Source organism: Pseudophryne corroboree, chromosome 2 (assembly GCF_028390025.1).
Source record: "Pseudophryne corroboree isolate aPseCor3 chromosome 2, aPseCor3.hap2, whole genome shotgun sequence".
Classification (NCBI taxonomy): domain Eukaryota; kingdom Metazoa; phylum Chordata; class Amphibia; order Anura; family Myobatrachidae; genus Pseudophryne; species Pseudophryne corroboree.
Window position 1 is genome coordinate 989,522,050 of NC_086445.1, and position 1,153,433 is coordinate 990,675,482.

The 1,153,433-nt window shown below is 46.3% G+C and overlaps 2 protein-coding genes, 2 long non-coding RNA genes and 2 pseudogenes across 15 annotated transcripts in view; 2 read left to right on the forward strand and 4 right to left on the reverse strand.

The window, feature by feature from the left end:
• LOC134987484 (uncharacterized) overlaps positions 1–38,934 on the reverse strand; it is a 127,692-nt gene extending 88,758 nt beyond the window's left edge. For both annotated transcript variants that reach the window (XR_010193134.1, XR_010193136.1), the window contains exon 1: positions 38,682–38,934. This is a non-coding gene — a long non-coding RNA (uncharacterized LOC134987484). The remainder of the gene's footprint in view (positions 1–38,681) is intronic.
• A 195,870-nt stretch (positions 38,935–234,804) lies between these two features.
• LOC135050191 (uncharacterized) lies at positions 234,805–304,434 on the reverse strand. 2 transcript variants are annotated; one of them, XR_010241568.1, is made up of 4 exons: positions 304,164–304,433; positions 242,150–242,245; positions 238,777–238,914; positions 234,805–238,422 (listed from the first exon to the last, which is right to left on the reverse strand). It is a non-coding gene; the product is annotated as an uncharacterized LOC135050191 (long non-coding RNA). The 2 variants fall into 2 exon arrangements; XR_010241567.1 differs by lacking the exon at positions 234,805–238,422 and having other exon boundaries at positions 238,502–238,914; positions 304,164–304,434.
• Positions 289,284–919,989, forward strand: GRIK1 (glutamate ionotropic receptor kainate type subunit 1). Of its 10 annotated transcripts, XM_063956422.1 has the most exons (18): positions 289,286–289,965; positions 528,726–528,893; positions 532,738–532,995; positions 638,987–639,168; positions 697,262–697,315; positions 703,942–704,115; positions 742,329–742,472; positions 757,428–757,535; positions 775,269–775,313; positions 797,548–797,661; positions 808,196–808,399; positions 811,891–812,114; positions 834,808–834,926; positions 849,117–849,334; positions 856,470–856,695; positions 860,855–861,105; positions 865,940–866,101; positions 919,526–919,611. In XM_063956422.1, the coding sequence occupies exons 1-17, from the start codon at positions 289,872–289,874 to the stop codon at positions 866,087–866,089; spliced, it is 2,733 nt and encodes a 910-aa protein (XP_063812492.1). In that variant the 5' UTR covers positions 289,286–289,871; the 3' UTR covers positions 866,090–866,101; positions 919,526–919,611. The 10 variants fall into 10 exon arrangements, with proteins under 10 accessions (XP_063812500.1, XP_063812492.1, XP_063812491.1 ...); XM_063956421.1 differs by lacking the exon at positions 865,940–866,101 and having other exon boundaries at positions 919,526–919,989; XM_063956425.1 differs by lacking the exon at positions 775,269–775,313 and having other exon boundaries at positions 289,287–289,965.
• LOC135050189 (uncharacterized) lies at positions 567,119–575,947 on the reverse strand. Its single transcript, XM_063956420.1, has 2 exons — positions 575,484–575,947; positions 567,119–569,678 (listed from the first exon to the last, which is right to left on the reverse strand). The coding sequence occupies exon 2, from the start codon at positions 569,396–569,398 to the stop codon at positions 567,467–567,469; it is 1,932 nt and encodes a 643-aa protein (XP_063812490.1). The 5' UTR covers positions 569,399–569,678; positions 575,484–575,947; the 3' UTR covers positions 567,119–567,466.
• A 199,039-nt stretch (positions 919,990–1,119,028) lies between the features above and the next one.
• On the reverse strand, positions 1,119,029–1,119,147 carry LOC135052718 (5S ribosomal RNA; annotated as a pseudogene).
• Positions 1,119,148–1,120,938: 1,791 nt separating this feature from the next.
• On the forward strand, positions 1,120,939–1,121,057 carry LOC135053280 (5S ribosomal RNA; annotated as a pseudogene).
• The last annotated feature ends 32,376 nt before the right edge of the window (positions 1,121,058–1,153,433 follow it).

Here is a 1,153,433-nt window from a genome sequence, read left to right on the forward strand (position 1 = left end):
TAAATTGTAAGACACACGCACAGCTTTACCTGAGATACAAGGAAAGACCTGTGTGGTGCTTGGTAGATGATTACAGTTAAAGATCATCTACATTGATAAACGTGCTAATTGTATTTTTGTGGCCAGCGTACACGTGTCTCTAACAAAAGACTGAGACTCGCGAACGCAACACAAAGGCCGACGCACGCAGCGTATATTACGCAACGGAGCGTCTGGGTACGCCCACCAAAACTCAAATCGCACAATAGCATTGTTCTAGTGGGGGCGGTATAGTATAGCCACGTGATCATAGCACAAATTGATTTCAGTTTCCAAAACTTAGTTTAAATACCTTACTTTACTGTAACGCCTCTGGGGAGAGCTATCAGACTACGGGAAATGATTTTTCTGATCAGAAAACTATAAGAATGATAGTGGGTTGAAAACGGTATGAGTGTATTGAATCCCGCTTTGTGGACTTTGTGATCTATGTGATAAAACGGTATTGAATTCCGCTTTGTGGACTTTGTGATCTGTGTGATCTTTAGTGGAACGTGATGAGCACGGTCTGAGTGAAAACGTGCAACAGAGTGTGATAAAGTTTTCGTTGTATTACGCTCTGGCTGTTTTGGAGCACAGTAGGGAGACTCCAATGATCCTACCATTTATGGGCAACAAGTGTCTATAAGGGGTACGATTGGACCGCACGGTTGTAGGTGTGACCAATAACGCAACGTGATACGAGGTAAATTGCCCTCATACGTGTTGTGGGAAGCACATGCAAGCGTGATTTGTGTAAAGAAAAAAAAAGGAAGAGAATTTTCACTGGTAAAATCTCTAGAGATAGGGCCTGCAACGGCTACACGTGTCTGCTAGAAGGCGGACCGGAGATACTCGGAGCAGAAGAAGTTCAGTGGAAGAGCTTTAAGGATTTCCAACGTAGATTTCTGTGTTTGGTGCATTTAAGGAAGTTTTTCTGTGTTAAAGAGGTCCACAATGGCAGCCAAGTGCACAACACAGAGACGTTCAGCAGTCAGGATTCAGACTCCAGAGGCTTGCAGACCCCGAGGGTCTGCTCGGTTAGTAATGTGGGGGAAGTATGGTCCCCACACTGAGACCTTTTGTGATGAATGGACACGAATGACTGCGGGGGATAAAGCACCATTTCCTGGGATAGGTAGTTTTGACTCAGAGGTGTTGCATAATTTAAGGCGGAGGATCTGTCTCATAAAATCCTGGAAACGAGTTAAACATGATGATTGTTTGCAGTTATGGCAACAGGAAAGTGAAATGCAAAGAAATGTAACTTACATACCTAACTTTCATCTTGAGAGGAGAGACATGGCAATGGAGAGGATTATGGTTGCAGAGAAATGGCACAATGTTGTATGATAAAAATGCACTTAGTAACTGTATTAAGAACGAAAGTAACAAATGTAATAATGTTTATAAAAATAAATGTATAAAAATTACAAATGTTAACCTGTGCAAGTCGCACCCCATGTTAAACTTCCCTCAGGATTACCAACAAGAAAGTGAGCCCAGAACGATGTCGGCACCTCTTCCAGAAGCCATCCTACAAGACATCCAGGTGGACGCGACCAAATTGGTAAAGGCAATAATCAAACCCCCTAACGGAGAGTCAGGTGAGGTCGTGTCCACAGGTACGTACAATGTTTTATATCACGCACAAACAAATGTACCCCATATTGTAAGACCAAAACAAGGTGATGTAATTGAGTTTAGTCCTGTCAGGGTGATCACAGTCCCCAATGGGAAGACTGACGATCAGGGAACCATTCCCGTCAAGGACAGTGCAATGCGCCATCCCTGGTCCCGGACAGAATTGAGATCAATCATGTCTGATTACCCAGATCCTAGGAAAGATCTAACTGTATGATCAAAGATTCACAGAAGGTATATCAACTCCCTAGACAACGACATAATCATGGTATCCAAGGAATCAGGTAGGTACAGGGAAAGCGGTTGATGGTGATGAGCATCCAAGCGTTTGAGGAGGCATCAAATCATCCAAAACCCCAGGCCATTGGCACATGGAGGAACTCAAGGATTTGTGATCTTTGCAAAAGAGAAGGGCATTATGCCAGCAACTGTAATAGCCCACATAAAGTCAGACCCCCTAGACCAAGAAATGAGAAAAGTTAGGACACACCAAATTATAATCAGGGATCATATAGGAAGAATTTTGGGCCACACCCATGATATGTGGTCAGGAAAGGTGATCATTAGAACTGATGGTAAGCCTGAGGTAACGGTTAATAAATTGGGAGGTCATTCCCTGAAGACACAGGAATGACCAGGTGAAACATTGTAAATGTATCTGTGAAATGTTTTTTTTTCTCTCTCTCTCTATCTCCCCATCTCTGACGATTATTAGTAAGGACTCAAACATTGCATATCCGCTTGGTCTTTGCAGAAGTCTACCAAACCCCAGCATGACCTATCCGCATCAATGTATCCTGGCCAGATACAGAAAGTGGAGTATGGTGCTGGGGGGAGGGACGGCGCAAAGAAACCATTGGACATGTAGATATGACAGCCTGACGATCTGACAATGTTTTAAAATGTTTGAAAAATGTTTTTTTTCTCTTTTCCTATTGATGGCTATTGTTGATTTAAGTAATATACACATGCATATAAATTGTTCTCTCTCTTTGTTTTTTTTTGCTGTTGTTGTTTTCTCTCTCTTCTCACTCATGCTTTCATGTTTTAAAGATGGTATGTCACCCATCAGTTAGACAAATGGTAATGCAAGATTTTTGCTCCTTACAGAAAGATCGCTGGTTTGGAGGGAATGTTGCATCACCAGAATGTTCGTTTGGAAGACTGAGAGACAGCACCTTTGAGAAGACAGCAGAACAAGAAGAACAACAAGACGAGAGAACTAATTATCGTAACAAGTTTCTCTCCCCCTCAAACTGATTTTCTGTACCCCATTACAAATTTCTTCTTTTCTCCTCCTGTAAGATGGACTTGCCCCGAGAGACTGTGATATGGATTTTCCTGTTGACCATGACGTTGACCCGAGCAGTCTGTTTCGGTGAGAGTACCAGTGAGGTCGAGAAAGGATCCAGAAAGGTTCCAATGACTAAGACGGAGGTGTAAATTTCCAATAGCAACACAAGCACCGAGCAAAGGCGAGTACCGGAAACGATCTAACAGCCATGTTATTTGTAAACATTGTTAGCTGAAAAGAAAACTGTATCTGTAGGCTCTGTAACAATGTAGTTGAGGATGGGTGCATTAAGAAATGCCAATCCAGTTTTAATATCCACATGGACCGGCATCCATTGAGTGACTATCACTCCTTAGTGGGTAGTGTGTTAAATAAGACAGATTGTTGGGTATGCTCTCAAGTACCTCAAGGTCATAGCAAATCAGGGCTAGTACCATTTCCTTTAACGTTAGGGGAGGTACTTGAGTTAAGTGGTGGGAGACCGGTGGACAGTAGGTTTAATATCTCCAGCCCTCCTAGTTTGAAGCTCCACCAATATCATGTGGATAGGTCCCTATTATGTTTTAACATCTCCAATCCCCGAAAGCCGGGAAATTGGGAAGTGTCATGGAGTAACCAAACCATGACCTTTTCATATAGAACCGATAGAATGCCTACAGATACAGAGCTCATACGCCACATAGCCAGTAGAGGAAAATCTTTCCGGTATAGGTATACCCTAGGAAGTAGGATTACGAGAGTTGGAGAGGTATCACTAGGATACTGTGCACATATCGTACAACCTGATACGTGTACTAAGCAGATGGAAGAATTAGGGTTAGGAGATTTCACATGGAAGGTGTGTAATATGGTTATGTCCTACTCCGTCCCATATGTTCTCCCCGATGATGCATATTTCATATGCGGGAGAAAGGCGTATGAGCGGCTTGCCCCAAACTCTGAAGGATTGTGTTATATTGGAAAAGTACTACATGAGGTAATGAGTCTAAGGAGTGAGGAAACTGTAATTTCAATGGATTTGATTTATGACCCAACTGTAGAAACAATGATGTGATGAAAATGCGATTATACGGTCCGTTTCTTTCACCTGTTTTTCCGTTTTCCTCCAAGGTAAAAAGACGCACTTGGACGAGGAATTTGATGAGCCGATATACAGACAACAGATGGATTAAAGAAGAAGTTTTGACAACCTTATACACAGATTTTTGATGAACTATGCCATGGATCCCCAGTTTCCCTAGAAATTTTAAAATTACGCTAGCCCAACACTTTTGTAAATCTATGGACATTGACAGCTTTTGCTCGCACCTTATGGGCAAAAGCACAAAGAAGACTGCAACCAACAGACACCGAACAAGACTTCAACCGACAAATGTACATTAACCTGACATAGAATACCACTGCATTTACCATAAGTGTTCTTTATCTTCATTTCTACAACCCTCAGGTAATGACACACATAGTCGATAGGGAATCCAGGCACAGATATCAGCAACCACATACCTCCCCCATTCATGTATCATCAACTAAAATGTGCTCCCCCATTTTGTTGCAACCAAAAGCCGAAACGAGCTCGGTAGAGTTTGACAGCCCATCCACAGACCCGTACCACGGGATAAGAAGGAATTCAAATGTATACTTCGCAATACCTCGAAGCTTGATTTAAAACACGTACGGCACGATGATACATGACCCCCCAAACACGGATTCATACACACATGCTTCTGCTATCTCACTAGGTCATATCCTCTTCACACCTTCTCCTCTCTCCTCCCTTACCCAACCATGGAAATGTATTAACCCCTGACATATATTTTTCTCTTTTTGAAATGTTTTAGGAAGTGGCAGTTATTGGTGACTGCCAAAGGGTGGACTGTCAAAGTCAAAAATATTACAAAGAGAGAACATACAAACCACACACACATTTAAGTCGCTATACTTGCAAATATGCGCAGCGAGCACAGCAATATATGGAAACACACGCATTTGCTCGGACATGGCACGGAGATGGATTCGGCGCTTGTTTCATACAGTACATGGTTATAATAATGTCAAGCACCAGACATCATGGAGATTTAGAATTGGCTGATGAATTGATGTCATGAATATGTATTATCTGAACAGAACCAGATGCGCCCATCATGTTTGGTATTGAAGCAAGCAGAATGATGTGTGGGTTAGTTTGATGCTGGTTGTGAAGTTGTGGGACATTGCAGCGGATAGATATGATTATATGTGTAAAAGCTGAGATCACTTTGTTGAGAACAATGGATGATCAAGCCAACCTTTTACTAAGATTTTCAGGGCTGAACCTGATTAACATATACAAAGGAGAGAGAGAGACCCCTCCCCTAGGAACAGACACACAGGAGGATAGTTCCTGTCTGGGGGGGTTGGGGGTCAGTTTTGCTGGTGGCCTCAGAGAACAGATGTAATGAAGCTACACTCAGAACAAAGCTCCCAGAAGCATGGCTGGATCATCACCAGGCACCAAAGGCTAAGTATTGAATTCACATGGCTAGATAAGGAAATATAGACAGATTGCTTTCTGGTTTAAATAGGATATTGTAACTTGGTTGTGTGATTGTTGGGTGTTTGTGTGATAGATCTGGGAATCTGTGATGGTAGCTGGGACATTAGACAACCTGTAGCATAGCATTTGTGGTATTTGTTTGCCTATGGTGATTTAAAATAGATTGTACTGGTTAGTTATAATATATATATCTTGTTAATCATAAATACCACCATGCAGTTGCGTTTGGGCATGTGCTTGTGGCAGTGGCGGGCTGAGATGTGTGGTTACATTGTGATCTGGTCTTGTGATGAATATGCTCTGGTTATTGAGATACTGAAGTTGTTTGGAATGTGAAAGTGAATAAGATGGTTCTAGGAAGTTGGATTGAAATTGTGAAAGGTGATTTAGATGGTTTGGAATTGTAAAATCAGAACATATGCATTGTTCTGAGGCTTGGACATTTTGGAATAAAATGGAGTCTTGTGTCTTCTGCTATGTGATTGTGGTGTAGTAGAGAGTGCCATGTGTTTGGACCTGCAAATCTAAAATGGCTGCTGCCGGGTATTTTCCCCTCCCCCTTTCAACCATGTGGTGCAGTCTTTGGAATCATGGGAGCTTTAATAAAATGGAGTCTAGCTTCTGTCCCATGCGGTATTGTAGGGTTGTGTATATAGGGACTGCCAGTATGGGTAAGGTCAAGTATTTTCTCCACAAAGATTCTCAGCATTGAATAACTGCGCAGCGATTGTTCCTCACATGTGTAAGCTTCGCTGCAACCATATTGATCTTCTTGTTATTGTGAGCCAATCTCTCTCTCTCTCTCTCTCTTCTCCTCTTTCTCTCTTATTTTCTCTTAAATAGTAATTGTATTATATTTCCTGTGTAGTTATCTGGTTAGGTAGTCTATGTTATATTGTAGTGTATGATTTGTATTTGTATTAATTCTTTTGCAAGTATATCATTCATAATATATATATTAGGCGTTGGACCCTGAGCACGGTATCTGTGTATTTCTTATAGTGTTAAGTATTCTCAGAGCGTCGGTGACGCTAGAACAGCTTTAAAGGTAATAAGGTTATACTGTGTTGCATTTACACTCTACCACTACACAGAGGTTTACAGTATAAGTACATTCCTTAAGGTATAGTTAAGGGAGTACCCTTGCGGTACTTTTTGCGCCAATTGCGTACTGTGTTCTTTAACCTTTAACGTGTTTTTAATAAGATAAATATTTAGCTTTGTTAAGATTTATTTTGTGAAAATCTTGTGGGTTTCTTTTTTTTCCATTTTTTTTATTGCATTTTTATTTACATATTTTGTGGCAGATGCCTTATTTTTGTTTTTCACAGCTCCCAGTTACACGCATGTGAGCACACCTGTGTGTCCCAGTTACATGCATGTGATCATACCTGTGTGTCTTGTTTATTTTATTTTTTAATAAAGCCATCCCTTAGATGTTTTAGCAGCCCCTCCTGAGCCCCCACAGTAGCCCCGGATGGGGCAAGTTGAGTTCGGGTGGGTTTGGTAAAGTACTAAGCACGACTGTGCAGTACATTTTTTTGTTATTGAGCCCCTGCCCTAGTGGAGCTTACCACTCTACAGTCCAAACTCATTTCATACTATAAGTAGGAATGTGGGAGGAAGCAATGCTAACCTCTGTGCCCACAGCATGCCTCAGCCTGGCAAGCCAGACATCTTCCTTGCTGTAAGCCACCATGAGACTCCATACTGGACCTTATTCAGTAACTGTTTGTGCCTCACAGGAGCTCCTGGCCCATCTAGTGCTGCAGTGCAATGGAAAGCTGATGTAATGCAAGATCACTGAAACTCTGTTCTTCTAACACTGCGAGGTCTTGCGATAACCCTACGCAGTCCTTATGAAAAGAAGATCCCTGTTAAACAAATGTGTATCTTCTAAATAAATAATCCCAAAATGTGGAACATCAATAATAAATCAAAAATAAGGTTGACTAATTGGAGCCATTCATTTGAGTGAGTCCCTAACATGCTCCAGTAGAAAATCTCTCTTTTACCTCTCCAGCAGTTGCGCTGGATTATGATTCAGTCTCATCTGAGTCACACTGAGTTTGGCCATAAATGTGGTCTCTCCCCACTATTTAAAAACACTGCGGCAATTTCCATTTCCGCCTTTGCGGCTATGTTTTCACAAATCTGTTTGTTATGTTGAAGCATATTTCATATCTGCTCTAGGCTTTCATTTAAACCTAGGATCAGGTACAGCAGCACCCCTGGAATTATGCGGCAGCACCCCTGGATTTATACAGCATAGGCAGCACCCCTGGAAAATTACACAGCACAGCAGACAGGCAACAGCACCCCTGGACTTAAACGGCAGTGGGGCAGCACCTCATATAGGGCAGCACCCCTGGAATGATGTGGCAAAGAAAAGACGTGCAAGATGGAATTGTCCTTGGGCCCTCCCACCCACACTTATGTTGTATAAACAGGACATGTACACTTAAACAAACCAATCATTTCAGCGACAGGGTCTGCCACACGACTGTGGCTGAAATGATTGGTTTGTTTGGGCCCCCACCAAAAAAAGCAAATAATCTCTCCTTGCACAAACTGGCTCTACAGAGGCAAAATGTTGTCCTCATATTCAGATCCCCCCCCCCTTCAGTATTTACATCCTCACCCTCACAGAGAAATAAAATTCAAACAAAACCACATAATTTAGGTGTCAGTGGACTGCTTACGCTATTGCCCAAAGTTTCTGAACTTGCAAATGACTTATGATGAATGCGCTGCAGGTGACGTATGAGGGAGGATGTTTCTATGTGGTTAATGTCCTTACCCCTACTTATTATGGATTGACAAAGGCAACAGATGGATTGACACCTGTTGTCTGGATTTGTGAAGAAATAAGTCCACTCCGAATAGGTGGCTTTTTTGGTATATTGCCCAGGCATTACAATGGACTTTTTCATCCCATGGCCAACAACTGTCTCCACTGGTGCCTTATTCAAACAAACCACATTACCATCAGAATCCTCATCATCAACTTCCTCTGCAGTGCCATCTACACCCATATCCTCCTCATCCTGGTGTACTTCTACAGTGACATCCTCAATCTCAATATCAGCAACTGACTGGTGGTGCTCCTCCCAGCACTTGCAGAGGGCATGCAAATGGTGGTAGGAGACTCCTCTTCCCATAAGGGTTGTGAAGGTCAGGCCTAGACATCACAACTGCGGACAGTGCCAGCACCCCTGTATTTTCACAACACCCCTGTAATTTTACTGCATACAAGACAAGGCCAGTGTACACTTTTTCACTGCACCCCTGTATTTTTATAGCATACGGGACCAGTGTACATTGATTTTCACTGCACCCCAGAATTCTTACACCATACAAGACAAGGCCAGTGTACTTTTCTTTTAACAATAGCACCCCTGTAATTTTACAGCATACAGGACCAGTGTACTTTTATTTTAACAGCAGCACCCCTGTAGTTTTACAGCATACATGAACAGTGTACATTGATTGTCACTGCACCCAAGAATTTTTGCAGCATAAAAGACAGGGTCAGTGTACATTTATTTTCGCTACACCCTAGAATAATTACAGCATACAAGACAAGGCCAGTGTACATTTATTTTCACCGCACCCCAGAATTTTTGCAGCATACAAGACAGGGCCAGTGTACATTTATTTTCACTGCCCCCCATAATTTTTGCAGCATACAAGACAGGGCCAGTGTACATTTATTTTCACTGCACCCTAGAATTATTACAGCATACAAGACATTTATTTTACTGCACCCCAGAATTTTTGCAGCATACAAGACAGGGCCAGTGTACATTTATTTTCACTGCACCCTAGAATTAATACAGCGTACAAGAGAGGGCCAGTGTCCATTTATTTTCACTGCACCACAGAATTTTTGCAGCATACAAGACAGGGCCAGTGTACATTTATTTTCACTGCACCCCAGAATTTTTGCAGCATACAAGACAGGGCCAGTGTACATTTATTTTCACTGCACTCCAGAATTTTTGCAGCAAACAAGACAGGGCCAGTATACATTTATTTTCACTGCACCCCAGAATCTTTGCAGCATACAAGACAGGGCCAGTGTACATTTATTTTCACTGCACCCTAGAATTATTACAGCACAAAAGACAGGGCCAGTGTACATTTATTTTCATTGCACTCTAGAATTGTTACAGCATACAAGACAGGGCTAGTTTACGATTATTTTACTGCACCCTAGAATTATTACAGCATACAAGACAGGGCCAGTGTACATTTATTTTATTGCACCCCTGAATTTGTACAGCATACAGGGCCAGTGTAATATTATTTTAACAGCAGCACCCCTATATTTTACAGCATACAGGACCAGTGTGCTTTTTAATTTTTAACAACTGCACCCCTGAATTTGTACATCATACAGGGCCAGTGTAATGTTATTTTAACAGCATCATCCCTATATTTTTACAGCATACAGGACCAGTGTTCTTTTAATTTTTATCAACTGCACCCCTGAATTTTTACAGCATACAGGGCCAGTGTAATATTATTTTAACAGCAGCACCCCTATATGTTAAAAGCATACAGGACTAGTGTGCTTTTACATTTTTAACAACTGCACCCCTGAATTCTTACAGCATACAGGGCCAGTGTAATATTATTTTAACAGCAGCACTTCTATATTTTTACAGCATACAGGACCAGTGTGCTTTTAATTTTTAACAACTGCACCCCTGAATTTTTACAGCATACAGGGCCAGTGTAATGTTATTTTATCAGCAGCACCCCAATATTTTGACAGCATACAGGAGGACAGTGCCCCTGCCCCCTGTACAACACAGTGACAACCAGGACTGCAACACCCATGTACCGTACAGCTGCAGCACCCGTAACAGGCAGCACGTGAAACACCAGTGACAGCCAGAACAGCCAGGACAGCACACCTAACAGCACAGGTACACCACAGTGACTGGAGCAGCACCACTACAGAGCACACACTAACCCCACCCGATGCCACCACCCACAGAGAGACAGAGGTCTGTCTCCCTCACTCTCCAAGGCTCGAGTGAAAATGGCATCGACGCGCATCTGTTTATATGGAATCCAAAACCCGCGAGAATCCGACAGCGGGATGATGACGTTTTGCCTCGTTCTGTTTTCCGAATCTTGCGGGTAGTCCCGAGCCGGACTCGGATCCGGACTCGGAACGGGATGTTGGAGTGGGGGGGGGGGGGTTTCGGTTCTCTGTAAACTTAACCCGCTCATCTCCAGGCAAAATGCCTCCATTTTGTTAAGCAGAGCCCATCGCTGGCCCCTTCCCACCCCCTAATGCCTGCAGATGGTCACCCACCTGACGACTATATAGCACTGCACGTGAGGACACAGTACGTGAACTGCACATGCTCAGTTCTCCAATCATCAAAAAACTGTGAGATCATAGAACCTGCAGGGTGCACTGTCACAGCCACTGTAGCTGGCTTAGAAAGTGCGTGGAATGGCACACTGCTGCCACCAGCACTACTGCAGAGCTGCCCGCTGCATCCTTAGGATGCTGTGGGTAGTGCTCCACCTACTGTACAGCAGTGACGTGCGTTTAGGTCAGTGGCTGGTGAGGCACTGCAGCCATAATGTCCGCCGGATCCTGCTGATGACCCCTACTGCCGCCGAACCAATGCCCGCTACTGCCCCTGAGCCGATGCCCGCTGCCACCACCAGTGGCTTACAAACTTGCCCACCATCAACTGACCCAGCCCTCCACCACTAATTTGCATCTCAGTCCGATCCCGCTGCCAATGCTCACTGCCTGCCTGCTCATCATACTTGTGATGAGCATGTTGCTATTATATTGTACATTTTTATAGAAAAACAATTAGTGTTTGGAACTGGGGAGGGAGTGGGAGGAGAACATGAATGCAATTTTGTTGTCCAGGGCGTCCATGAACTTAATAGCACCGTGGGTGTGGCGCAATTAAGTTAATGGAAGTCCTGGACAACAAAATAGCCAGCAGTGGGTGACAGGGAGAGGGTGACGCCAGAGAGAGGGTGACAGGAAGAGCATGATGCCAGGGAGAGGGTGACAGCAGTGGGTGACAGGGAGTGGGTGATGCCAGGGAGAGGGTGACAGGAAGAGCGTGATGCCAGGGAGAGGGTGACAGGAAGAGTGTGACGCCAGGGAGAGGGTGACAGCAGTGGGTGATGCCAGGGAGAAGGTGACGGGGAAGGGGATGCCAGGGAAAGGGTGACAGCAGTGGCTGATGCCAGGGAGAGGGTGATGGGGAGGGTTATGCCAAGGAGAGGGTGACAGCAGTGGGTGATGCCAGGGAGCGGGTGATGAGGAGGGTGATGCCAGGGAGAGGGTGACGGGGACGGTGATGCCAGGGAGAGGGTGACAGCAGTGGGTGACGCCAGGGAGAAGATGATGGGATGGTGACGCCAGGGAGAGGGTGACAGCAGTGGGTGATGCCAGGGAGAAGATGATGGGAGGGTGACGCCAGGGAGAGGGTGACAGCAGTGGGTGATGCCAGGGAGAAGGTGATGGGGAGGGTGGCAGCAGTGGGTGACGCCAGGGAAAGGGTAATGGGGAAGGTGATGCCAGGGAGATGGTGATGGGGAGGGTGATGCCAGGGAGAGGGTAACAGCAGTAGTAGTGGGTGAGAGTGTAAAAGAGAGAAGGAAAGGGTGATGGGAACACACAGTGAATGACCATTATATTGGTATTTACTTACCTGGACCTGGGCCTAGAACTGTGGGGATCGCTGGTGACAAGAGCAGCCTGAACAGTAATCCGGGGTCGGAGAAAGACTGAGAGAAGAGTGGAGGAGCAGGGGATCGTGACCCCTCTCCCCCTCTGGCCAGACTGAACTCACTGATTGCAGCTCAGTAGTTACTGGTGGCGCGGAATCACAGGAGAAGTGAGGGGGAGGTGGACGCAAGGAATGGACCTGGGAGCTCACTCAGGGAACTTTCTCAGCCTAAGTTTCCTTGGCCGGCTCCGCTCCCCTCTACCAAGGTGCAGGGGGACCTACTGCGGGACGGACTGGGGGACGAGTGAGCGGGGACGGCCGCATATAGTTGACACACCACACACTGCCCAATCACCTCCTCCACAGTGACAGGGGAGTGCTTTCATATGGGTTGAAAGCACGCCCCTGTTAAAGAGGCATTTCCACTAATGCCGCTTACAGGGCTTTTTTTAAATGGGATTTTACTTCCCGCTGCTTGGCCCCGCCCCCCGCTTCCGGCCCTTTTACATTGTCAGCGGGAGGCACAGAGAGCGGTGCCTCCGAAACACCTTCAACACAGATTTTTACAAAGATAAAAATGATTAAAATAATACAAAGGTTAAAGCATATATTTATGACACAAAATCTGTGTCATAAGTATCTTCTTTATATTATTTTAATAATTAATGACAGGGGAGGCACTGCCTCCCCTGACTGCACGTCCTCCTGCTACACCCTAAGGATGCAACGGGCAGTACTCTACTTACTGGAGCCGGCATCGAAGCCCCCATCCCCTAGTGTGGCATAATTATGGGAACACAGGGGTGGTATAATCATGTTCCACAGAGCTGATGTGAATTAATGAATCAGCTCTTGCAAAGGCTGCACATATAAGTACATATTGGGGGAAGGCACAAATTGTGAACTTAAAGTGACACTGGAAGTGGCCTCATGTAGGCAGAGTCAGAACATATGTAGATGGGGCCAATGCTGTCTGAGGCATGGCCACACTCACCATTACACTGTCATGCCTTCGGTGTGCCTCAGTCATGACTCTTAGCCTTGATGAATGTTGGGACAGATGAGTATAGCTGGGGTATAATGCCAGGCACAGCACTAGGTTGTACACAGGGAATGTCCATTTGTTTGCTTTCACCAATTATTCTGTAGCAAACAAATCTACTGTGTGTTCTGCTGTGTAGAAATCCGGACGTCTCGCTGCTCTGCTGACGGAGCTGGGAGAGATGAGTAAGATGGTTTTGGCACAGTTCGACTTTCTACAAACGTCACCGTTCTGCGGCGGGTGAGTCAGTGTTTAACATTAGTGACAAAGTAGATGTTCATAAACCTAACCAACTGCATCAGGAATAAACACTGCAAACGGCTTCTGATAATCTTAAGTAACATCTGAAGAAAGTTTTCTGTATTATTTAAATTCATTCTTTTGGCCCAGTATCGTGAAATAAAGCTCGGAACATTCATTCAGCTCTACGTGCCAGGAATTATCATACAAGATCCTTTCTAGGCAGTTCCTAATATGGCTTATCCAGTGTATACCTACAGTACAAAGCCTCTTACCTACTGTATACCATCCCTCCACATCCATTATTACCTAGCCGAAGAATACGATTATTCACTAGTTACAATTAATTACAATTCAAATCTCATAGATAATCATGTTGCTCTTTCATAGAGGGATTCAAATACAGGGGTGGTCTTCAGTGTGCCGACTGTCGGGATCCCGGCGCACAGTATACCGGCGCCGGAATCCCGACAGCCGACCAGCCAACATACCGACACTATTTCTCCCTCGTGGGGGTCCACGACCCCCCTGGAGGGAGAATAAAATAGCGTGGCGCATGTAGCGCGCCACCGTGCCCGCAGTGTGGTGAGCGCAGCGAGCCCGCAAGGGGCTCATTTGCGCTTGCCACGCTGTCGGTATGCCGGCGGTCGGGCTCCCAGCGCCGGTATGCTGGTCGCCGGGAGCCTGGCTGCCGACATACCGTACTACACCCCAAATACAGTACTGTAAGTTCTAGTTGCACAAAGTGTTTGCAAACTGGAGGTGTAGTTTTGAGATTTCAGGGGATTATTCAGAGATGGATGCAGATCTTACTTCTGCAGCAAGATCTGCATCCATCTCCTCACTTGCTGGGTGCCACCCAGTACAGAGCAAGGCCTCCCAACATCTGTGTTGCGTTGCCATGCGATGCATTTGCAATTTAATTGCAAACACATCAGTTAGAGGACGACCCCTGCCTGTGCAGCCTGGCTGCGCTGACAGGCGGTCCGGTGCCATCTTATGTTCTGCAGCAGCTGCCTGTGATGTCACGCAGCCACCTCAAAAACTGTCTGGACACACCTGCGTTGTCCGGACCACGCCCACCAAACACCATGGCGATGCCTCCCCCCTTCACCCGATGCCCAGAGCTGTCAATCATGATGCAATTGCATATTCCGGACATGCCTGCACATGCGCACTGCGACCGGTGTGCGTGTGCAGAACCTCTAGGTGCAGTCACTGCGTACAAATACGCGGCTGTGTCCAGGTCTTAATAAGTCCCTCAGTATGCTATCTAGGAGCAGGGTCGTAACTAGGGGTGTGCGACCGGTGCCGCCGCACTCAGCGCAAGGGCTCTGTGGGTTACATCGTTGTTCTGGCTAGGTGGGGGACAAGATCTCTGCTGCAGCGCTACTGAAGCATTCTGTGGCCAGGGTCAGACTCGCCCACAGGTATACAGGGAAAAACCACCGGTGGGCCCTAATGCCTGGGGGCCCACCTCCACCTTTAGGGATCAGGTTCCAGACTGTGCAGTTGAATTATACAGTATACATATGTTACCTTATACTTCACAGGACTATGGTATATTTTCTACAATGGATTTCTAGTATTAATCTGCTACATTATCCTGCATGCACTAGTAGTATTTACAATATATATTTATCCTGAGGCCCAGACCATGCAACCCAACTAGAGACTGGCCACACTCCTAAACATGTGCCCCTACCACTGCATTCCCCCGGTGGGCCCTTCATGCCCCAGTCCAACACTGTCTGTGGCTACTCCTGGCAGGCACCCTGCAGTCTGTGCAGCCAGTTGGAGCGTCCTCAGGACACCGCTGTCAATGCTGCACTTACCTGGCTGCTCGTTTGTGCCCTGTAATGGCTCTATCTGGGGGCCGTGCATCTATTGTTACACATGGATTTATGAGTTAATGGAACAGAGGGGAAGTTGTTTCAAAAACATATATTGAGATGATCAGGAAGAGGTTAAGGGCTGGATTTACTGACCAAAGGTATGTCAAAGATACTGATGCAAGTAGAATTTTTTTCTTAGTGGTACTGATAGTAAAAATGGGTGTGGTCACGTGTCATGAGGGGGCATGGTCACATGAATCTAAAGGGAGTGCCTACATGACAATAGGGGCATGGCCACATTATGCCACACACCGTAATGCCCCTTACACATTATGCCAAACACTGTAATACCCATTACACATTATGCCACACACCGTAATGCTTATTACACATTATGCCACACACCGTTATTCCCATTACACATTATGCTACACACCGTAATGCCCATTACACATTATGCCACACACCATAACACCCATTACACATTATGCTCTCAGAGGGCTGCGGGTGCAGTGCCTACTGCCATGCAGGTGTAGTCTCAATGCTTACCTTGCGCCGCACTTTCACATTCAGGTCACAGAACCTCAACAGACCTGGAATCTTCAGCGGAACCTGGACACAGCGATCCCCTTCCAGGGGCAGACGACGGACGAGCTAGAAAGGAAAGGAAATCAATGAAGGAATATCAACTCTTTTCCAAAGGAAAAGAGGATACTCCCGGGGTGGGGGCGACCTTCACCGGTTAGGTGAAAATCATCATTGGCATAAAGCCTCAGCCACACAATTTTCACCTAAGCAGCACTCACGCGCTGAGGTGTAGCTGGACCTTGCACGGCCGAGCAAGGTTCACCAAACTGGCGCTTAGGGGACAGACGGACACAAGAACTGACAGACACAGATGATGCTCACCGTTGCCAATCTTGTACTCGGAACTTCTCCACTAACAGGTCCCTGTAAGGAGGCAAAAAGAAACAGCTGCCGTGCAGGGCCGAAAGCTAACCTAGTGTGCGTCTACTACACTAGCTTCATTAACAGAGCCCTCATACTAGCTCAGGTGTATGTGGTGCAACACAAACTGTAAACAAACTTTGCCCTGCACGATAACAACAATCCAATAACACAGTACAGTACAAGGATATACAACGGTGCTGTCCCTTTAATTAACCGTCTTTCACTGTTTCACAGACCCTACCTATCCAGGGATGGCTAGCCCTCCTTTCCTATCCCTGCTATCACGGGTTGCTGGCAGCAGACTACAGCTACGTGTGTGGAGCTGGACCGCTCCTCCACACAGGGGAAGAACACTTTAAATTACTTACAGTAACCCAGGCCTAGCGCCCAGATCACTCTTATTATGCTGATCAGGCCTATGGTCCTGCCTACTTGGGGGTTAGGTTGGAGTGGCCTGGGCCTAGCATCCGGTAAAACACTTATTCACTGGGCTAATACTGGGCCTAGTGCTCCCTAGTTATGCAAAGGCCAGAGGCCTGACTTTATCCCATGGGCCTAGAGCCCAGGGTCACCTTATTTGTAGAGATGTGCACTTGAAATTTTTCGGGTTTTGTGTTTTGGTTTTGGGTTCGGTTCCGCGGCCGTGTTTTGGGTTCGACCGCGTTTTGGCAAAACCTCACCGAATTTTTTTTGTCGGATTCGGGTGTGTTTTGGATTCGGGTGTTTTTTTTTAAAAACACTAAAAAACAGCTTAAATCATAGAATTTGGGGGTCATTTTGATCCCAAAGTATTATTAACCTCAAAAACCATAATTTCCACTCATTTTCAGTCTATTCTGAATACCTCACACCTCACAATATTATTTTTAGTCCTAAAATTTGCACCGTGGTCGCTGGATGACTAAGCTAAGCGACCCTAGTGGCCGACACAAACACCGTGCCCATCTAGGAGTGGCACTGCAGTGTCACGCAGGATGGCCCTTCCAAAAAACCCTCCCCAAACAGCACATGACGCAAAGAAAAAAAGAGGCGCAATGAGGTAGCTGTGTGAGTAAGATAAGCGACCCTAGTGGCCGACACAAACACCGGGCCCATCTAGGAGTGGCACTGCAGTGTCACGCAGGATGGCCCTTCCAAAAAACCCTCCCCAAACAGCACATGACGCAAAGAAAAAAAGAGGCGCAATGAGGTAGCTGTGTGAGTAAGATAAGCGACCCTAGTGGCCGACACAAACACCGGGCCCATCTAGGAGTGGCACTGCAGTGTCACGCAGGATGGCCCTTCCAAAAAACACTCCCCAAACAGCACATGACGCAAAGAAAAAAAGAGGCGCAATGAGGTAGCTGTGTGAGTAAGATAAGCGACCCTAGTGGCCGACACAAACACCGTGCCCATCTAGGAGTGTCACTGCAGTGTCACGCAGGATGGCCCTTCCAAAAAACCCTCCCCAAACAGCACATGACGCAAAGAAAAAAAGAGGCGCAATGAGGTAGCTGTGTGAGTAAGATAAGCGACCCTAGTGGCCGACACAAACACCGGGCCCATCTAGGAGTGGCACTGCAGTGTCACGCAGGATGGCCCTTCCAAAAAACCCTCCCCAAACAGCACATGACGCAAAGAAAAAAAGAGGCGCAATGAGGTAGCTGTGTGAGTAAGATAAGCGACCCTAGTGGCCGACACAAACACCGGGCCCATCTAGGAGTGGCACTGCAGTGTCACGCAGGATGGCCCTTCCAAAAAACCCTCCCCAAACAGCACATGACGCAAAGAAAAAAAGAGGCGCAATGAGGTAGCTGTGTGAGTAAGATAAGCGACCCTAGTGGCCGACACAAACACCGGGCCCATCTAGGAGTGGCACTGCAGTGTCACGCAGGATGGCCCTTCCAAAAAAACCCTCCCCAAACAGCACATGACGCAAAGAAAAAAAGAGGCGCAATGAGGTAGCTGTGTGAGTAAGATAAGCGACCCTAGTGGCCGACACAAACACCGTGCCCATCTAGGAGTGGCACTGCAGTGTCACGCAGGATGGCCCTTCCAAAAAACCCTCCCCAAACAGCACATGACGCAAAGAAAAAAAGAGGCGCAATGAGGTAGCTGTGTGAGTAAGATAAGCGACCCTAGTGGCCAACACAAACACCGTGCCCATCTAGGAGTGGCACTGCAGTGTCACGCAGGATGGCCCTTCCAAAAAACACTCCCGAAACAGCACATGACGCAAAGAAAAAAAGAGGCGCAATGAGGTAGCTGTGTGAGTAAGATAAGCGACCCTAGTGGCCGACACAAACACCGGGCCCATCTAGGAGTGGCACTGCAGTGTCACGCAGGATGGCCCTTCCAAAAAACCCTCCCCAAACAGCACATGACGCAAAGAAAAAAAGAGGCGCAATTAGGTAGCTGTGTGAGTAAGATAAGCGACCCTAGTGGCCGACACAAACACCGGGCCCATCTAGGAGTGGCACTGCAGTGTCACGCAGGATGGCCCTTCCAAAAAACCCTCCCCAAACAGCACATGACGCAAAGAAAAAAAGAGGCGCAATGAGGTAGCTGTGTGAGTAAGATAAGCGACCCTAGTGGCCGACACAAACACCGTGCCCATCTAGGAGTGGCACTGCAGTGTCACGCAGGATGGCCCTTCCAAAAAACCCTCCCCAAACAGCACATGACGCAAAGAAAAAAAGAGGCGCAATGAGGTAGCTGTGTGAGTAAGATAAGCGACCTTAGTGGCCGACACAAACACCGGGCCCATCTAGGAGTGGCACTGCAGTGTCACGCAGGATGGCCCTTCCAAAAAACATTCCACAAACAGCACATGACGCAAAGAAAAATTAAAGAAAAAAGAGGTGCAAGATGGAATTGTCCTTGGGCCCTCCCACCCACCCTTATGTTGTATAAACAGGACATGCACACTTTAACCAACCCATCATTTCAGTGACAGGGTCTGCCACACGACTGTGACTGAAATGACGGGTTGGTTTGGACCCCCACCAAAAAAGAAGCAATTAATCTCTCCTTGCACAAACTGGCTCTACAGAGGCAAGATGTCCACCTCATCATCATCCTCCGATATATCACCGTGTACATCCCCCTCCTCACAGATTATGAATTCGTCCCCACTGGAATCCACCATCTCAGCTCCCTGTGTACTTTGTGGAGGCAATTGCTGCTGGTCAATGTCTCCACGGAGGAATTGATTATAATTCATTTTAATGAACATCATCTTCTCCACATTTTCTGGATGTAACCTCGTACGCCGATTGCTGACAAGGTGAGCGGCGGCACTAAACACTCTTTCGGAGTACACACTTGTGGGAGGGCAACTTAGGTAGAATAAAGCCAGTTTGTGCAAGGGCCTCCAAATTGCCTCTTTTTCCTGCCAGTATAAGTACGGACTGTGTGACGTGCCTACTTGGATGCGGTCACTCATATAATCCTCCACCATTCTTTCAATGGTGAGAGAATCATATGCAGTGACAGTAGACGACATGTCCGTAATCGTTGTCAGGTCCTTCAGTCCGGACCAGGTGTCAGCATCAGCAGTCGCTCCAGACTGCCCTGCATCACCGCCAGCGGGTGGGCTCGGAATTCTGAGCCTTTTCCTCGCACCCCCAGTTGCCGGAGAATGTGAAGGAGGAGATGTTGACAGGTCGCGTTCCGCTTGACTTGACAATTTTGTCACCAGCAGGTCTTTCAACCCCAGCAGACTTGTGTCTGCTGGAAAGAGAGATCCAAGGTAGGCTTTAAATCTAGGATCGAGCACGGTGGCCAAAATGTAGTGCTCTGATTTCAACAGATTGACCACCCGTGAATCCTTGTTAAGCGAATTAAGGGCTCCATCCACAAGTCCCACATGCCTAGCGGAATCGCTCCGTGCTAGCTCCTCCTTCAATGTCTCCAGCTTCTTCTGCAAAAGCCTGATGAGGGGAATGACCTGACTCAGGCTGGCAGTGTCTGAACTGACTTCACGTGTGGCAAGTTCAAAGGGCATCAGAACCTTGCACAACGTTGAAATCATTCTCCACTGCGCTTGAGACAGGTGCATTCCACCTCCTATATCGTGCTCAATTGTATAGGCTTGAATGGCCTTTTGCTGCTCCTCCAACCTCTGAAGCATATAGAGGGTTGAATTCCACCTCGTTACCACTTCTTGCTTCAGATGATGGCAGGGCAGGTTCAGTAGTTTTTGGTGGTGCTCCAGTCTTCTGTACGTGGTGCATGTACGCCGAAAGTGTCCCGCAATTCTTCTGGCCACCGACAGCATCTCTTGCACGCCCCTGTCGGTTTTTAAAAAATTCTGCACCACCAAATTCAAGGTATGTGCAAAACATGGGACGTGCTGGAATTTGCCCATATTTAATGCACACACAATATTGCTGGCGTTGTCCGATGCCACAAATCCACAGGAGAGTCCAATTGGGGTAAGCCATTCCGCGATGATCTTCCTCAGTTGCCGTAAGAGGTTTTCAGCTGTGTGCGTATTCTGGAAAGCGGTGATACAAAGCGTAGCCTGCCTAGGAAAGAGTTGGCGTTTGCGAGATGCTGCTACTGGTGCCGCCGCTGCTGTTCTTGCGGCGGGAGTCCATACATCTACCCAGTGGGCTGTCACAGTCATATAGTCCTGACCCTGCCCTGCTCCACTTGTCCACATGTCCGTGGTTAAGTGGGCATTGGGTACAACTGCATTTTTTAGGACACTGGTGAGTCTTTTTCTGACGTCCGTGTACATTCTCGGTATCGCCTGCCTAGAGAAGTGGAACCTAGATGGTATTTGGTAACGGGGGCACACTGCCTCAATAAATTGTCTAGTTCCCTGTGAACTAACGGCGGATACCGGACGCACGTCTAACACCAACATAGTTGTCAAGGCCTCAGTTATCCGCTTTGCAGCAGGATGACTGCTGTGATATTTCATCTTCCTCGCAAAGGACTGTTGGACAGTCAATTGCTTACTGGAAGTAGTACAAGTGGTCTTCCGACTTCCCCTCTGGGATGACGATCGACTCCCAGCAGCAACAACAGCAGCGCCAGCAGCAGTAGGCATTACACGCAAGGATGCATCGGAGGAATCCCAGGCAGGAGAGGACTCGTCAGAATTGCCAGTGACATGGCCTGCAGGACTATTGGCATTCCTGGGTAAGGAGGAAATTGACACTGAGGGAGTTGGTGGGGTGGTTTGCGTGAGCTTGGTTACAAGAGGAAGGGATTTACTGGTCAGTGGACTGCTTCCGCTGTCACCCAAAGTTTTTGAACTTGTCACTGACTTATTATGAATGCGCTGCAGGTGACGTATAAGGGAGGATGTTCCGAGGTGATTAACGTCCTTACCCCTACTTATTACAGCTTGACAAAGGCAACACACGGCTTGACAAATGTTGTCCGCATTTCTGGTGAAATACTTCCACACCGAAGAGCTGATTTTTTTTGTATTTTGACCAGGCATGTCAATGGCCCTATTCCTCCCACGGACAACAGGTGTCTCCCCGGGTGCCTGACTTAAACAAACCACCTCACCATCAGAATCCTCCTGGTCAATTTCCTCCCCAGCGCCAGCAACACCCATATCCTCCTCATCCTGGTGTACTTCAACACTGACATCTTCAATCTGACTATCAGGAACTGGACTGCGGGTGCTCCTTCCAGCACTTGCAGGGGGCGTGCAAATGGTGGAAGGCGCATGCTCTTCACGTCCAGTGTTGGGAAGGTCAGGCATCGCAACCGACACAATTGGACTCTCCTTGTGGATTTGGGATTTCGAAGAACGCACAGTTCTTTGCGGTGCTTTTGCCAGCTTGAGTCTTTTCAGTTTTCTAGCGAGAGGCTGAGTGCTTCCATCCTCATGTGAAGCTGAACCACTAGCCATGAACATAGGCCAGGGCCTCAGCCGTTCCTTGCCACTCCGTGTGGTAAATGGCATATTGGCAAGTTTACGCTTCTCCTCCGACAATTTTATTTTAGGTTTTGGAGTCCTTTTTTTACTGATATTTGGTGTTTTGGATTTGACATGCTCTGTACTATGACATTGGGCATCGGCCTTGGCAGACGACGTTGCTGGCATTTCATCGTCTCGGCCATGACTAGTGGCAGCAGCTTCAGCACGAGGTGGAAGTGGATCTTGATCTTTCCCTAATTTTGGAACCTCAACATTTTTGTTCTCCATATTTTAATAGGCACAACTAAAAGGCACCTCAGGTAAACAATGGAGATGGATGGATACTAGTATACTTATGGATGGACTGCCGAGTGCCGACACAGAGGTAGCTACAGCCGTGGACTAACGTACTGTGTCTGCTGCTAATATAGACTGGATGATTGATAATGAGATGAAATCAATATATATATATGTATGTATATATAATATCACTAGTACTGCAGCCGGACAGGTAGATAATATATTTATTAGGTAATGATGACTGATGACGGACCTGCTGGACACTGTCAGCTCAGCAGCACCGCAGACTGCTACAGTAAGCTACTATACTATAGTAGTATGTACAAAGTAGAAAGAAAAAAAAAACCACGGGCAGATGGTATACAATTATGGATGGACTGCCGAGTGCCGACACAGAGGTAGCTACAGCCGTGGACTAACGTACTGTGTCTGCTGCTAATATAGACTGGATGATTGATAATGAGATGAAATCAATATATATATATGTATGTATATATAATATCACTAGTACTGCAGCCGGACAGGTAGATAATATATTTATTAGGTAATGATGACTGATGACGGACCTGCTGGACACTGTCAGCTCAGCAGCACCGCAGACTGCTACAGTAAGCTACTATACTATAGTAGTATGTACAAAGAAGAAAGAAAAAAAAAACCACGGGTAGGTGGTATACAATTATGGATGGACTGCCGAGTGCCGACACAGAGGTAGCTACAGCCGTGGACTAACGTACTGTGTCTGCTGCTAATATAGACTGGATGATTGATAATGAGATGAAATCAATATATATATGTATGTATATATAATATCACTAGTACTGCAGCCGGACAGGTAGATAATATATTTATTAGGTAATGATGACTGATGACGGACCTGCTGGACACTGTCAGCTCAGCAGCACCGCAGACTGCTACAGTAAGCTACTATACTATAGTAGTATGTACAAAGAAGAAAGAAAGAAAAAAACCACGGGTAGGTGGTATACAATTATGGATGGACTGCCGAGTGCCGACACAGAGGTAGCTACAGCCGTGGACTAACGTACTGTGTCTGCTGCTAATATAGACTGGATGATTGATAATGAGATGAAATCAATATATATATGTATGTGTATATAATATCACTAGTACTGCAGCCGGACAGGTAGATAATATATTTATTAGGTAATGATGACTGATGACGGACCTGCTGGACACTGTCAGCTCAGCAGCACCGCAGACTGCTACAGTAAGCTACTATACTCTATAGTAGTATGTACAAAGAAGAAAGAAAAGAAAAAAACCACGGGTAGGTGGTATACACTTATGGATGGACTGCCGAGTGCCGACACAGAGGTAGCTACAGCCGTGGACTACCGTACTGTGTCTGCTGCTAATATAGACTGGATGATAATGAGATGAAATCAATATATATATATGTATGTATATATAATATCACTAGTACTGCAGCCGGACAGGTAGATAATATATTTATTAGGTAATGATGACTGATGACGGACCTGCTGGACACTGTCAGCTCAGCAGCACCGCAGACTGCTACAGTAAGCTACTATACTATAGTAGTATGTACAAAGAAGAAAGAAAGAAAAAAAAACACGGGTAGGTGGTATACAATTATGGATGGACTGCCGAGTGCCGACACAGAGGTAGCTACAGCCGTGGACTAACGTACTGTGTCTGCTGCTAATATAGACTGGATGATTGATAATGAGATGAAATCAATATATATATATGTATGTATATATAATATCACTAGTACTGCAGCCGGACAGGTAGATAATATATTTATTAGGTAATGATGACTGATGACGGACCTGCTGGACACTGTCAGCTCAGCAGCACCGCAGACTGCTACAGTAAGCTACTATACTATAGTAGTATGTACAAAGAAGAAAGAAAAAAAAAACCACGGGTAGGTGGTATACAATTATGGATGGACTGCCGAGTGCCGACACAGAGGTAGCTACAGCCGTGGACTAACGTACTGTGTCTGCTGCTAATATAGACTGGATGATTGATAATGAGATGAAATCAATATATATATGTATGTATATATAATATCACTAGTACTGCAGCCGGACAGGTAGATAATATATTTATTAGGTAATGATGACTGATGACGGACCTGCTGGACACTGTCAGCTCAGCAGCACCGCAGACTGCTACAGTAAGCTACTATACTCTATAGTAGTATGTACAAAGAAGAAAGAAAAGAAAAAAACACGGGTAGGTGGTATACAATTATGGATGGACTGCCGAGTGCCGACACAGAGGTAGCTACAGCCGTGGACTAACGTACTGTGTCTGCTGCTAATATAGAGTCTAGACTGGATGATAAATTATTGATAATGAGATGAAATCAATATAATATCACTAGTACTGCAGCCGGACAGGTACTATATATATTTATTATGTAATGACTGATGACGGACCTGCTGGACACTGTCAGGTCAGCACAGCACCGCAGACTGCTACAGTAAGCTACTATAGTAGTATGTATAAAGAAGAATGAAAAAAAAAAAAAACCACGGGTAGGTGGTATACAATATTATATATATATATATATATTATATACAATTATATATATATATATATATATATATATATATTAAACTGGTGGTGATTGATTATTAAACTGGTGGTCACTTCAGGTCACGTTGCAACTTGCAACTAGTACTCCGAGGCCTAAGCAGACAATCACAAAATATATTATTATACTGGTGGTCAGTGTGGTCACAACAATGGCAGTGTGGCACTGACTCTGGCAGCAAAAGTGTGCACTGTACGTTATATGTACTCCTGAGTCCTGCTCTCAGACTCTAACTGCTCCCCACTGTCAGTGTCTCCCCCACAAGTCAGATAATACACTTACAGTCACACTATCTATTATCTAATCTAGTATAAATATCACTTCAGCAAGTAGTATAGTAGTATACAGTATAGTAGTACTCCTCCTAATAATGCTCTCCAAAATACTGTGTCTCTCTCTTCTCTAAACGGAGAGGACGCCAGCCACGTCCTCTCCCTATGACTCTCAATGCACGTGTGAAAATGGCGGCGACGCGCGGCTCCTTATATAGAATCCGAGTCTCGCGATAGAATCCGAGCCTCGCGAGAATCCGACAGCGTGATGAGGACGTTCGGGCGCGCTCGGGTTAGCCGAGGAAGGCGGGAAGATCCGAGCCTGCTCGGACCCGTGTAAAAAACCTGAAGTTCGGGCGGGTTCGGATTCAGAGGAACCGAACCCGCTCATCTCTACTTATTTGCCTAATGGGCCACTCTGAACTAAGGCCTAGTGCCCTCTATATGGGGACAGGCCTAATGCCTGGGATTAGCCACGGACCTATTGCCCGCCTATTGTGCCACAGGCCAGTGGCCTGACTATGCCCACGGGCCTAATGCCTGATCCCTGATGGTCTAGGGAGGAAGGGGGGGAATGACAGGTGCCCTCACTGAGGGCCTACCTGTCCGTTGGGAGAGGCACCAGGGGGAAGCTTCGTTAGCTCTTTTTTATTCCTACCCTGGTCGCCTCTCCGGGTCCTCAACCGCTCTCTTCTGCCACTGGTCCGTCCTGGCCAGTGGCGCCGCCGTTGCCTCTCCGCGTCCAGCCATTGCTGGACATCTTCTTCCTGGACTGTGGTGTCTCTTGGCCTCTTCCACCGCCTCAGGAATGCTTCACCGCTCTTCAGCGCGGCCTCCTCTCTCCTGTTCCAGGCGGCGTCTGACGTCACCCGGGCGGGACACACCACCCCAGCGCCTACACACATCTCCACATTGCCAGACACCGTAACCCCCATTACACATTATGCACACACCGTATTGCCCATTACACATTATGCCACACACTGTAATGCCTATTACATATTATGCCATACAGTTATGCCACTGACACCAATTTATGTCCCACACACAAAATGTCCTTATAAATTATGCCCCAGCGGTAGGCTACCATATTTCATAATGGTACTTCATACCACCCTACTTTCAGCACTGGTCAAAGCTGATGATGTACTGTTTTTAAAGCGGCAACAGGAATCAATGGTATACAAGCCTGGTTTATAACTGATTCCTGTTGACACTTTAAGTTCATTGGCCAATCATTAGCGGCTTTGACAAACCACAGGTCAGTAAATCTACCTCTAAGACTCAGCATTCTTGATATTACTCTTGAGTTATGGGAATAACTCGATTTTTAGTTCTACTAAAGGACCTTAGAGGAGCTAATTCCACCCAAAATGATGTCCCTCCCACTCATGAAAGTCTTTTATAAAGTACAGTACTCAGTGGCGTAAGTTTGACCCAGTTGCCCGGAGGCAAGGAAAATATTGGTGCCCCCTATATACTATATATATATATATATATATATATATCTATATACACACACACACATTTGCTCCTGCATAGCAAGTCTGCAGATTCTCTAACTATATGAAGCTACTACAAAACCATTGCAACTAGGCAGATCTATGTAGGGGTCCAGCCACACACTACACAGATCTGCTCAGTCACTCCCAATGCTGATTATTTCTCCGACAATTAATTTGCAAGTGTCATATCCAGGATTAGAACCCACAACCTATTACACTGGTAGCATGCACCTCACTGATGGAGATATCGGCTCATGCATAGGAAGTATGAGAATTATAACTATATGAAGTTACTTGTAATTGTCTGAGAAATAATTTCATATAGTTAGAATTCTCATGCTTCCTTTATAGGAGCAAATAGCTCCATCAGTAAGGTACAGTATCTGCTTCCAGTGTATCAGTATCAATAATAAAGAGGGTGTGATTTGTAAGGTGTAGTGACTAGTGAGGAAGTCTGCTACGGAAGAGATACCGGCTGCTGTCAATTAACTTAATTGATTAATGTCGCTGAACACACGGAAAAGGAGGAGAGGTGCCCCCCTTCAAAGCAGGAGCCCGGCGGCAGCTAACTCTGTTGCCTCCCAGAGTTCTGCCTCTGACAGTACTGTAGAGCACGTTTATGACACTGCCTGGTGAGCTGTCCAAATGTATAGGCTATTTACTAACCACGGAATATATGGGGAGACACGGGACTAAACATACTACAGGAAAGTGGTAGTGTACAAAAGCCGCCCCCTCCCAGCCTATTCAGCAGAAATTTAAACCGACAATACTTTCCCAAACAAAACATGCTTGCCACAGTGTATTTAGTTAGTGTTGTACACAGTGGCGGATTCAGGGGGAGGGCACCCAGGCACGTGCCCCCCCCCCCCCCCCCCTGTCGTTTAGGAACTTTTTTTCTTTTTTTTATTATAGCTGTACCGTACGGTCGCCACCAGGGCAAGGCTGCTGCTCATGGCGGCCATCCCCCATACAGCTGAGTGAAGCTCCGCCTCCAGCTTGCGCGATCTGTATGCAGTGTCGGGCTGTGGGCAGGCAGGGAGCAGGCTGCCCTGCCTTCTGCTCCCCGGGCCATTACAATTTTGCTGACCCCGGCCGAGCTGTCCCGGCAGCAGCATGGCCAGCCTCGTACATGTCTGGCTTAGTTGCGGGAGGCGGCAGGCAGAAAGTAAGCTCCCGAATCCCCAGCCACTCAGTGCTAGCTCCGCCCCCCTGAGTTCCTCTCCTGCACTTGCTGAATCATCACAGGGATGGCTGCCAAATGTCAGGGAATACACCAGCTAAGAGAGTAGGTATTTCTCATACCGGGGGGAGTGGGGGAGGGTGCGATGTGTGCTGTGATGTCTTTATTGAAGAGAGGGGGGGGGGGGAGTGCTGTGTGATGATTAATGAAGTGTGTGTGTGGGGGGGGGGGGGTGCTGTCAGGTGAGTATGGAAAAGGGAGGGGTATTGCTGTAGCCACTGTCACACACCACGTCTGCCCCACAGCCGCTCGCCCTGGCACCCACCACATCTTTCCCACAGCCGCTCGCCCTGTCACCCACCACATATGCCCCACAGCCGCTCGCCCTGGCACCCACCACATCTTTCCCACAGCCGCTCACCCTGTCACCCACCACATATGCCCCACAGATGCACGCCCTGTCACCCACCACATCTGCCCCACAGCCGCTCGCCCTTGCACCCACCACATCTGCCCCACAGCCGCTCGCCCTGTCACCCACCACATATGCCCCACAGCCGCTCGCCCTGGCACCCACCACATCTTTCCCACAGCCGCTCACCCTGTCACCCACCACATATGCCCCACAGATGCACGCCCTGTCACCCACCACATCTGCCCCACAGCCGCTCGCCCTTGCACCCACCACATCTGCCCCACAGCCGCTCGCCCTGTCACCCACCACATATGCCCCACAGCCGCTCGCCCTGGCACCCACCACATCTTTCCCACAGGCCGCTCACCCTGTCACCCACCACATATGCCCCACAGCTGCTCGCCCTGTCACCCACATCTGCACACCCCATCACCCACCACATCTGCCCCACAGATTCACGCCCTGTCACCCACCACATCTGTCCCTGCAGACTCTCTCACCCTGTCACCCACTGCACCTTGCCCTGTAGACTCTCATCCTGTCACCCTTTACATTTGCCCCACAGCCGCTCGCCTTGTCACCAACCACATATGCCCCACATACGCTCACCCTGTCACCCACCGCACTTGTCCCATATAAGCTCACCCTGTGCCCCACCACATGTGCCCCGCATACGCTTACCCTGACACTCACCACATCTGCCGCACAGACGCTTGCCCTGTCATCCAGTACACCTGGCCCTGTAGACTCTCATCCTGTCACTCACCGCACCTGTCCCTGCAGACTCTTCCATCCTGCTACCCATCACATCTGCCCCCAGCAGGTACTCTCACCCGATTAATGTTTTATTTTTTCCTGTGGGGTACAATGTTTTTGGGGGGGTTTTAACTGTGGGGGATAATGTGTGGTGTGTTTTTTTCTTGTAGGCCAATGTGTGTGTTTTTATTTTTTCTGTGGTCACCAATGTGTTTTGGGTTTTTTCCTGCCAGGGACCCCAGTGTGATTAAAACCATGGGCATGGCTCGTGGGTATGGAATTTTCTGTGAGGGCCGTGCCCCTCGTTATGAGCCCACTTCATCAGAAGCTTGCGCCAAAGACCCCCCATGCACCTTCCCCTATTGTGGTGCCCCCCGTGTCATTTTATTCTGGATCCGCCCTTGGTTGTACAAATGTCCTTATACTGTATAACCTAATAGGTGCACGATGCACATCCCCTCTGCAATTTGGGCATGCCCCTGTGTGATTGCTCAGTGTCATGGAGTGAAACAGCGGTATGCATGGCTGTCTAATGAATGATTTATAGCAGTGTGAAAGCTGACTCATATGTGTGAACTCTGGCAAAGTGCATGAACTCTACACAGACAACACATTAAATGATGATTAGCCCACATACAAATGACATATTTATCTTCAATAATTTAATTTCTTACTTTGCTAATCATGATGCATGAGCATATATATTATATACATTTTGCGGGAAATCCCCCCAAAACAGCAATTTTTTCGGGTATACCTGCAAAATGTATGTGACACCCTAAGGTAGGTATCACTGAAGTCAACAATTTACAGGTAAGTATTAGGAAGTCTAACCTTCTGGTTTAATGTGTTACTTTATCTTTTCTGGTGTTCCTCACCTGGACCTAGTGTCTGTAGCTTCTAACAGGAATAAGTTTCACCAGCAACTTACAATATAGTTCAGGATATATTGCACACAGGCATTGATTACACAATTTCTCTATATGAATTTTTATTCTACTGAAACACTGCTATAAGTTTTTCTCAGCTGTAGAAATTTGAGATTATCTCATATAATGGCAATTTAGATTAACCTCAATGTCTATGCTAGTCACATACTATTTTCATGCAAAGAACAATAAAGCACAAGAAACAATATCCACATTTGACAATCCTTACACACTAATAATAAGAATTTACTTACCGATAATTCTATTTCTCGTAGTCCGTAGTGGATGCTGGGGACTCCGTCAGGACCATGGGGAATAGCGGCTCCGCAGGAGACAGGGCACAAAAATAAAGCTTTAGGATCAGGTGGTGTGTACTGGCTCCTCCCCCTATGACCCTCTTCCAAGCCTCAGTTAGGATACTGTGCCCGGACGAGCGTACACAATAAGGAAGGATATTGAACCCCGGGTAAGACTCATACCAGCCACACCAATCACACCGTATAACTTGTGATCTGAACCCAGTTAACAGTATGACAAACGTAGGAGCCTCTGAACAGACGGCTCACAACAAATAACAACCCGATTTTTTTGTAACAATAACTATGTACAAGTATTGCAGACAATCCGCACTTGGGATGGGCGCCCAGCATCCACTACGGACTACGAGAAATAGAATTATCGGTAAGTAAATTCTTATTTTCTCTAACGTCCTAAGTGGATGCTGGGGACTCCGTCAGGACCATGGGGATTATACCAAAGCTCCCAAACGGGCGGGAGAGTGCGGATGACTCTGCAACACCGAATGAGAGAACTCAAGGTCCTCCTCAGCCAGGGTATCAAATTTGTAGAATTTTGCAAACGTATTTGTCCCTGACCAAGTAGCAGCTCGGCAGAGTTGTAATGCCGAGACTCCCCGGGCAGCCGCCCAGGATGAGCCCACTTTCCTTGTGGAATGGGCCTTGACAGATTTAGGTTGTGGCAAGCCTGCCACAGAATGTGCAAGTTGAATTGTGCTACAAATCCAACGAGCAATCGTCTGCTTAGAAGCAGGAGCACCCATCTTGTTGGGTGCATACAATATAAGCAGTGAGTCAGACTTTCTGACTCCCGCCGTTCTTGAAATATATATTTTCAATGCCCGGACCACGTCCAACAACTTGGAATCCTCCAACTCGTTAGTAGCCGCAGGCACCACAATAGGCTGGTTCAGGTGAAACGCTGACACCACCTTAGGCAGAAAATGAGGACGCGTCCGCAGTTCTGCCCTGTCCGTATGGAAAATCAGATATGGGCATGGAAAATCAGATATGGGCTCTTATATGATAAAGCCGCCAATTCTGATACTCTCCTGGCTGAAGCCAGGGCCAGTAGCATGGTTACTTTCCATGTGAGATACTTCAGCTCCACCGATTTGAGCGGCTCAAACCAATGGGATTTGAGAAAATCCAAGACTACATTAAGATCCCACGGTGCCACTGGGGGCACAACCGGGGGCTGTATATGTAGTACTCCTTTTACAAAAGTCTGGACTTCAGGAACTGAAGCCAATTCTTTTTGGAAGAAAATCGACAGGGCCGAAATTTGAACCTTAATGGACCCCAATTTGAGGCCCATAGACAATCCTGTTTGCAGGAAATGTAGGAATCGACCCAGTTGAAATTCCTCCGTGGGGGCCTTCCTGGCCTCACACCACGCAACATATTTCCTCCAAATGTGGTGATAATGTTGTGCAGTCACCTCCTTCCTGGCCTTTACCAGTGTAGGAATGACCTCTTCCGGAATGCCTTTTTCCTTTAGAATTCGGCGTTCAACCGCCATGCCGTCAAACGCAGCCGCGGTAAGTCTTGGAATAGACACGGTCCCTGCTGAAGCAGGTCCCGTCTTAGAGGTAGAGGCCACGGATCCTCCGTGAGCATCTCTTGAAGTTCCGGGTACCAAGTTCTTCTTGGCCAATCCGGAGCCACTAGTATCGTTCTTACTCCCTTTTGCCGTATAATTCTCAGTACTTTTGGTATGAGAGGCAGAGGAGGGAACACATACACTGACTGGAACACCCACGGTGTTACCAGAGCGTCCACAGCTATTGCCTGAGGATCTCTTGACCTGGCGCAATACCTGTCCAGTTTTTTGTTGAGGCGGGACGCCATCATATCCACCATTGGTTTTTCCCAACGGTTCACAATCATGTGGAAGACTTCTGGATGAAGTCCCCACTCTCCCGGGTGTAAATCGTGTCTGCTGAGGAAGTCTGCTTCCCAGTTGTCCACTCCCGGAATGAATACTGCTGACAGTGCTATCACATGATCTTCCGCCCAGCGAAGAATCCTTGCAGCTTCTGCCATTGCTGTCCTGCTTCTTGTGCCGCCCTGTCTGTTTACGTGGGCGACTGCCGTGATGTTGTCCGACTGGATCAACACCGGCTGACCCTGAAGCAGGGGTTTTGCCAGACTTAGAGCATTGTAAATCGCTCTTAGCTCCAGTATATTTATGTGAAGAGACATCTCCAGGCTTGACCATACTCCCTGGAAGTTTCTTCCTTGTGTGACCGCTCCCCAGCCTCTCAGACTGGCATCCGTGGTCACCAGGACCCAGTCCTGTATGCCGAATCTGCGGCCCTCTAACAGATGAGCACTCTGCAACCACCACAGAAGAGACACCCTTGTCCGTGGCGATAAGGTTATCCGCTGATGCATCTGCAGATGCGATCCGGACCATTTGTCCAGCAGATCCCACTGAAAAGTTTGTGCGTGGAATCTGCCGAATGGAATCGCTTCGTAAGAAGCCACCATCTTTCCCAGGACTCTTGTGCATTGATGCACAGACACTGTCCCTGGTTTTAGGAGGTTCCTGACAAGTTCGGATAACTCCCTGGCTTTCTCCTCCGGAAGAAACACCTTTTTCTGAACCGTGTCCAGAATCATTCCCAGGAATAGCAGACGTGTCGTCGGGGTCAACTGAGATTTTGGAAAATTCAGAATCCACCCGTGTTGTTGCAGCACTAGTTGGGTTAGTGCTACTCCGTCTTCCAGCTGTTCTCTGGATCTTGCCCTTATCAGGAGATCGTCCAAGTAAGGGATAATTAATACGCCTCTTCTTCGTAGAAGGATCATCATTTCGGCCATTACCTTGGTAAAGACCCGAGGTGCCGTGGACAATCCAAACGGCAGCGTCTGAAACTGATAATGACAGTTTTGCACCACGAACCTGAGGTACCCTTGATGTGAAGGGCAAATTGGGACATGCAGGTAAGCGTCCTTTATGTCCAGGGACACCATAAAGTCCCCTTCTTCCAGATTCGCTATCACTGCTCTGAGTGACTCCATCTTGAACTTGAATTTTTGTATGTACAGGTTCAAAGATTTGAGATTTAGAATAGGTCTTACCGAGCCGTCCGGCTTCGGTACCACAAATAGCGTGGAGTAATACCCCTTTCCCTGTTGTAGGAGGGGTACCTTGACTATCACCTGCTGAGCAAACAGCTTGTGAATGGCTTCCAATACCGTCGCCCTGTCTGAGGGAGACGTTGGCAAAGCAGACTTTAGGAACCGGCGAGGGGGAGACTTCTCGAATTCCAACCTGTAACCCTGAGATACTACCTGCAGAATCCAGGGGTCCACCTGTGAGCAAGCCCACTGTGCGCTGAAATTCTTGAGTCGACCCCCCACCTTTCCTGAGTCCGCTTGTAAGGCCCCAGCATCATGCTGAGGGCTTTGCGGAACCCTGGGAGGGCTTCTGTTCCTGGGCAGGGGCTGCTTGCTGCCCTCTCTTACCCCTTCCTCTGCCCCGAGGCAGATATGACTGTCCTTTTGTCCGCTTGTTCTTATAGGAACGAAAGGACTGCGGCTGAAAAGACGGTGTCTTTTTCTGTTGGGAGGGGGTCTGAGGTAAAAAAGTGGATTTTCCGGCAGTTGCCGTAGCCACCAGATCCGATAGACCGACGCCAAATAATTCCTCCCCTTTATACGGCAATACTTCCATATGTCGTTTGGAATCCGCATCACCTGACCACTGTCGCGTCCATAAACTCCTTCTGGCAGATATGGACATCGCATTTACTCTCGATGCCAGAGTGCAAATATCTCTCTGCGCATCTCGCATATAAAGGAAAGCATCCTTTAATTGCTCTATAGTCAATAAAATACTGTCCCTATCCAGGGTATCAATATTTTCAGTCAGGGAATCCAACCAGACGACCCCAGCACTGCACATCCAGGCTGAGGCGATGGCTGGTCGCAGTATAACACCAGTATTTGTGTATATACTTTTTAAGGTAGTTTCCAGCCTCCTATCTGCTGGATCCTTGAGGGCGGCCGTATCAGGAGACGGTAACGCCACTTGTTTTGATAAGCGTGTGAGCGCCTTATCCACCCTAGGGGGTGTTTCCCAGAGCGCCCTAACCTCTGGCGGGAAAGGGTATAATGCTAATAACTTTTTTGAAATTAGCATTTTTCTATCTGGGTTAACCCACGCTTCATCACATACATCATTTAATTCCTCTGATTCAGGAAAAACTACAGGTAGTTTTTTCACCCCCCACATAATACCCCTTTTTGTGGTACTTGTAGTATCAGAGATATGCAAAGCCTCCTTCATTGCCGTGATCATATAACGTGTGGCCCTACTTGAAAATACGTTTGTTTCATCACCGTCGACACTAGATTCAGTGTCTGTGTCTGGGTCTGTGTCGACCGACTGAGGTAAAGGGCGCTTTACAGCCCCTGACGGTGTCTGAGACGCCTGGGCAGGTACTAACTGGTTTGCCGGCCGTCTCATGTCGTCAACTGATTTTTGTAATGTGCTGACATTATCACGTAATTCCATAAACAAAGCCATCCATTCCGGTGTCGACTCCCTGGGGGGTGACATCACCATTATCGGCAATTGCTCTGCCTCCACACCAACATCGTCCTCATACATGTCGACACACACGTACCGACACACAGCAGACACACAGGGAATGCTCTTATCGAAGACAGGACCCCACTAGCCCTTTGGGGAGACAGAGGGAGAGTTTGCCAGCACACACCCAAGCGCTATAATATATATGGGAACAACCCTATATAAGTGTTGTTCCTTATAGCCGCTTAAATATATAAAAATATCGCCAAAATATGCCCCCCCTCTCTGTTTTACCCTGTTTCTGTAGTGCAGTGCAGGGGAGAGTCCTGGGAGCCTTCCTCACAGCGGAGCTGAGCAGGAAAATGGCGCTGTGTGCTGAGGAGAATAAGCCCCGCCCCCTATTCCGGCGGGCTTTTCTCCCGGAGTTTTAGACATTTGGCATGGGTTAAATACATACATATAGCCTCAATGGCTATATGTGATGTATTCTTTTGCCATAAAAGGTATTATATATTGCTGCCCAGGGCGCCCCCAGCAGCGCCCTGCACCCTCCGTGACCGTCTGGTGTGAAGTGTGTGACAACAATGGCGCACAGCTGCAGTGCTGTGCGCTACCTTCATGAAGACTGAAGAGCCTTCTGCCGCCTGTTTCCGGACCTTCAATCTTCAGCATCTGTAAGGGGCGTCGGCGGCGCGGCTCCGGGACGAACCCCAGGGTGAGACCTGTGTTCCGACTCCCTCTGGAGCTAATGGTGTCCAGTAGCCTAAGAATCCAATCCATCCTGCACGCAGGTGAGTTGAAATTCTCTCCCCTAAGTCCCTCGATGCAGTGAGCCTGTTGCCAGCAGGACTCACTGAAAATAAAAAACCTAAAAAACTTTTTCTAAGCAGCTCTTTAGGAGAGCCACCTAGATTGCACCCTGCTCGGACGGGCACAAAAACCTAACTGAGGCTTGGAGGAGGGTCATAGGGGGAGGAGCCAGTACACACCACCTGATCCTAAAGCTTTATTTTTGTGCCCTGTCTCCTGCGGAGCCGCTATTCCCCATGGTCCTGACGGAGTCCCCAGCATCCACTTAGGACGTTAGAGAAATACAGTTTTAAGCAATCACCTGAAAATACTCTTATAATTGGGGCCCCGTAAAAACCTTTAGTTTTGTAGCTAGCTACATTGAGTATAGTGCACCTTTCTAGGAAAGTTATATCCTGAGAACAGTTAATACAAGTCTTGGATGAAGGTAGCAATGGATGGATTACAACAAATGAAGTGTAGCAGGTTCTGTCCAACCAGGCAGTTTTGCAACTTCTAATATGATGCAGCACACTATTTTTAGGCAACTGTGAGTCTATTTTGCTAGTCTGGATATAATATTAATTGATTGTACTGTAGGTGCTATTTTCTTAAAGGAGGCTCTCTGCGATATCCACATGGCTGTGTCAGGCAATAAGTAGGTTTACAACTGTGCCACTTAATCCTGACTCATCCTTAAATGCAATATAGGCAGCCAGGCCCGGCGCTACCCGCTCAGCGAAGGGATGCAGTGCAGGGAGGCGCTGGGACAGAGAGGCGCTTCCCCTGCTCTGAATCCCTTCACTGCTGCGCCGTCCTGTTTCCCCCTGCTGCTGCGACTGTCACGGTATGACAGTCACTGGCAGCAGCGCCTGCAGAATCAAAAACCTCCTGCCTCCCCTCCCCGTGTGACAGCGGCTGAGTACGGGACAGAAGGGGGCGGAGCTAAACGGTCGAAAGGGGGCGGGGCTAAACGGGACAGAAGGGGCGGAGCTACACAGACCAGGCTGCAGTACAGAGGGAGACTGGCTTAGGTAAGTGGTGTGTGTGTGTGTGTGTGTGTGTGTGTGTGTGTGTGTGTGTGTGTGTGTGTGTGTGTGTGTGCGTGTGTGTGTGTGTGTGTGTGCATATGGTGGGTGGGTGTGTATGTGTGTGTATATATGTGTGAATTGTGTGTGTGAGGTATGTCTGCGTACGCGCACTTTATAAACGCTAGTACTGGGGGGGCATTACGTATAATGACGCTACTACTGGGGGTGGCCATTACATGCAAGGACGCTACTACTACTGGGGGGCATTAAGTATAAGGACGCTACTACTACAGGGGGGCATTACGTGAAACTACGCTACTACTGGGGTGGCCATTATTTATAAGGACGATACTACTACTAGAGGGGAATTACGTATAAGGATGTTACTACTACTGTGGGTGCACTACGTATAAGGATGCTACTACTACAGGGGGGCATTACGCGTAACAACGCTACTACTACTGGGAGGGTGCATTACGTATACGGACGCTACTGCAGGGGGGCATTACGCGTAACAACGCTACTACTGCTGGGGGGGCATTACTTATAAGGACGCTACTACTACTACGGGGTAATTACATATAAGGAGGCTTCTACTGGGGGTGCATTATGTATAAGGACGCTACTACTACTGTGGGGCATTACGTATATGAACGATACTACTATTAGGGGGAATTACGTATAAGGACGCTTTTACTACTGGGGGTGCACTACGTATAAGGACGCTACTACTGCTGGGGGGGGCATTACGTATAAGAACGCTACTACTACTTGGGGGCATTATATATAAGGACGCTACTATTACTGGGGGGGCATTACGTATAAGGATGCTACTACTGGGGGGGCATTATGCATAAGGACGCTACTACTACAGGGGGGGCATTACATGTAAAGATGCTACTACTGGGGGGGCCATTACGTATAAGGACGCTACTAGTACTGTGGGGGGGCATTACGTATAAGGACGCTACTACTACTAGGGGGGAATTACGTACAAGGACGCTTCTACTACTGGGGGTGCACTACATATAAGGACGCTTCTACTACTGGGGGGAGCATTACGTATATAAGGACGCGTCTACTACTGGGGGTGCACTACGTATAAGGATGCTACTACTACTCTGGGTGCATTATGTATAAGGATGCTACTACTACTGGGGGGGCACTACGTATAAGGATGCTACTACTACTGGGGGGCATTATGTATAAGGATGCTACTACTACTGTGAGTGCATTATGTATAAGGTTAATAAGATTGTGCTACATTGTGGCGTAATTTTAAATGGGGGTACTATTGTGTGGCCATGCCCCTTACTTGTGAGACCACACCCCTTTTCCCGGCGCACGCCAACGGAATATGGGAGGGCGCAATTTTATAGTTTGCAGGGGGGCGCCGAACACCCTAGCACCGGCCCTGTAGGCAGCTAAGGTGTCTCTGTCCCTGTTATGAGCAGTCTCTCTATATCTGGAAGGGCTTGCAATGAATAGGTGGTGAAACAGGGTTGCTGACCTGTACTCCAAAAAGGTTACTGTACTCAATTGTTACATTTAGACTGTCTGACTGGGAGCAGTACATCAGCTGCAGGCCCCTGTGATATTGAGTCCTGAATCCTTTAAGCTGTCTGTGTAACTAAGACAGTATTGTTCCTTACTGCGCTACAAAGTTCTGGCTGTGTGCTGAGAAAACTGCGGCACATAACTGTCTGCTTCTGCACAGAGGTGCTTACTGCTATTTGATGGCTATTATCAGTCTCATAAAGGGTGTTATTACTATAGAAACTGGCTAATTTACTGTATAAAACTGTGATCTCTTGTATACCAGGGAGTCTGTGACAGGGAGTGTGAGAATGTATAGTCTGCAATGGGGCTCCTGGATCTCACTAGAAGTGGCTATTTTGCCTCAGGGCTGACGTAGTCTGCTCACCACTCCATAGACACTCTCTTTGTCAGCTGCTGGACTCTGATTTATTGAAGATCAGGTAAGGAGCCTCCTTTGGTCACCATGTACACCACCAAATCAGCTCAGCACCTTCTGCTCCTAGGTCCTGTTTCACTCTGCCCATCCTCCTAAGATGGCCGCCGCCCAACTGCCAACAGACTCGGCACACGGCAGTTAACTGTCCAAGCGCATGACAGCTATAGCATAGAAAATGTTCTTAACCCTTTCCTTGCTGAAGTCTCAAAGTATTTAGCCAGGCTGTATTTTGTAAAGGGGGAAAAAGGGCGCAGAAATAAGTTAAATGTCCGTGGCAACTCTGATGGGGTGTCACATATCAGCCCGCTAGAATTATGCGTGTCCCCACGCATATCAGCAAACCACCTTGCAGTTGTGAAATTCAAATACAGTCTTTACATTACACTATATTTAACATAAATAACATTAGAAGACGTTCTGTTTTAACTTTCAAGACTTCACTTTAAGTTTTAGAAATTTACCATAAACGTTAACACAGTCAGTTTGCCATATAGCAACAGTAACATTAAACACTTCTAACACTTACTTTTTCAAAAACTATTGTATAAACTGATATGTTTGTTATATAATCACTTTTACATTTTCTTTTGCCAGTATCTAATGGGAAGAAATCCCTTTGGGCCTCTTTCCTGATCTTCTTGATGACTGTTGCAAAATTGAGACAAACTCTTCACCTCTTATTGTGGTGTATTCACAGTCTTCGCAATGCCACTCTGGGAAAAGCCATGTTACAGCCTCTTTTGTTTTATTAGAGGGTTTTGCAGGAATATGAGGTTCAGACATTGACCTAACGGAATTTGGTGCAATGGGTTTAGAGGAAACTTCCAAGGCTTCTGCTGCAGCCATGTAGATCACTTTCTCTGTGACTTCTCCCCGGTCGGCTACACCTGAATCTGCCTGATCAAGGCAGGCCATACTGGAACTGATGTCCTTGACTCTGGCCTCACCTAAACATGCTGGATCTGGAGGCAGCTGTGGTCGGATTATGTCTTGCAAGCTCTGCTGCACAGTGTCAACTCTCTCCTCCGCCATTTGCTCATATAGTGGGTAGCAACATGTCCCATCAGGCTGTGGTGGATATGCACTTTCTGCCACATTTTCCCCTTCTTTGCTCTCCTCTCCACCTTCACTGTATTGGCAGCTTTGCTGATAATCACATGGAGCACCTCTGTGACAATAATGCTTGCGATTTGCTGCATCTCTACTGCCTTGCACTGGAGCACCACCAGGACCAGTTACATTAGCTGCCTGCGGACCTTTTTCTCCATTTACAACATCAAACTCAACCGTTTCTCCTCTCTCCAGACTTCGGAAATAATTCCGGGGGTTGTTCTTCTTTATGTCCGTATAATGTACAAACACATCTTTCTTGGTGTTAGGACAATTTATAAAGCCATAGCCAAACCACACGTTAAACCAAACGACTTTCCCCTTAACTTTTCTTGCACTGACTACAGGCTCTGTAGCTGGTGTTGTGACCACTTCAGTTTGATTCTGGTCTACAACATGAAGGTCCACATCTCTGGGCTGTCTTTCATCGATGCTCCAGTTTGTCTCTCCTCTGCACTTTTCATGTTGCATGAAATTCCGCAATTGCTGTGTCATTTCATTTATCCCATGGGTCAGCTCAGCGACTTGCACTCCTATAGTACTTAATAGATCGGTCCTTGGCACCTGATCACCCTGTGCAACAACTTCTTTAGGTGAGTGCAGATCCAATTTCAGATTTGTGATCTCTGGAGGGTATTTTTCTTCTTGGATTCCCAACATCTCAGGGCAGGACATTTCTTGCATCTGTAACGTCCCTACCACTTTAATGGCAGCTTCTTTGAAGACCAAAAATGAGCTATTTGATAACTGTAGCTGAAGGAGGCGTAAATGCAACTTCACTATCTCACCATGGGATCCCTCTATAAATTGATTAATCAATATTTCATCTGTTGGCCGAATTTCTGTTGGATCTATGACCTGTAATGCTCGAAGTGCCTCCTGAAGATTGAGTGCAAAGTCACGCAGTGTTTCTCTTGGCCGCTGCTTTCTCGTGTAAAAAGCCACCTTAAGTTCAGATAACGGTCTTGTTTCAAATGTGGCAGCTAGTCGGTTCAAGATGAGGCCTACGGTTTCTATTTTTTCCTCTGGCCATGAAGTCACCTCTCTTAGGGCTGTGCCTTTTAGCTGCCCTATAAGAATCTCCACTTGCTGTTGTTTGCTCAATTGGTATAAACGGAACAATGACTTCATTTTGTTCCTAAATTCAGTCCATGTGTTCTCTTCAGAACCTCGAACATCTCCGCTATATGTTGGAATCCATGGAGCCCCAAAGTAATACGGCAAGACGATTGGATTTATGCTGGCCATGGTTGGGTGAGTATTTGACAAATCCCCCGCTGCTTGATCATCAGAAGACATGTTCGTATCCTGTTCGTACGACGCCAAATGTGACACCCTAAGGTAGGTATCACTGAAGTCAACAATTTACAGGTAAGTATTAGGAAGTCTAACCTTCTGGTTTAATGTGTTACTTTATCTTTTCTGGTGTTCCTCACCTGGACCTAGTGTCTGTAGCTTCTAACAGGAATAAGTTTCACCAGCAACTTACAATATAGTTCAGGATATATTGCACACAGGCATTGATTACACAATTTCTCTATATGAATTTTGATTCTACTGAAACACTGCTATAAGTTTTTCTCAGCTGTAGAAATTTGAGATTATCTCATATAATGGCAATTTAGATTAACCTCAATGTCTATGCTAGTCACATACTATTTTCATGCAAAGAACAATAAAGCACAAGAAACAATATCCACATTTGACAATCCTTACACACTAATATACAGTTTTAAGCAATCACCTGAAAATACTCTTATAATTGGGGCCCCGTAAAAACCTTTAGTTTTGTAGCTAGCTACATTGAGTATAGTGCACCTTTCTAGGAAAGTTATATCCTGAGAATAGTTAATACAAGTCTTGGATGAAGGTAGCAATGGATGGATTACAACAAATGAAGTGTAGCAGGTTCTGTCCAACCAGGCAGTTTTGCAACTTCTAATATGATGCAGCACACTATTTTTAGGCAACTGTGAGTCTATTTTGCTAGTCTGGATATAATATTAATTGATTGTACTTTAGGTGCTATTTTCTTAAAGGAGGCTCTCTGCGATATCCACATGGCTGTGTCAGGCAATAAGTAGGTTTACAACTGTGCCACTTAATCCTGACTCATCCTTAAATGCAATATAGGCAGCAAAGGTGTCTCTGTCCCTGTTATGAGCAGTCTCTCTATATCTGGAAGGGCTTGCAATGAATAGGTGGTGAAACAGGGTTGCTGACCTGTACTCCAAAAAGGTTACTGTACTCAATTGTTACATTTACACTGTCTGACTGGGAGCAGTACATCAGCTGCAGGCCCCTGTGATATTGAGTCCTGAATAGAGATGAGCGGGTTCGGTTCCTCTGAATCCGAACCCGCCCGAACTTCAGGTTTTTTACACGGGTCCGAGCAGGCTCGGATCTTCCCGCCTTGCTCGGCTAACCCGAGCGCGCCCGAACGTCATCATCACGCTGTCGGATTCTCGCGAGGCTCGGATTCTATCGCGAGACTCGGATTCTATATAAGGAGCCGCGCGTCGCCGCCATTTTCACACGTGCATTGAGAGTCATAGGGAGAGGACGTGGCTGGCGTCCTCTCCGTTTAGAGAAGAGAGAGACACAGTATTTTCGGGGAGCATTATTAGGAGGAGTACTACTGTATACTACTATACTACTTGCTGAAGTGATATTTATAGATTAGATAGTGTGACTGTAAGTGTATTATCTGACTTGTGGGGGAGACACTGACAGTGGGGAGCAGTTAGAGTCTGAGAGCAGGACTCAGGAGTACATATAACGTACAGTGCACACTTTTGCTGCCAGAGTCAGTGCCACACTGCCATTGTTGTGACCACACTGACCACCAGTATAATAATATATTTTGTGATTGTCTGCTTAGGCCTCGGAGTACTAGTTGCAAGTTGCAACGTGACCTGTCCTGAAGTGACCACCAGTTTAATAATCAATCACCACCAGTTTAATATATATATATATATATATATATAATTGTATATAATATATATATATATATAATATTGTATACCACCTACCCGTGGTTTTTTTTTTTTTTCATTCTTCTTTATACATACTACTATAGTAGCTTACTGTAGCAGTCTGCGGTGCTGTGCTGACCTGACAGTGTCCAGCAGGTCCGTCATCAGTCATTACATAATAAATATATATAGTACCTGTCCGGCTGCAGTACTAGTGATATTATATTGATTTCATCTCATTATCAATAATTTATCATCCAGTCTAGACTCTATATTAGCAGCAGACACAGTACGTTAGTCCACGGCTGTAGCTACCTCTGTGTCGGCACTCGGCAGTCCATCCATAATTGTATACCACCTACCCGTGTTTTTTTTTTTTTCTTTCTTCTTTGTACATACTACTATAGAGTATAGTAGCTTACTGTAGCAGTCTGCGGTGCTGCTGAGCTGACAGTGTCCAGCAGGTCCGTCATCAGTCATCATTACCTAATAAATATATTATCTACCTGTCAGGCTGCAGTACTAGTGATATTATATATACATACATATATATATTGATTTCATATCATTATCAATCATCCAGTCTATATTAGCAGCAGACACAGTACGTTAGTCCACGGCTGTAGCTACCTCTGTGTCGGCACTCAGCAGTCCATCCATAATTGTATACCACCTACCCGTGGGTTTTTTTTTTCTTTCTTCTTTGTACATACTACTATAGTATAGTAGCTTACTGTAGCAGTCTGCGGTGCTGCTGAGCTGACAGTGTCCAGCAGGTCCGTCATCAGTCATCATTACCTAATAAATATATTATCTACCTGTCCGGCTGCAGTACTAGTGATATTATATATACATACATATATATATTGATTTCATCTCATTATCAATCATCCAGTCTATATTAGCAGCAGACACAGTACGTTAGTCCACGGCTGTAGCTACCTCTGTGTCGGCACTCGGCAGTCCATCCATAATTGTATACCACCTACCCGTGGTTTTTTTTTTTCTTTCTTCTTTGTACATACTACTATAGAGTATAGTAGCTTACTGTAGCAGTCTGCGGTGCTGCTGAGCTGACAGTGTCCAGCAGGTCCGTCATCAGTCATCATTACCTAATAAATATATTATCTACCTGTCCGGCTGCAGTACTAGTGATATTATATATACATACATATATATATTGATTTCATCTCATTATCAATCATCCAGTCTATATTAGCAGCAGACACAGTACGTTAGTCCACGGCTGTAGCTACCTCTGTGTCGGCACTCAGCAGTCCATCCATAATTGTATACCACCTACCCGTGGGTTTTTTTTTTCTTTCTTCTTTGTACATACTACTATAGTATAGTAGCTTACTGTAGCAGTCTGCGGTGCTGCTGAGCTGACAGTGTCCAGCAGGTCCGTCATCAGTCATCATTACCTAATAAATATATTATCTACCTGTCCGGCTGCAGTACTAGTGATATTATATATACATACATATATATATTGATTTCATCTCATTATCAATCATCCAGTCTATATTAGCAGCAGACACAGTACGTTAGTCCACGGCTGTAGCTACCTCTGTGTCGGCACTCGGCAGTCCATCCATAATTGTATACCACCTACCCGTGGTTTTTTTTTTCTTTCTTCTTTGTACATACTACTATAGTATAGTAGCTTACTGTAGCAGTCTGCGGTGCTGCTGAGCTGACAGTGTCCAGCAGGTCCGTCATCAGTCATCATTACCTAATAAATATATTATCTACCTGTCCGGCTGCAGTACTAGTGATATTATATATACATACATATATATATTGATTTCATCTCATTATCAATCATCCAGTCTATATTAGCAGCAGACACAGTACGTTAGTCCACGGCTGTAGCTACCTCTGTGTCGGCACTCGGCAGTCCATCCATAAGTATACTAGTATCCATCCATCTCCATTGTTTACCTGAGGTGCCTTTTAGTTGTGCCTATTAAAATATGGAGAACAAAAATGTTGAGGTTCCAAAATTAGGGAAAGATCAAGATCCACTTCCACCTCGTGCTGAAGCTGCTGCCACTAGTCATGGCCGAGACGATGAAATGCCAGCAACGTCGTCTGCCAAGGCCGATGCCCAATGTCATAGTACAGAGCATGTCAAATCCAAAACACCAAATATCAGTAAAAAAAGGACTCCAAAACCTAAAATAAAATTGTCGGAGGAGAAGCGTAAACTTGCCAATTTGCCATTTACCACACGGAGTGGCAAGGAACGGCTGAGGCCCTGGCCTATGTTCATGGCTAGTGGTTCAGCTTCACATGAGGATGGAAGCACTCAGCCTCTCGCTAGAAAACTGAAAAGACTCAAGCTGGCAAAAGCACCGCAAAGAACTGTGCGTTCTTCGAAATCCCAAATCCACAAGGAGAGTCCAATTGTGTCGGTTGCGATGCCTGACCTTCCCAACACTGGACGTGAAGAGCATGCGCCTTCCACCATTTGCACGCCCCCTGCAAGTGCTGGAAGGAGCACCCGCAGTCCAGTTCCTGATAGTCAGATTGAAGATGTCAGTGTTGAAGTACACCAGGATGAGGAGGATATGGGTGTTGCTGGCGCTGGGGAGGAAATTGACCAGGAGGATTCTGATGGTGAGGTGGTTTGTTTAAGTCAGGCACCCGGGGAGACACCTGTTGTCCGTGGGAGGAATATGGCCGTTGACATGCCTGGTGAAAATACCAAAAAAATCAGCTCTTCAGTGTGGAGGTATTTCAACAGAAAAGCGGACAACAGGTGTCAAGCCGTGTGTTGCCTTTGTCAAGCTGTAATAAGTAGGGGTAAGGACGTTAACCACCTCGGAACATCCTCCCTTATACGTCACCTGCAGCGCATTCATAATAAGTCAGTGACAAGTTCAAAAACTTTGGGCGACAGCGGAAGCAGTCCACTGACCAGTAAATCCCTTCCTCTTGTAACCAAGCTCACGCAAACCACCCCACCAACTCCCTCAGTGTCAATTTCCTCCTTCCCCAGGAATGCCAATAGTCCTGCAGGCCATGTCACTGGCAATTCTGACGAGTCCTCTCCTGCCTGGGATTCCTCCGATGCATCCTTGCGTGTAACGCCTACTGCTGCTGGCGCTGCTGTTGTTGCTGCTGGGAGTCGATGGTCATCCCAGAGGGGAAGTCGTAAGCCCACTTGTACTACTTCCAGTAAGCAATTGACTGTCCAACAGTCCTTTGCGAGGAAGATGAAATATCACAGCAGTCATCCTGCTGCAAAGCGGATAACTGAGGCCTTGACAACTATGTTGGTGTTAGATGTGCGTCCGGTATCCGCCGTTAGTTCACAGGGAACTAGACAATTTTTTGAGGCAGTGTGCCCCCGTTACCAAATACCATCTAGGTTCCACTTCTCTAGGCAGGCGATACCAAGAATGTACACGGACGTCAGAAAAAGACTCACCAGTGTCCTAAGAAATGCAGTTGTACCCAATGTCCACTTAACCACGGACATGTGGACAAGTGGAGCAGGGCAGGGTCAGGACTATATGACTGTGACAGCCCACTGGGTAGATGTATGGACTCCCGCCGCAAGAACAGCAGCGGCGGCACCAGTAGCAGCATCTCGCAAACGCCAACTCTTTCCTAGGCAGGCTACGCTTTGTATCACCGCTTTCCAGAATACGCACACAGCTGAAAACCTCTTACGGCAACTGAGGAAGATCATCGCGGAATGGCTTACCCCAATTGGACTCTCCTGTGGATTTGTGGCATCGGACAACGCCAGCAATATTGTGTGTGCATTAAATATGGGCAAATTCCAGCACGTCCCATGTTTTGCACATACCTTGAATTTGGTGGTGCAGAATTTTTTAAAAAACGACAGGGGCGTGCAAGAGATGCTGTCGGTGGCCAGAAGAATTGCGGGACACTTTCGGCGTACAGGCACCACGTACAGAAGACTGGAGCACCACCAAAAACTACTGAACCTGCCCTGCCATCATCTGAAGCAAGAAGTGGTAACGAGGTGGAATTCAACCCTCTATATGCTTCAGAGGTTGGAGGAGCAGCAAAAGGCCATTCAAGCCTATACAATTGAGCACGATATAGGAGGTGGAATGCACCTGTCTCAAGCGCAGTGGAGAATGATTTCAACGTTGTGCAAGGTTCTGATGCCCGTTGAACTTGCCACACGTGAAGTCAGTTCAGACACTGCCAGCCTGAGTCAGGTCATTCCCCTCATCAGGCTTTTGCAGAAGAAGCTGGAGACATTGAAGGAGGAGCTAACACGGAGCGATTCCGCTAGGCATGTGGGACTTGTGGATGGAGCCCTTAATTCGCTTAACAAGGATTCACGGGTGGTCAATCTGTTGAAATCAGAGCACTACATTTTGGCCACCGTGCTCGATCCTAGATTTAAAGCCTACCTTGGATCTCTCTTTCCGGCAGACACAAGTCTGCTGGGGTTGAAAGACCTGCTGGTGACAAAATTGTCAAGTCAAGCGGAACGCGACCTGTCAACATCTCCTCCTTCACATTCTCCCGCAACTGGGGGTGCGAGGAAAAGGCTCAGAATTCCGAGCCCACCCGCTGGCGGTGATGCAGGGCAGTCTGGAGCGACTGCTGATGCTGACATCTGGTCCGGACTGAAGGACCTGACAACGATTACGGACATGTCGTCTACTGTCACTGCATATGATTCTCTCACCATTGAAAGAATGGTGGAGGATTATATGAGTGACCGCATCCAAGTAGGCACGTCACACAGTCCGTACTTATACTGGCAGGAAAAAGAGGCAATTTGGAGGCCCTTGCACAAACTGGCTTTATTCTACCTAAGTTGCCCTCCCACAAGTGTGTACTCCGAAAGAGTGTTTAGTGCCGCCGCTCACCTTGTCAGCAATCGGCGTACGAGGTTACATCCAGAAAATGTGGAGAAGATGATGTTCATTAAAATGAATTACAATCAATTCCTCCGTGGAGACATTGACCAGCAGCAATTGCCTCCACAAAGTACACAGGGAGCTGAGATGGTGGATTCCAGTGGGGACGAATTGATAATCTGTGAGGAGGGGGATGTACACGGTGATATATCGGAGGATGATGATGAGGTGGACATCTTGCCTCTGTAGAGCCAGTTTGTGCAAGGAGAGATTAATTGCTTCTTTTTTGGTGGGGGTCCAAACCAACCCGTCATTTCAGTCACAGTCGTGTGGCAGACCCTGTCACTGAAATGATGGGTTGGTTAAAGTGTGCATGTCCTGTTTATACAACATAAGGGTGGGTGGGAGGGCCCAAGGACAATTCCATCTTGCACCTCTTTTTTCTTTAATTTTTCTTTGCGTCATGTGCTGTTTGGGGAGGGTTTTTTGGAAGGGACATCCTGCGTGACACTGCAGTGCCACTCCTAGATGGGCCCGGTGTTTGTGTCGGCCACTAGGGTCGCTTATCTTACTCACACAGCTACCTCATTGCGCCTCTTTTTTTCTTTGCGTCATGTGCTGTTTGGGGAGAGTTTTTTGGAAGGCACATCCTGCGTGACACTGCAGTGACACTCCTAGATGGGCCCGGTGTTTGTGTCGGCCACTAGGGTCGCTTATCTTACTCACACAGCTACCTCATTGCGCCTCTTTTTTTCTTTGCGTCATGTGCTGTTTGGGGAGGGTTTTTTGGAAGGGACATCCTGCGTGACACTGCAGTGACACTCCTAGATGGGCCCGGTGTTTGTGTCGGCCACTAGGGTCGCTTATCTTACTCACACAGCTACCTCATTGCGCCTCTTTTTTTCTTTGCGTCATGTGCTGTTTGGGGAGGGTTTTTTGGAAGGGACATCCTGCGTGACACTGCAGTGACACTCCTAGATGGGCCCGGTGTTTGTGTCGGCCACTAGGGTCGCTTATCTTACTCACACAGCTACCTCATTGCGCCTCTTTTTTTCTTTGAGTCATGTGCTGTTTGGGGAGGGTTTTTTGGAAGGGACATCCTGCGTGACACTGCAGTGACACTCCTAGATGGGCCCGGTGTTTGTGTCGGCCACTAGGGTCGCTTATCTTACTCACACAGCTACCTCATTGCGCCTCTTTTTTTCTTTGCGTCATGTGCTGTTTGGGGAGGGTTTTTTGGAAGGGACATCCTGCGTGACACTGCAGTGACACTCCTAGATGGGCCCGGTGTTTGTGTCGGCCACTAGGGTCGCTTATCTTACTCACACAGCTACCTCATTGCGCCTCTTTTTTTCTTTGCGTCATGTGCTGTTTGGGGAGGGTTTTTTGGAAGGGACATCCTGCGTGACACTGCAGTGACACTCCTAGATGGGCCCGGCGTTTGTGTCGGCCACTAGGGTCGCTTAGCTTAGTCATCCAGCGACCTCGGTGCAAATTTTAGGACTAAAAATAATATTGTGAGGTGTGAGGTATTCAGAATAGACTGAAAATGAGTGTAAATTATGGTTTTTGAGGTTAATAATACTTTGGGATCAAAATGACCCCCAAATTCTATGATTTAAGCTGTTTTTTAGTGTTTTTTGAAAAAAACACCCGAATCCAAAACACACCCGAATCCGACAAAAAAAATTCGGTGAGGTTTTGCCAAAACGCGGTCGAACCCAAAACACGGCTGCGGAACCGAACACAAAACCAAAACACAAAACCCAAAAAATTTCCGGCGCTCATCTCTAGTCCTGAATCCTTTAAGCTGTCTGTGTAACTAAGGCAGTATTGTTCCTTACTGCGCTACAAAGTTCTGGCTGTGTGCTGAGAAAACTGCGGCACATAACTGTCTGCTTCTGCACAGAGGTGCTTACTGCTATTTGATGGCTCTTATCAGTCTCATAAAGGGTGTTATTACTATAGAAACTGGCTAATTTACTGTATAAAACTGTGATCTCTTGTATACCAGGGAGTCTGTGACAGGGAGTGTGAGAATGTATAGTCTGCAATGGGGCTCCTGGATCTCACTAGAAGTGGCTATTTTGCCTCAGGGCTGACGTAGTCTGCTCACCACTCCATAGACACTCTCTTTGTCAGCTGCAGGACTCTGATTTATTGAAGATCAGGTAAGGAGCCTCCTTTGGTCACCATGTACACCACCAAATCAGCTCAGCACCTTCTGCTCCTAGGTCCTGTTTCACTCTGCCCATCCTCCTAAGATGGCCGCTGCCCAACTGCCAACAGACTCGGCACACGGCAGTTAACTGTCCAAGCGCATGACAGCTATAGCATAGAAAATGTTCTTAACCCTTTCCTTGCTGAAGTCTCAAAGTATTTAGCCAGGCTGTATTTTGTAAAGGGGGAAAAAGGGCGCAGAAATAAGTTAAATGTCCGTGGCAACTCTGATGGGGTGTCACATGTACGCATCCCCTGTATGTATGACAGGGGTTCCGCAGCAGATTTCAAAGATGTCTGCTACAATTTCCCTGTTTCCGATCATAATAGCAGCCCCCGCTGGTAAATTATAAGATTTATCAAGCTCTGGGATGCGAAGCCTCCTGGAGCTGGACCCCATTGGCTAACGCCCCCTTATAGCCTATGGGCCAGTTGCACATGTGCTGTCTCATGACCGTCCATGTGAAGTAGGTTCACAGCATAAAGTAAAGCAATCGCTGTTGCGATTACTTGGCAGGGACAGGCTCCTATCACAGCCCCTGTCCCTGGATATAAATTTGAATACAGATGTGTCTATATACATCTTTGCTGCTGTCACACCAAACAGTCCCTCGTGGCACACCAGGTCGCGTGAAAATCTTATAGTGTAGGGTGCCTTTTTTGCTGAAAGTGTGTTATTATAATCGCAACGCAATGTGGCTAGGACACACGAGGAGACAGTGCTGGTTAATACGATATATGACACTTGTATATCTGTGTGCAGCTGGGTCCCTGAATCTGCTGCAATGTGGCAGCCGCAGTTTTTTTCAACATGCACGTTCCACATTTAGTCACATTGTATTGCAATTTAGATGCGTTTTCGACAAAAGAAGATGCCCAACATTAGCAGAGCAGTGCGGGACCTGGCAGCTCAACCCCGCCAGGCAATACTCGGTGTGGGTGCGGTCCATACAAACCTGGTCATACATTTAAGGGGGGTACTGACGGGGGAGATGTATGCTGAGAGATCTTAACACAGACCGCTCAGCACACATCTCTCCCCCCGCTCAGCACAGCACGATGTGCTGAATGAGGGGACGGACGGACGGGGGTCCGCTCACTTCACACAGCGGTGAAGTGAGCTACCCGCTAGATTGAGCCTGCATGCAGGCTCAATCTAGCACCGGCGATAGCGGGAGCATACACACGGCAGATCCGTGCTTAAAATCTAAGCAATCTAGTCAGATTTCTTAGATTTTAAACACGGATCTCTCTGTGTGTGCCCCCCTTAAGATAAACTACACCCGTTTCATGGGCAGATTTATAATTGGTGCTGGATGTGCAGTGCCAGTGGGTCCACACTTCCAACCCTGCGTCCGTAACCTATACGTACCTCTCTGCCGACGCTGCTGTAATCACTGGTGTAATCTCATTGAGATAATATTGCTGGCAGCGGCGTTCCTAGAGAGGAGGGGACCCGTGTGCAGACTCCGTGTGTGGGCCCCTCCTCTCCTGTAGCCGTCACCGCCGCTGCTAGCGCTCTCAGCGCTGAGACTCTGGCACAGTGCCAGAGTCTACAGCGCATGCGCAGGACTCTGAAAAATGGCTGCCGCGCTTAATCGAACACGTGCACACATTGGCGTGCCTACTAGAACTTACCTGCATATATATTACACAGCGCAACTGTTAAATGTACTCACCATTTGGAAAGAACCTGTGTCAGGACAATCAGTGATTTTCCCTGTGGGACTGAAGGGAACTGAGGTTCCAGTTCTCTTGTTGCATTTATATTCCATTGGACATTGGGGGTCATTCCGAGTTGTTCGCTCATTGCCGATTTTTGCTATGCTGCGATTTGTTGCTAATTGCGCATGCGCAAGGCACGCAGGGCGCATGCGCTTAGTTATTTAACTAAAAACTTAGTAGATTTGCTGTGGATCCTGCGGCGCTTTTCAGTCGCACTGCTGATCGGTGAGTGATTGACAGGAAAGGGGCGTTTCTGGGAGGTAACTGAGCGTTTTCCGGGAGTGTGCTAAAAAACGCAGGCGTGTCAGGGAAAAACGCGGGTGTGTCTGGGGAAACGGGGGAGTGGCTGGCCGAACGCAGGGCGTGTTTGTGACGTCAAACCAGCAACTAAACAGACTGAGCTGATCGCAATGTAGGAGTAGGTCTGGAGCTACTCAGAAACAGCAAAGAATTATTTAGTTGCAATTCTGCTAATCTTTTGTTCGCTATTCTGCTAAACTAAGATACACTCCCAGAGGGCGGCGGCCTAGCGTGTGCAATGCAGCTAAAAGCAGCTAGCGAGCGAACAACTCGGAATGAGGGCCATTGTGTGTTTTTTTTGACAGTGCACTGTTAATATTATAGTTTATTGATCCACCTCTAATAGCTGCCAGATTAGCTGGAATCGGAATTCGAACATATATAGCCTATAAAATTGTATGCATGGGACTAGGATGTGTAGATGTGGTTTATTATAGACCTTTAAATTAATTTTTATAAAATTTCTGTCAGAATATGTACTGTTTGATGCAATTTTTATATTAAATAATAATTTATAATTTCATGTGTCTTCACCTATCTCATAAGCCGACTAATTATTTAAATAGCGCAGAGTGAATTTTTGAATTCTTACTGCAATCTCCTGTAGCAACAAGAGATTGTTTTTTATGCGCACACAGGCATAATATCACACCCTGCAGCTGATTATTATTAACTAAGATTAGATCACGTTGAATATTTTATTACTTAATGGAATATGTTATCAGCGCCAAGAGACGTATTTGAATACTGTCCCAGAGTCTCTAGCGCTCAATACTCTAGCAGCGGTGGTGATGGCTACGGGAGAGGAGGGGGCCCACACACAGTCGCCGATGGACGCTGGAAAGGTAAGTATAGAAGAAATGGGTGCAGTGTGTGCAGTGGTCGCCCCCGCTGGACCCAGGGGCCCGTGTGCACCGCACACACTGCACCCATTATAGATACGCCAGTGATTGCTGGCGCCATCTTCCTAAAGATTAGCGTATGCAGAGAAAACACTGAGACAATAGTGCTTGCACCATTTTCCTGGAGCTCTGCATATATATATATATATATATATTAGAGATGAGCGGGTTCGGTTTCTCTGAATCCGAACCCGCCAGAACTTCATGTTTTTTTTCACGGGTCCGAGCGACTCGGATCTTCCCGCCTTGCTCGGTTAACCCGAGCGCGCCCGAACGTCATCATGACGCTGTCGGATTCTCGCGAGGCTCGGATCCTATCGCGAGACTCGGATTCTATATAAGGAGCCGCGCGTCGCCGCCATTTTCACACGTGCATTGAGATTGATAGGGAGAGGACGTGGCTGGCGTCCTCTCCGTTTAGAATTAGAATAGATTAGAGAGACACTTGATTTACTAATTTTGGGGAGCATTAGGAGTACTCAGTAGTGTACAGTGCAGAGTTTTGCTGATAGTGACCAGTGACCACCACTTTTATTTATAATCCGTTCTCTGCCTGAAAAAAGCGATACACAGCACACAGTGACTCAGTCACATACCATATCTGTGTGCACTGCTCAGGCTCAGGCCAGTGTGCTGCATCATCTATTATCTATATATAATATTATATATATCTGTCTGACTGCTCAGCTCACACAGCTTATAATTGTGGGGGAGACTGGGGAGCACTACTGCAGTGCCAGTTATAGGTTATAGCAGGAGCCAGGAGTACATAATATATTATATAGTGAGTGACCACCAGACACACAGTGCAGTTTATTTAATATATCCGTTCTCTGCCTGAAAAAAGCGATACACACAGTGACTCAGTCAGTCACATACCATATCTGTGTGCACTGCTCAGGCTCAGGCCAGTGTGCTGCATCATCTATATATATATTATATATCTGTCTGACTGCTCAGCTCACACAGCTTATAATTGTGGGGGAGACTGGGGAGCACTACTGCAGTGCCAGTTATAGGTTATAGCAGGAGCCAGGAGTACATAATATTATATTAAAATTAAACAGTGCACACTTTTGCTGCAGGAGTGCCACTGCCAGTGTGACTAGTGACCAGTGACCTGACCACCAGTATATAATATTAGTAGTATACTATCTCTTTATCAACCAGTCTATATTAGCAGCAGACACAGTACAGTGCGGTAGTTCACGGCTGTGGCTACCTCTGTGTCGGCACTCGGCAGCCCGTCCATAATTGTATATACCACCTAACCGTGGGTTTTTTTTCTTTCTTTATACATACATACTAGTTACGAGTATACTATCTCTTTATCAACCAGTCTATATATTAGCAGCAGACACAGTACAGTGCGGTAGTTCACGGCTGTGGCTACCTCTGTGTCGGCACTCGGCAGCCCGTCCATAATTGTATATACCACCTAACCGTGGTTTTTTTTTCTTTCTTTATACATACATACTAGTTACGAGTATACTATCTCTTTATCAACCAGTCTATATTAGCAGCAGACACAGTACAGTGCGGTAGTTCACGGCTGTGGCTACCTCTGTGTCGGCACTCGGCAGCCCGTCCATAATTGTATATACCACCTAACCGTGGTTTTTTTTTCTTTCTTTATACATACATACTAGTTACGAGTATACTATCTCTTTATCAACCAGTCTATATATTAGCAGCAGACACAGTACAGTGCGGTAGTTCACGGCTGTGGCTACCTCTGTGTCGGCACTCGGCAGCCCGTCCATAATTGTATATACCACCTAACCGTGGTTTTTCTTTCTTTATACATACATACTAGTTACGAGTATACTATCTCTTTATCAACCAGTCTATATATTAGCAGCAGACACAGTACAGTGCGGTAGTTCACGGCTGTGGCTACCTCTGTGTCGGCACTCGGCAGCCCGTCCATAATTGTATATACCACCTAACCGTGGTTTTTTTTTCTTTCTTTATACATACATACTAGTTACGAGTATACTATCTCTTTATCAACCAGTCTATATATTAGCAGCAGACACAGTACAGTGCGGTAGTTCACGGCTGTGGCTACCTCTGTGTCGGCACTCGGCAGCCCGTCCATAATTGTATATACCACCTAACCGTGGTTTTTTTTTCTTTCTTTATACATACATACTAGTTACGAGTATACTATCTCTTTATCAACCAGTCTATATATTAGCAGCAGACACAGTACAGTGCGGTAGTTCACGGCTGTGGATACCTCTGTGTCGGCACTCGGCAGCCCGTCCATAATTGTATATACCACCTAACCGTGGTTTTTTTTTCTTTCTTTATACATACATACTAGTTACGAGTTGTCAAAGTCAAAAATATTACATAGAGAGACCATATAAACTGCACACATATAAGTCGCTATACTTGCAAATATGCGCAGCGAGCACAGCAATATATGGAAACACACGCATTTGCTCGGACATGGCACAGAGATGGATTCGGCACTTGTTTCATACAGTACATGGTTATAATAATGAACAGCACCAGACATCATGGAGATTTAGAATTGGCTAATGAATTAATGTCATGGATGTGTATCATTCGAACCGAACCAGATAAACACATCATGTTTGGTATTGAAGCAAGCAGAATCAGGTGTGGGTTAGTTTGAGGCCTGTTGTGTTGTTGTGGGACATTGCAGCGGATAGATATGATTATATGTATAAAAGCTAAGATCATATTGTTAGAACAATATGATGCTCAAGACAACCTTTTACTAAGTTTTCAGGGCTGAACCTGATTAGCATATACAAAGAGAATGGTGACTCAATACAAAGGAGAAAGAAAGACCCCTCCCCCAGGTACTGGTCAAACAGGAAGGTAGTGGTCAGGTGTGGCCTCAGAGAACAGATGTAATGTAGCTACACTCACAGACACACACACAGCTACCTGGCACCAAGCAGCATGGCGGCTGAATCCCCAGGACATCTTCCAAACTAAAGGCTAAGTATATAATCACATGGCTATAGAAGGAAATATAGACATATTGCTTTCTGGTTTAAATAGGATATTGTAACTTGGCTGTGATGATTGTTGGGTGTTAGTGTTGGTGCCCTGTGGAATCTGTGATGGTAGCTGGGATCTTGTTAATCATAAATACCACCATGCAGTACTTTTGAATATGTGCTGGTAGCAATGGCAGGCTGATACTTGTGAGTACCTGGTGGTCTGGTCTTGTGATAACTCATATGCTCTGGTTATTGAGATACTGAAGTTGTTTGGGGTGTGAAATTATGAGATGGTTCTAGGAAGTTGGATTACATTGTGAAAGGTGTTTTAGATGGTTTGGAATTGTAAAATCAGAACATATGCATTGTTTTGAGGCTTGGACATTTTGGAAGAAAATGGAGTCTTGTGTTTTCTGCTATGTGATTGTGGTTTAGTATAGAGTGCCATGTGTTTGGACCTGCAAATCTAAAATGGCTGCTGCTGGATGTCTTCCCCTCCCCCTTTCAGCCATGTGGTGTGGTCTTTGGAATCAAGTGGAGGTTTCTCAAAATGGAGTCTAGCTTCCATCCCATGCTGTATTCAGCATTGACTAACTGCGCAGCGATTGTCTCTCACATGTGTAGTTTTATCTGCAACCATGTTGTCTCTTATTTAATGTTATCATGAGCCATTTCTCTCTATCTCTCTCTTCTTCTCTTCCCCTTCCATTTTCCCATAAATAGTAATTGTATTGTATTGTATTTCTTGTGTAGTTATCTGGTTAGGTAGTCTCTGTTATATTGTAGTGTATCATTTGTACTGTTATCCCCTTTTACAAGTATATTAGATATAATACAGTTAATAGGCTTTGGAACCTAAACCAGTATCTGTGTATTTTCTATAGTGTTAAGTGTTCACTTGAGCGTCGGTGACGCTCAAGCAGCTTTGTAGTTAGTCAGGTTACACAAGGTTGCATTTACACCCTGTACTCACATTAAGGTATTCAGTGTATTTCATTGGTATAAGGTTTTAACATTAAGGTATAGTGTTGTGAGCGTCTGCATCGCTGGTGACCTCCTCGTGGTCTCGAGCGTAAGCTACGCCATAGCGAATCATTACCCTAGACATAACCAATAACGTGTCCTGTGATCACTGGGCCGTGAGCGAACGTGACGCTTGAGCGTCTCGCCTACGGCTGAGCGATCGCTACGCCAATAGCGTACCATTACGGTACTTCTTGAGCAAACAGCGTACAGTGGTGTTCTTAGCTTCATAAAGGGTTGTTTATACGACAAGGAATTTAGCATTGTCAATTGCGGGCTCGTCCTATACTTCTCACATCTGCACTAGGTAGATCAGCAGACATTATCCCCCAGCAAAGGGTGGGAGATGGTCTCATAGTGCTGGCGGGATAAGCGTCTGCTTCGCTTAGATAAAGAGTGCTGAAGGAACCCGGTAACCGGAAGTAAGAACAAAACGCTTGTGTCTTTTTAAAACTGTTTATTTTTCTTTTGTCTTGCGTACGCATACATACCTGCATTTCTTTTCACTTGTGTATTTCATTTTTCGTATATCACTATTCCTGTTTGCCAATTTTATAGTTGATAGAAAGTGCTAAAAAGAGATTTGCTGTTATTTCATAGTAGAGGTAATAGTTAAAGTATAGAACAAACACACGGTTTGTCTGAGATACAAGGCAGTCAGTGTGGATTGCGGTAGATGATCAGGGATCATTTACATTGATAAAAATATATTGTGTTACGGTGGATCCTTTGCATTGCGTACACGTGTCGCTAACAAAGACTAGCGTACGCAATCCAAAAGGCAGACGCACGCAGCGTTCATTACGCAACGTAGCATCCGGTTACGCCCACGTAGCTCAAGTTGTGATAAAGTGAAGTAACGCAAAGGCGATAAGTAACGCACAGCGGTAGATAACGCGACGCGGAAAATAACGCAAGTCTATTTTTGGAGAATCTGAAATTTAGTTTAACAGATCCTGCTCCTAATTGGTAACACTGTTGGGCTAAAGACAAATTTCTGCGCAGAAATAGACATAGAAACAAAGTGTACATGTGTTGAGTGAGTGTGTTTATACAATTTTAAAGGTGGAACCACAAGGAAAGCCGGGTACTCGTCAAGGGACATACGTGTAAGTGACATATACGGTGGCTAGGGAGGCATCTCTGGTTAAATAATATTTGAGCATTAGAGTATAGCGGACCATAAGGTAACAAGACCAGGAGGTCATAAGGTAACAAGACCAGGAGGTCATAAGGTAACAAGACCAGGAGGTCATAAGGTAACAGACCAGGAGGTCATAAGGTAACAGGTAAAATAGACAAAGAGGTCCGCTATAAAAGTCCAGTGGCACAACGCCTGGGGTGTTGGTGCAGAACCCATATAGGCCATACAAGCTCTTGCTGAAGGAATCGCGGCCGGAAACATCGATTCCATTGATCTTTCAGTACATGACAAGTAGTGCTTATGTACTGAACGATTGGACCGCACGTAATTGTGTGCAGTAGTTAGTAATCTGACCTAATACCATTAGAGTAAAGTGGTCACAAACGCTATTTGTACATTCTGACGTGATTTGTGTAATTTTTTATTTTTGGAAGGGAAGTTCGCTGGTCACTCAGGAACTATCTAACAACCCCAACTTTACTGGAAAGAGTAAGTGTCCTTCGGGTAACCCTCATATGTTCCAGTAAACAGAAGGTTCACAGGGGCCCTGGGTTGGGTACAGCAGCTCTGGCTACAGTGATTGCAGCACAGGCCAACGTGGGCGAGAAGTAAGTGGGGTACTTGATAAACCACCACCGCCGGCCTGCCCAAGGACATCTTGGTTTGTTTGTAAGGGTTCGCTGAAAGCCTTGATATTCAAGGAGGAATAGGCAACGCCTGCAGATTATGGGGGCCATTTGTTCAGGTAGGGGGCGATCAACCTCGGTTCGGGTTGATTCAGAGAACCGATCCATCGGGTCGGCACGATATGTGATGTGTAAGAAATATGGAAATCACGCTGAAGTTTTATGTGATGAATGGGAGAGAATGACTGTACAAGACAGGGACAAATTCCCAAGAATAGGTAGCTTCAGTCCAGTAGTGTTACAAAATTTAAGGAGGAGGATAAGTCTCGTTGAACCAACGAAGAGACAAAATAAACATTATGAATATTTACAGTTATGGCAACAGGAAAGTGAATTACAAAAAGAGTCTATTGACTTTTCTGACTCTTATCTTGAGGGGAGAGACATGGCAGCAGGAGAGGAGTTGATTGCGGAGAGAAAAGCACAAAAGTGGAACAATAAAAACGCTCTTAGCAACTGTAATATAGATTATAAGAATAAGTGTAATAAATGTAACTATGATTATTGTAATACTGTTGAATGTACAACTATTAACCTGTGCAAGTTGCCCCCCATGTCAAACCTCCCTCAGGAATACAAACAAGACAGTGAGCCCAGAACGATGTCAGCACCTCTTCCAGCAACCATCACAAAAGCCATCCAGGTGGACACGACCAAATTGGTAAAGGCAATAATCGAACCCCCTAACGGAGGGTCAGGTGAGGTCGTGTCCACAGGTACGTACAATGTTTCATATCACGCACAAACAGAGGTACCCCATATTGTAAGACCAACACAAGATGATGTAACTGAGCTCGATCTGGCCAGGGTGATCTCAGTCCCCAATGGGAAGACTGACGATCAGGGAATCATTCCCGTCAAGGACAGTGCAATGCGCTGTCTCTTGTCCCGGACCGAATTGAGATCAATTATGTCCGAATTTCCTGATCCTGGGAAAAATCTAGCCAAATGCCAAAGGTTTATTAAAGAACTAGGAAACGCCACAGAACCCACCAACAAAGAGTGGCGGACAGTGCTGAGGGCATGTTTGCCCTCCAGGGTTGACCCTGAAAAATTCATTGCTGATTGTAAATTAAACATGGAGGTACCTTGTATGGAGGAACACAATCAGGAATGTATTAGGCAGATTAACCGACAGTTAGGAATATATTTCCCAGCTGCTGTCAAGTGGAATGACATTTTTTCCATAAGGCAAAACGAAAGGGAAAATGTTTCTAATTATTTCAATCGAGCACTGCAAATAATGGCTAGAAACACTGGGATCGCAGACATCAAGACAAATGCACAACATAAAGGAATAGCGGTTAAGGTATTGATGGATGGTTTAAAAGATGAATTAAAGACAAGGGTACAGACCACCAACCCAAACTGGAGAGAGATCTCGGTGACCGCACTAAGAGAGGCCGTCATCAATCATGATCAGAATATCACCAGATACAGAGAGTCACAAAGAGATAAGTTAATGGCAGCAAATATTCAGGCCCAAACCACAAGACCACCCCAACAAAAGCCACACACCCCTGCGAGAAATCCAGATATGAAAGTCTGTTACAGTTGTCATAAAAAGGGACACATTGCAAGAGATTGTAGGTCAAGAGAAAAACAACACCATAATCATAAAAACCAAAGAATCAGGGAAGTACAGGGGAAACGATTGATGATGATGAGCATCCGAGCGTTTGAGGAGGCATCAAATCAACCAAAACCCCAGGCCATTGGCACATGGAGGAACTTAAGGATTTGTGATCTGTGCAAAAGAGAAGGGCATTATGCCAGTAACTGCAACAGCCCACATAAAATCAGACCCCCTAGACATGAAAATGAGCAAAAGTTATGACACACCAAATTACAAGCAGGGATCATATAGGAAGAATTTTGGGCCACACCCATGATAGGTAGTCAAGAAAGGTGATCATTAGGACTGATGGTAAGCCTGAGGTAACGGTTAATAAATTGGGAGGTCATTCACTGAAAGACACAGGAATGACCAGGTGAAACGTTGTAAATGTATCAGTGAAATGTTTTTTTCTCTCTCTCTCTCTATCCCCATCTCTGACGAGTATTGGTAAGAATTCACACATTGCATACCCACTTGGTCCTTGCAGAAGTCTACCAAACCCCAGCATGACCTCCGCCACAATGTATTTCTGGCCAGATGCAGACAGTGGAGTAATGCAGGTGCTGGTGGGGAGGGACTGCTCAAGGAGACCAGTAGACACATAGATATGACAGCCTAATAAGTCTGACAATGTTTTTCTAATGCTAACAATGTTTTCTTACAATGTTTAAAAATGCTTTGTTTCTCTTTTCTTATTGATGGTTATTGTCGAGTTATGTAATGTATATATGCACATGAATTGTTCTCTATCTCTTTTGTTTTTTTTTATTTTCTCTCTCTTCTCACTCATGTTTCCATGGTTTAAAGATGCTATGTCACCCCTCAGTTGGACCAATGGTAATGCCAGATTTTTGCTCCTTACAGAAAGATCGTCGGTTAGGAAGGAATATTGCATCACCAGAATGATCGTTTTTGAAGACTGAGAGACAACACCTTTGAGAGGACAGCAGAACAAGAAGAACAACAAGACGAGAGAACTTATTATCGTAACGAGTTCTCTCCCCCTCAAACTGTTTTCTTATACCCCCTTTACAAATTTCTTCTTTTCTCCTCCTGTAAGATGGACTTGCCCCAAGAGACTGTGACATGGATTTTCCCGTTAACCATGATGTTGACCAGAGCAGTCTGTTTCGGTGAGAGTACCAGTGAGGTCGAGAAAGGATCCAGAAAGGTCCTGATGACTGAGACGGAGGTGTAAATTTCCAATAGCAACCCAATCACCAAGCAAAGGCGAGTACCGGGCACGATCTAACAACCATGTTATCTGTAAACATTTTCTTTGAAGGATTGTTAGTTCAAAAAGAAAAACTGTATCTGTAGGCTCTGTGACAATGGTTGAAGATGGATGCATAAAGAAATGCCAATCCAGTCTTAATATCCATATGGACCGGCATCCATTGAGTGACTATCACTCCTTAGTGGGTAGTGTGTTAAATAAAACTGATTGTTGGGTATGCTCTCAAGTACCTCAGGGACACAGCAAATCAGGGCTAGTACCATTTCCTTTAACGTTAGGGGAGGTACTTGAGCTAAGTGGTGGGAGACCGGTGGACCGGAGGTTTAATATCTCCAGCCCTCCTAGTTTGAAGCTCCACCAATACCATGTGGATAGGTCCCTCATATGTTTTAACATCTCCAATCCCAGAAAACCGGGAAATTGGGAAGTGTCATGGAGCAACCTTACCATGACCTTTTCACACAGAGCAGATAGAATGCCTACAGATACAGAGCTTGTACGCCACATAGCCAGTAGAGGAAAATCTTTCCGGTATCGATATACCTTAGGAAATAGGATTACTAGAGTTGGAGAGGTATCACCAGGATACTGTGCACATATCGTACAAACTGATACGTGCATTAAGCAGATGGAAGAATTAGGGTCAGGAGATTTCACCTGGAAGGTTTGTAACATGGTCATGTCCTTCTCCGTCCCTTATGTTCTCCCCGATGACGCATATTTCATATGCGGGAGAAAGGCGTACAAGTGGCTTGCCCCAAACTCTGAAGGATTGTGTTATATTGGAAAAGTATTGCCTGAAGTGATGACTGTTACACATGACAAAGTGAAGGACATATACCGTGGTGCCCAAGCTCCTTATACTCACACTCATTACGAGCACCGAGTTAAAAGACAACTGTCAGAAAGGTTAGAGCATCCGGCCTCTGATCTTATCCATGAATCCACCGGGATTCAGGTTCTGGTAGCGTTAGATTTCACTCGTACCGCTCGAGGAGTGATGAATTATAAATACATTTCCGCACTCGCCAATTTGTTAGATAATATCACTGAAATGTATGATGACACGTTTAGATACACTGGAAGAGAACTTCAAGCTTACAAAACAGAACTAGTTCAGCATAGGATGGTTCTTAATTACCTTACAGCAGTAACAGGCGGATATTGTGTTACATTGGCAACACAGTACGGCATAAAGTGTTGCACGTATATCACAAATAGCACCGAGGATCCGGTAGAGGTCATAGACCAAAAGATGGATGATATTCTGCAATTAAAGTGGGAATTTCGTCGAAAACACAATCTCACCCTTGCTGCTGTAGGTAATGAGCTGACTGGTTGGGTGTCATGGTTGAACCCGCGAAATTGGTTCTCCGGTTTGGGAGACTGGGCTCAAGGAGTCATAATGGATGTTGGAAAGTTTCTACTATGTATCTTGGGTGTCATTATATCGATTGGATTGATATTTAGATGCGGGCAGGCTTTAATGAGGTGCAAACAAAGTACAAAAGTGATGAGCTTGAGGAGTGAGGAAACTGTAATTAACCTGGATTTGATTTATGACCCAATGATAGAAACCAGAATGTGATGAAAAATGCGATTATGCGGTCCGTTTCTTTCACCTGTTTTTCTGCTTTTCTCCAAGATACAAAGACCCCTTGGACGAGGAAGTTGACGAGACGGTATACAGACAAGACAACAGACAAGACCAAAGATGCAGCTTTTGACCACTTGAGAAATGGACACTTGATGAACTTTGCCATGGATCCCCAGTTTCCCTAGTACTTTTAAACTCACGCTAGCCCAACATTTTTTTGTAAATCTGATGGCTCAGACAAAGCTATTTGCTCATGCCCAAGGAGCAATACAGCGCAAAGAAGACGACTCTCAACAGATACCGAACACAACTTCAACGACAGATGTACATTTCCCTGACATAGAATATCATTGCATTTTCCATAAGTGTTCTTTATCTTCATCTCTACAACCCTCAGGTAATGACACACATAGTCGATAGGGAATACAGGCACAGATATCAGCAACCACATACCTCCCCCATTCATGTATCATCAACTAAAATGTGCTCCCCCATTTTGTTACAACCACAGCCGAAATGAGCTCGGTAAAGTTTGACAGCCCATCCACAGACCCTTAGTACGGGATAAGAAGGAATTCAAATGTATACTTCGCAATACCTCGAAGCTTGATGTACAACACGTACGGCACGATGATACATGACCCCCAAACATGGATTCATACACACATGCTTCTGCTATCTCACTAGGTCATACCCTCTTCACATCTTCTCCTCTCTCCTCCCTTACCCAACCATGGAAATGTATTAACCCCTGACATATATTTTTCTCTTTTTGAAATGTTTTAGGAAGTGGCAGTTATTGGTGACTGCCAAAGGGTGGACTGTCAAAGTCAAAAATATTACATAGAGAGACCATATAAACTGCACACATATAAGTCGCTATACTTGCAAATATGCGCAGCGAGCACAGCAATATATGGAAACACACGCATTTGCTCGGACATGGCACAGAGATGGATTCGGCACTTGTTTCATACAGTACATGGTTATAATAATGAACAGCACCAGACATCATGGAGATTTAGAATTGGCTAATGAATTAATGTCATGGATGTGTATCATTCGAACCGAACCAGATAAACACATCATGTTTGGTATTGAAGCAAGCAGAATCAGGTGTGGGTTAGTTTGAGGCCTGTTGTGTTGTTGTGGGACATTGCAGCGGATAGATATGATTATATGTATAAAAGCTAAGATCATATTGTTAGAACAATATGATGCTCAAGACAACCTTTTACTAAGTTTTCAGGGCTGAACCTGATTAGCATATACAAAGAGAATGGTGACTCAATACAAAGGAGAAAGAAAGACCCCTCCCCCAGGTACTGGTCAAACAGGAAGGTAGTGGTCAGGTGTGGCCTCAGAGAACAGATGTAATGTAGCTACACTCACAGACACACACACAGCTACCTGGCACCAAGCAGCATGGCGGCTGAATCCCCAGGACATCTTCCAAACTAAAGGCTAAGTATATAATCACATGGCTATAGAAGGAAATATAGACATATTGCTTTCTGGTTTAAATAGGATATTGTAACTTGGCTGTGATGATTGTTGGGTGTTAGTGTTGGTGCCCTGTGGAATCTGTGATGGTAGCTGGGATCTTGTTAATCATAAATACCACCATGCAGTACTTTTGAATATGTGCTGGTAGCAATGGCAGGCTGATACTTGTGAGTACCTGGTGGTCTGGTCTTGTGATAACTCATATGCTCTGGTTATTGAGATACTGAAGTTGTTTGGGGTGTGAAATTATGAGATGGTTCTAGGAAGTTGGATTACATTGTGAAAGGTGTTTTAGATGGTTTGGAATTGTAAAATCAGAACATATGCATTGTTTTGAGGCTTGGACATTTTGGAAGAAAATGGAGTCTTGTGTTTTCTGCTATGTGATTGTGGTTTAGTATAGAGTGCCATGTGTTTGGACCTGCAAATCTAAAATGGCTGCTGCTGGATGTCTTCCCCTCCCCCTTTCAGCCATGTGGTGTGGTCTTTGGAATCAAGTGGAGGTTTCTCAAAATGGAGTCTAGCTTCCATCCCATGCTGTATTCAGCATTGACTAACTGCGCAGCGATTGTCTCTCACATGTGTAGTTTTATCTGCAACCATGTTGTCTCTTATTTAATGTTATCATGAGCCATTTCTCTCTATCTCTCTCTTCTTCTCTTCCCCTTCCATTTTCCCATAAATAGTAATTGTATTGTATTGTATTTCTTGTGTAGTTATCTGGTTAGGTAGTCTCTGTTATATTGTAGTGTATCATTTGTACTGTTATCCCCTTTTACAAGTATATTAGATATAATACAGTTAATAGGCTTTGGAACCTAAACCAGTATCTGTGTATTTTCTATAGTGTTAAGTGTTCACTTGAGCGTCGGTGACGCTCAAGCAGCTTTGTAGTTAGTCAGGTTACACAAGGTTGCATTTACACCCTGTACTCACATTAAGGTATTCAGTGTATTTCATTGGTATAAGGTTTTAACATTAAGGTATAGTGTTGTGAGCGTCTGCATCGCTGGTGACCTCCTCGTGGTCTCGAGCGTAAGCTACGCCATAGCGAATCATTACCCTAGACATAACCAATAACGTGTCCTGTGATCACTGGGCCGTGAGCGAACGTGACGCTTGAGCGTCTCGCCTACGGCTGAGCGATCGCTACGCCAATAGCGTACCATTACGGTACTTCTTGAGCAAACAGCGTACAGTGGTGTTCTTAGCTTCATAAAGGGTTGTTTATACGACAAGGAATTTAGCATTGTCAATATACTATCTCTTTATCAACCAGTCTATATATTAGCAGCAGACACAGTACAGTGCGGTAGTTCACGGCTGTGGCTACCTCTGTGTCGGCACTCGGCAGCCCGTCCATAATTGTATATACCACCTAACCGTGGTTTTTTTTTCTTTCTTTATACATACATACTAGTTACGAGTATACTATCTCTTTATCAACCAGTCTATATATTAGCAGCAGACACAGTACAGTGCGGTAGTTCACGGCTGTGGCTACCTCTGTGTCGGCACTCGGCAGCCCGTCCATAATTGTATATACCACCTAACCGTGGTTTTTTTTTCTTTCTTTATACATACATACTAGTTACGAGTATACTATCTCTTTATCAACCAGTCTATATATTAGCAGCAGACACAGTACAGTGCGGTAGTTCACGGCTGTGGCTACCTCTGTGTCGGCACTCGGCAGCCCGTCCATAATTGTATATACCACCTAACCGTGGTTTTTTTTTCTTTCTTTATACATACATACTAGTTACGAGTATACTATCTCTTTATCAACCAGTCTATATATTAGCAGCAGACACAGTACAGTGCGGTAGTTCACGGCTGTGGCTACCTCTGTGTCGGCACTCGGCAGCCCGTCCATAATTGTATATACCACCTAACCGTGGTTTTTTTTTCTTTCTTTATACATACATACTAGTTACGAGTATACTATCTCTTTATCAACCAGTCTATATATTAGCAGCAGACACAGTACAGTGCGGTAGTTCACGGCTGTGGCTACCTCTGTGTCGGCACTCGGCAGCCCGTCCATAATTGTATATACCACCTAACCGTGGTTTTTTTTTCTTTCTTTATACATACATACTAGTTACGAGTATACTATCTCTTTATCAACCAGTCTATATATTAGCAGCAGACACAGTACAGTGCGGTAGTTCACGGCTGTGGCTACCTCTGTGTCGGCACTCGGCAGCCCGTCCATAATTGTATATACCACCTAACCGTGGTTTTTTTTTCTTTCTTTATACATACATACTAGTTACGAGTATACTATCTCTTTATCAACCAGTCTATATATTAGCAGCAGACACAGTACAGTGCGGTAGTTCACGGCTGTGGCTACCTCTGTGTCGGCACTCGGCAGCCCGTCCATAATTGTATACTAGTATCCAATCCATCCATCTCCATTGTTTACCTGAGGTGCCTTTTAGTTGTGCCTATTAAAATATGGAGAACAAAAATGTTGAGGTTCCAAAATTAGGGAAAGATCAAGATCCACTTCCACCTCGTGCTGAAGCTGCTGCCACTAGTCATGGCCGAGACGATGAAATGCCAGCAACGTCGTCTGCCAAGGCCGATGCCCAATGGCATAGTACAGAGCATGTCAAAACCAAAACACCAAATATCAGTAAAAAAAGGACTCCAAAACCTAAAATAAAATTGTCGGAGGAGAAGCGTAAACTTGCCAATATGCCATTTACCACACGGAGTGGCAAGGAACGGCTGAGGCCCTGGCCTATGTTCATGGCTAGTGGTTCAGCTTCACATGAGGATGGAAGCACTCAGCCTCTCGCTAGAAAACTGAAAAGACTCAAGCTGGCAAAAGCACCGCAAAGAACTGTGCGTTCTTTGAAATCCCAAATCCACAAGGAGAGTCCAATTGTGTCGGTTGCGATGCCTGACCTTCCCAACACTGGACGTGAAGAGCATGCGCCTTCCACCATTTGCACGCCCCCTGCAAGTGCTGGAAGGAGCACCCGCAGTCCAGTTCCTGATAGTCAGATTGAAGATGTCAGTGTTGAAGTACACCAGGATGAGGAGGATATGGGTGTTGCTGGCGCTGGGGAGGAAATTGACCAGGAGGATTCTGATGGTGAGGTGGTTTGTTTAAGTCAGGCACCCGGGGAGACACCTGTTGTCCGTGGGAGGAATATGGCCGTTGACATGCCAGGTGAAAATACCAAAAAAATCAGCTCTTCGGTGTGGAGGTATTTCACCAGAAATGCGGACAACAGGTGTCAAGCCGTGTGTTCCCTTTGTCAAGCTGTAATAAGTAGGGGTAAGGACGTTAACCACCTCGGAACATCCTCCCTTATACGACACCTGCAGCGCATTCATAATAAGTCAGTGACAAGTTCAAAAACTTTGGGTGACAGCGGAAGCAGTCCACTGACCAGTAAATCCCTTCCTCTTGTAACCAAGCTCACGCAAACCACCCCACCAACTCCCTCAGTGTCAATTTCCTCCTTCCCCAGGAATGCCAATAGTCCTGCAGGCCATGTCACTGGCAATTCTGACGAGTCCTCTCCTGCCTGGGATTCCTCCGATGCATCCTTGCGTGTAACGCCTACTGCTGCTGGCGCTGCTGTTGTTGCCGCTGGGAGTCGATGGTCATCCCAGAGGGGAAGTCGTAAGCCCACTTGTACTACTTCCAGTAAGCAATTGACTGTTCAACAGTCCTTTGCGAGGAAGATGAAATATCACAGCAGTCATCCTACTGCAAAGCGGATAACTGAGTCCTTGACAACTATGTTGGTGTTAGACGTGCGTCCGGTATCCGCCGTTAGTTCACAGGGAACTAGACAATTTATTGAGGCAGTGTGCCCCCGTTACCAAATACCATCTAGGTTCCACTTCTCTAGGCAGGCGATACCGAGAATGTACACGGACGTCAGAAAAAGACTCACCAGTGTCCTAAAAAATGCAGTTGTACCCAATGTCCACTTAACCACGGACATGTGGACAAGTGGAGCAGGGCAGGGTCAGGACTATATGACTGTGACAGCCCACTGGGTAGATGTATGGACTCCCGCCGCAAGAACAGCAGCGGCGGCACCAGTAGCAGCATCTCGCAAACGCCAACTCTTTCCTAGGCAGGCTACGCTTTGTATCACCGCTTTCCAGAATACGCACACAGCTGAAAACCTCTTACGGCAACTGAGGAAGATCATCGCGGAATGGCTTACCCCAATTGGACTCTCCTGTGGATTTGTGGCATCGGACAACGCCAGCAATATTGTGTGTGCATTAAATATGGGCAAATTCCAGCACGTCCCATGTTTTGCACATACCTTGAATTTGGTGGTGCAGAATTTTTTAAAAAACGACAGGGGCGTGCAAGAGATGCTGTCGGTGGCCAGAAAAATTGCGGGACACTTTCGGCGTACAGGCACCACGTACAGAAGACTGGAGCACCACCAAAATCTACTGAACCTGCCCTGCCATCATCTGAAGCAAGAAGTGGTAACGAGGTGGAATTCAACCCTCTATATGCTTCAGAGGTTGGAGGAGCAGCAAAAGGCCATTCAAGCCTATACAATTGAGCACGATATAGGAGATGGAATGCACCTGTCTCAAGTGCAGTGGAGAATGATTTCAACGTTGTGCAAGGTTCTGATGCCCTTTGAACTTGCCACACGTGAAGTCAGTTCAGACACTGCCAGCCTGAGTCAGGTCATTCCCCTCATCAGGCTTTTGCAGAAGAAGCTGGAGGCATTGAAGAAGGAGCTAAAAGGGAGCGATTCCGCTAGGCATGTGGGACTTGTGGATGCAGCCCTTAATTCGCTTAACAAGGATTCACGGGTGGTCAATCTGTTGAAATCAGAGCACTACATTTTGGCCACCGTGCTCGATCCTAGATTTAAAGCCTACCTTGGATCTCTCTTTCCGGCAGACACAAGTCTGCTGGGGTTGAAAGACCTGCTGGTGACAAAATTGTCAAGTCAAGCGGAACGCGACCTGTCAACATCTCCTCCTTCACATTCTCCCGCAACTGGGGGTGCGAGGAAAAGGCTCAGAATTCCGAGCCCACCCGCTGGCGGTGATGCAGGGCAGTCTGGAGCGACTGCTGATGCTGACATCTGGTCCGGACTGAAGGACCTGACAACGATTACGGACATGTCGTCTACTGTCACTGCATATGATTCTCTCAACATTGATAGAATGGTGGAGGATTATATGAGTGACCGCATCCAAGTAGGCACGTCACACAGTCCGTACTTATACTGGCAGGAAAAAGAGGCAATTTGGAGGCCCTTGCACAAACTGGCTTTATTCTACCTAAGTTGTCCTCCCACAAGTGTGTACTCCGAAAGAGTGTTTAGTGCCGCCGCTCACCTTGTCAGCAATCGGCGTACGAGGTTACATCCAGAAAATGTGGAGAAGATGATGTTCATTAAAATGAATTATAATCAATTCCTCCGCGGAGACATTGACCAGCAGCAATTGCCTCCACAAAGTACACAGGGAGCTGAGATGGTGGATTCCAGTGGGGACGAATTGATAATCTGTGAGGAGGGGGATGTACACGGTGATATATCGGAGGGTGAAGATGAGGTGGACATCTTGCCTCTGTAGAGCCAGTTTGTGCAAGGAGAGATTAATTGCTTCTTTTTTTGGGGGGGTCCAAACCAACCCGTCATATCAGTCACAGTCGTGTGGCAGACCCTGTCACTGAAATGATGGGTTGGTTAAAGTGTGCATGTCCTGTTTTGTTTATACAACATAAGGGTGGGTGGGAGGGCCCAAGGACAATTCCATCTTGCACCTCTTTTTTCTTTTCTTTTTCTTTGCATCATGTGCTGATTGGGGAGGGTTTTTTTGGAAGGGACATCCTGCGTGACACTGCAGTGCCACTCCTAGATGGGCCCGGTGTTTGTGTCGGCCACTAGGGTCGCTAATCTTACTCACACAGTCAGCTACCTCATTGCGCCTCTTTTTTTCTTTGCGTCATGTGCTGTTTGGGGAGGGTTTTTTGGAAGGGACATCCTGCGTGACACTGCAGTGCCACTCCTAGATGGGCCCGGTGTTTGTGTCGGCCACTAGGGTCGCTAATCTTACTCACACAGCTACCTCATTGCGCCTCTTTTTTTCTTTGCGTCATGTGCTGTTTGGGGAGGGTTTTTTGGAAGGGACATCCTGCGTGACACTGCAGTGCCACTCCTAGATGGGCCCGGTGTTTGTGTCGGCCACTAGGGTCGCTAATCTTACTCACACAGCTACCTCATTGCGCCTCTTTTTTTCTTTGCGTCATGTGCTGTTTGGGGAGGGTTTTTTGGAAGGGACATCCTGCGTGACACTGCAGTGCCACTCCTAGATGGGCCCGGTGTTTGTGTCGGCCACTAGGGTCGCTAATCTTACTCACACAGCTACCTCATTGCGCCTCTTTTTTTCTTTGCGTCATGTGCTGTTTGGGGAGGGTTTTTTGGAAGGGCCATCCTGCGTGACACTGCAGTGCCACTCCTAGATGGGCCCGGTGTTTGTGTCGGCCACTAGGGTCGCTAATCTTACTCACACAGCTACCTCATTGCGCCTCTTTTTTTCTTTGCGTCATGTGCTGTTTGGGGAGGGTTTTTTGGAAGGGCCATCCTGCGTGACACTGCAGTGCCACTCCTAGATGGGCCCGGTGTTTGTGTCGGCCACTAGGGTCGCTAATCTTACTCACACAGCTACCTCATTGCGCCTCTTTTTTTCTTTGCGTCATGTGCTGTTTGGGGAGGGTTTTTTGGAAGGGACATCCTGCGTGACACTGCAGTGCCACTCCTAGATGGGCCCGGTGTTTGTGTCGGCCACTAGGGTCGCTTATCTTACTCACACAGCGACCTCGGTGCAAATTTTAGGACTAAAAATAATATTGTGAGGTGTGAGGTATTCAGAATAGACTGAAAATGAGTGTAAATTATGGTTTTTGAGGTTAATAATACTTTGGGATCAAAATGACCCCCAAATTCTATGATTTAAGCTGTTTTTTAGTGTTTTTTGAAAAAAACACCCGAATCCAAAACACACCCGAATCCGACAAAAAAAATTCGGTGAGGTTTTGCCAAAACGCGGTCGAACCCAAAACACGGCCGCGGAACCGAACCCAAAACCAAAACACAAAACCCGAAAAATTTCAGGCGCTCATCTCTAATATATATATATATATATATACACTGTATATTCAGTATGTCAAGGTACGACAATGTTGAGGTCAACAGTCAATACAGTAGGTCAACCCCATATGGGCGACATAGGTGGACACTGACAAAAGGTCGACATGATCAAAATGTTGACATATGAAAAGTCGGCACAGGAAAAGTTCAACAGGGACGAAAGGCTGACCGGTTCAAATGGTCGACATGGCAATGTTGACATGTATAGTCCACACATGTTAATACAACTTTTTTTTTAAAATGTGCCCATTTTTTACAGTTTTTTCATACTTTACCATCCATGGGGGTAATTCCAAGTTGATCGCAGCAGGATTTTTGTTAGCAATTGGACAAAACCATGTGCAGTGCAGGGGGGGCAGATATAACATGTGCAGAGAGAGTTAGATTTGGGTGGGGTGTGTTCAATCTGCAATCTAATTTGCAGTGTAAAAATAAAGCAGCCAGTATTTACCCTGCACAGAAACAAAATAACCCACCCAAATCTAACTCTTTCTGCACATGTTATATCTGCCTCCCCTGCAGTGCACATGGTTTTGCCCAATTGCTAAAAAAAATCCTGCTGCGATCAACTTGGAATTACCCTCCATGTGGACTACGACTGGGAATAGTAACCTGTGCCGAACGCAGCAAGGCACCTTGCCACAGCATGGTGATCGAAGTGAGCCATGCAAGGGGACGTGGTGCACTGACTGGGGTTTTCTGTGCTCTGATGGGGAAAATGACACCCATTTTTTTTCTAAAGAAAGCCGCATCAACCTTTTCTGCGTTGACCATTTCCTGTGTCTACCTTTTCATGTGTCGACCTTTTGTACATGTCAACCTTTTCCTTTGTTGACCATTCATTGTAGATCTTCTATACCACTCCCGTGCAGATGGGGGAGGGGCTGCGTGGAGACTTCACACTGGCTGCCTCCTCCTGTAAACTGCCCTTGGCCTGTTTGAAGGCATTAAACCAATGCACATTGGGGGTAATTCCAAGTTGATCTCAGCAGGAAATTTTTTAGCAGTTGGGCAAAACCATGTGCACTGCAGGGGAGGCAGATATAACATGTGCAGAGAGAGTTAGATTTGGATGGGTTATTTTGTTTCTGTGCAGGGTAAATACTGGCTGCTTTATTTTTACACTGCAATTTAGATTGCAGTTTGAACACACCATACCCAAATCTATCTCTCTCTGCACATGTTATATCTGCCCCCCCTGCAGTGCACATGGTTTTGCCCAACTGCTAAAAAATTCCTGCTGCGATCAACTTGGAATTACCCCCATACTGTAGGGCCTGGTGCAGAGTTGTACGCTATGCCAATTTTTCTGCAGTTGAGCGATTAAAGGCCAACTGCACATGCTTCTGAGTTGCTCTGCGCAACTGGTTGTCAACAGTAAGGATTTATTTGCAAAGTGATTGACAGTCAGGGACCGTTTGTGAGCAGCAACGGGGGTGCAACGACTTAAACGCAGGCACGTCATGACCGTTTCCTGGGCGTTACCCCCCACCTAACTAGGGAAGTGGGTCGGATACGGGAGGTATCTTGCTCTACTTTAAGAAAACAGCCCAAAATAAGTCTCACAGACATTACGGTACAGAATTTGAGTGTTGATCAGACCATAATCATTATCTTACACATACAGGTACCTGTAGGTCTCAATCCTATTAGCCGCAATGTTCTCACGCCTGTCAGTGCAGCTATTTAGCCCTACATACAGTAAGGTACCTTTGGATTCACAGTTTTTGTTTGCATCCCCATAAGGCTACATACAAAAATCCACTAATTTGGGACAAAATAAGACAGCAAGGAGGCAATTTATGATGCCAGCATTGACATCCCGTCCTAATGGCAACCCCTCCCCGATGCATGCAGGGGCGAGTTAATTGGATTACCCCATAAAATAGATCATATTGGGGGTCATTCCAAGTTGATCGCTTGCTGCTGATTTTCGCAGTGCAGCGATCAGGTGTAAAAACGGCATTTCTGCAAATTCGTATGCCCCGCAATGCGCACGCACAACGTACGGGTACAAAGCTCTTTGTGGTTGTGCTTAGGTTATAGCAAAGTTTTTCTTCGCACTGGCGGCCGCTAGAAGATTGACAGGAAGGGGGCGTTACTGAGTGTCAACTGACCTTTTTCAGGGAGTGTTTGCAAAAACGCAGGCGTGTCTGAAAAAACGCAGGCGTGGCTGGGAATTTGCTGGGTGGGTGTATGACATCAAATCCGGACACGAATAGGCTGAAGTGATCGCAAGCGCAGAGTAGATTCAGAGCTACTCAGAAACTGTACAAACTGTTTTTGCAGAGATCGGCTGCACAGGCGTTCGCACTTCTGTTAAGCTAAAATGCACTCCCCAGTGGGCAGCGGCATAGCATTTGCACGGCTGCTAAAACTAGCTAGCGAGCGATCAACTCGGAATGACCCCCATTGGACAGAATGAAAAGACAAAAAAAAAATGGACAGCAGGACAGTCTAAGCAAGGAAATGACAGGGTGAAGTAAGGAGAAGTAAATGGAACCTGGATACAGTTTTTATATTTGTGCTTCCTAATAAAAAATAGGATTGGAGTCTATTACCTTGAAAGGCTATAATCTTTGACTGCCACTAAAAACAGTTTAAACCTTTAAATACCAAATAAACTGAAAAAACAAACAGAAAATAGTTGTAAAGGAAAGGACGTGACCTATATTTACATTTTCGTGATGACATTACTAAGTGAAAATGTGTGAATTTTATATGTTCAAGTGTGAATTGCTTTTTACAGTACCTAAGTTATTTATCCATTAGATGCAAAGGAAGTCATACATCCCTAAATGGAGAGCACAACCGTTCTACATTATTGGTGGTTCAAAAACGGATTGCTAAGAAAAGAGAAATAACTAAAAGAGTAATACTGCAAAATAAACAAAGAGAAGGGCGATACGCGAGAGAACTCACACTCAAAAGGGGAGATTCAATTGTTTGAAAAGTCAGTTAGGTGTCTGTTTTTTCCTATCTAATAGACAGGAAAAAACAGACACCCAACCAACTTTTCAAACATTTGAATTCCCCCCAAAGAATGATTATTTCACCTTTACATGTGATGGCATAAAGACAGTAGTGGGAACCAGGGACGTTGAGAGCCAGGCTGGGCCTCGGTAAAGGGGTGGGGGCGTGGATTAATAAAGTGGGCGTTACTATGCCCTTTAATATAACAGTAATTTAATAATAAATTTATTGCGTGGCTGCAATGCGGTCCTGTGTGCTCCACAAGGGGGGCACTGTTTTAACATGGGGGGCCAGGGTGGGTGCCGGGGAGAGCACCCTCTTCCTACCTTACTTGATGTGGAAGCGGGTCCCTCACCTTTGGGTCCACGGTTATCTTGACTAGTTTGCTGCACCTAGGCACAACATGGTTTATTAACATAAACCCTTCATCTACTGTTCTCAGCTGCAATACAATACAGAGAACAATACAGCAGGGGATTAAGTCATTACAGCAGGGGATTAAGTCCGACTGCCCAGTTTCAGTTAATTCTATTAAAGGTCAAGATAAACATGGACCCATCTGTAGAAAGAGTCTTTGCTTTCTATGTGCGGGGCCATCTTCCTATTGATATCACCGGGAAGCTGACTCTGCCATCGGCCGGCCCCAGCACAGGTATACTCGAGGGTGGTGGTTTTAGTCTGTGTGACTGGTATAACTACAAGGGGCTAGACTGGCAAATGTTCAGGGGCACAGAAGGTGAAGGGGGCCCACAAGTTCCAGCTTTCAAGCTCCGGCACCTGAAAAGGTCCAAGCCGCGACCTGGCTTTCCGTACTCCTGGATCACGACCAAGCCGACACTGCTGCCTGCTGGGTCCTTCAGACCCCCCTGTCTGCTGCTTACCTGATACTTCTCTGTCATTGTGGTCCGCCTGTGGAGGTTGATGTCCCCTGGGTACCCCTGCGGCTGCCTATTGGTGCGTCTATCCCCATGGCAGTGTCAGTATCAGGTGGCAGTAGCATACTGTAGTCTTACTTGCACAACCTTGCCACCGTTATATGGGAACTCATATACTATAGTTTACTGTTTCAAGGTGGCAAGAACATGGAGGAGAAAATTGTTGCTTTTTGCCAAGTGTAAAGTTGCAGTTACATGTGGCTTCTCCTAGGTCATATAAGTCATTATGAGCCCAAATTTTTTCGTTTTGGGTGGCAGCCATAACCAAAGGGATTCCATTTCACAGATTTGACACAACAAAGTGCACCTATATACAAACATCAATGTAATCAGATTAGAATGTTATTTAATGGATAAGTCTTGTTATTATTATGCAACATATATTCCACACTAACTCACAGTGACATTCAAATCATAGCATGTCTTCCGATACCTCTACAGAGCCGGTGACATGTCAGAGACCTTATTAATGCCGCTTTTGTCTCTAGATTCTGCAAATAATTTACCTGCTTTTCCTGGAGACTCATATATCCAACCAAAAAAGTCTTGCAATTCACATGCGAGAGCCACTGCTTGGGATTTCACCTCTTTACTGGCAGGCTTTGCTGCTGCAGGATCTTTATGCCATTTGACACCTATAATGAATTAAGGGGTCTATTTACGAAGCCCCGGATTGAGATCAAGTTGTTGGAGATGAAGTACCAGCCAATCGGGGGTGTAGTGTGGTATGCCGCATACCAGGATCCCGAACGCCAGCATACCGACAGCTGGGTGAGCGCAAATGAGCCCCTTGCGGGCTCGCTACGCTCGCCACGCTGAGGGCACGGTGGTGTGCTACGCGCACTACTCTATTTATTCTCCCTTTCAGGGGAGTCGTGGACCCCCAAGAGGGAGAATAGTTGTCGGTATGCCGCTGTCACGATCCGGACTACTGGACATTATTTTTTACCTTTCAGGTGTCTTCTGAGGCTGGCTCAGCATTCCAGGGCCGGGTCTCAGTCATGATGTTATGTCTTTACTTCATATTCCCTCCCTGCTAAATGGAATGGCGTTTCTGGATCACCGCGGCCTACACCGCCATACTGGACTCTCAGCTTGTGGACGGCTCTGTATTACACATCCTGTCAGTTGCGGCCTCCACCGCATGTGCTGTGCTTCTAGCGTGTGGATGGATCCGTGTGACGTCTCCTGTCAGCCGCGGCCGCTTGCCGCGATTACCCTGTTAGAATACTACGGGTATGTGCAGCGCCTCTCATCCGCCGTAACGTCTGTTGCTGGCGCTCAGGGAATGCTGTGCAGTATTATCATTCTCTGGGTCCTGTGGATGCTGCCGCCATTGCTGTGTAAGTCCATATAGAATACAAGCCAGGTTTCCCTTCAAGAATCAGTATGGGCGCAGCCATGTTGGTTCTGATCATGTGATACTGTTTCTACCAATCCACAGTCCTGCTGAGCTTACCTGATTACTGATCCAATCCCTGCACTGCTGAGGGTATAAAGGAACTGATCTTAGACCAGAAAATCGTCAGTGCTTTGGTTGTCATCACCAAGTGTATCCTGTCTCTGCTGTCTGTGACTCTAACTGTGTTCCAGGTATTCCAGCTCCTGAAGTCTCCAGTTCTACAGAGACCAGCGCCAATCATCATCCTGCGGTGCCTGCCTGACTTCCTTGTATCATCAGTGTTCTCTGCAAGTAGCAGTGATTTGTATTAACACCAGCTTCCAGCATTGTGCTCCCAGTGGTGTTCACCTATCTACCGTCATCGGTGTTCCTGATATTTACAGTACTAAGTCATCTGTTTCTCATGTCGTCGATCTCTTGCATCATTTGTGTTATTTAGTTTCATTGTCCGTTTCATCCGGACCTGCACTTCATCCACAGTTCTTCACCTTCCATTTCATCCGGCAAAACCGTCAGTCTACAGATACTCATCCTTCTGCAGTACATTCAGCCTCCGTATTCCATCTGCTGACTAGTTCCAGCTGTCACCTATTCTACAGCATCTAGGTGTTGGTAAGGACTGTCCATCTCCTTAAACTCCCAAGCTAATCTTGTGCGGATACCACACCTAAGGAAACATCACAGCTGTTGTTATTCTTGGAACCATGTAGTGTTTTTAATCACCTTTCATACCATCTTGTGCAAACTGCCGGTGTACCACCAGAACTGTGTCTAATAAACGAACATTTATTTTGATCTTTGTTGTCGTGGTCACATCTTCGGGCATTGGTGGTAGAAGTCCTCTATGTCTAGGAGTCCTATTCAGCCACCTAGATTCACCTATACACCAGCCCCTACAACTGAGGCAGCCTCACACCAACACCAGCCCTCAGTTGTGACAGCCTGGTGTCCGGATTCCAGCGCCGGTATACTGATCGCCAGGATCCCAACAGCCGGCATACTGAATACCACCCGCCAATCGGCTTCTAACTGCTATGCGACAGGCTGGGTTTGAAAAATGACAGGAGCGGATTGGCTGGTACTTTATCTCCAGCAACTTTATCTCCAACCAAGGCTTAGTAAATAGACCCCTAAAACAGCTAAACTCTGGGCTGCAGCCAGGAGGCCTCTCTGCCATGCCCCACAGGCATAGTTAACAATCCTTCTCTATCCTTTCAATTTCATCTATGGAAATCTCTATTACCGGGCTGCTGCTGGGGATGAAATACCGGCACCTGAGGTTCATTTCCACAGGGTAAGGTCTATATAAACTCCTCATAACAACACGATGCCAGTTTATTGAACCAGTGATCCTGAAAATATCTTGAGACTGTTTAGCTGTGTTTGACCTTTGACTTTGCTAAAACTACCCCTTTGACACAGGATGGCTCTCCTGCTGGGTTTTAAGCCCTGGCTACACGTTGGACCTTTGTACCGGCTGTTACACCACCAGAACCACAACAGACATTCTGATACCCAAGGTGCCAGCAATTTTATAAGTATTGTTGGAGGCTTATTAGTTACCTCTTTCCTACCAAAGTTTAATAGTAACATTTGTATATCTAAGGAACTTGTGTTTTCTCTCGCCTGCTATTGAAATATACCAGTTATAGGGATCTATTTACTAAGCCTGTATGGAGATAAAGTGGACGGAGATAAAGTACCAGCCAACCAGCTTCTAACTGTCATTTTTCAAACCCAACCTGTGACATGGCAGTTAGGAGCTGATTGGCTGGTACTTTATCTCTGTTCACTTTATCTTCATCCAAGGCTTAGTAAATAGACCCCATAGTTTTCAAGACTTAGTAGAAAGTATATGTATAAGGTCCCCTTCAATCTTGCCTCTGACCCTGGCCTAATCTTGTGACTCACCTCTGCAAAAAAGGTTAAGTGAGATGCTGATGGGACTCTTGTATTGTTGAGCACATAGAGGGCTGGATGTAATGACGCCCGGGGGATGCTGGCTGAACTTGTATGGTTTTTTTAAAGGGGTAATCACTTACAAGGCAAAACTATGCTTTATGACTAATTGTCCCTTTAAAAAAAAAATCAGAGTTCAGCCTGCATCCCGCATGGCACGGCCGCCATTACATCCCGCCCAATGTATGTAAAGAAATAGGAACGAAAAAAATAACGTAAAAGGAAAAACAAGAGTCCTTGTCTATTGAACTTGACCCCTACTGCTCAGAATCCAGCATCCAATGTCTTTCCACCACTACAAAACATTGGATTCTGTAAATTATTTAAAGGTGGAAAATTCAGGTAAAGAATCGCTCATCTGTACATTTATTGCTCAATAAATTGCAGTAATTAACTCTGTAAATCAACTATGAGCCTGTCATATTATGTATTATTAATATGTAAGACAGCACACATTATGAGGTTGGCATATTAATCAAAGCACATAAATCATATTTGACGGAAAAGCAAATGTTCATTCTTTCTGTGCAAAAGGATCAATCACATTCAGGTCAACTTCAAAACTTCATCAAGACATTGGTACAATTATTACAAACACCAGCTGAAAACGAGAAGGCTCTTCTCCCACGAGCTTTACAAATCATCCCATTGTCTACTATAGAAAATGAAAAGTTTAGTAAAAAGTTTGAACAGAAAGATATTAGAAATAAATCCACAATAAAACAATCAATAGTCATTTTCTTTCTAATCAAATGGAGATAAAGTTGAGTTTTTTTAACCGAGAACTTACATTTTGGGTTTTTTTTAAACTGTGTTCCTTAAAATTAATAAACTTTCGAGAACTTTCCAATTGTCCAGACAGAAATGTTTGGCAAATTCAAAATTGCGGGGTTCAGATATTAGGGTTAGGATATTCCTAGTGACTGAGACGTTATGCTGATTTTATTTTATTTTTAAATCAGGAAAGATTTATCATGGGGAGTGTAGCTGACATCCCGAAGGTGAGTATCGGGTTAGGGTTAGGGACCGGACCCCAGGGGAGGGATGGACGCTTTGTAAGGTATCAGGCACTAGGGGGTTAGGGTTAGGCACAGGGGGAGGGGGGGGGGGTTAGCATGACCCTCTACCCCCCTCAAGTGTTTGCCTTAGTCACCACCCCCAGAGGGTTAGGGTAGGTGACAGGGGGGATTAGAAATACTTACCCCATATAGAAATCCATCTAGACTACTAAAAGTGTTATTGGATATGGGAAAGAATTAAAGACAAATAAAACATTGTTAGTGGCCATTGCTCAGTGGGGCTTAGTAAAGTGTTAGGGGCAGGATACATTTGCTGGCCGCTGGGGTATGAGTTACACCTACTGTATGGTATTGTCCACCAATGTTTTGTCAGCATAGCACATGACTAGAATGTTGGTTCACTTCTCACAGTTTGTTCATCTTTAGAGCAGTGTTTGCCAAATCTGTCCTCAAGGACCCCCAACAGATCATGTGTTCCAGGTCACCTAGAGGTGCACGTTTTTACATTACTCACTGTCACATTTTGAAAGATCCACAGGTGAAGCAAATTATTTCACTTGTGATTCTGTGATGAGGCCTGAAAAACGTGAGGTGTTGGGGACCGAGTTTGGGAACCAGTGCTCTAGAGTAACTACAGTGGGGTAAATTTACTAAAATTCGTATTTTTCCGAATTAGGTTAAAGTTCAAACACGAATGACATTGAAAGTGTAAAATTGCAACTTTTTTAATTTATTACGACTAATTTACTAAGCTGTCGTATTCTGCATTTTCGAGTTTTCCGATGTCGATGTCATTCGTATTTTTTGGTAGTGTTTTACGGGAGTGAATTGTAAAACACTGCCGACATTAACACAATGAATCTCAGCCGGATCTGTGGGATCCATGCTGGGCTTCGTTGTGCACCTTTCGTAAAAAAAAGAACATTGTTAAAAATCCAAAAAAAATAATGCGTGGGGTCCCCCCTCCTAAACAAAACCAGCCTCGGGCTCTTTGAGCCGGTCCTGGTTCACAAAATATGGGGGGGGAAATGACTGGGGGTTCCCCCATATTTCATAAACCAGCACCGGGCTCTGCGCCTGGTCCTGGTGCAAAAAATACGGGGGACAAAAAGCGTAGGGGTCCCCTGTATTTTTTAAACCAGCACCGGGCTCCACTAGTCAGGTACATAATGCCACAGCCGGGGGACACTTTTATATTGGTCCCTGCGGCCCTGGCATTACATACCCAACTAGTCACCCCTGGCCGGGGTACCCTGGAGGAGTGGGAACCCCTTAAATCAAGGGGTCCCCCCATCAAGCCACCCAAGGGCCAGGGGTGAAGCCCGAGGCTGTCCCCCCATCCAAGGGCGGCGGATGGGGGGCTGATAGCCAAGTGTAAAAAAACAGAATATTGTTTTTAGTAGCAGTACTACAAGTCCCAGCAAGCCTCCCCTGCAAGCTGGTACTTGGAGAACCACAAGTACCAGCATGCGGTGGAAAACCAGGCCTGCTGGTGCCTGTAGTACTACTACTAAAAAAATACTCAACAAAAAACAGGACACACACACCGTGACAGTAAAAGTTTATTACATACATGCACACCTCCATACATACATACTTACCTATGTTCACATGAGGCTCGGTCATCTTCTCCATGTAGAATCCTCGGGGTACCTGTGGAAAAAATTATACTCACATAATCCAGGGTCTCTTGTTTTCTTTGTATAATCCACGTACTCGGCAAAAAAATAAAACGGAAACCCGACCACGCACTGAAAGGGGTCCCATGTTTACACATGAGACCCCTTTCCCCGACTGCCAGGACCCCCCCTGACTCCTGTCAAAGAGGGTCCTTTCAGCCAATCAGGGAGCGCCACGTCGTGGCACTCTCCTGATAGGCTGTGTGCTCCTGTAGTGTCTTTTAGGCTCCACACGGCAGAGATACAATGTAGCGCCTATGCGCTCCATTGTATCCAATGGTGGGAACTTTGCGGTCAGCGGTTGACCGAAAGTAACCTCACCTCTGACCGCAAAGTTCCCACCATTGGATGAAATGGAGCGCATAGGCGCTACATTGTATCTCTGCCGTGTGGAGCCTGAAAGACACTACAGGAGCGCACAGCCAATCAGGAGAGTGCCACTACGTGGCGCTCCCTGATTGGCTGAAGGGACCCTCTCTGACAGGAGTCAGGGGGGGTCCTGGCAGTCGAGGAAAGGGGTCCCATGTGTAAACATGGGACCCCTTTCAGTGCGTGGTCGGGTTTCCGGTTTGTTTTTTTGCCAAGTACGTGGATTATACAAAGAAAACAAGAGACCCTGGATTATGTGAGTATAATTTTTTCCACAGGTACCCCGAGGATTCTACATGGAGAAGAGGACCGAGCCTCGTGTGAACATAGGTAAGCATGTATGTATGGAGGTGTGCATGTATGTAATAAACTTTTACTGTCACGGTGTGTGTCCTGTTTTTTGTTGGGTATTTTTTTAGTAGTAGTACTACAGGTACCAGCAGGCCTGGATTTCCACTGCATGCTGGTACTTGTGGTTCTCCAAGTACCAGCTTGCGGGGGAGGCTTGCTGGGACTTGTAGTACTGCTACTAAAAACAATATTCTGTTTTTTTACACTTGGCTATCAGCCCCCCATCCGCCGCCCTTGGATGGGGGGGACAGCCTCGGGCTTCACCCCTGGCCCTTGGGTGGCTGGAGGGGGGGACCCCTTGATTTAAGGGGTTCCCACTCCTCCAGGGTACCCTGGCCAGGGGTGACTAGTTGGGGATGTAATGCCAGGGCCGCCAGGACCACAATAAAAGTGTCCCCCGGCTCTGGCATTATGTACCTGGCTAGTGGAGCCCGGTGCTGGTTCAAAAAATACGGGGGACCCCTACGCTTTTTGTCCCCCGTATTTTTTGCACCAGGACCAGGCGCAGAGCCCGGTGCTGGTTGATTAAATATGGGGGAACCCCAGTCATTTTTTTCCTCATATTTTTTCAAGCAGGACCGGCTCAAAGAGCCCGAGGCTGGTTTTGCTTAGGAGGGGGGACCCCACGCATTTTTTTTACAATTTTTTAACACTTTCCCACCCCTTACCACTGATAAACATGCACGGATCTCACGGATCCGTGCATGCCTATCAGAACACGGTAAAAAAAAAGCAGGTCTATTTGAAAACTGCTTTTTTTTACGATTTGTATTTATTCACGGCAGTGTTTGGCTATTGCCGGCAGTGTTTGTGAAATACAAATTTTAGTAAATTACCGAGTTCTAGCAAATAACAGGCGTATTTGACCGATGGTGTATTCATTCGTAATTTTTTTCTTTGACTTCAACAAAAATACGAATGCCCTCATCACTGCCGTGATTTGAGTTTAGTAAATTCCCGAGATGACACTTTGAAGAAAAAACACCATCTCGGTCAAAATCGGGAGCTTAGTAAATATACCCCAGTGTGTCCTTATACTCATCACTGAGGTGTACACACCAAACACAGAAGTGGCTGCAATAATGATCAGTGCCTTGATGGTTCTCTTGTGTTGTACATTATCAGTGATTTACATAATAATTAGTGCTACAGCTGGTGAAATAATGTGATTGTGAATACAGTTAAACGTACTACAGCTAAATTACTGGTTTATATATTGTGTTCAAGCTCTGTCTGATATGCCATGAAAGTAGTGATAGGCAACCTGATACATTTTGGGGCTACAATAGGGGACCTCTAGCCTTCAAAAGTGGAAGGCAAGCCTTCAAATGTGGGGTCGCATATGGCCCTCTGGAGGGACATATGCAGTCCCATGGTAGAATACTTAAAAAAAAATGTAAAGCTCTAGTTCTCTATTCTTGTGGAAAATAGGTAATTATACTCTAGGTTTTAATATTTATGTTTGAGCATGTTTGCGTTCTCAAATGTAACTCAGATCTTTTAGTCCATCTAAAGTTTGAGAATTTATCACAAATTTTAGACCTTTAGGGGGATATTCAAATGTTTGAAAAGTCAGTTGGGTGTCTGTTTTTTCCTATCTAATAGACAGGAAAAAACAGACACCCAACTGACTTTTCAAACATTTGAATTCCACCCTTAGAGTCTGATTCAGCAAGCAAGGCTGAGTAACATTTTATAAAATGCCCCTGCACTGAACATAAAGAAAACTGTAGGCCCTCTAGTATGCCCAATCAGGTCCATCCTTTGTAATACCAGATCTATAAGAAACAAAACTGCTACAATTGCTGACCTTATTGAATCTTTAGATCTTGCCTGTATTATAGAGATTTGCCTAGACTAAAATCAAATGTAGCATCTATCTTAGAAGCTGCCATCCCAACAAAATACTGTATCATCCATAACCTAAGACTGAACGACAGGGGAGGTGGAGTGACCATCTGCTTTAAAAAAATCACTTAACGTTATGGTCCACCCAGTGGAAATTACTCACTCACTTGAGTTAATTGCTGCATATACTGTACGCAGTGCTGAAAGTATGGTGGCATGGGGTGGTACTGCGTACCGGTAAGCAATTGGCAGCCGGTACACAGTACCGCCGGGCCACCACCTTGCAGACACTGTGTTGAGGAGAGAAGAGCGCAGCATGTGGGTCTCCTCTCCTGCCTCTCTGCTGTCCAGTCAGTCTGGTCTCTCTTCTCTTTCTTTGGCGGCAGTAGCATGTATCACAATCAAACGCCAGTGCGTGAGCCAATCAGAGCTTGTGGTATGGCAGCGGTGGCTCCTGATTGGCTGCCGGTCCACAAGCTCTGATTGGCTCACGTACCGGCATTTGATTGTGATCCAGGCTGCCGCTGCTGCCGAAGGAAGAAAAAAAGGACGGACTGACTGAGCAGGAGAAGGGCAGGATAGGGGAGCTGCATGCTGTGCTCTCCTTTCCCCGACTAAGTGACACTACAAAATCGGCCTCAGGCAGCAGCAGCAACGCTGAGTTGCACTGCTGGGGGCATATGTGTATCTGACACTACACTACTGAGGGCATATGTGTATCTGGCACTGTAAGGGCATATGTGTATATAGCACTGTGGGGCATATCTGGCACCATGGGGGAATATGTATATCTGGCACTGTGGGGTCATATGTGTATCTGGCACTGTGAGGGCTTATCTGGCACTGTGGGGGCATGTCGAACACCGTGGGGGCTATCTGGCACTGTGGAGGCATATCTGGCACCATAGGGGCATATATGTATCTGGCACTGTAGGGCATATGTGTATCTGGCACTGTGGGGGCATATCTGTCACTGTGGGGGCATATGTGTATCTGGCACTGTGGGGGCATATTTGTATCTGGCACTGTGACGGCATATCTGGCACTGTGGGGGCATATGTGTATCTGGCACTGCACTACTGGAGACATATGTGTATCTGGCACTATTGGGGCATATGTGTATCTAGCACTACACTACTGAGGGCATATGTGTATCTGGCACTGTGGGGGCATATGTGTATATAGCACTGTGGGGCATATCTAAACCATGGGGGCATATGTGTATCTGGCACTGTGTGGTCATATGTGCATCTGGCACTGTGGGGGCATGTCTGACACCGTGGGGGCTATCTGGCACTGCGGGGGTATCTGGCACCGTAGGGGCATATATGTATCTGGCACTGTGGGGGCATATCTGGCACTGTGGGGGCATATGTTTATCTGGCACTGTGGGGGCATATTTGTATCTGGCACTGTGGTGGCATATCTGGCACTGTGGGGGTATATGTGTATCTGGCACTATTGGGGGCATATGTGTATCTGACACTATTGGGGGTATACTGTATGTGTATCGGGCACTATTGGTGCATATGTGTATCTGGCACTGCACTATTGGGGGGCATATGTGTATCATGCCCCCATATATGTGTATCACGCCCCCATTTCCATTGCCAATGCCCAATGTACCATGTGATCACACCCATTTTTTGGCTCGAACGCACCTTTGGCGCACACACAGAACCACTAAGATTTTTTGCTGGTGGCACCACTGACTGTACAACCCCACATACACACTGTCAAGCTCCTTGGTTTGACAACAGTATTAGGGGTCTATTTACCAAGCCTTGGATGGAGATAAAGTCGCTGGAGATAAAGCAGCAGCCAACCGGCTCCTAACTGACATGTCACAGGCTCTGTTTTGCAAAATGACAGTTAGGAGCCGATTGGCTGGTACTTTATCTCCAGAGACTTTATCTCCATCCAAGGCTTAGTAAATAGACCCCTTAGTGAGCTCAAGAAAAGGGGTAATAGACTTGAATTATAATGGAGGAAGGCTAACCTGGTAATGGGTAAGTAAAAACTAATCATATTGAAGAATATCAATCCATAATCACCCATAAGAAAACAGTAGGACAGCTCAGATTTTTCATACACTGGAGCTACTTTGCAAACGTGGCAAGCCTGCTGTCTGATGAAACCCCCTCCCAGGCAAGATGAGTTTGCAAACTTCTTTGCAGATAAAGTATCCTCTATCCAGGCTGGAATCCCCAGAAAGCCACCAAAGGAGTGCCAAGCTACCAATCCTGCAAATGTAAACCACCTGTCCTCATGGACCAACTTTAACCCAGTGGATGTAAAAGACATTGCTGAAATTACCCAAATGTTGCGTCCCACTACCCGCGGTGTGGACCCTGCCTCAACCAAGCAAACCAAATCAAAGCAAATCAACCAAAACGTGTATGAACATAATTGGTCCTGCTCTAGCAAAATAGTTCACTACTCTGTTCAGACAGGCATTTTTCCAGAACCACTAAAGAAACCAACTGTTAGACCTCTTCTTAAAAAAAATAATTTAGATACTGATAGCATGACCAATTACAGACCGGTATCAAACCTTCCTTTTCAAGGAAAGGTTATTGAGAAGCTGGTGGCAATTCAACTAGAAACCCACCTGATATCTCATAATATTTATGATCCATTCAAGTCAGTATTCAGGAAAAGACATACAGTAGCACTGGTGTGTGAGTTTAATGACCTTCTGATGGCAAGAGACATAGGTTCAATCTTAATCCTTTTGGATCTCTCTGCTGCATTTGACAGCGTGGACCGTGGGATTTTGATTGAGCGCCTGAAAAATGTCTGTGGACTGGATGCCACAGTCCTTAGTTGGTTCAAAGCATTCCTTTCCAGCAGGTCACAGAGAGTTTCTTCTGGAGTGTCAAAGTCGGAAAAATATCATGCTACACGTTGCCATATATTCACCCCATGCGCTTGCCCGCTGCACATGCACATTCTCTCCCGTGCGTGCGCATATTCGCAGTTGCGTGACGGCGCCTCCTCGGCCATGCGCTCGAGCGCGTGGTATGTGCATTTACGGTAGAGTTTGTGTGCGTCTAGCGGGCAACTCAATCGTTACATAGTAAATTCAAATAGTATGTTTTATAGGTAATGTTCCCCTTAATAATAACTGTAAGTTTGTTTATTGTAACTGGTCGCTGGACAGAGGAATTCCTCTTTGCATGATACGAAGGGTCAGACAGGGTTTGAGCAGTGGTGTTTGGTACCTAACTAAAGAAAATTTTATTAGAAACAATCCGGTGCTGGTTAGGTAAAGATTAATTGCTCCTGCGTATAGTTATGTCTATTAGTAGTTTTTGGACATTTACTATATTTGCGGTTCATTATCCATGCGGCGGGAATCCTGAGATTCCCTCCCACCTGAGCAGTTCGATATAGTCACAGCCCACCTGTTCAAACTAACCTATGACCTTTTGTTATAATGCGGGGAGACATTCCTGTGTCCAATGAATAATGAGATTATAGGTCCCTTTGTAGTGTACTGTACGCAGTGTATATAAGGCAGCCAGTCTGGGCCAGCTAGTCTCTCTCCACAACGGTTTTCATCATTGACTAACTAGAGAGCTAGTACCAGGACTGCGCAGCGATCATTCCCAGTGTGTAAGTTCTTCTCTGTGACCAACTTGTTCTCTGTTTGTATTTTGCCACGTTCTCTCTTTTACTCTTTCTCATTGTATGTTATTGTTTGCGATTGTGACGCTATTGTATATTTATGTGTAGTTATTCTGCTTAGATATTGATGTTAGTCTGTAGTGTATGAACTGTTAACTGTTTTCCCCTTTTTACATAGCTAAATATTGTTAGTAAAGGTTTTGGAGCCTTAGCAAAGTATTGTGTGTTTATTACATTGCTGAGGGTAATCGGAGCGTCTCAATCGCTCAAGCAGCTTTTGTATTAACAAGGTTAAGCAGCGTTATATCGCTACAGTATTTCAGTAGTAAGGTTTACAGTATAAACTCAATCTTTCAGTGTGTTGCATACAAGGTTTACTGAGTGTCATCCCGTGAGCGTCTGGGCCGCTCGTGTTCCCCTTGTGGTCACAAACGTCCGCTACGCTAGTAGCGTAGCATTACGGTAGTCGGCCGCCCATAGCGTGCTCGACACCAAGCGTTAGCTGTGAGCGAGCGTGCCGCATGTGCGTCTCGACCACGGCTAAGCGTCTGCAACGCTAAGTGCGTACCCTTACTGTACCCCATACGCCAATTGCGTACTGAGTCTCTTACCCATATATAGTGTATGTTATAAGATAAATATTTAGCTTTATCAGGAGTATACTCATCGTTGCCAGTGCCACTGCTACAGTATGTGGTGTTCCACAGGGTTTTATACTATCTACCATGCCTTTTCCAGTATATATATTCTACCACTGGGTGAAATAATCATATGTCATGGCCTGGTCTACCACTGCTATGCAGATGATACACAACTGCTCCGGATACTGGGAACCCAATAAAAACCTTAAATGGCTGTCTTGTAGAGCTCCAGCAATGGATGAGTGCCAGTTTGCCGAGACAGTATCCTAATGAAACAGAAGTCCTTATGATAGATAAAGACTGCAGCATGGCCAATTAATTGTATTTACGCATGGGGGTTTTGAATTAAAAAACACTGTGTGGAATATTTCTGTTGTCCTGGATGGTGGCTTGACACTTAAACATCAGGCACCAGCCACAATCAAATCCTCATTCTTTCATCTGAGGAACATAGCTAGAGTTAAGAACTTAATTCCCTCAGAAGATCTGCCTAAAGCCATACATGCATTTGTATCATCACGCTTACACTACTGCAATGCCCTCTACCTGGGTATCCCAGCAAAAAAAAAAAACGCACAACTGGTACAAAATGCAGTTGCCAGACCCGTTCCAGCTGCATAACACCATTTCTCTACTCACTTCACTGGCTGCCTGTAAGATGGAGAATCTACAGTATTTCAAGATTGGTTTACTAACTTTCAAAGCTCTACATGACCAGGGCCTAAGGAACCTGAAGAAACATCTGATTCCTTACTGTGAAGCGCTCATTTACTGCGATCTGTAGATGAAGAACTATTAGCAGTACCTAGAATCTCTCTGAATTAATTTGGCAGTCGAGCTTTATGGAACTATATGGAACTCAGTGGCCACACAGTGCGAGAGGCTTCCACTGTAGAATCCTCCAAAAAACAGACTCAAGACATATCTGTTTACTAACGCGTTTCACTAATGTCCCTTTAGTTCCTGAAAATATACAACCCAAATGCTTAGTTCTCTTTCCTGTTATGCTAATTTTGCTCTGTAAATACAAATGTAAAGCACTTTGAGGCCTATTTATTAAAATTATTTTATTTTTATGTATTAAATGGCATTTGGAGCAGTTTTTGCAATAATTTATACATCCGTGCGATGTAATCAATTATCAGGATGGTGATAAATAGGCCCTTCTGAGTCCTATCGGGAAAAAATACTATACTTGAATTTACAGCAGGTGTGCGTTATTCCTTGTGATACACAAGTGTCCCATAAACAAAACATAATACTATTAATAATACCAATAAAACTGTGATGACATCAGAATTCACCCTTTATACAGATATTATTAGCATATAATACACATATTAGCATCACTTGTATATTTTACTGTATATTGCATTGTTTTATATACAGTAGTGTGGATTTTTATATTGCCATATTTATATACTGACAACTATATTATCTTATATTAGTGTATTCTAATATCACATTGTATAACATGTCGCTCCCAAGCTGTTAAATTATGATTCTGCCTCTGATAGTGGAGGATGAACTGTGTCGCGTGAATGATGTATGACTGTGATCGAGGTGGCTGGTGACGGGGCAGAGGTACATGTGAAAGTCATTAAGACCAAGACTTGAAGGTAATACTAATTGTCATTATTAGGAGAGGACACAGATGAGAATAGACGGCGTGATTGTGAGACGACTGATGTACTTATTGTAGGAAAAATGTCAAACAGTAATGTGCAATGTCTCATGTTGGGCGAACATGAGCCTAATGGTGATTATTCCTCAGAGAAGATTGCATTCATGAGGAAGGTTTTACCTCATCTATCCTAGGGGCATTGTTACAGTTATAATTATTTTAAAAATGTCAAGAAGTAAGAACACCACAATGCAAATTGCAGCAAAATAAATGTCGCTTTGTGGCATCATCAGGAGCGGTTCTTGGTGCGGGCAAGCAGTGCCTGCGCCAGGGGCGCTGCAGCCTGGGGGCGCCCGCTGCCTACCCGCACCCTGGCTGCAGCAGGTGTGTGGGCGTCCGCTGCAGCTGGCGGTGCACCTGTCAGACGCTACTGGACATTATTGACCTCTAGTGTCAGTGCGGCGCTGCTATGGGAGAGACATCATGACGTCTCTCCTATAGAGAGAAGCCACGGCAGCAGCAACGGTCTGGGGGCATAGCTACAGGGGGCAAATCTACTGGGGGCAAATCAACTGGGGGCAAATCTACTGGGGGCACAACTACTGGGGCCATAACTGTGGCCACACCCCTCCCCTATGAAGCCACACCCCTATTTTTTTACACTCGCCTTCGGCGCGCACTAACTGTTTTACCACTGGGGGAGGGGGGGGCGCCAGTGGAAACGTTTGCACTGGGCGCCACAAGGTGTAGAATCGGCCCTGGGCATCATACACATAGATCTGTACAGCTGCATTTAAATTAACTTCAAGGGGTGAAGATTGCAAGCTTAACAGGTTATTCCAGCTGTCCCCAGGCTTACATTTCACTGAGATGCCTTTTGCAATGAAGAAAAGAAAATGGATTAGGTCTGATTCTTTTCAGGGATAACAGAAAGCGTTTGCTTACAAACATGTTGGATCTATGCATTTTAGAACCGGCCTGTAGGGTCAATGAGACATATGGTGGGACCAGGTGCTTGAGGGGGCATGGCCGAACACAGGGGAGTGGCTGCACCCACTTGCTAAAGCTCTGATACCATGATTTGTGCTGGCGTGTGCCTAAGAGAGGGTCATTCCACCTCATACATGGCTGGCCTAGATCCTACTAGGCAGGGCCGTAACTAGGTGTAAGCGAGAGAGGGGCCTCGCACACAGCGCAGAGCCCTGGGGAGCGCACAGTCACGGCCCTGTTTAACACTGTACGGAGCATCAGAGCTCCGTACAGCTCCATTGCCCAGCCGCAGCCCGCCCCAGCCGCAATGCGCCTCAGCTCCACTGTACGGGCGGCTGGGGCATGTTGACCGATCCTCCCTGCTCTGCATCTATACACTACTCTATGCTGCAGACAGGATTTTTTTCCGTTCTGCAGCAGCCTGCCAGCGGCCATCAAGGCCCCGCCCCCTCCAGCTCAAACTACCTCCCCCTGACCCCGACTGACACCAGCACGTATGTTTTACCTATGACGGCGCTGTAGTGGAAGGCAGGCTTCCCAAGCCTTCCCTTCGCCTGTTCCGCATGGAGTGTGACGTCACGAACGCGCCGCCTGCTGCCCACACCGCACCGCACATGAAGTAACCTGGCTGGAGGCTATGTGACTCTAGACTCCACTGGCCACAGACTCCATGAGACCAGCAGCGTCAGGGTTTCTAGTCCTTCTTCCCTGATGGCTGCTTATAGCAAATACAGGTATGCAGCTGCAGGGCAGGTTGGGACTACATTATTAGCTATATAATATTCTCATTATAAATTATTCGTAGTATATACATATGTATATGTGTATAGATATGTGTGTTTATATAATATGTATCTCTATAATATGTATAGTATATACAGTGTAATGTATGTATGTATGTGTAATATATTAATATATATATATATATATATATTTTACACAGTAATGTGTAAAAAGGGGATGCTGTCTGCCATAATGTGTAAAAAGGGGACGCTGACTGCCGTAATGTGTAAAAGGGGCTCTGGTGTAGTGGCGCTACTGTGCGGTGTAATTTGAATAATGGAGACTACTGTGCACCGTAGTATGAATTGGTATTATTTTGTGGCCACACCCTTTCCCCATGAAGCCACGCCCCTAATTTTTTGAACGCGCCTAAGGCGCGCACTGCCCAGATTTTACATAAGGTGGGGGGGTGCCAATGCCGTCTCTTGCACACAGCGCTAAAATGCCTAGTTACGGCACTGCTACTAGGCCCACCAGCCAAGCCCAGGCCAGGGTAATCAGTACTCTCCCCAGCACCCTCTCAGCACCCCTGCTGGACTATCTATGTAAAAAATTTATTCTGCTGGTCTATATTTGTGTTTGTAAAAATAATATTTCATTACCATCTTTGGGGATGCACGGAGATGCTATGTCTCATACTCACATAGGAGGCCATACTTGGATGGAGAAACTGCACCTGCCATAGGGTTGGTTCAGGTTTCAATGGTGCAGCCGATGGTAGCATCTAAAGATGCAGCAAACGGTACTTCAACATCTACAGGCGCTGACTGTTGGCGACTCACTCCGAGTCCTTACACATTCGGATGAATGGATCTTCACTAGGAAAGGACTTTGTAGCGGCATTAATATAAAGACGCAGACGTGACTGCAGTAAAAGATGCAACGCATCGGCGTCCAATTCATAATCAGCCCCTTTGTGTTTAAATGCTGAATTTTCATAATGGAACTAAATACCAACAATAATGTATTATCCTTTGTCATTATGCTTTGAATTTCAATACCTGTTAATATATGACTATAAGGAAAGGCTTTTAGTGAAATCACGGTCAGTTATAAGATCTCCTGGTAGCTGTTGTGTGACACAAAGGTTCCTCTGATCATGTACCACTACCATGTATTCTTACCCAGAACCAACCAGGTATGCTGGTGCTACCATTAGGCAGCTGCCTAGGGCGCTGGCATCTGAGGGGCTTCTGCAAAGGTTGCTTAGCACAAAAACATTTGGGGAGAACAACATATGGGGTGCATATTTAACAATATCAAATACTTTTCCTTTATAAATGACAGAGTCCCCCATACATAGGATAGGTGTCATTATCAAACATTGCAGCAACTTTTTAGAGGTAAAAGTGGGTATGACGTGGCGTTCTCTCATAGGCAAAGATCAATGATTACGAGCAGGGCCGGATCTAGGCCTTGTGGCGGGTGTGGTATAAAAGATAGACAGAGCCTAGTTAGACAGTCAATAGATAGACACCATATGATAGGTAAAAGGTAGACAGTACAAAAGGTCGACAGGGTCAAAAGGTCGACATGAAAATGGTCGACATAAAAAAGGTAGACACCTGGGGCAATATTTACTAATATTCGTGTTTGAGTCGGTTTGTGTAGTGTTTAAACTCGTTTTGTATCGGGTGCATTTTCATGCAACTTTTTGAATCCATATACGCAAAGTTACGAAGTAGTCGACTTTATGGTTGTCGTGTTTTCCGATGTCGATGCCATTTTTTTGGGCACATTTACGGCCGTCATTGTCGTTTGCGTACATGTTTTTGTTGTATTTGCTGTTTTTTTTCCTAAGTTAAACGCGGCAGGGTTTTTTTTTTTCCGTGGCCGCATTTTCACTTTCAGTTTCGATTTTCATCACCGTTCATGATTGGCTGTGTTTCAGATGGTAGGAGTGTCTGTGCGCAACCATATAAATACTAGAGATGAGCGGATTCGGTTTTACTCGGTTTTACTCGGTTCTCAAAACCGAATCTTATTGGCTATCCAAAACACGTGACATCCGTGAGCCAATAAGATTCGGTTTTGAAAACCGAGTAAAACCGAGTAAAACCGAATCCGCTCATCTCTAATAAATACGCCCCAAACCGTCCGCACCTCGTGGGTTTAGTTAGTGGTGAGGAGGAGGGAGGTTGTGCTGTGGAGGTAGGTGAATTTGTGGTTTGGTGAGGAGTGTTGGTAGCGATTTCTGAGTGTGGTATTGTGTTTGAAAGTCGTCTTGTCATTCTTGTTGTCTTGTATTTTGTGGTTTTGTCTCATTTTTAGTAGAGATGAGCGGGTTCGGTTCCTCGGAAACCGAACCCGCCCGAACTTCAGTTTTTTTTACACGGGTCCGAGCGACTCGGATCTTCCCGCCTCGCTCGGTTGACCCGAGCGCGCCCGAACGTCATCATCCCGCTGTCGGATTCTCGCGAGGCTCGGATTCTATCGCGAGACTCGGATTCTATATAAGGAGGCGCGCGTTGCCGCCATTTTCACACGTGCATTGAGATTGATAGGGAGAGGACGTGGCTGGCGTCCTCTCCGTTTATAGAGAGTGAGACTACTAGAGTAGAGAGAGACACAGTATTATTTACTTTAGTAATTTTGGGGAGCATTAGGAGGAGTACTACTACTTGCTGAAGTGATAGTGTTACTGTATATCTGACTTGTGGGGGAGACAGTAAGGAGCAGTTAGAGTCTGAGAGCAGGAGTACATATTTTAACGTACAGTGCACACTTTTGCTGGCACTCTGCTGCCAGAGTGCCACACTGCCATTGTGACCACACTGACCACCAGTATATATTGTGATTGTCTGCTTAGGAGTACTACTTGCAAGTTGCTGATAGTGTGACCAGTGACCTGACCACCAGTTTAATTAATCACCACCAGTTTAATATATATATATATATATATATATAATTGTATATAATATATATATAATTGTATATGTATACCACCTAACCGTGGTTTTTTTTTTTTCTCTTTCTTCTTGATACATACTACTATAGTAGCTTACTGTAGCAGTCTGCGGTGCTGCTGAGCTGACAGTGTCCAGCAGGTCCGTCATCAGTCATTACATAATAAATATATATACCTGTCCGGCTGCAGTACTAGTGATATTATATATATATATATATATATATATATTAATTTCATCTCATTATCATCCAGTCTATATTAGCAGCAGACACAGTACGGTAGTCCACGGCTGTAGCTACCTCTGTGTCGGCAGTCGCTGGTCCATCCATAATTGTATACCACCTACCCGTGTTTTTTTTTTTTCTCTTTCTTCTTGATACATACTACTATAGTAGCTTACTGTAGCAGTCTGCGGTGCTGCTGAGCTGACAGTGTCCAGCAGGTCCGTCATCAGTCATTACATAATAAATATATATACCTGTCCGGCTGCAGTACTAGTGATATTATATATATATATATATATTAATTTCATCTCATTATCATCCAGTCTATATTAGCAGCAGACACAGTACGGTAGTCCACGGCTGTAGCTACCTCTGTGTCGGCAGTCGCTGGTCCATCCATAATTGTATACCACCTACCCGTGGTTTTTTTTTTCTCTTTCTTCTTAATACATACTACTATAGTAGCTTACTGTAGCAGTCTGCGGTGCTGCTGAGCTGACAGTGTCCAGCAGGTCCGTCATCAGTCATTACATAATAAATATATATACCTGTCCGGCTGCAGTACTAGTGATATTATATATATATATATATATATATATATATATTAATTTCATCTCATTATCATCCAGTCTATATTAGCAGCAGACACAGTATGGTAGTCCACGGCTGTAGCTACCTCTGTGTCGGCAGTCGCTGGTCCATCCATAATTGTATACCACCTACCCGTGTTTTTTTTTTTCTCTTTCTTCTTGATACATACTACTATAGTAGCTTACTGTAGCAGTCTGCGGTGCTGCTGAGCTGACAGTGTCCAGCAGGTCCGTCATCAGTCATTACATAATAAATATATATACCTGTCCGGCTGCAGTACTAGTGATATTATATATATATATATATATTAATTTCATCTCATTATCATCCAGTCTATATTAGCAGCAGACACAGTACGGTAGTCCACGGCTGTAGCTACCTCTGTGTCGGCAGTCGCTGGTCCATCCATAATTGTATACCACCTACCCGTGGTTTTTTTTTTCTCTTTCTTCTTGATACATACTACTATAGTAGCTTACTGTAGCAGTCTGCGGTGCTGCTGAGCTGACAGTGTCCAGCAGGTCCGTCATCAGTCATTACATAATAAATATATATACCTGTCCGGCTGCAGTACTAGTGATATTATATATATATATATATTAATTTCATCTCATTATCATCCAGTCTATATTAGCAGCAGACACAGTACGGTAGTCCACGGCTGTAGCTACCTCTGTGTCGGCAGTCGCTGGTCCATCCATAATTGTATACCACCTACCCGTGGTTTTTTTTTTTCTCTTTCTTCTTGATACATACTACTATAGTAGCTTACTGTAGCAGTCTGCGGTGCTGCTGAGCTGACAGTGTCCAGCAGGTCCGTCATCAGTCATTACATAATAAATATATATACCTGTCCGGCTGCAGTACTAGTGATATTATATATATATATATATATATTAATTTCATCTCATTATCATCCAGTCTATATTAGCAGCAGACACAGTACATAGTCCACGGCTGTAGCTACCTCTGTGTCGGCAGTCGCTGGTCCATCCATAATTGTATACCACCTACCCGTGGTTTTTTTTTTTCTCTTTCTTCTTGATACATACTACTATAGTAGCTTACTGTAGCAGTCTGCGGTGCTGCTGAGCTGACAGTGTCCAGCAGGTCCGTCATCAGTCATTACATAATAAATATATATACCTGTCCGGCTGCAGTACTAGTGATAATATATATATATATATATATATATATATTAATTTCATCTCATTATCATCCAGTCTATATTAGCAGCAGACACAGTACGGTAGTCCACGGCTGTAGCTACCTCTGTGTCTGCAGTCGCTGGTCCATCCATAATTGTATACCACCTACCCGTGTTTTTTTTTTTCTCTTTCTTCTTGATACATACTACTATAGTAGCTTACTGTAGCAGTCTGCGGTGCTGCTGAGCTGACAGTGTCCAGCAGGTCCGTCATCATAAATATATATACCTGTCCGGCTGCAGTACTAGTGATATTATATATATATATATATATATATATATATATATTAATTTCATCTCATTATCATCCAGTCTATATTAGCAGCAGACACAGTACGGTAGTCCACGGCTGTAGCTACCTCTGTGTCGGCAGTCGCTGGTCCATCCATAAGTATACTAGTATCCATCCATCTCCATTGTTTACCTGAGGTGCCTTTTAGTTGTGCCTATTAAAATATGGAGAACAAAAATGTTGAGGTTCCAAAATTAGGGAAAGATCAAGATCCACTTCCAACTTGTGCTGAAGCTGCTGCCACTAGTCATGGCCGAGACGATGAAATGCCATCAACGTCGTCTGCCAAGGCCGATGCCCAATGTCATAGTACAGAGCATGTAAAATCCAAAACACCAAATATCTGTAAAAAAAGGACTCCGAAATCTAAAATAAAATTGTCGGAGGAGAAGCGTAAACTTGCCAATATGCCATTTACCACACGGAGTGGCAAGGAACGGCTGAGGCCCTGGCCTATGTTCATGGCTAGTGGTTCAGCTTCACATGAGGATGGAAGCACTCAGCCTCTCGCTAGAAAAATGAAAAGACTCAAGCTGGCAAAAGCACTGCAAAGAACTGTGCGTTCTTCGAAATCCCAAATCCACAAGGAGAGTCCAATTGTGTCGGTTGCGATGCCTGACCTTCCCAACACTGGACGTGAAGAGCATGCGCCTTCCACCATTTGCACGCCCCCTGCAAGTGCTGGAAGGAGCACCCGCAGTCCAGTTCCTGATAGTCAGATTGAAGATGTCAGTGTTGAAGTACACCAGGATGAGGAGGATATGGGTGTTGCTGGCGCTGGGGAGGAAATTGACAAGGAGGATTCTGATGGTGAGGTGGTTTGTTTAAGTCAGGCACCCGGGGAGACACCTGTTGTCCGTGGGAGGAATAGGGCCGTTGACATGCCTGGTGAAAATACCAAAAAAATCAGCTCTTCGGTGTGGAAGTATTTCAACAGAAATGCGGACAACATTTGTCAAGCCGTGTGTTGCCTTTGTCAAGCTGTAATAAGTAGGGGTAAGGACGTTAACCACCTCGGAACATCCTCCCTTATACGTCACCTGCAGCGCATTCATAATAAGTCAGTGACAAGTTCAAAAACTTTGGGCGACAGCGGAAGCAGTCCACTGACCAGTAAATCCCTTCCTCTTGTAACCAAGCTCACGCAAACCACCCCACCAACTCCCTCAGTGTCAATTTCCTCCTTCCCCAGGAATGCCAATAGTCCTGCAGGCCATGTCACTGGCAATTCTGACGAGTCCTCTCCTGCCTGGGATTCCTCCGATGCATCCTTGCGTGTAACGCCTACTGCTGCTGGTGCTGCTGTTGTTGCTGCTGGGAGTCGATGGTCATCCCAGAGGGGAAGTCGTAAGCCCACTTTTACTACTTCCACCAAGCAATTGACTGTCCAACAGTCCTTTGCGAGGAAGATGAAATATCACAGCAGTCATCCTGTTGCAAAGCGGATAACTGAGGCCTTGACAACTATGTTGGTGTTAGACGTGCGTCCGGTATCCGCCGTTAGTTCACAGGGAACTAGACAATTTCTTGAGGTAGTGTGCCCCCGTTACCAAATACCATCTAGGTTCCACTTCTCTAGGCAGGCGATACCGAGAATGTACACGGACGTCAGAAAAAGACTCACCAGTGTCCTAAAAAATGCAGTTGTACCCAATGTCCACTTAACCACGGACATGTGGACAAGTGGAGCAGGGCAGGGTCAGGACTATATGACTGTGACAGCCCACTGGGTAGATGTATGGACTCCCGCCGCAAGAACAGCAGCGGCGGCACCAGTAGCAGCATCTCGCAAACGCCAACTCTTTCCTAGGCAGGCTACGCTTTGTATCACCGGTTTCCAGAATACGCACACAGCTGAAAACCTCTTACGGCAACTGAGGAAGATCATCGCGGAATGGCTTACCCCAATTGGACTCTCCTGTGGATTTGTGGCATCGGACAACGCCAGCAATATTGTGTGTGCATTAAATATGGGCAAATTCCAGCACGTCCCATGTTTTGCACATACCTTGAATTTGGTGGTGCAGAATTTTTAAAAAAACGACAGGGGCGTGCAAGAGATGCTGTCGGTGGCCAGAAGAATTGCGGGACACTTTCGGCGTACAGGCACCACGTACAGAAGACTGGAGCACCACCAAAAACGCCTGAACCTGCCCTGCCATCATCTGAAGCAAGAAGTGATAACGAGGTGGAATTCAACCCTATATATGCTTCAGAGGTTGGAGGAGCAGCAAAAGGCCATTCAAGCCTATACAATTGAGCACGCTATAGGAGGTGGAATGTACCTGTCTCAAGCGCAGTGGAGAATGATTTCAACGTTGTGCAAGGTTCTGCAACCTTTTGAACTTGCCACACGTGAAGTCAGTTCAGACACTGCCAGCCTGAGTCAGGTCATTCCCCTCATCAGGCTTTTGCAGAAGAAGCTGGAGGCATTGAAGGAGGAGCTAAAAGGGAGCGATTCCGCTAGGCATGTTGGACTTGTGTATGGAGCCCTTAATTCGCTTAACAAGGATTCACGGGTGGTCAATCTGTTGAAATCAGAGCACTACATTTTGGCCACCGTGCTCGATCCTAGATTTAAAACCTACCTTGGATCTCTCTTTCCGGCAGACACAAGTCTGCTGGGGTTCAAAGACCTGCTGGTGACAAAATTGTCAAGTCAAGCGGAACGCGACCTGTCAACATCTCCTCCTTCACATTCTCCCGCAACTGGGGGTGCGAGGAAAAGGCTCAGAATTCCGAGCCCACCCGCTGGCGGTGATGCAGGGCAGTCTGGAGCGACTGCTGATGCTGACATCTGGTCCGGACTGAAGGACCTGACAACGATTACGGACATGTCGTCTACTGTCACTGCATATGATTCTCTCCCCATTGAAAGAATGGTGGAGGATTATATGAGTGACCGCATCCAAGTAGGCACGTCAGACAGTCCGTACTTATACTGGCAGGAAAAAGAGGCAATTTGGAGGCCCTTGCACAAACTGGCTTTATTCTACCTAAGTTGCCCTCCCACAAGTGTGTACTCCGAAAGAGTGTTTAGTGCCGCCGCTCACCTTGTCAGCAATCGGCGTACGAGGTTACTTCCAGAAAATGTGGAGAAGATGATGTTCATTAAAATGAATTATAATCAATTCCTCCGTGGAGACATTGACCAGCAGCAATTGTCTCCACAAAGTACACAGGGAGCTGAGATGGTGGATTCCAGTGGGGACGAATTGATAATCTGTGAGGAGCGGGATGTACACGGTGATATATCGGAGGATGATGATGAGGTGGACATCTTGCCTCTGTAGAGCCAGTTTGTGCAAGGAGAGATTAATTGCTTCTTTTTCGGTGGGGGTCCAAACCAACCCGTCATTTCAGTCACAGTCGTGTGGCAGACCCTGTCACTGAAATGATGGGTTGGTTAAAGTATGCATGTCCTGTTTATACAACATAAGGGTGGGTGGGAGGGCCCAAGGACAATTCCATCTTGCACCTCTTTTTTCTTTCATTTTTATTTGCGTCATGTGCTGTTTGGGGAGTGTTTTTTGGAAGGGCCATCCTGCGTGACACTGCAGTGCCACTCCTAGATGGGCCAGGTGTTTGTGTCGGCCACTAGGGTCGCTTATCTTACTCACACAGCTACCTCATTGCGCCTCTTTTTTTCTTCTTTGCGTCATGTGCTGTTTGGGGAGTGTTTTTTGGAAGGGCCATCCTGCGTGACACTGCAGTGCCACTCCTAGATGGGCCAGGTGTTTGTGTCGGCCACTAGGGTCGCTTAGCTTACTCACACAGCTACCTCATTGCGCCTCTTTTTTTCTTCTTTGCGTCATGTGCTATTTGGGGAGTGTTTTTTGGAAGGGCCATCCTGCGTGACACTGCAGTGCCACTCCTAGATGGGCCAGGTGTTTGTGTCGGCCACTAGGGTCGCTTATCTTACTCACACAGCTACCTCATTGCGCCTCTTTTTTTCTTCTTTGCGTCATGTGCTGTTTGGGGAGTGTTTTTTGGAAGGGCCATCCTGCGTGACACTGCAGTGCCACTCCTAGATGGGCCAGGTATTTGTGTCGGCCACTAGGGTCGCTTAGCTCACTCACACAGCTACCTCATTGCGCCTCTTTTTTTCTTCTTTGCGTCATGTGCTGTTTGGGGAGTGTTTTTTGGAAGGGCCATCCTGCGTGACACTGCAGTGCACCTCCTAGATGGGCCAGGTGTTTGTATCGGCCACTAGGGTCGCTTATCTTACTCACACAGCTACCTCATTGCGCCTCTTTTTTTCTTCTTTGCATCATGTGCTGTTTGGGGAGTGTTTTTTGGAAGGGCCATCCTGCGTGACACTGCAGTGCCACTCCTAGATGGGCCAGGTGTTTGTGTCGGCCACTAGGGTCGCTTAGCTTACTCACACAGCTACCTCATTGCGCCTCTTTTTTTCTTCTTTGCGTCATGTGCTGTTTGGGGAGTGTTTTTTGGAAGGGCCATCCTGCGTGACACTGCAGTGCCACTCCTAGATGGGCCAGGTGTTTGTGTCGGCCACTTGGGTCGCTTATCTTACTCACACAGCTACCTCATTGCGCCTCTTTTTTTTCTTCTTTGCGTCATGTGCTGTTTGGGGAGTGTTTTTTGGAAGGGCCATCCTGCGTGACACTGCAGTGCCACTCCTAGATGGGCCAGGTGTTTGTGTTGGCCACTAGGGTCGCTTAGCTTAGTCATCCAGCGACCTCGGTGCAAATTTTAGGACTAAAAATAATATTGTGAGGTGTGAGGTATTCAGAATAGACTGAAAATGAGTGGAAATTATGGTTTTTGAGGTTAATAATACTTTGGGATCAAAATGACCCCCAAATTCTATGATTTAAGCTGTTTTTTAGTGTTTTTTGAAAAAAACACCCGAATCCAAAACACACCCGAATCCGACAAAAAAAATTCGGTGAGGTTTTGCCAAAACGCGGTCGAACCCAAAACACGGCCGCGGAACCGAACCCAAAACCAAAACACAAAACCCGAAAAATTTCAAGTGCACATCTCTAATTTTTAGTAGAGATGAGCGGGTTCGGTTCCTCGGAATCCGAACCCGCCCGAACTTCAGTTTTTTTTACATGGGGCCGAGCGACTCGGATCTTCCCGCCTTGCTCGGTTAACCCGAGCGCGCCCGAACGTCATCATCCCGCTGTCGGATTCTCGCGAGGCTCGGATTCTATCGCGAGACTCGGATTCTATATAAGGAGCCGCGCGTCGCCGCCATTTTCACACGTGCATTGAGATTGATAGGGAGAGGACGTGGCTGGCGTCCTCTCCGTTTAGAGTGACTAGTACTAGAGAGAGACACAAATTTTGGGGAGCATATAGGAGGAGTACTACTTGCTGCTGATAGTGTGACCAGTGACCAGTGCCACCAGTTTAATTAATCCGTTCTCTGCCTGAAAAAAAAACGATACACAGTGTGACACAGTCACATATACCATATCTGTGCTCAGCCCAGTGTGCTGCATCATATACTGTATATCATTATCTGACTGCTGAGTGCTCACTGCTCACACAGCTTAATTGTGGGGGAGACTGGGGAGCAGTTATAGCAGGAGTACATATTTTAAGTACAGTGCACACTTTTGCTGACAGAGTGCCACTGCCAGTGTGACTGACCAGTGACCACTGACCACCAGTATTGTGATTGTCTGCTGACCACCAGTATATTGTGATTGTCTGCCTGAAAAAGTTAAACACTCGTCGTGTGGTGTTTTTATAAACGCATTCTGCAGACAGTGTCCAGCAGGTCCGTCATTACTAATATATACCTGTCCGGCTGCAGTACTAGTGTGATATATATATATATATATTTTAATTTTATCTCATTATCATCCAGTCTATATTAGCAGCAGACACAGTACAGCAGTCCACGGCTGTAGCTACCTCTGTGTCGGCAGTCGCTCGTCCATCCATAATTGTATACCACCTACCCGTGGTTTTTTTTTTTTTTCTATCTTCTTGATACTAGTAGCTTACTTTAGGAGTCTGCAGTGCTGACAGACAGTGTCCAGCAGGTCCGTCATTACATAATATATACCTGTCCGGCTGCAGTACTAGTGTGATATATATATATATTTTAATTTTATCTCATTATCATCCAGTCTATATTAGCAGCAGACACAGTACGGTAGTCCACGGCTGTAGCTACCTCTGTGTCGGCAGTCGCTAGTCCATCCATAATTGTATACCACCTACCCGTGGTTTTTTTTTTTTCTATCTTCTTGATACTAGTAGCTTACTTTAGGAGTCTGCAGTGCTGACAGACAGTGTCCAGCAGGTCCGTCATTACATAATATATACCTGTCCGGCTGCAGTACTAGTGTGATATATATATATATTTTAATTTTATCTCATTATCATCCAGTCTATATTAGCAGCAGACACAGTACGGTAGTCCACGGCTGTAGCTACCTCTGTGTCGGCAGTCGCTCGTCCATCCATAATTGTATACCACCTACCCGTGTTTTTTTTTTTCTATCTTCTTGATACTAGTAGCTTACTTTAGGAGTCTGCAGTGCTGAGTCTGACAGACAGTGTCCAGCAGGTCCGTCATTACATAATATATACCTGTCCGGCTGCAGTACTAGTGTGATATATATATATATTTTAATTTTATCTCATTATCATCCAGTCTATATTAGCAGCAGACACAGTACGGTAGTCCACGGCTGTAGCTACCTCTGTGTCGGCAGTCGCTCGTCCATCCATAATTGTATACCACCTACCCGTGTTTTTTTTTTTCTATCTTCTTGATACTAGTAGCTTACTTTAGGAGTCTGCAGTGCTGAGTCTGACAGACAGTGTCCAGCAGGTCCGTCATTACATAATATATACCTGTCCGGCTGCAGTACTAGTGTGATATATATATATATATTTTAATTTTATCTCATTATCATCCAGTCTATATTAGCAGCAGACACAGTACGGTAGTCCACGGCTGTAGCTACCTCTGTGTCGGCAGTTGCTCGTCCATCCATAATTGTATACCACCTACCCGTGGTTTTTTTTTTTTTCTATCTTCTTGATACTAGTAGCTTACTTTAGGAGTCTGCAGTGCTGAGTCTGACAGACAGTGTCCAGCAGGTCCGTCATTACATAATATATACCTGTCCGGCTGCAGTACTAGTGTGATATATATATATTTTTTAATTTTATCTCATTATCATCCAGTCTATATTAGCAGCAGACACAGTACGGTAGTCCACGGCTGTAGCTACCTCTGTGTCGGCAGTCGCTCGTCCATCCATAATTGTATACCACCTACCCGTGGTTTTTTTTTTTCTATCTTCTTGATACTAGTAGCTTACTTTAGGAGTCTGCAGTGCTGACAGACAGTGTCCAGCAGGTCCGTCATTACATAATATATACCTGTCCGGCTGCAGTACTAGTGTGATATATATATATTTTAATTTTATCTCATTATCATCCAGTCTATATTAGCAGCAGACACAGTACGGTAGTCCACGGCTGTAGCTACCTCTGTGTCGGCAGTCGCTCGTCCATCCATAAGTATACTAGTATCCATCCATCTCCATTGTTTACCTGAGGTGCCTTTTAGTTGTGCCTATTAAAATATGGAGAACAAAAATGTTGAGGTTCCAAAATTAGGGAAAGATCAAGATCGACTTCCACCTCGTGCTGAAGCTGCTGCCACTAGTCATGGCCGAGACGATGAAATGCCAGCAACGTCGTCTGCCAAGGCCGATGCCCAATGTCATAGTACAGAGCATGTAAAATCCAAAACACCAAATATCAGTAAAAAAAGGACTCAAAAATCTAAAATAAAATTGTCGGAGGAGAAGCGTAAACTTGCCAATATGCCATTTACCACACGGAGTGGCAAGGAATGGCTGAGGCCCTGGCCTATGTTCATGGCTAGTGGTTCAGCTTCACATGAGGATGGAAGCACTCAGCCTCTCGCTAGAAAAATGAAAAGACTCAAGCTGGCAAAAGCACCGCAAAGAACTGTGCGTTCTTCGAAATCCCAAATCCACAAGGAGAGTCCAACTGTGTCGGTTGCGATGCCTGACCTTCCCAACACTGGACGTGAAGAGCATGCGCCTTCCACCATTTGCACGCCCCCTGCAAGTGCTGGAAGGATAACCCGCAGTCCAGTTCCTGATAGTCAGATTGAAGATGTCAGTGTTGAAGTACACCAGGATGAGGAGGATATGGGTGTTGCTGGCGCTGGGGAGGAAATTGACAAGGAGGATTCTGATGGTGAGGTGGCTTGTTTAAGTCAGGCACCCGGGGAGACACCTGTTGTCCGTGGGAGGAATATGGCCGTTGACATGCCTGGTGAAAATACCAAAAAAATCAGCTCTTCGGTGTGGAAGTATTTCAACAGAAATGCGGACAACATTTGTCAAGCCGTGTGTTGCCTTTGTCAAGCTGTAATAAGTAGGGGTAAGGACGTTAACCACCTCGGAACATCCTCCCTTATACGTCACCTGCAGCGCATTCATCATAAGTCAGTGACAAGTTCAAAAACTTTGGGCGACAGCGGAAGCAGTCCACTGACCAGTAAATCCCTTCCTCTTGTAACCAAGCTCACGCAAACCACCCCACCAACTCCCTCAGTGTCAATTTCCTCCTTCCCCAGGAATGCCAATCGTCCTGCAGGCCATGTCACTGGCAATTCTGACGAGTCCTCTCCTGCCTGGGATTCCTCCGATGCATCCTTGCGTGTAACGCCTACTGCTGCTGGCGCTGCTGTTGTTGCTGCTGGGAGTCGATGGTCATCCCAGAGGGGAAGTCGTAAGCCCACTTTTACTACTTCCACCAAGCAATTGACTGTCCAACAGTCCTTTGCGAGGAAGATGAAATATCACAGCAGTCATCCTGTTGCAAAGCGGATAACTGAGGCCTTGACAACTATGTTGGTGTTAGACGTGCATCCGGTATCCGCCGTTAGTTCACAGGGAACTAGACAATTTCTTGAGGTAGTGTGCCTCCGTTACCAAATACCATCTAGGTTCCACTTCTCTAGGCAGGCGATACCGAGAATGTACACGGACGTCAGAAAAAGACTCACCAGTGTCCTAAAAAATGCAGTTGTACCCAATGTCCACTTAACCACGGACATGTGGACAAGTGGAGCAGGGCAGGGTCAGGACTATATGACTGTGACAGCCCACTGGGTAGATGTATGGACTCCCGCCGCAAGAACAGCAGCGGCGGCACCAGTAGCAGCATCTCGCAAACGCCAACTCTTTCCTAGGCAGGCTACGCTTTGTATCACCGCTTTCCAGAATACGCACACAGCTGAAAACCTCTTACGGCAACTGAGGAAGATCATCGCGGAATGGCTTACCCCAATTGGACTCTCCTGTGGATTTGTGGCATCGGACAACGCCAGCAATATTGTGTGTGCATTAAATATGGGCAAATTCCAGCACGTCCCATGTTTTGCACATACCTTGAATTTGGTGGTGCAGAATTTTTAAAAAAACGACAGGGGCGTGCAAGAGATGCTGTCGGTGGCCAGAAGAATTGCGGGACACTTTCGGCGTACAGGCACCACGTACAGAAGACTGGAGCAACACCAAAAACGCCTGAACCTGCCCTGCCATCATCTGAAGCAAGAAGTGGTAACGAGGTGGAATTCAACCCTATATATGCTTCAGAGGTTGGAGGAGCAGCAAAAGGCCATTCAAGCCTATACAATTCAGCACAATATAGGAGGTGGAATGCACCTGTCTCAAGCGCAGTGGAGAATGATTTCAACGTTGTGCAAGGTTCTGCTGCCCTTTGAACTTGCCACACGTGTAGTCAGTTCAGACACTGCCAGCCTGAGTCAGGTCATTCCCCTCATCAGGCTTTTGCAGAAGAAGCTGGAGACATTGAAGGAGGAGCTAACACGGAGCGATTCCGCTAGGCATGTGGGACTTGTGGATGGAGCCCTTAATTCGCTTAACAAGGATTCACGGGTGGTCAATCTGTTGAAATCAGAGCACTACATTTTGGCCACCGTGCTCGATCCTAGATTTAAAACCTACCTTGGATCTCTCTTTCCGGCAGACACAAGTCTGCTGGGGTTCAAAGACCTGCTGGTGACAAAATTGTCAAGTCAAGCGGAACGCGACCTGTCAACATCTCCTCCTTCACATTCTCCCGCAACTGGGGGTGCGAGGAAAAGGCTCAGAATTCCGAGCCCACCCGCTGGCGGTGATGCAGGGCAGTCTGGAGCGACTGCTGATGCTGACATCTGGTCCGGACTGAAGGACCTGACAACGATTACGGACATGTCGTCTACTGTCACTGCATATGATTCTCTCCCCATTGAAAGAATGGTGGAGGATTATATGAGTGACCGCATCCAAGTAGGCACGTCAGACAGTCCGTACTTATACTGGCAGGAAAAAGAGGCAATTTGGAGGCCCTTGCACAAACTGGCTTTATTCTACCTAAGTTGCCCTCCCACAAGTGTGTACTCCGAAAGAGTGTTTAGTGCCGCCGCTCACCTTGTCAGCAATCGGCGTACGAGGTTACTTCCAGAAAATGTGGAGAAGATGATGTTCATTAAAATGAATTATAATCAATTCCTCCGTGGAGACATTGACCAGCAGCAATTGCCTCCACAAAGTACACAGGGAGCTGAGATGGTGGATTCCAGTGGGGACGAATTGATAATCTGTGAGGAGGGGGATGTACACGGTGATATATCGGAGGATGATGATGAGGTGGACATCTTGCCTCTGTAGAGCCAGTTTGTGCAAGGAGAGATTAATTGCTTCTTTTTTGGTGGGGGTCCAAACCAACCCGTCATTTCAGTCACAGTCGTGTGGCAGACCCTGTCACTGAAATGATGGGTTGGTTAAAGTGTGCATGTCCTGTTTATACAACATAAGGGTGGGTGGGAGGGCCCAAGGACAATTCCATCTTGCACCTCTTTTTCTTTAATTTTTCTTTGCATCATGTGCTGTTTGGGGAGTATTTTTTTGAAGGGCCATCCTGCGTGACACTGCAGTGCCACTCCTAGATGGGCCAGGTGTTTGTGTCGGCCAATAGGGTCGCTTATCTTACTCACACAGCTACCTCATTGCACCTCTTTTTTTCTTTGCGTCATGTGCTGTTTGGGGAGTGTTTTTTGGAAGGGCCATCCTGCGTGACACTGCAGTGCCACTCCTAGATGGGCCAGGTGTTTGTGTCGGCCACTAGGGTCGCTTATCTTACTCACACAGCTACCTCATTGCGCCTCTTTTTTTCTTTGCGTCATGTGCTGTTTGGGGAGTGTTTTTTGGAAGGGCCATCCTGCGTGACACTGCAGTGACACTCCTAGATGGGCCAGGTGTTTGTGTCGGCCACTAGGGTCGCTTAGCTTACTCACACAGCTACCTCATTGCGCCTCTTTTTTTCTTTGCGTCATGTGCTGTTTGGGGAGTGTTTTTTGGAAGGGCCATCCTGCGTGACACTGCAGTGCCACTCCTAGATGGGCCAGGTGTTTGTGTCGGCCACTAGGGTCGCTTAGCTTACTCACACAGCTACCTCATTGCGCCTCTTTTTTTCTTTGCGTCATGTGCTGTTTGGGGAGTGTTTTTTGGAAGGGCCATCCTGCGTGACACTGCAGTGCCACTCCTAGATGGGCCAGGTGTTTGTGTCGGCCACTAGGGTCGCTTATCTTACTCACACAGCTACCTCATTGCGCCTCTTTTTTTCTTTGCGTCATGTGCTGTTTGGTGAGTGTTTTTTGGAAGGGCCATCCTGCGTGACACTGCAGTGCCACTCCTAGATGGGCCAGGTGTTTGTGTCGGCCACTAGGGTCGCTTAGCTTACTCACACAGCTACCTCATTGCGCCTCTTTTTTTCTTTGCGTCATGTGCTGTTTGGGGAGTGTTTTTTGGAAGGGCCATCCTGCGTGACACTGCAGTGCCACTCCTAGATGGGCCAGGTGTTTGTGTCGGCCACTAGGGTCGCTTAGCTTACTCACACAGCTACCTCATTGCGCCTCTTTTTTTCTTTACGTCATGTGCTGTTTGGGAAGTGTTTTTTGGAAGGGCCATCCTGCGTGACACTGCAGTGCCACTCCTAGATGGGCCAGGTGTTTGTGTCGGCCACTAGGGTCGCTTAGCTTACTCACACAGCTACCTCATTGCGCCTCTTTTTTTCTTTGCGTCATGTGCTGTTTGGGGAGTGTTTTTTGGAAGGGCCATCCTGCGTGACACTGCAGTGCCACTCCTAGATGGGCCAGGTGTTTGTGTCGGCCACTAGGGTCGCTTAGCTTACTCACACAGCTACCTCATTGCGCCTCTTTTTTTCTTTGCGTCATGTGCTGTTTGGGGAGTGTTTTTTGGAAGGGCCATCCTGCGTGACACTGCAGTGCCACTCCTAGATGGGCCAGGTGTTTGTGTCGGCCACTAGGGTCGCTTAGCTTACTCACACAGCTACCTCATTGCGCCTCTTTTTTTCTTTGCGTCATGTGCTGTTTGGGGAGTGTTTTTTGGAAGGGCCATCCTGCGTGACACTGCAGTGCCACTCCTAGATGGGCCAGGTGTTTGTGTCGGCCACTAGGGTCGCTTATCTTACTCACACAGCTACCTCATTGCGCCTCTTTTTTTCTTTGCGTCATGTGCTGTTTGGTGAGTGTTTTTTGGAAGGGCCATCCTGCGTGACACTGCAGTGCCACTCCTAGATGGGCCAGGTGTTTGTGTCGGCCACTAGGGTCGCTTAGCTTACTCACACAGCTACCTCATTGCGCCTCTTTTTTTCTTTGCGTCATGTGCTGTTTGGGGAGTGTTTTTTGGAAGGGCCATCCTGCGTGACACTGCAGTGCCACTCCTAGATGGGCCAGGTGTTTGTGTCGGCCACTAGGGTCGCTTAGCTTACTCACACAGCTACCTCATTGCGCCTCTTTTTTTCTTTACGTCATGTGCTGTTTGGGAAGTGTTTTTTGGAAGGACCATCCTGCGTGACACTGCAGTGCCACTCCTAGATGGGCCAGGTGTTTGTGTCGGCCACTAGGGTCGCTTAGCTTACTCACACAGCTACCTCATTGCGCCTCTTTTTTTCTTTGCGTCATGTGCTGTTTGGGGAGTGTTTTTTGGAAGGGCCATCCTGCGTGACACTGCAGTGCCACTCCTAGATGGGCCAGGTGTTTGTGTCGGCCACTAGGGTCGCTTAGCTTACTCACACAGCTACCTCATTGCGCCTCTTTTTTTCTTTGCGTCATGTGCTGTTTGGGGAGTGTTTTTTGGAAGGGCCATCCTGCGTGACACTGCAGTGCCACTCCTAGATGGGCCAGGTGTTTGTGTCGGCCACTAGGGTCGCTTAGCTTACTCACACAGCTACCTCATTGCGCCTCTTTTTTTCTTTGCGTCATGTGCTGTTTGGGGAGTGTTTTTTGGAAGGGCCATCCTGCGTGACACTGCAGTGACACTCCTAGATGGGCCAGGTGTTTGTGTCGGCCACTAGGGTCGCTTAGCTTACTCACACAGCTACCTCATTGCGCCTCTTTTTTTCTTTGCGTCATGTGCTGTTTGGGGAGTGTTTTTTGGAAGGGCCATCCTGCGTGACACTGCAGTGCCACTCCTAGATGGGCCAGGTGTTTGTGTCGGCCACTAGGGTCGCTTAGCTTACTCACACAGCTACCTCATTGCGCCTCTTTTTTTCTTTGCGTCATGTGCTGTTTGGGGAGTGTTTTTTGGAAGGGCCATCCTGCGTGACACTGCAGTGCCACTCCTAGATGGGCCAGGTGTTTGTGTCGGCCACTAGGGTCGCTTATCTTACTCACACAGCTACCTCATTGCGCCTCTTTTTTTCTTTGCGTCATGTGCTGTTTGGGGAGTGTTTTTTGGAAGGGCCATCCTGCGTGACACTGCAGTGCCACTCCTAGATGGACCAGGTGTTTGTGTCGGCCACTAGGGTCGCTTAGCTTACTCACACAGCTACCTCATTGCGCCTCTTTTTTTCTTTGCGTCATGTGCTGTTTGGGGAGTGTTTTTTTGGAAGGGCCATCCTGCGTGACACTGCAGTGCCACTCCTAGATGGGCCAGGTGTTTGTGTCGGCCACTAGGGTCGCTTAGCTTACTCACACAGCTACCTCATTGCGCCTCTTTTTTTCTTTGCATCATGTGCTGTTTGGGGAGTGTTTTTTGGAAGGGCCATCCTGCGTGACACTGCAGTGCCACTCCTAGATGGGCCAGGTGTTTGTGTCGGCCACTAGGGTCGCTTAGCTTAGTCATCCAGCGACCTCGGTGCAAATTTTAGGACTAAAAATAATATTGTGAGGTGTGAGGTATTCAGAATAGACTGAAAATGAGTGGAAATTATGGTTTTTGAGGTTAATAATACTTTGGGATCAAAATGACCCCCAAATTCTATGATTTAAGCTGTTTTTTAGTGTTTTTTGAAAAAAACACCCGAATCCAAAACACACCCGAATCCGACAAAAAAAATTCGATGAGGTTTTGCCAAAACGCGGTCGAACCCAAAACACGGCCGCGGAACCGAACCCAAAACCAAAACACAAAACCCGAAAAATTTCAAGTGCACATCTCTAATTTTTAGTCCAAGTTATTTTTCTTTATAGTCCCTTGTCAGTGTTTGTGTGTGTTTTTGTGTGTGTTTTTGTGTGTGTGTGTGTGTGTGTGTGTGTGTGTGTGTGTGTGTGTGTGTGTGTGTGTGTGTGTGTGTGTGTGTTTGAGTTGTGTAGTGGTAGTGGAGGAGTGTGTTGTTTGGGTTTTTTTTTTCTGTGTTAACTGTTTAGACACACAATTATGTGTGACTCAGAGGTGGGTGAGGTGGAGGGTGTGAGTAAGGGGGAGGAGGTCGGTCAGGTGGAGGAGGTGAGTGTTACTGAGGTTAGTGAGGTGGAGGAGGTGGGTGAGGTTGCTGCAGCAGCCTCAAGTAATAGTGACAGTCAGAGTGCTCCGCAGCCACGCACCACTACTAAGACTGGGCGGAATGTTAAGTTTAGTTTTGCTGAAAATGTGGCATTGGTGCATGAGCTGATGAAATATCAGAGGCAGCTATTTGGCCCTGAGTCCGCCAAGGTGCCAACACGGAGGAAGACGGTGTTGTGGGTGAAAGTTGTTGCTGCTGTCAATAGTGAGGGGGTGGTCAAGCGGACGGAGGACACGTGCCGCAAACGGTACTATGACATAAAGCGACGTGTCAAGTCCAAAATGGCCAAGGAGGCCAAGGAGGCTCGGAAAACCGGTGGTGGGCAGCCCTATATTGCAAGATATCTGGTGTATGAGGAGCCCATGCGGAGTGTAATACCTCCTGAAGTTGTCTCTGCAACCCATGTCAGGGATTCAGATCGGCCCATGAAGAATGGTGAGCATGTGTATTTGCATTTACATTCTATGTTTGTTTTGTTTGTTTTTTGTTTTTTTAAAATGTGTGTCATGTGACGTTGCATATTACTCCCATCTTCAAGTGTGTGTCAGCCAATACATTGTTTTGGTTAATGTTTTATACAAAAGCCAATGTAACATCTTACTTTATTGTATGTCATGTGTTTTTCTGAAAGATATTTTGCATGTGTAGTTTGGACTTGGTGTGTCTCTGAATTGTCCTGCAATAACGTTTTCCTTTTGGGCGTTTTTTAAATAAAAATTGTGACTATGTTTTATATTTAAGTGATCCATGTGCAATGTTTAAAAAACAGTGGTTGTCATGTTAGAGGCTGGAGTAGTGGAAAGTGGTTTGGAAACCACTTACATGTGTAATGTCATTATTAGATAATGTTAAATTTTTAATCAAAATAACACTATTTCTTTGATATTTTTTTGCTTGTATTTGTACCGTGACACCACACTGCAGTGTAATTCTTAAAAAATTGCTACATTTTGTTTTGGCTCATATAGTGGTAATGTGTCTTTGGAGTGCCACATCACAGAGCAATTTATATATTACATCTGTAATATTTTTCCTTTCAATACAAAATGAAGATGTGTGTGTTTTTGGTTTTTGGTTTTTTTTACTTGTGGCCTATGTCAGTGTCCTGTACATGTTTTCCTGTGTTGATTTTGCCATAGTGCATATGTCTATTGGACAATGTTTATTGTTTTATGTTTTTTATTTTTGTTTTTCCGGTCCTTATAAAAAACAAACCAAGCATTTCTAAAATAATAAATGTTTATAAGCATAATGGGTGGATGTATACACAATAGCATGAACATTTTTTATTTTTTTATTTTATACAGTGTTGGAAAAAAGCAGTACTACTTGTCGGCCAGTAACTCCTATCACATCTGATGATGATGAAGCTGCGGAAGCAGGTAAAGTGTCCATTGTAGTATACGGTATGCTTGTAAAGGAATGGCCATAACAAAATTGCACTTTCATTAAAAGGTCCATCAAAAGAAGTATGGAGCAGCAGAAGTGGCACTTCTGTAAGACATCACCACAAAAAACCTGTGGCCAAAAAGAAAGCAAGGTCGTATGTCCCGGCCCAAACACAGCAGGCTACCCCGCCACGAAGATTATCGTCCGTATGTTCTGTCCCCCCACTCCAAATTTTGGACACACCTCCAATACGTCATCCACACTACCCTCATCTTGATTGTGAGTATCAAACTGAAATAAATGAGAAAAATTTCAGAACGTAATCAAAATATTTCATAACCGCATTAAGTCAAAACACATCAAAAACTTAAATACTTACCGCAGTGAGTAAAAGATGAAATGGAATCCAAGCTAAATGGCCTTGTCCACATCCAGTAAAGATATGTATGTCCACTTGAGCCATACAGTATGGCATTGTGTGTAAGATGCTGCAACAAAAAAGCATGTTTTTTTATTGAAAAAAGTAAGGTTGTTTTTCCAAATTTCACATGTGTGTTTGAGGTAACATTGCAAAATACATATAAAAACATTACTATGTTTGTTTGATCAAAGCTATAAGGTAACACATTATGTAGTCCAATGTGTTTTTATGGTGGAGTATGTGTGAGCTACAATAAAACTAAAGTGTTTGCTTTCAAATTAAGTAACCAGACACATTTGCCACAAACAGGCATATGTATGTATTTAAGCTATGAGTGATGATGTTGCTAGGCAGAATAGTTGAAAGCAACAGTGAATGACATGTGTTCCATGTGTAGTGATTTGTTTACATTTCTCAAACATATGGATAGCTAAAGGAGATTTGTTTAACATTTCAGCTTCTAGTCCCGGGAACAGCATCCCTCCGCAACAACAGCAACACAGTGACATGGAGGAGACAAACATCTTATAAATGCAGCCATTAAGGCAAGGAATGAGCCCCCCAGCACCTGTGAGTACACCACCACAGCAAAGCACACCACCACCACAACACAGCCCAACAACACCAGGAACACAAGGCCCTGATCAGGTGTTTTGGTCCATTTGGGCTAGACAGCAGGCCACTAATGAAGATTGCCTGCGTAGGCAGACACAAATGTTTGCAAGCCTACCATCTCACCTCAGAACAATATCAAGAAATTTGAGTAGACAAAATGAATAAACAACCAGAATAGGCAATACCATGGAACTCATGCGTACAGACATTACACAGGTCATGGGCAACTTACAGCGCATAATGGAAGAACAGCACAGACTAATGGAAGAACAGCACAGACTAATGGTAGAACAGCACAGACAACAGCAAAGTTATATGAACATTTTTCAAAACAATCAAAAGATTAATGAAAGTTTATTCCGAATAGTAGACAATCAAAATGCTGCTACATGTGATCTCAATGCCACCCTCACTAACCTGAATGAAACACTCAGATGCATGCACCAACAGCAAACATGCAGCAGCTCTGGTACGACTACTCCAAATATCACGCCAGTCTCATCACCACCAAGACGCTCCACCAGAGCACGACAACATGACAGTGCTAAAGGCAAAGGGCAGGACAAGCAGCCACCAAAAAAAAAGTGAAAAAAAAATACAAGTTAGACATTTGTGATAAGTAACTCAAAAATAGTTAGTAAGTGTATGTTTGGCAAAAAATTTATAACAATTAGCTCTTTGTCAATATTGACAACATGATTAATTAGAAGTGGTACAAACAACAACATAAAATTTGTACGCATATTTATTCTTTACCATTTTTTTTTTGTATTGGAGGAGCCGCACATACATGTTAGCAGGAAGTATATTGACCACTTGATTTTTTTCTAATCATTACTCTTTCTAGATTTCAATCATTCTCTTTTCCTGCAGACACAATAATTGGCAGCCAGGCAGAATGTCTTTAGCAGGAAATAAACTGACCACTTGATTTTTTTCTAATCATTACTCTTTCTAGATTTCAATCATTCTCTTTTCCTGCAGACAATCCAAATTACAATGTTATTGATACATATTTTACCTTTCTTCTCTATACAACATTACAAGAAGAACACAATTGAGTTGCGTAAAAAGCTTTAAATATGTTGGCTTTGAATTTTTTATAAAACATTGACAAAATGAATGTCAGTATTGTTGGTACATGTTTGTGTGTGTTAAAAATTAGTAAGAATGTTATTACATATGATGCTGAAACAAACAAATATGTACTTTTTAAACAAAAATCAAAGAATGTGTATAATAATGTATATATGTGGCAAACTGTATTTTCTTACACATCATCAAGTTTACTGCATCAAACATTAGAAAATAAATTATTCCTGATTACAGTAAGTTTGTGTGTCTTAAATATGATGGTGCATCACACATAGGGACACATGTATTCCTCAAGGCTAACATATTATATGTTGAGGAGTGTTTTTTGGGAACACAGGTTCTCAAACTCGGCCCTCAGGAACCCACACAGTGCATGTTTTGCAGGTCTCCTCACAGAATCACAAGTGACATAATTAGCTCCACCTGTGAACCTTTTAACATATGTCTGTGAGTAATTCATACACCTGTGCTTCTACTGGGTTACGTGAAAAACATGCACTGTGTGTGGTCCTGAGGGCCGAGTTTGTGAACCTGTGCATTAGGACGTTACACACAATGATAAAGTGAAATACTAAATGGATTATGTGGGCTTGTAAGAAACTAGCACTGCAAGTTTACGATCACTTATCCAGACTTAATGCATGACACTCATAATCTGTTGTTTTGAGTTTAAAAATACACACAATACACATGCGACATTTGTTTTTCATAAAGCGAGGGTATGTTTGTATGTGTCAAGGAGACAGACACATTCTGAGTAATGGTTTTGGAAATCAAAATGGCAAAACAACTATTTATGATTACACAACAAATGAAATAAGCAAACCAAACTTACCTTAGAAATAGCGAGTGATGATCTCTTGCCTAACCGGCCTCCATACATCTGTACTCCAAGTATCACCAGATGTCTCTAATTCCTCTGCTTGCTGGCTGCTTTCTTCCTCCTCCTCCTCCTCCTCCTCCTCCTCCTCCTCAACATGTGGCAGATGTTGTTGCAAACACATGTTATGAAGAAAGCAGCAGCAGAACACAATTTGAGTCACCTTGGAGGGACTAAACAACAAAAGGCCACCAGACTTATCCAGACACCGAAACCTAGATTTCAGCATACCAAAAAATCTTTCTATCACATCCCGCGTGGACTTATGTGCATGATTGTAATTGTGTTCAGCAGGGGTATCAGGTCGGGACAATGGAGTTAGAAGCCAAGAGAAACAGCCATATCCTCCATCACCTAAAAGACAGATATAGTAACGTGATTCATGTTAAGATACAGCAACACATAAGTAACACACTGTGGGGCAGATGTATTAACCTGTAGAAGGCATAAGGAAGTGAAAAACCAGTGATATGTGCAAGGTAATAAAGGCAGCAAACAATCTGTACCTAAATGTTCATTTACATATTGGAGCTGATTGGCTGGTGCCTTTATCACCTTGCACAGATCACTGGTTTCTCACTTCCTTATGCCTTCTACAGGTTAATACATCTGCACCTGTATTTGGACAAAGTATACGCAGGCCTACACATATCAAATTATATACCCAGCAGCCATCCATCAGGCATTTGTCCGTCCTCAAACTTATCAAAGAGGGATGACTGACTGAGGATGAAGGAGTCATGGCAGCCCCCAGGGTAACCAGCAACAACACTCATTATTTTGAGATTTGCATCACAAACCACCTGCACATTTGTGGAGTGTTCGAAATGGCGATTCGTATATATGTGCTGCCTGCCCCTAGGGGGTCTCAGCTGAATGTGTGTGCAATCTATGGCTCCAAGCACATTGGGCATGCCAGCCAGCTCATAGAAATCTATCCTGACGGCATGCCACTGAGACTCCTGGCTAGGGAAGCAGATTGAGGCCTCGATGTGGGGCTGCAAAACAGCCAACACCTGTGTGTATATTTTAAAGTACAATAAACATGAGATTTTAGGACAGAACTGGCCACCGAGAAATTAAAACAAACACAAAACAGAAGAGGTAGTTAGGTATACACCACCTGTGTTAAGATTCTGGAAAATGAGGGCTGTGAGAATCCTATGACATCCCCAGACACAGCCTGAAAGCTGCCAGTAGCCATAAAGTGCAACACAGCCAGGAGTTTGTGCAGGCCTGAGACAGAGCGAGAGCGTGCTGTCTCAGGGTCTAGGCCCAGTTTGACAAGGTCATACAGACGGAAAATGTTGTTACAATTTAGACGGAACATCTGTATGACCTTATCATCGGACAATGCGTTCAAGTTTAAACGCCCCCTAAAAAAACGAGGCCTCCGCGGAACCTGTACAACCTGCTGACCATGTTCAGTTTCTTGGCCCTGGGTACTTACAGGCTGATGTCTGAGTCTGAGGAATCCCACAGCACACAAAAGATCACTGGCCCACAGTCCTGCTGCCATTTCTGAGTGTAGGTGTATTGAAATGGGCCTAACATCCTTTTTGATTGATTTTTGAGTTGCAACACATGTAAACACGATTGAAAAAAGCAGGTCTATTTTTTTGCCGCTTTTTTTACCGATTCGCAAAAAAATACGACCGCAATTGAGCACTAAGAAACTAACACCCAAATACGAATGAATAGTGAATTCCCGTATTGTATGAAATAACAGCCGCGTTTGACCGATGGTCTATTCATTCGTATTTCGGAACTTTGCAAATCAAACCATTACGAATAGTCCAAACACTGCCGAGATTGGTGCTTAGTGAATTCCCGGATTGGGACTTAGAAAAAAAAAACACAAAACGGACAAACTCGAATTCTTAGTAAATATTGGCCCATGTTTTTTGCATTTTTGTGGTTTGTGTGGATAGTTTTGTCATCTGGGACCCCCAATTGTAGAAAGGCATACCCTTGCGGGGCTCGCTTTGCTCGCCACAAGGTTTATAACCAACTCTCTGCCGACATGGATAGAGAAGGTATGAAATAGTTCAAAAACATGTTAAATTAAAAAAAAACATGTCTCTTTTTTTGTCGACCATTTTCATGTCGACCTTTTGATCCTGCCGACATTTTGACCCTGTCGACCTTTTGGCCCTGTTGACCTAATGTCTTTCTAACATATGGTGTCTGTCTATTGACTGTCTAACTAGACACTGTCTATCTATCAACCGGATACCCTTGGGGCGCCCAGGGCGGGGAAAATGGGGGCGTGGCCTCAGAGAATGGGCGTGTTCAGTAATATTAAAAAGGCCTCACAACCCACGCACTATCAGAGCACTTTAGGGTTCACCATAATAGTAATGTAACAGGGATCAAGCGTTTTTGTGGAATTAAACACATTAAAAATCATTGGAGAAAGAAAGATCTGGCGAGTCAGCTTGCCAAGGCAGAAATGCAAGCAATTTATGACTTTGGAACATTAATACCAGGCGGCATGAATGCCGATTTCGAGTTAAAATGGTTCTTAAATTAAAGGGTTTTCTTTGTTCTTATTATCTACCTGTTTTTAAAAACTCTTTTTATGAATATTTTTAGATTACATCTCTGTTGTCGTGACCATCGGGCAGTATGCCCTGAGAAATTCCTTTGGATTTGACACCGTGCTTGTGACTGTTATTAATAAACTGACTATGCTTTTTGACACTCGGTATTGCCATGACAACTGGCGATACCGGAAGTGATGCAACGGGACTACAACTACCTATACACTGTAACAACGAGACCAATGACCACAGCCACCTATGGTCCTGCAAGATGTTCCTCCAATGAGGTATAGGAGAGCGGGCATGTGACTACGTGCAGAAGAAGATTCTACGTCGCCGCGGTAACCCGTGATACCGGAAGTGACGTTACGGGAGCTCCCTGTGCGACGCTGGGACTTGTAGGACATAGACGCGAGTATGTGATTACATACAGAAGAGATCACCGACGTCTCCATGACAAACCGTGATACCGGAAGTGACCTGGCGGGGCCTCGTGCGCGGCCGGAGGATGCTGGGACTTGTAGGATTTCATTGTCTAGATCACAGACAGCTGTGCATGGGGGCACCTTATTGGTCACTTCTCATTTAAATAGGAACAGATGTATGGCATATGGACACCTTGAAAAAGACCCCAGTTGAGGGGAGGAAACGCGTTGGTGGAGGAGGTATTCCAGTGCTGGCTCTGTTGGAGATCAAACCTGCTGAATTCGGCGTTAAGGGTGAATGTGAGTGCTGTTCCCAGGATCGCCACTTCATTACTTAAGCTGATTTGAACTGTCTTAAAAAAACAGTTCCACCTGATTTGGTAAACCTCCATTTTATAAGTCAATTGGAATACCTACCCTGTTAAAATCTATGCCATTTGCACAAACCTTGGATTTTATATGTTTTTTATGCTGTTTATATAAATTAAAAAATTGTGTTACACTATGCTTTCTATCCCATTTTTATGTTTTATACACATATGATGGGGATGATCTGATGAAAATCAAGTGAATTATTGATTGAACAGAAGCGCCAGTTAAGTGGTCATTTCCATTATTCTTGTTTATATTTGCACCACTGGTGAAGGGTTTAGGATACCTTCTGGATTTTATCACTGACCGGCTGCTCGTGCGCACGGAGAATTTCTTTACCTCTTGTCTGTAGTACTTATTTTTATCCTTTTTAAGAAATTATTTGTGCTGCAGGATGTTCAAAATAAGGGAAAATAGAAAATCAAAATTCGATTACGTGTTTAGAGAAGAAGGAGATTCTATCGTATTAATTGATGAGAATTTGGAAAGTCTAATGAAAAGATTGGAGGTGGTCCTATTAAAGGAAAACAGAATCTGGTGGGAGATGGTAACATTGGAGAAGTACCTCTCCCACCAGATTATACCAAAGGGACACCTCATTAATAAAGCAGCCACATTCTCATCAGCAAGTGAGGAGTTTAAATCAGATTGGGAAAGAACACTGACTGTGTGTTCCACATCCCTGATGAAATTGATTATACACGATAGAAAACAGGAGCTAGAACGCCTGGAGGGGGAGATCACAAATTTTAAATCATTGATCCACCCCTTCACAGATCTACAGGAATTCAAAGATCTAGAAAAAAGAACTGAGTTTGCTTTAAAAAAGAATGAAAAGGCTCTCATCGAACGTAAAGTACGTAAATTTAATAGAGATAGAAAAAGGGAAATTGGAGAGGAAGGATTAGCTCAGGAAGTAATAGAGGAAGAGGAAAATACTGATTATTCCCCTTCACCTGTCCCTATATCACCCAAGAAGAAAAACAACTATAATTTGATTCCACTACAAAAGAGGAATCAAAGGAAAAGGAGGGACAAAGGAAATAACAATAAGGTCTCACCTGTGAGGGATTACACGGATCCGATATTAAGACCACTCACAAGAAAACATCTAGAGAAAACCCATCATGCGGAAAATAGACATAGATGGACAAGATTTGAGGAGGGTGAACAAAAAAGTAGAGACATTAGATCTAGATCACCCCCAAGAAACAGACACCGGAGAGGAGACTCCCATCCGATCACCCCACACCGAAGGACCTACAATGACTTTGAAGACCGAGAGAATGAAAACAATCCCTCTTCGTCTCCTTTTTTATCCCGAAGGAAGGGGCAATATCCCAGAAGATAAGATATAGAGGATGCAGAGGGGGGAAAAAGAAAAAACGGGTCAGAAAGAGAAGGAAAAAGGGTACGAATGAACCCCCTAGGGAAAAAGAAGGCTCAGACATAAGGACAATTGCAACTACGAGTACTAACGGTCAGGGAAAGATTAAAATCTTTAACCTGACCAATCATCTACTAGCCAAAGAGGAAGTATCACTACTTGAAAAAGGATTGAAGTTTGCCCCATCCGTACCCCTAAACAAATTTAGCACTTTTGTTGATCTGCAAAAGTTTATAAGAAAGTTGAGTCTTAAGAAATTCTTTCTCACCAAAGAGAATCCTGACCCAGGGGAAATGGAGGTGACTCCATTTAGGCCGAGGTCAGTTTTCAATCCAACCTTTATAAGGGGAAACTTCCTGGAGACATTCTCAAGACTCGTCGCAGACGATATTAGAGAAATGGAAAATAAAGTACCCCATTCGAACCTGACCTATAAAGAACGCGAAGCCCTTAAAAGACTACGAGAACAAGAGGACCTGGTTATAAAACCTTCAGATAAGGGTGGAGGAATTGTCCTTATGACTAGGGAGAACTACAATAAGGAGGTCCTCCGTCAACTTAATGATGGATTTACGTATCATAAATTGAGATCAGACCCGACTGAAAACATCTTAAGTAAACTTGAAGTACTGACGGAGGAATATGTTCTGAATGAAACCCTCACAGAAAAAGAGAAGAAATTTCTGATAAAAGAGGAACCGGTAATACCCGTCCTGTATGTCCTTCCTAAGATCCATAAGGATTTAGAGAATCCCCCAGGGAGACCAATAATCTCCGGGATTGGATCCGTTACCTCAAATCTTTTGGAATTCTTGGATTATCACCTGCAACCCCTGGTTGGTAAATATCCTTCGCATCTTAAAGACACTCGGGATTTCCTGAAAATATTGGAAACCATCCAATGGGAAGATGATTACATTATGGTAGGGGCGGATGTACGTTCATTGTACTCTATTATTGAACATCGCAAGGGACTCGAAGCTGTAACTAAGGCCTTACAGGGCAGTGAGCTAAACGTTCTTCTACAGGAATTCATAAAAAAGGGGGTTCTGTTCATATTGGAAAATAACTATTTTTCTTTTGATGGTATTTTCTACCTCCAAGACGTCGGCACCGCCATGGGCACCAGGTTCGCTCCGAGTTATGCTAACATCTTTATGGGGCAGTGGGAGGACCGAACCATCTGGAACCATTGCCCCTTCGGGGCGAACCTGGTGTCATGGAAGAGGTACATAGACGACGTCTTTTTCATTTGGAAGGGAAATGAGGAAACACTGGAACAATTTTTTTCATATCTCAATTCGAACACTGAGAATATATTTTTCACTTTTGACAGTAGTAAGGAAACCCTTAATTTTTTGGATATCACTATTTACATTGAAAATAATATGATACGAACCAAGACGTTTGTGAAGCCCACCGATTCAAGTGCCTACATTAGTGCCACTAGTTGCCATCATCCGAACTGGCTCAACTCCATTCCTGATAGCCAGTTTGTACGTTTAAAACGGAATTGTACCGACCATGAGTTTTACGAGGTCCAAGCGGAAGAGTTGGAATCAAGATTTAAGGCCTCTGGATATCCGGCAGAAAAAATAACAAACTCTAAAATGAAGGTGGCAAAACTTGATCGTAAAGAGTTACTACAACCCAAAAAGAAGAAAGTCAATTATGAGGGGTCTCAATATGATTGGGCGTTCATTACTACATTCAATAGTCAACATAGGATCCTGGAGAAGTCCCTTAACAGGCATTGGGGAATTCTAAAAAAAGATTCTATTATTGGCAAATTATTGCCAGTTAAACCCAAGTGCATATATAGGCGAGCCCCAAATCTAAGAACAAACCTGGTTAAAAGTGCACTACCTGCAAAGAAATCGATGTGCACGGTAAAATCAAAAGGTTTCTTTCGATGTGGGTTATGTATTGGATGTAGGAACACCCCAAGTAGTGGCGGAAAAACTGTGGAAGTGGTAATTAATAACAAGAACTTTAAAATTAAGGATTTTATAACATGCAATACCGCTAGTGTGATCTATGCGATTGAATGTACATGCAATCTATGGTATATAGGCCGCACCTCAAGATCGCTTAAAATTAGAATTAGCGAACATTTGCGTAATATTAAAAAAGGCCTCACAACCCACGCACTATCAGAGCACTTTAGGGTTCACCATAATAGTAATGTAACAGGGATCAAGCGTTTTTGTGGAATTAAACACATTAAAAATCATTGGAGAAAGAAAGATCTGGCGAGTCAGCTTGCCAAGGCAGAAATGCAAGCAATTTATGACTTTGGAACATTAATACCAGGCGGCATGAATGCCGATTTCGAGTTAAAATGGTTCTTAAATTAAAGGGTTTTCTTTGTTCTTATTATCTACCTGTTTTTAAAAACTTTTTTTATGAATATTTTTAGATTACATCTCTGTTGTCGTGACCATCGGGCAGTATGCCCTGAGAAATTCCTTTGGATTTGACACCGTGCTTGTGACTGTTATTAATAAACTGACTATGCTTTTTGACACTCGGTATTGCCATGACAACTGGCGATACCGGAAGTGATGCAACGGGACTACAACTACCTATACACTGTAACAACGAGACCAATGACCACAGCCACCTATGGTCCTGCAAGATGTTCCTCCAATGAGGTATAGGAGAGCGGGCATGTGACTACGTGCAGAAGAAGATTCTACGTCGCCGCGGTAACCCGTGATACCGGAAGTGACGTTACGGGAGCTCCCTGTGCGACGCTGGGACTTGTAGGACATAGACGCGAGTATGTGATTACATACAGAAGAGATCACCGACGTCTCCATGACAAACCGTGATACCGGAAGTGACCTGGCGGGGCCTCGTGCGCGGCCGGAGGATGCTGGGACTTGTAGGATTTCATTGTCTAGATCACAGACAGCTGTGCATGGGGGCACCTTATTGGTCACTTCTCATTTAAATAGGAACAGATGTATGGCATATGGACACCTTGAAAAAGACCCCAGTTGAGGGGAGGAAACGCGTTGGTGGAGGAGGTATTCCAGTGCTGGCTCTGTTGGAGATCAAACCTGCTGAATTCGGCGTTAAGGGTGAATGTGAGTGCTGTTCCCGGGATCGCCACTTCATTACTTAAGCTGATTTGAACTGTCTTAAAAAAACAGTTCCACCTGATTTGGTAAACCTCCATTTTATAAGTCAATTGGAATACCTACCCTGTTAAAATCTATGCCATTTGCACAAACCTTGGATTTTATATGTTTTTTATGCTGTTTATATAAATTAAAAAATTGTGTTACACTATGCTTTCTATCCCATTTTTATGTTTTATACACATATGATGGGGATGATCTGATGAAAATCAAGTGAATTATTGATTGAACAGAAGCGCCAGTTAAGTGGTCATTTCCATTATTCGTGTTCAGTTATGTCCCCTGTAGCTGTGCCCTCAGCAGTTGTTCCCCTAGTACTGTGCCCCCAATACTGTGGCCCCAGTAGCGCCGATCACCCAAAAAAAAAAAAAATACTCACCATCCCCGCTCCTGTTTCCCGACCGCTGCTGTCCTCCGTCTCCGGCCGCTGGCGCCGCTCCTCTGATCTATGGGAGAGACGTTATGATGTCTCTCCTGTAGCACAGCATAGACACTAGAGGTCAATTATGACCCCTAGCATCTATGTGCCGTTCCCACAATGCCACGTGGTGCGCGATGCAGTAATTGCGTGCCGCACAGCACCAAGGGGCACCACCAGTAGCAGATCTTGCCACGGTGACGGCGACCTCCGGACAGCGGTGGCGCCCCGGGAAAAAATCCTGTGTTCCCGTAGCAAGATCTGCTACTGATTACGAGCCTTCTGACATCTCTCCACTTCTGCTGACTCTAGTTCACTGAGTGAGTATATGATTATTATTTTTTTAACAGATTACAATCCTTGTATATTGCTAACATTTAAATGGTTTAAAATAAAAAAAATAACATGGGGTGCATGCTATCACATGTAAATAAGCCACACCCACTGAGGAACAATCCTTTAAAAAAAAAAAACCTGCATGGTACATTAAAGATTTTCAGTTTTGATTCATCAATCCGTAGGACCTTGTTCCAGTCCTCAGTAGTCCACTGGTGGTGCATTGCTGCAAGACAGGAGGAATTTATAAACCCATTACTTGGTCACTGAAAACCTATGAAATGTACATTATTTTTCAGTTTTTGCTAACCTAAAAAATGTTTGCAACAATTTTCTTGCAATTAACCATTTACTTTTGTACCATTTCACGTTATTCGCTGCACTTGAATTACTTAAAGTTCAATTTAAAAAAAAACTGGAAAAATGGGGGTGTTCTAATTCTTTTGGCCAGTAGCGTACATTCTATTGAGCATCCAGAGTAGAAATGGTAACTCTTTGAAAAACAAACTCAATGTAGTTTGCTCTTTATTTTTAACGAAAATAATTGTGTGGAATAATGTGATATATTGCTCACCTTTTATGTGATGAGAGTGTAGTGCAGCATTAAGGCTATCCTCTTGTGGTGGATCATTGCCAGACCGTTTTAGAAGAGACAGGTAATAAAAATAACCATAGTGCAGCATCATCATAAGTAGAATAGTATAAGGCGCCAACTGCACACTCACTAATATAACTCTGAGAGAAGTAGCTTCTTGTACCATAATAAAAGAAATGCAACTTCAAGGCACAGGTTGTTGCAATGTACCTCTACTGCAATAAACCACATTGACCTAACATGTCTCCTGATAGGCTTATCACTTTGGGGGTCATTCCAACCCGATCACACGCTGCACTTCTTCGCAGCGGTGCGATCGGGTCAGAACTGCGCATGCGCGGCGTGCACATTGCGCACGCATGTCATTGCCCGACGACGGCTGTCGCCGGGAACGAGGAAAGCGGACGCAGTGGCGACCGCAAGAAGATTGACAGGAGGAAGGCATGTTGGGGCGTCAACTGACCGTTTTTCGGGAGTTGTCCAGCGAACGCAGGCATGTCCAGGCATTTTGAGGGAGGATGTCTGACGTGAAATCCGGGACCTGCATCGCTGGATCCGTCGCAAATGGTAAGTAGGTCTAGGGCTGGTCTTGTTTTACGTGAAACTTTTTTAGCTTAGCAGGGCTGCACAAGTGTTCGCAGCCCTGTTATGCTAAAATATACTCCCCCATAAGCGGCGTCAGGTTGATTGCACGAGCAGCAAAAAGTTGGTATGTGCGATCAACTCGGAATGACCCCCTTTATCCGGAGTATAGGACACATGCTTTATTATTCCCAAGATATTGCAAATGGGATGCAGTCAGGATGCCAGCGCTTGAAATACCGGTGCTCAGTGGTCGAAGTGGAAATTTTGAAGTGGGGGTATGGAAAAGTGAAGGTTGCAAAAGGGAGCGTGTCCTTCAGTGTAGTTTACCACACCATCAGTAGCGGATCTTGATACGGGCACACGGGACTTTTGCCAGGGGCGTCGGCGCCATCTGGAGGATGGATCCGCTACTGCTTGGCAGTGCCCCCAGCTGTGCCCCCCTCTGTGAAGGGAACTAGACGGTGTGCGATGATGTCATCACGCACAGCACAGCATTGTGGGATTGGCACAGACGCTGGGGTTCATAATTGACCTCTAGTGTATATCTATGCTGTGCTATGGGAGAGACGTCATGACATCTCTCCCATAGATCCGAGGAGCAGCGCCGGTGGAGGTCAGCAGCGGAGGTCAGCAGCGGTCGGGAATCAGGAGCGGGGATAGTATTAATTTTTTTCTTTATTTTTTATGTAAGCGGCGCTACTATACAGGGGCACAACTCTACAGAGGGTGCAAATGGGGGCACAACTCTACAGGGGGCACAACTCTACAGGGGGTGTAACCGATCACGCCCCTGTATGAAGCTACGTCCGTATTTTCGCCCGGGGTGCCACAAGGGCTAGAACCGGCCCTGCACACCATATACCCCTTATACACATTATGCATCACAATAGTAGGACCCCTTATACTATCTAGTACTGGTGGGCACATTATAGCACACAGTATGAGCCGAAATTCACATTATAGCACATGGTATGAGCCGAAATTCACATTATAGCACACAGAATGAGGCGAAATTCACATGATTGCACATGAAATGAGCCGAAATTTACATTATAGCACACAGTATGAGCCAAAATTCACATTATATCATACAGAATGAGCCAAAATTCACATTATAGCACATGGTATGAGCCGAAATTCACATTATAGCACACGGTATGAGGCGAAATTCACATTATACCACACAGAATGAGCCGAAATTCACATTATGCCACATAGAATGAGACAAAATTCAGGGAGAGTGACAGCAGGGACAGGGAGAGTGACAGAGGGACAGGGAAAGTGACAGCAAGGGCATAGGGACAGGGAGAGTGACAGAGGGACAGGGAAAGTGACAACAGGGACATAGGGACAGGAAGAGTGACAGAGAGAGGGACAGCAAGGGCATACAGTAGGGACTAGGGAGAGAGAAAGGCAGCAGGGTAATATTACCTATTTAGCAGCGGTGGTGCTGAGGAAGCTGTGGTCTGTGGTGCGGTGGATGAGGAGGCTGTGGTCAGCATGGTGCGGAGGAGGCGGAGGTGCAGAGAAGGACTGAGAGCGCGATGGGGAGGCTGAGGGAGGCGGAGCGGCTGAGGGTGGCAGCGGTGTAGTGGAGGAGGAGGCAGAGGGTGGTGGCGGTGCAAGAAGGAGGAGGCTGTGGTCGGCGGCACTGCGGCTCCTAAGACAGCGGCACTACTATTTCAAATCTGCCGTGGACTGACATCCAATCAGCTCCTGATTGTCTGATGGTCCACATCAGATTTTAAACAGTAGCGTCGTGATCATAGGAGTGAGAGATCAATGCAGTGGAGGGGGACTTCAGCGGTCAGCGCTCGAAGGAGTGTCGGTATGCCATACCGTTGTATACTGGCCCACTTCGAGCACCACCGGTGCTGGAATCCCAACACAAGGCCAAAATACTGGTGCTGGAACGCCGACATCATATTGAATGCCGATGCCGGAATTCCAACAGCGTCATTGGAACATAGGTATGCTGGGGTCTCCTAGATTTTGCCCTTGGGAAGGTTAGGTTTAGGCTGCAGGGAGAGTGTTAGGTTTAGGCTGAGTGAAAGGGAGTGTTAGGATTAGGCTGCAGGGAGGGCGGGTTACGGTTAGGCACCCCCGGGGATTGTTTGGCTGCAGGGAAGGGAGGGTTAGGGGGTTTAGGGTTAGGCTGAGTAAAGGGAGGATTAGGGTAAGAGGGAGAGGGTAAGCATACTTACTCGACCCCTGTCATCGGGAATCCAGTGTCGGTCTTATGACCATCTGCATCCTAAACACTGGCATCCCGTATCACACCCTTGCAAACTGTTGTAAGAATCTGCAAATAGACAGGATATAACAATTAGAGATGTGCAGTTCGGTTCTTTTAAAGTCCAAACCCACCTGGATTTTGCACTTCTGAACCGAGTTTAAGTATCTTGAGTAGATCCGATCTAAACTGGGTCCCAGTTCGGATTTTCCTGTGGTTCAGAATTTGGATTTTAAAACAATTTCCAGTTTTGGATTGCAAAAGTTACATGATTTTAGCTGTTTTTATCTATTTTCAAGAAATCCAAGACCCAAGATTCGTATTTTAATTCCGAACCAAAACACTTGAGGGTGGTTTTGCAAAACCAAAATACGACCATGAAATTAGAACCAAAACCAAAACACGAGATTCTGCACACATCTGTAATTACAATATGATTAACACTTTAGGGCCTATCTTTTTAAAAAAAAAGGCCAAAGGCCACATTGGCCAAGAAATTGGATGTAACACATTAAGGTGGGTTATCTTTAACAACTTTGGCCTTCACCAACTTACAGTCAGGCAGATAGAGTACAAACGATAGAACTGAACACAGCTTCTCCAGAAGAGTTGTCCAACAAACATAAGTCACATTACACATCCCTAATCCCTGATGGGTAGTCTCACGCTGTATCCCTGTACAGACCTTCTAGCTGGAGCAGATGCATACAGGCCCTGCTCCTACCACCTTTCTACACTTCATTGATTCCAAATTGCATTTAATGGTTAAATGTGAAAGGGAAAATGGCTGGGAATTCCCCTTTGAAAATGGTACCACAGTTTAATCATGTGTTCCTAAGTGGGTTTCTTGGAGACTCATAAATGTCCATCAGAGGTTTAAGTGGTTGCGATGCCTCAGGAATTACATGGCCTATTTAGTTTGATTGACCCATGGCTGCATGTTTCTGAACTAAGGAGACCGACTAAAATCAATGTTGTTTTGCAACTCAATCTCGTTAAGTTCCCTAACACAATGTTGTTGGGCGACCATGTCCCCAGGGCAGATGTTCAGGCTAACCATTGATTCATTTCACTTGTACAGCAGCTAAGACATGCCTGGCTTCTCAATGGCACACATCCAGCCTCTCAATTACAGCTGTCAAATACAGATTCTCATACATTATAAATAATTAAAAGATTATAGCCGTTGTGAACGACAGGTGCCAGATTTGTGACTGAGTCTGGGAATATTGGATAACCGCCCAATCTGCATCTTGTTTAGAAGAGTGCTTATTCTGAAAACTACATAATTGTACCGCTTTATTGACATGATAGCTTGATGAATATTACCTCACGGTCTCACTCCACACACACCCTTTTTTCAGTTTTCCCCGTAACCCTCTCATATGTCTGTAGTGCACGATAGTAAAGTAAACATTTAAATAAAAAAGGAAACTGGCATCAAATAAAACATGGTGCATATTATTTTTCAAGAACTGATTCACAAGGTTTCTGCTTATTTTAACATTTTACTTAAAGGGTCATGAAAAGACCCTGGAACTTGGTGCTGTTGATATGTATATATACTATTTTTGGTGGAATCCAGGTTATAATAGTAGACAGTACACCAGTGGAATTCTGAAGCAGCAGAAATCCCAAGTACTTAACCAGGTGTTTGGTTTATTGTAGTGTATTGGTAGTACAGTATTTGTACAGCCGTACTCACTGTTACACACTCAATGGATCTTGATGCAAGGGGGCTTGAGTGGAACATAGGTTCAGCCAATCATTCATGGAGTTAAGCGCAATATATTTGCAGGATGCTCACAGGATTCTAGTAGGGTCTCTGAAGCTAAGTGGAACACAGTGACAAGATGGCACCGGAGATGTGCAGAAGACCAAAACGGTGGCCATCTTGGTAAAGGAGAATGCTTCACTAATAGAGCATTCAATAAGATAGCACTTTAGCGCACACCCTACTTCAACAGGTTTTGGGCCCCCGAAACATAAATTAAATGCCTCAAATATCCTGCCTGGATACCTACCAGATTGATGCATCAATACATCAATTCCATATTTATCTGATTAATTTTGATTGTTTGCTTAGCTTATAGCAACCAGAGGGGGGCCTGGGGTACAGTATGCTCTGCCCCCCCCCCCTCCCCCCATTAATCTGGCTATGGGTAGAAGGCAAATTCCATAGGAGAGAAGATAGTGGTCAGACAGAGAGGAGCATTGTGAGGTCACAGATGTCACAATGGTGAGAGACAACTAAGTTAAGCGAGTTCCCTGATGGGGGAGGATGTCCATTGTATGAGGTCAAGGGAGGAGGTCAAGGGGAGAAGCTTGGAAAGCTGTCTCTCTGAGTGATACAAAAATGAAATACTATTTTTTTATTTTATTTTTTAAAGCTAAACTGAATAAAATGGATTGGAAATAAAATGCATTTATTGAGATGGATACAGTTCACCTAGGCAATCTTATTATCACAGAGTGAGCCATAAGTGGCAAAATCAGCCCCCAAAGGAACCAGAGTATTATAGGAAATAGCCTGTGAGTACTATGTGCAGATCAAAATGTTAAATTGTTAGCTGAGCATGAATAAATGAAAGTATAAGAAAAAGTGTGGATTGCGAAGAGAATGAAAGTGTAGCAATAACCTTACAGAAATAATGTAAGTAGGATGGGATGAAGAAAATGATAATCGGAGATTCTCATCATTATTTTTAAGCTCCAAAAATTGTCTAGTCCTTGACATTGTTTGGTAAATCTGTCACGAGTGTACCCAGCTTATATCCTGTTGTTCCCAATTGTTGCTTTCTATGACAATTTGTCTAATATTACTAATCATATTCCACACAAAGGTAATCTCATTGCTGCCCAAATGAGGCACACTGGTCACCTACTCACCTCACCTGATTTCTCTACAGTGCCTTCTGTCCTGAACAAAACCTGCCATTTTATACAAAAAACCCATGTGCCTCGGAGGAAATTCCAGCCTATATGCACATATTGAGGCACATGATTGTTCCAAAGCTTATTTCCTACTGAGCAGCGGACTGTGTGTTCTTACTATACAGCGTGAAGATTTTGGAAAATCGTTGGTACATCATGACTGAGAGTCCAAATAAAAGTAGGAAGGACAATCATTTTATATGCACGCTGGGATTTAAACCCATAGTCTCAGTCTGTCTCCTTTGTTTTAGCAAGAATTAACAAATTGAATGGTGTGTGCTGTGTATGGCCAGCTCGGAAGTTAACCTATGATGTTTTAGGGTTGGGCCTAAGCAATGGTGAAAGTAGAAAAAATGTCTTAGCGGTGCTGTGCTGCCGCACACCAAAAAATAGGCATGGCCACAAATGCGAGACACCTGTAACACCTTCTACCCCTTGCGTCTCCCAGCCACACCATGATCTTCCCTCTGCATCTCTCAGTCACACCACTTTCTTCTCCCCTGTTTCTCCCAGCCACTCCACCATCTCCCCCCTGTGTCTCTAAGCCACACCATCATCTCTCCCCTGTGTCTCTCAGCCACACCATCATCTTCCCCCTGGGTTTCTCAGTCACATCCATCATCTTCTCCCCTTTGTCTACCAGCCACACCATCATCTCCTCCCTGCGTCTCTCATCCACAGCATCATCTCCCCGCGTCTCTCATCCAGACTATCATCTCCACCCTGGGTTTCTCAGCCACACCATCATCTTCCCCCTGTGTCTCTAAGCAACACCATCATCTTCCCATCTGAGTTTATCAACCACACCATCATCTCCCCCCTGTGTCTCTCAGCAACACCATCATCTTCCCCCCTGAGTTTCTCAGCCACACCATCATCTTTCCCCTGTATCTCTCAACATATCACCTTCTTCCACCTTGCGTTTCTCAGCCACACCATCATCTTCTCCCCTCGTCTCCCAGCCACACCGTCATCTCCCCCTGCTACTCTCAGCCACACCATCTTCTCCTGCCTGCATATCTCAGCCACACCATCATCTACCCCCTGTATCTCTCAGCAACACCATCATCTTCCCCCCCCTGAGTTTCTTAATCATACCATCATCTCCCCCCTGTGTCTCCCAGCAACACCATCATCTTCCCCCCTGAGTTTCTCAGCCACACCATCATCTCTCCTTCATCCACCTTGCATTTCTCAGCTAAACAATCATCTTCTCCCCGGTGTCTCCCAGCCACACCATCATCCCCCCCCCCCCTGCTACTCTCAGCCACACCATCTTCTTTTGCCCTGTATCTCTCAGCCACACCATCTTCTCCCACCTGCATCTCTCAGCCACACCATCATCTCTCCCCTGCGTCTCTCAGCCATACCGTCATCTCCCCCCGTGTCTCTCCTCAACTCCCCCACTACTCTCAGCCTGCTCTCTTTAATTTTGTGTCTCTCAGCCTGCCCCTCTTCACTCTGTGTCTCTCAGCCTGCCCCCTTCCCCCTTTCATCTGTGTCTCTCAAGTCTAGAAGGCATATTTAGTCTAGTATCAAAGACTAAATATGCCTTCTAGACTTGAGAATTCACTCTACTATATAGAGGAAAGGCCTTTTCATCACCTTTTATTACAGACAACTTGAGGAGAGAAATATTGTTAAAATCCTGTCCTGGTCTTTTAGCTCGTCTTACATATCCAAATTATTGAATATCACAGATATAACTGTGCAGTTCATATTAGAGGTGTTATAAACATATAATAAATGGGTGCTGAAGGCTCACTTGTTTATTGAACTACTCCTGTACATTCTTAGTAGTTGCAATAAAGAAGTGAGTGTCCACAAGTCTTGCATAACAGTGGACCCTCAGCTGGGGAGGGGTTGGGTACGGGTGTCCGGTGGTCGGGATCCTGGCAGTCAGGATACCGACGCTGGGATCCTGGCCGCCAGAATGCCGACAGGGGGGTGAGCACAACAAAGGCCCTTGCAGGGTCACTGTGGGCTTGGTGTTGGTATGAGTGTCGTTAACACCCAGTAGGGGGAATAGTCCTGGGCCCCTGTCGGCATTCTGGCATCCGGGATCCCAGCCTCAGTATACTGCCTGCCGGGATCCTCACCACTGGGATAATAACTATATCCCCTGGGGAGGGTTACTCTTTTTCTGACGTTTATACTTCTCAGGTCTCTCCACTTGTCCCTGGTCTTACACAGGAATGTCACCCGGCTCACTCAGTTACAAGAAGTCAGCAGTGATAGGCACACATACTGACCACTTTCTCTGAGTGTCAGGCAGACACCCTGAAACAATGATGATCTTTCTGATTACCTAAAGACTCGAGTCTAGTAATCTAGTATGTCTAGTAGTCTACTAATCTCAAGTCAGAAAAGATGCGGGAACTGTTACTGCACCAATGCCGCCTAGCCCCCTGGTTTCTATGCGCACCAATCGTGGGAGCGTGATGACGTCACCTTCACACTCCCAGCAGCGCTGGGAAAGTAGGAGGTGCCACCGAGCAAGACCTGGGTGCTCGGCAGGGGAGTTTTACAGTGGTGGCCGCTAATGGCGGCTATAAAGTGAGCGAGCGTACTGCAACACCTGTAGGACTGGGCCTAAGGGTGTTTGCTTTGGATTTATCTAATCAGTATTGGGAGTTGGAAGGTCTCTTGCTTCTCAGATTTTCCCACCCTCACTCCCTATTGTTGGTATTGTCTCCTTTTTTTTTCTTGCAGGTAAGAACAGTAGCGGTTCCTGTCTACATTTAGGTCTTGAGGTGCTCTCCCTACGAATACACAGGTTAGGTTTCAATCCTACTGGGTCAAACGGGGCCACCGGAACAGCTCGTTCTTGCTGTATGTCATTGGGAGGGAAGTTTGGATACCACGAGTGTTGCGGGATGACCTGGCAGTTGGCCCCAATCTAGGCCTGTTGTGTTGGGCTGTTCTTTTTTCTCCAATCTACCTTCCTTCTTTCTAACGTCCTTCTCTAATAAACCAAATTAAATAAAGCTGACCCCTTTCCCCACCAAATACACTTCTGTATCTTTATTTTATAGATAGGTTTGTTACTGGTTATGTGCATATAAAATGACATCTGATGAAAGGGAATTAAGTAACACTGAATAATGAAGAACACCAATTATCCAAACTAATTGGGGCCGAAGGTAGTTCAGGTAATCACTTTGCTCAGATAATTGGACATTCATGAAATTATGGCATGTACTGTACCGTATTACATAAGTTTTAAAATTGTGCTTTTATGAGTAAAACATACCTTTAGTCTAGAAAATAAGGAAACAAAATAACATGTCTAAAAGATATTCCTGGTTCCGGTAGATACAGTAGTGCTTGGATAATTGGAATTTCGGATAATTGCCATTAGAATAATCGACATTCTATTGAACTGTAATGATCTCAATGTTATAATTGAGCTATCTTTAATTTTAATTTTCTCTGCAGGGCTACAAATCATGATCAAAATATGAGGAACCGAATGACGGTCAAAACTTTGTAGAGAAAATAAAGAGCCGCGCAGGTATTTTCTAATTCATATAGAAATATCTTACATAAGCAATGAGCCACCTGAGAATCGCGGGACAGTAAGTGACAGTTTAGTTTAACAAATGGATGAAAAGCGGCCATACTGCATAATTAATTTGAATGAAAATGACACATGGGGGTACTGCAGCCAATGCCACAGAAGGTCAAAATCATTAAAGGTGAGGCATTATGAACAGGATTCCCTCTGGTGAGGAGGGAAAGATAATATGAGAATGAATGGAAAAATGTGCATGATTTCACTGAGAACAGACCCAACCTTCAGAAGGTCACATCCTACAGGAGTCAGGTACCGTATATTCAGGCAGCAGGAAGATGAGGAAGACTTTTTCACTTATTCCAAGCAACATCTCTCATATCACAGTATATAAATAATTGTGTATCATGACAGTTTGAGAAAATACTCGAAACGTGCTCTTGCCATGCTTCAGATGCAATTGGCACCCACTAACATGAATAACAAAACTCTTAAGGGCCCTACACACTGGCGGATTTCCCACTAGGCACATGAGGCATGTTCCTAGGTGCAGCACTTATTGGGGGGTGGCACACCAGGCTGATAAGAGCCAGGTGATTCTTTTTCTTCGTCCTTACAACTTATTTTTTTTACATTTATTTAGCAAATGATGGGGGATGGGATAGTGGGCAGCAAATTGTGGTCCAGGAATGGTAGAAGTGAGTCTGGGGCTGCTTTTGTGGTCTTGAGGCATCTGGACTGGCACCCAAAATGCAGGGGGCAATGACGTGATTACTGGCCTAGGGGCAGCCTGACCCCTAAATCCGCCACCAGCCTACACACTGTTCGATTTGGGCAATGATATGAACAATGAACGATTTTTCTGTAACGATTTTTTGCATACACACTGAAAGATTTGTATGAACGATTTGAAATTGCAAACATCGATATCGTCCAAATTGGCTTGCAGTGATAAACGATGATAGACTAACGATGAACGGCTGCGGGGACGCACATCGTTCATCGTCAGTTCCTCCACACTGAACAATATGAATGATACAGTATATCGTTAATTTTTGAACTACATCGTCCATATCGTTATTAAAAATCTACCAGTGTGTAGGGCCCTTTAGTGGGGTGTAGTATGGCTGACCGGCGGTCTCCTGACCGCCGGTCAGCTTACCGACGCCGGGATCCCGGCGGGGAGGGGCGAGTGCAGCAAGCCCCTTGCGGGCTCGCTGCGCTCGCCACGCTGCGGGCTCGGTGGCCACGGGTTCTATTCCCACTCTATGGGTGTCGTGGACACCCACGAGTGGAAATAGTCCCTGTTGGTCGGCATGCCGACCATCGGGATAGTGGGTGTCGGGAAGCTGCAGGAGGTCATGTGACCGTCGGTCTCCCGACCGTCGGTCACATGAATACCACCCCTTTAGTGTACTGCAAACTTATCAATAGACTTTTTTCAGTTATTTAATCATTCATTCAAAAGATTTTTTTTCTCTCTGAGGGTGACATTTACTAAGCAGTGATAAGAGCGGAGAAGTGAGCCAGTGGAGAAGTGCCCATGGCAACCAATCAGCACTGAAGTAACATCTATAATTTGCATACTATATAATTATACAGAGCTGCTGATTGGTTGTTGGGGCATCTTCTCCACTGGCTCGGTTCTCCGCTCTTATCACTGCTTAGTAAATGTCCCCCTTAGAATGAAATACAGCAAGCTAAAAATTAAAAAACTAGAGAATTCTGAAGCTTCAGTTTCACAATGTTTACATAAGAAAGAATTAAAGAGAATACTTTCTAAATTTCTATTTATTATTTATGAATGCACCAAGGGCCTTATTCAGCTTCAGATGCAAAATTGCAAATTGGCCGATTATCAGACGACTGTGCATTCACTGCGACCACATCGTGCATGCACGAATGCCAAAATGTGTTTGCAATGCGATCGCAGGTCCAGCAATGTTCGATCGCATAACGACTGCCAGGAAGTGGTCGTTTGTGGGAGGTTACATGGCATTTGTGGGGAGTGGTTGGGGAAACGCAGGCGTCTCATGGTTGTTTTTGGGGCGTGCATCTGACATAAGCTGCGATTGCTGCGATTAAAGGCATGGCACCACTGCGACTGCGGCCGTGTAAATCCTGCATATGCATGGGTCAACCAGAATTGTCGATAGTACATTGCAATTATGCGAATGCATACGCAAATTTTCTTATGCATCAGTGGGCGTCTTATACCTTTCTGGGCGGCTCTTCACATGCATTTTTAGCAGAAGCTGTTCTGAGAAAATCTCAATAGCAATCCATGCTGAATAAGGCCCATAATGTGGTAATATTGTTTTAAATGGGTATGGGGGTTATTCAGGGTTGTCACCAAACGAAAAAGGCTAGCAGTTGGTCAAAACCATGCTGCACTGTAGGTGTGGCAGATGTAACATGTGCAGAGAGAGTTAGATTTGGGTGGGTTATATTTAGGGAAGCCAATCCTGGGCCATTTTTTTCAATCCCGGGTATCGGGATTGAAAAATGGCCAACCCCCGGGAATCCCGGGATTGGTTTTAAGTCCGCCCCCTCACACCGCCCCTTCCCCGCACACATAACTAACCGTATACCGAGGGGGGGCGGGTGTGAATCTCCACACTGACTCTCTCCCCCAGCGGTGACGGTGCAGTGTGACCTCATGCTGCGCTGGGGAGCCAGAAGAAAGAAGCCGGGCAGCGTCTGAGCGTTCTGTGGACGCTCAACGCTGATCCCTCAATACCCGGGATTGAATCCCACCGTTTTTGGCCCTAAATCCCGGGATCCCGCCGATCCCAGGTTTGGTCACCAAAGTTATACTGTTTCTGTGCAGGGTAAATACTGGCTGCTTTATTTTTACACTGCAATTTAGATTTCAGTTTGAACATACCCCACCCAAATCTAACTCTCTCTGCACATGTTATATCTGCCCCACCTGCAGTGCAGCATGGTTTTGCCCAATTGCTAACCTTTTTTGGTTTGCTAACAAACCTGAATAACCCCAATGTCTTTATGGAATCTTTGTCTATGACAAAATACCTAATTGGGTCTATTTTCTAATTAGAATGCCTCGCTGTAATCACATGTTAGGTGCACTCTCTAACAAAGTGCATCTGACAGGAACAGAACCATGCTAAGTGTGTATCTAGACCCACCATCTCATAGTCTGCCCAACATCAACGGCTTTGAATTACTGTATCTGGGGGAGATGTTTTAAACCTTGGAAAATAGAGTGGAGAGAGATAAAAGGGAACATGTAAGAAGCGGTGTTAGCGGTATTTCCAGTAACTGCACGTTATGTGCTGCAGAAAGCAGGGGCAAAAGTTCATCACTGTCACCCAGAGGCAAGTTGGAGTTTGGTGACCCCCCTTAAAAAAAAAAATGGAAAACAAATATGCGGCGGGATGTAAGGCTGCCCGAGTCCGGCAGCTGTGTGCGGGATGGCGTCCGGACTCGGACGATTTTTTAAAGGGGCAATCACTCAAGGCATGGTTTTGCAAGTGTGTGTGTGTGTGTGTGTGTGTGTGTGTGTGTGTGTATTTAACACACAGAACTTTAAGAATTATATAGATAGCGCTCTCAGGGCCTAATTCAGTATGAGACACATCAGTGATGCGTTTGCATACTGAAGACCAAGTGCAGTGTGCACATGCGCAGGAGCAGCACTAAGTGTGCACACACAGGGGGTAATTCAGAGTTGATTGCAGCAGCAAATTTGTTAGCAGATGGGCAAAACCATGTGCACTGCAGGGGGGGCAGATATAACATTTGCAGAGAGAGTTAGGTTTGGGTGGGTTATATTGTTTCTGTGCAGGGTAAATACTGGCTGCTTTATTTTTACACTGCAATTTAGGCTTCTGTTTGTACACACCCACCCAAATCTAACTCTCTCTGCACATGTTACATCTGCCCCACCTGCAGTGCACATGGTTTAACTTTTGCCCAACTGCTAACAAATTTGCTGCTACGATCAGGTCTGAATTAGGCCCACAGTGAGATTTATCTCACTTATGCGAATGCCTCTGCCTGATTCACAGACAGTGGTGTTCGCGGGTGGGTGGGGGGCGTCGACGTGGCATTTTGTGGGCGTCAACACAGCATTGGGGGGAACGGTCTGGACAACGGAGGCGGGCCGCATCAGCTGCGTGATGTTACACGCAGCTGCTGCGACCCAAAACATGGCAGCCCGGTAACTGCCTTTGCAGCTAGGCTGCGGAGACAGAGGCTACCCTTAAGATGCGAGTGCATCGCTGTGTAGTGATGCACTCACATTTCAGCGGGGGAGGAAAACACGGCATGCGGAGCAGCCTTGCACTGTGCTGGGCGGCACCCCTGCATGCTAGAGAAAGGAGTTGTAGTTTTGTGATTTTTCGCAAAACTACAACTCATGCTGAATTAGGCCCTCAGAGTGCTACAGTATCTACCAGAGCCCGCAGTGAATTGGCAGGGCCCCAGCTATGCTGTATGACAACGGGCGATGGTTCAGGGTCAGACTCACATGATTCAGCCGTCTGCAGCATTCAGAATTAGCGTTCACCAGTGGGTCCCATCTCACTGTCTAGTTGCAGGTGCCCCGTCGCTTGCTGCAGTGCAGGCTGAGCGGTACCAGGTGGGAGCAGCCATCCTGTCTTTTATTGCAGGTGTTAGCAGGGCTCCTGAGTTTGTGGCAAGTTTAAATAAAGTGCCGTAAACAGGAAAGAGACCAAGTTTGTTCAATTGAAAGACCCTCTTTGTTAAGTGAGCTGAATCTATTGAGAGACACAACCATCCCTTCAATAGCTACATTCTTTTTGCATGGAACTGTGAACATTTGTCTCCGTTACCATCCAAGATTTCCCCTTTCATTTGTGTGCCAATCCCCCACTGACATATTGTGGCACTGCAGAAATTATATCAGAGCTCCAACGTTTAATGCCAGTGAAGATTATAATACATTGGCTAGGGAAAGCTAGAAAGTTAGTGTTTGCTATTACTGATTGTGTTTTTCATTACTTTACTCATCACCACATTATAGACTGTGGTGGATATTTACTAAGCTGTTTTTCCCGGTTGACTACACAAATACGAATGAATTAGAGATGAGCGGGTTCGGTTCCTACCAAACTTCACGTCCCGAGCCCAGATCCGAGTCCGGCTCGGGTTTTCCGCCTGACTCGGAAACCAGAATGAGGCAAAACGTCATCATGTCGGATTCTTGCGGGGTATGGATACCATATAAGGAGCAGCGCGTCGCCGCCATTTTCACTCCAGTCCTGGAGAGTATAGTGAGAGGACATTTCTCAGTGTGAGGGTGGGAAAGTGGGGTGGCAATTATAGTGCTGTCTTAGCTGCATCAGTCAGTCCAGTCACAGTGGTAGTGTCCTCTGCTGCCATGTCCAGTGCTGCTGTATAAGTCCCTTACAGTGTTGCTGTGTTGTCCTGCATCAGACCAGTGGTAGTGTCCTCTGCTGCCATATGTCCAGTGCTGCTGTATAATAAGTCCCTTACAGTGTCGCTGTGTTGTCCTGCTTCAGACCAGTGCTAGTGTCCTGTGCTGTATATTATTTACTCCAAATAAAGGGGTTATTAACATTTAATCCAAATATAATTTTTACAGGGTTTGCCCTGTGTGGTGTAGGGGTAAGCTCGCCTGTGCTGCATATTATTATAATAGCTCCAAATAAAAGGGTTATTATTATCCAAAATAATTTTACAGGCTTTGCCGTGTGTGTGTGTGTGTGTGTGTGTGTGTGTGTGTGTGTGTGTGTGTGTGTGTGTGTGTGTGTGTGTGTGGTTTAGGGGTACGCTCTCCTGTGCCACCAATATTGTGCATGTATTAATCTGGGCAAATTCCAGCACATCCCATGTTGTTTGTGCCGATTAGCTTAGTCATACAGCTACCTCATTGCACCTCTTTTTCTTCTTTGCATGATTTGCTGTTTGGGGCCTAGTTATTTTAAGTGCCATCCTGTCTGCAACCGCAGTGCCACTCCTAGATGGGCCAGGTGTTTGTGCCGCACACTTGTGTCGTTTAGCGTAGTCATACAGCTACCTCATTGCACCTCTGTTACTTCTTTGCATGATGTGCTGTTTGGGGCCTAGTTTTTTTTAAGTGCCATCCTGTCTACAACTGCAGTGCCACTCCTAGATGGGCCAGGTGTTTGTGCCGCACACTTATGTCGTTTAGCGTAGTCATACAGCTACCTCATTGCACCTCTGTTACTTCTTTGCATCATGTGCTGTTTGGGGCCTAGTTTTTTTTTAAGTGCTATCCTGTCTACAACTGCAGTGCCACTCCTAGATGGGCCAGGTGTTTGTGACGGCCACTTGTGTCGCTTAGATTAGTCATACAGCCACCTCGGTGCAACCTTTTGGCCTAAAATCAATATTGTGAGGTGTTCAGAATATACTGTAAATGAGTGGAAATGAATGCTATTGAGGTTAATAATAACATAGGATCAAAATTACCCCCAAATTCTGTGATTTTAGCTGTTTTTATGTTGGGTTTTTTAAAATCATCCAGATCCAAAACCAAAACACAAAAGAGTAGTTTTGGCAAAACCAATCCGGAACCAAAACACGAGGATGGAACCAGAACCACAACACAAAACACGAAAAGTTCCCGCCGCACATCTCTAGAATAAATAGGCCATCGGTCAAATGCGGCTGTTACCAAGGATTCGTATTTGTAAACTCACACGGGAGACCTTAATTGCGGCCGCAAAATAACTTGAATAGGTAAATAAATGGTGCTTTCAAATAGAACTGCTTTGGGCAGGCGTGTTTACATGTGTTTCAACTTACCCATTAATCACACGAGAATTTGGTTGCCTTTAAAAGAGGCCTAAGCACATTATTCTCAACCCAAACTCAGAAATGGCTTCTGTGTTGTGCTGCAGTGATGTGCTGGGTGCTGTGGGAGTCCTGAGACTGTGCCATCAGTCTGGAACAAACCAGGGGCAGGAAACTGAACATGGTCAGCAGGTTGTAGAGGTGCCGCGGAGGCTGAGCAGGCCTCGTTTATTTATGGGGAGTTTGAACTTAACCGAATTCAGGCAGTTATTGGGATCCCACAGCTCACCTTTTCAAAAATTCTAAACCAGGTGATGTATACCTTACATACTCATATATTTGTAATTTGTGTTTTGGGTAATGTTAGCTTACACAGTGTTTATGTTAGTTATAGTGATCTCACTCCCCACATTTTACCAAATTTTCACACAGGTGTTGGGTGCTTTGCAAACCCATATACATGTCTCTATCTGCTTCCCTACCCAGGAGTCTTAGTGGCATGCAGTCAGGGTAGCTTTCTATCACCTTGCTAGCATGTCCAATGTGCTAGGTGCGAAAGATTGCACATACGTTCAGCTGAGACCACCTAGGGGCAGGCAGTACATTTACACCAATAGACATCTTGACCAGTCTATTAATGTACAGGTGGTTTGTGATAAAAAAACTAGAAGTAATGGAGCTAATTCAGAGTTGATCGCAGCAGCAAATTTGTTAGCAGTTGGGCAAAACCATGTGCACTGCAGGGGAGGCAGATATAACATCTGCAGAGAGAGTTAGATTTGGGTTGGGTGTGTTCAAACTGAAATCTAAATTGCATTGTAAAAATAAAGCAGTCAGCATTTACGCTGCACAGAAACAAAATAACTGACCCAAATCTAACTCTCTCTGCAAATGTTGTATCTGCCCCCCCCCCCTGCAGTCCACATGGTTTTGCCCAACTGCTAACAAATTTGCTGCTGCGATCAACTCTGAATTACCCCAATGAGTGTTGTTGCTGGTTACCCATGCAGCTGTCATGACACCTTCATCCTCAGTCAGTCATCCCTCTGACAAATTTGAGGTCGTACAAATGCCAGATAGATGGCTGCTGGGTATGTAACTAGATATATATTTAAATGTTAGCAGAAACAAATGTCCCACTATGTAACCAAGCTGTTGCTGTATGCATACGTTACAGTCTATACTATATATGTCTTTCAGGTGATAGGGGATATGGCTGTTTCTCTTGGCTTCTGACTCCATTGTCGTGCCTGATTCCCCTGCTGAACACAATTACAATCATGCACATAAGGCCACTCGGAATGTGATAGAAAGATGTTTTGGGGTGCTGAAATCTAGGTTTTGGTGTCTCTATGAATCTGCTGGCCTTTTGTTGTATAGTCCCTTAAAGGGTGACTAGGATTGTGTTCTGCTGTTTTCTTCATAACATGTGTTTGCAACTACATCTGCCACATGTTGATGAGGAGGATGTGGAGGAGGAGGATGAAGAAAACAGTCAGCAAATAGAGGAGTTAGAACCATCTGACGACACTTGGAGTACAGATGTAGGGAGGTAGGTAAGGCAGGAACTCATTGAACATCATTTTTCGGGCAAGTATATTTTTGTTACTATATATTTTCTGTGGTTTTGTTTTTAAATTTAAAAACACATATGTATTTACTAAATAACACTGCATTTGGTAAATACAATTGCTGCATGTGTAATATATGTTGCCTATATTTACTATTATGTGTGTTGGGAATGGATGAATAATGTAGAAAACCAACATATATGCAACAAAAAAAATCATTTATTAGTCTGTTTTGTTTTGTAAACCCAGCATGATTTTTGGGGCAAACCACATAATAAGAAAACTAGCCATTTACTCTCTTATTTGTATTTATGCTTGGTAAGAAACAACATAATGTTGCAGCAAAACCACATAACGAGAAAACATTACATTGACATAATGTGAAAACATGGCATTGTTATAATGAAAAACATGGCCTTAATGATTAAACATGGCATTGTATTAAAGAGAAAACATCTCATTGCTATAATGATAAAACATGGCCTTGTATTAATGAGAATGTTGTTATTGTAAAAAAGAGTAAATATGGCCTTGTCTTAATGAGAAAAATGTCTTACTGTAAAAAAGAATAAACATGGTCTTGTATTAATGAAAATTGTTATTGTAAAAAAGAGTAAATATGGCCTTGTCTTAATGAGAACAGGTCTTACTGTAAAAAAGAGTTAACATGGCCTTGTATTAGTGAGAATTGTTGTTCTTGTCAAATAAAGTAAATATGGCCTTGTCATAATGAGAATTGGTCTTACTATAAAAAAGAGTAGATTGCATTGTATTAATGAGAAATGTTGTTATTGTAAAAAAGAGGAAGCATTGCACTGTAAAAATGAACAATCTTGGCCTAGTAATTAAGACTAAACATGGCATTGTAATAATGAGAAAACATGGCAATTACTCTGTCCTTGATAGAGTTAAATTTAACATGTTTTTCTTTATCCAACAGAATGAACTCCCACACAGCAGTTTATTTATTTTTTTTGCTCCTTTTGAGGAAGCTGCGGCTTTTCCAGTGACGTTTGGCCATGTACAGGTGGAGCGCCTTGGTGGGGAGGTAACTGGGGAAATTAATGGAGTTGGTGTCCCTGAGCTGTTGCTTGGTTGTTCACCATGTTGTGTTGTGAGGTGCTGGCTTAGGTTATCCAGTGTAGCATTGAGGTCTCAGTGTGACTCTCCGTAATGCAGCTGATGCTCTGGAGTAACATTTGGTTGCTATCCAAAATGTGGAGGTAGTTTTGGTGCTGTCTCTGTTGTTCATCCATTATTTTCTGGAATGTGTCCATCATATGTGTGTTGACTGCTCACATTAATTCAAGTGTGTTAGCAATTCTAGTGACTTCAACATTTTCTCTGCTTATATTGTGACTAATTCTGGGTAGATGATGGGCCGGACTTTCTATAAGTTCAGTCTGTCTACGCAGACAATCCAGGCTATTTGCCTGCTGTGTTGTGAAAGTGCTCCAAAATAACTGATCCTGTGTCTGGACTTGTGGTGATGGTGGACTGATTTGTGGTACAGGTGTGGTTTGTCTTGGAGGCATACTAACATGTGGTAGTGGTATTATTGGTGGATCGATTGCCTCTAAATTCAAAACAAATATATCCTCCATTTTTAAATCTGCTCATTGTGATTCTGATTTGTTGGGTCTGTAATTTAAGAACATTTTATTTATTTTTGTTTTTAATGTTATAATGTATGGTTCACAAATTAAAGACACAATACATTTTAATGATGAATATAAAAGGTGTTGGTGGCAAGAACAGACAGTCATAAAAATAGCACATTTACATGATGGCCTTGCTTCTGTAGTATATTGTCATGCTTTAATAGGATTTGATTACCTACTGGTAAATCCTTTTCTCATAGTCCGTAGAGGATGCTGGGGTCCACATTAGTACCATGGGGTATAGACAGGTCCACTAGGAGCCATTGGCACTTAACAGTGTGGGCTGGCTACTCCCTCTATGCCCCTCCTACCAGTTTCAGTCTAGAAACTGTGCCCGAGGAGACGGACAACTTCGAGAGAAGGATTTTACACAGATAGTGTTGAGAGTCATACCAGCTCACACATACCCGAAAAACCAAGCTAACAAGCTTGAAAATTCAGCAAAGGCTGAGCAAATTACCTAACCAAGTAACAAAACAGTACTTAACCAAGAACCAAGCAGTACTGAACTAAGTAACCACTGCAGGATCACTAAGCACTGGGCGGGCGCTCAGCATCCCCTACGGACTACGAGAAAAGGATTTACTGGTAGGTAATTAAAATCCTATTTTCTCTTACGTCCTAGAGGATGCTGGGGTCCACATTAGTACCATGGGGATGTACCAAAGCTCTCAGATCAGGAGGGAGAGTGCGGAGGCTCCTGCAGAACTGATTGACCAAATTTTAGGTCCTCAGAGGCCAAAGTATCGAACTTGTAGAATTTAGCAAACGTGTTCGACCCAGACCAAGTAGCCGCTCGGCAAAGCTGTAAAACTGAGACACCCCGGGCAGCTGCCCAGGAAGAACCCACTTTACTAGTAGAGTGGGCTTTAATAGATTTAGGACATGGCAATCCTGCCGTATACGCATGCTGGATAGTGAACCTGATCCAGCGAGAGATCGTCTGTTTAGAAGCTGGACACACAAATTTCTAGGGATCATAAAGGACAGAGAGTCTGAATTTCTGTGACGAGCAGTCCTCTTTACATAAATTTTCAGAACCCTTACAACATCCAAGGACTTTGATTGAATTGAGGAGTCAGTAGCAACTGGTACCACAATAGGTTGATTGATATGAAAAGCCGACACAACCTTTGGAAGAAACTGATGACGTTTCCGGAGCTCAGCTCTATCCTCATGGAAGATCAAGTAGGGGCTTTTACAAGACAAAGCCCCAAACTCTGACACATCTAGCAGAAGCTAAGGCCAACAAAGCGACAGCCTTCCACGTGAGAAACTTGACCTCAACCTCCTGTAGAGGCTCGAACCAATCCGACTGGAGGAACTGCAACACCACGTTAAGATCCCAGGGTGCCGTAGGCGACACAAAGGGAGGTTGGATGTGCGGAACCCCTTTCAAGAAAGTCTGAACCTCAGGGAGGGAAGCCAGCTGTTTCTGGAATAAAATGGATAAGGCCAAAATCTGGACCTTTACGGATCCCAATCTCAGGCCCATATCCACACCTGCTTGTAGAAGAGGAGAAACCGTCCCAGTTGAAACTCCACCGTAGGAAACTTCTTGGATTCACACCAAGATACATACTTTTTCCAAATGCGATGGTAATGTTTAGACGTTACTTCTTTCCTAGCCTGTAGCAGGGTAGGAATAACCTTGTGGAATGCCCTTCCGAGCTAATATCTGTTGCTCAACCTCTATGCCATAAAACGTAACCATGGCAAGTCTTGATCGGCAAACGGCCCCTGTTGCAGAAGGTCCTCTCGAAGAGGAAAAGGCCTCAGATCTTCCAGCAGTAACTCCAGAAGATCCGCATACCAAGCACTTCTTGGCCAGTCCAGAGCAATGAGGATTGCCTGAACTTTTGTTCTCTTTATGATTTTTAGAATCCTTGGAATGAGTGGAAGTGGATGAAACACGTACACTGACTGGAACACCCACGGAGTCACCAGGGCGTCCACCACCACTGCTTGCGGGTCTCTCGACCTGGAACAATACCACCAAAGCTTCTTGTTGAGACGTGATGCCATCATGTCTATTCTGAGGTACACCCCAAAGATTTGTCACCTCCGTGAACACCTCAGGATGGAGGCCCCACTCTCCTGGATGGAGATTGTGTCTGCTGAGGAAGTCCGCTTCCCAGTTGTCTACTCCCGGAATGAAGATTGCTGACAGCGCCAATGCGTGCCTTTCTGCCCATAGGAGGATCCTTTTTACCTCTGACGTTGCAGCTCTGCTCTTCGTTCAGCCCTGTCGGTTTATGTAGGCCACCGTCGTTACATTGTCCGACTGTACCTGAATGGCACGATCTCGCAGAAGATGTGCCGCTTGGAGAAGACCGTTGTACACGGCTCTTAGTTCCAGAATGTTTATTGGAAGACTGGATTCCAGGCTTGACCACCTTCCTTGGAAGGCTTACCCTTAAGTGACTGCGCCCCAACCCCGGAGACTTGCGTCCATGGTTAGAAGGACCCAGTCCTGAATCCCAAACCTGCGGCCCTCCAGAAGGTGAGACATTTGCAGCCACCAGAGGAGTGAAATCCTTGCTTCCGGCAACAGACGTATACTCAGGTGCATATGTAGATGAGACCCCAACCACTTGTCTAGGAGATCCAGTTGGAAGGATCGAGCATGAAATCTTCCGTACTGTAGAGCCTTGTAGGAGGCAACCATCTTCCCCAGAAGGCGAATGCACTGATGAACCGATACCAGGGCTGGCTTCAGGACATCCCGGACCATTGTTTTAATCACCAATGCTTTCTCCTTCAGTAGAAACACCCTCTGCACTTCCATGTCGAGGATCATCCCCAGGAAAGACAATCTCCTTGTCAGCTCCAAATGTGACTTTGGAAGGTTCAGGATCCAACCATGTTCCCTGAGCAGACGAGTCGTGTGAGCAATGGACTGCAACAAGGCCTCCTTGGTCGACGCCTTTATCAGCTGATTGTCCAGATACAGAATTATGTTCACTCCCTGTCTGCGGAGGAGAACCATCATCTCTGCCATCACCTTGGGGAACACCCTCGGTGTCGTGGAGAGACCGAATGGCAGTGCCTGAAACTGATAGTGACTAACAGTGCAAACCTGAGCTAAGCCTGGTGTGGCACCCTAATCGGAATGTGGAGGTAGGCATCCTTGATATCCATGGATACCAGAAACTTCCCCTCCTCTATACCTGAGATCACTGCTCTCAGAGACTCCATTTTGAATTTGAACTCCCTCAGATAAGGAATTAATGATTTCAAGTTAAAAATCGGTCTGACCGAACCACCACGAAAAGGTTTTGCATATGCGGTAGAACTGTAACAATGACCGCTGACCTTCAAATTTTTGAATGGCTTCCTAGAGGACAGCCCTGTCTGCCAGTATAGCTGGAAAGCCTGATTTGAAGAATCGGTGAGGCGGGAGTTCTTGAAACTCCAGACTGTACCCCTGGGACACAATATCCTGTACCCAGGGGTCCAGGCCAGATGACACCCAGACGTGGCTGAAATGTCTGAGCCTCGCACCCACCAGACCGTCCTCCTGGCTGTGTGGTTCACCATCATGCTGAGGATTTTGAGGAACCAGAAGCAGGCTTCTGGTCCTGGGAGCCTGCAGGAGCAGGCTTTTTGGATTTTGCACACCCACCTCTAAAGAAAGTGGTAGGGGGCTTGGACTTTTTTGTCTTAGCGGTCCGTAAAGACTGCGATGCGGATGAAGAAAAGGGTTTCTTCGTAGAAGGCTTAGCTGAGGGAAGAACCGGTGACTTACCCGCGGCTGCCGTGGAAATCCACACATCCAGCGCTTCCCCAAACACAGCCTGACGTGTGTATGGTAGGTTCTCCACACTTCTCCTGGATTTCTGCGTCTGCCGACCAATGGCATACCCAGAGTCCCCTGCGAGCTGAGACAGACATGGGAGATATCCGTGCATTCGGCATACCCAGGTCCTTCACTGATTCCACCATGAACCCAGCAGAATCCTGTATGTTACGTAAAAACAGTTCAATGTCACTTCTATCCATTGTATCCAAGTCTTCTAGTAACGTGCCTGACTACTTTACTATAGCTTTTGAGATTCATGCACAAGCAATAGTAGGCCTTAGTGCCACCCCTGAAGCAGTGTATATGGATTTAAGCGTAGTGTCAATCTTACTATCAGCCGGTTCTTTTAACGCAGTAGATCCAGGAACAGGTAAAACCATCTTTTTTGACAATCTGGACACAGATGCGTCACCTATGGGTGGGTTTTCCCATTTTTTCCTATCCTCCTCAGGGAAGGGAAAAGTAACCAGAACCCCTTTGGGGATCTGATTTTTTTTCTCCGGGGTTTCCCAGGCTTTTCTAAATAAAGCGTTTAATTCTTTTGACGCAGGGAAGGTTAGCGAGGCTTTCTTATTATCTGTGAAGTAAGCCTCCTCAACCTGCTCAGGTGGTGTGTCTGCAATGTTTAACACATCTCTCATGACCTTAATCATGAGCTGCACCCCCTTTGCCAGGGATGCCGCCTCCTCAGCACATCCCCATCACCATCTACTGTGTCAGAGTCGGTATCCATGTCATCTTGCATAATCTGGGCAAGAGCACGTTTCTGTGGGCATATGTTAGAGGATTTTGAAGAAATAGGAACAGAACCTGACCAAACAGCCATAGAATTCTTTAAAACCTGAGTTTCAGTCTCAGTATGAGCTACCATAGTAGATATCTGAGAGATCATTCCCTTAATAGAAGTTAGCCATTCCAGCTCAGTAATGGAAATCTGAGATAAGACATTACAATCCTTTGTACATGGAATTGATTCCTCTGGAGAGGAAATGTCCTCTGCACCATACGACACCGAATCCCTTGACATGGCTATGTGAGAAAACATACACCCACACACACAGGAAAATGTCAGACACAGTTTCCCCCCAAGAATGCCATAGAGAAACACAGAGCTTGGAGCCAGCACACACACAGCGCTTCCCTAGGTAGATATAATACCACTACCTGGCGCTGACTGTGTATCTTATTAGACTACACAGGAATTACACAGCCTCCGCCCTTCTACAACCCCCTGGTACCGCACAGTATAGCTGGAGTTGCGTGGAGGGATAGCATTCCCTGTCAGCATCTCTGTAGTTGGATCTGCAGGCAGAAAAATGGTGCTGAATGCTGCTGGGTCCGCTCTGAGGAGAAGCTCCGCCCCTGAACATGGCGCTGCTTCCCGCACTTCACATCTTTACACTGGCCTAAGGAATGATGCTGGCAGCGTTACTGAGGTCTCTGACAGCCTTGGTGACCAGTTTAGGGTTAAGGCACTGGCTCAGGGCGCCCCTCATAACGCCACACTGTGTACTGCTGAGCCTCCGGAGCGCAGTTAGTATTGCACTCCCACCCTGTTGCCGCCATCTTCACACCGGTTCTCCGCTTGCTGAGGCGCCGGTGACTCACTCACCACTGGAATCTCCTGGCTCTGTTAGGGGGTGGCAGCATGCTGCGGGAGTGAGCGGTCGCCTGGGGCGGCTAACAATCATCACCCTCAGGAGCTCAGTGTCCTGTCAGCGGAGATAGTGGCCATTAACCTCACAGGGTTGGAATGGACACTACTCCCCCCTAAGTCCCACGAAGCAGGGAGGCTGTTGCCAGCAGCCTCCCTGTGCCAAACTCTAATTAAAAACAACAAAACTATAAAAACTCCAATCGAGCTCCCCTAGCTGTGACCGGCTTAATGTAGCTTTACATGGGTGTGTTGAGAACTAACCATACACATATTTTTTTGTGGTAATGTTCCAACATTAATAAAAAAATACACACCATCATCACACCCAGAATGTTGGAAGCGTACTCTTTGGTAAGATAACCCTTGTGTTTTGGGTGCAGCCCATACAGGTTAATATGCTACTCTATGGCTGTAGTCGCCACCCACACATTTTTGAGACACCTGTGAGTCTATAATAGTTTTTGGATCATTGTTTTTTTTTGGTGTTCTGGCGTAGAGATGAGCGGGTTCGGTTTCTCTGAATCCGAACCCGCCCGAACTTCATGGTTTTTTTCACGGGTCCGAGCAGACTCGGATCCTCCCGCCTTGCTCGGTTAACCCGAGCGCGCCCGAACGTCATCATGACGCTGTCGGATTCTCGCGAGACTCGGATTCTATATAAGGAGCCGCGCGTCGCCGCCATTTTCACACGTGCATTGAGATTGATAGTGAGAGGACGTGGCTGGCGTCCTCTCCATTTAGATTATAAGAGAGAGAGATTTACTGGAGTTTAGGACTAGGAGGAGTACTGTAGAAGTGTAGAGAGTGCAGAGAGTTTACTAGTGAGTGACCACCAGACAGTGCAGTTTATTTAATATATCCGTTCTCTGCCTGAAAAAAGCGATACACACAGTGACTCAGTCACATACCATATCTGTGTGCACTGCTCAGGCTCAGCCCAGTGTGCTGCATCATCTATATATATTATATATCTGTCTGACTGCTCAGCTCACACAGCTTATAATTGTGGGGGAGACTGGGGAGCACTGCAGTGCCAGTTATAGGTTATAGCAGGAGCCAGGAGTACATAATATTATATAGTGAGTGACCACCAGACAGTGCAGTTTATTTAATATATCCGTTCTCTGCCTGAAAAAAGCGATACACACAGTGACTCAAGGGGACATTTACTAAGCAGTGATAAGAGCAGAGAAGTGAGCCAGTGGAGAAGTTGCCCATGGCAACCAATCAGCACTGAAGTAACATCTATCATTTGCATATTATAAAATGATACAGAGCTGCTGATTGGTTGATGGGGCCACTTCTCCATTGGCTCACTTCTCCATTCTTTTCACTGCTTAGTAAATTTCCCTCTAAGTCACATACCATATCTGTGTGCACTGCTCAGGCTCAGCCCAGTGTGCTGCATCATCTATATATATTATATATCTGTCTGACTGCTCAGCTCACACAGCTTATAATTGTGGGGGAGACTGGGGAGCACTGCAGTGCCAGTTATAGGTTATAGCAGGAGCCAGGAGTACATAATATTATATTAAAATTAAACAGTGCACACTTTTGCTGCAGGAGTGCCACTGCCAGTGTGACTGACCAGTGACCTGACCACACTGACCACCAGTATAGTTAGTAGTATACTTATATTGTGATTGCCTGAAAAAGTTAAACACTCGTCGTGTGACTTCACTTGTGTGTTGTTGTTTTTTTTATTCTATAAAAATAAAACTCATTCTGCTGACAGACAGTGTCCAGCAGGTCCGTCATTATATAATATATAATATATACCTGTCCGGCTGCAGTAGTGATATATATATATTTTTTATATCATTTATCATCCAGTCGCAGCAGACACAGTACGGTAGTTCACGGCTGTGGCTACCTCTGTGTCTGCACTCGGCAGGCAGTCCGTCCATAATTGTATACCACCTAACCGTGGTTTTTTTTTCTTCTTTATACATACATACTACTACGACATCTCTTTATCAACCAGTCTATATTAGCAGCAGACACAGTACAGTACGGTAGTTCACGGCTGTGGCTACCTCTGTGTCTGCACTCGGCAGGCAGTCCGTCCATAATTGTATACCACCTAACCGTGGTTTTTTTTTCTTTCTTCTTTATACATACATAGTTACATAGACATCTCTTTATCAACCAGTCTATATTAGCAGCAGACACAGTACAGTACGGTAGTTCACAGCTGTGGCTACCTCTGTGTCTGCACTCGGCAGGCAGTCCGTCCATAATTGTATACCACCTAACCGTGGTTTTTTTTTCTTTCTTCTTTATACATACATAGTTACATAGACATCTCTTTATCAACCAGTCTATATTAGCAGCAGACACAGTACAGTACGGTAGTTCACGGCTGTGGCTACCACTGTGTCTGCACTCGGCAGGCAGTCCGTCCATAATTGTATACCACCTAACCGTGGTTTTTTTTTCTTTCTTCTTTATACATACATAGTTACATAGACATCTCTTTATCAACCAGTCTATATTAGCAGCAGACACAGTACAGTACGGTAGTTCACGGCTGTGGCTACCTCTGTGTCTGCACTCGGCAGGCAGTCCGTCCATAATTGTATACCACCTAACCGTGGTTTTTTTTTCTTTCTTCTTTATACATACATAGTTACATAGACATCTCTTTATCAACCAGTCTATATTAGCAGCAGACACAGTACAGTACGGTAGTTCACGGCTGTGGCTACCTCTGTGTCTGCACTCGGCAGGCAGTCCGTCCATAATTGTATACCACCTAACCGTGGTTTTTTTTTCTTTCTTCTTTATACATACATAGTTACATAGACATCTCTTTATCAACCAGTCTATATTAGCAGCAGACACAGTACAGTACGGTAGTTCACGGCTGTGGCTACCTCTGTGTCTGCACTCGGCAGGCAGTCCGTCCATAATTGTATACCACCTAACCGTGGTTTTTTTTTCTTTCTTCTTTATACATACATACTACTACGACATCTCTTTATCAACCAGTCTATATTATTAGCAGCAGACACAGTACAGTACTGTAGTTCACGGCTGTGGCTACCTCTGTGTCTGCACTCGGCAGGCAGTCCGTCCATAATTGTATACCACCTAACCGTGGTTTTTTTTTCTTTCTTCTTTATACATACATACTACTACGACATCTCTTTATCAACCAGTCTATATTATTAGCAGCAGACACAGTACAGTACGGTAGTTCACGGCTGTGGCTACCTCTGTGTCTGCACTCGGCAGGCAGTCCGTCCATAATTGTATACCACCTAACCGTGGTTTTTTTTTCTTTCTTCTTTATACATACATAGTTACATAGACATCTCTTTATCAACCAGTCTATATTAGCAGCAGACACAGTACAGTACGGTAGTTCACGGCTGTGGCTACCTCTGTGTCTGCACTCGGCAGGCAGTCCGTCCATAATTGTATACCACCTAACCGTGGTTTTTTTTTCTTTCTTCTTTATACATACATACTACTACGACATCTCTTTATCAACCAGTCTATATTATTAGCAGCAGACACAGTACAGTACGGTAGTTCACGGCTGTGGCTACCTCTGTGTCTGCACTCGGCAGGCAGTCCATCCATAATTGTATACCACCTAACCGTGGTTTTTTTTTCTTTCTTCTTTATACATACATAGTTACATAGACATCTCTTTATCAACCAGTCTATATTAGCAGCAGACACAGTACAGTACGGTAGTTCACGGCTGTGGCTACCTCTGTGTCTGCACTCGGCAGGCAGTCCATAATTGTATACTAGTATCCATCTCCATTGTTTACCTGAGGTGCCTTTTAGTTGTGCCTATTAAAATATGGAGAACAAAAATGTTGAGGTTCCAAAATTAGGGAAAGATCAAGATCCACTTCCACCTCGTGCTGAAGCTGCTGCCACTAGTCATGGCCGAGACGATGAAATGCCAGCAACGTCGTCTGCCAAGGCCGATGCCCAATGTCATAGTACAGAGCATGTCAAATCCAAAACATCAAATATCAGAAAAAAAAGGACTCCAAAACCTAAAATAAAATTGTCGGAGGAGAAGCGTAAACTTGCCAATATGCCATTTACGACACGGAGTGGCAAGGAACGGCTGAGGCCCTGGCCTATGTTCATGGCTAGTGGTTCAGCTTCACATGAGGATGGAAGCACTCAGCCTCTCGCTAGAAAAATGAAAAGACTCAAGCTGGCAAAAGCAGCACAGCAAAGAACTGTGCATTCTTCGAAATCCCAAATCCACAAGGAGAGTCCAATTGTGTCGGTTGCGATGCCTGACCTTCCCAACACTGGACGTGAAGAGCATGCGCCTTCCACCATTTGCACGCCCCCTGCAAGTGCTGGAAGGAGCACCCGCAGTCCAGTTCCTGATAGTCAGATTGAAGATGTCAGTGTTGAAGTACACCAGGATGAGGAGGATATGGGTGTTGCTGGCGCTGGGGAGGAAATTGACCAGGAGGATTCTGATGGTGAGGTGGTTTGTTTAAGTCAGGCACCCGGGGAGACACCTGTTGTCCGTGGGAGGAATATGGCCGTTGACATGCCAGGTGAAAATACCAAAAAAATCAGCTCTTCGGTGTGGAGGTATTTCACCAGAAATGCGGACAACAGGTGTCAAGCCGTGTGTTCCCTTTGTCAAGCTGTAATAAGTAGGGGTAAGGACGTTAACCACCTCGGAACATCCTCCCTTATACGTCACCTGCAGCGCATTCATAATAAGTCAGTGACAAGTTCAAAAACTTTGGGTGACAGCGGAAGCAGTCCACTGACCAGTAAATCCCTTCCTCTTGTAACCAAGCTCACGCAAACCACCCCACCAACTCCCTCAGTGTCAATTTCCTCCTTCCCCAGGAATGCCAATAGTCCTGCAGGCCATGTCACTGGCAATTCTGACGATTCCTCTCCTGCCTGGGATTCCTCCGATGCATCCTTGCGTGTAACGCCTACTGCTGCTGGCGCTGCTGTTGTTGCTGCTGGGAGTCGATGGTCATCCCAGAGGGGAAGTCGTAAGCCCACTTGTACTACTTCCAGTAAGCAATTGACTGTTCAACAGTCCTTTGCGAGGAAGATGAAATATCACAGCAGTCATCCTGCTGCAAAGCGGATAACTGAGGCCTTGACAACTATGTTGGTGTTAGACGTGCGTCCGGTATCCGCCGTTAGTTCACAGGGAACTAGACAATTTATTGAGGCAGTGTGCCCCCGTTACCAAATACCATCTAGGTTCCACTTCTCTAGGCAGGCGATACCGAGAATGTACACGGACGTCAGAAAAAGACTCACCAGTGTCCTAAAAAATGCAGTTGTACCCAATGTCCACTTAACCACGGACATGTGGACAAGTGGAGCAGGGCAGGGTCAGGACTATATGACTGTGACAGCCCACTGGGTAGATGTATGGACTCCCGCCGCAAGCACAGCAGCGGCGGCACCAGTAGCAGCATCTCGCAAACGCCAACTCTTTCCTAGGCAGGCTACGCTTTGTATCACCGCTTTCCAGAATACGCACACAGCTGAAAACCTCTTACGGCAACTGAGGAAGATCATCGCGGAATGGCTTACCCCAATTGGACTCTCCTGTGGATTTGTGGCATCGGACAACGCCAGCAATATTGTGTGTGCATTAAATATGGGCAAATTCCAGCACGTCCCATGTTTTGCACATACCTTGAATTTGGTGGTGCAGAATTTTTTTAAAAACGACAGGGGCGTGCAAGAGATGCTGTCGGTGGCCAGAAGAATTGCGGGACACTTTCGGCGTACAGGCACCACGTACAGAAGACTGGAGCACCACCAAAAACTACTGAACCTGCCCTGCCATCATCTGAAGCAAGAAGTGGTAACGAGGTGGAATTCAACCCTCTATATGCTTCAGAGGTTGGAGGAGCAGCAAAAGGCCATTCAAGCCTATACAATTGAGCACGATATAGTAGGTGGAATGCACCTGTCTCAAGCGCAGTGGAGAATGATTTCAACGTTGTGCAAGGTTCTGATGCCCTTTGAACTTGCCACACGTGAAGTCAGTTCAGACACTGCCAGCCTGAGTCAGGTCATTCCCCTCATCAGGCTTTTGCAGAAGAAGCTGGAGACATTGAAGGAGGAGCTAACACGGAGCGATTCCGCTAGGCATGTGGGACTTGTGGATGGAGCCCTTAATTCGCTTAACAAGGATTCACGGGTGGTCAATCTGTTGAAATCAGAGCACTACATTTTGGCCACCGTGCTCGATCCTAGATTTAAAGCCTACCTTAGATCTCTCTTTCCGGCAGACACAAGTCTGCTGGGGTTGAAAGACCTGCTGGTGACAAAATTGTCAAGTCAAGCGGAACGCGACCTGTCAACATCTCCTCCTTCACATTCTCCCGCAACTGGGGGTGCGAGGAAAAGGCTCAGAATTCCGAGCCCACCCGCTGGCGGTGATGCAGGGCAGTCTGGAGCGACTGCTGATGCTGACATCTGGTCCGGACTGAAGGACCTGACAACGATTACGGACATGTCGTCTACTGTCACTGCATATGATTCTCTCAACATTGATAGAATGGTGGAGGATTATATGAGTGACCGCATCCAAGTAGGCACGTCACACAGTCCGTACTTATACTGGCAGGAAAAAGAGGCAATTTGGAGGCCCTTGCACAAACTGGCTTTATTCTACCTAAGTTGCCCTCCCACAAGTGTGTACTCCGAAAGAGTGTTTAGTGCCGCCGCTCACCTTGTCAGCAATCGGCGTACGAGGTTACATCCAGAAAATGTGGAGAAGATGATGTTCATTAAAATGAATTATAATCAATTCCTCCGCGGAGACATTGACCAGCAGCAATTGCCTCCACAAAGTACACAGGGAGCTGAGATGGTGGATTCCAGTGGGGACGAATTGATAATCTGTGAGGAGGGGGATGTACACGGTGATATATCGGAGGGTGATGATGAGGTGGACATCTTGCCTCTGTAGAGCCAGTTTGTGCAAGGAGAGATTAATTGCTTCTTTTTTTGGGGGGGTCCAAACCAACCCGTCATATCAGTCACAGTCGTGTGGCAGACCCTGTCACTGAAATGATGGGTTGGTTAAAGTGTGCATGTCCTGTTTTGTTTATACAACATAAGGGTGGGTGGGAGGGCCCAAGGACAATTCCATCTTGCACCTCTTTTTTCTTTTCTTTTTCTTTACATCATGTGCTGATTGGGGAGGGTTTTTTGGAAGGGACATCCTGCGTGACACTGCAGTGCCACTCCTAAATGGGCCCAGTGTTTGTGTCGGCCAATAGGGTCGCTAATCTTACTCACACAGTCAGCTACCTCATTGCGCCTCTTTTTTTCTTTGCGTCATGTGCTGTTTGGGGAGGGTTTTTTGGAAGGGACATCCTGCGTGACACTGCAGTGCCACTCCTAGATGGGCCCGGTGTTTGTGTCGGCCACTAGGGTCGCTAATCTTACTCACACAGCTACCTCATTGCGCCTCTTTTTTTCTTTGCGTCATGTGCTGTTTGGGGAGGGTTTTTTGGAAGGGCCATCCTGCGTGACACTGCAGTGCCACTCCTAGATGGGCCCGGTGTTTGTGTCGGCCACTAGGGTCGCTAATCTTACTCACACAGCTACCTCATTGCGCCTCTTTTTTTCTTTGCGTCATGTGCTGTTTGGGGAGGGTTTTTTGGAAGGGACATCCTGCGTGACACTGCAGTGCCACTCCTAGATGGGCCCGGTGTTTGTGTCGGCCACTAGGGTCGCTTATCTTACTCACACAGCGACCTCGGTGCAAATTTTAGGACTAAAAATAATATTGTGAGGTGTGAGGTATTCAGAATAGACTGAAAATGAGTGTAAATTATGGTTTTTGAGGTTAATAATACTTTGGGATCAAAATGACCCCCAAATTCTATGATTTAAGCTGTTTTTTAGTGTTTTTGGAAAAAAACACCCGAATCCAAAACACACCCGAATCCGACAAAAAAAATTCGGTGAGGTTTTGCCAAAACGCGTTCGAACCCAAAACACGGCCGCGGAACCGAACCCAAAACCAAAACACAAAACCCGAAAAATTTCAGGCGCTCATCTCTATGGCGTACATATGGTATTCACTGCTATCCTTACAGCCTGCATAATCCATATCTGCCCTGTGTAAGTATGTGTCCTAAAGTTGTGTGTTTTTTAACTCAGACAGCTGTGGGGAATGTGGTGATCTTGATGGAGGGCTATCCAATAGCTGTAGTGGTGGCCTAGATGACACATCGTAAATGCGCCGTTGTGGTGGTGAAACGTGTGGCCTGGTGTGCACATCCTGGCTGTGTTTCTTGTGGCGCATGTGTGTTGGCCTGGTCAAAACATCTGGATGCCGCTTTCTGGGAGGAGAACCTTGTGTGGATGGCCCTAAACAAAAACCACCAATTAATATCATGCAAGACATTTGCTTATTTAAAAAAAAAAAATAATAATAATTACCAGCTTCCCATCATCCTCATCTTCTGGCTGAGTAGGGAAAGGCCGCACTGTTGCGGTCTTTTTGGCCACTGGAAAATAATATGGTACATGTTTTTAAAATCTCCAAGTTGCCATGTTAATAATTATGCATCATCTGTGTTATTGTTTCAATAAATACACACATTGTTAAAATGAAAAATAAACCATTCCTTTGTTTAAGTGTATATTGGGGGTCATTCCGACACGTTCGCATGCAGCGGTTTATCGCTGCGGTGCAAATGGGTACGGAATGCGCATGCGCAGCGGGCGCAGTGCGCATGCATGACATTGCCTTCGCCGGGTTACGTTGCGACTTACAAAGGAAGCGGTCGCAGAGCCGACCGCAAAGAAGATTGACAGGAAGGAGGCGTGTCAGGGCGCATCCGGACCGTTTGGAGCCATTTTCGGGGAGTGGTGAGTATAACACAGGCGTGTCCAGCAGAACGGAGGGCGGAGGAGTGACGTCAAAGCCGGGCCCATCATCGCTGGATCCATTGCACAGGGTATGTAGGTATAGGCCTAGTCTACTTCTGCTTGAATTTTTTTTAGCTTAGCAGGGCTTTATGAAAAAACAAAATACTAATAAATACACACATAATTGAACAATAGGGGTCATTCATACCTGATCGCTTGCTAGTGTTTTTTGCAGCACTGCAGTCAGGTCTAAATGACCCCCTATGTGCTTAGTTTGATGGGCAAACCACAAAATAGCAACCACAAAATGAATCGACTACTCAACAAGACACAACACTACAAATTATTATTATTATTATTATTATTATTATATTTTATTTATAAGGCGTCACATGTGTTTCGCAGCGCCGTACAAAGGACAGTACAGGGAGACAAAACTTAGCATTACAGTAAATAAATAACAGAAATAGAGTACAGGTAAAAAAGAGCACCACAATTCTCAAAACATAATATAGCTTAGATGTAAGTAGCAAGGGAGTAATCATCGTACTACTTGGGGCTGGCCGCCATAGATAGAGATGAGCGTTTACTTGCAGGGTAAAGATGGTCTTTGAGTAGGGGAGAGCTGCGAGTGAAATGTGTCAAGACGAGGGCTTAGATAACAAGAGGAAAGAGGGCCCTGCTCTGAAGAGCTAACAATCTAGTGGGGAGGGGCGACAGACAGATAACAAGAGGTGCAGGCAAGCGGGAGTTAGCCTGATGGAAGTATGCAAGCAAAGCTGAGATGTTCACGGCATGAGGCAGGGGGGTTGAGGCGCGGCTTCAGGACTGGGTTATGCATCGGGAGGGTGTGCTTTGATGAATAGGTGGGTTTTTAGTAGGGATGTGCACTTGCAATTTTTCGGGTTTTGTGTTTTGGTTTTGGGTTCGATTCCGCGGCCGTGTTTTGGGTTCGACCGCGTTTTGGCAAAACCTCACCGAATTTTTTTTGTCGGATTCGGGTGTGTTTTGGATTCGGGTGTTTTTTTCAAAAAACCCTAAAAAACAGCTTAAATCATAGAATTTGGGGGTCATTTTGATCCCAAAGTATTATTAACCTCAAAAACCATAATTTCCACTCATTTTCAGTCTATTCTGAATACCTCACACCTCACAATATTATTTTGAGTCCTAAAATTTGCACCGAGGTCGCTGGATGACTAAGCTAAGCGGCCCTAGTGGCCGACACAAACACCTGGCCCATCTAGGAGTGTCACTGCAGTGTCACGCAGGATGGCCCTTCCAAAAAACACTCCCCAAACAGCACATGACGCAAAGAAGAAAAAAAGAGGCGCAATGAGGTAGCTGTGTGAGTAAGCTAAGCGACCCTAGTGGCCGACACAAACACCTGGCCCATCTAGGAGTGGCACTGCAGTGTCACGCAGGATGGCCCTTCCAAAAAACACTCCCCAAACAGCACATGACGCAAAGAAGAAAAAAAGAGGCGCAATGAGGTAGCTGTGTGAGTAAGATAAGCGACCCTAGTGGCCGACACAAACACCTGGCCCATCTAGGAGTGGCACTGCAGTGTCACGCAGGATGGCCCTTCCAAAAAACACTCCCCAAACAGCACATGACGCAAAGAAGAAAAAAAGAGGCGCAATGAGGTAGCTGTGTGAGTAAGCTAAGCGACCCTAGTGGCCGACACAAACACCTGGCCCATCTAGGAGTGGCACTGCAGTGTCACGCAGGATGGCCCTTCCAAAAAACACTCCCCAAACAGCACATGACGCAAAGAAGAAAAAAAGAGGCGCAATGAGGTAGCTGTGTGAGTAAGATAAGCGACCCTAGTGGCCGACACAAACACCTGGCCCATCTAGGAGTGGCACTGCAGTGTCACGCAGGATGGCCCTTCCAAAAAACACTCCCCAAACAGCACATGACGCAAATAAAAATGAAAGAAAAAAGAGGTGCAAGATGGAATTGTCCTTGGGCCCTCCCACCCACCCTTATGTTGTATAAACAGGACATGCACACTTTAACCAACCCATCATTTCAGTGACAGGGTCTGCCACACGACTGTGACTGAAATGACGGGTTGGTTTGGACCCCCACCGAAAAAGAAGCAATTAATCTCTCCTTGCACAAACTGGCTCTACAGAGGCAAGATGTCCACCTCATCATCATCCTCCGATATATCACCGTGTACATCCCGCTCCTCACAGATTATCAATTCGTCCCCACTGGAATCCACCATCTCAGCTCCCTGTGTACTTTGTGGAGTCAATTGCTGCTGGTCAATGTCTCCACGGAGGAATTGATTATAATTCATTTTAATGAACATCATCTTCTCCACATTTTCTGGAAGTAACCTCGTACGCAGATTGCTGACAAGGTGAGCGGCGGCACTAAACACTCTTTCAGAGTACACACTTGTGGGAGGGCAACTTAGGTAGAATAAAGCCAGTTTGTGCAAGGGCCTCCAAATTGCCTCTTTTTCCTGCCAGTATAAGTACGGACTGTCTGACGTGCCTACTTGGATGCGGTCACTCATATAATCCTCCACCATTCTTTCAATGGTGAGAGAATCATATGCAGTGACAGTAGACGACATGTCCGTAATCGTTGTCAGGTCCTTCAGTCCGGACCAGATGTCAGCATCAGCAGTCGCTCCAGACTGCCCTGCATCACCGCCAGCGGGTGGGCTCGGAATTCTGAGCCTTTTCCTCGCACCCCCAGTTGCGGGAGAATGTGAAGGAGGAGATGTTGACAGGTCGCGTTCCGCTTGACTTGACAATTTTGTCACCAGCAGGTCTTTGAACCCCAGCAGACTTGTGTCTGCCGGAAAGAGAGATCCAAGGAAGTTTTTAAATCTAGGATCGAGCACGGTGGCCAAAATGTAGTGCTCTGATTTCAACAGATTGACCACCCGTGAATCCTTGTTAAGCGAATTAAGGGCTCCATCCACAAGTCCCACATGCCTAGCGGAATCGCTCCCTTTTAGCTCCTCCTTCAATGCCTCCAGCTTCTTCTGCAAAAGCCTGATGAGGGGAATGACCTGACTCAGGCTGGCAGTGTCTGAACTGACTTCACGTGTGGCAAGTTCAAAAGGTTGCAGAACCTTGCACAACGTTGAAATCATTCTCCACTGCACTTGAGACAGGTACATTCCACCTCCTATATCGTGCTCAATTGTATAGGCTTGAATGGCCTTTTGCTGCTCCTCCAACCTCTGAAGCATATAGAGGGTTGAATTCCACCTCGTTACCACTTCTTGCTTCAGATGATGGCAGGGCAGGTTCAGGTGTTTTTGGTGGTGCTCCAGTCTTCTGTACGTGGTGCCTGTACGCCGAAAGTGTCCCGCAATTCATCTGGCCACCGACAGCATCTCTTGCACGCCCCTGTCGTTTTTTAAAAAATTCTGCACCACCAAATTCAAGGTATGTGCAAAACATGGGACGTGCTGGAATTTGCCCATATTTAATGCACACACAATATTGCTGGCGTTGTCCGATGCCACAAATCCACAGGAGAGTCCAATTGGGGTAAGCCATTCCGCGATGATCTTCCTCAGTTGCCGTAAGAGGTTTTCAGCTGTGTGCGTATTCTGGAAAGCGGTGATACAAAGCGTAGCCTGCCTAGGAAAGAGTTGGCGTTTGCGAGATGCTGCTACTGGTGCCGCCGCTGCTGTTCTTGCGGCGGGAGTCCATACATCTACCCAGTGGGCTGTCACAGTCATATAGTCCTGACCCTGCCCTGCTCCACTTGTCCACATGTCCGTGGTTAAGTGGACATTGGGTACAACTGCATTTTTTAGGACACTGGTGAGTCTTTTTCTGACGTCCGTGTACATTCTCGGTATCGCCTGCCTAGAGAAGTGGAACCTAGATGGTATTTGGTAACGGGGGCACACTGCCTCAAGAAATTGTCTAGTTCCCTGTGAACTAACGGCGGATACCGGACGCACGTCTAACACCAACATAGTTGTCAAGGCCTCAGTTATCCGCTTTGCAACAGGATGACTGCTGTGATATTTCATCTTCCTCGCAAAGGACTGTTGGACAGTCAATTGCTTGGTGGAAGTAATAAAAGTGGGCTTACGACTTCCCCTCTGGGATGACCATCGACTCCCAGCAGCAACAACAGCAGCGCCAGCAGCAGTAGGCGTTACACGCAAAAATGCATCGGAGGAATCCCAGGCAGGAGAGGACTCGTCAGAATTGCCAGTGACATGGCATGCAGGACTATTGGCATTCCTGGGGAAGGAGGAAATTGACACTGAGGGAGTTGGTGGGGTGGTTTGCGTGAGCTTGGTTACAAGAGGAAGGGATTTACTGGTCAGTGGACTGCTTCCGCTGTCGCCCAAAGTTTTTGAACTTGTCACTGACTTATTATGAATGCGCTGCAGGTGACGTATAAGGGAGGATGTTCCGAGGTGGTTAACGTCCTTACCCCTACTTATTACAGCTTGACAAAGGCAACACATGGCTTGACAAATGTTGTCCGCATTTCTGGTGAAATACTTCCACACCGAAGAGCTGATTCTTTTGGTATTTTCACCAGTCATGTCAACGGCCCTATTCCTCCCACGGACAACAGGTGTCTCCCCGGGTGCCTGACTTAAACAAACCACCTCACCATCAGAATCCTCCTTGTCAATTTCCTCCCCAGCGCCAGCAACACCCATATCCTCCTCATCCTGGTGTACTTCAACACTGACATCTTCAATCTGACTATCAGGAACTGGACTGCAGGTGCTCCTTCCAGCACTTGCAGGGGGCGTGCAAATGGTGGAAGGCGCATGCTCTTCACGTCCAGTGTTGGGAAGGTCAGGCATCGCAACCGACACAATTGGACTCTCCTTGTGGATTTGGGATTTCGAAGAACGCACAGTTCTTTGCGGTGCTTTTGCCAGCTTGAGTCTTTTCAGTTTTCTAGCGAGAGGCTGAGTGCTTCCATCCTCATGTGAAGCTGAACCACTAGCCATGAACATAGGCCAGGGCCTCAGCCGTTCCTTGCCACTCCGTGTGGTAAATGGCATATTGGCAAGTTTACGCTTCTCCTCCGACAATTTTATTTTAGATTTTGGAGTCCTTTTTTTACTGATATTTGGTGTTTTGGATTTTACATGCTCTGTACTATGACATTGGGCATCGGCCTTGGCAGACGACGTTGCTGGCATTTCATCGTCTCGGCCATGACTAGTGGCAGCAGCTTCAGCACGAGGTGGAAGTGGATCTTGATCTTTCCCTAATTTTGGAACCTCAACATTTTTGTTCTCCATATTTTAATAGGCACAACTAAAAGGCACCTCAGGTAAACAATGGAGATGGATGGATACTAGTATACTTATGGATGGACGAGCGACTGCCGACACAGAGGTAGCTACAGCCGTGGACTACCGTACTGTGTCTGCTGCTAATATAGACTGGATGATAATGAGATGAAATCAATATATATATATAATATCACTAGTACTGCAGCCGGACAGGTATATATATTTATTATGTAATGACTGATGACGGACCTGCTGGACACTGTCAGCTCAGCAGCACCGCAGACTGCTACAGTAAGCTACTATAGTAGTATGTATAAAGAAGAAGAAAGAAAAGAAAAAAACCACGGGTAGGTGGTATACAATTATGGATGGACCAGCGACTGCCGACACAGAGGTAGCTACAGCCGTGGACTACCGTACTGTGTCTGCTGCTAATATAGACTGGATGATAATGAGATGAAATCAATATATATATATATAATATCACTAGTACTGCAGCCGGACAGGTATATATATTTATTATGTAATGACTGATGACGGACCTGCTGGACACTGTCAGCTCAGCAGCACCGCAGACGCTACAGTAAGCTACTATAGTAGTATGTATAAAGAAGAAAGAAAAAGAAAAAACCACGGGTAGGTGGTATACAATTATGGATGGACCAGCGACTGCCGACACAGAGGTAGCTACAGCCGTGTACTACCGTACTGTGTCTGCTGCTAATATAGACTGGATGATAATGAGATGAAATCAATATATATATATATATAATATCACTAGTACTGCAGCCGGACAGGTATATATATTTATTATGTAATGACTGATGACGGACCTGCTGGACACTGTCAGCTCAGCAGCACCGCAGACTGCTACAGTAAGCTACTATAGTAGTATGTATAAAGAAGAAGAAAGAAAAAAAAAAACCACAGGTAGGTGGTATACAATTATGGATGGACCAGCGACTGCCGACACAGAGGTAGCTACAGCCGTGGACTACCGTACTGTGTCTGCTGCTAATATAGACTGGATGATAATGAGATGAAATCAATATATATATATATATATATAATATCACTAGTACTGCAGCCGGACAGGTATATATATTTATTATGTAATGACTGATGACGGACCTGCTGGACACTGTCAGCTCAGCAGCACCGCAGACTGCTACAGTAAGCTACTATAGTAGTATGTATAAAGAAGAAGAAAGAAAAAAAAAACACGGGTAGGTGGTATACAATTATGGATGGACCAGCGACTGCCGACACAGAGGTAGCTACAGCCGTGGACTACCGTACTGTGTCTGCTGCTAATATAGACTGGATGATAATGAGATGAAATCAATATATATATATATATATAATATCACTAGTACTGCAGCCGGACAGGTATATATATTTATTATGTAATGACTGATGACGGACCTGCTGGACACTGTCAGCTCAGCAGCACCGCAGACTGCTACAGTAAGCTACTATAGTAGTATGTATAAAGAAGAAGAAAGAAAAAAAAAACACGGGTAGGTGGTATACAATTATGGATGGACCAGCGACTGCCGACACAGAGGTAGCTACAGCCGTGGACTACCGTACTGTGTCTGCTGCTAATATAGACTGGATGATAATGAGATGAAATCAATATATATATATATATATATAATATCACTAGTACTGCAGCCGGACAGGTATATATATTTATTATGTAATGACTGATGACGGACCTGCTGGACACTGTCAGCTCAGCAGCACCGCAGACTGCTACAGTAAGCTACTATAGTAGTATGTATAAAGAAGAAAAAAAAAAAAAAACCACGGGTAGGTGGTATACAATTATGGATGGACCAGCGACTGCCGACACAGAGGTAGCTACAGCCGTGGACTACCGTACTGTGTCTGCTGCTAATATAGACTGGATGATAATGAGATGAAATCAATATATATATATATAATATCACTAGTACTGCAGCCAGACAGGTATATATATTTATTATGTAATGACTGATGACGGACCTGCTGGACACAGTCAGCTCAGCAGCACCGCAGACTGCTACAGTAAGCTACTATAGTAGTATGTATAAAGAAGAAAGAAAAAAAAAACCACGGGTAGGTGGTATACAATATTATATATATATTATATACAATTATATATATATATATATATATATATATATATATATATATATGAAACGAAATAGAGGAGATGGCGCCAAGGGAGTTATATCAACGCCCTACCTAAAAACGGACCCTTACAGTACTCTCCGGATAAATTACGTCAGATAACAAATACTAACATAAAAATGTATTAAAACAACATATAAACCCGACACAAATGTTCATAAGTATACAGAGTTGATACATTTACATTTGTCGCACAATTTGAACAATCAGTTTGTAGTGATGAGGAAAAAGCGTAGATATATCACTACGATTTCCTCCTTCTCCTTATTGTAGATTCGGAGGTAACATCAGATAATAGATAGATAAATAACCCAACGCGTTTCGTCTTGTTCCAAGACTTCATCAGGGGTAAAATCTCTTCATTTCAGAACATATTGTCAGCACATAAAAGGTCATTCAAAGATGTATGAACAACGTTTCAATATTTCAATGGGACTTGATTGATACAGCGAGGACCATACCTCATATATCATCAGCTTGAGTCTGACATTCAGATATTCGAATATGGGGAAGATTCATATGTGTATAGAATCTAACTGGTTCGCAAGCATAAGGAACCTCGTCGGTCAGCAGCTTGAACCTGACACTCAGAGACTCAGGAGTGAAGGCAATTCAAATGGGTATAATGTCTAACCAATTTAGAACACGTGGTAGACCCTCCAGTGGTGCAGTGCTGACAGCCAAGTCTCTGTATAATAGATTATACAGAGACTTGGCTGTCAGCACTGCACCACTGGAGGGTCTACCACGTGTTCTAAATTGGTTAGACATTATACCCATTTGAATTGCCTTCACTCCTGAGTCTCTGAGTGTCAGGTTCAAGCTGCTGACCGACGAGGTTCCTTATGCTTGCGAACCAGTTAGATTCTATACACATATGAATCTTCCCCATATTCGAATATCTGAATGTCAGACTCAAGCTGATGATATATGAGGTATGGTCCTCGCTGTATCAATCAAGTCCCATTGAAATATTGAAACGTTGTTCATACATCTTTGAATGACCTTTTATGTGCTGACAATATGTTCTGAAATGAAGAGATTTTACCCCTGATGAAGTCTTGGAACAAGACGAAACGCGTTGGGTTATTTATCTATCTATTATCTGATGTTACCTCCGAATCTACAATAAGGAGAAGGAGGAAATCGTAGTGATATATCTACGCTTTTTCCTCATCACTACAAACTGATTGTTCAAATTGTGCGACAAATGTAAATGTATCAACTCTGTATACTTATGAACATTTGTGTCGGGTTTATATGTTGTTTTAATACATTTTTATGTTAGTATTTGTTATCTGACGTAATTTATCCGGAGAGTACTGTAAGGGTCCGTTTTTAGGTAGGGCGTTGATATAACTCCCTTGGCGCCATCTCCTCTATTTCGTTTCATATTTTCACACATTTAGTTCCTCCTAACAGGGAACTTAGAGGATACAGGCAGCCATATAATTAATTAATTTTAGTGTTTTATTTGAAATAGCGCAGTGGGAGAGTAATTCTTGTCATATATATATATATATTAAACTGGTGGTGACTGGTGGTCAGGTCACTGGTCACACTATCAGCAACTTGCAAGTAGTACTCCTAAGCAGACAATCACAATATATATTATACTGGTGGTCAGTGTGGTCACAATGGCAGTGTGGCACTCTGGCAGCAAAAGTGTGCACTGTACGTTATATGTACTCCTGAGTCCTGCTCTCAGACTCTAACTGCTCCCCACTGTCAGTGTCTCCCCCACAAGTCAGATAATATACAGTCACACTATCTATCACTTCAGCAAGTAACTAGTACTCCTCCTAATGCTCCCCAAAATTACTACTGTGTCTCTCTCTACTGTCTCACTCTCTTCTCTATAAACGGAGAGGACGCCAGCCACGTCCTCTCCCTATGAATCTCAATGCACGTGTGAAAATGGCGGCGACGCGCGGCTCCTTATATAGAATCCGAGTCTCGCGATAGAATCCGAGCCTCGCGAGAATCCGACAGCGGGATGATGACGTTCGGGCGCGCTCGGGTTAACCGAGCAAGGCGGGAAGATCAGAGTCGCTCGGCCCCGTGTAAAAAAACATGAAGTTCGGGCGGGTTCGGATTCCGAGGAACCGAACCCGCTCATCCCTAGTTTTTAGTGCCCGTTTGAAGCTTTGCAAGGTCGGGGAGAGTCTAATGGAGCGGGGGAGTGCATTCCACTGAAGGGGAGCAGCACGGGCATAGTCTTGAACACGAGCATGGGAAGCAGTGACCAGGGCGGTGGAGAAGCGACGGTCATTGGTCGACCGTAGGGGGCGGGAGGGAGTGTGAAGGGAGAGGAGGTTGGAGATGTAGGGAGCAGTGGAATTAGAGATGGCCTTGTATGTGAGGGTGAGGAGTTTGAAGAGGATTCTGTAGGGGAATGGGAGCCAGTATAGATTTTGACGAAAGGGGAGTGGCAGATGTGGTGCGGCGGGAGAGGAAGATGAGCCTAGCTGCAGAGTTTAGGACAGATTGGAGGGGAGAAAGATGGGAACAAGCGAGGCCAGTGAGGAGAACATTGCAGTAGTCGAGTCGTGAGATGACCAGTGAGTGGATGATGAGTTTAGTTGCACTCTGGGAGAGATATGGCCTGATACGAGCAATGTTGCGTAGCTGGAAACGGCAGGATTGTGCCAGAGCTTGGATGTGGGGTGCAAAGGAGAGGGAGGAGTCAAGAGTGACGCCCAAGCAGCAGAGTTGGGGAACGGGGGAGATGGTGGTGTTGTCAACAATGATAGAGATATTGGTTGGGGGTGTTGCTCTGGATGGGGGGGGAAGATGATGAGTTCAGTTCAAAATGACAATAATGTAGAGAAATAATGGAGTGGCACACATTTTGATGGTTTAATATAAGAAATCAGAATAAAGAACCGATTAAATTAATCACTATTTCACAAAGCAATATGATCCAATCACATATACAGGATTTAATTAGTACTTTACAGCACCATAATAAAATGGCTGCTACCAAAAAAAAAAAGGGAACTACAAACAAAGTGAAAAGACATTTGACATAAACAACAACAAGTACATAGGTGAATAGACTAACTTCTCCAAAACACCAAACAAAGCCAAAATAAATCGCGACATCCATTGAACATAAAATTAATAAAAAAAACAACAAGAGTAAGGCGCTCAGGCTCATGACCCAGACAAATAAGTATACAGTATTCCAATATATTCTTTACAGCACAATACATTACTGCACTAATGTGTATATACTTTCTAAGGGCCATTTTTTGTTTTAAAAAAATAAATAAATACAGAACAACAATGAGACACAAAGTGATTTGCAGCATTTGTTTTAAAATAAACAACACATGGGGCTAAAACTAAACACCAAAACACACATTTAAAATGTTTTATCATTTTTCACACATAAAATGCACTCACAATCCTGCCTGGGACGATCCAAATCCCAGACATAAGTAGCCCTCACAACTTCTGGAGGTATTAGGCTCCTCATGGGTTCCTCGTGCTCCAGATATGTAGCCACAAATGGATGCCCAGCACCTGTCTGTCGAGCAGGCTTTGCCTCCTTAGCAATTTTAGACTTGACATGACTCTTGATGTCATAAAACCGCTTGTGGTACGTGTCCTCTGTCCGCTTAACAATGCCCTCAGTATTCACAGCTGCCACAACTTTGGACCACATCTTGCGGGATGTCACTTTCAACGAGTCAGGCTCAAACAGCTGACAATGGTATTTCATCAGCTCACACACCAAAGCCAAATTCTTGGCAAAATTAAATTTGACATTGCGGCCAGTCTTAGTAGTGGTGCATGGCTGCGGAGCTGCATCACTGTCACTGTCACTAGAGGCTGCAGCAGCAACCTCCCCCACCTCCCCCACCTCATTAACCTCCTCTCTCCCACTCACTTCCTCCCTCTCACCTCCTCCACCTCACTAACCTCCTCCACCTCACCCACCTAAGACTCTGACATAATTTACACAAACACTGAACACAGAAAAATAAAAGAACAAACAACACACTCCTCCACTACCTCTACACAGCACACACCAACCACACACACAAACACTGACAAGAGACTTAAATACGACAAGGACCAAAACTCAGACAAACTAATAAATGACTACACAACAAGAATGACAAGACTACTTATACTTACACACACAATACAGCACTCAGAAATTGCCAAAAACCACAAATCCACCAACCTACTCACCAACTCCACAGAACACAACCTCTCACCTCTCCACTAACTAACCCCACAAGGTTCGAATGGTTTTAGGCGTATTTATATGGTTGCGCTAAGACACTCCTACATCTGAAACTCAACCAATCATGACCGAGTGACAAAAATGAAAGTACAAGTGGAAACGCGTCCGCGAACACAAATAAACATTGCCGCGACAAGTAAAATTACGAATCTGAAGGAACAACCACCCATGTCCGGCCGAACAACACTAATCCAAGAAATGCATTTTAAAATACGAATACCATCGACATCGGAAAATACGAAAACCCAAAATGCGGTAGCTTACTGTAGTAAATTACCGATTATGACCACAAAAAGTTGCAGAAAAACACGAACAATCAAAATCGATTCTTAGTAAATATACCCCTGTGATTCCAATGATCTCATGCCAATATTTGTGATTGTAATTAATATGTTCAACTGCGATTCCAATAAATATTCTGCATTCTTTTGTTATTCCAATTAATTGTCTTTTGCATATTGAATGCTCCTTAGTGATCTGAACTGTAGCCAATTGTCTTCTCTCTGTTCATCTTTTATGCCCAAATTCTTCTTTTCGTGATTATTCAAATTTCATGCCAAGTAATCAATTATCACCTTCAATCCAGAGTTCATTGCAGCTCAATAAAAGACATCCTGTTGGAATTGCTGAGTCCTGTTTTGTATATGTTTGTATAAATCTATCCTACTTATCTGAACATGGTAGTGGTACTACAGGACAATGTACTGGGTGAAACATTTCAGGGGAAAGCAGAGCCGTAACTAGACTTTTTGGTGCCCTGTGCCAGATAGAGAATTGGCGCCACCGCCCCCCCCCCCTTTTTTTTTTCCAATAGGGACACAAGGCTTATGCCTTGTGGGGGAGGGGCATGGACACAAATCCTCTTTTTACCACATTCATTCACTTAACTTGAGAGCTCGTATTCAGTTACAATGCCCTTTATTGAATAACACTTTTCACTATACTACTAGTTCCTGCCGCTGAAAAACAGGGGATGTTTTTCAGCGGCAGGAACTGGGAGACTAGTCAGGATAGAAGGAAAGATGAATGCAGCAATGTACAGAGACATCCTGAATGAAAACCTGCTCCAGAGCGCTCTTGACCTCACACTGGGGCATCGTCCAGCAGAACAATGACCCTAAGCACACAGCCAAGATATCAAAGAAGTGGCTTCAGGACAACTATGTGAAAGTCCTTGAGTGGCCCAGCCAGAGCCCAGACTTGAAAACGATTGAACATCTCTGAAAATTGCTGTGCACCGACATTTCCCATCCAACCTGATGGAGCTTGAGAGGTGCTGCAAAGAGGAATGGGCAAAACTGCCCAAAGATAGGTGTGCCAAGCTGTGGCATCATATTCAAAAAGACTTGAGGCTGTAACTGCTGCCAAAGGTGCATCAACAAAGTATTGAGCAAAAGCTGAGAATACTTATGTACATGTGATTTCTTAGTTTTTTATTTTTAATACATTTGCAAAAATCTCAAAAAAACTTTTTTCACGTTGTCTTTATGGGGTATTGTGTGTAGAATTTTGAGGGAAAATTAATTTATTCCAGTTTGGAATAAGGCTGTAACATAACAAAATGTGGAAAAAGTGAAGCGCTGTGAATACTTTCTGGATGCACTGTACCCAGGATTCAAACCTATAAACTGTTGAATTCTAATTAAACACTATACTCATTCAGCTATTTGATCCTGCATAAAAAATATGAACACTATATAAAGTTACTGATACTTTGTAAGAAAAATAATCAGCATTGCAATTGAGCAGATCTATGTAGTGTGCAGCCACACATCCAATCTCTTGCAGCCACACACTACATAGATCTGCTCAGCCGCAATGCTGATAATTTTTTCACAAAGTACAAGGTAAGCTTCAAATAGTTAGAATTCCCTAGCTTAGACTTATCTACCATTCTATGCAAGGGCAGGTAGCTCAATGATACCCCTTTCCCACTGCCAATGCCGGATCCCACCCGGGAATTGGAAGCAGGTCCTTCCCGGGTGGGATCCGGCATTGGCAGCTGCTGCAGGCTTTCCCGACCTGGCAATAAGCCGGGCGGGTTGCAATAGCAGTGGGGGGCGGAGCCGATGGCGGGGGACAGAGATAGAGGCACCGCTGGGAGATAAGCTCATCTCCGCACTGCCTCTCCCTATCTAGTAAATGGGTCCCGGAACCCGGGTATAACACTGCTTTATACCCGGGTTGAATTGCCGGGTCAGGTGACCCGCGATATCAGCAAAACCCCTTTCACACTGCACGCCGACCCGTGTCGACCCGGCAATTTGCCGGGTCGATACCGGGTTATTTGTGTGGTGAAAGGGGTAAGATTGTCTGACTGCAATGCCACAGGCAATGGGTTTGAATCCCGGGTATGTCAGCATTTTGAAATGTAATAAAGGTCAGTGTGACTGAATAACAAAGAAATCTCAAGTTGAGTTCATGAATGTTGTATAGATATTAGCGACAGAAGGTGTCAAAGTAGGAAACAGTGGCGGTCACGAAATGCTTGTCTTCAAAAAGGGTGGAAGCTGAAAGTGAAAGCAGGGGTTTATCTAGGAGTCGGAGTGCCCATGGCAAAGTAAAGGACTGGCACCCCCCTTCCTTAGGCATGTGTCAAAAAAGGGATGTGATCTCATGGGGAAGGGGCGTGACCACACAATAGTACCCCTTATTCATATTACAGCACACAGCAGTGTCTCTTATTTACATTATAGCTCACAGTAGTGCTCCTTATACATGTTATGCCACACACTAAAGCCCTTAATTCACATTACACAGTAGCAGTGCCAGATTAATGTCCACATGGGCCTGGAGCTGAAATTTATGAAGGGCCTATTATTTGTTGCTGCCGCAGAGCCGGGTGGGGGGATAGACAGGGTATATGTCATCCCGAGCCCTCCACTCTCAGGGGCCCTCCCCGTGCCTGCCGCCAACCACCGACCGATTACAGGTTTTTTTAAAAAAAATTAATATTATTATGAAAAGAAGTTCAGCTGTCGGAGTGCCCTGCCCCCATGTGTTCAATGGTTTCCTCCAACTTTCCCACCATGCACCTTGAAGCGGAGTACCCAACACGGCCAGCACACAGCAGCGGGCACTGATTTACATTTGCATTAAAACTGATTTACATTTGCATTAAAGGAGACCACATAGAAGGAGCAGCGATGGATGGCTACGCTCTCCTGCCGCATAAGTGAGCACAACCATCACATAACAGGAGAACCATTACAGCCCCAACGGTGGGCATCCATCTGCACTATCCGATGGCGACAAGTGCAGCTATGCGATGTCTCTATAGAGCAGAAGATGACTTCAAACGTAGACTTTATCAGCCACAATTTGAATTAAAAGGAAGATTGTGGAGTAGTTTCTTAAAAGCATTGTGCTTATTAGTTGCTTCTCATTAGATATAATACACTGCTCAAAAAAATAAAGGGAACACTAAAATAACACATCCTAGATCTGAATGAATGAAATATTCTTATTAAATACTTTGTTCTTTACATAGCTGAATGTGCTGACAACAAAATCACACAAAAATTATCAATGGAAATCAAATTTATTAACCCATGGAGGTATCGATTTGGAGTCACACTCAAAATGAAAGTGGAAAAACACACTACAGGCTGATCCAACTTTGATGTAATGTCCTTAAAACAAGTCAAAATGAGGCTCAGTAGTGTGTGTGGCCTCCACGTGCCTGTATGACCTCCCTACAACGCCTGGGCATGCTCCTGATGAGGTGGCGGATGGTCTCCTGAGGGATCTCCTCCCAGACCTGGACTAAAGCATCCGCCAACTCCTGGACAGTCTGTGGTGCAATGTGGCGTTAGTGGATGGAGCGAGACATGATGTCCCAGATGTGCTCAATTGGATTCAGGTCTAGGGAACGGGCGGGCCAGTCCATAGCATCAATGCCTGCGTCTTGCAGGAACTGCTGACACACTCCAGCCACATGAGGTCTAGCATTGTCTTGCATTAGGAGGAACCCAGGGCCAACCGCGACAGCATATGGTCTCACAAGGGGTCTGAGGATCTCATCTCGGTACCTAATGGCAGTCAGGCTACCTCTGGCGAGCACATGGAGGGCTGTGCGGCCCCCCCAAAGAAATGCCACACCACACCATTACTGACTCACTGCCAAACCGGTCATGCTGGAGGATGTTGCAGGCAGCAGAACGTTCTCCTTGGCGTCTCCAGACTCTGTCACGTCTGTCACATGTGCTCAGTGAGAACCTGCTTTCATCTGTGAAGAGCACAGGGCGCCAGTGGCGAATTTGCCAATCTTGGTGTTCTCTGGCAAATGCCAAACGTCCTGCACGGTGTTGGGCTGTAAGCACAACCCCCACCTGTGGACATCGGGCCCTCATACCACCCTCATGGAGTCTGTTTCTGATCGTTTGAGTAGACACATGCACATTTGTGGCTTGCTGGAGGTCATTTTGCAGGGCTCTGGCAGTGCTCCTCCTGTTACTCCTTGCACAAAGGCGGAGGTAGCGGTCCTGCTGCTGGGTTGTTGCCCTCCTACGGCCTCCTCCACGTCTCCTGATGTACTGGCCTGTCTCCTGGTAGCGCCTCCATGCTCTGGACACTACGCTGACAGACACAGCAAACCTTCTTGTCACAGCTCGCATTGATGTGCCATCCTGGATGAGCTGCACTACCTGACTTGTGTGGGTTGTAGACTCCGTCTCATGCTACCACTAGAGTGAAAGCACCGCCAGCTTTCAGAAGTGACCAAAACATCAGCCAGAAAGCATAGGAGCTGAAAAGTGGTCTGTGGTCACCACCTGCAGAACAACTCCTTTATTGGGGGTGTCTTGCTAATTGCCTATAATTCCCACCTGTTGTCTATTCCATTTGCACAACAGCATGTGAAATTGATTGTCAATTAGTGTTGCTTTCTAAGTGGACAGTTTGATTTCACAGAACTGTGATTGAAATATAGTTACATTGTGTGGTTTAAGTGTTCCCTTTATTTTTTTGAGCAGTGTATATTACTCTGGGGAACAGTCAATCTGTTGCCAGGGATTTAAGACTCAATTTCGATAAATTTTGTCCTCCTGATGTATTCAACTGTGATCGCATCGCCGAACAAGGGACGCCCCCTGCCTCAGCAGCCATGTTCCCCGTCACAGTGGCTGCGCGTGACATCACACAGCTGACCCGAACCTGCCCGTTTCTGATGCAACACTCCCGGCCTCCCCGCGAACGTCTCTGCCTGTCAGTCAGGCAGAGGCGTTCGCATCAATGCAATGCGAATGCATAGCCATGTCCATGCACGTGCAGAACAAATGCTGTGCATGTGCGCTGGCCCAAACAATTGTCAATATGTGATCGTATCTTTAAATAAAATATATTTAAGATGATAAAAACTATCTCAATAAAGTCTTTACACTATATATATATATATATATATACACACATATACATATACTATTTTAAACTGAGATGCGCTAACAGAACAGGTAATGTGGTGGAGCAAGTACTAGTACTATACTAGTTAAATTGGCCACCGTATATTACAGAGAGCATCAGTGACCATCAGAGCCGTAACTAGACATTTTGGTGCCCTGAGCCAGAAAGATCATTGGTGCTCCCCTCCATATTTCATATAGGGATGTGGCCTTGTGGGGAAGAAGCGTGGTCAGAGAATAGTACCAATTCACATTACAAAGTAGTGTCCGTAATTCACATTACACTGCACAATAGAGCCTCGTATTCATACTATTCCACATGGTATAGCCTGTCTTCATTTAAATAAGATGGTGGGGAAAACACAGCACATTGAAAACAGGTAGAGAATACAGTAGTGGTACTCGTGACCAGTGCAAGGGAAATTTATTAGAATGGTCAGTGCTGTTGTTTTCTCTGACGTCCTAGTGGATGCTGGGAACTCCGTAAGGACCATGGGGAATAGCGGCTCCGCAGGAGACTGGGCACAAAAGTAAAAGCTTTATGACTAGCTGGTGTGCACTGGCTCCTCCCCCTATGACCCTCCTCCAAGCCTCAGTTAGATTTTTGTGCCCGAACGAGAAGGGTGCATGCTAGGGGCTCTCCTGAGCTGCTTAGAGTAAAAGTTTAAATAGGTTTTTTATTTTCAGTGAGACCTGCTGGCAACAGGCTCACTGCATCGTGGGACTAAGGGGAGAAGAAGCGAACTCACCTGCGTGCAGAGTGGATTGGGCTTCTTGGCTACTGGACATTAGCTCCAGAGGGACGATCACAGGCTCAGCTTGGATGGGTCCCGGAGCCGCGCCGCCGGCCCCCTTACAGAGCCAGAAGAGCGAAGAGGTCCGGAAAAATCGGCGGCAGAAGACGTTCCTGTCTTCAATAAGGTAGCGCACAGCACTGCAGCTGTGCGCCATTGCTCTCAGCACACTTCACACTCCGGTCACTGAGGGTGCAGGGCGCTGGGGGGGAGCGCCCTGAGACGCAATAAAACACGTTTTAAACCTTATATGGCTAAAGAAATGCATCACATATAGCTCCTGGGCTATATGGATGCATTTAACCCCTGCCAGTTTTCCTAAAAAAAGCGGGAGAAAAGGCCGCCGAAAAGGGGGCGGAGCCTATCTCCTCAGCACACAAGCGCCATTTTCCCTCACAGCTCCGCTGGAAGGACGGCTCCCTGACTCTCCCCTGCAGTCCTGCTACAGAATCAGGGTAAAACAAGAGAGGGGGGGGCACTAATTGGCAGATAATACAAATACAGCAGCTATAGAAGGGAGAAACACTTATATAAGGTTATCCCTGTATATATATATAGCGCTCTGGTGTGTGCTGGCAAACTCTCCCTCTGTCTCCCCAAAGGGCTCGTGGGGTCCTGTCCTCTATCAGAGCATTCCCTGTGTGTGTGCTGTGTGTCGGTACGATTGTGTCGACATGTATGAGGAGGAAAATGATGTGGAGGCGGAGCAATTGCCTGTAATAGTGATGTCACCCCCTAGGGAGTCGACACCTGACTGGATGGTCGTATGGAAGGAATTACGTGACAGTGTCAGCACTTTGCAAAAAACTGTTGACGACATGAGACAGCCGGCAAATCAGTTAGTGCCTGTCCAGGCGTCTCAAACACCGTCAGGGGCTCTAAAGCGCCCGTTACCTCAGATGGTCGACACAGACCCAGACACGGATACTGACTCCAGCGTCGACGGTGACGAGACAAGCGTAATGTCCAGTAGGGCCACACGTTACATGATCACGGCAATGAAGGAGGCTTTGAACATTTCTGATACTACAAGTACCACAAAAAGGGGTATTATGTGGGGTGTGAAAAAACTACCCATAGTTTCTCCTGAATCAGATGAATTAAATGAGGTGTGTGACAAAGCGTGGGTTTCCCCCGATAAAAAACTGCTGATTTCTAATAAATTATTGGCATTATACCCTTTCCCGCCAGAGGTTAGGGCGCGTTGGGAAACACCCCCTAGGGTAGATAAGGCGCTCACACGCTTATCAAAACAAGTGGCGTTGCCGTCTCCTGATACGGCCGCCCTCAAGGAACCAGCTGATAGAAAGCTGGAAAATATCCTAAAGGGTATATACACACATACTGGTGTTATACTACGACCAGCAATCGCCTCAGCCTGGATGTGCAGCGCTGGAGTGGCTTGGTCGGATTCCCTGACTGAAAATATTGATACCCTGGATAGGGACAGTATATTATTGACTATAGAGCATTTAAAGGATGCATTACTATATATGCGAGATGCACAGAGGGATATTTGCACCCTGGCATCAAGAGTAAGTGCGCTGTCCATTTCTGCCAGAAGAAGTTTATGGACACGACAGTGGTCAGGTGATGCGGATTCCAAACGGCATATGGAAGTTTTGCCGTATAAAGGGGAGGAGTTATTTGGGGTCGGTCTATCGGACCTGGTGGCCACGGCGACGGCTGGGAAATCCACCTTTTTACCCCAGGTCACCTCTCAGCAGAAAAAGACACCGTCTTTTCAAACTCAGTCCTTTCGTCCCCATAAGGGCAAGCGGGCAAAAGGCCACTCATTTCTGCCCCGGGGCAGAGGAAGGGGAAAAAGACTGCAGCAGGCAGCCTCTTCCCAGGATCAGAAGCCCTCCCCCGCTTCTGCCAAGTCTTCAGCATGACGCTCGGGCTTTACAAGCGGACTCAGGCACGGTGGGGGCCCGTCTCAAAAATTTCAACGCGCAGTGGGCTCACTCGCAAGTGGACCCCTGGATCCTGCAGGTAGTATCACAGGGGTACAAATTGGAATTCGAGACGTCTCCCCCTCGCCGGTTCCTGAAGTCTGCTCTACCAACGTCTCCCTCCGACAGGGAGGCAGTATTGGAAGCTATTCACAAGCTGTATTCCCAGCAGGTGATAATCAAGGTACCCCTCCTACAACAGGGAAAGGGGTATTACTCCACGCTGTTTGTGGTACCGAAGCCGGACGGCTCGGTGAGACCGATTTTAAATCTGAAATCATTGAACACTTACATAAAAAGGTTCAAATTCAAGATGGAGTCACCCAGAGCAGTGATAGCGAACCTGGAAGAAGGGGACTATATGGTGTCTCTGGACATCAAAGATGCTTATCTCCATGTCCCAATCTACCCTTCTCACCAAGGGTACCTCAGGTTTGTGGTACAAAACTGTCATTATCAGTTTCAGACGCTGCCGTTTGGATTGTCCACGGCACCACGGGTCTTTACCAAGGTAATGGCCGAAATGATGATTCTTCTTCGAAGAAAAGGCGTCTTAATTATCCCTTACTTGGACGATCTCCTGATAAGGGCAAGGTCCAGGGAACAGTTAGAGGTCGGAGTAGCACTATCTCAGGTAGTGCTACGTCAGCACGGGTGGATATTCTAAATATTCCAAAATCGCAGCTGATTCCAACAACACGTCTACTGTTCCTAGGGATGATTCTGGACACAGTCCAGAAAAAGGTGTTTCTCCCGGAGGAGAAGGCCAGGGAGTTATCCGAGCTAGTCAGGAACCTCCTGAAACCAGGACAAGTGTCAGTGCATCAATGCACAAGGGTCCTGGGAAAGATGGTGGCTTCTTACGAAGCGATTCCATTCGGAAGATTCCATGCAAGAACTTTTCAGTGGGGTCTGCTGGACAAATGGTCTGGATCGCATCTTCAGATGCATCAGCGGATAACCCTATCTCCAAGGACAAGGGTGTCTCTCCTGTGGTGGTTGCAGAGTGCTCATCTTCTAGAGGGCCGCAGATTCGGCATTCAGGACTGGATTCTGGTGACCACGGATGCCAGCCTGAGAGGCTGGGGAGCAGTCACACAGGGAAGAAATTTCCAGGGCTTGTGGTCAAGCATGGAAACGTCTCTTCACATAAATATCCTGGAACTAAGGGCAATTTACAATGCCCTAAGTCAAGCAAGGCCTCTGCTTCAGGGTCAGTCGGTATTGATCCAATCGGACAACATCACGGCAGTCGCCCACGTAAACAGACAGGGCGGCACAAGAAGCAGGAGGGCAATGGCAGAAGCTGCAAGAATTCTTCACTGGGCGGAAAATTATGTGACAGCACTGTCAGCGGTGTTCATTCCGGGAGTGGACAACTGGGAAGCAGACTTCCTCAGCAGACACGACCTCCACCCGGGGGAGTGGGGACTTCACCCAGAAGTCTTCCACGTGATTGTAAACCGTTGGGAAAAACCAAAGGTGGACATGATGGCGTCTCGTCTCAACAAGAAACTAGACAGATATTGCGCCAGGTCAAGGGACCCTCAGGCGATAGCGGTGGACGCTCTGGTAACACCGTGGGTGTACCAGTCAGTGTATGTGTTCCCTCCTCTGCCTCTCATACCCAAAGTATTGAGAATCATAAGAAGGAGAGGAGTAAGAACTATACTCGTGGCTCCGGATTGGCCAAGGAGGACTTGGTACCCGGAACTTCAAGAGATGCTCACGGAGGACCCGTGGCCTCTACCTCTAAGAAAGGACCTGCTCCAGCAGGGACCTTGTCTGTTCCAAGACTTACCGCGGCTGCGTTTGACGGCATGGAGGTTGAACGCCGGATCCTGAAGGAAAAAGGCATTCCAGATGAAGTCATCCCTACCCTGATCAAGGCCAGGAAGGATGTAACCGCGAAACATTATCACCGCATTTGGCGAAAATATGTTGCGTGGTGTGAGGCCAAGAAGGCCCCTACAGAGGAATTTCAACTGGGTCGTTTCCTGCATTTCCTGCAAACAGGACTATCTATGGGCCTAAAATTAGGGTCCATTAAGGTTCAAATTTCGGCCCTGTCAATATTCTTCCAAAAAGAACTGGCTTCAGTGCCTGAAGTTCAGACGTTTGTCAAAGGGGTACTGCATATACAGCCTCCTTTTGTGCCTCCAGTGGCACCTTGGGATCTCAATGTAGTGTTGAGTCTCCTAAAGTCACATTGGTTTGAACCACTCACCACTGTGGAATTAAAATATCTCACATGGAAAGTGGTCATGCTGTTAGCCCTGGCTTCAGCCAGCTGTGTCTCAGAATTGGCGGCTTTATCATATAAAAGCCCTTACCTAATTTTTCATTCAGACAGGGCAGAACTGAGGACTCGCCCTCAATTTCTCCCTAAGGTGGTTTCAGCGTTTCACATGAACCAGCCTATTGTGGTGCCTGCGGCTACTAGGGACTTGGAGGACTCCAAGTTGCTGGACGTAGTCAGGGCCCTGAAAATATATGTTTCCAGGACGGCTGGAGTCAGAAAATCTGACTCGCTGTTTATCCTGTATGCACCCAACAAGCTGGGTGCTCCTGCTTCTAAGCAGACGATTGCTCGTTGGATTTGTAGTACGATTCAGCTTGCACATTCTGTGGCAGGCCTGCCACAGCCAAAATCTGTAAAAGCCCATTCCACAAGGAAGGTGGGCTCATCTTGGGCGGCTGCCCGAGGGGTCTCGGCTTTACAACTTTGCCGAGCAGCTACTTGGTCAGGGGCAAACACGTTTGCTAAATTTTACAAATTCGATACCCTGGCTGAGGAGGACCTGGAGTTCTCTCATTCGGTGCTGCAGAGTCATCCGCACTCTCCCGCCCATTTGGGAGCTTTGGTATAATCCCCATGGTCCTTACGGAGTTCCCAGCATCCACTAGGACGTCAGAGAAAATAAGAATTTACTTACCGATAATTCTATTTCTCATAGTCCGTAGTGGATGCTGGGCGCCCATCCCAAGTGCGGATTGTCTGCAATACTTGTATATAGTTATTGTTACAAAAATCGGGTTGTTTATTGTTGTGAGCCATCTTTTCAGAGGCTCCTACATTTATCATACTGTTAACTGGGTTCAGATCACAAGTTGTACGGTGTGATTGGTGTGGCTGGTATGATTCTTACCCGGGATTCAAAATCCTTCCTTATTGTGTACGCTCGTCCGGGCACAGTATCCTAACTGAGGCTTGGAGGAGGGTCATAGGGGGAGGAGCCAGTGCACACCAGCTAGTCATAAAGCTTTTACTTTTGTGCCCAGTCTCCTGCGGAGCCGCTATTCCCCATGGTCCTTACGGAGTTCCCAGCATCCACTACGGACTATGAGAAATAGAATTATCGGTAAGTAAATTCTTATTATAATGTGAGGGCATAAGGGAAGATCTGTAACCAACAGCTAAAACATAGGGGGTGATTCAGACCTGATCAGGTAGTAACTGCGCATGGATATGCACTGCAATGCACACACGCGTCGGACAGCAACAACGGGCATCGCAGGTCAGAGATGGGATGGTGCAAAAAATCCATTCGCACGAGCGTTCGCAAGGTGATTGACAGGAGGAAGCCGTTTGTGGGTGGCAACTGACCATTTATTGGGAGTGTCAGGGAAAACACAGGCATGTCCAAGCGTTTTCAGGGCCGGTGTGTGACGTCAGCTCCGGCCCCGATCAGCCTGTTCTCATCGCACTGTAGGAGCAAGTCCTGGGCTGCGCAGAGACTGCACAAAGTGGATTTTTGCAGCTCGGCGTACACATGGGATCGCACACTTGCACAGTGAATATATACTCCTCCTGGAGGTGGCGACTCTCTGATTGCAGGACAGCAAAATTAGCAGCCCAGCGATCAGATCTGAATCACCCCCAGCCCCATAACGTATAAGCACTATTGACATTTGTTTACATTGTATTGAATAATATATATATATATATATATATATATATATATATAAAAAAAAAAAACCAGCAAAACTGTAAAACAGCAATAGGCCAATAATGTCACAGAATAAGCATATATACTGTAACTTTCAATAATGATTTCTGGTGAAAACACAGAGGTGGCAGTGTGAGGAAGTCAGGCCTGCTTAGTGTGCTGTGCTGTCCTGGGCATAGTGAGTGCGAGAGATACACTCATAGCTGCGCTGCCAGCCCTTACCCCTAGTCAACTCATTATACAGCTCAGTGCTCCTTTGTACCTGGATGGAAACAGCAGCTGCAGAACACCTGAATTCACTATTTGGCAGCATATTCAATGTCTGCAAGGACACGAGTTGCGGCTGAATCTGCATGACTTCAGTTGACCCAGGGAGGGGACACACACGAGTCGACGGCATAATGTCCAGTGGGCGGAGCTTTGCGCGATCCGGGGGCGGAGCTTCGTGCAACAGGGGGCTAAGGCTAAACACTAGCAGTGGAAGCTGGAAGGGCCAGGAAGGAAGTAGACCTTATGGTCAAGTCCAGAGACACAGATTCGGATGGCAAATGAGAGGATCTTTTGGCAATCGGGGACACAGCTGCAGATTGACCAAGGAGCGGAGCTTATCGACGTCTGGGGGTGGAGCTTATTTCGAACCTGGGTATGATGAGCTTCGCCCGACAGCATGGAAGGGACGGAGGCGACTATTTTGCACAGCTGCTGGCAGCTTGGGTGGGGTTAGGCAGAGCTTTGCCTGGCCCTGACAGGACTCGAGTGGGAGAGTGCTATTGGTGATGACAGGAGAAAAGTTTTTTTTTCTATCATCACTATCTGAGCTGCAGGGAACTCTGTGGGCCTATTTTCAATGGAGGGCTTGGAGCTGCAGCTCCATCCGCCCCATTGTTAATCCGGCCCTGCACAGTAGTACCTCTCCCCTTATACACATTATACCTACCCATACCTCCCAACTTTTGATCTTTTGAAGGAGGGACACACGCACGGCGAAGCCGTGTGCGCTCCCGAAAAAGGGGCGTGGCCTGTAAACAGGGGGTGTGGCTTCACGGGAGGGAGGGGGCATGCCCAGCGCTCTGTGAGCTGCTGGCATGCCCCCTCTCCCTCTGTCTGCACTGAATAGACGCTGTGCGCATGCGCACAGTGTCTATTCACCGCTGCTCTGCTAAGCAGGGCAGCGAGTGACAGAGCCTCCCAACTGCCCCCCCACCCCCCACCGCGGGACACTGCGGCCCGCGGGTGGGACAGCGGGACAGTCCCCAAAAAACGGGACTGTCCCGCGAAAATCGGGACAGTTGGGAGGTATGCCTACCCAGTAGTGCCCTTGCACATTATGGGGGATAATTCAGAGTTGATCGCAGCAGCAAATTTGTTAGCAGTTGGGCAAAACCATGTGCACTGCAGGAGGGGGGGGGCAGATATAACATGCAGGGAGAGTTAGATTTGAGTAGATTATATTGTTTCTTTTCAGGGTAAATACTGGCTGCTTTATTTTTACACTGCAATTAAGATTTGTTTGTACACACCCCACCCAGATCTAACTCTCTCTGCACATGTTATATCTGCCCCCCCCCCCCCCCCCTGCAGAGCACATGGTTTTGCCCAACTGCTAACAAATTTGCTGCTGCAATCAACCCTGAATTAGGCCCAATGTCCAAAGTAGTACTGCCACTTCCACATTATGCCCTGGGCATAATTATTATTATTGCACTGTGCAAGTATGTTTATCACAATCAACTTTTTTGTAAACGATTAAAGATCCAAGACTGAAATTCATCCTTGCAGCAATGGGCAGAAGCAGGTAAACTACGACCATTTGTATTAAAAATATGGTGTTATTGTTTATTGTGAAGAATTATTGGCACATTGGCAGCAATCACGTATCACATATCGCGCTCTATATAAGCAGTCTGCAGTATGCACATAGGGGGATAGTCAGCATATAGTGCATGGTGTTGTGGGGCCACCTTATTCACAGGATTTGCAGCAATATACTATAATATTATGTAACATAAAACTTCTATGGCTATTATACATGTAACGGCTGGAGCAGGCTGCAGTAACATAGCTTATGTCCAGCTTTACAAGGCCATATACATACCATTATTCTTGTCAGGTGACTGATAGAGCAGGCTGCAGAGAGGGGATGGCAGGGACTGCTTCCTGGCCAGGGATTGGTGTAGCCATTACTCGTGGGCCCGCTCCCCTGATTGAATGGTGAGCAGAAGCAAGGTGTGCAGCTTGCAGCTGGGAGTTCAATGGGGAGCTGGGGGAAGAGCGAGGCATAGATAACGGGGTCCACTGGACTCCCTGGACAAATCTGCTTTGTGATTCTAACTCCTGGCTGCGGGTAGCACCGCCAAGTGGTACCCCCACCCTGGCCGGTACCCATGGCGAGTGCCATCCTGGCCAATAGGTAGATACACCCGAGTGAAAGTAATTAAAACAGATTATTGACAAGTGCTGCCAACTGCGCCCCTACCCTGCAGTGCTATGTTCGGTGCCCCCTCTGCACACATCTAGTTATGGCCCTGGGGGAAATGTGTCATACAGCCACCCAACACCTGTGATACCTCTCTCAACCCCTTTGGCATACCCGCCAACACCGGGGTGTTACACTCTCCCTACCTTTCTTCCAGCCCACAGGGGGGCCAGTACGCAAAACACATGACTGTCCCGCCAAATGTGGATGGTTGCGGGGATATGCATACATACATAGTTACACACACATACATATAAACAATCACAGAAATATACACACATTAATACACATACAGTACATACATACAGTAACACCGTAGATCACACATATACACATACATATCTATGTACAGTCATACACACAGTCATACTGTCACACACAGTCATATGCATACATACATACATACAGTACAGTCGCATACATACATACATACATACAGTACAGTCACACACATACATACATACATACATACATACATACATACATAAATACATGGCAGGCCAATCATCTCTGCCAGGAATTCATTGTTACAACCGTTGGCGATATATATAGATTCATTCCTACAACCCATAGTACACCAGAGTGATAGCTATGTGCGGGATACATCCGATTTTTTACACAAGCTCTCCACCACCCATCTGGCATTTGACAATACATGGCTGGTTACTATGGATGTTAGCTCCCTATACACTATTATTCCACACGATCAAGGTCTCCAAGCGCTTGAGAGAGAACTAAATCTACAACCTCCGACTGGTCCACCTATAGGATTCATATTGGAACTAGCAAGCTTTGTCCTTAAGTGTAATCATTTCTCGTATCATGATAGATATTATATACAGTGTTCCGGCACAGCGATGGGATCGAACTTGGCACCTGCCTATGCGAATATTTATATGACAGCTTATGAACAGACACACATCCCCCCCCCACACACACACACACAGATTTGGGTCAAAGATACTTTTCTACAAATTATTTATTGATGACGTCTTTCTGATATGGAGGCGTACCACCGAGTAATTTCACACACCAGATTGATGCACGCCAGATAGATTTTCTGGACATTACAGTCATTTTGGAAGGTGACTCTATTTGGACAAAACTGTTCAGGAAATCGACAGATAGGAATACTCTATTACTACAAAGCAGCCAACATCCACCGGCTTTAAGGGATATTCTGCCTATCTCCCAATTTCTAAGGATGATGAGGGACAATACAGACAAGGATAACATGGAAGAGCAACTACAGGAGATGCTACTCCGCTTCCAGGAACGTGGCTATAGTTCCAAAACTATCCAGCACTGTTTATGCAAGGCAAGAACTAGGCAAGGCAAGAACTAAGCTAAACAAATCACGCAGACTCATCTTCCACCCCTGAACGTATGGTTTTTACCACTACTTATGACAACTTGTCTGGACATGTTAGTAGCGCCCTACGTAAGAATTGGCCAATTATAACCACTGATATCCACCTGAAGTTGAAGAACAGCCAACCACCAATGATGGCATATCGGAGAGCTCCCAATTTGAAGCAACTTCTACTCAGACCAACTGCTTGCCCAACAAAGATGAATACCACCACATGGCTACATGAGAGGAAGCCAGGCTGCTATAAATACACAGGTTGTATTACATGCAGAAGTATGCTGACTGGTTCGTCTTTTCCCCATCCCCACACGGGTCATCCCATCGCCATCAGATTTAAACTACATTGTAACATGGACTATCTTATCTACATACTGATGTGCCCTTGTGGCCTCTACTGTGTAGGAATGACATCAAGGAGGTTTTGTGATCGCATGGCTAACCATCGAACATCTAATCATCAGGCTATCGAATCAGGGACAGCAGAATAGCCTGTTGCACGCCACTTCCTTAATCTTCAACATCAAATCTCCAATTTATGATGTAAACTGATTGACTGGATCCACCCTCTACCTCCTGGAGGAGATAGAACTCTCTTGTTACATAAGAAAGAAAGCTATTGGATTCACAGATTGGACACCATTGCCCCAAGGGGCATGAATGAGAATAATCCTTTATCTGTCTTCCTGAAATAATGTTTACCATTCATTAACCCACTGATCTGATTATACTATATCCCTGTAGACATAGGGTTATATTTACGGACATTATGGTTTAATATCTTCTCACATAAGCCACTTATTATTAATAGTATGATGATATAAATTGTTTGTACTCTTTATATGTCACTAAATAACTCCACGTGTGTTTATGTATGTAGATCCAGCTCCAATTGGTTACAAAATATTATGTATAACTATATATACTACCCACTGTTTCCAAAATATAAGTATATATAGATCTAGCTCTAACAGTCACCTATATATGTGTTTGCCCGCAGGTCTCTGCTATATCCTGGATCTCCTTATAATGAATTTTAAGGAATACTTTGGCTCTGCATGTAATGCTTATCAACGAAATATGCACTATTATTTAAATTCTATGTTTTATTTACTGCGCCCCATTGGTAATTGTCCGCCCCCTATTCAGACCGGAAGTGACGTCTGCGTTCCACGATTTGGAGCGCAGACATACTTCCGGCCAGTTACAACTAGACCATTGCTGGCTATGAACGCCCCTGTTAGATCCCGAAAGTGACGCTTGTGTCCCATGTTGGGGGGCGCAGACACATTTCCAGTTGTTAACTATGTGTGATAGCAAGGCCCATATAATGTGACACTGTCATTATATGTCCCTTGTGCCTCTTTTAACTGTATAGTTGCATAGCGCCTCTGCGCTTCCGGTAAACAGGGAAGTGACGTATGCGTTCCAAATACTGTATGTGGAATGCATCAGCTGACCGGCACTGGCGGATTCGGCGCTCATTATGGGTATTTATTTAGCAGGGGCCTGTAAGGCATAGGGGTCTATTTATTACAATTATTTTTACTAAAATAATGTGAAAAGGGTGTGAAAACACCCTTTTTACATTATTTTAGTATCACCTAAATGTATTAAAGGGCAATTTTTTTTAGTAACCCACATCGCACTCCTCATACCTACAATGGGAAATGTGATGTGGCCAAATTTACTAAAAAAAAAAAAATGTGAAAAAATACCGCAGTGTGCCCTGTGATAAACTCGCCAGCTGAGGCTGGCGAGTTCACAGGGCAGCATTGCGATAATGTGGCATTTGTAAAAAGTAAAAAAAAACAAAAATCATACTCACCTGTCCAAGGAGCCGGTGTACGCTGCTCCGGTCAGCGCTGCCGGGCGCCGTGCCCCAAATGTGCTGCAAAGTGACCCCGATGCAGTAAAGTGACACTGCAAAGCGGCAACACACTTTACAGCACCGGGGGTCACCGCAGCGCACAGGATCTGGCGCCGGGCAGCCCAGCAGGAACAGCACGGACCGGTTCCCTGGACTGGTGAGTATATTGATCTTCTTCGGGGGGGGGTCCGCGGCATACGGGGGTAGTCGCCATGGGGGGTCGACCGGGCGGCGATGGTAGCGGCGATGTCGACGAAGGTGGCGCATGCACAGCAGGACATCGGGGTATTTTTTCTGAAAATAAAAATTCCGAAAAATAATACCCCGATGATACTGCGGAGTATCATCGCAGGGACAGAGCTTGACCGCAAGCTCTGTCCCTGCACGCGATAATTGATACATTCATGCGATGTAGTCAATTATCGCAGTGCGAGTTGGGGCGATTTTATCACCTGTCATCCGCATCCTGGATGCCGATGGTGATAAACAGGCCCCATAGTCCCTAGTTCCAGTTCCCTGTTGTTTGATGCTGCCATAAGTTGCCTGGTTATCTCGGTTGCTGTGCCTCGAAAAAAAAAACCTCGCTTTGGACCGAAACGTTGGTGAACTTGCTACTTCCTGGAACTGTGAGAAGTTTTTTTCTTATTATATACATATTTTTGGGATTAAACTATTTGTTACTTGATTATTACTACAAGTCTGGAGAGTGCTGTCATTACCACTGCTGTGGGAAATACTGTACTGTACATACATACATACATACATACATATATACATATCACTTATATTATACACACATATACATATTGTATATATGGTGTGTGTTTCCCCCTCCTCCCTCTTACCTTACGCCATTTCTGGGTGGGCAGACACACTGGGGTGAATTTACTAAGATGGGAATTGTATTTAATATTGGATGTTGCCCATAGCAACCAATCAGATTCTACTGCTCATGTATCTAGCACCTTCTAGAAGATAATACCTGAAACCTGATTGGTTGCTATGGGCAACATGCCATCTTAAATACAACTCCCATCTTAGTAAAGTGACCCCACTGTGTGCAGCTGCTCCCAGTCCTCCCCTCCTCTCACATGCTGCTAGCAGTTGTAGTGAACTGGGATGATTAATAGATAGCGCTAGTGATAGCTGACTACTCCTGTCTTGCTTGTCCATCTCCCAATCACACCAGCATGGATCACTTCTGAGTATGCAGGGTTGTCAGAGAAGCCTTTCTAACACTCAGTCATTAATTGGGACCCAATTTGGTTGTAAAGAACATTTTTATTTTAAAGAAGTTGGGTTAATAATTAACCGAGGTTTTCAGGTTAATAATGCATACACATTCCACAATAGAGATGAGCGCCGGAAATTTTTCGGGTTTTGTGTTTTGGTTTTGGGTTCGGTTCCGCGGCCGTGTTTTGGGTTCGACCGCGTTTTGGCAAAACCTCACCGAATTTTTTTTGTCGGATTCGGGTGTGTTTTGGATTCGGGTGTTTTTTTCAAAAAACCCTAAAAAACAGCTTAAATCATAGAATTTGGGGGTAATTTTGATCCCAAAGTATTATTAACCTCAAAAAACATAATTTACACTCATTTTCAGCCTATTCTGAACACATCACACCTCACAATATTATTTTTAGTCCTAAAATTTGCACCGAGGTCGCTGTGTGAGTAAGATAAGCGACCCTAGTGGCCGACACAAACACCGGGCCCATCTAGGAGTGGCACTGCAGTGTCACGCAGGATGTCCCTTCCAAAAAACCCTCCCCAAACAGCACATGACGCAAAGAAAAAAAGAGGCGCAATGAGGTAGCTGTGTGAGTAAGATTAGCGACCCTAGTGGCCGACACAAACACCGGGCCCATCTAGGAGTGGCACTGCAGTGTCACGCAGGATGTCCCTTCCAAAAAACCCTCCCCAAACAGCACATGACGCAAAGAAAAAAAGAGGCGCAATGAGGTAGCTGACTGTGTGAGAAAGATAAGCGACCCTAGTGGCCGACACAAACACCGGGCCCATCTAGGAGTGGCACTGCAGTGTCACGCAGGATGTCCCTTCCAAAAAACCCTCCCCAAACAGCACATGACGCAAAGAAAAAAAGAGGCGCAATGAGGTAGCTGACTGTGTGAGAAAGATAAGCGACCCTAGTGGCCGACACAAACACCGGGCCCATCTAGGAGTGGCACTGCAGTGTCACGCAGGATGTCCCTTCCAAAAAACCCTCCCCAAACAGCACATGACGCAAAGAAAAAAAGAGGCGCAATGAGGTAGCTGTGTGAGTAAGATTAGCGACCCTAGTGGCCGACACAAACACCGGGCCCATCTAGGAGTGGCACTGCAGTGTCACGCAGGATGTCCCTTCCAAAAAACCCTCCCCAATCAGCACATGATGCAAAGAAAAAGAAAAGAAAAAAGAGGTGCAAGATGGAATTATCCTTGGGCCCTCCCACCCACCCTTATGTTGTATAAACAAAACAGGACATGCACACTTTAACCAACCCATCATTTCAGTGACAGGGTCTGCCACACGACTGTGACTGATATGACGGGTTGGTTTGGACCCCCCCCAAAAAAGAAGCAATTAATCTCTCCTTGCACAAACTGGCTCTACAGAGGCAAGATGTCCACCTCATCTTCACCCTCCGATATATCACCGTGTACATCCCCCTCCTCACAGATTATCAATTCGTCCCCACTGGAATCCACCATCTCAGCTCCCTGTGTACTTTGTGGAGGCAATTGCTGCTGGTCAATGTCTCCGCGGAGGAATTGATTATAATTCATTTTAATGAACATCATCTTCTCCACATTTTCTGGATGTAACCTCGTACGCCGATTGCTGACAAGGTGAGCGGCGGCACTAAACACTCTTTCGGAGTACACACTTGTGGGAGGGCAACTTAGGTAGAATAAAGCCAGTTTGTGCAAGGGCCTCCAAATTGCCTCTTTTTCCTGCCAGTATAAGTACGGACTGTGTGACGTGCCTACTTGGATGCGGTCACTCATATAATCCTCCACCATTCTATCAATGTTGAGAGAATCATATGCAGTGACAGTAGACGACATGTCCGTAATCGTTGTCAGGTCCTTCAGTCCGGACCAGATGTCAGCATCAGCAGTCGCTCCAGACTGCCCTGCATCACCGCCAGCGGGTGGGCTCGGAATTCTGAGCCTTTTCCTCGCACCCCCAGTTGCGGGAGAATGTGAAGGAGGAGATGTTGACAGGTCGCGTTCCGCTTGACTTGACAATTTTGTCACCAGCAGGTCTTTCAACCCCAGCAGACCTGTGTCTGCCGGAAAGAGAGATCCAAGGTAGGCTTTAAATCTAGGATCGAGCACGGTGGCCAAAATGTAGTGCTCTGATTTCAACAGATTGACCACCCGTGAATCCTTGTTAAGCGAATTAAGGGCTGCATCCACAAGTCCCACATGCCTAGCGGAATCGCTCCGTGTTAGCTCCTTCTTCAATGCCTCCAGCTTCTTCTGCAAAAGCCTGATGAGGGGAATGACCTGACTCAGGCTGGCAGTGTCTGAACTGACTTCACGTGTGGCAAGTTCAAAGGGCATCAGAACCTTGCACAACGTTGAAATCATTCTCCACTGCACTTGAGACAGGTGCATTCCATCTCCTATATCGTGCTCAATTGTATAGGCTTGAATGGCCTTTTGCTGCTCCTCCAACCTCTGAAGCATATAGAGGGTTGAATTCCACCTCGTTACCACTTCTTGCTTCAGATGATGGCAGGGCAGGTTCAGTAGTTTTTGGTGGTGCTCCAGTCTTCTGTACGTGGTGCCTGTACGCCGAAAGTGTCCCGCAATTTTTCTGGCCACCGACAGCATCTCTTGCACGCCCCTGTCGTTTTTTAAAAAATTCTGCACCACCAAATTCAAGGTATGTGCAAAACATGGGACGTGCTGGAATTTGCCCATATTTAATGCACACACAATATTGCTGGCGTTGTCCGATGCCACAAATCCACAGGAGAGTCCAATTGGGGTAAGCCATTCCGCGATGATCTTCCTCAGTTGCCGTAAGAGGTTTTCAGCTGTGTGCGTATTCTGGAAAGCGGTGATACAAAGCGTAGCCTGCCTAGGAAAGAGTTGGCGTTTGCGAGATGCTGCTACTGGTGCCGCCGCTGCTGTTCTTGCGGCGGGAGTCCATACATCTACCCAGTGGGCTGTCACAGTCATATAGTCCTGACCCTGCCCTGCTCCACTTGTCCACATGTCCGTGGTTAAGTGGACATTGGGTACAACTGCATTTTTTAGGACACTGGTGAGTCTTTTTCTGACGTCCGTGTACATTCTCGGTATCGCCTGCCTAGAGAAGTGGAACCTAGATGGTATTTGGTAACGGGGGCACACTGCCTCAATAAATTGTCTAGTTCCCTGTGAACTAACGGCGGATACCGGACGCACGTCTAACACCAACATAGTTGTCAAGGACTCAGTTATCCGCTTTGCAGTAGGATGACTGCTGTGATATTTCATCTTCCTCGCAAAGGACTGTTGAACAGTCAATTGCTTACTGGAAGTAGTACAAGTGGGCTTACGACTTCCCCTCTGGGATGACCATCGACTCCCAGCGGCAACAACAGCAGCGCCAGCAGCAGTAGGCGTTACACGCAAGGATGCATCGGAGGAATCCCAGGCAGGAGAGGACTCGTCAGACTTGCCAGTGACATGGCCTGCAGGACTATTGGCATTCCTGGGGAAGGAGGAAATTGACACTGAGGGAGTTGGTGGGGTGGTTTGCGTGAGCTTGGTTACAAGAGGAAGGGATTTACTGGTCAGTGGACTGCTTCCGCTGTCACCCAAAGTTTTTGAACTTGTCACTGACTTATTATGAATGCGCTGCAGGTGACGTATAAGGGAGGATGTTCCGAGGTGGTTAACGTCCTTACCCCTACTTATTACAGCTTGACAAAGGGAACACACGGCTTGACACCTGTTGTCCGCATTTCTGGTGAAATACCTCCACACCGAAGAGCTGATTTTTTTGGTATTTTCACCTGGCATGTCAACGGCCATATTCCTCCCACGGACAACAGGTGTCTCCCCGGGTGCCTGACTTAAACAAACCACCTCACCATCAGAATCCTCCTGGTCAATTTCCTCCCCAGCGCCAGCAACACCCATATCCTCCTCATCCTGGTGTACTTCAACACTGACATCTTCAATCTGACTATCAGGAACTGGACTGCGGGTGCTCCTTCCAGCACTTGCAGGGGGCATGCAAATAGTGGAAGGCGCATGCTCTTCACGTCCAGTGTTGGGAAGGTCAGGCATCGCAAACGACACAATTGGACTCTCCTTGTGGATTTGGGATTTCAAAGAACGCACAGTTCTTTGCGGTGCTTTTGCCAGCTTGAGTCTTTTCAGTTTTCTAGCGAGAGGCTGAGTGCTTCCATCCTCATGTGAAGCTGAACCACTAGCCATGAACATAGGCCAGGGCCTCAGCCGTTCCTTGCCACTCCGTGTGGTAAATGGCATATTGGCAAGTTTACGCTTCTCCTCCGACAATTTTATTTTAGGTTTTGGAGTCCTTTTTTTTCTGATATTTGGTGTTTTGGATTTGACATGCTCTGTACTATGACATTGGGCATCGGCCTTGGCAGACGACGTTGCTGGCATTTCATCGTCTCGGCCATGACTAGTGGCAGCAGCTTCAGCACGAGGTGGAAGTGGATCTTGATCTTTCCCTAATTTTGGAACCTCAACTTTTTTGTTCTCCATATTTTATAGGCAGAACTAAAAGGCACCTCAGGTAAACAATGGAGATGGATGGATTGGATACTAGTATACAATTATGGACGGACTGCCACGGTTAGGTGGTATAAAAAAACCACGGTTAGGTGGTATATATTATAATAATAATACAATTATGGATGGACGGACTGCCTGCCGACTGCCGACACAGAGGTAGCCACAGCCGTGAACTACCGCACTGTACACTGGTTGATAAAGAGATAGTAGTATACTCGTAACAACTAGTATGACACTATGACGACGGTATAAAGAATGAAAAAAAAACCACGGTTAGGTGGTATATATTATAATAATAATACAATTATGGATGGACGGACTGCCTGCCGACTGCCGACACAGAGGTAGCCACAGCCGTGAACTACCGCACTGTACACTGGTTGATAAAGAGATAGTAGTATACTCGTAACAACTAGTATGACACTATGACGACGGTATAAAGAAAGAAAAAAAAATACCACAGTTAGGTGGTATATATTATAATAATAATACAATTATGGATGGACGGACTGCCTGCCGACTGCCGACACAGAGGTAGCCACAGCCGTGAACTACCGCACTGTACACTGGTTGATAAAGAGATAGTAGTATACTCGTAACAACTAGTATGACACTATGACGACGGTATAAAGAATGAAAAAAAAACCACGGTTAGGTGGTATATATTATAATAATAATACAATTATGGATGGACGGACTGCCTGCTGACTGCCGACACAGAGGTAGCCACAGCCGTGAACTACCGCACTGTACACTGGTTGATAAAGAGATAGTAGTATACTCGTAACAACTAGTATGACACTATGACGACGGTATAAAGAATGAAAAAAAAACCACGGTTAGGTGGTATATATTATAATAATAATACAATTATGGATGGACGGACTGCCTGCCGACTGCCGACACAGAGGTAGCCACAGCCGTGAACTACCGCACTGTACACTGGTTGATAAAGAGATAGTAGTATACTCGTAACAACTAGTATGACACTATGACGACGGTATAAAGAATGAAAAAAAAACCACGGTTAGGTGGTATATATTATAATAATAATACAATTATGGATGGACGGACTGCCTGCCGACTGCCGACACAGAGGTAGCCACAGCCGTGAACTACCGCACTGTACACTGGTTGATAAAGAGATAGTAGTATACTCGTAACAACTAGTATGACACTATGACGGTATAAAGAATGAAAAAAAAACCACGGTTAGGTGGTATATATTATAATAATAATACAATTATGGATGGACGGACTGCCTGCCGACTGCCGACACAGAGGTAGCCACAGCCGTGAACTACCGCACTGTACACTGGTTGATAAAGAGATAGTAGTATACTCGTAACAACTAGTATGACACTATGACGACGGTATAAAGAAAGAAAAAAAAATACCACGGTTAGGTGGTATATATTGTAATACAATTATGGATGGACGGACTGCCTGCCGAGTTCCGACTGCCGACACAGAGGTAGCCACAGCCGTGAACTACCGCACTGTACTGTGTCTGCTGCTAATATAGACTGGTTGATAAAGAGATAGTATACAATACATACAACAATATACTACTATACTGGTGGTCAGGCACTGGTCACCACTAGTCACACTGGCAGTGGCACTCCTGCAGCAAAAGTGTGCACTGTTTAATTTTAAATTAATATAATATTATGTACTCCTGGGGGCTCCTGCTATAACAACCTGCAGTGCTCCCCAGTCTCCCCCACAATTATTATAAGCTTTGCCTTTTATACATTGATGTGCAGCACACTGGGCTGAGCTGAGTGCACACAGACTGAGTCACACTGTGTGACTGGCTGCTGCTGTGTATCGTTTTTTTTCAGGCAGAGAACGGATATAGCAGAGAACGGATATATTATATTAAAATAAATAAAAGTTAACTAACAACAACTGCACTGGTCACTGTGGTAAACTCTGTCTGACTCTGCACAATCTCTCTCTCTCTTCTAATCTAATTTCTAATGGAGAGGACGCCAGCCACGTCCTCTCCCTATCAATCTCAATGCACGTGTGAAAATGGCGGCGACGCGCGGCTCCTTATATAGAATCCGAGTCTCGCGAGAATCCGACAGCGTCATGATGACGTTCGGGCGCGCTCGGGTTAACCGAGCAAGGCGGGAGGATCCGAGTCTGCTCGGACCCGTGAAAAAAACATGAAGTTCGTGCGGGTTCGGTTTCAGAGAAACCGAACCCGCTCATCTCTATTCCACAATGAAACAAGCATCACTTTTCACAACTCCAAGCTATTGCATTAACGGTGTGACACAATGTCGCTATGACAGAAGTGACCCAAGGGAGATACATGTAACAACTAGCTTGTCTCAGCAACCCACTTATTTCTGATGGCCTTAAACTATAATAGATGCACTGTAAAATGACAGTACTAAAAGGTATTACAGAATTAGTGATGTGCACCGGAAATTTTTCGGGTTTTGTGTTTTGGTTTTGGATTTGGTTCCGCGGCATGTTTTGGATTCGGACGCGTTTTGGCAAAACCTCCCTTAAAAAAATTTGTCGGATTCGGGTGTGTTTTGGATTTGGGCGGTTTAAAAAAAAAAAAAAAAAACCTCAAAAACAGCTTAAATCATAGAATTTGGGGATAATTTTGATCCTATAGTATTATTAACCTCAATAACCATAATTTCCACTCATTTCCAGTCTATTCTGAACACCTCACACCTCACAATATTATTTTTAGTCCTAAAATTTGCACCGTGGTCGCTGGATGAATAAGCTAAGCGACCCAAGTGGCCGACACAAACACCTGGCCCATCTAGGAGTGGCACTGCAGTGTCAGACAGGATGGCACTTAAAAAAATAGTCCCCAAACAGCACATGATGCAAAGAGAAAAAGAGGTGCACTGTGGTCGCTGGATGGCTAAGCTAAGCGACACAAACACAGGAATTATACGTTCTAATCAATGGTATTATTTATTAGTCCAAATCACTGGATGAAAATGACAAAATCAATGCAATTAAATGGCAGTAATGTTGGGAATTATATCAAATGGCAGTACCACTGGACATATACGGAAGTGTCAGACATGATGGCACTTTAAAAAAAAAACTTTTTTTTTTATATGACATGGACAAACCTACTGTCCTAACAATTGGCAGGGCTGATTAAACAAACAGTCAGGGGGAAACTCCTGAATCCAGTTTGTAACCCTGGGTAATAATTTTTATTACCCGGGATATAATTATAATCACTTAGGCTCCCCTGTAGTGATGTAGATGAGATCCCCCCCCAGTGGACCCCCACATGGGAGTCCTTCCGCGTCACGGAGTAGAATCCAACCTCTGAAACCGTGCGCCTGTAGAGGGTACAGACTTTCTGCTCTTTCTATGGCCTAGCCTCGTGCAGAAGTAGGCCCTCCCGAATTTTCTCGATCTGGCAGCCCAAGGGGACTGCATCAGAGAAGCAGAGTTACGTGTTCTCACAGGTGGTGCTGCGGAAGGATTTGTATTCAGAGTGTCCCCAAGCGGTGTATCACCTGCGAAGGGGAGGTACCTCTTGGATTCGGCGTCTGCGTTCCATTGGCGGATCCAGAGACCTCTGCGAGCCGCTACTGCCATGGAGGATGCTCTAGAATTCATCAGCCCAATGTCCCTCATGGCTTTCACCATGAATTTAGCCAAATCCTTTATGTGACCTAGAATCAAGACAACATCATCCCTATGGATTGTATCAAGGTCTTCTAATAAATTGTCTGACCATTTTAACATAGCCCTAGCTACCCAAGTGCATGCAATAGTGGGCCTAAGGGCGGCTCCAATAGCCATGTAAATGGATTTTAGAGTTGTCTCTATCTTGCGGTCAGTCGGCTCCTTTAACGAGGCCGAGCCTGGTACAGGTAATGTAATTACCCATGATGGCCTGGACACCGAAATGTCCATTATGGGAGGAATCTCCCATCTTCTTCTATCCTCCTCAGGAAAGGGATATGTCTTAAGTACTTTATTGGGGATGTGAAAAACCTCTTCTGGGTCTAACCAGTATCTTTCAAATAGGGTATTCAACTCTTCCGAAACCGGGAATGTCACTAATGATTTTGCAGTTAGCATACAAGAATTTTCCTCTATTTGTATAGGTATTTCTAACACATCCCTAATGGCGTTGATAAACTGCTGAATTTTATATTCCAATCTATCATAGTGCCCCCCTCTAACTTCTGTGTCGATCCCTGTGTCGGCATCGATGTCTGCGTTGGCAGAGCCGGCCTTAGGCATAGGCAAACTAGGCAAATGCCTAGGGCATTTGGTATGCTTAGGGGCACCAGCAGCTTCTGCTGATTAAAATGATATGTGGCATGCCTATATTCTGTGTGTGACTGCGGCTGTTTCTGCATACGAAATGCTGTTTCAGTGTATTCCTGGAAATCGCTGTAATGTAGCATTTCATATGCAGATACAGCTGCAGTCGCACACAGAATATAGCTATGCTGCATATCATTTTAATTTTGCTTGTGCATCCTAGCCACATAGTAATGCAAATAAGATGCATTTTCATAAACAAAAGGCGCCTGACGTTAGCAGAGCTGCCAGCTGACTCATGCCAGGCAATTCCTGCAGAACTAGCGGCGGTGCTAGGGGGCACCAGCCAAAATCTTGCCTAGGGCATCATATTGGTTAGGGCCGGCCCTGTGCGTTGGCCTGCAAGACCTGTGTATCAGGAGCTGAGGGGGTCCTAGATGAAATGGACTGATCCATATCTAGAGCATTCTTCGTAGCTTTTTTTCCAGCAACTTAATAGAGCAGGCATTCCCAACCACGGTCCTCAAGGCACACCAACAGTGCAGGTTTTAGTGATATCCAGGCTGCAGCACAGATGGTTAAATCAAAATAACTGAGCTACTAATTATGTTACATGTGCTGCAGCCTGGATATTACTAAAACATGCACTGTTGGTGTGCCTTGAGGACCGTGGTTGGGAATGCCTGTAATAGAGTATGCCCTAATGAACTCTAAGGAATCTTATTTCCTAGGCTATCCAGCCATTCTGTCTCCATCCTCCTAATGGGATGAAACCACTCAAGGCAATCCTGAGTACCTGGTTCAGACTCCTCTGAGGAAGACACCTCCACAACCTCCAAAACATTTTGTTCTGACATGACACTGACCAGTGATACTGAGCACTGTTCAGGATACCAGAAGTGACACAGAGCTGCAAGATACAGCAATGGCCTACTGTACTATACTACATACTGGTGGTCACTAAGATGCTGCACTGTACTACTATATACTGCTCACAACAATGCAGCACAGATATGGATACTTGAAGAGATATGGAGCTGCAAGATACAGCAATGGCCTACTGTACTGTACTACTATATACTGGTGGTCACCAAAATGCTGAACTGCACTACTATATAGTATATACTGGTTACACAACAATGCAGCAGATATTGAGCGCTGATCAGGATACTAGAACTGAGTCTGACACGGAGCTGCAAGATACAGCAATGGCCTACTGTACTGTACTACTATATACTGGTGGTCACCAAAATGCTGCACTGTACTACTATATAGTATATACTGGTTACACAACAATGCAGCAGATATTGAGCACTGATCAGGATACTAGAACTGAGTCTGACACGGTGCTGCAAGATACAGCAATGGCCTACTGTACTGTACTACTATATACTGGTGGTCACCACAACGCAGCACACTGAGCACAGATATTTGCAGCACACTGAGCACAGATATTGAGCTTTTCAGGCAGAGAATGTAGCCACGTCCTCTCCGCTCAATCTCCAATGCACGAGTGAAAATGGCGGCGACGCGCGGCTCTTTATATGGAATACGAATCTTGCGAGAATCCGACAGCGGGATGATGACATTCGGCCTCTTTCGGGTTAACCGAGCAAGGCGGGAAGATCCGAGGCTGCCTCGGAGCCGTGTAAAACACGTGAAGTTCGGGGGGGTTCGGATCTCGACGAACCGAACCCGCTCATCTCTATACAGAATACACACTTATAAGGGAAAAAATATAATTAAAATTAAGGGGCCGATTTATCACCATCCACATCTGAGATTATTGACCGATATTGTCCAGGGCCATTAAGAGATCAACCAGATCCTGTAAAAGGAGAAGGCATAGCCCAGCTCCATCAGAAGCCGTATGTAGAAGCTGGGCTCCATTACTTTTCAGTGGGGCATCGTTATATATCCCTTGCCCTGCAGGGCACCAAGAGACACCCACGCCAGGTACTTTATAGCCTCCCTGCACTCCTGGCGACAACCTACTGAGCGTTATAGTGAAGTCCTCCTACAGCACAGATAGAGGACGCTGATGTCACTGCCAATGGTCTTCCCACTAAGACGGCTACTGGCTGCAGTACTAAGCGGTCTGAACATGGCCGCCGGTGTCGATGCAACCATGACAAAAGATGCACTCACTGGCCGCAACACACCCACATCACGCTTGCGTCTGGTAAGTTACTCCCTCCTGTTACAACCCAGGAAGGTCCATTGAAATCCCTGGCTCTTGCATCCAAATTCATTCTGCGTCTCCTGGCGGTAACCATCAGGACAAATGTACAGCACTCCCAACATCGGCCAGCTGCGTGAATATAGGCATTGTGTGCACCATAGCAGATTTACCGCTAGGCCACCAAGGCAGCCGCTTAGGACAGAAACATGGCCGACCATGAGCTCATGTCCGAGAGCTGGTCTGGCTGAATACTCCAGGCCGGATGTCAGTGATTACAGCTTGCAGGTGTCGGCTTAGCCCCCAGCGCTCGCATGTGTCTCTTACAGTGTGTTGTGTGTGTGACCCATCATGACATCACATGCAGGAGAGACTGACAGGAGCCAGCCCGGGGGTGGTATTTTGCTACACTGACTGACGCGGAGTGAGGGGGGGGGGGTATGTAATTTGGCTACACTGACCGACTGGGGTTGGGGGAACTGGGTTATGTGATATGGCTACACTGACTGGGCATGGAGGGTGGTATTTCACTACACTGATTGATTGGGGGTGGGATTTGGCTACATTGACTGGGGGTGGGGGGATGGGTATGTGATATGGCTACATTGACTGACTGGGGGTGGGATTTGGCTACACTGACTGACTGGGGGTGGGGGGATGGGTATGTGATATTGCTACATTGACTGACTGGGGGTGGGATTTGGCTACACTGACTGACTGGGGGTGGGGGATGGGTATGTGATTTGGCTACATTGACTGACTGGGGGTGGGATTTGGCTACACTGACTGACTGGGGTGGGGGGATGGGTATGTGATATGGCTACATTGACTGACTGGGGGTGGGATTTGGCTACACTGACTGACTGGGGGTGGGGGATGGGTATGTGATTTGGCTACATTGACTGACTGGGGGTGGGATTTGGCTACACTGACTGACTGGGGAGGGTGTGGGGGATGGGTATGTGATTTGGCTACTCTGATTTGCTGGGAGTGGGATATGGCTACACTGACTGACTGTGGGTGGGGGGGGTGAGTGTGTGATTTGGCTACATTGACTGACTGGGGGTGGGATTTGGCTATACTGACTGACTGGGGGTGGGGGGATGCATTGACTGACTGGCGGTGGGATTTGGCAACACTGACTGACTGGGGAGGGCGGGGGGGGGGGGAGTTTGAGGAAGGGGGGCCCCAAATCGGTGTATTGCTTAGGACCCCATGAGGTCTAAATCCACCTCTGACTTAGCGTGTACCTCATTAGCAGGCCCTATGTGTGTTTTACTTACATATTATTAATAAATCTGTCACTTTCCTTAAGCTGCAGCATAATACTTATACCTATTCTGGGGAAGCAAAGAAAAATCGGTAAAACTTAAGCAATCAGCACGACAAGAACAGATGTGAAGAAAAAGTATTGTATTTCCATTAGCTGTGCAATTATCCAGGCTGAATGCAGCAGATCATATTAATTTGCACATCAGCAGAATCTCCACAGAAAGCTCCTGATATGCTGGAGACATGCAACACTTCAAATCAATTCAATCCATGGAATTTTTATCATCATTTCTGCAGGAAGACCCGAGGCTACAATCTATTGTGTGCACCGTGTATGGCAGAAAGTGTCTAATCCATAGTCAGTGATATTATCCAATGTAATCCATTCAACAGTTGCTATAAAATAAAAGTAGTGATTGTTGTTTTGGGCACAACAAACACTTGGACAAGCACTATTCTTGGCACACAAAATAGGTTTTATGATATGATCACCCAGCAATGTTGGCCAAGGGTTAGGAGGATATGAAAGTGAAGAAAGATAAAATATGTGCATTGGGGCCGAGAGGGGGGGGGGGTACAAATTACCTGGCACCAGGACTGATGGAGGGACCCAGTAAGGACCCAGGTCCCAACCTCCTTACCTGGCAGCAGCAGCTGCAGTTCTTCTCCTCAGTCCAGCACATGCTGCTTGTGTGCTGGGCTGCAGTGTGGCCAGGGAGGCGCTTAAAATATCTTTTTTTCTGTATATTTATCTAAGGGTGCATGAATACGCCTCCTGTGATTAGGCCACGCCCCCTGAAAAGTACCGGTGCCCGGCTAGGCTCTCTACTGCCCTGAAGTGTGAGGTTATGTATGGACTGTACAGAGGGAATGTACTTAGATAGGAAGGCTATAAGGTTATGTGGGTGTGTCCTGAATTTGATAAGCTTGTCTGAGGAGGACTGTTTTCAGGAAACGTTTGAAGGTTTGGAGACTAGAGGCAAGTGTTATTGTGCATGCGAGGGCATTCTACAGACTCGGCGCAGCCCGGATAAAGTCCTGTGATTTTGAGTAGGAGCAAATAATACGTGTGGATGAGAGACGCAGATCTTGTGCAGAGCGGAGAGGTCGGTTAGGAAGATATCTTGAGCTGAGTGAAGAGATGTACAGTATGTTGGTGCAGTTTGGTTACAAACCTTGTGTGTAAGTAAAAGTATTTTATATTGAATATGGTAGAATAACGGTAACCAATGGAGGGACTGACAGAGCGGATCTGCAGACGATGAACGTCTAGCGAGGAAAATCAGCCTTGCATTTAGGGGCTTAATTATGAACAACTGTTAAAACTGTTTGTGAATGATGACACTCGTTGGGTATGATAATGGTACTCCAGTCAATCAGCTCCCACCTGTCATTTTTCAAGCACATGACAGGAGCTGAACACATGGCAGTTGGGAATGATTGGCGGGAGCACCATTTATCATACGTAATGCGTTTTATCATTCACAACGAGCTTTATCAATCATTGATAAATGGTCCCCTTAGTCGCATACCCACAATTCAAACATAATTACAACAGCAATCCCTTTATGGTTTATGTTGCACTGAGGGGTAGAGGGATCAAAGCATCTAAAGTGGAGAAATTGCCCATAGCAAGAAATCAGATTCAGTCTTGTGTACTGTATATCACATCTGGTCAGACCTCATAGATCCAATGGTGTATCTATAATCGGTGCAGGACGTGCGATGGGGGGCCCGCAACGTGCACCCTGCACCCATATATGGTTACATTTATCTCTCCACCGCCTTTGAAATCCCAAGTTGTGCAGCCGCGCAGCAGAAATCACAGGGAAAATGGCTTAGTGTTTAATTGATACCGGCCTTTAGGTCGACAGCACTTAGGTAGACACTCATTAGGTCGACCACTATTGGTCGACATGCATTAGGTCGACATGGTCACTATGTCGACATGGACAAGGTCGACGTGGACATCACTTTTTTATTTTTTTAACTTTTTCATACTTTATGATCCACGTGGACTACAATTAGGAACGGTAGCCTTGCCCGAAGCATGGCGAGCGAAGCCATCCATGCGAAGGGACATGTTGCACTAATTGGTGTTCTTGGTCACTTTATGAAGAAAACGACACCCAAAAAAATAAAAAACCTATGTCGACCTTTTTCCACATTGACCTTGTCCATGTCTACCTAGTCACTGTTGACAAATAGTGGTTGACCGAGTGACTTTCGACCTAGTTACTGTCGACCTTATGATCCACACCCGTTTATTTTCCCAGTGATTTGCGCAGGGAACAAGGTACTGCTCAGAGGAGAGGGCCCACTGCCCCCCTTGGTCATTATCATGGACTTCTGCATTGTGAAGTGTATCTAGCAAAGAGCTGCTGTATCTATATTTGTGCCTGCAGTGGCACTTCCCCTTACAGGCGGTCCATTCCTCTGCGGAGGCGGCACTGCAGGCAGGAAAGTAGCTGGGCCTCCAGCTGAATTGCTAACTAATTTTTATTTTTTATACTTTCCTATTTTGCTGTCAATAATAATTAAAATGCTGCTTCGATATAAGAAGACTAACAGCATCTTCCATGGCCTGGTATCAGTACGGTCTCTTCCTTGTTTAAGATTGATTTTAACTCCTGAACCAAATTGGCCATTGATAGGTCTCCCCTGTGAACTAGATAGTGGAACGATCAGGGTTCTCTAACAGCACATGGTGATGTGAGAGTTTCTATCAAACTGGCCCAGGGACGCAGATGCATCAATGTTACCTGAAACTCAGTTCATACGGGTGGTCTTCAGTATGCCGAATGTCGGGATCCCGGCGCACAGTATACCGGTGCCGGAATCCCGACACCCGGCATACGACATATATTCTCCACGACCCCCCTGGAGGGAGAATAAAATAGCGTGGCGCGTGTAGCGCGGCGAGTGCAGCGAGCCTGCAAAGGGGCTCATTTGCACTCGTCACACTGTCGGTATGCCGGTGGTCGGGCTCCCGGCGCCGGTATTCTGGTCGCCGGGAGCCCGGCCGCCGGCATACCATACTACACCCGTTCATACAGGCTTTCAGGCTGGTTTCTACCTATAGGAAGAGAAGAGGTGGTCACCACATGAAGCACTTAGCTATCAAAGTTTATACATAATGAGAGGAAAATAATTCTTAAACAAGGTCTGACCACAGGGGCGTAGCCAGAACTTTGTAGGCCCCATAGCAACATTTTGAAGGGGCCCCCGTCCCAATGCTTCTAGAGAGACACTTCTCTGCAGCAGTTGTTAATTTTATGCCCTATAATAGTGCCCTAGTTCATTTTCTGAACCATAGTAGAGCCTTATTCAATGTTATGCCCCATAGCAGTGCCCTAGTTTCTTTTATGAATCGCAGTAGTGCTTAAGTTCACCCTATGTCACATTTTAGAGCTGCCAGTACACATTATGCCGCACAGTACCCCCAATTCACATTATGATATATAGTGCTCCCCGTTCAATTGTGCCTCATTACAGTGCCCCAGTTCATATTATATAACATTAAAATGGCCTCCAGTTCATTTTATACCACACTACAATGAGCAGGTCCAGGGGCATACCTAGATATATTGCAGGCCTCAAGGAAGAAGTGTAAAAGGACCCCTACATACCACCCAATGGCAAAAAATGTATATAACACATGTAACTGTGACAGGGAAGGTGGCCCCTCTCAGCACTGGGTCCCATAGCAGCTGCACTCCCTGCACCTATGGTAGCTGCACCCTGTATATAACACATGTAACTGTGACAGGGAAGGTGGCCCATCTCAGCTCTGGGCCCCATAGCAGCTGCACTCCCTGCACCTATGGTAGCTGCACCCTGTATATAACACATGTAACTGTGACAGGGAAGGTGGTCCCTCTCAGCACTGGGTCCCATAGCAGCTGCACTCTCTGTACCTATGGTAGCTACACCCTTGTATATAACACATGTAACTGTGACAGGGAAGGTGGCCCCTCTCAGCTCTGGGCCCCATAGCAGCTGCACTCCCTGCACCTACGGTAGCTACGCCCTTGTCTGATGCTGTGGATACGTTACTCATTGCTCCGCGGCCAGCAGAATACAGTACAACAATTATACCGTGTGGTCTGCGTTTCGTGCACAGCTGGATTTACCGCCAATCATTGTTCACACAGGACTTCTCAATTTACACCCGTGTACATGTTTGTAAAACAAATTTCACATTGAACAATGAGACTATTTTGTTGTTGTTTGGAAATAATGAAGTCTAAATCTCTGCAGCTCATTCTGCATTTCCTTGGCAGGTTACAATACTTTATTGTTCGCTGTGACGCATGTAAATCAAATCTATTGTCACTGAAACATTTGCAGAACCTGAGAGCTACTGGGAAATATCCGCTATCATCCGTTTGCAGAAATACGCTGCAAGCTCCAGGCTTTCAGGCTCAGATATTACTTCTATTTCAAGGCCTGGAAGGAAGTAATCGGAATATACAATCTGACAAGAGGTTTAATGCTGAATATGAGATGGTGCTTTGTGGCACTTGACAAATAATAGTTAGAAGTTTAATTTCGTATAGGCACAAGTGCCTCTGGTGCCCGTTCACTGCAGAGCTGTTCTGTTTTATTGTGTGGTAACTAGAGATGAGCGGGTTCGGTTCCTCGGAATCCGAACCCGCCCGAACTTCATGTTTTTTTTCACGGGTCCGAGCGACTCGGATCTTCCCGCCTTGCTCGGTTAACCCGAGCGCGCCCGAACGTCATCATGACGCTGTCGGATTCTCGCGAGGCTCGGATTCTATCGCGAGACTCGGATTCTATATAAGGAGCCGCGCGTCGCCGCCATTTTCACACGTGCATTGAGATTGATAGGGAGAGGACGTGGCTGGCGTCCTCTCCGTTTAGAATAGATTAGAGAGACACTTGATTTACTAATTTTGGGGAGCATTAGGAGTACTCAGTACAGTGCAGAGTTTTGCTGATAGTGACCAGTGACCACCAGTTTTATTTATAATCCGTTCTCTGCCTGAAAAAAGCGATACACAGCACACAGTGACTCAGTCACATACCATATCTGTGTGCACTGCTCAGGCTCAGGCCAGTGTGCTGCATCATCTATTATCTATATATAATATTATATATATCTGTCTGACTGCTCAGCTCACACAGCTTATAATTGTGGGGGAGACTGGGGAGCACTACTGCAGTGCCAGTTATAGGTTATAGCAGGAGCCAGGAGTACATAATATATTATACAGTGAGTGACCACCAGACACACAGTGCAGTTTATTTAATATATCCGTTCTCTGCCTGAAAAAAGCGATACACACAGTGACTCAGTCAGTCACATACCATATCTGTGTGCACTGCTCAGGCTCAGGCCAGTGTGCTGCATCATCTATATATATTATATATCTGTCTGACTGCTCAGCTCACACAGCTTATAATTGTGGGGGAGACTGGGGAGCACTACTGCAGTGCCAGTTATAGGTTATAGCAGGAGCCAGGAGTACATAATATTATATTAAAATTAAACAGTGCACACTTTTGCTGCAGGAGTGCCACTGCCAGTGTGACTAGTGACCAGTGACCTGACCACCAGTATATATAATATTAGTAGTATACATCTCTTTATCAACCAGTCTATATTAGCAGCAAGACACAGTACAGTGCGGTAGTTCACGGCTGTGGCTACCTCTGTGTCGGCACTCGGCAGCCCGTCCATAATTGTATATACCACCTAACCGTGGTTTTTTTTTCTTTCTTTATACATACATACTAGTTACGAGTATACTATCTCTTTATCAACCAGTCTATATATTAGCAGCAGACACAGTACAGTGCGGTAGTTCACGGCTGTGGCTACCTCTGTGTCGGCACTCGGCAGCACGTCCATAATTGTATATACCACCTAACCGTGGTTTTTTTTTCTTTCTTTATACATACATACTAGTTACGAGTATACTATCTCTTTATCAACCAGTCTATATATTAGCAGCAGACACAGTACAGTGCGGTAGTTCATGGCTGTGGCTACCTCTGTGTCGGCACTCGGCAGCCCGTCCATAATTGTATATACCACCTAACCGTGGTTTTTTTTTCTTTCTTTATACATACATACTAGTTACGAGTATACTATCTCTTTATCAACCAGTCTATATATTAGCAGCAGACACAGTACAGTGCGGTAGTTCACGGCTGTGGCTACCTCTGTGTCGGCACTCGGCAGCCCGTCCATAATTGTATATACCACCTAACCGTGGTTTTTTTTCTTTCTTTATACATACATACATACTAGTTACGAGTATACTATCTCTTTATCAACCAGTCTATATATTAGCAGCAGACACAGTACAGTGCGGTAGTTCACGGCTGTGGCTACCTCTGTGTCGGCACTCGGCAGCCCGTCCATAATTGTATATACCACCTAACCGTGGTTTTTTTTTCTTTCTTTATACATACATACTAGTTACGAGTATACTATCTCTTTATCAACCAGTCTATATTAGCAGCAGACACAGTACAGTGCGGTAGTTCACGGCTGTGGCTACCTCTGTGTCGGCACTCGGCAGCCCGTCCATAATTGTATATACCACCTAACCGTGGTTTTTTTTTCTTTCTTTATACATACATACTAGTTACGAGTATACTATCTCTTTATCAACCAGTCTATATATTAGCAGCAGACACAGTACAGTGTGGTAGTTCACGGCTGTGGCTACCTCTGTGTCGGCACTCGGCAGCCCGTCCATAATTGTATATACCACCTAACCGTGGTTTTTTTTTCTTTCTTTATACATACATACTAGTTACGAGTATACTATCTCTTTATCAACCAGTCTATATATTAGCAGCAGACACAGTACAGTGCGGTAGTTCACGGCTGTGGCTACCTCTGTGTCGGCACTCGGCAGCCCGTCCATAATTGTATATACCACCTAACCGTGGTTTTTTTTTCTTTCTTTATACATACATACTAGTTACGAGTATACTATCTCTTTATCAACCAGTCTATATATTAGCAGCAGACACAGTACAGTGCGGTAGTTCACGGCTGTGGCTACCTCTGTGTCGGCACTCGGCAGCCCGTCCATAATTGTATATACCACCTAACCGTGGTTTTTTTTTCTTTCTTTATACATACATACTAGTTACGAGTATACTATCTCTTTATCAACCAGTCTATATATTAGCAGCAGACACAGTACAGTGCGGTAGTTCACGGCTGTGGCTACCTCTGTGTCGGCACTCGGCAGCCCGTCCATAATTGTATATACCACCTAACCGTGGTTTTTTTTTCTTTCTTTATACATACATACTAGTTACGAGTATACTATCTCTTTATCAACCAGTCTATATATTAGCAGCAGACACAGTACAGTGCGGTAGTTCACGGCTGTGGCTACCTCTGTGTCGGCACTCGGCAGCCCGTCCATAATTGTATACTAGTATCCAATCCATCCATCTCCATTGTTTACCTGAGGTGCCTTTTAGTTGTGCCTATTAAAATATGGAGAACAAAAATGTTGAGGTTCCAAAATTAGGGAAAGATCAAGATCCACTTCCACCTCGTGCTGAAGCTGCTGCCACTAGTCATGGCCGAGACGATGAAATGCCAGCAACGTCGTCTGCCAAGGCCGATGCCCAATGTCATAGTACAGAGCATGTCAAATCCAAAACACCAAATATCAGTAAAAAAAGGACTCCAAAACCTAAAATAAAATTGTCGGAGGAGAAGCGTAAACTTGCCAATATGCCATTTACCACACGGAGTGGCAAGTGGTTCAGCTTCACATGAGGATGGAAGCACTCAGCCTCTCGCTAGAAAAATGAAAAGACTCAAGCTGGCAAAAGCAGCACAGCAAAGAACTGTGCATTCTTCGAAATCCCAAATCCACAAGGAGAGTCCAATTGTGTCGGTTGCGATGCCTGACCTTCCCAACACTGGACGTGAAGAGCATGCGCCTTCCACCATTTGCACGCCCCCTGCAAGTGCTGGAAGGAGCACCCGCAGTCCAGTTCCTGATAGTCAGATTGAAGATGTCAGTGTTGAAGTACACCAGGATGAGGAGGATATGGGTGTTGCTGGCGCTGGGGAGGAAATTGACCAGGAGGATTCTGATGGTGAGGTGGTTTGTTTAAGTCAGGCACCCGGGGAGACACCTGTTGTCCGTGGGAGGAATATGGCCGTTGACATGCCAGGTGAAAATACCAAAAAAATCAGCTCTTCGGTGTGGAGGTATTTCACCAGAAATGCGGACAACAGGTGTCAAGCCGTGTGTTCCCTTTGTCAAGCTGTAATAAGTAGGGGTAAGGACGTTAACCACCTCGGAACATCCTCCCTTATACGTCACCTGCAGCGCATTCATAATAAGTCAAGTGACAAGTTCAAAAACTTTGGGTGACAGCGGAAGCAGTCCACTGACCAGTAAATCCCTTCCTCTTGTAACCAAGCTCACGCAAACCACCCCACCAACTCCCTCAGTGTCAATTTCCTCCTTCCCCAGGAATGCCAATAGTCCTGCAGGCCATGTCACTGGCAATTCTGACGAGTCCTCTCCTGCCTGGGATTCCTCCGATGCATCCTTGCGTGTAACGCCTACTGCTGCTGGCGCTGCTGTTGTTGCCGCTGGGAGTCGATGGTCATCCCAGAGGGGAAGTCGTAAGCCCACTTGTACTACTTCCAGTAAGCAATTGACTGTTCAACAGTCCTTTGCGAGGAAGATGAATATCACAGCAGTCATCCTACTGCAAAGCGGATAACTGAGTCCTTGACAACTATGTTGGTGTTAGACGTGCATCCGGTATCCGCCGTTAGTTCACAGGGAACTAGACAATTTATTGAGGCAGTGTGCCCCCGTTACCAAATACCATCTAGGTTCCACTTCTCTAGGCAGGCGATACCGAGAATGTACACGGACGTCAGAAAAAGACTCACCAGTGTCCTAAAAAATGCAGTTGTACCCAATGTCCACTTAACCACGGACATGTGGACAAGTGGAGCAGGGCAGGGTCAGGACTATATGACTGTGACAGCCCACTGGGTAGATGTATGGACTCCCGCCGCAAGAACAGCAGCGGCGGCACCAGTAGCAGCATCTCGCAAACGCCAACTCTTTCCTAGGCAGGCTACGCTTTGTATCACCGCTTTCCAGAATACGCACACAGCTGAAAACCTCTTACGGCAACTGAGGAAGATCATCGCGGAATGGCTTACCCCAATTGGACTCTCCGGTGGATTTGTGGCATCGGACAACGCCAGCAATATTGTGTGTGCATTAAATATGGGCAAATTCCAGCACGTCCCATGTTTTGCACATACCTTGAATTTGGTGGTGCAGAATTTTTTTAAAAACGACAGGGGCGTGCAAGAGATGCTGTCGGTGGCCAGAAAAATTGCGGGACACTTTCGGCGTACAGGCACCACGTACAGAAGACTGGAGCACCACCAAAAACTACTGAACCTGCCCTGCCATCATCTGAAGCAAGAAGTGGTAACGAGGTGGAATTCAACCCTCTATATGCTTCAGAGGTTGGAGGAGCAGCAAAAGGCCATTCAAGCCTATACAATTGAGCACGATATAGTAGGTGGAATGCACCTGTCTCAAGTGCAGTGGAGAATGATTTCAACGTTGTGCAAGGTTCTGATGCCCTTTGAACTTGCCACACGTGAAGTCAGTTCAGACACTGCCAGCCTGAGTCAGGTCATTCCCCTCATCAGGCTTTTGCAGAAGAAGCTGGAGGCATTGAAGAAGGAGCTAAAAGGGAGCGATTCCGCTAGGCATGTGGGACTTGTGGATGCAGCCCTTAATTCGCTTAACAAGGATTCACGGGTGGTCAATCTGTTGAAATCAGAGCACTACATTTTGGCCACCGTGCTCGATCCTAGATTTAAAGCCTACCTTGGATCTCTCTTTCCGGCAGACACAGGTCTGCTGGGGTTGAAAGACCTGCTGGTGACAAAATTGTCAAGTCAAGCGGAACGCGACCTGTCAACATCTCCTCCTTCACATTCTCCCGCAACTGGGGGTGCGAGGAAAAGGCTCAGAATTCCGAGCCCACCCGCTGGCGGTGATGCAGGGCAGTCTGGAGCGACTGCTGATGCTGACATCTGGTCCGGACTGAAGGACCTGACAACGATTACGGACATGTCGTCTACTGTCACTGCATATGATTCTCTCAACATTGATAGAATGGTGGAGGATTATATGAGTGACCGCATCCAAGTAGGCACGTCACACAGTCCGTACTTATACTGGCAGGAAAAAGAGGCAATTTGGAGGCCCTTGCACAAACTGGCTTTATTCTACCTAAGTTGCCCTCCCACAAGTGTGTACTCCGAAAGAGTGTTTAGTGCCGCCGCTCACCTTGTCAGCAATCGGCGTACGAGGTTACATCCAGAAAATGTGGAGAAGATGATGTTCATTAAAATGAATTATAATCAATTCCTCCGCGGAGACATTGACCAGCAGCAATTGCCTCCACAAAGTACACAGGGAGCTGAGATGGTGGATTCCAGTGGGGACGAATTGATAATCTGTGAGGAGGGGGATGTACACGGTGATATATCGGAGGGTGAAGATGAGGTGGACATCTTGCCTCTGTAGAGCCAGTTTGTGCAAGGAGAGATTAATTGCTTCTTTTTTGGGGGGGGTCTAAACCAACCCGTCATATCAGTCACAGTCGTGTGGCAGACCCTGTCACTGAAATGATGGGTTGGTTAAAGTGTGCATGTCCTGTTTTGTTTATACAACATAAGGGTGGGTGGGAGGGCCCAAGGACAATTCCATCTTGCACCTCTTTTTTCTTTTCTTTTTCTTTGCATCATGTGCTGATTGGGGAGGGTTTTTTGGAAGGGACATCCTGCGTGACACTGCAGTGCCACTCCTAGATGGGCCCGGTGTTTGTGTCGGCCACTAGGGTCGCTAATCTTACTCACACAGTCAGCTACCTCATTGCGCCTCTTTTTTTCTTTGCGTCATGTGCTGTTTGGGGAGGGTTTTTTGGAAGGGACATCCTGCGTGACACTGCAGTGCCACTCCTAGATGGGCCCGGTGTTTGTGTTGGCCACTAGGGTCGCTAATCTTACTCACACAGCTACCTCATTGCGCCTCTTTTTTTCTTTGCGTCATGTGCTGTTTGGGGAGGGTTTTTTGGAAGGGACATCCTGCGTGACACTGCAGTGCCACTCCTAGATGGGCCCGGTGTTTGTGTCGGCCACTAGGGTCGCTAATCTTACTCACACAGCTACCTCATTGCGCCTCTTTTTTTCTTTGCGTCATGTGCTGTTTGGGGAGGGTTTTTTGGAAGGGCCATCCTGCGTGACACTGCAGTGCCACTCCTAGATGGGCCCGGTGTTTGTGTCGGCCACTAGGGTCGCTAATCTTACTCACACAGCTACCTCATTGCGCCTCTTTTTTTCTTTGCGTCATGTGCTGTTTGGGGAGGGTTTTTTGGAAGGGACATCCTGCGTGACACTGCAGTGCCACTCCTAGATGGGCCCGGTGTTTGTGTCGGCCACTAGGGTCGCTTATCTTACTCACACAGCGACCTCGGTGCAAATTTTAGGACTAAAAATAATATTGTGAGGTGTGAGGTATTCAGAATAGACTGAAAATGAGTGTAAATTATGGTTTTTGAGGTTAATAATACTTTGGGATCAAAATGACCCCCAAATTCTATGATTTAAGCTGTTTTTTAGTGTTTTTTGAAAAAAACACCCGAATCCAAAACACACCCGAATCCGACAAAAAAAATTCGGTGAGGTTTTGCCAAAACGCGTTCGAACCCAAAACACGGCCGCGGAACCGAACCCAAAACCAAAACACAAAACCCGAAAAATTTCAGGCGCTCATCTCTAGTGGTAACGCTAGGTAACATCTCATCATGCAATGGCATAGAGTAGTGATCAGTAGCACATGTAGGGGTGGATTCAATTAGCCACATTTACGCTCACCCTGCGAGTAAGTATGGCCACATGACACTCTACGGTAGCTCCATGGCAGCGGTAACTCAACCCCTGGTGGCTAATTGACTCAATGTTAAATAATGTATAAAGTGCCTACCGCGCTGATACGGGTGTGATCACTAATGCCGGCAGTGAGGATGCCGTCGGTCACATGACCAACCCCAGCATCCCAACTTTTGGAATGCCGACAGGGGACAGGTTAATTTACCCCTCTGCTGCCCCCTACTCTAACCCTAACCCGCCTGGGGTGGTGGCTAGGGCTAAGATAGTGGGGATGGCAGCTATAGCTAAGTCATAGGGGCTGGTTGCTGGGGCTAAGACTCAGGGAGGTTGGGGTTACGGCTAACCCCCCCTTCCCCCTTTAGTGCCTAACCCTAAACCCCCCACCCCCGGGCCTCACCCCATTACTTACCTTCAGGATGTCGACCATCGGTATTCCGCACCAGGATTCCGTGTGGTGTCGTAATTCCGGTGTCGGTCACATGGCCGATACCATCCAGACTGCCGTGATGCCATCCCGCTGATACTTGTAATAAGCAGTATAAAGTGCCTACCACGCTGATACTTGTAAAAAGCGGGATTCCAGTTGTTATGCCTCCTGAAGGAGGCACTGAGCTTACTAGCCCTATACTGCACACTTTGGATGCTTGTTTCTTCCTCCTGCTGGTTTCCCGAACACCCGTTTGGCTGCTTCCGTTTTTTTTTTAAACATGTATATTTAGAATTTTTACATACAATACAGATGCGGAGACAAGTGTACACTAGTAAAAATTGGCAACAATATACATTCAAACCGAGCAGTGAAGAACAATTAAATATGCATAACGGTGGGTTAATCTAGATAATGTAGTCTCAGGCTAGGGCACATTCCTTGAACTTAGTAGTAGAAAAAGAAAAGCATTAGCCATCTAAGCACTTAGTTGTAGGTGGAAATAAAACAGCAATTAACCCAAAAGTATGGATTTGAGTGGGTGAAACATATACGTATAAACTAGTGATGTGCACCGGACATTTTTCGGGTTTTGTGTTTTGGTTTTGGATTCGGTTCCGCGGCCGTGTTTTGGATTCGGACGCGTTTTGGCAAAATCTCCCTGAAAATTTTTTGTCGGATTCGGGTGTGTTTTGGATTCGTTTTTTTTTTACAAAAATAGCTTAAATCATAGAATTTGGGGGTAATTTTGATCCCATAGTATTATTAACCTCAATAACCATAATTTCCACTAATTTTCAGTCTATTCTGAACACCTCACACCTCACAATATTATTTTTAGTCCTAAAATTTGCACCGAGGTCGCTGGATGGCTAAGCTAAGCGACACAAGTGGCTGACACAAACACCTGGCCCATCTAGGAGTGGCACTGCAGTGTCAGGCAGGATGGCACTTAAAAAAAATTGTCCCCAAACAGCACATGATGCAAAGAAAAAAAGAGGCGCACCAAGGTCGCTGTGTGACTAAGCTAAGCAACACAAGTGGCCGACACAAACACCTGGCCCATCTAGGAGTGGCACTGTAGTGTCAGACAGGATGGCAGATTAAAACAATTGTCCCCAAACAGCACATGATGCAAAGAAAAAAAGAGGCTCAATGAGGTAGCTGTGTGACTAAGCTAAGCGACCCAAGTGGCCGACACAAACACCTGGCCCATCTAGGAGTGGCACTGCAGTGTCAGACATGATGGCAGATTAAAAAAATTGTCCCCAAACAGCACATGATGCAAAGAAAAAAAGAGGAGCAATGAGGTAGCTGTGTGACTAAGCTAAGCGACCCAAGTGGCCGACACAAACACCTGGCCCATCTAGGAGTGGCATTGCAGTGTCAGACAGGATGGCACTTCAAAAAAATAGTCCCCAAACAGCACATGATGCAAAGAAAAATGAAAGAAAAAAGAGGTGCAAGATGGAATTGTCCTTGGGCCCTCCCACCCACCCTTATGTTGTATAAACAGGACATGCACACTTTAACGAACCCATCATTTCAGCGACAGGGTCTGCCACACGACTGTGACTGAAATGACTGGTTGGTTTGGGCCCCCACCAAAAAAAGAAGCAATCAATCTCTCCTTGCACAAACTGGCTCTACAGAGGCAAGATGTCCACCTCATCATCATCCTCCGATTCCTCACCCCTTTCACTGTGTACATCCCCCTCCTCACAGATTATTAATTCGTCCCCACTGGAATCCACCATCTCGGGTCCCTGTGTACTTTCTGGAGGCAATTGCTGCTGGTGAATGTCTCCACGGAGGAATTGATTATAATTCATTTTGATGAACATCATCTTCTCCACATTTTCTGGAAGTAACCTCGTACGCCGATTGCTGACAAGGTGAGCGGCTGCACTGAACACTCTTTCGGAGTACACACTGGAGGGAGGGCAACTTAGGTAGAATAAAGCCAGTTTGTGCAAGGGCCTCCAAATTGCCTCTTTTTCCTGCCAGTATACGTACGGACTGTCTGACGTGCCTACTTGGATGCGGTCACTCCACCATTCTTTCAATGGTGAGAGAATCATATGCAGTGACAGTAGACAACATGTCAGTAATCGTTGGCAGGTCCTTCAGTCCGGACCAGATGTCAGCACTCGCTCCAGACTGCCCTGCATCACCGCCAGCGGGTGGGCTCGGAATTCTTAGCCTTTTCCTCGCACCCCCAGTTGCGGGAGAATGTGACGGAGGAGATGTTGACGGGTCACGTTCCGCTTGACTTGACAATTTTCTCACCAGCAGGTCTTTGAACCACTGCAGACTTGTGTCTGCCGGAAAGAGAGATACAACGTAGGTTTTAAATCTAGGATAGAGCACGGTGGCCAAAATGTAGTGCTCTGATTTCAACAGATTGACCACCCGTGAATCCTGGTTAAGCGAATTAAGGGCTCCATCCACAAGTCCCACATGCCTAGCGGAATCGCTCTGTTTTAGCTCCTCCTTCAATGTCTCCAGCTTCTTCTGCAAAAGCCTGATGAGAGGAATGACCTGACTCAGGCTGGCAGTGTCTGAACTGACTTCACGTATGGCAAGTTCAAAGGGTTGCAGAACCTTGCACAACGTTGAAATCATTCTCCACTGCGCTTGAGTCAGGTGCATTCCCCCTCCTTTGCCTATATCGTGGGCAGATGTATAGGCTTGAATGGCCTTTTGCTGCTCCTCCATCCTCTGAAGCATATAGAGGGTTGAATTCCACCTCGTTACCACCTCTTGCTTCAGATTATGGCAGGGCAGGTTCAGGAATGTTTGGTGGTGCTCCAGTCTTCGGCACGCGGTGGCTGAATGCCGAAAGTGGCCCGCAATTCTTCGGGCCACCGACAGCATCTCTTGCACGCCCCTGTCGTTTTTTTAAATAATTCTGCACCACCAAATTCAATGTATGTGCAAAACATGGGACGTGCTGGAATTTGCCCAGATGTAATGCACGCACAATATTGGTGGCGTTGTCCGATGTCACAAATCCCCAGGAGAGTCCAATTGGGGTAAGCCATTCTGCGATGATGTTCCTCAGTTTCCGTAAGAGGTTGTCAGCTGTGTGCCTCTTCTGGAAAGCGGTGATACAAAGTGTAGCCTGCCTAGGAAAGAGCTGGCGTTGCGAGATGCTGCTACTGGTGCCGCCACTGCTGTTCTTGCTGCGGGAGGCAATACATCTACCCAGTGGGCTGTCACAGTCATATAGTCCTGAGTCTGCCCTGCTCCACTTGTCCACATGTCCGTGGTTAAGTGGACATTGGGTACAACTGCATTTTTTAGGACACTGGTGACTCTTTTTCTGAGGTCTGTGTACATTTTCGGTATCGCCTGCCTAGAGAAATGGAACCTAGATGGTATTTGGTACCGGGGACACAGTACCTCAATCAAGTCTCTAGTTGCCTCTGAATTAACGGTGGATACCGGAACCACGTTTCTCACCGCCCAGGCTGCCAAGGCCTGAGTTATCCGCTTTGCAGCAGGATGACTGCTGTGATATTTCATCTTCCTCGCAAAGGACTGTTGGACAGTCAATTGCTTACTGGAAGTAGTACAAGTGGTCTTCCGACTTCCCCTCTGGGATGACGATCGACTCCCAGCAGCAACAACAGCAGCGCCAGCAGCAGTAGGCGTTACACTCAAGGATGCATCAGAGGAATCTCAGGCAGGAGAGGACTCGTCAGACTTGACAGTGACATGGCCTGCAGGACTATTGGCTTTCCTGTGTAAGGAGGAAATTGACACTGAGGGAGTTGGTGGTGTGGTTTGCAGAAGCTTGGTTACAAGAGGAAGGGATTTAGTTGTCAGTGGACTCCTTCCGCTGTCACCCAAAGTTTTTGAACTTGTCACTGACTTCTGATGAATGCGGTCCAGGTGACGTATAAGGGAGGATGTTCCTAGGTGCTTATCGTCCTTACCCCTACTTATTACAGCTTGACAAAGGCAACACACGGCTTGACACCTGTTGTCCGCATTTGTGTTGAAATAATTCCACACCGAAGAGCTGATTTTTTTTGTATTTTGACCAGGCATGTCAATGGCCATATTCGTCCCACGGACAACAGGTGTCTCCTCGGGTGCCTGACTTAAACAAACCACCTCACCATCAGAATCCTCCTTGTCAATTTCCTCCCCAGCGCCAGCAACACCCATATCCTCATCCTGGTGTACTTCAACAGTGACATCTTCAATTTGACTATCAGGAACTGGACTGCGGGTGCTCCTTCCAGCACTTGCAGGGGGCGTGCAAATGGTGGAAGGCGCAAGCTCTTCCCGTCCAGTGTTGGGAAGGTCAGGCATCGCAACCAACACAATTGGACTCTCCTTGGGGATTTGTGATTTAGAAGAACGCACAGTTCTTTGCTGTGCTTTTGCCAGCTTAAGTCTTTTCATTTTTCTAGCGAGAGGATGAGTGCTTCCATCCTCATGTGAATCTGAACCAATAGCCATGAACATAGGCCAGGGCCTCAGCCGTTCCTTGACACTCCGTGTCGTAAATGGCATATTGGAAAGTTTACGCTTCTCCTCAGACGCTTTTAATTTAGATTTTTGGGTCATTTTACTGAACTTTTGTTTTTTGGATTTTACATGCTCTCTACTATGACATTGGGCATCGGCCTTGGCAGACGACGTTGATGGCATTTCATCGTCTCGGACATGACTAGTGGCAGCAGCTTCAGCACGAGGTGGAAGTGGATCTTGATCTTTCCCTATTTTACCCTCCACATTTTTGTTCTCCATTTTTTAATGTGTGGAATTATATGCCAGTATCAATAGCAATGGCCTACTACTATATATACTGCGCACAACTGAAATGCACCACAGGTATAGAATGTAGATGGATAGTATACTTGACGACACAGAGGTAGGTACAGCAGTGGCCTTCCGTACCGTACTGCTATATATACTGGTGGTCACTGTGTCAGCAAACTGCACAACTAAAATGCACCACAGGTATAGAATCTAGATGGATAGTATACTTGACGACACAGAGGTAGGTACAGCAGTGGCCTTCCGTACCATACTGCTATATATACTGGTGGTCACTGTGTCAGAAAACTGCAAAACTAAAATGCACCACAGGTATAGAATGTAGATGGATAGTATACTTGACGACACAGAGGTAGGTACAGCAGTGGCCTTCTGTACCGTACTGCTATATATGCTGGTGGTCACTGTGTCAGCAAACTGCAAAACTAAAATGCACCACAGGTATAGAATGTAGATGGATAGTATACTTGATGACACAGAGGTAGGTACAGCAGGGGCCTTCCGTACCATACTGCTATATATACTGGTGGTCACTGTGTCAGCAAACTGCAAAACTAAAATGCACCACAGGTATAGAATGTAGATGGATAGTATACTTGACGGCACAGAGGTAGGTACAGCAGTGGCCTTCCGTACCGTACTGCTATATATACTGGTGGTCACTGTGTCAGCAAACTGCAAAACTAAAATGCACCACAGGTATAGAATGTAGATGGATAGTATACTTCACGACACAGAGGTAGGTACAGCAGTGGCCTTCCGTACCGTACTGCTATATATACTGGTGGTCACTGTGTCAGCAAACTGCACAACTGAAATGCACCACAGGTATATAATCTAGATGGATAGTATACTTGACGACACAGAGTTAGGTACAGCAGTGGCCTTCCGTACCGTACTGCTATATATACTGGTGGTCACTGTGTCAGCAAACTGCACAACTGAAATGCACCACAGGTATATAATCTAGATGGATAGTATACTTGACGACACAGAGTTAGGTACAGCAGGGGCCTTCCGTACCGTACTGCTATATATACTGGTGGTCACTGTGTCAGCAAACTGCAAAACTAAAATGCACCACAGGTATAGAATGTAGATGGATAGTATACTTGACGGCACAGAGGTAGGTACAGCAGTGGCCTTCCGTACCGTACTGCTATATATACTGGTGGTCACTGTGTCAGCAAACTGCAAAACTAAAATGCACCACAGGTATAGAATGTAGATGGATAGTATACTTGACGACACAGAGGTAGGTACAGCAGTGGCCTTCCGTACCGTACTGCTATATATACTGGTGGTCACTGTGTCAGCAAACTGCACAACTGAAATGCACCACAGGTATATAATCTAGATGGATAGTATACTTGACGACACAGAGTTAGGTACAGCAGTGGCCTTCCGTACCGTACTGCTATATATACTGGTGGTCACTGTGTCAGCAAACTGCAAAACTAAAATGCACCACAGGTATAGAATGTAGATGGATAGTATACTTGACGACACAGAGGTAGGTACAGCAGTGGCCTACTGTACCGTAATGCAATATATTATATACTGGTGGTCAGCAAACTGTGCAAAACTGAAATGCACCACAGGTATGGATGGATAGTATACGTGACGACACAGAGGTAGGTACAGCAGTGGCCTACTGTACTGTACCTGGTGGTCAGCAAACTGTGCAAAACTGAAATGCACCACAGGTATGGATGGATAGTATACTTGACAACACAGAGGTAGGTACAGCAGTGGCCTTCTGTACCGTACTCCTATATATTATATACTGGTAGTCAGCAAAATTATGCACTGTGGCCCTCATTCCGAGTTGTTCGCTCGGTAAAAATCTTCGCATCGCAGCGATTTTCCGCTTAATGCGCATGCGCAATGTCCGCACTGCGACTGCGCCAAGTAAATTTGCTATGCACTTAGTAATTTTACTCACGGCTTTTTCATCGGTCTGGCGATCGTAATGTGATTGACAGGAAATGGGTGTTACTGGGCGGAAACAGGCCGTTTTATGGGCGTGTGGGAAAAAACGCTACCGTTTCCGGAAAAAACGCAGGAGTGGCCGGAGAAACGGAGGAGTGTCTGGGCGAACGCTGGGAGTGTTTGTGATGTCAAACCAGGAACGACAAGCACTGAACTGATCGCAGATGCCGAGTAAGTCTGAAGCTACTCAGAAACTGCTACGAGGTGTGTAATCGCAATATTGCGAATACTTCGTTCGCAATTTTAGGATGCTAAGATTCACTCCCAGTAGGCGGCGGCTTAGCGTGAGCAACTCTGCTAAAATCGCCTTGCGAGCGAACAACTCGGAATGACCTCCTGTACTCCTACTAGGGGGGTCATTCCGAGTTGTTCGCTCGGTAAAAATCTTCGCATCGCAGCGATTTTCCGCTTAATGCGCATGCGCAATGTCCGCACTGCGACTGTGCCAAGTAAATTTGCTATGCACTTAGTAATTTTACTCACGGCATTTTCATCGTTCTGGCGATCGTAATGTGATTGACAGGAAATGGGTGTTACTGGGCGGAAACAGGCCGTTTTATGGGCGTGTGGGAAAAAACGCTACCGTTTCCCGAAAAAACGCAGGAGTGGCTGGAGAAACGGGGGAGTGTCTGGGCGAACGCTGGGTGTGTTTGTGACGTCAAACCAGGAACGACAAGCAGTGAAATGATCGCAGATGCCGAGTAAGTCTGAAGCAACTCAGAAACTGCTACGAGGTGTGTAATCGTAATATTGCGAATACATCGTTCGCAATTTTAAGATGCTAAGATTCACTCCCAGTAGGCGGCGGCTTAGCATGAGCAAATCTGCTAAAATTCACTTGCGAGCGAACAACTCGGAATGACCCCCTATATACTGTCTACAATGCAGCACAGATATGGAGTGTTTTTCAGGCAGACAACGTATACTGGTGGTCACTGGTCAGCAAAACTCTGCACTGTACTCCTCCTATATAATATTATACTGGTGGTCCCCAGTCCCCACAATAAAGCAGCACACTGAGCACAGATATGGAGTGTTTTTCAGGCAGACAACGTATACTGGTGGTCACTGTCAGCAAAACTCTGCACTGTACTCCTGCTATATAATACAGCTGCTCCCCAGTCCCCACAATTAAGCAGTGTGAGCACAGATATATGCAGCACACTGAGCACAGATAAGGAGCGTTTTTTTCATGCAGAGAACGGATAAAACTGGTGGTCACTGATCAGCAAAACTCTGCACTGTACTCCTCCTATATTAATATACAGCTGCTCCCCAGTCCCCACAATTAAGCAATAAGTAAAGCAAGCACAAATATTTGCATCAACAATACACGGAGAGGACGCCAGCCACGTCCTCTCCCTAACATTTCCAATGCACGAGTGAAAATGGTGGCGACGCGCGGCTGCTTATATAGAATCCGAATCTCGCGAGAATCCGACAGCGGGATGATGACGTTCGGGCGCGCTCGGGTTAACCGAGCCATACGGGAGAATCCGAGTATGCCTCGGACCCGTGTAAGAAGGGTGAAGTTCGGAGGGGTTCAGTTTCCGAGAAATCGAACCCGCTCATCACTAGTATAAACACAATAAAGTAAAGGATGAGGGAGAGAGGAAGTAAAGATGAAAGAGGAAAAAAGAAAAAGTATGAAGAAGATAGAGCAAAAGAAGAGAGAAAAAAGCAAAGGCCTACTCCGGGCCAGAAATGTAGATGGAAGTAGTAGCATAAGGTAGAAGTAGTAGCATTAGGGGTGTACATAGCTACAACAATTAGAGGCTGGGAGACTGTAATATACACTTCAAAGCAAGAGGTCTGAAAAACCTGAGGGGAGAGCTCCATGTGGGGAAGTGTTATTGTACAGAAACCAGTCACACCAGATTGTGAGGAATTTAGGGGAAGAATTGTGAAAGTAGGCCGATATATTTCTCCATGGCTGCAACATACCATATTTTATTTATAAGTTGCTGTCGGGAGGGGGGATCAATAAATTTCCACTGTTTAGCAATTAGACAACGGGCCTGCGTTTAAGATATGTAAAGAGAGTATGTCCGCGGGTTTGTCAAGGCCTTCTATTGGACAACCGAGGAGAAACGCCCAAAGTGTTTTAGCTATAGGGCCCTTAAGGACCTCATGCAAGATGTAGGAAACCTCATCCGAAAATGTAGCAATTTTGGGGCACGACCACCAAATGTGAATAAAGGTTCCCTTCCCTCTGCAACCCCTTCAACAGCGGTCTGAAAAAGAGCTATACATCTTGCGTAATCAATAATGGGATGTGATCGTGCTTGAACAGGTCTGTTCGGAGGAGCCAACCCAATGATAGAGGACATTGAGAAAACTTTGCATGAGTTAGCCTCTATCGTGACCCACCTAGGTGCTTGAGAAGACGTGAACCAAGCTATTGCTTGGTTGAGGTGGGTTGCGTAATAGTATAAATTAATGTCAGGGAACACATTCCCACCGTTGGAGGGAGGGCGTCGGAAGGATAAGAAGCTGATACAGGGTGGTTTGAGTTTCCACACAAATTGAATAAACCACTTGTGCAGTTATAGTAGGGAAGCTTTAGGCACCTGAACAGGTAGAGTCTGAAACAGATAGAGTAGTCTTGGTAAGACGTTTATTTTAATTGTTACGATTCTGCCTAACCACAAAATAATTAGGCTTCTCCATCGAAAGATATCCAGTTTGATAGTTTTAAACAGGGGTAAAAAGTTAGCAGCGTACAGGATATTATAGTAATTCCTAACATAATTTCCTAGGTATTTCATTTTAGAAGCACTGCCTGCAAAGTTATAATTATTGTATAAAAGTTTTAGAGTTAGCGGGGATAGATTAAGAGCAAGTGCCTCCGTTTTAGAGAGGTTTATCTTGTAACCAGATAAGGCTCCGTAAGCGTCTAGGGACCGAAAAAGTTTAGGGAGGGATGTATGGGGGGACGTTAAGATGAGGCTGCTTCCAGTTTTGGCGTTTCTGAACTCCCGGCTTCTGCTGACCTTGTCCAACGCGTTTTGTGCATGCGCACTTTGTCAAGCATTGTGGGATACATGTGAGGTTCTCTATTTATTCTTTAGAATCTTGAAACACCATACCATCCAACTGTACTTTTTTGGCTGGTACAGGACTGGCCATAAAGTGCTTTGTACCGGGTTTCGGCGCCACCCAATCCTATTGATTCCTTTAGGAGCGCCGCAGGGCCACGCACCCTTTACCCGTGACCATGCCCCCTTTCCTAGTTTGTACTGATTTTAGGCACAGCCGTGTTGGACGGTACGAAACACTTTATTGGTTTTGAGTAAAAAATAGAAGTCCTGTTCCGGAAATGGGCATCAAAAAACAGGAACTTCATGGTAATGCTTAAAAGGACACTGGTATCGCACCTCATATTAGGGGATTGGTGTAAAAAGAATGTACTGTATATTAAAAATGTAATCGACTTAACCCTAGAAATTATATGGTAGAATGGCCCTCATTCCGAGTTGATCGCTCGCAAGGCGATTTTAGCAGAGTTACACACGCTAAGCCGCCGCCTACTGGGAGTGAATCTTAGCTTCTTAAAATTGCGAACGAAGTATTCGCAATATTGCGATTACACACCTCGTAGCAGTTTCTGAGTAGCTTCAGACTTACTCGGCATCTGCGATCAGTTCAGTGCTTGTCGTTCCTGGTTTGACGTCACAAACACTCCCAGCGTTCGCCCAGACACTCCTCCGTTTCTCCGGCCACTCCTGCGTTTTTTCCGGAAACGGTAGCGTTTTTTCCCACACGCCCATAAAACGGCCTGTTTCCGCCCAGTAACACCCATTTCCTGTCAATCACATTACGATCGCCAGACCGATGAAAAAGCCGTGAGTAAAATTACTAAGTGCATAGCAAATTTACTTGGCGCAGTCGCAGTGCGGACATTGCGCATGCGCATTAAGCGGAAAATCGCTGCGATGCGAAGATTTTTACCGAGCGAACAACTCGGAATGAGGGCCAATGTGCAAACAAATTTGGCAATACTTTGTATCCAGGACTTTACCATTTCTATCTGGTTACAGATGCGTCCTCAACGTCTCACGGCGTATTGAGGCTTGGTGTATGAGGAGAACACATCTATATAAATTAATTACCTGGAGAGACTTTAGTATATTTCGTTCCATAATTGTTAGTCGTTCACCACTTTCCTTTATTAATCTGTACAGAAATGTATGCTGCAGTCCTTTTATGCTTGCGCTCCTTGACAAATGCATTATTTCTAGAGCGTGCTTTCCAAATGCAATTCACAATCGTCCCCGGAGTGTTGAAAACAGAAGTCAGGACATGATGAGGCCACGCCTCTTCCCATGAAGCCCCACCCCTTCTCATGAACCCACTCACCTTTTTTGCATGGGGAATGTCCATCTGCACCAGGTGTCAAAATGCATAGTGATACCCCTAACTTCACTGATCTTTTTGCTCAGCTGATTTTTTTGTGATTTTACTCAATTTATTTATTCTTAACTATAGTTGCGCAGTACCCCATCATGTGACCCAGGTGACGCTCTTGGTATTGAATACTTGGACAGGAGTGATGCACAGTATGTGGACATCACTAGATTGTACTGTAGGGGTACTGGGTAAATTTTGTGAGACTGAAGTGTGCCTTTAGTGACATACATCATAGATTCTACATAAATCGCAACGGAATTTGCTGTGCTATACACAGTGTCGGACTGGGGTATGAAGGGCCCACCGGGGGAATGCCCATATTTAGGGGTGTGGCCAGCCTACAAAGGGGGTGTGGCCAGCCTCCACAGAGGCTTGAAATGCACAATAGTCTTGTGCAGTGTAATGCAACATATTATCTACCATGTGTAATTCAAGTGCACAGTCTGGAACCTGATCCCTGGAGGAAGGAGTGGGCCCTCAGGCAGTGGGGCCCACCGGTGGTTTCCCCTGTACCCCTGTGGGCCAGTCCGACCCTGGCTATACAAGAAACTGTTAATGAATAAATAATAACCCAAAAATTAATGTTTTGTGTAAAAAAAAATGGAAAATCTATCAAGAATGACGGGAAAAAAAGATAACGCTGATGTACTCTGTATAACTATTCCTGCTCATTGGGGACTTTCTAGATGTGCAGAGAAGATAATTATATGATTCTGCAGAAAATCCCTCAGTTTAATATATACTAAATTATCAGCCTGCATTATACATATCAGCTGCAAGTGCTCCTGCAACATTGTAATATTTTCCAGGTGAAGAATATGTGTCTAACTTAATTTTCCAAAGGAAAAAATATGCAGAAGTTATTCTAAATATTTTGTGAATGCAACAATGACTAGCGCTGTTTAATTACCTCAATTACAAGACCAAGTCTAAGAGATTTATTAATATCAACGCTGTTTGTGTTGGAAATGTGAATACATAGAAACATAGAGTTAGGCGGCAGGTAAGAACCACTTGGTCCATCTAGTCTGCCCCTTTTTTAACCAGAATGTCGATGCCTGAATCCCGACAGGGTCAGGAGACTGACGTCTGAACCCCATACCAACTGTAAGTATGGCAGGCGGGTTAGGGCAGGGGGGGGTTAGGTTTACATGCCACCTGGGGGGGAAGGGGGTGGGGGGGTTTGGGTAAGGATGCAGGGGAGGAGGGTTGGGCACTACCTGGTGGAGGTTAGGTTTAGGCAAAGGGGGAAGATTGGGGTTAGGCTGCGGGGAAGGGGGGGGTTAGGTTTAGACACCACCGGGGGGTGGGGGGTTAGGCACCAAGGGGGGGTTAGGGTTACGTTGTGGGAGAGAAGGGTTAGAGAGTAGGAGAGAGGGGGAACATACATACCTCACCCCTGTTGGGAGTTCAAACATTAGGATTCCGGCGTCAGTATTTGATTGCTGGAACCCCGTCCGCCAGTCAATCACACTGAACCTCTTATAGCTATCCCATTCATGTTTAAATTGCTCTACAGTCTTAGCCTCTACCACCTCTGATGGGAGTCTATTCCACTTATCCACTACCCATTCTGTGAAGTAATGTTTCCTTACATTTTCCCTGAACTTCCCTCCAGTGCATGTCCTCGTGTTCTAATACTTCTCTTACTTTGAAAAGTGTTTCCCTCCTGTACCTTGGTAAAACCCTGGATATATTTGAAAGTCTCTGTCATGTCCCCCCTTTCCCTTCTCTGCTCCAAACTATACATATTTAGATATTTTAGTCTTTGATGTAAGTCATGCACCATATTAGTTGTTCTTCTTTGTACAGTTCAGAGTAGATGTATGATTCCGCACCAGTCAATGAATTATAAGTGATCGTACGAGAACCAGTATTGACAGAAAACGGGAAGTCCCCTAATGCTGCAAAGTTGGTGGTGCACCTTGAGTCAGTAGATACAAATGGACTACAAAAAGGGGAGAAGAAGACGACTCTTTTTTGGGTGCAGTCTTAGGAGTAAAGAGAAAGATTAAAACATAACTTTTAATTCTTAGTTATTAATAAATTTCAGTGTATCAAAAGGACAAACTATACATCTAATAAAAACAGGTAATCTGTGGTCCCTTTGCATATATGAGATCCCGTGCTATACCCTCACGGGGTATTTTATATTTATCACATTCACTTAGACCAACAGAAATAAATAATGAATACATCAAGACCCGTTTCGAATCAATAGATGGGGATCTCACGTGGGTATTGTAGACACTAGAGATGTGCACTTGAAATTTTTCGGGTTTTGTGTTTTGGTTTTGGGTTCGGTTCCGCGGCCGTGTTTTGGGTTCGACCGCGTTTTGGCAAAACCTCACCGAATTTTTTTTGTCGGATTCGGGTGTGTTTTGGATTCGGGTGTTTTTTTCAAAAAACCCTAAAAAACAGCTTAAATCATAGAATTTGGGGGTCATTTTGATCCCAAAGTATTATTAACCTCAAAAACCATAATTTCCACTCATTTTCAGTCTATTCTGAACACCTCACAATATTATTTTTAGTCCTAAAATTTGCACCGAGGTCGCTGGATGACTAAGCTAAGCGACCCAAGTGGCCGACACAAACACCGGGCCCATCTAGGAGTGTCACTGCAGTGTCACGCAGGATGGCCCTTCCAAAAAACACTCCCCAAACAGCACATGACGCAAAGAAAAAAAGAGGCGCAATGAGGTAGCTGTGTGACTAAGCTCAACGACCCAAGTGGCCGACACAAACACCTGGCCCATCTAGGAGTGGCACTGCAGTGTCACGCAGGATGGCCCTTCAAAAAAATACTCCCCAAACAGCACATGACGCAAAGAAAAATTAAAGAAAAAAGAGGTGCAAGATGGAATTGTCCTTGGGCCCTCCCACCCACCCTTATGTTGTATAAACAGGACATGCACACTTTAACCAACCCATCATTTCAGTGACAGGGTCTGCCACACGACTGTGACTGAAATGACGGGTTGGTTTGGACCCCCACCAAAAAAGAAGCAATTAATCTCTCCTTGCACAAACTGGCTCTACAGAGGCAAGATGTCCACCTCATCATCATCCTCCGATATATCACCGTGTGCATCCCCCTCCTCACAGATTATCAATTCGTCCCCACAGGAATCCACCATCTCAGCTCCCTGTGTACTTTGTGGAGGCAATTGCTGCTGGTCAATGTCTCCACGGAGGAATTGATTATAATTCATTTTAATGAACATCATCTTCTCCACATTTTCTGGAAGTAACCTCGTACGCCGATTGCTGACAAGGTGAGCGGCGGCACTAAACACTCTTTCGGAGTACACACTTGTGGGAGGGCAACTTAGGTAGAATAAAGCCAGTTTGTGCAAGGGCCTCCAAATTGCCTCTTTTTCCTGCCAGTATAAGTACGGACTGTCTGACGTGCCTACTTGGATGCGGTCACTCATATAATCCTCCACCATTCTTTCAATGGGGAGAGAATCATATGCAGTGCCAGTAGACGACATGTCCGTAATCGTTGGCAGGTCCTTCAGTCCGGACCAGATGTCAGCATCAGCAGTCACTCCAGACTGCCCAGCATCACCGCCAGCGGGTGGGCTCGGAATTCTGAGCCTTTTCCTCGCACCCCCAGTTGCGGGAGAATGTGAAGGAGGAGATGTTGACAGGTCGCGTTCCTCTTGACTTGACAATTTTCTCACCAGCAGGTCTTTGAACCCCAGCAGACTTGTGTCTGCCGGAAAGAGAGATCCAAGGTAGGTTTTAAATCTAGGATCGAGCACGGTGGCCAAAATGTAGTGCTCTGATTTCAACAGATTGACCACCCGTGAATCCTTGTTAAGCGAATTAAGGGCTCCATCCACAAGTCCCACATGCCTAGCGGAATCGCTCCGTGTTAGCTCCTCCTTCAATGTCTCCAGCTTCTTCTGCAAAAGCCTGATGAGGGGAATGACCTGACTCAGGCTGGCAGTGTCTGAACTGACTTCACGTGTGGCAAGTTCAAAGGGCAGCAGAACCTGGCACAACGTTGAAATCATTCTCCACTGCGCTTGAGACAGGTGCATTCCACCTCCTATATCGTGCTCAATTGTATAGGCTTGAATGGCCTTTTGCTGCTCCTCCAACCTCCAAAGCATATATAGGGTTGAATTCCACCTCGTTACCACTTCTTGCTTCAGATGATGGCAGGGCAGGTTCAGGCGTTTTTGGTGGTGCTCCAGTCTTCTGTACGTGGTGCCTGTACGCCGAAAGTGTCCCGCAATTCTTCTGGCCACCGACAGCATCTCTTGCACGCCCCTCTCGTTTTTTAAATAATTCTGCACCACCAAATTCAAGGTATGTGCAAAACATGGGACGTGCTGGAATTTGCCCATATTTAATGCACACACAATATTGTGGCGTTGTCCGATGCCACAAATCCACAGGAGAGTCCAATTGGGGTAAGCCATTCCGCGATGATCTTCCTCAGTTGCCGTAAGAGGTTTTCAGCTGTGTGCGTATTCTGGAAACCGGTGATACAAAGCGTAGTCTGCCTAGGAAAGAGTTGGCGTTTGCGAGATGCTGCTACTGGTGCCGCCGCTGCTGTTCTTGCGGCGGGAGTCCACACATCTACCCAGTGGGCTGTCAAAGTCATATAGTCCTGACCCTGCCCTGCTCCACTTGTCCACATGTCCGTGGTTAAGTGGACATTGGGTACAGCTGCATTTTTTAGGACACTGGTGACTCTTTTTCTGAGGTCTGTGTACATTTTCGGTATCGCCTGCCTAGAGAAATGGAACCTAGATGGTATTTGGTACCGGGGACACAGTACCTCCAACAAGTCTCTAGTTGGCTCTGCAGTAATGATGGATACCGGAACCACGTTTCTCACCACCCAGGATGCCAAGGCCTCAGTTATCCGCTTTGCAGCAGGATGACTGCTGTGATATTTCATCTTCCTCGCAAAGGACTGTTGGACGGTCAATTGCTTGGTGGAAGTAGTAAAAGTGGTCTTACGACTTCCCCTCTGGGATGACCATCGACTCCCAGCAGCAACAACAGCAGCGCCAGCAGCAGTAGGCGTTACACGCAAGGATGCATCGGAGGAATCCCAGGCAGGAGAGGACTCGTCAGAATTGCCAGTGACATGGCCTGCAGGACTATTGGCATTCCTGGGGAAGGAGGAAATTGACACTGAGGGAGTTGGTGGGGTGGTTTGCGTGAGCTTGGTTACAAGAGGAAGGGATTTACTGGTCAGTGGACTGCTTCCGCTGTCGCCCAAAGTTTTTGAACTTGTCACTGACTTATTATGAATGCGCTGCAGGTGACGTATAAGGGAGGATGTTCCGAGGTGGTTAACGTCCTTACCCCTACTTATTACAGCTTGACAAAGGCAACACACGGCTTGACAAATGTTGTCCGCATTTCTGTTTAAATACTTCCACACCGAAGAGCTGATTTTTTTGGTATTTTCACCAGGCATGTCAATGGCCCTATTCCTCCCACGGACAACAGGTGTCTCCCCGGGTGCCTGACTTAAACAAACCACCTCACCATCAGAATCCTCCTTGTCAATTTCCTCCCCAGCGCCAGCAACACCCATATCCTCCTCATCCTGGTGTACTTCAACACTGACATCTTCAATCTGACTATCAGGAACTGGACTGCGGGTGCTCCTTCCAGCACTTGCAGGGGGCGTGCAAATGGTGGAAGGCGCATGCTCTTCACGTCCAGTGTTGGGAAGGTCAGGCATCGCAACCGACACAATTGGACTCTCCTTGTGGATTTGGGATTTCGAAGAACGCACAGTTCTTTGCTGTGCTTTTGCCAGCTTGAGTCTTTTCATTTTTCTAGCGAGAGGCTAAGTGCTTCCATCCTCATGTGAAGCTGAACCACTAGCCATGAACATAGGCCAGGGCCTCAGCCGTTCCTTGCCACTCCGTGTGGTAAATGGCATATTGGCAAGTTTACGCTTCTCCTCCGACAATTTTATTTTAGATTTTTGAGTCCTTTTTTTACTGATATTTGGTGTTTTGGATTTTACATGCTCTGTACTATGACATTGGGCATCGGCCTTGGCAGACGACGTTGATGGAATTTCATCGTCTCGGCCATGACTAGTGGCAGCAGCTTCAGCACGAGGTGGAAGTCGATCTTGATCTTTCCCTATTTTTGGAACCTCAACATTTTTGTTCTCCATATTTTAATAGGCACAACTAAAAGGCACCTCAGGTAAACAATGGAGATGGATGGATACTAGTATACTTATGGATGGACGAGCGACTGCCGACACAGAGGTAGCTACAGCCGTGGACTACCGTACTGTGTCTGCTGCTAATATAGACTGGATGATAATGAGATAAAATTAAAATATATATATATATATCACACTAGTACTGCAGCCGGACAGGTATATATATTATGTAATGACGGACCTGCTGGACACTGTCTGTCAGCACTGCAGACTCCTAAAGTAAGCTACTAGTATCAAGAAGATAGAAAAAAAAACCACGGGTAGGTGGTATACAATTATGGATGGACGAGCGACTGCCGACACAGAGGTAGCTACAGCCGTGGACTACCGTACTGTGCCTGCTGCTAATATAGACTGGATGATAATGAGTTAAAATTAAAATATATATATATATCACACTAGTACTGCAGCCGGACAGGTATATATATTATGTAATGACGGACCTGCTGGACACTGTCTGTCAGCACTGCAGACTCCTAAAGTAAGCTACTAGTATCAAGAAGATAGAAAAAAAAACCACGGGTAGGTGGTATACAATTATGGATGGACGAGCGACTGCCGACACAGAGGTAGCTACAGCCGTGGACTACCGTACTGTGTCTGCTGCTAATATAGACTGGATGATAATGAGATAAAATTAATATATATATATATATATCACACTAGTACTGCAGCCGGACAGGTATATATATTATGTAATGACGGACCTGCTGGACACTGTCTGTCAGCACTGCAGACTCCTAAAGTAAGCTACTAGTATCAAGAAGATAGGGGAAAAAAACACGGGTAGGTGGTATACAATTATGGATGGACGAGCGACTGCCGACACAGAGGTAGCTACAGCCGTGGACTACCGTACTGTGTCTTCTGCTAATATAGACTGGATGATAATGAGATAAAATTAAAATATATATATATATATATCACACTAGTACTGCAGCCGGACAGGTATATATATATTATGTAATGACGGACCTGCTGGACACTGTCTGCAGAATGCGTTTATAAAAACACCACACGACGAGTGTTTAACTTTTTCAGGCAGACAATCACAATATACTGGTGGTCAGCAGACAATCACAATATACTGGTGGTCAGTGGTCACTGGTCAGTCACACTGGCAGTGGCACTCTGGCAGCAAAAGTGTGCACTGTACTCAAAATATGTACTCTTGCTATAACTGCTCCCCAGTCTCCCCCACAATTAAGCTGTGTGAGCAGTGAGCACTCAGCACAGTCAGATAATGATATACAGTATTACATATGATGCAGCACACTGGGCTGAGCACAGATATGGTATGTGACTGTGTCACACTGTGTATCGTTTTTTTTTCAGGCAGAGAACGGATTAATTAAACTGGTGGTGGTCACTGGTCACTGGTCACACTATCAGCAAGTAGTACTCCGTCCTAAGCAGACAATCACAATATACTGGTGGTCAGTGTGGTCACTGGTCAGTCACACTGGCAGTGTGGCACTCTGGCAGCAAAAGTGTGCACTGTACTTAAAATATATTATTTATGTACTCCTGCTCTAACTGCTCCCCAGTCTCCCCCACAATTAAGCTGTGTGAGCAGTGAGCACTCAGCACAGTCAGATATACAGTATTACATATGATGATGCAGCACACTGAGGGCACACTGAGGCTTAGCACAGATATGGTATGTGACTGTGTCACACTGTGTATCGTTTTTTTTCAGGCAGAGAACGGATTAATTAAACTGGTGGTCAATGGTCACTGGTCACACTATCAGCAAGTAGTAGTACTCCAGTCCTAATATGCTCCCCAAAATTAGTAAATAGTGTCTCTAACTCTCTACTCTCTTCTCTATAAACGGAGAGGACGCCAGCCACGTCCTCTCCCTATCAATCTCAATGCACGTGTGAAAATGGCGGCGACGCGCGGCTCCTTATATAGAATCCGAGTCTCGCGATAGAATTCGAGCCTCGCGAGAATCCGACAGCGGGATGATGACGTTCGGGCGCGCTCGGGTTAGCCGAGCAAGGCGGGAAGGTTCGAACCTGCCTCGGACCCGTGTAAAAAGGCTGAAGTTCGAGGGGGTTCGGATTCCGAGGAACCGAACCCGCTCATCACTAGTAGACACCCCTATGTTTTGAGGGTGGTTCTCTTATAGAGTACATAGACCGGTACTCATGCAATTAGATTGATACTGTATAAATAAAGTCAGCTTGGAAAAGGTCACAGTAACTGGTTTGAGTGTAACTACAGTAGTTACTGTGACCTTTTCCAAGCTGACTTTATTTATATCAATCTAATTCCATGAAGTTCTCCCACAACGTTGTGAACTGTGCCCTACTCACTCTTTCCTCCAGTCATTTCATTCTGCACTAATGGGACAATTTCAGGGTATAAAAGTAATTACGCTAAGACTGAAGCCCTGCGGCTGCATATCCCAGCCCCCTCTTGCATCAGTTACAGCCTAATTAGAACTTTGCATGGAGGACCCATAAAATTCGTTATGTATACCATTCATCTAAGTCATTTGATAAAGTCCGGGCCCCCTGACTGACCACTCAGAATGCCCCATCCTCATTTCGTAGCTGATTACCTGAACTGGTTTTACTGCTGCAACCTCTACGCAATTTCTTTACATTTCTCTCTTTTCTACAACTGTTCTACCTATCCTTTATTCACTTTCGATTTGTTACAGGTTGGTCTAGTTGTGGACCCGGACTGAGAAGAAGTACGGGGCCCTGGCTTGAATTACCAACATGGAATGTATCAGGTTTTATATGATATTTAATCATGCACAATAAACGGAACAATAGGTATAAACTGTATTGTTACCAACAGATGAGAGACTATAAATGAAAGCAAGTAGCTGGGAGAATGCAGAATACCAGAGAGCTGGGAAAACGCAGGCCAGCTACTCGGTTACATGGAGTTACCTTGCACAGACCGTCAGCGATTAGCTGGGAGAATGCAGGCCAGCTATGCAGTATACCAGAGTACTGGGAGAATGCAGGCCAGCTACTCAGTAGACCATTAGCGATGAGCCGGGTGAATGCAGGCCAGCTATGCATGATAGCTGAGTACTGGGAGATTGCAGGCCAGCAACTCAGTAGACCATTAGCGATGAGCTGGGAGAATGCCGGCCAGCTATGCAGGATAGCTGAGTACTGGGAGAATGCAGGCCAGCTACTCAGTAGACCATTAGCGATGATCAGAGCAGGACACAGCCGAGCATTGGGATTGACCGATGAGCAGGGCAGAATACCGGGATTGATCAATGAGCAGAGATACTCAGCTAAACACCAGGATTGACCGATGAGCAGGGCAGAACACCGGGATTGACTGATGAGCAAAGATACACAGCAGGACAGCTACCTGGGAACAACGGGCTGAACCGATAACAGCAGCGGTACAGCTACTTAAGATAGCTGTTGGAGCTAGGCGGTGCTATGGATGGAGATAGCTCTGAAGACTAGAATAACCAGGAGCAGGATTGCAGGCTGCATACAGGGAATGAACAACAAAGCACTGTCGTGTCACAATCATGTCTAAATTCATATCGTTTAGTGAATTACCTCTGCCACCTGTCCTGGATCCTGTGTGTTTTCTGCTCACTGGGATAAACAGCTCACCAGTACCATGAGTTCCCTGAGTGCTGAGTTCTCTGTCTGGAGGGTAAGAGTTGCTAACGAGCTGCACCTGTGTTGATTAACCTTCTGTGTGAATACTGAATTCAGCAAGTCTCCCCATGTTGTGCCTACACAGCAGTCATTGAGGATTGTCCATGCTTTCATTATACTGCATGCCTCTCTGACTCCAGTGGTCACCAGATACAGCTCCCTGTGCTCTCAGAGCCTGCGGCCATTATTGCCTCCATGTGGTCCCACAACACTGGAGTTTCCCTCCAAGCCCAGGACTTTGTGCAGCCATGACAGTCCAGGTCAGCTGACAAGTGTGGATCCAATCCAGAGCCACTCTGCCATCAGCTGATTGCCATGGCCAATAACCATCCAGCCAGGGGTATAAAGCAAGTCTCCCAGCTCTGTGCAATGATTCTCTTTCATCTCCTTTTGTTAGTGGCTTTGAGAAGTAACATTCTGCTCACTCTCCTCCTCGCAAAATTGGATCACCTTTACGGCCTTCATTTTGATGTTCAAATGTTTTTGCTATCTGTATGATGTATATTTTCGTGATCTGCCTAATAAAAAGTTATAAAAAAATAAAAATAATTGTTGTGTACAGTATGTGTTTTTCTTACCCGTCATTATGACTCACTTTATAAAGAAATTTACTCTGCGGTGCTCCCTACTATTAAAGCAGTTCTATTTCAATGGCGTGGTCATATCATTTCATGGTTCAGATGCATTGTGGTCCAATATCCTGCCAAGTCTCTACTGCCTGCTTCAGACTTTCCCTGTATGAGTTCCAGATTCTGTCCTTGCCCAGATTCATACCTGGTTTGAACAGTTTAAAATGCCTAGAACTAGCTTTGCCAAATTACATAGGGCTACCACAAATGGTGGTTGTGGAATACCGGGTATTTGGTTGTATTATTTCGCTACCCACTTTAGTCAAGCTGTTTTATGGTCTGCTTCTGTAAGTCGCCCACATTGCATTGTAATGTCAACTTGTAAAGTGGCTACCTTGTCTTTACTTCTATGTATTTCTGCCCCCTCTGGCTTCTCCCCTCCAGCTGTTCGCTTTACCTGTTCCATTTGGGAACTCTGTGCAAAGTATTACAAACTATCTTGCAAACTATCTTCTCTTACTCTGTTATGGGATAACACAGAATTTCCTCTGGCTTATCCCTCTCCTGGTTCTCTAGAGGTATCAGGGTTGTGGTGGATGTGTTGGGGGATGCTGGCTACATTTCTCTTGGAGACTTGCAGGCAAAACACTTTTGAGTGCTGTATTAAATCCCCCTTGGTCCTTTCTGTTGGGTCTTCCCTTTGACCCTTGGACATATGCAAGGACAAATGTCTTGTGGCTTACCTTTAGTGAAACCCTGCCCTCCCCCTCTCTCTATAATTTTCAATAGAATGTGGCACTTGGATGCAATGGAGAAAATCCCAACCTACCTCCACTACAGGTTACCACAATTCATCTGGGTGTGGGGCCCTTGGTGTATGCCTATGCTAGACCATTTTCCAGCCACCATTCCACATGTGGCTTATTGTATCTGACCTCTTGTTCTGAACCATCACTTTGTTTTTCTCTCTCTTTCTTTGTTCCTCTTCATCTCTAGTGTTATATTTTCGGCCAACTCCCCCCTTCCCCCTTTCCCTCTTTATTTGGTTTTCTCCTCTCTATTTTTTCTTTGTTTCTCTTTCTCTGTACCTTGTTATCTATACATTATAATAAAACTATAGATAACAAGGTGCAGAGAAAGAGAACTATACTTCTAGGGACTGTTTCTGTCTGTACGTTCCTGCATCAAGCAAAAACTACTGGATGAATTTGGATGGCGTTTTTTACTATTGTATATCTTAGTGGCCTAGGAAGAAACTGAGTTGTGTTAGATCTCGATGTGACATCAGGGAGAGGAGCAATCAAGTAAAACCAGACGCTTGACACCCACGTGTGCAGGGTGCAGGCTCCTCAAGTCCAAAATTACGATATGCTTGGAATTTCTGAACGTAGTCATACCTCCCAACTTTATGACTGCTTGAAAAGGGACATCTTTGCGCGCCGGATGTGCACTCCCGAAATTAGGGGGCTTGGCCTCGCTGTAAGGGGGCATGGCCTTGTGGCAAATGCCGCAATCGCGAGCCACATCCTCGTTTTTATTACTATGGGGGCATGAATGGCACTCTGTGAGCTGCTGGCCATGCTACCGGTCACTCTCTGCCAGAAAATAGATGCTGATGCAAGAGAGAGTCTCCCAAATGCCCTCCCCCCCCACCGCGGGACACAGCAGCCTGCGTGTGGGACAGCGGGACAATCTGTGAAAAACGGGACTGTCCCACCAAAAACGGGACAGTTGGGACGTATGACTTAGTGCAGCTGGACTTCCAGCACACAGCATTGCACTGAAAGTTAGTGTTCCAATCGTGCTTCTGTGGAACTTGACTCCACCCAAGTTATGCAACGGAACCCAACTTAAAGTGACTACTCTGCAGAGGAACCTAATTGAGGCAGAGATTCTTATGGGATGTGGTGCAGGTGAGACTGTGTTTATACCACCTATACCTCTTATACACAATACTTTTCCTTTTCAGTTCAAGCTCCTGCAGTTTCCTGTAAGGGTCTGCTTCACTATGATGATAAACAAGTCACAGGGACAAAACGCTCAGGGCTGCAGGCATAGATCCCAGGACCAGCTGCTTCTCCCATGGACAGCTTTACTTGGCTTGCTCACAAGCTCCAAGCATCTGTTTGTGCTAATCCCTGAAAGAAAAAACTGCAAATATTGTTTTCAAAGAAATTTTGTGATCAATATGTTCAATATAGAATATACATCACCATATTAGATGGCACTACTGTCTTTGTTTAATTAGTTCTGCTGAGCAATAATAGACAAACATGCGAGCAAAGCCATGGGCAAACACTAGTAATAATAGATATAAATGTACAGTACTCTACACATACTGCTTAGATCTGCATCCTGTAAATCAGCCTTTTTCAAAAGGTGTGCCGCCACTGCTACCCGCCGTCTGCACACAGACCCGGCGGCGCCGCCTGCACACAGACCCGGTGCCGTCGCCCACACACAGAACCGCCGCAGCCGCCAGGCAGATGTACCTATGCTCTCCGGTCAGCGCTGCACTTCCGCATCAGCCAGCCCGCACGTCGCGTTCTCCCCGCCTGCAGTGCACACACACTCTCTGCTGCTCCTCCTCCATGCTGCCTTTTCGTCCCAGGGCTCCTCACTTCTCCCCACTGAGAGGGAAAGAGTTAAGGTTAGAAATATATATATATATATATATATATATATATATAACATTAATGTGCGAGAAATTACTATGGTGGGGGGCAGGTGTGTGGAATGACAATGGGGGGCAGGTATGTATAATCACTATGGGTGGGACAGGTGTAAGGAATTACAATGGAGGCATGTGTGTGGCTTGACTATGGGGGGGCAGGTGTGTGGAATTAGAATGGGGCATGTGTGTATAATTACTATGGGGGCAGGTGTGTGGCATTAATATAAATCTGTTTTATTACTGCGGGGCCAATGTGTTTTATTACTGCGGGGCCAAAAAAACTGATGGTGTGCCTTGGCAATTTAAACATTTCGTTTAGTGTGCCACGAATTTAAAAAGGTTGAAAATCACTGCTATAAATGTTTTATTTACTGTTATTTCCACTGTGCTGATTTTCTCCATTACTACGTGCTGTTATTTTCATTTTCTCTGTTCATTTTTAAAATTATAAATTAAATAAAAAAAATTAAAGTGACCTAGCCTCCAAGTAACCATCGATGGTTGCCAACTATGCAGTGGATGACTGTCGATGGTTTCCACAATTGATGGTCATCCCTGTTCTCTCACTGATCAGAAGATGGGGCGGGGTTTCACGGGTGTCGGGAGGCGGAGCTATGCTCCATGTCCCGGCACAGCGTAAAAAAAAAATTGGCTATGCCTTACCATAGATGGAGGAAAACCATCTGGGTCCATCGATGGCATAAGTATTCTACATCGGCAATAAACCATCAATGATTTTGAATCATCGATGGTCAATTGGCATCCTTACCCTGACCTCCTTGTGGCCTATGAAAGATGCCCCTTTATTCCCCATCCTGTCTCTCCATTTACAAGCAGGCACAATCGTGTAGGTGTGCAGTGGTTATTTACATTTTGCTTCTTTTTCCTTTTGTATTTTATCTGATTTCATTTTCAATTATTACCTCTCAGGAGAAGAAAACTGACAGTAATATTCAAGGGGTAATTTTCTAACCCTGTGGAAAGACAAAGAAGCACTAGTAATGACATTAGACTTGACCCGTGTGATGGCGCTTCCCTATCTTCTTGCAGTACTCAAGTCTTAATCTCTGAATTAGCAATTGATTTCTAATGCATTCAGATTCCCATTACACACTGTATATGGCAGCTGGGTATGTGATGAGCTAGTTATCTTCAGCCTGATTGCAGACAGGTCTGTGAGGACTCCGCTGCCCACTCGGAGACTAATGGTCCTGACTTGTGACTCCCTTTCATCAGCCCTGCTTTCAGATGATCACACTACCTGGGAAATGTGCAATTTGTTGTGATTCCTCTGTCTGGAGACAGTTCTGCAAACTAGATCATTGTCATTATTCCCATGCTGAGTTAATGGGGTTGGTTTAAGCATTATAATTATGTGCATTTACTACGCTATAATGTACAGCGCAGAGGATTAATTTCAGGCAATGAAATCAGCATTTATATCATACAGAGTCTCTGGAAGTTTTGTGCATCAGCTGGTCATGAAGACGGAATGAGAAATCATTCACAATACTTGGAATGTTGTGCTATTAGCAGACACTTTGCTATAACCTGTATGGAATGTACTCTATTTTGGTGCTTTCATCTATATGGAAATGTATATACAGTACTGTACAAATACACAGAATTAACCAGGATATCATAAGTACATGGCTTGCAGGGAATCTGCTCTTAATAAGCTAATAGCATTTAATATAAATGATGTTGATATGTGTGCACTCTTTTCTGATGTACAGTTAGCAAACTTATCCTGTATAGTATATAGTATGTTGTCCAATTAAATGATTTCAAACAGGTGGGATGTGGCCACACTGGTGCCAAAAGTGGGGGGGGGGGGGGGGGGCTGGGCTTGCTGGAGGAGGGGCCCGGTGGGGGGCCAGAAGGAGGCCTGGGTCCACCCCTCAGAGTATACTTACCTTCATCCAGGAGCCGGGTCCCTCCCCAACAGCTGGCGCCTTTTTCCCAATTACATCTTCGGGAAGATGCACCGCTCATTTGAAACATTAATTTGACGGCAGATAAGAACCACTTGGCTCATATAGGGGGACATTTACTAAGCAGTGATAAGAGCGGAGAAGTGAGCCAGTGGAGAAGGTGCCCATGGCAACCAATCAGCACTGAAGTAACATCTATAATTTGCATACTACAAAATGATACAGAGCTGATGATTGGTTGATGGGGCAACTTCTCCACTGGCTCACTTCTCCCCTTAAATTCTGCATGGATCTCTCTGTGTCTAGGGTGCCGGCGACAGCAATGCGCGGTCCCACGTGTCGCTATCGCTGGCTCTAGATTTGGCATGCATGCATGCCAAATCTAGTGAGATCTCTCATTTCACCGCTGGGTGAAATGAGCAGCCCCCAAGAGTATTTAAATTGCTCTACAGTCTTAGACTCTGACTCTGGAGAGTCTTTGCTTTCTAGTGCACATTTGCCATCTTCCCAAAGATCACCGGCCATGGAGGGGAAGGGTCGCTTCCTGGAGCAAGGTAGGAAGCAGTAAATGCCCCCCACCCCGTGAAGCCTGTGGGACCACAATATTTTTTTATGTCATTTATTTTAGGGGGCATGGACACACCCCCTTTGGGGCCACACCCTCATGCAGTATCGGGACCCAGCATGGCTCTCTACGACCCTGCACACATAAACCTGGGTACATAATGCAGTTCTCTGTATTCTATTCAAATCCACCCGCTACAGTTCCAATGCATACAGAAACCGAGTGTCGGACTGGGGCATGTAGGGCCCACCGGGGCAAATGCAGTAGTAGGGGCCCATGTTAGGGGTGAGGCCAAGCAGCACCTCATTGGTTTGACTAACCGTCAAACCATCAGAGAGTGCAATGTCTGGGCCCCTTCATAGATATATACAGTCAATTCAGCTGCTGCATGCATGATAATGTACCAGATTAATAACAGCAATGCACTGTAGAAAATACACCATAGTCCAGTATAAGGTACTGTAACATATGTATAATTCAAGTGCACAGTCTGGAACCTGATCTTTAGAGCAGGAGGTGGGCCCCCAGCAGTGGGGCCCACTGGTGGTTTCCCCTGTACCCCTGTGGGCCAGCACAAGCCTGCAGAAACCCCTGGGACAGTGATGACACAATGCAGATCCAAACAGAGGAATTGCGCCTCCTGCTGCCCAGCTGCCGGTTAGCGGACTGGAAAAGAAGTGTCAGTTACCCACCTGCTACACCCAGTAGATGGCTCTCAGCACATGGCTGATAAATCTGGATTAACAGCAATCAGTATACTGAGATCCTACTGACACTCTCACTTTTATCTGCAAAGCATAAAAAACACACAGGTAAGGCAAACAAAGGAATCACAGCACTGTACTAAACAATGGCTAATGTGACAATAAATAGGTGACATGATAAACTCCATCAGACACGCCCCAGCGTCACCTTCTGTATCTGTCTTCATCTATACATAATATTGGTGTATTTATTATCCCCACAAGTGCACTAGAGAGAATGCTAGGGATTTATAAATAATCAATAACAGACATTACACTCTGCCATTGAGTAATAGACCTAGATGATGACTGGATGATGGATGAGAGGCACAATCAAGTGATATTGGGAATGTAAAGCGTTATCCTCTCCCTGTCAGACAGTTTTATGTGATTGGATGAGTTTATAGGCAGCTGCCAAAATGTACATATATCTCAGTGGTTATAACGTCGCATGTTTCCAGATGTGGAAGAGAACGGCCAGTAACCATCTTTTACTTAAACCCTTGCGTCGCACTTTCTTTGGTAAATTGCATTAATTTAGAAAAATTCAGATTATTAAAATAGATCTGAAAATGGAAGTGATAATGTGATCTGTTATTATTTCATTCTTTCCCCAGTAGTGATTCTCACGGTGGGATTAAAATTACTTAAGGAGGAAAGTATACAGCGCATGCATTTACTAAGCTGTATTGCATATTTGTAATTGTGATATACGTAACAACTAGGAGAAGTAATATATTCATATGTGTGCATGTGTATATATAAGACCCCGCCCCCTTCACAGATCCTACCCCCATTTGAGACTAGGGATGGTCATCGACCAAATGGTTTTTCCATCGATGGGAGAGAACCAGCTAGTTACTCCCCATTGATGGCTTAGCATAAACAAATATTATTTAATTATTTTTTTTGCAAGGTGCCGGGACATGGAGCATAGCTCTGCCCCTGACACCCATGAAGCCCCGCCCTCAGGCTTTGATTGGCCCGCGGGTCCTTCACTGTAATAACAGGGATGACAATCGATGGGTGAAGCCATCGATGGTCACTCATAGCATAGCTGGTGACCATTGATTGCCACTCACAATTTTGCCATCGATGGCATCCATAAATGACGAACACACCGATGGCCTTCCCTATTTGAGACTGCTCCCAGAAATTTTCTGATCTGATTTTACATTCTAATCCGCCCCTGTGGGAGACTCACACATGTCGTAGAGCTCTCCTGCTCTCCCAAGTCTTTAGACCTTTCTCCTGGCTTTGACTGCTTTTTAAATGCACTTTTTGGTCAATGGGCTTGATGACATGACTTGCAATGAATCTCTTTATCAAGGCTGCAGCTGCTATAAAGTGTGCCAGTGACCTACAGGATGGCAGTGACTTCATTTGTGGCACCATACCTCCCTCGTGGACTTCACCATCCATGACCTTCCCGAGGGTCACCTTAAAATACCGGCAAGTACTGTATGCATTACAACAGGGTGGTGGGGCAGGAGCTCATAATGCAGACAGGAACAGAATGATTAATGCAACCCCAAAACTCTAAGCACAGGGTGCAAAAAAAACAATGAAATTAAACCCTGGTCATTGGGGTACAGCAGTGATGGTGGCTCCAGTATTTTAGCATTTTGACCTTTCCTGGCTCCCAATTAATGTTCTGTGTTCCAATCTCAGCTGTATGTCAGCTAGCCATCCTGTGTATAAGGAATAAGTCCCCAGCACAGTCCTTGGGTTCCTTACCCGGCTTCCCTGGTGCAATGGGGTCACATGACTCAGCCAGGTTGGGTTCAGGTGACCGGCATTCCAGCTGTTAGATGGCCGGCGGGGTGGGCGAGTTCAACAAAGCCCCTTGCGGGCTCACTGCGCTCGCCACGCAGTGCGAATAGTCTCGGTTGGTCAGAATGCCGACCGGCGGGTTATTCAGCATTCGGGATCCCAGCGTCAGTATTGTGAGGCAGATATGTCTTTAAAAGCGAGAAAGAGTCTTTTTAAAATCATGTGTAAAGCAAAAGATTTTACTGTTTGAAAAGCTATAAAAACAGTTAAGAATGGTAAAAAGTGTACAATTAAAACGAGACGATGCCTAGTATTTCATTCTCCCATACTGCAGGAGTTCTGCCTGATCTCTGCAGCGTCTCCCGCATGCTATATTTCTAGTGCTAAGATCTCAATATGATCTTTACAACTGGAAATAAAGTGTATCACCTCATCTAGTCTGTTCTGCAGAGCCAGCGCTCTCACTAAATCTTCCAGGATTTTATATCACTTGGACACTGGAACTTTTTCTGAACTTGGAAAATGAGAGTTTAACTGGAAAACTTCTTATTCAAAAATGTTCTCATGGTCACGAATGGGCAGTATGAGACCCACTCCGCTGCTGCAGATAGGATTTACATATACAATAAATCTGAAGTGCAGGGAAGGAAGGGGTGCAGTCCTTCAACCAGGGGCGTATTAGGAGAGGTGGGCGCCCGTGTGCAGTCCCCTTTCTGAGCCCCTTACTCTCTAGTCAGCAGCAAAGTGACTCTGTCAGAACTAGGGTCACTTAGAGACCCTAGGGCTGTGCCAGAGTCTAATGCACATGCACAGGTCTCCGGTGAAATGGCGAGGCGGCCATATTCCCGGTAACTTGTGCAGTACTGTCGCTGATGCGGGATTCCGGAGGAGTAAGCAATCAAGAAATGGGTGCAGGATGTGCGGTGTTTGGGCCTCGCTGGACCCAGGGACCTGGGTTCATTATAAATATGTCATTGCCTTTGTCGAAGTCAAAAATATTACATAGAAAGAACATACAAACTCTACACACATATGTCGCTATACTTGCAAATACGCGCAGCGAGCACAGCAATATATGGTAACATACGCATTTACACGGACATGCCACAGAGATGGATTCGACACTTATTTCATACACTACATAATTATAATAATACCAAGCGCCAGACATCATAATGATTTAAAATTTTATAAAGGAGTAATGTCATGTATGTGTATTATTGGAACGAAGACATATACACCTGTCATACATGGTATTAAATCAAGCATATTAATGTGTAGATTCATTTGATACTTGTTATTAAGTTGTAGGACACTGCAACAAATAGTTATGATTAAATGTATGAAAGCTAAAATCACTCATTAGGACAGTGGACAGGAAGCCCAGGCCAGCCCCTTTTGATGTCTTCAAGGCTGAACCTGTTTAGCATACAAATAAACTAGTGACTCATCATGAATGAGAAAGTTCCCTCCCCCAAAACTAGATAACACATTGCAGAGACACACAGTTCTCAGTTGCTGTTTTGTCACAGACGATGATGGAGTGCCTGCATGATTTTACAGAGAGAGAGAGAGAGAGTGATATGGAGGGACGGATATATTAAGAGAAAGATATGGTAATTGTATCGCTGGCCTGTAACTGTATGTAACTGTATGTATTAACTGCTTACTGTATGAGTTGTAACTAGTGATGAGCGGATTCGGTTTTACTCGGTTTTACTCGGTTCTCAAAACCGAATCTTATTGACTCACTGATGTCACGTGTTTTGGATAGCCAATAAGATTCTGTTTTGAGAACCGAGTAAAACCGAGTAAAACCGAATCCGCTCATCACTAGTTGTAACCATGTAACTATAGGTATACTGTACATTGTAACATATTGAATCCATATCCTTTTAATAACAAATATATACATCAATGAGCTTTGGAACTCAGATAATGTGTGGGTGTATTGTTTTCTATTATGGGATGCAGTGTTTTGCTATGTATAGTGCACATTCATGGCACATGGTAATAAGAGGTGCAGGCATTTACAATATATATTAGAGAGGGCATTTTAAATATTTGTTAGAAAGCAATTTGGTATTTACACCTTCAACTCCTCTATCGGCACCCAGGGCTGTAAGCAGCCTCTCTGGGCCACGGTAATGCAGCGGGCGTGGTCTAGCAGTCAAAGGAGACTGCTGCATTCAGCAGCAACAGCCTCTGTGGACCCACTGCTGGGCTGGGAATAGAGGCCACATCTGTCTGACAGGTAAGAAGGAAGGGTGCAGACTCGAGCCCCCTGCCAGGACCCTCCAACTAGCCCAGGCAAGTGTAATTAGTAACACCCCATCTATGCAGCACTGCTGACACCTACAGTACATGTAATATGAAATACAGTACTATGGCCCTTATTTAGCTTGGATTGCTAGATTGCAAAAATGCAAATCAGCTGATTATCTGAAGACTGCGCATGTGCTGCGAATGCACTGTGCAGGCACGAAAGATGCATTGCGATCACCACAGCCTCAGCAAAATGCGATTGCATAGTGATTGACAGCAAGTGACCTTTCGTGGCTGTTTACATGACGTTTGTGGGGAGTGGTTGGAAAAACGCAGGAGTGTCATTGCCGTTTTCAGGGCGTGTATCTGACGTCAGCTGCGATTGCTTGTGATTAAAAACATGGCGCTGGTGTGACTGCATCTACATTATTCTGAGTAGGCATGGGTCAACCGCAACATTCAATGGTACTAGGTTCCCGTGTATGGATCGCACCTCTGCAACTGCATACGTACAGTTGTGATTGTATCAGTGGGCGTCATTTAACATTTCTGGGTGGCTCTTCACATGCGATTTTTCGCAGTAGCAGTTTTGAGACAATTGCAATTTCAGTCTCAATAGCCATCCAAGCTGAATGAGCGCCTTTGGGGGTCATTCCAACCCGTTCTCACGCAGCAGTTTATCGCTGTGGTGCGAACGGGTGCGGAATGCGCATGCGCGACAGGGGTTGCCGGGTTACGTCGTGTCTTGAGAAGGAAGCGGTCGCAGAGCGGACCGCAAAGAAGATGGACAGGAAGAAGGCAGACCTGGGCATCACCGCATCATTTCCAGCCGTTTTCGGGGAGTGGTAAGTAAAACGCAGGCGTGTCCAGAAGAACGGAGGGCGGATGTCTGACGTCAGAGCCGGCTCCAGCATCGCAGGGATCGTCGCACAGGGTAAGTATGTCCAGGGCTAGTCTACTTGTGCTTGAATTTCTTTTAGCTTAGCAGGGCTGCGATCGCTAGTGCAAAAATACACTCCCCCATAGGCGTGGACTAGTTGATTGCAGCAGCAGCAGCAAAAAGTTGCTGGCTGCGATCAACTCGGAATGACCACCTATGTGTAGAATATTGCTTTTTTCAATTTTGGAAAGGTGGATTAATGCCAAAACAACCTCTGATTGTTTATAGTCACAACATACAGACAAACATAAAGCTTTTAGTGCACTTTCTTGCTATTCCTATCTAACAACAACACATTTTAAGCCATTTTGAGTAGATTTTATTAGACGATAAAAGGAATAAAAAGACTAATGATATCTCTTTGAAGGTTTCAAAGCCATCTGAAAAGGACAAGGTAGCAGGGCCCCTGCTTGTGCCCTTATAGGCATGTGAGCAAGTATGCAAAGGGAAGCTTCTTCAGGCTTCAAGATCCACTGTGATACGGGCCACTGCACCATTGCCACCTCCCACGTACACTCACGGGCTACTTTGGAGGTGGACGCTATAGCCATACGCTGGATCTTTGTACTCAGCAGCTGTGCGAAATTATGCGGCATCTAAAGGAAAAAGGTGCCCACTCCCGGGTTCCGTGACCCGCTGTTTCCATCAATTGCGTGACCATCAGACATCGGAGTGACACTCAGGTTACTCAGGCTGTCCCGCCCAATCATGCATTGGAGTCAGTGAAGCTGCAAGGATGCAGCCACTGGCTTCGGCACACACAATAAACAGGGGCTCCCTGTCACAGCCCCCAAATGTCAGCAACATGTCAATCATGAGGAAATGTTACTGATGCAAATTGAACGAGCAGCAGGAGTAGGACACAGATCTATTTACTAAGCCTTGGGTGGAGGTAAAGTCGCTGGAGATAAAGTACCAGCCAATCAGCTCCTAACTGTCATTTTTCAAACACAGCCTGTGGCATGGCAGTAAGGAGCCGATTAGCTGGTACTTTATCTCCAGCGACTTTATCTCCATCCAAGGCTTAGTAAATAGATCTGTCTCCTACTCCTGCTGCTCGTTCAATTTGCTTCAGTAACATTTCCTCATGTAATGTACTGTACCACACATGCGACTTATCTATAAGCTACAAGAATCAGGGCTAGGAAGCACAATATGCACTTGGGTCAAAAACTGGTTAGATAACAGGGAGCAGCGCGTTGTGGTTAATGGATCATTTTCAACTTGGACTGAAGTGCTAAGTGGTGTGCCGCAAGGCTCAGTATTAGGACCACTATTGTTCAACATTTTCATTAACGACCTAACAGAAGGTCTAGAGAGCATGGTGTCAATTTTTGCAGATGATACCAAATTGTGTAAGGCTATAAATACAGAGGAGGATGCCGAGTCTCTTCAGAACGACTTAGTTAAATTAGAAGCATTGGCAGCCAAATGGAGAATGCGCTTTAATACAGACAAGTGTAAGGTAATGCACTGTGGTAACAAGAACAAAAATTACACCTACATACTAGATGGGGTAACATTAGGGGATTCTGTACTGGAAAAGGACTTAGGTGTTCACATAGATAACAAACTAAGCAGTAGTACCCAAAGTAGGACTGCAGCAAAGAAGGCTAATAAGATATTAGCATGCATAAAATGGGGAATTGATGCAAGGGACGAGTGTGTTATACTCCCATTATATAAATCACTAGTGAGGCCACATCTTGATTACTGTGTTCAATTTTGGGCACCATACTACAAAAAGGATATTCTGGAGCTAGAAAAGGTTCAGAGGTGGGCGACCAAACTAATTAAGGGCATGGAGACCCTGGAATATGAGGGAAGGCTTGCAAGGCTAGGCATGTTTTCACTGGAAAAGAGGAGACTAAGAGGGGACATGATCAACATCTACAAATATATAAGGGGACAATACACAGGGCTTGCGCGGGACCTGTTTTTGGTAAGATCAGCACAGAGGACACGTGGTCACTCGCTTAGGTTTGAGGAGAGGAGATTCCGCACAATGCGGCGTAAAGGTATTTTCACAGTAATGAAAATACATGTTTGGAATTCCCTGCCTGAGGGAGTTGTAATGTCGGACTCAGTCAACACCTTTAAGAATGGGTTAGATAAATTCCTAATGGATAAGGATATACAGGGTTATGGTGCGTAGTCGCGCACTATAGTTACTTTGAAAAGAGGAATAAAACACAACGGCTGACATCAGCATCAGACAAAATTTAGACCAAAATTATCCTGCATAGGAGACCACAAATAGGTTGAACTTGATGGACAAATCGTCTCTTTTCAACCTTAGATACTATGTTACTATGTTACTATGCTGCAGCTTTTGGGGCACTACGAACAGTGTTGCATCCCCTGACCCGCAGATCCACAACACTGTGAAAATAGGATGCAGTCAGGATGCCGGGTGTCGGGTTGCCGGCAGTCGGAATCCCTGTGCTGGAATCCCAACATGCAGTCAGAATGTTGACGCCGGAACTTCGACATCCGTCAAAATGCTGACGCCGGAATCCCGACACCCGGCATCACGATCATAAATATGTGGTCCATTGTTAGAGTTAGCTCGTCGGAGGCCGGGGGGGGGGGGGGGTAAGTTTAGGCTGCAGGGAAGGGAGGGTTAGGGATAAGCTGTGGTGAAGGGGGGTTAGGTTTAGGCTGCGGGAGGGGGGGATAGGGTTAGGCTGGGGGGGGGGGGGGAGTTAGGGCCAGGCTCCGGGTAGTGTTAGGGTTAGTGGGATATTGGGGGATGGTAAGTATACTTAACTAGTCCCTTTTTGGCTCTCCAAACTTCCATTGAAAGTATAGGAAAAGGGGCATGGCCACTCCCCTTTTACCCATGGACACGCCCTCTTTTCGAATTTGTACAGATTTTTATGTGTAAAATGTTGGAGGGTATGTGAATGATTATGTGCAGGGGCAAATGCAGGATTTCTGAAGGGGGGTTTCCAAATGTTTGAGATCAATTGTCGCCAGTCCATGAAGTATGCATACTGTAACTAGCATATGACAAGCTGTAGTCTGCCCCAAACAAAGTGCAGTTTATGTGATGCAGTACGTCAGACATATGCAAGCCCAATGATCATGGTAAGCCACTTACCAGATTCTCTGTCTGGTGCTATGATTGAGCACTCAGATCCCCAGACACACACACAGCAGACTTAAGGGGGCACTCACGGAGAGATCCATGCCTAAAATCTAAGCAATCTGACTAGATTGCTTAGATTTTAAGCACAGATCACTCGTGTGTACCCCCTGCAGCGATAGCGATGCGCAGCCCCGCACATCGCTATCACCGGTGCTAGATTGAGCCTGCATGCAGGCCAATCTAGCAGGTCGCTCACTTTACCCGCTGGGTGAAATGAGCAGCCCCCGTCCTCCCCCCGCAACGCTCAGCACACATTGCGCTGTGCTGAGCGGCAGGGCCGGTTCTAGCCCTTTTTGCGCCTCGGGTGCAGCTTCATATACGGGCGTGGCTTCATACAGGGGGCGTGGTCAGTTACGCCCCCTGTACAGTAGAGTAGCGCAGCTGAAATGCTGTGCGGTGCGCGATGACGTCACCGTGCACCGTACTGCAAAGGTCCTCTCCACGAAGGGAACTAGACGCTATGCGTCTAGTTCCCTTCACAGCGGGACACAGCGGGCAGCGGGGGGCACAGCAGTAGCGGATCTTGCCATTGCAGGCGCCCTCCGGATGGCGCTGGCGTCCTCCGGAAGGTGGCGCCGCGGGCAAAAGTCCTGCTTGTCCGTTTCAAGATCCACTACTGCTGAGTGGCAGGAGAGATGTGTGCTGAGCGGTTTGCTCAGCACACATCTCTCCCATGTATACCCCCCTTAAGTAGGAAAATCCGCTGCATCGGCTCCCTGTGGCATGCATAAACCATATCTGTAAACTCTGCACTATCTCTGACCAGGGCTGGTTCTTGCTCTTGTTGCGCCCCGGGCAAAACTATAGGGGCGTGGCTTCACACGGGGTCGTTGTCAGTTACGCCACCATTTATGCCCCCTGTAGCGCCGCTGGAAGAGAATTAAAAAAAAAAAAAGTATACTTACTATCCCCATTCCTGATTTCAGACCACTGCAGACAGCCGCCGGCGCCGCTCCTCTCCTCGGATCAGCATAGACCCTAGAGGTCAATTATGACCACTAGCGTCTGTGCCACACTGCTGTGCGGTGCGTGATGACGTCATCGTGCACCGCAGAGCAAAGGTCCCCTCCACGAAGGGAAACTAGACGTGTAGCGTCTGGTTCCCTTCAGAGCGGGGGGCACAGCGGCGGGGGTCACAGCAGGGGGCACAGCATCGGGGGGCACAGTAGCGGATCTTGCCACGGTGCAGCGCCCTCCGGACGGAGCGAGTCTGCCCATTGTTTTAAAGGGACAATCATTTAAAAAGCAAAACCCGTCCCTTTGCCTGACATTTTTCAGCGATTGCTAGGGATTGCACTGTCAAAATTTGTTGGCTCCGATTTATCGAAATTTACCCTGAATTATTTTGAAAGGCTCAATTGAGAATGTGAGATCATACAGTACTGTACACAAACGGCAGCTAAACCACGTATATGAGGTAAAGGAAATATACAGTATGAATGCGTAATGTATTTAATTGAAAACTGTGTACATAAGAGAAAACACACTGGGAAGAGGATTAATGTGTTCTGCATAAGATAGTAACAATAGCAGCCACAGCCCCGGCTATTATCAGTCACTTACTAATTATTACAAATTGTCTTATGAAAATGCTAATTATCTGGAGCACGCTCCCTCTCTCACTATTCCAATAACTATACTCAAGGAGTGACGACCTCATATTTCTCACAGTCTAACACTGCTTCCCATTCATCTTCACGCAGGCTTCCTTCTATACAACACGTAAATGTATTGTACAGCCGCTCACTTCCCGTGAGCCCTTCATATCTGGGTTTCTGGAATGTTAAATTAATTAGATTTAGCGCCTTTGGTCCCCCCGGCTCTCTAACCCTGACCCCAATACTATCATCACTTATCTAGGAGATAAACACTGTGCTGTACCAGACTTCTTAGCGGAATTACAGGTTTATTAAACAAGCCGGGAGGAGAATACAGCCATACTGTAATATATCAGTTTAAAGAAAGAGGGAATTAGGGAGAGAGTTATCAAAAATAAGGGGGTATCCAATTAGAGCCCATCCATATTATTTGGCGGGTGAAAATGGCCGGATATTATCGCGATTAATGACCGATGGTCATTATCGTGTTATCCTATTACAGCCTGTTTTCATTGTCCGAAAACGGACCAGCAATTGCGCAAAAACACATGGGATCGGGGCTCCGGCAGCCTGTTTATCGCGGATTATGCTTCGGGTGCCTGAGGAGTAGGAGAAGCACAATAGGTGAAAAGTGCCTGCATCAGGGGGAAGGAGCCCACCGCATCAGGGGTAACAGGATAGCCCCCAGCGATACATTCATTGACTGCAGGTAATTGGATACCCCCCATAGAGAGGAGTTATGGGGCAGATGTATTAAACCCTGTAGAGTGATAAAGTGGAGAGGGATAAACTACCAACCAATCAGCTGTTGTCATTTTTCAAACACAGCTTGTAACATGGCAGTTAGAAGCTCATTGGCTGGTAATTTATCTCTCTCCAGTTTAACACTCTACATTGCTTAGTACATCTCCCCTACAGTACTAACCAATCAGCTCCTGTCATTTTTCAAACGCAGCCTATAAAATAACAGTAAGTAGCTGATTAGTTGGTATTTTGTCTCCCTCCAAAATTTGATAAGAATCTTTGTGAGGTAAAATAAGGTTTAGACATTAGGGGGTGGGTTAGGGTTAAACTGTGGGATGGGAGACTAGAGTGAGGCACTAGGGGAGGGTTAGGCATTAGGGAGAGGTATAGGGTTAGACTATCAGAGAGGAGATTAGGGTTAGGCACTAGGGAGAGGGTTAGGCTCCTGGAAGGGAGGGGTAGGGTTAGGCAATAGGTGGGGGGTTAGGGCTAAACTGTTGGAAAGGAGGGTTAGGCACTAGGGGGAGGGTTAAAATGCAGAAGGGTTAGGGTTAGACAATAGGGGAGGAATAGGATGCAGGAAGGGAAGGTTAGACATTAAGGGGGAGGAATAGGGTTAGGCTATGGGAAGGGAGATTATGGTTAGGCACTAGGTGTGGGGGGGGGGGGGGTTAGGCTGAATGAAGGGAGGATTAGGCACTAGGGGGAGGAATAAGGTTAGGCTATGGGAGGGTGGATTAGGGTTAGGCAATAGGAGAGGATTAGTATGCAGGAAGGGAGGATTAGGCACTGGGGGGAGGGTTAGATTATGGGAGGGGAGATTAGGGTTAGGTACTAGGTAGGGGTAGGATGCAGGAAGGGAGGATTAGGCACTATGGGGAATGGGGTTAGGCTATGGGAGGGTCAGGGACGTGCAGTGAGCTAAATGGCTCAGGAGGCACTGGCTAACCCCAGAGCCAGATTTAAATGCAATACATGAGCCAAAGGGTACATCTGGGCATTATACACAGGTGCAGCAGTATAAACTAGAGATGAGCGCCGGAAATTTTTCGGGTTTTGTGTTTTGGTTTTGGGTTCGGTTCCGCGGCCGTGTTTTGGGTTCGACCGCGTTTTGGCAAAACCTCACCGAATTTTTTTTGTCGGATTCGGGTGTGTTTTGGATTCGGGTGTTTTTTTCAAAAAACCCTAAAAAACAGCTTAAATCATAGAATTTGGGGGTCATTTTGATCCCAAAGTATTATTAACCTCAAAAACCATAATTTACACTCATTTTCAGTCTATTCTGAATACCTCACACCTCACAATATTATTTTTAGTCCTAAAATTTGCACCGAGGTCGCTGTGTGAGTAAGATAAGCGACCCTAGTGGCCGACACAAACACCGGGCCCATCTAGGAGTGGCACTGCAGTGTCACGCAGGATGTCCCTTCCAAAAAACCCTCCCCAAACAGCACATGACGCAAAGAAAAAAAGAGGCGCAATGAGGTAGCTGACTGTGTGAGTAAGATAAGCGACCCTAGTGGCCGACACAAACACCGGGCCCATCTAGGAGTGGCACTGCAGTGTCACGCAGGATGGCCCTTCCAAAAAACCCTCCCCAAACAGCACATGACGCAAAGAAAAAAAGAGGCGCAATGAGGTAGCTGACTGTGTGAGTAAGATAAGCGACCCTAGTGGCCGACACAAACACCGGGCCCATCTAGGAGTGGCACTGCAGTGTCACGCAGGATGTCCCTTCCAAAAAACCCTCCCCAAACAGCACAAGACGCAAAGAAAAAAAGAGGCGCAATGAGGTAGCTGACTGTGTGAGTAAGATAAGCGACCCTAGTGGCCGACACAAACACCGGGCCCATCTAGGAGTGGCACTGCAGTGTCACGCAGGATGGCCCTTCCAAAAAACCCTCCCCAAACAGCACATGACGCAAAGAAAAAAAGAGGCGCAATGAGGTAGCTGACTGTGTGAGTAAGATAAGCGACCCTAGTGGCTGACACAAACACCGGGCCCATCTAGGAGTGGCACTGCAGTGTCACGCAGGATGTCCCTTCCAAAAAACCCTCCCCAAACAGCACATGACGCAAAGAAAAAAAGAGGCGCAATGAGGTAGCTGACTGTGTGAGTAAGATAAGCGACCCTAGTGGCCGACACAAACACCGGGCCCATCTAGGAGTGGCACTGCAGTGTCACGCAGGATGTCCCTTCCAAAAAACCCTCCCCAAACAGCACATGACGCAAAGAAAAAAGAGGCGCAATGAGGTAGCTGACTGTGTGAGTAAGATAAGCGACCCTAGTGGCCGACACAAACACCGGGCCCATCTAGGAGTGGCACTGCAGTGTCACGCAGGATGGCCCTTCCAAAAAACCCTCCCCAAACAGCACATGACGCAAAGAAAAAAAGAGGCGCAATGAGGTAGCTGACTGTGTGAGTAAGATAAGCGACCCTAGTGGCCGACACAAACACCGGGCCCATCTAGGAGTGGCACTGCAGTGTCACGCAGGATGTCCCTTCCAAAAAACCCTCCCCAAACAGCACATGACGCAAAGAAAAAAAGAGGCGCAATGAGGTAGCTGACTGTGTGAGTAAGATAAGCGACCCTAGTGGCCGACACAAACACCGGGCCCATCTAGGAGTGGCACTGCAGTGTCACGCAGGATGGCCCTTCCAAAAAACCCTCCCCAAACAGCACATGACGCAAAGAAAAAAAGAGGCGCAATGAGGTAGCTGACTGTGTGAGTAAGATAAGCGACCCTAGTGGCCGACACAAACACCGGGCCCATCTAGGAGTGGCACTGCAGTGTCACGCAGGATGTCCCTTCCAAAAAACCCTCCCCAAACAGCACATGACGCAAAGAAAAAAAGAGGCGCAATGAGGTAGCTGACTGTGTGAGTAAGATAAGCGACCCTAGTGGCCGACACAAACACCGGGCCCATCTAGGAGTGGCACTGCAGTGTCACGCAGGATGGCCCTTCCAAAAAAACCTCCCCAAACAGCACATGACGCAAAGAAAAAAAGAGGCGCAATAAGGTAGCTGACTGTGTGAGTAAGATAAGCGACCCTAGTGGCCGACACAAACACCGGGCCCATCTAGGAGTGGCACTGCAGTGTCACGCAGGATGGCCCTTCCAAAAAACCCTCCCCAAACAGCACATGACGCAAAGAAAAAGAAAAGAAAACAGAGGTGCAAGATGGAATTGTCCTTGGGCCCTCCCACCCACCCTTATGTTGTATAAACAGGACATGCACACTTTAACCAACCCATCATTTCAGTGACAGGGTCTGCCACACGACTGTGACTGATATGACGGGTTGGTTTGGACCCCCCCCAAAAAAGAAGCAATTAATCTCTCCTTGCACAAACTGGCTCTACAGAGGCAAGATGTCCACCTCATCATAATCCTCCGATATATCACCGTGTACATCCCCCTCCTCACAGATTATCAATTCGTCCCCACTGGAATCCACCATCTCAGCTCCCTGTGTACTTTGTGGAGGCAATTGCTGCTGGTCAATGTCTCCGCGGAGGAATTGATTATAATTCATTTTAATGAACATCATCTTCTCCACATTTTCTGGATGTAACCTCGTACGCCGATTGCTGACAAGGTGCGCGGCGGCACTAAACACTCTTTCGGAGTACACACTTGTGGGAGGGCAACTTAGGTAGAATAAAGCCAGTTTGTGCAAGGGCCTCCAAATTGCCTCTTTTTCCTGCCAGTATAAGTACGGACTGTGTGACGTGCCTACTTGGATGCGGTCACTCATATAATCCTCCACCATTCTTTCAATGTTGAGAGAATCATATGCAGTGACAGTAGACGACATGTCCGTAATCGTTGTCAGGTCCTTCAGTCCGGACCAGATGTCAGCATCAGCAGTCGCTCCAGACTGCCCTGCATCACCGCCAGCGGGTGGGCTCGGAATTCTGAGCCTTTTCCTCGCACCCCCAGTTGCGGGAGAATGTGAAGGAGGAGATGTTGACAGGTCGCGTTCCGCTTGACTTGACAATTTTCTCACCAGCAGGTCTTTCAACCCCAGCAGACTTGTGTCTGCCGGAAAGAGAGATCCAAGGTAGGTTTTAAATCTAGGATCGAGCACGGTGGCCAAAATGTAGTGCTCTGATTTCAACAGATTGACCACCCGTGAATCCTTGTTAAGCGAATTAAGGGCTCCATCCACAAGTCCCACATGCCTAGCGGAATCGCTCCGTGTTAGCTCCTCCTTCAATGTCTCCAGCTTCTTCTGCAAAAGCCTGATGAGGGGAATGACCTGACTCAGGCTGGCAGTGTCTGAACTGACTTCACGTGTGGCAAGTTCAAAGGGCATCAGAACCTTGCACAACGTTGAAATCATTCTCCACTGCACTTGAGACAGGTGCATTCCACCTCCTATATCGTGCTCAATTGTATAGGCTTGAATGGCCTTTTGCTGCTCCTCCAACCTCTGAAGCATATAGAGGGTTGAATTCCACCTCGTTACCACTTCTTGCTTCAGATGATGGCAGGGCAGGTTCAGTAGTTTTTGGTGGTGCTCCAGTCTTCTGTACGTGGTGCCTGTACGCCGAAAGTGTCCCGCAATTCTTCTGGCCACCGACAGCATCTCTTGCACGCCCCTGTCGTTTTTAAAAAAAATCTGCACCACCAAATTCAAGGTATGTGCAAAACATGGGACGTGCTGGAATTTGCCCATATTTAATGCACACACAATATTGCTGGCGTTGTCCGATGCCACAAATCCACAGGAGAGTCCAATTGGGGTAAGCCATTCCGCGATGATCTTCCTCAGTTGCCGTAAGAGGTTTTCAGCTGTGTGCGTATTCTGGAAAGCGGTGATACAAAGCGTAGCCTGCCTAGGAAAGAGTTGGCGTTTGCGAGATGCTGCTACTGGTGCCGCCGCTGCTGTTCTTGCGGCGGGAGTCCATACATCTACCCAGTGGGCTGTCACAGTCATATAGTCCTGACCCTGCCCTGCTCCACTTGTCCACATGTCCGTGGTTAAGTGGACATTGGGTACAACTGCATTTTTTAGGACACTGGTGAGTCTTTTTCTGACGTCCGTGTACATTCTCGGTATCGCCTGCCTAGAGAAGTGGAACCTAGATGGTATTTGGTAACGGGGGCACACTGCCTCAATAAATTGTCTAGTTCCCTGTGAACTAACGGCGGATACCGGACGCACGTCTAACACCAACATAGTTGTCAAGGCCTCAGTTATCCGCTTTGCAGCAGGATGACTGCTGTGATATTTCATCTTCCTCGCAAAGGACTGTTGGACAGTCAATTGCTTACTGGAAGTAGTACAAGTGGGCTTACGACTTCCCCTCTGGGATGACCATCGACTCCCAGCAGCAACAACAGCAGCGCCAGCAGTAGTAGGCGTTACACGCAAGGATGCATCGGAGGAATCCCAGGCAGGAGAGGACTCGTCAGAATTGCCAGTGACATGGCCTGCAGGACTATTGGCATTCCTGGGGAAGGAGGAAATTGACACTGATGGAGTTGGTGGGGTGGTTTGCGTGAGCTTGGTTACAAGAGGAAGGGATTTACTGGTCAGTGGACTGCTTCCGCTGTCGCCCAAAGTTTTTGAACTTGTCACTGACTTATTATGAATGCGCTGCAGGTGACGTATAAGGGAGGATGTTCCGAGGTGGTTAACGTCCTTACCCCTACTTATTACAGCTTGACAAAGGCAACACACGGCTTGACAAATGTTGTCCGCATTTCTGGTGAAATACTTCCACACCGAAGAGCTGATTTTTTTGGTATTTTCACCAGGCATGTCAACGGCCATATTCCTCCCACGGACAACAGGTGTCTCCCCGGGTGCCTGACTTAAACAAACCACCTCACCATCAGAATCCTCCTGGTCAATTTCCTCCCCAGCGCCAGCAACACCCATATCCTCCTCATCCTGGTGTACTTCAACACTGACATCTTCAATCTGACTATCAGGAACTGGACTGCGGGTGCTCCTTCCAGCACTTGCAGGGGGCGTGCAAATGGTGGAAGGCGCATGCTCTTCACGTCCAGTGTTGGGAAGGTCAGGCATCGCAACCGACACAATTGGACTCTCCTTGTGGATTTGGGATTTCGAAGAACGCACAGTTCTTTGCGGTGCTTTTGCCAGCTTGAGTCTTTTCAGTTTTCTAGCGAGAGGCTAAGTGCTTCCATCCTCATGTGAAGCTGAACCACTAGCCATGAACATAGGCCAGGGCCTCAGCCGTTCCTTGCCACTCCGTGTGGTAAATGGCATATTGGCAAGTTTACGCTTCTCCTCCGACAATTTTATTTTAGGTTTTGGAGTCCTTTTTTTACTGATATTTGGTGTTTTGGATTTGACATGCTCTGTACTATGACATTGGGCATCGGCCTTGGCAGACGACGTTGCTGGCATTTCATCGTCTCGGCCATGACTAGTGGCAGCAGCTTCAGCACGAGGTGGAAGTGGATCTTGATCTTTCCCTAATTTTGGAACCTCAACATTTTTGTTCTCCATATTTTAATAGGCACAACTAAAAGGCACCTCAGGTAAACAATGGAGATGGATGAATACTAGTATACAATTATGGATGGACTGCCGAGTGCCGACACAGAGGTAGCTACAGCCGTGGACTACCGTACTGTACTGTGTCTGCTGCTAATATAGACTGGTTGATAATGAGATGTAGTATGTATAAAGAAGAAAGAAAAAAAAACCACGGGTAGGTGGTATACAATTCTGGATGGACTGCCGAGTGCCGACACAGAGGTAGCTACAGCCGTGGACTACCGTACTGTGTCTGCTGCTAATATAGACTGGTTGATAATGAGATGTAGTATGTATAAAGAAGAAAGAAAGAAAAAAACCACGGGTAGGTGGTATACAATTATGGACGGACTGCCGAGTGCCGACACAGAGGTAGCTACAGCCGTGGACTACCGTACTGTACTGTGTCTGCTGCTAATATAGACTGGATGATAATGAGATGTAGTATGTATGTATAAAGAAGAAAGAAAAAAAAACCACGGGTAGGTGGTATACAATTATGGATGGACTGCCGAGTGCCGACACAGAGGTAGCTACAGCCGTGGACTACCGTACTGTGTCTGCTGCTAATATAGACTGGTTGATAATGAGATGTAGTATGTATAAAGAAGAAAGAAAAAAAAACCACGGGTAGGTGGTATACAATTATGGATGGACTGCCGAGTGCCAACACAGAGGTAGCTACAGCCGTGGACTACCGTACTGTACTGTGTCTGCTGCTAATATAGACTGGATGATAATGAGATGTAGTATGTATAAAGAAGAAAGAAAAAAAAACCACGGGTAGGTGGTATACAATTATGGATGGACTGCCGAGTGCCGACACAGAGGTAGCTACAGCCGTGGACTACCGTACTGTGTCTGCTGCTAATATAGACTGGTTGATAATGAGATGTAGTATGTATAAAGAAGAAAGAAAAAAAAAACCACGGGTAGGTGGTATACAATTATGGACGGACTGCCGAGTGCCGACACAGAGGTAGCTACAGCCGTGGACTACCGTACTGTACTGTGTCTGCTGCTAATATAGACTGGATGATAATGAGATGTAGTATGTATAAAGAAGAAAGAAAAAAAACCACGGGTAGGTGGTATACAATTATGGACGGACTGCCGAGTGCCGACACAGAGGTAGCTACAGCCGTGGACTACCGTACTGTACTGTGTCTGCTGCTAATATAGACTGGATGATAATGAGATGTAGTATGTATAAAGAAGAAAGAAAAAAAAACCACGGGTAGGTGGTATACAATTATGGATGGACTGCCGAGTGCCGACACAGAGGTAGCTACAGCCGTGGACTACCGTACTGTGTCTGCTGCTAATATAGACTGGTTGATAATGAGATGTAGTATGTATAAAGAAGAAAGAAAAAAAAAACCACGGGTAGGTGGTATACAATTATGGATGGACTGCCGAGTGCCGACACAGAGGTAGCTACAGCCGTGAACTACCGTACTGTGTCTGCTGCGACTGGATGATAAATAATGATATAAAAAATATATATATATCACTACTGCAGCCGGACAGGTATATATTATATAATGACGGACCTGCTGGACACTGTCTGTCAGCAGAATGAGTTTTTTATTTTATAGAATAAAAAAACACCACACAAGTCACACGACGTGTGTTTAACTTTTACAGGCAGACATTCACAATACAATATAGTATACTATATACTGGTGGTCAGGTCACTGGTCAGTCACACTGGCAGTGGCACTCCTGCAGAAAAAAAGTGTGCACTGTTTAATTTTAATATGTACTCCTGGCTCCTGCTATAACCTAACTGCTCCCCAGTCTCCCCCACAATTAAGCTGTGTGAGCACAGTCAGATATTATACATAGATGATGCAGCAGCACACTGGGCTGAGCACAGATATGGTATGTGACTGAGTCACTGTGTATCGTTTTTTCAGGCAGAGAACGGATTATATTAAATAATATAAAACTGCACTGGTGGTCACTGGTCAGTCACTAGTATAACTAACTAATACTATCAGCAAAATTCTGCACTCTGTCTCTGTCTGAGTACTCCTCCTAAGCTCCAGTAAATGAAGTGTCACTGTCTCACTCTGTCACTAGTATAACTAACTAATACTATCAGCAAAATTCTGCACTCTCTGTCTGAGTACTCCTCCTAAGCTCCAGTAAATGAAGTGTCACTGTCTCACTCTCACTCTCCTAAGTATCTATTTCTTCTCTAAACGGAGAGGACGCCAGCCACGTCCTCTCACTATCAATCTCAATGCACGTGTAAAATGGCGGCGACGCGCGGCTCCTTATATAGAATCCGAGTCTCGCGATAGAATCCGAGCCTCGCGAGAATCCGACAGCGTCATGATGACGTTCGGGCGCGCTCGGGTTAACCGAGCAAGGCGGGAAGATCCGAGTCGCTCGGATCCGTGTAAAAAATCATGAAGTTCGGGCGGGTTCGGATTCCGAGGAACCGAACCCGCTCATCTCTAGTATAAACTCCTGGAAATCTGGTGAGTTTTGATTAGAGATGTGTGGAAAGGATACACAGGTGAGGCACTGCCTCACCTGCCATAGACTTTTTACTCCAGAGTTTGGGCTATAAAAATTATTAGAATAATGCAAAGAAGATATTTCAAACAAATTATCAGTATTTTTCATATATTTTATTCAGTCAAAACTCTGGTTTAAACGTAAGTATGACAGAAAAAGCTCTGCCTCACCTGCCTCACCCCACCGCACGTCACTGGGGAGGGTGGATTAGGGTTAGGCACTAGGAGAGGATTAGGCTGCAGGAAGGGAGGATTAGGAATCTGTGGGAGGGTTAGGTTAAGGCTATGGGAGGAGAGACCGGTGAGGCACTAGTGGAGGGTTAGTGTTAGGATATGGGAGGAGAGGCCGGTCAGGCACTAGTGGAGGGTTAGTGTTAGGATATGGGAGGAGAGGCCGGTGAGGCACTGGGAGGAGGGTCAGGTTTAGGCTATGGGAGGAGAGACTGGTTAGGCACTAGTGGAGGGTTAGTGTTAGGATATGGGAGGAGAGGCCGGTCAGGCACTAGTGGAGGGTTAGTGTTAGGATATGGGAGGAGAGGCCGGTGAGGCACTAGTGGAGGGTCAGGTTTAGGCTATGGGAGGAGAGGTCGGTGAGGCACTAGTGGAGGGTTAGTGTTAGGATATGGGAGGAGAGGCCGGTGAGGCACTGGGAGGAGGGTCAGGTTTAGGCTATGGGAGGAGAGACTGGTGAGGCACTAGTGGAGGGTTAGTGTTAGGATATGGGAGGAGAGGCCGGTGATGCACTGGGAGGAGGGTCAGGTTTAGGCTATGGGAGGAGAGACTGGTGAGGCACTAGTGGAGGGTTAGTGTTAGGATATGGGAGGAGAGGCCGGTGAGGCACTGGGAGGAGGGTCAGGTTTAGGCTATGGGAGGAGAGACTGGTGAGGCACTAGTGGAGGGTTAGTGTTAGGATATGGGAGGAGAGGCCGGTGAGGCACTGGGAGGAGGGTCAGGTTTAGGCTATGGGAGGAGAGGCCGGTGAGGCACTAGTGGAGGGTTAGTGTTAGGATATGTGAGGGAAGATTAAGGTTAGGTGCTGGGCGAGGGTTAGGCTGCAGGAGGGAAGGGTTAGTGTTTGGCATTAGGGTAAGATTAGGCAGCAGGTAGGGAGAATTAGGCACTGGGGGGAGGATAGGGATAGGCTATCACAAAGGAGATTAGGGTTAGGCACTAGGGGACGGTTAAGGTTCAGGGTTAGGGGTTAGGATTAGCGATATTTACTGCTGGAAGCCATCCTGGGCCTGAGGACACTGCAGGAGCCACCATGCTAAGTAAATCACTGATAGACCATCACAGATGTTTTGTCGACATTCTAATTATGTCGACATTACATTAGTATCCGACATGATAAATGTTGATTTATGTCAATGTTGAAATGACAAACATATCAACATTACAACCATGACAACATTCTCATCTCGACATGATGAATTGCAACAAAATATACCACACCCCATATAAATACCTATACTCCAAAATATTAGAGATGAGCGGGTTCGGTTACTCGGAATCCGAACCCGCCCGAACTTCTGGGTTTTATACACGGGGCCGAGCAGGCTCGGATCCTCCCGCCTTGCTCGGTTAACTCGAGCGCGCCCGAACGTCATCATCACGCTGTCGGATTCTCGCGAGGCTCGGATTCTATATAAGGAGCCGCGCGTCGCCGCCATTTTTCACACGTGCATTGAGATTCATAGGGAGAGGACGTGGCTGGCGTCCTCTCCGTTTATATATAGAGATTCGAGAAGAGAGTGAGACAGTCTCACTAGAGAGAGACACAGTAGTAATTTTGGGGAGCATTAGGAGGAGTACTACTACTACTAGTACTTGCTGAAGTGAAGTGATAGATAGTGTGACTGTATTGTATTATCTGACTTGTGGGGGAGACACTGACAGTGGGGAGCAGTTAGAGTCTGAGAGCAGGACTCAGGACTCAGGAGTACATAGTACATATAACGTACAGTGCACACTTTTGCTGCCAGAGTGCCACACCAGTATAATATATATTGTGATTGTATGCTTAGGAGTACTACTTGCAAGTTGCTGATAGTGTGACCAGTGACCTAACCACCAGTTTAATAATCACCACCAGTTTAATTAATATATATATATATATATAATTGTATATAATTAATATATATATAATATTATAATTGTATACCACCTACCCGTGTTTTTTTTTTTTTCTTTCTTCTTTATACATACTACTATAGTAGCTTACTGTAGCAGTCTGCGGTGCTGCTGAGCTGACAGTGTCCAGCAGGTCCGTCATCAGTCATTACATAATAAATATATATACCTGTCCGGCTGCAGTACTAGTGATATTATATATACATATATATATTGATCTCATATCATTATCATCCAGTCTATATTAGCAGCAGACACAGTACGTTAGTCCACGGCTGTAGCTACCTCTGTGTCGGTACTCGGCAGTCCATCCATAATTGTATACCACCTACCCGTGGTTTTTTTTTTTTTCTTTCTTCTTGATACATACTACTATAGTAGCTTACTGTAGCAGTCTGCGGTGCTGCTGAGCTGACAGTGTCCAGCAGGTCCGTCATCAGTCATCATTACCTAATAAATATATATTTACCTGTCCGGCTGCAGTACTAGTGATATTATATATACATATATATATATTGATTTCATATCATTATCATCCAGTCTATATTAGCAGCAGACACAGTACGTTAGTCCACGGCTGTAGCTACCTCTGTGTCGGCACTCGGCAGTCCATCCATAATTGTATACCACCTACCCGTGGTTTTTTTTCTTTTCTTTCTTCTTGATACATACTACTATAGTAGCTTACTGTAGCAGTCTGCGGTGCTGCTGAGCTGACAGTGTCCAGCAGGTCCGTCATCAGTCATCATTACCTAATAAATATATATCTACCTGTCCGGCTGCAGTACTAGTGATATTATATATACATATATATATTGATTTCATATCATTATCATCCAGTCTATATTAGCAGCAGACACAGTACGTTAGTCCACGGCTGTAGCTACCTCTGTGTCGGCACTCGGCAGTCCATCCATAATTGTATACCACCTACCCGTGGGTTTTTTTTTTTTCTTTCTTCTTGATACATACTACTATAGTAGCTTACTGTAGCAGTCTGCGGTGCTGCTGAGCTGACAGTGTCCAGCAGGTCCGTCATCAGTCATCATTACCTAATAAATATATATCTACCTGTCCGGCTGCAGTACTAGTGATATTATATATACATATATATATTGATTTCATATCATTATCATCCAGTCTATATTAGCAGCAGACACAGTACGTTAGTCCACGGCTGTAGCTACCTCTGTGTCGGCAGTCGCTCGTCCATCCATAATTGTATACCACCTACCCGTGGTTTTTTTTTTTTCTTTCTTCTTGATACATACTACTATAGTAGCTTACTGTAGCAGTCTGCGGTGCTGCTGAGCTGACAGTGTCCAGCAGGTCCGTCATCAGTCATCATTACCTAATAAATATATATCTACCTGTCCGGCTGCAGTACTAGTGATATTATATATACATATATATATTGATTTCATATCATTATCATCCAGTCTATATTAGCAGCAGACACAGTACGTTAGTCCACGGCTGTAGCTACCTCTGTGTCGGCACTCGGCAGTCCATCCATAATTGTATACCACCTACCCGTGGTTTTTTTTTTTTCTTTCTTCTTGATACATACTACTATAGTAGCTTACTGTAGCAGTCTGCGGTGCTGCTGAGCTGACAGTGTCCAGCAGGTCCGTCATCAGTCATCATTACCTAATAAATATATATCTACCTGTACGGCTGCAGTACTAGTGATATTATATATACATATATATATTGATTTCATATCATTATCATCCAGTCTATATTAGCAGCAGACACAGTACGGTAGTCCACGGCTGTAGCTACCTCTGTGTCGGCACTCGGCAGTCCATCCATAAGTATACTAGTATCCATCCATCTCCATTGTTTACCTGAGGTGCCTTTTAGTTGTGCCTATTAAAATATGGAGAACAAAAATGTTGAGGTTCCAAAATTAGGGAAAGATCAAGATCCACTTCCACCTCGTGCTGAAGCTGCTGCCACTAGTCATGGCCGAGACGATGAAATGCCAGCAACGTCGTCTGCCAAGGCCGATGCCCAATGTCATAGTACAGAGCATGTCAAATCCAAAACACCAAATATCAGTAAAAAAAGGACTCCAAAACCTAAAATAAAATTGTCGGAGGAGAAGCATAAACTTGCCAATATGCCATTTACCACACGGAGTGGCAAGGAACGGCTGAGGCCCTGGCCTATGTTCATGGCTAGTGGTTCAGCTTCACATGAGGATGGAAGCACTCAGCCTCTCGCTAGAAAAATGAAAAGACTCAAGCTGGCAAAAGCACCGCAAAGAACTGTGCGTTCTTCGAAATCCCAAATCCACAAGGAGAGTCCAATTGTGTCGGTTGCGATGCCTGACCTTCCCAACACTGGACGTGAAGAGCATGCGCCTTCCACCATTTGCACGCCCCCTGCAAGTGCTGGAAGGAGCAGCCGCAGTCCAGTTCCTGATAGTCAGATTGAAGATGTCAGTGTTGAAGTACACCAGGATGAGGAGGATATGGGTGTTGCTGGCGCTGGGGAGGAAATTGACCAGGAGGATTCTGATGGTGAGGTGGTTTGTTTAAGTCAGGCACCCGGGGAGACACCTGTTGTCCGTGGGAGGAATAGGGCCGTTGACATGCCTGGTGAAAATACCAAAAAAATCAGCTCTTCGGTGTGGAAGTATTTCACCAGAAATGCGGACAACATTTGTCAAGCCGTGTGTTGCCTTTGTCAAGCTGTAATAAGTAGGGGTAAGGACGTTAACCACCTCAGAACATCCTCCCTTATACGTCACCTGCAGCGCATTCATAATAAGTCAGTGACAAGTTCAAAAACTTTGGGCAACAGCGGAAGCAGTCCACTGACCAGTAAATCCCTTCCTCTTGTAACCAAGCTCACGCAAACCACCCCACCAACTCCCTCAGTGTCAATTTCCTCCTTCCCCAGGAATGCCAATAGTCCTGCAGGCCATGTCACTGGCAATTCTGACGAGTCCTCTCCTGCCTGGGATTCCTCCGATGCATCCTTGAGTGTAACACCTACTGCTGCTGGCGCTGCTGTTGTTGCTGCTGGGAGTCGATCGTCATCCCAGAGGGGAAGTCGTAAGCCCACTTGTACTACTTCCAGTAAGCAATTGACTGTCCAACAGTCATTTGCGAGGAAGATGAAATATCACAGCAGTCATCCTGCTGCAAAGCGGATAACTGAGGCCTTGACAACTATGTTGGTGTTAGACGTGCGTCCGGTATCCGCCGTTAGTTCACAGGGAACTAGACAATTTATTGAGGCAGTGTGCCCCCGTTACCAAATACCATCTAGGTTCCACTTCTCTAGGCAGGCGATACCGAGAATGTACACGGACGTCAGAAAAAGACTCACCAGTGTCCTAAAAAATGCAGTTGTACCCAATGTCCACTTAACCACGGACATGTGGACAAGTGGAGCAGGGCAGGGTCAGGACTATATGACTGTGACAGCCCACTGGGTAGATGTATGGACTCCCGCCGCAAGAACAGCAGCGGCGGCACCAGTAGCATCATCTCGCAAACGCCAACTCTTTCCTAGGCAGGCTACGCTTTGTATCACCGCTTTCCAGAATACGCACACAGCTGAAAACCTCTTACGGCAACTGAGGAAGATCATCGCGGAATGGCTTACCCCAATTGGACTCTCCTGTGGATTTGTGGCATCGGACAACGCCAGCAATATTGTGTGTGCATTAAATATGGGCAAATTCCAGCACGTCCCATGTTTTGCACATACCTTGAATTTGGTGGTGCAGAATTTTTTAAAAAACGACAGGGGCGTGCAAGAGATGCTGTCGGTGGCCAGAAGAATTGCGGGACACTTTCGGCGTACAGGCACCACGTACAGAAGACTGGAGCACCACCAAAAACAACTGAACCTGCCCTGCCATCATCTGAAGCAAGAAGTGGTAACGAGGTGGAATTCAACCCTCTATATGCTTCAGAGGTTGGAGGAGCAGCAAAAGGCCATTCAAGCCTATACAATTGAGCACGATATAGGAGGTGGAATGCACCTGTCTCAAGCGCAGTGGAGAATGATTTCAACGTTGTGCAAGGTTCTGCTGCCCTTTGAACTTGCCACACGTGAAGTCAGTTCAGACACTGCCAGCCTGAGTCAGGTCATTCCCCTCATCAGGCTTTTGCAGAAGAAGCTGGAGACATTGAAGGAGGAGCTAACACGGAGCGATTCCGCTAGGCATGTGGGACTTGTGGATGGAGCCCTTAATTCGCTTAACAAGGATTCACGGGTGGTCAATCTGTTGAAATCAGAGCACTACATTTTGGCCACCGTGCTCGATCCTAGATTTAAAGCCTACCTTGGATCTCTCTTTCCGGCAGACACAAGTCTGCTGGGGTTGAAAGACCTGCTGGTGAGAAAATTGTCAAGTCAAGCGGAACGCGACCTGTCAACATCTCCTCCTTCACATTCTCCCGCAACTGGGGGTGCGAGGAAAAGGCTCAGAATTCCGAGCCCACCCGCTGGCGGTGATGCAGGGCAGTCTGGAGCGACTGCTGATGCTGACATCTGGTCCGGACTGAAGGACCTGACAACGATTACGGACATGTCGTCTACTGTCACTGCATATGATTCTCTCCCCATTGAAAGAATGGTGGAGGATTATATGAGTGACCGCATCCAAGTAGGCACGTCACACAGTCCGTACTTATACTGGCAGGAAAAAGAGGCAATTTGGAGGCCCTTGTACAAACTGGCTTTATTCTACCTAAGTTGCCCTCCCACAAGTGTGTACTCCGAAAGAGTGTTTAGTGCCGCCGCTCACCTTGTCAGCATTCGGCGTACGAGGTTACATCCAGAAAATGTGGAGAAGATGATGTTCATTAAAATGAATTATAATCAATTCCTCCGTGGAGACATTGACCAGCAGCAATTGCCTCCACAAAGTACACAGGGAGCTGAGATGGTGGATTCCAGTGGGGACGAATTGATAATCTGTGAGGAGGGGGATGTACACGGTGATATATCGGAGGATGATGATGAGGTGGACATCTTGCCTCTGTAGAGCCAGTTTGTGCAAGGAGAGATTAATTGCTTCTTTTTTGGTGGGGGTCCAAACCATCCCGTCATTTCAGTCACAGTCGTGTGGCAGACCCTGTCACTGAAATGATGGGTTGGTTAAAGTGTGCATGTCCTGTTTATACAACATAAGGGTGGGTGGGAGGGCTAAGGGTGGGTGGGAGGGCCCAAGGACAATTCCATCTTGCACCTCTTTTTTCTTTAATTTTTCTTTGCGTCATGTGCTGTTTGGGGAGTGTTTTTTGGAAGGGCCATCCTGCGTGACACTGCAGTGCCACTCCTAGATGGGCCCGGTGTTTGTGTCGGCCACTAGGGTCGCTTATCTTACTCACACAGCTACCTCATTGCGCCTCTTTTTTTCTTTGCGTCATGTGCTGTTTGGGGAGTGTTTTTTTGGAAGGGCCATCCTGCGTGACACTGCAGTGCCACTCCTAGATGGGCCCGGTGTTTGTGTCGGCCACTAGGGTCGCTTATCTTACTCACACAGCTACCTCATTGCGCCTCTTTTTTTCTTTGCGTCGTGCTGTTTGGGGAGTGTTTTTTGGAAGGGCCATCCTGCGTGACACTGCAGTGCCACTCCTAGATGGGCCCGGTGTTTGTGTCGGCCACTAGGGTCGCTTATCTTACTCACACAGCTACCTCATTGCGCCTCTTTTTTTCTTTGCGTCATGTGCTGTTTGGGGAGTGTTTTTTGGAAGGGCCATCCTGCGTGACACTGCAGTGCCACTCCTAGATGGGCCCGGTGTTTGTGTCGGCCACTAGGGTCGCTTATCTTACTCACACAGCTACCTCATTGCGCCTCTTTTTTTCTTTGCGTCATGTGCTGTTTGTGGAGTGTTTTTTGGAAGGGCCATCCTGCGTGACACTGCAGTGCCACTCCTAGATGGGCCCGGTGTTTGTGTCGGCCACTAGGGTCGCTTATCTTACTCACACAGCTACCTCATTGCGCCTCTTTTTTTCTTTGCGTCATGTGCTGTTTGGGGAGTGCTTTTTGGAAGGGCCATCCTGCGTGACACTGCAGTGCCACTCCTAGATGGGCCCGGTGTTTGTGTCGGCCACTAGGGTCGCTTATCTTACTCACACAGCTACCTCATTGCGCCTCTTTTTTTCTTTGCGTCATGTGCTGTTTGGGGAGTGTTTTTTGGAAGGGCCATCCTGCGTGACACTGCAGTGCCACTCCTAGATGGGCCAGGTGTTTGTGTCGGCCACTAGGGTCGCTTAGCTTAGTCATCCAGCGACCTCGGTGCAAATTTTAGGACTAAAAATAATATTGTGAGGTATTCAGAATAGACTGAAAATGAGTGGAAATTATGGTTTTTGAGGTTAATAATACTTTGGGATCAAAATGACCCCCAAATTCTATGATTTAAGCTGTTTTTTAGGTTTTTTTGAAAAAAACACCCGAATCCAAAACACACCCGAATCCGACAAAAAAAATTCGGTGAGGTTTTGCCAAAACGCGGTCGAACCCAAAACACGGCCGCGGAACCGAACCCAAAACCAAAACACAAAACCCGAAAAATTTCCGGCGCTCATCTCTACAAAATATACTGTATACGTGAAGCCCCTTATTTATACAAAAAGGTCAACAGATACACAGTTATGGGGCCCACCATCAAGGGAGTATCAGGGCAATTACCTGTTCTCATTGTGCCTTGGGAAATCCTCAATTTACCGATTCCGACCAAAAATGATTGGGATTGGCGAGTCAGGGATCTTTAACATGTAGATTTTTTGCAGATTTCCCCAAGGATCGCCGGTCATCAGTGTCCACCATTGGACTGTCATCGTCAGAATGGGGAATCGGCCGTAGATGTATGGGCCCCATAAGAGCAATAACACGAAAATAGACTTTTTTCTTGATGAAGTTTAGCGTTGCATTAAATGATAATTGTATCCTCATTGTAGAAAACAAATGCTTCCCCCATAGTGTTAGTACCTCTGAGATGTGTTCTTCCCAGCTCTAATGATTGAGCCTGACGTCTCGTGATATAAAACCTCCCACTTGGTGAATAATATCCACAGTGAAAATGTTTTGTGTTGCTGTAATAAATGTACTCAATTAGATAACAGCTGCTTAAACATTTTAGATCAAATTACTTAAGACATTAATAATCATCTATTTGTTTCCCTTTGTTGTTTCAACACACATAACAGTCATTTCATGTTGTTATTTATTACATCTAATTGAGCTATCCGAAAGCAGTATTGTATATAGTGACGACCAATGTTTCCAGACATACAAGACAAGACCCTGTGATTATGACTGTGATATTTTACAATTCAAATCATTTTATACTTGGAACATTGATGAAAGTGTGTATTTGGCTAATTTTTATTGTTTCCATCAAGAATGTTGTATTTTAATAACGTGACGACGGGTAACATTGTAAAACGCAGGAGTGATGCTTTTTGTATTCTGAGCTTCTGTCTTAAAATCTTAAAATTCGCTGTGTAGCAATATTACATACCTTCCCAATTTTTATGTAAAGGCAAGCAAAAGAGGGCATGGGGGTGTGGCTTAGTGGGAAAATGCCACACCCACAAATCACGCCTCCCACATTCGCCATACTCCATGAGCTGATGGCATAACCCCAGTCCCTCTCCTCACTCAGGGCCGGATCTAGGGGGGGGGTGAAGGGGGCGACCGCCCCCCTAACACAGTCATAGCCACGCCCACTTTTGAGCGGAAGAGAGCTCTTCGGGGAGAGCCTGAGGCAGAACGATGTGCTGCAGCTTATACCACAGCAGCATAGAGGAGCCAGGAAAGCAAGGGTTACAGAGCATTTGCCCCTCACTTGCTGGTGTGTGGGTACTAGGGCTAATAAATACAATTACCCCATAGCACAGTCACATGTACATAGAACAATCACAAAGCACTATCTCAGTCTCACTCAAAAAGTTCAGTCAGAATTGAGAGGAGGAGGAGTTAGGATTGCAGATGGGAGGAGTTGGGACTGTAGAGGGAGGAGTCAAGATTAAACAGTAAATCGCCCCCCCCCTAAAGAAAAGTCTAGATCCGTCCCTGTCCACTGAATATATGCATGCAGCATCTATAGTATTTACCTATAAGCTGATCAGCGGGTTAGAGGGGAACTTCTAACCACACCCCCACTGTGGGACACTGACACAGCATACCTCCCAACATTTGTATGTTATGATGCGGGATCTGCCGCTCCTCTGGCGCGTCCTCGTCCAGAAAGCGGTCAGGGATTTAGAGGAAGGGATGGGGCCTTGTCAGAAGGGGGCAGGGCCTCGCCACCCAACCCCCATTTTTGTCATTTTGGGGGATCCCAGCGCTCCCTGATCCGCTGGGCAACCCCCGTCTCACTGCCCGCACTGTTTAGATGCCGTGCACATGTAGGTATGACACAGTGGGACAGTGCCCGAAAAGCGGGGCTGTCCCGCCAATATATGGACGGTTGTGGGTTTATGATATTATTGTAAGATGTCTATTTGCCTTTTTTATTTACCAGGAGAACTACTGTACTGGAGGAAAGAAGATCCTCATTTATAAAGCTTCACTTTGCGGATCTTGTTAAATAGAGTGTCCATTGAAAGCTACGGGGGTGACAGCTGTGGGACCTGGCAGACAGAAAGCAGGCTTTCCTCTGTGGTACATTTAAGGCCGTTTCCCGAATATTTAAAAGGCAGAACTGATTACTATGCCCCCTAGTGTTTCCTCTCAAGTCGGCAGCACCCTGGACACCCATTCACACAGCAGCGTCGCACGGCCCTGACACCAGCGCGGTTTTCTGTTAGGCATGTTAGAAATCTTTTTTGGGCGTTCTCACCTGCTGAGCCTGTTATTCTTGAGATACTGTGCCAGCCTTACCTTTAATGTCACATGACTCATTCTGGAAGTGTTTCATGATGGAATTTACAACAGAATAATCACTTACATGCTACTTGTTTACGCGCAGCTTTAAAAGAGATACACAATCCTGCTTTATTACCTTTTATTGCCGATTCTAAAGCTGTAAAACAAACAGACACAACACATTGCGCTGTGTTTGAATAATTTCCCATTTATGCAAATAACCGGATGCGTTGTGGCTGGCTGCCGTCTTAGAACCAGACCTATCGTAGTAGAATCAACATTGCAAGAGCAGTGCTGTACAGTACAGAGAATCAGAGCTGCCTTAGGCATTGATAATAAATACGCCGTTATCTAGTTACTGCGCTCCCTCCTCTACTATTATATTTACAAGGGAAAACAGGTGGCTGGCAAGGACAGAAGGGACTCAGATTAAAACCATTTATACAGTATGCATCACCAGGAGCATCTATCTCATCATTTCTGTTCAGCGCTGTACACTGTAGGAGACAGCTGCCAATGCAATCTTTTTTCTGATGCCCAGGATACAAAGACTGGGGCCCCAGTTTCAGCCTGATATAATCTCTGGGTCCAAAAAGTCTCTTTGGGGGAGATGTATCAAACCCGAGAGAGAAGTTTCCCACAGCAAGCTGTCATTTTACAGACCAGGCCTGGCCAACCTGTGGCTCTCCAGCTGTTGTGAAACTACATTAGGGATGGCCATCAACCATCGATGATTCCGAATCATCGATGGTCTATGGTCGATGTTGAATACTTTAGCCATCGATAGTGGAGAACCACATGGTTTTCTGCCATCAATGGTAAAGACCAACCCTTTACAATGTGTTGGACACGGAGCATAGCTCTGCCCCCTGACAACTGTGAAGCCCCAGTCACTGATTGGCCCACAGACCACCTTATATTAAAGCAGGGATAACCATTGATCGATGAAACCATCGATGACTCCCTAGCAGATAGTTTCATGCCATCAATGGTTGCCATGGAAACCATCAATGGATAACCCACAGATGGATATCCCTAAACTATACATGCCAGCATGCCCTTCCAGAGTTTCAGCATTTCCTGATAGCCATACTGTGGCGGGGCATTCTGGGACTTGTAGGTTCACAACAGCTAGAAAGCCACTGCTTGGCCAGGCCTGTTATAAACCATGCTGGATAAATTATATCCAGAAGTCGACTGGTTGCCATAGGCAACTTCTCCACTTTATATCTCTCAAAGGTTTGATACATCTTCTCTAAGGAGAGAAAGTGACTTCTCACACATAGCTGGGATTTCAGGAGTCTCCAGTACCTCTGTAGTGACACTGAGAGGAGGAAAAACTGGGTGCAAGATAACTCAAAGCCCCGGCAACTAAGGAGGCCTAGCCCTGCCCCCAAGATGGTGTGACCACATCCCCTTCAGCGGGCGGCACAGCATCTAAAGAGGTCCCTTATTCACAACAGGATAGGGTTGTGCACTTTATTCACCAATCAGATATCCATTTTCACCAAGTGCCGTGAAAAAAACAACAACTCTGCCTTGATGATATAAAGCTTAGATGAAGAGCATACAAAAGTCAGAGAGATAAAACAATGTATATAGAAGTTGTTGCAGTAAGGCGCACGCAAACCTATAAAATTAAATAATCTGAAGGTGAATCAGAGGCATATTTACACAGAAAAAAAATATATGGCTCAAATGCGCTTTAGATTTTTATTTTACATTATTATGATTTTATGTTTTGCATTTTTCTTTGCTACGTGCATTATAGAAGCTTCACACTTCCTATCGGTTGTGTCTTATTTACGAACCCTCTACAAGAGCCTACTCCAGTTTTATGACACAGGCGCCAATAACGGCCGCAAACCAATTAAACCGAGCATCTGTCCGTGAGAGGGTTCCTGGCACTGCTTTCACCTGGGCTCTGAATTAAAAGCTTCAAACATATGTCCATGGAAAATCCGTGCTAAATAGAGAAAGCGGCCATTTTTAAGGATTTTATCTTTTTCTTTAGCGAGATTAAGCCTAAATTAGTATTTGAGGATTCCAGTAAGTCTATCAATCTGCATCATTTCCAGCGCAGTATTCTATTTGTACCGAGGAGCACTGATTTCCATCAGATGGACGAGGATTTTAAGGACTCAGCCTTCACAAATGAAATTCTATTGATTGAGATGCTCAAACTGCTGGACCGACTCGACATGAACTTTTGGTGAAACCAATCGTGAAACTTTTTAAATTCTCTTTTTGCTTCCACCACGGTGGTACGTGAGGTGTAACCGCTAAGCTGGTAACTCGAATTTGAAGTTCAAAGTCAAAGTTTGCGTTCGGAACTCACGGTTTAAAATAAAATATTCCATTTATGCGTGGTTGGAGCCTACGGGGAATTTGATTCCTGCAGAAAGAATGATCAGTTTTGACAAATCACAGTTCATTGCATTTCCTCTTAATTGGATACAGACATTTTCTTTTCATTAGTGCAGTGAATTTGTGCAGCGAAATGTACTCAAGTTCAAAGTTCAAGTTTGGTGTTTTGCCTGTGACCCTGACCTCGGACCACCTAACTACATATTTGCCTGTGGCTTTTGTTAGCGAAGGCTGAGGAGTCTGTTTCACCCCCGCCTTGCCCCTGTCACCACCAATCCTGGTTTGGCTCCGGCATCCTACCTGCCCAGAATGTGATAATATTTATATATTTTGCTACTAACGTAGGGCCTAATTCAAAGTTGATTGCAAAACAACATTTTCCTCTAATGGGCAAAACCATGTGCACTGCAGGTGTGGGCAGATGTAACATGTGCAGAGAGAGTTAGATTTGGGTGGGTTATATTGTTTCTGTCCAGGGTAAATACTGGCTGCTTTATTTGTACACTGCAATTTAAATTTCAGTTTGAACACACCCCACCCAAATCTAACTCTCTCTGCACATGTTACATCTGCCCCCCCCCCCCCCCCCCCCCCTCGCAGTGCACATGGTTTTGCCCATTAGAGGAAAATGCTGTTTTGCAATCAACCTTGAACTAGGCCCTTAGTGCATGTCAAGCTGGACAGGTGACCTATTACCTCAGGGACTTCCCTTGTTTTGCAGATACATTTTGAGACTATCCTACTGGGGGACATGAGTTACAAAAATTTGTGACTATGGGGGATATGTACTAAGCCTTGGAAAGTGATAAGATGGAGAGAGATAAAGTTATAGTTGCCTACTGTCCCGGGAGTTGAGGGAGCCTCACAAATTTTGGGAAAGTCCCCAACATCCCCTGTAAGAGACGGCAGGTCTCCCACATCCTGCACATACCCTAGTAAAGCGGGCAGGATAAAGAGATAATCACCGGCATTCGAGTGTCCATGGGGTGAGGGAGGGGCTAAAATGATGCAAATTGTGCCATTTTAGCTCCGCCCTATTCCTGTGGACCTGCGAATCTCTGCAGTTTCCAGAGGTGGGGGCGGGTTTTGATGATATAAAAGCCAGACCCGCCCTCCGATGTTCTCCAACTCCTAGCTGCCATATTATAGACTGTTTGAAAAATGACGGTTAGGAGCTGATTAGTTGGTATTTTATCTCTCCAAGGCTTAGTACATCTGCCCCTGTGGAGTGTGGAGCATACTTGCCGACTTTAAGGCTGCTCTCTCTGGGAGAGAGCAGCCAGGTCAGTTCAGCAAGGGGGCGGTCAGCAACGTGCGTGCAGAGGGGGGCGGGGGCGTGTTGCGGGATCGTGTCATGTAGCCCCCCCCCCCCCACTGTGTAATGCCGCTATTACCGGCATTATGCAGCAGGGGGCGTGGCTATGATGATGCGATTCAACAAGAATTGCGTCATCGCCTGCCCGGACCGCTCACTTTACCCATTATCGGGAGTCTTGCCTGCTCTTCTGGGGTGCCGGGGGGGGTGTCACCCGATTTTCCTGCCTCTGGCCAGCTTTTCAGTCCATTGGCCCTTCTGGCAGATGGCCAGTCTGGCCCTGTGCACCACTGTCTTTTCTCTGTGGTCAATAAATGTAAACTGGGCAGCAACAATGCAAACGCACACAACGAGATCCGTTTTGCGGGTGTGCGTGTCGGAGGCATGTAGCCAGAGTTACTTGCCATTCTGAATTGTGCACATGCAATGAGAATGCCAAGCTCAGACAGACTCACGCACCTGGCATGGGGTACAGTAGGTGTTAGTGTGGGGGTATAATGATGGCAGTGCGATAGTATAGATGTGTACAACTCAGGATGTGCATAAAGTAGGTATTAGCATTCTGGTCGCATCTGGAATTGCATCTGGGTTAAAAGGGAGATGTATCAAGCCTTGGAGAGAGATAAAGTAGAGCAGTTGCCCAATGTAACCAAATCAGCTGTCATTTATCTTGCACAGTCTATGACATTACATTTATAACCTGACTGGTTGCTGTGAGCCGGGCCGCCATCAGTGGGGGAACTACCGAGACTGGAGACCCAGGCCGTGACAGGGAGGGGCCCAAAGCTGGTGGAACTGCAGCTACGACCCCCCCCCCCATCCCCTCTTACCTCATTAAAAATAGGCCCATAGGAGAGGACACTGCCAGTGCTGACAGGAGCACAGACTGCCAGCGGTGCATGGCGTATGTATAATGGGTGCAGTGTGTGCAGTGCACACAGGCCCCGAGGGTCCAAGGGGGCCCACACAGCACATCCTGCACCCATTATTTTTAATACTTACCCTCCGGAGTCCCACAGCACAGCAGCAGCAGCACTGCAGAAATGACTGGGAAAATGGTACGGCACCATTTTCCCGGTGTTTCGCGCATGTGCAGGAGAAGAATCACTGGGAAAATGGTGCTGCAGACTCTGGGACAGCGCTAGTGTCCCGCAGGGACCCTGTGCCCAGAGCTAAGCACTGCTGACTAGATGGAATTTGGCCTCTTCCTCTGTAGAAACACCTCTGCAGCGGCGTCCTCCCGAGCCCCGCCTCTTCTGCCCCTGGCACCGCCCTTGCACTCTCTCACCTGGTCGTCAGTGACATCAGTCTGCCTGCTTAGAGCCGTGCGGGCAGTGTGGTGGCCACCCCTTCCACTCCTCCAGTCCCCTCCTGCACAGTCACAAACTCTGCTGGAAGACTATTACATGTATCTATCACCCTTTCCTGACGTTTACATTCAGTATTTCCCCCTGCCCCCAATTCTACTGGGTGTTGGGGGTCATTCCGAGTTGATCGCTCGCTAGCTGAATCATGGAGTGAGAATAATTGGTGGGTCGCCCAACAGCTCACGGGTTCTATACCTTTGAGTATATTTAAGAGACTCAAAAATTTTACGCTGGAAATCCAAATTCAAAGTTCTCCCATGTCTCCAAAAAATGAGATGCCCGCATTACTTTTTCCAGTGTGGTTTCAACCTGAAATAACTTCAAGGTAGGGGGCGTGATATCAATCCAAGCCTTTATTATTTATTTATTTATTTATTTATTTATTTATTTATTATTTATTGACAGTTTCTTATATAGCGCAGCATATTCCAATGCGCTTTACAATTAGAACAACAGTAATAGAACAAACTGGGTAAAAACAGACAGACATAGTGGTAGGAACTAGGAAGGCCCTGCTCGCAAGCTTACAATCTATAGGGAAATAGGCATAGATACACAAGTATAGATGCTATCTATTGCATAATGGTCGACCAGATTGCTAGGTTCCTAATGGGTTGTATGATATGATCACCCAGCAATGTTGGCCAAGTGTCAGGAGGGTGTGAGAGTAAAGAAAGACAAGATATGTGATGTTATGTGTACTGTACAAAGAGGATGTAATTGTATAGGGGAGCACTGAAGGTTATGTGGGTCTGGAATTTGATAGCCTTGCCTGAAGAGGTGAGTTTTTAGGGAACGTTTAAGGGTTAGGAGACTAGCAGTGGCAAACGCAGGATTTGCATGGGGGGGTTTCCAGAACTGGGTGGAGCCAATCACGGGGGTGTGGACTGAGGTGACCCAGTATATGCTGGGTCCGTAAAACTAGTGTGTCTGTGTGTGTATATATATATATATATATATATATATATATATATATATATATATATATATATATATATATATATATATATACATAGCATATTAAACAGGCATACATATATATATATATATATATATATATATACACACAGTACATGTATATATACACATGTATATATCATGTGTGTGTGTGTGTGTGTGTGTGTGTGTGTGTGTGTGTGTGTGTGTGTGTGTGTGTTTATATGTATTTATATACATGTGTATATATATGCATGCACATGGATATATATACTGTATGTACTATAATTAAAATAAAGTAAACTTTTATTAAGCACTTACAAGTGCCACCAGGAAGACAGCAGGCTGCAGAGGACGCTAGACAGCCATTAATAATACTCATGCAGCAAAAAATAAATAAATAAAAATATTATTATTATTTTTTGGTGGAGGGGGGTTTCTGGGTGCTCGGAAACCCCCCCTGGGTGCGCCACTGACTAGAGGTGAGTCTTATTGTACGTGGGAAGGCATTCCACAGAGTGGGGGAAGCCCGGATAAAGTCCTGTAATTCTGGGTGGGAACAAGTAATACGTGTGGATGAGAGATGCAGATCTTGTGCAGAGCGGAGAGGTCGGGTAGGGAGATATTTTGAGATGAGTGAAGTGATGTACGTTGGTGTAGTTTGGTTAATATCCTTGTATGTCAGTAAAAGTATTTTATATTTAATACGGTAGAACACCGGTAACCAATGGAGAGACTGACAGAGTGGATCTGCAGATGACGAACGTCTAGCGAGGAAGATTAGCCTTGCAGCTGCATTGAGAATGGATTGTAGTGGTGGGAGCCTATGTTTGGGAAGACCAGTCAGGAGACGATTGCAATAATCAATGCGGGAGACAATGAGAGCATGGATCAGAGTTTTTCCTGTGTCTTGTGTAAGATAAGGGCGTATTTTGGATATGTTTCTTAGATGTATGTAACATGATTTTGAGACAGATTGAATGTGGGGGGAACAAAGGACAGTTCAGAGTCAAGAATGACACCTAGGCAGTGAGCTTGTGGAGTAGGGATGATTGCTGAGTTATCAACAGTGATAGAGATATCAGGTTGGTAACTACTATTGGCTGGTGGAAATATAATTAATTCTATTTTGGAAATATTAAGGGGTAGATTCAATTGCAGTCGAAAGCTGACGTCTATCGGAAAGACGGCAGTTTTCAACTCTTTTAGGTTGGAAGCGATTACGACCTATTCAATACACCCCAGAATTTCCAACAAGTCGGGAATTCCAACTTGTTGGAAAGCACGTGGCTCGCCGGAATAGCCGCCGATCCGAGTGCTTCTGTCGGAAACGGGGCCAAATCCGACAGGTTTTGGCCCGTTTCCGGCCATCTCAATCTGACTTTTAAAAAAGTCAGATTGAGATGAGGGAGCTGAGAGTAGGAGACGGGGGAGAGCAGCGGTGAGACGGGGGAGAGCAGCGGTGAGACGGGGGAGAGCAGCCTGGAAACGGGGGAGAGCAGCGGTGAGACGGGGGAGAGCAGCGGTGAGACGGGGAGAGCAGCCTGGAAACGGGGGAGAGCAGCGGCTACAGCGGCGTAGCAGGAAGATGGGGCACCGCCGACGCTCACAGCAGCATCCACCCGGCTCCAGCAAGCGTGTTCCCGCTTGCTGGAGCCGGATGGACGCTGCCGTGAGGTCTGGCGGCAGTGTCCCATCTTCCTGCTACGCTGTGCTGTAGCCGCTGCTCTCCCCCGTTTCCAGGCTGCTCTCCCTCAGCTCCCTCATCTCAATTCAACTTTTTTTAAAGTCAGATTGAGATGGTCAGGAACGGATAAATCCTGACGGATTTGGCCTTCATTGAATAGCCCTTGTCAGATCCATTCCGACAAGTGCATGTCGTAATGGATCCGACTTTAATTGAATATACCCCTAAGTTTGAGGTGGCGAGATGACATCCAAGATGAAATGGCAGAAAGGCATTCAGTGAGACAGACTAATACAGATGGTGACAAATCTGGGGAGGATAGGTAGATTTGAGTATCATCAGCGTACAAATTATACTGAAATCCGAAAGAGCTGATTAGTTTGCCAAGAGATGAGGTATAGATTGAGAAAAGCAGAGGACCTAAGACTGAGCTTTGCGGTACTCCAACTGATAGAGGTAAAGAAGAAGAGGTGGAATCAGAGAAGGGAACACTGAAGGAGCGATTAGATAAGTAGGATGAGAACCAAGAAAGGGCTGTGTCCCAAATACTGTACCTAGGGATTGTAGTGCATGATAGCTCTTCCAGCTACATCGCTTATGGTTAGCAAAAACTTCGTACACCCTCTTGTCACTCGCTGACCCTCTGGTAAAATACCAAATTATCGCCCAGAGACATCAGTAAATGGAACATAATTCTCCAAATGTTTAATGACATATTTAAGATGCACCCTTATGGTGGTACCTCAGGGGAGGAGTTGCTGTGGCAGTGGAGGATTGGAAACAAGAAACAGAACCCCACTGAATGACCGTCTAGCGGCAGCACATCCCAAAACCCTGATGTACCAAGCGGTGATGGTCTTAATGAAAAGTCTATCTTTGGTATTTATGACTAATGGCTCTAGAAGCAGGTGACCCGACATCCAGATTCATCTGGCTTCTCATGAGATGAGAAGACATACTGAAAGAGCGCAGCATTGCTTTGTGTAGCCAGTACATACTAGTAATAGCAAAAACATCAGTTCTACTGTGCGCAGGCCCGGCGCTAGCCGCTCAGCAAAGGGATACAGTGCAGGTAGGCGCCAGACTGGAGAGGCGCTCTCCCTGCTCTGCATCCCTGTGCTGAGCTGCTGCTGCTGTCCCAGCTGCTGTCACACTTTATGATATGCAGTGAAGCCGGCAGCACAAAGCCTCCTCTCCCCCTCCCCTCCCCTGTGTAACAGTTCAGTGGCCTGGCGGGATCCAAAGGGGGGCCGCGCTAAATGGGAATAAGGGGTGGAGCAACACGGGACCAGGCTGCAGCAGGAGGATGAGCTGCTACCGCTCCGGCCAGCCAGACTTCCTTAGGTAAGTGTCTGGAAAGAGACTGTGTGTATGTGTATACAGTATCTGTGTATACTGTATATAAGTGTGACTGTGCACATATGTATGTAATATATGTACAGTATGTATGTGTGTGTATGTATACATATGTGCATGTGGTGTGTGTATCTGTGTGTGTATGCGTGATTGCGGCATAATGTGTGTAAGCGCCACTGATACAGGAGGCATTACGTGTCTAAGCGGCACTGGTACAGAGGGCGTTACATGTCTAAGCGGCACTGCAACAGGGGGCATTACATGTGTAAGAGTCACTACTACACGGGGCATTACATGTGTGAGCGTCACTACTACAGGGAGCGTTACGTGTGTAAGCGTCACTACTACAGGGGGCGTTAAGTGTATAACCGGCACTGGTACAGGGGGCGTTACATGTGCAAGTGGCACTGGTACAGGGGGCGTTAAGTGTATAACCGGCACTGGTACAGGGGGCGTTACGTGTATTACCGGCACTGGTACAGGGGGCGTTACATGTGCAAGCGGCACTGGTACAGGGGGCGTTACGTGTATTACCGGCACTGGTACAGGGGGCGTTACATGTCTAAGCGGCACTGGTACAGCGGGCGTTACTTGTCTAAGCGGCATTGGTACAGGGGGCATTACGTGTGTAAGCGCCACTGATACAGGAGGCATTACGTGTCTAAGCGGCGCTGGTACAGAGGGTGTTACGTGTCTAAGCGTCACTGCAACAGGGGACGTTACATGTGTAAGCGTCACTACTACATACAGGGGGCGGCGTTACATGTGTAAGCATCACTACTAGAGGGGGCGTTACACGTATAAGCGGCACTGGTACAGGGGGCGTTACATGTGTAAGCGGCACTGGTACAGGAGGCGTTACGTGTATTAGCGGCACTGGTACAGGGGGCGTTACGTGTGTAAGCGTCACTGCTACGGGGGGCGTTACGTGTCTAAGCGGCACTGGTACAGGGGGCGTTACGTGTGTAAGCGCTACTGATACAGGAGGCATTACATGTCTAAGCGGCACTGGTACAGAGGGTGTTACGTGTCTAAGCGGCACTGCAACAGGGGGCGTTACATGTGTAAGCGTCACTACTACAGGAAGCGTTATGTGTATTAGCGGCACTGGTACAGGGGGTGTTACGTGTGTAAGCGTCACTACTACAGGAGGCGTTACGTGTGTAAGCGGCACTGGTACAGGGGGTGTTACGTGTGTAAACGTCACTGCTATGGGGGGCGTTATGTGTGCAAGCGGCACTGGTACAGGGGGCGTTACGTGTATTACCGGCACTGGTACAGGGGGCGTTACATGTCTAAGCGGCACTGGTACAGCGGGCGTTACTTGTCTAAGCGGCATTGGTACAGGGGGCATTACGTGTGTAAGCGCCACTGATACAGGAGGCATTACGTGTCTAAGCGGCGCTGGTACAGAGGGTGTTACGTGTCTAAGCGTCACTGCAACAGGGGACGTTACATGTGTAAGCGTCACTACTACATACAGGGGGCGGCGTTACATGTGTAAGCATCACTACTAGAGGGGGCGTTACACGTATAAGCGGCACTGGTACAGGGGGCGTTACATGTGTAAGCGGCACTGGTACAGGAGGCGTTACGTGTATTAGCGGCACTGGTACAGGGGGCGTTACGTGTGTAAGCGTCACTGCTACGGGGGGCGTTACGTGTCTAAGCGGCACTGGTACAGGGGGCGTTACGTGTGTAAGCGCTACTGATACAGGAGGCATTACATGTCTAAGCGGCACTGGTACAGAGGGTGTTACGTGTCTAAGCGGCACTGCAACAGGGGGCGTTACATGTGTAAGCGTCACTACTACAGGAAGCGTTATGTGTATTAGCGGCACTGGTACAGGGGGTGTTACGTGTGTAAGCGTCACTACTACAGGAGGCGTTACGTGTGTAAGCGGCACTGGTACAGGGGGTGTTACGTGTGTAAACGTCACTGCTACGGGGGGCGTTATGTGTGCAAGCGGCACTGGTACAGGGGGCGTTACGTGTCTACGCGGCACTGCTGCAGGGGGCGTTACGTGTGTAAGCGTCACTAGTACAGGGGGCATTACATGTGCAACCGGCACTGGTACAGTGGGCATTACGTGTGTAAGCGTCACTGCTACAGAGGGCGTTTTGTGTGTAAGCGGCACTGGTACAGGAGGCGTTACTTGTCTAAGCGGCACTGGTACAGGGGGCGTTATGTGTGTAAGCGGCACTGAAACAGGGGGTGTTACGTGTCTAAGCGGCACTGCTACAGGGGGCGTTACGTGTGTAAGCGTCACTAGTACAGGGGGCATTACATGTGCAACCGGCACTGGTACAGGGGGCGTTTTGTGTGTAAGCGGCACTGGTACAGGAGGCGTTACTTGTCTAAGCGGCACTGGTACAGGGGGCGTTATGTGTGTAAGCGGCACTGAAACAGGGGGTGTTACGTGTCTAAGCGGCACTGCTACAGGGGGCGTTACATGTGTAAGCGTCACTACTACAGGGGGCGTTACATGTGTAAGCGTCACTACTATAGGAGGCGTTACGTGTACTAGCGGCACTGGTACAGGGGGTGTTACGTGTGTAAGTGTCACTGCTACGGGGGGCATTACGTGTGTAAGCGTCACTGCTACAGAGGGCGTTATGTGTGTAAGCGGCACTGTTACAGGGGGCGTTACGTGTGTAAGCGCCACTGATACAGGAGGCATTACGTGTCTAAGCGGCACTGACACAGAGGGTGTTACGTGTCTAAGCAGCACTGCTACAGGGGGCGTTACATGTGTAAGTGTCACTACTACAGGGGGCGTTACATGTGTAAGCGTCACTACTATAGGAGGCGTTACGTGTACTAGCGGCACTGGTACAGGGGGTATTACGTGTGTAAGTGTCACTGCTACGGGGGGCGTTACGTGTGCAAGCGGCACTGCTACAGGGGGCATTAAGTGTATAACCGGCACTGGTACAGGGGGCGTTACGTGTGTAAGCGGCACTGGTACAGGGGGCGTTACATGTGCAAGCGGCACTGGTACAGGGGGCGTTATGTGTATTAGCGGCACTGGTACAGGGGGCGTTACGTGTGTAAGCTTCACTGCTACGGGGGCGTTACGTGTCTAAGCGGCACTAGTACAGGGGGCGTTACATGTCTAAGCGGCACTGCTACAGGGGCCGTTACGTGTGTAAGCGGCAATGGTACAAGGGGCATTACGTGTGTAAGCGGCACTGGTACAGGGGGCGTTACGTGTGTAAGCATCACTAGTACAGGGGGCGTTACATGTGTAAGCGGCACTGGTACAGTGGGCGTTACGTGTGTAAGCGTCACTGCTACAGGGGGCGTTACGTGTGTAAGCGTCACTGCTACAGGGGGCGTTACGTGTGTAAGCGTCACTTCTACAGGGGGTGTTACGTGTATAAGCATCACTGGTACAGGGGGCGTTACGGGTGTAAGCGGCACTGGTACAGGGGGCATTACGTGTGTAAGCGGCACTGGTACATGGGGCGTTACGTGTGTAAGTGTCACTACTACAGGGGGCGTTACGTGTGTAAGTGTCTCTGGTACAGGGGGTGTTACGTGTGTAAGCGGCACTGGTACAGGGGGAGTTACATGTGTAAGCGTCACTACTACAGGGGGCATTATGTGCGCTGTCCCTTTGTAAAGTATGGGAGGGCGCAAATTTATAGTTTGCAGGGGGACGCCGAACACTCTAGCACCGGGCCTGTGTGCGCCCTTCTAATGAATTATCATGTACTTATACAATAATTTATATACAGGATACACTGTACGTCATGCGTATTATTTGTCGAGAAAAAAACTATTTTGAGAATTATTTTCCTGCTGGCGTTTCCCTCCTAGTGCCAGTGGCTACAGTATGCAAATGAGAGAGGGGATTCCACAATATCACTAGGATAACAAGAAAGATGGATTCTTCCACTGTGCTTTGGTGGGGTGATAGGTCCATTATGGAGGTGACGGGTCCATTTATAAATATCTCTTAAAAGAGTTTTCTTTTTCTATGAATAAGTTAATAAAGTCATAGGTGCAGCACAGAATCTTAGTGCCAGAGATTCTCAGTACCAGGTACCATCCATCCCACGTTCAGCGCAGCAAGTAGATGTGTTCATCTAGCTGGGAGCACAACAGTCAGTAACAAACTGGATAAGTAAAGGAGAAGGATCTGGGTACAGTGGCAGAACTAAAATGTTTTTTGGCTCCTCTTCAGGACCTACGCTGCTTGGCAGCTGTTCCTATCGTCCACTAACAGTTCCAGTGTAATGTTAGGGACGCGGGTACATTGTGCAGCACACAGGTTACCCCCTATAGTCCCTATGTTGTGGTCTCACGTGTGCATATGTTACAGCTTTCTGGAGATTCTGCTGCACTTTCCTGCTATAATTACCGTTTTTCCGGATTGCAAGCTTGGTTACACTTACATTATGTTTTATTACCATTGTTTAAAATGGGTTTAGTATGAAATGCCTACAATCAAAATCCCGACGGTCAAAATCCCAACAACAATTGACCGACAAGGTCAAACTACCGATAGTTGGGAGTATGACAGTTAGGAGGGGATTGGCTGGTATGTTATCACCTGCCACTTTATCACTTTTCCAGGCTTAGTACATCTGCCCCTCAGTCCTCAAGGAGCAGTAACAGATCACGTTTTCCTGCTCACCCAGCAACTGCACTGTGTTTCAGCAACTGTCATATTTTAAAAGAAAATTTACAGGTGACCTGGAAAACATGAACTGTTATGCTGGGTGCACACTGGAACGATGTGTACCCACTACCCAGATGATATGCCGGCCGACGGGCCAACATATCGTACCGTGCGTACACATCAGAAAGATGTAATGAAAGATGGAGCAACGTCTCGTTCTGTCCTTCATTACACTGCATGCGATATTATCCGGTTGACCATGCAGCGCAGATTGGCGTGCACACTGTACGATCCAGCCAATATGACTTTCTGATTCAGCCGGAAACAACATATCGGGAGAAGATTGCTCCAGTGTGTACCCAGCTTTAGAGTTCCTTGAGGACCTAGTTTGGAAACCACTGGTCTATATAATAATCTTTTACGGTCTGTCCCATCTCCAACATGCACAGTGGGAAGTGGGGTGCATATCGCAGGAGCTTCCCCCTCCAACTGCTTCCACTACAGTGAGTGACAGGCAGACCAGGTTAGGGGATCACTCTGTGCCTGATAGGGGCAGAATAGTGTGGAGCAGGTGGCAGACCAAATTAACCCAGCATATGCTGGGTCCCTTTGCTAGATAATAATAATAATAATAATAATAATAATAAATACATGCATAGATGAATATTTGTAAACAAACAATATCTTGCTATATAAGGTCCTGTATTTAGCTAACAAAAGTTTGTGTAAGTGTAGTTAGGAGGCTGCGTGCTAAACGCCTGATTTGCACAACTTTTTTATTTTATTACAAAAACAACTAATTAATTTTGTATACAAAAGTTTAAAATATTTTTTTTCTCTTAAAATCAGTGTAACAGAAGTGTGTGCACTCTATTTTTTTTTTATTTTAAATTAAGGCTGGGTGATTCAACCCTGCCTCCCTAACTGCTGTAACAACTTTGTGCCACAAAATGTAACAACATTGAACTTGATACATCCTCATCTCTGTATCTGACTATAGGAACTGTCGGGTACAGCTCCTGCAATCCACAGCATTGCAGGAGCTGTAGGATGATAGTGATACAGGTGTAGGATGATAGTGATACAGTTACAGGATGATAGTGATACAGGCACAGGATGATAGTGATACAGGATGATAGTGATACAGGTACAAGATAATAGTGATACAGGTACAGGATGATAGTGATATAGGTACAGGTTAATAGTGATACAGGCGCAGGATGATAGTGATACAGGTACAGGATGATAGTGATACAGGTACAAGATAATAGTGATACAGGTACAGGATGATAGTGATACAGGTAAAGGATGATAGTGATATACTGTAGGTACAGGATGATATTGATACAGGTATAGGATGATAGTGATACAGGTACAGAATGATAGTGATACAGGTACAGGATGATAGTGATACAGGTATATGATGATAGTGATACAGGTAGAGGATGATAGTGATACAGGTGCAGGATAATAGTGATCAGGTACCGAATGATAGTGATACAGGTACAGGATGATAGTGATACAGGTACAGGATGATAGTGATACAGGTACAGGATGATAGTGATATACTGTAGGTACAGGACGATAGTGATACAGGTATAGGATGATAGTGATACAGGTACAGGATGATAGTGATACAGGTGCAGGATGATAGTGATCAGGTATAGGATGATAGTGATACAGGTACAGGATGATAGTGATACAGGTACAGGATGATAGTGATACAGGTGCAGGATGATAGTGATACAGGTATATGATGATAGTGATACAGGTAGAGGATGATAGTGATACAGGTGCAGGATAATAGTGATCAGGTACCGAATGATAGTGATACAGGTACAGGATGATAGTGATACAGGTACAGGATGATAGTGATATACTGTAGGTACAGGACGATAGTGATACAGGTATAGGATGATAGTGATACAGGTACAGAATGATAGTGATACAGGTGCAGGATGATAGTGTTCAGGTACGGTGTGCAGGTATTTATGGAGAGTCAGAGGAAGGGACTGTGGTGACTGGAATACTTGCACTGAGCATCAGTAACAAAGGGTGACCATTACAGCTCAGTCCATTGGCCCTCATTCCGAGTTGTTCGCTCGGTATTTTTCATCGCATCGCAGTGAAAATCCGCTTAGTACGCATGCGCAATGTTCGCACTGCGACTGCGCCAAGTAACTTTACTATGAAGAAAGTATTTTTACTCACGGCTTTTTCTTCGCTCCGGCGATCGTAATGTGATTGACAGGAAATGGGTGTTACTGGGCGGATACACGGCGTTTCAGGGGCGTGTGGCTGAAAACGCTACCGTTTCCGGAAAAAACGCAGGAGTGGCCGGGGAAACGGTGGGAGTGCCTGGGCGAACGCTGGGTGTGTTTGTGACGTCAACCAGGAACGACAAGCACTGAAATGATCGCACAGGCAGAGTAAGTCTGGAGCTACTCTGAAACTGCTAACTCGTTTGTAATCGCAATATTGCGCGTACGTCGGTCGCAATTTTAAGAAGCTAAGATTCACTCCCAGTAGGCGGCGGCTTAGCGTGTGTAACTCTGCTACATTCGCCTTGCGAGCGAACAACTCGGAATGAGGGCCATTATCTGTTGGTACTTGTGGCTCCACCAGCACAAGAACTTGTGACCAGCCCTTGTAGGCAACGATGCTGATGTAACTCATCAGCAACTGAAGGAACAAACAGAATTGATGCTTATCAGAGGCTGGCATGGGCATGCTGTGACTTGTAGTTCCCCAACTGCTGGAAAGCCACAGGTTGCCTATTGTTTATGGTTTTAAACAAATCTCTCTTTCTATCTGTGCGCGCTGCTATCCCTAGGTGAGAGCTGTCAGCACCTGGGCTAGGACTACCCATCATTGCAGGACCTGTATCAGCTGTGCACAAGCCAGTCCCTGCCTGCGATATCGATCCCTCCGCTAGTCTATTCATCTCTGACTAGAGGAGCAGGTGAGAGGCTGCTGTAACCTTCCCCATCACTGGAGCTCTAGGCACTGAGCGGTCCTGAGGGTGGTCCCAGCCACGATCACTGGGAAGGGAGAGATGTGACTTGTTACAGTTTGTACTTACATGTTGCTGCTGCTGGCATTGCAGCCTAATCCTCATCCTCAGCCTCTTCTCCACTCCCAGCCAAACATGGAGATTAGGCTGCTGGCTCTTATCACCAGATCCCAAGCAGAGATGCAATCATCCCCGGCCAGGGGAGCGCTGTAAAGTACTCGCAGGGAGTGGATGTGGCTCAGACTGGAAGATAATCTACTGAAGATCAGAGTGTGTGCAGGCTCCCTGCTCACTGTGCTGCTGCTGGAGAGGAGAGGGGCCCCAAGGAGACAGTGATGGGCTAGTGTGGGGGCCACACAGGAGCAGAGACAGCAAGTGACATAGGATGAGGGGGGACTGTCACTGGCAGCAGCAGCGTGTGCTCCTTACAGCCTGGGAATAGCTCCTGACTGCTGGGGAATAAGGGGACGCCTGGCATATGCAGCACACAGCCCTCATTGTGTAGCATGGATCTCCCTGCCAGCTGTGGACTTGTACTCCCCCTTCTCTGCATTTTCACTGGCATCATCCCCCAGACGTCCCAACAAGTACTACGGATCGGTGAGTGCCGGGCTAGTCCCTGACCTGCTGTACTCTGTGCATTGCACTCTGTGGGGATGTGTACTCTGTGATGTGTGCTCTGTGCATTGCACTGTATGGGGATGTGTGCTCTGTGCATTGCACTGTATGGGGATATGTACTCTGTGCATTGCACTTTATGGGGATGTGTGCTCTGTGCATTGCACTCTATGGGGATGTGTGCTCTGTGCATTGCACTCTATGGGGATGTGTGCTCTGTGAATTGCACTCTATGGGGATGTGTGCTCTGTGCATTGCACTCAATGGGGATGTGTGCTCTGTGCATTGCACTGTATGGGGCACTGTATGGGGATGTGTACTCTGTGCATTGCACTCTATGGGGATGTGTGCATTGCACTCTACGGGGATGTGTGCTCTGTGCATTGCACTCTATGGGGATGTGTGCTCTGTGCATTGCACTGTATGGGGATGTGTGCTCTGTGCATTGCACTGTATGGGGATGTGTGCTCTGTGCATTGCACTCTATGGGGATGTGTGCTGTGCATTGCACCGTATGGGGATGTGAGCTCTGTGCATTGCACTCTATGGGGATGTGTGCTCTGTGCATTGCACTGTATGGGGATGTGTGCTCTGTGCATTGCACTCTATGGGGATGTGTGCTGTGCATTGCACCGTATGGGGATGTGAGCTCTGTGCATTGCACTCTATGGGGATGTGAGCTCTGTGCATTGCACTCTATGGGGATGTGTGCTCTGTGCATTGCACTCTATGGGGATGTGTGCTGTGCATTGCACCGTATGGGGATGTGTGCTCTGTGCATTGCACTGTATGGTGATGTGTGCTCTGTGCATTGCACTCTATGGGGATGTGTGCTCTGTGCATTGCACTCTATGGGGATGTGTGCTGTGCATTGCACTGTATGGGGATGTGTGCTCTGTGCATTGCACTCTATGGGGATGTGTGCTCTGCATTGCACTGTATGGGGATGTGTGCTCTGTGCATTGCACTCTATGGGGATGTGTGCTGTGCATTGCACTCTATGGGGATGTGTGCTCTGTGCATTGCACTTTATGGGGATGTGTGCTCTGTGCATTGCACTCTATGGGGATGTGAGCTCTGTGCGTGGCACCGTATGGGGATGTGAGCTCTGTGCATTGCACCGTATGGGGATGTGAGCTCTGTGCATTGCACTGTATGGGGATGTGAGCTCTGTGCATTGCACTGTATGGGGATGTGTGCTCTGTGCATTGCACTGTATGGGGATGTGTGCTCTGTGCATTGCACTGTATGGGGATGTGTGCTCTGTGCATTGCACTGTATGGGGATGTGTGCTCTGTGCGTTGCACTTTATGGGGATGTGTGCTCTGTGCGTTGCACTCTATGGGGATGTGTGCTCTGTGCGTTGCACTCTATGGGGATGTGTGCTCTGTGCATTGCACTCTATGGGGATGTGTGCTCTGTGCGTTGCACCGTATGGGGATGTGTGCTCTGTGCATTGCACTGTATGAAGATATGTACTCTGTGCATTGCACCGTATGGGGGTGTGAGCTCTGTGCATTGCACTCTATGGGGATATGTGCTCTGTGCGTTGCACCGTATGGGGATGTGAGCTCTGTGCATTGCACCGTATGGGGATGTGAGCTCTGTGCATTGCACCGTATGGGGATGTGAGCTCTGTGCATTGCACTGTATGGGGATATGTACTCTGCGCATTGCACTGTATGGGGATATGTACTCTGCGCATTGCACTGTATGGGGATGTGTGCTCTGTGCATTGCACTGTATGGGGATGTGTGCTCTGTGAATTGCACTCTATGGGGATATGTACTCTGTGCATTGCACTGTATGGGGCTGTGTGCTCTGTGCATTGCACTGTATGGGGATGTGTGCTCTGCACTGCACTGTATGGGGATGTGTGCTCTGTGAATTGCACTCTATGGGGATGTGAGTTCTGTGCATTGCACTCTATGGGGATGTGTGCTCTGTGCACTGCACTGTATGGGGATGTGTGCTCTGTGCATTGCACTCTATGGGGATGTGAGCTCTGTGAATTATACTCTATGGGGATGTGAGCTCTGTGAATTGCACTCTATGGGGATGTGTGCATCCTTTCATCAAAACTATTAATCAGATTCTGTATTAAGCTAATTTAACCTACAAATCGCTCAAGTGTCCAGGTTTCCATTGTGCTCCCCAACATGGATGGGTGCTGATTGTCCATTGTGCGGGCTGATGGTCCATTGTGCTCCCCCAGCATGGATGGGGGCTGATGGTCCATTGTGCTCCCCCAGCATGGATGGGTGCTGATGGTCCATTGTGCTCCCCCAGCATGGATGGTTGCTGATGGTCCATTGTGCTCCCCCAACATGGATGGGTGCTGATGGTCCATTGTGCTCCCCCAGCATGGATGGGGTCTGATGGTCCATTGTGCTCCCCCAGCATGGATAGGGGCAGATGGTCCATTGTGCTCCCCCAGCATGGATGGGTGCTGATGGTCCATTGTGCTCCCACAGCATGGATGGTTGCTGATGGTCCATTGTGCTCCCCCAGCATGGATGGGTGCTGATGGTCCATTGTGCTCCCACAGCATGGATGGTTGCTGATGGTCCATTGTGCTCCCCCAGCATGGATGGGGTCTGATGGCCCATTGTGCTCCCCCAGCATGGATGGTTGCTGATGGCCCATTGTGCTTCCCCAACATGGATGGGGGCTGATGGTCCATTGTGCTCCCACAGCATGGATGGTTGCTGATGGTCCATTGTGCTCCCCCAGCATGGATGGGGTCTGATGGCCCATTGTGCTCCCCCAGCATGGATGGTTGCTGATGGCCCATTGTGCTTCCCCAACATGGATGGGGGCTGATGGTCCATTGTGCTCCCCCAGCATGGGTGGGTGCTGGTGGCCCGTTGTGCTCCCCCAGCATGGGTGGGTGCTGGTGGCCCGTTGTGCTCCCTCAGCATGGATGGTTGCTGATGTGAGAGGATGGTGATGGGTGAAATCTTACAAGAACTCCCTGAAGGTGTCAGGATACATAAACCATAGAGAGCAGTAACATAAAGTACCTCAGACATTCCCAGGTCTGGCTGTACTAGAGACACGCTTGTTCTAATAGACGGCTGCTTCCTCTCTTCTACACTAAGAGCAGTTTATATACCTACATTCCATGTTATTATCTCCCCCTATATCCTCATCTCATCCTTTCTCTGTGCAGTAATCTCAGTGAGACAGAAATTAGAGAGATATACAGTGACTGCATACAGAATGCTCTTCCCCGCTCACCTGAGCTCCTGAGTGACTTCTAGCTTTCAGTCTACAGACATTAAAGAAAAGTCATTTAGCAATATTTGCTTTTGGGGTGTCACTGAATTATCTGGGTGTAGTAGGCAGGGCATCACATGCAATATGGACACAAGGTGCACATGCCAGGGGTATCTTAAAAAAATTCTATTAAATGTTTATTTTATTTGTTGTTTTGCAATTTTATTGTTTTGCACTTTTATTATTTTGCACGTTTATTATTTTGCACTTTGATCATCATTGTTTTTTAAAAGTGTTGGACCTACAGTGACATGAGCCTGCCCAGTGCCCAGACACAGCGTATTTACCTGTACATACAGCGCCTGGGGCAGTGCTAACCGGTAACACGTCCCTTTATTAGGCGTGAGCAGCCGTGATTCGTGACATAATATTGTGTAAGGACAGTAGGATGGGATGGGACTGTCTATAATGATTAGAGACCATATGGGGGAATATCATATACTGTATGTACAGTACTGCGTCTTCACAGCATAGGTTCTCACACTCAGTCCTCAGGAGCCCAACAGGTCATGTTTTCCAGGTCTCCTTACAGAATTGCAAGTGGCATAATAAGCTACACCTGAGGTTTTTTTTTTACTGTGTCAGGGGCAGATGTACTAAGTTTTGGAGAGTGATAATGTGGATAGAGATAAAGTACCAACCAATCTGACCTGTCGACCTAGAAACCCTGTCGACCTTCCATCCCTGTCGACCTAGTGACTGTCGACCTATAGTGGTCGATCTAAACATTGTCGACCTAGACAGTGTCGACCTTCAAACCGGATCCCCCAACCAGCTCCTAACTGTCATTTTTTTAGCACAGCTTGTAACATGGAAGTGAGGAGCTGGATGGTTCTTTATCTCTCTCCGCTTTTTCACTCTCCAAGTCTTCACATCTCTCCCTCAGTGAGTAATGAATACACCCGTGCGCCTGCTAGGTGAACTGGAAATTGTGAACTGTTTGGGGTCCTGAGGACCGAGCTTGAGAACCTCTGCTTTATACCATCTGAGTGGACATGTACTTTAGATCTGTCTGTACTATCACTATGAGGGGCAGATGTACTAAGCCTTGGTAGTGATAAAGTGGAGAAAGATAAACTAGCACATACTTGCCTACTCTCCTGGAATGGCCGGGAGGCTCCTGAAAATCGGGTGACCCTCCCGGCCCCCCGGAAGAGCAGACAAGTCTCCCGACTTTTCACTTCCCACCTGCCCGGCCGCCCAATTTGAGAGTAAACCGGGCGGTCCGGACACTCGATGACGCGATTCAACAAGAATCGCGTCATCGTAGTCACGCCCCTGCTGTAAAATGCCGGTTATAGCGGCATTACAGAGCGGGGGGCGTGGCTTGAAAGCTGTGTCAATGTAACCCCGCGCTCGTACCGCCTCCGACCCACCTCCACCACGCCCCATTCCGCCTCCTCCCCGCCCCCTCCTGTCGTCATTGTCCCGGACAGCTTCTCCACTGGGCCGACCTGGCAGCTCTCTCCCTGAGAGGGCTGCCAGAAGGGGTGTGGTATTGAAGGTCGACAGAAACTAGGTCGACAATGTCTAGGTTGACCACTATTGGTCGACAGTAAGTAGGTCGACAGGGCGTCTAGGTCGACAGGGTCTTTAGGTCGAAATGTTCTAGGTCGACAGGTCAAAAGGTCGACATGAGTTTTTTGTGTTATTTTGGTGTCGTTTTCTTCGTAGAGTGACCGGGAACCCCAATTAGTGCACCGCGTCCCCGCGCATGGCTCGCTTCGCTCGCCATGCTTCGGGCATGGTGCCTTCGCTCCGCTACCACTTCGCTCTGCACAGATTACTGTTCCAATCATAGTCCACATGGATCATTAAGTATGAAAGGTTCAAAAAAAGAAAAAATTTGTAAAAAACTCATGTCGACCTTTTGACCTGTCGACCTATAACATGTCGGCCTAAAGACCCTGTCGATCTAGACACCCTGTCGACCTAAGTACTGTCGACCAATGGTGGTCGACCTAGACATTGTCGACCTAGTTACTGTCGACTTAGAGACCGGATCCCGCCAGAAAGTAGGTAAGTATGAACTAGCAGCTCCTGTCATTTTTCAAACGCAGCCTGTGACATTACAGTTAGGAGCTGACTGGCTGATACTTTATCTCTCTCCACTTTATACCGTTCCATAGCTTCCTACTTCTCCCCCTGGCTCATTGTTTGCAATCAGTATGTATTTACCTGTTGTAAATTATTGCACACGATAGACAAATGTATTGGTTTTTCTTTGGCAGAGATCTCTTTCTGAATGGAGATCTGAGCCATTCACTCCATTTCATTCACAAGCACAAGATTGCAGGGTGTTCTTTCTTCTGTACAATATTGAGCGTGTAAAACATAAAGAGTGTTCCAGTAAGGTGTAATTACAGCTGCGTTGTGTTTAGTGAGTATTGCACACATAACGCAGACACAGAACCCTGTGAGACTTGGGTGTAGGGAAATTCATTAGTAGCTGTGTGATCCTGTGTGATCCTGTCACACTTGCCTGTAGTAGTTATTATGAGAGACTGCGGTCTACAATGTTTCCTAGAAGGCAATCAGCGAATGATATCCCCACGGTTACTATGAATTGGGAGCAGCACTTTGTAAATCCAGGACTGGCAAACTTTAGGCTACGATACTGTAACCACATAGGGTACTGTAATACCTGTGAAGGACTGATGATATTTCATAGGCTTGCAGTATCGCTGTATGAGTGTAAAAGTCTGTAATCTTCTGGTAAAAGTTACATTTTTATTTATTACCAGTTAATTATATAGCGCACACATATTCCGCAGCGCTTTACAGAGAATATTTGGCCATTCACATCAGTCTCTGGCCCAGTGGAGCTTACAATCTATATTCCCTACCACATGTATACACACACACATTCACGCTACGGTTCATTTTTGTTAGGAGCCAATAACCTACAAGTATATTTTTGGGTTGTGGGAGGAAACCTACACAAGTACGGGGAGAATATACAAACTCCACACAGGTGAGAAACGAACCCATGGTGGGAATCAAACCCATGACCTCAGTGCTGTGAGGCAGTAGTGCTAACCACTACACCATTTTTAGGGAAGAATAACCATAGATGTTCACTTAATAATCCCTGTTCTGAACATTTCCCGGGCACAGTGCACGGAAAGGGTACCGAGTCTTTGGGTTGACTAGTTATAAACGCTTGATTTTTTGAGAGGAACGGAATTCGTACGTTTAGTTTATTTTGTATGTTGAACTGTTAATTGGTGGTATTGCATTGTGCAGTACATGGGATGCATAAACAGGCTATAAATACAAAGTGTGGAATGAAACCGTTGACACACGACACAGGTAAGTCAAGCATACAGAAATGAGGTTATAATGCCTGGATAGACAATCCGATAACCTCATTTATGGATGCAGAAACAAAGATAAGAGAGAAAAGAGAAAGATGAGTGCTAGGAAAAAGTGGAGATAAAAGGATGAGGGAGGAAGGGTGATGGCTCTCTTGGAGGGTAATCCCTGGAAGGTAGGGTATTAGCAGAGTTGGACTGGTCCACATGGGTAGAGGGGCAAATTCCTGGCGGGCCCCACAACTCGAGGGCCCAATTACCCAAGAGCCCAACCCCTTCCTCTAATGTCAGGGTCCAGACAGTGCACTCAAATTATACGTTGTTACTCTATTAGAGGGACAGATACATGGTCTTTTATAGCTGTCCAAATCTCGGTGCAGGCTGGTCTCACCCCGTGGTAACTGGCCACACCCCTTAAGCATGGGCCCCTGCCACTGCATTCCACTGGTGGGCCCTTCATGTCCGACACTGAGTATTAAGCTGGGTGCACACCGGAGAGACGTAGGGCCCATTTGCCGTTTCATAATGACAAATCTCCTACATCTCTCAGTGTGTACAGGTGATTCCGCGACCGTTAGCAACGGACAGTAGATTTGATGGGCTGCGCATCAAACCTAGCGATATCACTCATTACCTTGTTTATGCTTATGAAGGACGGAACATGATTGCTCCATCCTTCATAAAACCCGTTCCAGTGTGTATACAGAATTTGGACTTAAGGGCATTTGTACCGATGTCGGAATGAATGCCTGTCGCTCCAATGTGTACCCAGCTTAAGTGTATCCCACACGCTGGGTTACTCCAAGAAACTGCAGAGTTTAGCAGACTGGAAGAGTTTGGTTATGGACCTGAGCCATATAGGTCTAGCAGGTCTTAGAGAAGGTTGTTGTTAAGAGAGTACATAAAAACGAAAAACATCTATTATCCGTTATTTATATATCACACACATATTGGCAGCCATGTTACAGAGAATATATCAGTGATTCACATTAGTGGTTCATTTTGCCTGAAGCCAATTAACATACCAGTATATTTGTTTGTAATGTGGGAGAAAACTGGAGTGCCCAGAGGAAACCCACTCAAGCAAATGGAAACTATACAAACTTCACACAGCTAGGACCATGGTGGGAATTAAACCCTATTCCTCAGTGTTTTGTTAGGCAGTGATTTATTATTTATTACCAGTTATTTATATAACACACATAAATTCCGCAGCGCTTTACAGACAATAATTGGCCACTCACATCAGTCCCTGCCTCAGTGGAGCTCACAATCTATATTTCCGACCACATATTCACGTTAGGGTTAATTTTGTTGGGAGCCAATTAACCAGCAAGTATATCTTTGGATTGTGGGAGGAAATCCATGCAAGCACAGAGAGAATATACAAACTCCACACAGTTAGGGCTATGGTGGGAATCAAACCCTTGACCTCAGTGCTGTGAGGCAGTAATGCTAACCATTACACCATCCGTGAAGCTATTACACCAACCCTGCTGCACGGTTGGTGTATGATAACTTTATTTTGAGATGTTGGGGTAGACGAAGAGGAAAGGAACATATTTAGGGTTGGAGGGGGGGGGGGGGTCCATAGTGGCAGTGTTTAAAATTAGATTCCTGACCTCTGACAGAATCTTTTTGTACAATCCCACCAAAGATGAAGGAAAGTGCCTCATCTGTGTACAGAGAGTAATGTAATGGACACACCAATTGAGCCTTGTAATAGTATTTAGTAAGGATGGAGACTTAAGACATTCCTTTGGATTTCTGGAGGATTTGCGAGTGGACAATAGGATTCTTTCTGGAACAGCTTTAAAAGAAAATGAAAGCGTTTTTAAGGGTTTATTTCCCAAGACAACAATCATTATGTATTGCTGTCTATCGCAGTGATACATGATGTCCTGGCTCGCCAATTTACCATGCCAGTTCTCTAAACCCCTTAACGGCTGTGGGCCGTCCAGTTAAACTTCTAAATCTAAAATTAAGACTCGGATACCTGAATTTGTCAGGAAACTTGACGGTTATTTATTTATAAGTAGTAACTTAAATATACCTAATACAGTAAAGAAATTAAGAGTATGCTGGCAAGAAAGAACGGCAGTAACAATCTTACCCAGGCCACACCAATGCTCTGTACGAACCCAGCCAAGGAAAACAACACTAAGGAGCATATTCATCATCCTTTAAATGTCATCTACATTCCCCAGGGAAGTAGAAATTGGGACAATCATCAAGCTCCGAAAAAGCATTTTTTTCGGGGGTTTGAAAGGGAAACTTGAGATGGCGAACAGGTTCCTGAATGTGTGCACAAGATCTGTGCGGCTTACCTTCCCTGTTCTCCTCAGTGCTGCCAGCCTTCAGTGACTCTCCCGCTGCGGCCGCAGACACGGCCTGGGAAGGGGGGGGGGGGGGTTCAGCCGCGGACACATGGTGCCGGCAAAGAGGGTGCGGGGGGCCGCACCTGCACGGGGTGTGCAGCAGCTGGCCAGCCCCGAGATGCAGTGTAGGTGCCTGGAGGGGGGTGCGGGAGGCAAACAAGTCTATTGTGCTGCCGGGCTGCCCTGGCAACTAGCAGCCCGGCTGTAGTGTGTGGGGTGGCATGGCCGCTGACAGTAGATAGATGCGGGTGGGGGTGTATGCCGCTGGTTTTTAAAGTGCCGGCGGGGGGAAAGAGCGGCCGCAGCAAACATATAAATTGCCACGGGGAAATGCGGCCGGCAGCCAAGACACATGTACAGTAAGTTGCCGGCAGGGATGTGGGGGCCGGCCGGGGGGGCACTAGTAAGGTGGTGCCAGAGGCAGGTGGGTGCTGAGGGCTGCAGCTCTTTGGAGCAAAGTTTTCACTTTCCGAAAAACTGACTTCTCAAAAAGCCCAGTTTTTTGGAAGTGATAATTTTCTCATGGGGGCATAATGAATACTGAAAAAATTGTGTGAGAATTGAAAACTTGAAATTCTCATTGCACAATTTTTTCATGATGAATATGCCCCTCAAACACCAAACAAAGGTATCCACTCAACCTTCGCTTGACTACCCACCCGTCCAGGGGGTGAGGCTGCCCCCCCCCCCCCCCCCCCCCCCGTTAGGGTGATCCAGCAAATGTTATAACAGTCATCAAAGGTTAGCACACCCAAACCAATTAGCAAACAAGTAATAATCCGTTCTTTCCCGCCACCGTAACCACAGACCATCTCGAAACAATCCACCATCAGCAGAGAAAAACAAAAAGGGAGGTAGGAAAAAGCTTCTAGATAAACGGCTGACCCAAACTGCCAGCTCCCTGATACAAATCTGGGACAACCCCTACAGCCTGGGGTGTTTAACCCTCTCCTGTCCCATTCTGTCCTTTCACTCTACTTCTGGGAGCCCTGGCGATATCCTTGTACCTCATCAAGAGTCTTTGCCTGGTTACTAGCAACCTATCTCTGCTGGCAAAGAAAATCAAATAAAAAGATATGTGCATGACTTTGTATATGTGTAGTGGTTGGACCCAGACTGGATCCTATGAAGCATCTTTAGTGCAATGGTCCCAATTACCTGCTAATGTTCTCCTAAGACGACTAGGCATTTCTCCGCTATTTAAACGGAATAAGGGGGACATGTACTAAGCAGTGATAAAAGTGGAGAAGGGAGCCAGTGAAGAAGTTGCCCATGGCAACCAATCAGCTGCTCTGTATATGTTTATAGTATGCAAATTATAAATGTTAAATCGCTGCTGATTGGTTGCCATGGGCAATTTCTCCACTGGCTCACTTATCCACTTTTATCACTGCTTAGTACATATCCCCCTAAGGCTGTTGTCCTAGAAAGGTCTATAGGCAGAGGTACTGCCGGAGAAATTTGTGATTTCTCTAACTTTTAGTAAATTGCGAGAAGCTGACATGAGCCCTTTCTCCAGCATACACAAGAGAAAGATTTTATCTCGGCTTCAGAAATAGAGCCCTTTGTACTGTATATGATTGGCAGGGTTTGCAAACTGTTTAATAGTCTGGGCAGGACAAGACGGAGGTTATGCCTCCTTCCAGCAAATGGTCACCTCATTCCAGGCATCCATTTCTGAAAGAACTGATGCTAATACAGCAGAACATGTTCCCTATAATATGCATCCAGGTTATCAGTCAGAAATATCCCTATAGTGGGTCCTGAGCTCTGCGAGGCTGCAATACTACATCTTCTTGTAAATGACTGTACCTGACTCCTTATTAATAGAAAACACTTGTCCTTGTAAAGTCTGGTGAGATTACCATAAAGATATCCATGTACTGAGATGATATGCACATGGATTTATTACCGTATGACATGTGAAATTAATTAAATGAAAAGCATTCTGTAATAAGGTTACCATGCCTTTTCACTGGGGTTGAGCTGTAGATTGCTTTGGGTATATTGTGCTTTTGTATAAGGCTTATTCTGTGCTATAGAATATAAACTAGACGATTGCATATGATGCATGCCTTATTTATGAAGGTCTCAGGGTTGTATGGATGGAATCAGGGCCAGACTGGCCATCTGGCACTTCTGGCAAATGCCAGAAGGGCCGATGGCCACGTGGGCCGGTCCAGCGCTCACTGAGACACGCTGCCGCTCAGTCCGGCGGCAGCGTGTCTCAGCTGTCAGGGGAGGAGAGCACGCCAGCGCGGCTATGTCTGGCGGCGTATAGTGGACTTCAAACCAGCCGCCGGTTCGTGAGCCAATCAGAGCTCGCGGACCGGCAGCCAATCAGGAGCCGCTGCTGCCGGTCCGCGAGCTCTGATTGGCTCACGAACCGGCGGCTGGTTTGAAGTCCGCTACATGCCGCCAGACATAGCCGCGCTGGCGCGCTCTCAGCTCATGACAGCCTCAGTCACTCACATCCCAGCCGGAGGAGCAGCAGCAGCAGCGATAAGCAGCTGCAGCACTGCTGTGGGGGCACTTGGCTGGCACTGTGGGGGCAATTGTTTACCTGGCACTGTGGGGGCAATTGGCTGGCACTGTGGGGGCATTTGTATAGCTGGCACTGTGGGGGCATTTGTATAGCTGGCACTGTGGGGGCATTTGTATACCTGGCACTGTGGGGGCAATTGGCCGGCACTGTGGGGGCATTTGTATACCTGGCACTGTGGGGGCAATTGGCCGGCACTGTGGGGGCATTTGTATACCTGGCACTGTGGGGGCAATTGGCCGGCACTGTGGGGGCATTTGTATACCTGGCACTGTGGGGGCAATTGGCCGGCACTGTGGGGGCATTTGTATACCTGGCACTGTGGGGGCAATTGTGGATCTGGCACTGCACTATTGGGGGCATATGTCTGTGTATAACGCTCCATTTTAATTGGCCACACCCATATTTTTGGCAGTACCTCTATGGGACACTCTCTGTCTGATTGGTCGCCGCTTAGCCCCCGCCGGGAGTGCACACAGACGCTCTCATTCTAGTGAATGGGGCGCGTGCGTGTCCACGCCCCTTTTCATACCCCCACTTCAACATTTCCACTTCAACCAATGGTTGTGTGTATTTTAATACAGAAGGATGTACACTTGTATGTTGTTACAGTTATAATATTAATTTATATTTGTAAGAGCAAGGACTAAGAAGTAGGAGGAGCCGGGAATAGTAAGGGGAGGAGTCAGATGCTGACACCGAGGTGGGCCTGTGTGCTTCAAAAATGCCAGGGCCTATTTTTGGTGCCAGTCCGGCCCTGGATGGAATACATACTGACCCGATCTGACCCGATCGCACGCGGGCCTCTACGATCGCCTCTTCCTGATTGACAGACAGAGGCGGTCGCTGGGCGCGCGGGGGGGGGGGCGTAACGGCGGCGTTTGGCCGGCCGCGGTGGACGGGCCGAATGGGGGGCGGGCCATTGTGGCTGCGTGAAATCACACGCAGCTGCTGCGGGCCGGGGAGCGATGAGTAGCTCCCGGCCAGCACGCTAAAGCTGCGCTGGTCGGGAGCTGCTCTTGAATTGCAAAGGCATCACCGCCGTGCGATGCCTTTGCACTTCGGGGGGGGGGGGGAAGGGGCTGGGGGCGGCACTGACATGCGGGTCGGGATAGCCCTGTGCTGGGCGTCCTCCCTGCATGTCAGTGTGAATGATCGTAGCTGTGCTAAATTTAGCACAGCTACGATCATCTCAGAATGACCCCCAATATCCCGGCGCTTGGGATGCCGGCTGTCAAAATACCAAGCAGTGTTGGGATTCCAGGCGCTGGGATCCTGACCGCATCCCGTATGGATTGCCAATTTAGCATAACAGGAGCTATTCCCAAAATATGGTATCTTAATAATATGAATACTGGACGGGTGGTCTTCTGTTTGCCGGCGGTCGGGCTCCCGGCGCTCAGTATACCGGCGCCGGGAGCCCGACAATTATTTTCCCTCGTGGGGGTCCACGACCCCCATAGAGGGAGAATAAAATAGTGTGGCGCGCGTAGCGCGCCACCGTGCCCGTAGCGTGGCGAGCGCAGCGAGCCCGCAAGGGGCTCATTTGCGCTCGCCAAGCTGTCGGTAAGCCGGCGGTCGGGCTCCCGGCGCCGGGATGCTGGTCGCCGGGAGCCCGACCGCCGGCCAGCCGTAGTGAACCCATACTGGACCAAGAGATTCCATTTATCTCTGTTACCTTGTTGCTAGACTGCTCCCAGTTCTGTGTTCCAGCCGGCAGGACCTCATTGCTATCACCTTGAAACTAGACGGTAAGGGTAACTGCAGATTAGAAGTTGTTCAGATGTCAGCGCTGTGAGTTACTGTACGGTGCCGAACTGTTTCCTTCAAACAAGCAGGAGGTGACGATCAGGAGGAGTGAAGGGGAATGGCCTTTATCCCTCAGAGTAGCGAGGTACTGTGTCACTCTTGGGACCAGATTCAATTAAGAACGTGCTCTCGTTACTCGCGCAGTGTGTCTCCGTAGGATCTTACTGGTACTAAACATTGCACCTCATCTGGCTGATTACTCTGGCAGCTAAATGTATCGTGTTTGGCTTGTTGTGGGCAAGGGATTGACAAGGCCACATTATTACAGATCCACATACACCTGTCCTCAAATTGCGCCAAATAGCCCCATTTGGCACACCATGTAAAATGCGACTAAGCTGCGGCATGTACCTTCTTCCTTCAATAAATTATTTCATTTGCATCTTGTTGGCACTGCTGTTAAGCACAAGGGGGGTAATTCAGAGTTGATCGCAGCAGCAAATTTGTTAGCAGTTGGGCAAAACCATGGGGATAATTCCAAGTCGCAGCAGGAAATTTTTTAGCAGTTGGGCAAAACCATGTGCACTGCAGGGGGGGCAGATATAAAATGTGCAGAGAGAGAGATAGATTTGGGTGTGGTGAGTTCAATCTGCAATCTAAATTGCAGTGTAAAAATAAAGCAGCCAGTATTTACCCTGCACAGAAACAAAATACCCCACCCAAATCTAACTCTCTCTTAAAATGAGCGTCAGATGGTCAAAAAAAAAAAAATCTTGTTAATAAAATGTATAATGAACCGTGTAACCTGTAAAAAATTAGTGGTTAGTAAAATGTTTACAGCTCCTTTAAGCAAAAGATTAGTGAGTGGTTAAATGATGTTCCCAATTACATAGTCCGTTTTGCCCTTGCTGTCCCTACCTCTAAGAGGATCTGTTGGCGAGTCCGGTGAGCAGTCCAGGGCTTGTTGGTGTATTCAGCTCCCGCTGCACGTGGTGCAGACGCCGCGTCCAGCGGCCGCAGGCTCCGGATGATGACATCACTTCGGCAGGCGGCAAACGGGTGCAATAGCACTGAAGGATGTTGGCGCTTCCACTCCTGTAGTCTCCAACGCGTTACGTGCGCCTAGCGCACTTAATCATGGATGACTAGATCACTGAAAAGATTGCATATTTATACATAAAACTTTGAAAAAACGTAATTGTCCAGACCGGAAGTCCTGGCCGGAAATATTAAAAACGGTGGTAACCATGTGGTAAAAGGAAGATTTATTTCTCCACTGTGCTCCATTTTAAAATGTTTGGTATATAAATAGTCCAAAATTTAAATAAAGGTGCCACGTTCATATAAAAATATATGTATAAAAATATATTTAAAGTTATTAAGATAAATAAGCATTGAACTCAAAATCTATATTTAGTCCTTGCGGTTCGAATGTTCTTAATTCGTATATCCATCGACTCTCACGTTGTTTCAAATCACTGCAGGTGGGCAGATGTAACATGTGCAGAGAGAGTTAGATTTGGGTGGGTTATATTGTTTCTGTGCAGGGTAAATACTGACTGCTTTATTTTTACACTGCAATTTAGATTTCAGTTTCAATACACCCCACCCAAATCTAACTCTCTCTGCACATGTTACATCTGCCCCACCTGCAGTGCACATGGTTTTGCCCAACTGCTAACAAATTTGCTGCTGCGATCAACTCTGAATTAGGCCCAAGGTGCACACATTCAGTCGTGGATTTGCGTGCTGTGACAATGTGAAAACGGATTGGAGACCGATATGACTGAGCCGCACCATGCGTCCCGCTACACAGCATCGTGGGAGTGTACTCTGCAGAAAAGTACAAATCCGAAGTCCCCAGTACAGTTCAGTCCTGTTTGTGCGTGGCTGCGATGTGATACAGATGCTATGCAGTGCAGAACAGATGCTCAATTGCAAAAATCCCAAACTAGCTATCCATAGGGGATGTAGTTATGTGACCACCGGTCACTTTACCGACAGTTACATCCCGCCCCCTCTAAATCCTGACAGTCGGCATGCCGGCTAGCAGGAACTATTCCCACTCATGGGACTAAAACTTGTGGCGAGCGCAGCTCACCACCGTGCCCGCAGCGTCGGCATTCTGCTGCCAGGATCCCGTGGCCGGTAAGACATACCCAACTCATCCATAGCACCAGTTGTCTTGCTCCATATGTCGCATGAATGCTAGGTGTATGAAGACACCTGTATATTTGGTTTCTACTTCCTGCTCACCTGGGAAATCCTTGTTTCTGAAATGGGCAGGGATACAACATCCTGTAGCCAATCGGATAATTGGCATGTTAAAAGCAGCACTGAGTATTTCAGCAAGTGTGCTGATCCTGTTGGAAAGCGTGAACTATGGGCGGGAGGGGGCGGCACGGCGGCGTTCGGCCTCCGTTTTCAGGGCGCGGTCCTGGCCGGACCGCGCGGGGGGGGGGGCGGGCCGCAGCGACTGCGTGATGTCACACGCAGCCGATGCGACCCTGGCAGCGACAGGTAACTCCCGGCCAACCGCAGAAGCTGCGCTGGCTGGGAGTTACTCTACAAGTACAAAAGCATTGCCGCTTTTGTACTTGTGCGCTGGGCGTCCCCCCGCATGTCTGTGTCAGTGATCGTAGCTGTGAATTTAGCACAGCTATGATCAGGTCGGAATGACCCCCGTTATCTCTTTCTCCAAGGTTTGGTACATCTCCCCCTATTAGAAATGAAGGATATACATCCACTTTGCGGCAGCTTTTATCAATGTCGCCCATACCACCGATGCAGGTTTCTGACCTGCGCTGACACTTCTGACTGCTCATGTCATCACAAATGGCTAAAGCACCCAGATGTGATAAATCTGCTTACAGAAGGGAGCCACCATTCTGAGTGACCACTCGTGGTAACGCTATTGAGACGTATATATCCTGTCTGGATCTATGGCTGATCCACAGACTTTTCCTGTAAAGTAGCTGTTTATATCTACTACTTTATTTTCCATTTACGTGCACTCTAACTGAGGCGTAATTATATATCACAGCGGTGGAACAGATTGAAATGAGATGAGAAGGTAGCAAATTGGAAAGCGTAGGAAAAGCAACCACTGGGAAAAAGATGAGACAAGACAGAATGCAGAAGCAAGCAGCACAAAGGGAAGAACAATGATACGCACTACACATAGGAGAGAATAAACTGAAATGTTTTTTTCCTCCCTTACCCAGCACTACTTTTATTCAGCAAATGAAGCTTTATAAAGGACATGAAGCCCGTCAATATGAGACTCTTATACCATGGGTACTATTGGGCTGATCAGCAGTTTTGATAATAATCATAATTGCATTTTGTGATGCAGTTTATTTCTATAAAGAGAAAGCACTCCCTGCAAATCACATACAGGCCTGGGTGGAGGTGTTTTCTTCCCCTGGGACTGCCAGTCCGCCTGCAACAGCAGAGAGGGCGCTTCCCTTGGAAAGCCACTCCCCTGCTATAACGTCAGCCCAATCTGGCTTCTATTGGCTGCAGCTAAGCCCTGCCTCTCGGTGACAGATCTAAGCCCCGCCTCCCTGTGATATCAGTCATTAGTCACCAGATCAGGTAGAAGAAGGTTGCAGACCGCACCGGCCAGACAGGTAATGAGCCGCCGCTGGATCTAGATACTTGTAAGGCAGAGGATCTCACCTACTGCAAAATGCAGACTACTCAGAAGCCGTGTTGGGGCATTTGCATATAGCGATATGTCGGCTCTCCTCCAGATGAAATGGGCACCAAGGTACTGATGTGCCCTTTCTTACTGTTGCTTCAGTCCCCTCCCTGTGCGCCAGGTGCTTCACAACATGGCTGCACTAAGCGCCTTTCTCGCTGAAACTGTGCGTCATGTTCATATAAATAAAACTGGGAATGGCAGTAATACATGGCTACTTGCACTGATCAATTTAAAGTCGAAGACTGGCGCCTCTGGCACACTGTCAGTGGTGTTTCGCTGCGTCTGCGATGCGACCAGGATGCAACTATTAAGAGGACACCACACCTCTCGTAGCGCCTCAGCCGTGCCTGCCTATTCAAGCCATGTGGCAATGGCATACAGACTCCTCTGTATTCTGGGGAAGGGGGAGGGGGGGTTTGGAGTGCGCGGAGGGTATGTTCTTATGGTCACTTTATAAAGCACTAGTCCTAAATGGCATTTTACAAAAGGTGCCAGATTTCCTTTAACATCAGCGTGAGGTCAGAGTGCTAGAAATTGATGAGAGAGAGGTTTTGTTAATAAGTATTTATTTTATAGACTACTGGGACACAATGTGGAGTTGGATAAATCAGTAATAGAGGGAACCACTGACATGTCAATGAAAGGTGAGGAGATAATTATGGGAAATTACAATAAGCCTAATGCAGATTAGAGTGTGCTAATTGTAAAATCAGTCAGGAGTACTGACATTCTGGTTCCATGCATTGGGAATCTCTATAGTGATTAGGGGATGAACATCAAGGAGCCAATCCTAGGTTTAGTTCTCACAGGTACAGACATCGGAACATATTTACTAACCACTTAGTGCTAATAACGAGTAGCGCATACAGATGTATTCTCATATATCTAGCATCAATACGCCAGGCAGCGCGAGATGCCTGGTGCGAACAGGGGGTGTGGCCTAATCACAGGAGGCGTGGACAGGGCCGGTTCAAGGGCGCTCTGCGCCCCGGGCAGGAAAGGGGCGTGGCCTAATACAGGGGGCGTGGTCAGTTACGCCCCCTGTACATTGCTAGCGCCGCTTGAATGCTGAGCGGTGCGCGATGACGTCATCGCGCACCGCACAGCAAAAGGTCCTCTCCATGAAGGGAAACTAGACGCTATGCGTCTAGTTACCTTCGTGGAGAGGACCTTTGCTGTGCGGTGCGCGATGACGTCATCGCGCACCGCTCAGCAAAGTTACTCTCCACGAAGGGAAACTAGACGCATAGCGTCTTGTTCCCTTCACAGGAGGCGGACGGGGACGGCAGCGGGCAGGGGAGGCGGACGGGGGACACAGCGGGCAGCAGTGGCGGATCTTGCCACGGTGCGGCGCCCTCCGGATGGCGCTAGCGCCCTCCGGATGGCGCCAGCGCCCTCCGGAAGGCGGCTCCCTGGGCAAAAGTCCTGCTTGCCAGTGGCAAGATCCGCTACTGGGCGTGGTCATGCATCCTTAGAAAAAAAAAACAGAATAAATCTCCTATATAATAGCCCTGTGATTCTGTGCCTGGGTTTCTAACACTGGGCGTGGCTAGGAGCTCTCATTGGGTTAGTGGCAGGTCTATCACACCCAGCCCACAGCTGATTGGCCGAGAAATGCCCTCCCACACAGGTTACATCCAATGGGAGGCTCTGCCCTGTGGCTGCTGTGTTTTCACAGAGCAGGATTAGCACTGGGACTGATGGAGCTGCAGCTCCAGCCCCACATTCCAAAATAGTCCCACTGCATCTGCAGCAACATACCCTCCAACACTTTACACATAAACATTGATACACATTCGAAAAAGGGGCGTGGTCACGGGTACAGGCGCGTGGCCACGCCCCTTTTCCTATACTTTCAATTGAAGCTTGGAGAGTCATTAATCGGTACAGACCATAAAAAAAGGGACTGTACCTGCCAAAAAGGTGCAGCTGGAGGGTATGCCACTGCATCTGCAGCAAGTCTCTGCGCTGTACATAGGGGAAAAAACATCCTTTCACTGCAGCGTCCTATGGGAGTCATTCCAAGTTGATCGCTAGCTGCATTCGTTCGCTGTGCAGCGATCAGGCAAAAACTCGGCACTTCTGTGCATGCGTATGCAGCGCAATGCGCACGTGTGGCGTACTATTACAACGAGCGATATAGTTTTACACAGGGTCTAGCGATTATGCTTTTCAGTCGCATAGGCAGCCGCACAGTGATTGACAGGAAGAGGGCGTTTCTGGGTGTCAACTGACCATTTTCAGGGAGTGTTCGGAAAAACGCAGGCGTGGCTGCCCGAACGCAGGGCGTGTTTATGAACTGAATGGTCTGAAATGATCGCAAGTGCCGAGTAAGTCTGAAGCTGCTCTGAAAATGCACAAACATTTTTTGTACCCGCTCTCCTATCCCTTCGTTCCCACTTCTGCTAAGCTAAAATACACTCCCACTGGGCGGCGGCATAGCATTTGCACGGCTGCTAAAAACTGCTAGCGAGCGATCAACTCTGAATGACCACCAATGTCTTGCTGCCAGTCCACCTGCCCCCTCCGGCATCAACAATCCCCACTCCCTAGCCGCGCCGCAGGTGGAACAAAAGCTGCTGCGGCCACCGGCATAGATGTGTATGAAAGCGGTGCAGCGGAAGACTTTCATAGGCCTCCCTGCGCCGCATACTCTCTGAGCCCTGGAGCCTGTTCTGCGTGTGATGTCACAGAAGTGCCTCCCCGCCACAGCCACGCCCAGATCTCCAGAGGCTCTGACTCCGCAACACAGCACCTGGGCTGCCGGCCTGGAAGCCCCGAGATGGTTAATGTAGCGGATAGAGTGGGTGATATCGCGGAGGGTAATGTATGGACGCTGAATTAATGTAAAAGGTGACAGTGCTATGCAGTGCAGTGGGTGTGCAGTCAGGGCCGTTGCTAGAGTGTTCGCCGGCCCCCTGCAAACTATAAATTTGCACCCTCGCATACTTTACAAACGCACAGCGCACATAATGACCCCTGTAGTAGAGACACTTACACATGTAATGCCCCCTGTACCAGAGACACTTACACATGTTATGCCCCCCCTGTACCAGTGACGCTTACACATGTCACGCCCTCCTGTACCAGTGACGCTTACACAAGTAACACCCCCTAGAGCAGTGAGGCTTACACCCGTAATGCCCTCCTGTACCAGTGACGCTTACACATGTCACGCCCCCCCCTGTACCAGTGACGCTTACACAAGTAACACCCCCTGTAGCAGTGACAATTACACACGTAAGGCCCCCTGTAGCAGTGACGCTTACACACGTAACGCCCCCCTGTACCAGTGACGCTTACACACATAACGCCTCCTGTACCAGTGACGCTTACACACGTAATGCCCCCTCTCCCAGTACCATTTACACACATAATGCCCTCTGTACCAGTGCCGCTTACACACGTAACGCCCCCTGTACCAGTGACACTTACACACGTAACGCCCCCTGTACCAGTGACGCTTACACACGTAATGCCCCCTGTACCAGTGCCGCTTACACACATAACGCCCCCTGTACCAGTGACGCTTACACAAGTAACACCCCCTGTACCAGTGACGCTTACACACGTAATGCCCCCTCTCCCAGGACCGTTTACACACATAACCCCCTCTGTACCAGTACCGCTTACACACGTAATGCCCCCTGTGCCAGTGCCGCTTACACACGTAACGCCCCCTGTACCAGTGACGCTCACACACGTAACGCCCCCTGTACCAGTGCCGCTTACACACGTAATGCCCCCTGTGCCAGTGCCACTTACACACATAATGCCCCTTGTAGCAGTGCCGCTTACACACGTAACGCCCCCTGTACCAGTGCCGCTTACACACGTAACGCCCCCTGTACCAGTGACGCTCACACACGTAACGCCCCCTGTACCAGTGACGCTTACACACATAACGCCCCCTGTACCAGTGCCGCTTACACACGTAACGCCCCCTGTATCAGTAACACACACATTATGCAACAGTCACACACACACACACAACACATATATACAAACACACACACATACATACTGTACATACATTACACACATACACAGTCACACATATATACAGTATACACAGACACTGTATATACACACACATACTCACTCTCTTTCCAGACACTTATCTAATGAAGTCTGGCTGCCAAAGCTGTAGCAGCTCTTCCTCCTGCTGCAGCATTGTCCAGTGTAGCTCCGCCCCTTACTCCCATCTAGCCCCGCCCACTTTGGCTCCCTCCCGGCCACTGAATGTCACACAGGGGAGGGGAGGGGGAGAGAGGAGGCTTTGTGCTGCCGGCGCCGCTGCATGTGTGACAGCAGCCGGCAGCAGCAGCAGCAGGGATAGCAGCAGCAGCTCAGCACAGGGATGCAGAGCAGGGAGAACGCCTCTCCTTCCTGCCGCCTCCCTGCACTGCATCCCTTTGCTGAGCGGCTAGCGCCGGACCTGTGTGCAGTGTCACTGACACTGACACTGCACAGCACTCTCACCTTTTACATTGATTCAGCCAGTGACTCAGTTCTGACAGCCAGTCACTATTGTTAGCACCAGTCTCCCAACGCGCCATATTACAGAGAAGTAGATGCACTAAATAAACTACAGCTCCCAGCAGCCCTTAGCACCGAAGCATTCCGCCCCTTAGGGCTGCTGGGAGCTGTAGTTTATTGCGTACATCTTCTTCCCTGTAATGCAGCATATTGAGACATCGGCGCAAACAATAGTGACTGGCTGCTGTGCGAGTCTCCGGGAGAGCCACTGCCAAAGGGAGGACAGCAGCTTAGCTGCTGACAAGAGGAGAAGCAGGATAAGCATTACCCGCCCCTCCCCCACTCAAAGTACCTCCGGGCCCCATCCGCGGCACCCCCACACACCCCCTCCAGCGCCGCGATAGCTCTGGATCCCCTCCCCCACCCGAAGCGACCCCGTACCTCCCATCGCACCACCGCATCCACACCTCCCCCACCTGGGGCAACCCCGCAACTGCTCCTCCCCCACCTGCAGCAGCTCCGGACCTCCACCCGCGGCACCCACGCACCCTCCCCGACCTGCGGCACCACCACAACTGCCCCTCCCGTGGCACCCCAGGATCCCATCCGCCTCTTCCCCGCACCCCCTACTCCCTCAACCACGTTGCAAGGGGCTTCCACCCCTTAACTATTGCACGCCCTTTGTCCGTGCAATATATAACCACTCACACAATTAGGATTGGATGTAATACTCCATATAATAAAAATATTGCACGCCACAAGGGTGTGCAAGGGTTAAGGGGGCGTAGCCCCTTACGACGGTGTGAAGAGCGCCCGTAGGGCGCGATGAATCACCTAGTTGTATTATAAACACCTCCCTGGCAACACAGCTGCCAGGTAAGGGGGGGAGGGGTGTGTGGAACCCACGGCCCTCACTGGGCCCCTCAATCAGACCTGGGCCCGGATAATTGGTACTCCCCCCTCACCTCCACTGGTTGCGATTGAGCCGCCAATAAACGGCATCTTTTTTTATTTGCCGTAAATGCATCTTAGTCGCAATGCTCACCAGAGACTGTGCTGATTAATATGATATGCAACACTTGTATATCTGTGTGTGACTCACTGAGTCACTGGGGGTAATTCAGACCTGAACGCTCGCTAGCTGTCTTTTTGCTGACTGCGTTTACATTGTCGCCGCCCACCGAGGAGTGTATATTAGCTCTGCAAGTGTGCAATCGCATATGCAGCCGAGCGGTACAACTAAACTTTGTGTAGTTTCTGAGTTGCCCAGAACTTACTCAGCCGCTGCGATCACTCCAGCCTGTCCGGTCCTGGAATTGACGTCAGACACCCGCCCTGCAAACGCTTGGACACGCCTGCGTTTTTCCAACCACTCCCAGAAAACGGTCAGTAGCCACCCACAAATGCCTTCTTCCTGTCAATCTCCTTGCGAACAGCTGTGCGAATGGATTCTTCACAAAACCCATCGCACAGCAGCGATCCGCTTTGACCCGTGCGACGCGCCTGTGCATTTCGGTGCATACGCAGTTCTCACCTGATTGCAGCGCTGCAAAAAATGCTAGCATGCGATCAGGTCTGAATGACCCCCTGTATACGGAGCACAGCGGAACTTGGCTTGGAAAAAAGCTGCGGCCACTGCATTGTAGCTCTTTGTATACGGATTCAGGGGGACATTTACTAAGCAGTGATAAGAGCGGGGAAGTGAGCCAGTGGAGAAGTTGCCTTATCAACCAATCAGCAGCTCTGTATCACTTTATAGTATGCAAATTATAGATGTTACTTGAGTGCTGATTGGTTGCCAGGGGCAACTTCTCAACTGGCTCACTTCTCCGCTCTTATCACTGCTTAGTAAATGTCCCCCTCAGATACTCGGTCACACACAGAAATTCAATCAATCTGCACAGTCTCCTGGTTTGTCTGAGCCCCACCACATTGCGACTAAGAGACGCATTTTCAGCAAATCAGACGCACAATGCTAGCAGAGTCTCTCTGGACCTGGCGCACAGAGAGGGGCTGTTTGGCGCAACTGCAGCAATGCTGTATGAAGGCACATCTGTATGGCGGTGGAATTTGACCTAAAAGTCACTTTGCGTGGGTTGGTTTTGCCGTGCGAGGAGACATAAGCCAACTAATGGTATTCTCAGAGAATGTTAATTATTGTGAAAGAAAAAAAAAAAGACTGCACAAATACAAAAATTAACCATCAGCAACACTGGCCGAAGGTGCAGTTGCGCAGAGGCTCCCTACATTGGCCTTTTGGAGAGGGGTAAGGTACTCTTACCGCTGCTGAACAGTATTGCGGCGGAGCAGAACATCACTCATCAGCCCGATTTATATTTTAAAAAATATTGAGGGTAAACTAGAATTTTTCATGGCTGTGATAAGACACTACCACCCAGCTTAGTAAATAGACCCTATAATATAAAATGTGTCTATAGGAAAGAACATGGAGTCTAGCGTCCATGGCGCAGTTTGGTTACATATTACAGTCAGCAGTGGAGCAGAATAACATTGACCAAAACAAAGGTTTTAGATTTTTGAAAAGGGCATTTTAGTGTACTGAGAAATGATTTATGTGCCTCTGACAGGGTGGGAACTGCCACGAAATTGGCTAAGAAGACTGGATATAGTAGTATAGGCAGACCCAGTCAGAGGAGAAATCCCATACCGCTAGTCTAAGGAGACACAGCGTGCTAGGAGGCAAACAGAAAGTAAGGTCAGCATTCTTTATATATAAACATTAGCAAAATAAAAAATGGCTTATTTATCAAAGTTATACAGCCCTAACTAAATAAACGAGCATTAAAAAAAAAGTTTAAAAAAAGAGACGCGATCACAGGGTCTGGTTCTGGCATGGACGCAGTTCATACCAAAATATGCAAAAGCATTAGGGGGCGTATTAATCAAATAGGTGCCTTATGCGTGCTTGTAGGAACTGATGCTGCATCCGAGTATGTAGTATTGGACCCCTTGCGCGAACATTGGCCAGCTGGGTAACCAAGGACGCAACCACTGGCCTAGCCACTCACAAAAAATGGGGGCAACTCCCCCATTTTTCGGGAAAGCAGCCAAGCTCCGCCCACTTCCCACCCCCAAATGGTGGCAGCCTGCCAATCAGGCTGCGGCTTGAGGGGACTGTGTGCAAGGGCACGGGACCCGTTCTGCACATGCAAAGGACCGGTTGTCCACATGCGCAGCCGCCCCACTATTGGAGATATACGTAGACCATCAGACCCACAGCGCCATTAACCAGACTTTTTTTTTAAATATCGTGTAGTTCCAGTTGATTGGTACCACCACACAAAAAGGGAGCAAGAACTATGCTAACTATAGGTAACACCAATAGTACACACATTAACAATTTCTAGTGTTGACTAACTGCACATCACATGATCCAAGACGACACGGAATTGCAGTTAAGATTTTATATTAAACAAAGCTAGTGGATGACTTCGACTCATTAACTAAAAAAGCTCCTTGGAAAAAATACCATAATATAGCCAGGTCTGTAGAGAGCTGGGTCAGGCCCAGGTAATTTTTTTGGTGTGTGACCTAATCACGGGAGGCATGGCCGCGTCCCCTTAGAAATAAACGATAGAAAACATTCGCTGAACTAGGGGGGTGCCGTGAGCCCTTTAGTGAAGGGAAAATCCAGGGGGTAGGAGGGAGATCAGTGTGATCACACCCCTACAGGCAGAGGGCATTGCTGCTGTTCAGTGTAGGGCTGCATGTCCTGTGCTGAGGGAGAGAGGCTGCTGCTGAATTGAAAGGAGTAGGGGGCAGGAAGCTACATCGGACCATCAAGCCTTCTCAGTGCATAACCATATTACGCAGGACTTTACAGAGAATATTTCAGCGTTAGTCCCTGTCCCATTGGATCTGTCAGCCTAAATGACCGACCACACACACACACACACACACACTTTCACACGGAGGTATAATGGGTGGCACGCCCCCCCAAAAAAATGCAGGTGCACACTCTAAGCATTAAGAATAGGTATGGCCATTGACCATCAATGATTAAAAATCATCCATGGTTCATGGTCGATGGTAACTCCTTTTACCAACGAAGGGGAGAACCAGAGCCACCAAATGTTATTTTTTCTCCCCCAAGGTGTCAGACACTGAGCCTAGCTCCGCCCCGATGCTCCCATGAAGCCCCACCCCCAGGCTCTGATTGGCCCGCAGACCATTGAACAGTAAAATGGGTGATCATAGGGGGGTGAAATCATCAATGGTTCCCTTCCAGATGGTTTCACACCATCAAGATTAATAATCAATTGTACAATAGATGGTTAACTCATCGATTCCATCCCTAACTCAGAATCCCGATAATCAGAACAATTAAAATAAACTCTGCAATATTACAAGGAGTACCGTTGAGGTTCTTAGTACATGTCTGGCCAAAAATGCATGCCCACCTACCACGTCACAGTGAACCTCATCAGGTGGGGCCCAAAGAGCCCTAATAGTGACGCGTTATAAAAATGTATACAGGACTTGCTATAAAAGTGCCCATTGTAATTTGTTTATGGCAAATACAAGGACCTATACTAATTAAAATCACCCAAAGGCAGGTGTGAGGGTGGGCATTTGCTAGTCCAGATAGAAGGAGTCTCCACCTTCAAGTTTACATACTGTATATAGGGCCCAATTTATGTTTGTATATACTGCAATTGCACAGTTGCAGGGAAGCGGCTATGCAATTCCATCTAATTAAAATTCTACTGCAGCGGCAGGCGTCCGAATGCTGCATCTAAAGATCATCGGTCACAATTCACGATGGATACAGGCACCGGCTAGCCTGCATAAGCTGCTTACTAAGGCTGGCCGTTGACGCAGGCTCTGGACCCTGGAGAACGGTGTCGGGTGCCGCCCCCCCCCCCCCCCTCCCAATCGCTGCAGCATGTCGACATCACAAGATTACAAATATTAATCCGGCCAATACACGATTACAGAATAAGAGGGGAAGGGGGGGGGGTTCTGGACTACACACCCTAATTTCAAACATACTGTAATAAGTGGTGCTACCATTGAACCTCTTTAGGTTAGTCCTATCTAACATTCCTAATGCTGACACATTGTAGGTGGGCTCAGGCATGCATTGCTGCTAAAATACAACAACAAAAAGCTGCGCTTAGAGAGATGAATTGTCTGAAAAACAGTATAAAATTTATTAAACTTAAAATCCGTCCATTGGACAATTCAATTAAAATACACTGTAATGAATAACCTTCAATCACCTTTTCAACATCACATAGGCTTATTTTGTGAACCAAAAAGACCCTGTATGCTTGAAACCAATTTTATCCTGGGGCTATAGCATAGTCCCTGGGCTGGAGGATTAGGTCCCAACGCTGGAGGTTCTGCAATTCCAATGTTTTAGCATAAAGTCAAGGAAAGTCCTCACCAGTATTGCGTTTTGGTTGACAAGAAAGTCCAGTCCTTAGTTGTTGGATATGGTTCAAGTCTAGCAGATTCTGGGGTCCGCGGTGGTTCAGGATTGCAGTGATGATTGTGATGAGGTGATGAAGGGGCTCACACCTGACGCGTTTCACAGCTCCTGCTGTTTTATCAAAGGACCTTTGATAAAACAGCAGGAGCTGTGAAACGCGTCAGGTGTGAGCCCCTTCATCACCTCATCACAATCATCACTGCAATCCTGAACCACCGCGGACCCCAGAATCTGCTAGACTTGAACCATATCCAACAACTAAGGACTGGACTTTCTTGTCAACCAAAACGCAATACTGGTGAGGACTTTCCTTGACTTTATGCTAAAACATTGGAATTGCAGAACCTCCAGCGTTGGGACCTAATCCTCCAGCCCAGGGACTATGCTATAGCCCCAGGATAAAATTGGTTTCAAGCATACAGGGTCTTTTTGGTTCACAAAATAAGCCTATGTGATGTTGAAAAGGTGATTGAAGGTTATTCATTACAGTGTATTTTAATTGAATTGTCCAATGGACGGATTTTAAGTTTAATAAATTTGATACTGTTTTTCAGACAATTCATCTCTCTAAGCGCAGCCTTTTGTTGTTGTATTTTAGTTTTGTTTTTATATAGGTTTAACTACCCTATACAGGCAGCTGCTGCACTTTTCAAATTGGAAAACACTTAAAGCGCCCTTTCCAACCTAGGTTGGTTTGTCTCATCATTATGCATTGCTGCTAACAAGGGAAGAATATATTTGTAGGAAGGGTGATTCTGTACATTTCTCTCAGTAAGTGTGGCGTGAACTCACACTATAAATTAATTCAATGGCATAATCATATTGCAATTGTAAAAACTTAGAAAATATTAAAGAAGAAAAAAAAAGACCAAAACATCTCCCACCCCCTCTCCCCACACACCCCAAAAAAAAAAAAAAAAAAAATTCCCGGAAAGCACACCTTGGAAAGGGCAGAATAGATGGACATTTTACTGTCACATTCTGCTTCTACGTCTGTGTGCGTGTCATTGAGTCCATCTAGGTAAGCGCAATAGAGCAGACACATCACTTCATGCCCCATAAAGTTTACATCCTATTTTTGGTGCCTGTGAAACGAGGAGATGATGTCAATTGGCCAATGTCACAAAGGACAGGAGTACTGTACTCTATTTGCAGAACATGCCTTATGCATCAAATATCCCATGGGAGGAGAAGATTATAGTTAGTCACTGCTGTGAGTACAGAGAATAGTAGGGATCCTGTAGTAAAACAATTCTTGGAGCATTCGTCCGTCTTTGATTTAAAGATGTTTTCACCGTCAGACAAATGTCTTTTGTAGCTTTCCGTCAGCTGTTTTTAAAACACAAATTGCTGGATCTTTCGGACTTCCTCCGGTTTCTATTCCCTATTTGGAGTACAGTCCCGTGATCGCTTTGCACAGGATTGTGGGATATACCTTTGCCGCATGCAGCCAAGGCATGTGTGTTCACTGTCTGCAGCAGACAAAGGTGGTCATTCCGAGTTGTTCGCTAGCTGCATTCGTTCGCTGTGCAGCGATGAGGCAAAAAAATGGCACTCCTGCGCATGCGTATGCGGCGCAATGCGCACGTGCGGCGTACTATTACAACGAACGATGTCGTTTTACACAGGGTCTAGCGATGATGCTTTTCAGTCGCACTGCTGACCACAGAGTGATTGACAGGAAGAGGGCGTTTCTGGGTGTCAACTGACCGTTTTCAGGGAGTGTTCGGAAAAACGCAGGTGTGCCAGAAAAAATGCAGGCGTAGCTGGGCGAACGCAGGGCGTGTTTGTGACGTCAAAACAGGAACTGAATGGTCTGAAGTGATCGCAAGCGCTGAGTAGGTCTGAAGCTACTCTGAAACTGTACAACATTTTTTTGTAGCTTCTCTGCGATCCTTTCGTTCGCACTTCTGCTAAGCTAAAATACACTCCCAGTGGGCGGCGGCATAGCGTTTGCACGGATGCTAAAAATAGCTAGCGAGCGAACAACTCGGAGTGACCCCCAAAATTACATATTTCTGCAAAAAATGCCCATTGCTCATCGTGAAGCGGTTACACTTCCTAGTGCGTTGCAGCCCACGTCTATATTTGCATTCTATCAATGTTGAGGGGGCTGTTATTTCAGATGGAGCATTAGCAGGAGAAGCAACTTATGATGGGTGGTACCGCATGGTAGATAGACAGTAAATACACAGTGGATAGGTTGCCACCAGATGGTCAACAGTGTGAGATGGTCGACATGTTAAAAGGGTTGACACATGGGCCAATATTTTACTAAGAATTCGAGTTTGTCCGATTTGTGTTTTTTTTTCTAAGTCCCAATCCGGGAATTCACTAAGCACCAATCTCGGCAGTGTTTGGACTATTCGTAATGGTTTGATTTGCAAAGTTCCAAAATACGAATGCATAGACCATCGGTCAAACGCGCCTGTTATTTCATACAATACGGCCATTCACTATTCATTCGTATTTGGGTGTTAGTCTCTGAGTGCTCAAGTGCGGGTCTGTTTTTTTTCGAATCGCTAAAAAAAGCAGCAAAAAAATAGACCTGCTTTTTCCAGTCGAGTTTGGATAACCATGCACGGATCAGTGAGATCTGTGCATGGTTATCTATGGGAAAGGGTCTGTTTAGTTTAAAAACAGAAAAAAAAATTGCGTGGGGTCCCCCGTCCTAAGCATAACCAGCCTCGGGCTCTTTGAGCCGATCCTGGTTGAAAAAATATGGGGGGGGAAATGACAGGGGTTCCCCCATATTTCTTCAACCAGCACCGGGCTCTGCGCTTGGTCCTGGTTCCAAAAATACGGGGGACAAAAAGCGTAGGGGTCCCCCATATTTTTGAAACCAGCACCGGGCTCCACTAGCCAGGTACATAATGCCACAGCCGGGGGACACTTTTATACTGGTCCCTGAGGCCCTGGCATTACATACCCAACTAGTCACCCCTGGCCGGGGTACCCTGGAGGAGTGGGAACCCCTTAAATCAAGGGGTCCCCCCCCTCCAGCCACCCAAGGGCCAGGGGTGAAGCCCGAGGCTGTCCCCCCCATCCAAGGGCGGCGGATGGGGGGATGATAGCCTTTTGAAAAAATGTGAATATTGTTTTTAGTAGCAGTACTACAAGTCCCAGCAAGCCTCCCCCGCAAGCTGGTACTTGGAGAACCACAAGTACCAGCATGCGGTGGAAAACCGGGCCTGCTGGTACCTGTAGTACTACTACTAAAAAAATACCCCCAAAAAAACAGGACGCACACACCGTGAAAGTATAAGTTTATTACATACATGCACACCTCCATACATACATACATACTTACCTATGTTCCCACGAGGCTCGGTCCTCTTCTCCATGTAGAATCCTTGGGTTACCTGTGAATAAAATTATACTCACATAATCCAGGGAATCTTGTATTCTTTGTATAATCCACGTACTTGGCAAAACAAAAAAACGGAAACCCGACCACGCACTGAAAGGGGCCCCATGTTTACACATAGGACCCCTTTCCCCGACTGCCAGGACCCCCCTGACTCCTGTCAAAGAGGGTCCCTTCTGCCAATCAGGGAGTGCCACATCGTGGCACCCTCCTGATTGGCTGTGTGCTCCTGTAGTGTCTGTCAGGCAGCACACGGCAGTGATACAATGTAGCGCCTATGCGCTCCATTGTAGCCAATGGTGGGAACTTTGCGTTCAGCGGTTGACCGAAAGTAACCTCACCGCTGACCGCAAAGTTCCCACCATTGGCTACAATGGAGCGCATAGACACTACAGGAGCACACAGCCAATCAGGAGAGTGCCACGACGTGGCGCTCCCTGATTGGCAGAAGGGACCCTCTTTGACAGGAGTCAGGGGGGGTCCTGGCAGTCGGGGAAAGGGGTCCCATGTGTAAACATGGGACCCCTTTCAGTGCGTGGTCGGGTTTCCGTTTTTTTGTTTTGCCAAGTACGTGGATTATTACAAAAGGACACGACACACAGGATTTAGGTGAGTATAATTTTATTTTCAGGTACCCTGGAATCGCCGCCGAGACGTGGGCCGAGTCGGCATGTGAACATAGGTAAGTATGTGTGTGTCGGAATGTATGTAATAAAGTTGTACTTTCAAGGTGTGTGTGTCCTGTTTTTATTTGGGTATTTTTTTTGCAGAAGAACTATAGGTACCAGCGGGCCTGTTTCACCCCCGCATGCTGGTACTTGTGGTTCTCCAAGTACCAGCTTGCGGGGGAGGCTTGCAGGGACTTGTAGTTCTTGTGCAAAAAACAATATTCTTTTATTTTACACTTGGCTATCAGCCCCCCATCCGCAGCCCATTGATGGGGGGGGACAGCCTCGGGCTTCACCCCTGGCCCTTGGGTGGCTGGAGGGGGGGACCCCTTGATTTAAGGGGTCCTCACTCCTCCAGGGTACCCCGGCCAGTGGTGACTAGTTAGTGATTTAATGCCGGGGCCGCAGGGACCTATATAAAAGTGTCCCCCGGCTGTGGCATTATCTCTCTGACTAGTGGAGCCCGGTGCTGGTTCAAAAAAACGGGGGACCCCTACGCTTTTTGTCCCCCGTATTTTTTGCACCAGGACCAGGCGCAGAGCCCGGTGCTGATTGATCAAATATGGGGGAACCCCTGTCAATTTTTTCCCCATATTTTTTCTACCAGGACCGGCTCAAAGAGCCCGAGGCTGGTTATGCTTAGGAGGGGGGACCCCACGCAATTTTTTCCAGATTCTTAAACACTTTAAAAACCTTTTTAAGGTACACAATGAAGCCCTGCACGGATCTCACAGATCCGGCCGGGATTCCTTGTGTTTTGTCAGGCAATGTTTTACTTATCACTCCCGTAAAACAATGCCTGATATTACGAATCACATCGACATCGGAAAAAACGATTGTGCAAAACTCGGCAGCTTAGTGAATGATCGTATCAGGATTCAAAAAGTTGCAGTAAAATGCACCCGATACCATTCGAGTGCAAACACCCTTCAAAACGGGCAAAACACGAATCTTTGTAAATATACCCCATGGTGTTTCATGATGTTTCATGATTGTTAGGGTTAGGCACTTGGGGGAGAGTTAGGGTTAGACTGCTGGAGGGGATGGTTAGGGTTAGGCAGGATTAGGGTTAACATGTCCCCTCCATTTCCTGCTAACATCCCCTTATTATGCTACTACATCCGGAATATAAACTTTAGGAAGTGACATAGGGGGTAATTCTGAGTTGATCGCAGCAGCAATTTTGTTAGCAGTTGGGCAAAACCATGTGCACTGCAGGAGGGGCAGATGTAACATGTGCAGAGAGAGTTAGATTTGGGTGAGGTGTATTCAAACTGAAATCTAAATTGCAGTGTAAAAATAAAGCAGCCAGTATTTACCCTGCACAGAAACAAAATAACCCACCAAAATCTAACTCTCTCTGCACATGTTACATCTGCCCCACCTGCAGTGCACATGGTTTTGCCCAATTGCTGTCAAACTTGCTGCTGCGATCAACTCAGAATTACCCCCATAGTCAATAGAATTCCCCTACTGTAGAATGAAACATGGCAGCTGCTGCTACTGACCTTTTGGGGCGAGTATGAAACTAACCAGCTGCTTCCTGTAAATACATTTGACCCCCTATAAAGTTGGGTATAATATATATATATATATATATATAGAAGCAAAACGGCCGGCACTCCCCCTGCTGCTGCAGAAACTGCTCCGGTGCCCTCCATAAGATGTAGACATCCAAATTGTAGAAGAAAAAATCTGGCGGCACTCAGGAGACTGTATTAACCAATTTAAGTGTTTATTGGAGCAACATCCAACAATTGTTTCGGGCCTCCGCCCGTCGTCAGGGATGCAAACCACATACAAAACATACATTTTATACCCCAGTGAAGACCTCCCCCACACATGTGCAATACAGACATTAATCATCTCACCTGCAGGTCCACTCACCGTGACGAACGCCAAACTGTTAGCCGCCGCCACGAGCCGTTCCGCTCATCAGCTGCTGCCGCACAGTAGATGACGTCATCCAGGAGCGCCCGCAGGGAGACGGAGATCCAGCATAAGAATCGGTTACCTAGGTAACCAAAACAACAAAGCATATTTAAACAGACATTAGTGTAATCCAACAATACCAAAATACAAACAAATCTAAAAAACATATAGTGAAAACATGAATAATGATTCATAATAAAAACAAACAAACAAACTACGGGACGCAATACTATAAATTTTCCCATAGATAAAGAATTAGTCAATGTGGCATATGAATAAATATATAAGATCATGTTAATCACGGCATCAGTTGGGTGCTAAATCAATCATTTAATAGTCTAAATAATTCATAATAAATACAGAAATCTGTTTTATATGCATTAAAAGTTTATAGAAAGCTATGCAGCCCATGTTGTTCATTTAGGCCTTTAGGGGCCAATGTATCTAATCTAAAAATCCAACGGCACTCCAATTGGAGTAGCTTTTTGCCCCTATCTCCACCCCTAATTGATGCCGGAACATGATCTATAAGCCTACTCCTAATACTCGCAATACTATGCGATTGTTGCGCACAATGGCGGGCCATGGGCTGATCACTAGATCCTGATTCCAAAGCTGCCCTAATGGCCGACCGATGGTTAGCCATCCTCTCTTTGAATTGGCATTCTGTCTTGCCCACGTAATACATTCCACATGGGCAAGACAGCACATAGATTACAAATCTTGACGTGCAGGTGAGGGGGAAATTAATAGTATATTTTTTACCTGATCTTGGGTGTGAGATATAATCACCCACTAACATAGAGCGACAGGTGACACAACCAATGCATCTGAAGCATCCAGGTTTACGTGATAAAAAATGCTGTTTAGGCTTAGCCTTCACAAGCTCTGTTACATCAACTTTTACAAGCAAGTCCTTCAGATTTTTACCTCTAGAATATGCAGGCATTATTCTAGTATTGAGTAGACCTGGAAGGTCCTTATCAGTATTAATGATGGGCCAGAACTTTTTGATTTCCCTTTTTGTGTTATTACTTGCTTCAGTAAATCTATTGACCCAGGGAATTTTTTGTACCCCATTATCTATCTCAATCTTACTCTTTAAAGATGTTTCTCTAGGAATCTCAAGGACCCTTTGTTTGGTGGCCAATAACCTCTTATAATCATAACCCCTTTGTTCAAACTTTGATACCATATCATCCAATGCTCCATCAATCTTAGAGGGATCACTTGTGATGCGACGCACCCTGAGCATCTGGGAGTATGGTAAACCATATTTTAATGAAGGGGGGTGGAAACTGTCTGATTTAAGGATGGTGTTGCGATCTGTGTCTTTAACATATAATGATGTAAATAACTGATTGTCAGCATGCGTAATGCAGACATCCAAGAAATTTACAGTTGACAAACTCATATCATACGTGAATTTCACAACACTAGAAGAGGCATTGTGAGCATCAAGAAGATTCCTCAAACATTCCATTGGTCCACCCCATATGATTAACAAATCATCTATGAACCTAACGTACATAATGATGTAATGACTGAAAGGATTTGTTAGTAACAGGGGTTTCTCTACCCAACACATAAAGGCATTGGCGTACGACGGGGCCACATTCGACCCCATCGCACAGCCAAGCCGCTGTAGAAAAAAATTTCCATTAAATAAAAAATAATTCCTAGTCAACACCAAGAGTAACAATTCCAGAAAAAATTCCACCGGAGGGCCAACATAATAAGGATTATCTGTAATGAGTGATGCAACTGCTGATATACCCAGATCATGGGGAATACACGTATATAACCCAACAACATCAGCACTACAGAAAACTGTATCAGGTGCCAATTCACCCAAGTTATCCAAACGAGCCAGAAGATCATTTGTATCTTTAAGATAGGACAATGATTGTTGTACACACGGATTCAATAGGGCATCTAAATACACTGAGATTGGCTGGAATAGAGATCCCCTGGCAGATATAATCGGTCTGCCAGGGGGTTTCTCACTATTTTTATGTAGCTTGGGCAGTGTGTAAAACATGGGCACCATTGGATGAGAAGTTCTTAAAGCCATAGATAATTCATTAGAAATCCATGTTTTATCTACAGCCCTAGTTAACACACTGTCCAATTCGCTTTTATAATCCATAGTTGGATCTCTCATCAATCTCTCATATGTATTGACATCTGACAGCTGTTTCTCACATTCTGAAATATAATCTGACAGGTCCTGAACGACTATGGCTCCGCCCTTATCGGCGCTTCTGATAACAATGTCAGTACGAGACTGAAGATTTTTAAGTGCCTGCCGTTCAGGGCCTGTCATATTATTGCAGCCCTTTAAATGCTGGTTGCATTTGTTACCAAGATTGTCCATTAATCGTGAAAAAGTTCTAATCGATGGACTATTAGAAATAGGTTCAAATTTTGATTTAGGTTGCAGTTTTTTAAGCTGCCTGGGAATGTCCGTGTCAGTGTCAAACACTGTAGTTGATTGAGTCTTAAAGTGTTCACGCAATTTCAATGTCCTATTGAACTTAAACGACTCAACCTTCCACTGGAAGGGATCGTGACGAACAGTAGGGATGAAAGAGAGCCCTTTAGCCAGGACCTTACGTTCTAGCTGAGACAGTGGGGATTTAGATAAATTAAAAACCACTTCCCTTACTTGCGTGTCTTGGTTTTTGTTCTGCCTTTTTCTTTGGCCCCCTCGCCGCGTCCTTTTGGTGGCCTGCCAACTGCAGCTCGGGTAATTGCCCCTAAAGGGCGCTCTTGCTGTGAAGTGCTCGCTATTTGCAAATCATTATCACTGATGGAAGTGCTTGATCCCTCATAGTCCGTAAAGCGGGCCCTTGTTCTCCGATTGTGATGAAACGGCTTCTGTTGATTACGGGGAGCCGGGCTTGTTAACCATACATATACCCGATTTTGGTCATAATCTTGTTGGACTAATCGCTTCTTGTCACGTTTAAATTTAATTAAGTCCTTTTTATACTGGTCCAACTGCGTGGATAGTTTCTCCAACCAATTCACCTGTACATCCTGTGCAAGGGCAGGTTTAAATTTGGTCTCAAACTCTGTAATCCTCCCTCTTACTGTTGTCAACTCCTTTGAGGATTCTTCAATAACGAGTAGGAGCAAGTCCATGGAGCACTTATTGAGAATGCCGACCCATTTCTTGCAAAAAGGTGCATTGTAACGACCTATAGTAGGAGTGTTCCGTACCCTGAAACCTCTGGGGATCTGTTTTTCTTTATAATAATCTGCCAGGGTTAGGGCATGATACATATAGTCCAATTCACGTTTTTTCAGAAAATATAGATCCTTATAAAGGTCAGCATTCTCAGGATCAGATGATTCAGCCTGTATTTTACAGGAACTGAGTATATGCTCAGCCTCCACATCAGAATAACTGAAACATTCTTTAGTGTTTAATTGTGCAAATGCACATCCCGGCACAGCCTGTTCTTCCATTTGTGCAACAAATTCTGTTTAAAATGCCACTCAAATCAGCGTCCCATAGAATAAAAGGGAGGATTTAATCCACTGAAATATAACAAACAGAGCAATATATCGCTTGGGGTGCCTTGCTATAAGGTATGTAATTGCAGCATACCTCAAACATGTAGAAGCAAAACGGCCGGCACTCCCCCTGCTGCTGCAGAAACTGCTCCGGTGCCCTCCATAAGATGTAGACATCCAAATTGTAGAAGAAAAAATCTGGCGGCACTCAGGAGACTGTATTAACCAATTTAAGTGTTTATTGGAGCAACATCCAACAATTGTTTCGGGCCTCCGCCCGTCGTCAGGGATGCAAACCACATACAAAACATACATTTTATACCCCAGTGAAGACCTCCCCCACACATGTGCAATACAGACATTAATCATCTCACCTGCAGGTCCACTCACCGTGACGAACGCCAAACTGTTAGCCGCCGCCACGAGCCGTTCCGCTCATCAGCTGCTGCCGCACAGTAGATGACGTCATCCAGGAGCGCCCGCAGGGAGACGGAGATCCAGCATAAGAATCGGTTACCTAGGTAACCAAAACAACAAAGCATATTTAAACAGACATTAGTGTAATCCAACAATACCAAAATACAAACAAATCTAAAAAACATATAGTGAAAACATGAATAATGATTCATAATAAAAACAAACAAACAAACTACGGGACGCAATACTATAAATTTTCCCATAGATAAAGAATTAGTCAATGTGGCATATGAATAAATATATAAGATCATGTTAATCACGGCATCAGTTGGGTGCTAAATCAATCATTTAATAGTCTAAATAATTCATAATAAATACAGAAATCTGTTTTATATGCATTAAAAGTTTATAGAAAGCTATGCAGCCCATGTTGTTCATTTAGGCCTTTAGGGGCCAATGTATCTAATCTAAAAATCCAACGGCACTCCAATTGGAGTAGCTTTTTGCCCCTATCTCCACCCCTAATTGATGCCGGAACATGATCTATAAGCCTACTCCTAATACTCGCAATACTATGCGATTGTTGCGCACAATGGCGGGCCATGGGCTGATCACTAGATCCTGATTCCAAAGCTGCCCTAATGGCCGACCGATGGTTAGCCATCCTCTCTTTGAATTGGCATTCTGTCTTGCCCACGTAATACATTCCACATGGGCAAGACAGCACCTTTATAAGGATCTATATTTTCTGAAAAAACGTGAATTGGACTATATGTATCATGCCCTAACCCTGGCAGATTATTATAAAGAAAAACAGATCCCCAGAGGTTTCAGGGTACGGAACACTCCTACTATAGGTCGTTACAATGCACCTTTTTGCAAGAAATGGGTCGGCATTCTCAATAAGTGCTCCATGGACTTGCTCCTACTCGTTATTGAAGAATCCTCAAAGGAGTTGACAACAGTAAGAGGGAGGATTACAGAGTTTGAGACCAAATTTAAACCTGCCCTTGCACAGGATGTACAGGTGAATTGGTTGGAGAAACTATCCACGCAGTTGGACCAGTATAAAAAGGACTTAATTAAATTTAAACGTGACAAGAAGCGATTAGTCCAACAAGATTATGACCAAAATCGGGTATATGTATGGTTAACAAGCCCGGCTCCCCGTAATCAACAGAAGCCGTTTCATCACAATCGGAGAACAAGGGCCCGCTTTACGGACTATGAGGGATCAAGCACTTCCATCAGTGATAATGATTTGCAAATAGCGAGCACTTCACAGCAAGAGCGCCCTTTAGGGGCAATTACCCGAGCTGCAGTTGGCAGGCCACCAAAAGGACACGGCGAGGGGGCCAAAGAAAAAGGCAGAACAAAAACCAAGACACGCAAGTAAGGGAAGTGGTTTTTAATTTATCTAAATCCCCACTGTCTCAGCTAGAACGTAAGGTCCTGGCTAAAGGGCTCTCTTTCATCCCTACTGTTCGTCACGATCCCTTCCAGTGGAAGGTTGAGTCGTTTAAGTTCAATAGGACATTGAAATTGCGTGAACACTTTAAGACTCAATCAACTACAGTGTTTGACACTGACACGGACATTCCCAGGCAGCTTAAAAAACTGCAACCTAAATCAAAATTTGAACCTATTTCTAATAGTCCATCGATTAGAACTTTTTCACGATTAATGGACAATCTTGGTAACAAATGCAACCAGCATTTAAAGGGCTGCAATAATATGACAGGCCCTGAACGGCAGGCACTTAAAAATCTTCAGTCTCGTACTGACATTGTTATCAGAAGCGCCGATAAGGGCGGAGCCATAGTCGTTCAGGACCTGTCAGATTATATTTCAGAATGTGAGAAACAGCTGTCAGATGTCAATACATATGAGAGATTGATGAGAGATCCAACTATGGATTATAAAAGCGAATTGGACAGTGTGTTAACTAGGGCTGTAGATAAAACATGGATTTCTAATGAATTATCTATGGCTTTAAGAACTTCTCATCCAATGGTGCCCATGTTTTACACACTGCCCAAGCTACATAAAAATAGTGAGAAACCCCCTGGCAGACCGATTATATCTGCCAGGGGATCTCTATTCCAGCCAATCTCAGTGTATTTAGATGCCCTATTGAATCCGTGTGTACAACAATCATTGTCCTATCTTAAAGATACAAATGATCTTCTGGCTCGTTTGGATAACTTGGGTGAATTGGCACCTGATACAGTTTTCTGTAGTGCTGATGTTGTTGGGTTATATACGTGTATTCCCCATGATCTGGGTATATCAGCAGTTGCATCACTCATTACAGATAATCCTTATTATGTTGGCCCTCCGGTGGAATTTTTTCTGGAATTGTTACTCTTGGTGTTGACTAGGAATTATTTTTTATTTAATGGAAATTTTTTTCTACAGCGGCTTGGCTGTGCGATGGGGTCGAATGTGGCCCCGTCGTACGCCAATGCCTTTATGTGTTGGGTAGAGAAACCCCTGTTACTAACAAATCCTTTCAGTCATTACATCATTATGTACGTTAGGTTCATAGATGATTTGTTAATCATATGGGGTGGACCAATGGAATGTTTGAGGAATCTTCTTGATGCTCACAATGCCTCTTCTAGTGTTGTGAAATTCACGTATGATATGAGTTTGTCAACTGTAAATTTCTTGGATGTCTGCATTACGCATGCTGACAATCAGTTATTTACATCATTATATGTTAAAGACACAGATCGCAACACCATCCTTAAATCAGACAGTTTCCACCCCCCTTCATTAAAATATGGTTTACCATACTCCCAGATGCTCAGGGTGCGTCGCATCACAAGTGATCCCTCTAAGATTGATGGAGCATTGGATGATATGGTATCAAAGTTTGAACAAAGGGGTTATGATTATAAGAGGTTATTGGCCACCAAACAAAGGGTCCTTGAGATTCCTAGAGAAACATCTTTAAAGAGTAAGATTGAGATAGACAATGGGGTACAAAAAATTCCCTGGGTCAATAGATTTACTGAAGCAAGTAATAACACAAAAAGGGAAATCAAAAAGTTCTGGCCCATCATTAATACTGATAAGGACCTTCCAGGTCTACTCAATACTAGAATAATGCCTGCATATTCTAGAGGTAAAAATCTGAAGGACTTGCTTGTAAAAGTTGATGTAACAGAGCTTGTGAAGGCTAAGCCTAAACAGCATTTTTTATCACGTAAACCTGGATGCTTCAGATGCATTGGTTGTGTCACCTGTCGCTCTATGTTAGTGGGTGATTATATCTCACACCCAAGATCAGGTAAAAAATATACTATTAATTTCCCCCTCACCTGCACGTCAAGATTTGTAATCTATGTGCTGTCTTGCCCATGTGGAATGTATTACGTGGGCAAGACAGAATGCCAATTCAAAGAGAGGATGGCTAACCATCGGTCGGCCATTAGGGCAGCTTTGGAATCAGGATCTAGTGATCAGCCCATGGCCCGCCATTGTGCGCAACAATCGCATAGTATTGCGAGTATTAGGAGTAGGCTTATAGATCATGTTCCGGCATCAATTAGGGGTGGAGATAGGGGCAAAAAGCTACTCCAATTGGAGTGCCGTTGGATTTTTAGATTAGATACATTGGCCCCTAAAGGCCTAAATGAACAACATGGGCTGCATAGCTTTCTATAAACTTTTAATGCATATAAAACAGATTTCTGTATTTATTATGAATTATTTAGACTATTAAATGATTGATTTAGCACCCAACTGATGCCGTGATTAACATGATCTTATATATTTATTCATATGCCACATTGACTAATTCTTTATCTATGGGAAAATTTATAGTATTGCGTCCCGTAGTTTGTTTGTTTGTTTTTATTATGAATCATTATTCATGTTTTCACTATATGTTTTTTAGATTTGTTTGTATTTTGGTATTGTTGGATTACACTAATGTCTGTTTAAATATGCTTTGTTGTTTTGGTTACCTAGGTAACCGATTCTTATGCTGGATCTCCGTCTCCCTGCGGGCGCTCCTGGATGACGTCATCTACTGTGCGGCAGCAGCTGATGAGCGGAACGGCTCGTGGCGGCGGCTAACAGTTTGGCGTTCGTCACGGTGAGTGGACCTGCAGGTGAGATGATTAATGTCTGTATTGCACATGTGTGGGGGAGGTCTTCACTGGGGTATAAAATGTATGTTTTGTATGTGGTTTGCATCCCTGACGACGGGCGGAGGCCCGAAACAATTGTTGGATGTTGCTCCAATAAACACTTAAATTGGTTAATACAGTCTCCTGAGTGCCGCCAGATTTTTTCTTCTACAATTTGGATGTCTACATCTTATGGAGGGCACCGGAGCAGTTTCTGCAGCAGCAGGGGGAGTGCCGGCCGTTTTGCTTCTACATGTTTGAGGTATGCTGCAATTACATACCTTATAGCAAGGCACCCCAAGCGATATATTGCTCTGTTTGTTATATTTCAGTGGATTAAATCCTCCCTTTTATTCTATGGGACGCTGATTTGAGTGGCATTTTAAACAGAATTTGTTGCACAAATGGAAGAACAGGCTGTGCCGGGATGTGCATTTGCACAATTAAACACTAAAGAATGTTTCAGTTATTCTGATGTGGAGGCTGAGCATATACTCAGTTCCTGTAAAATACAGGCTGAATCATCTGATCCTGAGAATGCTGACCTTTATAAGGATCTATATTTTCTGAAAAAACGTGAATTGGACTATATGTATCATGCCCTAACCCTGGCAGATTATTATAAAGAAAAACAGATCCCCAGAGGTTTCAGGGTACGGAACACTCCTACTATAGGTCGTTACAATGCACCTTTTTGCAAGAAATGGGTCGGCATTCTCAATAAGTGCTCCATGGACTTGCTCCTACTCGTTATTGAAGAATCCTCAAAGGAGTTGACAACAGTAAGAGGGAGGATTACAGAGTTTGAGACCAAATTTAAACCTGCCCTTGCACAGGATGTACAGGTGAATTGGTTGGAGAAACTATCCACGCAGTTGGACCAGTATAAAAAGGACTTAATTAAATTTAAACGTGACAAGAAGCGATTAGTCCAACAAGATTATGACCAAAATCGGGTATATGTATGGTTAACAAGCCCGGCTCCCCGTAATCAACAGAAGCCGTTTCATCACAATCGGAGAACAAGGGCCCGCTTTACGGACTATGAGGGATCAAGCACTTCCATCAGTGATAATGATTTGCAAATAGCGAGCACTTCACAGCAAGAGCGCCCTTTAGGGGCAATTACCCGAGCTGCAGTTGGCAGGCCACCAAAAGGACGCGGCGAGGGGGCCAAAGAAAAAGGCAGAACAAAAACCAAGACACGCAAGTAAGGGAAGTGGTTTTTAATTTATCTAAATCCCCACTGTCTCAGCTAGAACGTAAGGTCCTGGCTAAAGGGCTCTCTTTCATCCCTACTGTTCGTCACGATCCCTTCCAGTGGAAGGTTGAGTCGTTTAAGTTCAATAGGACATTGAAATTGCGTGAACACTTTAAGACTCAATCAACTACAGTGTTTGACACTGACACGGACATTCCCAGGCAGCTTAAAAAACTGCAACCTAAATCAAAATTTGAACCTATTTCTAATAGTCCATCGATTAGAACTTTTTCACGATTAATGGACAATCTTGGTAACAAATGCAACCAGCATTTAAAGGGCTGCAATAATATGACAGGCCCTGAACGGCAGGCACTTAAAAATCTTCAGTCTCGTACTGACATTGTTATCAGAAGCGCCGATAAGGGCGGAGCCATAGTCGTTCAGGACCTGTCAGATTATATTTCAGAATGTGAGAAACAGCTGTCAGATGTCAATACATATGAGAGATTGATGAGAGATCCAACTATGGATTATAAAAGCGAATTGGACAGTGTGTTAACTAGGGCTGTAGATAAAACATGGATTTCTAATGAATTATCTATGGCTTTAAGAACTTCTCATCCAATGGTGCCCATGTTTTACACACTGCCCAAGCTACATAAAAATAGTGAGAAACCCCCTGGCAGACCGATTATATCTGCCAGGGGATCTCTATTCCAGCCAATCTCAGTGTATTTAGATGCCCTATTGAATCCGTGTGTACAACAATCATTGTCCTATCTTAAAGATACAAATGATCTTCTGGCTCGTTTGGATAACTTGGGTGAATTGGCACCTGATACAGTTTTCTGTAGTGCTGATGTTGTTGGGTTATATACGTGTATTCCCCATGATCTGGGTATATCAGCAGTTGCATCACTCATTACAGATAATCCTTATTATGTTGGCCCTCCGGTGGAATTTTTTCTGGAATTGTTACTCTTGGTGTTGACTAGGAATTATTTTTTATTTAATGGAAATTTTTTTCTACAGCGGCTTGGCTGTGCGATGGGGTCGAATGTGGCCCCGTCGTACGCCAATGCCTTTATGTGTTGGGTAGAGAAACCCCTGTTACTAACAAATCCTTTCAGTCATTACATCATTATGTACGTTAGGTTCATAGATGATTTGTTAATCATATGGGGTGGACCAATGGAATGTTTGAGGAATCTTCTTGATGCTCACAATGCCTCTTCTAGTGTTGTGAAATTCACGTATGATATGAGTTTGTCAACTGTAAATTTCTTGGATGTCTGCATTACGCATGCTGACAATCAGTTATTTACATCATTATATGTTAAAGACACAGATCGCAACACCATCCTTAAATCAGACAGTTTCCACCCCCCTTCATTAAAATATGGTTTACCATACTCCCAGATGCTCAGGGTGCGTCGCATCACAAGTGATCCCTCTAAGATTGATGGAGCATTGGATGATATGGTATCAAAGTTTGAACAAAGGGGTTATGATTATAAGAGGTTATTGGCCACCAAACAAAGGGTCCTTGAGATTCCTAGAGAAACATCTTTAAAGAGTAAGATTGAGATAGATAATGGGGTACAAAAAATTCCCTGGGTCAATAGATTTACTGAAGCAAGTAATAACACAAAAAGGGAAATCAAAAAGTTCTGGCCCATCATTAATACTGATAAGGACCTTCCAGGTCTACTCAATACTAGAATAATGCCTGCATATTCTAGAGGTAAAAATCTGAAGGACTTGCTTGTAAAAGTTGATGTAACAGAGCTTGTGAAGGCTAAGCCTAAACAGCATTTTTTATCACGTAAACCTGGATGCTTCAGATGCATTGGTTGTGTCACCTGTCGCTCTATGTTAGTGGGTGATTATATCTCACACCCAAGATCAGGTAAAAAATATACTATTAATTTCCCCCTCACCTGCACGTCAAGATTTGTAATCTATGTGCTGTCTTGCCCATGTGGAATGTATTACGTGGGCAAGACAGAATGCCAATTCAAAGAGAGGATGGCTAACCATCGGTCGGCCATTAGGGCAGCTTTGGAATCAGGATCTAGTGATCAGCCCATGGCCCGCCATTGTGCGCAACAATCGCATAGTATTGCGAGTATTAGGAGTAGGCTTATAGATCATGTTCCGGCATCAATTAGGGGTGGAGATAGGGGCAAAAAGCTACTCCAATTGGAGTGCCGTTGGATTTTTAGATTAGATACATTGGCCCCTAAAGGCCTAAATGAACAACATGGGCTGCATAGCTTTCTATAAACTTTTAATGCATATAAAACAGATTTCTGTATTTATTATGAATTATTTAGACTATTAAATGATTGATTTAGCACCCAACTGATGCCGTGATTAACATGATCTTATATATTTATTCATATGCCACATTGACTAATTCTTTATCTATGGGAAAATTTATAGTATTGCGTCCCGTAGTTTGTTTGTTTGTTTTTATTATGAATCATTATTCATGTTTTCACTATATGTTTTTTAGATTTGTTTGTATTTTGGTATTGTTGGATTACACTAATGTCTGTTTAAATATGCTTTGTTGTTTTGGTTACCTAGGTAACCGATTCTTATGCTGGATCTCCGTCTCCCTGCGGGCGCTCCTGGATGACGTCATCTACTGTGCGGCAGCAGCTGATGAGCGGAACGGCTCGTGGCGGCGGCTAACAGTTTGGCGTTCGTCACGGTGAGTGGACCTGCAGGTGAGATGATTAATGTCTGTATTGCACATGTGTGGGGGAGGTCTTCACTGGGGTATAAAATGTATGTTTTGTATGTGGTTTGCATCCCTGACGACGGGCGGAGGCCCGAAACAATTGTTGGATGTTGCTCCAATAAACACTTAAATTGGTTAATACAGTCTCCTGAGTGCCGCCAGATTTTTTCTTCTATATATATATATATATATATATATATTGGTGTCCACAAAGGTGGCGGGCGCACTCTCACAAATACACAGATTCTTCAGTAAATGTCGACTGTTCTTTATTGTAGCCTCATATAATCGACGTTTCGATCCTTCCACAGGATCTTTTTCAAGAAAGGCAGTACGATATCATTTATTTCATTATGCACAATCATTGAACAATGCCTAAAACGAATACAAAAATAAGAAAAGACTCAGCCTCCCAGGCCCCTTGACAATGGCAAAACATCTATATAAACGGCTTCAATACCCCATTCACATAGTGACTATAATATAGAATTTGTAGAATTTTTATAATTAAACACCGTAAACCAAAGTGACACATATCACCAAAGATATCAGAGAAACCACCTCAGCCCCTTCAGCAAAGTATACCAATCAACTGGTGCGTGCCTAATTCGACCGTTTAACCCACTCATGTGAAAGGTGTTGTTAAAGTGTCTAGATGGAAAGATATCACTTACTAAAAAACTTTAAAGAGGGGCAGTGTCCGGATCCAAAAGACTGCCAGCAACATGTGTGGTCCTATAGAAACTAGATGCATAATGTGAGACTGTTAGACAACCGAAAGACTCCACGGTTTAATAGAAGAGACATACGATTCAAACTGGCTTTTACCTATATAGGTCACAATCTTAGTATAATGTGTCCTGAGTTCACTGATGTTCCAGGGCTGATCGACCCAACCTATTGGAACGATATTAACAGTTCAAAATGTACAAATCTCGCAACTAGACTCCAAATCAGCAAAAAAAGCGCTTACCATATGTCAGGGCCAGCCATGTGTTCCCAGGAAGCATGCTGAGGACAGCCATGCCCCGGAAGTATATATACCCCCTCGGGCCGGAAGTGTGTCCCCAAGGCCAAATCGCCTCAATATGATATATGATCACAGTACACACTGGCTCCCAGCGCTGACCGTTCGTTCATGATTTTAAATGTAGACGCTACACTCAAAGGGCGCGAAAGCCTTTAAAAGCTCATTCACCGCCGCGTCTTGCGTTCCACCGACCGGAAGTGGGACGCAATGCGTTCCAAACACCGGAAATAGACGCGGCTCGTCTCACAGTGTAAAGCTGTGAGACGAGCCGCGTCTATTTCCGGTGTTTGGAACGCATCGCGTCCCACTTCCGGTCGGTGGAACGCAAGACGCGGCGGTGAATGAGCTTTTAAAGGCTTTCGCGCCCTTTGAGTGTAGCGTCTACATTTAAAATCATGAACGAACGGTCAGCGCTGGGAGCCAGTGTGTACTGTGATCATATATCATATTGAGGCGATTTGGCCTTGGGGACACACTTCCGGCCCGAGGGGGTATATATACTTCCGGGGCATGGCTGTCCTCAGCATGCTTCCTGGGAACACATGGCTGGCCCTGACATATGGTAAGCGCTTTTTTTGCTGATTTGGAGTCTAGTTGCGAGATTTGTACATTTTGAACTGTTAATATCGTTCCAATAGGTTGGGTCGATCAGCCCTGGAACATCAGTGAACTCAGGACACATTATACTAAGATTGTGACCTATATAGGTAAAAGCCAGTTTGAATCGTATGTCTCTTCTATTAAACCGTGGAGTCTTTCGGTTGTCTAACAGTCTCACATTATGCATCTAGTTTCTATAGGACCACACATGTTGCTGGCAGTCTTTTGGATCCGGACACTGCCCCTCTTTAAAGTTTTTTAGTAAGTGATATCTTTCCATCTAGACACTTTAACAACACCTTTCACATGAGTGGGTTAAACGGTCGAATTAGGCACGCACCAGTTGATTGGTATACTTTGCTGAAGGGGCTGAGGTGGTTTCTCTGATATCTTTGGTGATATGTGTCACTTTGGTTTACGGTGTTTAATTATAAAAATTCTACAAATTCTATATTATAGTCACTATGTGAATGGGGTATTGAAGCCGTTTATATAGATGTTTTGCCATTGTCAAGGGGCCTGGGAGGCTGAGTCTTTTCTTATTTTTGTATTCGTTTTAGGCATTGTTCAATGATTGTGCATAATGAAATAAATGATATCGTACTGCCTTCCTTGAAAAAGATCCTGTGGAAGGATCGAAACGTCGATTACATGAGGCTACAATAAAGAACAGTCGACATTTACTGAAGAATCTGTGTATTTGTGAGAGTGCGCCCGCCACCTTCGTGGACACCAATATACTTAGCGGACTTCGTTCTGTTGGGATAGCACCCACCCTGGAATAATTGATGCGAGTACAGGACTATTGTTGTGTATATATATATATATATATATATATATATATAAAAATAATGACATTGGCAGTTGTGCGCCAGCATGGAGCACTGTGTATAGCCTGGTGTTGGTCTTAGTATCGGGCTCTCTGCTGAATACGGAGCCAGGACAGGCTTCGTCATGTTCAGTGGCAGCTGCTGCCACCAGGTAGGAGCAAAGATCACCAAACGAGGACCAGATGTAATAACAGAGTAGTTCTCACTGGTTCGAGCAGCCAAACTGAGATGGTTCCAGTAGAACTTCTAAATTAAGTCCTTGGTGTAATGATGACTCCTGGGCACTATCATGTTGTTTCTCGCTGTCCTCGCTAACTATTTTATGTTTATGGGAGGATGATGATGTGGGAGGTGGAAACAGAGCTAGTCTAATGCCCGGCCATATATTACAGCCGTACACATGGCGCTCCATATTCACATGCAAAGTCTCCACCAGCATTACCTCAAAATGTAGAAATTTTCATATCTACTGTAGGTTTGTGTAGAAGGCTCAGGGTTAAGCATGAAGTAATACCGCTTGTGAACACTAGGGGGCTCTGCCCTTATTGTTTCAATATTTACAGGAACTGTATATTTGGTTTTCCTCTGCGAAATAAAATGTGCAACAGTAGAACTTGATGCTAAGTTATGTAGAGTGTTCTGAGAATAGTAAACATTTCATCTTTTATTATTATTTTGTGTTAATGTTTTTATTGTATAAAGTTTAATTTTACCGTAATATAACCAAATTAAGCTGCTATTAAAAACAACTTGTCCGTAGACTCTGCGGGGAAAGAGAATCACACACCTGTTGTGGATACTTACTGTATATACTGAAAATAATGTTTTTATGGTAGCTTTATTATCATAATTATTATTTTTTTGAATTTATGAGGCACCACAAGGACCCTGCAGTTCTGTATATAGGGGATTGAACAAACAACAAGTTGCATATGTACAAACTATAATTACAATGTGCAATTAGCATAGAAAACAAAGGGGAGAGTATCCACTGTACAAGAGCTTGCAATCTAGAAGGTTAGGGGTGGAAACAAAGGGGAGAACAGCAGAGTAGAGGCTGGAGAATTTGGGGGAGCAGTAGCAGCCTTGAATGAAAAGATAAGGTACAAAGGCACTTTTAAAGGCTGGATGAAAGCCTCACTGAGTGTGGGAGGGTATTCCGGAGAGAGGGAACGTCTGGGAGGAATCCTGGAGACGAGAGTGGGAAGTTTTGATCAGGAAGGGGGTAGCTGGCCTTTGCCGGTTTGTGGGGTTCTGCACCCCAGGCCCAAACCAAAATTAGGGACCACCAGCATCAGAGGAGCCTGGTGGCTTTACCATATATTTGCAAATGTATGTAACTAAGACCTCTGTATTTCTATTATATATATAGTCCTTCATGTCTTAGTACAGGTACAGCTTGGTGTGCTGGGGACACCGGGGTTAATCCCCAATGTATTTCTAGCAAGGCGGCACTCACCATTTAATTTTGCATACAGACATATAAAGTACAGTATGGTCTATACAGTAGCGGATCTTGCCACGGGCAAGCAGGACTTTTGCCCGGGGCGCCGCCTTCCGGAGGGCGCCGCACCAGGGCAAGATCCGCTGCTGCTGTGTGCCCCCCGCTGCCCCCCTGCTGCCGCTGGCCGCTGCCCCCCCCGCTGCCATTGTGAAGGGAAACTAGACGAGTACGCGTCTAGTTTCCCTTCGTGGAGAGGTCCTTTACTGTGCACCGCACATCATTTCAGTCTGTACAGGGGGCGTAAATGACCACGCCCCCTGTATGAAGCCACGCCCCCTATTGCCGCCCGGGGCGCACAGAGCGCCAGAACCGGCCCTGGGTCTATATAAAGTATTCCCACCATCCTTCATGGATGATTGCTTCCTAGAAGTTTACTTGGATGATAGAACATTGGCTCGACTTACAAAATGGCTGCCTTTACTGTCCTGGAGCGATAGGCGCTAGTTGTGCATTGGCTGTAAGTGATTTGCAATCCTTGCAGCATGTGACTGCCTGGTTATGTTCGGTGAATTGTAAATTCCACATTTCTAATATTACAGTATATTCCCCTGCTTTCTGTTCTGTTCACATGTATGGCGTGGGTCTTATTATTGCTTGTCAAAATTGCTTAGGCTGAAGGGCGTAATTAGAGTAGGCATAAAAAGCCAGGACATGCTTTGACACTAGCGTATGTTCCCAGTACACAGACACGTGTTGGTTAGTATTCCAGCTGCATTAATGGCCGTGTCCTAAGCATATAAAGTTCTTCCAGTTATAACACAGCAATCCGCTCTGCAGGCAGAAAAGCCTGATGATTATGTACCATTGTCTGATATGACTGGGGGAGACAAAGCCACTCTGCATTTCACAGATAGCAAATAATCCAATAGCTGGAATGGATGAAACGGATTCTGAAATATAAATTGCTGTATTGTTTTCTATTTCCACTTTCCTATTCTGATGTGAGCTGAATTTGTACAAGAGCCACACAAGTAATAAAATGACTAGTCCCCCAACATACTGCACATGCCAGGTTAAAGAACCGCTAAACCCCAGAACTGAAATTTACATATAAGAACCATGAAGTTAAAATACACTGTTCAGTGTGACTCTGACATTACTTTGCAGCTCTGCGAAAGAGTAAAGTGTTACCTCCCCCGTTCACTATAGCATACCTCCCAATTCCGCTATTTGGAGACTGTCCCGCTGTCCCTCCTGCGGGTCGCAATATCCCGCGGGTGGGGGGCAGTTGGGAGATCCTGTGATCACCGCTGCTCTGCAAAGCAGCCGGTGATCACGGAATTAGATGCTGTGCGCATGCGCACAGCATCTAAACAGTGCAGGGAGTGAGGCGGAGGCTGAGCAGCTGCTCAGGGAGCGCTGGGCACGCCCCTGAAATGACTGAACACAGATATCGTGCAGCAAGGCCCCGTCCCTTTCCGACTAAGCTCCGCCCATTCTGGCAAAGCCCTGCCCCCTTTTTGCGCACGCCCGCACGGCATGTCCCTCCTTGCCTGAGGCCAAAGTTGGGAGGTATGTTATAGACAGGTGTAGCATCATCACAATGTTAAGACCGGGTGAAACGTAGAATTTGATGGCAGATAAGAACCACTTGGCCCATCCAGTCTGCCCCTTTTTTATTTTTTTACCATGGCCCTCATTCCGAGTCGTTCGCTCGGTAATTTTCATTGCATCGCAGTGAAATTCCGCTTAGTACGCATGCGCAATAATCGCACTGCGACTGCGCCAAGTAATTTTACAATGAAGATAGTATTTTTACTCACGGCTTTTTCTTCGCTCTGGCGATCGTAGTGTGATTGACAGGAAATGGGTGTTACTGGGCGGAAACACGGCGTTTTCGGGGCGTGTGGTTAAAAACGCTACCGTTTCCGGAAAAAACGCAGGAGTGGCCGGAGAAACGGGGGAGTGTCTGGGCGAACGCTGGGTGTGTTTATGACGTCAAACCAGGAACGACAAGCACTGAACTGATCGCAGATGCCGAGTAAGTCTGAAGCTACTCTGAAACTGCTAAGTAGTTTGTAATCGCAATATTGCGAATACATCGGTCGCAATTTTAAGAAGCTAAGATACACTCCCAGTAGGCGTAGGCTTAGCCTGAGCAACTCTGCTAAATTCGCCTTGCGAGCGAACAACTCGGAATGAGGGCCCATATTTTTGACTCAAACCTTATTTGATCCTTATTTCTTTGTAAGGATATCCTTAAACAGTGCATTTTTGCAATGCTTGTTTCCCCATGAACAGAGCAGGCCCAGTGATGTCACAACTACCCAGACTCACCAATTCTAAGTCCTGTATAGTTTGAAGCAGAGAAGGGAAAGGGGGGACATGATAGAAGCGTTCAAATACAAATATACAGTATAGAGATGAGCGCCTGAAATTTTTCGGGTTTTGTGTTTTGGTTTTGGGTTCGGTTCCGCGGCCGTGTTTTGGGTTCGAACGCGTTTTGGCAAAACCTCACCGAATTTTTTTTGTCGGATTCGGGTGTGTTTTGGATTCGGGTGTTTTTTTCAAAAAACACTAAAAAACAGCTTAAATCATAGAATTTGGGGGTCATTTTGAACCCAAAGTATTATTAACCTCAAAAACCATAATTTACACTCATTTTCAGTCTATTCTGAATACCTCACACCTCACAATATTATTTTTAGTCCTAAAATTTGCACCGAGGTCGCTGTGTGAGTAAGATAAGCGACCCTAGTGGCCGACACAAACACCGGGCCCATCTAGGAGTGGCACTGCAGTGTCACACAGGATGTCCCTTCCAAAAAACCCTCCCCAAACAGCACATGACGCAAAGAAAAAAAGAGGCGCAATGAGGTAGCTGTGTGAGTAAGATTAGCGACCCTAGTGGCCGACACAAACACCGGGCCCATCTAGGAGTGGCACTGCAGTGTCACGCAGGATGGCCCTTCCAAAAAACCCTCCCCAAACAGCACATGACGCAAAGAAAAAAAGAGGCGCAATGAGGTAGCTGTGTGAGTAAGATTAGCGACCCTAGTGGCCGACACAAACACCGGGCCCATCTAGGAGTGGCACTGCAGTGTCACGCAGGATGTCCCTTCCAAAAAACCCTCCCCAAACAGCACATGACGCAAAGAAAAAAAGAGGCGCAATGAGGTAGCTGTGTGAGTAAGATTAGCGACCCTAGTGGCCGACACAAACACCGGGCCCATCTAGGAGTGGCACTGCAGTGTCACGCAGGATGTCCCTTCCAAAAAACCCTCCCCAAACAGCACATGACGCAAAGAAAAAAAGAGGCGCAATGAGGTAGCTGACTGTGTGAGTAAGATTAGCGACCCTAGTGGCCGACACAAACACCGGGCCCATTTAGGAGTGGCACTGCAGTGTCACGCAGGATGTCCCTTCCAAAAAACCCTCCCCAATCAGCACATGATGCAAAGAAAAAGAAAAGAAAAAAGAGGTGCAAGATGGAATTGTCCTTGGGCCCTCCCACCCACCCTTATGTTGTATAAACAAAACAGGACATGCACACTTTAACCAACCCATCATTTCAGTGACAGGGTCTGCCACACGACTGTGACTGATATGACGGGTTGGTTTGGACCCCCCCCAAAAAAGAAGCAATTAATCTCTCCTTGCACAAACTGGCTCTACAGAGGCAAGATGTCCACCTCATCATCACCCTCCGATATATCACCGTGTACATCCCCCTCCTCACAGATTATCAATTCGTCCCCACTGGAATCCACCATCTCAGCTCCCTGTGTACTTTGTGGAGGCAATTGCTGCTGGTCAATGTCTCCGCGGAGGAATTGATTATAATTCATTTTAATGAACATCATCTTCTCCACATTTTCTGGATGTAACCTCGTACGCCGATTGCTGACAAGGTGAGCGGCGGCACTAAACACTCTTTCGGAGTACACACTTGTGGGAGGGCAACTTAGGTAGAATAAAGCCAGTTTGTGCAAGGGCCTCCAAATTGCCTCTTTTTCCTGCCAGTATAAGTACGGACTGTGTGACGTGCCTACTTGGATGCGGTCACTCATATAATCCTCCACCATTCTATCAATGTTGAGAGAATCATATGCAGTGACAGTAGACGACATGTCCGTAATCGTTGTCAGGTCCTTCAGTCCGGACCAGATGTCAGCATCAGCAGTCGCTCCAGACTGCCCTGCATCACCGCCAGCGGGTGGGCTCGGAATTCTGAGCCTTTTCCTCGCACCCCCAGTTGCGGGAGAATGTGAAGGAGGAGATGTTGACAGGTCGCGTTCCGCTTGACTTGACAATTTTGTCACCAGCAGGTCTTTCAACCCCAGCAGACTTGTGTCTGCCGGAAAGAGAGATCCAAGGTAGGCTTTAAATCTAGGATCGAGCACGGTGGCCAAAATGTAGTGCTCTGATTTCAACAGATTGACCACCCGTGAATCCTTGTTAAGCGAATTAAGGGCTCCATCCACAAGTCCCACATGCCTAGCGGAATCGCTCCGTGTTAGCTCCTCCTTCAATGTCTCCAGCTTCTTCTGCAAAAGCCTGATGAGGGGAATGACCTGACTCAGGCTGGCAGTGTCTGAACTGACTTCACGTGTGGCAAGTTCAAAGGGCATCAGAACCTTGCACAACGTTGAAATCATTCTCCACTGCGCCTGAGACAGGTGCATTCCACCTACTATATCGTGCTCAATTGTATAGGCTTGAATGGCCTTTTGCTGCTCCTCCAACCTCTGAAGCATATAGAGGGTTGAATTCCACCTCGTTACCACTTCTTGCTTCAGATGATGGCAGGGCAGGTTCAGTAGTTTTTGGTGGTGCTCCAGTCTTCTGTACGTGGTGCCTGTACGCCGAAAGTGTCCCGCAATTCTTCTGGCCACCGACAGCATCTCTTGCACGCCCCTGTCGTTTTTTAAAAAATTCTGCACCACCAAATTCAAGGTATGTGCAAAACATGGGACGTGCTGGAATTTGCCCATATTTAATGCACACACAATATTGCTGGCGTTGTCCGATGCCACAAATCCACAGGAGAGTCCAATTGGGGTAAGCCATTCCGCGATGATCTTCCTCAGTTGCCGTAAGAGGTTTTCAGCTGTGTGCGTATTCTGGAAACCGGTGATACAAAGCGTAGCCTGCCTAGGAAAGAGTTGGCGTTTGCGAGATGCTGCTACTGGTGCCGCCGCTGCTGTTCTTGCGGCGGGAGTCCATACATCTACCCAGTGGGCTGTCACAGTCATATAGTCCTGACCCTGCCCTGCTCCACTTGTCCACATGTCCGTGGTTAAGTGGACATTGGGTACAGCTGCATTTTTTAGGACACTGGTGACTCTTTTTCTGAGGTCTGTGTACATTTTTGGTATCGCCTGCCTAGAGAAATGGAACCTAGATGGTATTTGGTACCGGGGACACAGTACCTCCAACAAGTCTCTAGTTGGCTCTGCAGTAATGATGGATACCGGAACCACGTTTCTCACCACCCAGGATGCCAAGGCCTCAGTTATCCGCTTTGCAGTAGGATGACTGCTGTGATATTTCATCTTCCTCGCAAAGGACTGTTGAACAGTCAATTGCTTACTGGAAGTAGTACAAGTGGGCTTACGACTTCCCCTCTGGGATGACCATCGACTCCCAGCGGCAACAACAGCAGCGCCAGCAGCAGTAGGCGTTACACGCAAGGATGCATCGGAGGAATCCCAGGCAGGAGAGGACTCGTCAGAATTGCCAGTGACATGGCCTGCAGGACTATTGGCATTCCTGGGGAAGGAGGAAATTGACACTGAGGGAGTTGGTGGGGTGGTTTGCGTGAGCTTGGTTACAAGAGGAAGGGATTTACTGGTCAGTGGACTGCTTCCGCTGTCACCCAAAGTTTTTGAACTTGTCACTGACTTATTATGAATGCGCTGCAGGTGACGTATAAGGGAGGATGTTCCGAGGTGGTTAACGTCCTTACCCCTACTTATTACAGCTTGACAAAGGGAACACACGGCTTGACACCTGTTGTCCGCATTTCTGGTGAAATACCTCCACACCGAAGAGCTGATTTTTTTGGTATTTTCACCTGGCATGTCAACGGCCATATTCCTCCCACGGACAACAGGTGTCTCCCCGGGTGCCTGACTTAAACAAACCACCTCACCATCAGAATCCTCCTGGTCAATTTCCTCCCCAGCGCCAGCAACACCCATATCCTCCTCATCCTGGTGTACTTCAACACTGACATCTTCAATCTGACTATCAGGAACTGGACTGCGGGTGCTCCTTCCAGCACTTGCAGGGGGCGTGCAAATGGTGGAAGGCGCATGCTCTTCACGTCCAGTGTTGGGAAGGTCAGGCATCGCAACCGACACAATTGGACTCTCCTTGTGGATTTGGGATTTCGAAGAATGCACAGTTCTTTGCTGTGCTGCTTTTGCCAGCTTGAGTCTTTTCATTTTTCTAGCGAGAGGCTGAGTGCTTCCATCCTCATGTGAAGCTGAACCACTAGCCATGAACATAGGCCAGGGCCTCAGCCGTTCCTTGCCACTCCGTGTCGTAAATGGCATATTGGCAAGTTTACGCTTCTCCTCCGACAATTTTATTTTAGGTTTTGGAGTCCTTTTTTTCTGATATTTGGTGTTTTGGATTTGACATGCTCTGTACTATGACATTGGGCATCGGCCTTGGCAGACGACGTTGCTGGCATTTCATCGTCTCGGCCATGACTAGTGGCAGCAGCTTCAGCACGAGGTGGAAGTGGATCTTGATCTTTCCCTAATTTTGGAACCTCAACATTTTTGTTCTCCATATTTTAATAGGCACAACTAAAAGGCACCTCAGGTAAACAATGGAGATGGATACTAGTATACAATTATGGACTGCCTGCCGAGTGCAGACACAGAGGTAGCCACAGCCGTGAACTACCGTACTGTACTGTGTCTGCTGCTAATATAGACTGGTTGATAAAGAGATGTCTATGTAACTATGTATGTATAAAGAAGAAAGAAAAAAAAACCACGGTTAGGTGGTATACAATTATGGACGGACTGCCTGCCGAGTGCAGACACAGAGGTAGCCACAGCCGTGAACTACCGTACTGTACTGTGTCTGCTGCTAATATATAGACTGGTTGATAAAGAGATAGTATACTCGTAACTAGTATGTATGTATAAAGAAAGAAAAAAAAACCACGGTTAGGTGGTATATACAATTATGGACGGGCTGCCGAGTGCCGACACAGAGGTAGCCACAGCCGTGAACTACCGCACTGTACTGTGTCTGCTGCTAATATATAGACTGGTTGATAAAGAGATAGTATACTCGTAACTAGTATGTATGTATAAAGAAAGAAAAAAAAACCACGGTTAGGTGGTATATACAATTATGGACGGGCTGCCGAGTGCCGACACAGAGGTAGCCACAGCCGTGAACTACCGCACTGTACTGTGTCTGCTGCTAATATATAGACTGGTTGATAAAGAGATAGTATACTCGTAACTAGTATGTATGTATAAAGAAAGAAAGAAAAACCACGGTTAGGTGGTATATACAATTATGGACGGGCTGCCGAGTGCCGACACAGAGGTAGCCACAGCCGTGAACTACCGCACTGTACTGTGTCTGCTGCTAATATATAGACTGGTTGATAAAGAGATAGTATACTCGTAACTAGTATGTATGTATAAAGAAAGAAAAAAAAACCACGGTTAGGTGGTATATACAATTATGGACGGGCTGCCGAGTGCCGACACAGAGGTAGCCACAGCCGTGAACTACCGCACTGTACTGTGTCTGCTGCTAATATAGACTGGTTGATAAAGAGATAGTATACTCGTAACTAGTATGTATGTATAAAGAAAGAAAAAAAAACCACGGTTAGGTGGTATATACAATTATGGACGGGCTGCCGAGTGCCGACACAGAGGTAGCCACAGCCGTGAACTACCGCACTGTACTGTGTCTGCTGCTAATATATAGACTGGTTGATAAAGAGATAGTATACTCGTAACTAGTATGTATGTATAAAGAAAGAAAAAAAAACCACGGTTAGGTGGTATATACAATTATGGACGGGCTGCCGAGTGCCGACACAGAGGTAGCCACAGCCGTGAACTACCGCACTGTACTGTGTCTGCTGCTAATATATAGACTGGTTGATAAAGAGATAGTATACTCGTAACTAGTATGTATGTATAAAGAAAGAAAATAAAACCACGGTAGGTGGTATATACAATTAGGACGGGCTGCCGAGTGCCGACACAGAGGTAGCCACAGCCGTGAACTACCGCACTGTACTGTGTCTGCTGCTAATATAGACTGGTTGATAAAGAGATAGTATACTCGTAACTAGTATGTATGTATAAAGAAAGAAAAAAAAACCACGGTTAGGTGGTATATACAATTATGGACGGGCTGCCGAGTGCCGACACAGAGGTAGCCACAGCCGTGAACTACCGCACTGTACTGTGTCTGCTGCTAATATATAGACTGGTTGATAAAGAGATAGTATACTCGTAACTAGTATGTATGTATAAAGAAAGAAAAAAAAACCACGGTTAGGTGGTATATACAATTATGGACGGGCTGCCGAGTGCCGACACAGAGGTAGCCACAGCCGTGAACTACCGCACTGTACTGTGTCTGCTGCTAATATAGACTGGTTGATAAAGAGATAGTATACTCGTAACTAGTATGTATGTATAAAGAAAGAAAAAAAAAACACGGTTAGGTGGTATATACAATTATGGACGGGCTGCCGAGTGCCGACACAGAGGTAGCCACAGCCGTGAACTACCGCACTGTACTGTGTCTGCTGCTAATATATAGACTGGTTGATAAAGAGATAGTATACTCGTAACTAGTATGTATGTATAAAGAAAGAAAAAAAAACCACGGTTAGGTGGTATATACAATTATGGACGGCTGCCGAGTGCCGACACAGAGGTAGCCACAGCCGTGAACTACCGCACTGTACTGTGTCTGCTGCTAATATATAGACTGGTTGATAAAGAGATAGTATACTCGTAACTAGTATGTATGTATAAGAAAAGAAAAAAAAACCACGGTTAGGTGGTATATACAATTATGGACGGGCTGCCGAGTGCCGACACAGAGGTAGCCACAGCCGTGAACTACCGCACTGTACTGTGTCTGCTGCTAATATAGACTGGTTGATAAAGAGATAGTATACTCGTAACTAGTATGTATGTATAAAGAAAGAAAAAAAAACCACGGTTAGGTGGTATATACAATTATGGACGGGCTGCCGAGTGCCGACACAGAGGTAGCCACAGCCGTGAACTACCGCACTGTACTGTGTCTGCTGCTAATATATAGACTGGTTGATAAAGAGATAGTATACTCGTAACTAGTATGTATGTATAAAGAAAGAAAAAAAAACCACGGTTAGGTGGTATATACAATTATGGACGGGCTGCCGAGTGCCGACACAGAGGTAGTCACAGCCGTGAACTACCGCACTGTACTGTGTCTGCTGCTAATATATAGACTGGTTGATAAAGAGATAGTATACTCGTAACTAGTATGTATGTATAAAGAAAGAAAAAAAAACCACGGTTAGGTGGTATATACAATTATGGACGGGCTGCCGAGTGCCGACACAGAGGTAGCCACAGCCGTGAACTACCGCACTGTACTGTGTCTGCTGCTAATATAGACTGGTTGATAAAGAGATAGTATACTCGTAACTAGTATGTATGTATAAAGAAAGAAAAAAAAACCACGGTTAGGTGGTATATACAATTATGGACGGGCTGCCGAGTGCCGACACAGAGGTAGCCACAGCCGTGAACTACCGCACTGTACTGTGTCTGCTGCTAATATAGACTGGTTGATAAAGAGATAGTATACTCGTAACTAGTATGACTATAAAGAAAGAAAAAAAAACCACGGTTAGGTGGTATATACAATTATGGACGGGCTGCCGAGTGCCGACACAGAGGTAGCCACAGCCGTGAACTACCGCACTGTACTGTGTCTGCTGCTAATATATAGACTGGTTGATAAAGAGATAGTATACTCGTAACTAGTATGTATGTATAAAGAAAGAAAAAAAAACCACGGTTAGGTGGTATATACAATTATGGACGGGCTGCCGAGTGCCGACACAGAGGTAGCCACAGCCGTGAACTACCGCACTGTACTGTGTCTGCTGCTAATATAGACTGGTTGATAAAGAGATAGTATACTCGTAACTAGTATGTATGTATAAAGAAAGAAAAAAAAACCACGGTTAGGTGGTATATACAATTATGGACGGGCTGCCGAGTGCCGACACAGAGGTAGCCACAGCCGTGAACTACCGCACTGTACTGTGTCTGCTGCTAATATATAGACTGGTTGATAAAGAGATAGTATACTCGTAACTAGTATGTATGTATAAAGAAAGAAAAAAAAACCACGGTTAGGTGGTATATACAATTATGGACGGGCTGCCGAGTGCCGACACAGAGGTAGCCACAGCCGTGAACTACCGCACTGTACTGTGTCTGCTGCTAATATAGACTGGTTGATAAAGAGATAGTATACTCGTAACTAGTATGTATGTATAAAGAAAGAAAAAAAAAACACGGTTAGGTGGTATATACAATTATGGACGGGCTGCCGAGTGCCGACACAGAGGTAGCCACAGCCGTGAACTACCGCACTGTACTGTGTCTGCTGCTAATATATAGACTGGTTGATAAAGAGATAGTATACTCGTAACTAGTATGTATGTATAAAGAAAGAAAAAAAAACCACGGTTAGGTGGTATATACAATTATGGACGGGCTGCCGAGTGCCGACACAGAGGTAGCCACAGCCGTGAACTACCGCACTGTACTGTGTCTGCTGCTAATATATAGACTGGTTGATAAAGAGATAGTATACTCGTAACTAGTATGTATGTATAAAGAAAGAAAAAAAAACCACGGTTAGGTGGTATATACAATTATGGACGGGCTGCCGAGTGCCGACACAGAGGTAGCCACAGCCGTGAACTACCGCACTGTACTGTGTCTGCTGCTAATATAGACTGGTTGATAAAGAGATAGTATACTCGTAACTAGTATGTATGTATAAAGAAAGAAAAAAAAACCACGGTTAGGTGGTATATACAATTATGGACGGGCTGCCGAGTGCCGACACAGAGGTAGCCACAGCCGTGAACTACCGCACTGTACTGTGTCTGCTGCTAATATATAGACTGGTTGATAAAGAGATAGTATACTCGTAACTAGTATGTATGTATAAAGAAAGAAAAAAAAACCACGGTTAGGTGGTATATACAATTATGGACGGGCTGCCGAGTGCCGACACAGAGGTAGCCACAGCCGTGAACTACCGCACTGTACTGTGTCTGCTGCTAATATATAGACTGGTTGATAAAGAGATAGTATACTCGTAACTAGTATGTATGTATAAAGAAAGAAAAAAAAACCACGGTTAGGTGGTATATACAATTATGGACGGGCTGCCGAGTGCCGACACAGAGGTAGCCACAGCCGTGAACTACCGCACTGTACTGTGTCTGCTGCTAATATAGACTGGTTGATAAAGAGATAGTATACTCGTAACTAGTATGTATGTATAAAGAAAGAAAAAAAAACCACGGTTAGGTGGTATATACAATTATGGACGGGCTGCCGAGTGCCGACACAGAGGTAGCCACAGCCGTGAACTACCGCACTGTACTGTGTCTGCTGCTAATATAGACTGGTTGATAAAGAGATAGTATACTCGTAACTAGTATGACTATAAAGAAAGAAAAAAAAACCACGGTTAGGTGGTATATACAATTATGGACGGGCTGCCGAGTGCCGACACAGAGGTAGCCACAGCCGTGAACTACCGCACTGTACTGTGTCTGCTGCTAATATATAGACTGGTTGATAAAGAGATAGTATACTCGTAACTAGTATGTATGTATAAAGAAAGAAAAAAAAACCACGGTTAGGTGGTATATACAATTATGGACGGGCTGCCGAGTGCCGACACAGAGGTAGCCACAGCCGTGAACTACCGCACTGTACTGTGTCTGCTGCTAATATAGACTGGTTGATAAAGAGATAGTATACTCGTAACTAGTATGTATGTATAAAGAAAGAAAAAAAAACCACGGTTAGGTGGTATATACAATTATGGACGGGCTGCCGAGTGCCGACACAGAGGTAGCCACAGCCGTGAACTACCGCACTGTACTGTGTCTGCTGCTAATATATAGACTGGTTGATAAAGAGATAGTATACTCGTAACTAGTATGTATGTATAAAGAAAGAAAAAAAAACCACGGTTAGGTGGTATATACAATTATGGACGGGCTGCCGAGTGCCGACACAGAGGTAGCCACAGCCGTGAACTACCGCACTGTACTGTGTCTGCTGCTAATATATAGACTGGTTGATAAAGAGATAGTATACTCGTAACTAGTATGTATGTATAAAGAAAGAAAAAAAAACCACGGTTAGGTGGTATATACAATTATGGACGGGCTGCCGAGTGCCGACACAGAGGTAGCCACAGCCGTGAACTACCGCACTGTACTGTGTCTGCTGCTAATATAGACTGGTTGATAAAGAGATAGTATACTCGTAACTAGTATGTATGTATAAAGAAAGAAAAAAAAACCACGGTTAGGTGGTATATACAATTATGGACGGGCTGCCGAGTGCCGACACAGAGGTAGCCACAGCCGTGAACTACCGCACTGTACTGTGTCTGCTGCTAATATATAGACTGGTTGATAAAGAGATAGTATACTCGTAACTAGTATGTATGTATAAAGAAAGAAAAAAAAACCACGGTTAGGTGGTATATACAATTATGGACGGGCTGCCGAGTGCCGACACAGAGGTAGCCACAGCCGTGAACTACCGCACTGTACTGTGTCTGCTGCTAATATAGACTGGTTGATAAAGAGATAGTATACTCGTAACTAGTATGTATGTATAAAGAAAGAAAAAAAAACCACGGTTAGGTGGTATATACAATTATGGACGGGCTGCCGAGTGCCGACACAGAGGTAGCCACAGCCGTGAACTACCGCACTGTACTGTGTCTGCTGCTAATATATAGACTGGTTGATAAAGAGATAGTATACTCGTAACTAGTATGTATGTATAAAGAAAGGAAAAAAAAACCACGGTTAGGTGGTATATACAATTATGGACGGGCTGCCGAGTGCCGACACAGAGGTAGCCACAGCCGTGAACTACCGCACTGTACTGTGTCTGCTGCTAATATATAGACTGGTTGATAAAGAGATAGTATACTCGTAACTAGTATGTATGTATAAAGAAAGGAAAAAAAACCACGGTTAGGTGGTATATACAATTATGGACGGGCTGCCGAGTGCCGACACAGAGGTAGCCACAGCCGTGAACTACCGCACTGTACTGTGTCTGCTGCTAATATAGACTGGTTGATAAAGAGATAGTATACTCGTAACTAGTATGTATGTATAAAGAAAGAAAAAAAAACCACGGTTAGGTGGTATATACAATTATGGACGGGCTGCCGAGTGCCGACACAGAGGTAGCCACAGCCGTGAACTACCGCACTGTACTGTGTCTGCTGCTAATATAGACTGGTTGATAAAGAGATAGTATACTCGTAACTAGTATGACTATAAAGAAAGAAAAAAAAACCACGGTTAGGTGGTATATACAATTATGGACGGGCTGCCGAGTGCCGACACAGAGGTAGCCACAGCCGTGAACTACCGCACTGTACTGTGTCTGCTGCTAATATATAGACTGGTTGATAAAGAGATAGTATACTCGTAACTAGTATGTATGTATAAAGAAAGAAAAAAAAACCACGGTTAGGTGGTATATACAATTATGGACGGGCTGCCGAGTGCCGACACAGAGGTAGCCACAGCCGTGAACTACCGCACTGTACTGTGTCTGCTGCTAATATAGACTGGTTGATAAAGAGATAGTATACTCGTAACTAGTATGTATGTATAAAGAAAGAAAAAAAAACCACGGTTAGGTGGTATATACAATTATGGACGGGCTGCCGAGTGCCGACACAGAGGTAGCCACAGCCGTGAACTACCGCACTGTACTGTGTCTGCTGCTAATATATAGACTGGTTGATAAAGAGATAGTATACTCGTAACTAGTATGTATGTATAAAGAAAGAAAAAAAAAACCACGGTTAGGTGGTATATACAATTATGGACGGGCTGCCGAGTGCCGACACAGAGGTAGCCACAGCCGTGAACTACCGCACTGTACTGTGTCTGCTGCTAATATATAGACTGGTTGATAAAGAGATAGTATACTCGTAACTAGTATGTATGTATAAAGAAAGAAAAAAAAACCACGGTTAGGTGGTATATACAATTATGGACGGGCTGCCGAGTGCCGACACAGAGGTAGCCACAGCCGTGAACTACCGCACTGTACTGTGTCTGCTGCTAATATAGACTGGTTGATAAAGAGATAGTATACTCGTAACTAGTATGTATGTATAAAGAAAGAAAAAAAAACCACGGTTAGGTGGTATATACAATTATGGACGGGCTGCCGAGTGCCGACACAGAGGTAGCCACAGCCGTGAACTACCGCACTGTACTGTGTCTGCTGCTAATATATAGACTGGTTGATAAAGAGATAGTATACTCGTAACTAGTATGTATGCATAAAGAAAGAAAAAAAAACCACGGTTAGGTGGTATATACAATTATGGACGGGCTGCCGAGTGCCGACACAGAGGTAGCCACTGCCGTGAACTACCGCACTGTACTGTGTCTGCTGCTAATATATAGACTGGTTGATAAAGAGATAGTATACTCGTAACTAGTATGTATGTATAAAGAAAGAAAAAAAAACCACTGTTAGGTGGTATATACAATTATGGACGGGCTGCCGAGTGCCGACACAGAGGTAGCCACAGCCGTGAACTACCGCACTGTACTGTGTCTGCTGCTAATATAGACTGGTTGATAAAGAGATAGTATACTCGTAACTAGTATGTATGTATAAAGAAAGAAAAAAAAACCACGGTTAGGTGGTATATACAATTATGGACGGGCTGCCGAGTGCCGACACAGAGGTAGCCACAGCCGTGAACTACCGCACTGTACTGTGTCTGCTGCTAATATAGACTGGTTGATAAAGAGATAGTATACTACTAATATTATATATACTGGTGGTCAGGTCACTGGTCACTAGTCACACTGGCAGTGGCACTCCTGCAGCAAAAGTGTGCACTGTTTAATTTTAATATAATATTATGTACTCCTGGCTCCTGCTATAACCTATAACTGGCACTGCAGTGCTCCCCAGTCTCCCCCACAATTATAAGCTGTGTGAGCTGAGCACAGTCAGATATATATATACATTGATGCAGCACACTGGGCTGAGCAGTGCACACAGATATGGTATGTGACTGAGTCACTGTGTGTATCGTTTTTTTCAGGCAGAGAACGGATATATTAAATAAAACAAACAACTGCACTGTCTGGTGGTCACTGTGGTCGTCAGTCACTAAACTCTGCACTCTCTTCTACAGTATCACAGCCTCAGGTCAATCTCTCTCTCTCTCTCTCAACCCTAATCTAAATGGAGAGGACGCCAGCCACGTCCTCTCCCTATCAATCTCAATGCACGTGTGAAAATGGCGGCGACGCGCGGCTCCTTATATAGAATCCGAGTCTCGCGATAGAATCCGAGCCTCGCGAGAATCCGACAGCGTCATGATGACGTTCGGGCGCGCTCGGGTTAACCGAGCAAGGCGGGAAGATCCGAGTCGCTCGGACCCGTGAAAAAAAACATGAAGTTCGGGCGGGTTCGGATTCAGAGAAACCGAACCCGCTCATCTCTAATACAGTATCAAGGTTTTACCAAAGTCTAGGAGGGAAACATTCTCCAAATGAAGAGAAGCAAAAAGACACGAGGACATGCACTGAGACTGGAGGGGGGGGGGGCAGGGCCGGTTCTGGGGCTCTGTGCGCCCCGGGCGGCAATAGGGGGTGTGGCTTCGTACAGGGGGCGTGGTCATTTATGCCCCCTGTACAGTCTGAAATGATGTGCGGTGCGCAATGACGTCATCGCGCACCGCACAGTAAATGACCTGTCCACAAAGGGAAACTAGACGCGTACAGTGGCAGCGGGGGGCAGCGGGGGGCACAGCAGCACCGGATCTTGCCCTGGTACGGCGCCCTCCGGAAGGCGGCGCCCTGGGCAAAAGTCCTGCTTGCCCGTGGCAAGATCCGCTACTGGGGGGTTTCAGGGGAAATTTGAGGAAAAATTACTTCACAGAAAGGGTAGTGGACAAGTGGAATAGCCTCCCATCAGAGGTGGTAGAGGCTAAGAATGTAGAGCAATTTAAACATGCATGGGATAGACATAAGGATATCCTTACAAAGAAATAAGGATGAAATAAGGTTTGAGATAAAAGTATGGTAAAAAAAGGGGCAGACTGGATGGGCCAAGTGGTTCTTATCTGCCGCCACATTCTATGTTTCACCCGGTCTTAACATTGTGATGACGGGTATGGGTCATTAGGTTGACCACTATTGTTTGACATGCATTAGGTCGACATGATCACTAGGTCGACATGAATAAGGTCGACATGGGAGAGGTCGACATGAGTTTTTTTACTTTTTTGTGTAATTTTCCTCGTAAAGTGACGGGGAACCCCAATTAGTCACCGTGTCCCCTCGCATGGCTCGCAAGCTTCGGGCAAGGTGCCTCGCTTCACTACCGCTGCACTCGACACAGGTTACCATTCCCAATCGTAGTCCACGTGGATCATAAAGTATGAAAAAGTTTTTAAAAAAAGTGAAAAACTCATGTCAACCTCATTCCATGTCGACTTAGTGACCATGTTGACCTAATGCATGGCGACCAATAGTGGTCGACCTAATGACTGTCGACCTAAGTGTTGTCGACCTAATGACCGAATCCCTTTTTGCAAAACAAGACTGCAGAGCTGTCGCTCACTCTGCGCCTGCTCTGTTACAAAGCACATTCCTCCTAACACAAGACTGTACTGCGGGCGGCTAGAGTACAATGGACATATTATATTTAGTTAAATAAAAACACTCCAATTATTTAAATGTAGATTCAGCCCAGCCTTACACTGCCTGTGAGATATACTGGGCCTCATTTTGAGTTGTACATTATGATTAGTCCATCTCTGAGGTGCGAAATTGTCCTTGTTTTATTGTGTATTAGTGGCAAAAGAATACAAAATATAGAGATCCACGTTACGTAAGTGGCACTAGTGGCCCCTGGTGGTTACACCCTGAGAGGTGGATTAGAGCATGCAAGTGCTACTGAAGTACAGCAAGGGTGTGTGCACATAAAGTAACATGCCTCTTGGATGGGGCTGTCAAGAACGTGGACAGGCCAAGGGTACTGTAAGGCATGGTTAAATTGTGGGTGACGTAGACACGCCCCCTCACCATATATTTTTTCTCTCTTACATCCTAGAGGATGCTGGGGACTCCGTAAGAACCATGGGGTATAGACGGGCTCCGCATGAGACATGGGCACTCTAAGACTTTAGAATGGGTGTGCACTGGCTCCTCCCTCTATGCCCCTCCTCCAGACCACAGTTAGATCATGTGCCCAGAGGAGACTGGATGCACTGCAGGGGAGCGCTACTGAGTTTCTCTGAAAAGACTTTTGTTAGGTTTTTTATTTTCAGGGAGCTCTGCTGGCAACAGATAACAAATAAAAAATAAAGAAAAGTCTTTTTGAGATTTATCTGGAGTTTTCTGCATAAGGATACAGAAGTCCTTTGTATGGATCAAGCTATGGATATGCATCAAGTTTAAAATCCTAAGATTTAGTTATATGAGTGTGCTTTTTATGGACATTTCTTCAATTTTTACACACTAACAGGACATCGCTCTTACATGTCAAATGGTGGTTTGGTTTTATAACCACACGCCAGCAAGCCATTCCAGCTGTGCCTGAGAGATAAAAGATAAAAGAACGGACATTTGGAGCCCACTTTTGAGACCGAATCAGACTGGGACTGTAACATTTGCATTCCTAATATATGGAATCATTGTGACATTGTGATATAAATTCCTGTGGTATTATACCCAGACCTTTTTGGACTATATACCAAGAGGGTGCGCACAGTTGCTTACCATTGTTGTTATTTCGAGTATTTGTGGTAGTTGGGATCACCCTAGCTTCTGCTGCTGCACTTTTGAGTTGGGGCGCTGTTTTATGAATTTCTGTTGTATTAAAACTGCTGGCAACAGGCTCCCTGCTTCATGGGACTGAGGGGAGAGAAGCAGACCTACTATACTGATAGGCTCTGCTTCTTAGGCTAAAGGACACCATTAGCTCCAGAGGGTCGGAACACAGGTGTCGTCCTCGCTGTTCGTCCCGGAGCCGCGCCACCGTCCTCCTCACAGAGCCGGAAGATAGAAGCCGGGTAAGAATATGAAGTAAGAAGACAACATAGGCGGCAGAAGACTTCAGTTCTTCAGAGAGGTACCGCGCAGAGGTCGCGCTGCACGCCATTGCTCCCACACACACACAGGCACAGCAAGGGTGCAGGGCGCAGGGGGGGCGCCCTGGGCAGAAATAATTACCTCAAATAACACTGGCACCATTGTTAGATACTGCGGAGGCAGTATATTATAAAACCCCCGCCAATATAAAAAAATGAGCGGAACTGAAGCCTGCCGTCGAGGGGGCGGGGCTTGATCCTCCAGCACTAACCAGCGCCATTATTCTCCACAGCATGCTGCAGAGACGCTGCTCCCGGACTCTCCCCTGCTGAACCAAGTAACAGGGGACAAAAAACGAGGGGGGGGGCACATTTATTTGGCGCAAATCATATATATAAAAAAGCCCTTTATAGGCAGGCACTGTGTTTTCAGTGTCTAGTGGCGCTGGGTGTGTGCTGGCATACTCTCTCTCTCTGTCTCTCCAAAGGGCCTTATTGGGAGGCTTTTCCAATATTCATAGATCCCACTGTGTGTGGGGGTGTCAGTACGTGTGTGTCGACATGTCTGAAGCGGAAGGCTCATCTAGGGAGGATGCAGAGCAGATAGTGGTGGTGTCTCAGTCGGCACAGCCGACACCTGATTGGTTGGACATGTGGAATGTGTTAAATGCTAATGTGATTTTATTACATAAGAGATTGGATAAAGCAGAGTCCAAGGACAAAGCAGGGAGTCAATCCATGGCTTTGACTGTGTCACAAGACCCTTCAGGGTCCCATAAACGTCCCATTTCCCAGATAGCAGACACTGATACCGACACGGATTCTGACTCCAGTGTCGACTATGATGATGCGAGGTTACACCCAAGAGTGGCCAAGAGTATTCAATATATGATTATTGCAATAAAAGATGTTTTACATATCACAGAGGACCCTTCTGTCCCTGACACGAGGGTCTGCATGTTTAATGAAAAGAAACCTGAGGTAACGTTTCCCCCATCTCAAAGGCTTGGGAAACTCCAGACAAGAGACTGCAGGTTCCCAAGAGAATTATTATGGCGTATCCTTTCCCCTCAAAGGACAGGTTATGGTGGGAATCCTCGCCCATGGTGGACAAGGCCGTAATGCGCTTATCCAAAAAGGTGGCGCTACCGTCCCCGGACACGGCGGCCCTAAAGGATCCTGCGGATCGCAGACAGGAAAGTACCTTAAAATCAATTTACGCGCATATGGGAGCCCTACTCAGGCCTGCAGTAGCGTCGGCATGGGTTGGTAGCGCAATTGCAGCGTGGGTAGATAACTTGTCATCGGACATTGACACCTTAGATAAGGATAGTATTTTGTTGACCTTGGGTCACATTAAGGACGCAGCGTTATATATGAGAGAGGCTGCGCGAGATATTGGGCTGTTGGGTTCACGAGCCAATGCCATGGCAGTTTCTGCTAGAAGGTCCCTGTGGACCCGTCAATGGTCGGGTGATGCTGATTCAAAGAGACTTATGGAGGCTTTGCCTTACAAAGGTGAAGTTTTATTTGGGGAGGGCCTCGGGGACCTGGTTTCCACAGCTACCGCGGGTAAGTCTTCTTTTTTGCCTTATGTTCCCCCACAGCATAAGAAAACACCTCAATACCAGATGCAGTCCTTTCGGTCGCATAAGTTCAGAAAGGGTCGGGGCTCTTCCTTCCTCGCCAGGGGAAAAGGTAGAGGGAAAAGAACACCAGCTACAGCCAGTTCCCAGGAACAAAAATCCTCCCCGGCCTCTACAAAATCCACCGCATGACGCTGGGGCTCCGCTGGGGAAGTCCGCACCGGTGGGGGCACGTCTTTGTCTCTTCAGCCAGGTCTGGGTTCAGTCGGATTTGGATCCTTGGGTGATCGACATTGTATCCCAAGGCTACAAACTGGAGTTTGAAGAGGTGCCTCCACACCGATTTTTCAAATCGGCCTTGCCAGCTTCTGCCCCAGAGAGGAAAATAGTTTCAGCTGCCATACAAAAGCTGTGTCAACAGCAGGGGATTATCAAGGTTCCCCTAGGACAACGGGAAAAAGGGTTTTATTCAACCCTATTTGTGGTCCTGAAGCCGGATGGCTCGGTCAGACCTATCCTGAATCTAAAATCCCTAAATCTATATTTGAAAAGGTTCAAATTCAAGATGGAATCTCTCCGGGCAGTGATCTCCAGCCTGGAAGGGGGGGATTTTATGGTGTCACTAGACATAAAGGATGCATACCTTCATGTCCCCATATATCCTCCTCATCAGGCGTACCTGAGATTCGCTGTACAGGATTGTCATTACCAGTTTCAGCCGTTGCCGTTTGGGCTTTCCACGGGCCCGAGAATTTTCACCAAGGTTATGGCGGAAATGATGGTGCTCCTGTGCAGGCAGGGGGTCACAATTATCCCATACTTGGACGATCTCCTGATAAAGGCAAGATCGAGAGATCAGTTACTAAAGACCGTGTCTCTCTCCCTGAGAGTACTACAACAACACGGCTGGATTCTAAATCTGCCGAAGTCGCAGTTGGTTCCGACGACTCGGCTGTCATTTTTGGGCATGGTTCTGGACACGGAAAAAAAGAGGGTTTTTCTCCCAATGGAAAAAGCCCAGGAACTCCAGAGCATGGTCAAGGACCTGCTAAAACCAAAAAGAGTGTCAGTTCATCAATGCACTCGAGTATTGGGAAAAATGGTGGCGGCCTACGAGGCCATTCCGTTCGGCAGGTTCCATGCAAGAACTTTTCAGTGGGACCTTCTGGACAAATGGTCAGGGTCCCATCTACAGATACATCAGAGTATAAGCCTGTCCCCCAAGGCCAGGGTCTCTCTCCTGTGGTGGCTCCAGAGTGCTCACCTTCTAGAGGGTCGCAGGTTCGGCATTCAAGATTGGGTTCTTGGGACCACGGACGCGAGCCTCCGAGGGTGGGGAGCTGTCACACAAGGAAGAAATTTTCAGGGAATCAGTGCAATTGCACACCCAGCACGGCCTGGGCAGGAGAGAGGGGCTGCTACACTGAGCAGCGGCAGTCTCTCCTCTCTCTCCCTTCCCAACATGCAAATGACCAAGGCCCTCACTGGGCCCTTCCAACTGACTGGGCATGGGTAAAGAATACCGGCCCCCACTCCCTCTTGGTGCCCCTGCCCCTGGAGATACAGCCTATTCTGAGTAGGCTGCTTACCCAGATATGATTTTTACGAGGTATATCTCTTGTGGGTGCTAATCTCTGGTTCAAAGGTAAGTTGTGGTGGTGATCCTCAGCAATAGTTTTTGCAAGTTTCACAAAGGGAATATATATTTTTTTTAAAAAGCCTGTGTGGCCACTCACCCACCCGAGTAGTGAAGACAGAACAAGTGCTTATTGCCTGGACAGGTTACTGCTAATGCAGGTGGTAACTAGCCCTGTGCTATAGCACGGTTGCTACCCCTAACAACATGGGCATAGTGTGCTAGTGTAATAAATGTAAAAAAAAAAAAAGGAGTTTTATTTGTGACACTACAAGTCCCAGCATACAGTACCTTGCCAACCTTTACATTAAGTTAAGCATCCTGACGCTTGTAGATCTATATAACATAATATAATATAATATAATATAATAACTATATAAGTGCTACAGTATTATGCAATTTGCTTATGTTTTCTCAAAATGCGTCCAAATGACACAACGTTTTTCATTTTTACCTTCAATTGAAATGAATGGGCTATTGAAATGAATGAGAGAATCTCTGAACATACATATATTATTAAATGTATACCTCCCAACTGTCCCGATTCCAGCGGGACAGTCACGCTATTTGGACACTGTCCCACCCGCGGGTTGTCGGTGTCCGCCGGGCAGGGGGGGGCAGTTGGGAGATCCTGTGATCACCGCTGCTCTGCAAAGCAGCCGGTGATCACTGAATTAGATCTAAACAGTGCTGGGGGTGAGGCGGGGGCTGCTCAGGGAGCACTGGGCACGCCCCCAAAATGACAAAAACGAGGTCGTGCAATGAGGCCCTGCCCCTTCTTTGGAAGCCCCGCACCCTTTCCGGACGCAGCGTGCGGCAGAACCCGCTTTCATCATTTTAAAAGTTGGGAGGTATGTTAAATGCATAAATACAATTGGCTATGGACCATTGGCGTTTCTACCATGGGTGTAATGTGTGCGGTTCACACGTGCCCCTGAGTCCAGGGGGGCCCACACCGCACACTTTGCCCCCATGCTGTGTTAAAACGTACCTTTTCGGAGTTCCGCGACGGGCGCTTAAGCTGCAGCAGTCGCTGCAAAAATCCATCCCACAATGGCCACCGCACATGCACAGTAGCAAATTAGTCACCGGAACATGTTTTCCAAGTCTCCTCACAGAATCACAAGTAAAATATTTAGCTCCACCAATGGATCTTTTAAAATGTGTCAGTGAGCAATGAACACACCTGTGCCCCTGCTAGGTGACCTGGAAAACGGTTGCGGAAGACTGAGCTAGGGTACCAATGGTCTAGAAGATAAAACTTTGGGTGATAAGCTCCAGGGACAGATAGTAGAACTTTTTTTTTTTTTTATTAATAGGTACTTACAATTGTTCCCCAAATATCACTGCCACTATCCAAATATTTTGACATCACCCACCTAAAATACTTGTGCTTTGTTCAATATATAGCTATATGATAAGGCAGACTGTCATTTCCCATCTCAATATATTTGATTATATTCAAAGATGAGCAAATATGACTTCTACAAGTTATATTTTCAAAGTTCAAGAGATACTCAGGAGGCAGGAAAAGCATTACCTAGTAGCCATTGCTGGTCTCCTTATAGAAAGATAAGCGGCGCAATATAGGGGGAGCGTTATAACGCCTAAAGAGGACTGGTGGAAGTTTGGCTCCATAGCAACCAATCAGAATCTAGTTACTATTTATCTAGTACATTCCATAAAATGGTAGCAACAGTAGAATCTAATTGCTATTTCACACCGCTACTTGTCTTCTTTAGACCATTAGACAAATCTTCACCATAGTCTTAAGGGCCCCATACACTACAACGATATGTCTGAGGCTGAAGTCGGAGGCGATTTCCCTTGAACTCTCCCGGGAGCTTCCCGGGAGTGGTTCCATACGATTTGGTACATTTTGCATGCGATATATCGCATGCGATCCCAGCCATGCCTGCGTGAACCGACATATCACGAGTGCAACACTAACGATCTAGGGGAGCCGATCCTACCCTCATGGAAACGCGCATCGGATCGGAAACGCATCCAAAAGCCCGATTTCACGCAATATATCGGCCCGAATGCCCGAAATTGGATGAAATCGGGTATTATCGTTCTAGTGTATGGGGCCCTTTAGGCTATAATATAAAGCCCTAAATGCAGACTTTGAACAGTGAACGAGTTGGTGGGGTGCACCATGAGGCATAAATTCCAATTCTGTTGTGACATCATCATTATTATCATCATCATCATCATCATCATCATCTTTGTCCTCGTCGGTTTATAGAAATTTCTTGATAAATGATAGCTAGATGCTGACTGCTTTCTATGGGAAACTTCTCAATTTGTACTTTTTGGGAGGTTTAATACATCTCCCCCTAGTTATTTAAAAAAGTAAGACCACCTTCATCTGAAATGTGCATAATGAAAAAGGATGTTTTCTGTAAATCCAATTCTCTTACAATGCTAGATACACACACTACCAGCGTACCTAACCATAAAGCTATAGACTTTTTTTTATAGTAATTCAAAACATGTTACTATGCAGAGATGGCAAGTCAGGGGGGACACATACGAAGGACTCTAAAACATCACCAGCCATCTGAAGGGGATATGGTTACAATACCGGCGCTCGGGATCCTGTCGTTCAGCATACCAACGCGGATCCCGGCCGCCGGTGAAGCATACCCAATGCATCTGAGCGGGACAGTCTTCAAAGACAATTACTTTAATAGTACTAATGAGTGTATCCAACTAACAAAGAGATAGAGACAGAAACTGGTCAGTGATGAGGTGCACAGTTAGGACCATGGTTAGTCAAGGGGCTGACTGGGGCTATAATTCAGCCCTGGCATCGCTGTAAAAGGGGTTGTGGCAGCACCTCATGGGGCTGCGTACAACACAACCCCCCCCCCTCCTTCAACTAAACATGCTGGGACAGGGCTGTTCAGCCAAGCCTTCATACTACCTGTTCTCTTCATCATCCTATTCATGCATTGTCCACCTCCTCTTTCTCATGTGTTTTTATCAGAGCTGTAGCAAGGGGTGTGCGACCATTGGCTCTCCAGGCAGTTTCCCTGCAGTCTGCACCACCGCTCGGTGCATCCTCAGTATGCTCCAGGCCACCCCGTTACACTGCTGGTGTTATTCTTGATAAATAATATAGGTGTCTGCTGTTTTTTATTATATTTCTTGTTTTGTTTTTGTTTTTTGTTTATGTTGTTAAGTTTTCACATTTGTCTCACCACGCCATAGTGTGAATCTAGTGTGAGGCCAGAGTTCACCCCAGGTAACACAGATCCAGTCAAACCAATTGCAAATTCCACTATACATAGTTGGTCTTGTAGACTACTGCCTGACCTACTGCCTGACCCACAAACATATGTACTAACATCTGGAAATTTGCAGCAGAGTATTCTCTCATCTACAGTTATTCTTAAAACTTGATGACAATTTTTTATAAATTAGTATTTTACAATTGCATGGCTCCTTTCCTCCTTATGTACAGTATTTCTTCATTTTTTAAGCGTTAATGACTTTCTGAATTACCGAAAGGACCTTTTCTAAAAAAATTCCAGTTGCTGCCTCTGTTCATAGTTTGACATATAAACCAATTTCATGGGTTCTCTGTGGCTTTACTGTAGCAGATTAGAAGAAATTGGGTTACCAGCAATTAATCTCCCACAGAAGGTCTCCTTGTAATGCCGGTAATCTCTGAATTTCTCATTGATTTAAGCTATAGAAAGGATGTTCACCAAGGATCATTCTTATAAGGAGAGGAATGCTCTAACGTTGCGAAAATCGGTGGTTTACATGAGAAGTATACAACCGTAGTCATTTAAAGAACCGCACAATCCCCAAGCCAGCTTGATGCCACCTGCGCATGTTTGTATGTACCTAGATGCTGGTAGTCTGACATGATATAGCATTGCCTTCTACTCTTGGCAAGGACTCCTCTCTACTACCATTGCCCTAGGTCCCAATTGCCTATTCTACTGATCATTTCAAGCTAACAAAGGCCAAACATGGCACAGGCTGCTTTATCCAAGAGTTCAATGACATATGCATACTTTTATTTTGCTATACATTTTAGTGACCCAAATCAGGCATGACCTTGCTGTTCCTCTCTCAGGTCGAGCAGTTAGATTACGAAAAGGTCTATTGTAGCTAGGGTGGCCAATTCCGGGATCGGGATCAGCGGGATCCCGGGATTTAGGCCAAAAGACAGACGGGATTGAATCCCAGGATTGGAAGCTCCAAACTTGGGGATTGAGGGAACAGCGTTGAGCGTCCTCAGGATGCTCAGACGCTGCCCGGCTCCCTCCCGGCTCCCCCTGCGCACGCCGTAGCGTGACCTCTAACTCTGATCTCATGCTGCGCAGTCACTCACCAGGCCATCACCCGCTGCCGAGCCCGGAAAGTCCGCCGCGAAGGTGGTCAAAGTTTATCCTACCCACCCGCCCCAGCAGTTAGGTGAGTTATGTGTGCGGGTGGGGAGAGGCGAGCGGGGAGGGGATGGGCAGATTTAAAGTAAAAAAGCCTATCCCGGGAATCCCAGGATTGACCATTTTTCAATCCCAATACTCATGATTGAAAAAATATCCTGGGATTGGCCACCCTAATTGTGGCCTTGGGATGCAGTCCTCTTCGTCTCTCCAAGCTCAACAATGGACCTATCTACAGTATTCTCAGATCATCATCTAACATCACTATCGTTTTGAAGGCCACAGTAATTATAGGTATTGCTAAAGTGGTCCCACAATTTAAAAGATCAATATGATACTTCAAAAACAATTAATGCTGAATTTGCTGTTAACAACAGGTAAATTGCATAAACCAAGCTTGTCAGCTCTGTGGTTAACCTCAGAGCTGACAAGCTTGGTTTATAATTACCGTATAAGGTTTATCTGCCAACTACTTTGATATTCAGATCCCTAATTCAGACCCCTGATGAAGTCCATTGGATGAAACGCGTTGGTTGTTCTCTACAGATATGAAGTCATCATGCATTTATCTATGTGATTCTGAGAAGTAATTGGATTAGAAATCCTACTCCAACAAACAAACAAACACATTTTATATGCTTTTAAAAGATGTATATATCTGTATTGTGGAAGTACTGTACTATATGTATTGATGACACAGCAATTATATAGAATGGGATCCACTGTATATGTGAATACATTGGATTTTATATAAAAACTTGTGGTCATAAGAATTTGGAGACTAAGACCGGAAAAATTGATTTTAATAAGTACAACCATATAAAGCTCCGTTGGGAATCTTTTTGTTTGCATTTTCTCTTTGTACCTTGCCTAGCAGAGGGTACCTCCCGAGGTAAAGCTCACTATTAGCGCAGAATTAAGGCTTAATCGTGTGTGTGTGTGTGTGTGTGTGTGTGTGTGTGTGTGTGTGTGTGTGTGTATATATAGGTTATGTATCCCTTATCCAAAATTCAAAATCACACATTTTTGGGTCCTCTACTGAGATAATGACATATATATTATATATTATGTGTATATATAGATATATTATATAGATATATAACATAATATATATGTATATGTGTCATTATCTCAGTAGGGGAACTAAAATGTGTGGTTTTGAATTTTGGATAAGGGATACTCAACCTGTATGTATGTGTGTGTGTGTGTGTGTGTGTGTGTGTGTGTGTGTGTGTGTGTATATATATATATATATATATATATAAATATATATATATGTGTGTGTGTATTAGTATTGTATTCCATTAGAATACTTCATAAGTTTGTATGTTCCCTATCATACATTACACAGGAAACACCATTGAAAACAGTAACTGTTAAAACGACAGAGAAAAAGAAAGATAAACACTTTTTTATATTATATATTTTTTTATTTCTGCAGCATTATGTGTAAAATACATTACTTTTGACTTTCTACATGTTGTACTATCCTGCAGATATTACGGTACAAATTCAAATATGTTAGAAAAGAAAAAAATATATATGTATATCTTTTTGTAGTTCAAAAATATAAGCATTAAATATATTGAACATATTAAAATGTGATATTTAATTTCAGTTATTATTTAAATGGAAGCTGAGCGATAAAAACCAAGGTTTGTTCTCCTCTGTATTGTTCTGCTCGGTATTTGATGAGAATATCTGCTCCATGGTAACAAGATTCGCTTCATAGAGAGAGAGACTCACTTTCCACACTGGGCTTCTTGTGTCAGCCAGGCGAGCTTGTCAGTGAATAGAAAACGTGAGAGGATTTCAGCACTGATAAAACGCATAGAGAAGAGAAATGGTGAATATTCCTATCACTGTGTATTTATTTAAAGGTTTCCTGTTTGTACATCACTGGTAAAAAATGTGATACAAAAAAACACCACTATCAGAAGCCAATGTAATATAGTTCTCTTTTATTTTATTTAGATTTTGTTAATTTTTTTTTCATGTGTTTTCTCTTTTTGTATCAATTAAATAATAAAAAAAGGAAAGCAGTGCTCTTTCTTTTCTGCTGCCTTATGGTTGAAATACGGCACATATGAGTGCTGTGGCTAGGCTTGTTTCGTTTTTACTGAGAGGCATGAACTGTGGTGTAAAGAAGTAAGTAAAGAAAACAAAAGTATGTACAGTAATGGATGTGATAGTCATTTGTACTCAGTAATAAGCAGACACTCTATACTAGAGTCACAACCAAGTGCTTTAGGGATGGCCATCAACCATTGGTGGTTTGCCAGAGATTGTCGATGGGTTTCTCATCGACGGCATAAGTACAATGGCATGCGTGCAATGGGTGTTCCCCCCCCCCCCCCATTTCACAGGTGGTCATGTACGGCGCTTTGCCTTGATCCCACCCCCCGTCTTGTGGATTAACCTCACCTCCTTCCCTAATTGGTCCACCTCCTTCATAGGCCTGCCCCACTTCCCTGACTAGCTCACCACCTTCACAGCGCCCCCACACACACCTTCTACAGAGTTTAGTGCTTCAGGCCCGTGACTTCTGCCATGTCCCCTGCTGCATATACCTGCTACCACCGGCGATTACAGTCATGGATCCACCATCCAATCACATCTGCCTGACTGACGGGGTCATGCTTTTATGTGGGCTGAAGGCACAACCCTGTCAAAGAGGCAGATGTACTGGTGCCTCTTCTCATTTTTTTCAATGGGCTTTAACTGCCTGTGGCTTGGCACCATCCCCCACTTCATCCAGTTTATACCACAGCCCCCCGCAAGCATCCAGGCCCCATAGCAATTGCAACCTCTGTACCTTCTATAGTTACGCTACTGAATCCTGAGGTTATCATACCAAGCAGCCGGAAAACGTCTGACCGGCCCAATTATTTCATAGTCATAGTGTGTACCTAGCGTAATCATAAATTCAACTTATTTCCTGCACACTTATTTAAGGAACAGTATAATTCCCCCATTTGCTCCCAAACACTGGAAAATGGACAAAAGCTTTGATTTATACAAATCGGTTTAATCCATGATTTAACCAGTTTGTCTGTATGACAGGTTTTAATCATTTTCCAGTGTTTGGGAGCAAGTGGTTGATTGTCATTTGCTTTCATCCATTACCAGATCTTTATTCCAACCATCCAGATCTGGAATCCCCCTCTCCCTCCCCATGGTCAATAAAAAATTTTTTGGGTATATCATCATCTTCCCTAGCCGTCTCCCATCATTTCTCCCTTCATTTACCTCTTCTCTTGTGGTTATGCCCTTCCCCCTTGGCATTGCTCTCTCCACTCTTAAAGCAGAGTGCAGCAAAGTGTTGTTCACGGGGCAACTTGTCATTAATCCCCCTCCTGTAGCAGAGATCAGCCTAACTGCGTTTAGGGGGTGGGGTAATACTGAGTTCCCCTCATTCGCACTTTGAATTTTTGGAATCCTTCATTCACCGTCAGTGTATGCAGCAGGGTGAAGTGATTCCCTAGGAAGTTGGCAGGGTATGTGAGATCAACCAACTCTTCCAAGGATGTCGGGACTACCCAAATATCATGAGTCTCCATCACCTTCTGGGAATGTAGGTGAGTGTGGTCCACATCTACCCCATAGTGCCTCATGCTCGATGTAAAAGCAAAGCTTTCATTTCCACTGTTGTCCTCCAGACAATGATAAATAGATCATTGCTGGAAGTGGGAGGGGTGGGGTGGGAAGAATAGCTGAACAAGTGATTTACTCAGTACATAGCGATCGGAATATTGTTATTTCCGAACCAAGTGATAGGAAGTGGCAGGCAGTATGAGCACTTTATAAACTGCCAGCGCGGCTCTGGCACTGAAGGGATTAAATTTGGTATTCGCTCTGCATTGCTCCTGTTTATCTGGGACCGCTGTTCTGTTGTGTCAGCATCTTTTTGTGGTTTCCACTTCCAAATTGATTTTTTTTTTTTTTGCTTTTTTGTAACAAAAACATTTATCAGACATTGACGGTTGGAGGGAAACTAACACTTAAGATGGGAAGAGTTCACAGTACATATTAATGTCCCGAGATGTCTGCCTGTGGCTAAAGAGTAGGTTTGTCTTCTAGCCCTCTCCCAGTAGTGGGATTTGGGATTGCTCCCCCTAGAGCTGCTCTGTAGACTCAGGAACAGAGTAAATCGTTCTGAAAGTCCCCTCACTGCTAGGAAAATGCAATCTACATTTACAGAAATGACAATTTAAAGAGATTAAGTGGTAAGACTCAAACATTCAAGAAAAATAAAGTGGAAAAGTTGCCCAAAACAGCTAAAGGGATCAGTATGAGATCCCGATGCTCAAAATACCGACGCCGGCATCCCGATGTGGAATAAGCCGACAGGTGAGTAAGGGGTGTTCTCTACTCTCCCCCCCCCCCTGCAGCCTAGCCCTAACCCTCCCCCCTCCCTGTTGCCCAGCCCTAACCCCCGGGACGCAACCTAACCCTAATCCTCCCCCCACAGCCTAAACCTAACCCTCTTCCTGGGCGCGTGGCTTACCTGTATTGCACCTCGGAGTGTCCTCATTTGGCTGTCTGTATTCTTGCGCCAGGGTGGTGCACCCATTATGGATTCCGGTGTCGACATTCAGAATAGGGTCGGTATTCCAGTGCCGGTATTCTGACTGTCGGAATACCGACGGTGGGGATACTGACTGCTTGCCCAGCCAACAGCTTCTTGTCTTCTAGTCTAGTGTGTAAAATGGCAGAATCTGATTGGTTTTTGTGGGCAAGTTCTCAGCTATATCAAACCTTGGTGAAAGATAATCTCCCTCTTTGAGTGACACGAGAGTGCCAGAGTGGAAAGGGGGAACCATGCCATGTGACCTTCTTGGTTATATCACCAACCAGGATGGTAGCGGCTTGTAAACCTCCCCTAAGCATTGAGTCTAGACCTGTTCCTGTCCTTACCAATACTTCTAGGCTGGTAACTCAAGAGTGTTAAGAGAGACGCAAGCCCTGACGGTCTGATTATGAGTCACAACCGAGGGATTGGAAAGCCTTCATCACTTGCACCAGTCCCATCCATTGCCAAGATGCTTCTACTACATATAAATGCCCTGTTATCACCCAGTAATGCCCATTCACTGTAAATGACACGTTACAAGATGCGCAAGTCTCAGAATCGCTCAGAAATGCTCTAAGTTGCGTATGCAGGCAATGACGCATATGGCGTTTGCTAACAATCATAAGATCTGACCACATTCGGTATTCTGTGCAATTCTGATTCAGACCTTAAATGTTGAATGCGTTTATCATGCAGTGGTAACCAGATCAGGACACTACTGCCACCAATGTGCTCTTCTTCAATGCGAGTAACTAGAGTGTACGGCATTCAGAAGATGCCAACACTTATTGCCGACGCTTATTTCTGAAGGCACAAGTGCTTAGGGCGTAATTTTAACCAGTAGACTCCATACTCACAAGACTGCTTTTACTAGCAGTCCTGATCAGTAACAGAAGTGCTAGATGTTGGGATGGTGGACCTGTCCCAAAGTATTGAGATAGTCCCACCTGGGACTGTTGGGAGGAGGTACAGTTACATCCCAATAAACATGCTCAATCTGAGAACGCCAGCGTCAACCAGCTTGTAGGATTAGTGAGAGGAGTCATGCAAATATTACCTTCTGTCTCTGTGTATAGATCATTATCTTTCCACGGTCTAGTCGCATCCGCGATATATGTAGACATGCTGGACAACAATGCAGAACTTCAATTCAAAATATACAAAAAGACAACTGTTTCATTTGTAAGATTTTACCAGCTCACAATACTGAATATTCCTTCTTGGTAGAGAGTATAGACAGATCATTGTTCAAGGGCTGGAATTCAGCTGTGCCCATTCACTTGTAGCCGTCTTCCACATATTATAGATGAATGTCTCTAAGGTGCACCGTCAGTCCTCCAACCATGTTGCTGGAATGGTTTTCTAATTGTCAGGGTGGATAACTAGGCTGCAAGACAGTTAGTTAAGTGGTTCCCAAACGTGGTCTTCAAGGCACTCCCAACAGTCCAAGTTTTAGGGAAATCCCTGTTGAGCATAGCGGGTATAATCCAACTTACTGAGGTACTAATTAAGTCACCTGTGCTGAAGCATGAACATCCTTTAAACCTGGACTGTTGGGGTGCCTTGAGGACTGCGTTTGGGAGCCACTGAGTTAGCTTGAGCTGTAAACGACATCTATGTTTTGTTACTGGTAATGACAAGGAGGAGCAGCCTATAAAATTTTCCTTGCATTCCCCCAGTGACCCCCACCATAACCTTCTCATAGACAGTAAGACTTACCTTAGTCCACGGTGGCAGGCAGCTCCTACAGCTGGGATTTCTGGCCAGTGTCTGCAGTGCAAGTCTCGCGAGATTGATGCAGATATTTTTACCTCCATGACACCAGCCACACCGGAACAATTATGGGACAAACCAGGTCAGTGACGGTCAGGAATCCTGAGGTCGCAGACAGGTTCTGGTCATCAGGGGCCAAATTGTCACTGCCACTAGTTCTGCTGCGGCATAATCTTTTTGAGTATTGTATGCCCAATGTTCTTCCAGCTCCGTACTGTATGTGCCCCTGTGTGCTTTTCTTGAAGTTTATTGACAATGCTTTTTATTATAAACTTGTGTATAATTTTGTCTTTGTATTTTATTACACTATGTTTTATTACACCACTAACAAAGACCATTTTATTTTAATGTTCTAAAGATCCTAGCAAGCAAAGGAACAACCATTTGCTATCAGCTATCAGAAATCCCTTATCCTGGTCTCTTAATACTCCACTGATTCTGTGTGGAAATGTTTGTCTTATACTGATTTGAACTTGTACTGACTCTGTATAGATCCTCTACTTAAGTTCTTATTGATCCCGAGGAAAAAAACACATCATCTATTCACAAAGACAGACGTGAGAAAAGACCACACATCAAAATGTTCTCAGCTTGTTATCGCGTACAGACAAGATAGCAGGATAAAGATGAAACACAGTTTAACCCCTATTTGCGTGGATGGATTGTGGTGCATCCTCCAGTGATGATGACACCTGTCAACCTGTCGTAGCTTTGCATCTTCCATTCCAGGGCATATGGTGGAACGGGCAAATGTGGTATAGGCAAGGCTAGTTAAGGGGATGCACGGACACTAATGGTAAAAATAATGAGCAATAGGTCTTCTGATTGTAAATGACACAACATTCTTGTAGAAGGTGACTTTATACAGTCTTGGAACAAATATGACAACTCTTCATGGTGACATCTCTCAACTGGACTTCACAGGGTAGCTGAGCACAGTCCTTGTCAGAATGCGATGTCTCTCAAAGCAGCATCTTCCATTGGTAACTGGCTTGTCACTTTTACTAAGGGACCGGAATTCTCTCCCTAAAATCTCACACAAGTTAATCATACTGTGCCCCAAGTTCTCTAGCTTCCTGTCTCATGAAGGTGGATTTAGGCTACCCTAATCCCTGGCTCTTCCCTAAAGTTGAGACATACTCCGCTGTGATGCTCTGATTCTTTTCCCCTCCCTCAATCAATCAATCAATCAATCAATCCATCCATCAATCAATCAATCAATCAATCAATCAATCAATCCCCTCGCTTGTTCCTCTCCTACTCTACAATCCCATTCCCATTCAGAACTTCTTTTTCCGTTCCTCGCCTGAGCTCCACTCCTGTCCTAATACGACTCCTCAAGATCATTCTCATTCAGAAATTCCCTCTCCTATTCACGATCTCCCAGAGCTTCTCTAAATTCCCCCACCTCACCCCCTGTATATGTGTGTGACTAAAGCAGTTTAAATGCAAAATAAAAGATTGCAAGATTCTTGGGATAAGGACTCTTTTCTCCTGTCTTTAGCATCCAAAACTTGCTGCTACTCTCATGTTGTTTGTCTACAGTATAGTCTTGATGTAAATTGTGCCACTATATACATTTATAAATCTCAATGTTGGGTTTAATCATATTACCTTACTCCTAATAATATGATGTAGCAGATGTACAGATGGAACAAATTTAACGTGGCCCCCTCACTATAATAGCGACAGTTCTGCCTGTGAAGTGAACGTATGCGTCTCTTACACACAGTCACTGGGCCAGATGTACTAAGACTTGAAAAGTTATAAATTGCACGGTGATAAAGTACCAACCAACCAGCTCCTAACTGTTCTTATTCAAACAGCCTGTGACATGGCAGTTAGGTTCTGACTGGCTGGTACTTTATCTCTGTCCTCTTTATCTCTATCCAAGGCTACATTGACCCCTAAGGTCATGATAATGGTCAGCCCAATCAGAATAATCAACGCACCTTACCATTAATCCACAGTTTTTGAGTGTGAACTATGTACTCAAAACCTCTTACCTTCCCTAACCTTAAGTTCTAACCACTTAACTTTAAACCTGTAGTGTAACTATAAATTCTGCGCCCCCCTGCCATTATGTGCCACTTACATATAATAGCCCCAATAGTGCCACTTAAACATAATGCCCCCAGTAGTGCCACTTACACATAATGCCCCCATTAGTGCCACTTACGTGCAGTGCCCCCAGTAGTACCACTTACACGCAATGCCCCCAGTAGTGCCACTTACACGCAGTGCCCCCAGTAGAGCCACATACACATAATGCCCACAGTAGTGCCACTTACACAAAATGCCCACAGTAGTAGCTGCTTTCACATAATGTCCCCAACAGTGCTCACCTTGCAGGGGAAGAGAGTGGAGAGCGCCTCTCCTTCCCGCTGCTGCTGTTCTTGCTGCTGTTGCCATCTCTGATGGGAGGGAAGGAGAGTGGAGAGTGCCACTCCTGCCCGTCCCTGAGTCCGGTGGCCATTTCAAATATGGTGCCTGCTCGTGAGTCAATCAGGAGCTGCCATTACCTGTCCACGAGCTCTGATTGGCTGGCAGCCACCACCACCTTTGGAATGTAGTGTGGAAGCCCCGGCATCCCCAAGCCACCACCGGGGTCTGCAGGGGCTATTGCTATGCCTCTGCTTTAAACATGTAAAATACTTTCAATTAAGAACCAGACACCAGATTTGCCAGGAAAATAAAGTCAAATTTATTGTGACAGGAAAAATTATGGGCAGTGGATGATACAGTAATAGTGGCAACTAGTGAAAATGGCACTAAACACTAACATCCAATCACCCAACATTCATTGGTGAACCACCCTCACTTAGAAGCTTCTTATGGTACACCTGTTCGGTAGGACAGTGTCGTCGTGACCTTCAGCATCACCAAACTAAGGGAGGGCGCACCTAACACACCATTCAGCTGTTCTAATCAAAAGTAGATGTGCAGGTTGAAAGTAGCAGTTATATGGTGCTGTATGCAATCTAGGCAGACTGTAATGAGGGGATAGCTCTGTAGGTGTTTGCAAATGTAATGAGGGCATAGCTCTGTAGGTGTTTGCAAATGTAATGAGGGGATAGCTCTGTAGGTGTTTGCAAAGTACTTATTGCGTTTATTTATTTGATTTCTCCGTGGATTTATTTTCAGTCGGCTCATGGGAGGAGGTGCACTTTAGAAGGAGACGCTGTAATACTTATTTACAAACCTTTTCACATGGCTGTCCTTGGTAAATACTATAAGTCTTTGGAAAGATCAGTGAAAAGGTCAGTAAACCCTAAATCCATTCTAAAAATCATTCTGTAACATCTACAGGTAAAAGTCAGCGCTCTGTGAAAGGACTGCAACTAATTGCACATGACCTTGTAACTAGCCGAGTGATTTCCTTGATTATTGCAGTCTCTGAAAAGGAGCTCTGCAGTTTCCGTCAATGATGTTATAAACAGAAAGAACGTGTGTATTAAAGAAAGACATTCTTCTGGTCACAACCTTATCAATTTGTTTTAATAGTGGTCTACACACAGTGTGTATCGGCCAACGCTGGCTTCCTGGGAATTTTTGTAGTAATTACGTTGCTCTGGGAGCGGGGTAAAGCCACATGGGTAGTACGTGCCCTGTTCCTCAAGGGTGTGTGTAGCATTTAAGAAGCACTTAACCCCCTTGCCCCCTCCAATCACCTTTCAGACATAGCTTACAGCTTTTCGGCAATTGGAACATACATGGTAACTAGTGATGTGCACCGGAAATTTTTCAGGTTTTGTGTTTTGGTTTTGGATTAGGTTCCGCGGCCGTGTTTTGGATTCGGACGCGTTTTGGCAAAACCTCCCTGAAAATTTTTTGGCGGATTCGGGTGTGTTTTGGATTCGGGTGTTTTTTTACAAAAAAACCCTCAAAAACATCTTCAATCATAGAATTTGGGGGTCATTTTGATCCCATAGTATTATTAACCTCAATAACCATAATTTACACTCATTTCCAGTCTATTCTGAACACCTCACACCTCACAATATTATTTTTAGTCCTAAAATTTGCACAGAGGTCGCTGGATGACTAAGCTAAGCGACCCAAGTGGCCGACACAAACACCTGGCCCATCTAGGAGTGGCACTGCAGTGTCAGACAGGATGGCAGATTAAAAAAATTGTCCCCAAACAGCACATGATGCAAAGAAAAAAAGAGGCGCAATGAGGTAGCTGTGTGACTAAGCTAAACGACCCAAGTGGCCGACACAAACACCTGGCCCATCTAGGAGTGGCACTGCAGTGTCAGACAGGATGGCACTTCAAAAAATAGTCCCCAAACAGCACATGATGCAAAGAAGAATGAAAGAAAAAAGAGGTGCAAGATGGAATTGTCCTTGGGCCCTCCCACCCACCCTTATGTTGTATAAACAGGACATGCACACTTTAACAAACCCATCATTTCAGCGACAGGGTCTGCCACACAACTGTGACTGAAATGACTGGTTGGTTTGGGCCCCCACCAAAAAAGAAGCAATCAATCTCTCCTTGCACAAACTGGCTCTACAGAGGCAAGATGTCCACCTCCTCCTCATCGTCCGATTCCTCACCCCTTTCACTGTGTACATCCCCCTCCTCACAGATTATTAATTCGTCCCCACTGGAATCCACCATCTCAGGTCCCTGTGTACTTTCTGGAGGCAATTGCTGGTGAATGTCTCCACGGAGGAATTGATTATAATTCATTTTGATGAACATCATCTTCTCCACATTTTCTGGAAGTAACCTCGTACGCCGATTGCTGACAAGGTGAGCGGCTGCACTAAACACTCTTTCGGAGTACACACTGGAGGGGGGGCAACTTAGGTAAAATAAAGCCAGTTTGTGCAAGGGCCTCCAAATTGCCTCTTTTTCCTGCCAGTATATGTACGGACTGTCTGACGTGCCTACTTGGATGCGGTCACTAATATAATCCTCCACCATTCTTTCAATGGTGACAGAATCATATGCAGTGACAATAGACGACATGTTAGTAATCATTGGCAGGTCCTTCAGTCCGGACCAGATGTCAGCACTCGCTGCAGACTGCCCTGCATCACCGCCAGCGGGTGGGCTCGGAATTCTTAGCCTTTTCCTCGCAGCCCCAGTTGCGGGAGAATGTGAAGGAGGAGCTGTTGACGGGTCACGTTCCGCTTGACTTGACAATTTTCTCACCAGCAGTTCTTTGAACCTCTGCAGACTTGTGTCTGCCGGAAAGAGAGATACAACGTAGGTTTTAAATCTAGGATCGAGCACGGTGGCCAAAATGTAGTGCTCTGATTTCAACAGATTGACCACCCGTGAATCCTGGTTAAGCGAATTAAGGGCTCCATCCACAAGTCCCACATGCCTAGCGGAATCGCTCTGTTTTAGCTCCTCCTTCAATCTCTCCAGCTTCTTCTGCAAAAGCCTGATGAGGGGAATGACCTGACTCAGGCTGGCAGTGTCTGAACTGACTTCACGTGTGGCAAGTTCAAAGGGTTGCAGAACCTTGCACAATGTTGAAATCATTCTCCACTGCGCCTGAGTCAGGTGCATTCCCCCTCCTTTGCCTATATCGTAGGTAGCTGTATAGGCTTGAATGGCCTTTTGCTGCTCCTCCATCCTCTGAAGCATATAGAGGGTTGAATTCCACCTCGTTACAACCTCTTGCTTCAGATGATGGCAGGGTAGGTTCAGGAGTGTTTGCTGGTGCTCCAGTCTTCGGCACGCGGTGGCTGAATGCCGAAAGTGGCCCGCAATTCTTCAGGCCACCGACAGCATCTCTTGCACGCCCCTGTCGTTTTTTAAATAATTCTGCACCACCAAATTCAATGTATGTGCAAAACATGGGACGTGCTGGAATTTGCCCAGATGTAATGCACGCACAATATTGGTGGCGTTGTCCGATGTCACAAATCCCCAGGAGAGTCCAATTGGGGTAAGCCATTCTGCGATGATGTTCCTCAGTTTCCGTAAGAGGTTGTCAGCTGTGTGCCTTTTATGGAAAGCGGTGATACAAAGCGTAGCCTGCCTAGGAACGAGTTGGCGTTTGCGAGATGCTGCTACTGGTGCCGCCGCTGCTGTTCTTGCTGCGGGAGGCAATACATCTACCCAGTGGGCTGTCACAGTCATATAGTCCTGAGTCTGCCATGCTCCACTTGTCCACATGTCCGTGGTTAAGTGGACATTGGGTACAACTGCATTTTTTAGGACACTGGTGACTCTTTTTCTGACGTCTGTGTACATTTTCGGTATCGCCTGCCTAGAGAAATGGAACCTAGATGGTATTTGGTACCGGGGACACAGTACCTCAATCAATTCTCTAGTTCCCTGTGAATTAACGGTGGATACCGGAAACACGTTTCTCACCACTCAGGCTGCCAAGGCCTGAGTTATCCGCTTTGCAGCAGGATGACTGCTGTGATATTTCATCTTCCTCGCAAAGGACTGTTGGACAGTCAATTGCTTACTGGAAGTAGTACAAGTGGTCTTCCGACTTCCCCTCTGGGATGACGATCGACTCCCAGCAGCAACAACAGCAGTGCCAGCAGCAGTAGGCGTTACACTCAAGGATGCATCGGAGGAATCCCAGGCAGGAGAGGACTCGTCAGACTTAACAGTGACATGGCCTGCAGGACTATTGGCTTTCCTGTCTAAGGAGGAAATTGACACTGAGGGAGTTGGTGGTGTGGTTTGCAGGAGCTTGGTTACAAGAGGAAGGGATTTAGTTGGCAGTGGACTGCTTCCGCTGTCACCCAAAGTTTTTGAACTTGTCAATGACTTCTGATAAATGCGCTCCAGGTGACGTATAAGGGAGGATGTTCCTAGGTGGTTAATGTCTTTACCCCTACTTATTACAGCTTGACAAAGGCAACACACGGCTTGACACCAGTTGTCCGCATTTCTGTTGAAATAATACCACACCAAAGAGGTGATTTTTTTTGTATTTTGACCAGGCATGTCAATGGCCATATTCGTCCCATGGACAACAGGTGTCTCCCCGGGTGCCTGACTTAAAAAACCACCTCACTATCAGAATCCTCCTTGTCAATTTCCTCCCCAGCGCCAGCAACACCCATATCCTCATCCTGGTGTACTTCAACAGTGACATCTTCAATTTGACTATCAGGAACTGGACTGCGGGTGCTCCTTCCAGCACTTGCAGGGGGTGTGCAAAGGGTGGAAGGCACCACCTCTTCCCGTCCAGTGTTGGGAAGGTCAGGCATCGCAACCGACACAATTTGACTCTCCTTGGGGATTTGTGATTTAGAAGAACGCACAGTTCTTTGCTGTGCTTTTGCCATACTAACTCTTTTAATTTTTCTAACAGGAGGATGAGTGCTTCCATCCTCATGTGAAGCTGAACCACTAGCCATGAACATAGGCCAGGCCCTCAGCCATTCCTTGCCACTCCGTGTCGTAAATGGCACATTGGCAAGTTTACGCTTCTCCTCAGACGATTTTGATTTAGATTTTTGGGTCATTTTACTGAGCTTTATTTTTTTGGATTTTACATGCTCTCTACTATGACATTGGGCATCGGCCTTTGCAGACGACGTTGATGGCATTTCATTGTCTCGGCCATGACTAGTGGCAGCAGCTTCAGCACGAGGTGGAAGTGGATCTTGATCTTTCCCTATTTTACCCTGCACATTTTTGTTCTCCCTTTTTTAATGTGTGGAATTATATGCCAGTAATATATCAATAGCAATGGCCTACTACTATATATACTGCGCACAACTGAAATGCACCACAGGTATGGATGGATAGTATACTTGACGACACAGAGGTAGGTAGAGCAGTGGCCTACTGTACCGTACTGCAAGTGACCTGCTCAATTCCCTGCCTGAACCCTCTAACACCTTCTCTTCCTTTGATCCTACAAATGAAGATGAAGTATCTGCACTCTTTTCATCTGCCTACTCTAATACCTCTCCTCTTGACTCTTTACCCTCACAAATTAGTAAAGCACTGTCTACTGTGCTCATCCCAACCTTAACGAAAATCTGTAATCTCTCCCTGTCTACTGGTATCTTTCCTTCTCTATACAAGCATGCAGTGATTACTCCCATTCTGAAAAAAACAAAACTCTGACCCGAACTCTCTCTCTAACTACCGTCCCAGCTCTCAGCTCCCATGCCCCTCCAAGCTACTTGAGAGACTTGCCTACACTCGCCTCACACACTTTCTTAACTCACACAGCCTACTGGACCCACTTCAGTCAGGATTTCGTTCCCAACACTCCACAGAGACAGCACTGACTAAGGTAGTGAATGATTTGGTCACTGCTAAATCTAAAGGACATTACTCTCTACTTATTCTCCTTGATCTCTCTGCTGCTTTTGACACTGTTGACCACTCTCTTCTCATACAAACACTACAATCCCTAGGTATTCAGGACACAGCCCTTTCTTGGTTCTCATCCTACCTATCTAATCGCTCCTTCAGTGTTCGTTTCTCTGATTCCACCTCTCCTTCGCTACCTCTCTCAGTTGGAGTACCGCAAGGCTCAGTCCTAGGTCCTCTGCTTTTCTCTATCTATACCACATCTCTTGGCAAACTAATCAACTCTTTCGGATTTCAGTACCATCTGTATGCGGATGATACTCAAATCTACCTATCCTCCCCTGATTTGTCACCATCTGTATTGGGCCGTGTCACTGAATGCCTTTCTGCCATTTCATCTTGGATGACATCTCGCCACCTCAAACTTAATATTTCCAAAACAGAATTAATTGTATTTCCACCGGCCAATAGTAGTTTCCAACCTGATATCTCTATCACTGTTGAGAACTCTGCAATCACCCCTACCCCACAAGCTCGCTGCCTAGGTGTCATTCTTGACTCTGAACTGTCCTTTGTTACCCACATTCAATCTGTCTCAAGATCATGTTACATACATCTAAGAAACATATCCAAAATACGACCATATCTTACACAAGACACAGCAAAAACTCTAATCCATGCTCTCATTATCTCCCGCATTGATTATTGTAATAGTCTCCTGACCGGTCTTCCCAAACATAGACTCTCACCACTACAATCTATTTTGAATGCAGCTGCGAGGCTAATCTTCCTTGCCAGACGTTCATCGTCTGCAGATTCGCTCTGTCAGTCCCTCCATTGGTTACCGGTGTTCTACTGTATTAAATATAAAATACTTTTACTCACATACAAGGCTATTAACCAAACTGCACCAACATACATCTCTTCACTCATCTCAAAATATCTCCCTACCCGACCTCTCCGCTCTGCACAAGATCTACGTCTCTCATCCACACGCATTACCTGTTCACACTCAAAATTACAGGACTTTATCCGGGCTTCACCCACTCTGTGGAATGCCCTCCCACGCACAGTAAGACTCGCCTCTAGTCTCCAAACCTTTAAATGTTCCCTGAAAACTCACCTCTTCAGACAAGCCTATCAAATTCCAGACCCACCCACATAACCTTCAGTGCTTCCCTATCTAATTACATCCTCTGTAGAGTATTCATAACATCACATATCTTGTCTTTCTTTAGTCTCACAACCTCCTGACACTTGGATAACTTTGTGGGGTATCATCATACAACCCATTAAGAACCTAGCAATCTGGTGGACCATTATGCAATAGGTAGCATCTATCCTTGTGTATCTATGCCTATTTCCCTATAGATTGTAAGCTTGCGAGCAGGGCCTTCCTACCTCTGTCTGTCTGTTTTTACCCAGTTTTGTTCTATTACTGTTGTTCTAATTGTAAAGCGCAACGGAATATGCTGCGCTATATAAGAAACTGTTAATAAATAAATAAAATAAATAAATATTATATACTGGTGGTCAGCAAACTGTGCAAAACTGAAATGCACCACAGGTATGGATGGATAGTATACTTGACGACACAGAGGTAGGTAGAGCAGTGGCCTACTGTACCGTACTGCTATATGTTATATACTGGTGGTCAGCAAACTGTGCAAAACTGAAATGCACCACAGGTATGGATGGATAGTATACTTAACGACACAGAGGTAGGTACAGCAGTGGCCTACTGTACCGTACTGCTATATATTATATACTGGTGGTCGGCAAACTGTGCAAAACTGAAATGCACCACAGGTATTGATGGATAGTATACTTGACGACACAGAGGTAGGTAGAGCAGTGGCCTACTGTACCGTACTGCTATATATTATATACTGGTGGTCAGCAAACTGTGCAAAACTGAAATGCACCACAGGTATGGATGGATAGTATACTTGACGACCCAAAGGTAGGTAGAGCAGTGGCCTACTGTACCGTACTGCTATATATTATATACTGGTGGTCAGCAAACTGTGCAAAACTGAAATGCACCACAGGTATGGATGGATAGTATACTTGACGACACAGAGGTAGGTAGAGCAGTGGCCTACTGTACTGCACTGCTATATATTATATACTGGTGGTCAGCAAACTGTGCAAAACTGAAATGCACCACAGGTATGGATGGATAGTATACTTGACGACACAGAGGTAGGTAGAGCAGTGGCCTTCTTTACCGTACTGCTATATATTATATACTGGTGGTCAGCAAAATGCAAAACTGAAATGCACCACAGGTATGGATGGATAGTATACTTGACGACTCAGAGGTAGGTAGAGCAGTGGCCTACTGTACCGTACTGCTATATATTATATACTGGTGGTCAGCAAACTGTGCAAAACTGAAATGCACCACAGGTATGGAAGGATAGTATACTTGATGACACAGAGGTAGGTAGAGCAGTGGCCTAATGTACCGTACTGCTATATATTATATACTGGTGGTCAGCAAACTGTGCAAAACTGAAATGCACCACAGGTATGGATGGATAGTATACTTGACAACACAGAGGTAGGTAGAGCAGTGGCCTTCTGTACCGTACTGCTATATATTATATACTGGTGGTCAACAAACTGTGCAAAACTGAAATGCACCACAGGTATGGATGGATAGTATACTTGACGACACAGAGTTAGGTAGAGCAGTGGCCTTCTGTACCGTACTGCTATATATTATATACTGGTGGTCAGCAAACTGTGCAAAAGTGAAATGCACCACAGGTATGGAGGGATAGTATACTTGACGACACAGAGGTAGAGCAGTGGACTACTGTACCGTACTGCTATATATATAGTTATACGGGTGGTCAGCAAAATTCTGCACTGTCCTCCTACTATATACTACAATGCAGCACAGATATGGAGCATTTTTCAGGCAGAGAACGTATAATACTGGTGGTCACAGGTCAGCAAAACTCTGCACTGTCCTCCTACTATATAATATTGCTGGTCCCCAGTCCCCACAATAAAGCAATTAGCACACTGAGCACAGATATTTGCAACACACTGAGCACAGATATGGAGCGTTTTTCAGGCAGAGAACGTAGATATTTGCACTTGCAGCACACCGAGCACAGATATTTACAGCACACTGAGCAGATATTTGCAGCACACTGAGCACAGATATTTGCAGCCCACTGAACATAGAAACTGAGAGGACGCCAGCCACGTCCTCTTACGATCATCTCCAATGCACGAATGAAAAATGGTGGCGACACGCGGCTCCTTATATAGAATACGAATCTCGCAAGAATCCGACCGCGGGATGATGACGTTCGGGCACGCTTGGGTTAACCGAGCAAGGCGGGAAGATCCGAGTTGCAAAAAAAGGTGAAGTTCGGGCAGGTTCGGATCCCGAGGATCCGAACCCGCTCATCACTAATGGTAACTGTTGCGATGGTGGGACTGTCGACTCAGGTTGGAAAAGTCCAACTAGAATTGGGACAGTAGGGAGGCATGTACAGTTGGAGTAGCCGGATGTAGTTGGAATCCCGCCGGTCAAAACACCGACAACGGAATCCCAACCGCCAGAATGCCGGCAGCGCTGCCACAGCTATTCCCACTCCTGAGTGTCCACGACACCCATGGACTTGGAAAAGAACCTGTGGCGAGCAAAGCGAGCCACCAAACCCGTAGCATGGTGACCATAGCGAGCCCGCCATGGGGCTTCGTTCTGATCGCCCCCCTGCTGGCATTCTGACGGTCGGGATTCCGGCGTCGGTATTTTGACTGCCGAGATCCTGTACCCAACCTGGAGTATCTATTGTGTAAGTGAACTATCATGACTGCAGAATATCCAAGACACTTGGGTGAGATGTACTAAGCCTTGAAAAGTTATAAATTGCACGGTAATAAAGTACCAGCGAATCAGCTCCTAATTGCCATGTTACAGTCTGGGTTTGAAAAATGACAGTTAGGAGCTGGTTGGTTGGTACTTTATCACCGTGCAATTTATAACTTTTCAAGGCTTAGTACATCTGGCCCAGTGACTGTGTGTAGGAGACGCATACGTTTACAGGCAGAACTGTCGCTAGAGGGGGCCCAAACCAATCTTTAGCATGCAGAAACCGTCCGCTGAGCACGTTCATAGGAGCAGAGGGCATGAGGGCATGAACAGATATTGCAGGACCACTCTACAAATTTCGTTATGGGGCACGACTAATGCATATTACTGTATTACACGCACCCCAGCGTAAGTCTTTTCAATGTTCTACCTCAGAGGTTCTCAAACTCGGTCCTCAGGACCCCACACAGTGCATGTTTTGCAGGTCTCCTCACAGAATCGCAAGTGAAATAATTAGCTCCACCTGTGGACCTTTTAAAATGTGTCAGTGAGTAATTAATACACCTGTGCACCTGCTGGGTTACCTGCAAAACATGCACTGTGTGGGCTCCCGAGGACCGAGTTTGAGAACCTCTGTTCTACCTCAACGGAACTTTTATTTCCAGATGCAATAACCTGAGTTTAACATCAAAAATGTTTAGTCTTTTTTTTTTTACTACCAAACATTTAATTAAGCTCTAATTATTACAATTTAATGTAAGTGGCTAAATCAGCTGGAAATTAGAATGGATTGCAATTTACAGCATGACCTATTTCACCCGGTACACCATGGTTTGTTTCCATTATTGCCAATTATTTCATTTTCATTAAGCTGGGGTGAATTCAACAGACCGCTATGGTATTTACTTATTAATTAATTTATATTATTTATATGGTGGCAACATATAGTATTCCACAGTGCTTTATAATGGGGAACAAATACCGTAATAAAAAACAGGACTGAGTATTAACAAATATATATGCATGTGAGTGTGATTTCCTCCCAGGATTACACTCCGTATGTAGAAGTCTGAATTTGAGTTTAGTTTCCTCCAGAGTGAATAAAATCACAGTAACTCTGCAATGTCAGGCACGGAACTGAGGGAATAATCCCTTCACTTATTTATGCTTTGTTTTGGATTTTCCCTTCAGTCTTCAGGCGATATACTGAGAGAGGAGCTGGCAGACACTGACTGCTATGCTGACGCAGGATAATGCATCATTACAATCCAAAGATAACTCCCTCAATAATTGAGAACGAAATTTAACATATTTGATTTTTTTGAATTTTTTTTTTTTTGTCTGGAGTGGAAAATTGAATAAGGTGCTGCAATAGGTTTAGTGAATAGTGAGAGAGATAATTGAATAATGCTTTAAAAGGTTTGTGTCGCATCCCCGGATGATCACTAAAAGCCTCTCACCCTTCTACTATTCAGAAAACAAAAATATCCCTGTTTCTTTTTGTATGAAGGAGTAAAAAGAAGATAACAGCATCGTTGTCGTTCTGTATGTAGCATCTGTTTTTATTTTGTGCTGGTTGTTATCTCCGCTGTTAATTGTTGGTTTTTCCTCTCTATTTCCTACTGTGCCTGTCTTTTAAGGCCCCCCTCCCCTCCCTTTTTGATTCTCCTCTCTCCCACTCTTAAGGTGGGTACACACTGGTAGATATATCTGCCGATCAGTTGATCGGCAGATATATCTATGGACGGATCGGGCAGTGTGTTGAGCACACTGCCCGATCCGTCGGGGACTGACGTCATGAACTGGGTGGGTGTGTACACACGCCTGCCCAATTCAGCTGTCAATCACCGCCGGCTGCCGCAGCATGTGTACAGGCGGTCGTCCGACCGCCCGTACACACACAGCGACGCGCCAATATATCGGTAGATATATTGGCCATCGGCTGTGCTGCGGGGCCGAAGCTATACGTCTGTGAACGACGGAGTTCACAGACGTATCGGCCGTACACACTGGCCGACGGACCCGCGATATATCGGCCGTTCTCTTGATATATCGGCCAGTGTGTACCCACCTTTACTCCATCTCTCTCTTTCCCATTCCTCCTCCCCCCTCTGTGTGTTTCTCTTTTTCCATTTGTCACTTTTTTCCCCCTTTTTCTATTCCAATCTATCTTCCTGTTCCTCTACTCAGCCTCTGTTACCCATCTCTCCCCATCCTGACTTGCTGTTTTCTTTCTGACCTTTCTGTCACACCGGCCCCTCATGTGACTCTGCCTGCACCATAGTGATGACTTAATTTTTATCAGCAGTCAGTTTTATTACATAGATGTACGTGGTAACATTTACAAATTACTCTTAATAGTTAAAATAATAGTATTTCTCTAACTTGATTTTTTGTAACCCGTAATACATGTTCTGCCTTTAAACCAGTGATGGGGAACCTTTGGCCCCCCAGCTGCTGTTGAACTACACATCCCAGCATGCCCTTGCTACAGTTTTAGCATGGCCAAATAGCAAAACTGTAGCAGGGCATGCTGGGATGTGTAGTTCAACAACAGCCGGAGTGTCACAGGTTCCCTATCACTGCTTTAAACTAATGGGTCATATGGGATTATTAGTACTATTGTTCCCCATTAAGTCATTTTTATTGGTAATTTATGAAAAAGTAACATAAACACGGTTACAGTTGATTCCAGTGATCATATCATGTCACAGTAGCTTAAACACTTGATTTGCTACAAGTATGTACCACTTACAGACAGTACATCTCCCCTATACAAGGGGCAAAACCTCCTAACAGGTGTATATACTGTACACCTAAGTGCCACCTGCATAGTCTACAATTGTGTGATACACTCTTGCTGTACTTTCTTAAATGTGACCACCCCTTCCCACCCCGATCAGCCAGAAGTGTTATTATAAAGCTGTCATAACACGTTTCACCCTCAATTATTGCATTTTCGTCTGCAGTCGGGGACAGATTAGCATTGGGGCAGATGGGACTACAGCCTGAGGCCTTCACATAAAAATAGGGCCATCACCATGACAAAATTATGGTGGCCAGCTGGTGAAACAGTCAGCCATAAATTATATGTATTAAAATTGTGTTTTTATTTTCCTGACAAAATTAAGTAGGGTTGTGTACATACTCACATGACACTGGCCACACCCACACATTACTGGCCACACCTCCTTTCTGACCATTGTGAAGATTCACACGAGATTTGGTAGTCTCCCTGAAAGTTCCGGGAATGTTGGGCAAGTATGAATTTACTCTGCAGCAGCCCCATACTGTGAATGGATCATGCACATTTCCTGTCACCGGGTAATGGTTCTCTACTCAGTTTACAGATTAAGGGGTATATGCAATTGTGGTCGAATTCCGGCTGGAATTCGACCGTTTTTAGATTCGACACAATCCGACAGTCACATACCCTTTCGCCGGGACCCAAATTCGACATATTCAATAAAAAACGGATTCGACAGTCCCGCTGTCTAAAAACGGACCAATTGACGGATATGTGCGTCCTGGATTCGACTTTTTCGACGGCACAAAAATGTGTAAAAAACCAGAAAAAAAATGCATTGGGTTCCCCCTTCTAAGCATAACCAGCCTCGGGCTCTTTGAGCCGGTCCTGGTTGTAAAAATACGGGGGGAGAAATGACAGGGGATCCCCCGTATTTTTACAACCAGCACCGGGCTCTGCGCCTGGTGCTGGTGCAAAAAATATGGGGGACAAAAAGCGTAGGGGTCCCCCGTATTTTTTACACCAGCACCGGGCTCCACTAGCTGGGGAGATAATGCCACAGCCGGGGGACACTTTTATACTGGTCCCTGCGGCCGTGGCATTAAATACCCAACTAGTCACCCCTGGCCGGGGTACCCTGGAGGAGTGGGGACCCCTTAAATCAAGGGGTCCCCCCCTCCAGCCACCCAAGGGCCAGGGGTGAAGCCCGAGGCTGTCCCCCCCCCATCCAAGGGCTGCGGATGGGGGGCTGATAGCCTTGAGTCAAAAAAAAGAGTATTGGTTTTTGTAGCAGAACTACAAGTCCCAGCAAGCCTCCCTGCAAGCTGGTACTTGGAGAACCACAAGTACCAGCATGCGGGGGGGAAACGGGGCCACTGGTACCTGTAGTTCTACTGCAAAAAAAAATACCCAAATAAAAACAGGACACAGACACCGTGAAAGTAAAACTTTATTACATACATGCCGACACACACATACTATAACACACACACAGTATAAAAGTGTCCCCCGGCTGTGGCATTATCTCCCCAGCTAGTGGAGCCCGGTGCTGGTGTAAAAAATACGGGGGACCCCTACGCTTTTTGTCCCCCGTATTTTTTACACCAGCACCAGGCGCAGAGCCCGGTGCTGGTTGTAAAAATACGGGGGATCCCCTGCCATTTTTCCCCCCATATTTTTACAACCAGGACCGGCTCAAAGAGCCCGAGGCTGGTTATGCTTAGAAGGGGGGACCCCACGCATTTTTTTTCTGGTTTTTAACCCATTCCCACTGAAAACCATGCTCTCTCTATTTTAGTCAGTTAAAAAAAATATATTCTTTTAAAAAATATATAAATAATACTTGTGTCTCTTATATAGACAAACCAAGTACGTAATCCCTTCTAATATAAATAGATATGCTACTAGCAATAAAAAAACACACAAAAAAAACATGTTTTAAATTTTTTTTATTATATTCCGCCAGCAAAGTGAGGCGGAATGAAATTGACGAAATTACCGTCGAAAAGCACTGTTGTCGAATCGACATTCTTCAATTGAATATACTTTTGTCGAAAAGCCGCATTTTTACCACTGCAGACATGTCGAATTTTCAAAATGTAGAATTGCAAAAAGTAGAATCTGAAACGTCCGTTTTTTTTGTCGAAAAGTACTGTATTGCATTGTCGAATTCAATTCAACACGTTTTTTTGGTCGAAAATGCCCCGTTTTTCGACTTTTGCGTCAATTCGACCGCAATTGCATATGCCCCTAATGATCTGCAGATCTACAGTCACATTGGGCCACTTTTTGAACCAGACTTCATTCATTAAGTAACATTAAAGCTTATTAGTCTTTTTTTCTGCAAACTATTCTTCAATTCTGCCCCTCCCAATATAACTTCATCTCTAGATATTGTCACAAAGGGGCATTTAAAACAAAATTGGGGGGTTTAAGATTGCACCTGTCACAACTCGTGCAGTTCCTCTTTCCTCAGTAAAATGGAAAAGAGATTCCTCTTGTGGCGCTGCAAAATGGAGCAGCAATGGGTGGTACAAAAATAGGTCACCCACCTATACAACGATATGTAATAGAAAAAGTACAGCCTCACTTTCTGCGCTCCAAATGTCCCCTTGATTGAATGGTTCTCACCAAGATAATGGTATACTATTATCTTGGTGAGAACCATTCAATCAAGGGGACATTTGGAGCGCAGAAAGTGAGGTTGTACTTTTTCCATTACAGTTCCTTTTTCCTGTCTGGGGTGTGGCTGTCTGCTCTGGTCCTTCTAGCACACTCTGGTCTGTATCTTTATTCTTAGATACAGAGCAGAGTGTGCTAGAAGCACCAGAGCAGATAGCAACACCACAGACAGGAAAGAGGAACTTCACTGGTTGTGACAGAATGAACACTAGGTATGTGTATTTTTTTCCCCATCACCTTGAACGTGTAAAAAGAGGATTGGCACAGCTTAGTCACATATTATATGGTGCACCAAATGGGGTTATTTAGCACAATTGGTACAGTACCTGTATTGAGTGTGAGCCACAATCTAAAAACCTTTTCACCACAAAGAAAGGGACAACACTCCTTGTATTCTATACCATTTTAAAAAGGCCTTGTAGGCAAAATAGATCAGTACTGTTTTGCACAACCAATGTGATTTATCAAGCTGTAGATACTGTATCTAGGTGTTTACCGTGGCAAAGTACACTTATTTACAAAACAATTTTGCCATCTGTAGACCAACAGTGTAAACCTGAATTACATGGACTCTAAATTAGGAGTTTGGTTACTTTGCAATGCCTGACTTTATCTTCCTCATTAATTTAATAAGTGCTACGCACAGTGACTGTAGGGTTAGGCTATCAGTAATCATATCTGTGTATGACATTATCATCACCGTTAACAGCAATTAATTGCTCTTCATTCTCTAATGTTTTCAGACTATATAACCATTTACTTGATAATTAAGAAATATGAAATAAGTTGGCTAATTAGTAGAGTTTAAAACACGGTACTTTGAGGATGTCCATAAGAATGAAACGCGTCAGCTAGTTTTAGAAAATATATTTACAGTGTTCCAAGACATCTACCCTTTAAAGTTAAACCCCATCAACTGGGCACCTTGGCCAAGTACCTACCATCTTGGATGATATTTCTTTAGGAATTAGTGATAAGACTTTGCATTCAGTTTTGTTGTAGAACAATATTTGAATTATCTGATTAATAGTTGTTTTTTATATAGTGATATCTGGTGTGTCTGTGGAACTGAATAATGATATATTGATGCTGACCCTTACTGTACTGGAATTAATGTTTTTATCTTATCTAGTTTTCCGAACTTCCTGGGTAAACAGGTTTGTCCGATAAGAGATCCCTTATGTAAACATAAACAGCATGGACATTTACATTTTTTGTCATCTCATATCTGATATTATAGTTATAAAATGTAATGTTAACGAAGAATTCTACATGTTAAAGAAACAATTCTTTCATTCTATCCATCAGTGTTGCTCTGATGCAATATGTCTGTGGGACCATCTGCCTCAATTGGTGCAATTATTTGCAAATCATATGAGAAGGAGCCGTAATGCTTACAAATAAACATCTACGCTTCAGCTGGCTAGGATGAGATGATGTCCTTGATGTACCTCATCCTCGTAATCAGATGTTCTTAAATCTGCAAATGTGTGCATAGAAAAAAAGTATACTCTGCTCCTAATTTAATGTTTTTTGCGATCATTTGCTTCATCAGTCGTTGCTGTAAATGCTAAGCTGCCCCATATGTCCTCTTCTCCAATTAACATGTTTTATTTATTCCGTGGTTACAGCATCTCTGCTGCTTTTTCATTACTGACATCCGTGTATATCCTGGTAAGTAATACAGCTTAAGTCTTCTCCCGGTGGCATGTATTATAAACAACGGACAATAAGCTTCTTTACTCAGAATTGCTTCATTTAACTAACCAGTCCAGAGATTGTAAGACGTTGAGCATCCTGTGCTGCCCGTGATTAGTTTTACTACCAGCTTTCGAACTGTGACCCTCAAGCTTATTCTGTCCTATTTAGCTTCTGTCGGTAACCCCTTTGTTTCCAAGGTCCAGCAAACCAAAGACTAACAATCTTTCTCAGAATGGTTAAAGTCAGGTGTCAGACATGTATGGAGGTGTTGTGAACCCACCTCAGAACTATGGATTGGCACTGGCTTACTGAGTGACTGGTTTGTAGTAGGTGACAGGTTTTCTGTAAGGTTGATATGGACTTTGCACAAGACACCCACAGTTTCAAATCTGATGTTCGTCACCCTTGGTGGTAGTGAGAGACACAAGTGGCCAGGGGCAGGACAAAAGTCAGGTTTGCAGTCTGATGAATTTGTGGTCATGGTTAGATGTGGTCAGAAGGAAGCTCAGGCAATAGGTGTGTGCTCATCTTCAGCTCTGTTGGAGAGAATTGAAGTAACCATTTGTTGTAAGCTCACACTGTGATCTGGCTCACGGCAGTTCATGTTCAAAGAGGGATGTTCTACTGAGCATACTCTAGTATTCCTGTCCTCCAGGGAGGCTTCATGCTCTATCTCAAGATGGCCACTAAGATCACTGTTGCGCATGTGCAGGGGCCATGTTGTCTTTTTACTGTGTATAGTGACCTAGTGAGAGACCGACGTCTACTGCTTAGTTACTAATAAGAGACCTGGATAATACCTGCTATAAAACTGATTCAGCAGCTCTGTACCACTACCAGTTTGCAGCATACACTTAGTGGATGGTGCACTGTATGAAACCCCACTTCTTCCTAGCTCCGCTCCATCAACAGTGTGCATGTAACAGTGAGTACAGCTGTACCCACTATCAATAAACCAACACCACTGGTTACGTAAATTCATAGCTTGAGTCATCCTCTTGTGTGCTTATATAATTCAGCAATATCAACACCTGCACACACATCATTTAAACAATTAAAGGCTTCATGTAATGGGGGCCCAGGTAGCAGAACTCTACATTTGCTTCATTGTGGATAGAGAAGAAGAAAGGAAAGATTAGTGTCATTATTTGTTACATTACGTACATCATTTGGAAGGCAAACCAATGGCTATAATTATATGCTAAAGCTGACGAGTAACAGATGATGCCCTTGATATAACTCATCCGCTTTATTATTAAATCTGAAAATTTGCATATCAGCTGATGCATCCTGTGCAAACCTAATTGGGAGAGGAAGACATTATTTCTGCGAAAGGTTTGAATGTGATTTTCCATTGTTTTACTGATTGATACAAATGAGGCAAAGGATGTTTCTTGTGGACAAAGACAAACATCATGTCACATCGGCTAACTTTGAAGGCACTAATCATAGGACACAATGACGATGGGCAGCATCGTAAAATCTGAGGACATTTTCAACTTGCAGCTGTTTGATAAATAGCAGATAGACCCGCTGTAATCATAAGGCCATTTAGTTGTGACATCACTTCCTGCCATTAGAGTTGGCAGGTTATAATAGACTTGACGACGCATGGTTTTATCCAGCAGCTGTTGGAGTCTGTCTGTGATTGTCAACAGCTCTGTGGAGATGGGATAACACATTTTCTTGCAGTTGGTGCACCAAACGCGTTTCACTTTGCAGGACTGCTCTTCCTGATGACAGAAGCCTCCATATCCTAGGACAGGGGAGGCAGATAACTTAATTTTCCATTGGGTATCATTGAATTGATGACCTCTGCTGAAGTGCAAGTGGGAAGTGCAAAATACATCCCATCATTAGTGAAGATGAGACTAAACCTCCGTCAGCTCTGAGCTGGTGCAAGACTCGCGTGCTCTGACACAGTGTAAATTGCTATATTTCTTTCCACAGTGTGCAACCCTAAAAATGCGTCCTCCATACCCCTTCACCTAACCTCAGTTTTCTGGCTCCTAAAACTTGACCCCAAGCCTTGGAGGACACTGGGAGGGATCCTACTGTATCCCTCTCTAGGAATTATGCGGAAAGAAGCCTGCAGGCTTCTATAGGCCCTTGTTGTCTAATGGGTACAAGCTTGAAAAATATGGGTAATACAGTTTGGCCACATATGCCATTGATACATCCCACCCATTGCTGACCATTCTCTGTTCCTTCAAACCCTCCATTCTTTTAGGCCCCATGACACTGACCTCATGGCTGTTCTCCTGCATTTTTAAGTGATCTTTCTCGGCTTCTGCATTATAAATAAAAGATAATGAAACAAGTCTAAAAATAATCTAGCTCCATAAATTCACGTGTTTGGTCATCATATTACCCATCTCTGACTATTTTTTTACAGGATTCCCCTCAATCTGTCTTGGTATTCGGATTATAGGTCGACAAGCAATAAAACCCCCCCATCAAAAACTCATGTCGACCTTTTCATGTATCAACAATTTCTGTGTCGACCTGTTGACCCTTTGATCCATAACTTACAGGAAAATAGTGGCACCCATTAAAAGGGAATTTCTTCCTCGTAGACACCTATACACCACTGCCTGCTCATTTCCTACAAAACACGTCCTACAAAATACAGGGGGTAATTCAGACCTGATTGCTAGAGTGCTTTTTTGCATCCCTGCGATCAGGTAGTCACCCCTACAGGGAGTAAGTTTGTGCAGTTTCTGCTCAGCCCAGGACTTACTCAGCCGCTGCAGTGATCGGGGCCGGAGCTGACGTCAGAAACCCTCCCTCCAAATGCCTGGTCCCTCCTGCGTTTTCCCGGACACTCCTTTAAAACGGTCAGTTGCCACCCACAAACAGCCTCTTCCTGTCAATCTCCTTGCGATCGCCGGTGCGTTAGGAATTTAAAAAAAAAAGAAGCAGAATCTGCAATCCTTTGTTTCGCATGTTGGGGGCCGCCGACCACAGGGCAAGGCCGCCCAGCATGCTAAATGGACTGCCCAGTGGCTGCGACTGCAATTTAATTGTGGTCGCAGCAACTGTGGACGAGCCCCTTAAGCCGCAGTTAGGCTGTGTATGCAGGTCTGTCGCTATTTTCTCGATCGGTGCGGCTGCGTGTGATGTCACGCAGCCCCCTTGAAAACACCACCACCCCACCCCCGTTTTTGACCTGCCATCCCCACAACGCTCGGACCCCGCCACATGCCCGCCCCGCGAATGCATCTGCCTGTCAATTGTTAAAGACCAGATAAGTAGTCCGTTAAAGCATATGTAAAGTCATCCTTTTTCACTCGCGTAAATACTTTCTGTCACTGGGGCCCGACTCAGAGATGCAGAGTGATGCATTTGCAGCTGCGAGTCACTGCACAAACAAATCCTCTCTGTGACCGCCATCACTAGGCCATTGCGGCACATGCGCAGGTCCACATGGGATCCGCAGCGCCCAGTTACAGAGTTAACAATAAATAAAACATGAAGACAATGACTTACAGTTCAATACAATATAGGACAAGTACAGTGTATATAAAACATAGCTGCGTCAGTAAACAGCACTGAAATAAGTATCAGGGCGGCAGAAAACCGAAGGATTTGGTGCCATCAAAGGGAGTAATGAAAAGAAGATAAGTTAAGTAAAAGACGTAAAAGCACATGAGGGAAGAGGGCCCTGCTCATGAGAGTTTACATTGTAAAGGGGAGGGGCAGACAGACAGGGGTGACACAGATGGGGTAGAAAGTGAGCGTGGGACACAGAAGGCTCAGGATGAGAGACGGCTGGGTTTGGTGAAGAAGTGTGTCTTGAGAGCCCGCTTGAAGTTTTGTAGAGAGGTGGAGAGCCTGAGGGGGAGAGGTAGGGAATTCCAGAAAAAGGGAGCATCACGTGCACAATCTTGGAGGTAGGAGTGGGAGGAAGTAATCAGAAGGCAGAAGAGGCGGCGTGCATTAGCAGAGCGAAGTGGACGGGCTGGAGGGTAAAGGGAGATAAGGTCAGAGATGTAACAGGGAGAAGAGTGAGGGAGGGCTTTGAAAGTGAGTGTGAGAAGCTTGAAATGGATTCTGAAGGGGAAGGGAAGCCAGTGAAGGGCTTGTAGGAGAGGGGAGGTGAATGTAGTGCATTTGGTGAGGAAGATGATCCGGGCAGAAGCATTGAGGATAGATTGGAGTGGAGAGATGTATTTGTCAGGGATGTCAGTCAGGAGGAGATTACAGTAGTCCAGTCTGGAGACGACCAGTGAGTGGATAAGGGTCTCAGTGACATCCTGGGTCAGAAAGGGTCTGATCCTGGAAATATTTTTGAGATGAAAATGACAGGTTTGTGATAGGTGCTGAATGTGTGGTTTGAAGGAGAGGGAGGAGTCAACGATTACTCTAAGACAGCGCACTTGGGGGCTAGAGGAGATAGTTGTGCCATCAATAGATAATGAGATTGTTAGAGGTGAGGTTGTGCGGGAGGGAGGGAAGATGATCAGCTCAGTCTTAGACATGTTGAGTTTTAGAAAGCGCTGGGACATCCAGGAAGGGATAGAAGAGATAGAAGAGGTCCGGGGAGGAAAGGTAGATTTGAGTATCATCAGCATAGAGATGATATAATAAGTCAAAAGAGCTAATGAGATCTCCTAATGAGAATGTATAGAGAGAGAAAAGAAGAAGACCAAGAACAGAGCCTCAAAACCAATTTCAGCCAATTACAACATAATGGCCATTGTTTTACAGTAGCTAATCTATGAAATTCTTTTCCAGGGTTACCTCCTGCGCAATTCCGTATCCGTAGACCCTGCAGTACTACAAACCCCACCATGTCATGTTTTCCCAGTTTGAGTTTAGTTTGCTGTTTGTGTTCCTTTTGTTAACAGTTTATAAAGGGCATGCAGTCAGAAGAAATGCATTCAAGAGACAGAATAAAAGGAGTCTTCCCATGCGGTTGGTCAGTATTCATCATCTTCAGTGTTTATTCAGATTCCATAGCGTCTGACATAGTCGTACAGAAATTTCATACGTTATAACAGTGTACATAATTAATAGCAGGTACGTTTGGTACAGAGCAGAATAGTAAATGCATGGACGTATTTAACAGAATAAATTGCATAACATGCAGAAGCTATGGAGCATAAGACATGATGGGGACAAGAGTAGACTAACAGGAGACATAAGGTAGAGGACACTGCCCTCGAGAGCTTACATTCTACAGGGCGGGGCTAGAGAGAGAATGGGAGCTAAGGTTGCATTAGCTTTACAGTCCGAGGAGGGAGACTAAACAGTTGAACTGGCAGGATGCTAAAACAAATCAGAAAAATTTCCTGGCATACATCTCCAGCACTTGTGATGGTCCCTGGACAGCAGGGACAGTTGAAAAGTACATTGTCTAACTTGCATTGGGCCCATAAATGCTAATTGTGTATAGGTTGCAATGGATGCAGTGCAGAGATGCACCAATAGCGAGTAATGTAAGTAAATTAGCCTGACTGTTGTGTTCTTTAAACTGTTCTTGGAACATATACTGTACTGAATGTCTCTCAATTTATCCTGTGTGACAAATGAAGGCAGAGACGGATTAAACCATTATGGGGTCCTAAGCAAATCCTCTGCGCAACTGTCCTCATTAGTAACGGAACTTGCAACTGCGCTATACTGGGTGCAAGAGAGCCGTCAGGAACAGGTTTCCCTTTGTTCTATACGCGCGACTAAGAATGGAAAAGAAGTATAGCTACATGCCCATGCCACTCCCAAGAGACAGTTCTCTTACGCCTGCCCCAGAAACGTCCACTTCACGCAAAGAGTTCCAACCCAGGTCCATCCAACTCGGCTGGAGATTAGAGATGAGCGCCTGAAATTTTTCGGGTTTTGTGTTTTGGTTTTGGGTTCGGTTCCGCGGCCGTGTTTTGGGTTCGAACGCGTTTTGGCAAAACCTCACCGAATTTTTTTTGTCGGATTCGGGTGTGTTTTGGATTCGGGTGTTTTTTTCAAAAAACACTAAGAAACAGCTTAAATCATAGAATTTGGGGGTCATTTTGATCCCAAAGTATTATTAACCTCAAAAACCATAATTTACACTCATTTTCAGTCTATTCTGAATACCTCACACCTCACAATATTATTTTTAGTCCTAAAATTTGCACCGAGGTCGCTGTGTGAGTAAGATAAGCGACCCTAGTGGCCGACACAAACACCGGGCCCATCTAGGAGTGGCACTGCAGTGTCACGCAGGATGGCCCTTCCAAAAAACCCTCCCCAAACAGCACATGACGCAAAGAAAAAAAGAGGCGCAATGAGGTAGCTGTGTGAGTAAGATTAGCGACCCTAGTGGCCGACACAAACACCGGGCCCATCTAGGAGTGGCACTGCAGTGTCACGCAGGATGTCCCTTCCAAAAAACCCTCCCCAAACAGCACATGACGCAAAGAAAAAAAGAGGCGCAATGAGGTAGCTGACTGTGTGAGTAAGATTAGCGACCCTAGTGGCCGACACAAACACCGGGCCCATTTAGGAGTGGCACTGCAGTGTCACGCAGGATGTCCCTTCCAAAAAACCCTCCCCAATCAGCACATGATGCAAAGAAATAGAAAAGAAAAAAGAGGTGCAAGATGGAATTGTCCTTGGGCCCTCCCACCCACCCTTATGTTGTATAAACAGGACATGCACACTTTAACCAACCCATCATTTCAGTGACAGGGTCTGCCACACGACTGTGACTGATATGACGGGTTGGTTTGGACCCCCCCCAAAAAAGAAGCAATTAATCTCTCCTTGCACAAACTGGCTCTACAGAGGCAAGATGTCCACCTCATCTTCACCCTCCGATATATCACCGTGTACATCCCCCTCCTCACAGATTATCAATTCGTCCCCACTGGAATCCACCATCTCAGCTCCCTGTGTACTTTGTGGAGGCAATTGCTGCTGGTCAATGTCTCCGCGGAGGAATTGATTATAATTCATTTTAATGAACATCATCTTCTCCACATTTTCTGGATGTAACCTCGTACGCCGATTGCTGACAAGGTGAGCGGCGGCACTAAACACTCTTTCGGAGTACACACTTGTGGGAGGGCAACTTAGGTAGAATAAAGCCAGTTTGTGCAAGGGCCTCCAAATTGCCTCTTTTTCCTGCCAGTATAAGTACGGACTGTGTGACGTGCCTACTTGGATGCGGTCACTCATATAATCCTCCACCATTCTATCAATGTTGAGAGAATCATATGCAGTGACAGTAGACGACATGTCCGTAATCGTTGTCAGGTCCTTCAGTCCGGACCAGATGTCAGCATCAGCAGTCGCTCCAGACTGCCCTGCATCACCGCCAGCGGGTGGGCTCGGAATTCTGAGCCTTTTCCTCGCACCCCCAGTTGCGGGAGAATGTGAAGGAGGAGATGTTGACAGGTCGCGTTCCGCTTGACTTGACAATTTTGTCACCAGCAGGTCTTTCAACCCCAGCAGACCTGTGTCTGCCGGAAAGAGAGATCCAAGGTAGGCTTTAAATCTAGGATCGAGCACGGTGGCCAAAATGTAGTGCTCTGATTTCAACAGATTGACCACCCGTGAATCCTTGTTAAGCGAATTAAGGGCTGCATCCACAAGTCCCACATGCCTAGCGGAATCGCTCCGTGTTAGCTCCTTCTTCAATGCCTCCAGCTTCTTCTGCAAAAGCCTGATGAGGGGAATGACCTGACTCAGGCTGGCAGTGTCTGAACTGACTTCACGTGTGGCAAGTTCAAAGGGCATCAGAACCTTGCACAACGTTGAAATCATTCTCCACTGCACTTGAGACAGGTGCATTCCATCTCCTATATCGTGCTCAATTGTATAGGCTTGAATGGCCTTTTGCTGCTCCTCCAACCTCTGAAGCATATAGAGGGTTGAATTCCACCTCGTTACCACTTCTTGCTTCAGATGATGGCAGGGCAGGTTCAGTAGTTTTTGGTGGTGCTCCAGTCTTCTGTACGTGGTGCCTGTACGCCGAAAGTGTCCCGCAATTTTTCTGGCCACCGACAGCATCTCTTGCACGCCCCTGTCGTTTTTTAAAAAATTCTGCAGCACCAAATTCAAGGTATGTGCAAAACATGGGACGTGCTGGAATTTGCCCATATTTAATGCACACACAATATTGCTGGCGTTGTCCGATGCCACAAATCCACAGGAGAGTCCAATTGGGGTAAGCCATTCCGCGATGATCTTCCTCAGTTGCCGTAAGAGGTTTTCAGCTGTGTGCGTATTCTGGAAAGCGGTGATACAAAGCGTAGCCTGCCTAGGAAAGAGTTGGCGTTTGCGAGATGCTGCTACTGGTGCCGCCGCTGCTGTTCTTGCGGCGGGAGTCCATACATCTACCCAGTGGGCTGTCACAGTCATATAGTCCTGACCCTGCCCTGCTCCACTTGTCCACATGTCCGTGGTTAAGTGGACATTGGGTACAACTGCATTTTTTAGGACACTGGTGAGTCTTTTTCTGACGTCCGTGTACATTCTCGGTATCGCCTGCCTAGAGAAGTGGAACCTAGATGGTATTTGGTAACGGGGGCACACTGCCTCAATAAATTGTCTAGTTCCCTGTGAACTAACGGCGGATACCGGACGCACGTCTAACACCAACATAGTTGTCAAGGACTCAGTTATCCGCTTTGCAGTAGGATGACTGCTGTGATATTTCATCTTCCTCGCAAAGGACTGTTGAACAGTCAATTGCTTACTGGAAGTAGTACAAGTGGGCTTACGACTTCCCCTCTGGGATGACCATCGACTCCCAGCGGCAACAACAGCAGCGCCAGCAGCAGTAGGCGTTACACGCAAGGATGCATCGGAGGAATCCCAGGCAGGAGAGGACTCGTCAGACTTGCCAGTGACATGGCCTGCAGGACTATTGGCATTCCTGGGGAAGGAGGAAATTGACACTGAGGGAGTTGGTGGGGTGGTTTGCGTGAGCTTGGTTACAAGAGGAAGGGATTTACTGGTCAGTGGACTGCTTCCGCTGTCACCCAAAGTTTTTGAACTTGTCACTGACTTATTATGAATGCGCTGCAGGTGACGTATAAGGGAGGATGTTCCGAGGTGGTTAACGTCCTTACCCCTACTTATTACAGCTTGACAAAGGGAACACACGGCTTGACACCTGTTGTCCGCATTTCTGGTGAAATACCTCCACACCGAAGAGCTGATTTTTTTGGTATTTTCACCTGGCATGTCAACGGCCATATTCCTCCCACGGACAACAGGTGTCTCCCCGGGTGCCTGACTTAAACAAACCACCTCACCATCAGAATCCTCCTGGTCAATTTCCTCCCCAGCGCCAGCAACACCCATATCCTCCTCATCCTGGTGTACTTCAACACTGACATCTTCAATCTGACTATCAGGAACTGGACTGCGGGTGCTCCTTCCAGCACTTGCAGGGGGCATGCAAATAGTGGAAGGCGCATGCTCTTCACGTCCAGTGTTGGGAAGGTCAGGCATCGCAAACGACACAATTGGACTCTCCTTGTGGATTTGGGATTTCAAAGAACGCACAGTTCTTTGCGGTGCTTTTGCCAGCTTGAGTCTTTTCAGTTTTCTAGCGAGAGGCTGAGTGCTTCCATCCTCATGTGAAGCTGAACCACTAGCCATGAACATAGGCCAGGGCCTCAGCCGTTCCTTGCCACTCCGTGTGGTAAATGGCATATTGGCAAGTTTACGCTTCTCCTCCGACAATTTTATTTTAGGTTTTGGAGTCCTTTTTTTTCTGATATTTGGTGTTTTGGATTTGACATGCTCTGTACTATGACATTGGGCATCGGCCTTGGCAGACGACGTTGCTGGCATTTCATCGTCTCGGCCATGACTAGTGGCAGCAGCTTCAGCACGAGGTGGAAGTGGATCTTGATCTTTCCCTAATTTTGGAACCTCAACTTTTTTGTTCTCCATATTTTATAGGCAGAACTAAAAGGCACCTCAGGTAAACAATGGAGATGGATGGATTGGATACTAGTATACAATTATGGACGGACTGCCACGGTTAGGTGGTATAAAAAAACCACGGTTAGGTGGTATATATTATAATAATAATACAATTATGGATGGACGGACTGCCTGCCGACTGCCGACACAGAGGTAGCCACAGCCGTGAACTACCGCACTGTACACTGGTTGATAAAGAGATAGTAGTATACTCGTAACAACTAGTATGACACTATGACGACGGTATAAAGAATGAAAAAAAAACCACGGTTAGGTGGTATATATTATAATAATAATACAATTATGGATGGACGGACTGCCTGCCGACTGCCGACACAGAGGTAGCCACAGCCGTGAACTACCGCACTGTACACTGGTTGATAAAGAGATAGTAGTATACTCGTAACAACTAGTATGACACTATGACGACGGTATAAAGAATGCAAAAAAAACCACAGTTAGGTGGTATATATTATAATAATAATACAATTATGGATGGACGGACTGCCTGCCGACTGCCGACACAGAGGTAGCCACAGCCGTGAACTACCGCACTGTACACTGGTTGATAAAGAGATAGTAGTATACTCGTAACAACTAGTATGACACTATGACGGTATAAAGAATGAAAAAAAAACCACGGTTAGGTGGTATATATTATAATAATAATACAATTATGGATGGACGGACTGCCTGCCGACTGCCGACACAGAGGTAGCCACAGCCGTGAACTACCGCACTGTACACTGGTTGATAAAGAGATAGTAGTATACTCGTAACAATTAGGATGACACTATGACGGTATAAAGAATGAAAAAAAAACCACGGTTAGGTGGTAGGTATATAATAATAAATAATACAATTCTGGTCGGACGGACTGCCTGCCGTGTGCCGACACAGAGGTAGCCACAGCCGTGAACTACCGCACTGTACACTGGTTGATAAAGAGATAGTAGTATACTCGTAACAATTAGGATGACACTATGACGGTATAAAGAATGAAAAAAAAACCACGGTTAGGTGGTAGGTATATAATAATAAATAATACAATTCTGGTCGGACGGACTGCCTGCCGTGTGCCGACACAGAGGTAGCCACAGCCGTGAACTACCGCACTGTACACTGGTTGATAAAGAGATAGTAGTATACTCGGAACAATTAGGATGACACTATGACGGTATAAAGAATGAAAAAAAAAACCACGGTTAGGTGGTAGGTATATAATAATAAATAATACAATTCTGGTCGGACGGACTGCCTGCCGTGTGCCGACACAGAGGTAGCCACAGCCGTGAACTACCGCACTGTACACTGGTTGATAAAGAGATAGTAGTATACTCGTAACAATTAGGATGACACTATGACGGTATAAAGAATGAAAAAAAAACCACGGTTAGGTGGTAGGTATATAATAATAAATAATACAATTCTGGTCGGACGGACTGCCTGCCGTGTGCCGACACAGAGGTAGCCACAGCCGTGAACTACCGCACTGTACTGTGTCTGCTGCTAATATAGACTGGTTGATATTTAAAGAGATATTAGTAGTATACAACAATACTATACTGGTGGTCAGGCACTGGTCACCACTCCTGCAGCAAAAGTGTGCACTGTTAATTAATATAATTGTACTCCTGGCTCCTGCTAACAACCTGCAGTGCTCCCCAGTCTCCCCCACAATTAATTATAAGCTTTTAATTTATACATTGATGACTGTGCAGCACACTGGGCTGAGCTGAGTGCACACAGACTGAGTCACACTGTGTGACTGACTGTGCTGTGTATCGTTTTTTTTTTCAGGCAGAGAACGGATATAGCAGAGAGAAGTGAACGGATATATTATATTAAATAAAAGTTAACTAGCAACTGCACTGGTCACTGACTGTGGTAAACTAACTCTGTCTGCGACTCTGCACAATCTCTCTCTATCTAATCTATCTATCTCTATTCTAATGGAGAGGACGCCAGACACGTCCTCTCCCTATCAATCTCAATGCACGAGTGAAAATGGCGGCGACGCGCGGCTCCTTATATAGAATCCGAGTCTCGCGATAGAATCCGAGCCTCGCGAGAATCCGACAGCGTCATGATGACGTTCGGGCGCGCTCGGGTTAACCGAGCAAGGCGGGAAGATCCGAGTCGCTCGGACCCGTGGAAAAAAAAGTGAAGTTCGTGCGGGTTCGGATTCAAAGAAACCGAACCCGCTCATCTCTAGCTATAACCTATAACTGGCACTGCAGTGCTCCCCAGTCTCCCCCACAATTATAAGCTGTGTGAGCTGAGCACAGTCAGATATATATATACATTGATGCAGCACACTGGGCTGAGCAGTGCACACAGATATGGTATGTGACTGAGTCACTGTGTGTATCGTTTTTTTCAGGCAGAGAACGGATATATTAAATAAAACAAACAACTGCACTGTCTGGTGGTCACTGTGGTCGTCAGTCACTAAACTCTGCACTCTCTTCTACAGTATCACAGCCTCAGGTCAATCTCTCTCTCTCTCTCTCAACCCTAATCTAAATGGAGAGGACGCCAGCCACGTCCTCTCCCTATCAATCTCAATGCACGTGTGAAAATGGCGGCGACGCGCGGCTCCTTATATAGAATCCGAGTCTCGCGATAGAATCCGAGCCTCGCGAGAATCCGACAGCGTCATGATGACGTTCGGGCGCGCTCGGGTTAACCGAGCAAGGCGGGAAGATCCGAGTCGCTCGGACCCGTGAAAAAAAACATGAAGTTCGGGCGGGTTCGGATTCAGAGAAACCGAACCCGCTCATCTCTACTGGAGATGCGCACATAAATGCAAGAACTTGCAATTTGTGGCCATATACTTTGCTGCATCCGACCCAGAATCAGGTCCAAAGACACCTGGAAGGTGCAAGTGGCATACCATTGACAGTACATACTACGGCTTAGGTTACACTGCCTGTGAGAATGCGCAGAAGTCAAGTTCTCTTGCTCCTATCCTCTCCTTTTGTATCTTAATTTACATTTGTTTTAAATCACGCTGTAGCAAACAAACTCTCGATCCTCATTTTCATGGTGATGTGTCGGCACATGTGTCGGCACATCCAGGTGGTATCCGTTTGGATGGTCGACCATGTTAAGGTCGACACTCATTAGGTTGACCACTATTAGGTTGACCACTATTAGGTTGACCACTATTGGTCAACATTGACATGGTCGACACGTGAAAATGGTCGACACATGACAGGTCGACACATGAAAAGGTCGACATGGCTTTTAAAAAAACAAAAAAAAAAAAACAGATTTTGAACTTTTTCATACTTACAATCCACGTGGACTACGATTGGGACCGGTAACCTGTGCTGAGCGCAGCAGTAGCGGAGCGATGCACCTTGCCCGCAGTATGGTGAGCGAAGCGAGCCATACAAGGGGACACGGTGCACTAATTGGGGTCCCTGGTCATGTTATGGAAAAAATTACACCAAAAACAGTAAAAAAAAAATAAAAAAATCCATGTCGACGGTTTAATGCGTCGACCTGTCCCGCGTCGACCATTTTCATGTGTCGTCTATTAGTCCATGTTGACCAATAGTGGTCAACCATATGAATGTCGACCTTAACTTGCCCTGTTTGGCCCGGCTCCTCCAATCAGGTGATGGTAACAGTAGATTACTCCTAGACAGCAACATACAGTATCTGACTAAACATATATATCATATGACAGGAAGTCTGTGCTGCAGGGCTGTACAGCGGGTAATAACCTGACTCGTGAGCAGGGCGATGTAAAGCGCGTTACTAGGAGTATCAGTGCCAGGGGGCTTAAATGATTAAACGGTAAGAATATAGAATATTATGCTAATTTTTGAATCTGCATGAAACAGGAAAAAACGATTCATCCTCCGTCTGTTATTACGTTTATACAGACTTTTCATCAATGATTTCCTTTACAACCTGATCTTTTTCCTGTATTTCATTATTTTATTCGTATTGATGCTCTGTGGCTCTCCAGCACTTGGTGTACTTGTAGTTCAGCAGCCGGGGAGCTGCAGATTAGTGAAGGTTCTCCGTACACTGGACACCTCTGTCTAATGAGCAGAACGGAGAAGGATGTGGGTCAGATGGCTGTGATAAGCAGTACACATGAGAAGCCATTTCCAGTCCCTATACTGGGATATACCTAACGCAGGGCAAAGGGGGCATTATCAGGGTCCCTATGGGCCAGTATAAGGTTTGCCTTGTTAAGACTGTGTTTAATAGTTTCAGATACTTTTTAGGGGCATTTGCCAACTTTACAGGTGAAGCCTGTAGGGACGTTCCATTGCTGGTGCTGTTGAAAGAGGAGTGTGCTTAATAGGGACGGGCGGTGAGGTACATGGCTCAGGAGGCACTGGATAATACCAGAGCCAGGTTTATACACAACATATGAGCCCGAGGGTTCATGTGGGCATTATACACAGGTGCAGCAGTATATACATGTGGGCATCATACACAGGTGCAGCAGTATATACTGTACATGTGGACATCATACACAGGTGCAGCAGTATACTGTATACATGTGGGCATTATACACAGGTGCAGCAGTATACACATGTGGGCATTATACACAAGTGCAGCAGTATATACCAGACCCTCCAACATGACCCGCCCCACTAGGTACAAAATGCGCTGTTCCTGGACTTCCCTCTTAATTTATGATTTCCATCACCTGTGTTGAACTAGTTAAATGATAAGAAAGCTGTTTCTTCACAGGTGATTGCAATAATAAATTAAGAGGGAAGTCCAGAAACAGAGCATTTTGTACCTAGTGGGGCGGGTCATGTTGGAGGGTATGATATACTATGCATGTGGACATCATACACAGGTGCAGCAGTATATACATGTGGGCATTATACACAGGTGCAGCAGTATATACATGTGGGAATTATACACAGGTGCAGCAATATATAGTGGGCATTATTACACAGGTGCAGCAGTATATACATGTGGGAATTATACACAGGCGCAGTAATATATACATGTGGGCATTATACTCAGGTGCAGCAGTATATATACATGTGGAAATTACAGACAGGTGCAGCAGTATATACATGTGGGAATTATACACAGGTGTAGCAGTATATACATGTGGGCATTATACACAGGTGTAGCAGTATATACATGTGGGTATTATACCCAGATCTAACAGTATATACATGTGGGCATTATACACAGGTGCAGCAGTATATACATGTGGGTATTATACACAGATCTAACAGTATATACATGTGGGCATTATACACAGGTGCAGCAGTATATACATGTGGGTATTATACACAGATCTAACAGTATATACATGTGGGCATTATACACAGGTGCAGCAGTATATACTGTACATATGGGCATTATACACAGGTGCAGCAGTATATACATGTGGGCATTATACACAGGCGCAGCAATATATACATGTGGGCATTATACTCAGGCGCAGCAGTATATACATGTGGGAATTACAGACAGGTGCAGCAGTATGTACATGTGGGAATTATACACAGGTGCAGCAGTATATACATTTGGGCATTATACACAGGTGTAGCAGTATATACATGTGGGCATTATACACAGGTGCAGCAGTATATACATGTGGACATTATACACAGGCGCAGCAGTATATACATGTGGGCATTATACACAGGCCCAACAGTATATACATGTGGGCATTATACACAGGCCCAACAGTATATACATGTGGGCATTATACACAGGTGCAGCAGTATATACATGTGGGCATTAGACACAGGTGCAGCAGTATATACATGTGGGCATTATACACAGGCCCAACAGTATATACATGTGGGCTTTATACACAGGTGCAGCAGTATATACATGTGGGAATTATACACAGGTGCAGCAGTATATACATATGGGAATTATACACATGTGCAGCAGTATGTACATGTGGGCATTATACACAGATCTAACAGTATATACATGTGGGCATTATACACAGGTGCAGCAGTATATACATGTGGGCATTATACACAGGTGCAGCAGTATATACATGTGGGAATTATACACAGGTGCAGCAATATATAGTGGGCATTATTACACAGGTGCAGCAGTATATACATGTGGGAATTATACACAGGCGCAGTAATATATACATGTGGGCATTATACTCAGGTGCAGCAGTATATATACATGTGGAAATTACAGACAGGTGCAGCAGTATATACATGTGGGAATTATACACAGGTGTAGCAGTATATACATGTGGGCATTATACACAGGTGTAGCAGTATATACATGTGGGTATTATACCCAGATCTAACAGTATATACATGTGGGCATTATACACAGGTGCAGCAGTATATACATGTGGGTATTATACACAGATCTAACAGTATATACATGTGGGCATTATACACAGGTGCAGCAGTATATACATGTGGGTATTATACACAGATCTAACAGTATATACATGTGGGCATTATACACAGGTGCAGCAGTATATACATGTGGGCATTATACACAGGTGCAGCAGTATATACTGTACATATGGGCATTATACACAGGTGCAGCAGTATATACATGTGGGCATTATACACAGGCGCAGCAATATATACATGTGGGCATTATACTCAGGCGCAGCAGTATATACATGTGGGAATTACAGACAGGTGCAGCAGTATGTACATGTGGGAATTATACACAGGTGCAGCAGTATATACATTTGGGCATTATACACAGGTGTAGCAGTATATACATGTGGGCATTATACACAGGTGCAGCAGTATATACATGTGGACATTATACACAGGCGCAGCAGTATATACATGTGGGCATTATACACAGGCCCAACAGTATATACATGTGGGCATTATACACAGGCCCAACAGTATATACATGTGGGCATTATACACAGGTGCAGCAGTATATACATGTGGGCATTAGACACAGGTGCAGCAGTATATACATGTGGGCATTATACACAGGCCCAACAGTATATACATGTGGGCTTTATACACAGGTGCAGCAGTATATACATGTGGGAATTATACACAGGTGCAGCAGTATATACATATGGGAATTATACACATGTGCAGCAGTATGTACATGTGGGCATTATACACAGATCTAACAGTATATACATGTGGGCATTATACACAGGTGCAGCAGTATATACATGTGGGAATTATACACATGTGCAGCAGTATGTACATGTGGGCATTATACACAGATCTAACAGTATATACATGTGGGCATTATACACAGGTGCAGGGGCATTATACACAGGTCCAGCAGTATATACATGTGGGCATTATACACAGGTGCTGCATTATATACATGTGGGCATTATACACGCAGCAGTATATACTGCTGTAAATTTTGTACGTTTTGATCAGAGATGTGAGGAAAAGGTAGGTGGGGGGAGGGGGGGGAGAGGGGGCGTGCTCACTGCCTCACCTGTCATATACATTTTACTCCATAGTTTTGACTATAATAATAATTAAAATAATGCAAAGAAGATATTTCTAATATATTCATTGTATTTTTCATATACATTATATAGTCAAAACTCTGGTGTATATATGTTAGTATGACAGTAAAGGCTCTGCCTCACCTCACCGCACATCACTGGTGCACCAATGCACAGACTCCAGTCTTTCTGTCCTCCATGAAGGCTTCATGCCCTATCCCAAGATGGCTGCCGAGATCTCCACTGAGCATGTGCATGTCTTGAGACTGTGTAGAGTAATGAGGTGGGAGACCGATGTCTCCTACTTAGCTCCTATGAGAAACCTGATTAATACCTGCTTTCATACTTTACGATCCACGTGGACTACAATTGGGAACGGTAACCTGTGCCGAGTGCAGCGGTAGTGAAGCGAGGCACCTTGCCCGAAGCATGGGGAGGGGACACGGTGACTAATTGGGGTTCCCGGTCACTTTACGAAGAAAACGACACCAAAAAAAGTATAAAAAACTCAGGTCGACCTTTTTCCGTGTCGACCTTGTTCATGTCGACCTAATGACCATGTCGGCCTAGTCGCCCCGTCGACCTAATGCATGTCAACCAATAGTGGTTGACCTAATGACTGTCGCCGCGAGTCTTGTCAACCTAATGACCCATACCCGTGTAATTGGCAGGTACACAGTATGCGGCTATGACGCGGATAATTTTAGGAAAGAGTACAAATGGCTACCCGTGGTGGAGCGTCTAAATAGCACCCACCAAATGGCGCAAATACGCCAGTTGAATAAGGACACATCGTGGATCCCCTTGTTTCCAGGTGATTGGAAAGGAAGCCATACAAACGTTGATTTCTCTACACGATAAATAATGGAGAAACATTTTCTACATGAATTGGATGTAGAAACTTGTAGCAAGAAGAGCCTGTAAAAAGCTTTGTGTAATGGCATCACACAATCTCGGAAAGCTGTGTCATTTGCATAATTTCCATAAACTGAAGACTGATACTTATTTTTCGTGCTGTAGCGGGTAGAAGAATGAACAATTTGTAATCAGAGCTCACATCTGCATTGGTTTTATGAAAAATATATATATATTTCTAGCAGAATGTAAGAAATTGGATTCACTGCTTGGATGCTCTGTTAGAGATCAGAGGCATAAATTGAGACTCTCAATTCATCTAACTGTCAGACTTTGTACATAAGCCGCAGCTCCCTTCCTGTGTGTTTCTGTGAAGGTCTAATTCATTAACCACCGGGAAATTTTGTGCGCCAGTCATTGTAATAGGTCTGGGCGACTTGTGCTAACTTTATATTTGCATTTGTACTTTTCTGGCATAGTAGCAAATTGTCAGTGCTTTTTAAGGAAAATGGTCCATTTAAATAGCTCTGTTGGTAATAGGATTAGGACTTGCTGCTGTGTACTGTGTATACGTGTCTCATTAATGTATGTTCATAGGCTACAAAAGTAAAAAACAAAAAACGAAGCCTTTACACCTAATTGATAATAAGGTAAACTGGAAGTTTTTCCTCCTGTTTTAAAAATATAAGCAACATAGGGGGTCATTCCGAGTTGATTGCTAGCTGCTGTTGTTCGCAGCGCAGCGATCTGGCTAAAAATCTGCATTTCTGCACATGAACTACAATGCGCACGCGCGACGTACGGGTACAAAGTCCTTTGTGGATTTGCACAGGGTCTAGCGAAGCTTTCAGTCGCACGGTACAACGCATGAAGATTGACAGGAAGGGGGCGTTTCTGGGTGTCAACTGACCGTTTTCAGGGAGTGTTTGGAAAAATGCAGGCGTGCCGGGGAAAACTCAGGTGTGGCTGGGCGAACGCTGGGAGGGTGTGTGACGTCAAAAGCCAACCCTCCATTAGAATCAACGCACACGAAGAGTAAGTCCAGGGCTGGTCTTTTTCTGGACAAAATGTTTTTGCAGGCGCTTTGCTGCACAGGCGTTCGCACTTCTGCAAAGTGAAAATACACTCCCGGTGGGCGGCGACAATGCGTTTGCACGGCTGCTAAAAACTGCTAGCCAGCGATCAACTCGGAATGACCCCCATTGTTCTAAACCATCTGTTTGTGAGCTGGAGATTGCAGTTGATTATATTAATATACTTTAAAGTTACAAGGTGAGATGTATTACTCTTTGGGGAGAGATTTATCAAAGCTTGGAGAAAGATAAAGTGGAGAGAGATAAAGTACCAACCAACCAGCTCCTACCTGTCATGTTACAGGCTGTGTTTAAAAAAAGGCAGTACATTTACTAGGAATCATACCTACCACACAAGCACTGTGAGATTACCGCACCCTGGATTTATTTCATTAGCTTCAAACATTTTCTATTTCTGCTAGCAAAAAAACCCCAAAACAATACTTACTAATAATAACTTAATAGGCTTAATAACAGTACACAATGTCAAAATGCAGTAAAGAAGGTAAGTAAAGTGCTTGCGTACATAAAACGGGGTATTGAGACAAGGGACGAGGATATAATCCTCCCGCTGCACAAATCATTGGTACATCCGCACCTGTAATATTGTGTTCAGTTTTGGGCACCTGTCAAAGTCGAAAAATATCGTAATGCATATGCCTTGTACTAACCCCATGCACATGCCCGCTGCTCGTGCACTCAGTCCGCCGTGCGTGCACATATCCGCAATTTGCATAGGATCACTCCGGCGATCATGCGCGTGATATGGGTATTTACGGCGGAGTTTGTGAGCGCGTAGCGGGTTATTAGAACATTACATATTTAACCCAAATAGTGCATTTTGTACCCATAGTTCCCTTTCACCATGTCAGCGAGTATTAATAGTTTAAACAGTTCCTGGACAGAGGGATTCGCCTTTGCATGATAGGAAGGGTCAGATAAAGGTTGGAAGGTGATGTCTAGTATCCAGCTGTAGGGTATTTTGAGGGTAGCATTCCGGTGTTAGAGAAAGATTGCATGTTCCTGCGTATAGTTATGTGCAAAGGTAGAATATGAACATTAACTGTATTCACTGTATTTTATGTATGCGGCGGGAATCCAGAGGATACCACCCACAAGAGCAGTTGGGGAAAGACATTGCCCACCCTTTCAAATCCACCTATGACCTCTTCTGTAATGTAGGGACAAATCCCTGTGTCCAATGGACAATGAGATTACAGTGACCATTGTATTGTGTATGCATGTTGTGTATAAAAAGACCATTGTTGCCAGGCCGGTCAAAAGACTCTGAACGCTATCTGTATGACCAGCGGAGGACCGAGCCGGGTTGCGCTTGCAAACATTCTCACGTATGTACATTCTCTGTAGCCATTATTCTGTTTAGATTTATCTTGTTAGCCTGTAGTGTATGATTTGTATTGTTTTACCTTTTTGGAATCAATCCACTGTGGCCTTAGAAACCCTGTGGTTCAACTACAAAACTGTGCTGTGTCTTCACTTTCCTGCAAGGGTCTTAGAGTGTATTTATCTGTATAAGGTGTATAGGAATTGATAAGGTGTACGCACTGCGGGTACTTTATACCGTCAGCGCTACTTAAGGTTTAAGGTATAACATCGTTGCAGTACTTTGCTGCTAAGGGTTTAAAGTGTAATCATATCATTGCATTATATCATTAACAAGGTTTAAAGGTTATCAATTGTGTGTGCGCACGCTGTGTGTGCTTTGTACCCACAGTGCGGCGTTTGTACGCTGAGTGCGTACACGGTACGGGACTCTGTGCGCAAATAGCGTACGAAGTACGTAGCGTGAGCTAGCGACCGCAGCAGCTCCATGGTAAAGGTGTGTTTAAAGGTATAGCTTTACTGTTTAAGATAATATCGACATTATCACACCATATTATAAAAAAAGATATTGGGGAACTTGAAAGAGTTCAAAGGCGAGCTACTAAATTGATTAAAAGGTTAGAAACACTGGAGTACGAGGAAAGGCTTACTAGGTTAAATATGTATACACTAGAAAAGAGGCATCTAAGAGGTGACATTATTAATATCTTCAAACATGTAAAGGGTCATTACAAGGAGTTAGCAGGGGATTTGTTTATTAAAAGAACTCTGTATAGGACACGTGGGCACTCGCTGAGGCTAGAGGAGACAAAATTCCGTACACAACGTAGGAAAGGGTTCTTCACAGTAAGGGCAATAAGGATTTGGAGCTCCCTGCCGGAGAAGGTAATAATGGCGGACTCTGTAAATGCATTTAAAAACGGACTGGATACATTTCTAACTGAAAAAAGTATCCAAGGCTATAGCATTTAACATATTGACATTAATTACCTGGGATTGATACGAATTACAGTTGTTAATTGGTACTAAACCATTACTTCAGCTGGTACTTTATAAGGCGCACAGCTTAATACAGAATACAGGTGGAACCCGATGGGCCTTTTGCCTCTTTTCAACCTCATTAACTATGTTACTATGTTACTGGCAGAATAATGATAGCACCATCAAGCTTTATTATCAGTACTTTTTTCCTATGGTTGCTGAAGATGCAGTGGCCAGGTAAGTGTTACCCTGACCAATAACGTAGCTGGAAGGTACTGGTACTGCTTACCATTGGATCATACTAGCTGACTTTCTGGCTGCCCCACCAGGAGGTCGGCACAGCGGGGGCATACGGGGCTGTGGGACAGTATAGGTGGGCAGTACAGGAGCAATTGCATCATTGAGGCCCCACCCCCCCGCTGTACAATGCCAAGATTACTGGCATTGTAAACCAGGGGGCGTAGTTTCATTGTGAGTCGCTTCATCGGCCGCCTAGACCCCCCACTTTACTAAAAAAGTGGGTGGCTCTGGGGGGATGCGGGCATGCTCCAGGAGACTTGAATACTCTGACACCCGGGCTACCTAAGATTTGGGAGCCTCTCGGCCATTCTGGGACAGCAGGCCACTATGTATTGGATACCCAGAGCCGGCCCTAGGCATAGGCAAACTAGGCAATTGCCTAGGGCATCTGGCATGCCTAGGGGCACAAGCAGCTTCTGCTGATTAAAGTGATATGCGGCATGCCTATATTCTGTGTAGCATTTCGTATGCAGATACAGCCACAGTCGCACACAGTATATAGGCATGCTGCATATCATTTTAATCAGCAGAAGCTGCTTGTGCATCCTAGCCACATAGCAATGCAAATAAGATGCATTTTCATAATAAATAGGCACCCGACGTTAGCAGAGCTGCCAATTGACTCATGCCAGGAACTATATGTGTCATTATGTGTATAAGGGCATTAATAATGGGTAACATATGTGTAAGGGGCACTATGTGTGTCATTATATGTATAAGGGCACTAATAATGTGCTGAATATGTGTAAGGGACATTATTTGTTTCATTATGTGTATAAGGGCATTAAGAATGTGCGGCATATGTGTAAGGGAAATTATGTGTGGTATTATGTGTATAAATGCATTACCAATGTGTGGCATTATGTGTATAAGGTGCTCTACTGTGTGGCGTAACATATAGAAAGGGCACTACTGTGTGGTCTAATGTGAATAAAAAGCAATATGGTGGGGTGTAATGTGAATAAGGATCAATATGGTGTGGTGTAATGAGAATAAAGAGCAATATGGTATGGTGTAATGTGAATAAGGAGCAATTCAGTATGATGTTATGTGCATGAGGGGCACTACTGTGAGGAGTAACGTATATAATGTAAAGTGGTACTACTGTATGATGTAATGTGAATAAGGGACACTATCGCATTATAAATTGTGAATAAAGTTGCACTACTGTGAGGCATAATTTGAATTGGGGGTACTATTGTGTGGCCATGCCCCTTGCCAGCAAAAACACATACCTTTTTGGGCTGTGCGCTGAATGTGCACACTGTTCATATTTAAATTACAGGGGTTAGGAAAACAAAAAAAATAAGAATTTACTTACCGATAATTCTATTTCTCGGAGTCCGTAGTGGATGCTGGGGTTCCTGAAAGGACCATGGGGAATAGCGGCTCCGCAGGAGACAGGGCACAAAAAAGTAAAGCTTTACTAGGTCAGGTGGTGTGCACTGGCTCCTCCCCCTATGACCCTCCTCCAGACTCCAGTTAGGTACTGTGCCCGGACGAGCATACACAATAAGGGAGGCATTTTGAATCCCGGGTAAGACTCATACCAGCCACACCAATCACACCGTACAACTTGTGATCTAAACCCAGTTAACAGTATGACAACAGAAAGGGCCTCTTAAAGATGGCTCCTTAACAATAACCCGAATTAGTTAACAATAACTATGTACAAGTATTGCAGATAATCCGCACTTGGGATGGGCGCCCAGCATCCACTACGGACTCCGAGAAATAGAATTATCGGTAAGTAAATTCTTATTTTCTCTATCGTCCTAAGTGGATGCTGGGGTTCCTGAAAGGACCATGGGGATTATACCAAAGCTCCCAAACGGGCGGGAGAGTGCGGATGACTCTGCAGCACTGAATGAGAGAACTCCAGGTCCTCCTTTGCCAGGGTATCAAATTTGTAAAATTTTACAAACGTGTTCTCCCCCGACCACGTAGCTGCTCGGCAGAGTTGTAATGCCGAGACCCCTCGGGCAGCCGCCCAAGATGAGCCCACCTTCCTTGTGGAGTGGGCTTTTACAGTTTTAGGCTGTGGCAGGCCTGCCACAGAATGTGCAAGTGGAATTGTGTTACAAATCCAACGAGCAATCGACTGCTTAGAAGCAGGTGCGCCCAACTTGTTGGGTGCATACAATATAAACAGCGAGTCAGATTTTCTGACTCCAGCCGTCCTTGCAATGTATATTTTTAAGGCTCTGACAACGTCCAACAACTTGGAGTCCTCCAAGTCGCTAGTGGCCGCAGGCACCACAATAGGTTGGTTCAGATGAAATGCTGATACCACTTTAGGGAGAAAATGCGGACGAGTCCGCAGTTCTGCCCTATCCGAATGGAAGATTAGATAAGGACTTTTATAAGATAAAGCCGCCAATTCAGATACTCTCCTGGCAGAGGCCAGGGCTAGTAACATAGTCACTTTCAATGTGAGATATTTCAAATCCACCTTTTTCAATGGTTCAAACCAATGGGATTTGAGGAAATCTAAAACTACATTTAGATCCCACGGTGCCACCGGAGGCACCACAGGAGGCTGTATATGCAGTACTCCCTTGACAAAAGTCTGGACCTCAGGGACAGAGGCCAATTCTTTTTGGAAGAATATTGACAGGGCCGAAATTTGAACCTTAATGGATCCCAATTTGAGACCCATAGATAATCCTGATTGCAGGAAATGTAGGAAACGACCCAGTTGGAATTCCTCCGTCGGAACCTTCCGATCCTCGCACCACGCTACATATTTTCGCCAAATGCGGTGATAATGTTTCACGGTGACTTCCTTCCGTGCCTTAATCAAGGTAGGAATGACTTCTTCTGGAATGCCTTTCCCTTTTAGGATCTGGCGTTCAACCGCCATGCCGTCAAACGCAGCCGCGGTAAGTCTTGAAAAAGACAGGGACCCTGCTGTAGCAGGTCCCTTCTCAGAGGTAGAGGCCACGGTTCGTCCGTGAGCATCTCTTGAAGTTCCGGATACCAAGTCCTTCTCGGCCAATCCGGAACCACTAGTATTGTTCTTACTCTTCTTTGCCGTATGATCTTCAATACCTTTGGTATGAGCGGCAGAGGAGGAAACACATACACTGACTGGTACACCCAAGGAGTTACCAGTGCGTCCACAGCTATTGCCTGTGGATCTCTTGACCTGGCGCAATATTTGTCCAGTTTCTTGTTGAGGCGAGACGCCATCATGTCTACAATTGGTCTTTCCCAACGGTCTATTAACATGTTGAAGACTTCTGGATGTAGACCCCACTCTCCCGGATGAAGATCGTGTCTGCTGAGGAAGTCTGCTTCCCAGTTGTCCACGCCCGGGATGAACACTGCTGACAGTGCTATCACGTGATTCTCCGCCCAGCGAAGAATCTTGGCAGCTTCTGCCATTGCACTCCTGCTTCTTGTGCCGCCCTGCCTGTTTACATGGGCGACCGCCGTGATGTTGTCCGACTGAATCAACACCGGCTTTCCTTGCAGGAGAAGTTCCGCCTGGCTTAGAGCATTGTAGATTGCTCTTAGTTCCAGAATGTTTATGTGAAGAGACTTTTCCAGACTCGTCCATACTCCCTGGAAGTTTCTTCCTTGTGTGACTGCTCCCCAGCCTCTCAGGCTGGCGTCCGTGGTCACCAGGATCCAATCCTGAATGCCGAATCTGCGGCCTTCTAATAGGTGAGCCTTCTGCAACCACCACAGAAGTGACACCCTTGTCTTTGGTGACAGGGTTATTCGCAGGTGCATCTGCAGATGCGACCCTGACCATTTGTCCAACAGATCCCTTTGGAATATTCTTGCATGGAATCTGCCGAATGGAATTGCTTCGTAAGAAGCCACCATTTTTCCCAGGACTCTTGTGCATTGATGTACTGACACTTTTCCTGGTTTTAGGAGGTTCCTGACCAGATCGGATAACTCCTTGGCTTTTTCCTCTGGAAGGAAAACCTTTTTCTGAACCGTGTCCAGAATCATTCCTAGGAACAGCAGACGAGTTGTCGGGATTAAATGGGATTTTGGAATATTCAGAATCCACCCGTGTTGTCTTAGCACCTCTTGAGATAGTGCTAAAGCTGTCTCCAGCTGTTCTCTGGACCTTGCCCTTATTAGGAGATCGTCCAAGTATGGGATAACTAATACGCCTTTTCTTCGAAGAAGAATCATCATCTCGGCCATTACCTTGGTAAAGACCCGAGGCGCCGTGGACAATCCGAACGGCAGCGTCTGAAACTGATAGTGACAGTTTTGAACAATGAACCTGAGGTACCCCTGGTGTGCGGGGTAAATCGGAACGTGTAGATACGCATCCTTGATGTCCAAGGATACCATAAAGTCCCCTTCTTCCAGGTTCGCTATCACTGCTCTGAGTGACTCCATCTTGAACTTGAACTTTTTTATGTAGAGGTTCAAGGACTTCAGATTTAGAATAGGCCTTACCGAGCCATCCGGCTTCGGTACCACAAATAGAGTGGAATAATACCCCTTTCCTTGTTGTAATAGGGGTACTTTGACTATCACCTGCTGAGCGTACAGCTTGTGAATGGCTTCCAACACCCTCTCCCTTTCGGAAGAGACGGTTGGTAAGGCAGACTTCAGGAAACGATGAGGAGGATCCGTCTCTAATTCCAACCTGTACCCCTGAGATATTATCTGCAGGATCCAGGGGTCTACCTGCGAGTGAGCCCACTGCGCGCTGTAATTTTTGAGACGGCCCCCCACTGTCCCCGAGTCCGCTTGAGAGGCCCCAGCGTCATGCTGAGGTTTTTGCAGGAGCCGGGGAGGGCTTCTGTTCCTGGGAAGGAGCTGCCTGTTGGTGTCTCTTCCCTCTTCCTCTGCCTCGTGGCAGGTACGACAAGCCCTTTGCTCTCTTATTTTTGTAGGAGCGAAAAGGCTGCGGTTGAAAGGTCGGTGCCTTTCTCTGTTGGGGAGTGACTTGAGGTAAAAAAGTGGATTTCCCGGCAGTAGCCGTGGCCACCAAGTCTGATAGACCAACTCCAAATAACTCCTCCCCTTTATACGGCAAAACCTCCATGTGACGTTTTGAATCCGCATCGCCTGTCCACTGTCGTGTCCATAAGGCTCTTCTGGCTGAAATGGACATAGCACTCACCCGAGATGCCAGTGTGCAAATATCCCTCTGTGCATCACGCATATAGATAAATGCATCCTTTATTTGTTCTAACGACAGTAAAACATTGTCCCTATCTAGGGTATCAATATTTTCAATCAGGGATTCTGACCAAACTACTCCAGCACTGCACATCCAGGCAGTTGCTATAGCTGGTCGTAGTATAACACCTGCATGTGTGTATATATTCTTTTGAATAACTTCCATCTTTCTATCTGATGGATCCTTAAGTGCGGCCGTCTCAGGAGAGGGTAACGCCACTTGTTTGGATAAGCGTGTGAGCGCCTTGTCCACCTTAGGGGGTGTTTCCCAGCGCGCCCTAACCTCTGGCGGGAAAGGGTATAATGCCAATAACTTTTTTGAAATTATCAACTTTTTATCAGGAGCAACCCACGCTTCATCACACACGTCATTTAATTCTTCTGATTCAGGAAAAACTGTTTGTAGTTTTTTCACACCATACATAATACCCTGTTTTACGGTATCTGTAGTATCAGCTAAATGTAACGTCTCCTTCATTGCCAAAATCATATAACGTGTGGCCCTACTGGAAAATACGTTTGAATTTCTACCGTCGTCACTGGAATCAGTGCCCGTGTCTGGGTCTGTGTCGACCGACTGAGGCAAAGGGCGTTTTACAGCCCCTGACGGTGTTTGAGGCGCCTGGACAGGCATTAATTGATTGTCCGGCCGCCTCATGTCCTCAACTGACTGTTTAAGGGAAGATAAACCATCACGTAATTCCACAAATAAAGGCATCCATTCTGGTGTCGACCCCCTGGGGGGTGACATCTGCATATTTGGCAATTGCTCCGCCTCCACACCAATATCGTCCTCATACATGTCGACACCACGTACCGACACACACCGCAAACTCACAGGGAATGCTCTAATGAAGACAGGACCCACTAGCCCTTTTGGGGAGACAGAGGGAGAGTCTGCCAGCACACACCACAAAGCGCTATATATACAAGGGATATCCTTATATTAAGTGCTCCCTTATAGCTGCTTTAATATATATATATATAGCCATTAATGTGCCCCCCCTCTCTGTTTTACCCTGTTTCTGTAGTGCAGTGCAGGGGAGAGACCTGGGAGCCGTTCTGACCAGCGGAGCTGTGACAGAAAATGGCGCCGTGTGCTGAGGAGATAGGCCCCGCCCCTTTTTCGGCGGGTTCTTCTCCCGCTATTTTTCCAGTCAGGCAGGGGTTAAATATCTCCATATAGCCCCTATGGGCTATATGTGAGGTATTTTTAGCCTTGTATAAGGTTTATATTTGCCTCTCAGAGCGCCCCCCCCCAGCGCTCTGCACCCTCAGTGACTGCCCAGTGAAGTGTGCTGAGAGGAAAATGGCGCACAGCTGCAGTGCTGTGCGCTACCTTATGAAGACTGAGGAGTCTTCAGCCGCCGGTTTCCGGACCTCTTCACGCTTCAGCATCTGCAAGGGGGTCGGCGGCGCGGCTCCGGGACCGGACTCCACGGCTGGGCCTGTGTTCGATCCCTCTGGAGCTAATGGTGTCCAGTAGCCAAGCAGCAAATCCACTCTGCATGCAGGTGAGTTTACTACTTTCCCCCTAAGTCCCACGTTGCAGTGATCCTGTTGCCAGCAGGACTCACTGTAAAGAAAAAAACCTAAACTAAACTTTCTCTAAGCAGCTCTTTAGGAGAGCCACCTAGATTGCACCCTTCTCGTTCGGGCACAAAATCTAACTGGAGTCTGGAGGAGGGTCATAGGGGGAGGAGCCAGTGCACACCACCTGACCTAGTAAAGCTTTACTTTTTTGTGCCCTGTCTCCTGCGGAGCCGCTATTCCCCATGGTCCTTTCAGGAACCCCAGCATCCACTTAGGACGATAGAGAAAGGACTGCTATAGGTTGGGGGGGGGGGGGGATGGTGCTGGGAAAGGGGTGCAGGTTCAGAGGTGGAACTAGCGGTGGTGCTAGGGGGCCCCAGCCAAAATCTTGCCTAGGGCATCATATTGGTTAGGGCCGGCTCTGTGGATACCCACAGAAATAAAGCACTGTTTATTATAATAAGAATGGGGAGATTTGGGCCTGAGACCCATCCAATCCTTTACTTTGCAAGCTCAGGACAGGGGGATTAGTGAGGGGACATCATTCAGTCAATACTGGAACCCGGATTAGGCAAGCTAGAATGTAAAAACTAATTTACCATTTAATCTGCTTGCAAGATTTGTTCTTCATTGATCTACTGACCAATTAAAAAAAAAAGAATATGCTCTGTTAATATATAAACACTTTTACATGTGTACTGGAGTTTTCATCTTAATTGAAATCAATCGTGCGCACGATTCATCGTGCAGTAGATATAGGCGTAATTAATTTTATTTATTAGCCCTCTAAAAACATTCCTGGACCACCGCCACAAATTTAAAATTGTACAATGAAAAAAAAAAACAACTGAAAAATGGGCAATATAAACGGAAGACTTTATTACGGAGCACCTTTCCACTAAGAGCCTGCGTGATCAGCTTATTAGGCATTTCGCATCAGACGTATTTTTCTTCCACGCTTTTAAATTGACTTCAATAAATGTTGATACTTTTATTATAAATTTAAAGTACCCTGGCTGGCTTCCATAAGTGCGACATTCCTCTCCAGTCGTCTGCCTTCTGCGACGTAATCCTTCTCATCGTAAGTGCGCCTCACGTGCCAGTTCCTGGGTTTTTTATTTTTATGGTCTGTCTTATCTCCACGGTACAGATGAGAATGGCAGAGACAAATATTTGTCCATCATATTTACATACGGCTTGTCTGTCACTGCTTTTGCGTAAGCATGGAATTCTGCTTAAGTCTTATGTTTAGTAAAATGCAGAGTTTAGCTCAAGTTGTCAGTAATTCCTCCCACATTGCACGTACAGAGCTAAATATGTATATTTTCCCGTGAGTTTATGCATCTCCTTGACTGGACCACCCTATACTCTTATTAATAGTCGAAAAAGAAGAACATTACAAATTTTAATCACCTAGCATCTGGTGCGAGGAGAGCATGCATAGTTGGTGTCGTGTTTCACCGTCAGAGCACAGGGAACTCCAAGTAGTGTACCCTATTACCTTGTAAATCAGGGGTGGGGAACCTGCGGTCCTCCAGCTGCTGTTGAACTACACATCCCACCATGCCTTGCAACAGTTTTAGCATGGCCGCATAGCAAAACTGTAGCAGGGCATGCTGGTATGTGTAGTTCAACAACAGCTGGAGGGCCAAAGATTCCCCACCCCTGTTGTAAATGATTGCCCCTTTAAAAAAACGTCGGAATTGGTCCGGCATCCCGCATGTTGGGCAAACTGGGACTCCATAACATCCGGCCCATGGTGTAGAGATCAGACTAAACAAAAGTGAAGCAAAAGCAGATAGTACCATTGGGACGTGCAAGAAGACATAACAGGGATTAGTGAGAATATGGAACAGATGAGAAAGCAGAGAGGAGGGGAGATGGGTGGGTGGGGGGTGAAAGTGGTAAGAAAGAGATAGACAAATAAATACTCTGGAAAGGAAGAGGGAGACAGTTAGGTCCATGCTAAATATATGCACAAAGCTTGACCCACACTAAATTCAAAGAAAGAGCCATACTAAGGGGTTCAGTATGAAAAGCCGCCGATGTTTGAAATACCGACGCCGGGATCCCGATCATAGAAAAGCCGACAAGGGTGAGTAAGGGGTGTTAAACCCTCTCCCCTACCCCTAACCCACCCTACCTGCAGCCTAACCCTTACCTCCCCCCTTAGTGCCTAGCCCTAACCATCCCCCGTAAGTGCCTAAACCTAACCCCAGTCCCCGCTGCCTAACCCTAACCTCCGGAGGGGGGTGCCTAACCCTGACCCTCCTGGGGTGCAGCCTAACCCTAACCCTCCCTCCGCAGCCTGAACCTAACATACATCACTTCATCTTCTCTTCTAGAGATTGTGCTTCAGGCTTTGAATGTACATACAAGTGTCCAATGTCCAAAAGCAAGGTCACATATAAGGAAAAAAGAATACAAAATACAATGTCATTAAAATGAAATTCAAAAAAGTGTCCAGAAGGAGAACCCTGGTGTCTTTTTATTTCTGAAGAAGTTCAGTGGGATAGAATCTCACCACCAAGAGGTAGAATTAAATAGATAGCGTACCGATAACTCACTTAATAAGGATTATAAAATGCACATAAAGGTATCTTTTCTATCTCTAGAAGAGAAGAGGAAGTGATGTATTCACCTTCTTGTTGCCTTTTATAATATTTGAAGTCTTTATTGTGTCTTGCCTTTGATCTACCCTCTACTGTTTGTATTGTTGTTCTATTCCTTATCTGCTTGGGCAGGTAACTAGGTGGGTATGATTGGGCTGACTCCTTTTTGCACCAAGAGTCCACATTCTTTCTTTCAATTATCACTTATTCCCATTTTTAGTGTAGCAAATCACCGGCTACGTCAAGGCACCTCTGCCTAGGTCCTAACTCTAAGCAATGACAGCCCCTATACTGGATCATACTTACCGTGCATATGTTTTTACATTGACAGCTAACTTACTAAGAGGCACCAGAATGCTCGGTTACACGCATCTGCAAACTTCTTCAGATAATGAGGCCTGAGATCGCAGGTGGTGCGAGATGCCGGATGATCTTGATTCCTCTGATTATCCCTTCCTCCCCCACCCCCTCCCCGTCCAGGGAGTGCTTACCACGGGATCCTCGCGGAGACTCCTACTTTAAAATGTTTGCTCAGTGCTGTCCCCTGTCCTGTCCTAGCCGGCTCTTCACTGATGCAGTACTGGGAGGAGGCGTGGCCATGCTGAGCCTGCTGGGACATCCCCGCCTCCTCCCAGTAATGCATCAGTGATGAGCCGACTAGGACAGGACGGGGGCAGCACGCTGCGGCAGCACAGAGCACACTTCTAAAGTAGGAGTCTTCGTGGGGATCCTGTGGTAAGTGCTCCCCCCCCCCTCCCCAGCACCTGCGCCCCTGACATGTTTGGCCCCTTGTCGACCTAGTACACGTCGACCTATTGACCATGTCAACCTATTGACCATGTCGACCTAATGCGTGTCCAATAGTGGTCGACCTAATGACTTTCGACCTAATGACGTATCCCGTTTCCTTCATACACTTCCACGTCTAACCCATCCAGCTGACACTTCAAATGTTTAAGCGTCTCATTTTACTGCTGATCAGATGAGATTTCTCATATTTATGCTGTTACCCAGAATGTACAGCAAAAAAGCATTATATTCTAGAAACATGCAGAAAAATTTAAATATGAATCCATTTTTTCAAACCATAAACTTTAATACGTGGGACATCAGGAAGGATCATCCATTAGCAATTTTTTCTGCGGCCCAATTGTGTTTCTCTGTATAAAACCCCTCAAGCAATGTTGTTTGCAAAACCTGGATAACTGCACCTGGAAATGGCTTTTGAAAATTGTGACATTACTGAGATGGCAAATGGGAGGTCATGGTGGCAGTGGTTCTCTCTGGGGTATAGTAAGTGGCAAAAACTCACTGATTACAGTGAGAGTCTGTCCAATTGTCACCCAGGTCACACCCACTCATGGGGCTCGATTGAGTGGTGGGACGCAGATTGAAATTGCGCTCAGTGTGATTGACAGTCAATGGACATTCCAGGGAGCTAACTAGTGCTACCGTGTTGTAGTCAGAGACTATTTTTGAAGACGCAGTTGTACGGATACGGGCGGCCATATTTAGTTGGCGAAATTGTACTTGCCATAGAGTAGGTGCAGTCTATCGTCGCTGCAACTGTCTCCACCTCTGAATCAGCCCCATAGACTTGTGCTGGTAACGGCAATTTAGGGAGGAGGGTGTAAAAAGCTAGAGGTCCACCCTGAAATTCCCATAACCATCACTGGGCTATGCCAGCCAGGGCCGGTGGCACTGTAGAGGGAAACTGGCTAACATTGTACTGTGTAAGGAGAAAGGGCCCAACAGGGATGGGACATTTCCCATCCCAATTTTAAATGCAAGTTGTTATACTATAAATGTAAGGCATAAACCCAAATCATAAATTATTTGTAAGATTTACAATTGTAGGATCTCATTTGAGTCATGTAGTTTCAAGGAGGCAATTGTTTGAAACCAGGTTGTTTTTCAGGGGCAAACGCAGGATCTCTAGAGGGGGGTTTCCAAATGTAAATAATCTCCTGCTCTGCAGAAAACTGGAGTCGGCGCAGGAGTCGTGGGAGCTGTAGAAGAACTTATACCCATTTCAGGTGACCTGAGGCGGTTGCACTCGGGAGACTGACACACGATCTCCAAGTGCCACCCGTCCACACACAGTGAACGGGAAACGGGTCGCATCGACAAGGCTTCCATTCACACAGCACAGCGAGCCGGGTTGAACACGAGTTCAACCCTGCTCGCTAACAGGGTTGAAATACCGGGTCACTCAACCCGGTATATTTCCCCTGGCACCTTTCAGACCGCACAGGAACACGGGTTATTCGGACTCATGTGCCAATAACCTGTGTTCAAAATTGGTGGTCTGAAAGGGGTATTAGTGTATGGAATACAATATTAATAATTAACACTACATGGTATAGATGGTATAGGCCAGTGTTTTCCAACCTCAGTTCTCAAGGCACAATAACAGGCCAGCATATTTAGCTATTATATACATAAGTGGCCAGAAAAAGAAAAAAAAGAAAGAAAGAAAGATAATAGAACCAGTAAGAGACAGAACTGCACTTTCTAAGAACACGTTCTCCCTCCTCATGGTAAGACTCCTGTCTCTTCTTCCTGGCAGCTACTCTCTTATCCAAGCGGCTCCGCTTGGTCTCTTAAATGCATGTTGTGGCAGCAGCTGTAGTAATCGTATTATATACTGTTGCTATTGTGGTCATAATTTGAGCCGCTGGCTAAGAAGAGGGGGGGTTTCCGGGCAACATGAAACCCCCCCTGCATTTGCCTATGGTTTTGCCTCTTAAATGATTGCTACTTTAAAACAGTGGGCAGACTCACTGGAAGCCGCAAACTATTGCATTTTCCCCACACAGTAGGCTCATTTACAGGGACCAAACTTTACAACCAGAAGCTCTATAAACAACAAACTACCAGACATTTAAATTGATGCCAGTACAGTACGCCAATATGCACTTCTGTCTCGGGAACTCAGTAAGTCACAAAGGAACACTTTCTTCTTTTCTTTCTTTTTCTTTACATTTACATAATCTTAAACATTCTCTACCAAGTCTATATATGTCAGTTTGCAGATACTTTGATTTGTAAAGGTCACCGTAAGCGGAAAATTGATTGCATCTGGATGTGTTTGTTTGTATTTTCTGTAATATATTGTTTGTTTTATTGACTGGTTTACATGTCAGTGTTTCAAGGTTTTGGGAAGGGAAAATAAATGTGCTTAGCTGTTTATCTGATTCATAACTTGGAAGGGTGGCAATTTCTATTTTGGTATTGCTGAAATGAAATACATCAAAGTTCGGAGCGGTAAAAGAGAAAAAATGGCAGCGAGATATAAAATAACTGCTGTGGTCAGATATTAAGCTGTTAGATCTGTAAATTGCCCGTTACTTAGCAAAGGGAAAAGAAAAAGTTGAGCTATATAAAATAAAAAAAAAGGTGAGTACAGCAATGTTAAAGGGGGATAATTGGGATTGTTCGGTGCTGTGTACCATGAAGCGGGAGACAGAAGTGACAGCTCCATCCTTTTTCTTGTGTTTACGCGTTTCATGAAAATTGCATATTAAACCTCCATGTAACAGTAGCCTAGTTCTAGATGTGATAAAGCTAGAGGTATATTACGTTATATGATGAGCATGAGGCATATTTTGATGGTGTGCAACAGAAACCTCCACCTAGCTCCATCCACTGTGCTGTGTTTCAATAATAGCGCTGCGGTCAGTCTTCAGAGCAATTAGCATGAGAAATGTTCCATGCCACAAGCAATTGAACTGACAACTGTTATCCTTCTGTTAGTCAGAACTTTTAAGTCAATTTGATTTAATCGTTGCTTTGTGTGAACTCTCATCATTGTATATTAAAATGCAAAATTAGCTGTAGGTGGCAATTAGGGTTGATTAGGGCTGGTGGCCTCCTTCTCCTGTAGGTGTCATATCACATAGAAAACTGGGGATGTAGTAAGACAGAGATGCAGATGTACTAAGCCTTGGAGGCTAGGTTGGACTGGCCCATAGGGGAACAGGGGAAACCACCGGTGGGTACCACTGCCTGGGGGCCCACCTCCTACTCTAGGGATCAAGTTCCACCCTGTGCACTTGAATTATACATTATACATATGTATAATACTTATACTATACTTATAATTATACTGTACTATACTGTATATATTTATCAAGGGGCCCAGACCATGCACTCTCTAATAGTTGGCCAAGCCTCTGTGGCGTCTGGCCACACCCCCTCTGGAGACTGACCACACCCCTAAACATGGGCCCCTACCACTGCATTCCCCCGGTGGACCCTTCATGCCCCAGTCGGACACTGCTTGGGGGTATATTTACTAATGTTCGATTTTGTGTTTTAGGTGATTTCGCATTCAATTTGAATTCGATTTTGCATTTGGAGATTTACTAAAGGCAAAATCAAATAGAATATAAAACCAAATCCCACTCAAAAATCGAATATCGGCAAAAAATCTGTACTTTCACGTAGGCGAAAATAGGATCCCCTGATTTACTAACATTTGAACTGAAAATCGAACACAAACCGAACACAAAATCAAATTACAAATAGAGATGAGCGCCTGAAATTTTTCGGGTTTTGTGTTTTGGTTTTGGGTTCGGTTCCGCGGCCGTGTTTTGGGTTCGACCGCGTTTTGGCAAAACCTCACCGAATTTTTTTTGTCGGATTCGGGTGTGTTTTGGATTCGGGTGTTTTTTTCAAAAAACCCTAAAAAACAGCTTAAATCATAGAATTTGGGGGTAATTTTGATCCCAAAGTATTATTAACCTCAAAAAACATAATTTACACTCATTTTCAGCCTATTCTGAACACATCACACCTCACAATATTATTTTTAGTCCTAAAATTTGCACCGAGGTCGCTGTGTGAGAAAGATAAGCGACCCTAGTGGCCGACACAAACACCGGGCCCATCTAGGAGTGGCACTGCAGTGTCACGCAGGATGTCCCTTCCAAAAAACCCTCCCCAATCAGCACATGATGCAAAGAAAAAGAAAAGAAAAAAGAGGTGCAAGATGGAATTATCCTTGGGCCCTCCCACCCACCCTTATGTTGTATAAACAAAACAGGACATGCACACTTTAACCAACCCATCATTTCAGTGACAGGGTCTGCCACACGACTGTGACTGATATGACGGGTTGGTTTGGACCCCCCCCAAAAAAGAAGCAATTAATCTCTCCTTGCACAAACTGGCTCTACAGAGGCAAGATGTCCACCTCATCTTCACCCTCCGATATATCACCGTGTACATCCCCCTCCTCACAGATTATCAATTCGTCCCCACTGGAATCCACCATCTCAGCTCCCTGTGTACTTTGTGGAGGCAATTGCTGCTGGTCAATGTCTCCGCGGAGGAATTGATTATAATTCATTTTAATGAACATCATCTTCTCCACATTTTCTGGATGTAACCTCGTACGCCGATTGCTGACAAGGTGAGCGGCGGCACTAAACACTCTTTCGGAGTACACACTTGTGGGAGGGCAACTTAGGTAGAATAAAGCCAGTTTGTGCAAGGGCCTCCAAATTGCCTCTTTTTCCTGCCAGTATAAGTACGGACTGTGTGACGTGCCTACTTGGATGCGGTCACTCATATAATCCTCCACCATTCTATCAATGTTGAGAGAATCATATGCAGTGACAGTAGACGACATGTCCGTAATCGTTGTCAGGTCCTTCAGTCCGGACCAGATGTCAGCATCAGCAGTCGCTCCAGACTGCCCTGCATCACCGCCAGCGGGTGGGCTCGGAATTCTGAGCCTTTTCCTCGCACCCCCAGTTGCGGGAGAATGTGAAGGAGGAGATGTTGACAGGTCGCGTTCCGCTTGACTTGACAATTTTGTCACCAGCAGGTCTTTCAACCCCAGCAGACCTGTGTCTGCCGGAAAGAGAGATCCAAGGTAGGCTTTAAATCTAGGATCGAGCACGGTGGCCAAAATGTAGTGCTCTGATTTCAACAGATTGACCACCCGTGAATCCTTGTTAAGCGAATTAAGGGCTGCATCCACAAGTCCCACATGCCTAGCGGAATCGCTCCGTGTTAGCTCCTTCTTCAATGCCTCCAGCTTCTTCTGCAAAAGCCTGATGAGGGGAATGACCTGACTCAGGCTGGCAGTGTCTGAACTGACTTCACGTGTGGCAAGTTCAAAGGGCATCAGAACCTTGCACAACGTTGAAATCATTCTCCACTGCACTTGAGACAGGTGCATTCCATCTCCTATATCGTGCTCAATTGTATAGGCTTGAATGGCCTTTTGCTGCTCCTCCAACCTCTGAAGCATATAGAGGGTTGAATTCCACCTCGTTACCACTTCTTGCTTCAGATGATGGCAGGGCAGGTTCAGTAGTTTTTGGTGGTGCTCCAGTCTTCTGTACGTGGTGCCTGTACGCCGAAAGTGTCCCGCAATTTTTCTGGCCACCGACAGCATCTCTTGCACGCCCCTGTCGTTTTTTAAAAAATTCTGCACCACCAAATTCAAGGTATGTGCAAAACATGGGACGTGCTGGAATTTGCCCATATTTAATGCACACACAATATTGCTGGCGTTGTCCGATGCCACAAATCCACAGGAGAGTCCAATTGGGGTAAGCCATTCCGCGATGATCTTCCTCAGTTGCCGTAAGAGGTTTTCAGCTGTGTGCGTATTCTGGAAAGCGGTGATACAAAGCGTAGCCTGCCTAGGAAAGAGTTGGCGTTTGCGAGATGCTGCTACTGGTGCCGCCGCTGCTGTTCTTGCGGCGGGAGTCCATACATCTACCCAGTGGGCTGTCACAGTCATATAGTCCTGACCCTGCCCTGCTCCACTTGTCCACATGTCCGTGGTTAAGTGGACATTGGGTACAACTGCATTTTTTAGGACACTGGTGAGTCTTTTTCTGACGTCCGTGTACATTCTCGGTATCGCCTGCCTAGAGAAGTGGAACCTAGATGGTATTTGGTAACGGGGGCACACTGCCTCAATAAATTGTCTAGTTCCCTGTGAACTAACGGCGGATACCGGACGCACGTCTAACACCAACATAGTTGTCAAGGACTCAGTTATCCGCTTTGCAGTAGGATGACTGCTGTGATATTTCATCTTCCTCGCAAAGGACTGTTGAACAGTCAATTGCTTACTGGAAGTAGTACAAGTGGGCTTACGACTTCCCCTCTGGGATGACCATCGACTCCCAGCGGCAACAACAGCAGCGCCAGCAGCAGTAGGCGTTACACGCAAGGATGCATCGGAGGAATCACAGGCAGGAGAGGACTCGTCAGACTTGCCAGTGACATGGCCTGCAGGACTATTGGCATTCCTGGGGAAGGAGGAAATTGACACTGAGGGAGTTGGTGGGGTGGTTTGCGTGAGCTTGGTTACAAGAGGAAGGGATTTACTGGTCAGTGGACTGCTTCCGCTGTCACCCAAAGTTTTTGAACTTGTCACTGACTTATTATGAATGCGCTGCAGGTGACGTATAAGGGAGGATGTTCCGAGGTGGTTAACGTCCTTACCCCTACTTATTACAGCTTGACAAAGGGAACACACGGCTTGACACCTGTTGTCCGCATTTCTGGTGAAATACCTCCACACCGAAGAGCTGATTTTTTTGGTATTTTCACCTGGCATGTCAACGGCCATATTCCTCCCACGGACAACAGGTGTCTCCCCGGGTGCCTGACTTAAACAAACCACCTCACCATCAGAATCCTCCTGGTCAATTTCCTCCCCAGCGCCAGCAACACCCATATCCTCCTCATCCTGGTGTACTTCAACACTGACATCTTCAATCTGACTATCAGGAACTGGACTGCGGGTGCTCCTTCCAGCACTTGCAGGGGGCATGCAAATAGTGGAAGGCGCATGCTCTTCACGTCCAGTGTTGGGAAGGTCAGGCATCGCAAACGACACAATTGGACTCTCCTTGTGGATTTGGGATTTCAAAGAACGCACAGTTCTTTGCGGTGCTTTTGCCAGCTTGAGTCTTTTCAGTTTTCTAGCGAGAGGCTGAGTGCTTCCATCCTCATGTGAAGCTGAACCACTAGCCATGAACATAGGCCAGGGCCTCAGCCGTTCCTTGCCACTCCGTGTGGTAAATGGCATATTGGCAAGTTTACGCTTCTCCTCCGACAATTTTATTTTAGGTTTTGGAGTCCTTTTTTTTCTGATATTTGGTGTTTTGGATTTGACATGCTCTGTACTATGACATTGGGCATCGGCCTTGGCAGACGACGTTGCTGGCATTTCATCGTCTCGGCCATGACTAGTGGCAGCAGCTTCAGCACGAGGTGGAAGTGGATCTTGATCTTTCCCTAATTTTGGAACCTCAACTTTTTTGTTCTCCATATTTTATAGGCAGAACTAAAAGGCACCTCAGGTAAACAATGGAGATGGATGGATTGGATACTAGTATACAATTATGGACGGACTGCCACGGTTAGGTGGTATAAAAAAACCACGGTTAGGTGGTATATATTATAATAATAATACAATTATGGATGGACGGACTGCCTGCCGACTGCCGACACAGAGGTAGCCACAGCCGTGAACTACCGCACTGTACACTGGTTGATAAAGAGATAGTAGTATACTCGTAACAACTAGTATGACACTATGACGACGGTATAAAGAAAGAAAAAAAAATACCACAGTTAGGTGGTATATATTATAATAATAATACAATTATGGATGGACGGACTGCCTGCCGACTGCCGACACAGAGGTAGCCACAGCCGTGAACTACCGCACTGTACACTGGTTGATAAAGAGATAGTAGTATACTCGTAACAACTAGTATGACACTATGACGGTATAAAGAATGAAAAAAAAACCACGGTTAGGTGGTATATATTATAATAATAATACAATTATGGATGGACGGACTGCCTGCCGACTGCCGACACAGAGGTAGCCACAGCCGTGAACTACCGCACTGTACACTGGTTGATAAAGAGATAGTAGTATACTCGTAACAACTAGTATGACACTATGACGACGGTATAAAGAAAGAAAAAAAAATACCACAGTTAGGTGGTATATATTATAATAATAATACAATTATGGATGGACGGACTGCCTGCCGACTGCCGACACAGAGGTAGCCACAGCCGTGAACTACCGCACTGTACACTGGTTGATAAAGAGATAGTAGTATACTCGTAACAACTAGTATGACACTATGACGACGGTATAAAGAATGAAAAAAAAACCACGGTTAGGTGGTATATATTATAATAATAATACAATTATGGATGGACGGACTGCCTGCCGACTGCCGACACAGAGGTAGCCACAGCCGTGAACTACCGCACTGTACACTGGTTGATAAAGAGATAGTAGTATACTCGTAACAACTAGTATGACACTATGACGACGGTATAAAGAAAGAAAAAAAAATACCACAGTTAGGTGGTATATATTATAATAATAATACAATTATGGATGGACGGACTGCCTGCCGACTGCCGACACAGAGGTAGCCACAGCCGTGAACTACCGCACTGTACACTGGTTGATAAAGAGATAGTAGTATACTCGTAACAACTAGTATGACACTATGACGACGGTATAAAGAAAGAAAAAAAAATACCACAGTTAGGTGGTATATATTATAATAATAATACAATTATGGATGGACGGACTGCCTGCCGACTGCCGACACAGAGGTAGCCACAGCCGTGAACTACCGCACTGTACACTGGTTGATAAAGAGATAGTAGTATACTCGTAACAACTAGTATGACACTATGACGACGGTATAAAGAATGAAAAAAAAACCACGGTTAGGTGGTATATATTATAATAATAATACAATTATGGATGGACGGACTGCCTGCCGACTGCCGACACAGAGGTAGCCACAGCCGTGAACTACCGCACTGTACACTGGTTGATAAAGAGATAGTAGTATACTCGTAACAACTAGTATGACACTATGACGACGGTATAAAGAATGAAAAAAAAACCACGGTTAGGTGGTATATATTATAATAATAATACAATTATGGATGGACGGACTGCCTGCCGACTGCCGACACAGAGGTAGCCACAGCCGTGAACTACCGCACTGTACACTGGTTGATAAAGAGATAGTAGTATACTCGTAACAACTAGTATGACACTATGACGGTATAAAGAATGAAAAAAAAACCACGGTTAGGTGGTATATATTATAATAATAATACAATTATGGATGGACGGACTGCCTGCCGACTGCCGACACAGAGGTAGCCACAGCCGTGAACTACCGCACTGTACACTGGTTGATAAAGAGATAGTAGTATACTCGTAACAACTAGTATGACACTATGACGACGGTATAAAGAAAGAAAAAAAAATACCACGGTTAGGTGGTATATATTGTAATACAATTATGGATGGACGGACTGCCTGCCGAGTTCCGACTGCCGACACAGAGGTAGCCACAGCCGTGAACTACCGCACTGTACTGTGTCTGCTGCTAATATAGACTGGTTGATAAAGAGATAGTATACAATACATACAACAATATACTACTATACTGGTGGTCAGGCACTGGTCACCACTAGTCACACTGGCAGTGGCACTCCTGCAGCAAAAGTGTGCACTGTTTAATTTTAAATTAATATAATATTATGTACTCCTGGGGGCTCCTGCTATAACAACCTGCAGTGCTCCCCAGTCTCCCCCACAATTATTATAAGCTTTGCCTTTTATACATTGATGTGCAGCACACTGGGCTGAGCTGAGTGCACACAGACTGAGTCACACTGTGTGACTGGCTGCTGCTGTGTATCGTTTTTTTTCAGGCAGAGAACGGATATAGCAGAGAACGGATATATTATATTAAAATAAATAAAAGTTAACTAACAACAACTGCACTGGTCACTGTGGTAAACTCTGTCTGACTCTGCACAATCTCTCTCTCTCTTCTAATCTAATTTCTAATGGAGAGGACGCCAGCCACGTCCTCTCCCTATCAATCTCAATGCACGTGTGAAAATGGCGGCGACGCGCGGCTCCTTATATAGAATCCGAGTCTCGCGAGAATCCGACAGCGTCATGATGACGTTCGGGCGCGCTCGGGTTAACCGAGCAAGGCGGGAGGATCCGAGTCTGCTCGGACCCGTAAAAAAAACATGAAGTTCGTGCGGGTTCGGTTTCAGAGAAACCGAACCCGCTCATCTCTAATTACAAATCCCCAATATAACAGACTAATAGTAGACAGGCGATTTGAGCTTTTAGACCACAGAGATGATGACGCTATGCCAATGTCTAACAGCTATGCCACTCACGGTGTTTATCTTTATGCAGAGTGACTGACAGTCAGGCACTGTTTGTGGGCGTTGATGGGGGAGTGGTGGCAAAAGTTCAGTTTGATTCAATTTCAGTTGATTTAAATCAAACATAAAATTGAATCCAAAATGGAACATTAGTAAATATATGCCTGTGACAGAGATAAGATGGAAAGAGATAAAGTACCAACCAGCTCCTATCTGCCATTGTTTCAAACACAGGGGGACATTTACTAAGCAGTGATTAGAGCGGAGAAGTGAGCCAGTGGAGAAGTTGCCCATGGCAACCAATCAGTACTAAAGTAACATCTATAATTTGCATACTATAAAATGATACAGAGCTGCTGATTGGTTGATGGGGCAACTTCTCCACTGGCTCACTTCTCCGCTCTTATCACTGCTTAGTAAAAGTCCCCCACAGTCTCTAACATGTTAGTTAGGAGCTGACTGGCTGGTACTTTATCTCTCTCCAAGACTGAATATATTTTCCCCACAGTGTGGTTAACTGGCCACTTGGAAACCAGATCTGTGCAGCCTGGTCACAAATGTGGATGTCTATGGTTCTTACAGATCCGGCTGCATGGTACAAAGCAAAAGGCCAGTTTACAATGTGTTTGGCCAACTTGGTATTGAATGAGTGTCATGGAGGTCCTTGAATTAGTTATTTTTCCCCTGATATTGGCGTCAGCTCAGGGTTCCTCCTTCCACTGCTACGTAAAATAAACACACTCAGCCTATGGGGGTCATTCCGAGTTGTTCGCTCGTTGCCGATTTTCGCTATGCTGCGATTTGTTGCTAATTGCGCATGCGCATGGTACGCAGAGCGCATGCGCTAAGTTATTTTACACAAAACTTAGTAGATTTGCTGGTGTTCGTGCGGCGTTTTCAGTCGCACTGCTGATCGGTGAATGATTGACAGGATAGGGGCGTTTCTGGGTGGTAACTAAGCGCTTTCCGGGAGTGTGCTAAAAAACGCAGGCGTGTCAGGGAAAAACTAACCCACCCGCACGCATCACTCACATGACCCCCTAACACTGTGACCTCTGCCTCTGCTTGGATACAGATGTGTCCTTATACATCTAGCCTCAATACGCCATGCAGCAGGAGATGCCTGGCCTGAGTCCGCTGGTAGCTCTGCTAACATTGGGCACCTTATTTTTATAAAAATGCATCTTGTTTGCATTACTATGTGGCTAGGATGCACAAGCAGCTTCTGCTGTTTAAAATGATATGTGGCATGCCTATATTCTGTGTGTGACTGCGGCTGTATCTGCATACGGAATGCTACGTTAGTGTATTCCCCTGGAAATCACTGTAACGTAGCATTTCATATGCAGATACAGTTACACACAGAATATAGGCATGCCACATATCATTTTAAACAGCAGTAGCTGCTTGTGCATCCTAGCCACATAGTAATGCAAACAAGATGCATTTTCATAAAAATAAAAATAAGGTGCCCAATGTTAGCAGAGCTACCAGTGGACTCAAGCCAGGCATCTCCTGCTGCATGGCGAATTGAGGCTAGATGTATAAGGACACATCTGTATCCAAGCAGAGGCAGAGGTCACAGTGTTAGCGGGTCATGTGAGTGATGCGTGCGGGTGGGTTAGTTATGCAGTAGTGTTCGGCAAATGTGTAAGGGGCATTATGTGTGTGAATAAAGTTGCACTAGTGTGTGACATAATTTGAATTGGCGGTACTATTGTGTGGCCATGCCCCCTCTCAGCAAGAACACACCCCTTTTTGGACTGTGCGCCAAATGCAAAATGTTCCTATTTAAAATATAGGGGGTAGGAACATCAAAATGTGGACTGCTATGGGTGAGTGGTGATGGTGCTGGGAAAGGGGTGCAGGGTCAGAGGTGGAGATAGTGGCGGTGCTAGGGGGCACCAGACAAAATCTTGCCTAGGGCATCATATTGGTTAGGGCCGGCTCGGTATGGGGGAGAGGGTCTGTGCAGGTTACCTTTCAAAGCTGCTGATTGGCTGTGTATTTGGGTGCCTGCCTCAAGGGAGTGTGTACAGTGACATGCAGGGCAGACACCGGTTCAGTGTGAAAGGGATCGACCCGGGAATAACCTGTGGCCAAAGTGCAGTGTGAAAGGGGTACAGGAGCTAAAACCCGGGTCCAACCCATGTTTAAAAACCCAGGAAAAGGCAGGGTCAAAGCTCCGGTTTTGGCCTGAAAGTGGAACATACTTACCTACTCTATCGGATTCTGCGGGAGACACCCGGTTTTTCGAGTAGTCCCCCGCAGCCCCGGAAGAGTGGGCACAGCTCCCGCATTCTGCCCACTTCCTAGTGAAGTGGGCAGAATGTGGAGAAAGACACAGCAAAATAGCGGACTGGCGGAAGGGGCGGAGCCTAATGACGCGATTATATGCTAATTGAGTCATTTAGCTCCGCCCCCTGTGCAAATATTAACCAACTGTGGGCTTTTCCTGGCGAGTAGGCTGGGCTTAATTATGTAATTATCTCAGCCCCGCCCTCGTCGCCGCCCACCTGCTTCTCCTCTCCGGGCATCTCCCGGAGAGGAGATTTGAAATGTCGGTAAGTATGAAGTGGAACAAATAAGTCTTTGGGTGCATGAAATGAAGGTCAGTTAAAGAGAACCTGAAGGAAACATACTTTTAATAAATTGCTACCATTCCTAACCACTTAGCAGTGATAACATACAGTATTGGTGATGCTGACAACTGTGGAAATGTGTGCAAAAGGAGGGGAGCACCCAAACACCCCTAAATGTTAAGTAACTGATGTGATTAGATGCTTTGTACATATATATAAGTCACACTAATCTGATGTCTATTATAGCTGCACGGCTTTTTTTATAACAGGTTAATATCTGGTGATGTTGCCCATAGCAACCAATCATGTGCTGTCTATCATTTCTCTATTGCCTTTTAGAAAATGATAGACAGCATCTGATTGGTTGCTACAGTATGTGCAACATCATCAATTCTCTGTGTTAGTAGCTTTAGTAAATGTACCACATAGAGTCTAGGATAGTGGTTCCCAAACTTTCTTGAATGACGGTGCCCTAGAGCAGTGGTTCTCAAACTCGGTCCTCAGGACCCCATACGGTTCATGTTTTCCATGTCACCCAGCAGCTGCACTGTGTATCACCAACTGTCCCCTTTCAACAATCTACAGGTGACCTGCAAAACATGAACTGTGCGGGGTCCTGAGGACCGAGTTTGAGAACCTGTGCCCTAGAGTATTAGCATTTTTTTCAAGGCAGCCCTAGGATGAAAGGTTTTTTATTGATAATTTTGGAAATAAATATTACTTTAGGTAAATTGTGCCTGTCATCCTTAGGGTCAGTTATGTGGTGGTTTATGGTTGTGCTTCTGATTGATTCCTACGAGAAAGGAGTGTTATTTAGGCTGCTCATTAGAATAAAACAATTAATTTAGCACAAAAAAAGTATTAAAAAACAAAACAAAATAATGTTTAAGTTCTTTTTAGGATAAGTGAGCAGCCCGGACTATGGGGGTCATTCCGACCCCATCGCTCGCTGCAGTTTGTTGCAGCGCAGCGATCGGGTCGGAACTGCGCATGTGCCGGCGCCGCAGTGCGCCGGCGCATGGCAGTCGTTGGTGCCCAGCGATCGCCTCTGAGACAGAGGCGGTCGCTGGGCGGGAGGGGGCTGAACGGCGGCGCTAAGCCGCCGTTTAGGGGGAGCGGTCCAGCCAACGCAGGCGTGGCCGGACCGTTGGGGGGTCGGGCCGCTGCGGCCATCGGGAACGACGAGTAACTCCCGGCAGGCCGCAGGAGCTGCGCTGTCCGGGAGTTACTCCTCAAATACAAAGGCATCGCCGCTGTGCGATGCTTTTGTATTTGTGCGGGGGGCGGCACTGACATGCGGGGCGGACTAGCCCTGTGCTGGGCGTCCCCCCGCATGTCAGAGTTAACGATCGTAGCTGTGCTAAACTTAGCACAGCTACAATCAACTCGGAATGACCCCCTATATATGCAGTGTTGTCCATCCCATGTAAGTAGTTTTGCAGTTAACAACTTACTGATTTTCCCCTGATCTTTCCCTGTCTGACCTCAAATATCCCCGGTTGTTCAGAAGTGGAAATAAGTCATACATACAAGGACGTAACCAGGACTTTGTGGAGCCCATAGCAACATATCCCAATGCTTCTTGCAACATATCTCAATGCTCTCCGTGGCACTTATCAATTTTATGCCCCATAATAGTGCCCTAGTTCATTTTCTGAACCTTGGTAGATCCTTAGGTAATGTTATGCCCCATAGCAGTGCCTTAGTTTATATGAACCATAGTAGTTTACATGATGTCACATTGTAGGGCTGCCAGTACACATTATGCCACAGTGTTTCCAATTCACATTATGATAAACAGTGTCTCCAGTTCACATTATGCCACATTACAGTGCCGCTTTACCATTATAACATCCAGTACACACTCCTGAAAATGTTACGTCACACTATTCAGGTTGGGCAGTGGATCCCTTTGCTTAGTAGGCAAATCTGGGAAATTGGTATGCAACTGTATAAGCCTCTAAGCCCCATAGCAATGGCACCCCTTCACTCACTATAGTTACACCCATACATACACATATCCTAGACTCTAAGTGCTCGTTACAAACCACAGATTATTAACTGATGTGTTCATATGAATCCTTGCAGCCAGGTAAGACAGTAAGAGAAAGAAACAAAGACAGAAATTTACTTTCACTATCATCACAGGATACTGTATTGATAAATGATTGCAATTTGATGATATTGATTGAAGGCATTGATTATAGAGTAGTACTTGTCAGTATAGATGGGAATGTAGAGGAAAAACAGTTTGGCAAATAGCAGAGACATGCAGTGAGATTTAAAAGTTACCTCTCATACACATCTTTCATCCTTAATATATTGTTGCAGGAAAGTGGTTCCCAAACTTTTTGGAATCACGGCACCCTAAAGCATGGGTCTTCAACCTGCGGCCCTCCAGCTGCTGTGCAACTGCACATCCCAAGATGCCCTGCCACAGTTTTGCTATTAAGGCTTGCTAAACCTGAGCAGGGCATGCTGGAATGTGTAGTTCCACAACAGCTGGAGGGCCAGAGGTTGAAGAACCATGCCCTAAAGTATCAGCATTTTTTTCACGGTACCCGTAGGCCAAAAGTTACTTATTGAGAAATGTAGAAAGAAATATTAAAATAAGTAAATTGTGCTTATACTGTAGGTCATCCTTGGGTTCATTTGTGTGCTGAGGGACAATATTTGCTTCTATTTGTCCAAATATTTTATGGTTGACCACCACCAGCACTGGTTTGGCCTATTACATGGACCATAAAAATTTGTAATTGAACCTGGACCACCAACCCAGGGCACCCCTGCAAGTGTCCTGAGGCACCCCAGGGGGCCACAGCACACAGTTTGAGAATCACTGGTTTAAGGTGTGGAAGACTGTACTACACATCAAGCAACATAGGCCCGTTATTCCTGCCTGTCTCACTTGCTTCTGCTGTACTAGGATAAGACTTTTTATCATCCATCAATGGTATCATATTCTTTGGCTGCCCTTCTACTACCTGTCTGAGACTGTCTTGGGCTGCTCTTCAATCTGTTTCATTTGCATCCAATGCGGTTAACTAATATTAGGAGAAATAGGCATTGCCCCCCTGTATAGTTGTGGTAGACTGTAATCCTATTAGATATTGTGACAATGTTGGGGTCTGTTTGTCATCTCCGGATGCTTAGAAAAACATGGGCTTGATGTATTATGTAGGGCTGAAACTATTGCAGCTGGGGCAAGTGCATGGGCTATTTTAAGGCAACATCATTATCACCTGTCATTAATAAAGCAGTCTTTGGCGACAGACAGTAATCTGGGGTAGGGAATGTTGGTGGGTGTAAATCTATATGGTATAAAGTACCCATGCCTGTCTGTGGCTCCGGCAGAGACCTGGTTCTCTCACATACCCAAGCCTCCAGGACTCCCACGGATTGCTAATCTTCTTCAACGGACCCAATATTCATAATGAGAATGACAACAAACCCCAATGATGGGCCATGGTCCCCAAAATACAGAAGAGAGAGGACAAGTCAGAGGAGGGGAGATGTAGCAAACCTTAGAGAGAGAGATAAAGTGCCAACCAATCAGCTTTTAGCTGTCACTTTACAGTTTGTGTTTGAAAAATGACAGCAGCTGATTGGATGGTACTTTATTTCTCTCTCTCTACTTTATCTCTCTCCAAGGTTTGATACATCTACCCCTAAAAATCATCCGCAGCTAGGGATGGCCATCGGTAGGTTATCCGTCGATGGTCACCATCGATAGTACCATTGATGGATAACCTCGATGGTGTGAAACCATCTGTAAAGAAACCATTGATGGTTTTACCCATTGATGGTCATCCCTGCATTACTGTTAAGTGAACTAGGGGCCAATCAGAGCCAGGGAGTGGGGCTTTGCTGGCGTCAGGGGGCGGGGCTAAGCTCCGTGCCCTGACACTATGAGGAAAAAAATAAATAAAAAATTTGGTAGCACTAAACCATCGGTGGTGGGAAACCATCTGGTTCTCCCCCATCGATGGTAAAACTATTCGACATCAGTCATAGACCATCTATGATTTTGAATCATTGATGGTCGATGGCCATCCTTAGCCGCAGCAGTATATTGCAATAACTACTGTACTATACATGCATTTTTGTAATTTGTTAAAGCAAAATGCCTAAAAGCCAGAAATGACAAAGCGACGGAGACGTGTAGCTGCAGTGTAAGAAACGTGTAAATAGCTCTTCTCTAACACACCTGGATAATGTCCTGCAGTATCAGCCGCTGACAGAGGGAGAGAGAGAGACTTCTGAGAGGCCGTGCTTCTCCTTATTCTGTGCTCAGACGTCTGCAGGCTGTTAGAGCTATCGCTGCTGTGAACACTACAAGACTCTATTACATTTGGTTTTGTGGCAAGCATAAACTTGAAAGGAGTTTACTACAATACCTGAGGAGCTGCTGTGTGTACCTGGACGGACTGCGAGAGATTGCTGCTGAGGAGAATGAATTCAGAGACTGTTGGCAGCAATCTATTGTAAGCTCTGTACATTGCTATTGTATACTTGACTCTTTTTTGTAAACATATCCAAAACCACAATACGCATTCAGTTTTGATAGCAAGTTTATTATCGCCATGGCTACAGGGCAACTCATTTGTGGGGGCCCCGACCAATACAATTAGATGATGCCACACAGTGCCCCCATTATGGAAATGATGCCACACAGCCCGCCCAAGTATTCCACATAGTGCCCCCTAGTATGCCACACAGTGCCCCCAAGTATGATACATAGTGCCCCCATTATTATTATTATTATTATTATTATTATGGCCTATCGTGCTCCCCGGTGTTAACATTATGCCCCAGTGGCCCCTGTGCCCCCAGTATGCCACACAGTGACCCCAAGTATGATACACAATGCTCCCAGTATTATTATTATTATTATTATTAAGCCCTACAGTGCCCCCAGGTATAAACATTATGCCCCAGTGCCCACAGTATACCACACAGTGCCCCTATGCCCCCAGTATGCCACACAGATCCCCCAGTATGCAGAATAGATCCCTCCATATCTTTTGTGACAGGCTCCTGCTAATTTCCTGGACTCTGGAGGAGGATGCTGCTGCTTCTGAATGCGCAGCGCACACAGAGCCCCTCCTGAGACCCTTAAGCATTGCGGAAGTGACGCCAAGGTACTCTAGAGTCGCCCTGTATGCGCTATACATTCAGATGCATTGCTGCAGCAGCTCCTTCCGGCAACAGGTACTGAGCAACTGTTCTCAGTAATTAGCTGGTCTTTGAAGAGAACCTTCCCATTGGTTTTGTGCAAATAAATGGGTAAAGAGTGCTGTGGGATGTATTAATAACAAATTATAGCATACAGTGTGTACTTTCTTTCTTTTAATTGTGGTTGATGAGTCATGCATAATAACACCGAGTTAAGAGACCGATTGTAGCGTTTAACCATTTATGTCAACACATATCCCCCAAATGCTGTCATGTCTCAAAAAAGAAATTATGCTGCAGTTTTCTTCTTTTATGGTTAGTGAATGACCTTTATCATCAAAGTTAACTTTAACCTCTTCTGAGTTCCAGCCACCGAAAACATCATTAGAACTCCTGTACATTATGTGGATAGCAAATAGTCTCATTTTATCCGGGGAGATTGAATGCAGTGCCTTGCTCCTTATCTCATATAACCCAGAAGCATCAGTACTCTCTATGTGTTTTTTATTACTTGCTCTTCTTTCCCCAAGCATTATCTCTGAAAGATGACCCAGGGGGCAGGAGATGGTCTGCTTGTTATTTCCCCCCCCCCCAGCTATTATCAGGTGATGATGATCTGCAAATATCCTAACCTTTCAAAACCTGGCGTTATGTCAAACAGTCCGAGAGGGGCCAAGTGCCCTTAGAGTAACCTATAAGCTTCATATTTATATTGCAGGATTAAGAATCGTCTGACTGCTCTGCGAGCGAGATGTAATCCTTGATTTGACTGTGACAGGGACACTCAGAGTCTGGCACGGTTATTATCCTTGCTTACCTCCCAGAGTGATGTCATTATATAGTGTGTGTGAGACTTTTACACCTTTCCAACTCATTATAAGAGGTTAAGAGACCTTTACACTGTTATCACACCATCAATTAAATAAGGTGCCTTCCAGGTTTTCTGTTTAATGTAGAAGTATCTCTCTAATTCTGGTGTGAACTGTAGACAACCGTCCTGTGACTAGTGCATATACAGTACCTGCTGCCGGAAAGCTCAGGCGGCATTACAATTTACTGCCAGTCTGGGATTTCTAGGGATTACTGTTGCAAAATATTTTATTTGCCCGAAACAGACTGCAGACAGCACACGATTATTGGCCTGTGCCAAAAGTAATTAGAGAAATACACAGAGCTGATCAGTCATTCTGGGGTCTCTGCAAGTTCATACCTGTCCGCCTTTGTATTCTCTTGCCACGGAGCACCCACTGTTGAGAAAACTAGACACTTATTAGGGTTGTTTTGATGATAATGATGAATGTATTATTTGGAAATAAATATATGTATTGAATTAATTATTTTTTTTTTCTTTTAAGAAAAGCAATGTTATTCCCATTTCACCGGAGCATTAAATAATTTCATGGTGCAATAATTATAAGAAAACATGATTTCCTGTATTACAGTAGTTTGACCACTAGGGGTGCTGTTCTGTTAAATTATCATATTCAGATACAGTAGTCATGTTCAGGTGGTTGGATATACAGCAGACACAAACAAGTTTCATGGAGTTATAGCTACAGTTTGAGTGCTTTGTGGCCCATTGTTAGTATTACGGGCCGGCTGAGAGCTGGGACAGTGTAATGTGTTAGTTGGGGGTAAGCAAGGGTGCCAAAGAGAATCCGCAATCACGTGCATTTTGGCTTCTCATTGTGAGGGCCAGATTAAGGTCCACATGGGACTGGGGCTGAAAATGATCAAGAGCCTATCGTGCTACAGATGAGTCCACATACACGTACACTCAAATAGCCCTATTTGGCTCTCCAAGGACTTGCTACATGATTTTTTTTTTAAAATATACATCTTAGGGGTACATTTACTAAGCAGTGATAAGAATGGAGAAGTGAGCCAGTGGAGAAATTTCCCCATCAACCAATCAGCAGCTCTGTATCATTTTATAGTATGCAAATTATAGCTGTTACTTCAGGGCTGATTGGTTGCCATGGGCAACTTCTCCACTGGCTCACTTCTCCGCTCTTATCACTGCTTAATAAATGTACCCCTTAATGTACTAGCACAGTGGTTCCCAAATATTTTCGAGTCACGGCGCCCTAGAGTATCAGAATGTTTTCACGGAACCCCTAGGCCAAACATTTCTTATTGAGGAATTTATAAAAAAATCTTAAATTAAGTTAATTGTGTTTATATGTCATCCTTAGGCTCAGTTATGTGAGGAGGGACAGGATTCACTTCTGTTTGTCCACATATTTTATGATTGGAAGCCACCAGCACTGGTTTTGTCTATTAGATTGAACATAAATAATTTGAATTGGCCCTGAACCACCAACCCAGGGTACCACAGGGCAGTACAGATGGTGTAACGGTTAGCACTACTGCCTCCCAGCACTGCGGTCATACTGTAGGTTCAATTCCCACCATGGCCCTAACTGTGCGGAGTTTGTATATTCTCCCCGTGCGTGTGTGGGTTTCCTCTGGATATCCCGTATTACAAAAATATACAGGTAGGCTAATTGGCTCCTGACACAAATTAAATTCTATGTTTCTACTGTATGTGCTAGCTATTCTAATCCTGAGTATTTAGCACACTATCTCTTGCCAAGCTTAATAAATCTCACCCAAAGGGCTCTATTTACTAAGCCTTGGATGGAGTTAGAGGGGTGTATTCAATAAGAGTCGGAAACTGCCGTCTTGTCGGAAAGACAGCAGTGTCCGACTGGAATAGGTCTGAAGGGGTTCTGACCTATTCAATACGGGCACATTTTTTCCGACAAGTCGGTAAATCCGGCTTGTCGGAATGCTGTCAGAAGCAGGTGGATTGGCGGAATACCCGCCGATCCGCCTGCTGCTGTAGGAAACGGGGCCAAATCAGACAGGTTTTGGCCCCATTTCTGACAATCTCAATCCAACTTTAAAAAAAGTCGGATTGAGCTGGTCGTCCCCCCAGCCAGGCTCCTTACTCTATGCAGCGCCACCCCTCCGCCGCAGACAACTCCCCCCGCTGCCACCAGATCCCCCTGCCGCTGCACACATTAACCCCCCGCCGACCCCGCCAGCTCCCACCGTCACCACACACATTAACCCCCGCCGACGCACACATCCCCCCCCCCCCCCGCTGCCAACACCAGGAACAGCCAAATCCGACAGTCAGATTTAGCCGTTCATGAATAGGGGTTGTCAGATCCATTCCGACAAATGCATGTCGGAATGTATCCAACTCTTATTGAATACACCCCAAAGTGGATGGAGATAAAGTACCAGCCTATCCGTTCCTAACTGTCATTTCTCATATGTCTTAGAGGATGCTGGGGATGCTTCAAGAACCATGGGGTATAGACGGGATCCGCAGGAGACATGGGCACTTTAAGACTTTAAAAGGGGTGTGAACTGGCTCCTCCCTCTATGCCCCTCCTCCAGACTCCAGTTAGATTCTGTGCCCAGTGAGACTGGATGCACACTGAGGAGCTCTCCAGAGTTTCTCAGAAAAAAGACTTTTGTTAGGTTTCTTATTTTCAGGGAGACCTGCTGGCAACAGGCTCCCTGCATCGTGCGTCTGAGGGGAGAGAAGCAGACCTACTTCTGTGAGTTTCAGGGCTCTGCTTCTTAGGCTACTGGACACCATTAGCTCCAGAGGGTCTGATTGCTAGGTACGCCTAGATGCTCGTTCCCGGAGCCGATCCGTCAACCCCCTTGTATAGCCAGAAGTCAGAAGCCGGGTGAGTAGAAGAAGATCAGAAGACTTCAGTGATGGCAGAAGATTTCAGTGACGGCTTTTGAGGTACCGTGTAGTGGCCGCGCTGCGCGCCATGCTCCCACATACAAAACGGCACTGCAGGGTGCAGGGTGCAGGGGGGGGGGGGGGCGCCCTGGGCAGCATAAATCCTCATTAGCGACTGGCACAAGTGTATACAGTGCCTGGGCACTAAATAAAGACCCCCACCAGTATAAATATGTTAAAATAAGCGGGACTGAAGCGCACCATGAAGGGGGCGTGGCTTAGCCCTCACAGCTCTGACCAGCGCCATTTTCTCTTCACAGAAGCTGCAGAGACGCTGAGCCTGGCCTCCCACACTACTGTACAAGTAACGGTGCAAAACGGGGGGGGGGGGGGGACAAGTGATTTGGTGCTATTTTATTGAAATTAAAAGCGCTAACAGGTCTGGGCAGTATATTACTCGCTTCAGAACCGGGATAGGCGCTGGGTTGTGAGCTGGCAGAACTCCCTCTGTGGGTCTGTCCCCTATAGCCCCAGTGTGGTTGTGGGTGTCGGTACGCGTGTGTCGACATGTCTGAGGCTGAGTGCTCTTCCCAGGAGGAGGCTGGAGTGGGGACGGAAAAGGCTGTGGGAGTGACCGTGTCGGCACCGCCAACGGCTGATTGGGTAAATATGTTGAGTGTTTTGAATGCAAATGTGGCTCGGTTGACTAAGAGATTAGATAAATCTGAGTCTAAGAACCAGACATGGAGGAAATCCATGGAGGATGCATTGTCACAAACTCAGGCCCCTTTGGGGTCACAGAAACGTGCATTTACCCAGATAGCAGATACAGATACCGACACGGACTCTGATTCCAGTGTCGACTATAGTGATGCCAGATTGAATCCTAAACTGGCTAAAAGCATTCAGTACATGATTGTGGCGATAAAAGAAGTGTTACATATCACGGAGGACCCTGCTGTTCCTGATACAAGGGTCTGTATGTTTAAAGGAAAGAAACCTGAGGTAACGTTTCCTCCCTCTCATGAACTGAACGCTCTTTTTGAAAAGGCTTGGGAAAATCCTGACAAGAAGGTACAGGTTCCCAAAAGAATTCCAGTGGCATATCCGTTTCCCTCTGGGGACAGGGAAAAGTGGGAGTCAATCCCCACGGTGGACAAAGCTCTATCGCGTCTGTCCAAAAAGGTGGCGCTTTCGTCTCCTGACACGGCAGCCCTAAAGGATCTTGCGGATCGTAAGCAGGAAAATACACTAAAATCCATTTATGTCACTACAGGTTCGCTACTCAGGCCTGCCGTTGCTTCGGCATGGGTGAGTAGCGCTGTTGAAAAGTGTGCAGATAACTTGTCATCTGAGGTAGATACCCTAGACAGGGATAGCGTGCTTTTGACTCTGGGTCATATCAAGGATGCGACAGCATACTTAAAAGAAGCTGCAAGGGATATTGGCCTTTTGGGATCAAGGGCCAATGCCATGGCAGTCTCGGCTAGGAGGGCATTGTGGATGCTGATGCTGACTCTAAGAAGACTATGGAGTCTCTACCGTTTAACGGTAGTGTCTTGTTTGGTGACGGCCTCACTGACCTGGTATCTACGGCTACCGCGGGTAAGTCATCATTTTTACCTTATGTTCCTGCACAACAAAAGAAAACGCCCCACTATCAGATGCAGTCCTTTCGGCCCAATAAATACAAGAAAGGACGGCGAGAGGAAGAGGAAAGGGAAAAAGGTCACAGGCTGTGGCAAGTTCCCAAGAGCAGAAGTCCTCTCCGGCTTCTACCATATCCACCACATTACGCTGGGGCTCCTCTGCGGGAGTCCACACCGGTGGGGGCACGTCGCAAACTCTTCAGTCAGGTCTGGGTTCACTCGGACCTGGATCCTTGGATATTAGAAATAGTAACCCAAGGGTACAAATTAGAGTTTCAAGACGTGCCCCCTCACCGATTTTTCAAATCGGCCTTGCCAGCTTTTCTTTCAGAAAGGGAGGTAGTTCAACAACAGCTGGAGTGTCAAGGTTAGCCATCACTGCACTATACTGTCAGCCACCATGTTTCCCTAATTATATAAGGATTACTGGCAGCATTTTGTGAGGAAAATGGAAATATAATTTTAATACCTATGATTTCTAGCCGTCTGTGTGACCCGCTGGCTGGCTGGCTGGTAATTATCATGCTGTCATGGTGATGTCCCTTATTTTGCATTCGGCCTTGCCCATTTGTCCACCCTCACACCTCCATTCTGTAGCCCTTGTATACATGGTCACCGCTGTATGTGGTAGTGCAGCTTTAAAAATATTATTTGTACAACCAGTTTGGGTGTGGAGAGCTTTCTGAAGCATAATAGTGACAACCACGTGAGTGTCGGGCCTCAGTGTATGCCATCAGTAGCTGGTGACATCTATTACGAGTAATTACAGTACAGACACCCGGAACACAAGTAATTACAGAGAACTATATATGCCTGATGTGTGCACTATGCTAATCATTCATGTGCTAGCTGCTGTGGCTTTAGAAAGGTGCCAATGTCAAAACCATTTTTACGAAGATATTTTTGTATAATGTATGTTGTGTTAGCTCCAGATCCATTGAACTAGTTTGTGACTGACATATACGTACAGTGACATTGAAATTACTGTACGACTGCACTCCCCACATATGGAAGCCAAATTATTTGGTAATGAGCTTTTTAATAATTATACATTGAAATAACTAAATAGTACAGAATTTCATTTTACATAGCTAGTCCAGTATCTCCCACTTATATAATAACTAGCGTTTGTCCGTGGCTTCGCTCATGTCGATCTATTATTGCTCAGCGGAATTCATTTTACATAGACAGTAGTGCCATCTAATGTTGTCATGTATATTTTATATTGTATACATTGGGCCTAATTTAAGGATGATTGCAAAACAACATTTTCCTCTAATGGGCAAAACCACGTGCAGTGCAGGTGGGTCAGATGTAACATGTGCAGAGAGTGTTAGATTTGGGTGGGGTGTGTTCAAACTGAAATCTAAATTGCAGTATAAAAATAAAGCAGCCAGTATTTACCCTGCACAGAAACAATATAATCCACCCAAATCTAACTCTCTCTGTACATATATTATATCTGCCCCTCCTGCAGTGCACATGGTTTTGCCCATTAGAGGAAAATTTTGTTTTTCAATCAACCTTGAATTAGGCCCTTTGATCACAAAATATCTTTGTAAACAGTATTTGCCATTTTTCCTTCAGGGATTTACACAAAATGATGCTTTGGGCTAGTAACTTATGAGCGAGCCACGTAAAGCTGCACATGGGAGAAGCAGCTGGTCCTGAGATCTACGTCTGCAGCCCACAGCATTTGTCCTTGTGACAGTACACTGATAAGCAATAATTCACAGTTTTTATTTTTTTTAATGTAAACCACAAAATCCAATTCAAGGGGTAATCAATCTCACAGTCTGGTCTTAGGGGCTGTTGCAGAGATGGACATGGCCGCACGTGCATTGGCCGCAGTGCACGCGTGCAACCTTACACATTGCGGCTGCATCCAGGAAGGATGCGACCACAGTGTTATTGACAGCGGCGGGTGTTCGCGTGGCAGTGATGCAGCATTGGGTGGGACGAACAAGCGGCAGCGTGACATCACATGCAGCTGATCCGACTTAAAAAATGGTGACCGATCGCCTGACAGCACAGCCAGGGGTCAACCTTAGGACCTGATTCAGAGATGGACGCAGATCGCTGTATATGTAGCCAGATCTGCGTTCATCTCCTCATATCCTGGAGGCCGCCCAGCACAGGGCAAGGCTGGCCAGCATGTGTGATGGGCCGCCTCCCGGTGCGCGGATGCATCCAACTAAGGTTGACCCCTGACAGCGCAGTGTGGCTGCGCTGTCAGGTGGTTGGCCTCCATTTTTTTAATTGGATCAGCTGCGTATGACATCATGCAGCCGCCCGGAAAATAGTCGCGGCCCACCCCCGTTTGGCCCGACCCGCCCTGCACCCCCAACACTGCACCGCCGCCCTGCGGATGCCCGTTGCTGTCAATCCCACTGCGGCCGCATCCTTCCCAAGCCTGTATCTGTGTTATTGGAGCATCACAGTACTGTAAGGCTTGGTTTCATTGACATTTCTTACAATAAAAGCACATTCGTAGGCATACAAAGGGGATGATTCAATTAGCCATGGGTTCCATGCTCTGTGACCACGGGCTAACACATTACGTGCATTTTGTGGGATATTTTAATGAAGTGCGCACCTGATTCCTTTGCAATTTGATTGGAAATGGCAAGCCATGAATGTTGCTCGTTAATCCTGCAGTGTGCGACCTATGTGAGCTACATGAAATAGTGAGCCCCCAAATAAGTGGCAAATAAGTTACCTGGCCAGTGTAGGAGGCTGTTAGTTACCATAAGCAAAACATTGGGGGCAGCTAAATGGTGTCACATTGTTGAGCTTTTGTTACTTCTATAAATGATGGATAATAATCACCAGCAAGTGCATTTCAGTAAATAAGTGTCATACTGTATACGCCCCAAATCATTACACCAATTTTCCATGAATACGACGCCCAACATACATGCCCCACATCATTGCACCCATTTCCCATAAATATAACATACACGCCCCAAATCACTACACCCATTTTCTGCTTTTAGTAAAATCCTCTAAATACAGTATTAACAACTTGCCTGGCATGGTCGCGTCAGATGCGACCATACCAGCAAGTGTCTTATCTGACCTGGACGCACAGGATGCGACCTGTCAGATAGAGAGTGTTTGTTGCTGCTGTCAAACTTCTCTCTGCTGCTTTTTCCGATGGTCGCGATGTTCCTATGTTGGTGACCGATGTTCCGATGTTTGGGGGGGGGGTTTTTTCCCCAAATATAAAAAAAAAAATATATATATATATATATATATATATATAACTAAAATCATTTTGAATAATTACAACTAATTCACTCATAAAAAAACCCCTGAGATTTACTTAGCGTTTTTTTGGTTAATCATCTGGAGTGGCATCCCAACATTTTTGCTTTGAAATAAGGGTTTTTCCCTACTCTTCACCTACTTTGGAGCTTCAAATTAAAATCTGTATTAACTCCCAATGAGATCTGCGCTGACGTGTATTTCTAATTGAATAGCAAAAAGTTACAGCGCAATTTGTGTCCAATTCGCGGCTACTTGAATCGGCAGGTAAGGATGATGCTCAGTTGAACGTAGGGCTGTTGGTGCCACACGTCCTGTCTGTTTTTTGCACTGCGTATGCTCTGGATCCAAGCGTTTGTGTTCCCACGTGTAGCGGTGTAACTGGACTTTGGTTCTCATGTAGACAGAGCTCGGTGAGGGCATAGACTTCAAATGCGGGCTATACAGAGTTAGGCGTGAGCATAAGTACACCATTGTCAGACATCTTTTGCACCTAGTATAGTGTAGTGCAGGTACACCCTGATGATGAGTAGCGCACCACGTGTACAGATAGAGGGCGCCATAAGATGTGTAAATCTCTGCATACAGGCGAATAAGCACAATGAAGGAGCACATGCACTCAGTATCTCCCTAACTTTGCAGATCCTATAGCTATTGTTATTGTTGGCAGTGGTATGTGATGGAGGTCAATCCACACAATAGATATCTGAACAAGGTCTTAGGTTTAATGCAGCAGGTACTGTAAGTATAAGCGGTGCACAGCACTTATACAGTGCATGTTCCAGATCCAGCCTGGAATGTATAAGGGAGTGCAGGTGGTGTGTGAGAGGTGGGGCACACTCCTGTGTCTGTATATACAGTGATAGCAGTGGAGTATGCACACTGGCTCTATACATGCAGCGGAATTGGGGTAGTGGTGCAGTGGGACTCACAGGGGCTCACTGGCTTATGTAACGCCATCTTACACGAGTAACTTTAGAGGTTCTCAGGGGCTGGTCCTCAGGGGCTGGTCCTTCCAGCATACCAGGCTCTCCCAGTATGGCCGCACATGTGAAGTAGCGCACAAGGTCAGAGGTCGCACCTCAGGCCCTACAGGGTCTTAGTGCCGGACAGAGACAGCACAGGGAGATCTCTCCTAGCAAGGCATACTATGACTAACGAAATAAGAGCATTTAAACATAGAAAGTGACACTTGTAATTAGATAGATGCTATATTGCCGTGAATAATATAAGGCAGCAATGAAGGCAGACAAAACAGCTTTCTCTAACGTCCTTGAGGATGCTGGGACTCCGTAAGGACCATGGGGAATAGACGGGCTCCGCAGGAGATAGGGCACTTTAAGAAAGCTTTCGACTCTGGGTGTGCACTGGCTCCTCCCTCTAAGCCCCTCCTCCAGACCTCAGTTTTACACTGTGCCCAGAGCAAGATGGGTGCACTGCAGAGAGCTCTCCAGAGTTCTCTGCCTAGAAGCATTTTTGTTTGGATTTTTTTTTTCTACCTTTTACTACTTTTTCACAGGGAGCACTGCTGGCAACAGGCTCCCTGCATCGAGGGACTGAGGAGAGAGGAGCAGACCTTCTTGTCAAAGATAGGCTCTGCTTCCTCGGCTACTGGACACCATTAGCTCCAGAGGGGGTGAACGCAGGTTCTTACTGGGCGTCCCCCCCACGGAGCCGCGCCGCCGTTCTCCTCACAGAGATAGAAGTACAGAAGACAGAAGTCGTCAGGCGGCAGATGCCTTCAGCTTTACTGACGTAACGCACAGCTGTGCGTCATTGCTCCCATGCACCTCACATACTCCGGTCACTGTAAGGGTGCAGGGCGCAGGGGGGGGGGGGGGGGGGGGCGCCCTGGGCAGCAATATAAACCTCTGCATGGCAAAAAGACTATATACATGTACAGGTGGGCTCTGTACATGTATATAAAAGAGCCCCCGCCATATTTTACTAAGTTTGAGCGGGACAGAAGCCCGCCGCCGAGGGGGCGGGGCTTCTCCCTCAGCACTCACCAGCGCTATTTTCTCTCCACAGCACTGCTGAGAGGAAGCTCCCCGGACTCTCCCCTGCTTACACACATAAAAGATTAGACAAGGCAGAAGCTAGGGATCAGTCAGGTAGCCAGTCCATGCCTGTCCATGGGGCGCCAGGTCCTTTGGGGTCTCAGAAGCGCACCATATCCCAGATCGATGACACAGATACCGACACAGATACTGACTCTAGTGTCGTCTATGAAGATGCAAAATTACAGCCGAAGGTGGCTAAGGGTATACGGTACATGATTATTGCCATTAAAGAGGTTTTGCATATTACTGAGGAACCCCCTGTCCCTGACACGAGGGTACACATGTATAAAGGGAAAAAGCCTGAAGTCACTTTTCCATCCTCATTTGAATTAAGTGACTTGTGCGAAAAGGCTTGGAAATCTCCGGATAGGAGACCACAAGTTCCCAAAAGGATTCTCATGGCGTATCCTTTTCCACAAATGATAGGATACGCTGGGAATCTTCGCCAAAAGTTGACAAGGCGCTGACACGTTTGTCCAAAAAGGTGGCACTGCCTTCTCAGGATACGGCTTCCCTCAAGGAACCTGCTGATCGCAGGCAGGAAATTACCTTAAAGCACATTTACAATCATTCCGGTACTATTGCTCGACCGGCTATGGCGTCGGCCTGGGTTTGTAGTGCGGTTGTGGCATGGGCAGATTCCTTATCTACGTAAATTGACACCTTAGATAGGGACGCCATTCAAATGACCATAGAGCATATCAGAGATGCTGCCTTGTATATGAGGGATGCTCATAGAGACATTTGTTTATTTAAGCTCCAGAATAAATGCTATGTCTATTTCTGCTAGGCGGCTCTTGTGGACCCGACAGTGGACGGGAGATGCCGATTCAAAGCGGCATATGGAGTCCTTGCCTTACAAAGGGGTGGAGTTGTTTGGAGACGGCCTCTCGGATCTTGTCTCTACGGCTACGGCTGGTAAGTCAAATTTCTTACCTTATGTCCCCCCGCAGCATACAAAAAAGGCACCTCATTATCAAATGCAGTCCTTTCGTTCCAATAAAAATAAGAAGGTACGTGGATCATCCTTTGTTGCCAGTGGGAAAGGCAGGGGAAAAAAGCTGCACACAGCTAGTTCCCAAGAGCAGAAGTCCTCCCCTGCGTCTGCAAAGTCCACTGCATGACGCTGGGGCTTTCCGAGGGGAGGCAGATCTGGTGGGGGCTCGTCTCCGGTTTTTCAGCCACGTCTGGGTTCACTCGCATCTTGGACTTGGATCCCTGGGCATTAGAGATTGTTTCTCAGGGATACAGGCTGGAATTCGAAGACTTGAATCCTCGCGTGTCTCTGTCCATGAAGACGTTGCAGATACACGGCTGGATTCTCAATATACCGAAGTCCCAGCTAATCCCTACAACGCGTCTAACCTTTTTGGGGCTGATTCTAGACACAGACCAGAAAAAGGTTTTTCTTCCGATTGAAAAGGTTCAGGAACTCATAGCCATGGTCAGGAACCTATTAAAACCAAAAAAGGTTTCAGTGCATCATTGCACACAGGTCCTGGGGAAGATGGTGGCTTCCTACGAGGCCATCCCTTTCGGCAGGTTCCACGCAAGGACTTTTCAATGGGACCTCTTGGACAAGTGGTCCGGATCCCATTTACAAATGCATCAAAGGATCACCCTGTCTCCCAGGACCAGGGTATCTCTCCTGTGGTGGCTGAACAGTGCTCACCTACTAGAAGGTCGCAGGTTCGGCATTCAGGACTGGGTCCTGGTGACCACGGACACAAGCCTCCGAGGCTGGGGAGCAGTGACACTGGGAAGAAATTTCCAAGGTCTCTGGTCAAGCCTAGAGTCTTGTCTCCACATCAACGTCCTGGAGTTGAGGGCTATATACAACGCCCTGCGTCAAGCGGAGGAATTGCTTCGGAGAAAACCGGTTCTGATTCAGTCAGACAATGTCACGGCAGTGGCTCATATAAACCGCCAAGGCGGAACAAGGAGCAGAATGGCCATGGCAGAAGCGACCAGGATTCTACGCTGGGCGGAAGGCCATGTAAGCGCGCTGTCAGCGGTGTTCATCCCGGGGGTGGACAGATCACGGATCGTTGGGGACTGCCTCAAATCGACATGATGGCATCCCATCTCAACAAAAAGCTAAAGCGGTATTGCGCCAGGTCAAGGGACCCTCAGGCGGTAGCGGTAGATGCTCTGGTGACACCTTGGGTGTTCAGATCGGTCTATGTGTTTCCTCCTCTTCCTCTCATACCCAAGGTGTTGAGAATAATACGAAGAAGCAGGGTCAGAACAATACTCATTGTTCCGGATTGGCCACGGAGGACTTGGTATCCGGAGCTGCAAGAGTTGCTCGCAGGGGATCCGTGGCCTCTTCCTCTAAGGCAGGACCTGCTGCGGCAGGGGCCCTGTCTGTTCCAAGACTTACCGCAGCTGCGTTTCACGGCATGGCGGTTGAACGCCGGATCCTAGCGGAAAAAGGGATTCCGGAGGAAGTCATTCCTACCCTGATCAAGGATAGGAAAGACGTGACGTTAAAACATTATCACCGTATATGGCGGAAATATGTTTCTTGGTGTGAGGCCAGAGCTGCTCCTACGGAGGAGTTCCATTTGGGCCGTCTACTTCACTTCCTTCAAACAGGAGTGACTTTGGGCCTAAAATTAGGGTCCATAAAGGTCCAGATTTCGGCCTTATCCATTTTCTTTCAAAGAGAATTGGCCTCTATTCCTGAAGTACAGACCTTTGTGAAGGGAGTGCTGCATATTCAGCCTCCCTTTGTGCCTCCGGTGGCGCCTTGGAATCTTAACGTGGTGTTACGTTTCCTCAAGTCACCTTGGTTTGAACCACTCAAAACTGTGGAGTTGAAATACCTCACGTGGAAAGTGGTCATGTTTTTGGCGTTAGCTTCGGCAAGACGTGTTTCCGAATTGGCGGCTTTATCACATAAAAGCCCATACTTGGTTTTTCACGTGGATAGGGCAGAGTTGAGGACTCGCCCTCACTTTCTGCCAAAAGTGGTCTCAACGATTCAGCAGGCGCATTCTACGGCAGGATTGCCGTTACCGAAATCGGTTAAGGCCCACTCCACTAGGAAAGTGGGCTCTTCTTGGGCGGCTGCCCGAGGGGTCTCGGCATTACAGTTGTGCCGAGCAGCTACTTGGTCGGGGACAAACACCTTTGCAAAGTTCTATAAGTTTGATACCCTGGCTGAGGAAGACCTCCTGTTTGCTCAATCGGTGCTGCAGAGTCATCCGCACTCTCCCGCCCGTTTGGGAGCTTTGGTATAATCCCCATGGTCCTTTCGGAGTCCAAGCATCCTCAAGGACGTTAGAGAAAATAAGATTTTACTTACCAGTACATCTATTTCTCGTAGTCCATAGAGGATGCTGGGCGCCCGTCCCAAGTGCGGACTTCTTCTGCAAGACTTGTATATAGTTATTGCTTACATAAGGGTTATGTTATAGTTTTTCGGTGGAACCGTGGCTATGTTGTTGTTCATACTGTTAACTGGGTAAGTTTATCACAAGTTATACGGTGTGATTGGTGTGGCTGGTATGGATCTCGCCCTTAGATTTACAAAAATCCTTCCTCGTACTGTCCATCTCCCCTGGGCACAGTTTCCCTAACTGAGGTCTGGAGGAGGGGCATAGAGGGAGGAGCCAGTGCACACACACACAGAGTCCAATGCTTTCTTAAAGTGTCCTATCTCCTGCGGAGCCCGTCTATTCCCCATGGTCCTTACGGAGTCCCAGCATCCTCTACGGACTACGAGAAATAGATTCACCGGTAAGTAAAATCTTATTTTTTAGGGAGATAAGAACCGAAAAGTATAAATGAATAATTTCCCGTAATTCAGAAGTATAAAATTAATATGGAAAATATTGGAAAAGATGGGTTAGAATAGAATGTCTGTAAACATCACCAATATGAATGCATTTATGTTATACATTGTAGCCTTGTCTTTGCTGTGTTAGCATCTTCCTGTGATCTTACTCATGAGTCCGCGGTATATGGATGTGAGGCTGGTCATATACAGCGCAACACTACGGAGTGCAGGAGTAATGTAACTCGTCTCTGCTCCTAGTTTCAGATGATTTATTTTCTTCATATGTCAGCAGACCCGCCAGCTCGGGGAAAGGCGACTGTAACAATGGGATATCAGCAGGGAAGGAATTCTCCCCAGTATTATTATATATAATCAGCCAATCACGACACATGAGGTGTCCTGTCTCCGACACTATATATCCCTCACTCCCTTACTGACTGATGTATGCTGTGTGCATGGCCAGGACTAAACCTTTTATATATATTCATATGAATGACTGGCCTGCACCCCATGACTCCAGCAGTAGTTTTCCAGTAGCTGCACCTCATGTGGGAACTTGTGTTATGTGATTGACACTCTTTATCCAAGTGTGGGCAGTATGCCTGTACGTGTGTGTGTGTGTGTGTGTGTGTGTGTGTGTCTGCTTCTGTGTGTGTATGTATGTAATTGTGTGCCTGTTAATACATGCTGTACATCTATGCGTGCGTGTGTACGTGTGTCTATGCGTGTGTGTGTGTGTGTTTGTGTATGTGTGTGTATGTTTCTGATTGTGCATGTGTTTGTTATTCTGTGGGTCCTGTGTTCGTACTTGTGTGTGTCTATTATTCTGTATGTCTGCACTTGTGTCTGTCTGTTATCCTGTGTGCACATGTGTTTGTCTCTCTCTCTCTCTTCTGTATGTCTGACTTGTGTCTCTCTCTTATGTCTGTACGTGTGTGTGTGTGTGTGTGTGTGTGTGTGTGTGTGTGTGTGTGTTTCCCTCTCTCTTCTGTATGTCTGTACATGTGTGTGTGTTTCTCTCTCTCCTGTATTTCTGTACATGTATGTGTGTGTCTATCTTTTGTATGTCTGTGTGTGTGTGTGTGTGTGTGTGTGTGTGTGTGTGTGTCTCTTCTGTATGTCTGTACATGTGTGTGTGTCTCTCTCTTGCTTCTGTATGTCTGTACGTACGTACGTACGTACGTACGTACGTACGTACGTACGTACGTACGTGTGTGTGTGTGTGTGTGTGTCTCTCTTATTCTGTATGTCTGTACTTGTGTGTGTGTCTCTTATTCTGTATGTCTGTATTTGTGTGTCTCAATACTGTTTGTACATGTGTGTGTCTCTCTCTCACTTCTGTATGTCTGTACTTGTGTGTGTGTGTCTCTTATTCTGTATGTCTGTACACGTGTGTGTGTGTGTGTGTGTGTGTGTGTGTGTGTGTGTGTCTCTCTCTTCTATATGTCTGTACGTGTGTGTGTGTGTGTGTGTGTGTGTGTGTCTGTGTCTGTCTCTTTTCTGCACATCTGTACATGTGTGTGTGTGTCTCTCTCTTCTATATGTCTGTACATGTGTGTTTCTCTCCCTCCCGCATCTGTATGTCTGTACGTGTGTGTGTGTGTGTGTGTGTGTCTCTCTTCTATATGTCTGTAAATGTGTGTTTCTCTCTCTCCTGCATCTGTATGTCTGTACGTGTGTGTGTGTGTGTGTGTGTGTGTGTGTCTCTCTTCTATATGTCTGTACATGTGTGTTTCTCTCCCTCCCGCATCTGTATGTCTGTACTTGTGTGTGTGTGTGTGTGTGTGTGTCTTCTTTATGTCTGTACAAGTGTGTTTCTCTCCCTCCCGCATCTGTATGTCTGTACTTGGGTATGCGTTTGTGTCAATCTCTGTACGTTATTTTGTATGTCTATGTGTCTGTCTCTTATTCTGTATGTCTGTACTTGTGTCTCTGTCAGGCATGTGTATGTGAACATTTGTCTCTGGTCATGTACACACATGCACGGGTGTATGTGCAATTAGATTTGGTCCTGTGGCAGGCATGTATTTGTAGACTGCAATGTTAATAATGACAGCTGTCAATAAGAGAGGAGTCCACCAGGCTGCTAATTAGCTAAATGAAACATGAATAATTGATAGATATTGCAACATAAGGGTTTACTGGTAAATAACAGCTGTCCCATCATATAACATAGAAGAGTGTAAATCTTGAAGATATTGTTGGGGAAACACAATAACAATGTTACAGGGAAGCAGGCAAGCTGAACATACTGTGCAGGGTATGTCAGGCGGTGACAAAGTCCTTTTCTCATATGGTTCTTGAGTTGTGAAACAATTAATTGTGAGTTTCTCAGTAAGTGGTGGGGGAGGCCACTACAGGTCACTTGCATAAGACTTTGGGCCTTATTCAGGTTTGTTAGCAAGCAAAAAAAAAAATTAGCAATTCGGCAAGACCATGTTGCACTACAGGTGGGGGCGGGCCAGATGTAACATGTGCAGAGAGAGTTAGATTTGGGTGGGGTGTGTTCAAACTGAAATCTAGATTACAGTGTAAACATAAAGCAGCCAGTATTTACCCTGCACAGAAACAACATAACCCACCCAAATCTAACTCTCTCTGCACGTTATATCTGCCCCACCTGCAGTGCACATGGGCCCTCATTCCGAGTTGTTCGCTCGCAAGGCGAATGTAGCAGAGTTACACACGCTAAGCCGCCGCCTACTGGGAGTGAATCTTAGCTTCTTAAAATTGCGACCGACGTACGCGCAATATTGCGATTACAAACGAGTTAGCAGTTTCAGAGTAGCTCCAGACTTACTCTGCCTGTGCGATCATTTCAGTGCTTGTCGTTCCTGGTTGACGTCACAAACACACCCAGCGTTCGCCCAGGCACTCCCACCGTTTCCCCGGCCACTCCTGCGTTTTTTCCGGAAACGGTAGCGTTTTCAGCCACACGCCCCTGAAACGCCGTGTATCCGCCCAGTAACACCCATTTCCTGTCAATCACATTACGATCGCCGGAGCGAAGAAAAAGCCGTGAGTAAAAATACTTTCTTCATAGTAAAGTTACTTGGCGCAGTCGCAGTGCGAACATTGCGCATGCGTACTAAGCGGATTTTCACTGCGATGCGATGAAAAATACCGAGCGAACAACTCGGAATGAGGGCCATGGTTTTGTCCAATTGGTAACTTTTTTGTTTGCTGACAAACCTGAAGAACCCTCTTTGTGCGCATCCTGCTTCTGCAAGGAGAAATTATACTGAGCTCGCTTGTTACATTTACTAGATCCAAGAGCCTAACTAATACCTCAATTATACCAAATGTAGCGGGTTGCACCCGGGAGCCCGACACGGGTGCATATTGCCTGGTTAGTGACGTCAGCGGTGACGCGGCGGGGGGCGGCGCTTGAAGATCACATGATCTCCAAGCACCGCCCGTACATAGAGTATGGATGGGAGCGGGGTCGATGCGACCTGGCTACCGTTTACACAGCACGGCTTGCCAAATTGAACCCGTGTTCAACCCTGCAGGCCACCTGAGTTGGAATATCGGGTCACTCGATTATTCCAACTGGGCCCTTTTACACCAAACAGCAACACAGGTTTTGTACGATCATGTGCAATAACCCGTGTTACATGGTGGCAGTGTAAAAGGGGTATCTTCTGGCAGCAGCAGTAGTTGCCATATTCTAGACTTGCATCCAATTATATTGTAGCTTTCAATTGTTTTGTTTGGACTTGTATCCAATGACATTGTTGCTTTCATTTTTACAATGGAACCAAGGGGGTAATTCAGATCTGATTGCTGCTGTGCATTTTCGCACAGCGGGCGATCAGGTCTGAACTGCGCATGCGTATGCACCGCAATGCACAGGCACGACGGACCACAGCAACAGGGATCACCGGTCAGTGACGGGATGGTGTGAAGGATCCATTCGCACGGGCGATCGCAAGGAGATTGACAGGAAGAGGGCGTTGGTGGGTGGTAACTGACCGTTTTCAAGGAGTGTCTGGAAAAACGCAGGCGCGTCCAAGCGTTTGCAGGAAGGGTGTCTAACGTCAAATCCCGGACAGGCTGATGTGATTGCAGCGGCTGAGTAAGTCCTGGGCTGCACTGAGACTGCATAAAATCAGATTGTACAGCTATGCTACACATGCGATCGCACACTAGCACAGCAAAAATACACTCCCCCTGTAGATGGCGACTATCTGATCGCAGGGCTGCAAAAATCGCTTCCTAGTGATCAGGTCTGTATTACCCCCCAAGTTATTAGGTCTGAAAATGTATGCAAAAAATAAACTGGCATATGGCAAATGGACCAATGCTTCTATATAAGCTGATCAGGACCGCAGGAGTGTGTGTCACAGAGGTAACAGGTCTCTAGTCACCCTCCTATTACCCTTCCCATGCTACATGCACCAGTGTCAGGTGTGTGTAGCCAGTGGCAACAAGAGGAGGTGGGAAAGTGGGTACTAATTACCCACTAATAACGAGGGACATTTTTTCCAATTTTTGAAAGTCCTTGACCACTCTCGAGTTGGGGGCGGGGGGCTGCCACTCGTTTGCTGCTCTGCAATGTTGGTCAGCTTGAATGGGTCATGCCACCCGAGTCCTGGGCAAATGGGCATAATTTAGACTTTAACGTCAGCGTGAGACAAAAACCTGGGGGCAAATGTAATAGGGTGGGAGACGCTGTCGGTCCAGGATTTAGTCTGTTTTACATTGTAAATGATTGCCGCTTTAAAAATATGGCCATTCTCAGATGAAATCCCAGACCTCCAGCTTCTCGCACCCTATTACATTTACCCCCTCAATTAAATAGGGACTGTCCCACTGAAATCAGGCTGATTGAGAGGCGTGAGGTTATATTTATTAGTAATCATGTTGTAGTATGTTTGCATTATAATTGAGAAAATGAGCCAGGAAATTATTCAGGATCAAAAATGATCAGATTACATGAATTTATGACTTACATGGAGTCATTGTTGCCGTTTCCCAGAATCCTTTGCTTTTACAAATGGCTTCATCAATGTAATTTAGACATAGCTAACAAAAGCCACTATACTGTATAGCAGGGGTGGCCAGACTTTTGGAGTCGGTGATCTACTTTGAAAGCTGAAAAGCTTTTGTGATCTACCTAGGCGGGATACGCTCCCCAAAAAGGGGACGTGGCATAACAATAAAGTGGGCGTGGTATAACAAAAAAGGGACGTAGCCTTGCTGCACAGAGTGTAATGACTGTCTCGCACGAAATAACACATTGGCCCCCACAGGTAAAAACCTCAAAAACATATGCCCCCACAGTGCCAGATACACATATGCCCCACAGTGCCAGTTATGCCCCCACAGTGCCACACATGCCCCCACAGTGCCAGATACACATATGCCCCCACAGTGCCATGTGCCCACAGTGCTAGATATGCCCCCACAGTGCCACATATGACCCCACAGTGCCAGATACAGATATGCCCCCACAGTGCCAGATATGCCCCAACAGTGCCAGATATGCCCCCACAGTGCCACATATGACCCCACAGTGCCAGGTATAGATATGCCCCCACAGTGCCATGTGCCCACAGTGCTAGATATGCCCCCACAGTGCCAGATACAGATATGCCCCCACAGTGCCATGTGCCCACAGTGCCAGATATGCCCCCACAGTGCCAGATACAGATATGCCCCCACAGTGCCGTGGCCCACAGTGCCAGATATGCCCCCACAGTGCCACATATGACTCCACAGTGCCAGATACAGATATGTCCCCACAGTGCCAGATATTCCCCCACAGTGCCACATATGACCCCACAGTGCCAGATACAGATATGCCCCCACAGTGCCATGTGCCCACAGTGCCAGATATGCCCCCACAGTGCCAGATACAGATATGCCCCCACAGTGCTAGATATGCCCCCACAGTGCCAGATACAGATATGCCCCCACAGTGCCGTGGCCCACAGTGCCAGATATGCCCCCACAGTGCCACATATGACTCCACAGTGCCAGATACAGATATGTCCCCACAGTGCCATGTGCCCACAGTGCTAGATATGCCCCCACAGTGCCACATATGACCCCACAGTGCCAGATACAGATATGCCCCCACAGTGCAGATATGCCCCCACAGTGCAATGTGCCCACAGTGGCAGTTATGCCCCCATAGTACTGCTCACCGTTTTGCTGTGTGTGGAGAGCGCAGCGCGCTTCTCCTGCCTGCCCCCCTGCCTCTCAGTCTGGTCTCAGGCGGTGACGGCAGCGTGTATATCTCAAATCAGGCGCCGGTCCGCGAGCTCTGATTGGCTAACAAACCGCCACCTGATTTGAGCTATACACTCCGCCGTCACTGCCGGAGACCAGACTGAGGGGCAGGGCGACAGGCAGGAGAGGCGCGAGCTACGCTCTCCTCACCTCGTGTGGATGGGCGGCGGATCGCGATCGACTGGTCGCATGTCCGCGATCGACCAGTCGATCGCGATCGACTGTTTGGCCACCCCTGCTGTACAGTATGTGTGAACAAATGACAGGGCGCTGGTCATTGGTATTTCTATAATGGGTGCAATCTGCGCCATGCACACGGGCCCTTGGTTCCAGGGGGACCCGCACCGCACACACTGCACCCATATTTAATACTTACCTTTCCAGACGATGCAGCCGCAACAAAAATCTCTTCCAAAATGGCCACTGTTCATGCGCAGTAGTGAATTGGTCTCCGGAACAGGGCGGTGCCATGTTTCTAGAGACCTGCGCATGCACAGTAGACTCCAGCATACTGTGTCATACAGAGGAGGGGGCCCAGCAGGAGTCTACACAAGGGCCCCCTGCTCTGTTAAAACGCCCTTTGAGCTGGTGGTTTTAGATCGTCTATTTTTTTTTCATTATTAAAATCTTTATTTTTTTATCAACGAAAACCATGTAATGAAGTATTACAATGAACAAGAATGCTCATGAATAGTATTCATTCAGGCCATAAGTTGTCTTTCTCCCTAGTGAGCAGAAGAATAGGTAGACTTTACAGGCTTCTCTGTTTGCTGGGAGACATTAACTGCTCTTGGGATGTTAATATTAAAAAGATTTGATCTAACTTTTGGAACAAGAGGCGGAGCAGTAAATGTCGTCTCCACTTCTCGACTTCTTCTCCCTTCTATATCCTCCCTCTTGTGTTATTAATGCTACAGTGTGTGATGTGAAAATCAATCCTATCTGTGCCGGCAAAGCAGAATAAAAGTTAAATGATGTGGGAGTGATATAAAAATGAATTATTCATGACTAGCTATTGAAGACCATCAGCCAGGACTCCTAACGCTTAAACTTTTCGGGCCCACCAAAAAGAGGCTTCTTAAATTCATCTGCATCAGCTTATTGCATTCGTGCTTGGGTGGCAGAATTGATCATATGCGATGAATAAAATGCCACTCAGTAGTGTTTCTGAAAGGGAAGCGCTTCGCCAGCCAGCGCAACACCAGCAGAGAGCCAACAATCCATTCAGGCTTGGCACTTGAGCGAGTAAAGATTCTTCCTCAGACAATGCCATAAACTTAAACAACGCAGCTCCTAGTAATTATAAATAAATTTACAGAGTCAATCGGATTTTGCAGGGCCCTTCTCCCATCACCAGTTAACATTAAACAGAGGATGTATTTCAAGTCTTTGAGATCAGTCATTATATTCACAGAGCTTTAAGTTTACCTCCTCCTAACGGTTTCAATAATTTATTGTTAGCTCTGTAGCGGTATTAATTAAACTCTTACTTCTGAGGTCCTCGGGAGGAATGTAAATGGCTTGCCGCAGATATCCGCAGGGCTACTCTTCCTTATTCTAATTGCACTAAATACACCATAGTATATTCAATGCCAAATAGGATTTTCTCCTTTCTTTACTACTCTTTTACCTTTTGTCTGCAGTCTTATAGATTTTTTTTTTTCAATTATTATTTTAATAAATTGTACTGATGTCTGTTCAGGCCTGTCACGGAAGGGAGATATCTAGGGCTGCAGTGAATGGGGATTTGAGCTACAGATTACATACTGATTGCTCCAAAGCGGGGGCCCAGTATTCTGCTTCTCCTGATAGTATGGTCAGGCAAAAGTCACATAAAGGGGGAGATTCAAATGTTTGAAAAGTCGGTTGGGTGTCTGTTATTTCCTGTCTATTAGATAGGAAAAAACAGACTCCCAACTGACTTTTCAAACATTTGAATCTCCCCCAAAGAGTTTATTTTATGACATCAATCAACTATATCAGAGCTGTCTCGCCTGCTTTTACATAAAGTTCATGGGGGGCAGCACAGTACCTGTGAGGAATGCAGAATATGGGGGCAGAGGTTCTCAAACTCGGTCCTCAGGGGCCCACACAGTGCATGTTTTGCAGGTCTCCTCACAGAATCGCAAGTGAAATAATTAGCTCCACCTGTGGACCTTTTAAAATGTGTGAGTAACAGTGAGTAATTAATACACCTGTGCACCTGCTGGGTTACCTGCAAAACATGCACTGTGTGGGCTCCCGAGGACCGAGTTTGAGAACCTCTGGTTTAGGGTGTGCCTAATAAAATGCAGGCAGATTCTGTGAATGCACTGCAAACTGCAGTGTCGGACTGGGGCCTTAAGGGCCCATCAGGGAAATGCAGCAACAGGAGCCTGCTCAGGGGGTGTGGCCAACCATTGGGTAGGTGTGGTCATCAATAGGAGAGGCGTGGCCATCCCATAAAGGGGACGGCATATTATGCATTATTAGATTCCCAGACACAGCTCTGTGCCCAAATAGCAGCATGCACTATGCCCCACATGCAGCATAAGGTGCAGACATGGAGATCAGGGGCCCCCACATGCAGCATAAGGTGCAGACATGGAGATCAGGGGCCCCCACATGCAGCATAAGGTGCAGACATGGAGATCAGGGCCCCCACATGCAGCATAAGGTGCAGACATGGAGATCAGGGGCCCACACATGCAGCATAAGGTGCAGACATGGAGATCAGGGGCCCACACATGCAGCATAAGGTGCAGACATGGAGATCAGGGCCCCCACATGCAGCATAAGGTGCAGACATGGAGATCAGGGGCCCACACATGCAGCATAAGGTGCAGACATGGAGATCAGGGCCCCCACATGCAGCATAAGGTGCAGACATGGAGATCAGGGGCCCACACATGCAGCATACACTGACAGACATGGAGATCAGGGGCCCACACATGCAGCATACACTGACAGACATGGAGATCAGGGCCCCCCACATGCAGCATACACTGACAGACATGGAGATCAGGGCCCCCACATACAGCATACACTGACAGACATGGAGATCAGGGCCCCCCACATGCAGCATAAGGTGCAGACATGGAGATCAGGGGCCCACACATGCAGCATACACTGACAGACATGGAGATCAGGGCCCCCACATGCAGCATACACGGACAGACATGGAGATCAGGGCCCCCACATGCAGCATACACTGACAGACATGGAGATCAGGGCCCCCACATACAGCATACACTGACAGACATGGAGATCAGGGCCCCCCACATGCAGCATAAGGTGCAGACATGGAGATCAGGGGCCCACACATGCAGCATACACTGACAGACATGGAGATCAGGGCCCCCACATGCAGCATACACGGACAGACATGGAGATCAGGCCCCCCACATGCAGCATACACTGACAGACATGGAGATCAGGGCCCCACATGCAGCATACACTGACAGACATGGAGAACAGGGCCCCCACATGCAGCATACAGTGACAGACATGGAGATCAGGGGCCCCCACATGCAGCATACACTGACAGACATGGAGATCAGGGCCCCACATGCAGCATACACTGACAGACATGGAGAACAGGGCCCCCACATGCAGCATACAGTGACAGACATGGAGATCAGGGCCCCCACATGCAGCATACACTGACAGACATGGAGATCAGGGCCCCACATGCAGCATACACTGACAGACATGGAGTTCAAGGGCCCCACATGCAGCATACACTGACAGACATGGAGATCAGGGCCCCACATGCAGCATACACTGACAGACATGGAGATCAGGGCCCCACATGCAGCATACACTGACAGACATGGAGTTCAAGGGCCCCACATGCAGCATACACTGACAGACATGGAGATCAGGGCCCCACATGCAGCATACACTGACAGACATGGAGATCAGGGCCCCACATGCAGCATACACTGACAGACATGGAGAACAGGGCCCCCACATGCAGCATACAGTGACAGACATGGAGATCAGGGCCCCCACATGCAGCATACACTGACAGACATGGAGATCAGGGGCCCCCACATGCAGCATACACTGACAGACATGGAGATCAAGGGCCCCCACATGCAGCATACACTGACAGACATGGAGATCAGGGCCCCCCACATGCAGCATACACTGACAGACATGGAGTTCAAGGGCCCCCACATGCAGCATACACCGACAGACATGGAGATCAGGGGCCCCCACATGCAGCATACACTGACAGACATGGAGATCAGGGCCCCCACATGCAGCATACACTGACAGACATGGAGTTCAAGGGCCCCCACATGCAGCATACACCGACAGACATGGAGATCAGGGGCCCCCACATGCAGCATACACTGACAGACATGGAGATCAGGGCCCCCACATGCAGCATACACTGACAGACATGGAGATCAGGGGCCCACATGCAGCATACACTGACAGACATGGAGATCTGGGCCCCACATGCAGCATACACTGACAGACATGGAGATCAGGGCCCCCACATGCAGCATACACTGACAGACATGGAGTTCAAGGGCCCCCACATGCAGCATACACTGACAGACATGGAGATCAGGGCCCCACATGCAGCATACACTGACAGACATGGAGATCAGGGCCCCCACATGCAGCATACACTGACAGACATCATGGAGATCAGGGCCCCCACATGCAGCATACACTGACAGACATAGAGATCAGGGCCCCCACATGCAGCATACACTGACAGACATGGAGATCAGGGCCCCCACATGCAGCATACACTGACAGACATGGAGATCAGGGCCCCCACATGCAGCATACACTGACAGACTTGGAGATTAGGGCCCCACATGCAGCATACACTGACAGACATAGAGATCAGGGCCCCCACATGCAGCATACACTGACAGACATGGAGATCAGGGCCCCCACATGCAGCATACACTGACAGACATCATGGAGATCAGGGCCCCCACATGCAGCATACACTGACAGACATAGAGATCAGGGCCCCCACATGCAGCATACACTGACAGACATGGAGATCAGGGCCCCCACATGCAGCATACACTGACAGACATGGAGATCAGGGCCCCCACATGCAGCATACACTGACAGACATGGAGATCAGGGGCCCCCACATGCAGCATACACTGACAGACATGGAGATCAGGGCCCCACATGCAGCATACACTGACAGACATGGAGAACAGGCCCCACATGCAGCATACACTGACAGACATGGAGAACAGGCCCCACATGCAGCATACACTGACAGACATGGAGATCAGGGCCCCACATGCAGCATACACTGACAGACATGTAGAACAGGGCCCCCACATGCAGCATACAGTGACAGACATGGAGATCAGGGCCCCCACATGCAGCATACACTGACAGACATGGAGAACAGGGGCCCCCACATGCAGCATACACTGACAGACATGGAGATCAGGGCCCCACATGCAGCATACACTGACAGACATGGAGATCAGGGCCCCCACATGCAGCATACACTGACAGACATGGAGATCAGGGCCCCCACATGCAGCATACACTGACAGACATGGAGATCAGGGCCCCCACATGCAGCATACACTGACAGACATGGAGATCAGGGCCCCCACATGCAGCATACACTGACAGACATGGAGATCAGGGGCCCCCACATGCAGCATACAGTGACAGACATGGAGATCAGGGCCCCCACATGCAGCATACACTGACAAGACATGGAGATCAAGGGCCCCACATGCAGCATACACTGACAGACATGGAGATCAGGGCCCCCACATGCAGCATACACTGACAGACATGGAGATCAGGGCCCCCACATGCAGCATACACTGACAGCATACACTGACAGACATGGAGATCAGGGGCCCCCACATGCAGCATACAGTGACAGACATGGAGATCAGGGCCCCACATGCAGCATACACTGACAGACATGGAGATCAGGGCCCCCACATGCAGCATACACTGACAGACATGGAGATCAGGGCCCCCACATGCAGCATACACTGACAGACATGGAGATCAGGGCCCCCACATGCAGCATACACTGACAGACATGGAGATCAGGGCCCCCACATGCAGCATACACTGACAGACATGGAGATCAGGGGCCCCCACATGCAGCATACAGTGACAGACATGGAGATCAGGGCCCCCACATGCAGCATACACTGACAAGACATGGAGATCAAGGGCCCCACATGCAGCATACACTGACAGACATGGAGATCAGGGCCCCCACATGCAGCATACACTGACAGACATGGAGATCAGGGCCCCCACATGCAGCATACACTGACAGCATACACTGACAGACATGGAGATCAGGGGCCCCCACATGCAGCATACAGTGACAGACATGGAGATCAGGGCCCCCACATGCAGCATACACTGACAGACATGGAGATCAAGGGCCCCACATGCAGCATACACTGACAGACATGGAGATCAGGGCCCCACATGCAGCATACACTGACAGACATGGAGATCAGGGCCCCCACATGCAGCATACACTGACAGACATGGAGATCAGGGCCCCACATGCAGCATACACTGACAGACATGGAGATCAGGGCCCCACATGCAGCATACACTGACAGACATGGAGATCAGGGCCCCACATGCAGCATACACTGACAGACATGGAGATCAGGGCCCCACATGCAGCATACAGTGACAGACATGGAGATCAGGGCCCCACATGCAGCATACACTGACAGACATGGAGATCAGGGCCCCCACATGCAGCATACACTGACAGACATGGAGATCAGGGCCCCACATGCAGCATACACTGACAGACATGGAGATCAGGGCCCCACATGCAGCATACACTGACAGACATGGAGATCAGGGCCCCACATGCAGCATACACTGACAGACATGGAGATCAGGGGCCCACATGCAGCATACACTGACAGACATGGAGATCTGGGCCCCACATGCAGCATACACTGACAGACATGGAGATCAGGGCCCCCACATGCAGCATACACTGACAGACATGGAGTTCAAGGGCCCCCACATGCAGCATACACTGACAGACATGGAGATCAGGGCCCCACATGCAGCATACACTGACAGACATGGAGATCAGGGCCCCCACATGCAGCATACACTGACAGACATCATGGAGATCAGGGCCCCCACATGCAGCATACACTGACAGACATAGAGATCAGGGCCCCCACATGCAGCATACACTGACAGACATGGAGATCAGGGCCCCCACATGCAGCATACACTGACAGACATGGAGATCAGGGCCCCCACATGCAGCATACACTGACAGACTTGGAGATTAGGGCCCCACATGCAGCATACACTGACAGACATAGAGATCAGGGCCCCCACATGCAGCATACACTGACAGACATGGAGATCAGGGCCCCCACATGCAGCATACACTGACAGACATCATGGAGATCAGGGCCCCCACATGCAGCATACACTGACAGACATAGAGATCAGGGCCCCCACATGCAGCATACACTGACAGACATGGAGATCAGGGCCCCCACATGCAGCATACACTGACAGACATGGAGATCAGGGCCCCCACATGCAGCATACACTGACAGACATGGAGATCAGGGGCCCCCACATGCAGCATACACTGACAGACATGGAGATCAGGGCCCCACATGCAGCATACACTGACAGACATGGAGAACAGGCCCCACATGCAGCATACACTGACAGACATGGAGAACAGGCCCCACATGCAGCATACACTGACAGACATGGAGATCAGGGCCCCACATGCAGCATACACTGACAGACATGTAGAACAGGGCCCCCACATGCAGCATACAGTGACAGACATGGAGATCAGGGCCCCCACATGCAGCATACACTGACAGACATGGAGAACAGGGGCCCCCACATGCAGCATACACTGACAGACATGGAGATCAGGGCCCCACATGCAGCATACACTGACAGACATGGAGATCAGGGCCCCCACATGCAGCATACACTGACAGACATGGAGATCAGGGCCCCCACATGCAGCATACACTGACAGACATGGAGATCAGGGCCCCCACATGCAGCATACACTGACAGACATGGAGATCACGGCCCCCACATGCAGCATACACTGACAGACATGGAGATCAGGGGCCCCCACATGCAGCATACAGTGACAGACATGGAGATCAGGGCCCCCACATGCAGCATACACTGACAAGACATGGAGATCAAGGGCCCCACATGCAGCATACACTGACAGACATGGAGATCAGGGCCCCCACATGCAGCATACACTGACAGACATGGAGATCAGGGCCCCCACATGCAGCATACACTGACAGCATACACTGACAGACATGGAGATCAGGGGCCCCCACATGCAGCATACAGTGACAGACATGGAGATCAGGGCCCCCACATGCAGCATACACTGACAGACATGGAGATCAAGGGCCCCACATGCAGCATACACTGACAGACATGGAGATCAGGGCCCCACATGCAGCATACACTGACAGACATGGAGATCAGGGCCCCCACATGCAGCATACACTGACAGACATGGAGATCAGGGCCCCACATGCAGCATACACTGACAGACATGGAGATCAGGGCCCCACATGCAGCATACACTGACAGACATGGAGATCAGGGCCCCACATGCAGCATACACTGACAGACATGGAGATCAGGGCCCCACATGCAGCATACAGTGACAGACATGGAGATCAGGGCCCCACATGCAGCATACACTGACAGACATGGAGATCAGGGCCCCCACATGCAGCATACACTGACAGACATGGAGATCAGGGCCCCCACATGCAGCATACACTGACAGACATGGAGATCAGGGCCCCCACATGCAGCATACACTGACAGACATGGAGATCAGGGCCCCACATACAGCATACACTGACAGACATGGAGATCAGGGCCCCCACATGCAGCATACACTGACAGACATGGAGATCAGGGCCCCCACATGCAGCATACACTGACTGACATGGAGATCAGGGCCCCTACATGCAGCATACACTGACAGACATAGAGATCAGGGCCCCCACATGCAGCATACACTGACAGACATGGAGATCAGGGCCCCCACATGCAGCATACACTGACAGACATGGAGATCAGGGCCCACATGCTGCATACAGTGACAGACATAGAGATCAGGGCCCCCACATGCAGCATACACTGACAGACATGGAGATCAGGCCCCCCACATGCAGCATACACTGACAGACATGGAGATCAGGCCCCCCACATGCAGCATACACTGACAGACATGGAGATCAGGGCCCCTACATGCAGCATACACTGACAGACATGGAGATCAGGGCCCCCACATGCAGCATACACTGACAGACATGGAGATCAGGGCCCCTACATGCAGCATACACTGACAGACATGGAGATCAGGGCCCCCACATGCAGCATACACTGACAGACATGGAGATCAGGGCCCCTACATGCAGCATACACTGACAGACATGGAGATCAAGGGCCCCCACATGCAGCATACACTGACAGACATGGAGATCAGGGCCCACTCCCTCGCCCAGCCTGCTCTGGCCTGTAAGCTGCTGTGTCCCTGTAGATGAGCTGTCCATGGTGCTGAAGTCAGGCTGCTGATTGGGGCGCTCTGGAAGCTGCAGCCACTGCCTCCTTGCTCACTCCATGCCTGCACCCCAGCCGCTCTCTGGCCAAACCTGCAGCCCCTCCCAGCGATAGTGGAAAGCAGAAGGGCCCACCGAGTACTTATGTGCCCCCCGACAGGCAAGTCCGACCCTGGCAATCTGTTTTACTGGACAGTATTTAAATGACGTTTAAACAGCGATAAGGGGACATATATGGAAGATGCCAGTGATACCAGTAAGAAAGACCTTAAGCCCGTCCTAATTACTTCACTCATAGGATGAAGCGCATCAGTAAATCTGGATAGAGAAGGACAATATTTTAGCAGAAAAAGTGCAAATAAAGAAATGTCACACTAGTTACAATCGGTAACTTTGGTTAGTAAATATACTGCTTTAGTCTTTACACCGGGAGCATTTTCAGGTGACCCTCAGTCCTGTAACTCTAGGTGCAAAATGATGTTATTGCGGCTCTATAAGTCAGATTGTGAGTGTGCACCTTGGTGTATTTCACACAAATAGATTGGTGCATTTGCTCAAACATAAATTTATTGTGAGGACGCCATGTTTGCACCATTAGAAGTAACCTCTAGAGCCTGGCTGTAACTAGGGGTGGGCAAGCAGTGTGCTGGCTGGGCCTTGGGGAAGGACCGTCATTGCACCATGTTACCTGTTTTTAGTTTACAGGGAGCCCAGACAGTACAGGTGCACAAAGTAGGCTCCAGACATAAGCTTTACTCTAGAGCAGGGCTGCCCAAATCGGTCCTCGAGATCTACCAACAGTTCATGTTTTCAAAACCACCCAGCTGGTGCACAGGGGGGGTCATTACTAACTGACACATTTTTAAACTTGTGGTGCTTTCACTCCTAACCGACACATTCTACAGATCCACAGGTGTCTGGAAAACTCGAACTGTTGGTAGATCTCAAGGATCAGTTTGGCCACCTCTGTTCTAGAGTCTGTGGCTGCAGAGCTGCTTTCCCTCTGTATGACCAGTCACGACTCTACCAGAACCAACCTTTTCAGTAACTCATCTGTTCCACTCCTCATTGGCCAACTATACACTCCAAAGAATAGTCAAATTAGAATGTTGCTTCTAACCAATCAGAAGCCTTGACAACTATGACAGTGGGCCAGCACACTTAACTGATTCTCCAACACCTACAGAGTAGACCATCCCCGGCTACAATCATAGGAACAAATAATTCAGGAGACATTTAAATTGTGTAGGGGTTGATATATTTAAGGTTGAAATGCCCTATTGCTGGTAAAACGTGTGTAATCCCTACCAGTGGTAAGATTAGGGGTCTGATTTGTGCAGTGGTTTCCCTGTGCCTTAGGGAAACTAAATTGCAAGGATTGCCTACATACTGTAACAAGCGCTGTTTTGTTATCACCCTCTCAGAATGCCGATAAGAGATAACCACTAAAAAAGCAAATTTGTTATCATTATTTAATTATTTTGAATATAATAAAAATTTAGCATTATTTCAATCTTTTTTTTATTTTTTATTTTACTTTTATTATATTTGTGGAACTGATAGGCCAAATCTGCATGTTAGTAGCACTGAAAGGAGGCTCACTCTGGCACATGTCTACAGAGAGCTGCTCAGTGAAGTAGTTCATTAATTGATACCATTCCAGATCAGTATCTCTGGGCCACTGAGGTATTGCTTTTAAGAAATTGCATCAACAAATTTTTTATTGCCGCCATAAAAAAATAATTTTATTGCTGGTGATTGCTAAATAGGCCTTTTATATTGTATATGGTATACGTATGAGGATGCAGCTACTGAGATTGTTTACAGCTACAGCAAAGTGCAAGCTTAAGAGCCCAACCATCTAACTCATATTTACTTACTCTCTATGACATGGGTCTTCAAACTGCGGCACTCCAGCCGCTGTGGAACTACACATCCCAGCATGCCCTTCCACAGTTATGCTATTAAGGTAAAACTAAGGCATGGCTTGCTGGGATGTGTAGTTCCACAGCAGCTGGAGGGCCAGAGGTTGAAGACCCATGCTCTCTAAATTTCAGAAGACTTTTGGGGAAGGTCCCCCCAACCTTCCGAAAGGGTTACCAACCCTTGAAGATCCTACACGCTTCCCTTGTGAAGTGGACGGTCCTAGAGCATAATGACGCAATTCTTTGTGAACTGTGTCATCATCAGGGTTGAGCGAAGGGGTGTCCCCCCTATCTCTGGACTCTGTGAAGCCATCCTCCTGGTATAAAACATTTTGGGTGCATAACCGTGGGGTCACAGGCCCATCCTCCTCACAGCCTCTTTCAGCAGAGTTTGGATGACGCCCGCATCATCCATCACCGCTGTTCGGTGACACCATCCAAGGGGATGACACTAAAATAGCAGAGCAGCTCTGCTATTTTGGTGTCACCTCAGATGGTAACACCCCATGCGTTCTGCACCCCTTCCCCCCTCCAACAGGCCCAGGCCTGGGTAATCAATTCCCCCTCCTACATAGTCATCAGGGCCCACCTCCCACGGTGCTAGTGCATAAATTACAGCTTTATACCGCAGGGGGGCAGTGCCGTGATGACATCATTTTAGCTCCTCCACCTGCACCGCCCCCTTGTGGAGCGCACCATTAAACAGGAAGTATATGCTCTTAAGATGCAGTCTTGTCTTATTACTGTGCTTCTTCCTTTATAGGTGCACTATATAGTGAGCTGGCACCACATAAAAAAATTTAAAGAAATAAATCAGTAGAAATAGAACAAAGCTGCTTGTGAACATAAAGGAGCAGCAGATAGAGTCAGGAGGTCTGTATACAAAGGCAGAAATAAAATGTAATTGTATTGTAGTCGCTCTTGACGTTTCAGCAAAATGACTGAGCGCTGCATATCTATTTATATATTCATTTTTATGCCAAAGTAAATGTGGAAGCTTTAACAATGCAGTCTAAGGTTACTGCATACTTAAAAGTGTTCAGAGGCTCGCTGCCTCTTACATTTCACATCTCAAGCACAGGTATGGATCTTTGCTTATGATATGGGACAAAGGTTTTTTTCCCTAATGTAAAGCACCATACTGTATCTAAAATATATTAAACTAGCTGACGTGCACGTTTCACACAGGTATACCGTCGATATTTACTATTTCCATTTACGTCATCCCATCTTTACTCAACCTTTATGTTTAGTTAATTTTGTGCCTCTGTGGTACAGGACCATGGTAGTATCATGATTTAAATAAATTAAGATATTTAAACATTTTTTAATATGAAAAGAATTGAAGGTGGGTTACAAGACGTATGTAAACTTTTTTCCCTCTTTGTAAACCACATTGGTGGTTCTCCCCTCAGGTGCTAGGATCACCAGGCTACTGGGTGAGCTCACTATAGAGCAGGCCCAGTAATACTGCCCATGTGAAAAGCAGTCCTCTCTCAAGTCAATCCCTGCCACCTTCAGCGATTGCTCCTGGGACTTGTTGATGGTCATTATAAAGCAGACCTTTTTGAGGAGACTGCGGCCTCTTGAACTCACAAGGGTTCTCTGATGGTATGAGTGGTATGTGGGTATGAACACAGACTTCCCCCAATCACAGGCGATGAACGCTCTGGCATTGATGACGTTCCTGTGGAGGGCCTTCACCCTCAGCCTGGTGACATTGCAGAGTTTGGATGGGTTGAGGAAAATCTTGTGGGCTGGAAAAACAGGAGGGTTTGGAGTGTTCACTGGGTAGTGGACTGCATCATCTATTTGCACCACTGAGCGCACAGACCTATACTCAATTTCTGCCTCTTTGAATGACTGAAGTAGAGTGTGATTAATGACACTCTACTTCAGCCTTGGCAGCCTTGTCATTCTTGAGGGTCATAATAGCACCCCCTAATCCAGATTTACCCCTTTTGAGGTTGATTAGGATAAAATCCTGAATTAAGTTTTTAGGTATTGTGTCGGAAACTTTTGTAAGCCAAAAAAGTCGATATCTCATCAAGCCTGAGAGATATTGAGGAATCCGTGAAAACACATTTTACCCATTTTCACCCACTAAGGGGTCAAATAAAAAGAAAATCCCTGCTTAGTGGGTGCTTACATCATGAAAGAATATACTACCCAATTTCCTTTTTCTATGTCCAGGGGTTTGGCCTACGCGTTGATCAGTCTATCAGTCAGTCAGTCAGTCAGTCAGAACATTTGTTTTTGTATATTACGATTTCATTTAAAAACAAAGTCTTTCCCTGCTCCCTGCATTCCCCTCCTCATGAAACTGTTTTAGAGTAATTAGCAATAAAAATGCTTAGCGATCATGTATCTTCTCATTAATCACCAATTTTATAGTCACTTTTCCATGTGATAAAAGATAATCCTACCAATAAGTACTGGCCTGGAATGATAAACTTACTGGCTTGTATTGCCAGTGGAACTAGGTATTTCGGCTCCTCTGTCAACTTTTTATCAAATAAAGGTTGAAAAAAACACAAAACAAAAAACATGCAAAAATAAGCTTACAATAATGAACATTATATATTTATTATGAAAGGTTGGTGAAATTCCCCTTTTCTGGGAAAATAGCTCCCAACTTCCTACATATATGCTAATCCTGGGATAACAGGACAGTCCCCTCATATTTGGAATGTCACCAAAATCTGGATTGATGCTAGGTATTATGGTATAACTTGGTTATTTCTGTTGGAATATGTATATACAGGCTTAAAGATGTAACAGAGTTTCTGTACGCACCAGTGAATGCCTTACAACTATGAGCATCCCAGTTAACCAGTGAAGTCGTTTTTATGAAGATAAAACATTTACAGCTGTACTCACTGTTATACACACTGGTAGATGAAGTGCAGCTTGAGTGGAACGGGGTGTCATACAGCTCACCGGCCGGTTAGTGTATGACGTTGGGTATGGGATGCTGGTGGCCTGGATCTCGGCGGTTAGCATACTGACGCCGGCATCCCGGTCGCTAGATTGCCAGCAGGGGGGTGAGTTCAACAAAGCCCCTTGCAGGCTCTCTGTGCTTGGTATGCTGTGGGCTCATTGGCTTGCTGCTCTCGCCACAGGTTCTATTCCCACTCTATGGGTGTTGTGGACACCAACGAATGGTAATATCCCCTGTTAGTTGGTTGGCGCCATTGTCAATGGTCGGGATTCTGAAGTCGGTATCCTGACCGCTGGGACCCCGACTGCCGGCAATGTAACTACATCGCACTGTATATACTGTAGGTACTGGGTAACATTACAGGGGAAACAGTATGATCTACCGGCGGCTGGGATGCCATCCGCCAGTATACCGACAGCGGCATCCTGGCCACCAGAATGCAGGCAGCGAAGCGATTGCTAGAAAGTGCTCACGACAGGTTATGTTCTCATTCAATGGGTGTCATGGCCCCCCACAGAGGAAGACTAGCCTGTGTTGCCGGTATTCCGGTGTCAGCGTTTTACCGCTTGTCTGGATTCCAGCGCCTGTATTGTGATCCCGACTGGCGGTATGTTAACCGCTTCCCCATTACAGGATGTTGTAACAGTGTCTAAAACAGCAGGTAATCCCAGGTCTTTCTGGAGACACTCAAGATGGTTTTGCACATGCTCAGTAGTAGCCTCGGCAGACATCTTGGTACAGGGAATGAAGTAATTTCACATCATCCTTATTCTTTTAGCCTATTGTGGTTGTATGAAAAAATGTTGCAGATCACAAAAGGTGAAATGGAATGTTTGGATCCTAGCTGCATGCAGTACTCAGTCAGCAACAGGCACATATTATAGGTGATATCCAATGACATTTTGTAAGCCAAACAGTATGAACATATTTGTCATACCTTCCATCATTTGTAGCAACTGGAATGGAACAAGTGCACGTTTCACTGTTCAGCAGGCATGAGAAAGGGGTGTGGTCACACATCGCAGGGTGTGGCCAGTGCTTCTGAAGCGCTGGACCTACAGCCGTCCCATTGCGCATCGCTATGAATTTCATGACGGGTCCACAAGGCACCCTGCTATGCTGTGCAACAAATGTGGGACAGTCGTAACATACAGTATCTGTAATGAGTGCACCAGTGCTGTATTTACGAATATAATGTCGGAGTCTTTGTGGAGTTCTGTGCATAGGCTGGGCCATTTTTTTTTTCAGTGTGGAGCGGGCCCTCCAACACCTGCACACAGGCCCCTACAGTCTTAAAACACCCCTGCAGGACAGAGCACTTAAATCAGGACTGTCACTTCAAAATCAGTATAGAAATTTTTTACCTGTGTATTCATACAACAGTCTGCAATCATCCGTTCCGTTCCTGCCTAGCATTGTACAGCTGATATACTGTAACATTATTCCTTACTATGTCCTGTAGTTGTGCAGAACACTTATCTAGAAGGTTCAAAGAGAAGGTAAGCTGGAACAGCCGTGCGCGGAGGGAGAGAATGCTGAGGCCTATAATTAGTCTTAAACGTGTCACTACAGCAGGAGAATAACACGGATCTTCTTTTATCTCAGGTGTCTGAGAAACGAGCGGTGTCAGAATGTCCGCTGTGTTTTCATAGAACCCTTTTAAGCCTCCTTGTCATCTTTTTCAGTAGAAATAACTAAACAAATGAAACCTATAGAAATATAAAACACTGACATATTATTGTTTTCCCTTATTAGGCGCAGCAATGGTTCCAATAGCGCCGTATAAGGGGAACAGAACAAATAGTAATTTGCCTATTTACAAACTGATACAGACAATTCCACTACTTCACATCAATACTTCATTAAAGTTTGCAGTTCACATAATTATGTGGAGAAAACAAAGGGCCCTGCTGGCAAGAACATGCATTCTACAAGGGTGGGCACAAGTACGACACCCAGGCAGAGGACAGTGGGGAGACAGCTGTTAAGGGAAAGACAATGAGTACACAGTTAATATAACTTGTGTATATAACATGGTTATTGAGGGTCATTGGCCCTCATTCCGAGTTGATCGCTCGCTAGCTACATTTAGGAGCCGTGCAAATGCATAGTCGCCGCCCACGGGGGATTGTATTTTCGTTTTGCAGGAGTGCGAACGCCTGTGCAGCCGAGCGGCAGCAAACACATCTTGTGCAGAACAAGACCAGCCCTGAAGTTAGTTATTCTGTGCGATGATTGCTGCGACGAAGGTCCCGGTATTGACGTCAGATACCCGCCCTGCAAACGCCCGGCCACGCCTGCGTTTTTCCAAACACTCCCAGAAAATGGTCAGTTGACACCCAGAAACTCCCACTTCCTGTCAATCTCCTTGCGTCTGCCAGTGCGACTAGAAGCATCGCTAGAACCTGTGCAAAACCACAAAGCATCACATGCGCAGATTAGCCCCGTTGTGACATAATCGCTGCGAAAATCCGTAGCAAGCGATCAACTCAGAATGACCCCCATTGACCGGCAGGCTGTGTGCAAGAATCCTGCCAGCGCCATTGCCACATCACAAATAGGAACTTGCATAATGATTGTTCACGTTGGTTGCACAGTTGCTTATATATAAATGTCCCAATGTATATAATTAAAATTCCATGTATTGGTATTGATGTTCTTAGTGTAGGCCTATTACATAGCTCTATATGGCTCCACAAATCCCTAAATTGGCACCAAAATGTTTCTTTCTGTCATTACTGCCATTAGCATTTATCTTTCCTGCCCGTACATCTGTCTTTGTGCCCATGCTGCAATCTGACTTTATCGTTAGCAGTGACTGGCACCATGTTTAACAACAGCGGTGTGGTGCAGATAAGGGACAATACTGCTAATAGTAACCAGTACACAGTGACAGGTATTGGACTTGATGGCACAATGGGGTCACTCCGAGTTGATCGCTTGCTGCCGTTTTTCGCAGCATAGTGATCAGGCTAAAAATCGGCTGTTCTGCGCATGCGTGTGGGCCGCAGGGCGCACGTGCCAAGTAATTTCACACAAAACTAAGCAATTTTACACAGGGGCGAGCGACGCTTTTCAGTCGCACTGCTGATCGGTATGTGATTGACAGGAAGTGGGTGTTTCTGGGCGGAAACTGAGCGTTTTCCGGGAGTGTGCTAAAAACACAGTCGTGTCAGGCTAAAACGCAGGAGTGTCTGGAGAAACGGGGGAGTGGCTGGCCGAACGCAGGGCGTGTTTGTGACGTCAAAGCAGGAACTAAACGGACTGAGGTGATCGCAGTCTAGGAGTAGGTCTGGAGCTACTCAGAAACTGCAGGAAAAGATTTTCGAGCAGTTCTGCTAACCTTTTGTTCGCTAATCTGCAAAGCTAAGATACACTCCCAGAGGGCGGCGGACTAGCGTGTGCAATGCTGCTAAAAGCAGCTAGCGAGCGATCAACCAACTCAGAATTACCCCCAATATGTTAACAATAAACACACTCCCTATAAATGCACACTATAAGAATATCTGTCCAATCTGTCTGGTTGAAGTGAAAATCTGGAAATGTACGGGAGCAATTAAAAATTGACCACCTGCTCCCAAACACTGGAAAACGGACAAAAATGGACGTGCAAATTGGTTAAATCCATTTGATTTAATTAATTTATCCGAACGACCATTTTCGCCCATTTTCCATCTTTTGGGAGCAAATGGTTGATTGTAAGTTACCAGATTTTAGCTCCAACCAGAAAGATTGGCCAGATAATCTTTTAGTGTGTAAGTCAGGTTCTTGCTCAACAGATCTACACCACGACACCATAATGGCACTGGAAGGGGTTAATTACACATTTTAGCATAAGCATGGTGTTCCGCCTATAGAATGTATACAGTGAGGGACATATATAGCACAAGCAGATCTGGGGCCAAATGTAATAGAGTGAGAGTTTCAGAAAGTGAGAGATTTGGTAAGGTTTTTCAGGGTTTTTTTTAAGTGGCAATCATTTACACTGCAAAACCAGGTTGATCTTGCTGTGTAAAGGATTGCCACTTTAAAAAAAACTGCAAAACCTTACCAAATCTCTCACTTTCTGAAACTCTCACTCTATTACATTTGGCCCGTACTGTCTATTCCACACAACCCATGTGTGATAAAAGTGCAGAAAAAAAAGTTTAATCTCTCCCACTGACTGCGATTGCGAAATCTCCTGCTCTGAAATCTGAGCTGCGGGGAGTCAGAGCTGCTTTTCACAGCTTATCTGTAAATGTTCCACAGCGTAAAATAGCTCAAAATTTGAAAATAAATGACAGGGAGCTGTTAATGAGAAATACGCCAGAATAGCTTCAAGAAAATGTTCTAAATTTGATTTGCATGCTGGAACATAGATAGGCCATGTTTAGCTTATATTGTTTGGAGTTATTGAACAACGCTTGGTAAGGACAGCTCACAAGAATTGGGCTAACACAGCTAGCCACTTTTCTCATTTTGAATTTCCACCACCTACTCTAGATGCCTATCACATACCTCCCAACTATACCGAGTGGCCCATAGGGGGGAAAAACCACACACATTGGCTCCACAGACAAATTCAAACAAATTGGCCCCCGCAGAAAAAAAACATATTGGCCTCCACAGGAAAAAATAAAACACATTGACCTCCGACAGGAATAATAAATAAAACACATTGGCCCCCACAGAAAAAAATACACATTGACTTCAACAGGAAAAAATAAAACCCATTGGCACCCACAAGTAAAATAAATAAAACAGAAGACCGCCTGCAGTACTTGTTGACATGCTTGGATTCGCCACCCTAGAGTGATATGTATTCAGGTGTTTAGCGACCGGCACAAGAGCTGACGGGAGCTGCAGTTTATGGTGATCACTGCAGTGCCAGGGGTGGAAACAGCACAAGTCCATGTAACCTAGATTTTGGGACTACGGTGTCTAGGGGGCTGGAGGGTAGGGTGGGTAGTATATGTCCCTGGGACCAGGAAGAGGGGAGCATAGTGGCACTGTATGCAGGGCCGGTTCTAGACCTTGTGAAACCCAGTGCACCCCCCTTTAAAAACAGGGACTGTGCATGCCGAAGGTGCTCGTCACAAAATATAGGGGTGTGGCTTCATGAGGAAGGGGCATGGCCACAGAATAGTATCAATTCACATTACACCACACAATAGTGTCCGTCAGTCACATTACACCACACAGTAGTACCCCTTATACACATTATGCCATGTTAGAGCCCCTTACATGCATTACGCCACAGTAGAGCAAAGGCCCTTTTACACATTACGCCAGGTAGAGCCCCTTATACACATTATGCTAGGTAGATCCTGGGGGAAATTTAGTTGCCGGTGAAGGATGCAAATTGCCGTTGCTGCGGCGTTTAAATGTCGGCATCGGCAATGCGTCTCGCACCCCTTACCTGGCCGGCCGAATAAAAATACTTGCTACCCTATGGGGTAGCAAACACTTTTGTTTGAGATCCCGCTGCCGGAAAGTGTGCGCGCAGATTTGGCTGGGCAAACTATTCGCTGCCAATTGAATTCTCCCTAAGAGTAATGTGCGTCTATTTTTGAAAGTGAGAGGAGCCCTTGAAGTGTACCGGGTTGCTTATCACTGGTGTCATTTCAGAAAAACGTGTTTTTGGCCCTCTTAACAACACACACACACACACACACACACACACACACACACACACACACACACACACACACACGCATAACTCAGAAATATACTGTATAATCTTTACTATATACTTTATAACTTCCCTTATCCCGTCTTGCATTCTGTGAACCCGTCTGGAGCAATATCAAGGAAACATCTTGTTTCGGCAGTTATATTGTACGGTAGAATTACCTCCTACATAGAATATTTCCAACCCTTACAGCAAATAAGTGCGCAATAAAAAGAAATGCGTGAAACTGCCTGTCAGACCTGCAGGAGACAGAGGACTATATATTAAACACAGCCTAGTTTAATAATATGTATTATTATATTTTCCCTGCGATAACAGTCTCAAGGGGAATAAAACACAACCCCGGTCAGGCAGATGCAGAAATATTTAATTTTTTTTTTTACTGGCTTCAGGTGCATTAAACCTCATAGAGCGGGACAGGAGCCTGGAATTGACAATTATTCCGGAGATATGAAATCTGCATGCAGGGTGGTTCCTACTTTGCACAATCCTATATATGGAAGATGCATTTCAGGGAGCAGAGGGAACACTGAGGTCTGGATACAAAGGCCGGTCTCAGATGTTCATGTACTGCAGTAGGAAATGTGACATATTTTAGTTGGATGAGTCAAAATAGTAATCTTCTGTTTAACCTGCTAGTACTATGCAGGCGAATGAGCAGCAGGGAATCTGGCGCTGTGTAAAGGGAGTGTTACTCATGAACATTATTTTCCCAGCAAGTATCATATAATTTTATTATTATCCTATATAATAAAAGGCTTAAGCTGCTCCTCACCTCTATTTGGGGGAATTCAAGTGTTTTGTACGCTGGTGGCCACTAGATGGCGCCCAGTGGGGCGTTTCAATTGTTGCTTTGTGGGGGCGTACACATCCGTCACCACTGACATTACTGTTATGTTGTTGCGTCATTTTGACGGGCTGGTAACTAGTTATCCTATATTTATAAAGTGCCGCCATAGTACTCAGTGCTGCACAGTGAGGGGCTCAGTCATAACAAACAATTTTTTATATAACAACATGAAGATACAGATGTTACAGATTAAGGGGCAGATGTACTAAGCAGTGATAAAGGTATTCACCATGGCTTTTTTTGTTAACCTTTATAATCTGGGAGTTTTTTTGCCTCACCCTGTATAAGATAGTGGAATAACAATTGTAGCTGCTGGTTCAGAAGGTTCTGTGTGGCTACTGCAAGGTAGGGGCAATATCAACCACTGATGGCTACTAGCATGTTTGTGTGGCTACTGATGGTATAGCCAGGGCCAGCGTGAAGCGCTCAGCGAGGGTATGCAACGCAGGACAGTGCCGGGTTGGACAGGTGTTGTCCCCGCTCTGCTGATCTTTTTTTTTTTCTCATTTCAAAGGGCTTATGGGATGGAAGCCGTGGCTGTATTTTATTTTGTGAGACAGATCTCTTTGTCTCATCTGGCTGCCGCTGCGCTCCCCTCAGAGGACCAGATCAGTGCACAGCACAGACATGCCGAGTGCCCAAACTCCTCCCAGCAGCTCCCAATAGTCCCGTTACCCGTACCATGGAGGAGGAGAGGGTGCTTCTAACCCTCATTGCTATTTTGACCCCGACTTGTCACTGTCACTGTGTGAAAACCAGACTTGCTGGTTACTTGCAGCCTGGAACTGTGTATGTATATGTGTGTTTCCCGCCTCTGTGCAGAAAGTGTATGTCCTCATGGGATGGTATCGGGATCCCAGCGTTTGGGATGCTGCGGACAGAATACCGACAGCAGCATCCCAACGTGCAGGATCCCGACACCTGTAAGGTATGTAGTCTAACCCTAACCCTGAACCTCCCTAACCCTAACCCTCTCTTCCCAAAGCCTGACCCTACCTGGTGGTGCCTATCCCTAACACTCACTTCCTACAGCCTAAACCTAACCCCCCCTTTAGTGCCTATCCCTAACCCCCCCTTTTTGTGCCTAACCCTAACCCCTCTTTACTACCTAACCCCCCCTTTAGTACCTAACCCTAACCCCCCTCTACTACCTAACCCCCTCTTGAGTACTTAACCCTAACCCCCCCTTTAGTGCCTAACCCTAACCCCCCCTTCCTTGAGTGCCTAAAACTCTAATCCCCCTAACAGTGCCTTCTGACCAGTGTTGGGGTCTGGGGGCTAGAGCAGGAGGATCAAGGGCATTTCTAGAGAGGAAGAGGCCCATGTGCAGGCTCTGTCTGGGCCCCCACCTCTCTAGCCGTCAGTGCTGTACAGGTCTGGGCACTAGGGCCTAGTGCCCCGTCCTTCCTCTGTCATTGCTGCTATTGCATGACTAGTGAGAGGTGATGGGTTGTAGGTTGCATGGGCACCGAGTGCTGCATGTTGCCCATCATCATTGCAGACACTGTGAGATGTGACATTAACGTCATGTTGCTTCATGCACAGCCCACTGGCCCCCCGGTCATCTTCTCTGTGATGGCTCCAGCAGTATCATTTCATAGCGTTACATATAGTGTTAGTATTGTTTTTCTGTGTATCATGCAGCTGCGGCCAGTAAGGGGGTATATACAAGACTGTCAGTGTGCTAAGTGCTTGGGGAATTATATAAATTCCTCTGGGCAGTCACCTCCAGCGCAAATTGGGAGACTGCAGCCTCTGATTGGTGGCCGGGTAGTGACGCTGCAGAGACCCCTGTTACCATAATTCTGTTCGGTCACACACTGTATAATCTCACACACACAGGTCTCTCAGCAAAGGTAACACAACAAATGACACACATGTACCCTTACCTCCCTAACCCTGCAACATTATTGTACCCCTTATCATTCATTTTACAAAATACTGCACATTACATTACAAAATATGAAAAATTGTCCATCAGATGATGCGTATCTTCAGTGGACAATACATCTTATGCACAAAATCCTGGGTACACTGCGATGGCTATATGCGGCATTGCCACCACTATTTGTTGGCCATCCTGCGATAACCATCCCTAATTGGAGGTGAGAGTACAGTGAAAGGTCGTAGGTCGTCTGGTCATGTCATGAAGCGGCTTGTCTGTATAATGGAGGGAGTGTGGCTATGCACCAGGCGGGTGTGCTTCATGCTGAAAAGCGCTAATGTGGCCCTTCGATGCCTCCTGTCATCCTTTAACTGCCAGTAGTAGGTGCGTACCAGGGGGACATGTACTAAGCAGTGATAAACGTGGAGAAGTGAGCCAGTGGAGAAGTTGCCCATGACAACCAATCAGCTGCTATGTATACTTTTATAGTATGCAAATGATAAATGTTACATCAGTGCTGATTGGTTGCCATGGGCAACTTCTCCACTGGGTCTCTTCTCCACTTTTATCACTGCTTAGTACATATCCCCCTCAGGTCTGGGGGAGATGTATCAAACCATCAAGAGAAGTAAAGTTGCCCACAGAAGCTAATCAGAGTTTTTCATCTAGCACAGTTTAAAAAACATGACAGTTAGAAGCTAATTGGTTAGCATGGGCCACGTCTCCACTTTATCTGTCTCGAAAGGTTTGATTCATCTCCCACCTCAATTATTGCTGCTATCTTATGCAAACCAGCCGTGAACGGATTTAATAGTGAGACAGAGCCCTCACATTGGTAATATCCCGGTGAAGCCTCTTCCTCCCCATGCAAGGTTCAAAATAATACCTTGATTGCGCAGCAGGGGGCAGGGTCATGGTGATGCAATTCACAGTCAGTTGCATCTTCACTGTCCCGTTGACTTCACAGGGAAAGTAGGCGGGATCTAGGAAAATCGTCCATTCTCTCCAAAGCCCAGTAGCTCTCCCCCACACTCAGGAGCTCCCAGACATTCTCGGAGAGTAGATAAAAAATATATATTCTTTCTTAGCACTGTGGAACTTTGTGCAAAGTATGTGGAGGGATTTGTTTAATATTAAAAAAAATTGGTCCTCCAATAATCTTGACATTCATATTCCGAAGACTTATCCTGTAGACAGCTTGTGGGTTATTGCAACCTGCCAAGTGCCGAGCAATTGGGGATATTTGTCTTCACTTCTGTGACCGTATTACGGTAGCTGTGTTCACGGGTAGCCTAGATACTGGAGTCTGTCAGAAAGATACATTATCCAGGAAGGCCAGAGATTAGAGATCTAATATACTTGTATCATAAAAGATATATTGAAGTAGCTCCGTGTTCATAACCTCTGCCTACTGCAATTATGAATATATGGTGAAATATAAAACAGTCACAGGTAAAATGCATACAAATTCTATGAGCGGCATAAGTCCTTGCACTGAACCCAGTGAGGAAAAAAATAGTTTGCTTAAAAATCATCTTTCACTGCATAGTCTTGTTGAAACCATTTCTGTGGAAATCTGCTTTGCATTGTAATTTATGGAAATCCATGAGGAAAAATGATAGAAGAACAGGTCCCTCCAGGGTTTTTCGTAGCCTCCACAGCCCCCGAGTTCTTGGCTCGTGAGCATATACTGTAGTTACAGCATTAACACACAATATATACGGCCAACTTCACTGAACACTAGGACAGTATTGCTGTAGGCGGTCACTGCTAAAGCATTAACTTATGGCTGCCAATCCATATAAATGTTTTGGGGTGTTTTGCTGCTGAGCTTGTAAAAATTTACTGACAAATAGCATTTTCTACTGACACCTTATTTTAAATTCAAATGTTCCCAAAAGTTAAGATCGTAACTGAGGAAAAGTAAAGGGAAAGTTACAGGGCCCGTACAGTACAACTGAGACTGATTGGCACAATTCTCCCATCTCCCGATGCCGGCAATAGGAATCAGCGAGATCCAATATGTTAGACTTCCCCACTTCCCCGACAGATTGTCGATCATCGATGGCCATCAAATAGTGTGTTGAATTGGGGAATTGCAGTGCTTACATTATGTACAGTACCAGGGGTGTTTTAGGAGAGGAGGTGCTGCCTCCTCCCTTTGGGCCCCCTCTTCTCTGCCGGCAACGCTGGAGAGTCTGAGCACTAGAGGGCTCAGACTCTACTGCGCATGTGCAGATCACCAGGAAATTGGTGCAGCAGCCATTTTCCCAGTGATTTCTCTACTGCCCATGCGCAGAACACAGTGAAAATGGTCACTGCGCCATTTTCACGGTGATTCCAGAGCGCTGCTGACGTCGGCACGGAACTCCGGAGGAGTAAGTATTTAAAAAATGGGTGCAGCGTGTGTGGTGCGTGCCCCACTTTGGACTCAGGGGCCCGTGTGCGGGATCGGTATGAAATACCTCCAATCAAAATCCCGACGTTCAAAATCCCGACACCAATTGACCGATGGTCAAAATCCCGACAAGGTCAAAATCCCGACATGGACAAAATACCGACATTTAAAATACAGACAAGGTCAAAATACCGACATGTAAAATGCCGACAGGTCAAAATACCGACACACGTTTTCTTGTTGTTTTTTGTGTGTATGTCGACATAAGTCAACATGGACACCATATAAAGTGTACCGCGTCCCCTCGCATGGCTCGCTGCGCTCGCCATGCTTCAGGCACGGTGCCTCGCTGCGCTCGGCACACTATTATATTGCCCCTCCAGGTCCACTGGGATGGTAAAGTATGAACAAGTCGGTTTCAATGAAAAAAATCATGAAAAACTCATGTCGGTATTTTGACCTGTCGGTATTTTGACCTTGTCGGTATTTTAAATGTCGGTATTTTGTCCATGTCAGGATTTTGACCTTGTCGGGATTTTGACCATCGGTCAATTGGTGTCGGGATTTTGAACGTCGGGATTTTGATTGGAGGTAAACTGACTGCATCCCCCGTGTGCACCGTCTGCACCCATTATAGATACGCCAGTGTAAAGTACATAAGAAACGCCTGTCCAAAATTCTAATGTCTTAAAATAATGAATTTGTTTCATATAAGGTATCATTTACAACATTCCTTCAGCTGATTAAACTGGGGACACACTATTAGAGCCATTGTTCAATGTATTGTCTTGAGGTGAATTGGAATAAGCATTTTATAATGAGTACACAGAATCCATCATATTCAATTGTCAGTTGCAGTGTCCCATCTGCTGCGTTAGATGAAACGATGAAATGAACTATGTGTTGCACAATCTGTAGCGGGGACACACAACCGCACAATGGTGGTCATTCCGAGTTGTTCGCTCGCAAGCTGCTTTTAGCAGCTTTGCACACGCTAAGCCGCCGCCTACTGGGAGTGAATCTTAGCATAGTAAAATTGCGAACGAAAGATTAGCAGAATTGCGAATAGACACTTCTTAGCAGTTTCTGAGTAGCTCCACACTTACTCAGCCATTGCGATCAGTTCAGTCAGTTTCGTTCCTGGTTTGACGTCACAAACACTCCCAGCGTTCGCCCAGACACTCCCCCGTTTCTTCAGACACTCTCGCGTTTTCCCCAGAAACGGCAGCGTTTTTTCACACACACCCATAAAACGGCCAGTTTCCGCCCAGAAACACCCACTTCCTGTCAATCACATTACGATTACCAGAACGAAGAAAAAACCTTGTAATGCCGTGAGTAAAATACCTAACTGCATAGCAAATTTACTTGGCGCAGTCGCAGTGCGAACATTGCGCATGCGCAATTAGCGGAAAATCGCTGCGATGCGAAGAAAATTACCGCGCGAACAACTCGGAATGAGGGCCAATATGTTGAAGTCTGGCACTGTTCTGCATGATGATTGCATAGCTTGTACAGGAGAAATGATTAATTGGATACAGTCCTCCAACACAATATATCGTGCTGTCGTTCCGAAGATTGTGCAGTGTGTACGCACTATGGGGGTCATTCCGAGTTGATCGTAGCTGTGCTAAATTTAGCACTGCTACGATCATTCACACTGACATGCGGGGGGACGCCCAGCACAGGGCTAGTCCGCCCCGCATGTCAGTGCCGCCCCCCCCCCCCCCCCCCCGCAGTAGTGCAAAGGCATCGCACAGCGATGATGCCTTTGCACTTCAAGAGTAGCTCCCGATCAGCGCAGCTTTAGCGTGCTGGCCGGGAGCTAGTCATCGCTCCCCGGCCCGCAGCGGCTGCGTGTGACTGCGTTGGCTGGACCACGCCCCCTAAACGGCAGCTTAACACCGCCGTCCAGCCCCCTCCCGCCCAGCGACCGCCTCTGCCTCAGAGGCGATCGCTAGGCAACGACGGCTGCCATGCGCGGGCGCACTGCGACGCCAGCGCATGCGCAGTTCCGACCTGATCGCTACGCTGCGAGAAACTGCAGCGAGCGATCGGGTCAGAATGACCTCCAATTCCGTGTTTGTTCTGGAGTTTAGTGAAATTGGAATGATCATCGGATTGTGTGTTATATCGTATATTATACTATTTAAAGTTAATGGGGGGAATTGAATTCCCTCCTTTGTAGTTAAGATAAAAGTGTTTATGGTGATAGAGTTAAAACTCAGAATGATGGTTGTTGAAATTTACATGTACAGATGTGTCCTCTTACATCTTTGCTGCAGTCATGCTAAACAGTCCTTGAAGTCGCGCCATGCCATGCCGGGATTCGGTAGCGCTGAGCATCTTTTCTTTTTTTTCCCACGAAAATGCTTCTTAGACACAAAGTAATGTAATAGGAAGCACAAGCAGCTTTTGCTGATTAAAATGATATGCGGCATGCATGTGTAATTGCGACTATCTGCATCCGAAATGCCACTTTACAGTGTTTTCCATGAAAACAGTGTAGCATAGCATTTTGGATGCAAATACTGTACAGTCACACACAGAACATAGGTATGCTGCATATAATTTTAATCAGCAGAAACTGCTTGTGTGTCCTTCGCATCTAAGATGCATTTTCGCAGAAAAAAATGGAAATAAGGACACTCACGCGTTATGTGTAATGTGACTTGTAGTGCATGGAGCAAAGATGTTAGTGGACATATGTAGAAACAGGAATTTGTCTTTAAGGTTCATATTCTCATATATTTTCTCAGAGTTGCTCAGTTTTGATTCCCATGAGCTTGGCAGGTGGAAGGATATAAAATGTTGCACTGGAATGACGTTAGTTATGTGTTCTCAGAGACAGAAGAATGTCTAGAAAATGAGTAATTATTGCTTTATTATTAATAATAATAATTTAGGCAATTCTACCCCCTGCTGCTAATATAAAATACAGCTTATAGTGTGTATGTGACTTGATAATATTTTTTGTGAAGCTCTACACATGCTCTAAACATGAAATGATGTTTGATTTAAAAAACGATATAAACCCTTTCCATGTGTAATAAACACAGAGTAATGCTAGAACACCATAAGTGTGTGTGTGTGTGTGTGTGTGTGTGTGTGTGTGTGTGTGTGTGTGTGTGTGTGTGTTCTATTTTGCTCTCTGGCTGTCTCAGCTTGTCACTGCATAATTGCTCATTACAAAGTGCAAAATCCCTGTATAGTATAGTATAGTATAGAATAGTATATCCTTGATGGTTTTATAAGTTTCAGTCTGCACACAGAAGACAATAGGTTAACAAATAATAAAATCACACCTGCATTTATTTATTCTCTTCCCTTTTGTTTGATAAAGTTACAGTTTTTTCCTTTCAATTAAATGCAGTCTAATTAATGTTGTTTCTGCATATGGCAGATTGTGTTCTCCCCTCCTCGCCAAAAAATAGACATGATAAAAGAAAATTATTTGCAGCACTTTACCGCATAGATAAAGAGATTGCAGTTAAACCACTGCAGAGTTCCTACAATTATCTTTTAGGACAATATAAAAATAAAGGACCTTAAGACAGAAAAGGTTATTATACAGCATCACTAATCCATGTCCACATGCCTTTTTGAATACTGTTTGATTTTTTTAAGGAAGGTGTTTTTTCCTGAAATTATAACAGATAGGATTAACCGCTATGAAGAATTACAATCAAATACAAACCAACAGTCTGTAGAAAGATTTAATTGTGGGTTTTATTAGTCTTGCATAAGTCATGCAACAATCACATCCAGCAGGGTGTCCTGAATTCTAAGAGAGGATCTTGAAAACTTTGTCAATAGTTACATCTATAAACATTTTGATACCTCATTTTCGCTATGAGACGATTCATTGCATATTAAAATATCGGGTGGTATTCAGTATGCCGGCTGTTGGGATCCCGACGCTCAGTATACCGTCGCCGGAATCCCGACACCCAGCATACCGACAACTATTCTCCCTCTTGGGCATACTTACCTACATTTACTTTCTCCTCTCCGGGAGATATTCGGAGAGGAGAAGCAGGTGGACGGGGATGGAGGCGGGGCCGAGTCAATGACGTTATTAGGCCCTGCCCACAACACCAGCAAATACCACGATTGGACGGTATTTGCATATGGGCGGAGCTTCGATGACGCGAATAGCATGTAATTGTGTCATCAAGCCCCGCCCCCTCTGCCGGGTCCGCGATTTGTCACTATTTAGCTCCCCATTCTGCCCACTTACATAGGAAGTGGGCAGAATGCGGGAGGGGTGCCCACTCTTCCGGGGCTGCAGGGGACTACCTGAGAAACCGGGTGTTTCCCGCAGAATCCGGGAGAGTAGGCAAGTATGCTCTTGGGGGCCCATGACCCCCCTGGAGGGAGAATAAATAGCGTGGTGTGCGTAGCACGCCACCGGGCCCGTAAGGGGCTCATTTGCGCTCTCCCGGCAGTCGGGATCCCAGCGCCGGTATTCTGGCCGACGGGGTCCCGGCTGCCGACATAACATACTACACCCAAAATATCATAAGGAATTAAGTGAGCGTCAATTTTTACTCCTTATCGAGGTGCAGAAAACAAACATGTTTAGTTGAATTGGATTCAAAGTAGAGTAAGTACAAATGTGGCGAGGAATTAATGACAACTTAAAAATAGCGATAATTCTCAATTGAAAAAAACAGGGCCATATAAAGCAAAGATTGATGTTGTATCACAGGGTGTTACCTTTAAGGAGGCACAACCAAAAAAGTTATTATTTTTATTTTTTTAAGTTAATAGAAAGTTAACAGTTTTGACTGACAAACTTTAATAGCCATATTCAAAGTAGTGGATCCCAGGGGCAAACGCAGGATTTCTGGAGGGGGGGTTTCAAAATGCCTTATTTTAGAATAATTGTCGCCAACCCATAAATGAATGCACAATTAGCATGTAACAGGCTATAGCCTGCCCCTAACAAAGTGCAGTTTATGTAATACAGTACATCACACACATACGCAGGCTCAATGATCACGGTAAGTAACTTACCAGATTCTCTCTCTGTTGTGATGACTGAGCACGCAGATCCACAGACACACACAGCAGACTGTGGAAAATCTGTTCCCACTGGGCATGTGCAGCAGCTCCATTCCGCCCTTTACACTGCATGTAGTGGCTGCTGGCCAGGCTGTAGGGAAGGGGGGTTTCTGGGCAACTGGAAACTCCCCCTGCATATGCCATGGATCCAAAAGAGGTAATTTTTGGCATCCAATGTGACTGTTGCTTTTTCTAGGAACAGGTGGTGTTAATCTGAGTCATTCGCAATGCTAATGTTCACGAAGTTGAGCTAAAAAGATGCACAGATTTTCCACAGTCTGCTGTGTGTGTCTGTGGATCTGCGTGTCACAGTCTGCTGTGTGTGTCTGTGGATCTGCGTGCTCAGTCATCACAACAGAGAGAGAATCTGGTAAGTTACTTACCGTGATCATTGAGCCTGCGTATGTGTGTGATGTACTGTATTACATAAACTGCACTTTGTTAGGGGCAGGCTATAGCCTGTTACATGCTAATTGTGCATTCATTTATGGGTTGGCGACAATTATTCTAAAATAAGGCATTTTGAAATGCCTGTCTTTTCAGTCTGTGTTTGCACAGAGGTGCAGTTGCAGTTAAGACGCATGGTGTCATGAATGTATTGGAAAAGCACTGGTCTTTCCTGGATGGTGATTGGGAGGTTGCTACACAGGGATGGTCCATTGTATGGGCTTCTTATGGGAGTGTTGCTGAAGTGGTTGCAAACTCAGGTACACAATCGTTCACATTGGTGGCCATATTCTGATGGAGAATATACACCTAGCATGGGACTGCTGCAAATTTTGACTTGACTGCTGCAGCCGCACCACCTTGAAGCCAGCCCCTGGACTTAAGCCCTGCCTCCTGACACAGCTAGACTTAAGCCCCTCCTCCCGGTGACATCAGCTGTCAATCACCAGGAGGTCAGGGAGTCGGGAGGCTATCAGCCAGCCCCCCGGCCAAACAAGTAAGGAACTGCCGCTGATTGTGTCTAAAGACAAACAAAGCATCATTACAGTGTGGGTGTCTCACCTTGTACATTCAGGGGTGCACAAATATACACAGGGAAGGGCTTGTATTAGTAGTTGCATAAAATCATAGAAGCAATACCAGCAAAATGTCGGACACGTGGGCGCTGCGACCCCTGTATCTGCTGCATTGTGTTTGATATAATGTCCACTGCTGATATTTGTAACTACTTCCAGGTCAGGTCATGATGTTCACTTGTGGTAGCCCTCTTAGAACTAAAACAGAGCCTTACAGAGGGCCTGGCAACTAATGCCACCACCTAGGGTGCGAGGTCAAGTGGTTGGCACTATGGGGGTCATTCCGAGTTGATCGCTAGCTGCATTTTTTTTGCATGCGCTCTGCGATAAAAACGTTCGCACTTTTGCAAAGCTAAAATACACTCCCAGTGGGCGGAGGCATAGCATTTGCACGGCTGCTAAAAACTGCTAGCGAGCGATCAACTTGGAATGACCCCCTATGTTCTACGTTTTTGCCGCAGGTCATCCTTTCGGAAACCTACAGGTATTGGGGCAAGTTCAGTTATGAAGGTCAAAATTACCTTTAGTAAATTCACTGGTTTAGAGCTGAAACCAACTGTGGGTGCCTTTGGGCTGAAAGGGCTGGCAAATCCAACGCTTCGTAAATTTTGCCTCTATTGTGCTCTTTCTTAATGTGCCATCATTTCTCTTTTGCAAATTAGTAGAATATTACTTGTGTTATTAAACTGTAGGAAACAAGTACATGGTGTGTTCACTCCGCATTTCTCAGATCGGTCTCCACATTTCGTGCATTCTGGAAGTGCAGCCTATGGCGCAATGATCGAGAAAAAGTGTTTTACCGTATATGGAAAATAATCCTAGGTGTGTGCACAAATAGAGGGTGCAGTGATGTCAAATAATCCTGACATTTAAGATGACCTGCCGGCTGCCATTAGTGCATGAGCTCCCCCCATGTGTTTTTTTGGGCATCTTTTATACTAACTGATCACTTGTGATTGATTTAGACCCGTAGTTCTCACTTCCAGTACTCAAGTACCCCCAACAGGTCATGTTTTCAGTATTTCTATATGAAAACAGGTGGGATTATTACTTACCCAGCAAAATAGATTAATTTACTTGTGCATGATTAAGAAATCCAGAAAACATGACCTGTTGAAGGTACATGAGGATTTGAGTTAAGAACCACTGATGTAGACAATTGTGAAGTTGGGAGTTAATTGCATAGAGCAGTGGTTCTCAAACTGTGTGAACCGGGACACATGCACTTGGGTTGGTGGTCCAGGACCAATTCATATTATTTATGGTCAATGTAATAGACAAAACCAGTGCTGGTGGCTGCCAGTTATAAAATATGTGGACAAACATAAGTCAATCCTGTCCCTCATCACACAACTGACCCTAAGGATGACATATAAACACAATTTACGTACTTTAATATTCCTTTCTAAATTACTCAATAAACTTTTTGCCTAGGGGTGGTGTGAAAAAAAATCTGATACTGTAGGGCGCCGTGATTCAAAAAGTTTGGGAACCACTGGCATCAATCAAACTATTAGTACTAAAACCCGTTCTGCTTATTTGAAGGAGAGAGAAGCGGAAGGGTACAGTTGTGTCGTCTTACACCTATCTGAAAAGAAATGGCTCTGACACTTTTAGTTTGGTCCATCATTTTTTGCTAGCCTGTTATGTTATTTCTTTGTACTGTTGTCACATACTGGGGGTCATTCCGACCCGTTTGCACGCATCGGTTCTTCGCTGCAGTGCGAACGGGTCAGAAATGCGCATGCACAGTGGACGCATTGCGCACATGTGTCGTTGCCTGGCAATGATCATCGCCGGGCAATGCCGCCGCCAGCGAGAAATGTGATCGCAGTGGCGATCGCAAGAAGACGGACAGGCGGGAGGCGTTCCGGGGTGGATACTCACCGTTTTCCAGGCGTGGTGAGTCCAACGCAGGCGGATTCAGGTGTTTGGAGGGCGGATGTCTGACGTCAGGACCGGGGCCATCATCGCTGGATCCGTCGCACTGGTTGAGTAACTGCAGCCCTGGTCTTGTGTTACTTGAAACTTTTTTAGCATAGCAGGGCTGCACAAGCGATCGCAGCCCTGCTATGCTAAAATACACTCCCCCATAGGCGGCGCCAGGTTGATTTCACGAGCAGCAAAAAGTTGCTACGTGTGATCAACTCGGAATGACCCCCACTATTCTGTAGGAAATAGCAGCTATAACTTTTACAGTAAACTTGTATCTCAACTGCCTCTGTTTTCCCAGCGTAGCTTTAACCACTAGAATCATTTCCATTTAATAAATTATCAGCTGAGAATTGGCTTTGGAACATGATAAACGATGGCATTGGTATACATTGGCAGAGACTCCTAACGATAAGTAGTTCATAAGCCTTATAACAAATATTAGCAAACGTTATGGTCTGGCTTCACGCCATGAGATGACGATAATTTAGCCTTCGCTCTATAGCTCCTCGAGAGGTATCTGGAGACTTGATTGTCAACACATTAGAAGATAGCAAATAGTGCGTCTGCATTTGAAATGCTGCATTTGAAGGCTCCAGAAAGAGGTTCAGTGTAATAAATGACTTTTCGGAATGGGGACATCACTGTAATGTGTCAGGAATCACTGTACATATACATTACCAAGCACTCATGTAAGGAGCAATTAAATGCAACAATTCAAAGATGGGCGCTCAGAGTGCTGTTTCATATCACATCATACAGATGAAGCACAGGTTATCCCAAGTGTATTCAGGTGTACTGAAGTCATCTTACTCAACCGTTAACACAAAGTTATCCCAATAAATGGCTTCATAAAAATCTATTTGTGTTAGTCTGATGAATGAAATTGGGATAATAATGACATTACTTCATATAATAACTACATGTGGTAAATAGAAGCATGTCCATTCACTGTAACAACAGTACCTCCATCACTAAGCTTGGTGACTCCCAAAGCAGGTGAAACAACCCATGCTTTAAAAAAAGGGGTGTGGCTACACAGGAAGGGGAAAGGCCTCGACTGAGTTGGTGTAGAGCTGCATTGCCGTAGTTGTGGAACATACACAATGCAAAAACACTCTAGACATGTCCATAAAACCGTCTTCAACTCTGTGTGGCCCCCTATTTTCCAAATTGGACATCAATAGAACACCCCAAAATTATTATATATTACAATTTACCCCCTATTCTTGGATGCACATTCTTCCGTTATTACAACCCCCCCCCCACACACACACACACACACACAATTTAAAAAAAAATTTTTTATATGTATGTATGTATGTATGTATATACATACATATATATATATATATATATATATATATATATATATATATATATATATATATATAATGTGTATGTATATACCACTTTATACTGGTTCTCTTTAAATTGATTACAAAACTGTGATACAATGTTTTTCCCTGAAATGGCAACTTGCTGTACGATACCTGACACGGTGAATGCATTGCAGCATAATATATATATTTCGTTGCTATTATGTAATTGCACCAAGCACAGCGAGATTGTTCTAGTGATTTCTAAATGTCACTGAAAGTAAGAATTGATCTTCTGGATATTAAGGCAGATGGAATAGAAGATTAGTAAAATTTGATGCACAGATGAGATAAGTCACACGCCTAGGAAATTTACAGAGTTTAAGTTGATTTATTTGTTAACCCAAAGGAGAGAAAATGTTGTGACATACTGTAAACTGCAGACAGTCTCATGTAAATAACTCATAGAAATGGAAAAGTAGAAAGTGGAGCTATTTTTGTTGGGGTGGATTGACAACATAAATAGAAATCATTATTTTTGCAGCTACTTATTATTTTAATGCACAGAGAAGTATAAACTGGCAATTCAGAAGATTTCTGTGTACAGCTGTATCCTCATATACTGTGGGGTAAATAGTAAATAGTAAATTTACTAAAGCTTCTAACACAGAGAATTGGTGATGTTTCCATAGCAACCAATCAAATGCTGTCTATCATTTTCTAAAAGGCAATAGAGAAATGATAGACAGCACATGATTGGTTGCTATTGGCAATATCACCAATTCTCTGTTTTAGAAGCTTTAGTAAATTTACCCCTATGTCTGCAGTCGCGCCAAACATCCTGTGTGACTTGGTTTGACCGAGTGTCTTTTTCACACCTGTTTACTGAAATGTGCATCTCAGTCGCAAAGTGATGGGACAAATCCGCTTGACTGTACTAATTCATTTAATATGTGACATTTGCATATCTGTGTGCGACCGAGTCTAAATCTGTATACGAGATGTTACAGTACAGCGGCCGCTGCTTTTTTCAATCCAAGTTCCGTTGTGCTCCGTATATAGGGGTGTATTCAATAAGAGTCGGAAACTGCCGTCTTGTCATAAAGATGGCAGTTTCCGACTGATTGAGGTTGGAAGGGGTTCCGACCTATTCAATGTAGGGCCGTTTCTTCTGACAAGTCTGGAAATCCGACTTGTTGGAAGACTGTCGGAATACGCGTGGATCGGCAGCTTCAGCCGCCAATCCACGTGTATTGTCGGAAGCGGGGCCAAACCCGACAGGATTTAGCCCCGTTTCCGACAATGTCAATCCGACTTTAAAAAAGTCAGATTGACACTGTCGTGAACCCGACAGGTTTGGCCCGGCATTGAATAGAGAGCTGTCGGGTCCTTTCCGTCAGAAAGGACCCGACAGTTATTGAATACACCCCATAGACTCAGTTGCACACACAGATATACAAATGTTCTATTTGCGTATCAAGAGCAGACTCACATTCGAGCAAAACATAGTGAAAACGTTGTTACACCGCTCGCTATGGTTCACTCGCACCGCATAGCGTATTGGAGCCTAGGACTCTTGCAAGACGCCACATCATGCTGGAGGTGAAAATTGAAAATGGCATTCGCAGCCAGTGTAAAACACACCGGGAAAAAGTGCCAACATTCCATGTAGGAAAATAGGAGGGAAAAAATAATTAATCCAAAGGGCAGTATACAATTCGCCTGCGGCTAATAACCTCCCCTGGGGCTATCCAATTAGCCACGATGCTGGCACTTATCAGTCAAAACCAAATCGCAATATTCAACCTGATCGCGACTACGAAAACAGATAGGTCCATGACTTTCGTGGGTCCTGTGCGTTTTTGCTGAAAAATTTAAATTCTTTAGGTGGAAAAAATGAGGGATAATGTAATTGACCCCCTCTCACCCCCCAAAAAAAAATATTGGTGCAAAAAAAAAATCCACATAAGATTGGATACCTTCCTACGTCTAATCTGCGCAGACCCTGTCTGACGTTTGTTCACACTACAGTCTCTGGTCTTTTTTCCTGCTCTCTTGCATGTGCAGTAGGCCGACCTCATTACGTACCACATCAGTGTGATGCAACCTACACTAACAGAGATTGCCGTAGGAGTCAGTTACCATAATATATCTCTTTATAATACATTTCAGCGCTAAGACATCCCGCATCGCTGTGATCAAATGGCTGTGCAGGACTCCAGAGAGTTGAGTATCATATATAGGTGCAGTGTGTGTGGTGTGGCCCCTGGCTCATTATAGATACACCACTGGCCGCACAAAAGGATATCCTGCATGATTAGTATTATAACAAGCACAGGCCATAGACTTCTCAGCACTGTCGAAAAGCGATATGGGAGGAGATGTACTAAGACTTGAAAAGTGATAAAGTGGAGAGAGATAAAGTATCAGCCACTCAGCTCCTAACTGCCATGTCACAGGCTGTGTTTGAAAAATGACAGGAGCTGATTGGCTGGTAGTCAACCACTCTCCACTTTATCACTTTTTAAGGCTTAGTACATCTGGCCCATGGTCAGATGGCTTATCCTCCACCATGCTCTTCACGAACCACATGCTCTTCCCTCCAGGACTCCTATCTGCGACATCATTGTGGCTCCTCTGTTTAGCAAAGAGCCCTTCATTCTGTAGGAACCACCAACCTTACCTACAACAAGTCTCGGCATTCTATTTACAACAGCTATAGTGACGTGAAGCCACAGCGCACAATCTGCTTCTGTTTTCCTCCATGTTGTTTCATCGCTCTGAGGCAATGAAGCTAAAATAGCCACAAGATGTGAAGGAGCGAAACGGTCTCTGGTGGGTGAAACGCGTCTCCCCTCCTGCACCTCAGTCAACAGAACCATTCGAGAGTCCAAACTTGGCACAATTTACTAAAATAAAGTCGACCTTGGAAAGTAAAGTAGAAAAATATGTCATGAACTTTCTCACAGGAAGCGGTGAGAAAGCAATTTAAAAAACGAATTGCACAAATATATTTTCTTGGAACACCGCAGTCGTATTACTAGAAACTTCAAATTTATAAGCAGCAAATTAGATTTTAGACAAGATTTCCTGAAAGGGCTAGATCGGAGTTCAGTTCAGTCAATCAGACTGGCAGTTCCATCGGTTTTGCTTTTAAAGAATGTTCTATAATATGTACATTAGTTCACAAGGCTTTTATATTAGGGAATTAAAGTCAGTTTCTCATTGCGGAGTTATACATATTAGCCCAGTCCTTTGACATTCCTAGTTATGACACTGATGGTAATCAAATTGTTATGTGGCAGTCGTTTTAATGTATAGACTTTATTTGAAAAATGTAATTGAATTATATCTGTCATTTTTAAATCTTAATTATATACCTTCCTTCCTGCAAACAGCCTTTTTAAATATTATATAAATCCAAGACTAGAATGGGGATCAGACCTCCCTCATTCTAGCACTAGAACCAGGCTATGAATGTCATTATTCTTGTGGTGGAGATATACTAAATGTTGGGCAGAAATGAAGTAGAGAGAGCCAACCAATCATCTTCTAGCTTTCATTTTACAGGCTGTGCTAGAAAAGTGATAGTTGTAAACTGATTGGTTGTTACTTTATCCCACTGCACTTTGTCTCTCCAAGACTTGGTAAATATCCCCCTTTGTATCCCAGTGTGGAAAAGGTATATTTGTGGGTTACTATGGAAATCCAATGATGTAACTGGCCTGGTCTTCCCTGTAGCTCTGACTACTGATAAAGGTGATTTATTGCTAGCTGGTGTAATGGACAATCTGTAATGCTTGGTATCATAAAGTGCGCCCTGGTTTGGCTCCACCCCCTGAGCATGAGTTGGCATGATGTCACGCTGAGGGAGCGGGTCCATCAGTTCAGGGAAGTACAGCACTGCTGTAGCGTCCTGAGGATGCTCTGGGTGGCTTTACAAGCTGTGGGGTGTGTGCCCAAGCAGGGCAGCTCTGCAGCAACGAGGCTGGCTGCAAGGGTTCCATCCCAGACACCCTGAAAACCAAATGCAGGGGCCATAGAGTCAGTAACTGTGCCATGCTGTTATGCACACCAGTGCCTGCAGGAAAGTACTGGTGTCAGAACTATTATGCACTCCAGTGCCTGCAGGAATGTACTGGTGTTTGAACTGTTATGCAAAACAAATGGACTCACAGACAGACTGGGGAATATGACATAACGTACACAGAAGGTGATAGGGTAACAAAATACACACAAAGTGAACAGAGAAGCCCAGAGGCTAAGGAACTGGGTATCTCCCTTGTATTAGAAATGCTCAGATGGGAAAAGCAAGATGTTGTGTTTTAATACGTAGAGAACCCGAAATGCTGTTGCTAAGGGCAACAGCAAAACCCTAAAGGGTTACCAACGGGTGTGGCAGTAAACTCCTTGGTCAGAGATGGAATGATAGACACAAGGAGAGTCTCCACAATCCTAATTCTCACTTGCAGTGCACAGGTTCAGCTTACTGCCACTAAACTGACCCCTGACACCTAGCACAGTGAGACAGGATTAGACAGGCAAGTCTTAGAATACAGCCGCAAACTTGCTAAGTTCACAGAGTAATAACAGAACCCCAGCAAGCTAAACGACTGACTCCAGTCTTACTGCTAGGTCTGGATTGGCAGAGTGTAATACCAAATCCCCAGGCCTATTTGCAGTAAGCAACAAACAAATACAAAGCTACACAGTACTGGTTAACTTTCAGGAACTGACTAACCAACAAAGATTCAGCAGCATCTGCTTACCCTGAGAAGAGGCCTTATAAAGCAGGTGCTGTCCACGCCCCACTCAGACCTCACAGACTGTGAGCACAAAAACCAGCACCGGATCCCCTGCCGTGCACAGAGCCTATAACCACTGCACAGCAAAAGACCCGAACCGGAGTATCAGCTGCGCTCAGGTTACTCCGCTAGCACTTGTCTCCCGGTTGCCATGACGACGTGGCAGCACAGGGCAGGAGACCCTAACAGTACCCCCCCTCTGACGAGGGGTCAAAGAACCCCTACCACCGGGTTTATCGGGGAACTGCGAGAAGAAAGAGCGTATCAGTCTGGGGGCATGAAGATCACAACTGCGCACCCACGACCGCTCCTCCGGGCCATACCCCTTCCAGTGCACCAAAAATGACAACCGACCCGAACCACCTTGGAGTCAAGAATCCTTTCAACAACAAACTCCCTCTGGCCACGTATCAGAAGAGGGGAAGGTCTTCCACTGGAAGAAGGATTACTAATCGCCCGTTTTAAAAGGGAACAATGAAATGTTTTATTGATACCCAAAGAACGGGGCAGATCTAACTGAAATGCCACCGGATTGATAACCCTGGTGATCTTATAAGGGCCGATGAACCGGGGGCCTAACTTATGAGATGGCTGTCTCAACTTCAAATTCTTGGTAGACAACCAGACGAAGTCTCCTAATTTGAAGCTGCAGGGTCTTTTCCGCTTATCAAAAACCCTTTTGGTCACTAATGACACAGACACAAGGGCTTTCTTCACTTTCCGCCAAATACCTCTAAGGACCGAAACCACAGAGGAACCACCAGGCGTGGAGTCCAGGGGGTCAAAAGAATTGGCCTTAGGATGATGCCCATACACACAAAGGAAGGGAGAGATCCCTGTAGCAGAGTGAGCCGCGTTGTTATAGGCAAACTCCGCCATGGACAGATGAGCAACCCAGTCAGTCTGACACTTGGAGACATAACACCTGAGGAACTGCTCCAAGGACTGGTTCACCCTTTCAGTCTGCCCATTAGACTGCGGATGGTAGCCTGACGACAAGCTGACAGAAATCTGGAGATCGGAACAAAATGCCCTCCAGAATTTGGCCACAAACTGGGATCCGCGGTCAGAGACCACATCAAGTGGCAACCTGTGGAGACGCACAACATGCAGCATAAATAATTCAGACAGGCGTCTGGCCGATGGCAGCCCAACCAGTGGAACGAAGTGCGCCATCTTCGAAAACCTGTCAACGACAACCCAGATGGCTGTCATCCCCGAGGATTTGGGCAAGTCCACCACAAAATCCATTGAAATGTGGGTCCATGGCTTAGATGGGATAGAGAGTGGATGTAATGGGCCAACAGGAACCCCTCTAGGAGTCTTATTTCGGGCACAGATGTCACATGCCCGAACCCACTGATCCACATCCTTAGCCACCGAGGGCCACCACACCGCCCTAGATAGCAACTCCCGAGTTCTGGCAATACCCGGGTGACCTGCCGACTTCTTGGCATGGAATTCCAGGAACACTCGCTGTCTTAACCTAGGAGGCACAAACAAAAGACCTACCGGAAGGTCTGGAGGAGCCTGCTCCTGTGCTCTAAGGACTAATGATAAGAGGTCCTGGGTAATGCCCACTTTAATACATGATGGGGAAACAATGGGCAACGGCTCCTTGGTGGTCTCCTGGATTGGAGCAAAACTCCGCTAGAGCGCATCAGCCTTGATGTTTTTTGACCCAGGGCGATATGTTATCAAAAAATTAAAGCGAGCAAAAAACAAAGCCCATCGTGCCTGCCTGGCATTGAGACGCTTCGCTGACTCTAAATATGCCAGATTCTTATGGTCAGTGAGAATTGAGACCACAAACTTAGCCCCCTCAAGCCAGTGTCTCCACTCCTCGAGTGCATCCTTAATAGCCAACAATTCCCGGTTACCCACGTCATAATTCATCTCGGCAGGCGAAAATTTACGGGAAAAGTAAGCACAGGGATGAAGGCGATTATCAGACACTCCCATCTGAGAAAGCACTGCCCCAATACCCATCTCAGAGGCATCCACCTCCACCACAAAAGGACGCTCTGGATCTGGGTGTCGCAGCACCTTGGCCGAAACAAATGCCCTTTTGAGACGGGCAAAAGCCGCTTTAGCCTCACAAGACCAGTGAGCAACATCCGCCCCTTTCTTAGTGAGTGCCACCAAGGGCGCCACTATAGACGAAAATCCAGCGATAAATCGTCTATAAAAATTCGCAAAGCCCAGGAAACGCTGAAGCGCCTTCAAACTAGTGGGCTGCACCCAATCCAGGACTGCCTGTACCTTGGAACCCTCCATTTGGAAACCTTATGGGGAGATAATATATCCTAGAAATGCGATTTGCTGAACTTCAAATTCGCACTTCTCCAGCTTCGCCCCAAGCCGGTGGTCTCTGAGTTTCTGGAGGACTAAGCGTACATGCTTCCGATGTTCCTCCAGGGAATGGGAGAAGATTAGGATGTCATCTAAGTATACAACTAAGAATCTATCCAAATATTCCCTGAGCACATCATTCATGAAATCTTGGAAGACTGCCGGGGCATTACAGAGCCCAAAAGGCATCACCAAATATTCATAATGCCCTGAGTGGGTATTAAAGGCAGTCTTCCATTCATCCCCCTCTCTTATTCGGATTAGATTGTACGCACCGCGTAGGTCAATCTTAGAAAAAATGGTGGCAGTACGAAGCTGGTCAAACAAGACCGAAATGAGAGGCAGTGGGTATGAGTTTTTAATCGTGATACGGTTCAATTCCCTGAAGTCGATGCAGGGTCGCAACGAACCGTCCTTTTTACCCACGAAGAAGAACCCCGACCCAACTGGAGACTGTGAAGGTCTGATAAATCCCTTAGCCAAGTTCTCCTGAATGTACTCTGCCATAGCCTGAGTCTCAGGACGTGACAGGGAGTACAACCTGCTCTTGGGAAGCTTAGCATTTGGCAACAAATCAATGGCACAGACATAGGGGCGATGGGGAGGTAGTACCTCTGCAACTTTTTTGGAGAACACGTCCGCAAAATCTGCATAACACCCTGGCAATCCTGGCAAACTTAGCTGCGAGAGCCTGACTGGAAGGCTCAAGCAACTCCTGAAACAATCAGTACCCCAACTAAGAATCTCCCCAGAGACCCAGTCAAATTGAGGATTGTGGGCCCTTAACCAGGGTAACCCCAACACCAATGGGGCAAAAGTACAGACAGTCACATAAAAGGACAATTTTTCAGAGTGTGTGGCTCCAATAAACAAAGAAATCTGGCTAGTGCAAGAGGTAATTTTACCTTGGGATAATGGTTCCCCGTTTAACCCACAAATCTCAATTTCCGATGCCAAGGGTACTAAGGGAACAGAGTGTTTCAGGGCGAATTGGCGGTCCATAAAAACCCCGTCGGCCCCACTGTCCACAAAGGCCTCAGTCTTGACAGTTTGACCGAGGATCTTCAAGGTCACCGGAATGATAAAAGTCTTCTTGGGAAATTCTGACTTCTGGCCTGACAGGATATTTCCCATCACCCTCAGGCCCTGAAGTTTTCCGGCTTTTCTGGGCATGATACTACCACATGACCTTTATTCCCACAGTACAAACACAACCCCTGCTGTCTCCTCCGCGTCTTCTCACGCGAGGAGAGGCGGGTAGCCCCAATCTGCATAGGCTCCTCGGAAAATTCCTCAGAGTCTGAGGTTCCCTTGGGAAGGAAAGAAATCTCAGTCTCCCTTTCAAGCCTACGCTCTCTCAGCCGTCTATCCACCCGGATGGATAACTGCATGAGCTGATCCAAGCTATCAGGCAAGGGATATTGTACCAGTTGGTCCTTTATCTGGTTAGAAAGACCTCTTCGGTACTGGTGTCTCAGGGCTGGGTCATTCCATTGGGTATCATGGGCCAACCTCCGAAACTCCGTACAGTAAACCTCAACTGGCCTTCGCCCTTGCTTAAGGATCGAAATCTGAGCCTCGGCTGAGGCCGTCTTGTCAGGGTCATCATACAACATGCCCAGTGCCGTAAAAAAAGCATCAACACTTTTAAGCGACGGACAGTCAGGCTGCAACCCATATGCCCAGACCTGTGGGTCTCCTTGTAGCAAGGAAATCACTATGCCCACCCGCTGAATCTCCGACCCAGAAGACTGAGGCCTAAGCCGGAAGTATAGCTTGCAGCTCTCCTTGAAACAAAAGAACTGCGAGCGATCTCCAGAAAAACGATCCGGGAGATTTACTTTCGGCTCCTTAACCCCTGCAGGTGCTGCTGCGGGAGCTCCGCCAGCAGCCTGGGAGGTGTGCATTTTAATGGACAAATCATTAAATTGTCGAGTCAGGACCTGCACCTGATCGACCACCTGTTGCAACGTATTTTGAGGGGTATGCTCCATATTCCCACAAAATTTCAACAGGAGTATTAGGCTGCTGAATATGTTATGCACACCAGTGCCTGCAGGAAAGTACTGGTGTCAGAACTATTATGCACTCCAGTGCCTGCAGGAATGTACTGGTGTTTGAACTGTTATGCAAAACAAATGGACTCACAGACAGACTGGGGAATATGACATAACGTACACAGAAGGTGATAGGGTAACAAAATACACACAAAGTGAACAGAGAAGCCCAGAGGCTAAGGAACTGGGTATCTCCCTTGTATTAGAAATGCTCAGATGGGAAAAGCAATATGTTGTGTTTTAATACGTAGAGAACCCGAAATGCTGTTGCTAAGGGCAACAGCAAAACCCTAAAGGGTTACCAACGGGTGTGGCAGTAAACTCCTTGGTCAGAGATGGAATGATAGACACAAGGAGAGTCTCCACAATCCTAATTCTCACTTGCAGTGCACAGGTTCAGCTTACTGCCACTAAACTGACCCCTGACACCTAGCACAGTGAGACAGGATTAGACAGGCAAGTCTTAGAATACAGCCGCAAACTTGCTAAGTTCACAGAGTAATAACAGAACCCCAGCAAGCTAAACGACTGACTCCAGTCTTACTGCTAGGTCTGGATTGGCAGAGTGTAATACCAAATCCCCAGGCCTATTTGCAGTAAGCAACAAACAAATACAAAGCTACACAGTACTGGTTAACTTTCAGGAACTGACTAACCAACAAAGATTCAGCAGCATCTGCTTACCCTGAGAAGAGGCCTTATAAAGCAGGTGCTGTCCACGCCCCACTCAGACCTCACAGACTGTGAGCACAAAAACCAGCACCGGATCCCCTGCCGTGCACAGAGCCTATAACCACTGCACAGCAAAAGACCCGAACCGGAGTATCAGCTGCGCTCAGGTTACTCCGCTAGCACTTGTCTCCCGGTTGCCATGACGACGTGGCAGCACAGGGCAGGAGACCCTAACACATGCTCATATACCCCTAGTTATAATCCTGTCTCATACTTAGGAGAGGACTAGCTGGTTATCCTTTGGAGGAGATTTTGGGGTAATACTGTACTGTATATGTCAAGTCCATAAAATTAAAAAGAAATAAATATTAACATGCAAAACCTTCATCTGTTTCTAAATAATAATAATAATAATAACAACAACAACAACAACAACAACAACAACAACAACAACAACAACAACAACAACAACAGTAGTAGTAATACTACTACTACTACTACTACTACTACTACTACTACTACTACTAATAATAATAATAATAATAATCTTTGCTTTGGCTGACTAACAAATAAAACCCAATGAAACCAATGACAAGTCTAACCATGAAGGAAAACACTTTGGTCATGAAAGGGCCAATCTAGAGGTGACCACATGTGCTCAGGGAGTTGCACATTGACTTGCAGGTTCACGTTCAGAACATGGGACTCCCTGGCATAACAGCTTCAGAACATTATTAAACTTGTTCAGAACATTAAAAGGTGTACCCTCTTGTGCTCGCTTTGCTCGCCACGCTTCGGGCAAGGTGGCTCGCTCGCCACATGTTGCTATTCCCAATAGATGTCCACATGGATAGTGTTCTGAGGCACTTTAGTTATGTTAGCCCAGGGGTCCCATGTTCTGAACTTGAGCCTGACTTGCATTAGTGCCAATAGATGCATCTCATGATGTGACTCCATCATAAAACCAAGGCATTTGCATGTAGCATAGAATTTCTGCTCGCAACTTGCAGTACATTATGTCACCAGCGTTGATTGACACCACCCACTTCCTGTCAGCCATTTACATTATCTGTGACATCTGGCAGTACAACACAGCATCTCAACACGTAGGAGGCTGATTAGAAGTCTTGCTGTTTCGGTTTAAATTCCTTAAATATTTATTTATTATTTATTTCTTTATTACCAGTTATTTATATAGTGCACACATATTCTGCAGCGCTTTACGAGAGTATTTGTCCATTCACATCGGTCCCTTTCCCAGAGGAGCTTACAATCTATATTCCTTACCACATGTACACAAGCACACATTCACACTAGGGTTAATTGTGTTGGGATCCAATTAACCTACCAGTATATTTTTGGATTGTGGGAGGAAACCAGAGTACCCGGAGGAAACCCACGCAAGGACGGGGAGAATATACAAACTACGCACAGGTAGAGCCATGGTGGGAATTGAACCCATGACCTCAGTGCTGTGAGGCAGTAATGCTAACCATTACACCATCCGTACTGCCCCAGCGCAGGTAAATAGCGCAGGTACAACAAACTTGGAATACATAATTTCTAAAACTGTCATGATATAAAGTGCGTAATTAGGGACAGCGCTGTAGGGTGCATCCCGCTGTACTTTTTTAGGACTGGAGTTCCAGTGTAGCTTCAGTCCCACAATGACCAAAATGTACTACCTCCTTCTCCTCTTCCTTTTCTTCTTACCCTTCCTCCTCTTCCTCCTCCTCTTCTTCTTCTTCCCACTGCCACACCCACTGCCAAATGTCCTCTTACAACTGGTTTGTGGACCCAAAGGGGGTGTCTAGTAGGGAACTGGGTAGAGCTAAACAGGAAAGCACATGTGATTAGGCAGATTATCAGTGTATTTTGTGTGCAATGGGTGTGTGGCTTGCACAGATTGGTGGCTATCCTTACTTTTTTTATCCCAATAATGCCTGATTAAATGATTGGACATATGCCATCAGCTGCAAAAACAACACTATGTATAAAATACATGTTAATGTGTATTTTTCCAACTGCATCTCTTTCTTTCATGTTTTGCCTGTCTCTCCCAAAGAAGTCTCCGAGAGACTCCAAGGGACGAAGACAATAAGTGAAGTGGAAACTGTATCCATTCGTTACGATTATCTATGATGGCTGTGACCATACGGCTAAACTGTGTGATAAAAGCCTGATAACTGAGAACAGTTTTTCTGCACCACCTGTCTCTAGTGCCCTCTAATTCACGTTTATAGTGATAGAGACTTCAGAAGAGAGCAGTCAATCAATGCATTGGGCTGCAGAGAGGCGAGTCAGGATCAAGTTACTTCTGCAAGAATTCCAATACTTTATTTTAAATGGACCTTGTTGTTGCATTAATCCTTGGGTTTTTTACTATAGTGGCTGCATCTAGATTGGACCTTGGCCACTATGATCATCATACGTCTTTACCTGTGATTGTAATGTACTGTAATTATAACAAAGACAAGGTTTTGGACGTATTATTTTATTTTTATTTAAGGACACGGTGCACATGCCTCTTGAGTTTAGATCTGGCGTAAGAAAGTCATGTGTTACTTAGAAATATACCTGCATATGTGCGTGCGTGTTATAATCCTGATATTACTGTTATTCTTATCAAATGCAGCTAGACTTAAATACACATACAGTATTATCCAGTAGATTGATTTTCGCCAAACCAATGAAGGCTGTGGTTGCTGTCGGAAAAGGAGGGACTGCGGAAGTTATGTAGTTATCTTCATGGTGTACATTGGGGATACTTAATATTGGTGGGTATCCCTCCAAAATGGGTGTTTTCGGGTGGTATTATTTCATAAAAAGTCTCTTTTATCCCTTTCAAATACCTTGAAAGTTTCTGCACATCTTCCATTTTATGGTGATCTGGAGACTAAAGAGTTAAAATTTAAAAGCAATCTTGAATACTAATTTCTCATTCACGTAGTGTTTTTGAGCCATATGGCGCGAGAAGCTTGGCATGTCTTAAATAATCCGCCACGGGGAGCTATTTGTTTTTTCCCCTGATTTTTGCATTTTATTCACATTGTAGCCGCATACAGAGTTGTGTAGAGTCAGGCATGCTAAGCTCTCACGAGCAGGGCCCTCTTCCCTCATGTGCTTATCCATTCTTACTTTAATAATCTTCAACTGCACCACATCCAGCAGTCTTCTGCCACCTGATACTTATTCCAGTGTCATCTGCTGATGTAACTATGTTTATTTACCCTGTACTTGTCCTATACTGTCATCAACTGTAAGTTGCTGTTTTCCTGTTTGATTATTTGTTTATGTACTCTGTAATTGGGCGCTGCGGAACCCTTGTGGCGCCATATAAATAAAGGATAATAATAATAATAATAGACTAGAACTAGAAATTGGTATAAAGGGCCAGATTCAGACCTGATCGTTGTTGTGCGAATTCGCACAGCGGACGATCAACGAATGACTGCGTATGCACCGCAATGCGCAGGTGCGTCGCCTAACAGCTACAAAATGGTGTGAAAATTTCAATTGCTAGGTGTACGCAAGGTGATTGACAGGAAGAGGGCGTTTGTGGGTGGTAACTGGCCGTTTTATGGGAGTGTCAGGAAAAACGCAGGCGTTCCCAAGCATTTTCAGGGAGGGAGTGTGACGTCAGCTCCGGCCCCGTACAGCCTGATTCTGTCGCACTGGAGGAGTAAGTCCTGGCATGCGCACAGACTGCACAGACTGGAATAAAAATGATATTGTGAGTGAGTTGCGAGCAGATTTGCTGATGTCCGCTACATGGCAAAGTTTTTGCACGGCGTACACATGCATTCGCACACTTGCACAGGGCGGGTTTTCACTCTCCCTGGGTGGCGACTATCTGATCGCAGACCTCTGCAAATTTGCAGCGCAGCGATCAGGTCTGAATTAGGCCCAAAGTACCAATATGTGGTGTGAGGTATGGTGCGGGTTAAACTTATATAGAATTATTTGGGATTTTTACCCAGATTAGTGACTAAATTGCACAGAAGCTGCATGAATCGGCAGCACCAGTAGCCAGTATTCTCGTGCATTTGGCGTTTGTCGCATTAGTCATGCAAATAAAATGGATCATTGAAGAAATAGTCCGTGGAGGCAGGCTCGGTGCAGGTAAGTTGCATAGATATGAGCAAAGGTGTATGTAGACACATTTTGTAGCTGCATTGAGCATCTGCTGTTTGGTGTAACCCTGGAGAATGGAAATCTGCCTGTGTTCCGACATAGCATGACCTAATTGTAGAAGCTGATTTAAATGTCAGTGTAGAACTACTGTACTGTATGACATACTTACCTACATTTTATTTCTCCTCTCCGGGAGCAGCCCGGAGAGGAGACGCTGCAGTGTCTTCGGGGGGCTGAGCCGGACTGTGACATCACTAAGCCCCACCCCCGCATCGGGAAATGCCTCGATTCGCGGGTCCGTGGAAAGGGGGTGGGGCTAAAATGACGCGATTTGCGTCATTTTAACCCCTTCTCCACCCGACGGACCCGCGAATGCGGGAGGTTATCTCTCCATCCTGCTCGCATCACTAGGGTGCGAGCAGGATGCGGAAGACCTGTCCACTCTTCCGGGGGTGCGGGGGGCTACCCAAAAAAACGGGAGCCTCCCGCAGCTTCCGGGAGAGTAGGTAAGTATGCTGTATGACCTGTTTATTACAACTTATTTATAAGGATTATGGGCCTTATTCAGGTTTGTTTGCAAACCAAAAAGTTAGCAATTGAGCAAAACGATGTGCAGTGCAGGTGTGGCAGATATAACATGTGCAGAGAGAGTTAGATTTGGGTGTGGTGTGTTCAATCTGCAATCCAAATTGCAGTGTAAAAATTAATCAGCCAGTATTTACCCTGCAGAGAAACACTATAACCCACCCAAATCTAACTCTCTCTGCACATGTTACATCTGCCCCCCCTCCCCCCTCCCTGCAGTGCAACATGGTTTTGCCCAATTGCTTACTTTTTTGGTTTGCTAACAAACCTGAATAACCTCCTATATCAGTGGCGTGTGGTGAGGTCAGTGGCTGGAGAGGCACTGCAGCTATATTGTCCGCCGAATCCTGCCAATGACCCCTACCGCCGTTGAGCCAATGTCCGCTACCGCCGCCACCGCCAATGGCTTACAAACTCGCCAACACATCAACTGCCCCGGCCCTCCACCACTAATTGCCACCACCGCCGCCAATGCCCGCAGCGTTCCTGCTCATTAAATTTGTAATGAACAGGCGGCTAATATAGTGTCAATTTTTATAGAAAAAAAAATGAGTGTTTGGGACTGGGAAGGGAGTGGGAGGAGGACATGAATGCAATTTTGTAGTCCAGGGCTTCCATTAAATTAATAGCACCGTGGGTGTGGCGCTATTAAGTTAATGGAAGTCCTGGACAACAAAATAGCCAGCAGTGGGTGACAGGAAGAGGGTGACGCCAGAGAGAGTGTGACAGCTGTGGGTGACAGGGAGTGGGTGACGCCAGGGAGAGGGTGACAGGAAGAGCGTGACGCTAGGGAGAGGGTGACAGGAAAAGCGTGATGCCAGGGAGAGGGTGACAGCAGTGGATGATGCCAGGGAGAGGGTGACGGGGAGGGTGACGCCAGGGAGAGGGTGGCAGAAGTGGTTGACAGGGAGTGACGCCAGGGAGAGGGTGATGACAGGAAGAGGGTGACAGTAGTGGGTGACAGGGAGAGGGTTACGCTAAGGAGAGGGCGACATTAGTGGGTGACAGGGAGAGGGTGATGCCAGGGAAAGGTTAGCAGCAGTAGCAGTGGGTGAGAGTGTAAAAGAGAGAAGGAAAGGGTAATGGGAACAGTCAGTGAATGACAATCATAGTGCTATTTACTTACATGGACCTGGGCCTGGAACTGCAGCCTGGCTCCTCCTTTGGTGTTTGTTAACTCCGTGGATCGCCGGTGACAAGAGCAGCCTGAACAGGAATCTATTATCGGAGAAAGAGTGAGAGAAGAGTGGAGGAGCGGGTGACCGTGATATGTACAGTATGTGTGTATATGTGGCCCGGAGAGGGGGGGGGGGGACTTCGCGAGCAATCATAGTTGCAGTGGGGACCCCATTTTTTGCATTGCCCTGGACCCTTGAGGGCTTGTAACAGCAACTGGATACCTTCCTGTGAGGGCAGCTGATGTGGAGAGGGGTTTGCGCTGCAGGTCACAGTGTGGTCTGGCATAGCAGCAGCTGTGGGTGATAATACCCACAGCCGCCACCAGTGCCATGTAAAAGGATGTCTCTTTGAGGTAGACAGACTCAGCAGTGCCTCCCCTGACTGCACGTCGCTGCCCTATATACAGTACCATTCTTATCGGTGCTAGTTGTTTCTGACTTGCATCTCTAAATATTCATTACTGCTGTCTGTGAAGAGTAACTTCTTATAAAAACGTGCTTTATTTCTCTGCGTTCAGTAAAATGAGCAGAGGCTGGCTTTGTTCTCGCTCTGCTCAGATAAAAATTGTACTGCAGTTTTTGTTTTTTTATAAATGGCAAAATAATTATGCTACTCAGTTGCTAAATGACCATAAAAAATGTGTTTTAGCCAGATTAAGAGGGGAAGAGGGGGAAGGTCGCAAAGCATACTGTAAATTAATACTGTACCCCAGGCCCTTATTTGTCAGGGGGCAACCGGGAAGAGCACACTGACATCACTAGCTTTCCCTCTTGTGCAGCAGCAGAACCACACAGCCAGAATGCCAGCAGGACAGTATGCAGTGCAGGCAGAGAAACAGGAGTATCATCCCTAAAGCTTAATCCTAAAAACATTGTTTTACTTCTCAAAAAGTAAATGATGTATATCATTGTCTATTAATGGGTTTGTGTGAGGTTCCTTCAAATACAACTACAAGTCTTTTTACTTTCGCATGCTGCAAAAAATAGCCATTTTATGGGTTTAATAAAGATTCATATAGTAATAACGCCGCCATGGGGGCGTAAATTCAGCCCAGTCGCCCGGAATCAAGTTTGAGTTTGGTGTCCCCCATCATCATCTCGCTGTCGGATTCTCGCGGGATTTGGATTTCATATAAGGAGCCGCGCGTCGCGGCCATTTTCACTCCAGTCTCGGAGAGTGTATTGAGAGGACATGTCCTCAGTGTTCAGTGTCTGAGTGGGGGCGGGAAAGTGGGGTGATGAGTCTTGTGCTGTATTGTGCTGCTCAGTCCAGTCAGTTATAGTCAGTGTATTGTGCTGCATTAGTCCAGCCAGTCACAGTGTGGGTGTCCTCTGCTGCCATATATCCAGTGTAGCTGTATAAAGTGGTGCTGTGTTGTGCTGTCCAGTCCAGTGTAGCCAGTGTATTGTGTGCTGCATCAGTCCAGCCAGTCACAGTGTTGGTGTCCTCTGCTGCCATATATCCAGTGAAGCTGTATAAAGTGGTGCTTTGTTGTGCTGTCCAGTCCAGTGTAGTCAGTGTATTGTGCTGCATCAGTCCAGTCAGTCACAGTGTTGGTGTCCTCTGTTGCCATATATCCAGTGTAGCTGTATAAAGTGGTGTTGTGTTGTGCTGTCCAGTCCAGTGTAGTCAGTATATTGTGCTGCATCAGTCCAGCCAGTCACATTGTGGGTGTCCTCTGCTGCCATATATCCAGTGTAGCTGTATAAAGTGGTGTTGTGTTGTGCTGCAGCAGACCAGTGGTAGTGTCCTGTCCATCAGTCATTCCAGTGACGATATACGCTGCTGCTATATGTCCACTCCTGCCGTATAATAATTATAACAACAACCACAAGTCCCTTACAGTGTTGTTGTGTTGTGCTGCATCAGACCAGTGGTAGTGTCCTGTCTCATCAATCATTCCAGTGACGATATACGCTGCTGCTATATGTCCACTGCTACCGTATAATAATTATAACAACAACCACAAGTCCCTTACAGTGTTGTTGTGTTGTGCTGCATCAGACCAGTGGTAGTGTCCTGTCCATCAGTCATTCCAGTCATTCCTGTGCTACATATTGTCTTATATAACTCCCGAAAAATAATGGAAAACAAAAAATTTGAGGGTAAAATAGGGAAAGATCAAGAAGAACCACTTCCTCCTAGTGTTGAAGCTGCTGCCACTAGCCATGACATAGACGATGAAATGCCATCAACGTCGTCTGCCAAGGCCGATGCCCAATGTGATAGTAGAGGGCATGTAAAATCCAAAAAGCCAAAGTTCAGAAAAAAGAACCAAAAAACAGAAATGTAAATCGTCTGAGGAGAAACGTAAACTTGCCAATATGCCATTTACAACACGGAGTGGCAAGGAACGGCTGAGGCCCTGTCCTATGTTCATGGCTAGTGGTTCAGCTTCACATGACGATTGAAGCCTTCATCCTCCCGCTAGAAAAATTAAGAGTTAAGCTGGAAAGAGCACAGAAAAGAACTGTGCGTTCTGAGATGCAGGGGTTAAAGTGAGCCGGAACGGGGCGGAACTGCGTTCCGTCAGTTCCACGTGGAGAAGGAACGCAGTTCCACCTCCTCCGGCACACCTAACCCGATTTGTCCCCGGCGCTGCACAGGGAGATGACGGGCGCCCACTGAGATTGTGTTACCAGCGGGCGCCCGTCTCCCTCCCTACACCGAAAGCCGGAGGCAGGAACTCAGTACTGAGCTCCTACTTCCGGCGCTGTCACTGTGCGGCATGCGCTATGGGACAGACGTCAGTCATGACGTCTCTCTTATAGTGCTGAGGAGTGGACTCCCAAGAGATGAGGACTGCAGCGGTCTGGAAGCGGGAGCGGGGCTCGGTGAGTATGGTGTGTTTTTTGTTTTCTTCTTTAGTGCAGCGGTGCATCTACTGGGGGTACATTACTACTGAGGGGGCATCTACTGGGAGGCAAACTATGAGGGGACATCTACAAGGGGCATTACTACTGGGGGGGCATTACTACTGGGGGTCATTACTACTGGGGGGGCATCTACTGGGGGCATTACTACTGGGGTGTCATCTATTGGGGGCAAACTCCTGGGGGGGCATTATTACTGGGGGCATCTACTTGGGGCAAACTACTGGGGGACATTATTACTGGGGGGCATCTACTGGTGCAAACTACTGGGGGACACTAGAACTGGGGGCCAACTACAAGGGGGCAAACTACTGGGAGAAAGCTACAAGGGGGCAAGCTACAAGGTGGCAAGCTACTGGGGGCAAACTACAAGAGGGCAAACTAATGGGGGCAAACTACAGGAGAGCATTACTACTGGTGGTGTAACTACAGGGGCATTACTAGAGGGGGGCTAAACTACAGGGGGTCTAAACTACTGGGGGCATAACTACAGGGGCCAAACTACTGGGGGATTACTACTGGGGGCTAAACTACAAGGGGGGCATAACTACAGGGGGTAAACTACTGGAGGCATAACTACAGTGGCTAAACTACAAGGGGGCAAACTACATGGGTGCATTACTACTGACGGCTAAACTACAAGCTGGCAAACTACTGGCGGCATTACCACTGGGAGTCTAAACTACTGGGGGCATAACTACTAGGGCTAAACTACAGGGGGCATTACTACTGGGGGCAATACTACACAGGGGCATTACCATTAAGGGCATTACTACTGGGGGCCCTACTAATGAGGGCATTGTAAAAGGAGCACTTCATAAGGGGCATCACTCCTGGGGACATAAGGGGCACTATTATTGCGGGCATTGCATAAGGGGCACCAATACTATGGGGGTCCAATATTGGTCTAAGTTTATCCTGATCTTTTAATAAAGCTTCCGTCTAGAGATAACAGTCTCAGACGTTGATTGATTTAATACCCCTGAGGAAGTCCTAAGGGACAAAAACCAACGCGTTTCGTCCCTTAGGACTTCCTCAGGGGTATTAAATCAATCAACGTCTGAGATCAGGATATGTTGGACCAATCGGACTCAAGTAGACCGATACCATGGTGAAAATTATTGCAATAAAAAGAAGAACAGGCCTAAGGTTTAAAATAGACCCATATACTGTGTGTTTAGTAGCAACACTGGATATATTATAAAAATAGCTGGCCTCAAATCGTGAAGTTTGAGTGCTTCGATGCTGACATCTCTCTCAAAGTCCAGTGAATAGCACTGGAAAGTCCTAAGGGACGAAACGCGTTGGGTTCTGCATCTGATCAAACCTAATTGGTGTATATTGGAGTTCATGTATTTCAGATTGAATATCCATCCTGTATGGTGAAAATGTTATTAACAATGTAAAATGGAGAAAGCATTCTGTTTTATGAATACATTTTAAACTATAAATTGTTTGATTGTAAAAATTGTAAAACTGTTAGCGCCCTCAGATCTGTTTTGTATATATATATATATATATATATATACACGACTTACAGAATTATATAGATAGTGCTCTCTATTATATAGGTAGTGCTATCTACAGGGACCGGAGCCCAGAGGCGTCACTCACTCTAATGGCACCAGGTGCAGCCACAAAAGGGGCATGGCTTCACAGGAGGGCGATTGGAGTTAAGCGTTCTGACTCCCATTTTTTTCACTCTGGGAGATGCGGCCTGCACCCTCCCGCCTGCGATAGCGTCAGCAGCTATTCAAATGTTTCTGCTGATGGACGCAATATAATTTCAGCTCGCTACCCCCGGGAGTGGTGAGCTGAAATGCATGAAAAGTGACCAATTTGGGTGCCCAACAGGGCTTTTCGCGTCATGCCCAATAGTTTAGTCTGGTTTAGCCACTTTACCCGGCTAAACCCAACTGCTATGGGCACAATATGCGCGAAAACGGGGGACAAATGAATTCTGCCCTATGTGTAAGCCGTATAAGTGGGATTTACATGTAAGTAGCATTACTGTGGGCATTATGTGTAAGAGGCACTACTGTTGGCATTATGTATAAGGGGCACTTATACTGTTGGCATTATGTTTATAAGGGGCACTACTGTGTGGCGTACTGTGTTTAAGGGGTCCGACTGTCTGAATTAACATGAATAAGGGGCTCTACTGTGTGTCATAATGTGAGTAAGGGACACTACCTTGGGGTATAATGTGATTCCGGAGCACTACATGCAGTGCAATGAGAATAAGATTGCTACTGTGTGGCATAATTTGAACTGGGGGGTTTCTATTGTGTGGACACATCCCTTCCTTTTGAGACCACACCCCTTTTTGTGGCACGTGCCTCTGGCGTGCGATATCTCTTTGATAAGTTATGTGAGGGAGGGCACACATTTATAGTTTTCAGGGGGGCGCCAAACACCCTAGCATCGGCACTGGGTGGGGTGTTTGGCTGGGATGCAGCAGATTGTGTGGTTGAGTCCTGGGTGGGGCAGTATATTGAAATGTGTGGAATATTGTGGCTGAATGACAGCAAGCTCTCGGGTTGAGTGAATAAATCTGGTATATAGAGGATTTGTTTTCAAATCCTTCATCTTGCAGTGTTTTATAAATATGTGTGTGTATAATATATATATATATATATATATATATATACATTGCCTCTAGGAGTTAAACCCCTGATGTAGTCGACTTATTCAGTAGCATCTGCTGACGTCACTGAGGCAAAAGTAGGGTTACCATGCTATCCCTTTAAACCGGGGGAGGGGTTGGGTATGGGTGACCGGTCACCATGCCAACGCCAGATCCCAGGGATTAGAATGCCGGCGGGGAAGGATTGGGATGGGGGGTACGAGTGCAAGGAAGCCCCCTGCAGGCCCGCTGCGCTCGCCAAGGTGGGCACCCATAGAGTGGAAAGAATCCCTGCTAGTCGGCATGCCAGCTGTCGGGATTTTGAGGTGGCGGGATGTAGGCATCGGTCACATAACCTCATCCCCAGGATACTAATGAATTACACAGGTTTTGTGGCTGGCTGACTTCAGGCCTACATTTCACCTGGTTTAATTACCCTGGTCTTAGTTTAAAGCATGCATGTCCAAACTGCGGCCCTCCGGCTGTTGTGAAACTACATATCCCAGCATGCCCTGACACAGCTTTGCTGTCAGAGATTGCTAAAGCTGTGTCAGGGCATGCTGGGATGGGTAGTTTCTCAACAGCTGGAGGGCCGCAGTTTGGACATGCCTGGTTTAAAGGGATGGAATGGTAAGCCTAGGTATAAGGCATTTTGAGGGGGTACGGGTCATTACGTTGACCACACTTAGTTCGACAGTCATTAGGTCGACCACTATTGGTCGAAATGCATTAGGTCAACATGGTCATTAGGTCGACATGGAAAAAGGTCGACATGAGGTTTTTTCCTTTTTTGGGTGGTTTTATTCGTAAAGTGACGGGGAACCCCAATTAGTGCACAGTGTCCCCTCGCATGGCTCACTTCGCTCACCATGCTTCGGGCAGGTTACTATTCCCAGTAGTAGTCCACGTGGATCGTAAAGTATGAAAAAGTAAAAAAAAATGAAGAAAAAAAACTGTGAAAAACTCATGTTGACATTGTTCACGTCGACTTAATAACCATGTCGACCTAGTAACCATGTCGACCTAATGCATGTCGACCAATAGTGGTCGACCTAATGACTATCGACCTAATGACCGTATCCCTTTTGAGGCACTGTGCCTATTCCTAACTAATGTCCATAGGTACCAATTAATTTCATTTGATATCCTGCCTAGACAAGTATTATACTCAGAATGTATCTAGTACCATTTGTTTATTTTAATTTAATTGTGATTTAGGATGCAACTCTTTAATATGTTGTTTCCTAATAAAGTCAGACACTTGGCGTATCCGGAGTTATTCTGCAGATGAACTGGCACTTGGAGTACCAAAGGGTATAATTACATCTGGTACTTACCAATGGAACACATTAAAATGAAAGTTCCAGCGATATATTATCTGGGTGTACGCATTGCTCACCAAACACCTGCTGTAGTCTGTATTCACCTCTCCGCTCAGCTTCTGCTGCAATAAATAATGACAAACCTCAGCCAGTTATGCGTCCGCCATCTGTGTAGCGTTGGTCGTGTTATTTTTCCCGAGCACATGGCTGTCAGTATCAAACACCGACTAATGTGTTACCGACTTCATCTGCGCTTTACATGGCTACTTGGTCCTTGGAGAACTTGCAGTATAATCTGCATCATATGAAGTGCCTTGAATTCGATGATATGATGAGCATTGATTAATGAGCAGATTTATATGGACAAATCTCTGGGACTAACCCTCAGAATTCTGCACAGTTGGCAGCTATGAAACGGCCTTTTTTTTAAATTCTTCTAAGCTGAACAACATGGAAATGAAAAAACTTTAAGGCCGGTAATCTATCACCCCCGGTAATTTACTGCATGGCAAAGTGGGCGTTTAACGCAATGTTTGCCCAATGGTATTATCGGGAAAGGACAAGAACCTATGTGTTTCAGCGGCAATGATCGCAACTTTGAAACATAGTTATCTGGGTTTTTGTTTGCCTGCCTGAGGCGGGTGGAACAAAACCCCCGGTAAGTGCCGGCGGTCAGGGCTTCTAGGATAGCCCCCAGGAGATCCATTAGCCATGGTAATTTACTGCGGTTAATTGGATACCCCCCTAAGGGATATATTTAGTTGGCCAAAAACATGCAGAAACATTGGTTCCTAAATCATACAGGCATAATGGTGTGTGTGTGTTCACATGGCATGGGTTGGGTCCACTTGTCCGTATGAACATATCGTTGATCGGTCACTGCTATGTTTCCATGCTTGGTGACCATGGATTCATGTACCCTCACAACCATGGAATATACCTGCAGACTTATCCACTGCATCATCGGTCCCAAGTTGTCCAGAACTGATTCAAGCAATATTCTGGAGAGTTCAGATGAATGGTGTGGCCACCACGTATGCCCGACATGAACCCAATCGAGCATTTATGGGAAGTGGTGGAGATCATTCTCACTTAAGATCCTACGCCAACAAATATCAGGGAGCTGTTGGAAGCTATACAGATGGCATGAGTCCACATCTCTACAGAGGTCTTCCGTTCACTTGTGGAATTGATGCTACATCGAGTTGCTGCACTTCGTCAGGCTAGAGGGTGTCCTACACAATACTAATCCCATGACTTTTGGCTCTTCAGCGTATAAAATGAATGAAGGAGATAACTCCTGCATTCAGCTTGGTAATACTTCAGTCCCCATTACTGGTGTCACACTACAGTCTAGACTAGAGAACTGGGGGCAAATGTAATAGGGTCGGAGGTGCGGGACTTCAGTCAAGACTGCCTATAATTTTAAAGCGGCAATGATTTACAAAGCAAAACCAGGGTGGTTTTTCCTTGTAAATGATTGGCACTTTAAAAATATGGGCATTTTCGCCTGAAGTCCAACACCTCCTGCAACTAGGACCTTATTACATTTATCTCCAGATGTTGGATCATGCTGTACATCCGCTCCCTGTACAATTTATACATGCCCATAGGGACTGATGCAAATGTTGTCCTGCTTTGCATGAACAGAAACAAACTCGTACAATCATCCACATTGTATACAAAGCTATATGCATCTAGCGTTGTGCCCAGCCCCTATGTATACACTGGGATTAAGTCATCATGTCAAAACTTAAAATATTGACCATCATAATGTCGATACCACAGTGTCAACAGTTATGCTGTCAACTTTGTTGGAATGTCAACTTGGAACATGCCAACATCTGCAGGACATCAACATGTTCACTTTGTTGACATGTGAAATGCCAACATTCTGCAGGGATCGGGTGGTTAGGGTTAGGCACTGGGGGGGAGGGTTAAGGTTAGGTTGCAGGAATTTAGGGTTAGGCTGTGGGAGGGTTACACTCAGGCACCAGGGGAAGGTTTAGGGTTAGGCTACGGGAGACAAGGGTTTGGCTGCAGGATGATAGGGTTAGGCTGAGGGAAGGGAAGCAGTTTTGCAACTGGGTGTATTAGAATAACAGTGTCTGAGGAGCCTGCCGCCACCGCTGCCTTAAGCAGGAGCAAGGAGAAGATCCAGGTAAGGGGTAGTGTGGGGAGGGGTAAGATAAGCACAGGCTGCTGCTGATACAGAGATGTGGGGGGGGGGGGGGGACACAGGCTGCTGCAGTGATATAGGAAGGGGGGAGGGTCAGGCACTAGGGGAAGGCTTAAGGTTAGGCTGAAAGAGGGGAGGGTTAGGCTGCCGCAGGGGGAGGGTTAGGGTTAGGCTCTAGTGGAAGGGTTTGGTTGCTGGAGGGAGAAGAGGGTTTTAGGCTGCAGGAGGGAATGGTTAGGCACTAGGAAGAGAGTTAGGCACTAGCGGAAGGGTTAAGCTGCGTAAGGATAGGGTTAGGCACTGGGGGGAGGAAGTTATGGTTAGACTTCAGGAGGGGAGTGTTAAGGGTTAACGGTACTCACTGCCCAAAAAAATCTGGATGACAGTCGGAAGTCACCATTACCTGACCGACTGACCCAGAATTCACCGCTGGATCTGCCGGAGTTCCACTACCTGGTAAGTAACCACTGCACCAGGCCTTACTATTTTGTTGACATTCTACTCATTTTGACATTTAATCAGTGTCGACATTACACCTGGTTTGCTAGTCAGTGCAGACTTACCTCTCCCTACGCCAGGTGCTATTGATATGTCTACATCCATCTCTGCACCCTAATCCCAGAGGTGTAGCTAGGCGCCATGGTGCCCGGATAAAGGGTATATTTTGGTGCCCCCCTCACCTATACTGAATTGGGGGCCTAGACAACATCTGGTGGCATATTACAATTGAAAAGAATCAATATTTAGAAATCCTAAATTGGTGACAGGACCGGTTCTAGACCTTGTGGAGCTCAGGGTGAAAGTTTTCTTTGGGTGCCCCCCATGTTTAACATAGGGTCAGTGTGTGCAAAAGCTTGCACCAACAATATATGGGCATGGTAGTACAGATGGTGTAATGGTTAGTATTATTGCCTCACAGCACTGAAGTCATGGGTTTGAGTCCCATCATTGTCCCTAACTGTGTAGAGTTTGTATATTATCCCCCGTGCTTGCGTGGGATTCCTCCGGGAACTCTGGTTTCCTCCCACAATACAAAAATATACTGGTAAGTTAATTGGCTACCAACAAAAAATAACCCTGGTGTGTGTGTGTGGATCAGGTTGGATCGCAGATCTCAGAAAATTGCAATTTTTGGAGATCTGTGAATATGCTGTGGCTGCAATATGTGGGGTGGGTGGCAATGGACCGTTGCGGGGGAGTGGCCACACTATTTTTGTGATGCCGGACCGTTCTCAGGGCGGCTGCATGAAAAATATGGCGGCGGTGCGTATGCGTATGCTGGGGGTCTTCTGCAAATCCCAGGTCAGTGATTAGATTGCGATCGCAACGCTGGGCGGGACTTGGCATGCTGAGCAGCCTTGCCCTGTGCTGGGTGGCCCCAGCATGCAATTTTCAGCAGTAGCAGATTCTTCTTCAGAATCTGCACTGATACTGAATAGGTTCCATAGATTATAAACTCCCATGGGGCAGGGACTGATGTAAATGGCCATATATTCTCTGTCAAGCGCTGCGGAATATGTGTGCGCTATAGAAATAACTGGTAATAATAAATAAATAATGGCTTAATTGGGAAGGTGCGTGGCCACAGAATAGTACCAATTCTCATTACACCGCACAGAAGTACCCCTTATACACATTATACCAAACAGTAGAGCCCCTTATACACGTTACGCCACACAGTAGAGCCCCTTATACACATTACACTATGGTTGAGCCCCTTAAACACATTACACCATGGTAGAGCAGCTATGGAAGTAGCTGGGACAGAGAGAGATGCTGCAGCATCACTGTAGAGAGAAGTGCTGCAGTAGCCAGGGCAGAGAGAGCTTCTGCAGAAGCCGGGGCAGAAAGAGGTGCCCCCAGTCCCTCTGCCTCTCAGGGAATAGACGCTGTGAGCAGGGGGTGACAGGAGCCTCCCAACTGCCACCCCCACCGCTGGGCACAGTGGCCTGCGGGAGGGACATCATTCCCCCACTGTGACTAAAATGGTAGGCGTGGCCCGCGTTCGTGGCATCCCCGCTGAGCCACGCTCCTTTCCAACAGACCACACTCCTTTTTGGTGGCGCATGGCTCCGCCGCTCGGGGGGTCCGGTTTCAGTTCCGTGGGTGTTGGGAGGTATGCATTCAGTGAGGAGAACCCTGATCTAACATGCAGTAACTGAGTGGTGTAATAATGGAAATTAGAGGTGACGGGACATGATGCAATCAGTGAAGGGGGAAAGTAATATACTGTAATAGATTGTGAGGAGGAAAAACAACAAATAATGTAAGGGGCATAAATCAAGAACTAAAATATAGTGCTAGGGATTGTTTAAGGGAGGAGGGCTATAAATTGGTATCTTGCTTGGGGCCTCATGAGGTCTAAATCCACCTCTGGTATATTAGGAGGAATATATGCACCGAACCACAAGCACTTGTGTACCCTAAATAAGAGTGAGGTGTACTGTTACCTTTTGTTCACCATGAGATTCTTTATCCGCATGATAAATGTTATTGCTTAACATACAGTACAGTTAGATAGATGTCTGGGTACAGTCTACTTCACTACAGTGTACAGGTCACGTTTCGCCACTTGATTGTAAAATGCGCAGTGCAATTATATTGAGCCTGCTGGAACAGATGTGACCAGCATTAATACAGCGCTTTTATGCAAAAAAAGAAAGAAAAAATATCCAATAATGCTTTATAACACCATTAAGGAAAGAAAATCTCCTGCCTTGAAACAGGTATAATTTAGGTATTTTCTAGCACAAGACTAATTCCAACAATTTGTACACAAGAGATTTATTATTGCTGCAATATCTAGAGGTGTGAGTGCAATTAGAGCTTAGAGGCAAAATATAATATCAGCTTTGTGCTCGTCTACTATACAAGATTCATTAAACAAGTCTAAAACAATTGAAATGCTATATATTTCTGAATAAAATAATCTATATTTTGTATCTGATATATGTAGGGGGCTGGAGTACAATACGTAATGTGTGACTGTATGAAAGGTGTTTATTGATGTATACAGCCTCTTGATTGTGCATATATACTGTATGTTGGAGTGTATGGGAGTATATGCATGGCCGCTGGACATTTCCTGTGCCCGCTACTAGAGAGAGGGCGCGTGAGCAGCATGTCCCGAAGGGAGGGCCTTCTTCCACTTCCATGGCAGAGGGTCTGCACATAACGTGGTCTAATATCGATGCCATTATATCCTTACATAGACATTGACAAGCTCCGATCACTGTTACTGATCCACTCCAAGGGCTGCTGGGAGATGTAGTTTATTTTGAGTTTCATCAATGTGGTGTGCCCGGCTGCTTGATAGGCGGCAGCTAGTAGAGTCTGGAACTTGAGCTCTGCAGGCTCTAAGTGACCACTGCCGCATAGGGAGGGGGTGTTGGCACCCCTTCCAATCCGGCGCCCAGGTCGCCTGCCCCCCAAGCCCCCCTAGTTTCGGCCATGCACACCTGAACCAAACGCCAATCCAGTCCCATCAAGCCGCCTTCTGCCTCAGGGACTGGGTAGGGCCTCACTGAAGTATGAACTGCAACAGCTGCATTTTATTCAGATGCTGGCCATAAAGGCCGGAGGTGTCGCAAATGTCTTCTGGGCCACCAGATGCGTATACCCCTATGGGCAGCCATGGGCATAGCGTCCTATATGTGCACAAAGTAGAGATGTGCGGTTCGGTTTTCCTGAAATGCAAACACACCCGAACTTAGGGGTACCGAGACAAATAGAGTCCTAGTTTGGAATCACTTCGGGGCTCAGAGTCCCTTTCTCCGTTCGGAACTCGGATTTAAAAACCGAACTCGGGATTGCATGTAAACAGGTTCAAATGTCATGATTTTTGCTGGTTTTCTATATATTTTTTTTTATCAATGTTTATCGATTTTTCGAAATTTGGAAGGAATCCAAAACCGAACCAAAACGCTTGAGGGTGGTTTTGCCAAAACCAAAACATGATGATGAATTAGAAACAAAACCAAAAAACATGGGTCCATACACATCTCTAGCATAAACTGTAATAGAATTGTATTATGATCATGTCCAGTGGTCAGTTCATGTTGGGGGTATTTGGGTCTATGGGCCCTGCATACTTGCTGATGTTTCCAATTTGGACGATGGTCGATTTCAACGATTAACGACCATCGTCCAGACTGGTTATGCAGAACGAGGGAAAACCAACGATGAACGACCGTGGGGGCGCGCATCGTTCATCGTTGGTGCATACACACTGAGCGATATGAACGATTTATCGTTCATTACTGAACGAGATTGTTCATATCGCCCACAAACATCGGCAAGTGTGTACGGCCCATTATTCAGAGTTGATTGCAGATTTTGCTATCACAGCAAAAACTGCAATCAGTAAAATCACATGCATGTGTGGCTCTGCCCCGCAATGTGATCGCAATTCAATTGCGATCGCATCGACTAGAGGTAGACCCTAGGGGGTAAATTTACTAAGGTGGAAGATTTTTTAGAACTGGTGATGTTGCCTATAGCAACCAATCAGATTATATCTATTATCTGCTAGAAGCAGCTAGATAAATGGTAAGTAGAATCTGATTGGTTGCCATGGGCAACATCACCAGTTCTAAAAATCTCCCACCTTAGTAAATTTACCTCTAGGTGTCCTAGGTCTGGAAGAAGTGTAACAGAATTGCATTATGATACTCTTTCAAAATTGAATTTCATAGTACTAAAAATGTTCTTATTCAGTTTTAAATTGTGGCTTTTAAGTAGCATAACTTCCATGAACAAAGTTATAACCTTTACAATACATTAAAACAAAATATTATAAAATATTTATCTCCAACAATCCATTTCAGTAGCAAATGTAGCAAATAGTTTTTCCTTTCTGCTTAAAAATGGTGATACTTTAATAGACGGTTCCAGTATGAATGAGTCATTAGGTCGACCACTGTTGATCGACATTGGCATGGTCGACATTGACAAACGGTCGACATTGACAAATGGTCAACGCTTGAAAGATCGACACATGAAAAGGTCGACATGAATTTTTTTACTTTCTTTGGTGTAGTTTTCAATTAGTGCACCGCGTTCGCTCGCCATGCTTCGGGCAAGGTGCCTCGCTCCGCTACCGTTGCGATCGGCACAGGTCCCAAACTTAGTCCACATAGATCGGAAAGTATTGAAAAGTTCCACAAAAGAATAAAATATTTGAAAAACTCATGTCGACCTTTTCATGTGTCGACCTTTTCATGTGTCGACCTTTCATGTGTCGACCATTTTCATGTGTCGACCATGTGTGCATGTCAACTATGTCAATGTTGACCAATAGTGGTCGACCTAATGACTGTCGACCATAACATGGTCGACCAGCCAAACGGATACCTTGATAGACATACCACTAACACTATGCAGTCAATTCAGTTAGCTGCTGGATGGGGCATGGCCTGTTCTCGCCCTGGACTCGCTGATTTCTATATGAAGCCTTACAGGGCTCCATAGAGAAATCACAAACCCGGAAGTACTGTAATTGAGGCAGAGTTAATTGAATCGACCCCTATGTCCGAATTATAGACTATAACTTTTGAAATGATTTGAGATATTGGGCCAGATGTACTAAGGATCTTATTTAGCTTCAGTTGCAGTTTTGCTAAAATAGCGATCGCATGCTGCGGGCTGCACAGGGCAAGGGCGCCCAGCATGCAAATGCCTGCCAGAGATGCGAACGCAATGTAATTGCGATCGTATCACTGATTTGTGAGAGCCCCCTGCCTCCGCAGCCAGGCGAAGGCTCTGAGGGGTACATTTACCAAGCAGTGATGGGAGCGGAGAAGTGAGCCAGTGGAGAAGTTGCCCATGGCAACCAATCAGCACTGAAGTAACATCTATAATTTGCATACTATAAAGTGATACAGAGCTGCTGATTGGTTGATGGGGAAATTTCTCCACTGGCTCACTTCTCTGCTCTTATCACTGCTTAGTAAATGTTCCCCACAGCCTTAAAAAGTAATAAAGTGAAGAATTATAAACTACCAGCCAATCAGCTCCTAACTGTCATTTTTCAAACACAGCCTGTAACGTGGCAGTTAGAAACTGATTGTCTGGTACTTTATCACTCTCCACTTTATCACTTTTCAAGACTTAATACATCTCCTCCATTGTTGGTTGTTCTAAGTCTGATATTTTATGCGTAGACCTGTACGCTCCATTCCATTGACAATTCAATTTTTTACTCTTATTGGTTGAGCGTAAAGCCCATCGTTTGTAGCCAATTTGGAAATAAACATCTTATTATGTTGAATTCCGAGACCATGCAGAAGTGTAGAGACTTGCTTACCCTGTGGAATACTGGTTAGATATTGTATTGCCTCATATGTAAAATTCATGGTATCAGCAAAACAATGGTCTATTAAGCTGGGGTTATAGACTACATTTCTGGGCAAAATAACAAACCTTGGTTTATTCACTCTCATATTATATTCAAATTTACATTCTAAGCCAGCGCTGGCTGATACACAGGAGAGATGGAGCGAGGGAATGAAGATTCTAAAACCATTTAGAGAAAAGGCGCCGCGTGGGGACGGTCAGTAAGAAATGCTGTCAGCTTCTAGGTGTAGGAGTAGAGGCTCCTGACATGACTGCCTTGGAAAGTGAGTGCGAAGGCATGGATACGTGATTCCTAGAAGAAATGCAGGCAGCATATTAAAAACTAGGAATGCACTTAGTTTATTAAAAGGTATGACTGACTGAATATCCATCCAAATCCAAACTCTAATTTGCATATAACAATTCAACATGAGGAGAGTCAGTTTTATGGTAGTTGATGTGTGTTAACTACTGTATATGGGTATTAGAAGTCACCAAGGAGTTCGGTGGCCCTACAATATTTTAGGCAAATTTTTAAATGTGGGGGAAGATTGTTCTATAGACACTGCAGACTTCCTGTTGTCCAGTGAAAGAGCACTAACGTCAGCCATTTTAACTTTCTCTTCAGAAAGGATCTCTGTTTTTATTTGAAAGTTGGTTCTTACGAGGTAGATGAAGGGGATGCAGACATAAGATAGAGTCTAGAGAGGTCATATGGCATCGACATTAACAACCATCGCTGCTTTGCCACCGATGATAGATGGTTTTGCCATTGATGGTGGAGATGTCCCCCCCCCGTCCCCCCCTTTGTGCTAGGGATTTCTTAGTCCTGCCCAAGGAGGCCTGCTAAGCCCACCCCTTCACTGCTTGGAATGCTACCTATCTTTTTTTCTCAGCAGGGACAACCATCGCATGGTGCAAACCATCAATGGTTCACCATTGATGGTGTCATGCTATCAAGGATAACCACCGATGGCACCATTGATGGTGGCAATTGATGGTTAACCCACTGATGACCAACTCTAGTAGAGAGGACCTTGCACATCAAAATCTAATTTATCTGATCTGTTGCTAATTGCCTGTATTCAAATCAGGAGCAAATGGGGGAGTATAGGAACAAGAGTGCAGGTGCACCATACACCAATTATAACCATTATATTCGAGGTTCTTGGCATATATTGGGCAGTATATGAGCCTGCCCACCTACTTCACGGTGACCTCGTCGGACAGGTCCCTAACACTATAGGGGTTGGCCCCTGGGGCGCAGAACCCCCATGGTCTGCGCCCCAGAGGTGAACCCCTATAGTGTTAGGGACCTGTCCGACGAGGTCACCGTGAAGTAGGTGGGCAGGATCATATATTGGCCAATATATGCCAAGAACCTCGAATATAATGGTTATAATTTTAATGGTGTATGGTGCACCTGCACTCTTGTTCCTATATTGTAGTACTAAGTCCCAGCAAGGTAGCACATCCCGTTATAAGAAGCTAGGGCGTGCAGTCCAGGCCTCCTCTCCATATAGCAAATGGGGGAGTACCTTGTAAAATGGGCTATGGAAATAATAAAATGGCCCTCTCTTGTGGCGACCTATAGACATTGGGCTAACAGGAATTCACCTGCCATTGACATTGAGCTGCGCTGTAAAATACTTGTTGTTGTTACTAAGGATGTAACAATGACAGCCATGTTGTTTATCTCTTGCCTACAGGAGGGATTTTTGAGACACAGGAAAATGAGCCAATCAATGTTGAAGAGCTAGCCTTCAAGTTTGCAGTCACCAATATCAACAGGAACAAAACGCTGATGCCAAATACCACACTCACCTATGACATCCAGAGAATCAACCTCTTTGACAGCTTTGAAGCATCCAGGAGAGGTAATTCTTTCCTTATTATTTCACTTATTATGAATTGTGCCCAGACCCCAAAATACGCAACATTGGAGGTATCGATGGGCCTGCATTTATTCCGAACCACAGGATTTCGGTCTGTGGGACATAGCCACATCATACAGGATGCATCCTAATCTCCTGCCTAAGGCCCATACAATCCTAATTCATTTGGGTTTTTGTTTAACAAGATGGCCTAAATCAGTATATTGCCTATGGCCCCATGGTGTCTTAACCCGCCTCTGGGGTGGGAACCAAGTCGTTCATCTACAGTAGTTGGAGTCAGAGGAATATATATATACAGGTTGAGTATCCCATATCCAAATATTCCGAATTACGGAATATTCCGAAATACGGACTTTTTTGAGTGAGAGTGATATAGTGAAACCTTTGTTTTTTGATGGCTCAATGTACACAAACTTTGTTTAATACACAAAGTTATTAAAAATATTGTATTAAATGTCCTTCAGGCTGTGTGTATAAGGTGTATATGAAACATAAATGAATTGTGTGAATGTACACACACTTTGTTTAATGCACAAAGTTATTAAAAATATTGGCTAAAATTACTTTCAGGCTGTGTGTATAAGGTGTATATGAAACATAAATGCATTCTGTGCTTAGATTTAGGTCCCATCACCGTGATATCTCATTATGGTATGCAATTATTCCAAAATACGGAAAAATCCCATATCCAAAATACCTCTGGTCCCAAGCATTTTGGATAAGGAAGACTCAACCTGTACTTTTATATATATATATATATATATATATATATATATATATATGTATATACTGAAATAAAATAATTTAATTATTAATTTGTTTTGCAGTGTTGTAGTCCCCACTGTCTTTGAATGAACCATACCCCTTTTTATTATTATTATTATTATTATTATTATCAGCATTTATTTACAAGGTTCCGCAGCACAGTACAAAGTAAAGAATGAAAAAATGGTGAACCAAATAACATATACTGTATACGACATAAGGTGTGGGTAGGTACAGTGCATACTTATTGGCTGAGAAATATGAAACAGGAAGAAGGAGGGCCCTGCTCACTAGAGCTTACACTCTAAAAGGTAATGGAGAGAAGTGAAGGAGTATAAGAGTAATTAAAGATGTTGAGGTAAGGAATGGATGAGGCAGAGATCCACTAGGACAGTGGTTCTCAAACTGTGTGCCGTGGCATCCTGGGGTGCCTCAGGAAACTTGCAGTTGAATTGGTGGTCCAGGACCAAATAAAATTATTTATGGTCAGTGTAATAGGGAAAACCAGTGCTGGAGGCTGTCAGTCATAAAATAAGTGGACAAACAGAAGCAAATCTTATCCCTCGCCACACAGTCGAACCTAAGGATGACATAAAACACAATTTACTTAATTTAATATTTCTTTCTAAATTTTTCAGTAAGAAACTTTTGGCCTAGGGGCGCCGCAAAAAACATTCTGAAACTCTAGGGCGTCATGATTCAAAAAAGTTTGAGAACCTCTCCACTAGGGTGAATAGGTGATTTTTTTAATGTAGCAATTGAAGCAATGTACAGTATGTTGTTTCAGACTTCAGTACCTGGCTTCTTCTTGAGTGGATTCTATGTCTGGCTTCTCAGGGTAGATGTACTATACATTGCTGGAATCTGTAGACACAGATCAGACTATGGTGGTCATTCCGAGTTGTTCGCTCGCTGCTATTTTTAGCAGAATTGCTAATAGGCTAAAATCCGGCAGTTCTGCGCATGCGTATTCACAGCAGGGCGCATGCGCGAAGCAATTTTACACAAAACTATGCTATTTTACTCACGGGCGAACTAAGCTTTTCAGTCGCTCTGTTGATCGGAGAATGATTGACAGGAAGTTGGTGTTTCTGGGTGGTAAGTGGTAACTGAGCATTTTCTGGGAGTGTGCTAAAAAACGTAGGCGTGCCAGCAGAAAACGCAGGAGTGGCTGGAGAAACGGGGGAGTGGCTGGCCGGACGCAGGGCGTGTTTGTGACGTCAAACCAGGAACTAAACAGACTGAGGTGATCGCAATCTTGGAGTAGGTCTGGAGCTACTCAGAAACTGCAGGAAATACTTAATAGCAGAATTGCTAATCTTTCGTTAGCAATTCTGCCATGCTAAGATACACTCCCAGAGGGCGGCGGCTTTGCGTTTGCATTTCTGCTAAAAGCAGCTAGCGAGCGATCAACTCGGAATGACCACCTATGTACCCTTTAATTTCCTGTATTTTCTGAGTGTTTTTAAATACCAATACAGCTCATCTTAGCAGGTCTTAAAATAGATCTCATTGCCTCCGGTTCTACCATACCCACTAGCTTTCAAGTGAGTTATAGTGAATAGTCTTTATTAATAAATTTCATAGAATAAAATGGCCATCAGCTTAAAAGACACAAATACCTCAAGTTGTTTAATGCCAAAGCCACTTAAACTGCCTAATTAAAATTATGTTACTACAAATCACTGGAGTAACTGAAGTTTGATACTTGCGATAGGGCTTGCTGAAGGCTCAGAAACATGCCGCGGATGCCATAATCTCCCCAAATAACAGTAGTAAGCATGGAAACAATCAATGCAGACCACAGTTTGTTTCACAGAGTTTTCAACAGATAATTGCAGGCAAAAATTCTCTTTCCAGTATCAGGAGTTATTACACTAATTAGATGTACCCAGCAGAAGAAAAAATATATGATGGGAAACAGAAGTAAAGATTAAGGATAGGGACATTGGCTTATCTGTAATGTGTGCAGGGCTCCCACACTGCACACCCTGCCCCCATATAGTTATGCTTACCCCTCTGGAGTTCAGCGGCTGCCAGTTCTGCAGACAGAAATCACTGGGTAAATGGTGCGGCGGCCATTTTCCTCGGTGATTTGCACATGCGCAATAGAGATGTCCCTGGAAACAAGGGTGCGGGCGCCATGTTCCCGGAGACCTGCGCATGCAAAGTAGATTGTGGCCCACAGCCAGAGTCTACAGTGTTGCGAGTGCTGCAGCCGCTGCCAGAGAGGCGGGGGCATATGCCGAGCCTGCACAACGGCCATATTCTGTCTTAATTTGCCCATGGATAGGGATATAAACATGGCAACATATGTTTCGCAATTAGGTGACGTGTTTTCTGAGTGGTGCTACCCTTTATACTGTACCTCTAGGGCACAAAAAATTCTGCTCACCACAAGGGCCAGCCCTAACTTACAACACTTTTTATGGCTGTTGACTTGGGGAAATGAAGAAGTTGCCCACACCAACAGATCAGCTTAGATAGAAAAAAACATAACTTATTGTAAGTACAGTATATAAAAAATCACCTAGCGTGTGTGGTATAATAGGTCACTGCCCTATAATATACTAGTAGGTTAATATCCCTACTGTGATCACTGGCCTTGGTTGCCTAACCGTTTTTTTTTTAATGTTATTGCAGATTTATTTGACCTTTGTTTGACCTATGTACTTGCCTTTGAATGGGTAATTGTCCCCGCACGTTTGTTACCAACTTATAATAAGGCATTGACCTCTGTCAGCTGCTGTTTCTTTTGGTCGCCACCATAAACAGTTTATTATTTTTGTTGTTTTAAACTAAAGGTCCGACCAGTGTTTACAGTGTTACATCTGTGTCAGTGTGTTGTTTATTATACAGAAGTTATAAAGCTTTAGCTTCACACTTTTGGTTTTATGTTTCTTTGGCTGCTTGGGTGTTATGTCTAAAATGAAGGGGGCACTAGTTACCCATTCCTTATACAAGAGACTGGCACCACGCCTTTCAGCTGATAACGCAGAAATAAGCCCCAATATATATTGTCTTAACTCCCTAATTATAGTATTCTATTTCTTCTCCTCAGCTTGTGACCAGCTTGCTCTTGGCGTGGCGGCATTATTTGGCCCATCCCACAGCTCCTCAGTCAGCGCCGTCCAATCTATCTGCAATGCTCTGGAGGTTCCCCATATCCAAACACGATGGAAACACCCCTCAGTGGATAATAAAGACATGTTTTTTATTAACCTCCACCCGGACTATGCTGCAATAAGCCGAGCGGTGCTGGACCTGGTGTTACATTATAGCTGGAAGATCGTTACCGTGGTGTACGAAGACAGTACAGGTACCCAACATCCTACTGTTTATTGTGTTTATTGTCATATTAATGAACTGGCCAGGTTGTGAGTTTGATATATAAGACACATAAAACTTACTGGACTAAGGGCCTAATTCAGATATGATCGCAGAAGCAAATTTGTTAGCTAATGGGCAAAACCATGTGCACTGCAGGTGGGGCAGGTGTAACATGTGCAGAGAGAGTTAGATTTGGGTGCGGTGTGTTCAAACTGAAATCTAAATTGCAGTGTAAAAATAAAGCAGCCAGTATTTACCCTGCACAGAAACAAAATAACCCACCCAAATCTAACTCTCTCTGCACCCCCCTGCAGTGCACATGGTTTTGCCCAATTGCTAACAAACTTGCTGCTGCGATCAACTCTGAATTACTCCCCAAATACCTTTCTGAACCCTTCCTCTTCCAGTACTAGTTGAAGGTTGGAAATAATATCGTTGTCCTGCCTATATCTACCTGACTTTCAGTCTCCTATGGTTGCGGGCACACAACCTTCCATCTCTAAATCCCACCTACATTTTGCACTGATTGTTATATTGCCTTTCAGTATTGTGACCCAGCAGACACTGTTACCCTGACACAGTCACCTCAAGCTTTCCAAAATTTCCCAATAACTGCAAAATATTTCCATTGTATCATACTGTACATCATGTTGAGTGGAGTGTGTACCTTATACATCTGCCGCCCAGTCTGAGAGATGCCTCTGATAACTGAGAAGGCACCTGACACTTGCATCTGTGGATTCTTTCATACAAGAAACATTGTGTTAGGTTCATTGGTCCTTTTCAGGAGCACTATGGCAGATTTCCTCCAAACTGTGTATTCATTTCTACCACCAGAGAACGCATCACTGCAATGAAAGGCTCCTTGGATGTGTCTGGTACCTATTGTCCTGCTCTGGTGTAGGATCTCAGGTGGTCATTCCGAGTTGTTCGCTCGGTAATTTTCTTCGCATCGCAGCGATTTTCCGCTTATTGCGCATGCGCAATGTTCGCACTGCGACTGCGCCAAGTAAATTTGCTATGCAGTTAGGTATTTTACTCACGGCATTACGAGTTTTTTTTCTTCGTTCTGGTGATCGTAATGTTATTGACAGGAAGTGGGTGTTTCTGGGCGGAAACTGGCCGTTTTATGGGAGTGTGTGAAAAAACGCTACCGTTTCTGGGATAAACGCGGGAGTGGCTGGAGAAACGGAGGAGTGTCTGGGCGAACGCTGGGTGTGTTTGTGACGTCAAAACAGGAACGACAAGAACTGAACTGATCGCACTGGCAGAGTAAGTCTCGAGCTACTCAGAAACTGCACAGAGAAGTCTTTTCGCAATATTGCGAATCTTTCGTTCGCAATTTGATAAGCTAAGATTCACTCCCGTGAGCGCGCGTTTGTGGCAAGACGCGAGTCCCGTTGTCAGTACGATCAGGACGCCGGCTTTCATTATTGTGATGCCTGTAACTCGTGCGGTGTCGGTAGCTAGATGCCAGGATTGTGTCATCCTTCGTGATCCCGGCGTCGGTATATTCTCCTTATTTATTACGTGAACAGTTTAAATTTTTGGGAATTCTATAAACCAACACTCCATTAATAGTATACACTAGGCGTTGTTATTGTAGTTAACGCTGAGTCCTATGTCAGTTATATAAAAATACACAGTGTGCTGTCACACAACACATACACAGTGTGCTGTCACACAACACATACACAGTGTGCTGTCACACAACGCATACACAGTGTGCTGTCACACAACACATACACAGTGTGCTGTCACACAACACATACACAGTGTGCTGTCACGCAACACATACACAGTGTGCTGTCACGCAACACATACACAGTACCAAAGACATGGTTTATCCACTGAAATAAACAATATCATTTATTACCAATCAATGATTGGAATGTTTGGAGCAGAATAAGAGTCTGCGATGTGTGAGCCAAACGTCTTAGTGAACTAATAGAAGATTGTCTAGGGGGGTAATTCAGAGTTGAACACAGCAGCAAATTTTTTAGCCGTTGGGCAAAACCATGTGCACTGCCGGAGAGGGGGGGGGGGGGGGGATTGGCAGATATAACATGTGCAGAGAGAGTTAGATGTGGGTGGGTTATTTTGTTTCTGTGCAGGGTAAATACTGGCTGCTTTATTTTTACACTGCAATTTAGATTTCAGTTTGAACACACCACACCCAAATCTATCTCAGCAGCCAGTCAGGTCTGAACTCAGCCCTGCGTGCCCGGACCGTTGGGGGGGGGGCTGGGTGACATCACACGCTGCTGCTGTGACCCACACAGCGACGAGTACCTCCCTGCCAGCGCGCAGGAGCTGTGCTGGTAGGGAGCTACTCCTAAAGTACAAAAGCATCGCCGCTGTGCAATGCTTTCGTACCTGTGCGGGGGGGAGGGCCTGACATGCGGGGCGGACTAGCCCTGTACTGGGCGTCCCCCCCCGCATGTCAGTGTGGCTGATCGTAGATGTGTTAAATTTAGCACATTTATGATCAGGTCTGATTAGGCCCTATATTCGAATCCTCCAGAACCCTTAGTAACATTAGCAGCTGTTCTGAGAGCAGGGATTCGCCTGTAACATGCTGTAGATGTGACCAGTCATATAACCTGTTGGTTATTAGTGAGATTGTTCCATTGCTACGAATAAAATCATCACTGTAAGGTAATAGTTACTGACAAAGCACTATGGGCCGGGGACGGCAGGAGAGAGACAACATTGTAGCAAGATATAGAAATGTCCACAACGGTACAGAATATATTTTATTAACACAAATATGTAAAAATAGTAAAATACAGTACATTGTAAGGGGGCAATGTATCAACAAGCCCTTAAATTTAGCGCAGAGAGCTATTCTGCAGAGACACTTACCGCAGTGATGCAGGATGTGTTTCCACTTTAATGTACCAAGATAACAGTCGCTGGAGAGAGTTGTTGTGCAAATACGGGATTAGGTAAAAACTGGAATGTCTCGAACCCTGGAACTCCAGACCGTCCATCTGTAGCAAACTGGAGCTTGTAGTGTTTGACCCCATATGAGGGGTGTCCTGTCCGGGGAGGGTGTCTGTGACAGCTGTCACTGGGGAGGTGGGGATGGAGAGATTACAGCCTCTCCGTATGGTCCAGGGATGGGGGGTAATAAGTGGAACAGTCTGGACCATACGGGGAGGCTGTTTTCTCTACCTCCCCACCGAACCAGCTGATAACTGTCAGCAACACCACCCAGACGGGAAACCCTATGGACAGAGATGCGCACTAAAAGCCCCAGAAAGGCAGAGTTTGTTTCAGGGAACTGGTCTGGTCCAGCATCCCATTTTTTGGGGGTCTTCTGGAAGGATGCGGCCGCAAGGTGATTGACAGTGGCAGCCGTTGGGGTGTGTCGACGCAGCATTGCGAGGCCATTGCAAGTAAAACGGGGTGGTGTCCAGAGCGTTTTCAGGGCGACTGCGTGATGTCACATGTAGCCACTACTATAAAAAAATGGCGCCGGGCTGCCTGCCCGTGCATCCAGGCTGCGCCTGCAGGGGTCGGCCTTAAAATTGTAAACGCAATTGCGGGGTGGCACCACACACATGCTGAGCTCTTTCTGGCAATCACACTGAGATCATATTACTTCCTGCCCTGTCCTCCTCAGCTGCTCTACTGCACCGACAGATGTCAGCCCATGTGTAAGCAGCAGTTTTATGCCCCCTGATGAAGGTGCTTATTGGCACTGAAACGGCTGTCAGGCCGTCTGCTGAATCATGTAAATTTACCATAAATGGTAAAAAAAACAGGCGCTGTAACTGAGCTGGTTCTCCAAGCTGCTGTTGGGAGAGGTGATAGTCGTTCACCCCAATGGCATAGATTATGAACAAACAAAAAATACCAACTGCGCTCACATGAAAAATTCACAGTTTTATAATTGTTTTAAAATTAATACACAAATACACATTAAAACGATCTGGCACAAATCATGCCAATAAGAACATATTAATACTGAGCCTTAATAAGCCAATCTCCGACTCGCAGTTAATCACTTCAGGGCAGTCTTTGTGCAAAATGCCGGCATATGCAATTATTGCTGAAAGATGAAAAGTCCTGCAGGGCATACGTATGCATACATTAGATGGTGTCCAGGTTTGAGGAGTATAGTTATCAAGTCCCAAGTGGTATATCAGCCGGGTATTCCACCTAGCGGGGTTCTGGAGTGCTCTCTATCCCACGCAGTGATAATGGTGGTTCTCCCTTTGTTAATCTCCACAGATGAGGGACTGGAATTTCCTGATGTGCAAATAGCCTGTGCACCGTCCTGTAGGAATCCTTAGCGACGCCCTGGTCAGAGATTTGGCCCCCCTAACGCGTTTCACTGTCACTTGGCAGCTTTATCAAAGGTCGTCTGCTGAACCATGCAATTCATGAACCCTCTGACATGATGAGTATACAGCATGTTTGCACGTTTTATTGCTATATACTGTATATACACACATAGGCTTGGGTATGAAATGCCGGCTGTCTGGATGGCGGTGGTCAGGAGATCGACAGCGGCATCTAGACAGTCAAAATTTTGACAGGGGTTGATAAGTGGTCTAACCCTCCCCCTACCCTAACCCCAACTCTCCCTTTTAGTTGCCCAACCCTAACCTAACCTGCCCGGGTCGGTGCCTAAACATAACTCCCCCCTCCCTCTCCTGCCCCCAAACCCTAAGTGCCCCGGGGGCCACCTAAACCTATCCTCCCCCAATTCCTGGCATATTACTTACCAGGTCCGCTCTCTGTACGATCGGGATTCTGGCGGTCGGAATTCTGGCATCTGTGTCCTGTCCCCTTTCGGGATTCCGTCGTCGGCATCTTGTGCGCCAGGATCCTGACCGTCGGGATATTAGATAATTTGGCTACATCTCCCAACATATTCTGCTGCATTGCACTTCTATAGGCCAGCCTAACACTGCTAGGTAATGCAAAATTGAAACATTACTGCATAGTATCTTATATTTATGTACTTTCTTTAGTTTTGAATTGTATAGACCCAGTTGTTAACTATGTGGTATGCCTGTTTGTTTGTGTAAGGTAATTTATTGCTTGACACTCTAGGGGGTGGGGAGTAGAGCCAAATAAAGGGCCCCACGTTGCCTGCCGCAGATCAGAGGTCCGATATGTGGCACTGCGCTCCCGGCGTATCCCCCGTAGGTTGTCCTGACAACTTAACAGCTGCCTCTAAACTCCTTAACCTCACATCTTCACTTGGTCTCTCCCAGTGGACCTCCTCACCCTCCCATGTGAATGGGAGCTCACTGGATCTGGTCTTCACTCACCGTTGTGATATTTCTGATTTCTCCAACTCCCCATTTCCCCTCTCTGACCACACCTGTTCTCATTTAACTTGTCTATCTCTGCTTCCCCATCTTTACCTCCTAAGGCTACCATCACTAAGCGTAACATTGAGGCTGCTGACACCACATTCCTATCCTCCCTGTTTGACTCACTTCTCTCTCCTATTCTCTCTCTCTCATGCCCTGAACAAGCCACTTCCCTATACAATACATCCCTTACTTTGGATCTTGACTCTGTCGCTTCACCAGCCACTATTCACCCTCGCAAATTAACACCTCAACCCTGGCACACCAAATGCACCAGATATCTGCAAAAATGCTCACGTACTGCTGAGCGACACTGGAGGAAATCACGCTCTAAGGCAGACTTCCTCCATTTCAAACTTATGTTCTCGTCCTTCAGTGCTGCCCTTTCTCTTGCTAAACAGTCATACTTCAAGAACCTCATCTCCTCCCAGTCTTCCAACCCCCGGCGCCTCTTTACCACTCTCAACTCACTCCTCTGCCCACCTCCACCTCGTCTCCCTTCCTCACTCTCTGCTCTTGACTTTGCCACCTACTTCACATCCAAAATTGACTCCATACGTCAGGACATCATATCAGACCATTAGCAACCAGCCACCTCCTATCTCTTACCACCCCTCCCCATCCCTCTCACCAACTCTGACATCTTTCTCCCATGTATTTGGTGAGGAAGTCATGGCCCTCATCTGTTCCCCCCCCCCCACCACCACCACTTCCCCACTTGACCCTATCCTCTCCTGCCTCCCCTGCTACCTCTCTCCTTCTGCCTGTTCCCATCTTTCCCACCTTCTCAATCTCTCCTTCTCATCAGGCACTCTCCCCTCTGCCTTCAAACATGCACTCATCTCTTCTATACTTAGCAAACCTACCCTGCATCCAAACACTCTCTCCAGCTACCGACACATCTCTCGCCTCCCTTTTGCCTCCAAACTCCTTGTCTACAACCGCCTTACAGTACTTCCTTTCTTTCCTCACACTCACTGCTTGACCCATTCCAGTCTGGTTTCCTTCCTCTTAACTCCACTGAAATGCCCTCACAAAAGTCTGCAATGACCTCCTTGCTTCCAAATCTAAGGGCCACTACTCTCTGCTTATTCTTCTTGACCTCTCTGCTGCTTTTGACACTGTGGACCACCCTCTCCTTCTACAAATCTTTCACTCCATTGGTCTGCATGATACTGCCCTCTCTTGGCTGTCTTCCTACCTCTCTGACGTTCTCTGTCTCCTCTCATGACTCCCACCCCCTCACTTCAACTAATTGAAGGTGTTCCCCAATGTTTTGTTTTTGGTCTTCTTCTTTTCTCTTTCTATGCGTCCTCTTTAAGTGAACTCATTAGTTCTTTTGACTTCCAATATCATCTCTATGCTGATGATACTCAAATCTACCTTTCCTCCCCACACCACTTCCCCGCTGTCCTCACTCGTATCTCCAACTGTCTCTCTGCTATCTCTTCTTGGATGTCCCAGCGCTTTCTTAAACTTAACATGTCTAACACTGAGCTGATCGTCTTCCCACCCTTCCGCAGAACCTCACCTCCCACAATTTCATTATCTATTGATGGCACAACTATCTCCTATAGCCCCCAAGTGTGATGGAGTAATCCTTGACTCCTCCCTCTCCTTCAAACCACACATTCAGCACCTCTCACAAACCTGCCGTTTTCATCTAAAAAAAAATCTAGGATCAGACCCTTTCTGGTCCAGGATGTTCTAAGACCCTTATCCACTCACTGGTCATCTCCAGACTAGACTACTGTAATGTTCACTTATCTGGAATCCCTGACAAATGCCTCTTTCCACTCCAATCTATCCTCAATGCTGCAGCCCGGCTCATCTTCCTCACCAAACGCACTACGCCCACCTCTCTTCTCCTACAAGCACTTCACTGGCTTCCCTCCAGTTAAAGCTTCTCAAACTCGCCTACAAAGCACTCACCCGCTCCTCTCCCATTTACATCTCTGACCTTATCTCCCTTTACACTCCCACCTGTCCTCTTCACTCTTCTAATGCACGCCGACTCTCCTGTCTTCCGATTACTTCCTCCCACTCCTACCTCCAAGATTTTGCACGTGCTGCTCCATTTCTCTGGAATTCTTTACCTCTCCCCCTCAGACTCTCCACCTCTCTACAAAACTTCAAACGGGCTCTCAAGACACACTTCTTTACCAAAACCAGCCAAATCTCATCCTAACCCTCTGTTCTATGCTCTCTATGTACCCCATCTGTGTCACCCCTGTCTGTCTACCCCTCCCCTTAGAATGTATGCTCTCATGAGTAGGGCCCACTTTCCTCATGTGATTATTTTACTGTTACTTTAATAGTCGTTAACTGCAGCAAATCCCGTGGTTTTCTGCCACCTGATACTTATGTCAGTGTCGTCTGCAGATGCAGCCATGTTTATTTACCCTGTACTTGTCCTATATTGTCTTCAACTGTAAGTCAATGTTTTCCTGGTTTTATTATTTGTTTATGTACTCTGTAATTGGGCGATGCGGAACCCTTGTGGCGCCATATAAATAAAGGATAATAATAATAATATTAACGGCATCCCCACACATAAATATACACATCTAACAAAAATGCGAAATGAAATATACTGAAGAGTAATTAGTGAAATGATGTGTAAGTAGACTGGTCAGGTGTGATCAATAGGATAGAGATGATAAAGGCTGATCAGATCCTGATGTGGACTGAGATGCTGTAACTGGTGCCGTGCTGAGGGCCTGTCACAGAAACTCTTCTTGTATAACTGCATGAAGGACTATATAGCACCCAGGAGAGCAATCTTTGTTTCCTAATGATATTCCACCCTAATTCTGAAAGCTTTATCTCTCTGCTCCATATTGATAATAAAGGGTTAAGGGTTCACAGCTGTGTATAGAGAAACTGCAGATAACCCGGATGACTTCTGCAAATAGTACATTTAATGAAGTTCAATTGCTCCCAATGATCTTTTTTTTACCTGTTTGTCTTTTATGCTTATTGGGTGGTAATTCTGAGTTGATCGCAGCAGGAACTTTGGCCCTCATTCCGAGTTGTTCGCTCGCAAGCTGCTTTTAGCAGCATTGCACACGCTAAGCCGCCGCCTACTGGGAGTGAATCTTAGCTTAGCAAAATTGCGAACGAAAGATTCTCAAAATTGCTAATAGAAATTTCTAAGCAGTTTCTGAGTAGCTCGACACTTACTCTGCCACTGCGATCAGTTCAGTCCGTTTCGTTCCTGGTTTGACGTCACAAACACACCCAGCGTTCGCCCAGACACTCCCCAGTTTCTCCAGCCACTCCCGCGTTTCTCCCAGAAACGGCAGCGTTTTTTCACACACTCCCATAAAACGGCCAGTTTCCGCCCAGAAACACCCACTTCCTGTCAATCACATTACGATCACCAGAACGAAGAAAAAACCTCGTAATACCGTGAGTAAAATACCAAACTTCTTAGCAAATTTACTTGGCGCAGTCGCAGTGCGAACGCTGGCGAACGCTGGGTGTGTTTGTGACGCCAAACCAGGAACGAAACTGACTGAACTGATCGCAGTGGCAGAGTAAGTCCCGAGCTACTCAGAAACTGCTTAGAAATTTCTATTTGCAATTTTGAGAATCTTTCGTTCGCAATTTTGCTAAGCTAAGATTCACTCCCAGTAGGCGGCGGCTTAGCGTGTGCACTGCTGCTAAAAGCAGCTTGCGAGCGAACAACTCGGAATGAGGGCCCATGTCAGATTGTCCAGTCTCCATTCCCTTGTATACATGTCCTTATCATTAAGAAGCTGGGTCATTAGAAACCTTGCACTTATCACTCTAAGAATGCCGGCAGAGATAACTGAGCACATAATGCAGAGAAGCTTTTCAGGCGTATTCTGCATAATATAAGCTTATGGACAGGGTACTGTATAATACTACATTGTTGGTGTTGGGTCTACATAGAAATTTGTCATCAAATAGAGAATTTCATTGTGAAAAAGTGTCAGTTGAATAGCTGAGGACACTAGAAGTACCGACTGCCGGTTACCAACATTTGTACAGTATACAGGCATGGGGCACTATTACTGTACTATTCATATTATTAGTTTCTTTTATGTCTAAGGCGCCGCTGCAGCCACCAGGAGAAGGATAGTCACAGTTGGGCCACTAGGGATTATATGTCAACATTCCATCACTATCTACATGGTGAATGTCGATACTTGATTGTCGACATATCATACTTATCTCTACATACATGGCTATAGTATACATAACTGGACACTACTGTACATCCCCATCATGACCCGGACAGGGTCATACAATTCTATTGCACTCTATACATACACAGACTACTAGACCTCTCTTAATTAGAAAATATCCCGGTGTGCCCACCACAAAAAGGATTGGGTAGAAGATCCCAGCATCCCGATGATGAACATCCCGACAGGGGAGAGTAATGTATTCTAACTCAGCCCCTTAACCCTAACCCTCCCTGACCACAGTCTAAAGGGCCCTACACACTTGGAGATATTGATGGACGATATGAACGATATCATTCAAAAATGAATGATAAATCGATCATATCTTCAGTGTGGATGCATCAACGATGAACGATGCGTGTCCCCGCAGTTGTTCATCGTTGGCCGATCATCGTAATTCATGCAAGCCAATTTGGACGATATCAATGTAATGTAATGTAATGACATATCGTCCAAAAATCGTTCAGTGTGTATGTAAAAAAGCATTGAAGAAAAATCGTCCAACGATTATTGTTCGTCGTCAAAATCGCCAAGTGTGTAGGGCCCTTAACCCTTACCTCCTGACTTAGTTCCTATCCTCCCAGGTAAGTGCCTCCCGGTTGTGCTTAACCCTAACCCCCCTGGCCGCAGCCTAACCCTAACCTCCCTACCCTTGCATCCTACCCCTAACCCCCCCACCCCACCCCCCGGGTGACATTTAAAGTCCTGCCTCCCTTCCATCCCCTCTGCCTAAACCTAAAGTCCCATGTATACTTACCTTCAGGATCCCGTTTTTTCCGGCGTTGGGATCCTGATGTTTTCTGGATTCCTGCGTCGGTGTTCTGACAGGTGTCGGGATTCCGGTGTCGGGATTTTAGCTTTCGTGATCCCGGCAGCCAGGATATTGAACGTAACACGCACAAGAGCAGTATTGAAAATTGGGATGTACACGCAGGGGCCATGGTATTAGTCACGCCTTTCTAATGACAGACTAGAGAATATAAAAAGAAGTCCATTTCATTGTACATTCATGTAATATTATTTTGTACCTTGAATCGCTTCCATGCACCCCCACTCATCTCAATTAATAGTGCTTTGTGAGGGACAAGAACATCTAAGAAACAATCTTCATAACCCGCCATTTCAAAATTCAAATAAGGGCTGTTGGTAAGTACTGAGCAGGAAATAACTAATACATATATTTAAGTAATAGGTGCCAGTTGGCATTCCGAATGTCAACAATAAAAATGATGGCATGTTCTGAATGTCGACAAATGTTTACAGATCACACATCAACATCCACAATATAGATGTCCACACATGTCGACAAATTATTGCAAATTAGGATTAGACTGCAGTTAGGGTTAGTTTTAAACCAAAATAGCACTGTCGACATTCCAACCATGGACGTTCACAATGTGGTCAGTCCAAAATTGTTGACATTATAGGTTTAAGACAATGAACGAGCTACCGCACGTGTGAAGAGCGAGTTGCCGTTGCGATGGTGTGTAAACGCCGCCATCAGATCTCGCCCCCTCGTGACTTCCACTTGCGCCAGATCCACACATTTTTCCTCACAGCCCTGTGGGGCTGCAAACAAAGATCTCCCAGTCCAGAGATACTATACCGCGAGTACGGAATATAGGCACTCATTCCGAGTTGATCGCTCGCTAGCTATTTTTTGCAGCTGTGCAAACGCATAGTCGCCGCCCACGGGGGAGTGTATTTTCGCTTTGCAAGTGTGCGATCGCATGTGCAGCCGAGCAGGACAAAAAAGTTTTTTGCAGATCCAGAGTAGGTCTGAACTTACTCAACCCTTGCGATCACTTCAGCCTGTCCTGTCCCAGAATGAACGTCAGACACCCGCCCTGCAAACGCATGGACACGCCTGCATTTTCCCTACCACTCCCAGAAAACGGTCAGTTGACACCCATAAATGCCCTCTTCCTTTCAATCTCCTTGCGATCGGCTGTGCGAATGGATTCGTCGCTAGAAGCATTGCACAGCAACAATGCTGTTTGTACCCATACGACGCGCTTGCGCATTGCGGTGCATGCGCAGTAGTAACCTGATCGCTGCGCTGTGTAAAATGGCAGCGACCGATCAACTCGGAATGAGGGCCATAGTAGCATGTACTGTACTTGATGGTCACATAGGGGTTGATAATGCTGATTTATCAACAGGAATGAAAAGCCATACCTTATACACACTTTAAATACACTTTACCATGGAGCCGCTGCGGCCACTAAACTTAATACACACTCTACGCACCTTTTACGCTGTTAGCGTACAGAGTCCCGTACCGTGTATGGACTTTGCGTACAAATGCCGCGCTGACGGTACAAAGTACACACAGCGCGTACACACCCAATGAATACACTTTAAACCTTATACAGCAATGTAATGCGATACTAATACACTTTAAACCTTAGCAGGGAAAGGAAGACACGACACCAGTCTGTAGTTAAACCACTGGGTTCCGACACCACAGCGTATTATTGCTGAAAGGGGGTTACAATACAAACAATACAATACAACAGAATAATGGCTACAATCAATGGTACATACGTGAGTGGATTTGCCGCGCTACCCAGATCTGGTCCCCGGTCATCTGATAGATAACTATGTGAGTCTTGTGTCAGACCAGGCCTGCAGCAGGCTCTCTTTATACAATTCTTCCAAAACTTAACACAATGGATACTGTAATCTCTTTGTCCATTGGACACAGGGATGGTCATTTACAGTACAGTAGAGGTCATAGGTCGGTTTGAATAGGTGGGCGATGTCTGTTCCAACTGCTCTTGTGGGTGGTCTCCTCTGGATTCCCGCCGCATACATAATGTACAGTAAATACAGTTTATATCTATATTCTGCTCCTGCACATAACTATCCGCAGGAACATGCGATCTTCCTCAAACCAACACCGGAATATTACCCTTAAAATACCCTACAGCTGGATACCAAACACCACCTTATAACCTTGTTCTGTCCCCTCCTGTGGTGCAGGGAGGCTATGTGTAAAATGTGCACTATTTGGATTAAATATGTAATGTGTTCTGATGGCTTTTCCATGCATTCACAAACTCTACCGTAAAAATACTCATACCACGCGCTAATACGCAGGTCCGCGGGAGCGACCATACGCAAATTGCGAATATGCGCACGCACGGCAGAGCAAGTACGCGCACGGAGGCCATCTGTGTGCAGTTTGTACGTAATGTATGTACTGCAATATTTTTCGACTTTGAAAGGGTATATTCAATTAGGGTCGAAAACTGCCGTCTGTTGAAAAGACGGTAGTTTCCGACTTTTTAAGGTCGAATAGTGATTCGACCTATTCAATCCCATCAGTTTTTATTCGACAAGTCGTGGAATTCGACTTGTCGAATAGGACGTGAATCGGCGGTATAGCTGCCGATTCACGTAGTTTGAGTGAAACGGGGCTACCACTTAGTCTGCCTGTCACAAAATCAAGGCTGTTTATGAAAGAAACATCCTTGTTGTACTTCATACAAGTGGTGGCTGTGGAACTTACAGTATACTGTAAGTCACACTTTCATCTGAAGGTCTGAGAAGTGGGTGTTGGGTGTTGTTGGGGGCAGTAGGCTGACGTTTTGCCTAGGGTGCCGAGAAACCTTTCACCGACCCTGCCGCCCTGCATTCTCAAAGCCAAATTTGTAAAAGTTTAAAATGTTTATTTGATGCATCTCTTGTAGTTATTTGTCTGATTCATTCCCATTAAAATGATTCCAGCATGAAATAAATAATTATACCGTCATGGAAGATCTGATCACGTAAAGAGTTTATTCTGTAATCAGCACTGAACTTTTCACTATGAAACTGCGAGGGAGAAGCAGTCAGCACAATTTAATGCATTTTAGCATAATTAAAAGGACAAACTTTTTTTTAATAATAGCTGAAAAGAAAACATACATTTGCAATGAGTTTTGTACTAAATAAATAGTCAGCACTTTTTCACAAATAAATAGATATTTTTCTACAAACACAAGGAAACGGTCACTAGCAGGGTGACCAATGTTTCACTATGGGGGTCATTCCGAGTTGATCGTAGCTGTGCAAAATTTTGCACAGCTACGATCTACTTTCCTGACATGCGGGGGGACGCCCAGCACGGGGCTAGTCTGCCCCGCATGCCAGTCCGGCCCCCCCTTGCAGAAGTGCAAAGGCATCACACAGCGGCGATGCCTTTGCACTTCAAGAGTAGCTCCCGCTCAGTAGCACCCGCCCCCCGTTCGGTCCGGCCACGCCTGCATTGGCCGGACCGTGCCTACGAAACGGCGGCCAAACGCCGCCGTTTCGCCCCCTCCCGCCCATAGATCGCCTCTGCCTGACCTACCACGGCCGTCGGCCGTGCCGCATGCGCAGGTGCACAAAGGCGTCGGCGCATGCGCAGCAGGGACCCGTTTGCTCTGTTGCGTGAAAACGGGTCAGAATGACCCCCTATATCAGGCTTTTGCAATAAGGGGGAATGTAAAAACATGACTTGGGGATGTGTCAGCGGGTACTGAGCTTACGGCAGGATGCCGGTAGCGCTGACCGGATCAGCTTTAGGAAAAATCTAAGTAAAGATCTGCATTCATGTAGACTTCTCAGTGTGAAGCCATGGTGGATGCTGGCCGGAGTCCGTTACTCTGAAGCTGGTGCCATCCCAAATATGGCTCACATACAGTCCTATTATTTTGGAGAGGAGAGATCATTGCCATGCCATTGTAATTAAAGATGTGCACTTGAAATTTTTCGGGTTTTGTGTTTTGGTTTTGGGTTCGGTTCCGCGGCCGTGTTTTGGGTTCGACCGCGTTTTGGCAAAACCTCACCGAATTTTTTTTGTCGGATTCGGATGTGTTTTGGATTCGGGTGTTTTTTTTTAAAAACACTAAAAAACAGCTTAAATCATAGAATTTGGGGGTCATTTTGATCCCAAAGTATTATTAACCTCAAAAACCATAATTTACACTCATTTTCAGTCTATTCTGAATACCTCACACCTCACAATATTATTTTTAGTCCTAAAATTTGCACCTAGGTCGCTGGATGACTAAGCTAAGCGACCCTAGTGGCCGACACAAACACCGGGCCCATCTAGGAGTGGCACTGCAGTGTCACGCAGGATGTCCCTTCCAAAAAACCCTCCCCAAACAGCACATGACGCAAAGAAAAAAAGAGGCGCAATGAGGTAGCTGTGTGAGTAAGATAAGCGACCCTAGTGGCCGACACAAACACCGGGCCCATCTAGGAGTAGCACTGCAGTGTCACGCAGGATGTCCCTTCCAAAAAACCCTCCCCAAACAGCACATGACGCAAAGAAAAAAAGAGGCGCAATGAGGTAGCTGTGTGAGTAAGATAAGCGACCCTAGTGGCCGACACAAACACCGGGCCCATCTAGGAGTGGCACTGCAGTGTCACGCAGGATGTCCCTTCCAAAAAACCCTCCCCAAACAGCACATGACGCAAAGAAAAAAAGAGGCGCAATGAGGTAGCTGTGTGAGTAAGATAAGCGACCCTAGTGGCCGACACAAACACCGGGCCCATCTAGGAGTGGCACTGCAGTGTCACGCAGGATGTCCCTTCCAAAAAACCCTCCCCAGACAGCACATGACGCAAAGAAAAAAAGAGGCGCAATGAGGTAGCTGTGTGAGTAAGATAAGCGACCCTAGTGGCCGACACAAACACCGGGCCCATCTAGGAGTGGCACTGCAGTGTCACGCAGGATGTCCCTTCCAAAAAACCCTCCCCAAACAGCACATGACGCAAAGAAAAAAAGAGGCGCAATGAGGTAGCTGTGTGAGTATGTGAGTAAGATAAGCGACCCTAGTGGCCGACACAAACACCGGGCCCATCTAGGAGTGGCACTGCAGTGTCACGCAGGATGTCCCTTCCAAAAAACCCTCCCCAAACAGCACATGACGCAAAGAAAAAAAGAGGCGCAATGAGGTAGCTGTGTGAGTAAGATAAGCGACCCTAGTGGCCGACACAAACACCGGGCCCATCTAGGAGTAGCACTGTAGTGTCACGCAGGATGTCCCTTCCAAAAAACCCTCCCCAAACAGCACATGACGCAAAGAAAAAAAGAGGCGCAATGAGGTAGCTGTGTGAGTAAGATAAGCGACCCTAGTGGCCGACACAAACACCGGGCCCATCTAGGAGTGGCACTGCAGTGTCACGCAGGATGTCCCTTCCAAAAAACCCTCCCCAAACAGCACATGACGCAAAGAAAAAAAGAGGCGCAATGAGGTAGCTGTGTGAGTAAGATAAGCGACCCTAGTGGCCGACACAAACACCGGGCCCATCTAGGAGTGGCACTGCAGTGTCACGCAGGATGTCCCTTCCAAAAAACCCTCCCCAAACAGCACATGACGCAAAGAAAAAAAGAGGCGCAATGAGGTAGCTGTGTGAGTAAGATAAGCGACCCTAGTGGCCGACACAAACACCGGGCCCATCTAGGAGTGGCACTGCAGTGTCACGCAGGATGGTCCTTCCAAAAAACCCTCCCCAAACAGCACATGACGCAAAGAAAAAAAGAGGCGCAATGAGGTAGCTGTGTGAGTAAGATAAGCGACCCTAGTGGCCGACACAAACACCGGGCCCATCTAGGAGTGGCACTGCAGTGTCACGCAGGATGTCCCTTCCAAAAAACCCTCCCCAAACAGCACATGACGCAAAGAAAAAAAGAGGCGCAATGAGGTAGCTGTGTGAGTAAGATAAGCGACCCTAGTGGCCGACACAAACACCGGGCCCATCTAGGAGTGGCACTGCAGTGTCACGCAGGATGTCCCTTCCAAAAAACCCTCCCCAAACAGCACATGACGCAAAGAAAAAAAGAGGCGCAATGAGGTAGCTGTGTGAGTAAGATAAGCGACCCTAGTGGCCGACACAAACACCGGGCCCATCTAGGAGTGGCACTGCAGTGTCACGCAGGATGGCCCTTCCAAAAAACCCTCCCCAAACAGCACATGACGCAAAGAAAAAAAGAGGTGCAATGAGGTAGCTGTGTGAGTAAGATAAGCGACCCTAGTGGCCGACACAAACACCGGGCCCATCTAGGAGTGGCACTGCAGTGTCACGCAGGATGGCCCTTCCAAAAAACCCTCCCCAAACAGCACATGACGCAAAGAAAAAAAGAGGCGCAATGAGGTAGCTGTGTGAGTAAGATAAGCGACCCTAGTGGCCGACACAAACACCGGGCCCATCTAGGAGTGGCACTGCAGTGTCACGCAGGATGGCCCTTCCAAAAAACATTCCACAAACAGCACATGACGCAAAGAAAAATTAAAGAAAAAAGAGGTGCAAGATGGAATTGTCCTTGGGCCCTCCCACCCACCCTTATGTTGTATAAACAGGACATGCACACTTTAACCAACCCATCATTTCAGTGACAGGGTCTGCCACACGACTGTGACTGAAATGACGGGTTGGTTTGGACCCCCACCAAAAAAGAAGCAATTAATCTCTCCTTGCACAAACTGGCTCTACAGAGGCAAGATGTCCACCTCATCATCATCCTCCGATATATCACAGTGTACATCCCCCTCCTCACAGATTATCAATTCGTCCCCACTGGAATCCACCATCTCAGCTCCCTGTGTACTTTGTGGAGGCAATTGCTGCTGGTCAATGTTTCCACGGAGGAATTGATTATAATTCATTTTAATGAACATCATCTTCTCCACATTTTCTGGATGTAACCTCGTACGCCGATTGCTGACAAGGTGAGCGGCGGCACTAAACACTCTTTCGGAGTACACACTTGTGGGAGGGCAACTTAGGTAGAATAAAGCCAGTTTGTGCAAGGGCCTCCAAATTGCCTCTTTTTCCTGCCAGTATAAGTACGGACTGTGTGACGTGCCTACTTGGATGCGGTCACTCATATAATCCTCCACCATTCTTTCAATGTTGAGAGAATCATATGCAGTGACAGTAGACGACATGTCCGTAATCGTTGTCAGGTCCTTCAGTCCGGACCAGATGTCAGCATCAGCAGTCGCTCCAGACTGCCCTGCATCACCGCCAGCGGGTGGGCTCGGAATTCTGAGCCTTTTCTTCGCACCCCCAGTTGCGGGAGAATGTGAAGGAGGAGATGTTGACAGGTCGCGTTCCGCTTGACTTGACAATTTTCTCACCAGCAGGTCTTTCAACCCCAGCAGACTTGTGTGTGCCGGAAAGAGAGATCCAAGGTAGGCTTTAAATCTAGGATCGAGCACGGTGGCCAAAATGTAGTGCTCTGATTTCAACAGATTGACCACCCGTGAATCCTTGTTAAGCGAATTAAGGGCTCCATCCACAAGTCCCACATGCCTAGCGGAATCGCTCCGTGTTAGCTCCTCCTTCAATGTCTCCAGCTTCTTCTGCAAAAGCCTGATGAGGGGAATGACCTGACTCAGGCTGGCAGTGTCTGAACTGACTTCACGTGTGGCAAGTTCAAAGGGCATCAGAACCTTGCACAACGTTGAAATCATTCTCCACTGCGCTTGAGACAGGTGCATTCCAGCTCCTATATCGTGCTCAATTGTATAGGCTTGAATGGCCTTTTGCTGCTCCTCCAACCTCTGAAGCATATAGAGGGTTGAATTCCACCTCGTTACCACTTCTTGCTTCAGATGATGGCAGGGCAGGTTCAGTAGTTTTTGGTGGTGCTCCAGTCTTCTGTACGTGGTGCCTGTACGCCGAAAGTGTCCCGCAATTCTTCTGGCCACCGACAGCATCTCTTGCACGCCCCTGTCGTTTTTTAAATAATTCTGCACCACCAAATTCAAGGTATGTGCAAAACATGGGACGTGCTGGAAATTGCCCATATTTAATGCACACACAATATTGCTGGCGTTGTCCGATGCCACAAATCCACAGGAGAGTCCAATTGGGGTAAGCCATTCCGCGATGATCTTCCTCAGTTGCCGTAAGAGGTTTTCAGCTGTGTGCGTATTCTGGAAACCGGTGATACAAAGCGTAGCCTGCCTAGGAAAGAGTTGGCGTTTGCGAGATGCTGCTACTGGTGCCGCCGCTGCTGTTCTTGCGGCGGGAGTCCATACATCTACCCAGTGGGCTGTCACAGTCATATAGTCCTGACCCTGCTCTGCTCCACTTGTCCACATGTCCGTGGTTAAGTGGACATTGGGTAGGGCTGCATTTTTTAGGACACTGGTGACTCTTTTTCTGAGGTCTGTGTACATTTTCGGTATCGCCTGCCTAGAGAAATGGAACCTAGATGGTATTTGGTACCGGGGACACAGTACCTCCAACAAGTCTCTAGTTGGCTCTGCAGTAATGATGGAAACCGGAACCACGTTTCTCACCACCCAGGATGCCAAGGCATCAGTTATCCGCTTTGCAGTAGGATGACTGCTGTGATATTTCATCTTCCTCGCAAAGGACTGTTGGACAGTCAATTGCTTGGTGGAAGTAGTAAAAGTGGTCTTACGACTTCCCCTCTGGGATGACCATCGACTCCCAGCAGCAACAACAGCAGCGCCAGCAGCAGTAGGCGTTACACGCAAGGATGCATCGGAGGAATCCCAGGCAGGAGAGGAATCGTCAGAATTGCCAGTGACATGGCCTGCAGGACTATTGGCATTCCTGGGGAAGGAGGAAATTGACACTGAGGGAGTTGGTGGGGTGGTTTGCGTGAGCTTGGTTACAAGAGGAAGGTATTTACTGGTCAGTGGACTGCTTCCGCTGTCACCCAAAGTTTTTGAACTTGTCACTGACTTATTATGAATGCGCTGCAGGTGACGTATAAGGGAGGATGTTCCGAGGTGGTTAACGTCCTTACCCCTACTTATTACAGCTTGACAAAGGCAACACACGGCTTGACACCTGTTGTCCGCATTTCTGTTGAAATACTTCCACACCGAAGAGCTGATTTTTTTGGTATTTTCACCAGGCATGTCAGTGGCCATATTCCTCCCACGGACAACAGGTGTCTCCCCGGGTGCCTGACTTAAACAAACCACCTCACCATCAGAATCCTCCTGGTCAATTTCCTCCCCAGCGCCAGCAACACCCATATCCTCCTCATCCTGGTGTACTTCAACACTGACATCTTCAATCTGACTATCAGGAACTGGACTGCGGGTGCTCTTTCCAGCACTTGCAGGGGGCGTGCAAATGGTGGAAGGCGCATGCTCTTCACGTCCAGTGTTGGGAAGGTCAGGCATCGCAACCGACACAATTGGAGTCGGACTCTCCTTGTGGATTTGGGATTTCGAAGAACGCACAGTTCTTTGCGGTGCTACTGCTTTTGCCAGCTTGAGTCTTTTCATTTTTCTAGCGAGAGGCTGAGTGCTTCCATCCTCATGTGAAGCTGAACCACTAGCATGAACATAGGCCAGGGCCTCAGCCGTTCCTTGCCACTCCGTGTGGTAAATGGCATATTGGCAAGTTTACGCTTCTCCTCCGACAATTTTATTTTAGGTTTTGGAGTCCTTTTTTTACTGATATTTGGTGTTTTGGATTTGACATGCTCTGTACTATGACATTGGGCATCGGCCTTGGCAGACGACGTTGCTGGCATTTCATCGTCTCGGCCATGACTAGTGGCAGCAGCTTCAGCACGAGGTGGAAGTGGATCTTGATCTTTCCCTAATTTTGGAACCTCAACATTTTTGTTCTCCATATTTTAATAGGCACAACTAAAAGGCACCTCAGGTAAACAATGGAGATGGATGGATACTAGTATACTTATGGATGGACTGCCGAGTGCCGACACAGAGGTAGCTACAGCCGTGGACTACCGTACTGTGTCTGCTGCTAATATAGACTGGATGATAATGATATGAAATCAATATATATATGTATGTATATATAATATCACTAGTACTGCAGCCGGACAGGTAGATAATATATTTATTAGGTAATGATGACTGATGACGGACCTGCTGGACACTGTCAGCTCAGCAGCACCGCAGACTGCTACAGTAAGCTACTATACTATAGTAGTATGTACAAAGAAGAAAGAAAAAAAAAACCACGGGTAGGTGGTATACAATTATGGATGGACTGCCGAGTGCCGACACAGAGGTAGCTACAGCCGTGGACTAACGTACTGTGTCTGCTGCTAATATAGACTGGATGATAATGATATGAAATCAATATATATATGTATGTATATATAATATCACTAGTACTGCAGCCGGACAGGTAGATAATATATTTATTAGGTAATGATGACTGATGACGGACCTGCTGGACACTGTCAGCTCAGCAGCACCGCAGACTGCTACAGTAAGCTACTATACTATAGTAGTATGTACAAAGAAGAAAGAAGAAAAAAAAACACGGGTAGGTGGTATACAATTATGGATGGACTGCCGAGTGCCGACACAGAGGTAGCTACAGCCGTGGACTACCGTACTGTGTCTGCTGCTAATATAGACTGGATGATAATGATATGAAATCAATATATATATGTATGTATATATAATATCACTAGTACTGCAGCCGGACAGGTAGATAATATATTTATTAGGTAATGATGACTGATGACGGACCTGCTGGACACTGTCAGCTCAGCAGCACCGCAGACTGCTACAGTAAGCTACTATACTATAGTAGTATGTACAAAGAAGAAAGAAAAAAAAAAAAACACGGGTAGGTGGTATACAATTATGGATGGACTGCCGAGTGCCGACACAGAGGTAGCTACAGCCGTGGACTAACGTACTGTGTCTGCTGCTAATATAGACTGGATGATAATGATATGAAATCAATATATATATGTATGTATATATAATATCACTAGTACTGCAGCCGGACAGGTAGATAATATATTTATTAGGTAATGATGACTGATGACGGACCTGCTGGACACTGTCAGCTCAGCTGCACCGCAGACTGCTACAGTAAGCTACTATACTATAGTAGTATGTACAAAGAAGAAAGAAGAAAAAAACCACGGGTAGGTGGTATACAATTATGGATGGACTGCCGAGTGCCGACACAGAGGTAGCTACAGCCGTGGACTAACGTACTGTGTCTGCTGCTAATATAGACTGGATGATAATGATATGAAATCAATATATATATGTATGTATATATAATATCACTAGTACTGCAGCCGGACAGGTAGATAATATATTTATTAGGTAATGATGACTGATGACGGACCTGCTGGACACTGTCAGCTCAGCAGCACCGCAGACTGCTACAGTAAGCTACTATACTATAGTAGTATGTACAAAGAAGAAAGAAAAAAAAAAAACACGGGTAGGTGGTATACAATTATGGATGGACTGCCGAGTGCCGACACAGAGGTAGCTACAGCCGTGGACTACCGTACTGTGTCTGCTGCTAATATAGACTGGATGATAATGATATGAAATCAATATATATATGTATGTATATATAATATCACTAGTACTGCAGCCGGACAGGTAGATAATATATTTATTAGGTAATGATGACTGATGACGGACCTGCTGGACACTGTCAGCTCAGCAGCACCGCAGACTGCTACAGTAAGCTACTATACTATAGTAGTATGTACAAAGAAGAAAGAAAAAAAAAACCACGGGTAGGTGGTATACAATTATGGATGGACTGCCGAGTGCCGACACAGAGGTAGCTACAGCCGTGGACTAACGTACTGTGTCTGCTGCTAATATAGAGTCTAGACTGGATGATAAATTATTGATAATGAGATGAAATCAATATAATATCACTAGTACTGCAGCCGGACAGGTACTATATATATTTATTATGTAATGACTGATGACGGACCTGCTGGACACTGTCAGGTCAGCAGCACCGCAGACTGCTACAGTAAGCTACTATAGTAGTATGTATAAAGAAGAATGAAAAAAAAAAAAACCACGGGTAGGTGGTATACAATATTATATATATATATATATATATATATATATATATATATATATATATATATACAATTATATATATATATATATATATATATATATATATATTAAACTGGTGGTGATTGATTATTAAACTGGTGGTCAGGTCACTCACGTTGCAACTTGCAACTAGTACTCCGAGGCCTAAGCAGACAATCACAAAATATATTATTATACTGGTGGTCAGTGTGGTCACAACAATGGCAGTGTGGCACTGACTCTGGCAGCAAAAGTGTGCACTGTACGTTATATGTACTCCTGAGTCCTGCTCTCAGACTCTAACTGCTCCCCACTGTCAGTGTCTCCCCCACAAGTCAGATAATACAATACACTTACAGTCACACTATCTAATCTATATCACTTCAGCAAGTAGTATAGTAGTATAGTAGTACTCCTCCTAATAATGCTCCCCAAAATTACTACTACTGTGTCTCTCTCGTCTCTACTGTGTCTCTCTCTTCTCTAAACGGAGAGGACGCCAGCCACGTCCTCTCCCTATGACTCTCAATGCACGTGTGAAAATGGCGGCGACGCGCGGCTCCTTATATAGAATCCGAGTCTCGCGATAGAATCCGAGCCTCGCGAGAATCCGACAGCGGGATGATGACGTTCGGGCGCGCTCGGGTTAACCGAGCAAGGCGGGAAGATCCGAGTCGCTCGGACCCGTGGAAAAAAACATGAAGTTCGGGCGGGTTCGGATTCAGAGGAACCGAACCCGCTCATCTCTAATTGTAATAGCTTGTAACTGCACTTGTTCTAATTGTTAATGGTGACAGCGGACCTGTCACTTGTACACACACACAGTAGAGACTGCTGTTTGGTGGATCAAAATCATTGAGAACGCAGCACATCAGTTCATTAGGAACCAATTGGTGTTCGGATGATAAGTGGATAGTGAATGGGTCAACACCATGTGGTCGATAGTGCTTAAGGTCAACAGCTACAAACAGTCGACACAAGTTTTTTTTAAAGTTTTCTCAAGTTTTGCTTGATTCACTATTCATGTACAATTGGGAATAGTAACCTGTGGCAAAGGTACATGTTTCCAGGGGCGGATTGGCCATAGGGCTCACCGTGAAGAATCCTGGTAGGCTGATGTGTCTGTGGGGCCTGTTTTGTGTGTTGTGATGTGGCCCCGCCCCCACATTACAGGCAGCCCACCACACTCAGTGCACTGCATGGTCCCCACTCATTCTGCTATTCCATCTCTGCAGTACAGCAACTCTGCCATCCAGTGATACTGCCATGGCTACATGGTACTGTATGTTATACTGTACCTCTTGCGCTGCCCATGTCGGGCCACTTCTACAAAATAGTACAGGGCCACTTTTAGTTACCAATCCGTCCCTGGTCTCAGACACAGCGGCAGCAAAGACGTAAGGAAAGCCACATTTGCATACAATCAGGCCCTATAGGAGGGATCCCGCCCCACCTCAACAGACCCCACCCCCTCATCAGACCACACCTCCATTAGGGCTGCTTCCATAAATTTCCCAGGCTGGTTTTCCATCCCAATCCGCCCCGCACGTTTCCACAGATTTTTCTCACATATGATGACACACAAAATGGCACTCAAAAAACCTAAAAAAACTTATGTCCGCCTTTTCACCCTGTCAACTTTTTGTGCCTGTCGCCTTGACAGTCTACCCTTTACCTGTTGACATTTGGACCCTGTCAACCTAATTCATGTTGACTATATGGGGTTGACTTAATGACTTTCTACCTAGACACTAGAGATTTTCTATACCACACACGAACCAGTCACATCAGTAAGGAATGAGCACTTTGAGCTGTCTGTTCTTGGTCACTGTACTACAGTACTTACATATCAGGTTTCATTATTGCAGATTCTGCTGAATACAGTAATCACTATATTATGTCTGAGTACATTTACATATATTGATGGGAATTCAGCTTGGGCTCATTCTCAGCTGGGAGTAAAGCAAAACAGCAAGTAATTTAGCATCTGGACACACCACGCTGTAATGCAAGGGGGGCAAATAAATTTGTTGTTTTTGCGTGCAGGGTAAATACTGGCTGCTTTTGCATGTAGCCCACAAGTGCTGGGCAGATTTACGCGGCAATTTAGACTTGAGTTTGGTCACGCCCCTCTCTCTATAGAATAGATTATTATAACCAGCAGTGGCGTGCCTCATGTGCCCAATACTGTAACTAGCGATGTTGCTGTATAAAGCCACAGAAATGTATCAATCAGTATTTTATCGCGATTCACCCTGATTCACGAGATCCCACAGTCCTCTCTGACGTGAGTCACAGCGACACGCCACCACTCCACAATTCCACCACGCCACCTTATCCAAGAGGTCCTGGGTAAAAACTTGCCAAGTGTGCCACAATTGGCATGGTGCTTGAGAGTTAAAGGGGGTCTTGTGCCATTTGTACACAATTGTTCCTAAAGGTTCATACACATTAGACGATGTCACTCTACGACAGTCCAGTCCAGATCCTGCATGCATGCACTGCCTACAGCGATGATCGTTGCCGACCCGCGGGGCTGCCCATCGGTCGTCGCTTGCGGCATATACGCAGCCACTGTGACCCTCATAGCGACAAGTAGCTCCTGCCAGCATGCTGGAGCTGCGCTGGCAGGGAGCTACTCTTCCAGTACAAAAGCATCGCCGCTGTGCGATGCTTTTGTACTTGTGCGACGGGGCAGGGCCTGACATGCGGGGCGGACTAGCCCTGTGCTGGGCGTCCTCCCGCATGTCAGTGTGCCTGATCGTAGATGTGCTAAATTTAGCACATCTACGATCAGGTCTAAATTAAGCCTATAGTCATTTCAGCTCCCAGGATTTGTTATCACCACTGTTTGGACCTGTCGTATTGTCCTGCACAGGTGTGACTCTATAATGACAGTTCTGCGCCAGCAGCATCTGATAAAGCGGGTGACAGAATATCACAAGTTTCCTAATTAGGTGGGCTGTCATGTTGGGCTTGTAGCTACAAATGCACTGCTGTGACTTTTGGTACTTTCCCCCCCTCTTTGCACAGAGTAGTACTGTAGATTAGAGATGTGCGGCGGACACTTTTCGTGTTTTATGTTTTGGTTCTAATTCCCCGCTCGTGTTGGTTTTGGATTGGTTTTGCCAAAACCACCCTTTTGTGTTTTGGTTTTGGATCTTGATGATTTAAAAAAAAAACATAAAAACGGCTAAAAGCACAGAATTTAGGGAGTAATTTTGATCCTACGCTATTATTAACCTCAATATCATTAATTTCCACTCATTTCCAGTCTATTCTGCACACCTCACAATATTGTTTTTAGGCCAAAAGGTTGCACAGAGGTGGCTGTATGGCTTATAGTGATGTGCACCGGAAATTTTTCGGGTTTTGTGTTTTGGTTTTGGGTTCGGTTCCGCGGCCGTGTTTTGGGTTCGGACGCGTTTTGGCAAAACCTCACCGGAAATTTTTTGTCGGATTCGGGTGTGTTTTGGATTTGGGTGTTTTTTTCAAAAAACACTAAAAAACAGCTTAAATCATAGAATTTGGGGGTCATTTTGATCCCATAGTATTATTAACCTCAATAACCATAATTTCCACTCATTTTCAGTCTATTCTGAACACCTCACAATATTATTTTTAGTCCTAAAATTTGCACCGAGGTCGCTGGATGGCTAAGCTAAGCGACACAAGTGGCCGACACAAACACCTGGCCCATCTAGGAGTGGCACTGCAGTGTCAGGCAGGATGGCACTTGAAAAAAATAGTCCCCAAACAGCACATGATGCAAAGAAAAAAAGAGGCGCAATGAGGTAGCTGTGTGACTAAGCTAAGCGACCCTAGTGGCCGACACAAACACCTGGCCCATCTAGGAGTGGCACTGCAGTGTCAGACAGGATGGCACTTGAAAAAAATAGTCCCCAAACAGCATATGATGCAAAGAAAAAAGAGGCGCAATGAGGTAGCTGTGTGACTAAGCTAAGCGACCCAAGTGGCCGACACAAACACCTGGCCCATCTAGGAGTGGCACTGCAGTGTCAGACAGGATGGCACTTGAAAAAAATAGTCCCCAAACAGCACATGATGCAAAGAAAAAAAGAGGCGCAATGAGGTAGCTGTGTGACTAAGCTAAGCGACCCAAGTGGCCGACACAAACACCTGGCCCATCTAGGAGTGACACTGCAGTGTCAGGCAGGATGGCCCTTCAAAAAAATACTCCACAAACAGCACATGATGCAAAGAAAAATGAAAGAAAAAAGAGGTGCAAGATGGAATTGTCCTTGGGCCCTCCCACCCACCCTTATGTTGTATAAACAGGACATGCACACTTTAACGAACCCATCATTTCAGCGACAGGGTCTGCCACACGACTGTGACTGAAATGACTGGTTGGTTTAGGCCCCCACCAAAAAAGAAGCAATCAATCTCTCCTTGCACAAACTGGCTCTACAGAGGCAAGATGTCCACCTCATCATCATCGTCCGATTCATCACCCCTTTCACTGTGTACATCCCCCTCCTCACAGATTATTAATTCGTCCCCACTGGAATCCACCATCTCAGGTCCCCGTGTACTTTCTGGAGGCAATTGCTGCTGGTGAATGTCTCCACGGAGGAATTGATTATAATTCATTTTAATGAACATCATCTTCTCCACATTTTCTGGAAGTAACCTCGTACGCCGATTGCTGACAAGGTGAGCGGCTTCACTAAACACTCTTTCGGAGTACACACTGGAGGGAGGGCAACTTAGGTAGAATAAAGCCAGTTTCTGCAAGGGCCTCCAAATTGCCTCTTTTTCCTCTTTGTCTGACGTGCCTACTTGGATGCGGTCACTCATATAATCCTCCACCATTCTTTCAATGGTGAGAGAATCATATGCAGTGACAGTAGACGACATGTCCGTAATCGTTGGCAGGTCCTTCAGTCCGGACCAGATGTCAGCACTCGCTCCAGACTGCCCTGCATCACCGCCAGCGGGTGGGCTCGGAATTCTTAGCCTTTTCCTCGCACCCCCAGTTGCGGGAGAATGTGAAGGAGGAGCTGTTGACGGGTCACGTTCCGCTTGACTTGACAATTTTCTCACCAGCAGGTCTTTGAACCCCTGCAGACTTGTGTCTGCCGGAAAGAGAGATACAACGTAGGTTTTAAATCTAGGATCGAGCACGGTGGCCAAAATGTAGTGCTCTAATTTCAACAGATTGACCACCCGTGAATCCTGGTTAAGCGAATGAAGGGCTCCATCCACAAGTCCCACATGCCTAGCGGAATCGCTCTGTTTTAGCTCCTCCTTCAATGTCTCCAGCTTCTTCTGCAAAAGCCTGATGAGGGGAATGACCTGACTCAGGCTGGCAGTGTCTGAACTGACTTCACGTGTGGCAAGTTCAAAGGGTTGCAGAACCTTGCACAACGTTGAAATCATTCTCCACTGCGCTTGAGATAGGTGCATTCCACCTCCTTTGCCTATATCGTGGCCAGATGTATAGGCTTGAATGGCCTTTTGCTGCTCCTCCATCCTCTGAAGCATATAGAGGGTTGAATTCCACCTCGTTACCACCTCTTGCTTCAGATGATGGCAGGGCAGGTTCAGGTATTTTTGGTGGTGCTCCAGTCTTCTGTACGCGGTGCCTGAACGCCGAAAGTGGCCCGCAATGCTTCGGGCCACCGACAGCATCTCTTGCACGCCCCTGTCGTTTTTTAAATAATTCTGCACCACCAAATTCAAGGTATGTGCAAAACATGGGACGTGCTGGAATTTGCCCAGATGTAATGCACGCACAATATTGCTGGCGTTGTCCGATGTCACAAATCCCCAGGAGAGTCCAATTGGGGTAAGCCATTCTGCGATGATCTTCCTCAGTTGCCTTAAGAGGTTTTCAGCTGTGTGCGTATTCTGGAAAGCGGTGATACAAACCGTAGCCTGCCTAGGAACGAGTTGGCGTTTGCGAGATGCTGCTACTGGTGCCGCCGCTGCTGTTCTTGCTGCGGGAGGCAATACATCTACCCAGTGGGCTGTCACAGTCATATAGTCCTGAGTCTGCCCTGCTCCACTTGTCCACATGTCCGTGGTTAAGTGGACATTGGGTACAACTGCATTTTTTAGGACACTGGTGAGTCTTTTTCTGAGGTCTGTGTACATTTTCGGTATCACCTGCCTAGAGAAATGGAACCTAGATGGTATTTGGTACCGGGGACACAGTACCTCAATCAAGTCTATAGTTGGCTCTGAATTAACGATGGATACCGGAACCACGTTTCTCACCGCCCAGGCTGCCAAGGCCTCAGTTATCCGCTTTGCAGCAGGATGACTGCTGTGATATTTCATCTTCCTCGCAAAGGACTGTTGGACAGTCAATTGCTTACTGGAAGTAGTACAAGTGGTCTTCCGACTTCCCCTCTGGGATGACGATCGACTCCCAGCAGCAACAACAGCAGCACCAGCAGCAGTAGGCGTTACACTCAAGGATGCATCGGAGGAATCCCAGGCAGGAGAGGACTCGTCAGACTTGCCAGTGACATGGCCTGCAGGACTATTGGCTTTCCTGGGTAAGGAGGAAATTGACACTGAGGGAGTTGGTGGTGTGGTTTGCAGGAGCTTGGTTACAAGAGGAAGGGATTTAGTGGTCAGTGGACTGCTTCCGCTGTCACCCAAAGTTTTTGAACTTGTCACTGACTTATGATGAATGCGCTGCAGGTGACGTATAAGGGAGGATGTTCCGAGGTGGTTAACGTCCTTACCCCTACTTATTACAGCTTGACAAAGGCAACACACGGCTTGACACCTGTTGTCCGCATTTCTGTTGAAATAATTCCACACCGAAGAGCTGATTTTTTTTGTATTTTGACCAGGCATGTCAAGGGCCATATTCCTCCCACGGACAACAGGTGTCTCCCCGGGTGCCTGACTTAAACAAACCACCTCACCATCAGAATCCTCCTTGTCAATTTCCTCCCCAGCGCCAGCAACACCCATATCCTCATCCTGGTGTACTTCAACAGTAACATCGTCAATTTGACTATCAGGAACTGGACTGTGGGTGCTCCTTCCAGCACTTGCAGGGGGCGTGCAAATGGTGGAAGGCGCAAGCTCTTCCCGTCCAGTGTCGGGAAGGTCAGGCATCGCAACCAACACAATTGAACTCTCCTTGGGGATTTGTGATTTTGAAGAACGCACAGTTCTTTGCTGTGCTTTTGCCAGCTTAAGTCTTTTCTTTTTTCTAGCGAGAGGATGAGTGCTTCCATCCTCATGTGAAGCTGAACCACTAGCCATGAACATAGGCCAGGGCCTCAGCCGTTCCTTGCCACTCCGTGTGGTAAATGGCATATTGGCAAGTTTACGCTTCTCCTCAGACGCTTTTAATTTTGATTTTTGAGGCATTTTACTGATCTTTTGTGTTTTGGATTTTACATGCTCTGTACTATGACATTGGGCATCGGCCTTGGCAGACGACGTTGATGGCATTTCATCGTCTCCGCCATGACTAGTGGCAGCAGCTTCAGCACGAGGTGGAAGTGGATCTTGATCTTTCCCTATTTTTTTAACCTTTATATTTTTGTTCTCCATATTTTAATGCGCACAACTAAAAGCCACCACAAGTATACAATGTAGATGGATGGATAGTATTCTTTATGGATGACGAGTGACGACACAGATGTAGGTACAGCAGTGGCCTACAGTACTGCTATATACAGTATAATGGACCTGGTGGACACTGTCAGCAGACTGCTAAACTATTAGTATAAAAAAAAATGCCACCACAGGTATACAATGTAGATGGATGGATAGTATACTATTACTTTATGGATGACGAGTGACGACACAGAGGTAGGTACAGCAGTGGCCTACCGTACTGCTATATACAGTATAATGGACCTGGTGGACACTGTCAGCAGACTGCTAAACTACTAGTATAAAAAAAAAAGCCACCACAGGTATACAATGTAGATGGATGGATAGTATACTTTATGGATGACGAGTGACGACACAGAGGTAGGTACAGCAGTGGCCTACCGTACTGCTATATACAGTATAATGGACCTGGTGGATACTGTCAGCAGACTGCTAAACTACTAGTATAAAAAAAAGCCACCACAGGTATACAATGTAGATAGATGGATGGATAGTATACTATTACTTTATGGATGACGAGTGACGACACAGAGGTAGGTACAGCAGTGGCCTACCGTACTGCTATATACAGTATAATGGACCTGGTGGACACTGTCAGCAGACTGCTAAACTACTAGTATAAAAAAAAAAAGCCACCACAGGTATACAATGTAGATGGATGGATAGTATACTATTACTTTATGGATGACGAGTGACGACACAGAGGTAGGTACAGCAGTGGCCTACCGTACTGCTATATACAGTGTAATGGACCTGGTGGACACTGTCAGCAGACTGCTAAACTACTAGTATAAAAAAAAGCCACCACAGGTATACAATGTAGATGGATGGATAGTATACTATTACTTTATGGATGACGAGTGACGACACAGAGGTAGGTACAGCAGTGGCCTACCGTACTGCTATATACAGTATAATGGACCTGGTGGACACTGTCAGCAGACTGCTAAACTACTAGTATAAAAAAAAAAGCCACCACAGGTATACAATGTAGATGGATGGATAGTATACTTTAAGGATGACGAGTGACGACACAGAGGTAGGTACAGCAGTGGCCTACCGTACTGCTATATACAGTATAATGGACCTGGTGGACACTGTCAGCAGACTGCTAAACTACTAGTATAAAAAAAAAAAGCCACCACAGGTATACAATGTAGATGGATGGATAGTATACTATTACTTTATGGATGACGAGTGACAACACAGAGGTAGGTACAGCAGTGGTCTACCGTACTGCTATATACAGTATAATGGACCTGGTGGACACTGTCAGCAGACTGCTAAACTACTAGTATAAAAAAAAAAGCCACCACAGGTATACAATGTAGATGGATGGATAGTATACTTTATGGATGACGAGTGACGACACAGAGGTAGGTACAGCAGTGGCCTACCGTACTGCTATATACAGTATAATGGACCTGGTGGACACTGTCAGCAGACTGCTAAACTACTAGTATGAAAAAAAAAAAGCCACCACAGGTATACAATGTACTTGGATGGATAGTATACTTTATGGATGACGAGTGACGACACAGAGGTAGGTACAGCAGTGGCCTACCATACTGCTATATACAGTATAATGGACCTGGTGGACACAGTGTCAGCAGATTGCTAAACTACTACAGGTTGAGTCTCCCTTATCCAAAATGCTTGGGACCAGAGGTATTTTGGATATGGGATTTTTCCGTATTTTGGAATAATTGCATACCATAATGAGATATCATGGTGATGGGACCTAAATCTAAGCACAGAATGCATTTATGTTTCATATACACCTTATACACACAGCCTGAAGGTAATTTTAGCCAATATTTTTTATAACTTTGTGCATTAAACAAAGTGTGTGTACATTCACAGAATACATTTATGTTTCATATACACCTTATACACACAGCCTGAAGGTCATTTAATACAATATTTTTAATAACTTTGTGTATTAAACAAAGTTTGTGTACATTGAGCCATCAAAAAACAAAGGTTTCACTATCTCACTCTCACTCAAAAAAGTCCGTATTTCGGAATATTCCGTATTTCGGAATATTTGGATATGGGATACTCAACCTGTAGTATAAAAAAAAATCCACCACAGGTATACAATGTAGATGGATGGATAGTATACTTTATGGATGACGAGTGACGACACAGAGGTAGGTACAGCAGTGGCCTACCGTACTGCTATATACAGTATAATGGACCTGGTGGACACTGTCAGCAAACTGCTAAACTACTAGTATAAAAAAAAAAGCCACAGGAGTGTTTTTCAGGCAGACAAACGTATACTGGTGGTCACTGTCAGCAAAACTCTGCACTGTACTCCTGCTATAGCTGCTCCCCAGTCCCCACAATTAAGCAGTGTGAGCACTCAGCACAGATATATTATGCAGCACACTGAGCACAGATATGGTATGGAGCGTTTTTTTCAGGCAGAGATGAGAACGGATAAAAAACTGGTGGTCACTATCAGCAAAATTCTGCACTGTACTCCTCCTAACAGCTACTCCCCAATCCTCCCCACAATAGTAAAATAAACAAGCAAAGCAAAGCAATCAGATCAACTGTAGTGTCTCGTATAAACGGAGAGGACGCTAGCCACGTCCTCTCCCTATCAATCTCAATGCACGTGTGAAAATGGCGGCGACGCGCGGCTGCTTATAGAATCCGAATCTCGCGAGAATCCGACAGCGGGATGATGACGTTCGGGCGCGCTCGGGTTAGCCGAGCAAGGCGGGAGGATCCGAGTCTGCTCGGACCCGTGTAAAAAAAGGTAAAGCTCGGGTGGGTTCGGTTTCTCGGAAACCGAACCCGCTCATCACTAATGGCTAAGCTAAGCTACACAAGTGTGCGGCACAAACACCTGGCACATCTAGGAGTGGCAATGCAGTGTCAGACAGAAGGACAGATCTAAAAAAAAGGCCCCAAACAGCACATGCTGCAAAGAAGAAAAGAGGTGCACCGAGGTTGCTGTATGACTAAGCTAAGCGATACAAGTGTGCGGCAGAAACACCTGGCCCATCTAGGAGTGGCAATGCAGTGTCAGACAGGAGGGCAGATCAAAAAAAAAAAAATGCCCCAAACAGCACATCATGCAAAGATGTAAAAGAGATGCAATGAGGTATCTGTATGACTAAGCAAAGTGACACAAACAATTGGCTCATCTAGGAGTGGCACTGCAGTGGCAGATATTAAAAAAAGGCCCCAAAGGCACCAAAGTCTCTGACCGCGGATCCCAGTTTGTGGCCAAATTCTGGAGGGCATTTTGTTCCGATCTCCAGATTTCTGTCAGCTTGTCGTCAGGCTACCATCCGCAGTCTAATGGGCAGACTTAAAGGGTGAACCAGTCCTTGGAGCAGTTCCTCAGGTGTTATATCTCCAAGTGTCAGACTGACTGGGTTGCTCATCTGTCCATGGCGGAGTTTGCCTATAACAACGCGGCTCACTCTGCTACAGGGATCTCTCCCTTCCTTTGTGTGTATGGGCATCATCCTTAGGCCAATTCTTTTGACCCCCTGGACTCCACGCCTGGTGGTTCCTCTGTGGTTTCGGTCCTTAGAGGTATTTGGCGGAAAGTGAAGAAAGCCCTTGTGTCTGTGTCATTAGTGACCAAAAGGGTTTTTGATAAGCGGAAAAGACCCTGCAGCTTCAAATTAGGAGACTTCGTCTGGTTGTCTACCAAGAATTTGAAGTTGAGACAGCCATCTCATAAGTTAGGCCCCCGGTTCATCGGCCCTTATAAGATCACCAGGGTTATCAATCCGGTGGCATTTCAGTTAGATCTGCCCCGTTCTTTGGGTATCAATAAAACATTTCATTGTTCCCTTTTAAAACGGGCGATTAGTAATCCTTCTTCCAGTGGAAGACCTTCCCCTCTTCTGATACGTGGCCAGAAGGAGTTTGTTGTTGAAAGGATTCTTGACTCCAAGGTGGTTCGGGGTCGGCTGTCATTTTTGGTGCACTGGAAGGGGTATGGCCCGGAGGAGCGGTCGTGGGTGCGCAGTTGTGATCTTCATGCCCCCAGACTGATACGCTCTGAAAGGATATCAGCCTCTTCTTGTACCCCTCGATTTGATGGCCACTGACGTCAGTGAGAGCAATCCTTAAAATTACAGATTATACACGACACCATGTAATTAAGAATCACTCTGCGTTTATTGTTCATAACAATGGTATATAAGGCATCATTGTCTAGGGAGGGATTGGAATGTCCAGGGAGGGGTAGGCAAAAGTAAATACTTTATTGGTTTAACTTTACTGCATAGGAGGGATAAAACAGGCTACATGGGGGGATGTAGGATACAGCCTAGTACTTCATCTAGGGGTGGTGATTTCACACAGTTCCCAACAAACTATGGGTGGAGCTATATTCATTTTATGCAATGCAAGCTAAATCCAAGGCAAAAGAAAAAGAAACAATATTTACACAATGCACAATGACAGAGGAGATTTAACCCTTCAATCCCCTCTTAGAATCATGATTGTTATACGACATGATTCTTCTGTAGAGCCCCCTTTTTGTTTCTCCAATTTTTTAGATATTGAACATAATCATCGGGGCCTTTGCTATCAGAGGAGGTGATGGGGCTAGTGGTAACATCATAATACATCAAGACTGTGTCAATACCTTTAGATGTGAGTTTCTTTCCACAGGGAATCACACAATAAACTATGAGACCTATAAAGATTAAAGTTATTATTATGAATATACTTATTTGCACAAGAGCCTGTTTCCAATTTTCAATCCACCCAAAATATTGGCTCCATGGGTTATCAACACCTGAATTTTTCTTAAGTTCTATGGATAAGGTTTCTAATTTGTTTATGGCTAAAGTAACCTTACCATTAGGACCAGTGTTGTCAGGAATATATGTACAACAGCCTTCCACCTTACTAATGTAAACACATGTACCGCCTTTTTCTGCTAGAATCATGTCAAGAGCCATTCTATTTTGGAAGGTCATTTGGGAAGTGGCTTCTAGCTGTTCAGCTATACCTTTAAGAGCATCTTTGGTATCATTAACAAATCTTTGTTGGTTATAATATATATAATTAATCCAGGCTACGTTTTTATTTACAGTTACTATAGGGAACAATGATTCAAAACCCGCAGCCACCTCATCTCTAGCTTTGAACTCATTTGGAACACCTCTTGGGACCCCTATAGCATCAATGTATACGTGGGGGTCAAAGCTACCTCCTGGGAGTGCTCTTTTCTTTCGATTAGCAGGAGTATTAGAGGGAGGAGTGGGGTCATCGGTGATCATTAGGAGTGGCATTATGACTTTGGCCAGGGCACACTCACCATACCATGGTGTGTCTAATTTAGTTCTAAGCTTCATATCCCCACATATATAATAAATGTCACCTAGTGATCTAGTTTGGTTAACTAAAACAGTTGTTCTTTTATTTGCACAATACCCTGGTGGGAAGGTTTTTAAATTTCTCCCTGTGGTGGTGTTAGATGTATAACAGGTATAGTTTCCAGGATATATGGTTATGGTGCTTCCTGGGTTGGGATTTTTTGACAATATGGGATATTCCCTTTTCCACATTTCGCACTGACTGTCATTTGTTTTGGTGTCATTAAAAAGGCTGAAAAAACAATTTTCCTGTTCTAGGGGTATATTAAGGGGCACTGTACCTAGGTGGGGCCTAGATTTGCCACAGACATAACAGTTACTTTTATTATGTTTGCTAGCACTATACTTCATCCATTCTAACCAGAAATTGATGTCAGAGAAACCAGTTTCAATAGCTAGGGTGTCTTTAAAGGTGGGATTGTTAACGGCCATCATATCCTTGAAGGTGGTTATATGAGGTTTCAAGAGGTTGGGGCGTGGTTTAGGGGGCTTGAGCTGGGCATACTTTTCATTGTTAAACATATCCTGTAACAAGAATGGTGTAAGGGATGGGTTTAAAAAAAAAGATTCACCTAGGACATAGGTGCCTGCATCAGTAGACTGGGGATGTTTTATGCTTAATATGAATTTACTATCACATCTGTTTTGTCTATGAAGGGTAAGACGGGTAAGCAGGGACTCACCATATTTGTCTTTTCTTGAGAGAGCCTCTTTGGGCTGGTATCCATAACTATGGCCAGAATTCCATCCCACTGATCCCCAATACGCACATTTATTTCCCCAATATTTACTAGTAACACAAATATAGGCTTCAGTGGGGGTATTACGTGTACCATACTGATCACACTGCCAGGCATAATGTTTGTTAAGACAGGGAGCAATGGTACAGAAATCTATTTTATAGGCGGCAACCTCAGTATTGGAGGAGTTATACCAAAATGTGTAGGTGCCGGATTTTTGTGTAATGTCTACTTCAGCTGTAGCTTGGCAAGTGAGGACCATTAGGATTATCAACATAGTCCCCAGGATAGAGGTAGGGGACAGGTTCCTCATCCTCCTCTGTTCTTCTGTCTTCGCTAGGTGGGAGGTCAGGGCTGTCTGCCCCCGTTTGTACCTCGCTGGAATCACTTGCTTCCCTCTCTAGGTCTGGTCTAGGAATCTTTTTCACTCGGGATGCATGGATCCAGGTGGGGCTTTCCTCTGTCAGGACTGCTGTTCTGGTTACTGCTACGACCTCTGTCTCTGGACCGTAGGTAAAGTCTCCTGGGCTCTTGTTCCTGGGGAGCACCTTCACCACGACTCTGTCTCCGACTTTAAAGGGGTGTGTAGGTTCCTGTGGATTCAAAGGGTTTTTACAAACAACCTCATGTTCAATTTCATTCAGTTTTATTATCAGGGACCTGACATACTCTTCTCTGATAAGTTCTAGATCTCCCTCCTGTATTACTAATGGTTTCTTAGCCCAAGGTGTAGGGAAGGGCCTACCCATTAATATTTCAAAGGGGGAGTAACCCAAAGTCTTTTGTGGTGTCATTCTAATTTCTGCCAAGATAATGGGAAGGGCTTGCTTCCATTTGTGGAAGGTGCCTCCTGTGGCCTTCCTAAGCTTGTCTTTGAGGGTCCTATTCATGCGTTCTACGACCCCTGAACTCTGCGGGTGATACGGGATGTGGAACTTCCATTCCACCTGCAGGGCCTTTACCAAGGCCTGTGTAATTTTTGCTGTAAAGGCGGAGCCTTTATCACTATTGATTTGCAATGGGCACCCCCATCTGGGGATGATTTCCTGAGTTAGGATCCTAGCAACTGTCTTTGCATCCTCAGATTTAGTGGGGAATACCTCTGGCCATCGAGAGAACATGTCTACAATGACCAGGGCATACTCCTGTTTACCAGTACCTGGGATATGGGTGAAGTCAATTTGCAGGTGTGTAAAGGGTGTGGTGGGATATTCAAGATGCTGATGTTTTGCCTTGTCAGGGTTGTTGGGGTTGTTTCGCAGGCAAGTGATGCATCTACTGACATACTGATCTACTAATGACTTGGCATCCGTGACATAGAAATCATTACGTAAAAGTAAGGTAGTTGTTGCCTTACTGTGGTGTCCTATGCCATGGTAGTGAGCAATAAACAAGGGTGCACTGGACTGGGGTATACAGGGTTTCCCCTCTTTGCAGATTAATCCTGTTTTAGGATTCTTCTGCAAAACTGGGTAAGTCCAGTCAGCTAGGTCGGCAGTGGAGGCTGAGGCCTGTAACTGGGTGATCAGGTAATGGTTGTCGAGAGCTGGGGGGGTCATGATGGTCATGTGGGCCTGAGTGATGGGCTGTGAGGCTGCATGTTTGGCAGCAGAGTCAGCAAGGGCATTTCCAAGGGAGACTGCATCCTTCCCCCCGGTGTGTGCCCTGCAATGGAGGATTGCAATGTCAGAGGGTAAGGTTATGGCATGCAGAAGGTCAGAGATGAGTTGGGCATGTGATATGCCTTTTCCATCAGCTCCAAGGAAACCACGGCGTTGCCAAATGACCCCATGGTCATGCACGACGCCGTACCCGTATTTGGAGTCAGTGTAGATGGTGACTGGTTTATTCCGGTAAAGGTGACAAGCCCTTGTGAGAGCAATGAGCTCTGCAGCCTGTGCTGACTGGTAAGGAATGGGCTGTGCTTCCAGAATAATGTCAGGGAGAGTGACAATAGCATAACCCGCTTGGTACGTGGTGTCATTGGGTCTGCTACAGGAACCATCTACAAAAATGACATCCGCGTCGGGGACAGGGACAGGGGACATGTCCAGTCTGGGGGATGTTTCTGACTCAATGGAAGCTGAGCAGTCATGGGGTTCAGGAGGGTGGTCTTCAGGACCTTTGAGCCCCAGTAGAGCGTTGAGAATGGGTGCAGGACCTGAAGAGTTGGTGGCATACTTAATGGTGAGTGAGGGGTTGTTCAAAAGGAGAACCTCATATCCACTAAGGCGCTGAGCTGACATGTGTTGTGTGTGTAACCCTTTTAAAATGGTTAGAACATCATGAGTGGTGTGAAGTATTGTTGTGTGGCCTAGGGTGAGTGTGGTGGCCATTTCAGTTACCATTGCACAGGCTGCAAGTGCCCTGAGGCAAGCAGGCATACCTTGCACAGTGACAGGCATTACTTTGGAAAAAAATGCCACTGGGCGCAACTTTCCTCCATGAAACTGTGTGAGCACCCCCGCCATGGTTTTACAATTGTCCCTTGCAAACAAATGAAAAGGTAGTACATAGTTGGGGAGGCCAAGTGCCGGACTTTTCATTAACATACACTTTAAGCTTTCATATGCAGTTAACATTTCTTGTGACCATTGTACAATATTAGGTTTGTCTTTCAGTGTGGCTTGTCTCAAAATGTTATCATAATAGGAACAATCAGATATCCACTGTCTGCAGTAATTTACCATACCCAGAAAAGACAGCAGTTCCCTCTGGGTAGTTGGGGTGACCAGGCCCAATACAGACTGAATGCGCTGTGGACTGACTTTCCTTTCCCCCTGAGTGAGCACAAAACCTAAGTAATCCACATGCTTCTTACACCATTGCATTTTTGTTTTGGACACCTTGTGTCCACATTCACAGAGCCAGTTTAACAGTGATATACCATCCTCCCGGCAGGCCTCCTCAGTTTGACTACAGAGCAGCAGATCATCTGCATACTGTAGCAGGACTGAACCATGGTGAGGTTGCCAGGGCCCCAATGTGGCCTGGAGTACAATGCTATAGACAACGGGTGCGTCAATATAGCCCTGGGGTAAACGACACCAGGTGAGTTGCTTGCCCTCAAAAGAAAATGCAAAAAGTAACTGTGTCTGTGCATCCACTGGAATGCTAAAAAATGCATTTTTTAAATCAATCACAGAAAAAATTGCAGCATCTGCAGGGATAGCTGAAATGAGTGAGTTAATGTCAGGTACAATGGGTGCTATGGGCACAATGAGTTGGTTAATTGCCCTGAGGTCTTGTACAAACCTTACACTACCATCTGACTTAGCAACAGGGTTGACTGGTGTGCAGTAAGGTGAGATTATGTGTCTGAGAATGCCTTGTTGGAGAAACTGTTGTATCATTGGTCTAAGACCTTCAACCTTCTCTTGTGACAAGGGGTATTGCTTTTGATAGACAGGTTGTGTGTCAGGTTTCAGGGTTGCTCTATATGGTGTGCAAGGAATGAGGCCAGTGTCATAGGGACCCTCCGACCATAGAGCAGGGTTCACTTTGTCAAAATCAGGTGTAATGTCTGTTGCCTCCCACACCGGTAGGTGTGGGGACTCGACCTCCAGGCCACTGCTAGTGGGTGAAGGGAGAATGGAGATTTCGAGTTTGCTAAGAAGATCCCTTCCCAGAAGATTAATTGGACATTCAGGTATTACAGTGAAATTGTGTTTACCCATATACGTGCCTCCCGTGGTTCTGACACTAAGGGCATCTGTCAGGTAAGCATCTGTGGGTATCCCATTGATTCCCATTGAAGGAGCAGTCTTTTCCAAATGACCATCGTACAGGTCGACACACAAAACACTAGTAGTTGCCCCGCTATCCACCAGGAAAGGGATTGCTCTCTTTCCTATAATCAAGGTTAGTAGCGGTGGGTCCTTCCAGTGTCTGGTGAGTTGGGCAAAGGCTGGGATACCCTCCTCCGGGCCCCGTCAGTGGGAGGGATCCTGCCAGTCAACCCGGAATCGGACATGATCCTGAAAGGGGTTGTTGTGTGACTGTCGGGGATGATCCCGGGAGGGAGCCGGAGCTTGGGGCTGTCGGTGGTTTTGTGAGGGACAAGGGCAATCCCTTGCCCAGTGATCGTCCCTTCCACAGTTGAAGCAGGAGGTTTGTTTCCTGCTGGCAGAGTCAGGGGGGTGGGGTGGCCTGGCTTGTGGGTTTTGATATCGGGCTGGATTGCGGGGTGGGCCAGTAAAGTGCTGCTGGCGTCTATCTCCCCGGTTTCTGTGATTTTGGTAATTATGAGTTGGGGCATTCTGCAAGGGTTTTTTAACATCAAAGCATCCTGCAGCTTCCTTTTCATATAAGTGCTTTTCAAATTCCTTAATATTATCAGAGGTCCAGGAAGAAACACCTTGCTTAACAGGGACCATAACAGATGGCAACAAGTTATTTACAAAGGTAGAAATTAGTAAATGGTCTGTATCTACAAGAGTAAGACCTGCATCTTCAGACCAACACTTTTTAAACCTCTTCCAAAACTCAGTGACAGTTTCAGTGGGCTTTTGTTTACATGCTACGGCAATAGGAAGAGAAGCTCGGGTTTTAAAAATCTCTTTCATATGGGTCTCAATTTCCTTCCACATCTCCGTTACACCGTCCCCAGTATTGAGAGGGTAGCGAACGGCATCGTTAAGGGTGGTAGGAGTGTTTATGGTGGGAATCTTTTTCCAATCCCACCCGTTGTAATGGTCTATAACCCCATCTATGATCAGCTTCATATCTTCTTGAGTATAGCTGCGTCCTGTGCAAGCCTTTTTCAAGTAAGCTATGCAGCCGTCAGGTGCAACAGTGGGTTTGGGACAGTTCTTAACAATTCTGTCCAAATCCTCTATTTCAATGGGTTTCTTTAACAACTGATCCCCTACTGTCATGAAGGGCAGGTGCTGGGTGGCGACACTGCTGGCATCAGCACTGTTTTCAAGGAAACCAGTGCCGGATCGCGTTATGGAGGGGGTAAGAGGGTGGTGAATGATAACAGTTGAGTCAGCGTTACGGCGGGAGGTGATTTGTTTGTTAGGAGTAGGGGCACTAGGGGCGGGGGTGGTTACGTCTATGTGGAGGGTACTGTCAGGGGGGGCTATTCCTCCTGAGCCTCCTTCTCCTTCCCCTTCCCCTCCTCCCCCTCCCCTTTGCATCGGCATTCGTGACAAAGCAACTGAGCCTCCTTCTCCTTCCCCTTCCCCTCCTCCCCCTCCCCTTTGCATCGGAATTCGTGACAAAGCAACTGCAGCTAACAGATCTGTGTCTTTTAAGGAGGGGTATAGGGGACTGTAGGGCGGAGGAGAAGAGTTTTTTAGAAACTTGTTGCTTCTAAATTCCTCAGCTTTGTGTAGTCGGGAAGTTACAGATTTTATTCTACGCTGTTTCTGCTTGATATTTTTGTCATACCAATGAGGTGCTATCGTGAGCCATTGCTCTCCTCCAGCGCGCATATATGTCATGTCCCATTGTGGGTCATGATCATACCACGGCCAGGCTTCCTTGTCTCCCAGACAAAGCCCTTTGATCATGTCCATATAAAATGGATAATTAATACCATCACGGGGGAATGGGCTGGGGCTGCCAACTTTCTCTGTCCACCCCGCTAAGTTATCTACCCAAGGGTTAACTAAATAATAATCTGTGGTGGAGTTACGGGCAACATATTCCTTACATGTTTCTCCTGGTAAAGGTGGAGGATAAATGACTGTCTTACTCTGACCCCCTCCCATAGTAAAGAATACAATCTACACCAGCTTTCTACGCAATTTCTACAACAACTTATAACAACTGTCTATGCAATATCACAACAAAAATGCAGTTTAAAAAAAACCTTCTATACAATTTCACAACAAAAAGACTTTCTATGCATGCATTAGCTAACACCAGTTAATTAGTCATTGACAATATCACAATATTATCTGTATAATGAGAACATGAAATCTTTTGACGGGTACGCTTACCTTCGTACAAGATGTCAGAAAAAATACAGCGTTTTAAACAGGAAGCAAGAAAAGTGTTTGAGTAAGATATCTGGCAGACGAAAACTTACCAGCCGTCTGGACCAAATATAAGAACTTATCACACTACAAACATACAAGAATATATAGGCGATCAAATCGGGGTATTTTCTACGTTACGTATAGACCCCAGGTCTATTTTTTTTAAGTATCCCAGATACTAACGTCTTTGGAGAATTGCGCTTTTCTCAGACGTATCTTTAAGTCCCAGACATTAAAGATTATATGGTATCCCTGATACCTGTTTTATGGCTTTACATAAAACTACGTAATATTAAGTCCCGGACTTAAATATTACCTTGTCACGTGTTCCCGGAACACGGAGCGAGTTCAAATTCAGTGTTTGAACGCAATCCCTTACGGAAAAGACAGACAATGAATTCTCTATCTTACCGATTCGGGGGCGATCAACTGAATCCAGGACTGAGCCCCCACTTGAAAGGATATCAGCCTCTTCTTGTACCCCTCGATTTGATGGCCACTGACGTCAGTGAGAGCAATCCTTAAAATTACAGATTATACACGACACCATGTAATTAAGAATCACTCTGCGTTTATTGTTCATAACAATGGTATATAAGGCATCATTGTCTAGGGAGGGATTGGAATGTCCAGGGAGGGGTAGGCAAAAGTAAATACTTTATTGGTTTAACTTTACTGCATAGGAGGGATAAAACAGGCTACATGGGGGGATGTAGGATACAGCCTAGTACTTCATCTAGGGGTGGTGATTTCACACAGTTCCCAACAAACTATGGGTGGAGCTATATTCATTTTATGCAATGCAAGCTAAATCCAAGGCAAAAGAAAAAGAAACAATATTTACACAATGCACAATGACAGAGGAGATTTAACCCTTCACGCTCTTTCTTCTCGCAGTTCCCCGATAAACCCGGTGGTAGGGGTTCTTTGACCCCTCGTCAGAGGGGGGGTACTGTTAGGGTCTCCTGCCCTGTGCTGCCACGTCGTCATGGCAACCGGGAGACAAGTGCTAGCGGAGTAACCTGAGCGCAGCTGATACTCCGGTTCGGGTCTTTTGCTGTGCAGTGGTTATAGGCTCTGTGCACGGCAGGGGATCCGGTGCTGGTTTTTGTGCTCACAGTCTGTGAGGTCTGAGTGGGGCGTGGACAGCACCTGCTTTATAAGGCCTCTTTTCAGGGTAAGCAGATGCTGCTGAATCTTTGTTGGTTAGTCAGTTCCTGAAAGTTAACCAGTACTGTGTAGCTTTGTATTTGTTTGTTGCTTACTGCAAATAGGCCTGGGGATTTGGTATTACACTCTGCCAATCCAGACCTAGCAGTAAGACTGGAGTCAGTCGTTTAGCTTGCTGGGGTTCTGTTACTACTCTGTGAACTTAGCAAGTTTGCGGCTGTATTCTAAGACTTGCCTGTCTAATCCTGTCTCACTGTGCTAGGTGTCAGGGGTCAGTTTAGTGGCAGTAAGCTGAACCTGTGCACTGCAAGTGAGAATTAGGATTGTGGAGACTCTCCTTGTGTCTATCATTCCATCTCTGACCAAGGAGTTTACTGCCACACCCGTTGGTAACCCTTTAGGGTTTTGCTGTTGCCCTTAGCAACAGCATTTCGGGTTCTCTACGTATTAAAACACAACATCTTGCTTTTCCCATCTGAGCAGTTCTAATACAAGGGAGATACCCAGTTCCTTAGCCTCTGGGCTTCTCTGTTCACCTTGTGTGTATTTTGTTACCCTATCACCTTCTGTGTACGTTATGTCATATTCCCCAGTCTGTCTGTGAGTCCATTTGTTTTGCATAACAGTTCAAACACCAGTACATTCCTGCAGGCACTGGAGTGCATAACAGTTCTGACACCAGTACTTTCCTGCAGGCACTGGTGTGCATAACATATTCAGCAGCCTAATACTCCTGTTGAAATTTTGTGGGAATATGGAGCATACCCCTCAAAATACGTTGCAACAGGTGGTCGATCAGGTGCAGGTCCTGACTCGACAATTTAATGATTTGTCCATTAAAATGCACACCTCCCAGGCTGCTGGCGGAGCTCCCGCAGCAGCAGCACCTGCAGGGGTTAAGGAGCCGAAAGTAAATCTCCCGGATCGTTTTTCTGGAGATCGCTCGCAGTTCTTTTGTTTCAAGGAGAGCTGCAAGCTATACTTCCGGCTTAGGCCTCAGTCTTCTGGGTCGGAGTTTCAGCGGGTGGGCATAGTGATTTCCTTGCTACAAGGAGACCCACAGGTCTGGGCATATGGGTTGCAGCCTGACTGTCCGTCGCTTAAAAGTGTTAATGCTTTTTTTACGGCACTGGGCATGTTGTATGATGACCCTGACAAGACGGCCTCAGCCGAGGCTCAGATTTCGATCCTTAAGCAAGGGCGAAGGCCAGTTGAGGTTTACTGTACGGAGTTTCGGAGGTTGGCCCATGATACCCAGTGGAATGACCCAGCCCTGAGACACCAGTACCGAAGAGGTCTTTCTAACCAGATAAAGGACCAACTGGTACAATATCGCTTGCCTGATAGCTTGGATCAGCTCATGCAGTTATCCATCCGGGTGGATAGACGGCTGAGAGAGCGTAGGCTTGAAAGGGGGACTGAGATTTCCTTCCTTCCCAAGGGAACCTCAGACTCTGAGGAATTTTCCGAGGAGCCTATGCAAATTGGGGCTACCCGCCTCTCCTCGCGTGAGAAGACGCGGAGGAGACAGCAGGGGTTGTGTTTGTACTGTGGGAATAAAGGTCATGTGGTAGTATCATGCCCAGAAAAGCCGGAAAACTTCAGGGCCTGAGGGTGATGGGAAATATCCTGTCAGGCCAGAAGTCAGAATTTCCCAAGAAGACTTTTATCATTCCGGTGACCTTGAAGATCCTCGGTCAAACTGTCAAGACTGAGGCCTTTGTGGACAGTGGGGCCGACGGGGTTTTTATGGACCGCCAATTCGCCCTGAAACACTCTGTTCCCTTAGTACCCTTGGCATCGGAAATTGAGATTTGTGGGTTAAACGGGGAACCATTATCCCAAGGTAAAATTACCTCTTGCACTAGCCAGATTTCTTTGTTTATTGGAGCCACACACTCTGAAAAATTGTCCTTTTATGTGACTGTCTGTACTTTTGCCCAATTGGTGTTGGGGTTACCCTGGTTAAGGGCCCACAATCCTCAATTTGACTGGGTCTCTGGGGAGATTCTTAGTTGGGGTACTGATTGTTTCAGGAGTTGCTTGAGCCTTCCAGTCAGGCTCTCGCAGCTAAGTTTGCCAGGATTGCCAGGGTGTTATGCAGATTTTGCGGACGTGTTCTCCAAAAAAGTTGCAGAGGTACTACCTCCCCATCGCCCCTATGACTGTGCCATTGATTTGTTGCCAAATGCTAAGCTTCCCAAGAGCAGGTTGTACTCCCTGTCACGTCCTGAGACTCAGGCTATGGCAGAGTACATTCAGGAGAACTTGGCTAAGGGATTTATCAGACCTTCACAGTCTCCAATTGGGTCGGGGTTCTTCTTCGTGGGTAAAAAGGACGGTTCGTTGCGACCCTGCATCGACTTCAGGGAATTGAACCGTATCACGATTAAAAACTCATACCCACTGCCTCTCATTTCGGTCTTGTTTGACCAGCTTCGTACTGCCACCATTTTTTCTAAGATTGACCTACGCGGTGCGTACAATCTAATCCGAATAAGAGAGGGGGATGAATGGAAGACTGCCTTTAATACCCACTCAGGGCATTATGAATATTTGGTGATGCCTTTTGGGCTCTGTAATGCCCCGGCAGTCTTCCAGGATTTCATGAATGATGTGCTCAGGGAATATTTGGATAGATTCTTAGTTGTATACTTAGATGACATCCTAATCTTCTCCCATTCCCTGGAGGAACATCGGAAGCATGTACGCTTAGTCCTCCAGAAACTCAGAGACCACCGGCTTGGGTCGAAGCTGGAGAAGTGCGAATTTGAAGTTCAGCAAATCGCATTTCTAGGATATATTATCTCCCCAGAAGGTTTCCAAATGGAGGGTTCCAAGGTACAGGCAGTCCTGGATTGGGTGCAGCCCACTAGTTTGAAGGCGCTTCAGCGTTTCCTGGGCTTTGCGAATTTTTATAGACGATTTATCGCTGGATTTTCGTCTATAGTGGCGCCCTTGGTGGCACTCACTAAGAAAGGGGCAGATGTTGCTCACTGGTCTTGTGAGGCTAAAGCGGCTTTTGCCCGTCTCAAAAGGGCATTTGTTTCGGCCAAGGTGCTGCGACACCCAGATCCAGAGCGTCCTTTTGTGGTGGAGGTGGATGCCTCTGAGATGGGTATTGGGGCAGTGCTTTCTCAGATGGGAGTGTCTGATAATCGCCTTCATCCCTGTGCTTACTTTTCCCGTAAATTTTCGCCTGCCGAGATGAATTATGACGTGGGTAACCGGGAATTGTTGGCTATTAAGGATGCACTCGAGGAGTGGAGACACTGGCTTGAGGGGGCTAAGTTTGTGGTCTCAATTCTCACTGACCATAAGAATCTGGCATATTTAGAGTCAGCAAAGCGTCTCAATGCCAGGCAGGCACGATGGGCTTTGTTTTTTGCTCGCTTTAATTTTTTGATAACATATCGCCCTGGGTCAAAAAACATCAAGGCTGATGCGCTCTCGCGGAGTTTTGCTCCAATCCAGGAGACCACCGAGGAGCCGTTGCCCATTGTTTTCCCATCATGTATTAAAGTGGGCATTACCCAGGACCTCTTATCATTAGTCCTTAGAGCACAGGAGCAGGCTCCTCCAGACCTTCCGGTAGGTCTTTTGTTTGTGCCTCCTAGGTTAAGACAGCGAGTGTTCCTGGAATTCCATGCCAAGAAGTCGGCAGGTCACCCGGGTATTGCCAGAACTCGGGAGTTGCTATCTAGGGCGGTGTGGTGGCCCTCGGTGGCTAAGGATGTGGATCAGTGGGTTCGGGCATGTGACATCTGTGCCCGAAATAAGACTCCTAGAGGGGTTCCTGTTGGCCCATTACATCCACTCTCTATCCCATCTAAGCCATGGACCCACATTTCAATGGATTTTGTGGTGGACTTGCCCAAATCCTCGGGGATGACAGCCATCTGGGTTGTCGTTGACAGGTTTTCGAAGATGGCGCACTTCGTTCCACTGGTTGGGCTGCCATCGGCCAGACGCCTGTCTGAATTATTTATGCTGCATGTTGTGCGTCTCCACGGGTTGCCACTTGATGTGGTCTCTGACCGCGGATCCCAGTTTGTGGCCAAATTCTGGAGGGCATTTTGTTCCGATCTCCAGATTTCTGTCAGCTTGTCGTCAGGCTACCATCCGCAGTCTAATGGGCAGACTGAAAGGGTGAACCAGTCCTTGGAGCAGTTCCTCAGGTGTTATATCTCCAAGTGTCAGACTGACTGGGTTGCTCATCTGTCCATGGCGGAGTTTGCCTATAACAACGCGGCTCACTCTGCTACAGGGATCTCTCCCTTCCTTTGTGTGTATGGGCATCATCCTAAGGCCAATTCTTTTGACCCCCTGGACTCCACGCCTGGTGGTTCCTCTGTGGTTTTGGTCCTTAGAGGTATTTGGCGGAAAGTGAAGAAAGCCCTTGTGTCTGTGTCATTAGTGACCAAAAGGGTTTTTGATAAGCGGAAAAGACCCTGCAGCTTCAAATTAGGAGACTTCGTCTGGTTGTCTACCAAGAATTTGAAGTTGAGACAGCCATCTCATAAGTTAGGCCCCCGGTTCATCGGCCCTTATAAGATCACCAGGGTTATCAATCCGGTGGCATTTCAGTTAGATCTGCCCCGTTCTTTGGGTATCAATAAAACATTTCATTGTTCCCTTTTAAAACGGGCGATTAGTAATCCTTCTTCCAGTGGAAGACCTTCCCCTCTTCTGATACGTGGCCAGAGGGAGTTTGTTGTTGAAAGGATTCTTGACTCCAAGGTGGTTCGGGGTCGGCTGTCATTTTTGGTGCACTGGAAGGGGTATGGCCCGGAGGAGCGGTCGTGGGTGCGCAGTTGTGATCTTCATGCCCCCAGACTGATACGCTCTTTCTTCTCGCAGTTCCCCGATAAACCCGGTGGTAGGGGTCCTTTGACCCCTCGTCAGAGGGGGGGTACTGTTAGGGTCTCCTGCCCTGTGCTGCCACGTCGTCATGGCAACCGGGAGACAAGTGCTAGCGGAGTAACCTGAGCGCAGCTGATACTCCGGTTCGGGTCTTTTGCTGTGCAGTGGTTATAGGCTCTGTGCACGGCAGGGGATCCAGTGCTGGTTTTTGTGCTCACAGTCTGTGAGGTCTGAGTGGGGCGTGGACAGCACCTGCTTTATAAGGCCTCTTCTCAGGGTAAGCAGATGCTGCTGAATCTTTGTTGGTTAGTCAGTTCCTGAAAGTTAACCAGTACTGTGTAGCTTTGTATTTGTTTGTTGCTTACTGCAAATAGGCCTGGGGATTTGGTATTACACTCTGCCAATCCAGACCTAGCAGTAAGACTGGAGTCAGTCGTTTAGCTTGCTGGGGTTCTGTTACTACTCTGTGAACTTAGCAAGTTTGCGGCTGTATTCTAAGACTTGCCTGTCTAATCCTGTCTCACTGTGCTAGGTGTCAGGGGTCAGTTTAGTGGCAGTAAGCTGAACCTGTGCACTGCAAGTGAGAATTAGGATTGTGGAGACTCTCCTTGTGTCTATCATTCCATCTCTGACCAAGGAGTTTACTGCCACACCCGTTGGTAACCCTTTAGGGTTTTGCTGTTGCCCTTAGCAACAGCATTTCGGGTTCTCTACGTATTAAAACACAACATCTTGCTTTTCCCATCTGAGCAGTTCTAATACAAGGGAGATACCCAGTTCCTTAGCCTCTGGGCTTCTCTGTTCACCTTGTGTGTATTTTGTTACCCTATCACCTTCTGTGTACGTTATGTCATATTCCCCAGTCTGTCTGTGAGTCCATTTGTTTTGCATAACAGTTCAAACACCAGTACATTCCTGCAGGCACTGGAGTGCATAACAGTTCTGACACCAGTACTTTCCTGCAGGCACTGGTGTGCATAACAGCGACATAAGTGTGCGGCACAAACACCTGGCCCATCTAGGGTTGGCACTGCAGTCCCACTGCACTAATGGCGGATACCGGACGCACGTCTCACACCAGCATAGTTATTATGGCCTTAGTAATCCGCTTTGCAAAAGGGTATATATATATACGGCAGTATCACTGGAATTATATGGCAGCTCCACTGGACATATACGGCAGTATCACTGGAATTATACGGCAGTACCACTGGAATTATACGGCAGTACCACTGGAATTATACGGCAGTACCACTGGACTTATACGGCAGCACCACTGGACATATTCGGCAGTATCACTGGACTAGACTTATACGCCAGTACCACTGGAATTATACGGCAGGATCACTGAAATTATACAGCAGTACCACTGAATTTATATGGCAGTACCACTGGACATATACGGCAGTATCACTGGACTGGATTTATAAGCCAGTACCACTGGAATTATACGGCAGGATCACTGTAATTATATGGCATGATCACTGTACTTATACGCCAGTACCACTGGAATTATACGGCAGGATCACTGGAATTATACGCCAGTACCACTGGAATTATACAGCAGGATCACTGGAATTATATGGCAGGATCACTGGACTTATACGCCAGTACCACTGGAATTATACGGCCGGATCACTGGACTTATACGCCAGTACCACTGGAATTATACGGCAGGATCACTGGAATTATACGGCAGGATCACAGATTTATACACCAGTACCACTGTAATTATAGGGCAGGATCACTGGACTTATACGCCAGTACCACTGAAATTATACGGCAAGATCACTGTAATTATACGGCAGGGTCACTGGATTTATACGCCAGTACCACTGGATTTATACGGCAGGATCACTGGACTTATACGGCAGGATCACTGGAATTATACGGCAGGATCACTGGAATTATATGGCAGGATCACTGGAATTATGGAATTATACGGCAGTACCGCTGGACATATACGGCAATATCAATGGACATATACGTCAGTATCACTGGACATATACGGCAGTATCACTGGACTGGACTTATACGCCAGTACCACTGTAATAATTATACGGCAGGATCACTGGATTTATACGGCAGGATCACTGGATTTATACGGCAGGATCACTGTAATTATACGTCAGGATCACTGGAATTATACGGCAGGATCACTGGATTTATACGGCAGTACCACTGGACATACAGTATACGGCAGTATCAATGGACATATACGGCAGGATCACTGGACATATACAGCAGTACCACTGGACATATATGGCAGGCCGGCAGCACAGGGACACCACCACTGGACTGATGCAGCACAACACAGCATCACTGGACTGTACTTATACAGCAGCACTGGACATATGGCAGCAGAGGACACAACCACTGTGACTGGACTGATGCAGCACAAGACACTAACACTGAGGACGGAGACACGTCCTCTCTCTACACTCTCCAATGCCGGAGTGAAAATGGCAGCGACGCGCGGCTCCTTATATGGAATCCAAACCCCGCGAGAATCCGACAGCGGGATGATGACGTTTTGCCTCGTTCTGGTTTCCGAGTCAGGCGGGAAAACCTGAGCCTGTTTTGGATCCGGGCTCTAGACGTGAAGTCCGGTAGGGTTCGGTTCTCTGAGAACCAAACCCGCTCATCTCTACTGTAGATTGATACTCTGTGCAAACTTCCCGCCGTTAAATAGAAGGAACAGTCTTAGAGGCATTTTGAACTCCGGCCGACCCTTGGAACACACCAGTAATTGGTCAGGTGAATAGACTGCAGAAGCTGTTTGGTCTTCTTCATGTCCACTTTCTGTGCTATGTATTATTTGCCCTTTTATTTTTAAACTTGGCATTTAGCAGAATGGAAATCTATTTGTGGATCTGTGTGCTGCAAATTCCCATTCCTTTACTAATGAAGAAATCCTCATTAGATTAGCGTAGAACAGTGTTTTTTTTTTTTATTCTTTGGGTGCTGTAGAGCGAGACGCTTCTGGTTTCCTGGAAATATTGTACTTTACATTGTTCAGGATGAATGTCGGCTTCTGCAAGCCTTGTACTTTTCTGGCTGAGTGCCTAGGCTGGGTGCTTGCTAAGGATCCCAGATGAACAGATTTATATTTAACGGGCAGACTGAATATAGTTGACACACTCCTTGTAAGCTAGATCTATAAATTTACCAACAAGACAAGCGAGAAGGAGGCAGGGCTGGATGGGTGGACGGAATGAAGATACTGCTTGTGCCATAGTCTTGCAGATGAGGGTCCCCACATCATGACCTGAGCCTGTGGACAAGTTTATGGGGGATAAGCATCAAGCTTTGGAGAGAGATAATAAGTGGTGCAAGTAGAATTTTTTTCTTAGTGGTACTGATAGTAAAAATGGGTGTGGTGATGTGTCATGAGGGGGCGTGGTCACACAAAACTAGGGGAGTGGCTACATGACAATAGGGGCATGGCCGCATTATGCCACACACCGTAATGCCCCTTACACATTATGCCAAACACTGTGATGCTCATTACACATTATGACACACACTGTAATGCCTATTACATATTATGCCACACACAGTTATGCCACTGACACCATTTTATGTCCCACACACAAAAATGCCTCCTACAATTTATGCCCCACAGCAAAGCTTCCACTTACTTGCTGGTAGGGGTTTCATGACAGTCACAAAATATGCAGCTTTCTGCATTTTCTCCTGGCGGCGCCAGCGTTCCCGAAACTTCTGGGTAACACTATACATGCAGTGGCGTAATTATACATTTTGCGCGCCCCCCCCCATGGCATTCTAGTGGCGCTTACATGCATAATGCCCCCTGTAGTGCCGCTTACACACATAATGCCCCCTGCTGTGCTGCTTACATGCATAGTGCCCCACTAGTGCCACTTACACACATAATGCCCCCTGCTGTGCTGCTTACATGCATAATGCCCCCTGTAGTGCCGCTTACACACATAGGGCTGTATTAAATTATTTTCACCCCCTTCCACAACCGTTCTGTTTCTGCTGACGGGCGTGGTATAATCACTCCGGCTTGCTTCCTCCGGGGTAGCGAGGTCGCCCAACCCTTTACGCAGCTAAACCTGAATACTATGGGCGCGATATGCGCAATAACGGGGATCACTTTAGAAAGGAGATTGGGCGTGATATATCATTTGAATACCGCCCATAATGCCTCTAGTAGGACTTACCGCCATACATGCTCGTCGCCAGGGGTTTCTTGCTCGTTGCCAGGTGTTACATTTTCATTGTCAGGGTTTCTTGCTCGTTGCCAGGGGATGCATGCTCATTGTGGACAGAAACCCTGCGCCCTGCAGCGCCGGCGGTGGGTTGGTGGTACTCCGTACCAACCCGTACCACCCTACTTTCAGCACTGGAGATAAAATACCTACCAATCAGATCCTAATGTTACAGGCTGTGTTTGAAAAATGACAGTTAATTGCTGATTGGTTGGTACTTTTTCTCTCTCCATCTTATCTTTCTCCTAGCTTTGATACATCTACCCCTGTGTGCATTGGACCAGTGCCCATGGCACACCCTACTGAACATTAACCACCAAATAGTCACTATTTAATGCTGGCTTTAGAATTCCCTATCTGGCAGATTGCACGACGGACAGTGCAAAGGCACGATTATCAGCGGGTTTTCCATAAAGGGCAAGTGCCATATCATCGGCTGATCAGATTCAGTGTATGGCCAGTTTAAATCAGCAACCTCAAAAAGGATGGAGAAAAGGGTTAGTAAATAGGCGGTCAGATCACTACATTTCTGGACTCCACAGCGAGATAATCTCACCACCACTGATAGCAGAGGCATCTGAGACCTCAGCATTCTTTTCTTTCCCTTACCCAGTAACAGCAGGTCTCACTTCTAATATTTTAATCCCTAAACAACAATGAGCTCCTTGACGTCCATGTTTGCGCTGAGACGTCGCCATGGATATTTTTTGGTCTTTCACTTCCATTTCGTACAGACAAAGATCACAGCGAACTCGTTTTGGGTGCAAGATATTCATCAGAAAACGGTGTCCCTCCGCAGTACGCATGCCACAGTGTGACACGGAACTCTGGGTACATGCCCACGGCACTCACAAGGTCGGACTGGCTCACAGGGGTACCAGGGAAACCACCGGTAGGCCCCACTGCCTTCCTCTAAGGGATCAGGCTCCAGACTGTGCACTTGTATTATACATGGTAGATATGTTGCATTACACTGCACTAAACTATTGTGTATTTCAACTTTCAAGCCTCTGTGGAGGCTGTCCACACCCCTTTTTAGGCTGGTCACACCCCTAAGTATGTGCACCTATCACTGCATTTCCCCGGTGGGCCCTTCATGCCCCAGTCCGACACTGCACGAGAAGGATCCACAATGTTACCTTACCACCCAGAAAGACCATTTTCCTGACTCGACGAATAAAATACAACCATGTTTGAACCATGTCGGCCAACTTACTGTCAACCTTCTCACCGGATAACATCATTCATTTAACTGAGCTTGCTTTGAAAATGAGCGTGCACATGCATAGATCATTCTGATCAAACATGGGAGAACATACAAACTCCACACATGTAGGACCTTCAATTTCCAAGTGCCTGTGCTGCCATAAATGCTCCTTCTACCTCCCTGTTATTCATTTAAATTCTCAGATTTTACAAAAGGATATATTGCAGCGACAATGCCGGATGCACCGTAGCAAATATTTTTCATATGTGCATGTTAGTGGCAAACACAGGATTTCTATAGAGGGGTTTCCAAATGCAGTCCATAATCTCCTGCTCGGTGTACCGTTGGAGCAAATGGGTAGTCTGGGTGAGCGTTAGAAGAACGTAGTAATGACCCTGCACATTAATATAAACATTGGTCTTTTTCTACACTGGATACTATATGGAATACAGTATTAATATTTAACACTGTAGATGGTCTATAGCAGGGCTGGCCAAACCGGTCCTCGAGATCTACCAACAGTTCATGTTTTCCAGGCCTCCTGGAGATCTGTAGAATTGTCAGTTAGGAATGAATGCAGCACATCTTAATTAGTAATGACTACACCTGTGCACCAGCTAGGTGGTCTGGAAAATGTGTACTGTTGGTAGATCTCGAGGATTGGTTTGGCCAGCCCTGGTCTATAGTATAAACTGTATAAAACATTTAAATAATATAAATAAGTGGTCAGGAAAAGTAGAAGACAGAACTGCACTTTCTAAGCACACATTCTCCCACCTCATGGTAAGAAACCTGTCTCTTCTTCCTGGCAGCTACTCTCTGGTCCAGTGCACTGATTGAGGTCTGCAGATCCACACACACAGCAAACTTGGTAGAAGCAGCTGCTACCACTGGGCATGTGCAGCAGCTCCAGGCTGTCTCTTCAACTATATGATGTGGTGGCAGCTCTAGTAATCATATTCTATACCAATGCTATTGTCAGAATTTGAGCCACTTGTTAAGAGGAGGGGGTTCTGGGCAACCAGAAACCCCCCCTGCGTTTGCCTATGCATGCGTCTGATTCACATGCATCCTGATTTTGTACATACTATGTCGACAGATTTGGAGGCAGGGTAGCCAAAATGTAAGTGGTGTTACAGCTCAGTGACTGATGTTGAGAGAGAGAGAGAGAGAGAGAGAGAGCCCTGCACTGTCTCTATCCAGCAGCATTAGGACCCCAGACTGCCGGTAGTGTGACCTCCAACTCTTGTGCCCTACATAGGATGCAATGTACTTCTTATTCCATACACATTTGGATGTACAGATTTACACCATGGAAGGGCTTTGTAGTGGCATTATCATAAAGATATTTGTTATGAGTTATGAAGTTATTAATTACTGTTTCATTACAGTTTATGGCGATAAACCTTGATAGAATTTTGTGCCTGTCTATTCTAAACCTAGACTTATACTCGGTTGATGAATCTCTAATTTTGTCCACTTCTGTATTATATTCTAATTTATGCTATGATCAGACATCAGATTAACAAACACGTCCCACAGTGAAGCTATGGGTGCGGAAATGAAACATTTGTCTTTGTTCATGAAAATCACAGTTCACGTTTCTTTTCCCAATCAAGACAGAAAGACAAATCCCTCTCGTCACTTTATGGATTTTTAAAGAAAGTCTCTTAGGATTCTATTCATGCCATGAAATATTCAATCAACATAGTCAAGTGCACAAAGTAATTCATTACATATTAAAGCAAGTCCTCATTCCTCTTAGCTTGATTGAATTTAATCTCTGTATAAAATAACTCCAAGTTCTGTTACTAATCTGTAAAATATTTGCATGTGTAATTGGTAATGTAGTGTGCTTTAGAATCAGTAGCGAGCGGCAGATCTTCACAGGGCGTCATTTAAATACTGAGATTTGAGAAAAAGAGTCAACTAACTCAAACTAGTCCCTATGTAATAGAGGACTACGCCGCATGATGCATCTGGCAATATACTGTCATTATTAATTACTATAACACCAGCTGAACAGTGTGACAGTAAGAAAGAAAGACATGTCAATTTTAAAGAAAGGTAGAAAGAAAATTTGTGCATTATGGGGGTAATTCCAAGATGATGGCAGCAGGATTTTTGTTAGCAGTTGGGCAAAACCATGTGCACTGTAGGGGAGGCAGATATAACATGTGCAGAGAGAGTTAGATTTGGGTGGGGTGTGTTCAATCTGCAATCTAATTTGCAGTGTAAAAATAAAGCAGCCAGTATTTACCCTGCACAGAAATAAAATAACCCACCCAAATCTAACTCTTTCTGCACATGTTATATCTACCTTCCCGGCAGTGCACATGGGCCCTCATTCCGAGTTGTTCGCTCGTTCTTTTTCATTGCATCGCAGCGATTTTCTGCAAACTGCGCATGCGCAATGTTCGCGCTACGCCAAGTAAATTTGCTAAGAAGTTTGGTATTTTAGTCACGGCATTACGAGGTTTTTTCTTCGTTCTGGTGATCGTAGTGTGACTGACAGGAAGTGGGTGTTTCTGGGCGGAAACAGGCCGTTTTATGGGTGTGTGCGAAAAAACGCTGCCGTTTCTGGGAAAAACGCGGGAGTGGCTGGAGAAACGGAGGAGTGTCTGGGCGAACGCTGGGTGTGTTTGTGACGTCAAACCAGGAACGACAAGCACTGAACTGATCGCAGATGCCGAGTAAGTCTGGAGCTACTCAGAAACTGCTTAGAAATTTCTATTCGCAATTTTGAGAATCTTTTGTTCGCAATTTTGCTAAGCTAAGATTCACTCCCAGTATGCGGCGGCTTAGCATGTGCAATGCTGCTAAAAGCAGCTTGCGAGCGAACAACTCGGAATGAGGGCCATGGTTTTGCCCAACTGCTAACAAAAATCCTGCTGCGATCAAATTGGAATTACCCCCTATAAGTAGAGATGTGCTTCGGACACTTTTCGGGTCTTGGTTTTGGATCTTGATCTCCGTTTATGTTTTGGATCTGGATTGGTTTTGCCAAAACCACCCTTTCCTATTTTGGTTTTGGATCTGGATTTTTTTTTTAAAAACACACATAAAAACAGCTAAAATCACAGAATTTGGGGGTAATTTTGATCCTACGGTATTATTAACCTCAATAACATTCATGTCCACTCATTTCCAGTCTATTCTTAACGCCTCACACCTCACAATATTGTTTTTAGGCCAACATTAATGTTGGGGAGACCTTGGGAAACAGTGATCACTATATGATCACAATCAACGTCAGTTTCAAGAAACTTACCTAAAAGGGATCAACCAAAACATTTAACTTTAAAAAAGCTAACTTCAATATGCTAAGACAGGCACTAAACGACATTGACTGGGAAGTTTTGTTTCATTGTAAAGACACAACGGAGATGTGGGATGCTTTAAAAGGGTTGCTTGATAGCATTATTCACAAATTCATTCCCATGAGCAGTAAACGCAGGAGTACTAAACACAAACCAATGTGGCTTAATAAGGAGGTCAAAGTAGCAATGGCTAAAAAGAGGCGTGCATTCAAAACATTTAAATCTAATGGTGGGGAGGAGTCATTCCAGTATTATAAGGAATGCAATAAAAGATGCAAAAAAGTAATGAGCAGCTAAATTTGAAAATGAAAAGCAAATTGCTATAGAGAGTAAAACCAACCCTAAAAAGTTTTAGAAGTACATAAACAGTAATAGGTTAAAGAAGGAGAGCGTTGGCCCATTAAAAAATGAACTGGGAGCTTTGATAAACGATGACAAAATAAAAGCGGAAATAATGAAAAAAAATTTCCCTCAGTATTCACCAGGGAGGATCCGACGGTGAGAGTAGTGCATAATGATAGTGAAGATAATGACTCTTGGCTTGATACTCTTTTAAGTGAGGAAGTAGTTCTAGAGAGACTAAGCAAAATAAAGATGAATAAATCACCAAGCCCAGATGACATTCATCCGAGGGTTGTTATGGAGCTTAGGTCACAGCTAGCAAAACCCCTATACTTGAGTTCCTATAGTTCAATTAGATCAGGTATGGTAGGATTGGCGCATAGCTGAGGTAGTGCCCTTATTTAAAAGGGAACTAAAGATAATCCTGGTAACTATAGACCAGTTAGTTTAACCTCTATAGTGGGTAAAATATTGAATGGAATTTTGAGGGATAGCATAGAGAATTATCTGCATGCTACTAAAATTATTAGCAAAAGTCAGCATGGGTTTGTAAGGGGCAGATCATGTCAAACTAACTTAATTAGCTTCTACGAGGAAGTGAGCGACAATCTTGACTAGGGAAAAGCAGTGAATGTGGTCTATTTAGATTTTGCAAAAGCCTTCGATACAGTGTCTCACGGGAGACTGATCATCAAATTAAGGGAACTTGGCCTAGGATATATTATTTGTACATGGATAAGTAATTGGCTGGATAACAGATTACAACAGGTAGTGGTCAATGGGATGTTCTCTAGCTGGGCACCAGTAGTCAGCGGAATACCATAAGGGTCCGTACTTGGCCTACTACTATTCAATATATTTATCAATGATCTAGGAATAGGCCTGGAAAGCACAGTGTCAATCTTTGCAGATGATACTAAACTGTGTAAGGTAATTAATTCAGAAAGTGATGTGGATTCTCTACAAAAATGAGTTATTTAAACTCGAAACCTGGGCATCTAAATGGAGAGTGAAGTTCAATATAGAGAAATGCAAAGTTATGCATTTTGGGACAAAAAACACATTTGCATCCTACACTCTAAAAGGGGGAAATATAGGGGTAACTGTGGTGGAAAAAGATTTGGGGGTTCTCATAGATAATAGGCTTAACTACAGTGCACAATGTCAAAATGCAGCAAAGAAGGCAACTACAGTGCTTGCGTGCATAAAAACGGGGCATTGAGACGAGGGACGAGGTCAGCAAACTGTGCAATACTGAAATGCACCACAGGTATGGATGGATAGTATACTTGACGACACAGAGGTAGGTAGAGCAGTGGCCTACTGTACCGTACTGCTATATAGTATATACTGGTGGTCAGCAAACTGTGCAAAACTGAAATGCACCACAGGTATGGATGGATAGTATACTTGACGACACAGAGATAGGTAGAGCAGTGGCCTACTTTACTGTACTGCTATATAGTATATACTGGTGGTCAGAAAACTGTGCAAAACTGAAATGCACCACAGGTATGGATGGATAGTATACTTGACGACACAGAGGTAGGTAGAGCAGTGGCCTACTGTACCATACTGCTATATAGTATATACTGGTGGTCAGCAAACTGTGCAAAACTGAAATGCACCACAGGTATGGATGGATAGTATACTTGACGACACAGAGGTAGGTAGAGCAGTGGCCTTCTGTACCGTACTGCTATATAGTATATAGTTACTGGTGATCAGCAAACTGTGCAAAACTGAAATGCACCACAGGTATGGATGGATAGTATACTTGACGACACAGAGGTAGGTAGAGCAGTGGCCTTCTGTACCGTACTGCTATATATTATATACTGGTGGTCAGCAAACTGTGCAAAACTGAAATGCACCACAGGTATGGATGGATAGTATACTTGACGACACAGAGGTAGGTAGAGCAGTGGCCTAGTGTACCGTACTGCTATATAGTATATACTGGTGGTCAGCAAACTGTGCAAAACTGAAATGCACCACAGGTATGGATGGATAGTATACTTGACGACACAGAGGTAGGTAGAGCAGTGGCCTACTGTACCATACTGCTATATAGTATATACTGGTGGTCAGCAAACTGTGCAAAACTGAAATGCACCACAGGTATGGATGGATAGTATACTTGACGACACAGATGTAGGTAGAGCAGTGGACTGCTGTACCGTACTGCTATATAGTATATACTGGTGGTCAGCAAACTGTGCAAAACTGAAATGCACCACAGGTATGGATGAATAGTATACTTGACGACACAGAGGTAGGTAAAGCAGTGGCCTTCTGTACCGTACTGCTATATAGTATATACTGGTGGTCAGCAAACTGTGCAAAACTGAAATGCACCACAGGTATGAATGGATAGTATACTTGACGATACAGAGGTAGGTAGAGCAGTGGACTACTGTACCGTACTGCTATATATATAGTTATACTGGTGGTCAGCAAAATTCTGCACTGTCCTCCTACTATATACTACAATGAAGCACAGATATGGCCCTCTTTCCGAGTTGTTCGCTCGCAAGCTGCTTTTAGCAGCATTGCACACGCTAAGCCGCCGCCTACTGGGAGTGAATCTTAGCTTAGCAAAATTGCGAACTAAAGATTCTCTAAATTGCGAATAGAAATTTCTTTGCAGTTTCTGAGTAGCTCGATACTTACTCTGCCAGTTCAGTCAGTTTCGTTCCTGGTTTGACGTCACAAACACACCCAGCGTTCGCCCAGACACTCCCCCGTTTCTCCAGCCACTCCCGCGTTTTTTTCCCAGAAACGGTAGCGTTTTTTCACACACAGCCATAAAACGGACAGTTTCCGCCCAGAAACACCCACTTCCTGTCAATCACACTACGATCACCAGACCGAAGAAGAAACCTCGTAATGCCGTGAGTAAAATACCAAACTTCTTAGCAAATTTACTTGGCGCAGTCGCAGTGCGAACATTGCGCATGCGCAATTAGCGGAAAATCGCTGCGATGCTAAGAAAATTACCGAGCGAACAACTCGGAATGAGGGCCATGGAGCGTTTTTCAGGCAGAGAACGTATAATACTGGTGGTCACTGGTCACTGGTCAGCAAAACTCTGCACTGTCCTCCTACTATATAATACTGCTGGTCCCCAGTCCCCACAATAAAGCAATTTGCACACTGAGCACAGATATTTGCAGCACACTGAGCACAGTCAGATATGGAGATTTTTTCAGGCAGAGAACGTAGATATTTGCACTTGCAGCACACTGAGCACAGATATTTGCAGCACACTGAGCACAGATATTTGCAGCACACTAAGGACAGATATTTGCAGCACAATTTGCAGCCCACTGAACATAGAAACTGAGAGGACGCCAGCCACGTCCTCTCAAGATCATCTCCAATGCACGAGTGAAAAATGGCGGCGACGCGCGGCTCCTTATATAGAATACGAATCTCGCGAGAATCCGACCGCGGGATGATGACGTTCGGGCGTGCTCGGGTTAACCGAGCAAGGCGGGAGGATCCGAGTTGCTCGGACCCGTGAAAAAAAAGGTGAAGTTCCGAACCCGCTCATCACTAGTGAAAAGTCTTGCAGTTATTAACTAAATGTGTTTTTCTCTATCATAGATTAACTGTTTACTCTGTGGAAATGCAACCTTAACGTCTAATATGCTAAAATGAATGTTTAAATACATTCTCCATTATTTAAATATACTTAATACTGCAATTAAATAGCACATAATACTGATTGTATAACACACATTACAGACATTATATGACATGTTAACATTACAATGCGACATTTATCCACAATCTTTAATGACTATCATTAATTTAATAGATTAGGATACAAAAGGGGTTTACTTAATATTTCATAGCTGTGTGTTGTAACTCCTAGCAACTAATCAAATCCTTGCCTCTATTTTTCTAAACTGTACTGTAAAAATAACGAGCACTGGTAGGGGTGTACTATGGTATGCCGGCTGTTGGGGTCCCGGCGCACAGCATACTGGCGTCGTAATCCCGACCGCCGGCATACCGACAGCTGGGCGAGCGCAAATGAGCCCCTTGCGACGCTATCTATTCTCCCTTAAGGGGGGTCGTGGACCCCCAAGAGGGAGCAAAGGTGTCAGTATGCCGGCTGTCGGTATTCCGGTGCCGGTATACTGTGCGCCGGGACCCCGACAGACGGCAAACTGAAGACCACCCACTGGTGGATAAGAGTAAATATACCATGGGCAGTAAGAATTGCCAATTTTTTGCCTGTTATTAAGAAAATTGTACATTTCTGGAAGGAACAGTCAGATTAACAACAAAGCAACTGGGGCGGTTGCCCAGGGATTCCACACACTGGGTGACCCCAAACATACTGTAGCTATATCACCAGCAGAGAGGGCACTGTGGCGTACGTGGGGTTCCTGTGTGGCATAATGTGAACTGGGGCACTACAGTGTATTTGACACATTTGTGGTGCTGAGAGTATTTGTACAATAAACCTAAATCTGACCCTGCTAAAAGGACAGGAAGCTGGCGGTCATGTGACCGACGCCGGAATACCGACCCCACTTGGGAGACCAACACCAAAACTCCGTCAGCCGACATCCCAAAGGTAAGTATCTGTAACTGTTAGGGTTAGGGCCCGGGGGGTTAAAATTAGGCACTAGGGGGATTAGAGTTAGGCACAGTGAGGGGGGATTTTGCCCTAGCCGCCACCCCCAGAGGGTTAGCCCTAGCCACCACCCCCAGTGGTTTAAGATAGGGTATAGGGGGGTAAAAATTCTTACCCCTCCAATGTCGGGATCGTCAGTGTCGGGATGTGGGTCAGGTGACCGCGACCATCCCGACGACCGGTATAGCAAGATCTGACAGTATTAAAGTTTCCATTGCAATCAGTTTGTGTGTGGATACACTGATGAGCCTGTATTATCTGTCCTTGGTTATTTTGTGTTACAGCATATTCAGGCACATTGAAATATGTATGAATGATGACAAGATGATACATGTTCTGGAGTAACGAATTTCTGAAGTGTAGGTGGATGATATTGGAACGTGAACTTCTTCTGAAATTGTTCTTATTAAAAACACAGCGGAAATTTGTCATTGTAATTTTTTTTCTTTTGCAATACAGTGTATTACAATCCGTTAATCTCCTGTATAGGGGTTGTGTGCTATCTCTCTCATGCTATTGATTTATGCTATCCAACATGACAGTCTACAGCCGTGTAGTAAGGGGCCAAATTAGTTTCAGGAGTGTAAGATATATATTCATTGATCACAGCTGACATGGAAGCGTATTGATAATTTTGTGGGCACACCTTGTTGCACTGTGTCTACCTTCAGATATGCAAACATTAATATTGAAACATTTGTATCTGTCTGGGTTAATAAAACAGTAAAAACATGATATATTTCTATACAGATGTAACAGAGATATATATTATCGGTGCATTATGCTTGATGATATCTGAGAGCCCTAGAACTCTGTTATTAATCTGGATTTGACATGTGACTCGGTAAATGGTGGGCAGATTATATGATAAAGGTTGCAGGAATGATTTGCCAGGTGTGATGCTAAATTAGTGGCAATTAATGCTGAAGATGAATCAATGGTAATTAGTCTTAGAGATGGTGCGGAGGAGGGGCAGTTATTAGCATTGTGACCTCCGTGGAATTATGCAGTTAGATCCATTACACAGTATATGGACATAGAGAGGTAATAAGTAATATTGTGCTGGCAGCACTGCTCTCTGGTTGAATAACTGGGTTGTTTAATTGTGTGGCCTCTGTTGTGTTTAGTTTGAATGGTAAATGTTTATGCAGAGGCAAACGCAGGGGAGTTTCCGGTTGCTCAGAAACCCCCCTCCTCTTGACAATTGTCTCACATAATGACAATAGCAATGTTATATAATATAATTACTAGAACTGCCGCCACAACATGTAGTTTAAGGGACAGAGCAGAGCTGCTGCACATGCCCAGTAGTAGCAGCTTCTTCTACCAAGTTTGCTGTGTGTGTGGATTTGAGTGCTCAGTCAGTACACTGGACAAGAGAGTAGCTACCAGGAAGAAGAGACAGGAGCCTTACCATGAGGTGGGAGAATGTGTGCTTAGAAAGTGCAGTACTGGTTCTATTATGTTCTTCTATTCCTTTATTAAGGTATGTTTATCTTTTCCTGACCACTTATTTATATTATATAAATGTTTGACACAGGTTATACTAGAGACCATCTATGGTGTTAAATATTAATACTGTATTTGGGATCAGTACTAAATGCCGCCGGCCGGAATCCCGGCGGTCGAAATACCGACGCCGGATTCCCGACCACACAATCCCGACAGGGGTCGCTCGCGACGCTGCGGGCACGGTGCCTCGCTATGCTCGGCACACTATTATATTCTCCCTCTATGGGTGTCGTGGACACCCACAGAGGGAGAATATGTCGGGATTGTGGCGGTCGGGATTCCGGCGTCGGTATTTCGACCGCCGGGATTCCGGCCGGCGGCATCTTGACCGCATTCCCTGTATTCCATACAGTATCCAGTGTATAAAAAGACAATGTTTACATTAATGTCTAGGGTCGTTACTAGGTTCTTCTTCCGCTCCACCAGACTCCCAGACTTGCTCCAACGTTCCTTAGAGTGGGAGATTGTGGACCCCCCTCTAGAAATCCTGCATTTGCCACTGCTATGTACAGTGTATGGTAGGGTTAGCACTCCTGCATTGTGTGTACTGATATTTTCAAGCCTGTCTGTCATTTCCACTAGAAATCTTTAACTTACAATGCTAATGTTCCCATTATTCAGACTCTAATTGGACCCAAATGAACAGGATAAGTTTCTAAAACAGTTTTTTTCTGGCTCTCAGAATGTTACAGTACTGTATAGGGTATTTTTTGTAGTCTGGGCAGATTTACGCTCATCAGGTACAGTAGTTTTCCCTTAAAAAAAGATGAAGTCCTGAGGTTAAAGTAGTAATACCAAATACTGTTGAGGATACATCTCCCCGTGAGGCACTGTTGGGGCAGTAATTAGCCTTGCTCCCTGCCTGAGACAGGTGGGAAGGCACATGAGGGGTTGCAGTGAGGTGTAATTGTGAAACGTGTGGGTAGAAGATACCACCTCACTCCTTGTCCCTACAAAGATAAGTGGAAAAATACTGGCGCCGGCTGTTATTTCAAATGATAATGGACAATTAGACCAATACTTTTAAAAAAACACAAATGATTTATTACACATTCATAAAAAAGAAGTTTGTTCTACTCCTAATTGGATGAACCAAAGCAATTGCTAAAAGGCTGAAATTATTAAAATATAGGATACCACTGGTTATCCCTTCTAAGTGCAGTGTCCACATACAACCGACTAGGACTCTTATTCCACAAAGCTCACAAGTTTAATTGGTGAATAGATAGTTTACCAGACTTGTTCCGGAAAAGTCCCCTAGGTATCTCCTTAAAACGAAGATCCAAATAGCAAACAGGGAAGGGTCCAGGTCTGTGAAGAAACTTGTGTTGGAAGCAACAGAGTCCATAGATGATGTCAGAGGTGAGGATGAAGTGTTGTCGCACTTGTGGTCCTACAGGATTTAGCTTAACGCGTTTCGCTGGTCTAATGGCTGCCAGCTTCCTCCGGAGCATGCCTATAACCTTCCTATACAGGCTGCCTTTGATAGCACACTCTCTTTTTTCTTGTCCCTACAAAGTGGGCAGAATTCAAATTTTTTTAAATAAGCATAAACCGATGTAAAATTAATGGCCAAAATAAAGGATAGTACAAGTATGAACAAGTGATATATTTTATACATGGATACATAGATTATTTTGGATAAGGGTTATCTTTCATGGTGTCATTGTTTTTATTGCTGTAAGGCGATTTGAATATGTATTGTTCCCTCAATACAACAGTGCAGGGGTTGATGGGGTTTTATATACTGTATCTGTGATTCTTCTTTGTCTTCTCCATCTTCTTCTTTGTCTTCTTCTTTTCCTGATTATTTGAGCTAGGCTACATAGGACATTTGTTGTTGCATGGCATCAAGATAATAATCTGAGAGAATTGTTGCTTTGCAACTGATTGTTTACTATGTGCTCTGCTACACAAGCTGTTATGAATTGCTTTGTACCGAAATGATCACATCCAGTCGCACAATGCCACCATTTAATCACCATGGACTGCAGGCGATTAGGGTTCTTCATAGAGGTTAATGGGATGAGTGATTAATGGGCATTACTAGGCAGAAAATGCTCATTGGCATACTGTAGAGAACACAAGGAGGTTTTTTTTTCCACAGATTAATTGTTTGAAGTTGTGTTTTGTTTTCTTGAGTGTTTAATTGGAGCAAGTGAAAATGGACATAACCCTGATGCCTTTATCACCTTACTGAAAATGTTATTATAGAGGTGGAGGTTCTATAGCAATTTGCCCCAGTTGCTCCTACATTTTGTGACCAGCAAATCTTAAGAGCTCCCAGAAACTACACTTCTACAAGGAAGCTCATTATTTTGTCCAACTACAGTATACCCTCATTTTTTTTATTTTATCTTTACCTCTATTCACATTGTGGCGTTAATGTAGAGTTGGATGCAAAGCAACAAAAAAAAAAGAGTACGTTTACACATTGGCAAAACTGTGTTATACTGCAGACAGAACCATCAATAAAAATCTCGGGGCCTGCCACACATTTATGGGCCCTCAATACTTCACTGGTAGGTAAAGGACCATGTCTCTCCAGCCTCATCCCCGCTTGTGTCTCTCAGCCCCATCAAACCCCCCACCACCACCACCACCATCATGTGTCTCTCAGCCTCATCAAACCCCCCCCCCATCCATTTGTCTCTCAGCCTTATCCCCACCTGTGTCTCTCTAACCTCATCCCCACCTGTGTCTCTTCAGCCTCATCACCCCCCATCAGTGTCTCTCAGCCTCATCCCCACCAGTGTCTCTCTGCCCCATCAACCCCCCATCCATGTGTCACTCAGCCTTATCCCCACCTGTGTCTCTCTAACCTCATCCCCACCTAGGTCTCTTTAGCCTCATCACCCCCCCCCCCCCCTCCATGTCTCTCAGCCTTATCCCCACCTGCGTCTCTTCAGCCTTAACCCTACCTGTGGATCTCCCTAATGTTCACCCCCCCCCCCCCCCCCCGTGTCTCTCAGCCTCATCACCGCTTTTATATGGTTTACTCGTAAATATTTACTGAAATATAAATCGGATCCCCTGTTTCCTGTTGATGGAAAGCATGGAGTGCAAGGTGGATCACACTCCCGTCCCTAACGTCACTTCCAGTTCCGGCAGTGGGCATGGTGGAACGCATGGTGCAACGCATCCACTTTTGGCCTTTGAAAGTGACGTCACTTCCGGGCGCAGGTTTTTTTTTTATGTGAATGGCGGGAAATTGGATTCACAGCTCGGGGTAATCATTTGTTCTGTACTAGGTATAAATGTCAGTACCAGGAGGATAGTCAGTACGCTTCTGATGAAGGTTTACACCGGACCGCCTTAAGCTATTGACTGTGTTTGTTGGGGAGACCACACTGGATACATCATTACCTGCAAGCTACAAGTTACCAGGACAGTGGAACTCCTTTTCTGCTTGATTTTGAGATAAGGAATCCCATTGTCTAACCGAAGTGAATAAAAGGATTTACGCACAATACAGTGGCAAACGCAGGATTTGCATGGGGGGGTTTCCAGAACTGGGCGGAGCCAATCATGGGGGTGGGGACTGAGGTGACCCAGTATATGCTGGGTCCGTAAAACTAGTGTGTCTGTGTGTGTGTGTGTGTGTGTGTGTGTGTGTGTGTGTGTGTGTGTATATATATATATATATATATATCTCTACACATATATATGCTTGTGCCATTATGCCACAGTTTACACTGCACCACTGGCTGTTGGAGTGATGCAGGTCGTTGATTAAGTGGATGCATTAAAATAATTTATACTAAAGTCCTGGAGTGCCATGTCCTGTCTTGGACATTTGTTTGTTCTGACTCTTCTACATATATATATATATATATATATATATATATCTACACACACATATATATATATATATACATACACACACACATACATATACACGGGTGGTCTTCAGTATGCCGGCGGTCGGGCTCCCGGCGACCAGCATACCGGCGCCGGGAGCCTGACCGCCGGCATACCGAAACTTATTCTCCCTCGTGGGGGTCCACGACCCCCTGGAGGGAGAATAGAATAGTGTGGCGCGCGTAGCGTGGCGAGCGCAGCGAGCCCGCAAGGGGCTCATTTGCTCTCGCCACACTGTTGGTAAGCCGGCGGCCGGCCTCCCGGCGCCGGTATGCTGGTCGCCGGGAGGCCGGCCGCCGGGAGATCGTAGTGAACCCATATACACATATACATAGCATATTAAACATGCATACATATGTATATATATATATATATATATATATACACACACATACAGTACACATATATATACACATGTATATATATATATCGTGTGTGTGTGTGTGTGTGTGTGTGTGTGTGTGTGTGTGTGTGTGTGTGTGTGTGTGTTTATATGTATGTATGTATGTATGTATATACATGTGTATATATGTAGGCACATGGATATATATGTACTATAATTAAAATAAAGTAAACTTTTATTGCACTTGCAAGTGCCACCAGGAAGACAGCAGTCTGCAGAGGACGCTAGACAGTCATTAATAATACTCATGCAGCTAATTTAAAAAATTTTTTTTTTTTTTAGTGGAGGGGGTTTCTGGGTACTCGGAAACCCCCCCTGTGTGCGCCACTGCAATAAAAGGGATTGCAAATATTAGCCGGGACTCACAGATAAATAATACCCGGATTGTATCTAGAGATGAGCGGGTTCGGTTTCTCTGAATCCGAACCCGCCAGAACTTCATGTTTTTTTTCACGGGTCCGAGCGACTCGGATCTTCCCGCCTTGCTCGGTTAACCTGAGCGCGCCCGAACGTCATCATGACGCTGTCGGATTCTCGCGAGGCTCGGATTCTATCGCGAGACTCGGATTCTATATAAGGAGCCGCGCGTCGCCGCCATTTTCACACGTGCATTGAGATTGATAGGGAGAGGACGTGGCTGGCGTCCTCTCCATTTAGATTATAAGAGACTGAGAGAGATTTACTGGAGCTGACTAGGAGGAGTACTGTTACTGTAGAAGTGTAGAGACTGAGTGGAGAGAGTTTACTAGTGAGGACAGTGCAGTTTACTTTATAATCCGTTCTCTGCCTGAAAAAAGCGATACACAGCACACAGTGACTCAGTCACATACCATATCTGTGTGCACTGCTCAGGCTCAGGCCAGTGTGCTGCATCATCTATTATCTATATATAATATTATATATATCTGTCTGACTGCTCAGCTCACACAGCTTATAATTGTGGGGGAGACTGGGGAGCACTACTGCAGTGCCAGTTATAGGTTATAGCAGGAGCCAGGAGTACATAATATATTATATAGTGAGTGACCACCAGACACACAGTGCAGTTTATTTAATATATCCGTTCTCTGCCTGAAAAAAGCGATACACACAGTGACTCAGTCAGTCACATACCATATCTGTGTGCACTGCTCAGGCTCAGGCCAGTGTGCTGCATCATCTATTATCTATATATAATATTATATATATCTGTCTGACTGCTCAGCTCACACAGCTTATAATTGTGGGGGAGACTGGGGAGCACTACTGCAGTGCCAGTTATAGGTTATAGCAGGAGCCAGGAGTACATAATATATTATATAGTGAGTGACCACCAGACACACAGTGCAGTTTATTTAATATATCCGTTCTCTGCCTGAAAAAAGCGATACACACAGTGACTCAGTCAGTCACATACCATATCTGTGTGCACTGCTCAGGCCAGTGTGCTGCATCATCTATTATCTATATATAATATTATATATATCTGTCTGACTGCTCAGCTCACACAGCTTATAATTGTGGGGGAGACTGGGGAGCACTACTGCAGTGCCAGTTATAGGTTATAGCAGGAGCCAGGAGTACATAATATATTATATAGTGAGTGACCACCAGACACACAGTGCAGTTTATTTAATATATCCGTTCTCTGCCTGAAAAAAGCGATACACACAGTGACTCAGTCAGTCACATACCATATCTGTGTGCACTGCTCAGGCTCAGGCCAGTGTGCTGCATCATCTATTATCTATATATAATATTATATATATCTGTCTGACTGCTCAGCTCACACAGCTTATAATTGTGGGGGAGACTGGGGAGCACTACTGCAGTGCCAGTTATAGGTTATAGCAGGAGCCAGGAGTACATAATATATTATATAGTGAGTGACCACCAGACACACAGTGCAGTTTATTTAATATATCCGTTCTCTGCCTGAAAAAAGCGATACACACAGTGACTCAGTCAGTCACATACCATATCTGTGTGCACTGCTCAGGCTCAGGCCAGTGTGCTGCATCATCTATTATCTATATATAATATTATATATATCTGTCTGACTGCTCAGCTCACACAGCTTATAATTGTGGGGGAGACTGGGGAGCACTACTGCAGTGCCAGTTATAGGTTATAGCAGGAGCCAGGAGTACATAATATATTATATAGTGAGTGACCACCAGACACACAGTGCAGTTTATTTAATATATCCGTTCTCTGCCTGAAAAAAGCGATACACACAGTGACTCAGTCAGTCACATACCATATCTGTGTGCACTGCTCAGGCTCAGGCCAGTGTGCTGCATCATCTATTATCTATATATAATATTATATATATCTGTCTGACTGCTCAGCTCACACAGCTTATAATTGTGGGGGAGACTGGGGAGCACTACTGCAGTGCCAGTTATAGGTTATAGCAGGAGCCAGGAGTACATAATATATTATATAGTGAGTGACCACCAGACACACAGTGCAGTTTATTTAATATATCCGTTCTCTGCCTGAAAAAAGCGATACACACAGTGACTCAGTCAGTCACATACCATATCTGTGTGCACTGCTCAGGCTCAGGCCAGTGTGCTGCATCATCTATTATCTATATATAATATTATATATATCTGTCTGACTGCTCAGCTCACACAGCTTATAATTGTGGGGGAGACTGGGGAGCACTACTGCAGTGCCAGTTATAGGTTATAGCAGGAGCCAGGAGTACATAATATATTATATAGTGAGTGACCACCAGACACACAGTGCAGTTTATTTAATATATCCGTTCTCTGCCTGAAAAAAGCGATACACACAGTGACTCAGTCAGTCACATACCATATCTGTGTGCACTGCTCAGGCTCAGGCCAGTGTGCTGCATCATCTATTATCTATATATAATATTATATATATCTGTCTGACTGCTCAGCTCACACAGCTTATAATTGTGGGGGAGACTGGGGAGCACTACTGCAGTGCCAGTTATAGGTTATAGCAGGAGCCAGGAGTACATAATATATTATATAGTGAGTGACCACCAGACACACAGTGCAGTTTATTTAATATATCCGTTCTCTGCCTGAAAAAAGCGATACACACAGTGACTCAGTCAGTCACATACCATATCTGTGTGCACTGCTCAGGCTCAGGCCAGTGTGCTGCATCATCTATTATCTATATATAATATTATATATATCTGTCTGACTGCTCAGCTCACACAGCTTATAATTGTGGGGGAGACTGGGGAGCACTACTGCAGTGCCAGTTATAGGTTATAGCAGGAGCCAGGAGTACATAATATATTATATAGTGAGTGACCACCAGACACACAGTGCAGTTTATTTAATATATCCGTTCTCTGCCTGAAAAAAGCGATACACACAGTGACTCAGTCAGTCACATACCATATCTGTGTGCACTGCTCAGGCTCAGGCCAGTGTGCTGCATCATCTATTATCTATATATAATATTATATATATCTGTCTGACTGCTCAGCTCACACAGCTTATAATTGTGGGGGAGACTGGGGAGCACTACTGCAGTGCCAGTTATAGGTTATAGCAGGAGCCAGGAGTACATAATATATTATATAGTGAGTGACCACCAGACACACAGTGCAGTTTATTTAATATATCCGTTCTCTGCCTGAAAAAAGCGATACACACAGTGACTCAGTCAGTCACATACCATATCTGTGTGCACTGCTCAGGCTTAGGCCAGTGTGCTGCATCATCTATATATATTATATATCTGTCTGACTGCTCAGCTCACACAGCTTATAATTGTGGGGGAGACTGGGGAGCACTACTGCAGTGCCAGTTATAGGTTATAGCAGGAGCCAGGAGTACATATTATATTAAAATTAAACAGTGCACACTTTTGCTGCAGGAGTGCCACTGCCAGTGTGACTGACCAGTGACCTGACCACACTGACCACCAGTATAGTTAGTAGTATACTTATATTGTGATTGCCTAAAAAAGTTAAACACTCGTCGTGTGACTTCACTTGTGTGGTTTTTTTTTTTTTTTTTTTCTATAAAAATAAAACTCATTCTGCTGACAGACAGTGTCCAGCAGGTCCGTCATTATATAATATATAATATATACCTGTCCGGCTGCAGTAGTGATATATATATATTTTTTATATCATTTATCATCCAGTCGCAGCAGACACAGTACGGTAGTTCACGGCTGTGGCTACCTCTGTGTCTCTGCACTCGGCAGGCAGTCCGTCCATAATTGTAATACCACCTAACCGTGGTTTTTTTTCATTCTTCTTTATACATACATAGTTACATAGACATCTTCTCTTTATCAACCAGTCTATATTAGTTGCAGACACAGTACAGTACGGTAGTTCACGGCTGTGGCTACCTCTGTGTCTGCACTCGGCAGGCAGTCCGTCCATAATTGTATACCACCTAACCGTGGATTTTTTTCAGTCTTCTTTATACATACATAGTTACATAGACATCTTCTCTTTATCAACCAGTCTATATTAGCTGCAGACACAGTACAGTACGGTAGTTCACGGCTGTGGCTACCTCTGTGTCTGCAGTCGGCAGGCAGTCCATAATTGTATACTAGTATCCATCTCCATTGTTTACCTGAGGTGCCTTTTAGTTGTGCCTATTAAAATATGGAGAACAAAAATGTTGAGGTTCCAAAATTAGGGAAAGATCAAGATCCACTTCCACCTCGTGCTGAAGCTGCTGCCACTAGTCATGGCCGAGACGATGAAATGCCAGCAACGTCGTCTGCCAAGGCCGATGCCCAATGTCATAGTACAGAGCATGTCAAATCCAAAACACCAAATATCAGAAAAAAAAGGACTCCAAAACCTAAAATAAAATTGTCGGAGGAGAAGCGTAAACTTGCCAATATGCCATTTACCACACGGAGTGGCAAGGAACGGCTGAGGCCCTGGCCTATGTTCATGGCTAGTGGTTCAGCTTCACATGAGGATGGAAGCACTCAGCCTCTCGCTAGAAAAATGAAAAGACTCAAGCTGGCAAAAGCAGCACAGCAAAGAACTGTGCATTCTTCGAAATCCCAAATCCACAAGGAGAGTCCAATTGTGTCGGTTGCGATGCCTGACCTTCCCAACACTGGACGTGAAGAGCATGCGCCTTCCACCATTTGCACGCCCCCTGCAAGTGCTGGAAGGAGCACCCGCAGTCCAGTTCCTGATAGTCAGATTGAAGATGTCAGTGTTGAAGTACACCAGGATGAGGAGGATATGGGTGTTGCTGGCGCTGGGGAGGAAATTGACCAGGAGGATTCTGATGGTGAGGTGGTTTGTTTAAGTCAGGCACCCGGGGAGACACCTGTTGTCCGTGGGAGGAATATGGCCGTTGACATGCCAGGTGAAAATACCAAAAAAATCAGCTCTTCGGTGTGGAGGTATTTCACCAGAAATGCGGACAACAGGTGTCAAGCCGTGTGTTCCCTTTGTCAAGCTGTAATAAGTAGGGGTAAGGACGTTAACCACCTCGGAACATCCTCCCTTATACGTCACCTGCAGCGCATTCATAATAAGTCAGTGACAAGTTCAAAAACTTTGGGTGACAGCGGAAGCAGTCCACTGACCAGTAAATCCCTTCCTCTTGTAACCAAGCTCACGCAAACCACCCCACCAACTCCCTCAGTGTCAATTTCCTCCTTCCCCAGGAATGCCAATAGTCCTGCAGGCCATGTCACTGGCAATTCTGACGAGTCCTCTCCTGCCTGGGATTCCTCCGATGCATCCTTGCGTGTAACGCCTACTGCTGCTGGCGCTGCTGTTGTTGCCGCTGGGAGTCGATGGTCATCCCAGAGGGGAAGTCGTAAGCCCACTTGTACTACTTCCAGTAAGCAATTGACTGTTCAACAGTCCTTTGCGAGGAAGATGAAATATCACAGCAGTCATCCTACTGCAAAGCGGATAACTGAGGCCTTGACAACTATGTTGGTGTTAGACGTGCGTCCGGTATCCGCCGTTAGTTCACAGGGAACTAGACAATTTATTGAGGCAGTGTGCCCCCGTTACCAAATACCATCTAGGTTCCACTTCTCTAGGCAGGCGATACCGAGAATGTACACGGACGTCAGAAAAAGACTCACCAGTGTCCTAAAAAATGCAGTTGTACCCAATGTCCACTTAACCACGGACATGTGGACAAGTGGAGCAGGGCAGGGTCAGGACTATATGACTGTGACAGCCCACTGGGTAGATGTATGGACTCCCGCCGCAAGAACAGCAGCGGCGGCACCAGTAGCAGCATCTCGCAAACGCCAACTCTTTCCTAGGCAGGCTACGCTTTGTATCACCGCTTTCCAGAATACGCACACAGCTGAAAACCTCTTACGGCAACTGAGGAAGATCATCGCGGAATGGCTTACCCCAATTGGACTCTCCTGTGGATTTGTGGCATCGGACAACGCCAGCAATATTGTGTGTGCATTAAATATGGGCAAATTCCAGCACGTCCCATGTTTTGCACATACCTTGAATTTGGTGGTGCAGAATTTTTTAAAAAACGACAGGGGCGTGCAAGAGATGCTGTCGGTGGCCAGAAGAATTGCGGGACACTTTCGGCGTACAGGCACCACGTACAGAAGACTGGAGCACCACCAAAAACTACTGAACCTGCCCTGCCATCATCTGAAGCAAGAAGTGGTAACGAGGTGGAATTCAACCCTCTATATGCTTCAGAGGTTGGAGGAGCAGCAAAAGGCCATTCAAGCCTATACAATTGAGCACGATATAGGAGGTGGAATGCACCTGTCTCAAGTGCAGTGGAGAATGATTTCAACGTTGTGCAAGGTTCTGATGCCCTTTGAACTTGCCACACGTGAAGTCAGTTCAGACACTGCCAGCCTGAGTCAGGTCATTCCCCTCATCAGGCTTTTGCAGAAGAAGCTGGAGGCATTGAAGAAGGAGCTAAAAGGTAGCGATTCCGCTAGGCATGTGGGACTTGTGGATGCAGCCCTTAATTCGCTTAACAAGGATTCACGGGTGGTCAATCTGTTGAAATCAGAGCACTACATTTTGGCCACCGTGCTCGATCCTAGATTTAAAGCCTACCTTGGATCTCTCTTTCCGGCAGACACAAGTCTGCTGGGGTTGAAAGACCTGCTGGTGACAAAATTGTCAAGTCAAGCGGAACGCGACCTGTCAACATCTCCTCCTTCACATTCTCCCGCAACTGGGGGTGCGAGGAAAAGGCTCAGAATTCCGAGCCCACCCGCTGGCGGTGATGCAGGGCAGTCTGGAGCGACTGCTGATGCTGACATCTGGTCCGGACTGAAGGACCTGACAACGATTACGGACATGTCGTCTACTGTCACTGCATATGATTCTCTCAACATTGATAGAATGGTGGAGGATTATATGAGTGACCGCATCCAAGTAGGCACGTCACACAGTCCGTACTTATACTGGCAGGAAAAAGAGGCAATTTGGAGGCCCTTGCACAAACTGGCTTTATTCTACCTAAGTTGCCCTCCCACAAGTGTGTACTCCGAAAGAGTGTTTAGTGCCGCCGCTCACCTTGTCAGCAATCGGCGTACGAGGTTACATCCAGAAAATGTGGAGAAGATGATGTTCATTAAAATGAATTATAATCAATTCCTCCGCGGAGACATTGACCAGCAGCAATTGCCTCCACAAAGTACACAGGGAGCTGAGATGGTGGATTCCAGTGGGGACGAATTGATAATCTGTGAGGAGGGGGATGTACACGGTGATATATCGGAGGGTGAAGATGAGGTGGACATCTTGCCTCTGTAGAGCCAGTTTGTGCAAGGAGAGATTAATTGCTTCTTTTTTGGGGGGGGTCCAAACCAACCCGTCATATCAGTCACAGTCGTGTGGCAGACCCTGTCACTGAAATGATGGGTTGGTTAAAGTGTGCATGTCCTGTTTTGTTTATACAACATAAGGGTGGGTGGGAGGGCCCAAGGACAATTCCATCTTGCACCTCTTTTTTCTTTTCTTTTTCTTTGCATCATGTGCTGATTGGGGAGGGTTTTTTGGAAGGGACATCCTGCGTGACACTGCAGTGCCACTCCTAGATGGGCCCGGTGTTTGTGTCGGCCACTAGGGTCGCTAATCTTACTCACACAGTCAGCTACCTCATTGCGCCTCTTTTTTTCTTTGCGTCATGTGCTGTTTGGGGAGGGTTTTTTGGAAGGGACATCCTGCGTGACACTGCAGTGCCACTCCTAGATGGGCCCGGTGTTTGTGTCGGCCACTAGGGTCGCTAATCTTACTCACACAGCTACCTCATTGCGCCTCTTTTTTTCTTTGCGTCATGTGCTGTTTGGGGAGGGTTTTTTGGAAGGGACATCCTGCGTGACACTGCAGTGCCACTCCTAGATGGGCCCGGTGTTTGTGTCGGCCACTAGGGTCGCTAATCTTACTCACACAGCTACCTCATTGCGCCTCTTTTTTTCTTTGCGTCATGTGCTGTTTGGGGAGGGTTTTTTGGAAGGGCCATCCTGCGTGACACTGCAGTGCCACTCCTAGATGGGCCCGGTGTTTGTGTCGGCCACTAGGGTCGCTAATCTTACTCACACAGCTACCTCATTGCGCCTCTTTTTTTCTTTGCGTCATGTGCTGTTTGGGGAGGGTTTTTTGGAAGGGACATCCTGCGTGACACTGCAGTGCCACTCCTAGATGGGCCCGGTGTTTGTGTCGGCCACTAGGGTCGCTTATCTTACTCACACAGCGACCTCGGTGCAAATTTTAGGACTAAAAATAATATTGTGAGGTGTGAGGTATTCAGAATAGACTGAAAATGAGTGTAAATTATGGTTTTTGAGGTTAATAATACTTTGGGATCAAAATGACCCCCAAATTCTATGATTTAAGCTGTTTTTTAGTGTTTTTTGAAAAAAACACCCGAATCCAAAACACACCCGAATCCGACAAAAAAAATTCGGTGAGGTTTTGCCAAAACGCGTTCGAACCCAAAACACGGCCGCGGAACCGAACCCAAAACCAAAACATAAAACCCGAAAAATTTCAGGCGCTCATCTCTAATTGTATCCAGCATACAGATTTTTTTAATACAGAATGTAAGACCTTTTTTGTGATCTGAATCCTTTTTAAAGAGAATTTTGGATTATCTGCTGTGATTGCGCCAGTGTGGGACAATATTTATCTTTTCTCATTTGTGTTTGTGGAGTCTTGGTGAGGAATCCATTTAAAGCTCCACAGGCAGCAATTCATAGGTTTGCGCTGTTTAGTAATTAATTGTTTATATAGATATATTATCTTCACAATTACACCTACTATAGATCCATGGGGGATGTAGTCATGTAACCTGCGGCTGGTGACTGCCAGATTTATACCGACGCTGGACCCCGATCTCTGGTCAGCCCGACAGTCAGCATACCAACTAACAGGGACTATTAGAGTGGGAATAGAACCTGGAGGCCGCTGTGTGGCGGGTGCGGCGAGCACGCAACGGGCTTCCTAGCGCTCGCACCACCCGCCGTCAATCTGTCAACCGGGATCCCGAGGTCGGTATGGTGACCTCCGGGATCCCAGATGCCGGTATACATGGTAATTGGCACAAATATACAGTGTATGACAGTTTACACTACAATAGTTTGTTTTGCTTGCCTATACATTACATTTCACGCCTCTATTCATGATTATTTATGCCCCTATACTGTTAATGATGTTTTGCACACCTGTAAATGACATTTTTCACAAATGTATATGACAATAAGTACCTCTGTATAAATATAAGGGATGAGAATCTGAATGTTAATGGAAGCCAGGATTCTACAGGTCATGCAAAGGGGTCAATTCAATAAGCCAGACGGCGGCTCGCACCCTAAGTAAGTGCGAGTAAATGCCATAGGGCTGAGCACCTAAGAAACATGAGTCCGGGTGGAGATATAGCTGCTAGTTCAGCTTGCCGGTGCTAGCGTTTCTACACCTTTGCAATGATGACTTGCACCCCTAAGTGAATTGACCCCAAAGTATAATACAAAACACATGGGGGCAGTGTCGTAATGTTGTATGTAATAGTACAAATTACAATGCTAATGTGATAAAAAGCTTCTGTAACCCTTAGCAACCAATCAGATGCTTGGTTTAGTGTGTCAATTGTTTAAAAGTGACATTTGATTGGTTCCAGGGAGAAACACCCCCTTTCCGTCAGCGACACTGCGCCATACTTTGGGGGTGATTCAGATATGATCGCTGGGCTGCAAACTTTGCTGTCCTGCGTTCAGATAGTCGCCGCCTCCAGGGGGTGTGTAAATTCGCCATGCAAGTGTACGATCCCATGTGTACGCTGCAAAAATCCACTGTGTGCAGTCTTTGCGCTGCCCAGGACTTACTTCTACAGTGCAATGAGAACAGGCTGATCGGGGCCAGGCTGACGTCGCACACCCTACCTGAAAATGCTTGGGCACGCCTGCATTTTTCCGGACACTCCCAATAAACTGTCAGTTTCCACCCACAAACGGCCTCTTCTTGTCAATCACCTTGCGAACGCCCGTGAGATCGAGTTTTTGCACCATCCCGTCACTGATCTGCAATGCCCTTTGTTGTTGTCCGACGCGCATGCGGTGAATACGCATGCGTAGTTAGTACCTCATCACCCGCTGTGCGAAAACGCACAGCAGTGATTAGGTCTGAATCACCCCCTTTATACGCATCTATACACAATCTATATCAGTGAGCAGAATTGAAAGGGTGAATTTTTCACATTTATGAATCCAACCAAGTTTAATCCTGCTAATTATTCATCGCGTTACAGATGGAGACCGCAGCTTATTGCTGGTTTAGAAGTTCTTGCTGCGAATCTGCTGAACCAGCTTGATTATTTTATCTTTTTCATCCTGATGAAATACTATGCCATAAAAGCCTGAAAATACCCCGGCTTTGTCTCTGGTCCAGGTGTTCACTAGAGCTATTTTGGGCTCAGCAAGTTCTGCTAGGGTTCTTTATTGACATGTTAATTTAGTTTATATATGGCTCAGCTATATAATTGTATCTTCCCAACAGAGCTACTTTCAGCTGACTTTAGGAACATGGCAGCTAAAAGAGACGAACCGTGCTTAGTTTTATTAGAAAAAGAAAATAAAAGTTACCATGTTCATCATTAGCTGTTATCTGGGTCATTGAACTTGTCCGTGAAAGTGCTACAGAAGAAAAGTCCTGTCTAAATGCAGTTTTACGCAGTGAGATTATAAAGCTAATTTATAAATACACGCTCATCCCACAGTGCTTGTGCCTATGTACAAGGAGGCAGATAGTCTGGCAGACCACTATGGTGGCATCTGACAGATTTTTGCATCTTCTGATGAGTGGACTTGTGTGCATCTGCTTGAGCTTCTTGCTGGTTTAGGTTGGTGGCGCAAGATTTATAAATGAGACTCAAGGGTTAAAGAAAGCACATTTAAAGAAGATATTCCCTGTTTAATAAGGAACTGCAGACAGTGTTCCTTAATCCAAAACTAGATTTCTCTAACGTCCTAGTGGATGCTGGGAACTCCGTAAGGACCATGGGGAATAGCGGGCTCCGAAGGAGGCTGGGCACTCTAGAAAGATTTAGGACTACCTGGTGTGCACTGGCTCCTCCCACTATGACCCTCCTCCAAGCCTCAGTTAGATTTCGTGCCCGGCCGAGGTTGGATGCACACTAGGGGCTCTCCTGAGCCCTTAGAAAGAAAGTATAGTTTTAGGTTTTTTATTTTCAGTGAGACCTGCTGGCAACAGGCTCACTGCAGCGAGGGACTAAGGGGAGAAGAAGCGAACTCGCCTGCTTGCAGCCGGATTGGGCTTCTTAGGCTACTGGACACCATTAGCTCCAGAGGGATCGACCGCAGGCCCAGTCCTTGGTGTTCGGTCCCCGAGCCGCGCCGCCGTCCCCCTTACAGAGCCAGAAGCAAGAAGAGGTCCGGAAAAACGGCGGCAGAAGACATCAGTCTTCACCAAGGTAGCGCACAGCACTGCAGCTGTGCGCCATTGCTCCTCATGCACACTTCACACTCCGGTCACTGAGGGTGCAGGGCGCTTGGGGGGGGCGCCCTGAGCTGCAATAAAAACACCTTGGCTGGCAAAAATACCACAATATATAGCCCTAGAGGCTATATATGTGGTAAATTCCCCTGCCAGAATCCAGAAAAAAGCGGGAGAATAGGCCGCGGAAAAGGGGCGGAGCTATCTCCCTCAGACACACTGGCGCCATTTCTCCTTCACAGATCCGCTGGAAGGAAGCTCCCTGGCTCTCCCCTGCAGTCTACACTTCAGAACAGGGTAAAAACAGAGAGGGGGGGCACTAAATTTGGGCGCAATACATATATAATATAAAAAGCAGCTATAGGGGACATAACTCAGTTAGTCCCTGCATTATATAGCGCTCTGGTGTGTGCTGGCATACTCTCACTCTGTCCCCCCAAAGGGCTTTTGTGGGTCCTGTCCTCATTCGGAGCATTCCTTGTGTGTGTGCGGTGTGTCGGTACGGCTGTGTCGACATGTTTGATGAGGATAATGATGTGGAGGCGGAGCAGATGCCTTTAGAAGGGATGTCACCCCCTGCGGGGCAGACACCTGAGTGGATGGGCTTATGGAAAGTAATGAGTGCACGTATAGACTCCTTATATAAAAAATCGACGACATGCCAAATGTGGGACAGCCGACTTCTCAGCTCGTGCCTGCCCAGGCGTCGCATGGGTCGTCAGGGGCTCTAAAACGCCCGCTACCTCAAGCAGACCCAGATGTCGACACTGATACTGACACCAGTGTCGACGACGATGAGTCAAACCTGATGCCCACTAAGGCCATTCACTGTATGATTGAGGCAATGAAAGAGGTGTTAAACATTTCTGATATAACTACTGGTACCACTAAAAAGGGTATTAGATAAGCTGAAGGCTGCATAAGCCTGAGGCCATATAAGCGATCAACTTTTTGTGATTGGTTGTTAAATGACTAAGCAGTTGCTAGGCAGATCAGTTTTCCCGGTTGGTTTTTTCCTATTGGTTTAAGGGGTTGTGCATCAGGATGAAGAGGAGGGTCTTAGGTTAGTATATAGGGGGTGGCCATCTTGCTAGACTCCCTCTTGCCTTTCAGTTTATGCCCCAGGAAGGATAAGTACTATTGCTTATTTTCACTGCCTGTAAATTGTTTTTGTTTTTTTTGAATTTCATTTGCCTTCTCTAGGGCATTATACAGTGCTGTGCCCCCTCTCTGCGTGTCATTGTCTACTTTTGCAGATTCTCCCCCCTCTGCCATGCCTCGTCCAAAACATGCAGCTCCCCCCCCCCCGGCGCCTCGTGGATGCGGGGAGCGCCTTCCGCTCCCGCTCCCCGAGCGTTGCGCCACAGAGAGGACTTCCCCCTGTTTCAGACAGGCGGCGGGGACGGGCAGTTACAGCCCGCTCCCCTGCCGCACGGAGACGGGCGGCCAGCGGCCGCTCGTCACGTGGTGCCGATGCGCGCGGCTCGGCCGGGCCGCGCGTCCCGGCGCTCGCAGCGGGACGGGCCTCTCCTCTCCCTCCTGCCTCGGGCGTCTGCAGCACTTCCCCTCCGGCGGCCGGCGGCCGCTCTGCACGTGGCGCGGGTGCGCGCGGTCCGGCTGGGCTGCGCTCCCCGGCGCCTCCCGCGGGCGAAACGACTTCCCTCCCTCCTTCCATAAGTGCCTCCGGCCCTCCTCCTCCATCCCCGCGGTCGGCTCTCGGCGGCGTCCGGGGGGCACAAGCTGTGCCGGACGGCCGCGGCAGAGCTGCGGGGGGCGAGGGGGGGGTCAATATGCAGCTGGGGGATATGAGCCCAGGGCAGCGGGTAGCGGCTCCCGCTGTCCCAGGGACAATACAGGGCCCCATACTACCCCCCTCCAGCGGGGGGTTTAGCACACCGCACCTCAATTTAAATAATATTGGGCCGTTTGGGCCTAGTGTCGCCGGGGCGGGGGACGTGGCAGCGGCGGCCGCCACACCCGCCCCGGCGGCAGTCACATGGCAGGGTTTTCCCCCGGCCTCGGTGGCCTGCTCGGGCTCCTCCTGGGTGTCAGACGCCCCGACGCCATTAACGGCGCCCCCGCTCGTCGGTTTTCAAACCCCTCTCCACGCCCTTCCCGGTCTTTTTCAGTTTGGGTCCACACAGACATCCGTCTCGGCGGCTTATATGACGCCCGGCGGGGCGCTTTCGGTAGCAGCACAGCAAGGCTTCGCGGGGAGCCAGTCCTTCCCCGGGGGTTTTGCGTGGCCTCCGGCTCCAGCATTCCCCTTAGCCGCCAGCATGCCTTCCATGGACTTCATGACGGTGTCCGGCACACAGTTTTCCCCGCACGGGGCCAGCGCGGGCGCCGGCGTGCAGTCCACGTGGTCGGTCGGTGGCCCCCGAGTCGCGGTGCCCTTGCCGGCCTTTGCGGGCCTGCAGTCAGGGCAGGCACCGGGCGGTGGGTATCAGGTGGCACAGAGTTGGCCCCCTCTCGCGGCGCCCCCTCAGTTCCTTCCGGCGTCATACGGATGGGCGGGGGCGGGCGGCTGCCCGCCGCATACGGCGTGGCGGCCGTCTTACCCCGCGAGTTTCGGTGCAGTGAGCGGGTCAGCCTTTACGCAGTGGATCGGGTACACCTCGGCAGGGGCCCCCTCCCTGCAGCTGCCGGGCGGCCATCCGCCACGGAACGGGGGGACGGGCTCTCCGCCTCCGCATTTGCGGACAAGTGTTAATGATGTTCTGGTTCCCCCGGTGCCGGTTGTCCCCTCTTTTTCTCCCTTGCAGGTTCCGTCTAATTCAGGGGCTACGCCCGTCACGAGGCGAAGGTCACGGACAAGCGCGACTGCGAACGTGGAGGTACGGCCATCAGCGGAGGCGGGTGCAGCGGACGACGCGGTTCCGGGTCCTTCAAACTCCGGTGAGCTAAATATTCCTTTACACGTTTCAACTTGTAGTTCCTCGTCTTCTAGCAGCGTATCATCCGGCTCTCCGCGGCGCCCGCGTAAATTAGCTAGGCTCATCGCGCGGCGAATGGCCAAGGAGGCGCACAAGGTGGCCGTTCCTGCGCAGGTGGTCCCCTCCGACCCTCCCCGTTACGGCGAGATGGTACATTGCGCCAACACGGCAGTGACAAGAGGGGTTCGTAAGCGCATGCGGGAAAAAATACGTAAGGGGAAGTATGTAGACATATTCACCCTTACAGAGGAAATGCGGCAGGGTTTTGACGCGGCCAAGAAACCGGGTGGTATTGGGGAAAATGCGTTTCGCAATTTTCACCAGTGGCTGCGTGGGTTTTTGGTGTTCATGGCTTGCTACACGGAATCGCGTCCCGCGGAGTATGCCAACTTGGTGAAATATTTGTTTTTAGTACACGATATGTACTTAAAATCCAAGGGTTCCGCGTGGCGGGATTACGACGAGAAGTTTCGTCGCAATCAGGATGGCAACCCCATCCTGCCCGCGGGTTTTAAGGATGTTGAGGTGTGGTTGGAGGTCACGCAGCAGGTCAAACCCACCCCGGACGTCACGGCCAAGAAGCCCGGGGCGGCCGGGGCGGTGGCTTCTCGATTGACGGGAAAAGGCAAGTGCTTTGCCTACAACGACGGCAAATGCGGCAAAGGAACGGGCTGTCGTTTTCGCCACTCATGCAGGTTGTGCGGAGCCAGTCACCCGGCCAAGGAATGCACCACGGCGACAGGCGGTAAGCCTGCCGCTTCCACCGAGGCCGGTGGAATTGGCAAGTAAGGCCTTCTCCCCGATTATAGTTCCCGAGTTGCAGCGCTGGCTTACCTTGTACCCCGATGAGTCGGCGGCATCGTTTCTCTTGCAGGGCTTTCAGCACGGTTTTCGTTTGCCAATCCCGGATTCGGTGTATGTGGTTGCACGCCAGAATTTGAGATCGGCTCGGGAATTCCCGCAGGAAGTCCGGCGGAAGGTTGACGGGGAGATTGGGCTGGGGCGCATGGCTGGGCCCTACGCCCTTTCCCCGTTGCCCTCCTTGTGCATTTCCCCAGTAGGGGTAGTGCCCAAGAAGGCCATAGGTAAGTTTCGTTTGATACAGCACTTGTCGCACCCGCCGGGGCTGTCGGTCAACGACGCTATCCCGGAAGCCCAATGCAGAGTTCGATATCAGTCGTTTGACGACGCGCTGCGATTAGTGCGGGATTGTGGTCCGGGGAGTCTGTTGGCAAAATTGGACGTGGAGTCGGCCTTTCGGCTACTCCCGCTACACCCAGATTCCCTGCGGTTTCTGGGTTTCAAAATAGGGGGCGAATTCTACGTCGATCGGTGTCTCCCCATGGGTTGCTCTGTCTCCTGCGCCTACTTTGAGTGCTTTAGCACGTTTTTGCACTGGTGCGTCCAGACCGCCTCCGGGCAGATGGGGGTGGCTCACTACCTGGATGACTTTCTTTTTGTAGGCCCCGGAGACAGTTCGGTCTGTGGGGACATTCTCTCGGTGGCCAGGTCGTTATTCTGCGCTTTAGGGGTACCGGTTGCGCAGGATAAGTGCGAGGGTCCTTGCACTTGTCTTAGCTATTTAGGTATCGAGATTGACACGGTAGGGGGGTGCTGTCGCTTGCCCGAGGATAAGGTGCGGAAACTATTGGGTTTGATTACAGACTGTTTAGGAAAACGCAGGGTTCGGCTTAAACAGGTGCAGTCCTTGCTTGGTTCTCTCAATTTTGCGTGTCGGATTATCCCCATGGGTAGGATTTTCTGTCGCAAACTTGAGCGGGCCACCGCGGGGACGGTTCGACAGAATCACTCCGTGTACCTTTCCCGCGAGATCAAGGATGATTTGCGGATTTGGGTCTCGTTCCTGGTGTCCTTCAACAGGGAAGTGTTGTGGCCCGCTCCTTGTTGTTCCAGTAAGCAGCTGCAGTTGTTCACGGATGCTTCAGGCAGTCGAGGTTTCGGCGCGTTCTTCGCTGGCTCATGGTGCGCTGCGGCCTGGCCGGCATCTTGGGTAACGCGTGGGTTTACCAAGAACCTGCTTCTGCTGGAATTGTTCCCGATCTTAGTGGCGCTTGAGTTATGGGCCGGACGGTTCGCAAATAGGGACATTTTGTTTCTTTGCGACAACTTAGGGGTAGTGCATGCGATTAATAACCAGCGTTCCTCATCTCCGCAGGCGCTGCGATTGCTAAGGCATTTAGTGTTGGTTTGTTTGCAGCGCAATATTAATTTTAGGGCTCGCCACGTACCTGGAGTTGACAATGGAATTGCGGATGCATTGTCCCGGTTCCAGTTTGACAAATTCAGGACGTTGGTTCCGGGAGCGGAGGCAGAGGGGTTACAGTGCCCACCTTCTGTCTGGCAGATGGTCGAAGAGGTTTAACGGCGTTGGCCAGGTGTGCACTGGCTCCCTCTACGCTACGAGCGTATGATGCTGCATGGCGGGATTGGTCAGCCTTTCAGAGTAGGTACGGGGTAGCAGGCGAGTCCTCGGCCGACGCCCTGTTGACCTTTGTTTGGGAACATTACCAAAACGGTAGGTCAAAAGCGGCCATGGCTACTGCCCTTGCGGGCATCGCCTTTCACTCGCGACTCCACGGGACAACGGACCCCACGGGGTCGTTTGTCCTTTCCAGAGCGCTGAAAGGTTGGGCTAGGTTGCACCCGGCGCCTGCGGATTCACGTAGGCCTATAACGTTGCAGCTGCTAGCGGAATTGCTGCGTGTGCTACCTCGGATTGCGTCCTCGGAATTTGAGGTGGCATTGTTTAGTAGCGCGTATGCCCTGGCCTTTTTCGGGGCTTTTCGGGTGAGCGAGCTAGTGGCGAGCAGCAAGGCGTCCCGGGAATCGGGTCTGCTCTACGAGAATGTGCGCTTGCAGGAGGGCCTGTTGCTCTGTAGGATTGTGCGGTCCAAGACAGATCAAACAGGTCGGGGTCGCTGGTTGTCCTTGGAGGCTCAGGGAGGTATGGGCGTTTGCCCGCTGCGGTTGACGCAAGAGTATGTGCGGTTAAGACCTCCGGGGGGCAACCAGTTGCTGGTGCACGCGCAGTTGGACCCTCTGACAAAGTTTCAGTTCTCATCGGTGTTCAAGAAATGTTTGACGGCGTTGGGCTTGCAGGAGGCGGACTTCGGTACTCATTCCTTTCGGATTGGGGCGGCTACCCATGCGGCGGCCGCTGGTTCATCACCAGCGGCTATTCGGGAGTTGGGTCGCTGGAAGTCGGCCTCCTATAAGTCCTATGTCCGTATAGATAAGTTATAAGTGCGCCTGTTGCGCTAACCCAAAAACGTGTTTACTCGTCGGTTTTTGAACGCTTACCGTTCAGGAATCGAGGGTGTGAAGCGAATTTTTAAAATTTTTCCTCCGAGGGGGCCTAATTTCAATTGGCTGTTCTACCAAGGTCCACGGGAGCTTTTTTTTTGAGTTTTCTCCTTCACTTGGGTTTTATTGGTTACGTTGTGTTTAAGTTACAGATTATGTGCATAATCTGACATTAGGATATTTTCTTTTACAGCTGTCAGCAATTTTGGAGACCACATATGGATGGTTGGTCATTCATATGTTTTTTGGGCGGAGAAACATCCCATGGCATCTAGGGCGACTGAGATTTTTGGGTCCCGGCAATTTAGATGGTTAGGTGTTAGGGGCATGTTATGGGGTGATTTGTTGCGCGTCCTTTTTTCTAGGGAGCGCCGCTGGGGTCGCCCCAGTTGTATTATCATTTATCTGGGTGGTAATGATCTGGGCCGAGTTAAAGGCATAGACTTGATTTTGTCTATAAAGGCGGATGTGGTGGCGATACGTTGTCACTGGCCTGGGGTATGCATTGTCTGGTCGGAAATGGTGCCCCGTTTCCATTGGCGTGGTGCGGTGCGTTTCTCGGCGCTGGAGAAAGCACGCAAAAAGGTGAACTCGACGGTGTCTCTGTTTGTCAAGGCCATAGGCGGAGTGGCAATTAAGCATCCTCTGCTGGTGCTGCGGAACAGGCAGTTCTATAGAGACGATGGGGTTCACCTTTCTCCGGAAGGAGTGCAGTTTTTTCTGGAAGATATTTTCGGTCTTTTTCGTTAGAGCTAGTTAGTTTCTGGTTGGTTAAGGTTCTGTTTGCGGATGGCGGTGGCGGTTTGGAAAACCTTGGTGGCGGGAAATCGCTGCCAACCAGCTGTCACACAGGCATAAGTGGTCATTGTGGGGCTCCCTCTTTAAATGGACGGCAGGTGTGTCCTTTTCTTGCGGTTGGACATTTAGACGTTCCCCTGCGGGAACCGAACGTTTGCCAGAGAAAGAGGGGTAAGGCCAGCACAATGCGGGTTATGCGGGAAGGAGGCGGGGTATGTGTACTCCCCTCCTTGGTTTGGTGGTTTGTCATCTAGGTGACGGGTGCTGGTGTTTGGCAGCGGTTTTCTGTTTGCCATCCTCCAAACTAAAGTTAATATATATTCAATTCAATTCTAATTCGGCCTCAATTATTAGTTTAAAGAGTTGGTCAGCGATTAATAAACATCGTCTGACCTTTAACTCCAGCTACTGTGTCCGTGTCTTTATTTCAGTGTGTGGTGTGGTTTTATTTAGTGATAAGCTAGCTTAAGTAAAAGGTTTATGTAATCACAATAAAGTTATGAGCGGCTTAGATAAGCTGAAGGCTGCATAAGCCTGAGGCCATATAAGCGATCAACTTTTTGTGATTGGTTGTTAAATGACTAAGCAGTTGCTAGGCAGATCAGTTTTCCCGGTTGGTTTTTTCCTATTGGTTTAAGGGGTTGTGCATCAGGATGAAGAGGAGGGTCTTAGGTTAGTATATAGGGGGTGGCCATCTTGCTAGACTCCCTCTTGCCTTTCAGTTTATGCCCGCCCGCCCTCCCAGAATGCGTCTACGTTTTTTGTTCTTGCTGTGGGCTATTGAAAGCCAGATTGGCGGGAAATCGCTGCCAACCAGCTGTCACACAGGCATAAGTGGTCATTGTGGGGCTCCCTCTTTAAATGGACGGCAGGTGTGTCCTTTTCTTGCGGTTGGACATTTAGACGTTCCCCTGCGGGAACCGAACGTTTGCCAGAGAAAGAGGGGTAAGGCCAGCACAATGCGGGTTATGCGGGAAGGAGGCGGGGTATGTGTACTCCCCTCCTTGGTTTGGTGGTTTGTCATCTAGGTGACGGGTGCTGGTGTTTGGCAGCGGTTTTCTGTTTGCCATCCTCCAAACTAAAGTTAATATATATTCAATTCAATTCTAATTCGGCCTCAATTATTAGTTTAAAGAGTTGGTCAGCGATTAATAAACATCGTCTGACCTTTAACTCCAGCTACTGTGTCCGTGTCTTTATTTCAGTGTGTGGTGTGGTTTTATTTAGTGATAAGCTAGCTTAAGTAAAAGGTTTATGTAATCACAATAAAGTTATGAGCGGCTTATGTTTGGAGAGAAAAAACTACCCGTAGTTTTTCCCCCATCAGATGAATTAAATGAAGTGTGTGAAGAAGCGTGGGCTTTCCCTGATAAAAAAATTGGTAATTCCTAAGAAGGTACTAATGGCGTTCCCTTTCCCGCCAGAGGATAGGTCACGTTGGGAAACACCCCCTAGAGTGGATAAAGCGCTCACACGTTTGTCTAAAAAGGTGGCACTACCGTCTCCGGATACGGCCGCCCTCAAGGAACCTGCTGATAGAAAGCAGGAGGCGATCCTGAAGTCTGTATATACACACACAGGCATTATACTTAGGCCAGCTATTGCGTCAGCTTGGATGTGCAGTGCTGCCGCTGCTTGGTCAGATAAACTGTCAGAAAATATTGACACATTAGACAGAGACACGATCCTGTTAACCATAGACCATATAAAAGACTCAGTCTTATATATGAGAGATGCACAGAGGGAAATCTGCCGACTGGCATCTAAAGTAAGTGCATTGTCCATTTCTGCTAGGAGAGGCTTATGGACTCGCCAGTGGACAGGAGATGCAGATTCTAAAAAGCACATGGAAGTGTTGCCATATAAGGGTGAGGAATTATTTGGGGATGGTCTCTCGGACCTAGTTTCCACAGCAACGTCTGGGAAGTCAGCATTTTTACCCCATGTCCCCTCACAGCCTAAAAAGGCGCAGTTTTATCAGGTTCAGTCCTTTCGGACCCAGAAAAACAGGCGTGGAAAAGGCGGGTCTTTTCTGTCCAGAGGCAGAGGTAGGGGAAAAAGGCTGCAACAAACAGCAGGTTCCCAGGAGCAAAAGTCCTCCCCCGCTTCTTCTTCCAAGTCCGCCGCATGACGGTGGGGCTCCACAGGCGGAGCCAGGTACGGTGGGGGGTCGCCTCAAAAATTTCAGCGATCAGTGGGTTCGCTCACAGGTGGATCCCTGGATCCTGCAAATAGTATCTCAGGGGTACAAGCTGGAATTCGAGGCGTCCCCACCCCACCGGTTCCTAAAATCTGCCTTGCCAATTGCTCCCTCAGACAGGGAGGCGGTGCTAACGGCAATTCACAAGCTGTATTCTCAGCAGGTGATAATCAAGGTACCCCTACTTCAACAAGGCCGGGGTTATTATTCCACACTATTTGTGGTACCGAAACCGGACGGTTCGGTGAGACCCATTCTAAATTTGAAATCCTTGAACACATACATAAAGAAATTCAAGTTCAAGATGGAATCGCTCAGGGCGGTTATTGCAAGCCTGGACGAGGGGGATTACATGGTATCCCTGGACATCAAGGATGCTTACTTGCATGTCCCCATTTACCATCCTCACCAGGAGTACCTCAGATTTGTGGTACAGGATTGCCATTACCAATTCCAGACGCTGCCGTTTGGACTGTCCACGGCACCGAGGGTATTTACCAAGGTTATGGCGGAAATGATGATACTCCTTCGAAGAAAGGGAGTTTTAATTATCCCGTACTTGGACGATCTCCTAATAAAAGCGAGGTCCAAGGAACAGTTGTTGGTGGGAGTAGCACTATCCCAGGAAGTGCTGCACCAGCACGGCTGGATTCTGAATATCCCAAAGTCACAGCTGGTTCCGACAACACGGCTACTGTTCCTGGGTATGATTCTGGATACAGTCCAGAAAAAAGTGTTTCTCCCGGAGGAGAAAGCCAGGGAGTTGTCATCTCTAGTCAGAGACCTCCTGAAACCAAAACAGGTATCAGTGCATCGCTGCACGCGGGTCCTGGGAAAGATGGTGGCTTCTTACGAAGCAATTCCCTTCGGCAGGTTCCATGCCAGAATCTTTCAGTGGGACCTGTTGGACCAGTGGTCCGGATCGCATCTTCAGATGCATCGCTTGATAACCCTGTCTCCAAGAACCAGGGTGTCGCTACTGTGGTGGCTGCAGAGTGCCCATCTTCTAGAGGGCCGCAGGTTCGGCATACAGGACTGGGTCCTGGTGACCACGGATGCCAGCCTTCGAGGCTGGGGGGCAGTCACACAGGGAAGAAACTTCCAAGGACTATGGTCGAGTCAGGAGACTTCCCTTCACATAAATATTCTGGAACTAAGGGCCATCTACAATGCCCTAAGTCAAGCAAAATCCCTGCTCCTACACCAGCCGGTGCTGATCCAGTCAGACAACATCACGGCAGTCGCCCATGTAAATCGACAGGGCGGCACAAGAAGCAGGATGGCGATGGCGGAAGCCACAAGAATTCTCCGATGGGCGGAGAATCATGTACTAGCACTGTCAGCAGTGTTCATTCCGGGAGTGGACAACTGGGAAGCAGACTTCCTCAGCAGACACGACCTCCACCCGGGAGAGTGGGGACTTCATCCAGAAGTCTTCCAGATGCTGGTAAACCGTTGGGAAAAACCACAGGTGGACATGATGGCGTCCCGCCTCAACAAAAAGTTAAAAAGATATTGCGCCAGGTCAAGGGACCCTCAGGCGATAGCTGTGGACTCTCTAGTGACACCGTGGGTGTACCAGTCGGTTTATGTGTTCCCTCCTCTGCCTCTCATACCAAAGGTATTGAGAATAATAAGAAAGCGAGGAGTAAGCACCATTCTCGTGGTTCCGGATTGGCCAAGACGAGCGTGGTACCCGGAACTTCAAGAGATGCTCTCAGAGGACCCGTGGCCTCTACCGCTCAGACAGGACCTGCTACAACAGGGGCCCTGTCTGTTCCAAGACTTACCGCAGCTGCGTTTGACGGCATGGCGGTTGAACACCGGATCCTAAAGGAAAAGGGTATTCCGGAAGAAGTCATTCCTACGCTTATTAAGGCCAGGAAAGATGTTACAGCAAAGCATTATCACCGCATATGGCGGAAATATGTTGCATGGTGCGAGGCCAAAAAGGCCCCAACAGAGGAATTTCAACTAGGTCGATTTCTGCATTTCCTGCAAGCAGGAGTGAATATGGGCCTAAACTAGGCTCCATTAAAGTACAGATCTCGGCTCTGTCGATTTTCTTTCAAAAAGAACTAGCTTCAGTACCTGAAGTTCAGACATTTGTGAAAGGAGTGCTGCATATTCAGCCCCCATTTGTGCCTCCTGTGGCACCTTGGGATCTCAACGTGATGTTGAGTTTCTTAAAATCACATTGGTTTGAGCCACTAAAAACCGTGGATCTGAAATATCTCACGTGGAAAGTGGTCATGTTATTGGCCCTGGCTTCAGCCAGGCGAGTGTCAGAATTGGCGGCTTTATCATGTAAAAGCCCTTATCTGATTTTCCATATGGATAGGGCAGAATTGAGGACTCGTCCCCAGTTTCTCCCTAAGGTGGTGTCAGCGTTTCACCTGAACCAGCCTATTGTGGTGCCTGCGACTACTAAGGATTTGGAGGACTCCAAGTTGCTAGACGTTGTCAGGGCCCTGAAAATATATGTTTCCAGGACGGCTGGAGTCAGAAAATCTGACTCGCTGTTTATCCTGTATGCACCCAACAAGCTGGGTGCTCCTGCTTCTAAGCAGTCTATTGCTCGCTGGATTTGTAGTACAATTCAGCTTGCACATTCTGTGGCAGGCATGCCACAGCCAAAATCTGTAAAAGCCCATTCCACAAGGAAGGTGGGCTCATCTTGGGCGGCTGCCCGAGGGGTCTCGGCTTTACAACTTTGCCGAGCAGCTACTTGGTCAGGGGCAAACACGTTTGCAAAATTCTACAAATTTGATACCCTGGCTGAGGAGGACCTGGAGTTCTCTCATTCGGTGCTACAGAGTCATCCGCACTCTCCCGCCCGTTTGGGAGCTTTGGTATAATCCCCATGGTCCTTATGGAGTTCCCAGCATCCACTAGGACGTTAGAGAAAATAAGAATTTACTCACCGGTAATTCTATTTCTCGTAGTCCGTAGTGGATGCTGGGCGCCCATCCCAAGTGCGGATTGTCTGCAATACTTGTAAATAGTTATTGTTAACTAAAGGGTTATTGTTGAGCCATCTGTTGAGAGGCTCAGTTGTTTTCATACTGTCAAACTGGATATAGTATCACGAGTTGTACGGTGTGATTGGTGTGGCTGGTAAGAGTCTTACCCGGGATTCTAAATCCTTCCTTATTATGTCTGCTCGTCCGGGCACGGTGTCCTAACTGAGGCTTGGAGGAGGGTCATAGTGGGAGGAGCCAGTGCACACCAGGTAGTCCTAAATCTTTCTAGAGTGCCCAGCCTCCTTCGGAGCCCGCTATTCCCCATGGTCCTTACGGAGTTCCCAGCATCCACTACGGACTACGAGAAATAGAATTACCGGTGAGTAAATTCTTATTTTTAAGGCTGATCAGGATGCCCTCTGCCCATTGCAGGCACCCATACATGGGAAATACCATTTCTAGGCTCCATTTTGGCAGTGTAATAGAAACATTAGAATCGTGTTGATTTTAGGTAGGGGACTACCCAGGCCCTGGTGGTTGTAGCCTATCCCCTGTGGTGCTTGGTTTGCTTCTATAAAACTTACACTAAGATCAAAGTGGGCAATCACGACACACCCCTACCCCCCCCCCTTGTTGGATGTGTGCTGTAACATAATGAACACAGTTCCTGTCAGTGATTGGAATGGCTTTGTAGCTCTGCATTTATTCACTAACTTACAATTAGGGATGGCCATCGACTGGTTATCCATCATGGTCACCATCGAATGGTAACATTGATGGTGTAAATCATCTGCAAGGGAACCATCAATGGTTTTGCCCACCGATGATCACCCCTGTTTTGCTATGCAATAGGACGCAGGCCAATGAGAGCCCGGGGGCGGAGCTTTGTGGGAGTGTCAGGGGCGAGCTAAGCGCCATGTCCCGACACATTGAGGAAAACAATATATATTTGGTATCTGTGTATCATCAATGGCAGGGAACCATCCGGTTCTCCCCCATCGATGCGAAAACTACTCTACATCGGCTATAGGCCATCGATGATTTTGCATCATCAATGGTTTATGGCCATCCCTACCTACTATTACAGTAGGTTATCAGAGTGAAAATATAGTTGATTTTGCATACTAGACCTGATGCAGTTCTCATTGAGCTTTAGACACTAGTCAGAAAGTACTGGCGTTCCCTATTACATTTACAGTGCATTAATGTGGTACAGGTTGAGTATCCCTTATCCAAAATGCTTGGGACCAGAGGTATTTTGGATATCGGATTTTTCCGTAGTTTGGAATAATTGCATACCATAATGAGATATCATGGTGATGGGACCTAAATCTAAGCACAGAATGCATTTATGTTTCATATACACCTTATACACACAGCCTGAAAGTAGTTTTAGCCAATATTTTTTTATAACTTTGTGCATTAAACAAAGTGTGTGTACATTCACACAATTCATTTATGTTTTACATACACCTTATACACAAAGCCTGAAGGTCATTTAATACAATATTTTTAATAACTTTGTGTATTAAACAAAGTTTGTGTACATTGAGCCATCAGAAAACAAAGGTTTCACTATCTCACTCTTACTCAAAAAAGTCCGTATTTCGAAATATTCCGTATTTCGGAATATTTGGATATGGGATACTCAACCTGTATATGTAGACAGGATCACCATCATGTGCATAATTATTATACATATGTGACACAATACTACAGTGCATTGATGTTATCAATCTGGGACATTATCATGCATGCACTATCAGTATATACCATATATATTTATGAAGTGACTCAGACCATGCACTCTCTAATGGTTAGCCATGCTCTGTGGTGTCGGGCCACACCCACTCTGGTGGCTTGCCACACCCACTCTGGGTGGCTGACCCTTCAGGTGGCTGACCATAACCCTTAAAACTTGGCCTCTACCAATGCATTCCCACAGTGAGCCCTTCATGCCCCTGTCCAAGACAGGTTTGTACCGTGTAGTACCTACTCTAAGTAAATAATAACTGCCTCTTTCTTCCTCTGCTGTCCTCTACTGTCTCACTTAATGTATCATTCTGGTACAAACTGTAATAGTAATATTAATAAGCATATTCTGTATGCAAGTCTTACAACTTTCCCTCTTTATTTCCTCCAAAATGTCCCTGCTCATGTTCTAAATATACTGTATGATAACAACTACTATTAATGTTATTCATTTAGCTGGTTTTTGTACAAATCCAATGATGTGAGGCGCACAACGGGTCTTGCGGTATCTCTCGCGTTTGGGGGGCAGCTTCCGGCACCGTTCTTTAAAACGAGGGTGTGTCTCCCCCCCCCCCCCGTTTTGAAGGCGTGATGTGTACAGGGTCTGCATCGTTGGACGCAGACTTACCCGGGTATCCAAATCCAACGGCCAGTCTGAGTAAGCTTCAACTTACGCAGGCTGTCTGGCGCTTAAAACCATTGAGGCTGCGTCTTCAGACATCCAGGAGGCGTCTTATCTCCTACAGAAGCTTCCTGCTGCATTGGAATTTAATTGCACGGAATTGCAGCGGCTGTGCAATTCCATACAAGCATGAATTGGGCCCTTTATCTCTCTCCACTTTATATATCTCCAAGCTTGGATAAATCTCCCCAGCTGTCTCGTAGTTGTAGCGCACAGCCAGGTAACTTCGCCTTATGACCATTATCCTTCGTTTTCCTCATTCTTTTATCATCCCTCTTCTTTTACGACACACAGTCTGTGCAAACCAATTCAATTAAATAAGAAAGGAAAACCAACTACTCTGCCTCATTCAACAGGGGTCCTGAAAAGTGGAGCGCTATAGTACATGACTACAAAAGAAATAAATAGGAGCTTTTAGAAAGGCACTGGAACTAATATCAGTCTCACTGTAATATGTTAAGTCTAGATACATTATTTTCCTTAGTAATAGCATCCTGTTATATTCATGCTCACTGATTTAATTAACACGGTTCAGTAAATTAATTATTTTACTGCTGCATATTGTATCTTATTTGGACCTCACAGTTTATTTTTATGCCTCCGTATCCCCCACCTCCTGTTCATTTCCATTCTTTGCTTTTTCTGTTGTCTCCCAGCCGGTGTTTTACCTGTCCAGTAAGGATAAAGAATGCCAGTCCTGGATGTGTAGAGCATCTCGAGAATACCACAATCTCACAGAGGGGAGCAATGCATTACATTCTGTTTAATGTTTTATCCAGGCCTCGAAGGAGCACCCGGGCTCCGGATTAGATAAAATCAGTCCCGACATGTTCAGAGAATGGATTCATTGAATCTCAAATGACACAAATGTATTTCTGACAAAGTTTTGTATAGAAATCAATAACTAGCCGCTGTCTTCAGCTGGAGGCCCATATAACAGACTAATGCCATTCAGAAATATATGGAATCCTGATTTACATCGGGCTCTATTATGCAAGACCATCTAGGTAAAGTCTAACGGCTAGTGCAGCGATCTCATCAGCAACAGAGGGAAGGCTTTTAGTCTAAATAGAAAAAAAGACGCCTCCAACTTCTCAATTACTTTTACTTAATGGATCTCGGTTTTGGTCTCAAACAACAGTTTTAGATGGTGTTAGCCATTGTAGCCTATGGGCTACTTACCGTAAAAGTTACCAATAGAGGGATACACACTGTTGTATTTATAATGGGTGCAGTGTGTGTGGTGCACACGGAGCCCCCAGTGTTCAGGGAGGCCCACACCGCAAACCCTGCATCCACTATTTTCAGTACTCACCCTTTGGAGCCCTGCCGCGCAGAATCAGCACTACAAAAAATCACTGGGAAAATGGTGCACGGACAAATTCCTGGAGTTTTGCACATGCGCAGTACGAAAAATCACTGGGAAAATGGCCAATGCGCCCAGAGATGTACGCGTGCGCTGTAGACTCTGGGACAGCGCTTGGGTCTCCTAGTGACCCTAGTTCCCAGAGCTACAGTGCTTCCTAGAGAGGAGGTGGCCCAGACGAAGCCTGCACAAGTGCCTACTCCTATCTAGATGCGCCCCTGGGATTGCGAATTAAAACTTGCTCATGCGTGACAGCAGATGTGCAGTAGCATGACCGGCACTGGAACTAGATAGCAAAGTGATCATTTCAGCAATCAGTTTACTTTTACACATCGCAGGGACAGGCTCCTATTGTAGCCTCCTTCCTTGGATGTGTTTTAGGATACATTTCAGCCATCTTTAACATATTGTTTGCGTGATTAGTTGCGACAAGAAATCAAAGTGATAGAGTTTAAATCCTGATAATAAATATGTTCCTAAGAGTTACTAATATCGTACATGGCTACAAGTTATATGAAATGTTTTATGAATTCGCTCTACTTTATCGTGTACTGGGGTGTGGTATAGTGTGTAGACATTCGCAATGTCAGCATGAGAATGGTCGTAATGTCAGCATGGACTATGTTGACATACATCCTGTCGTCCCTGATATTATGTCGACATTGTTGAAATGTCAACGTAGTCTTTTTAACGTAAGTCCTTTTCCTAAAGCAAATGGTAACCCCAATGATAATTCTAATTATAACCTTAACCCCAAGTGTAACACTAACCTTAACCCTTAATGGAAATGCCGACATTTCCGGTGGCAACCTTCTGTCAGTGTCAGCTTTCATCAATGTTGAGCTTTTGTTGGTGGTATTGTGAATGGAGACCTGGTGACTGCATACAGTGTATTGTGCTGTGATGTTTTGGTTGCTTGTGTTTCTGTCAAAGGAAGAAAGCAGCTCTTGCCCAATGTGTGTTCTTTATATGTACTCAAGAAAACAGGTTCTGCCCCATGTAACATGACTTGGGGGTCTATGTACTAAGCCAGGGGTGGGGAACCTCAGGCCCACGGGCCGTATAAGGCCCACAAAGCCACTTGATCTGGCCCTCCCAGGCTCACCTAACCAAGCTAGATGCCGGGCGCCCACTGAGATTTTGTTACTAGCGGGCGCCCGGCTCACTCCTGAGCTCCGGCTTCCGGCTCTGGCAGTGTGCGTGTGCTGCTATGCGGTGTTATGGAAGAGATGTCATGACGTCTCTCCCATAGTTCTGAGGAGCGGGCAGCCAGGCAGAGGGCAAGGGTCCGGAAGCAGGAGCGTGGCTGGTGAGTATTGTGTTTTTTCTTTCTTTTAAGGTGTGTGTGTAAGCGGTGCTTCTAGGGGTCATATCTAATGGGAGCATATCTACTGGGGGCAGGCTAATTTTTAAGTTGATAATTTTTGTATGGCCCCCGAAGGATTTTATAAATATCCAAATGGCCCTTGGTAGAAAAAAGGTTCCCCACCCCTGTACTTAGCCTTGGAGAGAGATAAAGTGGATAGATATAAAGTACCAGCCAATCAGATCCTAACTGTCATTTTTCAAACACAGCCTGTAACATGGCCGTTAGGAGCTAATTGGCTGGTACTTTATCTCCGTCCACTTTATCTCTCTCCAGGGCTTGGTGCATAGACCCCTTGATTCTAATATCACTTTAAGCTGTCCAGTGATGCATTGCATAACAAAATCATTGTGATATGAGCTGCAAAAAAAACAAAACCCAACAACGATGCAATTCAGCATGAGGCCCCAGTAGGGTGAAAAACAGGGACCACCTTATACATTTTAGTCTGTAAGTTGTAGAAACGACTCTCCAAATTACATGATCTGCAAAACAACGCTGCAAGTTATTTATTTCGATATATATTCAAATAAATCAACTAAATTCATAATTAAAATCACGCCAAGCAGACGAAAGGTTCAGAATTATAACGTGAAATGCAGGCACAGTAAAGGACTAGTCATTGCAAATATATATTTAAAATACTGTATATGTCTGGAATCGCTTATTAATCAATAGGAGTATACATTATTTACCAGGATCATTTTGCATTTAATATTATTGCCCTATTACATCCCTGCGGACAGAACCTCGGGCAAGCCACGGCTTTGAAAAGCTGCCTCTTACTGAATATACCCCATAGGTTCCCATTTAAGAACAAGTGATTAAACTGGTTGTGACTCATAATACTTGTTGCGTATGATAATGGTGCTCCAGCCAATCAGCTCCCAACTGTCAATTTTCAAACACATGACAGTTAGGAGCTGCACACATGACAGTTGGGAGCTGACTGGCTGGAGCCCCATTTATCATATGCAACGAGTTTTATCGTTCACAAGTTTTATCACTCTTTAGTAAATGAGCCCGATACTCTATGTAATTACTGATCCCTTAAGGGCATAAAGCCTTTTGAACCGGGTCTGGGACTCAGGGTCGACACCAATTGGTCAACATACCTTAGGCTGACACCTGAAATAGGTCGACATGGACAAAAGGTCGACGTGGAAAACGGTCGACATGAGGTTTTTTTTTTTACTGTTTTTAGTGTCGTTTTCTTCGTAAAGTGACTGTGAACCCCAATTAGTGCGCCTTGTCCCCTCGCAAGGCTCGCTCTGCTCGCCATGCTTCGGGCAAGGTGCCTCGCTCCATTACCGCTGCACTCGGCACAGGTTACTATTCCCAATTGTAGTCCACGTGGATCGTAAAAGTATGAAAAAGAAACATTTTTTTGAAAAACTCATGTCAAAATTTTTCCATGTCGCCCTTGATCATGTCGACCTTTTGTCCATGTCGACCTATTTAAGGTGTCAACCTTATTGGTGTCGACCTGGAGTCCGGTACCTTTTGAACAAGTTATTACATCTGTACACTTGTCTTTCCAGTACACACACTAACACTAAAGTGAAGAAATAACCCACAATGTAATTCTGTTTCCAATACGTGTGACGACATACTGTAGATGTACAGACTTATGCCATAATAGGGTTGAGTATGGGATGTCGGCAGTTAGGATGCTGTCAGTCAGAATACAGATGCCGACATGCCGACTGCCATAATCGCGACAGGGGCGTGTAACTAAACTAACTCTAACCCTCCCTTCCCACAGGCTAACACTAACCCTCTCCTCCCACAGCATAACCCAGAATCACCGTCCTTCGGGATTCCAGTGTCGGCATTCCAACATATGTCGGGCTTATGGCACCGGCCTCCTGACTGCCGGCCATAATGTTATGGAGCAGGATGAGCCTGCTTTTATACAAGCATCTTTCTGAGATATAGGCAAAGAGGAACTTAATGTATATGTAGTAATCTTAAATAATATAAACTGCCCATTAGTATAGAATCGGATAAAGCCGAAACATATGCCCAGTGATATTTGCCTCCTCTCCGAAGAATAAGAATATATTTAATAATATTGTTGCAATAATAAATTGTTGTAACTTATTTATGTTTTTTTTTTATATTTAAATATAAAGTATCCTATGGCAACCAATCAAATAACTGATTTACTCTTTAACTTGGACAGTATTATTAACTGGTCATTCTGATTGTTTCTCTGGGATACTAATCAAGTAATAATTAGCTGTGACTGGGTTTGTATAAGTTAGATAATAAAGCAATTGTTTTGTTGGTTGCTATGGGTTACTGAGCTTTTACAGTTACAGTAATTTCTAATAACCCCCAATACATCAGTTGTTCCTCCAAACTCCATTGTTTTGTTAATGGGACTGTGACTTGAAGCTGCCACAAGAAGCAAAGGGCGTTATAAAACAGACATAGCATGGCTTATTAGTAAATCGTGATAATCAAGCAGGTAAAAAAAATGTATGTTAGAGCGCACAACATAGGGGGTCATTCCGAGTTGTTCGCTCGGTATTTTTTTCTCGCAACGGAGCGATTAGTCGCGAATGCGCATGCGCAATGTCCGCAGTGCGACTGCGCCAAGTAAATTTGCTATGCAGTTAGGAATTTGACTCACGGCATTACGAGGTTTTTTCTTCGTTCTGGTGATCGTAATGTGATTGACAGGAAGTGGGTGTTTCTTGGCGGAAACTGGCCGTTTTATGGGTGTGTGTGAAAAAACGCTGCCGTTTCTGGGAAAAACGCGGGAGTGGCTGGAGAAACGGAGGAGTGTCTGGGCGAACGCTGGGTGTGTTTGTGACGTCAAACCAGGAACGACAAGCACTGAACTGATCGCACTGGCAGAGTAAGTCTCGAGCTACTCAGAAACTGCACAGAGAAGTCTTTTCGCAATATTGCGAATCTTTCGTTCGCAATTTTGATAAGCTAAGATTCACTCCCAGTAGGCGCCGGCTTAGCGTGTGCAAAGCTGCTAAAAGCAGCTTGCGAGCAAACAACTCGGAATGACCCCCATAGTTGTTTTAGGCTAAAGGGTCTGGGGTAGGGAAGCCAATCCCGGGCCATTTTTTCAATCCCGGGTATCGGGATTAAAAAATGATCAATCCGGGATTCCCGGGATACCCGGGATTGGCTTTCAACTGTTTCCGGCCATCCCCCACGCCCCTCCCCGCCCCTCCCCACCTGCCCTGCAGACATTAAAAAAAGTACACACCTGCACAGCCGGGTAGCTGGGTAGGAGGAGGAGGAGGCGGGGAAGTGCGGGGGAGCCGGTGGTTGAGTGCAGGGAAGCCGGGAGGAGGCGGTGGGTAAATGCATGAGGAGCCGGCGGGTAGTGTAGTGGGAGGCGGGAGGAGGCGGTGTGTGAAGACCGCCGTATCTCCTGCTCTGCGGCTGCTGACAGCGCAGCGTGACCTCACAGTCCCAGGTCAAGCTGCGCAGGGGGAGCCGAGAGGAGGGAGCCGGGCAGCGTCTGAGCGTCCTGAGGACGCTCAACGCTGATCCCTCAATCCCCGGGATTGGAGCTTCCAATCCCGGGATTGAATCCCGGACGTTTTTGGGCCTAAATCCCGGGATCCCGCCGATCCCGATCCCGGGATTGGCCTCCCTAGTCTGGGGTTTCTTGTATTGATAAAAGCCCAAAACCCCAGAGATAGGTATCTTCCCTACCTAATGTGCCCTTAGGCTGGCGACAGATAAGCATGGGGAAGACTATTTCATACCTCTCAGCCTTCCTGATTGTGGTGGAACAGTCCTGCTGTCCTACCGATGGTCCGGAGTGTCCAGTGGGGGTAATAAGAGTGGGAGGTCACTCTCACCAGTGGCACCAAGAGTGGGGTTACTAATACCCAGTGTTCTTGTAGGGGCCTGTCTAAGTCGGTGCCGCTTCACATCACTTAAACAGCAATTTATGGAAGTTATTTTTTAAGGGGGGTGTTGCCACACCGCAAGGATTAGCCCATGACCCCTGCATTACCTGTTCCCGGGAAATCTCTCTACGGCCCTAATAGGGCCTACACACTGGGCGATATCTTGAAAGATATGAACGATATAGTTAATAAATGAATGATAAATCGTTCATATCTTTCAGTGTGGATGCATCAACGATGAATGATGCACGTTCCCGAAAATCGTTCATTGTTGAACGATCATCGTTGATACATGCCAGTCAATTTGGACGATATAGATGTATTTACTCTCATATCGTTCAAATTGCCCATCGCTATCGTCCAGAGTGTAGTAAAAATCGACCATTGATAATATCGTTGGCGATAATACTGATGGTCGAAAATATCGCCCAGTGTGTAGGCTCCTTTACTCTCACTCACTTGCATAGCAGAACAGCAGTGAATACTGCTGAGTGCTTAAAAAGAAAGGCAGGCCTAGCCAAGGATGGACTGGGGTCCAAATTCGCACGGAAAGGGGGACGCACGCGCACTAGCGATGGAGGCATGCCACGAGTTAAGGGGGCATGGACTCACGATGCGCTACCATTCCCATGGAGATGGGCGCGGGAGCATCTACAGCAGAGAACTGGAGGCTGTGCTGCGCGTGTCCTTCCCGACTCTCTGAATGACAGGGCCCGCCCACCAGCCCATCGGCCCTTCAGGCATTTGCCAGAAGTGCAAGATGGGCAGTCCGGCCCTGGGCCTAGCCCAACAACTGGAGATGTGTTGGGAGTGGCTGCAACCATGCCCCCAGCAAGCTAAACAAGTTTGGCGCAGCTACACACTCACCCTGGCGCGCAGTGGGGGTGTGATGTGCAGTCCCTCCTTTTTATATGCGCACCAAAGGCGGTATGCCAATTAACAAAGAGAGTGATGCTATAAGTACTGCCATTTGTCCTTCTATTGTTACTGGCAATTTGCCACCTTACCGGAAAATAATGCTGTATTATTAAAACATGACCTGTTTCAAATTAACTTATTTAGACCTTAGTTCCTCTTTAAGGTATTTAATACTATACAGAGCCGCATCCGTATAATCTAAGGTGGCATTTTTATGCATTATTATTCAGTTTGTGAATTGACATTACAGATAGAGTAGACTTTAGTGTACATTTACTTCACCAGATAAACAATATGCTTTAATGAAGATCACATCTCTAGGCTCTTTTTAACGTCTCAGTGTACCGATAGCACAAAGCTGTCCCTGTGCTCCTATCCTAATGCTCCTATCCGTGTGTGTCTCACGGCAACGATTTGCCTTTTTCTTCGAAAACAAAAATAAGTGCGGCCGGGGAGCATCCATCTTTCTACTGGGGTTTTAACGAAACGTAGACTCTTTAGAACAAACATGTCAAACAATGTCTCTCGTGCAGACTGAGATTATAGAGATAAAGTTCCCTCATTTGCATATATAACACATTCTTTGCTCATTTGCATAAGACAGGCTTTATGTAAAGACACCTGCTGAATAACGTTTGTTTCCTGCGCACATTAGTCCAATCTTTGATTCCATCAGTGTGTGAAAGAAGTACTCTGACAAAGTGCATCATTTCACGCTTACTGCTGTAACAGAATCCCAGCTAATAGATTTCATGCGGATTCTGATGCTGGGACTCCATGACAGCTGAGGCATAAGATAGTGGCTGCAGGAAAGGAAATGTGCAGGATTTAATAGTTCCAGTTCCACTTTACATCATTTCATTCCACCCAAATAGTCAGCTATTGTAGGCCTGCTTCTAGTCCAAGTGGAACCCAGGGCGAAAAGTCCCCCCGCAGCCAAGAAACCCAAAAGGATTTATTTTGCTATCTCTTTACAAATTATTTATAAATATATATATATATATATATATATATATATATATATAAAATCTACAACAAAAACGAGGCGGCACTCAGAGGCTTGTTAGTGAAGAAACTTTCGTGGAAACACTGCATTACATCAACGTTTCGGGAATGTCCTCACCCTTTATCAAGGTGGTACTAGCGAGTGACGAAGGAGAGTACATCCCCGTAACGTTGTTGTAGTGCAGTGTTTCCAATAAAGTTTCTTCATTAACAAGCCTCTGAGTGCCGCCTCATTTTTGTTGGATACATATGGGGGTGCAATACCCGAGTGGAGGGCACCGGAGCAAGTAAGCCCAGGGAGGCATCCAGAGGGCCGGTGATGTATGTGTATCTATATCTATACTTATATCTATAATTATATATATATATATATATATATATATATATATACACATGTGCTTTATACTTGGATAGGGCTGATTGTGAATGTGACATATCATCAGAAATGAACACATCTCACAATATTCCCCTGACTGCGCACGTGATGTGTCCACAGTAGGAGTAGCGCCATCTGAGTCACATGTCCAGCAGACACAGCATACCATGAAATAGGCATTTCTGAGAGGCAACAGGGCAACGACTTTTCAGATGCCCGAACAGCTGCATCTCTTAGGAGTGTCACTCCCGTCACCCAGATCCTGTCGAGAAAAGCCCCATTTCACGGAATGACACATCTGGGTAAATGGTGTCTGACACATCTGCACATGTGCTATATGCAAAATCTCGCTGTTTGCACCCATGGGCAGAGATCCGTCCACCTCAGGATCAGCCCTCTATCCACATCAGGATCAGTCCCCAATCACCTCAGATTCAGCCCTGTCCACTTCAGGATAAGCCCCCGTCCACCTCAGGATCATCTCCCCCCCATCCAGCTCAGAATTGGCCCCCGTCCACCGCAGGATCGCCACTCTTGCACCTCAGGGTCGGCCCTCGTCCACCTCAGGATCAGCCCCCGTCCACCTTAGGATCATCCCCCCTCCCACACACACACACGCACACACTTCAGGATCGGCCCCTGGCCACCTCAGGATCGGCCCCCGTCCACCTCAGGATTGGCCCCCTGTCCACCTCGGGATCAACCCCTATACACCTTAGGATCGCCCGCCGTCCACCTCAGGATCATCCCCCATGCACACATTTCAGGATCATTCCCCCCCCCCCCCCCCCCCCCGTCCACCTCAGGATTGAACCCCGTCCACCACGGGATCGGCCCTCGTACACCTCAGGATCAGCCCCATCCACCTCAGGATCACCCCCCTCCCCCCCCCCCACACACGCACACACACACCTCAGGATCATCCCCCACATCAGGACCGGCTCCCGTCCGCGTCGGATCAACCCCTGTCCACCTCAGGACTGGCCCTCGTCCACCTCGGGATTAGCCCCAGTATATTCAGAAAGGTGTAAATACTTTCTTCTCTTACTGTACTTTTCACTCAGATTAAGACCCCTGTGGGCCCTAGGCAAGATACTGCTGTAGGGTCACTTACAACCTCATCTTTTTATCAGAAAGGATCACACAAAAACAGGTTAAAGTAATTTGGGCTCCTTAGAGCCCACTGAGTCCTAGGCTGGAGCTTAGGTCGCCTAATGGATCACTTATTTGCCCGCTCTGCTTTCACCTGCTTCCATTTTCCTCCGTAAAGGTATCCAAGCTTGGAAAGAGAGATGAAGTGGAGAGAGATAAAGTACAAACCAATAAGCTCCTGTCAAATTTCAAACACAGCCTTAGAAGCTGATTGGTTGGTACTTTATCTCTCTCCACTTTACATTATCTCTCTCTAAGCTTGGATGAATCTCCCCCACACGGAGCGATGTTCAGCTAATTTCTAAGCAATTTTACTAGATTGCTTAGTAATTAGCTGAACATCGCTCTGTGTGTAGGGGTACCGGCAACAGCGATGCGCGGCCCCGCGCGGCGCGATTGCTGGTGTTAGATTGGCCTGCATGCAGGCACAATCTAGCAGGTCGCTCATGTCACTGCTGGGTGAGATGAGCGGCCCCCCGTGCCTGTCTCCCCCCTCGCTCAGCACATCGCGCTGTGCTGAGCGAGGGGAGAGATGTGTGCTGAGCGGTCTGTGCTAGACCGCTCAGCACACATCTCTGGGGAAATCTCCCCGTCAGTACGGCCCTTTAGGCTTGTCAGATGAAAGCAAAGACATATTGCCCCTATCAGCTAGGGACTGGGGATCTAATTCGGCCCGGGCATTCATGAAGGGGCGTGCGCGCACGTCACGAGGGTGCGCCGGCACGATGTACAGAGGCGTGCCGCGAGTCATGGTAGCGTGGACTCGTGGCACGCTCCGTTAGCATGGCGATGCTTGCTGGGGGTGTGGACTCGCGGAACGCCCCCATTTCCATGGAGAACGGTGGGGGCGGCTGAAGCAGAGAGCCGGAGGCTGTGGTGCACGCGGCCTTCCCGACCCTCTGAGGGACCAGATCTGCCCACCTGCCCATCGGCCCTTCAGGCATGTGCCAGAAGAGCCAGATGGCCAGTCTGGTTCCTGGTCTCTATCCAAACAGAGTCCTGGCTTGGATCACTTTGGGGTCCTGAGCAGTGTTGGACTGGGGTATCAAGGGCCCACCGGGGGAGTGCAGTGATAGGGGCCCATACTTAGGGGTGTGACCAGCCTACAAAGGGGTGTGGCCAGCCTCCACAGAGGCTTGAAATGCACAATAGTCTTGTGCAGTGTAATGCAATATTTCTACCTTGTATAATACAAGTGCACAGTCTGGAACCTGATCCCTAGAGGAAGGAGTGGGCCCCCAGGCAGTGGGGCCTACCAGTGGTTTCCCTGGTACCCCTGTGGGCCAGTCCGACCCTGGTCCTGAGTATAACTAAGTCCATAATCCAAACCAAAACACTTGAGGGTGGTTTTGCTAAACCCAAAACAAACCAATGATTAAAACCAAAACACGGGGATCTGTGCACATCTATTAAGTGGTTGAAGTTAATATGGCACAAAGCTATACATTTACTATACAACATGTGCTGCGTTGTGAAATTTGTTGCACGTAAACCTGCTCAGTCTGCGTATCTTCTGCCCTAAACGGCTACTTTGCATTAAACTATGCCTGCAAACTTCCCGTCTTACAGAGCTTAAGTTTTTAACAAAGACGGCTAATTACTTTTTACTGAGCTATCAGAAGAGATCTTTACTTTCCAGTTGTAAGGATTTTACTGTCTAACTAATTTCATTTATTATTTTCTCCTTTAGGTTTAATTCGCCTGCAAGAACTCATCAAGGCTCCATCAAGATACAACATCAAAATAAAAATTCGCCAATTACCCTCAGGAAACAAGGACGCCCGTCCTCTGCTCAAAGAGATGAAGAAAGCCCAGGAATTTTATGTGATATTTGATTGCTCACATGAAACTGCAGCGGATATCCTCAAACAGGTAGACAAGTTACTTTTTTGTTTTTGTATCTTCAAAGTGACAGTTCTGCTTGTGTATGGTACATCAAGGGGAAACACTGCGATGCATTTCTCCATGAATTTATCGTTTTTGTAATGAAAGAGCACAAAATACTTTAGGTTCACTACCTTGATTTCTCAGGTGTTCGATGGAAAGATTGCCACATCTAATATGGCTGAGATTTTTTTCCTCCTGTTTTTATTAACTAGATACTTAGGGGTATATTCAGTTGACATCGAAAGCTGCTGTCTGTCGAAAAGACGTCAGTTTTCGACTTTTTTTAGATTGGAAGGGGTTCCAACCTATTCAATATATTCAACAAGTCGAGGAGCACGTGGATCGGCGGAATAGCTGCCGATCCACGTGCTTGTGTCGGTTTTGGCCCCCTTTTCGACCATCTCAGTCCGACATAAAAAATGTCGGACTGAGATGTGGGACCCAGAGGAGGAAACGGGGGACAGCCGCGGGCAGACAGGGGAGATCAGCGCTACAACACAGTGCTGCAGCAGGATGTCTCACAGCCGCGCCGCTCACGGCAGCATCCACCCGGCTCCAGCAAGTGAGATCACGCTTGCTGGAGCCAGGTTGACACTGCCGTGAGGTCGGGCGGCTGTGTGACATCCTCCTGCAGCGCTACTGTAGCGCTGATCTCCTCCGTCTGCCCGCTGGTCTCCTCGCGGCTCCCCCCCTCTCCTCCTCTGGGTCCCTCATCTCAATTCGACTTTTTAAAAGTTGAATTGAGATGAGATTGAATAGGGGTTGTCAGATCCATTCCGACAAATGCATGTCGGAATGGATCCGACCCTGATTGAATATACCCCTTAGTATAAAAAGAAAAAAAAACTCACATCTTTCACCGAAGGATGGCAGTGATTAAAGGGACTTTCTGCTGCGGGGTACACTGGGCTCCACAAGGATAGACATTGGGGTGTAGAGTAGGATCTTGATCCGAAGCACCAACAGGCTCAAAAGCTTTGACCTTCTTCCCAAGATGCATAGCGCCACCTCCTATATCACCCCGCCTCCGTGCACAGGAGCTCAGTTTGTAGTTGGTGCTTGCAGTGCAAGCATGTAACAGGAAGAGCTGCTCACAGCAGCTCTATAAAAGCTTTTTCTGAGGAAAAAAGAAGACTACAAGGGCTGCAGCAGAGGCACAGATTGTACTGGATGTCAGTAGACATTGCCTGCTGCAGCTCCATCTCTCCCCCAGCGGCGCTGTACACTCCCGTGTCCTGGTTGCCGGGTACCTACAGCAGGAGGCTCCGGTTTTCTTCCAAGTTAGTCACACATGGCTGGGGCTCTCCGGGATCGCGTGGCCACACTTCGGGAGGAGGTAAGTGGGTCCCCGCTCGCGGGACCCGCACTTTATCGCGATCCGGCGCGGCCGGTGGGAGGCGGGCCGCGCGCGCTGGCGGTGGACACTGTGGCAGTAATGGCGATTCCACTAGATCACCAGGGCATGGGTGCAGGTCAGGTTTTCTCTCTAAACCTTTTTTACAAGTAGCCCGCAGTACCCGGTGGTTTTGCCAGCAGAGGGGATAAGGCTTAGACCTGGAGCCCCTCCCCCAGCCCCCGGGTGTCATTTTCTGCAAATGTTCCCACCCTGGAGCTGCATATCTGTCTCTCCCTCACTCCCTGGCAGTGTCTGCGGCGCCATTATCCCTCAGCTCACTGTTCCTGGGAATGCTTGGGCAAATCCTCCTATGTAAAGCCGCCTGGTTGTCAGTGCTGTGACTTTACAAGACACTTAAGTATTCTACCTGCCTTTTTTAGTCAGTGTTAGTTAAGAAAGAGTGCATTTAGTCAGGGTTTCCTAGTAATTACCCTGTGATATACATCCAGTTCTTACTGTGTACTGTTATATCTATTGTTATATAGCTGTGTAAGCTAGTCCAGTGCAGTATTATTGTTAGTAATAACCTCTGCATTGTACAGACTGTGACTATTTGTGTGTGCATTTGATAGCTGAGTGGTGTCCATTTCGTGTCTTTCACTCAACCTGCTATCCCTATATTCTATAACCTGAAGGGGCTTGGTGCGTCAGGTGTTATCTAATATAGGATTTTCACAAAGATATACTGTATTACGTATTTTTCTCTGTGATTTAGTCACCATATCTCTCCTTTATCTCTGCTGGTGCTGACTAGAGGTATTGTGCTGCTGACAAATTGTACTGTGTTGCCTGATACTGCAAGTTATATCATGTCTGCTTCTGAGGGTAATGGTTCTGGGGCTGAACACACTGCCGGTGTTGCTGAAGCTGCAGATACCTATGAGGAGAATATAGCAGCTTTGGGCTCTGGTTCTGGGGGCTCCTTGCCCCCCAGTGGGACGGTGGCAACGGGGACAAATAATAACCCACCGTGGGCCGCTTTTTCCACGCTTCTGCATACGCTAGTTCATAAACTAACACCCCCTATGGGACCCCCAATGCCGGTGCAACCGTTTGTGGTCCCTGCAGCTAACCCGCCGTGGGCGGACGATTTATCTGCTCAAATAAAGAAGTTGAACCAGTCCCTGACTACTAAAAGTCTGACCGTCGCTCACCTACGTCCAAGGGGTCCTCTAAGCGAGCGCTTGTCTCCTCACAATCCACTGCTGTCACTGACACCTCGTCGGATGAAGACGGCACTTACACTGACCCCCACAGGTTCTGGCTGATGGGGAGGGTGGTTCACATGTGGATGTTCCTGATCTTTTGGAGGCTATTAAGTTAATTTTACAGATTACGGATGATCCCGAGCCATTCGTCCCTCCTAAGAAACCAGATAGGTTCAAGCGTCAGAAGGTGATTATACAAGTTTTACCTCACTCTGACCACCTAATTGATATACGTCAGGAACCCTGGGAAAACCCGGGTACGAAGTTTGTGCCTCAAAAGAAGATGCTGGCTCGCTATCCCCTCGCGCCGGAGCTGTCTAAGAATTGGGAAACGCCTCCTCCAGTGGACACACATGTGGCTAGGATGGTGGTTTCCTCAGGTCTACCGGTCACCACCGTCACGTCTCTAAAAGAGCCTACAGATAAACGTGTGGAGGGTTGTCTGAAAGCGATTTACACCCTCACGGGTGCTGCACAAAGGCCCACTATTGCAGCTACTTGGGCTGCAGAGGCCATTGAAGCATGGGCCTTGGAGTTAGATGCTGAAATCTCCTCTGACCATGCTAGACAATGCTTGTCTTATATTGTCACAGCTTCTCGTTATATTAAAGAGGCGGCTTCTGATGCCGGTATCCTGGCAGTCAAGGCCTCTAGTACGTCAGTCCTGGCTCGCCGGATATTGTGGCTGAGATCCTGGTCTGTGGATCTGGACTCTAGAAAAACCCTGGAGGTACTCCCTTTTAAGGGAGATATTCTGTTTGGGGAGGATTTAAATAAGATTGTGGCTGACTTGGCTACTGCCAAGTACAGGCAACTGCCTGTCTGCCAAGTACTGCTCCTTCTGTGTCGAAGGATAAAGGTACTTCCTTTCGCCCTTTTCGTCCTTCAGGTAAAGCAAAAGGTCAGACGTACAACAAGCAGGCCCGCACTTCCAAACCTGGTAAGCCTAAGCCCAAAAGAGCCTGGGCGGCCCGTCAGCCAGCTTCCAAGACAGATATGCCTGCCGCGTGACGGGGCGGGCCTCCCTCTGGGGGATCCCAGGGTGGGGGGCCGGCTTCTAGGGTATACCCAGGAATGGTTGAAGACCACTTCAGATGCCTGGGTACGGGAAATCGTCACGCGTGGTTACGCCATAGCCTTCAAAAACCGACCCCCTCATCGATTTTGCCAGACAGATGTCCCGTTGGACAAGACAAAGGCAAACACTCTACATTCGGTGGTACAGACCCTCCTGGATACAGGAGTCGTAGTACAGGTGCCTCTTTCGCAGAGGGGCCGGGGGTACTATTCTCCACTGTTTCTAGTCCCGAAACCGAATGGGTCCTCCCGGCCCATTCTCAACCTCAAGGCATTGAACAGGTTTGTGAAGGTTTCCAGGTTCCGGATGGAAACCCTTCGTTCTATAGTTCTGGCCTTGGAACCTGGGGACTTCATGGTCTCCCTGGATATACAGGATGCTTACCTGCATATTCCTATAGCAGTGTCTCATCAGCAATACCTGAGATTTGCGATTGGCAACTGCCATTACCAGTTTCGGGCATTACCTTTTGGTTTAACAACGGCTCTGCGAGTCTTTACAAAAGTCATGGCGGTGGTGACGGTGGTACTCCGCCGTCAAGGTGTCAGGATACTGCCGTATTTGGACGACTTGTTAATCCTGGCAAATTCCCCAGAACTTCTCCTGCGTCATCTAGATGTGACGGTCTGGTTTCTGCAAGCCCACGGGTGGCTCATCAACTGGAAGAAGTCATCCCTGATCCCTGCTCAGAGCATGGTGCATCTGGGAGCACTATTTGACACTCACAACCAGCAGTTGTTTCTGTCTCAGGAGAAAGTCCTGAAACTTCAGGACAGGATTCGTTGCTTCCTATCTCGTCCGCAAGTGTCGATACATTCGGCGATGCAGGTGCTGGGCCTCATGATGTCAGCATTCGACATGGTGGAGTACGCTCAATTTCACTCTCGCCCTCTCCAGAGGCTGATTCTAGCCAAATGGGACGGCCTGCCTCACCGGATCAGGTCTCAAATGATCTCATTGACTCCGGAGGTCCATCTGTCGCTGCTCTGGTGGCTCCGGGACCAACAACTGTGCAGGGGCCGTCCGTTCTGGATATCCGACTGGGTCCTGTTGACAACAGATGCCAGTCTAAGAGGTTGGGGTGCGGTGCTGGAGCAACACTCCCTTCAGGGGCGGTGGACCAAGGAGGAGTCCCTCCTCTCGATCAATATTCTGGAGTTGCGGGCGGTCTTCAATGCCTTGAACCTAGCCCAGCATTTAATTCAGAACTGTCCTGTTCAAGTACAGTCGGACAACGCCACCACAGTGGCTTACATAAATCATCAAGGCGGCACTCGAAGCCGCCTAGCAATGAAGGAAGTCTCACGGATTCTACAGTGGGCAGAACGGCAATATTCATTCCGGGAGTCCTGAATTGGGAAGCAGACTTTCTCAGTCGTCAGGACGTGCATGCCGGCGAGTGGGGCCTCCATCCAGAAGTGTTTCAACTCCTATTAGAAAGGTGGGGCCTTCCAGACGTAGATCTGATGGCGTCTCGACACAATCACAAGGTACCGGTCTTCGGAGCAAGGACAAGGGATCCTCAAGCAGCATTCGTGGGTGCGCTGGCGGTACCATGGAGGTTTCGGCTGCCGTACGTGTTCACTCCGGTGTCGCTCCTGCCCAGGGTAATTCGGAAGTTCAAGCAAGAAAAAGGAATTCTGCTTCTCATAGCTCCAGCGTGGCCCAGATGGCACTGGTTCTTAGACCTGCAAGGCCTATCGTCAGGGCGTCCAATTCTACTTCCACAACGCCCAGACCTCCTCATTCAGGGCCCCTGTGTCTATCAGGACCTAGCCCGGCTGTCTTTGACGGCGTGGCTCTTGAAGCTTCCGTCTTAAGGGCTAAAGGGTTTTCTGAGGCAGTCATTCAAACTATGTTGCGGGCCCGGAAACCGGCTTCGGCTCGGATTTACTATAGGGTCTGGCATTCTTACTTTGTTTGGTGCGCATCTAACGATTATGACGCTTCCAAGTTTAGTATAGCCAAGTTGTTGGCTTTTCTTCAGCAGGGCCTGGACTTAGGCCTGCGTTTGGCCTCCCTCAAGGTTCAAATATATGCCTTGTCGGTGTGGTTTCAGAGAAAAATTGCGACCTTACCTGATGTGCATACCTTTACTCAGGGTGTGTTGCGTATCCAACCTCCCTATGTCCCGCCTGTGGCTCCTTGGGACTTGTAGGTGGTTTTGGAGGCGTTACAAGAGTCTCCGTTTGAAACTCTTGGTTCAGCTGATCTTAAGTGTTTTTTTTCCTTAAGGTGGTGTTTCTGCTGGCTATTGCTTCAGCTAGAAGAGTGTCGGATTTGGGTGCCTTGTCTTGTAGTTCCCCATATCTGATATTTCACCGTGACCAGGCGGTTCTTAGGACTCGTCCCGTTTATTTGCCTAAGGTGGTTTCTTCGTTCCACCTTACCCAGGAGATTGTGGTTCTGGCACTTGTTTCTCCTGATCTGTCTCCCAAAGAGCGGTATTTGGATGTGGTACGGGCTCTCTGTATCTATGTGAGGAGAACTGCTTCTGTTAGGAAATCTGATTCTCTCTTTATTCTGTTTGGATTTCACAAACGGGGCTGGCCTGCTCACAAGCAGACTTTGGCCAGATGGATTAGAATGGTGATTGCACATCCTTATGTGAGGGCTGGTCTGTCAGCTCCTGCTCACATTACGGCCCATTCTACTCGGTCTGTTGGACCTTCTTGGGCGGCCCGCCGTGGTGCGACCCTTGAACAATTGTGCATGGCAGCTACGTGGTCCTCAGTGAACACGTTCATTAGGTTCTATGCCTTCGATACCGCCGCTTCCCAGGATACTTCCTTTGGATGCCGGGTTCTTGTGCCCGCTACTGTGCGTCCCCTCCCATAAGGAACTGCTTTAGGACATCCCCAATGTCTATCCTTGTGGAGCCCAGTGTACCCCGCAGCAGAAAACGAGTTTTATGGTAAGAACTTACCTTTGTTAAAACTCTTTCTGCGAGGTACACTGGGCTCCACAAGGCGCCCACCCTGATGCACTTAGCTTATTTGGGTTGGTATGGCATTAGCCGCTGACACTTCTCCTGTCGGGAGAGTGTGGTGTATGTGGCTACTAACCGTTGTCGTCTCTTTTCCTGCTACTGCATTGGGCTTGTTAACTAAAAACTGAGATCCTGTGCACGGAGGCGGGGTGATATAGGAGGCGGCGCTATGCATCTTGGGAAGAAGGTCAAAGCTTTTGAGCCTGTTGGTGCTTCGGATCAAGATCCTACTCTACACCCCAATGTCTATCCTTGTGGAGCCCAGTGTACCTCGCAGAAAGAGTTTTAACAAAGGTAAGTTCTTACCATAAAACTCGATATTCGGCTAATCTGCTCAATTTAAAAACTGTGGCCGGCGTTTGCTGGTTGGTAATTGGTCAGTCCCCACTCCTTGTTTCTGCTGCCAATGCACTTGACTGGTGAATAGTACTGATATGTAGTAAGCTGGCCAGTTGCGGAGAAACAGAGCACTGTCCAGTACCTGATTAGCAAACGGGGCATGCCCAGGGGCGTAAGTTCACACCAGGCACAAATAGACGATTGTGCCGGCCCTAGAGCAGTAGCACAGCTGAGGGGACAGCTTCCCAGTGTCTCTCCAGCCAGCCCCCTTCTGTCTCTCCTTCTGTCGCACAGGCCAACACCCCTTCTGTCTCTCCGCCACCCCCTTCTGTCTCACTTGCCAGCTCCCCTCTGTCTCACAGGCCAGCACCCTTTCTGTCTCTCCCCAGCCAGACCTTCATTCTGTGTCTCCAGGCAGCCCCCTTCTGTCTCTGCAGCCAGTACCCCCTTCTGTCTCTCCAGCTAACCCCCCTTCTGCCTTTCCAGCCAACCCTCCTTCTGTCTCTCCAGCCAACCCCCCTTCTGTCTCTCCAGCCAGTACCCCCTTCTGTCGCTCCAGCCAGTACCCCCACTTCTGTCTCTCCAGCCAGTACCCCCTTCTGTCGCTCCAGCCAGTACCCCCTTCTGTCGCTCCAGCCTGTACCCCCTTCTGTCTCTCCAGCCAGTTACCCCTTCTGTCGCTCCAGCCAGTACCCCCTTCTGTCTCTCCAGCCAGTACCCCCTTCTGTCTCTCCAGCCAGTACCCCCTTCTGTCGCTCCAGCCAGTACTCCCCTTCTGTCTCTCCAGCCAGTACCTCCTCCTGTCGCTCCAGCCAGTACCCCCCTTCTGTCTCTCCAGCCAGTACCCCCTTTTGTCGCTCCAGCCAGTACCCCCCTTCTGTCTCTCCACCCAACCCTCCTTCTGTCTCTCCAGCCAGTACCTCCTTCTGTCTCTCCAGCCAGTACCCCCCTTCTGTCTCTCCAGCCAGTACCCCCTTCTGTCGCTCCAGCCAGCCCCCTTCAGGCTCTCCAGCCATCCCCCTTTTATAAATTCATTCAGCCCCCTTCGGTCTCTCCAGCCATCCCCCTTTTATAAATTCATTCAGCCCCCTTCGGTCTCTCCAGCCAGCCCCCTTCAGTCTCTCCAGCCCCCACATTCTGCATCCTGCAGTCCAGACATTTACCTTATACTGTTTATTTTGATTGCTCTTCTTCACGTTGTGACCGGCTACTCTCTGAGAGCGATGCGGCGCACATTTGTGCCTCTCGCAATAAAAACAAAAATCCTGGAAACTGTACAGATGCACCCAGCTATAATCGCTGCAATGATCAGCAGGCAGTGGTTAAAAATAGATTTATCTGTGCCCCTTGTGCCTCCTTGATGGTTTACATACTTAACCGATGTTTGTGGGTCTGTGCGCGCCCCATTGTGCGCATATGCAGAACGAGTCCTGCTTCCTTGCATGTAGTGCCCCCAGGCCGCATGCTGCAGATGTTTGGGGGCGGGGAGGGGTTGTCACTGTCCTGTGTTCCCAGAGATGGGGGAGTGTGTCCCCCGGTTTATGGGAGTGCCAAGGCCAGGGTTTGCATTGTAGGACACAGATTTCCTGTTCTTGCAAGTGGCCAGGTGTCAGTCAGTCTGAGTAAGCGTCTCCAAGTGCCATCATGCCCTGGCAGGTGTGCTGTGGCTAGTAGTTCACCTGTAAAAATGCAATATTAATTATTACAATTACGATTACCTCTGTACTTACTGCCAACATTGGTATGGAGAAAGGCCCTAGTGCCAATGGCGGAACTACCGTGGGTTTCCACGGCCCGCTGCTCCCCCTGCACCCGGTCACGGGCTGCCTCCAAAGGCCGCTGCTCCCCCTTCGTCCGCCAGACAGACCGGGTGTTTAGGGAGTGGGGCCAAATGCTGTGTAGTGCCCACCCCATCAGAAACCTGAGCTCATTGCTGCACTGATGTAGTATCTCTCTTGCTTGTTCCCCCTCCCCCCCCTCTCTCTGTTCTTTTTCTCGCTCTCTCTCTCCCCGGCACTGTCTCTATCTCCCTCACTCTCTTCCTGACACTGTCTCTCTCTCTTTCCGACACTCTATCTCTCCCTGACACTGTCTCTCTCTTCCACTCTCTCTCCCTGACACTCTCTCTCTCTTCCCCCTGAAACTCTCTGACACTGTCTCTCTCAACGACACTCTCTCCCTCACTCTCTTCCTGAAATTGTCTCTCTCTCTCTGCCTCTATCCTTGACACACTCTCACTCTCTCCGTGACATTGTCTCTCTCCCTAATACTTACTCTCTCTCTCCCCCTGACACTGTCTCTCCCTGACACTGTTTGTCTCTCTATCTCACCTTCCTGCCACTGACTGTCTTTCTGTCCCTGACACTCTCTCTCCCCCTGACACTCTCTCTATCCTTCCCACTTGACACTGACTGTCGCTCTCTCTCTCTCTTTGACACTGTCTCTCCCCCTGACACTGTCTCTCTCTCCCTGACACTGTCTCTCTTTCCCTCTCTTGCCCTGACGTACTCTCTCCCTTAAACTGTTCCTCTCTCTATTTCTCTCTCTCCCTGACTCTCTCTCTCTTTCCGCCTGACACTGTTTCTTTCTTTCTCTCTTTCGCCCTTTCACCCTCCCTCCTTGACAGTCTCTCTCGCCATCCCTCCTTGACACTCTCTCTCTCTCCCTAAAACTGTCTCTCCCCCTAACCCTCTCTCCTTGACACTGTATCTCTCCCTCTCTTTCCCTTACACTGTCTCTCCCTGATGCTCTCCCTGACATTCTTTCCCTCTCTCTTTGTGTCTTCTTCTCTCTTCCCGACATTGTCTCTCTCTCCCTGACAGTCTCTTCCTGACGCTGTCTCTCTCCCTCTCTGATGCTGTCTCTCTCTCTCTGTGACACTCTCTCCCTGACACTGTCTCTTTTTCTCTATCTGACACCCCTCTCTCCCTTACACCCTCTCTCTTTCCCTCTGTTTCTCCCTCTTTCTCTCCCTGACATTCTCTCACTGCCGTTCGCTGCCGTCCCTCTTTCTTTCTCCTCCCCCTCTCTCTGTCTGACACCCTCCCTCTCTGATAACCTGTATCTCTGTCTCTCTCTCTCTCTCCCTGGTGCCCTCTCATTTCTTTCTCTCTTTCTCCCTGACACCCTTTCTCTTGCTGCTCTCTCTCTCTCTCTCATTTTCTCTTTTTACCTGAAGCCTTCTCTCTCTCCCTCTTTTTCTCGCTCTTCTCTCTCTTTCTCCATCTCCCTGACACCCTCTTTGTCTCCTCACTCCCCTCACTCTCTCTCCCTCCTGCTTCACTAAGGGGCATTTTAGTGACAATGTTCTAGTTACGCCCCTGCCTAGTGCTATTAGCATTGGGGCTGGTTGGACCCAGAAAGAGGGGCGCACACATTTATTTTTGCGGGCCCCACTCCCATACTGAACTTATGGCTGCACTTTCAAGTGCCGTAAAGTTGGCATTCTTCTAGCAGTATGACAGCATGCAGTGAGCAACTTCCAAATGTTTTCTGGTAAACAGAGCTGTTTCACTATTGTAGGTGACATAATAATGGCAAAATAACATTATACAGCTGCAAATGTTCGTGTGCATCTGCAGAGACCTACAGCACGTTACCAAGGGTTCCTGTTTCACCAACAACAAGCTAACAGCTCACAGAGTGCACAAGAACCCAGCCCCGTGTTGCCTTGAATTTTATTGAAAGGGTTACACATCTTCATTACTTATGGCAGCCACTGCTGGCTTTTAATCTTTTAAATCATTATAAATTAGAGATGAGCGGGTTCGGTTTCTCTGAAACCGAACCCGCACGAACTTCATGTTTTTTTCACGGGTCCGAGCAGACTCGGATCCTCCCGCCTTGCTCGGTTAACCCGAGCGCGCCCGAACGTCATCATGACGCTGTCGGATTCTCGCGAGACTCGGATTCTATATAAGGAGCCGCGCGTCGCCGCCATTTTCACACGTGCATTGAGATTGATAGGGAGAGGACGTGGCTGGCGTCCTCTCCATTAGAAATTAGATTAGAAGAGAGAGAGAGATTGTGCAGAGTCAGACAGAGTTTACCACAGTGACCAGTGCAGTTGTTGTTAGTTAACTTTTATTTATTTTAATATAATATATCCGCTCTCTGCTATATCCGTTCTCTGCCTGAAAAAAAACGATACACAGCAGCAGCCAGTCACACAGTGTGACTCAGTCTGTGTGCACTCAGCTCAGCCCAGTGTGCTGCACATCAATGTATAAAAGGCAAAGCTTATAATAATTGTGGGGGAGACTGGGGAGCACTGCAGGTTGTTATAGCAGGAGCCCCCAGGAGTACATAATATTATATTAATTTAAAATTAAACAGTGCACACTTTTGCTGCAGGAGTGCCACTGCCAGTGTGACTAGTGGTGACCAGTGCCTGACCACCAGTATAGTAGTATATTGTTGTATGTATTGTATACTATCTCTTTATCAACCAGTCTATATTAGCAGCAGACACAGTACAGTGCGGTAGTTCACGGCTGTGGCTACCTCTGTGTCGGCAGTCGGAACTCGGCAGGCAGTCCGTCCATCCATAATTGTATTACAATATATACCACCTAACCGTGGTATTTTTTTTTCTTTCTTTATACCGTCGTCATAGTGTCATACTAGTTGTTACGAGTATACTACTATCTCTTTATCAACCAGTGTACAGTGCGGTAGTTCACGGCTGTGGCTACCTCTGTGTCGGCAGTCGGCAGGCAGTCCGTCCATCCATAATTGTATTATTATTATAATATATACCACCTAACCGTGGTTTTTTTTTCATTCTTTATACCGTCATAGTGTCATACTAGTTGTTACGAGTATACTACTATCTCTTTATCAACCAGTGTACAGTGCGGTAGTTCACGGCTGTGGCTACCTCTGTGTCGGCAGTCGGCAGGCAGTCCGTCCATCCATAATTGTATTATTATTATAATATATACCACCTAACCGTGGTTTTTTTTTCATTCTTTATACCGTCGTCATAGTGTCATACTAGTTGTTACGAGTATACTACTATCTCTTTATCAACCAGTGTACAGTGCGGTAGTTCACGGCTGTGGCTACCTCTGTGTCGGCAGTCGGCAGGCAGTCCGTCCATCCATAATTGTATTATTATTATAATATATACCACCTAACCGTGGTTTTTTTTTCATTCTTTATACCGTCGTCATAGTGTCATACTAGTTGTTACGAGTATACTACTATCTCTTTATCAACCAGTGTACAGTGCGGTAGTTCACGGCTGTGGCTACCTCTGTGTCGGCAGTCGGCAGGCAGTCCGTCCATCCATAATTGTATTATTATTATAATATATACCACCTAACTGTGGTATTTTTTTTTCTTTCTTTATACCGTCGTCATAGTGTCATACTAGTTGTTACGAGTATACTACTATCTCTTTATCAACCAGTGTACAGTGCGGTAGTTCACGGCTGTGGCTACCTCTGTGTCGGCAGTCGGCAGGCAGTCCGTCCATCCATAATTGTATTATTATTATAATATATACCACCTAACCGTGGTTTTTTTTTCATTCTTTATACCGTCATAGTGTCATACTAGTTGTTACGAGTATACTACTATCTCTTTATCAACCAGTGTACAGTGCGGTAGTTCACGGCTGTGGCTACCTCTGTGTCGGCAGTCGGCAGGCAGTCCGTCCATCCATAATTGTATTATTATTATAATATATACCACCTAACCGTGGTTTTTTTTTCATTCTTTATACCGTCGTCATAGTGTCATACTAGTTGTTACGAGTATACTACTATCTCTTTATCAACCAGTGTACAGTGCGGTAGTTCACGGCTGTGGCTACCTCTGTGTCGGCAGTCGGCAGGCAGTCCGTCCATCCATAATTGTATTATTATTATAATATATACCACCTAACCGTGGTTTTTTTTTCATTCTTTATACCGTCGTCATAGTGTCATACTAGTTGTTACGAGTATACTACTATCTCTTTATCAACCAGTGTACAGTGCGGTAGTTCACGGCTGTGGCTACCTCTGTGTCGGCAGTCGGCAGGCAGTCCGTCCATCCACAATTGTATTATTATTATAATATATACCACCTAACCGTGGTTTTTTTTTCATTCTTTATACCGTCGTCATAGTGTCATACTAGTTGTTACGAGTATACTACTATCTCTTTATCAACCAGTGTACAGTGCGGTAGTTCACGGCTGTGGCTACCTCTGTGTCGGCAGTCGGCAGGCAGTCCGTCCATCCATAATTGTATTATTATTATAATATATACCACCTAACCGTGGTTTTTTTTTCATTCTTTATACCGTCGTCATAGTGTCATACTAGTTGTTACGAGTATACTACTATCTCTTTATCAACCAGTGTACAGTGCGGTAGTTCACGGCTGTGGCTACCTCTGTGTCGGCAGTCGGCAGGCAGTCCGTCCATCCACAATTGTATTATTATTATAATATATACCACCTAACCGTGGTTTTTTTTTCATTCTTTATACCGTCGTCATAGTGTCATACTAGTTGTTACGAGTATACTACTATCTCTTTATCAACCAGTGTACAGTGCGGTAGTTCACGGCTGTGGCTACCTCTGTGTCGGCAGTCGGCAGGCAGTCCGTCCATCCATAATTGTATTATTATTATAATATATACCACCTAACCGTGGTTTTTTTTCCATTCTTTATACCGTCGTCATAGTGTCATACTAGTTGTTACGAGTATACTACTATCTCTTTATCAACCAGTGTACAGTGCGGTAGTTCACGGCTGTGGCTACCTCTGTGTCGGCAGTCGGCAGGCAGTCCGTCCATCCATAATTGTATTATTATTATAATATATACCACCTAACCGTGGTTTTTTTTTCATTCTTTATACCGTCGTCATAGTGTCATACTAGTTGTTACGAGTATACTACTATCTCTTTATCAACCAGTGTACAGTGCGGTAGTTCACGGCTGTGGCTACCTCTGTGTCGGCAGTCGGCAGGCAGTCCGTCCATCCATAATTGTATTATTATTATAATATATACCACCTAACCGTGGTTTTTTTTTCATTCTTTATACCGTCGTCATAGTGTCATACTAGTTGTTACGAGTATACTACTATCTCTTTATCAACCAGTGTACAGTGCGGTAGTTCACGGCTGTGGCTACCTCTGTGTCGGCAGTCGGCAGGCAGTCCGTCCATCCATAATTGTATTATTATTATAATATATACCACCTAACTGTGGTATTTTTTTTTCTATCTTTATACCGTCGTCATAGTGTCATACTAGTTGTTACGAGTATACTACTATCTCTTTATCAACCAGTGTACAGTGCGGTAGTTCACGGCTGTGGCTACCTCTGTGTCGGCAGTCGGCAGGCAGTCCGTCCATCCATAATTGTATTATTATTATAATATATACCACCTAACCGTGTTTTTTTTTTCATTCTTTATACCGTCGTCATAGTGTCATACTAGTTGTTACGAGTATACTACTATCTCTTTATCAACCAGTGTACAGTGCGGTAGTTCACGGCTGTGGCTACCTCTGTGTCGGCAGTCGGCAGGCAGTCCGTCCATCCATAATTGTATTATTATTATAATATATACCACCTAACCGTGGTTTTTTTTTCATTCTTTATACCGTCGTCATAGTGTCATACTAGTTGTTACGAGTATACTACTATCTCTTTATCAACCAGTGTACAGTGCGGTAGTTCACGGCTGTGGCTACCTCTGTGTCGGCAGTCGGCAGGCAGTCCGTCCATCCATAATTGTATTATTATTATAATATATACCACCTAACCGTGGTATTTTTTTTTCTTTCTTTATACCGTCGTCATAGTGTCATACTAGTTGTTACGAGTATACTACTATCTCTTTATCAACCAGTGTACAGTGCGGTAGTTCACGGCTGTGGCTACCTCTGTGTCGGCAGTCGGCAGGCAGTCCGTCCATCCATAATTGTATTATTATTATAATATATACCACCTAACCGTGGTTTTTTTTTCATTCTTTATACCGTCGTCATAGTGTCATACTAGTTGTTACGAGTATACTACTATCTCTTTATCAACCAGTGTACAGTGCGGTAGTTCACGGCTGTGGCTACCTCTGTGTCGGCAGTCGGCAGGCAGTCCGTCCATCCATAATTGTATTATTATTATAATATATACCACCTAACCGTGGTATTTTTTTTTCTTTCTTTATACCGTCGTCATAGTGTCATACTAGTTGTTACGAGTATACTACTATCTCTTTATCAACCAGTGTACAGTGCGGTAGTTCACGGCTGTGGCTACCTCTGTGTCGGCAGTCGGCAGGCAGTCCGTCCATCCATAATTGTATTATTATTATAATATATACCACCTAACCGTGGTTTTTTTTTCATTCTTTATACCGTCGTCATAGTGTCATACTAGTTGTTACGAGTATACTACTATCTCTTTATCAACCAGTGTACAGTGCGGTAGTTCACGGCTGTGGCTACCTCTGTGTCGGCAGTCGGCAGGCAGTCCGTCCATCCATAATTGTATTATTATTATAATATATACCACCTAACCGTGGTATTTTTTTTTCTTTCTTTATACCGTCGTCATAGTGTCATACTAGTTGTTACGAGTATACTACTATCTCTTTATCAACCAGTGTACAGTGCGGTAGTTCACGGCTGTGGCTACCTCTGTGTCGGCAGTCGGCAGGCAGTCCGTCCATCCATAATTGTATTATTATTATAATATATACCACCTAACCGTGGTTTTTTTATACCACCTAACCGTGGCAGTCCGTCCATAATTGTATACTAGTATCCAATCCATCCATCTCCATTGTTTACCTGAGGTGCCTTTTAGTTCTGCCTATAAAATATGGAGAACAAAAAAGTTGAGGTTCCAAAATTAGGGAAAGATCAAGATCCACTTCCACCTCGTGCTGAAGCTGCTGCCACTAGTCATGGCCGAGACGATGAAATGCCAGCAACGTCGTCTGCCAAGGCCGATGCCCAATGTCATAGTACAGAGCATGTCAAATCCAAAACACCAAATATCAGAAAAAAAAGGACTCCAAAACCTAAACTAAAATTGTCGGAGGAGAAGCGTAAACTTGCCAATATGCCATTTACCACACGGAGTGGCAAGGAACGGCTGAGGCCCTGGCCTATGTTCATGGCTAGTGGTTCAGCTTCACATGAGGATGGAAGCACTCAGCCTCTCGCTAGAAAAATGAAACGACTTAAGCTGGCAAAAGCACAGCAAAGAACTGTGCGTTCTTCGAAATCCCAAATCCACAAGGAGAGTCCAATTGTGTCGGTTGCGATGCCTGACCTTCCCAACACTGGATGTGAAGAGCATGCGCCTTCCACCATTTGCACGCCCCCTGCAAGTGCTGGAAGGAGCACCCGCAGTCCAGTTCCTGATAGTGAGATTGAAGATGTCAGTGTTGAAGTCCACCAGGATGAGGAGGATATGGGTGTTGCTGGCGCTGGGGAGGAAATTGACAAGGAGGATTCTGATGGTGAGGTGGTTTGTTTAAGTCAGGCACCCGGGGAGACACCTGTTGTCCGTGGGACGAATATGGCCGTTGACATGCCAGGTGAAAATACCAAAAAAATCAGCTCTTCGGTGTGGAGGTATTTCACCAGAAATGCGGACAACAGGTGTCAAGCCGTGTGTTCCCTTTGTCAAGCTGTAATAAGTAGGGGTAAGGACGTTAACCACCTCGGAACATCCTCCCTTATACGTCACCTGCAGCGCATTCATAATAAGTCAGTGACAAGTTCAAAAACTTTGGGTGACAGCGGAAGCACTCCACTGACCAGTAAATCCCTTCCTCTTGTAACCAAGCTCACGCAAACCACCCCACCAACTCCCTCAGTGTCAATTTCCTCCTTCCCCAGGAATGCCAATAGTCCTGCAGGCCATGTCACTGGCAATTCTGACGATTCCTCTCCTGCCTGGGATTCCTCCGATGCATCCTTGCGTGTAACGCCTACTGCTGCTGGCGCTGCTGTTGTTGCTGCTGGGAGTCGATGGTCATCCCAGAGAGGAAGTCGTAAGACCACTTTTACTACTTCCACCAAGCAATTGACTGTCCAACAGTCATTTGCGAGGAAGATTAAATATCACAGCAGTCATCCTACTGCAAAGCGGATAACTGAGGCCTTGACATCCTGGGTGGTGAGAAACGTGGTTCCGGTATCCATCATTACTGCAGAGCCAACTAAAGACTTGTTGGAGGTACTGTGTCCCCGGTACCAAATACCATCTAGGTTCCATTTCTCTAGGGTTGCGATACCGAAAATGTACACAGACCTCAGAAAAAGAGTCACCAGTGTCCTAAAAAATGCAGCTGTACCCAATGTCCACTTAACCACGGACATGTGGACAAGTGGAGCAGGGCAGGGTCAGGACTATATGACTGTGACAGCCCACTGGGTAGATGTATGGACTCCCGCCGCAAGAACAGCAGCGGCGGCACCAGTAGCAGCATCTCGCAAACGCCAACTCGTTCCTAGGCAGGCTACGCTTTGTATCACCGGTTTCCAGAATACGCACACAGCTGAAAACCTCTTACGGCAACTGAGGAAGATCATCGCGGAATGGCTTACCCCAATTGGACTCTCCTGTGGATTTGTGGCATCGGACAACGCCAGCAATATTGTGCGTGCATTACATCTGGGCAAATTCCAGCACGTCCCATGTTTTGCACATACCTTGAATTTGGTGGTGCAGAATTTTTTAAAAAACGACAGGGGCGTGCAAGAGATGCTGTCGGTGGCCAGAAAAATTGCGGGACACTTTCGGCGTACAGGCAGCACGTACAGAAGACTGGAGCACCACCAAAAACGCCTGAACCTGCCCTGCCATCATCTGAAGCAGGAGGTGGTAACGAGGTGGAATTCAACCCTCTATATGCTTCAGAGGTTGGAGGAGCAGCAAAAGGCCATTCAAGCCTATACAACTGACCACGATATAGGAGGTGGAATGCACCTGTCTCAAGCGCAGTGGAGAATGATTTCAACGTTGTGCAAGGTTCTGCAACCTTTTGAACTTGCCACACGTGAAGTCAGTTCAGACACTGCCAGCCTGAGTCAGGTCATTCCCCTCATCAGGCTTTTGCAGAAGAAGCTGGAGACATTGAAGGAGGAGCTAAGACAGAGCGATTCCGCTAGGCATGTGGGACTTGTGGATGGAGCCCTTAATTCGCTTAACAAGGATTCACGGGTGGTCAATCTGTTGAAATCAGAGCACTACATTTTGGCCACCGTGCTCGATCCTAGATTTAAAACCTACCTTGGATCTCTCTTTCCGGCGCACACAAGTCTGCTGGGTTTCAAAGACCTGCTGGTGAGAAAATTGTCAAGTCAAGCGGAACGCGACCTGTCAACATCTCCTCCTTCACATTCTCCCGCAACTGGGGCTGCGAGGAAAAGGCTCAGAATTCCGAGCCCACCCGCTGGCGGTGATGCAGGGCAGTCTGGAGCGACTGCTGATGCTGACATCTGGTCCGGACTGAAGGACCTGACAACCATTACGGACATGTCGTCTACTGTCACTGCATATGATTCTATCACCATTGATAGAATGGTGGAGGATTATATGAGTGACCGCATCCAAGTAGGCACGTCACACAGTCCGTACTTATACTGGCAGGAAAAAGAGGCAATTTGGAGGCCCTTGCACAAACTGGCTTTATTCTACCTAAGTTGCCCTCCCACAAGTGTGTACTCCGAAAGAGTGTTTAGTGCCGCCGCTCACCTTGTCAGCAATCGGCGTACGAGGTTACATCCAGAAAATGTGGAGAAGATGATGTTCATTAAAATGAATTATAATCAATTCCTCCGCGGAGACATTGACCAGCAGCAATTGCCTCCACAAAGTACACAGGGAGCTGACATGGTGGATTCCAGTGGGGACGAATTGATAATCTGTGAGGAGGGGGATGTACACGGTGATATATCGGAGGATGATGATGAGGTGGACATCTTGCCTCTGTAGAGCCAGTTTGTGCAAGGAGAGATTAATTGCTTCTTTTTTGGTGGGGGTCCAAACCAACCCGTCATTTCAGTCACAGTCGTGTGGCAGACCCTGTCACTGAAATGATGGGTTGGTTAAAGTGTGCATGTCCTGTTTTGTTTATACAACATAAGGGTGGGTGGGAAGGGCCCAAGGACAATTCCATCTTGCACCTCTTTTTTCTTTTATTTTTCTTTGCGTCATGTGCTGTTTGGGGAGGGTTTTTTGGAAGGGACATCCTGCGTGACACTGCAGTGCCACTCCTAGATGGGCCCGGTGTTTGTGTCGGCCACTAGGGTCGCTTATCTTTCTCACACAGCTACCTCATTGCGCCTCTTTTTTTCTTTGCGTCATGTGCTGTTTGGGGAGGGTTTTTTGGAAGGGACATCCTGCGTGACACTGCAGTGCCACTCCTAGATGGGCCCGGTGTTTGTGTCGGCCACTAGGGTCGCTTATCTTTCTCACACAGTCAGCTACCTCATTGCGCCTCTTTTTTTCTTTGCGTCATGTGCTGTTTGGGGAGGGTTTTTTGGAAGGGACATCCTGCGTGACACTGCAGTGCCACTCCTAGATGGGCCCGGTGTTTGTGTCGGCCACTAGGGTCGCTAATCTTACTCACACAGCTACCTCATTGCGCCTCTTTTTTTCTTTGCGTCATGTGCTGTTTGGGGAGGGTTTTTTGGAAGGGACATCCTGCGTGACACTGCAGTGCCACTCCTAGATGGGCCCGGTGTTTGTGTCGGCCACTAGGGTCGCTTATCTTTCTCACACAGTCAGCTACCTCATTGCGCCTCTTTTTTTCTTTGCGTCATGTGCTGTTTGGGGAGGGTTTTTTGGAAGGGACATCCTGCGTGACACTGCAGTGCCACTCCTAGATGGGCCCGGTGTTTGTGTCGGCCACTAGGGTCGCTTATCTTTCTCACACAGTCAGCTACCTCATTGCGCCTCTTTTTTTCTTTGCGTCATGTGCTGTTTGGGGAGGGTTTTTTGGAAGGGACATCCTGCGTGACACTGCAGTGCCACTCCTAGATGGGCCCGGTGTTTGTGTCGGCCACTAGGGTCGCTAATCTTACTCACACAGCTACCTCATTGCGCCTCTTTTTTTCTTTGCGTCATGTGCTGTTTGGGGAGGGTTTTTTGGAAGGGACATCCTGCGTGACACTGCAGTGCCACTCCTAGATGGGCCCGGTGTTTGTGTCGGCCACTAGGGTCGCTTATCTTACTCACACAGCGACCTCGGTGCAAATTTTAGGACTAAAAATAATATTGTGAGGTGTGATGTGTTCAGAATAGGCTGAAAATGAGTGTAAATTATGTTTTTTGAGGTTAATAATACTTTGGGATCAAAATTACCCCCAAATTCTATGATTTAAGCTGTTTTTTAGGGTTTTTTGAAAAAAACACCCGAATCTAAAACACACCCGAATCCGACAAAAAAAATTCGGTGAGGTTTTGCCAAAACGCGGTCGAACCCAAAACACGGCCGCGGAACCGAACCCAAAACCAAAACACAAAACCCGAAAAATTTCCGGCGCTCATCTCTATTATAAATATCTCATTATTTATAATATCTCATTTAAATCATTGTAAATATAATAGTTCACCTATCCAAGGTCCCATCTGCTGCGCCTATTATGTGATTCTCCCGTACAGGAGACTGAGCGGTGCTGATAAAGGGTTTGCCTCCATAGCTTGCACAATAGAGCGGTGATGGCAGGTCTTTTTTTCATATTCATGACAAAATACCATTGGCTCTGTGAAAGAATAAGTTAAATGTTACGGTTCTTCCTTTGATGCCTTCCTGAGTAGTTTTACATTTTGAGAAATACTTGCAATTATTGCAAAAATGCTGAGATTTGAAAAGCCTGATTGAGCTTAAGTGTCTATAGTTGAGTCTGTGGAAGGCAAGCGCGAATCCTGAATACCTTCCAAACTTGGCTCTAGACTATCGAGTACTTATTGTTCCATGTCATCCGGAGTTTATGATTACAATAAAATATAACACCAGCAGAAAATATGGAAAACAACATCTTCCAAGTGCCATATTGGGCGTCCTCGACTCTGAAATTGAATCGGTGAAGGCCATGTGCTTTGTCTGACTGTCACCACGTCCAGCCAGACAAATGATGGACTTTTTATTTATTTCAAGGGGCAAACATACAGTACTCGACATTATAAGTAAAGAAAAAGTGAGAAAAAAACTCAAAAGTTGAGGTCCGGATTTTCTGAGGAGATCCGATCCAAACCGAGTCATGGTACAGAATTCAGAATTTAAATCCGAATTTCGATTTTCTTTTATCCTTTTTTTTACCAAATCAAAAACCGAATCCGAACCAGAACACTTGAGGATGGTTTTGCCAAAACCAAAACCCGAAAATGAATTAGACCCAAAACCAAAACACGGGTTCCGCACACATCTCAGCTTATAAGTGTAAAGCTGGGTACAGTCTAGACGATATATTGGACAATATATTGGATGATTTATCGTTTCGAGCCAAATCGGAATGAAAAACTGTCCACATCATCCAGTGTGTACGCACTATCGCGCACTCCCATGCTTCGTCCCTGGCGTCAACACGCATTTGCCTGCAGTGCAGGCAGGTCTGAGGAAATCGTTACAATTTAGAATAGTCGTCATTAACGACCAAATGATGCAAGATCTGCGTCCATCTACTCACATACTGGGGGCCACAAAGCACTGGGCAAGGCCGCCCTGCATGTGTGTTTGCTCCGTCCCCGCAATGTGTTCCCAATTTAATTGTGAATGCATCGATATGATGACGACCCCTATCTGGGCAGGTTGGCTCTGCTGGCAGGCAGTCCGGTGACATTCTGTATTCTCAGAGCAGCTGCATGTGACGTCACGCAGCTGCCCCGAATTCTATGCGGACATGCCTGCGCTGTCCGGACCACGCTCACAAACCGCCGTGGTGCCACACCCCCCCCCCCCCAACGCCCGCGGCTGTCAATCACTATGGCCAGTTCATGTGTGCAGACCCAACGGCCGCGGCCACTGCATGCAAACGCAGCAGCTGCAACCATCTCTGAATAAGGACCTATATCGTTTGTTCTGGGGTTCAAGGCTAATCGTGACCACCATCTCGTTGTTTGCACATTGTCTTCCAAATCCTTTGGCGAGGTCCCAATCACATGGACACATACACACTCACTATGGTGCATTTTTGTCAGAATCCAAGTAACCAATCAGTATGTTTTTGGACTGTGGGAGGAAACACAGGGAAGCACGTGGAGAACCTACAAACACTACACAGATAGGGCCATAGAGGGAGCCAAGCCCAGGACCTCAGTGTAGTGAGCACAGCTGTAGCAGGTTGGTAATGTGTCCTGGGCTGGCCCTGCTCCCCCACCCCCCATATAAATGTGACATCATCAAATGGGGACTGGACCCCGCTGGGACCAGGAAGCTGAGCTTTTCCTGTGTCCTAGGCTCACGTTGGATGGCAGATCTGCAGGCAACAGGGCGTTCTGAAAGCCAAGTACGGGTACCACAGGGCAGCGACGCACACCCCTAGTTACAGCCCTGTCGCTGGCTGCTAGACAGCAAGCTTACTATTGCACCACTGTGTTGCCCATATTATACTGCAGTGTATATGATGCACATTTATAATTAGTAAAGATGTAGCAATAATAATAAAGCAGCAGGTTGTGTGTGTATATATTAGTGATATGCACCGGACATTTTTCGTGTTTTGTGTTTTGGTGTTGTATTCGGTTCCGCAGCCGTGTTTTGGATTCGGACGCGTTTTGGCAAAACCTCCCTGAATTTTTTTTGTCGGATTCGGGTGTGTTTTGGATTTGGGTGTTTTTTTATAAAAACCTCAAAAACAGCTTAAATCATAGAATTTGGGGATCATTTTGATCCCATAGTATTATTAACCTCAATAACCATAATTTCCACTCATTTCCAGTCTATTCTGAACACCTCACACCTCACAATATTATTTTTAGTCCTAAAATTTGCACCGAGGTCGCTGAATGACTAAGCTAAGCGACCTAAGTGGCCGACACAAACACCTGGCCCATCTAGGAGTGGCACTGCAGTGTCAGACAGGATGGCACTTCAAAAAATAGTCCCCAAACAGCACATGATGCAAAGAAAAAAAGAGGTGCACCAAGGTCGCTGTGTGACTAAGCTAAGCGACCTAAGTGGCCGACACAAACACCTGGCCCATCTAGGAGTGGCACTGCAGTGTCAGACAGGATGGCAGATTTAAAAAATAGTCCCCAAACAGCACATGATGCAAAGAAAAAAAGAGGTGCAATGAGGTAGCTGTGTGGCTAAGCTAAGCGACCCAAGTGGCCGACACAAACACCTGGCCCATCTAGGAGTGGCACTGCAGTGTCAGACAGGATGGCAGATTTAAAAAATAGTCCCCAAACAGCACATGATGCAAAGAAAAAAAGAGGTGCACCAAGGTCGCTGGATGATTAAGCTAAGCGACCCAAGTGGCCGAAACGAACAACTGTCCCATCTAGGAGTGGCACTGCAGTGTCAGACAGGATGGCAGATTTAAAAAATAGTCCCCAAACAGCACATGATGCAAAGATAAATTAAAGAAAAAAAGAGGTGCAAGATGGAATTGTCCTTGGGCCCTCCCACCCACCCTTATCAGGGCCGGTTCTAAGAGTTGTGGCGGCCCGGGCAAAATATGGGGGCGTGGCTTCAATTGGGGGCGTGGTCACGACGCTGCAAGAAAATAAATAAATAAAAAGAATACTTACCATCCCCGTTCCTGATCCAGACCCCCTCCGCCGGCGGCACCGCTCTTCTCCCCTCTCTCTTCTCTTCGATCTATGGGAGAGACGTTATTACGTCTCTCCCATAGAACAGCATAGACACTAGAGGTCTGTGCCACTATGCTGTGCGGTGCGCGATGACGTCATCGCGCATCACACAGCAAAGGTCCTCTACACGAAGGGAAACTAGACCGTAGCGTCTAGTTTCCCTTCATGGAGAGGACCTTTGCTGTGTGGTGCGCGATGACGTCATCGCGCACCGCACAACTAAGGTCCTCTCAATGAAGGGACACTAGACGCTACGCGTCTGGTTCCCTTCAAAGCGGGGGGGGCACAGCAGGGCACTGCGGGGGGCACAGTGGCAGATCTTGCCCTGGTGCGGCGCCCTCCGGATGGCGTCGGCGCCCTCCGGAAGGCGGCGCCCCGGGCAAAAGTACCGCTTGCCCGTGGCAAGAACCGCCACTGACCCTTATGTTGTATAAACAGGACATGCACACTTTAACAAACCCATCATTTCAGCGACAGGGTCTGCCACATGACTGTGACTGAAATGACTGGTTGGTTTGGGCCCCCACCAAAAAAGAAGCAATCAATCTCTCCTTGCACAAACTGGCTCTACGGAGGCAAGATGTCTACCTCCTCCTCATCGTCCGATTCCTCACCCCTTTCACTGTGTACATCCCCCTCCTCACAGATTATTAATTCGTCCCCACTGGAATCCACCATCTCAGGTCCCTGTGTACTTTCTGGAGGCAATTGCTGGTGAATGTCTCCACGGAGGAATTGATTATAATTCATTTTGATGAACATCATCTTCTCCACATTTTCTGGAAGTAACCTCGTACGCCGATTGCTGACAAGGTGAGCGGCTGTCTGACGTGCCTACTTGGATGCGGTCACTCATATAATCCTCCACCATTCTTTCAATGTTGACAGAATCATATGCAGTGACAGTAGACGACATGTCAGTAATCGTTGGCAGGTCCTTCAGTCCGGACCAGATGTCAGCACTCGCTCCAGACTGCCCTGCATCACCGCCAGCGGGTGGGCTCGGAATTCTTAGCCTTTTCCTTGCAGCCCCAGTTGCGGGAGAATGTGAAGGAGGAGCTGTTGACAGGTCACGTTCCGCTTGACTTGACAATTTTCTCACCAGCAGGTCTTTGAACCTCTGCAGACTTGTGTCTGCCGGAAAGAGAGAGCCAACGTAGGTTTTAAATCTAGGATCGAGCACGGTGGCCAAAATGTAGTGCTCTGATTTCAACAGTTTGACCACCCGTGAATCCTGGTTAAGCGAATTAAGGGCTCCATCCACAAGTCCCACATGCCTAGCGGAATCGCTCTGTTTTAGCTCCTCCTTCAATCTCTCCAGCTTCTTCTGCAAAAGCCTGATGAGGGGAATGACCTGACTCAGGATGGCAGTGTCTGAACTGACTTCACGTGTGGCAAGTTCAAAGGATTGCAGAACCTTGCACAACGTTGAAATCATTCTCCACTGCGCTTGAGTCAGGTGCATTCCCCCTCCTTTGCCTGTATCGTAGGTAGCTGTATAGGCTTGAATGGCCTTTTGCTGCTCCTCCATCCTCTGAAGCATATAGAGGGTTAAATTCCACCTCGTTACCACCTCTTGCTTCAGATGATGGCGGAGCAGGTTCAGGAGTGTTTGTTGGTGCTCCAGTCTTTGGCACGCGGTGGCTGAATGCCGAAAGTGGCCCGCAATTCTTCGGGCCACCGACAGCATCTCTTGCACGCCCCTGTCGTTTTTTAAATAATTCTGCACCACCAAATTCAATGTATGTGCAAAACATGGGACGTGCTGGAATTTGCCCAGATGTAATGCACGCACAATATTGCTGGCGTTGTCCGATGTCACAAATCCCCAGGAGACTCCAATTGGGGTAAGCCATTCTGCAATGATGTTCCTCAGTTGCCGTAAGAGGTTATCAGCTGTGTACCTCTTCTGGAAAGCGGTGATACAAAGCATAGCCTGCCTAGGAATGAGTTGGCGTTTGCGAGATGCTGCTACTGGTGCCGCCGCTGCTGTTCTTGCTGCGGGAGGAAATACATCTACCCAGTGGGCTGTCACAGTCATATAGTCCTTAGTCTGCCCTGTTCCACTTGTCCACATGTCCGTGGTTAAGTGAACATTGGGTACAACTGCATTTTTTAGGACACTAGTGACTCTTTTTCTGAGGTCTGTGTACATTCTCTGTATCGCCTGCCTAGAGAAATGGAACCTAGATGGTATTTGGTACCGGGGACACAGTACCTCAAGCAAATCTCTAGTTTCCTGTGAATTAACGGTGGATACCGGAAACACGTTTAACACCGCCTAGGCTGCCAAGGCCTGAGTTATCCGCTTTGCAGCAGGATGACTGCTGTGATATTTGATCTTCCTCGCAAAGGACTGTTGGACAGTCAATTGCTTACTGGAAGTAGTACAAGTGGTCTTCCGACTTCCCCTCTGGGATGACGATTGACTCCCAGCAGCAACAACAGCGGCACCAGCAGCAGTAGGCGTTACACTCAAGGATGCATCGGAGGAATCCCAGGCAGGAGAGGACTCGTCAGACTTGACAGTGACATGGCCTGCAGGACTATTGGCTTTCCTGGGTAAGTAGGAAATTGACACTGAGGGAGTTGGTGGTGTGGTTTGCAGGAGCTTGGTTACAAGAGGAAGGGATTTAGTTGTCAGTGGACTGCTTCCGCTGTCACCCAAAGTTTTTGAACTTGTCAATGACTTCTGATGAATGCGCTCCAGGTGACGTATAAGGGAGGATGTTCCTAGGTGGTTAACGTCCTTACCCCTACTTATTACAGCTTGACAAAGGCAACACACGGCTTGACAAATGTTGTCCGCATTTCTGTTAAAATAATTCTACACCGACGAGGTGATTTTTTTTGTAATTTGACCAGGCATGTCAATGGCCATATTCGTCCCACGGACAACAGGTGTCTCCCCGGTGCCTGACTGAAACAAACCACCTCACCATCAGAATCCTCCTTGTCAATTTCCTCCTCATCGCCAGCAACACCCATATCCTCATCCTGGTGTACTTCAACAGTGACATCTTCAATTTGACTATCAGGAACTGGACTGTGGGTGCTCCTTCCAGCACTTGCAGGGGGCGTGCAAATGGTGGAAGGTGCCCCCTCTTCCCGTCCAGTGTTGGGAAGGTCAGGCATCGCAACCGTCACAATTGGACTCTCCTTGGGGATTTGTGATTTAGAAGAACGCACAGTTCTTTGCTGTGCTTTTGCCATCTTAACTCTTAAGTTTTCTAGCAGGAGGATGAGTGCTTCCATCCTCATGTGAAGCTGAACCACTAGCCATGAACATAGGCCAGGCCCTCAGCCGTTCCTTGCCACTCTGTGTCGTAAATGGCACATTGGCAAGTTTACGCTTCTCCTCAGACGATTTTGATTTAGATTTTTGGGTCATTTTACTGAGCTTTATTTTTTTGGATTTTACATGCTCTCTACTATGACATTGGGCATCGGCCTTGGCAGACGACGTTGATGGCATTTCATCGTCTCGGCCATGACTAGTGGCAGCAGCTTCAGCACGAGGTGGAAGTGGATCTTGATCTTTCCCTATTTTACCCTCCACATTTTTGTTCTCCATTTTTTAATGTGTGGAATTATATGCCAGTAATATATCAATAGCAATGGCCTACTACTATATATACTGCGCACAACTGAAATGCACCACAAGTATGGATGGATAGTATACTTGACGACACAGAGGTAGGTAGAGCAGTGGCCTACTGTACCGTACTGCTATATATTATATACTGGTGGTCAGCAAACTCTGCAAAACTGAAATGCACCACAGGTATGGATGGATAGTATACTTGACGACACAGAGGTAGGTAGAGCAGTGGCCTTCTGTACCGTACTGCTATATATTATTTACTGGTGGTCAGCAAACTGTGCAAAACTGAAATGCACCACAGGTATGGATGGATAGTATACTTGATGACACAGAGGTAGGTAGAGCAGTGGCCTACTGTACCGTACTGCTATATATTATATACTGGTGGTCAGCAAACTGTGCAAAACTGAAATGCACCACAGGTATGGATGGATAGTATACTTGACGACACAGAGGTAGGTAGAGCAGTGGCCTTCTGTACCGTACTGCTATATATTATTTACTGGTGGTCAGCAAACTGTGCAAAACTGAAATGCACCACAGGTATGGATGGATAGTATACTTGATGACACAGAGGTAGGTAGAGCAGTGGCCTACTGTACCGTACTGCTATATATTATATACTGGTGGTCAGCAAACTGTGCAAAACTGAAATGCACCACAGGTATGGATGGATAGTATACTTGACGACACAGAGGTAGGTAGAGCAGTGGCCTTCTGTACCGTACTGCTATATATTATATACTGGTGGTCAGCAAACTGTGCAAAACTGAAATGCACCACAGGTATGGATGGATAGTATACTTGACGACACAGAGGTAGAGCAGTGGACTACTGTACCGTACTGCTATATATATAGTTATACTAGTGGTCAGCAAAATTCTGCACTGTTCTCCTACTATATACTACAATGCAGCACAGATATGGAGCGTTTTTCAGGCAGAGAACGTATAATACTGGTGGTCACTGGTCAGCAAAACTCTGCACTGTCCTCCTACTATATAATACTGCTGGTCCCCAGTCCCCACAATAAAGCAATTAGCACACTGAGCACAGATATATGCAGCACACTGAGCACATATATGGAGCGTTTTTCAGGCAGAGAACGTAGATATTTGCACTTGAGGCACACTGAGCACAGATATTTGCAGCACACTGAGCACAGATATTTGCTGCCCTCTGAACATAGAAACTGAGAGGACGCCAGCCACGTCCTCTCACGATTATCTCCATTGCACAAGTGAAAAATGGCGGCGACGCGCGGCTCCTTATATAGAATAAGAATCTCGCGAGAATCCGACCGCGGGATGATGACGTTCGGGCGCGTTCGGGTTAACCGAGCAAGGCGGGAGGATCCGAGTTGCTCGGACCCGTGCAAAAAAAAGTGAAGTTCGGGCGGGTTCGGATCCCGAGGATCCGAACCCGCTCATCACTAGTATATATATATTTAAGAATTGTGCTGCTAAAGCTGGTTACAAAGTATTTTCTGCGATAAGGCCTTGTCACTCTTACTGTGAACATAGGGACATAGAATGGAGAAGCCAAAGGAATTTATTGTAAAGCTCAACTGAATATTCTGCAGCCATAGAAGTAACTGTGATTAAATAAATTATTAACATTACTATTACTTATTTTAATAGGGACTTAAAAATAAAACCCTTGATGGGAGAAAAAGGCTGGAAAGGTTGCCAGTGTTGCATCTATCCCGCACTGCTATATAACACTGTAAAGCCGGTATTATTTACTACCGCAGTGTTGGGCACATGATAATGGGATACAGGGGGAACGGAGAGACACTGTAAATATTGTGCTGTGGCCACAGCATGGCTGTATCAGGAACATATATCCCCAGAATTTATTGATGAGGAAGAAATTCATTTCTGCCATAACAGAAAATCGTATTGCAGACATAACAATCCAGAGACCCTTCCTCTTCAGCGATGGTGCATATTGTGTTCTAGCCATGACTATATACATGTTACCGTTGTTTTAATCGCGGCAGAGGGGACAATGGGTGAGAGATGGCCGTTATCCTGTTTATACAATAGAGACGACATGTAATAAGTACAGATAAAGGATCTGCGGGGAGCTGTAAATCTGCAGCACAACATGTATGGAAATAAATCTTGGATATTGGAAAAACTTCTTCTTGTCAGGAAGTGAGAGAATAATTTCCTGAAGTATCAGTTACAGGGATAACAGGCTGTACGTAGTGCTCAGTGCTAACATCCAGTCATAAAGGGTCTATTTATTAACATTATTTTTACTAAAATAATGTGAAAAAGGGTGTTTTCATACCCTTTTCACATTATTTTAGTATCACTTAAATGTATTAAAGGGCATTTGGAGCAGTTTTCACGAAAAACTGCTCCAAACCCGACTTTAATTCACTTTTTTTTTAGTAACCCACATCTCATTCCCCATACTTATAATGGGAAATGTGATGTGGCCAAATTTACAAAAAAAAATAATGAGAAGAAATACCGCAGTGTGCCCTGTGATAAACTCGCCAGCTCAGGCTGGCGAGTTCATAGGGCAGCACTGTGATAAGCACCCTTTTGCCTGAGTGGGGACCTAGTAGAGTGATCAGCTATGTGTGTCCGATGGACACACAAGCTGATCACAGTGTAAAAAAAACCAAATAAACAACATACTCACCTGTCCAGGGAGCCGGTGAGCGCTGCCGGGCGCCGGGTCCCCCATGTGCTGCAATGTGACCCCGGTGCTGTAAAGTGATGCTGCAAAATGGCAGAGCACTTTACAGCACCGGGGGTCACAGCACAGGAGAAGGACCCGGCGCCCGGCAGCCTCCTGAAGCAGCGCGGACCGCCCCCCTGGACAGGTGAGTATATTATCCTTTTTGGGGCGGTGCGCGGGGGTAGTTGTGACGGGAGGGGGGGTTGACCGGGCGGGGCGATGTCGGCAGGGCGGCGCATGCGCATCAGGACATCGGGGCATTTTTTACGAAAAATACCCTGATGATGCTGCGGAGTGTCATTGATGGGACAGAGCTTGACCGCAAACTCTGTTCCTGCATGCGATAATTGATACATCCCTGCGATATAATCAGTTATCGCAGTGCGAGTTTGGGCGATTTTATCACCTGACATCCGCATCCTGGATGCAGATGGTGATAAATAGGCCCCATAAGGGCCCTCATTCCGAGTTGTTCGCTCGCTAGCTGATTTTAGCAGCATTGCACACGTTAGGCCGCCGCCCTCTGGGAGTGTATCTTAGCATAGCAGAATAGCGAACGAAAGATTAGCAGAATTGCGAATAAAGAATTCTTAGCAGTTTCTGAGTAGCTCGAGACTTACTCCTACACTGCGATCAGCTCAGGCCGTTTCGTTCCTGGTTTGACGTCACAAACACGCCCTGCGTTCGGCCAGCCACTCCCCCGTTTCTCCAGACACTCCCGCGTTTTTCCCTGACACGCCTGCGTTTTTTAGCCAACGCCGGGAAAACGCTGAGTTGCCACCCAGAAACGCCCCTTTCCTGTCAATCATTTACCGAACACCAGTGCGACTGAAAAGCGCCGCAGACGCTACAGCAAAACAGCTAAGTTTTTAGTAAAATAACTAAGCTCATGCGCTCTGCGTACCATGCGCATGCGCAGTAAGCGACTAATCGCAGTATAGCGAAAATCGGCAACGAGCGAACAACTCGGAATGACCCCCATTGTGCTGAGTGAGAAGAGAAGAAATATCACAGCACATATATATTACAAACAAGAAACCCCGTCTTGCAGACAGCATTGTTAGTATCAAAACTTCCCAAAATTTATTGTTACTAAAGTTATATAGAAAGCATATTAGCAAAGACACGCCCATTTGTGGAACTAGACACGCCCTTTAGGGAGAGTGTGACATGCCCCTCGGCGTTGGGCTGCACACCCTACTGTAATCTCCCTGATTCTGGTTTTCAAAGTATGCAAGTATGACTGAGGCTTACCATACTATTGGGGTTATTCAATTTGGCCCGAGGGTGCCCGGTGATAAGGATCGGCGCCGGGGGCTATTTAATTGGCCCCGATAAGAACAGCCCCGTTTTCATCCGAAAACGGGGCTATTTCACCTGAAAACACACAGGTGTCACTGAACCTGTATGTTTTAGAGATGTGCACTTGAAATTTTTCGGGTTTTGTGTTTTGGTTTTGGGTTCGGTTCCGCGGCCGTGTTTTGGGTTCGACCGCGTTTTGGCAAAACCTCACCGAATTTTTTTTGTCGGATTCGGGTGTGTTTTGGATTCGGGTGTTTTTTTCAAAAAACACTAAAAAACAGCTTAAATCATAGAATTTGGGGGTCATTTTGATCCCAAAGTATTATTAACCTCAAAAACCATAATTTCCACTCATTTTCAGTCTATTCTGAATACCTCACACCTCACAATATTATTTTTAGTCCTAAAATTTGCACCGAGGTCGCTGGATGACTAAGCTAAGCGACCCTAGTGGCCGACACAAACACCTGGCCCATCTAGGAGTGGCACTGCAGTGTCACGCAGGATGGCCCTTCCAAAAAACACTCCCCAAACAGCACATGACGCAAAGAAAAAAAGAGGCGCAATGAGGTAGCTGTGTGAGTAAGATAAGCGACCCTAGTGGCCGACACAAACACCTGGCCCATCTAGGAGTGGCACTGCAGTGTCACGCAGGATGGCCCTTCCAAAAAACACTCCCCAAACAGCACATGACGCAAAGAAAAAAAGAGGCGCAATGAGGTAGCTGTGTGAGTAAGATAAGCGACCCTAGTGGCCGACACAAACACCTGGCCCATCTAGGAGTGGCACTGCAGTGTCACGCAGTATGGCCCTTCCAAAAAACATTCCCCAAACAGCACATGACGCAAAGAAAAAAAGAGGCGCAATGAGGTAGCTGTGTGAGTAAGATAAGCGACCCTAGTGGCCGACACAAACACCTGGCCCATCTAGGAGTGGCACTGCAGTGTCACGCAGGATGGCCCTTCCAAAAAACACTCCCCAAACAGCACATGACGCAAAGAAGAAAAAAAGAGGCGCAATGAGGTAGCTGTGTGAGTAAGCTAAGCGACCCTAGTGGCCGACACAAACACCTGGCCCATCTAGGAGTGGCACTGCAGTGTCACGCAGGATGGCCCTTCCAAAAAACACTCCCCAAACAGCACATGACGCAAAGAAGAAAAAAAGAGGCGCAATGAGGTAGCTGTGTGAGTAAGCTAAGCGACCCTAGTGGCCGACACAAACACCTGGCCCATCTAGGAGTGGCACTGCAGTGTCAGGCAGGATGGCCCTTCCAAAAAACACTCCCCAAACAGCACATGACGCAAATAAAAATGAAAGAAAAAAGAGGTGCAAGATGGAATTGTCCTTGGGCCCTCCCACCCACCCTTATGTTGTATAAACAGGACATGCACACTTTAACCAACCCATCATTTCAGTGACAGGGTCTGCCACACGACTGTGACTGAAATGACGGGTTGGTTTGGACCCCCACCGAAAAAGAAGCAATTAATCTCTCCTTGCACAAACTGGCTCTATAGAGGCAAGATGTCCACCTCATCATCATCCTCCGATATATCACCGTGTACATCCCGCTCCTCACAGATTATCAATTCGTCCCCACTGGAATCCACCATCTCAGCTCCCTGTGTACTTTGTGGAGGCAATTGCTGCTGGTCAATGTCTCCACGGAGGAATTGATTATAATTCATTTTAATGAACATCATCTTCTCCACATTTTCTGGAAGTAACCTCGTACGCCGATTGCTGACAAGGTGAGCGGCGGCACTAAACACTCTTTCAGAGTACACACTTGTGGGAGGGCAACTTAGGTAGAATAAAGCCAGTTTGTGCAAGGGCCTCCAAATTGCCTCTTTTTCCTGCCAGTATAAGTACGGACTGTCTGACGTGCCTACTTGGATGCGGTCACTCATATAATCCTCCACCATTCTTTCAATGGTGACAGAATCATATGCAGTGACAGTAGACGACATGTCCGTAATCGTTGTCAGGTCCTTCAGTCCGGACCAGATGTCAGCATCAGCAGTCGCTCAAGACTGCCCTGCATCACCGCCAGCGGGTGGGCTCAGAATTCTGAGCCTTTTCCTTGCACCCCCAGTTGCGGGAGAATGTGAAGGAGGAGATGTTGACAGGTCGCGTTCCGCTTGACTTGACAATTTTGTCACCAGCAGGTCTTTGAACCCCAGCAGACTTGTGTCTGCCGGAAAGAGAGATCAAGGTAGGTTTTAAATCTAGGATCGAGCACGGTGGCCAAAATGTAGTGCTCTGATTTCAACAGATTGACCACCCGTGAATCCTTGTTAAGCGAATTAAGGGCTCCATCCACAAGTCCCACATGCCTAGCGGAATCGCTCCCTTTTAGCTCCTCCTTCAATGCCTCCAGCTTCTTCTGCAAAAGCCTGATGAGGGGAATGACCTGACTCAGGCTGGCAGTGTCTGAACTGACTTCACGTGTGGCAAGTTCAAAGGGCATCAGAACCTTGCACAACGTTGAAATCATTCTCCACTGCACTTGAGACAGGTGCATTCCATCTCCTATATCGTGCTCAATTGTATAGGCTTGAATGGCCTTTTGCTGCTCCTCCAACCTCTGAAGCATATATAGGGTTGAATTCCACCTCGTTACCACTTCTTGCTTCAGATGATGGCAGGGCAGGTTCAAGCGTTTTTGGTGGTGCTCCAGTCTTCTGTACGTGGTGCCTGTACGCCGAAAGTGTCCCGCAATTCTTCTGGCCACCGACAGCATCTCTTGCACGCCCCTGTCGTTTTTTAAAAAATTCTGCACCACCAAATTCAAGGTATGTGCAAAACATGGGACGTGCTGGAATTTGCCCATATTTAATGCACACACAATATTGCTGGCGTTGTCCGATGCCACAAATCCACAGGAGAGTCCAATTGGGGTAAGCCATTCCGCGATGATCTTCCTCAGTTGCCGTAAGAGGTTTTCAGCTGTGTGCGTATTCTGGAAACCGGTGATACAAAGCGTAGCCTGCCTAGGAAAGAGTTGGCGTTTGCGAGATGCTGCTACTGGTGCCGCCGCTGCTGTTCTTGCGGCGGGAGTCCATACATCTACCCAGTGGGCTGTCACAGTCATATAGTCCTGACCCTGCCCTGCTCCACTTGTCCACATGTCCGTGGTTAAGTGGACATTGGGTACAACTGCATTTTTTAGGACACTGGTGAGTCTTTTTCTGACGTCCGTGTACATTCTCGGTATCGCCTGCCTAGAGAAGTGGAACCTAGATGGTATTTAATAACGGGGGCACACTACCTCAAGAAATTGTCTAGTTCCCTGTGAACTAACGGCGGATACCGGACGCACGTCTAACACCAACATAGTTGTCAAGGCCTCAGTTATCCGCTTTGCAACAGGATGACTGCTGTGATATATTTCATCTTCCTCGCAAAGGACTGTTGGACAGTCAATTGCTTGGTGGAAGTAGTAAAAGTGGGCTTACGACTTCCCCTCTGGGATGACCATCGACTCCCAGCAGCAACAACAGCAGCGCCAGCAGCAGTAGGCGTTACACGCAAGGATGCATCGGAGGAATCCCAGGCAGGAGAGGACTCGTTAGAATTGCCAGTGACATGGCCTGCAGGACTATTGGCATTCCTGGGGAAGGAGGAAATTGACACTGAGGGAGTTGGTGGGGTGGTTTGCGTGAGCTTGGTTACAAGAGGAAGGGATTTACTGGTCAGTGGACTGCTTCCGCTGTCGCCCAAAGTTTTTGAACTTGTCACTGACTTATTATGAATGCGCTGCAGGTGACGTATAAGGGAGGATGTTCCGAGGTGGTTAACGTCCTTACCCCTACTTATTACAGCTTGACAAAGGCAACACACGGCTTGACAAATGTTGTCCGCATTTCTGTTGAAATACTTCCACACCGAAGAGCTGATTTTTTTGGTATTTTCACCAGGCATGTCAACGGCCCTATTCCTCCCACGGACAACAGGTGTCTCCCCGGGTGCCTGACTTAAACAAACCACCTCACCATCAGAATCCTCCTTGTCAATTTCCTCCCCAGCGCCAGCAACACCCATATCCTCCTCATCCTGGTGTACTTCAACACTGACATCTTCAATCTGACTATCAGGAACTGGACTGCGGGTGCTCCTTCCAGCACTTGCAGGGGGCGTGCAAATGGTGGAAGGCGCATGCTCTTCATGTCCAGTGTTGGGAAGGTCAGGCATCGCAACCGACACAATTGGACTCTCCTTGTGGATTTGGGATTTCGAAGAACGCACAGTTCTTTGTGGTGCTTTTGCCAGCTTGAGTCTTTTCATTTTTCTAGCGAGAGGCTGAGTGCTTCCATCCTCATGTGAAGCTGAACCACTAGCCATGAACATAGGCCAGGGCCTCAGCCGTTCCTTGCCACTCCGTGTGGTAAATGGCATATTGGCAAGTTTACGCTTCTCCTCCGACAATTTTATTTTAGATTTTGGAGTCCTTTTTTTACTGATATTTGGTGTTTTGGATTTTACATGCTCTGTACTATGACATTGGGCATCGGCCTTGGCAGACGACGTTGCTGGCATTTCATCGTCTCGGCCATGACTAGTGGCAGCAGCTTCAGCACGAGGTGGAAGTGGATCTTGATCTTTCCCTAATTTTGGAACCTCAACATTTTTGTTCTCCATATTTTAATAGGCACAACTAAAAGGCACCTCAGGTAAACAATGGAGATGGATGGATACTAGTATACTTATGGATGGACCAGCGACTGCCGACACAGAGGTAGCTACAGCCGTGGACTACCGTACTGTGTCTGCTGCTAATATAGACTGGATGATAATGAGATGAAATTAATATATATATATATATAATATCACTAGTACTGCAGCCGGACAGGTATATATATTTATTATGTAATGACTGATGACGGACCTGCTGGACACTGTCAGCTCAGCAGCACCGCAGACTGCTACAGTAAGCTACTATAGTAGTATGTATCAAGAAGAAAGAAAAAAAAAAAAAACACGGGTAGGTGGTATACAATTATGGATGGACCAGCGACTGCCGACACAGAGGTAGCTACAGCCGTGGACTACCGTACTGTGTCTGCTGCTAATATAGACTGGATGATAATGAGATGAAATTAATATATATATATATAATATCACTAGTACTGCAGCCGGACAGGTATATATATTTATTATGTAATGACTGATGACGGACCTGCTGGACACTGTCAGCTCAGCAGCACCGCAGACTGCTACAGTAAGCTACTATAGTAGTATGTATCAAGAAGAAAGAAAAAAAAAAAAAACACGGGTAGGTGGTATACAATTATGGATGGACCAGCGACTGCCGACACAGAGGTAGCTACAGCCGTGGACTACCGTACTGTGTCTGCTGCTAATATAGACTGGATGATAATGAGATGAAATTAATATATATATATATATATAATATCACTAGTACTGCAGCCGGACAGGTATATATATTTAATATGTAATGACTGATGACGGACCTGCTGGACACTGTCAGCTCAGCAGCACCGCAGACTGCTACAGTAAGCTACTATAGTAGTATGTATCAAGAAGAAAGAAAAAAAAAAAAAACACGGGTAGGTGGTATACAATTATGGATGGACCAGCGACTGCCGACACAGAGGTAGCTACAGCCGTGGACTACCGTACTGTGTCTGCTGCTAATATAGACTGGATGATAATGAGATGAAATTAATATATATATATAATATCACTAGTACTGCAGCCGGACAGGTATATATATTTATTATGTAATGACTGATGACGGACCTGCTGGACACTGTCAGCTCAGCAGCACCGCAGACTGCTACAGTAAGCTACTATAGTAGTATGTATCAAGAAGAAAGAAAAAAAAAAAAACACGGGTAGGTGGTATACAATTATGGATGGACCAGCGACTGCCGACACAGAGGTAGCTACAGCCGTGGACTACCGTACTGTGGCCCTCATTCCGAGTTGATCGCTCGCAAGGCGATTTTAGCAGAGTTGCTCACGCTAAGCCGCCGCCTACTGGGAGTGTATCTTAGCATCTTAAAATTGCGAACGATGTATTCGCAATATTGCGATTACAAACTACTTAGCAGTTTCAGAGTAGCTCCACACTTACTCGGCATCTGCTATCAGTTCAGTGCTTGCCGTTCCTGGTTTGACGTCACAAACACACTCAGCGTTCGCCCAGACACTCCCCCGTTTCCCCGGCCACTCCTGCGTTTTTTCCGGAAACGGTAGCGTTTTTCCCCGCACGCCCATAAAACGGCCTGTTTCCGCCCAGTAACACCCATTTCCTGTCAATCACACTACGATCGCCGGAGCGATGAAAAAGCCGTGAGTAAAAATACTATCTCCATTGTAAAATTACTTGGCGCAGTCGCAGTGCGAATATTGCGCATGCGTACTAAGCGGAATTTCACTGCGATGCAATGAAAAATACCGAGCGAACGACTCGGAATGAGGGCCTGTGTCTGCTGCTAATATAGACTGGATGATAATGAGATGAAATTATTATATATATATATAATATCACTAGTACTGCAGCCGGACAGGTATATATATTTATTATGTAATGACTGATGACGGACCTGCTGGACACTGTCAGCTCAGCAGCACCGCAGACTGCTACAGTAAGCTACTATAGTAGTATGTATCAAGAAGAAAGAAAAAAAAAAAAAACACGGGTAGGTGGTATACAATTATATATATTATATACAATTATATATATATATATATATATATATATTAAACTGGTGGTGATTAATTAAACTGGTGGTCAGGTCACTGGTCACACTATCAGCAACTTGCAAGTAGTACTCCTAAGCAGACAATCACAATATATACTGGTGGTCAGTGTGGTCACAATGGCAGTGTGGCACTCTGGCAGCAAAAGTGTGCACTGTACGTTAAAATATGTACTCCTGCTCTCAGACTCTAACTGCTCCCCACTGTCTCCCCCACAAGTCAGATATACAGTCACACTATCACTTCAGCAAGTAGTAGTACTCCTCCTAATGCTCCCCAAAATTACTAAAGTAAATACTGTGTCTCTCTCTACTCTAGTCTCACTCTCTTCTCTATAAACGGAGAGGACGCCAGCCACGTCCTCTCCCTATCAATCTCAATGCACGTGTGAAAATGGCGGCGACGCAAGGCTCCTTATATAGAATCCGAGTCTCGCAATAGAATCCGAGCCTCGCGAGAATCCGACAGCGGGATGATGACGTTCGGGCGCGCTCGGGTTAACCGAGCAAGGCGGGAAGATCCGAGTCGTTCGGACCCGTGTAAAAAAACCTGAAGTTCGGGCGGGTTCGGATTCCGAGGAACCGAACCCGCTCATCTCTAGTATGTTTACGGATGAAAAAGCAGGTTTTACCGGCCGAGCAAATTAAATAGCCCGACCGCAGCACCCGAAGAAACATCAGGGTTTTTTACTCCCGATGTCTCTTCGGGCTAAATTGAATATCCCCCTATCTATTTAAGAAAGGACACTAATGAACTACACAGGTTCTGTGGCTGGCTGACTTCAAGCCTACATGTAATACATGAGCGTTCTGGTTTAATCGTATGGTATGGTAAGCCTCTATGTATACTTATATATACTGTATAATTTATATACTAGTTTAGCGGACCTGGATCACCTCTGTCTCTGCCCCTGTTCTGCCCCGCCCCCTCTCTGCCTGACCCCGCCCCCTCTCTGCTTCCCTCCTCCCAGCATTGTAAAGCGACTTACACGCTACCTGGGTGTCTACTAGCCAGTAAAACCCATATGGGTCATTAGGTCGACCACACTTAGGTCGACAGTCATTAGGTCGAGCACTATTGGTCGACATGAACAAGGTCAACATGGAAAATGGTCGACATGAAGTTTTTTCAACTTTTTTTGTGTCGTTTTCTTCGTAAAGTGACGGGGAACCCCAATTAGTGCACCGTGTTAGCTCGCCATGCTTCGGGCACGGTTACTATTCCCAATCGTAGTCCACGTGGATCGTAAACTCATGTCGACCATTTTCCACGTCGACCTTGTTCATGTCAACCTAATGACCATGTCGACCTAGTGACCCTGTCGACCAATAGTGGTCAACCTAATGCCTGTCGACCTAAGTATGGTCGACGTAATGACCGTATCCCCTAACAGATACGTTATTGTATAACATACAGATTATAATTACTACAGGAAGGGATTAGGGTTGCTAAGCAACATGAGTTGAATGTGACACTTGTGACCCTTTGTATTCCCCTCAATGTTCCTGTGTTATTGCCCCCGTCCCTGTTATTTCTATGTGGATGAGTTTCAGATAAGTCAGTCTTTTGTTTATCCTGGTTACACTTAGGAATACTGTGTATTTCTTGCTCCCTAAGTGAGCTCATCTCTCCTTATTTACATAGAATTCGGATATACAGTATGATACCGTCGAACATTCCCAGAAAAAAAACCCTGTAAATATGTAGTTAATTTAATTTGTTTCCATTGATTTGGCACGCACCATGGTCATACAATGAATATCTTCCGTCCTGCCTCTTCAATCAATAAAAAACATGATACTAAAATCTTGTACACCTCGAGGGCGTTTCTTTCAGGGATCAATAATATGATATTAATTTGATGATGCAGATGACTTGCTATTACTGGCAATAATTATGCACACAAAGATAGATTCTATTTATTAAACAAATGAATTGTTCTCCTACTAAGCTCACCAGTCCCTGACGCATAACCTTTGCATGTGTATTGTTATTATTTTAATCAAGTTTGCAATTTTAATATGGGCCGTACTTCTACGGTCGATTCCCCGATGTTGATCCGATCCGCTGATTAGTGGACATCGATGATCGACGAGCCGCTGCAGAATTAGCAAAAAACATCATGTTAAAAATCCCCAACTCGACGATCTCAATCATTTTTTGGATAGAATCAGTGAATTCGGGATTTCCAACATGTTGGATTTCCATGATCCCCCTAATCAGGCATTGGGAGAACGGAGAATTGCCCTGATTCACCCCTAATGTATGGGCTCCATTACGCTGTGTTTATGTAATGAACAAATGATATTGCTTCAACTGGCAATCTACAGTATCATGCTTTCTACAGTATGTTGCAATAACCTCAAATAAACCCAAGCTATTGTCATCTTCACTGAGGAGGGATGTACAAGATAACACACACGGATACATATACAGTATGACTGCAATACGTCCCCTCTATATGTATATGTGGTATGTCAGTTCACACCTGCACTACAAATATATACATAGTAAGGCATTAAGGGCCAGATTTATCAAAGGAAAAAAAGCCATTTGCAGACGAAAATGAGAGGGATATTTTTGTTTTGCCCAGTGGCTAGGGGGGATGACCAAACACTGGACATTACCACGCCCACTCATTAAAACTTTTACTAAAAATACTATGGTGCATTCCTCCTCCTTCATTATTATTATTATTATTATTATATTTTATTTATAGGGCGCCACAAGTGTTTCGCAGCGCCGTACAAAGGACAGTACAGGGAGACAAAACTTAGCATTACAGTAAATAAATAACAAAAATGGAGTGCAGGTAACAAAGAGCACCACAATTCTCAAAACATAATACAGCTTAGATGTAAGTAGCGAGGGAGTAATCATTGTACTACTTGGGGCTGGCAGCCATAGATAGAGATGAGCCTTTACCAGTAGGAGAAAAAGCGGGTAAAGATGGTCGCTGAGTGAAATGTGTCGAGAAGAGGGCTTCATACAAGCCCGGCGCAAGTACTTAGTACTTGGTGTCACCAATCTTTGCACGTCTTGCAGCAGTATATGTCTACTGCAATACCTATACTGTTATCGTCGTCTATGGATAGCAATGACAGTTTAAAATCATTTTAAAATAAGCAGAATTCTTGAAAGAAAGAAAAAAAAAATTCAATTATTATTATTATTATTATTATTACAGGTTGAGTATCCCATATCCAAATATTCCGAAATACGGAATATTCCGAAATACGGACTTTTTTGAGTGAGACTGAGATAGTGAAACCTTTGTTTTTTGATGGCTCAATGTACACAAACTTTGTTTAATACACAAAGTTATTAAAAAATATAAGGTGTATATGAAACATAAATGAATTGTGTGAATGTAGACACACTTTGTGTAATGCACAAAGTTATAAAAAATATTGGCTAAAATGACTTTCAGGCTGTGTGTATAAGGTGTATATGTAACATAAATGCATTCTGTGCTTAGATTTAGGTCCCATCACCATGATATCTCATTGTGGTATGCAATTATTCCAAAATACGGAAAAATCCGATATCCAAAATGCCTCTGGTCCAAAGCATTTTGGATAAGGGATACTCAACCTGTATTATTATTATCCTTTATTTACACGGCCCCACAAAGGATTCACAGCGCCCAATTACAGAGTACATAAACAAATCAGCAAAACAGGAAAACAGTGATGTACAGTTCAAGACGGTATCCGGACTCCAGGTCGACAACAAAAAGGTCGACACACCTTAGGTCAACGCCAATTGGTCGACACACCTTAGGACGGCATGGACAAAGGGTCGACAGGAACAAGGTCGACATGGAAAAAGGTCGACATGAGTTTTTCACGATTTTTTTCTTTTTTTGGAACCTTTTCATACTTAACGATTAACGTGGACTACGATTGGAACGGTAATCTGTGCCGAGCGAAGCGGTAGCGGATCGAAGGCACCATGCCCGAAGCATGGCGAGCGAAGCGAGCCATGCGAGGGGACGCAGTGCACTAATTGGGGTTCCCGGTCACTCTACGAAGAAAACGACACAAAAAAACATAAAAAACTCATGTCGACCTTGTTCCTGTCGACCTTTTGTCCATGTCGACCATATGTCCATGTCGACCTAAGGTGTGTCGACCAATTGGCGTCGACCTAAGGTGTGTCGACCTTTTTGTTGTCGACCCTGTGTCCCAGACCCGTTCAAGACAATATAAGACAAATACAGGGTATATAAATGTAGCAGCATCAGCAGACAACACTGAAATAAGTATCAGGGAGGCAGAAAACCGCGGGATCTTGTGCTGTCAAATGGCGTGTGGAATAGAAGATGGTTTAAGTAAAGAGAAGGAAAACCACATGGGGGAGAGGGCCCTACTTGTGAAATCTTACTTTCTACAGGGGAGGGGAATAATGTTTTTTTTCCCCTCTAAAATAGTTTTTTTTTACATTTGTAAAATAAATTAAATCTATATGGAAACTTTTAGAAAAAATATTTTTGCCCACATTATTAAAACCGAAATATCAGATTTCGGCTTTCGGTTCCACTGTGCAGTGATTCACACATACTGGGGGTCATTCCGAGTTGTACGCTCGGTAAATTTCTTCGCATCGCAGCGATTTTCCGCATAGTGCGCATGCGCAATGTCCGCACTGCGACTGCGCCAAGTAAATTTGCTATGCAGTTAGGAATTTTACTCACGGTTTTTTCTTCGTTCTGGTGATCGTAATGTGATTGACAGGAAGTGGGTGTTTCTGGGCGGAAACTGGCCGTTTTATGTGTGTGTGTGAAAAAACGCTACCGTTTCTGGGAAAAACGCGGGAGTGGCTGGAGAAACGGAGGAGTGTCTGGGCGAACGCTGGGTGTGTTTGTGACGTCAAACCAGGAACGACAAGTACTGAACTGATCGCACTGGCAGAGTAAGTCTCGAGCTACTCAGAAACTGCACAGAGAAGTCTTTTCGCAATATTGCGAATCTTTCGTTCGCAATTTTAAGAAGCTAAGATTCACTCCCAGTAGGCGGCGGCTTAGCGTGTGCAAAGCTGCTAAAAGCAGCTTGCGAGCGAACAACTCGGAATGACCACCACTGTGTAGTGTACGCACATTTCCTAAGACTGGCCATGTGTAGCAGTAAGTTAACACATATATATTTGTGTCCAACGGTGCTGATCTCAGGGTCGACAGTGTGTAGGTCGACACACATTAGGTCGACAGTGACTATGTCGACACAGGAAATGGGTCGACACACCCATTAGGGGTGGAAAAAGATCGACATGCGTTTTTTATGTAGTTTTCTTCGGAAAGTAACTAGGAGCCCCAATTAGTGCACCGTGTCCCCTCGGAAGGTTACCGTTCCCAGTTGTAGTGCATGTGGATCGTAAAAGTACAAAAAAGTTAAAAACATTTTTTAAACTCACGTCGACCATGTTCATGTTGACCTAATGATCGCGTCGACCTATTTCCTGTGTCGACCTATTGTGTGTCGACTTAGAGTCCGGATACCAATACACTGACCCTTTAGTAGCCAAATAAATAATAATAATATATATGTACGGTATACGTGTGTGTGTGTTTCCCGTGAAAGATATAAGTAGTAGAAGCACTTGGCAGCTAATTCTCACCTGCAGACAGTCTGAGAGTTTATGCCCTCACAGGCAGCAGTATTGCAAGTCAGTAACTGGCGTCCTGCCACCAGGGTATCACCAGCTTTTATTACAGTGATAAGTTTGTTAAAGTGAATTCTATCTTCCCCAGCTAGGCCTGCATGGCCTCTGTGCTCTAGAAGGAAGATCTGTAATCACCTACATTATCCACAGATGCAGTTTGATAAGCTGCCTATGTTAGCGCCTTGTAAAGCATGGGGGTTATTCCGACCTGATCGCACGCTGACGTTTTTTGCAGCGCAGCGATCAGGTCGCTACTGTGCATGCGTATGCGCAGGCGCGTCGGACGGGTACAAAGTGAATCGTTGCTGGGCGATGGATTTAACGAAGAATCCATTCATACAGCCGATCGCAAGGAGATTGACAGGAAGAGGGCGTTTGTGGGTGTCAACTGAGCGTTTTCTGGGAGTGGTTGGAAAAACGCAGGCGTGTCCAAGCGTTTGCAGGGCGGGATGTCTGACGTCAATTCCGGGACCGGACAGGCTGAAGTGATCACAGCGGCTGAGTAAGTTCTGAGCTACTCAGAAACTGCACAAACTATTTTTGTACCACTCGGCTGCACATGCGATCGCACACTTGCACAGAAAATATACACTCCCACGCGACTATCCGTTTGCACGGCTGCAAAAAGTAGCTAGCGAGCGATCAACTCGGAATGACCCCCATGTACAAAGCAATGTAAAGAACCTAATGCATTTTTACAAAGAGATACTCACTAACAATGGTCGGAAATTTAGCTGTCCATAGGTCTACAGATTTGGACTACCAGTATGATAGCTGTGACCCAAACTGGCTGCACATACCTGCACATGTGGCTCCAAAGTAACTGGCAAATCCAATGAAAATTTGATTGGGCTGATGAAATGGTGATTGGGGCTTGTGATAAATGTTCACAAATTTTCTGGGACTTTAAGGCCGGATCCCATGCATTGATACCTACAATAATGGTTTAATGTGTATTTTGTTGCAGTTAGTTCTAGAGCAGCCTTGTGAACTACCCTAAGCCTGAAGGAGACGGTGTGATATTGGCAGATCATTGCTGGGACTTTTCTGGGTATAAAAGAGCTGAAACCCCCCCCCCACAACATTTGTTGTGAGGTTCATAATAAAGTTACAGTGAAAGGACGGAGCTTACTGGGCACCAGGGGCGGTTTTTTTTTCTGTACCGAGAAAAAAAACACACCTCTCTGCCGTGGATGGTGGAAAACTATTGGATCTCCAACATCTACGGCCAAACCAACAACCGTTGGTGCCAAACCCTCGATGGCTGTTAACAATTGATGCTCGATGACCACCTGTACCTTAGGTCACACATGCACACAGTGAGGGCCGGAAGAGATGGATTAGGAGTTAGTATTCTGTCACGCTCCAAAAATGGGCAGTTTTCCGAGGTTTGGCTGCAGTTTTAGCTTTGATGCATCCCATCCCAGGATGCCTCATAGTTAAAACTGTGACCAAGCCTCTGGAAATTGTTTCTCATATGCACCAAGCTCCGAAATGTGATACAATCCAGAGCTTGGTTGCGGTGGGCAATGACATCTTCAGATAGCGTTACCCTATAGAAGCCTATGCGCTTCTTTTCGTGTTACCCCTGAGAGGGATGCAATCAGATATCCCCCCCCAGCGGCACCACCCACGCTGCTCGCATCGCTAGATTATGCACAGAAGGGCTCCCAGCTCCTAAACCTGGAAGTCCTTCTATCGCCAAGGACAGCTTTTACCGGGAGAGCAGTCCTTTGTAATTTTCTTCAAGCATACGGCGTTCATATGCTTGCGATGACTGGCTGGATACATCGCAAGCAAAATGCCCTTATGAGAACTGAATGACTGATGCTGCTGATTATAATAACTTAGGTGTTTACGTATGAAAAGGTGAAAATCCCAACTTTAGGCAAAAATGCAAGCTTTGTCTGCCGATAGGCTGTTTTTTTTTTAAAGTTTATAAATAATAAATATACTGGGCGCATTAGAGATGTAAATGTTACATATTAGTCACCCAGATGTAGGTAATTACCCTGCAGCCAACATCTGGTAGAGGAAGGGACCTGTCATTGTCATGCAGCTTGCTGATATTCGGCCACCTGTGGTTTCCTGCCAGTAGCTGATTGTTTCTCCCACTCAGATCGCATATGCTGCTGATTCATTTATTTAGGCTTGGGCGCGAATGTGACTGTTTGATTCACACCTCTGTCATGGGTTGTATGAGTCTCTCAAAGTGCCATCTGGTTCAGTATTACGCTTTGCGAAACATGCTTGACGCGATTCAGTGTGCTTCCTTAAAGCATCAGCACTTGGGAGATTAACAAATTCACGCAGCGTTAAAATACAATATGCTCCAAGTCAAGAACAGATTGTTGGATGAGACGAACATGCCTGTTCCCTCTTTACTTTACCATATGGCAAATATTGTTTCTGTGCAGGGTAAATACTGGCTGCTTTATTTTTACACTGCAATTTAGATTTCAGTTTGAACACACCCCACCCAAAATCTAACTCTCTCTGCACATGTTGTATCTGCCCTCCTCCTGCGGTGCTCATGGTTTTGCCCATTAGAGTAAGATTTCAACCTTGAATTAAGCCCTTTATGCAGTAAAATTAAACTGTGATGTGATGGAAAAGGTGTAGAGCAATGTTTTCGAATCTCAGCTCCCTAGCAGTCCAGGTTTTTAGGATATCTATGCTTGAGCACAGATGACCACAGTCGATTTAATTTAACCATCTTTGTTCCAGCGGGAATATCCTTAAAACTTGGACTGTGAGGGTGCTTTGGGGACAGAGTTTTGGATACAGTGGTGTACCATAATGTAACCATGTGATGATACGTGGATAATGACATACTGTTATGCACACCAGTGCCTGCAGGAAAGTACTGGTGTCAGAACTGTTATGCACTCCAGTGCCTGCAGGAATGTACTGGTGTTTGAACTGTTATGCAAAACAAATGGACTCACAGACAGACTGGGGAATATGACATAACGTACACAGAAGGTGATAGGGTAACAAAATACACACAAAGTGAACAGAGAAGCCCAGAGGCTAAGGAACTGGGTATCTCCCTTGTATTAGAACTGCTCAGATGGGAAAAGCAAGATGTTGTGTTTTAATACGTAGAGAACCCGAAATGCTGTTGCTAAGGGCAACAGCAAAACCCTAAAGGGTTACCAACGGGTGTGGCAGTAAACTCCTTGGTCAGAGATGGAATGATAGACACAAGGAGAGTCTCCACAATCCTAATTCTCACTTGCAGTGCACAGGTTCAGCTTACTGCCACTAAACTGACCCCTGACACCTAGCACAGTGAGACAGGATTAGACAGGCAAGTCTTAGAATACAGCCGCAAACTTGCTAAGTTCACAGAGTAGTAACAGAACCCCAGCAAGCTAAACGACTGACTCCAGTCTTACTGCTAGGTCTGGATTGGCAGAGTGTAATACCAAATCCCCAGGCCTATTTGCAGTAAGCAACAAACAAATACAAAGCTACACAGTACTGGTTAACTTTCAGGAACTGACTAACCAACAAAGATTCAGCAGCATCTGCTTACCCTGAGAAGAGGCCTTATAAAGCAGGTGCTGTCCACGCCCCACTCAGACCTCACAGACTGTGAGCACAAAAACCAGCACCGGATCCCCTGCCGTGCACAGAGCCTATAACCACTGCACAGCAAAAGACCCGAACCGGAGTATCAGCTGCGCTCAGGTTACTCCGCTAGCACTTGTCTCCCGGTTGCCATGACGACGTGGCAGCACAGGGCAGGAGACCCTAACAGTACCCCCCCTCTGACGAGGGGTCAAAGAACCCCTACCACCGGGTTTATCGGGGAACTGCGAGAAGAAAGAGCGTATCAGTCTGGGGGCATGAAGATCACAACTGCGCACCCACGACCGCTCCTCCGGGCCATACCCCTTCCAGTGCACCAAAAATGACAGCCGACCCCGAACCACCTTGGAGTCAAGAATCCTTTCAACAACAAACTCCCTCTGGCCACATATCAGAAGAGGGGAAGGTCTTCCACTGGAAGAAGGATTACTAATAGCCCGTTTTAAAAGGGAACAATGAAATGTTTTATTGATACCCAAAGAACGGGGCAGATCTAACTGAAATGCCACCGGATTGATAACCCTGGTGATCTTATAAGGGCCGATGAACCGGGGGCCTAACTTATGAGATGGCTGTCTCAACTTCAAATTCTTGGTAGACAACCAGACGAAGTCTCCTAATTTGAAGCTGCAGGGTCTTTTCCGCTTATCAAAAACCCTTTTGGTCACTAATGACACAGACACAAGGGCTTTCTTCACTTTCCGCCAAATACCTCTAAGGACCGAAACCACAGAGGAACCACCAGGCGTGGAGTCCAGGGGGTCAAAAGAATTGGCCTTAGGATGATGCCCATACACACAAAGGAAGGGAGAGATCCCTGTAGCAGAGTGAGCCGCGTTGTTATAGGCAAACTCCGCCATGGACAGATGAGCCAGTCAGTCTGACACTTGGAGACATAACACCTGAGGAACTGCTCCAAGGACTGGTTCACCCTTTCAGTCTGCCCATTAGACTGCGGATGGTAGCCTGACGACAAGCTGACAGAAATCTGGAGATCGGAACAAAATGCCCTCCAGAATTTGGCCACAAACTGGGATCCGCGGTCAGAGACCACATCAAGTGGCAACCCGTGGAGACGCACAACATGCAGCATAAATAATTCAGACAGGCGTCTGGCCGATGGCAGCCCAACCAGTGGAACGAAGTGCGCCATCTTCGAAAACCTGTCAACGACAACCCAGATGGCTGTCATCCCCGAGGATTTGGGCAAGTCCACCACAAAATCCATTGAAATGTGGGTCCATGGCTTAGATGGGATAGAGAGTGGATGTAATGGGCCAACAGGAACCCCTCTAGGAGTCTTATTTCGGGCACAGATGTCACATGCCCGAACCCACTGATCCACATCCTTAGCCACCGAGGGCCACCACACCGCCCTAGATAGCAACTCCCGAGTTCTGGCAATACCCGGGTGACCTGCCGACTTCTTGGCATGGAATTCCAGGAACACTCGCTGTCTTAACCTAGGAGGCACAAACAAAAGACCTACCGGAAGGTCTGGAGGAGCCTGCTCCTGTGCTCTAAGGACTAATGATAAGAGGTCCTGGGTAATGCCCACTTTAATACATGATGGGGAAACAATGGGCAACGGCTCCTCGGTGGTCTCCTGGATTGGAGCAAAACTCAGCGAGAGCGCATCAGCCTTGATGTTTTTTGACCCAGGGCGATATGTTATCAAAAAATTAAAGCGAGCAAAAAACAAAGCCCATCGTGCCTGCCTGGCATTGAGACGCTTCGCTGACTCTAAATATGCCAGATTCTTATGGTCAGTGAGAATTGAGACCACAAACTTAGCCCCCTCAAGCCAGTGTCTCCACTCCTCGAGTGCATCCTTAATAGCCAACAATTCCCGGTTACCCACGTCATAATTCATCTCGGCAGGCGAAAATTTACGGGAAAAGTAAGCACAGGGATGAAGGCGATTATCAGACACTCCCATCTGAGAAAGCACTGCCCCAATACCCATCTCAGAGGCATCCACCTCCACCACAAAAGGACGCTCTGGATCTGGGTGTCGCAGCACCTTGGCCGAAACAAATGCCCTTTTGAGACGGGCAAAAGCTGCTTTAGCCTCACAAGACCAGTGAGCAACATCCGCCCCTTTCTTAGTGAGTGCCACCAAGGGCGCCACTATAGACGAAAATCCAGCGATAAATCGTCTATAAAAATTCGCAAAGCCCAGGAAACGCTGAAGCGCCTTCAAACTAGTGGGCTGCACCCAATCCAGGACTGCCTGTACCTTGGAACCCTCCATTTGGAAACCTTCTGGGGAGATAATATATCCTAGAAATGCGATTTGCTGAACTTCAAATTCGCACTTCTCCAGCTTCGCCCCAAGCCGGTGGTCTCTGAGTTTCTGGAGGACTAAGCGTACATGCTTCCGATGTTCCTCCAGGGAATGGGAGAAGATTAGGATGTCATCTAAGTATACAACTAAGAATCTATCCAAATATTCCCTGAGCACATCATTCATGAAATCCTGGAAGACTGCCGGGGCATTACAGAGCCCAAAAGGCATCACCAAATATTCATAATGCCCTGAGTGGGTATTAAAAGGCAGTCTTCCATTCATCCCCCTCTCTTATTCGGATTAGATTGTACGCACCGCGTAGGTCAATCTTAGAAAAAATGGTGGCAGTACGAAGCTGGTCAAACAAGACCGAAATGAGAGGCAGTGGGTATGAGTTTTTAATCGTGATACGGTTCAATTCCCTGAAATCGATGCAGGGTCGCAACGAACCGTCCTTTTTACCCACGAAGAAGAACCCCGACCCAACTGGAGACTGTGAAGGTCTGATAAATCCCTTAGCCAAGTTCTCCTGAATGTACTCTGCCATAGCCTGAGTCTCAGGACGTGACAGGGAGTACAACCTGCTCTTGGGAAGCTTAGCATTTGGCAACAAATCAATGGCACAGTCATAGGGGCGATGGGGAGGTAGTACCTCTGCAACTTTTTTGGAGAACACGTCCGCAAAATCTGCATAACACCCTGGCAATCCTGGCAAACTTAGCTGCGAGAGCCTGACTGGAAGGCTCAAGCAACTCCTGAAACAATCAGTACCCCAACTAAGAATCTCCCCAGAGACCCAGTCAAATTGAGGATTGTGGGCCCTTAACCAGGGTAACCCCAACACCAATGGGGCAAAAGTACAGACAGTCACATAAAAGGACAATTTTTCAGAGTGTGTGGCTCCAATAAACAAAGAAATCTGGCTAGTGCAAGAGGTAATTTTACCTTGGGATAATGGTTCCCCGTTTAACCCACAAATCTCAATTTCCGATGCCAAAGGTACTAAGGGAACAGAGTGTTTCAGGGCGAATTGGCGGTCCATAAAAACCCCGTCGGCCCCACTGTCCACAAAGGCCTCAGTCTTGACAGTTTGACCGAGGATCTTCAAGGTCACCGGAATGATAAAAGTCTTCTTGGGAAATTCTGACTTCTGGCCTGACAGGATATTTCCCATCACCCTCAGGCCCTGAAGTTTTCCGGCTTTTCTGGGCATGATACTACCACATGACCTTTATTCCCACAGTACAAACACAACCCCTGCTGTCTCCTCCGCGTCTTCTCACGCGAGGAGAGGCGGGTAGCCCCAATCTGCATAGGCTCCTCGGAAAATTCCTCAGAGTCTGAGGTTCCCTTGGGAAGGAAGGAAATCTCAGTCTCCCTTTCAAGCCTACGCTCTCTCAGCCGTCTATCCACCCGGATGGATAACTGCATGAGCTGATCCAAGATATCAGGCAAGGGATATTGTACCAGTTGGTCCTTTATCTGGTTAGAAAGACCTCTTCGGTACTGGTGTCTCAGGGCTGGGTCATTCCACTGGGTATCATGGGCCAACCGCCGAAACTCCGTACAGTAAACCTCAACTGGCCTTCGCCCTTGCTTAAGGATCAAAATCTGAGCCTCGGCTGAGGCCGTCTTGTCAGGGTCATCATACAACATGCCCAGTGCCGTAAAAAAAGCATCAACACTTTTAAGCGACGGACAGTCAGGCTGCAACCCATATGCCCAGACCTGTGGGTCTCCTTGTAGCAAGGAAATCACTATGCCCACCCGCTGAATCTCCGACCCAGAAGACTGAGGCCTAAGCCGGAAATATAGCTTGCAGCTCTCCTTGAAACAAAAGAACTGCGAGCGATCTCCAGAAAAACGATCCGGGAGATTTACTTTCGGCTCCTTAACCCCTGCAGGTGCTGCTGCTGCGGGAGCTCCGCCAGCAGCCTGGGAGGTGTTCATTTTAATGGACAAATCATTAAATTGTCGAGTCAGGACCTGCACCTGATCGACCACCTGTTGCAACGTATTTTGAGGGGTATGCTCCATATTCCCACAAAATTTCAACAGGAGTATTAGGCTGCTGAATATGTTATGCACACCAGTGCCTGCAGGAAAGTACTGGTGTCAGAACTGTTATGCACTCCAGTGCCTGCAGGAATGTACTGGTTTTTGAACTGTTATGCAAAACAAATGGACTCACAGACAGACTGGGGAATATGACATAACGTACACAGAAGGTGATAGGGTAACAAAATACACACAAAGTGAACAGAGAAGCCCAGAGGCTAAGGAACTGGGTATCTCCCTTGTATTAGAACTGCTCAGATGGGAAAAGCAAGATGTTGTGTTTTAATACGTAGAGAACCCGAAATGCTGTTGCTAAGGGCAACAGCTAAACCCTAAAGGGTTACCAACGGGTGTGGCAGTAAACTCCTTGGTCAGAGATGGAATGATAGACACAAGGAGAGTCTCCACAATCCTAATTCTCACTTGCAGTGCACAGGTTCAGCTTACTGCCACTAAACTGACCCCTGACACCTAGCACAGTGAGACAGGATTAGACAGGCAAGTCTTAGAATACAGCCGCAAACTTGCTAAGTTCACAGAGTAGTAACAGAACCCCAGCAAGCTAAACGACTGACTCCAGTCTTACTGCTAGGTCTGGATTGGCAGAGTGTAATACCAAATCCCCAGGCCTATTTGCAGTAAGCAACAAACAAATACAAAGCTACACAGTACTGGTTAACTTTCAGGAACTGACTAACCAACAAAGATTCAGCAGCATCTGCTTACCCTGAGAAGAGGCCTTATAAAGCAAGTGCTGTCCACGCCCCACTCAGACCTCACAGACTGTGAGCACAAAAACCAGCACCGGATCCCCTGCCGTGCACAGAGCCTATAACCACTGCACAGCAAAAGACCCGAACCGGAGTATCAGCTGCGCTCAGGTTACTCCGCTAGCACTTGTCTCCCGGTTGCCATGACGACGTGGCAGCACAGGGCAGGAGACCCTAACACATACATTTGAAGAATAAAGAGTACGTTAACAATAATGCACAAATGTAATATTTGTAGATAATAAGACAGAAAGTCATTGGGCGTTATTCATCACGCATTGCATTGTGCATGAGCTGCATCCCACCGCTCATCGCAACATAATGGCATTTATTAATGCTGCATACTTGCAGTAAGAGCTGTCCTTTGCGATAGAAGGTCTTCTGGGTTTATCCGTTCTGCGCATACATCGAGTGATAAACGCGCAGCTGGGGGTACTGGCAGAGATCTGATTGGATCCCTCTCAGGGGGAAGGGAGGGTTAGGGTTAGGCTGTGGAAAGGGAAGGTTAGGGTTAGGCTGTGGAGAGGGGAGGTTAGGGTTAGGCTGCAGGAAGGGAGGGTTTGGGTTAGGCTGTGGAGAGGGAATGTTAGGGTTAGGCTGTGGAGAGGGGAGGTTGGGGTTAGGTTGTGGAGAGGGGAGGTTAGGGTTAGGCTGTGGGTAGGGGAGGTTAGGTTTAGGCTGTGGGTAGGGGAGGGTTAGGCTGTGGAGAGGGGAGGTTAGGGTTAGGCTACGGGAAGGGAGGGTTAGGGTTAGGCTGCAGGAAGGGAAGGTTAGGGTTAGGCTGTGGAGAGGGGAGGTTAGGGTTAGGCTGTGGAGAGGGGAGGTTAAGGTTAGGCTGCGGGAAGGGAGGGTTATGGTTAGGCTGTGGAGAGGGGAGGTTAGGGTTAGGCTGTGGGAAGGGAGGGTTAGGGCTAGGCTGTGGAGAGGGAAGGTTAGGGTTAGGCTGTGGAGAGGGGAGGTTAGGGTTAGGCTGTGGAGAGGGGAGGTTAGGGTTAGGCTGTGGAGAGGGGAGGTTAAGGTTAGGCTGCGGGAAGGGAGGGTTAGGCTGTGGAGAGGGGAGGTTAGGGTTAGGCTGTGGGAAGGGAGGGTTAGGGCTAGGATGTGGAGAGGGAAGGTTAGGCTTAGGCTGCGGTGGGAGGGAAAGGTTTATATTGCGAGGAGGGAGGGTTAGGGTTAGGCCGTGAAGAGGGATGGTAAGGGTTAGGCTGCGCAAAAGGGAGCGTTAGGGTTAGGCTGCGGAAAGGGAGGGTTAGGGTTAGGCTGTGGAGAGGAGAGGTTAGGTTAGGCTGTGGAGAGGGGAGGTTATGGTTAGTCTGCGGGATTGGAGGTTTAGGGTTAGGCTGTGGAGAGGGAGGTTAAGCTGCGGGAAGGGAGGGTTAGGCTGCGGAAAGGCAGGGTTAGGCTGTGGAGAGGGGAGGTTAGGGTTAGGCTGTGGGAAGGGAAGGTTAGGGTTAGGCAGGGGAAGGGAAGTTTAGGGTTAGGCTGTGGAGAGGGGAGGTTAGGGTTAGGCTATGGAGAGGGGAGGTTAGGGTTAGGCTGCGGGAAGGGAGGGTTAGGGTTAGGCTGCGGAAAGGGAGGGTTAGGGTTAGGCTGCTGAAAAGGAGGGTTAGGCTGTGGAGAGGGGAGGTTAGGGTTAGGCTGTGGACAAGGGAGGTTAGGGTTAAGCTGCGGGAAGGGAGGGTTGGGGTTAGGCTTTGGAGAGGGGAGGTTAGGGTTAGGCTGTGGAGAGGGGAGGTTAGGGTTAAGCTGTGGAGAGGGGAGGTCAGGGTGAGGCTGTGGGAAGGGAGGGTCAGGGTTAGGCTGTGGAGAGGGAAGGTTAGGGTTAGGCTGCGGTGGGAGAGTTAGGTTGAAGTTGCGAGGAGGGAGGGTTAGGGTTAGGCCGTGGAGAGGGAAGGTTAGGGTTAGGCTGCGGAAAGGGAGGGTTAGGGTTAGGCTGCGGAAAGGGAGGGTTAGGGTTAGGCTGTGGAGAGGCGAGGTTAGGGTTAGGCTGTGGAGAGGGAGGTTATGGTTAGGCTGCGGGAAGGGAGGGTTAGGGTTAGGCTGTGGAGAGGGAGGTTAGGCTGTGGGAAGGGAGGGTTAGGGTAGTCTGTGGAGAGGGGAGGTTAGGGTTAGGATGCGGGAAGGGAGGGTTAGGGTTAGGCTGTGGAGAGGGAGGTTAGGCTGTGGGAAGGGAGGGTTAGGGTAGTCTGTGGAGAGGGGAGGTTAGGGTTAGGATGCGGGAAGGGAGGGTTAGGGTTAGGCTGCGGGAAGGGAGGGTTAGGGTTAGGCTGTGGTGAGGGGAGGTTAGGGTTAGGTTGTGGAGAGAGGAGGTTAGGGTTAGGCTGTGAAGAGGGGAGGTTAGGCTGCGGGAAGAGAGGTTTAGGGTCAGGCTGCTGGAAGGGACGGTTAGGGTTAGGCTGTGGGAAGGGAGGGTTAGGGTTAGGCTGTGGAGAGGGAGGTTATGGTTAGGCTGTGGAGAGGGAGGTTATGGTTAGGCTGCGGGAAGGGAGGGTTAGGGTTAGGCTGTGGAGAGGGAGGTTAGGCTGTGGGAAGGGAGGGTTAGGGTAGTCTGTGGAGAGGGGAGGTTAGGGTTAGGATGCGGGAAGGGAGGGTTAGGGTTAGGCTGCGGGAAGGGAGGGTTAGGGTTAGGCTGTGGAGAGGGGAGGTTAGGGTTAGGTTGTGGAGAGAGGAGGTTAGGGTTAGGCTGTGAAGAGGGGAGGTTAGGGTTAGGTTGTGGAGAGAGGAGGTTAGGGTTAGGCTGTGAAGAGGGGAGGTTAGGCTGCAGGAAGGGAGGTTTAGGGTCAGGCTGCTGGAAGGGACGGTTAGGGTTAGGCTGTGGGAAGGGAGGGTTAGGGTTAGGCTGTGGAGAGGTTAGGGTTAGGCTGTGGAGAGGGGAGGGTTAGGCTGTGGAAAGGTGAGGTTATGTTTAGGCTGCGGGAAAAAAGGGTTTAGGTTAGGCTTAATTACCTCCTGTTGGGATTTCAAGCAGTTCGGATGCCAGTGTCGGTATTCTGACCGTCGGCATCCCGACTGCTGGTATCCCTTTCCCAACCCCGCTACATAAATGAAATAATGAGACTCAAGCAACAAAAACTACAGTTAGTATCCCCAGGATTTATGATATCTCCAATATCTGCCACAATCCCTCCATTTCTGACCACAAAAGCTGCCTACATACGTTTAAATGTCTAATATACCAAGCTTGTCCCCAGCAGCTAACAATATCTGCAGATGGCCCCCACTGACATATTACGCTTCCCAGGACCAAACCCTGAAGTACTAATAACGGTAGCTATTACTTTGCTTCCAACTGTTCGTTGAGCCTACTCCCCGTTCTTATAAATACTCCAAACAATTAAACTTTCCTTTCTGAGTGCACTAATTAATCCCTAATTTTTTTTCCCTTTTTACGTCGTTGGATGCTTTAAATAAATGAACTGAATAACAAATCTGCTAGTTCTGAAACAATACCTGTATTTTATCTTAAACATCTATTCATGCCAGGGAGGGGGCTCAGTTTGTATTCCCAGCCATTTAGGGCCGTAATGAGTGCAAATGAATAAGCAGCAGCGTATTACGTGGATTATTTTTAGCTCCCACGGGTGCAGTTTTTTGTTTTGTTTTTCACTAAGAGGCGGCACGCAGACCTTCTCTTATCAAATGTGAGATTCATCTGGCTGTATGCTTCCTTCTTAGTGAATTCAAAGGGTATCCCTTTCCTTTGTGGAATTGTTTTGACAGGCAGGAACGTCGCGCCACTGTGGCTTTAATTAACTGAACAAAACCATTGCTTAAATGTACAACGCTGAATAGATTTTCTCCTTAACTCTCACATTCAGGTTTTATTAAACTCAGTAGTGTCTCCTGTTTCTCATTAATGGGGCGGAAATGTCATATCACCAACAATTGTGGGATGAGCACTCTATTAGTGCGCAGGAGAAAGACCAAAATTAGCACAATTAATTGTACTTACAATCAGGGCAGCCAGCAGGGGGGAACTGTGGGGACTGGTGTCCCGGGCCCTTACAGAGAGGGGGTCCAACCCCTGGCTCTTACTGCCAATACCTTTAGAGCAGCACCAGTTTCTGCATCAACAACAAGCTGAAGCGCAGGGAGGACTTCTTAAAGCAAGTCTTCCCTGAGCATCAGAACTCTGTGAATCATTCCTGTAGGTCCGCAGAACTCCACCTATATATAACATTACAATGTATGACATCACATAGGGGTGGAGTAATGCGGCAGACATTTTTTGGGGGGAGGGAGGGGCCCTGTCTGTTTTGTCAGTCACAGGCACCACAATTCCTGATGGCAGCCCTGTTTGCAATGGGTCTCACTTACAGTAAGCAGCAAAACTGCAATAAGAATATAGACCTAATACTGCCTGAATATTGTATTTTTATGTGTTTTTATTTTGTACATATAGGTATCATACTTGTTAACATTAAGGTACATATTTTTAAATTATTGGTTTTATTGGCAAAATACGCTAGGGCATTTTTAATGTGCTGGATGCCACTCATAGAAAGTCCTCCGTCTATGGGAGACCTGATCGCTCGCTAGGGTTTATTGCAGTGCTGCGATCAGGTCTGAATTAGGCCCTATGCCCGGCCCATCTACAGTATCTGACGCCAGTGGTCTGAAAAGATATTGCCATTGGGCAACTAAAATCTCCAGTGCTGCCGGGTCTGTGCCACATGGACAAAGGGCAGGGTCACCGGATGTGGAATATTAGATCTACACTAAAAAGATCTACAGTCAAAAGGTCAACCATTAATAGTAGACATACGTTAGGTCGACAGGTCGACATAGCATAGGTAGACACTGACAGTAGAAAAGGTCGACAGGGTCAAAAGGTTGACATGCAAATGGTTGACACAAAAAAAGGTAGACACAATTAGTTTTTGCTTTTTTGGGGTGTTTTGTCACTTTTCTGCCACAAAAAAGCCCCATTGGTGCACCTCGTCCCCTCGCTTAGCTCGATTCGGGCAAGGTGCCTCGCTCTGCTACCACAGCACTTGGCACAAGGTTACTATTTTGAATTGTAGTCCACGTGGATGGTAAAATATAAAGAAAAACAAAACCCTAAAAAAAACTTCTGTCGACCATTGTCATAAACCTTTTACCCAGTCAACCTTTTGAACCTGTCGACCTTTTGAACTGTCTGCCTTTTACAGTTTGACCCCGTTGACCTTTCGACCCTGTTGACCTAATGCATGTCGACCATTACTGGTCGCCCTATTGACTGGAGACCTTTTTAGTGTAGATCTATAGACCAGATACCCTGTTCATAAAGAATCCGTGGGACAAAACATGTTAGTTACACTCTTCGGTGTATGTATCCAGTGGTTTGATATAGCATATGCTCATTGCTTACATTTGCACATGGGACTATTTTGCATGTTTTATAAAATAAAAGGTCCACAAAGGTTATAATAATGCAAAGCAAACATAATTTTAGCTTCTTTGAGGTCAGATTTTTGTTTAGAAGTCTAGTATTGTGATTCCCTGACAATAAAGTTTTCTCTGCTTTGAATGATAATTTAAAAATGGCCATTTCTCTTACTGTTTTTTTTTTTTTTCTTTTTCCCAACCATAGATCCTTTCTATGGGAATGATGACGGAATACTACCACTACTTCTTCACAACAATGGTAAGACTCAATGCTGTAGCAATATAGGGGCTGATTCTCAGTTGAATGCTGCTATGGCCACTGCGTTGTATATACCTTTATATGTTGATGCGCCAATCCGTCAAAGTAAATCGTAAGAATTGTGCGCCTGAAAGTTCAAGCCTATACCGCCCACTCTACTAATATCTATGGGCGCAGCCGTCGCCACTTGCGCCAGACCCATGCTAGCTGCATCAGATGCGTCATATTCCCGTATGTACAGTGCTGCTGCCTGTTCGTCTCCATTCGTACTATTACTTCTTATGAGGCATATGTACTAAGCCTTGGAGAGTGGCAAAGTGGAGAGAGAGAAAGTACCAGCCAATCAGCTCATAACTGCCACATTACAGGCTGTGCTTGAAACATGACAGTTAGGAGCTGATTGACTGTTTTTTTCCATCTCTCTCCACTTTATCTCTCTCCAAGGCTTAGTACAGCTGCTCTTATATCTTCTTCTTTTCTTGATTGATGTGGCAGAGGTCCACTGGCGTATTTATAATGCGTGTGTGGTGCACACGGGCCTCCAAGGTCCAGGGGTGGCCCACACCGTACACCCATTATTTTCATACTTACCCTCCGGAGTCCCGTGGCGCAGCAGCAGTGCTGCAGAAATCACTTGGAAAATGTCTAATTTTCCTGGTGTTTTGGCGCATGCGCAGTCCGATAATCACTGGGAAAAAGGCCACCGCGCCATTTTCCCGGAGATCTAGACTCTGGGACAGCACTAGGGTCCCCTAGGGACCCTAGTGCCCAGAGCAACAGCTCTCCCAGCTAGAGAGGAGGGGGCTTAGACGGATCCTGCACACAGGCATCCTCCTCTCTAAATACGCCCCTGGAGAGGTTCAATAATTGGGCAGAGAAAAGGCAAGGAATCCCCTAAATGTACCCCTGACTAGGTCGCCAGCAATCAGTTGTTATCTAGCAAGTGTGCTAGGTTTCATCATCAGGAGGGGGCAATTGGGGGGGATACTAAATTCCCAGGCCCCGACCCTTATGAATGGGATCCGGGCCAGCTGCTGAGATAGTACCTTACACTTATTATTAGTGTAGGGGGAGTGGCAACACCTCCCAGATTTGGTCACACCCCCTTAGTACCCAGGACCTGTGCATGTTTCAAAGGTCCTGTTCATTATATTGACTTTGGAAGACTACGGGGCCCATTTATCAACGAGTGATAAAACTCCTTGTGAATGATAAAACTCGTTGCATATGATATCCACTCACTCCATCTGAATTAAATCCTCCAGTAAGCTGATTGGCTACATGCAGTTCCATCCATACAATATTCTAAAAGTAGGACATTCTGAGTGGGCAGGTGAAGAAAACTATGGGGTGTATTCAATAAGTGTCGGAAGCTGCCGTCTTGTCGGAAAGACGGCAGCTTCCGACAGGTTTAGGTCAGAAGGGGTTCCGACCTATTCAATACTGGCTGTTTTTTTTCGACAAGTCAGAAATTCCCGACTTGTCGGAAAACACGTGGATTGTCGGATTAGCTGCGGATCCACAAGTTCTGCGGCCAAATCCTACAGGTTTTGGCCCCGGTTCCAACAATGTCAATCGACTTTTTTTAAAGTCGGATTGACTTTGTCGGAACAGGGGAGATGAGACGTGTGAGGCGGCCGGAGGAGCAGCGTGAGGCGGCCGGAGGAGCAGAGGCATAGGCGGCCGGAGGAGCAGCGGGACAGGCGGCTGGAGGTGGAGCGGCAGAGGCGGCCGGAGGAGCAGCGTGAGACAGCCGGAGGAGCAGAGGCATAGGCGGCCGGAGGAGCAGCGTGAGGTGGCCGGAGGAGCAGAGGCATAGGCGGCCGGAGGAGCAGTGGGACAAGCGGCCGGAGGAGCAGCGGGACAGGCGGCCGGAGGTGCAGGGGCATAGGCGGCCGGAGGAGCAGCGGGACAGGCGGCCAAAGGTGCAGTGGCAGAGGCGACCGGAGGATCAGCGTGAGGTGGCCGGAAGAGTAGAGGCAGAGGTGGCCGGAGGAGTCGGGGATCGGGGATGGGTGAGTATTGCCAGTGGCAGCAGCAGCACGGCCCGGTGGTCAGCAGTGCACTGATAGTTGTCGGTAGCGGCCAAATCTGACAGTCGGATTTGACCGCTCCATTGAATACTCACCTGTCGGGTCCTTTCCGTCGGAAAGGACCCGACAGGTATTGAATATACCCCTATAATTACATGCTCAGTCCCTTGTCACACTCATTTTATAAGTTGGACTGTCCATTATTAGTGAGTACTGACAATATAGCAGCCATGATTCTGGGATTCCATACAATATCCAAATACTGAAGCTGAAATGCACCAGTTACTTGAAGCTGGAATTCTAAAATACCCTTTTTTTTTAGCCGGTAACTCAGAAATAACGATTCATTATTATTGTGGCATTTGATTATATTAGGCGTGAAATTTTTAGTTTGGGCTCACAGAGTCGTTAATCATGATTTAATGACTCCAAATTCTTTATGACTCACTCTAATTATTTGACTCTTTTCCCCCCCTAGCAATTGTATTAGAATTTCTGCTGCTCGGTTTCCACACGGTAGAGAGGACGGGAGTAAAGGCATGTAATGAGCTCCCCTCTGGGATTAAAGCAGTGAACCTTAATTCAATTCATTCAATCATCCCAGAGTTAGTGGCAGAACTTTGAGCTATGGCTCTGTGCTAATAGCCTCCTACTCTGCTATTTAACTCATGGAAAAGTCTACAATAAACTGAGATCAAAATATTTCTGATTTAAAAAATATTAAAACATTCAGATTAATCATGGGATAATGATACTTGCTTCCATTGTGCTGGACGTCTACCCCCAAACCATTCTCCAGCCTTGGCCAGGAGCGCAGCGTCTGTTCTGTGCATGCTATAGAAGTATCGCCTTCATTCCGCACAATTACATATCCTGGTTTAGGGCAGGAGGGAGGGGGGTAATTGTGCCGAATGATGGAGAGAAACATTCTTCCCAGGAAGAGAAGTATTAGAACACAAAGACATGCACTGACACTGGAGAGAGGGATGGTCAGGGGAAATGTAAGGAAAAATTACTTCACAGAAAGGGTAGTGGATAAGTGGAATAGTCTCCCATCAGAGGTGGTAGAGGCTAAGACAGTAGAGCAATTTAAACATGCTTGGGATAGACATATAAATATCCTTACAAAGAACTAAGGATTAAATAGGGTTGAGATTACCTAAAGGATAAAAAAGGGTCAGACTAGATGGGCCAAGTGGTTCTTATCTGCCGTCATATTCTATGTTTCTATGAAGGCGCTACTACTGAAGCGCGGATTAAGTGAATTGTGTGTTGGGTTTGTTTCGTCAGCATAAATCATGTTGACGTTCATCAATTCGACGAGAGAATGTCAGCTTGGTCGTAATGTTGATATGCATCATGATGACACTGATGAAGTATTGACCTCAATAAAATGTCGACACAACTGCGTGTCCCAGTATTGTGGCAGTCACTTACCTTGTAGTGGCTCTGGCAATGTAGCGGTGTGTCTCCTGGGTACTGCTGTCAGCAACTCTAATACTAACCTTAATCCCCCCCCCAACAGTCTATCCCTAACCCGCCCTCCAGCCTAACCATAACCTACTGCTACCGCAGCCATATTCTGACCCTTCCATCCAGCAGCCTAACCTTCCTTTCCCGCTGCCTAAGCCTCCCATCCTGCAACCTAACCCTAACCCTCCTGTCTTGAAGCCTAACCCTCCTGTACTGCATCCTGACACTAACTCTCCTGTCCTGCAGCCTAATCATAACCCTCCCCTCCCGCAACCTAATCTTAAACCTTCTATCCTGCAGCCTAACCCACCCATGCTGCAGTCTACCATAAGCCTCCCCTCCCGCAACCTAATCTTAAACCTTCTATCCTGCAGCCTAACCCACCCATGCTGCAGGCTAACCATAAGCCTCCCCTCCCGCAACCTAATCTTAAACCTTCTATCCTGCAGCCTAACCCACCCATGCTGCAGGCTAACCATAAGCCTCCCCTCCCGCAACCTAATCTTAAACCTTCTATCCTGCAGCCTAACCCACCCATGCTGCAGGCTAACCATAAGCCTCCCCTCCCGCAACCTAATCTTAAACCTTCTATCCTGCAGCCTAACCCACCCATGCTGCAGGCTAACCATAAGCCTCCCCTCCCACAGCCTAATCCTAACCCTCCTGTACTGCATCCTAACACTTAAGGCCCATACACACTAGCCAATTTTGAGCTCAAAGTAGCTCACTTGTGGCTACTTTGAGCTCAAACTCTGCCAGTGTGTATGGCTGGGCGATGAGCGGTGATGTGTGCTCCCGCATCATCACCAGCCACCACCGACCGTCAAGCTGTTTCAATAGTCTCCTACTGTGGACAGTGGTTCACCCCCCGCGAACATCGCTGGGCCAGGTAAAAATTGCTCAGTGTGTAATCCCCTTAGCCCACCTGTCCCCCATCCTAGCTTTCCTGTCCTGCAGCCTAACCCTCCTGTCCCACAGCCCTGACCCTCCTGTCCCACAGCCCTGACCCTCCTGTCCCACAGCCCTGACCCTCCTGACCCACAGCCCTGACCCTCCTGTCCCACAGCCCTGACCCTCCTGTTCCACAGCCCTGACCCTCCTGTCCAGCAGACTAACCCTCCACTCCCAAGCCTAACCTGATTCAGACTTCCACGTGATTCCATCTGTGATTCTCAGCACACTGCGCATGCGTCAGGACCTAGATAAACATCGTATGAATCTTAGTCATACCTTCACTTGTGACTGAGTATTACTGGGCAGAAACGGTTTATTCACATGTATGATCGGTGCTCCGGCAAGGTGTCTTGTGCGCGGCGGCACAGTTGCGGGCTATTTGGAGGCAAGTGTATGCAGAGATTTGCCCGCTCTTTATCCAGTCCCTTGCACCGAGGATGGGGCTGGTGGTACAGATGTATGCTGATGATGATGCTGATGAGGACTGCTTTCTCTTGTGGACCAATGGGGCTGTGCCACCTGAATATAGGCGCAAAGCTACATTTATTTCCAAACACATAAAGCAGCCGCAATTGCAGTTGCTTTATTGACAACTTTGAATCAGGCCCAAAGAGCATTTCCAGGGCCTGTTGGAAATTTTGACTCGCCCAGAATTAATGGGACCCATTTTGGGCCTATATATTGTACTTTGGTGGATAAGTGCATCCTTCTTTTCACAGCTACATACAGGTAACAAAATACTGAAGCTTAGGAAAAAGGATGCACAGATAAACATGTCAACATTATGACAGTGTTGACGTGAATGTCAACATGTCAAATGGCGACATCGGGACTTGATATTTTGAATGTGGACTTTCAGACAGTGTCGAGATTCTAAACATCAATTTCATATACCACACCTACCTACCTACGTACCTACCTGCCTCTCTCTAACCTGTCACAAGACTTTTCCTTACTACAGTATATAGGCTATTGTGAAGGAAGATCTGTCAATTATTCATGTCTGGTTAATCTATTATATTACAATAGTTAAGAGCACAGTTTATTAGCAGGTAAGAGACAGTTCAGGTTAAAGAATAAAAAATTACAAAAGTCATGCAAGAAAGAAAAAGACGCAGTCACTGAAATTTCATCAAAGCCTGTTCCGAGAGATAACATAAAACAATGTTGCAGAATAAACACCTCTCTGTACTAGACATAGGGGTCTGCCTTTTGTTATCTGATGATAGGGCTTATCGTGGTGAGAGAAAATCACATTCTTCAGGCATGTCTGAGAGAATATGCCAATGTGTGACCCGGCTACACAATTCACATTGGAAACTGAGGCCAAGCAAGGCTTAGGCTTTCAATTACAATAATTTAAACAAATAAATAAACTGTAAAAAATAGACATAAAAAAATGTAAAAGAAATGTAAAAACTATTGCCAAATTAAGTTATACATACACACACACACACACACACACACACACACACACACACACACACACACACACACACACACTAACAGTCAGTATTAGAACACCACATTTTTTCCAGTGTGTACACATACGTGTATTTATATATAATTGTATTAAAAATACAGATAAGGTATGCCCATTGGTGAATAAAATTATATATTAAGCTCAATAAATCATGGCATGCTATAAAGAAATGTTAATGGCTTTCTACCAAACATATGATGGTGAAAGCTTCTCTGGGTTTTTAAAAGTCTTTAAGTACCTTGTGGGAGTATAACACACTTTGCTGTGATGCTTTAAAACTCAAAAGAATGAATATCATATATATATAGTGTTGTATGCAGATTAAAAAGTATTCAATATGTATGGTTTCAGCAAATGGCCTTCTACCCCATATAAAATTTAGAATAGCTCGTATGAAGCTGTTTTGGGATTTGTAAGATGTACTCGGAGATACTGTGAAACCTTTGAAGCTTAGGAAATAATTATGTATTATATAGATTTACAAGTGGTTTACTGAAGCCTGAAGAAGTTCTGTGGATGTACTGCGTAGGGTCCTCTAGGTGGTGATTGCACCGACACTAACTGTCAATTTTGACCTTCCATCTCATATTCCATCCACATAGTAATACCTGCAGTTTGCAGCTAGTTTGAATTTTTGCGGCTTTGGCGCTGACACATTTTTGACTCTGTATCTTGTCTCACAGGACCTGTTTGCCCTTGACCTTGAGCCATACAGATACAGTGGAGTGAATATGACTGGATTCCGCTTACTTAACATTGACAACCCTCAGGTGTCATCAGTGGTTGATAAGTGGTCTATGGAACGTCTACAGGCACCACCAAAACCTGAGACCGGCCTTCTAGATGGGATGATGACAGTGAGTATGGATGCAAAAATGTGCTGCTCTGTAATGTACTAATGAGTTGTAAGAGTGCCAGCTATAGAAGTATCAAGCTCCCTCCTAAGGGCACCCTTGTTTGAAAGACGGGAGAGTCTTTTTTTTAAAACTATGTGTCCCCATAGAAATGTATGTCCATTGAATAGTGTGATCACCAGGTATTAACCTCTGCACTGCAGAAAAATGTTGGAATCCATATTATCTAGGGATTGGTGAAGATCTCCTCCCAAGCTGGTGTTTATACAATCAGGGACAACCACATGTGAAAAAACCCCAAAGGATTTGTTTGTGGTGTTTATAAGATGGGTGGGGGAAAAAATAAGAATTTACTCACCGGTAATTCTATTTCTCGTAGTCCGTAGTGGATGCTGGGTACTCCGTAAGGAACATGGGGAATAGACGGGCTCCGCAGGAGACTGGGCACTCTTAAAAGAAAGATTAGGTACTACATCTGGTGTGCACTGGCTCCTCCCTCTATGCCCCTCCTCCAGACCTCAGTTAGGGAAACTGTGCCCGGAAGAGCTGACATTACTAGGAAAGGATTTGGAATCCAGGGTAAGACTCATACCAGCCACACCAATCACACTGTACAACTTGTGATAACTATACCCAGTTAACAGTATGAACAACAACTGAGCCTCATTTAACAGATGGCTCATAACACAACCCTATAGTTAAGCAATAACTATATACATGTATTGCAGAAAGTCCGCACTTGGGACGGGCTCCCAGCATCCACTACGGACTACGAGAAATAGAATTACCGGTGAGTAAATTCTTATTTTCTCTGACGTCCTAGTGGATGCTGGGTACTCCGTAAGGACCATGGGGATTATACCAAAGCTCCCAAACGGGCGGGAGAGTGCGGATGACTCTGCAGCACCGAATGAGCAAACTCAAGGTCCTCCTCAGCCAGGGTATCAAACTTGTAGAATTTTGCAAAAGTGTTTGATCCCGACCAAGTAGCAGCTCGGCAAAGTTGTAAAGCCGAGACCCCTCGGGCAGCCGCCCAAGAAGAGCCCACCTTCCTCGTGGAATGGGCTTTTACAGATTTAGGATGCGGCAGTCCAGCCGCAGAATGAGCCTGCTGAATCGTGCTACAGATCCAGCGAGCAATAGTCTGCTTAGAAGCAGGAGCACCCAGCTTGTTGGGTGCATGCAGGATAAACAGTGAGTCGGTTTTCCTGACTCTAGCCGTCCTGGAAACATAGATTTTCAGGGCCCGTACTACGTCCAGCAACTTGGAATCCTCCAAGTCCCGAGTAGCCGCAGGCACCACAATAGGTTGGTTCAAATGAAACGCTGATACCACCTTAGGGAGAAATTGAGGACGAGTCCTCAATTCTGCCCTGTCCATATGGAAAATCAGATATGGGCTTTTACAGGACAAAGCCGCCAATTCTGACACACGCCTAGCCGAAGCTAAGGCCAATAACATGACCACCTTCCACGTGAGATACTTTATCTCCACGGTCTTAAGTGGCTCAAACCAGTGGGATTTCAGGAAATCCAACACAACGTTAAGATCCCAAGGTGCCACTGGCGGCACAAAAGGGGGCTGAATATGCAGCACTCCCTTAACAAACGTCTGAACTTCAGGCAGTGAAGCCAGTTCTTTTTGAAAGAAAATAGACAGGGCCGAAATCTGGACTTTAATGGATCCCAATTTTAGGCCCATAGTCACTCCTGACTGTAGGAAGTGCAGAAATCGACCCAGCTGAAATTCCTCTGTTGGGGCCTTCCTGGCCTCACACCAAGCAACATATTTTCGCCATATGCGGTGATAATGTTTTGCTGTCACATCCTTCCTAGCTTTAATCAGCGTAGGAATGACTTCATCTGGAATGCCCTTTTCCATTAGGATCCGGCGTTCAACCGCCATGCCGTCAAACGCAGCCGCGGTAAGTCTTGGAACAGACAGGGCCCCTGCTGTAGCAGGTCCTGTCGGAGCGGCAGAGGCCAAGGGTCCTCTGAGATTATTTCTTGTAGTTCCGGGTACCAAGCTCTTCTTGGCCAATCCGGAACGATGAGTATAGTTCTTACTCCTCTCTTTCTTATTATCCTCAGTACCTTTGGTATGAGAGGAAGAGGAGGGAACACATAAACCGACTGGTACACCCACGGTGTCACTAGAGCGTCCACAGCTATCGCCTGAGGGTCCCTTGACCTGGCGCAATATCTTTTTAGCTTTTTGTTGAGGCGGGACGCCATCATGTCCACCTGTGGCCTTTCCCAACGATTTACAATCAGCTTGAAGACTTCTGGATGAAGTCCCCACTCTCCCGGGTGGAGGTCGTGCCTGCTGAGGAAGTCTGCTTCCCAGTTGTCCACTCCCGGAATGAACACTGCTGACAGTGCTAGCACGTGATTCTCCGCCCATCAAAGAATCCTTGTGGCTTCTGCCATCGCCATCCTGCTTCTTGTGCCGCCCTGTCGGTTTACATGGGCGACCGCCGTGATGTTGTCTGACTGAATCAGCACCGGCTGGTTTTGAAGCAGGGTTACTGCTTGACTCAGGGCATTGTAAATGGCCCTTAGTTCCAGAATATTTATGTGTAGGGAAGTCTCCTGACTCGACCACTGTCCTTGGAAGTTTCTTCCCTGAGTGATTGCCCCCTAACCTCGGAGGCTTGGATCCGTGTTCACCAGGACCCAGTCCTGAATGCCGAATCTGCGGCCCTCGAGAAGATGAGCACTCTGCAGCCACCACAGCAGAGACACCCTGGCACTTGTCTAACAGATCCCACTGAAAGATCCTTGCATGGAACCTGCCGAAGGGAATTGCTTCGTAAGAAGCTACCATCTTTCCCAGGACTCGCGTGCAGTGATGCACCGATACCTGTTTTGGTTTCAGGAGGTCCCTGACCAGAGATGACAATTCCTGGGCCTTCTCCTCCGGGAGAAACACCGTCTTCTATTCTGTGTCCAGAATCATGCCCAAGAACAGCAGACGCGTCGTAGGAATCAGCTGCGACTTTGGGATATTCAGAATCCAGCCGTGCTGTTGTAGCACTTCCCGAGATAGTGCTACTCCGACTAACAACTGCTCCGTGGACCTCGCCTTTATAAGGAGATCGTCCAAGTATGGGATAATTATAACTCCCTTCTTTCGAAGGAGTATCATCATTTCGGCCATTACCTTGGTAAATACCCTCGGTGCCGTGGACAGACCAAACGGCAATGTCTGGAATTGGTAATGACAGTCCTGTACCACAAACCTGAGGTACTCCTGGTGAGAGGGGTAAATGGGGACATGTAGGTAAGCATCCTTGATGTCCAGTGACACCATAAAATCCCCCTCTTCCAGACTTGCAATGACCGCCCTGAGCGATTCCATTTTGAACTTGAACTTCCTTATATAAGTGTTCAAGGATTTCAAATTTAGAATGGGTCTCACCGAACCGTCTGGTTTCGGTACCACAAACATTGTGGAATAGTAACCCCGTCCCTGTTGAAGGAGGGGAACTTTGATTATCACCTGCTGAAGGTACAGCTTGTGAATTGCCACCAGTACTACCTCCCTTTCCTTGGGAGCAGCTGGCAAGGCTGATTTGAGGTAACGGCGAGGGGGAGACGCCTCGAACTCCAGCTTGTATCCCTGAGATACCACTTGTAGAACCCAGAGATCCACCTGTGAGCGAACCCACTGGTCGCTGAAGTTCCGGAGACGCGCCCCCACCGCACCTGGCTCCACCTGTGGAGCCCCAGCGTCATGCGGCGGACTTAGAGGAAGCAGGGGAGGATTTTTGTTCCTGGGAACTGGCTGTCTGGTGCAGCTTTTTCCCTCTACCCCTGCCTCTGGGCAGAAAGGACGCGCCTCTGACCCGCTTGCCTTTCTGAGGCCGAAAGGATTGTACTTGATAATACGGTGCTTTCTTAGGCTGTGAGGGAACCTGAGGTAAAAAAGTCGACTTCCCAGCTGTTGCTGTGGATACGAGGTCCGAGAGACCGTCCCCAAACAGTTCCTCACCCTTATAAGGCAAAACCTCCATGTGCCTTTTAGAATCAGCATCACCTGTCCACTGCCAAGTCCATAATACTCTCCTGGCAGAAATGGACATTGCATTTATTCTAGATGCCAGCCGGCAAATGTCCCTCTGTGCATCCCTCATATATAAGACAACGTCTTTAATATGCTCTATGGTTAGCAAAATAGTATCCCTGTCAAGGGAATCAATGTTATCTGACAGGGAATCAGACCAAGCAGCTGCAGCACTACACATCCATGCCGAAGCAATTGCAGGTCTCAGTATAGTACCTGAGTGTGTATATACAGACTTCAGGATAGCCTCCTGCTTTCTATCTGCAGGCTCCTTTAAGGCGGCCGTATCCTGAGACGGCAGTGCCACATTTTTTGATAAGCGTGTGAGCGCCTTGTCCACCCTAGGGGATGTTTCCCAACGTAGCCTGTCCGTTGGCGGGAAAGGGTACGCCATCAGTAACCTCTTAGAAATCACTAATTTCTTATCTGGGGAACACCACGCTTCTTCACACAATTCATTTAACTCATCAGATGGGGAAAAGTCACTGGCTGCTTTTTCTCCCCAAACATAATACCCTTTTTTGTGGTAACCGGGTCAATGTCAGAAATGTGCAACACATTTTTCATAGCCGTTATCATGCATCGGTTGGCCCTTGTGGACTGTACATTTGTCTCATCCTCGTCTACACTGGAGTCAGACTCCGTGTCGACATCTGTGTCTGCCATCTGAGGTAGCGGGCGTTTTTGAGCCCCTGATGGCCTCTGAGATGCCTGGGCAGGCGCGGGCTGAGATGCCGGCTGTCCCAAAGCTACGTCATCGAACCTTTTATGCAAGGAGTTGACACTGTCGGTTAATACCTTCCACATATCCATCCACTCTGGTGTCGGCCCCGCAGGGGGCGACATCACACTTATCGGCACCTGCTCCGCCTCCACGTAAGCGTCCTCCTCAAACATGTCGACACAGCCGTACCGACACACCGCACACACACACAGGGAATGCTCTGACTGAGGACAGGACCCCACAAAGTCCTTTGGGGAGACAGAGAGGGAGTATGCCAGCACACACCAGAGCGCTATATAACAGAGGGATTTACACTAACAGAAAGTTAATTTTCCCCCAATAGCTGCTTACATCACCTTTGCGCCTAAATTTATGTGCCTCCCCTCTCTTTTTTACCCTTCTCGTAGTGTATACTGCAGGGGAGAGCCTGGGGAGCGTCCTTCCAGCGGAGCTGTGAAGAGAAAATGGCGCTGGCTGTGCTGAGAAAGATAGCCACGCCTCTTCAGCGACGGGCTTCTCCCGCTTTTTTAATAATAATTATGGCGGGGGATTAGGCACATATACAGTTTATAACTGTATTATGTGCATTTTGCCAAAAGGTAAACTAATTGCAGCCCAGGGCGCCCCCCCCAGCGCCCTGCACCCACCAGTGACCGGAGCGTGTGGTGTGCTGTGGGAGCAATGGCGCACAGCTGCAGTGCTGTGCGCTACCTTATTGAAGACCGGAGTCTTCAGCCGCCGATTTTCTCCGGGTTCTTCCGTCTTCTGGCTCTGCAAGGGGGACGGCGGCGCGGCTCCGGGAACGGACGATCGAGGTCGGGCCCTGTGTTCGATCCCTCTGGAGCTAATGGTGTCCAGTAGCCTTAGAAGCACAAGCTAGCTGCAAGCAGGTAGGTTTGCTTCTCTCCCCTCAGTCCCTCATAGCAGTGAGTCTGTTGCCAGCAGATCTCACTGAAAATAAAAAAACCTAACAAATACTTTCTTTTCTAGTAAGCTCAGGAGAGCCCACTAGGTGCATCCAGCTCTGGCCGGGCACAGATTCTAACTGAGGTCTGGAGGAGGGGCATAGAGGGAGGAGCCAGTGCACACCAGATGTAGTACCTAATCTTTCTTTTAAGAGTGCCCAGTCTCCTGCGGAGCCCGTCTATTCCCCATGGTCCTTACGGAGTACCCAGCATCCACTAGGACGTCAGAGAAATTATATTTAGCTGTAGTTCTCTTTCCTGAAATTTCAGTAAAAAAACAAAAAAAAACATTTTGGGCCATTTGCGTAAGAAAAAAAATAAAAATATTTTATATATATATATATATATATATATATATATATATATATATATATATATTAAAAAGTCAATTTAGCCCATGATTTGTGTGGGTACTGCATAAACAATAAATGATGTTGGGATGTACTGTAACAAGTGCAAATGTGAAAAAAGAGAGGGCACATAGTTAGGGCAATAGCGATGGGGGACGGTATATGTGTAGGGGAATAGGAATAGAGAGGCCTTACATTTAAGGGATTAGGGATGGGGAGTTCACATATTTAGGGCAATACGGATGGAGAGGGTACATATTTAGAGAAATGGGGGGAGGCACATATATAGGTGAATAGGGATGGGAACGGCACAAATTTAGAAGAGTAGGGATGGAGAGGACACATATTTAGGGGAACAGGCATGGGAGGGCACATATTTAGAGGAATAGGGATGAGTATGGTACATATTAAGGGGATTAGGGATGGGCAGAGGAAATATTTAGGGGATTGGTGATGGGGAAGGGTAATATTTAGAGAATTTAGCATAGGATGAGCACATATTTAGGGGATTAGGGATGGGGAGAAGACATATTTAGGGGAATATGGATGGGGAGGGGAAATATTTAGGGGATTGGGGTTGGAGAGGGGACATATTTAGGGGAATAGGCATGAGGAGGGCACGTATGTAGGGTTAAATCAATCCATGCTGGTTGGATTGTGAACAGCAATTATCACTCCTTTAGCGGAATCCAATCTTGCATCAGTGTTTAGTATTTGTTTAGTGTTTCTATATTGCCTTTGTTGCTTTCAGCAGACATGCGCTTATATTACAGTTTACCACACCAATCAGTAACACCTCAATAAAAAAAAATTAAAAAAAATGTTGATGTCATACACTGAAACTGGAGTCAGGGATAATTTAAGGAAAAATTACTTCACAGAAAGGGTAGTGGATAAGTGGAATAGCCTCCCATCACAGGTGGTAGAGTCTAAGACAGTAGAGCAATTTAAACATGCATGGGATAGGCATATGAATATCCTTACAAAGAATTAAGGTTCAAAAGGGTTGAGATTACCTAAAGGATAAAAAAAAATGGGCATACTAGTGTGATAGCTGGGCAGCGGCAGGTCCATCAGTGATTTTAAAAAGCATTGTCACGCCAGGCCATCTGGATCACATAAGCAGACAGTTTATTCACAGTTCAGACAGGGTTATCACGACAATAACATTTAACTCCTTGTTCTTCTCTCCAGCGTAATATTCATATGGGTTACATCAGGTTACATCTCCTTTTATTTGTTTCACTGGCAATAACAGCATTAACAATGATGTGACAGCATTATCGTACAGTACATACCAGCGCAGTCTCTGGGAATCAGTAATGCGGCTTCCGCAAACTGAGATTCATTTCAGTGTGCTCTCCCCCATTCGCTTGGGGCTCTATCTAAACAGGATCTCTCACGGACACGTTACTGGGGGCCTTCCGCCAAACGTGGTTTCCTACCACTCACCCAGGTCATCCTCTCCCGTAGACTTACACCTCCCGTCCTGCTTCTTGGGTACCCCTGAAGGGGAAGATCCCCTTTGTTTCTTCCACTGTTTGCTCATGCTGTTGCTGCTCTCACACTGCAAATCTGGATATCTTTTGCTCTTCCTAGCAGCACCTACATGCTGTTCTATAATGCCAGGGACTGTGGAATACCATGCTTGTTCCACAGTCCCCAGACTGTGTTTCTCCTGGTCACTAGCCTGTGCCCTCCATTTTCAGTCCTCAGCTCACACTGAATTCTCCCCTCTGCTTTGTTCCTTCTACTAAAACCCCCTACACTTCCTGTCCTAACTCCTTACATGTCACAGAGTCTGCAAGTAACTGGTTTTGGGGCCAGAAACTTCCCCACTCACTGATAAGAATCAAAAGGCTTTTGGAACTTTCCAAAATCTGTTGTCTCCTAACATTCCAGTATGCCACATACACCCCTGCTAAAATCTTGCGTGTCCCCACGCAATATACCTATGAGCTTGCAAAAAGTCTAGCAAGGAACAGTCTCTTATACTCTACAGCAAGGTCAAAACATAACACACAATAAACAAGCATAATTGCAGTATACATCACACACAGTATAACAATCACATGAGCAGAAAAACATGGCATGCAAACACACAATATAACAATCACATGAGCAGAAAACATGGCATGCAAAACATCACATGAAACACAAATCGTATATACTGCTGCCTTTTTCCTGTGAATTACAGTCCTGGGTCACAGATGATCATGAATGTTCCAACATCTTCTGGCAATTGTGCCAAACGCTTAGAACCTGCCCATGCCGGCCCTTTCTTCCCCAGTTCGCTGGGTCAGAAGAGGTAGGTGGCTTTCATGGGCCCCTCCCAAAAAGTTTTCCCCAAATTGTGAAATAAATCTTCGGTACCGATCCTGTTCGTGGACGCCAAGTTGTTATAGCCGGGCAGCGGCAGATCCATCTGTGATTTTAAAAAGCATTGTCACGCCAGGCCATCCGTATCACATAAGCAGACAGTTTATTCACAGTTCTGACAGGGTTATCACGACAATAACATTTATCTCCTTGTTCTTCTCTCCAGCGTAATATTCATATGGGTTACATCAGGTTACATCTCCTTTTATTTGCTTCACTGGCAATAACAGCATTAACAATGATGTGACAGCATTACAGTAAAGTACATACCAGCGCAGACTCTGGGAATCAGTAATGCGGCTTCCGCAAACTGAGATTCATTTCAGTGTGCTCTCCCCCATTCGCTTGGGGCTCTATCTAAACGGGATATCTCACGGACACGTTACTGGGGGCCTTCCGCCAAACGTGGTTTCCTACCACTCACCCAGGTCATCCTCTCCCGCAGACCCACACCTCCCGTCCTGCTTCTTGGGTACCCCTGAAGGGGAAGATCCCCTTTGTTTCCTCCACTGTTTGCTCATGCTGTTGCTGCTCTCACACTGCAAATCTGGATATCTTTTGCTCTTCCTAGCAGCACCTACATGCTGTTCTATAATGCCAGGGACTGTGGAATACCATGCTTGTTCCACAGTCCCCAGACTGTGTTTCTCCTGGTCACTAGCCTGTGCCCTCCATCCTCAGTCCTCAGCTCACACTGAATTCTCCCCTCTGCTTTGTTCCTTCTACTAAAACCCCCTACACTTCCTGTCCTAACTCCTTACATGTCACAGGGTCTGCAAGTAACTGGTTTTTGGGCCATAAACTTCCCCATTCACTGATAAGAATCAAAAGGCTTTTGGAACTTTCCAAAATCTGTTGTCTCCTAACATTCCAGTATGCCACACTAGATGGGCCAAGTGGTTCTTATCTGCCGTCAAATTCTATGTTTCTATGTCATTGCCACCCTCATAATGAAAAGACTATAGTTGACAGGTGTGACATTTACACTTTTACACTCTGTGCCTATTCAGACTTGTCCACTCCTCAGAAATGTATGTTCGCTTTTAATTTGTGAAGGCATGTCCCATCAAGGACCCATCCGGCTGCACCAGTACACAATGAGGACCTCTTAAAGAAGGCCCATTTTATTCATCACATCTTCCAATGTAAAAAGTTTAGTCATCTCTTAAGTGTCTATATTCCAACTAATATTTACATACTTCTTGTTTTCTTTTCCACCTTTTAACCTTTCTACCTTACAAATTGTTCTGTCTTCATTACATGTCTTTGATCTTCACTTACATTTCATTGTCTCTTGCTGCACATCGTTTTATATCATTCTGTTATGTCTTGTATTTGTCTCACTATATTATAGAGCCATCTGTATAACCAAGAAGATGATAAAATAAAATGCCTCGCGATGCGGGTATAAACCAGAGCTTAATTTATAAATTGCAGTGACATTAAAGTATTATTGCTGCCTCAGCATTATTTCCACTTTATGGAATTGATTAATGGTCTTAGACATCTGGTGTTGCGCTATGATAATGAGGTCTTAGATTTACGAAAATGTCCAATGTCTAATAGTCTTGATAAACATCACACGTGGGAATTATTAACTCTTTCAGCACCGCTGTGCACAGCTTACCATCGTCAGTGTAAAAGTAGTTTCCTCCTTAACAAGGAGTGTGACCAACCCAATTACCAATGGGGAACAAGGACTGGTTAGTCAGTTTCGGGTTGGTTGAGCTGATGAGGATTTAGAATAAGGTTGCAATAGAGGGTAAACATAGATAAAGTTGATCAGAAGACATTGAATATTGTTTGCTGCTATTTATGATTTGTGTTTTATGATATTCAAGCTTAATACTAGACAAATATAAACAACATAGTGTGCATTGTAGTCATCATCATCAACACCCACCATTAGTCTTTAGTGTGAAGGGCTTGCCAATAATTTTTTTTCTAGGAGCACAATGTTAAGTAATAAAGGGGGATTTAGCAGAGCTTGGAGAGCGATAAAGTAACAAACAATCAGCTTCTAACTGTCACTTTAGAGGCTGAGGGGACAAGTACTAAGCAGTGATAAAAGTGGAGAAGTGTGCCAGTGGAGAAGTTGCCCTTGGCATCCAATCAGCTGCTCTGTATACTTTTATAGTATGCAAATTGTATATGTTACGTCAGTGCTGATTGGTTGCCATGGGTTTGAAAAATGACAGGAGCTTATTGGTTGGTACTTCCTCTCTGAACTCTCATCTGGCAGCGGGTATAGCGGGAGAAGCAGCGGTAATCACCGTTCTGTGTTGAAGGGAGCAGGTTTGGAGGTGTACACATAATCGGCCTGTTCTGACGTTAGGCCAATGATACAAATATTATTTACTGACACATATATTGACAGTGTCCGTTGATGTTTATTATAGCAACATTTGATTTACTTGTGCATTATAGACATTCAATATAGGAACAATACAGCAATTGCACCATACAACCATTAAAATTATAATACATTTAATTATCCATTAAATCGAGGTTCTTGGCATACATTGGTCAATATGCGAGCCTGTCCACCATCGTCACGGTGACCTCATCGGACAGGTCCCTAACATTATAGGGGTTCACCCCTGGGGCGCAGTACACCCCCATACTATTCCAGCCAAACCACCCGGTGGTGGGCAGGCTCATATATTGGCCAATGTATGCCAAGAACCTCAAAATTATGGATAATTAAATTTATGATATAAATATATAATTTATTTATTTTAAATATGTTTATTGGCAAGCAAATAACAATATCAGCGATACCAGAATAGATACAGGTCAACACATAATACAAAATAGGAACATAGCTCCATAGTAAGAAAGATACAATCATGGAAATATAAAGGAACAACAACCCTGTGTAGGGAATATACACATTACATCTAAGGGGGTAATTCAGAGTTGATCGCAGCAGCAAATTTGTTAGCAGGAGGGCAAAACCATGTGCACTGCAGGGGGGGGGGGGGGGGCAGATATAACATGTGCAGAGAGAGTTAGATTTGGGTGGGTTATATTGTTTCTGTGCAGGGTAAATACTGGCTGCTTTATTTTTACACTGCAATTTAGATTTCAGTTTGAACACACCGCACCCAAATCTAACTCTCTCTGCGCATGTTACATCTGCCCTCCCTGCAGTGCACATGGTTTTGCCCAACTGCTAACAACTCTGAATTACCCCCAAAGAGAAAAGAAGAATACAGTATGGATTATTGGGAGAAGCACATATCCTAGGTATAGATAAACAACCTAGAATGGTGGGGATCCTCGCTCTATCGTAGCCAGGTTGTACCACGTGGTAAGGCGTACCATACCACGGGTAAAGTCTTTTTCTCCCACAGACAGTGTAAGTACATAGGGGGTCATTCCGAGTTGTTCGCTCGGTTAAAATCTTCGCATCGCAGCGAATTTCCGCTTAATGCGCATGCGCAATGTCCGCACTGCGACTGCGCCAAGTAAATTTGCTATGCAGTTAGGATTTTTACTCACGGCTTTTTCATCGTTCTGGCGATCGTAATGTGATTGACAGGAAATGGGTGTTACTGGGCGGAAACAGGCCGTTTTATGGGCGTGTGGGAAAAAACGCTACCGTTTCCGGAAAAAACGCAGGAGTGGCCGGAGAAACGGAGGAGTGTCTGGGCGAACGCTGGGTGTGTTTGTGACGTCAAACCAGGAACGACAAGCACTGAACTGATCGCAGATGCCGAGTAAGTCTGAAGCTACTCAGAAACTGCTACGAGGTGTGTAATCGCAATATTGCGAATACATCGTTCGCAATTTTAAGATGCTAAGATTCACTCCCAGTAGGCGGCGGCTTAGCATGAGCAAATCTGCTAAAATCCGCTTGCGAGCGAACAACTCGGAATGACCCCCATAAGGCAGCCACACATCAAAAAAATTATGAGTTCTAGATTCTAAGTCTAAAGAGCATTCTACCCACTCCATCCTGTAGACATGAGCCAATCTAGGGAGCATAAGCGACAATGGGATAGAGTCAGAATGGATTCATTGTGATAGAATGTTTCTTTTTGCCACTGCTGCTATTTTAGCTAGTAGTAACCTACTACCTGGAGTGTACTCGGGAAGCATGGATGGGGTATAATAATTCCACATTGCCCATGGCATCATAACAACAAAAGGGATATGCAAATTATTTCTCTGACGTCCTAGTGGATGCTGGGAACTCCGTAAGGACCATGGGGAATAGACGGGCTCCGCAGGAGACTGGGCACTCTAAAGAAAGATTAGGTACTATCTGGTGTGCACTGGCTCCTCCCTCTATGCCCCTCCTCCAGACCTCAGTTAGAATCTGTGCCCGGCTAGAGCTGGGTGCTCCTAGTGTGCTCTCCTGAGCTTACTAGAAAAGAAAGTATTTATTAGGTTTTTTATTTTCAGTGAGCTTCTGCTGGCAACAGACTCACTGCTACGTGGGACTAAGGGGAGAGAAACAAACCTACCTGCTTGCAGCTAGCTTGTGCTTCTTAGGCTACTGGACACCATTAGCTCAAGAGGGTTCGAACACAGGCACCTGTCCTCGATCGTCCGTTCCCGGAGCCGTGCCGCCGTCCCCCTTGCAGAGCCAGAAGAACAGAAGCTGGAAGACGACGAAATCGGCGGCTGAAGACTCCTGTCTTCATTAAGGTAGCGCACAGCACCGCAGCTGTGCGCCATTGCTCCCAGCACACTTACACACTCCGGTCACTGTAGGGTGCAGGGCGCTGGGGGGGGGGCGCCCTGGGCTGCAATTGAAGTACCTTTGGCACAAAAACATACATATATACAGTCTAGCACTGTATATATGTAAAACCCCCCGCCATTTTTTACATGAAATGCGGGACAGAAGCCCGCCACTGGGGGGGCGGGGCCTTCTTCCTCAGCACACCAGCGCCATTTTCTCTTCACAGCTCCGCTGGAAGCAGCTCCCCAGGCTCTCCCCTGCAGTATCCAGGTACAAGACTGGTTAAAAAGAGAGGGGGGGGCACATAAATTTAGGCGCAAATCAATACAAAAAAAAAAAAAAGCAGCTATTGGGAAAATAATTTATTAGCAGTGAAAATCCCTGTGTTATATAGCGCTGTGGTGTGTGCTGGCATACTCTCTCTCTGTCTCCCCAAAGGACTTTGTGGGGTCCTGTCCTCAGTCTGAGCATTCCCTGTGTGTGTGCGGTATGTCGGTACGGCTGTGTCGACATGTTTGATGAGGAAGGTTACGTGGAGGCGGAGCAAGGGCAGATAAGTGTGGTATCGCCCCCGTCGGGGCCGACACCTGATTGGATGGATATGTGGAAGGTCTTAAATGACAATGTAAACTCCTTACATAAAAGGTTTGATGACGCTGCAGCCTTGGGACAGCCGGGGTCTCGGCCCGCGCCTGCCCAGGCGACTCAGAAGCCGTCGGGGCTCATAAACGCCCTCTATCTCAGATGGTTGACACAGATGCCGACACGGAGTCCGACTCCAGTGTCGACGATGATGAGGCACATTTACAGTCTAAAATGACCAAGGCCATCCGATACATGATTATTGCAATGAAAGATGTATTACACATTTCTGAGAGTAACCCGGTTAATATCAAGAGGGTTTATATGTTTGGGGAGAAAAAGTAGCCAGTGACTTTTCCCCCATCTGATGAAGTAAATGAATTGTGTGAAGAAGCGTGGAGTTCCCCTGATAAGAAATTAGTGATTTCTAAGAGGTTACTGATGGCGTACCCTTTCCCGCCAACGGACAGGTTACGTTGGGAAACATCCCCTAGGGTGGACAAGGCGCTGACACGCTTATCTAAAAAGGTGGCCCTGCCGTCTCAGGATACGGCCGCCTTAAAGGAGCCTGCGGATAGAAAGCAGGAAGCTATCCTGAAGTCAGTGTATACACACTCTGGTACTCTACTGAGACCTGCTATTGCTTCAGCCTGGATGTGTAGTGCTGTAGCAGCGTGGACAGATACTCTGTTAGACGACATAGATTCCCTCGACAGAGATACTGTTTTGCTAACCCTGGGCCATATCAAAGACGTCGTCTTATATATGCGAGATGCTCAGAGGGACATTTGCCTGCTGGGCTCTAGAATTAATGCTATGTCCATTTCTGCCAGGAGGGTCTTATGGACTCGGCAATGGACAGGAGATGCTGATTCTAAAAAACACATGGAGGTTTTGCCTTATAAGGGTGAGGAATTGTTTGGGGACGGTCTGTCGGACCTCGTGTCTGCAGCGACAGCTGGAAAGTCCACTTTCTTGCCTCAGGTTTCCTCACAGCCTAAGAAAGCACCGTATTATCAAATGCAGTCCTTTCGTTCCCAAAAAGGCAAGAGGGTCAAGAGTGCATCCTTTCTTGCCAGAGGCAGGGGTAGAGGTAAGAAGCTGCACCATGCAGCAAGTTCCCAGGAACAAAAGTCCTCCCCTGCTTCCACTAAGTCCACCGCATGACGTTGGGGCTCCACAGGCGGAGCCAGGTGCGGTGGGGGCGCATCTCCGAAACTTCAGCAGCCAGTGGGTTCGTTCACAGGTGGATCTCTGGGCTATACAAATTGTATCTCAGGGATACAAGCTGGAATTCGAAGCGACTCCCCCCCGCCGTTACCTCAAATCAGCCTTGCCAGCTTCCCCCATGGTAAGGGAGGTAGTGCTGGCGGCAATTCACAAGCTGTACCTCCAGCAAGTGATTGTCAGGGTCCCCCTCCTTCAACAGGGAAGGGGTTACTATTCCACAATGTTTGTGGTACCGAAACCGGACGGTTCGGTGAGACCCATTCTGAATCTAAAGTCCTTGAACACTTATATAAAGAAATTCAAGTTCAAAATGGAATCGCTCAGAGCGGTTATTGCAAGCCTGGAAGAGGGGGATTTTATGGTGTCGCTGGACATCAAAGATGCTTACTTGCATGTCCCCATTTACCCACCTCACCAGGAGTACCTCAGATTTGTGGTACAGGACTGTCATTACCAGTTCCAGACGTTGCCGTTTGGCCTGTCCACGGCACCGAGAATATTTACCAAGGTAATGGCCGAAATGATGATACTCCTTCGGCAGAAGGGAGTTATAATTATCCCGTACTTGGACGATCTCCTCATAAAGGCGAGGTCCAGGGAGCAGTTGTTGATCAGCGTAACACTCTCTCAGGAAGTGTTACTACAGCACGGCTGGATTCTGAATGTTCCAAAGTCGCAGCTGATTCCTACGACGCGTCTGCTTTTCCTGGGCATGATTCTGGACACAGAACAGAAGAAGGTGTTTCTCCCGGTGGAGAAGGCCCAGGAATTAGCATCTCTGGTCAGGGACCTCCTGAAACCAAAACAGGTATCGGTGCATCACTGCACGCGAGTCCTGGGAAAGATGGTGGCTTCATACAAAGCCATTCCCTTCGGCAGGTTCCAGGCAAGGATCTTTCAGTGGGATCTGTTGGACAAGTGGTCCGGATCGCATCTTCAGATGCATCGGCTGATCACCCTGTCCCCAAGGGCCAGGGTGTCTCTTCTGTGGTGGCTGAAGAGTGCTCACCTTCTCGAGGGCCGCAGGTTCGGCATACAGGACTGGGTCCTGGTGACCACGGATGCAAGCCTCCGAGGGTGGGGGGCAGTCACTCAGGGAAGAAACTTCCAAGGGCTGTGGTCAAGTCTGGAGACTTCTCTACACATGAATATACTGGAATTAAGGGCCATTTACAACGCCCTGAGTCAAGCAGAGCCCCTGCTTCGAAACCGGCCAGTGCTGAGTCAGTCAGACAACATCACGGCGGTCGCCCATGTAAACCGCCAGGGCGGCACAAGAAGCAGGATGGCGATGGCGGAAGCCACTAAGATTCTTCGATGGGCGGAGAATCACGTGCAAGCACTGTCAGCAGTGTTCATTCCGGGAGTGGACAACTGGGAAGCAGACTTCCTCAGCAGACACGACCTTCACCCGGGAGAATGGGGACTTCATCAAGAAGTCTTCCAACTGATTGCAGACCGATGGGAACTGCCACAGGTGGACATGATGGCGTCCCGCCTCAACAAAAAGCTAAAAAGATATTGCGCCAGGTCAAGGGACCCTCAGGCGATAGCTGTGGACGCCCTAGTGACACCGTGGGTGTACCAGTCGGTATATGTGTTTCCTCCTCTTCCTCTCACACCAAAAGTACTGAGAATAGTAAGAAAGAGAGGAATAAGAACAATACTTATTGTTCCGGACTGGCCAAGAAGGACTTGGTACCCGGAACTGCAAGAAATGCGCACAGAGGACCCATGACCTCTGCCTCTCAGACAGGACTTGCTGCAACAAGGGCCCTGTCTGTTCCAAGATTTACCGCGGCTGCGTTTGACGGCATGGCGGTTGAACGCCGGATCCTAGCGGAAAAAGGCATTCCGGATGAAGTTTTCTCTGACGTCCTAAGTGGATGCTGGGACTCCGTAAGGACCATGGGGAATAGCGGCTCCGCAGGAGACTGGGCACAACTAAAGAAAGCTTTAGGACTACCTGGTGTGCACTGGCTCCTCCCTCTATGACCCTCCTCCAGACCTCAGTTAGAATCTTGTGCCCGGCTGAGCTGGATGCACACTAGGGGCTCTCCTGAGCTCCTAGAAAAGAAAGTATATTTTAGTTTTTTTTATTTTCAGTGAGATCTGCTGGCAACAGACTCACTGCTACGAGGGACTAAGGGGAGAAGAAGCGAACCTACCTGCTTGCAGCTAGCTTGGGCTTCTTAGGCTACTGGACACCATTAGCTCCAGAGGGATCAAACACAGGGCCCGACCTCGATCGTCCGGTCCCGGAGCCGCGCCGCCGTCCCCCTTACAGAGCCAGAAGCAAGAAGATGGTCCTGAAAATCGGCGGCAGAAGACTTCGGTCTTCAACAAGGTAGCACACAGCACTGAAGCTGTGCGCCATTGCTCCTCATGCACACCTCACACTCTGGTCACTGAAGGGTGCAGGGCGCTGGGGGGGGGGGCGCCCTGAGCAGCAATATTAACACCTTGGCTGGCAAAAAAATCACAATATATAGTCCTAGAGGCTATATATGTGAAAAATACCCCTGCCAGAGATCCATAAAAAAGCGGGAGAAAGTCCGCCGAAAAAGGGGCGGGGCTATCTCCCTCAGCACACTGGCGCCATTTTTCCCTCACAGCTCCGCTGGAAGGATCGCTCCCAGGCTCTCCCCTGCAGTTTTCAAGACTACAAAGGGTAAAAAAGAGAGGGGGGGCACTAAATTTAGGCGCAGCAGTATATATATAAGCAGCTATAAGGGAAAATCACTCAGTTATAGTGTTCATTCCTGTGTTATATAGCGCTCTGGTGTGTGCTGGCATACTCTCTCTCTGTCTCCCCAAAGGGCTTTGTGGGGTCCTGTCCTCTGTCAGAGCATTCCCTGTGTGTGTGCGGTGTGTCGGTACGGCTGTGTCGACATGTTTGATGAGGAGGCTTATGTGGAGGCGGAGCAGATGCCAATAAATGTGATGTCACCCCCTGCGGGGCCGACACCTGAGTGGATGGACTTGTGGAAGGAATTACGTGAAAGTGTCAACTCCTTACATAAAAGGTTTGACGACATACCAAATATGGGACAGCCGGCTTCTCAGCCTGTGCCTGCCCAGGCGTCTCAAAAGCCATCAGGGGCTCTAAAACGCCCGCTACCTCAGATGGCAGACACAGATGTCGACACGGATACTGACTCCAGTGTCGACGACGATGAGACTAATGTAACTTCCAATAGGGCCACACGTTACATGATTGAGGCAATGAAAAATGTGTTGCACATTTCTGATGTTACCCCAGGAACCACAAAAAAGGGTATTATGTTTGGAGAGAAAAAACTACCAGTAGTTTTTCCCCATCTAAGGAATTAAATGAAGTGTGAGAAGAAGCGTGGGCTTCCCCCGATAAGAAACTGGTAATTTCTAAAAGGTTACTAATGGCGTACCCTTTCCCGCCAGAGGATAGGTCACGTTGGGAAACATCCCCTAGGGTGGATAAAGCGCTCACACGCTTGTCAAAGAAGGTGGCACTACCGTCTCCGGATACGGCCGCCCTAAAGGAGCCTGCTGATAGGAAGCAGGAGGCTATCCTGAAGTCTGTATATACACACACAGGTATTATACTGAGACCAGCTATTGCTTCAGCATGGATGTGCAGTGCTGCAGCTGCGTGGTCAGATTCCCTGTCGGAAAATACTAGACAGGGACACTATATTGCTAACCGTAGAGCATATTAAAGACGCAGTCTTATACATGAGAGATGCACAGAGGGATATTTGCCGGCTGGCATCTAAAATAAGTGCAATGTCCATTTCTGCCAGGAGAGGGTTATGGACTCGGCAGTGGACAGGTGATGCAGATTCTAAAAGGCACATGGAAGTTTTGCCTTATAAGGGTGAGGAGTTGTTCGGGGATAGTCTCTCGGACCTCGTTTCCACAGCAACAGCTGGGAAGTCAGCATTTTTACCCCATGTTCCCTCACAGCCAAAGAAAGCACCGTATTATCAGGTACAGTCCTTTCGGCCCCATAAGGGCAAGCGGGTTAAAGGCGTGTCCTTTCTGCCCAGAGTCAGAGGTAGAGGGAAAAAGCTGCAGCATACAGCCAGTTCCCAGGAGCAAAAGTCCTCCCCCGCTTCCTCCAAGTCCGCCGCATGACGCTGGGGCTCCACAGGCGGAGCCAGGTACGGTGGGGGCCCGTCTCAAAAACTTCAGCAATCAGTGGGCTCGCTCACGGGTGGATCCCTGGATCCTTCAAGTAGTATCTCAGGGGTACAAGCTGGAATTCGAGACGTCTCCCCCCCGCCGTTTCCTCAAATCTGCCTTGCCTACAACTCCCTCAGGCAGGGAGGCAGTGTTAGAGGCAATACACAAGCTGTATTCCCAGCAGGTGATAGTCAAGGTGCCCCTCCTTCAACAAGGACGGGGTTACTATTCCACAATGTTTGTGGTACCGAAACCGGACGGTTCGGTGAGACCCATTTTAAATTTGAAATCCTTGAACACATATATAAAAAAATTCAAGTTCAAGATGGAATCGCTCAGGGCGGTTATTGCAAGCCTGGACGAGGGGGATTACAGGGTATCACTGGACATCAAGGATGCTTACCTGCATGTCCCCATTTACCATCCTCACCAGGAGTACCTCAGATTTGTGGTACAGGATTGTCATTACCAATTCCAGACGTTGCCGTTTGGTCTGTCCACGGCACCGAGGGTATTTACCAAGGTAATGGCCGAAATGATGATACTCCTTCGAAAAAAGGGAGTTTTAATTATCCCGTACTTGGACGATCTCCTGATAAAGGCGAGGTCCAGGGAGCAGTTGTTGGTCGGGGTAGCACTATCTCGGGAGGTGCTACAACAGCACGGTTGGATTCTAAATATTCCAAAGTCACAGCTGGTCCCTACGACACGTCTACTGTTCCTGGGGATGGTTCTGGACACAGAACAGAAAAAAGTGTTTCTCCCGGAGGAGAAGGCCAAGGAGCTGTCATCTCTAGTCAGAGGCCTCCTAAAACCAAAACAGGTGTCGGTGCATCACTGCACGCGAGTCCTGGGAAAAATGGTAGCTTCCTACGAAGCAATTCCATTCGGCAGGTTCCATGCAAGGACTTTTCAGTGGGACCTGTTGGACAAGTGGTCCGGATCGCATCTTCAGATGCATCGGCTGATAACCCTGTCTCCAAGGACCAGGGTGTCTCTGCTGTGGTGGCTGCAAAGTGCTCATCTTCAAGAGGGCCGCAGATTCGGCATACAGGACTGGGTCCTGGTGACCACGGATGCCAGCCTTCGAGGTTGGGGGGCAGTCACACAGGGAAGAAACTTCCAAGGACTATGGTCAAGTCAGGAGACTTCCCTACACATAAATATTCCGGAACTGAGGGCCATTTACAATGCCCTAAGTCAGGCAAAACCCCTGCTTCAAAACCAGCCGGTACTGATCCAGTCAGACAACATCACGGCAGTCGCCCATGTAAACCGACAGGGCGGCACAAGAAGCAGGACGGCGATGGCAGAAGCCACAAGGATTCTCCGATGGGCGGAAAATCACGTGTTAGCACTGTCAGCAGTGTTCATTCCGGGAGTGGACAACTGGGAAGCAGACTTCCTCAGCAGGCACGACCTCCACCCGGGAGAGTGGGGACTTCATCCAGAAGTCTTCCAAATGATTGTAAACCGTTGGGAAAGGCCACAGGTGGACATGAATGCGTCCCGCCTAAACAAAAAGCTAGAAAGATATTGCGCCAGGTCGAGAGACCCTCAGGCAATAGCTGTGGACGCTCTAGTGACACCGTGGGTGTACCGGTCGGTTTATGTGTTCCCTCCTCTTCCTCTTATACCCAAGGTACTGAGGATAATAAGGAGAAGAGGAGTAAGTACTATACTCATTGTTCCGGATTGGCCAAGAAGAGCTTGGTACCCGGAACTTCAAGAGATGATCTCAGAGGACCCATGGCCTCTGCTGCTCAGACAGGACCTGCTGCAGCAGGGGCCCTGTCTGTTCCAAGACTTAACGCGGCTGCGTTTGACGGCATGGCGGTTGAACGCCGGATCCTGAAGGAAAAGGGCATTCCGGTGGAAGTCATTCCTACGCTGATTAAAGCTAGGAAAGAAGTGACCGCAAACCATTATCACCGCATTTGGCGAAAATATGTTGCGTGGTGTGAGGCCAGGAAGGCCCCAACGGAGGAATTTCAGCTGGGCCGTTTTCTGCACTTCCTACAGTCAGGGGTGACTATGGGCCTAAAATTGGGTTCCATTAAGGTCCAGATTTCGGCTCTATCGATTTTCTTCCAGAGAGAACTGGCTTCACTACCTGAAGTTCAGACTTTTGTTAAGGGAGTGCTGCATATTCAGCCCCCTTTTGTGCCTCCAGTGGCACCTTGGGATCTCAACGTGGTGTTGGATTTCCTAAAGTCACATTGGTTTGAGCCACTTAAAACCGTGGAATTAAAATATCTCACGTGGAAAGTGGTCATGCTGTTGGCCTTGGCTTCGGCCAGGCGTGTGTCAGAATTGGCGGCTTTGTCATGTAAAAGCCCTTATCTGATTTTCCATATGGATAGGGCAGAATTGAGGACTCGTCCCCAGTTTCTCCCTAAGGTGGTATCAGCCTTTCATTTGAATCAACCTATCGTGGTGCCTGCGGCTACTAAAGACTTGGAGGCTTTCAAGTTGTTGGACGTAGTCAGGGCCCTGAGAATTTATGTTTCCAGGACAGCTAGTGTCAGGAAAACTGACTCGTTGTTTATCCTGTATGCACCCAACAAACTGGGTGCTCCTGCTTCAAAGCAGACTATTGCTCGCTGGATCTGTAGTACGATTCAGCTTGCACATTCTGCGGCTGGATTGCCGCATCCTAAATCAGTGAAAGCCCATTCCACGAGGAAGGTGGGCTCTTCTTGGGCGGCTGCCCGAGGGGTCTCGGCATTACAGCTTTGCCGAGCTGCTACTTGGTAGGGGTCAAACACATTTGCAAAGTTCTACAAGTTTGATACCCTGGCTGAGGAGGACCTTGTGTTTGCTCATTCGGTGCTGCAGAGTCATCCGCACTCTCCCGCCCGTTTGGGAGCTTTGGTATAATCCCCATGGTCCTTACGGAGTCCCAGCATCCACTTAGGACGTCAGAGAAAATAAGAATTTACTCACCGGTAAATCTATTTCTCGTAGTCCGTAGTGGATGCTGGGCGCCCATCCCAAGTGCGGATTGTCTGCAATACATGTATATAGTTATTGTTTAACTAAAGGGTTATTGTTATGAGCCATCCGTTGAGTGAGGCTCAGTTATTGTTCATACTGTTAACTGGGTAAGGTTATCACAAGTTGTACGGTGTGATTGGTGTGGCTGGTATGAGTCTTACCCTGGATTCAAAATTTCCTTTCCTTGTAATGTCAGCTCTTCCGGGCACAGTTTCCCTAACTGAGGTCTGGAGGAGGGGCATAGAGGGAGGAGCCAGTGCACACCAGATAGTACCTAATCTTTCTTTAGAGTGCCCAGTCTCCTGTGGAGCCCGTCTATTCCCCATGGTCCTTACGGAGTTCCCAGCATTCACTACGGACTACGAGAAATAGAATTACCGGTGAGTAAATTCTTATTTATTCACGTAGGATTGAACAATAAGCCAAAAGGAGTGTACCACAGTACAAGACCATATACAGTGGAGTATATCGGCATCCTGGTGTCGGCATTTAAAACAATTCGAGTTACCCGCTACTCCTGTAATTATCTAAGCTTTGGGGTATAATATGCCCTATGAAGGATCTTATATTGCATTTCTGCAAATGAAGAAGAAATCAATTGCTTATTCAAAATAATGGATGCCTTAACAATGGTTTGCAAGGGGAGACCGGAAGTAGAGTCCCTCCATTTAGCCATACCCGTAGTCATAGTACTAAGATCTAAGGTAGGAAAAGAGGTACTCAGATGGCCTTTTATCAAAACATCTATAACATGAAGTTGATTTGGAAGCTGAAGATCAGATAGCAATTTTGTAACAAAACTACGAACTTGGAAATAAGCAAAAAGGGGGATCTGTACCTCAGGGAATAGCTCTTAAAGTCCCGTTAGGGTGCGGGCAGAGGAGAGACCATCATCTATAAAATGATACGCCAAGCTAAGTCCATGGAGATGCCAAGTCTGGAAGATCTTATCTGGGATACCCTTTAGAAAGTCCCGATTATACAGCAATGGTGAAAAAATTGTGCAAGTATAAGATAAGCCCAACCGCCTATGAGAGATACGCCAAATTTATTATAATTTTAATGGTTGTATGATGCACCTACTCTCTTGTTCGGGTGGTCTTCAGTATGCCGGCTGTCGGGATCCTGGTGCACAGTATACCGGCGCCGGAATTCCGACAGCCGGCATACCGACACTTATTCTCCCTCGTGGGGGTCCACGACCCCCCTGGAGGGAGAATAAAATAGCACCGTGCCCGCAAGGGGCTCATTTGCGCTCGCCACACTGTCAGTAAGCCGGCGGTCGGGCTCCCGGCGCCGGTCTCTTGTTCATATACTGTAGTACTAATTCCCAGCAGGGTACCACATCCCATTATAAAAGCTAGGGTGTGCAGTCCAGGCCCCCTCCCCCCCCCCTCCCCCATATATGCATTATAGACATGATTAGTGGCTTGGAAGGGTAAGGTGAACCTGAAGAAGTTTCCTAATGCTTATGTGTATAGCCCCGTACATACGGGTAAGATGTGTGCTGAGCAATCTAGCACAGACCGCTCAGCGCACTTCTCTCCCCCCACTCTGCACGATGTGTGCTGAGAAGGGGAGGGGGGGGGGGCACTCACTTCACACAGCGTGTGAAATAAGCTGTCTCACTAGATTTGGCATCCATGCATAAATCTAGAGCTGGCGATAGCGACGTGCGGGGCCGCGCATAGTTGTCGCCGACACCCTACCCATGGAGAGATCCTTGCTTCCTTTCTAAGCAATCTGGTCGGATTGCTTAGAATTTAAGCACAGATCTCTCCGTGTGTACCCCCCAGTGGTGGAACTACCGCCAGTGCAGGCAGTGCCTTGCACTGGGGCCCGCCACTGTCCAGGGGCCCAAAGCAGCACGGCATGTAATGAGTCAAACTGACTCATTACATGCCACTGTGTGCTGCGGGCAACCGCCGCCCGCAGCACACAGCCGCCCCGCCGAGGAGAGGAGAGCAGCGGCCATGGGGGAGGATCCCAGCATTCACAGCGGCGGAGGGCAGCCTATGGTGAAGCAGAGGGACAGCAGCAGCAGCGCCTCTACCAATTACACAGCGCTGCTGCGGCTCCCTCCTCCACCTCCCTCCTCCTCCTTCTCCCCTGCCCGGGATCTCTGCCAGAAGAAGCTGAACCGAGGAGCCTGAGCCAGCGGAGACAGTAAGTATAATCTATTCTTTCTTTCTTTCTATTCGGTCTGCCTTAATGTGTAAAAAGGGGACGCTGTCTGCCATAATGTGTAAAAAGTGGACGCTGTCTGCCTTAATGTGTAAAAGGGGGCGCTGTCTGCCATAATGTGTAAAAAGGGGGACGCTGTCTGACGTAATGTGTAAAAAGGGGACGCAGTCTGCCGTAATGTGTAAAAAGGGGACGCAGTCTGCCGTAATGTGTAAAAAGGGAGATGCAGTCTGCCGTAATGTGTAAAAAGGGGGACGCTGTCTGCCGTAATGTGTAAAAAGGGGATGCTGTCTGCCGTTATGTGTGAAAAGGGGGACGCTGTCTGCCATTATGTGTAAAAAGGGGATGCTGTCTGCCGTTATGTGTGAAAAGGGGGACGCTGTCTGCCGTAATGTGTAAAGAGGGGGACACTGTCTGCCGTAATGTGTAAAAAGGGGACGCTGTCTGCCGTAATGTGTAAAAAGGGGGACACTGCCATAATGTGTAAAAAGGGGACGCTGTCTGCCGTTATGTGTAAAAAGGGGACACTGTCTGCCGTAATGTGTAAAAAGGGGGACGCTGTCTACCGTAATGTGTAAAAAGGGGGACGCTGTCTGCCGTAATATCTAGAAAGGGGACGCTGTCTGCCATAATGTGTAAAAAGGGGACGCTGTCTGCCGTAATGTGTAAAAAGGGGACGCAGTCTGCCGTAATGCCTAAAAAGGGGACGCTGTCTGCCGTAATGTGTAAAAAGGGGACGCTGTCTGCCGTAATGTGTATAAAGGGGACGCCCGTCTGCCGTAATGTGTAAAAAGGGGATGCTGTCTGCCGTAAGGTATAAAAAGGGGAATCTGTCCGCCGTAAGGTGTAAAAAGGGCTCTACCTGGTGTAGTGGTGCTACTGTGTGGCGTAATTTGAATAATGGAGACTGTGCACTGTTATATGAATTGGTATTATTTTGTGGCCACACCCCTTCCCCATGAAGCCACGCCCCTATATTTTTTGCGTGCGCCTACGGCGCGCACTGCCCCCATTTTACATGGAGGGGGTGCTCCGATGCCGTTTCTTGCACACAGTGCTACAATGTCTAGTTACGGCACTGTTGCTAGGTATCCATTTCTCTGGCCCTGAGCAGGTCCCCCTCACCAGATCCTCTCCAGGGGTGAGGGGGTGGACTTGTATGGGATGAGGGGGGGGGGGGGGGTAGGGGGCCCAAAGCATTTTCTTGCACCTGGGCCCACCGCTCGCTAGTTTCGCCACTGGTACCCCCTTATGATAACTATTATCTGTACAGCGTCTGTCTGGCGTGTTTGTCTGATAAATGTTAGATCTGTTGCATAATCTGATTTTTTGTGTGTATAAATCTGGGAAAATATATTCCCACTAGAAAAGCAGATAACAAAACAAGGCGGCTTTAGATGCAAATCTGGTTTCTCTAACTCCCCATTTCTGCTGGATAATTCCATTGGAAAGCAAAGCTCTCCTGCCTAATGAGGCGTCATATTTATGATCTTTGCTGCCTTATAGAGATGTACAATATCATTGTAAAGAGTTATTAGTAAAATTTAGTATAAAGAGAACGTATTACTGTTATTACAACTATTATAAATGAAAACGGCAAAATGACAGCCTAAACCATCAGCGCATATTATGCAGCGTTTGGCTTGTGTGATTGCGATCTATACCTTTATAATTAGAGAGATGAGAGCTTAATGGGACATTATACAAATGACTTTTCCAGTGAACCAGATATGTTCTGTAAAGCTCATCTCCTTGTGTACAACAGCGTTTGAGGTGCTTTGTTTAAAAATTATGGTTTCATAATAGAGGTGCAATTTTTCAAAAATAATGGCGGCAGTGCTCATTTTCTCTGAATGAATGACATAGGTTTTATAGAATAATGACACATTTGCGGTTATAGGACAATAATAGACTGACACGTGGGTCCCTAGACAATGACACACTGACACTTGCGTATAATTATATATATATTAGCATTTGCCTGTGGCTTCGCTCATGTGGATGTCTGTTATTTCTCAACTGAACTGATTTTACAAAGACAGTAGTGCCATCTAATCTTGTGATGTATATTTTATATTGCAGGCATTGATCATAAAATGTCTTTGTAAACAATATTTGCAGTTTTTCCTTAGGGATCTACACAAAAAAGATGCTTAGGGCTACTAACTTTTGAGCAAGCCACGTAAAGCTGCCTAAGGGAGAAGCAGCTGGTCCCGAGATTTACGCCTGCAGCCCTGAGCATTTGTCCATGCTACAGTACACCGACAGTACACCGACAGTTTTCTATTTTTTTATGTAAACCACAAAATCTAATTCAAGTGGCAATCAATCTGACAGTCCAGTCTAAGTTCACTTTAGTCAAATAAATATTATCTTCTAGATTCCAAATCCATTGCTACCTACAGTAACACTGAAAGGTTGCAATTAACATGACCAGCGACTGTATGATATGTAGTATTTGTCTTGGTGCATCATCTACTGGATTGACATGTACACTGAAACTTCATGAGTCAAGATAAGCTGCCTGATCAGTGATTAATAATATTATATATGTGTGTGTATTTATATACAGTATATGCATACATACACTTGTGCTTGTTTTCTCTCATTCTTTCATGTTTGGGGTGCGCAATATATATATATATATATATATATATATGTATATACACACACACACACACACACAAAGGATGGGGGCGGGTGTCACTAATTACCTGGGCCTAGGTCTGATGGAGGGGTCCATTGGGCGCCCAGGTTCCCCTTTCCTTACCTGGCAGCAGCAGCTGCAGCTTTATTCCTCAGCCCAGCACAAGTAGTAAGTTCCGTAGGTGATTGTATTTGACCCATAGGGTGAAGCGAAAACATCCGTTCTCCACCAGCATAGAAATTCTGCCTTTGATAAATCAGCGGTGTTGGTCTATACTTAAAACCACTTCATAACAATGGTTCATTGCTCAGGGGCCAGTCAGTGTTTGGTGATCCCCTTCCCCCCGCTCCCCTCAACCTCCTGTATAAACTTGAAAGCAAGCCCTTGCAAATTGGTGTGTATGTTTGCCGTAGGGGTCAATTCAATTAGGGGCGCTGTTCTCACCCCAGTAGCTGTGTCTGTATGCTGCACTTATGGCACCACAGGATTTGCTGATATGTTGTATAGAGCTACAAACAGAAATACAGTGCAAGACCGGACCGTGAGGGAGGGGGGGGGGGGGTCGTTAGAATGCCATTGCCGGCAATTTAGTCATCCCCTTCTCCCCTAATTGAATTGACCCTTTCACGTAAATGAAATTTTTATTTAGAGGGAAGGAATAACTAAACTATCTCTATATCTCTGCTGTCTGTTATATTGCTTTTTCATTTTCCCTCTCATATTCTTCAGCTAAAATGTGTTCTGATAGTGCTATATCTTAACAATGATCACAAAGCCCTGCAGCCACTTTCTCTGTTCCGTTCACTTGTTTCGCACTACAGACGTTATTTTAATTTAATATCTAGTTTGCTGGCACCCTGAAGTCTACTTATATATTCATTAAACTATTGTCTCGTATTTCTAACCTTATACTGCTGCTGCTGTTATATGCAACCTTGACATCAAGAAGTGTGCAGTAACTTATGCGTGAATCAAGCAGTATAGGTCTTGGAAAAGCAGGAAACCTTTGTGATTGACTTACACGTTGTACTTTACAAACGCTCTGGGCTGTCGAGGTCATTTAAATGTGGCAGCTGGCTGAACTACCGTGCAGACACAGCTCAGTGCACAAGTGCGCCTAGATCTCGGCCAGGACAAATAGGTTTGTGCGCCAGCTCATGTGCGGCAGAGGTCAAGTCTCATCCAATGCTTTGAATGAATAGAATAATACTTTATACACAAATTAGACACCTTAATAAAGACAGCTCCCATACCTAGTACTGTTTTTGAAGAAAAAAAAAGAGACAAAAAGCAGAAAAAGATTATTAAAAAACTCACCTACTCTCCCCAGAATCAATATTTCCTCATCTATGAAAGTTTTATTTTTAATGCTCTATTGATGCATTGGGGGTGCGGGCAGGGGAGCAGGCTTTTAGAAAAGAAAGTACATTTAGTGCTCTACTGTAGGGATAAAGAGAGATACTTCCTCTTCAGGTTCTTTTTCGGACCCTCCGGTTTCAGCAACATGTGTTCTCCAGGGAGTGTATATAAGGCAATCAAAAAATAGGACATGGTATAAAATCTTTCAAATGATTAATTCTAGAGGTTCACCACATGTGATTCAATTAAGCAGGCTGCTCACTTGGTTGATTGAATCACACGTGGTGAACCTCTAGAATTAACAAGACCTTACTGCCTCATGATTTTATTGGGCTAGCTAAAATCTCCATACCTACAGAGACATTTTGTATTTGAAAGATTTTATACCATGTCCTATTTTTTGTTTGCCTTATATAAACTGTGGGGACGTGTATCTGGCACTGCGGGCATATCTGGCACTGTGGGGACATGTGTATCTGGCACTGGGGGCATATCTGGCACTGTGGGGACATGTGTATCTGGCACTGGGTGCATATATGGCACTGTGGGTACATGTGTATCTGGCACTGGGGGCATATCTGGCACTGTGGGGGCATGTGTATCTGGCACTGGGGGCATATCTGGCACTGTGAAGGGGCATGTGTATCTGGCACTGGGGGCATATCTGGCACTGTGGAGATATGTGTATCTGGCACTGGGGGCATATGTGGCACTGTGGGGACATGTGTATCTGGCACTGGGGGCATATCTGGCACTGTGGGGACATGTGTATCTGGCACTGGGGGCATATCTGGCACTGTGGGGGCATGTGTATCTGGCACTGGGGGCATATCTGGCACTGTGGAGATATGTGTATCTGGCACTGGGTGCATATCTGGCACTGTGGGTACATGTGTATCTGGCACTGGGGGCATATCTGGCACTGTGGGGGCATGTGTATCTGGCACTGGGGGCATATCTGGCACTGTGAAGGGGCATGTGTATCTGGCACTGGGGGCATATCTGGCACTGTGGAGATATGTGTATCTGGCACTGGGGGCATATGTGGCACTGTGGGGGCATGTGTATCTGGCACTGGGGGCATATCTGGCACTGTGGGGACATGTGTATCTGGCACTGGGGGCAGATCTGGCACTGTGGGGGCATGTGTATCTGGCACTGGGGGCATATCTGGCACTGTGGAGATATGTGTATCTGGCACTGGGGGCATATCTGGCACTGTGGGGACATGTGGGGATGTCCTTAAGAAAGACTATATGGGATGTCCTTAAGAAAGACTATAGGGACTTAGGAAAGAAACTGAAGGCAAGGACATCTAAGGTACTATTCTCGGAATTATTACCCGTGCCACGCGCTAGTCCAGGGAGGCAGAGGGAGATTAGGGAGGTAAATGTGTTGTTTAGGGATTGGTGCAGGAAAGAGGGGTTTGTGTTCCTGGAACACTGGGCGGACTTCTCAGTCAGGCGCCATCTCTTTTGTCGTGACGGATTGCACCTGACTGAGAAGGGGGCAACGGTGCTGGGGGGAAGGATGGTTAGAAGGTTGGAGGAGATTTTAAAGTAGGAGCCTGGGGGGAGGGTTTAGCTAGAAACTACGGGTCATGCAGTGAGAATAGTGGGGATGGCGGTAGTAAACAAAATGGGGGAGAAGTTGGGGGGAGGGTAAGAGCAGGCGGTAAGGTTACTAACATGGGTACTAAAAGAGATTTTACCAAAGCACTAACCAATGACGATTACAGGTCATCATTGCTACATAAGGTGAAAGATGTCCCTAACGCAAGGGAAAATACTTATCTTAGTTGTATGTTTGTAAACGCCAGAAGCATTACTGGTAAAAAGGGTGAACTAGAAATACTTGCAGCAAGCAAACAGTATGATATTATAGGCATTACTGAAACTTGGTGGGACGAAAATTTCATGATTGGACAGTCAATCTAGAGGGCTATACACTGTTTAGGAGAGACAGACTAATTAAAAAGGGTGGAGGGGTGTGTCTTTACGTAAAGCCGTTTTTAAAACCTGATATACGGGAAGATATTTAGGAGGGGACTGTAGACACTGTTGAGACATTATGGGTAGAAATTGCATGCGGGGAAAAAGGAATAAAAAAGTTAGTATTGGGTGTATGCTATAGGCCGCCTGGTATCAACGCATCTGATGAGGAATTGTTACTAAAGCAAATTAAAAGAGCAGCAGGAGTAGGAGACATAGTAGTGATGGGAGTTTTTAACTATCCAGAGATAAACTGGAAAAACGATTCATGTGATACTGCTAGGGGCAATATGTTTTTAATAGAGATGAGCGGGTTCGGTTTCTTTGAATCCGAACCCGCACGAACTTCACTTTTTTTTCCACGGGTCCGAGCGACTCGGATCTTCCCGCCTTGCTCGGTTAACCCGAGCGCGCCCGAACGTCATCATGACGCTGTCGGATTCTCGCGAGGCTCGGATTCTATCGCGAGACTCGGATTCTATATAAGGAGCCGCGCGTCGCCGCCATTTTCACTCGTGCATTGAGATTGATAGGGAGAGGACGTGTCTGGCGTCCTCTCCATTAGAATAGAGATAGATAGATTAGATAGAGAGAGATTGTGCAGAGTCGCAGACAGAGTTAGTTTACCACAGTCAGTGACCAGTGCAGTTGCTAGTTAACTTTTATTTAATATAATATATCCGTTCACTTCTCTCTGCTATATCCGTTCTCTGCCTGAAAAAAAAAACGATACACAGCACAGTCAGTCACACAGTGTGACTCAGTCTGTGTGCACTCAGCTCAGCCCAGTGTGCTGCACAGTCATCAATGTATAAATTAAAAGCTTATAATTAATTGTGGGGGAGACTGGGGAGCACTGCAGGTTGTTAGCAGGAGCCAGGAGTACAATTATATTAATTAACAGTGCACACTTTTGCTGCAGGAGTGGTGACCAGTGCCTGACCACCAGTATAGTATTGTTGTATACTACTAATATCTCTTTAAATATCAACCAGTCTATATTAGCAGCAGACACAGTACAGTGCGGTAGTTCACGGCTGTGGCTACCTCTGTGTCGGCACACGGCAGGCAGTCCGTCCGACCAGAATTGTATTATTTATTATTATATACCTACCACCTAACCGTGGTTTTTTTTTCATTCTTTATACCGTCATAGTGTCATCCTAATTGTTACGAGTATACTACTATCTCTTTATCAACCAGTGTACAGTGCGGTAGTTCACGGCTGTGGCTACCTCTGTGTCGGCACACGGCAGGCAGTCCGTCCGACCAGAATTGTATTATTTATTATTATATACCTACCACCTAACCGTGGTTTTTTTTTCATTCTTTATACCGTCATAGTGTCATCCTAATTGTTACGAGTATACTACTATCTCTTTATCAACCAGTGTACAGTGCGGTAGTTCACGGCTGTGGCTACCTCTGTGTCGGCAGTCGGCAGGCAGTCCGTCCATCCATAATTGTATTATAATATATACCACCTAACCGTGGTTTTTTTTTCATTCTTTATACCGTCATAGTCAGTCATACTAGTTGTTACGAGTATACTACTATCTCTTTATCAACCAGTGTACAGTGCGGTAGTTCACGGCTGTGGCTACCTCTGTGTCGGAACTCGGCAGGCAGTCCGTCCATCCATAATTGTATTATTATAATATATACCACCTAACCGTGGTTTTTTTTTCATTCTTTATACCGTCATAGTCAGTCATACTAGTTGTTACGAGTATACTACTATCTCTTTATCAACCAGTGTACAGTGCGGTAGTTCACGGCTGTGGCTACCTCTGTGTCGGAACTCGGCAGGCAGTCCGTCCATCCATAATTGTATTATAATATATACCACCTAACCGTGGTTTTTTTTTCGTTCTTTATACCGTCGTCATACTAGTTGTTACGAGTATACTACTATCTCTTTATCAACCAGTGTACAGTGCGGTAGTTCACGGCTGTGGCTACCTCTGTGTCGGCAGTCGGCAGGCAGTCCGTCCATCCATAATTGTATTATAATATATACCACCTAACCGTGGTTTTTTTTTCATTCTTTATACCGTCATAGTCAGTCATACTAGTTGTTACGAGTATACTACTATCTCTTTATCAACCAGTGTACAGTGCGGTAGTTCACGGCTGTGGCTACCTCTGTGTCGGAACTCGGCAGGCAGTCCGTCCATCCATAATTGTATTATTATAATATATACCACCTAACCGTGGTTTTTTTTTCATTCTTTATACCGTCATAGTCAGTCATACTAGTTGTTACGAGTATACTACTATCTCTTTATCAACCAGTGTACAGTGCGGTAGTTCACGGCTGTGGCTACCTCTGTGTCGGAACTCGGCAGGCAGTCCGTCCATCCATAATTGTATTATAATATATACCACCTAACCGTGGTTTTTTTTTCGTTCTTTATACCGTCGTCATACTAGTTGTTACGAGTATACTACTATCTCTTTATCAACCAGTGTACAGTGCGGTAGTTCACGGCTGTGGCTACCTCTGTGTCGGAACTCGGCAGGCAGTCCGTCCATCCATAATTGTATTATAATATATACCACCTAACCGTGGTTTTTTTTTCGTTCTTTATACCGTCGTCATACTAGTTGTTACGAGTATACTACTATCTCTTTATCAACCAGTGTACAGTGCGGTAGTTCACGGCTGTGGCTACCTCTGTGTCGGCACTCGGCAGCCCGTCCATAATTGTATATACCAGTGACCTAACCGTGGTTTTTTTTTCTTTCTTTATACATACATACTAGTTACGAGTATACTATCTCTTTATCAACCAGTCTATATATTAGCAGCAGACACAGTACAGTGCGGTAGTTCACGGCTGTGGCTACCTCTGTGTCGGCACTCGGCAGCCCGTCCATAATTGTATATACCACCTAACCGTGGTTTTTTTTTTCTTTCTTTATACATACATACTGCAGTGCCACTCCTAGATGGGCCCGGTGTTTGTGTCGGCCACTAGGGTCGCTAATCTTACTCACACAGTCAGCTACCTCATTGCGCCTCTTTTTTTCTTTGCGTCATGTGCTGTTTGGGGAGGGTTTTTTGGAAGGGCCATCCTGCGTGACACTGCAGTGCCACTCCTAGATGGGCCCGGTGTTTGTGTCGGCCACTAGGGTCGCTAATCTTACTCACACAGCTACCTCATTGCGCCTCTTTTTTTCTTTGCGTCATGTGCTGTTTGGGGAGGGTTTTTTGGAAGGGACATCCTGCGTGACACTGCAGTGCCACTCCTAGATGGGCCCGGTGTTTGTGTCGGCCACTAGGGTCGCTTATCTTACTCACACAGCGACCTCGGTGCAAATTTTAGGACTAAAAATAATATTGTGAGGTGTGAGGTATTCAGAATAGACTGAAAATGAGTGTAAATTATGGTTTTTGAGGTTAATAATACTTTGGGATCAAAATGACCCCCAAATTCTATGATTTAAGCTGTTTTTTTAGTGTTTTTTGAAAAAAACACCCGAATCCAAAACACACCCGAATCCGACAAAAAAAATTCGGTGAGGTTTTGCCAAAACGCGTTCGAACCCAAAACACGGCCGCGGAACCGAACCCAAAACCAAAACACAAAACCCGAAAAATTTCAGGCGCTCATCTCTAGTTTTTAAACACACTTAATGATAACTACTTAGTTCAACTAATTGAGGAACCAACTAGGTACAATGCAATCTTAGACCTGGTATTAACAAACAATGGGGATTTGGTATCAGGTATTATAGTAGGGGAACCCATAGGAAACAGCGACCACAATATGGTCACATTCAATATCAGTTTCCATAAACAGCCCTATACTGGCTTAACTAGGACTCTAAACTTTAGCAAAGCAAATTTTGATAAGATGAGGGTATTTTTCAGGGATATTGAATGGGAAGGTTTGTTTTTAGGAAAAAATACTACGGAGAAATGGGAGGTACTAAAATTCCTGCTAGCTAAAAATACACTCAAATTTATTCCTACGAGCAGCAAAAAAAGGAATAAAAATCATAAACCGATGTGGCTTAACAAAAAGATTAAGGAATTTATGGGCAAGAAAAGGCGAGCATTTAAAAAATACAAATCTGACGGGGAAGCAGAGTCATTTCAGCACTATAAGGAATGTAACAAAATTTGCAAAAAGGAAATAAGAGCGGCTAAAGTAGAAACTGAAAAACTAGTAGCAAAGGAAAGCAAAGCGAATCCCAAAAAATTCTTTAAATACATTAATAGCAAGAGATTAAAGAAGGAGAGTATAGGCCCTTTAAAAGACAAGTTGGGAGTCTTAAGCAAAAATGATAATGACATAGCGGACACACTAAATGAGTTTTTTTCAACAGTATTTACTAGAGAGAACCCAATTCAGGGACTAACATATAATCTCAATAATGAGAATATCCCACTGATAGGTACTTATTTAAGCGAGGAAGTAGTCTGTGACCGATTAAAACATTTAAAGATTAATAAGTCACCAGGTCCCGATGGTATTCACCCAAGGGTTCTAATGGAGCTTCATTCTGAACTTGCAAAGCCGCTATTTTTGATCTTTAAGGATTCAGTAATATCAGGTATGGTTCCCAAAGACTGGCGTATAGCGAAAGTAGTGCCTATATTCAAAAAGGGAAGTAAAGCTGAACCAGGTAATTATAGACCAGTTAGTCTTACATCTATAGCGGGGAAAGTATTGGAAGGTATTCTAAGAGATAGTATTCAGAAGTTCCTTGAAGTCAATAAGGTCATTAAAAGGAATCAACATGGGTTTATGAAGGACAGATCCTGTCAAACCAACTTACTTGGCTTTTATGAAACAGTAAGCGCAAACCTAGATCAGGGTAAAGAGGTGGATGTAATCTTTTTAGATTTTGCCAAAGCGTTCGATACTGTACCACACATGAGACTTATCTACAAGCTACAAGAATCAGGGCTAGGAAGCACAATATGCACTTGGGTCAAAAACTGGTTAGATAATAGGGAGCAGCGCGTTGTGGTTAATGGATCTCTTTCAACTTGGACTGAAGTGCTAAGTGGTGTGCCGCAAGGCTCAGTATTAGGACCGCTATTGTTCAATATTTTCATTAACGACCTAACAGAAGGTCTAGAGAGCATGGTGTCAATTTTTGCAGATGATACCAAATTGTGTAAAGTTATAAATGCGGAGGGGGATGCTGAGTCGCTTCAGAATGACTTAGTTAAATTAGAAGCTTGGGCAGCGAATTGGAGAATGCGCTTCAATACAGACAAGTGTAAGGTAATGCACTGTGGTAACAAGAACAAAAATAACACCTACCTACTAAATGGGGTAAAATTAGGGGATTCTGTACTGGAAAAGGACTTAGGTGTCCTCATTGATAGCAAACTAAGCTGTAGTACCCAATGTAGGACTGCAGCAAAGAAGGCTAATAAGATAATAGCATGCATAAAACAGGGAATTGATGCTAGGGACGAGAGTATTATACTCCCGTTATATAAATCACTTGTGAGGCCACACCTTGAATACTGTGTACAAATTTCTGGGCACCTTACTACAAAAAGGATATCCTGGAGCTAGAAAAGGTTCAAAGGCGGCGACCAAACTAAGTAAGGGTATGGAGACCCTGGAATACGAGGAAAGGCTTGCAAGACTAGGCATGTTTACACTGGAAAAGAGGAGATTAAGAGGGGACATGATCAACATTTACAAATATATAAGGGGACAATATACAGATCTTGCGCAGGACCTGTTTTTGGTTAGATCAACACAGAGAACTCGTGGACACTCGCTCAGGTTAGAGGAGAGGAGATTCCACACAATACGGCGTAAAGGCTTTTTTACGGTACGGACGATACGTTTTTGGAATTCCCTACCTGAGGGAGTTGTAATGGCCAGCTCAGTCAACACCTTTTAGAATGGGTTAGATAAATTCCTAATGGATAAGGATATCCAGGGTTACGGGGCATAGTCACGCACTATGGTTATTATAAAAAAGAGGGGTTAATCGGAACGGCAGTCAGCAACTTCAGTCAAAATTTTATACAAAATAATCGTGCATAGGAGACCACAAATAGGTTGAACCCGATGGACAATTGTCTTTTTTCAACCTTAGATACTATGTTACTATGTGTATCTGGCACTGGGGGCGTATCTGGCACTGGGGGCATATCTGGCACTGTGGGGACATGTGTATCTGGCACTGGGGGCATATCTGGCACTGTGGGGACATGTGTATCTGGCACTGTGGGCATATCTGGCACTGTAGGGACATGTGTATCTGGCACTGTGGGCATATCTGGCACTGTAGGGACATGTGTATCTGGCATTGGGGGCATATCTGGCACTGTGGGGGCATGTGTATCTGGCACTGGGGGCATATCTGGCACTATGAGGACATGTGTTTCTGGCACTGGGGGCATATCAGGCACTGTGGGGGCATGTGTATCTGGCACTGGGGGCATATCTGGCACTGTGGGGGCATGTGTATCTGGCACTGGGGGGATATCTGGCACTGGGGGCATATCTGGCACTGGGGGCATATCTGGCACTGTGGGGGCATGTGTATCTGGCACTGGGGGGATATCTGGCACTGGGGGCATATCTGGCACTGGGGGGATATCTGGCACTGTGGGCATATTTGGCAATATGGAGACATGTGTATCTGGCACTGGGGGCATATCTCCTTTCCCTTCATACTCCCTCCCGCCCCCTACGGTCGACCAATGACCGTCGCACTAGGGGCATATCTGGCACTGTCTGGACATGTGTATCTGGCACTGGGGACAAATCTGGCACTGTGAGGACATTTGTACCTGGCACTGGGGGCATATTTGGCGCTGTGGGGACATGTGTATCTGGCACTGTGGGGGGCATATGTATCTGGCACTGTGGGGGGCATATATGTATCTGGCACTGGGGGCATATATGTATCTGGCACTGTGGGGCATATATGTATCTGGCACTGTGGGGCATATATGTATCTGGCACTGTGGGGCATATATGTATCTGGCACTGTGGTGGCATGTGTATGTGGCACTGTGGGGGCATATATGTATTTGGCACTGTGGAGGCACCCATTTTTGGCATTTTTATATGTATGTGGCATTGTACTGGGACATTATATGTATCTGGCACTGTGGGGCATATATGTATCTGGCACTGGGGGCATATATGTATCTGGCACTGTGGGGCATATATGTATCTGGCACTGTGGGGCATATATGTATCTGGCACTGGGGGCATATATGTATCTGGCACTGTGGGGCATATATGTATCTGGCACTGTGGGGCATATATGTATCTGGCACTGGGGGCATATATGTATCTGGCACTGTGGGGCATATATGTATCTGGCACTGTGGGGCATATATGTATCTGGCACTGTGGTGGCATATATGTATCTGGCACTGTGGTGGCATGTGTATGTGGCACTGGGGGCATATATGTATTTGGCACTGTGGAGGCACCCATTTTTTGGCATTTTTATATGTATGTGGCATTGTACTGGGACATTATATGTATCTGGCACTGTGGGGCATATATGTATCTGGCACTGTGGTGGCATGTGTATGTGGCACTGTGGGGGCATATATGTATTTGGCACTGTGGAGGCACCCATTTTTTGGCATTTTTATATGTATGTGGCATTGTACTGGGACACAAGGTCAAACTCCTACAGACGTCATACCGAAAGGTGTGCACACAAAAATGGGGTGTGGCTTTGTGACAACTAGCCCACGCCCTCATTTTTGCGAACGCGCCTTTGGCGCATGCTTGATAGTGGCTCTTACCCTTGACTACAGATCTTTTCTGGCTCTTTGCCTCTGACTGGTTGGCCACCCCTGGTATAGCAGCTAGAGTAGCACTGTCCGGTCGTGAGTATTATAATAAAATATAGTCTGTCTATGTGTTTAATACAGACGGATGCTGCCCTGATGTATGATGCTGTGTATATGGTCGCAGTTGCAACGCAGCGAGCCGCTCAGATGACTGTCAGCTCTTTGCAGTGTCACCGACACAAGCCGTGGAGATTTGGACCACGATTTATGAATCTCATAAAGGAGGTAAGATTTTTGCCTTTTTTTTTAAATGATCCATTAGGAGAAAAGGGTCAGTAATCGCCCCCCAGTGTGATGTACAGATAGAGGTCAGCACTGAGCGGAGGCAAGGACTGCTGTGGTGCAAGTAGGGCATAGGGTATAGACTGTGAGGGTGACGTGGAGTCTAAAACACTGATATAAAATGTATTTTAAAAAAGCAAACACACAATTGCACAATGGATGCATGGTAGGGTGCGTACAACTCTACACCAATTGCATACTGTATGTGCTAGGTTTATATCGGATACACTAAAATTAGTGAAATACACATTATCTATTATGCTGTATTGAAAAAATAATATAACTTATCCCTCATGATGTAAGTTTTTTTTTCCCTTCACATTATCATATAATATATGCACAATTAATGACCAAGCACCAATTAGCTTAAGAGGTGAATTGGCAATCAGCCATTCACAAATGGCTAACTAGTGCTGGCACCAAGCATTGGCGCATACAGCATCCACCATTGAGGTAGCTACTAAAAGGTGTATTTACGGCTTTCTACAATTCTTAATGTGTTCATAATAACACAAACACCTCATTAGTGTGATGGGCCTCTGCGTATAACACACCGTCCAGTTTCAAACAGCCACAAATGTCAGATGTCTGTAAATGTGCTTCTGCGCGACTTGTTTTGTGGGCATGATACGCAGATTTTACTGTATGCAAATGGGCATACTCACCATCAGACCCTATCCGCCTCATTATATGGCGCTCAAAACCCATGACTGTTGCCTATAAGAGGGGTCTATGAAGGGTATGTACGAAGCAGTGAAAAGAGCGAAGTAGTGAGCTAGTGGAGAAGTTGCCCATGGCAACCAATCAGCATTCAAGTAACATTTATACTTTAAAGCAAAATCGAAAAATGAGACAGCGCATTTCACTTTGTATAGAAACCTTTTTGTTTACTTTTTATAAAAAATACAACATAAAAATACAACATATAAATATACAGTACAAATATTATACTATAGCACCGGCCGGTACTGATATTATTCTATTAAGAATTAATTAAAACATCTGCCATATCAAGGCTAAATATTTCCACAGTAAATCAACTTTTTTAACCACCTGTGTTATAGGACTCTATGTCCCTTTAATGGGAGTTCTTATTTATAGAATCACCGTAACACAGTAGTCAAAGATATATATCAATAACTAAATGAACCAATCTCCTTATACACTATCAACACGATGTTAATCAGATAAGTATATATTTTATAGCAATTATCAGTATTATTCTCATAACTATAAATATTGATTCATCATAGCAGGCTGATTATTAAAACATTAAAGATGTAGTAAACGGCACAGCTGTTAATTTATAATCAGCTGTTTTACGATTAATCAAGCAAGGTGTATATATCAGATGAGTCTCTTCTTTTATAATGGTTAAAGTCCATATATTTCAACACAGTCACCTGTTATAGATTAGTATGGTTAATACCACTGATGGATCTCCTTTATAATAATTACCGTCCATACATATTAATCAGTTTAGTTGTTAGTATCTGCAAGGTGATTAATAATTCAGTTGTTAGCATTTGATTAGACCACAAAGCAACTGATTGATGCAAAATTGAGAGTTGATAATTGATTAGTATTGATTAAAAATTCAGCTGTTAGTATGGATAGAGCCACAATGCAACTGTTTATACTTAGAGAGTCCCAGATTCCACCTAGAGTACCGTATATTAAGTACCCAGTATTATACCTCTCCTCAAAATGTTGTAGGCATGGCAGCCGCTCCAACAGGGAATGATGGTGATGGGAATCTATGCAGCACTCTCCAATAGTGAATCTCTCTCCTTATCACAGCTTAAATAATGGGGACGCTTCAATCAGCCTCAGCGGCAGCTGTATAATGTGATGCTTGTCCCAGCAAATCTCTACTCTCCGCTCTCTTCTGCACAGCGTGCGCTGGTGAGAGTCCTTCGGCAAGCCACAATGACAGTAGCGCAGTGAGGTATAGAGTATCCACAATGATCTCCCGAGTCTCCAAACGCGTCATCCTTAAATACCGGCTCTCCGGATTCGCGCGTACGCAATAGTGTATGTGTTTCAAGCCTCGTTTCCATCTATATTGAATAGACATACTTTATCCTCTATCCTCTTCATTTCATCTATTTAAATGTCCTAAACACATACACTATTGCGCACGCGCGAATCCGGAGAGCCGGTATTTAAGGATGAATGAATGGAGTCAGTCTACTCTTACACTGAGGAAGCCGTCGAAGCCGGAGGGTAGACGGAGAAACGCGTTTGGAGACTCGGGAGATCATTGTGGATACTCTATACCTCACTGCGCTACTGTCATTGTGGCTTGCCGAAGGACTCTCACCAGCGCACGCTGTGCAGAAGAGAGCGGAGAGTAGAGATTTGCTGGGACAAGCATCACATTATACAGCTGCCACTGAGGCTGATTGAAGCGTCCCCATTATTTAAGCTGTGATAAGGAGAGAGATTCACTATTGGAGAGTGCTGCATAGATTCCCATCACCATCATTCCCTGTTGGAGCGGCTGCCATGCCTACAACATTTTGAGGAGAGGTATAATACTGGGTACTTAATATACGGTACTCTAGGTGGAATCTGGGACTCTCTAAGTATAAACAGTTGCATTGTGGCTCTATCCATACTAACAGCTGAATTTTTAATCAATACTAATCAATTATCAACTCTCAATTTTGCATCAATCAGTTGCTTTGTGGTCTAATCAAATGCTAACAACTGAATTATTAATCACCTTGCAGATACTAACAACTAAACTGATTAATATGTATGGACGGTAATTATTATAAAGGAGATCCATCAGTGGTATTAACCATACTAATCTATAACAGGTGACTGTGTTGAAATATATGGACTTTAACCATTATAAAAGAAGAGACACATCTGATATATACACCTTGCTTGATTAATCGTAAAACAGCTGATTATAAATTAACAGCTGTGCCGTTTACTACATCTTTAATGTTTTAATAATCAGCCTGCTATGATGAATCAATATTTATAGTTATGAGAATAATACTGATAATTGCTATAAAATATATACTTATCTGATTAACATCGTGTTGATAGTGTATAAGGAGATTGGTTCATTTAGTTATAGATATATATCTTTGACTACTGTGTTACGGTGATTCTATAAATTAGAACTCCCATTAAAGGGACATAGAGTCCTATAACACAGGTGGTTAAAAAAGTTGATTTACTGTGGAAATATTTAGCCTTGATATGGCAGATGCTTTAATTAATTCTTAATAGAATAATATCAGTACCGGCCGGTGCTATAGTATAATATTTGTACTGTATATTTATATGTTGTATTTTTATGTTGTATTTTTTATAAAAAAGTAAACAAAAAGGTTTCTATACAAAGTGAATAGCGCTGTCTCATTTTTCGATTTTGCTTTATATATTTTTGGGGGAACTGGGATCAGTCCCCCGAGACTAGTTGCTTTCACTTTGTAAGGTGACAGCGCCAGGTGTATATTTCTGTAATAACATTTATACTTTGCATACTTTAAAATTATACAGAGCAGCTGATTGGTTGCCATGGGCAACTTCTCCACTGGTTCATTTCTCCACTCTTATCACTGCTTAGTACATGTCCCCCTAAGCCTTGAAGAGAGATAAAGTGGACAGAGATAAAGTACCAGCCAATCAGCTCCTGACTGTCAATCTTCAAACACTGCCTGTAACATGGCAGTTAGGAGCTGATAGTGCGCAGAGATAAAGTACCAGCCTATCTCTCTCTCTCTCTCTCCAAGGCTTAGTACATAGGTGGTCATTCTGAGTTGATCGCTAGCTGCTTTCGTTCGCTGTGCAGCGATGAGGCAAAAAAACTGCACTTCTGCGCATGCTTATGCGGCACAATGCGCACACGTGACGTATAAGTACAGCGAAAGATGTAGCAACGCTTTTCAGTCGCACTGCTGGCCGCAGAGTGATTGACATGAAGTGGGCGTTACTGGGTGTCAACTGACCGTTTTCAGGGAGTGTTTGAAAAAACGCAGGTGTGCCAGGAAAAAACGCAGACGTAGCTGGGCGAACACAGGGCGTGTTTGTGACGTCAAAACAGGGACTGAACAGTCTGAAGTGATCGCAAGCGCTGAGTAGGTATTGAGCTACTCTAAAACTGCACAAAAAAAAGTTGTCTCCGCTCTGCGATCCTTTCGTTCGCACTTCTGCTAAGCTATAATACACTCCCAGTGGGCGGCGGCTTAGCGTTTGCACGGCTGCTAAAAACTGCTAGCGAGTGATCAACTCGGAATGACCCCCATAGACTCCTTAGTTATAAGGGCCCAGTTATAAGTCAAAGTGAATGTAAGATACTGAGTAGAACGTATGTTTCTCCTCTAATATAAAATAGCAAGCTTTTGTCACATTAACTTTAGGGAATTGATGTAAAATAGTCACTTTAGGTAATTTGTAGAATAAATTAAAAGAGAACTAAAAGCTTACTTACCTTGGATGCAATGTTTACTGGATCCAACTGGGATCCACAATGACTCTAACAATGCCAATGCCATAGAATCTCTCTAAGGTCACCAGTCAGCCTTTCCCAAAAACACTTATACCCCTTTCAGACTGACAAAAATTTCCCGGGTTATTGCACAAAGAATATCTCGGGTTGAGCGTCCCAGCATTTCATCCCAGGTCTCGGCCTGGGTTGAATCCGGAATCGACTCGGGATGCAGTGCAGTGTGAATTGGCCCTACCCAGTATTCAGTACACGGGACTGTTAAAAGGCCTCTCATTGGAGCTGTCTTGGGCTCAGAAAAGATGATGTCATTATCCAGAGCCTGGGAAAGCAGAGGAGAAGCCCAGGAAGCAAAGGAGACAGGCAATATGGCCACCTGGACAGATCAAGAGATCAGAGAGCTGCTCAACATAAGGGGGGCGGAGGAAATAAAGAGACAGATAACAGGCGCAGTGAAGGATGCTATTATTTATAAGAACAAAATAAACAAAATGTAATTAACCAAACGTGATGACTTTTCTAATACTCAATACCCCTCCCTTTGCTTGCATATTGTGACCTCATCTATGTGAGCCGGAAAAGTGTCCATTTCTAATGACATACATATGTATTTGCAGGGATTTCCTGAGGATCAGTGTAAACGGGGCTGTCCCGCGTCAATCCCAGGTCTAAGTGCAGTGTGAAAGGGGTCATTCCCGGGTTGTGTCCCGGGATGCGTCCGGTAACACATTCGCGGGTGTGACCCGGCTCTGTCAGTCTGTAAGGGGTATTATTGGGCTTCGGTTACTCTGACTCTGACAATTTTAGATTTAGGATGGCACAGCTATACTTTAAGCATGTGAAAGTGGCCACTGAGGACTGGTAACCCACTAACTGCGGCCACTGTCCTAGCTGTTCACCTAATAACATTAGTGGCCAATTAGATCCTGATACCAGCACTCAGAATACCCTAGTGCTTGAGGAATCAGAAGTGGAAAGAGTTATAATGGTGATTATATTGGACCTGTTTTTCTTCTCAGCTGTCAATATTATTACTGTAGTATTAGCAGCTGATAAAAGCCATTTCTTGCAGGTCCAATGTAATCTCTGCACTATACATTACTTTTTTTTATTGCCGTGATTTACCTCTGCATTTTAAATCAAAATGTAGGACCGTCCAGAAGTCAATGGAACAATTAGTTTCTAAGGGGACAGTTTAAAAGATTCACCCATGCTTTTTACATTACTTCTGTCTTCTTACAGCTCTGTCCTTTCACTTGCTAACAGTCCTACTTCAGGTCTCTCATTTCCTCCCAATCATCCCATCATACCTCAACCATACACTCCCACCACCACTCCATCTGACTTTGTCTTCCTTCCCTGATTTCTCCGGCGATGAAGTCAGAACTCACCTCTCCTCCATCAGCATGCCCCAATGTACCTGTCCTCTCTCACCTCCCCCTGTCCCTTACTCCTGATACTTGCTCCCACATCAATCACTTCCTCAATGTATCCCTATTCCCTGGTACTTTCCTCTCATGCACAAATATTACCTGGTCTCCTCCAATCTCAAGAGACCCTCTCTTGACCCGGCATCCCTTCTAGCTATTGCCCCATCTTCCTCCTCCTATTTTCGTCTAAAGTGCTTGATCGGATTGTTTGTACCCATCTCATCTCCCATTTCTCATCCACCTCTCACCTACCTGGCTTCCCAACACTCTATTCTGCCAAAACCAAGGTCATTGAAAAATCTAAAGGTAATTTTATTAAATTTATCTTCCTCCATCGCATGACCAGGGCCATCTTAACAGCAGTGTAGGCCCCTGGGCACAGCAATGCACTTGGGGCCCTTACCCATCCTCCAGCGGTAAGGGTGGGGGGTGCTATCAGCGGCAGCTTTGATGTTCTGCGGGCGGTAGGGGGTGTTCTATCTTCCACTCTGCATGTAGGACCTGTAGCAGTAATTTCTGCTAATTACTCCTTTACTGCAGAGATGTTGAGAAATGGGGCGGGAGGGAGAACACTAAACTGTAGAAAAGGACATTGGGCTGAATGAAGGGGCCTCGGTACATGACTTTCAGGGTGGTATGGGGTGTTTAATATAGGTAGGGCAGGGGTCTTTAGTGGAGTGGGCCTAATATTCTTCATTTTCTGGTGAGAGAGCTGCTTGCTTGACTGCAGATACAGTATCTCAAGTTCCTGGAAAAAGATTTCTTAGCTTTGAATGGGATAAAAAAAATTAGAGAGTCTCACCTTTCAGGAGGTACTGGGGACTTGGGAATCAGAGTTCAGGAGCCAGAGCAATCTACCAATGAATATCTAAAACTGCATATTAGGCGTGTGGAGCTGGAGCAGGGACCGGCTGCTGGAAGGCTGATATCTCTGGTTCTGGGCATAGTAGAGAAAAGCTGCCAATGTCCACAGAAAGTGGAGACTCCCATCTTTTGGCGTATACCCTCAGAAAAACTATAAGTCAGACAGAGCCAGAGAGATCTGGCTGGGAAGAGCAATTAATAGGCTCGGATGGGGACCACTGCTTTGAAGTCAGATATCTCCAGGTCCCTAGGGACGATTTTCAAAAATCTGGTACCCCTGGAAAGAGGGGACCCTCAGTTATCAGCCTAGGGCCCTTATACTCCTGGGGCCCTTGGGCAAGTGCCCATTGAGCCCATACGAAAAGACGGCCCTGCGCATGACGGCATTTCATACCATTAATGGCCCAACTGCGTTATCAATGATACAGAACTCTTGTGGGTTTAAGTCCTACTGTATTTGCCCAATCTCTGTCTGCGCCTGCCTCCACCTATCTATCAGCATCACTTGTCTTTGACCCAATTCTCCTCTCCATCAATACCTCTTCCCTCAGCGAGATAATCAGCTCCGCCAACATTCAGTACCACTTGTATGCTGATGACACCCAAATTTGTCTTTCTTCCCCTGATGTCTTCTCTTACCTTCTTTCACATGTCACTAGCTGTCTCTTGGCCATTCTTCCTGGGTTACCGAGTGCTTTTATAAACTTAATATCTCTAAAACTGATTTCACAGTCTATCCACCTACCAAGGTCCCCTGACACCATCCCTCACCCCAGGGGGCATAGCCAGAGGTGTGTGGGCACCATAGCAACATTTTGAAGGAATCCGTGTACCAATGCTTCTAGAGCAGAGGTGTCAAACTCACGGGCCACGGGCCACATGTGGTCCCTACCACATAATTTTGCTCCCCGCGGGCAGGGGTCATTATGCAGCTTGCTGGCAGCCAACAGGAGTCCTTATGCGGCAGGATAACCGAGTCCGCTCGCCTCCGTCTGCCCCACTTGTCTGCACCGCCCACCTCACCCAGTCATGGGTGCAACAGCATTTTAGGAGGCTGGATTCTGGGCGGGATTACCACTACCAATACCGCCCACTACACCCAGTCATGGCTGCTGCAGGAGGAGAGGAGGCTGGGTTCTGGGCGGGTTTACCCTCTGGCCCTTCCTGCCTACAGAGACATGTCTCCTGTGAGGAGGGAGGAGGGAAGCCGCCCTGAAAGGAAAGAGTGCCCATGCGGACGCTGAAGACTGTGAGTGTGAGTCTCACCAACAGAGATCTTTACAGCTATTGTTATATATATTAATTAAAGTAAGAGGAGAGGGTCCGTACAGTGATATATGAAGGGGAGTACCACAGCTCTCTTCTCACACTATGTGGTATTATTATTATATAGGGAAGTGGGGACCGCACAATGATATATGAGGGGGAATATCACAGCTCCCGGACTCTTTCTTTTTCTTGCGGCCCACAGAAGACCTCTAGACCTTGATTATTCGGCCCAGTTGGGATTTTGGGTTTGACATGCCTGTCCTAGAGAGACACCTCTCCACAGTAGTTGTTAATGTTATGTCCCATATTAGTGCCCTAGTTTATTTTATGAACCATTGTAGTGTCCTAGTTCACATTATGTCACATTTTTGGACTGCCAATACACATTATACAACACAGTACTCCCAATTCACATTATGTCATAGTGCCCCCAGTTCATATTATACCACATTACAGTGCCTCCACTTCATACTGTGCCATACTGTAGTACATCCACTTAATACTGTGCCACATTACAGTGTCCCCAGTTTATATTATGTAACATTATAATGCCCTCCAGTTCATTTTATATGGCATTATAATCAGCAGGTCGACTAGATATATTGTAGGCCCCAAGATAAAAGTTTGTAAAGGCCCCTATGTACCACCCAATGGTGAAAAAATATACAGCACATGTAACTGTGACAGGGAAGGTGGCCCCTCTCAACTCTGGGCCCCATAGCAGCTGCACTCCCTGCACCTATGGTAGCTACACCCTTGTATATAACACATGTAGCTGTGACAGGGAAGGTGGGCCCCTCAGCTCTGGGCCCCATAGCAGCTGCACTCCCTGCACCTATGGTAGCTACGCCCCTGTATATAACACATGTAACTGTGACAGGGAAGGTGGCCATTCTCAGCACTGGGCCCCATATCAGCTGCACTCCCTGCACCTATGGTAGCTACACCCTTTCCTCACCTTCTCTGTGGTGCACCTTTTCTCCCCTATCCCTAAAGTTTAGGCCTAGGTGTCATCCTCAACTCTCCTCTCCTTCACATGCCACATTTACTCCCTTTTCCGATCTTGCTGCTTCCACCTACATAATATTTGCAGGATCAGGGTAAGGACCTTTCTCACCTGAAAGCTACTAAAAGTCTCATTCACACCATTACAGCTGTTTGTGATGGATCTCTTACACCTAGCGTGGAGCTAATACTAAAGTTGACTGCGGTGTCTGCCGGTGCTAGAACAGCGGCTGTAGGAAAAAGTGGCGGCAGATGCACATGGCTGAGAATAGAGCCCATATTAGCCCCTTATGGTAGTGCCAAAATGTTTCTGCGCACCATTATGGGGTGCAAAAGAAAACTCGTGATGCCAGTAAACACTCAGTGTTGAAAAAAGCTTAGTAATGAAATAAACAAGGTAATAAATAAATAAATATGTAAATAGATAAATAAAGAAGTAATACAATGGGTTGCAGTGGTTTTCCACTGTGTAGAAAACATGTTTCGCCACCTGTTGGTGTCTTCCTTAGTGGTTACTTTCAATAAGAATTAATTGAGAAGAAAAAAAAAACCCTCTGCATTTAAACCCTGGGTGGGAAAAGAGCATAGAACATTACTTAATGGAAACGTTTCTTATAATAAGAACATTTGGCTGTGAAGACAGGAATTACTAGGTGATAATATGAGAGATATATCTGCCAGTAAAACTCTTTGCACATTAACTTTATCATTTGGAGTACTTCTCAATTACTTCAATGTAACAGACAATATGACCGATTATAGAGCAATTTATGATCAACCTAAAACGTGTTATAAAGTTACAGATATTCATATACTGAAATGTACGCTCAAAAACAATGGGGGTAGGGGAGAGTAACCCACAATGATGCCCCAAATCATATGCACAGTTGCGTTCTTTATTAAATACACAATTGCAACCATATGCAAACTGAAAACTATCTGAAGAAACTCGCCGGTTGGCAACATTAGCACGTTGTTTGCACCAGGCACAAGTCGCATTCAATGACATCCCGCGTGTGCCCATGTTGTTAGACATTTATTTTGTTTGTAACACAAATATTCAATAACTGGCATCAATAAAACAGCAAAACCCCGGTAATTCAGCAGAATCAGCTCCCTGTCTTGTGTTAGGAAGAATAACGTTTAAATACGCAAATAAATCTAATACATGCATAAGCAACAAAAAACAGCTTAGGAGAGCATAGAATGTCCCTGTTCCACCTAACCAGTCACAAGCCGGGGATTCAGTATGATATTCCGGCTAACGGTGGGTGCTGGCGGTCACAATACCGACGCCAGCATCCCGTAAGTGTAAATCCCTAATCCCCCCTCCCAGCAGCCTTACACTAGGTATCCGGTCTCTAGGTCAACCACGCTTAGGTCGACCACTATTGGTCGACAGTAAGTAGGTCGACAGGGACTCTAGGTCGACATGATAAAAGGTTGACATGAGTTTTTCAAAAAATTTTAACATTTCCATACTTTACGATCCACATGGACTTCAATTGGGAACGGTAACCTGTGCTGAGCGCAGCGGCAGCAGAGCGAGGCACCTTGGCGTCGCTCGCCATGCGAGGGGACACGGTGCACTAATTTGGGATCCCAGTCACTATATGGAGAAAACAACACCAAAAAAAGTGCAAAAACTCATGTTGATCTTCTGTCATGTCGACCTAGTACATGTCGACCTAGAGTCCCTGTCGACGTAGAAATCTGTCAACCTACTTACTGTCAACCAATAGTGTTCGACCTAGACACTGTTGACCTAAGTGTGGTCGACCTTGCATACCACACCCTTTACCCTAACCCTCCCCCCTTAGTGTCTAAACCTAAAATCCCCCCAGTTGTGCCTAACCCTAACCCCTATGCCCGCAGCCTAACCCTAACCCCAGTGGTGCCTAATCCCTATGCCCGCAGCCTAACCCTAACCCCAGTGGTGCCTAACCCCTATGCCCGCAGCCTAACCCTAAACCCAGTGGTGCCTAACCCTAAACCCTATGCTCACAGCCTAACCCTAACCCCCCTTTCCTCCACAGCCTAACCCCTTCCCCCCGGGTGGCTCCTAACCCCCTCGGCCCTAACCCACCCGCTATACTTATGATTGGGATTCCGGCATCCATCTCCTGATGCTGTCGGGATTCCGGCGTCGGCATTCCGACTGCCAGGATTCCAACAGCCGGCATCTTGACCGCATCCCCAGAAGGCATACATGCCCACAAATTTGCACAGATGTATATGCGCGTACTCTGACTTTTCCAGGGATGTGCAGAGCAGAATCATGCAGCTGACATTTTGCAATCTATCACGGTACTCACTGTGCATCAGCGCAAATGTTCGCTCACGTTTCTAGTAAAGTGGTCAAGAAAACTTTGACCTTGCGTCCTATAAACCAAGAGTAAATTCAGAGCTGACCTCATTAGGTAGGAGAGGCTAAGTAACTTTTTCCCCACAGGGGCAAGCAGAAGTAAGGGCCCACTGAAGGCAACTTCAACTCTATGGTTATAATAAGATAGAAAGAAATGCAGAAATAGACTGACCTCATGTCCTTAGCTATGTCCTTCTGCAGGATAGTCTTGGCTGTGTTTGCTTCCTCTCACGGAGCCTCGTAGTGAGATCTGTTGTATTTCTAGTCAACTGATCATGGTAGAAAATACTCTTCAGAACCCTAGTTTTGGCCCCATGCAAAGGAGCCAGGTGACAATTGATGAAAGAGGAGTGCACTACTGGAAAGATGCCAGTCTTCCTGTTCTCCATGGAGGCTTCATGTGTCTTTCACTGTGTCAGAGCATAACTGTGGAAGACACGTCCTCCACTTAGCTCCAGAGAGACCTGCGTTTTCCTGCAATGAACATCGATTCTAGTGTTCCCGCACCAGTATCCAGTGCCTCCATACACTTACCGGCTGGGTAGCTGTATGAAACCACACTCTGCTCAAGCTACACTTCATCAACAGTGTGCATGTAACAGTGAGTACGGATTTAACTGCTATCTATCAATAAACCATCACCACCTGTAAAGTAACTAGGCTGTTGATAGTTTGAGTCAGCCACTGGTGTGTGCCTATATACAGTAATGGCCCGTACACACTGGCCGATATATCGCGGGTCCGTCGGCTAGTGCCTACGTGCAATATGTCTTTGAACTCCGTCATTCACAGACATATCGCGTCGGCCCTGCAGCACAGCCGACGGCCAATATATCTACCGATATATTGGCGCATTACTATGTGTGTACGGGTGATCAGCTGTCTGCCCGTACACATGCTGCGGCAGCCGGCGGTGATTGACAGCTGAACTGGGCGGGCCTGTGTACACGCCCACCCAGTTCATGATGTCAGTCCCTGACGGATCCGTCCATTGATATATCTGCAGATCATTTAATCTGCAGATATATCTATCAGTGTGTACCCACCTATTACTAGAAACTACCATGGTTATTTTCCAAGAAGACAGCTGCTCTTTCTACAATATGTGACTTTTACCCAGTTTTTGGTAGGATGTATCAAGGCTTGGAGAAGAATAAAGTGGAACTTCCAACTGTCACGTCAAAGATGGTGCTAGATAAATGATTATTATAAGCGGTTTTATTTGCTTTGGGTATATATACCCCTCTGTGAACAAAATACACACCAAAAAATGCCATTTAGATGAAGGTGACCTCAAATTGCAAAAAAAAAATTCTGCTCACCATATTTTGACAAACCCACATTCATTTTGTATGCACCAATGTCTAAAAACCAAAAAAGATTTCTTATGACTATAATAAAATGTTACTACCTGGCTCTAAACTTTTATGGAGCAACAAATGTATTTTGTATTGGACTAGAGCAACAGAACTGATTTCTAATTTCTTTGTAGATAATTAGCTTGGTTATATTGTTTTACTCCATAAAGTATTGTTAATAAGCTTAGGCTATGTGGAAACCTTGATTGGTATTGTAACACACAGGAGGCACAATAGTAAATGGAACCGGTGGCTTTCACATAGTGGAGGTGGCCATTCGGTGTGATAAAGTGGAAGGTGATAATATACCAGCCAGTCAGCTTCTAGCTGACATTTTTCAAACCCAGCCTATGAAATGGCAGTTAGGAGCTGATTGTCTGGTGCATTATCACCTTCTACTTATCACTTCTTCAGGCTTAATACATCTGCCCCATTAATACTGAACGGTGAGTCACCAAGGGGTTGATGTATCAAGCAGTGAAAAGAGTGGAGATGTGGACCAATGTAGAAGTTGCCCATAGCAACCAATCTGACTGGTTGCTATGGGCAACTTCTATGCTGGTCCATTTCTCCACTCTTTTCACTGCTTGGTAAATTGTTGATATCTAACCGCTATTGTTATGAATGCACTTTTCAGCTGCTAAGGCCTGAGAGGGGACTTAAATTTAGGGTGAGTGGTCATCTATGGGCTGGGTCCCTCCACTGAGTTCTAAAATCGTGGTGTTTAATGTTTTGCAGCATAATGCTACTATACATTAGGTTGTATTGGTAATAGCGCAGCGGATCACAAAGACATGGAAATACTGTAGCAGTAAAAAAAAAAACATTATTGAGATGTATCATGTTGGTTTTCATGTGCTTTTTCACTCCCGACAGTCGGCATCCCATCCGCCGGTCATTCATACCGACCCCGTCCTGTGCAGTATAAAGTAACATATGTATAAATAATGTATAACTGAAATGCACAGTCTGGAACCTAATCCCTAGAGGAGGATGTGGGAGATTCCCCTGTACCCCTGTGGGCCAGGCCGACCCTTCACAGAAGGTCAAACCATTTAATTTTCCTCTTTTAAATGCTACTAATAACTGATTATTTACTAAACCTTGGATGGAGGTAAAAGTGGACGGAAAGAAAGAACCAGCCAATCAGCTGCTAACTGCCATGTCGCAGGGATGTGTTTGAAAAATGACGTTAGGAGATGATTGGCTGGTACTTTCTCTCCATCCAAAGCTTTGTAAATATACCCCTTTATCTCCGTCCAAGGCTTAATAAATAGACCCCTTTGGGGTCGATTCAATTTGGCAAAAGATGAATAGTGCCGGGAATTAGCTCCCGACGCTATTCAATTCAGCTATAGTTAAGTCGGCGAATGCCCGTTCTTAACAGGTAGTTTTGTCGGGAGAACGGGCATTCTCCGACTTAACTACCCGCGGCGATGCAGATTCCCGACAGAATCAGCCTCGCGCCAGCCGTGCGGCAGCACTTTTGACGGTTTTCTTCTCTCATACCTCGGGGGTGAGAGAAGAATTCCCGACAATTGCGGGTAACTAGTAGCTGAATTAAATAGCGTCGGGAGCTAATTCCCGGCGGTATTTATCTGTTGCCGAATTGAATCGACCCCTATCACTGCAACGAGACAATGAGACATGTAAATGAAGTGGGCAGTGTCCAGTGGTATCTGATTGGTTGTGAGACTGAGAAGGTGGCATGTGATTGGATACCATGAACGCTCCCCGTCTTTCAAACGTCTCCAGGCCCGGTTACTCTTGGCAGCAATTCGTTCTGAACACAATAGGACAAGTAGATCAGCCGTTAGGAACGTGTACCTGCTGTGCCAGGAATAGTCATATACAGTATAGTGAACGTGAATGGTCAGTTCATCAAAAATATTAATTTTAAATAGTTCATTTTAATTCAAACTTTTATATGTTTTGAAACCAGATTTTTTTTTTAATTATTTTTTAATTCAAGCAAAAAAAAAAACAAAAAAACTTTTTGCATAGTCTTGTGATAAGTAATCTTGTATTGTTTCATGTGGATTTAGTTGGCTGAATACTTTTCAGAGGGATCTGTGTAGTAAGAATTTGATGGATAGCGCGCACGGCTTTAAATATCTTTTCTTGTCTATGTGTCCCCAGGCACGGTGGGATGGCTTGACAGGTCGTATCACCTTCAATAGAACGGATGGCTTGAGAAAAGATTTTGATTTGGATATTATTAGCCTAAAGGAGGACGGCATGGAAAAGGTATTCAGTATTTCTTCAGTGCCCCTTTTACAGATGAGATATTCCTGTGAATGTGCTTAAAAAATAGTTATTAAAGCCTCAGGAATTATATATATAAATGTGCTGTGTTTTCTGACCTATTTTATCAGGACAGACATGTCAGGGTGTCCTGGTGTTACAATGAATTACTGTGTAATTGAGTTATGAGCCTAGATGCTAAAATTTGAGAGAAGTATTTCCACCCTCAATTTCTACATAGAAGTAATTAACCATGCGTAAACTTATGTAAACGACAATTGTATTAATGGTAGTGATGTCATAACTTCACAGTTAGTTAGCAAAGCTCAAACATAAAGTCCTGTGTCTTAATACATTATATATATATACTGTATATATATATATATATATATATATACTGTATGTATATATATATATATATATATATATAATATGACGTAACGGGAAAATGTCACCTAATATACTACGCGTATCGTCCTATACACAGGACTTCTTCAGGGGTAAAATCATAATATGCAGACACAGTGGATGACTACAGGCTCCACCGGCCCTGAGCGAATAAGTGAGACCCGGGTATATATATATATATAATGAACACATAGAGCATTAAAAGTGTTATCAATTATATATTACTTATTACTTATGTACGGACCGCCGCAAAGATGTGAAAGAAAGTGTTAATCGAAGAGTTTTCTACTGTATGTTCCTTTCTCTATAAGGTACAATCTTGGATAGCAGTCATCATCTAATGATATCCCAAATTGATCAGGGAAGAAGCAGACCATAGTGTAGCCAATGTCGTACAAATGAGACAATGTTGGAAACGTTTAGCTTAGTACCTGAAAAAGCAATAAATAAGCATTCATATTTAACACCAGGGCATCTTCTCTAATATCCTTATGGACCTGCCTGACACTTCTTCATAGCTTTGCACCCGCACCTCAAAAAAGGTAACATCACCAATAGTGACATATATGTTATAACAAATAATTGAATTAATTGAGAAGGACAAAGGTTCCCCATACATGAATCAAATCAGTGTATCTAAGATTCTCATGAAGAAACACATGGGCAAGCCTTGGCTGGTGGAGAGTTCATAAGATGGTATGACTGTAGAGGTATCCAGCAGTAGTTCCACAGGTAGGTTATCTCTGACACGTTTCATCTGTTGTCTAGACTTCCTCAGGAGGTGTGGGCAGTATATTTATATGTTGTGTCTGTGTGTGTGTTGTACTGTATATATATTTACTTTTATGATGGTAGTGCACAAGAAAAATGTGAGCCATACAACAAATTAGATTGTGTCATCATATGAGTGCAGTTTACAAAGTGAAAGTAAATGTCTAATTGGTTGCTATGCAATGTTAAAACATTTTTCTTAGGACCAACTTTTAAGTGACCTTCCACAGTTTGAAGGAAAAAAAGAAAAGAAAATGTATTTACGGTAAAAAAAAAAAAGTGGGTTGACCAGAACAGTAAGAGACAATAACTCCCCGACGTACTCTTTGAAAGGATGGACTTAATTTGGTTCTGTAATAATACAAGCATTACCCTGTTACTGTAGGTGGTTAAGGGAATGACTGGGTCTCCATGGCCCGCTCCAGCTGCTCCACAGCAGGTTTCTCCATAAGTTTTTAGGTGACTTACTGTAAGTCCTAAACATATGGCTGCTGACTGTCCATGGGCTGCTAACTCTACAAACCTCTACAATGTCTACACCATTATATATACCTTCAGGTGCCTACATACGTCTGAACAGATCATTCCTGAATCAATGTGAGGTCAAAAGTTGTGTACCACCGTGCCTGCCATCATTCCTAATAAGTAATCGCAGCAATTTAGGCCTGATCCCATGACACACCCAAACCTCTCCCTGAGCCCCAACAACCTTGTCGATGTGTGATGATGACACGCCTCTTTTCTTTAGGTCACTGCCCATGTGACTGCCAAAAACCAGGACTGTCAGCAGGTATGGTATATCACCAGGATCTCCATACAATATGTCATGACTCATCCAGGAGAGCCACAGAGATTTGTTTGTCTTCTTTCCTGGAATTTACTACATCTAATAAATTCCAGGCTGTGGATACAACTGGTACAACTGGAACAATACCGATAGTTCCTAGGACGTATGTCATTATTTTGTTAATGAAGAGGACACATGGTATAACATTATAAACTTAGTGGATTTACTGCTACTAATGTATCCTGGTATATTTTGATATAGTACATATGGTCAACAGACTATGCTCCAGGTCTTGCCTCCGAACATGTGACATAGTGACATCACAAAGAGGGGGAGGGGCCGCCAGGACCGGGAAGGAACTGAGTGCACGGAGCATCCTAAGAACGTTCCTTGCAGCTGCAGGGTTTTGTTCAAGGAATGCTGCAAGCCAACTGCCAGTGTCACGGGGGAGCAACAGTGCTGCACCCTAGGATCTGTGACCTAAATGGTGGCGCCGCTCACCCACCCACCCCTAGTTACAGCATTTATGCCCAGTATGCGCAAATGTGACTAATACAGTAGGGGGTGATGCCAACTTAAGCACAAGCCTGTTTGTGGAGATTAACTTGCTTGCGGTCCTACTGCTCATACTGCAGACCCAAGCGTATGCCACAACAGGCAGTGCGGAGTTGCATGCACCTCGGGGGCATCTCAGATTGTCAGTGTATTTGGACTGTAATGAGGCGTTCTCACATGCTAAGTATAAAGAGGGCAGGTTCACTAACTGCAAGCTATGCAGAAATGTAAGCACAGATGGATCTGTTGTACCTAATATAGGGCTGGTACAAGTGAGCACTGATAATAATGACCTCTATGAGACTAGGGGTCTATTTACTAAGCCTTGGATGGAGATAAAGTGTGCGGAGATAAAGTACCAGCCAATCAGCTCCTAACTGCCATGTCGCAGGCTGTATTTGAAAAATGACAGTTCTGAGCTGATTGGCTGGTACTTTATCTCCATCCGCTTTATCTAAAGCTTTGTAAATATACCCCTAAGCTTATGGATAGAGCTGAATATACGCATTTAGGAGGCTATTCAGAGATGGACACAGATCTTGCTTCCGCAGCTGGGCAAGGCCGCCCAGCATGTGTGTGGTGCCGCCCTGTGATGCGTTTGCAATTCAATTGCGAATGCATCGATTAGAGGATGACCCCTGGCTGTACTGGCAGGCGTTCCGGTGCCATTTTTTTCTCAAAGCGCATGCGTGTGATGTCCAGCAGCCACCCTGAAAATGGTCTGGACATGCCTGCGTTGTGCGGACCATGCCCACCAAATGCAGCATCGACGCTGCCCCCGATGGCCTTCATTGTCAATCACCTTGTGGTCGCATCTGACCACATGGTGAAGGATCGCGCACACGCACTATAGCCAGTGCACATGCGCAGACTTGATGGACGCGGCCGCTGCATGCACATGCATCGGCCGTGTCCATCTCTAAATAACCCCCTTACTCCCATACACGCAATGTGGGCACCAGTATGGCTAACACAGGCCCAGAGGCGTCACTAGGGTTGGTGTCACCCGGTGTGGTAACTCATGGTGTCACCCCCCATGGACCTTCTCCCGTAGCACACCACACGGTTTCTTATCAGTGTGTGTGTATAAAATATATATATATACACATATACATACATACATATACATACATATATATATATATATATATACATATATATATATATATATATATATATATACATATATACACACACACACACACATACATATACACACATACGGTAATCGAAGAGGGAATTTTGAAGTGGGGGTATGGAAAATTGAAAGGGGTAGTGTCCACTCGAGAGTGTACTGTGGCAGATACCGAAAAAGGAGTGTGGCCAATCAGTAGGTGGGTGTCCTTAAGAGGCACTGGGTGAGAGGGAGGACACATGATGGAGGAAGGGACTGAGGAGGTTGGGGGCTTTAGGTGAGAGGGGGATGCAGGGTGGGAGAAAGACATAATGGATAGAGGATAGAGGGACAGAGGAAGGGGGAGATGCTGGGTGGGAGAGGATGCAGAGAGGGAGGGGGACATACCGGGGATTGGGACGCTGGGTGGGAGAGGACGCAGAGTGGGAGGAGGACATACTGGGGACTGGGACACTGGGTGGGAGAGGACGGAGAGTGGGAGAAGGGCATACTGGAGATTGGGATGCTGGGTGGGAGAGGACGCAGAGTGGGAGGGGGACATACTGAAGATTGGGATGCTGGGTGGGAGGGGGACATGCTGGGGATTGGGAGGCTGGGTGGGAGAGGACGCAGAGTGGGAGGAGGACATACTGAAGATTGGGACACTGGGTGGGAGGGGGACATGCTGGGGATTGGGACGCTGGGTGGGAGAGGACGCAGAGTTGGAGGAGGACATACTGGGGATTGGTACGCTGGGTTGGAGAGGACGCAGAGTGGGAGGTGGACATACTGGGGATTGGGACACTGGGTGGGAGAGGACGCAGAGTGGGAGGAGGACATACTGGGGACTGGGACACTGGGTGGGAGAGGACGGAGAGTGGGAGAAGGGCATACTGGAGATTGGGATGCTGGGTGGGAGAGGACGCAGAGTGGGAGGGGGACATACTGAAGATTGGGATGCTGGGTGGGAGGGGGACATGCTGGGGATTGGGAGGCTGGGTGGGAGAGGACGCAGAGTGGGAGGAGGACATACTGAAGATTGGGACACTGGGTGGGAGGAGGACATGCTGGGGATTGGGACGCTGGGTGGGAGAGGACGCAGAGTTGGAGGAGGACATACTGGGGATTGGTACGCTGGGTTGGAGAGGACGCAGAGTGGGAGGTGGACATACTGGGGATTGGGACGCTGGGTGGGAGAGGACGCAGGGTGGGAGGGGGACATACTAGGGATTGGGACGCTGGGTGGGAGAGGACGCAGGGTGGGAGGGGGACATACTGAGGATTGGGACACTGGGTGGGAGAGGACGCAGAGTGGGAGGGGGACATACTGGGGATTGGGACGCAGGGTGGGCGAGGACGCAGAGTGAGAGGGGGACATACTAGGGATTGGGACACTGGGTGGGAGAGGACGCAGAGTGGGAGGAGGACATACTGGGGATTGAGACGCTGGGTGGGAGAGGACGCAGAGTGGGACATACCGGGAATTGGGACGCTGGGTGGGAGAGGACGCAGAGTGGGAGGGGGACATACTGGGGATTGGGACGCTGGGTGGGAGAGGATGCAGAGTCGGAGGGGGACATACTGGGGATTGAGACGCTGGGTGGAAGAGGACGCAGAGTGGGGAGGGGGACATACTGGGGATTGGGAAGCTGGGTGGGATAGGATGCAGAGTGGGAGGGGGACATACTGGGGATTGGGACGCTGTGATTGGAGAGGATGCAGAGTGGGACATACCGGGAATTGGGACGCTGGGTAGGAGAGGACGCAGAGTGGGAGGGGGACATACTGGGGACTGAGACACTGGGTGGGAGAGGATGCAGAGTGGGAGGGGGACATACTGGGGATTGGAACGCTGGGATTGGAGAGGATGCAGAGTGGGAGGGGGACATACCGGGAATTGGGACGCTGGGTAGGAGAGGACGCAGAGTGGGAGGGGGACATACTGGGGATTGAGACACTGGGTGGGAGAGGATGCAGAGTGGGAGGGGGACATACTGGGGATTGGAACGCTGGGATTGGAGAGGATGCAGAGTGGGAGGGGGACATACCGGGAATTAGGACGCTGGGTAGGAGAGGACACAGAGTGGGAGGGGGACTTACTGGGGATTGGGACACTGGGTGGGAGAGGAAGCAGGGTGGAAGGAGGACATACTGGGGATTGGGATGCTGGGTGGGAGAGGATGCAGAGTGGGAGAGGGACAGACTGGGGATTAGGACGCTGGGTTGGAGAGGAACATACTGGAGATTGTCATTTAATTTTAAAGCCTACCAGCTCCAGCAGCGATAGGTACAGGAACCAAGCGCCCGACGGTGCTCCTTCAGTGGCAGGGACGAGATCCAGGCGCATCTCCTGTGCGCGCCCGGCGGTGCTCCTTCAGCGGCAGGGATGAGATCCAGGCGCATCTCCTGTGCGCGCCCGGCGGTGCTCCGGCGGTGGCAGGCAGGGAGGAGAGCCGGGTACCCCGCTAGCTGCAAGACGGGAGCCGGGCGCACCCCACGTGGGCACCATGCACTCGACTCCCATTCTCCCTCACAGAATGATCTGCCCTGCGGTGCCGGCGTGCGTGGTGACGTCACGAGAGTGACGTCCTGCACCCGGCATCTATAGATTGCGGCAGTACAGATCAGGCGGCACCGCGGCGGTGAATAGAGTGTGGGTGTACAACTCTTTTTGGTGTCACCCCATTGAAGGGTGACACCTGGGTGCGGGCCGCACCCCCCGCACCCCCCTCATGACGCCACTGCACAGGCCCTCTGCATCTAACTAATATAGACACTCTGAGAAGGGTAGAAACAACAGCTGCAAGGACACGGCTGGCGATCACCCTCCGCGGCTATCATCCCACCGACAGAGAGGAAGAGATCTCTCGTTGTGGAGGAACCTACATACATAGGACCTGATTCATTTGTAAGTAAAGCAAAAATGCAAGCCACTGGAAAAAAAAACATGTTGCAGTGCAGGTGGGGCAGATATAACATGTGCAGAGAGAGTTAGATTTGGCTGGGGTAGTTTAAACTAAAATCTAAGTGGTCAACCCAATTAAACGTGAAGGGTGCGATGTGCCGTTGCCACGGCTTTTTAACACCAGCATCTGCACCTGTTCTCGCACCCTTTGCTGGCTGAATTGGACCCAATGCACACAAAATTGCTCAGTCCTCAATGGGGTGGCGAGCACTTTTGTGCGAATTCGGGCCGCCGTAAAGTGCGCCCACTGCCGCAATGATTCACACCCGCGAGATCAACGAGGCTTAGTGGATTGACCCCTTAATTGCAGTGTAAAAATAAAGCTGTCTAACATGTATGGACTACATGCAAAAGCAGACAGTATTTACCCTGCACAGAAACAATATAACCCACCATAATCTAAATCTCTCTGCACATTATATATGACCCACATGCAGTGCAACATGGTTTTGCCCAGTTGCTTCCTTTTTTGCTTTACTTAAAAACATGATTCAAGTCCATGGATCCTCTATATAGGAAGCAGCAGACCGATCAGTCATTGTGTGTGTCTCAGTCATTTGTGATCAAACTTGTGAATCTTTCTAGTGTTCTTGAACTTTTTTTATAATTGGCTCAACTCCAATTGTAATGAGGACCTTATGGTTCTGTAATATTCTGCAAGTTGTAAAAAGTAATGTACTGAATTATTGCTGCTGGGCCGTTTACAGAATATCCAGAAATGGGGCTGTCTGGGGTCCCGAGCCATGAGTTGTCCATTGTATGGTTAACCATCCATGGTCTCCATCGATAATTTCCTATGATGGTAGGAAATCTACCATTGATGAAAAACCTTCAGTGAGTCAAGCCGTTGATGGGGCATCGCTAGCTGGCGTCACATAATGACGGGAGCCAACTAAAAAAGGAGGGCAGGGCTTTGAAACATATGATGGGAGGGTGGTGCTAAGGTCCAAAAAAACGCTGGATCTCCATCATCATTGGTGGAGAAACATTGGACTTCCATCATGGATAGCAAAATCATTGACCATCGATAGCAAACCATCAGTGTTTGCTAACCATTGATTGTCGATGGCCAACCCTACCTGATCCTGGCTGCCACATTCCCAAAATAGATTACATTGCCATTTCCCCAAGGTGATGGTGTAGCTTGCAAGAAGGACCCCAGTATCCACAATTGCTACCATTACCGGGGCCCAAAACATCTCTTGGTGGCCCTAGTTATAACAATGTATTTGTTCAAAAACAGATGTTTACAATTCAGAACTATACTAGAGCATGTGATCTGTTGCTGTCCCCAATGAAACAGGGAGAATGCTCTGCGCTCCAGAAATCACTCAAGATTAATTAATTAATCAATTAAATGCAGTCTAGCAGGGAGAATGATTGACTCAATGAAGCTCAACTTTTGAAAAGAGAATATTTTATCAAAAATGTTAATATTTTATAGACACATAGGACAAACAATTAATGTATGTAAAAATTTAAAAAGTCAGAGGTTTCTACCTCTTACATACATAGACAGAAACACTATCTGTGTTTATGAACGTGCTGTTTAAGACAACATAAAATGTATCTAAATAAAGAATTTTTAACCATGAGAGAGAAGCTCTCTATGAGTAAAATGTCAATTGATTCTAACACTGGCGTCCCAGTGTGATATCATATGAAATGTCCACAGATGGCTCCACAATAACTAATAAATTATTAGAGGCATACAAGCAATGATAATTACCCCCGTGCTGGTTCCTGGAATTTACTACAGGGTCCTGTGTGCAATTGCATGAGGTTAATATGGAAATTCTGGTTGATGCCTCAGTAGCAGTTGAAAAGCAGACCCGCTGATGTACCAAAATCTCCGTCAAAGCAGCCGTCAAATGACCGTAAGATAACTGCATTGAGAACCTCACAACAGAGAACGTAATCTGTTTAGCTGGCGGTAGCGGTAAGGAACGGCAAAGCCGCTAATGGCCAGTGCTGTATTGGCCACCCAGCGGGGATCCGTTCGTGTCTGGCTGACCGCAGCGGTATCCAGGTGTAAAGGTGCCGCAAATGGCTGGAGTGCTTTTACCTCACAGCGGAGGTGTGGTTCCTGGAGATCAATGGGCTGCAGTGTGGATAAAGGACGGAGTACAGAAGCCAAGATAATGGGGAGCCAATCTGTGAAGTAGCAAATGTCCACTGAACTGAACTTGTAGAAAGGGGCGTCAACGCGTTTCGTCTCCTAGCAACGGAGACTTCCCCAATCAGCTTTACCCACAGCCGCCTCCGTGTCTCATGTGCTCTGCTATTGTATATGAATTAGCCTCCCAGCTTACACTTAAAGTAACTCTGCTCACAGTTCTTATCTATTACCTGCGCACCTCCGCAATATTACCCTGCGTTCAAGTAGACGTTAATAGTGAGAAGTCTCTTGGAAGGCTTGTTTGGCAATGGCAATTTACCTTGAGATTCCGAAATGTCCTTTGATTCGAAAAATAAATACTCTTCAAGAGAGTCTGATGACCCTTATATTGCTGCTTCAGAATTTTTCTTATTGAATGTCATAAACAATTTAATCATTCTAGCCCATTAATGCACAGCAGAGTGTTTGCACAACGAGATGGGAGTGCATTTACATAGAGAAAAACCTTTTACCCTATTCTCATCTGCGTTAACATTTCCATTATCAAAATTGACCATATTGACTGTTATAAATATATACTCCAATGGCGACATCACATGTAGCTGTGGACAGTGTGAAATATTCCTTTTGGTTTTCTTTTCTCCCTGTATTTTTTTGCTGTTTCAAAAACAAACACAGCACTTTAACTGTCAGTGCTAAATGCAACAAGGTAATTTGCTTATCCTGTCACATAGATTCTTACGATACATTTATTTACTCAATGAATAAACAACTACTGTAGATGGAAGCTTGAAATAAATACATAAATAAATAATAGTAATACTTACATGCCGGTAGTTAAAAAAAAAAAGAAAAAATGCATGTTGCAATATACAGATGCTATCGGAAAAAAAAATCCTCTTGGATAGAAACAGCGCCACTTAGAGCATATTTGCATATATAAACTTCACTATGAAATTATATTTTGATTTAATGCAGCAACAAACACCAACTGTCTGTAATATAAAATGCATTATTCAATGGTGGTAAGTGTGTTTCCTTTAAACATCTTAAAGACCCCATTCCTAAACAGATGCATTATACTAATATGTGGAGCCTAAGCTTGCATTCCAGGTACCTTAAATGGAATCAGCTATAGTAATCATTTATATTGAACATACGCCTTCCATACAGATACAGAAAGCTTGACTAAGTTACAAGGTCACCTTCTATCTGCTGAACGTGATTGTTTAGACTCCACCCAGTTTATGGGTTTCGGGAGAGGCTGCGATTATTATTGACGCTCCCATATGGTTGAAATAAAGTGATTATGCTGATTTATGAGCCAGTGTTGTAACACTAAGGTGTAGGAGCCAGTGATGTAACACTAAGGTGTAGGAGCCAGTGATGTAACACTAAGGTGTAGGAGTCAGTGATGTAACACTAAGGTGTAGGAGTCAGTGATGTAACACTAAGGTGGAGGAGCCAGTGATGTAACACTAAGGTGTAGGAGCCAGTGATGTAACACTAAGGTGTAGGAGCCAGTGATGTAACACTAAGGTGTAGGAGCCAGTGTTGTAACACTAAGGTGTAGGAGCCAGTGTTGTAACACTAAGGTGTAGGAGCCAGTGATGTAACACTAAGGTGTAGGAGCCAGTGATGTAATACTAAGGTGTAGGAGTCAGTGATGTAACACTAAGGTGTAGGTGCCAGTGATGTAACACTAAGGTGTAGGAGCCAGTGATGTAACACTAAGGTGTAGGAGCCAGTGATGTAACACTAAGGTGTAGGAGCCAGTGTTGTAACACTAAGGTGTAGGAGCCAGTGATGTAACACTAAGGTGTAGGAGCCAGTGATGTAACACTAAGGTGTAGGAGCAAGTGATGTAACACTAAGGTGTTATAGAAGGAATGAAAATGTTTCGTATGTGTAATGTATATCGCGTAGCACTGCGCAATTGTCATGCATACGTGTATATAAGGTGACATTGTAAATATTGTTAGTAAACTAGCACTGACTCAATTTTTGTGTCTCCCCCCCCCCCCCCCCATTCCCAAGAACAAGATATCCTGATCATGGATCATCATGAGACGGATAATATTCTCCAGGTGCTGTGGAACAAGAAGTCACAGCATATAGTCAACAATATAATCAACAATAGTGATTGCCCTGATCTGGTCTACATGCTGGGAGTTGTTGTTCTACAGCAGCTGGATAGCCATAGACTTCATGCCTCAGACAAAGAGATGACTAGGGGCACAGACCGCTACCTCTCCCCACTGTCCACTTACCTGTGGAGAGGATGTCACTGTGACAACCTTATTAGGGTCAGCCTGAACCTGAACTATGTGATTGTTTTTACACAGTCTTTCCAATTGCAATAAGGTCAATCAGCCAAACTAGTTGGTGTTGATAAGTTTATCCCTGGTTAATTGTAAAATAAGTGGGAAAAGCGGGATCATAATATTATTATTATTATTATTAAGCTGACGTTGACAGATAAAACCAGTCAGGCAGCAAATCTGAATAAAGACTGGTTCAGAATAAATGATATAGTAAATTAGAGTTTGTATGATTGGGTTATGTGCCTCGCATCTCCTCGACAACTGCCTATTTACTTCCTATTTGTACATGGTTGTCCAATGCAAGGAAGCCATACTAATCTACACTGTAAGGCATATTAAGTAGTGGTAGACTCATGTTCTTTGGGGTAATCCTCCGCACGCCGGAAGAGTGGGTACCCCTTCCACATCCCACCCACCTCCCAGTGGGGTCTGTATGCAGGATGTAGGGTTAAAATGACACAAATTGCCATAATTTTGGCCACACCCCTCGGGATTTGCTATGATGGGGACTGGCCCTAATGACAAAGACGCCCGCCCCACCCTCCAGTGTGTCCAGCAGCTTCTTATCCCAGGGCATCTCCCAGAGAGGAATCTAAAAAAGTCAGCAATTATGCTGTAGGGCTATATGCCATATTACTGTACTCTGTGAGGCTGTACTACTCTACTCTGTAAGGCTGTATGCCGTACTACTCTACTCTGTAAGGTTATATGCAGTACTACTCTCTCAGAGTACTACTGTATTCTGTAAGGCTGTATGCCGTACTACTGTACTCTGTAAGGCTGTATGCCGTACTACTCTACTCTGTAAGGCTGTATGCCGTACTACTGTACTTTGTAAGGCTGTATGCCGTACTACTCTACTCTGTAAGGCTATATGCCGTACTACTGTACTCTGTAAGGCTGTATGCCGTACTACTCTACTCTGTAAGGCTGTATGCCGTACTACTCTACTCTGTAAGGCTGTATGCCGTACTGCTGTATTCGGTAAGGCTATATGCTGTACTACTGTACTGTTAGGCTGTATGCCGTACTACTGTACTCTGTAAGGCTGTATGCCGTACTACTCTACTCTGTAAGGCTATATGCCGTACTACTGTATTCTGTAATGCTATATGCCGTACCACTCTACTCTGTAAGGCTGTATGCCGTACTACTGTACTCTGTAAGGCTGTATGCCGTACTACTCTACTCTGTAAGGCTATATGCCGTACTACTGTATTCTGTAAGGCTATATGCCGTACTGCTGTACTCTGTAAGGCTGTATGCCGTACTACTCTACTCTGTAAGGCTGTATGCCGTACTACTGTATTCTGTAAGGCTATATGCCGTACCACTCTACTCTGTAAGGCTGTATGCCGTACTACTCTACTCTGTAAGGCTGTATGCCGTACTACTCTACTCTGGAAGGCTGTATGCCGTACTACTGTACTCTGTAAGGCTGTATGCCGTACTACTGTACTCTGTAAGGCTGTATGCCGTACTACTGTACTCTGTAAGGCTGTATGCTGTACTACTCTACTCTGTAAGGCTGTATGCCGTACTACTGTATTCTGTAAGGCTATATGCCGTACTACTGTACTCTGTAAGGCTGTATGCCGTACTACTGTACTCTGTAAGGCTGTATGCCGTACTACTCTACTCTGTAAGGCTATATGCCGTACTACTCTACTCTGTAAGGCTGTATGCCGTACTACTGTATTCTGTAAGGCTATATGCCGTACTACTCTGCTCTGTAAGGCTGTATGCCATACTACTCTACTCTGTAAGGCTATATGCCATACTACTGTACTCTTTAAGGCTGTATGCCGTACTACTGTACTCTGTAAGGCTGTATGCCGTACTACTCTACTCTGTAAGGCTGTATGCCGTACTACTCTACTCTATAAGGCTGTATGCCATACTACTCTACTCTGTAAGGCTGTATGCCGTACTACTCTACTCTGTAAGGCTATATGCCATACTACTCTACTCTTTAAGGCTGTATGCCGTACTACTGTACTCTGTAAGGCTGTATGCCGTACTACTCTACTCTGTAAGGCTATATGCCATACTACTCTACTCTTTAAGGCTGTATGCCGTACTACTGTACTCTGTAAGGCTATATGCCGTACTACTCTTCTCTGTAAGGCTTTATGCCGTACTACTCTACTCTGAAAGGCTGTATGCCGTACTACTGTACTTTGTAAGGCTGTATGCCGTACTACTCTACTCTGCAAGGCTGTATGCCGTACTGCTGTATTCGGTAAGGCTATATGCTGTACTACTGTACTCTGTTAGGCTGTATGCCGTACTACTGTACTCTGTAAGGCTGTATGCCGTACTACCCTGTGTGCGACTCAGAATCAGGCCTTACAGTATATGCCATATTACTCTACTGCGTAAGGCTATAGGCCATATTATTCTACCAGACTATATATACAACTCTCCTCTATAACACTATGGGACAGATGTACCAAGCCGTGGAAAGAGATATACTACCAACCAACCAACCAACCAACCAACCAACCAGCTCCTAACTGTCATTTTTCAAACAGAGCCTGTAACATGGCAGGTAGGAGCTGATAAACTGGTACTCTATCTCTCTCCATAGTTGTCTCTCTCACAGTCTTAGTACATCTGCCCTAATTCTTTACCTACACAAACACCCCTACTTGTATAAGCCTGGCATTTGCACATATTAATGACCTGCCTGTAAGAGTATGAGTATTCCAGATGAGTACATTCAGTACCCAAGATATGCTTAGGAAATCTAAAATTATTCAATTAAATTAAAAGTCTCACCTGCATATATTAATGTCACTGCTAAAATGTGGAGTGACAGAGGTTCCAGCGGTGAGTGCTGCAAATCACCCCGAGTGAGAATGATTAATGTCCAGAACTTTTTTAAATTAAAAAGAGACAGGCAGATGTATTGTTTAAATGTGGACTAAAAGGCCCGTGTAATTATTCCTGTAAATGTAACCGAGAGGAAAATCAGGATCTGCAGGATTCAGTTCTCCTAAGCTGTTGAAAGTAAATGCATTTATTAACTTTAACTTCTCTAATACTAAACAGCCGTTCAGTAAATGTGGAACTATGGCCCTCATTCCGAGTTGTTCGCTCGCAAGCGGATTTTAGCAGATTTGCTCATGCTAAGCCGCCACCTACTGGGAGTGAATCTTAGCATCTTAAAATTGCGAACGATGTATTCGCAATATTGCGATTACACACCTCGTAGCAGTTTCTGAGTAGCTCCAGACTTACTCGGCATCTGCGATCAGTTCAGTGCTTGTCGTTCCTGGTTTGACGTCACAAACACACCCAGCGTTCGCCCAGACTCTCCTCCGTTTCTCCGGCCACTCCTGCGTTTTTTTCCGGAAACGGTAGCGTTTTTTCCCACACGCCCATAAAATGGCCTGTTTCCGCCCAGTAACACCCATTTCCTGTCAATCACATTATGATCGTCAGAACGATGAAAAAGCCGTGAGTAAAATTCCTAACTACATAGCAAATTTACTTGGCGCAGTCGCAGTGCGGACATTGCGCATGCGCATTAAGCGGAAAATCGCTGCGATGCGAAGATTTTTACCAAGCGAACAACTCGGAATGAGGGCCTATAACTAAGCCTAATGTAGTTCCGGCTGGGGGCACAAGTGATGGCTCCGCAAGCACTATATATTGTGGAATTGTAAGATGCGGAAATCTGAGTTTGAAACAATTGAATTACAAAAAAAAAATCTTTGTTCATTAAGGAAAAGTCCACCAAAACGTAAAAAATCTAGTGTTTCTGACATTCACTACAGTATTTTTTGTTTAAATTCTGTAAATTATGTTCAACATGTAATCGTGTTACTTTCTTTGTCCTTTTTGTATCAATGTTCTGTACAGCATTAATTAAATAAATGAATAAATACACAATAACTAGATGATGTGCCCGGTATTAGCCAAGCAAAGGTTTGCTGGGCAGAACATTTTACACCTTTCACCCCCTTAGGAGTTGAATTTTGAAGAATCTCTGCTTAGTGGGTGGCTGCAAATAACTGTCACAGCTCCCAGACCACATCAGGTCACATGTTCCAGGTCACCCAGCTCGCGCACAGGGAAAGTTCAGCAACTGTCACATTTTCCAGAATTCAAAAAAATTTTTTAGTGTGACTCCGAAATCCAAAATAATTCTGGTCTCAAGCATTTAAGATATGGGAAACTCAGCCTGTGGTACATTACTCCTGTTTAGCACAATCAAAAGGAAGACTTACTAAGTGATGCCCATCCTGTCTATCTCTCAGTACATGTGAATTACCGGAATCTAGAGGAGTGGCATTGGGATCCGGTCAGAATCCCGGCTGTCGGGATCCCGGCAGTTGAAATGCTGATTCCGGAATCCAAACACTGTTTGGAATTCCGGAGCTGGCATCCCGACAAGGTTAACAAGCCTGACCCAAGGATCTTGAATGTCGGGATCCTGATTGAGCGTATGCCGGGCCACAGGAGAGGTAAGCCGCAGGGGGGTTGGGGGAGGTTAGGTTTAGGCTATGGGGGGAGGGTAAGGGCTAGACTCTGAGAAAGAGAGGGTTAAGTTTAGGCTGTGGGAAGGGAGGGTTAGGTTTAGGAACCCCCTGGGGAGGGTTAGGCTACGGGGAAGGGAGGGTTAGGTTTAGGCTGTGAGAAGGGGGGAGTTAGGTTTCGGTGCCACTGGGGAGGGTTAAGTTTAGGCTGCGGGGGGGAAGGATGGTTAGGTTTGAGCTGCGGGAAGAGGGAGTTAGGTTTAGGCGCCACTGTGGAGGGCTAGGTTTAGGCTGCATGTTGGGAGGGTTAGGCTTAGGTGAGCACCTTTCCCCTGTCGGAATTCCCGCCATCGAGATGCCGCGGTCGGTCTTCTGACCACTGGCATCCCAAATGCCGGCATGTCATACCCAACGCGGAGCATTGAGGATGTTACTTCAAACACATTTAGCTTACTGTAACATGTTTAACATCCTGATATTGATTTCTGTGTCTTCAAATACTTACCTAGAGAGACCAGCTTGTTTAGATATTACATTATCGGACAATTGACAGTTTGCAAATGATTTCAATTTTCTCAGGTTCTTTCATATCAATCTGTAAAATGGTAACTCTTGCTCCTTTTTCAGGAAAACCCCATGGTTAGATTAGAGGTTGGAGTTTGTGTGCTCTTTGGTATCACCTGGCTAAACAAATAAGAGGTATCTCTGGACATCGAAAACTGATGGTTTGCAACCATCGATGTATCCGATCCAAAAGCGATGGTTTTACAATGACATGCTCCTCTTCAATGTGTGTTCTCCAGATGTGTGGTGATTCAGTGGTAGTGAGCAAAACCAGCTCTGCATTCTGTGCACCACCATCAGTGGTTTAAACATGGAATGGTTTAGAAACAAGGGTCACATGCCATCAAAAGGTGGAAAAGCTTCAACAATTCTGTTACTCACTTGTGTTGGCCAGACTTAACAGGAGGCTTTTGCGGTGCGACTACTTTTTGGGCTCATAGTAAGCTAACTTGGCAAAAGCTGGGGCTGCAGTCACAGCCTGGGGTATGATTGCTTGGACCAGTAGGAAGCTACAGTAATGAGGTGGGGAGGAGAAAGCTGCACCTGCAGAGAGGAGGAAAAGGAATAGGAGAGTGGGAGGCATGAATGCATCAGTCTCAATTGCAGCCAATGGGGGGCCAGTCACATGGAAACATGTCAGTGACTGTGCTTGCTCCCCATTGGCCAGGGCTGAACGACCATTAAGCCTTCTTTTGTATATTTAGCATTTTTTTATTCATTTTCCTGACTGGTCGGGATGCCGGCAGTCACGTGACCGACACCGGCATCCCGACAATTAAAATGCTGACACGGGACGGGGTAATTATTTCACCTCTCTCCTGTCCCCTACCCTAAACCTTATTCGCCTGGGGTGGTGGCTATGGCTAGGATAGTGGGGGTGATGGCTAGGACTAACCACCCTTCTAGTGTTTAACCCTTACAACCGCCATCCCGATAACTTTGGTATGTCGGCGGACGGTGTTCCGTCGCCGGGATTGCCAGTGGTGTCAGGATTCTGGCGTCGATCACATGACCGCCTGCATCCCAATCGCCAGAATGCTGACCTCATCCCGTATACGTGTGCAAACCACCTTTGCTCTTGATCCAATAACTTGTACAGTACATTTCACAACAGATAACACCCCTTCCTGCTCTAATATCATCTGTCGTTTACACTACATCACTTCATTCTGTGAGACAAGTAACAATGATCTAGTTTATATGCTTCAGATGCTTCCATTGTTTTAGCTTCGCTCCTGCTTATCTGCCGTTTACATAGCAGTCAGCCTTGTAAATCTGAATGCAAATGAGATGTGACAGTATGAAGCACGCAATCAGCAACCAGGACCGTATCATTGGAACACGTCTTTATTTTGTTGTTGCGATTACTGTCAGTGCTGTGGGCTAACCCAAGAAACAGCTGTTTTACACCCAGCTCTAAATGATCAGCTTTCCTGTGACAAAAATGACTGAGGATCTAAAAGGCAGGATAATCCTGACGGCAGTCGTGTGTAACAAAGGCAGAAGTGGATGCACAACAGCATTCTTATTGGAAAACCTTGGCAACAAAATATATGACATTTACAAACATAGCTTTTTGAAGGAGCTAAAATTCCGAATGTGTTTTGCTATCATCGTTAATTAAGTATCTTTTCATTTTCCCAAGGCTGCTGGAGAAACTTCTAGCCATTTAAATAAAGTGTGGAAAAAGGTTTGTACATTGATGTGATACCAAAGACCCCTTTGTAACTTTGCTACCTGTCTACATCATCTATAATTGCAGTTTATCGACAAGATCGCCTGTTAATAAATTAGTGAATACAGTAGATTTATTTTTACAACTTAAGAAGTAATTGTCCTCTAAACAATAAACGGGATGCAGTCAATTTACCACAGGTCGAAATCCCGACAGCAATTGACCGACAGTCAAAATCCCGACATGGACAAAATAGCGACATTTAAAATACCGACAAGGTCAAAATACCGACATGTAAAATGCCGACAGGGCAAAATGCCGACAGGATTTTTTTTCATGATTTTTTTTTCATTGAAACCGACTTGTTCATACTTTGCCATCCCAGTGGACCTGGAGTGGGAATATAATAGTGTTGCCGGAGCATGACGAGCGCAGCGAGTCATGCGAGGGGAAGCGGTACACTTATATGGTGCCCATGTCGACCTATGTCGGCACACACAAAAAAACTATGAAGACCGTATGTCGGTATTTTGACCTGTCGGCATTTTACATGTCGGTATTGTGTCCTTGTCGGTATTTTAAATGTCGGTATTTTGTCCTTGTCAAGATTTTGCTGTCGGGATTTTGATTGGAGGTATTTCATACCGATCCCCAATAAACACAGGGCATTCAATTGATAGGAAATGTAAACTCAAATACCTGTATTTCCCCTTTAGCGTCATATTTGCCTGTAGAACTATTAAGATAAAACATTAATTGTGTTGGATATAACTGTAATTATGACTTCTCCATGGCTTCTGCTCTCAAGTAACCCGGGGCACAATACAATTAATTTTTTTGTGTTCGTTAGATCCTCTTATGCTCCATTGACTCTGTTCTGCTAAAACACCCTAAGGCGTGTTTAAATCAGATTTAACTTGTTCCATTTTATATCATCATTCTTTGCAGAATAGTTTTATTTGTACGAGGCAATGTTCAGCCTCGTTTCACGGACCGCTTTGGTCTACTAAGGGATGGTTCCGACATGTCCCCCGGTCATTTCCGTCCGTATGGTTCCTGCCATTGGCTAGAGTTCAAAAGAGATGATTGAGGTTATTTGTGAATCTATTTTGTTTCATGTACTGCTGTTTTTGTCTCCTGGTAACAGATGAGACTCTACAAGGTTACCATATTAATGTTCTGCAGCTTAGTACGGCAAGCTGGGTCATTAAACTGCAATTATATGAAAAACAATTGTCTCGTTAAACTTTACCCCTGTTAGTTTGGTCTTATGTTGTCTTAGTAACTATTGTAGTAGTGTTTTAAGTCCGCTCGCTCTCTGTAGCTTGCTGTAGAATACGCTCCTTTTTGTATTGCTATCTTCCTGTTCTTGTCAACCATCGTTTATCTACACTTTTCATTATATTGTTTTGGTGAAATGCTGTTGATCGATGTTACTTTGCATATATGCATTATGTTATTTTAGGTGCGTCGGGGCTGTTTCTGAATGTGAGAAAATGTTTATTGGATGCAAATCCTAACAGATACAATGGGACAAGACAACAAAAACTTTCTATTTCTGTTTATGTGTAGCAAATGAGATGAAATACAACAACTAGGAAATTATGGGCCTAATTCAGACCTGATCGCAGCAGCAAAACCATGGGGGTCATTACAAGTTGATCGCACGTAGCAACTTTTTGCTCCCGCTTGTGGGGGAGTGTATTTCTGCATAGCAGGGCTGCAAACGCTTGTGCAGCCCTGCAAAAAAAGTTTCCTGTAAAAGAAGACCAGGGTCAGACTTACTTACCCTGTGCGATCGATCCAGCGATGTAGGTCCCAGAATTGACGTCAGACATCCGCCCTCCAAACGCCTGGACACGCCTGCGTTGGATTCACCACTCCCAGAAAATGGAGAGTTGCCGCCCCGGAACGCCTTCCAGCTGTCAATCTTCTTGCGACCGCTTTCTTCGTTCTTCTGGACGTTGCCCGGCGATGGCCGTCGATGGGCAACTACGCGCATACGCATTGTGGCCGCCGCGCAGGTGCAGACACAACCCGTTCGCAAACAGCAGCGTGCGAACGGATCAGAATCACCCCCCATGTGCACTGCAGTTGGGGCAGATGTAACATGTGCAGAGAGAGTTAGATTTGGGTGGGGTGTGTTCAAACTGAAATCTAAATTGCAGTGTAAAAATAAAGCAGCCAGTATTTACCCTGCACAGAAACAATATAACCCACCCAAATCTAACTCTCTCTGCACATGTTATATCTGCCCCCCCCCCCTGCAGTGCACATGGTTTTACCCAACTTCTAACAAATTTGCTGTTGCGATCAACTCTGAATTACCCTCTATATGCAGTCAGTCCAATTAGGTTCGAGTTACCTTGAGCTGTGAGTTGCTGTTTTCTCTGCAAATTCGCACTGCGATTTGTGTTTGTGATCCAATTCCAAAACTTGAATTGCTTTTTTCAGAGGAAATTCTTGTATTTTGGGCCTGATTCAAACCTGGACGCAGTCACATGATCGCTCGCAGCCAGGTGGTCTGCGCACACGCATCGGCCGTTATGCGCATGCGCAACCTTACACATTGCAGCCGCTATCTGATTGGAAGGCACTGGCGATGCAGGACCGGGGTTATGGCTTTCTAGGGGAAAAGCCGGGAAAATGGGGGCAGGCCGGGCCATATTCGTGGTGGCTGTATCACGTCACACGTAGCCGCTCCGAAAAAAAATGCCCGCTGACCGCCAGGCTGCACTGTCAGGGGTCAACTTTAGATCTGATGTCTCCGCAATCTAATTGCAGATGCATCGGGGGGCGGCCTCACACATGCTGGGCGGCCTTGCCCTATGGTGGGCGGCCCCCAGCGCGTGCGAAGATGAATGCAGATCTGGCTGCGTATGCAGCATCTGTGTTCATCTCTGAATAACCCCCTTTGTGAGCATCCCCCAGAGGGAGTAAATACGTAGGGAAAATCTTTGGACTTGCTTCAGAACCTCTTGAAGTTTTTAATTAGCTTAATTGGGCCATTTCTGATTTAAAAAAAATAAATGGCCTCAAATTACCCCCAAATCTACTTTTTCAATAGATTATGCACTGCAAATTTTATTTAAAGTCATTATTGCAACAAAAAAATTGTTGGGTTTTCTAAAAAATTTTCGTAAAAATTAGTTTGTAATTACGCAAAATTCATAAGCTCTTACATTATTTAACTTTTTTTAAAATGCACAAATCAGCCATTTGACACCTTTTAAGATTGTCCAGTACCTTCCTTTTGCCCTGTACCAGTCTTCTGTATAATGGGGGTCATTCCGAGTTGTTCGCTTGTTGCTGATTTTCGCTATACTGCGATTAGTCGCTTACTGCGCATGCGCAAGGTTCGCAGAGCGCATGCGCTTAGTTATTTTACACAAAAGTTAGGTATTTTACTCACGGCATAACAAAGCTTTTTCATCATTCTGGTGATCGGAGTGTGATTGACAGGAAATGGGTGTTTCTGGGCGGAAACTGGACGTTTTCTGGAAGTGTGCGGAAAAAAATAAGAATTTACTTACCGATAATTCTATTTCTCGTAGTCCGTAGTGGATGCTGGGAACTCCGTAAGGACCATGGGGAATAGCGGCTCCGCAGGAGACTGGGCACAAAAGAAAAGCTTTAGGACTACCTGGTGTGCACTGGCTCCTCCCCCTATGACCCTCCTCCAAGCCTCAGTTAGGATACTGTGCCCGGACGAGCGTACACAATAAGGAAGGATTTATGAATCCCGTGTAAGACTCATACCAGCCACACCAATCACACCGTACAACTTGTGATCTGAACCCAGTTAACAGCATGATAACAGAGGAGCCTCTGGATAGATGGCTCACAACAACAATAACCCGATTTGTTAACAATAACTATGTACAAGTATTGCAGATAATCCGTACTTGGGATGGGCGCCCAGCATTTACTACGGACTACGAGAAATAGAATTATCGGTAAGTAAATTCTTATTTTCTCTGACGTCCTAGTGGATGCTGGGAACTCCGTAAGGACCATGGGGATTATACCAAAGCTCCCAAACGGGCGGGAGAGTGCGGATGACTCTGCAGCACCGAATGAGAGAACTCAAGGTCCTCCTCAGCCAGGGTATCAAATTTGTAGAATTTAGCAAACGTGTTTGCCCCTGACCAAGTAGCTGCTCGGCAAAGTTGTAAAGCCGAGACCCCTCGGGCAGCCGCCCAAGATGAGCCCACCTTCCTCGTGGAATGGGCTTTTACAGATTTTGGCTGTGGCAGGCCTGCCACCGAATGTGCAAGCTGAATTGTACTACAAATCCAGCGAGCAATAGTCTGCTTAGAAGCAGGAGCACCCAGCTTGTTGGGTGCGTACAGGATAAACAGCGAGTCAGATTTTCTGACTCCAGCCGTCCTGGAAACATATATTTTCAGGGCCCTGACAACGTCCAGCAACTTGGAGTCCTCCAAGTCCCTAGTAGCCGCAGGTACCACAATAGGCTGGTTCAGGTGAAACGCTGAAACCACCTTAGGGAGAAATTGAGGACGAGTCCTCAATTCTGCCCTGTCCGTATGAAAAATCAGGTAAGGGCTTTTACAGGATAAAGCCGCCAATTCTCACACACGCCTGGCCGAAGCCAGGGCCAACAGCATGACCACTTTCCATGTGAGATATTTTAAGTCCACAGTGTTGAGTGGTTCAAACCAATGTGATTTTAGGAAACCCAAAACAACATTCAGATCCCAGGGTGCCACTGGAGGCACAAAAGGAGGCTGTATATGTAGCACTCCCTTAACAAACGTCTGGACTTCAGGCACTGAAGCCAGTTCTCTTTGAAAGAAAATCGACAGGGCCGAAATCTGGACCTTAATGGATCCTAATTTTAGGCCCATAGACACTCCTGCTTGCAGGAAATGCAGGAATCGACCCAGTTGAAATTCCTCCGTCGGGGCCTTTTTGGCCTCGCACCACGCAACATATTTCCGCCAGATGCGGTGATAATGCTTTGCGGTTACATCCTTTCTGGCTTTTATCAAAGTAGGGATGACTTCCTCTGGAATGCCTTTTTCCTTTAGGATCCGGCGTTCAACCGCCATGCCGTCAAACGCAGCCGCGGTAAGTCTTGGAACAGACAGGGTCCCTGCTGGAGCAGGTCCCTTCTCAGAGGTAGAGGCCACAGGTCCTCTGTGAGCATTTCTTGAAGTTCCGGGTACCAAGCCCTTCTTGGCCAATCAGGAGCCACGAGAATAGTTCTTACTCCTCCCCGCCGTATAATTCTCAGCACCTTGGGTATGAGAGGCAGAGGAGGGAACACATACACTGACTGGTACACCTACGGTGTTACCAGAGCGTCCACAGCTATTGCTTGAGGGTCCCTTGACCTGGCGCAATACCTGTCCAGTTTTTTTGTTGAGGCGGGACGCCATCATGTCCACCTTTGGTTTTTCCCAATGGTTTACAATCATGTGGAAGACTTCTGGGTGAAGTCCCCACTCTCCCGGGTGGAGGTCGTGCCTGCTGAGGAAGTCTGCTTCCCAGTTGTCCACTCCCGGAATGAACACTGCTGACAGTGCTATCACATGATTTTCCGCCCAGCGAAGAATCCTTGCAGCTTCTGCCATTGCCCTCCTGCTTCTTGTGCCACCCTGTCTGTTTACGTGGGCGACTGCCGTGATGTTGTCCGACTGGATCAGCACCGGCTGACCTTGAAGCAGAGGCCTTGCTTGGCTTAGAGCATTGTAAATGGCCCTTAGCTCCAGGATATTTATGTGAAGTGATGTCTCCAGGCTTGACCACAAGCCCTGGAAATTTTTTCCCTGTGTGACTGCTCCCCAGCCTCGCAGGCTGGCATCTGTGGTCACCAGGACCCAGTCCTGAATGCCGAATCTGCGGCCCTCTAGAAGATGAGCACTCTGCAACCACCACAGGAGAGACACCCTTGTCCTTGGGGACAGGGTTATCCGCTGATGCATCTGAAGATGCGATCCGGACCATTTGTCCAGCAGGTCCCACTGGAATGTTCTTGCGTGGAATCTGCCGAATGGGATTGCTTCGTAGGAAGCCACCATTTTTCCCAGGACCCTTGTGCATTGATGCACTGATACTTGGCCTGGTTTTAAGAGGTTTCTGACTAGCTCGGATAACTCCCTGGCTTTCTCTTCTGGGAGAAACACCTTTTTCTGGACTGTGTCCAGGATCATCCCTAGGAATAGAAGACGTGTCGTCGGGATCAGCTGCGATTTTGGGATATTGAGAATCCAACCGTGCTGCCGCAGCACTACTTGAGATAGTGCTACTCCGACTACCAACTGTTCCCTGGATCTTGCCCTTATCAGGAGATCGTCCAAGTAAGGGATAATTAAAACTCCTTTCCTTCGAAGAAGTATCATCATTTCGGCCATTACTTTGGTAAAGACCCGGGGTGCCGTGGACAATCCAAACGGCAGCGTCTGAAACTGATAGTGGCAGTTCTGTACCACAAACCTGAGGTACCCTTGGTGAGAAGGGTAAATTGGGACATGGAGGTAAGCATCCTTGATGTCCAGAGACACCATATAATCCCCTTCTTCCAGGTTCGCGATCACCGCTCTGAGTGATTCCATCTTGAATTTGAACCTCTGTATGTAAGTGTTCAAAGATTTTAGATTTAAAATAGGTCTCACCGAGCCGTCCGGCTTCGGTACCACAAACAGTGTGGAATAATACCCCTTTCCTTGTTGCAGGAGGGGTACCTTGATTATCACCTGCTGGGAATACAGCTTGTGAATGGCTTCCAATACCGCCTCCCTGTCGGAGGGAGACGTCGGTAAGGCAGACTTTAGGAAACGGCGATGGGGAGACGTCTCGAATTCCAATTTGTACCCCTGAGATACTACCTGAAGGATCCAGGGGTCCACTTGTGAGTGAGACCACTGTGCGCTGAAATTCTTGAGACGGGCCCCCACCGTGCCTGAGTCCGCCTGTAGAGCCCCAGCGTCATGCTGAGGACTTGGCAGAAGCGGGAGAGGACTTCTGTTCCTGGGAACTGGCTGTTTGCTGCAGCCTTTTTCCTCTCCCTCTGCCCCGGGGCAGAAATGAGGAACCATTTGCCCGCTTGCCCTTATGGGGCCGAAAGGACTGCGCCTGATAATACGGCGTCTTATGTTGAGAGGCTACCTGGGGTAAAAATGTGGATTTCCCAGCAGTTGCCGTGGACACCAGGTCTGATAGACCTACCCCAAATAACTCCTCCCCTTTATAAGGCAATACTTCCATATGCCTTTTGGAATCAGCATCACCTGACCACTGCCGCGTCCATAACCCTCTTCTGGCGGATATGGACAGCGCACTTACTCTTGATGCCAGTCGGCAAATATCCCTCTGTGCATCACGCATATATAAAAATGCATCTTTTAAATGCTCTATAGTCAGTAATATACTGTCCCTATCCAGGGTATCAATATTTTCAGTCAGGGAATCCGACCAAGCCACCCCAGCACTGCACATCCAGGCTGAGGCGATTGCTGGTCGCAGTATAACACCCGTGTGAGTGTATATACATTTTAGGATATTCTCCTGCTTTCTGTCAGCAGGTTCCTTAAGGGCGGCCGTATCAGGAGACGGCAGTGCCACCTGTTTAGGCAAGCGTGTGAGCGCTTTGTCCACCCTAGGGGGTGTTTCCCAACGTGCCCTATCCTCTGGCGGGAAAGGGTATGATGCCAATAACCTTTTAGGAATTATCAGATTTTTATCGGGAGAAACCCACGCTTCATCACACACTTCATTTAATTCCTCAGATGCAGGAAAAACTACAGGTAGTTTTTTCTCACCAAACATAATACCCTTTTTAACGGTACTTGTACTATCAGAAATGTGTAAAACATTTTTCATTGCCTCAATCATGTAACGTGTGGCCCTACTGGAAGTCACATTCGTCTCTTCATCGTCGACACTGGAGTCAGTATCCGTGTCGGCGTCTGTATCTGCCATCTGTGATAGCGGGCGTTTAAGCGCCCCTGATGGTCTTTGAGACGCCTGGACAGGCACAAGCTGAGTAGCCGGCTGTCCCATGTCATCAAACTGCTTTTGTAAAGAGCTGACACTTTCACGTAATTCCTTCCATAAGCCCATCCACTCAGGTGTCGACCCCCTAGGGGGTGACATCTCCACTACAGGCAATTGCTCCGCCTCCACATCATGTTCCTCCTCATACATGTCGACACAGCCGTACCGACACACAGCACACACACAGGGAATGCTCTGATAGAGGACAGGACCCCACTAGCCCTTTGGGGAGACAGAGGGAGAGTATGCCAGCACACACCAGAGCGCTATATATATATACCGGGATAACACTATACAGAGTGTTTTTCCCCTTATAGCTGCTGTTTATATTATACTGCGCCTAATTAGTGCCCCCCCTCTCTTGTTTTACCCTTTTCTGTAGTGCAGGACTGCAGGGGAGAGTCAGGGAGACGTCCTTCCAGCGGAGCTGTGAGGCAAAAAGGCGCCAGTGTGCTGAGGAGATAGGCTCCGCCCCCTTCTCGGCGGACTTTTCTCCCGCTTTTTTCTGGAATCTGGCAGGGGTTAATATACATCCATATAGCCCTGGGGGTTATATGTGATGTATTTTTGCCAGCCAAGGTGTTTATATTGCTGCTCAGGGCGCCCCCCCCCCCAGCGCCCTGCACCCATCAGTGACCGGAGTGTGTGGTGTGCATGAGGAGCAATGGCGCACAGCTGCAGTGCTGTGCGCTACCTTGGTGAAGACTGATGTCTTCTGCCGCCGATTTTCCGGACCTCTTCTTGCTTCTGGCTCTGTAAGGGGGCCGGCGGCGCGGCTCTGGGACCGGACTCCGAGGCTGGGCCTGTGTTCGGTCCCTCTGGAGCTAATGGTGTCCAGTAGCCTAAGAAGCCCAAGCTGGCTGCAAGCAGGCAGGTTCGCTTCTTCTCCCCTTAGTCCCTCGATGCAGTGAGCCTGTTGCCAGCAGGTCTCACTGAAAATAAAAAACCTAAAGCTAACTTTTTCTAAGAAGCTCAGGAGAGCCCCCTAGATTGCACCCAGCTCGGTCGGGCACAAAAATCTAACTGAGGCTTGGAGGAGGGTCATAGGGGGAGGAGCCAGTGCACACCAGGTAGTCCTAAAACTTTTCTTTTGTGCCCAGTCTCCTGCGGAGCCGCTATTCCCCATGGTCCTTACGGAGTTCCCAGCATCCACTAGGACGTCAGAGAAAACGCTGGCGTTTCTGGGAAAAACGTGGGAGTGTCTGAAGAAACGGGGGAGTGTCTGGGCGAACGCTGGGTGTGTTTGTGACGTCAAACCAGGAATGAAACGGGCTGAGCTGATCGCAGTGTAGGAGTAGGTCTGGAGCTACTCAGAAACAGCTATGAATTTTCTATTCGCAATTCTGCTAAGCTAAGATACACTCCCAGAGGGCGGCGGCCTAGCGTGTGCAATGCTGCTAAAAGCAGCTAGTGAGCGAACAACTCGGAATGACCCCCATTGTGCCTTATTCTGAGGGGATCACAGCAACAATTTTGTTAGCAGTTGGGCAAAACCATGTGCACTGCAGGGGGGGGCAGATATAACATGTGCAGAGAGAGTTAGATTTGGGTGGGGTGTATTCAAACTGAAATCTAAATTGCAGTGTAAAAATAAAGCAGCCAGTATTTACCCTGCACAGAAACAAAATAACCCACCCAAATCTAACTCTCTCTGCACATGTTACATCTGCCTCCCCTACAGTGTACATGGGCCCTCATTCCGAGTTGTTCGCTCGCAAGGCGATTTTAGCAGAGTTACACACGCCAAGCCGCCGCCTACTGGGAGTGAATCTTAGCTTCTTAAAATTGCGAACGATGTATTCGCAATATTGCGATTACAAACTACTTAGCAGTTTCAGAGTAGCTTCAGACTTACTCGGCATCTGCGATCAGTTCACTGCTTGTCGTTCCTGGTTTGACGTCATAAACACACCCAGCGTTCGCCCAGATACTCCTCCGTTTCTCCAGCCACTCCCGCGTTTTTTCCGGAAACGGTAGCGTTTTTATCCACACGCCCATAAAACGCCGTGTTTCCACCCAGTAACACCCATTTCCTGTCAATCACACTACGATCGCCGGAGCGAACAAAAAGCCGTGAGTAAAAAAACTATCTTCATAGCAAAATTACTTGGCGCAGTCGCAGTGCGAACATTGCGCATGCGTACTAAGCAGAAAAACGCTGCGATGCGAAGAAAATTACCGAGCGAACGACTCGGAATGAGGGCCATGGTTTTGCCCAATTGCTAACAAACTTGCTGCTGCGATCAACTCAGAATGAGGGCCAATGTTCTGCTAATGAAATTGTCACTTTTTTGGGGTCCAGGAAGGTCTCCCCACTTTTTCATGCACTTCTCCCAGAGAATGTGCACACCCTCAACGTCAGTACCATGATTTGGCTTTTCTAATTGAATTTCTAAATTCGCAGGTGCGCATTTTCGTGCTAAGTCTATGTGTTTCATGAAACAAACTCGCATTAGCAGGCTCTCACCTAATTGGATTGACCCGTAAGAATACATTCATGCTATGGGGGGAATTCAAATGTTTGAAAAGTCAGGTCGGGTGTCTGTGTTTTCCTGTCTATTAGATAGGAAAAAAACAGACTCCCAACTGACTTTTCAAACATTTGAATTCCCCCCTATGAGTCGATATCCCAGTTCTACTGGATAATATAATAAACCATGGGCTTCAGATCTTATTGGATGATTGGGTAGCCTGAGCATTATGCATACTTGCCAACCCTCCCGGAAGCTGCGGGGGACTACCGATTTTAAGTGTAGCCCCCCGCAGCCCTGGAAGGGTGTGTGAGTCTCCCGCAAGCGCCCGCATCCTGCCCGCCTCCTATTAAAGCGGGCAGGACAAAGATAAAATTAGACAAAAAAAAAAAACAGAGGCGGAGCTAAAGACCCACATTGCGTCTTTTAGACCCAGCCCCTACCTACGGTCCTGCGAATCGCGGGCATATCTCTAGCTTGGGGGTGGGGCCTAAGGACATGACGGTCCGGTCCCACCCCCAAAGTGATCCATGACATGATGCAGGTGTCCTATGGGTGCTTATTATGTTTGTATTACCGGTAAGAGCATGCATGTGCAAAATATGGGATAGAAGATCTACACTAGGTAGACAGTCAACAGGTCAACATCATATGGTCAACATGCATTAGGCTGACAGGTCCAAAAGGTCAACAGGGTTAAAAGGTCGACAGGGTTAAAAGGTCAACATGGAAATGGTTGACATATTGGCCACATCTTGTATACCTCATGTTCTGCGACAACCATCAGGAGAAACATTGACGCTCGCCACAATTCAGTCAAGGTGCCTCACTCCGCTACCGATGCATTCCCCACAGGTTACTATTCCCAACCATAGACCACGTGAATAGTAAATCAAGAAAACGTTGGGAAAGCATCTGAAAAAACAATAAAAACGGGTCGACCTTTTCAACATGTAGACCTTCTGGGCGGGATGTGATGTAGTCCGAGGTCAGCGGGATGTCGGCCCGAACTCAGACTTTTTTTTAAAAGGGGCAGTCGTTTACAGGGCTAAACTATGCCTTGTAAATGATTGCCCCTTTAAAAAAAACTTCAGATTCCGGCCGGCATACCGCACGCCCGCATAACTCGGACTTCATTTTGTGAAGCTGCAGGTGCCGGCGCAGGACTTGGTAGAGGTAAGTATTAAAGAATTTGAGTGCAGGGTGTACGGTGTGGGCCCTTTGGACCCAGGGGCACATGTGAACCGCACACCTTGCACTCATTATAGGTACGCCACTGCCTAGGGTATATGCTCACAGTCTGTAATACAGCGCTTTTCAAAATAGTGATCACCGCAGCGTCCTGCGAGCATAGCTGAGCGATCTCCATGACTTGGATGTACCTGTATACCTGTAATGTAAGACCGTATGTTCCAGCGTCGGGTACAGGCGATGTCCGCAGAACCCCCGTTATATTGTATACAGTACATGTCCCTGCACACCAGTATATATTGCACCATCTAGTAGCGATGTAAGGCGCTGCTGCCAGCTGCGTTCAAACGCCGACACTACAGCCCAGCGCCAGCATCGCCCCGTACACCGTATTTAATTGAATTCCCTTGTCAGTGCCTTTTATTTTCAGAATAGGTGTGTGAGCTGACGTCTTCACCTCTGACCTTAAATACTCATCTTAAGGGGTAGATTTACTAAAGCTTCTACAACAGACAAGTGGCGTTGTTACCCTCAGCAAGCAATCAGAGTCTGTTTATCATCTGTTAGAATGCAGTGGAGAATCAATAGCTAGATTCTGATGGGTTGCCATGGGCAACACCACCACTGTTCATTTTTAGAAACTTTAGTAAATCTACTCCTAGGAATTTCAATTCAGTCAACAAAGGCAATAAAGACCTTGTTATTGTACGCTGGATAAGCCGTGATATAACCGCACTCCTCCTTCCACCCTCCCTCCCTCCATTACCCGCTCTCCGTAACACAGGAAACCTCGTCATACTGAACTTTATTCAGCGTGTTATGGCCAGAACTTAACATTCCCAGAAAAAATGATGGAATTAATAGGCGGAAAAGGCCTCAATTAATCTGGAAACCGACATATGTGCCATCATAAAACATGCACATTAATTATTATGATACGTAATATTTTACCTGGAAGGAACCAATCCCCCGTCCTCTCCTCAGCTTTCTGCAGTCAGAAATATTGCATTGTCTCAGTGCACATTATTAGACGGTACCCAGACCTCCTGTGCTTCTCTAGGAGTGATCCTGAAACTGGAGACAGAGACATGACAGTCAGGGGGGTTTAAATAGCGCTGGTGTGACCCCCTGTCTATAGATTTCACCTGCCTACCTATACATCTGCTTTCAGACAAGTCTACAAATTGGTGTTGGATGTGGACAAAGGGGGTTATTCCGAGTTGATCGTAGCTGTACTAAATGTAGCACAGCTACGATCAGGCACTCAGACATGCGGGGGGACGCCCAGCACAGGGCTAGTCCACCCCGCATGCCAGTGCGCCCCCACCCCCACCCGCAGAAGTGCAAAAGCATCGCGCAGCGGCGATGCTTTTGCATTTCAGGAGTTCCTCCCGGCCAGTGCAGCTCCTGCAGCTGGCCGGGAGAACCGCTTCGCTGCCCGGGTCGCAGCAGCTGCGTATGATGTCACGCAGCCCGCCCTCCCAATGGTCCTGCCTTGCCTGCTTTAGCCGGACCGCGCCGCCATCCATCCCCCTCCCGCCCAGCGACCGCCTCTGCCTGATTGAGTCAGAGGCAATCGCTAGGTACGACGGCCTTCGGCTGTCTGGCATGCGCCGGCGCACAGCGGGGCCGGCGCATGTGCAGTACTGACCCGATCGCACCGCTGCGATAAACTGCAGCGTGCGGTCGGGTCAGAATGACCCCCAAAGGGTGCTTTGCTTCAGGTGTTTCTGAGATTTTGAGAAAGAGGCTAAAACAGCGGATGGCTTATACTCACAAATTAGATTTTATTCGGCAGGAGGGAATATAATAAGAAATACAAGATGTGAAATTGATCCCTTTAATATATCATGTTTCTGACTCAGTGGGTCCCCCTAGAGGCGTGTAATGGTCACGCAATGATCACCATCTTGAAAAGTGGTGTTAATCAATGTCAGATATTGGGGTATATTTAGTAAACGCTGATTATCGTAGGATTTGGGAAAATGAAGTTTAGTGAACATATCCCTTTTGTACAATGGGGGTCATTCCGAGTTGATCGCTAGCTGCATTCGTTCGCACACACCTTTCTTATCAATTACCCAGCTCACCACAGGTGATGGCAATCATACATTACCAGGAAAGTCCAGGAACAGAGCATTTTCTCCCTCATGGAGAGGGTCAGGTAGGCAAGTATGAACTTACATTTCTTAAAAGCCATCCTACAACTGACAGACAAGTTGCAGTCATCAACAACTCATGGCAATGTTGGATTTATAATCTACCAGCGAAGGATTGGAAGCACAGTCCCCCTGCTTACATCCTAGAGATAATTTATATTTACAGATATCCCCTGGGTGTTTTCATGGGGTATCTCGCAAATATTATTTAATAAATAGGCCTCTATAAACTACTGCCAATTAGCGCGTAGTGATTTTTCTAAAAACTAAGGGGGAGATGTATCAAACCTTGGAGAGAGATAAAGTACCAACCAATAAGCTCCTGCCATTTTTCAAACACAGCCTGTATACTGATACTTCCAAAATGAATGGTTAGTACTTTATCTCTCTACACTTTATCTCTCTCCAAGGTTTGATACATTTCCTCCTATGTTTGCAGCGTGATTGAATGATCTCTTGGCCCCGTCCTAAAACTGCTTGGATTATGCTGCTACCAAAGTTTGCCATTTCATGTGCTGTTGAACTACTTTATGCTGCCTATGGAGCTTAATAAGTATACATGTTGCACAGTGGCATAACTATAAAATAGGCAGTGGGCACCCCCCAGTCCAAAAAGTTTCACCTCCACCCCAACGATGCCTGCTCATTGTCAGGGGTTCTGCTCGTTGTTAGGGGGTGCTCTCAAAATAGCCACCACCTCCACTAGCATCCTTAATAACTGTCTTCTGTGAGGCAGCGACTACAGTATTTTGATGGAACATTTTCCATGGAGCAGACGCAACAGAACCACATATCTTCGGCGGCGGTCAAAGAGGGGGCGGGGGGGGGGGGGCAATCCCCTTTACAACAAGCAGAATAGCCCCTGCCGCCTCTAAGCCACCGCGGTGTCTACGGGGGCTATGCTACCCCACTGATGATGCACGTTTTTTGCACTATGCACTTTGACATGTGATATATATTGTCCATGCGGCTCAGGGGAATTCTAATACATATTTTTCATTTGCATTGTGGTGTGCTGGTTATTCTATATAATGTGTGTGTACAGTATATGTGTATAAAAGTCAGGTCTTATTTTTCAGAGCCTATTATCTTATTAGAGCAATTGTAGAATTAAATTGGACCTGTCAGAAAAACTCTTCACTATAAAATGTGTTCCGTTACACAGTGTTTTCATTCTAAACTAAAATCTAATTTCCTGTCTAATAAAACTTGAAGATAATCACGTAAAGGGAGAGAGACGCACCCAGCTCCACTGTCAGGGTAATTTACACATCACTAATAATGTAGGAGCAGGATGCAGCAGTATTACTCTAGTACACGCATTAATCCAGGCTGGGAGCACTTACTGATTTCCTATAATGTGTGCAGAATACTCTCCATCCTAAACACTGAGCCTGGCAGCTTTTATACTGTGCATCATGTGCTTCTCAGAAGAGCGACATTAGGAAATAAAAGCGTCCTGCGCTCATTGTAATCAGATACTAACAGATACTATAACCTGCGCCATAAGGACAGAGTGAGTCCTATTACAGAGCTATAAAATATAATTGGTATTACTAGGTTTGTATTGTGCTTATCCCATCAGTGTAGACAACTCGCGTCATCGTGGCCCCATCCCCAGCTAATTCAGTGCTCCCACTGGGGGCTGCGGGGGTGAGGCCGAATCCGGGAAACTTAGCTACCTTTCCAGGGGGGCTGGGAGCGCCACACGATTTTCGGTAGACTCCAGGCCCATCCGGGAGGGTAGACAAGTATGATCTTAGCCCCAATGACTGTTTTGATTATAGGCTTACCAACAGGGCTGAAACACACACGCCGGCTTTTGCCGGCCGGGAAAAAGCCTGATGGCTTTTTCCCGTGCCGGTATTGTAGTTAACAGTGTGAGGGGTAGGGGCCTTTCACACTGCACGGCCCCGGCCCGGCTGCCGGGTTGCAGCCGGAAATATCCACTGGAAGGTCCGGCTGCCGGGCCGGGGGCCGTGCCGTCTTTGAAGGCAGTGGACCGTGTGTGTGAAGGGGAGCTTTCACACACAACGTTTTTTTTCCAAGCTGTGTCTGCTGCTTCGCATGCGCACAGCATCACACACGGCTCAAAGCCGTCCTGTGTGACAGACTCTGCCGGATGGCAAAAAACCAGAACAACGTTTCACCGGCTTTTTGCCATCCGGTAGAAACCGGCGCGTGTGTTACAGCCGTTAGGGTTACCATTTCATCTCTTTAATTCTGGACACATATTAATTACACAGGTTCTATGGCTGATTAAACCAGGTGAAATGGAGTCTTGAAGTCAGCAAGCCACAGAACCTGTGTAATTAATATGTGTCCAGAATTAAAGGGATGAGGTGGTAACCCTACTTACCATAATATCCCTTTAAACCGGGACACTAATGAATTACACAGGTTCTGTGGCTGGCTGACTTCAAACCTGTGTGTCACCTGGTTTTAATCAGCCACAAAACCTGTGTAATCCATGAGCATCCCGGTTTTAAGGGATGGAATGGTAAACCTAGATTTGAAGGACACAAATGTAGACATGTCGCGGGATTATTCCTTTATATAGTACTAATTTATTCACTTTATGTCCCCCTAAACATTTATTAAGGGGGGGAATTCAATTAGCCACATTTCCCCTATTTCAGCGGTTAATGAGGCTAAATGAAACTTTGGGCGGCAGGAAGCAAGATTTTTAATATCCAATTAGCTGCGGAAATTAAGGGGGTGATTCAGATCTGATCGCTGGTCTGCTAGCTTTGCTTTCCGGCGATCAGATAGTCACCGCCCCTAGGGGGAGTGTAAATTTGCCGTGCAAGTGTGCGATCACCATTATGGTGGTCATTGCACACGCTAGGCCGCCGCCCTCTGGGAGTGTATCTTAGCTTAGCAGAATTGCGAACGAAAGAGTAGCAAAATTGCTACTAAACATTTTCATGCAGTTTCTGAGTAGCTCCAGACCTACTCCTAGATTGGCGATCACTTCAGTCCGTTTGACGTCACAAACACGCCCTACGTTCGGCCAGCCACTCCCCCATTTCTCCAGTCACTCCTGCCTTTTTACTGGAACGCCTGCGTTTTTTAGCACACTCCCGGAAAATGCTCAGTTACCTCCCAGAAACGCCCCTTTCCTGTCAATCACTCACCGATCAGCAGTGCGACTGAAAAGCGCCGCACGAGCACCAGCAAATCTACTAAGTTTTGTGTTAAAAAACTTAGCGCATGTGCTCTGCCAGGGCTGTTTCTAGCCAATTTGGCTCCCAGTGCGAGATTTAAAAATGCGCCACCCCATGACATAAAAAAATGTGCCCCCACACACACACACACACACACACACACACACACACACCTATATAAAAAAAAACTTGCGCGCGCACCCGGCAAGGGGCGTGGCCTCATCTAAATGGGTGTGGCCTCATTTAAATGGGCATGGCCTCGTCTGAAAAGACTACCTCACAATCCAGTTTTTGACCCTGCCCCAACAGATCACGACCACCACAGGAAAAAAAAATTCTACCATATTAAGCCCCACACAGTAATGCCCCCTGCACCATATTATGCCACACACCGCAATGCCCTTGATACATTAAATCCCCACACTACGGCAGGCAAGAGTCCCCATTTCACACATTACGGCAGGTGTCCCCATTTTACACATAGAGAGAGAGAGAGAATACTTACAGAGGCGATTACCGCTCTTCGGCCCGCCTCACCAGTCGCTCCTCGCCTTTCCCTCTTCCTAACTTGGATCCCCCTCTGTACTCCGCTCGGGGGGGGGGGGGGGGGGGGGAGTTTCGCGGAGTGACGGAGTTGCGTCGTGACGTAACGATGCAACCGCATCATTCCGTGAAACTCCGCCCCCCCGAACGGGTTACTCGGGGAGAAATAGGAGGGGGAAGCAGGGAGCCACAGTTAGTGCCGCGGCGGGCGCCCAGTGCGGTTGCACTGCTCGCCTGCCCCAAGAAACGGCCCTGCGTGCTGCGTACCATGCGCATGTGCATTTTCCACCTAATCGCTGCGTTGCGAAAAATGGCAACGAGCGAACAACTCGGAATGACCACCAATGTTAGGTAAATAGCCTTCTGTCTAAAGCTGTGTACACACTGCATCGACAGCTTTTGTTCCGACATCGCAACGGATGCCCATAGCCAAGACTGAGTGTACATAAGGGATTGAGTTCAATGAAAGACTGATCAATCGTGGCCCGTCCTCCGTTAGCATAGATAAGGCTGCTAACAACATCGCTAAATTTGGTGTGCAACACATCAAACCTAGCAACCGTGGGAGCGCGCAATCACCCATACACACTGAGCGATGTAGTAGATTTGTTGTTACAAAACGGCAAATCGGCCCAATATCACTACAGCAGGGGTGGCCAACCCGCGGCTCTCGAGCCGCATGCGGCTCTTTCATCCGTTGCATGCGGCTCAGCCGGGTCCTGGCCACCGCTGCCCTGGCCCCCCCTTCCCCCGTGCTCACTGCGCTGCTGCTGTCACTCTGTGAGGGAAGGAGAGCGCAGCGTGCGCCTCTCCTGCCCCTCACTCTCCGGCGGCGGTCCGTGAGCCAATCAGAGCTCGCGGACCGGCAGCTAAGGCTGCCGGACCGCAAGCTTTGATTGGCTAACGGACCGGCGCCTAATTGAAGAGACACAGCCGCCGGAGAGTGAGGGGCAGGAGACGCGCACGCTGCGCTCTCCTCCCCTCACAGACAGCAGCAGCGCGGTGAGCAGCACGGGGGAAGGGGGGGACAGACGGTCATGTATATCTGGCACTGGGGACATGTATACCTGGCACTGGGGTCATAGTTGGCACTGGGGAGACATGTATATCTGGCATTGGGGGCATAGCTGGCACTGTGGGGACATATATATGTGGCACTGTGGGGACATATATATGTGGCACTGTGGGGACATATATATCTGGCTCTTGGGAGACATGTATATCTGGCACTGGGGGGCATATATATCTGGCACTGGGAGCATAGCTGGCACTGTGGGGGCATATATATCTGGCACTGGGGGCATATCTGGCACGGGGGCATAGCTGGCACTGGGGGGAAATGTATATCTGGCACTGGGGGCAGTGCTGGCACTGTGTGGGGACACGTATATCTGGCACTGGGGGCAGAGCTGGCACTGTGTGGGGACATGTATATCTGGCACTGGGGGCAGAGCTGACACTGTGTGGGGACACGTATATCTGGCACTGGGGGCAGAGCTGGCACTGTGTGGGGACATGTATATCTGGCACTGGGGGCAGAGCTGACACTGTGTGGGTACACGTATATCTGGCACTGGGGGCATAGCTGGCACTGTGTGGGGACATGTATATCTGGCACTGGGGGCAGAGCTGGCACTGTGTGGGGACATATATATCTGGCACTGGGGGCAGAGCTGACACTGTGTGGGGACACGTATATCTGGCACTGGGGGCATAGCTGGCACTGTGTGGGACATGTATATCTGGCATTGGGGGCATAGCTGGCACTTTGGGGACATATATATCTGGCACTGGGGGGAAATGTATATCTGGCACTGGGGGCATATCTGGCACTGGGGGGAAATGTATATCTGGCACTGGGGGGACATGTATATCTGGCACTGTGAGGCATATATGTATCTGGCACTGTGAGGCATATATGTATCTGGCATTGTGGGGACATATGTGTATGTGGCACTGTGGGGACATATGTTTCTGGCAGTGCGTAGGCACCCATTTTTTGACACTTTTATATGTATGTGGCACTGTACTGGAGAATTATATGTATTTGGCACTGTACAACATGACTAAAAACGGAGTTATGACACAAGGTCATACTCCTGCAAATGTCATAACGAAAGGTGTGCGCACAAAATGGGGTGTGGCTTTGTGAAAACTAGGCCAAGCCCCCATTTTTGCGCACGCGCCTTCGGCGCGCGCATGATACTGGCTCTTGCCCTTGACTACAGATCTTTTCTGGCTCTTTGCCTCTGACTGGTTGGCCACCCCTGTGCTACAGTGTGTACCCAGCTTTAATCAGTCCTGGTTTGTGGCCTACTAAAGGGATTGCCACTGGTGTACAGACTGTGTCTGAGTAGAGTTCTCTGGATGTACAGTGCTGTGTAATAACGTTGCTATATAAATACATGAAAACAACATTGAAAATATAGTGCAAACATTTTCGGACTCCCATTTAGACCTCTCTGCTGCTCTGCAAATTAGATAAAATATCTTTTCAGCCTAAAAGCCCTCTTTGGCAGCCGCCTCCCTTTGCATCTGTGTGCAGCTGGCAAAGCTCAGGTCTTCAAGCTGTTATTTTTGCAACAGTGAACACTGATATTACCTTGTAAAGCCGGCTTCCCGAGCCATCACCAACCGGTTTGTCTGCGGCATTTGGCCCGATGTTTTTTTTGTTTTTTTTTATTTTGCTCTCCGTTATGTGCCAAATTCCAACCCATCCAAATCAGTGATTAAAGATGTGTCTCTTTTTGACTGCAAGACATATGTTTTAATTAATTGCGGTTTTCGTCCACTATACCTCTCCGTATAGGAAAAAAGGAACGATATATAATTTACTGGTATAGAAAAGTACACACAAACACAATCAATCATGTATTTGCTGTGAAATTAAGTAGCAGCTTCTCATCATTCAGGCCAAGACACCGCAGCGCATAATAGGGGAACTCTCTACTGCGGAGATGAAAATGAAATTAAAACTCCCTCGTTAGGTAGATGGGTTTATAAATGCATGGCTGGGCACTGCGTATCCCAAACTGATCATTAATTCTTCACAGTCAATTTCTTACAGGACAAATTGTCCTCTCTGCTTTCCTTGTTGCTGACAATAGAAGGTGATTTATTTAGCAATCTGCAAGAGTAGGTGGGTACTGGTTACATACAGTAATTACAGTCTCTATATAGCAGCCTGGTCCTCAGGATCTAGCAGGGGTAGAGTACAGAAGCTGTAGCTTTCCCGGCAGTAATGAGAAGAGAATCAAATTGGGCATGCTGGGATGTGCAGTTCTACCATAGCTGGAGAGATGCAGGTTGGGTAAATATAATTCTGCCATGTTAGGAAACAAAGTCAGCATTAGCAAGAATTTATTTAGCAGGTTATTCCGCGTAGGGCGTTATGTGATAACGTAGCGGGAAGGGCAGTCATGTGCTATAAACCATGGTAAGCAATCAGGATAAGAGACAGTCCAGTACTCAGGCTAAAAAGAACTTATGTATGACTGGGTGGTATGGGATATACCATGTGCTCTACTTACACTATCTGAATAACAAAGAACATAGGTGGTCATTCCGAGTAGTTCGCTCGCTGGCAGTTTTTAGCAGCCGTGCAAACGCTAGGCCGCCGCCCTCTTGGAGTGTATCTTAGCTTAGCACAAGTGCGGACGAAAGGATCGCAGAGCGGCTACAAAAAAAAAAGATTGTGCAGTTTCTGAGCAGCTCCAGACCTACTCCAACCTTGCGATCACTTCAGACTATTTAGTTCCTGTTTTGACGTCATGAACACGCCCTTCGTTCGGCCAGCCACTCCTACGTTTCCCAAGGCACACCTGCGTTTGTATCTGACACGCCTGCGTTTTCTCACACACTCCCCGAAAATGGTCAGTTACCTCCCAGAAATGCCCACTTCATGTCAATCACTCTGCGGCGAGCAGTGCGACTGAAAAGCATCGCTAGACCTTGTGTGAAACTACTTCGGCTGTTGTGAAAGTACGTCGCGTGTGCACATTGCGCCTCATACGCATGCGCAGAAGTGGCGTTTTTTTGCCTGATCGCTGCGCAGCGACCGAAAACAGCTAGCGAACAACTCGGAATGACCACCATAGTGTCGTCGTGGTTATAGCCCTGCTATTTCCAATATACATTGTATACTCTGTGAACATTATATATGTGTGTGTGCAGTTATATAGTGTGTATATATATATATATATATGTGTGTGTGTGTGTGTGTGTGTGTGTGTGTGTGTGTGTGTGTGTGTGTGTGTATATATATATATATATATATATATCATAGATTGTAAGCTTGCGAGCAGGGCCCTCCTACCTCTATGTCTGTTTGGTTTTACCCAGTTTTGTCTTGTAATTGTGTCCAGTTGTAAAGCGCAACGGAATTTGCTGCGCTATATAAGAAACTGTTAATATATATATATATATATATATATATATATATATAGTGTTTATAATATATATATATATACTGTATGTGTTTGTATGTGTTTATCTATGTGTGTTTGTATACTGTATATCTGTGTTTGTACAGTATATGTGTATACAGTATATATATATATATTTTATGTGTGTGTGTGTGTGTGTGTGTGTGTGTGTGTGTGTGTGTGTGTGTAGGTGTGTTAGTGACTCATTTGGCTCTATGTAAAGAAGGAGAACACTGAAGAGTAATAAGGTAATGTCTGTATTTTGTGTTACTTAGATTGGAGTGTGGAATTCAAACATTGGACTTAATATGACGGACAACTTGAAGGACAAATCCACCAATATAACAGACTCCCTTGCCAACCGGACGCTCATAGTTACCACCATCTTGGTAAGTCCCTGGTTACAGATTAATGCATAAGAATCTTAAAAAAAAATCATTTATGAGTACAGATATGTGCAGGGGTTTTGAGAATAAAGGAAATAATCCAGCAGGAATGGTGTCTTGATAATGTTCTTGGTTATTCTCAGCAGAATCACTTATTTTAGTGTTTATTTTAGGGGTTTTCTGTGGGAAAAAAAAGAACTGTGGGGTCTGTTCCCCATGTCACCATATGGTAAACGAGATTTAGGGGGACATTTTCTAAGCAGTGATAAGAGCGGAGAAGTGAGCCAGTGGAGAAGTTACCCATGGCAACCAATTAGCACTGAAGTAACATCTATAATTTGTATACTATAAAATTATACAGAGCTGCTGATTGGTTGATGGGGCAACTTCTCCACTGGCTCACTTCTCCGCTCTTATCACTGCTTAGTAAATGTCCCCCTAAATATTGATAGCTTACTCAACAGTGCCACCTGCTGGTTGATCAACAGTAATGCTAAATAATAGTTGGCGGAGATGGTTCAAGTTGCCCATAGTAACCAGTTGGCTTCAAGGTAACATTTATCAACTACATTCTATAAAAGGACAGATAATAGCTGGTTGGCTGCCACTCTTTACACCACTTGATACATCTCCTCCAGAGTCTGTATTGATGATCTATGAGTGCTGCAGAATCTAAAGCATCACTAGAAGTGACAGCCAGGTTCTGATTGGAGGACTGCCGCTGTCTGCCCAATCAGGAGTCAGATATCACTTTTAGCCTTATATTATTTTACTTCTTTCTAAGATGCTGATAGGTGATTACAAAAGCTGGACAATTAGAGACCGCCCTAATTCTACAGTATCTGCCTGGGCTGCCTTCTGCACATAAGGCAGGGCTGTTTTTAGGGACGAGCAAACACTGGAATCACATGGGGTGCCCTGATCCCAGCCTGCAGGCTGCCTGGCTGAAGGTGTGGGTGGGTCTGCGATGCGACTAGCTGGTATTTCTCCAGGCAGCGCTGTCCAAGAATCCCTCGGCGGTGCGGGTTAGGGCCAGACCTCTGTACTCAGTCACACAGGGGTAGATGTATGAAGCAGAGAAAAGTGCTGAGAAGTTGCCCATTGTAACCAATCAGCTGCTACCTATAATTGTATAGGATGCACTTAATAAATGCTACCTCAAAGCTGATTGGTTGCCGTGGGCAACTTCTCCACTGGCTCACTTCCCTACTCTATCCACTGCTTGATGCATTTCCCCCACAGTGCACCTGCTTGTGTGTCTTCTGCTCCAGCGGTGTGAGGGTGTCGGTGTATGAGGCTCTGGCCACGACTCAGACTTCCTCTCTGACACAGCTTCATTGAAGTCACTCACCGCAGGTAGTACATAGGGCCAACAAATCAGATTCTCCAAAAAAAGGGCAACTAATAGGATTAAAAAAGAGAGTATTGGAGGTAACAAGGGAAAAATATAAGATCATTTCTATTGTTAAAATGAGAAGGGACTGAATATTCAATAATTAGATACAGGGAATGAAAAATAGTAATGCGACGCTATGATATAGCGGGAGTAGAGTCACAATGACACAGATTGTGGCCTCACACCCCCAACAGTCACCTCACCTCCCCCATGGACATACCCAATCCAGATCCCCCCCAGACCGGCCCATCAGGCCAACGCCCCTTCTGGCATTTGGCACAAGTATCAGATGGCCGGTCCGAGCCCTTGGATCCCCCGAAGGTCAGCGCAAGACATTATGTGCAGGGCCGCATCTAGACTTTGTTGCGCCCCGGGTGAAAAATAGGGGCGTGGCTTCACGGAGAAGGGGCGTGGTCAATTCTGCCCCCTGTGGAGTTGTGCCCCGTAGTTGCGCCGTGCCCCCAGTACTGTGTCATCTGTAGAGTTGTGCCTCCTAGTTGCGTCGCTTAAAAAATAAAATAATAATAATACTTACAATCCCCGCTCCTGCTTCCTGACCGCTGCTGCCCTCCGTCTCCGGCCGCCGGCGCCGCTCCTCTTATCTATGGGAGAGACGTCATGACGTCTATCCCATAGCACCGCATAGACACTAGAGGTCAATTATCATTCCTGGCGTCTATGTGCCGCTCCCACAATGCAGTGCAGTGCGCGATTACTTCATCGTGCACCACATCTACCAAGCACCGGGGGGCACCAGTAGCGGATCTTGCCACGGTGGCGGCGCCCTCCGGAAAGCGGCACCCCGGACAAAAATCCTGCGTGCCCATAGCAAGACCCGCTACTGATTATGTGTATAACTAGATCTGCAGTCTGTAGTTGCCAGGTTTTGATTCTTATTTACAAAAACAATAATGCTGAGAGTAGCGAGACGTGGCAGCGTTATAACTGTGTAATTACAGTACGATTAATGTAATGTGCTCCTCTCAGTAATGTTTCCTGATTATTATTGTCGTACATGAAAGCTTTACCTCACAGCAGAGGAGAGGCGCCGGGTAAGAGAATGAAGGGTTAATATGCTGGACTTATAGCTTATGATAGCAGCTTTGTATATCCTTGCAGGAAAATCCAGTTATAAGCTAAATTAACTAATGTCGTTTATATTGTTTTGTGCAATGGGAATTATTGATTTGATACAGTGCATTAAATTAAGAAATAATAATGACTGGCAGCTTCCTGAAGGCCGGGGAAAGCCACCAATCAGAGCACAGCACACACATGGTCAGTCCGCTGACATTGGATAGTGTCACAGCTGGTGAGATATCTGAGAGGTTTTCATTGTAATGCAAACATATATTCAGAATTTACAGAACAGTAACATAGTACATGAGAAAATATATTTTATTATTTTATTTTATATACTGTACTGTCAAAGGCTATTGCATTCCCCCATGTATGCTTAAACTGTTACATTAATACCCCTTTTCCACTGCCGCAATAATCTAGGTTATTGCTGGGTCTACCCGGGTGGCGGCAGATGGTTTCCCACCATCGATGGTACAGAACCATCCCCGATGGGTTTTTTTTTTTTTTTTTTAAAACAACGATTTCTTTATTATTTTAAGAAATTGGCATGACAGCGTATACAAGTACAAAGGGTACACCGATGAAGACATTGCAAGTAAATAGGTATAACAATATATCAGTTTTGACAGGGAAGAAGTGTAGATCCCACCTAAGGGAGTCAAAGGTAAAAGACAGAGGAAGTATAGTAACTAAACATATCCATCAATATATGGTAAAACTTTTCCTATGTGGAAGGGATATTTGACCAGAATGGACCCATCATTCGTAGTAAAACTAACGAACGTGTAGAAGTCTGGAAACATATCCCTTTGTAAATAATCGTGTCTAACTGAGCTTAGTTATAAAAGCCCACATCGCTGTTCCCAGCCCAAAAAAAAAGAAAACACATAGAGAAGTAAAATAAAAATAAAATAAAATAAATAAAGCAAAATAAGAGTAAGAGCTAGTAACAGATAAATTATTATCAGAGTAAAATTACAAACCAGGATATGGGGAGGGGTTGGAAGGGGGGTAGGGGGGAGTAGATATTCGCGACATCAGGTAGTTATCTTTAAGAGAGCTCTCTGTTAGACCTGAACCTAGACCGATACCAAACATATTATCATATTGGGTAGCATCCGTCGGGGGATTGAAGGATTAGGTCACGTGGCTGTATCTAAGTGAGGTTACGTAAGAGTTGCCATTCTGTGTTTTCGAAAATTGCCACAATGGTGTTTTGAGTGGAGAGATCTAAAGAAGAGATAAAAGATTCCCATTTCGAATGAAATTTCTCTACATTCTTATTTAAATCTGGGAAGGTATCTCTCCTATCAAAATACATTAATTGAAGCAATTTTTGTCTGACTTCCAATATGGATGGAGCAGTCTTGGATATCCAATGAACCAAGATGATCTTCTTGCCTACTGTGATTATAATCGATAGTAAAGGCAAAATGAATGGTTTACGAGTACCTAGGGTCCAACCCCTAAAATCAGCTAAAAGACAAGCAGAGGGATTTGGTAGGAGGTGGAGATTGAACAGAGAGTTTATGTAATTAATTAATTTGCACCAGAAGCGTTTGATCTTCCCACAAGTCCACATACAATGGAAGAAATCTGCTTTAGAGGCGCAGCATTTAAGACAGGAGCCATCATTTTCAGGGAACATGCGAGCCCTCTGAAACGGAGAAACATATGCTCTGTGTAGAGTTTTTAAATGTACTTCTTGTAAATATGAGGATTTCAAATGCTTCAGCGTGGTTTCGAAATGAATTACAATATCATCGGAAGTGTGTATTGTCCCTATATCAGATTGCCATGCTTTCAAAAGCTTAGACCATGCCAATGATGTAGAATCAGGGGAAAGAAGAGAATAAAGCATTTTAATATGGTAAGGCCTAGATTTTAGAGCCTTAAATAAACTGTTTAGAGGATCCGTAGAAAGAACAAAGCGCGTGGAGGGAGTCAGGGACAATGCATAGTGTCTAGATTGTAAATACATAAAGAAGTTCCGATCAGAAAGTTGGTATGTAAGTTTTAGTTCTGAATAGGGGAGCAGGAGGCCTCCTGGGTCAAAGATTGTGAAGTTAAAAATAGACCTTTCTGTTTCCAGTTCAGATATTCAGCATTTGTCAGTGAGGGAGGGAATGAGGGGTTTCCCCATAGTGGGACATAAGGAGATGAGAGGTGATTTCTGAGTAATTTTTTGTTAATGGACTTCCATGCCAAATAAACATCGTGAAACATTATGTTCTGTAAGATGGTGGGTGGGATGTCTCTTTGTTTAGAGTGAAGTAAGGCACTGGGAGCAAATGGAGAGAAGATGGCGCAATCCAATGCTAGGTCAGTGTAAGTGGAAGAATTCAATAACCAATCATTAATAACCCTGAATTGGACCGAGAGGAAGTATCTATGGAGATTGGGAGCATTCATTCCTCCTTTGGAGCGGGGAGATTGAAGTTTGTCTAGAGCAATTCTAGAGCGTTTTTGCTTCCATAAGAAGCGAGAAGTAAGACTGTCAAATTTAGAGAAGTCTGATTTGGAGAGTCCAATAGGGAGCATTTGCAGGGCATAGAAAATTTTCGGAAAAATAATACTTTTAACAATTGCTAGACGGCCAAGGAGGGAAAGGGGAAGGTTCATCCAGGACTCATATAGGGTCGATATCTTCGTTAGGATTGGGGAAAAGTTCAGTTTATATAAGGAAGAGAGGTCAGAGGGAATGTGGACACCCAGGTATTTAATACTGTCAACTTTAGTAAAATGGGATTGCTTTAAGAAAGAGGGAGGGTTGGTCAGTCGGGGACTAGATAAAGTAAGTAGTTCAGACTTGGCAATGTTAATTCTGAAGCCCGCCACACTCCCAAAAGAATGTATCAGAGACATTGCGTTGGGGATTGTGGTTTCAGGTCGGGACAGAAATAGTAACATATCATCGGCGAAAAGAGCCGTCTTTAAAACAACATCACCAATTCGAACGCCTTCAATCAGTGAAGAGTTGCGGATAGAAACCACCAGGGGTTCAATTGCCAGCGCAAACAGCAAGGGAGAGAGTGGACATCCCTGCCTTGTGCCTTTATGTATGGTGAACGGAGTAGAGGAGTAACCATTACATATGAGTTGGGATTTTGGGGAGGTATATAAGGTTTTTAGTAGCAAGATAAATGAGGGAGGGTAACCAAATTTCTCTAGAGTCAAAAATAGATGAGGCCATGTTATAAGGTCAAAGGCCTTTTCTGCATCTAAAGTTAAAACTACATTGTGAGGGGAATCTCGAGTGTCAGTAACCAACAAATGTTGAATTGTAGCCAACACCCGTCTAACATTCCGGACAGAGTGACGTCCACAAATGAAACCTGTTTGATCAGGGTGTATGACATGTGGTAGAGAGAACTTCAATCTGTCGGCCAGGATTTTTGTTAAAATTTTGTAATCTAAATTTAGGAGGGAAATGGGACGGTATGATGCGGGGCTAGAAAGGTCTTTACCTTGTTTTGGGAGTACCTTGATGATGGCCGAATTAAAGTGAAGAGGAATCGTATTAGTGGCTATTATATGATTGTAGAAGGCAGTCAGATATGTGGCTATTCTTGGGGCTAGGTGTTTATAAAATTCTCCTGACAATCCGTCGGGACCAGGGGCCTTGGAGGGTTTTAATTTAGAAATCACCTGTTGAACTTCTTCACAAGTAATCGGGGACATCAAAGATGGAAAATCATCTGTTGAAAATTGTGGGAGATCTGGGAATTCCCAAGCCGAAGATAGGGATTGAGTGGCGAAAGGAGAAGAGGTTAAGGTAGGATGGGGAGAATACAGTTTTTCATAGTATACTTTCATTATATCTGATATTTGTTGAGGATCTGTGGTAAATGTTCCTTCAGCCGTCAATAGCGGGTGTACTGTCATGGGAGTGAAAGTGCCTTTTAAGAGATTCGTGAGCATTTTGCCCGTTTTATTGCCAAATTTGTGGAATTTATAGTCAATTTTAAATTTGTATTTATCGCCCATAGATGTTAATAGTTCATTAAAGTGCAATTTTTGTGTGAGATAGACGTGTTTATTAGCAGGGGATGGAGTCAGAGTATAGGACTGGTATGCATTTGTAAGGGCTTGTTGAGCAGATATATAGGACTGTGCATATTTTCTTTTAAGTGCTGAGGTATAAGAGAGAATTTCCCCACGTAACACCGCCTTAGAGGCCAACCAAAAGAGGGACGGGTCAGATTCTGCATGAGACTCATTATTATGAGAGTAATTATCCCAGGCAGCATCCAACATATCACCAAACCTGGAGGACGTCATCAAGTGAGATGGAAATCTCCATTGGGGGGGAGTTCTGTATGCAGGTCTTATGAGTAATGAGAACCAAATCAGGGCATGGTCAGAAATCGCTATTGATTCAATATCTGAGTCCGTGACATTTGGGAACAATTGGTGGGAAATAAAAGTGTAATCAATACGTGACAGAGTACCGTGTGCAGCGGAAAGGCAGGTATAATTCTTATCCGTCGGGTGCAGGGCTCTCCAAATATCTACTAAAGTTAGAGACGAACATAGGTGCGAGATACCTATTTTGGTGGGGTGAGGGGGGGCTCCAGAGGAGTATGAGCGGTCTAAATGGGGAGAAGTGATCAAGTTGAAATCCCCACACATTACTAGGTTATTATGGGCATGAGGAATGAGTTTAGAAATCAACTGTTGGAAAAATGCTTTGCTGTAAGCGTTGGGTGTGTATACATTGCAAAAGGTGTATGGGATATTATATAAAGTGAGTTCGACAAGGAGAAATCTACCATCAGGGTCTGCATCAACTCGTGTCACCTCAACTGGTATATTGCGTTTAGCAAGTATAACTACTCCACGTGCTTTGGAGGTAAATGGTGCGTCCGCAATCAGGGACCACTGAAGCATTTGAAGTTTAAGCGTTTCTATATGAGTGAGATGTGATTCTTGTAGGAAGATAATATCTATATTTTGTTTGTTCAAATAGTGAAGGATTTTACGTCTCTTCTGCGGAGAATTTATACCCCCAACATTAAGGGAGCCTATTGTGATTTCAGTCATTCAGGATATAAAACTTAGTAATAATGAGTAGTTGAGAGCAATCAGTAATCGAAGAACTAGTACATGCATATCTACATGGAATGGGGAGAGGAGGGGGAGGGACATAGGTAAAACAAAACAAGATGAAGGCAAACCAAAACAGGCAATGAATGATGTCTGTATAATACAGACCGAAATCCGGTAAACAAATTGTTAATAACATTAATCACTAGTACTGTGGAGTGTCGACATAGTGCTCCTGCCGGCAACACCACTATGTATCATTAGTTATATGCATAGAGACCAATAATTAAAGGGCCGTGGCCATAACATCGAAATTATAAAAGAACATTTATGTCAGGCTTGTGTGTATAAACATAAAGCAGCAGCCAACTATAATAGGGGCAAAATGCAGGTATGTTATATTATCATTAAGGCAGACAGATTCCTTCTAGATATAGTCCTGCAATACAAAAAAAAAAAAAAAAAAGGAAAAATGTGACAATAGAACTGCGTCGTGGGCAACTAGCGCTTGCCACATCGCAGTGGAAAATCTGTCCTGCAGTGAGTCGTGCAATTGGGAAATCTCAAATCGACCATCTATCATGAACTTCGTCAGGGAAAGTAGATTTATGTAGAAGAAGTTAGGGGAGGAGTGTCTGAGATGTCCTCTTGAATTCCTGAGGCTTCATCATGAAGATAGGCCATGGCATCATCAGGAGAGGTAAAATCCATTGGTTTATCTCCCCCATAAATTCTGAGCTTTGCAGGGTACATCAATGAAAATTTACGTTTGTCCTGAACTAATTTAGAGCACACTGGATTAAAAGCTTTTCTAGCCCTGGTCAGCTCAGCAGAGAAATCCTGGAATATAAACAAACGAGAGTTTTCCCACATCACCGACCTCTGCTTACGGGAGGCTGTCCAGAAAGCAGTCTTGTGCAGATAATTAAGACAGCGAAATAGCGTGACCCGCGGACGGCTGTCGGGGGTGCGTGGGGGGGGGCCCACTCTGTGTACCCTCTCAATTACGAGATCCTTGCAGGTGTCAGAGATATCTAAAAGGGACGGCAGGGTGGTCTGTACAAATGTAGCTAGATCAGCACCTTTGATAGACTCAGGCAGGCCCACTAATCTAATATTGTTCCGCCGCGAGCGATTTTCTGCGTCCTCTAGACGGTTCCATAATTGGTGGTTCTCTTTCTGTAAGCGAAGAATGGAGCACTGAGCTGATGCCATATCATGGCTTAAAACTCCAATCTGATTATCGTGTACAGACACCTTGTGAGTGAGGTGCTGCAGCTGCTGTGTGATGTCAGCAACAGCTTTAGACAGCAAGGGGCCCATCGCGTTTGTAATTGCTGTGACCAGATCAGAATGTGTGATAGGGGCGTCTGGTGGGCGACTGACCTGATGAGGGTCCTTCTGAAATAATTCAGTGGCCGTCTTCTTAGCCGCGGGAGATGCCGGCGGGGTGCTGTTACTCGGCGCCATATTGGGATTGGCGCGCTTCTTCTCCTGTCTGGGCGGCTGCGGGAGGCCAGAGGACTTCGGCGCGGCTCCGGGAGCTAAGTATTTCTCCATATTATAGTGCCCGCTGGTGACACAGTGTGGGGGTCTCTGTTTGGAAGCCGTAAAAACGGCTTTTAAATGCTATGTAGTGTCCCGCTGCACGGAGCGATGCTGAGAGCGCTCCTCACAGCATCAAGCCGGAACCGGAAGTCCCGATGGGTTTTTTTTTTTTCATTTTCTGCCAAATGCCAGGATGGAGCATAGCATAGCACCGCCCCTACACCCACGAAGCCCCGCCCCCACGTTCAGTCAATGAAGAAACAGGGATGACCATCGGCTGCTGAAACCATTGATGGTTATCCATTGCATTTGTTTGCAACCATCGATTGTCACTTGCCATTCCACCATCGGTGGTAAACACACCGATGTCCATCCCTACTGCAGAGCAGTGCGGGGCTGCCGGCAACTGTCTGAAGAGATGCAATGTTACAGGCTGAGGCTGCGCAGCTCCCACTGTGACTGGCTGGCACGCAGGCTGTAGGGAAGGAGGGGGCGGGCACATGGAAGATCAGTGCAGGGATTCGCTATTCATCAGCGGTGCCACCTCCGGGAGCCATCTGCTGCCACTGGATTCTCCTATGAGTGCTGCCTTACTGGTTTCAGCTTTCTTCACCATCCCCTCATCACCTGGGTGCCGGCTTCTGGGCTGTCCTGCATCAAGCCACTCTCCAACTCAGAGGCGTCTTCAGAAATGAGGAGGCCATGCGCTCTTGACTCTGGCCACTAGGGTCACTAGGGGTGCCTGGTGCTGTACTTGAGGGTAGTGCGCACGTGCAGGTCTCTGAGAAAATGGCACGGTAGATATTTTCCCTGTGTGTTTAAGCAAATGATATGTACATATCCCCTTACATCTACCGCCGATTCCCTGACCCAGCCAGAACTGCAGATTGGATCTGCCATTCAGTGGCCATCAATGTTTGGCGATCCAATGGAAAATCTGGAAAATTCCTTATGTTAAAAAACCCTGATCGTTTTCAGTCAGGACTGGGGACACAGGATTTTAAAACTTGTTGAATATTCCCGATTTCCCGACCCAGGCTACGGGGGATCTGGAAAATGTGAAAAATGTCGCAGATGTATGGGTGCCTTTAGACTAAGAGGTCTATGTACTAAGCCTTGAACAGATGTAGGGGCAGATGTATTAAACCTGGAGACAGCATAAGGAAGTGATAAACCAGTGATAAGTGCGAGGTGATAAATACACCAGCCAATCAGCTCCAAACCGTTAATTTACATATTGGAGCTGATTGGCTGGTTTATCACCTTGCACTTATCACTGGTTTATCACTTCCTTATGCCTTCTCCAGGTTAATACATCTGTCCCATAAAGTGGACGGAGATAAAGTACTAACAAACCAGTTTGTAACTGTCATTTTTCAAACGCAGCCTGTGACATGACAGCTATGAGCTGATTGGCTGGTAAGTTAATAAAAACACTCAGCATGTTACTTTTCTCCATTGCAGGAGGATCCGTACGTCATGTACAGAAAGTCCGACAAGCCCTTGTACGGGAATGACAGATTTGAGGGCTACTGCTTGGATTTACTAAAGGAACTCTCTAACATCCTGGGTTTTATCTACGAAGTCAGGCTGGTTGCCGATGGCAAATATGGAGCACAGAACGACAAAGGAGAGTGGAACGGGATGGTCCGGGAGCTCATAGACCATGTAAGAAGCTCCATATATAGGGTGTGACATATACTGTAACAATAACTCACGGATGGAGTGCATTTCTCTACTAACCTCACCTGCTCCACTTTATTATAATGGAAGTTCAGTAGGGTTAGAAGCAGACTGTGTCAACTGTGGTGCAAAATGTACCGCCCCTGCCCCCCCCCCCCTTCCCCATTCCCCCATCCTCCTCTCAGTAGGCTTCTCTGTGCCTTACATAAAGATGCTGTCGCCGGAGACAGCAGCGAATATAACCTCGGGTCGCTGTGCGGTCTGAAAGGTTCACTCCCGAATTCCCGGGTCACCTGACCCGGAAATTCAACCTGGGAATAAAGAGAGGTTATTCCCAGGTTATTACTGGGTCAGGTGCAGTGTGAACGGGTCACCCAGGTCGATGCGACCTGGTACCCGTTCACAGCATAGGGAAAGGCGGCGCAGAGATGATCTCATCTCCCAGCATCGCCGATACCACCGCGGTACCCACCCCCCGATGGCAACCTGGTATATTGCCGGGTCGGGAAACCAGTTCTCAGGATCCAATGCCGGGTCGTACTCGGGAAGGAACCGTTTCCAATTCCCGGGTGCGACCCGGCATTTGCGATCTAAAAGCGGTATCACTAGGAGGTTCCTAAATTGGTATGCGTCATAATACAGATGCCGGGATCCCGACAGGGGCACCATACCGCCGCCGGTATACCGGCGAGGTAGGTGATCCCCATAGAAGGAGAATAGAACCTGTAGCGAGAGTAGCTCACCACCGAGCCTGCAGCATGGCGAAACGCAGCAAGCCCGCAAGAGGCTTAGTTGCCCATGTCCCCCTGCCGGCTTCCCAACGCTCAGGATGCCGATGTCGGCATAGTGACAATCGGCATCCCGGCCCGCTGTATTACAAACCAAAGCCCCTAAATTGTATCTGTTTTTAGCCCATGGAAGTGTATGGCTGTTCCTGGGCAAGGATGGGGGAGGGCTGGGTTAAGGCGGATGGAATTTTGAGCTTGATTATAAACTAGCTGTAAGCATAGGAATACCTTTAGAATGCTCTTACAGTGCCAAACCGCAAGATACAAAGCCCTGAGATTGTATTGTACTTTAGATGGTAAAGGTTATCAGCCACTGAGCGTAAACTGTAGCTCTGCAGTCTTTGCAGCAACAAATATTTCTCCTGAAGAAGTTATTATTCATATTCTTACAATATGTACTTACCAATAATGGCAGAAATGAAATAACATGCAGTCATTCTCCCATTATTTGGTTATCCTTGTTGAGAGGCACTTGGGCCCACACGCGGTCAGTGAAAGCCTTGTTCTGCTGTAGACTATATAAATATCAGAGGGAGCGGAGTAAATACAACAAGCAAAGTGCTCTGATGTTTATACATTTATGGGAGCAAATGCCACAAATATATGGAAATGAGAGATTTGCTGCTCAGTAACACTGACATAGGTGGTCATTCCGAGTTGATCGCTAGCAGAAAATGTTCGCTGCCCAGCAATGGAGCAAAAAAAGGCACTTCTGCGCATGCGTATGCGGCGCAATGCGCACACGCAACGTACTTTCACAACGGCTGATGCAGTTTCACACAAGGTCTAGCGAAGCTTTTCAGTCGCACTGCTGGCCGCAGAGTGATTGACAGGAAGAGGGCGTTTCTGGGTGTTATCTGACAGTTTTCAGGGAGTGTTCGAAAAAACGCAGGTGTGCCAGGAAAAACGCAGGCGTGGCTGGCCGAACGCAGGGCGTGTTCGTGACGTCAAAACAGGAACTGAACAGTCTGAAGTCATCGCAAGCGCTGAGTAGGTCTGAAGCTACTCTGAAACTGCACAAAATAATTTTGTAGCCGCTCTGCGATTCTTTCGTTCGCACTTCTGCTAAGCTAAAATACACTCCCAGTGGGCGGTGGCATAGCGTTTGCACGGCTGCTAAAAACAGCTAGCGAGCGATCAACTCGGAATGACCATTTACCGGTGTAGTGCCGACACCACACCCTGCTATATTGCTGGCAATGTCGGTATATCTTTCTACGATCGCTGCTACCCATTAAACACATTAGCCAAGAACGATGCAATGAAAGTGGCCTTGTCCATAAATCCAGTCAGCGATTGGCAGCTATCTGCTTATGGAGGAGATGTATCAAGCCTTGGAGAGAGATAAAGTGGAGAGCGATAATGAGGGAGATGTATCAAACACTGGAGAGAGATACAGTACCAGCCAATCAGCTTGTAAGTGACATGTTACAGGCTGTGTTTGAAAAATGACAGGAACTGATTGGTTGGTACTTTGGGGGTAATTCAGAGTTGATCACAGAAGCAAATTTGTTAGCAGTTGGGCAAAACCATGTGCACTGCAGGGGGGGGGGGCAGATATAACGTGCAGAGCGAGTTAGATTTGGGTGTGTTATTTTGTTTCTGCGCAGGGTAAATACTGGCTGCTTTATTTTTACACTGCAATTTAGATTTCAGTTTGAACACACCCCACCCAAATCTAACTCTCTCTCTGCACATGTTACATCTGCCCCCTCCAGTGCACATGCTTGATCATTCCGAGTTGTTCGCTCGCTAGCTGCTTTTAGCAGCATTGCACACGCTAGGCCGCCGCCCTCTGGGAGTGTATCTTACCTTAGCAGAATAGCGAACGAAAGATTAGCAGAACTGCTAATAAATATTTTCAAGCAGTTTCTGAGTAGCTCCAGACCTACTCCTAGATTGCGATCACCTTGGTCCGTTTAGTTCCTGGTTTGACGTCACAAACACGCCCTGCGTTTGGCCAACCACTCCCCCGTCTCTCCAGACACTCCCGCGTTTTTGCCTGACACGACTGCGTTTTTTAGCACACTCCCGGAAAACGCTCAGTTACCACCCAGAAACGCCCCTTTCCTGTCAATCACTCACCGATCAGCAGTGCGACTGAAAAGCGTTGCAGGAACACCAGCAAATCTACTAAGTTTTGTGTTAAATAACTTAGTGCATGCGCTCTGCGTACCATGCGCATTTAGCAACAAATCGCAGCATAGCGAAAATCGCCAACGAGCGAACAACTCGGAATGACCACCTTGGTTTTGCCCAACTGCTAACAAATTTGCTGCTGCGATCAACTCTGAACTAGGCCCATTATCTCTGTCCGCTTTATCTCTCCAAAGTTTGAGACATCTCCCCCAAGCATCAGCCAATCAGCTTCGAACTGTCATTTCACAGGCTGCGTTTGAAAAATGACAGGAGCTTATTGGTTGGAACTTTATCTCTCTCCATTTATGGGTCACCTGAGAACCAAGTATCCAGATGTTTTGAGTTTGGTCACTCGTGGCCATATTGGAAACAGAACCTATCACTCACCACTCAGGTTGGGTGAATGGACCAGCTGTAGACACCAGCCTTAAACCAACTTCTATCTGGACCACATTTCCCTATACTAATAATGAGAATGTAGCAGAAGTTAGCAGTGTGCATGATGTGATAAGCACAACGCGGACAACTAACTGAGGGTTCTATTGACAGAAAGCTGACCTGGCTGTGGCTCCGCTCACTATCACCTACGTCCGGGAGAAAGTGATCGATTTCTCCAAGCCATTTATGACACTGGGAATCAGCATCTTATACCGGAAACCCAATGGTACAAATCCTGGAGTCTTCTCTTTCCTCAACCCCCTTTCCCCTGACATCTGGATGTACGTCCTGCTGGCCTGCCTGGGAGTCAGTTGTGTTCTGTTTGTCATTGCAAGGTAATTCGCTAATTGTTCTCTTACCCTCCTCTCTGTACAGATGAAAATTTGCATATTTTAATTTGTTACACATTCTTTTGCAATGTTTGCCATACTTTGTTTTATAATTACAGAGAAAAATAATTGAGGGCTTAGTATGTTTCCCAACTCTACAAGATGATAATTCAGACCTGTTCGCTTGCTGGGTTTTTTTTGCAGTCCTGCGTTTGCATAGTCGCCGCCCATAGGGGAGTGTATTTTCACTTTGCAAGTGTGCGAACGCATGTGTAGCAGAGCTGTACAAACACATTTTGTGCAGTTTCTGAGTAGGTTTGAACTTACTCAGCCGCTGCAAACACTTCAGCCTGACCGGGACCGGAATTGACGTCAGACACCCGCCCTGCAAACGCATGGACACGTCTGCGTTTTTCCAACCGCTCCCAGAAAACGGTCAGTTGCTGCCCACAAACGTCCTCTTCCTGTCAATCTCCTTGCAAACGCCCGTGAGAATGGATCCTTCGCACAAACCAACGCTGAAGGGCGATCCACTTTGTACCCGTGTGATGTGCCTGCGCATTGCGGTGAATACGCATGCGCAATTTAGACCTGATCGCCCGCTGTGTGAAAACGCAGCCTAGCGATCAGGACAGAATTAGGCCCACAGTCCATATTTCAAGTAGAATAAGGTAAAGAACAGGCATAGGGGTCCCACCGGGTGCGGCATGGCAGGACTGATTCCTCTATAACAGGGGGAGAGGAACCGAAAGCACTGAGAAATGATAGACAGCATCTGATTGGTTGCTATGAGCAACATCACCAATTATCCGTTTTAGAAGCTTTAGTAAATTTATTCTATAGTACCTAGAATATGTAATAGAATTACCAACCCAGCGCTAACAAGCCTGGAAGACAGGATAACCCCTGTAATATGGGGAGATTTATCAGACCTTCTAAAAGACCTAGATGTTGCCCATAGCAACCCATTAGAATCTACTATAGTTATCATTTATTCAGTACAGGCTAGAGAGCGATAGCTATAATCTATGGGCAACATCTTCACTTTTCCTTTTTAGGAGAATTTAATAATCGCCCCCATAAGTGAGAATTATTCCCAGATAGTGATCACTGCGGCTGTTTATAAAAGTTGCAGTAGGGGTTACACAGACCTTAAAATAATAATAATAATAATTTGCAATGATGAACTTTGGTCATGTGGTGCATCAGCCAATAGTGAGCCACGTGTCATATCACCTGAGAGTGGTGTTTGGTAAATCGAGTATATGTAAGACCACTGGCATGACGCGTACACTTCTCATATAAGGACAAAGGGGTCTATTCATGAAGCAGTGAAAAGTGTGGAGAAACAGACTGGTGGAGAAGTTGCCCATGGCAACCAATCAGCATGTCCCCTACATTGTATAGAATGTACTTGATAAAGGCTTCCTTCAAAGCTGATTGGTTGCTATGGGCAACTTCTCCACTGGTCCTTTTCTCCACTCTTTTCACTGCTTCATAAATAGACCCCAAAATGTAGAATTATAATGTAATATAAAAATAATAACTAATGGGCCGACTAGATAGTCAAGTGGTTCTTATCTTCCATCAAATTCTATGTTATTAATAATATTAATAATCCACATTTTTTAGTGATTTTCTCTCAGTATTTCATTCAGCAAATAAGAGATACGGTCATTAGGTCGACTACTATTGGTCGACATGGTCATTAGGTCGACATGGAAAAAGGTCGACATGAGGTTTTTTTTTTTTTTTTTTTTAAACCTGTTTTTGACCTTTTTCGTACTTTACGATCCATGGGGGTAATTCCAGGTTGATCGCAGCAGGAATTTAGTTAGCAATTGGGCAAAACCATGTGCACTGCAGGGGAGGCAGATATAACATGTGCAGAGAGAGCTAGATTTGGGTGGGTTATTTTATTTCTGTGCAGGGTAAATACTGGCTGCTTTATTTTTACACTGCAAATTAGATTGCAGATTGAACACACCCCACCCAAATCTAACTCTCTCTGCACATGTTAAATCTGCCTCCCCTGCAGTGCACATGGTTTTGCCCAATTGCTAACTAAATTCCTGCTGCGATCAACTTGGAATTACCCCCCATGTGGGCTACGATTGGGAACGGTAACCTGTGCCAAACACAGCGGTAGCGGAGCGAGGCACCTTGCCCGAAGCATGGTGAGCAAAGCGAGCTACTGTATGCGAGGGGACACGGTGCACTAATTGGGGTTCCCCGTCACTTTACGAAGAAAACGACACCAAAAAATGTTGTAAAAAAATGTTTAAAAAAACAACATGTTGACCTTTTTCCATGTCGACCTAGTGCTTGTCGATCCAATGACCATGTCGACCTAGTGACCATGTTGACCTAATGCATGTCGACCAATAGTGGTCGACCTAATGACTGTCGACCTAAGTCTTGTCGACCTAAGTACCCATACCCAGCAAATAATTATAGTTTTCGTTTTTCAAAATAATCTGAACTTGTATTCGAAAGATATTTTGGGGGAGATTAATCAAAGCTTGGAGAGAGATAAAGTGGAGAGCGATAAACTACCAACCAATCAGCTCTTAACTGTCATTTTTTTTTCCAAACACAGCCTGTAACATGGCAGTTAGGAGCTGATTGGTTGCCAATTTCAAACTCTCCACTTTATCTCTCTCCAAGCTTTAATAAATCTCCATGCAGTGAAAAGTAGGAAAGTTGTAATGTAAAATAACGCATATAAAATGTTTCTCTCAGGCGTTCTATTTCTGTTATTGCTACGTTTCCACAATGACTGCAATATGAAAAACTATACAGAAAGTCACTATTATCTTCTGAGTTGGGTTGACATGATCAAAGTTTTACAATTGTGTCATTTAATGTAGATAATATAAACTGATTTGCAATATGCACTGGTTTATGTGGTAAATAATTGTCTTGGTAAATGTAGTGCAATTTTTATTTTTTAACCTAATAAGCATATAATGCACAAGTGACAATTGTATACTAAGACTCACCTATAAGTGCCTGCCTACAGAGAGTATTAGGTATTAGTACTGATAATCATTGTCTGTGCTGTTATTCACTAGGAACAGTAAGAATACGTACGTATAAAAAATAGAAATAAAAAAAACAAGTAGATAAACATTCCTGTGATCTGTTAGAAAGCCTGCGCTATCTGCCTCCTCCAATTACTTTGTAGAGATTGCACAGGCTGTAGATATAGACGTTCAGTAAAGGAGAGGTACTGTAGGATATATTTATATACAGTATCCCCAAAGCGCGGTGTAACTTTATCAGTCCTTCTAAAGCCTCAGACTGTCCTGGTGTGTCCTTTTTTTCCCCTGCATCATGAACAAAGTGGTCTGAAGGCGTGAATGTTATAAAACAAGGGCCTCATACAGAGATGGGCACAATGCAGATGTGATTCCGCTCACTGTGCAACTGCGAAAATAAGCTAATGAGCCCCTTATGCATAGAGACACCCACTGGCGGCATCTAACATTCGCCGCTTACGTACAAAAGCGGAAACATCAAACGCACAGTTGTCGGCCATGCAGCCAGGGTCAGATTAACAATAGGGCAGATAAAGCTACATCTCCAGGCCTCCACATAAATATAGGCCCATAATCATGACCGCATGATGGTTACCAGCCACCAGCTGGCCACACGGGAAGCCATAAATCTTAAGTACTGTATTAAAAAAAAAAAAATTCAAACTAAATGATGTTCTAATTTTCCGTATTTAAGTAGACAGTGGGGCTGATAGTGTAGGTGGTATAAAAGCACACATGGCTATGGACACACCTACAAAGCATGGGCCACACCCACAAAGCACTGGCCACACCCACAAGCACTGATGACTGCTCCTCTGCTTTTCATACTAGGCCCTTGAACATTTTCAACTCCAGGCCCATGTGACCCTTAATCTGGCCCTGCATGGTACCCCTGCGCAATGTTATGTTGTCTTAGATGGAGGGTCTCGTCTAAGATGCTGGGTCTCCCCAGCTGCAAGTGAATTCTCAGTGGCTGACTTTGGCACGGCCAGAATACGGTCCCGACAGGCGTGTGTGTTTCGAGCCACCCTCGTTACCTCCCCTAAACACTGACTACATGTCACTCGCTTTGTGACTAAACCATAAGTGCGCGCGCTGTTGCTAGTTCATCACAGCGCATGCTCAGTGACAAATAATAGCGCCACTGCATCCAACATCAACTACATCTCTAAGTCAGGGCTTATCTACCAAGTATCACAATTTCAATGGTAAAGTCTGGAGTCCTGCACCATTAGAGGGCTATGGATTTCTCCATATAGTGTTATTAAAACTCCAAGAGAAAACAAGCGCAATATAAATTGGTTATCTAATAATAGAGCACAATACAAAAAAAATCACCGGCCAGTACAATTCTAAAAATAAAAAACAATTGTGCAAATAAAAATAAAAGCCACTAATCCATCATCCAACTTTCAGTTTGCTGTTCCCAATCGGACACTTACTGTGCTTGTGTAATATATACAGTATATATATATATATATATATATATATATATCTATACACACACACACACTAGCTGTTCTACCCATTCTTTGCACGGGAGTTTCTGATTTTCACGGTTGTAAATATAAATGAGTGGTAATAATTTGGTAAATCTATAGAGATGTAAGTTTGAGACATCTGAAGAATACCTAAGTTGAATTTCAGCTTCCTAACATACCTACACTTAATGGAGCCATGGTTCTTTTCATTACCCGAGTAGCGCCTGTAGCAGACACGGTAAAAAGTGACAGGACCATTTTTGTAGTTTATTAAATTCTACACACTGGAGGTGCAATCCAAATTTTGATCCGATTGTCCATTTGGGCGTTATTGTTCACACAACGCAAGCCACGCATCGGTAATGACGTCATTATGCCAACCCCCTGTTCATTCCCTTAGGGGAGGTTTACTAAAATTCTAATTACATAGTTTTCCTATTTCACACCTGAAGAATACTTGTGCTGCCTGGAATATTCTGATCATCTGATTGGTTAAAGGTTTATCTAGTTCCACTTCAAAGCTGAAAACCTATAAACACAAAAGGTATGAAAAATATTAACAATGAAAAAAAAAATCAGAGTCAAACACACCATACATTGGTAGGAATCCGAGCTTGATATAAGCACCATTTGACTTATTACAAAACTGGTTCACAGACACCATCCATAACTCCAGTTTAGTCTGAAAAGTAATTTTTTTCTGCGGAAAAAGCTCTTCTTCTTTTTTTCCATACTTGTCTAACTTTTTTTGTTTTAAAGCATTATCCTGAATACAGCTGCCTTTTGGCAAACACTTTGATAAATAGCACTATCAGATTTAATATGCAGACGAAACCTGCTTGGAGAACTAACGTGACACTTTCTTTTGTATTTAAAAATGCTAAAATCTGTTTCCATTTGCTAAGTATGTTCAAAGTCATCTTTGAATATTTACCTGTTAATTAGTGGATTTATTACAATCTGGTTTCATTACTGCAGCAAAACTAAGCCCCCTGAGTTATAAGAGTTAATAAATGCACAAATTAATCATAGTGTTCAAACAGTAATTAAAATGTATTTGGTATGACATTGACAATTAAAAAGAGTTTTGCAATTATAAATGCCATAGCCGGGTTGTGATAGTACTGCGGGGAGGAGCGGGAAACCTGGCTGGTTCGCCAATTATTACCGAAGCTCAGCGGATTCAGTTTTAGCAGTTCATAGAGAGAAACTTTTTTTTTTTTGTAATTGATTTAATGAATGAATATGTTACCTTAGAATTACGTTTTGACAATCCCTTTAAGTATAGCTGGAAGGCACGTTAGCAACTTCCCCAGGGAAAAAATGCAATTTAATACTACTTTTAAGAAGTCTTCCTATCTCTCATTTGCTGCGTACAGCTGCTCCTCGCCTAACTCTGCTAATTATAATAATGAGTAGTAAAGTGGTCCATGGATAATTTTAGCTATTCATTATCATCCTAATCGTTATAGCAAAATCCCATTGCAGTTGGCTTTATTTTAATGACTATTATTTCATTTTTTTACATATTAACAGTATGCATTTAAATTCAGACTCACAAACACTAGAGATGAGCGGGTTCGGTTTCTTTGAATCCGAACCCGCACGAACTTCACTTTTTTTTTCACGGGTCCGAGCGACTCGGATCTTCCCGCCTTGCTCGGTTAACCCGAGCGCGCCCGAACGTCATCATGACGCTGTCGGATTCTTGCGAGACTCGGATTCTATATAAGGAGCCGCGCGTCGCCGCCATTTTCACACGTGCATTGAGATTGATAGGGAGAGGACGTGGCTGGCGTCCTCTCCATTAGAATAGATTAGAAGAGAGAGAGAGAGAGATTGTGCAGACAGAGTTTACCACAGTGACCAGTGCAGTTGTTGTTAAGTTAACTTTTATTTAATATATCCGTTCTCTGCTATATCCGTTCTCTGCCTGAAAAAAACGATACACAGCAGTCACACAGTGTGACTCAGTCTGTGTGCACTCAGCTCAGCCCAGTGTGCTGCACATCAATGTATAAAAGCTTATAATAATTGTGGGGGAGACTGGGGAGCACTGCAGGTTGTTATAGCAGGAGCCAGGAGTACATAATATTATATTAATTTAAAATTAAACAGTGCACACTTTTGCTGCAGGAGTGCCACTGCCAGTGTGACTAGTGGTGACCAGTGCCTGACCACCAGTATAGTAGTATATTGTTGTATACTATCTCTTTATCAACCAGTCTATATTAGCAACAGACACAGTACAGTGCGGTAGTTCACGGCTGTGGCTACCTCTGTGTCGGCAGTCGGCACTCGGCAGGCAGTCCGTCCATCCATAATTGTATAATTATATACCACCTAACCGTGGTATTTTTTTTTCTTTCTTTATACCGTCGTCATAGTCATACTAGTTGTTACGAGTATACTACTATCTCTTTATCAACCAGTGTACAGTGCGGTAGTTCACGGCTGTGGCTACCTCTGTGTCGGCAGTCGGCAGGCAGTCCGTCCATCCATAATTGTATTATAATATATACCACCTAACCGTGGTTTTTTTTTCATTCTTTATACCGTCATAGTGTCATACTAGTTGTTACGAGTATACTACTATCTCTTTATCAACCAGTGTACAGTGCGGTAGTTCACGGCTGTGGCTACCTCTGTGTCGGCAGTCGGCAGGCAGTCCGTCCATCCATAATTGTATTATAATATATACCACCTAACCGTGGTTTTTTTTTCATTCTTTATACCGTCATAGTCAGTCATACTAGTTGTTACGAGTATACTACTATCTCTTTATCAACCAGTGTACAGTGCGGTAGTTCACGGCTGTGGCTACCTCTGTGTCGGCACTCGGCAGGCAGTCCGTCCATCCATAATTGTATTATAATATATACCACCTAACCGTGGTTTTTTTTTCATTCTTTATACCGTCATAGTGTCATACTAGTTGTTACGAGTATACTACTATCTCTTTATCAACCAGTGTACAGTGCGGTAGTTCACGGCTGTGGCTACCTCTGTGTCGGCAGTCGGCAGGCAGTCCGTCCATCCATAATTGTATTATAATATATACCACCTAACCGTGGTTTTTTTTTCATTCTTTATACCGTCATAGTGTCATACTAGTTGTTACGAGTATACTACTATCTCTTTATCAACCAGTGTACAGTGCGGTAGTTCACGGCTGTGGCTACCTCTGTGTCGGAACTCGGCAGGCAGTCCGTCCATCCATAATTGTATTATTATAATATATACCACCTAACCGTGGTTTTTTTTTCATTCTTTATACCGTCATAGTGTCATACTAGTTGTTACGAGTATACTACTATCTCTTTATCAACCAGTGTACAGTGCGGTAGTTCACGGCTGTGGCTACCTCTGTGTCGGCAGTCGGCAGGCAGTCCGTCCATCCATAATTGTATTATAATATATACCACCTAACCGTGGTTTTTTTTTCATTCTTTATACCGTCATAGTGTCATACTAGTTGTTACGAGTATACTACTATCTCTTTATCAACCAGTGTACAGTGCGGTAGTTCACGGCTGTGGCTACCTCTGTGTCGGCAGTCGGCAGGCAGTCCGTCCATCCATAATTGTATTATAATATATACCACCTAACCGTGGTTTTTTTTTCATTCTTTATACCGTCATAGTGTCATACTAGTTGTTACGAGTATACTACTATCTCTTTATCAACCAGTGTACAGTGCGGTAGTTCACGGCTGTGGCTACCTCTGTGTCGGCAGTCGGCAGGCAGTCCGTCCATCCATAATTGTATTATAATATATACCACCTAACCGTGGTTTTTTTTTCATTCTTTATACCGTCATAGTGTCATACTAGTTGTTACGAGTATACTACTATCTCTTTATCAACCAGTGTACAGTGCGGTAGTTCACGGCTGTGGCTACCTCTGTGTCGGCAGTCGGCAGGCAGTCCGTCCATCCATAATTGTATTATAATATATACCACCTAACCGTGGTTTTTTTTTCATTCTTTATACCGTCATAGTGTCATACTAGTTGTTACGAGTATACTACTATCTCTTTATCAACCAGTGTACAGTGCGGTAGTTCACGGCTGTGGCTACCTCTGTGTCGGAACTCGGCAGGCAGTCCGTCCATCCATAATTGTATTATTATAATATATACCACCTAACCGTGGTTTTTTTTTCATTCTTTATACCGTCATAGTGTCATACTAGTTGTTACGAGTATACTACTATCTCTTTATCAACCAGTGTACAGTGCGGTAGTTCACGGCTGTGGCTACCTCTGTGTCGGCAGTCGGCAGGCAGTCCGTCCATCCATAATTGTATTATAATATATACCACCTAACCGTGGTTTTTTTTTCATTCTTTATACCGTCATAGTGTCATACTAGTTGTTACGAGTATACTACTATCTCTTTATCAACCAGTGTACAGTGCGGTAGTTCACGGCTGTGGCTACCTCTGTGTCGGCAGTCGGCAGGCAGTCCGTCCATCCATAATTGTATTATAATATATACCACCTAACCGTGGTTTTTTTTTCATTCTTTATACCGTCATAGTCAGTCATACTAGTTGTTACGAGTATACTACTATCTCTTTATCAACCAGTGTACAGTGCGGTAGTTCACGGCTGTGGCTACCTCTGTGTCGGCACTCGGCAGGCAGTCCGTCCATCCATAATTGTATTATAATATATACCACCTAACCGTGGTTTTTTTTTCATTCTTTATACCGTCATAGTCAGTCATACTAGTTGTTACGAGTATACTACTATCTCTTTATCAACCAGTGTACAGTGCGGTAGTTCACGGCTGTGGCTACCTCTGTGTCGGCACTCGGCAGGCAGTCCGTCCAACCATAATTGTATTATAATATATACCACCTAACCGTGGTTTTTTTTTCATTCTTTATACCGTCGTCATACTAGTTGTTACGAGTATACTACTATCTCTTTATCAACCAGTGTACAGTGCGGTAGTTCACGGCTGTGGCTACCTCTGTGTCGGCACTTGGCAGGCAGTCCGTCCATCCATAATTGTATTATATACCACCTAACCGTGGTTTTTTTATACCACCTAACCGTGGCAGTCCGTCCATAATTGTATACTAGTATCCAATCCATCCATCTCCATTGTTTACCTGAGGTGCCTTTTAGTTCTGCCTATAAAATATGGAGAACAAAAAAGTTGAGGTTCCAAAATTAGGGAAAGATCAAGATCCACTTCCACCTCGTGCTGAAGCTGCTGCCACTAGTCATGGCCGAGACGATGAAATGCCAGCAACGTCGTCTGCCAAGGCCGATGCCCAATGTCATAGTACAGAGCATGTCAAATCCAAAACACCAAATATCAGAAAAAAAAGGACTCCAAAACCTAAAATAAAATTGTCGGAGGAGAAGCGTAAACTTGCCAATATGCCATTTACCACACGGAGTGGCAAGGAACGGCTGAGGCCCTGGCCTATGTTCATGGCTAGTGGTTCAGCTTCACATGAGGATGGAAGCACTCAGCCTCTCGCTAGAAAACTGAAAAGACTCAAGCTGGCAAAAGCACCGCAAAGAACTGTGCGTTCTTTGAAATCCCAAATCCACAAGGAGAGTCCAATTGTGTCGTTTGCGATGCCTGACCTTCCCAACACTGGACGTGAAGAGCATGCGCCTTCCACTATTTGCATGCCCCCTGCAAGTGCTGGAAGGAGCACCCGCAGTCCAGTTCCTGATAGTCAGATTGAAGATGTCAGTGTTGAAGTACACCAGGATGAGGAGGATATGGGTGTTGCTGGCGCTGGGGAGGAAATTGACCAGGAGGATTCTGATGGTGAGGTGGTTTGTTTAAGTCAGGCACCCGGGGAGACACCTGTTGTCCGTGGGAGGAATATGGCCGTTGACATGCCAGGTGAAAATACCAAAAAAATCAGCTCTTCGGTGTGGAGGTATTTCACCAGAAATGCGGACAACAGGTGTCAAGCCGTGTGTTCCCTTTGTCAAGCTGTAATAAGTAGGGGTAAGGACGTTAACCACCTCGGAACATCCTCCCTTATACGTCACCTGCAGCGCATTCATAATAAGTCAGTGACAAGTTCAAAAACTTTGGGTGACAGCTGAAGCAGTCCACTGACCAGTAAATCCCTTCCTCTTGTAACCAAGCTCACGCAAACCACCCCACCAACTCCCTCAGTGTCAATTTCCTCCTTCCCCAGGAATGCCAATAGTCCTGCAGGCCATGTCACTGGCAAGTCTGACGAGTCCTCTCCTGCCTGGGATTCCTCCGATGCATCCTTGCGTGTAACGCCTACTGCTGCTGGCGCTGCTGTTGTTGCCGCTGGGAGTCGATGGTCATCCCAGAGGGGAAGTCGTAAGCCCACTTGTACTACTTCCAGTAAGCAATTGACTGTTCAACAGTCCTTTGCGAGGAAGATGAAATATCACAGCAGTCATCCTACTGCAAAGCGGATAACTGAGTCCTTGACAACTATGTTGGTGTTAGACGTGCGTCCGGTATCCGCCGTTAGTTCACAGGGAACTAGACAATTTATTGAGGCAGTGTGCCCCCGTTACCAAATACCATCTAGGTTCCACTTCTCTAGGCAGGCGATACCGAGAATGTACACGGACGTCAGAAAAAGACTCACCAGTGTCCTAAAAAATGCAGTTGTACCCAATGTCCACTTAACCACGGACATGTGGACAAGTGGAGCAGGGCAGGGTCAGGACTATATGACTGTGACAGCCCACTGGGTAGATGTATGGACTCCCGCCGCAAGAACAGCAGTGGCGGCACCAGTAGCAGCATCTCGCAAACGCCAACTCTTTCCTAGGCAGGCTACGCTTTGTATCACCGCTTTCCAGAATACGCACACAGCTGAAAACCTCTTACGGCAACTGAGGAAGATCATCGCGGAATGGCTTACCCCAATTGGACTCTCCTGTGGATTTGTGGCATCGGACAACGCCAGCAATATTGTGTGTGCATTAAATATGGGCAAATTCCAGCACGTCCCATGTTTTGCACATACCTTGAATTTGGTGGTGCAGAATTTTTTAAAAAACGACAGGGGCGTGCAAGAGATGCTGTCGGTGGCCAGAAAAATTGCGGGACACTTTCGGCGTACAGGCACCACGTACAGAAGACTGGAGCACCACCAAAAACTACTGAACCTGCCCTGCCATCATCTGAAGCAAGAAGTGGTAACGAGGTGGAATTCAACCCTCTATATGCTTCAGAGGTTGGAGGAGCAGCAAAAGGCCATTCAAGCCTATACAATTGAGCACGATATAGGAGATGGAATGCACCTGTCTCAAGTGCAGTGGAGAATGATTTCAACGTTGTGCAAGGTTCTGATGCCCTTTGAACTTGCCACACGTGAAGTCAGTTCAGACACTGCCAGCCTGAGTCAGGTCATTCCCCTCATCAGGCTTTTGCAGAAGAAGCTGGAGGCATTGAAGAAGGAGCTAACACGGAGCGATTCCGCTAGGCATGTGGGACTTGTGGATGCAGCCCTTAATTCGCTTAACAAGGATTCACGGGTGGTCAATCTGTTGAAATCAGAGCACTACATTTTGGCCACCGTGCTCGATCCTAGATTTAAAGCCTACCTTGGATCTCTCTTTCCGGCAGACACAGGTCTGCTGGGGTTGAAAGACCTGCTGGTGACAAAATTGTCAAGTCAAGCGGAACGCGACCTGTCAACATCTCCTCCTTCACATTCTCCCGCAACTGGGGGTGCGAGGAAAAGGCTCAGAATTCCGAGCCCACCCGCTGGCGGTGATGCAGGGCAGTCTGGAGCGACTGCTGATGCTGACATCTGGTCCGGACTGAAGGACCTGACAACGATTACGGACATGTCGTCTACTGTCACTGCATATGATTCTCTCAACATTGATAGAATGGTGGAGGATTATATGAGTGACCGCATCCAAGTAGGCACGTCACACAGTCCGTACTTATACTGGCAGGAAAAAGAGGCAATTTGGAGGCCCTTGCACAAACTGGCTTTATTCTACCTAAGTTGCCCTCCCACAAGTGTGTACTCCGAAAGAGTGTTTAGTGCCGCCGCTCACCTTGTCAGCAATCGGCGTACGAGGTTACATCCAGAAAATGTGGAGAAGATGATGTTCATTAAAATGAATTATAATCAATTCCTCCGCGGAGACATTGACCAGCAGCAATTGCCTCCACAAAGTACACAGGGAGCTGAGATGGTGGATTCCAGTGGGGACGAATTGATAATCTGTGAGGAGGGGGATGTACACGGTGATATATCGGAGGGTGAAGATGAGGTGGACATCTTGCCTCTGTAGAGCCAGTTTGTGCAAGGAGAGATTAATTGCTTCTTTTTTGGGGGGGGTCCAAACCAACCCGTCATATCAGTCACAGTCGTGTGGCAGACCCTGTCACTGAAATGATGGGTTGGTTAAAGTGTGCATGTCCTGTTTTGTTTATACAACATAAGGGTGGGTGGGAGGGCCCAAGGATAATTCCATCTTGCACCTCTTTTTTCTTTTCTTTTTCTTTGCATCATGTGCTGATTGGGGAGGGTTTTTTGGAAGGGACATCCTGCGTGACACTGCAGTGCCACTCCTAGATGGGCCCGGTGTTTGTGTCGGCCACTAGGGTCGCTAATCTTACTCACACAGCTACCTCATTGCGCCTCTTTTTTTCTTTGCGTCATGTGCTGTTTGGGGAGGGTTTTTTGGAAGGGACATCCTGCGTGACACTGCAGTGCCACTCCTAGATGTGCCCGGTGTTTGTGTCGGCCACTAGGGTCGCTAATCTTACTCACACAGTCAGCTACCTCATTGCGCCTCTTTTTTTCTTTGCGTCATGTGCTGTTTGGGGAGGGTTTTTTGGAAGGGCCATCCTGCGTGACACTGCAGTGCCACTCCTAGATGGGCCCGGTGTTTGTGTCGGCCACTAGGGTCGCTAATCTTACTCACACAGCTACCTCATTGCGCCTCTTTTTTTCTTTGCGTCATGTGCTGTTTGGGGAGGGTTTTTTGGAAGGGACATCCTGCGTGACACTGCAGTGCCACTCCTAGATGGGCCCGGTGTTTGTGTCGGCCACTAGGGTCGCTTATCTTACTCACACAGCGACCTCGGTGCAAATTTTAGGACTAAAAATAATATTGTGAGGTGTGAGGTATTCAGAATAGACTGAAAATGAGTGTAAATTATGGTTTTTGAGGTTAATAATACTTTGGGATCAAAATGACCCCCAAATTCTATGATTTAAGCTGTTTTTTAGTGTTTTTGGAAAAAAACACCCGAATCCAAAACACACCCGAATCCGACAAAAATAATTCGGTGAGGTTTTGCCAAAACGCGTTCGAACCCAAAACACGGCCGCGGAACCGAACCCAAAACCAAAACACAAAACCCGAAAAATTTCAGGCGCTCATCTCTAACAAACACCACAATGAAATATGTCCTTCAATACAAGAGTCTGATTGTCTATTCCGGAGAGGGAATATACTGTAAGTGGCCGGTGATTGGGACTGTTTGTGGCACTACACACTTGTGAGGAAAATGCTGCATATTGTGCTTTTATAAATTGGGGGTGGGGCCAAATGATGAACATTGGCCCCACCCCTCCCAAATTACCGGCATTATCCTCCTCATCCTGCCCTCTTCACTAGGAAGTGGGCGGAATGCAGGAGAAACAGCCACTCCTACATGTGCCCAGAGGAGGCCCCAAAAATATGTGAGTCTCCCGCAGGTTGCAGGAGAGTAGGTAAGAATGGGAAAGTGGAGTCTTTCCTCTTTGTCCATCAGTCCTGTATGTATTTTCTCTAATTTCAGGGTAATTCTAATAAACACTGCAGTGTTCAAAAAATATAAGATTCAATAATTATTCATTTTCATGAGACATATAATAGTCTGACTAGCTGTTCTACCCGGCTTCACACGGGAGTTTCTGAGTTTTGCGGTTGCTCATGTAAATGAGTGTTAAAAATTTGGTAACTCTATAGAGCTGTAAATATGAGACCTCTTAATTTAAGTAAATATTAATCCATGGTTCTTGCCGTTACCCGAGGAGCACCCGTAGCAGATACGGTAAAAAGTGACAGGACCATTTTTGTAGTTTATTAAATTCTACCCACTGGAGGTGCAATCCTAATTGTGATCCGATTGTCCGTTTGGGTGTTATCGTTCACACAACGCAAGCCACACATCGGTAATGACGTCATTATGTCAACACCCTTTTCATCCCCTTAGGGGAGGTTTATTAAAATTCTAATTACATAGTTTTCCTATTTCCACCTGAAGAATCCCTATTTTAAATTTCAGCTTCCTAACATATTGGGAAGTAAGAGCAGTGGTTCAAGTAGAAAACATTTCTCAGTGGTACTCGGCACGCGCAGCAAAAAATGGGTGTGGCCACATGGGGCATGGCCAATGAAAATGGGGGCGTGATACACATATGGGGGGCCAGATACACATATGCCCCCAATAGTGCCAGATACACATATGCCCCACTAGTGTAGTGCCAGATACACATATGCCCCCACAGTGCCAGATACACATATGCCCCCACAGTGCCAGATACACATACTCTCCCACAGTGTCAGATACAAATATGCCCCCAGAGAGCCAGATCTGCCCCCACAGTGCCAGATATACATAAGCCCCCACAGTGCCAGATATGCCCCCACAGTGCCAGATATGCCCCCACAATGCCAGTTTCACATATGCCCCATAGTGCCAGATACACATACGCCACAGTGCCAGATACACATATGGCCCTACAGTGCCAGATACACATATGCCACCACAGTGCCAGATACACATATGCCCCCACAGTGCCAGATACACATATGCCCCCACAGTGCCAGGTACACATATGCCCCCACAGTGCCAGGTATACATATGCCCCCACAGTGCCAGATACATATATGCCCCCACAGTGCCAGATACACATATGGTACTACAGTGCCAGATACACATATGCCCCCACAGTGCCAGATACACATATGCCCCTACAGTGCCAGAAACACACATGCCCCCACAGTGCCAGATACACATATGCCCCTACAGTGCCAGATACACATATGTCCCTACAGTGCAAGTTACACATATCACCCCACAGTGCCAGGTACACCCACCCCCCCAAGTGTTGCACACCGCACTGCTGCCGCTTGCTGCTGTGTGTGAGAGGAGGAGAGCGTAGCGTGCATGTCTCCTGCACTTCAGTGCTCAGCCCAGTCTCCGGCGTTGTGTATTTCCAATCAGGCGCCGGTTCGTGAGCCAATCAAAACTAGCGGTCTGGCAGCCAATCAGGAGCCGCAGCTGCCAGTCCATGAGCTCTGATTGGAGATACACACCGCCACTGGAGACCGTACTGAACACTGAGGAGCAGGAGAGGCACGTGCTGCGCTCTCCTCCCCTCACACACAGCAGAGCAGTGGCTGCAAGCATGGCAGTTGGGCCGGCGGTACTGCGTACCGGCTGTCAATTTCTTACCAGTACGCAGTACCGCCATATTTGCAGCACTGAGTAAGAGAATTAATGATATGTCAGTCAGTGAGGGCTTTCACATTTATATATATATATATATATATATATATATACATATAGCAATCAGCGGCACTCACGGCTCCCGGATAGGGAAAAGAAGACTCTCAGTCGTTGTGCGGTCAATGTTTCAAAGTAATTAATCTTTACATTTTCAGCAGGACATAAAACATACAACATGGAAACACATACCTTTATACCTGTCCAGGGAGAGTCCGTGGCGCCAGCCGCCCGCCGGGTCTCGGTCCTCAAATGATGACGTCACTGAGCCGCGCCGGCCGCAGCGTCACGGAGAACCCCGGACCACCTGTGTATACTGATTGCAGCCTAAGCCGCGTGATAGAAAAAACACAATACATAAACAAAGCTCTGACATGCTGGAGATAAAATTGAACATTTTGCAACATATAAAGCTTACCATGACAGAAATATAGCTACATAAAGAAGCATAAAAGAATGCAATGTAAAGCATACTATATTATAAGTAAAGAGAGTAGGGTCCAAATCAATTAACCCAATAGATATTACCAATTAACTTTGTAAAGGAAATGCAATACATTTGAAGGAAGCTTCGCCTGTTGCGATAATATGATGTTAACGTGGTTTAGCTATAATAAAATTAAACTAATAATGTGGCCAAAGAAGATATAAAATCTGTCCTTTGGCCCACGATTATTATGGATTTAAAGAAAGCAGTTTAAACCTGAGTGCTCGTTGAGTCCTCTAGGTGACAGGGTATCTAATAAGAAGATCCACCTGGCTTCAGCTTTAAGTAACTTAAGTCCTCTATTACGACCTCGTTTGAGTGGAGGGACATGATCAATTATTTGATGTTTCAGGACGGCTAATGAATGCTTGGCATTTAAGAAATTACGTGCGACAGGTTGATCGCTTCTTCCCGTAGTTAAGGCTGCTCGAATGGATGTCCTGTGCCCAGCCATACGTTCTTTAAACGAACATTCCGTTTTGCCAACATATATATATATATAAAAATTAATAATTTATTTAGGATATAGTGTCACTTTATGCAGAAACTGAGGTGTTCAATCCTTGAAAGGGCATATCTACATTTAGTGAATAGACCGTTTGTGAGTTATTTTGGGCCATTTCAGAGATGTATGCTTTACTGTAGCTACAGCAGCAATGTCTTTGGGCCTGAATCATGTTTGTAAGTAAAGCAAATATACAAGCAACTGGGTAAAACATCTTGCACTGCAGGTGGGGCAATTGTAACGTGCAGAGAGAGTTAGATTTGGGTGAGATGTGTTCAAACTGAAATTTAAATTGCAGTGTAATAATAAAGCAGCCAGTATTTACCCTGCACAGAAACAATATAAATGTATTTGCTCCCCTTGCATTGCAACACTAAGGGGTAAATTTACTAAAGCTTCTAAAACAGAGAATTGGTAATGTTGCCCGTAGCAACCAATCAGACGCTGTCTATCATTTTCTAAAAGGCAATAGAGAAATGATAGACAGCATCTGATTGGTTGCTATGGGCAACATCACCAATTCTCTGTTTTAGAAGCGTTAGGAAATGTACCCCTAAGCTACTTGCTTTTTTTAGCTTTACTTGCAAACATGAATCAGGCGCTTTCTATGCAGCAGCTGTGCTTACATATGTAAAAGCAGCAAGAAGCATCTGTAGTAGAATGTCTCACACTGCCGGCTTTTGCGATCTGCTGATGCGTCCGGAGACACTTCCGCGTTGATCGCTAGCTGCCGTTGTTTGCAGCGTAGCGATCAGGCAAAAAAACGCCATTTCTGCGCATGCATACGGGCCGCAGTGCGCACGCGCGTAGTTATTTCACACAAAGCTATGCTATTTTACACAAGGTCTAGCGGCGCTTTTCTGTCGCATGGCTGATCGGGGAGTCATTGACAGGATAAGGGCGTTTCTGGGAGGTAACTGAGCGTTTTCCGGGAGTGTGCTAAAAACCGCACGCGTGTCAGGTAAAAACGCAGGCGTGCCTGGGGAAACGGGGGAGTGGCTGGCCGAACGCAGGGCGTGTTTGTGACGTCAAAGCAGGAACTAAACTGTCTGCAGTGATCGCAAGATAGGAGTAGGTCTGGAGCTACTCAGAAACTGCATGAAATTTTTCCTGAGCAGTTCTGCTAATCTTTCGTTTGCACTTCTGCTAAGCTAAGATACACTCCCAGAGGGCGGCGACCTAGCATTTGCACTGCTGCTAAAAGCAGCTAGCGAGCGATCAACTCGGAATGAGGGCCAGCATTGGATCATCCGCGTGAACATCGGTCAACTGCGTAACCCCAAAGTTACTAAGGATGGCCGGGAAATTCACGTTGCTGTCCATGGACACAGCCACTGGCTTCAGTACACCCAGGAAACAGGGCCGACAGTCCTGATTTTTGCAACACTACCTGTCACCACCCCTGACGCCAGCAGCGTGTGAATCATGCTGCGGCATCTGGGGGACTGCAAGCGGCATCGCAGCCCCGGATCTGCAGTTTTGCGGTGCAGCTTACTGTATGTGCATAAGAAGTTCCAGAAACATAAAAACATCGGGTTTACTTACATCTCTGAACTAGGGGGGTCATTCCGAGTTGATTGCTCGCTAGCTAGTTTTAGCAGCCGTGCAGACACTATGCCGCCGCCCACTGGGGAGTATATTTTAGCTTAGCAGAAGTGCGAACGCATGTGCAGCCGAGCTCTGCAAAAACAGTTTGTGCCGTTTCTGAGTAGCTCTGAACCTACTCAGCGCGATCACTTCAGCCTATTCGTGTCCGGATTTGACGTCATACACCCGCCTAGCGAACGCCCAGCCACGCCTGCGTTTTTTCAGACACGCCTGCGTTTTTTCAAACCCTCCCTGAAAACGGTCGGTTGACACCCAGAAACGCCCCCTTCCTGTCAATCTTCTTGCGGCCGTCAGTGCGACTGAAAACTTCGCTAGAACCTGTGCAAAACAACAAATGCCTTTGTGTCTGTACATCGCGCGTGTGCATTGCGGCAGTGGCGTCACAACGTGGGTGCGGGGGGTGCGGCCCGCACCCGGGTGTCACCCGCCGAGGGGTGACACCAAAATGCCGGCTCCTGCTCAGTGACAAGAGCCGGGTGCTGCACTGTAACATTATGTGCAGCACCTGGCTCCTGTCCCTGTGTAGGAGCCGGCACTGCATTCCGCCTGTGCACGAGAGACTTGCCGCAGCTTCACCCGCCGGCAGCGCCGCACACTCATCGGACATAGGTGAGAGACTCAGGAGCCCCAGGCTGCAGGCTTAGGAGGGGGGGAGGGGTGGGATGGGGGAGGAAGGGACAGAGTGGGCAAGTATGAGGGATAGAGGCACTTCCCGGGGGGGGGCAGCCAACATCTTCTTAACCCCCTGGAGTGCCGAAAACGGGGGTCCGCCCACGAGGCCACGCCCCCTTATGCTAGGCCACGCCCCCGTTTCGCGACCTCCCGCTCCGGGTGTCACCAGGGGCAGTGACGCCCCTGCATTGCGGTACATACGCATGCGCAGAAATGCCGATTTTTTTGCCTGATCGCTGCGCTGCGAACAACGGCAGCTAGCGATCAACTCGGAATGACCCCCTAGGTTCCATATTGTAGATTATTTAGGCTGCATGTGATCTTCTTGTGGTGAAGACTAGAACATTAACACAGTATCAGTAATGACTTTCATGGCATGGCTGCAGCGGGTGCTACACTCGTAACTGTGATTCTAGAGAGGCTCTCGCTTGTTTTCTGCTACTGTTGCGCACCCTGAAAATGACCTGCTCTTTCCAAGTGCATATTACACTACTTCATAGCCGTCCCATTTCATAATACATGTGGAAGGCAATCTTGGGGGGGGGGGGGCATTCCCTCCTCTGAAAGCAGATATAAGATACTGATGATTACCATGTAAGTGCTTCTACCATCCAGTTTGCTTCCTGAGTGAGCTGTGACTTCTGGGTATGAGTAGAGAGGATTTTATGTCATTATCCTACTGCGGGATTGATTATGTATGATTCTTAGAGATGTCTTGGAAATCCTTTCAGCTTTCAGAAAATCTTTGGTCCCAGATGAAAATAAGTTGCAGGTGTCCTTCAGCCAAGAACACATCCCAGCCTTGATGTATCACACAGGCAACAGTTGTTGATCATGTTCTAATCAATAAATGTGAGTCTGCATATGTAACAGTAAGGGATACGCTGGTGGGTACTACGGTACTTTCCAGATGTTCTTCCCATGGTTACCGATGTATAGGCGAGGGATACGTTTATCTGATCAGGTGGTGTCTGGGATGTGGCATTATTAGGATCATATATAGGTCCTAATTCAGGTCGCATCGCATTTGCAATGCGTCCGCAATTTCGGTCTGCCCACATTAACTGCGAACGCCTCTGCCTGATTGACAGGCGCCCAAGCATTTTCAGGTTTGAGCCGGCAGGAGGCTTCCATAGTTTCTGCGACCACACTCTAATTGTAGCGTCATTGCAATTAGAGCGTGCTCTCAGTTGGTGGGTGGTAGGGATGGCCATTGACCATCGATGATTCAAAATCAATGGTTTATGGCCAATGTAGAATACTTTTGCCATCGATGGGGGAGAACCAGATGGTTTTCCTCCATTGATGGCAAGCCATAACCAAATATTTATTTTTTAAATGAGGTGCCGGGACACAGAGCATAGCCCCAACACTCACGAAGCCACACCCCCATGTTCTGATTGGCCCACGGGCCAGTCATTGAAAGAACAGGGATGACCATCAGTTGTGGTAACCATCAATAGTAAACCACTGCATAGTTGGCAGCCATTGATGGTTACTTGTCATATCAGCGGATGGCCATCCCTTAATGGGCGGTGGGTAGCATCCTGTGCGGCCTTGCGATTGAAAGGATTGCAGATTCTGCTTTTTAGCAGAATCTGCAATCCTTACTGAATGAGGTCCATAGTCATGGAACATAGGAAGAAATTCTAGAGCAATACTAGTGAAGCATTAAGTTCACCGCTCTCGGGTCAGCGGTTCGATTCCAACTAGGTACCTGTCTGCGTGGGATTCCTCTGTGTGCCCCAGATTCCTCCCAGGACACAAAGACATACAGAACTAGTAAATGAGTTAGTTTCTAATAACAATTAACCCTTGTGTGTGTAGTAGAGACTAAGACTGTAAGCTCCACTGGGGACTTAACTGGCGTGAATGATAAGATATTCTCTGAAAAGCGCTCTGTAATATGGAAGTGTTATATACAACTAGCATTAAATAGTATACAAATGGTGTAGATATTAGTCCCATCCTTTCAGCGCAGTGGCAGGGTGCAATGCCACTTAACCTTGTGACTTCATCAAATCACAACAAGGGGGGGCAGGACCAAGGAAAACTTAGGGTGTTTTGTAGCGGCTTGTGTCACCACCAAGGACAAGTTCAGCACCCAGAGTTTCCTAAGGAAGTTCCAGCCGGGAGCTCTCTAGGCTGCAGGGTATATTCCAGACACCTGGTATGCCAAGTACATCTCCAGTCTATCTGGGGAGTTATAGACAGAATACAGTGTACAGGGCCGGTGCAAAGTCTCTCTGCACCCTAGGCAAAGCTTCAGTCTAGCGCCCCCTAACCTGCAAACCGCACCACCACCACCACCTCTCCAAGGGGAGATGCAGGTGGCCACTAATTGGGCTGGTGGGAATTACATCATTATACATATACAGAGAAAGGGAACAATATTCAAGGACTTTTAAAGGGAAAAAGAATATTGTTAACAAAGTAACAACATTTGCCGTTTTGAGATCTGAGTAAACCCGGGTAAACCCAAGCCTGCGCTTCTCTCATTTACAGTGCCTTTTATCTCAAAACAATGCTAAACTGGTTCAGAACATTCCGAAAATGACAGGGAATAGGGAAAGGAGTATCAGACTCGCCTCCTCCGCATCTTTGCTTATAGCCAGTAGTGAAACTACGCCTAATATTTATTGATACTTTCCACAATCCTCAGCAGTGCGGGGACAAATCATTGAGGCGTGACCACGCCACCTCTGAACAGGCTCTGGTTAACAGTAGCCACTTACCCCCCTTCTCAGTGCCCCTCCCAATATTGACACAGTGTGCAAACTAAGAATCAGGACCTACAGTAATTCTTCATTGATGACGTGTCTACAACCAACTGGGAAATATAAAGCTATAATTCTACTGTACACTGGAAAAAACAAAATGAGTTTGATCAAGTATTGCACTATGTTTACCAAGAAAACCTTCCACATATATACTAATCTTTGTACAAATAAATAGTGAGGCTGATTCTGAACTGGGACCGAACCAATGAAAGCACACAACTTTGTATCTGGAACAAACTATGCTGCAGTGCAAGGTGTGCAGATACATTATTATTTTTTTGCATGCAGGATAAATACTGGCTGCTTTTGCATGTAGCCCACACATGCTAGAAAGCATTAATTTGAGTCTGCAATGTAGATTTCATCTAGAACACATCCCTCCCAAATTTGAGTCTGTCTGCACTTGTTACATCTGCCCCACCTGTGATGCAGCACGGTTTTACCAAAGTGCACAGTTGTTCTGTTTGGTTCACGCCCAACTCACAATCAGACCCAGTGCCTCATATTAAAATGATTTTTGCATGTCTTCTAAAACTTATGTCACTCTCTTTTCTCCACATTGTTTTAAGCAGGTTTGCCGATGCTCAGTGTGTTTATCTGACGTTTACAGACTCTCTCTGTTAAAAACCACAGGTTCACCCCTTACGAGTGGTATAACCCACACCCGTGCAACCCAGACTCAGATGTCGTGGAAAACAATTTTACTTTGCTAAATAGTTTCTGGTTTGGAGTTGGAGCTCTCATGCAACAAGGTACTAAGGTCACAAGTTATTGTCAGACACATCCCACAGTATGCTTGGGGTCTTCTGTGCTGGTAAACTCCACCTTCGTACCCCCCATCATAAGCTGTAAACCCTTATGTTAGCTTGCTGGAATATCACATGTTACACATAAGGAGGACGTACTGTACTGATGGGGAAGTGCGGCTTTGTGCACTTTAGGGTAACCTACACCCATAATACTGCAACACTCAAATACAAATGAGTTTTCTAAAGGGCAATGTTTTTACCTAATGCAGGGATGGACAGGGCAATATAAAATTCAACAGTCATCCAGTTAAATTTAGCAGCCAATGAAATCAAGAAATTCATGTTTTTCACCCATCCCTACCGGCTCATTATATCCATTCTGAGGCCACATAACACACCGCCTACAGTACTTATCATGTCAGTCCATGATTGGTTGTTGATGTCAGAGAGTTAGTGCAGTGCATTCACACAGTCTGTGCATCAGGTCAGTCCATGATTGGTTGGTGATGTCAGAGAGTTAGACTGGTGCAATCACACAGTTTGTGCATCAGGTCAGTCCATGATTGGTTGGTGATGTCAGAGAGTAAAGGGCCCTACACATTGGGCGATCCGCCGCCGAGCTGCCCGACGGCAGATACAGCCAATGGGCAACCCGGCGGCGGGGGGGGCAGTGACGGGGGGAGTGAAGTTTCTTCACTCCCCCGTCACATGGCTCCATAGAAGTGCAGGCAAATATGGACGAGATCGTCCATATTGGCCGGCATGCACAGCCAACGGGGCACCAGCGATGAACGAGCGTGGGGCTGCACATTGGGGGTCATTCCGAGTTGTTCGCTCGTTATTTTTTTCTAGCAACGGAGCAATTAGTCGCTAATGCGCATGCGCAATGTCCGCAGTGCGACTGCGCCAAGTAAATTTGCAATGTAGTTAGGTATTTTACTCACGGCATTACAAGGTTTTTTCTTCGTTCTGGTGATCGTAATGTGATTGACAGGAAGTGGGTGTTTCTGGGCGGAAACTGGCCGTTTTATGGGAGTTTGTGAAAAACGCTACCGTTTCTGGGAAAAACGCGGGAGTGGCTGGAGAAACGGAGGAGTGTCTTGGCGAACGCTGGGTGTGTTTGTGACGTCAAACCAGGAACGACAAGCACTGAACTGATCGCACTGGCAGAGTAAGTCTCGAGCTACTCAGAAACTGCACAGAGAAGTCTTTTCGTAATATTGCAAATCTTTCGTTCGCAATTTTGATAAGCTAAGATTCACTCCCAGTAGGCGGCGGCTTAGCGTGTGCAAAGCTGCTAAAAGCAGCTTGCGAGCGAACAACTCGGAATGACCCCCATTGTTCATTGCTGGAGCCTCCACACTGAAAGATATGAACGGTATCTTGTTCATAAATGAACAAGATCGTTCATATCTTTGAGTGATATCGGCCAGTGTGTAGGGCCTATTAGCCCGGTGTATTCAAACAATCTGCATTAGGTCAGCCCATGATTGGTTGGTGATGTCAGAGAGTTAGCCCAGTGCATTCACACAGTCTATGTATTGCTTCAGTCAATGATTAGTTGGTGATGTTAGACAGGAGAGTACATTCACACAGTCTGTTTATTAGGTCTGTCCAGAACTGGATGTAGATAATGATATCAGAGTTAGCACAGGACATTCATATAGTCTGTGTATTGGGTCAGTCAGTGATTGGTTGGTAATATTAGAGAGTTAGTGCAGTACATTCACACAGTCATTGGGGTATATTCAATCAGAGTCGGAAACTGACGTTTTTTTGAAAAGACAGCAGTTTCCGACAGGAATAGGTTGGAAGGGGTTTCGACCTATTCAATCCGGACTCAGTTTTTCTGACAAGTCGGGAAATTCTACTTGTCGGAATGCTGTCGGAATACACGCGGATCGGCAGCTTCAGCCACCGAGCCGCGTGTATTATCGGAAGCGGGGCCAGACCTGACAGGTTTTAGCCCAGTTTCTGACAATGTCAATCCGAAAAAAGTCACTGTTTGGCCCGGCATTGACTAGAGAGCTGTCAGGTCCTTTCCATCGGAAAGGACCCGACAGCAATTGAATATACCCCTATGTATCAAGTCAGTGCATGATTGGATGATGATATCAGAGAGTTAGCACAGGCATTCATATAATCTGTATAATCTGGGTCAGTCTTGCTGGTGATATCAGAGAGTTGACGCATGGCATCCACATAGTCTTCCCAGTAGCCATACATTGATCTCGAATTTTAGCTGGTGCTATAATTGTATGTGATGTAATGCTTCTCAGTGACGATAATATGTAGTTCTCTTTTGGGACTGTGGCGAGATGGGAGATTCCAACTATCAAGGCTAATCACTGTTAATATATTATATCCTCCATTAAAATGTATAAAATACAGTAAAGGTGTTAAGAATAATGAAACTCTATACACTAGATAACGATTAATGAGTGTCAGTAATATTACATAGAGGTTTTAAACTAACATTACTTTGAGGTACTTTAAAAAATAACAAACACTAATTGCTACATATTACATGCCTCAGCCTGTTAGCCCAACATATATTGTGCATGTTCTTGTGTACACTAAATTAATGTATTCATTGGCAAAAAAATGTAATCATATTTCACTTTATTTCAATATGCAGTAAGTTAACATAATTAATGTACATAGGGGATCATTCCGACCCGATCGCACGCTGCAGTTTTTCGCAGCGGTGCGATCGGGTCAGAACTGCGCATGTGCCGATGCCGCAGTGCGTCGGCGCATGCCAGATGGCTTACGGTCGCTAGATGGGAGGGAGCGGCACGGGGCATGGTCCGGCCAACGCAGGCGTGACCGGACCGTGTGTGTGTGGGGGGGAGGGGGCACGCTACACCGGCTGCGTGACATCACACGCAGCCGCTGCGACCCTGGCAGCGACAAGTAACTCCCGGCCAGCTGCAGGAGCTGCGCTGTCTGGTAGTTACTCAACAAGTACAAAAACATTGCTGCTGTGCGATGCTTTTGTATTTGTGCGGTGGGGCCGGGCCAGACATGCGGGGCGGACTAGCCCTGTGCTGGGCGTCTCCCCGCATGTCTGTGTCAGTGATCGTAGCTGTGCTAAATTTAGCACAGCTACGATCAGGTCAGAATGACCCCCTTAGGGCCTAATTCAGCATGGAACGCTGCTGCGGCAGAATTTGCATCCTGAAGCCTAGTGCAGTGTGCGCACGTGCAGAAGCCGCACTGCGCGTGCACTTACTGTGAGATGTGACGGCATTTCACATCTGCGAATGCCTCTACCTGATTGACAGGCAGAGGCGTTCGCGAGGTAGGAGGGGGTGTCGCAGCGGAATTAAAGGGGCGTTGACTCAGTGTTGGGGACATGCGGTCCAGACAATGCAGGCGTGTCCGGACTGTGTGCGGAGCGGCCCGCTGCAGCTGCTTGACGTCACACGCAGGCGCTATGACCTGAAACATAGCAGGTAGCCGCCTGCCTCCGCAGCTAGGCTGCGTAGGCAGATGGCTACCCTAAACATTCGAAAGCATTACCGCCGTGCGATGCTTTCGCATGTTTGCAGAGGGGGGCTGGTGGATTTGGCACACGGGACGGACTTGCCCTGTGCTGGGTTTTTCCGCACATCTACGATCCATGCTAAATTAGGGGCCTAATTCAGCTTGGATCGTTATTCTGAGAAATTGTCACTGACAGGAAGAAAAAATGCCTTGTGCGAGTTTGCAAATGCATCGCAGATCACTAGCCTTTCGCAGATGCATACGCAGTTTCCAAAACATCACATATTTGCTGCCGTCTGATCAAATGTAAGTAGGTCTGAGGCTGCCACTAATCTGCAACTGAGACGGCCTGGAAGTGGTCTGCGCTGACATCAGAAACCCTCCCCAAAAACGCCTGGGCACACCTGCTTTTCTTCTGACACACCCAGAAAACGTCAGGTTTCCTCCCAGAAACGCGGCTTCTTGTCAAGTCAATCAGCGGCTACATTGCACGTATGATCTGAACACAATTTCTGTTGCTATTAACTCTCGCATGTGCACAACGCAGTCATTTGATAATCACTCAGTTTGCAATATCTCTAAATAGCGACCCATGCTGAATTAGGCCCTAGGCCCTTAAAGGCCACAGTGGAGGCAGCCATTCTATCTGCATTTATGAAATTGCTACTAATCAATTCATTTGGAACTAGTGACATCACTGTGACACCTAGTGACATCACTGACGCACCAAATGTATCTTGGGCCTGATTCAGAGGTGAACGCAAATGCTTGGCAGCTGTTGTATGAAAATATGCAAATGTTGCCACTGGAGGCGTCTGAGATCTTCTGCTTGGGGACAAAGATGCAACCATCGGATACATATCGGTCGATCATCAACCTTTTGAGTAATCCTCCGGCTGCACAGCATGGCCGTCTGAAACAAGATGCCAGAGCCCTTTCATCTGCATACGGGAACGCAGTTGCCAGCTGTGACACTGCCCATAAAGGGTTACGATATGCTTATGTTTGAGTGCCCCCCCATAACTGCCCACAAACGCACCCTGACTGTCAATCACTTTGCGAATAAATCCTCACTGTGACCGCTGTCGCAAGACCATCGTGGCATATGAGCTGTGCGAATCACACCTATACGCAGTGGCAAATAATTGCTCCACTGCATACAACATCGACTTTAGGTCCATCTCTGAATCCGGCTCCTCGTGACATACACAACATAGGCAACCATTAATTATCATATTACCATGCAGCTTAACACTTCACTAGGAAGGAAGTGCCCCAGCCGTGACTACTTATTTATAGCTTGCTGTGACTCGCGGCATCATGCAGAGAGGCTATAATGGTGCTAATCATATCCTTACATAGTTACAATTTGTAGCATTGAGCGGGGGGGGATGAAATGCTGACGCACGTTTCACATGCGCGTTTCACATTGCAGGAGCATGGGCAAGTATGGTTTACAGGCCACATTCTCATGAATATTCACTTAGCCGACAAAAAGGCTGCACACTTCATCTATAGACAATGGATTTACTTTAATATATGGCAAAAGGCATGGGGAAGTATAGAGCAGGGACTGTTCCTCACGTATATATTTCCATTTTATCCAAAAGAGCACCTCTATGGACAACATTCACCATTCTCTGACATTACTTAATTATTATTTTATTCATTTCAGTGCTGAAACTCTGTTGTTGTTGTTGTTGTTGTTGTTGTTGTTATTATGTGTTACTTATAATAAAAGTGTCAGGTTCATTTGTATCAGAAGTCTACAGAATTCTTGATTGTACCATCCAATACTTTTCCTGTTCTTTAGGCTCCCACGCATTTTGCTTTGTGTTCCATGACTTTCAGTGTTGTTAGAAAGCACTGCCTGTTTTCACATTAGGACTCCCCTTCATTAATTTTTCCTTTTGCTCATTACATCTTTTATTAAACTACTCTTTTTTTTTTTTTTTTGCCTGTACCATCCAATACCTTTCCTCTTCTTTAGGGTCCCACGCATTTTGCTTTGTGGTCCATTACTTGCAGGGTTGTTAGAAAGCACTGCCTGCTTTCACATTAGGACTCCCCTTCGTTAATTTTACCTTTTTGCTCATTACATATTTTATGTTTTTGTCTCTTAAATGACGCATAAGAAAAGAGAAAGTCATAGAAAGTTATTTTTGAAGACGTGTCTGTCGGGCTAATTTCACTATCCATTGCCCTTAAGTGTACTTCTTTGTAGCCATAGTTGTACACATATGAGCCTATCTGTAATTACAAGGGCAACCAAATATATTCTATGAAAGGAGAGTTATTTATTTATTAACAGTTTCTTATATAGCGCAGCAAATTCCGTTGCGCTTTACTACTGGACACAATTAGAAGACAAAACTGGGTAAAAACAAACAGTCATAGAGGTAGGAGGGCCCTGCTCGCAAGCTTGCAATCTATGGTTCTCTATGAAAGGGTTACTCCTATGTTGTAGGTAATCAGTGATACCCCAAAGCATTACAGCTACATACCCATTGATAGTGATATGAAGGACCGGTTCTTAAATACTGATGGGAAAGAACTGTAATCTAAGAACAAAACAGTATGTCTATAATATTATGCAAATTCTATCCAAATCCTTGTGTACTCTAACTCAGTATGGTAATAATCCAGTGTGTACGACTTCCTGATTTTAATTGGTGTATGGGTGATCAGTGTCTGTGATATACATTATAAATAGTCTAATATTCCCAGTAACAGACTGTAACAAAGAATGATCTAATCATTCATCAATCACCCGAGTCTGTTACCTTCTGTAACTGAAACATCCATGGATCATTCCTTGTCTTAGAGCTTTCTTGCTATTTTATCTTTAATAAAATGAAGTTATTCCTTTGTGATGAGTGTACAGAGGTTCTGTCCATCATTTGTGTCTGTCTACTAATTCACTGCATCGCAGAATGCCTATGGGGAATACATATATTGTAGTAATGATAAATACAGATGTAGCAAACATTACAATTACATTTGAGATATCGCATGACATTCATTTTGGTACCTGCGATGCATTAAATGCCCATTTTAAATCCCCTAGATCTGTATATAATATATTACAGGGGAATTCCACCTCCAGACAAGTTGATCTTCCATGTAGTATTGTTTATTTTTGTTGCCCTTGGATACAGCAACAGATAAAATGTATTTTCATGTGCACAGACTATAGTTTATCTACTGTTACACCAGGGGCGAGAAAGTCCGGGTGATAAAGTTGTTTTCTGGTGTATCATCCTCTGTCAAATATGTTTGCATGCCAGCATCTATTTTTTAGAGAAGCAGCGACGCGTTAGATTGCGAGACATCCCCTAAACACATTACTGCTTATGAATTGGTATGCCTACGGGCAAACATTAATTCCTTTAAAATATGTGTCATCATTAACAAGGCACAGCAAATATTTTCAAACATTTGCTAGTGGGGAAAATCTAATTTTTACAACCATATTGTGTTATTTTTGGCAGGGATGTATCTGAACAAACAGCCTATTTTTTTCATAACACATTGTCCATAATAACAAGTTAATTGTATACGGTTACCATATTATTTTCTATACAATCATTTTTTATTTAACAAGGTGAACAGCAATTAAGGGACTACTATCAAGAAACATTGCAGGGGTAAAACTCATAGCCCAACATTTAGACATGAATAGGGACAAATGAAGCTCCGCAGCAGCTCCATCCATACTCTACACAGCTCCTCCCCAAAACGCCCATGTATGTGCAAAACTCCACCCATTTAAGTTTAGCCCCACCTCTTTTGGTGGAACTGGTGCTCTTGCTGAACACCGAGGAGATTTACCAAGGGGAATTGTTGCCCATATCTGCCAATCCGATTCTAGATTTTATTTTATAGAATGTACTAGATAAATAATAGCAAGAATCTAATTGATTGATGAGGCAATACCTTCACTATCCATCTTTAAAAGTTTTAATACATCTCCCCCTACCGTTAAACTGCTAAACTGCTGTAATCTGCTTATGGGAGTGTGTCAAAACATCTGGTACATCTCCAGGAATAGGGGAGGGGGGGCATTGTATGAAATAAAAATAACTTTAAGGAGAGATGTATCAAAACCTTGAGAGAGAGATGGAGATGTGGAGAAGTTGTCCATAACAACCAATCATATTCTGACACTTTAGATTAGACAAATGATAGCTTAGTTGCTATGGGTGACTTTACTTTATTTCTCTTGAAGGCTTAAAACATTTCTGCTTTACTTTTTTTTTTAATTATTATTATTATAAAAACCAGTGAGGAGCCTTGTCTATGTAACACTATGCACAATATAATTCTATTAACATTTCCTCTTAATTTCATTTGAAGCCAGTGTGAGCAGCATAAGGTTTTACAGTAACGGGCCTGTGTATTTGGCTGTGTGTGTTAGAAACCCCAGTCCTTTTGTGTACATCACCCGCACCGCCTCTGGAGTTTACCAGCATCCACCACACACTGTGGGATGCAGTGTCCGCTAGTTACCATTACCTTGGGTACATGACAGTCAGCCCCAACCAGACTCTGCTTGTCTGTCAAGGAAAAAATGCAATTAGAAATAAACAACTGCAAGTGTTTCCGTGCACAGACTGTGTAGTTCTTGTGCTGGCAAGCGAGTCACCGAAAGCCCCTTCACCACTGGAAGAACGCGGACTTCTTCAAAATGGCTGTTTCTTCCATAGGTGAAGGGTCTTGTCCTAGAAAGCAATGATCAGCGTGTACCCTCTGCATTTAGCGTCATGCTCTTTTTCTTCATTGTAGAATCTTTGGTGTTGTGCTTGACGGGAAGCCAGTGTTGTTTAAATTCTTGATGATCAGACTTTCTCTTTTCTACAGAGCGTGAGCAAAGTCTGGATCAGGATTGGCTGTCATGTCTGCCATATAAAGGCACTAAAGAGACTCAGCAAGTATTGTCTCTGACCCAGATTCCTGATAGACACATTTGCATGTTCATGTTATTATATTTATACCCTCTCACGTGGCTTACAATGAACTGAATTTCTAAGCCAGGTGGAAGAACGCTCTGGTGGAAGATCCCTCTGGTTCCTCAGGGGGGGTGTGGCAAAGCATGCTGGGAATTGTATATGCACCACCCCCGAAGAGTCAGAGGATGGATGACCTGGAATTTATGCACTCCGCTTAGCATCTCACTAGTGTACCAGACCAAGGTTTAATCTTAAAGGGGAACTATCATGGAAAGGAAAAAAAGCAAAATAATATATTTTAATGTGGTTATTATATGATAACTGGAACAAAATATGTAAATCAGATTTTGTGATAAGCTCTTGTGCAAATTTACATAGTTGTTAGATAAAATGAGTTTTAATGTTTTTTTTTTTTTTTTTAAACTTGCCGCAAATCCAAATAAATAAAGATCATAATTAAAATTTGTTATTTTGCTCAATAGTTCTCCATTAAATATTTTGCTATAATATCACACTGAATAGAATTGCGCATATTTGGACAATATGGGAGGAATTCAGTTCAGCGCAATATGGTACGTGATTTTCGGCTGCATGCATTACCACTTAATATGGTAGCCAAACATCACAGATTCTCCTGTATACCTCGATGGGGTGTAAGGGAAGCAATGTTACCATTCAGGAGCCTCCTCCATCGAGCTGAATTGATTTCTCTTCTTCAAATCAGTTTCGCTTTGATTCAATATTTTGCTGCAATGTTTTTTATAACGATATATTGGCAATTATTCTCTAAAACGGCATACAGATGGCAATTCTGTCTAGATTATAATATAAATTGTAGTCATATTTCCACATTATAGTATAGGACTGTAAAACTCACATCACAAATTAATGCAGGGCTTCCAGGGACCCAGATTTGTAAACAAATATTATGCATGTAAAACATGAGAGATAGTTAAATGGAAGATGAATTAATATTACATTATGAAAGCATGCATAAAAATAGCAAAGATTACTTTAATTGAAAATAAATATACACAGGCTGAAAAATCGCAGTGGCTTACATTAAGTGCCATTTCTTTTAGATGCTAGGGTGATAATTATTAGAGTGAATGGTATTTAAAAGGCAAATTAAACAATACCTGAGACGCCTTTGGCAATGGAAAATAAATAACTTCTCTCACTTTTTTTTTGTTAACAATAATTAAGCAAATAAAACATACTGTCATTTTATTCATCGTCGCCTCCCCCCGCAATTCTTCTTGCCTTCAGTATTTATCTGGCTACACTAATTGACAGCTCCATAGACCTATCGATGAATGCGTCACTGTCTTCCTCTTCCCCCTCATTTAAAAATAATACGACTGATTGAAAAGCCAAAAGTAGAAAGTGGTTGGCGAAAGCGGGACCAAGTCACTCAGGGGCATTTAATAAAATTAGGGGGAGATTTATCAAATCTTGGAGAACCCTCACCTCACTCTCTTTTAAGTATATAGCTTTTAATAACAGCATATTAATTATTCACTTTATGGTACAATAGGAACAGTGTGCTATAAAGGATCCAGGGGTGTTATTTGTTAAGCCCAAGGAAGCCATGCTTTTGGATGATAGGAATTGTGTGTCTTACCTGCTTGATTAATGTCAGTGCAGTTCTCTTCTTCAGCCTGGGGCAGCTGAAAGCATGTGATTAATCAACCAGAGCAGCTGTGAAGAGCTCCCTTTTAAAGGCAAGATGGTAGTGTCATTTGCCTGTCAGTCTGGGAAGGGTGAAGGAGTCTAAGGTATAAAAGGCGGTCTGGGGGATATATGATGATGATGATGACCGAAAACGGGAAAGTTGGCTTGTGAGTTGGGAGTAGATCTCTGTTAGATAGTACTGTATGATGGTTACTGGTCTGCAGTCATCCTGACAAAATAATCCATAGTGGAGAAGTCCTGAGTCAGTGTGTGCTTCCACGACACATCTTCTCTATCACAACTTTCAATTTCACACATTGTCATCACACAGTGGAAGCAGATAACATAATATAGTGGACACTGCAAATGATCCTCAAACTCCCAGAGTGCCCCTGTTCACCAATTTTAATATGTCATGAAATGAAAAAAAAAATATTTACACATTCTACCTACAATGAGCTGCATTAATCCTCCCATAGTACATATGACTTTCACAAGGCACTGTAAGGTAATATGCCTATCAGTATTAATATGCTGTTAATTTGGCCAGATAACGTGTCTTCACCAAACCGCCATCAGGGGGGGACTGCCAGGACTGTAGTAACTGGGCCCGACAGAGAAGGGGGCCATGGAGAAACAGCGATAGTGGCATTCTGAACCTGTCGCCAGCTGTGAGTCAAATGGAGCTTGCAAACTGGGGGGTTGCTGGAGAGACACAGGGGGAGGTGAGAGGCTGCTGGAGAAACAGGGGGAGGTGAGAGGGCTCTGCTTATTTGGTCAATTCTGCCCCAAAATTTCTTATGGTATCCCAGGCCTCTACTATTTTTGTGAGTACCAAAAGTTACTCACACAGTTCACTCGTAGCACCCTATTAAAGAATACATATCACAATTAGAATTGCGTGTAAATACTGAAACGCTTAGGTAGGGCAGCCATTATTTTACTGTTACTGACAGTCTAGTGTGGTGGACTGTTGTTAAAATATGCTTATTAGAAGCAATAAGGACTCTTTGAGTATGGCATGTGGTGATTTCCAAAATTACACATTAAACACTTTCTTGCTGTCAGCCCATAGGCAGAAGCAGGGGGGTTTCCAGTTGCCCAGAAACCTTCTTAGTCGTGTATATGCCTGAAATATTACATACATTGTACTGTATGAAGTACTAAGTATGCTCCCTGCATGTGTAGTCCACACTTGCTCTAGAATCAAGCATTTGGAAACCACCAACCTCTACAAATCCTACGTTTGCCACTGCAGCCATATTCAGAATGCGCTCTTGTAACTGGCTAAACCTGCATTGCTGCTTTAAAAGCCAGCCAGTAAATGGCTTCCATGCTTCATAGCGGGAGAAATCTGAGGCATATTTGTCCATTTTCAGTGCCTGAATCATATTTTCTCCTTTTTATCTCACTTCACCTTTTTTTTGTTTTAATCTGTCCCACAAGTTGTTGAATCAGCACCTGCCTTCATCTGTCATAGCCCTCACTCTCTTTCCATTAATAAGCTTGTGCTCCTCTATCTTCTTCTGCTCCCCACTTTGAGCCTTGTTCTTCTCCAGCTATGGTGGTGACATTCTTTGAGGTTTAAGGGTGCCCATAACCCAGTCTTCCAGTTGAATCCACTGCAGACAATGAGTGATGGTTATTATTATTAGTCAAGATGGAGATGAAGAGTGCCTCCTCGCCAGTGGCAGGAAACTGTAATACAACATAGATATAGGGCACTGGCCTGAAGGAGTTTTCAAACAAGACAGATCATTTAAATGGTGCTTTACCATTATGTGGCTGTTCAGATATATCTGAAATCAAATAGTGATATACCGTAATTATTATGTAGTATTTTGAACACTTGAGTATGACCCTCATTCCGAGTTGTTCGCTCGTTAGCTGCTTTTAGCAGCATTGCACACGCTAGGCCGCCGCCCTCTGGGAGTGTATCTTAGCATAGCAGAATAGCGAACGAAAGATTAGCAGAACTGCTACTAAATATTTTCTTGCAGTTTCTGAGTAGCTCCAGACCTACTCCTAGATTGCGATCAGCTCAGTCCGTTTAGTTCCTGGTTTGACGTCACAAACACGCCCTGCGTTCGGCCAGCCACTCCCCCGTTTCCTCAGACACTCCTGCATTTTTCCCTGACACGCCTGCGTTTTTTAGCACACTCCCGGAAAACGCTCAGTTACCACCCAGAAACGCCCCTTTCCTGTCAATCATTCACCGATCAGCAGTGCGACTGAAAAGCGTCGCTCGAACACCAGCAAATCTACTAAGTTTTGTGTTAAATAACTTAGCACATGCGCTCTGCGTACCATGCGCATGCGCAGTTAGCAACAAATCGCAGCATAGCGAAAATCGGCAACGAGCGAACAACTCGGAATGACCCCCTATGTACAGTATTTAGGGATGATAGTCTCTGCTTTATCAATACGACAATCTCATCTATATTGCCCGTGTCACCGGGAGGCGTGATTTATCAAACACGACTTGGTAGGGTCTAAAACTGGGCACTTGGAATAGTATTTTCTCTGTGTTCATAAGCGCCAAGCTCCTGCTCTGCTTTTACTCTGGAATTATATATTACCTGTCTTTCTTCATTTTGTCACATAAGATGAAGGTCTAGTTAAATGACTCCTTGTATATTACTGCGCCGTCCTAAGGCTCCCACACCAAGGTCGTGTGAAATGGGCAATTATAAAGAAAGAAAACGCAGCAAGTAATTAGTTTTGTGCTGTACGGCAGTCTGGGGGAAATTACTATGAGGATGAAACAAATATTTCATTGGTTGCTTTAGAGCAGTGGTTCCCAAAAGCAGTCCTCAGGGCACAACAGTCCAGGTTTTAAGACTGTCCATGCTTAGGTTCAGGTGACTTAAGGCCCAATTCAGCATGTGTGAGAAATCGTACATCTACAATCTTTTTCTCTAGCATGCGAGGGGACACCCAACGCAGGGCAAGTCCGCCTCGCATGCCAGATCCAGCCCCCACTCCCCCCACCACACATGCGAAAGCGCAATGCTTTCTCATGTTTAGGGTAGCCCTCTGCCTATGTAGCCTAGCTGCGAAGACAGATGGTTACCCGCCATGTTTCGGGACACAGCGGCTGCATGTGACGTCATGCAGCCGCCGTGAGCCCACCCCGCAAATGGTCTGGAGACGCCTGCGTTGTCCGGACCGCGCCCCCAAAATGCTACCACGATGCCCCCTCCCATCCAACGAACGCCTCTGCCTGTCAATCACACAGAGGTTTTCACAGATGTGAGATGTCATCGCTTCTGCACATGCGCACACTTCAAAAGGCCCCGGCATGCGAACGCTATCGTACCTGCGTTCCAGCTGAATCTGGCCCTTAATTAGAACCTCAGTCAGGTTGAACAAACCATCTGTACAAAAACAGCCCTGCTATTGAATAGGGCAAATCCCCATTCGCCCTAAAAAAATAGCAAAAAGTGCAGGGGTTTTTTTCTTCCAAAAAATGGCCCTAATTCAATACCCCTTATATACAGTATGTTGTTTTTTTTCTTACTATATATCTATCTATCTATCCCCACTCATCCACCTTTCCTTTTCCCATGCCTCATGCCTCATTCATTTCCCATGCTTTATTTTCCATGCCTCATTCCTTTCTCATGCCTCATTGCCAATCTATTTGTCCCTCTCACGGCCACATTCTTTTTTTATACCTACTTTCCATGCCTTAGGCTTAGACCATTATTCCCAAACCTCAGTCTTCAAGGTACACTAACACTCCAGGTTTTAAGGATATCCATGTTTGAGCACTAATGGTTAAATCATAAAAACTGAGGAACTTTTATTGCAAGTCACTTGTGCTCAAGTATAGCTATCCTTGAGACATGGCCTCGAGGAGCCATTTTGTGTGCCTTGAGGAGCAAGGTTTGAGGAGCAAACTGCCTTGGACTCATAGAAAGGAATCCCCAATTACTGGTATGGGGTAAGATGAACAGGGTGTAGGTAAAGTTATTATGAGGGAATTGCCACCTGTATGTGGAATGTACTGCACACACGCCGCCTGTGGGATTATGTTCCATGTCAGTCTGTTTTCTAACACTGCTGTGTCTTGTAACAGGATCAGAGCTAATGCCCAAAGCCCTTTCTACCAGAATAGTGGGCGGTATATGGTGGTTTTTCACTCTGATCATCATCTCTTCCTACACGGCTAACCTGGCCGCCTTTCTAACGGTGGAGCGGATGGAGTCGCCCATCGATTCTGCCGATGATCTGGCCAAACAGACAAAGATAGAATATGGAGCTGTCAGGGATGGCTCAACGATGACCTTTTTTAAGGTAAGGAAAGGAGTGCAATTATTTATTATTGATGTCATTATACTAAAAATGAAAGTAAATGTCCTTATCATACCCCTCTCACACCAAAATCCTGGGTCCGACTCAATACACGGTTCCAACCCAGGATAGACCATGTTTACACCACAGCTCTGACCCAGGTTATTCCTGGGTTGGCCCAGTTTATACTGCACACGGGCGCAGTGTGAACTGTTCTACCAGCACTTGGAGGTGATGTCATCCGGCTCTCCCTATACTGTAAACAGGACTCGGGTCAGATGACCCAGGTCACCTGTTTACACTGCCTGGTTACTCGGGTCCTTCCTGTGTCCAACCCTGATCGCTTCCTGGTTACTGGACCCAGGTTTTTTCTAAAAGGACACTTTCACACCGGACTGTGACCAGGGTCAACACAGCAATAATTTCGGCAGTGTCAAAGAGGTACTACTAACAAAGCACTAGTTATCCAAAAAGGTTTCCCGGTCAGGGGGGAGTGCCAAGCAGCTTCGGTCTCCAGTATCAATCAGTATTCTCCACCCACTGCACATAATGCAGATGCAATCCCGGACGCCTGGGGCGAATGGAATGCTAATACAGCATTAGGCATATAGGCATCTATGCGATCGCACCACTACACTCCTCCATTGCAAGACCAGATGCCATCACGATCATCGGCACTTCCACCTACTCCCACGAAACTCACCCACATAGAACGGTTCTCTTTGTGCCCAGCTGCTACTCTGAAACACCTATGCAGCGGCTGTAAATGGCAGAGACACGTGTGACTCTGAATCACCAGGTGCGGGCGCATTTGGATTGGTGGATCAGGCCCACGGTCTTAGGGGGACATTTACTAAGCAGTGATAAGAGCGGAAAAGTGAGTCAGTGAAGAAGTTGCCCATGGCAACCAATCAGCTCTGAAGTAACATCTATAATTTGCATACTATAAAATAATACAGAGCTGCTGATTGGTTGATGGGGCAACTTCTCCACTGGCTCACTTCTCCGCTCTTATCACTGCTTAGTAAATGTCCCCCTTAGTCACATATAGTAAATAATTCTTTGGACAGTCATGAGGATAACCCAGTGGTTCCCAAACTGGGTTCCGCGGCACCATAGGGTGCCTCGGGGCACTTGCAGAGGTGTCCAGGTTGGTGGTCCAGGACCAATTCAAACAATTTATGGTCAATGTAATAGGCAAAACTAGTGCTGGTGGCTGCCAATCATAAAATATGTACAAACAGAAGAGAATCCTGTCCCTCACCACATAATTGACCCTAAGAATGACATATAAACATAATTTAATTTAAGATTTTCTAAATTTATCAATAAAAACTTTTGGCCTATGGGTGCCGTGATTCAAAAACACTGATACTCTAGGGCGCCGTGATTTAAAACCACTGGGGTAACCACATCTGAAGTAAAAAAGCCTTCCTGTGCTCATGTGGATAACCACCCTTACAGTAAAGAACCCTTCCTATGCTCACGTGGATAAAAATCCTTACAATGAAAACCAAAAATTTCCTATGGCTATGTCGGCAACAACCCTTACAGTAAATATTCCTTTACTTATGCTCATAGTGAAACCATCTTTGTTTTCATTTGCATCTGTGACCGCTCATACAGTACTTACTTATATTAGATAAATATATATTTTTTAATTGACTGTGCCTACATTTAATCATAATAATTAGGCCATTTACAAATAATCTGTTTATCCAAAAATAATCAAACCTAGTTTTTCTAACTTTACGTTTTACTTTAACCCTTTCCGTTCCCTTTATTGATACGGCTGCGTACGTCTAGTCCTCCCATGTCCATCTTACATTGTGCATCGCCGCATTCACCATCTGATTTATGCAACGAAAATACTATATCATCTGCATCCTCTGTATCTCTTTTTTTATTTGAATTCATTTTTTTTCTGTCAACTACCGTTCCTCACTCATATAGGTGGTCATTCCAAGTTGATCGCTAGCTGAATTTGTTCGCAGCGCAGCGATCAGGCTAAAAATCTGCAGTTCTGCGTATGCGGCGCAATGCGCACGCTCATCGTACGGGCACATCGAATGATGCAGTTTTGCACAAGGTCTAGCGATGCATTTCAGTCGCACGAAGAGGGCGTTTCTGAGTGGCAACTGACCGTTTTCAGGAAGTGTGCAGAAAAACGCAGGCGTACCAGATAAAAACGCAGGCGTGGCTGGCTGAACGCTGCGCGGGTTTGTGACATCAAATCCGGAACTGAATGGTCTAAAGTGATCGCAAGAGCTGAGTAGGTTTTCAGCTACTCTGAAACTACACACAAATATTTTATAGCCGCACTGCGATACATTCGTTCGCACTTCTGCTAAGCTAAAATACACTCCCAGTGGGCGGCGGCTTAGCGTTTGCACGGCTGCTTAAAACTGCTAACGAGCATTTGTCTTTAGCAGCCCTTTCTTTTGTGCAGCAAGCTTGATCCCGAATTCCAGGTTGCACTCATGAATAGAATTACATACATAGTTGCATTGATAAGGGGCAAAGCACTACAGTACTTGCGGAAACACTTGCATGGTAACAATATGGGTCCTTGATTGCAGTGAGAGACGCGCATTGCTTACAATCTGGTAATATTTAGCCATTATCAGTAAGGGGTTTATTTTACAATGCGCATTAAAAAACCATACACATGCTGTAAGTTTTTGTATTCTATTAATGTATAAATAGCATCGTTATTACCACAGCATGGGTGCATGACCCTACATTTATCTGCATTAAGGCTGCATTACAATGAAGAAAAATTGCTTAAACTGCTCATTTATTTGAAGTGGATGAGTAATACCCAACGTGCTGGTCTGCCAAGGTCATTGTTCCTCGGGAATATGCTGTTTATACATTAGAAAGGAGATATTCTGGCATTTTATTTTATTTAACTTTTTATTTATATCATCAGAAGAACATTACAGGTCATACAGTCTGTCGGATATACATAAAGTTAAGAGGAAAGGCAAATAACGAAGAAATTAAAACAGTAAAACCAGCAAATAGCGAAGAAAGAAAAACAGTAAAACCTACACTTTTTTTTTAGCGTTTCAAACTTTCCTCTTGAAAAACCCAATTAATTATATTGCCTCTTCAGAAATCCAGGTTATAAAATTTCATTTTTAAAAAAAAAATTGGTTTCCAGGTAACCAGTGAACTCATGTTTGTTTACAATTACAGCATATTAAAGAATCGCCGGCTAGATAATTAAGGGTATGTAAGAGCAGGAATGCTGGTGCACAGGTGCATCACTTGTGTGGAGCTCGTGATTGGTTCTGCTCTAGGCAGGTTAAACAATCTCATATTTCTGTTTGTAGGGAAAGATTTTAATCTCTCTGGTGGCCTGTTTTATTGGGAATGATTAACTCTTTCTTCGGTCTGATTGCCATATTTATCCATTATCCGGTTCTAGAACCAATAATTCTAAGAGATTAAAGATCACCAGTATGTATTAAATAACACACGTATGAACAGGGGCTTTGAATTGATTCATCTCCGCTACCTTTTGCGGAAAGTAGCACATAGGCTACACCGGGTGTGGTATGCAAGGTTGACAGTAACTAGGTCGGCAGTAAATAGGTCGACAGGTCAAAAGGTCGACATGAGGTTTTTTTTGGGGGGGGGGGTCGTTTTCTCCGTACAGTGACCGGGAACCCCAATTAGTGCACCGTGTCCCCTCGTATGGCTCGCTTCGCTCGTCATGCTTCAGGCAAGGTGCCTCACTCCGCTACCGCTGTTACTATTCCCAATCGTAGTCCACGTGGAACGTTAAGTATGATAAAAGGTAAAAAAAAGAAAACATTTTTGAAAAACTCATGTCGACCTAGAACACGTCGATCTAAAGACCCTGTTGATCTAGTTACTGTCGACCTAGAGACCGGATCCCGCTACAACGGCTAACGCCATCTGCTTCACATTGGTAGATTCGGCAAATAAGCAGCCTCCATAGCTTTCCATCTTGTGATTGAAAACAGGGAATCGCAGCAGATATTTCCGATATCTGCTGTGATTATCCATAGATACAGTCAGGGGATACTTAGGGGCCTATTTACTAAACCTTGGATGGAGATAAAGTCGCTGGAGATAAAGTATCAGCCAATCGGCTCCTAGCTGCTATGCCACAGCCTGTGTTTGAAAAATGACAGTTATGAGCTGATTGGCTGGTACTGTATCTCCAGCTACTTTATCTCCATCCGAGGCTTAGTAAATAGACCCCTTAATATTTGTGGGTAACCCCAGAAAATTAATTGTTATTAATTACTAAATAAGCCTCTGAGTGTTTAAATGTAAGTCGGCAACAATTACTGTTGAAGACCAGGAAAATGATCTTTTAAATGCAGCCCAATCATTTCCATAGGGTTACCCCCTGGCAGCCCATTTCCTTTATTTGTACCCCCGACATTTGCCAGGCACTACGCCGCTAATGAATATATTGCAATATGTAAAAAAAAAGAACAAGTAAAACTGACAATAAATTCTATAGACCACATAGGACTTCTCATACAGGGATAAACTTAATTTTGTCATCAGGGTTCTGCAGTGGTGCATTGGGCTAGGGCTCTGTTTGCCCACCTGGATGTCCTGTCCCGCCATTACAGAACACCGATTATATATCACAGCGAGCACCGCAGGCTGCTATTACCCCAGGCTGAGAACCAGTGCTTAAAATGAAAGATACATGTTTCCAATTTTGTAACATAGAGATCACCAGGATTAAGATGAAGCCATATTGTTCATGTAAGGAAGAGTTCCCGGGCCTGCGCTAACCATAGGTGAAACTAGGTGACAGTGGCTGAGGGAGCCTAACACACTGGGTCAGTGGTCGTGATTTAGTGCCTCCTGTGATGCACCACTGGGCGCGCCAGCAGCCGATATGAGAGAGAAGCAGGCAGCTATTTTTTACGGATTCGGTATGATTTACCAGCGGCGGCGTCCTGCCCACAAGAATGCTGGTAGCGGGGCAAGCGCTAAGAGTCCCCTTGTGGGCTCGGTGGCTACCTGTGCTCGCCGCAGGATCTATTCGCACTCTATGGGTGTCGTGGACACCCACAAGTGGGAATAGTCCTAGTGCGCTGGGATTCCGTCTGGCGGCAAATTAAACTCATCCCATTTCTTACATGTGAACCTGCCAGCCGCTCACTATGGGCCCTATGTGGGGTGGCATCCATGTGGGCTCCATACACAGAATAAAACGTGAGCACAAAACTTGTGTTGCATGTTGAGTCAGACGTGTTTCAAGGTGTCCCCAAGGTCACCCGGGTGGTATGGGTGTAGGGAGGGGGAGGAGGGGTCATGGCCATGCACATCTGTAGGGCAATTAAAATGGGGCATGGCCTACATTAAAGGTCAAGACATAAAAAGGTCTTAATATGTATAGTTTGGAGCAGAGGAGGGGAAGGGGGGACATGATAGAGACTTTCACATATACAGAAACATTCTTCAATTTAAGGGAAGTATTAGAACTCGAGGACAAGCACTGAGACTGGAGGGGGGAGGTTCAGGAGAAATTTAAGGAAAAATGACAGAAACAGTAGTGGATAAGTGGAATAGCCTCCCATCAGAGGTGGTAGAGGCTAAAACAGTAGGCATAAGAATGGGTTGGGTTTGATATGCCGGCGGTCAGAATACCGACCACGGCATCCCGATGGTGAGAATCCCAAGAGGCTTATACCTAAGCCTCCCCCACCCCTGCAGCCTAACCCTAACACCCCCCCCCCTACCTCCCCCGGGGTGCCTATACCTAAACCCCCCTTCCCACAGCCTAAACCCAACTCCACCCCCCCCCCCAGTTTAACCTCCTTCCTCGCGCATGGCCTACCTCTATGAGCAGTGTCGGCATTCCAGCGTCGGTATTTCATCTGCCGGGATTCAGTCCACCAGGTTCCTGACAGGATTCCATAAGAATATTCTTACAAAGACCTAAGGTTCAAAAAGGGTTGAGATCGCCTGAAGTATAAAAAAGGGGCAGACTAGATCAGCCAAGTGGTTCTTCTCTGCTGCCACATTCTATGTTTCTATGTCCCTGTCACAGTGGCACTTATAATCTATACTCCTTAACACATGGACGGACACACACACACACACACACACACACACACACACACACACACACACACGTTAATTTCAGAAGCCAATTAACCTACAAGTATGTGTTTGGAGGGGGGGGGACATACAAACTCCCCAGTGCTATAATACTAACCACTTGCCTAGAGTTTTGGGTTTTTTTTTGTCTCCTACTTTGTTAAATTGAGTGCTCCCAAAGGGTGCTCTACTTAGCGGACTTCAGAGAGGATGGGGCGAAATCTCAAGTTAAATCGATATTTAGCTTTTTTCAAGAATATTGGTCTTACCTACAAAAGGGCTGAGACTTCATTGTGTTCTACAGAAAATGTGCAGAAGTAACTGAAGGTGAGACAGAACCAACAACATAAGCAGGGCTCAGAGTACCTAGTGCCGACACACGTGACATCACACCGGCACGGGGGAGCAGGAAGTGACCCCACAAGCTGTAATCGGGTGGCTGTCCAACCTCTCACGCTAAGGCCCTGGACAGAACCAGACATTTTGCCTTTGTGCGTCATATTTGACTTTTTGACATTTGACCTCAAGCAGAAGGTGGAACAACACAGCAAGTTACGGAGCTCTGGCTGTGTGTCTATGCCCATCTGCACGGCTGTCTGCCCATGTATCTGTACACGTGTCTGTCTCTCGTATTTCTCCCTCCCTGGCTCTGTTTGTAGCTTGCACTCCTTTTAATAAAACAATGCAGCCGTTCCCTGCCTAGGCTGCAGCTATATATCGGTACAGTATGTTTGTGTTGGAGGGTTTGTGCCAAGCAGCCATGATGGAGGGTTTAATACTGATGTTTTATGGTACAGTAAAACAGATGGGCTGGCTGTCCACAAACGGCGCTAAATCAGAAAGCAAGATGGCACATTGCTAAAGTATTTATTATCAGTCCTTGAAACAGGATCTGCTCAGTTTGTGGAAAATAGCAAAGACATGAATGTGATATACTGTAGTCCCCGAGCAAAGCAACGGCTGATTTTCCCATCTGCAGGATGTTGCAAGGGCGCCTGCTCCTCCCGCCACTCACACCGGCTTTATCTATTTACAGAAGTCCAAGATCTCCACCTATGAGAAGATGTGGGCCTTCATGAGCAGCAGACAGCAGACGGCACTAGTGAAGAACAATGATGAAGGCATCCAGCGGGTACTGACCACGGACTACGCCCTGCTGATGGAATCCACCAGTATTGAATTTGTAACGCAGCGGAACTGCAACCTCACCCAAATCGGGGGGCTCATAGACTCCAAAGGTTATGGCGTCGGCACACCCATTGGTGAGTATTTGTTGCGATCATGGAAAATCGGTTTTGGTGTAGGTAGGACATACAGTAATCGGTGTAGATAGAAGTCACCACTAGAGGGCAGAAGTACATATAAGCTTTGACTGCCCCATCCCCCCCCCCTCCCCTCCCCATCAGAGCGCCCCCATGTCAAACTCCCATATTGCAAAACTATTATGTGGTATCTGAAAACAAACACATTAGACAATGTATTGATAACCGTGAAATAGCTGCTGAGAGTACTTATATTCTATAAACACTCATGAGCATTAGAGAGGGTGAGAATTATTCGGGAGGCTCCTGTCACTTGCTGTGAATAGATGCTGTGCGCATGCTCACAGCGTCTATTCACGGGAGACAGAGGGACCGAGGGCATGCCAGTAGCTCACAGAGCGCTGGGCATGATCACTCAGTGACACAAAAGGGAGGCATGCATCGCGAGCGTGACTTTCCCATGAAGCCACGCCCCTTTGTCATAGACCATGCCCCCTTTTGCGCATAAGGAAGTCCCTCTGGCATCAGACGTTGGTATGTATGTTGTCCCAAAGTAAAACTTAGCCGCGTGCAGGTTCGGGCACATCCTGATGCAGCGCAAATGCACTTCTGCTGGAGAAATACCCCAGCCTTCCTTGTCTGCCGACCTCCTGCGATCACCAGACAGTAATAGACTGCTACAGGTAACATATGCTTTCCATATATGGAGGGGAGGTGCTATGTGCCCAATCACTCCCATAATTGACACATGGGCGCACCCATATTTTAAAATTTTGGTGGCCCCCCCCAACTAGTGTTACCGCCTTTTCATGTCATATTCCTGGACATGGGGTGTGACCAGGGGTGTGTCCAAAACAGCAGTAGGGTTACAACCATCTCATTAGTCAGATTTCAGACCATCATCGTGCCCCTGTATATGCCTCAGAGTCCCATCTTGCCCCTGTATATGCCTCAGAGTGCCATCTTGCCCTTGTATATGCCTCAGAGTCCCATCTTGCCCCTGTATATGCATCAGAGTCCCATCTTGCCTCTGTATATGCCTCAGAGTCTCATCTTGCCCCTGTATATGCCTCAGAGCCCTTTAATGCCCATTTTTTATACAGCAGAGCACATGCATGTCCCTTTATATGGCATCAGAGCCCCTTCATAGGCCATAAGAACCCCTTCATGCCTCTTTATACTCCAGTGCGCCCTCATGCCTCTTATACTCCAGAGCGCCCTCATGCCTCTTTATACTCCAGACTGCCCTCATGCCCGCCCTCATGCCTCTTTATACTCCAGAGCACCCTCATGCCTCTTTATACTCCAGAGTGCCCTCATGCCTCTTTATACTCCAGAGCGCCCTCATGCCTCTTTATACTCCAGAGTGCCCTCATGCCTCTTTATACTCCAGAGCGCCCTCATGCCTCTTTATACTCCAGAGCGCCCTCATGCCTCTTTATACTCCAGAGTGCCCTCATGCCTCTTTATACTCCAGAGCGCCCTCATGCCTCTTTATACTCCAGAGTGCCCTCGTGCCTCTTTATACTCCAGACTGCCCTCATGTCCGCCCTCATGCCTCTTTATACTCCAGAGCACCCTCATGCCTCTTTATACTCCAGAGTGCCCTCATGCCTCTTTATACTCCAGAGTGCCCTCATGCCTCTTTATACTCCAGAGTGCCCTCATGCCTCTTTATACTCCAGAGCGCCCTCATGCCTCTTTATACTCCAGAGTGCCCTCGTGCCTCTTTTTAAGGCAGCAGAGAAGGCTCATTTCCGATTCCTAAATACTACCGTCCTTCTTCCTCATGCCTCATTCCAATTGCAAGGCCATGGTATGGTGGATGTACTGTTTATGGGCCTGATTCTTAGTCGGACAGATCTGAGTGCCCAGATGCAAACGGGCGAGTTTCTGCATACAGCTCATGTGCAGATGTGACTTTACGCCGCAGTCATGCATACAGCTAATGTATTCATGACCCCCGCTGTGTTACCTTATTATATCTCCCAGCAATCCAGCTATTGCCATGACTTCCTGGGAGGACTGTCTTGTCATCCCATGATCGGGGGTTAGACTAGATATGAATAAGGAGATATTCCACAGCATGTAAAAGATAAAAACGGGATGGTATCGGGATCCCGGCGCTTGGGATGCCGGCAGTGATAATACCAACAGTGGCATCCCGACGTTCAGGATCCCGACATCTAACTGGTAAGCATACTATCCCTAATCCCCAAACCCCCTAATTTATTTATTTTCCTCTGAAAAAATGTGTCTTAGTCGCAACGCAATGCGTTTAGGATGCACCAGGAGTACCAGCCAATCAGCTCTAATGGCCATGTTACAGGAGCAGGCTGGTTGGTTCGTTATCTCCGCCCACTTTATCTCTCTAAGGTTTACTAAATAGACCCCTTTATCTGTGTATACAGTATAGCAGAACGGAACCTGCGTTGGGAAAAAAGCCTTCGTATACAGATTCAGAGACTCAGTCGCACTCAAATATACAAGTGTCATATATCAAATTAATCAGCACAGTCTCCTCGTGCGCCCTGTTCAACTGCGCCTAAGACACACCCGGCGCTAGAAGATTTTCACGCAACCTGGAAAGCCAAAGAGGGGCTGTGACTGCAGCAAAGATGTATGTCATGGGTGTAACCACATGTACTATCAGGCCTGCCCCAATCATACCTGCCCCAAGGTGCATTCTTCCGGCCCTGGTCAGCATGCGTTACTGTATTTGGTCATCATTCTTTTGTCTATTCGATCATTAACCACTTGCCTGGCATGGTCGCATCAGATGCGACCACAACAGGCAATGTTTTATCTGACCTGGTCGCACAGAATGTGGCCAGTCAGATAGAGAGTGTTATCAGCGGCAGGGAAGAGAAACTTCCCTCCGCTTCTCCTGTCAGTGAGAATGCCCACAGAGCCTATCCCTCCTGTCATTCAACTTTGAGGTGTGGCCCAGTAGCAGGGGGCAGGCGTGGCATTACTTAAGGCAGAAACAGACCCAGGCAAAGCAAAAATGCCCCCCCCCCCAATACACCCCAAAAAGAGCCAGACCCAAACACCCACATTTGCTTATGAGATCAAATCAAGCGACATAGCATAATTTATATATTTATTATCTATTTATAAGATTCCCCAAAACTCGTCAGCACTATACAGTGGGCAAATGCATTTGTATACCTCCATAACGGGCATAAAAATGAAGGAAGTGAATGATGTTAGCGAGTTTACAGGCAGACCCGTAATATATTGTTGTAGCTGATGTCAGTAGGTTAGTGTAACAGCCCAAGCATTATACAGATGGGTCCACGGTTATCTTGACTAGTTTTCTGCACCTAGGCACAACATGGCTTATTAACATAAACCATTAATCTATTGTTCTCAGCTGCAATACAATACAGAGAACAATACAGCAGGGGATTAAGGGGGTCATTCCGAGTTGATCGCTAGCTGAAAATGTTCGCTGCGCTGCGATTAAGTAAAAAAACGGCACTTCTGTGCATGTGTATGCGGCGCAGTGCGCACGCGCAGCGTACTTTCACAATGGCCGATGTATTTTTACACAAGGTCTAGCAAAGCTTTTCAGTCGCAATTGCCACCGCAGAGTGATTGACAGGAATGGGGTGTTTCTGGGTGTCAACTAACCGTTTTCAGGGAGTGTTCGAAAAGACGCAGGCGTGCCAGGAAAAATGCAGGCGTGACTGGCCGAACGCAGGGCATGTTTGTGACGTCAAATCCGGAACTGAATGGTCTGAAGTGATCGCAAGCGCTGAGTAGGTCTGGAGCTACTCTGAAACTGCACAATTTTTTTTTGTAGCCGCTCTGCGATCCTTTCGTTCGCACTTCTGCTAAGCTAAAATGCACTCCCAGAGGGCGGCGGCTTAGCATTTGCACGACTTCTAAAAACCGCTAGCGAGCGATCAACTCGGAATTACCCCCATAGTCATTACAGCAGGGGATTAAGTCCGACTGGCCAGTCTCAGTTAATCCTATTAAAGGTCAAGATAAACGTGGACCCATCTGTAGTAAAGAAAAGTATCACCATAAAACAAACTACTGTAAAACTGTTTTCTTTGTTAACCTTATATTTGTCTATACAACAGTGGTGCAATATTTCCACGTAGAATGAGTACTTTGATACTGCGTGTCCCACCTTACCTTCCCGCAGGTTCTCCGTACAGAGATAAAATCACCATCGCTATTCTCCAGCTACAAGAGGAAGGGAAGTTGCACATGATGAAGGAGAAGTGGTGGCGGGGGAACGGGTGCCCAGAAGAGGACAGTAAAGAGGCCAGCGCCTTAGGAGTAGAGAACATCGGTGGCATATTCATAGTGCTCGCCGCAGGACTCGTTCTCTCAGTCTTTGTAGCAATCGGAGAATTCATCTATAAATCCAGAAAAAACAGCGATATAGAACAGGTGAGAATGCCGTTAGTTTATGTGCAAAAGCAGGTGGCTGTTATAATCAGCTGGGAGCTAGTCTGTATTGTGTGAGGTACTTACCGACATAGGTAAAAGACTGCATCGTCCTGTAACCCCTGACAACCAATCAGATTCTTGCTATCATTAGCCTTGCCTTATATTTAATCAAAGTTTAATATTGATTGGTTACCATGGATTACACTATTGTATAAATCTGAGTATAATATTATTACAGTAGGTAGCCATTACTAAATAACTCACAGGGCGGGACGTACTACATAAATATACACAAGAAAAAATAGAGTAGTCCACAAGCGCTACTAGATGTAGAGCAATCCAGATGTACAGTCTTCCCAAACACACGCCTCTATTAGGGTTAAGAATTCCTCAGAACATCAAGGTTTCTCCTTCGTATATAGGTTTGCACCTCAAAACTGACCTCCACACCATGCGGGATGTACAGCAAAAGGTTTCTTTATATCATCATTCGCCTCACTTCTTGTAATTTCAACTGGTCATCATCCTAGCCCATATAAAAGACACTCACCTCCAGTAATAGTCCTATGTTCCTTGAAAGGTTTCTTTGCTCTGCGTCGCCCCCTCTGGCTCTGTTGTGAATTCTTATATTATCTACCACAGCCGATGAGTAGGATAGACACGGGCAGTCCAACACCGGATGTATAACACAAAAACGGAGGTGTACGTATGTCCAAAAAAGCAGGGATTTATTCAAAATACAATATAAACAAATTAAAAACAATAAAACAAAGTGGTGAATAGATCCTCTGGTCTAAAGTTTGTTCTACCATATACCCCCTAGGAGTTGCATAAAAAATCACTTCATAAGTCTCCAAAATGGGGATAAAATGCAGCAAAGAGAACAACTTACAGACCTAGGTCTAAATCAAAAAAGAAGTACCAACGCGTTTCGGATCTATCATCCTTCCTCAGGGTATATCTCAGAACAAACCTGTCCGGCCTTTTATACCCACTATCCATTTCCTGGGGTAACACCAGCCAATCAGGTTCTTTCGTTATTTAATCCACATATATACCATATTTACAGTTTACAGAGAGGATAAACTGTAAATATGGTATATATGTGGAGAACCATTTTTGTGTTATACATCCGGTGTTGGACTGCCCGTGTCTATCCTACTCATCGGCTGTGGTGGATAATATAAGAATTCACAACAGAGCCAGAGGGGGCGACGCAGAGCAAAGAAACCTTTCAAGGAACATAGGGCTATTACTGGAGGTGAGTGTCTTTTATATGGGCTAGGATGATGACCAGTTGAAATTACAAGAAGTGAGGCGAATGATGATATAAAGAAACCTTTTGATGTACATCCCGCATGGTGTGGAGGTCAGTTTTGAGGTGCGAACCTATATACGAAGGAGAAACCTTGATGTTCTGAGGAATTCTTAACCCTAATAGAGGCGTGTGTTTGGGAAGACTGTACATCTGGATTGCTCTACATCTAGTAGCGCTTGTGGACTACTCTATTTTTTCTTGTGTATATGTATGTTTATCAAGAAGTGGTGCTCTTGAGAGTTTTAGTCCAGGGCTGCAACTAAGGCGCAAGTTAGCCTTCTCTTCTTTAAGGATGTACTACATAAATGCCTACTAGGTAACCCCCAGTCTGGTCGGTGAATAGGGGGCATGGCCGGTGGGAAGGTGGGCTGATTGGGGGCGTGGTGGCACAATCTTGTCATCATGGCTCCGCCTCTTAGCCGTTACGGGAGGGTAGGAAAGTATGATGTACTAAGCATAGCTTCCACAATGCAGTACATCCCGCACTTACCACATAGATACTGATCACATATGTACTAACATACGCCATTAGTTTCGCAAAGAACATTTCTCCTGATAAGTGCTGTCCTTTGTGATGTCGGGACTTCCGGTTTTCGGCCCCAGGAGTCCCTCTGCACATGCAGATGAGTGGGGGTGCTAGGAGGTATCCGATATAGGGAGACATTTACTAAGCAGTGATAAGAGCGGTGAAGTGAGCCAGTGGAGAAGTTGCCCCATCAACCAATCAGCAGCTCTGTATCATTTTATAGTATGCAAATTATAGATGTTACTTCAGCGCTGATTGGTTGATGGGGCAACTTCTCCACTGGCTGACTTCCCCGCTCTTATCACTGCTTAATAAATGTCCCCCTTAGTCTTCTGTAGGCTAATGCCAGCTTAATGCATCACGTTCCAGTGCTTTATACGGTATCCGGTCTCTAGGTCGACCACACTTAGGTCGACAATGTCTAGGTCGACCACTATTGGTCGACAGTTAGTAGGTCGACATGGTTTCTAGGTTGACATGGTCTCTAGGTCGACATGTTCTGAGTCGACATGATAGAAGGTCGACATGAGTTTTTCACAATGTTTTATCTTTTCTTTTTTACTTTTTCATACTTTCGAATCCACGTGGACTACAGCTGGGAATGACGGTGCATTAATTGGGGTTCCCGGTCACTTTACGGAGAAAACGACACCAAAAAAATAAAAAAACTAGTCGAACTTCTGTCATGTTGACCTTGTACATGTCGACCTAGAGACCATGTCGACCTACTTACTGTCGTCCAATAATGGTCAACCTAAGTGTGGTCGACCCTATGATCCACACCCCTTTATACATATGGGAAATGCAGCCAAAGTGTGAAAACTGTAGTTTTCGGGGGTTTGGTCGCAATTTCCCTTTAGTACATCCCGCCCATAGTGAGGTAATGTCTCACAGTTAGAGAGGACCTGTGCCCTACGATCAGTGACTGGATTGTTTATGCACAGAACTAATATTCATCAACATGCGGCCTATATTTTCTAGAGATGAGCTGCTTCGGTTTTACTCGAATTTACTCAAACCTCCTTATTGGCTCACGGACGTCACGTGTTTTAGTTAGCCAATAAGAAAAATCCAGAAAAAAAGAACTTGCAATAATTCTGGCGTTTAGAACCGAGTAAATCTGAACCCGCTCATCTCTAAGATTTTCACCAGTGACTTCATTGAGATACAGGTATTCAGAGGTCAGGTGTTGTTGCAGTAGCCGTGGGATCCTTTTATAGCGAACAAATGCTGTTAATAGACTTTTTAATGCGTTTGTATAAATATAAATTCAGCACATAAAATGGCCGCCTCCGCCACGTGTGTGTCACATGGGCACTGAAACTGTCAACTTTATTGGAGATAGTATCAACTTCTTACAAGTTTGCAGCTATGGAAATATAGCTGCATTTAGTGTATAGACATGGGGGGCGAGCCAAATGTTTTTTTGGGCACCCATAGTAATGGTGGCCCATCAGAGCAATTCATCTGTTGCTCTGATCAGGCATCCATTACTTTGTAAGTGCCCAAATAGACAGGGTTTAGCCGCGAATAACTTATAGTGAATAGCTCTTACGTTAGTCAAAAATACTGTAGGATAAATGCACTAAATAAATTTTTTTTCTATGGCCTTAAAGTGGACCTGAAGCCTGTTCTTTGCATTATCTGAATTGTTTACATGGACCTGCAGAATACATTTACCACTGTGGTCTACTTTATGTTCTGTTGATATGCTGAAGTGAACAGCTATATGGGCATCAGCAAAGAACACATTACGGTGGTCATTCCGAGTTGTTCGCTCGTTGCCGATTTTCGCTATGCTGCGATTTGTTGCTGCATGCGCATGGTACGCAGCACGCATGCGCTTAGTTATTTAACTAAAAACTTAGCAGTTTTGCTGTTGTCTGTGCGGCGCTTTTCAGTCGCACTGCTGATCGGTGAGTGATTGACAGAAAAGGGGCGTTTCTGGGAGGTAACTGAGCGTTTTCCGGGAGTGTGCTAAAAAACACAGGCGTGCCAGGTAAAAACGCGGGAGTGTCTGGAGAAACGGGGGAGTGGCTGGCCGAACGCAGGGCGTGTTTGTGACGTCAAACCAGGAACTAAACGGACTGAGCTGATCGCAGTCTAGGAGTAGGTCTGGAGCTACTCAGAAACTGCAAGAAAATATTTAGTAGCAATTCTGCTAATCTTTCATTCGCTATTCTGCTAAGCTAAGATACACTCCCAGAGGGCGGCGGCCTAGCGTGTGCAATGCTGCTAAAAGCAACTAGCAAGCGAACAACTCGGAATGACCACCTACAACCGAACCATTAGTTTACATCTCCTGTGTGTGATGCCTGTAGTGCATTCAACATGGCCAAACTACATGGAAATTGTCTAGAACAACATTTCCTAAATTCAGTACTTAAAGTCCTCTAACAGGCCTTGTTTTAAGGATATCCATGCTTGAGCAGAGGTGATTTCATTAGTACCTTAGTCAATTTGATTTAACTATCTGGGCTAATATCAAGCATGGATATTTTCCTGGACTCTAATGGGTCTTTGAGGAGCAAGTTTGAGCAACACTAGTCTAGAACATAAAATGTATTTTTCCAATTTTTATGTTTGTTTGTTTTTTTTTTTTGTTTTTTTTTTGGGCGGGGGGGTGTTTTTTATTTAGATCGGGATGGCGCATTTTTTTTTTCCTTTTGGGTGGTTCTGTCTGTAAATTTGGGTGTCCCTTTAAAGTTTCCTGCCTGTAATCTGCCCCAATTACACCCAACGACCCCCCAGTAGGACTGACTGACATCACTGAACCCTACTGTTAGGATCTCTGATCTGTGCATGTACAAATTACTGCATTTATTTATATTTATATTTATGATCTCTTGTTTTTTTCCATCGTTTCTGTGGTATTTACTTTTGCATTATGACAAATTCTTTGTGCTGTGATTATGATATCATTGTCATGTTATTATTTGTTTATGCATGTTTTATTTGTATTTTTTTTTCCGTTCCTTTTGCATGCAAAGGCCTTTTGTTTCTTTTATGGGCTACAATGTAAACCAGCTCATCCGTCTAACTCTACGTCTGGGACCACTATATCAACCGAATTAGACTGTGGCAAATTACTTCGGGAGGAGAGAGGAATTCGGACACAGCCCCCTATTCACACCGTATAATATAAATAAAAGGTGTGTCCCATACTGAGAGTATCAGTGCTTATTTGTTTTCTTGGTGACTGACACAAAGTCGGCTGATGCACAATCTATGTACCCCTGTGCAGAACTGTATGTTGTTTTTTATATATATATATATATATATATATATATATACACACACACATACACACACACACACACACACACACACACACACACACACATATGAAAATTACCTGCTTGCGGTCATGCAAAATCATTAATTTCTAAAATGATTACGTTACACTCAACTTAATAAATTAGGGTTTAAGACGCACAGAAGTCCGCATATAATTTTTATTTAGCAATCTGAATGCATCGCAAGCTGATTATGCATCTTAGACACCAAAGCATTTCAGTCTTTTCTCTGCAATGCCTGAATGACCCATAATTGGGTGGCAATGGGGCGATCGAGTATAATACAAAATATCTGTGTTCGTAGCCGCAGTTGTGGCATGCATATATGTGTTGGATAGTTGAATAAGACTTACGATCACTGTAGGCATCCAGAATTTTTACTATATTACATGCGAATCAAAATAAGGTCTTAGGGCAGGGGTGGGCAATTATTTCAGCTGGGGGGGCCGCTTAACACTTCCAGCGAATATTCAAAGGCCACACACAAAATACTCAAAAAGAGTCTCCTTTTTACACATTAAGGCAGACAGCGTGCCCTTTTTACACATTACGCAGACAGCGTCCCCCTTTTTACACATTACGGCAGACAGCGTCCTCTTTTTACACATTACGGCAGACAGCGTCCGCTTTTTACACATTACGGCAGACAGCGTCCCCCTTTTTACACATTATGGCAGACAGCGTCCGCTTTTTACACATTACGGCAGACAGCGTCCGCTTTTTACACATTACGGCAGACAGCGTCCCCTTTTTACACATTAAGGCAGACAGCGTGCCCTTTTTTACACATTAAGGCAGACAGCGTGCCCTTTTTACACATTACGACAGACAGCGTCCCCCTTTTTACACATTACAGCAGACAGCGTCCGCTTTTTACACATTACGGCAGACAGTGTCCCCCTTTTTACACATTACGGCAAACAGCGTCCCCTGTTTACACATTACGGCAGACAGTGTCCCCCTTTTTACACATTACGACAGACAGCGTCCCCCTTTTTACACATTACGGCAGACAGCGTCCGCTTTTTACACATTACGGCAGACAGCGTCCCCCATTTTACACATTACGGCAGACAGCGTCCCCCTTTTTACACATTAAGGCAGACAGCGTCCCCTTTTTTACACATTACGGCAGACAGCATCCCCCTTTTTACACATTACAGCAGACAGCGTCCCCGTTTTTACACATCAGCTTAAGCAGTGATCCAGGGGCTGGCTGGACAGGGGGTTTACCTGTTTTTCACACTGGCAGACGATCAACGCGGTCCGATGACCCGCGCTGCTGCTGGCTGGAGTCACTGCTGCTGTGGCCTGCTCCCACTCGCTGCCCGCCGCTCCAGTTCACTTGTGACCCTGTGACGTGACCGGGATTTCCTCAGCGGCACCGTGTCTGTGAGCAGTGTAGCGCAATGACAAGGGGCTCAGCCTGTCGGGCCGCTTGTCATTGCACTCTGATGGGGCACAGCGGGCCAGGCAGGATCGGTCGCGGCCCGCGGGCCGCATGTTGCCCACCCCTATCTTAGGGGGAGATTTATAAAACTTTAAAAAAAGATTACAAATGGTGTCGCCTATAACAACCAATTAGCTTCTAGCTATCATGTATCTAGTATATTCTTTGAAATGATTGGTTGCTTGCTGTTGCTGTTAGGGTGTGGTATGAAAAGTCAACATTCAGAATGTTGACACGAAAATGTTGACATGGGCATTAGGTCAGCAAGCAATATGCAAGCATACACAAATGTTCTTGATGTCAATTAAAGATGTGCGGTTCAGTTTTCCTGAAATACTAACACACCCGAGTAGAGATGTGCGGCAGGCACTTTTCGTGTTTTGGTTTTGGTTCTGGTTCCATGCTCGTGTTTTGGATCTGGATTGGTTTTGCCAAAACCACCTTTTCGGGTTTTGGTTTTGAATCTGGATGATTTTTGAAAAAAACATAAAAACAGTTAAAATCACAGAATTTGGAGGTAATTTTGATCCTACGGTATTATTAACCTCAATGACATTCATTTCCACTCATTTCCAGTCTATTCTGAACACCTCACACCTCACAATATTGTTTTTAGGCCAAAAGGTTGCACCGAGGTAGCTGTATGATTAAGCTAAGTGACACAAGTGTGCGGCACAAACACCTGGCCCATCTAGGAGTGGCACGGCACTGGCAGACAGTATGGCACTTAAAAAAAAATAGTCCCCAAACAGAACATCATGCAAAGAAGCAAAAGAGGTGCAATAAGGTACCTGTATGACTAAGCTAAGCGACACAAGTGTGCGGCACAAACACCTGACCCATCTAGGGTTGGCACTGCAGTCCCACTGCACTAATGGCGGATACCGGAAACACGTCTAACACCAACATAGCTGTCAAGGCCTCAGTTATCCGCCTTGCAACAGGATGACTGCTGTGATATTTCATCTTCCTCGCAAAGGACTGTTGGACAGTCATTTGCTTAGTTGTAGTACAAGTGGTCTTCCGACTTCCCCTCTTGGATGACGATCGACTCCCAGCAGCAACAACAGCAGCGGCAGCAGCAGCAGCAGCACTAGGAGGAAGTGGTTCTTGATCTTTCCCTATTTTATCCTCCAAATTTTTGTTCTACATTATTTTTCTGGAGTTATATAACAAAATGCAGCAAAGGAGAGCGTACCTCTACACCACACAGGGCAAACCCTGTAAAATTATTTGGATTAAATATTAATAACCCCTTTATTTGGAGTAAATAATATACAGCACAGGACAGCACCACTGAATTTATATGGCAGCACCACTGGACTGGACTTATACGGCAGTACCACTGGACTGGATTTATACGCCAGTACTACTGGATTTATACGGCAGTACCACTGGACATATATGGCAGTATCACTGGACTGGATTTATACAGCAGTACCACTGGACATATACTGCAGTATCACTGGACTTATACGCCAGTACCACTGGAATTATACGCCAGTACCACTGGAATTATACGGCAGTACCACTGGAATTATACGGCAGTACCACTGGAATTATACAGCAGTATCACTGGACTTATACCGCAGTATCACTGAAATTATATGGCAGTATCACTGGAATTATATGGCAGTACCACTGGACATATGGCAGTATCACTGGAATTATATGGCAGTACCACTGGACATACTGTATACAGCAGTATCACTGGACACATACGGCAGAATCACTGGAATTATATGGCAGCACCACTGGACTTATACGGCAGTATCACTGGAATTATATGGCAGTACCACTGGACATATACAGCAGTATCACTAGACACATACGGCAGAATCACTGGAATTATATGGCAGTACCACTGGACTGGATTTATACGGCAGTACCACTGGACATCTACGGCAGTACCACTGGACTGGATTTATACGGCAGTACCACTGGACATTTACGGCAGTACCACTGGACATATATGGCAGTATCACTGGACTGGATTTATACGGCAGTACCACTGGACATATACTGCAGTACCACTGGACTGGATTTATACGGCAGTATCACTGGACTTATACGCCAGTACCACTGGAATTATACGGCAGTATCACTGGAATTATACGGCACTATCACTGGACTTATACCGCAGTATCACTGAAATTATACGGCAGTATCACTGGAATTATATGGCAGTACCACTGGACATATACAGCAGTATCACTGGACAAATATGGCAGAATCACTGGAATTATATGGCAGTACAACTGGACTGGATTTATACGGCAGTACCACTGGACAACTACGGCAGTACCACTGGACTGGATTTTTACGGCAGTACCACTGGACATCTACGGCAGTACCACTGGACATATACGGCAGTATCACTGGAATTATATGGCAGTACCACTGGACATACTGTATACAGCAGTACCACTGGACACATACGGCAGAATCACTGGAATTATATGTCAGTACCACTGGACATATACAGCAGTATCATATGGCAGAATCACTGGAATTATATGGCAGTACAACTGGACTGGATTTATACGGCAGTACCACGTGACATCTACAGCAGTACCACTGGACTGGATTTATTCGGCAGTACCACTGGACATCTACGGCAGTACCACTGGACATATACGGCAGTATTACTGGACATATACGGCAGTATCACTGGACTGGATTTATATGCCAGTACCACTGGATTTATACGGCAGTACCACTAGACATATACGGCAGTATCACTGGAATTATATGGCAGTACCACTAAATTTATACGCCAGTACCACTGGACTGAATTTATACGCCAGTACCACTGGATTTATACGGCAGTGCCACTGGACATATACAGTATTACTGGTATTATATGGCAGTACCACTGGACTTATACGGCAGTATCACTGGACTTATACGGCAGTATCACTGGAGTTATACGGCATTACCACTGGACTGGATTTATATGGCAGTACCACTGGACTGAGCAGCACAAGACAGCACTGGTATCGCCACCCCACTTTCCCTCCCGCACAGACACTGAGGAGAGAGACACGTCCTCTCGCTACACTCTCCAATGCTGGAGTGAAAATACCGGTGACGTGCGGCCCCTTATTTGGAATCCAAACCCCGCGAGAATCCGACAGCGGGATGATGACGTTTTGCCTCGTTCTGGTTTCCGAGTCAGGCGGGAAAACCCGAGCCGGTCTCGGATCCAGGCTCAGGTAGTGAAGTTCAGTAGGGTTCGGTTCTCAGGGAACCGAACTGCTCATCTCTAGTTCCGAGTCGAATTGAGTCCCAGTTCGGAATCACTTTGTTCTAAGAGTGGAACCAAATCCCGCCTCGGGTCTGTTGTCGAAACTTGGATTTAAAAAATGAACTTGGGTTTTGGATTGGATGTAACAGGTCCAAATTATATGATTTTGGCTGCTTTTATTGAATTTTTTTAAAATCTATGTTTGTCGATTTTTACAGACTCTAAAGGAATACAAAACCAACCAAAAACCGAATCCGAACCAAAACACTTGAGGGTGGTTTTTCTGCCAAAACTAAAAGCAAAACCAAAACACGGTTGTCTGCACACAACTCTAATGTCAATATTTAGCATATCAACGCACAGTTTTTTGCATATTTTAGCTGGGTGTGGTTCATTAGATCGACTATAATTAGGTCTACAGTTAATAGGTCAACACCATATGGTTGAGATGCAGAAGGTTGACAGGGTCAAAAGGTCAACCTGGAAAAGGTCGACAGGGTTTAAAGGTCAACATGGAAATGGTTGAATTAAAAATGGTTGACGCAAGTTTTTGTTTTGCTTTTTTGGTGTAATTTTGTATGTTTGATTGAATGTAAGCAAAATTAGTGGAAAATTGTACCTTCGCTCTTTACGCTTCGGGCAAGGTTACTATTCCCGAGCGTAGTCCACATGGATGGTAAATTATGAAAAAGTTGAAAAAAAAACTTGTCAACCATTGTCATGTCAACCTTTTGAAGCTGTTGACCTTAAGCACTGTCGACCTTTTCCATGTTGATATTTTGACCATGCCAACCTTTTGACCATGTCAACCTCTACCTGTTGACCTAATGCGCGTTGACCATATGGTGTTGACTATTGACTGTCGACCTATCATCCTGAACTTATTTTAGCCTAACCCTAACCCTAAAAACAACACAGATATTTGCTGCCAACATTCTGGTGTCAACATTATGAACATGGTGACATTTTTTTAACCATGTCGAACTTATGTTCATGTCAACATTTTGAATATCGACATTCTGTCCAGCCCAGGTCTCCCCCATAGTGTTCTTCTCCCTGCCTTCTACTTTTGTCTCAGAACTTTTAAGTCATATCAAATCATAGTATAGAGAGAAGACTAAAGCTTGCAAACTAATATAAACTAGAGATGTGCGTGGAGTCTTGTGTTTTGATTCTAATTTCATTGTTGTGTTTGGGTTTTGCAAACCCATCCTCAAGTATTTTGGTTTGGAATTCTGATTTCAAATCCAAATTTTAAGTTTTGCATTTCCTGCAAATGGATAACACTAGCTAAAATCATGTCATATTTGCAATCCAAAACCTGAAATATGGATTCAAAATCCGAATTCCGGACTGTAGGACACTCCAAACCAGGACTCGTTTTGGTTTGGATCCGCAAAATTCAAGTAGGATCATATTTCTAAAGAACCGAATCGCACAATGCTAATATAAATAATGCGTATTACTGTACATGCAGCCTGCCGTGTGTTTTCATAGGCAAATGAACTCTACACATTGAAGTATTTTGGGGTTGGGTGACCGGCGGTCGGGATCGCGGCAGTCAGGATACCGGCTGCCAGGATGCCGGCAGGGGGACGAACGCAATGTTGTGGACACCCATGAGTGGGAATAGCCTGGGCCCTCTGTCAACATCTTGGCGGCCGGGATCCCGGATTCGGTATGCTGACCGCCGGGATCCCGTCCGCCGGTCACCTGACTACATCCCGTCTATTGCACAGGTTCCATTGTTCTGTGTCAAACTGTAATCTGGAAATGATAATGGTCAAAACTGAAATTATTAGGTAAAGTCCACTGGGTAGGGTTGCGCTGAACAGCAGCTCTTAGTGCAGATCTTCAGGCGGGAGTTCCCATTGGACATTAAAATATGTCCGTATTTTAACTGTTCCTGACTGAGGGGTCTATGTACCAAGCCTTGTATGGAGATAAAGTCAACGGAGATAAAGTACCAGCCAATCTGCTCCTGTCTTCTTTCAAACCCAGCCTGTGACATGTCAGTTAGGAACGGATTGGCTGGTACTTTATCTTTGTCTCCATCTAAGGCTTAGTAAATAGACCCCCGAGAGCTAAGTTGGCCGGTGACCTTATTGGCTATGCCATCGGAGTTGGCTATGACGTATGCCATCAGAGTGAAAGAGATGTTATAAAATGTTTACAAATTAAATACAGCATAACTTTAATACCTTTTGGTAACCCCAACCCTATTTCATCCTACATTCTTTGTAAGGATATTCATATGTCTATCCCATGCATGTTTAAATTGCTGTACTGTCTTAGCTGCTACCACCTCTGATGGGAGGCTATTCCACCTATCCACTACCCTTTCTGTAAAGTAATATAACTTCAAGTTTCCGTGAACCTATCTTCCTCCAGTTTCACATGTGTCCTCGTATTTTAATACTTATTTTCTTTTGAATAATGTCTCCCTCCTGTACTTTGTTTATCCGTTGCAATCCCTCCTTCTCAAATCCTGGCACCAACACCCTTTGCGTGATGCATTAGTTCCCTGCACTGTGCAGCTGGGGGCAGTATTAACAGCGTGCAATTTGCCCCGCCCCCACAGTGGACCGCCAGAGGTGTGAAAATAATGGTAGGTAAGTATATGTAAGGGTCTAGTCATCATTTGTAGTCTGTCCTCAACGCCAACCCATTCGTCATAATATTTCAGTGCACACATATTAATGAACTGAAATTCTGTAAATGTTAGGAAATAAACTACAAGGGGCTGCGTGGTAGAGGGAATAGTAATGAAACACTATATCCGACGGAGAAATAAATAAAAAGAATGCATCTGTATCCGCCACTGAAATCATACGGTTATGTTTTCTGCACAATCCTTTTAAAAATAGGAAACGCGTTTAATACATCAGAGATCCTTTTATTTGTTTTAAAAAAAACCAGGCTACAGTCTATGTCATCTATTAATTCAGCGCCTCTCATCCTCCTGTTCCTCCTGTAACGGACCAATGAAAGAGCACAGTTCACCCGTCTCTTATATCACTTCTCTGCTCAATATAAAAACCTTAATGCGGATCAATTTTTAAAAACAAATGGAAAAGGTTATGTTGATCTGTGAAAGGTCAGATGTAATTGCTGCACACTGTATAAAGGTCTGCGAGTGCAGCGTTCAGTTCTAAGAGCCGGAGCCCTGTAAGGGAAATACAGTACATTTATCATTTCTGCCGGTTTAAAAGCTTACGGTATATAAATAGAGAAGAGTAACTCTGCCGAGGCCTCGCTTCACCAAATGAGGCAAGATGAGTCTCGTGTCTCAGGTGGCAGAATTCTCAGTTATATGTTTTCCGTGTTTTAAAAAAAATATATATATTTTTATTGAGACAGTTTTATAAAGTGAGCGCAAAGACAGTCTAATAATAACAAGCGGATGTTATTTGGCAGAGAGGATCTAAGACCAGATGATAATAAGTACAGAGCAAATTATCTGAAGGTCAATTATTAGATGCGGCAATTATTTGAACACAAACGGAATTTAAAAAAAAAAGATTTCATGTATGGCGTGTTGTCGCAAATAAACCAAACTGTATAGTAAAATGACAGAACAAGGAACATACATACACAGCTTGGTAGGAATGCAGTCATTATACCCACATTTAGAACGTAGACATCGCAGAGTCAACGGATATGTTATTGGCAGTGAAGATATGGACAGTCAGCATGGACTGGAGGGTCAGGGTTAGGCTGCGGCAGCAAAGGGTTAGGGTTAGGCTGCAGCAGCGGAAGGTTTGTGTTAGGCTATGGGAGGAGAGGGTTAGACTGCACGAGCGGAGGTTAAGGTTAGGCACTAGGGGTAGAGTTAGCGATACTCACTGCCGGAAGCACCAGTGGATCAACCGGAAGTTACCGGCAGCTGACTGCTGGGCCCAAGGGCACCACTGGAGCCAGGGCCGTTTCTGCACCTTGTGGTGCCCAGTGCGAAAGTTTCCACTGGCGCCCCCCACCCCAGTGGTAAAACAGTGTGCACAGAAGGCGCGTACCAAAAAATAGGGACGTGGCTTCATAGGGGAGGGGTGTGGCCACATATATGCCCCCAGTAGTTGTGCCCACTGTAGCTTTGCCCCCAGTTGAATTGCCCCCTGTAGCTATGCCCTCAGTAGATTTGCCCCCTGTAGCTATGCCCCCAGTAGATTTGCCCCAATAGTTTTGTCCCCTATAGCTATGCCCCCAGTAGATTTGCCCCTTTAGTTGTGCCCCGTCGCTGTGCCCCCTGTTGCTGTGCCCCTTAGTAGCCACTTACAAACACACACAAAAAACCCCACCAATACTCACCAGCCCCGCTCCTGCTTCCCGACCGCTGCTGCTGCTCCATCTGGCCGCACGCAGCTACTCTCTATGGGAGAGACGTCATGACGTCTCTCCCATAGCAGCGCCGCATTTGACACTAGAGGTCAATAATGAGCACTAGCGTCTGACAGGTGCGCCGGCTGTAGCGGACGCCCGTGCAGCCCACGGCGTCTGCTGCAGCTGGGGAGAGGGGTGCGGGTAGGTGGTGGGCGCCTGCAGGGTGACTGTGGCCGTGCCCCCAGGCAATAGCGCCTCGGGCGCAGGTACTGCTTGCCCGCACCAAGAACCGCTCCTGGCTGGAGCCGCCGAACTAGGTAAGTCACCACTGGACCACCAGGAACGTTTATGATGACATTCTAATCATGCCAACATTTCAACAGTTATCGACATTCTCATGCCAAAAGACAGAATGTCAACATTATGAATGTCGACTAAATATAGTACCAAACTCATCTATCCAGGTGTCCAATTATCGGAAGTATCGATAATCAGGACAGCATGTTATTGCAGCTAACAGCTTTATTACTTCACAACACTGGGACGTCAACCCGGCCCACTCTGTGTGGAGTTTGTATGTTCTCCCTATGTAGGTGTGCGTTTCCCGCAAACACTGGGAGTTGGGCAACTAAGTAGCGGGGGAGAGTTGAAAGGGTTGAACCGAGACTGCCAACTAATGGAGAAGGGGTTTTCAGAGTCCTGGTTAATGCTACACTGTGGACTTGGTTTGCCAGACAGGATTAATACCCATGACTATTGTGGAAGCTCTGGCTAATATCGGTTGCTAGATAAAAGCGATATCATTTTTGTAAAAAAAAACAAATTTATCTCTCCAGACTTTAAGAAAACTCTCCACTTATGTGTATTAGTGGGTAAGGGTCAAGGATGCTTAAAAATCACATGGTCTGCGCAGGCTGAGCAGCAATGTTCTCCAACTTTGCACGTTGCAATGTAAGTAGAAGGATAGACAAGTAGTAAGTGCATGGGAAAGCTATAGCCGATCAGGGGACACGTAACGGGGCTCTGTTGTCACATAAGCGAAGTACGGGCTATACAGACGTAAGTGTAACTGTCTGCTTCCATACATAATCTTTGCACCTAGTACAGAGAATGTGCAAATGTGCAATCCAAGCGTACACACAGGACAAGATGCTACAGCTCTGCACACAGGCAGTGAGGGAACACGTGTCCCTGATTTCTCCCCATCAGGAGCTTTTACACACGTGTGTTTTATCTGTGATTACAAGTGTGCAAGAACTCATATTTGTACAACAGAACTGTGGGCCATATTAAGCGTGGATTGTAGATGTACGAAAAATTGCACATCTACAATCCATTATACTGACATGCACAGGGCAAGTCCGTCCCGCATGCCGGGCCCTATCTACCCCCCCCACACACACACACACACACAAACATGCGAAAGCATCCTGCGGCGGCTTTGGGGTAGCCCTCTGCCTATCAATCCTAGCTATGAAGGCGGATGGCTTACCACCATGTTTTGGGTAGCAGCGGCCCGCCCCGCAAACGGTGTAAGCACGCCAGTGTTGTCCGGACCCCCCCCCCCCCCCCCCCCCCCAATGCCGCTGCGATGCCCCCTTGCACATACTTAGGGCTTGATTCTGAGTTACCTGTAAATCGTGCATAAATGTTTCAATACTTCATGCATAAAAATAAGTGTATATCTTCCACGGGTTGGTATCGATATACCGGTGCCCGTCACCCCGGCGGTCAGAATCCCGACCGCGGGATGCCGGGCGCCGGAATGCCGGCAGCGGGCCAAGCGCAAAAGAGCCCCTTGCGGGCACGGTGGCGCACTACGCGTACCACGCTATTTACACGTGTCGGTATCCCGGAGGTTGGGATCCCGGCGACGGTATGCTGAGCGCCGGTAAACCGACAGCCGGGATATTAAGTGCAGCCCATCTTCCACTGTAGGCATTGTTGACGAACAATGACAGTTGCTCGGTCATTCCTGGAGATAATTATATATCAGGTGCTAGAAAGGGGGAGGGGTCACAGACAAACAGCAGACAGAGAGGGGGGGTGCTTCCCCCCCCCCCCCTTCCTGGATATACCCCCAGCACACTAAAATTACCTGTAACCATACCTGAACCTATCTGGTAATAGAAATTCAGAGAATTGATAACACATGTTTGCAAACGCATGTTCTTCACGGCTTCTCCGATATCAGCAATCCTAACACTACATAATAGCAGTGCCCACATAGGGCCATGTAATTTGTCTACAGTAAGGCCTCATGATAAAGGCTATTACTAAAACACATCCAGACAGAGAGCTAACTTACCCGGGAGCCACCCCCAGGGTCTCCCATTAGCACTACAAGGAACAGCATGCCTTCCAAATACTGGAATGACCGAGCAACTGCCATAGTTTGCCTGCTTGTGTGAGAAAGGCATTGAATGGGAGCAGTATTTGGAAGGCATGCTAATGGGAGATCCTGGGGGTGGCTCCCGGGTAAGTTAGCTCTCTGTCTGGATGTGTTTTAGTAATAGCCTTTATCATGAGGCCTACTGTAGCCAAATTACATGGCCCCATGTGGGTACTACTGTAGGCAGAGTTGTAAGCATCTTGAAATATGCCCGCCCCTATTCATGTTTGGTCTAGAGGGTGATAGTGAAATACCGGCTCCTCCGCAGTGCCAGGAGCCACATGCTGCACTGTGACATTATCGTCTAGCACCCGGTTCCCTTCACTAAGTAGGAGCCGGCAGTGCAGTCAGAAGTACAGATGTACTAAGCCTTGGAGAGAGATAAACTACCAACCAATCAGCTCCTGTCATTCTTCAAACACAGCCTGTATCATGGCAGATAGGAGCGGATAGTCTTGTACTTTATCTCTCACCACTTTATCACTGTCCAAGGCTAAGTACATTTCCCCAGAGTCTCTTGGGGCAGCCCAGGATCTCGGGGAATGCTGAGCACGCCCTGGAATTTTGTAATGGGGGGGGGGTCTTTCCACGAGGCCACACCCTCAGACTGAAGTAACTGCAACCTTCTTGCAAGGCCACACCCCCTTTTGGAACTGCAGATGTCACTGACCCCAGTGCCGCCATTGCCTATAAGGCAAGGACTGGAGGGCCGTGTGCAAGTTTCAGAATCAGTCTCTTTATGGGCTTGTCCCTGGTGTGTGAGCACCAACTCTAATTACCGGTGATGTGGGTACACTTTGGGGGAAGGGGACACTTGCCCATCTGAGGCATGAAATGGAGAGCTGCTCACTAACATTACATTTAATTTTGAACACACAGGCAGATTTTCTGTGTTTTAAAACAAAGTTAGTTGTCATGAAACAGTAACAAAATACGTGTGTGACCTCTGTGAGAGGAGACACATCCAGCCTGCCAGTCTAATATTTCAAAAGGTGTTGTGCGATTTGAGAACACTGCAATATTCACAAACAAAGCAGTCCTGCATCCCGCTCCTTCCCAGTAACCTTTCACATTTTATTTCTCTTTGCCCATCTCTTTAATAAGTATCGTTGCTTTCTTGTCTAACCCCTGTCGTACTGTACGACCCCAGCCACATTTTCGGTGGAATTAAAGGATGAAATGTTCTTTTACCCATAAGCCCCTGTATAGATAACCTGGCCTCCGCCTTCACTGAACCATACCGAAGCAGGGAGCTAACATCAAAAGGTTTTCTTTCTGCAGTAATCTCACCTAACATACGCTCTGTATTTAAACAGACATTGTTAGTTGGGAAGGTTAAAGCTATGGCATTAAAGATTATTTATTTTGGATAAAGGAGAGCTAAATGAAAGTCTTTCAAGTATTAAAAGGGAATTACTTTTTTTATTTTTTTATTAGATTACCGAAATGATACATTTCCAGTTATTGTTTTTTTTTGTATCTTTCTTCAGTTGTTTCTAACCTATCTACTTGTGAGCATGATGGGGGTCATTCCGAGTTGATCGCACGCTGCCGATTTTCGCTGCGCTGCGATCAGGTCTCTACTGCGCATGCGTATGCACCGCGGGTGTGTGACGTCAATTCTGGCACCGAAAACACTGAAGTGATCGCAAGGACTGAGTAAGTTCAGACCTACTCTGAAACTGCACAAAATGTTTTTTGCAGAGCTCGGCTGCACAGGCGTTCGCACACTTGCAAAGCGAAATTACACTACCCCGGGGGCGGCGACTATGCGTTTGCACGGCTGCTAAAAACAGCTAGCAAGCGATAAACTCGGAATGAAGGCCGATATGTATTGATTGAGTTTGAAGAGACAGTTTGAGCTGTTATACCCCTTTCTTAGCTATACAGAAATTAAATTTGACAAAACCAATTCAGCTGAATAATCGCCACCTATTGCATATAGGGGACGGAATTTAAATAATAAATCAGCGGATATCTCCTTTGGTTTCATGGCATGTAGAACCATTTGTATGTTAGATATTGGAGGACCGACGGTGCTCCCGAGGGTTGTAATGAGCACTTAAAGTTATAGGAAGAAGAAAGGGGCACTCTTTAGAATAAATTTAAAACTTAACAAGATATTTTAAAACTTTACAATATGATTTATAAGTGAAGGATAGGAGAGACACTACTATACACGGTTTCATCTGTGTGAATTTATTATTGTATGTTACATGTTGTTATGTCTTTGTAAGTCCGTTTGAAGTCACAATCTAAGTTGAGTTTTAAGTTTTACATTTATTCTAAAGAGTGCCCCCAAAAAATAGAGTTGTATTTCATGGCATTAGACAGGGAAACTGTCTGCTGCTCCATCCCTCACACGCTATAATAGCAATTATAATAATGGCACACAGAATATGGTACTGCCTTTTATTTTTATTAGCCTTTTAAGAGCTATGGATAACCGGTATCCGTTCACGTGGTCGACCATGTTATGGTCGACAGTCATTAGGTCGACCAGTATTGGTCGACATTGACATGGTCGACATGGACACATGGTCGACACATGAAAATGGTCGACACGTGAAAAGGTTGACATGAGTTTTTTAACTTTTTTTCTTTTGGGGAACTTTTCCATACTTTACGATCCACGTGGACTACGATTGGAACGGTAATCTGTGCCGAGCAAAGCGGTAGCGGAGCGAAGGCACCATGCCCGAAGCATGGCGAGCGAAGCGAGCCATGCAAGGGGACGCGGTGCACTAATTGGGGTTCCCAGTCACTTTACGCAAAAAACGACACCAAAAAAAGTTACAAAACTCATGTCGACCTTTTCATGTGTCGACCTTTCATGTGTTGGCCATGTGTCCATGTCGACCATGTCAATGTCGACCAATAGTGGTCGACCTAATGACTGTCGACCATAACATGGTCGACCACTCATACCGGAACCTGGGTAACCATGCCCAAATAAGCAAATCAAGGGTCACGTGCGCTAGGTCCATCAAACCGGAAATCAGACCTTCTCTCCAAGTGCTGACCATAACTGGGCTGTAACAACCAATTCCATGGGATGGGAACCCTTCAATACATAATGTACAGTCAGGTGTACACTGTCTGGAGCAGATAATGTTCAGTCTTCCATCTTGTCTTATATATTCCTGGCCATGTGAAGTTATTGGATCAGGACTTGTGCCTCTATCCTGTTTTATCACTATGAAGATGGACAGTCTAGTGTCTGGTAGATGACAGGTCAACATACCGACCGTGGGATCCCGGCCTCTTGCGGGCTCGTTGGCGCACTGCGCTTGCCACAGGTTCTATTCCCACTCCATGGAAGAGTGGGAATAGACTCTGTGTGTCGGCATTCCGGCGTGCGTCATTGTGATCACTCGGGATTCCGGCATTGGCATAATGACCGTCGGGATCCCGAGCGCTGGTCACATGACCGCATCCCTCTTAGCATGTTTCTTATTGTAGCATTTTGGACATGGAGAAGTTAAACATGAGAGGGGAATGAGATTATATAGCTCTCAGCCCTGATCACATGTATTCAGATACACCGACATAACTGGTGCACCACCCATATTTGGTTATTTGGTCACCCATTTAATGGTTTTGAAGCAGTGGTAGGCAAGATGATGACGCGGGGCTGTACAAAGTCCCTTTCCTCCCTTGACCCATTTGCTAGAGACTGTAGCGCAGGGGTATTCCACATGCCTCCAGCTGCTGGGGAACTACACATCCCAGCTTACCCTGCCACAGATACTTGCGTTAGCCTAAGGCAGTAAATCGGGCATCCGCTGATTTCCCGCAAATGCAGTCACTTAACGTCCGACTCAGCGCCCAAAATGTGCAGAGAGCTTTAGATTTGCGTGGGGCATGTCCTAACTCTAATCAGTATTGCAGTGTAGAAATAAAGCTGTCCAGCATTAGTAAGCTACATGCAAAAGCAGCCGCTATTTACCCTGCATGCAGAAATAATAAATGTACTTGCACCCCTTGCATTGATGCACGGTTTGCCTCGGCGCACAGTTACTAATGAAGTGCATCGGTACACAGCGCAGGGTGATCCTCAGAGGTACTGGGCGAACCCCTAAATAGAACATGTTTCTGTAAGAGGTAAAGCAGGCAGTCTGCTCAAGAGAGACGCGGTCATCATAAACTGGGAGCTAATAGGAAGATGATGTTGTTTTGTGTAACATTTAATAAGTAAGCTCCAGGATATGCTCACAACATGATAACCAATTATCTATTAATCAGGAGCTATTGCTAAGGCTGTGCCGGCTGCACTGAGCTCGGAACATCAGCATCTTTCCCAAAGTGGAAAATATAATGATGTGTTTCTTTGTTTTTCTTCATTATTGATCTAGAATCAGTTTGTATAACGAGTGGATATTAGCGCTCTGATCCACAAAGCTACATCCAAGCTGCAGGTGCCTTGCTGGGATCATACCAGTGACGTGCGGTGGGGTGAGGCAGGTGATGCAGAACCTTTACTGTTATATTTACGTTTGTACCGGAGTTTTTACTGTATAAAGTATATGAAAAATACAACGAATATGTTAGAAATATCTTCTTTGCATTATTCTAATCATTTTTATAGACAAAACTCTGGAGTAAAAAGTCTATGGCAGGTGAGGCAGCTTATCTTTTCCACACATCTCTGATCAAAACTCAGCAAATTTCCAGGAGTTTATACTGCTGCACCTGTGTATAATGCCCACATGTATATAGTGCTGCACCTGTGTATAATGCCCAGATGTACCATTTGGCTCATATATTGCATGTAAATCGGGCTCTGGTGCTAGCTAGTGCCTCCCGAGCCATTTTGCTCACCGCACGTCCCTGGATCATACCGCTGACAAAAGGCAGGAGGGTGATTGCTAGACTGCGTAGGGAACATAATGTGACCGAGCAGCGTAAACGCACCGTCTGGGCTTGCGGAGCTCCTCTCAATGCATCACTTTGGCTTGGAAGGGGTTAACGTTTTGTGGTGGGAGGAACGTAGAGAGAAGGTCCGGGAAGCTGATTGGCTGGATTGTGGATAGGGGCTGGCCGGCCATGCATATAGGCTGCTGGCATGATACTTCCTGCCTCTTTTCAGCTCTTCTCGTGGAACTGCTAAGTAACCCCTTTTATTATCACTTATATTACTCAAACTATTTCCTTTTTCCAATCACTTTATTCCTTCTTTCTCCCCATATTATCTTCTATCCTCTCTCTGCTTTCCCTTTATCCTACCTTCTCCTACCTATTTCTATCCTTAATTTTGCAGCCTCCCCTCCTCCCCTCTTTTTCTCCTCATGTCCCGACCAAGGCGCAGCGCAGGGCTCCCCGCACAGCTTATGGACTCTGATGGTGTCCGGCTGTCACGGGGTAGACACGTTGCGCCCGCTGTGCTGGAGACTCCGGCCGCGCGCGCCCGTGCCCGCCCGCGCTCACCTTCGGCATCAGTCCCTGTCTCCGTCACCGCCGCTGGCTGCGGCGCTGGACGGAGCGACGGGGGTCCGCGGGCGTCTGAGGCGGCCTGCCAGTCACGGTGTCCTGCCGTCCCTGGATCCGCCGCTCGGGGCTGCTGCCGGACGGGCTGGCCGCGTGGGGCCGGGAACAGTCTCCCGCCCTGCGCATCGGCCCACCCGAGGGGGGCAGGCCACGTTCTATTTGCGCATCAGGAGGGAGGGGGGATCGCGCGGCTGCCAGACGCCAGGGGTCTGGCCAGCGCGCGCGTGCCACTTCTGCCACGGGGACTAAGGGGGCTCATATGATGCCTGTTACTGCGCCCGGGGACACGCTCGCCGGCAGGCGCCCTCCTGTGGCAGGGCGGGGCAACACACCCGCTCTGCGGCTGCGGATGGGCTGCTGCCGGCGGTGGCCATTGCAGAGACTGTCGGCCTGGGGCGTGCCGCGTCCGCCAGCGGTGGGACGGGCCACCTGGCCTCTCCTGCCGTGGCTGGACCCATGGTGCCAGCCCCTTCCGGGTCTGCTCGTGGGCCGCTTCGTACTGCCGCCAGCCATGACCGGTCTCATACAGGGCCGTAGTGCGACGGCGGGAGGCGAGCGTTCTGTCCCTCCCCGCGTCCGGATGTCGGCTTCCGTCGCTGCAACGGATAGCCCTCAGTCCGACGTGGAGCTGCCTCTTTCTAGTTCTGGCGACTCTCCGGTTTCTCCTCCTGGGGCTACTGCTCGGGATGGGAGGAGGTCGCGGCGCAGGCGGTTCGGCCGGGGGGTATCGCAGCAGAGCGGACGTGCCGTTGTACCTGACAGTGAGGGATCATCCGAGTCCTTGCTCCCGACGGGAGGTTTGCAAACCTCCCGTGGGGCGCGCGACTCGCGTGCCGGGTCTGATCTTAGAGCGCCTGCAACGGCGGCTGCACCCTTGGTGGACGCCACCGTATTGTCCGCCATTTGTGCCGCTGTCGTGTCGGCGGTGGCTCCCTAGCTATCCTCCATTCCCGGGGGACCGGGACAATCCACCGCTTCTTTGGCGGATAGCATTGCGCAATCCCTTACCCCGCTACTGTCCTCTGGCTCGACGGTCGCCCCGCCTGCCCCACTCCCGGTGGCTGCTGGTCCGATAGGGGAACAGGGGAACATTGTCTCTTTTATCACCCCAGCCGCGGACGTTGGGCCAGGAATGGAGTCAGTCGGCGCATCCACAAGTCGTACGGCGGCTGCTGGGACGGCTGGAGTTCCCCCTCGTACTGGTGAGTCTTCATCGTACCCTGACTGGTCCAAGGGGAGCGCAGTTACCCCCCGTAGCGGAGAGGGATCTAGTACGCAGTCCCGCTCCTCTAGCAGCGGCAGCAGTGCTCGTAGGGTTACCGGTAAGCGCGATAGGCGTAGGCGTCGGGGCACGGACTCTTCCCTTGCCTCCACGTCCTCGGAGGGAGTGTCCTCCGATGGCGGTTTGCACCGGGTCAAGCGTTGCAAACGCCGCGAGCGAGGGCATTCAACCTCTTCCGCCTCGCAAGTGTCGGTGGAGTCGGACACCGTTCACTGCGCCAACACGGCAGTGCAACGTGGGCTCAGGCCCCGGATCCGGGACCGGATCCGTAAGGGCCAATATGTAAATATTTTTGCTCTTAATAGCGACGATCGTAAAGCCTTACTTTCAGCTAAGAAAAAAGGGCAGGGCAGCGAGGACGCTTTGCGCTCCTACCCGAATTGGGTTCGATGCATGTTGATCTTTGCCGCGTGTTACCTAGAGACCCGCCCGGATGAACACATGAACGTTGTTCGATATCAATTCCTCATACACGTGCTGTACCATAAGTACAAAGGGTCGGCCTGGCGTTGTTATGATGAGGATTTTCGGCGGAAACAACACGGGCGGCAGATCTATAACTTTGGGAAAAAAGATGTGGAATTGTGCTCGGAACTGACCCAGGGTTCTGCCGGCACTGAGGAAGGCGGCACGGCGAGACCATGGGTAAAACAACCTGCCTCTCGTTCCACCGGCTTTCGCGGCGGGTCAGGCCGCTCGGGACATGGCAAATGCTTTGCCTTTAATAATGCCCAATGCGACTTAGGGGGGCGGTATCGTTTTTGTCACTCCTGTATCAGATGTGGCGGGGGCCACGGGATTAAGGACTGTCCAGGGACCGGGGGTTCTTCCGGACCGCAGACCCGGCAGAGTCGGGCTCCCGCGGCCTCCGGCGTTGGGCACAGCCCCCACCCCAATTAAACTTTGGGCGCTCATTCCCTGGCTGCGCCGGTACCCGCGGCCGGCGGACGCCCAATTTTTACACTCAGGTTTCGCGTCGGGCTTCCCCTTGCCGATTCATGGACGGGTGGGTCCCGGGGCGGGCACGAACCTGCGTTCGGCTCGAGAATTTCCGGACGTGCTCCGCCGGTAGGTAGAGGCTGAGGTGGCGTTAGGTAGAATGATAGGCCCTTTTCGGGAACCCCCCTTGCCTGATTTGGTCTTGTCCCCAGTAGGCATAGTGCCCAAAAAGACCGCGGGCAAATTTCGGCTCATCCAACATCTTTCCTGTCCTATGGGGTCATCGGTTAATGATGCTATCCCTTATGATCAGTGTAGGGTTGTTTACCTATACTTCGATTCGGCCATAGACACCATCCGGTCTTTTGGCCCTGGGGCGATGAAGTGTAAATTGGACATCCAGTCAGCGTTTCGTCTCCTTCCGCTGCACCCGTCCGCCTTTCGGTTTATGGGTTTTAAGCTGGACGACGGCTATTACATCGATCGGTGCCTCCCTATGGGCTGTTCTATATCTTGCGCCTACTTCGAGAGATTCAGTTCTTTCCTTCACTGGTGCCTCGAACAAGCAACGGGCGAACAGGGAATTTCGCACTACTTGGACGATTTTCTTTTTATCGGCCCATCAGACTCAGATCGCTGCGTCAACCTGCTGCAGAGGGCTCTGGCCCTCTTCGCGCACTTTGGGGTTCCGGTCGCACCTGAAAAGACGGAGGGTCCCACCGCCTTTTTGGTTTACCTCGGGATTCAGATTGATACGGTCGCTGGTCTCTGTATGCTCCCTGCGAATAAGGTTTTGCGTTTACATGACAGTATCCTATATGCGCTGGCTGCGGGCAAGCTCACGCTTAAGCAGGCTCAGTCCTTATTGGGCCTGTTTAACTTTGCTTGCAAGGTTATCCCCATGGGCAGGGTTTTCTGTAGAAAATTGGAACAGGCTACGGTGCGGGTTAGACGCCCGCATCATTTCCTTAGATTGTCCCTCGAAATCCGAAGGGATTTACGTATTTGGGACGACTTTCTTGTTCACTTCAACGGCATCTGTATTTGGCAGGAGGCGGTCGTGTCTAGCCCGTCCCTGGAGTTTTTCACGGACGCCTCTGGCGCTTTCAGGTTCGGAGCTTATTTCGCCGGCCGTTGGTGCGCGTCTCCGTGGCCGCGTGCCTGGCTTAGCGGGGGCCTCACGACAAACATGCTGTTGCTAGATATTTTTCCCATTCTGGTCGCTCTGGAATTGTGGTGCGAGGCCCTGCGTAACAAACGTGTTATCTTCTGGTGCGACAATTTGGGCTGGTTATTGCCCTGAATCGCCAAAAATCCATGTCCTTACCAGTCCTGCGGGTCATTGCGCAAATAGTCTTGCTCTGTTTGGTAAACAACATTACGTTGCGAGCCAAGCATGTCCCTGGCGTGCGTAACGAAATTGCGGATGCCCTGTCTCGCGACGATTGGTAGCGGTTTAGGCGCTTGGCTCCAGCAGCTCTCATCCAAGGGGAATCATGTCCTGCTTATGTGTGGCAGGTCATCCACCCGGATTGGAGGAGTTAGCCCACAGGTCATTGGCCCCTGCAAAGTTTGCGGCCTATCGGGCCGCCTGGGAGCGGTGGAGTCGCTTCCTCCTGGAGAGAGGCCAGAGCAGTAAGACCTCTCACGATTTAATCTTAGAATACATCTGGATGTTGTACTCCGACGGGATTTTGCGGGCGTCTGTTAGCAAGATTCTAGCGGGTATATCATACTTTCTGCAGCTTCGGGGGGAAGAGGATTTTCCGAAGTTCTTTTTCCTCCGCCGAGTGTTGAAAGGTTGGGCTCGGGCGACCCCGCCCCTCCCGGATACTCGCCAGCCGATCACTGGTGCTTTCCGATCACAGGAGGGTGATTGCTATTGCAGACCTATCAAAAATGGATAACTTTTCCCTCTATAGCGTCTTTACAGTTGCGCAGAGTAAAAAAAAAAAAATGGTCAGGTATGTAACTAGCAGTCTCTCAGTACTCATGCATGTTTGTGCACATCTGCGCCATATATGGACAGACGGGCTTGGCTATCCTTTAATGAGAAGGCCACTTGCCCGAAAGAATGTGATACTTACTAATACCCCTTGTTTCCCCCATGTGAATAAATACACTACAGGCCCACATGGAAGCAGGGGCAGCAGAAACTTTATTTATATTCACAATTAAGACAATGCCCTATTATACCAGCAGCAAACTAGCAAAAACAGGCTAGTCATGGTAAAAACATTAAGATGTTCTCCCACCACGATCACAGAGCTCAGCTGCAGCATCTGAGGAAACCCCACATGCTCCTCACAGGCATGATCATGAGAACTACTCACCTCCTCTGCTGTGTACAGTGATAATACATCTGACTAAGAAACCCACACCCCAGCCCCTTAAACCTGAGCGCTAGCTTTGGTGGAGACACATAGGGGGTCATTCTGACCTGATCGCACACTGCCGTTCATCGCAGCGCAGCGATCAGTTCAGAAGTCCGCATGCGCCGGTGCCGCAGTGCGCCGGCGCATGCCAGACAGCCGACAGGCAGAGGTGTTCGTTGGGCGGGAGGGGGCGGGCCGCAGCACCTGTCTGACGTCACACGCAGCCGCTGCAACCAGGGCAGGGACAAGTAGCTCCCGGCCAGCGCTGTCTGGGAGCTAGTCCTCAAGTACAAAAGCGGCGATGCTTTTGTACTTCTGCAACGGGGCAGGGACTGACATGCTGATGGGCTAGCCCTGTGCTGGGCGTCCCCCCGCAGGTCAGTGTGCCTGATCGTAGCGATCAACTCTGAATCACCCCCATTGTCATGTTGACCTTTTGTACATGTCGACCATAACTACTGTCAACCTACAGTAATGCATGTTGACCATATATTATCCACCTATTGACTATCTACCTAGACATTGTAGATCTATTATACTACACCCGGTAGGGCTTTCCAACAATTGCGGACGGTATATATAAGTATAATGCATGCACTAGTCTCCACACTGGGAATGCGGGAATATATATGTACATCCACGCCCGGTAAATATTTCAACTGTTATCCGATATCTGTATCACACATGCGCCGTACAACTAATGCCCAGGATTGTGGGTAAGTACCAGGTAAATACATCCTGAGATGGCGGTGCTGCTAAATTGCTGGTAGGTTGTTTTCCCATACGTGTGTTAGAGATGTGCGCAGACACCACTGTTTGGTTCTAAAGAATTGTTGTTTTGGTTTTGGATCTGGATATCTTTGAAAATGTATTACAAAAGATAAAATCATGTCATTTGGACCTGTTTTTGTTTGAACAATATTGTTACCATCAAAAATATTGGCACCTAAAATCACGATGGAGGGATTTACATGTAATCCCAAAAAATGAGATTATGTTTTACTGTAGATCAGAGATCTGAACTTGGCCAGACTCGCTTCGACTTGGAACCCCAAAGTTTTTCATCAAAACCAACCTGCAGATCTGTAACTTGTGTATGGGAAGCGGCATTACTCGGGGGACCACTTAAGACATCTGCGATCTCTCTCCAGTATCCCACTGCTTGAATAGCCAGAGGCTGCAATAAGCCCTTTATTCAAAGCTGACAATGGAAAATGACTTTTCATAGCTTCAAAAAGAGAGCCCTAAATCTTTATGACCACAAAGTCACACATATTAGGATTTGCAACTGCAGCATCCATCCATTACAGTCAGGGCCGGTTCTAGACCTTGTGGCGCTCAGGGCGAAAGTTTCCTTTGACAGGTAAAACAGGGTTAGTGCACGTCAAAGGCGCACGTAAAAAGAAAAAATAGGGGCGTGGCTTCTCTGGGAAGGGGCATGGCCACAGTTATGCCCCCAGTAGATTTGCCCCCTGTAGTTATGCCCCCTATTGTTGTGCCCCCTAGTAGCGCCGCTTACAAACCCCCAAAAAAAAACAATACTCACCAGTCCTGCTCCTGCTTCCCAACCGCTGCTGCTGCTCCGCCTGTGGCTGTCCGCTCCTCTCTATGGGAGAGACGTCATGATGTCTCTCCCATAGCGCCGCACAGACACTAGAGGTCAGTTATGAACTCTAGCGTCTGACAATTGTGCCGGCTGCAGCGGGCGCCCCCACACAGCCCACGGCGCCTGCTGCAGCCGGAGACCAGAATGCAGGTGAGCCGGGCGCCTGTGGGGTGACTGCGGCCGCGCCCCTGCAGGGTGCAGCGTTTCGGACACACGCTTGGCTTGCCCTTGCTTAGATCCGCTCCTGATTACAGTGTGATACAAATGTCTAGTTACACCGCTTCAGAGATGGCCCAAGGCAAGGGTAGTTTAGGCAAATGCCTAGGGGCATCTGGGGAGGCTGGACATCCCTTTTTGTGCTGTAAGTTTATTGCAGCTGCTGTAGTCGCTGTAGCCTCATTGCACTGATGGTGGTCGGTGCAATAAAAAAAAAAATTGTTCATTGCGGTGCAGCACGTGTGACGTCATGACATCACGCAGCACTGCTGAGACAGGCAGAGCAGAGGAGCGGCGGCAGTGGGCAGCCAGTAGACAGCAGCAGGTGGCCAAAAGACATCAAAGAAGTTAAGTGTGAAGGCTGGAGAGACACTTGTGTGGGCTTGGTCTGAAGAGACACTTGCGTGGGCTGGAGAGACACAAGGGGGGGATGAGGATGTGTGGGATGGGGAGCACAACACAATGTGGAAGGGGGGGGCAGCACCACTAGGCCACTCCCTTCTGTGAGACCACAACCCTTTTGCGAGGCCAGACCCCTTTTCCATGTGTGTACACACACATTTGGCACTCCACAGCAAAATCTTGGTCAGGGCGGGCTCTACATCCAGAGCCAGATTATCCATTATACAATCTTGGCTCCTGCCTAGAGCCCAGTCGGAAAAGACGGGCCTGGATCACTCTAACTCATTATTTGGTGTGGCTATTTTGTACAGCAGCGAGAAGGGGCCCCAAACCAGGACAATGCATCATGGGGTCTCTTCAGGCTTTGTCTGCATCAGTAAAATGCTGTTATCTGCAGACACTGCCATTTTAGGGACTGATCAAGAGTTTGGAGCGAACAGAAAAGAGCAAGTAACTGTGCACTGGGTAAAACCATGCCGCGCTGCAGGTGGGGCTGATGAGAGATTTAACGTAGGGAAAGGAACATGTTCTACCTCACACCTAAATTGCAGTGTGAAAATTAAGCTGTTCAGCATGTGCGGGCTACAAGCAAAAGCAGCCAAGATTTACCCTGCTTGCAAAAGCAGTAAATGTATTTGCACCCCTTGCATCATTGCTGCATGGTTTGTTCCAAATGCAAAGTTACTGTTTTGCTTTGCACCATGCTTGCCTAAGTTTTTTGTCTGCTCTCCTGGATAAGCCCAGAGAGGAGACACAGCAAGCCACTTGGGGGGGCTGGGCAGGAGTGTCACATGATCATCATTATGCCCCGTCCCAAGATGGGGAAATACCTGCAATTTGCGGGTAGAGGGTTGGGCTAAATGAGGTGATTTGCATCTTTTAGTCCCGCCCCTCCATACTGTTGCTGCAATTGCCGTGATTGTATCCCCATTCTGCTTGCTTCACTGGGAAGCGGGCGGATGTAGGAGAGCCACCTACGCTTCTAGGGCTGCCGGGAACAACCCAAAAAATTGGGAGTTTCCCGCAGCTTCCGAGAGGGTAGGCAAGCATGCTTTGCACTCAACTCAGAATCCACCCCTTAATGTGTTAATCCAGCAATACTTACCCATGCAGAATTGCTGCAATCTTGCAAAAGCAGAAATACGCTGCATTGACACTACAGCTTTATATTCCTGCGGCTTTGTAATTGATCCTGTACATGTTTTCCAGTAGAGATGCTTATTAATCGGCTACTGTGACTTCCCTGGCCCAAGAACAAATATGACCTCTTGCCACTATATTACGCCCAATCAAGAGCGAGCTGCCGACATCAGCACAGAACTCAAATCAGGGAGGCGGAACCACATTCCTGCTGAGGTATAAAACACTCAGTAAGCCTGGAACAACGTATCTGCGCGATTCAAACAACTTCAATATATCTCCCACACTGCTGTTACTTGTACTGCCTCTGCCGACGGCTGGGTATATTTAACCAGGTACAATTTCATTTCTCATTATGAAAGCCATTTACCTGTTACATTAATCTTCTAAGCAAGAATGGAAGCTGAATATCAATAAATCTCCATTGGATTAGGTGCCCTTCCACTGTTCTGTTTCCTCTAATTACACCGCAGACTTGTCCGCATGCGTCTTACGTTATCTCCCTGACTGATAAATGGCAGCGTAGAATAATGCTCTATGGATGCAATTAGAATTTATCTTGGGGATGTTAGCGTTGCTTTGATAAATACTCCCCTCAAAAGTAAGGAAATCCTAATGGAAATAGAAGTTTATATGCACTTTCCACAGCACCTAATAGCAGAGCTGTCAAGTGGGAAATGTTTTCCACAGTGGGGATCACTGCTACCAAACAGGCGAGCAAGAGGTTTCAATTAGGAAAAGGTAATGCTTACAGCGCTGTATAAATGGCAGGGTTCCCTGCACAGTGACAGAGTGCTGTATGTACTAGACACGTGGAAAATGCATGTGCCCAGAACATGTTATGCCAAATAAGTAAATGTTTATCATGTGTCACAGTCAGCGGTAGCTTGGCTGCAACGCCGACCACATAGTGCGGGGAGGTGTGCTTGGCACATATAAAAATGCATGTTATGATGTATGTGATATACTGTATGTGCTGGCTGGTTATCCTGGGGATCACAGCCGCCGTGCAGCACCCGGGACACAGCATAGGGCTTCTCTTCTCTTTCTAAGCCCTGATTTCGGTGAAACTAGCCAATGGGAATCTGGGGGCGGGCTTAGAAGGAGAGTGAAGCCTACTCATACTTGCCTACCATGCTGCCCCCTCCTCCGGGAAGAGGCAGCGTTGTAGGCGCATGGGGGGGGGGGGGGGGGGGCGTGGCTGGTGGCATGATGGGCCGTCCGAGGGGGCGTGACGACGGGGAAGTGGGCAGTCTGGGGGTGTGACATCACAATTGCGTCATTGTGGCTCCGCCCCCACTATACAGTGCGGATAAACTAGGCACAGTGTAGCGGGGGTCGGAGCTACAATGACGCGATTCAGTGCGAATCGCGTCATCGGATCCCCTCGGCCGCGCACTTGTTCTCTGCTGTGTGTGTCCGAGGTGGGGAGTGGAGGGCCTGACAAGGAAAACGGGAGGCTTGCCCACCCTTCCGGGGAGCCGGGAGGGCCACACGACCATTTCATAGGCCGTGCCCCCGCTGGAGTCCCACTTATGGATTTTAAAATGTTGGGAGCATACTTGCCTACCTTGCTGCCCCCTCCTCTGGGAGGAGGCAGCGTTGTAGGTGCGTGGCCGGCGGCATGATGGGCCGTCCGAGGGGGTGTGACGATGGGGGAAGTGGGCAGTCCAGGGGCGTGACATCACGATCGCGGCATCATGGCTCCGCCCCCCGCTATACAGTGCTGATAAACTAGGCACTGTATAGCGGGGGCGGAGCTACGATGACGCGATTCAGTGCAAATCGCGTCATCGGATCCCCTCGGCCGCCCACTTGTTCTCTGCTGTGGGTGGCCGAGGGGGGGGGGGAGTGGAGGGCCTGACCAGGAAAACGAGAGGGCCATCCGATTTTCGGGAGCCTCCCGGCCATTCCTGGAGAGTAGGCAAGTATGGTTGGGAGGTATGAGATTGGTTGTTACTTATTCTCTCTCGAAGCTTTGATAACTACAGTATCACTCCCAGTGTTCTTTGTCCAAGTGATTGGGGCGTTTCCCCTGTGATCACCACTTCTCACTTCCGCCTAGATGTAATTGGATGAAACCGTGCTCATAGCTACATTTCACACTTGTAAATTACCGTCCCTATCCACTTGTTTTACCCAATAAACAAAACAAACATTAGGTAAATGAGAGGATTCTGTTTAATTATCCTGGAGCCTGGACAAATTACTGCAGGATACAAAATGACAAGTACCAAAATGAGTGTTATTTCACAATGTTCCAGTCATAACTGTAGAACACTGCAAAGTGGGGTTGTGCACATTCAGCATTTGGAAGCCAGTAGCTGAGGCTACATCTGTGCCGCCAATTAAATGAGAATGTATGTCAGAGTGTTCACAGCCAACGTTTAATGAGAAGCATCCACTAGCACTTCATGCAGTATAAGCTGTAATTCTATGACTGGGTGGCATTGGTTTCCCTGATTAAATAAACCAGTAACAGTAATTTAAACCCAGAGAAATGAATACCCAGCGCTGCTCTTAAGGTCTTACAAATGAGCCACCATAATCCATATTAAGACATGAATTTCTTGTCCTTAGAATTACCTCCTTAAATGAAGCATCTACTTTTGTCAGTTTACTAGTTCTTCCAGAGCCTGTTTTCCAGCTATGTGATCTAGGCCTCTGTCTAGGGCGGGATCCGGATTGAAAGTCGACCGTAACTAGGTCGACAATGTCTAGGTCGACCACTATTGGTCGACAGTAACTAGGTCGACAGGGTCTTTAGGTCGACAGGGTCTTTAGGTCGACATGTTCTAGGTCGACAGGTCAAAAGGTCGACATGATGTTTTCACAATTTTTTTCTTTTTTTTGAACCTTTTCATACTTAACGATCCACGTGGACTACGATTGGAACGGTAATCTGTGCCGAGCGAAGCGGTAGCGGAGCGAAGGCACCATGCCCGAAGCATGGCGAGCGAAGCGAGCCATGCGAGGGGGACGCGGTGCACTAATTGGGGTTCCCGGCCACTCTACGAAGAAAACGACACCAAAATATTAAAAACTCATGTCGACCTTTTGACCTGTCGACCTAGAACATGTCGACCTAAAGACCCTGTCGACCTAGACACCCTGTCGACCTAGTTACTGTCGACCAATAGTGGTCGACCTAGACATTGTCGACCTAGTTACTGTCGACTTTCAATACCACACCCGTCCAGGGCACGCTTGTCTACTCTCCCGGAACAGCTGGGACGCTCCCAAAAATCGTGTTGCATTCCCGAACACGGGGAAAAGAAGTCTGGAGTTGGTCAGCCTCCCACAAACCACCCGCTCCCTCCCTAACAGGTCCACACACCCAGCCCCCCCACACCCACATCTATCCGCTTGCAGACAAAAATGGGGCGGGGTGATGATGCGATTTGCTTCATCGTAGTCCCGCCGCCGCTTTCCAATGAGTGTAATCTGTCATGGTAGGCCACAGGGAGGGCCGCATGGTGATTGCACTTGGGCCCTCCTCTCTTGATCCACCTAGCTGCACCAGTATATCATTTTTACAATGATACAATTTAGAACCTTAATCTGGCCCTGGGTGTGACCTGGCAAGGAATGTGTTGGAAAAGTTATTCCTCCATATTTTGGAAGAGGTAGTCACTGTGAATGAAGGGTGGGGATCACTTAATGTAGGCCAGTCCCCCAAATTGTGGCATGACACATGGGAGGTAGGAGGACTATAATGACACAATGTTGTGCTCTGTCTTTTAGATATTACATTCCAAAATAGACCAGAAAGGTCAAAAACTGTAGAATGTTTATAGCACTTGCTGCTCCTGAACTCTTCGCTAGCTGGCCATAATTAATCCTCCATTAATAGGGCCTAATTCAGACCTGATGGCAGCAGCAACATTGGGGGTCATTCCGATTTGATCGCACGCTGTAAGTTTTTGCTGCTGGTGCGATCAACTAGACGCCGCCTATGGGGGAGTGTATTTTAGCATAGCAGGGCTCCGAACGCTTGTGCGGCCCTGCTATGCGAAAAACGTTTTGTGCAGAAATAGACCAGCCCTTCAGTTACTTACCCTGTGCGATCGATCCAGTGATGAAGGTCTCGGAAAACGGTGAGTAGACGCCCCGGAACGCCTCCCCACTGTCAATCTTCTTGCGATTTCGCTAGCGATCACTTTATTCTGGTCGCTGCCCAGCGACGCGTGTGCGCAATGCAGCTGCCGCGCAAACGGGTGCAAACGGGTCGGAATGACCCCCATTGTTCTCTAATGGGCAAAATCATGTGCACTGCAGGGGGGCAGATGTAACATGTGCAGAGAGAGAGTTAGATTTGGGTGGGGTGTGTTCAAACTGAAATCTAAATTGCAGTGTAAAAATAAAGCAGACAGTATTTACCCTGCACAGAAATAATATAACCCACCCAAATCTAACTCTCTCTGCACATGTTACATCTGCCCCACCTGGCACCTGCAGTGCACATGGTTTATGCCCATTAGAGAAAATTTTTGATGCTGTAATCAGGTCTGAATTAGGCAAGTAGTCAAGCCCTCAGCTGTACCTCAAACCTAGCACCATCAGGTGTGTGAATAGCTTATAAGAGTCTGATTACTCCATCGGTTCGGGTGACTCATTATGGCCAGTCCACCAAAAATTACAGGAGCTAAGGCAACAAACACCCACAGGTAAATGTTTTAGGAAACCCGCACATGGGGCCCATTATATCTGAAAAGGGGGCTCAGGGGCATACTTGCCTACCTGATCCTCTCCATGGGGGAGAAAATGCTCTGTTCCTGGACTTTCCTGGTAATGTATGATTGCCATCACCTGTGGTGAGCTAGTTAATAGATAAGAAAGGTGTTTCACCAAAGGTGATGGAAATCATACATTACCAGGAAAGTCCAGGAACAGAGCATTTTCCCCCTCATTGAGAGGGTCAGGTAGGCAAGTACAGCTCAGGGGTGGGCGAGTGTAAATGGAGTTCGGCTGAGCACCCACATGCCTCTGGCCACATCTCAGGAGGTGTATATATTGCAGCTCCCTAGTCCTTGGTGTAGAGCTATGACAACATCACGGGGGATACCGAAATATCTAGGGCTAACAAGCCCATAGAAAACATATGTCCCCTCTGCGTCCCCTCCTTTGCTGAATATGATTGAGGCTCTTCCTAGCATACCTGGAGTGGTGGGTGCCGTAGTAATTGTAGCAGGTGAACTTTATAGTAATGTTCTTGCAGAACTACAACTCACAGCAAAGCCCGTTAACCATCATCTGTTTGAGCATGCACTACAAGTGCTAGCCAGGACTCCCTGAAACATGTAATTCCAGAGCAGTACCAAAGTTTGGCCAAATATGAAGAATGGAAGTTAAAATTAAACCTCACACAAAGCCTTTCTATAACTCTAATGGGCCCTACACAGTCGGCAACTGGCCGCCGAGCTGCCCGACAGCCGATACGGCTTCGGACGACCCAGTTGGGGGGGGGGGGGGTGATAGCCCTGCAAGATTGTCCATATTGGCCGGCAGGTATGAACGAGCAGGCACCAACTATGAACGAACTCGAGGCCACGCATCGTTCATCGTTGGTGCCTACACACTGAACGATATGAACGAGTTCTCGTTCATTAATAAATGAGAACGTTCATATCGTTCAGTTAGATCTTCAAGTATGTAGGGCCCATTAGATAGATTTCTAAACCTACAGGGAATCTTATGTCGTACGTTCTTGAAGTAACCCAACTAATTAAGGGGTCTATTCATGGAGCAGTGAAAAGTGTGGAGAAGTGAGCCAGTGGAGATGTTGCCCATGGCAACCAATTAGCATTGAAATAACATTTATAATTTGTATATTATCAAAATGTACGAAGCAGCTGATTGGTTGCCATGGGTAACTTCTCCACTGGCTCACTTCTCCACTCTTTTCACTGCTTCATGAATAGACCCCTAAAGTACAGTAATAGAAAAGCAGAGAATCTTCAGCTGGAGCTAGAATAAATGGATCCAAGGACTGAAGTGGTGGTTTTTTTATGCTGGTGTTAGGGCCCTTCACCGCTTCGTAAATAGATTCCGTGACCTTTCACTTCAATTCCTTTTCTTTCTGAGGACTTGGGCTCTAGTATATTAAATAAGTAACAGAGAACATTCTAAGTAACACTTTCTGGAAACCAGATAATTGGAGATAAATTAACAAAGTCCTCACCAACACCCCTGCTGTGATCACAGGAACAAATGATGATTCTCAGGGAAAACTTCACTCAATTATTTTGTGTTAGAACCAGAGGCTGAAAATAAATAACTAAATAATTGATGACTGAAGACCATTAGCTTGAAGCTGTTGCATCCTGAATTAATTACAGAATAATATAAAGGAAAAATGCAAAAACCAAACGTTGTAGAAGTGAAATAGACAAGTATTATCTTTTACCTTTAAAAAAAAATAATATAGTATATATATGTGATTGCAAAGGAATGCCGCGCCACTTGTGATACCACAAACTCCCAATTAGAAAAAAACACTCCCAGTTATATGGGCGTCAGCTGCCCCCTAAGGAAACGGCAATGGTACGTTGCCGCAAAACAAAGGATAGGGATACTGGATAGGGGTATAAGCGACCTGAGGTGTTTGTATGTGGCCAAGTGTAATAAATATATAAAATATATAAAAAAGAGATATATAAAAATATAATATCAATTTATTTCACAACATTAGGAATGAATTTAAAGTGCAATACACATGACAGAGACAATTACAAAATTAGAGTCCTTTACATAAAATATGGTTCTAAAAAGACAGTTCTTTTTTAAAAAAAGGAATGGACATATGTTCAATCCTCAATGAAAGTGCAAATTGTCTGTGCAAATAAGCTAATTAAAAAAGTGGAGTAATAGCATATATAATCTTAACTGATATAGTAGGAGGTCTCTGGGTGAAGGCCCAACGCGTTTCGTCTCCAAGAAGAAGTCTTGGAGACGAAACGCGTTGGACCTTCACCCGGAGACCTCCTACTATATCAGTTCATTCATTCCTAATGTTGTGAAATAAATTGATATTATATTTTTATATATCTCTTTTTTATATATTTTATATATTTATTACACTTGGCCACATACAAACACCTCAGGTCGCTTATACCCCTATCCAGTATCCCTACAGTATATATATTTATATATATATATATATATATATATGTACAGTATATTATAGGTCTTAGATGGGAGCTTAACCCATAGATGACTTTACCTTATTTAACTATACAGTACAAGCCCTTCTTAAAGTGTAGCACAGATATTGCTTTATCTTTGTCTTCCTTCTGTGTTTTACTGTCATGCCTTCTTATCATCAAGACTTGCTTATTTTGTTGTTATTAGATGGGGCCTGATTCAGATGTGGTTAGAGTTGCTATCACTGCTGCTTCCTTGGCAGCGTTTCTCTCTCTCTCTCTCTCTCTCTGCCCATAAATGGCCGCCCACGCTGCAGATGGCACATCCATCCACCAATCAGTGCTCAGATGCACCCATGATCGTGATTGGTGGATGGCCGGCAGTAGAACAGTGGAATACGCATGTCCATTACACAGCTAGCAGCTGAGAGCAGACAGAGATGATGCAGGCTGGCCACTCCGATTGTGGAGTGGTGGCCCCAAATGCCCAACAGTACATCGGCCCGGAGGGGGTCAAATAGCACCGAGCCCTCCGGCCCAGCCCGCCACTGTCACTTTGCAGCTCTGCTGTCCTACATAAGTTTTGTTTATCTGCTTTAAATATTTGGCATGGGAAGCTAAAATGCTCTACTACCCACACCAGTCAGACATCCACTTTCATCGTCTAACAGCTCATTGTTTTCAGTGTATTAATGATCCCTTGCCCCTCGTTAGTAACACTCCACTGTGTTTTTGTGTTGATTGCTTTATTTTTCCATATTGCATGAATCTGCATGAGTACCTGTTATTGGGGGTCATTCTGACCTGATCGCTCACTGCAGTTCATCGCAGCGCAGTGATCAGGTCAGAACTGCACATGCGCCGGTGCACTGCGATCGCCTCTGCCTGATTGACAGGCGGAGGCGGTCGCTGGCCGGGAGGGGGCGGCAATGGCGTTGGCCGCCGTTTTGTGGGCACAGTCCGGCCAACGCAGGCGTGGCCAGACTGTGTGGAGGGGTGGGCCGCAGCGGCTGCGTGACGTCACAGGCAACCGCTCTGCGACCCGGGCGGCGAAGAGTAACCCCCGTACTTGTGCGGGCGGGGGGCGGCCTGACATGCGGGGAAGACTAGCCCTGTGCTGGGCGTCCCCTCCGCATGCCAGTGTAAGTGATCCGATCAGCTCGGAATGACCCCCATTGTACGGTATCTTATACTTTCCGATTTTTAGACTCTTCCCTCCAGGAGAAACAGAGAGAAGATGAGAAGGCACTGTAGAAATAAGCCAGGAATAGCGGCCATATGAAGAGGGCATGAGGCCAACAAGACACAATTATCATAGAAACATGACATGTTAGCTCCTCCCTCTCCCACGGACTACAATTCCCAGCATTAATCTCCTCATTGTGCCCACTTTACCCATTGGTTCCTGGCGCCCAAGGGATTACCCGAAAAAAAGAATAGGTAAGTCTGTGGTATCCCTGTCTGCACGGCCATCAGAAATTCTGGGGCCCAGTACACATGGGACAGACAGTTTTCACCTGACCACATGCAGAGTGATGTGCTTTCTAAAGGGTTTATTTACTAAAGGTATATTTTAATCGATTTCCCAAATACATGAAAATCGATCTGAATCGATGTTGTGCTTCCAGGGTTAAAACACATATTTACTAACATTTAAAAATGGATATAAAAAAAAAATCATCTGTTAGTAAATGTGTATTTTAGTCCCTGAAGCCCAACATCCACCGAGATTTCAAATCAATAAAAATTGATGAAAATCGACCTTTTTAAACCCTTAACTAAACGTAATATGATATCTATCGATCTTACTCAGTGATTACGTAGAATGCTGCCTCCTGTGATATAAAGTGGGAAGGTTTGATGCTTGTTTAAGTTAGGAAGGAAGATGCAAGAAAAATAAATGCAAAAATAAACACACTATTTTTCTTGCAAAGCATTTTGGGGGTCATTCCGACCCAATCGCTCGCTGCAGTTTATCGCAGCGATCGGGTCGGAACTGCGCATGCCTTCCTTCCCTAGCGATCGCCTCTGCCTGATTGACAGGCAGAGGCGGTCGCTGGGCGGGAGGGGGCGGCACAACGGCGCGGTCCGGCCAATGCAGACATGGCCGGACCGCGCGGGGGGCGGGCCGCAGCGGCTGCATGACGTCACACGCAGCCACTGCGACCAGGGGCAGCAACTAGCAACTCCCGGCCAGCCGTAGGAGCTGTGCTGGCCGGGAGTTACTCGACAAGTACAAAAGCGCTTTTGTACTTGTGTGGGGTGGGGGGGGGGGGGTGGCGGACAGACATTCAGGGCAGGCTAGCTCTGTGCTGGGCGTCCCCCCGCGTGTCTGGGAACTCGGAATGACCCCCTTTGTCTCCTCAATTTAAGGTCACTCAGCTGCTTCTGTGATATTGGCCGGAAGTGGTGAGGGTTAACCCATTGCTTCTCCGATCAGTCTCTGCAGGTTTGGGCATGGTGAGCCATCTTGTCAGCTCATGGATGCACAGTGGACCCGCAAGACCATATTTGTGGGAAATATTAATACAAATATAATTGAAAATAAATAAATAAAATGTAAAAAAAAACAATTTCAAACCTTCAGCAAAAGAAAAAATAATATTCCCAGAATATGTATATATCATTATTTTTAATCTGTTATCACCATCCTGGGATGACAAAAATAATAACTGGTATCGCTGCAATTCACAAATAAATACTAGCCACTGAACTTACCGCTTTGCTGGGCCTATGTGGAGCCAAATGTGCATACACTGACGTGACCTTTGGCACTCATGAGCAGAGGACTACTTCCAGGTCCATGGGCCTACTTCAGACCTAGGGGGTCAGTCAGATCTGATCGGTGCTTTGCGTTTTTGCACAGCGGGCGATTAGATCCTAACTGCACATGTGTATGCACCGCAATGCGCACGCGCGTCGGACAACAGCAGCGGACAGCAACGGGATGGTGCGAAAAAGCCGATCGCGCGGGCGTTCGCAAGGAGATTGACAGGAAGAGGCCGTTTGTGGGTGGCAACTGACCGTTTACAGGGAGTGTCTGGAAAAACGCAGTCATGTCCAAGCGTTTTCAGGGAGGGTGTCTGACGTCAGCTCCGGCCCCGATCAGCAGGAATCGGCTGCACTGGAGGAGTAAGTCCTGGGCTGCGCAGAGACTGCACACACTGATTTTTAGCAGCACTGCTACACATGCCACTGCACATTTGCACGGCGAAAATACACTCCCCTGTAGGCGGCGACTATCTGATCGCAGGGCAGCAAAAAAACTCATCCCAGCGATCAGATCTGAATGACCTTCCTGATCGCAGCAGCAAATGTGTTAGCTAATGGGCATAACCATGGGGGTAATTCAGACCTGATCGCTCGCTGGCGTTTTTTGCAGCGCTGCGATCAGGACAACTGCGCATGCGTATGCCCTGCAATGCGCAGGTGCGTCGCACGGTTACAAAGCGGAACGTTGCTGTGCGATGGGTATTACGAAGAATCCATTCGCACAGCTGATCGCAAGTAGATTGACAGGTAGTGGGCGTTTGTGGGTGTCAACTGACCGTTTTCAGGGAGTGTTTGGAAAAACGCAGGCGTATCCAAGCGTTTGCAGGGCGGGTGTCTGACGTCAATTCCGGCCCCGGACAGGCTGAAGTGATCGCAGCGGCTGAGTAAGTTCTGGACAACTCAGAAACTACACAAGATCTTTTTGTACCGCTCGGCTGCACATATGATCGCACACTTGCACAGCTAAAATACACTCCCCTGTGGGCGGCGACAATGCGAACGCAGGACTGCAAAAAACAGCTAGCCAGCTTACACCCTATGTGCACTACATGGGGGAGGCAGATGTAACATGTGCAGAGAGAGTTAGATTTGGGTGGGGTGTGTTCAAACTGAAATCTAAATTGCAGTGTAAAAATAAAGCAGAAAAATAAAGCAGCCAGTATTTATCCTGCACAGAAACAATATAACCCACCCAAATCTAACTCTCTCTGCACATGTTACATCTGCCCCACCTGCAGTGCACATGGTTTTGCCCATTAGCTAACAAATTTGCTGCTGCGATCAGGTCTGAATTAGGCCCTAAGTCTTAAACATTTGGTAATGACCTGGCTTGCAATGCTGACCATCTGCACGGTGCGATTCCTACTTATTTTGCATGCAAGATGAAATTCTCACAATTGGTCCTGATTTCCGTAACAGGAGCATTAATCCCTGAGTAAATGGAAACTGACGTGTAAAGTAGAGATGAGCGGGTTCGGTTTCTCTGAATCCGAACCCGCACGAACTTCATGTTTTTTTTCACGGGTCCGAGCGACTCGGATCTTCCCGCCTTGCTCGGTTAACCCGAGCGCGCCCGAACGTCATCATGACGCTGTCGGATTCTCGCGAGACTCGGATTCTATATAAGGAGCCGCGCGTCGCCGCCATTTTCACACGTGCATTGAGATTGATAGGGAGAGGACGTGGCTGGCGTCCTCTCCATTTAGATTAGAAGAGAGAGAGAGAGATTGACCTGATTTACTGGAGCTTAGGAGTACTGTAGAACTGTAGAGAGTGCAGAGTTTACTAGTGACTGACCACAGTGACCACCAGACAGTGCAGTTTTATTTAATATATCCGTTCTCTGCCTGAAAAAAACGATACACAGTGACTCAGTCACATACCATATCTGTGTGCACTGCTCAGCCCAGTGTGCTGCATCATCTATGTATATATCTGACTGTGCTCAGCTCACACATCTTATAATTGTGGGGGAGACTGGGGAGCACTGCAGTGCCAGTTATAGGTTATAGCAGGAGCCAGGAGTACATATTATTATTAAAATTAAACAGTGCACACTTTTGCTGCAGGAGTGCCACTGCCAGTGTGACTGACCAGTGACCTGACCACACTGACCACCAGTATAGTTAGTAGTATAGTATACTATATTGTGATTGCCTGAAAAAGTTAAACACTCGTATCTGACTGTGCTCAGCTCACACATCTTATAATTGTGGGGGAGACTGGGGAGCACTGCAGTGCCAGTTATAGGTTATAGCAGGAGCCAGGAGTACATATTATTATTAAAATTAAACAGTGCACACTTTTGCTGCAGGAGTGCCACTGCCAGTGTGACTGACCAGTGACCACCTGACCACACTGACCACCAGTATAGTTAGTAGTATAGTATACTATATTGTGATTGCCTGAAAAAGTTAAACACTCGTCGTGTGACTTCACTTGTGTGGTGTTTTTTTTTTATTCTATAAAAAACTCATTCTGCTGACAGACAGTGTCCAGCAGGTCCGTCATTATATAATATATACCTGTCCGGCTGCAGTAGTGATATATATATATTTTTTATATCATTATTTATCATCCAGTCGCAGCAGACACAGTACGGTAGTTCACGGCTGTAGCTACCTCTGTGTCGGCACTCGGCAGTCCGTCCATAATTGTATACCACCTACCCGTGGTTTTTTTTTCTTTCTTCTTTATACATACATACTACTACTACATCTCTTTATCAACCAGTCTATATTAGCAGCAGACACAGTACAGTACGGTAGTCCACGGCTGTAGCTACCTCTGTGTCGGCACTCGGCAGTCCGTCCATAATTGTATACCACCTACCCGTGGTTTTTTTTTCTTTCTTCTTTATACATACATACTACTACTACTACATCTCTTTATCAACCAGTCTATATTAGCAGCAGACACAGTACAGTACGGTAGTCCACGGCTGTAGCTACCTCTGTGTCGGCACTGGGCAGTCCATCCATAATTGTATACCACCTACCCGTGGTTTTTTTTTCTTTCTTCTTTATACATACATACTACTACTACATCTCTTTATCAACCAGTCTATATTAGCAGCAGACACAGTACAGTACGGTAGTCCACGGCTGTAGCTACCTCTGTGTCGGCACTGGGCAGTCCGTCCATAATTGTATACCACCTACCCGTGGTTTTTTTTTCTTTCTTCTTTATACAAACATACTGCTACTACTACATCTCTTTATCAACCAGTCTATATTAGCAGCAGACACAGTACAGTACGGTAGTCCACGGCTGTAGCTACCTCTGTGTCGGCACTGGGCAGTCCGTCCATAATTGTATACCACCTACCCGTGGTTTTTTTTTCTTTCTTCTTTATACATACATACTACTACTACATCTCTTTATCAACCAGTCTATATTAGCAGCAGACACAGTACAGTACGGTAGTCCACGGCTGTAGCTACCTCTGTGTCGGCACTGGGCAGTCCGTCCATAATTGTATACCACCTACCCGTGGTTTTTTTTTTTTTCTTCTTTATACAAACATACTGCTACTACTACATCTCTTTATCAACCAGTCTATATTAGCAGCAGACACAGTACAGTACGGTAGTCCACGGCTGTAGCTACCTCTGTGTCGGCACTGGGCAGTCCGTCCATAATTGTATACCACCTACCCGTGGTTTTTTTTTCTTTCTTCTTTATACATACATACTACTACTACATCTCTTTATCAACCAGTCTATATTAGCAGCAGACACAGTACAGTACGGTAGTCCACGGCTGTAGCTACCTCTGTGTCGGCACTGGGCAGTCCGTCCATAATTGTATACCACCTACCCGTGGTTTTTTTTTCTTTCTTCTTTATACATACATACTACTACTACATCTCTTTATCAACCAGTCTATATTAGCAGCAGACACAGTACAGTACGGTAGTCCACGGCTGTAGCTACCTCTGTGTCGGCACTCGGCAGTCCGTCCATAATTGTATACCACCTACCCGTGGTTTTTTTTTCTTTCTTCTTTATACATACATACTACTACTACATCTCTTTATCAACCAGTCTATATTAGCAGCAGACACAGTACAGTATGGTAGTCCACGGCTGTAGCTACCTCTGTGTCGGCACTGGGCAGTCCGTCCATAATTGTATACTACCTACCCGTGGTTTTTTTTTCTTTCTTCTTTATACATACATACTACTACTACATCTCTTTATCAACCAGTCTATATTAGCAGCAGACACAGTACAGTACGGTAGTCCACGGCTGTAGCTACCTCTGTGTCGGCACTCGGCAGTCCGTCCATAATTGTATACCACCTACCCGTGTTTTTTTTTTCTTTCTTCTTTATACATACATACTACTACTACATCTCTTTATCAACCAGTCTATATTAGCAGCAGACACAGTACAGTACGGTAGTCCACGGCTGTAGCTACCTCTGTGTCGGCACTCGGCAGTCCATCCATAATTGTATACTAGTATCCATCCATCTCCATTGTTTACCTGAGGTGCCTTTTAGTTGTGCCTATTAAAATATGGAGAACAAAAATGTTGAGGTTCCAAAATTAGGGAAAGATCAAGATCCACTTCCACCTCGTGCTGAAGCTGCTGCCACTAGTCATGGCCGAGACGATGAAATGCCAGCAACGTCGTCTGCCAAGGCCGATGCCCAATGTCATAGTACAGAGCATGTCAAATCCAAAACACCAAATATCAGTAAAAAAAGGACTCCAAAACCTAAAATAAAATTGTCGGAGGAGAAGCGTAAACTTGCCAATATGCCATTTACCACACGGAGTGGCAAGGAACGGCTGAGGCCCTGGCCTATGTTCATGGCTAGTGGTTCAGCTTCACATGAGGATGGAGGCACTCAGCCTCTCGCTAGAAAAATGAAAAGACTCAAGCTGGCAAAAGCAGTAGCACCGCAAAGAACTGTGCGTTCTTCGAAATCCCAAATCCACAAGGAGAGTCCAATTGTGTCGGTTGCGATGCCTGACCTTCCCAACACTGGACGTGAAGAGCATCCGCCTTCCACCATTTGCACGCCCCCTGCAAGTGCTGGAAGGAGCACCCGCAGTCCAGTTCCTGATAGTCAGATTGAAGATGTCAGTGTTGAAGTACACCAGGATGAGGAGGATATGGGTGTTGCTGGCGCTGGGGAGGAAATTGACCAGGAGGATTCTGATGGTGAGGTGGTTTGTTTAAGTCAGGCACCCGGGGAGACACCTGTTGTCCGTGGGAGGAATAGGGCCGTTGACATGCCTGGTGAAAATACCAAAAAAATCAGCTCTTCGGTGTGGAAGTATTTCACCAGAAATGCGGACAACAGGTGTCAAGCCGTGTGTTCCCTTTGTCAAGCTGTAATAAGTAGGGGTAAGGACGTTAACCACCTCGGAACATCCTCCCTTATACGTCACCTGCAGCGCATTCATAATAAGTCAGTGACAAGTTCAAAAACTTGGGCCGACAGCGGAAGCAGTCCACTGACCAGTAAATCCCTTCCTCTTGTAACCAAGCTCACGCAAACCACCCCACCAACTCCCTCAGTGTCAATTTCCTCCTTCCCCAGGAATGCCAATAGTCCTGCAGGCCATGTCACTGGCAATTCTGACGAGTCCTCTCCTGCCTGGGATTCCTCCGATGCATCCTTGCGTGTAACGCCTACTGCTGCTGGCGCTGCTGTTGTTGCTGCTGGGAGTCGATGGTCATCCCAGAGGGGAAGTCGTAAGCCCACTTGTACTACTTCCAGTAAGCAATTGACTGTCCAACAGTCCTTTGCGAGGAAGATGAAATATCACAGCAGTCATCCTGTTGCAAAGCGGATAACTGAGTCCTTGACAACTATGTTGGTGTTAGACGTGCGTCCGGTATCCGCCGTTAGTTCACAGGGAACTAGACAATTTATTGAGGCAGTGTGCCCCCGTTACCAAATACCATCTATGTTCCACTTCTGTAGGCAGGCGATACCGAGAATGTACACGGACGTCAGAAAAAGACTCACCAGTGTCCTAAAAAATGCAGTTGTACCCAATGTCCACTTAACCACGGACATGTGGACAAGTGGACCAGGGCAGGGTCAGGACTATATGACTGTGACAGCCCACTGGGTAGATGTATGGACTCCCGCCGCAAGAACAGCAGCGGCGGCACCAGTAGCAGCATCTCGCAAACGCCAACTCTTTCCTAGGCAGGCTACGCTTTGTATCACCGCTTTCCAGAATACGCACACAGCTGAAAACCTCTTACGGCAACTGAGGAAGATCATCGCAGAATGGCTTACCCCAATTGGACTCTCCTGTGGATTTGTGGCATCGGACAACGCCAGCAATATTGTGTGTGCATTAAATATGGGCAAATTCCAGCACGTCCCATGTTTTGCACATACCTTGAATTTGGTGGTGCAGAATTTTTTAAAAAACGACAGGGGCGTGCAAGAGATGCTGTCGGTGGCCAGAAGAATTGCGGGACACTTTCGGCGTACAGGCACCACGTACAGAAGACTGGAGCACCACCAAAAACTACTGAACCTGCCCTGCCATCATCTGAAGCAAGAAGTGGTAACGAGGTGGAATTCAACCCTCTATATGCTTCAGAGGTTGGAGGAGCAGCAAAAGGCCATTCAAGCCTATACAATTGAGCACGATATAGGAGGTGGAATGCACCTGTCTCAAGTGCAGTGGAGAATGATTTCAACGTTGTGCAAGGTTCTGATGCCCTTTGAACTTGCCACACGTGAAGTCAGTTCAGACACTGCCAGCCTGAGTCAGGTCATTCCCCTCATCAGGCTTTTGCAGAAGAAGCTGGAGGCATTGAAGAAGGAGCTAAAAGGGAGCGATTCCGCTAGGCATGTGGGACTTGTGGATGCAGCCCTTAATTCGCTTAACAAGGATTCACGGGTGGTCAATCTGTTGAAATCAGAGCACTACATTTTGGCCACCGTGCTCGATCCTAGATTTAAAACCTACCTTGGATCTCTCTTTCCGGCAGACACAAGTCTGCTGGGGTGCAAAGACCTGCTGGTGACAAAATTGTCAAGTCAAGCGGAACGCGACCTGTCAACATCTCCTCCTTCACATTCTCCCGCAACTGGGGGTGCGAGGAAAAGGCTCAGAATTCCGAGCCCACCCGCTGGCGGTGATGCAGGGCAGTCTGGAGCGACTGCTGATGCTGACATCTGGTCCGAACTGAAGGACCTGACAACGATTACGGACATGTCGTCTACTGTCACTGCATATGATTCTCTCAACATTGAAAGAATGGTGGAGGATTATATGAGTGACCGCATCCAAGTAGGCACGTCACACAGTCCGTACTTATACTGGCAGGAAAAAGAGGCAATTTGGAGGCCCTTGCACAAACTGGCTTTATTCTACCTAAGTTGCCCTCCCACAAGTGTGTACTCCGAAAGAGTGTTTAGTGCCGCCGCTCACCTTGTCAGCAATCGGCGTACGAGGTTACATCCAGAAAATGTGGAGAAGATGATGTTCATTAAAATGAATTATAATCAATTCCTCCGCGGAGACATTGACCAGCAGCAATTGCCTCCACAAAGTACACAGGGAGCTGAGATGGTGGATTCCAGTGGGGACGAATTGATAATCTGTGAGGAGGGGGATGTACACGGTGATATATCGGAGGATGATGATGAGGTGGACATCTTGCCTCTGTAGAGCCAGTTTGTGCAAGGAGAGATTAATTGCTTCTTTTTTGGTGGGGGTCCAAACCAACCCGTCATATCAGTCACAGTCGTGTGGCAGACCCTGTCACTGAAATGATGGGTTGGTTAAAGTGTGCATGTCCTGTTTATACAACATAAGGGTGGGTGGGAGGGCCCAAGGACAATTCCATCTTGCACCTCTTTTTTCTTTTATTTTTCTTTGCGTCATGTGCTGTTTGGGGAGGGTTTTTTGGAAGGGACATCCTGCGTGACACTGCAGTGCCACTCCTAGATGGGCCCGGTGTTTGTGTCGGCCACTAGGGTCGCTAATCTTACTCACACAGCTACCTCATTGCGCCTCTTTTTTTCTTTGCGTCATGTGCTGTTTGGGGAGGGTTTTTTGGAAGGGACATCCTGCATGACACTGCAGTGCCACTCCTAGATGGGCCAGGTGTTTGTGTCGGGCACTTGGGTCGCTGAGCTTAGTCACACAGCTACCTCATTGCACCTCTTTTTTTCTTTGCGTCATGTGCTGTTTGGGGAGTGTTTTTTGGAAGGGCCATCCTGCGTGACACTGCAGTGCCACTCCTAGATGGGCCAGGTGTTTGTGTCGGCCACTAGGGTCGCTTAGCTTAGTCATCCAGCGACCTCGGTGCAAATTTTAGGACTAAAAATAATATTGTGAGGTGTGAGGTATTCAGAATAGACTGAAAATGAGTGGAAATTATGGTTTTTGAGGTTAATAATAATATGGGATCAAAATGACCCCCAAATTCTATGATTTAAGCTGTTTTTTAGGGTTTTTTGAAAAAAACACCCGAATCCAAAACACACCCGAATCCGACAAAAAAAATTCGGTGAGGTTTTGCCAAAACGCGGTCGAACCCAAAACACGGCCGCGGAACCGAACCCAAAACCAAAACACAAAACCCGAAAAATTTCAGGCGCTCATCTCTAGTAAAGTGTACCAGTCTTCCGAGACTATATAGGGTTTGGCCATTTTATTGTTTGTGATATTGATTTACTTGGCAGAGTTTTCTCCACTGTGAAGAAGATCCTGGCATCGTGCTGGGGCAAATACCAAATGTCCCACATACGGTTGGAGCTGATGTTTTGTGACTCAGAGTAATTGATTATTCCACACTTCATCCACTCCGATTTATTCTGATCCGCTGTGATATTTAGACGGATGCAGCACTGTATTAGTGTTGCTAACCCAGCATCGTTCACCTCAGCAGGGAGGGAGCTTATATCTTCATTATGCTGCATTCTCTACCACACCGCGTTGTGCCAGGTGCAGTCGACGTGCGGTGAGGTGAGGCAGAGCCTTTCCTGTCATACTAACGTTTGTGCCAGAGTTTTGACTGTATAAAGTAGATGAAAGATATAAATAATTTGTTTGAAATATCTTCTTTGCATTATTCTAATAATTTTTATAGGCAAAAGTCTATGGCAGGGGAGGCAGTGCCTCACCTGGTTATCTTTTCCGCACATCTCTGATCAAAACTCAGCAAATTTCCAGGAGTCTATACTGCTGTACCTGAGTATAATGCCCAGATATACACTTTGGCTCATATATTGCATGGAATTGTGGCTCTGGTGCTAGACAGTGCCTCCCGAGCCATTTAGCTCACCGCACGTCCTGTCACCACTATGTAACAGGCATCCTGGTTTCTGACAGGTGCCCATACATACGGCAACTCGATGGCCTGATTTTTGAGTCACATGCAAGTAGCTTAATGGGCAGTTTGTGGGTGGCACCTGAGCAGCAACAATGGAAACATACAAGAGAACCGTTTCGTGGGAGTGTCGGGGGGTGCTGTCGGCACGTGGCCAGCGTTCAGTGCTTTTCTTTTGTGAGTTGTGCGCATGCATTGTGGATGCCAAATTCAGGTGCCTCATCTGCACCCTGCATGGAATAAATGTATTATTATAACCGCCACGGCTGCTCTGGCCTAGCCAGGACTATGGTGCTGCGACTTCAAACAATCAAGTTTCACTCAGAATCAGGCCCTAGGTTGCTTTAGACATTATTCATACCTCCCAACTGTCCCGCTTTTGTTGCGGCCATCTAAACACCGGGATCCCAGTGTCGATATGGTGACCGGCGGTATTCCAACCGCCGGTCACCCATATCCAGCGCCAAGACCACAAGACGCACAAAATCACTACTTATTGATCTATTTATATCTCAATCTAAAAAAAAAATGAATAAAAATGAAATAATATATATGAAATAGTACAGTAAAGCTGTATAGAATCTCAGATACAAGTCTATAGACATTTATATTGTATTTATACATGAACCAGATTGTGTTTCCCATCATTATCAGTAATGAATTCAGAGCTACGTGATTTCCTCTCATTTTGGACATCTGCCGTACTCCGTCATTATAGCAAATAAAATACACAATGTACTGTACAGACAGTCAGATAAATAAGCAGCGAGTGTCGCAGCACATACGTGTGGCAACTTCTGCAGGCCTAATACAAGCCTAATGAGCACAAACACTAACAGATAGGAAAAACATCAAATAGGGAAAACAATAAACATGTTTTACTATCTTATTTTGAGACTCATATAATAATAATAATAATAATAAGAAGAATTTACTTACCGATAATTCTATTTCTCGTAGTCCGTAGTGGATGCTGGGGACTCCGTAAGGACCATGGGGAATAGCGGCTCCGCAGGAGACAGGGCACAAAAGTAAAAGCTTTAGGATCAGGTGGTGTGCACTGGCTCCTCCCCCTATGACCCTCCTCCAAGCCTCAGTTAGGATACTGTGCCCGGACGAGCGTACACAATAAGGAAGGATTTTGAATCCCGGGTAAGACTCATACCAGCCACACCAATCACACTGTACAACCTGTGATCTGAACCCAGTTAACAGCATGATAACAGCGGAGCCTCTGAAAAGATGGCTCACAACAATAATAACCCGTTTTAGTTAACAATAACTATGTACAAGTATTGCAGACAATCCGCACTTGGGATGGGCGCCCAGCATCCACTACGGACTACGAGAAATAGAATTATCGGTAAGTAAATTCTTATTTTCTCTGACGTCCTAAGTGGATGCTGGGGACTCCGTAAGGACCATGGGGATTATACCAAAGCTCCCAAACGGGCGGGAGAGTGCGGATGACTCTGCAGCACCGAATGAGAGAACTCCAGGTCCTCCTCAGCCAGGGTATCAAATTTGTAGAATTTTGCAAACGTGTTTGCCCCTGACCAAGTAGCAGCTCGGCAAAGTTGTAAAGCCGAGACCCCTCGGGCAGCCGCCCAAGATGAGCCCACCTTCCTTGTGGAATAGGCATTTACATATTTTGGCTGTGGCAGGCCTGCCACAGAATGTGCAAGCTGAATTGTACTACACATCCAACTAGCAATCGTCTGCTTAGAAGCAAGAGCACCCAGTTTGTTGGGTGCATACAGGATAACAGCAAGTCAGTTTTCCTGACTCCAGCCGTCCTGGAACATATTTTCAGGGCCCTGACAACATCTAGCAACTTGGAGTCCTCCAAGTCCCTAGTAGCCGCAGGTACCACAATAAGCTGGTTCAGGTGAAACGCTGACACCACCTTAGGGAGAAACTGGGGACGAGTCCGCAGCTCTGCCCTGTCCGAATGGACAATCAGATATGGGCTTTTGTGAGACAAAGCCGCCAATTCTGACACTCGCCTGGCCGAGGCCAGGGCCAACAGCATGGTCACTTTCCATGTGAGATATTTCAAATCCACAGATTTGAGCGGTTTAAACCAATGTGATTTGAGGAATCCCAGAACTACGTTGAGATCCCACAGTGCCACTGGAGGCACAAAAGGGGGTTGTATATGCAGTACTCCCTTGACAAACTTCTGGACTTCAGGAACTGAAGCCAATTCTTTCTGGAAGAAAATCGACAGGGCCGAAATTTGAACCTTAATGGACCCCAATTTGAGGCCCATAGACACTCCTGTTTGCAGGAAATGCAGGAATCGACCTAGTTGAAATTCCTCCGTGGGGCCTTCCTGGCCTCACACCATGCAACATATTTTCGCCAAATGTGGTGATAATGTTGTGCGGTCACCTCCTTCCTGGCTCTGACCAGGGTAGGGATGACCTCTTCCGGAATGCCTTTTTCCCTTAGGATCCGGCGTTCAACCGCCATGCCGTCAAACGCAGCCGCGGTAAGACTTGGAACAGACATGATCCTTGCTGAAGCAAGTCCCTTCTTAGTATCTCTTGAAGTTCCGGGTACCAAGTCCTTCTTGGCCAATCCGGAGCCACGAGTATAGTTCTTACTCCTCTCTGTCTTATAATTCTCAGTACCTTGGGTATGAGAGGCAGAGGAGGGAACACATACACCAACTGGTACACCCACGGTGTTACCAGAGCGTCCCTGCTATTGCCTGAGGGTCTCTTGACCTGGCGCAATACCTGTCCAGTTTTTTGTTCAGACGGGACGCCATCATGTCCACCTTTGGTCTTTCCCAACGGTTCACAATCATGTGGAAGACTTCCAGATGAAGTCCCCACTCTCCCGGGTGGAGGTCGTGCCTGCTGAGGAAGTCTGCTTCCCAGTTGTCCACTCCCGGAATGAACACCGCTGACAGTGTTATCACATGATTTTTCGCCCAGCGAAGAATCCTTGCTGCCATTGCCCTCCTGCTTCTTGTGCCGCCCTGTCTGTTTACGTGGGCGACTGCCGTGATGTTGTCCGACTGGATCAGCACCGGTTGACTTTGAAGCAGAGGTCTTCCTAGGCTCAGAGCATTGTAAATTGCCCTTAGCTCCAGTATATTTATGTGGAGAGAAGTCTCCAGACTTGACCACACTCCTTGGAAATTTCTTCCCTGTGTGACTGCTCCCCAGCCTCTCAGGCTGGCATCCGTGGTCACCAGGACCCAGTCCTGAATGCCGAATCTGCTGCCCTCTAGTAGATGAGCACTCTGCAGCCACCACAGAAGAGACACCCTTGTCCTTGGAGACAGGATTATCCGCTGATGCATCTGAAGATGCGATCCGGACCATTCGTCCAGCAGATCCCACTGAAAAATTCTTGCGTGAAATCTGCCGAATGGAATCGCTTCGTAAGAAGCCACCATTTTTCCCAGGACTCTTGTGCATTGATGCACTGACACTTGGCCTGGTTCTAGGAGGTTCCTAACTAGCTCGGATAACTCCCTGGCTTTCTCCTCCGGGAGAAACACCTTTTTCTGGACTGTGTCCAGAATCATCCCTAGGAACAGCAGACGTGTCGTCGGAATCAGCTGCGATTTTGGAATATTTAGAATCCACCCGTGCTGTCGTAGAACTACTTGAGATAGTGCTACTCCGACCTCCAACTGTTCTCTGGACCTTGCCCTTATCAGGAGATCGTCCAAGTAAGGGATAATTAAGACGCCTTTTCTTTGAAGAAGAATCATCATTTCGGTAAGCATCCTTGATGTCCAGGGACACCATATAGTCCCCTTCTTCCTGGTTCGCTATCACTGCTCTGAGTGACTCCATCTTGATTTGAACCTTTGTATGTAAGTGTTCAAAGATTTCAGATTTAGAATAGGTCTCACCGAGCCGTCTGGCTTCAGTACCACAAATAGTGTGGAATAATACCCCTTTCCTTGTTGTAGGAGGGGTACTTTGATTATCACCTGCTGGGAATACAGCTTGTGAATTGTTTCCAATACTGCCTCCCTGTCGGAGGGAGACGTTGGTAAAGCAGACTTCAGGAACCTGCGAGGGGGAGACGTCTCGAACTTCCAATCTGTACCCCTGGGATACTACTTGTAGGATCCAGGGGTCCACTTGCGAGTGAGCCCACTGCGCGCTGAAACTCTTGAGACGACCCCCCACCGCACCTGAGTCCGCTTGTACGGCCCCAGCGTCATGCTGAGGACTTGGCAGAAGCGGTGGAGGGCTTCTGTTCCTGGGAAGGAGCTGCCTGCTGCAGTCTTCTTCCCTTTCCTCTACCCCTGGGCAGATATGACTGGCCTTTTGCCCGCTTGCCCTTATGGGGACGAAAGGACTGAGGCTGAAAAGACGGTGTCTTTTTCTGCTGAGATGTGACTTGGGGTAAAAAAGGTGGATTTTCCAGCTGTTGCCGTGGCCACCAGGTCCGATGGACCGACCCCAAATAACTCCTCCCCTTTATACGGCAATACTTCCATGTGCCGTTTGGAATCTGCATCACCTGACCACTGTCGTGTCCATAAACATCTTCTGGCAGACATGGACATCGCACTTACTCTTGATGCCAGAGTGCAAATATCCCTCTGTGCATCTCGCATATATAGAAATGCATCTTTTAAATGCTCTATAGTCAATAAAATACTGTCCCTGTCAAGGGTATCAATATTTTCAGTCAGGGAATCCGACCAAGCCACCCCAGCGCTGCACATCCAGGCTGAGGCGATCGCTGGTCGCAGTATAACACCAGTATGTGTGTATATACTTTTAAGGATATTTTCCAGCCTCCTATCAGCTGGCTCCTTGAGGGCGGCCGTATCTGGAGACGGTAACGCCACTTGTTTTGATAAGCGTGTGAGCGCCTTATCCACCCTAGGGGGTGTTTCCCAACGCGCCCTAACTTCTGGCGGGAAAGGGTATAACGCCAATAATTTTCTATCGGGGGAAACCCACGCATCATCACACACTTCATTTAATTTATCTGATTCAGGAAAAACTACAGGTAGTTTTTTCACACCCCACATAATACCCTTTTTTGTGGTACTTGTAGTATCAGAAATATGTAACACCTCCTTCATTGCCCTTAACATGTAACGTGTGGCCCTAATGGAAAATACGTTTGTTTCTTCACCGTCGACACTGGAGTCAGTGTCCGTGTCTGTGTCTGTGTCGACCGACTGAGGTAATGGGCGTTTTAAAGCCCCTGACGGTGTTTGAGACGCCTGGACAGGTACTAATTGGTTTGCCGGCCGTCTCATGTCGTCAACCGACCTTGCAGCGTGTTGACATTATCACGTAATTCCCTAAATAAGCCATCCATTCCGGTGTCGACTCCCTAGAGAGTGACATCACCATTACAGGCAATTGCTCCGCCTCCTCACCAACATCGTCCTCATACATGTCGACACACACGTACCGACACACAGCACACACACAGGGAATGCTCTGATAGAGGACAGGACCCCACTAGCCCTTTGGGGAGACAGAGGGAGAGTTTGCCAGCACACACCAAAACGCTATAATTATACAGGGACAACCTTATATAAGTGTTTTCCCTTATAGCATCTTAATATATTATAATATCGCCACACAAAATGCCCCCCCCCCCCCCCCTCTCTGTTTTAACCCTGTTTCTGTAGTGCAGTGCAGGGGAGAGCCTGGGAGCCTTCCTAGCAGCGGAGCTGTGTAGGAAAATGGCGCTATGTGCTGAGGAGAATAGGCCCCGCCCCCTTTTCGGCGGGCTTCTTCTCCCGTTTTTTTGACAACCTGGCAGGGGTTAAATACATCCATATAGCCCCAGAGGCTATATGTGATGTATTTTTAGCCAGCATAGGTACTTTCATTGCTGCCCAGGGCGCCCCCCCCAGCGCCCTGCACCCTCAGTGACCGTTGGTGTGAAGTGTGCTGAGAGCAATGGCGCACAGCTGCCGTGCTGTGCGCTACCTTAAGAAGACTGGGAAGTCTTCAGCCGCCGATTTCTGGACCTCTTCTCTCTTCAGCATCTGCAAGGGGGTCGGCGGCGCGGCTCCGGTGACCCATCCAGGCTGTACCTGTGATCATCCCTCTGGAGCTAGTGTCCAGTAGCCTAAGAAGCCAATCCATCCTGCACGCAGGTGAGTTCACTTCTTCTCCCCTAAGTCCCTCGTTGCAGTGAGCCTGTTGCCAGCAGGACTCACTGAAAATAAAAAACCTAACAAAACTTTTACTCTAAGCAGCTCTTTAGGAGAGCCACCTAGATTGCACCCTTCTCGGCCGGGCACAAAAACCTAACTGAGGCTTGGAGGAGGGTCATAGGGGGAGGAGCCAGTGCACACCACCTGATCCTAAAGCTTTTACTTTTGTGCCCTGTCTCCTGCGGAGCCGCTATTCCCCATGGTCCTTACGGAGTCCCCAGCATCCACTTAGGACGTCAGAGAAAATAATAATACTTATTAGAGGATTTATCTATTAACCTCTTAGTGGCCAGATATGGTTTATACCTCAGTGATAGGAGCAGTGGTGATAAGAACATTTAGAGCAGGGGGTGGGGCCATTTGGATATTTATAAATTCCTTCGGGGGCCATACAAAAAATATCAACTTAAAAATGAGCCTGCCCCCAGTAGTTATGCCCCCAGTCAGTTGTTATGCCCCCAGTAGATAAGCCCCCAGTCAGTTGTTATGACCCAGTAGATATCCCACTAGTCAGTTGTTATGCCCCAGTAGATATGCCCCCTAGTAGCGCTACTTACACACACACACACACATAAAAAAAAAAAACAGAAATACTCACCAGCCCCGTTCCTGCTTCCGGACCGCTTCCCTCCACCTGGCCGCCCGCTCTCCCATAGTGCCGCACTGCCTGAGCCGGAAGCCGGAGCTCAGGAGTGAGCTGCTGCTGAGGAGAAGGAGCTGGGCGCCCGCTGGTAAGAAAATCTCATCAGGCGCCCGGCATTCCCTCGGTTAGGTGAGCCTGGCCGGGCTGGATCAAGTGGCTTTGCGGGCCTGAGGTTCCCCACCTCTGATTTAGAGGCATATTCAATTGTAAGAAGAGTTTTGAAAAACCCATCGGCGCAGGGTTTTTCCCCCCAGCTTTTTACGTTTTTCCTATGCAATTGCCAGGGAGAAAATCAGTCCTGGGAATTTCTATAGGAATTACTGTGGCTTTTTTCTCGCAGACCCCCAGTATGTGCAAAGTCAGGGGAAATCCCTGTTTCAAGTTTAAAATGGTAGGGACTAGTTCAGGACACCTTGGGGACCCCAGCTAAGGACTGACTAGGCAATTGGAAGTTTTCAAGTACTATAACTTAATTAGTCCAATAATTACATGTAATTATTGATGTGAAATGCAATGCCCCAAATTAAACTTTGTGATTAATTTATGCAACCCAAATTTAATGAAAGTGTTTATTGTAATGAAAAATAATAGCTTTTTACCTTTTATTTATTATTATCTTAAAGGGCCTCAGATTACCACCAAATCATCTTTTTTTCCAGCTTTTTTTTTGCATTTTTAATTTGTAATGAAACAGAAAAGTTGCTTTATATATTTTTTTTTTAACTTTATAATGTAATGTATTTTAAAAGATCGAAAAACATTTTTTGTGACAGTAATAAACATCACTGCTTATACCCAATGGGGAAATACCGGCACTTGTCGACAGGAATAGGTCGATTCAATGCAAGTGCCGTTTTTCCGACTTTCTGAAAAACTGCCACTTGTCAAAAACCACGTGGATCGGCGGATTAGATGCGGATCCACGGGCTTTGTCGAAATTTGCGGCCAATTACGACAGGATTTTGGCCCGTTTTCGACAATGCTGATCAGACTTCAAAAAAGGTCGGATCAGCATTGTCAAGAAACGGGCAAAACCTGTCGGAATTGGCCAAGAATCCGACATGCATGGAATACTCCTTTATAGATATTTGGGGGAGCTGCGGGTGGAATAGGCTGATTTTCTTTTTTTTTTTTTTTAATTCACAGTTTTTTGCAGTACAAATTACCGCACCCACATATCATGGTAAAATGGCAGCAACAAAAGAAAAGTGCACAAATCTAATTGTATCGTCTTATTAGGATCTTCCCATCGCATACAGTGACTGTAGACAATTTGTGGGCAAGATCAATATATATCTACAGTATATAATAATTCTGTGAGGTCTTCCACTACTATGGAGACAGAACAGCACTAGGAGAGGAGGACCTGCCGGGAACTAGGTAAGTATGGGGGCAGGACGGAATGTGTGGGTGGGGCACGACAACACATAGTGGGTGGGTGGCCGGCAGGGCCAGACAGCTGCAGAGAGGGAAATGGGAAGGGGCAGATCACAGGGGAGAGAGTAGCCTAAAACGGAGAGATACACCGAGTGGGTCCCTTTACTAGTATATACTAATTTTGCCTCACACTTCACTGAGGAGCAGTGTTGTTATTGGTTGTTGGTTGAGAGGCTGTATTCTATACCAACCAACATTCCCAACTGGAAAATCCTTGTCCTTTCAGAGCCGTAACTAAAAAAAATTGTGACTGGGACACACAGGAAATTTGAAGCCTTCAGTTGTAACCACGTTAACATAAAATATTTATTCCCTGCACCCCCTTTCAGACCTGCTCCCTGTGCAGCTGCCCCTCTCACACAGCCTTAGTTACAGTATCCTGCGTCCTTCTCTGGTAGGTAGCACCTCTGTGAGTCACCACCGTGGGGACTGATGTTACAGTTACAGCATTCTGTCATTGTTTGTGATGGGTGTACTCAGGGCCACCACCAGGGGGGGACTGCAGGGACTGGAGTCCCGGACCCAGACAGAGAGGGGAGCCTGCCTCTAGCTCCTACCGTCGATACCTGGAGCTGCAACAGGATGATGTGCAGGGAAAACAAGTCTTCCCTGTGCATATGCCCTTCATGTATCGCTGCTGCGGGTCAGCGGCGCTCCACCTACTGTATATTTGACATCACATAGTGGTGGAGCGCCACGGCACGTCGCTGCCTATTTTGTCAGTCCCGGGCCCCATCATTTTCTATGGCAGCCCTCCTGGGTATTCTTTAAATTATACTATCTTGAGCAAAATACTATTTCAATCCTTTTAAATGTACCTGAAAATCCTCTTCCTATTGCACAAGGATGACTCATGTGTCGCTTTTTGGAATACTACACAATGCGATAAAACCCATTACTGACATTGTGACCTGTTTCTGACTGTATTTTCTCCTCTCACCAGTGTCTTTCTTTTAATGCCATAATGGAAGAACTTGGGATATCGTTAAAACATCCAAAAAGACTAAAGAAGAAGTCGAAGGTGAAGGGGCGGTCATCCTTCACCAGTATGCTGACGTGTCACCAGAGGCGGATAATCAGGAAAGAGACTATGGCATAGGGGCGGGATGTCACTGTAAGAAATGACACTACTGGCTGCGACTGTCTCAATGGGTTTTTTAAAGCTGTGTCTCCTTTTTTTAAATTCTTTACATGATTTTTATAACAACATCTAGGATCTACCCTACATGGAGAATGTGGAAATCACCGACTGAGCTGCTGATCGTCTCATTGATCATGATAAATTGGAAAAAATAAAAATAAAGTGAGAATTGATATGATGCATTACCTGCAGCGTCGCCTCACTCCCATGTACAAATGATCTGTGTGCTTTCTAAATAAAACACAACATATTGTTCTTTTCCAGTATTTTGTCTGTGCTTTGTCTTGGTGCATGAAGCTGAGGGGTCACAATTAAAAAGTTTGCACTGGGCGTGATTCAGAGATATATGCAATTGCAGCTGCGAGCCCATACGCAGAGGATGTATCCGCAAATTTGCCAATGCTGATGCCGCCTGAAAATTTATTGTGATGCTCACATTTGGCATTGCAAATACAAGCAATTGCCTGCAAACACGCAGCGGCAATCGCAGCTCTTCCAATAATAAACTCTGTAAGTGATGCAGAATGGCGGTAGGCATGGCTGGCGCAATGTTTCGTGTGTACGGAATCACAGTTGTAGGCTGAGACATGCCCGGAAAATGCTGGTGTTTATGCCACTCCCAGTTCCCTCCCCCAAACGGTTCCTGAATGTGAATCAGTTTGCAAATAAGTTTCTCTCTACGAGGGTCATGAGAAAAGTACCTTGGCACCTGCACCGTGCGACTGTGATAAGCGTGCAGTCAACCGATAATCATAGTAACATAGTAACTAAGGTTGAAAAAAGACAATTGTCCATCAAGTTCAACCTATTTGTGGTCTCCTATGCAGTCTTATTATAGGACTAGTTATTTTTATGTTAGGACTAGTTATATTAATATCTTTATCCAATAGGAATTTATCTAACCCATTCTTAAAGGTGTTGACCTAGTCCGCAGTTACTACTCTCTCAGGCAGGGAATTCCAAACATGTATTGTCCTTACTGTGAAAAAACCTTTTTGCCTCAATGTGCGGAAACTCCTCTCCTCTAACCTAAGCGAGTGACCACGTGTCCTCTGTGCTGATCTTATAGAAAACAGGTCCCTCCCAAGCTCTGTGTATTGACCCCTTATATATTTGTAGATGTTGATCATGTGCCCTCTTAGTCTCCTCTTTTCCAATGTAAACATGTCTAGCCTTGCAAGCCTTTCCGTGTATTCCAGCGTCTCCATGCCCTTGATTAGTTTGGTCGCCTGCCTCTGAACCTTTTCTAGCTCCAGGATATCCTTTTTGTAATATGGTGCCCAAAATTGCACACAGTATTCAAGATATGACCTCACTAGTGACTTATATAATGGGAGTATAATACTCTCGTCCCTTGCATCAATTCCCCGTTTTATGCATGCTAATATCTTATTAGCCTTCTTTGCTGCACTCCTACTTTGGGTACTGCTGCTTAATTTGTTATCATATGTGAACCCCTAAGTCTTTTTCCAGTACAGAATCCCCTAATATTACCCCATTTAGTATGTAGGTGTTATTTTTGGTCTAGCCCCCACAGTGCATTACCTTACACTTGTCTGTGTTGAATCTCATTCTCCATTTTGCTGCCCATGCTTCCAATTTAGTTAAGTCGTTCTGAAGAGTTCAGCATCCCCCTTCGTATTTATAACCTTACACAATTTGGTATCGTCTGCGAAAATTGATACCATGCTCTCTAGACCTACTGTTAGGTCGTTGATGAAAATGTTGAACAAAAGTGGTCCGAGTACAGACCCTTGTAGCACACCACTTAGTACTTTAGTCCAATCTGAAAATGAGCCATTGACCACAACGCTCTGCTCCCTTTTATCTAACCAATTACTGACCCAAGTGCATATTGTGCTCCCTAGCCCTATTTCTTGTAGCTTGTAGATAAGATGCATGTGTGGTACAGTACAGTGTCGAAAGCTTTGGCAAAGTCTAAAAAGATTATATCCACCTCCTTACCCTGATCCAGGTTCGCACTTACTGTTTCATAAAAGCCAAGTAAGTTGGTATTGACATGATCTGTCCTTCACAAATCCCTCAGCTCCATTGCGTTCTTACTTGAATCATGCACACTGTTAGCTTTGTAATGTTTGTGCCAAATGATTGCATTTTAATTTGGGTTTTACCATGCGTCATGAGTCATACTTGGCAACTTTTTCCTGGACCTGGTGGGAGATCCTAGCAGGTGAGGTGCATTTTGGAGATGAGGGTCGATGGGAAGCATTTTTCTGTCCTTTTCAACATAGTTTGATTTTGCTGAGAAGACTTTCAAGAATCCCTTCTTGTTTCCTATGTCGGGCTCTGTCACTGTCCTCGTTTGCATACTGGCACTCAGTAGATCCTCCCATAGAGGAAGATCTGTGTTACACCTATCAGTCAGGCTCACAAGTTCCTCCCGCAATGCCAAAGATATTCTCTCTTCTAATCACAGTAAAAAGTGAAAGGCAGACACATTTTTGCTTTGGGGTATTGCTCCAGTAAGTGGCCCAATATCTTCAAGCTGTACCTCAATGCAGTGTTGTACCTGTAAGTGAAGCAGGGTGTCACAGGGCCCTGCACCGACCACCCTGGCCAAAAGCTTGTGGATGTAGATTGTGTAATGTGGATGCAGCTGTAAATACAATGTAACCCCCATCCAACCAGTATGCAAGTCAGAGCCTATTCTTGTGACCAATTTACAATGCCGAGAGCATTCTAATGTACAATTCAGAGGGAATCTAAGTGAACAATATGCAATACAGAGAGCATGATAGTGACAGATAATCAATACAGACACCATCCTAGTGATCAATACACAAAACATGGTGCATACTGGTGCCCATTGTATAATGCCTGACCTGTGTTGTAGGCCATTATTCAATACAAGTCCCCATATCTATTGTGGCTTCACAATGTAGGCCCACCCAAGTCTTTGGTGGCTTTACGGTACATACCTACAAATATCTGGTGTTAACACCCTGAAGAACCCCCTTAGACACGTTTTGATACAAGGCAGACTTTAGATCTATTGGGAAAGTGGTATAACCCTGGAGATAGTTCCTAACACTCTGATGGGTAAATAGCGCTTTTAATAAGCGTTTCAGACCTCCCAACATGCTTCTTGGCAAAGTGCTACCCTGAAATGAAGTGGTAACAGCTATCTACTGGATCATTCATATGCATCGTCCCAGCCGTGGAATTTTATCTGGACTGCCCTTGGCTGAGAAGACGAGACTGACCCATGTGTATATGCCCCCTTCCACCTCTGCCAGCCAGTCCGTGTCGGACTGGGGCATAAAGGGCCCACCGGGGGGATGCTGTTGTAGGGGCCCATGCTAAAAGATGTGGCCAGGCTCCGGTGGGGGCATGGCCAGCCACCACAGACGTTTGGCTAACCATTACAGAGAGTACATGTTCTGTACCCCTTGGTAAATATATAATAAACCATATTCTTGTGAATATGTATAATGTAACATAAGTATAATGCATAATTCAAGTGCACTAGGATAGAGTCTGGAACCTGATCCCTAGAGGGGGAGGAGGGCCTACAGGCAGTGGGGCCCACCGGTGGTTTCCCCTGTGGGCCAGTCCGGCCCTGCAGCCAGTTATAAAGTATTGGATACTGAATGAGTAGATCATGAGGCCCAGCTCTGACATGGACCATCCTCAATAGGACTATCTATTAGTGTGTTAATGAGGTCACTGGCTAGCAGAGCATACGAGGAAATCAGCAGGGATTCCTTATGGGTAGAGTAACCCAGTAAGTGGTATATTATAAATGCACAATATTCCACATTAGGAAGCAATCTTATGAACCATTTAAATAGGCAATTTTAATTTGTTTTTTTACCATATGACCTACAAATGGACACCAGATCGTCCCAATATGTAAACAACTACCTTATGACAAAATGAAAAGCGCTTAACCAGAGTCGTTTGCAGTCACGGGTGTGTCTAATGCTAATGAGTTTCACAATACTGAGACTCCCACTTGCAGCGTCTTGAGACAATGCATTTCTGTCTCTGGTAGGTGCAGTTTCTCTTCCTGAGTGGGTGCAGTTTGCCTTGGTGTTGCCCATACTTGCCTACTTTTTAAAAAAGCTTGTCAGGGAGATGTGAAAGTAACACCTATCAGCGCAGATGTGTACCACTACATCTGAGAGGCGTGTCATAAAAATGACATATCCATATAAATGTAAATGAGCCCCAAAGTTCTACTTCTTGAAGAAAACACACTGATATTTTGCAGGATTTGTTTGTGTATTGTGTTTTACCAGAGGTTTAATATACTGTAAGTGGCCACGAGAAACCTTGTTTAAGATGCATGTAGCCATAGGGATCTCTGTGCATTAACTAATGCAGGGAAATGGCACTGATGATCCCATTTGAATTTATTTATTTCCCCAGGAATGTAACAGCTGCATAGTGGGGATAAGGTGTAATCAGGGAGATTGATGGTCTATTCAGGGAGTCAGGGAGATTGCTACTATTTCAGGGAGTCTCCTGCAGAATGAGGGAGGGTAGGCAACTATGGTGTAGCCTCCTGTGTCCCGAGTCCAGCTTCTTTGGATGCTGCTGCTTTCAGCGACACACCTGTGATGTCTTCTCCACCCACACTTTTACCTCCAAGGAACGTCCACTAAAATTCATAGACCCTATGTCAGATTCCGTACTGTATCTCTGAGTGCTAACAATCGGGACGCATGTGCTGTGTAACTCTTCAGCCAATTAACACAGCATCAAACCTCGGAATCAGGCCCACAGTGTCAGGAAAACAAACACAGGATTTACATTCTTTATTGTCAAGTGAATACAGTAGCAATGTTCAGAGGAGAACACCCAATGGCTGAATTTACTCAAATTGTGACAGCAAAACCAGATAGACAGAAAAAAAGTGAAATAAAACCAAGGCTATTTAACTCTGCAACTGATACTTGTAGGTAGCGTGATCTAATATTGTGCAAAATACCAGTACGCTTATGAGTGCGGCTACAGGACATACACAGTGCGACGAAGCAGTAACAAATGGGTCAGGCAGGAGTTACGTTGACCACATAGCCAAGTTGATACACAAGAAACCAGAAGAACAATTTAGCATAGTGATTGGCATCAAGCTAGACTTGATAGACTGGACAATCACCTAGCACTGAGGTTTAGGTCCTCATATCCTATATGTACACATATATTTATGTGTGGAGGCACAAACCAAGGTTACAAAGGACTGACAACAGCATTGTTCATGAGAGTTGCTGTGCCATGGTGCAGGTACAGTAAGTACTTCTTGTATTATGACATTTGCGACCCATATCACCTTGCCAATCTTACAAATTAATGGAAACAAAAGGTAAATGAGTGGCATGAAGCTGCAGACCAGATCAAGCTAATTACAGTACAAGTGCATCTAACAACAAATCAATACATTATTTTATAGGAATAACTAGTAGATGTTTCTAACAAGCTCTCAAAAGATAAGTTGAAAAACCAAGATAAAGAAACCTAAACATGCTTTGAATAAATTATATCAGAAGACTAGATGAGCCAATTGGTCTTTATTTTCCTCATATATTCTGTTTTCCAAACGACATTGTTCAAATGTTGAGACCACCACCATTCTACTAGATAGGAGTTTACTGTAAATATGTTGTGTAAATTCAAACATGAGCTGTGAAATGAAACAACAGAGCATAACACAGTCACTTACTGTCTGAGATGCCATCATTTACTGTATATATTGAGAGGCAAATAACAGTATGTTTTGAGATTGAGACTTATGAGTCATGACATCTATGAAGCATATTCCCTATGTCGGGGGTGCACATGCTGTTACACTCCAATACGCAATAAAACTTTACTTCAATATGTAAAGAATGCAGAATTTATTACAGTAAAATAGGAATCATTTCATAAGTACAGTACAGTGCTTCCGGAAAGTATTCACAGCGCTTCTCTTTTTCCACATTTTGTTATGTTACAGCCTTATTCCAAAATGGAATAAATTAATTTTTTCCCTCAAAAGTCTACACACAATACCCCATAATGACAATGTGAAAAAGGGTTTTTGAGATTTTTGCTAATTTATTGCAAATAAAAAACTAAGAAATCACATGTACATAAGTATTCACAGCTTTTGCTCAATACTTTGTTGATGCACCTTTGACAGCAATTACAGCCTCAAGTCTTTTTGAATATGATGCCACAAGCTTGGCACACCTATTGGGCAGTTTCGCCCTTTCCTCTTTGCAACACCTCTCAAGCTCCACCAGGTTGGACGGGAAGCATCGGTGCACAGCCATTTTCAGATCTCTCCAGAGATGTTCAATAGGATTGAAGTCTGGGCTTTGGCTGAGCCACTAAAAGACATTCACAGAGTTGTCCTGAAGCCACTCCATGGATATCTTGGCTGTGTGCTTAGGGTCGTTGTCCTGCTGAAAGATGAACCGTCGCCCCAGTCTGAGGTCAAGAGCGCTCTGGAGCAGGTTTTCACCCAGGATGTCTCTGTACATTGCTGCATTCATCTTTTCCTCTATCCTGACTAGTCTCCCAGTTCCTTCCGATGAAAAACATCCCCACACTAGGATGATGATGATGCTGCCACCACCATGCTTCACTGTAGGGATGGTATTGGCCTGATGATGAGCGGTGCCTGGTTTCTTCCAAACATGATGCCTGGCATTCACACCAAAGAGTTCAATCTTTGTGTCATCAGACCAGAGAATTTTGTTTCTCATGGTCAGAGAGTCCTGCAGGTGCATTTTGGCAAACTCCAGGCGGGCTGCCATGTGCTTTTTACTAAGGAGTGGCTTCCATCTGGCCACTCTACCGTAAAGGCCTGATTGCTGAATTGTTGCAGAGATGGTTGTCCTTCTGGAAGGTTCTCCTCTCTCCACAGAGGAATGATGTAGCTCTGACAGAGTGACCATCGGGTTCTTGGTCACCTCCCTGATTAGGGCCCTTCTCCCCCGATCACTCAGTTTAGACGGCCTGCCAGCTCTAGGAAGAGGCCTGGTGGTTCCGAACTTCTTCCATTTACGGATGATGGAGGCCACTATGCTCATTGGGACCTTCAAAGCAGCAGATATTTTTCTGTACCCTTCCCCAGATTTGTGCCTCGAGACAATCCTCTCTCAGAGGTCTACAGACCATTTCTTTGACTTCATGCTTGGTTTGTGCGCAGACATGCACTGTCAAATATGGGACCTTTATATAGACAGGTGTGTCCTTCCCAACTCATGTCCAATCAACTGAATTTACCACAGGTGGACTCCAATTAAGCTGTAGGAACATTTCAAGAATGATCAATGGAAACAGGGTGCACCTGAGCTTAGTTTTGAGCTTCATGGCAAAGGCTGTGATTACTTATGTACATGGGTTTTTATTTTTAATAAACTTGCAAAAATAACAAAAAAACTTTTTTCATGTTGTCATTATGGGGTATTGTGTGTAGACTTTTGAGGGAGAAAAATTAAGTTATTCCATTTTGGAATAAGGCTGTAATATAAGAAAATGTGGAAAAAGTGAAGCACTGTGAATACTTTCAGGATGCACTGTATGCAATAGCCCTCTGCATTGTAAACAAACAAAGCAAAAGTCACCTGAAGACATAACTGTATGCACCACTACAGAGCAGCAGTGTGCCACCTATCCTTAGTCTGTTTAGCATGACCAAGCTCTGTCGTTTTACAGAAGGCATTTTATATGCCTGTAGTAGGTTGCGACATTTAGGGGCAAGGGTTAAAAATGTAAGGGGTGCCCCCTTTTTATGGTCTTATTTTTTTAAGGTTTGTAACAGCAATGGGGTGGAGTTTTGGGACTGAGTTACTGGTTTATAATAGAAGTCCACTCCCCCACACGCTTTATGTGACTGTCAGCTGGAAAAAGTGGCCACCTACAGTAGCTGTAAGTCTTGAGGTCATCTGCCCTCCAGTACAAGGGTTTGGCCTGATTCTAGCCTATTGGGCTTAGCAACTACACCTTGTGAACCTTTTTGTGTGTCATTAGGAGGGGAGTTGGATACCTTCAGTTGTTTGTCATGGGCAGGGCTGTCTTTTTGTATGGGCTCAATGGGCACTTGCCCAAGGACCCCAGGAGTATAAGGGCCCTAGGCTGATAGCTGAGGGTCCCCTCTTTCCCGGGGTACCAGATTTTTGAAAATCAGGCCAGGAGGAACCAGAGATATCCGACTTCAAAGCAGTGGTCCCCACCCAAGCCTGTTAATTGCTCTTCACAGCCAGATATCTCGGATTCTGTTTGACTTATAGTTTTTCTGAAGGTATACTCCAAAACCTGGGACTCTCCCCTTTTGGTGAACACTAGCAGCTTGTCTCTACTATGCCCAGAACCAGAGATATTTATTTATTTATTAACAGTTTCTTATATAGCGCAGCATATTCCGTTGCGCTTTACAATTAGAACAACAGTAATAGAACAAAACTGGGTAAAAACAGACAGACATAGAGGTAGGAAGGCCCTGCTCGCAAGCTTACAATCTATAGGGAAATAGGCATAGATACACAAGGATAGATGCTACCTATTGCATAATGGTCCACCAGATTGCTAGGTTCTTAATGGGTTGTATGATGATACCCCACAAAGTTATCCAAGTGTCAGGAGGGTGTGAGACTAAAGAAAGACAAGATATGTGATGTTATGAATACTCTACAGAGGATGTAATTAGATAGGGAAGCACTGAAGGTTATGTGGGTGGGTCTGGAATTTGATAGGCTTGTCTGAAGAGGTGAGTTTTCAGGGAACATTTAAAGGTTTGGAGACTAGAGGCGAGTCTTACTGTGCGTGGGAGGGCATTCCACAGAGTGGGTGAAGCCCGGATAAAGTCCTGTAATTTTGAGTGTGAACAAGTAATGCGTGTGGATGAGAGACGTAGATCTTGTGCAGAGCGGAGAGGTCAGGTAGGGAGATATTTTGAGATGAGTGAAGAGATGTATGTTGGTGCAGTTTGGTTAATAGCCTTGTATGTGAGTAAAAGTATTTTATATTTAATACGGTAGAATACCGGTAACCAATGGAGGGACTGACAGAGCGGATCTGCAGACGATGAACGTCTGGCAAGGAAGATTAGCCTCGCAGCTGCATTCAAAATGGATTGTAGTGGTGAGAGTCTATGTTTGGGAAGACCGGTCAGGAGACTATTACAATAATCAATGCGGGAGATAATGAGAGCATGGATTAGAGTTTTTGCTGTGTCTTGTGTAAGATAAGGGCGTATTTTGGATATGTTTCTTAGATGTATGTAACATGATCTTGAGACAGATTGAATGTGGGTAACAAAGGACAGTTCAGAGTCAAGAATGACACCTAGGCAGCGAGCTTGTGGAGTAGGGGTGATTGCAGAGTTCTCAACAGTGATAGAGATATCAGGTTGGAAACTACTATTGGCCGGTGGAAATATAATTAATTCTGTTTTGGAAATATTAAGTTTGAGGTGGCGAGATGTCATCCAAGATGAAATGGCAGAAAGGCATTCAGTGACACGGCCCAATACAGATGGTGACAAATCAGGGGAGGATAGGTAGATTTGAGTATCATCCGCATACAGATGGTACTGAAATCCGAAAGAGTTGATTAGTTTGCCAAGAGATGTGGTATAGATAGAGAAAAGCAGAGGACCTAGGACTGAGCCTTGCAGTACTCCAACTGAGAGAGGTAGCGAAGGAGAGGTGGAATCAGAGAAACGAACACTGAAGGAGCGATTAGATAGGTAGGATGAGAACCAAGAAAGGGCTGTGTCCTGAATACCTAGGGATTGTAGTGTTTGTATGAGAAGAGAGTGGTCAACAGTGTCAAAAGCAGCAGAGAGATCAAGGAGAATAAGGAGAGAGAAATGTCCTTTAGATTTAGCAGTGACCAAATCATTCACTACCTTAGTCAGTGCTGTCTCTGTGGAGTGTTGGGCACGAAATCCTGACTGAAGTGGGTCCAGTAGGCTGTGTGAGTTAAGAAAGTGTGTGAGGCGAGTGTAGGCAAGTCTCTCCAGTAGCTTGGAGGGGCATGGGAGCTGAGAGATGGGACGGTAGTTAGAGAGAGAGTTCGGGTCAGAGTTTTGTTTTTTCAGAATGGGAGTAATCACTGCATGCTTGTATAGAGAAGGAAAGATACCAGTAGACAGGGTGAGATTACAGATTTTCGTTAAGGTTGGGATGAGCACAGTAGACAGAGCTTTACTAATTTGTGAGGGTATAGAGTCAAGGGGAGAGGTATTAGAGTAGGCAGATGAAAAGAGTGCAGATACTTCATCTTCATTTGTAGGATCAAAGGAAGAGAAGGTGTTAGAGGGTTCAGGCAGGGAATTGAGCAGGTCACTTGCTGTGGAAGAGCATACCATTTAATTTCGGATCTTGTCAATCTTGTCCTTGAAATAGGAAGCAAGATCTTGCGCACTGACAGTGGCTGGTGGGTTAGGTGAGGGAGGGACAAGAAGTGATTTAAATGTATTAAAAAGTCGCTTGGGGTTAGAGGCTTGAGCAGAGATGAGAGATTGAAAATATGTTTGTTTGGCAGTGTCCAGAGCAGTACGATAAGAGTGGTAGGTGGTCTTATATGTGAGAAAGTCACTTGAACTACGAGATTTACGCCACTGGCGTTCAACTTTTCTTGAGAGTTTTTGTAAGTGTCTAGTGTATTTAGAGTGCCACGGTTGACATCTAAGTCTACGTGGAGTGTGATGGGTAGCTGGAGCCACTTCATCAAGTGCTGTTACTAGAGTTTGGTTAAGGTGTGACACAGCAGTCTCTGGAGAGGTGAATGTAGAAATTGGTGAAAGCAGTGGTTGCAGAGAGGTAGATAGTTGTTGAAAATTAATAGCGTTAATATTTCTGCGGGTAAGAGGTGTCCTTGTAGACTTTAGGGACATGGAGTTTGAAGTAATGGAGGAGAGCATGCATGTGATAAGGTTGTGATCTGAGAGAGGGAAAGGAGTGTATCAGCCTTCCAGCAGCTGGTCCCTGTTCCAGCTCCACACACCTGGTATACAGTTTTATATATTCGTTGGTGGATTGCTCTGGCTTCTGAACTCTGATCCCCAAGTCCCCAGTATCTCCTGACAGGAGGGACTCTCTAGAGTTTTATCCCATTCAAAGCTAAGAAATCTATTTCCAGGAACTGGAGATATCTGCAGTCAAGCAAGCTGCTCTCCCACCGGAAAATGGTGAATACGAGCACACTCCAATATCCACCCCTCCCCTGCATATTAAAAACCCCCTACCACCCTGGAAGTCATGTACCAGGGCCCCTTCATTCAGCCCAATGCCCCCTTATACAGTTTAGTGTTCCCTCTGCCGCATCTGTGCAGTAAAGGATTAATTAGCAGAAATTACTGCTCCAGGTCCTACATGCTAAGCTGAAGATAGAACACCCCTTACCGCCCACGGGACATCAAAGCTGCCGCTGATAGCACCCCCAACCCCTACCACTGGAGGATAGGTAGGGGCCCCAGTGCATTGTTGTGCCCAGGGGCCCACACTGCTGTTAAAACGGCCCTGGTCATAGGCTGGCAGTTGATTTGGGGATTATTTGACAAGGTACTGGTCGGGCAGTGCTTTCATTGACAACATACCTTTTCCCTCCTTTCAATAAATAATGAAAGCTGGCGCTTTTCCCCACCAATATATCTGTGTCTATATTGTAGATATGTTTTTTTCCTCTACTCACCTGGGGGTATATTTACTAAGGTGTGAGTTTTTAAGAAGTGGAGATGTTGCCCATAGCAACCAATCTGATTTTAGCTATTATCTTCTAGAAGCAGCTAGATAAATGTTAAGTGTAATCTGATTGGTTGCTATGGGCAACATCTCCACTTCTTAAAAACTCACACCTTAGTAAATATACCTCCTGGTGTGTAAATACAGGTTTACATCAGAATGATAGGAAAGTTAATGTTAAGGCAAGAAATCAGAGCTAAGGGGTCATTCCGAGTTGATCGCTCGCTAGCTAGTTTTAACAGCCATGCAAACGCTATGTCGCCACCCACTGGGGAGTGTATTTTAGCTTAGAAGAAGTGTGAACGCATGTGCAGCCGAGCTCTGCAAAAACAGTTTGTGCAGTTTCAGAGTAGCTCTGAACCTACTCAGCGCTTGCGATCACTTCAGCCTATTCGTGTCTGGATTTCACGTCATACATCCGCCCAGCGAACGCCCAGCCACGCCTGCAGTTTTTCAGACACGCCTGCGTTTTTGCAAACCCTCCCTGAAAACGGTCAGTTGACGTCCCCTTCCTGTCAATCTTCTTGCGACCGTCAGTGCGCTTGAAAACTTCGCTAGAACCTGTGCAATACAACAAATGCCTTTGTACCCGTACGTCGCGCGTGCGCATTGCGGTGCATACGCATGCGCAGAAATGCCGATATTTAGCCTGATCGCTGCGCTGCGAACAACGACAGCTTGCAATAAACTCAGAATGACCCCCTAAGCTCACTTGATTTGCTGACCTCAGTGATGAATTCTGGGCCTCACTGCCACTGTGTGGCATCCGCACTCACTCCCCTTCCTTCAGCCACAGTGAGGATCAGTTAAATGCAGGACAGGTACAGGGCGACGCAGTATTTCTGTCATGTCATCCAGTACAGATGCATCTCTGATGGATACAGACAGTGCACACGGACCATATTTCTGAAGAAATTGTCGGAAGAATGACATATGCATAGAAGGTAGCTAAGACTTTGGGACTGTGTAAGAGTCTTTGTAACCAGTGCCATAGCATGGTGATTTTTCCCCTTATGATGACTCCAGCCTCCCAAGCCAAATGCAGGTGCCATGGGGCCTCTCACAGAGCTCTCCACCCTGGGTGGCAGCACCACACATACACCCTAGTGTGCACACCTCCTGTGCATATGCAATAACACTTCTGACAATGAGCTTTATATTACATGTGGCTACTATAACAGTATTGCTGGGATTGTCATAAAATTACAATACTGACACCAAGGTATATCGTGAAAACACTAAACCACCGTTTTTTTTCTACATAAAACAAAACCAAGCTGTTTACACCACAACTTGGGGTAACACCAATCACCCTGGCTGTTTAACCTCACACAGCCGACAGGTTATTATAGACACAGCATACCAATGAAACAAGCAGTGTAAAGCTTTTTGCCAACAGCACTACAGCAAATAAACATTAACAACACAGTGTCCTGGGTTATAGTCACCAATGCGTGCAGCGTCCTGTTTCAGTGGAAATGCGTCCTGACAGGAATCACTGATACCGAAGTCCCTTTAGGCATATGTATGAGGGGTGGACACATACACAGTCTTCCAGACCCCTGACACTAGCCCCCCTTACAGGCCCTAGCTTCTGGACGCTAGTCAGCATCAGAGGTCCTGCACCTGTGAAACCTTCAGCCCTTTCTAGGTATCCTACAGGTGCACAATTACTCAGCCATCCTGGCAGCAGAACCCACAAGACCTGGACTGACCCTTGTGGATGGGGCCCGCCCTCTTCTCCCATCCACCCCCAGGAACCCTTACTGGTTTTCTATCAAAACCAAACTACAGGAGCTAAAATAGTTCCTGCTGTCTACCTGGGGTTTTCTAAAGTGTGTTGTAGGCATTTTCCAGGTTGTTGCAAAATATGTAACGGATCCCATCTCTTTTTCGCGAGCCTCCTCCTCGACTGGTCTGGTACTCCACCTCAGACCGTCTTATGTCTCTCTTATTATATATCCACCCCCTATGCTTTTTCTTACTAGGGAAAGCAACCTTTCCTTCCAGAGGCTTTACCGTCTCGTAGCGCCTGGACAAAGAGTCAGCATTTTTTTGTTGGGTTCCAGGTCTATGTTCTACCTTGAACTTGAACTGTTGAAGTGCCAAAAACCAATGTGTTACTTTAGCATTGACTTCCTTATTCAACTGCATATAACGAAGTGGAGCATGGTTTGTTACCAGGATGAATTCTCGGCCCAGAAGGTAATACTTAAGAGACTGAACTGCCCATTTAATGATGAGACACTCCAACTCGACAATGGCATATCTTGTTTCCCTGGGTACTAACTTTCTGCTTAAGTAAAGGAGCGGTTTCTCTCCTCCATTTATTTCCTGTGACAGGACAGCCCCTAGACCCGATGTTGATGCGTCTGTCTGTAATATGAACGTCTTCTTGAAGTCAGGAGCTACCAGAACTGGGGCAGAACACAAGGCTGTTCTAAGATCGTCCCAGTCTCCTTCCACAGCTTTTGTCCACGCCACTTTCTCAGGTTGATTCTTCATTAGGAGTTCCGTAAGTGGTAAGGCTCGGACAGCAAAATTTTATATGAAGCGCCCATAGTACCCGACCAGTCCCAGAAATGTTTGCACTTTCTTTTTGGTGGTAGGTTTAGGCCATGTTCTCACGGCTTCCACTTTACTTCCTTGGGGTCTGACCTCTCCTTGACCCATCACATACCCAAGGTGATTGGCCTCAGTTGGTGCCAACTTGCATTTAGCTGGGTTGTCCATTAAACCATGTTCCCTTAGCGAGGTAAGGACTGCCTGCACTCTTTCCAGGTGGGTATTCCACGTATTTGTAAAGATGACTATGTCATCGAGATATGCCGCCGCATACCCCCGGTGTGGTTTCAACAATCGGTCCATGGCTCATTGGAAAGTGGCAGGTGCTCCATGGAGCCCAAACGGAAGCATCTTATACTGGAACAGTCCATCTGGAGTGGCAAAAGCAGTTTTCTCTCGCGCAGCTTTGGCTAAGGGAATTTGCCAATACCCTTTTGTTAAGTCTAGTGTAGTAAGAGGTTCTCCACTAACTTGTCAACTCACGGCATGGGGTATGCGTCAAAACGTGATACTTGATTACGTTTTCGGAAATCATTGCAAAACCAAATTGTCCCATTTGGTTTTGGTACCAATACTATGGGACTGGACCAATTGTTTTGTGATTTCTCAATCACTCCCAGGTCCAGCATTTCTAGGACTTCTGTGGCGACAGCTTTCCCTTTCGCCTTGGGTTTATGTCTTACGATGATCCCGGTGGTGTATAAATTTCATGCTCGGTCAGACTTGTTCTTCCAGGCTTGGATGAGAAAACATCTTGATTCTGAGCAACCAGAGCTCTCGCCTCAGCTACCTGTTGTCGACTTATAGTTTCTCCTACAGGCACTTCGGCCACCTCTGGTCGAGAAGCAGCCACAGCCGATGTGGATTCCTTTTCTAACCAGGGTTTAAGTAAGTTGACATGATAGATCTGTTCTGGGTGTCTTCTACCAGGTTGTTTGACCTTGTAATTAACCAGACCCACAGCCTCTATAATGTCATAGGGTCCATGCCAATGAGCAAACAACTTACTCTCCAGATTTGGAAGCAGGACTAGCACCTTCTCCCCTGGGTGGAACTGCCTCGCTTTGGCAGTAGCATCATAGTATCGCCTCTGGCGGGTTTGGGCTTCACAAGGTTTTCCCGGATGATAGGAGCAATCATGTGAAGTCTCTCGTAGAGCTGGGCTACAAATTGTATCACACTGGGTTCTTCTGGGTGTTGTCTTTCCCAACTTTCCTTCATCACATCCAGTACACCTCTAGGCTGCCTCCCGAACAGTAGCTCAAGTGGGCTGAATCCCGTGGAGGCCTGCGGGACTTCTCTGATGGCAAACATTAGGAATGGCAGTACTTTGTCCCATTCTCGCCATTCTTGCTAACAGCTCGTCTTATCATAGTCTTCATGGTTCTATTGAATCGTTCCACCAGACCATCCGTTTGTGGGTGGTAGACTGAGGTATGCAGCCTTTTGATTTGTAATTTCTGGCATAACTCTTTGAGAATTTGGGACATAAACGGAGTGCCCTGGTCAGTTAGGATCTCTTTAGGGAAGCCAACCCTGGTAAATAACAACAGTAGCTCATTAGCAATGGTTGCAGTTTTTGTGTTACGAAGAGGTACGGCTTCAGGGTACCGCGTTGCGTAATCATTCAATTACCAAAACATGCTGGTTTCCTTTTTTTGTTTTTTTCCAGTGGACCCACTAAGTCCATTGCTATCCTCTCAAAGGGTACCTGTACAATAAGTATAGGTATCAAGGGAGCCCGGAAGTGGGGCTTTGAACTGGTCCGTTGGAATGTTGGACACCGCTGGCAGTACGCCTTTACATTTGCGTGTATTCCTGGCGAATCCAATAGAAACAGAGTAATATTATCTTTCTTGTTTTCTCTTTGCCTAGATATCCACCCCAGAGATGCGTGTGCGCAGTGGTCAGCACTAGCGGTATATGTTTTCGGGGTACTAATAGCTGCTCTAGTTTACTCCCTTGGTTAACTATTAACCGATATAGTAAGTCTTTTCTCAAAATGAAATAAGGAGTCCCGCCAGGCAGGTAGGGAATATTAACCCTCCCATTGACCTCGACTACCTTGTCCTTTACATTATAAATAGTGACATCATTCTGTTGATCCCTTGCAAAGTTTTCCAGGTCCACTTGCTGTAAGTTTTGGGCCCACTCTGGAAGAGGAACTGGGTGCTCCGGCACTTCCTTCAGAGAAGTCTGCTCATCACCGCCTTCGCCCACAGCAACCACCTCAGATGATGCAGTACGAGAGTGCTGTGGAGGGTCATCAGATTTATCCTCTGTCGGAGCAAGAAGCCTACCAAAGCCTGGGAAATCCTGCCCCAGGATTAACGGATAGGGCAGTTTAGGTCCAACTGCCACTGCAACATAATGAGTCTAGTCTTGTACAGTGATAGGTAGTATGACACTATCACTGACCTGGTGGACTCGGGGCTTCTTCCGGTGACCGGGAAGAGGAACCGCTACTGGGTCGCAGTAGAGATGGCCAGATGTAGGTCTTCCTCATACAGGATTAAGACGGTAGGCAGGAGGCACGGGTGAATGCTTAAAGGTCTCCTGAAAGACAAGACTTGTAAAGGGGTTGATGAATTGATGGAGAGTACCTAAAGCTTACAGTGAGTGATGTTGGGTGCTGGAGGCACTGAGGTACTAGAGGCACCGAAATGCTAAAGGTACTGAGGCACGGAGGTGCCGGAGGCACAGCGGTGCTGAGTGCTGAGACACAGAGGTGCTGGAGGCACGGAGGTATTGAGGCACGGAGGTGCCGGAGACACAGCGATGCTGAGTGCTGAGGTACAGAGGTGCTGGAGGCACAGAGGTGTTGGAGGCACTGAGGTATTGAGGCACGGTGGTGCTGAGGGCACGGAGACGCTGAGGCACGGAGGTGCTGGAAGCACGGAGACGCTGAGGCACGGAGGTGCTGAGGCACGGAGACACTGGAGACACTGAGGTGCTGAGGCACGGAGACACTGGAGACACTGAGGTGCTGAGGCACGGAGGTGCTGGAAGCACGGAGACACTGGAGACACTGAGATGCTGAGGCACAGTGGTGCTGAGGCACGGAGGTGCTGAAAGCATGGAGATGCTGAGGCACGGAGGTGCTGAAAGCACGGAGACACTGAGGCACGGAGGTGCTGAGGCACGGAGACACTGGAGACACTGAGGTGCTGAGGCACGGAGGTGCTGGAAGCACGGAGACACTGGAGACACTGAGATGCTGAGGCACGGTGGTGCTGAGGCACGGAGAAGCTGGAAGCACGGGACGCTGGAAGCACGGGAGCTCTGGAGATCACAGGTACAGTAGCAACGATGATACTCAGGCGCCGGAGCACTGCCCGGCGTCTGAATTTGAACTTCCCGCCAGGGCCTGATTGGGGGAAGCACTGATGACGTCACCCGCACCTCCCGTGGACGCCGGGCGCACACGCCGGCCGGACGGAGCACCGGACGCCGGGACCCGCCACCGAGGACGGCCGCACGGAGACCCAGCGCGCCCGGAGGGGTAAGTATGGGGACTGCGGCGGCATCGTGACAGACACAGGGATACTTCTCCATAGTCCCATGCACACACAGGACATTGGCCGATACCGGCAGTTGTTCCACATTCTTTGGCATGACGGCCGCTGAGACCAATGTTAATTTCACTCATGGAGTCTACCAAGGCCGTCAATTTCCATCCTCCAATTTGCACTGGCTCCCATATCAGAGGAGCTCGCCCTTGTGCAGACAACATAGAGCAGAACACCATGTTCTCTTCTGTGGCTTTTGCAACACTACAATCCATGGGCTCTCTTCTTCTGGGACACATGCGTCTGTAGTGGCCAGTTTCACCACATTCATAGCATAATGGGGAGGGGCTCTCCTCAGGAGAGAATCCATTATTTCTAGACGCAGGGACAGTATTGGAAGACCCCCATGGTCACGGTCCTCTCCCCAGTACGGGAGAACAAGTCGTAGGTAGTACCTGCACTGGCCGCTCAGCCAGTGACTTCCAATCAGAGTTTTTAGCCATTCGGCCAGCTCTCTCATATCTCCCCAGGGCAATTGCCAACGCCTCCAGATTTTGAGGGGCGGCATGGATTACTCATCTTTGGGTGTTGTGATCCAGGGTGCAGATACACTGGTCCACAACTAACGTCTCTACTATCTGGTGTGAACCGTTCTCTTCAGGCTGTAGCCAACTGCGACCATACTTGGCTAACTCTGCCAATTGTATCCTGACAGGTGATCCAGACTGAAAAGTCCACTCCTTGAAGCGCTGTGCTTTACTCACGGCGGTTAGGCCCAGCCGGGCTAGGCAGCCTTTACTACTCCATAGTGTTAGGTTTGTTCCACAGACAAGTCAGCATATGCCCGTTGCGATATTCCAGTCAGCTAACTGGTCTGCCCACGTATCTACCTCCCATTTTAACCGCTGAGCATTTTTTTTTCGAATATCAGAAGGCAAGCTTCCGGATCATCTGAGGCGGTCATTTTATTTAAAATGACCGGCTTATTTTCAGGCGCCCGATCCGTCAACAACTGTGCCATCTGCTCTTGAGTCTTTTGCTGTGCCACCACAGCAGTTTTCAGTGTACGCAACAGCTCCTCCATATTGAGGTTAGAGGGGCAGGCTTCCCCCTGCTTCTTTAGGCTGGGAAAGGGAAAAAAATAAGAATTTACTTACCGATAATTCTATTTCTCATAGTCCGTAGTGGATGCTGGGAACTCCGAAAGGACCATGGGGAATAGCGGCTCCGCAGGAGACTGGGCACAAAAGGAAAAGCTTTAGGACTACCTGGTGTGCACTGGCTCCTCCCCCTATGACCCTCCTCCAAGCCTCAGTTAGGATACTGTGCCCGGACGAGCGTACACAATAAGGAAGGATTTTGAATCCCGGGTAAGACTCATACCAGCCACACCAATCACACCGTACAACCTGTGATCTGAACCCAGTTAACAGCATGATAACAGAGGAGCCTCTGAAAAGATGGCTCACAACAATAATAACCCGATTTTTGTAACAATAACTATGTACAAGTATTGCAGACAATCCGCACTTGGGATGGGCGCCCAGCATCCACTACGGACTATGAGAAATAGAATTATCGGTAAGTAAATTCTTATTTTCTCTGACGTCCTAGTGGATGCTGGGAACTCCGAAAGGACCATGGGGATTATACCAAAGCTCCCAAACGGGCGGGAGAGTGCGGATGACTCTGCAGCACCAATTGAGAGAACTCCAGGTCCTCCTCAGCCAGGGTATCAATTTTGTAGAATTTTACAAACGTATTTGCTCCTGACCAAGTAGCTGCTCGGCAAAGTTGTAAAGCCGAGACCCCTCGGGCAGCCGCCCAAGATGAGCCCATCTTCCTTGTGGAGTGGGCATTACAGATTTTTGGCTGTGGCAGGCCTGCCACAGAATGTGCAAGCTGAATTGTACTACAAATCTAACGAGCAATAGCCTGCTTAGAAGCAGGAGCACCCAGCTTGTTGGGTGCATACAGGATAAACAGCGAGTCAGATTTTCTGACTCCAGCCGTCCTGGAAACATATATTTTCAGGGCCCTGACAACGTCTAGCAAACTTGGAGTCCTCCAAGTCCCTAGTAGCCGCAGGCACCACAATAGGTTGGTTCAGGTGAAACGCTGAAACCACCTTAGGGAGAAACTGAGGACGAGTCCTCAATTCCTCCCTGTCCGAATAGAAAATCAGATAAGGGCTTTTACAGGATAAAGCCGCCAATTCTGACACGCGCCTGGCCCAGGCCAGGGCCAACAGCATGACCACTTTCCATGTGAGATATTTTAACTCCACAGATTTAAGTGGTTCAAACCAATGTGACTTTTTGGAACCCAAAAACTACATTGAGATCCCAAGGTGCCACTGGAGGCACAAAAGGAGGCTGTATATGCAGTACCCCTTTTACAACGTCTGAACTTCAGGGACTGAAGCTAGTTCTTTTTTGGAAGAAAATTGACAGGGCCGAAATTTGAACCCTAATGGACCCCAATTTCAGGCCCATAGACACTCCTGTTTGCAGGAAATGTAGGAATCGACCCAGTTGAATTTCCTCCGTCGGGCCTTACTGGCCTCGCACCACGCAACATATTTTCGCCAAATGCGGTGATAATGTTTTGCGGTTACATCCTTCCTGGCTTTGATCAGGATAGGGATGACCTCATCCGGAATGCCTTTTTTCCTTCAGGATCCGGCGTTCAACCGCCATGCCGTCAAACGCAGTCGCGGTAAGTCTTGGAACAGACAGGGTCCTTGCTGAAGCAGGTCCCTTCTTAGAGGTAGAGGCCACGGATCCTCCGTGAGCATCTTTTGAAGTTCCGGTTACCAAGTCCTTCTTGGCCAATCCGGAGCCACGAATATAGTGCTTACTCCTCTCCATCTTATCAATCTCAGTACCTTGGGTATGAGAGGCAGATGAGGGAACACATACACTGACTGGTACACCCACGGTGTTACCAGAGCGTCTACAGCTATTGCCTGAGGGTCCCTTGACCTGGCGCAATACCTGTCGAGTTTTTCCCAACGGTTTATAATCATGTGGAAGACTTCTGGGTGAAGTCCCCACTCTCCCGGGTGGAGGTCGTGTCTGCTGAGGAAGTCTGCTTCCCAGTTGTCCACTCCCGGAATTGCTGACAGTGCTATCATATGATTTTCCGCCCCGCGAAGAATCCTTGCAGCTTCTGCCATTGCCCTCCTGCTTCTTGTGCCACCCTGTCTGTTTACGTGGGTGACTGCAGTGATGTTGTCCTACTGGATCAACACCGGCTGACCTTGAAGCAGAGGTCTTGCTAAGCTTAGAGCATTGTAAATGGCCCTTAGCTTCAGGATATTTATGTGAAGTGATGTCTCCAGGCTTGACCATAAGCCCTGGAAATTCCTTCTCTGTGTGACTGCTCCCCAGCCTCGCAGGCTGGCATCCGTGGTCACCAGGACCCAGTCCTGAATGCCGAATCTGCGGCCCTCTAGAAGATGAGCACTCTGCAACCACCACAGGAGGGACACCCTTGTTCTTGGTGACAGGGTTATCCGCTGATGCATCTAAAGATGCGACCCGGACCATTTGTCCAGCAGGTCCCACTGGAAAGTTCTTGCGTGGAATCTGCCGAATGGGATTGCTTCGTAGGAAGCCACCATTTTACCCAGAACCCTTGTGCATTGATGCACTGAGACTTGGCTCGGTTTTAGGAGGTTCCTGACTAGCTCAGATAACTCCCTGGCTTTCTTCTCCGGGAGAAACACCTTTTTCTGGACTGTGTCCAGGATCATCCCTAGGAACAGAAGACAAGTCGTCGGAACCAGCTGCGATTTTTGAATATTGAGAATCCAATCGTGCTGCCGCAACACTACCTGAGATAGTGCTACACCGACCTCCAACTGTTCCCTGGATCTTACCCTTATCAGGGAATCGTCCAAGTAAGGGATAACTAAAATTCCCTTCCTTCGAAGGAATATCATCATTTCGGCCATTACCTTGGTAAAGACCCGGGGTGCCGTGGACCATCCATACGGCAGCGTCTGAACTGATAGTGACAGTTCTGTACCATAAACCTGAGGTACCCTTGGTGAGAAGGGTAAATTTGGACATGAAGGTAAGCATCCTTGATGTCCCGAGACATCATGTAGTCCCCTTCTTCCAGGTTCGCAATCACTGCTCTGAGTGACTCAATCTTGAATTTGAACCTCTGTATGTAAGTGTTCAAAGATTTTAGATTTAGAATCGGTCTCACCGAGCCCGTCCGGCTTCGGTACCACAACAGTGTGGAATAATACCCCGTTCCCTGTTGCAGGAGGGGTACCTTGATTATCACCTGCTGGGAATACAGCTTGTGAATGGCTTCCAAAACTGTCTCCCTGTCAGAAGGAGACCTCGGTAAAGCCGACTTTAGGAAACGGCGAGGGCGAGACGTCTCGAATTCCAATTTGTACCCCTGAGATATCACCTGAAGGATCCAGGGGTCTACTTGCGAGTGAGCCCACTGCGCGCTGAAATTCATTGAGACGGGCCCCCCACCGTGCCTGATTCTGCTTGTAAAGCCCCAGCGTCATACTGAGGGCTTGGCAGAGGCGGGAGAGGGTTTCTGTTCCTGGGAACTGGCTGATTTCTGCAGCCTTTTTCCTCTCCCTCTGTCACGGGGAAGAAATGAGGAACCTTTTGCCCGCTTGTCCATGAAAAGACTGCACCTGATAATACGGCGTCTTCTCATGTTGAGAGGCGACCTGGGGTACAAACGTGGATTTCCCAGCTGTTGCCGTGGCCACCAGGTCTGAAAGACCGACCCCAAATAACTCCTCCCCTTAATAAGGCAATACTTCCAAATGCCGTTTGAAAACCGCATCACCTGACCACTGTCGTGTCCATAACCCTCTACTGGTAGAAATGGACAACGCACTTAGACTTGATGCCAGTCGGCAAATATTCCGCTGTGCATCACGCATATATAGAAATGCATCTTTTAAATGCTCTATAGGCAATAATATACTGTCCCTATCTAGGGTATCAATATTTTCAGTCAGGGAATCCGACCACGCCAACCCAGCACTGCACATCCAGGCTGAGGCGATTTCTGGTCGCAGTATAACACCAGTATGTGTGTAAATACATTTTAGGATACCCTCCTGCTTTCTATCAGCAGGATCCTTAAGGGCGGCCATCTCAGGAGAGGGTAGAGCCCTTACAAGCGTGTGAGCGCTTTATCCACCCTAGGGGGTGTTTCCCAACGCACCCTAACCTCTGGCGGGAAAGGATATAATGCCAATAACATTTTTGAAATTATCAGTTGTTATCGGGGGAAACCCACGCATCATCACACACCTCATTTAATTTCTCAGATTTAGGAAAACTACAGGTAGTTTTTCCTCACCGAACATAATACCCCTTTTTGGTGGTACTCGTATTATCAGAAATGTATAAAACATTTTTCATTGCCTCAATCATGTAACGTGTGGCCCTACTGGAAGTCACATTTGTCTCTTCACCGTCGACACTGGAGTCAGTATCCGTGTCGGCGTCTATATCTGCCATCTGAGGTAACGGGCGCTTTAGAGCCCCTGACGGCCTATGAGACGTCTGGACAGGCACAAGCTGAGTAGCCGGCTGTCTCATGTCAACCACTGTCTTTTATACAGAGCTGACACTGTCACGTAATTCTTCCAACAGTTCATCCACTCAGGTGTCGACCCCCTAGGGGGTGACATCACTATTACAGGCAATCTGCTCCGTCTCCACATCATTTTTCTCCTCATACATGTCGACACAAACGTACCGACATATAGCACACACACAGGGAATGCTCTGATAGAGGACAGGACCCCACTAGCCCTTTGGGGAGACAGAGGGAGAGTTTGCCAGCACACACCAGAGCGCTATACATATACAGGGATAACCTTATATAAGTGTTTTTCCCCTTATAGCTGCTGTATCTTTAATACTGTGCGTAATTAGTGCCCCCCCTCTCTTTTTTAACCATTTCTGTAGTGTAGTGACTGCAGGGGAGATCCAGGGAGCTTCCCTCCAACGGAGCTGTGAGGGAAAATGGCGCCAGTGTGCTGAGGAGATAGGCTCCGCCCCCTTATCGGCGGCCTTATCTCCCGTTTTTCTATGTATTCTGGCAGGGGTTAAATGCATCCATATAGCCCAGGAGCTATATGTGATGTATTTTTTGCCATCTAAGGTGTTTTTATTGCGTCTCAGGGCGCCCCCCCCAGCGCCCTGCACCCTCAGTGACCGGAGTGTGAAGCGTGCTGAGAGCAATGGCGCACAGCTGCGGTGCTGTGCGCTACCTTATTGAAGACAGGACGTCTCTGCCGCCGATTTTCCAGACCTCTTCTGCTCTTCTGGCTCTGTAAGGGGGACGGCGGCGCGGCTCTGGGACCCATCCATGGCTGGGCCTGTGATCGTCCCTCTGGAGCTAATGTCCAGTAGCCTAAGAAGCCCAATCCACTCTGCACGCAGGTGAGTTCGTTTCTTCTCCCCTTAGTCCCTCGATGCAGTGAGCCTGTTGCCAGCAGGACTCACTGAAAATAAAAAACCTAATTTAAACTTTTACTCTAAGCAGCTCAGGAGAGCCACCTAGATTGCACCCTTCTCGTTCGGGCACAAAAATCTAACTGAGGCTTGGAGGAGGGTCATAGGGGGAGGAGCCAGTGCACACCAGCTAGTCCTAAAGCTTTTACTTTTGTGCCCAGTCTCCTGCGGAGCCGCTATTCCCCATGGTCCTTTCGGAGTTCCCAGCATCCACTAGGACGTCAGAGAAAAACCCTTCATACTTTTTGGGACATTTCCCCTTTAAGACATAATAGGGGGGGGGGAACAATTTTTTTTTTTAGGCTTTAATGAGGTCAGGGGGGGGGGGGTGTTAGTGTTATGCTGAAAAGCGGTTGGCACCACACTTTACGTTCCCTGTACAGGCCACCACTTGTAACAGTTTTGTTGGGATTGTCATAAAATTACAATACTGACGCCAAGGTATATCGTGATAATAAAACAGTTTTACTAAACCACAGGTTCTATAAACAAAACCAAGCTGTTTACACCACAAATTGGGGTAACAACAATCTCCCTTGCTGTTTAACCTCACACAGCCGACAGGTAGTTATAGACACAGTATACAGTCTACCAAAACAATGAATCAAGCAGTGTAAAGCTTTTTGCCAACAGCACTACAAATAATAAGAATTTACTCACCGGTAATTCTATTTCTCGTAGTCCGTAGTGGATGCTGGGAACTCCGTAAGGACCATGGGGAATAGCGGGCTCCGAAGGAGGCTGGGCACTCTAAAAAGATTTATGACTACCTGGTGTGCACTGGCTCCTCCCACCATGACCCTCCTCCAAGCCTCAGTTAGGACACTGTGCCCGGACGAGCAGACATAATAAGGAAGGATTTAGAATCCTGGGTAAGACTCTTACCAGCCACACCAATCACACCGTACAACTCGTGATACTATATCCAGTTTGACAGTATGAAAACAACTGAGCCTCTCAACAGATGGCTCAACAATAACCCTTTAGTTAACAATAACTATTTACAAGTATTGCAGACAATCCGCACTTGGGATGGGCGCCCAGCATCCACTACGGACTACGAGAAATAGAATTACCGGTGAGTAAATTCTTATTTTCTCTAACGTCCTAGTGGATGCTGGGAACTCCGTAAGGACCATGGGGATTATACCAAAGCTCCCAAACGGGCGGGAGAGTGCGGATGACTCTGTAGCACCGAATGAGAGAACTCCAGGTCCTCCTCAGCCAGGGTATCAAATTTGTAGAATTTTGCAAACGTGTTTGCCCCTGACCAAGTAGCTGCTCGGCAAAGTTGTAAAGCCGAGACCCCTCGGGCAGCCGCCCAAGATGAGCCCACCTTCCTTGTGGAATGGGCATTTACAGATTTTGGCTGTGGTATGCCTGCCACAGAATGTGCAAGCTGAATTGTACTACAAATCCAGCGAGCAATAGACTGCTTAGAAGCAGGAGCACCCAGCTTGTTGGGTGCATACAGGATAAACAGCGAGTCAGATTTTCTGACTCCAGCCGTCCTGGAAACATATATTTTCAGGGCCCTGACAACGTCTAGCAACTTGGAGTCCTCCAATTCACTAGTAGCCGCCGGCACCACAATAGGCTGGTTCAGGTGAAACGCTGACACCACCTTAGGAAGAAATTGGGGACGAGTCCTCAATTCTGCCCTATCCATATGGAAAATCAGATAAGGGCTTTTACATGATAAAGCCGCCAATTCTGACACTCGCCTGGCTGAAGCCAAGGCCAATAACATGACCACTTTCCACGTGAGATATTTTAGATCCACGGTTTTTAGTGGCTCAAACCAATGTGATTTTAAGAAAACTCAACACCACGTTGAGATCCCCAGGTGCCACAGGGGGCACAAACGGGGGCTGAATATGCAGCACTCCTTTCACAATGTCTGAACTTCAGGTACTGAAGCTAATTCTTTTTGAAAGAAAATCGACAGAGCCGAGATCTGTACTTTAATGGAGCCTAGACTTAGGCCCATATTCACTCCTGCTTGCAGGAAATGTAGAAATCGACCTAGTGGAAATTCCTCTGTTGGGGCCTTTTTGGCCTCGCACCATGCAACATATTTCCGCCACATGCGGTGATAATGCTTTGCCGTAACATCTTTCCTGGCTTTAATAAGCGCAGGAATGACTTCTTCCAGAATACCCTTTTCCTTCAGGATCCGGCGCTCAATCGCCATGCCGTCAAACGCAGCCGCGGTAAGTCTTGGAACAGACAGGGCCCCTGCTGAAGCAGGTCCTGTCTGAGCGGCAGAGGCCATGGGTCCTCTGATACCATTTCCTGAAGTTCCGGGTACCAAGCCCTTCTTGGCCAATCCGGAACCACGAGTATCGTTCTTACTCCTCGCCATCTTATTATTCTCAGTACCTTTGGTACGAGAGGCAGAGTAGGGAACACATAAACCGACTGGTACACCCACGGTGTCACTAGAGCGTCCACAGCTATCGCCTGAGGGTCCCTTGACCTGGCGCAATATCTCTTTAGCTTTTTGTTGAGGCGGGACGCCATCATGTCCACCTGTGGCCTTTCCCAACGGTTTACCAACAGCAGGAAGACTTCTGGATGAAGTCCCCACTCTCCCGGGTGTAGGTCGTGTCTGCTGAGGAAGTCTGCTTCCCAGTTGTCCACTCCCGGAATGAACACTGTTGACAGTGCTAGTACGTGATTTTCCGCCCATCGGAGAATCCTTGTGGCTACTGCCATTGCCATCCTGCTTCTTGTGCCGCCCTGTCGGGTCACATGGGCGACTGCCGTGATGTTGTCTGACTGTATCAGTACCGGCTGGTTTTGAAGCAGGGGTCTTGCCTGACTTAGGGCATTGTAAATGGCCCTCAGTTCCAGAATTTATATGTAGGGAAGTCTCCTGACTTGACCATAGGCCCTGGAAGTTTCTTCCCTGTGTGACTGCTCCCCAGCCTTGTAGGCTGGCATCCGTGGTCACCAGGACCCAGTCCTGTATGCCGAAACTGCGGCCCTCTAGCAGATGAGCACCCTGCATCCACCACAGTAGAGACACCCTGGTCCTTGGAGACAGGGTTATCATTTGATGCATTTGAAGATGCGATCCCGACCACTTATCTAAGAGGTCTCACTGGAAGGTCCTCGCATGGAACCTGCAGAATGGAATTGCTTCGTATGAAGCCACCATTTTTCCCAGGACTCGTGTGCAACAATGCACCGATACCCTTTTTGGTTTTAGGAGGTCTCTGACTAGAGATGACAGCTCCTTGGCTTTCTCCTGCGGGAGAAACACTTTTTTCTGTTCTGTGTCCAAAATCATCCCCAGGAACAGTAAGCGAGTGGAAGGAACCAGCTGTGACTTTGGAATGTTCAGAATCCAGCCATGCTGTTGTAGCACCTCCTGAGATAGTGCTACTCCGACCAGTAACTGCTCCCTGGACCTTGCCTTTATAAGGAGATCGTCCAAGTATGGGATAAATAAAAACTCCCTTTTTTTTTTTTTTTGAAGGAATATCATCATTTCTGCCATTACCTTGGTAAACACCCTCGGTGCCGTGGACAGTCCAAACGGTAGTGTCTGGAATCGGTAATGGCAATCCTGTACCACAATCTGAGGTACTCCTGGTGAGGAAGGTAAATAGGGACATGCAGGTAAGCATCCTTGATGTCCAGGGATACCATGTAATCCCCCTCGTCCAGGCTTGCAATAACCGCCCTGAGCGATTCCATCTTGAACTTTGTTATGTAAGTGTTCAAGGATTTCCATTTTAAAATGGGTCTCACCGAACCGGCTGGTTTCGGTACCACAAACAGTGTGGAATAGTAACCCCGTCCTTGTTGAAGTAGGGGCACCTTGACTATCACCTGCTGGGAATACAGCTTGTGAATTGCCTCTAGCACAGCCTCCTGCCTGAGGGAGTTGTCGGCAAGGCAGATTTGAGTAAACGGCGGGGGGGAGACGCCTCGACTTCCAGCTTGTACCCCTGAGATACTACTTGAAGGATCCAGGGATCCACCTGTGAGCGAGCCCACTGATCGCTGAAATTTTTGAGGCGGCCCCCCACCGTACCTGGCTACGCCTGTGGAGCCCCCGCGTCATGCGGTGGACTCAGAGGAAGCAGGGGAAGAATTTTGATTCTGGGAACTGGCTGCTGGTGCAGCTTTTTCCCTCTTCCCTCGTTTGACCCGCCTGTTTTTTTGAAGCCGAAAGGACTGTACCTGATAATACAGTGCGTTTCTTAGGCTGTGAGGAAACCTGAGGTAAAATATATTCATCTCAGCTGTTGCTGTGGATACGAGGTCCCAGAGACCATCCCCAGCCAATTCCTCACCCTTATAAGGCTCTATGTGCCTTTTAAAGTCAGCATCACCTGTCCAGTGTCGGGTCTCCAATACCCTCCTGACAGAATGGACATTGCAATAATTCAGGATGCCAGCCGGCAAAATATTCCTCTGTGCATCCCTCATATATAAGACGACGTCTTATGTTCGCAAAATAGTATCCCTGTTTGAAAGGGGTACAGACCACGCTGCAGCAGTCTGCAGGTCTCAGTCTAGTACCTGAGTGTGTAATTACAGACTTCAGGATAGCCTCCTGCTATTTATCAGCGAGGTACCTTCAAAGTGGCCGTATCCTAAGACGGCAGTGCCACCTTGACAAACGTGTGAGCGCCTTATCCACCCTAGGGGATATCTCCCAGCGTAACTTATCCTCTGGCGGGAAAGGGTACGCCATCAGTAACTTGTTAGAAATTACCAGTTTCTTATCGGGGAAACCCACGCTTTTTCACACTTCATTCACTCATTTGATGGGGGAACAAAACACTGCCTGCTTTTTCTCCCCACACATAAAACCCTTTGTTTTTAGTGGTACTTGGGTTAATGTCAGAAATGTGTAACACATTTTATATTGCCGGGATCATGTAACGGATGTTCCTAGTGGATTGTGTATATGTCTCAACCTCGTCGACACTGGAGTCAGACTCCGTGTCGACATCTGTGTCTGCCATCTGAGGGAGCGTTGATGGCCTTTGAGACGTCTGGGCAGGCGCGGGCTGAGAAGCCGGCTGTCCCATAGCTGTTACGTCATCCAGCCTTTTATGTAAGGAGTTGACACTGTCGGTTAATACCATCCACCTATCCATCCACTCTGGTGTCGGCCCACAGGGGCGACATCTCATTTATCGGCATCTGCTCCGCCTCCACATAAGTCTCCTCATCAAACATGTCGACACAGCCGTACCGACACACCGCACACACACAAGGAATGCTCCAATGAGGACAGGACCCACAAAAGCCCTTTGGGGGGACAGAGTGAGAGTATGCCAGCACACACCAGAGCGCTATATAATGCAGGGACTAACTGAGTTATGTCCCCTATAGCTGCTTTTATATAATTTATACTGCGCCTAAATTTAGTGCCCCCCCTCTCTGTTTTAACCCTGTTCTGTAGTGCAGACTGCAGGGGAGAGCCAGGGAGCTTCCCTCCAACGGAACTGTGAGGGAAAAATGGCGCCAGTGTGCTGAGGAGATAGGCTCCGCCCCTTTTTCGCGGACTTTTCTCCCGCATTTTTATGGAATCTGGCAGGGGTTAATATACATCCATATAGCCCTGGGGGTTATATGTGATGTATTTTTGCCAGCCAAGGTGTTTATATTGCTGCTCAGGGCGCCCCCCCCCAGCGCCCTGCACCCTCAGTGACCGGAGTGTGTGGTGTGCATGAGGAGCAATGGCGCACAGCTGCAGTGCTGTGCGCTACCTTGGTGAAGACTGATGTCTTCTGCCGCCGTTTTTCCGGACCTCTTCTTGCTTCTGGCTCTGTAAGGGGGACGGCGGCGCGGCTCCGGGACCGAACACCAAGGACTGGGCCTGCGGTCGATCCCTCTGGAGCTAATGGTGTCCAGTAGCCTAAGAAGCCCAATCCGGCTGCAAGCAGGCGAGTTCACTTCTTCTCCCCTTAGTCCCTCGCTGCAGTGAGCCTGTTGCCAGCAGGTCTCACTGAAAATAAAAAACCTAAATCTATACTTTCTTTCTAAGGGCTCAGGAGAGCCCCTAGTGTGCATCCAACCTCGGCCGGGCACAAGATCTAACTAAGGCTTGGAGGAGGGTCATGGTGGGAGGAGCCAGTGCACACCAGGTAGTCATAAATCTTTCTAGAGTGCCCAGCCTCCTTCGGAGCCCGCTATTCCCCATGGTCCTTACGGAGTTCCCAGCATCCAATAGGACGTTAGAGAAAAACATTTACAACACAGTGTCCTGGGTTATAGTCACCAATGTGTGCAGCGTCCCGTTTTAGTGGAAATGCGTCCTGACAGAAACCACTGATACCGAAGTCCCTTCAGGAATACACAGTCTTCCAGACCCCGGACACTAGCCCCCCTTACAGGCCCTAGCTTCTGGACGCTAGTCAGCATCAGAGGACCTGCACCTGTGAAAACTTCAGCCCTTTCTAGGTATCCTACAGGTGCACAATTACTCAGCCATCCTGGCTGCAGAACCCACAAGACCTGGACTGACCCTTGTGGATGGGGCCCGCCCTCTTCGCCTATCCACCCCCAGGGACCCTTACTGGTTTTCTATCAAAACCAAACTGCAGGAGCTAAGATAGTTCCTGCTGTCTCCCTGGGGTTTTCTAAAGTGTGTTGTATGCATTTTCAAGGTTGTCGCAAATTATGGAACGGATCCCATTTCCTTTATGCAAGGCTCCTTTCGACTGGTCTGGTACTCCACTTCAGACCGTCTGGTGTCTCTCTCATCACACTACTTATACCCCTTTTCCACCAAAATGCCCAGTCTGACCTGGGTTTTCAAACACGGGTCCAACACCATTCATACCACAGGCTGGACCCGGCATATTGGTGGGTAGACCCCTTTCAGACTGCACCCTATCTTTCTGTTCTGTCGGTGCTTGGATATGACATCATCTCCAAGTGCTGGTGAACTGACACTCTCTATACTTCTAGCATGACCTGGGTTGAGCCTTTTACATCGCAGTCTAGCCAGGTCCTTCCTGGGTTCGGTCCTGGTTGGATTCCTGGGTCACTTGACCCAGATTATTTTTCAAGGCCCCTTATCCACCAAGCCACAACCTGGGTAGACCTGGCAACAAACCTGGTTATTGTGGCAGTGGAAAAGGGGTATGAGTTATTCATTGTCCTCATTAAGTGGCATTTATGAAAGCATGTGCAATACCCTAGAAGTCAGGATACACATTTTCACTGAATGAAGTGTCTTGAATAGAAAGCTATTGTGCTTTTTTACCGTTGATGAAATCTGCTCTTAGCCCGGAATGCTGACGCTACCCGGTCCTAAATACATATACAAGAGGTAAGTGAAACCGCACCAGTCAAAAGATTATAACTGTTGATTATTAGGAACCATAATTTATCAGTCCAAAGGGTGTCCCCTTGATATTGTCAGTTTGGTGGTGCTAACATAAAAATAGAAATGCGGTCCAAAATTTATGAAAATTGGGGAGCACGTGACCACCCTAGACGGGTGCTGTCAATCTACCGTGGACCTTTAGACCTGCTGAAAATTCAGAAAAATGCATTCATTAAAAAAAAATTCAGAAAGAAAATTTATTTGGCAATCTTTATGATATAGAGTAGGTCAATTAACGGGGACCCTTGGGTACTCGTATATAATGATGCTTGCTATCATAGAAATATTGGCTCTCACATGACCCTGTTGTTCCAAAGTGATCCTAGTATAATTAACCTGTGGGTATGATCGAAGAACTAAAGGAATGTCTACCAGGTACATGGTAATGATTGATGTTACAGTGATGGGTCACATTCAGATGGAAAAATAGAAAAGTGTTGATTCTACTGTCAGCGTTAGGCACAGAGTATAGTATTTGTTATAGTTCTACTAAACTTGGTGTTCCCAGGTAGTCCCCCATCCAAGTACTGCCCAAGCCTAAGCAGTGTTGGGCTTGGTCAGTACTTGGATGGGGAACTACCTGGGAACACCTTATAGATAATACGGTCCTGGTTACCTCCCACTAATGCTCACTACCTGTCACTCACTTTGCGAACAAATCCTCACTGCATCGCCATTGGCGTAGTGCTGCGCTCTGAATCAGGCAAACAATTGGCCCAAATTCCGCAGAATGCCTTTATTTTAATTTCAAAATAGCAGAAATCCTACTTATACAAAGACATGTATAGGAAAATCTGAGCATTACAATACACTAAATGCAAATACAAGCCACAAAATAGAAATATATATATATATATATATATATATATATATATATATATACTGTACGTTCTGACAAATGCTAATGGATTACAATGTACATTTCTTTTTTATCAAAAGATGTGTTCATGCATGCGTGCAAGGGCTCTAAATGAAACACACACTGTGTAAGGTGAGGAAAGGGGCCTTCTGGGCCTTCTTTATTATTTTAATTATGACAACTGCCTTAACGAAATGGCAATCAGCAGAGAGGTGGAATGCCGTAAGTGCTGACCTGTAATCTAATTAGCTTTACTGCAAGTTTTTAAAAGTGTCCGATTAATCTAAACATAGAAAACATTCTTAGCAAGACATGGAAACCTGTCATTTCGTATTTAAAAAAAAAAAGAATAATGCGGTTTTGTTGGAAGAGACCATTAATGTTCAGCACTTAATAATTCTAAGCATGTGAGGAGATTGCAGATAGTTTTCTGCATGTGCTGTACTGTGAGAATATTGGCAAAACAGAGCATGCTGATAAGGGGCGTATCTGCGGAGGAGGGGACCCGTGTGCAGTCTCCGCGTGTGGGCCCCCTCCTCCTCCGTAGCAGGCAGCGCAGTTAGTGCTCTGAGCACTGGAGAGACTCTGGCACAGTGCTATAGACAACAGCGCTTGCGCAGGTGTCCGGGAAAATGGTGCGGTGGCACAAGACCTGCACAAGCGCTTTAGACTCTCTCTAGTGCTCAGAGAGTATAGACGAAAGTATAAACAAAATGGGTGCAGTGTGTGCGGTGTGGGCCCCCTCTGGACCCAGTGGCCCGTTTGCACACACTGCACCCATTATAGATACGCCACTGATGCTGATAGGCAATCAGCCAGTACACACGCTAAATATAGCAGCGAGTGTATTAGGGACGGATTAAGGGCCTCACGGGCTGCGTGGGTGTGGCCAATGGCATATAGGTAAGGGGGAGATGTATTAAGTGGGATGGGGTTGAAATGGCGGTGGTCAGGATGCCCGGTGGTCAGAATACCGACCGCGGCATCACGCTGTTTAGAATACCCCTCACCCCCTGAGCCCTAACAGCCCCCACAGCCTAACCCTAAATATCCCCGGGGGTGCCTAACCCTAACCTCCCCCTCTCGCAGCCTCAACCTAACTGTGGCCTGACAGTCACTCGATCAGGATCCCGGCAGTCGGGATGCCGGAGCCGGCATTGTGATCTCATTCGGGGTGCCGGCTGCGGCATTGTGATCAGTGTCAGGATTCCAGTCATCGGTATTTCGACAGCCAGTATCCTGACCGTTTGGATCCTGATCGGATCCCTTATACCCCTTTTCCGCTAGCTCAAACAACACGGGTAAATGCACCGGGGCACGCATTTACCCGTGTTTTTGCTAGTGGAAAAGGGTCCCTCCGCAAAAACCCGTATCAAGTGACCCGTGAATCCTACCCGGATATCTACCTGGGTAGGACATGGGAATGATCCGGGTAAGGTTGTAGTGTAAACGGAAGTCGTGTCGATGCGACATGGCTCCCGTTTACACTGTATGGAAAGGCGGCACTGAGAGATCATGTGATCTCCCAGCGCCGACCCTGCCGCGTCACTAGCAGCGTCACCAACCCGGCAATATGCCGGGATGGTGACTGCTGATGGGAAAGAGGCCATCGATGCGGGTCGCAGCCGGGTAGCACCCGTGTCAGGCTCCCGGCTGCGACCCGCATCGTAATGGAAAAGGAGTATTATTAAGCCTTGGAGCAGAGGCCGAACTAGCGGCGGTGCAGCTGGTGCATTGCACTGGGGCCCGCTGCAGTGATTACAATGAGTCACACTGGCTCATTTACATGCTGCAGCCAGTCGCTGCAGATAATAAGATTTTACTTACCGATAAATCTATTTCTCGTAGTCCGTAGTGGATGCTGGGGACTCCGTCAGGACCATGGGGATTAGCGGCTCCGCAGGAGACAGGGCACAAAACTAAAGCTTTAGGATCAGGTGGTGTGTACTGGCTCCTCCCCCCATGACCCTCCTCCAAGCCTCAGTTAGGATACTGTGCCCGGACGAGCGTACACAATAAGGAAGGATCTTGAATCCCGGGTAAGACTCATACCAGCCACACCAATCACACCGTATAACTTGTGATCTAAACCCAGTTAACAGTATGACAAACGTAGGAGCCTCTGAACAGACGGCTCACAACAATAACAACCCGATTTTTTAGTAACAATAACTATGTACAAGTATTGCAGACAATCCGCACTTGGGATGGGCGCCCAGCATCCACTACGGACTACGAGAAATAGATTTATCGGTAAGTAAAATCTTATTTTCTCTGACGTCCTAAGTGGATGCTGGGGACTCCGTCAGGACCATGGGGATTATACCAAAGCTCCCAAACGGGCGGGAGAGTGCGGATGACTCTGCAGCACCGAGTGAGAGAACTCCAGGTCCTCCTCAGCCAGGGTGTGCCCCTGACCAAGTAGCAGCTCGGCAAAGTTGTAAAGCCGAGACCCCTCGGGCAGTCGCCCAAGATGAGCCCACCTTCCTTGTGGAATGGGCATTTATATATTTTGGCTGTGGCAGTCCTGCCACAGAATGTGCAAGCTGAATTGTACTACACATTCAACTAGCAATCGTCTGCTTAGAAGCAAGAGCACCCAGTTTTTTGGGTGCATACAGGATAACAGCAAGTCAGTTTTCCTGACTCCAGCCGTCCTGGAAATCTATATTTTCAGGGCCCTGACAACATCTAGCAACTTGGAGTCCTCCAAGTCTCTAGTAGCCGCAGGTACCACAATAAGCTGGTTCAGATGAAACGCTGACACCACCTTAGGGAGAAACTGGGGACGAGTCCGCAGCTCTGCCCTGTCCGAATGGACAATCAGATATGGGCTTTTGTGAGACAAAGCCGCCAATTCTGACACTCGCCTGGCCGAGGCCAGGGCCAACATCATGGTCACTTTCCATGTGAGATATTTCAAATCCACAGATTTGAGCGGATTAAACCAACGTGATTTGAGGAATCCCAGGACTACGTTGAGATCCCACAGTGCCACTGGAGGCACAAAAGGGGGTTGTATATGCAGTACTCCCTTGTCAAATTTCTGGACTTCAGGAACTGAAGCCAATTCTTTCTGGAAGAAAATCGACAGGGCCGAAATTTGAACCTTAATGGACCCCAATTTGAGGCCCATAGACACTCCTGTTTGCAGGAAATGCAGGAATCGACCGAGTTGAAATTTCTTCGTGGGGCCTTCCTGGCCTCACACCACGCAACATATTTTCGCCACATGTGGTGATAATGTTGTGCGGTCACCTCCTTCCTGGCTTTGACCAGGGTAGGAATGACCTCTTCCGGAATGCCTTTTTTTTTTTTCCCTTAGGATCCGGCGTTCAACCGCCATGCCGTCAAACGCACCCGCGGTAAGTCTTGGAACAGACATGGTACTTGCTGAAGCAAGTCCCTTCTTATCGGCAGAGGCCCTGAGTCCTCTGTGAGCATCTCATGAAGTTCCGGGTACCAAGTCCTTCTTGGCCCATCCGGAGCCACGAGTATAGTTCTTACTCCTCTACGTCTTATAATTCTCAGTACCTTTGGTATGAGAAGCAGAGGAGGGAACACATACACCGACTGGTACACCCATGGTGTTACCAGAACGTCCACAGCTATTTCCTGAGGGTCTCTTGACCTGGCGCAATACCTGTCCAGTTTTTTGTTCAGGCGGGACGCCATCATGTCCACCTTTGGTCTTTCCCAACGGTGCACAATCATGTGGAAACAACTTCTCGATGAAGTCCCCACTCTCCCGGGTGGAGGTCGTGCTGAGGAAGTCTGCTTCCCAGTTGTCCACTCCCGGAATGAAAACTGCTGACAGTGCTATCACATGATTTTTCGCCCAGCGAAGAATCCTTGCAGTTTCTGCCATTGTCCTCCTGCTTCTTGTGCCGCCCTGTCTGTTTACGTGGGCGACTGCCGTGATGTTGTCCCACTGGATCAATACCGGCTGACCTTGAAGCAGAGGTCTTGCTAAGCTTAGAGCATTGTAAATTGCTCTTAGCTCCAGTATATTTATGCGGAGAGAAGTCCCCAGACTTGATCACACTCCCTGGAAATTTTTTTTTTTTTTTTTTTTTTCCTGTGTGACTGCTCCCCAGCCTTTCAAGCTGGAATCCGTGGTCACCAGGACCCAGTCCTGAATGCATAACTGTGGCACTTTAGTAGATGAGCACTCTGCAGCCACCACAGAAGAGACACCCTTGTCCTTGGAGACAGGGTTATCCGCTGATGCATCTGAAGATGCGATCCGGACCATTTGTCCAGCAGATCCCACTGAAAAGTTCTTGCGTGAAATCTGCCGAATGGAATCGCTTCGTAAGAAGCCACCATTTTTCCCAGGACCCTTGTGCAATGATGCACTGACACTTTTCCTGGTTTTTGGAGGTTCCTGACTAGCTCGGATAACTCCCTGGCTTTCTCCTCCGGGAGAAACACCTTTTTCTGGACTGTGTCCAGAATCATCCCTAGGGACAGCAGACGTGTCGTCGGAGACAGCTGCGATTTTGGAATATTTAGAATCCACCCGTGCTGTCGTAGAACTACTTGAGATAGTGCTACTCAGACCTCCAACTGTTCTCTGGACCTTGCCCTTATCAGGAGATCGTCCAAGTAAGGGATAATTAAGACGCCTTTTCTTTGAAGAAGAATCATCATTTCGGCCATTACCTTGGTAAAGACCCGGGGTGCCGTGGACAATCCAAACGGCAGCGTCTGAAACTGATAGTGACAGTTTTGTACCACGAACCTGAGGTACCCTTTGTGAGAAGGGCAAATTTGGACATGGAGGTAAGCATCCTTGATGTCCAGGGACACCATATAGTCCCCTTCTTCCTGGTTCGCTATCACTGCTCTGAGTGACTCCATTTAGAATAGGTCTCACCGAGCCGTCTGGCTTCAGTACCACAATATAGTGTGGAATAATACCCCTTTACTTGTTGTAGGAGGGGTACTTTGATTATCACCTGCTGGGAATACAGCTTGTGAATTGTTTCCAATACTGCCTCCCTGTCGGAGGTAGACGTTGGTAAAGCAAACTTCAGGAACCTGCGAGGGGGAGACGTCTCGAATTTCCAATCTGTACCCCTGGGATACTACTTGTAGGATCCAGGGGTCCACTTGCGAGTGAGCCCACTGCGTGCTGAAACTCTTGAGACGACCCCCCACCGCACCTGTTTGTACGGCCCCAGCGTCATGCTGAGGACTTGGCAGAAGCGGTCTGTGTCGACCGACTGAGGTAAAAGGACGTTTTAACGCCCCTGACGGTGTTTTAGACGCCTGGACAGGTACTAATTGGTTTGCCGGCCGTCTCATGTCGTCAACCGACCTTGCAGCGTGTTGACATTATCACGTAATTCCTTAAATAAGCCATCCATTCCGGTGTCGACTCCCTAGAGAGTGACATCACCATTACCGGCAATTGCTCCGCCTCCTCACCAACATCGTCCTCATACATGTCGACACACAAGTACCGACACACAGCACACACACAGGGAATGCTCTGATAGAGGACAGGACCCCACTAGCCCTTTGGGGAGACAGAGGGAGAGTTTGCCAGCACACACCAAAAACGCTATATTATACAGGGACAACCTTTATATAAGTGTTTTTCCCTTATAGCATTTTAATATATATATACATATCGCCAAATAAGTGCCCCCCCTCTCTGTTTTAACCCTGTTTCTGTAGTGCAGTGCAGGGGAGAGCCTGGGAGCCTTCCCACCAGCCTTTCTGTGAGGGAAAATGGCGCTGTGTGCTGAGGAGAATAGGCCCCGCCCCCTTTTCGGCGGGCTTCTTCTCCCGTTTTTCTGAGACCTGGCAGGGGTTAAATACATCCATATAGCCTCCAGGGGCTATATGTGATGTATTTTTAGCCAGAATAAGGTATTATACATTGCTGCCCAGGGCGCCCCCAGCAACGCCCTGCACCCTCCGTGACCGTTGGTGTGAAGTGTGTGACAACAATGGCGCACAGCTGCAGTGCTGTGCGCTACCTTCATGAAGACTGAAAAGCCTTCTGCCGCCGGTTTCTGGACCTTCAATCTTCAGCATCTGCAAGGGGGGTCGGCGGCGCGGCTCCGGGACGAACCCCAGGGTGAGACCTGTGTTCCGACTCCCTCTGGAGCTAATGGTGTCCAGTAGCCTAAGAAGCCAATCCATCCTGCACGCAGGTGAGTTGAACTTCTCTCCCCTAAGTCCCTCGATGCAGTGAGCCTGTTGCCAGCAGGACTCACTGAAAATAAGAAACCTAAAAACTTTTTCTAAGCAGCTCCTTAAGAGAGCCACCTAGATTGCACCCTGCTCGGACGGGCACAAAAACCTAACTGAGGCTTGGAGGAGGGTCATGGGGGGAGGAGCCAGTACACACCACCTGATCCTAAAGCTTTAGTTTTGTGCCCTGTCTCCTGCGGAGCCGCTAATCCCCATGGTCCTGACGGAGTCCCCAGCATCCACTTAGGACATCAGAGAAATTCTAATTATCGTGTCTGAAACCCAATCATAAATATACCCCTTATTGTACTTATACAGAGCTTACATGCCCACTCCAATCCCTTTCCCATCCGCTAAACAAGGGAATGTGTAAGAGCATATGAGTGTCGTCAGCATAGGCAGGGATGGGTAAGGATTGTTGGTGCACTTGTACAGTTGAATTAAAAAAAAAAATCAGTAAGGGGTTGGTCACAGATTGCATTTCTGCCTAAACTTACATGAGACTGGGGAAGTATATTTACTAAAGCGTTTGTTTTTAGAAGTGGAAATGTTGCCCATAGCAACTAATCAGATTTGAGCTAATTTCATACTTGCCAATTCTCCTGCAAGTTGTGGGAGACTCATAATTTTTTGGGCAATCCCCAGCACCCATGGAAGAGTGGCTGAATCTCTTGCATCCCATCTGCTTCCTAGTGATGAGGATGAGGAGATTATAGCTGGGATTCGCAGCTCCGTACATATCGCTGGGACTAAGTGCCATGACAGGACGGGGTTTAGGGACAAGACCGTCTGGCCCCTCCCGCTGAAGTGTCCTGCAGTGTCTCCTGTGGCCATAAAGGTAATTAAGTATGGCTAATATCTTCTAGAAGGTTCTAGATAAATAGTAAGTAGAATCTGATTGGTTGCTATAGGCAACACCTCCTCTTCTAAAAACCCACACTTTAGTAAATATACCCCTGAGTGTCAGTACCATAACTTTCTCTGCAGTGCATCACCGAGCAGAGCGGCTTATGGGAAGCATTTTATTTTCTTGCCTTTTTCCTTCTCTATTTTGTTGACGTCTGTAGCTCTGCATTGTTGTTCAGCTTCACATGATACAGAACAATTTGGAGGCACCTCTCCCACCCTGTGGCGTTATTTGCTGTGGCAACAGTGCTCCTGCCTGTTTAACAGGCGCAGCAGCGGACAGCAGTGGAGCAGTTCATGGAGAGTGGCTATCCAGCCTGGCGCTCCCCTGCAAAGCTGACCCAACTTATCGCATCACACTGGCCCTGCACTTACTGACGCAAACACCACATACTGACACAGGCACCCCTTACTGACACAGATTCCACTTACTAATACAAATACACTGACACAGACGCACATACTGACACAAACACTGACACACACACATAACAGAGACACCACTTACTGACACAGATACCACTTACTTAGACAGATTCCACTTATTAATACAAATACACTGACAGACGCACATACTGACACAAACACTGACACACACACATAACAGAGACACCACTTACTGACACACACACAACCAGTGGCGAAACTACTGCCCCCGTAGCCCTCGCGGTGGCTTGGAGGCGCAGGGCTGCGGGGGGCACCGCCACTGATTTAGCGCATATTGACATGCGGACGAGCCGTCCGCATGCCAATCTGCTGTCTCCCTCCTTCCCTAGCCACTGCTGTGAAGGAGGGACACGGAGGGCACAGCGCGCGCCTCTCCTGGGTCCCTCCTGCGTCTCCTGCGTGTCTATTGAATAAAGTGCCTGTTCGTGAGCTCTGATTGGCTCACGAACCGGCACTTAATTTAACAGACACGCCGGAGACGCAGGAGGGACGCAGGAGAGGCGCGCGCTGTGCCCTCCGTGTCCCTCCTTCACAAAACAGCGGGGGAGCGGGGGGGAGCTGTACCTGGACCTTGGGGAGCATATGTGGCACTGGGGGAGGGGGAGCGTATTTGGCACTTGGGGGGGCACATGTGACACTGGGGGGTATATGTGTACCTGGCACTTGGGGGGGGATATTTGGCATTGGGGGCATGTGTGTACCTGGCACTGTGGGGGAATATCTGGCACTGGGGGCATATATGGCACTGGGAGCACTTCCCTAGCAACAAGCCTTACCCCCTAGCAACGAGCATGACACCCAGTGCATGAAACCCCTGGCAACGAGCATGACACCCAGTGCATGAAACCCCTGGCAACGAGCATGACACCCAGTGCATGAAACCCCTGGCAATGAGCATGACACCCAGTGCATGAAACCCCTGGCAACGAGCATGACACCCTGAGTATGAAAACCCCTGGCACCATGCATGGATCCAAGAGCATGAAACCCCTGGCAACAAGCATGACACCCAGTGTATGAAACCCCTGGCAACGAGCATGACACCCTGAGCATGAAAACCCCTGGCACCGTGCATGGAACCAAGAGCATGAAACCCCTGGCAACGAGCAAGTAATTTAAAAGTAATTAGAAGCCTTACTGTAGGACTTAATGTGTAATGGGCATTGCAGTGTGTGGCATAATGTATCACGGACATTGCGGTGTGTCATAATGTGTCAAAGGCATTACGGTGTGTGGCATACTATATCACGGGCATTGTGGTATGTGGTATAATGTCTCAGGGGCATTGCAGTGTGGCATAATGTATGACGGGCATTGCAGTGTGTGGCATAGGGTATAACGGGCATTGCGGTATGTGTCACAGGCATTACGGTGTGTGGTAAACTATATCACGGGCATTGTGGTATGTGGTATAATGTCTCAGGGTCATTGCAGTGTGTGGCATAATGTATCACGGACATTGCGGTGTGTGTCATAATGTGTCAGGCATTACGGTGTGTGGTATACTATATCACGGGCATTGTGGTATGTGGTATAATGTCTCAGGGTCATTGTGGTGTGTGTCATAATGTGTCACAGGCACTGTATGTGCTATAAGGTATCAGGGGCATTGCAGTGTGTAGCATAATGTATAACGGGCATTGCGATTCCAGTCATAATGTATAACGGGCATTGCGATTCCTGTCATAATATGTCAGAGGCATTATGGTGTGTGCATCAGTGCCGTTTCTTGCGGCGGGCGAGCCGTGCAACCGCACAGGGCGCCCGCCGCGGTACTTTACGGGTCTCAGATTCCCCCCTCCTCCCTTTTCCCGAGTACTCCTGCTCGGGGGGCGGAGTTTCGCTGTATGACGCGGTTGCGTCGAGACGTCACGACGCTACAGCGTCAATCCGCGAAACTCCGCCCCCCGAGCGGGAGTACTCGGGAATAGGGAGGAGGGGGAGCCAAGCTGTTAGGAGGCGCCGGCGGCCGGCGCGAGGAGCGGGAAGATCTTCTTGACATGTAAGTTCATCTCTCTCCCCCCCTCCCTCTCCCTTCCTCCCCCCCCCCCAATTGACACTTGCCTGCCGTACTGCATAGAATAGGGACACTTTCCTGCCGTACTGTGTAAAATAGGGACACTTTCCTGTCGTACTGTGTAAAATAGGGACACTTTCCTGCCGCAATGTGTAAAATGGGGACACGTGCCTGCCGCAATGTGTAAAATGGGGACTCTTGCCTGCCGCAATGTGTAAAATGGGGACACGTGCCTGCCGCAATGTGTAAAATGGGGACACGTGCCTGCCGCAATGTGTGAAATGGGGACTCTTCCCTGCCGCAATGTGTAAAATTGGGGCACGTGCCTGCCGTACTGTGTAAAATGGGGACACTTGCCTGCCGTACTGTGTAAAATGGGGGCACGTGCCTGCCGTGCTGTGTAAAATGGGGACACTTGTCTGCCGTACTGTGTAAAATGGGGACACTTGCCTGCCGTACTGTGTAAAATGGGGGCACGTGCCTGCCGTACTGTGTAAAATGGGGACACTTGCCTGCCGTACTGTGTAAAATGGGGGCACGTGCCTGCCGTACTGTGTAAAATGGGGACACTTGCCTGCCGCAATGTGTAAAATGGTGGCACGTGCCTGCCGTACTGTGTAAAATGGGGACACTTACCTGCCGCAATGTGTAAAATGGGGACTCTCGCCTGCCGCAATGTGTAAAATGGGGACATGTGCCTGCCGCAATGTGTAAAATGGGGGCACGTGCCTGCCGTACTGTGTAAAATGGGGACACTTGCCTGCCGTACTGTGTAAAATGGGGACTCTCGCCTGCCGCAATGTGTAAAATGGGGGCACGTGCCTGCCGCAATGTGTAAAAGGGGGGCACGTGCCTGCCGTACTGTGTAAAATGGGGACACTTGCCTGCCGTGCTGTGTAAAATGGGGACACTTGCCTGCCGTGCTGTGTAAAATGAGGTCGCGTGCCTGCTGTAATGTGTAAAATGAGGACTTTTTTTTTTATCCTGTGGTGGCTGTGATGATGAGATCAGATGAGGACACGCCCACCTTAACAAAGCCACGCCCATTTTAATGTGGTCACACACCCTTGCTGGGAGCGCGCGCCTTCGGCGCAAGCATGCTTTTCCTTTTTTATATCTATGGGGGGAGCGCATTTTTTTTATGTGAATGGGGGGGGCGCGCATTTTTTTATCTCGCACTGGGAACCAAATTGGCTAGAAACGGCCCTGGTGTGCATATTGTGTCATGTGCATTATTGTGTGTGGCATAATGTCTAAGGGCCATTGCAGTATGTGGCATAATGTATACTGGGCATTACTATAAGGAGGAAAAATTACAAATAATGTAAGGGGCATGAATCAGGATTATTTTTCTTTACTGTGGTGGCCAACGTCTGGGCGTGCAGGTTGCAAAACTGGGGTATAAGGTAGTCTTTTCCTGCAATGCCACGCCCCTTTATGTGAAGCCATGCCCCCATTTCAACAAATCCACACCCCTTTTTGCGGTGCGCACACCGAAGTTCATCCCTCTACCAGTGCCAAGTATGCGGGAATGGGGGGGGGGGGGGGGGGGGGGAGAATTTTTTGGCTTGGGGGAGAAAAATTTCTAGTTACGCCACTGCACACAACAAAGATAAACTTACTGACACAGACACAACTTACTAGGGGAGAGGAAGACCCCACGCATGGTGTGTGGGGCATCTCGCTGTGTGTCGCACACCCGCTCCTCTCTGACATTTCTATCAGATGCGGCCACTGACCCGGCTCTTCTCTGCTCACAGACAGCAGCCTCCTGCCACAGGCCCTTTATCTCTTTCATACCGCATCTGAATGTCGCAGGATGTTCCTATTATGGCATCGCCAGGCGGATACCACTCGCTGCCCTGTATCACCTATGTAAAATATACCAGTAGAGTGGGGAAAGGCGCCTCTCCAGCCTGGAATCTTCCTGCAGTGCATACCCCCACTTACCACATTGCGCCGGCTCTGGTCCTATGGGTTTATTTACTACAACCCGATGCTTCTGATTGTGTTTATGCCCGATATTTAAAAGTGCAATGACTGTACTAGGAAAACAGAGCCAGTAAAATCATGGCCATTACATGTTTGGACATAAACACCATCAGAAGCACTGGGGTGCTTCGTAAATAAACCCCATAGTATACAGGCACCCTTCTATCACAGACATACGTACAGTATTATGCACCTCTAGCCTGGCAAAGCAGCGTTCACCCTCAGTGACCTATAAATAATGTTTCTTTCTTTACTAAACTTTGGGTGACAAAAAGAAAAATCCAACCAATGATTTTAAGTATTTGATTACATGAATGCTGTCCATAAAATAAAAGTTTCTCTGACGTCCTAGTGGATGCTGGGAACTCCGTAAGGACCATGGGGAATAGCGGCTCCGCAGGAGACTGGGCACAAAAGTAAAAGCTTTATGACTAGCTGGTGTGCACTGGCTCCTCCCCCTATGACCCTCCTCCAAGCCTCAGTTAGATTTTTGTGCCCGGCCGAGAAGGGTGCATGCTAGGTAGCTCTCCTGAGCTGCTTAGAGTAAAAGTTTAAATAGGTTTTTTATTTTCAGTGAGACCTGCTGGCAACAGGCTCACTGCATCGTGGGACTAAGGGGAGAAGAAGCGAACTCACCTGCATGCAGAGTGGATTGGGCTTTTTGGCTACTGGACATTAGCTCCAGAGGGACGATCACAGGCTCAGCTTGGATGGGTCCCGGAGCCGCGCCGCCGGCCCCCTTACAGAGCCAGAAGAGCGAAGAGGTCCGGAAAAATCGGCGGCAGAAGACGTTCCTGTCTTCAATAAGGTAGCGCACAGCACTGCAGCTGTGCGCCATTGCTCTCAGCACACTTCACACTCCGGTCACTGAGGGTGCAGGGCCCTGAGACGCAATAAAACACGTTTTAAACCTTATATGGCTAAAGAAATGCATCACATATAGCTCCTGGGCTATATGGATGCATTTAACCCCTGCCAGTTTTCCTAAAAAAAGCGGGAGAAAAGGCCACCGAAAAGGGGGCGGAGCCTATCTCCTCAGCACACAAGCGCCATTTTCCCTCACAGCTCCGCTGGAAGGACGGCTCCCTGACTCTCCCCTGCAGTCCTGCTACAGAATCAGGGTAAAACAAGAGAGGGGGGGCACTAATTGGCAGATAATACAAATACAGCAGCTATAGAAGGGAGAAACACTTATATAAGGTTATCCCTGTATATATATATAGCGCTCTGGTGTGTGCTGGCAAACTCTCCCTCTGTCTCCCCAAAGGGCTCGTGGGGTCCTGTCCTCTATCAGAGCATTCCCTGTGTGTGTGCTGTGTGTCGGTACGATTGTGTCGACATGTATGAGGAGGAAAATGATGTGGAGGCGGAGCAATTGCCTGTAATAGTGATGTCACCCCCTAGGGAGTCGACACCTGACTGGATGGTCGTATGGAAGGAATTACGTGACAGTGTCAGCACTTTGCAAAAAACTGTTGATGACATGAGACAGCCGGCAAATCAGTTAGTGCCTGTCCAGGCGTCTCAAACACCGTCAGGGGCTCTAAAGCGCCCGTTACCTCAGATGGTCGACACAGACCCAGACACGGATACTGACTCCAGTGTCGACGGTGACGAGACAAAAGTAATGTCCAGTAGGGCCACACGTTACATGATCACGGCAATGAAGGAGGCTTTGAACATTTCTGATACTACAAGTACCACAAAAAGGGGTATTATGTGGGGTGTGAAAAAACTACCCATAGTTTTTCCTGAATCAGATGAATTAAATGAGGTGTGTGACAAAGCGTGGGTTTCCCCCGATAAAAAACTGCTGATTTTTAATAAATTATTGGCATTATACCCTTTCCCGCCAGAGGTTAGGGCGCGTTGGGAAACACCCCCTAGGGTAGATAAGGCGCTCACACGCTTATCAAAACAAGTGGCGTTGCCGTCTCCTGATACGGCCGCCCTCAAGGAACCAGCTGATAGAAAGCTGGAAAATATCCTAAAGGGTATATACACACATACTGGTGTTATACTACGACCAGCAATCGCCTCAGCCTGGATGTGCAGCGCTGGAGTGGCTTGGTCGGATTCCCTGACAGAAAATATTGATACCCTGGATAGGGACAGTATATTATGGACTATAGAGCATTTAATCACTCGCAAGTGGACCCCTGGATCCTGCAGGTAGTATCACAGGGGTACAAATTGGAATTCGAGACGTCTCCCCCTCGCCGGTTCCTGAAGTCTGCTCTACCAACGTCTCCCTCCGACAGGGAGGCAGTATTGGAAGCTATTCACAAGCTGTATTCCCAGCAGGTGATAATCAAGGTACCCCTCCTACAACAGGGAAAGGGGTATTATTCCACGCTGTTTGTGGTACCGAAGCCGGACGGCTCGGTGAGACCGATTTTAAATCTGAAATCATTGAACACTTACATAAAAAGGTTCAAATTCAAGATGGAGTCACTCAGAGCAGTGATAGCGAACCTGGAAGAAGGGGACTATATGGTGTCTCTGGACATCAAAGATGCTTATCTCCATGTCCCAATCTACCCTTCTCACCAAGGGTACCTCAGGTTTGTGGTACAAAACTGTCATTATCAGTTTCAGACGCTGCCGTTTGGATTGTCCACGGCACCACGGGTCTTTACCAAGGTAATGGCCGAAATGATGATTCTTCTTCGAAGAAAAGGTGTCTTAATTATCACTTACTTGGACGATCTCCTGATAAGGGCAAGGTCCAGGGAACAGTTAGAGGTCGGAGTAGCACTATCTCAGGTAGTGCTACGTCAGCACGGGTGGATTCTAAATATTCCAAAATCGCAGCTGATTCCAACAACACGTCTACTGTTCCTAGGGATGATTCTGGACACAGTCCAGAAAAAGGTGTTTCTCCCGGAGGAGAAGGCCAGGGAGTTATCCGAGCTAGTCAGGAACCTCCTGAAACCAGGACAAGTGTCAGTGCATCAATGCACAAGGGTCCTGGGAAAGATGGTGGCTTCTTACGAAGCGATTCCATTCGGAAGATTCCATGCAAGAACTTTTCAGTGGGATCTGCTGGACAAATGGTCCGGATCGCATCTTCAGATGCATCAGCGGATAACCCTATCTCCAAGGACAAGGGTGTCTCTCCTGTGGTGGTTGCAGAGTGCTCATCTTCTAGAGGGCCGCAGATTCAGCATTCAGGACTGGATTCTGGTGACCACGGATGCCAGCCTGAGAGGCTGGGGAGCAGTCACACAGGGAAGAAATTTCCAGGGCTTGTGGTCAAGCATGGAAACGTCTCTTCACATAAATATCCTGGAACTAAGGGCAATTTACAATGCCCTAAGTCAAGCAAGGCCTCTGCTTCAGGGTCAGTCGGTATTGATCCAATCGGACAACATCACGGCAGTCGCCCACGTAAACAGACAGGGCGGCACAAGAAGCAGGAGGGCAATGGCAGAAGCTGCAAGAATTCTTCGCTGGGCGGAAAATTATGTGACAGCACTGTCAGCCGTGTTCATTCCGGGAGTGGACAACTGGGAAGCAGACTTCCTCAGCAGACACGACCTCCACCCGGGGGAGTGGGGACTTCACCCAGAAGTCTTCCACGTGATTGTAAACCGTTGGGAAAAACCAAAGGTGGACATGATGGCGTCTCGTCTCAACAAGAAACTAGACAGATATTGCGCCAGGTCAAGGGACCCTCAGGCGATAGCGGTGGACGCTCTGGTAACACCGTGGGTGTACCAGTCAGTGTATGTGTTCCCTCCTCTGCCTCTCATACCCAAAGTACTGAGAATCATAAGAAGGAGAGGAGTAAGAACTATACTCGTGGCTCCGGATTGGCCAAGGAGGACTTGGTACCCGGAACTTCAAGAGATGCTCACGGAGGACCCGTGGCCTCTACCTCTAAGAAAGGACCTGCTCCAGCAGGGACCTTGTCTGTTCCAAGACTTACCGCGGCTGCGTTTGACGGCATGGAGGTTGAACGCCGGATCCTGAAGGAAAAAGGCATTCCAGATGAAGTCATCCCTACCCTGATCAAGGCCAGGAAGGATGTAACCGCGAAACATTATCACCGCATTTGGCGAAAATATGTTGCGTGGTGTGAGGCCAAGAAGCCCCTACAGAGGAATTTCAACTGGGTCGTTTCCTGCATTTCCTGCAAACAGGACTATCTATGGGCCTAAAATTAGGGTCCATTAAGGTTCAAATTTCGGCCCTGTCAATATTCTTCCAAAAAGAACTGGCTTCAGTGCCTGAAGTTCAGACGTTTGTCAAGGGGGTACTGCATATACAGCCTCCTTTTGTGCCTCCAGTGGCACCTTGGGATCTCAATGTAGTGTTGAGTCTCCTAAAGTCACATTGGTTTGAACCACTCACCACTGTGGAATTAAAATATCTCACATGGAAAGTGGTCATGCTGTTAGCCCTGGCTTCAGCCAGGCGTGTCTCAGAATTGGCGGCTTTATCATATAAAAGCCCTTACCTAATTTTTCATTCAGACAGGGCAGAACTGAGGACTCGCCCTCAATTTCTCCCTAAGGTGGTTTCAGCGTTTCACATGAACCAGCCTATTGTGGTGCCTGCGGCTACTAGGGACTTGGAGGACTCCAAGTTGCTGGACGTAGTCAGGGCCCTGAAAATATATGTTTCCAGGACGGCTGGAGTCAGGAAATCTGACTCGCTGTTTATCCTGTATGCACCCAACAAGCTGGGTGCTCCTGCTTCTAAGCAGACGATTGCTCGTTGGATTTGTAGTACGATTCAGCTTGCTCATTCTGTGGCAGGCCTGCCACAGCCAAAATCTGTAAAAGCCCATTCCACAAGGAAGGTGGGCTCATCTTGGGCGGCTGCCCGAGGGGTCTCGGCTTTACAACTTTGCCGAGCAGCTACTTGGTCAGGGGCAAACACGTTTGCTAAATTTTACAAATTCGATACCCTGGCTGAGGAGGACCTGGAGTTCTCTCATTCGGTGCTGCAGAGTCATCCGCACTCTCCCGCCCGTTTGGGAGCTTTGGTATAATCCCCATGGTCCTTACGGAGTTCCCAGCATCCACTAGGACGTCAGAGAAAATAAGAATTTACTTACCGATAATTCTATTTCTCATAGTCCGTAGTGGATGCTGGGCGCCCATCCCAAGTGCGGATTGTCTGCAATACTTGTATATAGTTATTGTTACAAAAATCGGGTTGTTTATTGTTGTGAGCCATCTTTTCAGAGGCTCCTACGTTTATCATACTGTTAACTGGGTTCAGATCACAAGTTGTACGGTGTGATTGGTGTGGCTGGAATGAGTCTTACCCGGGATTCAAGATCCTTCCTTATTATGTACGCTCGTCCGGGCACAGTATCCTAACTGAGGCTTGGAGGAGGGTCATAGGGGGAGGAGCCAGTGCACACCAGCTAGTCATAAAGCTTTTACTTTTGTGCCCAGTCTCCTGCGGAGCCGCTATTCCCCATGGTCCTTACGGAGTTCCCAGCATCCACTACGGAGTATGAGAAATAGAATTATCGGTAAGTAAATTCTTATTATCTGCATGTTACTAGCATATAGAAGGCAGGGCCGGTGCAAGGGTCCTCGGCACCCTAGGCAAAACTTTTGGCTACTGCCCCTTCCCCCTACCCACCCTTCAGATGAAAGGCATGCTGCTCTCACCCCATCCCCCCTACTCTGTTAAATGTCTGCTGTTCTATCCCCTCCACAATCTGTGTGCATGGTGCTGCTCGTCCCCCAGACTGTGTGCATGCCTGCTCCTTATCTCCCCCCCCCCCCCCCCCACCACCACACTGCTGCTCTCACCCTCTTTCCTTATCAATGCAGAGAATGCATTGTGCAGCCACCTTACCTGCGGGCTGCAGTGCAGAGTTGGGACAGAGTAGTCTGTGAAAGAGCCTGGAATGAAGAGCAGTGCTGCATGTCACCCCCAGCCAGGACTCCAGGAGCTGTCAAAGTTACTGCCTGTGCTGAGTGCAGGTGGAGCTGGAGGCTGCAATACGGGAGCTTAGCAGTTGCAGCTACTGTAACATACGAGTTCTGGGGGATTGCAGCGGCTGTGAAAGGTAGGACCATGCAACCTTTTTCAGGCAGCTGTAGCAGGCTGCCCCCTCAGGTCCTGGCGCCCCTAGGCAGCTGCCTAAAGCTGCCTAGTGGAAGCTTCGGCCCTGGGAAGGCTATAACTGTACAGTCAGCAGGCACCGGGTCACGGTTCCAGGCAGCAGTCTTTGCTAACCTTGCAGAGAACTGTGGGAGTCTGATTTAATGCAAACTAACACACAGCTATTCCATTACATGTGCTTGTATTTCTCTGTACCAAGAGCCCTCATCATCTGCCAGTCACTACATGAATCACACTGTATGTCTGTGAACAGATTCCAGCTCATTAATAGCAGGCAGTGTCGGACAGCGGCATGAAGGGCCCACCAGGGGAATGTAGTGGTAGGGGCCCATGCTTAAGGGTTGTGCTTAGTTACCACAGGGGTGAGTCTACTGTATGGCAAGGTCAGTTGTGTACTTTGTGTGTCAATTGCATCTTTCTGTTTACACTACTGACATTGGTATGCCGTGATGCTGCTCAAGATAATGACCTTTCATCAAATAAGCCATGAAATCAGGGTGTACAGATCCACACGTATCTTACACCAGGAGAACGAGTCTCAGGTAATGCTAGGAATTATCTCCTGTTTCTGATTCCAGACCTGGACGCAGCCTCTAATGCCTCTTATCATGATTCAATTATTATACATGATTATATCTTCTAGCTATCTAAATTGCACTCTCAGGTCTCTCTGTGCCTCTGTGTTGCTAAGGACATAGATAATTTGCAGGGATAATTATCACTAATGGAGAGCAAAGTTGGAAAATGTCAAGGTTTGTGAAAGTGATATAGTTTTGGTGAGGGTCCAGGAAGGGGTGATGGGCCAGGGAGGCCTGAGAGAAGAAAAGAAGACACCTGGCCACCCTACACTTACTGTGTCTATGGGGTCTATGTACCAAGAGTTGGCGTGAGATAAAGTGGGCGGAGATAAAGTACCAGCCAACCAGCTCCTGTCATTTTTCAAACACAGCCTATAGCATGGCAGTTAGGAGCTAATTGGTTGGTACTTTGGGGTCTATTCATGAAGCAGTGAAAAGTGTGGAGAAGTGAGCCAGTGGAGAAGTTGCCCATGGCAACCAATCAGTATTGAAGTAACATTTATAATTTGCATAATATACAATTGTACAGAGCTGGTGATTGGTTGCCACGGGTAACTTCTCCACAGGCTCACTTCTCCACTCTTTTCACTGCAGAAGTTGACCATGGCAACCAATCAGCATTGATGTAACATTTATAATTTGCATAATATATAATTGTACAGAGCAGCTGATTGGTTGCCATGGGCAACTTCTCCACAGGCTCACTTCTCCACTCTTTTCACTGCTTCATGAATAGACCCCTTTATCTCAGTCCACTTTATCTCTCTCCAAGGCTAAGTACATCATAATAGACCCCTTAAAACACTAAATAAAACAGACCGCTCATGGTGTAGCTGAAGCAGAGATGAATGTAAATCTTCCAGTAATGATCCGGTCAGGGCCGGTGCTAGGGTGTTCGGCGCCCTCCTGCAAACTATCAATTTTGCGCCTTTCTACAAATACAAATGTGACCGATCTCATCCTCAGAGCTGTAACTAGACATTTTGGTGCCCCCCCCCCCTCAAGATCCATAAATATAGGGTCATAAAAAAATGACATAAAATATAGGGGCGTAAAATAATTATGACACATAGTAGTCAACATTATTCAAAATTACGCCACACAGTATTACCACTTATATACATTATGCCAGGTAGTGCCCCTTATATACATTACGCCAGATACAGCCCCCTTTTACATATTGCACCAGGTAGAGCCAGTCACACATTATTCCAGGTAGAGCACCCTTCTACACTTTGCGCCAGGTAGAGCACCCTTTTACACATGCAGCTTCCCCCAGCAGGGGGAAGTGCCAAAAATATAGGGGCCACAGAATAGTACCAATTCACATTACACTGCACAATAGTGTTCGCTAGTCACATTACACCTCATAGTAGTGTCCATTAGTCACATTACACTGCACAGTAGTGTCCGTTAGTCATATTACACCCCATAGTAGTGTTCGCTAGTCACATTACACTGCTCAGTGTTGTTCACTCGTCACATTACACCGCATAGTATGCCCTTTAGTCACATTACACAGCATAGTAGTGTCGGTTAGTCACATTACACTACACAGTAGTGTCCGTTATTCACATTACACTGCACAGTAGCGTCCGTTATTCACATTACACCGCACAGTAGCGTCCGTTATTCACATAATACCGCACAGTAGCGTCCGTTATTCACATTACACCGCACAGTAGTACCCAAAAAGGAGAGCACCTTATACACATTGGCCCTCATTCCGAGTTGTTCGCTCGGTAAAAATCTTCGCATCGCAGCGATTTTCCGCTTAATGCGCATGCGCAATGTCCGCACTGCGACTGCGCCAAGTAAATTTGCTATGCAGTTAGGAATTTTACTCACGGCTTTTTCATCGTTCTGGCGATCGTAATGTGATTGACAGGAAATGGGTGTTACTGGGCGGAAACAGGCCGTTTTATGGGCGTGTGGGGAAAAACGCAGGAGTGGCCGGAGAAACGGGGGAGTGTCTGGGCGAACGCTGGGTGTGTTTGTGACGTCAAACCAGGAACGACAAGCACTGAAATGATCGCAGATGCCGAGTAAGTCTGAAGCTACTCAGAAACTGCTACGAGGTGTGTAATCGCAATATTGCGAATACATTGTTCGCAATTTTAAGAGGCTAAGATTCACTCCCAGTAGGCGGCGGCTTAGCATGAGCAAATCTGCTAAAATTCACTGGCGAGCGAACAACTCGGAATGAGGGCCATTATGCGACCAGGTAGAGCCCATTATACATATTATGCCAGGTACATCCTTCATTCCCTCCACAGCACTGCCCCAGTACCTGCAGGAGGTCCCCGACTCCGGCGCTCCTCCTCCTCTGCCTTCTCCTCATGTCTCTCGGAGGCGCCGTTACCCCCGCAGCAGTGGCTCTGTAGGATGTCGCCAGTTATGCCGAGAGGGAGGGAACGGGTACTAATTTCTCGGGCCACGGACTGATGGAGGGCCCGGTGGGGCCCTGATCCACCGCACTCCCTACCCCCTCCCTTCTTACTGGACAGCAGCATAAGCACGCATCTTGGCAGCACAGCACATGCTGCAGTGTGCTGTGCAGCTGTGAGGCTGCTGCTACTGCTGAGCCAATGCCTATTTGGGTAGTGGGGGGAAGTGATCACACTCCCCCCTCAAATTGGCTCAGGGCTCAGGACTCCTCCCCCCCCACCCCCGAACCCCTACACCCTGCTCGATACGCCAAAGTTATAAAAAAAAACATTTTTTCAAAGGGGGCGTGGCCACACCTCCCACGATTAGGCCACGCCCCCAAAATGATACCCGTCGGCCTGAGGCCGCTCTCTGGGGAAGGATGCAGGGAGAGAGCCGCGCTACACGCTGCCAGCATCAGCGGGATTGCAGAGCAGGACGGCGCCTCCCTTCAGCACGGCGCCTCCCTGCACTGCATCCCCTTGCTGAGTGGGTAGCGCCGGCTCTGGATCCGGTATTGCTTGTATGGATCTAAAACATACTTGCCTACCTGACCCTCTCCATGAGGGAGAAAATGCTCTGTTCCTGGACTTTCCTGGTAATGTATGATTGCCATCACCTGTGGTGAAACAACTTTCTTATCAATTAACTGGCTCACCACAGGTGATGGCAATCATACATTACCAGGAAAGTCCAGGAACAGAGCATTTTCTCCCTCATGGAGAGGGTCAGGTGTTATGCACACCAGTGCCTGCAGGAAAAGTACTGGTGTCAGGACTGTTATGCACTCCAGTGCCTGCAGGAATGTACTGGTGTTTGAACTGTTATGCAAAACAAATGGACTTACAGACAGACTGGGGAATATGACATAACGTACACAGAAGGTGATAGGGTAACAAAATACACACAAAGTGAACAGAGAAGCCCAGAGGCTAAGGAACTGGGTATCTCCCTTGTATTAGAACTGCTCAGATGGGAAAAGCAAGATGTTGTGTTTTAATACGTAGAGAACCCGAAATGCTGTTGCTAAGGGCAACAGCAAAACCCTAAAGGGTTACCAACGGGTGTGGCAGTAAACTCCTTGGTCAGAGATGGAATGATAGACACAAGGAGAGTCTCCACAATCCTAATTCTCACTTGCAGTGCACAGGTTCAGCTTACTGCCACTAAACTGACCCCTGACACCTAGCACAGTGAGACAGGATTAAACAGGCAAGTCTTAGAATACAGCCGCAAACTTGCTAAGTTCACAGAGTAGTAACAGAACCCCAGCAAGCTAAACGACTGACTCCAGTCTTACTGCTAGGTCTGGATTGGCAGAGTGTAATACCAAATCCCCAGGCCTATTTGCAGTAAGCAACAAACAAATACAAAGCTACACAGTACTGGCTAACTTTCAGAAACTGACTAACCAACAAAGATTCAGCAGCATCTGCTTACCCTGAGAAGAGGCCTTATAAAGCAGGTGCTGTCCACGCCCCACTCAGACCTCACAGACTGTGAGCACAAAAACCAGCACCGGATCCCCTGCCATGCACAGAGCCTATAACCACTGCACAGCAAAAGACCCGAACCGGAGTATCAGCTGCGCTCAGGTCACTCCGCTAGCACTTGTCTCCCGGTTGCCATAACGACGTGGCAGCACAGGGCAGGAGACCCTAACATCAGGTAGGCAAGTATGATCTAAAAGTGCATGTTTGCCCCTAGGCAGGATTCTGTGTATCTCTATGATGCACCTGCCCCGTATTTGTATGCTTGTAACAGGCATTTTACACTATGGTCCAACCCTGCATGGCTGCAATCCCACCGTTAAACCGTCTCGGAACTTTGTTACATGAGAACACCCCATTACGGCCTGAATACGCCCCATCGGTTGCATGTGGAAATGTGGTTGAAATGCATGTGGCTCGGCATCTCTCGTACTCCGTACACTTGGGGCCTAATTCAGCAAGGATCGCAAAGCAGCAAAAATCGCAGAAAATGCGGAAAATCGCAAAATCTGCACCATATACCACAAAAACTGAGAAAAAAAATGCAACTCCTGAGACAAAGCAAAAACTGCGTATGCACTACGAAAAGTACTAAAGGGCTGGACTTGCAAAAACTACGAGCAGGGGCGTGTTGTGGGGCGTATGCTGATGTTCGGTAGGCGGTGCATACGCAATTTTTACAGCTGATCGCACATTTATGTTGTGCAGTTTCTGAGTGACTACAGGTCTACCTTAAAAACTGCACAAGCTGACCTCAGTTGTAGACTGTTCGATGTATACTGCAATCATTGCTTCATTACAACCAGCTGAAGAAGTTCACACCTCAGACCACAACACACTTCATTCAGCTGTATTGAAATCTCTAAACATGTAAGGGAGCTTTAAACTCTGTAACACAGGTTTATTTATAAAATATAGGTTAGGAACCTAATTGTTTTTACACTTACTAACAATCGAGGTTTGACAACCACACTATATTTTAAAAGCAAACGTTAATTAACATTTCCAAGCATTTTGATTTGTAGGATCTGCTTAATTTCTTTTAGCTTCCTAAAGGTGCATACACACGGAGCGATATAGCTGAGCGATTTTGACTATATAGTCAAAATCGCTCAGAAAGTTAGTGCATATCTCTCCATGTGTACACAGCCAGCGATAGCGATGCGCGTCCCCGCCCGCCAGGTCGCTATCGCTGCTAAAAATAGACTGTGCAGGCAAGTCAATTTTGGCTATGTCGCTGGGAAAAAAAAAGCATCCCCTTGCTTAAATGAGTAAGCCAAAATCGCCCATAGCCAAAATCGCTGGTAAAGTTAGTCAAAATCGCTGGAAAAGTTAGTCAAAATCTCCTACTGCCAGTTCAAGGGAAATCGCTTAGTCAAAATCTCTCATAGTCAAAATCTCTCCGTGTGTATGCACCTTAACAGTTTTTTTAATGCTTTTTAAGCAACCAATACGTTTTTTCTTAACAAAACATACCCACATACATTTTTTTATTTTTTATATCGCTACACACACACAAACTATGTTCAAGAACAGTAACACCGTTTTTTTTTTATTTGGCCCGGAAAGTAGGTAGTGCAATATTTGAGGTTAAAACACAGTTGTTTGCAAAAATTGCAACATCAGAAACATGTAAGCAAAAAATGCGTAAAATTGTAAATTTATACACAAATAATGCATTTTTTTTAGGTCTTCGTAATATTTGCACATTTCACAAGCCCACCTTCTTTTTGTAACATTAAATTAGTGTTGCAGTTTTTCCATTTAGGCGTGCTTTCGCAATTTTGCGATTGCTCGCAATTTTTGCAAATTTGTAATTTTTACAATCCTTACTGAATTGGCTCCTTGGTTCCAGAGCTTGTGCCAAAGATAAACACACCAGATGTGCACCGAAAATGGGCGTATATGCACTTCAATAGGTCCCCATTCTGGGTGTAGCTCTGTATTTCCTCAGCCAAATATTTATATAGTATGGTTTACATACACTGCCCCAATGTCATGTGAACCTAGTGTAATACACTGCAATATGAGGTATTACGTGTGGCTACAGAGTATGTACGTTTAATTATACAGGCAGATAATTCCCAGCAGCCTTGGCAGCAGCTCTGGAGGTCAGGGGCAGGTCACATGACTAGTGACAGTTGGCGGGAGGACAGTTGCTCAGGACACAGTCTGAGGTAGCTGTGAGAGGAGGGCATCTCTGGCAGTGGAAAATTCCTGTCAGAAAATGGAGGTGCCACTGAGAGCAGCTGACAGGCAGTGGCTGTGTGTGAGAGCCACTCAGTAAAAGTCTATAAAGTACAGTAGAAAGTCTGCTCCCTGTGTCACCTAGCAATCCCTATTTCTCCAGCAGAGTATTACCCTTCAGTTTGCACTTACATAGAACAGCGTAACCATACCTCCCAACTGTCCCCATTTTCGCGAGACAGTCCCGTTTTTTGGGGACTGTCCAGCTGTCCCACCCGCGGGCCGCAGTGTCCCGCGGTGGTGGAGGGCAGTTGGGAGGCTCTGTCTCTCGCTGCCCTGCTTAGCAGAGCAGCGGTGAATAGACGCTGTGCAGCGTCTATTCAGGGGAGACAGGAGGAGAGGGGGTATGCCAGCAGCTCACGGAGCGCTGGGCATGCCCCCTCAGTGACGAAAGCGGGGGCGTGGCTAATGATAGCAGGTCCTCCGCAAAGCCACACCCCCTTTTCATAGACCACACCCCCTTTTCGGGAGCACGCGCAGCTTGTGTCCCTCTTTCCAGCAGAAGAAAGTTGGGAGGTATGGCGTAACAGCAAAGCAGGGGTTAGCAGAATATCCAGCTGAGGGTGAGAACTGTCATAATACATTGCACCCTGAGTATGCCTTCTAAATAGACACTAGTGACTTCTTACCTACTGTACAGTGAGAGCTAATGACAGCAAGGAGAGACTGCGTATACTGCACATTAAGCCAGATAAGGAAATACAAGGACTTTGCCAGGGATAATTACAAGGGAAACCTACTAGCACATCAGTAGTTTCCTATTACACATACTACCGCAATGGATAGTTAGAGGAATTGTCCTAAAATGAAAGAAACAGCATGATAGCTTTTTACCTCTGATATTAAACCAGGCATTTATCTAAATGGAGCTATGTAATACATTTATCTGCTAACCTATCCAGAAACGTAAATATATATCACAAGGATTCCTTGCTTGTAACAAGAGCTAAAGTGCAGCTGCATTCCTCAGGAAAATTAAACAAAAGTATAGTTGTGATATAGTTTGGAGCTCCTATTCCCAGATATCTGTTGCATATTTTGTTGTGATATTTAAAGCGCTATTCAAAATATACTTAGGTTAGGGTAAAAGAGGAAATACCAAATGTCCAGAGTTCCTGTTAAATAAAGACATTTTAATTTATATTGTTTCAATTAACGTGTTCGGGGAGAACCTCTTGCCTCTCTGCCGGAAAGAAGACTAGCTTGTCACACTAGCACTCACTAACACATCATAACGTATAGAAAGGAATCTGATGCCGGAACAGGAAGCTGCCGCAAGGTTTTAATGGACTCTTCCCGGGAAACATGACAAGAACATACACACAACACTGTTGCCAAACTTATTGTAAAGCGCCAGAAGACTGGAAGTATTACAGGCCAACCAAGAAATGGTTGTCCATGTACATCAACTGGTGAATGCTAGTAAGGGTTCCTATGTATGGAATGATTCCTACAGTATCATACCTCCCAACTGTCCCGATTTTCGCGGGACAGTCCCGTTTTTTGGGGACTGTCCCGCTGTCCCACCCGCGGGCCGCAGTGTCCCACGGTTGGGGGGGGTGGGCAGTTGGGAGGCTCTGTGTTTCGCTGCCCTGCTTAGCAGAGCAGCGGTGAATAGACGCTGTGCGCGTCTATTCACCGGAGTCAGAGGGAGAGGGGGCATGCCAGCGACTCACAGAGCGCTGGGCATGCCCCCTCAGTGACGAAAACGGGGCGTGGCTCGCGATTGCGGGTCCTCAGTGAAGTCACCCCCTCTTTTCTTAGACCACGCCCCTTTTCGGGAGTGCATGTGTCCCTCTTTAGAGAAATAAAAAATTGGGAGGTATGCAGTATACATGGAGACTTTAGGATCATCCTGCACCGTTACTGTACTGTAAACAGTGACACTCCTCTAGTCTATTGGAGCAAGGGGTTGGTCTTGTCATCACTGTGAGACTAGCACCCACAGGAAATAGCGGCAGTGGCGTTCCAACAATGCTATCACTGCTTAGTAAATGGGAAGTAGGCTGCCGCATCTGCAGCTAGTGTTACTTGTTCACCTTTTTTACTAAATGGGAAAGGTTTGAGCATTAATTTGCTGTTGGAAATATGTGACATTTGACCCATCAATAGTGATCTCCCCACTGTATGGGGGGAGATATATCAAGTTTTCAACGGTGATAAAATGGAGAATTTGCCCATATCGGCTAATCGTTTATTAAGCACAGTCTATAAAATGACAGAACTGACTAGGGTGAAGGAAGGGGACTTGGCATGTACTGACTGACTAGGGGTGGGGTGATTATTTGGGGAAAGGGAGCCCTAAGTCAGTGTCGGGCTTAGAGCCCCATGAAGTCTAAAGCCGCCTCTGTCCCGAAGGTTTGACATATCTTTCTATGAGCGGAATGTATCAGTGTAGAAAATGCGGTCAAATGGATCCCCATATGTATTGAAAACATCTGCAACAGATATCAGAGATATCTGCTGTAGACCCACAACACAGCAGACCCCATAGGAAGTGCAACTTTCCAGAGCTTGTGCCACATAGGCAGTGTCATCTATAGATGGTGTTGCTTATAGAAGATTAGCACATTACTCCCCTGGGTCATAAACCCTAAAGCTAAGACTTTGCCGGGCAGCTGGGAATCACAGAACTGTTCCAGCAGGTAGATGTTGAAGGATTCCAGCGGACATTTCCTGCAGATAAGTAGGTGATGTCCATTAATGATGGCATTATAACTGTGATCATTAATACATCTTGCCCCATATGAGGTGCTGCAGCATTTCCTCAACTGAATGTTGTAGAACTGGCATTCCCAACCACGGTCCTCAAGGCACACTAACAGTGCAGGTTTTAGTGATATCCAGGCTGCAGCACGGATGGTTAAATCAAAATAACTGAGCTACTAATTAATTCACCTGTGCTCAGGCCTGGATAGCACTAAAACCTGCACTGTTAGTGTGCCTTGAGGACCGTGGTTGGGAATGCCTGTTGTAGAATGTCCACCTACGTAGCGCATTGACAAGAGTGACCATCTCACATAAACTGTGGCTCTACTGCTATCATTTGTAACATACAAAATGCATTATTTATAAAACATTGATTGTTTCACCTAATCTGGGGTCCTTAATTTATATTACTTTTCTCACATTTGTTTAGAATACTATAAATCAGGGGTTCTCAGACTCGGTCCTCAGGACCCCACACAGTGCATGTTTTGCAGGTAACCCAGAAAGTGCACAGGTGTATTAATTACTCACTGACACATTTTAAAAGGTCCACAGGTGGAGCTAAGTATTTCACTTGCGATTCTGTGAGGAGACCTGCAAAACATTATTATTATTATTATCCTTTATTTATATGGCGCCACACGGGTTCCGCAGCGCCCAATTACAGAGTACATAAACAAATAATCAACTAGGAAAACAGCAACTTACAGTTGGCTACAATATAGGACAAGTACAGGGTAAATAAACATAGCTACATCAGCAGATGACACTGGAATAAGTATCAGGTGGCAGAAGACTGCTGGATTTGGTGCAGCTGAAGATTATTAAAGTAAGAAAAGGGTAAGCACATGAGGGAAGAGGGCCCTGCTCGTGAGAGCTTACATTCTAAAGGGGAGGGGTAGACAGACAGGGGTGACACAAAAAACATGCACTGTGTGGGGTCCTGAGGACCGAGTTTGAGAACCTGTGCTATAAATGATTACCCCAGTATGTATTACAGCGCCACCTTGTGGCCAGGATAGAACTGAGCTTCCATTTACTACATAGCAAATGTGGATTTCTGCAACAAGTAATTGAGAAGTTTTTTCTATTTCTCATATATTTCTCATATAAGAGATAAGATACTGACATGGGTCACAGTGTACATCACTGGCAGATACAGCTGGTGATAGAGAGACATCATTTCAGTAATACATTATGAGGGCTTACTTGATATGGCGGATGGGCCATAACAACTGATTGGCTTGGATGCCAAGCAATTTGCCAGGGGCACCACTTGGGGGGGGAAGGCGCCGTCCAGCCATCCACGATGTTAAATCATGGGGGTCCGCAGCTGCACAACGTTGAGGAAGGATCTCTGCAAATTACCCCAGCCTAGCCCTTTGGTCCAGGCTCCCGCCACTACAGGAGCATACTTGCCTACTCTCCCGGACCCTGTGGGTCCCAATTTTCAGGGTAGTCCCCTGCACCCCTGGAAGAGTGGGCATCCCTCCCGCATTCTGCCCACTTCCTAGTGAAATGGACAGAACATAGGGATGGCCATCGACCATCGATGATTCAAAATCATCAATGGTTTGAATACTTTTGCCATCGATGGGGGAGAGCCAGATGGTTTACCTCCATTGATGGAAAGGTATAACAAAATACTCTTTTCTTTTTTTTATGTGGTGCCGAGACATGGAGCATAGCCCCGCCCCCTGACAACTGCTAAGTCCCGCCCCTGTTTTTTTATTGGACCGCGGACCAGCCAGCACCCTTCAGTGGAGGCCATCGAGTGGTGCAAACCATCGATGGATCACAATAGATGGTTAGTGTACCATCGATGGTTATCGGTGGTATAATCAATGGCAACCATCGATGGACACCCCACCAATGGCCATCCCTAGCAGAACAGTTACAGGAATCCAGGTCCGTGTTGAGGGGGCAGGGCCTAGTAATGCAATGCTATGTTAATTGCGTCATTTAGGCCCCGCCCCATTCAAATTTTGTGCAATTTGCTGCACTTTGCCACGAGTGAACACAGCCTAATGATGCAAGATGAAAATCTGTAAAACTCAAAGGGCTCTATTTACTAAGCCTTGAACGGACATAATGTGGACGGAGATAAAGTACCAGCCAATCAGCTCCTAATTGTCATGTTACAGGTTGTGTTTGACAGTTAGGAGCTGGTTGTCTGGTACTTTATCGTCATCCAATTTATCTTCATCTAAGGCTTAGTAAATAGACCCCACTGGACCTGTTGAGTAAAAATCGTATTTTTTTCCAAAACCGTTTTTGAGTTATCAGTACGTTCTCCAAACAAGCAGTATGATGACATTGTGTTGTTGTTGTTTTTTTGTTGATGATGATGGTTAAACCGTTAGAATTTGTGGAAAACCGACAATACAAATGATTAATCTCAAAACAAAAGTTTTCTTGTTTTTGTTTTTATGAAATGTAACTTTTATTTGTCTGCAGTTCAATTTGGTTTATGCAATGTGATTTCAATGTAAATGGGTGAAATAATCATCTTGTTTATACTCGGTCCTTCGCCGCAGAGCAATACAAGTTATTTTTGCTAAGCAATTTTGTTAAATAGCCAAATTGTGCATGCAAATGCGTGTTGTGGATCATTACATATTCACGGGCTACACATGGAGAAGGGAGTTGATATGTTTTGCATAAACGTTATGAAAAGTAATGCACCAAATTTGGCAAACATTGGTGGATATAAAATTAGATGATATTATAGGAAAAAATGTTAATGGTAATTTGTAATGCGCTGCGCGGCTTAATAGGATGTTCAAGCGGAATTTTAACCAACACAAATCAAATCTGAAACCTTTGGGAAATTAAAAGAAAATCTTTGTGCTCCAATGACTCCGAGTCTCTACAGAGAAGAGCTTGGCAGATATAAAATATTAGTGGGCTGGTACAAAGATCACATTAGTGGCTCCACTACTCCTTGCTAAATATCAGGCGCGTCTGGCAACAGCTCCTCAATAGTAGAATGTCAGACGTTTTCTCAAGCAAACAGCACAAGACCTAAACAAACCTGTTCTCTGTACGGGCTTCATACAGATTTACAGTACGGGGAGACAAGCTCTGCACTCTGCCTGGATTGTTAGGGTTAGATGTATGAAGCGATGATAGGCGTGGAAAAGTGAGCTAGTGGAGAAGGATGGCAACCAATCAGCTGCTACGTATAAATGTATAGAATGCACTTGATAAAATGTTACTTCAAAGCTGACTGGTTGCCATGAGCAACTTCTCCACTGGCTCACTTCTCCACTCTTATCACTGCTTCATACATGTACCCAGAGGTTAAAGTGAGCGGGAACGGGGCGGAACTGCGTTCCATCAGTTCCAATTGGCGACGGAACGCAGTTCCGCCTCCTCCGGCTCACCTAACCCAGAATGTGAGCCCGGAGCCGCATGTGGATGCCGGGTGCCCGCTGAGGTTCTGTTACCAGCAGCAGCCAGAGATCACTCCTGAGCTATGGGTTTCGGCTGTGTGCGGTGCTATGGGAGAGACGTCATGGCATCTCTCCCATAGATCCGAGGAGCGGGCGGCCAGGGGAGGTCAGCGGTCCGGAAGCAGGAGCGGGCTGGTCAGTATTGTGTTTTGGTTTTTTTTGTGTGTGAAGCGGCGCTACAAGGGGGCATTTTCTACTGGGGGCATCTTCTACTGGGGACATCTATACTGGGGGCAACTTCTACTGGGAGCAGCTTCTACTGGGGGCAACTTCTACTGGGTAATAACTACTGGGGGCAACTGTACTGGGGGCAGCTTCTAGGGAGCAGCTTCTACTGGGGACACCTGTACTGGGGGCATTTGTACTAGGGACATAACTACTGGGGGCAACTGTACTGAGGGCAGCTTCTATTGGGGACATAACTACTGGGGGCAACTGTACTGGGGCAACTTCTACTAGGGGGCAGCTACTACTGGGGGCATCTCTACAGGGACATAACTACTGGGGGCATAACTACAGGGGGCAACTATACTGCAGGTAGCTTCTACTAGGGGGCAGCTTCTACCGGGGCATCTATACTCGGGCATATCTACAGGGGGCAGAGGCGTAACTAAGGTTTTCAGAGCCCAGGGCAAGATGGAGAGTGGCGCCCCCCCCCCCCCCCCCCCCAAAAAAAAAACCCCAAAAAACCAAAAGAAGTATGTGCGCGCGCGTCGAAAAAAAATGGGGTGTGGCCACGCACCAGAAGGGGTGTGGCCACGCACCAGAAGGGGTGTGGCCACTGAAAATGCCCCACAGTGCCAGTTACATGCCCCACAGTGCCAGTTACAATGCCACACAGTGCCAGATACATGCCCCACAGTGCCAGTTACATTGCCCCACAGTGCCAGTTACAATGCCGCACAGTGCCAGATACATGCCCCACAGTGCCAGTTACATTGCCCCACAGTGCCAGATACATGCCCCACAGTGCCAGTTACATTGCCCCACAGTGCCAGATACATGCCCCACTGTGCCAGATACATGCCCCACTGTGCCAGTTACAATGCCTCACAGTGCCAGATACCCCAATTACGCCACTGACAGGGGGCATCGTCTACTGAGGGCATCTGTACTGGGGGCATCTGTACTGGGAGCATAACTACAGGGGGCATCTCTACTGGCGGCATAACTACAGGGGGCATAACTACGGGGGCATTACTACTGGGGGCAATACTACACGGGGCATTACCACTGGCGGCACTACTAATGAGGGAATTGCATAGGGGGCACTAAATAAGAGGCATCACTCCTGAAGACATAAGGGGCACTACTACTGGGGGCACTGTATAAGGGACACCAATACTATGGGCTTTACATAAGGGGCACCAATACTATGGGCTTTACATAAGGGGCACTATAACTGTGGGCACTATCACTACAGTGGGCATTGCATAAGGGGCACTACTACTGAGGGCATTGTATAAGGGTTGCTACTGCTGTAGTCGTGTTGGGCGACCACGCCCCTTTCTGGTTTGAGACCATGCCCCTTTTGTGGTGGCACGCGTAATGCCTTTAGAGATGGGGGGCTGAGTTCCACCACCTCTCCAGGATCATTTTAAGCACTGCACCTACATAATAGATCCCAACCACTTGGCCTATCTAGTCTGCACTTAACACATAACACATAACACGTAACTTAACACATAACTTGACACATAACACTCACTTATTAGGGATATTTTCTCTGATGTCCTAAGTGGATGCTGGGACTCCGTAAGGACCATGGGGAATAGCGGCTCCGCAGGAGACTGGGCACAACTAAAGAAAGCTTTAGGACTACCTGGTGTGCACTGGCTCCTCCCACTATGACCCTCCTCCAGACCTCACTTAGAAACTTGTGCCCGGCTGAGCTGGATGCACACTAGGGGCTCTCCTGAGCTCCTAGAAAGAAAGTATATTTTAGGTTTTTTATTTTACAGTGAGATCTGCTGGCAACAGACTCACTGCAGCGAGGGACTAAGGGGAGAAGAAGCGAACCTACCTAACTGGTGGTAGCTTGGGCTTCTTAGGCTACTGGACACCATTAGCTCCAGAGGGATCGAACACAGGACCCGACCTCGATCGTTCGGTCCCGGAGCCGCGCCGCCGGCCCCCTTACAGAGCCAGAAGCAAGAAGTGTTCCGGAAAATCGGCGGCAGAAGACTTCTGTCTTCAACAAGGTAGCGCACAGCACTGCAGCTGTGCGCCATTGCTCCTCATGCACACCTCACACTCCGGTCACTGATGGGTGCAGGGCGCTGGGGGGGGGGCGCCCTGAGGGCAATATAATACACCTTGGCTGGCAAATCTACACCATATATAGTCAGGAAGGCTATATAGGTGTAAAAATACCCCTGCCAGAATTCCAGAAAAAGCGGGAGAAGTCCGCCGGAAAAGGGGCGGGGCCATCTCCCTCAGCACACTAGCGCCATTTTTTCTTCACAGTGCAGCTGGAAGACAGCTCCCCAGGCTCTCCCCTGTAGTTTTCAGGCTCAAAGGGTTAAAAAGAGAGGGGGGGCACTAAATTTAGGCGCAATATGTGTATACAAGCAGCTATTGGCGGAAAAATCACTCTGTTATAGTGTTAATCCCTGCATTATATAGCGCTCTGGTGTGTGCTGGCATACTCTCTCTCTGTCTCCCCAAAGGACTTTGTGGGGTCCTGTCCTCAGTCAGAGCATTCCCTGTGTGTGTGCAGTGTGTCGGTACGGCTGTGTCGACATGTTGGATGAGGAAGGTTACGTGGCGGCGGAGCAGAGGCCGATAAATGGGATGTCGCCCCCTGTGGGGCCGACATCAGAGTGGATGGATAGGTGGAAGGTATTAACAGACAATGTCAACTCCTTACATAAAAGGCTGGATGACGTAACAGCTGTGGGACAGCCGGCTTCTCAGCCCGCGCCTGCCCAGGCGTCTCAAAGGCCATCAGGGGCTCAAAAAAACGCCCGTTACCTCAGATGGCAGACACAGATGTCGACACGGAGTTAGTCTCCAGCGTCGACGAGATTGAGACATATACACAATCCACTAGGAACATCCGTTACATTTCTGACATGAACCCAAGTTCCAAATAAAAGGGGTTTTATGTTTGGGGAGAAAAAGCAGCCAGTGTTTTGTTCCCCCATCAGATGAGTGAATGAAGTGTGTAAAGAAGCGTGGGTTCCCCCGATAAGAAACTGGTAATTTCTAAAAAGTTACTGATGGCGTACCCTTTCCCGCCAGAGGATAGGTCACGTTGGGAGATATAGGCGCTCACACGTTTGTCAAAAAGGGTGGCACTGCCGTCTTAGGATACGGCAACTTTGAAGGAGCCTGCTGATAAAAAGCAGGAGGCTATCCTGAAGTCTGTATATACACACTCAGGTACTATACTGAGACCTGCAATTGCCTCAGCATGAATAGTGCTGTTGCAGCGTGGTCTGATACCCTGTCAATATTAATACCCTAGACAGAGACAATATTTTGCTAACACAGAGCATATTAAAGACGTCGTCTTATATATGAGGGATGCACAGAGGGATATTTGCCGGCTGGCATCCAGAATTAAGGCAATGTCCATTCTGCCAGGAGGGTATTAGAGACCCGGCAGTGGACGGGTGATGCTGACTTTGAGAGGCACATGGAGATTCTGCCTTATAAGGGTGAGGAATTGTTTGGGGATGGTCTCTGGGACCTCGTATCCACAGCAACAGCTGGGAAGAAAATTTTTACCTCAGGTTTCCTCACAGCCTAAGAAAGCACCGTATTTTCAGGTACAGTCCTTTCGGCTTCAGAAAAGCAAGCGGGTCAAAGGCACTTCCTTTCTGCACAGAGACAAGGGAAGAAGGAAAAAACTGCACCAGACAGCCAGTTCCCAGGATCAAAAATCTTCCCCCGTTTCCTCTGAGTCCACCGCATGACGATGGGGCTCCACAGGTGGAGACAGGTGCGGTGGGGGCGCGTCTCGGGAACTTCAGGGACCAGTGGGCTTGCCCACAGGTGGATCCCTAGGTTCTGCAAGTAGTATCACAGGGATACAAGCTGGAGTTCGAGGCGACTCCCCCTCGCCGTTACCTCACATCAGCCTTGCCTGCTGCCCTCGGAGAAAGGGAGGTAGTACTGGCGGCAATTCACAAGCTGTACTTCCAGCTGGTGAAATCAAGGTACCCCTCCTTCAACAAGGCCGGGGTTACTATTCCAAAATGTTTGTGGTACTGAAACCAGACGGTTCGGTGAGACCCATTCTAATATTGAACTCCTTGAACACTTACATACGAAGGTTCAAGTTCGAAATGGAATCGCTCAGGGCGATTATTGCAAGCCTGGAGAATTTCATGGTATCACTGGATATCAAGGATGCTTACCTGCATGTCCCTATTTACCCTCCTCACCAGGAGTACCTCAAAATTGTGGTACAGGTTTGTCATTACCAATTCCAGACGTTGCCGTTGGTCTGTCCCCGGCACCGAGGGTATTTACCAAGGTAATGGCCAAAATAATTATCCCGTACTTGGACGATCTCCTTATAAAGGCGAGGTCCAGGGAGCAGTTGTTCGTCGGAGTAGCACTATCTCGGGAAGTGCTACAACAGCACGGCTGGATTCTGAATATTCCAAAGTCGCAGCTGGTTCCTACGACGCGTCTACTGTTCCTGCGTATGGTTCTGGACACAGAACAAGAAAAAAGGGTTTCTCCCGGAAGAGAAGTCCAAGGAGTTGTCGTCTCTAGACAGAGACCTCCTAATACAAATACAGGTGTCGGTGCATCAATGCACGCGAGCCCTGGAAAAGATGGTAGCTTCTTACGAAGAAATTCCATTCGGCAGGTTCCATGCAAGGATCTTCCAGTGGGATCTGTGGGACAAGTGGTCCGGGTCGCATCTTCAGATGCATCGGCGGATAACCCTGTCCCCAAGGGCCAGGGTGTCGCTGTTGTGGTGGCTGCAGAGTGCTCATCTTCTAGAGGGCCGCAGATTCGGCATACAGGACTGGGTCCTGGTGACCACGGATGCCAGCCTTCGAGGCTGGGGGGCAGTCACACAGGGAAGAAACTTCCAAGGACTATGGACAAGTCAGGAGACTTCCCTACACATAAATATTCTGGAACTAAGGGCAATTTACAATGCCCTAAGTCAGGCTAGACCCCTGCTTCAACACCGGCCGGTGCTGATCCAGTCAGACAACATCACGGCGGTCGCTCATGTAAACCGACAGGGCGGCACAAGAAGCAGGATGGCGATGGCAGAAGCCACAAGGATTCTCCGATGGGCGGAAAATCATGTGTTAGCACTGTCAGTAGTGTTCATTCCCGGAGTGGACAACTGGGAAGCAGACTTTCTTAGCAGACACGACCTCCACCCGGGAGAGTGGGGACTTCATCCAGAAGTCTTCCAAATGATTGTACACCGTTGGGAAAGGCCACAGGTGGACAGGATGGCGTCCCGCCTCAACAAAAAGCTAGAAAGATATTGCGCCAGGTCAAGGGAACCTCAGGCGATAGCTGTGGACGCTCTGGTAACACCGTGGGTGTACCAGTCGGTGTATGTGTTCCCTTCTCTGCCTCTCATACCCAGGGTAATGAGAATAATAAGAAGGAGAGGAGTAAGAACTATACTCATTGTTCCGGATTGGCCAAGAAGAGCTTGGTACCCAGAACTCCAGGAAATTATCTCAGAGGACCCATGGCCTCTGCCGCTCAGACAGGACCTGCTGCAGCAGGGGGCCTGTCTGTTCCAAGACGTACCGCGGCTGCGTTTGACGGCATGGCGGTTGAACGCCGGATCCTGAAGGAAAAGGGCATTCCGGAGGAAGTTATCCCTACGCTAATTAAAGCTAGGAAAGATGTGAGCGCAAACCATTATCACCGCATATGGCGGAAATATGTTGCGTGCTGTGAGGCCAGGAAGGCCCCAATGGAGGAATTTCAGCTAGGTCGATTTCTGCACTTCCTACAGTCAGGGGTGACTATGGGCCTAAAATTGGGTTCCATTAAGGTCCAGATTTCGGCTCTATCGATTTCTTCCAAAATAGAACTGGCTTCACTGCCTGAAGTTCAGACTTTTGTTAAGGGAGTGCTGCATAGTCAGCCCCCGTTTGTGCCTCCAGTGGCACCGTGGGATCTCAACGTGGTGTTGGATTTCCTGAAGTCGCATTGGGTTGAGCCACTTAAATCCGTGGAGCTAAAATACCTCACGTGGAAAGTGGTCATGCTGTTGGCCTTGGCGTCGGCCAGCCGTGTATCAGAATTGGCGGCTTTATCATGCAAAAGCCCTTATCTGATTTTTTTATACGGATAGGGCGGAATTGAGGACTCGTTCCCAATTCCTTCCTAAGGTGGTATCAGTGTTTCATGTGAACCAACCTATTGTGGTGCCTGCGGCTACTTGGGACTTGGAGGATTCCAAGTTACTGGACGTAGTCAGGGCCCTGAAAAATATATGTTTCCAGGACGGCTGGAGTCGGGAAAACTGACTCGCTATTTATCCTATATGCACCCAACAAGCTGGGTGCTCCTGCTTCTAAGCAGACTATTGCTCGCTGGATCTGTAGCACGATTCAACTTGCACATTCTGCGGCTGGACTGCCGCACCCTAAATCTGTTAAAGCCCATTCCACGAGGAAAGGGGCTCTTTTTGGGCGGCTGCCCGAGGGGTCTCGGCTTTACAATTTTGCTGAGCTGTTACTTGGTCGGGTTCAAACACTTTTGCAAGAGTCTACAAGTTTGATACCCTGGCTGAGGAGGACCTAGAGTTTGCTCATTCGGTGCTGCAGAGTCATCCGCACTCTGCCGCCCGTTTGGGAGCTTTGGTATAATCCCCATGGTCCTTACGGAGTCCCAGCATCCACTTAGGACGTCAGAGAAAATAATATTTTACTCACCGGTAAATCTATTTCTCGTAGTCCGTAGTGGATGCTGGGCGCCCATCCCAAGTGCGGATTGTCTGCAATACTTGTATATAGTTATTGCCTAACTAAAGGGTTATTGTTGAGCCATCTGTTGAGATGCTCAGTTATATTTCATACTGTTAACTGGGTATAGTATCACGAGTTATACGGTGTGATTGGTGTGGCTGGTATGAGTCTTACCCGGGATTCAAAATCCTTCCTTATTGTGTCAGCTCTTCCGGGCACAGTATCCTAACTGAGGTCTGGAGGAGGGTCATAGTGGGAGGAGCCAGTGCACACCAGGTAGTCCTAAAGCTTTCTTTAGTTGTGCCCAGTCTCCTGCGGAGCCGCTATTCCCCATGGTCCTTACGGAGTCCCAGCATCCACTACGGACTACGAGAAATAGATTTACCGGTGAGTAAAATCTTATTTTTTGTCTGGAGCAATTAACCTACCTGTATTGTTTGTATTTTTTAATTGTGGGAGGAAACTGTAGTACCTGGAGGAAACCCACGCAAGCACGGGAAGAATGTACAAACTCCCCACAGTTAGGGCCGTGGTGGGAATTGAACACGTGCTGTGAGAAAGTAATGCTAATCAGGAAGACTTTTGCTATTGGCGCTAACAATATACCGCAAACCTGTGTGTATGTAGCAAATAAAATAGAGGGGATTTTGTAATATTTTGATCAAAACATTTTGAGCTTGCAGCCCGCGTCAAGGGACCCCAATTTTCTGCAAGTCCCCACACTGGCCTATATGCTCAGCACACTATTACATTGCAGTTACATGTACTCCCCTCCCAGATATAGAGGGGACATCTATACAGGGCTGGGTTGTGAGCCGAACCCAAATAGGCCTTTTCTAGCCCTAATTGTAAGCTGCCATGATACCACTAGGCATAATTTACTTAAACAAAACAGAAAGGAAATATGCTCGTACTCGGGTTTACCCATATTGTATACGGTACCAGCTGCGTGGCAATATATATGTATACAAAACAGAAAGACTTTTGCTATCAGCACTAACAATAATGGGGGTTATTCCGCTCTCTGCAGTTTGTCGCAGCGCAGCGATTGGGTCGGAACTGCGCATGCGCCGCAGTGCGCTGGCGCATGGCAGTCATTGGTGCCCAGCGATCGCCTCTGAGACAGAGGCGGTCGTTGGGTGGGAGGGGGCTGAACGGCGGCGTTAAGCCGCCGTTTAGTAGGCGCGGTCCGGCCAATGCAGGTGTGGCTGGACTGTTGGGGGTGGCATGGCGCGGCGGCTACGTGACGCCTCACGCAGCCGCTGAGGCCAGCGGCAGCGACACACAACTCCCGGCCAGCCGCAGGAGCTGCACTGGCCGGGAGTTACTCCACAGATACAAAGGCATCGCCTCTGTGTGATGCTTTGTATTTGTGCGGGGGGGGGGGGGGCAGCACTGACATGCGGGGTGGACTAGCTCTGTGCTGGGCGTCCTCCCGCATGTCTGAGTTTACGATCGTAGCTGTGCTAAATTTAGCACAGCTACGATCAACTCGGAATGACCCCCACTATACTGTGAATCTGTGTGTATGTAGCACATAAAATAGAGGGGATTTTGTCATGTTTTGATCAAAACATTTAAGCTTGCAGCCCATGTCAAGGGACCCCAATTTTCTGCAAGTCCCTACACTAGTCTGTATGCTCAGTATTCACCAGGGACCCCCGCAAAGAGATTTGGACTTAGCTGCACCCGACAGGTCGCGGCCCTCTGTCTATGTACCCCAGGTATGGAGCTGTTATGCACTGTAGCAGACACTGGAATATGCTGATTGGCGAGCTGACATTGGAACGGCAGAGCGATGGAAGCTGGATGACAGGAACGTGGATGGAAACATGGAGAAACAGAGACTCATGCCTGGCTCTTTAAGTACAGTAATAAGCAGGATCGCATTCCTATGGGAGCCGCAACCGCATACAGAGGGTAGGGCAGCCTTGTGGCTGTTGCTGGTGGGGTGACAGAGGCCAGAGCAGAAGGGATACTCAGTGCAGCAGGGGCAGCGTCTCAAGCAGTCGTACTGTACGCTTCAGGTAACGTCCACATCCGTGACGGAGCCAGGCCATTTATACACAATCAGGAATCTGCGTCCTCATGCTGATCGCGTAGCCATTCTCCTGCTTCTCTATACATAAATGCTGATCCAAGGGGAGAGACAAGAATATGATATATTCACATTCGTCCATGCACTGTAATTGTACAAACATAAATTATTTAGTAAAGAAACTTTGTGAGTCTCCTGGACATTCTGAGAGCTTAGGGAAGTATGGTATAACGCATTTTCTCTGACGTCCTAGTGGATGCTGGGAACTCCGTAAGGACCATGGGGATAGCGGCTCCGCAGGAGACTGGGCACAAAAGTAAAGCTTTAGGACTACCTGGTGTGCACTGGCTCCTCCCCCATGACCCTCCTCCAAGCCTCAGTTAGATTTTTGTGCCCGGCCGAGAAGGGTGCATTCTAGGAGGCTCTCCTGAGTTTCTTAGAAAAAGTTTAGTTTTAGGTTTTTTATTTTCAGTGAGACCTGCTGGCAACAGGCTCACTGCATCGAGGGACTAAGGGGAGAAGAAGCGAACCTGCCTGCTTGCAGCCAGCTTGGGCTTCTTGGCTACTGGACACCATTAGCTCCAGAGGGACCGAACACAGGCCCAGCCTCGGAGTCCGGTCCCAGAGCCGCGCCGCCGGCCCCCTTACAGAGCCAGAAGCAAGAAGAGGTCCGGAAAATCGGCGGCAGAAGACATCCAGTCTTCACCAAGGTAGCGCACAGCACTGCAGCTGTGCGCCATTGCTCCTCATATACACTTCACACTCCGGTCACTGAGGGTGCAGGGCGCTGGGGGGGGGGCGCCCTGAGCAGCAATAAAAACACCTTGGCTGGCGAAAATACATCACATATAACCCCCAGGGCTATATGGATGTATTTTAGCCCCTGCCAGAATATAGCAAAAAGCGGGAGAAAAGTCCGCCGAGAAGGGGGAGGAGCCTATCTCCTCAGCACACTGGCGCCATTTTCCCTCACAGCTCCGCTGGAAGGACGTCTCCCTGACTCTCCCCTGCAGTCCTGCACTACAGAAAAGGGTAAAACAAGAGAGGGGGGCACTAATTAGGCGCAGTATTAACATAACAGCAGCCAGGGGCGGATTGGTATGGCGGGAGACCGGGCGGCCGGCACATTTGGGACAGAACAAGGCCGCTCACAGTGCTCCTGGGGCCGCCGCCCGCCGCTACCGCGAACGCGCCTTCAGCGGCAGCAGCGGCTTGTGCGCATGCGCAAACGGGTGTTATGCCCTTCGTCAAAATGGCCGCGGGAGTGCTGCTGCGCATGCGCGCCCGCAGCAGCTCCTCCCAAGGGCCTTTGCGGAGCTCGTCGTGAGTGACGTCTCACGGCTCCGCCTCCGCCTCTGCCTCTAATCTCTCCTGTGCTGTTTAGCCGGGAAAACTGGATGGGCGGCGCGGCGGTGTCAGGCGGGTGCTTTACATTACAAAGTAAGCTATTATTAGCTACAGGCAGTAGCAGAGCAGTACACAGTGACAGCACTGAAATATAGTCAGCTCCTAGAGAGTGACCCCAATGTCATAGACTGTATGTGTACGCTGACTGCATTTAGGGATTGTGTGTAAATTAATCCTCCTCATTATAATTATGTATATGTAGTATGTGCCAGTGTGCCTTACAGCTGGGGTGGAGGGTGCTATGTGTGTATATTGTATCGGATTTGCACATGTAGGGTACCCTGATGGGGTCATCCTGCTGCCAGGTGTAGCATGCAGCACTTGCTGGTACTGGTGAGAGAGATCTATGCCCCCTGTAGTTGTGCCCCCTGACACTGTGCCCCTTGTAGCTCTGCCCCCAGTCACTGTGCCCCTTGTAGTTATCCCCCAGTCGCTGTGCCCCTTGTAGTTGTGCCCCAAGTCGCTGTGCCCCCTGTAGTTGTGCCCCAAGTCACTGTGCCCCCTGTAGTTGTGCCCCAAGTCACTGTGCCCCTTGTAGTTATCCCCCAGTCGCTGTGCCCCTTGTAGTTGTGCCCCAAGTCGCTGTGCCCCCTGTAGTTGTGCCCCAAGTCACTGTGCCCCTTGTAGTTATCCCCCAGTCGCTGTGCCCCCTGTAGTTATCCCCCAGTCGCTGTGCCCCCTGTAGTTGTGCCCCAAGTCACTGTGCCCCTTGTAGCAGTACCCCTTGTGGCTGTGCCCCAAAGCCCAAACACATTAAAAAAAACAAAAACACACACACATACTTACCGCTCCTGCAGCGCTGTCCTCCATCTCCGTCCGCCGGCTCCTCTCTACTATGGGTGAGACGTCATGACTCATGATGTCTCTCCCACTGTAGCGCCGCTCAGACACCAGGGGTCAATTATGACCTCTAGTGTCAGTCAGCGGCGTTGGCTGCAGTGGGCGCCCACACAGCCCACGGCGCCTGCTACAGCCAGGAAGGGGGATCGCTAGTGATTGGACAGCGGATCCAGCACTGGATCCGCTGGTCCAATCACATCTGGGGGACTGACAGGGGCGTGCATTCATCGGGGCTGAATGCACACCCCTGTCATTGCGGCACCAGTAAAGGTGCCGCTTCCCCATACATCTTCAATGGGCTTTCACAGCCCATTGCTGCGCCCTGCCCGCCCCCCGCTGCCCGGACTGTAATGGTATCAGCGGGAGGCACCTCTCCCGCTGCCTCAACCCAAGGATGCAGCACAGTGACAGTGGACAATGGTTAAAATAATAGAAGATATTTATTAGAGATGAGCGGGTTCGGTTTCTTTGAATCCGAACCCGCACGAACTTCACTTTTTTTTCCACGGGTCCGAGCGACTCGGATCTTCCCGCCTTGCTCGGTTAACCCGAGCGCGCCCCGAACGTCATCATGACGCTGTCGGATTCTCGCGAGGCTCGGATTCTATCGCGAGACTCGGATTCTATATAAGGAGCCGCGCGTCGCCGCCATTTTCACTCGTGCATTGAGATTGATAGGGAGAGGACGTGTCTGGCGTCCTCTCCATTAGAATAGAGATAGATAGATTAGATAGAGAGAGATTGTGCAGAGTCGCAGACAGAGTTAGTTTACCACAGTCAGTGACCAGTGCAGTTGCTAGTTAACTTTTATTTAATATAATATATCCGTTCACTTCTCTCTGCTATATCCGTTCTCTGCCTGAAAAAAAAAACGATACACAGCACAGTCAGTCACACAGTGTGACTCAGTCTGTGTGCACTCAGCTCAGCCCAGTGTGCTGCACAGTCATCAATGTATAAATTAAAAGCTTATAATTAATTGTGGGGGAGACTGGGGAGCACTGCAGGTTGTTAGCAGGAGCCAGGAGTACAATTATATTAATTAACAGTGCACACTTTTGCTGCAGGAGTGGTGACCAGTGCCTGACCACCAGTATAGTATTGTTGTATACTACTAATATCTCTTTAAATATCAACCAGTCTATATTAGCAGCAGACACAGTACAGTGCGGTAGTTCACGGCTGTGGCTACCTCTGTGTCGGCACACGGCAGGCAGTCCGTCCGACCAGAATTGTATTATTTATTATTATATACCTACCACCTAACCGTGGTTTTTTTTTCATTCTTTATACCGTCATAGTGTCATCCTAATTGTTACGAGTATACTACTATCTCTTTATCAACCAGTGTACAGTGCGGTAGTTCACGGCTGTGGCTACCTCTGTGTCGGCACACGGCAGGCAGTCCGTCCGACCAGAATTGTATTATTTATTATTATATACCTACCACCTAACCGTGGTTTTTTTTTCATTCTTTATACCGTCATAGTGTCATCCTAATTGTTACGAGTATACTACTATCTCTTTATCAACCAGTGTACAGTGCGGTAGTTCACGGCTGTGGCTACCTCTGTGTCGGCACACGGCAGGCAGTCCGTCCGACCAGAATTGTATTATTTATTATTATATACCTACCACCTAACCGTGGTTTTTTTTTTCATTCTTTATACCGTCATAGTGTCATCCTAATTGTTACGAGTATACTACTATCTCTTTATCAACCAGTGTACAGTGCGGTAGTTCACGGCTGTGGCTACCTCTGTGTCGGCAGTCGGCAGGCAGTCCGTCCATCCATAATTGTATTATTATTATAATATATACCACCTAACCGTGGTTTTTTTTTCATTCTTTATACCGTCATAGTGTCATACTAGTTGTTACGAGTATACTACTATCTCTTTATCAACCAGTGTACAGTGCGGTAGTTCACGGCTGTGGCTACCTCTGTGTCGGCAGTCGGCAGGCAGTCCGTCCATCCATAATTGTATTATTATTATAATATATACCACCTAACCGTGGTTTTTTTTCCATTCTTTAATCTTTATACCGTCGTCATAGTGTCATACTAGTTGTTACGAGTATACTACTATCTCTTTATCAACCAGTGTACAGTGCGGTAGTTCACGGCTGTGGCTACCTCTGTGTCGGCAGTCGGCAGGCAGTCCGTCCATCCATAATTGTATTATTATTATAATATATACCACCTAACCGTGGTTTTTTTTTCATTCTTTATACCGTCATAGTGTCATACTAGTTGTTACGAGTATACTACTATCTCTTTATCAACCAGTGTACAGTGCGGTAGTTCACGGCTGTGGCTACCTCTGTGTCGGCAGTCGGCAGGCAGTCCGTCCATCCATAATTGTATTATTATTATAATATATACCACCTAACCGTGGTTTTTTTTCCATTCTTTAATCTTTATACCGTCGTCATAGTGTCATACTAGTTGTTACGAGTATACTACTATCTCTTTATCAACCAGTGTACAGTGCGGTAGTTCACGGCTGTGGCTACCTCTGTGTCGGCAGTCGGCAGGCAGTCCGTCCATCCATAATTGTATTATTATTATAATATATACCACCTAACCGTGGTTTTTTTTTCATTCTTTATACCGTCATAGTGTCATACTAGTTGTTACGAGTATACTACTATCTCTTTATCAACCAGTGTACAGTGCGGTAGTTCACGGCTGTGGCTACCTCTGTGTCGGCAGTCGGCAGGCAGTCCGTCCATCCATAATTGTATTATTATTATAATATATACCACCTAACCGTGGTTTTTTTTTCATTCTTTATACCGTCGTCATAGTGTCATACTAGTTGTTACGAGTATACTACTATCTCTTTATCAACCAGTGTACAGTGCGGTAGTTCACGGCTGTGGCTACCTCTGTGTCGGCAGTCGGCAGGCAGTCCGTCCATCCATAATTGTATTATTATTATAATATATACCACCTAACCGTGGTTTTTTTATACCACCTAACCGTGGCAGTCCGTCCATAATTGTATACTAGTAAACTATCCAATCCATCCATCTCCATTGTTTACCTGAGGTGCCTTTTAGTTCTGCCTATAAAATATGGAGAACAAAAAAGTTGAGGTTCCAAAATTAGGGAAAGATCAAGATCCACTTCCACCTCGTGCTGAAGCTGCTGCCACTAGTCATGGCCGAGACGATGAAATGCCAGCAACGTCGTCTGCCAAGGCCGATGCCCAATGTCATAGTACAGAGCATGTCAAATCCAAAACACCAAATATCAGAAAAAAAAGGACTCCAAAACCTAAAATAAAATTGTCGGAGGAGAAGCGTAAACTTGCCAATATGCCATTTACCACACGGAGTGGCAAGGAACGGCTGAGGCCCTGGCCTATGTTCATGGCTAGTGGTTCAGCTTCACATGAGGATGGAAGCACTCAGCCTCTCGCTAGAAAACTGAAAAGACTCAAGCTGGCAAAAGCACCGCAAAGAACTGTGCGTTCTTTGAAATCCCAAATCCACAAGGAGAGTCCAATTGTGTCGTTTGCGATGCCTGACCTTCCCAACACTGGACGTGAAGAGCATGCGCCTTCCACTATTTGCATGCCCCCTGCAAGTGCTGGAAGGAGCACCCGCAGTCCAGTTCCTGATAGTCAGATTGAAGATGTCAGTGTTGAAGTACACCAGGATGAGGAGGATATGGGTGTTGCTGGCGCTGGGGAGGAAATTGACCAGGAGGATTCTGATGGTGAGGTGGTTTGTTTAAGTCAGGCACCCGGGGAGACACCTGTTGTCCGTGGGAGGAATATGGCCGTTGACATGCCAGGTGAAAATACCAAAAAAATCAGCTCTTCGGTGTGGAGGTATTTCACCAGAAATGCGGACAACAGGTGTCAAGCCGTGTGTTCCCTTTGTCAAGCTGTAATAAGTAGGGGTAAGGACGTTAACCACCTCGGAACATCCTCCCTTATACGTCACCTGCAGCGCATTCATAATAAGTCAGTGACAAGTTCAAAAACTTTGGGTGACAGCGGAAGCAGTCCACTGACCAGTAAATCCCTTCCTCTTGTAACCAAGCTCACGCAAACCACCCCACCAACTCCCTCAGTGTCAATTTCCTCCTTCCCCAGGAATGCCAATAGTCCTGCAGGCCATGTCACTGGCAAGTCTGACGAGTCCTTTCCTGCCTGGGATTCCTCCGATGCATCCTTGCGTGTAACGCCTACTGCTGCTGGCGCTGCTGTTGTTGCCGCTGGGAGTCGATGGTCATCCCAGAGGGGAAGTCGTAAGCCCACTTGTACTACTTCCAGTAAGCAATTGACTGTTCAACAGTCCTTTGCGAGGAAGATGAAATATCACAGCAGTCATCCTACTGCAAAGCGGATAACTGAGTCCTTGACAACTATGTTGGTGTTAGACGTGCGTCCGGTATCCGCCGTTAGTTCACAGGGAACTAGACAATTTATTGAGGCAGTGTGCCCCCGTTACCAAATACCATCTAGGTTCCACTTCTCTAGGCAGGCGATACCGAGAATGTACACGGACGTCAGAAAAAGACTCACCAGTGTCCTAAAAAATGCAGTTGTACCCAATGTCCACTTAACCACGGACATGTGGACAAGTGGAGCAGGGCAGGGTCAGGACTATATGACTGTGACAGCCCACTGGGTAGATGTATGGACTCCCGCCGCAAGAACAGCAGCGGCGGCACCAGTAGCAGCATCTCGCAAACGCCAACTCTTTCCTAGGCAGGCTACGCTTTGTATCACCGCTTTCCAGAATACGCACACAGCTGAAAACCTCTTACGGCAACTGAGGAAGATCATCGCGGAATGGCTTACCCCAATTGGACTCTCCTGTGGATTTGTGGCATCGGACAACGCCAGCAATATTGTGTGTGCATTAAATATGGGCAAATTCCAGCACGTCCCATGTTTTGCACATACCTTGAATTTGGTGGTGCAGAATTTTTTAAAAAACGACAGGGGCGTGCAAGAGATGCTGTCGGTGGCCAGAAAAATTGCGGGACACTTTCGGCGTACAGGCACCACGTACAGAAGACTGGAGCACCACCAAAAACTACTGAACCTGCCCTGCCATCATCTGAAGCAAGAAGTGGTAACGAGGTGGAATTCAACCCTCTATATGCTTCAGAGGTTGGAGGAGCAGCAAAAGGCCATTCAAGCCTATACAATTGAGCACGATATAGGAGATGGAATGCACCTGTCTCAAGTGCAGTGGAGAATGATTTCAACGTTGTGCAAGGTTCTGATGCCCTTTGAACTTGCCACACGTGAAGTCAGTTCAGACACTGCCAGCCTGAGTCAGGTCATTCCCCTCATCAGGCTTTTGCAGAAGAAGCTGGAGGCATTGAAGAAGGAGCTAACACGGAGCGATTCCGCTAGGCATGTGGGACTTGTGGATGCAGCCCTTAATTCGCTTAACAAGGATTCACGGGTGGTCAATCTGTTGAAATCAGAGCACTACATTTTGGCCACCGTGCTCGATCCTAGATTTAAAGCCTACCTTGGATCTCTCTTTCCGGCAGACACAGGTCTGCTGGGGTTGAAAGACCTGCTGGTGACAAAATTGTCAAGTCAAGCGGAACGCGACCTGTCAACATCTCCTCCTTCACATTCTCCCGCAACTGGGGGTGCGAGGAAAAGGCTCAGAATTCCGAGCCCACCCGCTGGCGGTGATGCAGGGCAGTCTGGAGCGACTGCTGATGCTGACATCTGGTCCGGACTGAAGGACCTGACAACGATTACGGACATGTCGTCTACTGTCACTGCATATGATTCTCTCAACATTGATAGAATGGTGGAGGATTATATGAGTGACCGCATCCAAGTAGGCACGTCACACAGTCCGTACTTATACTGGCAGGAAAAAGAGGCAATTTGGAGGCCCTTGCACAAACTGGCTTTATTCTACCTAAGTTGCCCTCCCACAAGTGTGTACTCCGAAAGAGTGTTTAGTGCCGCCGCTCACCTTGTCAGCAATCGGCGTACGAGGTTACATCCAGAAAATGTGGAGAAGATGATGTTCATTAAAATGAATTATAATCAATTCCTCCGCGGAGACATTGACCAGCAGCAATTGCCTCCACAAAGTACACAGGGAGCTGAGATGGTGGATTCCAGTGGGGACGAATTGATAATCTGTGAGGAGGGGGATGTACACGGTGATATATCGGAGGGTGAAGATGAGGTGGACATCTTGCCTCTGTAGAGCCAGTTTGTGCAAGGAGAGATTAATTGCTTCTTTTTTGGGGGGGGTCCAAACCAACCCGTCATATCAGTCACAGTCGTGTGGCAGACCCTGTCACTGAAATGATGGGTTGGTTAAAGTGTGCATGTCCTGTTTTGTTTATACAACATAAGGGTGGGTGGGAGGGCCCAAGGATAATTCCATCTTGCACCTCTTTTTTCTTTTCTTTTTCTTTGCATCATGTGCTGATTGGGGAGGGTTTTTTGGAAGGGACATCCTGCGTGACACTGCAGTGCCACTCCTAGATGGGCCCGGTGTTTGTGTCGGCCACTAGGGTCGCTAATCTTACTCACACAGCTACCTCATTGCGCCTCTTTTTTTCTTTGCGTCATGTGCTGTTTGGGGAGGGTTTTTTGGAAGGGACATCCTGCGTGACACTGCAGTGCCACTCCTAGATGTGCCCGGTGTTTGTGTCGGCCACTAGGGTCGCTAATCTTACTCACACAGTCAGCTACCTCATTGCGCCTCTTTTTTTCTTTGCGTCATGTGCTGTTTGGGGAGGGTTTTTTGGAAGGGCCATCCTGCGTGACACTGCAGTGCCACTCCTAGATGGGCCCGGTGTTTGTGTCGGCCACTAGGGTCGCTTATCTTACTCACACAGCGACCTCGGTGCAAATTTTAGGACTAAAAATAATATTGTGAGGTGTGATGTGTTCAGAATAGGCTGAAAATGAGTGTAAATTATGTTTTTTGAGGTTAATAATACTTTGGGATCAAAATTACCCCCAAATTCTATGATTTAAGCTGTTTTTTAGGGTTTTTTTAAAAAAACACCCGAATCCAAAACACACCCGAATCCGACAAAAAAAATTCGGTGAGGTTTTGCCAAAACGCGGTCGAACCCAAAACACGGCCGCGGAACCGAACCCAAAACCAAAACACAAAACCCGAAAAATTTCCGGCGCTCATCTCTAATATTTATAACAGACGCTGTGTCATAAATATCTTCTTTTTATTATTTTAAACATTATGACAGGGGAGGCACTGCCTCCCCTGACTGCACGTCCCTGGTTTTGAGCTGCCCGCTAATTGCAGTAAACTCCAGCACTATAGGAAATTCATATTGCTTACATGACTACACAATTTTATATATATATATATATATATATATATATATTTCTCTGACGTCCTAGTGGATGCTGGGGACTCCGTAAGGACCATGGGGAATAGACGGGCTCCGCAGGAGACTGGGCACTCTTAAAGAAAGATTAGGTACTATATCTGGTGTGCACTGGCTCCTCCCTCTATGCCCCTCCTCCAGATCTCAGTTAGAATCTGTGCCCGGCCAGAGCTGGAGGCACCTAGTGGGCTCTCCTGAGCCTGCTAGAAAAGAAAGTATTTGTTAGGTTTTTTATTTTCAGTGAGATCTGCTGGCAACAGACTCACTGCTACGAGGGACTGAGGGGAGAGAAGCCAACGTACCTGCTTGCAGCTAGGTTGCGCTTCTTAGGCTACTGGACACCATTAGCTCCAGAGGGATCGAACACAGGCACCTGTCCTCGGTCGTCCGTTCCCGGAGCCACGCCGCCGTCCCCCTCGCAGAGCCAGAAGCATTGAAGTCCAGGATAGAAGATCAAAATCGACGGCAAGAAGACCCTGTCTTCATTTTAAGGTAGCGCACAGCACCGCAGCTGTGCGCCATTGCTCCCACCACACACCACACACTCCGGTCACTGTAGGGTGCAGGGCGCTGGGGGGGGGAGCGCCCTGGGCAGCAATTACATTACCTTTGGGCAAAAATATAACATATATACAGTCCTAGACTGTATATATGTAAAACCCCCGCCATTTTCAATATCTGAGAGCGGGACAGAAGCCCGCCGCTGAGTGGGCGGAGCTTCTTCCTCAGCACTAACCAGCGCCATTTTTTCTTCACAGCTCTGCTGGAAGAGGCTCCACAGGCTCTCCCCTGCAGTATACAAGGTACAACAAGGGAAAAAAGAGAGGGGGGGGGGCACTTAAATTTAGGCGCATATTTACAGTATCAGCAGCTAAGGGGAAAAACACAGTTATCGTGTAAATCCCTGGGTTAATTAGTGCTGTGGTGTGTGCTGGCATACTCTCTCTCTCTCTGTCTCCCCAAAAGCCCTTGTGGGGTCCTGTCCTCAATTAGAGCATTCCCTGTGTGTTTGCGGTGTGTCGGTACGTCAGTCAACATGTTTGATGAGGAGGGATACGTGGAGGCGGAGCAAGTGCAGATGGATGTGGTGTCGCTGACAACGGTGTCGACAGCGGACTGGATGGATATGTGGAAGGTGTTAAGTGAGAATGTTAACTCTTTGCATAAGACAGGGCTGGCCAAACCGGTCCTCGAGATCTACCAACGGTTCACATTTTCCAGACCACCTAGCTGGTGCACAGGTGTAGTCATTACTAATTAAGATGTGCTGCATTCATTCCTAACTGACAATTCTACAGATCTCCAGGAGGCCTGGAAAACATGAACTGTCGGTAGATCTCGAGGACCGGTTTGCCCTGGCATAAGAGGTTAGACAAAGCTGAATCCTTGGGACAGTCAGGGTCTCAAACGGTGCCTGATCCCACAGCTCAGGGACCTTCAGGCGCTCACAAGCGGCCGCTATCCCAGTTAGTCGACACAGATGCCGACACGGAGTCTGACTCCAGTGTCGACGAGGAGGAGGCGAGATTACAGCCTAAAATGGTTAAGGCCATACGTTACATGATAATTGCAATGAAGGATGTTTTGCACATTTCAGAGGAAACTAGAGATGTGCACCGGAAATTTTTCGGGTTTTGTGTTTTGGTTTTGGGTTCGGTTCCGCGGCCGTGTTTTGGGTTCGAACGCGTTTTGGCAAAACCTCACCGAATTTTTTTTGTCGGATTCGGGTGTGTTTTGGATTCGGGTGTTTTTTTCAAAAAACCCTAAAAAACAGCTTAAATCATAGAATTTGGGGGTCATTTTGATCCCAAAGTATTATTAACCTCAATAACCATAATTTCCACTCACACCTCACAATATTATTTTTAGTCATATAATTTGCACCAAGGTCGCTGGATGACTAAGCTCAGCGACCCAAGTGGCCGACACAAACACCTGGCCCATCTAGGAGTGGCACTGCAGTGTCACGCAGGATGGCCCTTCCAAAAAATACTCCCCAAACAGCACATGACGCAAAGAAGAAAAAAAAGAGGCGCAATGAGGTAGCTGTGTGAGTAAGCTAAGCGACCCTAGTGGCCAACACAAACACCTGGCCCATCTAGGAGTGGCACTGCAGTGTCACGCAGGATGGCCCTTCCAAAAAATACTCCCCAAACAGCGACAAACAGTGAGTATATTGATCTTTTCTTTTCAGGTATCCGTGGATTCTACATGGAGAAGAGGACCGATGTCGGCGTGTGAACATAGGTAAGTATGTGTGTGTCGACGTATGAATTAAAGTTTTACTGTCACGGTGTGTGTGTCCTGTTTTTATTTGGGTATTTTTTTTCCAGTAGTACTACAGGTACCAGCGGGCCCGTTTTTCTCCCGCATGCTGGTACTTGTTGTTCTCCAAGTACCAGCTTGCGGGGGAGGCTTGCTGGGACTTGTAGTACTACTGTAAAAAACAATATTCAGACATTTTACTCCAGGCTATCAGCCTCCCATCCGCAGCCCATTGGATGGGGGGGACAGCCTCGGGCTTCACCCCTGGCCCTTGGGTGGCTGGGGGGGGGGGGACCCCTTGATTGAAGGGGTCCCCACTTCCCCAGGGTACCCCGGCCAGGGGTGACTAGTTGGATATTTAATGCCACGGCCGCAGGGCACTGTATAAAAGTGACCCCCGGCTGTGGCATTATCTGTCCAGCTAGTGGAGCCCGATGCTGGTGTGAAAAATACGGGGGACCCCTACTCGTTTTGTCCCCCGTATTTTTTGCACCAGCACCAGGCGCAGAGCCCGGTGCTGGTTTTAAAAATACGGGGGATCCCCTGTCAATTTTTTCCCCGCATTTTTAGAACCAGGACCAGCTCGAAGAGCCCGAGGCTGGTTATGCTTTGGAGGGGGGACACCACGCCGTTTTTTCCCGTTTTTTAAAATCGCGGCAAAATCCGGCAAATCGCCCGTTTTTCGCCCGCGGGAATGTCGAATCCGTTTTTCATTGAGCCGGAATTCACCTGTCGAATTGTGTCGAATTAAAAAACGGCGATAATTTGCCGCGATTCGCCGTGAATTGCATATACCCCTAAGTATTTTCATTTTTCTAGCGAGAGGCTGAGTGCTTCCATCCTCATATGAAGCTGAACCACTAGCCATGAACATAGGCCAGGGCCTCAGCCGTTCCTTGCCACTCCGTGTGAACTACTAGTATGAAGAAGATAGAAAAAAAAACCCCACCACAGGTAGGTATACAATTATGGACGAGCACTGACGTGACGACACAGAGGTAGCCACAGCCGTGGACTACCGTACTGCGTCTGCTAATATAGAGATGATAGAGATGAACAAAAAAAATATAACACTACTGCATGTAAATATTTATATAATATAATGAATGACGGAACTGGTTTTCCATATGGACAGGGCAGAGTTGCGGACCCGTCCACATTTTCTGCCAAAGGTGGTGTCATCTTTTCATCTGAACCAACCTATTGTGGTGCCTGCGGCTACTCGTGATTTGGAGGACTCCAAGTTACTGGACGTAGTCCGGGCTTTGAAGATTTATGTTTCCAGAACGGCTGCAGTCAGGAAGACTGAATCGCTGTTTATACTGTATGCACCCAACAAGTTGGGAGCACCTGCTTCAAAGCAGACAATTGCTCGCTGGATATGTAACACAATTCAGCAGGCTCATTCTGCGGCGGGATTGCTGCATCCTAAATCAGTAAAGGCCCATTCCACAAGGAAGGTGGGCTCTTCTTGGGCGGCTGCCCGAGGGGTCTCGGCACTGCAACTTTGCCGAGCAGCTACTTGGTCGGGGTCAAACACGTTTGCAAAATTCTACAAGTTTGATACCCTGGCTAAGGAGGACCTTGAGTTTGCCCATTCGGTGCTGCAGAGTCATCCCCACTCTCCCGCCCGTTTGGGAGCTTTGATATAATCCCCATGGTCCTTACGGAGTCCCCAGCATCCACTAGGACGTCAGAGAAAATAAGATTTTACTCACCGGTAAATCTATTTCTCGTAGTCCGTAGTGGATGCTGGGCGCCCGTCCCAAGTGCGGACTGTTTCTGCAATGCTTGTATATAGTTATTGCTAATTACAGGTTTTTTTGTTATGAGCCATCCGTTGTGTGAGGCTCCATTATATTCATACTGTTAACTGGGTAAGGTTATCACAAGTTGTACGGTGTGATTGGTGTGGCTGGTTTGAGTCTTACCCTGGGGTTCAAATCCTTTCCTTGTAATGTTAGCTCTTCCGGGCACAGTTTCCTTAACTGAGGTGTGGAGGAGGGGCATAGAGGGAGGAGCCAGTGCACACCAGATATAGTACCTAATCTTTCTTTAAGAGTGCCCAGTCTCCTGCGGAGCCCGTCTATTCCCCATGGTCCTTACGGAGTCCCCAGCATCCACTACGGACTACGAGAAATAGATTTACCGGTGAGTAAAATCTTATTTATTTATTTTTACATTTAATCTGTGACCTATACATTTAGATGTCTGTCTGTGATTGCTTAAAGTTTTAATGAATTTACAGATATGTTTTCATACTGCTTTTATACTTACTGGTTATTCAGCTACAGAATTGCCATGAAGGAAAGCTGGTATGAGACGGCATAGAGTAAATAACTGTTATCAAACCCTCTTCTTGGCTACAAAGTACTATCATAAATTGTTGTGCAGTCTGTGTCAGATATACATTGTAGTAATGACTGTATTAGGCTACATTTTGCTAGTGGGTCTCTGACCTCACCTGTTGTGCAGGAACTCTGTTTTTTCAGCCTGATGATCCTGACTGTGTGGGGTTGCTTCTATTTAGTCAGTCCATTGGCATACAAATATTTTCAGTCCAAAGGACACATTGCATTTTCATTTTGTCCATTGTTTGGGTGCATTGTTTAGGCCTCTGTTAAACTCTAAAGAATGTTAATAGCACACTTTTTTTTATAATATACATGCATTGACATATTCTAGTTAATATGGACCATGAATCATCCAATATCTTCAAAAACAGATAGTAGAACCTAACTTTATCTAAATCTGTCTCTGTTAAGGGCCCATGAAGCTCTGATGTAGAGAAACTTTATTTCAGACTGTAGTTTGAAAGCTTTTTTTAAGCAACCCCACTGATGTCTGTGTGCTGACATGTTACAGTAATATAGTACATCTTAATGGAAGTCTGACTCTGGGGGTTTATGATTTGTTTAGGGGTTGGGTTTCAGTACTGTTTCAGCTGTTGAGTTTTACGGCTTGTTAGCCGGGGTTTGCCTTGTATGTGTGATCTGGTATGAATCTCGCCACTATCTGTGTATTTCCTTCTCTCGAAGTATGTTGACTCCTCAGGCACAGTTTCTAGACTGAGTCTGGTAGGAGGGTCATAGAGGGAGGAGCCAGCCCACACTAAACTCATTAAAGTGCCAATTGCTTTTGGTGGACCCGTCTATACCCCATGGTACTAATATGGACCCCAGCATCCTCTACGGACTACGAGAAAAGGATTTACCGGTTGGTAACCAAAATCCTATTTTCTGCAAAGCAATATCAGATTTGCTGGAAGAATAAATGTTTTATGAAATGCTCTTTTTAAGTTGGTTTAAAGTCTAAATTCCCACGTACTGTAACACATGTACAAAAGTAAAATGTAGTCAACCTCAAATTAACATACTAAACTGTTTTTTGGAGTGCAGGAGGACGCTACTCCAAATTGTGTAGACTCCAAGTGAGTAGCTAAGCGATTACCGGCAGGCACAGAGCAAAGTCAGCAGGCCAGGAGTAGAACAAACAAATCTCTTGCTGGAGAACAAGGCCTATTATAATATTTCCTTCCTTCTCAGCCAGTAAAGGTATTTTCATATAAATAATTAATTGGCTATTAATTACTTGGGCTTGTTTTAGAATTCAGTGTTGCCTTTTTTCCTTTATACAGTTGCCAACTAAACTGACCGTGAAGTGTCAGCGATTCAGTGGCAATGGTGAGTCTGCTGAATATTTACTTTTTTCAGAAAAAATTGCTGTGCACATGGTTCTGCACACAGTTTTGTACTGTACATGTAACACGAACATAGATGTCTCAAAACTACATCTCTTTAACATCTATGTTCATCCTGTCCGTAAGATATGTGAAGGCAGCCATATGCACAAACATAGCCAGATTAAGGAGGGATGCGGGGCATACTGTACCCTGGGACCCCCTTTGTTATATTTATATAATAGTTGTCTTTCAATTAGGTGGAGCTATAAAAAGTACCCAGCCATTATTAAACTATTAGTTTAAAACAATGTATCACAGGGAAGTGTGACCGGCATTCTCAGGACACTCCCAGCCCCCGTAGCCCTCTATCCAGCCCATTAGATATATCTCATGTTACAATTGTATGCCGTATGATATATTGCATGCAGTATATAGCGGCTTCATCAATCGCATGCGATATTCTTATGCAAAAATAGTGCAAAAGTACCAAATTGTATGGAATCACTCCGGGGAAGGTCCCGGGGGAGTTCAAAGGAAATGACATCAGACTTCAGCCTCAGACATATCGTTGTAGTGTATGGGGCCCTTTACAATGACAGCATTTTAGATGGCCTATTGTAGCTACCTTGACCTTTTGCCAAAATTAATCTGCTGTTTTATTTACACACACTTATAGGACAGTATACACCTTATAGTAAATTATTGTATATTGAATGTTCATTGTATAAAAAAAATATTTAAAACATTTCTTCAAAGGAATCAAAGAAAGTTAAAGGGGGTGCAGAAAAAGAACGAGAAAAAAAAAGAAGGAAGTTGCTAGAAGCTGCTAGTCAGTGTGTTAAGTTGGATCGTTTTACTGTAAAACAACCTAGCGCTACTCAGTCTGTTCCGTCAGTAGAAGTGGAATGTGTACAGCCAGGCGAGCTACAGCCGTCAACTGGCCCTGTTGCTGCTTCATTGCTTGAACATTCTGAATCTGAAACACCAAGTAGCTCCGCATCTCTGTTAGATATCTATGTGCATCCTGATAAACCTGGCCACTCAACAGTTCATAGTGATATTATGTTATCTGTAGGCTCTGCTGAGCCTGTAATGGGGAGCGGGGAGAAAGTTAAAAGTTCTGCCATGGCAGTAGAATGTGTAGGTAGTGTGGAAGATGTTGAGGCTGTCTGTAATCTTTTTGCAAGACCACGGGTAGGTGAGAGGCCATTCTTTTTTGAAAAACATCCTATTCAACCATTTGACAGCTCTGATTTGCCATTTGCAGCTAAAAAAGTGTTTAAAAGAAAAGATGGCTCACAACGTTTTTGGGTTACCTATGACAAAACTTCAAATGCTCTGTATTGTTCTGTATGTTTAGCATATAGCAAAGATACAGAAAGCAATGCGTTCATTCTAGGTATGAAGTCTTGGACACATGTTTATCAAAGAATTGATGAACATGAAAACTCTAAGCATCACAATAAATGTGCTGAGGCCCATATGTATACTGTAATGCACAAAGATGTTGGAGAGCTGGTATTCTCTGTACAGAAAAAGAAACATAGAGAAGAGGTCATAGGTAACAGACAAGTTGTGGAACGAGTGATTGATGTCATTAAGCTTATAGGTAAACGAGGTTTGAGCTACCGTGGTAAGACTGCAGAAGCCGCGTATACCTTAGATGATCCTGTTTTAGATCATGGTAACTTTCTAGAGCTAATTATTCTGCTTAGCAAGTGTGACCCACTGCTGAAAACCCATCTAGATAAGGTTATTAAAAGCAGTCAAAAGGCACGTGCTGCAGGCAGCAAAGGCAGAGGAAATCTTGTGACATTTCTATCAAAGACCACAGTGAACCAGATCATAGTTACTGTTTCAACTTTAATCAAACAGTTTATCTCTAATGAAGTTCAAGAAGCTGGAATGTATTCTGTACAGTTAGACACTACCCAGGACATTTCTGTGAAGGACCAGTGCTCTGTGATTATTCGTTACGTCACTGATCAAGTACATGAGCGACTTCTGTCTTTAGTCAGCTGCACAGATTCTTCTGGGAAGGGATTTTTGGAATTGTTTAAAAAAGTCCTTGGAGAAAATGGATTAGATATTACGAAGTGTGTGGCAAATGCGACAGATGGTGCAGCAAATATGCAGGGCACATACAAGGGGTTTTCAGCTTGGCTAGGCAAAGAGTCACCAAATCAAGTACACATTTGGTGTTACAGTCATGTTTTAAACCTAGTTATTGGTGATGCAACTCGTTCCCCCTTAGCTGCTGCATCATTCTTCTCCTTGCTTAATGCAGTTGGTGCCTTTTTTAGGGAATCCTATCTCCGTATGGACATACTAGAAAGCTTCATGACTGATAAAAGTGGAAACCAAATGCGATTACAGACCATAGGCCAGACACGATGGTGGGCTAAAGATGCAGCTTTATCCAAAATTTTTGGTTCCTATAAAAACATAGAAAAAGCACTCTTTGTGGATGTCATACTAGCTTTGACCAATGTTGAGGAGTCAGAGAAATTTTCACCTGAGCTACGTGCCAAAGCCAAAGCACAAAAAGAAGCCCTATTAAAATATGAAACCATCATGACTGCATTTATGTATTTACGAATATTTCAAATTACAACACCCTTATCTAAGTATTTGCAAACAAGTGGCCTTGATTTGTTGAAGGCTCAACAAATGGTTACCTCTTCTCTAGAGCAACTGGTAGTGATTCAGCGAGACCTTGCTAATATCAAACTTGTTGTTGACAACTTTATCACACACGTAAAAGAAGAACTAGTTAGACGATTACCTGAAAACATAATAGAAGTCCAGGAGGATTTCCCTGAGAAGAGAATCCGAAAGAAAAAAATGATGCCTGGAGAACAGATTCCAGATGATGTCATTACTGATCCTCTGAAGGATTTTGAGGTTTGCATTTACAACAGGGTCTTAGATGCAGCAATTGAAAGCCTGAAAAGCAGGTTTGCGAAGAATAGTGCAATTTACAGAGATCTAGCTTGTTTATCTCCTACACAGTTTGATGAGGTGAAAGTGCATTTGCCAGCCGATGCCTTGGAGAAACTGGGAGATATTCTGACACAATATGATGAGGAAGCAACCAAAGCCAATCTGCAGTTAGAATTAGTTAGTTTAGCTAAAAACTGGGATCGGTTAAAACTTACGCTACCAGAAGAGTATTGTCTTACCAGGCTTGATGAGGAGGTAGATGAAATTGAAGAACTGTCATCCACACATAGATCTGAAGTGACTTCTGATCAGCAACAGGTAAATTGCAGGAGATGCCTAAACTGTGCTATATGTGTATATGACACTCTGAAACGCTACAGTTTATATTCACTGGCCTACAAGAATATAGGCCTAGCTTATAAGTACTTGCTAACACTCTCGGCAACACAGGTAGCTTGTGAGAGATCTTTTTCAACATTAAAAGTAGTTAAAAACAGGCTACGGTCCACTCTTGGAGCAACAAATTTGGAAGCTTTTATGCTGATGGCTGTTGAGAGAGATGTTTTGATGAACAATGTGGACAGTGAAACTGTCATTGACAAATTGGCTTCCCAGAGTTCATTATTACGAAAAGAATTGTTTTTGGATTGAGCTAATGGAGACCAGGAGGTATATATTTTTGTTGGCTGTTCTTCATTGGTTTCTAAATCTGCTGCTTAGTAAATACAGGGTTACAATTCTGAAACATTGCTGGTTAGCCGATGTTCAATTGTATTCTAATGCCGGGATACGCCACATTTTTCAGTCATTTTGGGTTTCATTAAATCTATGGCATGCAATCACACAAATAAATTGCCTAAAGCCAAAAGCGACGCATAGTAAATATACCCCTAGGTAAGACTTGTTTCTTTAATTTGCTACTAAAAGGATGAAAATGGGTTGGGTTTTCATTTTTCTGCACTTTTTTTTATTAAAAATATTGCTGTTTTGAGGTTTAAAACAGTAATTTTTTTGTTGATTTTAGTTACTATGCACAGTGTTTACATTTTTCAGCACTTTATTGGTATTTTAATATTGCTGTTTTGAAGTTTGAAATGTTTGTTTTTTATTACTATGCACAGCGCGTTTTCAGTAATTACCAACTGTTATTTATATATTGTTATGTGTTATGTTTAACCTACATGCAAATAAATTATTTTATCTGATATCCATGTCTGGGCAATAATTATAAGAAATATAGTGTTGATGTAGATCAGAATAGCTATTGATAAAGATTATTGTGTACAGTTTGTACCACTGATGCACCCTACATGGGGGAACACATGTATACCATCAGATTCCAGGAAAACAAACAATGGAAGTTTCACTTTTGACAAAGCTTTTGCTTCTGAGAAGAGATCATCCTGCCTTGTCACCAGGCCCCGCCCCTCAACAGACTCCTCCCCTCAGCAGACTCCACCCGCATTAGGGCTGCTTTGAGAAATTTCCCGGGCTGGTTTTCCAACCCAATCCGCCCCTGACAGCAGCTATAAGGGGAAAAACACTTCTATAAGGTTAATCCCTGTTTATATATAGCGCTCTGGTGTGTGCTGGCATACTCTCCCTCTGCCTCCCCAAAGGGCTAGTGGGGCCCTGTCCTCTATCAGAGCATTCCCTGTGTGTGTGCTGTGTGTCGGTACGATTGTGTCGACATGTTTGAGGAGGAAAATGATGTGGAGGCGGAGCAATTGCCTGTAATAGAGATGTCACCCCCTAGGGAGTCGACACCTGAGCGGATGGGCTTATGGAAGGAATTACGTGACAGTGTCAGCTCTTTACAAAAGACGGTTGATGACATGAGGCAGCCGGCTACTCAGCTTGTGCCTGTCCAGGCGTCTCAAAGGCCATCAGGGGCTCTAAAACGCCCGTTACCTCAGATGGCAGACACAGACGCCGACACGGATACTGACTAGAGATGAGCGCCGGAAATTTTTCGGGTTTTGTGTTTTGGTTTTGGGTTCGGTTCCGCGGCCGTGTTTTGGGTTCGACCGCGTTTTGGCAAAACCTCACCGAATTTTTTTTGTCGGATTCGGGTGTGTTTTGGATTCGGGTGTTTTTTTAAAAAAACCCTAAAAAACAGCTTAAATCATAGAATTTGGGGGTAATTTTGATCCCAAAGTATTATTAACCTCAAAAAACATAATTTACACTCATTTTCAGCCTATTCTGAACACATCACACCTCACAATATTATTTTTAGTCCTAAAATTTGCACCGAGGTCGCTGTGTGAGTAAGATAAGCGACCCTAGTGGCCGACACAAACACCGGGCCCATCTAGGAGTGGCACTGCAGTGTCACGCAGGATGGCCCTTCCAAAAAACCCTCCCCAAACAGCACATGACGCAAAGAAAAAAAGAGGCGCAATGAGGTAGCTGACTGTGTGAGTAAGATTAGCGACCCTAGTGGCCGACACAAACACCGGGCACATCTAGGAGTGGCACTGCAGTGTCACGCAGGATGTCCCTTCCAAAAAACCCTCCCCAAACAGCACATGACGCAAAGAAAAAAAGAGGCGCAATGAGGTAGCTGTGTGAGTAAGATTAGCGACCCTAGTGGCCGACACAAACACCGGGCCCATCTAGGAGTGGCACTGCAGTGTCACGCAGGATGTCCCTTCCAAAAAACCCTCCCCAATCAGCACATGATGCAAAGAAAAAGAAAAGAAAAAAGAGGTGCAAGATGGAATTATCCTTGGGCCCTCCCACCCACCCTTATGTTGTATAAACAAAACAGGACATGCACACTTTAACCAACCCATCATTTCAGTGACAGGGTCTGCCACACGACTGTGACTGATATGACGGGTTGGTTTGGACCCCCCCCAAAAAAGAAGCAATTAATCTCTCCTTGCACAAACTGGCTCTACAGAGGCAAGATGTCCACCTCATCTTCACCCTCCGATATATCACCGTGTACATCCCCCTCCTCACAGATTATCAATTCGTCCCCACTGGAATCCACCATCTCAGCTCCCTGTGTACTTTGTGGAGGCAATTGCTGCTGGTCAATGTCTCCGCGGAGGAATTGATTATAATTCATTTTAATGAACATCATCTTCTCCACATTTTCTGGATGTAACCTCGTACGCCGATTGCTGACAAGGTGAGCGGCGGCACTAAACACTCTTTCGGAGTACACACTTGTGGGAGGGCAACTTAGGTAGAATAAAGCCAGTTTGTGCAAGGGCCTCCAAATTGCCTCTTTTTCCTGCCAGTATAAGTACGGACTGTGTGACGTGCCTACTTGGATGCGGTCACTCATATAATCCTCCACCATTCTATCAATGTTGAGAGAATCATATGCAGTGACAGTAGACGACATGTCCGTAATCGTTGTCAGGTCCTTCAGTCCGGACCAGATGTCAGCATCAGCAGTCGCTCCAGACTGCCCTGCATCACCGCCAGCGGGTGGGCTCGGAATTCTGAGCCTTTTCCTCGCACCCCCAGTTGCGGGAGAATGTGAAGGAGGAGATGTTGACAGGTCGCGTTCCGCTTGACTTGACAATTTTGTCACCAGCAGGTCTTTCAACCCCAGCAGACCTGTGTCTGCCGGAAAGAGAGATCCAAGGTAGGCTTTAAATCTAGGATCGAGCACGGTGGCCAAAATGTAGTGCTCTGATTTCAACAGATTGACCACCCGTGAATCCTTGTTAAGCGAATTAAGGGCTGCATCCACAAGTCCCACATGCCTAGCGGAATCGCTCCGTGTTAGCTCCTTCTTCAATGCCTCCAGCTTCTTCTGCAAAAGCCTGATGAGGGGAATGACCTGACTCAGGCTGGCAGTGTCTGAACTGACTTCACGTGTGGCAAGTTCAAAGGGCATCAGAACCTTGCACAACGTTGAAATCATTCTCCACTGCACTTGAGACAGGTGCATTCCATCTCCTATATCGTGCTCAATTGTATAGGCTTGAATGGCCTTTTGCTGCTCCTCCAACCTCTGAAGCATATAGAGGGTTGAATTCCACCTCGTTACCACTTCTTGCTTCAGATGATGGCAGGGCAGGTTCAGTAGTTTTTGGTGGTGCTCCAGTCTTCTGTACGTGGTGCCTGTACGCCGAAAGTGTCCCGCAATTTTTCTGGCCACCGACAGCATCTCTTGCACGCCCCTGTCGTTTTTTAAAAAATTCTGCACCACCAAATTCAAGGTATGTGCAAAACATGGGACGTGCTGGAATTTGCCCATATTTAATGCACACACAATATTGCTGGCGTTGTCCGATGCCACAAATCCACAGGAGAGTCCAATTGGGGTAAGCCATTCCGCGATGATCTTCCTCAGTTGCCGTAAGAGGTTTTCAGCTGTGTGCGTATTCTGGAAAGCGGTGATACAAAGCGTAGCCTGCCTAGGAAAGAGTTGGCGTTTGCGAGATGCTGCTACTGGTGCCGCCGCTGCTGTTCTTGCGGCGGGAGTCCATACATCTACCCAGTGGGCTGTCACAGTCATATAGTCCTGACCCTGCCCTGCTCCACTTGTCCACATGTCCGTGGTTAAGTGGACATTGGGTACAACTGCATTTTTTAGGACACTGGTGAGTCTTTTTCTGACGTCCGTGTACATTCTCGGTATCGCCTGCCTAGAGAAGTGGAACCTAGATGGTATTTGGTAACGGGGGCACACTGCCTCAATAAATTGTCTAGTTCCCTGTGAACTAACGGCGGATACCGGACGCACGTCTAACACCAACATAGTTGTCAAGGACTCAGTTATCCGCTTTGCAGTAGGATGACTGCTGTGATATTTCATCTTCCTCGCAAAGGACTGTTGAACAGTCAATTGCTTACTGGAAGTAGTACAAGTGGGCTTACGACTTCCCCTCTGGGATGACCATCGACTCCCAGCGGCAACAACAGCAGCGCCAGCAGCAGTAGGCGTTACACGCAAGGATGCATCGGAGGAATCCCAGGCAGGAGAGGACTCGTCAGACTTGCCAGTGACATGGCCTGCAGGACTATTGGCATTCCTGGGGAAGGAGGAAATTGACACTGAGGGAGTTGGTGGGGTGGTTTGCGTGAGCTTGGTTACAAGAGGAAGGGATTTACTGGTCAGTGGACTGCTTCCGCTGTCACCCAAAGTTTTTGAACTTGTCACTGACTTATTATGAATGCGCTGCAGGTGACGTATAAGGGAGGATGTTCCGAGGTGGTTAACGTCCTTACCCCTACTTATTACAGCTTGACAAAGGGAACACACGGCTTGACACCTGTTGTCCGCATTTCTGGTGAAATACCTCCACACCGAAGAGCTGATTTTTTTGGTATTTTCACCTGGCATGTCAACGGCCATATTCCTCCCACGGACAACAGGTGTCTCCCCAGGTGCCTGACTTAAACAAACCACCTCACCATCAGAATCCTCCTGGTCAATTTCCTCCCCAGCGCCAGCAACACCCATATCCTCCTCATCCTGGTGTACTTCAACACTGACATCTTCAATCTGACTATCAGGAACTGGACTGCGGGTGCTCCTTCCAGCACTTGCAGGGGGCATGCAAATAGTGGAAGGCGCATGCTCTTCACGTCCAGTGTTGGGAAGGTCAGGCATCGCAAACGACACAATTGGACTCTCCTTGTGGATTTGGGATTTCAAAGAACGCACAGTTCTTTGCGGTGCTTTTGCCAGCTTGAGTCTTTTCAGTTTTCTAGCGAGAGGCTGAGTGCTTCCATCCTCATGTGAAGCTGAACCACTAGCCATGAACATAGGCCAGGGCCTCAGCCGTTCCTTGCCACTCCGTGTGGTAAATGGCATATTGGCAAGTTTACGCTTCTCCTCCGACAATTTTATTTTAGGTTTTGGAGTCCTTTTTTTTCTGATATTTGGTGTTTTGGATTTGACATGCTCTGTACTATGACATTGGGCATCGGCCTTGGCAGACGACGTTGCTGGCATTTCATCGTCTCGGCCATGACTAGTGGCAGCAGCTTCAGCACGAGGTGGAAGTGGATCTTGATCTTTCCCTAATTTTGGAACCTCAACTTTTTTGTTCTCCATATTTTATAGGCAGAACTAAAAGGCACCTCAGGTAAACAATGGAGATGGATGGATTGGATACTAGTATACAATTATGGACGGACTGCCACGGTTAGGTGGTATAAAAAAACCACGGTTAGGTGGTATATATTATAATAATAATACAATTATGGATGGACGGACTGCCTGCCGACTGCCGACACAGAGGTAGCCACAGCCGTGAACTACCGCACTGTACACTGGTTGATAAAGAGATAGTAGTATACTCGTAACAACTAGTATGACACTATGACGACGGTATAAAGAATGAAAAAAAAACCACGGTTAGGTGGTATATATTATAATAATAATACAATTATGGATGGACGGACTGCCTGCCGACTGCCGACACAGAGGTAGCCACAGCCGTGAACTACCGCACTGTACACTGGTTGATAAAGAGATAGTAGTATACTCGTAACAACTAGTATGACACTATGACGACGGTATAAAGAATGAAAAAAAAAACACGGTTAGGTGGTATATATTATAATAATAATACAATTATGGATGGACGGACTGCCTGCCGACTGCCGACACAGAGGTAGCCACAGCCGTGAACTACCGCACTGTACACTGGTTGATAAAGAGATAGTAGTATACTCGTAACAACTAGTATGACACTATGACGACGGTATAAAGAATGAAAAAAAAACCACGGTTAGGTGGTATATATTATAATAATAATACAATTATGGATGGACGGACTGCCTGCCGACTGCCGACACAGAGGTAGCCACAGCCGTGAACTACCGCACTGTACACTGGTTGATAAAGAGATAGTAGTATACTCGTAACAACTAGTATGACACTATGACGGTATAAAGAATGAAAAAAAAACCACGGTTAGGTGGTATATATTATAATAATAATACAATTATGGATGGACGGACTGCCTGCCGACTGCCGACACAGAGGTAGCCACAGCCGTGAACTACCGCACTGTACACTGGTTGATAAAGAGATAGTAGTATACTCGTAACAATTAGGATGACACTATGACGGTATAAAGAATGAAAAAAAAACCACGGTTAGGTGGTAGGTATATAATAATAAATAATACAATTCTGGTCGGACGGACTGCCTGCCGTGTGCCGACACAGAGGTAGCCACAGCCGTGAACTACCGCACTGTACACTGGTTGATAAAGAGATAGTAGTATACTCGTAACAATTAGGATGACACTATGACGGTATAAAGAATGAAAAAAAAACCACGGTTAGGTGGTAGGTATATAATAATAAATAATACAATTCTGGTCGGACGGACTGCCTGCCGTGTGCCGACACAGAGGTAGCCACAGCCGTGAACTACCGCACTGTACACTGGTTGATAAAGAGATAGTAGTATACTCGTAACAATTAGGATGACACTATGACGGTATAAAGAATGAAAAAAAAACCACGGTTAGGTGGTAGGTATATAATAATAAATAATACAATTCTGGTCGGACGGACTGCCTGCCGTGTGCCGACACAGAGGTAGCCACAGCCGTGAACTACCGCACTGTACTGTGTCTGCTGCTAATATAGACTGGTTGATATTTAAAGAGATATTAGTAGTATACAACAATACTATACTGGTGGTCAGGCACTGGTCACCACTCCTGCAGCAAAAGTGTGCACTGTTAATTAATATAATTGTACTCCTGGCTCCTGCTAACAACCTGCAGTGCTCCCCAGTCTCCCCCACAATTAATTATAAGCTTTTAATTTATACATTGATGACTGTGCAGCACACTGGGCTGAGCTGAGTGCACACAGACTGAGTCACACTGTGTGACTGACTGTGCTGTGTATCGTTTTTTTTTTCAGGCAGAGAACGGATATAGCAGAGAGAAGTGAACGGATATATTATATTAAATAAAAGTTAACTAGCAACTGCACTGGTCACTGACTGTGGTAAACTAACTCTGTCTGCGACTCTGCACAATCTCTCTCTATCTAATCTATCTATCTCTATTCTAATGGAGAGGACGCCAGACACGTCCTCTCCCTATCAATCTCAATGCACGAGTGAAAATGGCGGCGACGCGCGGCTCCTTATATAGAATCCGAGTCTCGCGATAGAATCCGAGCCTCGCGAGAATCCGACAGCGTCATGATGACGTTCGGGCGCGCTCGGGTTAACCGAGCAAGGCGGGAAGATCCGAGTCGCTCGGACCCGTGGAAAAAAAAGTGAAGTTCGTGCGGGTTCGGATTCAAAGAAACCGAACCCGCTCATCTCTAATACTGACTCCAGTGTCGACGATGAAGAGACGAATGTGACTTCCAGTAGGGCCACACGTTACATGATTGAGGCAATGAAAAATGTTTTACATATTTCTGATAATACAAGTACCACTAAAAAGGGTATTATGTTTGGTGAGAAAAAAACTGCCTGTAGTTTTTCCTGCTTCTGAGGAATTAAATGAAGTGTGTGATGAAGCGTGGGTTTCCCCCGATAAAAAACTGATAATTCCTAAAAGGTTATTGGCATCATACCCTTTCCCGCCAGAGGATAGGGCACGTTGGGAAACACCCCCTAGGGTGGATAAAGCGCTCACACGCTTGTCTAAACAGGTGGCACTACCCTCTCCTGAGACGGCCGCCCTTAAGGAACCTGCTGACAGAAAGCAGGAGAATATCCTAAAATGTATATACACTCATACGGGAGTTATACTGCGACCAGCAATCGCCTCCGCCTGGATGTGCAGTGCTGGGGTGGCTTGGTCGGATTCCCTGACGGACAATATTGATACCCTAGACAGGGACAGTATATTACTGACTATAGAACATTTAAAAGATGCATTTCTATATATGCGTGATGCACAGAGGGATATCTGCCGACTGGCATCAAGAGTAAGTGCGCTGTCCATTTCTGCCAGAAGAGGGTTATGGACGCGGCAGTGGTCAGGTGATGCGGATTCCAAAAGGCATATGGAAGTATTGCCTTATAAAGGGGAGGAGTTATTTGGGGTAGGTCTATCAGACCTGGTAGCCACGGCAACTGCTGGGAAATCCACATTTTTACCCCAGGTAGCCTCTCAACATAAGAAGACGCCATATTATCAGGCGCAGTCCTTTCGGCACCATAAGGGCAAGCGGGCAAAGGGCTCCTCTTTTCTGCCCCGTGGCAGAGTGAGAGGGAAAAGGCTGCAGCAAACAGTCAGTTCCCAGGAACAGAAGCCCTCTCCCGCCTCTGCCAAGTCCTCAGCATGACGCTGGGGCGTTACAAGCGGACTCAGGCACGGTGGGGGCCCGTCTCAAGAATTTCAGCGCGCAGTGGGCTCACTCACAAGTGGACCCATGGATCCTTCAGGTGGTATCTCAGGGGTACAAATTGGAATTCGAGACGTCTCCCCCTCGCCGTTTCCTAAAGTCTGCTTTACCGACGTCTCCCTCCGACAGGGAGGCGGTATTGGAAGCCATTCACAAGCTGTATTCCCAGCAGGTGATAATCAAGGTACCCCTCCTGCAACAGGGAAAGGGGTATTATTCCACGCTGTTTGTGGTACCGAAGCCGGACGGCTCGGTGAGACCTACCGTATATACTCGAGTATAAGCCGACTTTTTCAGCACTTTTTTTTGTGCTGAAAAAGCCACCTCGGCTTATACTCGAGTCAGTGACAGGCAGAGGCAGAGCAGTGTGAAGGAGGGACACGAAGCGCACAGTGCGCGGCTCTCCTGTGTCCCTCCTGCATCTCCGGCGGCAGCAGCGGCGGTTCTATTACAGGAAGTACCCGTTCGTGACCTCTGATCACGAACCGGCACTTCCTTTAATAGACCTGCCGCGGCCGCCGAAGATGCAGGAGGGACACAGGAGAGGCGCGTGCTGTGCGCTTCGTGTCCCTCCAGAAGACAGCGCGGGATCGACGGAGGGGTAAGTAACAACACTGTGGGGCATACCTGGCACTTGGGGAGGGAGCATATCTGGCAGCATGTGGGGGTATACGTGGCAGCATGAGGGGACGTATCTGGCAGCATGAGGGGACATATCTGGCAGCATGAGGGGGCATATGTGGCATCATAAGGGGACATATCTGGCATCATAAGGGGACATATCTGGCAGCATGAGGGGACATATCTGGCAGCATGAGGGGACATATCTGGCAGCATGAGGGGACATATCTGGCAGCATGAGGGGGCAATATCTGGCAGCATGAGGGGGCAATATCTGGCAGCATGAGGGGGCAATATCTGGCAGCATGAGGGGGCATATGTGGCAGCATGAGGGGACGTATCTGGCAGCATGAGGGGACGTATCTGGCAGCATGAGGGGACATATCTGGCAGCATGAGGGGACATATCTGGCAGCATGAGGGGGCATATCTGGCAGCATGAGGAGGCATATGTGGCAGCATGAGGGGACATATCTGGCAGCATGAGGGGGCATATGTGGCAGCATGAGGGGCATATGTGGCAGCATGAGGGGCATATGTGGCAGCATGAGGGGCATATGTGGCAGCATGAGGGGCATATGTGGCAGCATGAGGGACATATGTGGCAGCATGAGGGACATATGTGGCAGCATGAGGGACATATGTGGCAGCATGAGGGCATATCTGGCACATCAGGCACTGTGGGGCATATCTGGCACTGTGGGCATATCTGGCAGTGTGGGGGCATATCTGGCAGTGTGGGGGCATATCTGGCAGTGTGGGGGCATATCTGGCACTGTGGGGGCATATCTGGCAGTATGAGGGCATATCTGGCACTGAGGGCTGTGTACGGCTAGAGCTGCATTTCCCACCCTAGGCTTATACTCGGGTCAATAAGTTTTCCCAGGTTTTTGTGGTAGAATTAGGTGCCTCGGCTTATATTCGGGTCGACTTATACTCGAGTATATACGGTATTTTAAATCTAAAATCCTTGAACACTTACATACAGAGGTTCAAGTTCAAGATGGAGTCACTCAGAGCGGTGATTGCGAACCTGGAAGAAGGGGATTATATGGTGTCTCTGGACATCAAGGATGCTTACCTCCATGTCCCAATTTACCCTTCTCACCAAGGGTACCTCAGGTTTGTGGTACAGAACTGTCACTATCAGTTTCAGACGCTGCCGTTTGGATTGTCCACGGCACCCCGGGTCTTTACCAAAGTAATGGCCGAAATGATGATACTCCTTCGAAGGAAGGGAGTTTTAGTTATCCCTTACTTGGACGATCTCCTGATAAGGGCAAGATCCAGGGAACAGTTGGAAGTCGGGGTAGCACTATCTCAGGTAGTGTTGCGGCAGCACGGTTGGATTCTCAATATTCCAAAATCGCAGCTGATCCCGACGACACGTCTTCTATTCCTAGGGATGATCCTGGACACAGTCCAGAAAAAGGTGTTTCTCCCGGAGGAGAAAGCCAGGGAGTTATCCGAGCTAGTCAGAAACCTCCTAAAACCAGGCCGAGTCTCAGTGCATCAATGCACAAGGGTCCTGGGAAAAATGGTGGCTTCCTACGAAGCAATCCCATTCGGCAGATTCCACGCAAGAACTTTTCAGTGGGACCTGCTGGACAAATGGTCCGGATCGCATCTTCAGATGCATCAGCGGATAACCCTGTCACCGAAGACAAGGGTGTCTCTCCTGTGGTGGTTACAGAGTGCTCATCTTCTAGAGGGCCGCAGATTCGGCATTCAGGACTGGGTCCTGGTGACCACGGATGCCAGCCTGCGAGGCTGGGGAGCAGTCACACAGGGAAGGAATTTCCAGGGCTTGTGGTCAAGCCTGGAGACATCACTTCACATAAATATCCTGGAGCTAAGGGCCATTTACAATGCTCTAAGCCTAGCAAGACCTCTGCTTCAAGGTCAGCCGGTGCTGATCCAGTCAGACAACATGACGGCAGTCGCCCACGTAAACAGACAGGGCGGCACAAGAAGCTGGAGGGCAATGGCAGAAGCTGCAAGGATTCTTCGCTGGGCGGAAAATCATGTGATAGCACTGTCAGCAGTGTTCATTCCGGGAGTGGACAACTGGGAAGCAGACTTCCTCAGCAGGCACGACCTCCACCCGGGAGAGTGGGGACTTCATCCAGAAGTCTTCCACATGATTGTGATCCGTTGGGAAAAACCAAAGGTGGACATGATGTCGTCCCGCCTCAACAAAAAACTAGACAGGTATTGCGCCAGGTCAAGGGACCCTCAGGCGATAGCTGTGGACGCTCTGGTAACACCGTGGGTGTACCAGTCAGTGTATGTGTTCCCTCCTCTGCCTCTCATACCCAAGGTACTGAGAATTATAAGACGGAGAGGAGTAAGAACTATACTTGTGGCTCCGGATTGGCCAAGACGGACTTGGTACCCGGAACTTCAAGAGATGCTCACAGAGGACCCGTGGCCTCTACCTCTAAGAAGGGACCTGCTCCAGCAAGGACCCTGTCTGTTCCAAGACTTACCGCGGCTGCGTTTGACGGCATGGCGGTTGAACGCTGGATCCTGAAGGAAAAAGGCATTCCGGATGAAGTCATCCCTACCCTGATCAAAGCCAGGAAGGATGTAACCGCAAGGCATTATCACCGTATTTGGCGTAAATATGTTGCGTGGTGCGAGGCCAGGAAGGCCCCTACAGAGGAATTTCAACTGGGTCGATTCCTGCATTTCCTGCAAACAGGAGTGTCTATGGGCCTAAAATTGGGGTCCATTAAGGTTCAAATTTCGGCCCTGTCGATTTTCCTACAGAAAGAACTGGCTTCAGTTCCTGAAGTTCAGACGTTTGTCAAGGGGGTGCTGCATATACAGCCTCCTTTTGTGCCTCCAGTGGCACCTTGGGATCTCAATGTAGTTTTGGGGTTCCTAAAATCACATTGGTTTGAACCACTCACCACTGTGGACTTAAAATATCTCACATGGAAAGTGGTAATGCTGTTGGCCCAGGCTTCGGCCAGGCGTGTGTCAGAATTGGCGGCTTTATCCTATAAAAGCCCTTACCTGATTTTTCATACGGACAGGGCGGAATTGAGGACTCGTCCTCAATTTCTCCCTAAGGTGGTTTCAGCGTTTCACCTGAACCAGCCTATTGTGGTACCTGCGGCTACTAGGGACTTGGAGGACTCCAAGTTGCTGGACGTAGTCAGGGCCCTGAAAATATATGTTTCCAGGACGGCTGGAGTCAGAAAATCTGACTCGCTGTTTATCCTGTATGCACCCAACAAGCTGGGTGCTCCTGCTTCTAAGCAGACTATTGCTCGTTGGATTTGTAGTACAATTCAGCTTGCACATTCTGTGGCAGGCCTGCCACAGCCAAAATCTGTAAAAGCCCATTCCACAAGGAAGGTGGGCTCATCTTGGGCGGCTGCCCGAGGGGTCTCGGCTTTACAACTTTGCCGAGCAGCTACTTGGTCAGGGGCAAACACGTTTGCTAAATTCTACAAATTTGATACCCTGGCTGAGGAGGACCTGGAGTTCTCTCATTCGGTGCTGCAGAGTCATCCGCACTCTCCCGCCCGTTTGGGAGCTTTGGTATAATCCCCATGGTCCTTACGGAGTTCCCAGCATCCACTAGGACGTCAGAGAAAATAAGAATTTACTTACCGATAATTCTATTTCTCGTAGTCCGTAGTGGATGCTGGGCGCCCATCCCAAGTGCGGATTGTCTGCAATACTTGTACATAGTTATTGTTAACTAAATCGGGTTCTTGTTGTTGTGAGCCATCTTTCCAGAGGCTCCTCTGTTATCATGCTGTTAACTGGGTTCAGATCACAAGTTGTACGGTGTGATTGGTGTGGCTGGTATGAGTCTTACCCGGGATTCATGAATCCTTCCTTATTGTGTACGCTCGTCCGGGCACAGTATCCTAACTGAGGCTTGGAGGAGGGTCATGGGGGGAGGAGCCAGTGCACACCAGGTAGTCCTAAAGCTTTACTTTTGTGCCCAGTCTCCTGCGGAGCCGCTATCCCCATGGTCCTTACGGAGTTCCCAGCATCCACTACGGACTACGAGAAATAGAATTATCGGTAAGTAAATTCTTATTATAAGCAGGGTCGGTGAGACAGCTGCGGGGCCCGGGTACCAAGCCTTCAGTATTTGGCCACGCCCCCTCAGGGGAAACCAATGGAAAATACTATTTGCAATGCTGGGAAGTGGTGCACGTGCTACAAAGAGGTCTCAGGACAAAGCTGATGGTGTGGGACCCTCCAAGAGACCCAGGTAATTAATACCCATGCCCACCGCTCTACTACTGTTGTTTATATGAGTGTGCTGATGCTCCTCCCCATGAATTCATGTAAATGAAGGGCACAGACTTCCACTCGAGGGTCTGAGTGGTAATGTTGTCAGGAAAGCTGGACTCATGCTGAGTACACACTAGGTGATATTTTAAACGATATCGCTCATTTTGATCCTTTTGAGCGATATCGTTTATAATATCGTCCAGTGTGTATGCACAATGGGGGTAATTCTGAGTTGATCGCAGCAGGAACTTTTTTAGCAGTTGGGCAAAACCATGTGCACTGCAGGTGAGGCAGATATAACATGTGCAGAAAGAGTTAGATGTGGGTGGGTTATTTTGTTTCTGTGCAGGGTAAATACTGGCTGCTTTATTTTTACACTGCAATTTAGATTGCAGATTGAACACACCACACCCAAATCTAACTCTCTCTGCACATGTTAAATCTGCCTCCCCTGCAGTGCACATAGTTTTGCCCAACTGCTAACAAAATTCATGCTGCGATCAACTCGGAATTACCCCCAATATCGTTAACGATGCAAACTCCCGCAGGTCGTTAATGAGGTGTCTGTCTTCTGTACATGCAGGTCAATTTTGGCTATATCGTCCAAAACTGCATGTTCGGAGTGGTGACCCATCTCTTTGCGGCCGCACCCCAAAAGGATGCGGGCGCAACGTGATTGATCGGCAGATGTTCAGGGGGCAGCGTTTCGGCATTGCGTGGGCGTGTCAGCCGAAACAGGGAGCATGTCACATACAGCCGCACAGACACTGTTGACCTTTTTACTGTCTACCTTTTTACACCATCAGCCTTTTGCATGTCGACCATATGGGGTCGCTCTATTGACCAGCGTTTCGGCATTGCGTGGGCGTGTCAGCCGAAACAGGGAGCATGTCACATACAGCCGCACAGACACTGTTGACCTTTTTACTGTCTACCTTTTTACACCATCAGCCTTTTGCATGTCGACCATATGGGGTCGCTCTATTGACTATGTATTTACTATAGATCTATTGAACCACACCCATCTGTGTAATGATAATACTTGCTACTTACAGTATGCTACAGCATTCCTTTGTATGTAGTATTTAAGTATTCTTTTATATGCATTTTGTAGCACCTTATAAATAAAAGATAAAACTAATGATGACGATGATGATGATAATAATAATAATCATCATATCTAGCTGATGTGCCCAGTTTCAAAAAGGTTTGCTGAATGGAACATTTTACCCCTTTTAACCCCCTTAGAAGTTGATAACCCTTAGTATCTCTGCTTAGTGGGTGTCTGCACATAACTGTCACAGTTTCCAGACCACCTGGCAGGTCACATGTTCCAGATCACCCAGCAGGTGCACAAGGAGAGTTGACCAACTGTCACATTTTCAAAGAGCTCAATGGTGATGAAATTTTTCCACATAACTCCGAAAACAAAGCAACCAATCACAACGCCAATATAATTCTGCACATCTATGGCCCATTAGGTTTCATTTGGTATATGATGTGGCAACGGCATCATCAGCGCTGAAAGTAGGGTGTTACGGAGTGGTACGGCGTACCATTAAGAAAATAGGATTTTAATACCTACCGGTAAATCCTTTTCTCTTAGTCCGTAGAGGATGCTGGGGTCACTATTAGAACCATGGGGTGTAGACGGGATCCGCAGGAGACATGGGCACTTTAAGACTTTGAAAGGGTGTGAACTGGCTCCTCCCTCTATGCCCCTCCTCCAGACTCCAGTTATAGGAACTGTGCCCAGGGAGACGGACATTTCGAGGAAAGGATTTATTGTTAAACTAAGGTGAGATTCATACCAGCTCACACCTCAACCATGCCGCACAACATAGCATTCAACAGAACACAGGCCAACGGCATGAACAATTGCAGCAACATGCTGACAATAAACGTAACACAACATATGTGTAACCAGAACTATTAACTGCAGATACAGTACGCACTGGGACGGGCGCCCAGCATCCTCTACGGACTAAGAGAAAAGGATTTACCGGTAGGTATTAAAATCCTATTTTCTCATACGTCCTAGAGGATGCTGGGGTCACCATTGGAACCATGGGGTTATACCAAAGCTTTATAACGGGCGGGAGAGTGCGGACAACTCTGCAGCACCGATTGACCAAACTTAAGGTCTTCGTCAGCCAAGGTGTCAAACTTGTAGAACTTTGCAAAAGTGTTTGACCCCAACCAAGTAGCAGCTCGGCAAAGTTGCAATCCCGAGACCCCCCGGGCAGCCGCCCAGGATGAGCCCACCTTCTTAGTGGAATGGGCCTTCACTGTTTCCGGTAATGGTAATCCAGCCGTGGAATGGGCCTGCTGAATCGTGTTACAGATCCAGCGCGCAATGGTCTACTTGGAAGCAGGACACCCAACCTTCTTGGGAGCATACAGGACAAACAGAGCCTCTGTTTTCCTAATCTGAGCCGTTCTGGCGACATAAATCTTCAAAGCTCTGACCACATCCAGAGATTTTGACTCAACAAAGGCGTCAGTAGCCACAGGAACCACGATAGGTTGGTTTATGTGGAAAGAGGAAACCACCTTCGGTAAAAATTGCTGACGTGTCCTCAATTCAGCTCTATCTTCATGGAAGATCAAATAAGGGCTCTTGTGAGACAAGGCCGCTAACTCAGACACCCGCCTTGCAGATGCCAAGGCCAACAGGATGACCACTTTCCAAGTGAGGAATTTCCACTCCACCTTCCGTAACGGTTCAAACCAATGTGATTGAAGGAACTGCAACACCACATTAAGATTCCATGGTGCCACTGGAGGCACAAATGGAGGTTGGATGTGCAACACTCCTTTCACGAAAGTCTGAACTTCTGGAAGTGAGGCCAATTGTTTCTGAAAGAAAACCGATAAGGCTGAAATCTGAACCTTAATTGAGCCCAATTTTAGGCCCGCATCCACTCCTGCTTGTAGAAAATGGAGAAACCGTCCTAGCTGAAACTCTTCCGTAGGAGCCTTCTTGGATTCACACCAAGAAACATATTTCCTCCAAATACGGTGGTAATGTATAGACGTTACCCCTTTCCTGGCCTGAATATGTGTGGGAATGACTTCACTGGGAATACCCTTACGGGCTAGGATTTTGCGTTCAACCGCCACGCCGTCAAACATAGCCGCGGTAAGTCCTGATACACGCACGGCCCCTGTTGTAACAGGTCCTCGCGCAGAGGAAGAGGCCAGGGATCTCCGATGAGTAATTCCTGAAGATCTGGATACCAAGCCCTCCTTGGCCAGTCTGGAACAATGAGGATCACTCGGACCTTTGTTCTTCTTATGATCTTTAGAACTTTTGGAATGAGAGGAAGTGGAGGGAACACATACACCGACTGAAACACCCACGGTGTTACCAGAGCATCCACTACAATAGCTTGAGGGTCCCTTGACCTGGAACAATATCTCTGAAGCTTCTTGTTGAGACGAGAAGCCATCATGTCCACTTGAGGAACTCCCCAACGACCTGTCACCTCTGCGAAGATTTCTTGGTGGAGTCCCCACTCTCCTGGATGGAGATCGTGTCTGCTGAGGAAGTCTGCTTCCCAGTTGTCCACTCCTGGAATGAAGATTGCTGACAGAGCACTTGTATACTTTTCCGCCCAGTGGAAAATCCTTGTGGCTTCTGCCATCGCCGCTCTGCTTTTCGCCCCGCACTGACGGTTTATGTACGCTACTGCTGTTACATTGTCCGACTGGATCAGTACAGGTAGACCTCGAAGAAGATGTTCCGCTTGTAGTAGGCCGTTGTAAATGGCCCTTAGCTCCAGAACATTTATGTGGAGACAAGCTTCCTGACTTGACCATCTTCCTTGGAAGTTGTCTCCCATTGTGACTGCCCCCCCAACCTCGGAGGCTTGCATCCGTGGTCACTAGGATCCAGTCCTGTATCCCGAACCTGCGCCCCTCTAGGAGGTGAGAGCTGTGCAGCCACCACAGGAGTGATACCCTGGTCTTGGAAGACAGGATTATCCTCTGGTGCATGTGTAGATGGGACCCGGACCACTTGTCCAACAGGTCCCATTGGAACACTCTGGCATGGAACCTGCCAAACTGAATGGCCTCATAGGCTGCAACCATCTTCCCCAGCAACCGAATGCATTGATGGATTGACACTCTTGCTGGTTTCAGAATTTGTTTGACCAGACTCTGAAGTTCCAGAGCCTTTTCCACAGGAAGAAAGACTCTCTGTAGTTCTGTGTCCAATATCATTCCCAAAAACGACAATCGCGTCGTCGGAATCAACTGTGAGTTTGGCTAGTTTAGGAGCCAACCATGTTGTTGAAGAACTGTCATGGCGAGTGCAACGTTTCGGACCAACTGGTCCCTGGATCTCGCCTTTATCAGGAGATCGTCCAAGTATGGGATAATTGTGACTCCTTGCTTGCGAAGGAGAACCATCATCTCAGCCATCACTTTGGTGAAAATCCTCGGAGCCGTGGTAAGTCTGATGCGGAGGATAAATGGGAACATGTAAGTAGGCATCTTTTATGTCCACCGACACCATAAAATCCCCTTCCTCCAGACTGGAGATCACTGCTCGGAGAGACTCCATCTTGAATTTGAATCTCTTTAGGTAGAAATTCAGGGATTTCAGGTTTAGGATTGGTCTGACCGAGCCGTCCGGCTTCGGAACCACAAACAGGCTTGAAAAGAAACCTTCTCCCTGTTGTGACTGGGGAACCTTGACGACAACATGATTTTGACACAATTTTTGAATTGCGTCGCAAACTACCTCCCTTTCCGGAAGAAAAGCTGGTAAGGCCGATTTAAAAAACCGGTGAGGAGGGACGTCTTGAAACTCCAGCTTGTACCCTTGGGATACTATTTGTAAAGTCCAAGGGTCTAGGTTCTGTCAAAGTCGAAAAATATTGCAGTACACACATCACGCACAAACCACACACATATGGCCTCTGCGCGTGTACTTGTTCTGCCGTGCGTGCACATATCCGCAATTTGCGTATGGTCGCTCCCGTGGTCCTGCGCATCAGCGCGTGGTATGGGTATTTACGGTAGAGTTTGTGAATGCATAGAGAGCTATCAAAACACATTACATATTTAATCCAAATAGTGCACAATGTACACATAGTCCCCCTGCACCACATATGGAATAAACAACAGTTTAAATGGTTTCAGAACAAAGGGATTTGCCTTTACAGAATAGGAGGGGACAGAACAAGTGTTAGGTGCCGGGGTCCGCTCGTCGCTGCGGCCCGGCGCCTAGCAACCAGGGACGCCGTGCGCATACAGCCGCCGGCTCCCTGGCAACGCTAGACGCCGGGCGCACGGAGCCGCACGGACCCTAGCAACGGGGACGCCACTTACGGACTGCGTTCCCCGTTGCTGGGTTCAATTTGATTAATGAGATATCTGTTTTCCTGGCCATGCAGCTTGGCAGCTGTATGGCATCTAATCCAATCAGCCTCCAAACAGCTGATTGGAGGACTCCCTGTTAAATACACTTCCTGGGCTTCTCACAGACGCCGGTAATAGCTTCCTGAATGCTGAATCTGTTTGCTGAGAGTGTTTCCAGTCCTGCTGTATCCGGTCGTTCCTGTTCTCAGTTGTCCTGTACTCGGAAGTCGTCATCTGTTCCTGGAGTCCTGACTGAGCACCTTTGAACATCCAGTGGTGTTCGTGAGTCACGGCGTAGCCGTGTGTTGCGGCTTGGGCCGCCTTATTATTTATCATTTATTATTTGTGTTTCGGAGCTTTTGCGGAGGATTCCGCTCCCACAGATCCACTCTGGTATCCAGCGGTGCTGGGTAGGAGTTCGGACTAGTGGATTTTGGTTGTCCTTTTCCCTGGCGGGTTACCGCACATACCTCAGGTTTAGTCAGTTAGCTTGTAGCCCCTGGCCTGGTTGTTTAGTCAGAGGGCCCCTTGTTATCACCCTGTCTCGGATTTCCCTTTGTCTCCCATTAAGACCTGAGGGGGCATCGGAGTTGGGCAGACATAATCCGCCCTTCAAACGCGGCTGCCATGGGCTCAAGCAACCATAGTCTCGCAGGGGATTTCTGACAACACGGGCGAGACAACGGAGTTAGGGCGCCAGGGGCTACTTTCTATTCCCGCTCCCTTCCCCAGCATTCTGTTCCAGTGCTCCGGTCCTTGCAATAGGACCACCTCAGACCAGAGTGCTGGAATCATAACATTATTACCGGCCACACCAAAACTTAAAATTAAACAGGGTTTGATTTTTTCCCTTATTCAGTTTTGTAAGATTTGTCGGCCTCATGAATCCCACTGGTTTAGGGCCAAATCCTGGCCAGCTTCTAGTTAGCCAGATTCAAGAACTTACTCAAATGGTTCAGGATCTTTCCCTTCGGGTGAAGTCGCAGGAAGATCTTTTACGAACTTCCCCGAGGGTAGTCCCTGAACCAAAAATGCACTTGCCTGACCGTTTTTCTGGTGATAGGAAGCAGTTTTTTAATTTTAAAGAGTCCTGTAAACTTTATTTTCGTTTAAGACCAATCTCCTCAGGTACTGAATCTCAGCGGGTCGGAATTATTAATTCTTTGCTCCAGGGAGATCCCCAGACCTGGGCTTTTGGTTTAAAAGCAGAGGATCCGGCATTGTTGTCAGTAGACGCCTTTCTGGGGTCTTTAGGGCTTTTGTATGATGACCCTGATAGAGAGGCATCCGCCGAGAGTCAGTTACGCGCTCTCAGACAAGGTAGAAATCCTGCAGAGGTTTATTGTACAGAGTTTCGCCGTTGGTCGAACGACTGTGGCTGGAATGACCCAGCCCTGCGCAGTCAGTTTCGCCTCGGCTTATCTGAGTCTATAAAAGACAGTCTCCTTCAGTATCCCGCTCCTGAGACTCTCGATAAACTCATGGAGCTTTCTATTAAGATTGATCGTCGTCTCAGAGAACGGAGGGCTGAAAAAGGAGCACCTGTCAGATCTACTCCTTGTGTATTTTCCATTCCTGAGGACATTGAGGAGCCCATGCAGATGGGTCTCTCCAGGCTGTCCCCAGAAGAAAGAGCCAGAAGGCAAAACTCTGGTCTTTGTTTGTACTGTGGGGGTAAGGGACATTTTGCCCGTAATTGTCCGAACAAGTCGGGAAACGCCTCGACCAAGTGAATTGTGAGGGGGTTCACTTTGGTCTGCAGCTTATCTCCTCGAATAACTCCCTGTTAGTCCCAGCTAAAGTTTCCTTTGGCAGCCTCAGTTCTTCGGTGTCGGCTTTTGTTGACAGTGGAGCTGCAGGGAACTTTATGGACTTAACGTGGGCCAAGGCCTTAGGTATTCCTCAGTTAACCTTGGGTAGGTGTATCACCATGCATGGTTTAGATGGGAGTCCCTTGTCCAATGGGGTTATTTCCCTCTGTACACCCCCTGTACTACTTACGGTAGGAGCTCTTCATTCCGAAAAGATTGAGTTTTTCCTTACCCATTGCCCAGCAGTTCCAGTGGTTCTGGGTCACCCTTGGTTGGCCTTTCATAATCCCATCATTGACTGGCAGTCGGGGGAGATCTCACAATGGGGTACCATCTGTAATAAGGAATGTATTACGTTTCCCGTCAGAATAGCTGCTGCCATTCCCGAACCCATTCCCGTGGAATACCAGGACTTTGTTGATGTATTTTCCAAGGGCAATGCGGACATTCTGCCTCCCCATCGGCCTTATGATTGTGCTATTGAGCTAATTCCTGGTGCCACATTGCCAAAGGGAAGGTTATATGCATTGTCCGGACCAGAAACTGCGGCCATGAATGAGTATGTTAAGGAGAGCCTAGGGAAAGGATTTATCAGGCCATCTAAATCCCCTTTAAGTGCAGGCTTCTTCTTTGTGGAGAAGAAAGATGGATCACTCAGACCTTGCATTGACTTTAGAGCCCTGAATAAGATCTCAGTTAAAAATACTTACCCTCTGCCGCTGATTTCTGTCCTCTTTGATCAGCTGCGTTCGGCTGTGATTTTTTCTAAGATTGACCTGAGGGGAGCGTATAACCTCATCCGAATCAAGTCGGGAGATGAGTGGAAAACGGCGTTCAGTACTCAGTCGGGTCACTACGAGTATCTGGTGATGCCGTTCGGCTTGTCTAACGCTCCGGCAGTTTTCCAGGATCTCATTAACGATGTGCTCCGTGATTTTCTTGGAAGATTCGTGGTCGTTTACTTAGACGATATCCTGATCTATTCTGACTCTATTGAACAACATGTTACCCAGGTGCGTCAGGTTCTTCAAAAATTACGTGAAAATCACCTATATGCCAAGCTGGAGAAGTGTGAGTTTCATGTCACGGAGGTATCCTTTTTAGGGTACATTATTTCCCCTCGGGGATTCTGTATGGAACCAAAGAAGCTCCAAGCCATCCTTAGTTGGGCGCAACCCACCAACTTAAAAGCAATTCAGCGCTTTTTAGGGTTTGCGAATTATTATAGAAGATTTATTCATTCTTTTTCCGACCTGGTTGCTCCCATTGTGGCACTGACTAAGAAGGGAGCGGATCCTACCAACTGGTCACGTGAAGCTGAGTTATCCTTTCAGGCCTTGAAACAAGCTTTTGTCTCAGCCCCAGTCCTCAGACATCCCAACCCAGAATTGCCCTTCATTGTTGAGGTTGATGCCTCGGAGGTTGGAGTGGGGGCTATCCTATCTCAGAAGGATCCGGATTCTCTAGAATTACATCCTTGTGCCTTTATGTCCAGGAAATTCTCATCCGCTGAATCCAACTACGATGTTGGTAACCGGGAGTTACTGGCTATTAAATGGGCTTTCGAGGAGTGGAGGCATTGGCTTGAGGGAGCAACACATACCATTTCAGTATTGACTGACCACAAAAATCTTCAGTACATCGAATCAGCTAAACGGCTGAATGCCCGGCAGGCTCGTTGGGCTTTATTTTTTACTCGTTTCAAGTTTATTATCACCTTCAGGCCAGGTTCCAAGAATACCAAGGCGGATGCCCTGTCACGCAGTTTTCTTCCAGTTCATAATAACAGTCCTGTTACTCCCATACTTCCGTCTTCAGCCATTTGGGCAGGCCTCACACAAGATTTATTTACCCAGTTAAAGCAGCTTCAACATCAAGCTCCTGGAAATACTCCTGCTGGTCGTCTTTATGTCCCTGAGTTTTTGAGAGCTACTGTTTTGACTGAGTTTCATGATAGCAAAGTTGCCGGGCATCCGGGGATCTCTAAGACTTTGGAGTTAGTCTCCCGCTCAGTATGGTGGCCTGGTCTTTCTAAAGACATTAAGGAGTTTGTTTTTTCTTGTCAGGTCTGTGCACAGCATAAAGTTCCCCGTTCCTTGCCTATCGGGCAACTTATGCCCTTAAATGTTCCTCTCAGGCCATGGTCTCATATTTCCATGGATTTTGTGGTAGACCTCCCTCTGTCAGCCGGATTCCGAGTCATATGGGTGGTAGTGGACCGTTTTAGCAAGATGGCCCATTTCATTGCTCTTCCCCGACTGCCATCTGCCCAGGGATTGGCAGTTTTGTTTCTCCGCCATGTTTTCAGACTTCATGGGTTACCCACTGATATTGTTTCTGATCGGGGTCCACAATTCATTGCACAATTTTGGAAGTCGTTTTGTGCCTCATTAAAGATGAAATTGTCTTTAACGTCCGGCTACCATCCCCAATCCAACGGGCAGACCGAGCGAGTTAATCAATCATTAAAACAGTATTTGCGTTTGTACTCAGCCAAACTCCAGAATGATTGGTCTGAGTTTCTTCCTTTGGCGGAGTTTGCTTACAACAATTCTTGTCATTCCTCCACTAATGTGTCTCCATTCTTTTCAGTTTTTGGTTTTCACCCCAGAGCTAATTCTTTTTTTCAACATTCCTCTGTCTCCTCGCTAACCTTAACCTCTCATCTCAGACTCATTTGGAGAAAAGTGCACCTTGCTCTCAGAAAAGCGGCATTTCGAGAGAAAAAAAATTCTGACAGGCTCCGGCGGCCTTGCACTTTTAAGGTGGGAGATAGGGTATGGTTGTCGACTCGTAACATTAAACTTCGACAAACCTCAGCTAGATTGGGCCCCAAATTTATTGGACCATTTCATATTATTAAAAAAATCAATCCAGTTGCTTTCCGGTTACGTTTACCAAGAGCTCTCCGGATCGGAAATACGTTCCATTGCTCCTTGTTGAAACCATACGTTTCTTCCAGTAGATTTCCTCGGAAGATCTCTCAGGGGAAATCACCAGTAGATGTACAGGGTCATCAGGAGTTCTTGGTGGAGAAGGTTCTCGATTCCAAATTGTCCCGGGGTCGGCTTTATTTTCTGGTGCACTGGAGAGGCTATGGTCCAGAAGAAAGGTCTTGGGTCCTGGATAAGGATCTCCATGCCCCGAGGCTCAAGAGGGCATTTTTTCGGGAATTTCCTCGGAAACCTGGCTTTAGGGGTTCCTTGACCCCTCCTCAAGGGGGGGGTACTGTTAGGCGCCGGGGTCCGCTCGTCGCTGTGGCCCGGCGCCTAGCAACCAGGGACGCCGTGCGCATACAGCCGCCGGCTCCCTGGCAACGCTAGACGCCGGGCGCACGGAGCCGCACGGACCCTAGCAACGGGGACGCCACTTACGGACTGCGTTCCCCGTTGCTGGGTTCAATTTGATTAATGAGATATCTGTTTTCCTGGCCATGCAGCTTGGCAGCTGTATGGCATCTAATCCAATCAGCCTCCAAACAGCTGATTGGAGGACTCCCTGTTAAATACACTTCCTGGGCTTCTCACAGACGCCGGTAATAGCTTCCTGAATGCTGAATCTGTTTGCTGAGAGTGTTTCCAGTCCTGCTGTATCCTGTCGTTCCTGTTCTCAGTTGTCCTGTACTCGGAAGTCGTCATCTGTTCCTGGAGTCCTGACTGAGCACCTTTGAACATCCAGTGGTGTTCGTGAGTCACGGCGTAGCCGTGTGTTGCGGCTTGGGCCGCCTTATTATTTATCATTTATTATTTGTGTTTCGGAGCTTTTGCGGAGGATTCCGCTCCCACAGATCCACTCTGGTATCCAGCGGTGCTGGGTAGGAGTTCGGACTAGTGGATTTTGGTTGTCCTTTTCCCTGGCGGGTTACCGCACATACCTCAGGTTTAGTCAGTTAGCTTGTAGCCCCTGGCCTGGTTGTTTAGTCAGAGGGCCCCTTGTTATCACCCTGTCTCGGATTTCCCTTTGTCTCCCATTAAGACCTGAGGGGGCATCGGAGTTGGGCAGACATAATCCGCCCTTCAAACGCGGCTGCCATGGGCTCAAGCAACCATAGTCTCGCAGGGGATTTCTGACAACACGGGCGAGACGACAGAGTTAGGGCGCCAGGGGCTACTTTCTATTCCCGCTCCCTTCCCCAGCATTCCGTTCCAGTGCTCCGGTCCTTGCAATAGGACCACCTCAGACCAGAGTGCTGGAATCATAACAACAAGGTCATAAGGTGGTGTTTGGTATCCAGCTGTAGGGTATTTTAAGGGTATCATTCCGGTGTTGGTTTGAGGAAGATCGCATGTTCCAGCGGATAGTTATGTGCAGAAGCAGAATATAGATATAAACTGTATTTACTGTACATTATGTATGCGGCGGGAATCCAGAGGAGACCACCCACAAGAGCAGTTGGGAAAGACATCGCCTACCTATTCAAACCGACCTATGACCTCTCCTGTACTGTAAAAGTGCATTCCTGTGTCCAATGGACAAAGGGATTACAGTATCTATTGTATTGCTTTTGGAAGAAGTGTATAAAGAGAGCCTGCTTCTGGCCTGGTGAGACACAAGACTCACAAAGTTATCTATTTGATGACCGAGGACGGGCCGGGAAGCGCAAGCGAATCTACTCAAGTATGTACCATTGAATGTAGCCATTTACTCTGTTATATTGTATTGTATTATTTGTATTGTAACCCCCTTTCAGCAATAATCCACTGTAGTGTCGGAACCCAGCGGTTAAATCACAATTGGTGTCGTGTCTTCATTGCCCTGCTAAGGTTTAAAGTGTTTTATCATTGCATTGCATTACTGTAAAGGTTTAAAGTGTATCTCTGGGTGTGTGCGCGCTGTGTGTACTTTGTACCCCCAGCGCGGCGTTTGTACGCTAAGTCCGTACAGTGATACGGGACTCCGTACGCAAACAGTGTATAAAGTACGTAGCGTGTGTACTAAGTTTAGCGGCCGCAGCGGCTCCATGGTAAAGTGTATTCTAAGTGTGTATAAGGTATAGCTTTCTTTCCTGTAAGATAATCGACATTATCAATTGGGGGCTCTCCGGTTTTCCACATACTTACTACCTAACAGGTCACAGCAGACGTAATCTATCAGCAAAGGGTGGGAAGTTATCCAACGTATCCTTTTCTTGGTCGATGGATGCACTGAAAACCCTACTTAATTGCTGATTAGATGGCGTCTGCTCTGTATGGTTTGTAGAGATGCTGGTAGAACTCATAAGGTAAACAGAAAAAAGGCTATTTAAAATCTGTGACATTTTTTTTGGCGCCAAAAGGGTACACAGCACCCATACTCTTTGCATACTCTCTCACAGTGTTGCCATAACATTCAGATTGCTAGATTCATTTAAACTTGTGTGAAACCGGAGATATTTGTTGCTATATAGTTAAAACTAAAATAAATGTTAAGGAAGTAAGTGTAAGACACACACGCAGCCTGGCCTAGTTATAAAGGTTTATACAGACAGAAACTGTGTGTTGTGTTAAGTGAGCAATTATAGTTGGTATTGCTCACATTTATAGAAGTTGTGGAATTTGTTTAATTGCGGACGTACGGTTTTGTACACGTGTCTCGGACAAAGAACGGGACTGCGTACGCAGCCTAAGAAGACACGCACGATCGCGTGTTTACGCAAATTGCGTAAGAAATACGGTCGCTAAGTACAAATTACACAATAGTTTGTTTAGTTTAAAGGCGGGACAGTAGCTACGCTACAATAGCACCAAACTACCCGGTTTCTAAAGAAATTTAATATAAAAACAAAATTTTGTATAAATAATTTTTTTTTTTAAATTGCCTCTGGGGGTAAAGCTGCCAACTTGAATGAATCCTAATTTTCTGTACAGAAAAATAACGTGTATTTGAGTGAGCGAATGCAGGAGTGAGTGGATACTGAACCCAAGAACTAAGTGGTCTAAGTGGTCTAAGTGGACACACTGGGTTAGTAGAGGCCCGGTGGCATAGGGTTCGCAACCCTGCATTATTAACTAGGTGGTCTTAGTGGACTGAGTGGTATCCCATACAACTCTTAGTGGTCTAGGTGGTCTAAGCTAGGTGGTCTACAGCAATCGTAGGGCATATAGATAACTAGTATCTATAGGCTGTGCTATTGCATCACATGTCCGTTTGTTCAGCACAGAGCAACGTGATATTATTGTGTCATAAGCGCTGTGGAAGGGCATACGCAGACGTGATTGTATAGACAAAGGGTTTTTTCTTTGATAACTTCGGGAAATCTCCCTGGTGGGCTTTACTGGAAAGGGTGAAAGATAGTTATCTAATTTCTCTGTTTTTCACCCTACAAACAATTCCAGTTGAAAGCTACCGAAAAGGAAATTTTCACTGCCTCTCTCAGGAAAATATTCCAAACAGAACTTCCACCGAAAGAAATTACGGTGTAAGGTCTGATAGGAGCCCTAAGTTGGGTACATTGCGATCCGCTATCAACAGTGTATCATTGTATTGGCCAGCGTGGGCGAGAGCGAGTGGAAGGCGCTCAGGTATACTTCCACCGTCTACTTATATTGAGTATTTTGGTGTTTGTGGGAATTTTTTAAAGATATTAAAAGAGACCCACAAATATGGGAGCCAGTTGCTCAAGTAAGAGACGTTTAGACAGGGTTCAGGCAGAATTATGGCCAAAAGGCTCAGCAAGGTTTATCATGTGTGAAAAATATGGTTTACACATAGAAGTTTTATGCAATGAGTGGATATGTATGACTAACAATGATAGGGAACCATTCCCTAGGGTGGGCAGCTTTGAACCAGAGGTATTACAGCACTTAAGGTTAAGGATTTGTCTGATAAAATCCAAGAAACGAAGGATTAAACATACAGATTGTTTAAATTTGTGGCAACAGGAGGGGGATATGCAAAGGGAATTAGCTCGCGCAGCAGGTTCCAAACCTAGTGGGAAAACAATGGCGACCGCACCACCACCACCATATATTGTTGGGGAGAAAATGGCTACAGGCAATGATACATTGGTACAGAATAGAAGTGTAATTGCAAAATGTACTAACGCTAACCCTTGCCAGTTGTACCCTGTTTTAAATTTTCCCCAGGACTGCGAACAAGAGGATGAGTCCAGCACGATATCGGCACTCTCTCTAGCAGCCACCATACAAGACACTCAGGGTGGGCACAGCCCAACCAGCAAGAGCAGTAGTCAGGTCCCCTAGTGGAGGGATAAGTGAGGTCATGTCCACAGGTAAGTACGGTACCGTACATTATGCAGAAACCATAGCACCTCACATTGTAGAGTCAAATCAAAATGATATAATTGAATTAAATCCTGTCAGGGTGATCGCAGTCCCCAATGGGAAGACTGACGCTCAGGGAGTAACTCCCGTCAGGAACATTGCCATGCATTGTCCCTGGTCCCGGACAGAATTAAGGTCAATTATGTCAGAATTTCTCGATCCCAGAAAAGATCTAGTCGCATGCCAGAGGTTCATTAAAGAGTTAGGTAATGCCACCGAACCCACAAACAAAGATTGTCGAACAGTGCTACGGGTATGTTTACCCTCAAATATTTACCCCGCGAAATTTATAACTGATTGCAACTTAGACGCAGAAGTACCTCTCACTGATGAGTACACTCAGGAGAATGTACGACAAATCAATCTGCAATTAGGAATATATTTCCCTACTGTTGTCAAATGGAATAAAATCTTTTCCATAAGACAAAAGGAAGGTGAAACGGCATCTGAATATTTCCATCGAGCACTGCAGGAAATGGCTAGATACACTGAGATCGAGGACATTAGAGACAATGTACATCACAGGGAGGTAGCTGTTTCAGTATTAATGGACGGGTTGAAGGAGGCATTCAGAACAAGGGTACAGACTTCTCTACCAAACTGGAGAGGTATCTCGGTGGCTGCATTGAGAGAGTCCGCTATCGAGCATGATAGGAACATCATTAAACACAGGGAGTCACAGGTGGAAAAACTGATGACGGTAAGTATACAGGCCCTTACGGCAAAACCTCATCAGCCGAAAACCCGGACCCCTCTTGTTTTGGACAAACCTAGAACATGTTACACTTGTAGGAAGGAAGGGCATTTTGCCAAAGACTGTAAGAGTAGTAGAGCGCATAGCCAAGATAGACCCCTAGACAGAAAATACAAACTACACTACTACTCACATAATTGGGATCAGGGACCACATAGGAGAAGTTACGAGCCACCTGCAGGGGAAACAAGGAGGTACCCACCAAGGAGAGATGGGCAGACCTCCGAAAATTCTCAGCCACCTCCCCCACATATCGTAGCTGCCAATGCGCTGCGGGAGGGTCTCACCACACAATAGGGGTTGGGCCACACCTGTAGTCTGCAGCCAGTGAAGTTGATTGCTAGCTTTGGTAGTGAACCTGAGGTCACGGTTGATGTAGCTGGTGTACCATTACCTTTTCTTGTAGATACAGGGGCGGCCAGGTCAGTGCTAAATTCGACTGTAGGTATAGAAACCACGGGTAAAACAATTTCGGCAATGGGAGTAACAGGAACGGTGCAACACTACCCTTTGAGTAGACCGGCAGAGATTACGATAGGGCCCCTACAGACCAAACACTCTTTTCTGCTGGCTGCATCGGCTCCGACTAATCTGCTCGGCAGAGATTTATTGTGTAAAATGCGGTGTGTCATATATTGTACTCCTGAGGGTGTTTTCTTGGATATACCCGAGAATCACGTTCAAGAAGTGCAAGATATATTAGACACCCCTCAAAGGCTAATGTCGCACTCTGCTGTTATAGACAAGTGTCCATCAAAGGTAGAGGAAATGATCTCACAAATACCGGGTTCCCTTTGGACCAAAGATGGACAAGACACTGGATTGATGGCAAATGTAGCTCCAGTAGTAGTGCAAGTAAAAGATGATAGGATAGCTCCAAAAATCCCTCAGTATCCTCTGAAGCCAGAGGTAGAATTAGGAGTGTACCCCGTCATAGAGCGGTTGCTACAACAGGGCATCCTAGTCAGGACGTCCAGCACTGCCAATAGTCCCATCTTCCCTGTGAAAAAGAGTGGGGGGAGGGGTTACAGGCTAGTGCAGGATTTAAGGGGGATAAACAAGATAGTTGAGAGCCAATTCCCCGTAGTGCCCAATCCAGCTGTCATCCTCATGCAAATTCCCACTACTGCGATTTTTTTCTCTGTTATTGACCTCTGTTCTGCTTTCTTTTCTGTCCCTCTGCACCCTGACAGCCAATACCTCTTTGCATTTACATACAGGGGAGTACAGTACACCTGGACTCGACTTCCCCAAGGCTTCATTGACAGCCCGAGTATTTTCTCCCAGGCCTTGCATGACTGTTTACAATCCTTTGAACCTGAGAGTGGATCAGTACTAATACAGTATGTCGATGACTTATTGTTGTGTTCTGACTCACTCCAATCGTCCTTGAAAGACACGAAACAGCTTCTGTTTCATCTTTCCCAAACGGGACACAAGGTTTCAAAGGACAAGTTGCAGTTGTGAAGGACCAGGGTAAAATATTTGGGACATTGCTTGACTCAAGGACTTAGACACCTCACCGATGATAGAATACAGGCGATTCGCGACATGACTCTGCCACAAACCCAGCAACAGATCCGCACTTTCCTTGGAATGTGTGGGTACTGCCGAAACTGGATCCCAGGGTTCTCCATACTGGCTTTACCTTTGCAAGAGATGGTATCTTCGAACAAACCAGATCGGATCTCGCACACAGATGAGTCCGAACTGGCATTTGAGAAACTCAAACAGTGCCTATCACAGGCACCTGCATTAGGTATGCCAGATTATGGGAAGCCCTTTGAATTATACGGTACAGAAAGTGCTGGGTGCGCAGCAGGAGTTTTAACCCAGAGACATGGTGATGCCAGCAGGCCGGTAGCTTACTACAGTGCACAGTTGGACACCGTAGCGCGGTCTCTCCCTACATGCTTGCGAAGTGTTGCAGCGATAGCTTTGCTAGTAAGTAAAAGCGAAGACGTAGTGTTAGGACACAACTAGAGATGAGCGGGTTCGGTTCCTCGGAATCCGAACCCGCCCGAACTTCATGATTTTTTACACGGATCCGAGCGACTCGGATCTTCCCGCCTTGCTCGGTTAACCCGAGCGCGCCCGAACGTCATCATGACGCTGTCGGATTCTCGCGAGGCTCGGATTCTATCGCGAGACTCGGATTCTATATAAGGAGCCGCGCGTCACCGCCATTTTACACGTGCATTGAGATTGATAGTGAGAGGACGTGGCTGGCGTCCTCTCCGTTTAGAGAAGAAATAGATAGGAGAGTGAGAGTGAGACAGTGACACTTCATTTACTGGAGCTTAGGAGGAGTACTCAGACAGAGAGTGCAGAATTTTGCTGATAGTATTAGTTAGTTATAGTGACAGAGTGAGACAGTGACACTTCATTTACTGGAGCTTAGGAGGAGTACTCAGACAGAGAGTGCAGAATTTTGCTGATAGTATTAGTTAGTTATACTAGTGACTGACCAGTGACCACCAGTGCAGTTTTATATTATTTAATATAATCCGTTCTCTGCCTGAAAAAACGATACACAGTGACTCAGTCACATACCATATCTGTGCTCAGCCCAGTGTGCTGCATCATCTATGTATAATATCTGACTGTGCTCACACAGCTTAATTGTGGGGGAGACTGGGGAGCAGTTAGGTTATAGTAGGAGCCAGGAGTACATATTAAAATTAAACAGTGCACACTTTTTTTCTGCAGGAGTGCCACTGCCAGTGTGACTGACCAGTGACCTGACCACCAGTATAGTATACTATATTGTATTGTGATTGACTGTCTGCCTGTAAAAGTTAAACACACGTCGTGTGACTTGTGTGGTGTTTTTTTATTCTATAAAATAAAAAACTCATTCTGCTGACAGACAGTGTCCAGCAGGTCCGTCATTATATAATATATACCTGTCCGGCTGCAGTAGTGATATATATATATTTTTTATATCATTATTTATCATCCAGTCGCAGCAGACACAGTACGGTAGTCCACGGCTGTAGCTACCTCTGTGTCGGCACTCGGCAGTCCGTCCATAATTGTATACCACCTACCCGTGGTTTTTTTTTTCTTTCTTCTTTATACATACTACATCTCATTATCATCCAGTCTATATTAGCAGCAGACACAGTACAGTACGGTAGTCCACGGCTGTAGCTACCTCTGTGTCGGCACTCGGCAGTCCGTCCATAATTGTATACCACCTACCCGTGGTTTTTTTTTTCTTTCTTCTTTATACATACTACATCTCATTATCATCCAGTCTATATTAGCAGCAGACACAGTACAGTACGGTAGTCCACGGCTGTAGCTACCTCTGTGTCGGCACTCGGCAGTCCGTCCATAATTGTATACCACCTACCCGTGGTTTTTTTTTTCTTTCTTCTTTATACATACTACATCTCATTATCAACCAGTCTATATTAGCAGCAGACACAGTACGGTAGTCCACGGCTGTAGCTACCTCTGTGTCGGCACTCGGCAGTCCGTCCATAATTGTATACCACCTACCCGTGTTTTTTTTTTTCTTTCTTCTTTATACATACTACATCTCATTATCATCCAGTCTATATTAGCAGCAGACACAGTACAGTACGGTAGTCCACGGCTGTAGCTACCTCTGTGTCGGCACTCGGCAGTCCATCCATAATTGTATACCACCTACCCGTGGTTTTTTTTTCCTTTCTTCTTTATACATACTACATCTCATTATCATCCAGTCTATATTAGCAGCAGACACAGTACAGTACAGTAGTCCACGGCTGTAGCTACCTCTGTGTCGGCACTCGGCAGTCCGTCCATAATTGTATACCACCTACCCGTGGTTTTTTTTTTCTTTCTTCTTTATACATACTACATCTCATTATCATCCAGTCTATATTAGCAGCAGACACAGTACAGTACGGTAGTCCACGGCTGTAGCTACCTCTGTGTCGGCACTCGGCAGTCCGTCCATAATTGTATACCACCTACCCGTGGTTTTTTTTTTCTTTCTTCTTTATACATACTACATCTCATTATCATCCAGTCTATATTAGCAGCAGACACAGTACAGTACGGTAGTCCACGGCTGTAGCTACCTCTGTGTCGGCACTCGGCAGTCCGTCCATAATTGTATACCACCTACCCGTGGTTTTTTTTTTCTTTCTTCTTTATACATACTACATCTCATTATCATCCAGTCTATATTAGCAGCAGACACAGTACAGTACGGTAGTCCACGGCTGTAGCTACCTCTGTGTCGGCACTCGGCAGTCCATCCATAATTGTATACTAGTATCCATCCATCTCCATTGTTTACCTGAGGTGCCTTTTAGTTGTGCCTATTAAAATATGGAGAACAAAAATGTTGAGGTTCCAAAATTAGGGAAAGATCAAGATCCACTTCCACCACGTGCTGAAGCTGCTGCCACTGGTCATGGCCGAGACGATGAAATGCCAGCAACGTCGTCTGCCAGGGCCGATGCCCAATGGCATAGTACAGAGCATGTCAAATCCAAAACACCAAATATCAGTAAAAAAAGGACTCCAAAACCTAAAATAAAATTGTCGGAGGAGAAGCGTAAACTTGCCAATATGCCATTTACCACACGGAGTGGCAAGGAACGGCTGAGGCCCTGGCCTATGTTCATGGCTAGTGGTTCAGCTTCACATGAGGATGGAGGCACTCAGCCTCTCGCTAGAAAAATGAAAAGACTTAAGCTGGCAAAAGCAGTAGCACCGCAAAGAACTGTGCGTTCTTCGAAATCCCAAATCCACAAGGAGAGTCCAATTGTGTCGGTTGCGATGCCTGACCTTCCCAACACTGGACGTGAAGAGCATGCGCCTTCCACCATTTGCACGCCCCCTGCAAGTGCTGGAAGGAGCACCCGCAGTCCAGTTCCTGATAGTCAGATTGAAGATGTCAGTGTTGAAGTACACCAGGATGAGGAGGATATGGGTGTTGCTGGCGCTGGGGAGGAAATTGACCAGGAGGATTCTGATGGTGAGGTGGTTTGTTTAAGTCAGGCACCCGGGGAGACACCTGTTGTCCGTGGGAGGAATATGGCAGTTGACATGCCTGGTGAAAATACAAAAAAAATCAGCTCTTCGGTGTGGAAGTATTTCACCAGAAATGCGGACAACATTTGTCAAGCCGTGTGTTCCCTTTGTCAAGCTGTAATAAGTAGGGGTAAGGACGTTAACCACCTCGGAACATCCTCCCTTATACGTCACCTGCAGCGCATTCATAATAAGTCAGTGACAAGTTCAAAAACTTTGGCCGACAGCGGAAGCAGTCCACTGACCAGTAAATCCCTTCCTCTTGTAACCAAGCTCACGCAAACCACCCCACCAACTCCCTCAGTGTCAATTTCCTCCTTCCCCAGGAATGCCAATAGTCCTGCAGGCCATGTCACTGGCAATTCTGACGAGTCCTCTCCTGCCTGGGATTCCTCCGATGCATCCTTGCGTGTAACGCCTACTGCTGCTGGCGCTGCTGTTGTTGCTGCTGGGAGTCGATGGTCATCCCAGAGGGGAAGTCGTAAGCCCACTTGTACTACTTCCAGTAAGCAATTGACTGTCCAACAGTCCTTTGCGAGGAAGATGAAATATCACAGCAGTCATCCTGCTGCAAAGCGGATAACTGAGGCCTTGACAACTATGTTGGTGTTAGACGTGCGTCCGGTATCCGCCGTTAGTTCACAGGGAACTAGACAATTTATTGAGGCAGTGTGCCCCCGTTACCAAATACCATCTAGGTTCCACTTCTCTAGGCAGGCGATACCGAGAATGTACACGGACGTCAGAAAAAGACTCACCAGTGTCCTAAAAAATGCAGTTGTACCCAATGTCCACTTAACCACGGACATGTGGACAAGTGGAGCAGGGCAGGGTCAGGACTATATGACTGTGACAGCCCACTGGGTAGATGTATGGACTCCCGCCGCAAGAACAGCAGCGGCGGCACCAGTAGCAGCATCTCGCAAACGCCAACTCTTTCCTAGGCAGGCTACGCTTTGTATCACCGCTTTCCAGAATACGCACACAGCTGAAAACCTCTTACGGCAACTGAGGAAGATCATCGCGGAATGGCTTACCCCAATTGGACTCTCCTGTGGATTTGTGGCATCGGACAACGCCAGCAATATTGTGTGTGCATTAAATATGGGCAAATTCCAGCACGTCCCATGTTTTGCACATACCTTGAATTTGGTGGTGCAGAATTTTTTAAAAAACGACAGGGGCGTGCAAGAGATGCTGTCGGTGGCCAGAAGAATTGCGGGACACTTTCGGCGTACAGGCACCACGTACAGAAGACTGGAGCACCACCAAAAACTACTGAACCTGCCCTGCCATCATCTGAAGCAAGAAGTGGTAACGAGGTGGAATTCAACCCTCTATATGCTTCAGAGGTTGGAGGAGCAGCAAAAGGCCATTCAAGCCTATACAATTGAGCACGATATAGGAGGTGGAATGCACCTGTCTCAAGTGCAGTGGAGAATGATTTCAACGTTGTGCAAGGTTCTGATGCCCTTTGAACTTGCCACACGTGAAGTCAGTTCAGACACTGCCAGCCTGAGTCAGGTCATTCCCCTCATCAGGCTTTTGCAGAAGAAGCTGGAGACATTGAAGGAGGAGCTAACACGGAGCGATTCCGCTAGGCATGTGGGACTTGTGGATGGAGCCCTTAATTCTCTTAACAAGGATTCACGGGTGGTCAATCTGTTGAAATCAGAGCACTACATTTTGGCCACCGTGCTCGATCCTAGATTTAAAACCTACCTTGGATCTCTCTTTCCGGCAGACACAAGTCTGCTGGGGTTGAAAGACCTGCTGGTGAGAAAATTGTCAAGTCAAGCGGAACGCGACTTGTCAACATCTCCTCCTTCACATTCTCCCGCAACTGGGGGTGCGAGGAAAAGGCTCAGAATTCCGAGCCCACCCGCTGGCGGTGATGCAGGGCAGTCTGGAGCGACTGCTGATGCTGACATCTGGTCCAGACTGAAGGACCTGACAACGATTACGGACATGTCGTCTACTGTCACTGCATATGATTCTCTCAACATTGAAAGAATGGTGGAGGATTATATGAGTGACCGCATCCAAGTAGGCACGTCACACAGTCCGTACTTATACTGGCAGGAAAAAGAGGCAATTTGGAGGCCCTTGCACAAACTGGCTTTATTCTACCTAAGTTGCCCTCCCACAAGTGTGTACTCCGAAAGAGTGTTTAGTGCCGCCGCTCACCTTGTCAGCAATCGGCGTACGAGGTTACATCCAGAAAATGTGGAGAAGATGATGTTCATTAAAATGAATTATAATCAATTCCTCCGCAGAGACATTGACCAGCAGCAATTGCCTCCACAAAGTACACAGGGAGCTGAGATGGTGGATTCCAGTGGGGACGAATTGATAATCTGTGAGGAGGGGGATGTACACGGTGATATATCGGAGGATGATGATGAGGTGGACATCTTGCCTCTGTAGAGCCAGTTTGTGCAAGGAGAGATTAATTGCTTCTTTTTTGGGGGGGGTCCAAACCAACCCGTCATATCAGTCACAGTCGTGTGGCAGACCCTGTCACTGAAATGATGGGTTGGTTAAAGTGTGCATGTCCTGTTTTGTTTATACAACATAAGGGTGGGTGGGAGGGCCCAAGGACAATTCCATCTTGCACCTCTTTTTTCTTTTATTTTTCTTTGCGTCATGTGCTGTTTGGGGAGGGTTTTTTGGAAGGGACATCCTGCGTGACACTGCAGTGCCACTCCTAGATGGGCCCGGTGTTTGTGTCGGCCACTAGGGTCGCTTATCTTACTCACACAGTCAGCTACCTCATTGCGCCTCTTTTTTTCTTTGCGTCATGTGCTGTTTGGGGAGGGTTTTTTGGAAGGGCCATCCTGCGTGACACTGCAGTGCCACTCCTAGATGGGCCCGGTGTTTGTGTCGGCCACTAGGGTCGCTTATCTTACTCACACAGTCAGCTACCTCATTGCGCCTCTTTTTTTCTTTGCGTCATGTGCTGTTTGGGGAGGGTTTTTTGGAAGGGACATCCTGCGTGACACTGCAGTGCCACTCCTAGATGGGCCCGGTGTTTGTGTCGGCCACTAGGGTCGCTTATCTTACTCACACAGTCAGCTACCTCATTGCGCCTCTTTTTTTCTTTGCGTCATGTGCTGTTTGGGGAGGGTTTTTTGGAAGGGCCATCCTGCGTGACACTGCAGTGCCACTCCTAGATGGGCCCGGTGTTTGTGTCGGCCACTAGGGTCGCTTATCTTACTCACACAGTCAGCTACCTCATTGCGCCTCTTTTTTTCTTTGCGTCATGTGCTGTTTGGGGAGGGTTTTTTGGAAGGGCCATCCTGCGTGACACTGCAGTGCCACTCCTAGATGGGCCCGGTGTTTGTGTCGGCCACTAGGGCCGCTTATCTTACTCACACAGTCAGCTACCTCATTGCGCCTCTTTTTTTCTTTGCGTCATGTGCTGTTTGGGGAGGGTTTTTTGGAAGGGCCATCCTGCGTGACACTGCAGTGCCACTCCTAGATGGGCCCGGTGTTTGTGTCGGCCACTAGGGTCGCTTATCTTACTCACACAGTCAGCTACCTCATTGCGCCTCTTTTTTTCTTTGTGTCATGTGCTGTTTGGGGAGGGTTTTTTGGAAGGGACATCCTGCGTGACACTGCAGTGCCACTCCTAGATGGGCCCGGTGTTTGTGTCGGCCACTAGGGTCGCTTATCTTACTCACACAGTCAGCTACCTCATTGCGCCTCTTTTTTTCTTTGCGTCATGTGCTGTTTGGGGAGGGTTTTTTGGAAGGGCCATCCTGCGTGACACTGCAGTGCCACTCCTAGATGGGCCCGGTGTTTGTGTCGGCCACTAGGGTCGCTTATCTTACTCACACAGTCAGCTACCTCATTGCGCCTCTTTTTTTCTTTGCGTCATGTGCTGTTTGGGGAGGGTTTTTTGGAAGGGACATCCTGCGTGACACTGCAGTGCCACTCCTAGATGGGCCCGGTGTTTGTGTCGGCCACTAGGGTCGCTTATCTTACTCACACAGTCAGCTACCTCATTGCGCCTCTTTTTTTCTTTGCGTCATGTGCTGTTTGGGGAGGGTTTTTTGGAAGGGCCATCCTGCGTGACACTGCAGTGCCACTCCTAGATGGGCCCGGTGTTTGTGTCGGCCACTAGGGTCGCTTATCTTACTCACACAGTCAGCTACCTCATTGCGCCTCTTTTTTTCTTTGCGTCATGTGCTGTTTGGGGAGGGTTTTTTGGAAGGGACATCCTGCGTGACACTGCAGTGCCACTCCTAGATGGGCCCGGTGTTTGTGTCGGCCACTAGGGTCGCTTATCTTACTCACACAGCGACCTCTGTGCAAATTTTAGGACTAAAAATAATATTGTGAGGTGTGAGGTATTCAGAATAGACTGAAAATGAGTGGAAATTATGGTTTTTGAGGTTAATAATACTTTGGGATCAAAATGACCCCCAAATTCTATGATTTAAGCTGTTTTTTAGGGTTTTTTGAAAAAAACACCCGAATCCAAAACACACCCGAATCCGACAAAAAAAATTCGGTGAGGTTTTGCCAAAACGCGGTCGAACCCAAAACACGGCCGCGGAACCGAACCCAAAACCAAAACACAAAACCCGAAAAAATTCCGGCGCTCATCTCTAGACACAACCTGACCATCCATACACCTCATGCTGTATCAGCCTTACTGAACTCCGCCCAAACCAGACATGTCTCATCCGCACGGTTTACAAGGTGGGAATTATCACTGATGGCCCCTGTAAACATCAACATTAAGAGATGCAGCACACTAAATCCTGCAACTTACTTGCCAAGTGTGCCTGGACAGGCACAAAGGGTGAAGGATGAGAATGATGGTGAAGGAGGATTTAGTGCAGACACTGATACGCATGACTGTATGGAATACCTGAATCAGACTTTCACTGCGAGACCTGACATTAGTGACAACCCACTGGAAGGCGTAGATTTTACCTTTTACACTGACGGTAGTTGCCACAGACAGACGGACTCGGGAGACCTGTGTACTGGATACACAGTTGTAGACGACAGTGGTATCATAGAAGCTGAACCCCTGGGCCCACCGCACTCAGCACAAGTTGCTGAGCTGGTCGCCCTAACCAGAGCGTGTGAATTGGCCAAGGGTAAATCAGCTAATATATACACAGATTCTAGGTATGCCTATGGAGTGGTACATGATTTCGGGGCCCTATGGCGCCTCAGAAATTTCATGACGGCAGCTGGCACACCTGTAGCGTATGCGTCCCACATAAAAAGGCTCCTAACAGCGATACAGGAACCAGACAGAGTGGCTGTTATCAAGTGTAAAGCACATACTTACAACCAAGACCCAATTTCACTTGGTAACAGCCGGGCAGACGAAGCTGCTAAATCAGCAGCCAGCACCCCCATACAAACGAACATCACATCACTGATGAAATTTAACACGATCAATACACAACAATTAATTGAAATACAAGATTTTTGTTCTTCACAGGAAAGGGCAGTCTGGAGGTCAAAGGGATATGGCCAGGAACCCTCGGGACTGTGGACAGGTGGACAAGGTAAGCCAGTAGCCCCCAGACCATATCTTCCAAGCTTAGCTGAGGCGGCACACGGTCTGACTCATCTAGGTAAAGAGGGTATGTGTAAGCTGGTGAGAGCCTACTGGTGTGCGCCAGGATTCTCTTCTCATGCAGGTAAGAGAGCAATGACATGTTTTACTTGCTTGAGGAAGAATATTGGAAAGTCAATACCAACAGAGCCATCCCATATCCCTCCGACAGACGGTCCTTTTCAGGTAATACAAATCGATTTCATACAGTTACCACCCTGTAGGAATTTAAAATATGTGTTAGTTTGTATTGACGTATTTTCAAATTGGGTAGAAGCGTTCCCTGCTGCCACAAATACCGCTACGTTCACTCCAAAGAAAATTGTGCAGGAATTTGTGTGTAGATATGGTATCCCTAGAATAATTGAAAGTGATAGGGGTACCCATTTTACAGGTGAAGTCTTTCAGGTCATGTGCAAACTAATGGGAATTAATAGCAAGCTGCATACTCCGTACCATCCACAGGCGAGTGCAAAGGTGGAGAGAGTGAATAGCACTATTAAGAACAAGCTGAGCAAATTAATGGTTGAAACTGGATTGTCGTGGCCAGAAGCTTTGCCACTAGTGTTGTACAGCATCAGAACCACTCCCAGGTCTCCCCTTAACCTATCACCCTTTGAAATTCTTTTTGGTCGACAACCTCATGTAATAATAGACCCCCAGGATGATTTGAAATGTAATAATGAAGTGACTGTGAAATATTTGGTTGGGATGAGCCAGCAGCTGAGAAATCAGCAAAGAAATTTAAAGCTGGTGATTCCTGACCTGCCGAACAGTAATTGTCATGACATTGAACCTGGGGATTATGTAATGATTCGAAATTTCTTACACTCAGGTTGCCTCATAGACAGGTGGGAAGGACCATATCAAGTCTTGTTAACCAGCACAACAGCATTGAAAGTCGCCGAAAGAGAGACGTGGATCCACTCGTCCCACTGCAAGAAGGTCGCTGACCCGGAGAGAACTCGTGACAAAGAGCAGAGTGTAGAGAATCTCGTATCACTGGAGTGTCTGTTCCGGGAAAGTTGAGAGGCAGGACTGTTGAAAGGCATCTGAGCACAGAGAGTAACAAGAGCTAGACCGGTTGTCGTACCACTTTCTTTTTTTTCACCTCCCCGTGCATTTTTCTTTTCTTTTCTCCTTCTTATTTTCCTCCTTTCCCCTAACGAAATGGATCGATCACAAGAGACTGCGTTTCGGGTTCTGTTAGTAATTCTGGTTTTGATAAGGACAGTTTGTTTTGGTGAGGGTCCCAGAGAGGTCGAGCAGGGATCTAGAATGGGCTCTGATGGCAAGTACGAATTTGTAGTATCTCAGGATCACCACATCATTTTGGTAAAGGCTGGCATCAGTAAGCACTCTGGTAGTCAAGGAGCTCGGAGGCACTGTGAGGGGTTATTGTCAGATGAATATTGTATTTGTAGGAATTGTGAGAATATAGTTGAGGATGGGTGCATCCAGAGATGTCAGTCCAACCTTAATATCGACATGGACCGGCATCCGTTGAGTGATTACCACTCACTAGTGGGTAAGGTCTTAAACTAGACAGAATGCTGGGTGTGCTCACAGGTACCTCAAGGTCAGAGCAAGTCAGGATTAGTACCATACCCTTTAGCAATAGATGAGGTACTCGAATTACGGGGTCGGAGACCGGTGGACAAGAAATTCAATATTTCTAGGCCCCCTAGTTTGAAGCTCCACCAGTATCATATAGATAGATCCTTATTATGTTTTAATATTTCCAATTACCGAAAACCGGGAAATTGGGAAGTGACGTGGAATAACCAGACAATTACCTTTTCACACAGAGCTGATAGGATACACATAGACTTTGAACTTGTACGCCAAATAGCCAACAGTGGGAGGTATTTTCGGTATAGGTATACTCGTGGAAGCAAGACCATGTGGGTTGGAAAAGTATTGCCAGGGTATTGTGCACATATCATCCAGCCCAATACTTGTACTGAGCAGATGGGAGAACTAGGGATGGGTTTCTTTACTTGGAAAGTTTGTAATATGGTGATGTTATATTTTGTCCCCTATGTTCTCCCAGATGATGCCTATTTCATATGTGGGAGGAAGGCGTACAAGTGGCTTGCCCCGAGCTCAGAGGGATTGTGTTATATTGGGAGAGTACTGCCAGAGGTCATGACCATAACCCATGATAAGATGAAAGGCGTTCACCGCAGTGCTCAGGCTCCTTATACTCATACTCACTATGAACACATCGTCAAGAGACACCTCATAGATAGGACAGAGCACGCAGCCTCTGATTTGATCCACAAATCCACCGGGATTCAATTCCTTCACGCATTAGACATCACCCGTACTGCCAGAGGAATTATAAATTATAGGTATATCCATGCGCTAGCGAACTTGATAGATAATATCACTGAGATGTATGACGACACCTTCAGGTATACGGGAAGGGAGTTACAAGCTTACAAGAAGGAACTGATTCAGCACAGGATGGTCCTGAATTATATCACAGCCATGACAGGTGGGTACTGTGTTACTCTGGCAACTCAATATGGGGTGAAGTGCTGTACGTATATTACAAACAGCACTGATGACCCAACGGAGATTATCGATCAAAAGATGGACGATATCTTACAGTTGAAGTGGGAGTTCAGGAGGAAACACAACCTTACCTTGGCGACTGTGAGTAATGAACTGACCGGCTGGGTCTCATGGTTGAACCCACGAAATTGGTTCTCAGGTTTAGGAGAGTGGGCTCAAAATGTTATTATGAGTGTAGGGAAGTTTCTCCTTTGTATCCTGGGAGTCGTCATAATTATTGGTTTGATATTTAGGTGTGTTCGAATTCTGACGCGGCGCAAGCACGGCACAAAATTGATGAGTCTAAGGAGCAAGGGCGCTGTTATAGCAGCAGATTTAATTTATGACCCATCCATAGAGACAGTGTTATGATAAGGATTGTAAATTAATTTCATGGCCCGTTTCTTTCACCCGTTTCTCTTGTGTTTCCCCCTCTGCCCAGATACATCCATCCGGAAAAGACATCTGCCCTGCCCAAAATGTTTATGTGAATGTATTTTAGATATGTGTCTTATCTTTATCTCTGCAACCTCCAGTTAATAGCACACATAGTCGACAGGTGATATCCACATATACTAGCACTCACATATGTCTCCCCTCCGTGTATCATCAACTAAATGTGCACCCCATTTGTTGGAACAATCCGACAAGAGCTCGGTAGTGTTTGTTGGCCCATTTACAGACCCTTAGTACGGGATGAGAAGGATTTAATGTATACTTCGCAATACCTCCAAGCTTATTTAGAACATATACGGCACGATGATACATGCCCCTCAGACATGAATTCATACATGCATGCTTTTTACTATCCCACTAGGTCATACATTTCCTACCTATCCCTCTCTCCCGACTATCCAAACTTCTGTAGATATTGTGTAGATATTTTTCTGTTTAGTGATTAGATAGTGGCAGTTATTGGTGACTGCCAAAGGGTGGACTGTCAAAGTCGAAAAATATTGCAGTACACACATCACGTACAAACCACACACATATGGCCTCTGCGTGTGTACTTGTTCTGCTGTGCGTGCACTTATCCGCAATTTGCGTATGGTCGCTCCCGCGGTCCTGCGCATCAGCGTGTGGTATGGGTATTTACGGTAGAGTTTGTGAACGCATGGAGAGCTATCAAAACACATTACATATTTAATCCAAATAGTGCACAATGTACACATAGTCCCCCTGCACCACATATGGAATAAACAACAGTTTAAATGGTTTCAGAACAAAGGGATTTGCCTTTACAGAATAGGAGGGGACAGAACAAGGTCATAAGGTGGTGTTTGGTATCCAGCTGTAGGGTATTTTAAGGGTATCATTCCGGTGTTGGTTTGAGGAAGATCGCATGTTCCAGCGGATAGTTATGTGCAGAAGCAGAATATAGATATAAACTGTATTTACTGTACATTATGTATGCGGCGGGAATCCAGAGGAGAAAGCAGTTGGGAAAGACATCGCCTACCTATTCAAACCGACCTATGACCTCTCCTGTACTGTAAAAGTGCATTCCTGTGTCCAATGGACAAAGGGATTACAGTATCTATTGTATTGCTTTTGGAAGAAGTGTATAAAGAGAGCCTGCTTCTGGCCTGATGAGACACAAGACTCACAAAGTTATCTATTTGATGACCGAGGACCGGGCCGGGAAGCGCAAGCGAATCTACTCAATTATGTACCATTGAATGTAGCCATTTACTCTGTTATATTGTATTATTTGTATTGTAACCACCTTTCAGCAATAATCCACTGTGGTGTCGGAACCCAGCGGTTAAATCACAATTCATTGACCTGCTAAGGTTTAAAGTGTTTTATCATTGCATTGCATTACTGTAAAGGTTTAAAGTGTATCTCTGGGTGTGTGCGCGCTGTGTGTACTTTGTACCCCCAGCGCGGCGTTTGTACGCTAAGTCCGTACAGTGATACGGGACTCCGTACGCAAACAGTGTATAAAGTACGTAGCGTGTGTACTAAGTTTAGCGGCCGCAGAGGCTCCATGGTAAAGTGTATTCTAAGTGTGTATAAGGTATAGCTTTCTTTCCTGTAAGATAATCGACATTATCAGTTCGAACGAACCCAAAACTGACTGAAGAGTTTTAGACGGGCCCCCACCGGTGCGGACTCCCGCACAGGAGCCCCAACGTCATGCGGTGGTATTGGAAGAAGCCTTGGAGGACTTCTGCTCCTGGGAGCCTGACAAGGCTGGAGATCGTTTACCTCTTCCCCTTCCTCTAGTAGCAAGGAAGGAAGAACCTCGGCCCTTTCTGTATTTATTGAGCCGAAAGGACTGCATCTGATAGTGGTGCGTTTTCTTCTGTTGTGGAGGAACATAAGGTAAAAAGGATGACTTACGATCCGCAGGATCCTTAAGGGCCGCCGTGTCAGGTGACGGGAGGGCCACCTTTTTAGACAAACGAGACAAGACCTTGTCCACGGTGGGGGGTGACTCCCACTTTTCCCTATCCGTCGAGGGAAACAGATAAGCTGCCATAATTCTTTTGGGAATCTGAAACTTTCTGTCAGGACCTTCACAAACTTTTTAGAATAGCGTGTTCAGTTCATGAGAGGGAGGAAACGTTATCTCAGGTTTCCTTTCTTTATACATACAGACCCTTTTATCAGTGATAGCTGGGTCCTCAGTGATATGTAATACATCTTTAACCGCCACAATCATGTACTGAATGCCTTTAGCCAATTTTGGGTCTAATCTGGAATCGCTATAGTCGACACTGGAATCAGTGTCTGTGTCGGTATCAGTGTCTGCCAACTGGACCAACGTACGTTTTTGTGACCCTGAGGAGACCTGACTTTGGAATAACATATCTTCCACAGATTTCTTCCATGCCTGGGTCTGCGACTCAGACTTATCTAGCCTCTTACTAATAAGAGCCACATCAGCATTCAAAGCGTTCAACACATTTACCCAATCAGGTGTCGGCGGTGCCGACAGTGTCACCCCCGCAGCCGTCTGTGTCCCTAATACAGCCTCCTCCTGGGAAGAGCCTTCAGCCTCAGACATGTCAACACTCGTGCACCAAACACGGTACCTCAGAAAATGCCGTCACTGAAGTTGAAGTCTTCTTTTCTTCGGTTACTCACCTGTCTTCTGACTTCGGGCTCTGAAAGGGGGTGACAGCAGGCTGTGGGAGCGAGCATCTGAGCGTACCCAGCGATCAAGCTCTCAGGAGCTAATGGTGTCCTGTAGCCAGAGGCAGAGCCCTTGAACTCACTGGAAGTGGGTCATACTTCTCTCCCCTAAGTCCCACGAAGCAGGGAGACTGTTGCCAGCAGCCTCCCTGAACATAAAAAACCTAACAAAAAAGTATTTTCAGAGAAACTCAGTAGCGCTCCCTGTAGTGCGTCCAGTCTCACTGGGCACAATTCTAAAACTGGAGTCTGGAGGAGGGGCATAGAGGGAGGGGCCAGTTCACACCCTTTCAAAGTCTTAAATTGCCCATGTTTCCTGCGGATCCCGTCTATACCCCATATTTCTAATGGTGATCCCAGCATCCTCTGGGACATATGAGAAATATGGTGCCGGTACGCCGTACCACTATCCCACCACCGGCGCCACAGGAAGTCTGGGCTCAATGGGGGCAGAAACATGCAAATTACGCCAGCCACACACCGTGGGTCTGCACTGCAGCAGAGTAAGCTGCCCAGCATAGCCTGTGAACAGGGAGCCATTAAGAATATCACAGTTCCCATCTCCGGCAGCAACAGTGGTGGATCCCTCCCTCTCCCTCCCTCCCTCTCTCTACTCCGCCCAAAATCAGCCAAGTGTTGCATAAAGAGCCACCCGGGTGACAATCGGGAGGGGGAGTGATGGAGGAGCTGGCCCAGTGTGGAGAACAGCTCTGTCAGGGAGGTTGAGGAGGCGACTTGAAGCTCAAAGGAGAGACTGGAGGAGGAGGACTGCCCGGTCCCAAGGTGATCGTCTGTGTGTGTATGCTGACACTGATGTGTAAGTGTGGGTGTGTGTATAGACTGACACTGATCCTAGCCGTGTGTGTGTGTGTGTGTGTGTGTGTGTGTGTCAGTGAGCCCCTAGTCCCTGTGCTATGTGTGTGTGTGTGTGTGTGTGTGTGTGTGTGTGTGTGTGTGTGTGTGTGTGTGTGTCAGTGTGCCCCTGGTCCCTGTGCAGTCTGTGTGTGTATAAGCTGCAGTGCTGAAAGTAGGGTTGCATGCCGTACCATTATTCTTAAGAATAATGGTGCTGGTACACCGTACCAACAGCCCACCGCTGACGCCGCATGGACAGAGACCCTGCACACCTCCAAAAATTGTCGCCGCCTTGGAGGAGACAGATGCTAGAGGTACTATTTCACCTCTAGCGTCTGTCAGGGGAGCGTCTGTCATGCTCGTTACCCCCTGGCAATGAGCATGTAACCCCAGGCAATAAACATGTAACACCTGGCAACGAGTCAGAAACTCCTGGAAATGAACATGTAGGGTGGTAAGTCCTACTAGGGGCATTATGTGTGTAAGCGGCACAGCAGGAGGCATTACGTGTATAAGTGGCACTAGAGGGCATTATGTGTGTAAGTGGCACTACAGGGGGCCTTATGCGTGTAAGCGGCACTGCAGGGGACATTATGCATGTAGGCGGCACTAAAATGCCATGGGGAGCACAAAATGTATAACTACGCAACTGCATGTATAGCGTTACTCAGAAGTGCCAGGAATGCTGGCGCCACAAGGAGAGGATGCAGAAAACTGCATCTTTTGCCATGAAACCCCTGGTAACGAGTAATTAGAAGCCTTACTGTGGGGCATAATTTGTAATGGGCATTTTTGTGTGTGGGACATAACATGGTGTCAGCGGTACAACTGTGTGTGGCATAATATGTAATATGCATTACGGTGTGTGGTATAATGTGTAATGGGCATTACAGTGTGTGGTATAATGTGTAATGGGCATTACGGTGTGTGGTTTAATGTGTAATAAGCATTACAGTGTGTGGCATAATGTGTAATAAGCATTACGGTGTGTGTAATGGGCATTACAGTGTTTGGCATAAAGTGTAAGGGGCATTATGGTGTGTGGCATAATGTGGCCACGCCCCTATTATCATGTAGCCACTCCCTAGTATCGTGTCACCCCACCCCCTCATGGGGGCGCTATCAGTACCACTAAGAAATAATTTCTACTTGCACCACTAGGCATCATAGAAATGAGTCACTCTTAAAAATCGCCCTTACGCTATTAATATATAGATAATATATTTACAAAGTGCTTTTCTCCCAATGAGACTCAAAGCAATCTATTTACTTAATACTACTGGGCAGTACGGATGGTGTAATGGTTAGCATTACTGCCTCACAGCACTGAGGTCATGGGTTCAATTCCCACCATGGCCCTAACTGTGTGGAGTTTGTATATTCTCCCCGTACTTGCGTGGGTTTCCTCCGGGTACTCCGGTTTCCTCCCACAATCCCAAAAGTATACTGGCAGGTTAATTGGATCCCAACAAAAAAAAAAAAAAAAATAACCCTAGCATGAATGTATGTACATGTGATAGGAAACATAGATTGTAAGCTCCACTGGGGCAGGGACTGATGTGAATGGGCAAAAATATTCTCTGTAAAGCGCTGCGGAATATGTGTGCGCTATATAAATAACTGGTAATAAATAATAAATAAATAATACTACTGACGTAACTGATGCATGAATGATGTTGTGCCTTAAGCCTCATGCAATTAGCATTATGGGCAATTCATAAAATGTTATAGTAAAGCTACGAGTTCTAGTAGGGGTTATTTGCAATCAGGAACTGATTGTTGAGGATATTTAGCAATTGATGCAGCTCCTGACCCTGTTGTTGCTGAACTGTGCTATCTGCCTGGAGCAGAGAAGAACATGCTTTACTTTTACCTTAGTGAATTAGGCTGTAAGTTTCCTTTCCCATCACATCGGGGGAACTGCTAATTACTGAGACTTATACTTATATATATGCAGGAAAAAAGGTCAAATAACATCTAAAAACACCAAACCTAAGAGAGCGATAAGTGGAGAGAGATAAAGGCACAGCCTTGCAGAGTGATAAATTGCATGGTGATAAAGTACCAGCCAATCAGCTCCTAACTGTCATTTTTCAAACACAGCCTGTAACATGTAATTTAGGAGCTGATTGGGTTGTACTTTACCTCCGTCCACTTTATCTCTCTCCAAGGCTTAGTACATAGGGGGTCATTCCGAGCTGATCGCTAGCTGAAAATGTTCGCTGCGCAGCGATGATGTAAGAAAACAGCACTTCTGCGCATGCGCATGCGGCGCAATGCGCACGCGCAACGTACTTTCACAACAGCCAATGTAGTTCCACATAAGGTCTAGCAAAGCTTTTCAGTCGCACTGCTGGCCGCAGAGTGATTGACATGAAGGGGACGTTTCTGGGTGTCAACTGACCGTTTTCAGGGAGTGTTCGGAAAAACGTAGGCGTGCCAGGATAAACGCAGGCGTGGCTGGCCAAACGCAGGGCGTGTTTGTGACATCAAATCCGGAACTGAACAGTCTGAAGTGATCGCAAGCGCTGAGTAGGTCTGAAGCTACTCTGAAACTGCACAAAATTATTTTGCTGCCGCTCTGCGATCCTTTCGTTCGCACTTCTGCTAAGCTACAATACACTCCCAGAGGGCGGCGGCTTAGCGTTTGCACGGCTGCTAAAAACAGCTAGCGAGCGATCAACACGGAATGACCCCCATAGACCCCTTTAGCTGCTGAAAATGTGATTTTGACAATGTTCCTTGCAGAGACCGAACACGCATACTTTTCACAATATGCCAATTTGCTGCACAGTGCTATAATTCGGCGTTGTTATATATTCTTGGCACTAAGCACACGAGCCTGGTCTCTGCAGCAGAAACACTGGCTTCTGTATTTATTATGCTCTGTGGGGTACATGTGGATTGGGGCTCAGTGACCTGATTCTACAGCTGTGCTTTAGTCAGGCTTTATTCTCCGTGCAAGAGCAAAGAAAAGTAGCAGAGAGAAGGATTTCTAGCACAGTACAAGGCACAGCAGATGAGATGTCAGCACAAAGGGGTCTTACAGGCATCCATGCACAAAGTCACCTCTTTTGTAATAGCGCACTGTTTTTAAGCTCTTAAAAACGGCTGTACCCTGCCAGAAGAAATACGGAGGGAGAAAGACGCTTTAAATCCTAATCTGAAAATATCCGCGAGGAAGATTTCAAATACTTTAAATAAAACTAATAAATAAAGCACATTTTTCTCTCCGCTGCAATGGAAGCAAGCCCCGGGCATGGTTGGCTTATCTAGACTGCCGATGAACATGTATTTTCAGCTGCCTAAATGCACCAAATATTTATTCATTTTAAAGAAAATACAATGTTCACGTTCAGATAACTTTAATTTAGTGTACTATGGGGGTCATTCCGACCCGATCGCTCGCGCAGCGATCAGGTCGGAACTGTGCGCGCCGGTGCATGCCGGACAACCTAAGACCGTTGTTCAGTATCGATCGCCTCTGCCTGATTGACAGGTAGAGGCGATCGCTGGGTGGGAGGGGGCGGCACGGCGTCGTTTGCACGCTGTTTTGGGGGCGCGGTCTGGCCAATGCTGGCGTGGCCGGATCTTTGGGGGGACGGGCCGCGGCGGCTGCGTGACATCTCATGCAGCCGCTGCGGCCAGTGGCAGCGACGAACAACTCCCGGCCAGCCGCAGGTGCTGCACTGGCCGGGAGTTACTCCACAAATACAAAAGCATCGCCGCTGTACAATGCTTTTGTATTTGCGCGGGGGAGGCCGGACTGACATGCGGGGTGGACTAGCCCTGTGCTGGGCGTCCCCCTGCATGTCAGGGAAGATGATCGTAGCTGTGCTAAATTTAGCACAGCTACGATCAACTCTAAATGACCCCCATGACATACTGGGACTATAAGTGGGATGCAGTTAAAATGCCCGCTCTCAGGATCCCAGCGTTCAGGAGAACGACACCAGAATCCCGTCAGCTAGCATTTTACCGACGGACGGAAGCCTGACACCCGCCCGGTATTCCCACTCGATTTGTGGGTCCACGCCTCCAACCGAGTGGGAATAGAACCTGTTGCCAGCGAAGTGAGTCACTGGGCCCGGGTCGTGTGGGTCGCATTGAGCCCGCGAGGCGACTTGCTGCCGGGATATTTGTTGTAATACCCCTCAACCCTCAATCAAATCTGGGCAGCAGGACCAAATGCAGGAGCTGCCAGAGACAAATCAGCAATCATTTACAAGGCAAAACCAACCTGGTTTTGCCTTGTAAATGATTGCCGCTTTAAAAATATTCTTGCCCAAAGTCCTGCTCCTCGAGCAACTTGCATCCTATTACATTTACTCCTATATGTTCTTATGTTTATAAATGACATACTGTACCTGGCTACGGGATACCAGCAGTCAGGATGCAGGTGGTCAGAATACCAACACCAGCATACCGACTGTTTATCCCGACAGTGATACTGGAGGCAGCTAACTATAATCCTCTCCCTCCACGTAACCTTCCCTCCCCATAGCCTAACCTTAACCTCCCCTGCCCACAGCATACACCTAACCTTCCTTTCCCGCAGCCTAAACCTAACCCTCGCTCCCCGCAGCCTAACCTTAACCTCCCCTGCCCACAGCATACACCTAACCTTCCTTTCCCGCAGCCTAAACCTAACCCTCGCTCCCCGCAGCCTAACCTTAACCTCCCCTGCCCACAGCATACACCTAACCTTCCTTTCCCGCAGCCTAAACCTAACCCTCGCTCCCCGCAGCCTAACCTTAACCTCCCCTGCCCACAGCATACACCTAACCTTCCTTTCCCGCAGCCTAAACCTAACCCTAGCTCCCCGCAGCCTAACCTTAACCTCCCCTGCCCACAGCATACACCTAACCTTCCTTTCCCGCAGCCTAAACCTAACCCTCGCTCCCCGCTGCCTAACCTTAACCTCCCCTGCCCACAGCATACACCTAACCTTCCTTTCCCGCAGCCTAAACCTAACCCTCGCTCCCCGCAGCCTAACCTTAACCTCCCCTGCCCACAGCATACACCTAACCTTCCTTTCCCGCAGCCTAAACCTAACCCTCGCTCCCCGCAGCCTAACCTTAACCTCCCCTGCCCACAGCATAAACCTAACCTTCCTTTCCCGCAGCCTAAACCTAACCCTCGCTCCCCGCAGATAACCTTAACCTCCCCTGCCCACAGCATAAACCTAACCTTCCTTTCCCGCAGCCTAAACCTAACCCTAGCTCCCCGCAGCCCAAACCTTAACCTCCCCTGCCCACAGCATAAACCTAACCTTCCTTTCCCACAGCCTAAACCTAACCCTCGCTCCCCGCAGCTAACCTTAACCTCCCCTGCCCACAGCATAAACCTAACCTTCCTTTCCCGCAGCCTAAACCTAAGCCTCGCTCCCCACAGCCTAACCTTAACCTCCCCTGCCAGCAGCCTGACCCTAACCCTCCCTTCCACAGCCTAACCCTAACCCTCCCTCCCGCAGCCTAACCTTAACCTCCCCTGCCCACAGCATAAACCTAACCTTCCTTTCCCACAGCCTAAACCTAACACTCGCTCCCCGCAGCTAACCTTAAACTCCCCTGCCCACAGCATAAACCTAACCTTCCTTTCCCACAGCCTAAACCTAACCCTCGCTCCCCGCAGCTAACCTTAACCTCCCCTGCCCACAGCATAAACCTAACCTTCCTTTCCCGCAGCCTAAACCTAACCCTCGCTCCCCGCAGCCTAACCTTAACCTCCCCTGCCCACAGCATAAACCTAACCTTCCTTTCCCGCAGCCTAAACCTAACCCTCGCTCCCCGCAGATAACCTTAACCTCCCCTGCCCACAGCATAAACCTAACCTTCCTTTCCCGCAGCCTAAACCTAAGCCTCGCTCCCCACAGCCTAACCTTAACCTCCCCTGCCCACAGCATAAACCTAACCTTCCTTTCCCGCAGCCTAAACCAAAGCCTCGCTCCCCGCAGCCTAACCTTAACCTCCCCTGCCAGCAGCCTGACCCTAACCCTCCCTTCCACAGCCTAACCCTAACCCTCCCTCCCGCAGCCTAACCTAAACCTCCCCTGCCCACAGCATAAACCTAACCTTCCTTTACCACAGCCTAAACCTAACCCTCGCTCCCCGCAGCTAACCTTAACCTCCCCTGCCCACAGCATAAACCTAACCTTCCTTTCCCGCAGCCTAAACCAAAGCCTCGCTCCCCGTAGCCTAACCTTAACCTCCCCTGCCCACAGCATAAACCTAACCTTCCTTTCCCGCAGCCTAAACCTAAGCCTCGCTCCCCGCAGCCTAACCTTAACCTCCCCTGCCAGCAGCCTGACCCTAACCCTCCCTTCCACAGCCTAACCCTAACCCTCCCTCCCGCAGCCTAACCTTAACAACCCCTGTCCGCAGCCTAAACCTAACCCTCCTTTCCCGCAGCCTAACCTTAACCTCCCTGGGACACTTATGTTTGGGATCCTGGCTGCAGGATGCCGGCATTGGCATGCTAACTAGAGATGAGCGCCTGAAATTTTTCGGGTTTTGTGTTTTGGTTTTGGGTTCGGTTCCGCGGCCGTGTTTTGGGTTCGAACGCGTTTTGGCAAAACCTCACCGAATTATTTTTGTCGGATTCGGGTGTGTTTTGGATTCGGGTGTTTTTTTCCAAAAACACTAAAAAACAGCTTAAATCATAGAATTTGGGGGTCATTTTGATCCCAAAGTATTATTAACCTCAAAAACCATAATTTACACTCATTTTCAGTCTATTCTGAATACCTCACACCTCACAATATTATTTTTAGTCCTAAAATTTGCACCGAGGTCGCTGTGTGAGTAAGATAAGCGACCCTAGTGGCCGACACAAACACCGGGCCCATCTAGGAGTGGCACTGCAGTGTCACGCAGGATGTCCCTTCCAAAAAACCCTCCCCAAACAGCACATGACGCAAAGAAAAAAAGAGGCGCAATGAGGTAGCTGTGTGAGTAAGATTAGCGACCCTAGTGGCCGATACAAACACCGGGCCCATCTAGGAGTGGCACTGCAGTGTCACGCAGGATGGCCCTTCCAAAAAACCCTCCCCAAACAGCACATGACGCAAAGAAAAAAAGAGGCGCAATGAGGTAGCTGACTGTGTAAGTAAGATTAGTGACCCTAGTGGCCGACACAAACACCGGGCCCATCTAGGAGTGGCACTGCAGTGTCACGCAGGATGGCCCTTCCAAAAAACCCTCCCCAAACAGCACATGACGCAAAGAAAAAAAGAGGCGCAATGAGGTAGCTGACTGTGTGAGTAAGATTAGCGACCCTAGTGGCCGACACAAACACTGGGCCCATCTAGGAGTGGCACTGCAGTGTCACGCAGGATGTCCCTTCCAAAAAACCCTCCCCAAACAGCACATGACGCAAAGAAAAAAAGAGGCGCAATGAGGTAGCTGTGTGAGTAAGATTAGCGACCCTAGTGGCCGACACAAACACCGGGCCCATCTAGGAGTGGCACTGCAGTGTCACGCAGGATGTCCCTTCCAAAAAACCCTCCCCAAACAGCACATGACGCAAAGAAAAAAAGAGGCGCAATGAGGTAGCTGTGTGAGTAAGATTAGCGACCCTAGTGGCCGACACAAACACCGGGCCCATCTAGGAGTGGCACTGCAGTGTCACGCAGGATGTCCCTTCCAAAAAACCCTCCCCAAACAGCACATGACGCAAAGAAAAAAAGAGGCGCAATGAGGTAGCTGACTGTGTGAGTAAGATTAGCGACCCTAGTGGCCGACACAAACACCGGGCCCATTTAGGAGTGGCACTGCAGTGTCACGCAGGATGTCCCTTCCAAAAAACCCTCCCCAATCAGCACATGATGCAAAGAAAAAGAAAAGAAAAAAAGAGGTGCAAGATGGAATTATCCTTGGGCCCTCCCACCCACCCTTATGTTGTATAAACAAAACAGGACATGCACACTTTAACCAACCCATCATTTCAGTGACAGGGTCTGCCACACGACTGTGACTGATATGACGGGTTGGTTTGGACCCCCCCCCAAAAAAGAAGCAATTAATCTCTCCTTGCACAAACTGGCTCTACAGAGGCAAGATGTCCACCTCATCTTCACCCTCCGATATATCACCGTGTACATCCCCCTCCTCACAGATTATCAATTCGTCCCCACTGGAATCCACCATCTCAGCTCCCTGTGTACTTTGTGGAGGCAATTGCTGCTGGTCAATGTCTCCGCGGAGGAATTGATTATAATTCATTTTAATGAACATCATCTTCTCCACATTTTCTGGATGTAACCTCGTACGCCGATTGCTGACAAGGTGAGCGGCGGCACTAAACACTCTTTCGGAGTACACACTTGTGGGAGGGCAACTTAGGTAGAATAAAGCCAGTTTGTGCAAGGGCCTCCAAATTGCCTCTTTTTCCTGCCAGTATAAGTACGGACTGTGTGACGTGCCTACTTGGATGCGGTCACTCATATAATCCTCCACCATTCTATCAATGTTGAGAGAATCATATGCAGTGACAGTAGACGACATGTCCGTAATCGTTGTCAGGTCCTTCAGTCCGGACCAGATGTCAGCATCAGCAGTCGCTCCAGACTGCCCTGCATCACCGCCAGCGGGTGGGCTCGGAATTCTGAGCCTTTTCCTCGCACCCCCAGTTGCGGGAGAATGTGAAGGAGGAGATGTTGACAGGTCGCGTTCCGCTTGACTTGACAATTTTGTCACCAGCAGGTCTTTCAACCCCAGCAGACCTGTGTCTGCCGGAAAGAGAGATCCAAGGTAGGCTTTAAATCTAGGATCGAGCACGGTGGCCAAAATGTAGTGCTCTGATTTCAACAGATTGACCACCCGTGAATCCTTGTTAAGCGAATTAAGGGCTGCATCCACAAGTCCCACATGCCTAGCGGAATCGCTCCCTTTTAGCTCCTTCTTCAATGCCTCCAGCTTCTTCTGCAAAAGCCTGATGAGGGGAATGACCTGACTCAGGCTGGCAGTGTCTGAACTGACTTCACGTGTGGCAAGTTCAAAGGGCATCAGAACCTTGCACAACGTTGAAATCATTCTCCACTGCACTTGAGACAGGTGCATTCCATCTCCTATATCGTGCTCAATTGTATAGGCTTGAATGGCCTTTTGCTGCTCCTCCAACCTCTGAAGCATATAGAGGGTTGAATTCCACCTCGTTACCACTTCTTGCTTCAGATGATGGCAGGGCAGGTTCAGTAGTTTTTGGTGGTGCTCCAGTCTTCTGTACGTGGTGCCTGTACGCCGAAAGTGTCCCGCAATTTTTCTGGCCACCGACAGCATCTCTTGCACGCCCCTGTCGTTTTTAAAAAAATTCTGCACCTCCAAATTCAAGGTATGTGCAAAACATGGGACGTGCTGGAATTTGCCCATATTTAATGCACACACAATATTGCTGGCGTTGTCCGATGCCACAAATCCACAGGAGAGTCCAATTGGGGTAAGCCATTCCGCGATGATCTTCCACAGTTGCCGTAAGAGGTTTTCAGCTGTGTGCGTATTCTGGAAAGCGGTGATACAAAGCGTAGCCTGCCTAGGAAAGAGTTGGCGTTTGCGAGATGCTGCTACTGGTGCCGCCGCTGCTGTTCTTGCGGCGGGAGTCCATACATCTACCCAGTGGGCTGTCACAGTCATATAGTCCTGACCCTGCCCTGCTCCACTTGTCCACATGTCCGTGGTTAAGTGGACATTGGGTACAACTGCATTTTTTAGGAGACTGGTGAGTCTTTTTCTGACGTCCGTGTACATTCTCGGTATCGCCTGCCTAGAGAAGTGGAACCTAGATGGTATTTGGTAACGGGGGCACACTGCCTCAATAAATTGTCTAGTTCCCTGTGAACTAACGGCGGATACCGGACGCACGTCTAACACCAACATAGTTGTCAAGGACTCAGTTATCCGCTTTGCAGTAGGATGACTGCTGTGATATTTCATCTTCCTCGCAAAGGACTGTTGAACAGTCAATTGCTTACTGGAAGTAGTACAAGTGGGCTTACGACTTCCCCTCTGGGATGACCATCGACTCCCAGCGGCAACAACAGCAGCGCCAGCAGCAGTAGGCGTTACACGCAAGGATGCATCGGAGGAATCCCAGGCAGGAGAGGACTCGTCAGACTTGCCAGTGACATGGCCTGCAGGACTATTGGCATTCCTGGGGAAGGAGGAAATTGACACTGAGGGAGTTGGTGGGGTGGTTTGCGTGAGCTTGGTTACAAGAGGAAGGGATTTACTGGTCAGTGGACTGCTTCCGCTGTCACCCAAAGTTTTTGAACTTGTCACTGACTTATTATGAATGCGCTGCAGGTGACGTATAAGGGAGGATGTTCCGAGGTGGTTAACGTCCTTACCCCTACTTATTACAGCTTGACAAAGGGAACACACGGCTTGACACCTGTTGTCCGCATTTCTGGTGAAATACCTCCACACCGAAGAGCTGATTTTTTTGGTATTTTCACCTGGCATGTCAACGGCCATATTCCTCCCACGGACAACAGGTGTCTCCCCGGGTGCCTGACTTAAACAAACCACCTCACCATCAGAATCCTCCTGGTCAATTTCCTCCCCAGCGCCAGCAACACCCATATCCTCCTCATCCTGGTGTACTTCAACACTGACATCTTCAATCTGACTATCAGGAACTGGACTGCGGGTGCTCCTTCCAGCACTTGCAGGGGGCGTGCAAATGGTGGAAGGCGCATGCTCTTCACGTCCAGTGTTGGGAAGGTCAGGCATCGCAACCGACACAATTGGACTCTCCTTGTGGATTTGGGATTTCAAAGAACGCACAGTTCTTTGCGGTGCTTTTGCCAGCTTGAGTCTTTTCAGTTTTCTAGCGAGAGGCTGAGTGCTTCCATCCTCATGTGAAGCTGAACCACTAGCCATGAACATAGGCCAGGGCCTCAGCCGTTCCTTGCCACTCCGTGTGGTAAATGGCATATTGGCAAGTTTACGCTTCTCCTCCGACAATTTTATTTTAGGTTTTGGAGTCCTTTTTTTACTGATATTTGGTGTTTTGGTTTTGACATGCTCTGTACTATGCCATTGGGCATCGGCCTTGGCAGACGACGTTGCTGGCATTTCATCGTCTCGGCCATGACTAGTGGCAGCAGCTTCAGCACGAGGTGGAAGTGGATCTTGATCTTTCCCTAATTTTGGAACCTCAACATTTTTGTTCTCCATATTTTAATAGGCACAACTAAAAGGCACCTCAGGTAAACAATGCAGATGGATGGATTGGATACTAGTATACAATTATGGACGGGCTGCCGAGTGCCGACACAGAGGTAGCCACAGCCGTGAACTACCGCACTGTACTGTGTCTGCTGCTAATATATAGACTGGTTGATAAAGAGATAGTATACTCGTAACTAGTATGTATGTATAAAGAAAGAAAAAAAAACCACGGTTAGGTCACTGGTATATACAATTATGGACGGGCTGCCGAGTGCCGACACAGAGGTAGCCACAGCCGTGAACTACCGCACTGTACTGTGTCTGCTGCTAATATATAGACTGGTTGATAAAGAGATAGTATACTCGTAACTAGTATGTATGTATAAAGAAAGAAAAAAAAACCACGGTTAGGTGGTATATACAATTATGGACGGGCTGCCGAGTGCCGACACAGAGGTAGCCACAGCCGTGAACTACCGCACTGTACTGTGTCTGCTGCTAATATATAGACTGGTTGATAAAGAGATAGTATACTCGTAACTAGTATGTATGTATAAAGAAAGAAAAAAAAACCACGGTTAGGTCACTGGTATATACAATTATGGACGGGCTGCCGAGTGCCGACACAGAGGTAGCCACAGCCGTGAACTACCGCACTGTACTGTGTCTGCTGCTAATATATAGACTGGTTGATAAAGAGATAGTATACTCGTAACTAGTATGTATGTATAAAGAAAGAAAAAAAAACCACGGTTAGGTCACTGGTATATACAATTATGGACGGGCTGCCGAGTGCCGACACAGAGGTAGCCACAGCCGTGAACTACCGCACTGTACTGTGTCTGCTGCTAATATATAGACTGGTTGATAAAGAGATAGTATACTCGTAACTAGTATGTATGTATAAAGAAAGAAAAAAAAACCACGGTTAGGTCACTGGTATATACAATTATGGACGGGCTGCGGAGTGCCGACACAGAGGTAGCCACAGCCGTGAACTACCGCACTGTACTGTGTCTGCTGCTAATATATAGACTGGTTGATAAAGAGATAGTATACTCGTAACTAGTATGTATGTATAAAGAAAGAAAAAAAAACCACGGTTAGGTCACTGGTATATACAATTATGGACGGGCTGCCGAGTGCCGACACAGAGGTAGCCACAGCCGTGAACTACCGCACTGTACACTGGTTGATAAAGAGATAGTAGTATACTCGTAACAACTAGTATGACGACGGTATAAAGAATGAAAAAAAAACCACGGTTAGGTGGTATATAATACAATTATGGTTGGACGGACTGCCTGCCGAGTGCCGACACAGAGGTAGCCACAGCCGTGAACTACCGCACTGTACACTGGTTGATAAAGAGATAGTAGTATACTCGTAACAACTAGTATGACGACGGTATAAAGAATGAAAAAAAAACCACGGTTAGGTGGTATATAATACAATTATGGTTGGACGGACTGCCTGCCGAGTGCCGACACAGAGGTAGCCACAGCCGTGAACTACCGCACTGTACACTGGTTGATAAAGAGATAGTAGTATACTCGTAACAACTAGTATGACGACGGTATAAAGAACGAAAAAAAAACCACGGTTAGGTGGTATATATTATAATACAATTATGGATGGACGGACTGCCTGCCGAGTTCCGACACAGAGGTAGCCACAGCCGTGAACTACCGCACTGTACACTGGTTGATAAAGAGATAGTAGTATACTCGTAACAACTAGTATGACGACGGTATAAAGAACGAAAAAAAAACCACGGTTAGGTGGTATATATTATAATACAATTATGGATGGACGGACTGCCTGCCGAGTGCCGACACAGAGGTAGCCACAGCCGTGAACTACCGCACTGTACTGTGTCTGCTGCTAATATAGACTGGTTGATAAAGAGATAGTATACAATACTACTAATATACTGGTGGTCAGGCACTGGTCACCACTAGTCACACTGGCAGTGGCACTCCTGCAGCAAAAGTGTGCACTGTTTAATTTTAATATAATATTATTTATCATGTACTCCTGGCTCCTGCTATAACAACCTGCAGTGCTCCCCAGTCTCCCCCACAATTATAAGCTTTATATACAATACATTGATGTGCAGCACACTGGGCTGAGCAGTGCACACAGACTGAGTCACTGTGTGACTGTGTATCGTTTTTTTCAGGCAGAGAACGGATATATTAAATAAAACAAACAACTGCACTGTCTCTGGTGGTCACTGGTCACTGTGGTCGTCAGTCACTAAACTCTGTCTGCACTCTGCACTCTCTTCTAATCTACAGTATCACAGCAATCTCTCTCTCTCTCTCTCTTCTAAATCTAATCTAAATGGAGAGGACGCCAGCCACGTCCTCTCCCTATCAATCTCAATGCACGTGTGAAAATGGCGGCGACGCGCGGCTCCTTATATAGAATCCGAGTCTCGCGAGAATCCGACAGCGTCATGATGACGTTCGGGCGCGCTCGGGTTAACCGAGCAAGGCGGGAAGATCCGAGTCGCTCGGACCCGTGAAAAAAAAAGTGAAGTTCGTGCGGGTTCGGATTCAAAGAAACCGAACCCGCTCATCTCTAATGCTAACAGGTGTCGGGGTTCTGGCATTGGCATTCTGACTGCCGGGATCCCAACTACATCCAAGCTAAGTGTTTATGACATTCCTGGCTAGTTAAGTGTTCATGAGTGGTATACCCTGCTAGCTAAGTGTTTATGAATGGTATACCCCAGTGGCATGCAGTGAGGTCAGTGGCTGGTGAGGCACTGCAACCACAATGGGGGTCATTCCGAGTTGATCGCTCGCTAGCAGTTTTTAGCAGCCGTGCAAACGCTATGCCGCCGCCCACTGGGGAGTGTATTTTAGCTTAGCAGAAATGTGAACGCATGTGCAGCCGAGCTCTACAAAAACAGTTTGTGCAGTTTCTGAGTAGCTCTGAACCTACTCAGCGCTTGCGATCACTTCAGCCTATTCGTGTCCGGATTTGACGTCATACACCCGCCCAGCCACGCCTGTGTTTTCTTAGACACACCTGCGTTTTTGCAAACACTCCCTGAAAACGGTCAACTGACACCCAGAAACGCCTTCCTGTCAATCTTCTTGGGGCCGTCACTGCGAAGGAAAACTTTGCTAGAACCTGAGCACAACCACAAAGAGCTTTGTACCCGTACGTCGCGCGTGAGCATTGCGGGCCATACCCATGCACATAAATGCCATTTTTTCACCTGATCGCTGCGCTGCGAAAATCGGCAGCCGAGCGATCAACTCGGAATGACCCCCAATGTCCGCTGAGTCCCTTCGCTGACCCCTACCATCGCTGAGCTGATGCCGCTACCGCCCAGAGCCGATACCTGCTACTACCAGTGTCCCTGATGCCCGCTACTGCCCCCGAGCCGATACTAGTCTGCGACTGTCAGTGTCAGTGAGTGACTGACTTGTAAGTAAGCTGCTGCAGCTTGCAGGGGAAAGAGAGGGGCGGCCAGACCAGGCTGAGGAAAAGCAGTGTAATTGCAGTGAGTGCCATCAGGGGTGTTTGTTTGGTGCACACCACAACATCTGACAATGTATCAGCTTTATTAGGATTGGTACAAGGGTGGATATTTTATATTACGTTGACTGTCAATAAAAGGTGCCAGACACGCCCAAAAGGCGGTGCTAGACATACCCCTCCGACGGTGCACCCCCTAATAAAATGTGCTGCGCACGCTTATGCTTCAGGTGTGGCAAGTTCAAAGGGTTGCAGAACCTTGCACAACGTTGAAATCATTCTCCACTGCACTTGAGTCAGGTGCATTCCCCCTCCTTTGCCTATATCGTAGGCAGATGTATAGGCTTGAATGGCCTTTTGCTGCTCCTCCATCCAGGGCCGGCTCCAGGCATGTTCGAATAGAGCGGCCGCGCAGGGCACCGCACAGCATTGTGACACAGATGCTAGGGGTCATAATTGACCTCTAGTGTCTATGCATCCGAGGAGAGGAGCGGTGCCAGCAGAGGTCTGCAGCGGTCTGGAATCAGGAGCGGGGATGTAAGTATACTTTTTTAAAAATTTTCTTTCAGCGGAGCTACAAATGGGGGCATAACTGACCATGCCCCCGTTTTAAGCCACACCCCTAACATTTTGCCCGGGGTGCCACAAGGGCAAGAACCGTCCCTGAATGGACTACTGTACTGTACTACTATATACTGGTAGTCACCAAAATGCTGCACTGTACTACTATATACTGGTCACACAACAATGCAGCACAGATACGGATACTAGAAGTGACACAGAGCTGCAAGATACAGCAATGGCCTATTGTACTGTACTACTATATACTGGTGGTCACCAAAATGCTGCACTGTACATAGTATATACTGGTCACACAACAATGCAGCAGATATTGAGCACTGATCATCAGGATACTGTCTAGAAGGGAGTCTGACACGGAGCTGCAAGATACAGCAATGGCCTACTGTACTGTACTACTATAATATACTGGTGGTCACCACAATGCAGCACACTGAGCACAGATATTTGCAGCACACAGAGCACAGATATTGAGCTTTTCAGGCAGAGAACGTAGCCACGTCCTCTCCGCTCAATCTCCAATGCACGAGTGAAAATGGCGGCGACACGCGGCTCTTTATATGGAATTCGAATCTCGCGAGAATCCGACAGCGGGATGATGACGTTCGGCCTCATTCGGGTTAACCGAGCAAGGCGGGAAGATCCAAGGCTGCCTCGGACCTGTGAAAAACACGTGACGTTCGAGGGGGTTCGGATCTTGACGAACCGAACCCGCTCATCTCTAATGCTAATGTATCTAATGTGGGTGTATAGATAGGCAGTATATTTTTATATACAGCACACACATACGTATATGAATATATACATACTGGTAGCTTGTTGAGTAGTATTGACATCTCTAGCCTTTACACAGTGATTCCCAATGAGCAGGGCTTATTGGCTGTTAAAAAGTTGATTACTGGTAATGCCCTATACAAGGGCCCTGATGTTGCATTTTTTGTAGAATTGTTGGAAATGGTTCTGACGTGTAATTTTTTTCTTTTTGATGGAAAATTTTATTTGCAAACGTCAGGATGTGCGATGGGGTCCAGTGTGGGCCCATCGTACGCAAATGCATATATGTTTATGGTCGAACAAGACATATTTTTCAACAATTATCTCTTTAATGATCATATCTGTTTTTACGTAAGATATATCGATGATCTGTTTATCATCTGGTCAGGGGGACAGGATGCCCTTGTAAAGTTATTGGAAGATCATAATGGATCAGATCATCCAGTTAAATTCACGTATAACATCAGTGTTGATACAGTCAATTATTTGGACGTTAAAGTTACGATCAAACATGGTAAAGTCAATACTGAATTATGCAGCAAGTTGACTCATAGAAATACATTGCTCCATGCACAGAGTTTTCATCCTAGGCCCCTGAAGTTCGGTTTGCCCTATTCGCAGTTTCTGCGTGCTATCAGGATCTGTAGTGATCATGAGCAGGCAGAAGTTCAGATAGACGATATGATTTGCAAATTCAACAGTAGAGGATATGATATGGATCTATTGTTGAAGGCTAAAACACGAGCATTGGGCTGTAGCAGAGAGTCTTTGTTACATTCTAGAAAGGATAGACAAAGATTGAATAGGATTCCTTGGGTTAACCATTACAGTACTGTGAGTGGAGTGATCATCAATTCAGCAAAGAAACTGTGGCCTATAGTTGCTACTGATCAAGATCTTAATCTGGGCAATACCTCTATTATGCCATGTTACACACGTGGGCGTAATATCAGGGATTGGGTAATGAAGACCGATATTACGGGTCTTCAGACACATCAGAGTGTACAAAGTAGTTTTATGACTCTTTAAAAAGGATGCTTTAGGTGCCTTAATTGTGTGACATGCAGTGCGTTGATGGTGGGAAAATTCTTTACCCATCCACACAGCGGTAAGAAGTATGAGATCAGACACAGAGTCACATGCACCACGAAATTCATAATATACATGATTGTATGCCCTTGTGGTAAAAATTATATAGGTAAGACTGACCGTACTATTAGAGAGCGTATGGCCAATCACAAATTGGCCATTCGTAATGCACTAACTTCTGGTAACAGTGACCAACCTGTGGCACGTCACTTTTTAAGTGCTGGCCACAGCTTGGCATCACTTAAATATATTATAATAGATCATGAACTTGCTAAGCTTAGAGGCGGGGATCAGTCTTTACGCCTCCTACAGAAGGAAGCACGGTGGATCCATGAGCTAGGAACACTTTCGCCTAGAGGTCTCAATGAAACTCCTGGTCTACATTGCTTTTTGTAGATTGATAGGTTTTGATCATTGTGAATTTTTTGGTATTTTTGTGGAGTTTATATGTACTCTAGTGGGTGATGTGCACCGGACATTTTTCGGGTTTTGTGTTTTGGTTTTAAGTTCGGTTCCGCGGCCGTGTTTTGGATTCGGACGCGTTTTGGCAAAACCTCACCGAAAATTTTTTGTCGGATTCGGGTGTGTTTTGGATTCGGGTGTTTTTTTCAAAAAACCCTAAAAAACAGCTTAAATCATAGAATTTGGGGGTCATTTTGATCCCAAAGTATTATTAACCTCAATAACCATAATTTCCACTCATTTTCAGTCTATTCTGAACACCTCACACCTCACAATATTATTTTTAGTCCTAAAATTTGCACCGAGGTAGCTGTGTGACTAAGCTAAGCGACCCAAGTGGCCGACACAAACACCTGGCCCATCTAGGAGTGGCACTGCAGTGTCAGACAGGATGGCACTTGAAAAAAATACTCCCCAAACAGCACATGACGCAAAGAAAAAAAGAGGCGCAATGAGGTAGCTGTGTGACTAAGATAAGCAACCCAAGTGGCCGACACAAACACCTGGCCCATCTAGTAGTGGCACTGCAGTGTCACGCAGGATGGCCCTTCAAAAAAATACTCCCCAAACAGCACATGACGCAAAGAAAAATGAAAGAAAAAAGAGGTGCAAGATGGAATTGTCCTTGGGCCCTCCCACCCACCCTTATGTTATATAAACAGGACATGCACACTTTAACGAACCCATCATTTCAGCGACAGGGTCTGCCACACGACTGTGACTGAAATGACTGGTTGGTTTGGGCCCCCACCAAAAAAGAAGCAATCAATCTCTCCTTGCACAAACTGGCTCTACAGAGGCAAGATGTCCACCTCATCATCATCGTCCGATTCATCACCCCTTTCACTGTGTACATCCCCCTCCTCACAGATTATTTATTCGTCCCCACTGGAATCCACCATCTCAGGTCCCCGTGTACTTTCTGGAGGCAATTGCTGCTGGTGAATGTCTCCACGGAGGAATTGATTATAATTCATTTTAATGAACATCATCTTCTCCACATTTTCTGGAAGTAACCTCGTACGCCAATTGCTGACAAGGTGAGCGGCGGCACTAAACACTCTTTCGGAGTACACACTGGAGAGAGGGCAACTTAGGTAGAATAAAGCCAGTTTCTGCAAGGGCCTCCAAATTGCCTCTTTTTCCTGCCAGTATACGTACGGACTGTCTGACGTGCCTACTTGGATGCGGTCACTCATATAATCCTCCACCATTCTTTCAATGGTGAGAGAATCATATGCAGTGACAGTAGACGACATGTCAGTAATCGTTGGCAGGTCCTTCAGTCCGGACCAGATGTCAGCACTCGCTCCAGACTGCCCTGCATCACCGCCATAGCCTTTTCCTCGCACCCCCAGTTGCGGGAGAATGTGGAGGAGATGTTGACGGGTCACGTTCCGCTTGACTTGACAATTTTCTCACCAGCAGGTCTTTGAACCTCTGCAGACTTGTGTCTGCCGGAAAGAGAGATACAACGTAGGTTTTAAATCTAGGATCGAGCACGGTGGCCAAAATGTAGTGCTCTGATTTCAACAGATTGACCACCCGTATATCCTGGTTAAGCGAATGAAGGGCTCCATCCACAAGTCCCACATGCCTAGCGGAATCGCTCTGTTTTAGCTCCTCCTTCAATGTCTCCAGCTTCTTCTGCAAAAGCCTGATGAGGGGAATGACCTGACTCAGGCTAGCAGTGTCTGAACTGACTTCACGTGTGGCAAGTTCAAAAGGTTACAGAACCTTGCACAACGTTGAAATAATTCTCCACTGCGCTTGAGTCAGGTGCATTCCACCTCCTTTGCCTATATCGTGGCCAGATGTATAGGCTTGAATGGCCTTTTGCTGCTCCTCCATCCTCTGAAGCATATAGAGGGTTGAATTCCACCTCGTTACCACCTCTTGCTTCAGATGATGGCAGGGCAGGTTCAGGTGTTTTTGGTGGTGCTCCAGTCTTCTGTACGCGGTGCCTGTACGCCGAAAGTGGCCCGCAATTCTTCTGGCCACCGACAGCATCTCTTGCACGCCCCTGTCGTTTTTTAAATAATTCTGCACCACCAAATTCAAGGTATGTGCAAAACATGGGACGTGCTGGAATTTGCCCAGATGTAATGCACGCACAATATTGCTGGCGTTGTCCGATGCCACAAATCCCCAGGAGAGTCCAATTGGGGTAAGCCATTCTGCGATGATCTTCCTCAGTTGCCGTAAGAGGTTTTCAGCTGTGTGCGTATTCTGGAAAGCGGTGATACAAAGCGTAGCCTGCCTAGGAACGAGTTGGCGTTTGCGAGATGCTGCTACTGGTGCCGCCGCTGCTGTTCTTGCAGCGGGAGGCAATACATCTACCCAGTGGGCTGTCACAGTCATGTAGTCCTGAGTCTGCCCTGCTCCACTTGTCCACATGTCCGTGGTTAAGTGGACATTGGGTACAACTGCATTTTTTAGGACACTGGTGACTCTTTTTCTGAGGTCTGTGTACATTTTCGGTATCGCCTGCCTAGAGAAATGGAACCTAGATGGTATTTGGTACCGGGGACACAGTACCTCAATCAAGTCTCTAGTTGGCTCTGAAGTAACGATGGATACCGGAACCACGTTTCTCACCGCCCAGGCTGTCAAGGCCTCAGTTATCCGCTTTGCAGCAGGATGACTGCTGTGATATTTCATCTTCCTCGCAAAGGACTGTTGGACAGTCAATTGCTTACTGGAAGTAGTACAAGTGGTCTTCCGACTTCCCCTCTGGGATGACGATCGACTCCCAGCAGCAACAACAGCAGCGCCAGCAGCAGTTGGCGTTACATTGAAGGATGCATCGGAAGAATCCCAGGCAGGAGAGGACTCGTCAGACTTGCCAGTGACATGGCCTGCAGGACTATTGGCATTCCTGGGTAAGGAGGAAATTGACACTGAGGGAGTTGGTGGTGTGGTTTGCGGGAGCTTGGTTACAAGAGGAAGGGATTTACTGGTCAGTGGACTGCTTCCGCTGTCGCCCAAAGTTTTTGAACTTGCCACTGACTTATGATGAATGCGCTGCAGGTGACGTATAAGGGAGGATGTTCCGAGGTAGTTAACGTCCTTACCCCTACTTATTACAGCTTGACAAAGGCAACACACGGCTTGACACCTGTTGTCCGCATTTGTGTTGAAATAATTCCACACCGAAGAGCTGATATTTTTTGTATTTTGACCAGGCATGTCAATGGCCATATTCCTCCCACGGACAACAGGTGTCTCCCCGGGTGCCTGACTTAAACAAACCACCTCACCATCAGAATCCTCCTTGTCAATTTCCTCCCCAGCGCCAGCAACACCCATATCCTCATCCTGGTGTACTTAAACAGTGACATCTTCAATTTGACTATCAGGAACTGGACTGCGGGTGCTCCTTCCAGCACTTGCAGGGGCGTGCAAATGGTGGAAGGCGCAAGCTCTTCCCGTCCAGTGTTGGGAAGGTCAGGCATCGCAACCGACACAATTGGACTCTCCTTGGGGATTTGTGATTTTGAAGAACGCACAGTTCTTTGCTGTGCTTTTGCCAGCTTAAGTCTTTTCTTTTTTCTAGCGAGAGGATGAGTGCTTCCATCCTTATGTGAAGCTGAACCACTAGCCATGAACATAGGCCAGGGCCTCAGCCGTTCCTTGCCACTCCGTGTCGTAAATGGCATATTGGTAAGTTTACGCTTCTCCTCAGACGCTTTTAATTTTGATTTTTGGGTCATTTTACTGATCTTTTGTGTTTTGGATTTTACATGCTCTGTACTATGACATTGGGCATCGGCCTTGGCAGACGACGTTGATGGCATTTCATCGTCTCGGCCATGACTAGTGGCAGCAGCTTCAGCACGAGGTGGAAGTGGATCTTGATCTTTCCCTATTTTTTTAACCTCCACATTTTTGTTCTCCATATTTTAATGCGCACAACTAAAAGGCACCACAGGTATACAATGTAGATGGATGGATACTATAGTATACTATACGACGAGTGACGACACAGAGGTAGGTACAGCAGTGGCCTACCGTACTGCTATATACAGTATAATGGACCTGGTGGACTCTGTCAGCAGACTGCGTTTATAGTATAAAAAAAAAAGACACCACAGGTATACAATGTAGATGGATGGATACTATAGTATACTTATGGACGACGAGTGACGACACAGAGGTAGGTACAGCAGTGGCCTACCGTACTGCTATATACAGTATAATGGACCTGGTGGACACTGTCAGCAGACTGCGTTTATAGTATAAAAAAAAAGACACCACAGGTATACAATGTAGATGGATGGATACTATAGTATACTTATGGATGACGAGTGACGACACAGAGGTAGGTACAGCAGTGGTCTACCGTACTGCTATATACAGTATAATGGACCTGGTGGACACTGTCAGCAGACTGCATTTATAGTATAAAAAAAAGACACCACAGGTATACAATGTAGATGGATGGATACTATAGTATACTTATGGACGACGAGTGACGACACAAAGGTAGGTACAGCAGTGGCCTACCGTACTGCTATATACAGTATAATGGACCTGGTGGACACTGTCAGCAGACTGCGTTTATAGTATAAAAAAAAAAGACACCACAGGTATACAATGTAGATGGATGGATACTATAGTATACTTATGGACGACGAGTGACGACACAGAGGTAGGTACAGCAGTGGCCTACCGTACTGCTATATACAGTATAATGGACCTGGTGGACACTGTCAGCAGACTGCGTTTATAGTATTAAAAAAAGACACCACAGGTATACAATGTAGATGGATGGATACTATAGTATACTTATGGACGACGAGTGACGACACAGAGGTAGGTACAGCAGTGGCCTACCGTACTGCTATATACAGTATAATGGACCTGGTGGACACTGTCAGCAGACTGCGTTTATAGTATAAAAAAAAAAGACACCACAGGTATACAATGTAGATGGATGGATACTATAGTATACTTATGGACGACGAGTGACGACACAGAGGTGGGTACAGCAGTGGCCTACCGTACTGCTATATACAGTATAATGGACCTGGTGGACACTGTCAGCAGACTGCATTTATAGTATAAAAAAAAGACACCACAGGTATACAATGTAGATGGTTGGATACTATAGTATACTTATGGACGACGAGTGACGACACAGAGGTAGGTACAGCAGTGGCCTACCGTACTGCTATATACAGTATAATGGACCGGGTGGACACTGTCAGCAGACTGCATTTATAGTATTAAAAAAAAAGACACCACAGGTATACAATGTAGATGGATGGATACTATAGTATACTTATGGACGACGAGTGACGACACAGAGGTAGGTACAGCAGTGGCCTACCGTACTGCTATATACAGTATAATGGACCTGGTGGACACTGTCAGCAGACTGTGTTTATAGTATAAAAAAAAAGACACCACAGGTATACAATGTAGATGGATGGATACTATAGTATACTTATGGACGACGAGTGACGACACAGAGGTAGGTACAGCAGTGGCCTACCGTACTGCTATATACAGTATAATGGACCTGGTGGACACTGTCAGCAGACTGTGTTTATAGTATAAAAAAAAAGACACCACAGGTATACAATGTAGATGGATGGATACTATAGTATACTTATGGACGACGAGTGACGACACAGAGGTAGGTACAGCAGTGGCCTACCGTACTGCTATATACAGTATAATGGACCTGGTGGACATTGTCAGCAGACTGCGTTTATAGTATAAAAAAAAAGACACCACAGGTATACAATGTAGATGGATGGATACTATAGTATACTTATGGACGACGAGTGACGACACAGAGGTAGGTACAGCAGTGGCCTACCGTACTGCTATATACAGTATAATGGACCTGGTGGACACTGTCAGCAGACTGCGTTTATAGTATAAAAAAAAAGACACCACAGGTATACAATGTAGATGGATGGATACTATAGTATACTTATGGACGACGAGTGACGACACAGAGGTAGGTACAGCAGTGGCCTACCGTACTGCTATATACAGTATAATGGACCTGGTGGACACTGTCAGCAGACTGCTAAACTAGTATAAAAAAAAGCCACCACAGGAGTGTTTTTCAGGCAGACAAACGTATACTGGTGGTCACTGTTAGCAAAACTGTGCACTGTACTCCTGCTATAACTGCTCCCCAGTCCCCACAATTAGGCAGTGTGAGCACTCGGCACAGATATATATCATGCAGCACACTGAGCACAGATATGGTATGGAGCGTTTTTTTCAGGCAGAGAACGGATAAAAAACTAGCAAAACTCTGCACTGTACTCCTCCTAACAGCTGCTCCCCAGTCCCCAATCCTCCCCACAATAAGCTAAGCATTCAGATCAACTGTGTAGTATACTATTAATAATTAACTATATAAACGGAGAGGACGCCAGCCACGTCCTCTCCCTATCAATCTCAATGCACGTGTGAAAATGGCGGCGACGCGCGGCTGCTTATATAGAATCCGAATCTCGCGAGAATCCGACAGCGGGATGATGACGTTCGGGCGCGCTCGGGTTAGCCGAGCAAGGCGGGAGGATCCGAGTCTGCTCGGACCCGTGTAAAAAAATGTAAAGCTCGGGTGGGTTCGGTTTCTCGGAAACCGAACCCGCTCATCACTAAGTGGGTTATAGCTTTACTCCTTGATTGAAGTGATATATTCCATTATGCATCTTGTCGATGTCCAGGTGCTTTATGCCAATTGTATCTATGGGTGGTTGCTGCCAAGTGTCTTTGACACAGGTTCTGTCATGTCCCTTCATTTTTAAATGTAATGTATTTTCTTTACTTTTGATTATAGTGGTTGCTATGGTGACGCATGGACGGGAGCGGACGTCGTCAACGATCGTCCGCCCTCTGACATTGCACGCTGGGTCACATGCAGGCCTTTGTGGGATTGTGAGGAGTGCGGACGTCATCAGCGGGCGCCCGCCCACCGGAGCCGCGCGCCAAGCAACACTCGTGGTGGGGATTCTATTTAAGGTATGTTTTTTAATTGTTTGTCTTACCTGATGACGGAGTGGAAATAAAGTTCTCTGAAACGTTGTACATTCTGCCTTAAACGTATCTATATCCGAGTGCCGCCGTACCTGGAAGTATGCTGTGGGCCTATTTGGGCACCTAGGAGGGCACCGGAGCTGTTGTATTTGTTACTAGGAGTGCTGCCCTAATTGCGGATTTATATATATATATATTTATTATGTGTGTGTGTGTGTGTGTGTGTGTGTGTGTGTATATATATATATATATATAATATATTTTGTATATATATTCTAAATACGCTTTTAACACCATTGGTCGCCAGAACCCCTATTTCCCCACATTTTACTTTAATTTGAAACAGCATCGTACCAATGCTGAACTTTTAGGGGACGGCTGAAGCCCTATAGCATATAAGGGCAGAGGCGGAACTACCGGCAGTGCAGGCAGTGCACTGCACTGGGGCCCGCCTCTGTCCAGGGGCCCAAGCATGTAATGAGTCAAACTGACTCATTACATGCCGCTGTGCGCTGCGGGCAACCGCTGCCCGCAGCGCACAGCCGCCCGGCGAAGAGAGGAGAGGAGAGGAGCAGCGGTACTACAGACGGGGGAAGGAGGAGGAGGGAGGCTGAGAAGGGAGCCGCAGCAGCGCTTTGTTACTGGTGGAGGCGCTGCTGCTGCTGCCCCTCTGCTTCCCTATAGGCTGTCTTCCGAGAACAGCCTATAGGGAAGCAGAGGGGCAGCAGCAGCAGCGCCTCCACCAGTAACACAGCGCTGCTGCGGCTCCCTTCTCAGCCTCCCTCCTCCTCCTTCTCTCCAGCCCGGGAATCGTCTCTGACGCTGCACCGAGGAGCCTGAGCCAGCGGAGAGGGTAAGTATAATTCTTCTTTCTTTCTTTCTTTCTTTCTTTCTTTCCTTCTTTCCTTCTTTCCTTCTTTCTTTCCTTCTTTCTTGTGCCTGCCTGCCGCAATGTGTAAAAATGGGGGACTACCTGCCGCACTGTGTAAAAATGGGGGACTACCTGCCGCACTGTGTAAAAATGGGGGACTACCTGCCGCAATGTGTAAAAAGGGGGGCATACCTGCCGCAATGTGTAAAAAGGGGGGACTGCCTGCAGCAATGTGTAAAAAGGGGGGACTGCCTGCAGCAATGTGTAAAAAGGGGGGACTGCCTGCCGCAATGTGTAAAAAGGGGGGACTGCCTGCCGCAATGTGTAAAAAGGGGGGACTGCCTGCCGCAATGTGTAAAAAGGGGGAATCAGCCTGCCGCAATGTGTAAAAATGGGGGACTGCCTGCCGCTATGTGTAAAAAGGGGTAATCTGCCCGACGCAATGTGTAAAAAGGGGAATCTGCCTGCCGTAATGTGTAAAAAAGGGGGACTGCCTGACGCTATGTGTAAAACAGGGGGACTGCCTGACGCTATGTGTAAAAATGGGGAATCTGCCTGCTGCTATGTGTAAAAATGGGGAATCTGCCTGCCGTAATGTGTAAAAATGGGGACGCTGTCTGCCGTAATGTGTAACAAGGGCACGCTGTCTGCCGTAATGTGTAAAAAGGGCACGCTGTCTGCCGCTATGTGTAACAAGGGCACGCTGTCTGCTGTAATGTGTAAAAAGGGCACGCTGTCTGCCGTAATGTGTAACAAGGGCACGCGGTCTGCCGTTATGTGTAAAAAGGGCACGCTGTCTGCTGTAATGTGTAAAAAGAGGAATCTGTTCGCTGTAAGGTGTAAAAGGGTCTCTACCTGGTGTAGTGGTGCTACTGTGCGGCGTAATTTGAATAATGGAGACTACTGTGTTGGTATTATTTTGTGGCCACACCCCTTCCCCACGAAGCCACGCCACTATGTATTTTTGCGCGCGCCTACGGCGCGCACTGCCCCTGGGGTGGACTTGGATGGGGGGGGGCCCAAAGCATTTTGTCGCACCTGGGCCCACCGCTTGCTTGTTCCGCCACTGTATAAGGGTGTGTTATATTGTCAATGCCAGACTGCTGTTTTTGTTTTTTCACCCTCACATGTGGTGCTATACTTTTATTACATATATATATATATATATATATATATATACGCATAAATATATTTGTGTGCTCTTTTTTGTGTTCCATCCAGAGGCGTAGCGTGGAGACATGATACCCGGAGCAGGGTCATGTCACGGCGCCCCCTCCCACCGCCACTCATACATACATATAGATTCACACACATTTAGGCACACACACACACACACACACACACACACACACACACACACACACACACACACATACAAATATACAGACCCAGATATACACAGATATACACATATACACACAGAGATGCATAAACACACATATATACTCACACATACTGTAAACAAAGATATATATATATATACATGCACACACATAAACACACACATACATGTATACACATTAGCACACAGACATATACACAAACACATTAACACACAAACACAGACATATACACATATACACACAGTATACACAGACATAAACACACAGTATACAACTATACACACATTAATTCTCACCAAGAGGGCAGCAGCTCCTCGTTCCAGCCTGGAGGGGTGGAGCTTCTATGTGATTGACAGGCTGGGCTTCGTGGGTAGAAGTAAAGGACGGAAGAAAGGGAAAGGGTGGCCACCACACTGCCTGCATGTTCCAGATTTCTGAATGCAGATCCCTGACAGCCAGGAAAGTTCTGCTGACAAGCCTCCAAATCTCCCCTCTTCCCTAACAACACACCACACTGCACTGCACTGCACTGGACTCTCTGGAGGTCATTCCGAGTTAATCGTAGCTGTGCTAAATTTAGCACAGCTACGGTCGTAAACTCAGACCCTCGTATGTCCGCCCCGTATGTCAGTGCCGCCCCCCCCCCCCCCCTCTCACAAATACAAAAGCATCGCACTGAGGCGATGCCTTTATATCTGTGGAGTAACTCCCGGCCAGTGCAGCTCCTGCGGCTGGCTGGAAATTGTATGTCGCTGCCGCTGGCCGCAGCGGCTGCGTGAGATGTCACGCAGCCGCCGCGCCACGCCCCCCCAACGGTCCGGCCACGCCGCCATTCAGCCCCCTCCTGCCCTACAAAAAGGTTTTTTGGGAGTGTGTAAACACTCCCACTCCTGGCGCACCTTGATTAAATAAATTCAAAGAAAGCTGGACAACAGCTGCAAGCACTGGGGGACTGCTATTTCCCCCAAAAGACAGAAATAAAATATATATACAAGTGCTGCGCTTGAAGTGAGCTAGGTTAATTGGTACTTAGTGAAAAAATAAGTATATAAATAGGTGTCTGCTCCAATCAATCAACAGCTCACACGGAACTTGCTGATAAACAAATTTAATAATACACACAAGATAAATAAAAAGACAATTGTAAAAACAAATGTTTAAAACTAGCTCAAGCACACTGATACATTTGCTGAATGGATCACTGAAATAAAAAGTTTGTAAATAGTGTCACTTCAATGTTGCCACAATAGACCTGATTGTGGTCTCTTTGTATCAATTGGAACTGATAGATGACAGTTAGTGCAGCCTGTTGGAGAATGAATGTAAGAAACTCTTGTACCTCTAAACTACTGGCGTCCCAGTGCAGAGGAGAAGCCGCTGATTATAATTACCCGTCCTGCGGGAAATGCAATGACGCGGCACAAGAGGTACCGGAGCAGCTACCGTGCGTCCGCCGTTGGCACTAGCAAAGTGCAGATGGTAGGATCTTGGCGAGCCGGTAGTGGTGCTGCAGTGATACGCTGGGCTGGCGTTCCGGTTAAAAGTTCTCCACAGCTGATTGAGCAGGTTCAAGAAGCACCACTGCGGGTGAAAGTGACTGGCAACACTCAGTGCGTCCGTGAGCAATACGAAGGAGTGACGTCAACGCGTTTCGTCCCGTATCCCGGGACTTCCTCAAGATCGTCTTGAGGAAGTCCCGGGATACGGGACGAAACGCGTTGACGTCACTCCTTCGTATTGCTCACGGACGCACTGAGTGTTGCCAGTCACTTTCACCCGCAGTGGTGCTTCTTGAACCTGCTCAATCAGCTGTGGAGAACTTTTAACCGGAACGCCAGCCCAGCTTATCACTGCAGCACCACTACCGGCTCGCCAAGATCCTACCATCTGCACTTTGCTAGTGCCAACGGCGGACGCACGGTAGCTGCTCCGGTACCTCTTGTGCCGCGTCATTGCATTTCCCGCAGGACGGGTAATTATAATCAGCGGCTTCTCCTCTGCACTGGGACGCCAGTAGTTTAGAGGTACAAGAGTTTCTTACATTCATTCTCCAACAGGCTGCACTAACTGTCATCTATCAGTTCCAATTGATACAAAGAGACCACAATCAGGTCTATTGTGGCAACATTGAAGTGACACTATTTACAAACTTTTTATTTCAGTGATCCATTCAGCAAATGTATCAGTGTGCTTGAGCTAGTTTTAAACATTTGTTTTTACAATTGTCTTTTTATTTATCTTGTGTGTATTATTAAATTTGTTTATCAGCAAGTTCCGTGTGAGCTGTTGATTGATTGGAGCAGACACCTATTTATATACTTATTTTTTCACTAAGTACCAATTAACCTAGCTCACTTCAAGCGCAGCACTTGTATATATATTTTATTTCCCTCCTGCCCTACGACCGCCTCTGTCTCAGAGGCGATCGCTGGGCACCGTCGACTGCCATGTGTGCGCTGGCGCATGCGCAGTTCCGACCCGATTGCTGCGCTGCGACAAACTGCAGCGAGCGATCGGGTTGTAATGACCCCCTCTGTACTGTGCAATCAGTGATATGCAACATACAGGCAGTGTGGGGCCACCCCTTCCCTCTCTTCTAGTCATCTCCTCCTACCCCTGCCCCAGATCCCGGCTCTCAGCTGTGCAGTGAGCCGGCGCCTGGAGCTCAATCTCCACTTGTTCCCCCCTCCCTACGCCCCTGGTTCCCCCCCCCCCCATCTGTAAGTTCATAACTGACCCCCTCCTCCATATATACTGTCATGATTTCTCTTACAGGTGGCAGCAGCATCACAGTGACACTGCTGGGTGCTGACATGTAGACAGGTGCTGCTTACTGCAAGAGACCTGAGATCCAGGGGCCTGGAGGAGTTGCATCAGAGGGGCGATGGGGGTGCCCCTCGGGAGCCTAAGTTACATCCGCCTCCCATGTGCCTTCACGTGACTTAATGTTACACGTGTCAGCATGGAGGAAAGTGCTGAGACACTACGCAGTACAGCCTGATTAGACCCGCAGCAGCAGCAGCCAGCACAGTGTAATAGGGGGAGGCTGCATACAGAGACATCCTTTAATATTTGCTAGATGAATTTCAGTGGCACCCTCCAGGGGCCAGCGCCCCTAGGCAGCTGCCTAAAGCTTCCTAATGGTAGAGCCGGCCCTGCAAGCAACACAGATGCCTTGCAGTGATACTGTTCTAGTGTCATAGTAGTCTTCCCTTCCTTTACTTTCTTCCCCTTCCTTTCCTTTCTTTCCCTTCACTTCCATTTCCACCCTTCCTATATCATCAAATAATTATAATCAGAAAGTAGTAAACAATTTAAATTCATTACCTGCACATGAGCTGTCTAACGTCTGACACTTAAAAACACTTGACATATTGTTTTGCTTATTTTAAATAGATTTAATATAAACTTATGGAAAGGGGCACAAAATGACAGTGAAACGGCGGCTTGTGCAGCACTCACGGCGACTGCTATTCAGCCATCCGCCTTCTAAAAGAGAACTTGATTATCTTGCAACAAAATATCACATTTACAATTTCCTGCTGGCCTAAAAGGAATGAAATGGCAAAAAAAAAAGAGAATTTAATATCTCGGAAAAAATAGCTATTTTATTACACCGGCAATTCACCAGTGATAAGTGGGAGGGAAAGCATTCAAATCCATTCAGCTTATTATAATCACAAGATAGGATCAAACTAATCTTAGGCTTTATATGTCAGAAAAATGGAAGCAGGCGTTTTATTGATGATGCCACTTTGACCTACATTTTCCCATCCTGTTATGTTTATTTTTGTGATATCTGTTGCATTGGCGGCAACAGCAACTGGCAAACTGGGTCATGAATGAAATCTTTATGGGAAACCTTATTAAATGTGCTGTTTCATTATACATTATAAACATTGCAGACAAAGGTAATAAAATTGATCACCACAGTGCATATACGCAATAGCCAACCACAAGTGCCCGGCACACTGCAGGGGGGGTTCCAGGAGACAGTCTACATGAACCATTTAAACTAAGGAAACAGACTAGCAGAGAGCAGCCAGGAACTAGTTTGAATAAATGGACCAGTTCTATGACATACTGTATAAGAGTTTGTACATGTGTATCCTTTATCTGACATATGATATGGAATAGGAAACATGTATGGAGAATTGGACGACTGGGAAAAGGTATTTTTAAATAGATAAAGTGAAATCAAACAGGAGAAGGAGATAATTGGTGAATAATGTACCAATAATCTGGACATATACTGATCTACCATCAGCAGATGGATTGCTGTCAGAACCTCACAAGCTAATGGGGGTCATTCCGAGTTGTTCGCTCGGTAAAAATCTTCGCATCGCAGCGATTTTCCGCTTAATGCGCATGCGCAATGTCCGCACTGCGACTGCGCCAAGTAAATTTGCTATGCAGTTAGGATTTTTACTCACGGCTTTTTCATTGTTCTGGCGATCGTAATGTGATTGACAGGAAATGGGTGTTACTGGGCGGAAACAGGCCGTTTTATGGGCGTGTGGGAAAAAACTCTACCGTTTCCGGAAAAAACGCAGGAGTGGCCGGAGAAACGGAGGAGTGTCTGGGCGAACGCTGGGTGTGTTTGTGACGTCAAACCAGGAACGACAAGCACTGAACTGATCGCAGATGCCGAGTAAGTCTGAAGCTACTCAGAAACTGCTACGAGGTGTGTAATCGCAATATTGCGAATACATCGTTCGCAATTTTAAGATGCTAAGATTCACTCCCAGTAGGCGGCGGCTTAGCATGAGCAAATCTGCTAAAATTCACTTGCGAGCGAACAACTCGGAATGAGGGCCAATATAACGCAGGTTGACCGGAAAGGAACTTCAAGTCGCACTCCCTTTTGCCTTTACACCTTACAGTAACCACCTGCAGTGTGTGCAAGCCAACGGAACCTCAGGCTTAACTGGAATTTCCCCCATAGACTGAACAGCCTCCACCAGCTGTGCACCAGTAGCGCTGGTACAAAGGGCAGTACCTCTGTTGGCATTGATTCTTTTGAATTCTGGGAACATAAAATTAAAGCAACTGTTTTAGAAACATAGAATTTGGGGGCGTGGCTTGGCTGGCTGAGGGAGAAGCTGCATTTTACATGGGCTCCAGCCTGCAAGCTTGCAGATAGCCCAATATATCTCCTATATGTGCCCTGTTCCCCATACTTTTACATCCCTGCCTCTCACCTAGCGTTCCTGACCCGGGGGGAGCGTGCTGCGGAGTCGGGAGGCGGCTCCGGCTGTCTTTGCGGATTGCGGCCCTCCCCCGCATGTGAAGCTGGGACCTCGATTTTGAAGCCGCTCCGGGACCGGAGACGGAGCTGCACACGGCCGCCGGACGTCATCCCTCACTCCCGCTGGAACACCTGCTGGAGCCTGCCGCCCTGCCCCTCCGCGCTGCCCATCACCTTGCCTGGCGGCTGGAAGCGGCAGACGCTGCACTACTATCCTCCTCTGACGGTGAGTGGCAGACGCTGGCGGCCATCTTACCTCCCCACACTGCTCCACCAACAACGCGCCCGGACAGCGCCCTGCAAACAGCCCCTTGCAGGACGCCTGGGGTCACCCATCCACCACCTTCTATCACCCCCACTGCTGACCAACTGTCTTGAATACCCTGAGGAGGTGCCGCGGAATCGGGGAGTACTTCTAAGCGCTCCCGCGGGTTGCGGCCCTCTCCCCAGACTGAAGCCGGGGCCTAGAGTGACCATGGAGCCTAGCCTGAACTCCAAGAGCCGCGCCGGCACCCAGATCCGCCTGTAGAGGCTTCCGGAATCCTGCGCAGGGTAGGTGAAGCACTCGCCACCGTCAGGCAACCCCTTTACACACCCAGCGGCCCGGGAAGCTGGCCCCCGGAACCCCGAGTAGCGAGGCCCCACGAGGAGGGCGGCCACCATCTTGCCGCAGCTTTCCCTGAGGTCCCAGACGAGCGGCCCGGAACACCTGCCAGCGGCCCACAACACCCGAGGCTGATACCCTCTCCCCCGCAGCCGCGACACCCAGTGTCTGATCACCAGCAGCAACCTACTGACGAAACGGGACGGGGACTGCCCGTACTTCCCGAGGCTGGGGGGCTGTGAGTGCGCTGCGCTCCAGACCGCGGCGCCCTGGCTATCCTGCAGTCCTCCCTCATACCATATCATATCTTATTGGAATGCTTTTCTACCCCTCTGAGATAACCCAGCGGCCAGGTGCTATAGCTTTGCGCTATGCCGGACTACCGTTGCCGTAATGATCTGCTGATGCCAACCCATAGGGAGCTACACCGCTGAAGGCATCTTCATGTGAGCTATGCAACCTTCTTTCACCTTGTTACCTTGACCTTAAGGAATCTAAACTTCTCGATGCTGATTGAGTGATGCCCAGGAACAAGAAACCTTCTCAGAAGTCTGGCACATCAACTCCGCGGGGGAACATGTCGCAGTCCGCTATGAGATCATTTTTACAATCCGCCTCGCCCGCTTTAACAGAAAACCCCTGTGCTACAAACCCCCCCCCCTCTCCCTGCATGCCTCCCACCCACCCTCTCCAAGCGTGGACGCACCACAAGCCTGTCCCCCAGGGGGTAGGGATCTACAAGATATCTTAACCTACATGAAAAACCTACCCACTAAACAGGATCTGCAGGACACAGTGAGACGTGAATTGGCCACCATGAGACAAGACATCTCCCACATCTCTGACCGGGTGACGAGCGTGGAAGATTACCAGGTCTCCTCCGACACATTTCTGAAGTCATTGACGAATGTCATTGAAGCCCAGTCGGCAGAGATCCGCTCCCTCCAAAAACGGTTAACGGATGTGGACAACAAAGGGAGGAGAAACAACATCCGTGTGCGGGGTTTGCCGGAAGACGTCCCTCAAACAGGCCTGATTGACGCTCTTACGAAAATCTTCAACGAAATATTAGGTAACGACCCCAACGATACTATCACCTTTGACAGGTCCCATCGTGCCCTGAAACCAAGAGGTCTCTCCGCAGACAGACCATGCGATGTCATCTGCAGATTGCATTATTTCACCCAGAAGGATGACATCATGCGCAAGGTGCGCCAACTCGATGGAGTCGATTTCAACGGTTCACTGCTTCATATTTACCAAGACTTGTCCTGGCACACCCTCCAACAACGGAAGGCCCTCAAGCCCCTAACGGACGAGCTCCGTAAACGCCAATTGAAATATCGTTGGGGCTTTCCCTTTACCCTCCAAGTCTCCTCATCGGGGAAAACCCATACCCTCAACTCCTACTCGGATCTCCCTGTGTTCTGTAAAGTTCTTGGCATACCGAAACTTGACTTACGCGACTGGGACTTCCCTACTCCAACGTTGCAACCTCTCCAACTCCCGAGTACAGGAACCCCCTGGCGGGAGGTGTGGAGGGCCGGGAGGAAAGGCTCCAACGAATCCCCCTCTGACAAGGACTCAAATGCCACCTGATTGATAACCTGAGATCTTTTGTTTGTCCTTGTCCTCCCTAACCTATCTTTCTAGGTTACAGCGTGACACCATTTCTCACCACTGATGAACCTTCATCTAATATTTCGCTGTCACTGGGGCTATGCCCCTCCCATTATATATGGGGCCGTTGATTGTTAGCTCCTGTTTCCTGACTATGAGATTTCTTACATCCTACCACTCGAAGATTTCTTCATGTTAACGAGGTTTACAGTTTACAATTAGTTAAAACTAAGCATGTATAATGATTACTGCATTATTTTTTCCCATTTTCAAATATGCCTTTGGCGGTGGCTCCCTCATCCGCCCCTCACCCGCTCCTGGCTGTTTTGCCTCTTGGGTTCCCGATCCTCAGATGGATCGGCTACCCCATTGCAGGTTTTTTGATTGTTATTGTTGTTTTTTCTTCATGCTCTGTCCCTTTCTTTTTCCCTCCTATTCCTTCCTCTTTCCTCTCGTTGACCACCCTGGGCCCACCGCCTTCCATCATGACCTATGTCTCCTATGACATCCCCTGGTAGAGTTAAAGTAACATCGATCAACGCGAAGGGCCTTAACGTGCCGGAGAAAAGAGCCTCCCTTTTACGGTCTCTTTGGGCCGATAGAGTAGATGTTGCACTGGTCCAAGAGTCGCATTTTAAAATCTCAGCTAAGAACCCCTCCTTGACTAACTACCGTTTCCCTCAGGCCTTTTATAATAATAACCCAGACTCTAAATCAAAAGGTGTAGCGATATTATTCTCTAGGACCCTTCAGCTGTCAGATATATCAGTTCATAAGCTGATCCCGGGTCGTCTCCTGATAGTGCGTTGTAAAATATGTATGTGCCCATACACATTTGTTGCACTTTACGCCCCAAATAAGGACCAGGTCCCATTTTTTTCGCTTCGCTCTTTCCCAAATGGAACCACTCCTTTCAGGGGTTGTTGTTTTGGGGGGTGACCTGAATTGGATAATGGATCCATCCTTAGACTCATCCTCTAATGCCCCCCGGACCTCCCAACGTCAATACCGACAGGTTAGACGACTGTTCCATGACCTCCAGCTGGCTGACTCCTGGAGGGTTCTTCATCCCTCTGAAAGAGATTACTCCTTCTACTCACCCCCACACAAAGTCTACTCCCGTCTCGATTATCTATTTCTTAGTCACAGACATCTCCCCTTACTAATATACTCCTCCATTGGCTCGATGACCTGGTCTGACCATGCCCCAGTATATATGACTCTTTCAACCCCCCAGGCTATCCCGGGTCAATGGACCTGGCGTCTTAATGAGTCATTGCTGCAAGACCAATATTGCAGGGGAGAAATAGAAAAGGCTTTGACTGAATTCTTCTCCATGAATGACACCGACGATGTCTCTAAGATTACCCTGTGGGAAGCGCATAAATGCACCATAAGGGGTAAACTTATACAGTTGGGAACATTTATGAAGAAACAGAGGTCAGCACTAATCACCAAACTATTGCAACGACTCCACCATCTTGAGTCCTCGCACAAAACGTCTCTATCAGAGACTGACTACCTAGAACTACTTGACACGCGGGCTCAACTAAAGAAACCCCTTACTGATAGTATCCAGCTATCAGTCCGTAAATGCAACTCCAAATACTACCAGTGGGGTAATAACCTGGTCGCCTCCTGGCCCAGGCTCTTAAGGCCCAACGCTCCTCTTTGTTTATTAATAACGTGAAGGACCCTGGGGATGCTCTCCGTTTCAAAACCAATGAAATAGCTGCATGCTTCAAACAGTATTACTCCCTTTTATATAACCTGGAGAAACGATCCGATGGCACCACTTCCCCTTACGACTTTCTACAGGCGAAGGCATATTTAGGACGGGGTAGGACACCTTTTCTATCACCTTCAGATAGGGAAGCATTGGAACTACCTTTTATCCAGCAAGAACTGGAAAACGCTCTGACCTCGACACCCTCTGGCAAGAGTCCAGGGCCGGACGGCTTCACGCTTACCTACTATAAACAATTTAAAGATCTCCTCTCCTCCAAACTCCTCCAGGCCTTTAATTCTATCTCCGCAGATACCCATTTCTCAAACCAGTCCCTAGAAGCCCACATTTCCGTTCTACCTAAAGCCGGTAAAGACCCCTCGATGTGCTCCAGTTATAGGCCCATATCTCTTCTAAATGTCGATGTCAAGCTTTTCGCAAAACTAATGGCAAACAGACTGAATGTGTTCCTGCCTTCTCTAATTCACAACGACCAGGTGGGCTTCGTCCCGAACCGCGAGGCTAAGGACAATACCACCAAGGTATTGAGCCTAATTCACATAGCATCCCAGGGTAGCTCTCCTACTGTGCTACTATCCACCGATGCCGAAAAGGCTTTTGATAGAGTCAGTTGGGGTTTTATGAGGTCTGTACTGGGGCACATCGGATTGGGCCCCCTAGCACTTGGCAGAATTATGGGACTTTATAGATCACCCACAGCTCGGGTCCGAGTCAACGGATCCTTATCCGACCCCTTTTCCATAGGTAACGGGACACGACAGGGCTGCCCACTATCCCCTTTACTCTTTGTCCTCTGTATCGAAGCTTTTGCTAGAGCTATCAGGGCCAATGATCGCATTACTGGCCTGAAGGTTGGTGATACAGAGCACAAACTTTCCCTGTTTGCTGATGATTTATTAGCTACAATAACGCACCCGGTTTCCTCCCTCCCGCATCTCATGCAGGAGCTGTCCCATTTCGGGTCACTTTCCAACTTTAAGATCAACATGTCCAAAACCTGCGCCCTGAACATCTCCCCTCCCCCCCCCCCCCCCCCCGACACAGTGGCTAAACTTAAACAATCCTTCCCCTTTACTTGGAATACCTCCCATCTATCCTACTTGGGAATACAACTGCCGAGTGATCTGTCTTGTTTGTTCACATTGAATTTTGTGCCCCTTCTCTGAACACTCAGGGCTGATTATAGCAGATGGTACCTCAAACCACTCTCTTGGCTGGGGAGGGTGAATGTTGTGAAGATGAATACTCTCTCTAAGCTACTCTACAAACTTCAGGCTCTTCCCATTCGGATCCCAGACTCCTGGTTCAAGTCCATCCAACTCTTGATACAACAATTTATCTGGTCTCGGAAACGGCCTAGAATTAGCCGGTCCACTATGATTCGCTCCACCCGATGTGGTGGTTTACAGTTACCTGATATCAGAGGCTATTATTGGGCAATTTTGCTTAATAGGCTTCTGGATTGGACGAGGAGTCGGGACACAAAGCAGTGGGTGGCTCTGGAGGGGCTTTACATGCAACAATTCCCAGAGATTTTCCCTTGGCTCCCTTCCCTCCCCAAGCCTCCCTCCCCTTACCCAACTGTCACCGCGACCCTCACCTTCTGGAAAAAAGCTCGCTGCTGGCCCTTCCTCTCTTCCGATTTCGGTCCGTTGACCTCTTTTCTAACCAACCCCGACTATCTACCCGGCTTAACACCCTCCCACTTTCGTGATTGGGCCCTTGAAGGTCTCTTTAGGGTAGGCCAGCTGGCGATCTCCTCAGGAGTTAGACAGTTTTCGGAAGTGCGATCTAAGTGGGAAATCCCACAACATGATTTCTGGAAATATTTACAGCTTAGACATTTTCTGCATTCCAAACACAGATATCTTCAAGCCTCTAGGGAACTAACACAGTTTGAGAGGTTGTGCGTCTCTACATGCACCCCCCAGCACACTGTTTCCACACTTTACAAATTGTTACAGAGCCCCAGTGCTCAGACGCCCCCACCCTTCCAGTTAGCTTGGGAGAGGGATCTCGGGATTCAACTAACAGACAATGACTGGCAGATGATATTCCTCAAATCCCATAAAAGTTCAGTCTGTATACAAGTTAGGGAAACCCAATATAAACTTTTAATGAGATGGTACAGACACCCCTCTCTCCTCCACTTCATGTATCCTGGAGTGACAGACAGGTGCTGGAGATGTCTTAATGCCACTGGTTCCCTAATGCACATCTGGTGGAACTGTCCCCTACTCCGACCATTCTGGGTTGATGTCATCTCCATTTCCCAAGACATACTCCATACCCCTATCCCTACTGACCCGGCCTTCTGGTTGCTATCCCACTCTTCAATATCACTGGCTCAGCACAAAACATCATTACTCCGCCACCTGTCTAATGCAGCACGGGCAGTTATCCCCACTCTATGGAGATCTCCATCTCCGCCCACGAGGAAAATATGGTTCACTAGAATCAATTATTATATGAATATGGAGAACATCCTCCTGGTTTCCAGAGATAAACTCCTAGAGTTCATGACCACTTGGTTACCTTGGATAGAATATGCGTCCACCAAAGACTACAAAGACTACATTTGCGCCACCAAATGATTTAGCTCCGCAGTTGATCGATTAAAGAGACTGCATTACACCTCCCCCTCAGTTCGAGGGCCCCCAGGCTTGGTCACACTATGTTTTTCTTCTTCCCTTTCCTTCATTTCATACTTCGCTCTTTTCTATAACTTTTCTATTATGTTACCTATGTTATCACGATTGAACTCACTGTGTGGACAGATAGCGAGTGGGTACCACGTTGACACTATAGAACACCCTACTATTGCCTGTATTTACACCGACCCCCAGTGTCTAGGGTGGTACGCTACCCTGCTCCCTATGGCTATACTGCAATTGACTTTAATTATAAGTATTGAAGCTCTTTTGTCTAAATGTGATGTAATCTTCATATTTTCCTAAATAAAAACAGATTATAAAAAAAAAAAAGGAAACATAGAATTTGACGGCAGATAAGAACCACTTGGCCCATCCAATCTGACACTTTTTTTTTTAACCATATTTTTATCTCAAACCTTATTTGATCCTTATTTATTTGTAAGGATATCCTTATGTCTATCCCATGCATGTTTAAATTGCTCTACATTCTTAGCCTCTATCACCTCTGATGGGAGGCTATTCCACTTGTCCACTACCCTTTCTGTGAAGTCATTTTTCCTCAAATTTCCCCTGAACCTCCCCCCCTACAGTCTCAGTGCATGTCCCTGTGTTCTATTGCTTCTCCTCATTTGGAGAATGTTTCCCTCCTGGACTTTGTTAAAACCCTTGATATATGTGAAAGTTTCTATCATGTCCCCCCTTTCCCTTCTCTACTCCAAACTATACATATTGAGATTTTTTAGTCTTTCTGGGTATGTTTTGTGATGTAGGCCATGCACCATTTTAGTTGTCCTTCTTTGTACAGTCTCTAATGTATTAATATCCTTTTGAAGATATGGGGCCAAATGTAATAGAGTGAGAGTTTCAAAAAGTGAGAGATTTCGTAAGGTTTTGCAGTTTTTTTAAAAAGTGGCAATCATTTACACTGCAAGATCAACCTGGTTTTGCTGTGTAAATGATTGCCACTTTAAAAAAAAAACTGAAAAACCTTACCAAATCTCTCACTTTCTGAAACTCTCATTCTATTACATTTGGCCCATGGCCTCCAGATTTGAACACAGTATTCTAGATGAGGTCGTACCAATGACCTATACAGTGGCATTATTACTTCTTTCTTTCTGCTGCTGATTCCTCTCCCAATGCAGCCAAGCATCTGACTAGCCTTCCTCATTGCTTTGTTACATTGCTTACCTGCCTTTAAGTCACCTGAAATAGTGACTCCTAGATCCCTTTCCTCCTCAGTAGTTTCCAGTATGATGCCATTAATACTATATTTAGCCTTTGGATTTTTGAGACCCAAGTGCATGATTTTGCATTTTTTGGGCATTAAACTGTAATTGCCACATTCATGACTATTCCTCTAGTCTACATAGATCCTCAATCATTTGTTTTACACATCCTGTTGTGTCTACCCTGTTGCATTCCTTTGTGTCATCTGCAAAAAGGCATACTTTCCCTTTAATGCCATTTGCAATGTCACCAATAAAGATATTAAAAAGCACTGGTCCAAGTACAGATCCCTGGGGTACTCCACTGGTAACATTTCCCTCCTGTGAATGCACTCCATTTACCACAACTCTCTGTTTTCTATCCTGCAACCAAGATCTTATCCATTCAATAATTCTAGTATTCAATCCCTAGCCTTCAAGTTTATTTAGCAGCCATTTTCTCCTCAGCTTGTTTTAACAATCAACCAGGAGAAAATGGTCTGTGAGGACGTGCCGCAAAATGGGTGAAATGTTTAAAAGTGAAGATAATATAAGAAACAAGCAGACTCAGTATATAGATTTAAAAGTCAATTCATGAAGCAGTGAAAAGAGTGGAGAAGTGAGCCAGTGGAGAAGTTACCCATGGCAACCAATCAGCTGCTACGTATCATTTTATGGAATGCACTTTATAAATGTTACCTCAACACTGATTGGTTGCCATGGGCAACTTCTCAGCTGGCTCACTTCTCCACTCTTTTCACTGCTTCATGAATAGACCCCTGAGGGCCTGATCGGCATGCCAATGACAATGATGACAGAGTTCTTTTCTATGGGGTATATTCAATAACTGTCGGAAGCTGCCGTCTTGTCAGGAAGACGGCAGCTTCCGACAGTTTTAGGTCGGAAGGGGTTCCGACCTATTCATTACGGAAACCCGACTTGTTGGAATGCACGCTGATCGGCGGCTTCAACCGCCGATCAGCGTGCATTGTCGGAAGCGGGGCCAAACCCGACAGGTTTTAGCCCCGTTTCCGACAATCTCAATCCGACTTTAAAAAAAGTCGGATTGAGATAAGTGAACTGATAGCAGGAGACGGAGGGAGCAGCGGGGAGAGCAGGGACCCAGTGGCAGCGTCCACCCGGCTCCAGCAAACGACGTCCCGCTTGCTGGAGCCGGGTGGACGCTCCCGTGAGCCTCCGCTGCTGCAGCTGCAGCTCCCCCCGTCTCCTCCTCTCCTTTCCCATCCGCTCCGTCTCCTCAGCTGCTCTGGGTGGTGACAGTAATCAGCTCCTAACTGTCGTGTTACAGGCTGGGTTTGAAAAATGAGAGTTAGGAGCTGATTGGTTGGTGCTTTATCTCTCTCCATGGCTTAGTAAATAGACCCCTTGGGTGTCTATTTACTAAGCCTTGGAGAGAAATAAAGCACCAGCCAGTCAGCTCCTAACTGTAATTTTTCAAACCCAGCCTGTAACATGACAGTTAGGAGCTGATTACGGTCTTGGAGAGTGATAAAGTGAACAGAGATAACGTACCCACAAATCAGCTCCTGTCATTTTTCAAACACAGGCTATAAAATGACAGTTAGGAGCTGATTGGTTGGTACTTTATCTCCGTCCACTTTAACTCTCTCCAAGGCTTATTAAATAGACCTCTTAGGGGGGTATCCAATTAGAGGTGAAGAAACATCAGACATGAACAGACAATTAACCGCGTCTAATTGGATACCCCCCTTAGTCTCAAAGTCTGTGGCGCACTACAGGCTATTTGGCACAATTAGTGGATAGGTGTACGTGGACCCATGTGTGCTGATACTGATCATGTGCCTCAGGGGCCGTATTGTAGTGTAGCATGTGCGGTGTTCCGCCTTTCCCCTGTAATGTATGTTGCATGCTGTCCCCTGTTTCTATTCAGTGCATTGTAAAGTGAATACTGTCTTTGGGTGACTATTGAGTGACAGTCACTTTATTTATCTGATATCCTTTAATTACAGCCCGGGTTGGAATAGAACCCTTTGCCCCAGTATAGTGAATCTGCAGTACCAACTACTTTGCCACCATGTCAGCCTACTCCGACAAATGGCGGAGCTTTCTCCATAGCCAATCAGAGTGCACACTATTGGCTATGAGGAATACCTAAATACCAAAAAATCAGAGGAAAGCTCCCATGGATTAATTTCCATAGATGACTAAGGGAAAGTGAATAGATGAAAATAGTAGAGCCAAAGAAAAAGTAAAATCTTGAAACACAAAATCAAGCTCTGACTGTATGTCTGGCATATACAGTAGTCTTTATCTGTCTCATACTTAGCCACAAGGTATGGAACAGCTCCCACCAATGCAATGCATATATATATATATATATATATATACACTGCTCAAAAAAATAAAGGGAACACTAAAATAACACATCCTAGATCTGAATGAATGAAATATTCTTTTGAAATACTTTGTTCTTTACATAGTTAAATGTGCTGACAACAAAATCACACAAAAATTATCAATGGAAATCAAATTTATTAACCCATGGGGGTCTGGATTTGGAGTCACCCTCAAAATTAAAGTGGAAAAACACACTACAGACTGATCCAACTTTGATGTAATGTCCTTAAAACAAGTCAAAATGAGGCTCAGTAGTGTGCAGGGCCTCCATGTGCCTGTATGACCTCCCTACAACGCCTAGGCATGCTCCTGATGAGGTGGCGGATGGTTTCCTGAGGGATCTCCTCCCAGACCTGGACTAAAGCATCCACCAACTCCTGGACAGTCTGTGGTGCAACGTGGCATTGGTGGATAGAGCGAGACATGATGTCCCAGATGTGCTCAATTGGATTCAGGTCTGGGGAACGGGCGGGCCAGTCCATAGCATCTATGCCCTCGTCTTGCAGGAACTGCTGACACACTCCAGCCACATGAGGTCTAGCATTGTCTTGCATTAGGAGGAACCCAGGGCCAACCGCACCAGCATATGGTCTCACGAGGGGTCTGAGGATCTCATCTCGGTACCTAATGGCAGTCAGGCTACCTCTGGTGAGCACATGGAGGGCTGTGCGGCCCCCCAAAGAAATGCCACCCCACACCATTACTGACCCACTGCCAAACCGGTCATGCTGGAGGATGTTGCAGGCAGCAGAATGTTCTCCTTGGAGTCTCCAGACTCTGTCACGTCTGTCACATGTGCTCAGTGAGAACCTGCTTTCATCTGTGAAGAGCACAGGGCGCCAGTGGCGAATTTGCCAATCTTGGTGTTCTCTGGCAAATGCTAAACGTCCTGCACGGTGTTGGGCTGTAAGCACAACCCCCACCTGTGGGCGTCGGGCCCTCATATCACCCTCATGGAGTCTGTTTCTGATCGTTTGAGTAGACACATGCACATTTGTTGCTTGCTGGAGGTCATTTTGCAGGGCTCTGGCAGTGCTCCTCCTGTTCCTCCTTGCACAAAGGCGGAGGTAGCAGTACTGCTGCTGGGTAGTTGCCCTCTTACGACCTCCTCCATGTCTCCTGATGTACTGGCCTGTCTCCTGGTAGCGCCTCCATGCTCTGGACACTGCGCTGACAGACACAGCAAACCTTCTTGCCACAGCTCGCATTGATGTGCCATCCTGGATGAGCTGCACTACCTGAGCCACTTGTGTGGGTTGTAGGGAGGTCATACAGGCACTTGGAGGCTATGCACACTACTGAGCCTCATTTTGACTTGTTTTAAGGACATTACATCAAAGTTGGATCAGCCTGTAGTGTGTTTTTCCACTTTCATTTTGAGGGTGACTCCAAATCCAGACCTCCATGGGTTAATAAATTTGATTTCCATTGATAATTCTTGTGGGATTTTGTTGTCAGCACATTCAACTATGTAAAGAACAAAGGATTTAATAAGAATATTTCATTAATTCAGATCTAGGATGTGTTATTTTAGTGTTCCCTTTATTTTTTTGAGCAGTGTATATATATATATATATATATATATACAAATAGATATATACAAATAGATATATACAAATAGAAATCTATATATACTGTACACACGCACACATATTATATATATATATTGATAAGAGGACCGTGTCCAGTATTTCTCTGTGAGACCAGTGAGTGCCGTCTTTGGGTGTACCTACATGCTTTCTTTCGACGCAGCACCGTGGCAAGCTATACATGTGGGACAGAAGTGAGTGCCGACCTTCGGAAATTATATATATATATATATATATATATATATATAATTTACTAGAGCAATTAAAGACATAGAAAAGCCAATATGTCCTAAGTAAGTACTCCATTAGGCAAAGCACTTTTAATGATCCATCTATTATGCAAATTAAACTAATTTACTACTAAATTGAAACATAATGAAATCTTCTGTACATTCTTTGAATTAACCTCCATTTCTGGTTAAAGCCTCTCTAAAGAGGATGGTGTCTTATCTGTTTCATCCCGTACTTACATAAAAACATATTACAAGAAAAGAGTAGAAGGGAAGTGTCTACCAATGGATACAGTATGTAATCAGAAATATTACCAGTGCCTCAGGGTAAACACATGTACTATTAAAGCTGTATACAGAATTACAGATACAGTATGTATATACCGTATGTGTATGTATATATATATATATATATATATATACGCACACAACAAAGTATGATGAATTTTCTTCTGTTTTACAAACAGCGCTTTAATGCAGTAAATATTTTAATTCCAAATCCAAGCTGAATTAAATCCCCATCTGGGTGGTTGATAGGACGTTAATGACATTATACCCTAGTGCACGAATGATAAACAAACCTCAGGGACAGAACTAATGAGTATATTATGAGGTTCTTAAAATGAGACTAATGTCTTCTAATTATAAACGAGCTCAGCTGTATTAAACCTTCTTCTCTGCGCAAGAGCTCACGCCAAAAACGTCATTGGATGACCCACTTTGGAGTATAAAAAACAAGGAAATGCCACCAGTTACACCGCTTATTTACTGCAAAACACAATATTTTATATTCCCTTTTTTATCGGGGTTTAGCAATGTTTCCATGTTCCTATATTGTTTGAGATCCATGTGAAGGTCACATATTCCAAATGTCATTCATATAGCCTATGGTTTTCTATTGACATTGTCATACAGATTTGCACTTCAGTCCAGTGATCTAATAGATTTGACTGGACAGGTTATTTTTTATTTTATTTTTTATTTTATTAATTTAGTTTTTTATGAAAAGGTTTCTTGTGCTTGAAATTTTTTGTAAAGCTACGTACGGTCATTGTGTTTTATATATACATTAATAAATTTGCGTCTGACTTTATATATTTATTTTATATTGACCTCACGTGATGAGTTTTCTCCATGACTTTAGGAAATGAAGTGCGAGTGCTTAAATTAGCGCAAGCGACAGTAAACTTCGAGGTAGTAGGATTGTATGAGCTTCACACAATTAGGTTAGGTAATCAAACAGTTAATAGAACTGGGGCAGGAGTGTTTAGGGAGGAGATAGCAGACATATTGGAAGAAATTCAAATGTTTGAAAAGTCAGTTGGGTGTCTGTTTTTTCCTATCTAATAGACAGGAAAAAACAGACACCCAACCAATTTTTAAAACGTTTGAATTCCCCCTTTGTGTGAGGTAGTATAGGATTCTTCCTCTTTCTCTTTCGGATTTCCCACCCTCCCTCTCTAAGTCACCTTTTTGCCCCACCCGTTTTTTCTTTTTCTTTGCCGGTTGGGGTTTGTCAACTTATAGGTGGCGGGAAAGAACGGCAGTTACAGTGGCTATTGCACTGCTGTTTGGAGGGCGCTCTTTGCCCAATACATTGTATATTCTGGCCTTCCTTACCGGGGGTCATTGGGCTTGGCTGTCTGGCCAGCCCTATTATGGTGTATTGGGGAGAGAGTTGGAGACCAGCATTTGTTGGTGTAGCCAATGAGATAAATAAAGTCATGTCGTGGACATGTGTAGCGGCAATAAGTCATAATGGGCGGGATGTACTAAGCGGAAAATGCAGTAAACCCCCTGTTTACCGCATTTTCCTGATGTACTATCCCCCGACCGCCAGGTCAGCGCCGCGGCGGGGTTCGCCAGCTTTAGCTGGCGATAGTCCATAGAAGCCTATAGGCTTCTCTCCGCGGCGCTGTGTGAGGGATCCGATCGGATCCCTCCCAGCATGCCCTGCGGCCGCCCCCGTCACCCCGCGCATGCGCAGACTGACTTCTGGGGCCGAATCCCGGAAGTCAGGCTGCCGCTGTGCATCGCGGAGGACAGCTCTTATCGGAAGAGCTGTCCTCCGCAATGCTGATCGCATATGTTAGTACATATGCGATCAGCATCGTGGCGCAGGGCGGCGATGGGCGGCGATGTACATTAGTACATCCCGCCCCATGTCACTGATGATCTGGCCACTATTTTTTATTGCCACCATACTTAGTTTTAAGTATTATAAATAAATAACGGTTGACCGATTTTAATGGCATTTCAGTGATCTGTGTCGTTATTTCTAGATAAGTTACGTTTAGTTAATTTTAGCAGGTAAGAATATTGTGTGATGATGTCATTCGAGCCAACATTTGCCAATAGAAGGCGAATCAATATTTTTTTGAATAATGACCTAATGCCCGTAAACGTTATGGAAAATGAGGTGCTTGCTTTCTGGCCACATTTGAGGTCATCGTCAAACTCAACTAGTGACCACAGGGTTCATATATTCAGCTCTCTGCATAGGTATACGGACATACTGGCCAGTGGTCCAAGGTCCAGAGGCCAAGTGACAAGTATATGATCTCTTCTGCAGTTGAGTACTCCGGTTCTGAATAGATTTTCTCAGATATCTGAAAAAAAAATGTTGTGCTAATTTAAAATCTGTCCCGATTTTTGTTTAATAACACTACTATATTTTTACTTTTTTTTTTAATATATTGTTTGCATATGTGTTATTGTTATTACATTTCTTTCATCTTTCACTATTTTGGGCCAATAGATTTCTTTTCTGTTCCATAACATTATCACACATTTTGGCTCACACTTCAGGTGGCTGCGAGCTGAAATGGGCCCCCTGTGTGGCTATTCGAGCCCGAACGTAGCAACAATTGAATTACTCCATTCAGTGCCATCTGGTGGCAGCCGCAGAGTGAAACATATGAATCGCAGCCATAACGCTCATTATGTAAATATGACCCTTCACATATTTATAATTATTCAGGCTCAATAATATAGGATGAAGATGCAGAAGAAAAAAAAAGTTCTAGATCCTTGGGCAGATGTATTAACCTGGAGAAGGGATAAGGAAGTGATAAACCAGTGATAAGTGCAAGGTGATTAACGCACCAGCCAATCAGCTCCAATATGTAAATGGGCAGTTATGAGCTGATTGGCTGCTGTGTTTATCACCTAGCACTCATCACTGGTTTATCACTTCCTTATACCGTCTCCAAGCGCTTAATACATCTGCCCCCTTGTTTCTATGGCCCAGATTTATCAAGCCTTGGAGAGTGACAAATTACTAGTCAATCAGCTCCTACCTGCCATGTTACAGGCTGTGATTGAAAATGATAGAAGCTGATTGGTTGGTACTTTATCACCGTGCAATTTATCAGTCACCAAGGCTTGATAAATCTGTGCCTATATATCTTTAAACATTTTGCAGCTATTAAAGTTGCCGTATTGTTTCGTGGTTAAGTAGTAAAAGTCAGTATGTCAGTATGATTCACCATCTATAAGTAGCCACTTTGCTATCCTTTCTTGGACTATTTGTAAGAAAATCTTTTAATGTTTTAATTCACACTGAGAATGCACAGAAACTGAGATTATTGGCTCTCAAGAGAAATCTTTTATTTTCACAGGCCTTTTATTTTCGTATAATGACTTAGAAAGACGTAAGCAACTTTTATAATACAAGTGCGCTTTACTGAAATGCGTAACAAATTGGTTCTTGCTTTCATCCGCGTTTTCGGATTATATATATAAATATATTATACTGCGTTCTTTTTTGCATTTTTATGTACATTTTAATCACCAGTCAGCTGGAGTTCCTTTTCAAATTCAAATTTTATATTTTAAAATCAAAGTGTCTTTAAAGGGATTATCCATTAAGATTTTAATGTTTTGCTACTTAACTCTGGTTCCTAAAGTAGCTTATATACTGAGAGGCACAAGCTACAGTATACTTGCATTACTAGTGCAGAGCTTTATGCAACTGCAGGCTCTGCACTTCCAACAGGCACAAGCTCTGACTATAATGATCCATACCGAGATAACACACTATAATCAGATAACGTGCAGTATATGATAGGGCGCAGAGTGTGACAGAGGTGTCAGCGCTGAGTAGCAGTAATAGGTTAAGCAGAGGCAGGGTGTTAGATCAGTAAAATAGAAATTTTAACCGTAGATTCCTTTTAATGTGGACCATCCAACAGGAATATTGTCTATCTCCACTTGAGATGCAACTACGCGAATATCATAACCATTTGCTTCTTAAAGTGATAATTCTTTACTTCTTCATCGCTGATCGATGTGAGAGGGAGGAAAAAAATTCTACAAACCTCATTTACTTGGGATGGGTTAAAAACAAAATTATTCTGCAGTCTACAGAACCAGTGAGGCACTGGGCATACACCCCCATTTGTTTAGCTGCGCATGCTACAAAAAAATAAATCTACCCCTATGTGTGATCGGGCGAGCTGCTCTCTTACAAAGGTGCCCCGCTGGTATGCAGTCAGATCATCAACGGTTACAAAGTCAGCTTTCAGAATAGGGTCTGGCATTCATACTTTGTTTGGTGCGCATCTAACAATTATGACGCTACCAAGTTTAGTACAGCCAAACTTTTGGCTTTTCTGCAGCAGGGCCTAGATTTAGGCCTGCGTCTGGCCTCCCTCAAGGTTCATATTTCTGCCTTGTCGGTGTGGTTTCAGAGAAAAATTGCGACTTTACCTGATGTTCATACTTTCACTCAGGGTGTGTTGCGTATCCAACCTCCCTATGTCCCGCCTGTGGCTCCTTGGGACTTGTCGGTGGTTTTGGAGGCGTTGCAGGAGCCTCCATTTGGTTCAGCTGACCTTAAGTGGCTTTCCCTTAAGGTGGTGTTCTTGCTGGCTATTGCCTCTGCTAGAAGAGTGTCGGATCTGGGTGCCTTGTCTTGTAGTTCCCCATACCTGATTTTTCACCGTGACCGGGCGGTTCTTAGGACTCGTCCCGGATATTTACCTAAGGTGGTTTCTTCGTTCCACCTTAATCAGGAGATTGTGTCTCTCCTCAGCCTTTGTCTCTCCTGATTTGTCTCCCAAAGAGCGGTCTTTGGATGTGGTACGGGCTCTCCGTATCTATGTGAAGAGAACTGCTTCTATTCGAAAATCTGATTCTCTCTTTGTTTTGTTTGGATTTCACAAACGTGGCTGGCCTGCTCACAAGCAGACCCTGGCCAGATGGATTAGAATGGTGATTGCACATGCTTATGTGAAGGCTGGTCTGTCAGCTCCTGCTCACATTACGGCCCATTCTACTCGGTCTGTTGGACCTTCTTGGGCGGCCCACCGTGGTGCGTTCCTTAATCAATTGTGCAAGGCGGCTACGTGGTCCTCCGGGAACACGTTCATAAGGTTCTATGCCTTCGATACTGCCGCTTCCCAGGATGCTTGCTTTGGACGCCGGGTTCTTGTGCCCGCTACAGTGCGTCCCCTCCCATAAGGAACTGCTTTAGGACATCCCCATTGTCCAGACTTGTGGAGCCCAGTGTACCCGGCAGCAGAAAACGAGTTTTATGGTAAGAACTTACCTTTGTTAAAACTCTTCTGCGAGGTACACTGGGCTCCACAAGGCGCCCACCCTGACGCACTTAGCTTCTTTGGGTTGATATGGCATTAGCCGCTGACACTTCTCTTGTCATGAGAGTCATGAGAGTGTGGTATATGTGGCTACTGACCGTTGTCGTCTCTTTTCCTGCTACTGCATTGGGCTGGTTAACTAAAACTGAGCTCCTGTGCTGGGAGGCGGGGTGATATAGGAGGCGGCGCTGTGCATTCTGGGAACAGTCAAAGCTTTGAGTCTGTTGGTGCCTCGGATCAAGATCCTACTCTACACCTCATTGTCCAGACTTGTGGAGCCAGAGCCGGCCCTAACCAATATGATGCCCTAGGCAAGATTTTGGCTGGTGCACCCTAACACTACCGCTAGTTCCGCCTCTGACCCTGCACCCCTTTCCCAGCACCATCAACCCCCACCCATAGCAGTCCTTTTTTTCCCCCTACCCCCTGTAATTTAAATAAGAACAGTGTGCACATTAGGCGCAAAGCCCAAAAATGTATGTGTTTTTGCTGGCAAGGGGCATGGCCACACAATAGTACCCCCAATTCAAATTATGCCTCACAGTAGTGCAACTTTATTCACAATTTATCATGCGAGTGTCCCTTATTCACATTACATCACACAGTAGTACCACTTCACCTTATATACGTTACTCCTCACAGTAGTGCCCCTCATTCACATAACATCACACTGAATTGCTCCTTATTCACATTATATGACACCATATTGCTCCTTATTCTCATTACACCACACCATATTGCTCCTTATTCACATTAGACCACACAGTAGTGCCCTTTCTATACGTTACGCCACACAGTAGAGCACCTTATACACATAATGCCACACATTGGTAATGCATTTATACACATAATGCCACACAGTAATGCCTCTTACACATATGACACACATTATTAATGTCCTTATAAACATAATGCACCTTACACATTATGCCAACCCTTATTAATGCCCTTATACACATAATTTCCCTTACACATATGCCACACATTATTAATGCCCTTATACACATAATGACACACATAATGTCCCTTACACATATGCTGCACATTATTAGTGCCCTTATCCACATAATGACACACATAGTGCCCCTTACACATATGTTACACATTATTAATGCCCTTATACACATAATGACACATATAGTTCCTGGAGTGAGTCAACTGGCGGCTCTGCTAACGTCAGGTGCCTATTTATTATGAAAATGCATCTTATTTGCATTGCTATGTGGCTAGGATGCACAAGCAGCTTCTGCTGGTTAAAATGATATGCGGCATGCCTATATACTGTGACTGTATCTGCATACGAAATTCTACACACACAATATAGGCATGCCGCATATCATTTTAATCAGCAGAAGCTGCTTGTGCCCCTAGGCATACCAGATGCCCTAGGCATTTGCCTAGTTTGCATATGCCTAGGGCCGGCTCTGTGTGGAGCCCAGTGTACCTCGCAGAAAGAGTTTTAACAAAGGTAAGTTCTTACCATAAAACTCGTTTTATATTTGTTTGTTTACGATGTTGTGGTAAATGGATTATCACATGCCCTAATGGTACATACTGTTGATGTATGTGTAGTGTCGTAATGATAACTTTAGCTCCCTGCTGCCAAAAAAGTTCCCCCCATGGCATTTTGCAAACAAAAACAAAAAAGGGAAAAAAAAATGATTATGATAAACAGAATAGGAGAGTGTTTCTATGGAAATTCGGGGTCCCACACGAACATCATTGTACAGTATTAGTGTACATGTATATATACAGCTTTACCCCTACACACTTATCATATGCCAGAGAACAGGTGACATGGCATCTAATCTGCAGTGGTTGCAATTTAATATATTATACTTGTATACTATACATGTATCACATATATACATGTGTATTATATACTATACTTATGTCACAGATACAGGGGTGCAAAGAAAGAGTTTATATACTCAGGCACGGCAAACGGGTCCCGGGACCACGGCAGCTGCTCCCCACACACCACGTCGTTATCTCACTCCTCACACACAGACAGGAGTTCTGCCCTCACCTCATGCTGATTGGGCGTCACTCACGGCTACCACCCACTATAAGCGGAAGGGAGCATCAGTCAGCCAGTCAGTGCTGGCGCCCCGAAGCTACCGTAGGGTCTGCGGGTGCTACTACTATGCCACTGTGTATGTGGAAGGAGTGGTTCTTCTCCCAACTCTTCTACTTGGAGGATCTTTGTCTGCTTCCCTCTTTCTCACCACAGCAGAGAGGTAAGGATTTCTTCCTAATCAGACCACGAATTGTGCCAAATAAAATACTGTTTATTACTAAGTGCAACACCCAGTCGCTGCAATCTGTTGTGAATGAATATGTGGTAATGGAACAAGATGGTTAACATCTCACCTTTGTAGTCTTCATGTATGCCTCCAACTGAAACAGGACTTGGGTCTTCTGGGGAGTGTCAGCGACAATGAACACGAGGGAGAGATTCGGAAACTCTCAGCCCACCACTGATTCACACTCGAGACAGAATAACACTTGAAATGAGTGGTACAGGAAAGAAAACAATTATGGATGATTGAGCATTAACTATCCATATAGTCCCTGTAACCTTCAAAATTGCAAGTAATGTGTGACCTACAGATCCTAAATAGCTGTGTATATGCAGGGTGTTTGCCAAATTTAAATTGGGGCAGGCCAGCACAGCGACACAGAAGTCAGTATCCTTCTTGTGGTACGTGGTCAGCATACCGCTTGTTGGGATCCCAGCAGTCACAATACTGACGCCAGGATCCCGACTGGGTTACAATACTGCCTCCGGGGTATACCAGCTTGTGGAGTGTGAGACTGCTGCAAAAATACACTGATGATGATGATGATGCTCACCAGTGCTAGACACTGCTGATTAGCGGATAGACCTCTGCAGCCACTTTCTCCATTCAGTGGGCATATTGTAGAATTAATTGTTTACAATTTTCATTCAAACACTAGAATGAAGATTATTCCTGCTCTATTATAGAGGGTTTTTTTCTAACAGTGTATGTACTGTAGAAAATTTATTTTTTAGTTCCTCAAATAGCAATTGGTTTTAAGTGACCTGTTTGAGTATTGGTGTATCTGATGTACAGTATGCCTGATATAAACCTGGCGTAGAGCTGGATGTATCTTGGGATACACATACCTCAGAATATGGGCCTAGCGTCAATGTCAGCTGTGGGATCTATAGCTGATCTTACTGAAGCATTAAGACAGCCACTTCTGGATGGATAAAATACAATTTTAGCTATCAAAGAACCAAAGTCAAAGCTGCAGGAGGATATATGGATATAGATGCTGTGGAACCTTCAGTGAGTGAACGAAAGTGGCCTGTGGAAGAAAGGAATCCACTCCCTCCCATTAAAGGGACATATCTATCAGAGGGTGCAGTACGGCTGACCGGCGGTCTCCTGACCGCCGGTCAGCTTACCGACGCCGGGATCCCGGCAGCATACCGACGCCGGGATCCCGGCGGGGAGGGGCGAGTGCAGCAAGCGGGCTCGGTGGCGACCTGCGGTCGCCACGGGTTCTATTCCCACTCTATGGGTGTCGTGGACACCCACGAGTGGAAATAGTCCCTGTTGGTCGGCATGCCGACCATCGGGACAGTGACCCGTCGGGCTGGTGGAGGAGGTCATGTGACTGTCGGTCAGCTGACCGGCGGTCACATGAATACCACCCCTATCAGATGGTATCTATCAGATATAGGGGGTCATTCCGAGTTGATCGCTCGCTGCCTTTTTTTGCATCGCAGCGAACAGGTTACTACTGCGCATGCGTATGCACCGCAATGCGCAGGCGCGTCATATGGCTACAAAGCGGATCGTTGCTGGGCGATGGATTTAACGAAGTATCCATTCACACAGCCGATCGCAAGGAAATTGACAGGAAGAGGGCATTTGTGGGTGTCAACTGACCGTTTTCTGGGAGTGGTGCGGTGAACGCAGGCGTGTACAGGCGTTTGGAGTGCGGATGTCTGACATAATTCCAGGACCTGCAATGCTGGATTCATCGCACAGGGTAAGTAACTCTTACCCTGGTCTTGTTCTACACAAAACTTTTTTTGCATAGCAGGGCTGCACAAGCGATCGTAGCCTTGCTATGCAGAAATACACTCCTCCATAGGCGGCGTCTAGTTGATCGCATGGGCTGCAAAAAGTTGCAGCGTGCGGTCAACTCGGAATGACCCCCATAGCTATCAGATGGCCTGTAGAAAAAAGAGGAACCAGAACCTCTCAGTGAATCCAGAAATAGAAAGCCCCTTATGGTGTGGGTTCTACCAAATGAAAAGTCATTAATTGAAATGGCTTCAAATTTATTAAAAGTTCATCACCAGTACGAACAAATGGTTCTGATGTCATAGTGGTGAATAGGACTACAACACTTTGCATATGGCATCTGGAATGATTGCATAAACCTGTGATGCGTTTCATGAGTGCTCTCCGCCTTAATCTTGTGTATACCATAGAATAGATCATGTATTTGATATAAACAGAATCTGCAATACAGCTCTATTCGCTATGGAAAATAGAAATATTAGTCATATTTACTTTTTGGATTATTAGATGCTACCAAAAGTGCAAATGTGCAATAAAACCGACGTTAGCCAATCAGAAGTTAGCTTTCATTCTCTAGTTCACTGTAGCAAATGAAATCAAACATTTGATCGGTTGGTGTTTTACAGCTCTCTCATGTGCATTAAATGTTTTTGATTAAACATGCTCCTATAACTTTAATGGAAAAATCTACCCTGCCTCCAGATTTTTGTCAGTTATCTATATTTCCAGTGTCCTGCCTCTCCACTCCTCAAAGTCTATCTCATGCTAGTACTGGGTGACCCAGTCAGGGGGCTGCGACCTGCACGTCGGGCGTAGCAAAGCCCTAACTTCATTGTGGTGGTCCCTGGTGAAAAGTAAACCACCAGCGTGTTAAACTCTGCGCCCCTGCCCTCTGTGAACTACCTTGTACTAATTTCAGTTCCCCCACAGTCTATGAGCAAAATTATATCAAGCCAGCTACTTTCAAGACACCAACTTCAGGGTCCGTATCAGTGCAAGATATAAGTCCGGATTCACAAAACCCTCACCGCGTGACACATTAACTCTTAAGAAGTAAAATAGAGTGTACTTGTGGTATAGATATAAAAAATAGTGGAATTTTTTTTTTATATGGCTGACCAATGTTCATGAGAAATCAGCCAATCAATGCACTCAGTTAGAGATGTCACAGGCTCTGAGTGAACTGATTGGCGAACCCATTCTCATCAATATTGGTTCAGCCCACAAAATGGCTGCCTGTGTGCAGGTGATAAGTGAGGTAATAACAATTGTTTCATGGAGTTGCAGCAAATAGTTGATTAAAATAATTGTCTTAAACATAAAGTATGACTTTAATTATTTGTAGGCCAAGATACAGTACGTGAAATCAAAGGTATTCCAAAAAAATAGAATTAAAACAGTGTAATGGCATAATCTGAACTCTGGAAACAGCGGTATTAATAATTTATTGAACAGTTCCAATAAGTTATTGAACAGTTATAACTAGTGATGAACGGGTTCGGTTCCTCGGGATCCGAACCCCCCCGAACTTCACCCATTTTACACGGTTCCGAGGCAGCCTCGGATCTTCCCGTCTTGCTCGGTTAACCCGAGTGCGCCCGAACGTCATCATCCCGCTGTCGGATTCTCGTGAGATTCGTATTCTATATAAGGAGCCGCGCGTCGCCGCCATTTTCACTCGTGCATTGGAGATGATAGCGAGAGGACGTGCAGCGTTCTCTCAGTTTCTGTGTTCAGTGTGCTGCAAATATCTGTGCTCAGTGTGCTGCAAATATCTGCTCAGTGTGCTTGCAAATATCTGTGCTCAGTGTGCTGAAAATATCTACGTTCTCTGCCTGAAAAACACTCCATATCTGTGCTGCATTGTAGTATATAGTAGGAGGACAGTGCAGAATGTTGGCAGTATGGTACAGCAGTCCACTGCTCTACCTACCTCTGTGTCGTCAAGTATACTATGCATCCATACCTGTGCTGCATTTTAGTTGTGCGCAGTATATAGTAGGAGGGGACAGTGCAGAATGTTGCTGTGACCACCAGTATATATATATATAGCAGTACGGTACAGTAGTCCACTGCTCTACCTACCTCTGTGTCGTCAAGTATACTATGCATCCATACCTGTGCTGCATTTTAGTTGTGCGCAGTATATAGTAGGAGGGGACAGTGCAGAATGTTGCTCTGACCACTGACCACCAGTATATAATATATATAGCAGTACGGTACAGTAGTCCACTGCTCTACCTACCTCTGTGTCGTCAAGTATACTATGCATCCATACCTGTGCTGCATTTTAGTTGGGCGCAGTATATAGTAGGAGGGGACAGTGCAGAATGTTGCTGTGACCACTGACCACCAATATATAATATATATATAGCAGTACGGTACAGTAGTCCACTGCTCTACCTACCTCTGTGTCGTCAAGTATACTATGCATCCATGCCTGTGCTGCATTTTAGTTGTGCGCAGTATATAGTAGGAGGGGACAGTGCAGAATGTTGCTGTGACCACTGACCACCAGTATATAATATGTATAGCAGTACGGTACAGTAGTACACTGCTCTACCTACCTCTGTGTCATCAAGTATACTATGCATCCATACCTGTGCTGCATTTTAGTTGTGCGCAGTATATAGTAGGAGGGGACAGTGCAGAATGTTGCTGTGACCACGGACCACCAGTATATAATATATATAGCAGTACGGTACAGTAGTCCACTGCTCTACCTACCTCTGTGTCGTCAAGTATACTATGCATCCATACCTGTGCTGCATTTTAGTTGTGCGCAGTATATAGCAGGAGGGGACAGTGCAGAATGTTGCTGTGACCACTGACCACCAGTATATAATATATATATAGCAGTACGGTACAGTAGACCACTGCTCTACCTACCTCTGTGTCATCAAGTATACTATGCATCCATACCTGTGCTGCATTTTAGTTGTGCGCAGTATATAGTAGGAGGGGACAGTGCAGAATGTTGCTGTGACCACTGACCACAGGTATATAATATATATAGCAGTACGGTACAGTAGTCCACTGCTCTACCTACCTCTGTGTCGTCAAGTATACTATGCATCCATACCTGTGCTGCATTTTAGTTGTGCGCAGTATATAGTAGGAGGGGACAGTGCAGAATGTTGCTGTGACCACTGACCACCAGTATATAATATATATAGCAGTACGGTACAGTAGTCCACTGCTCTACCTACCTCTGTGTCGTCAAGTATACTACAAAAGTTCAGTAAAATGACCCAAAAATCAAAATTAAAAGCGTCTGATGAGAAGCGTAAACTTGCCAATATGCCATTTACGACACGGAGTGGCAAGGAACGGCTGAAGCCCTGGCCTATGTTCATGGCTAGTGGTTCAGATTCACATTCTCGCTAGAAAACTGCAGTGCCACTCCTAGATGGGCCAGGTGTTTGTGTCGGCCACTTGGGTCTCTTAGCTTAGCCATCCAGCGACCTTGGTGCGCCTCTTTTTTTCTTTGCATCATGTGCTGTTTGGGGACTATTTTTTGAAGTGCCATCCTGCCTGACACTGCAGTGCCACTCCTAGATGGGCCAGGTGTTTGTGTCGGCCACTTGGGTCGCTTAGCTTAGCCATCCAGCGACCTCGGTGCAAATTTTAGGACTAAAAATAATATTGTGAGGTGTGCGGTGTTCAGAATAGACTGGAAATGAGTGGAAATTATGGTTATTGAGGTTAATAATACTATGGGATCAAAATGACCCCGAAATTCTATGATTTAAGCTGTTTTTGAGGGTTTTTTATATAAAAAACACCCGAATCCGACAAAAAAATTTCAGGGAGGTTTTGCCAAAACGCGGCCGAATCCAAAACACGGCCGTGGAACCGAATCCAAAACCAAAACACAAAACCCGAAAAATTTCCGGTGCACATCACTAGTTATAACTTATAAGACAGTTCCAGACTTTGGTCCATATGTAATCAGCAATTTTCTCAGCAAATCCAGTTAATGAACTGCTAGAATTAATGTCTGATAATCAGTAATGGTCTATAATAAAGTAAAAAAGATAAATATTTCAAGTATAATTCTTCAGCTAGTTATTGATTGCAGAATTATATTTACATATATTGACCTTATGTACACCTGTCTTGCTAAACACTGTCCAAATTTGATTATTTGCAGACAAAAATTAATTCACTTGAGAGTCTATACAAAATATATTCTTCATTAAAGGATTTTGGAATTAAGGTGCATATCCTTCAGCTAAAGAAATTTAAAGAACCTCCAGTTTTATATTCCTCAGCACCACTGGAGAGGATGGCAGAGCTTTGTCCTGTACCAGTTATCATCTTGAGATATTTATGATACCCTTTTAATAATAGCAATACAAAGAGATAATGATCAAACAGGGTTTGAGGCAACAATATGGTTAAATGGGGCAGGCTAGATGGGCCAAGTGGTTCTTATCTGCTGTCAAATTCTATGTTTCTATGTTTCTAACAAGGGTAGAATCAGGATTTCCAGAGGAGGGTTTCCAAATGCTTGATTTTAGGGCAAGTGTGGCCATCCATGAAGAGGGCATCATTTTCACATAACGGGTGAAGATATAAGGGCCTATGGGGGTGATTCCGAGTTGTTCGCTCGCTAGCTGCTTTTAGCAGCATTGCACACGCTAAGCCGCCGCCCTCTGGGAGTGTATCTTAGCTTAGCAGAATTGCGAACGAAAGATTCGCAGAATAGCAAAAAGAAATTTCTTAGCAGTTTCTGAGTAGCTCCAGACCTACTCACAAATAACGATCAGCTCAGGCCGTTTCGTTCCTGGTTTGACGTCACACACATGCCCAGCGTCTGGCCAGCCACTCCCCCGTTTCTCCAGACACTCCCGCGTTTTTCCCTGGCACGCCTGCGTTTCTCCGCACACTCCCAGAAAACGGCCAGTTTCCGCCCAGAAACAACCACTTCCTGTCAATCATACTCCGATCACTTCAACGATGAAAAATCTTCGTTTTTCCCTGGCACGCCTGCGTTTTTCCGCACACTCCCAGAAAACGGCCAGTTTCCGCCCAGAAACACCCCCTTCCTGTCAATCACACGCCGATCACTTCAACGATGAAAAATCTTCGTTCGGGCGTGAGTAAATCTACTAAGTTTTGTGGTAAAATACTAACCGCATGCGCACTGCGAACCATGCGCATGCGCATTTTTGCCTTAATCGCTCTGTTGCGAAAGTCGGCAACGAGCGAACAACTCGGAATGACCCCCTATGTACCAAGCCTTGGAGAAAGATGAAACGGATGGAAATAAAGTACCAACCAAACAACTCCTAGCTGTCATTTTTCACACAGCCTGTAACATGGCAGTCAGGAGCTGATGGGTTGGTACTTTATCCCTCTACACTTTATCTATCTCCAAGGCTTCGTACATAGACCCCATAGTGTGCCTCATACAATGTGCTGTGTATGTAACATATCAGACATACACTGTAGACACGGTCCCTGATCCCAGTAAGCCATAATATGTGGCAGTAGGGCCAGCCTGCCTGGGCTGAATATTTTTTTCCAAGATTGTTCATCATTCCACAATCCAGGAGTCTGAAAGAGTAGGAGAAGAACCTAGTACTTTCCATAGACATATATGTACATATTGGTCTCCTTATACACTGAATAGTGTATGTATTATAGTATTCATAATGAACACTAAAGATGGTCTATAGCAGGGGTGGGGAACCTTTTTTCTACCGAGGGCCATTTGGATACTTATAAAATCCTTCGGGAGCCATACAAGTCTGCCCCCGCGCGCGCCAAAAAAATGGGTGTGGCCAGTTAAAATGGGACGTGATACACATATGCCCCCAATAGTGCAGTGCCAGATCCACAAATGCCCCTCACATTGCCAGGTATACAGATGCCCCCACAGTGCCAGGTATACAAATGCCCCCACAGTGCCAGGTATACAAATGCCCCTCACAGTGCCAGGCATACAGATGCCCCCACAGTGCCAGGTATACAAATGCCCCCACAGTGCCAGGTATACAGATGCCCCTCACAGTGCCAGGTATACAGATGCCCCCACAGTGCCAGGTATACAAATGCCCCCCACAGTGCCAGGTATACAAATGCCCCTCACAGTGCCAGGTATACAGATGCCCCCACAGTGCCAGGTATACAGATGCCCCTCACAGTGCCAGGTATATAGATGTCCCCACAGTGCCAGGTATACAGATGCCCCCACAGTGCCAGGTATACAAATGCCCCTCAGTGCCAGGTATACAGATGTCCCCACAGTGCCAGGTATACAAATGCCCCTCACAGTGCCAGGTATAGAGATGCCCCCACAGTGCCAGGTATACAGATGCCCCTCACAGTGCCAGGTATACAGATGTCCCTCACAGTGCCAGGTATACAAATGCCCCTCACAGTGCCAGGTATACCGATGCCCCCACAGTGCCAGGTATACAGATGTCCCCACAGTGCCAGGTATACAGATGCCCCCACAGTGCCAGGTATACAGATGCCCCCACAGTGCCAGGTATACAGATGTCCCCACAGTGCCAGGTATACAGATGCCCCCACCGTGCCAGGTATACAAATGCCTCTCAGTGCCAGGTATACAGATGTCCCCACAGTGCCAGGTATACAGATGCCCCCACAGTGCCAGGTATACAGATGCCTCCACAGTGCCAGGTATACAGATGCCCCCCGTCCCCGTCCCCCCATCCCGCTTACCGCTCCTTTCGGCGGGGACACGGAAGAGAGTGCGGCTATGTTGGGCGGAGGAGTGTAAGACTTGAAAGCAGCCGCCGGTTCGAGAGCCAATCAGAGCTCGCGGACCGGCAGCCGCGGCTCCTGATTGGCTGCCGGTCCGCGAGCTCTGATTGGCTCACGAACCGGCGGCTGGTTTCAAGTCCTAGACGCCGCCACCGCCCGACAATAGCCGCGCTCTCCTCCGTGTGGTGACAACTGAGATACGCTGCCGCCGGACTGATAATTTAATGTGCATTTCGGTGTGGTTAGTACATTTAGAAGAAGATGAATAGATTCCCACTGCTTAAGAGTAAAAGTACGGTGGAGATCGGCTTCCCACTTAAGTTGAGCGGGAGATTTAGTTGTGGCGATCGAGGGTGACAGCAAATTATACCAGTCAGAAATGGCTCCATGAGATGAGAGTTTAGTCAATCTATGCAAGACACTGTTGGTGGGGAGTTGGTCGGAAGACGTTAGGGCTAATGGTCATACTGTCTATCCAATGCTTAAGTTGGTAATAATAGAGCCAGGCTAAAGGGTCAAGGTCATATTTAGCCTGTAGATCTGAAAACGACAGAAGGGAGGCTGGGGAGAAGATATCAGTGAGGGATTCCATACCTAAACTTCTCCAGTAGAAGTGGAGATAAGACAGCACTTTATCCAACGCAGACAGAGAGATGTTTCTAGTGGGTACTGTAATATTAAAGGAAGGTGAGAGTCTAGAGTCCCAGATTGTCAGGGCATCGTATATGGAGGAGGGTGACAATGGACAGTGGGGGCGGAGTTGTCGGGGCAGCCACAGGAGATCAGTGAGGGGGAAGTCTCGGAATAGGGCACGTTCTAGATCCACCCATGGTTTAGAGTGGGGGGGAGGGACAGATCGGACAATTGGGAGAGCATAGACGCCTCATGGTACCTGAGTAAATCAGGGAGTGTGAGGCCCCCCTGTGACTTAGAGCGAATCATACAAGTGTAGGCCAATCGGGGAGGTTTACATTTCCAAACATACGATAACATCAACCTTCGCATCTGGGTTAACAGTTTACGAGGAACTGTGTAGGGGATGGCTCAAAATAAATACATAAGTTTTGGTAACAACATCATCTTAAATACCGCTAAGTGGCCCAGCCAGGAGACCTCGAAGCCCATCCAAGCAGAAGTCAGTGAGGTTAAGTGAGACAGTAGAGGCACATAATTGAGAGAATGTACGTTCTGGAAATGAGAGGGGATGGAGATTTACAATGGGAGAAAAAAGAAGGCTCTTGTGTGGGCGCACTCTTAGAAAGAAGTTGATACAATATGTGAATTGGAAAATGCTTAAAACATAACTTTTATTGATATTATTAAACCAAAATTTCCCATCCCAGGGATCCGTGAGAGAATAAAGATTTTGTAAAAATGTTTAAAATGTTCTGGTCTCTTTATTTCAAAGAGTGTTCGGAAAGGTTGTAGATATTGGATTGTCATGCCCCCATTTCCCCTGACCAGTACAGGGTTTCTGTATTGATGGGACCGGGGGGTGGTCAAAAAAGAATATTTAAGAGAGTCCAAATAGACTTAACTTGCATTTAGTAGAATGGTAATCAATGGTCACCACACTAAGGATTAAATATCTGAATTATGTACAAATACCATCTTTATAGACAGAATTGGAGGCATTCAATTGCAATAAAAAATATAAAGACACTAATAGGGAAATACTGGATAGAATTAGTGGTGATACTGCTGTTGGTGTCTCATATCACATGGAAAGGGAAATTAATTCCCGCTCTACAACACCAGGTATTCGCAGGCAGTCTCCTCTCCTGATACTGACCCGGCCCAACGCTGTTTTGCTTCCAAGATCGGACGAGATCGGGCGCTGGCAGCGTGGTATGGTAGTAGAGATTTATGTGTACACCAATGAGAGTGCACCTATATAAGAAATTGAGGAGTAGGAAATCAGGAGGAGATAAAGGAGAGAGAAATGACTAGATAAAGAGGGTGAAAATATGTGGATCTGCTTTCCACGTTAGACACGGTTCAGAGATTCCCACTAATGTGGTACAGTGCACCGAGAATCGTGGATGAGAGTCCACGAAATGAGTGAATAGAGAGATATATAAGATAGACAGTTCCTCTCAGAGGGACTGTATGGCAGGCTGATAACTTCAGTAGGGTAGTGGGGCGGTTTAACCGCTACAAAAATGTATTAACACAAGGGACTAACAAGTCCTAATGGTATGGGGAAGACCTCCCGGCATCTCCCCCTTTGACCCTAGTGTAAATGGAAGATAAATTATATCTCACAGAAGAGAATAGGATTCAGAAGGAGGTATATCACAATGCATAAAAAAATATTGATTAGAATAAAAGAATTCAGATTGTAAACAGATTCCCACAATATCAGGGAGAGCATGCTTTAAACATCATGATTAGATATAGGTTATTTTGGATCATCAGCAGTATAGTGCTAATTAATTGTACAATAGAAGAGTATACTGATATCAAAATAACAGGTATAAACAAAACAAAAAAGTTTGTCCCAATATCAAAGTGGGAAAGATGCTGAAAGAAATGCCTGTGTTCGGAGTAGAGTATTCTGTCTATATTATTTTGATGCCATAATTATCTACAGACAATAATGAGACATAAGTGGTATAGAAAATAATGCTGACCTGGCCTCAGTTAAGAAACTGTACCTGAGGCAAATTTGACCTGCTTACCTGGCCTGTTGGAGTGATTGGAGAATCGTAAGCCCCTTCTATCTTGTGGTCATGTCCCACAGATAGCAACACTTTAATCAGGGAAATTATTTAACCCTATCTGCACTTACCATATAACAGTGTGATTTTTGTGTATAAGGGGTTTCTCCCACATATGGGCCAAATCCCAGTCTCTTAACTGAGGCCAGGTCAGCATTATTTTCTATACCACTTATGTCTCATTATTGTCTGTAGATAATTATGGCATCAAAATAATATAGACAGAATACTCTACTCCGAACACAGGCATTTCTTTCAGCATCTTTCCCACTTTGATATTGGGACAAACTTTTTTTTGTTTTTTTTTGTTTTGTTTATACCTGTTATTTTGATATCAGTATACTCTTCTATTGTACAATTAATTTGCACTATACTGCTGTTGATCCAAAATAACCTATATCTAATCATGATGTTTAAAGCATGCTCTCCCTGATATTGTGGGAATCTGTTTACAATCTGAATTCTGTTATTCTAATCAATATTTTTTTATGCATGGTGATATACCTCCTTCTGAATCCTATTCTCTTCTGTGAGATATAATTTATCTTCCATTTACACTAGGGTCAAAGGGGGAGACGCCAGGGAGGTCTTCCCCATACCATTAGGACTTGTTAGTCCCTTGTGTTAATAAACTTTTGTAGCGGTTAAACCGCCCCACTACCCTACTGAAGTTATCAGCCTGCCATACAGTCCCTCTGAGAGGAACTGTCTATCTTATATATCTCTCTATTCACTCATTTCGTGGACTCTCATCCACGATTCTCGGTGCACTGTACCACATTAGTGGGAATCTCTGAACCGTGTCTAACGTGGAAAGCAGATCCACATATTTTCACCCTCTTTATCTAGTCATTTCTCTCTCCTTTATCTCCTCTTGATTTCCTACTCCTCATTTTCTTATATAGGTGCACTCTCATTGGTGTACACATAAATCTCTACTACCATACCACGCTGCCAGCGCCCGATCTCGTCCGATCTTGGAAGCAAAACAGCGTTGGGCCGGGTCAGTATCAGGAGAGGAGACTGCCTGCAAATACCTGGTGTTGTAGAACGGGAATGAATTTCCCTTTCCATGTGATACGAGACACCAACAGCAGTATCACCACTAATTCTATCCAGTATTTCTCTGACGTCCTAGTGGATGCTGGGAACTCCGTAAGGACCATGGGGAATAGCGGCTCCGCAGGAGACTGGGCACAACTAAAGAAAGCTTTAGGACTACCTGGTGTGCACTGGCTCCTCCCCCTATGACCCTCCTCCAAGCCTCAGTTAGATCTTTGTGCCCGACCGAGCAGGGTGCAATCTAGGAGGCTCTCCTGAGCTTCTTAGAAAAAAGTTAGTTTTAGGTTTTTTATTTTCAGTGAGACCTGCTGGCAACAGGCTCACTGCATCGAGGGACTAAGGGGAGAAGAAGCGAACCTGCCTGCTTGCAGCCAGCTTGGGCTTCTTAGGCTACTGGACACCATTAGCTCCAGAGGGATCGAACACAGGCCCAGCCTCGGAGTCCGGTCCCAGAGCCGCGCCGCCGGCCCCCTTACAGAGCCAGAAGCAAGAAGAGGTCCGGAAAATCGGCGGCAGAAGACATCAGTCTTCACCAAGGTAGCGCACAGCACTGCAGCTGTGCGCCATTGCTCCTCATGCACACCACACACTCCGGTCACTGAGGGTGCAGGGCGCTGGGGGGGGGCGCCCTGAGCAGCAATATACACACCTTGGCTGGCAAAAATACATCACATATAACCCCCAGGGCTATATGGATGTACATTAACCCCTGCCAGAATCCATAAAAATGCGGGAGAAAAGTCTGTGAAAAAGGGGCGGAGCTATCTCCTTCAGCACACTGGCGCCATTTTTCCCTCACAGCTCCGTTGGAGGGAAGCTCCCTGGCTCTCCCCTGCAGTTAATACACTACAGAAAGGGTTAAAAAGAGAGGGGGGGCACATTTTAGGCGCAGTATACAATATATATATGCAGCGATAAGGGAAAACACTTTTTTATAGGTGCTATCCCTGTGATATATAGCGCCCTGGTGTGTGCTGGCATACTCTCCCTCTGTCTCCCCAAAGGGCTTTGTGGGGTCCTGTCCTCTATCAGAGCATTCCCTGTGTGTGGGCTGTGTGTCGGTACGGCTGTGTCGACATGTATGTGGAGGATAATGAGGTGGAGGCGGAGCGAATGCCTGTAAATATGTTGTCACCCCCTGCGGGGTCGACACCGGTGTGGTTGAATTTATGGAAGGATTACGTGAAAGTGTCAACTCCTTACATAAAAGGTCGACGACACAGAACAGCCGGCTACTCAGCTTGTGCCTGTTCCAGCGTCTCAAATGTCATGGGGGGCTCTAAAAACGCCCGCTACCTCAGATAGCAGACACAGATGTCGACACGGATGCCGACTCCAGTGTCGACGACGATGAGACTAGTGTACCCTCCAAATAGGTCCACCCGTTACATGATTGAGGCAATGAAAAATGTATTACACATTTATGATTATACCCCAGATACCACATAAAAAAGGGTATTGTGTTTGGTGAGAGAAAACTATTAGTAGTTTTTCTTGCATCTGAGAAATTAAATGAGGTGTGTGAGGAAGCGTGGTCTTCTCCCGATAAGAAATTGATAATTTCAAAACGGTTATTGGCAGCGTACCCTTTCCCGCCAGAGGATAGGTCACGCGGTGAAACACCCCATAGGGTAGATACAGCGTTTACACGCTTATCAGAAAAGGTGGCACTACCGTCTCCGGATACGGCCGTCCTGAAGGAACCTGCTGATAGAAAGCAGGAGGTTACCCTATAAGATATAGTCACACACTAGGGCATTATATTGCGACCAGCCGTTGCTTCGGCATGGATGTGCAGTGCTCCCGCTGCATGGTCAGATTCCCTGTCGGAAAATAACTAAGGATAGGGACAATATTTTCCTGACAATAGAGCATATAAAAGACGTGGTCTTATACATGCGTGATGCACAGAGGGATAATTGCCGACTGGCATCAAAAATAAGCGCTAGGTCCATTGCCGCCAGACGGGGGTTATGGACTCGGCAATGGTCAGGCGATGCCGACTCGAATCGGCACATGGAAGTTTGCCCTATAAGGGGGTAAAACTGTTTGGGGATGGTCTGTCAGACCTCGTTTCCACAGCTACTGCTGGGAAATTGACTTTTTTGCCACAGGTTACCCCACAACAATAGAAAGCACCGTATCATCAAGTACAGTCCTTTCGGCCCCAGAAAAGCAAGAGGGCTAGAGGCTCATCCTTTCTGCCGAGAGGCAAAGGTAGAGGAAAAAGCAACAGCTAGTTCCCAAGAGCAGAAGTCCTCCCCTGCGTCCGGTAAGCCCACAGCATGACGCTGGGGCTGCTTAGGCGGACCCGGGTACGGTGGGGGCCCGTCTCAGAAATTTCAGCGCCCAGTGGGCTCTCTCACATGGATCCCTGGGTCCTTCACGTAGTTTCTCAGGGGTACAGGCTGGAGTTCGAGATGTTCGCCCCCCCGCCGTTTCATAAAATCTGCCTTACCGGCACCTCCCTCTGCCAGGGAGGCGGTGTTGGTGACTATTCAACACTATAATCACAACAAGTGATTGTCAAGGTGCCCCTCCTTCAGCAAGGAAGGGGTTACTATACCACAATGGTCGTGGTACCGAAACAGAACGGTTCGGTGAGACCCATCTTAAAATTAAAATGCTTGAATTTTTTATATCAGAAGATTCATGTTCAAGATGGAATCGCTCAGGGCGGTTATTACGAGCCTGGACGAGGGGGATTACAGGGTCTCCCTGGACATCAAGGATGCGTACCTGCATGTCCCCATTTACCCTCCTCACCAGGAGTACCTCAGATGTGTGGTACAGGACTGTCACTATCAGTTCCAGATGCTGCCGTTGGAGTTGCCCACGGCTCCGAAGGTCTTTACCAAGGTAATGATCGAAATGATACTCCTTCGCAAGAAGGAAGTTTTTATTATCCCGTATTTGGACGATCTCCTGATAAAGGCGAGGTCCAAAGAACAGTTGGTAATAGGGGTAGCACTCTCTCGGGAAGTGCTACAACAGCACGGCTGGATTCTCAATTTTCCAAAGTCACAGCTGGTCCCGACGACACGTCTTCTGTTCCTGGGAATGATTCTGGACACAGACCAGAAAAGAGTGTTTCTTCCAGTGGAAAAAGCCGAGGAGTTGTCATCTCTAGTCAGAGACATCCTGAAACCAGGACAAGTGTCGGCACATCAATGCACACGAGTTCTGGAGAAAATGGTAGCTTCGTACGAAGCATAATTCCATTCGGAAGGTTCCACGCAAGGACGTTCCAGTGGGGCCTGTGGGACAAATGGTCCGGGTCCCATCTACAGATACAACAGCGGATAACCCTGTCCGCAAGAAACAGGGTGTCGCTGCTGTGGTGGCTGCAGAGGGCTCATCTACTAGAGGGCCGCAGATTCGGAATACAGGACGGGGTCCTGGTGACCACGGATGCCAGCCTTCGGGGCTGGGGTGCAGTCACACAGGGAAGAAATTTCCAAGGAAATTTCGCCTCACATTAATATCCGGGAGCTAAGGGCTTTTTACAATGCCCTAAGTCAAGCAAGGCCCCTGCTTCAGAACCAGCCGGTACTGATCCAATCAGACAACATCACGGCGGTCGCCCATGTAAACAAACAGGGCGGCACAAGAAGCAGGATGGCGATGGCAGAAGCCACAAGGATTCTCCAATGGGCGACCTACACCCGGGAGAATGGGGACTTCATCCAGAAGTTTTCCAAATGCGGAAAAACCGTTGGGTATGACCACGGGTGGACATGTTGGCGTCCCGCCTCAACAAAAGTTGAAAAGATATTGCGCCAGGTCAAGGGACCCTCAGGCGATCGCTGGGGACGCTCTAGTGACACCGTGGGTGTACCAGTCGGTTTATGTGTTTCCTCCTCTGCCTCTCATTCCCAAGGTACTGAGAATCATATGAAAGCGAGGAGTGGAAACTATACTCGTGGTTCCGGATTGGCCACGAAGAGCTGGGTACCCGGTACTTTAAGAGATGCTTGCAGAGGACCCTTGGCCTCTGCCGCTCGGACAAGACCTGCTGCAGCAGGGATCCTGTCTGTTCCAAGACTTACCGCGGCTGCGTTGGACGGCATGGCGGTTGAACACCGGATCCTAATGGGCATTCCGGAGGAAGTCATCCCTACCCTGCTCAAAGCCAAGAAGGATGTCACCGCAAAACGTTATCACTGCATTGGGCGAAAATATGTTGCGTGGTGTGAGGCCAAGAAGGCCCCGACGAAGGAATGTCAGCTGGGTCGATTCCTACAATTCCTGCAAGCAGAAGTGACGTTGGGCCTCAAATTGGGGTCCATCAAGGTCCAGATTTCGGCTCTGTCGATTTTCTTGCAGAAAGAACGGGCTTCACTGCCTGTAGTTCAGACTTTTTGTCAAAGGAGTTCTGCATATTCAGCCTCCTTTTGTGCCCAGTGGCACCTTGGGATCTCAATGTGGTTTTGGAATTCCTGTAATCACATTGGTTCGAACCACTTAAGACTGTGGATTTAAAAATATCTCATGTGGAAAGTGGTCATGCTGTTGGTCCTGGCTTCGGCCAGGTGAGTTTCAGAATTGGCGGCTTTGTCTTGTAAAAGCCCTTATCTGATTTTCCATATGGATAGGGCAGAATTGAGGACTCGTCCTCAGTTTCTCCCGAAGGTGGTCTCAGTTTTTCACTTGAACCAACCTATTGTGGTGCCTGCGGCTACTAGGGACTTGGAGGATTCCAAGTTGCTGGACGTAGTCAGGGCCCTGAAAATTTACATTTCCAGGACGGCTGGAGTCAGAAAGTCTGACTCGCTGTTTATCCTGTATGCACCCAACAAGCTGAGTGCTCCTGCTTCTAAGCAGTCTATTGCGCGCTGGATGTGTAGCACTATTCAGCTGGTGCATTCTGCGGTGGGATTACCGCAGCTTAAATCTGTTAAAGCCCATCCCACGAGGAAGGTGGGCTCATCTTGGGTGGCTGCCCGAGGGGTCTCGGCCTTACAACTTTGCCGAGCTGTTACTTGGTCAGGGGCAAACACGTTTGCAAAATTCTACGAAATTGATACCCTGGCTGAGAAGGACCTGGAGTTCTCTCATTCGGTGCTGCAGAGTCATCCGCACTCTCCCGCCCGTTTGGGAGCTTTGGTATAATCCCCATGGTCCTTACGGAGTTCCCAGCATCCACTAGGACGTCAGAGAAAATAAGAATTTACTTACCGATAATTCTATTTCCCGTAGTCCGTAGTGGATGCTGGGCGCCCATCCCAAGTGCGGATTGTCTGCAATACTTGTACATAGTTATTGTTAACTAAAACGGGTTATTGTTGTGAGCCATCTATTCAGAGGCTCCTCTATTATCATGCTGTTAACTGGGTTTCATATCACAAGTGGTACGGTGTGATTGGTGTGGCTGGTATGAGTCTTACCCGGGATTCAAAATCCTTCCTTATTGTGTACGCTCGTCCGGGCACAGTATCCTAACTGAGGCTTGGAGGAGGGTCATAGGGGGAGGAGCCAGTGCACACCAGGTAGTCCTAAAGCTTTCTTTATTTGTGCCCAGTCTCCTGCGGAGCCGCTATTCCCCATGGTCCTTACGGAGTTCCCAGCATCCACTACGGACTACGAGAAATAGAATTATCGGTAAGTAAATTCTTATTTTCTCTATTAGTGTCTTTATATTCTTTATTGCAATTGAATGCCTCCAATTCTGTCTATAAAGATAGTATTTGTACATAATTCAGGTATTTAATCCTTAGTGTGGTGACCATTGATTACCATTCTACTAAATTTAAGTTAAGTCTATTTGGACTCTCTTAAATATTCTGTTTTGACCACCCCCCGGTCCCATCAATACAGAAACCCTGTACTGGTCAGGGGAAATGGGGGTATGACAATCCAATGTCTACAACCTTTCCGAACACTCTTTGAAATAAAGAGACCAGAACATTTTAACATTTTTTACAAACTCTTTATTCTCTCACGGATCCCTGGGATGGGAAATTTTGGTTTAATAATATCAATAAAAGTTATGTTTTAAGCATTTTTCAATTCACATATTGTATCAACTTCTTTCTAAGAGTGCGCCCTCACAAGAGCCTTCTTTTTTCTCCCATTGTAAGTCTGTGTACTTTCTGGCTCTGGGCGCACCACCAACTAGGACAGCATACTAAAAATTGGAATACACGCTTTTTCCTTCCCACTAAAGAGGGTTACTCACTGTCCAACTTTGGTATTTTCTCTATACATTGTTATTACATTTAATGCTACCTGTGCCCGATCGCCCTGTGTTTTGTTGCAGGGGATGGAGATTCCCAGATATGTTAGGGAGGAGTCTTTCCACGTATATGGGTAGCGCGCCTTCAAAGATCGTAAAACAGAGGTTGGAATGTTAATAGGAAGGGCATCCGATTTCGTAGTGTTCAATTTATAATATGAAGCAGCGCTAAAGCGCTCCAAGATATCATGTAGGACGGGCAACGAGGTCCCCGGGTCGGAAACAAACAATAAAACATTGTCTGCAAAAAGGCAGAGCTTATGGGAAGTGTCACACACAGTAAGACCGGGAAATTTCGGGGATAGTCGAATCATTTGGGCAAGGGGTTCAATAGCTAGTACGAATATCAGCAGAGAAAGGGGGCATCCCTGCCTGGTACCACTGGAAATATGAAACGGGGAGGAAAGGAAACCATTACTAAATATTCTAGCAGAAGGACCATCGTAAAGAGCTAAAATAGAACGGAGGATGTCCCCGCGGAGACCGAACCTGGACAACACCTGGTGCATATAACCACAGTGGAGGCGATCGAACGCCTTTTCGGCGTCGAGAGAGAGTAAGAGAAATGACGATTTAGTGCGGGAAGGCCACTCAACCAGATCGAGGACTCTCCGGGTGTTGTCGGGGGCCTGACGGCCAAGGACAAAACCCACTTGGTCTGGGTGTATGAGACGTGGGAGTAAAGGATTCAAGCGATTGGCTATTAGCTTAGCATAAATTTTGAGATCGGTGTTAAGGATGGCAATAGGTCCGTAATTCTTGCAGTCAGAAGGGTCCTTACCTGGCTTCGGGATGGTTACGATTTGGGCTTCAACCATTTCTGCTGGGAAGCACCCTGTATTGGAGACCTGAGAGTAGAGCTGCAGGAGGAGAGGGGAGAGTATCTCGATGAACGTGGAATAAAAGGAGTTGATAAAGCCGTCAGGCCCGGGGGCTTTGGCTTTTGGCAATTGCCGAATTACAAGTTGTATTTCTTCCAGAGACCAAGGGGCATTCAGGGATGTCAGGGTGTCCTCATCCAAGGAGGGGATAGGAAGGCCATCTAAAAAGGCGGAGATAGAAGCCGCAGAGGGCTGAGGTATAGTAGAATCCTTATGCAGGTTATATAATTTGGCATAGAATGATGAGAATAATATCAAGGGGATTAAGGCAGGGTTTGCCGGAGGGGGCAATGAGACATTTGATACGATTACGGGCTTGGCGGCTACTAAGTTTGCGCGCTAACAAACGGGTAGCCTTATTTCCAGCTATGTAAAACTTGCTGCAGAAGCGAGCTAGGGCCGATTGCATACGGAGCATGAAGAGCTTCTGGAGTTGGGCCCGCACCTCCTGAAGTTGTTTACGTAAAGCCCGAGTAGGGCGGATTTGATTCTGAGACTCTAAGGACCGTAGAGACAACTCCAAGTCAGCCTGCGTTTTCTTAGAGCGGGCCTTGAGTTGGGCCCCCTTTTGGATGGACGTGCCCCGGAGCACGGCTTTCAGGGCACACCAATACGTGAAGATAGAAGTATCCTCAGGGGCATTGGTCTGGACATACATTGATTGAGAGTCAGTAAGGGCCCACAGAGTCTCAGGATTCGTCAATTGATACTCTGGGAGTCACCAGGGGCGGCGGGGGGGGGGGGGGGGGGGGGGGGGAGAGATGCGAACCCACGTCCCAGGACCACAATACAGGGGCATGATCCGACCAAGTAATGGGGAGGATTTTAAGCTTTGGAATATGTTGGAGAGTCCTCTTGTGTAGGAGAATAAGGTCAATCCTAGAGTAACTGTTATGAACAGCAGAAAAAAAAGTATAATCCCTCTCTGTAGGGGAAAAGACGCGCCAGGCATCATACAAGTCGAACTCCGCAGGCAGCTTCTTAAAAGCAAGGGACGGGCCCATATCTCGAGGAGAGGGGCCAGGGCCTTGTGAGGTAGACCTATCCACCTTAGGATCTAGTACTAGATTGAAGTCACCTAACAGTATAAGCGCCCCTTGTCTAACCTTATTCCTCAAGAAGGTTCCGCAGGAATGGGATTTGACGGGAATTAGGGGTGTATAGGGATACAACGGTCACTAAGGTGTTATTCCACCACTCCTTTTTGGGCGTGGGCCACCATCTGCGTGCAGAGGGTCTCAGTTCCATGATCATCTAAGTTGGGAGGTATGATAATAATAATGATAATACACCCACCTGCAAATTAAACAGATATTTGAACTGACTACATAACTAAATCTACATTTATAATACTGCTTAGTTTTCCTATCTTCATCTATACAGTATATGTGTGGGCATGAAGTATGAAGTTAGCGATGGTTCAAGCACCTACAGTATAAATATTTACGAGTATTAATGTGAACAGCCCATATAGTGGCAGGAGCATGCTCACTGCACTCCTGAGAAATATTCTGTGACATCATCAAGCGGCCAGCTCTCTGCAGATTGGCTCTGAATGACCACATGAGCATGATGTCACAGCACCTTATGCCTACATGAAAAGCAAATTGAAATAATGCAAATCATGAAGGTCTGAGCCTGTTACGATGGAGGGATGTTTGTAGGTGGGCTTTGTGTTTTTATTGGTGGTTAGGTGTGATTGGGGTGGTCTGTGTATAGGAGTAAAGCTGTGTCCGCAACATCGATTTATGCACATTGCATTAATATTACCCTCTGTCTGTACAGTAAGTTCCTGACGGCTTCAGATGAAGAAGCCATTGCTGCCCGACGGACAGAAAAGCCTCGCAATAATCCAGTGTTGTAAGAAAAGCTTAGAAATTTACTACATTGATGAATTCCGTGATTGGACTTAAAGGTCTTTAATTTTACTAGAATGTATTTATCTGTTAATGTGCATTCTTCTTAATCACAACTCCTAGCAGATCCCTAATCCTTTAGGCGTAAGACTGAAGATTAGACTCCTTGAGCCATTTCTAGTATACAGCTGCTTCTTAAGTCTCTTTCCTCTTCATGCTATCCAATGTGTATTTTATGTTTTTCAAAATTAATATACTTTCCTGGACTGGAAAATAAGGTTGGCAAAGAAGTAAGTAAGAGTGCTTGAGGGGTATTCTTTAAGGTTCTTGTTTAATGGGCACTCACTGTAAACCATACAGGGATAATAATGAATGTCAAAAGCAAATAACTAATTGAAAGCGCAGTCGACTCAGTACAAAGTGCTGAAATGTCACAATATTATACAAGACAGACCTATCTACTATTATATGTTGGTGGTACATGTGCGGCTGGAGTTCCAGATAGCTCCATTCTGGTTGGTTATTTTTTGAGTGGTGTCATTGGGTGAACCCAACACTGCTATGCATGGGTAGATAAAGAGAGGGGAGGGCCCGTATACAGCCTCCATGCGGCCCAACCCCCCCTCTCTCACTGGTTGACTTCAAAAGTAGCCTATGTCACTATCCCTGGCACTGTCTTCAGCAACTTGCAAGGTCAGTGGGGGAACCACGTGTGACCGGCCGTCAGCGGAGCAGAGTCCCAAAGACTTCTTGCTGTGATTAAATATTGGCAGGCACTGGGCCAGCCCTACCATTGGGTAAGCTTACATGTGGGTATGCTGAGCTACGAGGCCAGAAGATCAGAAGATGCCACCACAGCTCGCATGTGCTTATGTAAGAAACAGCAGTGGAAGGAACAATTGCCTAGGAAGTGAGGGATGCCACTTTGGTTGCACCAAGGGCTTGTGCCAGCCCTGGGCAAGCAATCCTACTGTGTGGAAGTGTCATTATTCCACAAGAGGGCATTGGACAGTGTTTTATGTACATACATACTTGAAAATTATGTTTGTTTCTTTGTTTAGCTATATTGGCATAATTAAGTAGGGTCTTAGGGACACTGGTAAGTTATACAGGAAGCTGTAAGGTTGTCACCCCAGGGTTCTTTTTCATTACTCAGCTCCCACAGCCTAGGGCTACAGAGGGAGAACAGTGGCTTCCAGTGCAGTGCAGTGATTCTAACCTCTGCATTAGCAGCTGTCTGTTATTCTGCAAGTTATTCTGGTGTGATTCCAGCTACACTCACAAATTATTACATCCAACTGATTGTGTATTAAACAACAGAAACATCTGGAGCGCTGGTTGTGTCGCCATCAGGGGGGGGGACGGGGGACTGCTGGGACTAGGGTCCAGGGCCCTGATAGAGTGGGGGCCTGCTGGCCTACCTTTCCTGTCTACAACACATGGAAACATCTAAGTATAGGCAGGCGGTGCTGCGGCTGCCTGATTATGGAGGAGGCTGGCTGCCACGCTGGCCATAACAATAGATGTGGCAGGTGGGCCAAGTCCATCTCCTATGGTGCTGGTAGCGGGAAAGAGATGACGTGTCTGTCTCTCCTGTCATGTGAAGATAAGCTGCCCTAAGAGGACTCGACCCACGTGGACACAGTGCTGTGTATGGGTATCCGGATGATAGACAGTGTCTAGTTAGACAGTCAATAGATAGACATCATATGTTAGACAGACATTAGGTCGACAGGGTCAAAAGGTAGACATGAAAATGGTCAACATAAAAAAAGGTAGACACAGTTTGTTTGTTTTTTGTTTGTTTTTTACATGTTTTTGGACTATTTCATACCTTCTCTATCCATGTCGGCATAGAGTTGGTTATAAACCTTGTGGCAAGCGCAGCGAGCCACCGAGCCCAAAGCGTGGCGAGTGAAGCGAGTCCCGCGAGGGTATGCCTTTCTACAATTGGGGGTCCCAGATGACAAAACTATCCACACAAACCACAAAAATGCAAGAAAATGGTGTCTACCTTTTTAGTGTCGACCATTTTCATGTTGACCTTTTGACCCTGTCGACCTTTTGTAAGGTCTACCTTTTTCATGTCGACCTTTTCACCCTGTCGACCTAATGTCTGTCTTGCGGTGTCTATCTATTGACTGTCTATCTAGACACTGTCTATCTATCATCCGACACCCCTGTGTATGTACCTCCAGTTACTCCTGTGGATGGTGGTAATAAAAGATGTATGTATAACGTACCTGTTTCCTGTTTGTCAGTCCGGGCCCATGATTTCTGATGGCAGCCCTGCAGGATGTGCTGCCCCCACCTCTTGCCTGCAATCAGCATGGGTGGGATCGCAGCTTCCTGAAAGTGGGTGGTCTGGGTTGCCCCCAGCGCTTGCGCTTGCTGCAATGGAAGCTAATACTGTATATTGGCAAGAGGGCACATTTAATAAAATAGCTCAATTAGAACATATCAACCGATCATGTAATAGCTTTCAGTAGGGTTCATTTACTATACTGCTAAAAGTAGATATCTGATTGGTTTGCGATAACTCACACCACATCACATTCTACTAATGAACGCTGCTACCTGATTGGCTGCTTTGGGCTATGCTGCCTGTGCTCTGCCAGCAAGCTGCTATGTGAGGTTAGATGATGTCAGTAAGAATATTTCCTGCATTATTCTACTCGTTACATATTTCAGCCAACATAACAGCTGTTGATGTTCTATTGTTAGACTAATTTGGCTAATTTGCATATATGAATAATGCACTGCACTTGCTGTAATTGATCATTAACAAACTGAAACGTGTTCACGAAAGACAACAGTTCTCCGTCAATAATATATTTTTATTACAGCCTATCTCTGAAATGAATCCAGCTGTGAGCCGCTCTCTCACACAATGTTTTAATTAGGAGGCAAAATGAGACAAGTTAAGGACAGACTCTTCGTTAGTGTTGGGTTCACTATTAAAACTATTGAAACTAGAGATGTGCAGGTTCGGATTTACTCGGTTCTTAACGCCAGAATTAACGTGAGTTCGGATTTATCCGGATTTTTCTTATTGGCTACCCAAAACACATGACATCCGAGAGCCCATAAAATGCTGTTTTGAGATCTGGGTAAATTCGAGTAAATCCAAACCCGCAAATTTGTAATTGAAACCCTGCATTTGAAAACCATAGAGCACAGGTTCTCAAACTCGGTCCTCAGGACCCCACACAGTGCATGTTTTGCCGGTCTCCTCACAGAATCGCAAGTGAAATAATTAGCTCCACCTGTGGACCTTTTAAAATGTGTCAGTGAGTAATTAATACACCTGTGCACCTGCTGGGTTACCTGCAAAACATGCACTGTGTGGGGTCCTGAGGACCGAGTTTGAGAACCACTGCCATAGAGGAATAAAATAACTGGGGAGCAAGCACAATTTTTTTTATATATATATATATATATATATATAGCAGAGAAAAAACAGGTGGCACTCACAGACTTGAAACACTGTGAAACGAACTTCACTCCGTGAAGTGTTTATTGAAAATGACAGGTGACGTTTCGGGGACGCATCCCCTTCCTCAGACAAAGTGCAAGTGCAAATCAATTGTATATATAGCATACATAAAAGCCCACTTACCCCACAATCACGACTCCCAGCTGCGTGGACCACGGAGTGCCCAGTCGTCGCACGTCCCGCACTTCCGGTCGCGGCCCACCGCCCGGCCGGAAGTGACGTAATCACGCCGGCTGGTTCCCCCGGCAACGCGCTGGGAGCCCTGTAACAAAGCATAACAACAATTTAACATTAGTGACACCATAACAAATCATCATGCCGGCACACAAATCAATATCACGCTCCACAAGAGCTGGAGTGTGCCTATTCCAAATCATCAAAACCCATGTGCAATAATAACTTACTATTGAGTGTTTTTTTAAAAAAAGCATTGGAGATTAAAAAACCTGTGTATAGTCCCTTACCCTGGAGTCGGCGTCAGTGTAATAATAATGGCATTTAAGCCATCTCACATATGCATAAAATGCATTTTATATTTTAAAGTGCATGAAGACCCCCCGGATCTGGGGTTAGAAGGCAATTCCGCTGTGGGACTGCTTACTGAATAAGCAGATTTGTGCCCAACTCGTGGAACCTGATCCCTTGACACCTAGACTATGCTGGTGGTTATAGACCCTGTCCCGGTGATTCGTTCACCAGTGAGCTGGTTGTTATATACTGTTCAATCTCTATCGATAAATATACGATAGAGATTGAACAGTATATAACAACCAGCTCACTGGTGAACGAATCACCGGGACAGGGTCTATAACCACCAGCATAGTCTAGGTGTCAAGGGATCAGGTTCCACGAGTTGGGCACAAATCTGCTTATTCAGTAAGCAGTCCCACAGCGGAATTGCCTTCTAACCCCAGATCCGGGGGGTCTTCATGCACTTTAAAATATAAAATGCATTTTATGCATATGTGAGATGGCTTAAATGCCATTATTATTACACTGACGCCGACTCCAGGGTAAGGGACTATACACAGGTTTTTTAATCTCCAATGCTTTTTTTAAAAAAACACTCAATAGTAAGTTATTATTGCACATGGGTTTTGATGATTTGGAATAGGCACACTCCAGCTCTTGTGGAGCGTGATATTGATTTGTGTGCCGGCATGATGATTTGTTATGGTGTCACTAATGTTAAATTGTTGTTATGCTTTGTTACAGGGCTCCCAGCGCGTTGCCGGGGGAACCAGCCGGCGTGATTACGTCACTTCCGGCCGGGCGGTGGGCCGCGACCGGAAGTGCGGGACGTGCGACGACTGGGCACTCCGTGGTCCACGCAGCTGGGAGTCGTGATTGTGGGGTAAGTGGGCTTTTATGTATGCTATATATACAATTGATTTGCACTTGCACTTTGTCTGAGGAAGGGGATGCGTCCCCGAAACGTCACCTGTCATTTTCAATAAACACTTCACGGAGTGAAGTTCGTTTCACAGTGTTTCAAGTCTGTGAGTGCCACCTGTTTTTTCTCTGCTACATGTGGGTGGACCAGCATGTCCACAAGGAAGGGCACCTCAGCCAGTTAACAGGAGGAGTGCCGGGGCAGATTTTGGGTATATATATATATATATATATATATATATATATATATATATATATATTTATCTATAGTAGTAAATTGGGTTAAATACATCATACTTGCGGACCGGATGCCGCCTGTTAATATCCCGACAGTGGCATCCCACCCGCCAGAATGCCGGCAGCGGGGCGAGCTGTAAGAGTCCCCTTGCGAGCTCACTGTGGTCGCCGCGATGAATGCTCGGTGGCTCACTGCACTCACCACAGGATCTATTTCCATGAGTGGGAATAGCCCTGGTTCACTGGGATTCCGGCTGTCGGCATTGTCGCCGTTCGGGATTTCAGCATTGGTATCCTGAACGCCGGAATCCCGTCAGCCGCCATTTTAACTGCATCCTACTAAATTTTATACACCATTATTGACATCCAGGGCACATGAGCAAATACTATGGCCCTCATTCCGAGTCGTTCGCTCGGTATTTTTCATCGCATCGCAGTGAAATTCCGCATAGTGCGCATGCGCAATATTCGCACTGCGACTGCGCCAAGTATCTTTGCTATGAAGATAGTATTTTTACTCACGGCTTTTTCCTCGCTCCGGCGATCGTAATGTGATTGACAGGAAATGGGTGTTACTGGGCGGAAACACGGCGTTTTATGGGCGTGTGGCTGAAAACGCTACCGTTTCCGGAAAAAACGCAGGAGTGGCCGGAGAAACGGGGGAGTGGTTGGGCGAACGCTGGGTGTGTTTGTGACGTCAAACCAGGAACGACAAGCACTGAACTGATCGCACAGGCAGAGTAAGTGTGGAGCTACTCTAAAACTGCTAAGTAGTTTGTGATCGCAATATTGCGAATACATCGGTCGCAATTTTAAGATGCTAAGATACACTCCCAGTAGGCGGCGGCTTAGCGTGTGTAACTCTGCTAAATTCGCCTTGCGACCGATCAACTCGGAATGAGGGCCTATATACGGTACGGTAACTGATCCTTATTTAAATAAAAAAAATATATAAAAAATAAATTCAAATAAACTGAGGAAATCTCTGATGCAGGTTTATTAGATATTGCATAAATCCACTGCCAAACTACAACAAGAATAATCTGTGTGATCACAAGGAACCTTCAATCCGGCCTTCCCATAAGGCTACAGACACCAATCTGTAAAAAGGGGTGGTCTTCAGTATGCCGACTGTCGGGATCCCGGGGCACAGTATACCGGCGCCGGAATCCCGACAGCCGGCATACCGACAGTTTTTCTCCCTCGTGGGGGTCCACGACCCCCCTGGGCACCACCGTGCCTGCAAGGGGCTCATTTGCGCTCGCCACGCTGTCGGTATGCCGGCGGTCGGGCTCCCGGCGCCGGTATGCTGGTCGCCGGGAGCCCGGCCGCCGGCATACCATACTACACCCGTAAAAAGAAAACTCCGCCATAATCTGTTTACAACACTCCTGATGCCCTCTTTGTGACGTCATGGCGTCACATGTCCTGGGACGGAGGGCTGTGGGGCTGGAACAGGGTCCTGCTACGGCCCTGGGTAAGATAATGATGTCACAGCGGGCATTTTTAACTCTAGTAACTCATTGCCAATCACACCTAGCAGGTAAAACACTACTGTAATTACAGTTCTGTTGAAAAGATCAGTGGTATCTGACAGGAACTGGCACACAAAGCTTCTTCTTTGCTGGTACACAGTGATTGGTAGCAGATTTTTTTTGTGTAACTTAAACATTTTCTGAAGAGACCGTTTGGACTGAATGTAATGTAGTCCGAGTTTGGCAGCTGTGCAGGATGCTTGGACGTTATTTAAAGGTGCAATCATGTACAAGGCTAAACCATGCCTTAAAAGCAGGGGTTAAAGTGAGCTGGAACGGGGCGGAACTGCGTTCCGTCAATTCCGCTTGGAGACGGAACACAGTTCCGCCTCCCCCGGCTCACCTAACCCGCTGTGTGCAGCGCGATGCCGGGCGCCCGCTGAGATTGCGTAACCAGCAGGCGCCCGGCGGTAGCCGGATGCAGGAGCTCAGTACTGAGCTCCGGCTTCCGGCGCTGTCACTGTGCGCTATGGGAGAGACGTCATGACGTCTCTCTCATAGTGCCGAGGAGCGGGCGGCGAGAGAGGACTGCAGCGGTCTGGAAGCGGAAGCGGGGCTCGGTAAGTATTGTGATTGTTTCTTTCCTTAGTGTAGCGGCGCATCTACGGGGGGCATCACTACTGGGGGGGCATCTACAGGGGGCACTACTACTAGAGGGAATTACTGGGGGCAAACTAATGGGGGGCATCTACTGGGGCATTACTACTGGGGGACATTATTACTGGGGGCAAGCTACAAGGGGGTAAGCTACTGGGGGCAAACTACAAGGGGGCAAGCAACTGGGGGCAAGCTACAAGGGGCAAACTACAAGGGGGCAAGCTTCTGGGGCAAACTACAAAGGGGCTAACAACTGGGGGCAAACTTCAGGAGGGCATTACTACTGGGGGGGGCATCTACTGGGGGACATTATTACTGGAGGCCAACTACAAGGGGGCAAACTACTGGGAGCAAGTTACAAGGGGGCAAGCTTCTAGGGCAAACTACAAAGGGGCTAACTACGGGGGCAAACTACAGGAGGGCATTACTACGGGGGGCAAACTACAGGAGGGCATTACTACTGGGGGCATAACTACAGGGGCATTACTACTGGGGGCATAACTGCAGGGGCATTACTACTACTACTGGGGGCGTAACTACAGGAGGGCATTACTACTGGGGGCATAACTACAGGGGCATTACTACTTGGGGGCATAACTACAGGGGCTAAACCACTGGGGGCATTACTACTGGGGCTAAACTACAAGCGGGGCATAACTACGGGGCTAAACTACAAGGGGGCAAACTACAGGGGGGCATTATTGCTGGCGGCTAAACTACAAGCAGGCAAACTACTGGGGCTAAACTACTGGGAGGCTAAACTAAAGGAAGGGGGGGGGGTAAACTACTGGGGTCATAACTGCAGGGGCATTACCACTGGGGGCATAACTACTAGGGCTAAACTACAGGGGGCTAAACGACTGGGGGCATTAGTACAGGCAACATTACTACTGGGGGCAATACTACACAGGGGCATTACCATTAAGGGCATTACTAATGGGGGCACTACTAATGAGGGCATTGCAAAAAGGGCACTTCATAAGGGACATCACTTCTGGGGACATAAGGGGCACTACTATTGCGGGCATTGCATAAGGGGCACCACTACTATGGGCTCTATATAAGGGGCACTACCGCTGTGGGCACTACCAGTACAGTGGACATTGCATAAGGAGCACTATTACTGTGGGCAATGTATAAGAAGCGCCACTGCTGTGGGCATTATGTGTATTACGGGGTGCTACCACTGTGGGCATTATTACTATTCTGTGACCACGCCCCTTTCTTTTTGAGACAATGCCTTTGTTACATGTGCGCCGTGGGGTGGGGAGTGAGTTCCACCACCTCTGAAGGACCACTTTAAGCACTGCTTATAAGTGATTGCCTCTTTAAAAAAACAAACATCCGAGTTCGTCCACCGTCCTACACGGCGCCGAACTCTTCATTACATCCCACCCATGATATTTAGAATAGCAGTTCACAACAGCAATTGGAGACAGCAGAGGATCATTCATGCACATACACTCAGCAATTTTCAGCTGTAGGCCTCAGCTCTGCGATTATCTTAATTGCCGCTTCTGATCCCCAATCTCTGTGCTCCATCGTCCCCTGTCTGAGTTCCAACCTGCTGTATGATGATGAGTTACTCTACGCACAAAAAGTGATTCCAGAAAATAATACGGGTGACTCATCACCTTCCCCATGACATAACTCCAATCTCATCCATCAATACACGGCTCCATACACAGTGGCGGATTTAGGGGGGGGGCACCAAGGCACGTGCCCCCCCTGTCATTTTTAGTGCAGACTGACATGCGGACGAGTGTCCGCATGTCAGTCTGCGGTCTCGTTTCGTCCCCTGCTGTTAGGAGGGACACGGAGGGCACAGTGCGCGCCTCTCCTGTGTCCCTCCTGTGTCTCCGGCGGCCGCTGGTCTCATAAAGGAAGTGCCGTTCGTGAGCACTTCCTTTATTACAGTGACCCGCGGCCGCCGGAGACCCAGGAGGGACACAGGGAGGCGTGCACTGTGCCCTCCGTGTCCCTCCTAACAGCAGGGGAGCGGGGGGAGCAGCGGCGGCGGCGGAGGAAGGGGGGGGGACGGGGGACGCACTGGGGGGGAATATCTGGCACTGGGGGCATATTTGCAGGGAGGGGGGGGGGGGCGAATATCTGGCACTGGGGACATATATGGCACTGGGGGGAATATCTGGCACTGGGGGCATATCTGGCACTGGGGGGGGGGGGGATATCTGGCACTGGGGGCATATGTGGCACTGGGGGGGGGATATCTGGCACTGGGGGGAATAACTGGCAGGGAAGGGATATCTGGCACTGGGGCATTGTCTGGCACTGGGGGCATATGTGGCACTGGGGGGGGGGAATATCTGGCACTGGGGCATATGTGGCAATGGGGGCATATATAGCACTGGGGGCATATGTGGCACTGTCGGGGAATATCTGGCACTGGGGGTATATGTGTACCTGGCACATGGGGGGGCTATATTTGGCACTGGGGGCATGTGAGTACCTGGCACCGTGGGGGAATATCTGGCACTGGGGACATATGTGGCACTGGGAGCACAGCCCTAGCAACAAGGACTACCTCCTAGCAACGAGCATGACACCCAGTGCATGAAACCCCTGGCAACGAGCATGACACCCAGTGCATGAAACCCCTGGCAACGAGCATGACACCCAGTGCATGAAACCCCTGGCAACGAGCATGACACCCTGAGCATGAAAACCCCTGGCACCGTGCATGGAACCAAGAGCATGAAACCCCTGGCAACGAGCATGACACCCAGTGCATGAAACCCCTGACAACGAGCAGGTATTTGAAAAGTAATTAGAAGCCTTACTGTAGGATTTAATGTGTAATGGGCATTACGGTGTGTGGCATAATGTATCACGGACATTGCGGTGTGTGTCATAATGTGTCGCAGGCATTACGGTGTATGGTATACTCTATCGCTGGCATTGTGATATGTGGTATAATGTCTCAGGGTCATTGCAGTGTGTGGCATAATGTATCACGGACATTGCGGTGTGTGTCATAATGTGTCAGGCATTACGGTGTGTGGTATACTATATCACGGGCATTGTGGTATGTGGTATAATGTCTCAGGGTTATTACAGTGTGGCATAATATATAACGGGCATTGCGGTGTGTGGCATAGGGTATAACGGGCATTGCGGTATGTGTCACAGGCATTACGGTGTATGGTATACTATATCACGGGCATTGTGGTATAATGTCTCAAGGTCATTGCAGTGTGTGGCATAATGTGTCCCAGACATTGTATGTGCTATAATGTATCAGGGGCAGTGCAGTGTGTAGCATAATGTATAACGGGCATTGGGATTCCTGTCATAATGTGTCACAGGCATTACGGTGTGTGGCATAATGTGTCTGGGGCATTACAGTGTGTGCATATTGTGTCATGTGCATTATTGTGTGTGGAATAATGTCTAAGGGCCATTGCAGTATGTGGAATAATGTATACTGGGCATTACTATAAGGAGGAAAAATGACAAATAATGTAAGGGGCATGAATCAGGATTATTTTTCTTTCCTGTGGTGGCTAACGTCTGGGCGTGCAGGTTGCAAAACTGGGGTATAAGGTAGTCTTTTCCTGCAATACCACGCCCATTCCAACGAAGCCACGCCCATTCCAACGAAGCCACGTCCCTTATGGTGCCCCCCCTGTAATTTTTTTCTGGATCCGCCCCTGTCCATACATAACTGCTGCGCCGTGTTAATGGCGTTAGATGAAACTGTATTCTATTGCTGAATCTCCACATTCTTATTAATGTGTTAAGAGGAGTCTCTGTATTCTGCTCAATTGCTCCTCAAGTCTTTTTTCTTTCTCCAATTTCTTAATCAATAAGATGATAGCGAGATCCTTCTGCGATGTCTCCCTGCATCAGCAATACCTCAGCTCACTGAGCGCAGCCTATCATGTAAGTGACAGCGCGCTGACCTCAGTGTGAACCTCTGGCATTAATTGATCTTAACAGGAATTTTGTGATTTTTTATTTTTTTTATTTTGATTTTGCATTTATACATGTGTTATTAACTCTGAATGATGTATGGATATATACTATATGGTGGAGGACAAGAACATGTTATACTAAATGTAGTTTATTCTTTTAAGAGGTACAAAAGGATGACAGAGGTTAAGGTTGACAGGTATAAAAGGTCAGCAGGGTCATAAGGTCAACATGGCAATGGTTGATACTGTGCATGCATGAATTATTTTGAAAACCGCTAGAGCGCATGCGTTATCCTGAGTGTACGCACAAATGCGCTGTTCCATATGGAGACGCTGAAATCAGATATGGCGGGAAAAGTGATAGGTTTTCCTGGGTGGTGACCTGAAGGGAGCACAAAAAAAATCTCCCACCTGGGCGCGTTATGGGAGTGTTGTGGCCTTGTCGCGGCAAGGGGACTGTGTTCTCAGAAGCTTAGCCGCACAGAAGCCATGTTGAGAAAGAGATACTGTGTACTGATGCTGGATGTGATGGCGTGCCACCGATGGACTGTCAGGAATTACCATCGGTGCTACGGCACACAGATGAACACAAAATGGACGTCTCAGTGGTTTCACATTCCGGCGCACACTAGACCAGGTAAGTTGCCGCTAGATTGTCAAGGATGTTATGTCGACTTTCTAAGCATGTCAACACAGTGCCAGATTAAGTCCTAATGGGCCTGGAACTGAAATTTCTGAAGGGCCTATTATGTGCCACTGCAGGGGGTGTGACCAGCATGGCGGGTGTCTGGCTACTGATATGGGGGTGTGATCAGTGCTGTATACAGGTTGAGTATCCCATATCCAAATATTCCGAAATACGGAATATTCCGAAATACAGACTTTTTTGAGTGAGAGTGAGATAGTGAAACCTTTGTTTTCTGATGGCTCAATGTACACAAACTTTGTTTTATACACAAAGTTATTAAAAATATTGTATTAAATGACCTTCAGGCTGTGTGTATAAGGTGTTTATGAAACATAAATGAATTGTGTGACTGTAGACACACTTTGTTTAATGCACAAAGTTATAAAAAATATTGGCTAAAATTATCTTCAGGCTGTGTGTATAAGGTGTATATGTAACATAAATGCATTCTGTGCTTAGACTTGGGTCCCATCACCATGATATCTCATTATGGTATGCAATTATTCCAAAATACGGAAAAATCCGATATCCAAAATACCTCTGGTCCCAAGCATTTTGGATAAGGGATACTCAACCTGTATATATTTTATGTGTGTATGAGTGTATGTATGCATGTGTTTGAAAAATTGAAAACTCTCAGCACATAAATGCCAATTATTTCCAACAGCGCCAACACAAGCGCTGTACCAGCTTTTAGTGATTTCCACCTTATTCCATTAGATGGGGGAGAGGGCACTCACTGGACTTTATCAAATATCATATGTTTATTGACCAAAACTCATAGCAAAAAGTCAGAGTCAGCATTTTGATTCCTCCGAACATTTGGGGCTGCATCAAAGCACAAGTGCAGCAGATCAGGTAGAGATTACAGCACTGTCTCACTGGCCTTTCTACTTATACCATCAGAACCATGTGTAAAAAGGCTCCAAACTACATGTGGTCCAACTTGGAACGCCTGGCCTCCCCGGAATTGATATCAGTTCCTCTACCACTGGTTCTCAAACTTTTTGAAATCAAGGCGCCCTATAGCATCTGAATTTTTTTTCACGTCAACCGTAAGCCAACAGTTTCTCATTGAGAAATTTAGAAATAAATATTATATTAAATAAATTGTGTTTATATGTCATCCTTAGGTTCAATTATGAGTTGAGGGACAAGATTTGCTTCTGTTTCTCCAAATATTTTATGATTGGCAGCCACCAGCACTGGTTTTGTTTATAACATTGACCATAAATAATTTGAATTGGTCCTGGACCACCAATCCAAGGTACCCCTGCAAGAGTCACGAGGCACACCAGGGTGCCCAGGCACACAAGGACAGATGTACTAAGCAGTGAAAATACTGGAGAAGTGAGCCACTGTAGAAGTTGCCCATGGTAACCAATCAGCGTTGAAATAACAGTTATAATTTGCATACTATAAATATATACAGAGCAAATGATTGGTTGCCATGGGCAACTTCTCCACTGGCTCACTTCCCCACTCTTTTCACTGCTTAGTACATCTTCCCCATAGTTTGAGAACCACTGTCCTATGCTGTAGTTACAATATTTACATACGGTCCCAAAGGTCCAAGCACAACAGAAAACAGAACACTTAAGTCATCTAATTGGTCAGGCAAAGTTGTACCACTCTGCCTGTAACCTCAGGATATCACATGACCATCATGTGGTACTGATGCACCAGAACTGTGCGTCTCACGCTGGAACAGAAAACTGGATGTCCACAGCTAGCTACTCCCATGCAACGCAAAGAACTTCTAATGCAGCTACCAGTTACCAAGCAACATCAGTGTACACGGACTATTAAGGACCATGTCATAGCACTGATCCAAAGATTTGAAGGACTAGCTAAATTACAGGAATAATTCTGAACATCCCTTTATCTCATGGCTCCAATGGGAGAACATACCTAGGCATGCAATACTAGCAAACGCAATCTAATATGAGCAAATTACAAATACAAACATTTATATTTGTATGCATATATACAAACACATACATTATATATATATATATATATATATAAAATTATATACACACATACATAATATATATTAAACTACCAGTATATTTTTGGATTGTGGGAGGAAACCGGAGTACCTGGAGGAAACCCACGCAAGCACAGGGAGAATATACAAACCCCACACAGTTAGGGCCATGGTAGAAATTTAACCCATGCAGTGCTGTGAGACAGTAATGCTAACCATTACACCATCTGTGCTCCACCGGAGAAAGAATAGGCGGCACTTCTGACGTTTTTTTAAGTAATATATTATTCGGTCAACTGTATTTATGGATTTCAATTGAACAACATATATCACTTGAAAAAATGTCAGGAGTGACGCTTATTCTTTCTCTAGTGGAGCCGTAATGTTACACAGGGGATTCGTAGAAACACAGGAAAAACAAAAACACAGGGAAAAAAAACCTGATTCATGCCTTTTACATAATTTGTCATTTTTGCTCCTTATAGTAATGCCCCTTATACGATATGCCACACATCATAATGCCCATTACACATTATGCCACACATCATAATTAGTGATGAGCGGGTTCGGTTCCTCGGAAACCGAACCCCCCCGAACTTCACCCATTTTACACGGGTCCGAGGCATACTCGGATTCTCCCGTATGGCTCGGTTAACCCGAGCGCGCCCGAACGTCATCATCCCGCGGTCGGATTCTCGCGAGATTCGTATTCTATATAAGGAGCCGCGTGTCGCCGCCATTTTCACTCGTGCATTGGAAATGTTAGGGAGAGGACGTGGCTGGCGTCCTCTCCGTTTATTAATGTTGCTGCAAATATTTGTGCTTATTGCTTAATTGTGGGGACTGGGGAGCAGCTGTATTATATAGGAGGAGTACAGTGCAGAGTTTTGCTGATCAGTGACCACCAGTTTTATCCGTTCTCTGCCTGAAAAATGCTCCATATCTGTGCTCAGTGTGCTGCATAAATCTGTGCTCACACTGCTTTATTGTGGGGACTGGGGACCAGCAGTATTATATAGGAGGAGTACAGTGCAGAGTTTTGCTGACAGTGACCACCAGTATATATAGCAGTATGGTACGGAAGGCCGCTGCTCTACCTAGCTCTGTGTCGTCAAGTATACTATCCATCTAGATTCTATACCTGTGGTGCATTTTAGTTTTGCAGTTTGCTGACAGTGACCACCAGTATATATAGCAGTACGGTACGGAAGGCCACTGCTCTACCTACCTCTGTGTCGTCAAGTATACTATCCATCTAGATTCTATACCTGTGGTGCATTTTAGTTTTGCAGTTTGCTGACAGTGACCACCAGTATATATAGCAGTACGGTACGGAAGGCCACTGCTCTACCTACCTCTGTGTCGTCAAGTATACTATCCATCCATACCTGTGGTGCATTTCAGTTGTGCGCAGTATATATAGTAGTAGGCCATTGCTATTGATACTGGCATATAATTCCACACATTAAAAAATGGAGAACAAAAATGTGGAGGTTAAAATAGGGAAAGATCAAGATCCACTTCCACCTCGTGCTGAAGCTGCTGCCACTAGTCATGGCCGAGACAATGAAATGCCATCAACGTCGTCTGCCAAGGCCGATGCCCAATGTCATAGTAGAGAGCATGTAAAATCCAAAAAACAAAAGTTCAGTAAAATGACCCAAAAATCTAAATTTAAAGCGTCTGATGAGAAGCGTAAACTTGCCAATATGCCATTTACGACACGGAGTGGCAAGGAACGGCTGAGGCCCTGGCCTATGTTCATGGCTAGTGGTTCAGATTCACATGAGGATGGAAGCACTCATCCTCTCGCTAGAAAAAGGAAAAGACTTAAGCTGGCAAAAGCACAGCAAAGAACTGTGCGTTCTTCTAAATCACAAATCCCCAAGGAGAGTCCAATTGTGTCGGTTGCGATGCCTGACCTTCCCAACACTGGACGGGAAGAGCTTGCGCCTTCCACTATTTGCACGCCCCCTGCAAGTGCTGGAAGGAGCACCCGCAGTCCAGTTCCTGATAGTCAAATTGAAGATGTCACTGTTGAAGTACACCAGGATGAGGATATGGGTGTTGCTGGCGCTGGGAAGGAAATTGACAAGGAGGATTCTGATGGTGAGGTGGTTTGTTTAAGTCAGGCACCCGGGGAGACACCTGTTGTCCGTGGGACGGACCTGTTGTCCGTGGGACGAATATGGCCATTGACATGCCTGGTCAAAATACAAAAAAAATCACCTCTTCGGTGTGGAATTATTTCAACACAAATGCGGACAACAGGTGTCAAGCCGTGTGTTGCCTTTGTCAAGCTGTAATAAGTAGGGGTAAGTACGTTAACCACCTCGGAACATCCTACCTTATACGTCACCTGGACCGCATTCATCAGAAGTCAGTGACAAGTTCAAAAACTTTGGATGACAGCGGAAGCAGTCCACTGACCACTAAATCCCTTCCTCTTGTAACCAAGCTCCTGCAAACCACACCACCAACTCCCTCAGTGTCAATTTCCACCTTACACAGGAAAGCCAATAGTCCTGCAGGCCATGTCACTGGCAAGTCTGACGAGTCCTCTCCTGCCTGGGATTCCTCCGATGCATCCTTGAGTGTAACGCCTACTGCTCCTGGCGCTGCTGTTGTTGCTGCTGGGAGTCGATCGTCATCCCAGAGGGGAAGTCGGAAAACCACTTGTACTACTTCCAGTAAGCAATTGACTGTCCAACAGTCCTTTGTGAGGAAGATGAAATATCACAACAGTCATCCTGCTGCAAAGCGGATAACTCAGGTCTTGTCAGCCTGGGTGGTGAGAAACGTGTGTCCGGTATGCACCGTTAATTCACAGGCAACTAGAGACTTGATTGAGGTACTGTGTCCCCGGTACCAAATACCATCTAGGTTCCATTTCTCTAGGCAGGCGATACCGAAAATGTACACAGACGTCAGAAAAAGAGTCACCAGTGTCCTAAAAAATGCAGTTGTACCCAATGTCCACTTAACCACGGACATGTGGACAAGTGGAGCAGGGCAGACTCAGGACTATATGACTGTGACAGCCCACTGGGTAGATGTATTGCCTCCCGCAGCAAGAACAGCAGCTGCGGCACCAGTAGCAGCATCTCGCAAACGCCAACTCGTTCCTAGGCAGGCTACGCTTTGTATCACCGCTTTCCAGAAGAGGCACACAGCTGACAACCTCTTACCGAAACTGAGGAACATCATCGCAGAATGGCTTACCCCAATTGGACTCTCCTGGGGATTTGTGACATCGGACAACGCCACCAATATTGTGCGTGCATTACATCTGGGCAAATTCCAGCACGTCCCATGTTTTGCACATACATTGAATTTGGTGGTGCAGAATTATTTAAAAAACGACGGGCGTGCAAGAGATGCTGTTGGTGGCCCGAAGCATTGCGGGCCACTTTCGGCATTCAGCCACCGCGTGCCGAAGACTGGAGCACCAGCAAACAGTCCTGAACCTGCCCTGCCATCATCTGAAGCAAGAGGTGGTAACAAGGTGGAATTCAACCCTCTATATGCTTAAGAGGATGGAGGAGCAGCAAAAGGCTATTCAAGCCTATACATCTGCCCACGATATAGGCAAAGGAGGGGGAATGCACCTGACTCAAGCGCAGTGGAGAATGATTTCAACGTTGTGCAAGGTTCTGCAACCCTTTGAACTTGCCACACGTGAAGTCAGTTCAGGCACTGCCAGCCTGAGTCAGGTCATTCCCCTCATCAGGCTTTTGCAGAAGAAGCTGGAGACATTGAAGGAGGAGCTAAAACAGAGCGATTTTGCTAGGCATGTGGGACTTGTGGATGGAGCCCTTAATTCGCTTAACCAGGATTCACGGGTGATCAATCTGTTGAAATCAGAGCACTACATTTTGGCCACCGTGCTCGATCCTAGATTTAAAACCTACGTTGTATCTCTCTTTCCAGCAGACACAAGTTTGCAGAGGTTCAAAGACCTGCTGGTGAGAAAATTGTCAAGTCAAGCGGAACGTGACCCGTCAACAGCTCCTCCTTCACATTCTCCCGCAACTGGGGGTGCGAGGAAAAGGCTAAGAATTCCGAGCCCACCCGCTGGCGGTGATGCAGAGTAGTCTGGAGCGAGTGCTGACATCTGGTCCGGACTGAAGGACCTGCCAACGATTACTGACATGTCGTCTACTGTCACTGCATATGATTCTGTCACCATTGAAAGAATGGTGGACGATTATATGAGTGACCGCATCCAAGTAGGCACGTCAGACAGTCCGTACGTATACTGGCAGGAAATAGAGGCAATTTGGAGGCCCTTGCACAAACTGGCTTTATTCTACCTAAGTTGCCCTCCCTCCAGTGTGTACTCCGAAAGAGTGTTTAGTGCAGCCGCTCACCTTGTCAGCAATCGGCGTACGAGGTTACTTCCAGAAAATGTGCAGAAGATGATGTTCATCAAAATGAATTATAATCAATTCCTCCGTGGAGACATTCACCAGCAATTGCCTCCAGAAAGTACACAGGGATCTGAGATGGTGGATTCCAGTGGGGACGAATTAATAATCTGTGAGGAGGGGGATGTACACAGTGAAAGGGGTGAGGAATCGGAGGATGATGATGAGGTGGACATCTTGCCTCTGTAGAGCCAGTTTGTGCAAGGAGAGATTAATTGCTTCTTTTTTGGTGGGGGCCTAAACCAACCAGTCATTTCAGTCACAGTCGTGTGGCAGACCCTGTCGCTGAAATGATGGGTTCGTTAAAGTGTGCATGTCCTGTTTATACAACATAAGGGTGGGTGGGAGGGCCCAAGGACAATTCCATCTTGCACCTCTTTTTTCTTTCATTTTTCTTTGCATCATGTGCTGTTTGGGCACTATTTTTTTAAGTGCCATCCTGTCTGACACTGCAGTGCCACTCCTAGATGGGCCAGGTGTTTGTGTCGGCCACTTGTGTCGCTTTGCTTAGTCACACAGCGACCTTGGTGCGCCTCTTTTTTTCTTTGCATCATGTGCTGTTTGGGGACTATTTTTTTGAAGTGCCATCCTGCCTGACACTGCAGTGCCACTCCTAGATGGGCCAGGTGTTTGTGTCGGCCACTTGTGTCGCTTAGCTTAGCCATCCAGCGACCTCGGTGCAAATTTTAGGACTAAAAATTATATTGTGAGGTGTTCAGAATAGACTGAAAATGAGTGTAAATTATGGTTATTGAGGTTTGATACTATAGGATCAAAATGACCCCCAAATTCTATGATTTAAGCTGTTTTTGAGGGTTTTTTGTAAAAAAAACACCCGAATCCAAAACACACCTGAATCAGACAAAAAAATTTCAGGGAGGTTTTGGCAAAACGCGTCCGAATCCAAAACATGGCCGCGGAACCGAATCCAAAACCAAAACACAAAACCCGAAAAATGTCCGGTGCACATCTCTATCATAATGCCCATTACACATTATGCCACACACTGTAACGCCCATTACACATTATGCCACATACAGTTATGCCCCTGACACCATTTTATGCTCCACAGTAAACATTAAGGGACTAATAAAGAAGTGGAGGAATATGCCCTAAGTAGGTACAGTGGAAGTGATGAACAAACAAAAAAAACAACAACAGATTTTTAGTTAGATGTATCTGAAGGTGGGTTTAGCCCCAAAATACGTACAGCAAGCCACTCTTCTGATGCCATTAAAATGAGGCCATTTTCAAAAGGCAGGTAGAGGACTGCGTGCTCCAGAGGCTGCATTTTCACAAACCTGGCGAACCCCAAGTGGACGCCCAGTAGGCTCTAGAGGCAGCAGGTGCGGGAACCAGGAATGCCCCACGTCGACGCCAGACAGACGCTAGTGGTGGCAGCTATGTTAACCGAGTGCACTACACGTGGGCGCACCACAGGCTCCACCGGTGGCGGGTTTGGGAACCAGTTGCACCATACATGGGCATCCGGCGGGCTCCAGCGGCGGTGGCTATGGAAACTGTGTGCAGTGCATCTCATGTGGGCGCTCAGCAGGTTCCAGTGGCAGTGGGTGCGGGTACCGGGTGCACCCCATGTGGACACATAAGAGTAGCTTCCTCGCTGTAAACAGTGCAGCAGGCCGGCCACCTGCTGCACAGCACTGCCTGTACAGTGTCAATGGCTCTGCACACTACTATTCATTAAAAAAGAAGAAACTTTTGGGTCAGTGACGAAGTACCGGTATACCATACCGCTGCATACCGGCCCACTTTGACACACACATACACACATATATATATATATATATATATATATATATATTACAGATGAGCGGCTTCGGATCGTCGAGATCCGAACCCCCCCGAACTTCACATGTTTTATATGGGTCCGAGGCAGCCCCACATCTTCCCACTTTGCTCGGTTAACCCAGACGAGGCCGAACGTCATCATCCCGCTGTCGGATTCTCGCGTGATTCGTATTCCATATAAAGAACCGCGTGTCGCCACCATTTCCACTCGTGCATTGTAGATTGGGCGGAGAGGCGTGGCTACGTTCTCTGCCTGAAAAGCTCAATATCTGTGCTCAGTGTGCTGCATTGTGGTGACCAACAGTATATTATAGTAGTACAGTACAGTAGGCCATTGCTGTATCTTGCAGCTCCGTGTCAGACTCAGTTCTAGTATCCTGATCAGTGCTCAATATCTGCTGCATTGTTGTGTGACCAGTATATACTATATAGTAGTACAGTGCAGCATTTTGGTGACCACCAGTATATAGTAGTACAGTACAGTACAGTAGGCCATTGCTGTATCTTGCAGCTCTGTATCACTTCAAGTATCCATATCTGTGCTGCATTGTTGTGAGCAGTATATAGTAGTACAGTACAGAATTTTGGTGACCACCAGTATATAGTAGTACAGTACAGTATTCCATTGCTATATCTTGCAGCTCTGTGTCACTTCAAGTATCCATATCTGTGCTGCATTGTTGTGAGCAGTATATAGTAGTACAGTGCAGCATTTTGGTGACCACCAGTATATAGTAGTACAGTACAGTAGGCCATTGCTGTATCTTGCAGCTCCGTGTCACTTCAAGTATCCATATATCTGTGCTGCATTGTTGTGAGCAGTATATAGTAGTACAGTGCAGCATTTTAGTGACCACCAGTATATAGTAGTACAGTACAGTAGGCCATTGCTGTATCTTGCAGCTCCGTGTCACTTCAAGTATCCATATCTGTGCTGCATTGCTGTGAGCAGTATATAGTAGTACAGTGCAGCATTTTGGTGACCACCAGTATATAGTAGTACAGTACAGTAGGCCATTGCTGTATCTTGCAGCTCTGTGTCACTTCAAGTATCCATATCTGTGCTGCATTGTTGTGAGCAGTATATAGTAGTACAGTGCAGCATTTTGGTGACCACCAGTAGTAGTACAGTACAGTAGGCCATTGCGGTATCTTGCAGCTCTGTGTCACTTCAAGTATCAATATATGTGCTGCATTGTTGTGAACAGTATATAGTAGTACAGTGCAGCATTTTGGTGACCACCAGTATATAGTAGTACAGTACAGTACAGTAGGCCATTGCTGTATCTTGCAGCTGTGTCACTTCAAGTATCCATATCTATGCTGCATTGTTGTGAGCAGTATATAATAGTACAGTGCAGCATTTTGGTGACCACCAGTATATAGTAGTATAGTACAGTACAGTAGGCCATTGCTGTATCTTGCAGCTCTGTGTCACTTCAAGTATCCATATCTGTGCTGCATTGTTGTGAGCAGTATATAGTAGTATAGTGCAGCATTTTGGTGACCACCAGTAGTAGTACAGTACAGTAGGCCATTGCTGTATCTTGCAGCTCTGTGTCACTTCAAGTATCCATATCTGTGCTGTATTGTTGTGAGCAGTATATAGTAGTACAGTGCAGCATTTTGGTGACCACCAGTATATAGTAGTACAGTACAGTAGGCCATTTCTGTATCTTGCAGCTCTGTGTCACTTCAAGTATCCATATCTGTGCTGCATTGTTGTGAGCAGTATATAGTAGTACAGTGCAGCATTTTGGTGACCACCAGTATAAAGTAGTACAGTACAGTAGGCCATTGCTGTATCTTGCAGCTCCGTGTCACTTCAAGTATCCATATCTGTGCTGCATTGTTGTGAGCAGTATATAGTAGTACAGTGCAGCATTTTGGTGACCACCAGTATATAGTAGTACAGTACAGTAGGCCATTGCTGTATCTTGCAGCTCTGTGTCACTTCAAGTATCTATATCTGTGCTGCATTGTTGTGAGCAGTATATAGTAGTACAGTGCAGCATTTTGGTGACCACCAGTATATAGTAGTACAGTACAGTAGGCCATTGCTGTATCTTGTAGCTCCGTGTCACTTCAAGTATCCATATCTGTGCTGCATTGTTGTGAGCAGTTTATAGTAGTACAGTGCAGCATTTTGGTGACCACCAGTATATAGTAGTACAGTACAGTACAGTAGGCCATTGCTGTATCTTGCAGCTCTGTGTCACTTCAAGTATCCATATCTGTGCTGCATTGTTGTGAGCAGTATATAGTAGTACAGTGCAGCATTTTGGTGACCACCAGTATATAGTAGTACAGTACAGTAGGCCATTGCTGTATCTTGCAGCTCCGTGTCACTTCAAGTATCCATATCTGTGCTGCATTGTTGTGAGCAGTATACAGTAGTACAGTGCAGCATTTTGGTGACCACCAGTATATAGTAGTACAGTACAGTAGGCCATTGCTGTATCTTGCAGCTCCGTGTCACTTCTAGTATCCATATCTGTGCTGCTTTGTTGTGAGCAGTATATAGTAGTACAGTACAGTAGGCCATTGCTATTGATATAATAATATTACTGGCATATAATTCCACACATTAAAAAATGGAGAACAAATATGTGGAGGGTAAAATAGGGAAAGATCAAGATCCACTTCCACCTAGTGCTGAAGCTGCTGCAACTAGTCATGGCAGAGATGATGAAATGCCATCAACGTTGTCTGCCAAGGCCGATGCCCAATGTCATAGTAGAGAGCGTGTAAAATCCAAAAAGCAAAAGTTCAGTAAAATGATGACCCAAAAATCTAAATTAAAATCGTCTGAGGAGAAGCGTAAACTTGCCAATATGCCATTTACGACACGGTCTGGCAAGGAACAGCTGAGACCCTGGCCTATGTTCATGGCTAGTGGTTCAGCTTCACATGAGGATGGAAGCACTCATCCTCCTGCTAGAAAAATGAAAAGAGTTAAGCTGGCAAAAGCACAGCAAAGAACTGTGCGTTCTTCTAAATCACAAATCCCCAAGGAGAGTCCAATTGTGTCGGTTGCGATGCCTGACCTTCCCAACACTGGATGGGAAGAGGTGGCTCCTTCCACCATTTGCACGCCCCCTGCAAGTGCTGGAAGGAGCACCCACAGTCCGGTTGCTGATAGTCAAATTGAAGATGTCACTGTTGAAGTACACCAGGATGAGGATATGGGTGTTGCTGGCGCTGAGGAGGAAATTGACAAGGAGGATTCTGATGGTGAGGTGGTTTGTTTAAGTCAGGCACTCAGGGAGACACCTGTTGTCCGTGGGATGA

Coding starts and splice junctions, on each gene's coding strand:
- GRIK1 (XM_063956421.1), top strand. CDS start 289,872: ATGGATCTCCCTGCCAGCTGTGGACTTGTACTCCCCCTTCTCTGCATT. Junction 289,966..528,725: donor CCAACAAGTACTACGGATCG/GTGAGTGCCGGG, acceptor TCTTGCCTACAG/GAGGGATTTTTGAGACACAG. Junction 639,169..697,261: donor CAGCGGATATCCTCAAACAG/GTAGACAAGTTA, acceptor TCCCAACCATAG/ATCCTTTCTATGGGAATGAT.
- LOC135050189 (XM_063956420.1), bottom strand. CDS start 569,398: ATGAGGAACCTGTCCCCTACCTCTATCCTGGGGACTATGTTGATAATC.